Raw genomic sequence first — 1,024,182 nt, 5'->3', positions numbered from 1 at the left:
GCCGCTCATGGACCAGAAGGGGCCTGTTGTGGCCAACCCAGCACATAGCTAAGGTCTCCTCGCGCTCGATGACCAGGCTGGGGAGACTACAAGGATCTAGATTATGCAGCCTGTCACCCAGCCCAGCTGTTGATTGTAGATCACAGGATCAAAATTGCAGAAATTTTTTATTTATTTTTTTTAATTCCTACGACCAATGGTCCCCCTCAGGAAGCCAGGTCCTTCTACACAAGGAAGGAAAAAAAAAAAAAAAAACAACTGAGCTGCAGGAAGGAGGGTGAGGAGTTATAGCCAGTGGGACCGCCCCAGAGCGGTGCTGTGCAGTCTTGCTGTTTTTACATGTTTCTGTCTAGTCCTCTGAAGGTGGCGTAATAACCCTAAGGTCAAGAATTAAAGGGAGCTGTGTCCATCAATGAACGAAAGAGAAAATTGTTTGATACACATTTGTGCAAATATCACAGGGCCTAAAAAACTCAAAAACTTTTATTCTACTGGCCCTATGCTTTCATAAACAGTATGGTTCAGAGGGGGTCTTTCACAAACTCTGAAAGCTGCAACTGAAAAAAAAAATTAAACATTTACCGTAAAAAATGGTCTGGCCACCTGAGTTTAGAAGTGAAGCATGGTGCCTGGCAGTGAAGGGATTAAAAGGTTTATGCCTACTAAGTCAATATAATTTGAATACTATTTTTGCAAGTCTGTGTGGTTTCCCATTGTCTGTATATTTGAATGCGGCTTGGGAACTGACATATGTTGAAGATCTGCGTTTCGCTATCTGGTAATGAATTAGTGGCTTTACATCATTTGCCTGCATGACAAACAAAAAAACAGTACATGGCATTAAAATGGTTTCTGGTTACTATTTAAATACAATCGCTTGTAAAGGGAATCTACGTAACCATCCATTATAAAATTCTACTCTCTAGATGTTTAAAAAAAATAAAAAAAAATCTCCATTTTAACAGGGGCTGGACACCAACTTCTTTAACCATTTAACCTCCGGAAGATTTAGCCCCTTCATGACCAGGCTATTTTTTGTGATACGCACAGCGTTACTTTAACCGACACATGCGTGGTCATGTGACACTGTACCCAAATAAAATGTCCTTTTTTCCCCACAAATAGAACTTTGATCAACTATGGAATCAATTTTGGCCAATATGTATTCTGCTACATATTTTTGTTAACAAAAATCCCAATAAGCGTACATTGACTGGTTATAGCGTCTACAAACTATGGTATATTTTTATTTAGTAGGAATGGTGGCGATCAGCGACTTATGGCGGGACTGTGGCGCACATTCTATCAGACACTTTTTGGGGATGAGCGACACCAATACAGTGATTAGTGCTAAAAAAAAAAAAAAAAATGCAGTCACTGTACTAAGGACAAGGGTTAACATCACAGGTGATCAAAATGTAAATGTGCACCTAGCTGGTGTTTTACTATACTGTGTAAGGAGCTTTTACTAGGGGAATTTATTATTCCCTGCTTTGCAGGGACACACATTCCATCCCTTGCCTGTCTGAACAATGATCTGTCTTGTTTACATAGATAGACCGCCGTTCTGCCTCTCTGCTGGATGATAAGCAGGTGCCAGCAGACAGAATCCACATGCTCTCCCCCTACCCGGTAGAAAGCCGACATCCAATTCTTAACCCAGGAGCTGAAAATAGCTTCTGATATGTTGAGATCTCTCCATGGCGGCGTTTAGTATGCAGGAGTGCAATTATGATCTTTTTAGCAGTCTGTGGTTCACCACCACTGTGAAGGTTATAGTCTTACACCAGAGGCATTCCCCCCCCCCCCCCCCGACTGTTTTAGCAAGGGCTCCCCCCAAAAATCTAAGGGCTCCTCTGGTGTAAAAAGGTTGAGAAAGTCTGCTCAAATGTGATATGGTTTTGACCAGCAGACAATTATAATTTGAACTAAATGTATGGGGTATGCAAGTTATGTAAACACGCACGGAAATGACAGGACAATGCATTTTGTGTCACCATTTATTTCCAATTAAAATGCAGCAAAAAAAAAAAAAAAAAAAACACACATCTATACAAATTAAAGCCCTCTACTACCACTCCCCCCAAAGAAAATATGTTAGGCTATATTATATTACATTATGGTAGACTACAAAAAGTAAAAAAATATAAAAGGTCTATTGCGTATACAAAAAAAAATATAGATCACAGGAGACAGGTAGCCAGTCATCTAAAATTACTGAATGGCACCTGGACCTTTTCTGTTCACAAAGTCCAACTTCTCCTGGCCGTCTTAACATGCTGGATAGTATGAATTTGCAGTTTTGTCAACCATGACTTTTCCATGCGTAACGGTCAATAAAACGCTGGCAGCAATGGCTTTCAGAAGTAGACACCAGATATGTCAAAAATTAGATGCAAATCTAAACATGGTGTGTTTAGTACGGTTTACAGCTGTACAGTATCGGAATTAAGCCAGCAGGAAATTTGAGAAGTTGCAAATTAGGCCTAGGATGGCAGGACAAGGTTACAATGTTGCAGGCAGAGGCAAAAACTGAGAAACAGTGTATGAGCTTTACAATTGAGTAATGCTTTTTATTTTTACTCAATTTAGTAATGGCAAGTCCTTTTTTACTTGATGTAGCACACGGTAACCTAACATTTTTCAGAACATTGAAACTGCTGAATGTGTTTGTGCCAAGGGCATCTGTGATGCAAATTGTAATCTGAACTCACAGAACAGCAACTACTAAATTCATGCCTGTGATATTCATGAACATTCAACAATCAGGCCTTCTTAAACTGTTCCTCTAAGGTCCCCTTCACACCTGTCCAGTCCATTATGTGAACGCAGCCATGTTAAGGTTGGTCATTTTAGATGTGCTGCCATAGCACCCAGGGGGCTTTTTTTTTTTTACAAAGCACACAGAACAAGTGGTTGCCCAGAATGTTGTGGTGCACTAAAACATACATGAATAGGTAGGTATTCAGGTACACCCATTTACAAGGTGCATTATGGTGCCATACAGACCACAATACTGTTGGTACATGATCATGGCATGCGGTTTAATGCATGCATTACCATAACAGGTGTGTTCAAAACTTTACAAAACCGTATTGCTCAAAAGGCTCCATTTTTCATACACAGGATGATTGCATATTTAAATATAAATTTCTGCTCAGGTAACAGGGTGAACACAAGTCATATTAAACATTTTTTATGACAATTAAGATATTGATGGCCACATCTATTAAGTTGCTTTTTTTTTTTACTAAAGCTTCTGCATTTAGTCCTCTCATTTTACCATATCTCCCATTACTGGCCTTGAATTCCAATGTAAGAGTGGCTCCCTAAGCTTGTAGGGACCTATGGAGCCTGTGTCAGCCACCCTTTCATGCATGCTCACAGTATGCAGGACACCACCGCCTACACTAGACGTGTGTAGCTAGTCCAGGAGAATAGAAATAATCACATGATGGCAGTAGCATACAGGTGCTAGGAATTACTGAACCGGTTAGTCCAAAAGAAAAGGCATCAGAAAAAAATTACATTCAGACGGAACACTTCTCAAAGGTTCAGAAAGGCTGAACAGAGGACCTGGAGATACTGCCATTTACTGTGTTTAGTGTTATTTTTGTGAACAATTGGCATATGATTAATAGGGCAAAAGGTATCTAAGTAGGAGAGGATGCTTTAGTACTACTTTAAAACAATTTTTTTTTTTAGGAGGAAAAAAGTCTGCAAATAAAGCACAAACATAAAACTATTGTTGAATATTAAACCTTGGTACTCCATTTTGTTACAGATCCAAGCGTCAGTACTTGGATATCAAGGTGCAGAAGTGTGTAACGCATCAATGGCGAAATAGAGAATTACAAACTGGGCCAGGGATAGGATTTAAACAGGTCAGCTCCAATCACGATTCTGAAGCCTGGATTTTGTAAATTGATACACTACTTCCATTGCTGCACTCAGGCCAAAATGTACCAAATATTAGGCACACGAATAGAAATTAGAAATACCACACAATAGAATGGTGGAAGCTAAACAGCACTGAGAACTTAAATTTAAAAAGTGAGCTATTTTTAATAGGGTTGCACCAATACAGATACTGAGTACTTATACTCAGGCAAATGCTCCCGATACCTGACCAGATACTTTTTGTATGAAGAAGCAGCTCCCGGAAGTCAGTGGGCAGAGTCCTGGCAGGGGAGAGCAAGTCCTGGGCTGGCAGCAGCGGAAGGTAAGCTGGCTGGTGGCAGGGTTGGGGGGTCACACTTGCCAGAATCAGTGACCCGGACCGTCACATTGGTTAACGGAAGTAACAGCACCAGAGATTGAACAGCGCGATGCCCATCTTGGTACAATCTGCCTCAGTAAGCCAGCAGTCACAAGGCGACAGCGGACATCTTGTTACACCCAGCCCATATAGTTCACCAACTATATGGGCTAGTTGTAACAAGATGTCCGCTGCTGTCTTGGGTGTACCAAGATGGGCTTTGCCACACTCTCATACACAAGAAAGTGTCTCATCATTTCATTGCCACTGCCTGCCCATAAGTGCCACCTATCAGTGCCCATAAATGCACCCTATCATGGCCCTTCAGTCAGTGCAAGCCATCTGTGCCACCTATGAGTGTCCATCAGTGCTACTGTCACACGAGATTAAAAAAAGGTATCGGAATCGGTGAGGACTTGAAAAGTATCAGTACTTTTACTCAGTCTTAAAAAATGGTATCGGTGCAACCCTAATTTTTAAATGTTCAAAATACTGCATTTCACTATCCTGCTTTGTTTGGAGAATTTTTTTTCCCCCTCACATTGTCAAGATATCTTCCTCTTACCTGGCTTTCATCAACCAAAAGAAAACCATAAGATTCAGCAATCTCTTTATCTAGACGACCATCAAATTTCAACTGTCTTCTTTTTTCAGTAAACTATTAAGTGGGGAGAACAAATTGGGGCAGGGAAAAGAAGAAAACAGTAAATTTAGACAGTACAGTGATGAAATGTTCATGTTTTCTTTTCACAGCCCTAAACTAAAACCACAAAGTTACAGGACAAATACACAAGTGTATAAGTGTGCCACAAAGTACAAGAGTCAAACTTTTGACATTCATATCTTTCCATTAACCCCGACTATAGAAGTACATCGATGTTAGACATTGTCTGCTTTTGACAGCATCTGTTCAAATTACTGTCAAAGTCTGAAAAAAAAAAAAAAAACTTGGCACAAATCTTGACTGATTGAAACATTCAGTCCCACAAACCTACGACCCAAACTTGATCAATCTAAAAGATGATCAATTTATTGTTCACTGACCTCTTTCTCCAAGAACTCATTGTGCACCAGTTGGGCAGATTTGTAAGTGAAATGTATTTTAGAATTTGTTTCCAAGAATGAGGCATGTAGAATTTTCAAAAGCTCCTCAAATTCCCGCGAATCGGAACTAAGTTGTTGAAGAGCTAAAACATGAACAAAAACAAAAAAGTGTTACTTTTTATTTTAGGAATAATTTTAAAATTAATTCGCGCAAACTTCAGATCCACACAAGAAAACACCAAAAAAATAAAAAAAGTGTAAGATTTTATTTTTTTATATTTATTTTGGTTTAATTTACAAAGTATACAACTTGCAGAACAAATATATGAGCTCAGACAAAGAGGCAACCATTTAACAAAACAATGACAATTTTTTATTTTTTATCAACACCACCTTTTCCATGATACCCTCATATATTGCATTACAACATACTGGCTGCATAAGGAATGGATTCCATCACCGGGTTCCAGAGGAAACAAAAACGGGGGATAACAAGACTGCCTTTTAACCTTTGACCTATCTGCCCTGGAAAATGCTGCTCTGCGGATTACATGCAATATCCATGCTGAAAACACAAATAGCCAATTGGCCGGTATGGACAGGAATTTCTCAACTTTGAATCAATCTGTGCCAAAAGAAATCTCAATAGAACACGTCCACATAATTATGGCTATAAAATGCATTTTTTTTTAACTCAAATGTTTGATCAAAAGAAGTTTAGTCGGTTTGCATCCCAACCACGGCACTAAACTGCCTAGAATTTGCATGTTCTCCTGTGCCTGCGTGGGTTTTCTGAGATGTTATATTTTAAGCTCCTCGAGGGCAGGGACTGATGTGGATGTACAATATATGCAAAGCGGTGCATAAATGTACGTCACTATAAAAGTACCTGTAATAAAAAGGAAGTCTAAATTTTCTCATGCATACAGATCACGGAGCAGCTAGTAGTAGCTGGTCACATTCAACTTTACTTTTCCTGATAAAACTTTTTAAATGCAGTTGCTTTTCTTACAAAGCACTTATGATGGTTAGGTCACCTCAAGTCTTCATTTATGGTATTCATGTGGTAGCACTGGGGTACATCTTTCACCATCCTACTACACGCATATAATAAATGTGGGTTTCTTCCATAACCCAAAGCCTTTTCACCCTGTATGAAAATGTGTGCAAGGGATTTTGAGTTCCTTCAGAAGACAGTGATATTTATAGTGCCAACACTGTATATATGTTTATTACTCCATAGCCTGCTTTCAGCAACTGTCCACTTTATGAGTCACAGCTGTTAAGTTTCATATCAAGCAGGTCGGAGCCATACCGTCAATGTGTCATCTCGAATTGGAGGACCTGACCACTATAGCTTAAAGACAACTTTACATTGCAAATACCGAGATAACCAAGTTGAGTAAATGATTCAAATAATTTTGCCAATTAAAGTTACAGTAGAAAATGTAACAAAAGTATTTTACTGTAATGTTAGCGAGTTGTAATTTGTAACTTGGATGATAAATGACCTATTGACAAAGCCTTGGGTTAAGGAGGAATCCCCCTTTAGCGTGAAGTTCTGCTTTAACACCCTTTCACCCTCTTCCACTTTCAGAGGTTTTTATGGGAAGAGGTGTGTAATATGTTAGTAGGTACTCACTTCCACTGCCTAGGTGATCAGAGTGAAAGTTCTCCACCCACTCAAACAACCCCCCCCCCCCTCCCCCCGGCACACAGAGGTCCGAGGAGGCTGCAAGACCAGGTACAAAGCACAACACAAATTATGCCCATGTTGGCTGTGAAGCCACAAGCAGTCACAGCCAGCTTCTCTTCATAAAAACGCCAGTGCCTCAAAGACTGGCGAAGAAACTCCCCAGGTGAGGATGGTGCTGGATCCTTGGACAGGTGGGTCCTTTTTAAGTCAGTTACAGTATTTGTAGCTGCTATTTTTTTTTTTAAGATTAAACATCCTCTAATAATGCAGTACGGTCATTAATTGCCATATTTGGTGCTTACTGAAAAGAGAATTGTGTGTTTTTGCAAACTAAACGCTTGTTCAATCGGCTGACCATTTAGCTTTTGAAGCAAGTTTTTAATTCATTTTTTGTTATAAAACTTTCATGCGTCATGAATCACAAAGAAAGAATGTGCCCAGGGCTTTATTGTAACCAGTCAGTGCAATCAGTCCCTCAAGCCTAAAGTCTAAATTCTACTCCAGACATCAGTCTTTCAAGCCTTCAAAATTAGACTTAAAGTTCAATCAAGAAAAAAAAAAAAAAAAAAAAAAAGATTTTAATATCTTCATATACACTGTTCTAGAACAGTAGTGTTCTCGATAAGGAGTAGCAGTTCTCCGCAAGCACAGATATCTGTAGCATGATGCAAAACTGTGCTTAAAACACATTTATAAGGCATAAATGCCACTGCACTATACCAATAGCTTTGTGTAGTGTTCTCAGCTGATTCACCAAGTCTAGAATAGGCTTCAAAATGTATTTTGCAATAAAAACTATTCTATGCAAAAGGGTGAAAGCATTGTTTTTGGAATGAAATGAACTGTACAACACATCCTCTCTAAAATCTGTAAAAAAAAAAGGCAGCTGAAAATACATTCAAATGCCACCTCTGGTGTCCCCAAAAGAATAGTAGAAGACAGATCATATTTCCCCATTAGGTTCTGGTTTCTTTTATTTACTGCTAATTTTACAAATATCACTAATTACACAATACAGTGAGATTGGTAATTAAAATCTCAATACTGTAGGGATGTAAGCATATGCCCTTAATGACATGTTCCCAAAAGGCCAACAGCAGTATACTAAAAGTGGTGAATTGCTCCATCCATTAAGTGCTATTATGGAAACACCAACAGTGTTCACTTAACCTAGAAAAATTATGACTTTACCCGCTTGCCAGCCAGACGCCATTATACTGCGGCAGGTTGGCACAGTTGCACGAATCGCCATAGGTGTACGTCGGCCGCTGCAAGCTATAAGGGCCACACACACAGCCGTCATGTCCGACAACCCTGCAGAGAGACAGAACGGGGATCTGTCAATGTAAATAGATCCTGGTTCAGTCAGGGAAGTAGAGAGATCTGCTGTTCCTAGTAATCAGGAACAGCAATCTACTCCTAGGCAGTACACACCCCTCCCAGTCAAAAACACCACCCTAGTGAACAGTTAACCCCTTGATCACCCCCAAGTGTTAACCCCTTCACTGCCAGTGACATTCATACAGTAATCAGTGGCTATTTTGAGCTATGGATTGCTGTATAAATGTCAATAGTCTCAAAAAAAAGTGTCAAAAATGTTCGGTCTGCCACAATGTCACAGTCCTGCTAAAAATTGCAGATCCCCGCCACTACTAGTAAAAAATAAAGATGTCATAAATCTATGCCCTATTTTGTAGATGCTATAAAGTATGTAAACCAATTATACAGTTAGTGGAATTTATTTTGCCTAAAATGAATACATATTGGCCTAAACTGATAATTTTTTCACTTTTTGGGATATTATAACAAAAAGTTAAAAATAGTGTTTTTCTCAAAATGGTCACTCTTGTTTATAGTGCAAAAATAAACAATGCAGAGATGATCAAACACCATCAAAGGAAAGCTATTTTTTGGGAAAAAAAATGACATACATTTTGTTTGGGTACAGCAATGCACGACCGCACAATTGTCAAAGCGACGCAGTGCCTACCACAAAAAATGGGCAGGTCAAGTGGTTAAAAATGAATCGCTCACTTGTATAGCGAATGCTGGACACAGTTTAGATTTCAGTTGATTCTGCTGAATTACTGAAATTCAACTCACAGAATGCCCTGGCAGCACCACCTGGCTCAACACGTCAACTTAAAATATATCAAAGACACATGGGGGGGGGGGGGGACGGTTGGCTGAACAGTAATGGCAGCCAGATGCAGTCCCATCTTGCAGTGCCACGGTACTAAATAAAACAGCTAATAGAGTAGATTCTCCTGTTCATGCTATTTAGGAGAATCAATTGATCCCTCATTGAGCCTAGGGGGATAAACAAGAGTGCTGAGTGTATATGGCTAGCCTAAATGAATGACCTACAACTAGAGCGCTACAAAATTTCTATTCCAGATTGTCAACTGGGTGATTAACCAGTAGCAAGCGCTAAACTTGAAACTGCCATCACACCAATTGTTTTGCTAACTATTCAATATTACTCACGTGTAGCAATCACTAGAAACTAAACATGGGGTGGTATCAATCAGGTGATGGCTGCTATGTCAAAAATCACCCCTGTGCACCCAGCCTGATCCAGACAATCAAATCACAGCAAGTAGTTTATGGAAGTACTGTACAGTGCTGAGTACCTAAAAACAGGTGCCGTAAGCTCAAGGTCAGACAACCGTGTTGGAAAGCAGCCCTGTCTGATTTATTGGAAACTGCAAGTTAAGCTCCATCATAAAAATTAAAATGGAACATAAAATACAAGTCATGTTCTCTTCTGCTATGCCTGGTTTACCACATACTTGTGTATATATATAAAAAAAAATTAAGTGTCCTGCTCTTTGTACAATATTCCTGGTGTTCCTAACAGTCCCTCTTTCCTATCAAAAACTGACCACACTAAGCAAGAGAGCACAGCAAGGCCAGTTCCGTAGCTATACGGGGAACTCCATGTACTTTCATCCAGTGAAAAGAATTGTCCTAATACGCCCACTTTCACAACCATTCACTGGGGAATGTTTCTCCTCCCCAAGCTCTTATACAGCTGAGAACAGAGAATGTGATCACTGAAAAAGTAATTTTTTTAATGTGTATACACACACGTTTTGCCTTTCATTTCTATTTTAATCTGACTAGGTTTTACAAGGTGAGGGTTTAAATAAATATTAAGTGCCTTACCTGCCTGTATGCCAAATTCAATTCATTCAAATTCAAGGCAATGCAGAGATGCGTGTACTCCCGCGTATGAACAAGAGTGACATCATCTCAGCCTAGCCAATGAACATGGTTGAAGATTGGTAGCTGGAAGCCACCAAGCTGATGACATCAGCAGCCAGCAGGGAGTTTTCTTGCTCTACTTCCATTAGGCTAGGGTTACACCAACATGTTTTTGGAGCTTCACAAGAGTACCTGTCAAAATGGTGTACATTGCAGCAGCCAGTGTTGTTCAATCTAACCAACATGTTTGGCAGGCTTTACTACTCCAAAAACCTTTCCATTGATCTCAATGTACATTCACTGCAAGCTCCCCTATGGCATTTAGAAAGTGTTGCTATTCAAGGTGGCACAACTTTTTTCCCTACAATAGAAAACCAACACAAAGGTGTCTGGAAAGTGTTATTTAACATGACGTAAACGTCATCTTAACACATTAGGTGCAGGCTAACGGGCATTCAAATTTCAAAGCATGCACAGAACCTTTTCTGCTGCACTAAGAAAATCTAAAGAGAGATAAGGCTAACAGGCTCAGAAAATAATTTCAATATTCTATCCAGTCTCATCATTTGAGCATTACCCAACACATGGGAAATGGTGTAGCTTCACCCAGCAAGTTGGCAGGTGAGATGCAAAAAGGAAAGAAAAAAAAACCACACGTGCCAAAGCTCACAGCGCGGGGGCGGGGCCACGTGCTCCGCCCACACCAGCTCGCTGGGAATCGGAATCAGCGGTGACATCGCCACGCGCAGCCAGTGAAAAAAAAACCAACACGCGCGCACCCCGACTGATGTAATATGACACCAGGCTCCCCCTAGCGGTCTACACAATCATTACACCGAGATGTGTGGCCGGGGGGGCGGCATGCACGGGAAGACCTCGCCCTATAGAACGGAAGAGGAGCACCACCTTTCTTGGTCTTCCTGGGAATCTGAAAGCGTTTCCTGGGGGGCTCTTCTGTGGGTATGACCGTCTTCCCTGCCTCCATCTTCCCGGGTTCGCTGCTGTTGCGGCGCACGAAGCCCGTTCTTCTAGTGTCCGCCTCCTCGGCTTGTTCGCCATTTTGTGCAGCGGCGCCGCCGTGCGTCTTCGTCTCTTCAGCGCCCGCTGTCCCCGGACTTCCACCGCCGTCCCTCACAGCGCCTGCCTTCTCTTCCTCCATTGCCGTGCTGTCTTCTGTAGTCTTCAGTCACGTCGTGTGCCCTGTGCTACTGCCTGAGCCCGCCAATACTCTTATCTAACATGAGCCGCCGCCGTCTCCGTGACACCGTCCCCGGTCTCTTCTCACGGCGCCATCTCGCAGCTCTCTCCTCACGCGCGCCCCCTCTCCGTCCTATTTCTCGTCTCCGTGACGTCAGGCGCGGGCGGTTCCCACGGGTGGGAGAGCCAATGGGCGCCCGAAGCGGGGCGCGCCCCTGCTCGCTCTAGAGCTTGTGTTAGAGGACGCCCGCCATCTTGTCACCATCTATGAGGAGGAGAGTGAAGAAGACTGTTTGCTCCTTAATAAAATAAATGAAATAAAATGTATCGATGTGTCCCGCTAAATGTTTCACTCCATGCAGTACTGTGCCTCATTTCTATATAATATTGGGTTGTCACGGTGTTCTGACGCTGTATGAGGTGATAATATGAGGTCAGACGAGGGGGGAGGATGGAGAGCTGACAGGAAATAAGTGTTAGGACACCCAGTCCAGTCACAAGTCTGTCCTCACTGAGGGAATGGGTCATTGGCTGCACCGTGTGGTGGATGGCTTGTCTGGGTTCACGCTGTTGCGCTTCAATAAAGGGTATTACCACAAAATACCATGCATATTGGTTGGACCCAGGGGCATTGCTAGGTGGCAAAAAGACCAGGGGCTTCAGCCCAAAGTCCAAGGTATGGGGGGGTTGGCGGTAGTGGCGCAGGTTTTTTTTGCTGGGCAGTGGGCAGGGGTGCTGCTAGGTCTGCAAAAGATCTGGGGCTAGAGCCCATAGCAGCGGTCACCAACCTTTTTGCATACCTGCGGGAGGGGGACCGGTGGTGAGCAACTTTTCATGGACGATGGCTGGTGTTGGCGCTTCAATCATCATGGCAGCATGGTTGATATAGTGTCAGGGTGATTGAAGTGCATTATTTCTATTGTTACATTCTAATATATAATGAAGTGGTTCTACTCACCATACTGCAGAATCAGTGGAAGCCCTGGGCATGTCACTTGCCATCGTCGCCTGTCACCAGATGCAGCATTTTACTTGCCACTGTCACCTGCCACTAGATGTGGATTGTCACTTGCCATGTCGCCTGCCACCAGATGTGGATTGTCACTTGCCACTTTCACCTGGCAGCAGATGTGGATTGTCCCTTGCCACGTCACCTGCCACCATTTGCAGATTGGCACTTGCCACGTCACCTGTCACCATTTGCAGATTACCATGTTTCCTGCTACCATTTGCAGATTATCACTTGCCACGCCTCCTGCCACCATTTGCAGATTGTCACCTGTCACCATTTGCAGATTGTCACTTGCCACGTCTCCTGGCTCCATTTGCAGATTGCCACATCTCCTGCCACCATTTGCAGATTGTCACTTGCCACGCCTCCTGACACCATTTGCAGACTGTCACTTGCCACGTCTTCTGGCTCCATTTGCAGATTGCCACATCTGCCACCATTTGCAGATTGCCACTTACCACATCACCATCCACCAGATGTGGGTTGTCACTTGCCATCTGATGCGGATTGTCACTTGCCATGCCAGCCAGTGCCACCAAATGCGCATTAACACTGCATTGGTGGCAGGCTAACAGTACTGGTCAATTTAGTGAGGACAGAAGTGCGCTGATGTGTGGTGGGCAGTGAGAGATGATACTCATCCCTCTGCTGCTCGCCACAACTCGCTCCCAAACTGAAGAGGCCCAGCTGTGAAAAGCACTAATGTGGAGTGGGCGAAGAGAGATGTAATCTTTGCTCCTCCGCCTGCTCGCTTCTCTCCTCTCCTCCGCCTCTCTCATGCAGCCAGCCCACCCGCTGCAGCGACAGCAACCCGGTGGTAAGGGAAGGACCTTGCAGCAAGAGACTCGGAGCTATGGGCCCCAGATTCGGGGCTATAGCTCCAATAGCCACCCCTAGTAACGCCCCTGGCAGTGGGGTTGTGTGGTGGGAGGTAAGCTCGTAAGCTCACTTGCTGGTTGCTGCCTGGCATACCAGTGCCCATCAATTCTGACCACTAAACTCACCTACCTGACATACACTGACCTACAAGACATACATACACTGACATACACATGGCAGTGTTGCCAGTAAAAAACAGGCAATTTTCTCCTGCCAGTAAATTTCAGTAAAAGGAAAAAGCTGGCAGTAAAAAACATGTTTTCGTGGTGGCGTTGCGCTGTGTGTGGTATACAAATGTATATCAACTCAATATACAAAATATATAAAATATCATGTGATGGAAAAAAAAATTAGAACCAAATATATGAAATCTATATAACAAAATGTGACATTGAACGAATAAGCGAACAAATAAATAAACAGTGTGATACAGTCCAACATGCACCACTAAGTGTGCAATAAAGCTGGATAAAACCAATATAGTCCGGTAGTGAGAGTGATAAAACAAGAAACAAATTCCACTGTAATGGTCTGAAATAATGTTCCACACAAATAGTGAATCCCTCCACCATGAGCAATCAATCGATCGGTGCCCAGCTAATCTTCTAATGGTGGCACCTCTGTATGCACAAGCCTCTCACCTTACTGCTGCAAGGTATACAGCATAGAAGGAATTATAGGTGATCTTTAAACATCCTTTTGACCAGCTCCAGTGAACTTAAATGATCTTGGTCTCAGTTTGTGGGGTTTAGATAAAAAAGAAAAAACGACAGCCCATAGCGTAATCCCATATGAGGTCCTTTGCGGTACCACATATAATAAATGAACTCACTTATTAGATATAATAGTTGGCATCAATCCACAAGCGCGGAGCTTGTATCCTTCTGCTTACATTTTGTAGTTGGATGTTCAGGTCCCTCTGTTAATATCCTCAGTATGCAGGGGGAATTATAGGCACAAAGAAAGGAAATGCCCATAGTGTAATCCTGCATACACTATGGGATCAGATCGGTCCCCACTTGGCGGCAGGCAGTGGTGCTCAGGGCTAATGATAGAACAGTGCCCACCCAAGACCCAGGGCTTGTTGGTGACCCACTCAGGGCTTCAGCCACGGTCAGCACCCCCTGCCGACGCCGCTCTTTGGACCTACCTTGCCAACTTGCCAATCTATAAGACCCCTTTTGCACTGGGACCGTGTTAGTGCTAAAGTGTAGCTTGTTTTAGTGGCACTGTTTAACCACTTGCTTACTGGGCACATAAACCCCCCTCCTGCCAAGACCAATTTTCAGCTTTCAGCGCTCTAACTCATTGAATGAAAGTTGCGCGGTCATGTAAAAAAAGGAAAAAAGACCAAAAATTTTGAAAATAAAACCGTTTTATATTTTGTTATAATTTTGCAAACAGGTAATTTTTCTCCTTCATTAATGTATGCTGATGAGACTGCACTGATGGGTACTGATAGGGTGGCACTGATAAGGCGGTACTAATAGGCAGCACTGGTGGGCACTGATGAGGCAGCACTGGTGGGCACTGAGAGGTGGCACAGATGGGCAGCACTGAAGGGCATTGATAGGTAGCACTGAAGGGCACTGATGGGTGGCACTGATAGCTGGCACTGATGGGTGACAGTAATGGGCACTGGTAGGTGACACTGATAGACAGCACTGCTAGATGTCACTGATGAGGCACTGATTGGCATCACTGGTGGGCATTGATAGGTGGCACTGATATCAATTGGTGGGCACCGATTGATGGCACTGTGGGCACTGGCAGGCGGTACTGGTTGGCACACATGAGGTGGCTTCACCTCTCCCTCTTCGGGGACCGATGTCCCTTCCACAGAAGCCAGTGATCGGCTTTTTCTTCTACTCACACGAGAAAAAAAAAACTATTACCGAGCTTCTGTTTGCATCACGTGATCAGCTCTCATTGGCTGACAGCTGATCATGTGGTAAGGGGCCAGGGCAATGTAGGTCTGCGCTGTGTACCATCATTCATCTATAGCACGGATGGGAAAAGGTTAAGAAGTGCTTTTCGGCCATTAGCGGGGCGCTTTTAACTCCAAAGAAGGGTTTTAAAACGCCTGTGTTGCGGCGCCTTGGAAAACATGCTGCTTTCAGGACTTTACCTAACGACCAAGGTGCGCACCTCCCCAGTGTGAAAAGACACACTGAAATGAATGGGAGGCAGTTTTCAGGCGCTATTTAGAGGCTATTTCTATAGCTAAAACAACGGCGGAGGACGAACTGGGAAAGAAGAAGCTGGAGGAAGATGGAAAAGACCGGAGGAGGATGGAGGAAGAAGCAGGGGAAGAAGAAGCTGGAGGAAGAAGGAGAAACTGAAGGAAAAACCGGAGGAAGATGGAGGAAGAAGCTGGAGTAAGAAGAAGACATTTTTAATAAAGGAACTGTCAACCAGTTATTGTCTTTTGCCAGTTTTCACTGATTTTTTTGGTGAATGTATAAGGGTACAATGTACCCAATACCCATTCACATGGGGGGGGGGGGCGGGATCTGGCGGCCCCTTGTTAAAGGGGGCTTCCAGATTCCTATAAGCCCCCCGCCTGCAGACCCCCACAACCAGGGCAGGACTTACCATTGGGCTTGACTGGGCTCAAGCCCATGGGCCCCGCCGAGATACATAGCAGAGTGTACTCGGCTCAGCTCCGCTCACAGTCACGCCCAGTCCCGCCCTATGATGGACATAACACAGGGACTGGGTATGACTGTGAGCCGAGCCCAGTACACTCGGCTACTCTCAGCTCCGCTCCGGACTGCGGGAGGACCCGAGAGCCACCGAGAGGACCCGAGAGCCACTGAGATACACAGGACTCTATCTCGGCGGCGCCATTTTTAAACTTCAAGACTGCAATGACAAGGCTGCAAATGACACTGGGGCAAGGCTGCAAATGACAAGGCTACACTGACAAGGCTGCAAATGACACTGACAAGGCTACACTGACAAGGCTGCAAATGACACTGACAAGGCTGCAGATGGATGGGCAAGGCTGCAGATGGACACTGATAAGACTGCATTGATGGGCATTTAAATGTAAGTTTTTTCCTTAAACTTCCCTCCTAAAAGTTTTTTTCCTTAAAATTCCCTCCTAAACTTGGGGTGCCTGTTATACGGTAATGTATAGAAAGTGGGGTCCGAAAGTGACTCAAGCCCAGGGGCCCCCACCACCCGGCAAGGGTTGGGGATGAGGTCCTTGTCCCCATCAACATGGGGACAAGGTGCTTTGGGGGGACCCCAAAGCACCCTCGTCATGTTGAGGGTATGTGGCCTTGTATGGTTTGGGGGGCGTCCCCCCTTCCTGACCTTCCAGGTTGCGTGCTCAGATAAGGGTCTGGTATCGGTTTTGGGGGGACCCCCACGCCATTTCTTTTAACTTTTGGCATGGGTCTGGTATAGACCTTGGGGAAACCCCATGCCATTTTTGTTTAATTTTTGGCATGGGGGGGTCCCCTCCAAATCCATACTAGACCTGAAGGGCCTGGTATAGATGGGGGAGGGACCCCATGCAGTTTTTTTGGGCTGGCCTTTTTTTTCTTTTACTTTCAGTGGGGAAGCCAAAAATGCTCTGGTCACAAAACGCATAGATGTGAACTAGTACCATAGGAAACCATGTTATATGGACTGTAGAGTGTTTCTGCAAACTGCAAAAGCACTAAAAAATGCATAGGTGTGAACCTAGGGTCAGTGCCAGTTCACACTGGAGCAATGCAGGGACCCTGCGAATCCAGTGCGGGTTCCTGCATCGCATACAACTCGCAGGCAGTTCACACTGCCTTATGCAAACTGCTGGGAGTGTCAGTAGAAAGCTAATGACACCCCCAAATCAGTTCGCATATCGCAGAGCGAACTGCAAATTCAGCACCCATGCGATCCGATTCTGCTGCAGACTAAAAAAAAGGGTTCTGTGTGAGCTTGGGTCCAAATGCGATGCAAATTGAACCATACAATCTGTATGGCTGAGTTTGCAACACACAGACATCGTATGTGATTTGCAGTGTGGGGCAAATCACATCCGATGTTGGACAGCACAGCAGTGTGAACCGGCCCTAAGTCCCCTTTCACACTTGTCCTGTGACTCCTGCGTCCATAGACCTCAAAATTACGCTGGCATTGCTTCAAATCACATCAAATGTGCCGCAAAAAGAGCTGCAGGTCGCACAAGTGTGAAAGGGGCCTTATGGACCTCAAGTTGTATGAAATGTTGGCCAAGTGTGAAAGGAACCTAATGAGATTCATTGATAACATGAAAGTCACACCAAAGTAGTACAGGGATTACTTTGAAGTTGTTGCAGCTTGAAGTAGCACAGATATGAATGGTTATCATTGAGAATCATGGGGTACAACTTGTCATGCAACTCGGAGATCCAAATTTTCGGGAAAAGTCACTCAACTGTGAAACAATGAGCAGGAACACATAATACTATTTGCAACTGTGTTTGCCCTTGGCTATGTGCATCAACCAATCTCCAACTACAGGCCAAAGATCGAAGTCCATTTGCATGCACATAAACAAAGCCACAGTTTTCTAAGCATATGTACCTGTGCAGTGTAAACCATACAATTTTAAATGTCCAAGTCCCTGGGCATGATTCGTTCTAACAAACATTAACATCAGTCCCTGGCTGCAATGAGCTTCCAATCTAAAGTCCAAAATTAACTTTCTTACATTACAGACTATTTCGACAGGAGACAAATACAGTGCCAGCATATCTTTGGATCGTGGTGAGAAACCCACACAGTGAGAACATATAAACTTCAACACAAGCAAGCATTAGTATGTTGGGGAATTGAACCAGCAACCCCAGTGCTGATAGGCAGAATTTCTACCTACTTAGCCAGCAGGCAGCCTCACACATGTTGTCTGCATCTCTGTGGTGTGAACCAGCCCTAAGTCCATAGCCATGCCCAGCGTCACAAGCAATATACAATATATTGGCCTAAGTATTGAAACGCCTGCCTTTATACACACATGAACTGTAATGGCATCCCAGTCTTAGTCTGTAGAGTTCAAAATTCATTTGCCCCACCCTTTGCAGCTATAACATCTTCAACTCTTCTGGGAAGGCTGTCCATAAGATTTAGGAGTGTGTCTGTGGGAATGTTTGACCATTCTTCCAGAAGAGCATTTGTGAGGTCAGGCACTAATTCATCCCCAAGGTGTTCTGTTGTGCTGAGGTCAGGACTGTGCAGGCCAATCAAGTTTCTCCATCCCAAACTCACTCATCAATGTCTTTATGAACCTTGCTTTATGCATTGGTCCAAATCATTTGGTGGAGGGGGGATTATGATGTGGGGTTATTTTTCAGGGGTTGGGCTTGGCCTCTTAGTTCCAGTGGAGGGAACTCTTAAGGCATTAGCATACCAAGACATTTTGGACAATTTCACGGTCCCAACTTTGTGGGAACAGTTTGGGGATGGCCCCTTCCTGTTCCAACATGACTGCACACCCGTGCACAAAGCAAGGTCCATAAACACATGAATGAGCGAATTAGGGGTGAAGGAACTTGACTGGTTTGCGCAGAGTCCTGACCTCAACCCAAACACCTTTTGGCTGAATTAGAGCAGAGACTGCGAGCCAGGCCTTCTCATTCAACATCAGTGCCTCACAAATTCACTTCTGGAAGAATGGTCAAACATTCCCATAGACACACTAAACCTTGTGGACAGCCTTCCTAGCCTCCCCAGAAGCTGTTCTAGCTGCAAAGGGTAGGCTAAATCAAATTTTAACCCTACAGACTAAGTTCATGTGTGTGTAAAGGCAGGCAACCCAATACATTTGGCTAGAGATGTAGCTTAAAGCTTGTGGGCCCCGATGCAAAAGTTGACTTGCCCCCCCCCCCCCACTAGTTCCTCTTTACATCAGAGGACAGGGATTACCGCTGGAGAGTCAGAGGACAGGGACCCCTGGCAGGTCACTCCAGTCCTTTCCCATCCCAACACTGTATACAGCTCCTCCCACACTACACAGGGCTGAAATCACATTCCTTTACACACAATCTGTCAGTCTTCACAGGGTGTATCTGGCTTTTATGTGGCCCTCCTGACCTGTGAAATTCTCTGGTCGGAATGGCAGTGTAGTTGCAGTAGGCAGATACACCCTGTGCAGATCATGACTAACTGGCTGTGTTGTAAAGGAATGTGATTTCAGCCCTGTGGAGGAGGAACAGTATAGAGTGCTGTAATGGGAAAGGAGCTCAGAAGCCAGGCATAGCATGCAGGGGAGGCAACTTAGATCTGGGAGGGCAAAGCCATGTGACACAAAATCTTGAGCCTGCAGCCCTTCAAGGGCCACCCCAAGGAGGTGTTAAGGGATTTGTTTTAAACATTTCTGAAGGTTTCTCTGTCAGTGTGGATGTGTGTGTCTTTTCCCCAGTTGTCAGGGAAGTGGGGTAAGTAGTCAGAGAATCCCAGTTGGTGACTAGGAGACACTGAGCAGTGTCATACCTCACTAGTGACATTGGTCCCATCATGGCTACAGGATGGCACTCTCCTCGCTGAGCTCGGTTACCATTCCATGTTGACAGCACAGACACTTCTCTATCCTGGCTTTTCACACCTCGTGCTCCTCTCCATTCAGGAAAGGGCTCACAGCTTCTCTCCAGCCAATGGGAACAGAGGGGTGTGGACTGTGGAAGGCAAAATATAAGCCCAGTACTGGAGCGTGGCTGTGTGGCCCTAGGGCAGATTGGAGCTGGATTTTGTGGAGGATATGATTATATGAAGGGGAAGCTGCAGTGCCCCCCTGGAGCTAGGGGCGGGGTTGCGATTGTGACCCCTGCAACCCCTTATGCTATGCCCATGCTTTTGGCTGGATAGTGTGTCTGGCAAGATTTACAATGGTGGTGGAATCATCCTACACATAAATACTACATTTAAACATAGTTTTAGAATATGGGAGATGAGACAACTTCCCTACATGAAGCAGCATGTTTTGGGATTCAAAACCAGACACTCAAGGATGCTAAGCAGAAGTTCTAACCGCCAAGCCACAGAGCTGCCACATGTGAAAACCTACTACACAGTGACATAAATACTGCATATCTTTGATGGTGATGGAATTACAATACTTGGTTATTCTTCTTGATTTATTCTGTGATATTTTCTGGTTCTTTGTGAGTGTAGAATAGTGATATTACCCTCAATTTTTTGGGAATTACATTTTGATTTCTGATGTTGATACACATATCACATTTTTTGGCCTCAAATTATGTGTCAGTTTGTGTAAAGATTGTTGTAAGATGGAGAGTAATGCCATGTACACACGGTCGGACATTCCGACCACAAAATCCATTGGATTTTTTCAGACGGATTTTGGCCGAAACTTGTGTTGCATACACACGGTCGGACAAAGTTGTCGGAAAATCCGATTGTTCAGAACGAGGTGACGTAAATCACATACGATGGGACTATAAAGAAGCCAGTAGCCAATAGCTTTCGTCTCTTAATTTATTCTGAGCATGTGTGGCACTTTGTCCGTCGGAATTCTCTAAACACGATCGGAAAAAAGTCTGATCAGATTTTGTTGTTGGAAAATTTTAGATCCAGTTCTCAAACATTTTCCATCGGAAATTCTGATGAAAATAGTCAGATAGAGCCCACACACGATCAGATTTTCCGAAAACATAAACTGATCAGACTTTTTCCGTCTGAATTTCCGATCATGTGTATGGGGCATTACAAGTGAAAATGACAGGGGAAAATATATTTTACCAAAACATCAAAATATTCCACATTCTAGTATTCTTAAAAACAAAATAAATTAAGTAGAAGCAACAATGTTGCAAAGGAAAATTTATATCAGCGAAAGATACATTTCATCTCAACATTAAAGGGGTTTATTTGGAGAAGTTACAATTGTACCATTAGAATCAATGGCTAAAACTTGCATTGGACTATAATAGCACCAATTTTCACTCCCAAAAAATGCTCTTTAACACAGCGCTCATTCTGGTGTTTACCATAGCGTCTTGTAAAAAAGAAATTGGAGCTAAAATGAGAGCTATTTGCAGGTCTGAGCATGCTTAGTTGTGTTGTCACCTAGTTATAAAAAAAACAGGGAATTTATCTCTTCTCAGACTTTTAGGCTCGGTTCACACAGGGGGCGACACGACTTGCCGCGCCGCGACCTGCCGCGACCTCAGCGGCGACTTGCAAACGACTTCTGTACAGAAGTCAATGCAAGTCGCCCGAGGTCGCCCAAAAGTAGTACAGGAACCTTTTTTCTAAGTCGGAGCGACTCGAGTCGCTCCTCTTAGAACGGTTCCGTAGTACAGAACGGGGGGCGACTTGTCAAGTCGCGGCGCGGCAAGTCGTGTCGCCCCCTGTGTGAACCGAGCCTTAAAGATATTTCAGTGTAGAAATCATTTTTTTTCACACAGTTTAAAAGCAGATTATCTTTAAATAACATACCACATATTTCAGTACTATTTAGGCAATTATATTGTGCTGTAAACATTATTTCCATATGCACTACTCCAGGTTTTAGCAGAATATGGGTTTGGGCACTATTTGGTTTCAGGGAACTATAGTAAATTCGATTTTGGGAGTATTTTTTTTACCAGTGCTATAGTGAATACCGTTTTTGCGCTAATTAGTGCTGCAGCGCTATAGTAAATGACCCCCTACATCTCTAAACACTGCAGAAATCTGTCTTCATTCGGGTGCTTCTGTCAAATTAATGACCCGGTGCCACTGGAAGCCATGCATGTCCATGCCATCCCACTGCCTCCACCATGTTTTACAGATGACGTTGTGTCCTTTGGCTCATGAGCTGTTCCAAGCCTTCTCCACACTTTTTTCTTCCTGTCATTCTGGTACAGATTAATCTTAGTTTCATCTGTCCAAAGAATGCTTTTCCAGAACTGGTCTGGCTTTTTTCAGATTTTTTTTTGGCAAAGTCTAATCTGGCTTTTCTATTTTTCAGGCTTATGAATGGTTTTCACATTTTGGTAAACCCTCTGTACTTGCTCTCATGAAGTCTTCTCTTTATTGTAGACTTTGACAATTATACGCCCATCTCCCGCTGAGTGTCCTTCACTTGTCTGAATTTTGTGAATGGGGTTTTATTTACCATAGAGAGGATCCTGCGATCATCCACCACTGTTGTTTTCCATGGACATCCAGGCCTTTTTATGTTGCTGAGCTCACCAGTGCATTCTTCTTTCCTCATGCCGCGTACACACGGTCGAACTGTTTGACGTACTTAGTCCGTCATACAATCCGACGGACAATCCGTCGTACTTTCCACTGAACGGACTTGACCACACACGGATGCACAAACAGTCCGTCGAAAGCTTGCGCGATGACGTGTACAGCACGTACGACGGGACTAGAAATAGGAAGTCCAAGACACAGCAAAGCACCCTTCCGCCGTGTAAATCCTTTCTGGGCATGCGCCATTCTTAGTCCGTCGAACTAACATACTGACGACCGTATTGTCCGCTGAAACCAAAGTACGACGGACAGATTTTTGGAAAATCCGAAATTCTTAGTACTCCGGACTGCACGCTGAAAAAGTCCGCTGAAGCCCACACACGAGCGGATTGTCCGCTGAAATGTGTTTCAACGGACTAAGTACGTCAAACAGTTCGACCGTGTGTACGCGGCATCAGAATGTACCAAACTGTTGACTTGAATACTCCTAATGTTGCTGCCATCTCTCTGGTGGATTTACTTCAATTTTCAAGCCTCACAATGGCCTGTTTCACTTGCATGGACAGCTCCTTTGAATGCATGATGTAGGTTCACAGCAATAGATTCCATATGCAAATATCACACTTTGAATCAACTCCAGAGCTTTTACATGCTTAATTACCTGCTTAATTAATGAAGAAATAATGATAGAGTAGCCCACACCTGGCCATGAAACAGCTTTAAAAATTAAATTGTCCAGTTACTTTTGGTCAATTCTTAAGAGCTGTAATTCTCAAACCCTTCCTATGATTTGGATGTACATACCCTAAAATTAAACCCAAGAGTGTGCACTTTCAGCCCATTTCCATTATATAAATATAGCTTGAATATGTTATGGTAAATACCTTAAAAAAATCAAAAATTGTGCCTGTGTCCAAATATATATGGACCTAACTGAATATATACAGTGTTACTATATATTTACTACTATTTATTATCTTAGAAAAAAAGACAAAAAAAACTTAAAAACATTAAAACTCCTCCTGGTACTGCAAGGTAATCATTGTAAACCATACATCACACAATGCTTAAATTAAAACTTGCCACCCATAACAACTTGATAAAAAAATAATGTTCTTTAGCAAGAAACACCCATTCCACATTAATAATTATGCTTGCCAAATTAATGTGTGCTGTAAATTGCCTGCAGCATTTCTCCTGTTTCTTATTGCCGGAATGCTGGAGGCTGCAATTTTTCTGAAGCCCAGAGCCCCAACAGTAAAACATAAAGTGTAGCTAAACCCATCAATTTAACAGTTTCAAAAAATGGTTCCATTCCTGGAATGGCGAAATCGCTGTCACATTTGCTTGTGTCCTCAACCAAACTGTCAAATAACTGGTGTCATAACTGATCACATGTGCAGCACCATGGCAATTGCAGATCAAAGAGAAGCAGCTTCCTTGGCTTTAAAAGATAGAAGGGTTTAATTCCACTTTAAGACTGTCAGCAGATAGGCCGTATACTGCGCCAAATCATCATGAGCCATATAGTTCCATATAATCTCTTCTTAGAGATTGTATCATACAGCCTATGTTTCCCAAAGAGGTAAGTATGCTCTGATTATACAGATTGAGTCATTTAAATGTCAAAAAGTCACACAAACCACCCTCCCACAGTCCCAGTACTACTCACCCCCTGGATGCGGCTGCTCTGAGTCTGAAGCCTGGGGCTGATACCTGCTCCATCATGGTTACTTCATCATTCTTCGGCATCCCATCCCAGCCCTGAGCTGGCAGTGGAGCCTCTCATGCCCCCCCCCCCCCCCCCAGGGTCCCAGCCCATGGCACTGCAGGCTGAGGCCCTCTGGCTGTCCTCCTCTGCTCACTCTGGGGGGGGGGGGGGGGGGGGTCCCTGCCCAGTCTGCACCTGAGGCTCAGGGAAACGACAGCTCCAGGAAAAGAATGGGATATAAGGCTGCCAGGCTCCCCACTCAGCGCCACCTGCTTTCCCCTGTGTCTCCCTAGGGTGAATGCAGCCTTAGGTCTCATGCACATTGGACATTTTTACAGCTGTGGTTTTTGGCTTCTGATGTTTTTTTTCTGCAGCCGGTAAACTCTCCATGCACACATAGGGGGTGATTTACTAAGAAAAAGGCACTGCACCAGTTCATAGATTAATTGGAGTGTCGGAAAAGTCATTAATCAAACGTGCAAACCGGCGCAAATAGCGATAATAAATACCTGCGTATGTAAACTGCAACTGTCGCTAGGGTAACTGCAGTTTTTTCATTGATAATAGCGCACGTCCAATACAATTGGTTAATTTCATATCATTGGATGTATCTTGTTATAGGCAATTAGTAGGTGTCTCAGTTAATTAACCCTTTTGATGCTAATCTCAATCCTATCACTTCTAATATATTTGAAATGTGTTTTTTTTTTTCTTTTTTTACCCAAATCTTTCAATCTATCAATACATTACAAAAAACAGAAAAGTGTTTCTAAACCCAATACATTTTTTTTTTTCAGATCTTGCTCTTTAAAGGTGACGGTACACTGCAGTCAGTTAGATCTTAAATTAATTAGATTTAGAGCAAGAGCCTGTTTGATATCCTATAATTTGAATTAATTGTTCAAGTGCATCTTCTTATTACTTATTTTGCCTAACTATCGAGTTGTACAGAGATTGGCCAATCAGATTGCATAGTACATGGCAATCTTAAAGGGATTGTAAAGTGAATTTTTTCTTTTTTTTTAAATAACAAACATGTCATACTTACCTCCACTGTGCAACTCGAACCTGCTCTTCTGGGGTCCCTTGGCGGCTGTCTTGGCTTCCTCCCGCAGGTGCTCATGCATGGTGAGAAGCACCTGCGGGCGCGCTCCCGTGATACAGCCGGCGGCTATAGCCGCTCGCTCTATCACACGGCCCCGCCCCCGGCGCTCCGCGTCAGTGGATGTTATTGACAGCAGCGCGAGCCAATGGCTGCGCTGCTTTCCATCCATCCACTCCAGCCAATCAGTGGCCAGGCTTAACTGGAAAGGACGACGGAGGCGAGCGCGGGATTTTCGAGGGGTGAGGTAAGTAAAACGGGAGGGCTGGGGGCGCAGGCACTGTCAGATGTTTTTTCACCTCAATGCATAGAATGCATTAAGGTGAAAAAACATTTATATTTACAACCCCTTTAAGTGTCATATTTGGAATGTAGATTTGCCATGACCTATTTGTATTTTCCAAACAATATTTCTTGGGCATCATAGAAGGCACATGAAAAAACACCTTTTTTCAAGACATGCTAGATTGATCAGGAATCTTCAGAATAATGGCTCTCCAGCTGTTGCGGAACTACACATCCCAGGAGGCATTGCAAAACTGTGACATTCACAGACATGACTAGGCATGATGGGAATTGTAGTTGCTGAACAACTGGAGGGCTGTCGTTTGCAGACCCCTGTGCTATACCATTATTATGCCTCCAGAATTGGGAGTGTAGCCTCTTCCCAACTTCTCTCTGCTGATGGACACAAGAACCTACATCTATAGATAGCAGGAAGCAATATACACTGGCCCAGAAGTGAATCTGTGCACAGGAAGTAGGTGTGTATTTTGAGGCCAAATCATTTAGACATAAACACATGACTCACACAAAAACCACTCCATTTAAAAACAATTTAACCACTTTCAGACCGGACCATTTTGCTGGTAAATGACCAGAGGTCTTTTTACACTTTGGCACTGCGCTGCTTTAACTGGTAATTGCGCGGTCATGCAATGTTGTACCCAAACAAAATTTGCGTCCTTTTCTTCCCACAAATAGAGCTTTCTTTTGATGGTATTTGATTGCCTCTGCGATTTTTATTTTTTGCGATATAAACGTAAAAAGACCGCAAATTTTGAAAAAAAATGATATTTTCTACTTTTTGTTATTAGAAAAATCCAATAAACTCAATTTTAGTCATACATTTAGGCCAAAATGTATTCAGCCACATGTCTTTGGTAAAAAAAAAGTCAATAATTGTATATTTATTGGTTTGCGCAAAAGTTGTCACATCTACAAACTAAGGTACGTTTTCTGCAATTTACGCAGCTTTTAGTTTACGACTGCCTATCTCATTTCTTGAGGTGCTAAAATGGCAGGGCAGTACAAAACCCCCCCAAATGACCCCATTTTGGAAAGTAGACCCCCTAAGGAAATTGATAAGAGGCATGTTGAGCCCATTGAATATTTTATTTTTTTGCCTCAAGCGATTGAATAATGACAAAAAAAAAAATATTTTTTTTTTTTTACACAAAGTTGTCACTAAATGATATATTGCTCACACATGCTATGGGCGTATGTGAAATAACACCCCAAAATAAATTCTGCTGCTTCTCCTGAGTACGGGGATACCACATATGTGGGACTTTTTGGGAGCCTAGCCGCGTACGGGGCCCCGAAAACCAAGCACCGCCTTCAGGCTTTCTAAGGGCGTAAATTTTTGAGTTCACTTCTCACTACCTATTACAGTTTTGAAGGCCATAAAATGCCAAGATGGCACAAAACCCCCACAAATGACCCCATTTTAGAAAGTAGACACCCCAAGCTATTTGCTGAGAGGCATGTTGAGTCCATGGAATATTTTATATTTTGCCACAAGTTGCGGGAAAATTACAAACTTTTTTTTTTTTTTTTTTTTTTTCACAAAGTTGTCACTAAATGATATATTGCTCACGCATGCCATGGGCATATGTGAAATGACACCCCAAAATAAATTCTGCTGCTTCTCCTGAGTACGGGGATACCACATATGTGGGACTTTTTGGGAGCCTAGCCGCGTACGGGGCCCCGAAAACCAAGCACCGCCTTCAGGCTTTCTAAGGGCGTTACAGTTTTGAAGGCCATAAAATGCCAAGATGGCACAAACCCCCCCCCAAATGACCCCATTTTGGAAAGTAGACACCCCTAAATTTAGGGGTACACTAGTGAGACTAGGTAATAAATGGCGGGTGCCCTGAAACTATAAAAAAATAACTAACCAACCAGCGTCACCTGTAACAGTTATATGGTGATCACTGGTGAAAGGGTTAACTAGGGGGCAATCAGGGGGCTTTATGCGGTAGTATATGGGGGTCCCTGGCGCTATAAAAAGCTGCGGCGAACCTAAATACCTACCTGCCTAACTAGCGTCACCTGTGACACTAATACAGCGATCAGAAAAACGATCGCTTATTAGGCTGGGTTCACACTGGAGCGATGCGGGAACGCCACGAATGCGCGGCGGGTTCCCGCATCGCATGCCTCCCGGCGGCAGTTCACACTGCCCTATGCGAACTGCTGGGAGTGTCAGTGAAATGTTACTGACACCCCCAGATCAGTTCGCATATCGCAGTGCGATCTGCAAACTCGGATCGCATGGTGTGAACACCCATGCGATCCGATTCTGCTGCGGACCAAAAAAAGGGTCCCGTGCGAATTTGCGGCGGGTGCGGCGGGTGTGGCGGGTGCGGCGAATGGCTGAACTCGAATCGCACAGAGATCGGATGTGATTTGCACTGCAGTGCGGTGCGAATCACATCCGTTCTCATAAACCGCTGCAATGTGAACCCAGCCTTAGTGACACTGGCGACGGGGGGTGATCACGGGGTTAAACCTTTATTGGGGGGGTTAGGGGGGTACCTTAGAACTAAAGGGGGCTAACCCTAACTGCCCTAACAGTTATTAGTCACAAATGACACCCGCCGGGTGATCAGGGGGTTAAACCTTTATTAGGTAATAAATGGCGGGTGCCCTGAAACTATAAAAAATAACTAACCAACCAGCGTCACCTGTAACAGTTATATGGTGATCACTGGTGAAAGGGTTAACTAGGGGGCAATCAGGGGGCTTTATGCGGTAGTATATGGGGGTCCCCGGCGCTATAAAAAGCTGCGGCGAACCTAAATACCTACCTGCCTAACTAGCGTCACCTGTGACACTAATACGGCGATCAGAAAAATGATCGCTTATTAGGCTGGGTTCACACTGGAGCGATGCGGAAACGCCGCAAATCCGCGGCGGGTTCCCGCATCGCATGCCTCCCGGCGGCAGTTCACACTGCCCTATGCGAACTGCTGGGAGTGTCAGTGAAATGTTACTGACACCCCCAGATCAGTTTGCATATCGCAGTGCGATCTGCAAACTCGGATCGCATGGTGTGAACACCCATGCGATCCGATTCTGCTGCGAGCCAAAAAAAGGGTCCCGTGCGAATTTGCGGTGGGTGCGGCGGGTGTGGCGGGTGCGGCGAATGGCTGAACTCGAATCGCACAGAGATCGGATGTGATTTGCACTGCAGTGCGGTGCGAATCACATTCGTTCTCATAAACCGCTGCAATGTGAACCCAGCCTTAGTGACACTGGCGACGGGGGGTGATCACGGGGTTAAACCTTTATTGGGGGGGTTAGGGGGGTACATTAGAACTAAAGGGGGCTAACTCTAACTGCCCTAACAGTTATTACAGTCACAAATGACACCAATGCAAAAAAAAAAAAAAAAAAAAAAAAAAAAGACATTGGTGTCACTGTGACTGGGGGGCAGGGGTAATTGGGGGGGTGATCGGGGGGTAAAGGGGGGGTGTGAGTGTGCCTGGCATGTTCTACTGTGTGTGTAGAGTGTTGGTGCAACTCACCGATCCGCTCTCCTCCGTGTCGGAACGAAAAATACCGACACGGAGGAGAGAATACATCACTTCCTCTCCTGTGTTTACATTACAGGAGAGGAAGTGATGTCACGGGGGATTCCTATTCGTCGGGAGCGATCGCGAGGGGGTGGCCATGAACGAATGGCCGTCCCCTCGTCCGGGATCGCTCCCGCACGAATACCGACCGCCGCAGGCACCGGGCGGGGGCCCGATCGGGCCCCCGACCCGCGGGAGGCAAGGGACGTACATGTACGCCAATATGCCTGCCCGTGCCATGCTATCGACGTACATCGTCGTGCGGCGGTCGGCAACTGGTTAAACATTATCTTAACCTCCCTGGTGGTATGATTAGTTCTGGTTTTAGGTGCTGAAAGCAGTACAATTATTTTGCATGGAAATTTGGAGTTTTATATTGTAGTCCTTTAATTCTTAGGAATAACTCTCTTAAATCTGTTCAAACCAGAGTCTAGCAGACATCCCGGGTATGATAAACTTTATAATATAATAAATAATAATAATAAAAATTATTCAATAATGTAATCAAATCCAAAAACACCGAAATTTGCTCATTTGCAGAATTGTCGCTGTCATTAGATTTAGTGTTTGATGACGAATTTCCTCACAAATCGCTATCGCTCAATTTTGCAAGTGATTATAATTTATTATCGCAGTTTTCGAGTTGGTCTAAAATCACTTTTGACATAAAGGGACACTTTTTGGTTGCTATGGGCAATCTCCAAATTCCAAGCAGAAAAAACAGTATTTATAATATAAAAGTGCATGCAGGGCATTGCACAGACTACTAGGGACGAAAGGGGTGTGTAATTTTTTTATACAGTACTGTAATCTGTAAGATTACAGTACTGTGTGTGTTTTTACTTTTTTTGAATTTGGCGCCGATCTCCGCTCCCGTGCGTCGTAACGTCGCAGGGAACGGAGCTCGGCGGCATTTGGGCACTGTGTGAATCGAGTGGAGGACGGCTCGATCACACAGCGCGGAGGACTTCTCCCTGTGTTCTCCCTGTATCCAATGATGCGATCCCGAGTCTGGCTCAGGGTTACTGCTTATGGTACTAAAATCCCAGTCCGAGCCAGACTCAGAATTACCGCTATGGAGGTTAATTTGCAAATAAGGATCATCTCTTCCTCAGAGAACAGTGAGCGGGGCATGGTGGTGGGAAGAAATTAGCAGCAGTGCAAGCAACTTCCTGGAGGAGCGGATGTAATTCCTGTGTGCTGGGCACAGCTTCCAGGAACCAGATATGCACCACGGGTACATACCTCCACGCACACAGCAGTTGCGCATCTCCAGGGCTTTTTTTTTCAGCAGGAACTAGGGGGAACTCAGTTCCACCACCTCTGGCTCAGGCAGGACTGGACTGGGACAGAAATTTGGCCCTGAACTTCATCCAGACCGGCCCCCTTACATCAGAGTCCCATCACCGGCCCCCTTACATCAGAGTCCCATCACCGGCCCCCTTACATCAGAGTCCCATCACCGGCCCCCTTACATCAGAGTCCCATCACCGGCCCCCTTACATCAGAGTCCCATCACCGGCCCCCTTACATCAGAGTGTCCCATCATCGGCCCCCTTACATCAGAGTGTCCCATCACTGGCCCCCTTACATAGTTTCATAGTTTCATAGTTAGTAAGGTTGAATAAAGACACCAGTCCATCCAGTTCAACCAGTTCAACCTGAGTGAGTATCTACAATAGACCCCATCCCTGTACATTGCACACTCACATTGGTCCCTACCCTCAATGCGCCTACAATCCAAGGTCCCCATTCATATACTAGGGCCAATTTTTGACAGAAGCCAATTAACCTACCTGCGTGTCATCATAATGTCCCATCACCGGCCCCCTTACATCAGAGTCCCATCACCGGCTCCCTTACATCACAGCGTCCCATCTCCGGCCCCTTACATCAGAGTACCATCACCGGCCCCCTTACATCAGAGTGTCCCATCACCAGCCCCCTTACATCAGAGTCCCATCACCAGCCCCCTTACATCAGAGTCTCCTCCCCACACATGTTCTCACAGTTCTGAAGGCAGCTTCTCTTCTTCCTCTCTTCAGTCATGTTTTAACAAGTGATAAGGGGAGAGAGGAAGGAAAGTCGGCCAGCTGTCAATCTCCCCCTGCAGGCTGGAGGGAGCATAACGCCTAATGCTCTCTCCAGCATATGACGGAAGCTGCTCCTCCTGACAGGAGTGAAATCGCAATCACTCACTGTCATAGAGGATCGGGTCCAGGACTACACCTGACTGGCCCACTGAGCCATCGGCCCACCGGGAATCTACCGGTAGTTCTGATGGCCAGTGCATGCCTGGGCTCAGGTCTTCTGCTCCCTGCTTACCACTAAGGCCGCGTACACACGGGCGGACTGTTCGCCCAACCTTGTCCGCTGAACAGTGTTTGGGCGGACAGTCCGCTCGTGTGTGGGCTTTCAGCGGACAGTTTCAGCGGACAGTTGGACGGACAAAGTCTTTCGGAAATTCCGAAAAACTGTCCGCTGAAACTGTGTTTGAGCGAACAGTCCGCCCGTGTGTAGGCTTGTCCGCTGTACTTTCGTAATGAGCGGACTGTTCCCGCTCGGAAAGTCCGCCCATTTCGAGCGCGTGTACAGGTAGGCGGGGCCCGCGAAGGAGACGTCGCGGGCTCCGCCGCCTGGAATGGGCTTAAAGGGGAACCCCAACGCCGAAAAAAATCGGCGTGGGGGTTCCCCCCAAGTCCACACCAGACCCTTGTCCGAGCACGCTACCCGGCCGGCCAGGAAAGGGGGGCGAGCGAGCGCGCCCCCCCTCCTGAGCCGTACCAGGCCGCGTGCCCTCAACATGGGGGGTGCCTTGGGGAAGGGGGGGCCGCGCGGCCCCCCCACCCCAAAGCACCTTGTCCCCATGTTGATGAGGACAAGGGCCTCTTCCCGACAACCCTGGCCGTTGGTTGTCGGGGTCTGCGGGCGGGGGGCTTATCGGAATCCGGGAGCCCCCTTTAAGAAGGGGGCCCCGGATACCGGCCTCCCACCCTATGTGAATGAGTATGGGGTACAATGTACCCCTACCCATTCACCTGTGAACTAAAGTACAATAAAAAACACAACACAGAGAAAAAATATTTTATTGCACAGCTCCGGGGGTCTTCGGGGGTCTTCTCGCCGGACTCCTCCGCTATGTGTGTGTAGCTCTTTTGCTAGCGGAGGAGTCCGGCTTTCTTCCTCCCCGCCGCCGGCCTCTTCTCCCGACTTCGGGGGTCTTGTCCCCCTCTTCGGTTCTTCTGCCGGGCCACCGCGCCTGGTCCGGTGGCCCGGTCTTCTGTCGCCGTCTTCCGTTCTTCTGTCGCCGCCTTCGGTTCTTCTGCCGGGCCACCGCGCCTTCTTGTAGCTCTTTTACAGGCGGTGGCCCGGTCTTCTGTCGCCGCTGTCGTCGCCGCCGCCGCCGCCTTCCGTTCTTGTTCTTCTTGTTCTTCTTCTTCTCCTGGAGATGTTGACTCGACGAGCTCTCCGGCCGGAATGCCAGGGACACGCTCCGCTGCCACTTATATAGTGACAATGGGGCGGTGTCACATGGTATATGTCACATGGGTTGGTCACATGGGTTGATGTCACATGGGGACTATGACATCGTAAGGGGGCGGGGTCACCATGTGACCAACCCATGTGACATATACCATGTGACACCGCCCCATTGTCACTATATAAGTGACCGCACAGCGCGGCTCTGGCATTCCGGCCGGAGAGCTCGTCGAGTCAACATCTCCAGGAGAAGAAGAAGAACAAGAAGAAGAACAAGAACGGAAGGCGGCGGCGGCGGCGGCGACGGCGGCGACGACAGCGGCGACAGAAGACCGGGCCACCGCCTGTAAAAGAGCTACAAGAAGGCGCGGTGGCCCGGCAGAAGAACCGAAGGCGGCGACAGAAGAACGGAAGACGGCGACAGAAGACCGGGCCACCGGACCAGGCGCGGTGGCCCGGCAGAAGAACCGAAGAGGGGGACAAGACCCCCGAAGTCGGGAGAAGAGGCCGGCGGCGGGGAGGAAGAAAGCCGGACTCCTCCGCTAGCAAAAGAGCTACACACACATAGCGGAGGAGTCCGGCGAGAAGACCCCCGAAGACCCCCGGAGCTGTGCAATAAAATATTTTTTCTCTGTGTTGTGTTTTTTATTGTACTTTAGTTCACAGGTGAATGGGTAGGGGTACATTGTACCCCATACTCATTCACATAGGGTGGGAGGCCGGTATCCGGGGCCCCCTTCTTAAAGGGGGCTCCCGGATTCCGATAAGCCCCCCGCCCGCAGACCCCGACAACCAACGGCCAGGGTTGTCGGGAAGAGGCCCTTGTCCTCATCAACATGGGGACAAGGTGCTTTGGGGTGGGGGGGCCGCGCGGCCCCCCCTTCCCCAAGGCACCCCCCATGTTGAGGGCACGCGGCCTGGTACGGCTCAGGAGGGGGGGCGCGCTTGCTCGCCCCCCTTTCCTGGCCGGCCGGGTAGCGTGCTCGGACAAGGGTCTGGTGTGGACTTGGGGGGAACCCCCACGCCGATTTTTTTCGGCGTTGGGGTTCCCCTTTAAGCCCATTCCAGGCGGCGGAGCCCGCGACGTCTCCTTCGCGGGCCCCGCCTACCTGTACACGCGCTCGAAATGGGCGGACTTTCCGAGCGGGAACAGTCCGCTCATTACGAAAGTACAGCGGACAAGCCTACACACGGGCGGACTGTTCGCTCAAACACAGTTTCAGCGGACAGTTTTTCGGAATTTCCGAAAGACTTTGTCCGTCCAACTGTCCGCTGAAACTGTCCGCTGAAAGCCCACACACGAGCGGACTGTCCGCCCAAACACTGTTCAGCGGACAAGGTTGGGCGAACAGTCCGCCCGTGTGTACGCGGCCTTAGTGGTAAGCAGGGAGCAGAAGACCTGAGCCCAGGCATGCACTGGCCATCAGAACTACCGGTAGATTCCGTTGGGCGAGTCCGTTCATTTCAAAAGTTGAGCGAACTGTTTGCCCAACCTTGTTCGTCAAACAGTCCGCTCGTGTGTGGGCAAGTCCGCTCATGCAAATTTTGAGCGGACTGTTTGATGAAACTGTTTGCCGAACAAGGTTGGGCGAACAGTCCGCCCGTGTGTACGCGGCCTAACACTGAAGTCCAGCTTCTGCATTTACAAGTGATAGCTTATCTCCCAGTAGCTCCCGTAGATCAGATCTCCTGCGCAGCTCCCACTGAGTGCTGGACAGGGACAAGGGAGATACAGAACAGGTGCCCAGGGTTCAGTGCAGTCATGGGCAGGAGAGGGTTCATGGTACGCTGCACCCTCTGTGGTCTCCATTTTTTCCCTGGTGACCAGTTGTTGATGTTCCTACTGCATGATCTCCCTTGCAAGTGACTATAGCATAGTATGCTGGGAGGTACTACAGCCGGATAGGTATTTCAGCTTAATATTCCAACAAAGGTAAGACATGTGATAGATGGTGGAGAAGATGAGGGCAGTGGAGGGAGGGGGTTGTATTCAAAGAAAAGAGCTACCATTTGATGTGGCAGGTATGTGTGTGTGGTGGACATGGTTGAGTTCCTGCACCTATATTCTCTGAGAAAAAAAGCCCTGCACATCTTACATACACAGCTAGATGCATTTGGGGGAGTGTAAAATGCATTACTTGGATTGAGCATGCATCTGCAGAACAAATTATTAATAAAACACATAAAACATAAACATTTGCTACAAATTTTATTGGTCAACAAAACAGGACTTGGAAAAGAGCAAGGAAAGGAAAAAAGCACAGGAGTCAAAAGGACTGCGCCCACAAACAGACAGTCTTAAGGATTTAAACATTTGTTAGTCACAACATCTTAAAGTGGTGTTGCCACCAAAAAATTAAAAGTGCTTAAAATTCGTAAAAAAAATAAAAAATAAAGAATTGGCAAAAAAAAAAATTTTTACTCACCTCTAAATACCGGTTGCTAGGGGGTCCCTCGTAATCTGCCTTCCTCATTGCCCAGGCTGGTGACATCACTTCCCCTCGCGCCGCACATTCACCTGGGACCTGTCATGTGTCCCAGGTGACTGTACGGCGTATCACGGCGCCCTGCGCCGCTCGCGCATGCGCAGTGGGTGCCCGGCTGTGAAGCCACAGCCGGGTGCCCACAGTATGCATGACGGCGCCGCGAGCGGAGCGGGGAGCGGGGGGGGGGCTTCGTTCCCCCGCATCGCTGGACCCTGGGGCAGGTAAGTGTCCGATTATTAAAAGCCAGCAGCTGCAGTATTTGTAGCTGCTGACTTTTAATTTTTTTTTTTTTAGGGGGTACCCCACTTTAAGGAAGATTGTGCAAAATAATGCAGCCCAGACAATTAAAATGAAACTAACAACCTACAAACAACACAGATTAAAAACACCAAAAATATTTCAGTAAAAAATACCCCCCCCCCCAAAAAAAGTAAACAAAAGTAAAAAATACTTGCTCAAAGACATAACAAACAAAATGGAAAAGGAAAATACATGTGTTACACATTCTATAAGGTCACGTAAATGTAATGCACACTTGCCTCTTTTCAGGGCAAGGTAAAGAATGCTATCTGCAAGCTTTATATAACATAGGTTTGTGTGCTAATGAGGCAATTGAAACACACAAAATGCAAGTTCACCAAATGTAGAGACAGAATTTCAAAGTGGGTACACCTGTTAAGGATGTCCTTAACCACTTGCTTACTGGGCACTTAAACACCATTCTGCCCAGACCAATTTTCAGCTTTCGGTGCTCTCACAATTTGAATGACAATTACTCAGTCATGCAACACTGTACCCAAATGAATTTTTTGTCCTTTTTTTCCCACAAATAGAGCTTTCTTTTGGTGGTATTTGATCACCTCTGGGGTTTTTATTTTTTGCGCTATAAATGAAAAAAGACCGAAAATTTTGAAAAAAAACGCATATTTCTTTGTTTCTGTGACAAAATTATGCAAATTATTAATTTTTCTTCATAAATTTTGGTCACAATTTATACTGCTACATATCTTTGGTAAAAATAACCCAAATTAGTGGATATTATTTGGTCTTTGTGAAAGTTAGAGCGTCTACAAGCTGTGGTGCGAATCGCACAAAATTGATCACATCTGATGTACTGGTGGCCTATCTCGCTTCTTGTGACCCGAACAAGTCAGAAAAGTACAAATACCCCCCAAATGACCCCTTTTTGGAAAGTAGACATTCCAAGGTATTTAGTAAGAGGCATGGTGAGCTTTTTGATGTTGTCATTTTTTTCCCACAATTCTTTGCAAAATGAAGATTTTTCATTTTTTTTATTTTTCTCCACAAAATTGTCATTGTAATAGGTTATTTCTCTCACGTGGCATGTGTATACCACAAATGACACCCCCCAAAAAATTCTGCTACTCCTCCTGAGTATTACAATACCACATGTGTGGGACTTTTTCACAGCCTGGCCACATAGAGAGGCCCAACATGCAGGGAGCGCTATCACGTGTTCTAGAAGCATAAATTACACATCTAACTTGTTGACTATTTATTACACTTTTGAAATACCAGGACAATGACACGTGACACTGATGACAGATGGCACTGATACGTGGCAATGATGACACTTATACGTGGCACTGATGACACGTGGCACTGATGACAGATGGCACTAATATGTGGCACTGATGACAGATGACACTAATATGTGGCACTGATGACACGTGGCACTAATACGTGGCACTGATGACACGTGGCACTAATACGTGGCACTGATGGCACGTGGCACTAATACGTGGCACTGATGACACGTGGCACTAATACGTGGCACTAATACGTGCCACCGGTGACAGATGGCACTAATACGTGGCACCAATGACGCGTGACACTGATGACAGATGGCACTGATAAGTGGCATTGATGACACGTGACACTGACAACAGATGGCACGTGACACTGACAGGTGGCACTGATGACAAATGGCACTGATGACAGATGGCACTATGTGGCACTGACACGTGGCACTGACGACACGTGGCACTGACGACACGTGGCACTGGGGGCAGGTGGCACTGGGGGCAGGTGGCACTGGGGTGGATGGCACTGGGGGCAGGTAGCACTGGGGTGGATGGCACTGGGGGCAGGTAGCACTGGGGTGGATGGCACTGGGGGCAGGTAGCACTGGGGTGGATGGCACTGGGGGCAGGTAGCACTGGGGTGGATGGCACTGGGGGCAGGTAGCACTGGGGTGGATGGCACTGGGGGCAGGTAGCACTGGGGTGGATGGCACTGGGGGCAGGTGGCACTGGGGTGGATGGCACTGGGGCGGATGGCACTGGGGCAGATGGCACTGGGGCAGATGGCACTGCTGGGGGTGGATGGCACTGCTAGGGGAGGATGGCACTGCTAGGGGAGGATGGCACTTTATTTTATTTTTTTACTTTTTTTTCTTTCACAGTCAGAACGGCTGCCGCTGCAGCCGTTCATCTCTCCCCTCTCGCACTGTCTGTGCGAGGAAGGAGAGCGGCGCTGAGAGATGATCTCATATGTAAACATATGAGATCATCTCCCATTGGATACGCCGATCACGCTGTAAACGGCCGCTGTGATTGGCCGTTTACAGCGATCTGTGTTTGCCTGTCCCCGGGGGACACGGCGAACACAGAACTTCCGCGATGCGCGCCCGCGGCGGCGCGCATTGCGGAAGTAAACATCACGCCGTCCAGGGACGACAACCCGGACGAAGGCGCCTGCTCTACTGCCGTCATTCGGCCATAGGGCGGGCGCGAGGAGGTTAAATTACTGAAACAAAAAAACACACATGCCCAGAAAAATCCAAGTGCTGTTCACACACAAAAAGCACAAAAAAAAAACAAAGTCCCTGAGCATGCCCAGACCAACTTAATGCATTTCACACACCAAAAGCCACAGCAAAAAACCAAGGTCCCTGACCATGCCCAGAACAGCCCAAATGCAACTAGCACAAAATAAGCACATCCAACATGCTAAAATGCTACAAAATTACAGATGGAACAAACACCCTCTGCTCCAAGGGGGCAAACAAAGAGCCTAACATGGGCAAAAGTTATACAAAAAATACCATTACAGTCTATGGGAACTGAATTGGTAATTTTGCTAGTCTGCCTTTTATTCTAGTTATTGGCCTTAAAATGTGTGTGTGGGCCCATATATCAATGTCACCATTGATAGACATGCCTTTAAAAATGCAAGTTTGCTTAAAAGCTAGTAACTTGGGGGGGGCTTACTGTGCCTGCAAAATGGTGCATCTGTAACATGTATCCAAAATGCTGCTTCAAAGATGTACAGCTTTAGAGAAAACTTACAAATCTGCAAGATTTTAAGCCAAAACAAAAAATAGCCTGCCTGCCCCCCCCCCCCCCCCCCATACATACAAGGACATTTGGGTCTGTTAAGGCTTAAAATGATAACCCCCACGTGAAAAATACCCCCCAAACTAAAAAAATATTGTGCCCCTCCCACACACTAACAAACCCTTAGCCAAACACACAGCAGACCAGCTTATGAAAGGGGGTGGATACTTGGGGGCAGGAGGGGCTTAGGCACCCCAGAAGTCAACCACCTTGTTTCCCTATTCAGAGGGACAAGGGCCTCTTCCACACAACCCTAATTTTAACAAGATTCATGTCACATGCTGGCAGCATAACATGCTAACATGACCTGTGTGCAGTGATGTAAGTAACTGAGTTAAAATAAATGGAGTTACTTAACGTAGTTACTTTAGAGGGTAACAAGTAATCTAACTGATTACTCTTCCCCTCATGGTAACGCCGTTCCCATTACTTGGCCAGCGTTACCGCAATTACATCTACCTCCCGGGAGGCCCGCCGTGGCCACGCTGCCTGGCCGTTCGTTCCGCCGCGGGGAGGGGGCTTTTGCCCATTGAGCTGAGAAGAGGCTGAGACTCAGAGAGACTGTCTGGACCGCCCCATCCTGCCCCGCCTATCCAGAGAGAGAGAATGTAGGGCAGGGGTCTCAAACTGGTGGCCCTCCAGCTGTTACGAAACTACAAGTCCCATGAGGCATTGCAAGGCTGACAGTTACAAGCATGACTCCCACAGGCAGAGGGACGATGGGACTTGTAATTTCGCTGGAGGGCCGCCAGTTTGAGACCCACTGATGTAGGGAGGAGGGGCGGACACTGAAAAATGAAGTCAGCTGACACCAATCGAGTTAGGGGAGGGTCTCTCTCATCCCATGAGGAGATGCATCCCTGGAGGCATTCAAGTAAGTGACTGACGATTCAAATTGCAGTGCAATCGATCCATCCCAAGTCCTCCACCACCTCTGCTTCTTACTGATCCCATCCCTACCCACCCACCATCACTTCTACAACCACAGTTACATTGCTGAGTAACTAATTACTTTTTCAATGTAGTAACTAAGTTACTAACTAAATTTTTGGGAGAAGTAATTTGTAACTTAACTAATTACTTTTTTAAAGTAAGATGACCAACACTGCTTGTGTGCAAATCTCCTTAAAAGAATACATAAAGGTGAACCGGCGTAAAAAACAGTTTGTCAGGTTTAGAGGTGCACACATTCAACCCAGGCAATTGCATGTACGTTGCTTAACATTTACTAAGATTTTGGCCACGCAGTGGACAAATGCATGTGAATGAGCGCAAGAGCCGTTTGCGCATGTGCACTGCTTTCATTGATCTAATGCAGTTCTAAACGTGAGAAAGTTACGTTCTCATTCTATTTTGGGCATATTTGTTACTTGGGCAGTTGTTACTAAACTTCCTCAAATCACCCCATAATATTGGCACCTCTATCTTCTGTCAATATTGATTTGGAGATGCCGTGTGCCATGTCCATAGTGGTGCACAGATTGCATTCTCCTGTATGCCGGGATCGCTATAGTAAATGGGGGATTCACGCTCTGTTACCGGCGCACCATTTTGTAAATATGGAAATGTGTATTGCGCTTCGCCGTGCATCTCTACTGATGGCGCACGGCTTTCGTAAATCACCCCCAGTGACTTTTACCAGCATTTTTTTGGCAGGGGCGTTTTCTTCGCTGAAAACCCCCCCCACAAACGAGTGCATTTGAGCCTCAGTTCATACAAGATGTGGTGCAAATTCACAGCAAATTCCCTTCTGCACTGCATCAAAATTGCAATTTGTTCATGCAAACCAATTTCAGAGTATATGTTAAGTTAACAACACCCTGAACATGGTATGCAAGACGCAGTGAGATTTGAGCACCCATGTGATCCGATTCTGGTGAAAAAAAAGGGTCCTGCATGAGTTTGGTGTGAATGCGGTGTGATTTGAGTCATATAAATCCATGGCTCAAGTCACACCCCAAGTAAGTTCGCACAGGAATATGCTGCGATTCCTGTGCAAATTACATGCGGTGTTCCGCATCGCATCAGCGTGAACACAGGCTGAAGAGGAGTTTTTTCATCTGTAAAAACGCTCTAACTCTGAAAAACACAAAAAAATGCTGAAAAACTGTCTCTTCGCCATTTATGAGCGTTTTCAAGCAATACGCTTTTGTGGGAGTAAAGTTTTGCGGAAAAAAAAAATGAAAACTGCAAATGCTAAAAACTACTGAAAAACAGTACCACAAAAACACAGTAAAACGCATTCTACAGCTACAGCTTTCTACAGCTAATGCCGCGTACACACGACCGGACTTTTCGATGTACTAGGTCCGACGGTCTTCCCGACGGACTTTCGGCGGAGGTCCGATGGACTTTCCAAACGAGCTGACGGACTTCCCGACGGACCCCCTTCCCCAAAGCACTCACCCCCCCCCATGTTGAAGGCATGCGGCCTGGTACGGTTCAGGGGGGGGGGGCGCTCGCTCGTCCCCACCCCCTTTCCTGACCGGTATGGATTTGGGGGGGCCCCCACGCCGTTTTTCCCTTAAAATCCATACCAGACCTAAGGGCCTGGTATGCCCCTGGAGGGGCATTCCCTCTTGCGCATCGCTGCAATAGGAAAATGTGTTTTTCCTATTGCAGTGAGTATAGTATAGTATCCTGCAGCCGAGAACCAGTGCAATAGGAACGCGCTGGAAACATTCTCGCGTGCAGGTGCTGTAGCTGTCCTTGTGTCGTATTTGGTCCGTCGGACCAGCATACAGACGACCGGGCTTCCCAATAGGAACTTGGTCCGGCGGACCAAGATTTAAAACATGTTCTATTTCTAGGTCCATCTGACTTTTGGGAAGAAAAAGTCAAACAGAGCCCACACACGATCTAATTGTCTGACGGATTCTGGTCCGCCGGACCAAGTCTGCCGGAAAGTCCGATCGTGTGTACGCGGCATAACACTACTGCCATTTTTATAATGTGCAGTGTGCATGAGGCCCAAGTGTGGATAATTTGTTTCAAAAAAATGTTACAACGTTTTTACTGCACTTTGGCAAACTTGTTTCCTCTGCATGTATGCAACATAGCAGTTCCTGTGTCCTTACTTTGGTTTGAACCTAGTTACATCCCCAAGGGCCTAGGTCACTATCGACTTCACTACTGCAATACATATATTCACTTTTGGTCTAAGGTGGTAGTAAGGCTCCATGCACACTGAAGCTCAAAAAGCTTTTTATGGACGCCAGACTGCTGGCAGAAAACGCTGGTTGAAAACAGCGTTTTGTACTAGTGTTTATGGGACTTTTCAATAAAAATACACAGAGGACACTCCAAAAATCCCACAGTGCATTCCAAACTCCCACAATGCATTGAAAAAATAGAACGCCGGACACTAATTAACGTGTGTTTATGAGCGTTTATAAGCATTTATCGGCATTTGTCGTTTTTTGGAGGTGAAAAACTTTGAACGTGAATTTCTGGCGTTCAGAAAAAAGCCCATAAACTCCACTGCTCATTAAAGCTAAAAAAACTTCCATGTGTGCATGGACACATAGGCTAACATAGAGTGGAGTTTATGGGCTTTTAAAAAAAATGCCCAAACTCCAATAAACTGCAGTTTATGAGCTCCAGTGTGCATGGAGCCTAAGGCTCCATGCACACTGAAGCTGATAAACTGCAGTTTATTGGCGTTTGGGCGTTTTTTGTAAAAGCCCATAAACTCCACTCTATGTTAGCCTATGTGTCCATGCACACATGGACGTTTTTCAGCTTTAATGAGCAGTGGAGTTTATGGGCTTTTTTCTGAATGCCAGAAATTCGCGTTCAAAGTGCCGTTTTTCAGCGGCAAAAAACGACAAACGCTCATTAACGCTCATTAACGCTCATTAACGCTCGTTCATTAGTGTTCGGCATTCTATTTTTCAATGCATTGTGGGATTTTTGGAGTGTCCTCTGTGTATTTTTATAAAAAACGCCCATTAACGCTAACGCTGTAAAATGCTCATTAACGCTCATTAACGCTCATTAACGCTAGTATAAAACGCTGTTAAAAGCAGGTTTTTCAACCAGCGTTTTCTGCCAGCAATCTGGCGTCCAGAAATAGCTTTTTTGAGCTTCAGTGTGCATGGAGCCTTAGGTTTTTCTTATAGACCCCAGATCCCTCCATAAATAGGACCTGTCATCCCTTATTTCTATTACAAGGGATATTTACATTCCTTGTAATAGGAAAAGAAGTAATAAAAATGTAAAGGGACAGTGTATAAATAAATAAATAAGATTTTATTTTTTAAAGTGCCCCATTCCTCTGTGCCCACCTGCAGAAACGAACACATATGTAAGTCACGCATGCATATGTAAACGGTGTTCACACCACACATGTGAGATATCCCCGTGAACGTTAGAGTGAGAGCAATAATTCTAGTGCTCATCTGCAACTCTTATGCCCCGCACACACGATTGGACATTAATCAGACATTCCGACAACAAAATCCATGGATTTTTTCCGATGGATGTTGGCTCAAACTTGTCCTGTATACACACGATCACACAAATCTTGTCGGAAACGTCAAGAACACGGTGACATACAACACCTACGACGAGACAAGAAAAATTAAGTTCAATAGCCAGTGCAGCTCTTCTGCTTGATTCTGAGCATGCGTGGAACTTTGTGTGTCGGAATTGTGTACACACGATCGGAATTTACCACAACGGATTTTGTTGTTGGAAAATTTGAGATCCAGATCTCAAATTTTGTGTGATGGAAATTCCTATGTAAAATGTCCGACAGAGCCTACACATGGTCAGAATTTCCAACAAAAAGCTCCCATTGAACATTTTCTATCAGAAAATCCAACTGTGTGTACAGGGCATAAACATGTAACCTGTAAAAAATTTTAAACCGTCGCCATCAAGATTTTTTAAGTATGGTAGTTTGTCGCCATTCCACAAGTGTGACATGTTAGGTATCTATTTACTTGGCATAACATCAACATTTATATTTTACCACAAATTGGGTTATATATTGCGTTTTTTTGCAATAAACTTAATTAAAGTTTTTTTTTTTTCCAAAAACATTGCGTTTGAAAAAATGCTGCACAAATACTGTGTGACATAAAAAAATTGCAACAATCACCATTTTATTCTCTACAGTCTCAATGAAAAATTATATAATGTTTGGGAGTTCTAAGTAATTTTCTAGCAAAAAATACTGATTGATACAACAAAAAGTGCCAGAAAAGGCTTGAGCTTCCGCTTTAAGGACTCCTGACCTTCTGACATGCCACATTTGGCATGTCATTTTTTTTGAGGGGGAGGGGAGCGAGTACCTAGTTTTGACAAGTACCCAGCTCCCACTGCCACTTGAGCAGGCCGCTCAAGCGGAAGTTCTCGTCTCCCCCTCCCTCCCTGCAATCTTCTGGGACACATCACTGGTCCCATAAGATTGCCAGGCCATTCAGGATGTGCAGTGTGACTCGCGCATGCACAAGGCGCACCTAGCGGTGGAGCTGCAAGCTGTCCCAGCTGGGTGCCCATACTAGTAATGCTGGTGCTGGGGAGAGGCGGAAGAGAGAACCAAGGTTCCCGGGCGGCCGCATCGCTGGGTCATGGGAAAGGTGAGTGTGTGTTTATTAAAAGTCAGCAGCTACACTTTTTGTAGCTGCTGAGTTAAAAAAAAACTCCACTTTAAGTGGCTATGTTATGCAATTTCTGTCTCCAATGACTCCCTTGAGAGTATTCCCACCTGAGGGATAAAGTCAGTCTAAAATGTGTCATTTTTCCCTGGGTCTTGCATTGGCACTCTCCACTACTTTATTGCTGCCTTTGATTGCTGCACCCTTTGCAGCTGTACCCTTTTTTGGAGCTACGCAAAATGTCTGTGGGCTCTTCCAGATTGGCCAGATCTTTTGTCACAAAGGACCAGTTTACCACCCTGACTTTCGCAGAATGATTGTTAAAGCATTGGGGTTTATTTGATTCTGTTGTTCCTATGCTCCCAAAAACCTATTAAATCTACCTCTTGTAAGGTCTATCATTGCACCTGGCAAGCATACTTCACATGGTTTAAAGCAGGGAAGTTTCATCCTATGAAATACACCTTGGAAAGCATCTTGACCTTTCTCTAATCCAGTTTGAATCAGCATTTGGCCTTGTGTACTATCACGGGACATATCTTGGCTATAGTGGCTTTCTTTCAAGCACTGCTTACCTCTCATTCTTTCATAAAAACATTTATACAGGCCATTGCTCACATCATTCAACCTGTACACCCATCAGTAACCCCATGGGATCTCAACCTGGTTCTGCTTGCTCATTCATTAACTGTGTTTTGAACCTATCAGAGATCTTTCTCTTTCAAAACTTACTTACAAGGTTAACTATCTTATCTAGGTGAGTATCTGAGCTGGTAGTCCCTTCTAGTAGAAAACAATTTATCTATTTCAATATGTTTATTAAAATTTTAAGTGAACAAGAAAGCATAGTGTGCACATTAAACGCCCACGCAGGGGCTACAAACATAAAAAGTAGTCCACAGGGCAAACCATCATAAGTAACAGGTAGCATAATGTAACTAGGGGAGGATCTACTAGGGTAGGCTACAGTAGAGACTGTCCTGTCCCCTTCATCGTCCCTAGACGGGAAGCCCGTCTCCTATTACCCCCTTCTATGGGGGGCAGCTGTGAGTACTAGGAACGTTAGAGGCTATTAAGAAAAGTGGAAAGAGCTAAGGAACAAGAGAAAGAAGGTCAGAGTAAAGAATAGGAAGGGAAGGGACAGGGAAACTCGGGCACGGACGCCCCACCAAGGGGAGTCAGACCAGGCATAGACATGTCGCTTGGAGTGTAGGGAACTCGTAAGAGATCCACGGCTCCTAGATCTTGAGAAATTTAGCGTGTGAATCGTGCAAAATTCTGGACATGTGTTCCTGAAGTAGCATAGCAGTCATACGTGTCTACCCGCTGGGTCTTCCAGGCCTGGGCAATGGTGCGCTTAGCAGCTATAAAGAGGTAAGTGGCCAGCTTCTGTTGGGGACCTCGCAAGCCTGGTATCGGACAATGCAATAGGGCTAGCCTGGCGTCCCGTCAGACCGTTAGATGGAAGAGTGTCTGCAGCATACAGAAAACCCTAGACCAAAACCTCCCCAGCCTCGGGCAGGACCACCACGTGTGTATAACATCACCCCGCTGTCCACAGTTGCGAAAGCATCTGTCAGTACTTCCAGGGAAGGCCTGAGCTGTGCGGGTCGGTACCCAGTACCAGCAGAATAGTACTTTGTATGCTGCTTCTAGGGTATTCGTATTAAACAAGCATTTGGCTACCATTTACCAGACCTTACTCCAGTCCTCTAAATCTATTGAGGCCGGCAGGTCCCTTTCCCAATGGGCCATATAAGAGAGGGGTGCTGATGGCGGGCATCCAGTTAGGGATGCAAAGATAGCTGAGATAAGGCCTGGGGACCCAGGGGCGTGCTGGCATGTGTGCTCAAAAAAGGTTATTCGAAATGGGTAGGTGGGCGTGCGACGCAATGCCTCAGTTGAATGAAACAATACTGCTCACTAGCCGGTGCACCTTGCGTTTCTCGGATAGTTTCCCAGGATGGGTAGAAAACAATTTCTTGCTCTACCTAGAGATAAGGTTTTCTTGAAGCCTAGGGCCTCTTTTCTCTCTAAGATGGATTCTTCCTTACACCTGAACCAGGGCAGTCATTGTACTTTCATCACCCTGTCCTGCTCCAGTTGATCCTAGGGACTATCAGAGTCTATCTCTCAGCCTTGTCTTCTTTCAAGCTAACTGCCTCTCTGTCAGGGATGGGCTCAGCCCTTCCTTCCTCTGAGCTGGCCGCTCAGCTGTCGGCTAATTGCCAGCTCCAATCTCTTCACAGTGACTCACCTGTTGATGATATCCTGCTTTTCAGTCCTGCATTCTTAAGTTGTCCAGCCCAGATGATCTCTGCCTTCGCCTTGGTCAACATTACAGAGACTATCTCCTGCTTTCCTGTTAAAGACTTGCTTGACTGACATTCCTTCTGGCTCCAGATCCTGCTTGCTGTTCCACTACACTGATCTCTAGCTTCCCGACTTTCTGGCTTGTCTGACTATCCGTTCCGGTTACCGAACTTTGGCTATGTTTTGACGTTTGTTCTATTTACTTTTATTATTAAACAAGTGTGAATTAACTGTACTTCTGTCTCGGTCTGATTCATGGCTTTTGACACTCTCTCTTCGTCATTCCCGAGGGTCCCCATAAGGAACAGCTAGCCTCTCGATTCCACAATTTCTAGATGGCTTTGACAGTTCATCACTCAAGCCTATAGGTTTATGGACAAGGTTCCAACTTTTTCTGTTAAGGCACATGCTACTAGGTTGGTAAGTGGTTCGTGGACTCTTCAGAATAAGGCATTTACTTACTAGATTTGCAAGGCTGCCATCTGGCCTAAAGTTCACAGATTCTCTAAATTTACCAGCTGAATGTTGAGGCCTCATCTGATGCCAGTTTTGGATGTAAGGTCCTTCAGGTGGCACTGCATGTAGCCCCCAGTTTACCTTGTCATTTGTGAGCTTCTTAGGGTTTGGTTTGTTGTGCTGTCCATCTCTCAGTTGGACTGCTTTGGGAAGTCCTAATTCTCACAGAATTCTTTCTGATGCTGCATCCTTTAATGATCGAAACAAAAAAATGGATTTTATACTTACCTTAAAATCCTTTTTGTGCAGTTCATTAGGGACACAGGTCCCACCCTTCTGTCTTATGCTTACTTCTTCTTCTGCTTTTCTGGAAAACTGAGGCATGATGGGAGTGCAAGGGGTTATACCTGGCTGACTTTTTTGTTTTCCAGTGTTCCTATAGGCAGTTATACCCAGTTATACGTCCTTCTGATTCTGTGTCCCGAACAGCAATAAAATTAATTTACAGTAAGCAAAAAACCCCTGTTATTTCCTACTATGCACAATTAAATCATATTTTGAACTTTCAGTTTCACAACACTCAAGCTGTAAGCTTAAGATAAGGGATAATTCTTGAGATAACACCAAAATATACATCTTTAAAATACCTTTGGGAACACTGCCAAGATTTGTGCTTACATTAGATAAGCACTTTGGTAGATTTAAAATGAAATAGGGCAAAGTTTACAGGCGAAAGTGTCTCTACTGGGCAACTTAACCCATTGAATACACAGAGAGACAACTATTCCCATAGGCATATATACATACAGTATACACTCATATCAGGTATAATAATGCGGATTATGCAGGTTATGTATTAAGTGAATATCACAAAAGAATAGGAACATCTGCTTCAATGGTAATGTATTAACTTCTTTTATTTACATAACTGCTTTATGTAACACCATATCTAAATGTGTGTGTAAACACAACGTAGCGTATACATATTAGAAAATGAATTAACCATTTAACAACGGCCCCGTAGGAGATTTACTGCTACAGGGTGGCCGTTCTGTGCAGAATCGCATATATATATATATATATATATATATATATACCAGTGGCGGCTGGTGCTCAAATTTTTTTTTGGGGGGGGGGGGGGGCGCAAACAAACTGACAAATTCTGCCACTGTGCCCATCAATTGCAGCCACTGTGCCCATCAATTGCTCCCACTGTGCCCCATCAAACGCAGCCACTGTGCCATATCAAATGCTGCCAGTGTGCCCACTGCCGACCCGCCGTCTGCACTTACCTGTCTCTGGGGGACAGCTCCTCGATGTCTTCTCCCTTCCTCTCTTCCGTCCCCTGCTATGTTTGGATGCCTGGCATCCAATCACAGCGCCTGTCGTTTCAGCTAATCAGGTGACGGGTAACAGATCTGAGCACCTGATTGGTGGAGAGGCGGTTTAGTGTTAGGAAAACGAATATTCATTTGCTTTTCGAACACACAGCTGAGTGACCTGCGAGCACCCAGCATGGTGCTCGCAAGTCACGTTTTTTAACGCCTATTAGAGCCTAATGAATAGATGACTCTAATCAGAAGGTGCTTCAAAACCTCCCCTCCCCCTCCCGCCCCTGTAAATCAGATGCCCTTAGCCCGAAAAGGGGCCGGGTGCCTGAATAAGGGGTGGCAGCGGTGGCCATAGATAGATTCGTGCAATGCATGAATCTATCTATTGGTGCTAGAGGGGTGGCAGGAGAGAGGGGGTGGCGCCCATGTGCCCTTATGGACGCACCGCAACTGATATATACTGTATACGGGATTCTGCACTTCTGCCTAATGGGATGCGTGCTTGCGCCGCCAGGTGGGCGAAGCCGATCTGTGGGTGCCAGGCAATGGATGTCCACCAGCACCCACCGATCATCATGTAGAGACACAGAACAGAGATCTGCCTATTTAAACAAGGCAGATCTTCGTTCTGACAGGGGGAAAGTGATGGATTTTGTGTCCCTGCAAAGTAGGGAATAAATCCATCACTTTCTTGAGTAAAAGCAGCACACAGTTTACACAAAAACTCTGGCTAGGCACACAGTTAACCCTTTGATTTGCCTAGATGTTTCACCCCTTCCCAGACAATGTCATTAGTACAGTGACAGTGCTTATGTTAGCACTGATCACTGTATAAGTGTCACTAGTTCCCACAAAATGTCAAAAGTGTCAGTTATTGTCCGCCGCAATATCACAGTCCCGCTATAAGTCGCTGATCGCCACTATTACTAGTATAAAATTAAGAAAATAAATACAATTTTTAGTATATATACCATAGTTTATACAGTGGTGTGAAAAAGTGTTTGCCCCCTTCCTCATTTCCTGTTCCTTTGCATGTTTGTCACACTTAAGTGTTTCGGAACATCAAACCAATTTAAACAATAGTCAAGGACAACACAAGTAAACACAAAATGCAATTTGTAAATGAAGGTGTTTATTACTAAAGGTGAAAAAAAATCCAAACCATCATGGCCCTGTGTGAAAAAGTGATTGCCCCCTAAACCTAATAACTGGTTGGGCCACCCTTAGCAGCAACAACTGCAACCAAGCGTTTGCGATAACGTGCAATGAGGCTTTTACAGCGTCCTGGAGGAATTTTGGCCCACTCATCTTTGCAGAATTGTCCTAATTCAGTTACATTAGAGGGTTTTCGAGCATGAATGGCCTTTTTAAGGTCATACCACAACATCTCAATAGGATTCAGGTCAGGACTTTGGCTAGGCCACTCCAAAGTCTTCATTTTGTTTTTCTTCAGCCATTCGGTGGTGGACTTGCTGGTGTGTTTAGGATCATTGTCCTGCTGCAGAACCCAAGTTCGTTTCAGCTTGAGTACACGAACAGATGGTCGGACATTCTCCTTCAGGATCTCTTGGTAGACAGCAGAATTCATAGTTCCTTTTATCACGGCAAGTCTTCCAGGTCCTGAAGCAGCAAAACAGCCCCAGACCATCACACTACCACCACCATATTTTACTGTTGGTATAATGTTCTTTTTATGAAATGCAGTGTTCCTTCTACGCCAGATATACTTGGACACACACCTTCCAAAGAGTTCCACTTTTGTCTCATCGGTCCACAGAATGTTGTCCCAAAAGTCTTGGGGATCATCAAGATGTGTTGTGGAGAAATTGAGACGAGCTTTGATGTTCTTTTTGCTCAGCAGTGGTTTTCTCCTTGGAACTCTGCCATGCAGGCCATTTTTGCCCAGTCTTTTCCTGATGGTGGAGGCATGAACGCTGACCTTAACTGAGGCAAGTGAGGCCTGCAGTTCCTTGGACATTGTTGTGGGGTCTTTTGTGACCTCTTGGATGAGTCGTCGCTGCGCTCTTGGGGTAATTTTGGGCGGCTGGCCACTCCTGGGAAGGTTCACCACTGTTCCATGTCTTCGCCATTTGTGGATAATGGCTCTCACTGTGGTTCGCTGGATTCCCAAAGCTTTGGAAATGGCTTTATAACCCTTTCCAGACTGATAGATCTCAATTACTTTCTTTCTCAATTGTTCCTGAATTTCTTTGGGTCTCGGCATGATGTGTAGCTTATAAGGATCTTCTGGTGGACCTTACTGTGTCAAGCAGCTCCTATTTAAGTGATGCCTTGATTGTGAACAGGTGTGGCAATAATCAGGCCTGGGTGTGGCTAGAGAAATTGAACTCAGGTGTGGACAACCACAGTTATAGTATGTTTTAACAAGGGGGGCAATCACTTTTTCACACAGGGCCATGATGGTTTGGATTTTTTTTCACCTTTAATAATAAACACCTTCATTTACAAATTGCATTTTGTGTTTACTTGTGTTGTCCTTGACTATTGTTTAAATTGGTTTGATGTTCCGAAACACTTAAGTGTGACAAACATGCAAAGGAACAGGAAATGAGGAAGGGGGCAAACACTTTTTCACACCACTGTAGATGGTATAACTTTTGCTCAAACCAATCAATATACATTTATTGGGATTTTTTTAGCAAAAATATGCATCAGAATACATATTGCCGTACACACACCCAGTAATGTATTTAGGTTTTGTACTGCCCTAGGCCTAACTAAACTTGTGCACCCCCTAATTTAAATATGACCCACCCCTTCCTGTCACGACCACACCCCTTTCTGTTTAAGACCCACCCTGAAATGTTTGAGTGAGGACACTAGTTCTGAGGGCCTGGAGGTGGGAGGGCAAAGGATTCCTTTAATTTGCATAGATCTCCTCTCACTTCCTGTTTGACTATGGGGCAGAAAGTGAAGGGAAATCTCTGCAATGGGACAGGGATGGTAAAAAATAAACTGACAGGGGCTATAACCCTCCCTTTCTCTTTCCAAAATGAAAAAAAAAAACGTGTTGCCTATAGTTTTACTTTAAGCGCAAATATCTGATAATTTTATGGAGAGGACTAAGAAAATATAACCATGCCAATGGCGCAGCAGAACACATATAGTACAGTGAGAAAGGTTTGTGGTCCAGGATGATAAGACAGTCAAAATTAGAAGCGGCACCCCCCCCCCCTACACACACACACACACACACACACACACACACAGTTGTGGAATGCTGGCCACCTGCATACTGGAAGCAGTGTGGCCACGTTTTTGGGGTCGCTAGACTAATTTGCCTCTCAGCACAGTCCGCCCCATAAGACTGGCTCTACACTAACCGCGCAAGCCGGCGGGGACTCTTTCCGTGCTGCCCCCATGTAAAGTGCTGCCCTAGGCCTAGGCCTTGTCAGCCTAGGCCAGGATACAGCATTGCACACACCAACTAAGGGGCTGTATGTGCAGAGTGCACTCAAGGACATTTATCATTTTGGGATTAGCTAATGATAATACTTTAAAAGGCTAAGTTCAATTTTATAAAAAAAATGAATAAATGAACATCTTTTTGTAGGTAAAAAAAAATTGTTGATTTATAATTTTTTTATTAGGAGCCTATAAAGCATTGCACTCATGATCAGCATAAATCACTGGTGCAATCTTAGGCTCCTGAAGACTGTCAGTGTAGCTGCCTGCATGTACCTTGTATGGCCAGGCAGTTACCGAATGACAGGAAGGATCAATGCACTACCTAGAGTGCGCATCAGCGCGATAGTTCATGGAGAACTACAAACCATCAGCCCCAATGGCTGACGGTAGTTCTAGTTCCCAGAACTCTGTGAATAAATGATGCTGCCAGGTAGATGGAGCTTTCTTTTAAATTGTGACAGCATGTGCAGGGAGATTACAATCGGCGCTCAGTAACATTTTACACCCTAAATATGGGTGTAAATGTAACATGTTACTAAACGTGAACTTATCCTTTAACCTTGTTTGCATAGGTTAACATTTGGTGTAGCACTGCTGCAGTATAGTTAATTGCCATAATATAGGCCAAAGTTCCCCCTATTTAGTTCAGCATCTTTAACCAGTTCCTGACCAGCGCACGCCGATGTACGTCGGCAGAATGGCACAGGCAGACAAATGGGCGTACCTGTACGTCCCTTTAAATTTGCTCCCCTGCCATCGGGAATGTGCTGCCGGCGGCGCACTCTCGTGCTGGTCGGGACCCACGTGAGTCAAGTCGCGGGTCCCACGGACTCGAACGCCGCTGGCATACCCGTGATCGTCTCACGTGGGTGGCCGAATGAAGAAATGCCGTTGTAAACACCATTTCTCCATTCTGCCTAGCAACTAGTGACGCTGATCTCTGCTCCATGTGATTGGAGCAGAGATCAGTGTTTACTAAATGAAAGCCCAGCCCCCAACAGTTAGTAACACACCCCTAGGAACACTTAACCCCTACACTGCCACCCACTGGTTAACCCCTTCACTGCCAGTGTCATTTACACAGGAATCACTGCATTTATATAGCAGTGATTGCGGTATAAATGACAATGGTCCCAAAAATGTGTCAAAAATTTCCGATGTGTCCGCCATAATGTCGCAGTCACAAAAAAAATCGCTGATCGCCGCCATTACTAGTAAAAAAAAAAAAATATTAATAAAAATGCCATAAAACTATCCCCTATTTTGTAAACGCTATAACTTTTGCGCAAACCAATCAATAATTGCTTATTGCGATTTTTTTTTTACCAAAAATATGTAGAAGAATATGTATCAGCCTAAACTGAGGGGAAAAAAATGTTTTTTATATATATTTTTGGAGGATATTTATTATAACAAAAAGTAAAAAATAATGCGTTTTTTTCAAAATTGTCGCTCTATTTTTGTTTATAGCGCAAAAAATAAAAACCGCAGAGGTGATCAAATACCATCAAAAGAAAGCTCTATTTGTGGGAAAAAAAGGACGTCAATTTTGTTTGGGAGCCACGTTGCATGACTGCGCAATTGTCAGTTAAAGCGACGCAGCGCCGAATCACAAAAAGTGGTCTGGTCTTTGACCAGCAAAATGGTCTGTAAGTGGTTAAACGTGTTCAATTACCTGCCTACTGGTTTATGCTTTGTGTTTGACTTGCCTTTTTACAATATACTCACTTTATCTAACACTCAGCAGTCTGTGGTTTCGTTCCTGAATACTGATATGGTGTGGAAATATACTAATGCTTAAATTACACAAGTGTGAGCTGCCTGCAATCTATACCAGATGTGTCAGTGGGGACTGAGCTTTTTAAAGAGTTGTGTCAGAATAGAGGACCCATCAAACCAAGCGGCTCCTCCGGGGATAGAGTTGCAAAACAAAATTAAAAGTTATGAACTGAAGCCAAAATGATTGTTGAAAAGGAAATGCAGCTCCAGAGGAAGTGGCTCAGCCAAGCTTTATGTTGAGCATCAACTCCTACATCCTACATACCTCACCCACCCCATGCAACTGTTTGTCACTTGCTTCTATTTACTTACTACAAAATATGAGCAAGTGGATACAATAACAGGTCTGCAGGAACCCTGAATGGCATCAGCACCCAGAGCACCTCCCTCACCTGATTTTGCATGTATCCTGTGCATCTTCAAGACCACTGGGAGAAGTATTTTCCCAATCCCAGCACAGGGCTAGAGATCTACAATGCTAGGGTAATCTGGTCTTGCTAGTAGGGTGCATGGGGCGATCCAGTGATTGAGCCTGCTTGTTCCACACTGCCAGAATGTTGAGTTCCAACAGTCTGGAGAGAAACTGGGTGTACGGGACTTCCTCAAAGGAGGCCACAATCAGGACCAACCCCTCATGCTAAAGCAAGTGGTTGGTTGGTTCCTGGATCATAAGGTCTAAGGTAACTTCAGGTAATATGTCAGATCCAGTGTGCATTTTTTTTTTTTATTAAAACAGCACAAGTTTATTGAGCAACTCAGTTATAACAATGCATTACAGTAGGTACAAACATTAGCCACGGCATAGGTGAAGGACAGCACTACATCATACATTAAGGAAGTTTCCTGACAATGGTGATATGGACTCCAACACAACTCACTCCACACATGTATGTAGACTTTCCGCCCACCTATCCTATATTTTGTGGTATTTGGCTGGACACCAACAATGTCTATATACCAGTTTAACCAAGGGTAGCTTTCTATTAATGTCCATTACCCATTCCCACAAAGGTAGGCATGGTTGGACGCATCCAGTATTTAGCCACTAGCTTTCGTGCGGTAAACAGCGTAGAGTGCAAAAATGTAGCCAAATATTTATCAACAGAGGTATCAGGAAATATGCTGCGTAGGCAACTCTTAGGGTCAAGTTGAAGGGGTGAACCCATGTGGTCGTGTAGAAACTTGACAATCTGCCCCCAATACTCCTGGACCATTGGGCATTGCCAGAAAAAATGGTAGAAAGTACCAGTCGTGCAAGAGCATCTGGGACACTTCGGGTCATAGTCAGGATGATACTTAGCTATCCGGACAGGGGTGAGATATGACTTGTGCATCACATAATACTGCGTTAGTCGGTCAGGTAAATTAAGTGAAGCCTGTTTAATGTTCTCGAGGGCATCCTCCCATTCCTCCCCTTCAAAGGGACCTATATCCTCTTCCCATCTCAACCTAGCCCGTTCAGTGATTTGCGCCACCAAGCGGGCCCGGAGCAGGCTGTATAAAGTCGAGATCAATTTAGTTGGTTCGTCCCCCATAATTACATCTGTCAAAGCCAACGACTGTACATTCGGGAAGTCCTGAGCAAATTGCGCACGGAGCGCGTGTCGCAGTTGCAAATAGCGAAAGTGCATATGAGGGGGTATGTTAAATTCCACTTGTAAGGAGGGAAAATCCTTTACGCCCATAGGAGTCACCACCTGATGCAGATAAAGTATCCCCCTAGAAGCCCACAAGTCTACATCTGGTAAGCCATACAACTCACGAAGTAGGGGGTTGCGCCATAACGGTGTATGTGAGTGGTGATAGTCAGCTCCCAGCAATCTAAGGGCTAACTTCCAAATACTCCGGTGGTGTGGCAGGATCCGGAACCGGGCATCCCTTACCCCACCACCCCGAAAAATCATCTGAAGTGGAGTATCAACAGGGGATTCAGCCCTCCCGCCCACCAAGGCCTGGTATCTGTGACTATCCGCTCTATGGAGGTGATAAAAATGGGAAACCTGGCCTGCTATGTAGTACGTGTGGAAGTCAGGGAGAGCCAATCCCCCCATAGAGGTCGTGCTTTTAAGTGTATTCCATGCCAACTTATGTCTAGATGGGCCCCAGATAAAGGTGTTCAAGACACCGTCTAACGTTTTAAAGAACGCCACAGGGACCATGACAGGAGAATGCCAAAGTAAATAAAGGAGTTTAGGCAGGAAGATCATTTTAGTAATATTGATCCGTCCCATAACCCCAATGGGGAGATGGGACCATGCCTAAGGCCGCGTACACACGCGGGGACTGTTCGCTGAAACTGTCCGCTGAAACCAAGTTTCAGCGGACAGTCCGCTCGTGTGTGGGCTTTCAGCGGACAGTTTCAGCGAACAGTCCGCTGAACAAGGTTTTTCGGAAATTCCGAAAAACTGTCCGCTGAAACCTTGTTTCAGCGGACAGTCCCCGCGTGTGTAGGCTTGTTCGTCAAACAAAGTTGCGCGCATGCTCAGAAAGGATTTTCACGCCGAAAGTTATAATGCAGTGTATAGGACGTCGTATTTTTCGTCCCGTCGTACGTGCCGTTCACGTCATCGCGCACGGTTTCAGCAAACTGTTCGTCCGTCGTGTGTGGCCATGTCCGTCCATGCTAATTTTGAGCGGACTGTTTGCCGAAACTGTTTGACGGACAAAGTTGGGCGAACAGTCCCCGCATGTGTACGCGGCCTTAGTCTTCTCCCACACATACAGAAGCAGTGGTTCAAGATTGTAGTGAATATACTCCCTGGGCTCCCTCGTAACCTGCACTCCCAGATACTGGATGGAAGATACCCTGGAGAGTGGGAGAGAAGCCGCACCCCGGTCCGGGGGGAACAAGTCAATGGGTAAAACCTGCAACTTGGTCCAATTAATACGCAGACCGGAATGACCACCAAACTCCTCGATGACCCCCAGGGCTCCAGTGTGCATTTATGAAGCGCTAGAATCAATCCAAATCTCTATATGGTCTGTACTGTCTAGCTGACATTAGCAGACAGAACCTGAGTAAAGTGTTACCTCAGAAAGAGATTATACAGATATCGCACACTAGGAAAAAAGAGAAACTGGGAGGGGGATCTCATAAGAGAACATTCAAGATTGGACAGTTATAGTCCGATACCTCATCCTAAAAAATTGATTACACAAATACCCTTACTACTAAAATAGAAGGATTGTAATGATACCAAGGGGGTAAAAAGTATCAAAATATTTTATGTACAAGATACAAATGTTAAAAACATGAAAATGTACACATGTACCACAAACATGACATCAACAAAGCATAGGAATGTTTTTCTAATGCCCCTTACACACAAGCAGATTTCCGTCAGAAAAAACTTGGATGGTTTTTCCGACGGAATTCCACTCAAGCTTGGCTTGCATGTTCACGGTCACACAAAAGTTAATCGAACTTTAGACCGTCAAGAACGTGGTGTCATACAACACGACGAGCTGAGAAAATGAAGTTCAATGCTTCTGAGCATGCATCGAATTGTTTCCGAACATGCGTAGGAATTTTGATCTTAACTTTTTCCGACTGAAAAATTGAGAACCTGCTTTCAATCTTTTGCTGGCCAAAATTCCGCCAGCAAAAGTCCGATGAAGCATACACACGATCGCATTTTCTGACCAAAATCTCTCACCAGACCTTTGCTGGCGGAATTTCCGATTGTGTGTACGGGGCATTAGTGTTGATTCTCACCAACCCACTGCAGTAGGGAATGACAGACTTGCTGTAGCTTTGATGCAGGTTGCGTTTCACAGGACATAGCCCACTTCTTCAGGAAAATATCACACAGTCATATACTAAAATCAACAATATATATATATATATATATATATATATATATATATATATATATATATATATATAACAGTTGCGATCACAATATATATTACAGTTACAATCACAATTTATCACTTACTATAATGGCTCAATAATCCATTGCCACATACCGCAAGAGTTATGCAAAAACATAGATGGAGTAAAAAAATATATACTGTATAGTTTTCATACAGTCAGCCACTGCCTCCCTCTGGTCAAATGGGGTAGTCCACACACAGCTATCAGGGAGACCGAGCTCCTATATAATTGTTTCATGTAAATGTCTGAAACGATATATATCAAATGGGTAACCTAATAATAGGTATAGCAAAATATAATAATATGCAATATACACAAAAAAAGGATCAATGTCATATTATATAAAAAAGCACGCTAAAGTAAGTGATAGACACAGAATAAAAACATTATGGTAAAAAATATATTAGGGAATTAAAATCTTAACCACTTTCAGACCGGACCATTTTGCTGGTAAATGACCAGAGGTCTTTTTACACTTTGGCACTGCGCTGCTTTAACTGGTAATTGCGCGGTCATGCAATGTTGTACCCAAACAAAATTTGCGTCCTTTTCTTCCCACAAATAGAGCTTTCTTTTGATGGTATTTGATTGCCTCTGCGATTTTTATTTTTTGCGATATAAACGTAAAAAGACCGCAAATTTTGAAAAAAAATGATATTTTCTACTTTTTGTTATTAGAAAAATCCAATAAACTCAATTTTAGTCATACATTTAGGCCAAAATGTATTCAGCCACATGTCTTTGGTAAAAAAAAAGTCAATAATTGTATATTTATTGGTTTGCGCAAAAGTTGTCACATCTACAAACTAAGGTACGTTTTCTGGAATTTACGCAGCTTTTAGTTTACGACTGCCTATCTCATTTCTTGAGGTGCTAAAATGACAGGGCAGTACAAAACCCCCCCAAATGACCCCATTTTGGAAAGTAGACCCCCTAAGGAAATTGATAAGAGGCATGTTGAGCCCATTGAATATTTTATTTTTTTGCCTCAAGCGATTGAATAATGACAAAAAAAAAATTTTTTTTTTTTTTTTACACAAAGTTGTCACTAAATGATATATTGCTCACACATGCTATGGGCGTATGTGAAATGACACCCCAAAATAAATTCTGCTGCTTCTCCTGAGTACGGGGATACCACATATGTGGGACTTTTTGGGAGCCTAGCCGCGTACAGGGCCCCGAAAACCAAGCACCGCCTTCAGGCTTTCTAAGGGCGTAAATTTTTGATTTCACGCCTCACTACCTATTACAGTTTTGAAGGCCATAAAATGCCAAGATGGCACAAAACCCCCACAAATGACCCCATTTTAGAAAGTAGACACCCCAAGCTATTTGCTGAGAGGCATGTTGAGTCCATGGAATATTTTATATTTTGCCACAAGTTGCGGGAAAATTACAAACTTTTTTTTTTTTTTTTTTTTTTTCACAAAGTTGTCACTAAATGATATATTGCTCATGCATGCCATGGGCATATGTGAAATGACACCCCAAAATAAATTCTGCTGCTTCTCCTGAGTACGGGGATACCACATATGTGGGACTTTTTGGGAGCCTAGCCGCGTACGGGGCCCCGAAAACCAAGCACCGCCTTCAGGCTTTCTAAGGGCGTAATTTTTTGAGTTCACTTCTCACTACCTATTACAGTTTTGAAGGCCATAAAATGCCAAGATGGCACAAAACCCCCACAAATGACCCCATTTTAGAAAGTAGACACCCCAAGCTATTTGCTGAGAGGCATGTTGAGTCCATGGAATATTTTATATTTTGCCACAAGTTGCGGGAAAATTACAAACTTTTTTTTTTTTTCACAAAGTTGTCACTAAATGATATATTGCTCACGCATGCCATGGGCATATGTGAAATGACACCCCAAAATAAATTCTGCTGCTTCTCCTGAGTACGGGGATACCACATATGTGGGACTTTTTGGGAGCCTAGCCGCGTACGGGGCCCCAAAAACCAAGCACCGCCTTCAGGCTTTCTAAGGGCGTTACAGTTTTGAAGGCCATAAAATGCCAAGATGGCACAAACCCCCCCCCCCAAATGACCCCATTTTAGAAAGTAGACACCCCTAAATTTAGGGGTACACTAGTGAGACTAGGTAATAAATGGCGGGTGCCCTGAAACTATAAAAAAATAACTAACCAACCAGCGTCACCTGTAACAGTTATATGGTGATCACTGGTGAAAGGGTTAACTAGGGGGCAATCAGGGGGCTTTATGCGGTAGTATATGGGGGTCCCTGGCGCTATAAAAAGCTGCGGCGAACCTAAATACCTACCTGCCTAACTAGCGTCACCTGTGACACTAATACAGCGATCAGAAAAACGATCGCTTATTAGGCTGGGTTCACACTGGAGCGATGCGGGAACGCCACGAATGCGCGGCGGGTTCCCGCATCGCATGCCTCCCGGCGGCAGTTCACACTGCCCTATGCGAACTGCTGGGAGTGTCAGTGAAATGTTAATGACACCCCCAGATCAGTTCGCATATCGCAGTGCGATCTGCAAACTTGGATCGCATGGTGTGAACACCCATGCGATCCGATTCTGCTGCGGACCAAAAAAAGGGTCCCGTGCGAGTTTGCGGCGGGTGCGGCGGGTGCGACACGAATTCAGCCATACTATCTGTATAGCTGAACTCGAATCGCACAGAGATCGGATGTGATTTGCACTGCAGTGCGGTGCGAATCACATCCGTTCTCATAAACCGCTGCAATGTGAACCCAGCCTTAGTGACACTGGCGACGGGGGGTGATCACGGGGTTAAACCTTTATTGGGGGGGTTAGGGGGGTACCTTAGAACTAAAGGGGGCTAACCCTAACTGCCCTAACAGTTATTAGTCACAAATGACACCTGCCGGGTGATCAGGGGGTTAAACCTTTATTAGGTAATAAATGGCGGGTGCCCTGAAACTATAAAAAAATAACTAACCAACCAGCGTCACCTGTAACAGTTATATGGTGATCACTGGTGAAAGGGTTAACTAGGGGGCAATCAGGGGGCTTTATGCGGTAGTATATGGGGGTCCCTAGCGCTATAAAAAGCTGCGGCGAACCTAAATACCTACCTGCCTAACTAGCGTCACCTGTGACACTAATACGGCGATCAGAAAAATGATCGCTTATTAGGCTGGGTTCACACTGGAGCGATGCGGAAACGCCGCGAATCCGCGGCGGGTTCCCGCATCGCATGCCTCCCGGCGGCAGTTCACACTGCCCTATGCGAACTGCTGGGAGTGTCAGTGAAATGTTACTGACACCCCCAGATCAGTTCGCATATCGCAGTGCGATCTGCAAACTCGGATCGCATGGTGTGAACACCCATGCGATCCGATTCTGCTGCGGGCCAAAAAAAGGGTCCCGTGCAAATTTGCGGCGGGTGCGGCGGGTGTGGCGGGTGCGGCGGGTGCGGCGAATGGCTGAACTCGAATCGCACAGAGATCGGATGTGATTTGCACTGCAGTGCGGTGCGAATCACATTCGTTCTCATAAACCGCTGCAATGTGAACCCAGCCTTAGTGACACTGGCGACGGGGGGTGATCACGGGGTTAAACCTTTATTGGGGGGGTTAGGGGGGTACATTAGAACTAAAGGGGGCTAACCCTAACTGCCCTAACAGTTATTACAGTCACAAATGACACCAATGCAAAAAAAAAAAAAAAAAAAAAAAAAATGACATTGGTGTCACTGTGACTGGGGGGGCAGGGGTAATTGGGGGGGTGATCGGGGGGTAAAGGGGGGGTGTGAGTGTGCCTGGCATGTTCTACTGTGTGTGGGATGTGTTGGTGCAACTCACTGATCCGCTCTCCTCCGTGTCGGAACGAAAAATACCGACACGGAGGAGAGAATACATCACTTCCTCTCCTGTGTTTACATTACAGGAGAGGAAGTGATGTCACCGGGGATTTCCATTCGTCGGGAGCGATCGCGAGGGGGTGGCCATGAATGAATGGCCGTCCCCTCGTCCGGGATCGCTCCCGAACGAAAACCGACCGCCGCAGGCACCGGGCGGGGGCCCGATCGGGCCCCCGACCCGCGGGAGGCAAATCACGTACATGTACGTGCTTATGCCTGCCCGTGCCATTCTGCCGACGTACATCGGCGTGAGGCGGTCGGCAAGTGGTTAATCAGTTGAAAATCAATTAATTAGTCAATCATTAGGGAGGATATATATATATATATATATATATATATATATATATATATGTGTGTGTGTGTGTGTGTGTGTGTGTGCGTGTGTGTGTAGTGTATCTGTACATGCATACACACAAATACATGCGTACTTCACGCATATATACACATTCATGATGAGGTATGAAGTATAATGGAGGACATACCTGAGTGAAACAAAGACATTATGATATCTGTTTATATGTGAGGATGAAATAGTGAAAAAGATAGAGTTCTAAAGTATCACACTGATTTCAAAATCCTCATTTAACACTCCAGGAGCCAAAACATTCAAAGAGAAAATCCAGTACATCTCTCTGTGACAGAGCTTACGGAAATGATTAGCTGGGGGGAGGTCTCTAGGCATCGCCTCGATAACCCAAACCTTTAGACCATCAGTAGATTTCTAGTGGTATTCGAGGTAGTGCCTAGGGACACTATGGATGTCCAGTCACTATGTTCGCCAAATCACGTTTGTAGTGGTCTAATAGTTCGCCCTACATAGAAAAGACCACAGGGGCATGTCAGTCAGTAGACCACGTGGTCAGCGGAGCATATGTGGAATGCCTTGATAGGATATGTTTTACCTTTTACACAGAAGTCCTTCTGACCATGTTTCACAAACCGACAGGTCTTGCACAAAGCTTTGCAGCATTGGTACATGCCTGTAATGGCTAAAAAGGTGGGAAGAGAATATCCTGGGGGTAGTGGTTTATTTTTAAGTTTACTTGGTGGTTGTTGGCTGGGGGCAGGAAGGAGGTGCTCATCCTGAATCAGCAAGGGCCAGTGCCTCCGCACAATACTGTTAATTTTCAGTTCATTGAGATAAACACCAGATGGCAGTATTTCTCCATGATTTCACCACTACTGCTCAAGCTGGAGTATATTTTGTGACATAGAATCCTGAGCTTGAGCAACACATAAACCCCTATCAGTCACCAGATAGTTATAACAAGTTTCACAATTTTTTGGTTAAAATTTTATTCGTATCACTCCTTAATCTCTCAAAATCCTGAAAAGGAATAGCTGTGTTTCTCACTTATGGAAATGGTGTTAAACCATGATTAGAGCTATATACTGTATATATCCTTTACTGTTATCCCAAAATAAGTCCCTAATGCCGAGCCATAGATAAAGCATTTTCTTTTCCTGCAACCCTTGGTTGAATCACTCGATTCCCCCATCAACATAGTCAGTGTTGATGGGAAATCCCTCCCGCGGAGCCATTGTGTTACCCTGGCGGGAGAAACCGTCCCCACCGGGAGAACACAGTGATTACACAGTGATTAATGCTAGCTATTATATATATATATATATATATATATATATATATATATATATATATATATATATATATATATAGCTCCCAACTGTCCCTGATTTCAAGGGACTGTTTCTGATTTGGAACAATTTCCCTCTTTCCTCCTCATTTGTCCCTCATTTTGGTCTGATCTATATAGTTGTATATAAATTGTGTTTTTTTATATTTCAAAAAGTGTTTTCCTGTGCTAAACCTTTCATTCAATTTGTAAACTGCTGCATTTGCAAATCTTAAAAGTCAGTATAAAAGAATAATAGTGGTAAAAAAAAGCATGTGTGGGTTTAACTAACATTTCTTTTGTATAATTCTCCTTTAAGGGGGAGTGGCAAGGGGCATGTCCTATGCCTACATACTTTTGCTAATAGGTGTACCTCATTCCCATCTCAAAAAGTTGGGAGGTATGCTATTATACCTGATAGCAATAATCTCATGTAAAATCTGACAGGCTGGTTGTATCCAGTTGATCGATCAACTTGAGTACAATCAGCCTGCCCATACATGGTTTGAATCTCAGCTGGTCTATGGCCAGCTTAAGTGAGCCAGTCAGCTCTTTTAAATCCTGCTATTACAATTATTAAAGACGCCTAGGGTGCTAGCCACCATTTTTACTATGTTACTAAGGTCTCAGCTTCTATCTATCTATCTATCTATCTATCTATCTATCTATCTATCTATCTATATATATATATATATATATATATATATATATATATGCGCAGTGAGGGGAAAAAAGTATTAGATTCCCTGATGATTTTGTACGTTTGCCCACCTGCAAAGAAATGATCAGTCTATAATTTTAATGGTAAGTTTATTTTAACAGTGAGACAGAATAACAACAAAAATATCCAGAAAAATGCATTTAAAAAAAGTTATAAATTGATTAGCATTTTAATGAGTGAAATAAGTATTTGATCCCCTGTCAATTAGCAAGATTTCTGGCTTTCAGGTGTCACTGTCTTCTATACAGGTAACGAGCTGAGATTAGCAGCACTCTCTTACCTGTATAAAAGATACCTTTCCACAGAATCAGATTCCAATCTCTCCGCCATGGCCAAGACCAAAGAGCTGTCCAAGGATGTTGATTGTAGACTTACACAAAGCCGGAGTGGACAACAAGACCATCGCGAAGCAGCTTGGTGAAAGGGTGTCAACAGTTGGTGTGATTATTTGCAAATGGAAGAAACACAAAATAACTGTCAATCTCCCTCGGTCTGGGGCTTCATGTACGATCTCACCTCGTGGAATTTCAATAATCATGAGAAAGGTGAGGAATTAGCCCAGAACTATATGGGAGAATCTGGAACCATAGCCACCAAGAAAACAATTGGTAACACACTACCCTGTGAAGGACTGAAATCCTACAGGGCCTGCAAGGTCCCCTTGCTCAAGAAAGCACATGAACAGGCCCGCCTGAAGTTTGCTAATGAACATCTGAATGATTCAGAGGAGAACTGGGTGAAAGTGCTGTGGTCAGGTGAGACTAAAATCAAGCTCTTTGGCATCAACTCAACTCACCGTGTTTGGAGGAAGAGGTAAGGTGCCTATGACCCCAAGAACACCATCCCCATCATCAAACATGGAGGTGGCAACATTATGCTTTGGGGGTGTTTTTCTTCTAAGGGGACAGGACTACTTCCCCGCATCAAAGGGATGATGGATGGGGCCATATACCATCAAATCTTGGGTGAGAACCTACTTCTGTCAGCCAGGGCATTGAAAATGGGTCATGGATGGGTATTCCAGCATGACAATGACCCAAAACACACGGTCAAGACAACAAAGGAGTGGCTAAAGAAGAAGCACATTAGGGTCCTGGAGTGGAATAGCCAATCTCCAGACCTTAATCCCATAGAAAATATGTGGAGGGAGCTGAAGGTTCGAGTTACTAAACGTCAGCCTTGAAACCTTAATGACTTGGAGGTGATCAGCAAAACGAAGTGGGACAAAATCCCTCCTCAGATGTGTACAAACCTGGGGGCCAACTACAAGAAACATCTGACCTCTGTGATTGCCAACAAGGGTTTTGCCACCAAGTACTAAGTCATGTTTTGCAAAGGGGTCAAATACTTATTTCACAATTAAAATGTAAATCAATTTATAAAACTTTTTTGAAATGCATTTTTCTAGATTTTTTTTGCTGTTATTCTGTCTCTCACTGTTAAATAAACCTACCATTAAAATTAAAGCCTGATCATCTCTTTGTCAGTGGGAAAATGTACAAAATCAACAGGGGATCAAATACCTTTTCCCCTCACTGTATATATATATCTTCCCACTGTCCCTGATTTTGAGGGACTGTCCCTTTCTTGGGACCAAATCCTTTTTTCCGTCTTTCCCCCTCAGCTGTCCCTCTTTTTTGGTGTGATTTACAGTTACAGCGGTTATATCACACTTTGGCCTGTTTCACACTAGTGCGATGCCACTGTATGGCTGAAATCACATTGCATGCTTAGGGTTGGGAAGTACATGTAACCTTTAAACATAACCAATAGAGTCCTCAACATTCCAAAATGTGTGCCACTCTATGAAACTTAAAAGTGGAACTTCCGCAGATTTGTCACCTCTCCCCCTCCGGCACCACAATTGGCACCTTTCGAGGGGAAGGGGGGACAGGATATCCTGTTCCCACTTCCAGGAGTCCGTGCCTTGGCCCATGACGTCCCCATGGGGCTCCTCCTTCTCCCTTCTCCTCCCACTGTTGCCGAGCCACTAGGGAGAGAGGAGCGGGTCCTCACGCATGTGCACTAGGTTTCCCGGCGTGAAGCCGTAAGGCTACACTGCCGGGTTCCAAAAAACACAGTCACTTCCAGCACTAATAGGTCTTCCAAGGTGTGGAGTAACAGATGTCAGATAAAATGATGGTGTGAAACGTATATATGGTATGCCAAAACTAGGTGGATGCTGCCTTCCTCAGATGGGGTAATCCGAAAGGAACTACAAGAAAAACAGAAATGGAAGGCGCGCACACATTGTGCATTACCAGAGATAATTTAATAAGAAGACATTTTTGTATAAAAGTAGGTACTCACAAAATGCAACTGACAAAAGGTCATAAACACAGTGCATGGGCATGCACAGAACACGGGGTACAGCTAACGCGTTTCGGTGGCACACCCCCTTCCTCAGAGCTAGGCCCATTGCCTGCGCTTTCCTTACTCACAATGGCAGCGGCAGCACCCAACAGCTGATGGAAACATTAGCTGCAGTGCCGACATTGTTGGACTCCAGGACAGGTAAGTGTTCTATTATTAAAAGACAGCAGCTGCAGTATAAGTAGCTTCTGGCTTTAAATTCTAGGTCCATCAGAATTTTAGAAAAAAAAAGTCAGATGAGGCCCACACGCGATCGGATTATCCGATGAAATGATTCCGTCTGACTTTTTCTGCTGGAAAGTCCAACTGTGTGTACATGGCCTTAGATTGCTATCAAGAGCAGACTACGAACACGATCCATCTACACAGAAAACTGTGGACATCCAGGGTTGAGCAGCGGTGAGTCTCTTGGAATAGTCACAACTTCTGGTCAGACGGAAAAACTTGTCATCATACAGGCACTTACAACCACCTTGTCTGAGGATGTATTTGTTGACCAAGGACTGGGCTTTAAAGCCATCTTCATTGTCATTTAATGCAGCCCTGTCTTAGGGGAATATTGATAACAACAAATGTTACTTTACACAAAATCCACCCAGGGCCGTCTTTAAGGTAGGGCAAAAGGGGCAGCTGCCCTGGGCCTTGTCATTGTTGTGGGGCCCAAAGCAGCTGCCTCATACTTGCCAACTATCCAGGTTTAAATTCCCTTGTCCCTTGAAGTTTTATTCCTGTGCTGTGTCCCAATATCTCAGTGTGAAGTGCTGGTACTAATGCTGCCCAGATCTGCCCTATTGTTGTGCGTAGATGACTCACCTGCAGATCCTGTGTTTACATGTAAATAACCGGCATTCGTATGTAAATAGCGGCGACAATACTATGTAAATAGCTGCGGCCGGCGGCATTGGTATGCAAATAACGGCAGCATTCCTATGTATATCATGCCCCCCTGCTGTGAGGAGGTGATGTGCTGTAACCTCTAGCAACTAGTCAGTAAGCAGTAATGATATGCTGTAACTGCTGGCAACCAATTTCAATTGCTGCCTGATCTGATACAGAAAACTGATTTTAAGTCTAGCTGCTATTTATTGTATGTCTCAGAGTAGGTGGAGAGGGAAATTGCCTGGGGGGGCCCTAAGAAATTTTTGCCCAGGGTCCAATCTATACTAAAGACGGCCCTGAATCCACCGAACACTTAAGCTCACCAAGAGCACTAATAACTTGCTTTTTCAGGGATTCGTGGGTGATGGTGATCTCGAGATTTTGGGTCCCCCGCCTCTCGATATGAATTCTCAGATATCCGTTAATTCGTTGATCGACAATACAGCCAGCGGAAACTGAATCTTTTCTAAGAAGAATAACACTCCTGACAAAATGCATAATGGTAGCGCCCATACTTTTGCAGTAGGGTGTAGTGCTGCAAAATGTGTGCTACTGCAATACATGGTAAGTGCGTTGCAGTGCCATTCTTTTGACCAGAGAAGCGGTATTTCCCTCTGGGGTAGGGTATAAATTTGGTACTGATAACTTAAATAAAACTTTATATCACTACTGCCACACGCAAAAGCATTCGATGCAGTTCCGCACACACGGCTCATGTGTAAGGTAAAGTCTACAGGTTTGGAAATATCAGTTTGTAAATGGATAGAAAACTGGCTAAAAGACAGAATTCGGAGGCTGCAGATGGCCCTCCGACGCCCGTGGGTGGGGTGGGCATACCATTCCACGCACACTACCCACGCCAGAGGTGTCTCAATATTAATTGCTAAATCTGTGCACTTTGAGCTATGTGAAGTAATTACTGACCCTCAGGGCCGATATGTATTTCTTCATGCCAAATTATATGGCGAGCAATTTCTCCTCATGGCCTTTTACATACCTCCACCATTCAGTATGACTGTGATCATCGAGGGACTCGCCCTTATGACCCGACATCCCACAATACCAGTGATCTGGATGGGAGACTTTAATACCACCCTACGGCCGGCATTAGATAGACTCCAGGCTACACAGGGGACGGATGCGGCTAACAGGGAGACAAAATTTTCAAAACTGATCTCCACTGTCCACTTAATAGACACTTGGCGCTACAAATTTCCCCTCGCAAAAGCCTATTCCTGCTTCTCACCTTCCCACAACTCCATGTCCCGCATTGACTTTATTCTTGTATCGAGCACCCTAACGCCACGAATATTAGAAACAGCCTTTTGCCCAAGGCTACTATCTGACCACAGCCCATACTGGACCTCACTGAGCATCCCCGTGGGTAAACCCCCAAAGCCCTGGCGCCTAAACCCATTTTGGTTGTCCCTGTTACCGGATGATGACGAGCTCCCGAACCTATGGAAACAATACTTTGCGGATAACGACCAAACTGCCTCTATTGCGGCGATTTGGGACTCATTTAAACTATACGCGCGCGCGACCCTTACCTCCCACATAAATGTAATTAAGACAAAATCCTCGGATATCTTTGACAGGGCGCTAGCAGAACTAACCTCCACGGAACGGGAGTATGCCATTAATCCTACCCCGGAGATAGCAGCTCGACTCAAGCTGCAATCCAGAGTGGCAACTCAACTTCAGTTTACAAAGGCCAGACAAAAACTGTTTTTCACGAAGCAGAAATTCTTTGAGCATGGAGAAAAGGCGGGCAAGCTGTTGGCTTACCTGGTACATAGTGAGGATAGACCCCCAGTGGTCATCACGCTACATGGACCAGAGGGCCATCAGATAACAGATCCTCAAAGAGTAACTGCTAGATTTAGAGACTTCTTTGCAGATTTATACAAGACAATGACTACAGACCCAACGGACCAGAGAACGGCCTTCTTACATAGCATTACCCTCCCTCAACTGACGACAGACCAGCTTGACCTTCTTGAGGCACCCCTCACTACAGACGAAATAGCCACGGCTATAGCCAGTTTTGCCAGATCCAAATCCCCTGGTTCAGACGGTCTCCCAATCGAGTTTTATTCTCAGTACAGTGAACTTCTTACCCCGAAACTGCTCACGCTATACAACCACCTGTTTGAAACCTTTTCCTTACCACCATCCATGAGAGAGGCAGTAATAGTACTCATTCCCAAACCAGGGAAAGACCCGGGATATCCGGAATCGTATCGTCCAATCTCCCTACTCCAGGTAGACATAAAAGTTCTCGCCAAGGTACTATCCCTGAGATTGAACAAAGTTATCCTTTCCTTAATACATGTCGACCAGGCGGGATTCATGCCGGGTCGCAACACATCCTTTAACCTACGCAAATTGTTCATCAACCTACAGGCCACACACATGGAGGCAGGATCTAGGGTGGTGGTGACTTTAGACACGGCGAAAGCCTTTGACTCGGTGGAATGGGAGTACTTATGGAAATGTCTGGAGGGGTATGGCTTTGGCCCTAAATTCATCAAATGGGTACAACTGTTGTATCAGTCGCCCACAGCCAGGGTAATGGCGAACGGATGGCCCTCCAAGCAGTTTGACCTCACCGGGGGCACAAGGCAGGGCTGCCCTCTCTCGCCGTTGTTATACGCCCTGGCTGCTGAGCCGCTAGCCATATCCATCCGGAATAATCCAGAAATCAAGGGACTATGCTCAGGTAATCTGATTGAAAAAATTAGTATGTACGCGGATGACACCCTTTTATACCTGGCAGATCCGGGTTCCTCCTTGCGGGTGGCACTACATACAATCGAACAATTTGGGACCTTCTCTGGTTTAAAAATTAACTGGGAAAAATCGCAAATATTACCAATAGACAGTTTCCCACCAACCGAGTCACAGGCCAGTCTGCCACTTCAGAGAGTTAGTACCATAAAATATCTTGGGATCCATGTATCCAGAATGTCAACAGACTTTGTACATCTCAATATTGAACCCCTCATGTCCTATGTAAAAACTAAGCTGAGGACCTGGGCTCGCTTGCCACTGGGGGTATGGGGCAGAATAAACTTAATTAAAATGGTTCTACTTCCCAAAGTATTATATGTTATATGGCACTCCCCAACATACTTACCTTTGAAATACTTCAAGACTCTAGAAGCCCTCCTCAAACCTTTTGTATGGGGTCCTGACAGACACAAACTGGCATGGCAGACGCTAAAAAACCCACCTGACCTGGGAGGTATGGCACTACCAGATTTCAACCTATACTATATTTCGTCCCAATTATCACAACTATACCACATTGACAAGACAGACAGGGAGAGGTTCCTCCAGCTGATGTGCCCCAAGTGGGCCAGATACACTAAAGACCCTATTTATGCGATAACAATAAACACCGGAAATACTGCTTTGAGGACTGGTGAGCTGGCCCTACTGCGTCAATACAGACGCATATGGGACATTGCCTCCGCTAAACTAGAGATTCCCCAATATAACGACTTCACCCCATTATGGCACAACAAGGTCCTACTTGAATTCTTGCAAATTCCTGATGTAGATTGCTGGTCCACCTATGGAATCTTCTATCTCCATCATTTACTTACCAATGGGACTCTAAAAACCTTCCACACACTCCAAGAGGAGTACAATCTTCCCAATCATATGTTCTTTAGATATCTGCAAGTCAAGCATGCAATTCGCACTCAATTCCCATTGTCCCCCCCTAAGCCCACTTCAAATGTCGCTATGGCAATCATCAAAAACACTGATCCTCAAAAACTAATTTCAACCTTCTACAACCTACTCTCCACCCCAGTAGCAACTAAAATAGCTTATGGACTTAAACCTCGCTGGGAAAGGGCGGTGGGACCTATCGAAGACGGGGAATGGGAGGAAGCTCTGGAATTCTGTAAGGCAGTTTCGCCAAAACTGTCGGACAGGCTAACCCAAATTTACATACTCAAGCGTACCTTACCCCCCTCAGGGTTGCCAGGTACAGAGGCTCCCAGTCCACTTTGTGCCAAATGTGTGGAAGGGAGACAGGAACATTCATTCACTTACTGTGGTCATGCCCCAAAGTACAGGGACTATGGACACAGATAGTAAGATTCCTACATGACGAAATGGGCTCTCCGGCCACGCTGGACCCAAAAATGTGCCTTTTAGGACTCTTGCCAGACTCGACCGACAGGTACATGAAGACATTTCTACACGAGACGTTATTCACAGCACGAAAGACAATAGCTAGGAAATGGATGAGGACTTGTCCCCCTAGCATTGCAGAATGGAAAGCAGAAATAAACAACACCCTCCCCTACAAAAAATTTATATACACCAATAGAGGATGTCCTGAGAAATACTACAAAATCTGGGACAGGTGGCTGCAGGAGTCTAGCACTTGTTCATAGCCTGTTTATGCACAATACATAGTAATGTAAATGACAAGTAGATCCTCCGGCCCATGGGTAGTGAAGTAACCCAAAACACTGACACAAGGTACCTTTTTGCTTTATTTATTTCATGCATAAAATGTGATGTGACATTGAAGATTTGAGATGGTTATACAATTGTTATTTGAGGATCTGTACGATATGTACCATTATTGTAAATGTAATCTGTAACATGTATGCACTGTGAATCGAAATAAACATGGTTGATTTAAAAGACAGAATTCAGAGAGTAGTGGTTAATGATTCTTACTCTGAATGGTCTAAGGTTATCAGTGGTGTACCCCAAGGTTCAGTGCTGGGACCCTTACTTTTTAATACCTTTATAAATGATATTGGGTCTGGGATCAAAAGTAACATTTCCGTCTTTACAGATGACACCAAGCTATGCAGTGGAATAATGTCCTTCCAGGATATCTCCAATTTACAAGCCGACCTCAATGCTCTGTCTAATTGGGTGACTATGTGGCAGATGAGGTTTAATGTTGAGAAATGTAAAGTTATGCACTTGGGGGCTAAGAATATGCATGCATCATACATGCTAGGGGGAGTACAACTGGGGGAATCCATAGCGGAGAAGGATCTGGGGGTTTTGGTAGATCATAAGCTCAATAATAGCATGCAATGCCAAGCTGCGGTTTCCAAAGCGAGCAAAGTCCTTTCCTGTATTGAGAGGTATGTACTCCAGAGAGAGAGATATCATTTTGCCCCTGTTCAAATCATTAGTAAGACCTCATCTGGAATATGCAGTTCAGTTTTGGGCACCAGTTCTCAAAAAGGATATGGGGGAACTGGAGAAAGTGCAGAGAAGGGCAACCAAACTGATAAGAGGCATGGAGGAACTCAGCTATGAGGAAAGATTAGAGGAACTGGATTTATTCACTCTTGATAAGAGGAGATTAAGGGGGGATATGATCAACATGTATAAATATATAAGGGGTCCATATAGTGAACTTGATTTCGAGTTATTCACTTTACAGTCAACAAAGAGGACAAGGGGGCACTCTTTACGTCTAGAAGAAAAGAGATTTAATCTCCAAATACGGTTTCTTCACAGTAAGAGCTGTGAAAATGTGGAATAGACTCCCTGCAAAGGTGGTTATGGCCAACTCAGTGAATTGCTTTAAGAAAGGCCTGGATTATTTCCTAAGTGTACATAATATAACTGGGTACTAACATTTATAGGGAAAGTTGATCCGGGGAAAATCCGATTGCCTCTCAGGGGATCAGGAAGGAAATTTTTCCCCTGCTTTAGCAAATTGGATCATGCTCTGCTGGGGTTTTTTGCCTTCCTCTAGATCAACTGTGGGTATAGAATTGGGGATATGGGCTGGTATGATAGTATATATATATATATATATATATATATATATATATATATATATATATAATATTTTTTTGTGGTTGAACTGGATGGACTTGTGTCTTTTTTCAACCTAACTATGTAACCTCTTGAATCAACCTCTTTACCCTTCCACTTATTGGGGAGCATGGAAGTCTCTGCCTTGAAAACGTGAAGTATGTTCTGACTTCAAAGGCAGTCATCGGGGTCATCCCATTCCAGGCCTGCTTAACCACCCTAATGAATAACTGGACACAAAAGACACTCAACACCTGCGTAGCTTCTTTAAGGAGGACAATCGACCTTCTTCTACCTCTGGTGAAGCCGGGTGTAAGGCAGGAGTGAATGGCTTGGATAAAGGTGCCCTCAGAGCCAGGAATAAAGATGGATGTAATGGGCTCAGGGCCTCCTTGATTAGGAGGGCTAGCTGTGCTGCCCTAAACTCTAGCTTTCCTATTAAAGATTTAAATGGGTCCTGTCGGTGGATATAGGGGCGGAGCTAATTCACATGTATGCTGCCATGTTCAGGAAATATTATTTGGCTTGAATTTAGCACCACATGATTTTGTCATACACTGTATTATGAATCGTGGTTGAACATGCATGCTTAAAGGATAGGTTCACATTTGGAACGAGTTACACCCATGTTTAGGGTGTAACATGTTTCAGCTGGTACCCCGCTCACCCCTATCACCCTTTCCCCTTGACAGAGGCCAGGGGATCCTCTCCCCACATCTGCTATCACATTTCAAAATTGTAGGGCTCTGCATGCAGAGCCACGTCATTCATTCACAGGAATCTGTGAATGAACTACAAGTCCTGTCTGCCACTGCGGCACAAGGATTGTAGTTTTCAATGAACCACAAGGGCACTGTTGGCCTCCTTGTCGTTCATTTACAAACCTTGCATCTTTGTAAGGGAAAGCCTGTACAGAGGTGCAGGCAGAAAGCTGTAGGACTGATCTGCAGGAGCCCGATGTTGCAACCCCGATCCTATGTAATGCCTAATAGAAAGGGACCTTGCCTTGAGGATAAGAAAACTTAAAAAAAATGTTCATTTATGAGTAATTTCAGGAATGAATGCATTGTCTGTTGTTTAGTTATTTAGAGAGTCTACATGGATAAGACGATATAGAAATATAGTTGTTTTATTTATTTGCTACAAAAATGATCCATAAAGGATAAAACTGGTAGAGGATGGTCAAGAAAATAGGTGTGTCAAGTGTGTTCCGTCGTTGGAAAACCAGCCGCCACTGGCATCCACAAATGCACTGCAACTGCTCTAAACCCGAGGGGAACATGCAAGGAAAAAAAAAACTGCATTTTTTCTTGCACATGATTGGATGATAGAAATCAGCAGAGCTTACCCTTAGATCTAGAGCAACTGCACTTGAAGTGCACAGTATATTTGCCTTTAGTAAATCAACTGCCCCATGTTTAAGCTATACGGGAAAACGGGCCAAGGTGTATGTAGCCTAATGGTTTTTGTTTTTCCTTTTCACTGCACTGAATTAAGTGGTTTATTAAAGTGGTAGCTGCTGACTTTTAATAAGCACTTACTTTTCTAGGGCGCCCACGATCTCGGTCGCCTGAGGCCGACCCGTCCCTCAGCTCTCGGGTCTCGGCGCCACCATTCAAAGTAAGGGAAACAGGCAGTGGAGCCTTGCGGCTTCACTGCCCGTTTCCTACTGTGCACGCGCGAGTCGTGTGGCGCTTTGTGAATGGGGTGTGCTGTGTTGTGCGACACACACAGTTCCCACAACACACCGCGCCCCATTCACCAGAAGACAACACGAGGAGGAGAAGACTGAAGATCACCGCAGAATAGGAAGAGGCAGATTAGGACGATCTGCCTAACAACAGCCATTTCTGGTAAGTCAAAAAAAATATTTATTTGTTTATTTATGCTTTTTTTTTTAGGGTGGACCTCCCCTTTAAGTCAAAGTTTACAATGTGTGTAATAATATATCAGATCAATGTTACTATTAATGCTTTGAGTACACATACAACTGTTTTATATAGGTAATAAGGGAGAGCTATGTAGGATTACTACAACTAGACTGATATATATGTGTGGTTATTAACTATTAACTTGTCTTAGAAAGATTTATACAGTCATTAATACTGTAAACTGAATTTATCAGGATGTGGATGAAATCTTACATTTATTTATTATTAATGGAGGCGATGGATGAGAACATTCTGTTTAGTTCTTCACGTTCTTACCTTTCCTATCTATGTTTATATCCTCATACCAACAATTGGAAACACACTTCCTTACTTTGCCTGCACTTTTAGGAATATATTTACTTTGTAAAAGTTTGATTATTTGAAAGTATAACCCTGTCAGTTATCTTGAAACCCATGGCTCACAGCCAAAATAATCTAACGGCCAGAAACACTGGTAATAACTTGTAGCACTTCAGAAACCTAAATATACTGAAATGAGTTAGTCCAGACACCAACTCCACTTACTGCCAGAAACCCTACAGGCAACCTAAAGAAGTCCGAAAATAAACAAGGATCCTACGCTCCAAAGTGAGCTGAGTTATGTACATGTTTAAAAAAAATGAATGGACTATGGACTTGAATACACTGATGTAATTATCCTACAGTGTCTGTACTTTGTTATCTTTTAAGGACTGCATTTGAATTGGTAGAAGAAGCTACCTAAAGCTTAAAGTGATTGCAAGGGTTTGTTTTAAAAAAAATAACAAACATATCATCCTTACCTCCATTGTGCAGCTCTTTTTGCACAGAGTGGCCCCGAACATCCTCTTCTGTGGTCCCCTGGTGGCTCTCTCGGCTCCTCCCCACATCAGATAACCCCCTAGGAGAAGTGCTCTCCCGAAGGGGTTACCTTGCAGGTGCGCTCCCGAGTCCAGCATTCGGCGTCCATAGGCGCCGAATGTATGACTTGGCCCCGCCCCCCAGTGCTCGCATCATTGGATTTGATTGACAGCAGCGGGAGTCAATGGCTGCGCTGCTATCAATCTATCCAATCAAGAGCCAAGAACCCCGGGCCGAGAAACAGCACCAGATGGGTCAAGTTCCAGGGCTCAGGTACGTAAAACAGGGGGGGGCTGGGGGGCCGGTCACTCCCAGGTGTTTTTTCACTTTAATGCATAGGATGCATTAAGGTGAAAAAACACGAAGGTTTACAGCCCCTTTAAGTTTTTTTTGCTTTTATTTTTATTTTTTTAAAGTTAGCACAAAGACAGTACCTGCATTAAACAAAAAGTGTACCTTTTGCTGGTGCCTATTCCCTTAGTTTCTTTTGGTGCTGCGGGGGTTAATACGAGCCACTGGGTCTGTCACAGGTGCTTGTCAAGAGTCCCTGACTATACATGTCTTTTCTGCCCCCCTCAAATCATAGAAGCTATACTATAGTTTCCACTAATGAAAAATGTTCTATGATTGGAGAAAGTGGACCTAGCATTTGGAGGGATTCTGGAATCCACCGGCGTGGCCGGGATTGACTACAGCGTAGACTGTAACTGCACCCGTGGACATTGAGGGCGACCAGAGAGGTTCTTACTACCCAATGTGCTTTATCCTTCAGAACATTCCTTTGGACCTAGCATGTACCCATTCTCCATTCATAGACCGGTTTTGAGATTTTGTAAAAATGTAAGTGACTGGGACCCACCGAATCACACTGCAGCACTGGAGGGCTTCTTTGGCAGGTCTGCCATAATGTGTTAATATGCGGTGCATACTAGCACATTATAATATAATCCACCTAGGGGCCCCTACAAAAAAATAAAAATAGCAGAGTTTACTACCACTTTAGGTACTTTCACTTAGATTTACCCCCATAGGAGCCACTGTAAATTTAAAAGGTTCTTCCCCAGAGTTAGTGCAGAGGCACACATCAACAGCTCATCCATTCTGACTCAATATCCAGTCTAGGGAGTGTCTTTTTAGGGTTTTTGTGGTTGAAGAACTTGGATAGAATGTAGGATAGTTTGGGATACTCCAAGTTCACTGGATATTTACAAGAGAAGTTTCCATGTGAGAACAAATGCACATGGCAGAACGGAGTTCCTTTTGTAGACGCTATCCCAGGCAGGAATACCGTTAGCTTTTTCAACCAAGAGATCCAGCACACACTCACAAGAACCCTGTAACCAGGTCAGTACTCACAATGTCACAGGAACACCAGATCCCTCCTTCCAGTATTAACCCTGCATTCCTCAGTGAGGGAGAGGTTAGTGTTCACAATGCCAAAGGACAGTCAGACTCCTTATAACCTCCACCATCACTCTCCAGTGACCTCTCCAGACCAGATACCCAGATGAGGATTCCATTGACTAGTGTCAAAAGTGGAATATTAAAAGTAGCCCCCCAGCTCTGTCACAGCTGAGACCTCGATGGTAAATAGCTGGAATCAGGAGAGCTGCTGGGGATAGGGATAGCCACCTCCACCCAGACTGGTGGATTATCTTCAACAGGGAGAAGAGACCCTGCTGCTCAAAATGTCAGACTATTTATATTTATCCCCAGCCACCTTCTGGGCACACCTCCCCAGTGATTGGCTGGAGCATAAAAATATTCAGGCTGCTCATTTGCCTTGCTTGACCCTTGATGTCTCAGAAGCCTCCGCAAGGCAGGGGAGAGCAACCAAATTTTCAGCCTGTGAGAAGAACCAGAGCAGCCAAAAACAATCAACAACTGCTCTGAGTTCAGAGGAGCCAAAAATAACTAGATTTGCCTAACATTCTAGCAACCTAACTAGGAAGGTGCTACATTTAACTAAACTTAGACTTAAAGTTTCTATGTGTCACATTTATAAAAGGCTATCACGTCCCCATTCATACTGCCAACAATGGAACCGTTCATGTTGCAGAGATTATGAAAAAGGTTCCTGCACTACCTTTTGACGATTTTCATTAAGACTTGCATAGATGAAGTTGCAATCGGCAGTGCAAAACTCACTGACGTGCGACTTTTAAATCGCACTAAAGTAATGAGATTTCAAAGCCCCACTGATGTGAACTTGGGCCGAAGCTGAACTCCAGTCTTTTTTCAGACTCCTACCAGCCATGATCTGCCTGCATTACACAGCGACTCAGTAATGTAAAAAAAAGTGTATAATGAGAACAGACATTTTGATTTAAAAAATTTAATTAGCATGTTGATGAGAAGGGAGAGATGAACCAGGAGAGGCTAAATATTAGCAGATTAAACTTCAGCGTGTGTTGTGGACTGTGCATAAACTGATGTAACCTGGCAGTTCTTTTGTAGCGAGTCCAGGACTGCAGCTTAACAGCTTGCTGACCAGCCGTCGTCATTACACTGCGGCAGGTCGGCACGTTCCCGCAAGCTGTCGTAGCTATACATCGGCTCCTTCAAGCGGGATAGCAGGCGCGCGCACACGCCCCCGCTGCACTGCAGGGGTTCCGATGCTCATGGCCGATTGTCGCAATCACCCCTGGCCATGAGCGATCGCAGGCACAAGAGGCAGAACAGGGAGGTGTATGTGTAAACACACAATTCCCTGTTCTGTTCTGTGAGGAGAGACAGATCGTGAGTTCCTAATAACTAGGAACCACGATCCGTCATCCCCTCCCCCTACAGTTAGAACACAGTCAGGGAACAAAGTTAACCCCTTGATCGCCCCTAGTGTTAACCCCTTCCCTGCCAGTGACATTTATACAGTAATCAGTGCATTTTTATTGCACTGATCGATGTATAATTATCAATCGTCCCAAAAATGTGCCAAAAGTGTTCGATGTGTCCGCCGTGTCAGTCACAATAAAAATCGCAGATTGCCATTACTAGTAAAAAAAAAGAATAACAAAAATGCCCCTATTTTGTAAGCGCTATAACTTTTGCGCAAACCAATCAATATACTCTTATTGCGATTTTTATTACCAAAAAATATGTAGAAGAATACATATTGGGCTAAACTGAGAAAAAAATAGTTTTTTTTAAATAATGGGAATGTTTATTAAAGCAAAAAAGTTCAAAATATTGTGTTTTTTCAAAATTGTCACTCTTTTTTTGTTTATAGCACAAAAAAATAAAAACCGCAGAGGTTGGGGGGGGGGGGGGGAACAAAGATGTAAATTTTGTTTGCTTACAGCATCGCACGACCACGCAATTGTCAGTTAAATCAACACAGTGCCGTATCGCAAAAAATACTCTGGTCATTGAGCTGCCAAATCTGCCATGGCTGAAGTCGTTAACTGGTATAATTCTATGGCACTGAGATGGTAGCATAGTGATAGGGCAGCTACAGAGATACAGTAGATGTCTCCTCAAAGTTCTCACGGGGGATCTACAGGTGAGCTTCAATAATTTTGCAAATCAATGGGGGTTATTTACTAAAGGAAATCCACTTTGCACTGCAAGTGCACTTGGAAGTGCAGTCGCTCTAAATCTAAGGGGTAGATCTGAAATGAGTGGAAGCTCTGCTGATTTTATCATCCAATCATGTGCAAGCTAAAATGCTGTTTTTTATTTTCCTTGCATGTCCCCCTTGGATCTACAGCGACCTTACTTCCAAGTGCACTTGCAGTGCAAAGTGGATTTTCCTTTAGTAAATAACCCCCTATGTCTCAAGTTTCACCTTTCTTTCAAGTTTCTAGATCCAAGATAACTAAGAGATGGCCTCTTTCTGATGACATGGTTCACAGATTGCAGAACTTTTTTAAAGCAGTTGTAAACCTCTGAAATTAACACAGAATATCTTTCTATAGTGTGTACTTGCCTCAATCCAGCTCCTAGTGAGATTTCTGTCTGCTGTATCCCACCTTTGCTATCTGCATGAGTCACCGATGAGAGGTTATGCTGACTCCAAGGTGTAATGGGTGACAGGGATGATGGCTCCAGCAACTAGCCTGTGATTGACAGCCTCAGCTGTGCATGTTTCCCTATGAGACTGTGTAGAGGGGTTGTGTCCATTTCCTCCACTCAGGTTTCAGATTACACTTAGCTCCTGAATTTATGCTATCCAGTATTTCTCATCAGATCCCCACCCCACCAGCTCAGAAAAACAGGGTAAACTGTACAATTTGAATAGCTCTGTAAAACCAGAGGGCTACAGAAAACAAGTATAATTGATGTAGGAGGGTTTGTTTCATCTCTGTGTATCACCTGAGGCCAGTCATTTCACTGGGTACACAGTATTTAAAGGTTAACAAACACTTTAAATAATAAATACATTTGGGTTTGCAACAAGTTAAAGCGGAACTACACTGCATCTGAGCACCACAAACCAAAAACGCTATTTAATTCATTTTTAATATTCAAAGCAAACTCCCCCATCCATCCATGTGTCCATGCTTTATTTTGTTGAGAAGTCACTTAGGAAAACACCTCCTAGCATTATTGGCCATTGCCATTTTGAGTAAGGGCAGATGATTCATGTTGCATTTACTTAGTGGAATCCATCTGTCCTTAGCTCAGGCATGCAGGTGTTCAGCAACTTGTTAAATTAGGCAACGAAAGGGACTTTCTGACCCAAATAAACAAACTGCACATGCCTTCCACCACTTTTCCGACATTATACACCAGCACAGCCATCAGATACTGTAACAGAAGTGACGTTCTGTCAATTGCACATGCATTCCACCGATACCAGGTTTTCTAATCTGACAGCATCACAGATGTCAATATAATATATTTATTTATATACGCTTACTTTATTGCTAAAATTACTCTGATGTGTAATGTTGGAAAAGTGGTGGGACGCATGCACAGCTTTTTTGGGTCGGAACGTCACTTTCGTTACCTAATTTGACAGGTCGTAGATTCTGACAGAACACAGGCAGTGTGCGTATCTGAGAAAACCCCTCTTCCCTTCCTGAAGACTCCCGGAATGTATGACATCATTTACCTGGAGCTAGAAACCAGGAAGTAACTAAAGAAATGTAAGAAACGGTTAAAAACCAGGAGAACATGATATATTTTCCTATCCATTTACTAATGCTAGCAGCATAAGGATTCAAAACAGTCAATAGTCGATTGTTGATTGAGAGAATGAAGTTCTGCTTTAAGCTAAAAACCTCCCGATATCTTACAGCGCAGGTATTCCTTCGAAAGCACGCCAATTAAACTCATTCTTAGAAATATCCAAGCATTAAGTTGGGGACACCATTGTTGGTTACGGTGTTATTCTGATCTGCAAAACCACAAAACATTTTTGGGAGTTGAATGTGATTTTATTTTTTCATATGAATTCAAGGTCATTAGGCAACAGCCACACTTGTGTGGCTTTTGCATTCTTGACAAATATTACTGTTCTTGTCCATCCCAGCATTCTAAATGCATATCTGACAACATTTGATAAACCACACTCAACGTATTAAAACTTTAAATACAAAATAAAAACTATCACATAAAATATAGCACAATATTGTTTTTGCAAGAATTTTAAATATCACAATGCCTTTTTGTTACTGTCTAGTCCTCCGCCTAAAAGTGGTTAGAGAGGTTTGAACTCTTCCTTACTGTACAAGATGTAGCCACAAAGAACTAAAAGCCGGCCATTTTGGTGAGATGGAATAAAACCTACTGCCATCTTGTTTCAGGCGTTATGTTGAATCTTTTCCCTGTTTACTGTGATGGATAAAGTGACTGTCATAGGGAAAGTACGGTTGCCTGGCTTCAAGGTTTTCAGCCACAATCCCAGGACATGTAGAATGTTTTATCATGTTACAGGACAGAGACATCATATGGCATTAAAGCATATTTACACTTTTGCAGTTAGATTTTGAGAAAACCCCACTATATGCTTGTTAAGTGTTTCCATTCACAAAGCATTGCTAAATTCTGTAAAAATATTTCTTACCCTTTAGATGCTTCTCATGAGGAGGTGTCATGATTGACTGCAAGGCTTTTTAAACAATGTTATTGTGAGCCTGTCCCAAGTCTGTCCTCATTAGCATATAATGCAAGAAGTCCAGCCTCTACACCAGGGGTAGGTAACCTCGGCACTCCAGCCGTTTTGAAACTACAAATCCCATCACGCCTCTGCCTCTAGGAGTCATACCTGTGATTGCCTCATGAGACTTGTAGTTTCACCGCAGATGGAGGGTTTCAGGTTGCCTACCTCTGCTCTACACCTATAAAGCCGGGTATACAAAGGGGCCCAATGTTGGCATGCAACAGCCGGTTCAAAAAGAAAAACATCTGACATTTGGCCCATGTGTATATGTCGGACATGCATGCTGGAAAACCAGAATTCAACCGACTCTCGATCAGTACTTTCAGATAATGGATCCATAGAACAGGCCGGCAAACTCGGCAGCTTCTCCATAGAAAATATTTATTTAAGCATTAGAGCAATAACATCACCCAAAAATGATGACACGTTTCTGCCTTAGGCCTTCATCATAAGAATGCTTTTGATAAGGGCCTAAGTCCGAAACGCGGCAGATTTTTGGATGATGTTATTGCTGCTTAAATAAATATTTTCTAAGGAGAAGCTGTCGAGTTGCCGGCCTGTACTTTCTATGGATCTTTTGTGAGCTCTTAATTAGCCAGAGCACCGACTACTCTACACACCAACTATACCATATAGCTGTTGAGCTTGGGGGAGTTTTTGTCTCTCAGATAATGGGGCTGCCCCCCGTCAGAACACAACAGCTCAGCGGGGGGAGATCGCTGAACTAACCTCCCATGGTTAGTACAGCGGCTCTGACCAAAGCTGTCCGTTTTTTGTTTTTTTTGTTCAATCTGCGGGCTTGATTGAAAAAATAAAAATAAACGAATAGCGTGTACCCGGCTTTACCCTTTGTTGGGACAATGTTCAAACCTAGTCCCAATTGATAATGAAGATCTGGCTGCACAGTACAGACAGGGTTAATTATGGAAAACCTAGCTGCTCAGGCTCCCAATGGTCCCTCATGAACAAAGAGAACTACCTAGGATTTTTCTTGCTGCAGGGTCCAGGATAGAGCATTTAAAAAAGGTAAGCTGCAATGTAGTCTTTTTTTTTTTTTTAGACGTTACACTATATGAACGGGAACACGTATCAAATATAAAGTAGGTGTTATCTTTTAGATTGTAAGCTCTAACAAGCAGGGCCCTCTGATTCCTCCTGTATGGAATTGTATTGTAACTGTACTGTTTGCCCTAACGTTGTAAAGCACTGCGCAAACTGTTGGCACTATATAAATCCTGTATGTAGTAATAATAATCCAAATTGGCTGCAGAAGTGGAAATACAATTTAAAGCCAACACATCATTGTGTCAAACAGGTAACAAACATTTTTAATAGAGAGGTCAGCAGAGACCGCCCCATGCTTTTCTCACAACAGTCACTTTAGGGCCTTTGGTAACAGCATTTTATTAAGGGCTACTTTTCTTCCTATACAAGTTGATGAAAACGTAAATGCAGGTTAACACTCAATGAATTCTGAATGATCCCAGAAGCACCTAAAACTGATATCAAGGCGACACTGAATTTGCTGATTGAAGTTCATCGACAAAGGCCTGATGTGTGCCCAGAGCATCTGAATCTTGGTTTCTTTTAAGGTGTATTAAGGTTAAAAGTGTTACATTGAAAGTTAATAAGATCACAATATTGCTTGTTCCTATTAAACTCAATTTTTTTATATTTATTCTGTACTTTGAGATATCGTGTTTGGGCCACATACAAAATATACTACTGAGAGAGAGATACTGGCACTTCAAAATCAAACCCTTCCAAGTTCAGCCCCACCGCCATTCACCACCGCTTGTTTTTACTGTTGTAAGAACATTAAACATTTAAATAATTGTGACTTGACTACATTTACCCACCACAAACCTGAGCATAATAGATGTTATAAAAGGTGTCAGAAATGGTATCTAAGAAAAATTTAGTTTTTTTAAGCATTAAATATAGCCCTGTATATTTTTTCTGTGCACCTTCTAAGAAGCAGCAACATAAATTCCTGCATCATATGAGCTACTTCATTCCATCATGATGCAACATTCAAATTGATTATCCGCTTCTGATAGACTTATTCAATTTCTCAAATTTCATTAAATTTTACTCTCCAAAGTAGGGAAGTAATACTACTTATCTCATTTTAAAACAATGCCATGAACAGGCAGAGACTCTTAAGCCAGCCATACACAGTGAATTTCTTTCCTGCAACCATGGGTTGGAAATTCACACAGTTCCCCCTTCAACGCAGACAGTGCTGACAGGGGAATCAGCAATTGTCTTCTCCTGATGGGGAAGCGGGGGAAGCCGCCCCCGCCAGGAGAAGACAGTGATTATCGCTAGCGGCTATAGCAATAGCCCGATCGATCAACTTGGTACTTTCAGCCTGCCCATTAATGCTTTGAATCTCCTGCTGAACCGGCCAAGATTGAACAGTGTATGGCCAGCCTTAGGCTAGGTTCCGACCTTTGCGTCTTGGGAATGCATGCTCTTTAGCAGACACGCGGAGGTGCCATAATTTTTAATAGCACTTTTGTGCATCTGCAAATGCATGTGTTTCTAAGTCAGCCAAAACAGTGCAATGCATTTTTGGATTCATGGACTTTTTTTCCGCATGTCTCACGCATAGGGTACCCCATTGAAATGAATGGGCTGCCCACACACAACACACAGGAATGTGCCCATACCTGTTCGCACCTGTAGGCGCGAACCAAGCCTTAAGAACTGTGAATATATTTCTCACCACTGTGAATATATTTCACTCACCCACCTGAGGCCCCAGTCATTACTAATAAAGATAATCTACTTCCTGTCTACTTCCTGTCCAGACACTATGTTTATATTGCTATGATACCAGTACAGTTTGCAGCCTAGATCTCCATTTTTCTCCCCAAGGATCATGGCACCCCCATAGAAGGTAATGGTGTCTGTACTCCTTCAAATAGGGGTAAAGTTAGGAGTAAAGTGACTTGCAAAAGGACCATATAGAAAGCTGGACACAGCCTCCAAACACCGACTAGACCTAAAGAAGCCACATAGCCTAAGCAGGACTAAGGCCTCTTGCAAACTGCAGCTTGAAAATGCTCAGTACAGGGTTTTGGTTTTTTACTGAGCTAAAATGCAGCCCATTGTTTACAGGCATGTAAACAAATGTTGAGTGTCCTTCAATAAAATAGAAAAATCTGCGTCCAGCCTGCCTGTATGCGCAAATATGCTCAAATGGCACACTTCCTTCATTAAAATAAAGCTAGAAGAATGTGTGCGCATTTTTGCAAATACTTACAAATGATATACAGCCCAGCCTCACATTTTTCCGCCAGGAATTTCTAATCTCATACATCAGTACTGTCCAAGATGCCTTAGTGTTTTTATGCGTCCAGTAATGAGGACCTGGGGGAGAGGTGGGACACAGGTTTCCAGTTTTAAGTGTTCTAGCGTTATACCTTTTTAATAAAATCCTGATCCTACATTTTATTTTCCCATGCCTAATATACAGTGCATAAAGTGTTAAAACATGCCAAGCGGTTCTGACAGGGGTGAAACATTATTTTCTAAATAAATTTGATGCGATTTCATCTCTGTAGTTAAACGATCAAGAGACCAGTCCAACGGAAGCCCGAAACCATCTAAAAAGCTTACCATCTAATTACTTATTTAGATGGCCTACCTTTATTAGGTATTTATGGGGGGAAATTTGGTTTCTTGTAAAAAGATAAAATGAGAAAAAAAAGTCTTTGGCAGGGCTTACAGCCTCTCAGTAGCTGGACAATGAGTCTTTCAATTTTTGATGTTAATCTTATGAAGATGACATAATGAATTACAGTGGAGTGTTTTATAAGAGACAGTATAATAAGTGATCAAGCCTTCGCTCAAGAACAAAAATAATACACTGGTGACTTGTGTGGGTTTTTCTAAGGGTCATGAAAAGTTTGCAATATGGTCCGTACAATTGGGTTGATTTACTATAATTAGAGAGTGCAAAATCTGGTGCAACTCTGCATAGAAACCAATCAGCTTCCAGGTTTTTTTGGCAACGCTTAATTTAACAAGCTTAAGTTAGAGGCCGATTGGCTCCCATGCATAGCTGCACTGGATTTTACACTCTCCAGTTTTAGTAAATCAACCCCAATGTTTTTTGAGATCATCCTGAGGTGGTGCTTGTTTTTATGTTAGACTAAGCACTAATAGCTGTCACTTACGCTATGTGAATTCTAAGTCATTTAGTGTGGCATCAAATTGAGTGATACGGTGCTCTATTTGCTCTGCAAAAATATTCAGTGCACAATGGTCATCTAGGTCTAATTAATTCATTTTACAGAATTTGGTGGTTTATAAGCATTTACAGATACCACACATACATAAAACTTGGTGACGGCCATTAAAAAAAAAAAAAATAACTTAGTCGTGGAGGAACATGTATGACAATATTCTGGCTATCAAGCCAGTGTCCACACAACTGATAATGTGTAGATTTAAAGTGGTTGTAAACCTCATATACGAAATATGAGCAAATCATTTCACTCTATAGTGTGTACATGTCTCAATTAAGAGCACTAAGTGTAATTTCTGTTTGCTGCTTCGTTCCTCTGCTATCAGCATGAATCACTTCTGACAAGTTTTCCTGAAACCAAGAGATGAATGGTGACAGGGGAGGGACCTCCAGCTGATTGACAGACTCAGCTTTGTTCCCATGTGCTGTGTAGAGGGGGGGAGGGTGTCTCTCCCATCCAATCAGGTCCCAGAGCTCTACGAACTGAGCTCTGCAAAGCTCTCCGCCCACTTTTTTCTCACACAAGCTTATAAATTCTGGACTTTAAATGGATGTAGAGAAGAAAAGACTGTAGATACACAGGTACAACTTATATAGGAGGATTTGTTTCATCTCTGTGTATCACCTGAGGCCAATCACTTCTCTGCATATATGTGAGGGTTTACAACCACTTTAAATCACTGTAAAAAATAACTTCTTCCTTTGCCTTTTATGAAGTTTTGTTTCAGTCTTTATCTAAGACACATCTATAGGAAAAAATAGTAACACCTTGTTTTTTTGTTTGTTTTTTTACAGTAAACATATATTTGTTTTGTATATGTATACACATATTGACAGTAGTTTGAAAGCCCCCTTCTCACCAGCATGCTGGTGGAATTGTTTGAGAAATTCTCATCAGTCTCAATGCACAACATAGCAGAGGATAGGGGTGGATCTCGTCTTGGCTTGCAGTCAAGGCTGGTTGGTAATGTACTGTTGTCCATAGGTAATGCAAGACAGGATGACACCTTTTTGAAGAAATTATACAAAAGTGCTTCAGCAACTGTTCCATTTGTGGAATGCAAATACTGTACAGGTAACAGGCAGTCCAGGACTGGTCAAATATCACTCTCAACCTGTTTGTGTATGCTACAGTCCCTATGTTCCATCTGTTCACAGTCCATGTTGACTTCACTTGTGTCCATACTGCAGTCTGAGATACTGTCTGACTGGTCCATTTGTTCAAATCTTGTGGCCAGCTGAGCATCACCACATCCCTCTGCAGATATTAATAAATGTCCTTCTGAAGGAAGCATGCCATCCCCTCCAGAACAGAGAACTGAATCTTTGGCCTGTCGGATGCAATTCAGCCACTGCTGTTTGTTGAAAGTGTCATTTGCTTGAAGAGAATGAGACTGTGGATGAGAGCCATTCTTGTAGCTTACGCGGAAAAAGTTCTTTACTGGAAATACAAACATAATGGGAACAAGGTAAGCACACAGTTTTAGCCATAGAATAGATTTCAGATATGAAAATAGAAGACTATAATCTAGTTTTTTTTTTTTTAACTACCGAAGATGGGTTAGCAACATTTGCCTATGTATGCTACATTAGGAGCAACCATTATTGAAGTAATATCTGTCCTTATGTCAGGTGGACAGTGCATACTCACTGCATCTCATAGCAGGGCCCTCTTATCCCTCCTGTATTGATTTGTATTGTAAGTGTACTGTCTGCCTTCGTATTGTAAAGCGCTGCGCAAACTGTTGGCGCTATATAAATCCTGAATAATAATAATAATACCAGTTTATCTGCCTTTCTAAAGATTTTCCAACAGCAGTTGATTAGTCCCCAAAAATCACCCATTCCTACTGCCTGGGTAGATCTATCTGTTTAAACCAGGCTGAACATACATGGGTCTCCAAATTCACAAATGACTAAATACAAATGCTGAATGTATAATCCTAGCATGGCTTCCTGACATTCCAAAAAACACTAGACTGCTTTTGATCATAGTTATTCAGGCATTATGAATATTTCTGGTTTAAAACTGAGGATTTGTTCAACAAAAGGTTGGTTCCTCAGGTTATGTACAACTTCTGAAGCCTGAATGCCCACAAGTTATAGAAATGAAGGGGTTCTTTACCAGATTGTGAAAAAAAAGGTCTTGAAATGTATTTTGTCCCTAGATGAGAAGAGATCTTCAAAACAATGAGAAGTAGGTGATATTTGGCTTCGGCTTGTAGTTCTCAATGAACTACTATGGCGCTGTGGTAGTTTGTGGAGTGTTCCTGTCAGTATCGGCTTACCCATACGGGATGTATGGGTAAGCCCATACACTGACAGTGTGCAGTAGACCTGCAATGTTATCCATGAACCTCCAACAAAAAATAATAAATGCTAATTTTTTTACCTGCAAAAGATGTGCTTTTATTTTTATTTTTATTTAAAGTGAACTTGCACTTTAAGTTCCTTCTCACCGTAACCTGTATGGTTATACTGTCTTGTTAGGTCCCAAGCCCTACTACATAGAAGCCATGGTTTCCATACACTGCACTGATGCTGGCCAAAAAAGCTTGAAATGTCTGTATGGTTTTGCTGCCTTGTTAGGTACTATGTGAGCAATTTTACCAGTCCATTATTTCACGTTTTTTCCCCCCAGGAACCACTCCAGTAGATGGTCTTTACTGTTTTTATTTTTACTATAATTAGGCATAAATATTCAAATACCAAAAAGGTACAACACATTCTATCATTATAAAGTTTAATCTAGATTTAACGGCACATAACACTATCAAACTTACTTCGTTCATTGTTACTGAAAGCACCACGTAGAGACCCTGCAACACGAACTTCACCATCCTGTAAATCCTCCAGTAAGAGATCCTTTATAGGAATTGGCTGGCGGTAGATTTGATAATAAAGTTTTTCATTCTGTGTGATGGCTCTGGTAATAACAAGAACTTCTTGAAATAAGAACACGTGGAATTTCTAGAAGACAAAAAAATAACCAGGGTAAGTTAAAGAAAGACAGAAACAATCAGTAACAGTCATTAAGATGTACAGCTCAAGTAAAGAGAATTGAAATGAACCTGTTGCTTTGCCCTCCGAGAACCATCATAATTTCTATACCTCAATATCACACTCTAAATACAAAATAAGATTTAATTTCCCAGGCTTTTTCAGGTTCTCACCAACTTCTTACTAAGCATACAAATACAGATATAGGCTATGGTAGTAGCTTCATTTTCTCACAGTACAACACAACTTTGCCTGACACCAGTAGGTGACTAAAGAATATATAAAAAAATAACATACAGTGAAAGGGGATACAAACTAATTTTATTCTAAATCCAACATCACTCCAAAACTCAAAGACAAATTATATTAAAGAATTTAAGAAAAGAAGTGAAACATCACCAGGGGAAATCCAATATCTCAGAAAACCCCCAAGCTTCCTCTTTCAGAAGTACGTTAAGTATATGTCTGACATGTGCCATCAAACATTGGGAGCAGTAATACATGGAACACTTTTCTTGCCAATAATTATGTTATAAGCACAAATAACAAGACAATGTGGGGGGGCAGATCAGGAGTAACAACACCAGTGATCAAAGTGATTTTCTTCTGTCTGATGTCAAACCATGCCGTTGTTGAAAGGTCATTTCAGAGGGTTGGGTGTGGGGGTTTAAGATGCTTGATGTGTGTGATGTTGATAGAAGAAAGGTTTTACTTTACATGGCCTGGTTTAAAGCTATGACATAAAAGAGTTGTGCATTTAACACGAAGCACATGACCTTTAGCTGTCATTAACATTTACAAAATGCAGTCAATTAAAAGTGAAACTGCCATCACTTTTTTACATAAGAAGCAACTATAGATATTAGTGGACAGTCATATGACACAGGCAATTTATACTAGGGCTGTAGCAAAAGTAATGCAAAAGTGGGCATAACCACATGTTGGTAGGGTAACTCTTCCTCTATAGTAACTCCTCTTCTTTTTGATTGCAGGTAAATAATAGATTCCAAGCAGAAGCAATGTGCTGTCAGTGAGTTCTTGACGAAGAAGAGGCGCAGGCTGTCCGACATCCACAGAAGGCTACAGAAAGTTTACAGAGATGACACCATTGACAAGAGCAATGTGCACAGATGGATGAAAACGTTCAAAGAAAGGGAAAAAGAATCCAGCATTGAAGACAACCCACACAGTGGGAGGCCATCAACTGCGACCACTGACATCAATTGTCAGCAAGTTTAACTCAATGATGGCGCATCGTTTCTGCTTGGAATTCATTATTTACCTGCAATTAAAAAGAAGAAGAAAATTACTATAGAAAAGAGTTATTCAACCAACATGTGAAATTTGAACAACCTGCATAAGCTAATAAAATAGTTAAGTCGACTTTTGCATTACTTTTGGTATAGCCCATGTATATATTTGAGCAATACACCGACCTGTAAGACTACGTAGATGTGTTTATTTCCAAGTATTGTTCAACATAGTTGCAACCCTTCCAGATAGGCAAAACTTTACTAAAAAGGTATGCAAGACAGAACTACTAATCACGTGAGCACTATCTAATAACATTGTAACACACAGGAAGGATCCAATTACAGATTGCCCTTCATTAATGAGACTGAACTAAACTGCTTAAAACGTATTTATCACAACTATTTGTACTTTTTTTTGTGCTAATATTTTTAATAGGTTCTAAGACTGAGGGTAACCAAATAACATTGCTACAATATGTATTGAAAAGATAAAAGCATGATCAATAATGGCATACTCACCGCCCCTCTGTTGTTCTTCAGCTCTCCATGACAGCTCAGTGCTCGGGAATTATCAATCAGCGGATCCTTCTGACACTCGTCAAGATAAATCAGCCTTTCCTTGTAATAGTGACATTCCGACTCCCCCGTCTTTACATTAATTTCAGCAACGATTCCCTGAACTATATTAATCTGTCAAAGAGCAAGAAAATCATAATTTAAACCTACTCTGATTCTGTACATTGAATATTTAAGACGAATGAATGAAGGATGAGAGTGTCATCTCTACGGGAAATTTCCATTAAGACCAAACCAAAAATAGCTGAGAACCAAACAGAAGTTATTGCATTATTTAAAGGCCTTGTTCATTTTTTCTTCTACTGAAATTAACTTTCCAAGGAACTCGGTGATCAAATATTCTGACAACAGAAGGTTGTCAAAAAAAAAAAAAAAAAAAAAAAGCCTCTTTAAGGACTATGCTGAATATTCTTGAGAAAACGCCATACATCCACTGAGGACATTATTAGAAAAGGCACTTTTGAAATGTAAATACACCAGAAGTGTTTAATAAACTCCTGTCCAACTAGAAAATAACACCATATTTATCAAACAGGTCAAGCAAAGGACCGTTTGTTTTACTTTACGATGGATCAGATACCCATGAAAGGTACAGGATGTCTGTGAACAAGTGTGTAGGTCTGTAGAACATCTAAATCATATATAAAGAAATAATTTATGCAATGCAAGTGATCACTTAAATTCATTGCATGGGTGTGTACCCATACAATACATGCCAACATTGCAAGAGATACAATGCCAGGAGTTTGAAGGTTGTCTTTTATGCAAGAGTGTAATAAAGCAGAAGAACATTGTGCCAACATATATTTTACAGTTTGTAGCAAACTATTTTCTGCTCTGCGGATATAACAAAAATACTAAGCCTATGGATAAGCTAATTGTTTCAAAATTTAGGTTTCTGCAGGAAGGTGAAGAATAGTGTAAAGTATTGGTGGTCAACTTTCTTGATATGAGGGGCCTCAAGTGTTGGCCCTGACATGACCAAAGGGCCGCACATATAATTCAGTAAATATTCAATATCAGAAACAGCAGAGACACAACAGGATATAGTCAAAAACGACAGGCATGATACAGGAGATGATCAGAGACTGCCGACATGATACAAGAGATGACCAGAGACTGCCGACATGATACAAGAGATGACCAGATACTGCAGACATGATACAAGAGATGACCAGAGACTGCAGACATGATACAAGAGATGACCAGAGACTGCAGACATGATACAAAAGATGACCAGAGACTGCAAACATGATACAAGAGATGATCAGAGACTACAGACATAATAAAAGAGATGATCAGAGACTGTGAATATGCTACAGTTGTTGCAAGAAACAGTCATAGACTAGAGATATTTTACACAAGGCTGCCACAAATCACTACCATAACAGGGCAATAGGGAAACACAGATCAGTATCTGCAGGGAACCTGAGGGCTGCACAAAGAGTGCCAAAGGGTCACCAGGGGTGTAAAGTTTCTAAATCAATGTAGCAAGCCAACCACATGACTGTCTCCCTTAGCTAACAACAATAGGTAGGAGGAGACACTTTTATTAAAACTCCAATAAGTTTTGTTAGAAATCAATTCCACTAATGTAAAGCTGTTTTTTTGTTTTTTTTCAGCCGGCGGAAAGATTTGTCTTACACTGGCCATACAATAGAAAAAGCTTGATAGAAAACTTTAATTTCTGCACCTTTCATTTGATTTTAGATTCATGAAAAAATTCAAAAGAGCAGGAAAATTTTTCTCGAAGAAACACATTTCTAACAGTAAATGTGTTTTGTAATGTTCAAAGCAAATTACATTTTGAAGTATCCCTAACATTTGCCAAGCGGTCGAATGCATTGATAAAAGTTTTCGTACAAATGTTCCTACCAACGTCTAATGTATGGCCTGCTTTAGTGCATAACAAAGGACAGAAAGGTAAATATATTTAAAGATTTACTTTTCTCTAAAATGTGTGTGTGTATATATATCACACACACACAATATACATACACCAATCAGCTATTATGACCATTGAGAGGTTAGGTGAATAACATTGATTTTCTCATAAAATGGCACCTGAAAGTCGGTGGGATATATTAAGCAGCAAGAAAACATGCTTTTCCATGAAGTTTATGTTTTGAAAGGGCATCGTAGTTTTTTGCGTATGAGGCCATGTAGCTGCAGATCACTCAGGGTGCCCATACTGACCCGTGCCCACAGCCAAAAACACCTATAACGGACATGAGACCATTAGAATTGGACCACAGAGTGATGGAAGAAAATGGCCTGGGCTGATGATGAATCATGTTTTCTTCTGCATCATATGGATGACTGGGTGCATGTGCCATGGGAACAGATGGCACCAAGATGCATTATGGGAAGAAGGCAAGCCAGAGGAGGCACTATGATTCTTTGAGCAATGTTCTGCTGGGAAACCTTGGGTCCTGCCATTCTTGTGGATGTTACTTGACACGTACCACCTACCTAAACCCTGTTGGTGATGAAGTACACCCCTTAATGGAAATGGTATTTCCTGATGGTAGTGGCCTCTTTCAGCAAGATAATGCATCGTGCCACACTGGAAAAATTTGCGCCCCCCCCCCCCCCCTAAAAAAAAAATACCACAGGCCGCAACGGCAGACAGGGAGTAAGGGTAAATCTGCACCAGGGAAACATACAATATTAAAAAGCTGACAGAGGTTCTAGCATCCCCCTACTTAACGCAAAAAAAAAAAAAAAAGTTCTACTTACAGCTTCCTCCAGGTGTTGCTGGTCGGGGTGGTCATTTGGGGTATGCCTGAGAATTTCTTTCAGTAACAAGTGGTATTTTACAAGTCGACTCCTGGGAATGTCCAAAAAATTCCATAAGTCTAATTTCCGGCTAAAAGGTGACTCTAAGCAGCGCTGCAGGAAGTCATGTACTCTGTGGTCTTGTTTCTTGTAGTCAAGAAGGGCTTTTGCTGCCACCTGGTTACTGCAATAGCTGTCATAGGAGTTTAAATTGGGCAGCTGTAGGGAAAGATAAAATCCAGTTATATAGCATCATAAAACAGTTTCAACAATGCTTATTTTGCAGCAAGTTAGAAAAAAATTGCTTCTGCTTAGGTAATTTCTTTACAGAAAAAAAAATGCTGTTTACAGTATTCAGCAGCTCAAGCTGAAATTACACACACAAGAGTTCAATGAGCCAGTACCATCTTCTACTGCACTTTAGCTATTTAAGGTCTTTAAACTAGGTGCAGTAAATACAGTTCTAAAGGAAACAGCTACTCTTTAGAAAACCCATTACTCTCTGTATGACACCAGTGTATCTTCAATGAATTCATTTTTGTAGAACAAAGATTTTATATAAATAGTAAAGAAAAAAAAAAGTCTATCTTTTAAAGGGTATATACTAGGTCCCATGTATTTCTCGAGGAGGTGACCTGTCGGTATTTCAAATGTTAACAAAATATTTTATTGTTATATTGTTTTGTTGTATGTTGGCCAACAGTGTCCTTCACAGATTTCAGACGCCCTGCCATGGTGCCCGAGTTAGGAAAACTAATGCAACAACCTAACTGCCAATAAGAAATCTACCTATTGTTTTGTCATGCACTGACAAGGGATAAGACACTGCCACTAATGTTCGGCACTCACAGAGAGATCCATGAACTCATGTGACATGACAAATGTCCAGTTTAATCAACAACAGTATGTATGTCTTAGTTGGATTAGGTTTCATCATTTAGCCACCTGGTGGGACTGGTGTTTTTTACTGAACCATAATAGGGGTCTGTTTATGTTGATGACAGAAAGACAGATAGCAATCTTTGACAATCAGTCTGACTACCTTTACCTGCATGCCCTGAACTTTTTCTACTGTCTACTTCAGGGTGAATGCTGCATATGGTGATCCTCCACCTTATTTGTGCTGCGATAATAAATCAATTATCTAAAGTTGCTTCAGATGCTGTAGAGCGAACGCCTTGCATATGAGAGAAGAGCTTAAAACAAGCAGACTTAGCACGCACTAATTCTAATGCAAGCATTTAAGTTTTAGGAAGCATTTTTTTTCTAAATGATCTTATATTAAAAATGGTGAATGCTGAACTCCTGGAGCCAAATAGCTAAATTCACAGTTGAAATAGACCTACACTATATTACCAAAAGTATTGGGATGCCTGCTTTTAAACGCGCATGAACTTTACTCCGTAGGGGTCATTATTGAGTTGGCCCACCCTTTGCAGCTATATAACAGTTTCAACTATTCTGAGAAGGCTGTTCACATGGTTTAGGAGTGTGTCTATGGGAATGCTTGACCATCTTTCCAGAAGCGTATTTGTGAGGTCAGGCACTGATGTGGACGAGAAGGCCTGGCTTGCAGTCTCCGCTCTAATTCATCCCAAAGGTGTTCTATCGGGTTGAGGTCAGGACTCAAGTCAAGTTCCTCCACTCCAAACTCGCTCATCCCTGTCTTTATAAACCTTGCTTTGTGCACTGGTCCAAATCATTTGGTGGAGGGGGATTATGGTGTGGGGTTGTTTTTCAGGGGTTGGGCTTGGCCCCTTAGTTCTAGTGAAGGGAACTCTTAAGGCGTCATCGTACCAAGACATTTTGGACAATTTCATGCTCCCAACTTTGTGAGAACAGTTTGGGGATGGCCCCTTCACCAGTGCACAAACAATGTCCATAAAGACAGATAAAGTGTGTGTATGGCCAGCTTTAGAAGTAAGGAAAACTTGTGTCGCCTCCCTGCCTGCAGCCTGACTGCACAATAAAGAAGCAGCAACAAACTGATCATTTACTGCATGTTTCCAGCTACCACATCTGCATGCTGCATAGTATGATTGGCCCCAAGTGCTGACACTCCCTCACCCAGTGCGAGTACCACTGTATAAAGAATGACAGATATGGATATCATTACAGATTCAGATACTTATGCTAGCTGAATATAACACCACAAAAATTAAGCAAAACTGTATCCTACTGTGGGCCCCCCAGGGCTCTTGCCATTTAAGCTCAGCATACTTGCACATTATGACACACATTATTGAACCATCACCTCTTAAAGTAGTTGTAAACCCTCACATATACTCAGTGAAGTGGTTAGCCTCAGATGATACAGAGATTAAACAAATTCTCCTACACAAGTTTTACTTGAATATCTGCTGTCTTACCCTTTCTACACCCCTTCTAAAGAGCAGATTGTGTTAAAAACTGTTCCTCATCTTTCAGCAGTGCATAGGGGTGGGTGGGGAGACTGTATATACACTGTGTAAAAGCTGATTGGAGGAAAGGTACCCCTTTTCTCCCCCTCCACATATGCGAGAAACAAAGGAACATGCAGAGCCGTTTTCTGAATAGACAAGCTCCGTGCTCATCTCCCCCCAAGCTCCCTCCCCAACACAAATTTTTAGCTCATGTTATCTGTGTCGGAGAACTTGTCAGAAGTGACACATGCTGATAACAGAGGAATGACGCACCAGAGCGCAACTACACTTAGAGCATTGGAGAGAGACAAGTAAACACTACAGTTATATGGGCTTAGTTAAAACTTCAAGTTTACAACCACTTTAAGCCTTGTACACACGATGAGATATTTGCATGCTGGTCTCCATATTGAAAATAAGGAGATTACTCAACTTATAAAAATTCTCGTATGACAGAATACAACTTCGAAAATTATGTAATGTATTTTATTGTATTGTATTCTTTTGTTTCTAAACATGCGTGGTCTTGCTCTTCTGATTTTTCTTTCGGACTAAAACTGTACTGATTAAGCAAAAATTGTATGGTCTGGTATCATACAAGAAAAATCTTTGTATTTGTCCCTTCAGATAATTTCGGATGAACTGTTATGATTGGCTCTCGAAAAGCTGTGTGCGAACGATCAGCTTATCGCATGATCAGTTCGAAATCTATATTTTTGTCCGATTCTCTGATCGTGTGTACTAGGCTTTAGTGTGCCCTTTTCCATTGATGCAAGGTCTAAGCTCTCCTTTGGTCCTCCATCGCTGCCATCCTCTCCTGTCTTCCCCTAGGTCCAAAGTCTTTCATCTTCAGCTATTGGTGGGCCAACAAAGGAGTAACTTCTGCACATGCACACAGGAGTTACATCATCCCGGCACTTGGCTCCTGTACACCGAGAACGTTAACTGAAACATACGCTGCAGTTACAATTTCTAAAATCCTGATAGCAGGAAGGGAAAGGTTTTATGACGGAGATATAAAGCATCTTATGCCAAAAAAAAACTCTTTCACATAGGCATGGGAACATCCTAATCACCCCGTGTGGCACAGATTCCCTCCGTTTAAACCCCTAATATTTTACTAAAGCCCCCCTAATGGAACTCCTAAAAAAAAGTTGTAAAAAATAAATAAAAAAACTGAAATTGTAAAAAATAAAACTACCGACACCATCAACTGCCCTACTGACACCAATCTCTGCCCTTCTGCCCCCATCAGTTTATATACACATACACGCATATGTGTTTAAACTTTGGGATGCACGCCCTAATGTAATAGACTGCGCACACCTATGTCCCTTGTAACAATTTTTATAGAGTAAATTCAGTTTCTCTTTATTATTATTTTTTTTAAATACACAACTGCATTAAATGTTTTTATGTCATCCTACATTAACAGCTTTGATGAAATGACTTTAAGATGAAGTAAAGAGTAATTAGCAGTTGATTGACTCCTGAGAATAAAGTGAAAAGAAAATAGTTAACACTAAATGATCATAACCGTATCCCATAAAGCACTGTAGTGACTAATTTATGAACTTCAAGAAACCATTTTAGATGTGATGAGGGGTCATGAAGATCAAAGGGAACCACTAGCAGAGAGTCCTCGAAGAATAGGGCTGCTGGTAATTTTCAGGCTTCCTTTGTCTTCCTTCCATCCAAATGATAATACCCCTGACATGTTTCATCATTGACAGACAGTAAACACAATGTCACCACCACTAAATCAAAGAGTTGCCTGACACTCCCATCCTTTCACAACCGCCAGTAACAGGAGCCTAACAAACCCAGCCTGACAGCCTATTGAGTCCTAACAAATGAGCTAAAATAACTCCTGCTAAGTCAGACACAGTATTATGCACACATCCAATGCCTAATGCCGCTTTCTGATAATCCTTTCTTAGCGGTCAAACTCAAAGTGCTTATTTAGAGAGAGTTTGCGTGATGTGTCTAATATGGTCGGCAGAAACAAAAAAAACAAAAAGTCTAAAAAGTACACACTGCTCAGGTTATCTAAAGCTATCAAAAATCTAATAGTATGAAACTAGTGTTGCTAGGTACTGTTGAATAAGTCAATACTACATAGTGTAACGCTGGCAACACGCGGAGAGCTGGCAACACATTATACAATTTTCTTTAGATTTACCTTCAACTATGTAGTGCAAGAGCCTGCCTGAACGCATACAATTTGAAAGTGTTTAGGTTTGACCTCCTAATATATGGTTTTGGTAAATATAAAGGAAAATTGTATAATGTGTAGAACAGCTTTAGTGATTAAAATAAATTAAACTAACTGATTTTTATCACCCTAAAACAATGACTCAAAGTTCTCTGGTAATATTCTTAGTAAAATCATGTTAATTCATCACAGTGCGAACACATAACTGCTTTATAATAAATATAATTTATAATGTGTGTCTGTAGAACCAATACAAATACAAAATACCTATGTTACTGAAAGAGCTAAGAAATACTTGCATTAGATCAGTCTCTGGCAATCCCTAGAACAGAATTTTTCAACCTTTTTTGAGGCATGACACCCTTTAAGGCTGGGTTCACGAATTGAATGTGGAATTTTCGCATCCAATTCGCAATAGCAGTAGATTGTGACCTGCTCTCTATGGAGCCAGTTCACATATCTCTGATGCGGCTCCGATGTGAATTTGCACAGGAGCCCTGTGCACCTTTTGGTCCGTGTCAGGTCCGAATTCAGCCCAAAATTCGGGCCGATTTCAGACCTGAAACGATGGACCAAAAGACGCACAGGACCCCTGATGTGAGCCACATCAGCATTAGGTGTGAACCAAGCCTTAAAGTATGAAAAATCTCGAAGGCACCTCAGTCTAAACGGTAAATTATTCAAATTTTACTTATCAATAGGAAACCTAAGCCTGGGACAATGAAAACAATCTATGATAAAATTAACTTCACATCAGGAGCCCCTCTTTACATGAGAAGCCTCCCATCATATCAGAGCATCCCCTTCACAGCAGAGGTCTTGCATCATATCAGAGCCTCCCCTTCACATCAGAGGTCTCCCATCATATCAGAGCCTCCGCTTCACATCAGAGGTCTCCCATCATATCACAGCCTCCCCTTCACTTCAGAGGTCTCCCATCATATCAGAGCCTCCCCTTCACATCAGAGGTCTCCCATCATATCACAGCCTCCCCTTCACTTCAGAGGTCTCCCATCATATCAGAGCCTCCCCTTCACTTCAGAGGTCTCCCATCATATCAGAGCCTCCCCTTCACATCAGAGGTCTCCCATCATATCAGAGCCTCCCCTTCACATCAGATGTCTCCCAATCAAATCAGAGGCCCATATGCACCATGGCAACTCATTACGCTGATCAAGGGCATACTGGGTCCATGGCTTGCAACACCCCAGGAGAACCCAGATGGGAGCCCAGGGTGCCACAGCACTCTGGTTGAGAAACACTGCCCTAGAATACTACCAGCATATAATGGTTTTAATAGTTGTTGTATGTGAACATGTTCAAAAGGAGGAGGCAAGAGAAAGAACTTTATTATTATCTTCTGGCTGATTTAGTTTGATCCTGGATAAAGCTATACTGCATAACTGCAGTGTAGTCTGCAGGGAGGTCCAGGATTTAACAGTCCTGTCTGCTAGAGGTGAATGGATCACATGATTTGCTGAAAAAAGAATTCTGCAAATTCCTTGGCAGCAGCAAATTCATACATATGGCACTTGTATGCAATTTGGCTGCTCGCGCTTTATGAAATTATCAAAGGATTTGTATTTCTGTCCACCCAACCCTGAAATCCATACAGCTCTGCAACACATAACAAGCCTATCTGGTAGGAAAGGAGACCTGATTTTACCCTGCTGCAGTTAAGCCACAGGTTACAGGTCTTGTCCCTCCCCTAGCCTGTGACTGGACAGTGAAAGGAAAGCAGCAGACTGATGAGCTCATCTCTCTGTCACTCTGCTCCCTCCTATTGGCATGTCACCTGCTCTCAAATTAGCCTGGCAACACAACCTATCAGCATGCCCCTTATCTATAGCATCACAATCCTCTAGAAATAAATAAATCTCTAGGCATATATTGAATATACCAGTTTCTCTCAAATCTTATAACACTGTATCCAATGTACATGATTATTTTTTACATAGCTCCTTTTCCCTACAATCCCCCTGTGTGTGACTCTACAATGGTAGTAAAATGAAAATGTGTTTTCTGTGCTAAACTGCACACTTTTATTTGGTTTTCTGTTTGTTTAAAGCATAATAGAACTAATCAACTAAATATATTACTATAGTTTTAAACAGAATTCAGAGAAAAGCTGTCAGCACCTGTGATTCATTATTCCTATTTAAATGTTAATTAAAGGTGCCTTTAGGGACGAATGCAAGACTTCCTGAATGTAAAGAACTGATAATTGCTTCTGCTTTTTACAGGGGAACAAAGCATGAAAAAAGGTAATGCATAGATTTAAATCTCCCAACACCCTAACCTATCATTCCCCATATTCAGCAGCTTGATTCTGAATCCTGCCGTGATAATGAAGCTCTGCTATGCAGAAGCTTGAGCTGGGTGCGTCAATTTCCTGATAACAGTTTGCGGAATACAATGGAGTCTTACCTCGCTAAGCAAGTTAGACCGCCCTACACAGGCAAAGTGGAATAGTAGATGACAGCCATTGCTTCTTACTACAATGGAAATACAAAGCAGCACCAACTACAATAATAACACCCACTCTGTTTAATTCCTAACTACTTCATTATCTTAAAAATCTTCATCACCAAGCTGGTTTCCTGCTATACTGCACTGGTGAACATACTGTACATGGATTTCCTCACTGGATACGGCCCGATGAGCCAGGAGTTTCAGCCTGTCAAGGAAAGGAACCTATGTCTGAGACTTTTTGTTTTCTTCTGTCTTTTTCTGATAAAGGTAATACTCTCGATAAGAGTTAGAAAATGCAAATCGCATACTGGTTTAGCAGTAGAGCAGAGCTATTAAAACATTTTGCAAACAGGTATGTGAGCTTTACTAGAATTAAAGTATAGCAAAGATTTTTTTATTTTTGATAGAGTGGGAAAGGATTAGATTAGATTTGTCTGCACTGTATGGCATTTATTGTTCTTCCATTGTGCGTATATAATTTTGACATGTATTCCTACAATATATATATTTCTCTTAGCAGACCCGTCCTCTGAAGAAGACCTTGGTATATGGGTTGAAACGCGTCAGTCCAATCTTTCATACTGTCGACATTTTTTTATTAATGTTGCTATGAAACTCCTGTCTGCGAGTGTATATTTCATTTACTTTTAATTTTCCTACTGGAGCTCATTTTTTAACCATCATGTTATGCCCTTTAGTACTACTAATAAACAACTCTTTTTTCATACAATATTGACAATTTTTTTCACTTTGCTGCTTATAAACCCCACTCTGGGGGAACCATTCTCCCTTGTGTTGTATTTTCGGGGTGAGCAGCCTTCTTCCATCTCCTGTTGTGTCTTTTCTTTGCTAGGATTAGATATTCTGTCAAGTTGCTTTTGCCATTTCCTCACTGGGTACAGTCGCCCCTCTAGCGGAAAATCCAAAAATTCAGAGTAGCCTCCAAAGCAAAAGGCCAAGGGAAATTTTCCAATGGGGACAAATGTTCCAAGATGGGAATTCTCATCACTTGAAAATAAATCTTCTCATTTCCTGTTGCATACCTATGAAAGGCAGTAAAAGCTCCCCAGCAGGACACATATATATGGGGTCTCTGGTCTTGAACCAATTTTCCTGCTAGATCGGCAAATTTAATGATGCAACAGACATTTACCCCATTTCACTTGGCACAGTTAAACATCAGCCAAACTTTTTTTTTTTATTCTGTTTACAGTGAAGAGGGATTAGAATACCTGTCAGGTTAATCTGATTGCTGCCTGTGTCCCTGTAAGGCAAGTTTGACCTCTCCGTTTGTGCTGATGATCATTTTTACTGGGAGGGGGTGGGGATGTAAATGAAGATTAAAATTTTTGAATTGTGAGCAGAACAGGAATAGAGGGTTAAATCTTCCAATCGTGAAATGGGAACACTAGTTCTGGTGTATAGAAAGTACAGGCTGGCAACTCGACAGCTTCTCCATAGAAAATATTCATTAGAGCATTACAGCAATAACATCATCCAAAAATACTAGTTCTGGTGTCCCTGGTCACAACCAGGGATTTCCCTCACTTTCTCTTGGGGCTATGGAACAAGATGTCTAGAGAGTTCCACCAAATGGGACACAGATGGCAAAAAAAAACTGACCGGGGTTATAACCCCCCTTTACATTATCCAAAATTAAACTTTTTTTTTTTAGCTTTAATTGTACTTTAAGTGTAGGGGGTATACACAACCTTTGTAAGGATGTTGGGTCCTCATCTACATATCAGCAGCTCTTACACTTTAAGAACTAAACTGATAACGGACTGTATTTACTAATTTAACACCGCCTTTTCTATTTGGCTGCAGATCATTAAAAAAAAAAATCTATTTGCCTTGTTGACGTATATTGCAACCAGCTTTCCCACACTCAACTGAATAATAGGGCCTGATGTAAATCAAACATCTCAAGTCCTCCACGTGTATGGGGCTTCTTCCTTTATCAAAGTGATAAATTATATTAGATCTTTCATATTAGGCAATGCATTTCAGGAAAAGCGAAAGATCTAGGAGTTCCTTGGAATTCTCTTATGGTGACATATATGTTAATCACTGTAATTCCTTGAATCTAAAGTACATTTCGTAGGCTTTCTGCTAGTAAATATAACCTTGGCAATGAGTCATGATTTTCATGTAGTCATTACTAAGGAGCTTATAGTAAAAACTGGTGATAAATCATCTCTGTTGAGCTTGGACAATGAAAAAAAAACGTATTACGTCTATATTTTCCTATTTAATAGCAAGAGGAACACAAGAATTTCACTTCCTAATTCACTTGTGGAAACATCCTATAATGGATAGATATTGTAGCATTGTTTTTAAATAATTACTAAACTATTTTTTGTGTTGCGCTGATCGGAAATCACCCGTGAAACTCAAGAATTTCCAAAAGACAAGCTTATCTCACAAGATGGAAACTGGAGGCCCACATCAACCGCATAGTTCAGTTTGCAGAGATCACAACATATTTGCTCTAAATAGAAATGATGATACTGTATTTATTTCTACTTTCTTTTTCCTGTAAATATCTAGGGAACAAGCAACTGAAAATGTGCACGTCATACAGATGAAGAATCCAAAATGCAGTTCATCACCAAGACATACTAGTCCTATGCCAAGCACTTTAGGGTGCGTATCGCTCCAGCTGTTAAAGGTTTTTCTTTTGACTTCTGTACAGGCAGGTGAAAAGGACTTTGGAATCAAGGTTTGATGTCGGTGGTACAAGCCACACTTGCCACAAACTCCCTCAACAAACCCACTGACATGGCTTTTTTTAATTTTACAGAGCTAAAGGTTGTATTTGGTAACTCTTGAGCTTTCAGCTGGTAACTCTCAACCACTTTCTGCCAATTTCATTAAAAGTGTTTGATTTTATTTTTAATGCCTTTGATCTGTGAAATGTTAACCCCATCTTTTTGCTGTGGATCAAAACCACCATTTTACAACTTTAATTGCTTTGCAAGTTAAACAAAAAAATGGCATCAAATGGTTGGGTGCTCCATCAATAGCTTCAATAACCCAAAGCAAATGTTTTCTCTTAAGCCCATGTGAATGAGGCAATAGAGCAGTGTTTCTCAACTCCAGTCCTCAAGGCGCCCCAACAGGTCCCGTTTTCAGGATTTCCCTCAGAAGAAACGGCTGTGGCAATTACTAAGGCAGTTAAACTGATCAAATCACCTGTGCAAAATAATGGAGAGCCTGAAAACATGACCTGTTGGGGGCGCATTGAGGACTGGAGTTGAGAAACACTGCCATAGAGGATAACAGAACTAAAGCCCTGTACACACTAGTATTTTTTTTTCCGTTCAACCCAGCAGGGTTGAATGAAAAAAAACTGACAGCCCAGGAGAAGCCACTGTATTAACTATCCAACGCTAGTACAGCAATCTCACCTGCTGTTCTATTCTGTTCTGACAGGGGAGCTGACCCCTAGCCAGAACACTTCGGTCAGACTGGGAGCCGGTCGGCAGATCTTTTTCGGTCAGACTGAATGGCTAGCTTCTGTCAGACTGACTTCAGTACACACAGGCCGATGACGAACGACATTTGGCCCGTGTGTACTAGGCTTTATTGTACACACTAAATTCTATATCATATTGTACACCATCAATAGTTCTTTATCTGTATTAGCTTTTGGTTTCAGTTGGCACTCTTGCAACAAAGTTTCAGAAATTTTTCAGGACTGTAGCATATCTGAGGTTCTGTCTGTCTCACAAATTAGCAACTTCACATATATCAGCTGAAATATGGCATACACCTTTTGTGTGGCACCATTAAAAATTTCTGAAATATAGTTTGTTGATTCTTACTCGGGCAAAAAACATACTTTAATTTACTTTAACAGCAAAAATGTAGTCCTTTCTGTTTCCCAAATGCAGGTCAGATAAGTCCCTTGCAAAGCAGCAACAAAACAACCAACAATGAACCCCACTTTTATCTAATACATGCTGTAATTAAAAAGTTAAACACTTGCTCTAAACCGGTGTCTAACCAGCACAGATATTGCTCCAGCTCACACAAAATGCATCCAAATACATGCCATCTAATATATACATTATTTTAACTATTTTTAATACTGACAAGCTCCTATAGAAAGTTAGTCTACTGAAAACTACTTTAAATTCATTTTCTATGGCTATTTTGAGGGCTGTGTTTTATGTTGGAAAAAGCTAAACCTTATACCCATTCCCTCCCCCAAAACCAAAGAAAAGGATGACTGTATAAATGCATATCATAACTTACCCAACCCACTAAGATGTGCCCAACGTGTTCAGTAGATCCATCTGGTTTCCTGACGTCACGTAAGCGTTGCAGGAGGTCTATAAACACACAGACACATTTTAGCCAGCTCTTTCTCAAAAAGGGGTATTCTTTCAAACACAAAAGACAAAAGACAAAAGACAAAGCAATGCATATACCTTCATGGAGGGGAATAAGAGAGTCCAGGGTGCCAAAGATTTGCATTAACTCAGCTTCTGTCATTATGGAGAGTTTCAACATTGGGTCATGATATGCCTGAGAGAACAACAAATGGTCAGAGTCTAGTTTTCAATCACAGAGAAACAAAAGCCTGCTCATATCTCACACAATGACCTTCAGTGGTCCTGTTCCGTTGTTTAATAAAACTCAGTACAAGTTGTTCTCTTTCAACAAACCTACCAGAGGCTCACACAGCAGATAACCGCACAGAAAATGGGAACGTGAAGAAAAATTGGATTATCCTTTTATCTTCAAATTAAATGTATGCATATAGTGAGGGTGTTGTGAATGGGCTATATAATCTGGCAGGGCCAATAGCAGATGTATTCTCTATGTATTGTATTTATATAAGAAACAAAATGCTTTAGTGTAATGGCAGATTATTCAGGATACAACTGCTATGTATCCACATTATATTGTGCGCAGAATAAAGCATCAGTTTTCTTTCTTTGACTTTCTTACTGTTTACATCAGCCATTGCTAGCCTACCTTTTTTGCCAGCTTCAAGTCTTCTATTAGGTCTTCCTCTCCTTGAGATAATTCAAAAATCGCCTGTAAAATTAATTGAAAAAAAAAAAACACGATTAGTCATGAATGCGATGTGTGAGCAGCTTTAGTTTGGAACTGGTTACATATAAGCAAGTACTACACACTGTAACATCATAGCTCATGGTAGGCAACATGTTCCGATAACTGACTGGTGTAGGGTATCTTTATTGCTCTATGGTTGGAAGATCTCCTGGTCTCCTTACATTGCTGTGTGGATCACCTCCAAAAATGGGAAAGCAAATATAATTGAAATGATTGAGGACCTTTTTCACCAGGATGAAAGGACAGTAGGCCCCTTGTGCAGGGCTTCCTTTCCCAAGACCCCTCTTTCCAGTGATTCAGGTACCTGAAACGCTGGGATAGCTAAGAGATGCACACGTACCGTATGTGACCCTGATCTCTATCAACAGACACGATTGTTGTGGACCCTGCTAGTATTTTTGTATACATCTATACTGTGATGTCTTCTCAGTAATACAGGTGCCTGAAACACTGGGATAGCAAAGAGATGCACACGTACCGTATCCAATACCGATTTAAAATCAACAGCCATGATTATTGTGGCTACTGTTAGCATTTTTGTACAAATCTATATTGTGATGACTCTTGGAAAAGACAGCACTTAATTTTTAGGGTTCCCTGATCCTGAAGAAAGGAGTAAAACCCAAGAAATTTGTAGGCAGATGGAATGCCTTTGTACAATATTGTATTGTTATATTTATATTTGATACTTCATCTTTATCTTATATGTTATTGATGTATGAGGCATTCAATGTATAATTATGGGAATATTCTGTAGACTCCTGATTAAGGCTGTAAACATGTACTACTTTTAGCTACTGGGATGAATTACTATTGCCAGTTTGTTAAGCTTTTGTTGATTCATTTGTTATATTTATTTCTGTTTGAGTCTTGTGTTATATATTTTCTTACTTCCTGGTGTTGATATTCTTGACTACCTCAATTCTTTTGATTAGATTTGTCTTTAACTGATCGGTATAGTTTTTACTATACAACCCTTCCAACCTTGCTGTGATCTTTGAATCTCTAGAATGATTTTTGTGTTGTGTGGGCTACAGGTGCTATCTCACTCAATAGTCATAAACCTACCTCATCCTTCTCATATATCCCAACTCAAAAATAAAGGGTGAATAGGGATCTTTTAAAGTCCAGCATAAAAGATCAAAGCATAGAGAGGCCTCAGATGCCTACACCCCCCCTCCAGCTCCTGGCAAATGCCAAATGTATTAAAACTTATGAAGCGTTTAACATGTGTGGTGGGACAGAGTCACTGTCTGAAGGAGAGAAAATGGCCACGTTTTCTTTTATTTGGCATCTTATCCTTGCTCTCTGCAGGCTGTACTCAGCAGGATTGTAATTACCCAATAATGCGAATATTCTTCTCTGGGAAAGCATGTGATCTCTCAACAATGGTCATGGTGCTTTAAACACAAGACATGTTGCGATTTAATCATACCATACTATAATCATACCATAGTTATCAGTAAACTGCAGCGCACTGTTACATAACTCTTCCCCCATAGCAGAATCTGCATTTTCTATTTCTCTAGATTTTAAGGAGATTACAGTCTGCACATCTATATAAAAAAAACAGCAATGTGCCTTCTAGTGCACTATATATCATGTAACAAATTGACTTCTACCCAAGGCATGACCTGGGCTACAGCTACACTGTCTGTCCATCTATGCCAACTGTCTCGTCTGCCCCCAGGTGAACTATCCATCCCTAAGCTGGCCATACATGGCTAGATTTCTCTTGTGGAGGCAAATCTGTTATATTTCATAAAATTAGATTTGCTGTTCTAATTTATATTGAATATTAATGACAGCCTTAAAAAAAAATAAGACTCCAAATCCCAACAGAACCATGCTGGGACTTGTAGTAGCTCCTCAACAACAGGAGAGCCACAGAGGTCTCAGTCTGCATTACCAAGGGAAGCTGTGAATTTATGTGAAGTGTGCACAGCTGTGTATATCATTACATCCCATAGTCTTCACAGGATAATCACACTACATGCAGCCAGATTCATCTGTTTGCAGTTCAAACATTTGGTAAAACACAAACCTCCTGGCGCTTGAGCTCCTTGGAAGTGAGCACTTGATTAACACAAACATCGAATGTCTCACTCCACAGCTTGCTGTCCCTGCGCTTTGTGATAGCAGGAGGGGCATTTCTTGACCAAGGTCTCGGCGTAAATAGGTCTGGACGACTATCACCCCGGAAGCTGATAGAACGCTAAAGTAAAAAAAGAATGAGAAAAAGATTACATAATTATAAAGCTTAAAAAAAAAACCATATAATTTATATACCGGTATGTATAAAATGCATTACTTAAACATTAATATTCACATGAAACTTTTTAAAGAGTAATTCTAGGCAAGCTGTTAAATAGTTGAAACAAACTTATTTTCCCCAGTTTTTTCTGAGTGCGGAATAAATGGCCGATATCCAGACAGATTCAGGTACTTATGCTAGTCACAAAAAATACATTTAATTATGTATAAAGGAACATTTTAAAATTTTATAAAAAAAAAAAAAAAAAAAAAAAAAAAAAAGACTCTTTAATTGACTATGGTTATGAGAAATTCACAACACAGTTCAAATAGGGACATGTGACACATGAGCAACCAGGGTAACTTTTTACAAATCATATGGTAACATGTTTGCTATGCTTTTTTTTCAGATATATTTCATTAACTTTACTATCTCCTTGATCATTTTCCAATATGTCATGGCCTAACCAACCCCCCTCTTTCAAGTTTTTGTCAAAGGTGTTCTGCATTTTGTATACAAGTGTCCTCATGTGTAGGGAATTAAATGCCCCACAAAATCACCCTGATTGTGACCGACAGTTGGACATAGAATAGCTTACTGCACCCATAGGGTAGAAGCACTGCATGCAGGGAAATCTGAAGACTTAGATAACAATTTAATCATATTACAAAAAAAGTTAAAGAGTCAAACCACCAAAAACTGAACATAATAATAGATCCTTCAGTGGATCCTCTTGGTAAGATTTCTGTGCTTAAGTTCCTGGGTCTACACACCAGCTGTTGCCATTTTAAGGAGTTGCCAGGCTCCCTGCTGGATTTATTTATTTATTCTGCATTATGTAGAATGCAACAGGAAGAGCTGAAAAACTCCCAGGTGGGTGGGAATACTAAGACGTACCAGGTGTATGAAAGGGGTCGGACATTTTGGCAGGGAGATTTTATTGCTGGAATATATATAGAAACCAGGGCCTGACTTCATTAGCCTTTAGCAAAAATTGAATTATTTCACAAAAATATAGGTGCCAAACTTCCACATAATAAAAATAGTGGCTGTTCCCATCTCAGCTTTGCATTGCAGTGCATTTTGAACAATACTTGTTTTTTTTCCCCATTTTAGTGCATTGGGAGTTCCAAAGATAACAATGCATACAAAACCCTACATAAAATACATTTTAATTTGTTGGAAATGGGTATTACCAAGCCTTGGTCAATAGCTGTTAACTATCTGCTCAAAAATCTTAAAATGAATAAAGGCACTTAAAATGTGTGTCAATGCACAAAAGAAAATCCAAGTTGACACATGACAATACACTGGCCTACCGCTCCCTCAACGCATATATCTAAAAAGGCCCTTAAACATTTCTGCTTAAATTCTGGTACAAAATAAAAAATAAACAAAAAATCTGCTTCATTTAGTGATTCCTGTTTAACGGTCATAAACTTCTGCAAGGCGCCTTTCCTGTATTCCATATCGGTATTACACAGGAGTTGATAAAGGAGGTTGATAAAGATTCTATTCAACAAAGCAAGCAGGCTTTATACTACTCTCATTCCATTTTATGACCAACACTAGAAAAATGACAGATAGAATTAAAGAGTTTTTCACTGTAGCCCAGACCTACGCTTTTCTTTGTCCTGCTTTTTATAACTGGGAAAGAGAAGGTCTGGATAAACCTCTGAGGAAGTCACATTTTATACAGAGACAGAACTATAAATAACTAGGCCACATAAAATCTATATAAAAGGTATTTCATAAGCCAAATTAAAGGGAAGAAATCCGTGAAGGATATATAGTAACATGTTTCCATTGCGGCTGTCAGCTTGAGGATTAGCAATAAAATAAAATGGTAAATTAACTCTGGATGTGGCCATTTAAAGGCCCAATTCCGGGCTGCATCTAAATGTACCCATGCAGTGAGATCCCCCCCCCGAACTGCATTTATTCTCCGCACTTCAGGGGGGGGGGATCTCATTGCTTGGTGGGGGGATTGGATGAGTACAAATACTTATCTTATTCCTGACTTCCCTTTCACCCAGTGCTTTCCTCCACTATCCGATGCTCCAGGTTGTGGGCAGGCCCTTGCTGGCTTCCGGTACAATGCAGGACTGCTGATCCTGCATTGTACAGGATGATGTCAGAGGGTTGCAACCATCTGGGCAGCAAAGGAATGCAGCTTTGGGAGACCAGTCACTTGAAGATGAGGAAGCCTATCGGAGTAAGGTTAAGTATTTCTATTTATTCCTCCCCCCAGCCAAATACCTATGCAGTGTGGGGAGAGAGAGGGGGGCCCCACTACATGGGTCCACTTAAAAACAGACAGGAGTTGGGCTTTAAATAACTACATGCATTATCCAAGCACTGGACTCTTTAGGTCTCTGCTGCGGAATTTGAGATTTAAACATTGTCATGGCCATCAATTATATCAAAGAGTAAATAAAATTTTTATTTCAATGCTTCTGTTGCCTTACATGGGACAAAATGATGTAACAGACAAAGTAATAGGTTCATTTTAAAGAAAGGACTGTAAACAGACCGTACTTGCCTCTCCCATTGCCCTCACCCACTGTTAGGCAGTCCAAGCACGGTCACGTGTAGGATGGGGAGTGTGTATGTCCTGGGTACATTTTTACATACTTGGTGCAAAAGTCTCAAGGGGTTGGGAAACAGTGGACTTATGTAAAGATGAACCTGTGAAACAGGCTGGCTTTAAAGAAGGTCCCCGCAGTAACATATACTTAACCCCCACCCCTTCTCTTCTCCACTGCTCCATCCATAGCCATGAACAAAGAGAATAAATTCAGTGTAAGCCATCACTCTGGTCAGAGCTTACACGCGAATATTGAGTCTTCCCAGTGCCCATGTGAAGTCTCTGGAGCACTGTCACATGGGAAGGAGGTTAGGGAGTCATATGATCTCCCATAAGCCAGGCATATTTCTTTACTCTTTCCAGCAATCACAAAGGTAAGTGAAGGGAAGATGAGCACAAGTGGTGGCAGTGGTCGGCATTAATGTGAAACTAGTGTTTTTCACTGCATTGGCAAAATTCACATCCACTTTAATGACCCAACTTGTAAATGGAGCCTCAACGATTAGGCCCCTAATATATTTTAGAGGGGTTCTCCCATAGATAGGATACCAAGCTGAATCCATTTTTTATTAAGAGGATGGCATTTAATGCTAAGGCAGTGTGTGGATGGCCACCATTTTGTTGTTGAAAAATGGAGCCCGTTACTTTGGTTTAAAGTTTGTTTTAATGGCCAACCAAATATAGAGAACTGTGGGGGGTTCTTAAATTACCAAAAAATCGTACTGTTGTATAGCTATTTCTTCCATAGTTCCTCAATTTCATATACATTAAATTTACCCAATACATTACCAAAAAGTTGCTTGATTGTTTGGATTAATAACAAATTTCGCAGACAGATACCTTTGTGGGGTTTATGGGCTGCTCTGACAAAGTTAACTACTTTCTACCGAAACCAACACAACACCAAATTGACAAAAGTCCAGAAATGCAACCACCATAAAGTACTTTCATCTAAATACATCATGCAAAGATTTTTTAAGTCCAGGGATACCTTGTACTTAAGACCACAGTTACTAAAAACATTTACCTTAGAGCCCCGATATCTTACAATGCAATGCAGGAGCATCAATTGCCAACATTGTCCCCAATTAATAATATGCTACACTTCAAAGACATGCTGGTAGGTTAATTGGCTTCTGTGTAAATTGTCCCTAGTATATGAATGTGAGTTAGGGACCTTAGATTGTAAGCTCCTTGAGGGTAGGGACCTATGTGAATGTACAATGTATATGTAAAGCGCTGCGTAAATTGACAGCGCTATATAAGTACCTTAAATAATAATAATAAATAATATGTTACAAGCTTCTATTTTGTTCACTGGTAATTCTACAATATCCTTGCCGAATGAATATTTAACCAGATTTCAGGACAAATATAAATAAACATGAAATGAAAAATAAGGAAATAAAGCAGACAAAACCACATAAGTCACTAAGAGCAAGGATTATTAAAGATTAAAAAAAACTAAAAAAAAAAGAGAAAGAAATAGTATACAATCGAGCAAGCATTTAAACAAGGATACAGCTGTTTAAGCTGCAAAAGGGAAGCTTAGAAATTTAGCCAAAACATAATTTAAACTTTCCACATTGGTGCTCACAACTGTAACTAATAAAGCCTCTCTTTCAGACCTAAGACATATTTTCCCTGACCTCTCCACTACGGGCAGCTTCTGCAAAGTATTAAACATCTGTCCCCCAGTGTTACTCAAGGAGGCTGCGTCTGCCAAGGTGGGATCTTTCCAGGCCAGTGACTGTACACTATTTTCTGTTCCAGTCACGCTATACGCTGCGTTCTGGATGAAACACAGACAGCCGAGGTGACTTCAGCAACTCTACTCCCTGTCTGTAAATGCCGCCTTTGTATGAGGCCTATAGCCATATGGAGGACAGGAGGCACCCAGTGCACCAACTCCCCAATATATATTACACAGGGATGTCTGTCATACTGGTGCTTTTCCCACACATACAAAGAAGCTCATGTAAAAACGTTCACAGAGAATGGGCGCACTGAGATTTGGTCACAAGATTTAACAAGCTTTCACTCTACGGGTAGATTATGTCTTGTGTTCACAGAAAACATTATTGGTTTCTAGTTTTGGACAAGGCTTGGGGCCAGGTTGATTTCTTGAATGGTTTTCCTTTAACATAATGTTTATTTTATTTTTTAATAGTTGTCTTTCTTGAGCAGTGCCTTGTTGAAATGCTGACCAATAAATCTGTTTTAGTGAATGTTCCTTTCACTACTACTACTGTATCTACGTGCCTTGAGTACAGTAAGCCTTTGCTCTTAAGGGCCATACACAGGGGATGGCATTGGCCGGTTCAATAGAAACGGGCCGATATTCGGCTCGTGTGTACGGCAGCCGAGCTGGCTTCTGTTGAAGGGTCATGATCGAAAAAGGTCTGCTGATTGGCAACAGATTAGTGCTCTCAGCCAATTGCTGAGAGTGCTGACCGGTGTGTTCTGATGTGGTAGATATACATAAAATTCCTGAACCCAGAAACTTGACCATTAAAAGAGAAGTATGTTTTTCTTTTTATTCATACTTACCTAGGTGGATGCAGCATTGGTCTGATGCTGCATCTGTCCCCCAGCGCCTCTACACTGAATCGAGCGATCAAACACCGTTAATCGCTTGGTTTTCACAGCTCCCCAAGCAGAGAGATGTCAGTCAGCACTTCTTTGCTCTGCCCCCTCCTCACTCACTGGAGTGCTGGGCTGTGGAGGGGCGGGAGCGGCCGGCTCAGGCTCTCAGCAGCTCGCGGAGAGGCCAAGCCGAGTGTCGGTCCAGGGATCTAGGCAGATCCTGGCTCCATGTTCACGATGATGCCAAGCCTGGACTGGTATTCTATTGATTTGTGCCCTCCGTCGAAAAGTGCCCACGCATGCGCAGAACACGGAAGGGCAATCCAGCCGATTTGCCGATCAGCTGGAGTAACTTCACCACAGCGCATGTGCACATTGTAGGAGGTTTTTTTGATGGGAGATACCATTTCACAGGCAAAATTGAAAGCTATGTAAAGAGCGGGGGACATCGTAGATGTCAGATTGTGCCCCGCTGTATATCTGCGGCGCAACAGCGAGGCACAATATGACAAATACGGTGTCCCTCCGCTGTTTGCATAACATTCAATTGTGCCTGTCAAATGGTATCTCCCATTGATAAAAGGCTCTTACGATGTGCATGCGCTATGGTGACATCACTGCGGCTGATTGGCAAATCAGCTCGAGTGCCCTTCCGTTGTACGCATGCACAGGCACTTTTAGGAGGGCACAAATCGACATAACACCAGCTCTGCAATGTCAGCAAAGAGCGGATTTCAACCCACTCTCTGCTGAAACCAGGTCACAGGAGTGGAAAGGGAACTGCACTCCTGTGATCCACAGAAGTATAGCCAAACAAGCTTTGGCTATACTTCTCCTTTAACTAAAGATGACCAGAGAAATTATTCAAGCTGATCTATGCTCTATGGAATCATGTAAAGTTAGAATTTTAAGGTCAGGTCCACAATAGATCATTTGTACAGAGCGTCTGCTAATTCTACTATGCAGTTATGTGTCTATTATTCTATTCTATAGAAGACAGCAGTCCTAAAGGCCATTTACCTGGAGTGACTGGCTGAATCTTTTTAAAGGAGTTGCCCGCACTGGAGGGATGAGATTTGCTAGTGATGTGACCCTTGAAAGTGGTTTAACCCGTTTAGTGCTTGGTTCCTGAAAAGAAATGAAAAAGAAAGTACATATGTCAGATTTGAGTCCACAAAATACACCAACAGTAACTATAACACAATAAAGTACTTTAACTTGGGAATGGTTTAAACTGCCTTCAGGTTTTCATTGTGGTCCCCACCAACTCTTGTTTCAGTGACACAACAGAAAGTAAAGGAAAATCTTCCCAATGAAAAAAAAATAAATAATAAAAATAAAAAAAAACAGCAATAAAAAGCTGACAGAGGTTCTACACTTCACTTTATTTTTAAAATGCATAATAGATACTTATTAGGTTATCATATTTATTTTGTTTAAAAACGAAAGATAAAAGCTACCTTTGTGGACTTCTCAAAAAGTTCTTTGTGGACTTCCTTTGTTAAAGTTAGCTGCCAAAATCAACCCTCATGCTTCATTACATTTAGTTGCTAACTCAAAACAAATATGCAGCTAAGGGCTTTTCTCTGACTCTCTAGCTCGGACAGTATTAAAGCTGAACTCCTAAAAAATACCCTTGCAGTGGGGGACCCCCAAATTGCAAGGGTTACGTGCTTATGTCTATTTTGTGGTTCCTCTGTGCAACCGCTGCAGCCTCCTATCTAAGCCGCTCACAGTCATGCTCTTGTCCCTCCAATGCAGGGTTAATAGCTCTGCATTATATGTGATAACGCCAAGGGACTGTTCACAGCTTCAGGGATAAGATATTGCCGGAATCTGCTGGAACGGGGATTAGAGCATACAATAAAACCGTTTCCTCTATCCCCTATTAATAACTGACATTTAACCCTTGCAGTGCAGGAGGCACCCACTATAGGGGTATTTTTTTTATTTCAGCCCAGAGTGGTTGTAGTGAGGCCCCGTTTACTTAAATGGCCAAGTTTGATGGCCAGCACTACCTGTCAACCTAACATGTTGCATTAAATTTGCTGCAGCCACAATAGAAAGAACTAGGGCCATGGCATGTGAACTATCCCCAACCAGTTGTATTGTGAACTTTAGGTGGGTGGTCAAGGGGGTGGCAACCGCCAATTTTTCGCACAGACCCCCCCTCCCACCGCCCGTGTGAAAGATCTGTCGGCTGCTAAAAACCAATAATCAGCCTATTAACTCACAAACAAAATCACATAGTAAATGAGCTGTCGATAGGTCTTCGTTAATAATTAAATTCAACATTCAAAAATTAGTTCACATTTGTTGCTAATCAGTCCATTTTGTTAGCCTTTATGTCATGATTTTCCATATTATAGTGGACTAGCCATATCAAACAAAGCAGGAAACATATGAGAAAAGATTGCTGCTATTTTCAAAAACACAAATAAAAGACATGTTTTTGTTCCTAATTTTCCTTTCATGTGACAGGAAGCTCCTGGTATCTTGTACCGTCTATGCCAACCGTCCTCCCCATTAGAACGTACTTCCACTTCTTAGTCTTCTATTGTACGACGCAGACTATGTTTTATCTTCAAAGCAACCTGTAGTTTGTTCCTTTATTTCCTCCCTGGAAGACTTTCCCCAAATTGCCGCAAGCAGTGCACAACGCTGATTCACAAACAATGTCTCGGAGCATTTTGTATTGTGTATTGTGATCTGTCCTCTACAGACAGTCTGCAAAGTGTCATTTTCCTGGCTCTCACAAGTTCTATGAGGACTTGACAGAGATCATATAAGCAGGCAACATGCTATGTATATCCTGGCTCACGGTTTCCTTCCGTTACACTGCATTACATTCTGACAAGATCAGAAAGTATTTTGAACATATATTCGCCCAGAGGACAAAGGATCTCATTTATCAAGAAATGCCTGTGCCAAAGCAACCAGATTCAAGCTACACTCGTTATTCACAAATGGACAATTAAAGGGACACATAATTGTAATGCCATAATTGACCTTGTTCTTTTTTTCAGCACTTTAATAAATGAGTGAAGCCCATTCAGAAAAGCAATACAAATAAAAGATGAACTTATTGCCCACAACAACTATATGCCAGATTTTACTATCTTCGTGTAGGGTATAACACAAAGCTAAAAAACGTAATGGAGTGGAAGAAAAATTTGACACATCTAAAAGCTCTATGGACATTTATGCGTCTAAGGCCCCTTGCACATCAGCGAACTGATTGGGTCCGCCTGTCTGTTTCTCAGGAGGACCCAATCGAACCACACATTGTTCTCTATGGGGTGACGGATGTTAGTGGATATGTGTCTGCTGTCACCCACCAGCATCCTGTCTGATCCAGTCTGCTAAAATCAGACGGATGGGAATATGTTCGCCATCTTTCCAGCAGATCGAATGACAATCGGATGGAAACGGACATGCTGTCCATTTCCATCCTACCACCCCACAGAGAACAGCGGAACAGACACGGACTTGTCAGCTGAGAGATCCCCCTCTGAGCAGGCAGATCCACTTGGACAGATTCCGCCCCATGTAAAAGGGGCCTATAGGCGTGTAAACACAAGCACCTTTTGGACAGTTTTATGCATTTTTTTCTTTTGTTTTAGTTTTTTACAGAGGATCTTTCTGCTAGCAAGATCCTGCAAAATGATCAGTAATCTCACTTGGCCATGTGCATGTAAATCTTGCTGCTACTGAAACAAGTGGCACACATAAAAGAGGAAGTAGCATTTGATGTAGTTCCCTTACAACAGAAAAGACAAAGCTTCTAGATCAGCCTCTCCCAACCTTTTCATCCTGGAGGAACCCTTAAAATAATTTTCAAGTCTCGGGGAACCCCTGCTAAAACCAATAGATTGGGAGACAATGTGAAAAATGCCCATCGGTGGCCAGGGGTAATCATAATGCACCCCCTACAGACAGATAAAATGATTATTGAAGTTCTGAAGCTGGCTTTGCTAAGTGGAGTTGGACCTGGAACTATGCAGGCACCATAAAATGGGAAGTCAGTCATCCACAGCTCAAGGAACCCCTAGACAACTCTGGAGAAACCATAAGGTTCCATGGGACCGTGATTGAGAATGGCTGTTTTCGATAAAGGTACAGAAAAAACAACCATCTGCTCACTGAGGTAATGAAGAAACACTGAAAAACTAAACATAGTTAAAATACTTCATGTGGTTGTACATTAAATGACTTTTGGATTGTTATCTTTACATAAATATTAAAACTTAAAAGCAAGACGTAAAAACTGTCTTTCAATGACTCTACTTTCCGAAGATGAAATGGTTCTGAAATCCTTTGTTTAATCTAGCCATATGCTAGTAAATATTTGTCTGAAAATTTGCATTTTAAGAATGTTCATTCACTTTTCTAATCATTACTGGGGTGAAACCGATGCTTGTTTCCAAATGCAGTGAAGAGAGAATTTGAAAGAGCAGGATGAAAATGTTTTCTTCGAACAGTGTATGTTGATTTTGTTTGGGAAAGTCCATTTACTCCAAAATGGAATGTTAAAAGCAAACATTTTTGAAACACTTACGAACAACATTTGTCAAGTCATCGAATCTACCGATGAGAATTTTCATACAAATGTATGTAAATCTACTAGCGTATGACCAGCTTAAGAATGCAAATCATGAAATATTTAATGAAATTTTGTTCTGATTTTACACCGACCTGATGGCTTTTTAAACAAGTTGTAAACATCTGTAATCTAATTACTAGCTGTATTTAGATTAGCGTTGTCACTTGCTTAGGAGGTGGCCTGTTTTACAGCTGTCACACTCCAAGCACTCTACCATAGTGGTTTGTGCTCAACGGATACTTTGCTTGATAGACTGTTTACAAATAGGATGTCAAACTGATGGACTTGTCAGGGTTACAAAGAAGCAAATTAGCGCAGCAAATAAGCAAGATTAGGTACAAAGCAGCTGCTAATGTATTACAGACACCTGAACCTGTATCATTGCGGAAAACCTAGCCTATCTCTAAACAAGAGATTGGCAGTGTGTGTGCACTTCATTGTGTAAACCTATGTATACAAACAATGTTGGTTTTTGGAATAAAACTAGACAAAAGGCCATCTTGCTATGTAAACTCCAGGGCAGGTAAAGACATCTGGAGATTTAGTTCACAAAATACTGGAGAGCTTTGGAGACTATGGTATAAAATTAGGAAGGAAGCCATTAGGCTGAATAGTTTTGTGACCTTGGTGTTATTTGTCGGTATGAACAACATTCCTTAGCTGCTGGAAGATTTTTGTTTGTTCCAATGAACCGTGAGAGCAATTGATATTGTTGTACCTCAGACATTATAGGTCTGTGAATTGTGTAGGCAGAATCATTGGGGTGGAAAATCAGGCATTTCAAAAAATGGTTAGCTCTACTAATTGGTGGGAAACAGGGCCACCTGGTTCAGTGTAGGGATGCCAGCTCCACTTATCTCCTCAATCCTCAATCAGAACAAACCTTTTACTTTGTCTAATTAACACCCTACAATGGACCAGGGTGCATGGGAGGACCTAAATATATAGAGCCACCATGGTCTACGGTGTTCTAATCTAGACTAGCATATGTGCAGTACTTTGGATTCTGGTGGGGGAAGAGGACTGATTGGTTTATAGTAGGTCTGCCTACTCTGCCAGGGGTGCGTAGGAAAATCTAAAAATTTAAGACCACAATGGCCTGTGGCACTCCTAATCTGGACCATGGCACATGTGCATTTTTTTTGGGATACTTCACTATTCCTCAAGCATTAAAACCAGCATGCAGAAATTCTCCAACAAACTCCTTATTGCAGAAACAACATGATCACAAACAAGGCTCAAAATCAAAAACATTACTTGTAATTTTTATATGCTCCAGACTATGGCCAGACAAAAAAACTGAGAATCTCATAATTACAACCCAAGAGGAACATGTTATCTCTATTCATCTCTGCTTTATCTGTAGAGATTATATTAAGCATGCCAAGATAGATGTAGGAACGTTTCATAAAGGAATATAAACTCAAGCCAGTCATATGTTATCATGCAACACTATTTAGAGAATTACTGACACCATGAAGGATCAGGATCTATCAAATGCAAATACTTGCTTGGTCCTTTAAAACAAGTCAGAAATGGTAATTCTGTCTTGACAATGTCCACAGATGTTTACACCCAGCTGCCTTTCTTGAGACAACAACCTCCCATGGTTCTAATAGGTGCCCATATATATGTACTCATCCAAAATAGATAATAGCATTTTTTCTACATTTATACTTTACTTTGTAAGAAATCCATCTACCAAACATAGTTTTACTTATTAAAAACATGCATGCACACATCTTACAAATGTACAGTGTATCTGGGTGCTCAGAAGTTACCCCTATCTGGAAGGTAAAAGTCTGTCATCTAAAATGCTCACTTTGCACAAAAAATGTATTAATTTCATGTAAATCCTGCAGTAATTTTTTGGGCACACATGCCTGCAGTCATACATACCACATACATTACAACCAACTGTGATGACAACATCTAATGTTCCCAGATGTATTTGGAGAGGGCCAGGAAAGAGGAACACTATGTGAACACAGGGCAAACCTATGGGGTGCAGATAGCATTCCATTACGTCATCATGTGAGAGTTAGCCACACCATAGTGGCATACATATGCATGCTGGTATCGTATGAACACGATGTGAATGTATGCTGACTCAAAAAGCAGTGTGGGTCTTGTTTACAGGACAGGCATAGATAGGCAGACTTTGGATCTCAAAATTGCTACCAACAATTTAAATACTTCTAAATTACCCTCACTTTCTGTGCAAACCTCTACTCACCTTTGGTTTTCTGCATGAAACCATTGGGACTGGAACATGAGTGTGCAGCTTTGTTTCCAGCTGAGAAACAGATCAGAGTGTATGAGAATAAAAACATCTGTTGTAACTAAGGGATGATATCAATTTAACTATGACAAGTCTTCGGCAAAACTTCCAGAATTCTGCGCTTGTTCAAAGAGCGGCTCTTGTGGTTCTCTCTATAGGGGGCTATATATGAGGGTTTCCGATCACTTTTGTTGGAAAAATTTATCCCTCTGGAGGTCCCTTTTAACCTAATACATAGGCTGTTTATTGCACGCTAAGCAAACGCTACATTTTCTGTCATACACAGTACTCACTGGCTCCTAGCCAAACCACCAGCAGAGTACAATAAGGAATATACTATAATGTTCCAATAAATTGAAGTTTCTACTTTTTGCAATCACTTTTATTTGATACACAGATTTTGTATGCCTGCAAAAATGAACCTATGTATTGCAACTCTAATGCCGCATACACACAACCGGACTTTGACGGAATAGGTCCGACGGTCTTTCGGCGGAGTTCCCATGGACCTTCCCACACACAAGCACACCAAAGTCAGACGGATTCAAACGCAATGACGAACGATCAGACTAGAATAAGGAAGTTCATAGCCAGTAGCCAATAGCTGCCCTAGCATCGGTTTTTGTCTGTTGGACTAGCATACAGACGAATGTATTTTTCGACTGGACTCGAGTTCATCAGAAACATTTGAAACATGTTTTATTTCTAGGTCCGTCTAACTTTTGGTAAAAAAAAGTCAGCTGGAGCCCATACATGATCATAATAGCCGACGGATTCATTCCGTCTGACCTAGTCCGTTGAAAAGTCTGGTCGTGTGTACGCGGCATTTCATGCTGTAGTCAACCCATCAAAAAGAACAAATCTAAAAATAAAAAAGGAATAACTTGACATGCAATATTTTTCTATCACACGACACCACAATACAACCAATGTGTATTGTGGTATGCTGTCTTTTTGCTGCTACTATGCAGTGTATGTTGGGGTGCCATTCAAAATGAAATGCACCACAACACATCACACAATGGTAAATGCATTGCTGCCCATTGTGGGATATCGTGCGCTGTACCTTGTTACCATATCATAACTATATGTATGAGACCTGAAACTTTTCTTTTGTTTCCAAACCTCACAGGAAAATATTACGCACTAAATCTGAGTGGTTCTACTGCCAATTCTATGATTTTATTAATGTGAATGATGGTGTTAGATAGTTGGAAGTTATCTTTTTTTTTAATAAAAAGCAGACCTTGTTTTGGACAACTTCCAACACTGTAGTAATAGCATACGGTAGTTTAGTGTCTACTGCATTGGATAATAGGAATTTGGGCCTTAAATTATCAATCCATTCATGTGGGCTAAGCAAACAACAAGGTCCTTACATCTTTGGAGGACTACAGTAGTAAAACCTCTGTTCTATTGGTGTTTAGACGGACCCTGAAGTTTTGGATGTTCCTGTCCACTTTGGTGTTCTGCATAGCCACAGCTATTGTTCTGGGGCTTCTGCCTACCCTGGGAATTTGGGTATTCCTCTATACCTCCTGTTGCATTCTCCATTATATGGAAAAATAGAGTCTAGTAACTATAACGGGACAACCTTGTAAGAAATTAAGAAACTCAACAGCAGAGATATCACAAAAGGGTCCCTAAAAATGTAAAGGCTGTTTGGCCGCCTAATTCTCTAGTCAATGTAAAAAAAATAAACTACCGATTTTAAGTGGACTGGTCATTTAAAATATTCCCAAACATGATAAACTAAATAAAGAATGTGCAAAACAAGTCAAACTGGATCATTTTCTTTCATACAAATTTAAGTCAATGTGTTGAGCTCCAATAAGTTCTTTGGTATCCACTGCTTCTAACGGACTGAAGGGAAAAATATAGCTGGCTGTCAGGTCATATTAAATCACATTCTCATAGTATTGATTAGCTTTCTTTTCAGTTTCATCCCGCCAGACCACCCACAGCCCACTAATTAACACAGACTACTGAAGAGCACACTCCACTGAAAGTCAAGTTTGATTTGGCTTCCTAAAGAAAGATGAGCTGTGTACAGGCTCTCTAGCATTGTGCTGGGAATACAGGACCCAGTGACCCGGATAACATTAACCAAGGAATCACTGTCTTGGCCCAGGTGCAGTACAATAGTCCAGCCTTTCACTTTGTACTTTATGCTCCAACAAACAACAAAACAATTCTCACTTCATCAGAGGGGACCAAAGCACTCAACGTATCTGCATCCGTTCCGTTTTTCATGAATTCTTTTAAGGGGCCATTACAACAAAAAAACAACTTACTGAAACATAAGGCAAGCATTACTTCTGCAAAATCAACAGTAAGTGTATTAGGTAGAACATTTTAAATACTAAATAATTCCAAGTCACAATAAGCACTGTATAATGTGTTTTTCTACAGCAGGAATTGCATTTCTGCTTACTGGATAGACAATAGCTGGTGTTCCTGTTTACATTTTTCATGCCTGTTCATGTCTCAGGAGCTCTCAAAGTAGGACCTGCCCAATGGAGGCATTAGCAACCATATTTTGCACTAAGCAGCAGTCTTGGGCCTTCTGAGTATCTATATAAGGGAGGCTTTTACAGATAAATAACATGCATAAAATACATAAAATGCATAAATACTTATTGTAATATTTGTGAGTAAATGAGAGGTATCCTTTAAAGTGCACCTGAGCACTACAAACCAAAACCCCTATTTAATTCATTTATTATGTTCAAAGCAATTTCACCCATCCATCCATGTCTCCATGCTTTATTTTGCAGAGAAATCACTTTGACAAACACCCCCCTAGCATTGAAACAAGACAAAAGAAAAAAAGAGTGCACATCTCATAGTGCACTAATGTGGGAGAGATTTAATTATATGAATCATATTACACTTACAAACAAATAAGAAAGGGGGTGCGGTAAGGAGCAGGATAGCTGATGTTTTTTCAACTACCCGCTGCTTTTATTTTTGGAGCGTACACTCCACCTAGACTCTTCTAGTCACTTTGGGTACATCCGTCTTTCTCAATTTTTGTTTTTTATACTGTATGTCATTGGTGTTTTTGTGCATGACAATTTATTCATACGGTTTGTTTTTCAAAACCAATTTGTTTCCTAGTAAGGCACATGGTTAATTGTAACCAAACACCTCCTGTGGGTGAGCAAAGTTTAATCCACAGATATCCCCTGTGTTTTTTATTTTTTTTGTGGTTTTATCCCCCCTAGCATTTCCCTCTAGCATTTCTGGCTGTGGCCATCTTAAGTAAGGGCAGATAATTCATGTATCATTGACTCCCTGGAATGCACCTGCCCTTAGCTCAGACAGGAGGGTGTGCTTAGCTACGAAAACCCCTCCTACCCTCCTGAAGACTCCTGGCATCATGTGCCTAGGCCTGGAAAACAGGAAGTAATTGAAAAATGTAAAAAAAAAAAAAAGTTTAAAACAAGTAAATATGATATACTTTCCTATGTATTTACCAATGCTAGCAGCATAAAAGTAAAAAAAAAAAAGTAAATCTTGATTGAGAGAGTGAAGTTATGATTTAAAGTGGCTTTGTTAAATATGCCTGCAGTGAAAAGTGTTCATACCCTTCTGCACCATAGATCTTATCCACTTCACGAGTTACTCTGGCTGAAAAATACTCAGCATCCCATACCTCTGGGAATGTCGGATGCCTGTCCCTTACTGCATGCTGCGATTCCTTCCTCCAGCCCAAAGAAAGGGAACCACAAAGGATAGTGGGGACCAGCAATTTGACATTCCCAAAAGTATGCAAATGCTAGAGAGGTTTCAACCAGTATAGCCCTTATAGACAGCAGAAAATGGCAGCCAAAGTGTTGAGTATTAACTCTTTACTTTGGAACAGAGTCAGTTGTGTATGATGGCACATACAGTATATTGCCAAAAGTATTGGGATGCCTGCCTTTACACGCACATAAACTTTAATGCCATCCCATCAGACCGTAGGGTTCAATATTGAGTTGGCCCACCCTTTGCAGTTATAACAGCTTCAACTCTTCTGGGTTTAGGAGTCCACAAGGTCCACAAGGTTTAGGAGTGTGTCTATGGGAATGTTTGACCATTCTTCCAAAAGCGCATTTGTGAGGTCAGGCACTGATGTTGGTCGAGAAGGCCTGGCTTGCAGTCTCCGCTCTAATTCATTCCAACTGTGTTCTATCGGGTTGAGGTCAGGACTCTGTGCAGGAGTTGACGCTGTTATAGCTGCAAAGGCATAGCTCCCAACTATCCCAGATTTCGAGGGACTGTCCCTGATTTGGAGCAATTTGCCTCTGTCCCTCATTCCTCCTCATTTTGGTCTGATCTATATAAATGTATATAAAATGCACTTTTTATCTATCAAAAAGTGTTTCTCAGTGCTAAACCTTTCATCTGATTTCTAAATTGCTCCATTTGTAAATTACAAAAGCCAATATAAAGGAATAGCAGTGGTAAAAAAAAAAAAAAAAGCACTTGTGGGTTTAATCAATCTTGTTTTTTTGTACAATTCTCCTTTAAGGGGGCGTGCCAAGGGGTGTGTCTTATTTCTGCTTACTTTTGCTGATAGGTGTCCCTCATTCCCATCTCAAAAAGTTGGGAGGTATGGCAAAGGGTGGGCCAACTCAATATTGAACCCTACGGACTAAGACTGGGATGCCATTAAAGTTCATGTGCGTGTAAAGGCAGGAGTCCCAATACTTTTGGCAATATAGCATATAATAAAATGTGCTTAGATTGATGCATACCTATCTCTGAAATAATAGATTGATTGAAATCCTATATACAAATACTAATGACAAAGCAAAACACGACACCAAAAATATACACATTCAAATTTAGATTTCCATCCTGATCTGCCAGAAGTGTCACAAAAATGCTATAGTATCCAAATCATATGGATACATATTTCTGAGATGAATCATTGAGTAAAATTACATTTGTCTCTTATGGACAGACGTGTTCTAACTTCAAAAGAGCCTCAGGTTCGGCCAAGAGCTTCTCCAAAATGCACAGTAAATTGCTGTGCAGATCTGCAACTTTGTTGACGTTTCAAAAAGCATCATCAAAAACCTGCACAGCCCCACTAGTAGACATGGGATAAGCTTTTGAAGTGGCTTTAAACGATTTGTGAGTCAGTGTCTGCTTTGAAAAAAAAAAAAAAAAATAGCCTTTATTCCCGAAGCCTCGGGGTAATAATTTTAGATCTTACTAGCGGGGAGAGTGAATAACCATACAGCTATTCCAGCGCAGACAATATAGCATACAGCAAGATTATTGAATCCATAAGGAGAACTGATTCAACGTTCTGATTCAGCTATGAAGAGGCTGCTGAGCTCTCAATCCAGGAGGGACATTGTGGATCACGCTTACGGGTAGAAGTGGAAACTAAAGACGGAGGATGTTGATGACCAATCTCCCTTTTGAAAGGTTGATGACACAGAATTGAATAAACCCCCACCTTATTCATTTGTGGGCTTCAGTTTAAAATGTGCTCTGAATGCTGTTTCTGGACCCTTGAGATATTACTGGATACTAATTTATTAATATGAAGAAGCAGCACTGCTCACTCATCACAAAGTCAAATAAGTTTAAAGTTTAGGTTTAAAGTCTAAAGGTTGTTGGAATTGGTTTCTCTGCTGAAGAGGACAGGTTGCGTATCACACCCGTATCGATCCAAAATGGACATCAGCTTGGTAAAATAAGAACCTCTAAATGTAGACCTTCTTTGCAAAAAGTGACATGGCCATAACAGAGGGGAGCATGGTTCTGTGATCAGGCTGGAGCTAGAACTGACCTAAAGTTACTGCACTGGTAGGCCCAAAGCCATCAGAAATCACATATGCCAGCATGACTCATTTTATGAGAGGAAACATTTGTCTGGTTTTTCATTTCCCACTTATATTAACTGAGTCCTGTAATGTGTTCATAAAAGAAATGATTAAAAAAAAAATCCTTATGTACAAGGCTGGTCTAAGCTGGCAGTGTGAATCTGGAGCTCTTTCTGCTCAGCATGCCATAACGGTCAATGGTGGGAGGCAGAGACACAGTGCTGTGGCTCCAAAGGGATCAATGTAAATATTAATGTGTTATGTCGGACATTCCGATAACAAAATCCATCAGATTTTTTCAGACGGATTTTGTGCCAAACTTGTCTTGTATACACACAGTCAGACAAAGTTATCAGAAAATCCGATCATTCTTAACGAGGTGACGTACAACACGTACTTTGGGACTATAAAAGGGCCAGTAGCCAATAGCTGTGGTCTCTTAATTTATTCTGAGCATGCGTGGCAATTCGTCCGTCGGAATTGTCTACACGCGATCGGAATTTAAATGATTGGACATTGTTGTCGGAAAAATTTAGATCCTGCTCTCAAACTCTGTGTGTTGGAAATTCCGACGGAAAAAGTCCAATGGAGCCCACACACGATCGGATTTTCCAACAACACGATCCGATTGCAAATTTACCGTCAGAAATTCCGACCGTGTGTACAGGGCATAAGTAAACCCAGGACCCTGCATTCACTATATCTGGTCTCCCACAGTACACAGAACATGCAATAGTTTTAGTAAATATAAACTGCTAAATACCTTTTCTCACCAGCAGTTCAAAGAAGTCTTGTGACTTCTATCAGTGTCCAGCAGAGCACTGGTTAAAGCTAGTAGGAGAAGTTTTCATTCTCCTCTGAATGTCCTATGAGGCTGAAGGACCCCTGATCCTCTGTGTGGGCAGTGCTGATCACATGCACTCTCCCAAGGAAAAAAAAATCTTTCTAGCAATTAAACACCAAACTGAGCTTGTGCTGCTTGCCTCCAAGACTGTTCTATCAGGAGATGGATTGGGGACAGTAAAAGGGGAGGACCAGAGAAGACAGGATCAAAGAGCCTTTTTACACAATGCAGAGGATTAACCCCTTAGATTCCACAGTGAGTTTACTGTGACATTTTAGGCCAAGTTCACATAAATTTGCATTTAAACAGACTTTGTCACCTTGCGTAATTAGGGAAAAGTGGCAGCGTCTTTGGAATGGGGACCTAACTTGCTTATACTCCACTTGCCTGCACTCCCCATCTTTCTTTCTTTCCTCTGTGGCAGATGAAACTAAAATTCCCTAGTGTCTGCTGGTGTTGGACATCAGGCAAGTCAGACAATAGCGTGACATCACTTTTTCTGTTTTGTGACAGTGCTTGGGCTTTGGGACTGGCTGATAGACATCAGCACTGTTAAACTAGCTAGAGTTGGTCATATGCTTCCCAAATACCCAATATTTGCCTTGCCTGCTACTGAGGAAGGATCAGCAGGGAAGTGTTGGCAAGTATCAGTGCTTGGGTGGCGGATTTTTACCAAGTCACTTTCAGGTAACAATGTTTCTTTAAGATTTACTGTTACTTTAAATTAGCCCACTAATAAACAATACTCAGCCGACTTCCTAAAAAAAATCAAAAATCAAGACAGACAGCTCAGTCACAGGTGAGTTGAAGAATACCTAAAAAAAACCCCAATGAAATTGTGGTATTTTGCGGCTTCAAGGAATTTTTATTTTCTGACATCCGCACTTCCTATAGTGGTCTATGTCTAACCCGTATTACTAGTAATTTACAGCAAACCCATTACCCTGAAATCACACAGGGGTCAAGGAAATCAAACAGAATCGTATTACTTGCAGACATCGTATCTTGCCAGCATATTAGTTTCAATTTAGCCTACAAGTTATCGAGTATATTCAGCATTACAGATCAGTCTACGTTTTCTTTGGCTGCCGGCCAATGCTTCAAATTATTATTAGTCTGCTATTGGCAACACTGGCCCCAAAACTTCAGAATGCTGGAGAATGGTCTCATAACTTGACAGACTTCCAAACCTGCGCTAACCAGCAAGCACAGGAGACGCCATCGGCCTTTAAAATTTGGAACCTTTCAAAACAAACTCAAATTAACCTTGCCTTTCAAAAAAAGGAGAGCATTGCATAATACGAATAAAACACCTGAAGTTATAGGTAGGAGATTTTGCTTAAACTGACCATACTGGATTCCTTGAAAGGAACGTGTTATCTTGTGTAAATGGCTCAGACAATTATTTAACCTTTGGTTTAGCTGAAACTGATAAAACATGTTCCTATGTAAATCGACAAGGCCTAGGAAGTAGCGATTTTATTTTTTTACCTGGTCGTATTTATATGCATGAGAGAGAGGGGCACATTGTCGTTTAAGTATTTATGTTACCTCGGCTGGTTCAGTGGCTCTGAAAAATAAATGCAATTTCATCCACCTCTAGATTTTAGGTAATAGGCCAGCTATTCTCAACCACAGTTTCATAGAACCATATGGTTACTCCAGAGGTTACTAGGGGATCCTTGAGATGTTTGACCTATCATTTAATATTTCCTGCATACTCCCAGAGCCAATGTCACTAAACGGGTCAGTAGCAGGACACAAATGATCTCTGAAAGATAAATGCAATTTCATCCACATGTAGATTTTAGGTAATAGACTAGATATTCTCAACAACAGTTTCATAGAACCATATGGTTACTCCAGAGGTTACTAGGGGATCCTGTATACTCCCAGAGCCAATGTCACTAAACGGGTCAGTAGCAGGACACAAATGATCTTTTTGGTCATCTTTAAAGTGGTAGTAAACTTGCGTCTTCTACTTTTACCTACAGGTGTATGCTTATAATAAAGCTTATCTGTAGGTAAAATTAATATCTCCTAAACGTACCCTGTATAGGAGATATTCCAGTGAGCAGCTGCCGGTGACATCAATGGGGCATGCGTTCTGAAGGAACGGCATACCCACGCCATTCCTTCAGAGCTGCGTGCCATGGCAGAGACTCCTGCGTGCATGATGCTGGAGTGATGAGGCCATTCAAGCGGCTGCAGCCCGCAAGACAGTCCGGGTGAAGAAGGAAGCCATGTCAGCGGAGTCAGCGTGCTGCTGGAGGGCTTAGTTGTAAGGTAAAGCACATTATTTTGCAGGAGGACTGGCCCTTTTCAAATTTTTCTGCATTTATTACCGCTTTAAGGGTGCCATTTTGACCACCACTGTAGGGAGATATTCTGCCCAATGCCCACCAATGAATTTTCCTATTCCAATGTTTTCTACATACCAATAGCATTTTTCTGACGGAAAAGAAATTGGATTTAGAAGGGCTTTCCTGAGCCTGAAAATTATTTTAAGGTTCCTCTAGGCCAGGGATCCTCAAACTACAGCCCTCCAGCTGTTGTGGAACTACACATCCCATGAGGCATTGTAAAACTCTGACATTCACAGACATGACTAGGCATGATGGGAATTGTAGTTCCCGAACAACTGGAGGGCCATAGTTTGAAGACCCATGCTCTAGGCTATAAAGATTGAGAATGGCTGTTCTAGACAGTACTGGCACATATATGTAAATGGCCGATTTTGTGGCCCATATTTTCCCTACAGTGAGCAATTCTACACAAACACATCATTTAGATCTGAGCTATTCTTAACACAGTATCGATACATCATTTTAGTCCATCACCTCCTGCTTCTTAGATGATGTTGTTAGGACAGACACATTGCTACATACACAGGAAAGTGTGGGAACTGCCACCCCTGTAGACAATAGCAGGGATGGCCAGCTCACGCACATACCCCACTGACTACTGCGTGTCATCAATAGGCATATTTGCTATGGAGGTTTCAAATTATAGAAGGTATATTCGTACAAAAAGTATAGGCTGCCAGAGTTCACCGAACATAAAAAGGCATAAGGCCTAATTTACAAAGCTTTAAACACAAGATCTTTATGCAATTTATGGCTATTTTCAAAGCACAGAGGTTGGGCTGTAAATGGCACACATTTTTTTAAATTAAAGTGTAAGTAAAACCTAACTAACACCAAGCCTACTCCCATCCACATGCCAAGCCTAATCTATCAAACCCTGTAAGGAAAAGATTGCCATACTTACTGTCAACAGACACAAGGATTCATACATGGAACAGATGTTGCAAGTTTGCAGAAATTTCAGCTGGCACTGTACTGCACAAACACTGTACCTGCTGTATATTATAGCCTACTTTGTTCCATGAATTTCCATCATAAGTGGCGCTTAAAGTGGCTGTAAACCCTTACAGACCACTTTTCCCTACAGGTAAGCCTATAATAAGGCTTACCTGTATGTACTGGAAATATCTTCTAAACCTGCACGGTATAGGAGATATTTATAACGTCATAGGTGCATGTGCACTTTAGAAAGGGCACCATCATGCCGTTTCTATAGGGCCCGTGCTGTGGCCGTCGGCTCCCGCGTGCATGTGCAGGAGTGACGTCACGCGACTTCGGGCAGTCGCAGAGCCAGAGTTCATGGCCCTCCGGAAGAAGAGGTGTGAAGATGGGTGCTTCCACCAGTGGGGACATCGTGGCTTAGTTTGCAGGTAAGTGCAACATAATAGGCTAGTATGCGATGCATACAAGCCCATTATGCTTTTATTGTGCAGGGGAATAAAGAGGAAGTAAAATCCATCACGGTTTACTTCCTCTTTAAAGAATATTTTCAGACATTGGCATGTTAAACAGTTACATTGGTTCAGCTTGGACCAATGCAAATATGTATATACCATTCCTGGACTATGCCCCTAGAAGCTGGAAATGTCTGAGGTAGACACCGCTACTCCAGAGATCTCCACTAGCTTCTGGGTCCTGTGCCGAGTGGCAAGCCTGGACAAGATGGAGAGGCAGAAAGGTAACGCCATGCTCTACACCTCGTCCAATCAAAGAATGCTTTTGCATTTGCTCAAAAAATGCAAACTATTCTCTGAATGGTGCTCCTGTCTAACCTCCTGTATTCACAATGCTCACATTGATAAATAGTGTTATCTCCTAATGATCCGATCACTTGGAAATAAACAATTTGCAGCCTTCTTGTGTATTGCGTTTACTAACCAGACACATTACGAAAACAATGTGCTTCCATCCACTGAGTAGATTGGTCGGCATGATTTGGCAATATACTTGGAACATTCCTCAAAATCAACCCATTTAGAAATACTTCTTATTACCCCAGTCATGCTGGAATTATCTGCTGTCCAAAAGTCCATGCAAATCATATCTAACCATTTTGAAGTTTCTCTTCCCGTGTGGATAATCTGGCATAATTTGACTAGATAGCCAACTTTGCCAATAAGACTGTATGAGATCACTTTAGGTTCATATATACAGTGCCTATAAAAAAAGTACTTGGAAATGTTCCTATTTTATCGTCTCAGAACATTGAATCACGGTGGATATTTTTCCACTCTTTCATGTTAAAGTGAAAACAGATCTTGTAAAAACCTTCAATGGAGTAAATACTTTTTATTTTTTCTTACAGGCCCTGTATCCTAAAAACAGCCTTCTGACATTACCACTGGCAAAAAAAATACAGCTTACCGTACCTGTATACCTTTTTAAATGTCAGAAGAATGTCTCCAAGTTCCAGACTTGTCTAGCATTTATACAGTAAGAGCAGCTTCCATTTCAACACATATTACAAACACCAGGCAGGCAGCTTGTGACAAAAGAAACTTGGCTCCTTACTTTGCTGTCCATGTTAGCTAGACAACTTAATTCCCAATGTCTGCAAAAGGACATCCAAATGACCCCTGAAAGCACTCAGTTTACCCAATTCTGATATATCTATTGAAATATGAACACAGTAAAATTCCATGAAACTGGAAAACACCAAACTACCGTCAGGTACCTATTAATTCATATACAAGGAAGCATATAATCATTCAGATCAGTCTCCTCCCTGAAAGTTTACAATCCACTGTCCTTACAGCACAGGCACGCCAATGGGCCAATTGATATAAAAGCCTGTTAAATTGGTTGTAAACCCATTAGAACCACTTTAAAATACAGGTAAGCCTAGATTAAGGCTTACCTATAGGTGCAAGAAATATCTCCCAAACCTAAAAGGAATTTGCAGGAATAGCGGCACCGATGTGTATGGCGCATGCGTTGTAGAGATCGGGGGCAGGCGCACTGAGCGTGCCATTTCTAATGGCAATCATGCCGTTAGTGGCAGCACCAACGCCACAGCGCCGGAGCCGCGATACCCAGAAGTCACTCTGGGATAGATGGCGGCGTCGGAGGTGAATGAGGGCCAATGCCGGGGCTTGGATCTCAGGTAAGCAATTCATAATAAGCTAGTATGCTATGCATACTAGCTCATTATGCCTTTGCCTTGCAGGGTGTATTTATTTTTTTAAGAAGCTTTACTTCCTCTTTAAGAGTCCATTCACACAGGAGCAACTTTGGATCCGACTTGAAGTCGTCCCAAGTTGCCTCAAGTCGCGCAACATGATAAAATCAATGTAAGTGAATGAGAGCCGTCTTAATGTACACTACTGAAGTCGCTCCGACTTCAGAAAAGGTTCCTGTACTACTTCAATCCGACTTCTAGGCAACTTGTACCCATTGATTTCAATGGAAGTTGCCTCCAAGTCTGATCCCCTGTCTTAACTGAAGCAACTTTCCAGGAAGTAAAAATAGTTTTATAGGCAAACCCCTCCCTCCCACAGAGCTGATTATTATGTGATTGGCCACTGGTAAAGTCTCCTGTCCTGGAAGCAACTTCAAGTTGCCTTGTAAGTTGCCTCAAGTCGTGCTGTGATTCATACTCAAGTCGTGTCCAAGTTGCCTCCCAAAGTTACGCTCAAAGTCGTGTTGCCCCTGTGTGAACGGACCCTAAAGCCCAACTGAACCTTCACAATTTCAACCCAGGTTCACACTGATCTGCGGGAATGAAGCCATGCGAGTTCAGCTGAACTCGCACAATTTCATTCCCGGGTGTCAGTCCCGATTTCGGCCACGATTTCAGAGACTTCTGATCAGATGTCAATGTAAATCGCAGCCTGAAATCACATAGTACTACAGAAACTACTTTTTTAAATTGGTGCGGCAACGCCGCAAATGCAGCGTTGCACCGATTAGGACAGTGCCGTTGCCGACAATTGCCGACGTTTTGACATGTCAAATCGCACCAGTGTGGACCAGGGCTAAATCAGCTAAATATATTCTAGGTGTGTCAAAAAAAAAAAAAAAAGGTGTTCAACATTTACAGTTAATTTTCTTTCTAAAACAGCCACAGCCTGAGATGAAAAGCCTATGCTCCTGCCAGCATGCTGCAGAGTGGGACCTTTGTTCATTGTGGGGAAAGCGGTGGTCCTATCGCAAAGGCTGGACACACCCTTCACAAGTCAGACCTATAGATCTGCAATCAACAAAGCTTAAAGCTCATGCTCCCTGCTGATTGGAGAGTTCTGGCTCTGACTCAACATTGGGTGTGTCAGACCTCTGGTTAGAGGTTACTGCTTCTCCATAGAGAGCAAGGGTCCCACTCTGGAGCGTGCTGGCAGGGAACAAAATGCTACATGTGATTGTGCTGACCAATCAGAACAGCTTTGATCTGTTCTGGCATCCCAAAGGAGAGGGGAGGAAGAACAGCATGGTTTTCAGACCTCAGGACTGTTGCACCAGGCTGTGTGAATGGTGCAACCGTATCACCAATAGACATCAGTGCAATGGGAACTGGGGGAGTTGGGTGGTTCTGAAAATGGGAACAAACCTTTTAAACTGAAAGTTCATTGCAGCTTTTATCCATTAGCATTTTTTTAGGGCATCGCAAATACTTGAGGACCATTCACTTATTTGCACTCCATTGCATTATTGAACAGGTTGCAATGTGCACTGCATTAGGGCAGTCAAAGTACTACAATGCAGGTAGAATGGACATGCACGCTTTTTTTGCCGATTAGGCACACCACTGTGCAAATACTGAATCTTGTGCTTTGCTCAGTGCAGAAAATGTGGTATGTTGTATTAATGTGCTGAGGTGCCACCTGACGCAGATAGGTGTAAATAAGCCCTTAGTGGAAACCTAATAAAATAACACTCATTACAGTTAGCTCCCTTGGTTGAAGCTGGACCCAGGGGGCCCATTGTTAATCACTAAGCCACTTTGCTTTCATTTTATCACAAGCACCACCCAAGCTACTTTTTAAAATCGGCTTCACTGAGGCTGATCTATGCAAATTAGAGCAAACATGGACCCTGGTACACTTAGCAACCATTATTTGTGTTCCTTATCGAAAATAAAAACTAAGCTTGTATAGACAGGGCCTTCTTTTCTTTCACATCCTTGTAATTGTTTTGTCTGGAGTTTCTAAATCACACCCCTTTTACTACTGTTCCACGTTACATAATATGCTGGCGTTACGTAAATAAAGGAAAATAACTATAATAACAAAATGAAGGCCATAATAGACATCCCCGTCACTCTTGACACAGTTTTTTTTTCTAAATCAGCTCTAAACCTTTTCCTACAAGCTAAATATAAAAAGACTAAAAAGAAGGAAGTTAAAATGGACAACGTTTAATAGTGTATTTGAAGCAAAAACTTTGTTTTTATTTTGAATAGAGTAGAAAAGGGTTAAAATTGCAGTCTTTTTTTTTTTCCCTGCAAAATCTGTGTCCCATTAAGAAGATTTCCCTTCACTTCCTGTACAGTAGACTAAACAGGAAATGAGAGGAGATCTTTACAATGTGATGGAAATCCCTTTTACACAGTTACATAGTAGGTGAGGTTGAAAAAAAGACACAAGTTCATCAATTCCAACCTGTGGTCCCAGGAACGAGTGTCCCCATTGGAAGATTTCCTCTCCATTTCTGTTCTGGTGGCAACTCAAAATTTTCATTTGACTTCACTTTTATTCCTGGTGATCAGGACAATTAGAGAAGCTCAATCTCTTTACTGGGGACACAGACAACAATACAACTCTAAACAGGAAATCTAATCTCAACAATTTATCCAAATCTAAAAAAAAAGCTTTACCTTAAGTTATACTTTAACCATGCTATCAAGTAGCTGGAGTATCTAAAAGGAAATGTATGTGGTTATCAGCAATGACATGGTCTGTTTAAGTGCAAATGCAATTACTGTTGCTGTGATGGATGTGCTAAAAGGTGGTCACCATTATTTAAAATAAGGTTAGAGGAGAGCTGGTTGATTACCAGCTGGAGAGGCCTCTCTGCTCAGTTTTAACTTGTTCAAAAGCCGCTCTGATCATCCAAAACCAGAAAGTAATTAGCAGAACGTTGTTTGAAGTCCCATGTGAAATAAGGAGGTCAGTCACAATCAATTTACCAAACGACACAGTCTTCAGGCCCACTCCCAACACTAAACAGAGGTCTCCAAATATGCTTTTAAACTAGACGGTTTATATGTACTTAGAGTCCACAACAAGAAACAGATATAAATTAGAAGAAACGTCCACTCTTCTCTCTCCAAGAAAGACAAGAACAGCAATTTATAAGAGTTTAAATCACTAAAAGATCATGTTTAACGATTCCCTCTGTATTCACAACGAGAGCTTCTTGAAACTTTTAACTACAATTGTAAGTTAAAACATTTTTTTTTCTAGTGTGTTAGGTCTCTGGAAACATTTGTAAGTAGGTATGAGCTTGAGTGTGTTCATACCCTCGTCTCAACCTTCCCGACAAATCCCATCAGAAAGCTGTGACCTGTACTGGGCCAGAAGACATGGACCCATCCATGGATGGAGCACCAAATGATAAAAGGGTTAAAAAAGTTTTTTTTTTTTTTAACAAAAAACAGTCAAGTCTTGATTGCTCACACAGATACTGCTGGCCAGTAATTCTAATCCAGCAATCAATTTTCCTACAATTTTTCTACATAGATTCACACAGGAAAGCTCTATTTTTAAGCCCATTCAAGGCTCGGTATTTAAAATGATTTTAAAGCTATTGATTAAAAATTAAACCACCAAACATGTTATACTTGCCCGCTCTGCGCAATGGTATTGCACAGAGCGGACCCAACCCTCCTGTATTGGGGTCTTCCGCCGGTGCTCTAGGCTTCTCCTCTTCTCAGAGTGCTCCCATAACAAGCCGCTTACTATGGGGGCACTTGGGTGGGTGTGCTCCCAAGCTGGGCTGTGTGTATCCATAGACACCCAGCACCATTGCCCCTCCCCCGCTACCATCTCATTGGATTAGACTAACAGCAGCAGGAGCCAATGGTCCCCACTGCTCTCAATAAAGCCCCTGAATGCAGATACAGAACAGGGCTGCTGGCAGGCATAGCACTGTATATAAAATGGTGTCAGGTAGGTGTTTATAAGGGAGGCACAGACAGTGCAAAGTTTTGCTATGTTAATGCAGAGAATGCATTAAAGTAGAAAAAAAAAAAACCTTCTGCATTTGGAATCACTTTAATTAAAGCCATGATGAACGAGAAGTTTTTTTCTGACCCCCCAAATGCCTTGGCTGTATTTTTTTAAAATAAAAAACAATAAATTAATTTGGACTCTCTTATTCTTTGGTCTGGCACTCATTCCATTGTTCCTTTTTTGTTTTCAAGTGACCTGCTGGGTACCCAAAAGAGGGTAGCTCTGTCTATTGTGAGTAGCCTAACCTGAGCGTGTGAGCTCTCCGTTTTTTATCCTCACATTACTTTGTATGAACTCACATGAAAGTCCCAGCCAGGGGGGGACTGACCATTGGGCCACTCGGGCACTGCCCGAGGGCCCCGAGCCACTAGGGGGCCCCATCAGGGTTGCCAGCCTCAGTAAAACCAGTGTCACAGTTGAAGCACATTGTGGTGTTAGGCACTAAATACTCTTGTAAGTGTGTACCAGAGTATAACAGCTTTTTACAAGCAACCACTGACTAAATAAAGGTGAAAATATCTTAATATGCATAAAATATGCCTTATGTAGAGCATTTTCAATCCCTTAAAAAAACAACACTCTAGTGTGGACAGATCCATATGGGAACATTACAATCGCCATGTCCAAGCATCATTTTTTTTTTGTTTAAAGATTTTCAGAATTAATTCACACTACAATATTGCTGCGGTGCTTGAGTGGTGACATCGTTGTGTCCTTACTGATCCCCGGAAGTGCAGGTCGAATTGTTTGCTGGCAAAAGACTTGCCGTTTTAACCATTCACTTACGCAAGTTCAATCTTGCCTATTTTAACACAACTATTGGATGGTTTTATACTATTGGAGCATTTTTTCCTTCTATACCTCTGTCCTTGGTGTCTGACGTTACTGGTCTGGAGGAAACTATTGGTTGTCAGTTCCCACAGGAGGGCATTTCTATCTGCATAACCTCATTGATGATTATGATCATTGTTTAATTTGACCTTTCTAGAGATAGAGGGTCAATAGGATCTGGTAAGCACTCTTATTATTGGGAGGTGGAGATTTCACATGATGAGCTTCATATAACAGCTGGTGTTGGATCCCTGGCAATAAGTTTTTAAGGAAGATTTCTCTACTAATTTCTCACATATTCGCAAAAACGTTAATCTATACATTACAATATTATTATGTTTTACTGAATGTGTATTTAACTTGCTTTGCAGAAGCATGGCTCTGTTTTCTATATATTTGTATACACTACAATAATGGCATCCCTACATTATGCAGAAAATCAACCTCAAAACAGGTTCAACTATGTATAGAGATCACTTCAGTGTGTGTCTATATTTGTAGCAAAGAATTTCCTATAATAATGCACATTCTCATCTACAGAAACTGGTGATGTTATGCAGATTGCATAAACATATATTTAACTAAGCAATAGTGTTTTAACTATGACCCCAGGACTCTTATGTTATGAAGGGTAATATGAAGACTCCTCCATTAGCTCCCTCACCCTACCTGCACCTACCACGCCTAGTACCCACCGCCCCCTTCTCTGATTCTTACGTTTCTCGCTTATGGAACGCCAATTTAGAAGAAGAAGGTTATACAAGTCTCGCCCTTGCTGGTGCTCTTCCTAGAGCTCCCAACTAGGCACTTGGCGTCTGTGGGTGACGTGTACTGCATAAACACCCACCAGGGTTCTCCTCCCCGTTGACCCCATCATACGATCACAGGTCAAACCCTAATTATTGTATTGCCAATGCATCAAGATTTCAAGCAAAAAAATACAGGATTATAACAACCTCGAAAAAAGCCTGTCCTCTCTTATTAGGAACATTATGACCTGTCTGTACATTGGTTGGAATGTGGCACTTCTAAATAAATCTAAAATAAGGAATTCATAAAATAAATAAATCCAAAAAATATGTAAAAATTTCACGCAAATCACTTTAGTGAAAGGGAGAATTAATAAAGGTGACGAAGGAGGCGTTCTGTTGCACAATGCTAAGGACTACAGTATGTTCCACAATGTCTGCAGAAAGTACTCATCACTCAATAATTCCTCTATTAATAGCCCAGGGAGTAAGTGACAGAAAACGCCAAACCTGACCTTTCTATACTGCTCTGTGAAATATGTTGATGGACACGTCCTGCACGGAGATAAAAATGCTTGATCAACTCTTCTCCAGATTAGGGAAACAACGCACTAAAGGAGGAGACCTTGAAAAACATAACAGTGGATTTTGTTCTTTACACCATTGTAAATCTTGCTTGCATGACCGCATCACATTGGTTTTAGAGTAATTATTAAAGACAAGGCCATAAATGCAACCACAAATTTGCAATTACCAGACCTTAACATGGCTCTACAGACCACACACATACAGTAGAAGCAGCCATCTTGTGAGCTGATGTATTTTTTAGGGCTCGACACAAACATAAAACCTCAATAAACTGGACAAAGATCTATTTTTCCCTTTGGTGACTCACCAATCACAATGGACTTGCATCAGAACACATCTGACCACTCTGGTACCATAGACAATGTAAGTCCTGCACACTTAAGCTGGCCATAGATCAAAACTTGACTGTTTCAGGAATGGCGAAGCGCTAACAGAATCTTGGACCTGTCATTGTTGGGAGGGCAGCATAGTGGGAGGAAGGTGGGCTATAATGTTTGCACAATATAGCCAGAGATCAGCTCCGCCCACGTAGCTTTAGTTCCACTTTAAAACAGCAGCTGGTAGACGTCATCAGAAGCCCACGTGACAGGGTGCCAATGCAGCAGCCCAATTAGTAGACAAGGAAAAAGCATCAAAAACAATAAAAGCTGGAGATTTAAAACTTTTGAAATGACATTCATATTTAAAGCTTATCTGGAGATTTTAGTACTTTGGTTTACATCTACTTTAACCAGTTTGGCTCCAGAGCAACTTTTTTTTAACTTGTCGCATACATGTAAAAAAATCGTAATTTTTGGAAATAAAATTACTTAAAACTCAAGAACATTATATATTTTCTGAAAGCAAAGGGCCTGTAGATTAAAAAGATGATAGTTGCAAATTTTTATTTACCATGATATTCGCGCAACTGTTTATTACATTTTCAAGAAAAAATATAAAACTGAATTTTTGATTATAACATAAAAGATGAGGTTGTATCGAGTAAATAGATAACGAACATTCCATGTCTTAAAATTGCATGTGCCCACAATCTTGCCAAAAACAATGGTGCCCAAAAATCCCCATAGGTGACACTTTAAAAACCTTTACAGCTCATCAAATTAGAGTTACCTAGGAGCTCTTGAGCTAGAATTGCTGTTCTTACTCTGATGTTCGTCGCGTGTGGTACGAGCACGCTTTACATAAGCGTGCACATCCTGGGCTTACGTTTGCGCAGGTGTGCAGAGCAATGGGGGTTTCAGCATTTTTTTTTATTTTAGAATATTTTATATGATTGTATTTTATAACGTTTTTCTTTTATTTCTTTTAAAAATGTTTTACTTGATTGCTATCACAAGGGGTTAACATGTAATAGCAGGGGACAGGTACTCTTTATGGAGACATTAGGGATCTGATAGACCAATGTCTCCCCTGCCCATTCACAATATCTAACCAGCTTGGTTAGATGTGTCCCCTGGCTGTGCTGGCCAGGAAGTGGTGCATCTGAAACAGGAAGTGACATCACTTCCGGTTTCATTGTTTGCATGTGAGATCGAGGCATGGGTTTGCCTCGGTCTCACAGGATTCTCTCTCCCCTAGCTGGCTAAACAAAACCCGCACAAGCGGATGGCTGCTATTGCAGCCATCAGATTGTAATTAAAGGTTCACTCTTTGGATGTACGTAGTACGCCCAAAGAGCTAAACTGGTTAAAGTGAAATTCTAGGCTAAAGCTAAACTAGTCCTTAAAATGTCCCCTCCCTCTTTCTAACACCTATTCTGACTAACCAGCGTAAAGCCTGGTATACACTTAGCTGTACAAAGGATCCGACATTAGTACACCAATCTCCCCCGCTGAGCTGTTGTGTTCTGATAGGTCCCAGAACACTCCAGTCAGCGCTCTCAGCCATTGGCTGAGATCGCCGATCAGGAGCCAGTTTGCTGCTGGTTTTCCAGCATGCTCGCCTGACAGAACCCGGCCAAATTTGTCTGGCTTCTGTGGGACTGGCTGGCATACATACTGGCCGAATGTCAGCAGGTTTTTATTGAACCAGCCAATGTCGGCCACAATTCGGCCTGTGTGTAGGTGCATAAGAAAGATCTGTCATGTGATCTTGTCTGTGTCAGCCAGAGCTGCTACAGGGAAGGGGCGAGAACAGTCAATGGCTGGTAATACCTGGGGAATGGTGATGTCATCCATAGGCTCCCAAGACCCATTTGTTGTTGGTGCTCCCTCCTCTCCCCTCCGCTGCCACTGTCTGAACACAGGGGATCACATACCTGTTTTCAGCCCACCCAGTACAGTTAAGTATATACATCTTTCTTATACAGGTTAGTGAGCATAGATGTTTGGAAGGAGAGCGAACATTTTTAAGACTACTTACCGTATATACTCGAGTATAAGCCGAGATTTTCAGCCTCTTTTTTGAGGCTGAAAGTGCCCCCCTCGGCTTATACTCGAGTCATCGCTGTCTGTCTGCCCGATCAGCGTGTCGAGCAGACAGACAGCGGCCATTCTAGGATTCAAAGGCCGCGCCTCCGTCGGTGATAGGCGGAACACTGAATTTCCCAGCAGTCTGCGTTCCGCCTATCACGGACATCCTCTCATCCTCGTCCGTAGTATGATGATGAGCGGACGTCCATGATAGGCGGACCACTGACTGCTGGGAAATTGAGTGTTCCGCCTATCACGGACATCCGATAGGCGGAACACTCAATTTCCCAGCAGTCAGTGGGAAATTGAGTGTTCCGCCTATCACCGACGGAGGCGCGGCTTTTGAATCCTAGAATGGCCGCCGACGAAGAGCTGAAGGACGGAGGCTCGGCTCGGGACGCAGGCTGGACGGGACGCAGGCTGGACGGGACGCAGGCTGGACGGGACGCAGGCTGGACGGGACGCAGGCTGGACGGGACGCAGGCTGGACGGGACGCAGGCTGGACGGACGCAGGCTGGACGGACACAGGCAGGACACAGGTAGGCTGCACGGACACACACACACACACACACACACACACACACACACACACACACACACACACACACAGATGCATGCACACACACACACACACAGGGATGGATGGACACACACACACACGGATGCATGGACACACACACACACACACACACACACACACACACGGATGCATGGACACACACACACACACGGATGCATGGACACACACACACACACACACACACACACGGATGCATGGACACACACACACACACACACACACACGGATGCATGGACACACACACACACACACACACGGATGCATGGACACACACACACACACACACACACGGATGCATGGAAACACACACACACACGGATGCATGGACACACACAGGGATGGATGGACCCACAGGGATGGACGGACACACAGGGATGGACAGGCATGTCTCACCCTCGGCTTATACACGAGTCAATAATTTTTTCCAGTTTTTTGGGGGTAAATTGGGGGCCTCGGCTTATATTCGGGTCGGCCTATACTCGAGTATATACGGTAGCTTTAGTCTTGAAGCCTACATTAAAGGGAACTATACTCACCTTATCTCCAGTGCTGTGGTGTCCCAGATCTCCTTGGTTGTTTGGCTTCTGGGTACTTATCTTTTCATTGACTGGCCCATGATGACGTCCCTCAGGACATAGTATGTCTATTCTCTATTAAAAATCCTGCCTGTTTGTCATTTTTTTTTTTTGTCAAAGTTAAATTTTAAGCAAAATCTTTATATAGGCTTCAATATTTCTGATTCCAAACTATCACTCTCAAATGACAATTGCCATGTTTACTTCCAGAGTTGAAGATAATAAAATCCGTCATCTGACAGTTTACTACAGATTATAGCACTGTCTAAAGGGCTGTTCCAAACTAAATGTGATGGTACGGCAGGTTCCTACACATCACAGTTTGGCGAGTGCTCCATGAGAATGTTTTTCAAGAGAAGAAGTGAGCAAACTGTGCACAGGAGCATGTTTCTACATGGGGTGTCCCTGCCCCTGACCACAAGCTTCTTTGATAAGCTCTGCAGTGGCTGGACCTGGAATGCTGCCTCCTTGGCTGTAAATGTCTCTTCAAAGACTGAGGAAACCTGTTGATCCCAGAAAGATTCTGGCAGCTGCTGCGTGTCTCCAAGTGCCTGAGAAAACAAAGGTCATTCTTTTTCAAGCCACTCTTATCTGGGACAACCTTCCCTCCCCTTTAGAAACAGCATACACAATCAGCAGAAAAAGCCAAATTCATAACAACCCATTGTTCCAAGCACAATGTACACAGAATCCATGCCTAGCAACAGCATATAAACTTAGAACCACCAACAAAACAAGCCAGAGATTAATATAAAATACAGGTAGTCGACCGAAAAATCATAATTCAGATGTTTTAGACTGAATCTAAATAATCAATATCTAGTTGACAATGGGGGTTATTTACTAAAGGCAAATCCACTGTGCACTTGCAAGTGCACTTAGACGTGCACTTGGAAGTGCAGTCACTGTAGATCTGAGGGGGACCTGCAAGGAAAATAAAAGACAGCATTTTTGCTTGCACATGATTGGATGATACAATCAGCAGAGCTTCCCCTCATTTCAGAACTACCCCTCAGATTTACAGTGACTGCAATTCCAAGTGCACTTGTGAATAATGGAAGAAGCATTTTGATGTTGAACTGCCAAAGAATTTCCCAATAGGATACACCCAAGAAGCGTTTGAGCTTCAAAATTTGAAGAACGTATAATCATTTGGAGAGTTCACTGGCTCTAGTTAGGCAGCTCGCCCTCCAATGGAGGCCCAGAAAGTAACCTGAAAGCATAAACAGAAGGAGTAACAGATCAATAGCGTGTGAGTGAAACGAGTGAAAAACTTTTAAAGACCACATGCACACTGGGTTTTTGGCCCTGGTGCACAAGATCCTGCCAATTGGGTGCAAGCAAAAGGCACAGGTGTAACCTCCAGCCTCACTGCTGGCAGCCTGTTAAATTCTATGGGAAGCTGAAAGCTGCTGCGGCTGCACAAGCCTGGATGGTGCACTAAGTGGCACTAACGTTTAAGGCAGTATGCAGTCTAAAATTTCAGCTATGCATCTCCTGGCCCATATTACATTAAGGGCCAGTTCACACCACATGCAGTTCCGTTTTTCCTGCACCAATACAGTCCGTTCTGGTGCAGAAACTGACTGCATGGTGTGAACTAGAGCCATTGGAATACATGGAAAACACTGCATGCATTTTTAGTGCAGAAAAAAAAGAGCACGGAATGGAACGGAATTGCGTCTGGTGTGAACTGGCCCTAAACGTTAGTACTGCTCAGTTCACTTTCTAGTCCCAGCAGCTGTCAGCCTCTCAGAGTTTGACAAGCTGCTGGCAGCAGGGTTGGATGGCCTGTACCATCCGTAAATGACAAAGCCTCATGCATCCGGGCTACAAGTCTATTGTGCATGAGGCCTTAGATGTCAATTAAAGCACAAAGTAGAGAGAGCAGAGAGAAATTCAATGCCTTCATCCAAAATGTAATTTCCTAGTATTGGATGGAGAGGGGTAAAACCAGTGGCTCCCGCTGCCTCAGCAAAGTCTGTGAGAGCACGGAGAAGGGAGAAGAGCTGCTGTAGACGGCACAGAGCTGGATTGAGTGAGGACTCAGGTAAGTATAAGGCTGGATTCACACCTATGCAGTTTTAGTGCTTTTTGCATTTTTCAGATTTGCACTACAGTCTATTTAACATGGTTTCCTATGGAACACGTTCTGTAGTGCAAATCTGCAAAATGCAAAAAGCACTAAAAATGCATAGGTGTGAATCCAGCCTAAGGGGGGGGGTAAGGGGGCAATACTGCTACCTGGACAATTTTTATCTTATAGCAGGGAATGCATATACAGATAGTATGGCTGAATTTGAATCACATTCGGACCAAACTTGCACAGGGCCCTTTTTTTGGTCTGCACCAGAATCAGATCACATGTGTGTTCACACCCATGCGATCCGATTCATGTCCAAACTGTTCGTTCGCAGTGCGATATGCGAGCTGAAATGGGGGTGTCATTAACATAGTTCTGACACGCCCAGCAGTTCGCATATGACAGTGTGAAATGCCTTGAGAGTCGGGTGCGATGCGGGAACCTGCAGTGGATTTGCAGGGGTTCCCGTATCGCACAAGTGACAAGTGTGAACCGGGATGGAGAGAAGCAGTGGATTGGGTGACCACATCGCTTGGATCCTGGGATAGGCAAGTGTGTGTTTACTAAAAGTCAGTAGCTACACTTTTTGTAGCTGCTGACTTTTAATAAACACAAAAACGACTGGAGCTCTACTTTAACTGATAACCTTTGGGTGAGATTTACTAAAACTGGAGCGTGCAAAATCTGGTGCAGCTCTGCATAGAAACCAATCATCTTCCAGGTTTTATTGTCAAAGCTTAAAGTGGTTGTAAAGGCAGAAGGTTTTTTTTATCTTAATGCATTCTATGCATTAAGATAAAAAAGTCTTCTGTGTGCAGAACCCCCCTAATGCTCTCCTTCCTCATTGGCTGAGACAGCAATGAAGCACCATTGGCTCCCACTGCTGTCAAAGTCAGCGAGACAATGAGGAAAGAGAAGGGGTGGGACCGAGCCACGGCTCCCTGTCTGAATAGACACACGGAGCTGCAGCTTGGCTCGGGTGCCCCCATAGCAAGCTGCTCACTGTGGGGGAACTCAACGAGAGAGGGGCCAGGAGCGCCAAAGTGGGCCCCGAGAAGAGGAGAATCAGGGCTGCTCTGTGCAAAACCAACTGCATAGAGCAAGTGTAACATGTTTGTTATTTAAAAGCACAAAAAAGGAGACTTTAGTATCACTTTAATTGAACAAGTTAGAAATCAATTGGCTACCATGCGCAGCTGGACCAGATTCTGAGTGCTCCAGTTTTAGTAAATCCCCCCCCCTTATTGGCCAATTCTAAATGCAAGCCTTAAAATTAAATTATTAACAAAAAAAATAAAAAAATCAGCACAAGGAACGTTACAGAGGACTGAAGATTTCTACTATGCCAGCCAAAACCAGCACAAGGGACACACATTAAATGAAAGCAACATCCCTTTTGCTAAATTTTTTAAAGCATTTTTTTCAGCTTTAAAAATACATTAGGTTTCCTTATTTCGGGGAAACCAAAACTTGCTTCTTTAAAACAAATAAGTGCCAAAATGAAAAGACAAAAGAAGCCGCTGTCATTTTTACCGCACCTTAAATCAACACTAACCTAGCAACACCAACATTTTTTACATGCCTTTCTGTGTACTTAAAAAAACACAGTAGTACTATAAGAGCATACACAATACTACCACAATATATTTTTAACCTTAAAAGACTACATTTGTTTACTAAGAGTACAATCTCTTACAGGCAGGACAGGGATTCATTTATTACAGACATGCATGGTGTAAACACTTTCCTTCAACAACTGGACAGCACATGTGCTAGAAGTAATTACCAATATAACCTCAAAAGTCAAAAACATCAAATCTCTCTAAAAAAAAAAAAAAAAAATACAAAAACAGGTTAGAAATGTGCAACACATGGTTCTCTGCTCTCCATTATCCCGAACTAATGTTGAGAAATATATCAGGTGGCAACTATCCTCAAACGTATGGCTTTGAGCAAATATGCAACACTAGTTTCAACCTGCCCTAAACATACAAGAACAGAAATATTGAGTCTAATGTTGAAATTCAGCAATCGTCTTCAAGTGTCAATTCGATATTCCATAGCAGTCAGCATGATCACTACCTCCAGAATTACAGTTTTGGCACAAGTATGCTGGTCAAGCCTGGTGCAACCCTCTACCCAATGCCAATATGTCTCTGGCTTTTTGTATAGCAGATCAGCAATTATGAGAAGGTGGCTCTACAAATAAAGGGGATATAAATACCAACAATAATTCTTTTTTTTTTTTATTGAAAATTTCACCTTTAAATAAGGGAAAATAACATTTTGTGAATGGCTAGCTTACTGAAAATACCATGGCCAGTATCCTACTATGCAACACACTGCATAGCAAGGTGGCTAAGTGGATAAAGGGACACTAAACTCTGGTTTAAAAAAAATATTCAAGTATATATTAATAACTCGCCAAAATACCTTTTATTGCGCTCAACTTACTCCAAATTCCTTTTTTTCTGCTGTGATCTGACTGCCTGTTAGAGGCCGGCTATGTTTATTCTCTATGGTCCCACTGTACATAGGAACATTGCCACCCTTTCTTACTCTTGAGAAGGAATAAGGGATTTGCTGTGTGCGTAATGCAGTGCACATGATCATAACAAGCACTACTCTTTCCAAAATGAAACCGAGGTGTAAAAGGAGAGGGTTTGTGAGCTCATGGAGGACATTATAAGTAAGCAGAAAAACACAATTTAAAAAAAAATAGATTACAGGGCCAATAAGTAGTGTATGTAGGGATTAATTTACTAGAATAAAGCCTGGTACACACTACAGTTGCACAAAAAAAACAAAAAACTGACGGCTCCGGTTGGGAGCCGCTGCACGAACCATACGAGGCGAGGTTAGCCTAGCAATCTCCCCCCGCTGAGCTTTTGTGTTCTGACAGGGGGACCCGCCAGAACACTCCAATCAGCGCTCACTGACATTGGCTGAGAGCGTTGGTTGGCTGCTGGTTTTCCAGCATGCACGTCCGACAGGAGCAAGACAGACAGATAGACATACATACGGGCAGAATGTCGGCCGGTACTCTTTGTACTCGCAAATGTCTCCCGACATTCTGCCCGTGTGTACGGGGCTTATAGTGATTGTAAAGTCTTGTTTTAAAAAAAAATAACAAACATATCATACTTACCTCCTCTGTCCAAGGGTTTTGCACATTTCTGGGGTCCCTCCGCAGCGCTCCTGGCTCCTCCTCTTCTTGAGTGCTCAGACAGAGAAGTGCTTTCCCTGAGGGCACTTGTGCAGGCGCGCTCCTGTGTCCTGCTGCTGTGTCCCCATTGACACAGACAGCAGGATCCAGCCCAGTGTCATTGGATTTGATTGACAGCAGCGGAAGCCAATGGCTCCCGCTGCCATCAATCTATCCAATGAGGACCTGAGACACCGACTGGAGCTGGTGTGCTCTTCCCCGTCACTGGAAAGATCAGGTTCAGGTAAGTAAAAGAGGGGCAGCTGCAGCGCAGGAGGTTTTTCACCTTAATGTATAGAATGCATTAAGGTGAAAAAACCCTGAGGATTTACAACCACTTTAAGTATATCTTTTGTTGTCATTCTCTACTGCCTTACTGTGCTGGGTAGGTGCCACTATGGGGTTTATTTACTAAAACTGGGGAGTGCAAATCCTGGTGCAGCTGTGCATGTTAGCCAATCAGCTTTTAACTTCAGCTTGTTCAATTAAGCTTTGACAAAAGGCCTGGAAGCTGATTTGGTTTATATACACAGCTGCACCAGATTTTGCACTCTCCAGTTTTAATAAATCAACCTCTATGTCCCCGTCTCAACTGGGTTAGTGCCACAATCTGTATAGGATATGAAAGTAGTCCATATGTTTGTAAAGGTTGACACTTGGTGCTCCAGCTTCCCTCATAAACTGCTTGGTCACAAGCCAAGTAACCTATGTGTGATTGTGGTTGGACATTAGATTGTAAGGTTCTTCCATGACTGAGAGCACGGTTCATATTCTGCATAAAGTGCTCTCCAATATGCTGCCACTCTATAAATAAACTGCTGCTTGCTGGTAGAATGTCAGATTTTTCTTCTACAAAAGACTTATAAATATTTCACAGCACGCACGGATGATCAGAGCAAAAGTAGATACTGTACAAGGCAGTGCCTGGCAGCAGCCCTAGCACCACCTCTCTACTAAGTGCTCACAACTACAAACTGCAGACTTTTCAAACCCACCTTCACAGCTTGTGTGCATACAGAATATTCTGACAGGTCTAACTGATGAGGCCGTTGTGAAAGATTTAAAACTCTAGCTAGCAAGTGATTAAAAACTCATGTGGAGTTTAGCCTAGGCCAGGGATATGCAATTAGTGGAGCTCCAGCTGTTGCAAAACTACAAGTCCCATCATACCTCTGCCTCTGGGTGTCATGCTTGTGGCTGTCAGAGTCTTGCTATGCCTCATGGGACTTTTAGTTCTGCAACAGCTGGAGGTGCGCTAATTGCATATCCCTGGCCTTGACCCATACACATGAGCGCTGGGCCTGGAAGCACATCATACGTTTATACAGCTACAGGCCCTAGCCCTGCTGAGTATTACTTTTCCAGAAGCAGCAGAAGCAATGTGAATGAATGAGCCTGCAGCATCGGAAGCTGCCTAAATGCTGCAGGCAACATTCTTGCCAGAATACCACGGTGTCAAGTGACACAGACACTTCACTAAGCACTTATCTGTACATTTAGTTCAATACACCCATTTAGAGTATTCTTGGAACTACATGTCAAGCCTACCTATATAATGTGCATTTTTCCATAACCTTATCATTTTAATATAAGCTCACTGACCTAAAATGGCAATCAAACACAGAGACACCATTCAATCCACTTGTTTTTTCCAAATTAATTGGTACAAAAACATTCCTGCTTATACAGCCCAAGCATGCATTGTTATGAACAGGGGTGTCATTCCAGGTGCTAGCCTTATTTCAAGCAAAAAACAACAAAATATATCAAACCCACCAACCATTTCCCATAAACAGTTGGTCACGGGTATCAGCATGGTACCCTACAGTAGTTATGGGTGCATAATACAAAAATAGCCTTATTCAACAATGATTGTATACAGCATGCCTATTAGAAACCAGTCATGAGAAAAACATGTAAGTTAACATTCTGGACCATTTATTCTGAAAAGAATACTTAGGCTGGGTTTGCATATTTGAAAATTGGATGTGATTTTCACCGCATTCACTTCGCATTACAGGGGAGTGTGCCCAGCTCTCAATGGAACTGGTTCACACAAGTTTGGGGCGGCCACAGAGCGGGTTTTTTGGTCTGGTTCAGGTGTGAATTCAGGCAAACATTCAGACCTGAATTGCATCTGAACTGGTAAACAGAATCACACCAGACTGCAGGTCATACATATGTGAACCCGGCTTTAGCTGGCTTTCATGATGGCCTTCTTGCTTTAATACTCTAAGCCTGATCAAATATGCAGTTAAGGACCTTTGACTTTTCTTATCTATATACTTTTTCTTGGTTCACAAACTTTTTAAAGCCAGCAAATGGGAACAGTCAGGTTCCTAGCATTTTCAGATGGTGATCAGTTATGGCAGCCCCCATCTTTCCCTAATGACAGGTTCACTTTTAAAAGTTAGCAAAATATAGGAAAGAAATCCACATTCTGAGTATAAAGTTATTGCTTCCTAAAGCAAATTATACATGCAAGATTTTTTTTTTTCTTATCCTACTAGCCACTTACAATTAACTATTAATATGAAGATTAATAAATTACCACAATCTTTTCAAACCTCAGTCAAAGATTCGTTGGAGCGCTCGTAATTAAACATGCAAGATAAAACATGTTCAACGTGAAGACATAAAAACCCTTTTGTGTGAATCCTTTGGTCTGCATGCAATGACTACATTGCACACTAGACTTTGTACAAACAAACAATACATTCACTCATAAGCAGTGTTTATAGCGGAGGTCGCGGGTAGGGGTGACCATGTGCGCGACACTCTCTGACCATACATGCTTGTTATAATCTGACCATACACTCATCTTTAGATTTACTAAAACTATGTAATATGATCACTTATCTAATCTAACCAATCAATTTGTATTCAATCAGGCAGGCCCTTGCACTACAGTTTATGGTAAGATAAGGAAATAATACAATCAGATTGTAACATGTGTGGTAAGCTTAGGTTATTTTATTATATGTCTAGTGACTAGATGATTTATAAAAAGATCAAAATATTTACAGTTGCTAGTTGTTCAAATAACATATAACTTATCCTTTGTATGCAAGGTCCTAGAATCAATATTTAAATTCTTTTGACTGTTTACAAACACACAGGATACAATGTATTCATAAGATTCTGTAGTAGATACACCGCTTTGCAGTGACTTTTCTAGTTACATATTTTTTGGTCTCTGGACCCTCTCCAGAGTTTGTCACTTGTACTCACAGATTTCTCTAAAGAAGCTAAACATAGAGGTAGAAGAATATAAACATTGTAGAACCATTGCTATATGCTGCAAGATAGCAAAACACAAGCATGCTTCATATACACTGCGGGTTAAGAACTCAAAGAAATGATTATTTTCTCTGACATGTTTAGGTTATAACAACTGACAAGAGATTACAGGGGAAATTAAACTAGGTTTGGCTCCAGCGACTCTTTAGAACCATTTGACAGGTAAAGCCTTGCAAGGGACTTGTCTAGGCAGGTCTGCTTGAAAATGTTTGCTTTTTGTAGTTTTGTCGAGTGACACGCTGCAAATGTCCACTACCATCCCAACCAAGAGGAGTTTAACACCTTCCTGGGTATAAGAATGTGGCTGCAAGCAACACCTGCCACGGTACAAGGCTGGAATATTTACTGGAATAATACCTTTAACTTCTAATAAGTGAACAAAATTACAAAAAATAAAATGGAAGCACAAAAGTTGTTCTGTAATTCTGAATATTCATGTATAAAATCTGATACCCATGTATATCAACACTGAATTATGTGGTTGGTTGATGCATTTAATAAAATATGTTAATACAAAGCAACTAAACAAAGAAAACACACTGGTCTTTAATGCTTGAGAGAAAAAAAAAAATAAACTTGTACTGAGGGAAATACAGAGGCTGCTTCCTGCTGAAAATGAAAATTGCTTGGCTGTTATCTGGTTTGCTGGAACAAGCATGTAGCAAGTGAAAAACTCCTGATCTGTGTACCTGTTTGGGGCATTGAAGCCATTGACCAAAAAGGGGGCATTAGAATTTGGGTAGGCACCGTTGCCATAGAAAATGCTATGTGAATGATTGGTGAATTTCTTGGTTGAACTAGATTAACTTTTTTTTCAACCAGATGTAATGATAGTCAAGGTTGGATAGGCAACTTTTCCATAGGAAATACTGAGTGAAGGATAGGTAACATTGGGCAAGGCACCCTTGCCATAGAAATGTCTATGTGAAATATAAGGTTCTGGAGGCACCCTTGCCAATGGGGATTGCTAGGTGAAGAATAGGTAAGGTTTGGTAGGCATCCTTGCCATAGAATTGGTATGTGATGAATAGATAAAGTTGGGTAGGCATCCTTGCCATAGGAAATGCTATGTTAAGGATAGGCAAGATTGGGTAGACACCCTTGCCATAGAAATTTCCATGTGAAGGATAAGGTTCTGGAGGCACCTTTGCCAATGGGGATTGCTATGTGAAGAATAGGTAGGGTTTGGTAGGCATCCTTGCCATAGAATTGGTATGTGATGAGATGAATAGATAAGGTTGGGTAGGCATCCTTGCCAAAGAAAATGCTATGTTAAGGATAGGTAAGATTCGGACACACTTGCCATAGTAATGTCTATGTGAAGGATAAGGTTCCGGAGGCACCCTTGCCAATGGGGATTGCTATGTGAAGAATAGGTAAGGTTTGATAGGCATCCTTGCCATAGATTTGGTATATGATGAATAGATAAGGTTGGGTAGGTATCCTTGCCATAGGAATTGCTATGTGAAGGATAGGTAATATTGGGTAGGCACCCTTGCCAGAATAATTACTTTGTGAAAGATAGACAAGGTTGTGTAGGCACCCTTGCCACAGGCATTGCTATGTGGATTATAGATGAGGCATTATGTAGAGACACTGCAACCAAATGCAATTACTAGGAAGCTGGCTCTGACTGAAACCACTAAACCAGCAAGACAGCCAGGCAACTAGCATTTCCAAAAAGGGAGGCTATCTTGCTTTCTTACAACGCAGACTACATCTCACTGTCACAACTTCGAGTCGTGGACCGGCAGCCCAGATCTCAGCCTGGAGGTCCCTCTGTCCACAGTGAAGAATGAAGCAGACATTCTGGACTCAGTCCAAGATATAAATGAACATTTCAGTCTCCTTCATTTCCTCTCTGTATAGAAAGTTTACCCCGGACCTTGGGGACCATTCCCCACCAGAACCCCATCCCCACCATACACCATACCTCGCTAGCTTTGGCTGCAGTCTTCACCTCCAAAGTTAAATTGACCCTCCTGACGGTCAGGTAGAAGGGGTAATCCTTCGCCACCATGGTGGCTTCAGGGCTTTGGGTGGTCACAGTGGATCCTGAGCGGGGATCGGCAAGGTGAACGCTCAGCCTCAGCTCCAGGGTGCTGCCGGAGTGCGGCGAGCCTGTACAGTCCAGAGCTGCGATCTCATCACCCGGGCTGAGTGCGGAGAGCATGCAGAGAGGAGAGAGAGAGGAGAGGAGAGGAGGGAGCACCGAGGATTATGGTGTCAGCAGTCGAAACACTACACCACACTGATCGCTCAGATCCCTCCTCCTCCTCCCTACACTGACATCAGAGCACACAACCTGCAGAGCTGACTGCTGCCCTGTATACTGATTGTACTGACAGGTACTCCTGTCCCTCCTGCTAGGTGCCTGGGGAGGGGAGCAGGGATTACTTCTTGCAGCTTTGACAGGTAAAGTGTATCCAGAGACAAGACTTTTTCGGAAAGTCAGTATATAGGGTGATGTGATGGTCCTAAAGAAACCAAAAAGCTCATTTCTGATCCATAATGTAGCAGTTCTTTTCTAGTTGTAGTGGAAGGCAAGGGTTAGAACTCCTGCCTGGTCTCTGTCTCAAGACAGTTGAGTAGTGTCAGTGATATTTTATTTGCCCTCAAGGCTCATGCAAACAGGGCTGTCTTAGGCTGGATTCACACCTATGCATTTTTTGTGCTTTTTGCATTTTGTAGATTTGCACTACACAGAATGTGTTCCATAGGAAACCAGGTTAGATGGACTGTAGTGCAAATCTGCAAAAGCAAAAAGCACTAAAACTGCATAGATGTGAATCAGGCCTTAATGCATGGGCACCTCTGGTGCTGCCCAGGGGTCTCAGATGCATGGGAGCCCCATGATATTCTTGCATTGCATCATACTTGTCCTGGATTTGCCAAAGGTGTGCCTGGGCACACCCTAATCACCCTGTGCGGCACAGATTCCCCCTGCTGATATTTCACCAAAGCCCCCCAACAGGGCTACTAAAGAAAATTGTAAAAAAAAATAGTAAAAATAAAAAACTACTGACACTGTCTACTTTCCTACAGACACTGCCCTACTACCAGACATACATACATACACACTCACACACATAAGCACGTGTTTTTAGTTTTGGGGTGCACACCCTAATGCAATAGGCTGTACACGCCTATGACAATGGGAGATCAGCTCACAGATCCCCTGCTGATCTCAACAGAGTCCTCTCCATGTGAAAGGGGCTATATATCGGGAGGCATTGGCCGGTTAAATAGAAACCAGCCGAAATCCGGTCCGTGTGTACTGCAGTCCGTCAGCTGAAAGTTTGGCTTCTGTCAAAGGGGCATGACCAAAAAAAGTCTGCCGATCAGCACTCTCAGCCAATGGCTGAGAGCTCTGACCAGACTGTTCTGGTGGAGGGGGGCATCCATTAGGGTGTGCTCCCCAAAGCTCAAACACACACGCGTTTGTATAATGCACACATATATATATATATATATATATATATATATATATTTTACACATACGGGTGCAGCTAAAAAAAATAAAATTAGAATATATATATATATCGCAGTAGGGCGATGGGCAGTGACAGTAGAGCATAGCATAGGACAGAGATTGGGGTCAACAGTTTATTTTAATTTTATTTATTTATTTCTACTTTTGTTTTTGTTTAATTATTTTTATTTTTTATTTTTTACAATTTTTTCTAGGAGCCCAGTTGGGGGGCTTTGGTGAAATTTATGTCTCACTTTTCAGACAAAAGGGAATGAGGACGGAAATTCCCCGGTCACTTTCTCTGCAGCCAGGCAGCAGGGGGATCCTGCATAACACAGGGTGATTAGAGTGTGCCCAGGCACACCTACCACCCTATATGCCCACACCTATGCCCATTGATCGAAGCAGAGCAGATGGATGATACATTAGTTGGGGCAGAGCCGCTCTGCTCTATGGGTGAACAGGAGTTAACGGACTCCGCTGGCTGTTTACACCCAGCTACCTCCGATCTGCCCTGTCTAAACGGTACAGAATGGAATCCTCTCCTTGTTCTTTTTAGCGGGCCAGATTGGAGGTAGGTGTGTGTAAACAGACAAATCCTGTGGTTTTAGTATTTCTATCTGACCCAGAATAGGTATGCAAATCTAAAGTTTTAACTTCACTGGCTGCATGCTTGTTCCAACCGGATATTCCAAGTTAACTAGCTAAGTAATAACTTGCTAATGACACTTATTGTCTTAGCATCTGTAAGTCATGTTGAACAAACCAATACGCAGCCTCCATAACCATGTCAATGGGATTTGTGGCTTACAAAAGGACTTAAGCCTTTCCAACAGAGAGCCCAGGCGTTATTCACAGCTATACTGCTCTCTGAAGGGGGGCTATTGTGGATGTTTGAACTGTTTAATGGCCACATTATGAATAAAACCCACTTTTTGTACCCAATCCTTTTTCTCATTTACACGACTACAACCTGTGTGTAAATAATGGAGCTGTGTGTACGGATTGGGGATGATATCTTGCAGAGCTAATGTCCAGCTACACATCCAGGCAAAGCAACAGGTTCAGTTAAAGCTGATCCATCCAAAACCAAAATACAGTTTTCCTGACCTGTTGGCATCAGTTTAATCCTCCTCCTCCATATATTCCAATATTGTCCCAGGCACGTGAATGGTGTTAAAGTGTTTGTTACCACAACATTTCATATTCCCGATATGTGTCTGCTGTACCATGTACTTGTATGAAAAAGGAACCTGTTCTCTTTGTATTGCTTCCTTTATGTGAAATCCCTGGTGTTCCTGCTGGTCCCTATTAAAAACTGACCACACTAAGCAGAACATACCATGGTCAGTTCTCTAGCTATGGTGGGAACTCATCCTGCTCTCCTTATGGTTGTCACCTCATCCCTTTAAACCTGAACACATATTAATTACACAGGTTCTGTGGCTGATTAAGGTAGTAACTAAACTCACTTGGTGACTTATCTGCATATAATTAGCCTCAGAACCTGTGTAATTCAAAGGTATTTGGGTTTTAATGGATGAGGTGGCAACTCTAGCTCTCCAACGATCAGACTTGCCTTGACACGCCCCCCTTCACCGCCTTTCACTGGAAAGCTCAGTGTGCTGCTATTTATCCTTTCCCAGCTCTTATGCAGCTGAGAACAGAGGGAATGGGATCACTTATAAAAAGGGGGAAAAATATATTTATAATGTATTGTAATATCTATACACAAATGTTTTGCCTTTCATTTCTATTTTAAACTGAATGGGTTGTTTTACAAGGTGATTGTTTACAATGAATTTAAGCTTGCCACACATTGATGGAAATTCAACCAGTTCAGCAGGGACCAGCTCAGTTTCAATCAGTGTGTGGCAGTCTCTGCTCAACAGAAGGGACATGTTGGAGAACTACTCTCGATAAGCCTATTGGCTGCTGTCGCTGATCAGTGTATCAGTGGTGGCTGGTGCTCAATTTCCTTTGGGGTGGGGGTGGTCAGCCACCCCTCTCTCCCCAGCCAGCCAACCACCCCCTGGCACTAACTTGCTCGATTGATCGCCAATTCCCCCCGTCGCATCAGTTGCCCACCGGGCCCCCTGCCAGGCCCTGCACCTACCCCACCGAGGCCCCTCTGCACCTCCTCCCTCCTCCGTTCGCTTCTCCTCCCAGCCAATCAGAACTTAGGACCCACGGTCAATCAGGTCCTAGGACTCCTGGCCACTGATTGGCCGGGAGGAGAAACAGGAAGGCATCAGCATATATTATTTGCTAATGTCACACAACTGGTTGGGCTTTGGACGCAGTGCTCTGTGCCCCAAGCCCACACTTTTTGAAGCCAATTAAAGCCTCTGGCTCTAATCATGTGCTTCTAAAAAGAAAAAATAAACCCTATTGGAATCCATGCGTTTGGCACTCTGCATGTAGATTAGGGGCCGGACGCATTGATTAGAGGGGTGGCGCCCCTGCAGCCTGCATGAGTGACCGCCACTGCAGTGTACCCTAAACATTTTGGAAGTTTAGTGGGGATGTTGAAAAGCTGCAGTGCATACTTTTGGTCATTTACTGATGTCCTGCAGAGGCTGTGTTAAAATAACAGTATTTATTTATTTTTATTTATTTTATTTATATAGCGCCATCAATTTACGCAGCGCTTTACATATACATTGTACATTCACATCAGTCCCTACCCTCAAGGAGCTTACAATCTAAGGTCCCTAACTCACATTCATACATACTAGGGACAATTTAGACAGGATCCAATTAACCTACCAGCATGTCTTTGGAGTATCAACGATCAGCAAAGGTCTTCAACCAAGCTGACTTCCATTTACATGTAGACACACTGTACATGGCCATTCCGATGTGACGGGCTACAGTACGGCAAATGTCAGTATATACTATGCAAGTGTAATTATCATCACTTTCCCCAAAGTGTTACCTAAATCTTTAGACAGCTACACGTTGTCAAGCCAGAATGTGATTAGTAAACACAGCAGCAATTGTCCAAAGGTCAACAAGTTCAAACACACACATCGAAGAACACAACTAAATAGTTGCTTTCCATGGCAAAATCACTCCCTGTTCTTCTCAGACTGTCTTCATTTGGGGCATATGTCCATGTGCGTGCCTCATGCAAGTATCAGGAGGAGCAGCAGTTTTGGGTCATAGGGAAGATTTTTTTTTTTAGGTTTTGATGCTCATGCACACTATTTACCCCCCCCCCCCCCGCCACCGCCTTGCAGCCATATGCATGAGTGTTAGTGGTGTCCTTACCTTGAAGGCCAAATCCAGGTAGAATAAAAATCCTACATTACAGTGGGATTGACCCTACATGCTCATTTAAGTCTAGGGAAGGGGTCTCCAAACTTTTAAAACATAGGGCCATTTATTGTCCTTCAAACTTTAAGAGGGTTGGACTGTGGTCAGTTGGAGCTGTAAATGCCCCAGTGTCAGTAGGAGCAAATGGTGCCTCAGGCTTGGTGACCCATGGGAGTAAAAATATATATATATATATATAGCACCTGTGGTCAGTAGAAGTAGAAATAGTAGTGCCCTAGTGCCCTATCTTTGCCCTAATTTTGGTGTCAGTGGGAGGAATAGTGCCCCTTCATTAGGCCCCTTTCACACTGGAGCGGTGCGGCCGTCGGCGGTAAAACGCCGCTATTTTTAGCGGCGCTTTACCGTCGTTTTAGCGGCGGTCTGTGGGCGCTAGCGGGGTGGTTTTAACCCCCGCTAGCGGCCGAAAAAGGATTAAAACCGCCGGCAAAGCGCCGCTGCAGCGGCGCTTTGCCGGCGGTATTGCCGCGCTGTCCCATTGATTTCAATGGGTAGGAGCGGTTTAGGAGCGGTGAATACACCGCTCCTTCACCGCTCCAAAGATGCGGCTAGCAGGACTTTTTTCACCGTCCTGCCAGCGCACCGCTCCAGTGTGAAAGCTCTCTGGCTTTCACACTGGAGTGAAAGGGGCCGTTTTTTTCAGGCGCTACACAGGCGCTATTTTTAGCGCTGTAACGCCTGAAAACCGCCCCAGTGTGAAATGGGCCTTAGTTTCATTGAGAGGAATAGTGCTCCATCATTGGTGTCAGTGGAAGGAATAATGCTCCATCATTGGTGTCAGTGGACGGAATAGTAACCTCATTGCTGGTGTCAGTGGAAGGATTGTGTTCCATCATTTATATCTGTGGGAGGAATTATGCTCCACTGTTGTGGCATCAGTGGAAGGATTGGTGCCTCATCATTGGTGTCAGTTGGTGAATGATTATTATTACCACAGGTACTAATATAACACCATCAATTTATGCAGTGCTTTACATATATATTGTACATTCACATCAATCCCTGCCCTCAAGGAGCTTACAATCTAAGGTCCCTAATTCACATTCTTGCATACACACACTAGGGCCAATGGAGATACTGTAGGAGCCAATTAACCTGCCAGCATGTCTTTGGAGTGTGGGAGGAAACTGGAGTACCCAGAGGAAACCCACCTAGGCACAGGGAGATGGTGCCTTGTCGGTGAAATTAATAGTGCCCCATTGTTGGTGTCAATGGGAGGAATGGCACCCCATAATTGGTGTCAGTAGGAGAAATGGTTTCCCATCATTGGTGTCGGTGGGAGAAATAGTGTTCCATAATTTCTATCACTGGGAGGAATCATGCCCCACTAGTGGTGTCAGTAGAAGGAATTAATGCCTTGTCATTGGTGTTAGTGGGAGGAATAGTGCTCCACCATTGGCGTCTGAGAGGAATAGTGCCCCATCATTGGTATCAGTGGGAGGAATAGTGCCCCATCATTGGTGCCAGTGGGAGGAATAGTGCCCCACCATTGGTGTCAGTGGGAGCAATAGTGCCCCACCATTGGTGTCAGTGGGAGGAATGGCGCCCCATAATTGGTGTCAGTAGGAGAAATGGTTTCCCATCATTGGTGTCGGTGAGAGAAATAGTGTTCCATAATTTCTATCACTGGGAGGAATCATGCCCCACTAGTAGTGTCAGTAGAAGGAATAGTGCCTTGTCATTGGTGTTAGTGGGAGGAATAGTGCTCCACCATTGGCGTCAGTGAGAGGAATAGTGCCCCATCATTGGTATCAGTGGGAGGAATAGTGCCCCACCATTGGTGCCAGTGGAAGGAATAGTGCCCCACCATTGGTGCCAGTGGAAGGAATAGTACCCCACCATTGGTGTCAGTGGGAGGAATGGCGCCCCATAATTGGTGTCAGTAGGAGAAATGGTTTCCCATCATTGGTGTCTGTGAGAGAAATAGTGTTCCATAATTTCTATCACTGGGAGGAATCATGCCCCACTAGTGGTGTCAGTAGAAGGAATAGTGCCTTGTCATTGGTGTTAGTGGGAGGAATAGTGCTCCACCATTGGCGTCAGTGAGAGGAATAGTGCCCCACCATTGGTGTCAGTGGGAGGAATAGTGTCCCACCATTGGTGTCAGTGGGAGGAATAGTGCCCCACCATTGGTGTCAGTGGGAGGAATAGTGCCCCACCATTGGTGTCAGTGGGAGGAATAGTGCCCCACCATTGGTGTCAGTGGGAGGAATAGTTCCCCATCCTTGGTGTCAGTGGGAGGAATAGTGCCCCACCATTGGTGTCGGTAGGAGGAATAGTGCCCCATCATTTGTATCAGTGGGAGGTATACTGCCACATCATTGGTGTCAGTGGGAGGAACAGTGCCACATCATTGGTGTCAGTGGGAGGAATAGTTTCCTGTTGTTGGGTGTCATTGGGAGGAATAGTGCCCCAAGGGCTGGATAAAGGCAAGCAAGGGGCTGCATCCGTCCCGAGGGCCACAGTTTGAAGACCACTTGTTGTAGGGATGGGAAAAGCCATTTAATTTACCCAATCCACTCCTGCAGCAGCCAGTGCTTCCCTATGCTCCAGCTGTGGACTGTTCCTCTGCATCCTTACATCCAGTGCAGGGCTTTGGACACTGCATTGGTCATGATTACGTCAGAGGACTTGTGACCACCAGCACATATGGGAGAAGAGGCTTCAGGCACGTCTTACAGTGTGGATGGAGCCTGTGGGAGTGGAGAATCTGGTAAGTAAAAGGGCTTTTGTTGTTCCCCTAGACCTAAACAAGCACTGCAAGGGAGAATTCTTGCTTTCCCTGGAGTCTGGCTTTAAAGTGATTTCTACTACTGATTTCTAGAACAAGAACTGTACACATTCATTATACTAAATGCACTTGCCAATGGTTATTGCTGGCTCGATATACAGCCAGACAGCCTTGGGCTTCCCACGCTGTTGGGCCCAAAAGAAGTCTCATGGTCGGCTACGGGTATAATAACTCCCTTGGATATGAGGTAATACCAAGTCTGAGTCTGGCGTTTTGTAGCTAACAGATTATTACCCAGAGTCCTTGCTGAGAGCACCAAACATGTTTATGGAACAGCACAGTTCTTCGAGTGATTGTATACTCTACCAGTTTTTTTTTTGTTTTTTTTTAATTTGTGTCTCTTTAAAGTGGTTTACATTCAACAAAATGATTATTTTAATATGTAACAAGCACCACTATAGCACACATCCTGATGAGCTCATACGCCATAAGACAGAAGGTTTTTTGTGTGGCTTCATGTGAATTTCTGATTCAAACCCAGATGATTACAATTAAGACATAGACCTTTATTGAACTATGACTTACATGGTTTGGGGCAGTTCATTCCATTTACTTCTTCACAAGACTTAAGAATTATACAGCTTGAAACCCATTTGATGCTTTCATCAGTGGAACCAAAATAAAGCCTAAGGCTGGCCATACACAATACAATTTTCTTGTACAATTTTCCTTTAAATTTACCAAAACCATATAAATATGGGAGGTCAGACCTAAACACTTTCAATTTGTATGCATTGAAATACATAGTTGAAGGTAGATCTAAAGAAAACTGAACAAGAAAATTGTATAGTGTATGAGTATCATTCATCATTTAGGGAGCCATATTTGAAACACCCGTGTAAAAATATTGCAACCATTTAAAGTGCATGTAAAGCCCACTGTTTGTATAAAGTCAAGGCTTATTGCTATCTACATCCATGCTAGGGCAGATCCACTCTCTCTATTTGTCATGGTTATCATTGTCTCTGGTAGAGAAGGTGGTTGGAAAACCAAAATCAAAGTTATTAAAAGAAAAGCTAATGAAGGGAAACAACTTCTGATGGGGACATCTGTGTCAGGGCTGGGCTCAGCCCTTCCTTCTCAGAGCTGGCCACTCAGCTGTTGGCTAACTGCCAGCTCCTATCTCTCCACAGTGACTCACCTGTTGATGATATCCTGCTCATCAGTCCTGCCTACTTAAGCCGTCCAGTCTAGATGATCGCTGCCTTTGCATCTAGAGACGCGTCTAGAGTCGCTCTCCTGTGTGCCTGTTAAAGACTTGTTTGTCTGACATGCCTTCTGGCTCCAGATCCTGCTTGCTGTTCTACTACGCTCATCTCTGGCTCCCTGACGTTTTGACTTGTCTGACTATCCATTCCAGTTCCTGAACTCTGGCTATGTTTTGACTACTTTTACTCTGTTTACCTTTTTTTTTAATTATTATTAAACAAGTGTGATTTAATTGTACTTCTCTCTCAGTCTGATTCATGGTTTCAGACACTGGATGGGTTTGCCACGCTGACACATCTCTCCCTATGAGATAATACCTTGTTTTATTTTGGCACCCATGGCCTTTCCCTAGACCCAGCTGGGCATTTTTTAATTTGGCCTTTGGCCTTGTCCCGGGGCTCTCTGTGTGTGGCTCAGTGTCCATCTTCATATTTTGGTTCTACATCAAGTCGCAGTGACACATCTACTTCTGTCTCTTATTAAACATCCTCTGAGGAAGCCCTAGAGGGCGAAACATGTCAGGATATTATTGCTGACTGACCTATGCCATCTACCTACTAAATGGTTATTGATGTCTGCATAATATATGTATAGCCAATACAATTGTTTTTAAATTTCTGTATCATGTCTAATAAATTTTGATATTTTTTATACTTTTGGTGGATTACTAATAATTCTATTTGCCTGGCACCCTGAAAATCCCACTAAATCATCCTTTTGTCTAAATATACTATTCAGAGATGGTGGTGCCTTTTTGCTGACAAGGTCACCTATCCATATTAACCATTATGGTTTCTGACAATCTGTTTCAGTGACGACTGTCTAAAAACTGGCCATACACTGATCAAAATCCAGTCAGCCCAGCAGATTGGCTGAATTTTGATCAGTATGTGGACTTCCCAACTTGAGGGAAGTCAATTGTTTACTTGACTTCTTTTGAAGAGCCAATCAGCTTCAGCCATTGATTAGTGTATACTGATAGCGTAAGGTGCTGCTGTCAGAATACAGTGTCACAGTGGGGGATTCCATGCTGAATGAAAAAACAATAGCCATGTATAACCAGCTTAAGAGGGAAGAGATTTGCTTGTCACTTCCTGTTTTGTCTCTGGTACAGGAACTAAAGGAAAAAATCCTTGAGGGGACGCACGCAATCTTAAAAATAAAAAACGTCAGGGAGCCTTCTCTATCCAAATCGAATAAGTGTTTTGGCTTTGCATACACTGTGTAACCTTTCAGATAGTTATTGCAAAGATTTACAAAACCGTTATCTATATTATATAATGTGATTTCTGGGCCATATTTATAGGATGAAATTTCATACAAATTTGCAGAGTCTTAAGAGTTGAGTTGAATGTCCAGCAGTGGTTTTCTCTCAGGATCAGGATCTAAGGCCTGATTCACACCTAGGCCCTTTCCATAAAATGCACATATGTGAACTACATCCATAGGAAACCATGTTAAATGGACTGTAGTGTGTTTCTTCAAAACACACTTAAAATGCATAGGTGTGAACAAGGCCTTAAGGTGAGTATATCTGACTTCACAAGGGAAGGAGAAGAAAAATGCATAGCAACATGGGTTAGAAGAAGATTAGAGGGACCCCAGAACGGTGCTTGAGGCTGAATTCACACCTATGCATTTTTAGTGCATTTTGCATTTTGCAGATTTTCACTACAGAACGTGTTCCATAGGAAACCATTTTAAATGAACTGTGGTGCAAATCTGCAAAATGCAAAAAGTGCCAAAAATGCATAGCTGTGAATCCAGCCTAAGACCTGGTTCACACCTATGCATTTTTTAGTGCGTTTAGTTTTGCAGAAACACACTACAGTCCATACAACATGGTTTCCTATGGATGTAGTTCATATCTATGCATTTTATGGAAAGGGCCAGTGATTTTGTTTCTGATTTCTGGTTCCATAGACTTCAATGGATCAAAAATGTGTATTGAAAAACATAAAATGTACCTGGAATATGCAAACTACAACCTGCATTGGTGTGAATCACGCCTTATGCCTGGTACACACGATCAGAAAATTGTATGAATAATACCAATTTCGGAGCGATCGTACGATAATCTGATCCTTAGTACAGAGCTTTTCAGAGCCGATCAGGACAGTTCAACTGATATGATTTGATCGGACATGCACAATTTTGTTTTCGTATGAGGGCAGATCGGACGATTTTTGTTTAATCGGTACTGCTGTCATTTGAAAATGCAATACGAATGCACTACAACACATGACATCACTAGGGTTGGCACCTTTTCTTCAAGCCAACACTTCAGCGGCACACAGCAATTTTTTTTCATAGTATAAACTACACATATATTTTGCAATTAAATAACACTTCTAATCATTTGAAGTTAAGCACAAGAGTCCCCCTTTACATCAGAGTCCACAGAGCTCCCCTTTTACATCTCAACTCGCAGAGTTCCCTTACACTGTAAGGCAGGACTCTGCAAACTCTGATGTAAGGAGGAACTCTAACATAAGGGATGCTCTGGGAACCCTGATTTAAGGGGGAACACTGAGTACTCTGATGCACGGAGAGGACTCTGATGTAAGGGGGGAACACTGTGGCCTCTGGTGCAAAGGGGAACTGTGATATTAGGGGTGCTCCGAGAACCCTGATTTACCTTAGTGTACTCACTCAGAGACAGGAGAGAGAAGGGGGGAGACTTCAGTCACAGACAGGGATGGATGGTGAGCTCAAACCACCCCTTGGCAGTCAGCACCTCTCAACCAGATGCATCTGAGGCTGCTGGACTTCAAATTTACGACCCCCACTTTCCTTTTCTGAGGCACAGTGCTGGAGATTGGAGTGTGGGCAGACACAGAGGGGTAGGGGCGGGAGGAAGAGGTGCAGATCGAGGCCCTCTCTCCTCTCCCATCTGTATGTGGGGGGAACTGTTAGTACTGGCTTTGGGCAGTGTAAAAGAGTGTAATGACGTGTACACATGACCGGACTTTTCAACAGCAAAGTTCCAACGGATTTGTTACGTCTGACAATTCGATCGTGTGTGGGCTCCATCTGACCTTTGCTGTCCAAAAATCTGACAGACTTTAGAAATAGAACATGTTTCAAATTTTTTGGCCGTAACTCGGCCGGACCCAGTTCCTATCGAGAAATACGTTCGTCTGTATGCTAGTCCGACGGAGAAAAACCGACGCTAGGGCAGCTATTGGCTACTGGCTATGAACTTCCTTATTCTAGTCCGGTTGTACGTCATCACGTTCGAATCTGTCGGACTTTGGTGTGATTGTGTGTGGCCAAGTCCGTTCATTCCGAAAGTCTGCTGGAACTCCACTGAAAGTCTGTTGGGAAGACCATCGGACCTAGTCCGTCGAAAAGTCCGGTCATATGTACACGGCATAGCAGACACTCTCAGCTTAGACAACTGGAGCCAGTAACCCTGCTGGGAGGCCATAGTCCAGTCTGAATAATGTGTCTGGGTTTCAGGCAGTTGGAAACCCGTACACATGATTCCAAACTCAAGCTGTCCGGGTGGATCCCAGACAGGTGGCAACCCTAGACATCACTTCCGAATTTTTATACTGTTGTATGCAAATTTTCGTGACTTTAGTAAACTCATCAGATTCTGAGATTAGCATGCAAAAAAAAAAAAGACGATTATTTGTCCGATAATCTCATCGTCTGTACCAGTCATTAGTGTCGAACCACCATCTTAATTCTCCAACTGGCTGAATCTTGTAAACAAATTGTTCTCAGCTGTGAACATCACAAAGTTGCTGGAGGGGTTTAAGTCAGGGCACAGATACTGTGATATTGCACCGCTGAAACGCACAAAAGAAGGAAAATCCTTTGAGTTATGAAAGCAATGAAAATTCCAGAGAGGAGCGAGCACTTTCAAGGAGGAATGATTGTTGCCTCTCGGGAAAGCTGTGGAAGGCACAGGTTCACAAGTAGACCTTCTCTTTACAACTTGTCAGCCAAGACATTTCACTTTGCTCCAGGCAATCATAAAGGACTCGCGATGGAGCTGAAACATTTTCAGACGTGATTAAAACTCCAGGTCAGTAAACGGTTGGAGCTTAGATCATCATGGAATAAAAATGTAAACGTTTCCTGAATCAGTAACTACTATTATACATTCCATTTTGGCTCCTGTGCTTGTGAGTTTTATGTATAGAGTAAAAGCGGCGCCAGATTTTTTATTTTTTTCCTTTCTGCTGAAAAGTGTAAGTGTAATGTTAAGTGCTGAGAGCTGGCTGGGGAGATGCATTAAAGATTTTGGAATATTCTGTAGCAATCAAATTATCATGTAAAAAAACCATCAGTGAAAGATATGTTCTGTAACGCGCCCTGCTCTCCTTGCAAAGAATGTATCAAAAAGTTAATATTTTTTGCATATATGACAAAAATCATCAATAAATCTGGTATAACCTCACTGCCAAAAAAAAAATTCATGCAAAAAAAAAAAAAAGAAGAAAAAATCAAAAATGAATGCCATTTAAAAAAAAATTGTAAACAGTATAAGCCCTTGTACACACAGTTGGACATTCCGACAACCAAATCCGTCAGATTTTGTCCGACGGATTTTGTCAGAAATTGGTGTTGCATACACACGGTTGGACAAAGTTGTCGGAAAATCTGATCGTTCAGAACGTGATGACGTAATTTAGTTACGATGGGACTACGTTCAGGCTAGTAGCCAATAGCTTTGGTCTAGGAATTTGATCTGAGCAAAGCCCAGCTCTAAAACTTTGTGGGTCGGATATTCAGACGGAAACAGTCCGATGGAGCCCACACACGGTCGGATTATCCGACAACATGGTCCGATCGGACATTTTCCGTCGGAATGTCCGACTGTGTGTACAAGGGCTAAGGCTGCATTCATGGTGCGATTTGCAGCAGCAATAATTTACTGATACCTGCTGCAGTGTTTGACAGCTGTGAGCAGATAGCTGTGGCCACTGAGCCTGTACACTGCAATGACAGGCTGTCAGCAGCCACAGTTATTTGCGGTTGTTCGCAGCATTCAGAAGTGATCTCCGCAGGTAACAGCCACGAATAACTGTGGCTGCAGACAGCTTGTCTCTGCAGCGTACAGGCTTGGTGGCCACAGCTATCTGGCTAAACGTGCATTGGAATGCAGCTTGTGTACCCGATTTACACCTGGCATCAGTCTCATGCCCTCCCTGTAAGCCTACATTCACCCTTAAGAATGCACGTAAAATCGCTAGTCATGCTTGTGGTGCTATTCAATGTTAACGGCACCCCAAACACAGCAAGACATGCGCATGCATAGGTGTGGCGAATGCGGTAAAATGTATGGTTAAATGTACAGTGCTCAAAAAGTACAAAATGATTCTTCAATTTCTTTGCCACGTTTGTCACATGTAAAGTGAGGGGGGAAAAAAAAGTATTTGATCCCCTGCTGATTTTGTACCTTTGCCCACCGACAAAGAAATGATCAGTCAGTGGGTTTATTTTAACAGTGCGAGACAGAATAACAACAAAGAAATCCATAAAATCACATTTAAAAAAAGTTATAAATTGATTTGCATTTTAATGAGTGAAATAAGTATTTGACCCCTTCGCAAAACATGACTTAGTACTTGGTAGCAAAACCCTCGTTGGCAATCACAGAGGTCAGACGTTTCTTGTAGTTGGCCACCAGGTTTGCACACATCTCAGGAGGGATTTTGCCCCACTCCTCTTTGCAGATCCTCTCCAAGTCATTAAAGTTTTGAGGCTGACATTTGGTAACTCGAATCTTCAGCTCCCTTCACATATTTTCTATGGGATTAAGGTCTGGAGACTGGCTAGTCCACTTCAGGACTTTAATGTGCTTCTTATTGTGCCACTCCTTTGTTGCCTTGGTCGTGTGTTTTAGGTCATTGTCATGCTGGAATACCCATCCACGACCCATTTTCAATGCCCTGGCTGAGGGAAGGAGGTTCTCACCCAAGATTTGACGGTATATGGCCCCGCCCATCGTCCCATTTGATGCAGTGAAGTTGTCCTGTCCCCTTAGCAGAAAACCCCCCAAAAGCATAATGTTTCCACCTCCATGTTTGACGGTGGGGATGGTGTTCTTGGGCTTATAGTCGACATTCCTTCTCCTCCAAAAACGGCAAGTTGAGTTGATGCCAAAGAGCTCGATTTTGGTCTCATCTGACCACAATACTTTCACCCAGTTCTCCACTAAATCATTCAGATGTTCATTAGCAAACTTCAGATGGGCCTTTTACATGTGCTTTCTTGAGCAAGGGGACCTTGCAGGCTTTCAGTCCATCACAGCGCAGTGTATTACCAATTGTTTTCTTGGTGACTACGTTTCCAACTGCCTTGAGACCATTGACAAGATTCTCCCATGTAGTTCTGGGGTGATTCCGCACCATTCTCATGATCATTGAAATTCCATGAGGTGAGTTGTTGTATGGAGCCCCAGACTGAGGGAGATTGGCAAGCTGCTTGGTGATGGTCTTGTAGCCCATTCCAGCCATGTGGAGGTCTACAATCTTGTCCATGATGTGGCGCTCGGAAACTAAAGTTCTCCTTCCTTCCTTTTTAAAAAAAAAAATTCTTTAGCAACAAAGACAGGTGGACCATTTCCATCCAATTGCCCCATAGAGAAGAGCAGGACTGTGTCTGTGTCCGTTCTGCATAGCGGGAAATCAGGAGAGAGATCCTGAGTGGAGGCACCCGTGTGAAAGATTTTCCTTGTGCATAGATTTCCCCAGATTATGAGTCAAATTTTTTAAGATTATTATGAAGTATAATGCCTCCTAATATCAGGCGTTCTTTTGACATTTAAAAGGTTTTTTCATAGCACTACAATTTATATGAGATTGCAAGATAGGTTGCAAATTGCAAGGGAATTGGCATCAGAGCTTAGTGAATGAGGTGAAGCTCTGTTGACTTCCATCATCCAACCAAGCAAAATGCAGTTTTTTTCTTTTTCTTGCAAGTGACTGAGTATTTTTTGCAAATTGACATTTCTCCACATTAACGAAGCTCTAGGGGAAAATGATTTGGTCTTGGTAAATGAACCCCTATACATCTTTTTTTTGCCACTTATTTGGCTGTAGGTATCTACAGGATTACTCCAGAGCTGGTAGTGAGAGAGAAGAATCTCTCTGATATCTGATAGGTGCTGCCCTGTAAATTACCCAACCTAAATAATGACAACTATAAATCTTTTCTGTGTCAGTCTATTATTATTATTATTATTATTATGATTATACAGGATTTATATAGCACTGACAGTTTAAGCAGCACTTAGTCTACACAAATACATTCATTTAAAATGTATGTACAGCCCAAAAAAAGTTTTTTTTGTTTTGGATATAGTACAGAAGGGTTAAAAACAATTCATTTACTTTTACTGTCTGTGTCCCTTTGGGGAGATTCCCTTTCATTTCCTGTCCCAGATACACAACCAGAAGGAACAGGAAATTTCTACAAAGTTAGGGAAATTCCTGTGTAAAGCTGACCACACCCTGTATGATTTGAACAAGAAAAAGAAGGGGTTAACCCCCAACCTCAGTTCTCAAGTACCCCAAATAGGTTTTCAGGATTTCCTTCACTTTGTACAGGTGCTTTAAGTCAAAGTCAATGGTTTTGTATTTATGAGAGCTATTTTATAAAAGGCAAATTCCCAAAACATGGTCTGTTGGGGGTTCTTTAAGAACTGAGATGGGGAACAACTGTTCTATGAGAAAGCGCTTTAGAAGCCATCAATCACATGTTAGTGACAGCTTCCGGATTATTTGATACACATTTTTTGTGGCGCTGAAGCTAACTGAATATGCAGCTTTCTGGCTCTGCAGGAATGCTCCTTTTTAATTACAGGCTGGAAGCTTCATGATCAGCTTCTCTCCTGCTAAACGAGAATAGCAGGGAACCTGGAGCCATCAATAATATGCTGATCACACGTTTTCTCTCTTTAACACAAAGAAAGACCCTGGGTGATCGTGTCCAGAAGTGGACCTGGCACAAGACCACATCTTCATTGCCAAATGCTTATTGGTAATCCCCTCTAACCTCAAATGATTGCATGTTGGAATTTTATCCTTCTGATATTTCAGTGCTAGCGTAGCCTTAAGGCCGGGTTCACACCGCTGCAATGCGGGAACGCCGCGAATCCGCGGCGTTTTCCCGCATCGCATTACTCCCGCCGGCAGTTCACACTGCCCTATGCGGACGGCTGGGAGTGTCAATGATATGTTAATGACACCCCCAGATCCGTCCGCATATCGCAGTGCGATCTGCCGACTCGCACAGGAATCGGATCGCATGGTGTGAACCCCCATGCGATCCGATTCTGTTGCGGACCAAAAAAAGGGTCCCGTGCGAGTTTGCTGCGGGAGCGATGCGAATTCAGCCATACTATCTGTATGGCTGTACTCGCATCGCTACGGAGATCGGATGTGATTTGCGGTGCGAATCACATCCGGATCTCCCCCCGCAGCAGTGTGAACCCAGCCTAAAGGAGAAGTACAGCCAAAGCTCAGTTGGCTGTACTTCTCCTGTGGATTACAGGTGTGCAGTTCCTTCTGCACTCCTGTGACCTGTTTTTAGCAGAGAGCGGGCTGAGGTCCGCTGTTTGCTGACGTCACAGCAGTCATTCCAGGGTCCGTGTCATCATGACCATAGAGTCGGGATCCACCCAGATTCCTGGACCGACACCAGGCTCAGCCTCTCAGCGAGCCACCGAGAGCCTGAGTCAGATGCTCCCACCCCTCCACAGCCCAGTGCCCCAGTAAGCAAGGAGGGGGCAGAGCAGAGAGCCGGTGACTGACAGTTAGCAGCTCTCTGCTTGGGGAGCTCTGAGAACTGAGTGATCGGCTGTGTTTGATCGATCGGTTCTCAGTGTTAGGGGCGCTGGGGAACAGATGCAGCATTGGGTAGGTATGAATATAAAAAACAAAAACAAAAAAAAAAACAACCCCATACTTGTCTTAACATTTTCAAACACTATGGGATGTGTTAATAAAAAAATCACTTAGCATATCCAATGAACATGCCGGTACATTTGTTTTGTGAGTGGGGAAAACGTCAATGCACCTGTTCGGTGTTTAAATGCGAGAAATCCAGAGGGGGTTCCCGCATTAGTTGGAAGAGGCAGGCCCGCTGAAGGCTTGGCTCACACCTAGGTGTTTTTCAGTGCGTTTTCAGTTTTAAAAAAATGAACTACAGTCCATTTACCATGGTTTCCTATGGGTCACATTCATATCTGTGAGCTTTCCACCAGAGTGTTTTTTGGAAAGGGTTAGGGACTTTTTTTTCCCGCTGCAGATTGCATTTTTTGTTGCATAGACTTCAATGAAAATGCATCAAAAAGGCAGTGCTTGTGTTTTTTATGTGTTTCTGCTGTGTTTTTGCTGGTTTCTCCAGCAAGACAACAGACACCTCCCAAAAATGCATTACAAAAATGCATTAAAAATGTATCAAAAACGCATGTGAAAAAACTGTAAAACACACCGGGAAAACACATCAACCGCAACCTTCATTGGTCTGAACCAGGCCGAAAGCAATGGGAGGCTTCCGGCTCGCAGCTATGGCTTCTCGTTTGTAATTTCTCATACAGTGATCACATGAGAGTGATCTTTCCTGGACACAGGTAGTCTGCATCCAGGGCTGATCACTTACATGCAATTTTTACATGAGAGGTTACATGTGAGTGGGTGCAATTAGCTGCAGGAGCCAACGGCATCCCATTCCTTTCAGTCGCCAGGTGGATGCATTGGCAAGTGTGAATGCACCCCAGTTAGGTTATTTCCTGTACTGGCTGTTTTTTTATAAATTCGTTTCAAACAAAGAATATTTAATTTGGGCACTAGATGAGCGAAGTATCATTGGAATTTCCTATAACACTTAGCGCCATCTAGTGGCCAACCAAAATAATTTGCCTTTTTTTTCATATATTTATTGAGATTTGCAAATTACAATAACAGAGCTTAAGCTCTGAAGCATGCTCAAACAGAAAGATAATTAAAGTTTGATCATGGGTAAGGGGGGGGGGGGGGGGGGGACAGGGGAGACATATTAACCAGTAAACAATCATATTGCATAACATTTCAAAACAAAACAACATATTAAGCATTAGTAGCTTCAAGAGTGGAAGCAATGTATGGTGTATCTAATTGGTGGTCTCAGAGAATGGCATAACTACAATAATATTTTGTGGAAAAGGCTACTTGTTTTGGATAGAAAAGAATCTTTGTCGCCAAAGAGCTTCATGATAAGATAAGATAAGTTGGACAGTTTAAGGTTGCCTAGGGAATTGGTGAGATCTCGTTTAAGATACCAGTCCGTAAAGCAAAATAGTTGCATGAGTCCCTGCAGATCCTTTTGGGTGAATGTGACCTCCATATATTTATGCCATCTTGCAAAGAAGCATCAAGTAGAGCGCAAGTTCAGTACAATGGTGTCCAGCCTCTCCCGGTAGAAGAGCGATAATATAGCTTATTTCACTGCCGGTAGATTGGGTGGTGTTGATTTGATCCAATGGGACATGATAATCCTGCAAGCAACTAGGAGACATATGAGTCCATTGTGGAAAGTTGAGCGGCCCTGCTGTTGAAGATGTGGAAGAGGGTGGTTCACAGGTGCTCCAAACAAACACAGTAGAGGGTTTTTAGATATCCGAGTCTTACTGACTTTAAAGTTGAAGGCCAGCACAGAGTCCCAGTATGTAGTAATGGTTGGGCATTCCCAGAGACAATGAAGTAATGTAGGACATGATAGTGAACATCAGGGGCAGTGCGCTTGAGTAGGGTCTGCCATGTTAATGCGGAATGGGTAATGTGCCCTGTGTATGATCTTGAATTGCATTTCACGCCATGTTTTTGAGATCGTAAATTTGTGGATGTGTCGGTATCCTTCAAGGATTTTTTCCAGTAGTTCATCATCGTCGAAGATGAGACCATTTTTGAGATGGTATTTATCAGATTGGTGTGTAATGAGGTGAGAGTATAGGCTGGAGATGGAAAAGTCATCTCTCTGGAGTACAATGTCGATGAACGACCTTTGAAGGGGATCAGTCTGAGGTCCACAACAAGACCGTAAATAGTTGAGTAGTTGATGATAGAAGAAGATGTGGGATGATGGCAAGGTAAATTCACGTGAGAGGGTCTGGAAGGATTTGAAATCGCCAGGTTTACCATGGTACATAGAGGTTATTTTAGTAAGGCCTCAAGTGCACCATTGATCATAAGCTTTATGCAGGAGTGACAGGAGAAACATAGGGTTGTCTTGGATCTGCAAATGGCAGGATATACTTGAAGGTAGCCCCAAGAGTCTCCGCACCTCTCTCCAAGCAATAATCGTGACACTTGATTTAAGGTGAGGTGGTAGAGCTCTAAGCCCCTTGTCCGAAACTGTTGCATACACACGGTCGGACTAAGTTGTCGAAAAATCCGATCGTTCAGAACGTGATGACGTAATTTCGTTATGATGGGACTACGTTCAGGCTAGTAGCCAATAGCTTTGATGTAGGAATTTGATCTGAGCATGCGTGGCACTTGGTCCGATCAAAATTCTCTACACATGATCGGAGTATGTCCGATCGAACCAGTTGGTTGGAAAATATTTCCAACAAGTTGGAAAATTAGGTCCGACGGATATTCCGACGGAATCAGTCCGATGCATACCACACACAGTCGGATTATCCGACAACACGGTCTGATAGGACACATTCTGACGGATTCTCCGACCGTGTGTACAAGGGCTAAGATTCGAGTGGAGGATATCAGAAAGGGCATGCAGAGAGGCTAAGGCGCCCTTGAGTATAAATTGGAGTATCTGGATTTTCCAGACAACCAATCAAAACCTTGTCTAAGTAGGCAGGAGAGAAATGTAGAAAGGTATATTAGGCAATCCTGTGCCACCCACGGACTTCGGGAGATATAGTTTTTGCAACGCAATGCATGTTTTTTTGTGGGACCATATAAAGGCAGACAGCGCCTTGTGAATTTTTTGTACATCATAATTTCTCTTTTTAATGAAAAACATTCAACCAGCACAGGAACAGGAGATGCAAATTGTTCAGCATAGAAAATGGCTTAAAGTGGAATTCCACCCAAAAATTGAACTTCCGCTTTAAGGGAAGGTGACCCCCTGACATGCCACATTTAGCATGTCATTTTCTTGAGTGGGGGAGCGGATACCCTCTTTTTAGAGGGTTCCAGTTCCCACTTCCTCCCGGTGCACCACAGCACCGGAAGGGAGATCACCTCTCCTCCCTCCCTCTCGGCAATCATCAGGGACACGTCACAGGTCCCAGATGATTGCCCAGCCAGTCATGGCGTGCCGTGCGGCTTGCACATGCGCAGTGTATGTCTGGCTGTGAAGTCACAGCTGGGCGCCCACAGTGAGATTGCCAGGAGGGGGAGATGAGCGGGGCTTCGGGTCCCCTGCATTGCTGGACCCTGGGACAGGTAAGTGTCCGATTAGTAAAAGTCAGCAGCTGCAGAATTTGTAGCTGCTGACTTTTATTTTTATTTTTTTAAGCGGAACTTCGCTTTAATAACAGTCATTTTTTTGCTGGATCATCTTTTGTAAAGGAATTATTAAAGGAACTTGTGTATAGCTCCTATAATATTGCCAGATTCAGCACACAAAATCAACAGTATCAGTTCAGCACCAATTCTGGCTATTTATATTTTATGCTATAATACTTTTGGCAGTATAGGATAGGAAATGAGTCCACCTTGGTGTACAATGTATTCTGCTGAGTGGCATTGCCTCTGCCTCTCCCTTGTGCACACCCAGCTACTTCTGTATGTAATGTTAATTACTGGCTATGGTGGTCTCGCCTTGTTGTGTCATTAGGGTGTGCACACTATCATCAGAGATCATTAACTTTCACAATTTATTCTGATTACTAAACATGACAGAACACAATTTTTTTCTATACCCGTCTAACACATGAAATTATGGACTTTACAAAAAGTGGGGTTCCGATTATGCAGAACCAAACAATCCTGCCCTCTGGCAGTCTGTCTGGAGGTAACTATAGACATAAGGTGAACAATCGATTTATCTGGCTGCATCAGTTGATGGTGTTATGGCTTTTTAATATCATATACAGTATCATTTATAATCAGATAGAATACAATACCACGTCCAATTGCTGTTTTGCGAACAGGCGGAGATGGAGTGTCCACGGCATAACTTATACGCCTCTTAAAACAGAACTAAATTCAACGATTCAATATTTTCCCAAAACAGTTACATTTGAGGCATGCCACGAATGATGACGCTCACATTTGCTTGTGCTCTCAACCAAACTAGCGAACCATCGAATGGCTGGTGTCATATCTGATCACATGTACAGCACCATGGCAACTGCAGATCAGACCGAGGCTAAGATGGCAGCTTCCTTGGCTGTAAAGCGGAACTAAGCCCTCTTCTCCTTTAACAGACAATAAACACAAATGGTTGCCCCAGGAGACCATTCGTGCTTATAACCCCATCAACTGATTCACATGTATAATGACAGCCGGCTTGTACCTGCATCTCAGACCACCCTTCAGTGCCTATGGGCCATATTTTACCAACAATTATAGGAATTATTTTCTGAATAAATCTAAGACGCTCTCTGATTGGATGAAGTGGTACTGCCTGTGTAAATGAGGCCTCACAGTGGACTTTTTGGTAAGTTTGCATACAAAAATGCCTAACATGTCACAATAGACAGCAACGTTAAAAAAATAAATATAAATCCATACTCCTTATTACTAAAAAGCAGGCTGTGAGTGTGGGTCAAGTGGCCATGCCTAGGTTGAGATGATGTCATCAGCCCAGCCTTTCCTTGGAGATCAGAGGTGAGTGAGGAACATTGTAACCTTAGTAACAGTTCACAAGCCGGAGTTGATCTGTGTCAGGCATTCGTGAACACTGCACAGCCCAGGCACCAGCTTTTACATTACTATGTCATCTCTGTGAAGAAAAATAAAAAATAAAAGATGCTGTCATTTGAAAGTGCCATGCTTCTATAAACTACTGTAATCTTTAATACCTGAAATTACAAAGAGAGCGTGGGTGTGGGTCATGCTCAGTCACACCAATGGGCACGTGTTATGCTCTGTATCTGCTGTGCATGTGCTGGTATGTGCTGTATATGGGCATTGTTACAATGCATTGCATAGTTTATCTTTTTTTTAACTTTATTGAATTAAGGTGTTACTACACCCACAACAGTAAAATCAGCCTGTATATGTAGTAAAGCGTGCTTGTTATACTCACTGTAGAACCTAAAGGGTAAATCCTGTGCCATGCGTAAAAAGGCTGTTTGATCCTGTCTTCTCTGATCCTACCCTTCTTTCACAGTCCCCGGTCTATCTGCTGATAGTACAGAGCCTTGGGGGTAACTCTGCACATGCTCAGTTTGGAGTGTATTGCTAGAGAGTTTTTGTTTCCTTGGAGGGTGCATGTGATCAGCACAGGGCCAATCAGCATGGTCCAGACAGAGGGTCAGGGGTCCTCCAGCCTCATAGGAACGCACCCTGAGCAGCGTCCGGATCCATCTCTAATCCCTTTACATGCCTGTTTTTATCAACTATTTTGTAAGTACCCATCTGTATATGGAATAAATCCCTTTTCAAATGGTACTTTTCACTATTAGTTCCATTTTTTATCCTTTTTTGGTGCCTGGTGATTCTGCTGAGAAATTCCAACAAGAAATCCTTTGATCTGATTGCACAACACCACTCCTGAGCTTCCCTGGATACCATCACATAAGCCTGAAGTGACCCCCAGAATGCAAAGCTGGGGGGTCATCCCTATTTGGTGAGTGGGGACACATGTGGAGGTGACGTTGATGCACCTGAAAAGTCCTGGAGCATCTGTGGTCCATTGCACTTCAAAAGTCTTTTTCTCATTGCGGATCAGAACATTCAGCACATTTATTTGGACTTTTTTTTTGCTTTGTATATTCACATTTGCACTCATCCACACTTGGTTACACATGTTTATTAACATTTGCGAGTGCCACATTTTCATCATTTTACATTTCTAGTGTGTAGCACTGTGTGTGGCAGCTGCTTTAGTTTTATTTTTCACAGTTTTTTCACCATTCAGTGCGAGTTTAAATTTTATATTATTCACCAGTCAGAGTAGAATGACAAACTTTAACCACTTCCCCGACCGACGCACGACGATGTACATCGGCAGAATGGCACGGACAGGCATAAGGGCATACAGGTACATCCCTTTAAGAATTCCGGCGTTCCATCGTGCACGTGCCAGTCGGGACCCCCGTTAGTCCGGTCACAGGTCCCGCGGACTCGATCGCCATGGGGATACCCGCGATTGTCTCACTGGGAGGCTGAATGGGGAGGTGTGAAAGTAAACAGCATCTCCCCATTCTGCCTAGCAACAAGTGACACTGATCTCTGCTCCCTGTGATTGGAGCAGAGATCAGTGTTCACTAACACACAGCCACGCCCACAGTTAGTAACACACCCCTAGGACACACTTAACCACTTGAGGACCGCCGTATTGCCATTGTACGTCAGCACAATGGCACAGGCAGGCATAATCACGTACATCTACGTGATTGCCTTCCAGCGGGTGGGGGGTCCCATCGGACCCCCTCCCGCTGGATACGGCGGTCCGATTCGGTCCAGCAGCGATCCGTGATGAGGGGATGGCCGTTCGTTTTCGGCCACCCCCTCTGGATCGCTCCTGGCCAATGAGAAGCTTCCTCCCCTGTGTATTGTTTACACAGGAAGGAGGAAGTGATGTCATTCTCCTCGGGGCGGTCTTTTTGACCGGACTACGAGGAGAAGAGTAAAAGTAAGTCTGCACGAACACTACACTGACATGTAGGTACACACAGGCACACAAACCCCCCCCGATCCCCCCCCCGATCGCCCCCCGATCCCCCCCCCGCCCCCCCTCCCCCCCAGTCACAGTGTCACTGATTGCATTGATCATTTCTTTACTGATCAATGCATTCAGTGTCAGTTGTGACAGTAAAAACTGTCAGGACAGTTAGTGTTAGGTCCAGGGTAGCCCCCTATCACCCCCCAATAAAGATTTAACCCCCTGATTGCCCCTAGAGTTAACCCTTTCACCCCCTTTTGCCAGTGTCACTAAGCGATCATTTTTCTGATCGCTGCATGTGTCGCTAGGTAGCTAGTTATTTTTTTAGGTTCACCGCCAGGTTTTTATATCGCTAGGTACCCCGATATACTACCCAATAATGTTTTTAACCCCCTGATTGCCGCTAGTTAACCCTTTCACCCCCTTTTGCCAGTGTCACTAAGCGATCGTTTTTCTGATCGCTGCATTAGTGTCGCTACAGTCGCTAGGTAGCTAGTTATTTTTTTAGGTTCACCGCCAGGTTTTTATAGCGCTAGGTACCCCGATATACTACCCAATAATGTTTTTAACCCCCTGATTGCCGCTAGTTAACCCTTTCACCCCCTTTTGCCAGTGTCACTAAGCGATAATTTTTCTGAACGCTGCATCAGTGTCGCTAGTGTCGCTAGGTAGCTAGTTAACTAGGCTCCCAAAAAGTCCCCCACATGTGGTATCCCCGTACTCGGGAGAAGCAGCAGAATTTATTTTAAGGTGTAATTTGACTTCTGCCCATAGCATGTGTGAGCAATATATCATTTAGTGACAACTTTGTGCAAAAAAAAAAAAGTTTGTAATATTCCCGCAACTTTTGGCAAAATATAAAATATTCCATGGACTCAACATGCCTCTCAGTAAATAGCTTGGGGTGTCTACTTTCCAAAATGGGGTCATTTGGGGGGGTTTTGTGCTATTTTGGCATTTTATGGCCTTCGAAACTGTGATAGGTAGTGAGGAGTTAAATCAAAAATTTGCACCCTTAGAAATCCTGAAGGTGGTGATTGGTTTTCGGGGTGCCGTGCGCGACTAGACTCCCAAAAAGTCCCACACATGTGGTATCCCCGTACTCGGGAGAAGCAGCAGAATGTATTTTGGGGTGTCATTTCACATATAACCATGGCATGTGTGAGCAATATATCATTTAGTGACAACTTTTTGTAAAAAAAATTTTTTTTTTTTTTTTTGTCATTATTCAATCCCTTAGGACAAAAAAAATAAATATTCAATGGGCTCAACATACCCATCAGCAATTTCCTTGGGGTGTCTACTTTCCAAAATGGGGTCATTTGGGGGGGATTTGTACTGCCCTGCCATTTTAGCACCTCAAGAAATGAGATCGGCAGTCATAAATTAAAAGCTGTGTAAATTCCAGAAAATGTACTCTAGTTTGTAGACGCTATAACTTTTGCGCAAACCAAAAAATATACGCTTATTGACATTTTTTTTACTAAAGACATGTGGCTGAATAAATTTTGCCCTCAATGTATGACTAAAATTTAGTTTATTCGATTTTTCTTATAACAAAAAGAAGAAAATATCTTTTTTTTTCAAAATTTTCGCTCTTTTTCCATTTATATCGCAAAAAAAAAAAATCGCAGAGGCAATCAAATACCATCAAAAGAAAGCTCTATTTGTGGGAAGAAAAGGACGCAAATTTCGTTTGGGTGCAATATTGCATGACCGCGCAATTACCAGTTAAAGCAGCGCAGTGCGAAATTGCAAAAAGACCTCTGGTCCTTAAGGTGTTTATTGGTCTGGAGCTGAAGTGGTTAAACCATACACTGCCACCCCCTGGTTAACCCCTTCACTGCCAGTGTCATTTACACAGGAATCAGTGCATTTGTATAGCACTGATTTCTGTATAAATGACAATGGTCCCAAAAATGTGTGAAAAATGTCCGATGTGTCCACCATAATGTCGCAGTCACAATAAAAAATCGCTTTTCGCCGCCAATACTAGTAAAAAAAAAAATTATTAATAAAAATGCCATAAAACTATCCCCTATTTTGTAAACGCTATAAATTTTGTGCAAACTAATCAATAATCTCTATTTTTTTCACATGAAAGTGGACTTACCCTTTAAAGAAAAAGCACAAATTTAGATAAAGTCCATTTTTTTTGCCTCTGTGACCTAAGCTAATCAGTTCAACTCTCCCCCTCCTCAGAGGCATGCTTACAAAAAAATGTTTACATTCCGTGACACAGGCCTTGTGTCTCCTGCCCACGCCTGCGTGGTATAGTTCTGTGGAAATCCATGGGGTCCATCTCTCTGCATCTCTCACTTGGGGAATGGAGGTAAACCAGCCTCATGGGGCTCTATTGCGCAGGCAGGAGGCAGGAGCACGGGGTATAAACAGGCCAAAGTGCACAGTCTAGTTGCCTATAGTAAATCAACTCCATAGTCTACCTTTTGCAAAAAATAATAAATATATCCATACTGATTAATAAAAAAAATGAGCAGGTATTTTTTTTGCATTGTAGCCAGGATCAATGATCGCAAGTGTAATGCTCTGGTTCCTGCAGACTATTCTTCCAGTCGCAGGTTCATACCAAGGTACTTGCAGTTAAGGGTCTGGAGGAAGTAGTAATGGACTACAAGTGCGGTAACGTCACTGCACTTGTGCTTCATTGAGAACTTCAAGTCCCTCTGCCATTCATTCAAGGATTCATGTGAATGGATGACACGGCTGTGCAAGCTTGGGGAGTCGGCAGGGGGAAGAAGCTGGAAATTACTGTAGTAGGAACCGCTACTGCATTAAACTCCACTTGCTTTCGGGTCCTTTCCTCGCTCAGCACAGGCACCATTCAGAAAACACTTTGCATTTTCTCAATGAATGCACAGTGTTCTGCGACTGGATGAGGATGAGATTGTGCCATTACCTCCCTGCCTCTCTACCTCGTCCAATCAGGGAAGGCTTTGCATTGAGAAAATGCAGATTTGATTTCTGAATGGTGCTCATGACAAGTAAGCGACCTTCTGTATTCAGAATGCAGCAGGGCAACCACTTAGCACAGGTGGTGGAGATCACGGGAGTAGTGGTGTCTAGTTCAGTGATTTCCAGCTTTTAGAAGGATCCCACAGGTATGGCACATACTTATATGCTCCAATGTACCTATCAGTGACGGCCATTTAATGCAGGGTGTGGGGGCGCCGCCCCCCCAATCCATGTGTCTGGCCCATAATCTACATGCAGAACACCGGACGCTTGGCTTTCAAAGGTTTTTTTTTTTACTTTGAAGCACATGATTAGAGCCTGAGGATCTAATTGGCTTCAAAAAAGGGTGGGTTCAGGGCGGAGAGCACTGCACCCTGAGCCCACCCAGTTATGTGACATTTACAAACTAATATTTACTAATGTCTGCCTGCTTCTCCTCCCAGCCAATCAGGAAGCGGGTCCTGAGATGGCTTGGCCAGGGAGTCTTAGAACTCCCAGCCAATTGGGTCTCAGGACCCACTTCTTGTTCAGCCTGGAGGAAAAGAAACGCCTCTTTGGCCAGGAGCCTGGAACGAGAATCAGCCTCCTAAGGTAAGTCTGGACGGATCACCGCCTTCCCGCCCATCTCCCGCGCGGGGGTTGGTGATGGTCGTGCGAGTGTGGGGGGGCAAGTTTGCTTCCCCCCCCCCCCCCACAAAAAGTATTAGGCACCAGCCATACCTAAGCCTCAGCTTTAGGACTTCATAGAAGGGGGACTGTCAAACAATGGCCCACCAAATGGCTCTCTCTCATTGTGCATAGCTATCTTTAAAGTGGGAGTAAACTCCCTTTGTTATTTTGAACCTAAAGGTAAGCCTACGATTAGTGCATGAGCATTGCCCTCTCAATGGACAGCATGCCATCCATTAAGAGAGAGTTGAACAGCGGCTGCGACTCCTGCACGCATGTGTGAGAGTGACATCATCGCATCTCAGGTCCTGCAAACCTGAAAGGAAGATCAGGTTAAGATGGAAGCCCTGTCAGTGGTGACAGGGCGCTGCTGGAGGGATTCATCTTTTAGGCAAGTATTTCATAATATGCTAGTATGTGGTGCATACTAGCACATTATGATATTACCATAGAGGGAACCAGTTTCTTTTTTTTTTTCAACTTGGTTTACTACTGCTTTAAAGCGGGATTCCGCTGTCGTTTTTTTTTTTTTTTTACCTGTGTCACTGGTGGGCGATTCCTACGGTGTCTTTGCAGTCACGATCGGCGTCTTTTTAACCCCCGGCGTGACGATTTCATTGCCAAGGAAAACTTTTAAAAAAGCAGTCCGGCGGTTTCCATTTTTACTGTGGGCGTTTGAAGCCCACAGGCATTTACTTCCTGGATGTGATGACGCTGAGCTCCCAGCATCCACCGCTCCATCTCGCACATGCTCATTGAGTGTCCTCTTTGTTTTCCTTCCTCTTGCCTCGTGTGCTATAGTGGTAATGGCAGATAGAGCTGCCTGCCCACTTTCAAAATGGCAATTTCGGACACGCCCTCGTCACGTGACCGGCGTCCTCCTTCCGAAATCTCACGAGATTTCGGCATGACTGTGTCCCCCACGGATTCCTGGGAAATAGCTAAAAAAGTTCCCAGGGACCATTGCGAAGGCGATAAACACGCCTACTCCCACGGGAGGAGAGCCCGGAAGTCGGCATAAACATTAAAAATAAAAGGTAAATACTGCATATTATTTTATTTCAATGGTCATAACTGCATCTATGTTCCAAAGCCATTTGAATAAGATGAACTTGCAATTTTCTGTACAAAACCGCTTTTTAATATTATCATTCAACAGGAAGTCTGTTGTGTGTTCCAAAATATAATTTCTCATAATATCAACTTTGTCTCAAATATCTACAACTCAGACACGGTCCAGAATCTTTTATATACGTTTCTGTAAATATTTTTTTGGCCCTTTTGTATAGGCCAACTCGTGTTTTAGGTTTAATGGTCCCTAAAATAAATGTTGTGCTCTTTCTGTCTCTACGAGATGAACTATATTTGATTTCATCCTAAGTATAATATTAATACAAACACTTGAATGCCATTTACATAAAATAAACAAATGTTCTCAGTCTCAAGCAGTCTTGCGTGTGATCTCTCGCCTGGAAAATTGTTCTTCATAGTCTTTGAGGAACCTCTCCAAAGGTCACTTTAATCCCTTAGCTACGCTGTGTATATAATAAAAATTATATCATAATCCAAGCTTCTGCTTGCTATCTCTTGTACCGTGGAATTTACTATAAACCTCTGAATACCAAATCACACCAACAGATTGTCCTGGACGCTTTGACTTTAACCCACCCATTTGCACTGACTTATGTCTCTTTTACGTAGCAGAGGCTGGCGCCAAGTGAGTTATGGCAAAATCCTCCTATATATTTAAAGCAGTTTGCATGTCCAGCGTAAGTGGTTGGTACACAGATACACAGGGTCAGACAGTGGATCAGAAACATGTGTCTTCTTTGTATGATCAGCTCGTAAAACCCCATGTCTGTAACTGGAATGTCACATGTAGAAAGTCTCTCACACACAAGCGAGACTTAAACCTACTTAACATTCTAATACTGCTTATCATCTAGGGATTTACACGGAACTGCGATGCCACTTAAATATTAAATTTGCCATTTAATTCTCCTTTGCAGAGCCTTTATCCATTTACAAACATTATAATAATAATAATATGCAAACAAACTTTTATTTTCCTGTTTGAAAATGTGGCTTTATTTGCTATAAGATTACGGAACTCCTAGGAATGCTGAGAGCAGTCACCTAAAGAGTTCAATTGGGTTGTACTGTCCATGATTCTAAGCCCTTGTACACACGGTCGGACATTCCGACGGAAAATGTCCGATCGGACCGTGTTGTCGGATAATCCGACCGTGTGTGGGCTCCATCGTACTGTTTCCGTCGGAATATCCGACTGACAAAGTTTTAGAGCTGGGCTATAAAATTTTCCAACAACATGGTCCGATCGGAGAATTCCGATGGGACAAAGTTCAACGCATGCTCATATCAAATTACAAGACCAAAGCTATTGGCTACTAGCCTGAACGTAGTCCCGTCGTAAGGAAATAACGTCATCACATTCTGAACGATCGTATTTTCCGACATCTTTGTCCGACCGTGTGTAAGCGACACCAGTTTCGGACAAAATCCGTTGGACAAAATCCGACGGATTTTGTTGTCAGAATGTCCGACCGTGTGTACAAGGGCTTACACAGATTTAGTGGCGGCTATGAATATTTTATATTCTCATTCAACAAACCAATGAATAACTGACAACATATTATATCCATGTATATTTGCTTAATTATTATTTATGTATTGTAGGTATTTACAGTGCCTTGAAAAAGTATTCATACCCCATGAAATTTTCCACATTTTGTCATGTTACAACCAAAAATATAAATGTATTTTATTGGGATTTTATGTGATAAACCAACACAAAGTGGAAGGAAAATGATAAATGGTTTTCAATATTTTTTTTACATGTAAATATGTGAAAAGTCAATACTTTGTAGTAACACCTTTGGTTGCAATTACAGCTGCAAGTCTTTTTGGGGATGTCTCTACCAGATTTGCACATCTAGAAAGTGAAATTTTTGCCCATTCTTCTTTGCAAAATAGCTCAAGCTCTGTCAGATTGGATGGAGAGCATCTGTGAACAGCAATTCTCAAGTTTTGCCACAGATTCTTAAATGGATTTAGGTCTGGATTTTGACTGGGCCATTGTAACCCATGAATATGCTCTGATCTACACCATTCCATTGTAGCTCTGGCTGTATGTTTAGGGCCATTGTCCTGCTGGAAGGTGAACCTCCACCCCAGTCTCAAGTCTTTTGCAGACTAATGCCGCGTACACACGGGCGGACTGTATGGCGTACTTAGTCCGTCGAAACACATTTCAGCGGACAGTCCGCTCGTGTGTGGGCTTCAGCTGACTTTTTCAGCGTGCAGTCTGGCGTACTAAGAATTTCGGATTTTTCTAAATTCTGTCCGTCGTACTTTGGTTTCAGCGGACAATCCGCTCGTCAGTATGTTAGTTCGACGGACTAAGAATGGCGCATGCCCAGAAAGGATTTACATGGCGGAAGGGTGCTTTGCTGTGTATTGGACTTCCTATTTCTAGTCCCGTTGTACGTGCTGTACACGTCATCGCGCAAGCTTTCGACGGACTGTTTGTGCATCCGTGTGTGGTCAAGTCCGTTCAGTCGAAAGTACGACGGACTGTCCGTCGGATTGTATGACGAACTAAGTACGCCATACAGTCCGCCCGTGTGTACGCGGCATAACAGGTTTTCTTTTAAGATTGCCCTGTATTTGGCTCCCTCCATCTCCCCATCAACTCTGACCAGCTCCCCTGTAATTGCTGGAGAAAAGCATCCCCACAACATGATGCTGCCACCACCATGTTTCACGGTAGGGATTGTGTATTCAGAGTGATGTGCAGTGTTAGTTTTCTGCCACACATAGCGTTTTGCTTTTAATCCAAAAAGTTCAGTTTTGGTCTCATCTGACTAGAGCACCTTCTTCCACATATTTGCTGTGTCCCTCACATGGCTTCTCGCAAACTGCAAGTGGGACTTCCAATGGCTTTCTTTCAAGAATTACTTTCTTCTTGTCACTCTTCGATAAAAGCCAGATTTTTGGAGTGCACGACTAATAGTTGTCCTGTGGACAGATTCTCCCACCTGAACTGTGAATCTTTGCAGCTCCTCCAGAGTTACCATGGGCCCTTTGGTTGCTTCTCTTATTAATGCTCTCCTTGCCTATAAGTTTAGGTGGACGGGCATGTCTTGGTAGTTTTGCAGTTGTACCATACTCTTTCCATTTTTCGGTAATGGATTGAACAGTTTTCTGTGAGATGTTCAAAGCTTGGGATTTTTTTTTATAACCTAACCCTGTTTTAAACTTCTCCACAACTCTATCCCTGACCTGTCTGGTGTGCTGGTGTGTTTCTTGGCCTTCGTGATGCTGTTTATTCTTTAAGGTTCTCCAACAGATCTCTGAGGGTTACACAGAACAGCTGTATTTATACTGAGATTAAATTAGACACAGGTGTACTCTATTTACTAATTAGGTGACTTCTGAAGGCAATTGGTTCCACTAGATTTTAGCTAGAGGTATCAGAGTAAAGGAGGCTGAATACAAATGCACGCCACACTTTTCACATTTTTATTTGTAAAAAATTTGGAAAACCATTTATCATCTTCCTTGGCCCATGCAGGCGATGGCTTCCTGTTAAGTCACACAAATGGGTTTGGATCCTAGCCCAAAAACTTCCAAACTCATCTCTAGTCCCTGCTCTCAAGGGGCTTACAATCTGAGGTCCCATCTGACATCCATAAAATATTTATTCTTAGGCCTCTCTAGGGCTCTAACCTCTCCCTATTCTATCTAATACTACAAAATGCCTATACATATAATTTAGCTATTTACATAGGGGTTCGGTCATATATGATTTATATATAACCAAGAGATTTGCAGTTTTTCTGGAAAACAAATAGGGTGTTGTACTGTTTTGACACCTAACTTTAATGCAGGGTAAAATCAGCATAGCTCAGTGCTTATTGCTGTATTGATAATAATACCAAGTACAGTGTTATCAGCATTGGTGGAATTATACAGCGCTATTATCACTTATTTATCTTGGAAGTTAAGCGGTGGGATGCTTGTGAGCTCACAAATGGAAGTGTTATCAAAATCAAGGAACTCCTCTTTTCAAAGGTCTTAGCTAAATCGCATCCTTTAACCAACTTAGCTTAGATTAAAAATATATGATATAATGTTCTTGTTACAGGACAAAAATAAACCTTAGTAAGAATTGCAGTGTTGGCACCTACATAGAATGTGTCTCTATTCTCTCTGCTGACTTGTCATTGTCCTGGCTGACCTCTGTACAGGGACCATTGTGTACGGAGGAGGAAAACCCTGCCCAACCATTATGGAAGAATCAAATACTCAGGAAATGAGATGAAAAGCGAGGTGGTACAAAATAATATATTAATCAGCACTAAATGATTTAACTAATAGAAAAGGGGAAATACTATTTTAATTTGCACCCCAAAGTAAACTTGTGTACAGTTAAAAGCTGGTAAACTGCCCTGCCAGAAAAAGGGGCACAGCAAACTCGCACCTCTATCTGAATAAAAACTTGCAGAGCTCCAAAACCTAGGGGTGCACTAATATGCAAATAGATGACTTCAGATCCTGAAGTGGAGTCACTCATCATAGCTGTAGACCAAAAGTGAGGTTCAAAGATGGGAAAAGGTAGGACCAAGCACATATTCAGAAGCTGAAGTTTGCTTGCTTACTGAGTGTATCTGCAAAATTTCTGGCTGTATATCTATGTGTTCTTTCTAGTAGTGTAGAGCTTCAGCCTGGTTTGTAATAAATATTGCTGGTCTGTATCATTACAGCACAGAGCCTACTCCATAGAAGCCATCGTTCCATTTTTACTTCCAGTGTTGGCTAATAGGAATGAAACACTTGCATGCAAGTTGGATATATGACTATATATCTGGATGCACCAGATGGCACCAGAATTTGACCGATTAATCTCGGTAATTAGTACTGAGTATCAGAACTACTCAATTGCGCCCCCTCTTTTCTCTCTTTAATAGGAGTCTTTGGCAGGACATGTACTGAGTGTGACTGTTATTCAGTTAGATCTATAGGGCACAGGAGTGCAAAGGCAGGAAGAAACATTTTCACAAAGAGAAAAAGAAAAATTAGTGACAAATCTCATACAGGAGTACAGGAATATAAATATATAAAAAGGTGTTAGAATTCAATTGGGCTTTAATGACAAGCCAGTATAGCGATAAGGAAAACATCGAGGGCTCTCACAGGCCTGTGGCTTCAGTCCCATATTTTTTTGTTGGCATTATTGTCCTTGCTGATGGTTGGTTTGTATAGGAGCAATTTAGATAGAACTAAACTAAACCATTTGGACTCTTGACGTAATGTGAATTCAATGCGTTGCCATGTGCTTTTTTTGGCTCATTGTACTCTGCCTGCCTTGAGTGTTGGATAATTCTCCCCAAGAGGCAGTAACATTAACCAAATGTTCAGCTATTACACTAGCCTATACAATGTCTGATACACGAACAATAAAAACTCCATAGTTATCAATGTTTCATTAGATATTTCACCTTTCCAGTAGAACACATAATGAATTGATGAGAGTGTTTTATAACCATCAGCATGATTTCTCATCTGTTTGCCACAATGAGCTTCATTACGAAAGGTCTGAGGTCAGAATATAATGTTCTCTTGACCACAAGTGGGTATTGTATTTTGGAAAATGATGCGAGTGTGAATCACAATTTCAAGTAATAGACAATAAGGGAAACCCAACCCTAATTTATTTGACAAGTCTGTTGACAAAATTAAAATGGCAGGAAATAGATGGAGAACATCCTAAGTCCTTTTCAAGCACTGAGGACACAAAGAACTCACTTTTATGATCGACCATGAGACATTCGTTGCCCAAAATAGCACTATGAATTTTGCATTTGATGCTGGCCACACAGGAAAAAAGCTCAGCACTCTTGTTCTTGCCATTTTCTGTAAATGCTAACTGCAGATTTTGTTAGCGGAACTAGCTGTAGTAAGCATGAACAACAATGGATTGTCAAAGTACATCATTCTGGGTGTTTATTATCTGGTTGTATAAGGATTAACAGCATGAGCTATTATGATCTGGTACACAATGAAACTAAATGGTTAGGTCTCCCAGTAATGCTTCAGAAGATGTTATCAAATTGAATTTCCCCATGCATCTCTAAAAGGAAATCTGATTTCCAAGTTCTAGCTTCTAGCTTGGGTGTGTTTAAGGTCAAAGTAAGACGAATTAAGAGATTTCCCTTCACTTGCTGTCCTAAAGATGCAACATAAAGAGGAGAGCTCTCCTAAATGTGGTTCCTACAGCCCGACATTAAATCAGCTGCGGACAAGACCTCTATTATATCCTTGACCTATTTCAAAATAAATATCTGGACCTCTTAGCAGTGGTGTGGCACTTCAATTTAATTTTTGTTACATTACACTACAAGCCAAGGAGACTCTGAAGATCATTTGAGGTTTACAAGCCACCTGCCTGGGAACTAGATCACCTACATCAACATTTTAAGATTAGATACCAATAACATAATCTTTCAGGTCCAATGCTTCTTTTTCCACTTTGCTTAACTGGGCCAGAAGACGACCAGGAGATGAAGGTGGTGGTGGATAGAGTGACAAGTGTGTACGTGAACTTTGCATTCATGGAGGAAGCTTAACTAGTGGCCCTGAAGAAGCAAGAGGCCTTTCTCCTGTAGCACATAGGCTGTGTTTGATGCCCTAACCAATAAATATTTCAAAAAGGCCTTCAAGTGATTTGAACTTTTGTACTAAGTGCTCCTCAATACCCACCCCAGAGTTTATCATCTGCTGAGTGCTCCTTCTGTCAAGATCAGAGAGGTAGCAGCTTAAGACCAGAAAAAGATCCATATACATTATATCTTCATCATGGATCAGCGTCTTTGAAGGACAATGCACTCCATTGTTTATCCATCAGAACCAAGTCTCATTTCAATCAGTCCAGTGCTATCACAGACAAAACAGACACCATTTGCTGACGAGAAGCATGCTAATAGGAAAAGAAGGCAGTGTGACAGAGAGATGAGCTCATCACTGTCCTGCTTTACCCTTCACTGTCCAGCCAAAGGCTGGGGGCCGGTCCAAGACAACCTGGTCTCAGGCCGCGTACACACGGGCGGACTGTTCGCCCAACTTAGTTTGTCAAACAATCCGACAAACAGTCCGCTCAAAATTTGCATGAGCGGACTTGACCACACACGATGAACGAACAGTCCGCTGAAAGCGTGCGCGATGACGTGAACGGCACATACGACGGGACTAGAAAAACGACGTCCTATACACTGCAATGCAACCTTCGGCGTGTAAATCCTTTCTGAGCATGCGCGGAACTTAGTTTGACGAACAAGCCTACACACGAGCGGACTGTCTTACGGGAATTCCGAAAAACTTTGTTCGTCAGACTGTCCGCTGAAACTGTCCGCTGAAGCCCACACACGAGCGGACTGTCCGCTGAAACACTGTTCAGCGGACAAAGTTGGGCGAACAGTCCGCCCGTGTGTACGCGGCCTCAGAGGAAATGGGTTGAATGATGCCCACCATCAGACTAAGGACTAGGGATGAGCCGAACACCCCCCGGTTCGGTTCGCACCAGAACTTGCGAACGACCCCCGCGTTCGGTACGAACGTTAGAACCCCATTGAAGTCTATGGGACTCGAACGTTCGAATTGGAAAGTGCTAATTTTAACGGCTAATATGCAAGATAGTGTCCTAAAAAGGGTTTGGCGACCTGCCTCCTGCCTCAGGGGACATGGGTCACTGCAAAAAAAAGTTTTAAAAACTACCGTTTTGGCGGGAGCACTGATTTTAATGACGATTAAAGTGAAAAAAAAAGTGAAATATTCCTTTAAATATGGTGCCTGGGGGGTGTCTGTAGTATGCCTGTGAAGTGCCACGTGTTTCCCGTGTTTAGAACAGTCCCTGCACAAAATGACATTAAACGGAAATAACACCATTTAAAACTGCTTGCGGTTTTAATGTTATATCTGGTTCCTGCAATATGGTTGAAAATCATTCAGAAAAATGGCATGGGTAGCCCTCCCTGCCCATTACCAGCCTATTTGGGTCTTGTACACATATTAAGGGGAACCCCGTACCCATATTAAAAAAAGGAAATGCGTGTGGCCCCCAGGCCCTATATACTCAGAACAGCAGTATACAGGCGGTGCAAACAAGACAGGGACTGTGTAGGTTTGTTGTGTTAAGTTGAATCTGTTTGTCATTTTCAACCGGTACATTTTTAAAGTGTAGCTCCAGTCAAAAAAACTATCTTTAAGCTTTTTGGAAAACATAGGGAAGGGTTATCAGCCCTGTATAATTTGTTTTGTCGTCCATCTTTTTTCATCTCACTTGCTGCTGTCTCCTTGCGTTTGCAAGTAGGAGATGTTTGTAAGTTGGATGTTTGAAAGTAGGGGCCTGCCCTATATTATAGCGGTATGTACTGGGTACAGAGCACGCAGACAGCACGCACTATCTCCTAACACTACTGACTGCAAGCTCTATTATTAACCACTTGTTAGCCCAATGTTTGCATAAAGTGAAAGATGAAGTTATGCTGAGTAAATAGATATCAAACATGTCACTCTTCAAAATTGCACATGCCCGTGGAATGGCGCCAAACGTCGCTACTTAAAAAATCCCCATAGGCGACGCTTTTTACTGGTTACATGTTTTGAGTTGCAGAGGAGGTCTAGGACTAGAATTATTGCTCTCGCTCTAACATTCTCGGCGATACCTCACATGTGTGGCACATGCGAGCACATGGGGACATGGGCGCTTTAATTTTTATTTTATTTTTTTATTGTTCATTTTACTTTATTTATTTTAGTTTGACATTTTTTTTCCCAAAAATATATTTTTGATCACTTTTATTCCTATTACAAGAAATGTAAACATCCCTTGTAATAGGAATATGGGGTGACAGGTCCTCTTTACAGTGAAATCTGGGGGGTCAATATGACCCCACATCTCACCTCTAGGCTGGGAAGCCTGAAATAAAAAATAAAAAAAAGATTCTGGCTTTGATCGTACTGGCGAGTTGGTAGAAGCACCGGAGGGCGGTGAGGGGTGGGGGGCGTCTATGGCTGGGTATTTCAGGGTATCACTGAGTATGGCTGGGTATCTCTGAGTATGGCTGGGTATGGCAATTTATGGCAGGGTATTACAGAGTATTGGCGGGGTATTGGCGGGGTACTACAGAGTAATAGCAGGGTACTGCAGAGTATTGGGGGTACTGCAGAGTAATGGCGGGTACTGCAGAGTATTGGGGGGTACTGCAGAGTAATGGGGGTTACTGCAGAGTAATGGGGGTACTGCAGAGTAATGGCGGGGTACTGCAGAGTAATGGCAGGGTACTTCACTGCAGAGTAATGGCGGGGTACTGCACTGCAGAGTAATGGCGGGGTACTGCAGAGTAATGGCCGGGTACTGCAGAGTAATGGCGGGGTACTGCACTGCAGAGTAATGGCGGGGTACTGCACTGCAGAGTAATGGCGGGGTACTGCAGAGTAATGGCCGGGTACTGCAGAGTAATGGCAGGGAACTGCACTGCAGAGTAATGGCGGGGTACTGCACTGCAGAGTAATGGCGGGGTACTGCAGAGTAATGGCGGGGTACTGCAGAGTAATGGCGGGGTACTGCAGAGTAATGGCAGGGTACTGCACTGCAGAGTAATGGCGGGGTACTGCACTGCAGAGTAATGGCGGGGTACTGCAGAGTAATGGCCGGGTACTGCAGAGTAATGGCAGGGTACTGCACTGCAGAATAATGGCGGGGTACTGCACTGCAGAGTAATGGCGGGGTACTGCAGAGTAATGGCGGGGTACTGCAGAGTAATGGCAGGGTACTGCAGAGTAATGGCAGGGTACTGCAGAGTATGCACTGGTATTGCAGAGTATTGGCAGGGAATTGAGGGGTTAAATTCGGTGAGCAGCGATGTGGGCACTGCAGATGCAGCCCACATCGCTGCTGACACCGATCTCTTCCCCTCCGCTGTACCGATCGGTACAGAAAGGGGAGGGAGGAACAGGCGTCATAACATGACGCCGGTTTGTTTCCAAGTGATCACTCCGTCATTTGACGGAGCAATCACGTGGTAAACGGCCGCTATGAGCGGCCGTTTACCGTGATGCGCCGGATCACAGGTGCTCTCGAGTGCGCACACCTCGGGGCACGCGAGAGCAGAATTCTGGGAGGCCGTTAATTAACGGCCTCTCTGAGTTAAACAACCGCCCTGAAGCCGTTAATCGGCAATGGGCAGTTGTTAAGTGGTTAAAGCTAGATCACTAGCTATATAGGTGAGGTGAATATAGTGGTGTATACTGCAGTCAGGGCACAGACAACAACCACTACACAGCAGCAAGATAGGAAATCAGCCAAAAACGATTGGTGTGTACTGTGTTGAAGGTACACAGAACACCCACTGCTTCAGATGCAAAGTAACACACTACAGGAGGCCGCCTTAAAGGCGGCCTTATATAGTGTGGGGCGTGCACTACACAGCCTGAGCTATGATTGGCCACAGGCAGGATGCCTGTGGCCAATCATGGCTCTCCTCGCTGCCGGCGCTGCGATTAGCCAAGCATGCGGGGTCACAGTGCATGCTTGGCCAATCATCGGGCAGCAATGCACTGCGCCAACGCAGTGCATTGTGGTCCGCGCGCGCGTCACTCGAATTTTGACGCGAACGGCCAAAACGTTCGGAATTCGCCGAACGCACGAACAGCCAATGTTCGAGTCGAACGTACGTTCAACTCGAACACGAAGCTCATCCCTACTAAGGACACATCTAGCAGCATAAAAAGTACTGAAGGTGAATATTGCAAAAAAAAGCTAATTTTTCTATTTTAGCTTTTAATGACCTGATGTTCCATTTTAGGAAGTTCTAAAGCTGGCCAAAGATGGTTCAAAATTTGGCCAGTTCAGTGAGGACTGGTCAAAGTTTGATCCATGTATGGGCTATGGCCATTTCCGTTGAGGGGAGTCAACCTAGTGATCGACTCCTCTCGAACAGAACAGCTGGAAAATTTGTTGTTCAATCAGCGCATGCAGCCAATCAACTGCAGCCCTGATCAGTGCATTTTGGCAGAGGAGGAGTTCCGTTGTCGACTAGCTAATTTAAAAAAAAAATCCATGTATAACCAGCTTAACCCTTCCTCTTCTAACTGAATTTCACACTAATTGCTAATGCACCATTTTTTTCAATATCTGAAACAAAAAATATAGACTCTTGCAATTTTCTTCGATTCGTTTGTCGTGTAAAGAAAACACGTCACTATGACTGATTTATCCATTTTGTTCTGCAGGCAAACGTATTTAAAATCACTAAAGGCAGCCAGTAAAACTGGTAAATGTAGATGGGGCCCAGAAAGTTGCAGATCATTTAAGGATTATAAACTTTGTTAAACAGATATGGAAATAAATGCTCAACAAATCGGTTTCCAGAAGTAAATGTGAAAAAAGTGAACTTTAAAACGTACAGATAAACAAAGAGATAACATGGTTCACCACCTACGGGGGATTTTACAGAGAAGCAGATTCCATTTGTACCATTCTGTCCGCCCTCGCACAAAATAAATATGCGTCTAACAGTGAAAGAAACAAAGTATCTATCATCAAACCGAGCCACCACTTCTCCCACCAAATCTTTTGTCTATTTTAGTGTGGTATTGACTCAGGTACTTGTAATATTTTGAGGTTTAATTCTGGAACTGGATCTGATCCCAGAAAATCAGCTACTGCATTCCGAGACAGCATTTTTCAGATTATTCTATCTTCTTCTCAAATTCTACATAAAACAATGTGCTTTACCAGGCAATCACCAGTAGGAAATAAGCAATATTTATTTACGCCCAATGTCTGGCATTTTTTGATTTCTTCAGATATGACTGTTGAAGTAAAACTGACCACAAATATGAAATGACAGATGGATTTGGTAATGATTTCATATCTGTAGCAGCTGCTACCACCAACCACCCGTTTGTTGGAAAACCCTCAGCTTGCAACTCCGACCTACCCCCCAAGATAAGTTGTGATGTTAGATTTTGCATACTCCTCTCTCCATAAGGATGAATATGTAAGCTTGACTGACCTGAGCGTACATGTTTATATTTCAGTGACCAGACATTGGTCACTCAGATTGGCATCTTCTTACAAGCAGGCAACCTCAAAATTGCAAATTAGGCAACCTCATCTTTAGCAGATTAGTACACGTAAATGTAAACATAACTCAATCATTTAACATACATTATTATATACTTCTACTTCAAGGAATCTTCAAACCTATATATGAGGGCTGTGCTGAAAGTAATGAAAAGGGGGGCATAGCTTTTCATTAGCTTTGTCTTTCAAATTGCACATGTTGGTATAACTCTTCCACTATAGTAACTCTTTTTCATTACAAGTAAACAATGGATTCTAAGCAGAAGGGGTGCTGTCCAACATTCACAGAAGACTGAAAAAAAAAAGGTAAAACTATTCCAGTACCTACAATAGCGGACTATAGGGGCAGCCTAATAGAGACATGGATAGGTAAAAAGGTCAACTTTATTGTATAATACTAAAATATAAAAGATGCATTAAATTAGACAAATTAACCTCAATCTGTAATGCCCCGTACACACTAGCGGAATTTCCTTTTGAAAAATCTCGGATGGTTTTTCCGACTGAATTCTGCTCAAGCTTGGCTTGCATACACACAGTCACACAAAAGTTCTCTGAACTTTCGACCGTCAAGAACGCGGTGATGTACAACACTATGACGAGCCCACAAAAAATTAAGTTCAATGCTTCTGAGCATGCAACAAATTGTTTCCAAGCATGCGTAGGAATTTTGCACGTTGGAATTGCTACAGACGATCGGAATTTCCGATTGGAACTTTTTCTGACCGAAAAATAGAGAACCTGCTCTCATTCTATTGCTGGTGGGAATTCTGCCAGCAAAAGTCCGATGGAGCATACACACAGTCGCATGTTCTGACCAAAAGCTCTCATCAGTCTTTTGCTGCCCGAATTTCCGATAGTGTGTATGCAGCTAAGGGGCGTCTATTATACAGTTAAAAACATGTGATCAAAGCATTATTAATACATATTCTGACAATTACAGTTACAGAATACGTTGTACATTGATGTGCCTGTAAGGTCAGTATTACTTTTGGACTTTTGTGATCACTGGTATGAGCACTTACCAATGGGTAGACGTGTGTATATTTATGGTGTGCTATGTGTGGTTGTATACAAATATATGATGTCACTAATGTTCATGTTATTTTAAAGTGGAAGTCCATGCAAAAACTAAAATCCCTGCATCTATAGACACCACCGATCTAACACTATCCTATCTATCCCTTTAAAGAAAAAACAAGTATAGATACCTTTTTAGAAGCTGTGACCGGATCCCACGCTGAGCTGTCAGCTGTGGCTTCTCTGTGTAGGTGGGTGCATTGGAGAGGGACGACAACGGAAGCCCTATAGTAAGTCTATGGGTGACATCACTTCCCATTCATTTCACAGCCGTTGTCGTCCGTGTCCTCTGCAGAGTTTCCGCTGCTGGAGATTGGGCTGGATTCTGTCAGATCGGCTTCCAAAAGGGTATGTACATTTGTTTTTTTCTATACAGAGATAGAGAGGTGGTGTCTATAGATGCAGGGATTTTCGTTTTTGCATGGACTTCCACAAGCAATCTTTCATCCTTCTGTCTGGGTCCTGAGGAAACCAAGTGGTTGGCAAAACATTGGCCTTACAGATACATTGATGTATAACATATTCTGTAACTGTAATTGTCGAAGTATGCATTAATGATGCTACGATATCATTTTTTCTAACTGTACAATAGACTGCGTCAACACCCTGTACAGATCAGGGTTAATTCTGTCTAATTTAATAAATTAGACAATAAAGTCTAATACAGTTTAACTTTTTATTTATCCATGTCTCCATTATGCTGTCGCTATAGTCTATTATTATAGGTACTGGAATCGTTTTCTGTTTTATTACTATTATTTTTCTGTGTTTTTGGACGAGGCTTGCCCAATCCCCTTTTTTAGTGTATTGACAGAAGACTACAAAATGTTTACATATATGATACCATTGACAAGAGTGATGTCTTTTCATTAGGGACTCTTGTCAATGATGTTATCTCAGTAAACATTCTGTAGCCTTCTGTGGATGTTGGACAGCCTGCACCCCTCCTTCATCAAGAACTTAATGATGGCACATTGCTTCAGCTTAGTATCCATTATTTAGATGCAATGAAAAAAAATTAAGAAGATTTACTATAGAGGAAGAGCTGGTCACCAATATGCACACTGCAGTCATTGGGCAAATGGATTTTCCATCCATCCAAAACAGTAATGCTGTCTACACAAGACCGGACTTTTCGACTGACTTGGTCCGGCGGGCAATCCGACGGCCTTTGCAGCTGAGGTCCGCCAGACTTTCAAACGAACTAACTTGGCCACACATGATCACTCCTAAAGTCCGGCGGATTCGAACGTGATGACATAGAATAAGGAAGTTCATAGCCAATAGCTGCCCTAGCTCCGGTTTTAGTCCGTCGGACTAGCACACAGATGACTGGATTTTTCGACCACACTCGAGTCTGTCGGAAAGATTTGAAGCAAGTTTTATTTCTAGGTCCGCCGGACTTTTGGGAAGAAAAAGTCTGCTGGAGCCCACACATGATCGAATTGTCCGATGGATTCCAGTCCACCGGACCAAGTCCATCGAAAAGTCCGGTCGTGTGTACACAGCATTAAAGATTACAGTCTGGAAGAAGAAATGGGCAAATTAAATACATGAACTACTTACAGGACGACATTTCATGTGCAAAATGCATCCTGTGTGTGGCAGAAGGCGACAGAGTTATCCACTGTCAGTGTCAGGCAGCAAGTGAAATGCGTCCTGGTATGACTTACAATGAGTGGTGAATATCTCCCTGCCTGTCATTCTTGGTAATATGTGAGATCTATGGTCAGCCTAAACCACCTATGAAACTAATGGCACTAACACTTACAAAAATCAATAAACAGACTGGGAGCTTTGCTCAGGTCACTTGAACTCCTGGAAAAGTCAAGTTCATTCCAATGCAGACAGGAAAGACTTCCACGTCCAGGAAATGTTCTGTTTAATTAGCAAGTAAATAAATTGTTTCACAAATGGAACAAAGGAACAGCCACAATACTAAACAAAGCCGCTCCAGTGAATGGGCCATGAATCATTTCTGGTGTACAAAATTTGGATTTTTTTTTTAATAATCTGTGTTCAACTCCACACGAATATTTAAAGACAACGTCTAGTTCAGTTGTGATTGTAAACGGTCACCTTGTAAAACAGCCCATTCAGTTTAAAATTGAAACAAAGGGCAATGTGTCTATATACACACATATATATATATATATATATATATATATATACACATATATATATATATATATATATATATATATATATATATAAATACACTTCCCCCTTTTTATAAGTGAACAAAATACCTGGGGCTGCCCCAAACATGCCCTTCCTTCCCTCCCTCCCTCCTTTCTCTTCCTCCCCTCTCCCTCCCTTTTCCCCCCTTTTTAATTTTCACAATTATTGCTTTTTAGCAGTTTTTTCTTCTAATAGATCACCACTCTTATTAGTATACATGCATTTTAAAATGGTAGAAGTCAGCACTCCCTAGTGTCTCCCATGTCCGCCGTGGGGGGATTACCTCTGGTGCCTCTATCGTTATGTTCCACTTGTTTCTTCAGGTAAGCAGTGTAGCTTATTGATCCCCAGTTTATAGGTCAATACTATGTTATGTATGAAGTGTATCTATTTCTTATCTCTCCATGTTTTTGTTATATCACAGAGCATTTGTTATGAACATTTGATTATGAGATTATACCTATTTTATAAATGAGAATGATTGACTACTCCTGCGAAACACGTAGAGGACTGTGTCAAGATCTACATCTCGGTGGCACCCATGATCTCCGGGGTTCATCAATCTTTTGAAACCTCTAGTATGAACAATGCACGCTTGTAACTTTTGAGTGTACATAGTGTCTTTTGTAAAACAAAATTTAATTATATCTCTTCTTGAATAAAATGTTAATTCCAATTCTTGCCTAATCCTTGCGTACTGAGATTGTCCCAATTCCTCCATTTTACCAGGGGCATGTTTGGGGCAGTCCCAGCTATTTCGTTCTATTAAACTGTTTTGGATGATGTTACCTACCCCTACCTTTAGATGAACCACATTGAGGCATTCCTTCATACGTTTTTATAAGTGATCACATTCCCTCTGTTCTCAACTACATACATAAAAGCTGGGGGGGGGGGGGGGGGAGGAGAAGCAGCAGCACACTGAACTTCCCAGTGAAAGGCTGTGCAGGGGGGCATGTTAGGACACGTCTGATCATTGGAGGAGAGCACACGGAGTTCCCAGCATAGCTAGAGAAGTGACCATGGTGTGCTATCCTGCTTAGTGTGGTCGGTTTTTAATAGGAAAGCAGAGGGACTGGCAGGAACACCAGGGATCTTTCACACAAAGGAAGTAATACAAAGATAACTGGATACTTTTTCATACCAGTACATAGTTTGGCAGGCACATATCAGGAATATAAAATGTTGGGGTAATAAATGCTTTAAATATTAAAGCGATTGTATACCCTCAGAAAAAAAAAAAACCTGTAAGGATAAGGCATAATGAGCTAGTATGCATTGCATATTAGCTCATTATGAAATAGATACCTTAGAACGAGGTCCCCGTTTTGCAGGCCGGTCCACGTCGATGGAGCTCACATTTTGCCTCCGTGTGTCTTCCGGGTTCACGTGGGAGTCTTCTTCCGGCTGACGTCAGCGGCTGCATGCAAAGTGAATATCTCCTAAACTGTACAAGTTTAGGAGATATTAATTTACCTACTTGTAAGCCTTATTATAGGCTTACCTGTAGATAAAAAAAAAAAAAAAAAATGGGTATACAACCACTTTAAATAGCGGATCAAGAGGTTTGAGGGTGGAATGGCAGATGCAATCTACATCTAAGACAGGGGGAGCTCAACCTTTTGAATAGTGCAGGCCACTTAAATGATGTGGTCGTGAGTCACAATGAAATGAAATGGTTCAGAATTTATTTTGAATAGCATAATGGAAATTTGAAACAATAATCAGGATCATCATTTTCTGGGGGACCAATTCTTGTTGGCTGCTTACCTACTCACAAAAAGAACGAGTGGCTACACTAGAGTGAACACGGACTTTGTTTCCTTCTTACTAGGACCCTATGGGGTTGATTTACTAAAACTGGAGAGTGCAAAATCTGGTGCAACTGTGCATGGTAGCCAATCAGCTTGTGCAATTAAGCGTTGACAAAAAAACTGGAAGCTGATGCAAAGCTGCACCAGATTTTGCACACTCTGGCTTTAGTAATTCAACCCAAATGTCTATTTCAGTGGCTGAAGGAGGAGATTGAATATGTTGCCCCCGATGCCCCTCCTGTCCAAATGTAAAACTGAATGAGACCGGGAGGCTGCAGGGGCCCCCTGGAGAATGGGGTGGGGTCACCACTGCAACCCCTGATGGTAAACCAGTAGTTGGGGGTACAGTGGTGTGAAAAAGTGTTTGCCCCCTTCCTCATTTCCTGTTCCTTTGCATGTTTGTCACACTTAAGTGTTTCGGAACATCAAACCAATTTAAACAATAGTCAAGGACAACACAAGTAAACACAAAATGCAATTTGTAAATGAAGGTGTTTATTATTAAAGGTGAAAAAAAATCCAAACCATCATGGCCCTGTGTGAAAAAGTGATTGCCCCCCTTGTTAAAACATACTATAACTGTGGTTGTCCACACCTGAGTTCAATTTCTCTAGCCACACCCAGGCCTGATTATTGCCTGTTCACAATCAAGGCATCACTTAAATGGGAGCTGCTTGACACAGTAAGGTCCACCAGAAGATCCTTAAAAGCTACACATCATGCCGAGACCCAAAGAAATTCAGGAACAATTGAGAAAGAAAGTAATTGAGATCTATCAGTCTGGAAAGGGTTATAAAGCCATTTCCAAAGCTTTGGGAATCCAGCGAACCACAGTGAGAGCCATTATCCACAAATGGCGAAGACATGGAACAGTGGTGAACCTTCCCAGGAGTGGCCGGCCGCCCAAAATTACCCCAAGAGCGCAGCGACGACTCATCCAAGAGGTCACAAAAGACCCCACAACAACGTCCAAGGGACCGCAGGCCTCACTTGCCTCAGTTAAGGTCAGTGTTCATGCCTCCACCATCAGGAAAAGACTGGGCAAAAATGGCCTGCATGGCAGAGTTCCAAGGAGAAAACCACTGCTGAGCAAAAAGAACATCAAAGCTGTTCTCAATTTCTCCACAACACATCTTGATGATCCCCAAGACTTTTGGGACAAGATTCTGTGGACCAATGAGACAAAAGTGGAACTCTTTGGAAGGTGTGTGTCCAAGTATATCTGGCATAGAAGGAACACTGCATTTCATAAAAAGAACATTATACCAACAGTAAAATATGGTGGTGGTAGTGTGATGGTCTGGGGCTGTTTTGCTGCTTCAGGACCTGGAAGACTTGCCGTGATAAAAGGAACTATGAATTCTGCTGTCTACCAAGAGATCCTGAAGGAGAATGTCCGACCATCTGTTCGTGTACTCAAGCTGAAACGAACTTGGGTTCTGCAGCAGGACAATGATCCTAAACACACCAGCAAGTCCACCACCGAATGGCTGAAGAAAAACAAAATGAAGACTTTGGAGTGGCCTAGCCAAAGTCCTGACCTGAATCCTATTGAGATGTTGTGGTATGACCTTAAAAAGGCCGTTCATGCTCGAAAACCCTCTAATGTAACTGAATTAGGACAATTCTGCAAAGATGAGTGGGCCAAAATTCCTCCAGGACGCTGTAAAAGCCTCATTGCACATTATTGCAAACTCTTGGTTGCAGTTGTTGCTGCTAAGGGTGGCCAAACCAGTTATTAGGTTTAGGGGGCAATCACTTTTTCACACAGGGCCATGATGGTTTGGATTTTTTTTCACCTTTAATAATAAACACCTTCATTTACAAATTGCATTTTGTGTTTACTTGTGTTGTCCTTGACTATTGTTTAAATTGGTTCCGAAACACTTAAGTGTGACAAACATGCAAAGGAACAGGAAATGAGGAAGGGGGCAAACACTTTTTCACACCACTGTATGTAGTAAAAATACATGTCAACTATGACTCTCAACATGTCTCAAACCACAAATGTAAACAAGTCCTGCTTGCCCTATCAGGTTGCCTTCCATACTGATGCACCATCGGTGCAACTCAATGCGCCTGCAGCTTTCCTGCGGGTTAGCTGCGCTTTGCCATAGACTTCTATTATAATCTTGTGGGTGTGGTGCACTTTCTGAAAGCCACAAAAACTCTTTAGGATCTTTGGCGTGTTTTCAGAAAGCACACCAAACAAGCAGGATGTAATAGAAATCTATGGCTCAGTGCAGCTCACCCACAGGAAAGTGGAAGGGGCGCCGCATTGCAGATAAACTCCCCTTCCCTTTTTACAGCACTTCAGATGAACAAAGTCCCTACTGCAAGTTTTTTTTTTGTTCTATCATCTCCACCACCCTGTGAAATAAGGGCACACGTGCCATACATGACCATAAAAAGTAATAGCCATAATTGTGTTGATGTGCTGAGCATTATGCCAGACAGCATTTATACACTGCCCTACCACGTGAAGGCTCCAGCAGTGGGGACCTCATTTGTCTGCATCTGGCATATGTATCACTATTGAGCAGTTAGATATTTACACCACAGATTATTACATAAATCTGTCTGCTTCTTTATTAAATTATATTATTCTAGTCCTTAGACAAAGCTGACATCTGTCTATAGATTTCAGTTTTTAAGACATAAGTCAAAACTCATGTTCTGCATCTTAGATCTTAAAACAGTCTAGAATTACAACTGACAGCTATCAGAGGAAGATAAAGATGTAACTCCAGATTCACTTGTACTTGTCAGATTAAAGTACAACAAATGAATCACTTATCTAGACAGGAAGTTACAAATATGAAACTGGCATTGAATGATGTTGGTTCAAAGTCCCTTCTAAACAAGGCGGCAAAGACCACTGAATTACCACGGAGGATGAACAATTGCAGCAGCTGAAATATTAAGACCTTCACAAACGTTATAGCTTCTGTGAAACCAGATCACATGAACTGTATTACTGACACATATGGAAACCATAGGATGAATCAATTTGAAAGCTCCATGTCTTATCTCTTGCCGTTTTCTGAGAACCGTGAATTCTACAGCTCTGTGGGATGTGATACTAATACCAAGTAACCCCAGCCTACAAAGAAAATTTAATGACCCAGTTTTCAGACAACAGGTGCACAATGGAGGTGATTTTTTACTACATATTTAAAAAGACCTATCTCTCTTGGCCTAGTCTCTAGCTATCTATCTCTCCCCATTTCTATCTCCCAACCTCTATCTATTTCTATCTATCTCTCAACCTCTATTTCTATCTATCTCTCTATCTCGCCCTATTTTTTTTTTTTTTTCATAACAAGTTTTTATTGGAAATACAAAGGGAATACAAAGTTTTGTACGGACATTTTGCATTTGGACAGTGTAGATATTTGCAATGTTTTATGCTTCAAACATTTTTCGATAGGTATATTTAATCAAAATATAGAGTAAATCACCCTGCTCCGAGACCTGCTGCCTGGGCTGATATGAAAGGCCCTTTTCGGGGTGGTTCCGTGCGAATGTCTCTCAATATGTCTGGGTGTTGGGATTGTAACGGATAGTTCCTGTGAGATATGCCTTGAATGGGAGTTGTGTTATGTCGCCCGTTAGGTAAGTTGAAGTCTCGCCTAGGGGTGTTTCTACCGTCATATCTGGTATTTCTAGTGGGGAGGGTACAAGGCCATCTGAATTGTGGTGATCTGTTGAGTAGTACGTCTAGTTGTCTGTGGCAAGATAGTAGGTGATGTAGTCGAGCTGGGATCGAGTCAAACAGAGGGTAATACTAAAGGGGAGAGCAGAATAAGAAAGGAAGGGAGGAGGGTTGAAAGGGAGAGTGGAGGGTCGGGGGGATCTTTTCTCTGGGCTCCGCCATGCACTAGGGGTGAACTGGAGTAGGCCTAGGTGTCTCAGTGGCCCTATTTCTATCTAGCTCTCCCTATTTCTATCTATCTCTCAACCTCTATCTAATTCTATCTCTCTATCTATCATCACTTACATTTGGTAAATGGTTCTATATATTTAATTTGAAAAATGATATGCCCATTTGATGTAATCACTGCCTTTCCTTCCTAGATATGAGATCAACATTTTTGTAGGCCCACAATATTTCTAGGTTGTGATGCCACCCTGCTGTTTTATTTGACGGAAAGAGTTCCAGAAGCAATAAATTGTCACTTTAAATTATTCTACTTTTGGTGGCTTGCAGGTTATGTTAGATTTGATGAGGTAAAAAAAATATAATATGGCGCACTCTGAATATGACTAATAAAAAAACGCATATCGTTTTCAATGGGAATGAACATGAGTATAAATAGTATTAAAGCGGTGTTGTACCCAAATTTTTCAACATATCTTAGCCCATTCTGTTACTGTCATTAATGCTCAAATTCCCCTTAAAAAAAAATAATTGCGCCGTAATTACCTTATTATTTTAATCAATATTTGAACTTCCAGTCTCTCCTCCCGTGCGAGTGGGCCTGTTTTTCACCTTTCCCCGGCTCCGCAAAGTCCCCTGGGAGCTTATTCTGAGTCTTCCCAAGATTGTGTGTGGAACGTCGTCATGCCGAAATATGTTTGGTTGCCATCACAATGGGGCGGGAACTTCCAACAACGGCGCCCGTTGTGATGGCAACCCGGAATTTTACGGCGCTGCTTGCTGTTATACAATGAGCATGCGCAGGATCGAGTGGCGAATGCTGGGAGCATTCAACGCTCCCGGAAATAAATGCTTGTGGGCTTCAAATGCCCGCAAGCAAAATGAAAACCGCCAGGAGGAATTAATATAACATCTTCTTGTGGACGAAATTGGAAAGCGGGGGGATAGATTAAACACAAAACGTGTTTTACACGTTACACGTGTTTGTAGTATTTACAGTACTATCTTTCCATTAGTAAAGTATATCAATGACCCAGAAAAAAAAAAAAAGATTGGTCAATGGAATCCCACTTTAATGACAACAATGGGCTGTTACAGTCAGTAATGTCTATGAAGTATAAGGTAAAAATAATTAATTAAAATAGTTAAAATGATTAAAAAGAAACTGTCCATAGGGGGCTGCCAGTTCCGAGTAGAAATGTAAAAAGTGCTCTGAAAAAGACAAATTGAAGAGGAACGGCACCTTCTAAGTGCAGTAAAAAGGTAAATTTTAATAAAATTTTAAAAATCAATACACTCACAAAAGTGGTTCATAAAAGGACATTGTAATAATTTCAGCATCCGCTAGCCGCCATCAGAGAGGAGAGGCCATCAGCTGTAAATCCAGCAGGGGGATAGATGATGTGGATGGTCCCAAACACCACTGGATACAATGTTTCTGGTGGTTGTGGAGCGCAAACACGAGGCACCAGCACTGGCGGGGATCGGCGCCACTTCCGAGTGTCACTTCCGGGTTAGCGGGGAGGAGCTCGTGTTCGGGACATACGTGTCCCTTCTTCAGGGTTTATCCTTTAATCGATCCCCGCCAGTGCTGGTGCCTAGTGTTTGCTCTCCACAACCACCTGAAACATCGCATCCAGCGGTGATTCCGGGCCTGGGACCATCCACATCATCTATCCCCCTGCCGGATTTACAGCTGATGGCCTCTCCTCTCTGACGGCGACTAGCGGATGCTGAAATTATTACAATGCCCATCTATGAACCACTTTTGTGAGTGTATTGATTTTTAAAATGTTATTAAAATGTACCGTTTTACTGCACTTAGAAGGCACCGTTCCTCTTCAATTTGTCTTATTTAGATTTGATGAGGTGACATTCACATATGGGAGGTAAGATTTTGCTATACAACCAATTTAGACACGTTATATGTATCTTATTCTCTCTTAACTTTGCAGTACACTCTGTTGTAATACAGCTAGCTTGGATTTACAACTTTGTTTCTCCATGATATTTTATGCTGTAGCAGTAGTTTTATTTTTTATTTAACCACATCTTGGCAACTGCACAGTGATGTGGTCTATCTGTGTATCTTCTGGTTGACAGCATCATCATCCTCCTCCTCCTCAGCTTGGCTTTCTTCTTTTTAATAATCACTGCAGCAGTAGCAGTAACTACTGCTGCCATAATCAAAGCCAATGAATGGTACATTCTGACACACTATCCCAAGCTCCTCTCTACACACTCTCCACACACGCCACAAAAAACAGAAAGAGAACAGGAAGTTATACATAGGTTTTATTTTTTATTTTTGACCTCAGCATACACTAGGTTCCATTGGCCCGACCTAAAGTCGCCATCACCTCCCAAAATGACAATTCCAGTACAATAGCAGTAATAGCGCAACAAAAACGCAACAAATTCGCAAAGAAGTTTCGCAACTCAATCGTGTCATAATCGCGATATAAAATTCGCAACGCACAAGTGTGAACAGGGCCTTAATGGACGTAGTTATATGGGGTGGTGTTTCAGGATTGGGGTATGGCGTGAGGACGTTATAAGTATTATGTGTCATGCTGTTATGATGCCATGACATATATGTACTGTACGTCATGATGTGAGCCAGCCATTCTTGTTTGGCAGGAGAAACCCTGGAATTGGTAAGCACTGGAGCCATGTGTACAAGTTCTACACAGTACATTTTTAATCAATATAATGCGAATATATAATACATTTTATAATGTCTTTAAGGAATTTGTATTGTAGCATACAGTATAAAGGGGGCAACAAAGCCACCCTGTAAGTTATATACAGGGGGGTCCCCTACTTACAAATGACTCCTACTTACAAACGGAGGGAGATAACAGGAAGTGAGAGGAAATCTACCTCCAGGAAGGGAAATTCTCTCCTGTAAGAGTTAATATGGGAAAAATATGTCTCCACTGATGCTTTATCACCAATCCTTGTTTCCCTAAGGCTCGGTTCACACAGGACGCGGCACGACTTGCAGCGCTGCGACCTCAGCGGCGACTTGCAAAATGACTTCTGTATAGAAGTCAATGCAAATCGCCCAAAGTCATGCCAAAAGTAGTACAGGAACCTTTTTTCTAAGTCGGAGCGACTTGAGTCGCTCCTATTAGAACGGTTCCGTAGTACAGAACGGGGGCGACTTGTCAGGCGGCGAAGTCGCCTGGACAAGTCGCGCCTGTGTGAACCGAGCCTAACAGCCCAAAATTTTCAAAATCCAATTATCATTGGGACAGAAAGTGAGGTGAAATCTTCTGTACAGGGGCACAGACAGCTAAACAAATGTTACAGGGGTGATAACCCTTCCCTATGTTATCCAAAAAGCTTAAAAATAGATTTTTTGGCTGGAGCTACACTTAAAAAATAAACCTGTTCCGACTTACAAACAGATTCAACTTAAGAACAAACCTACAGTCCCTATCTTGTTTGTAACCCAGGGAACCCCTGCACAGTAAAATGTGGTCAACTTATTGGTTTCTTTGTATACAATTTGTTATATGCCCCTACCACCCTTGTAAATTATTTCCACTGTATTAAGCCCATCAATAAATACCACTACAAATACTACAAACAGGTCCAAGGCTGGATCTTGGGTTCTTATATTTTTGTAAATATTTTAATATATCTTCATCTGACAATACTGAAGAAATTACACTTTACTACAATGTAAAGTAGTGAGTGTACAGCTTGTATAACAGTTTAAATTTGCTGTCCCCTCAAAATAACTCAACACACAGCCATTAATATCTAAATTTCTGTCAACAAAAAAGTGAAAATGTCCAAATTGGGCCCAAAATGTCAATAATTTGTGTGGCCACCATTATTTTCCAGCATGCCTTAACCCTCTTGGGCATGGAGTTCACCAGAGCTTCACAGGTTGCCACTTGAGTCCTATTCCACTCCTCCATGACGATATCATGGAGCTGTTAGAGGACGTTAGAGACCTTGCGCTCCTCCACCTTCCGTTTGAGGATGCCCCACAGATGCTCAATATGGTTTATGTCTGGAGACATGCTTGGCTAGTCCATCACCTTTACCCTCAGCTACTTTAGCAAGGCAGTGGTTGTCTTGGAGGTGTGTTTGGGGTCGTTATGTTGGAATACTGCCCTGTGGCCCAGTCTCCAAAGAGATGGGATCATGCCCTGCTTCAGTATGTCACAGTACATGTTGGCATTCATGGTTCCCTCAATGAACTGTAGCTCCCCAGTGCCAGCAGCACTCATGCAGCCCCAGACCATGACACTCCCACCACCATGCTTAACTGTAGGCAAGACACACTTGTCTTTGTACTCCTCACCTGGTTGCCGCCACACATGCTTGACACCATCTGAACCAAATAAGTTTATCTTGGTCTCATCAGACCACAGGACATGGTTCCAGTAATCCATTTCCTTAATCTGCTTGTCTTCAGCAAACTGTTTCCCAATCCCACCTGAGACCTTGTAACACTAATGAGTCACATAATGGCTAATTAGGCTCAATTTGGACATTTTAACTTAGGGGTGTACTCACTTTTGTTGCCAGCAGTTTAGACATTAATGACTGTGTGTTGAGTTATTTTGAGGGGACAGCAAATTTACACTGTTATACAAGCTGTACACTCACTACTTTACATTGTAGCAAAGTGTCATTTATTCAGTGTTGTCACATGAACAGATATAATAAAATATTAACAAAGATGTGAGGGGTGTACTCACTTTTGTGAGATACTGTAATATATATATAATATATATATACACACACACACACCCACACACACAAACACTACATTGTCAAAATTATTGGGATGCCTGCCTTTACATGAACTTTAGACCGTAGGGTTCAATACTGAGTTGGCCTACCCTCTGCAGCTAGAATGGCTACAACTCTTCTGGGAAGGCTGTCCACAAGGTTTAGGAGTGTATATGGGAATGTCTGACCAATCTTCCAGAAGCACATTTGTGAGATCACTGATGTGGACAAGAAAGCCTAGCTTACAGTCTCCACTCTATTTCATCCCAAAGGTGTTCTATCTGGTTGAGGTCAGGACTCTGTACAGGCCAGTCAAGTTCCTCCATCCCAAACTCATTCATAAATTCCCATAGACACACTCCTAAACCTTGTGGACAGCCTTCCCAGAACAGTTGAAGCTGTTAGTCCTTGTACACACAGTCGGACATTCCGATGGACAATGTGTGGGCTCCATCGGACTGTTTCCATCGGAGTATCTGACGGACCAAGTTTTCCAGCTGGGCTGGAAACTTTCTGGACAACATGATCCGATCGGACTTTGTCCGATCATGTGTAGAGAATTCCGATCGGACAAAGTGCCACGCATGCTCAGATCAAATTCCTAGACCAAAGCTATTGACTACTAGCCTGAACGTAGTCCCGTCCTAATGAAATAACGTCATCACGTTAAGTACGATCGAATTTCCGGTCATCTTTGTCCGACTGTGTGTATGCAACAGTTTCGGACAAAATCCGTCGGACAAAATCTGACGGATTTGGTTGTCGGAATGTCCAACCATGTGTACAAGGGCTTAAAGTTTGCAAAGGGTGAGTTAACTCAATATTGAACCCTACAAACTAAGACTGGGATACCATTAAATTTCATGTGCATGTAAAGGCAGGTGTATCAATACTTTTGACAATATAGTGTATATACGCATATATATATTTGTGACCAATATGATAGCAACATTTTCTTGTAAAATTTATTTTCCAAGGTCTCTATTAGTTCATAGAAAAAAAATATTGTTTGAATAATTATGTATATAATAATCTCCTATATAATATCAATTGTTTCTTCAGTGTTTGACAAAATCAGTTTTGGTTGATCCTGTCCCTTAATCGACTGGTATATGGAGCTCCTCCTCCATAGTTTATGTACTGTAAAGTTTGATGCAGTTATTGGGAACACCGCACAGTTATTTTAATTTTGTACCTTTTATTGATAGCTATTCTGGAGGTAGGTTTTGGTAAGCCCCCTCTGTAATTTGCCTAAAACATTTTCAAGAATATTTGTTGTAATATATTGCGATCTGTATTACATACAACTATTCCTATACCATCTTTTCCTGAAGAAGCGGGCCTTGACCCAAGAGATGCGTTGAATTTTGTTATCCCAATAGGCACTTGTTATGGAAATATGCATTAAGACATAATTTAAACATTTATATTGATGTATTGGGATATCTTGGGGTGAAACATTGCATTTTGAATATGGATGTATAATGAACAGCAGGCAATTACATTTCACTTTGGATTTCTAAAAGGAAGAATAACAAATGTGAATTTTTTACATAATCATTCTCCTTAAAATATTTTTGTCACTATGGGTGAAAACTACTTCGATTTGACCCCACTAACCATTACAAATTAGAGGAAATGTTCAGAAAACTAACACTTTTGTACAAAATTCGACTGCTGCATGGCTATCTAGGGCTCCTTGGTACATGTGATAGGACTCTGCTGGACACAAAAGTAAACAGTGTGATGCACCAGTAATAGCACTGCGTCCCCCAAGAGTGCACCAGCAGCCATGCGTTCAGCGCAGCTCATTGGTGTGAACAAACACTTTCAGTGGCTTAAGATAGATATACTGCATCCAAAAATAGACAAAACACTACATGCTATATCAAAAAAATGTTAACTCTAAGTGCAGAGTTGAAAGGCTGGAACCAAGGCAGTGCCCTTTGACAAAATCGTAATGACGAAACGCATCAGGCTGTGATCTTATGGCGACCGGAAATTACGTCAATGACGCTGTGCGTTTCAGGACCCAGGGAGCTGAACCAGAAGGAAGAAGTGCTGAACGCTGAGATCATTCCGATCTCCACCAAAGCACACTCGGTTCGTTTAGCCTTTGGGAAAAATAAATTGTCTTAAGCTCACACAATACCAACCTTGAACTATATGACCACTTTTGAACATACATAGTATCATCAAACATTGGATTATACTGAGTTACTTAAATGGTGATATACTTTTCTATTTATTTACTAACGCTAGAACCATAAGGAGTAAAATAGTCAATGTTGATTGAGAGCGCACTTCCGCTTTAAAGTAGATTAATTGATTAGAAGTTTTTTTTTTTAATGACCAAATCAAAGGTTTTCAGAGGTTTCTCTGTTGTGCTCAAGTGAAAATAAATGTAGTTGTATATTTCGCACAGTTACTATCCTGGTATGATATGTGCATGTCATGAGATTATATATATATATATATATATATATATATATATATATATATATAGAGAGATAGATATCGATCTATAGATATAGATCTATATCTATAGATCTATATATAGATATATATCTACAGATCTATAGATATATTTATAGATATATCTATATATATTTAGATATACATAGTCATTTATACTGTGAAGAACATTAGTGCCCTAAGTCCTCTGTATATATGCCTGTAGTAAGGGCCTGTATACACTTAAGTACATTCAGTGGATGAGGTGTGAAAAGGTATAGGCATTTAAATGAGTGTCATGCTGTGCTACTAAACCGCACAACTGATAGTTCAGGAAGGAAGTGAAAGCCACAGAGGAGCTCAGGAAGGACATAAACACTTCAGGTAGTCTTCAATTAAAATTTTGCAATGTCCTTAAGTAACTGCTCCCTTTGTATTAGGTCTTGAACTACTATTTTTACATAGGTCAAAAAACAATATAAACAGTCCCTAACAGGCTAAAAGGGATGCTTAAAGAAGGAAAACAAGATGATTAAAGCGGATCTTCACTGCATCTGAGCACCACAAACCAAAAACGCTATTTAATTTATTTTTAATATTTAATGCAAACTCCCCTATCTATCCATGTCCTCCATGCTTTATTGCTTTGTTGAGAAATCACTTTGAAAAACAAGCATTTCTGGCTGTGGCCATCTTTAGTAAGGGCAGATGATTTGTGTAGCATTTATTTCCTGGAATCCATCTACCCTTAGCATGCACGCAGGAGGGTGTGCTTAGCTGAGAAAATCCCTCCTCCTCTCCTCCCTTCCTGAAGGCTCCTGGGATGTATGACATCATTTGCCTAGGCAAGAAACCAGGAAGTAAGTGAAGAAATATAAAAAAAAAATTATATGATCTACTTTCCTATCTATTTACTAATGCTAGCAGCATGATGATTAAAAATAATCAATGTTGATTGGGAGAGGGAAGTTCCACTTTAAAGTAAACATGTCATGAGAGAAATACAGAATGTATTATTGCTTACCTTCTGTAAATGCTAGCTGCTTGAAGGTTATACTGTCCCAGTGGCTTTAACATTTTTACTGACCAGATACAAGTTTCCAGATCAGGAAGGTGACAATGACGTCAGAAGTGCTTATTATTATTATTATAATACACGATTTATATAGCGCTAACATTTTACGCAGCGCTTTACAATGTATGGGGGGGACAACACAATTACAGTACAGTTCAATACAAAAGGTACAGGAGGGCCCTGCTCGTAGAGCTTACATTCTAAAGGGAAGGGATGGTGGTACAAAAGGTTATCTCCATACTTGTCTGAGCCTGGGACTGAAGCCAGTGGATAAGCATAAAAGCTTGGCAGTTAGCATTTTCAGAAGTAAAAGTCACAAATGGCAGCAGAGGTGCTTTATTGAAAAGCACTATTAGAGTGTGAAACGTGTTAACCTCTTCCCTCCCGTCTGTACATCTGTGTTGATTTTAGGCACCACAGTGGCTAAGTGGTTAGCACTTCCGCCTGCCAGCACTAGGGTCATGTGTTTAAATCCCAACCATGGCACTACCTGCCTGGAGTTTGCATGTTCTCGCTGTGCCCGTGTGGATTTCCTCCGGGTACTCCGGTTTCCTCCCATGCTCCAAAGACATGCTGGTGGGTTACTTGGCTCCTGTATAAATTGGCCCTAGTATGTGTATGTATGAATGTCAGTTAGGGACCTTAGATTGTAAGCTCCTTGAGGGAAGGGACTGATGCCTAAAAAACTGACAGGCGGACCTGATCGGTCCACCCATGTGAAAGTAGGACAATACAAAATCTTTCAAAGGATAACTAAATCTAAGAACAAAAAAGTAATATATTGCATCTTACAGTCCTTAGATGCTGGCTGCACTAGTTTTCTTTTTCCTTTCAAGCCGAGAACATTTTCAGCCAGTTAAAAATAACTGATGATCTCTCTAGAAATGCAGTGCCTTGTCACTCCATGTGAACTATGTCATAGAACAGCTTTCTTACTATCTATCTTCTGTAAACTATCAGTTGCCCTACCCATCATGTAATGGTGTTGAAGAGATATGGACATGTTTGTAGCCCAAATCAGCAGAGAGGCCTAGGGTGACAACCATGGTTTCCTCCATAGATCAAAGAAGGGGTGGCGTAGCCACCCAGGGACAGGAAGTATGTTATTTGCAGGATCACTAGTTGAAAATAATGCAAAAGCAGCTTGAAAAAAAAAAAAACAACTGCAACCACCATACCAAGGACTAGTCAACTACAATATATTCCATTTTTGGTTTTGGGTTTAGATATATTTTAACCACTTCCCGCTCAGCCTATAGCACAATGACGGCCGGGCTGTGGTTCAGTTATCCTGACTGGGTGTCATATGACGTTCAGCTGGATAACATCCGCTGCGCGCCATTGGGGGGGGCACATCGCGGCGATCGGTGGTGCGGCGTGTCAGTCTGACACACCGCTACACTGATTTTGGTAAAGAGCCTCTGACGGAGGCCTTTTACCATGTGATCAGCCGTGTCCAATCACGGCTGGTCACGATGTAAACAGGAAGAGGCATTGATCGGCTTTTCCTCACTCGCGTCTGACAGATGCGAGCAGAGGAGAGCCGATCGGCGGCTCTCCTGACAGGGGGGTCTTCGCTGATTGTTTATCAGCAAAGCTCCCCCACGGATGCCCACACTGGACCACCATGGATGCCAGCAGGACCACCAGGGATGCCCACAACAGATGGATGACCAGGGATGCCACCCTAGACCACCAGGGATGCCAGTAAGTGCCCAAATGCCAACCAGTGCCCACACATCTTGCCAGTCAGTCAGTGCCTGCCAGATGTCTCCTCATCAGTGATGCCCAGCAGTGCCATCAGTGCCCATCCATGCCACCTATCAGTGCCACCCATATGTACCCATCAGTGCTGCCTATCAATGCCGTCTATCAGTGCCCATCTGTGTCGCCTATCAATGGCCATCAGTGGTGCCCATCAGTGCCGCCTATCAGTTCCCATCAGTGCCACCTCATCAGTTCCAACTCATTGGTGCCACCTCATCAGTGCCCATCAGTGTCACCTTATCAGTGCCCATCAGTGCAGCTTATCAGTGCCCGTCAGTGAAGGAGCACTTATTTATTTACAAAATTTTATAACAGAAACAAAAGAAAAACTTTTTTCTTTCAAAATTTTCGGTCTTTTTTTATTTGTTGCGCAAAAAAAAATGCCAGCAGTGATCAAATACCATCAAAAGAAAACACTATTTGTGGGAACAAAACTATAAAAAATGTGTTTGGGTACAGTGTAGCATGACCGCGCAATTGTCATTCAAAGTGCGACAATGCTGAAAGTTAAAAATTGGCTTGGGCAGGAAGGGGCAAAAGTGCCTGGTATTGAAGTGGTTAAAAAATAGTAGATGTTTATCTATGGGTTTAGTTTTAAATAGTGATGCCCAGCAGTTAAACTAATAGTTAAAATCAGAAGTTAAAAGCAAAAAAGAAAAACTCAAGTACTATGGAATTTCCATGACTATCCAAAAATCAAATTCTAAAATAGAATAGGAGTCATTTATCAAAATGTTTTAAGAGAGCTGAAAACTACAGCAAGCATCGACTCTATCAAGGAAACCTCATTATTGACCGTCTGTTAGCCCTTATAAATGACCACAGTGAAGATGAAGCTTAAAAGCTCAGTGAACTAGAGAACAACCTCGAATTTAGAAAAAAACGCCCCACTCTTCTTGTACCCCAAAGCAGTCAATGATGGACGTGAAATGTGGATTTATTCGGAGTTTACTTTGTTACTCACATTCAGCTCTTTGTCACTAGATGTTCAACTACAAAAAGCTGCTTTAAAACAAGATGAATTGGTGTATTCTTAGTGCTGTCTGATGATGAGACATCGGTACTGTAGCAGTGTTATGTCTGATGATGACCTCAAAGATGGAGCATGTGGTAGAATATCTATCCTGATTACATGACAAGGTGAAGAGTTCAATCTCACATGGGATGAGGTAATATCAACTCCAGATCCAGCGGAAAACCAGCTGTCAGACAAGCGGCGGGACACTATTGACACAGAAATCAAATTCTATTTTCAGGAAGCCACAATTAGATGAAACTTCAAGCATGGAGAACTTCAAGCCCAACTCCAGCCAAACCGTTTTTGTTTTTTTGTTTAAAATAGACCGGAGAGGGTTTAGAGCTTCAATCATTTTTAATGGCTGCTTGTGGCCCAGTTTGAGAGATTTACACTATTTTTTTTATCCCTGTGAAATAAAAAGAATTGGCCTAGGTCACCAGGACAGGACTGGACCAACAGTAATAAAAACTTCACAAAGATTCTGAACTTCATTCTACTTAAAAAAAAATGCTTTCGTTGTTGTCTCTGTTCTCATTCATTTACCACTGTTTCCTGTACTTCTTGAATGTAGGGGCGGCACAGTGGTGTAGTGGTTTGGCTTCTGTCCATAATTGGCCCTAGTATATGAATGGGGACCTTGGATTGTGGGCTTCTTGAGAGTAGGGACAGATGTGAGTGTGCAATGTACAGTGATAGGGACAATTGCACAACTCACTCAGGTTGAACTAGATGGACTGGTGTCTTTATTCAACCGTACTTACTATGCAAACTCTCACAGGGACAGGAAGTGAGGGTAAATATCGCCAATGGGAAAGCAGACAAAACATGAGAGAGGTTCCTACCCCTCATCATTCAATTCCCTTACTAAATAAAAGCATCAACTGGAGTTGGGCTGTAAAGGGAAATTATAGGTGTACCATTTTGATTTATAAGTATTGTGCAGGGGAGGACTGAGAAAAGTGTGGCCTGGAGTGTAAACACACCCACTGTGACTTTTCATGGCTGGGACAGATTACTGTGGGCTAAAGAAAAAGTACAATGGAAAGTGTGCTGCAGTGCTGCATTGAATGATGCTCAGTGGTGAAGGGTGGGTGTTCCAAACGGGTTTTCTTTATTATGACACAATTTTTCACATCTTGCATCATCAGCTTCTTTTGCAAATTTATCATTCAGTCACATGACATCTCAAAGCTGCAAAGGAAGTTGGTCCTGGAAGCAGGTACCTACACAGTGCCCAACATGTGTCACTAACTGCGAGTCCTGCACTATTTAATGTCTGAATGGTGAAATATTTCCATTCAAGGCCACCAGCCCAACATATCTGATTTCTATTGGCCTAGGGAGCAAATTACATGAAAGTGATTAATACTGAAGATTGGTGTTGCGCTCCCACAAAGAAGTGAATAAATGAGTATCCCAATATGCAGAAATATATTCTTACCCAAACAGTGTAAAACCAGTGAAAAAAATATATAAATAAAGTGCTGAAGTGCAGAATATATCTCTATATCAATAAATAAATAAACCAAGAGAGCGATCAATATATAAACTAAAAGTGATGTCACTCATCAAATTGGTGTAAAAGCCAGTGATCAAATGAATAAAGTGCTAATGTGCATGCTATATAGCCTATATAAATAAATAAATAAATAGATGAGACAAAAGCAATCAATATTTAAACCAATGGTGCTGTTACTCAGGGCGACATGTATGATAGTCCAAGAAATGGGTTACAAAGTGAAAGTGTCACAAAAAAATTAAGCTAAGTAGTGAAAAGGTGAATCCGTAGTGCAGCAATCTCCACAGCCGGGTTATATCCGCGTCTTCACTAAGCACACTAGGTAATTACCTTACAGCTGTAAGGTATACAGCGTATATAGCATCTGGGGAGAACACAGGGGGTCAAGGGGAGCACTTCAGACTCCTTTAGCGTCACCACCGTCCATACAGGGTTACTCCAAAGATTAAATCAGCATGGGCACTCAAAGGATAAATATAAAACCCGCCATAGTGTAGTAGATTTGTAAAAGTTGCTTATTTATTAAAAAATCCAAACTACTCACACATTGTAGAAAGAAATCGCACAGTAGGTTAACAGACTACGAGTGTACCGCTCGGGTGTAGACGTCACTTCCCGTGTCCTACGCGTTACTTCACTTCTCACGTGACTTCAACTGGGATACTAGGTGGCCATCGGAAGCGGCGTTAAAAGGACTGGGCGGATATAGCTCCACCTCTTATTAAAAAATATAATTTAATGGTAAAGTACATAAAACAAGCCACAAAGGGGGAAAGAAAAAAATGGGAAAAAAAAAAACCGGAAGAAACAAGAGATGCTTATCAATGTGTTTTAATCTGAAAGCTCTCTCTCGGAGACCTTGCTATATGTCAATCACATATCTATATACATGAAAGTGATTGCTCAGGCACTTCCCATTAAAGGGTTACAGCACTCTGTCCATGTCTCCCAATTGTGCTATTATGTTGTCACCTTGTCCCACCAATATCTGCTGGAGAGTACAAGTGGCACATGGAATGCACTGAATATATACACACAACAGGACAAAACTTTAGCATCAAGGAAGAAAAGTACCCAAAAAGCAAGACTGATTGACAGGGACTGTAAAAAAACAACAAAGATAGCAAAAGGGAAAGAAGAACTCAAATATCCACCTTGAAGACCCTATTTCCACAAAAAAATCTGCAGAGAACTTCAAAAAAGCCAACATCCATGGAAAGGTTTGCCACTTTAATCTCAGAAACCATCTCTAAAATACAATTTCGATTTTTGGCCTCTGTTCTTCACATTTGAAGTCTTCTGCAATCTTAAGCGTTGAGACTGTTGTGCTCGAACCACCAAAAAATTTGCTGTTATGGTTATAGATGCACCAGCTAAACAGGCACCAATGATTTGTCCTCTTTGCAAATGTGATACATCACACATTTTACAGATCAATTGTACTAGCCACTGCTGAGCACAACACATAATATACTGGTATCAAAATAAAAGTGTGGTGGTCCTTGGGGATTTGATGGGTTCAGCCAAAGTTAGGTTTAAGACCTGCAGGATAGCTTGAGGTGTTAACTGGAAAAATGAAAGCGGGGAGATGGGAGAGGCCTTAGTTCTGTGGCTATAACATAGTTATGGTCTTAAAAAAGCCTTAGCCCTTGTACACATGGTCAGACATTTCGACGGAAAATGTCCGTTCGGACCATGTTGTCGGATAATCCGACTGTGTGTGGGCGCCATCAGACTGTTTCCGTCGGAATATCCGACGGACAAAGTTTTAGAGCTGGGCTATAAAACGTTCTGACAACATGATCTTATCGGATCTGTCCGATTGTATGTAGAGAATTCCAATCAGACAAAGTGCCACGCATGCTCAGATCAAATTCCTAGACCAAAGCTATTGGCTACTAGCCTGAACGTAGTCCCGTCGTAACTAAATAATGTCATCACGTTATGATTTTCCGACAACTTTGTCCGACCGTGTGTATGCAACACAAGTTTCGGACAAAATCCGATGGAATGTCCGACCATGTGTACAAGGGCTAAGATTGGAATATTTATTTAAAAAAAGGACACACATTTGTTTAGATTGTGGTAACCTTATGGGGTAAAGACATGATCTGTCATAAGCACAGGTGGGGAATAAAATAACTCCACCCAGAATAGAATAGGTCACTTTCAATTCTTCGGGGGTGCCAGTCCTGGATCTTCTGGCAGTTTCTCAAGCAGCTGGTGTACTGGTTGAATAGGAGGAAGTCATCAGGTTTAACAATATTTTTTTTTTTTCACCAAAATCTAATTTCACCAAAAAAGTTTTTTGTGGCTTTAAACTGCCACTTTTATAGTTCAAGGCGATACACTGATGTTCATTGATTTCCCGTAGGTGATTTCCCTTGAGTGGGTCTTTCAGACCAAGCAATTTAAAGCCAAGAAACACATTTTTTGTTAAAGTTTGTTAAACCTAATGACTCTGACCCATCTTTAGTCACCTATTTGAACCATAGACGGGCTTTTTGACATCCTCCTTCTCACCTAATATACTGGCATGCACCCTAGAAAGCATAGACAAAGAAAAGATAAACAAAACATAATCATAACTTTTGTTTTTTCCCGAGTAGCCTACACAAATAGAATTAAGCTCTATCATGCCGGAGTTCACATTACTGTCTCCACCCCTTGTACAATGTTTCCTTCCAGCAACCAGCCGTAGCGAGATGCTACTTATCTAGCTTTTTCGAGTTATTTAGAGTAAAATATTTTGTCTAAATTAAGAGACAGCAGCTCATCCTGACCTAAACACTGGCTGGAATTTGGGAAGGATCACCGTTTTAAACCCCAAACACTTCATTAAGTCAAGCATGAAAAACAAACATCAACAGCAAGTAGTTATATTTTTGGAGAAAACGATTGTTTCGAAGACAGCTCAATGACCAATATGCTTCATGTCTGAAACAGCGTGTGTGGTATTAATCAGTCCCAGAGACCACAAAGATAACTTAATCTTGAAGTGTGGGAATTTATAATATTTTTAACAAAACCCAGAGAGCTCAGGAAGTCAAACAAAGAGCAGGGGAAGCCTGGCAGAGAGAAATGAAAACACCTACTTTATGACTACTCCTTGGAGGTCCAGCAAGAAGTTAAAGGTATAGGATCATCACAAAGCTATTCTCTCTGCAAAGCCTCCAGTGATCGTTTGAAGCAGATTTAAGAGGAAGATCTTCTATAAACCAAGATATATCAAACAAACAGCACTTTAATAAGAAATACCAGAGAGAGAGTTCAACTTTTTAATATTCACATGGTTCTAGAACTGTTTAAGCTGGAATAAACAGTCACAGACTGTTGGCTGAGCCACAAACCAGTCATTTCCATGTTTATGCATATATATTCCTTACATATAAATTTGTCTTCTCATGTGGCTATGACTATTATATGGGTCCACTAATCTGGGCTTGCCCTAATCCAGCTGCAATATTCATCCTATCTCTGTCAATGTCCCCAACATACTCACAGCTCTGACTGTGACCCAACTTCACTCATCTTCCAGGCTGAATGATGCTCAGAATCATTAAATTTCAATTTCTGTGAGCCCAACGTGCCAGGGACAAAGTTTCCAGGGTCAAAGTTTTCTTTTTGAAGGCACAGACAGAGCCTCCCAAAGACACATGCTCTCTAGCCTGTTAGGAAAAGCTCCTAACCCATTCTTTCCTAAAGCCCTGAAACTTTCTTTTATGAAGCCCTTTGCCCCAACCTGGGCAGTAATTTTAAAGCCCCATACACACTATCAGATTGTCTGCTGAGTTTTTCCTTCAGATTTACCAAAACCATGTAGTAGAAGGGCCTGCCTGATTGCATACACATTGAAACTCCTAAGGTTTGACCTCATATTATATGGTTTTGGTAAATCTGAAGGAAAAACTCAGCAGACAATCTGATAGTGTGTACGGACGGGGCTTTAGGGTTGCCAACCTCCCGCAGAATTTTTTAGTGACAAAACATTGTAAATTTACTGGCAGAACACATTTTTTACTGGCAACCTGAGAAATTATAGAGCTCGTATTGAAAACGAACACAGTGAATATTTGAACAGTATAAACATGATATGGAAACACTGACAATACCTATAACAAAGTAATTCGCTTGATTTACACTTAAAAAGTCAACACAGCACAAAATTATCAGCCACTGATATTTACCGGCAGTTGTAAAAAAAATCACAGATTTTTACAAACTGTCAGTAAATTTACTGGCGGTTGGCAACCCTGGTAAGTATACGTTGTCTCACAACATGAATTGGGCTTGCTGGGACAGCTCATAACATAAGTAATATTTATTGAGAATAAATATGGGCATCCGACAGTGAGAACCACATATTGCCACATAATGACTGCTGTCTGATTTAGTCAAAGAAAAAGGTATTACACTACTGTCCCAGGTATAAACTATAGAGAGGGGATTGTACTTAGATAGCCCCTATTAGGTAGCGCCAATCAATTCAATAGTCCACTGGCCACCATATCGGTGTGGATTGCCATGCCAGAAAAAATACTTGATAAGCATATTGGAAAGATTCCCAGCAAAGAAAGCAGGTACTCCAGACAATGCTTAGTTTGACTATATACAATATAATGCTTTACTGACCGACATTAATGATCAAAAAAACACCATTAATATAAAAACGACAACGTATTACACTACTGCTATGGCTGATCATTCAATAGAACAATGTTTGTCAACCAGGGTGCCTTCAGGTTTTCTCAGGGGTGCCTTGGTAAAATGCCTAAAAATTGCCCAAAAATCATATACAAGCCAGGGGGTGGATCACGCTTCTAGTCACTGGCATTGTAACCACCAATGATTTTATTTATTGATAGGAAAGACACTGGGTGCCTGCACAGCATCCTTGTTTGTCCTTCTCCATCAGCATTTGGGTCACATTAGCTGAGTGAGTGAGAGAAGCTAAGGGAGAAGCGAAACACTGGAAAACTAGTCAGTACCAGTATGACTAAATAGAATAGGATAAATCACCTCCAACATTGGGGTCCAGCATTCTACGTTATGCAAAACTATTTGTTTCATATTATACATTTTAGAATGGGGTGCCTAAAGATTGTTCAGAATTTTAAAGGGTGCCTTGACTGAAAAAAAGGTTGAGAAACAGTGCAATAGAAAACAGTCAGTTAGCCAGGTTGAATTTGTTTTTCTAGGTTAAGACCAGAATTTGATGTTCCAGCACATTTCCTGTCTATCGTAATCATGCACAGATTTTTGAAAAACAATCAATTAGCTTTAGGATAATACTTACTGTTATAGTTAATAGTTGGCCTCCGAAGAAGTCCTATAGTGACAAAACCCATAGGGCATAGTGCTCATTGCCTGACAGTTACTCTCAGAACAAGTGCACAGATCAAGAAAGTTAGAAACAAAATGGAAGTCCTTAAAGTAGAACTACAGGCAAAACAGTTTTCCCATTTTGAGTAAGGTAGGGTTATAACCCCTGCAAAGTTTATTTCTCCCCCCTTTTTCCTAATGGGGAGATTACCTTCACTTCCTGTCCCATAGCCAAAACAGGAAGTGAGAGGAAATCCCTGGCAATTAAGGGAATTTCTTGGGGAACCCTAGGTCACCAGGACTAGCATCTCCATTGAAAGATCTCCCCCCTATTACTTTTCTGGGGATAACTCAAAATTTGGGATTTTCTTTACCTTCAATTTCAAAGATAATGGAAAACAGGACAAATAGAGGGGGGGGGGGGAACTACTCTTATGGGGACACAGACAGCAATAGAAACGGACAGCTGTTCTAATCAATCTCTACTCTATCCAAAAACAAAAAAAATAAATGTTGCCATTAGTCATACTTTAACTATATACTTATTCTGGGTCAGTGACACAGAATATTGAAGCAAGAGGGTCTAGATCAGGGATATGCAATTAGCGGACCTCCAGCTGTTGCCGAACCACAAGTCCCATGAGGCATAGCAAGACTCTGACAGTCACAACCATGACACCCAGAGGCAGAGGCATGATGGGACTTGTAGTTTTGCAACAGCTGGAGATCCACTAATTGCATATCCCTGGTCTAGATGATAGACAGGCAACCAACAATTTTAGAGGGAAAAGTCAACAATAGCATTCCATGTTACTTCCATGAAAGGCTTCCCGAACCTGTACATTTTTGCCTTCTAAAATGAAAAGTCCTGCCCAAGAGCATGCACCACATGATGTCTGCTCCAAGATTTTACTTTTAAGGGCTTGTACACACAGGATTGTGCGTGATGACCCACATTATAGCATTAACTCAACACATGATAACACACTGAAGATGTGTTAAAAATTGGCACGTGTTTTCCCATTTATTGATAGCCCGTTCATCTTGAATGGGCTGCCTAATCCAATACATGTGTGTTGTAATCCACTCTCTTCCAGTGTGAAACAGAGTACTGGTACACTTTAAGACAAAATTATTTTCAATGATCTCCTTATCTCTGGATGATGAAGGATAAATAAAGTTTGTTCTCTTTGTTTTGTAAAGCTAACAGTATAAGCTCTCTTATCAGTCAGAGAAGGTCTGTGTCATTTGCCTTTAGGGTCTTCATGAAAATCACATGTGCTCAGGGGGTCTGCAACTCACGCAAACCCCTAACCAATCTCCCAACATGACACAGGAACAAATTGTTGTTAGAAGCGAGGAAGTCTGGATTTAGCCTCTTGGATATAGATGTCTGCAACAGCGGAGTCTCTGCAGGCCAGTCAGTAAGAGTTCTCTTTTCATGAATCATCAAGACAGTCTAGATATACTAAGTATTGCATTTAGAACCGAACATCAAATTTCAATGACTTTTCTCTCCTTAGTAAAGCAGGATAGACATGACGTCCAAGGGCCAGCTTGAATTTGTCAGAATCCCCCTCCTAAATTTACATAGATTGAGCTTTTGAAATATGCAGTAATCATAAAGTGCTTTAAATAAATACTATACAACCATAAAGTATAAATACCTTAAAGTTTGTGTCTGGAAAATAAACTGTAGTCCCTGCAATACTTTGTTCCGACTTTGATGCGATTTGAGGTCTACAGACCTGAAATCTCCCTAAAATTGTGTCAAAATTGTGGCCGCAAAATTAAGATACAATTGCGGCAAAATTGCACGACTTTGGAGTTGCGATACTGTGAAAGAAGCCTCAGGCTTCGGTTACACTTGTACAACTCCAAAGTTGCACTGACGTTGGAATGCAACTTTGGTGCAACTTTGGATAGGTGCAACTTGGATATGACTTTGGCTTTGACCAGTGATAATGGACAACTGTTGCACACAAGTTCCATTGTATAACATTCAGTTACAACTTTCATACAACTTCTGAGAGTGAAAGAGGAAGTAAACCCTTCCAAACAACTTGGACCTATAGGTAAGCCTAGATTAAGGCTTACCTGTAGGTCCAAGCAATATCTCCTAAACCTATATGGTTTAGGAGATATTTGCCCGAAAATGGGCACCGCTGTCTACGGCGCATGCGCCGTAGACGGCGGCGCGCATGCGCACTAAATGCGGCAAATCCAAGAATGGATTTGCCAAATTTGTCGACTCCTGTGCGCATGCGCGGGAGTGACGTCATCGCGGCTTCGCCGTATGACAGCGGCGGAGCTGCGAGGCGCGACTCCCGTGCGCATGCGCGGGAGTGACGTCATCGCGGTTGCGCCGCTGTGATTCGTCGGAGCTGCGAGACGCCACAAGCAACATGGATGCGGCGGACTACAGGGGACAGCGGCGAATTCGCTGGCTCCTGTGTCAGGTAAGTGACACATAATGAGCTACTATGCGATGCATAGTAGTCCATTATGCTTTACCTTTGCAGGGAAAAAAAGAGGAAGTAAACCCATCAGGGTTTACTTCCTCTTTAACTTTGTAGTCTATGGCCCTCAAGTTGCATGAAAGTTGGACCAAAGTAGTGCATGAACTACTTTAAAGTTGCTGCAACTTTAAGTCGCGCATATATGAATGGTTATCAATGGAAAACACGAGTAACGACTTGTCATGCAAATGTGATGTCCAAAGTTGCATGACAAGTTGCACAAGTGTGAATGGAGCCCAATAGAAATGTAAGGATGAGGTATTCTGCAATACCAAATAATCTGTTGCCACCAGAAGGTCAGGGGACCATCAATGGCAGGGTGTGTTCAAACAAGTTTATTAATTTCAAGAGAGTAATACATCCAGCTAGGCCAGATGTCCCTGAACTGTTCCTCTCTATTGCTGGTAACGTGAACCCACCTCTCTGCCTCCAAGATTTGGTTCACTTCCTCCAGCCAATCCTGAAGAGTAGAGCATCGTCTCTGTTTCCAGAATCTGGGAATAAGACTCTTTGCAGCGTTCAAAAGTAAAGGTGTCACACATGGCTTAAAGGATTTTAAGGAACTAGGGGTGGCATCACATAGGTAATGTAAAGGGGTAAATTTAATGGGTTTGAGTGCAGTTTTCTGTATCCATGGGGAGATCACTTTCCAAAATTTGCGTATCTTGGGACAATATCACCAGAACTGTAAATACGTGCCCTCCTGAATCTAAGATCTGCTTTTAACTTAATTTTGCAATATTCTAAAACTGTTCTCAGGTACTGTCCTGGGCAAATGATACAAATGGTGCCTAGTCAGCTTTTATCTTTAAAATAGAACTTCAGCAAAAAATACTACACAAATAAACAGGCCGCTAAAAGATAAAAATAAGGTGGTGGGACGGGGAGACCAGGGGATATTCATAATCACCTTTTAGACTACAGAAATGTTAATTGGTTGTGTTATAATTTTATCTTTCTTGGAATTGGAACAATATGATAACAGATGTGCGGGCCGGAAGACAATTTACTTTTCTGGAAAAGTCATGCTGTATAATTATACTGAGATATGGTAGACAGTTTAAAGTGGAGTTCCCATTATAAAAAAAAAAAAAAAGTCAGCAGCTAAAAATACTGCAGCTACTGACCTTTAATAATCGGACACTTACCTGTCTCGTGAGGGGTCACCATTGGCAGCTTTGGGTAAAGCGATGCGGGGGATCGAAGCCCTGCTCATCTCCCCCTCCACTTGGTGGCGCCGCCATTTTAACTGTGGGCGCCCGGCTGTGGCTTCACTTGGCAATCATCTGGGACCTGTCACGTGTCCCAGATGATTGCCTAGAGGAAGGGGGGAGAGGTGATCTCCCTTTCTGCACCAAGGGAAGTGACGTCAGGAGCCCAGGCGCTGAAGGAGGCAGACTACAAGGGACCCCCTAGCAACAGGCATTTAGAGGTGAGTAAAAAAAAAAAATTCTCCAAATGTTTATTTTTTAAATTTTTTTTAAGAACATACATTTTTTTTTTTTTTTTGGGGGGGTGGAACTCCACTTTAAGTCTAAATGTCAAAAATGTTTTGCAACTTTCAATAAAAACCATTGAAACACAAAAGATAAAAATAAGAAAAAACTAATAATTAACCTTTGTTACAGAGATATTTTCTACAGTAGTTTTTTTTTCTGCAACTATATGTTCCCAGTCAGACCACTATCATTTAACCATAGCGCCCAACTGTCCCTGATTTGGAGGGACTGTCCCTGATAAGGAGGAATATCCCTATGTCCCTCATTCCTCCTCATGTGTCCTTTTGGTCTGATCTGTATAGTTGTATATAAAATGCATTATTTATCTTTCAAAAAGTGTTTCCCAGTGCTAAACCTTTCATCCAATTTCTAAATTGCTGCATTTGTAAATTAAAAGCCGATATAAAGGAATAGAAGTGATAAAAAAAAAAAAAAAAAAAAAAAACACTTCTGGATTTAATTAACCTTTTTTTGATTAATTCTCTTTTAAGGGGGTGTGGCGGGGGAGGGGGGGGGGAACGGAGTGCCCTATGTCTACATACATTTGCTAGTAGGGTCCCTCATTCCCATCTGAAAATGTTGGGAGGTATGTTTAACTAAAACTGGCCATACACCTATAGATTATCTGCAGATTTTCTATGGTTAGATGGAAAAAGTGCAACAGATTTCTCCATGTTCAGTAAACTGTGTGGATGGAGGAATCTCCCACTTTTTCCATCTAACCATAGAAAATCTGCAGATAATCTATAGGTGTATGGTCAGCTAAACTTACTCTGAGCTCAGGTTGTCATGTACCCATGCCAGTCTGTAATTGGACAGTGAAACTAAAATCAGAGTGGTGATGAGTCTCATCCCTCTGTCACCCTGCTTTCTCCTTCTATCAGCATGCTTCTTATCAGCACAGGAATCGATTGGCTCCTTGTACTGCTTCTTTGTCCTACACTCCAGCCCAGGGACTGGAAGAGACTAATACCAGGTCCCATTTGGGTACTTACATTACCTGAATTTTAAAATACTGTAAATGTAATGATGTATTAATGACTACAGAGCTGCATTCATTTGTGTCTTTTATGTCTCCCTACAGTTCATATTTAAATAAACAACAACAGTAATGTGTTTTTTTTTTGCTGCATATCACTCTCCCAATGCCACTGTATAACAGTAAGAAGTGTGCGGCAGCAGTGAAGTAACAGCCACCCATGTTGATTCTGACCCAGCGGGGTAAGGACAAGATGAAAGATTGCAGGAAAACATATGTGCATTTGGAAGCCGTCCCTCTGATCACTTAGCAGATACGCTCAGTGGCTGGGATGTGTTTGAAGGTCTGACATTCACAGTTCAGAAGATGAAATGCTGACTTTGTACAGTGCGCTGAGAGGCTCCAGCTGACACACAGTCTCATCATAACCCCAGACAAAAAAAAAAAACATTGCACGTATTTCCAGGCAGAAGTGTCAGGAAAATGACTTCACCTGATGACGGTTCCTGGTGTGAAGGTTTATCCCCATTAACTGGAAATTTAAATTTAAAAACCAGACCCCCCCTATAGCAGCTAATCTTTCATCTATACACACTGCAACTCTCTAGTTCCTTAAAGTGATTGTAAAGTCCCTTTTTGTTTTCAATAAAAATAACAAACATGATATACTTACCGTCTCTGTGCAGTGGATTTGCACAGAGCAGCCCCGCACTCTAAGGGCTCTTTCACACGGGGCGGATCCGTGCTGATCTGCCCCGTGGACATCCGCATCCGTCGAGATCCTACACACTGTGCAGGGAAGGACCTGTCAGAGCGCCGCTCTCCCCTATGGGCGATCGGATGACCACGGACCGCCTAAGGCCTCTTTCACATGACCGATCTGTTCAGGCGGACCTGAACGGATGCCCCATAGACCTCTATGGAGCGTTGAATGTCAGTGGTGATATGTCCGCTGACATCCAACCTGCTCCAATCCGAAAAAGTGTGACGGAGGAAAAGCCTACTTTTCCATCCGTCTGCGGATTGGATGATGGACTCTGCGGTCCGTCGTCATCCGATCTCCCATAGGGGAGAGCGGCGCTCTACAGGTCTGTCCCTGCGCAGTGTGCAGATACAGACCTGTCATCTTCCTGCTCAGAGGGGATCGACGGAGCAATCCCCGCTGAGCAAGCTGATGACCACGGGGCGGATTATCACTCATCCGTTCCCGTGTGAAAGAGCCCTAAAACTGGAGAGTGCGAAATCTGGGGCAGCTGTGCATAGAGACCAATCTGTTTTCAGGTTTGATTGCCAAAGCTTAATTGAACAAGCTAAAGTTAAAAGCCGATTGGCTACCATGCACAGCTGCACCAGATTCTGAGTGGCCCAATTTTAATAAATCCCTCTCACTGTGTGCAGCTGCTGATCAGCGTATTCTCACAGCTGCTGATCCCGCTGTCAGAATACATTGTCCCGGAAAGGAAGATTCCTTCATCCTCATTGTTTGAATGGATAGAGGTATCTGTTCACTTTTTTTCATTCAGCCCACTGGCTGAATGGAAAAAAAAAAAAAAAAAAACTCACAGCATATGGCCAGCTTTAGAATTAGTCTGGCAATTAGTCCTCTATATCCTTACATCTGTTTTTGATCCTGAGAATCAAAAGCATACATGTACAGCGCCAAAATCTAATACGTGATCATTTCCGAGTAATGAAAAATACCTGGTGATCCTGCCAGAAATGCAGTTAGCTCTCAACGTCCTTTATTAATCTGACAACACTGTCCTGCCCCTGCTGCAATGAAATAGCAGAAGAGGTGCAGAAACAGCAGTGGCAATGTTATCAGACCACTAAAGGAAATTATAAGTCAACTGCATTTCTGGCAGGATCATCGGGTATTTTTCAGTATTTGCAGTGTTATTTAAGCATACATAACTTGGGAAATGTGCACATATTAGAGAGTAGTGCTAAATACCTTTTTCTTTTCAGATTTTGCCCACATATACTGATGGCTATAACTGCAAATGGCCACTTTTCTCCTCCCGGGACCTCCTGATCTCTATCTTCCTCGTCACTACTTCCCAAGCTCCCAACAAGGTCTATTCCCGAGCCTCTCCCATCTTCTGGAACTCCCTACCCAACCTGTACGTCTACCTCCTATTTTCTCTGCCTTCAGGAAAACTTATCTCTTTATGTAGACTCCCGTCTCTAGCTGGCACCTGAATCTTACTTTCTCAAACAACTCATCATTTGATAATTACTACCATTCATTTCACTTCCCTTTCCCTTTAGATTATAAACTCTCACAAGCACTGCCCCCTTAGCCCTCTGGTGTCGAACTGTATTGCAACTGTGCTGTCTCTGTTTATTTTGTAAAGCACCGTACAAATAGTTGCTGCTATATAAATCCTGTATAATATTAGTAAAGCTAGTCTATGAGCAAAATCGGCTTGGGTGCTGCATGGCCTGCCTAGTGTATTGCACTCGGTTCTTTTTTATTTATTGCACGTATTTATCATGGGCACTTACACTGCCTACATGGTTTGTTTTTGTTTTTTTCCTCAGAGAAATTAAGGGGCAGCTTTTTCTCCAAGTACTTGGAAGACCTGCTTCAACAGATCACCAAGATGTGGGGTCCACCTGGCTTTGACCTATGAAGATCAGTACTTTGCCCCTATCTGCAGTTTTGCACCCCTGGGTACTTTTGGGATGCAGGCCCCTACTCGTCAGAGGTTGGTCCTATTCTGTACCATCATGTACTTTTTTGTATGATATGATTTTATGCTTCACGTTTTTTGTTCGCAGGAATTCGACTAGCACTGGGGCAGTATGACTTGAAGAAGCGCCCGTCAGTACATGCTCACAGGGCTGGTAGGGCTTTAACGATCGTAAAGACAAAACTGACCAGAATTTCGGACAATAACACAGCTGCTTAGTTTCTTCCAAGAGTTGCTCTTTCAATATTCAGATTTTAATGGCATGTAGTCTTGTTTTTTACCAATACGATCTTATGACAGTAGTACCTATTACGCTGTAAGGTTAAAGAGGCACATGATACTCTTTGCCTGCTTCTACAGTACATCTGGAATCTATACATGTTCCCTCTTGTTCCAATTAATAGCCTGGCTGAAAAAAATAATCTGGATGTCAGGATCCTATGCAGTATTCGATGTGACAGCTCCAGTAGGATAATTTAACAACCAGTAGTGAGCCTGGGAGGAGTCAGCCTGGATTTAATTGCTTTATTGCAGTAAACAGCAAGAGAAAGGCAATAGCTGTCAGAACACATTACTCTGTCTGGGTATTGAAGACAACACGTCACGTTAAAGTTCAAGTAAATATGTGCTTCTTACATTTTCTTGCCCTAGATTTGTGTATGGTTTGGTAGTTAGCTTTGTGGCCGACAGTTCCGCATTCACCTTTTAATTTGTTTATTACAGGGGGTCATTTAAAGTGTATGTCTGTGCAAAATAAAAATAAAAAACATATACAGTACATGCATATTTCCTCGTGTTTTACCCCTTTAAAATAGAATTCAATGCGAAAAATAACTAGTCTTAAAAATGTTCCCTCCCCCTCCTAACACCTATACTGACAAACCTGTATAAGAAAAATGTACTTACCTATGTTTAGCCTGCTTCAATCCGGTCACGTAATGTCACCTGTGTCAGCCAGCAGAGGCTGCAGGGAAGAAATGAGAGTGCTCTGACAATGGCTGGAATGCTTGGAAGCAGTGATGTCACCCATAGGCTTCAATGGGCCATCCAGTGCTGGTCCTCCCTGCTTTTACCCAAAGCTGCCAATGGTGACCCAGATCATGATTGGAGCAACCTAAAGCCTCATACACACGATCGGACTGTTGGCCAACAAAGCGTCAGACTTTTGTCCAAAGGGTGTGTGCTGTGAACTTGTCTTGCATACAAACAGTACACAACTGTCGGCCAACAAACACAAACACATACTACGAGCTGATAAAGAGGAATTTCAATTGTCAGACGACACCCTTTGGGCTCCTTCTGCTAATTTCGGATTAGTAGAAGTTTGGCGAGTGTTGATTCACGTTTTTCATTTCACGCTTTTCATTTGGTTTTTCAATGGCCATTGTTCAACCAGCCATGTTGCGGAATCAGAGGAGAGAACGTGCTATTATTGGCCTTGGAGTTATTGTTTTGACCCAAGTCCAGTCCAGGAACAGGAGGAGGATTTCTTGGACCAAAAATTGGTTGCTTAATCGTGGCCAATTATGTCATATGCCTTTGCTGTGGGAGCTCCAGGAGAATTATCTCCGGATGACGGACCCCTGCTTTCACCAACTCTTGCAATTGTTGACCCCCCTATATTAAGAAGCAGGAGGCATGTGTTATATTTTCTATATTTATGGATGCATAGAATGCACTTTTTGGTTAAGTTCTATTGGCAGATAGCATGTCAAATTTTTTTTTGGTTTTCTTTTTTTTAATGCACAATAAAAAAAACGTGTAGAATGATACTTGGCTATGTGTTTTACTTCAAAAGACCGTTTAGGAGTAGGCCAGTACATTTTCAAAAATACAATCTAAAAATAACTAGGGACACCAACATACTGGTAGTTGTATCGTTGATATTAAAAACTACAGGATAATAGTGTTGTGGTAACTTGGCCAAAAAATACAAGCATAATAATATTATTCTTGATATCACTAGAAAACAAAAGAATTTTCAAATAACTCCATCAGTATCACCAGCAAAGCAGCTTCATTATTATCCCATTAAAATAAAAAGAAGAGAATTGTGGGCTGAATTTTTCCCATTCATAATTTGCCGTGTCACGAATGTTAAATCTCCATTATGAACGCCAGTTTACAAGACGGACCGCTTCCAGCTCGTCCTTGCTTCCGAGCATGCGTGTTTGTACTTTGGACTTTTGTGTGACTGACTTATGTGCAGACCGTTGTCTGCCGGAAATTTACTAACCTGCTATCCAACATTTGTTGGCTGAAAGTTGGACAAAAATTGTTTTTTTAGGCAAACAGTCTGTCATCACACAATTCCCGGCCGAAAATCTTATCGTGTGTATGAAGCTTTAGAATAGGTTAGTATATATCTTTCCTAAACGGGTTAGTGAAAATAGGTGGATGAAGGGGAAATATTTTAATGCTGTTAGGTTTAGCTCAGCATTCTACTTTAAAGTCCTGAAAGTATAGAAAAGCACATGTTGATCTGCCAGAAATGCACTCTACTTCTAAGTCCTGTTGTGGTCTGACAACACACAGCATTTTGTCAGGATCAAGTTGTCTCAACGCTTCTAATCTGTATTTTACTAAATTGCTTAAAGCGAAGTTACCCTCAAAAGTTAGGCAATCGGAAGTGGAAGTTCTCCTTCCCCCTCCCTCCTGAAGTCTCCTGGGACACAGGACAGGTCCTAGAAGACATCAGGACCAATCACAGAGGGCAGCGGGCACCCGGCTGTGAAGCCGCAAGCTGTCACAGCCCATGGCCCATAGTAGTAATGCCTGCACCACTAAGGGAGGAGAGAGGAAGAAAACTGCTGGGGTGAGTGCACAGCTGTAATGTGGGACAGGTAAGTGTGTGTTTATTAAAAGTCAGCAGCCACAGTTTTTGTAGCTGATGCCTATTAATAAACAAACAAATGACTGGAACTCCGCTTTAAGCCCTTCCTGTTGCTTTATCTCTACAACACAGACACTTGTAGTTCAAGATGAGAACTAGGAGGGCTCATTAGATTCTTTGAATGTGCACAGGTCAAAGGAAAGCTCTGAATTTCTGACATGGTCAGCAGATTTATTTTGCATTTAGCATACTTATATAACAAAATGCTTCCAATTTATTTATTACAGGTATTAATAAGACGCTGACAATTAATTTGCAGTTTTTCCTAGACTATTAAAGTGGTAGTAAACTGTAGCTTAAAAAAAAAAAAATCCGCTGGAAGGCAATGGCATAATGTGCTAGTATGCATCGCATATTAGTACATTATGAAATACTTACCTTAGAATGAAACCGTCCAGCAGTGCCCTGTTCCTGCTGAGAGGGCTTCAATCTTCCCCTGGTTTTCTTTCCGGGTTCACTGGCTCCAGTCCTCTGAATGGCCAAGCCGCAATGATGTCACTCCTGCGCGTGCACATTTGAGTCATGATTTACAGCACAGGGCTCTGAAAGGATGGCACGGCATGCTCTCCCTTCTAAGCGTATGTGCCGGTGACGTCACCGGCTGCATCCAATGTGAGTATTTCCTAAACACTGCAAGTTTAGGAGATACTCACTGTAACTACAGCTAAGCCTTATTATAAGCTTACCTGTAGGTATAAATTTAAAAAAAGGAGTTTACTGCCACTTTATATCCTGATATGGGATCTCGAATCCAGAGGCTTGGAGTGCGCTTGGGTGGGAAAGAGCCCAAAACCCTGACTACGAGTATCTTGGTCCTGTAGGGGTTAACCTCAGAGGGGGCTGAAAGGGGCACAAAGCATCCAGCAGGTGTTCATGTGTTGCACAGAACAGGACACAGTTATGTGAAGGCTGTGGGCTGTTTAACTGCTGAGACCCTGCTGAGCTCCTGTGACCTTTTTCTGGACTGATGAAGCAGGCGGGAAGTTTAAACCTTGTTGTGGGACAGGTTTATGCTGGTGGTGAGCCAAACCTTTGTGTTGTACCAAAATTTTATGAAATGTTTTTGTTTGGTTTATGCTGAAAAAAAAAGCTATATTTGTGTGCCTGTTTTGACAAAAATTAAATGTTTTTTGCCTGTACAAAGATGTCTGGCTAGCAGTGGCAGTAGGTGCTCAATTTCCTAGGGGGGCAGCCCATGGCATAATGTATTTCCGCTATGATATAAGGTCATTAGGCCATAGGACAGTATAAAAAATGTCAGAGGAACTGGTGTAATCTTACTCGCTCTTTATGAGAAAATAAAACTTTTTTTTTTAGAGCCCCTAGAACCCACATCACAGTTTCAGATGTTATAGGGTTGACACGAACGATTCTGCAAGAGCCTGTTCAAATAGAAGCACAATTTCATGTGAAAGAGAAAGCTCTAACCACAAGCATTCACAGTCATCATAAAAAAAACTGCAGTATCTGTGTATTTTTCTCAGAGATTATATACAACCTTTAAGAAAGCTGTTTTCATTCTTAGAAAATACAAATATAATTTCTATAATGGCAATTTATGGAGAAGTACTAACGCGAACAATAAATGTAAACACATACCAAGAAAAACAAGAAAGGTGACATCCTGAATTGATCAAGTTGATCATTGAGCTTCTTCAGCTGCACCACTGAATAATTTGTAATGTTCCAGTTATCAGCATGATGGTTTATAGGCTAGTACTTAAGACTTGTAGGCTGAAGACCTCCGGAGTTTTCACTGGGACCCCCATCTGCATGCTGTTATTATTTTCTAATGCTGTATACGCTTCCTTCAATTTACAAAACACTACAAGGTAGGGTTTTAGGTTTTCATCCAGACTGGCCCTAATGTTTGCTCATTTATAGGCAGTAGGCACCAACCACTCACAAAAGTCTACCTAGGGGTGTTCCGAGGCATTGTATATTTCTCGTTAGTCAAAGGAAACCTAGGGCATAAGGTTCAGCTTTGGTGTCACGGATGTCAATAAATACAATTGTTTTCCCATAAGTGAGGTCAAAAAGACACTTAATTCTTGGAAACGGACACAAAAGACAGCTATTGGAATCACTGTATGCCTTCTGCAGCCAATGTTTCAAAGACTGGAAACTAGCTCGTAATTGTTAACTTTTATCACCTATTGTGGAATTATTAATGCCGAGCAGCACGTGCCAGAGAAGGCCGCAATAAATAGGACGATTCATAAGAAAGACATTCTTGTAGCCTGCAGTGTAGCCTCTCCCCTGGCTTGCTGCCTCGGTGTACATCACCCACCCAGTTCAATGTCCTTCTATTTTAGGTGAGGTTGTTCTATTTTTGCCATGGGAGTAGACCCAGAAGAAAGGTCCTACAATTCTATGTATAGGTCTATACTTTTCTGATTTAACACAATGCATGCCATAAAAACATAGGGAACGCTGATGGCTTTTGATATATTTAAAACATGGAACAAAAAGATGTTAAAACCAATGTTTTAATGCGCAACTCCAGCCTTGCCCTCAAGTCTTGCACAGTTGCACAGGTTCCTCTCCTGAACTTGAAATTCTTACTGGAAGCTTCTCACATTGTGCATAAGAACCTGCAGCAAGTCAGATAGAACCCAACTATATGTCTTACTGGCGGATGTCCAGCATCATCTAATTCTTTTCTTGCCCAGTCTTTTTGCCCCTGGTCTAACCCGTTCAGTCGCTGGATTTTAGTATATGTAATCATGGAGGCTCTACATCACATGCAAATACAGCCTGCCTAGAAACTCCCTCAACTTCAGAATGACATCTACCCATCAATATGTTTTGATATTTGTATAACTTCTCACAGGAGCCAGCTCACCACTTGCATTAATGCAACTGGAGTCTACCTAGTGCATTCAGTGCACAAAGACCCCCAGAGGCAAAGGGTCCACTGTGCACTCACCGCACACATTGGGGACTTTGATTCAAGAAGCGCTCCTTACCATGCAGACACTCACTGCACACATTGGGGACTCAAATCAAGAAGCGCTCCTTACCATGCAGACACTGAAGAGGACAGGGGTAATGCTGACAATATGCTGATAGAGTACACACATAATATGTACATATTCCTCACATCCAGACTATTGCCAGTGGATGCGCCAACCAAGCTTTTCCTCACCAGTCCCCACAAATGATTCCAACTTATAAAATGTATTTATAAAACTTAGTAAAAATAATAGTATGCAGTTCAAAGGAATACAGATGTTTATTGGACACAAATCAATGATTGCTGCTGGCACTGAGACCATTCACACTAGTGGTTAAAATTAAAAAAGGGCATCCCTACAGGGTGGTACTGTGGATGCAAATAAGATAAGAAGGTGCCACATCCTCAACTGAAGACAAATTTGGAAAAGTGAACTCTCGATGGACTTTTTAGGCACCACAACATACAGAGTCATCTAAAAATAAAATAGTTTATTAATAAAAAAATGTGTACAATTGACAAAGTGAAGTTTAAAATTCCTAGCACCATATGCTAGTAAAACTACCACATATGCATCACCATAACCACCCCTAGGCCACAGTGTAACTTTGCATGAAACTTATACAGATGTAATCATCAATATCAAAATGGGCCTGGTGTAGGTTGATGTCAGGGGTAGAAGAGCACGGAGCCCTACACGTTTCGCTCTTGCACACTTCTTCAGGAGCTTCAGGCAAGTATTGTAGGAGATAATCACATGCCAGGGGTTATCCTGCAGTTATAAAACATAGGCCAGGAAATATATCGCCTAGGGTAGAAACATCGGTTGCAGTGCCGACATCACTGGACTCCAGGACAGGCAAGTGTCCTATTATTAAAAGTCAGCAGCTGCAGTATGTGTAGCTGCTGGCTTTTCATTTCTGCAGCAGTGGGCGGACCTCCGCTTTAACTTTCACTCTTCTTGGTTTAATATACCAACCATAAGGGTTTCAGAATAATTTAAAGTAAAGTAAAAAGTAACAAATTAAAGTGGTTGTAAACCCCGAAAAAAAAATCTGCAAGACAAAGGCATAATGAGCTAGTATGCATAGCATACTAGATGATTATGTATTACTTACGTTAGATCGAAGCCTCCACAGCAGTCCTTGTTCACCGCTCCCGGCCAGCGACATCGATCCCGGAGTTACTTCCGGGTATTGCGTGCTCCGGAGCTGTGATTGGCTGGAGCCTCGATGACGTCACTCCTGCGCATGTGCACGGGAGCCGCCGGTAACAGCACAGTCTAACTAAATCAACGGCACATACTACAGTTTGCTTCAGTGCCCATGTTCTTATGACGTTGGCACATGTAAATACAGGGGATATCTCCTAAACCGTTCAATTTTAGGAGATAGCTGGGGTAGCTACAGATAAGCCTTATTATAGGCTTACCTGTAGCAAAAAGTGTGTTGTAAGAATTTACAACCACTTTAACTTTATTAATTCGGTAAGACATTTGTTTGATTCAATTAGTGCGATTTAATGAGCAAGGCATTCCTGCACTGCTGATGACATCATCAGATTCGAAATTCACATGTCAGATATGTGCACGATTGTGGGAGCAGAGCGCGTTGAAACTATTTGGGCAGTGCTGTTTTTTTCTCCCAACTACTGACTAAATAATATGGAATGTAAATCTGTGTTTTAGCCTTTAATCTGTGAATAATACGTAGTATGGGAGATCACATGCCTGCAAAAGGCTTGTTCTGTTTTCTGCCTTCAGTGGAGAAAAGGAGGGGTCCATCATAGAGGGAAATACAGCAAAAAAAGAAGGAGCAACCTTCAACAAGACTAACAACAGTCTATCATGTGAGGGTGCATTTAAAAAAAAAAGATGAGTTGTGAAACTATTATAACGAATATTGTACCCTTAATTTAAAGAAAAGTTACCACTGCACGCCATCACATCATCATGTATGCAAGGATTTCTCAATCAGGGTTCCCTTAGAGGTTCCCTGAGCAATGAGCAACTTCTGCCTCTCAGGTAAATTCCTGACACTGACACTAATAATCTTTTTAGCTATCAATAAGGGGAGGCATTCTTCCAGTGACCACCAATGTAAGGAGTAGGGAAAACAATATTTTCTTTTTTCTATTTTAAAAGAAATCCAATAAAATCTAATTTTGTCATAAATTTAAGCCAAAATGTATTCTGCTATATGTTTTTGGTAAAAAAAATTCCGTTAAGTGTATAATAATTGGTTTGTGTGATCACGGACATATGTACGCAAATGATCATGTACATATGTGTGCAGATAATCATTGGAACATGTGATTTTAGTGGGACATATGTGGGGGACATGTGTTTTTTTATTTGGGGACATGTCTTTTTATTATTTGGGGACATGTGTGTTTTGGGGACATGTGTGGTGACATGTTTATTGTGGTAACATGTGTGTTTACACTGTGTGGTGATTTGTGTTTACACTAGACTGGTGATCAGTGAGTAAAAAGCTGTAAAAACAGCTCATACTCACTGATAGGGATGAGCTTCGTGTTCGTGTCGAACATACGTTCGACTCGAACATCGGCTGTTCGCTCGTTTGGCGAATTCCGAACGTTATGGGCCGTTCGCGCCAAATTCGTGTGACGCTCACGGCCCACAATGCACTGCGTCATCGCAGTGCATTGCTGGCTCATGATTGGCCAAGCATGCACTGTGACCCCGCATGCTTGGCCAATCACAGCGCCAGCAGCGAGGAGAGCCATGATTGGCCACAGGCAGGATGCCTGTGGCCAATCATAGCTCAGGCTGTGTAGTACACGCCCCACACTATATAAGGCCGCCAGCGCGGCGGCCTTGTGTAGTGTGTTGGCGTCTGAAGCAGTTAGTGGGTGTTCTGTGCACCTTCAACACAGTATACACCGATCGTTATCGGACGATTTTCGATCTTGCTCTTCTGTAGTGGTTGTTGTCTGCGTGCCCTGACCGCAGTATACACCGCTATATTCACCTCACCTATATAGCTAGTGATCTATCTTTTATAATAGAGCTTGCAGTCAGTAGTGTTAGGAGCTTGTGCGTGCTGTCTGCGTGCTCTGTACCCAGTACACACCGCTATATCCACCTACATAGCTCTTCTCTATTTGAGCCCACTTGCCATCTGCAGGAGTTATTGGAAGTTGTGTGTGCCTCCAGCACAGCACAGTATACATCTGTATATACCCCTTTATCTCTGGTGTTCTATAAAAAAAGGCATCTGCAGGAGTTAGTGGGTGTTTTGTGCCTCCAGCACAATATACACCTGTATCTACCTTTTATTGCTGTTCTCTAATAGAGCCATCTGCAGGGCTTAGTGGGTGTTTGACTCCATTACAGTATACCCCTTTATCTCTGGTGTTCTATAATAAAGGCATCTGCAGGAGTTAGTGGGTGTTGTGTGCCTCCAGCACAATATACACTACCCAACTGCTGTTTTACCCAACTCCCTTCAGGCCATTACCATGTCTGGAAGGCAAGCAAGGAGAGGCAGACAGGCGCGAGCCGATAAAAGAGGGCAAGCAGGCTCTGTGTCTAGAGACAACAGTGCTGGTCGTGGACGCGGTGCATTGTCATCAGCACGTGGCCATGGGACACGCTTGTCCTTCTTTTCGGCAGCTGGGCATGTTGAACCGCAACATGCCAACGACTTGGTAGAGTGGATGACCAAGCCCTCTTCATCCTCCTCATCCTCTCTCACCCAGGCTCAGGGTACTAGCAAAGCAGCTGCCAACGCATCGTCTTCCCTCGTCTCAATGTCATCATCAGTGACTCCTTCCCTAGACCCACCACGTCCTCCTGAGGAGTCTCCTGAACTCTTTGAGCACAGTGTTGGGTACATGCTCCAGGAGGATGCCCAGTGTTTTGTAGGCTCTGATGATGACACTCAGCTAGAGGAAGGCAGTAGCGTGAATGCAGAGAGAGGGGATGCTCAAGAAGGACAGCAATCTGGCAGTCATGTTCCACAAGCTGCAGCATATTGCCAGGTTTGCTACAGCGATGAAGAGGGAGGGGATGATGAGGGCACTGACTCCACGTGGGTGCCTGGTAGGAGAGAGGAGGAGGAGGAGGAGGAGGCACATGTCCAACGAGGCAGGATGCCCTCCGGGGGCCAGCTTAGGGGCAGCACACCGACTGAATCACACCGCAGAGCTCCGCCTGTGCAGGGCGCTGCCTCTGCGCGTTATTCTAAAAGTTCTTTGGTGTGGGCCTTTTTTGAGACGAGTGCATCAGATCGCACCACTGCTATTTGCAACATATGTCTCAAGCGTATCTCGCGTGGCCAAAACATCAGCCGCTTGGGCACCACATGCTTGACCAGACATATGTTGACCTGCCATGCAGCTCGTTGGCAAGCGTACCTTAAAGACCCACACCAAAGAACAAAGCGGACCTCTCCTTGCTCCTCATCAGCTGGCATCTCCAACCCCACTAGAACTTCAGTCCTCTCTGAAACCTGCTCTGAGAGGAATGAAGGTGTAGAATTAGGTGTGTCACAGCCAAGTGCTTCCGGGCACTCTGCTAGCAGTACACCCACGTCCGATTATAGCAGGCAAATGTCCCTGCCCCAGCTGCTGGACCGGCGAAAGAAGTTCACTCCCAGCCATCCACATGCCCAGCGGTTGAATGCTAGCTTGGCTAAATTGCTAGCACTTCAACTGCTGCCTTTTCAGTTGGTAGACTCGGCCACCTTCCGTGAGTTTGTACAATGTGCGGTTCCTCAGTGGCAGGTCCCCAAACGCCACTTTTTCTCACGGAAGGCTATTCCGTCTCTCTACCGGCATGTGGAAGGCAATGTCCTTGCCTCGCTGGACAGGGCGGTCAGCGGTAAGGTGCATATTACCGCTGACTCATGGTCCAGCAGGCATGGACAGGGATGTTACCTGTCTTTCACGGCCCATTGGGTCACTCTTCTGGCAGCTGGGAAGGATGCAGGACAAGGTGCAGTAGTGTTGGAGGTTGTTCCGCCACCACGCCTCCAAAATGCTACTATTGGTTGTGACACACCTCTCTCCTCCACCCCCTCCTCTTCTTCTTCCTCCATGGCCTCTTCCAGTGCTCTGTCCTCAAATCCAGCGGTGCTCCGTAGGCGTTCCAGGGGCTACGCAAGTACACAGGCAAAACTGTGCCATGCCGTGCTTGCGCTGGTTTGTTTGGGGGACAGGAGGCACACTGGGGCGGATGTTTTGTCAGCTCTGCAGGGGCAGGCCGAGAGGTGGTTGACGCCACGCCAGCTTAAGCCAGGAATGGTGGTTTGCGACAATGGCACCAACCTCCTCTCCGCCCTCCGACAGGGACAACTGACCCATGTGCCCTGTGTAGCTCACATCCTTAACCTGGTGGTGCAGCGGTTCTTGGGCAGGTACCCCGGCTTACAGGATGTCCTGAAGCAGGCCAGGAAAGTCTGTGTGCATTTCTGCCGATCATTTAATGCCTGTGCTTGGCTGGCTGAGCTCCAAAAGGAGTTGAACCTGCCCAAGAACCACCTTATATGTGACATGCCCACCAGGTGGAACTCAACGTTGGCCATGCTGCAGCGGCTGCACACGCAGCAGAGGGCCATCAATGAGTACCTGTGCGACTACGGCACCAGGACAGGGTCAGAGGAGCATGGTTTTTTCTCACCACGCCAGTGGGGCATGATCAGGGATGCATGCACTGTCCTGTCACCATTTGAGGAGGCCACAAGGATGGTGAGCAGTGACAGTGAGCAGTGACAGTGCATGCATCAGTGACACTGTACCTCTTGTCCACCTCTTGGAGCATACGCTGCGTGGAATAATGGACAGGGCACTTGAGGCAGAACAGAGGCAGGAAGAGGAGGACTTCCTTGCCTCTCAAGGCCCCCTTTATCCAGACAGTGTTCCTGCTGTGCCACCCATCACACAGGAAGAGGATGAGGAGGAGGAAGAGGAGGAGGAGGATGATTGTGTCAGCATGGAGGTGTAGGCTGGCACTCAGCATCAGCAGCAGCAGTCTTGTAGGGATGATTTACAGTCCCAAGAAACACGTGGACTTGTACGTGGCTGGGAGGAGGTAGCTGCGAATCATGTTGCCCTTAGTGACCCAGAGGACTCCGGACTGAATGCCTCAGCTAACCTACGCTGCATGGCCTCCCTGATCCTGCAAAGCCTGCGGAAGGATCCTCGTATTCTTCGGATCAAGGAGAGGGACCATTACTGGCTGGCCACCCTCCTTGATCCACGGTACAAGGGTAAGGTTGCCGACCTTATCTTGCCATCGCAGAGGGAGCAGAGGATGAGACATCTCCGGGAGGCCTTGCAGAAAGGTCTGTGCAACGCGTTCCCAGAGACTGGGAGGTTACAAACTCCTGGTCCTGGACAACGTGTTGCTGAGGCATCGATCAGAAGGAGCGGTGGAGAAGGTGGCCTTCTGACTGATGCTTTCAGACAATTTTTTAGTCCGCAGCCCCAAGGTATGATCGGTTCCAGCAACCATTGCCAGCGTCTGATTTACAGGGTGCAGGAATACCTAGGGGCAAGGTCAGACTTGGACACCTTTCCCACCCTCCTGGCCTGGGGTGCAGATCCATGCAATTCCGAGTTTTGGGGCTGTATAGCCCAAGGCAAAGCAACTGCAGGGACAGGCCTGAATGGATATGAGGCCAAAATGATTCAAAGGTGGTCCAGTGCCGTCTCATCTAGGGAGAGGCCCAGCAACTGGAGAAGCATCCGGGAAGGACTCTTCGGGAGAAGGCCATATGAAAGGCTGGTTTCTCAGAAGGAGCCTGGAGGCGCAGTTGAAGGACACTTTGCGGATCTATTTCCATACGGTATCGCTGGGCCGGCTGAGAGATACTGGTACCGTGTCATAGTTCTCTAAATTTATCTACGTCCCTCAGTTACATTCAAGTCTGTGGCAGGGACTTTTATTTTTCAAGTGTTCTACATTCAAGTCTGTGGCAGAGACTTTGCTTTACTTAACACCTTACCAGCTGCTAGACCTAGTGAGAGGAGGTTTATCCGGTGTCATGGTTATGCAGTGATTTTCCTCTGTTTGCTTACCTCCCTTCATGTGTTCTGACTAAGAGGCCATCCACTTCCACCTGGTGGTTTTTATAACCTCTCCTCTAAGCGTGGCTCCACCCCAGGCCCTAGCTTGCCGTGTGCTCTACGTTTGACTCTGTTACCGACCTTGGCGTGTTCTCAACGATTCCTGTCTGCTTGCGACCTTGACCCTTTGCATGTCCCCAACCATCCGTCTGCCTGTGACCCTGAACCTTTGGCGTGTACTCTGTTGTTCCTGTCTGCTAGTTGCCCTGACCTCTGCTGTATCCCCTTACTATCCTTGTTGTTCCAGCCTACTGTTTCCTTCTCCTGTAGTCTACAGTGACCGTGAGCTGTGAGACCCTAGGGGCCGCGACCTGGAGCCAGACTGCAGCGAAGTCCATACTCACCACTGGAGGCTCTGGCGAACACCCGCTGGCTCTTAGACTCCGCGCCCTGGGGAATCTATGCTCTAGCTCCCATTGGGATCTGTGTTTGTGATCCTGTAGACCTCTGTCCTGAATCTCCCTGGGTACAATCCGCAGCAGTCAGTCCTATGGTCCACTACCTAGCGGTGCACTTCCGACTCCTACGGAGTGCATCTGTCACCTGGTCTCAGGTGACCTGACATCCGGTGGTTGTAAGAATCCAGTTGTGAAACGGTAATTCTCTGGATTTCTATAGTGAGAGACTTCCTATTTTTGCAGTTCCAAAAGTACCTGATCTTTCTTCCTAGCCCTCTACCCTTCATTAAGAAACTGTATTATCTTTTAAATAAATATCCCAAAAAGAGGATCCAGTGTCAGTTTCTGCAATTCTTTGGGCCATCTACCATGGGAAACCCCTAGACAGAGATGAGGTCAAGAAGGTAACGGTAAGCCCAACAAAACCGGCAGCTCCTTCGGGGGTCAGTGCTACAAGTAATTATCAGCAGTGGTTCCCTAAGCCCAGAAAGATATTTCAATTGTTCATCCACGTTAAAAAGGTTGCAAAAGACTGATGTAGAGCTACGAAGATTAGAACTGATTACCAGCCAGCACTGAAACACTAGTCATGCACATTAGAAAATGTCCAATTATATAATGTTCTCTGCTGATAGCAGGGCAAAAAGTCTTCACAACATGTCAAACTCCATGGAGAATTTGGTCAGCATGAATTGTCCAGCTATTAAAGGACACTCAAACTTTCACGATACTCCTTGGCTTTCAGGTGCCAAAAGTTTCCCAATTTTTCTGCAAAGAAAGGTAATTTGTGGTCTGTTCTGCTATCACAGTGGATGGCCAAATCTGTTCATGTTTGGACTGTCTACCACTGATAAGTCTCAGCTGGCCCAGTCTGTACATATATGGCCAGCTTAACAGAATTTATAAACCTCACCTAATCCAAGCTCTATGTCACACACACATCATTGGTGTCAGTGGGAGGAATAGTGCCCCATTATTCGTGTCACTAGGAGGAATAATGCACCATCAATGGTGTCAGTGGGAAGAAATGGTGTCTCATCATTGATGTCAGTGGGAGGAATAGTGCCCTTTTGGCAGCGTCAATGGCAGGAACTATGCCCCACTGCTGTGACAGTGGGGGGGACTAATGCCCAAAGGGCCAGATAAAAGAAAGCAAGGGCCGCAACCGGCCCCTTGGCCACAGTTTGGCAAGCGTTGCCCTATACCATGACCTTACAAGTCAAACTGATCACAGAATGAAAAGAATGCAAATGTAGAAGTAACATTCCATAAGAAAATGCAGGTCAAGGCAATAATTAGACACGGAGAAATACACAAACGATGCAAGTACATGTGAAGTTTGTATTCCCTTAAATCCTTGAAGGAAAAAAACACATCTATGTGGTAACACACCCATGATATAACTAAGACAAGAGAAGATTGAAACTAACTTTACCAGTACCAATTGTTCCCAAGTGTTACCAGTAAAGTCCATTTCAACTTTTATTTTGCATTAACTTTTAAGTCCTGTAAACCTGGAAGGTCAGTTCTGTATGAAGGCTGCTAAAAAGCCTTATTTCAAAAATGTAATAGTAAATATTAACAGGCTGCAAATACGAATCCGTTTAAAAGTAATTATGTTGGATTGGTGCTATTCTCCTGAATTTCCTTTCCCTTTAAAGCTTAAACCTTGTAAAGTTTCTGTCCTTCTGCCAAGTTCATTATTTAAGTCCTTTTTCCTGACCTCATAAAAAGCTGCTCAAAAGGACAGACATGAAGTCATTTATACCTATAGCAATCCGCCAAAGTGTGACTGTCCGAATCAACGCTCAGAAGGGACACAGGTTCCAGTTGCTGAATTAGCACCATCAATTCAAACACACTGTTAAAACGACATCCTCTCTGTACTGATTCATGAGGGACATTATAATTTAATGTCAGCTCATAATAAATCATCCAATTTCTTTCCACTCCTTTAATTTCTGCAGGTCGAGAGACCAGGACGATAGGAAGAGAAGATATAAAGATTTTACAGACTCTGTCCTCTTTGTCCTTTGTGATATTAGCGCCCATAGAATACAAGAAAACGAGAAAGGCTTTAAAGCAGAACTGTAACCAGAACTATTATTTCCAAATTAAAAGGAAAATTATAAAAATGTTATCATTAAATGTTATCAAAGATATTCAGTATACAATTCTTTTTACCCCATATTTCACGCAGGATATAGCTCTGAATTAAGTTCACCAAAGCCTTAGACAAAAGCTTTTATCTTATTATCTCATTTTATCAAGTACAAATTAACCATGAAAGTATATCTAAAGGCACTTCTTTTTAAGTTTTAGAACTGGATATAACCACTGGCTGCAAGTTTTTTTTTTCATGTGTGTGTATGGAGATTTAGTTTAACCCCCAGTCTGAAGACGCAACATGAAGAGAGAGGGATTTTTTCCAAAGTGAAGGTAAATCCCTGTTGGACAGTTACTGTCACCCCGTTGGAAGATTTCCCACTTATTTCTGTTCCAGTGGTAATTGTAAAGTTTTGGATTTCCCATCACTTTCTGTTCCTATAACAATTCTTACCATTACATATAGAAAGAGTGAATCTCCCCAGCCTGAAACCAGAAAGCAATAAAAACCTGACTGATATTTGTATTCTTCTCCCTCTATTCAAGACTAAAAAAATGTGGCTTCAGATAAACTTTAAAGCTGGCTACAGTTAAAGGAGAAGCACAGCCAAAGCTTGTTTGGTTCTACTTATCCTTTGGATTACAGGGGTGCAGTTCGCTTTGCACTCCCGTGACTCGTTTTCAGGAGACAGCGGTCTAAAGCTGTCACAGAGCCATTTCAGGCTTGGGCAAGATCGTGACAATGAAGTCAGGATCTGCCCACATGCCTGGACCGGCATCTGGCTCAGCCTCTCAGCGACCCACTGAGAGCCTAAGCTGGCCGCTCCCTTGTTCTCCACAACCCAGCACTCCAGTGAGTGAGGAGGGGGGCCAGAGCAGAAAGCAGTGACTGACAGTCAGCAGCTCTCTGCTTGTGGAGCTGTGAGAACCGAGTGATCAGTTGTGTTAGATCGCTCGGTTCTCTGTCTTAGGGCTGGCAGGGGACAGATGCAGCATCAGACCAATGCTGCATCCACCAATGCAAGTATGATTCAGAAAACATAACTAACCACCATACTTTTCTTTTATATCTGGCACAGATTACCAAATGTGTTCCAAATTATCTACCAATATGCTTCCAGGGCTGCAAAGACATAGATACCTTTCTACATATGTGTTGGACCTGGGATAGAATCCCTAAGCATACTAAAACGTGGCAAATCAAGGATCACACATGGAAGAACAGTGGTTTATTCCAAGCAGATTTAGTCCATGTTTTGACATAAGACATTAGTTGCACCATCAAAAGTATACAATGACACTACTATTGAACCTTTTATTCACCTCTTGGTAATTTTACTTATGACATTTTAATTCTCCTATGTCGAATTTCAATTCTCATGTGATGCCTGCAACACAGCTCTCCTGCTAATGTTTTTTTGCTGTATGCATCTAAATTATTAAAGAATTAAAAAAAATCCTAATAAACCTTTTGGATCTGAGAGCCTCTTGTGCTGGGCTCATGCTTGAATGGGTTGCACGGAATAAAAAAAAGTCCTACATGACAAGTCTTGCTCATTTCACCCATTTTTGCAAAACTGAAGATTAGAAGGCAATCAGAATCTACAACTGTAATTGAGAGTTTTAGTTTCTAAATACTTTGGTGAATGAACACTTTGATTTGCTGATGTTCTTACATGTCCTTGAGTGAAGCTTTGTTTATTTGTATACTATGGATGTGCGCAAGCTCTGGAATCTGTATTTTTTGTGCACAATGTTTAATAAAGTTCTTTGATATAAAAAAAAGAATCTACAACTGTGTTGCACTGTGTATGATATTACTGCCTGTATAATTTCCCTATGTGGTTCTGTCTGAGGCCGCGTACACACGGGCAGACTGTTCGCCCAACTTTGTCCGCTGAACAGTGTTTCAGCGGACAGTCCGCTTGTGTGTGGGCTTCAGCGGACAGTTTCAGCAGACAGTCTGACGAACAAAGTTTTTCGGAATTTCCGTAAGACAGTCCGCTGAAACTTGGTTTCAGCGGACAGTCCGCTCGTGTGTAGGCTTGTTCGACAAACTAAGTTTCGCGCATGCTCAGAAAGGATTTACACGGCGAAGGTTGCATTGCAGTGTATTGGACGTCGAATTTCTCGTCCCGTCGTACGCGCCGTTCACGTCATCGCGCACGCTTTCAGCGGACTGTTCATTCATCGTGTGTGGTCAAGTCCGCTCATGCAAATTTTGAGCGGACTGTTTGTCGGATTGTTTGACAAACTAAGTTGGGCGAACAGTCCGCCCGTGTGTACGCGGCCTGAGAGTTCACCGGCATCTAGTCTTAGTGGAGATGCCTGGTTTCAGTGCTACTGAACTCAAGTACCAATACAACAGACCCTCAAAAATGCCTAAAGCAGTATTAAACATAAAACCAAAAAATGTAATGTATTGTAGCTTGCAAATAGATGTGGTGGCTGCATTTGTTTTCTCTTTTTAGGCTTTTTTCCACTTTCCGCTCAGTAACACAACTCCTGTATTAAGAGTATAGAAAAAAGAAGAAAGATTGTGCATAGAGACAGGTAAACACTAGACATATAGTGTAAAAAACATGTAAAACAATAGTGTGGTGCTCAATTGTGAACAAATAAATCGTACAGAGAATTGAACCTGGAATGTTCAAAATGTGGATATATGGTGAGTGAACAACCAATAATAAATAAAAGTGCTAAATGGGTTAATAAAAAACAAGCATTCAATATTGCTCAAATTCATAAATGAACACTATCAAACAGTCCATCTTGAAAAATAAACATGTGCAAAAATGTATTTTGCGTTTGTTCAAGGTAATAAAAACTTGATCTTTGAAGGTGCAATCAATAAGTGATAAGGTTGGCACGCTTACCAGAAATGGTGGACACATCTACTGTACAGCACGTGGGTCAAACAGGCATTCGTGAGGATATGCCTCAAATAGGATCCGCCACAGGGAGATCGATTTTAGAGATCGGGCCCCATCCGATATTGAGTAAGAGGTTCCAGTATCAAAGCACAGACTCCAGAGTGTGCGATGGACCACATCAGATATCACAGTAATCCATGGTGGTGTGCATAAAAGACAAATAACCGCACATAGTGTGACGCTGTATGATTTAATAAGTAAAAAGGAGAGTTTACACTTACAAAAATTCAGATAAAAACAGGCTTGTATCTCAAAATGGAATAGGTAGTTTGCAATGATTCCACAAGTGACAACCAACGCGCTTCGTCCTACTGGACATTTTCTGTGACGTCCAATAGGATGAAACGTGTCGGATGATGCTCGTGGAAACTACATATACGACGGAGATACAAGCCTGTTTTGATCTGAATTTTTGGAAGTGTAAATCCTCCTTTTTTACTTATTAAACATACCATACAGGGTCACACTATGTGTGATTATTTGTCTTTTATGCACACCGCCATGGATTACTGTGATATATGATGTGGGCTATCCCACACTCTGGAGTCTGTGTCTTGTAGTTGTTTGACGGTGTAAATAGTTTTTATTTTTATTATTTTTTACAATTTTTTTTAATATTTAAAGGAGTCCCGTTAGGGGGCTTTGGTAAAATATCAAGGGTCTAAACAGAAAGAAAGGAACTGGAGGACAGAGCTTCCCCACTCCCTTTCTCTGCAGCCTCAACTGTACTGGACAATGAACGAATGGTAAGTGCTCTTTGCTGAGTGGCTTCCTATTCATTCACAAACTGAAGCATAGAAAACATAGTTTACTATGCTTCAGTTAAGAATAAACACAGGAGAGATCGGTACAGATCACTCACGGTGTTCATTCATTCAGAAACATCCACCACAGCAGCCAGTGGGAGAGGTGAAGAGAGACCTTGGCAGCACTGCTAGCGAAAGACAGGGGGCAACGAAAAGCTGAGGGAATTGGCACTGCAAAGGGTGATTAGGGTCTGCCCAGGCACACCCAGCACACACTATGCGCACACCTATGGGTATAACCAATGGACAGGAAGCTTGATGTTCAGTTCAGATGAAAAAGGCCGATTTGGGTGACTGACATGTAATGTGTATAAGCACCCTAGTCTGTTTAGAACAATTGAAAGCCATGAAATCCTGAGGTGGCCTATTCTTGCATTTCAGCACCTGTTCGGCATGAGTCCTGACTGAATCTGTTAGACATGCACACAGTATATTCATTGGAAAGAGAATCTGAACATTTGTAAATTAAAATACAGTACACATCTAATTGAGTTGCACCACTCCATTCTCTTCTGGCTCTCCTCCCCATGGATGCAGGCTAACTTGGGTGCTTGTCACCCTCGCTTCCAGCCATCATACAAAGAAAACGCACACTCCACCATTCCCGTGCTCAATAAACACTGAAGTAGTGTATCATGCACAATCTGCCAGGCTCCTCACCATGATAGATTTCATTCTACCATGGATTACTATGATTTAGCTTTGTATTAGTGTGAAACACACCAGGTGTGACAATCTTGGTGGGGGTTTATGCCACTCAAATCCTGCATGCATATTCGCAAAAAAAAATTTTGTCGGTACATTCGACATTGTCGTTAGAGACTTGAGGAATGTTGTTCGAACAAACTTCAAAATATAGTTGGCTTTTAACATTTGAGTATGGAATTTCCTGAAGGAAAACCACAATCACTGTTATGCCACGTACACACGACCGGACTTTTCGAGGGACGAGGTCCGCCGGTCTTTCCGATGGACTTTCGGCGGACTTTCCGAATGAACGGACTTGGCCACACACAATCACACCAAAGTCCGACGGATTCGAACGTGATGACGTACGACCGGACTAGAATAAGGAAGTTCATAGCCAGTAGCCAATAGCTGCCCTAGCGTCGGTTTTTGTCCGGACTAGCATACACATGAATGGATTTCTCGGTCCGGCGGAGTTCCGGTGGAAAAATTTAAAACATGTTCTATTTCTAAAGTCCGCTGGATTTTTGGCAAGCAAAGGTCCGATGGAGCCCACACACGATCGAATTGTCCGACTGGACGGAGAGGACTGGGTGGATATGTGGGAATACCCCTTTCAACAGTTAATAGCAACCAGGGATAAACTAATTAAATTCAAGATTTTGCATAGAATTTATTTAACACCAGAGAGGCTGCACCATATTTACAAGACTACTCCCTCCCACTACTGGAGATGCCTAAGTGACCCTGCTGGATTTAGCCAGATATTTAGAGACTGCCCACAGATACACATTTATTGGCAGGAAGTGACACAATTCTAAAGTACTCTGCCTACCATCCCTGTTCCCTTATCAGTTAGTGTATGCGTTTTGAGGCTGTTGTATTCTCTGGCCTTTGCCAAGGCTATGTGCACCATTTTGGGTATACCAATATTTTATGCCAGAAAGGCTATAGCGTTCAAGTGGAAATCGGATAGGACCCCTACTCTACCTGTCTGGAAACACCTTGTTAACTCAGCAGCTAATATTTACAAGGCGACCTATTTGTCTCAGGGTTGTCCCAAGAAATTTGAGGTGTATAAATCTTTAGCTAAACGGATTCTACAACTGATCTGCAAGATGATGGGGGACCAGACTCCTTACCTCCCATTAACAGAGAACTGGACCTTGGTTTTGGGTCAGGCCTTTGAGATAAAATAAAGCACCATGGAGAGCCATCAGTAATTGCCAAAAAACCCTACTTACTGAAAACTAGGAAAATAAGTAACCCCCCGGTACTGATGGGACTTTAAAGGCAACTTTACATTATTTATCCGTGCAACCATGGACTGCTCATGTGCCAGCGTTTGTGGCCATATTAAAGGCAGCCAGAACGAACACACTGTGCATTGCTGCCTTTACCTCCAATATGGCCTTTACAACTCCCCACATCTAACCTAAGGTATGCCACAGATACTCTTTCCAGTATATGCAATACCCTGGTGACTTCTCTACCAGAGGTGGGACATGATCCCATCCTCCCCCCGACACTACCTATGGATATTCTTATCATGGGATATATTGCAGGGTCCCCTTTAGGAGATATATATACTGTAGTTGTCTTGATTTTCAAACCGCTGTTTATGCTATTATCTGCATCGCATCATTGGATACAGTTACAGATGGTGCCTTTTCTTTTCCCTCCCATTAGATATTCAGACTTTTTAACTCTCCTCCTTTTATAAACACCTGGCACCTAATGACCGGGTCGAGTTGTGTATATACACCCAGGGGGGATCCTTGTGTGGAATGTGGGAGGCCCAAGCTGTCCTTCTGGGGGCACTGGAGACACCTTGAGTCACAGCATGATGAAACCTCTCTATATACCTATGATGAATTAGATATGCTATTCATGTGGATGGTATGCTTTTATCAAATTCTTTTGAAATACTCTTATGAATTGACATGTTTTTTTTTTTTTGTCTTACTCATTGCTATGCTCTGTTATAGAATTCAATACTGTATGTGACCTTCTCTTGACGCCCCTGAAGAACAGGGTATACAGAGGAGATCATGGTCACTATGCTGTATATATACCCATATGTATCAGCTGTTTCATGTATGATTTGTTTTTATCAAAAGTGGTGATGTATACACCTTTTTCATGTATGTGAAAATGAAAATATGTTTTATACATTATTATATACTGCTTTATTAATGTAAAGTTGCCGTTAAAGTCCCATCAGTACTGGAGGGTTACTTATTTTCCTAGTTTTCAGGCCTCTGAGAGGGGCTCCTAAAGCTATGTATGTCCTCGAGTATTGTATGGGAATTGTCTTGGCCTTTGTGGGCTGTCTGTTGCATATATTATGGGATGAAACATTTATGTGATTTATTTGTCCTGCTATATTTCTATTTATTGGTGTAGACCTGAGCAATGGATCTATAGTAAGTGGTAATTTTTCTATGTTAGAGGTACTGTGTTTAATTGTTTTTTTTTTGAGCCAGGGAATGCCCCAAAGGCTATGTTTTGTAATGGACTGTAAAAGATGTCAATAAATAGAACTTATAAAAAAAAAAAGTGTAAGTTCAAAAAAAATAAAAAGGTGAACTAACACTGGATACACTCCCCGCCCCCCGGTTCACGCAGTACTTACTTCCATGGGTAATGAGCTGTCAGTGCCCATGCAGCCAGGATAGCAGTTCTTTTGAAATCCCTGCTCTTCCTCTTTTTCCTGCAGGACTTTCAGAAACAGTTCAGAGTGATGTTCTGTGCCAGCGCCGACCCATCAGAAACATTCTGATCCATCCTGAAAGCACTGCAGAAAGAAGAGGGGGAACTGGGAGGATTTCCAATCTCTGGACCACTGCACCGGCTGTGTGGGCACTGACAGCTCATCACCCACAGAGTACAGTGGGAATTTGGGAGTGTGTACAACGTTCGTTCACCTTTTCATTTTTTCTGAAAAGGTGAACTAACCCTACAAACATTAGAGTGATAACAGTTAAAAAATGTTCCAATAATAATGGTAAGAAAGGTAACCACACTACAGATGAATATATATGGGGGTTCCCAAAGAGGAGTCATAGTTAAGGTCCATTTGAATCCACTAAAACCTAACTGGTTGTGACTCAGAATTCTGTCTGATCTGTCCGTCAAACACAAAGCAGGTGGATTTATTGTCTCCTTATGGATCAAGTCATCCAACAAAAGTATGAGCCCTAGGCTGCCTATATAATAAACACAGTCCTCTCTATGACTATATTTGTCTTCCTACGCTACCTTGTTTTGCAGAAAAAATTGCTCCATAACTTTATTTTCAGAATGAGACCTTTCATGTTTTAATTGGACCAAGTTACTAAGAGACTACAACAAGTTATATAACAGAGAGTCTGAGTCAGCCTCCAGAGACAGATGTTCTCCCGAACGTCTGAAGTGCGAGACGGCAATAAAGTAAAAAAAAAAAAAGACCACATAAAAGGTGGTGTGGAGCATGCCGCGGCGTGCCATGCCAAGGAGATCTAAGACTGAGAGCTGCATTTTAGAAGAAGGTGCTAATTTGTTTAATTATAATAGAATTGCCCTTTACTGCCCACAATAAGAAGCATGATTGAGCAGCGGTCAAACAGAACATTAAAAATAAATCGCATAATAAAAGGAAAGAAACAGCTACAGCTTAAACAACATTTTAAAAAAGACATCCAGTCAATATAACACAATGGGAAAGTGATTCTGTAAAAAACGTGCTTTATTGTCTTTCCATTGTTTAATAAACACAATTAATTTTAACAAATTGCAATGGAATTTTTGTACACCTTTGATGTCCCAATGTTTCTGCTGCACTTACTACCTTCTCCCTATGTTCCGGGAGCATCTCCTTTGTGTTTTTGTGGCTGTGGACACAAAGAAATTGTGTACCATATATGGTGGCGTTTTTGGATTAGGCTATACAATTTCATTTACACTCTCACCCAAGTTAACAGGCTCTGCTGGGCTGCAAGGTGGAGTTAGCTTCGAGACCTCAGATACGTCTCATAGCCTTTATATTGATATCAGCAAAAATTATTATCGCAAAATCCTAGAAGTCGGTGGTCTTGTCATTCGAACAGCTCAAGCTTGAATGACAATATGATGATGTTTGATAAAGGGTGAGACCCATGGGCCAAGTACCTGACTAGAGATCCAAGATCCAACTAAGGTAGTGTCAGGATGGTGGGAATCGGAGTGTGAGGTCTTACCCTACTTTTCCCCTAAACTCCCCCATTTTTCCCTTTCCTTTCTTGCTATTAATTATCTTAGGTCTTCTTACCTATTCCTTTAAAAATTAAGAAAAGCTAACTTTTTGTGTGACAAGGGGTGCAGCTTCCCTCATTTGGAGGTAGAGGTCCCCTTCTACGAATGTTTACAGTTTATACCAGGTGTATTTCCAAGCCATTGTGGTCTACATACTGATCCTAAGTGTGGTAGTGCAATATGTAGTTGCTTTGTCCCCTAGTGTACAATAACCACGAGGTGTGCCATGTTAACGTACCAATTAGTGTCTTGAAGGACTGGGGTTACCCCATGCGGACAGTACATTCTATACCAATTAGGCAGTTTCTACTTTTGGAAGTAGTTTTTTCTATGCTTTATGTTAAAGTTTTTGGACCACTAAGCATTCTGTATGTACTTTACATTGTTGAAGATCCACATTCTTTGTCTTAAATTTTGTATTCTCTTTTGTGAAAATACTTCAATAAAAAAATATTGGGAAAAGAGGACAGTGCCAGGAAGAACATGAGTAGTGCAGCAAACGATTTGTGTTTTTCTTCCTCCAGATGTTAGGGAACTAAGGGCAGCCAAGTGTCAGCCTGTAAGGAAGCTGACTTGTCTCCTGCATAACCTCAGATCTGAATACTGGCAATCTGTCCATACTGCTGGATGAGGGTAAACCTTTCAGGTAGCTTAAATTGGTGCTGAATCGGCTGAAATTTAAGCTGTAAGGTGCTGCTGTTGGCATCACCCAGCTCGGGAAAAGACGATCAACTTTTGTTGAGGAAGTTGGGTTGAAGTTTGATGGCTAAACAGTGACTGCATCCATTCAGATGCGGTCATGGTTCGGGTATTCTAACATCTGTGGGTGCCAGCTGACAGAGTGCAATAGCTGGCAGGGGAGTCCTTCAGCCCATAGGCTCATGCAGGCAGGGCCGTCTTTAATATTGATTGGACCCTGGGCAAACATTTTCTTGGGCCCCCTCTTCCAAGCAGTTTTGCTCTCCACATGCTTTGAAACATACAATAAATAGCAGCTAGACTCAAAATCAGTTTACTGAAGATCAGGCAGCCATTGCGATTGGTTGCCAGAGGTTACAGCGTATCATTACTGCTCACTGACTGGCTGCTAGAGGTTACAGCACACATTATGGCTCACTGTTATTTTCTAGAGGTTACAGCACATAACTTCTGCTTGTTGATGGGTTGCTAGAGATTACTGTATATCAATACTGCTGATTGATTACTAGAGGTTAATGAACACCTATACCACTCACTAAATGGTTGTTAGCCCTTGTACACACGGTCGGAGATTTCGACAACCAAATCCGTCGGATCTTGTCCGGATTTTGCCTGTCGGATCTTGTCCGAAACTGTTGCATACACACGGTCGGACTAAGTTGTCGAAAAATCCGATCATTCAGAACGTGATGACGTAATTTCGTTACGATGGGACTATGTTCAGGCTATTAGCCAATAGCTTTGATGTAGGAATTTGATCTGAGCATGCGTGGCACTTGGTCCGATCAAAATTCTCTACACATGATCGGAGTATGTCCGATCGAACCAGTTGGTCGGAAAATATTTCCAACAAGTTGGAAAATTGGGTCAGACTGATATTCCGACGGAATCAGTCCAATGCATACCACACACAGTCAGATTATCCGACAACACGGTCCGATAGGACACATTCCGACGGATTCTCCGACCGCGTGTACAAGGGCTTAAAGGGTTACTGCACATTATTACTGTTCACTGATTGTTTGCAAGAGGTTAGTGCACATCATTACTGCTCACTGATTGGTTGCTAAAGGTTACAGCACATTTATCTCCTCACTGGCTGCCTTCATATTCACATGCACCAAAATTCAAGCATTCTTTTTTACCTCCCCAGTGGGCAGCATTCAGCAGAAGTGATGGTGGATGCGACCTCAGGGGGGGCATGATATACATATGAATGCCACCTCTATTTACATATCAATGCCAAAGTCCATGACAATTTACATAAAACTGGGCAGCAGCAGAAGTTTACACTGAGATATTGGGACACAGCACAGGACTAAAACTTCAAGGGATAAGGGAATTTAAACTGGAATAGTTGGCAAGTATGAGGCAGCTGCTTTGGGCCAAACTACAATGATGGGGCCCAGGGCACCTGCTCCTTTTGCCTTGCCTTAAAAACGGCCCTACATGCAGGACTAAACTATTAGAACAGCTCAAGAGTGGAAGTTCAAATTATTACAAATGTCAGTTGGTGGTTGGTTCTCTTTAAAATAAGCAGCTGTATAATTACCTGTTTGAAGAATGCACGCATCACACTTGGGAAAAAACAAAACAAAAAAAACACGTACTGAAAATGTATGTACTAAAAACGTGCGAACCAGCACTAAGCCCAATATGTCTTGTAGAAGAGTTAGCTAGCTGGGTATTGGTATAGCTGTGAAAATGACGCCCTGATCATGTGCCTGTTTTCTGCTGACCTAATAGATAATGTCCCCACTGCATCTGTCAATTACGGTTATATATAAATGTAAACCTGACAAAAAAAGCACGTCTTCCCAGTTGTACATCCTTCCTGTGCTAACAGTGCAGAGGGTGTGATCCTGATACGGTGCACACTCACTGCTATACATTTACCCACCCAAGAAAAAAAGATGCAAGATGCATAGCAGAAAACAAATGAGTAATATTTTTATTATTATTATTTAAGATACTTAAATAGTGCCATCAATTTACGTATCGCTTTACATATACCTTGTATGTTCACATTGGTCCCTAGCCTCAAGGAGCTTACAATCGAATATTGCTTTTGAATTAATGTTTCAGCAAGCTGATTCATTTAAATTATATTTTTTATAGGCTCATTCACACAGGAATACGCATTATCTGCATGGAATGCAAGTGCAAGTAAATGAAAATAAAATGCGTGCCTAAAAATACTCGCATTAAGGTGCATTTATATGTGTATGATTCTTTTAATGACTTTACACATATACGCATTTACGCGCATTTATATGCAAATATGTAGAGCTCCAGACACATATGCAGATACAGTATGTATGGCACTGGACTAGGGCTGCCACCTTTTCTTCAAGCCAAGCGAAACACTTTATCGGCGCACGGCATGGCACCGGAACTGCACGATTGTAGCCCAGGAAAATGTGGCAAAAACACGCAAACAGAATCGTGGGATGCCGGTCGCCCAAAAGAAGTTTCACTCCGCGATTGGGGTGCCATTGGAAGTAAAGGCATCGTGAGCACGTCCTGCGATTTGCGCTAATGCTGGAATAATGGGCAAAATCGCAGCAATTCCTTCTGCAATCCGTAGGTGTGAATAGAGTATGTGATTCTTATGCACAGAATGCAGGGGACAGGAGTGTTTAATGCACATTAGGAGCCATGAGTAGTGATGGACGAACTTCCGACGGGACGTTTCGCGAACGCGAAACGCGAACGGACACAAACGTTCGCGAAAACGACCGTTCGCCGCGGGCTCCATTGACTTCAATGGGAGGCGAATTTCGCAAACCTTTAGGTCGAATTTGCGGCCACGGGGTAATTATTAGGGGGTAGCACGTAGTCCCACCACCTGGACAATAGCATAATACATGTATGAGGTGAATTTGGGATCGATAACTACAAGCATTTTTTTTTTATTTGGGAAATTGTTCTGACAATTCAGGACTATGGAGCTAATGAAGGCAATGGAGGAGAGGGAAGGTCAGGGACCAGGGTAGGCAAACAAGAGGGTGCAGGAGATACAGAGCACTGACAGCAGCACCGTAATACAGAGCACTGACATCAGCACCGTGACATACAGCGCTGACAGCAGCTCCGTGACATACAGCGCTGACAGCAGCTCCGTGACATACAGCGCTGACAGCAGCTCCGTGACATACAGCGCTGACAGCAGCTCCGTGACATACAGCGCTGACAGCAGCTCCGTGACATACAGCGCTGACAGCAGCACCGTGACATACAGCGCTGACAGCAGCTCCGTGACATACAGCGCTGACAGCAGCTCCGTGACATACAGCGCTGACAGCAGCTCCGTGACATACAGCACTGACAGCAGCTCCGTGACATACAGCGCTGACAGCAGCTCCGTGACATACAGCGCTGACAGCAGCACCGTGACATACAGCGCTGACAGCAGCTCCGTGACATACAGCGCTGACAGCAGCTCCGTGACATACAGCGCTGACAGCAGCTCCGTGACATACAGCGCTGACAGCAGCTCCGTGACATACAGCGCTGACAGCAGCTCCGTGACATACAGCGCTGACAGCAGCTCCGTGACATACAGCGCTGACAGCAGCTCCGTGACATACAGCGCTGACAGCAGCTCCGTGACATACAGCGCTGACAGCAGCTCCGTGACATACAGCGCTGACAGCAGCTCCGTGACATACAGCGCTGACAGCAGCACCGTAAGCAGCCCCAGGAGGAAGTCAGCACAGCACAGGGATGGTGTGATCCCCTCATAATAAGAACCCCCAGGAGGAAGTCAGCACAGCACAGGGATGGTGGGAGCCCCTCATAATAAGAACACCCAGGAGGAAGTCAGCACAGCACAGGGATGGTGGGAACCCCTCATAATAAGCAGCCCCAGTAGAAATATGACACCGCTCAACCTCTTCAAAGAGGAGGGTAGGGGCATATAGTACGGTGTGCTTTTTTGGGTCAGGGAAGTGAGCCAAATGAATTAAGAAGGTCTGTGTGCTTGATTCCAAAAATTGTTTATAGACATATACATGGTCTACTGATCACATGTGTTGAATTCCTCCGAGATCCATGCCTCATTCATTTTTAGAAATGTGAGGTAGTTAACACTGTGGTGAGCTAGGCGAGTACGCTTATCGGTCACAATCCCCCCTGCTGCGCTGAACGTCCTTTCGGACAGGACACTGGATGAGGGGCAAGCCAACAGTTCGATTGCAAATTGGGCAAGCTCTGGCCAGAGGTCAAGCCTGCCCACCCAGTAGTCTAGGGGTTCATCACTCCTCAGAGCGTCCACATCGGCCGTTAACCCAATGTAGTCGGACACCTGACGGTCTAGGCGTTCCCTGATGCTGGATCCGGATGACACCTGTCGATGGGTCGGCTGAAAGAATGACCTCATATCCGAAGTCACCAACACATCTTCAAACCGGCCTCTTCTTGCAGGCGCTGTTGGATTGGTACCCGCAAATCCTTCTCTGGGAGTGGGAATTGCTCCTCTGCCAGCGCACGCAAAAGCAGAATGCAGCATTTCTCGAAGCAAGGCCTGGAAGTGCTGCATTCTGACAGCCCTCTGCGACGGCGGTAACATTTCCGCCATTTTGTGTTTGTACCGGGGGTCTAAGTACGTTGCCACCCAGTACTGGTCCTTGACCCTCATGCTTTTTATACGGGGGTCCCTATTAAAACACTGGAGCATGAAGGCCCCCATTTGCACTAAAGTGGAAGCGGTGTGGTGGCCTGGCTCCTGCTCATCATCCAGGATAATGTCGTCCTCTTCATTCTCCTCTCCCCATCCTCGCACAACAGGGATCCCAGAAAGGTTTAAAGCATGCTCTTCTTGCTCCTGCTCATCCGCCCCGGCACCATCCTCCTCTGACTCCTCATCAGACTCCTGTTGTTGACTTGTCTCAGATAGAGTAGCCCCCCCTGGGAATTCATCCAGCATTGCGACTTCCTCATCTTCCCGCTCCTGCTCCTCCACAGCCTGATCAATGACACGACGCAATGCACGCTCCAGAAAGAAGGCATAAGGTACCATGTCACTGATGGCGCCATGGCTGCGACTGACCAGTTTGGTGATCTCCTCAAATGGCCGCAGAAGTCTGCATGTGTCGCGCATGAGCAGCCACTGGCGCGGTGAAAAAAAACCCAGCTCCCCAGAACCGTTTCTTTCGCAGAGTTCATACAGGTAGACGTTAACTGCACGTTTCTGCTGGAGCAGCCTATCAAGCATATAGAAGGTTGAGTTCCATCGCGTCGGGCAATCGCAAATAAGACGTCTGACCGGCAGATGGTGTCGCCGCTGAATGTCAGCAAGGCGAGCCATGGCCGTGTAAGATCTTCTGAAATGGGCCGAGATTTTCCTTGCCTGCCGCAAGATGTCCTGGACCCCAGGGTATTTGACAAGGAATCGCTGCACGACCAAGTTTAAGACGTGTGCCATGCACGGCACGTGCGTGATTTTGCCCTGTTTCAATGCGCTAAGCAGATTGGCACCGTTGTCACACACCACTTTACCAACTGTCAAATTGAGCGGTGTTAGCCACTCATCTGCCTGTGAACGCAAAGCTGAAAGGAGTGCCGGGCCAGTGTGGCTCTTTGCTTCCAGGCACAACAGACGCAGCACGGCATGGCAACGTCTCACCTGGCATGTGGAATAGGTTCTGGGGAGCTTGGGCGGTGCAGTGGAAGAGACGCTAGCAGCGGAAAAGGAGGAGGCAGCTGAGGAGGAGAGGGAGGAGGATGGAGTAGGAGGAGGAGAAGAAGAGTCAGGCCTGCATGCAATCCGTGGCGGTAAAACCAAATCTACACGGGTGCCACGGGTTACATGCTTGACGGCCGTCAGAAGGTTCACCCAGTGGGCAGTAAAACTGATATACCTTCCCTGCCCGTGTTTGCTAGACCACGTGTCTGTGGTCAGATGTATCTTGGCACCGACACTGTGTGCCAGAGATACATTCACTTGCCGCTGAACATGGCCATATAGCTCTGGGATGCCCTTCTCTGAGAAATACTTCCTTCCTGGGACCTTCCATTGTGGTGTTCCAATGGCCACAAATTTGCGAAAGGCCTCCGAGTCCACCAGTTTATATGGCAGTAGTTGGCGGGCTATGAGTTCTGACAAGCCAGCCGCCAACCGTTGGGCAAGAGGGTTATCCGGCGTCATCATTTTTTTACGCTCAAACATTAGGCCCACGGAAGCCTGCCTTTTTGCAGAAAAATGTGAGCTTGGCGTGATGGAAGGTGGAGTGGAGGACAATTGTGAGGAGAGAGGAGAAGGAGAAGTAGAAGACGAGGCTGGACGGTGAGAGCCTGCAGTGTGGCTTTGTGTGTTCCGTTGCTCCCACTGGGCTCGGTGATGGCTGCTCATGTGCCTTCTTAAGGCGGTCGTCCCTAGGTGAGTATTGGGCTTACCGCGACTAACGCGTTGACTGCAAAGATTGCAGATGGCAACGCTATTGTCAGCAGCGGACACGTTAAAAAAAGCCCACACTGCGGAGCCATGTGCCGGTGTCCTGGGAGCGCCAGATGTGACCGTACATGGTCGATGACTCGCTCCTGATACATTTGCAGTCTGCTTTGTCCCTGCTGTGCAATGTAAGTCATTGCTGCTTCTCCTCCCTATCTGCTGGTCCATATCTCCCTCTGAACTCCCCTCCTCTTCCTCTCTTGTGGGCACCCACGTGACATCACTAGACACGTCATCATCAACGTCACCTTCCCCACCGCTATAAGTAGAGTAGGCAGCAACACCGGGGACCAACCTCCTCCTTGGGCTGATCTGGGTACTGGCGTCAGACTGCTGAGTAGCGCTTGTTGCTACCTCCTCTTCCTGATCCAATACCAAGAGTGGCTGCGCATCAGAAATGTCCTCTTGATATGGATCGGAAAATAATTCCAGTGACTCAAGCGGAAGGTATGTGGTGGTGGTGGTGGTGGTCGTGTTGTTGGTGGTAGTGTCTTTGGGGGTGCACATAGCAGAGAGTGAAGAAGAGGGTGCAGATCGAGAGGATGAGGAGGGTGCAGAAGAGTAAGGCTGAGCGAGCCACTCAACCAAGTCTGGTGCATCCTTTAAAGTAATTGAACGCACCTTCTGCAACTTCCCACTTTGGCTCAAGCCTGTTGCTCCTGCCCTACCCCTACCACCCCTGCGGAAGGGCCTGCCTCTTCCTCTGCATGTCATTTTTTAAATGACCCTGTGACAAAACTCTTAGTCCCTATACCGCTGAAGGACTGCTGCAGTATAGGTGAGCGGTCAGCAGTGGTGCACGTCAACCCTATCTATTGTGGACCGATAGCGGTCCTTACAGAACAGCAGACTGTACCGCACTCAAGCCTATGTACCGTAGCACCCTATACCAAGTTACCAGTCCTTATAAGAACTTTTGTGGACCAAGCAGGTTGTGTATTAGTGTTTAGCAGACTGTACGTCAGTCCCTATACCGCTGAAGGACTGCTGCAGTATAGGGCAGCGGTCAGCAGTGGTGCACGTCAACCCTATCTATTGTGGACCGATAGCGGTCCTTACAGAACAGCAGACTGTACCGCACTCAAGCCTATGTACCGTAGCACCCTATACCAAGTTACCAGTCCTTATAAGAACTTTTGTGGACCAAGCAGGTTGTGTATTAGTGTTTAGCAGACTGTACGTCAGTCCCTATACCGCTGAAGGACTGCTGCAGTATAGGGCAGCGGTCAGCAGTGGTGCACGTCAACCCTATCTATTGTGGACCGATAGCGGTCCTTACAGAACAGCAGACTGTACCGCACTCAAGCCTATGTACCGTAGCACCCTATACCAAGTTACCAGTCCTTATAAGAACTTTTGTGGACCAAGCAGGTTGTGTATTAGTGTTTAGCAGACTGTACGTCAGTCCCTATACCGCTGAAGGACTGCTGCAGTATAGGGCAGCGGTCAGCAGTGGTGCACGTCAACCCTATCTATTGTGGACCGATAGCGGTCCTTACAGAACAGCAGACTGTACCGCACTCAAGCCTATGTACCGTAGCACCCTATACCAAGTTACCAGTCCTTATAAGAACTTTTGTGGAACAAGCAGGTTGTGTGTTAGTGATTAGCAGACTGTACGTCAGTCCCTATACCAATGAAGGACTGCTGCAGTATAGGGCAGCGGTCAGCAGTAGTGCACGGCAACCCTATGTATTGTGGACCGATAGCGGTCCTTACAGAACAGCAGACTGTAACGCACTCAGGCCTATGTACCGTAGCACCCTATACCAAGTTACCAGTCCTTATAAGAACTTTTGTGGACCAAGCAGGTTGTGTGTTAGTGATTAGCAGACTGTACGTCAGTCCCTATACCAATGAAGGACTGCTGCAGTATAGGGCAGCGGTCAGCAGTAGTGCACGGCAACCCTATGTATTGTGGACCGATAGCGGTCCTTACAGAACAGCAGACTGTACTGCACTCAGGCCTATGTACCGTAGCACCCTATACCAAGTTACCAGTCCTTATAAAAACTTTTGTGGACCAAGCAGGTTGTGTGTTAGTGTTTAGCAGACTGTGCGTCAGTCCCTATACCGCTGAAGGACTGCTGCAGTATAGGGCAGCGGTCAGCAGTAGTGCACGGCAACCCTATGTATTGTGGACCGATAGCGGTCCTTACAGAACAGCAGACTGTAACGCACTCAGGCCTATGTACCGTAGCACCCTATACCAAGTTACCAGTCCTTATAAGAACTTTTGTGGACCAAGCAGGTTGTGTGTTAGTGATTAGCAGACTGTACGTCAGTCCCTATACCAATGAAGGACTGCTGCAGTATAGGGCAGCGGTCAGCAGTAGTGCACGGCAACCCTATGTATTGTGGACCGATAGCGGTCCTTACAGAACAGCAGACTGTACTGCACTCAGGCCTATGTACCGTAGCACCCTATACCAAGTTACCAGTCCTTATAAGAACTTTTGTGGACCAAGCAGGTTGTGTGTTAGTGATTAGCAGACTGTACGTCAGTCCCTATACCAATGAAGGACTGCTGCAGTATAGGGCAGCGGTCAGCAGTAGTGCACGGCAACCCTATGTATTGTGGACCGATAGCGGTCCTTACAGAACAGCAGACTGTACTGCACTCAGGCCTATGTACCGTAGCACCCTATACCAAGTTACCAGTCCTTATAAGAACTTTTGTGGACCAAGCAGGTTGTGTATTAGTGTTTAGCAGACTGTGCGTCAGTCCCTATACCGCTGAAGGACTGCTGCAGTATAGGGCAGCGGTCAGCAGTAGTGCACGGCAACCCTATGTATTGTGGACCGATAGCGGTCCTTACAGAACAGCAGACTGTACCGCACCCAAGCCTATGTACCGTAGCACCCTAGACAGACCAAGTTACCAGTCCTGATAAAGAGCTTTGTGGAACAAGTGAGTTGTGAATGATTAGCAGACTGCAGCAGAAGGGCAGCAGTCAAGTATAATATTCTTTCTATATTTGGAAGAAAGAATATTATACGTGTACAAGCCTATTACCGTACCACTGATACCAGTCCTGAAAAGAACCTTTGTGGAACTAATAGTAACAGCAAGTCTTTAAAATTATCCTCACTGCCTGACACACTGCTTCCTGCCTGTCCCTATACAAATTGGCAAAAAAGAGTAGGCTGGAACGATTAGCTGGAACAGCTCTTTTGTGGACCTGATAGTAACAGCTAATGATGATGATGATGATGATGATGAAGAAAGACTAATCTGGCTGAGCTGTCCCTAAAATAGCAGCATACAGCGCTCTGTCCCTTTATCTAAACTGACAAAAGAAACTCAGGCTGCTGACCTAACACCTATACCAGTCCTGAAAAGAACTTTTGTGTACCAAATAGCTAGCGTTTTCTCTGTCCCTACTCCACACAGGATCCTTTCCCTACAGTGACAGAAGAAAGAATGTAAAATGGCCACCGGATCGGGTGTATTTATAGGTTAGGGGGAATGTCCAAGTGTCCATGAGCTGTCATGTCTCAATTGGTTGTCCTGTAACACATGATAAACGTGTCACGAAAGGTTAAAGTTCTTGTATACATTAAACACGTAAGTCCGCCGGGGCGAACGACGGAAAAAGGCGTTCGAACCCGCGGACGGCGAAAGTCGGAAATTCGCCGCGAAACGACCGCCGGGCGAACCGTTCGGCCATCACTAGCCATGAGTACAAAACAAAAAGAGAGCAGGAGTCAGATGTGTGTAACGCACAGTGCAGGGCTAAGAAGATTGCAAAATTCCACCCACAAGCAATACCCCCATGTTATCCTTTCATCTAAAAAAAAACCACTCCCTCACCCGCAAAACATTATCCACCACTAGTCTTTAGTCTCACCCTCCACCCCAGAAAAAATCAGCCTCCCACCCCCAAAACAAATTTTCTTCCCCCTTCCACAGCACAATCTCCCCTTCTACCCCATCCCAGCAGTTATCCCCACCCCCTCCTATTACAAATCATCTTCCTTTACCAGCACAAATCCCCCCCCACCCCACCAATACCTCCATGGCCGCCGACAGGGGGTACCATGAGGCCTCCTGAATTACAGAGGAGACAAAAGAGAAGGGAGAGAGAGGCGCCAGGTAGACGCTGGTGCGGTAGTTTTTAATAAATTAAATGTTTAAAAACAATCCAATCCACTCACAGATGTCAGAGCGGCCTGGACGCAGCTGTGTTTTGTATGCTGCTAATCGCAGAAACTCAGATTGTGTGTAGATGCAACTGTATGTGTGTTTAGCTGTGTAAAAAACTGTATGCTGTATGCATTTAAACATGGTTTTAGATGCCCATGTGAATGAATCCTAAAGCTGAACCTCATGCAGGTATGAATAAACATTAAAGTAGAACTATAGGCCAAACCTTTTCTTTTTCATTTTGGACAGAGTAAGGGAGGGTTATAACCCCCATCAGTTTTTTTTTTTGTTATCTGTGTCCCATTGGGGAGATTTCCTTTCACTTTCTGTCCTGTAGCAATACAGGAAGTGAGAGGAAATCCCTGCAAATTAATGGAATTTCTTGGGGACCCCCAGGTCACCAGACCTAGTGTCCCCATTTGAACATTTCCCCTCTATTACTTTTCTGGGGACAACCCAAAATTGGGGATTTTATTTTACTTATACTTTCAATAATAATGGTACACAGGACAAACCGAGAGGGTGAATCTCCCTAATAGGGGCACAGAGAGCAATAAAAAACCGACAAGGGTTCAAATCCCTCTCCACTCTATCCAAAACGTAAAAAAAAGTTTTGCCTTTATTTGTCATTCTATGTGTACAAATATTCCAGTGGAAACCATCTAAAGTGGGAATTACCTTCACTTTGGTAACAAAAATAAAATCTTTAATTTCCTATTGCTTCTCCAAAACATGAAGTGATGGGAAACCTCCCCAGGAGGCCACAGGAGGAGAGGGGATAAATTCCTTCCCCACTCTATCTGCAACTAAGACCGGCCATACACGGAGCCAATTTCTGTACTGCAAGAATGGGTTCTCCCTGCCGGGAGAAGATAGTGATTATCGCTAGCAGCTATAGCAGCCGCTAGCGATAATCGTAAGAGAATCGTGCAGGCTAGTTGTACCCAAGTTGATTGATCAACTTGGTACATTCAGCCTGCCCATTAATGGTTCAAATTTCGGCTGGCTCCTGCTGAACCGACTGAGATACTAACCGTGTATGGCTGACCTAAGGGCGCTTTCACAGTGCCCCGCTTTGGTTCCCCTGAATTGTGGGTGCAGTGCAGTGTACCCATGGTTTTTGTGCTGTTGCTCGCACTTACCCATAGATTTCTATTAGATCAGGCATTTCTGGTGCATTTTCTGAAATACACCAAAAGTCCTGTATGCTACATCTTCAATGCTCTTTCAGAGCACACATCAAAAATACCCAAATAGAAGTCTATGGGAAAGCATGAGAACACTGTGCTGCACCCGTTCTGCAGGGGCAGTGGGAAAGGAGCCTTAAACAAAATAGTTATACATAAAGATATATATGTATATAGATAAATATATATATATATATATATATATATATATATATATATATATATATATATATATATATATATATATATTTATTCGCATGTAGTCCTGCAGAGGAGCACTCTTGGAGAAGGATGGCCAGAACTTGGAGCAAATCTGGTGTCCTGCATGCACATGTGCTGACAGTTGACTATTCTACAATTTAACAGCTCTTACAGTAAAGACCTCTTTTCACAATCTTCTCTTCTGCCAATCACAAGGTATGCATTGGTGTCTTTTATGGACACTTGACTGTTAAAATTTTACCATTGAGTTTTCTATGTGGAACATTAAAGCGGACCTTCAGTCATTTTCTTCAACTTTCCATCTATTAAATCCTCTGCCCTTGTTTTAACTTTGGATAGTAAAACATTTTTTTCCTCAACCACTTCAGTCCGAGAGGATTTGGCTGGCCAAAGACCAGAGCACTTTTTGCGATGCGCCACTGCCTCGCTTTAACTGACAATTGCGCGGACATGCGACGTGACTCCCAAACAAAATTGACATCTTTTTCCCCACAAATAGAGCTTTCTTTTGGTGGTATTTGATCACCTCTGCGGTTTATATTTTTTGCGATATAAACAAAAAAACGCGTACATTTTGAAAAAAAATCATTATTTTTTACTTTTTGCTATAATAAATATCCCCAAAAAATATATACATTCTTTTTTTCCCTCAGTTTAGGCCGATATGTATTCTTCGACATATTCTTGGTTAAAAAAAATAGGGGATAGCTTTATGGCATTTTTGTGAGAGTTTGCCAAGAAGGAAGGGGGGGGGGGGTGAGTCATAAGAGGGCCAATGAGAGTCGCAGAGCTGGAGGTGGGCCTCTGTGTGTTTGTGTAAAGCCAGGAAGTTAACAGGCAGTAGCTTCAGCTGCCCACAGTTAAAATGGCTGCAGCCAGACTTAGTGGAGGGAGATTTCTGCAGCATATTTGGCAAGTACAGAATCCCAGTATATATAAAATAATATGCAGAGTGGTTGGAGGGAAGCTTCAGAATGGCAGGTGAATAGATTTAGCTCACTGTCAGTCTTTCTTCATAACGGAGATTCTCCACACCCCTGAAGTAGCTGCCTTTTATATATCAGTATACTTACTTTTGAGCAGTATATAGTAGGTCTTTCTGCAGAGATCTTGGAATGCAGAGATGCTGTGGGTCACATGATCTAATATGATGGCTGACCCAGAGCAACTCTGCACTGTGGAAGCACACACACAGGGCATTAGTGCCATGCACAGCTACTGCAGCTCCAGATCACATGACTGCCTGTTTGCAGCTCAGAGATCTCTAATATCTGCTTATTTTTTCTGTCATATTTAATGGCTATCAGCTGTCATTAATTGAACTATACGAACATGCTATACACAACCAAAATGTCATTGCCCACAGGACTTAAACCACTTGCCGCCCGCCTATAGGCAAATGACGGCGGCAAAGTGGTTTCAAAAATCCTGACTGGGCGTCATATGACGGCCTCAGGAATTTGAGCCGCTGCGTGCCCCGGGGGTCAGTCTGACACCCCGCAACTACGATCTCGGTAAAGAGTCTCCAACGGAGACTCTTTACCACGTGATCAGCCGTGTCCAATCATGGCTGATCACAGTGTAAATAGGAAGAGCCAGTGATCGACTTTTGCTCACTCGTGTCTGTCAGACGTGAGTAGAGGAGAGCCGATCGGCTGCTCCTCTGACAGGGGGGGCCTGTGCTGATCGATTATCAGCACAGCCACCCCGAGGATGCTCACACTGGACCACTAAGGATGCCACCAGACCACCAGGGATGCCCAGAACCAGGTATGCCACCCTAGACCACCAGGGATGCCAGTCAGTGCCCACAATGGATGCCAATCAGTGCCCACAATGGGCATTACTGATTGGCATGCATTATTGTTTGGCACTGATTGGCATCCATCAATACAAAACAATACAATGTTGCCTATCAGTGCCCATCTGTGCCACCTATCAGTGCTCATCCGTGCCAACTATCAGTGCCCATCCATGCCAACTATCAGTGCCACCTATCCATGCCCATTCATGCTGCCTATCCATGCCAGCTATCAGTGCCAATTTGTGCCACCTAACAGTGTCCATCCGTGTCGCCCATCAGTGCCATCTATGCCAATCTGTGCCACCTATCAGTGCCATCTATCAGTGCCCATCAGTGCCGCCTATCAGTGCCACATATCAGTGTCCATCAATGCCACCTCATCAGTGCCGCCTTATCAGTGCCTGTCAGTGCAGCCCCATCAGTGCAGGAGAAAACGTACTTATTTACAAAGCTTTAAAACTAAAGTTTGAAAAAAGTGTGACAGTGCTGAAAGCTCAAAAGTGGTCTGGGCAGGAAGGTGTTTAAGTGCCTGGTATTGAGGTGGTTAACAAGTCACACCCCAAAAGGATAAAATATAAGAAAATGTATTATTCCAAAACAAAAATATTACATACATTTAAAAACATACTGTAATTTATTTTTAGCAACAGTGAAAGTACATAAGTATACAATATTGAAACAGAGTTTAAAAACATCCATCAACATGGGAAATCTTTGCTACTTTTCTCTACATGTTTTGCAAGATAAAGAACTTGCTTCCTCAGGAGAGGCACAGATGGGTATCTGAAGATAAAAACAAAGAAATTTAAAGGAAAAAATCACCTCAAAATCCGAACTTACGATTGTTGAGATATATATATCTATCTATATCTATATATATCTCTCTCTCTCTCGCTCTCACACACATACATACATTTATATATATATATATATATATATATATATATATATATATATATATATATATATATATATATATATATAACAGGTAAGAAGATAGATAAAATAAACGGGTCTTCCGGGTGAATACGAATGGCAAGTACGGAAGCACTCAATGGTCCACAAAGTTCACCCCGGGAGTTGTGGAGGAGGAGGGAGACCAGACACTCATTGTGTGAACCCCCTAGGAGATTCATGAGTTCTTTAATCTCACGAAACGCGTAGAGAAAAGTAGCAGAGATTTCCCATGTTGATGGAAGTTTTTCAGTATGTTTTTAAATGTATGGAATATTTTTGTTTTGGAATAATACATTTTCTTACATTTTAGGCGTGTGACTCGCTAAAGTCCTGTGGACAATGACATTTTGGTTGCATATGTAGTAATTGGGACTGCGACACGCCCCTTCCCATTTTATACCGGCTCTCTTTCTGATATACAAACATGTTAACCTCATATTTATTGGTTGAAAGGGGTAACAGAACTCCATTGTTTTTGGCATCTTTCTTTTTTTAAATAAAAGTGTCAAGTCAAATTTCTGCATTTTAAAGCCACCTTCCTCACCGTGTGTCATTTTACACCCATATTTAGCGTGTAACATTGTTCTGTAACTCCCCCACCTGAATTAAGAAGTACTTCTCGCTGCAGTATCCTTAATCGTTTTTACTGTGTTGCAGCTGTGCGCAGTTCCATCCCCATCGCTGTATCATCATTCATACGGATCTGTGAAAAGCCACATAGCAGAGAGACTCGTAGATATTAAGGGAGAAGTACAACCAAAGCTTGTATGGCTGTACTTCTCCTGTGGATCATAGGAGTGCAGTTCATTCTGCACTTCCGTGACCGTAGGACCGTAGGAGCCCGCTGTCAGCTGACATCACAGAGCTGATCCAGGCACGGGCAAGATCGCAAAATGGAGTCAGGATCTGTCCACCTGCCTGCCAGGCCCTTGGCTCAGCCTTTCAGTGAGCTTGAGCCAGAAGCTCCCATCCCTCCACAGGTCCAGTGAGCATGGGAGGTCGCAAAGCAGAGAGCAGTGACTGCTCGCTGCTTAGGGAGCTCTAATGCCGCGTACACACGGTCGGAGAATCCGTCGGAATGCGTCTTATCGGACCGTGTCGTCAGATAATCCGACTGTGTGTGGTATGCATCAGACTGATTCCGTCCGAATCTCCGTCGGACCCAATTTTCCAACATGTTGGAAATATTTCCCGACCAACTGGGCCGGTCGGACCTAATCCGATCATGTGTAGCGAATTTTGATCGGACCAAGTGCCACGCATGCTCAGGTCAAATTCCTACATCAAAGCTATTGGCTACTAGCCTGAATGTAGTCCCATCGTAACGAAATTACGTCACCGTATTCTTGGCAACAGCTAAATCAGACAACTTGGCCCGACCGTGTGTATGCAACAGTTTCGGACACAATCCGTCGGACTAAATCCGACAGACAAAATCCGACGGATTTGGTTGGCAAAATCTCTGACCGTGTGTACGTGGGCTTAGAGCCGAGGGATCAGTGGTGTTCAATCACTTGGCTCTCAGAGTTAGAGGTGCCGAAGGTCAGATGCAGCATCAAACCATGCTGCATCCACCTAGGTAAGTAGGATTAAAAAAAAATATATATATATATATATATATATATATATATATACACACACACATCTCTTTAATAGAGCACAAGGACAGCAAAGTCACTGCACTTGACTACTTCCTCCAGACCCATACTGGTCAGTCCATACAGATCTGGGTCTGGAGGAATAGTGTGCATTGCACCCATGATCCAGTAACTGCTGCTGCAAAACTTTGCAGGTTCCAATGCGAAAATAAAATAAATCAATAAATGCACATTCTTATTTTTTCAACATGGGTGTGTTTATTTATTTTTTATTTTTTATTATTTTATTTTTTAAATTATATTATGCTTTTAGAGCTGTTATTGGTTAATTTACTGCAGTGCCAAATAATATATTTTACATTTCACAAAATATACCCCCCCCCCCCCCCCAAAATCGTTTATTTACTGTTACTGAAATATGGTTTGCAAGAGGATGGGGTTTGTCTGCGACACCTCTTCATGTGACATATAAAAGTATTTAAACAAAGAAAAGGAAGTATGCTTGTTAACACCATGACCTCAGTTTGGGTGTAACCCCTCAGATAGAAATGAAACTTATCAGCATTTAGCACCTAATTAATGAAGTGTGACTGTGGTACTTGTACACTCTGATTTTCATCTTGAGAGGACAAAACAGCAGTAGGGTTGATGTATCAAGAGAAGTATTTTTTTTTTTTGGTTCCATGCATATATGGCCTTTTGGGGGTTTTTTTGCACGGTCCAGACAACAATGCATTTTGTAGACTGACTTCGCATATTTCAAGGCTGCAAACATGAAACAATTTGGGCATTTTCCCCCTAGTCTGTCTTTACCTATGCAAATATTTTTGGGATAACAAAAAAATAAAAGTTTGTGTTAAAGCAGAAGTAAACGCTCTCAGTCAGCATTACCTATTTTAATCCTTATGATACTACCATTATTAAGCAGATCTCCGCTTTAAGCTGAATAGGTGAAAAACAGAACTTCTGTCAGATTTCTATTACTGTCTGCGTACCTGTTGCAGATTTTTCCAGATCATGTTTGATCATAGCATTGTCAGCAGGAGTGGAGATATGCTCTGGAACTCCTTACACCAATCTGTCCAGTTATCTCCTACTCTGTCCACTTTTAGGCGATCCCTGAAAACTCATCTCTTCAGGGAGGCCTATCGTGCCTCCAGCTAACCGTATCTTCTACTACCCTCATCAGTTCATCCCTCACAGTTCTTATCTTTTGTTTCACCAGCCCCTCTGTCTTAGATTGTAAGCTCGCAGGGCCCCTCTAATCCTCTTGTTTTTGAATTATACTGTTGGTGTATTGTCTCCCTTTATATTGTAAAGCAATGCGCAAAATGTTGGCGCTATATAAATCCTGTATAATAACAATAATAATCTCTCTAACAGAGCTCTGGAGAGCAACATAAAACTTAACATGGGTTCTAATTTTTTCTCCGCTCCATTAATTATTTTTAGGCCTACCCAAAGTTGTAGGCCCTCAACACCGTGCTTACACAGCCTTAGTGTCTTATATGCATCTTATGGCCTCTTGTGGGCTAGGTGCAGCGTTATGTGGCAGGCAGAAAACACACAGCATCCGTGTTTGTGCAGTAAGAGTGCATTGTAGAAAAATACAAGTACAACAGGCCCAATGAGGGAGCACACTCGACCAGAGCCACTTACAACTGAGACAGCTGTGGACCCACAAGATGCAGAATGGAAGATGCCAACAGCGTCTGCCACGAGGAGCGGAATGCATTCTGGCCAGTCCACACCCAAAAGGAAAGGCTTCCTGGAAGGTAGATATAGTCCCTGCACTGTCCCTACTCCTCTGGAACCCTTCCCTATCTCCAGTACTGTCCTTGACAGACAGGGTTTCTTTCCCTATGCTAGCCACTCACAAAAAGTGCCCGAGCTGGAGTTTTAAATAGACTCTGCCTGACCCAAGATAGGTGCTAAAGTCACATTGGGCATCAGCATACAATCAGATGGCTGCCCCCTGTGACCGAGGAAACCATAGAGAAACCAAGTTCCCTCCACTAGCTCCCCCACCTGCATTGCCACTGCGGTTGAGTGCCACCTGCAGTGTAGAATACAGACTACACCTGCCTACAAGCTAAAGGGGGATGTGCACAGCAGCTCCACTGTCCCAGTGGCAGCTCCTCCTAAAGCCCGCGTGAGCAGGCTGCACACACCCTGTAACTGGAGTAGCTACTAGTCTGCAGCAGCCCCTCTCTCCAGGTGAAGATTTTGGTAAGAAAGGGCAGGTTTGGGGTAAACTGACTTGTGAAACATGCACTACTTAACTCTACACCTAGTACAAAGCAAACGCCTGATCCCTGCCCCCATACATAGCACACTCCTGAACCCTGTACATACCACACTTCCAAGCCCTCCACCCTATATTTAGCACCCTCCTGAGACATGCACTCTATATGTACCACAGTCCTGAGACCTGCAATCTGTACATAAAGCACTCCTGAGTACTACACCCTGTACGTACTGCACTTCTGAGTCCTGTACCTTGTACATGGTGGGCTTCAAAGCCCTGCACCGTGTACATAGCACACTCCTGAATCAGGCACCCTGTAGATAGTGTACTCCTGAGCCCTACACCTTGTATGTAGTGCACTCCCGAGTCCTGCACCCTGTATGTAGCGTACCCCTGAGTCCTGCACCCTGTATGTAGTGTACTCCTGAGTCCTTCACCCTGTACATACTGCACTGCCGAGTGCTGCACCCTGTACGTAGCACATTCCTGAGTTCTACACCCTGTACATAGCACACTCCTGAATTCTGCACCCTATATGTAGCACACTACTGAACCCTGCACTCTGTATGTAGTGTACTTCTGAACCCTGTGCATAATGCATTCATGGTATTTAATAATGCCTCTGTAAGGCTCTCCCATTGTTAGTGTCATTTGTCCACACCACCCTTTCATGTAGTGCGCTCTACCTGCGGGGGAAGCATGGTTGAGTTCCTGGCCTGAGAAAAAAAGCCCTGTATAGCGTATAATAATTTGTTGTGGAACTGGCTTCCTCTGTTTATTGGATCGGTTTATTATGCCCACATGCTTCTCCTAACTGTTATGGCAGCATAAGAAAATACCCGAGAACAAATTTATTCTATACTAGTATTTTTAAACTTTAATATAGAAGCATATGGCGTGCAATTACAAGTTGTTGTGATAGATATACTGATAAATGTATTAAATGAAACAGAAGGAAAAACAGGCTCCCATGATCACCTTAAAAGGTGAAAACACTTCTTGGAAACATTAGAAGGCATGGCAACAGACAAAGCAGAAACACTTGCTGATAAGGTGTCAGCACAGTGATTGCATGGTATGTTACAAGTAGTTTCCCTGCATTTTACAAGGCTGTCAGACTTGTTTCCTGCGGAACACACAATGCAGAAATTTAGACAACTTGTGAAAATGAAAAGGAAATTTTTTTCACTTGTACTTTTCCTAAATTCGTTTTTTTTCATGAAGGTAACCATGCTAGTATTGGCAACTTTCATTAAGGGGCATAGATGTCTTTCATTATCCCCAATATCAGCTTTTCCTATATCTTCTTTTTCCTGGCCTAATATCTACAAATAATTCAAAACAAAACAGTGTAGTCTGAGCAGGAATGGTATACTATACTATACTGGTGTGCTTAAATATGCAGTGGCCATAACCCTTTGTAGGGCGGCCTTGATTTATTGGGCTTACCGGTTACCTCCGCTTGACTTGTTCTTCTACGTCTAGGGATTCCCAGGGTTGATACCCAACAAGTTGGACACGGACACCAATAAAGTTCTTTTGAAAGGTTTTATTTTGCAGGGGTAACATCCAACAACACAGTCTCGTATAGGAACAGAGGGCAATGGTGAAAAACTCAGGTACCTTGAACTGCAGACATAACAAAGTCTCTAATACCACCCAGAGAGTAGCCACCCGGGGCTGGGCACTTCAAGGCTGAACAGATCTCTAGCCAGAGATCATGGCAATCAGCATGGTGATTCAGAACTTGTAAAATCTCTGTACGTGGACAAGTTATAACTGGAAGTGAACAGGAACCTTTTTCCTCAGTACCTGGAACGTTCTCCGTTTCTTGGTAGTACTGGAAAAAGCGTAGATTCGTCAATGTCCTTCCCAACTCAGTAACCAGGCACTTCTCAGGATGCCACTTGTCGGCCATCCTATGAGGAGTCCTCCCCCAGTCACTTTCACGAACTGTGGTGCACCCCCAAGCCGAGAGCACACCCGGACACCTTGAATCCTCCCTCAGTTACTGCGCCTCGGACCAGCCAGTTCCGAGACTCGGGAACAGACGGATCCCTACCCCAGACCAGGCGGGTCTATTGGGGGTAACCCATAGAAGCATGTTGCGGGATGTCGAACACCCCGTGACCGGGACCCCTCACGGGGCTACCCCGGTCCTGGAAACAAGAACAGATCACACGGGCCTCACGAACTCAGGAACCTTAACATCTTAAGTACCCCTTCCCAGACTCCTCAGCGGGGCCCGACACACACACTGATTGGTTCCGAGAAGGCTGATTCCCAAAACGTCCAACCAGGCCTGGTTCTGGCCTGTCATGTACACCTCACCGTCCACATGACCAAGCAGAACTTCTAACACAGCCCAGCCAAACTGATGTCAAAGTTAACCTACATAATTAACCCTCAGAACCCCTACTGTTCTGAGGCAAAAACAAAATTTACACATGAATGACACTTTGTCCAAAATGTCATCCGCTACATGTAATATACACTTATTTTAAGACATCAGATACATCTTGAATGGACTATTTTTCAGTACAAGGCTGATGCAAGCAATGGTGCCACTATTGCCATATATCTGTGTATAGAGGGGCAGTTAGAGGTGATGTTCGGTGCAGGCACTGACATATACAAATTCACTATTGTTGAAGTTTTAAATGGTTTCTGTCACACTGTCAAGGGTTCCTCTGATTCCTTGATCTTACTTTGAGGAGGTCTTACTATTTCTCACTAGCATATGGAGGTGAATTGAAGAAAGTTCCTTCGTTATACAGCAGTGGTCATCAACCCTGTCCTCAGGGCCCACTAACAGGCCAGGTTTGCAATATAATTGAAATACATCACAGGTGATATCATTTGCAGCTCAGTTATTGCAGTATTCTAGTCTGCATCTCTCCAAGGTAATACATAACCCTGAAGACAGGGTTGATGACCATTGTTATACAGAACCTTCAGCAACACTTGCAAACAGCTGTGTGACACAGTGTGAGAGCCATTCTGCCATTGCTAGCACTTTCTCCTGCTGTCCCAGAGCACAGTTTAAAGTGAGTCAATAGAATCACTAACCAACAATGTAGGAGCTCTAAAGAAGAGGGCACACCCCTCAAAACGTGTCAGTTCTTTTTGGACTTTCATCTCACATTTGGGACTTGTCTAGCTGACCAGGCTGGTCAGAGCATCCCTTGAACTTTGTTTTGCCTGACTGTTATCGTTTGGGAGTATATACCTATATTCTTTTTAATAATAAATTGTTGCAAAGGTAATGCGCTGGGCTGGTGAGGCTTCTGTTCCTTATCTTTTGCAGTCTTTCATTTGGGGCATAGTCTTTCCCTGTTTGAAATCAGTTCTAACTATTAATTTAAAGCTGAAGAAAATTCACTAAAGCTTTAGCTAAATTAATTGTAATGGAAATGTCCCATGTTATACCGGCAGCTGGATTCCATAGAACGTTTCTGTGTAGGGATTTCCGGTCCTCTTCCTGATGCTGAATCTCCAGCACTGTATGGTTAGTAGCTTAGAGTCTTTTGAGTATCTGCAGTGAACAAACCCCAAACTGAGTTCTGCCCCGTGACTCATCAGACCCCGGCCTATTCAGAGATTGTGTTACATGCAGTGTACAGTGCCTGCCAAAATTATTCACCCCCTTGGCATTTTTTATGTTTTGTTGCCTCACAACCTGGAATTAACATGGATTGTTTGAGGATTTGCATCATTTAATTTACAGAACATGCCCACAACTTTGAAGATATTTATTTTATTTTATTGTGAAGCAAACAACAAAATAGGGCAAAATAACAGAAAAAGTGTGCATAACTATTCACCCCCTAAAGTCAATTCTTTGTAGAGCTATCTTTTGCGGCAATCACAGCTCCAAGTCGCTTTGAATAATGCCCCGTGCACACGATTGGACATTCCACCAGCAAAAGTCAGATGGGAGGTTTTGGACGGAAATTGCGACCGTGTGTATTCTCCATTGGACTTTTGCTGGCGGAATTCCCGCCAGCAAAAGATTGAGAGCAGGTTCTCTATTTTTCCAACGGAAAAAGTTCTGATCGGAAATTCGATCGTCTGTAGCAATTCAGACGTGCAAAATTCCTACGCATGCTCGGAAACAATTTGACACATGCTCGGAAGAATTGAACTTAATTTTCTCGTTTCTTTGTAATGTTGTGCGTCACCACGGTCTTGATGGTCGAAAGTTCAGAGAACTTTTGTGTGACCGTGTGTATGCAAGCCAAGCTTGAGTGGAATTCCATCGGCAAAAACATCCAAGCTTTTTCCATCGAAAACTCAGATCGTTTGTGTACGTGGCATAAGTCTCTTTGAGCTTGCCACATCTTACCACTGGGATTTTTGCCCATTCCTCCTTGCAAAACTGCTCCAGCTCCTTCAAGTTGGATGGTTTGCGCTTGTGAACAGCAATCTTTAAGTCTGACCACAGATTTTCTATTGGATTGAGGTCTGGGCTTTGACTAGGCCATTCCAACACATTTACATGTTTCTCCTTAAACAACTCAAGTGCTGCTTTAGCAGTGTGTTTGGGGTTATTGTCCTTCTGGAAGGTGAACCTCTGTCCTAGCTTCAAATCAAACACAGAGTGGTACTGGTTTTGTTCAAGAATATCCCTGTATTTTGCACCATCCATCTTTCCCTCAACTCTGACAAGTTTCCCGATGTTCTTTGGGTGATATGATGTGTTGGGTTTGAGCCAAACATAGCGTTTTCTTTGATGGCCAAAAAGTTAAATTTTAGTGTCATCAGACCAGAGCACTTTCCTCCATACATTTTGTGAGTCTCCCACATGCCTTTTCACAAACTCAAAATGTACCATTTTGTGTTGTGCTGAAAGTAATGGCTTTCTTCTGGCCACTCTGCCATAAAGCCTAACTCTATGGAGTGTACGGCTTATTTTCATCCTATATACAGATACTCCAGTCTCTGTTGTGGAACTCTGCTGCTCCTCCAGGGTTACCTTAGGTCTCTGTGCTGCCTCTCTGATTAATGCCCTCCTTGCCCGGTCCATGAGTTTTGGTATGCAGCCGTCTCTTGGCAGGTTTGCTATTGTGCCATGTTCTTTCCATTTGGTTATGATAGATTTGATGGTGCTCCTAGGGATCATCAAAGATTTTGATATTTTTTATATAACCTAACCCTGACTTGTACTTCTCAACAACATTGTCCCTTACTTGTTTGGAGAGTTCCTTGGTCTTCAAGGCAGTGTTTGGTTAGCGGTGCCTCTTGCTTAGGTGTTGCAGCCTCTGGGACCTTTCAAAAAGGTGTGTGTATGTAATGACAGATCATGTGACACTTAGATTGCACACAGGTGGACAAAATTTCACTTATTATGTGACCTCTGAAGGTAATTGGTTGCACCAGAGCTTTTTATGGGCTTCAAAACAAAGGGGGTGAATACATACACACATGCCAATTATCAGTTTTTTATTTCTGAAAAATTGTTTCTATTAGGGCTATGCTGTTATTACACAACAGTACAAAAACTCCTATAATATTGCCATTAGGATTGACCCAATGATATCTGGGTAGAGGGTCGTCATAATAACATTACGCCTAAATTTGTAGATATGCAACAGACTTCAACAGAATAGTCATTAAACACAAAGCATAACTTATGTTCACACCTCTCTTCTCCTAATCTATGGATTGTAAACACATCTGTGAGTAAAACACAAAGAACTCGACAGACATGTTACATCATGCTGACACATGCAATGGGAGGAATTCCGTCTCTCAAAACACATGGCTTCTAAATTAATGTAGAAGAGAAATACATTGTCTGAGGGCTTAAATTAGCAAACCACACAATTATATTAGGATATTTCAGACATCAAATGTATGTTCTAGGACATATATTATCAGATGTGTTTTAATGTGTTTAGCTTCTTTGAAATACAATATTAAAGGGATATGGTGTTACTAAAACAACCACCATGTCAAGAAAACTAAATTACAAAACGAGTAAATAAAAAATCAATGTGAAATATGTAACATCTGTCTACAACCAGTGAGAATCCTTCCTTCATTGATAAATCGGGCTACAATCTGTCTGGCTGCAATGACTTGTAGCTTTCACATTATCAAAGCACTGGCTGGTTGTATTGCTCAATTGAATAAGCTGATTACAAGACATTAGACATACTGTACAATCACATTTTTTTTCTCTAAATTCTAAGATATGCACACTCGTTTGAAAGGAGTAGGCTGGCCATAGACAATTTGAATCTCAGCAGGTTCAGCGGGAGCCAGCCGAGATTCAAACCATGTATGGGCAGGCTGAATGTACCCAGATTTTCATTAGCAATAATCATTGTGTTCTCCTGGTGGGGATGGCATCCCTCGCCTCCCCCCTCAGCTTCCCGACTTCCCTCGCCTGTGGTTGTGAGAAAGAAATTTGCGCCGACTATAGCCTGCCTAAGTATGTATAGGAACCTACAAACATCCCAAAGACATTATTTGCATAAATATCCTTTTTGGCCAAACATGCATGTCTATAAGCTGATCAACCCATGCCCTAGCATTATCCCATGAGAAAAACCTCACAGCACATATTGTGCCCACAGTCATGTGACTGTTTCCAATCATACCCTTGCTGGCCAGATAAGGTGTTGATCATGTCATGTATATGGGTAGCCATAGCCTGACCTTTATAAGATATGTCAGTTGGTATTGTCCATAGAATTGTAAAATATTTCTAGTCACCCCCAACTGTCAAAGAACGTAAGGAAGGAGATCACCAGAAGACTATTCTGACAAGCATAGTCTGAAGTGTCATAAGCTCTCTCATAAACTTCAAGGTGAAATCATCTTAGTGACACCTAATACACAAAGGACAACTGGAGAAAAAAATGGAAAAAGATCACATGGGACAGGGCTTTCACAATGACAGTTTGCAGCAGGTAAGTTGCAAAACATCTGGAAGCAAATCTTCCTTGAGTGCTGTAATTGAAGTGTGCCCAAAGCTTTTTTGTTAGCATTTATGGTATTCTCTTCTAAAACATATGGCCTTGCATTATAAAAACATGAGTGAGAGAAAGTGATTCCATCAAGGTCCTAGACCTTGAATTTTTGCCAAAGAGGAATATTCCACTCAGCTTCCAATGCACCAAAGATGACCGTATTGTGAATGCAGAAATTATAAAATAGATCACTGGTTCTCAAACAATGCTTTTTGTACCACTGGGGGACTTCTGGTTTAGGTTTATGGGGGGCGTCTGCTTCTTACAGAAAGTTCATCATAATAGTTTCAACAAATAAATCACATAAATAGAGGGCACTAGTAAAAAAAATACATTTTATGGGGTGCTTGAGATTAGGTGGTCCTCATTACAAACACTGCCTTTTGTCAATGGGTATACAATATAATATTTAACAGAAATACAGACAGACACAGTAAATAGATAGATGGATAAATAGATGTAGTAGATTAAAAATGCTTTATTTTTACAGCCCGAGTTAAACATAAATTGTTGGTCACAGTTAATATTTTCCTTCACTTCTTTTTATGAATCGCTCATATTAATGTGCCCATTCAAGGCCAGTGGGGAATATGCGATTATTTCTTGGAAATGTCTACAGAACATTATACAGGTGCAGCACTGTGCTATTAAATTCTACAAATTGTATGCATAGACCCCTGCGCTTAGTGAACAATATGTGTTTAAACGAATGAATTGAAAATAAAGTGACCAAAATAAATTGAATAAAATAAATGACAAAGCAGCAATCCACAATGTGCTTGAATATAAACTATGCCACTGGTAATCAGACTTCCGAAACAATCACTCCGGTATCAGCCGAGATGTCCACACAGCAAGCCGCAATCACATTAGCACAAGAAAGAAAAGATCTCCATAGTGCATGAATCCTTAAATTACACATTGTGCACTTACATGTGAATGAATATACATAAAGCTCAAACGGCACATGCCACTGCAGACTGCGGTTATGCACAATACCGTCACTGACTGGACTCCACCCCGACGTTTCGCACACTTGCATCTTCAGGGGAATGCCGAAATGGCAGGGATATCTTACAGAGGTTTTTATAAGATCTTTTTTATTAAATGATATGCGAGTGTCTTTATCTACTTTCAACATGATGTTGCGGTAAGCAACATCATGCTGAAATGATGGAAGAGTGTCACCGGAAGAGGGGTAATAGCTTTTTAATGACATGAAGGCTTAGAACAGGAAGAGCCTATAGTAAGCCCATCCGCTCCCATAAACCTGCCTAAGGCTGGATTCACATCTATGCATTTTTAGTGCTTTTTGCATTTTGCAGATTTGCACTACAGTCCATTTAACATGGTTTCCTATGGAACACGATATGTAGTGCAAAGCTGCAAAATGCAAAAACAACTAAAAATGCATAGGTGTGAATCCAGCCTTACACCGCTTTCAGAGGCTCACCTACTTGAAACACTTTCTACCACAAACGTTGCATCAGAGACAAGAAAAGGTTGCTTCTCTTTGAAACAGAAATTCTTGGATTTGTACTGAGGAGCACCTGGTACAAAATTTCATCTCACTTGATGGACTTTTTGAAACATTTAATGTTTAATATATGTTTCAGGGCAAAAAGCTTTGGACCAGAACAGGGTCTACCTATTCTACATTTCAACCACAGATCTCTTCTTTAAAAGGAAAAAATCACTTTATGGTAGATCCATCGGAACCAACCTTCACTTCTATCAGTCCAGTGCTTTCGCACACACATTAGGATTTGAAACAGAAGAGATTGTAAAGCCATAACACATACCTATACACGTTGCTCTTGCATATTGATGGGGAGTAATCACTACATCAGTGACGAAAACTGACCATAGCCTCAGATGCTATAGACATCACTACTAAGTGCTGGAATGCTGCATGCACATTAGTGGGTGGAGGGTTTAGAGGCATGAGGAACATGTGCCAACTTCTCTCCTTATGACATCTAATGCTAATCTAATGCCAAAGTATATTTACTGTTGCTATTAAGATGCTAGGGGACATTAGAAGGAGGTTTTCATGCAAGCACAGTCTAACCAACCTCCATACAAACTGACCGGATAGAGCTGCAAAGTGTTTCATAAATGTGTAATATAAACTTAGCTGACCTTATAAACGTGTTCAACTGGAAAGGCAAGGTAGAAAAAAAAGGAAGAGGCCATTGTTGGCTTATCAGCGAGGATCAGATTTTTGAACCAACCCAATAGCAAGCTCCCTCTCCAGTGTTAGCTCGTCCCATATGCAGGCCCACAGAGAAAAGGTCTAGGTTAGGCGACAGTCATTTTTTGTTGTCTCCTCATAAAAAGTATGTTGACTGTGTTGTGTTCAAGTGACAGGCCCATATTACCTAAATATTTATGTATAGCTATTTAGCACTAGGATACTTTGGGGTCAGAAAATCTTACATGTGTATTTCAATGTAAGTGAAATAAAAAAAGACGGGCACAGATGTTAGAGAAGGAATGTGCTCGGTCATTCATTTTGTCCTTTTTTGAAAATTCTATTTTTTTTCAAAAGGAGATGAAATGCAATCAAGAATGTGGAGTCACTAAAAATACCTTTCCTGGTTTTGTTCTGTTTCTTTTCCAAAGGGCTGAGCCAAATCACAAGATCTACTCCTTTCAACACCAGTCAGTTTTAGGTTCCCCTGTGTATTCTCATTATTCTGTGCTATTCTCACCTGCCAAGTCTTTGCCTAATATATGCACTTCACCATAAACACACTGACTGAATATAAACTGATAAGATATGCTCTTAGATAGGGGGATGCCAAGTAATCTAGATTTTTATCTCAAAGCAACACATAAGCAATTTCACCAGTGTCATGAATTTAACCCAATCCCTGCTTTCATATGTCAAAAGTTAGGGTGGCCTTAGACACCAGGCCAAGGACATGGACAAGCATTGGTCATTATGTCAACATGTGTGTGTTTGAGAAGGAGGGTGCGGGCAAGCAGACACTGCTCATCAATTGAGATTAGTTGGCCAGTGGGTGACTCCCCAACCTAGAATCATGAAATAAATTTCCCATCCAACCTTAAACAGCTGTATTGAGTAACGCAAATCACTAAAAGACTGACTTGGCATAGAAAGAGTCTATGGCAATAGTCTAGAATAGTAGGTACCGTGTGTTCTCTTTATTAGTCTTCAAACTGGTACTTGAGTCCCTTTGGAGCCTCCGTCATCCTAGGCCCAGGCTGGAGCTTTGACTATCCACTAAAGTTACCGTATATACTCGAGTATAAGCCGAGATTTTCAGCCTCTTTTTTGAGGCTGAAAGTGCCCCCTCGGCTTATACTCGAGTCACCGCTGTCTGACTGCTCGATCAGCGTATCGAGCAGACAGACGGCGGACATTAAAATTCAAAAGCCGCGCCTCCTTCTCCGCCTCCGCCTGTGATAGGCGGAACACTGAATTTCCCAGCAGTCAGTGTTCCGCCTATCACGGACATCCGTTCATTCTCATACTACGGACGAGTATGAGAGGATGTCCGTGATAGGCGGAACACAGGCTGCTGGGAAATTGAGTGTTCCGCCTATCACAGGCGGAGGACGGAGGCGCGGCTTTTGAATTGTAGAATGGCCGCCGAGAAGAGCGGCGATCCATCGGCACGACACGGGACGGAGGAGGCACGGGACGGAGGAGGCACGGGACAGAGGAGGCACGGGACAGAGGAGGCACGGGACAGAGGAGGCACGGGACAGAGGAGGCACGGGACAGAGGAGGCACGGGACAGAGGAGGCACGGGACAGAGGAGGCACGGGACAGAGGAGGCTCGGGACGACGGCGGCTCGGGACGGAGGCTTGGGACACAGGTAGGCTGGACACACACACAAGGCTGCACGGACACACACACACACACACACACACACACACACACACACACACACACACACACACACACACACAGGGATGGATGGATGGATGGATACACACACACACACAGGGATGGATGGATGGATGGATGGATGGATACACACACACACACACACACACACACACAGGGATGGATGGATGAATACACACACACACACACACACACACACACACACACACACACACACACAGGGATGGATGGATGGATGGATACACACACAGGGATGGATGGACGGACACACACACAGGGATGGATGGATGGATGGATGGATGGACACACACACAGGGATGGATGGACGGACACACACACAGGGATGGACGGACACACAGGGATGGACAGCCATGTCTCACCCTCGGCTTATACACGAGTCAATAAGTTTTCCAGTTTTTTGGGGGTAAATTGGGGGCCTCGGCTTATATTCGGGTCGGCCTATACTCGAGTATATACGGTATACATTCCTCTCAATTTAGGAAGAACTTTGCTAGTACCGATTATATACTCATATATATATATATATATATATATATATATATATATATATATATATATATTTCATTTCTATAGCACTGTTTTCCTTGGAGACTCAAAGCTCTTAGGAGGTGAGTTCACTCATTTGAAGCAAAATAACCTACAAGCATGTCTTTGGAGTGCGGAAGCAAACCCACACATGGGAAACAAGCAAAATCCATGCATATAGTGTCCTGGTTGGAAATCAAACCTACTGCTAACTACTAAGGCCTGCCATACACAGAGCAATTTTTTTTCCTGCAACCCAAAGAAATTTGCTTAATTTCCCCATCAACACAGACAGTGTTAATGAGGGAACCCCTCCTTCCAGGCCATTGTCTTCTCCCTGCAAGGGGGTGGGGGAATAAGGGGGGAAGCCGTCCCCACCAGGATAAGACAGTGATTATTGCTAGCGGCTATAGCAGCCATAATTGCAGGTAAAACTCAGCATGCTGGTTGTACCCAAGTTGATCGATCGACTTGGTACATTCAGCCTGCCTATACACTGTTCGAATTTACTAAGGTAAAGACAACTGGGCAAAAAATGAAGTATGCTAACCCAAAATAAGCAATCATCTTTCATTGGCTTGACTGCTCTAAATCTGAGGGTTGCTGCACTTTGCACATGATCATACCTCTTTAAAGCAGGAGCCCCCAAACTCTTCAGCTGATTGACCCCATCATTAAGTTTCAAACTGTTCATTGCCCCTCCCAAACATTTTTTTTTTATTCTTTATTTATATCCAATTTTTTTCATTACAGACTAAATACATGTATAAAAAGAAGAGGGGACAGATTCATACAAATAAGTTATATACAACACCAAAGAGAAAACCTAATACGCATAGACCCTCCCAAACATTTATTGTATGAAAATAATTTAAAGCCCTCTCCCCCAACACTGCAAGGGTTAGCTGCTTGCTATGTCTAGGGAATTTCAGAACAGGCTATATTACTAACCTTATACCCGACTCCAACGGGCTCCGGTGCACTCCTCCTTCGCTTGAAGCTCCGATCTATGGGCTGAGCCTTGGCATCATCGCGCACGCAGTTGGGGGCTGTTGCAGCACTGGAGGGAGCCTGCTGGAGCGAGGAGTAAGGTAAGTATTCTCTCCTTAACCTTCTGCCCCCAGACATGATGAGCAATTAACCCAGTGCAGTGCAGATGTAGGCTCATTGCAAAGGTGGATTTTTTTAATTGTTCATGGAGTTGAGCTTTAATTAATACAACTTCTTACTGTGAATAATAATAATATCAATAATAATACTTTTCTTGTGAATACGGTCAACACTTACTCTTGGTATCTGCAGCTACCATTATGGTTGGCAGCAATCAGTTCTTTGTCACCACTTCCATCACTATGGGTCTACTCACTGGTTCTCTATTTGAGTTCAAAGTGGATGTGCACATTGGCTTTCTCACATTCTGAATATGAGGTGGAATAGTATGCTCAGATCTCCCTTATGGAAAACAGATGGCAATATATTCCAGACAAAGGTCATTATCCTTCCCTCTCTACCCAAAACAAAAAAAAAATAGACTAACTGATAAAATAGACTTGAAGGGTAAGTAAAAACATAAAAAGGGGACAGGCAACCATACCAGATACATCCCACGAGTCTCACTTGCATCTGTGGATATTCATAAAGCTCTTGTCTCCTGCATGACAAAGAAACCCTATAGGTGTGAATGTATTGTACTCAATGTCACTCAGCTCTCCAGGGCATAAGGCTGTTGTGTCAAATTCCAGGTGACTTATGACCGTAGGCAAAAGAATGCAGAGAAACTATTTGATTAAGATCACTGTGTTTTGTAACCATTTACAAAGTGACATTTCTCACCATTAGTTAAAACGTCACAACATTTGTGTCCATAATCGTTCCAAAAGCCCAATGATGACCTGTATTGTGCCTTCAAACTTCCAGACAGGGCGGGCTCATCTGAAGTTTTGTTAAAGCGCACAATACAAGCAGGATAAACTCTAGAACTGTATAAAGCCCAGACACTGTTGGCTATAGAACCAGAGTTATGTTGTAAGGGTGAGGTGAGATACATGTGGGAGGAAGAGTTCCGGCAGGCAAGATCTGGATCTAGTGTCTTCTAATTAATCATATTTTCTATAGAAAACTTGTCTGTCTAGGAAGCCAAATTTCAAGAATGTGAAGAATAAAGTAAAGTATGGAGCAGCTGACCTTCCTAAAATACTAGATGCCTTGCTGTCACGCTCAACTGTTTTCCCCAATATTTTGAGTGATTGACCCAGAACAAGTATGCAGAGAAGATCTTATGACTTTTATCTGATTTCCCGATCTTTGCCTTTGAGTCAGTGCAGTAATTTCTAGTTTTTAAGAGGTCACCAATCAGACCCACTATATTTGTTTAATGACAGGTTTTACCTTAAAAAAAATATATATGTAGGAATTGTTTTTTTTAGCTTTATTTGAAGTAGGAAAGGGCTAGTACTAAAATAAGACAAGGTGTACAATTTAGTGTGGCTAAATTGAGCTGAATATTGGGTGTAGCTTAAATATAGCCTGAGCCTACATATTGTATAAACAACTAAAAAATGCCAGATATTAGTGTCCGTGGTAGGAAGAATTCCCTGGCATTGTTGGTCAATGGAAGGGAAAATAAATATGCATTTGTGTCAGTGTTGAGGGGACTGGTGCTCAGTAGGAGGTGAGGGGGCAACACCGATGCACTGAGGGTGGGGTGGGAGGGATTGGTGCTTAGCAGAGGGTGCAGGGTTGGGGTTGAGCTTTGTAGGTTGAGTGTAAGGCTGGAAGCAATAGTGCCCAGTGGAAGGTGGAGGAACAAAAGTGCAAAATAGTGAGTAAGTTGAGACTATAGTGCCCACAGAGAGGTTTAGAGAAACAATGTTACCCAGCAGGGGGTTGGGAGAAACAATAAGCCCGTGAGAAAGAACAAAAGTGTCCAGCAATGGGTGGGAAACAGCAATGGTGGTGAAGGGGGGGGGGGGCGGATGATTCAATAGTGCCGAAAGGGGAATGGAAGGGAACAGCAGTGCCCGGAGAGGGGTGGAGGTAAACAATGGTTACCATCAAATCCACACTGAAAGCCAGCAACACAGTACTTTACAATAACTATAGGCTTTATTCAACAGATGAGTGGAATACAGTCACATAACATCAATGCCTTTCTGCCTAAAATGTGTCATGTACCATGTTGCTGGATTTCCGCGTGGATTTGATGTTGTCAAGGCTTCAGCAACCTGCACCCGAGCACCAGTTATCCAGCTGATTCAACTATATGGCAGCTGTAGCAATGCACACTTCATTCATCAATAAATAATGGTGAGCCAGCAGGGGGTAGGGAGAAACAATAGTTTCCCAGCAGGGGTAATAATGCCCAGTGGGGAGTATATGAAAACAATATTGCTCAGTGGAGGATAGGGGAGATCAATAGTGTCCAGTAGATGGCAGGACAGATAATTGGCACCCAATGGGGTTGGGGAGGAACAAGGGTACCCAACAAGGGTGAGAGGGACAACAGTCCCAGCGGGGAGTGTGAGAGAACAAGAGTACCCAGTAGGAAGGTGGGGAAGAACAAAAGTGCCCAGTGGGAAGTGGGAAGGAACAATAGTGAACAGGTGAGGGTAAACATTGGTGGGCAACACTTACTTTGCACAGAAGTCTATGTCCTGGGCTGTTGCTCTTGCCTTCCTCCTCTTGCTGCTAGGTCTATGCAGACTCTGTCGGCCAGGGGAGCACTTCATTGCACAAAGTCTGCACAGAGATGAAGCTGGATGCTGGATCAAGCTCTCCAGCATTTGGCTCCAGGGCACAAAGTTCAGACTACAGACAGTTCTGTGGGACTTTCCACAGGGACAGTCCGGTGGAATTTGGCGCAGTCTGGGCATGTATAAAAGAGAAGCTTTTCTCATTTTGTTCCTATCATTTGCTGATGCATCCCTGAGACAGGAAGTGAAGGGACATCTCTATAAGGGGCTGCAGACAGAGATTTCTATCATCCCCCTGCTCTATTAGCTTTACATACCAGCTCTAGCTAAAATGTTTTAGTTTAGTTTTTATGCCATCTGTACATCTACTGGCAGATTTCTCCTAACTTCCTGTCAAGACGCAGTGACACATGCACACCCCTTTTCTTGTGCAGGCATCACAAGCACAGGAGTGAGGGAAAAAACTCTCCAAAAGGGTCAAAGCATAGATAAAAACCTGAAAGAAGTTGAAGCTTTCCCCACTTTATTCCAAAAAATTGGCTACAGTAACAACTTTTCCAACTGGCATTACACTTCTTTAGTCCAAAATTTTATCTCCGAATTATTTCAATTATTTATATCAAGAACAAGTGAAACAATTCAGGAAATAGCCTGAGGTGAATGCTATGCCATTTAAATTTACTGAACACTATGTAAGGGCAAAATGTTCTGTTTTTTTTTAAGAAAAGGTACCGGGGCCTTGGGCTATCCAGTTGTCTAGTGACACACTGTGCAATTTGCATTTACAACCAATTTTTTTCCATGTACACATTTTTTTTCAACATGAAAATATGGTTTAAAGATATTTACAATGACAAATTGACAGATAAGATATTCCGGGCATGCATGAATAATTCTTGGACAGCGATAAAGTTTTATACATCAACGTTTATCAGTTTCATTATATTATATACCCTCCATAGATGTTTGCTAAATATCCCTTGGGCCTTATCATTTTCTATAAAGCACTTCTATAATTTTCTGAATTTACCACCAGTATCAAATGTATATTCATATGTCTAAGAGACTAGGTTTTTCTGAAAGAAAAAACATCATCTGTTTGAAAAATAATAAAAAAAAATGTTTCTTTTAAGCATATTTTACTGAACTTTCAGAAGTGAAGGCTATAGGTACATGTAGCGCTAGCTGAGATCTTGTAATACATAGTATGTACATACTGCATGTATTGTCAATAATCTCAATTTTGTCCCAATTAGCCATTTTCCCTCCTTGGTGTCATGTGACTGATTAGTGTTACAAGGTCTCAGATGTGAATGGGGAGCAGGTGTGTTAAATTTGGTGTTATCGCTCTCACGCTGGTCACTGGAAGTTCAACATGGCACCTCATGGCAAAGAACTCTCTGAGAATCTGAAAAAAAGAATTGTTGCTCTACATAAATATGGCCTAGGCTATAAAAGATTGCTTTTGGGAAGTAGACGTATGAGTGCTGCCAGCATTGCTGCAGAGGTTGAAGGGGTGGGGGGGGGGGGGGTCAGCCGGTCATTGCTCAGAAAATACTCCTCTAAAGATGATGAACAAGAAAGCCCACAAACAGTGAAGACAAGCAAACTAAGCACATGGATTACTGGAACCCTGTCCTGTAGTCTGATGAGATCAAGATACATTTATTTGGTTCAGATGGTGTCAAGCGTGTGGCGTTAACCAGGTGAGGAGTACAAAGACAAGTGTGTCTTGCCTACAGTCAAGCATGGTGGTGGGAGTGTCATGGTCTGGGGCTGCATGAGTGCTGCCGTCACTGGGGAGCTACAGTTCATTGAGGGAACCATGAATGCCAACATGTACTGTGACATACAGAAGCAGAGCATGATCCCCTCCCTTCGGAGGGCAGTATTCCAACATCATAACGACACCAAACACACCTCCAAGATGACCACTACCTTGCTAAAGAAGCTGAGGGTAAAGGTTATGGACTAGCTAAGCATGTCTCCAGACCTAAACCCCACTGAGCATCCTTGGGGCATCCTCAAATGGAAAGTGGAGGAGCGCAAGGTCTCTAACATCCACCAGCTCCGTGATGTCATCATGGAGGAGTGGAAGAGGACTCCAGTGGCAACCTGTGAAACTCTGGTGAATTACATGCCCAAGAGGGTTAAGGCAGTGCTGGAAAATAATGGTAGCCACACAAAATATTGACACTTTGGGCCAAATTTGGACATTTTCACTTAGGGGTGTACTCACTTTTGTTGCCAGAATTTAGACATTAATGGCTGCGTGTCGAGTTATTTTGAGGGGACAGCAACTTTACACTGTTATTCAAGCAGTATACTCACTACTTTACATTGTAGCAAAGTGTAATTTCTTCAGTGTTGTCACATGAAAAGATATAATAAAATATTTACAAAAATGTGATGGGTGTAGTCACTTTTGTGAGATACTGTATATAAAAAAATTATAAATATCTTCCTTCTCTGGTTTTATATGTGACCATATGACTCCTGTTCTCAGCTGCATTAGCAGCTTAGCAAGGTGAGAGTGGAAAAACAGCAGTACACTGATCATCAGTGCCTGACCTCACAACCCACTTCTGGAAGATTGGTCAAACATTCCCATAGACACACTCCTAATCCTTGTGGACAGCCTTCCCAGAAGAGTTGAAGCTGTTATAGCTGCAAAAGGTGGGCCAACTCAATATTGAACCCTATGGACTAAGACTGGGATGCCGTTAAAGTTCATGTGCGTGTAAAGGCAGATGTCCCAAAACTTTTGAAAATATAATGTAGGTGGACAATTCTGGTAACACAAATTTACATGCCAATGGGTTGATTTACTAAAGGCAACTAGATTTTTTACACTGCAAGGGAATTTTCCTTAGAACTTAAGCCCCATACAAACTATTTTATTTTCTGTAGATTTTTGTCTTCAGATTTACCAAAACCATATAATATCAGGTTAAACCTTAAGAGCTGCAGTTTGTATGCAATCAGGCAGACCCTTGCACTACATGGTTTTGGTAAATCTGAAGACAAAAATCTGCAGAAAATCTAATAATGTGTATGGGGTCTTAGTAAGTGAGGTGAATTTAGCTAAATTTTTATCTTCCAATCATGTGCAACCAAAAATACAGCTTTTTTTTTTATATTTCCCCTGCACATGACTGTGTATTCTTTGCAAAGTGAAACCTCTCCACCTTCACTAAGCTCTGCAGAAAGTCCCCTTGCAAAGTTCAACTTCCCTTACAAAGTGCACAGTCTATTTACCTTTAGTAAATCAACCCCCAAGATTTCCTCTGTAAATTGTTTGAATTGTATGGATGAGACACAATGTCTCCCCCATGTATGCAACCTCCGGTCATCTCAGCCAACTGTCCATTGTCTCCTAACATAAAGCTACAACATCTGTCATAATGTCATATTTCAAAGCATTGATTGGCTGTAAAAACATCTTGCTAATGATGTTTCCAGATCATCTTTGAAACCTCTGAGCTTTCTCCCTCTCTATGTGAACCTGAAATATACAAAATCAGGATGACACAAATGATACAGTTTTGTACTCGTGACATCCCCGAAGTTTGTAAAAATAATCATTTGTGAGCCGAGATGGAAAAACATCCTGAGATTTGTCGGTTAGAGGAAAGCAAAATACGTTAGTATTTTCGTCGTTAGTATGTGTAACACAGGTTTTTAAAGATGTCTTTAACCACTTCCCACCAGGCCAATGTACATATACGGCCGGGTGGGTGCTCTCTCCTTCAGAGTGGACATTCAAGAACGTCCTTCAGAAGGAGGGAGATCGCGCGCGTGCCCACACAGCGGCGTGATCCCGACGCGCTCGTGTTACCCGGACACAGCGCATCTCCAATCGGATCCGATGTGATTGGCCCTCCTGATCAAATGACGGCCGTGTCCAATCACAGCCATCATGTGATTTAAACACAGAGCCAGTTGCTAGCTAGGCACTCCTCACACGGAAGTTGTCGGTGAGGAGAGCAGATCGCTGAAGCCGGCTGGTGATCAGTGAGTATGAGCTGTTTTTAACAGCTTTTTACTCACTGATCACCAACCTAGTTTAAATACATGTAAAACACACAGTGTAAACACACAGTGTAAACACACATGTCCCCACACAATATTCCCAAAACACACGTCCCCAAAACACATGTCCCCAAATAATAAAAACACATGTCCCCCACATATGTCCCACTAAAATCACATGTCCCAATGATTATCTGCACACATATGTCCGTGATCACCTGTACACATCTGTACATGATCATTTGCGTACATATGTCCGTGATCACACAAACCAATTATTATACACTTAACAGAATTTTTTACCAAAAACATGTAGCATAATACATTTTGGCTTAAATTTATGACAAAATTCGATTTTAGTTGATTTCTTTTAAAATAGAAAGAAGAAAATGTTTTTTTTTTTCAAAATTCCGGCTCTTTTTTCGCTTATCACTAAAAATTCAAAACAGAGTCGTGAATAAAGACCACCAAAATAAAGCTCTATTTGTGCAAAAAAATGATAAAAATTTTAATGGGTACAGCGTAGCAAGACCACGCAATTGTCATTGAAAATGCGAGAGCGCTGAAAGCTGAAAAATGGTCTGGGAAGGAAAGGGGTGAAAGTGCCCGGTACTGAAGTGGTTAAAGCTAATATGAAGATTCTACAGTATGTAATGTAAAATTGTAGGCTCCTTTTTCATTTTTAACTTAACTGCTGTTGCATAAAGAGTTAAATACCTTATGTTAGCAGCATGCTAGAGAGTTGGACCTCTGCTCATCACAGATCACAGTGGTCAAGGCCTCTATCGGTCTGACATACCCAATGCCCAGTGCTCCCATCAAGAGTGTACACCCAGCTTATAATCTGCACATGTAAGACAGTGCAACGCTAAAGGGCAACATTAAAATATATAACAAGTACAATACAGTATGTCATACAGTGCATATGAATCATACAATAGTGATAAATGTAAAGTGCAAATGTGCAAATTCCAATGGCAGAAACCAATAGGAAAGTAAAGTCACTGGGTGATAAGGTGAGTTTGGATAGAGGTAAAATGATGACCAAATGTATGAAAACAGTCCGCAGTTGAGGAAAGAACTCTGAAATGGAGTGTATTCAGAAGTAAAAGCAAATGGAATAGCCACAACAGCAAAAAAGAACACCAGGGATGGTGCGCCCTCCACCCAGGGTAGGGGGTAAACACTCTTACTAGACATTGTCGACTTGCATGCCAGCGGCAGTGGGTCAATCATGGTAATTTCACCCATATTTTCACTAATCTGCACATAACTGATTATTCAAAGTGAACACATCAGTGTTAGTGCTTGATGAAGATGTTTTTTAAGCCATCAAAGAAATGCCATAAGTTGCACAATTTATATATTTTTTAGGCAGCTATAGGTTTAACTGTGTCCGTTTATTTGACTGCAGATATGAGGATATACTAAACCTATGATGCATTGAAGGAAAGAATCTGTAGGCAGTAGAATACAAGGAACAGTATACTACAGCAGAGCTGCTAAATTGAGATTTCTATTGGACAGGAACATTCTTTACAGCTCAGCTTTATGTGATGCTTTCATTCCAACTATTTTACAGTCAAACACTACAGAAGACTCTCTCCATGACAAACAAATTCAAATTGATATAATTTGAAGCTTGTGGATTCTGTTTATGGATACTAAGAACTTCCAGCCATTTTGTTTGTTGACCCTTCCTAAAGTCTTCCAATTTACCTATTAAACAAATTGAGTGGCCTCTATTGTGCCCCCCCCGACTTTCATCCTCTGTCTCACCCCCACCCCTTTTTTTTCTGTTACAATCGTTTTTATTACATCTTTATTTCCAATTAAAAGAAGGGAATACAAAGCATAACAACAATATGATTCTTACATAACGCTGCACACACAGTAAAGTAGGTGCACAAGAAACAAAAACTGTACATCGGAGTCCATCAGTATGGTCCCCTCTTTTTTAATTACTTCCCTTTCCTTTCCTCCTATCCCCCTTATCCTCTATTTCTTTCTTTTTTTTTTCTTTTTTTTTTTTATTGTAGAGTTCCAAAAAGAGAAACCATTGTACAAGTAACATATTATAGAAATAATATATTCATGAAGAAGACGCTCACTTGCACTTATATACAAATAAAAAAATAAAAAATAAAAATAAAATAAATCTAATAGTGTATTCTAAAGAAAAATAAATAATGTCAAGTACAAAATAACGATGCTGTAAATGGTAAGTGTATAGAACGCAAGGTCTTATGCTCTATTTCAAACACACTTTGCCCGTTCTTGCAGTGCTACAGATCATTACAAAAAGCCTAAAACCCGCTACCTATGTGTATACTTTCTAAAATGTGACCCATTTATATTTCTTCCTTTTAAATGCAAAAATTGTTCTTTTGGTTGTAAGTCATGTACTGTATATAGAGAGGGTATATTCTTTTCATCACTGTATATTTTGTATTGTGGAATACTGTAATTGTCTTAGCTTCCTGTATATCTTGATTAAAATCTTTTCAGCTAAGATTGCAACCAAGTTAAAAAAAATGCACATGACTCATTGATCTATATACTGTACTAGTACGCTGGTATGGTGCAAACTATATTATATGAAAAAAAATTGTTGAGAAGCAATTTGCATTAAAAAAGAAGTATAATTTACACTGCTCACTAAGCATTATAGAATACAGTAAGTGCACTCTAATAATATATTAGTTTTATAAAGTTCCTTTGTATATAACTGGGCCCTACCCACTCCAAGTTGCTTATGGTAGCCTGCCCAGTCTTCGTGCAGAACTATTATAATAGTACTATAATCCAAAAAGCATTTAAAAAGCAGTTGAAGTGCTACATCCTACATTCAGCACTTGTTTGTGCTGTGCTTACATTCTTAAGCCTCACACACAATCGACTTTGTACAAACTTTCCCGTGGATTTTTGTACAAAGGGTGTTGGCCGTGAACTTGTATTGCATACACGAGGCAGGACTTTTTCAGCCAACTTACAACAAATCACGTGTTTTTTCTGCTCTTTACTGCCACCCTTTGGTCAACTTTTGTATTGTTGTCTGATCTTTTGCATTGGTTCTGAGCATGTGTGTTTGTACTTTGTACAAAAGTCCTATGGTTTTCTGTACACACGATCAGACTTTGCTTCATCTGACTTTTGTTGCCGGAAAGTTTGTCTGTTCGCACAGCCAACAAAAGTCCAAAGAAAACGAAAAAGTTTGTCCGATGGAGCGTACACAAGGTCGGATGTTGCCTTAAAAAAGCTAATTTGCATGTTTGTTGTCAAAAAGTCTGATCGTGTGTATGGGCCTTTAGGCCTCTACATTACTGAAGAACACAGTAGATAATTTTGGGGCCAGGAATCATAATTATGAGCCTACAGAAACATTTTAGGGGAGGGACTTAAAAGGCAAGGTCTAACACGACATGGAAATGTAGGTACTTTGCATGGCATTTAGCTGCGACAGGAAGGTTTAGGAGGCTACTGATGGACAAAGCCCATTGTTCAACCTGAAAACCTCTAGATTTTTTTTAGGTGTCTGTTGCCTAGCTTGTATCCTATGGTGTCCATATTTTTATGCAGTTGAAGCGTACGAAAATGTGGAAATGATAACTCTAGCCAGGACAAAAAATACATGGAATCCATATTATCTAAACCAATGGTTTTGCTTTCAGTAACAAGCATTTACCAAAAATATGCAATCATTATAGGTCCCCCTTTGTTGGGGCCGTGTTACACCGCAATATCAATTTCCCATCTAAATTTTTTTCTAATGGCCATGTCTAGTATATATGCCAAATGGGGCAACCAAACCCAGAAAAAATAGGCATAGTTAAAGAAGAATCCATAAATACTTACTGAATTACTAAAAGCTGTGTTGACTGAAAGAGGACCAACACTGTGGAAACTATGCCCAAAAAAAGGGCAACGGACTAGTCACCAGTATTACACAAGGTCTCCCTGCAGCTGATCTAATTTACTAATTTGCCTTGTTCTGCACAATGTTTCTGGGAGGAGACAGCCATCTTGGTAGAGGTATAGGATTGTGTTTCCTTATATCAGAGCTGCCCCAATGATAACTAATAATCTAATAACTGGTGGGGAAAACTGGACAGGAACAGGAAGCACCGATTGCTGCCCCAAAGATGCAGCAGGAAGTCAGAGGAAGTGAACTTTTAGACAGTTGTCCCTGGAACAGGTTTGCCCATCCAAACACTTCGCCTTACCCTTTGTTCTGGGGATAACTCTAAAATTTTGTATTTTCCATCACGTTAATCCTTGGTGACAATGGTTAGCCACCAGTTATATTGAAGGGTGAGCCCCTCCCCCCCCCCCCCCCAAAACAAGGACACAGATCGATATTAACATTTTGCTGAGAGTCCAACCCCTCCTCAATATATCCAAAACGAGAAAGAAAAAAAAAGATTTTGCCTTAAGATACATTGAATCAACATCATATCAGTATTCAGTAAGTCTGTATGAATTATTCTGTACCTGAGTATTTTTGCAATAAAACATTTTTGGCAATAATTTTGTACAACTGTATCTACAAAATCACAACTACATTCAAGTAACATCATATTACTGCTATCAGTTTTCTTTGAGACCAGATTTAATATTACTTTACTCACGTTGTTCCTATCAAGGCTGCACACACTGATGGCATCATCCTGGTCCTGGGAACTCTGCTTCCTTTTCCTCTGCAAAACAAACACAGAAAATACGTTTACAAATTGTCCCACAAAAGATGAGGAATCTGTTCAAAGGACCAAAGCTGGATCAGCAGGTGAATCAGATGAAAACATCACCCTAGAATTCTGATGAATTGGGAGAATGTAGCTACATTTCACATTAATAATTATGCTACTAAAACTAGTGTGTAAATTGCCTCCAGCATTGTTCCTGTTTCTTCTTGCCTGAGGCTGCCATTTTGCTGAAGCCCAGAGCCTCTGAACAGGCAACACAATGGGGTTGATTTACTAAAGGCAAAAAGAATGTGCATTCTGCAGTGCGATTTTTTTTTTTGCATTTTGGGTTTATATACACCTTGATTTTATGATTGGGACACTATCTGTATATACTTATATGTATTTGTATATGGTGCGATAATTACATTCTGGTGCGACTTTGGTGCGATTTTTATAACTTTTTTGTTTTTTGGTGCGATTCTTTGCATTTTTATTTGGATTTGTTTTTTGGGCTCACTCACATCCTGTATCTTGGGTTTGGACACTATACGCATTGCTACAAGTAGAGGATCACTATACTATCATAATATTCATGTTTGGATGTTTTATACACTAATTTGTAAGCCATTATATTTTTGGTGATAACCTCTCCTGTGTAGGATTGATGTCCACACCTAGAGGGTTTTAGTACTCACCTACTGGGGTTGGTGAGGCGTGACAATTATTACACCATCACCTTTATGGTAACTGTTTTGTTATAATTTATTCCACAATAATACTGTGTCTTTTAATACTTAGTCACTATAGAGTGATTTGGTAGAGCACTATTTGATATATAGGTAGCGCTACTCGCCCCTTCACATCTTTCTTTCTATATCCTAGAGCCCTCTTATGGGTTTTTTTTTGGGGGAGGCTGCAACCTTCACACACGTCCTAAGCGCAGACTTTCCTAATTCATTTGTTTACATGATAGAGTATGGCTCGCATCATTGGTAGCAGTGGGAATGTGCACACGATCGCGTTCAGAACCATGTGCTTGCCGCATGGTTTTGCACACGACCATCTGCACGCGTCACTACTGCAATTCTATTTAAATATATACATGTGTGTGCGATTGGTTCTTTTGAAAGTATACAAGTGTCTGATTGGCTGATTCTGACAGTATCATTCACTTTGTTCATTCACGTTGACAGTATAAATAAAGAAAAAAGCATTCAAGGCAGGATTTTGCTGACCTCAATGTGATACCAGTGTCTGTTTGTGTTACTGAGAGACATACAAAGCACGCTTTCCTGGCATTATAAAAGAGAGCTGTTTGTGCTTTTAAAAAATGATATGCTTATAGGGAGAAGCTTAGAATTTCCCTGACAGTACAGACTCCCCTCCAGTACGGACCTCTATTCCAATACAGATCCCCCCTCACCGCCAGTACAAACCTCTTCCTTTCCCACTAGTAAACCCCCCCCCCCCCCCCAAGTACACAGCCTCCCCCTCCAGTACATACCTCCTTCCTCCCCTCCAGTACAGACATCCTCCCTTCAATAGAAAGTCCCCCTCCAGTACAGACCCCTTCCATCTACACCAGTACTAAATCCCCCTGCAGAATAAACCTTCCTTCCCCACCAGTACAGACACCCCCCTTCCAGTACAGATCTGCTCTCTCCCTAATAGTACAGACCCCCTTAAAGTACAAATCTCCTCCTTCCCCTCCAGTATACCCTCCCCCAGTACAGACGCCTTTGCTCCCTACCAGTACAGGCCCCTCCCTTACCCTTCAGTACAGAACCATAACTCCCAACTGTCCCTGATTTCGAGGGACTGTTCCTCATTCGGAAAACAAAGTCCCACAGTGCCTCTTTCCCACTCTCTTGTTCCTCATTTTGGTGTGATCTATATAGTTGTATATAAAACGCACTACTTATCTATCAAAATATGTTTTGCTGTGCTAAACCTTCATCCAATTTATAAATTGCTGCCTTCGTAAATTTCAAAAGCCAATATAAAGTAATAGTAGTGGCAAACATTTTTATTTTATTTTTTTGAAAAAGCCTATGGCGTGCAAAACACACCCAAAAACTTCCACCCGGTGCCAAAAAAAGTGCACACACATAAAGAGTGACACACAAAAACATGCAACGGGTGTCTACTGTCCTCCACAAGGAAGGACCTTACCCTGATCCCCCGGGGCGTTAGGCTCCAGACAGGGACTGAGGTACCAATACATGGCCCATCTAGCCGAAGCCAGACGACCGCCTTTCTCCGGAAGGTCTGCCGAAACAGACCCACCCAGGTACTAGGGTAGGGGCTCCCCCGAAGGGAGACCCCCCCCCAAAGAGAGGGCAAACCAAGCCAGAAGGCCTATGTCCACCCTCCCACAAGACTTTCAGGGTTGGCCCGAGGACCGACACCCTATTCATCAAGCGTGCAGTGACAACATAAAACGTGACACACAACAATCAAAAAAATAAATAAATAAAGTGGGGAAGGGATAGTGAAGAAGGAGAGTGAAAAGGTGGCCATTGTGTAATACAATGACCAGGCCCTCCGGCCCTCCGGTAGTGGCAAATATTAGCACTTGTGGGTTTAACCAATCATCTATTTTTGCTAATAGATGTCCCTCATTCTCATCTCCCACCTCTCTAGTGCAGTCCTCCTCCCTCTAGTAGAGAGCTCCCTCCACCATTAAAGACCTCCTCCTTTCCCACCTTTAAGTTCTGTCGGCTGTAGTCGAGGAATAGCTTCACTCAGCTTGTCAAATGAATGTGCTGCAGGGGGATAGGCATATGAATGAGCTACTAAAGTTCATTCTTATGCAAATCATATGGTCAACCCATTCATACATTTGGTCAACCCATTCATACATTTGGTCAATCGTATGCAAATCCAATTTGCATATAAAGGGGCTCTGTGCAAAGTGTACAGAGACAGAGCAGAGCGAGGAACAGTCCGACACGATCCAGGATTGTTCGGAGGTTTGGTTGTTGTAATAAACAATTTGTTTTGGTAGATCTAAAGGTGAAACTTTTTTTTTCCATTTAGGATACCTCAAGGGAGGGTTTTAAATACTGTCATCTGTATCCCATTGGGGAGATTTCCCTTTACTTCCAGTCCCATAAAAATCCCTAGAAAATGAGGGAGTCCCTTATTGTCACCAGGATAACCACGTCCCCATTCAAAGATTTCCACACTATTTCTGTTCTGGTGACAATCCAAAATTTGGGATTTTCTTCCACTTTTACTCTTGGTGATAAAGGCAGGGCTTTTTTTCAGCGGGAGGAACGCAGCGCTGACACCTCCAGCACTGAGTGTATGTAACGGCAAGGGGTACTGGGGTGTGCAGGAGGACCTATGGATGCTGGAGGATCTATTTTCACTGGGGGGATCTATTGTTGCTGGTGGTCTATTGTTGTCAGGGAAGTTTATTTTTGCTGGTGGGTGATCTATTGTTTCTTCTGAGTTATCTATTGCTTCTGGGAGGTCATTTGTTGCCAGGAGAGATCTATAGTTGAGGGAGAGCCTACTCTGACTGCTGGAGAGTCTATTGATACTGGGGTGCATATATGGGGCATTTTGTTGTGGGGGGTCTATTGTTGTTGGGGAGAATTTATTGTTCCTTGGGGGAACTATTGTTGCAGGGGGTCTTTTTTTTTGGGGGGGGGGGGTCTATTGTTGCTGATTGCAAGGGATTTTACAGGTTTTTATTAAATTGATGCATAGGAGGCTTTATTGTTGCTGCTTTTCTTGTTATCATTAACAAATTCCATAAAAATTACTGGGAAGTGGTAGGGAGTAAAACCACAGGACGGTGCTAGGAGGTGGGTAGGGGCAGAGACAAAGGGTGACTCAGAAGGGGGGAGTACCTGTACCTAGTCTCTAAGAAAAAAAGCCCCCTGGATAAAAGTAAACTGTAGATAGCAGTAAAAAACTGACAGGTGTTCTAACCCTTCTCCCCTCTATTAAAAAAGGGAAAAAATAAGTTTTCCATTTAGTACTACAGTACTTTGACTGTAATAGGTCTGGGTGTGGTTCCCTTTTATAAGCACAATTTGAATTAAATTACATTACAGAAATCAGCATACAACTATTCGCGTACACTCGCAAAAAATGTAATTATTTAGAACCACATTTATTGAAGCTGACACATGAATGGCGGTAACTGTCAGTCAACAGACACTAGCGGCATGTGCTATGCAGTTTGGCTTATATGTTCTACATAGTTTACATTCTGAATGTTGGGAGTGTCTATAGCCAGTTTACTGAGACCAGGTTCTCCAGCATCTCTAAAGAACATACAGTACTGCTATACTTCAAGCAAACATTGGTAGGTGTAAAACAGCTGATTACAGTAAACAAGGTACCTGCTCTTCAGTACAGTGGCAAGGATAGACTTTTTAATCTTGCACACCTTTTGTTTTGATACACTTGGAATGTATGTAGCTAAAGCCATAGGAGGATGTTTTTTTTATTTTTTGTTTTTTTTAGCCAGCCAGGCATGAAAGAATACTCCGCTCTGCACTATTGTATTCTGACGGCTGTTAGAATACACTGATCAGTGCTGCAGCCAACTGGCTGCAGCGCTGATAGAACTGAAATTTTCATGCAATCGCGTTTGTGAGAAGTCATTTATTATTTCATGAGAATTTCAATACTTTGAAATGACCAGCTTAAAGTGGTTGTAAAAAGTCACTGATCACAAATCCTGGAATTGTTACAGCAAGATAAACAGTGCAGTGTATGTTTTTGAAAAAAATTAAGCAGCTAAATACCTTATTTTACACTGCTGCTGTGCGATCATATGACTTCCTGGCACTCTCCTTCCCCGATCTGAGCACTACAGTGGGAGAGGCTGAGATTCCCCTCTGACATCAGCTGGGAGGAGAGAAGGTGAGCGGTGGGAGGTCACGTGATCACACAGCGGCACTCTGCATTTTTTAAAAACACAGATACTGCACTGTATACCTTGCTGTAACAGAGGGGATTTCAGGATATGTGATAAGCAACTTTACAGTCACAGTGGAATAGCGGCAGGTGGGGCGGGGAGAATAAGGCTGATACACAGACACCAGAGCTGACAGGCAGGGAGGGAGGGGGAGAGGCAGAGACTGTGGGATGATGGAGGCATTTAAACTGACCATGGTATCATGGTTTAGCAGCCATGATTACCGTGGTCAGCACACTAAGGCTTAATGTACATGGGACATTTTTACAACCTCTCCTGAACGATTTTACTTGACAGATCGTAACCCACGTTTAAAACGTCCGTTTTGCCATGTTTACATGCCGAGTCTAGTGGGGTTTTGCAGTGTTTGCATTTAGAGGTGTTTGAAAATAAAACATTCGTTTTTTCAAAAAAGCCAAAAATGATAAACGCCTGTAAATGAAATGCGGCTAAATGCGAGTTACTGCGTTTAGAAGCATTTGGAGCTTGAAATTCCTCTAAACTCGCAGTCTGAACTAATTTTTTTGCTTTAAAAAAAAGGCCTCTAAACTCAACTGCCTAGAAACAACTATAAACTCCCCTGTGTACATGTACATAGTTGGCAACGGTCCCAAATTTCCCGGGACATTCCCAGGATTAGGACATTTGTCCCAAATTAATTTTGTCCCGGGAAATGTCCCAGGAAATTCGGTTTGTCCTGGGAAATTCAAATTTCCCGTTTTTCCCCACCAGCCGCTAGAGGACCAGAAGCTGGTCTTCAATAGAGAACCTGTGGTGCCGCCCACCCCCGCTGCCAGTGTGTGTGTGTAAAGTGCAGTGGGCGGCGCCACAGTTCAAAGTCTCCGCGCAGCAACGACGGGATGTCAGGGGCCAGTGTTATGTCGGGGGCTAGTCTGTGGATGGGATCTGCCAGAGGGGGCCAGTCTGTGGATGGGATCTGCCAGAGGGGGCCAGTCTGTGGATGGGATCTGCCAGAGGGGGCCAGTCTGTGGATGGGATCTGCCAGAGGGGGCCAGTCTGTGGATGGGATCTGCCAGAGGGGGCCAGTCTGTGGATGGGATCTGCCAGAGGGGGCCAGTCTGTGGATGGGATCTGCCAGAGGGGGCCAGTCTGTGGATGGGATCTGCCAGAGGGGGCCAGTCTGTGGATGGGATCTGCCAGAGGGGGCCAGTCTGTGGATGGGATCTGCCAGAGGGGGCCAGTCTGTGGATGGGATCTGCCAGAGGGGGCCAGTCTGTGGATGGGATCTGCCAGAGGGGGCCAGTCTGTGGATGGGATCTGCCAGAGGGGGCCAGTCTGTGGATGGGATCTGCCAGAGGGGGCCAGTCTGTGGATGGGATCTGTCAGAGGGGGCCAGTCTGTGGATGTCAGAGGGGGCCAGCCTGTGCATGTCAGAGGGGGCCAGCCTGTGCATGTCAGAGGGGGCCAGCCTGTGCATGTCAGAGGGGGCCAGCCTGTGCATGTCAGAGGGGGCCAGCCTGTGCATGTCAGAGGGGGCCAGCCTGTGCATGTCAGAGGGGGCCAGCCTGTGCATGTCAGAGGGGGCCAGTCTGGATGACAGAGGGGGCGCAGTCAGAGTCTGGATGTCAGAGGGGCGCAGTCAGAGTCTGGATGTCAGAGGGGCGCAGTCAGAGTCTGGATGTCAGAGGGGCGCAGTCAGAGTCTGGATGTCAGAGGGGCGCAGTCAGAACCTGGATGTCAGAGGGGCGCAGTCAGGGTCTGGATGTCAGAGGGGCGCAGTCAGGGTCTGGATGTCAGAGGGGCACCAGATGTTAGGAGGGGCTCCGCTGATGGACACCAGATGTGAGGAAGGCTGCTCTGATGGACACCAGATGTGAGGAAGGCTGCTCTGATGGGGCATCTGATGTAAGGAGGGACTCTGCGGAGGGCACCTGATGGCATCTGGTGGCAGGCAACGTGGCTAGTGACGCGCTCATGGCTTCCACTGATTCAGCATTATGGTGAGTTGAATGATTTCATTTCATATTACAATGTAATAGTAGAAATAATGCGCTTCAATCATTCTGACACCATAACAATCATGGCGCCGGGATGATTGAAGCGCTAACAGGTATTTGGAGTATCTTTATCTGCTGATTGTCAAACTCTGGAAAACACATTGCTATTGTGGTGTAGGATCGGGGGGGGGGGGGCTGCTGTCCCTCCATCCCTCCCCCTCTTTCTCTCTCCATCCAGCATTCATCTCAGACACTAACCAGACCCATTTGAGCCACGCCCCATGTAAGCCACGCCCACTATTTTACGTAAACCCTACCCATATTTTTGCCTATGCCACACCTATAACCGCGTGCCCCGCCCCCTAATTATAACACAACTCTGCCTACTGCCAAAAAAGTGTCCCGAATTTTTTTTTTACAATGTTGGCAACTATGCATGTACTGATAAGATAAGATAACATAGAGGAGAGTACAGGAGCAGTTGAAAAAAATGCCCAACTGCTCCTAAACGTCTGTTTAGCAGCGGCCGTGTACAAGAAGCCTAAGGGGGACACCGCAAACAGGCAGGATCAACCAGGTATATTACAGCTTAGAGAAGGACAAATTACACAGCACAAGCACTATGCTGTATATCATGCTTTAATGGAACAGGATCTTTTTTTTACATTTTATTTATTTAGGGTTACAACTTCTTTATGTTAACCTGAAAGTTCAATTGGTGTTCAACGTTCACGCTTAGCATTCCATGAATGTGCTTTTATTGTGCTTGACAAGTGTTTATGCTTGCCACGTCTGCATCTGCTTGCTGCATTTGGGGTGCCATTAACAATAAACATTAACAATTAATGGCATCGCAAGTGTGACAAGCATCTTTTATGCAATCACGTATGTAAATACAGCTAAGGCTATGTATAATGTGTGTATTTCCCAGTGTACTATCCTAGTCCAAAGGCCTGATCACCCCAGGTATGGTAGGACTGTGATGGGCAGCTACGTTCACACCTAGGATTCCATGAATGTGCTTTTTTTTTTGCGTTTGTGAAATGAGACAGCATGATGCATATTAATTTTAAAAAATAACATAAAATGACCACACCAACAGAATTCTGCAAGAATCTGGCTTCCAGAACTGCACAAGAATATAAAACCCATGTAGTACCACTTCAAAGTTGGTCATGGATGTATTATCCATAATGGCACTCACTGGTCAGTGCCCAGTGAAGCAGGGTTATAGGGACAACAAGCAGGGTTACGGGGGTAATATTTTTTCCTTATTTGCCTCTTCTGTCCACAGTACAACTGGACATTAGTTGGCTAAATTCAACAAGAGAATTGTAGGGGTTAGGGGAGGCAGAGGATGTTGAGAGGTGTCAATGCCTCATAACCACGATCGGACTTTCCACCAACAAAAACTTGGAATTTTGTCTGAAGGGCGTTGGCTCAAACTTGTCTTGCATATACACCGTCACACAAATGTTGGCCAACAATTACGAAGGTAGTGACGTACTACGTGGTTTTTCAGCTCTTTAGCGCCACCCTTTGGGCTTCTTCTGCTAATTTCATGTTAGTAGTAGTTTGGTAAGTGTTGATTCGCGTTTTTCTTTTTGCGCTTTTCATTTTGTGTTTTTCAGTTCGTTTCTGAACAGCCGTTTGTCAACTAGACATGTTGCGGAATCGGAGGAGATAACGTGTTATTTATTATTGGCCTTGGAGTTATTGCTTTGACATTTTTTTTTTGGTCGGATAATAATTTGATTTGGTATTATTTTCTATATTTTTGGATGCATAGAATAAACTTTTTGGTTAAACTCTATTGGCAGATAGCATGTCTATTTATTTATTTTTTTTTTTTTTTTGATGCACAATAAAAAAAAAAAAATGTGTAGAATAATACTTGGCTCTGTGTCTTACTTCAAATGACAGTTTGGGAGTAGGCAGTTACATTTAAAAAAATACAATGTAAAATTAACAAGGGACACCAACATAGTTGTATCTTTGATCTTAAAAACTACGAGATAATGGTGTTGTGGTAACTTGCCCAAATAAAAAATAAATTAAAAAAAAAGCATAATAATTCTTTATATCACTAGAAAAAAAAAAGCCTTTGAAAATGTGTTTGCAAAAACTCCATCAGTATCACCAGCAAAGCAGCTTCATTATTATCCCATTAAAGAAGAAGTGAATTGTGCGCTGCATTTGGAGATTTCATAATTTGCCACGTCATGAATGTTAATTCTCCATTACGAACACTAGTTTACAAGACCGACCACATCTGCTTCCGAGCATGCGTGTTTGTACTTTGGACTTTTGTCAGACGGACTTGTGTACACACGTTTGGAAAATGACAACAGACATTTGTTGGCGGAAAAGTTGAAAACCTGCTAGTAAACATTTGTTGGCAAAAAGTCCAACAACAATTGTCCGATGGAGTGTACACACGGTCAGATTTACCGCCAACATTTCCCGTCGGAAAGTCCGATCCTGTGTACGGGGCTTTAGGCTTCAGAAAACATGAAACCATCTCTCCATTCTCTTGTATAGCTTACAAAGCAGACAGCATGCTGCCTCCAATAGCACATTCTAGCAGTTTTATTAAAATGATTACATAAGAACCGTAGTGGAGCTTGTACACAAGGGTATCTTCATTATTTGTGTGCCTAGTGCAGCATAATTCCTATATAGGGCCCTGGATGAGGTCTCTATGCAGTCACCACTTGGCAAATCCACTGCACTGTGATCAGTGGTGAGTCCACCTTCCTTCCATACATCCAGCCGTATCACATATCTTTATTCCTGTAGATTTATGGGAACTGTGAAATTACCATCCCATAAGAGAGGGCTGTGATTTAGCATTGAATATCCTTAACCTCACTTTGCGAACACTCTGAACCTTTCTGACAATGAGAAAAATCAATTTAGCACAGGCCGTATAGCTGCCGCTCATGGGGCTTATGGGGAATTAAATAGGACCGGTCAGGTGATGTGTGTTTTTGCAGCTGTTATGGAGTACCATGGTGAAAAGCCAGGTACCTCCGGACGAAGCAAAGGATATGTCATTTTCCATTTGGTAAAAATATCAATGCAAATCTTTATGGCTAGTAAATGTATCCAGTTGCATCTTAGGAAATCTCAAGCAGTCAAATGAAAAGAACACAAATGTAATATGCAGGATGAAGGGTACATACGTCATCCTTACCTGAAGCCTCAGGATAAAGCAATAAAGAATTACAGTGCGTCAGAAACTTGTCATATTTGATTTGTTTGTACTAGACTAGGATCAGGTATCTGAGATATCTTCCCCCAATACAAGATAGATTGGGTACAGGACATAGTACAGGTACACAGGACAGTACAAACAATAAAAAATCAGGGCCATATTACAAGATTCAAGTTGGCAACTATATTGGTTCAAAATAACAAACAGACACAAAAAATAAAAAATAATAAAATATTTAATAAAGATATAGTAGTACAAAATCCAATTAATTTAGGCTGCGTTTATCACTGGAGACATATAATTCCCCTGCCACTTTATTAAAAATTGGTGGTACAAGAGCATATTACATATAAACACAAATTGTTCAGATAAATTATTGTATGCAATAATCTAATTTTATAGCAATTATTCTGTTAGCCTGAATACACAAGTAATGGTTGTAAAAAAAAAAAAAAAAAAAAGAAGTCGATATTGACAAAATAAAGATAAATTAAATTAAATGAAATACACTTGAATATGGTACATTTTAACATTTGAAAATATATTATCATTATGATCATTATCATTATGAAAATATATTATCATTATGATAAATGAGTATTTCAATTCTTCCATTGGAAATACCAAAATATAAGTTCAGTTATTTAGGGTTTAAAAGAGAATTTCAGCGTGTTTGAACCATGGATCCCATTTTTTGTTGTAGAAATGTGTAGTGTTACATACGGTAATGTATGAAAAATTCTGTCCATGAGACAAATTGAATTCCATCTTATTTTCAATTGATCGATAGGGAATAGGTCCACCTTGCTAGTACCAGGTTAGACCTCCCCTTTGCCTTCAGAACTGCTTTAATTCTTTGTGGAATAGATTCAACAAGGTTTTGGAAACATTCCTCAAAGATTTTAGTCAATAGTGACGGGATAGCATCACGCAGTTGCTACAGATTTGTCAGCTGTAGTTCCGCAAAACCTGGAGGCCACAGGTTGAGCACCAATGGGTTTAAATGATTCTAGATGTCCTCCTGGCAAAAAATGAGGCGGGCTCTATCTGACTTCCTGCAGCTCCTAATGCACACCGTAAAAAAGCTCACAGTGTGCAGTGAAATCTGAGTAATCACATTTTTTTTTTGCTTAGAATAAAAATATAGATTTTCTCATGATTCTCACGGCGTAAAATCTTTCACATTATACAAGAAAAAATGGGCTAACTTTACTGGTTAGTTTTTTTTTTTATTCATTAAAGTGTAATTTTTTCCCCACAAATTGCATTTGAATGACTGCTGTGCAAATACAGTGTGACATAAAATATTGTAACAACCACCATTTTATTCTCTAGGGTCTTTACTAATATATATATATATATATATATATATATATATATATATTATAATGTTTGGGGTTTTAATTCTAGCAAAAAAAATATGATTTTAACTTGAAACCAACAAATGTCAGAAAAAGATTTAGTGTTCAAGTGGTTAAACTTCCCTCATTTTCACACCAATGTATATTGCTTTGATCTAAAGGACAAATTATTACAATGTTTCTACTTAAGTTCCACTGCTAAAGAATGTTGTGATTCTTGGCAGACTGCCCGCTTTTTTTTTTTTTTTTTTCTTTCTTTTGACGGCTGTCGGCATCAGCAGAGCAGAGAGAATTCTCTGCGTAAAAAGTCGGGAAATACTTTTTTCGAGATCGCAACTGGGAAAAAAATTGCGATAACGATTCTTAACGATTAATCGTACAGCTCTACTGCACATCCATGATGCAGATCTTCCGTTGCAACACATCCCAAAGGTCCTCTCCTGGATTGAGATCTGGTGACTGTGGAGGCCATTGGAGAACAGTGAACTTATGGTCATGTTCAAGAAATTTGAGATGATTTGAGCTTTGTGACATGGTGCATTATCCTGCTGGAAGGAGCCATCGGAAAATGGGTACACTGTAGTCATAAAGGAATGGACATGGTCAGCAACAATACTCAGGTAGACTGTGGCATTTAAACAATGCTGGGGAGCAGTGAGCATTAATGTACACTACAGTAAAACACACATTTTGTGTGCAACTCATCAGAGTCAATGGGCCCTAATAATTACAATTTCCATACTCATAATAATGGAGTCAAGACCTGCATTGACTTTAGCTCTGAATTAGCATTACTATATAAAAAAATTACTTTGACAGACTTGGTACAGTATTTATTTACTGCCATTTATTTAGAATAGCACCCTAATGCACTACTACAGAAATTTGCAACATGTGTACTACAGCATGCCACAAGCCCCCGATGACACCAGTTGTGACGAAACATGTAGAGCGGAGCCTGCGTACTTGCCACGCTTGCTTTGTTGTATACATCAACTGATCAATCTCTATGCATGGTATACTTTGCATACATGCCTGCTTTTATCTTCCGAGATGTGAGTACCTTTTATCCCCTTTGTGTGCAATAAACTAGTGTTTACGTTTACATTATGTGGATATTCTACTTCATTTACATGTACGAGAAACATCATTTGCCCTAGCTCCATTTGCCTTCTATTGGGAACACTGAATACTATCCATCTGTTCCTGGAAAGATGTGTGATGGCTGATTGCTGATAATTCATTTATCTGAGCGCATTTGACTCTAACTCTGGTAAGAGTCCATCTTACCATAGGTGGTGGAGCGCGTTGGTGATTGTAGGATCATGCACATCTGTTAACTACTACTTTTACACCACTGTATGAACTTTAGTCTTCATTTCAGTAATTTTTGGATTTCACTTGCACATTGTGGTATTGATTGTTCACTTTTTCACTGACTTTATTAATGCTGCAATATATTTTTTTGTTTTATTCTATTACACAGTTTATCTGACTTTTTTTGCTAGCTGCTTGTTCATCACGTTTCGGAATTTTTTTTTATTCGTTTTGTCGTGCGTTTTCTTCCCATTTTTGCACTTTCATGTTATATGTTGTGTACTGCATAAAAAGGATTGAGTGTTTTTTTTTCCATGCACTCCCTAATGCACAAAAAAAGGTTAGGGTTTGCGCAATGCATGATGTGAATGGGCCCTAACATTTCATCCAATGATTGAACAGGTGTGTATCACAGCAGACTTTTGGGGTAAATCTAGCACAATCACTGTAAACATTCTCAAGGAAGATTTTCCTTTAATCTTCTAATGAGTGTGTGTTCTGGGGGGGTCAGCAAAGTATCACATTCATAACGCATGTTGTATTACTCATTTTATCCATTGGTGAGTCACGCTCGATGAGTGGAAAATACATGTAAGATGCAGAGAATGCAAAACACAAGCAGAATTATTGGGCTTGTACTCAGCAGGTAAAGGTAACATGATTTTATAAAACTTGACAGTCATACCAAAAACAGAGATGGATAATTGTTCCCAAATGTCTGCCGTCTGCAGAAAAGTCTATTTTAGTCTAGCTGGAATACTGTTACACCAGAGTGTTAGGTTCTTGATGTAGGGGTTCAGTGATGACATACTGTCAGGGAGTAGGATAAGGGTCAGATCTCTGCCCTCCAACTAGTATATGGACCAGGAGTCAGCACTAGCAGCATCCATTATCCGAGATAGGTGTGTGACAACTACTTTAAATTCATTTGGACAATATCTTTAATATGCCAAAGCAAAGGTAAGCAATATATGGATGTTCAGCCGAATAGTAAGTTCATAAGCAGCTATGATGGCATGAAGATGTAGTTCATACTAAGGGCTTATGGTATAGGTTTTCTTTATTATGTTTATTTTTTAACATAATGTTTTCATTGTTTGTCAAGTAAAATATGCTGCATATAATTATTTCAAACTTAGATTCCCAGCGAGCGTTAGGAGCTCTAGAATGCAGAGCAGTGGTCTCCAAACCGACAACCCTTTGCTTGCCCTTTATCCAGCCTTTGGGGCACTGTTCCTCCCACTGACTCTAGTGATGAGACACCATTCCTTCCATTGGCACAAAAAGTAAGGCACTATTCTTCCCACTGACACAAACAATGAGGCACTATTTTTTCCATCGACACCAAAGATGAGACACCATTCCTTCCACCGACACCAACAGGGGAAAACTATTTTTCCACTGACAGCAACGAAAAGGTATATTCCCCCCACTGCTGCCAATAATAGGGCTGTATTCTTTCCACTGACACCAATGATGGAGCTACTTCCTCTCGCTGCTGCCAACAATGGGGCACTATTCTTCCCACAGCCACCAATGATGGGGCACTATTCCTCCCAATAATACCAATGACAGGGCACAGCTCTGCACCCTACAGACCACAGGTGTATGTATTCTTTTTACTCCAACTGACCCCCACACTGATGCTTGGGCATTTTCTACTCCCACTGAACAACATCGGGCCTCCCAAAAGTCTGAAGGACAGTAGAATGACCCTTTGTTTAGAAAATTTGGAGAGCCCTGTATTGTGGTGCTATTCAATTATGTGTTTTCTTTTTCATTGCAGTGCCCCGAACATAATGAATGCTATCAGGTGACAAAATGTGTTTTAATTCCCAGCACCAGACTGGAAGCTTTAAAAAAGGGCCAGAATCTGCAGCAGTAGATAAGAGTGTCAAGCTCAGAGGCTCTGGCTATTTCTTACCCAGGTGTGCCCAGGAGCTTCAAACGACACCACTGCTTTAACAGGCATTTAAATATTTCAATATCTCAAAAAAAAAAAAATTTTATTCTACAAATGCACTATAACTAAAGCCTCATACACACGATTATACAAACTTTCCCATGGACTTTTGTACAACGGGCGTTGGCCGTAAGTTTGTATTGCATACGCGCGATCTGACTTTTTAGGCAACAAACGCGAACAGAGTGACGTTTCAACGTACTGACGACACTTCAAAAGAGGACATTCAATTACTCCAGTGCCACCTTTGGTCAATGTCTGTATTGCTGTCTGATCTTTTGCATTGGTTCTGAGCATGCGTGTTTGTACTTTGTACAAAAGTCTGATGGTTTTCTGTACACACGATCAGACTATGCTCCATTGGACTTATGTTGTCAAAAAGTTTGTCCGTTCGCACAGCCAACAAAAGTCAGATGAAAACCGAAAACGTTTGTCCGATGTTGTTCCAAAACAGCTCATTTGCATGTTTGTTGTCAAAAAGTCAGATCGTGTGTACGGGCCTTAACAGATACACAATGAAACTGCTTTGGCTAGTAAAGCCACATGTTAACACTTTGAGGTTACCTGCTTATAATTTGTCCACAACTAAGACTTACTGACACGTGAACTTGAAACCGGTTAGTGTATAATTACTCGCACACACGAAGAACTCTGGGATAGCGCATTTGACCTGACATGCTGTGTCGAGGCTTGCCAGAAATCACTATCCCGAGTTCAAGGTGCCTCTAGACACACCATCAGCAATATCCTTTCATTGATGTCTACTGAGAAGCTGAAATAAGTCTCGTGAGCCCCTTCTCATGCCAATGCAAAATTACATATACCAGATGTCTCTTCTTGCTGTGACAGTATACAAAACGTTGCTGATGTGTGATATTATCTTTGTTATAGCTGGAAGGGACAGAAACAGAAGTCACGTCAAATGCGGCCAGCTCTGCTGCATCTGGGATACAACAAATATTTTCAACACTGAATTACACTGAAACACAAACGGCCTTTACCTTTACTTGCCTTTTGCGGTTTGGCCAAAATGCAATATGGGCAACAGTTATATAAACTCAATGTAACCCTTGCCATTTTCAAAAAGTACACAATTTACAGCCTGAACTGAAGTAAGGAACTTGGAGCAATCCTGGTTTAGGCCCCATTCACATTTGTGCAACTTGTCCCACGATTTGGGACTGCAAAGTCGCATGACAAGTCATACCCCATGATTTCCAATGAGTACCGTTCATATCTGTGCGCTTTCAATTTGCAGCGACTGCAAAGTAGTCCCTGCACTACTTTGGTCTGACTTTGATGCGACTTGAGGATCATAGACCTCAGAATTACACAGTAATTGCTTCAAGTTATGTCACATTCGTGTCAAAATTGCATCAAATCTACGGCAAAATTTTTGCACAACTTTCAGGTTGCACAAGTGTGAAAGAGGCCCTACTGTATTCTGGCTGTCTGGGTTTTCTCTTTGGACTACAGCTTGTTCCTCAATGCACATCAGCAAGAGGAGGTTGGCTGCCAATCATTTCTCCTACTCACTACCCAACATATGTACAGTATCTATCAACATGTCTAAGACAGCCAACCAAAACATAAGATGTTGAAATCAGCTGGGGACTGGTGGATGGGTCTATAGAATCACGTATTTGCATACGTTAAGGGCTGATATTACAGCAGTGCTGGAGCAGTTTACCCTAATTTTCTACCTTCGCTTTCTCTAAGGCCGCGTACACACGGGCGGACTGTTCGCCCAACCTTGTCCGCTGAACAGTGTTTGGGCGGACAGTCCGCTCGTGTGTGGGCTTTCAGCGGACAGTTTCAGCGGACAGTTTGACGGACAAAGTCTTTCGGAAATTCCGAAAAACTGTCCGCTGAAACTGTGTTTGAGCGAACAATCCGCCCGTGTGTAGGCTACTTTCGAAATGAGCAAACTGTTCCCGCTCGGAGGAAAGTCTGCTCATTTCGAGCGCGTGTGAAGGTAGGCGGGGCCCGCGACGGAGACGTCGCGGGCTCCGCTGCCTGAAATGAGCTTAAAGGGGAACCCCAACGCCGAAAAAATCGGCGTGGGGGTTCCCCCAAAGTCCACAACAGACCCTTGTCCGAGCACGCTACCCGGCCGGCCAGGAAAGGGGGGCGAGCGAGCGCGCCCCCCCTCCTGAGCCGTACCAGGCCGCGTGCCCTCAACATGGGGGGGTGCCTTGGGGAAGGGGGGGCCGCGCGGCCCCCCCACCCCAAAGCACCTTGTCCCCATGTTGATCAGGACAAGGGCCTCTTCCCGACAACCCTGGCCGTTGGTTGTCGGGGTCTGCAGGCGGGGGGCTTATCGGAATCCGGGAGCCCCCTTTAAGAAGGGGGCCCCCGGATACCGGCCCCCCACCCTATGTGAATGAGTATGGGGTACAATGTACCCCTACCCATTCACCTGTGAAATAAAGTACAAAAAAAAACACAACACAGGGAAAAAATATTTTATTGCACAGCTCCGGGGGTCTTCCGTCTTCGGGGGTCTTCTCGCCGGACTCCTCCGCTATCTTCGTGTAGCTCTTTTGCTAGCGGAGGAGTCCGGCTTTCTTCCTCCCCGCCGCCGGCCTCTTCTCCCGACTTCGGGGGTCTTGTCCCCCTCTTCGGTTCTTCTGCCGGGCCACCGCGCCTTCTTGTAGCTCTTTTGCAGGCGGTGGCCCGGTCTTCTGTCGCCGCTGCCTTCCGTTCTTCTGTCGCCGCCTTCGGTTCTTCTGCCGGGCCACCGCGCCTTCTTGTAGCTCTTTTACAGGCGGTGGCCCGGTCTTCTGTCGCCGCTGTCGCTGTCGCCGTCGCCGCCTTCCGTTCTTCTTCTTCTTCTTCTTCTTGTTCTTCTTCTTCTTCTCCAGGAGATGTTGACACGTCGCTCTCTCCGGCCAGAATGCCAGAGCCGCGCTGTGCGGTCACTTATATAGTGACAATGGGGCGGGGTCACATGGTATATGTCACATGGGTTGGTCACATGGTGACCCCGCCCCCTTACGATGTCATAGTCCCCATGTGACATCAACCCATGTGACCAACCCATGTGACATATACCATGTGACACCGCCCCATTGTCACTATATAAGTGACCGCACAGCGCGGCTCTGGCATTCCGGCCGGAGAGAGCGACGTGTCAACATCTCCTGGGGAAGAAGAAGAAGAACAAGAAGAAGAAGAAGAAGAACGGAAGGCGGCGACGGCGACAGCGACAGCGGCGACAGAAGACCGGGCCACCGCCTGTAAAAGAGCTACAAGAAGGCGCGGTGGCCCGGCAGAAGAACCGAAGGCGGCGACAGAAGAACGGAAGGCAGCAGCGACAGAAGACCGGGCCACCGCCTGCAAAAGAGCTACAAGAAGGCGCGGTGGCCCGGCAGAAGAACCGAAGAGGGGGACAAGACCCCCGAAGTCGGGAGAAGAGGCCGGCGGCGGGGAGGAAGAAAGCCGGACTCCTCCGCTAGCAAAAGAGCTACACGAAGATAGCGGAGGAGTCCGGCGAGAAGACCCCCGAAGACGGAAGACCCCCGGAGCTGTGCAATAAAATATTTTTTCCCTGTGTTGTGTTTTTTTTTGTACTTTATTTCACAGGTGAATGGGTAGGGGTACATTGTACCCCATACTCATTCACATAGGGTGGGGGGCCGGTATCCGGGGGCCCCCTTCTTAAAGGGGGCTCCCGGATTCCGATAAGCCCCCCGCCCGCAGACCCCGACAACCAACGGCCAGGGTTGTCGGGAAGAGGCCCTTGTCCTGATCAACATGGGGACAAGGTGCTTTGGGGTGGGGGGGCCGCGCGGCCCCCCCTTCCCCAAGGCACCCCCCCATGTTGAGGGCACGCGGCCTGGTACGGCTCAGGAGGGGGGGCACGCTCGCTCGCCCCCCTTTCCTGGCCGGCCGGGTAGCGTGCTCGGACAAGGGTCTGTTGTGGACTTTGGGGGGACCCCACGCCGATTTTTTTCGGCGTTGGGGTTCCCCTTTAAGTCCATTCCAGGCGGCGGAGCCCGCGACGTCTCCTTCGCTGGCCCCGCCTACCAGTACACGCGCTCGAAATGGGCGGATTTGCCTCCGCCTTACGTGGGCGAGTCCGTTCATTTCAAAAGTTGAGCGAACTGTTTGGCAAACAGTTCGCTGAAACAGTCCGCTCAAAAAGTGCCGTGTGTGGCCATGTCCGTCCATGCTAATTTTGAGCGGACTGTTTGCCGAAACTGTTTGACGAACAAAGTTGGGCGAACAGTCCGCCCGTGTGTACGCGGCCTAACAGATATCCATCAGCTGCTGTATACCCTTTGATATCAAAAGCATAGATATATATAATATACTGCACTACAATATTCTAACAAATTATATCATACAGTTATTTACTGTACACACATCCAACTAAAAAGAATTTAAAAACAATATCAATTATTTGTAAAAGAATCCAACAACAACCAACAACAATGTCCAATAGGGCAGCAGAGTTTAGGTGTGGCATCAAGTTTGCAGGCAGGGCAAGAGGGTTGGGAAAAGCGTAGTGGGAGAGACGGTGCCTGTATCACTCCTTTAAAACGTCTTGTGATGAAACGTATTGAACTACAGGTACTGACCACCTTCTTCTACTGCTCTGGGGGCCAGTTCTAATGCTCAAATGCCCATTGTAAGCACTTTTGGCTGTGGAAACAGGTCAGCATGGCCACCCTGACCAGTCTGCAATAACGTAGCCCCATACGCAACAAACTGCTATCCACTGTGCTCGGACACCTTTCTATCAGAACCAGCATTAACTTTTTTGGTAATTTTAGCTACAGTAGTTCTTCTATTGGATCAGACTACATTGGCCAGCCTTCACTACCCAGTTGCATTAATCAGTCTTGGCCACCCATGACCCTCTTGCTGGTTTGCCAGTTTTCCTCCCTTGGATCATTTTTAGTAGGTCCTGAACACTGCAGAATGGGAACATCCCACAAGAGCTGCAGTTTTGGAGATGCTCTGCCCCAGTCATCTAGCTATTACATTTTTGAGATGTGTTGCTGCCATCAATTTCAAAATTACCTTTTTTTTTTTTGTTTTTTTTTATGGTACATTTTCTCAGTTTAAACATTTGATATGTTTTTTATTTTCTATTGTGAATAAAATGGAGCGTGTATATTGTGAATAAAGTGGAGCGTCACCCACGCAGGAGCCGCCTGTTAAGTTGGGTCCTTTGCTACAGACTCAACCCCAATCGAAGTCTTGACCTCACTGACACCACCATCTATACCTTATCAACCAATGTAGAATAATACTTTATATGCACTTTAAGGGCACACAAGAATTAGATTTGCAACTCTATCAACTGTGATAAATAGCAAAGTGTATTGACAAGTTAAAGGGGTTGCAAACCCTTGTGTTTTTTCCCCTTAATGTGGGGCCGAGTTCTACATTCTGCATCTATGGACGCAAATGCTGGACTCGGGAGAGCGACCGCAAGGTAACCCCCCGGGAGAGCGCTTCACCTAGAGGGTTATACAATGCAGGGAGGAGCTGATAGCACCACCGAGGGACCCCAGAAAAGGATGATCAGGGCCACTCTGTGCAAAATGAACTGCACAGTAGAGGTAAGTATGACATGTTTGTTATTAAAAAAACAAAAACAAAAAAAAAAACGAAGCTTTACAATCACTTTAAGATCAAAATAAAGCATAACAATGGAAAACAGAATCAGGTACACAATGTATACCGGGTTCCTAGCAAAGATTTCAAATCCCAGTATGCACCATAACCCCAACAGCATAAACTATAGCTCTCTTCATAAGATGAGCTACAGCAAGTGACACAGGTAGATAACAATTTTGGATAGAGAATAAGTTACTTGGGAGCTCTAGCGAATCAAGGGCTAAGCCTAGGTCTGTGGTGAAGACCTGCCCTCAGGATCAAGTAATCGGAATACAGTCCTTAGAGTTACTCTTCTGCCAAATAAGTTGGGGCCCTTGAAGATATTGGCATGCGTGAATAGGATGGTGTGAGCTGTTATAGACCTACACTCCATGGGAAGGGCTGGAGGATAGTAGGAATCTTTAAGATACTATTGCAAGAAGTTTCGATAAAGAATCAGAAAAGATAGGCCAGTTTGGACCTAGTCCAGAAGAACAGCAGAGTGCTAGGCATCTGCATATACTGAATATGAAGCAAAAATTCCCTTAAAGAAGAACGGTATAAACAATGTTGGTACCCAGAATAACTGTGGGTCAAAAACTCCCTCACCACTCACTCAGAGTCTCCTAAGCAACAAGCCGAAACATTGGAGGAGCCACTCTTTAATGTTCTCCAGTTGTCTGGTGGGAAGAAAGGTACAGGCTGTAACAGTAGAACGTCTCACTCTTTACTGCAACAGGCCTGGGCAGTGGGCGGTCTGGATCGCTTGCAGTTGGGGTACAGAATCCCACATCAGCGAGTTGACAGTTCAGGTTGTCAACGAAGCCAGGGCCGTCTTTAAGGCAGGGCAAAAGGGGCAGCTGCCCTGGGCCCTGTCATTGTTGGGGACCCAAAGCAGCTGCCTCATACTTACCAACTATCCCAGTTTAAATTCCCTTGTCCCTTGAAGTTTTAGTCCTGTGCTGTGTCCTGATATCTGGTACTAATGCTGCCCAGCTCTGCCCTATTGTTGTATGCAAGTAACTCACCTGTAGACCCTGTGCTTACATGTAAATAACTGGCATTCATATGTAAATAGCAGCAGCATTAGTAAGTAAATAGATGCGGCCATGATATGTAAATAAAGGCAGCATTCATATGTATATCATGCTCCCCTGCAATGAGGTGAGGATGTGCTGTAACCTCTAGCAACGAATCAGTGAGCCATAATGTGTGCTGTAACCTCTAGCAACCAGTCAGTAAGCAGTAATGATATGCTTTAACTTCTGAAAACCAATCGCAATTTCTGCCTGATCTGATACAGTAAACTGATTTTAAGTCTAGCTGTTATTTATTGTATGTCTCAGAGCAGGTGGAGAATAAAATTGCATGGGGGGGGGCCCCCAAGAACATTTTTGCCCAGGGTTCAATCAATATTAAAGACGGCCCTGACCGAAGCAGCAGACAGTGCAGAACTTCATCCAGCTCAGTCCAGCAGTCGGTGAAGGGATCCAGTGGCTCCCCCATGAAGTATTGTTCCGCCAGCTATTTCCAGCAGCGAACAACAATTCTCACTCTTCAGTTCTCTTCAGCAGCAATCTCCAACTCCCCATGCGCTCATCCCAGGCTTTTAAATTATAACACCCCCCCCCCCCCCCAGGCTGGGGCTGAAGTGGTTAAAGCAATCTCTAAAGTAAAAAAAAAAAAAAAACACAACACCATAAAAAAAATACTTAAATCAGCCCCAATTAACTCCCTAGTCTCCTTCTCCATTCAGTTATAATTTTCCTGGTGATTTGTTTTTTTTTTCTATGTGATTAACTAATATTTAAATTTTTTTTTCACAAATCACCACTAAAAAAAGCACAAAATTGAAAAAAATAACTTTATTCATTTGTAAATAACTTTGCAATGCTTTGTACCACTGGACACTTTATTCACAGTAACACTATTTTTAAACTAACGCTGCTTAAAAAAAAAAACTGCCTTTTGATTCGTTTTATTATGTTTAGTTGCTAACAATTGCGAAAAAAAAATCATTGTTGCAGGACAATATTCACAAAAAGAAAGCTTTGTTTTTCCTAAAAAAAAAAAACAATATACGTATTATGTTATCTCAAAGCGGTGTTCCAGCCAAATTTTGACTTTTTAGATTTAAAAAAAACTCTTTAATACTCATCCTTTGAGTATTAGGATAAAGCTATTTTGTATACGAAGGTCCGTTTAGTATTTTTACAGCATTGTTTTCTTACTTTTTGAAGTCCAAGCAGACAGCGACCATCTCTTGTGTGGGCATCTGAAGCTGGAGATTATCTCTTCCTGTATTTCATGCATGCTGGATACCCAGCATGCACCTGCCGATCTCACACGAGTAGTATAATAGCTTGCTAAAATCCGGCGATGCCTATTGCCTCCTGGGATTGATGACACACATATCCCAGGAAACAATGCAAAGCCAGAAATGATGCGTGGGGCCGCGGCCACAAAAGAAGGACGTGGAAAAATAAAATATTCTAAAATAAAGTAAGTGATCCCAAAAAAAAAAAGATATGTCAATTACAAGTGTACACATTAGTGCAAGATGGTGAGGAGTACAGAATGTGGGTGGAGTAATGACAAAGTTATCAACAAATAGACAGGCTCATAGCAGAAATTTTAAAATTGCTCTGGTCCATAAGGGGTGAACAGGTGTAAGAGCCGAAGTGGATATTATGCCTAAAATATGTCAAAAACAAATATAATCTGCCTGCTTTCCCAAGTCACCCTATTTACCTGCTGAAGCCCCAGGAAACTGTTATTTTTTAATGAATGGTCTGATGGCAGGGTCTTTATAATAGCACAAATCAGCAGAAGTAATACGCTCAGCTGAGACCTATCTGGCACTGGAGCAATTATAACGCACAAGGCCAGCTAAAAGTCATGACTACCATGAACAAGTTGGGTGGCCAAACCTCAGAAGAATTCTTAAAGTGGTTCTCCACCTAAAAAAAAAATATTAAAAGCCAGCAGCTACTAATATTGCAGCTGCTGACTTTTAATAAATTGACACTTACCTGTCCCAGGGTCCAGCGATGTCGGCGGCAGATGACGAGCGATCGCTCGTCTCTCTGCTGTCCCCGCCACCATCCTCTGTCAGGGAATCGGGAACTGAAGCGTTGCGGCTTCACTGCCTGGTTCCCTACTGCTCATGAGCGAGTCATGCTGCGTGTCTCTGCTGGTCCCCGCTGTGTCCTGGGAACTGTGTGTTTCCCAGAACACAACGGGGGGGGGGGGGGGGGTGGGCGGGGCATCTGCGGCGGTCTGTCCCGAAAGTGGGTGCAGATACCTGGATTATCCAGGTAACTGCACCCCCTCTCCCCTGAAAGGTGCCGATTGTGGCACCGGAGGGGGGGAGGGATCAGATTAGCAGAACTTCCACTTTAGGGTGGAGAACCGCTTTAATATTTCCTAAAAACAGGAATGAAAAACCGATTGCTATAAAAGGATGATTTCACTGTAGAACTTTTCAATTGTTAGAATAGTTGTCACACATCATTAGCTTGCAAGGATGTACAGTATGTGAGGACGCATGATTGTTGGTGTTAATATATGTGAATTTATATTTTGCAAAGTTAATAGATAGAGCTTACTAGATAGAGCTTCCAGATGTAGCACCTTTGTCCTAAACAGGGCTGCTAGTAACTTTAGCTGTGCTAGGTGGTAGCTAGCCTGACTAATTTGTAGTCAAATGGATTTCTCCTAAGCTTGAGTTTAACTGTGGTTTCTCCCTTTTGACAATAGGTGGCACTGTTACCTTTGACATTAGTATGATGAATTACAGTGAATTCAGGTTATGAGTGAGTATACCTCTCTCAGCCAATCAGCAGGAGTTTCTTTGGCCGCTTGGATAGGCAATTTTTTCAGGGGAGGTCAGATGATCTGGGTTCTTTCCACCCGGGCTGTGGCCTGGGTAGGCATGTGTGGAGTAACAGCAGAGGTGTAGGCCTGAAGTCTAACCACGTGTAAAGGGGCTTGGCTTGAGTGGAGCCTGATTGTTGCCAGGAGGCAAGGGAGAAGAAGTTGCTAGAGGGTCAACCACTCAAGTTGTCAGAGGCAAGTGTAAAGGGATGGCGTTCTGAAGGAGTACCAGAGGAGTATCTTCATCAGCCAGGGACTGTGAAGTCACTGAAAAAGCTTCAGAAGAGAACTCATCCAAGAAGTACAGCGGGTAGCTGTAAGTGAAGCTTGAGGAATCCAGTGGGTAGCTGTGAGTGAAGCTTTAGGAATCCAGCAGGTAGCTGTGAGCTAAGCTTGAGGAAGTACAGTGGGTAGCTGTGTGTGTTGAGCTTGTTGCTATAGGAGACAGCAGTTGCTAAGAAATACCGATTTCTGCGTTTAACTTAAAGGCCCTTTTCCTGTATTGTTGTCTGCATAGTTTTTATTTTTGTCTAAGGAGTCTGCCTATTTGCTATTGCATTTGCCTAAGGGTGTCCTGTGCCCTATCCCTCTCTCCCACAGTTCCCGTTAAGAGAAATACAACCTCTTTGTTAATTTTTAAAAGTGACTGAGGCCCATCTTTTCACCTTGCACAACACCCATCATGCCTAGGAACCTGCACCCTGAGGGGGAATGTGAGCCCTTCCAGCCTCTGGGGGTCACTGCCAGGCCCTTGGAGGTTGGGAAGGGCGCTACACAGAATACACAATTTTTACAAAAATACACAACACAAAAATATTAGGATTTAGTACTGCAAAGTTCTGTACTCTTTAGCAGTGCTCCCAGTCTTTGGCCGGCCTTCTAATTCCAATCCTCTTGCCAATTATAAAAGGCAGTACACTTGTTCCTTATACATACTCATCCAGTTAATGTATATACAGACCAACCATGCTGAGTGTTATAGGTACACATGTTCTTGGTTAATTTCTCATTCATAAGTCTAGGTTCACACTTTGGGGGTTATTTACGAAAGGCAAATCCACTTTGCACTGCAAGAGGACTTGAATGTGCAGTCGCTCTAAATCTGAGGGGGAGATCTAAAATGAGTGGAAGTTCTGCTGAATTTATCATCCAATCATGTGCAAGCTAAAATACTGTTTTTTATTATCCTTGCATGTCCCCCTCAGATCTACAACGACTTTTCTTCCAAGTGCACTTGCAGTGCAAAGAAAATTTTCCTTTAGTAAATAATCCCTTTTGTGTGCGTTGGGAACCTGCACAAAATCAGGCACTTTACTGAGATGTACAGAAAAGTGCTGCCCTTTATCAGACACACACCACTGCTATTCATTCTTAATGGCACCCCAACACATCAGCTAATGTGTATGGACCATGCTGTTCAGTTGCGGCATGATTTTGCACATTTCTCACGTGTAGGGCAGCCCGTTGAAATGAAAAGGCTGCCCTACACGTGATGCGTAATGTGTGCACTCAAATCGCATGGTGTAAGTGGAGCCTAAGTCACATTCGCTTGGCAAGAGTAACAACAATCATTTTTACTTACGTAGCTGTGGAGAGAAACCTGAATTTACTTTGTTACATACCCCTACTTTTTCTATATGGAATTATTGAGACAGCTCTTGTATTTTTTTATGCCTACAAAATGAAGTGGTTAAAACTTTCAACTCTGCCAAAAAATCCCCCTCCCATATGAAGCTGACGAAATTAAAATCTTTACAATCAACGTCTGAAGTTTTATTGGTTAGAGGAACTGGCACATTACATGCAAGAAATAGGAGTTCTGTTTATTAAGTGGGGTAATTACATAGACTTAGGGGTGGATTTATAGCTTTTTTCACGCACAAGACTCTGAAAAGGAGAGGAAAAATGTTGAATCTATGTTGAGTGTATGTATGAGTAAAAAATAATATGCTTTAATGTAGGATCATCAGGCAGAATATTTTGTGGTACTGCTCTGCTTATTATATTTGTATGCATCAATCTCTGTATACAGAGTTATGTACAGATTTTGGTGTAACACAGCTCATGAACCTGAAAACCATCTAAGCCTTCTCCATTGTCCTTTGGATGCGTGCCCACCTCTATGAAAAATTCTCCACTACTGTACCTTCAGCTAGATTCACCTCAGACATTCTGACCTTTAGGATTCATGGCCACATCTCCGTAACTATCAACTACCTGCAACCAAGATGACCATACACCTTGCAATCTAAGACTGGCCACTCACGGAGAAATTTGCTTAATTCCCCCATCAACACAGACAGTGTTGATGCGGGGATCCATGCTGCCAGGCCATTGTCTTCTCCTGGTGGGCATCTGGCAGGCTGGTTGTACCCAAGTTGATTACAAATGTCATTGCCCCAAAGATTCATCATGGTCCTCTTCCAGAATATTGACCATCCAAAACTCCAGTGGATACGTGCCCAACTTATGCCGCTGACTAATGGCCATCTGTACCATCCTTGGACTCAATCACCCACCCATTGCACACATGATCACCCAGCTGACAAGCCATGATCTACAAAAAATGTCTAGGATTACCATACATCTGTCGCAGGACTGATGAACCCCTGTGACCTCCCCTTATATTTTTGATAAGTTAGTATATAGGATGGGTGATGTGTCTTAACACGCTATATTCTGATATAGTAACAGATGATGTATTCAGAGTATTTGAAGTGTTGTGCTATTGTAACAGGTGACATATAATTTATGTTCTGGCATACTGTCAGTACAGTGTCTTACCAGGGTGACATGTTCTGCCAGTAAGGTTTTCTGGCATGTTGTGTTAGTGCTGGCATTTTTGCATTAGTTGAACTGGTTGAAGAACGGGAATACTTTTCCTTACCTATACTTATTAGAATCACACACAATGTTTATTATACATGGAGTACAGCCCTGAGCAGCTGCCTGATGTACTTCGGAAGGATCCAAACTCTGACTCTGCTGTCCTATGCATTGACCCTGGACACCTACTGATATTTACAGATTGTTCTTTAGTACTTCATAAAACCATTGTGCAGTGCCACTAGTTTAATTTCAAAGTGTCCCAGTAAAATGTTAAAAGGCAAACTCCAGGCACATGTGAAATACACAGTTTAAGGTGGTTCTGTAATAATTAGCACATCATTAAAAACATTTGTTAAATGCACCTATTGTAAGTACCTGAATTTGAATTGGTTTTAGCCTATTGGAATCCCTTATACATAGCACTGCAAGAGGGAGAGTAGCATTAGGAGCTGCATTTAAATATGCTGTTCATAGAGCCTTCTTCCCCTCTGTGCTCCTTTAGCTGCCAAATGCCAGAGCCTTTACTAGCCATTGAGGTTCTAGCATTTGACAGTAACATAATGGAGGTCCCAGAAGATTGCCTGCCTGGCCATTCACAACGCGCAGCATGGCTCGCGCATGTGAAGCCGGGCACCCACACTTGCAATGCTGGCGCCGCAGAGAGGAGGGGGAGAGAACCGAGGCTTTGGCGGCCACATCGCTGGACCGTGGGACAGGCGAGTGTCCATTTATTAAAAGTCAGCAGCAACAAAAAGTGTGGGTGGATTTCTGTTTTAACATGTACTTGACTCCTGGATTGATCCAGCGCTATGCTCGGCTGCAGTTTTCTCTGCTCTCTCCCTCTTCACACAGGGACTGACAGGCAGCAGTGGGGGCCATTGGCTCCTGCTGCTGTCTGTCAAATCCAGTGAGGAGGAAGCGGGCGGGGTCAAGTGGTGCTGTGTGTGTGAATAGATGTACACAGCCCTGCTCGGAAGCAAGATGCATTGAGAAGAGGAGGAGCTTAGAACACTGTTGGGTGGTCCCAGAAGAGGAAATTGAGGGGTGCTTTGTGCAATACCCTTGCACAAAGCAGGTAAGTATAACATGTTTCTTATCAAACTAATAGGAAACATAAGGGGAATACAAAGCCACTGAATTTCAAAAGGGCCAACTTCCCTAAACGACGAGCCTTGCTAGAAGATACAAATTGGGATAAAATCTTAGGAACAAAGAACTCAGAGGAGAAATGGGTATGTTTTAAGAACATATTAAATAAGGGCATTAGCCATGCATCCCAATGAGAAATACATTTAAAAGAGCTAATAAAAGTCCTGGGTGGCTTAACTCCAATGTAAAAATGCATATAAAAGCAAATGAGAAGGCCTTCAGAAAATACAAGGCCGAGATATCATCATCAGCATTCCAACTTTACAAAGAATACAACAAGAAATGTAAGGGGCCAATCAGGGTGGCTAAGATAGAACACGAAAGGCACATAGCAAAGGAGATTAAGAAAATTCATGAAGAATCGTTCTTGCCAAACCAATCTATTAACCTTCTATGAGAAGGTGAGCTGAAATCTGGATAAAGGATGGCCCGTAGACGTGGTGTATCTGAATTTTGCAAAAGCATTTGATACAGTTCCCCATAAACGTTTACTGTACAAAGTAAGGTCCGTTGGCATGGACCATAGGGTGAGTAAATGGATTTAAAACTGGCTACAGGGGCAAGTTCAGAGGGTAATGATAAATGTACTCAGAATGAGCAGAGGTGGAAAGCGGGGCCCCCCAGGGTTCTGTCCTGGGACCAATCCTATTTAATTTATTCATAAATGTTCAATCTCTGTATTTGCAGACAATACTAAGCTAAGCAGGGCAATAACTTCTCTTCAGCATGTGGAAACCTTGCAAGAAGATCTGAATAAATTAATGGGGTGGGCAACTCCATGGCAAATGAGGATTAATGTAGAAAAATTTAAAATAATGCATTTGGGTGGTAAAAATATGAATGCAATCTACTCCCTGGGGGTAGAAACTCTGGGGGAATCTAGGATGGAGAAGGAACTAGGGGTCCTAGTAGATGACAGACTCAGCAATGGCATTCAATGCCAAGCAGCTGCAAGCAAAGCAAACAGAATATTGGCATGCATTAAAAAGGGGATTAACTCCAGAGATAAAATGATAATTCTCCCACTCTACAAGACTGGCCCGGCCGCAGCTGGAGTATGCTGTCCAGTTCTGGGCACCAGTCCTCAGGAAGGATGTGCTGGAACTGGAGAGAGTCCAGAGAATGGCAACAAAACTAATAAAGGGACTGGAGCAACTTCGTTGGGAGGAAAGGTTCCGAGCACTGAACCTCTTCTCTTTGGAGAGGAGACGCTTAAGAGGGGATATGATTTAAATATACAAATACCATACTGGTGACCTCAGGATAAGGGTAAAACTTTTCTGAGTAAGAGAATTGAATTAGACATTAACCACTTGCCGACCGCCACACGACGATATACGTCAACAGAATGGCACGGGCAGGCATATGGGCGTACCTGTACGTCACTGCCTTCCCGCGGGTGGGGGGCCCGATCGGGCCCCCCCGGTGCCTGCGGCGGTCGGTATTCGTTCGGGGACGATCCGGGATGAGGGGGCGGCCATTCATTCATGGCCACCCCCTCGCGATCGCTCCCGACGAATGGAAATGCTCCGTGACATCACTTCCTCTCCTGTAATGTAAACACAGGCAGAGGAAGTGATGTAATCTCTCCTCCGTGTCGGTATTTTTCGTTCCGGCACCGAGGAGAGAGGATCGGTGAGTTGCACCAACACGACACTACACAGTAGAACATGCCAGGCACACTCACACCCCCCGATCACCCCCCCAATTACCCCTGCCCCCCCAGTCACAGTGACACCAATTGCATTTTTTTTTTTTTTGCATTGGTGTCATTTGTGACTGTAATAACTGTTAGGGCAGTTAGGGTTAGCCCCCTTTAGTTCTAATGTACCCCCCAACCCCCCCAATAAAGGTTTAACCCCGTGATCACCCCCCGTCGCCAGTGTCACTAAGGCTGGGTTCACATTGCAGCGGTTTATGAGAACGGATGTGATTCGCACCGCACTGCAGTGCAAATCACATCCGATCTCTGTGCGATTCGAGTTCAGCCATACAGATAGTATGGCTGAATTTGCGCCGCACCCGCCGCACCCGCCGCAAATTCGCACGGGACCCTTTTTTTGGTCCGCAGCAGAATCGGATCGCATGGGTGTTCACACCATGCGATCCGAGTTTGCAGATCGCACTGCGATATGCAAACTGATCTGGGGGTGTCATTAACATTTCACTGACACTCCCAGCAGTTCGCATAGGGCAGTGTGAACTGCCGCCGGGAGGCATGCGATGCGGGAACCCGCCGCGGATTCGTGGCGTTCCTGCATCGCTCCAGTGTGAACCCAGCCTAATAAGCGATCATTTTTCTGATCGCTGTATTAGTGTCACAGGTGACGCTAGTTAGGCAGGTAGGTATTTAGGTTCGCCGCAGCTTTTTATAGCGCCAGGGACCCCCATATACTACCGCATAAAGCCCCCTGATTGCCCCCTAGTTAACCCTTTCACCGGTGATCACCATATAACTGTTACAGGTGACGCTGGTTGGTTAGTTATTTTTTTATAGTTTCAGGGCACCCGCCATTTATTACCTAGTCTCACTAGTGTACCCCTAAATTTAGGGGTGTCTACTTTCCAAAATGGGGTCATTTGGGGGGGGTTTGTGCCATCTTGGCATTTTATGGCCTTCAAAACTGTAACGCCCTTAGAAAGCCTGAAGGCGGTGCTTGGTTTTCGGGGCCCCGTACGCGGCTAGGCTCCCAAAAAGTCCCACATATGTGGTATCCCCGTACTCAGGAGAAGCAGCAGAATTTATTTTGGGGTGTCATTTCACATATGCCCATAGCATGTGTGAGCAATATATCATTTAGTGACAACTTTGTGAAAAATAAATAAAAATAAATAAAAGTTTGTAATTTTCCCGCAACTTGTGCCAAATATAAAATATTCCATGGACTCAACATGCCTCTCAGAAAATAGCTTGGGGTGTCTACTTTCTAAAATGGGGTCATTTGTGGGGGTTTTGTGCCATATTGGCATTTTATGGCCTTCAAAACTGTGATAGGTAGTGAGGAGTGAAATTACAAATGTATGCCCTTAGAAATCCTGAAGGCGGTGCTTGGCTTTCGGGGCCCCGTACGCGGCTAGGCTTCCAAAAAGTCGACCACATGTGGTATCCCCGTACTCAGGAGAAGCAGCAGAATGTATTTTGGGGTACAATTCCACATATAACCATGGCATGTGTGAGCAATATATCATTTAGTGACAACTTTGTGTAAAAAAAAAAAAAACATTTTTTTTTGTCATTATTCAATCGCTTCAGGCAAAAAAATAAAATATTCAATGGGCTCAACATGCCTCTTATCAATTTCCTTAGGGTATCTACTTTCCAAAATGCGTTCATTTGGGGGGGTTTTGTACTGCCTTGCCATTTTAGCACCTCAAGAAATGAGATAGGCAGTCATAAACTAAAAGCTGCTTAAATTCCAGAAAACGTACCTTAGTTTGTAGATGTGACAACTTTTGCGCAAACCAATAAATATACAGTTATTGACTTTTTTTTTACCAAAGACATGTGGCTGAATAAATTTTGGCCTAAATGTATGACTAAAATTGAGTTTATTGGATTTTTCTAATAACAAACAGTAGAAAATATCATTTTTTTTTCAAAATTTGCGGTCTTTTTACGTTTATATCGCAAAAAATAAAAATCGCAGAGTCAGTCAAATACCTTTAAAAGAAAGCTCTATTTGTGGGAAAAAAAGGACGCAAATTTTGTTTGGGTACAACATTGCATGACCGCGCAATTACCAGTTAAAGCAGCGCAGTGCCAAATTGTAAAAAGACCTCTGGTCATTGACCAGCAAAATGGTCCGGTCTGAAAGTGGTTAAAGGCCATTCACTAAAATTAGAGGAAAAGCGGTTTAATCTCAAACCGCGTAGAGGGTTCATTAAGGTAAGAGCGGTTAGGATGTGGAATTCCCTTCCACAGGCAGTGGTTTCAGCAAGGAGCATCGATCATTTAAAAAAAACTATTAGATAAGCACCTGAACGACCGCAACATACTGGGATTTACAATGTAATACGTACATAAAATCACACACATAGGTTGGACTTGATGGACTTGTGTATTTTTTCAACCTCGCCTACTATGTAACTATGTGAGTGCAATTGACACTTCATTTATTGTTTGTTAATTGTAAAAATAAATGTGTTGTGCAATGAATCCTTTTCTTTGGAATTGTTTTCATTCATTTGAAACATAGTTACAAAGGTTGAAAAAAGACACCAGTCCATCCGTCTTTATTCAACGATTTTGGTCGAGGAATATGTGGGTAATCTGAGATCCCTTGGAAGGAAATAGCTGGAGAGAGAGGATCTTTGGTGCCAAACAAGTGTGCTTTGACTTACTTTTCATTAAGGGGTTAATATATTTTGGTGAGTAAAAAGTATGTGGGGCCTAGAAGTTCACTAGAAGTGTTTTGCACTAGCGCTGCCCACTACTTGCGGTTTGCCCGCAATCTCTAATGCCCCATACACACGGTCGGACATTCCAACCACAAAATTAGTAAGATTTTTTTCAGACAGATTTTGGCCGAAAACTTCGGTCGCACAAAGTTGTTGGAAAATCCGATCGTTCTGACAAAGTGACATCAAACACGTACGTCGGGACTATAAACGGGCCAGTAGCCAATAGCTTTCATCTCTTAGTTTATTCTGAGCATGTGTGGCACTTTGTCCGTCGGAACTGTCTAAACATGATCGGAATTTATGCGATCGAATTTTGTTGTCGGAAAATTTTAGATCCTGCTCTCAAACTTTGTGCGTTGGAAAATCCGATGGAAAAAGTAATATGGAGCCCACACACGGTTGGGTTTTCTGTCGGAAAATCCGACCATGTGTATGGGGCATAACAGTGTATGTGGTTTTCATTCCGTCCAAAACTGAATGTTGTAAGCAAACCACATTTTGAACTACTCAAGCCATTGAATGTACTGAGAATTTTCATATGAATGAATATTCGTACAAACGTTCATTCAAAAGTCTACAGTGTTATTGTAACAGTTTAAGGCCTCGTTCACACCACGTGCAGAGACGCAAGTTTTTCTGCATGTGTTGCGTTCTGCAAGGGCACAAAAAAACAATTGTTTTCTATGTGTCCTGTTCACACTACAACACTGGTATCACGAGCGGATTTTTTCTGCGCAGGAATGTGCCGTTTTCTGCGTGGAAAAAAACCTGACATGACATCAACACTGGTGTGAACAGGGAACACAATTGACGCGCATAAAAACTCACTGAAATGCGGATGAAAACTGATGTGAAACTCATTTAAACTGATGTCTCTGCAAGTGAATCCTGTGCTGTTTTCCCTTAAGTTTTCATGCATGTATGGTGTGAACGGACCCTAATAGTAACGGTTATCATTCACAGCATGCCTTAAATGTAACAGTTTTGGGAAGCAGATGAATTGTTTGGTTTAGTTCCACTTTAAAGCGGAGGCCCACCCTAAAGTGGACCTTCCGCTCATCGGAACCCTCCCCCCCTCCGGCGCCACAATTGGCACCTTTCAGGGGGGAGGGGGGTGCAGATACCTGTACAGTACAGGTATCTGCACCCACTTCCGGGATAGCTCTCTGCGGAAAAGGGCGTATATTACGCCCCTTTCCGCAAGTGCCCGCCCCTTTCCGCAAGTGCCCCGCTGCCTGCTGGGAAAACACACAGATCCCAGAGGCAGCGGGGACCGTCCTTATTGCGCAGCGTGGCTCGCGCATGCGCAGTAGGGAACCGGGAAATGAAGCCGAAAGGCTCCATTTCCTGATTACCATACCCAAGATGGCGGCGGCAGCACCCGAGAAACGATCTACAGATCAGCTTCGGGTGTCGACATCGCGGGCGCGCTGGACAGGTAAGTGTCACTATTTTAAAAGTCAGCAGCTGCAGTATTTGTAGCTGCTGGCTTTTAAAAAAAAAAAAAAAAGCGGAGTCCCGGCGGACTCCCGCTTTAAAGTGTAATAAAAAAAATAAAAAAATCAATTTGTGGATAGAATGGAGAGGGATTAGAACACCTGTCAGTTTTTTGTTGTCGCCTGTGCTCCCATTAGGGAGATTTACCCTCTTTGTTTGTCATGTGTACCATTATCAAAGTGAAAGTAAAGGAACAAGGGATTCACTCACTTTGGATGGATTTCCTCTCACTTCTTGTTTTGGCTATGGGACAGGAAGTGAATGGAAATTTCCCCAATGGGACACAGATGGCAAGAATAAAAAAACTGATGGGGGTTATAACCCTCCCTTACTCTACTGGAAATTAAAAAAAAAAAGCTTTGCATTTAGTTACAATATTAAGCGCTTGTGGACCATATAACATAGATATACAGCAGCAAGGCGGCCCTGCTGTGCCAGATCACGTACCTAGTACATGATCTGGCACTTCCAGGTAGGCAGCGTGCGCATGCGCTCACCACCAGCGTCCTGGCTCTGCTGTGATTTTACACAGTAGATCCTGATCAGCGGGTGCTGGCTAATAGATTACTGCTGGCACCCACTGATCGCCTGGAACACACACAGGACAGGGCTCTGCCTATGTAAGCAAGACAGGCATCTGTCCTATCAGCGGGGAAATAATGGATTTACTTTGCCCGCAAAGCAGGGAATGAAATCGATGACTTCCCCTAGTAAAAGCATCTCCCACTGCACACAAACACTGGCTAGGCACAAATTTAGCAGTTTGATCACCCTAGATGTTTAACCCCTTCCTAGCCAGTGTTATTAGTACAGTGACAGTATATGTTTTTAGCATTGATCACTGCATTAATGTCACTGATACTCAAAAAGTGTCAAAAGTGTCAAAAGGTTTGTCGTGATATCACAGTTACTCTATAAGTCGCTCATCCCAATATCCCAAAATTTGTAGACGCTATAATGCTATATAAGCAGAATACATATTGGCCTTCATGCAGAAATGAAAATGTCATTTTTTTCTATTGGATAGGTTTCATAGCAGATAGTAAAAAATATAGTTTTCCTTTTCAATCGTCGGTCTTTTTTTGTTTTAAATAAAAAAGCAGAGGTGATAAAATACCACCAAAAGAAACCTCTATTTGTGGGGGGGAAAAAAAAAGGACATCAATTTTACTTAGGTACAGTGTCGCACGACCGCACAATTGTCAGTTAAAGTAACACAGTGCCAGGTGGCAAAAAATGGCCTGGTCATGAAGGGGGTGAACCTTCCGGGGGTCAAGTGGTTAAGCACTACATTGCTGGAAAGCTCAACAGAATTGGTCAACTGCAGTATACAATATATTTGTTTTGGGTTTAGATACACATTCATATTGACTCAGAAATCAAGGTCCCATGTACAGCTCGGTCCTGGGAGCCAAGGAACTCTATTGGAATGTAGTGATCCATCTGAAGAATATCTCAAGTACCTTCAGGCATCACATGCTCTCTGTATTTCAGCAGTTGTGTTACCTCGGGCATTTTTATACTTATTTTACTTTAAGATCTCCTTAAACAGCTTGGGATCTCAATCAATTTAAACGTTTGACCTGACTGAGGAACAGAGGGCTGAGTACTGTCCAAAAAACATTGATTTGACACGCTTAATATGAAGTCTTTGCACCGTGTTAGCAACGGCTCCAATTTAACAAATCGCAAAATGTATTATGCCTTGTACACACGATTGGAATTCTCGACGGAAAAAGCTCTGATGGTTTTCCCGTCGCAATCCAGACGGAATTTCGCTCAAACTGTCTTACCCACACACGGTCACAGCAAATTCCGATAGTCAATACCACCACAACCTACAACTAGGGATGAGCTTCGAGTTCGAGTCGAACTCATGTTTGACTCGAACATTGCCTGTTCGCCTGTTCAGCAAACAGTGAACCATTTGGGCTGTTCGTGGCCGGAACACCCTGTGCAACTCTATGGGAGAACTCTATGGGAGAAATCTAAAGTGCTAATTTTAAAGGCTAATATGCAAGTTACTGTCCTAAAAAGTGTTTGGGGACCTGGGTCCTGCCCCAGGGGACATGTATCAATGCAAAAAAAAGTTTTAAAAACGTTAGTTTTTTCAGGAGCAGTGATTTTAATAATGATTAAAGTTAAACAATAAAAGTGTAATATTCCTTTAAATTTCATACCTGGGGGTGTCTATAGTATGCCTGTGAAGGGGTGCATGTTTCCCGTGCTTAGAACTGTCCCTGCACAAAGTGTCATTTTCGCAAGGAAAAAAAAAAGTCTTTTAAAATCACTTTGAATTGTCGGCTCCCGTAATACAGAGTACACTCAATGAGTGTTCTCTGTACCCTAAATTCAATTACCAGGCCCTTCAGGTCTGGTATGAATATTAAGGGGAATCCCGCATCAAATTTTTTAAATTTTTTTACATGGGGGTCCCCCTAAATATCCATACCAGACCCTTTATCCGAGCACGCAACCTGGCAGGTCGCAGGAAAAGAGGGGGACAAGAGAGCGCCCCCCCTGAACCGTACCAGGCCACATGCCCTCAACATTGGGAGGATGCTTTGGGGGTCTGTGACCCCTCAAAGCACCATGTCCCCATGTTGATGGGGACAAGGGCCTCATCCCCACAACCCTGGCCGGTGGTTGTGGGGGTCTGCGGGCGGGGGGCTTGTCAGAAGCTGGAAGCCCCCTTTAACAAGGGGACCCCCAGATCCCGCCTGTTTGAAATGGTAAGAGGGTACAACCTGACCCCTTGACCCCGCCCCCTCTGACACTAGCGAGGGAAGCCAGGGGTTCCCCAATGACGTATGGGTGACCCCGCCCCCTCTGATGTAACGCAGGTTTCCGTTGCATCAGAGGGGGGCGGGGTCACCCTTACGTCATGGGGAACCCCTGGCTTCCCTCGGCCAGCATGAATTGCATACACACGATCGAATAATCAGATAGAAAGGTTTTCAGTCTGAAAAATTAAGAACAGGCTCTCAAGCTAAAGACCCTCGGAAAGGCCGACAGAAAAAGACCGTGGGCATACACGCGGTCGTTTCCATCGGAAATTCCGGCCCTGTGTACGCAGCATTATAGGTTGTTGGGGTCACATGCACACATACTACGATAAACCTGAAGCTCGATGATTGCACAGCAAAAAAAGATTTATTTTCAGATGACAGATAACCACAACTGGTAAGTGAACGTCTATACTGAGCCAAGATACAATTCATCAGAAAAAGAAATTGAGAGCGATTTCAAAGGAAACCATCACAAGCGTGAAAGTGTAGGAGTTGAGAATAAGTACATAATATGAAGTTCTACATGGACTAGGAGAGCAGGTCTCGGTGTGTCCTCTCATGTTCTCTTTATGGTCACAATATACTTGCTGGAGGTGCTGACAAAACTTTGGCCTTAGACCTCTGTCTAATACACTTATTAGCAAGTGCAACATAGTTGTGGTAAAATACGCCTTCTGTGATGTGTATACTAATGGTAATGGAAAGGGAAGAAGGGGCTGGAATGTCAAGTAATAGAAAGTCATGTTCCTACAGGAAGACAAGGAGGATATTGCTGCAGGTAGCAGCTGACAGCTGACTGCCGCTCTCATCTGTCTATATGAGTCTACTAAAGAGAACCTGTCAGGATAAATATAGGCAGGCCGTCATAGTCAGGAAGGAGCAAGAGCAGGAGCAGCACTTATGTCCTTATGCTGACCAAATTGTAAACTTCATAAATGAAAACTGAATAAAGTATATCCTTCTATAGTGTGTACGTGCCTCAATCCAAAGCACTTAGTGTGATTTCTGTCTACTCTCCCATTCCTCTGCTATCAGTACGACTCACTGCTGACAGGTTATACTGACACCAAGCAATCCTAGGAGATGGCACAGCCCCCTTCCAACACACAACAGGTGATTGACAACCTAAAATGTGAATATAAGACTGTGAGGGGGGGAGGGGGTGTCCATTTGTCCAGTTCTCATTCACTCAGCTCTCCACTCTGTGCTGTACAGTGAGCAACATTAGATCCTGGAGCTCAAGAACACTGTGAAAACTGTGTGCTTTAAAAAGCTGTAGAGGCCAACTTATGTAGGATGATTTGCTTAATTTCTTTGTATCACTTGAGGCTAGCCGCTTCACTGAGTATATTTAACCACTTGCCGCCCGCCATATAGCAATATGACATTGGCAAAGTGGTTGCAATATCCTGACCAGACGTCATGTGACGACGCCAGGATATCAACCTGCTGAGCGCCCCTGGGGGCACGCATCGCGGCGATCATTGTTGCGATGTGTCAGTCTGACACACCACAACTGAGATCTAGGTAAAGAGTCTCTGACGTCCGATCAGCTGCTCCTCTGACAGGGAGGGTCTGTGAAGATTAATTATCAGCGCAGGCTCCCCCCCCCCCCCCCCCGATGCCCACACTGGACCACTGGGGAAGCCACCAGGACCACCAGGGATGCCCACCACTAGTAACCACCAGGTATGCCACCCATGGTCACCAGGGATGCCAATCAGGGCCCACAATGGATGCCAATCAGTGCTCACAATGGATGCCTGCCAGTGATGCCCATCAGTACCATCCATTAGTGTACAGTGCCACCTATCAGTGCCCATCAATGCCCATCTGTGCCACCTTTCAGTGCCGCATATCAGCGCCACTTATCAGTGCCCCATATTAGTGCCCACCATCAGTACCACCTCTTCAGTACCGTCTTATCAGTGCCCGTCAGTGCAGCTCCATCGGTGTCCATCAGTGAATTAGAAAAAAAAAAACTTACTTATTTACAAAGTTTTGTAACAGAAATGAAAAAAAAAAAAAAAAAAGAAGGTCTTTATTATATTTTACAAAATTATAAAAATAAAGTTTGGGTAAAGTGTAGCAAGACCATGCAATTGTCATTCAAAGTGAGACAGCACTGAAAGCTGAAAATTGGTCTGGGCAGGAAGATGTATAAGTGCCCAGTATTAAAATAGTTAAAGATTTAAAACCACTTTAAGTGTAACTAAAGCAGTGGTGTGTCAATTTTTTTATTTTTTATTGAAAAGCCTGTGGCGTGCAAAAAACACCCAAAAACTTCCACCCTGTGCCAAAAAAAGTGCACACACATAAAGAGTGAACACAAAAACGTGCAACGGGTGTACCACTGTCCTCCACGAGGAAGGCCCTTACCCTGATCCCCTGGGGCATTAGGCTCCAGAGGGGGACTGAGTTACTATACTTGGTCCATCTGGCCGAAACCAGATGACCCCTTTCTCCGTATAGAGGGATTGGAACACATATCAGGTTTTTATTGCGGTCTGTGCCTCTGTTAGGGAGATTCACCCTCTCTATTTGCCATGTTTAAAATTATAATCAAAAGGAGCATGAAGGAAAAATCCACCTTTTGTGCTGTCCCCAGAACAGTAATAGATGGGGGATCTTCCAATGGGGACACTAGTTCTAAAAACCACCAAGGATTCCTTCACTTGGTGGGCTTTCCTCTTACTTCCTGTTTTTGTCATGGGACAGGAAGTGATAGAAACTCTTCCCAATGTGATGAAGATGGCAAGAAAACCTGACATGGTCTATAATCCTCTCTTTTTCCATACAAAAAAAAAATGTTGCATTTAGTTATTTTTTTTTAATTTACACAGGAATTTGAGTCAGGTTTGGGGGTGAAGCAAAGCAGAATGGGATCACGGGAAGGATAAGTACACACTAAGGGGCATAACTTGAAATCACAGGGTCTCTTAGCAAAATGTATACGAGTCTTTAGGCACAATTCACCAAGTGATGTGTGGTAACATATCACAAAACGTTTAAAAAAAAAATGGTGCAATTCACGAAGAAATGCTTGTTTTAAACTTGGATGCGTTATCTATTCAAAAATACCGCATAACATTGTTGCAGGTGCCAGCCAGGAGGGTAGGCGGCAACAATATTCAGTAAACAATGTGTTGAGACCCCCATTGGGAGACAGGATAAAACAGAAGGTGCTAACACCAAAATTAGTCACAAAGCAAAACCTTTTATGTTTTTTGGCCCATTAATGTACCAAATGAATGTTTATACTAATGCTGAAATAAAAAGGAATTTTTTTTGGTTTTGTTTCATTTTTGCAGACTAGAAATACATATTTTCTAAGTGCAAACTATTCATATCCCTTTAAATCTGTATTAAATCTAGTTGCATACAAAAGTATTCAGTTGTGCACACATGCAAGTCCTTGAGTAGAAAGTGTAATGTGGGGGAGGGGAAAAAAAATCCCTGCTCCAATGCTGAATTTCAGGGCTCTATTAATTATTTTGTGAACTAGGTAAACCGTGAAATATGTCAACTAAATGTGAATTCTCTCTAAGCACCAAATGAAGAAACAAATACCCCAAAAACTATTTTTTAAACAAAATTTGGCGTGGGGTCCCCCCAAAATCCATACCAGGACCTTTGAGTCTGGAATGGATTTTAAGGGGAACTTTTCGCCAAAATTTTTAAAAATCCATACCAGACCCTTATCGGAGCATGCAGCCTAGAGGTCAGGATAGGGGGACAAGTGAGCGCCCCCCATACCATACCAGGTCATATGCCCTCAACATGGAGAAGGTACACCCCCAAAGCACCTTGTCCCCATGTTGATGGGGACATAGGCCTCTCCCCAACAACCCTGGCTGGTATTTGTCGGGGTCTGCGGGCGGGGGTGCTTATCAGAATCTGGAAGCTCCCTTTAACAAGGGGGCCCCCAGATCCCAGCCCCCCCCCCCATATGAATGGATATCAGGTACATTGTATCCCTACCCATTCAACAAAAAAGTGTCAAAAAATACAAATGGCTCATTTACTAAACATTATTGTATAGAATTAAAAACATCAAACACTAGTAAGTGTATTTTCTATGTACGATTGTGCTGCTCAATAGGTGCTTCTACCTTGAAAGATTGAGGCCTTGAAGGGCTCATGGGTTCAAATCCCACAGAGGCATACTAAAAGATTGCATTGGATTCAGCAGCACATGCAATTTGGTTGATTCTGTTATATTAACTCTTCAAATGCATGCAATGGTATGTAAGTATTCAATAATATTATGGTGTGGAATTCCAAACATTGCACACTAGCTAATGGGCAGTTTCAATCTTTTCGTTTGTTTATTTTAAAAGTGGAGGTCCGCCCACCAGTGTTGTCAACCGCCAGTATAAATGCCAGTAAAAATGCCAGTAAAAATAAAAGGTTGCCACTTGCCAGTAAAAAATATGGCTTTGACGCTCGGCCCAGAGCCAGCCAAGACCTTACAATTGCCTGCTACAGTGTGTTTGGGCTGCTCTGGTGCAGGTGGTGCCTGAGCATGTCCTGTGATGTTATGATGCAAGGGTGCCAAGCAGAGCGGTCAGAGCCTTGTGTGTGGGTCTGCAGGATGGGAACAAGGCAGGCCAGGAGCAGGACCATCAGTGCTGTTTGGACACTGCTGTCAGTATCACTGTGAGAGTCAATTTCATGTGTGTGCCACCCATTCTACTTTCATGCCCTCCTGAGTCCTGTTCCTGAGCCACTTACTATATAGAAAATAAAATAAGAAATATGTTTTTTTGCCTTATTATATACCTTAAATCACATTGCTAATTTCATATTGTACTTGTTTGTAGCCTAAATAGTGAAATTTGTAATTAAAACTGTAATTTTGGAACTTTTGGAAATGCTAGTAAAAACTTGGCTGTGCCAGTAAATTTTGGGTGTCGTGTCAGTAAATTTAAATCTGTTAGGTTGGCAACACTGCCGCCCACCCCTGCAAAAATGAAAAGCCAGCAGCTACACATATTGCAGCTGCTGACTTTTAATAATAATACACTTACCTGTCCTGGAGTCCAGCGATGTCAGCACCATCAGCTGTTTTCATCAGCTCCCGGGTGCTGCCACCGCCATTGCGGGTAAGGAAACCCGGCCATGCAGCATTACGGCTACTGCACATGAGCGAGGCACCACTTGCGCTTTCCTACTGGCCTGGAGGCAGGGGGAAGGAGAAGGAGGTAGCTGAGCCGCTGGCGTAATTCGCTACTGCCCCGTCTCCCGGAAGTGGGGACAGGGCAGGTATCCGCCCTCGCCCAAACCCCCTCTGGAAATGGTGCCAAATGTGGGGGAGGAGAGAAACAAGCGGAAGTTCCACTTTTGGGTGAAACTCCACTTTAATTTGCTTGTGCATTGGAAGAATAAACACAGCTGCTGGGTGGTAGGTTGGCTGGAATTTGAACTCATAACTTGAGTGCTTTGGAGATTTCTGAGCAGACCACCAAGCCATTGTGCTAAGTATGCTGAGATCTGCATAATAATGTAGTATGAATAAAGAATGAACATAAATAATTACTGCTTTATAGTTGCCTAAATAAAAAATTTAAATAAAAAAAAATAACATACAACAGATATGCAAGTGTAAATGATCAATACATATAACTTTACAGAATTGCAGACATTACCCATTCCTAACTGCATTCCTTAACAAAAGAAGAAAAAAAAACTAGGAATACTAATTGCAATATACATTAATAGATGCACACGTGGTAGAGCACATCTTACATAAAAATGTTTTTCTTTACATACATATTGTAAAGCGATGCGCAAACTGTTGGCACTATATAAATCCTGAATAATAATAATAATAATAATAATAATACATGGATCATGCTAGCAGTGCAGTGCTATATAATAATTTAGTAGCAATTGGCACTTTCAGATCCGCAGAATCGCTGATTCCAAATCTACTAAGGCACGTTCGCTGCTAATAGCGCAATTTTTCATTCACACATTCGCCTAGTTGAACTCTTAATTGCCCGTTACATGTAGGGCACTCAGTACTTCCCGGGAATCTTAATAAATCAGCCCTATTGTGTATGCAAAAGTAGAGAGATATAGGAAAGCCCCTATACTGGTCAATAAGGAGATAAGACTTTTACAGGAAAAGTCACGGCATGCATTTATATTAATCTGCCTATAACTGTACTGAGGCAGATTTCACTTTTGGTAGCATCTGACTATATATTTTCCCATCATTATAGTGCAACTTCTGAAAAATTGGAAATGATTCCTTCGCACGGAAGTGTTGATTGGTCATGTAGTCTAGGGGAGAGAAAATTTGAAAAAACTGATTTTGCTTACATGATCTTCTGGCCCCCCCAGCAGACCTTGCTCCCCATGCTCCAGCAGTGGACTGTCCTTCAGTATCATCATGTCCAGTGCAGGGCTATGGACTCTTGATGATGTCAGGGCCTTAAGCCAGCCATAGATGGTTAGAATCTCAGCCGATTCAGTAGGGACCAGCCAAGATTCAAACCATGTATGGCCACACTGAATGTACTCAAGTTGATCGTTCGATCAACTTGAGTATAACCACCCTGTCAGATTTTACATGCGATTATTAATGGCGGCTATTATAGTGGAGTTCTCCCGGTGGGGTGGGGGGGGTGCCATCCTTACCAGAAGAACACAATAGCTCCATGGGAAGGATTCCTCCATCAAAATTGACTGTGTCGATGGGGGAATCAAGTGATTTTCTTTCCTGCAACCACAGAAAATCACTCCATCTTTAGACCACTTGAACGTAGATGAGAAGACACTGCGGGGACCAGCCTAGCAGTGCTGAGTAATGGAGGATCATGTAAGTAAATCTTCATTGACAAGTACCCTAGACCTACTTTAAGCAAGCAGCCCCACTGTAAGGGACAGCTTTTAAATTTTCCAGAGCTGGGCTCTAACTCAGCTTAGGTTAGTGATGAATTTACTTTAAATATTGTGTCCTATAAACATTTTTTGCGCTTGTACATGTGCAAAAATAAGAATATTTATGTATCAAATTATTTCCAAAGTGAGAAACCAATGCTGCAGTAGTGCTTGCTCCTGATGGCTCAGTGGTCATGTGAAGCACTAATATGCCCACTAGTGGAAGTTTGTTGACACAACATGCAGAGTTGTAAGTGTTTGCTTCTACGGGCTGCATTCCAAATAGTGTTTAAGAGGGCACAACACATACAGACTCTCTCATAAGGCAGGGGGTTGGGCATCTTGGCAGAAGAAAAAAAGGACACGATAACAGTAAATCATGAAGAGGTGAGAACAAGGACATGTTCTTAGGCACAAATGTTTAATAACATTTAGATGAAATAAAGCAGTGCTGATAAGTAGTACACTTTTTTTCACCAGCAGAAGCTCTGGGTTGTAGGCGCCCATCAAATCTCTGAGATCCAACTTCCTTTACCCCGTAAATAACTCTTGAGTTTAGGTGCACTTTAACAAACCTTAAAATTACCCTTTACTTAAAAGAAAATGCCTAGTTATAGTCCTCATTGTAACCCCAGGACTGGGCTAAGGGTTAGGCATGAAAGGTTCCTGTTTAGGACCCATCAGCAGGAGGCAGCTATAAAAAGGACAGGAGCAGCAATCTATGCTGCTTAAGTCATTTGTGGGCCAGTCTTTAGTCTTTGCACCTTAGGTGCTAAAGGACTTTGTACCTGCACTGGTAACCCTACTTAAAATGGTTCTAAAGACAAACTTTTTTTTAAACTTTAACGCATTCTCTGAATTAGGGTAAAAACCTTCCAATGTCTGTGTCTCTCCCCCCCCCCCCCCTCCCCTCCCAAAATAGTTACCTGTCACCACTCTCAATCCAGTGCTGTGCCGCTGGCAGACCTGCCCTCCTCCTTCCTGCATTCACAGGACACAGGGACATTGGCTCCCACTGCTCTCATTCAAATTCTGAGAGGAAGGTGTGGGGGCGAGGGTGAGCTGTGCTGTGTGTGTTTATGGACACACACAGCCCAGGTCGGCAACAAAACCGCACAAATGCCCCCCATAGCACACCGCTTGCTATGGGGGCACTCAGAGGGCAGAAGGAGCCAAGAATGCTGGTGGGGGACCCCAGAAGAGGTGGTAAAGGACTGCTCTGTGCAATACTATTGCACAGCGCAAGTAAGTATAATATGTATATTATCCAGTGCATCTCCATTCACCATTTCAGGTCTGCTTTCAGCCCGAATTTTGGGCTGAATTCAGGCCTGAAACAGACCAAAAGACCCACTGGACTCGTGTGAAATTCGCACCGGAGCCTCTGCTAAGATGTGTGAACTGGCTCCATAGAGAGTCGGTCACAATCTCCCCGCATCCAATTTGCAATAGTGTGAACCCAGCCTGAAGGTTTACAATCACTTTAACCCCCGATTTGAACCCCAACTATTGACCCTAACATTTAATTAATCAGAAAGATTAAACTTAACAGGTCACACTTACCCTATCAGGTGCCCAAGATTTAAGGCTGTGATAACACTACATGATTAACCAATACTGTTAATAGTAGTAGAACTGAAGGATGTTGAAAAATTTAGAAATATTAGTTATGCCTATGTAGAACCCAGAAAAAGTCTACCTATTTTCTGGGATGCATCCTTAAAAACAGCAGTACACTTTCTGAAATGTGAGTGTGCCTTGGTGAGCCTTTCCTAATCCAGGTTCCATGGTACCCCAGGGTGCCGCCAGAGGTTGCTAGAGATTTCTTGAGTAATGAGCAATTCCCAACTCCCATATAAGTAACCACTGACACCAATGATCTTTTTGGCTATCTGTAATAGGGACATTCTTCCTGCTGACCATCAATATAAGGGGCATGCTTTCTAGTAAAGCCCAATGTAATAAAGCCCTTCTCTCACTGGCTCTCTGAATGGCCACCAATGTAATGGGATTGCACTGATTACCAGTAAAAGGTGAGCACTTCTATACTTACCACCAATGTAAGAGAGCACTTCACTGGCCATCAACATATGCAGGCATTACTCCACTGACCACCAATATGAGGGAACACTACAGTGTTCATGGTCGGTCTTTCTTTACAGGTCGTTAATATAATCGGTTTCATTTTACTATTATTATTTAAAAAAAAAAATTTCATATAGAGTAGGGGTCTCCAAACTTTCCAAAGGGCCAGTTTACTGTTCTTCAGACTTTAGAGGGGCCAAAGCGTGACCAGTCAAAGTAGAAAATTCCCCAGTGTCAGCGGAAGTAAACAATGTCTTAGCCCTTGTACACACGGTCGGAGATTACGACAATCAAATCCGTTGGATTTTGTCCGAAACTGTTGCATACACGCGGTCGGACAAAGTTGACGGAAAATCCGATCTTTCAGAACGTGATGACGTAATTTTGTTACGATGGGACTACGTTCAGGCTAGTAGCCAATAGCTTTGATGTAGGAATTTGATCTGAGCATGCGTGGCACTTGGTCCAATCGGAATTCTCTACACATGATCGGAGTATGTCCGATCGGAACATTTTGTCGGAAAATATTTCCGGCAAGTTGGAAAATTTGGTCCGACGGATATTCCGACGGAAACAGTCCGATGCAGACCACACACAGTCGGAATATCCGACAAAACGCTCCGATCGGACACATTCCGTCGGAATCTCTGATCGTGTGTACAAGGGCTAAGTCTTAGTCAGGGGGAATAAACAAATTACGCAGCACCCCATCGTTGGCATCAGTGGGAGGAATAGTACCCCCTTGGTGTCAGTGAGAGGAATAGTGCTCTATCATTGGTAACAGTGAAAGAATTAGGGACCCATCATTGATGTCAGTGGGAGGAATAGTGCCCCACTGTTGGTGTCAGTGTGAAGAACAGTGTTTCATCATTTATATAAGTGAAAGGAATTATGTTCTATTATTGATGTCATTGGAAGGAATACTGACCCTTTGTTACTGTCAGTGGAAGGAATAGTGCTCCATAGTTGGTGTCAGTGGGAGGAAGGATGCCTCATAGGTGGTGTCAGTAGGAAGAATAGTTTCTCATATCAGTGGGAGGAATAGTGCCCCAAGGGCTGGATAAAAGCAGGCAAAGGGCCTGCAGGCCACAGTTTGGAGACCACTCATATAGAGCAACCCTCAAATCTCAACTTACTGTGCATGCTAAGCTACCATGAGCTGTAGATACATCCCTGAAACCTGAAAGCTATTTCAAGGGTTCCTTTGTGTTCAAAAGGTTGATGAAACCTGGCCTAGGCACTCCTGTGTCAGCAGCCTCATAGCTGTACATGTGCAGTGTGAGATGCAAGCCACTGCTACCTGACTGTTAGTCTCGGCACATTTGGGGTGAGATTTGCGGATGTCACAACTGTGCTGCACACTGTTCTCTTGCATGAGGAAGCAACACCCTGCCTCTACCAAGATGGTTGCCTCAACTAGAGATACAGTGCAGAACAAAGCATGGCAAGTCAGTAATGGGGATGGTGGGGAAACAGAGGCAATATTGGCGACTAGTCCTTTGTCTTGTCTGCCTTTTTTTCAACACAGCATTAATGGCTCCTTCATATGGGCAGTGCCTACTTCCCTCTGAAAAGCAATCTGCATTGGCAGTATAGCAGCAGCTGCTAGGCATTTGGGAGGCAATCTTGCTGCCTTGTGGCTGAGTGTACTTTTTTTCTTATCCCAAGGGGGATTTTGTTAAAAAACAAAATCAAACCACACCACAACTGCAAGTCAAGTGAGCCGAGGTCCCATTGGTCTTAATGGACACGTTTGGCAGGTGGAGCTGCATTATGGGAGTCTTTAGGTGGACGGTTAAGGATGGGGGGAGGGATAGTAAAACCCCAGTTTAACTGGCCATGTGAGCCATAAGAGTTCAGTTCCTCTAAAAGTGAATTCCAGAAACTCAACCAGGTGCATGACATCTCCTGAACTTATCGCTAATGATTATATCTGACAGGTTTATGGCTCTGCTGGAGCATTCACTGACAGAGAGGAGAGAGAGGCACGCAGACAAGCTATGCCTATCCCTCCCCCTGCTGCTCATTCAGAGAAGGCTTTTCTATTTTGTGAATGCGTTCACATAATACAAAGGCTTCTGTGATTGGGCTGGAGAAGGGGAGGGGTGGGCATATCAGCTACACCAACTCTAATGTTGAAGATGATTAAACCTGAAGTATCAGTGCCTGGCTCCCAGAAATACAGCAATAGCCATCTTCTAGGAGTACAATAAAACTTTCAAATGTAAATAATAGAGATAAGCCCATGAGATTCCATGTACCTTCTTGGACTTAACTCATAGTGTGCCTTCAACTTTTCCAAAAACCTGAATTGCTGGAAGCCATACTTCAAAATTCTTTTCATAGACTTCATTCTTGCACAGCTGAAAACACCTCAAAATCAGTTTGCAATGCAAGATAGATACTTGCCTACTTTTCCTTAATAGTCCCTTGCAGAATCTTGTGACATCTGAAACATCTGGGAATTTCTGAGAACATAAGGAAGACTTTTCCAATATTCATACACTAAATCCAGCTGTGCTAAAGAAATAACCAAAACACGACTTTGCAATTATCAGACCCTCTTATTGCGAAGTCCTGTGTTCATTTATATTTTGTGTTGCAGGTGGTGAGACATTGCACCGCAAAAATCAGACTTGAAAGTGTTCCAAGGTTGGAAGGGAGTGTATCCAGTTATGGAACTCCAAGCAGAATTACTTTGTACTGATGACAGATCTTTAACTCCGTTTGAGCTGAAGAGGTTTTGCAGTCTGTGTGATATGTTTTATTACCATTCTATTTGGCAAGGACATGGTTAAGTTGTGTTTTTGGTATTCATTTTAACAGTCGCAGATATATCCATACATAAAGATAAATCTCTGTTCAAACATTTTTCACTCCCAATGCAAATTAAGCCTTGACCTCCATATTTATCTAGTGATCTGGTGACAGCTTAATTAGTGGGAAGGGGATTATACAGAAAAAAAAGAAAAAAAGCCACTAAATATAGTTTTACATCTAGTAAGCGACTGTATGCAGAGCATATATGGGAAGTAATCAAACAAGCCAGAGGTCCAATGGAAGGGGTTGCTGGAATAGACTAATAATAGGTAGTACCGGGAGCTCAACAGAAATACTAAAAATATTTTAAAAATCCAATAAAAAGCAGGTTTGCAGACAAAAAAAAAAATGCTGTATGAATGTCTCAAGCATTTGCAAAGCCATCATAAATAGTCTCTGTAATTTTCCTAGTATCCCTATAATCGTCAGCTCCATCTAATGGCCATAATGCAGTATTTTCCTGATATACCTTAGTCTGAAAAATACTGCATTATGGCCACTAGATGGAGCTGACGATTATAGGCCATAAACATAGTAGGCAAAATGCATGGATTCTATGTGATGGCTGTGTGAACGCTTGAGACATTCACACAGCAAATTTTAATTCAGAGACCCTAAACATAAGATTTTATCTTTTTCAAATATACGAGTGGGGCTGTTTGTTCTAAGGTTGGGAGCTTAAACGGTAAGTCCAGCCAAATTGTTCTATTTTGTTGTGGATAGCAAGGGGAAGGATTACAACAATTTATTTTATTTTTTTACTCCTATCCAGGGTTAGATTAGAGAGATTTAACATCATGTTTTGTCACACTAACATAAAGAGAGGCGCCTGTTGTCACAATCTACCCCCAAAAAAAGCTATCACTGGAGTGTAGACCGGAAGTCGCCGCAAAGAGGCTGCAGGAGATCAGAAACACTGAGACGCAATAAAGGATGAGAAAAGATCAAAACAAGTATTTTATTAAACAAATGCTTTTGAAAAGCTTTTTGGCACCACCCCCTTGTGATGTCACCAACCCAGCATGCACTATTCGGTGATGTCACAAGAGGGCGGCAGGCGTCATGATTGATGAAGGATCTACAGCGAGGACATTGTTTTTGTTTATGCTTTTTTAATAAAGGAATTGTCGAAAACGGTCTGTTTTTATTTCTTTTGACACTTTTTTGGTGAATGAGTAGGAGTACAATGTACCCCTACTCATTCACATGGGGGGGGGGCTGGGATCTGGGCCCCCTTGTTAAAAGGGGGTTTCCACATTCCGATAAGCCCCCTGCCCACAGGCCTCCACAACCACCAGCCAGGGTTATGTGGAAGAGGCCATTGTCCCCATCAACAAGCTGACACGGTGTTTTGGAGTGGGGGGGGGGGCAAAGCCCCACCCCCATGTTGAGGGCATGTGGCCTGGTATGATTCTGGAGGGAGGGCCGCTCGCTAATCCCCGCCCTCCCTTTCCTATCACTGAGGTGTTGACCGGAAGTCGCTGCAAAAAGTCTGCAGGAGATCAGCAACACTGAGACGCAACAAAGGATGAGAAAAGATCAAAACAAGTATTTTATTAAACAAATTATTTTGAAACACATTATTTAAGCATGTTATTCAATTAGAGTTGCATCTACACGGATTGATGTTGTTGCTCCAGGATTCACCCAACATAATAGGTCTTAGAAATTGGTTTATAAAAATATGTAGTAAAGAAATTGTCTGGGTTGCGAAAAAGAAATGTGTTGGAACTGAAAATTCAAGTAATCTCAACAGCTATAAATCACCCTCCAATGTTTTACAGGAGTTACCCTCCAAGCCAATGTTTTACCAGCAGTGCCAGCTTCCTTGGAAGAGGTCTTAAATATGACAGCCTTTCGTTTACAGTTGTATTGTACAGTTGCATGCATGCTCGGAAAAGGATCTGGTATGAATTTAAGATGGCATTTTTAAAAAACAAATTTTGCGTGGGGGTTCCCCTCAAAATCTCTGGTATGGATTTAAGAGGGGGTCCCATGCCTGTTTTAAAAAATTTGGTGTGGGGTTACCCTTAAAATCCATACCAGACCTAAAAGTGCCTGTTTTTTTTTCACAATTTTTTTATTACCGGAAATGTTTTTTTTTTTTTTTTAACATTTAGACCCCTTTCACACCAGGGCGTTTTGCAGGCGCTATAGCGTTAGAAATAGCGCCTGCAATCCACCCTAAAGAAGCTGCACCATTGTGCGTAGTGTGAAAGCCCCGAGGGCTTTCACACTACAGCGGTGCGCTGGCAGGACGTCAGAAATAAGTCGTGCTAGCAGCTTCTTTGGAGCGGTGAAGGAGCGGTGTGTTTACCGCTCCTCCACCACTGCTCCCCATTGAAATCAATGGGGCAGCGCTGTAATACCGCCGGCAAAACGCCGCTATTGCAGCGTATTGCCGGCGGTTTTAACCCTTTCGCGGCCGCTAGCGGGGGGTAAAAGCACCCCGCTAGTGCCCGAAATGAGCCGCAAATCCGGCGGTAAAACGCTGTTAAAATTGCGCCGTTTTACCGCCGACTGAATGGGCGGTGTGGTGTGAAAGGGGTCTTAGCTGACAGCTGATGAGTCATCCGCTGTTAAAGATGCGGCAGCCGGCTTCCTGGCCCGCTCCTTAACCACTTAAGGACCAGCCTCATTTTGAGATTTTGGTGTTTACATGTTTAAAACAGTTTTTTTTGCTAGAAAATTACTTAGAACCCCCAAACATTATATACTGGGTTTTATTTTAACACCCTAGAGAATAAAATGGTGGTTGTTGCAATACTTTTTTTTCACACCGTATTTGCGCAGCGGTCATACAAGCGCACTTTTTTGGGAAAAAATTCACTTTTTTGAATAAAAAAATAAGACAGCAGTAAAATTAGCCCATTTTTTTATATTGTGAAAGATAATGTTACGCCAAGTAAATTGATACCCAACATGTCATGCTTCAAAATTGCGCCCACTTGTGGAATGGCGACAAACATTTACCCTTAAAAATCTCCATAGGCAACGTTTAAAAAATTCTACAGGTTGCATGTTTTGCGTTCCAGAGGAGGTCTAGGGCTAGAATTATTGCTCCTGCTCTACCGATCGCACCAATACCTCACATGTGTGGTTTGAACACCGTTTTCATATGCGGGCGCTACTCACGTATGCGTTCGCTTCTGCGTGCGAGCTCAGTGGGACAGGGCGTGTTTAAAAAAAAAAATTATTATTATTTATTTTACCTTTTATTTTTTCACTGTTTAATAAAAAATAAAAAAAAAAAAAAATTGTCACTTTTATTCCTATTACAAGGAATGTAAACATCCCTTGTAATAGAAAAAAACATGGCAGGTCCTCTTAAATATGAGATCGGAGGTCAAAAAGTCCTCAGATCTGATATTCAGACTAAAATGCAAAAAAAAAAAAATAGTAATTTAAAAAAATCGTTTAAAAAAATTGGCCCTTTAAGAGCTATGGGTGGAAGTGACGCTTTGACTCTTCCGCCCCATCAAGTGTATGGAGACGGGTGAGGGCCATCTTCCTCTCACTCGTATCCATACTGAGCCTACAGCAGGACGCAATCGCCTCCGCCGCTCCGGTAAGCAGCGGAAGGCACCGGATCGTAGCGGGGGGGGGGCCTCTCCCGCCACCGATAAAAGTGATCTTGCGGCCAATCCGCCGCAGGGACCACTTATCTTGTAGCGGACCGCCCGCTGAAGAAGATACTGAGGTTATGGCAGCTAGCTGCTGCCTTAACAACGATATTCCTCTTCAAACAGCCGCCGTAAAACTGCGGCAGGCGGTCAGTAAGTGGTTAACAACCAGTTAATTTTAAAGAAGCTGGTGTCCGCCGGCTCCAAAACTTTGCATCTGAACCACATCTAAATCGCAGCTCAACCAATGAACAGCTGCTTAGGAAATTCGCAGTAAAAACAAAGAAGGAAATTTGCATCGGACATGTGTGAACCTAGCATTATTGGGTGGATGTCAGGGATGTCAGTGTGGTGGAGTAAGCATTTCTAGGCAGGCTGCATTGCCCTTGCCCACATGTGATGCTGATCTTCCATATAAGACTAAGCCCTGGTTCACATTGCAGCGATTTTGCATGCAATGTGCCAACCATAGCACCGTCCGAATCAGTGAAATGCCGCATTTGTGGCATCACACCAGTTCCCAGGAACAGCAGGCTGGGGAAGAAAAAGCTAGATGATGAGCTGGACATCTTGTGGTCAGGAGATGAGATAGACTTTGTCTTGTAGCTTCTAATGCACACCGTGAAAATCTCACAGCATGCAGTGAAATCAAATTAGGTAATTATAGTACAGAAGAGGAGCCTATATAACTGTAAATGAAAGGCTGTCATATTTAAGACCTCTTCCAAGGAAGCTGACCCTGCAGGTAAAACATTGGATTGGAGGATAACTCCTCTAAAACTTTGGAGGGCGATTTATAGCTGTTGAGATTCCCTGAATTTTTAGTAGACATGTGCATTCGTTTTCATCCGAATGCATTTTCGTCTGAATTTCAGGTATTTTCATTATCGTTTTGACAAACGATAACTAAAGCACAGAATCCAAAAAACGAAAGATCCGACATAAATAAATGCTTTATTATTATTATTTATTATTCATTTTGTCACGGTTCGATATAGAATAGGAGATTCAACGAGACTCTGACAATAACAATCTGTGTCTATTGAACTTGTATCATAACAGTCCATTCACACAGGGGCAACTTCCAGCGAGACTTTGGGAGGCAACTTGTACACGACTTGAGTGTGAATCACAGCGTGACTTGGAGCGACTTACAACGCGACTAATTAAAAAAAAAAAAAAACAGCATGGGTTCCCCGCACCAACATTTTTTTTTTTTAAATGCTGTGGGGGTCCCCCTCAAAATCCATACCAGGCCCTTCAGGTCTGGAATGGATTTTAAGGGGAACCCCACGCCAAAAAAAAAAAAAACATTGGGAGGATGCTTTGGGGTTCCCTCCAAAGCTCCATGTCCCCATGTTGATGAGGACAAGGGTCTCATCCCCACAACCCTGGCCGGTGGTTGTGGGGGTCTGCGGGTGGGGGGCTTATCAGAATCTGGAAGCCCCCTTTAACAAGGGGACCCCCAGATCCCGGCCTCCTACCATTTCACCAAAAAAGTGACAAAAGTGTTAAAAATGACAAGAGACGGTCTTTGACAAGTCCTTTATTAAAGTCTTCTTTCATCTTCTTTCTTCTGGTCTTTCTTCTCCCTTTCTTTATCCTTCGGTTTCTTCCTCCATCTTCTTCTTCCTCCGATTCGCTTCTTCTTGCTCCGGTGTTCTCGTCCGGCATCTTCCTCCATGGCGTCTCTTCTTCATTCTCGAACTGCTCTGCGCAATGGGAGGCTCCCGCTGTGTGCCGCTTCTCTTCTTCTGACAGTTCTTATATAGCGGAGGGCGGGCCCAGCCGGTGACTCCTCCACCCTCTGATGCATGGAACCATGCCAGCCCATTGCTTACATAATAACTGCATGAGCTGTGATGTTTCTAAAGTGTTGTTTTAAAAAAGAAATGGTTTCCCGGATCCTCCTCTTCTTGGGTCCCACATCGGCCTCCCTGCTGCAGGGTGCCCCCACAGCAAGCAGCTTGCTATGGGGGCACCCGAGCTGAGTCGCTGCTCTGTGTGTCCATTCATACATGGAGCCAAGGCTCAGCCCTGCCCCTCTGTCTCCTGATTAGCTCACTGGCTGTGATTGACAGCAGCAGGAGCCACTGGCTCCCACTGCTGCCAAAAGCCAATCAGGAGTGCGAGTCCCCAGAATAGCAAGGCTCTCCTGGACATCCCTGTAATGAGAGAGGCAAGTATTGGGGGGGGGGGGGGGGGGGGGGGGCTGCTGCAGACAGAAGTTTTTTTTTTTAACTTCATGCATATTGCATGAAGGTAAAAAACCTTGTGCCCTTACAACCACTTTAAATTATGTACAGCACCTTGTCAGCCCCTCTCAGCAGCCAAGATCTGCAGGTCTGCAAGTTGGGTGGTTGCAGACCTTAATGGTGGAACATACCAGCTTCTTCATGATTCAGTTAAACATTTTGTTTTTCTGAACCCTACAGAGTCAATAACAGCTTGGAGAGCTCAAAGCAGAGTTATTCTTTAAGACATATCTTCTACCAATATAACTTTACCATTGATTATTGCTAGCAGACCTCTATATGCTGTTATTGTATAGCAATCAAGAACATATCCTTCTGATCCTACAGACCATCCATCCAATTGCCATGCTATGATCTGATCTTTGCACACATTTATCTAAAATTCTTGTGTCAGTTTACATTGAGCAATAAATTATTTCCAGGTCGCAGTATCTTTATTCTGCATGATCAAATCTTTCTAACAAACATGTTAAACTAACACCCACACATGTACATACAGGCTGTTACTTATGTAAAGCTAAGAAATAGCAAGGAAACACATAGTTGATTTCTTTAATGCAAACCTTTCATGATTGAGATATGAACGCTGCAGCTTCTCACTTCTCTTAGATAGGGAGAGTTTCCTGGCTGATATGTCTATCCTCTGGCTTCCCTACAATGTCACTGATTTGGACCAAGTATGCAGGTTTCCATTTTGTACTTCACTGCCTTAAAGTATACCTAAAGGCAAACATTTTTTTAGTTTTGTATAGAGTGGAGGGTGAATGCTTGTCAGCTTTTATTGCTGTCTGTACCCCTATTAGGGAGATTCATCATCTCTATTTGTCTGTTTACAATTATCATTGAAAATAAAAGTAAGAGAAAAGCACAAATTTTGGGTTGACCGCACAAAAAGAGGGGAAATCTTCCAATGGGGACACTAGTCCTGGTGACTTGGGAGGGGGGGGGGCCTCCAGAAATTCCCTGAATTTTCAGGAATTTCCCCTCACTTCCTGTTTGGCTACAGGAAAGGAAGTGACAGGTAAATCTCACCAATGGGACACAGATGGTGAAAAAAATCTAATGGGTTATAACCCTCCCTTGCTCTATCCAATATGAAGATTTTTTTTTTGACTAGAATTCTACTTTAAGTTTTGTATGTTCAGTAATTAATAAAATAAAAAAATGTATTAATTAATTAGTAGAGTTGACTGACAGCCAGACAACTAGAAATTTCTAAACTACTCTAGAAAAGAAAAAAAAAAGATTGCAACATGTATGGTAAGTATTACATCTAGACAGCAATTTCACAATCACACATATTTTGTTCAAAATGTGACACTTTTCTTGCCACTTAAAGGATCGTTTCTCCAAAGAAAAAAGGGGCAAAATGTACCCATAAATGTATGTAATATTTGGGTGTACTTTTTCTTTTTCAACTGGATTTGGCAATGATCTAAAGTGTATGGGGTATTTGCTGACACCAGCAGCCAAGACTTCTCTGGAGAAGCAGTAATTGAACAGGTTAAAGGGGAACCAAGCCCATCAAATTAATGGTTTCCCAAAACAGTTATTTTCAAGACATATCATAAATGATAACTGTCACAGTTGCTTATGCCCTCAGCCGAACTGTCAAGCCAAGTCATAATTGATCACATGCACAGCATCATGGAAAGTGCAGATCAAACAAGACAAGATGGCAGCTTCCTTGGGTGTAAAGGATAGGAGGGTTTGGTTAACCACTTGCCGCCCGCCCTATAGGCAATTGACGGCTGCAAAGTGGTTTCATAATCCTGACCGGACGTCATATGACGTGATCAGGATTATGAGCCGCGATCGTTGTTGCCGGGTGTCAGTCTGACACCCGGCAACTACGATCTCGGTAAAGAGTCTCCGACGGAGACTCTTTACCACGTGATCAGCCGTGTCCAATCACGGCTGATCACAGTGTAAATGGGAAGAGCCGGTGATCGGCTTTCCCTCACTCGCGTCTGTCAGACGCGAGTAGAGGAGAGCCGATCGGCTGCTCCTCTGACAGGGGGGGTCTGTGCTGATCGATTATCAGCACAGCCCCCCCCCCCCCCGAGGATGCCCACACTGGACCACCAGGGATGCCACCAGACCACCAGGGAAAAGGTAATCCTCCCTAGACCACCAGGGATGCCAGTCAGCACAATGGATGCCAATCAGTGCCCATAATGGATGCCAATCAGTGCCCACAATGGGCATCACTGATTGGCATGCATTATTGTTTGGCACTGATTGGCATCCATTACTATAGTATAACACCAATGCCGCCTATGAGTGCCCACCTGTGCCGCCTATCAGTGCCCACCTGTGCCGCCTATCAGTGCCCACCTGTGCCGCCTATCAGTGCCTACCCATGCCCATCTGTGCCCATCTGTGCCGCCTATCCATGCCCATCTGTGCCGCCCATCCATGCCCATCTGTGCCGCCCATCTGTGCCACCCATCCATGCCAATCCGTGCCAATTTGTGCCACCTATCAGTGTCCGTCCGTGTCGCCCATCCGTGTCGCCCATCCGTGTCGCCCATCCGTGTCGCCCATCCGTGTCGCCCATCCGTGTCGCCCATCCGTGTCCATCAATGCCACCTCATCAGTGCCACTTCATTGGTGCCACATTGGTGCCCATCAGTGCCGCCTTATCAGTGCCCATCAGTGTAGCCCCATCAGTGCCCATCAGTGAAGGAGAAAACTACTTATTTACAAAGTTTTGAAACTGAAACAAAAAAAAACATTTTTTTTCTCAAAATTTTCGGTATTTTTTTATTTGTAGCGCAATTGTCATTCAAAGTGCAACAGCGCTGAAAGCTCAAAATTGGTCTGGGCAGGAAGGTGTTTAAGTGCCCTGTATTGAAGTGGTTAAATATAAAAACAAAAAAAAACTGTCCAATAGTTACACAACCCCCCCCCCCCCCCCCCCCGCCTACAAACATAGTCAGCTGATTCGACCATTCATGTTTGAGGGTGTGGGATTGCACCTGTTGTATTGCAATCCCCAGCAGGACTAACCATTCCCTGGTAAATCACCTCCTAATCCAGGATAAGGTACTATACTGACCATTATGCCCTGGAACTTTTGTAAGTAAATGGGCCTGAGAATAAAGTTGGGACATGGGTGGAGTAGAGGTCTGGGCTAATACAGAAAAAGAAGTCTGCTCTCAACGGGCACCCTCTCTACTTTAGGCTGCTATTGGAGGGAAGAGAGAGAAAAATCCTCCCTCTAGCAGCTATCCTGGTCCCTGTTCTGACTGACCAGGGTGATGGTGTAGTCACTCCTGTCAATTACCAGAAAGCCAGAGAACTCAGCCCAGTGCCTGGAGAACCACTAATCTAAGTGAAAAGCAGCCATCTCTGGGCGAAAGCCAGAAGGTTCCTAGGATTGTCCACCAAAAATTGGTTAATCTGCCAAAAAACATGCAAAACATTCAAATATGGTTTCCCTGCCTTTTAAATATTGTTTTCGTCCACCTCCAATTAGGGTGCATTGACATCCTGTCTGTGTGTAGTGCTGAAGTCCTTGTTGGACACTATCAGGGTAGCTACACTCCCATATACAGTGGGACCATGCAGGTTTTTTTTTTTTATGGATATTAAGTCCAACACTGCTGTTAGAACGAACACAGATACACTATATTACCAAAAGTATTGCGATGACTGCATTTACACACACATGAAATTTAATGCCACCCCAGTCACGATTGAGTTGGCTCACCGTTTGCAGCTATAAGAGCTTCAATTCTTCTAGGAAGGCTGTCCACAAGGTTTAGGAGTGTGTCTATGGGAATGTTTGACCATTCTCCCAGAAGCGTATTTGTGAGGTCAGTCACTGATGTGGATGAGAAGGCCTGGCTTGCAGTCTCCGCTCTAATTTATCTCAAAGATGTTCTATCAGGTTGAGGTCAGGACTCTGTCGCAGGCCAGTCGAGTTCCTCCACGCCAAACTCACTCATCCATGGTAGTGTGGGGTTGTTTTTCAGAGGTCCGGCTTGGCCAGTGAAGCGAACGCTTAAGGCATCAGTACACCAAGACATTTTGGACAATTTCATGCTCCCAAATTTGTGGGAACAGTTTGTGGATGGCTCCTTCCTGTTCCAACATGACTGTACACCAGGGCGCAAAGCAAGGTCCATAAAGACTTGAAAGAGCTCTTTGGGGTGGAAGAACTTGACTTCCTAACCTCAAATCGATAGAACACCTTTGGGATGAATTAGATTGGAGACTGTGAGCCAGGCCTTCTTGCCCAACATGAGTGGCTGACCATACAAATGCGTTTCTGGAACAATGGTCAAACATTCCCATAGACACACTCCTAAATCTTGTGGACAGCCTTCCCAGAAGAGTTGAAGCTGTTATAGCTGCAAAGGGTGGGTCAACTCAATATTGAACCTTATGGACTAAGACTGGGATGTCATTGAAATTCATGTGTGTGAAAAGGTGGATCCCCCCCCCAATCATCTTTTGACATCATAGGGGGGGCTGGATGTCTTTTCAGAGTTGAGCACATGTCATAGTGCATCATAAGGGGGCTGGCTGCAAAAACCATGAAGAGACAGCAAGACCCCTTTGATGACATGGATCAGTGTACGCACCATAGGGTAACCCATTGCCTCCTGGAATGTGGTGTGATGTGGTTATCAAAGAAGCTGTGGGAAACAAATATGATTCTTACCTAGGTCAGAAAAAGGAAGTGCAGGAATTTTTTACCCAAAAGAAAATAAAATAATCATATCCAATTGTGTAAGAGGAAAGGGGCAGGAGGGGAATGGGAGAAGGTGGTTGGGGAGGGTGAAGGTCAGCTTTAACTCGCCGTTATCTGGGAGTGTCCACTGTTGGTTCACATTACATCATCTTCAATATCTAGCTAACCCCAAAAACCACACCAGCAATGAATGAGAAGATACTGAGCCTCCTACAGCCAAGCAAACGCAGCAGAAATACATCAAATAAATCAAAAAAACTACAAAACATTCAGTACTTTTCAGCTGGTCAAGGAGAGCGCTTTCAAAGTCACAGCGTATGAAGATGAACCGCCAACCAAATATATCAACACATGCCTAGTTGTTATAATAAATTGTAAAACATATCCATAGATAAGGGTTTAGTGTTATGCAATATGTGTGTGCATGAATCAAATTGCAAATTTAATATATGTTTCTGCAAGCAAAACATATATATTTTCTATAAACACATGCATCATTCTCTTACAAGAAAGAACCTTTTAAAATATATAAAGAAAAAAACAAAAAAGAAAAAAAAAGAAACAAGTACTGTAAGCAAGCAAGTGATGAGAAATAAGCTTGGCATGCCCTCACTCATCAAAGTGATGCCCCAAGTGACACAAAAGGATGCACAATGCAAGCCCACTCACCTGATGATGCACAAAGCAGCAGCACCACACCATGAGGATGCATGAGATGTAATTCCACTCAGGTATGTATATATAATCAGCTCAGCGTTGGAGAGTAAGTTGAGTATCAGGAGGCTGCAGTGTCTGCAATACAGCTTCATGCTTTCCTTCCAGCTGCCTGTGCTAACCCCTCCCAGTGAATAGCCTAAAGTGCACGGCAGGAAGCGACTATCTGTTGCTATCAGAAATGCATCATTCGGAAAGGCTTTGCCCCTATGTGTGGTTTTGTTAAGAGCACTTATTGGGGAAAGACCTATTACACTACTTGTGGCTCAAAGGACAGGAGCTGCTTGCTGATACATCATACTGAGAGCTGTCATGTCTCAATCTCAGGGCTGTGGTTAGTGTATGAGATAAGGGAGATCAGTCATCAGAGAGCTCTACATCTGGGCCGGCTGATGCCCTTTGATGTTCCAGGGTGGTAGTGGGCCCAGTTATATATATGTAGCACAGAGCCGATGAGATAAGAGGCAAGGCTTTACAGTCCTGCAATAGAGCAGCTCAAAATGTGAAAGTTTTGTTCTTTTGTAGATTGCTTGGCCAACATGACATACTCCTGATCCTGGATGCATCATTTCAGATTCAGGTGTTTGAAAGTTTTACGTCAAGCCAGAGTGGGACCCGAGAAGAGGAGGATCGGGGCTGCTCTGTGCAAAACCACTACACAGAGCAGGTAACATGTAATAACATGTTTGTTCTTTTCATTTAAAACAATCTTTAGCCCTTCTTCACATTGGAACGATCGGTGGCAATTGCTGGCAATGGCACCGTATGAATTCCCAAAAATAGTTTCTGTACTACTTTTGGCGACCTCAGGGTGCGATTTCCATTGACATCTGTGCAGCAACCCGCACATATGTCTCTGAAATCGCCCCCGAAGTCAGGACGGACATGTGGGGATGAAATTGTGCGAGATCAGCTGAACCTGCACGATTTCATTCCAGCTGTCAGTGTGAACCTAGGCTTACAATCGCTTTAAAGTGGTTGTTCACCCTGTACAACAACTTTTACCTACAGGTAAGCCTATATTAAGGCTTACCTGTAGGTGCTAAACCTCCATGGTTTAGGAGATATTTCCGAAAGACCCAAGCGCCGAAGACTATAGCGCATGTGCCAATGTTATCAGCGCATGCACACTTTAGAAAGAGCATATCTAATAGGGGTCATGCCGTGACTGGCAGCTCCCACGCGCATGCGCAGGAGTGACATCACGTGACTTCGGCCAGTCACGGAGCCGGAATTCGTGGCCCCGAAAGGAAGAGGTGCGAAGATGGATGCAGTCTGCTAGTGGGGACAGCGGTGACATCATGGACTTCGGTTTCAGGTAAATGACACATAATGGGCTACTATGTGATGCATACTGTCTGCATTCGGAGACATGCACACACCCACACGGCTGTCAGAGCTGTGGCCATGCAGCCGTTGCATTCCACTAGACATGAATGGGACTGCATGTGGAACAGAACACCTATGCATCCCGTGAAAGCAAAGACAGCCCACATAAGTGCACAGATAAGTACGCCCATGTGAATGAGGTCTTGGTGCTTTTGTACACAAACGTAATAATGTAAAGTGATATTTTGCCCTGTTCACATTGATAGGGCGGCAATTGCCCCTTCCCAATTGGTGCAACACCGCGCCGATTCCTAAAAGTAGTTTCTGTACTACTTTTGGCAATTTTGGGCTGTGATTTCCATTGAAATCTGTGCAGAAACCCACACAGATGTCTCTGAAATTGCCCCCTAAGTCGGGGCAATTTTCTTAAAATAAAAAACATGTTATACTTACCTGCTCTGTGCAATGATGTCCCTTCTCCCCTTTGACAGTCCCCCACCTGCACTGTCCTTCTTCCTTCCTCTGGGTGACACCTTAGGAAACAAGGTGCGCTTACACTCTGGTGCCAGGCTGTGTGCATCCATAGACACACACAGCACTCGTAAGTTATGCCCCTGCCCCCTCTGCACAAGGGTTCTCGAAATGCTAATTTTATGCAAAAAAAAAGTGTTGTGCCGAAACGGGCGATTTTCGAAATGTTAGTAATGGAATATATCAAAAACAGTTCGAACAAATCTACAGCGCATGTGTGTGTTAAAATTTAACTCCAGATTGTGTAAGCTATCGACGAAAAATCTAGCGTTTATGTTGTTATCGATCGATAATATGCCGATAATTGGATGACATCTGTGGATACAATGATGACGTTATTGCATGCACGCCCAACAGGTTTTGTTTTATTCCGACCGTTTTTGACGAACGATTTTCTATCCATGTATCTTCAGGACAGACATGTTGAAAAGGAATATTGAAAATGGGGGAGAATCTTGTGAGGAAAACCACCCCCCAATTTCATTAAGGCTTACCGGAAATAGTGGATTTAAAGGTGCATATATCTCTTAAGTCAACCAGGCTTGTAGTGATAAACACTATGTACGATATGGAACCATCAACAATCCAGATAACCACGATCACAATGGGGACTATGAACGGCACTGGTCAGCAGATTGTTCTCATAAATGGGCAAGTAGGTTCAGGTGGAGAGAGGGATGGCCAGAGAAGTTTCACATACCCACGCATTGAAACCAAGTTCCACATAGTATGATATCGTTTTGGGGATGTTTATTAAAAAAAAAAAGATAAAAAAGGATAAAATTGAACACTCACATTTTCTGAAGCAATCAAAGGCTTAAGGGACATGAAAAGGCCAAGTAGTGATGGCAGCAGTCGACCTAGCGCGTTTTGTCTGAATAGACGACATCTGGAGTGTATACAGGAGCATTAACATGCATATGCATATACATGCATACAATTCTCCTTTGCCCTCATATTGTTGCTAGTGTTGCAGATTACGTGAATGCGCTTGCATAAACGTATCTATATGTGTAGAGTACTGCACTCAAACTTGGAGGTGGAGGTGCGCCTCTGTGTGTCTGTGTAAATCCAGGAAGAGAACAGGCAGCAGCTTCAGCTGCCACAGTTAAAATGGTTGCAGCCAGACTCAGTGGAGGGAGATTTCTGCAACATATTTGGAAGTACAGAATCACAAATATATAAAATAATATGCAAAATGGTTGAAGGGAAGCTCCAGAATGGCAAAGGTGTTTTATTACAAAATTATGTGAGCAGACTGCTGTTCCTCTTTAACATCTCAAAATTGTCTATGACTCTGAAGTCAATGCTGCATTACAGATCTTTATACAGCTGTGTGCATATTGCTGCGAACAGCAACGCACTTGTGTTCAGATCTTTTAAAAAAAAAATCTTCTTGAGAACAAATTCACCATTTTTTTTTACCCATGTGCAAAAGGCCTTATATGCAACCTGTCCTAAGAAAATAAAGCTCACTTACTGTACTTTGGTGGTACTTTTGTGGTTTTAACCCCCGCTAGTGGCCGCTTTGCCAGCGGTATAGCCGCGCTGTCCCATTGATTTCAATGGGTAGGTGCGGTTTAGGAGCGGTGAAAACACCGCTCCTTCACCGCTCCAAAGATGCGGCTAGCAGGAGTTTTTTTACCGTCCTGCTAGCGCACCGTTCCAGTGTGAAAGCCCTTGGGCTTTCACACTGGAGTGAAAGGGGCTGTTTTTTTCAGGCACTACACAGGCACTATTTTTAGCGCTGTAGCGCCTGCAAACCGCCCCAGTGTGAAAGGGGCCTAACAATGAAGGGGTGTTCTGTAGTGAGAGATGCTAACTGATTACAGTCAGCAGATGGAGAGAGCACAGCTGGTATAAATGACACAGAAACTGCAATAAAGCAAACTATTGGTATCCAATAATATGAATAGGGGAAACATTTTTTTTTTTAAGATAGCAGTAGTTTGGATATCAAATGCTCCATATATTTGTATAAGATAGGCATAGCTCCCAACTGTCCCTGATTTGGAGCAATGTCCCTGTGTCCCTCATAGCTCCTCATTTGTCCCTCATTCTGGTCTGATCTATATAGTTGTATATAAAATGCCCTATTTATCTTTCAAAAAGTGTTTCCCAGTGCTAAAACTTTCATCTAATTTCTAAATGGCTACATTTGTAAATTCCACAAGCCAATATAATGGGAATAGTGGTGGTAAAAAAGCACTTGTGGGTTTAACCAATCAATTTCTTTTGCTAATAGGTGTCCCTCATTCCCATTTCAGAAAGTTGGGAGGTATGCATGGGTAGCGTAAAAAAACTGTATAATAAATGGTGAATGAAAGTAAAACAGAGTGTTGGTCATGGTAGTTGATCTCGGGTACACTTAAATCCCATGATTTATGAACAAATGTCTCACCAAACACCATGGGTGGTAATAATTGGTGGGACTGAACACTGGCAGTATCCAGCAGTATCCAGCATAACCCTTATCCCTGACAATCCCTTCTCTGTGGAGGAAAGAAGAGGACCGTTGAATGATCACAAAGGTTTTCCAACATGTTGGAAGATCTTTGAATGTAATAATGAGTGTGGGTGAATGGAAGGAACATCTCTTCTTGCTCTGTTGTTAACCTCTCCATTATCACAAGAGAGTCATTGTTCTGACATCGGGCTCTGCACTATCTCTAAAGATTGTTTGCAGAACCTCAGCACAGGCTTTGCAGTATCTCCTGAACACATGGACTGTAATCAAGGAGGGGGTAAGGAGACGCACAAGTTAAACATTTTAATGTTTCTTTAGCAAAGACTTCTTTAAAATATAACTATATATTTAAAGAGGAACTCTAGAATTTTTTTTTTTTTGCACACACACACAGCACATACCAAACAAGTTACCTCTGATAATGATAATTATACTTGGTGTGGATTGCTGCTGTTTACTGCAAAATACAAAGTTTTTTTTTATGCTGGAAACTATACACAGCGTTCTTCTGGTGTTGTGGCGGAGAGCTCCAGCTCTCATAGGTGTCTTTCACCCTCCTTTTCCTCTCCCCCTGTCCATTAATTACCAATCTCTGGTCAATCTCTCTGCCTCTGTCTGAAGTTGGCTGGTTAGTGCAGTGTTTCTCAACTCCAGTCCTCAAGGCGTACCAACAGGTCGTGTTTTCAGGATTTCCCTTCAGATGAAATGGCTGTGGTAATTAATAAAAGTGAAAACTGATCAAATCACCTGTGCAAAATAGTGGAAATCCTGAAAACATGACCTGTTGGTGTGCCTTGAGGACTGAAGTTGAGAAACACTGGGTTAGTGGATTCCTATTGTTGGACCCACGATATTTCCTCCACTTTGGTCCACAAACCCTGGGCTCCAAAATTGAGAGGAGTTGTTTTTTTTTTTCTTTTCTTTTTTTTTGTGTTGTCTTTTTCTTTCTTTTTTTTTTTTTGTGTTTTTTTTTTCCCTCCTCTGGGAGGCACAGTGGAGAGTTGATTGATGTCATTAAAGGAAGAACATGTGTTATATTACTAAATTAGGCATGGGATGGGCAACAGGTAATGGAATCACATAAAGAAGGGTAGATTGAAATGAAAGGTGGAGAGGTATAAAAAAAAAAAAATGAAATAGTAGAGTGACTTTATATTGAATTAAAACACTAAACATAATAGGACACGAAAATAGTAATTCGAAATTGTAATTTATTATATATATATATATATATATATATATATATATATATATATATATATATATATATATATATATATATATATATATATATATATATATATATATATATATATATATATATATATATATATATATATATATATATATATATATATATATATATATATATATATATATACACACACACACATATATACAGTGGTGTAGTGGGTAGCACTCTCACCTAGCAGTAAGAAGGGACGCTGGTTCAAATCCCAACCAGGACACTACCTGCCTGGAGTTTGCATGTTCTCCCTGTGCCTGTGTGGGTTTCCTCTGGGCGCTCCGGTTTCCTCCCACAATCCAAAGACATGCAGGTAGGTTAACTGTCTTCTGTCCAAAATTGGCCCTAGTATTTTTTTTTTTATTACTTAATTTTTTTGCATTATAGGTTGTTTGACACATGTTAGCCCTTGTACACACGGTCGGACATTCCGACGGAAAATGTCCGATCGGACCGTGTTGTCGGATAATCCAACTGTGCGTGGGCTCCATTGGACTGTTTCCGTCAGAATATCCGACGGACAAAATTTTAGAGCTGGGCTCTAAAACTTTCTGACAACATGATCCGATCGGACTTTGTCCGATTGTGTGTAGAGAATTCCGATCAGACAAAGTGCCACGCATGCTCAGATCAAATTCCTAGACCAAAGCTATTGACTACTAGCGTAGTCCCGTCGTAACGAAATAACGTCATCACATTCAGAACGATCTGATTTTCCGCCAACTTTGTCCGACCGTGTGTATGCAACACCGGTTTTGGACAAAATCCGATGGATTTTGTTGTCGGAATGTCCGACCGCGTGTACAAGGGCTAATAGTGTTAATAGTGGTAATAGTGTTAGCTGTAAAGCCCCCTTCTTAAATACTTTGAATAATGTTTTGCACAAATTGTGTTTTGGTTATGGGTAGGTAAGTGCGTGGGCTTTTTCCTTTTTTTTTTTCCTTTCTCTCTTTTGAAGAGGTCATGATCAAGGATCTAGTGTGTTTTCTCGGGGTGGGAGGGGTAAGTGTGGTGTATGTTAATGAAAAGATTTATACAGATATATTGTGCAATGTGTATTTCTATGTTGTATTTTGAAATTTGTCTTAATAAACAAAAAGTGATTATAAAAAAATATATACTATGTAACATATACCAATGTTTTCAATGTTTGATGTATAAATCTGAACATGATTTTGAAAAATATATTTCTGATTGACATTTGTCTTTTAGTGTCTATTTAATGTACTCTTCATCAATGAACTCCCTGAAGAATACTACGCTTAGTTGAAATGCGTAGGGGCACTGTTGTGTTATGACACTGCATTTTGAAGAACGACATCATATATAACTTGTGTTGTTGACTTGTATGGCCTACTTTTTTGTAAGCATCATGTTTTCAATTTTTATATGGATTTTTAAAGTTTGTATCATTAAAATTCTTTAATTCAACTTCATTGTCCCAACTCCAAGTGTCTTTTAGTGCCTTCAACCTTTTTTCTTTTGGTCTTGTATTCTATTCAGGCATTTTGTGAATGGACAAGGAGAGAAGAGGGATGGGTAAATGACAGGATCTTCCATTCACAGAACACCTTGTATTTCATAAACATAATGCATGGTGTTTTGTGAATGAATACGAGGAGAGGAAAGGGCAATGAAGGAAGAAGAGCTTTGATTGTATTTTCTGGTCTCAATGGAGCAATGATTTTTACAGTATGTATTGATACAGACCCAATATAATCAACATTAGTGGTAATAGGTTTACCTGGTGGTCTGTGCAATTTTTTTTTCCTGGAGGTCCATTTATAATAATTTATCCTCTCTTTCCATGCAAACATTAGCCCTGCTTACTTCAATTAGCAGGAAACTTGGTCCAGCCAGTCGCTAATCTAACTTTAAGTACCAGGGGGTATAGCTAGCATTGGGGGTTCGGTTAGGAATAAAGCCCAACTCCGGCACAAACTCTTTTATTAAACTTTGGATAAACTTGAAAATTCTTAGATTTAGAACCTCTCTTGGGGTGTTTTGTTTTTTTGCAGTCTGGGTCTTGGGGTCATTTCCCCTTTTTTTCTTGTTTGGACAGGAAGAGAAAGGAAATCTTGTCAATGGGATCACAGAGTGCAGCAAAATTGTATTATCAGTAAAATGAGGAAGGGTTAGGACCCCTGTCAGGTTATTTAGGTTATTTGTACTGTCCATTTGTTCTTGTCTCTGTGACATCCACTTTCATCTCCGGTCTTGTTATTACAGTTATTAGGACTTTGAGCTTTAAAGAGGAATTAAAGGGTGAGAGCCTGCGGCTGCTTTTCCCATAATGTGCCAGTATGCACAACAGCAGATAATAGCACACTTACCTTGTAATTTTCCATTCACTAGCACTGAAAGGTCAGTGCATCCCATGACTGCTGCTGCCACCTTCTTCTGGACTGGCCTATCTCTCTTTAGCTATTGGGCGGCAACTGATATAACTCTTGTTCATGAGCGCTGGAGTTATATTGTCCCAATATCTGGCTCCATTCTTACAGATGCTGGGAATGGAGAGACTACACTGTTCTGCACGTGCATTGTAAGTGAATGAAAGGAATTTTTTTTTGGGGGGGGGGGGGGGGGTGAGAGATATGTGAAGTCAAAAGCCTGCTGACATTTTTTTACTAGTTTAGTTTCAAGGTACAGTGGAACCTTGGATTACGAGCATAATGCGTTCCAGGAGAATGTTTGTAATCCAAAGCACTCGCCTATCAAAGCAAGTTTCCCCATAGAAGTCAATGGAAATTAAGATAATTCATTCCGCCATGACTTCTATTACATGCAATACTGCATGTTGCCAGAGATGGGGGGGGGGGCGCCAGAGATCCTCTAAAATACTCAGGGACAGCTCAGCTCGAGTATTTCAGAGTCTTTCCGAGTATTTTCAAACGGCACCGAACCGTTCCGAGTGTCCCTGGCGCCTCCACTCCTCTGGCCAAATGTGGTACTGCCCCGCCCATTAACTTGAATTTTGCTCGTTTTGCGAGACAACACTGAGTCAGAATTAAACGCTCGTTAAACGCTTTATTCGTAAAGCAAGGTTCCACTGTATATAAATGTGTAGTTATCATTTAAAGTGGAACTAAAGTCTCTCAGTCAACATTAACCATTTTTACTCCCTATCCCACTAGCATTAGTAAAAAAAGACAGGAAGGAATGTTATATTTTCTTGTTTTAACCTTTTTTACATTCTTCACTTGCTTCCTAGTTTCTGACCAATGCCAAAATGATTTTCTTCATCCAAGGAGTATTTTTTCTTTCATTTGGAGGAGGGGAGGAGGGGCTTTCTCAGCTAAGTACACACCCCCTGCCTGCCTGCATGCCTGAGCGAAGGGCAGGTGGAATCCAGGAAGTAAACATTACATAAATCATCTGCCCTTGCTCAAGATGGCCATGGCCGGAAGTGCTAGGGATGTTTTTAAATGTGATTTCAGGTGAGAAAATGGAAATGGAGAGAATACAGAGAAGGGCAACAAAGCTAATAAAGGGACTAAAGGATATTAGTTATGAAGAAAGGTTATGAGCACTGAACTTATTCTCTCTGGAGTAGAGACGCTTGAGAGGGGATATGATTTCAATTTACAAATATTGGTGACCCCACAATAGGGATAAAACTTTTCAGCGGAAGGGAGTTTAATAAGACACGTGGCCACTCATTAAAATTAGAAGAAAATAGGTTTAACCTTAAACTGTGTAGAGGGTTCTTTACTGTAAGAGCGGGAAGGATGTGGAATTCCCTTCCAAATGCGGTGGTTTCAAAAGATGGTTAGATAAGCACCTGACCAACCACAACATACAAGAATATACAATGTAATACTGACAATCACATATATAGGTTGGACTTGATGGACTTTTTGTCTTTTTTTAACCTCACATACTATGTAACTATGTGAGTGTTTGCCTAGAAGATTAAGTTAAATTGCATTTTCAGATTTTAGTGCTCAGATACAGTTTTATTTCTGTTTTAACAAACTGAAGTTAACAATCAACACAATATTTGCAAAACATTGCATCTAATTACAGATACAGACCTTATACCCTAAGGCTTCTGTTTAAAAACTCATTAATTGGCTTCACACTTATTTAAGGTGAAGTTAAATATGAAAACAAACAGTCGCTATACAAGCTTCTTACAAGTTTCCTGTTATGTATCATATCTATCATAATTACAGTGTGAACTGTGAACAATAGTTGCAACACATTAAAAAGTCAAATGAAAAATGTATATTTACAAATCTTTATAATGGGTCTAAAATGTAAGACCGCATTGTAGAATAAAAGGAATGGTGGAATTTGGGCTCCAAAAAGGGGGGCATTCAAGAGCATGGCAAAACACAGTGTTATAAATACATTAGAGGGCATCAGGAGCCAGTGGGGGGTGATTTACAAAAGCCGTGTGCCATCAGTAGAGGCGTGAGGCACAACGCACATTTCCCTATTTACGAACTGGTGTGCCGGTAACAGAGCACAAATCCCCCATTTACTATAGCGATCTCTGTGCACGGGAGAATGCAATCTGTGCACCACTATGGTGCACAGCATCTCCAAATCAATATTGACAGAAGATGGAGGTGCCAATATTATGGGGTGATGTGAGGAAGTTTAGTAACAACTGCCCAAGTAGCAAATATGCCCAAAATAGAATGAGAAAGTAACTTTTTCAGAGAAAGCCTGCTGTGCCCGCAAGTACATTTAGGACTGCATGAGGTCTGCAAACTACGGCCCTCCAGTTGTTTCAGGATCTACAATTGCCATCATGCCTAGTCATGTATGTGAATGTCAGAGTTTTACAATGCCTCATGGGATGTGTAGTTTCGCAACAGCTGGAGAACCGTCATTTGAAGATTCCTGATCACTCTAGCATGTCTTGAAAAAAGTTTTTTTTTCCTGTGCTTTGAATAATGCCAAGGAAATATCATTAGGAGCATACAAGTGGGTCATGGCAAATCTACATTCCAAATTTGGCACTTAAGATGGTTATGCACTATGCAATCTGATTGCCTGCTCTCTGTACAACACAATATTTAGGCAAAATAGATAATAGGAAGATGCACTTGGACAATTAATTAAAAATATAGGAGATCAAACAGGCTCTTGCACTAAATAGAATGTATTTAAGATCTAACTGATTGCAGTGTATGGTCACCTTTAAAGATCAAGATCTGAAATTTATTGGGTTTAGAAACATTTCTCTGTTCTTTGTAATGTATTGAAAGATTTGCGTAAAAAAAGAAGAAAACTAATTTCAAAGATATATTAAAAGTGATTGGAATGAAATAAGCATCAAAAAGGTTAATTAACTGAGTATGCCTACTAATTGCCTCCAATGAGATGAAATTAACCAATTGTATTGGGAGTGCGCTATTATCAATGAGAAAACCGCAGTTACCCCAGTGACAATTGCAGATTACATATGCTGGTATTTATTATTGTAATTCACACTTCAATGTGCGCCGGTTCGCACATTCAATTAATGACTTTTCTGATGCACCAATTAATGTATGAACTGGTGCAGAGCCTTCTTCTTAGTAAATCACCCCCTATGTGTCAATAAGGCTGTAAGGCTGTCCATAGATGGCTGATTGAAAAAAAAAAAAATGGATTCCCCTATCCACACAAGCAAGGTGGATGACAGAGTCATATCCAATATCCAATTAGGTGTCCTTCTTACTACATAACTGTTGGGAAATTTAAAGAAGACTCAGCAAAAAAATTGTATTAATTGAAAACAGTTTAGAGAAGGTTGCACAATCAAGTTGTAATGTGTGGCCAGTTTTAAGCTGCCAAAAGAAGACATCAGATGACAATCTGCCCATATGGCAGTAGCCCTGATTGACCATTCTTAGCCCTTGTACACACGGTCAGACATTCCGACGGAAAAGCTCTGATCGGACCGTCTTGTCGGATAACCCGACTGTGTGTGGGCTCCATTGGACTGTTTCTGTCGGACAAAGTTTTAGAGCTGGGCTATAAAATTTTCCGACAACATGATCCGATCGAACCTTGTCCGATCGTTTGTAGAGAATTCCGATTGGACAAAGTGCCATGCACGCTCAGATCAAATTCCTAGACCAAAGCTATTGGCTACTAGCCTGAACGTAGACCCGTCGCAACGAAATAACATCATCACGTTCTGAATGATTGGATTTTCCGACAACTTTGTCCGACCATGTGTATGCAACACCAGTTTCGGACAAAATCAGTCGATTTTGTCCGACGGATTTTGTTGTCGGAATGTCCGACCGTGTGTACAAGGGCTTAGAGGAACAAACAATATAGGTAGAAAACTTTGCCCAATCGCTACTATAATCTGGTGCTAACCATTTGCTGGCATGTCTTTTAGTAAATTAGTGATACGTGAGGAGACCGAAGGAGTGAGCTGAGGTGTAGAAAGATAAATTTGGGTGTTGTCAGTGTAGAGATGGTATTGGAAGCCATGGAAGGCTATCAGCTAACCCAGGGAGGAGGTGAAGATCAAGAATAGGAGAGATCCAAGAACAGAACCTTGGGGGGACCCCCGACAGAAAAAGGGAGAGGAGAGGAGGAAGTAGAATTGTAAGTAACGTTAAAGGTGCAGTCGGATGAGTTTTAAGAGAACCAGCAAAGAGTGCAGCCAGGGAGACCAAAGGCATAGAGTTTTTGGAGGAGGAGGGGGTGGTCAAGCATATCAAAGGCAGCAGAGAGGTCCAAGAGTAGGAGTACAGAAGAGTGTCCATTTGTTTTGGCTGTTAGTAGATTGTTTGATCGCTTGTTTTGACCATTCACTAATATCTAAGACCAAATTCAGTCACATATTAAAGACTAATTATAGCCTCTTTATTACCTTGCTTTAGTCCAGCATCTCCCTATGGTGCAACAATCAATTTGCAAAAGGAAACAGGTTTCAAGAGGCAGGATAAAGATCTTCTCTACCTGGTAAGTAACCCAACTGCCACTTCCTCTTCCTGTATCAACCCCTGACCTATATTCTAACGCCAAATAATTAGTTAGTGACCCCTCTACCCAGTAAGTAATACTATAAAAATCACAAAAATAATAAGGATGTAGTACATTTGATGCTATGGTGGGTGATTACGTTTCATGCTATGATTTACACAGGGAAGGCCCTCAAATGAAAACACTCAAATGTACTGCTGATTACTTGATTACTGCTGGCACAATGAACCTAATTAATGTTAATTATTATCCTCAGTATAAGTTGGGAGATTCTGTAATGCAGCTTGGTGTCTTAATACCTGAACCAAATTTTTAACTAACCTTTAAAATCACGACACGAAGCTCTGGCGCAAGAAGAGAGATGATTATTAATATCTGTCAATGTGTTTTTGTAAAAGTATTTAAAAAAAAAAACAATATTTTGCATTTGACATTTGCAGCATAGGTCCACTGAATAATAGTCTGGTCAGATTGATGCCTCATCTCTTACTAAAAGTATAACTAAAGGCAAAACTTTTTTTTTGGATAGAGTAGAAATGGTAAGAACCCCTGTCAGTTTTTATTGCTGTCTGTGCCCCATTAGGGAGATTCACCCTCATCATTGAAAGTGAAAGTAAAAGAAAATCCCACATTTTGGGTTGTCCCCAGAAATATAATAAAAGGGGAAATCTTTCAATAGGGACACTACTTGTGGTGACCAGGGGGTCCCCAAGAAGTTCCCTTAATTTGCAGGGATTTCCTCTAACTTTGGCTATGGGACAGGTAGTGAAAGGAAATCTCCCCAATGGGACACATATGGTGAAAAAAAAAATCTGACAGGGGTTATAAACCTCCCTTACTCTCCTTAATCTAAAATGAAAATAAATAAAAGTTTTGCCTATAGTTCTACATTAAACATAGATAGAACAAGCATTTGGTTGGGATTTTTTAGGCAGAGAAATATATTTAGCAACCATTAAAATTTACAAATTCTACAAAATCCTTGTTAAAATCATATATATCACATAAAAACACCAGGTAGCTGATGAGATATTAGTGTAACACGACCACCACAATCTTTAAACGAGGGACATAACCACCATGCTATGTTCCCCTGATGAAGATTGTATGGATATTGAAATGTGTTGGGTCTTATGCATGTGATTGAGGCATATATAGTTGCCTACATGTCATTGTGCATGGTGGTCATTATACACTAATGTCTCAACTACTTGCTGTTTTTTTTTTATGTAATGATATGATGTCCTTAACAAGGATTTTTTTAAATGTTTTTTATTTTAATGGTTGCTTATATATTTTTCTATGTGCCTAAAGATCCCTGCTAATAATCTGCTTGTTCTATCACACATAATAAAAGGTCAATCTACTCAAAATCAATGTTTCTCATTGCCATGGCTTTTAACCCTTTCATGACTAAGCCTATTTTTGGAATTTGGTGTTTACAAGTTAAAATCCATATTTTTTGCTAGAAAATTACTTGGAACCCCCAAACATTATATATATTTTTTTAGCAGAGGCTCTAGAGAATAAAACGGCGATTGTTGCAATATTTTATGTCACACGGTATTTGCGCAGTGGTGTTTTAAACGCAACTTTTTGGGAAAAGGGACACTTTCATGAATAAAAAAAAAACAAAACAGTAAAATTAGCCCAATTTTTTTGCGAAATGTGAAAGATAATGTTACGCCGAGTAAATAGATACCAAACATGTCACACTTTATAATTGCGCGCACTTGTAGATTGACGACAAAGTACGGTACCTAAAAATCTCAATAGGCGACGCTTTAAAATTTTTTTACGGTTACCAGGTTAGCGTTACAGAGGAGGTCTACTGCTAGAATTATTGCTCTCGCTCTGACGATCGCGGCGATACCTCACATGTGTGATTTGAACACCGTTTACATACGCGGGCGCGACTTCCGTATGCGTTTTCTTTGCTTCGCGAGCTCGCGGGGACGGCGGGCGCTTTGAAAATTTTTATTTTTATTTTTTTATTTATTTTATTTATTTTTAAATGACTAAATTGTTTAAAAAAAAAAAAAAAAAATTGATCACTTTTATTGCTGTCACAAGGAATGTAAACATCCCTTGTGACAGTAATAGGTAGTGACAGGTACTCTTTATGGAGGGATCGGGGGTCTAAAAGACCCCCCACCCCTCCTTTACACTTCAATGTATTCAGATCGCCGAAAACGGCGATTCTGAATACCGGATATTTTTTTAAAACCGGCGCCATTGGCAGCCGAGTAAACGGGAAGTGACGTCATGACGTCGCTTCCGTGTTTACGATGAGGAGACTGGAACGAAGCCGATTACGGCTTCGTTCCAGTTCCTCCCCAGCAGCCAGAGCCGACGGATCTCTAATCGGTGCTCCCGATCGAGCGGGAGCACCGGTAACAGCGGCGAGAGGCGGCGGGAGGGGGGGACGTCCCCTCCCGCTCCTCCGGCATAACAGCCGAGCGGCTTTTAGCCGCATCGGTTGTTATGCCTGGATAGCCAATCGCCTGCTGTAAAAAACGGTACCGGGATGATGCCTGCAGGTGCGGGCATCATCCCGGTATAACCCCCGGAAGCCAAGTACGCAGATGTGCGTACGCTCGGCGGGAAAGGGTTAAAGTGGCTGTACACTCTAATGCCCTGTACGCACGGTCGGCAACTCCGTCGGATTATATTGTCAGAAAATTAGATCGTGTGTGGGCTCTATTGGACTTTTTCCGTCGGAAATTCTGATGAAAAAAACTTGAGAGCAGGATCTCAAATTTTCCGACAAAAAAATCCGATCAGACTTTTTCCGATTGTTTGTAGAGAATTCCGAACGGACAAAGTGCCACGCATGCTCAGATCAAATTCTAAGACCAAAGCTATTAGCTACTAGCCACAACGTAGTCCCGTCGTAGCGAACGAACGTCAACACGTTCCGAACGATCGGATTTTGCATGTATGCAACACCAGTTTCGGACAAAATCGGTCAGAAAAAAAATCATACGGATTTTGTGGTCGGAAAATGTCCGACTATGCATACAAGGCATTACACTTACCCACTGAAGTAAGTAGTCTCAGGTGATACACAGAGATGAAGCAAAACCTACTACATAAGTTATACCTCTTTAGCTTCAGCAATTTCTACAGCCTTCTACAGTGCCTTGAAAAAGTACTCATACCCCTTGAAATTTTCCACATTTTGTCATGTTACAACCAAAAACGCAAATGTATTTTATTGGGATTTTATGTGATAGACCAGAGCTCATCTTTGGTGTCAGTGGGAGGAATAGCGCCCCATAGTCAGTGTCAGTGGGAGGAAATGTGCCCCATCATTGGTGTCATTGGGCCCCATTGTTGGTGTCATTGGGAGGAATTGTGCCCCATCTTTGGTTTAATTGGGAAGAATGGTGCCCCATCATTGGTGTCATTGGGGGACATTCTACTCCTTCACTGGTGTCATTGGGGAACATTCTGCTCCTTCATTGGTGGGGGGGGGGAATGATGCCCCATGTTGGTATCAATGGATGAAAACAGTGCCCCAAGGGACAGATAAAAGCAAACAAAGGGTCGAATCTGGCCCCTCGGGCCACAGTTTGGAGAACACTGTGATAGACCAACACAAAGTGGCATATAATTGTCAAGTGGAAGGAAAATGATAAATGGTTTTCAAATTTTTTTACAACTAAATATGTGAAAACTGTGGCGTGCATTTGTATTCAGCCCCCTGAGTCAATACTTTATAGAACCACCTTATACTGCAATTACAGATGCAAGTCATTTTAGGGAGGTCTGTACCAGCTTTGCACATCTAGAAAGTCAAAAGGGGTATGAATACTTTTTCAAGGCACTGTAAATGACACAGATCAAGGGTTATTTCTGAGCATCTAGAAGGCAGGAGGTAGAGATCTACTGTTGCACACTGCACAGCATAGAGCTGGGAGCAAAGTGTAATCTGAGACCTGAGTGGACAGAATGGACACGCCCCCCTCTTCAGAGACTCATAGGAAAACATGCACAGCCAAGGCTGTCAATCACCTTCTGTGCACTGGAGGGACGGAGCGTCTTACATAACTGTCTGGTTTAAGTATGGACTGGCAGATGTAGCTCATGCAGATATCAGCGAACAAGGCAGTGGACAAAAAAAAAAAAAAAAAAAAAAAATCACACTAGGTGCTTTGGATAGTTGCAAGTAAATTCATTTTTATTTCATTTCAGAGGTTTACAACCACTTTAACCACTTCCGGACCAGCTGCCACAGTTGCACTGCGGCAGGTTGGCCCCCCTGGGCGAACCGCCGTAACTCTCCATTGGCCCTTTAAGACGCTGTAGAAGTCATGCGCACGGCCGCAGCGTGTGCCTGGAGCTGATGACCGTTGGGCACCTGCGATCACTTGTGACAGGGCGAGAACCATGAATCTGTGTTTGTAAACATACAAATCCCTGTTCTTTCAGGGGAGAGGAAGCAGATTGTGTGTACATAAGTATAAGTATTGCACTAAATAATTTATTCAATATCACATTAGGATTTCATTAAAATTTTCTTTAGTTTATGAATTAAATGAACAGCGCCACACCTACTTTCACTTTTCCTAATCCATTTGCCCCACTTAGGTGGAAGTAATCAGTAGAGGCAGCAGTTCCCTTTGATTCTTTATATTTCCTATATCTTTTCCTGCTGGCACTTGCTTTTCATTGCTCAGAATCAAACACATTTCTTTATATTTATTATAGCAAAAAGTAAAACATTTTGTGTTGTCGCTCTTCTTTTGTTTATAGCGCAAAAAATAAAAACCACAGAGGTGATCAAATACCACCAAAAGAAAGCTCTATTTGTGGGGGAAAAAAAAGGATGCCAATCGGATGCCAACCGTGCAATTGTCAGTTAAAGCGATGCAGTGCCATATCACAAAAAATGGCCTGGTCATTGAGCAGCCAAATCTTCCGGGGCTGAACCGGTTAAACTGAACAAACATCGAATTTTACAATCTACTATGTTATGGAAAAAACTGGAAAGCTGATCATAAGTATATAGATTTTTCCGTAACAGATTCCTCCATCCAAGCTAAATATTCCATCTAGGGACGCTGGGCGGATGGCAGCTGATGAGGCCACTCACTGAAAAATACAGAGGGGGAGGGGTCAACCATCAAGAGCAGTAAGACACTATTCCAGGGGAATGAAGAGCCACAAATTGTGCCACTGTTAATACTGAGATATAAAAAAAGTCAGTAGGTGACAGCATTGATGCATATTTGCACGTACACCGGGGCAAAATACTATCTGCAAATGCAGATTTTTCTGGGGCTTTTTTGTACGCAAAAATACTCAGCTCTTGCTCACATGCCTTTGTGTACAGACACATTGTAAACAATAGGTTTGATTTTAGATCTGTAAAAAAAAAAAAAACGCTCTACTGAGCTTTTTCAACCTAGTGTGTAAGGCCGCGTACACACGGGCGGACTGTTCGCCCAACCTTGTCCGCTGAACAGTGTTTGGGCGGACAGTCCGCTCGTGTGTGGGCTTTCAGCGGACAGTTTCAGCGGACAGTTTGACGGACAAAGTCTTTCGGAAATTCCGAAAAACTGTCCGCTGAAACTGTGTTTGAGCGAACAGTCCGCCCGTGTGTAGGCTACTTTCGAAATGAGCAAACTGTTCCCGCTCGGAGGAAAGTCTGCTCATTTCGAGCGCGTGTGAAGGTAGGCGGGGCCCGCGACGGAGACGTTGCGGGCTCCGCCGCCTGGAATGGGCTTAAAGGGGAACCCCAACGCCGAAAAAAATCGGCGTGGGGGTTCCCCCAAAGTCCACAACAGACCCTTGTCCGAGCACGCTACCCGGCCGGCCAGGAAAGGGGGGTGAGCGAGCGCGCCCCCCCCTCCTGAGCCGTACCAGGCCGCGTGCCCTCAACATGGGGGGTGCCTTGGGGAAGGGGGGGCCGCGCGGCCCCCCCACCCCAAAGCACCTTGTCCCCATGTTGATGAGGACAAGGGCCTCTTCCCGACAACCCTGGCCGTTGGTTGTCGGGGTCTGCGGGCGGGGGGCTTATCGGAATCCGGGAGCCCCCTTTAAGAAGGGGGCCCCCGGATACCGGCCCCGTACCCTATGTGAATGAGTATGGGGTACAATGTACCCCTACCCATTCACCTGTGAAATAAAGTACAAAAAAAAACACAACACAGGGAAAAAATATTTTATTGCACAGCTCCGGGGGTCTTCCGTCTTCGGGGTTCTTCTCGCGGGACTCCTCCGCTATCTTCGTGTAGCTCTTTTGCTAGCGGAGGAGTCCGGCTTTCTTCCTCCCCGCCGCCGGCCTCTTCTCCCGACTTCGGGGGTCTTGTCCCCCTCTTTGGTTCTTCTGCCGGGCCACCGCGCCTTCTTGTAGCTCTTTTGCAGGCGGTGGCCCGGTCTTCTGTCGCCGCTGCCTTCCGTTCTTCTGTCGCCGCCTTCGGTTCTTCTGCCGGGCCACCGCGCCTTCTTGTAGCTCTTTTACAGGCGGTGGCCCGGTCTTCTGTCGCCGCTGTCGCTGTCGCCGTCGCCGCCTTCCGTTCTTCTTCTTCTTCTTGTTCTTCTTCTTCTTCCCCAGGAGATGTTGACACGTCGCTCTCTCCGGCCGGAATGCCAGAGCCGCGCTGTGCGGTCACTTATATAGTGACAATGGGGCGGTGTCACATGGTATATGTCACATGGGTTGGTCACATGGGTTGATGTCACATGGGGACTATGACATCGTAAGGGGGCGGGGTCACCATGTGACCAACCCATGTGACATATACCATGTGACCCCGCCCCATTGTCACTATATAAGTGACCGCACAGCGCGGCTCTGGCATTCCGGCCGGAGAGAGCGACGTGTCAACATCTCCTGGGGAAGAAGAAGAAGAACAAGAAGAAGAAGAAGAACGGAAGGCGGCGACGGCGACAGCGACAGCGGCGACAGAAGACCGGGCCACCGCCTGTAAAAGAGCTACAAGAAGGCGCGGTGGCCCGGCAGAAGAACCGAAGGCGGCGACAGAAGAACGGAAGGCAGCGGCGACAGAAGACCGGGCCACCGCCTGCAAAAGAGCTACAAGAAGGCGCGGTGGCCCGGCAGAAGAACCGAAGAGGGGGACAAGACCCCCGAAGTCGGGAGAAGAGGCCGGCGGCGGGGAGGAAGAAAGCCGGACTCCTCCGCTAGCAAAAGAGCTACACGAAGATAGCGGAGGAGTCCGGCGAGAAGACCCCCGAAGACGGAAGACCCCCGGAGCTGTGCAGTAAAATATTTTTTCCCTGTGTTGTGTTTTTTTTTGTACTTTATTTCACAGGTGAATGGGTAGGGGTACATTGTACCCCATACTCATTCACATAGGGTGGGGGGCCGGTATCCGGGGGCCCCCTTCTTAAAGGGGGCTCCCGGATTCCGATAAGCCCCCCGCCCGCAGACCCCGACAACCAACGGCCAGGGTTGTCGGGAAGAGGCCCTTGTCCTCATCAACATGGGGACAAGGTGCTTTGGGGTGGGGGGGCCGCGCGGCCCCCCCTTCCCCAAGGCACCCCCCCATGTTGAGGGCACGCGGCCTGGTACGGCTCAGGAGGGGGGGCGCGCTCGCTCGCCCCCCTTTCCTGGCCGGCCGGGTAGCGTGCTCGGACAAGGGTCTGTTGTGGACTTTGGGGGAACCCCCACGACGATTTTTTTCGGCGTTGGGGTTCCCCTTTAAGTCCATTCCAGGCGGCGGAGCCCGCGACGTCTCCTTCGCGGGCCCCGCCTACCTGTACACGCGCTCGAAATGGGCGGATTTGCCTCCGCCTTACGTGGGCGAGTCCGTTCATTTCAAAAGTTGAGCGAACTGTTTGGCAAACCGTTCGCTGAAACAGTCCGCTCAAAAAGTGCCGTGTGTGGCCATGTCCGTCCATGCTAATTTTGAGCGGACTGTTTGCCGAAACTGTTTGACGAACAAAGTTGGGCGAACAGTCCGCCCGTGTGTACGCGGCCCAAGAGGCCTTAAAGGATCGGGTTCTTCCTTCCCCAGCCAGGAACCTGACGAGCACCCCGATAGGAGACAGCAGATTCCATGTCAGGGGGGAAAATAACTAGGAAGACCCCACTAATAGGAGAAGAGACATCCCATGGCAGGGAAAATAAGAACAAGGAAGAGTATATAATTTATGGTGCAGGTAGAAAGACCTAGGAAAAGCCTGTGAACAGGAGTAAGCCTCTGTGGTGCAGGAAAAAGAAACCAGGAACAGCCTACGAACAGTATGGCAAGGAGGGGGGGGGCCCCTCTCTTGCCGCCGATAAAAGTGATCTTGCGGCGATTCTGCCACAGAGACTACTTTTATCTTGTAGCGGACCGCAGGCCGAACACAAACACAGCTACCCTGTTTCCCCAAAAATAGGACCTAGCGTAACCTAATATTTTTAAAGTATAACAAAATACCAAAGGCTAAAGGGGCAGTGTGCAGTTTCCATGAATAGCGCTGGCCTCTCGAGTGAGAGGCCACCGGCCGAACACCTCTTGAGTGAGTGACCGCCGGCCCAACACGAACACAGCTACCCTTTTCCCCCAAAAATAGGACCTAGCGTGATTGTCGCGATGGCTACCCCCCAAATAAGCCCTAGTTAAAGTCCTTGTAGGTCTTATTTTCAGGGTAGGGCTTATTTGGAACTTATATTGCAGCCATCACCGACAATCACGCTAGGTCCTATTTTTACTGCTGCCATAAGAACAATATTCGTCCTCAAAGTAAGGACGTATATCAGCGTTTGGCGGTCCGGAAGTAGTTGATAAAAAAAAAAGTTATTCCCACTGTTGCATTCGTTTTTGTGCAATCCTTGTATTTTATATATACGGTAATTGGGCTATACAGTTTTACTTTGCTTGCACTACAACTGGATTCTTCTGCAATATTTTTTTTTTTCAAAGGTGTCAATAATTGCTAAAATAATAGTTTTAAAGTAAAACAAAATACCAAAGGGTAAGGGGCAGTGTGCCGTTTCCATGAATAGCGCCGGCCTCTCGAGTGATTCCTGGCCTGAATACTACAGTCTAGCTCTGTGTGATGACACGTTTGTATGGACATGAAAGACACAATATCAGGAACACAGGAGTCGTCCATGCTTAGGAAGCGTGTATATTCAAAAGCTTGGCAAGGTGCCATATCTACAGCCAGCTGCAAATGGCTTAAAAGGATGGCTTCCTTTAACACAAAAATATATTAAAACAATGAAAATGTTGATGGAGGGTCTATTGCTCTGGAAAGGATTGTCCATACAGGAAACTGAATTTTGCTGGCTTAAAGGCAGCCACCTGGCCCAATATCACAGGCTATGCAAAGCTGTTTACTCAGCAAATTATACACTATTAACAAGCAGTAAATTAGTGCGCAGTTGTACATACAAATGATATATATTGTTTATCGCTGTCTGAATTTTCAAAGTCTGTGATCTATCTGTGGAAGGGAGCGCTAGACGCTGCACATTTCCACCGCTACAATCATTTTACAGAACTCCATGATGAAAGTGAGAAACAGATCACATAACTAATGAAATCCTGATGTGCTGTTTATAGCTTATGTGTAATCAGGAGTACAAATTGCAAAGCCCACCCATCTTGGTGAAATGTAGAAAGAGGTTTTGATTTGTGTCTGAGATTTAGAAGTTTGCTAACAGTTTGAGCAGTTAAGTGCAGCTTATCTTTTTCAATTGAAACACACATGCCGCTTGTCCTGACACATTGTGCTATGAAGCTATACAGAACATGATAGACATTTATCAATCTTAAAATGGTTGTAAGTCCTTGAAATAAAAAATAAAAATAAACAAAGCATATCCTTCTATAGTGTGTACTTGCCTCAATCCAAAGCACCTAGTGTGATTTCTGTCTGCTCTCTCATTCATCTGCTGTCTGCATGAGTCACTTCTGACATTCTATGCCAGGGGTCTCCAAACTTTCTAAACAAAGGGCCAGTTTACTGTTCACAAAAAATAATTTCTCCTGCGCTCTGGTGTCTCGTTCCTCAATGTGTGGTGTGACCTGCTTCATATAGTAATACCTGACGTCTTGCGGCCCTCCTCTGAATAATGGGTATTCATACACTAAAGGAAAAAAGAACAGAAAAGAAGGAGGGCGCACCAACCTAGTGCATTACCACTAGTAAAGCTTTATTCAATTAAAAAACAGCAAAGTGTATACTCACAAATGAGTATTGATAGAAGGCATAATCAATAAAGACGAAATCCACTATTCTGAACATTGACAAGCCAGGACCTGATGTAGAGTAGATCAAAGGATACCTCAAGATGGCTGATGCGTTTCAGGGGAGAACCCCTTTCTTCAGAGCCTAAACGGGCCTACTCCTTTGTGAGTATACACTTTGCTGTTTTTTAATTGAATAAAGCTTTACTAGTGGTAATGCACTAGGTTGGTGCGCCCTACTTCTTTTCTTCTGCTTCCTTTTTTTTCCAGTTTACTGTTCTTCAGACTTTAGGGGGGCCGGACTGTGGCCATTGTAAATATCCCATAATTGGTGTTATTGAGAGGAATTGCGCCCCGTCATTGGCGTCATTTAGAGGAATTGTGCCCCATCATTGGTCTTAATGGGATTGATTGTGCCCCATCATTGGTCTCATTGGGAGGAATTGTGCAACATCATTGGTGTCATTGGGGTGCATTGTGTCCCATCATTGGTGTCATGGGGATGGATTGTGCCCCATCATTGGCCTCATTGGGAGGAATTGTGCCCCTCGTTGGTGTCATTGGGAGGAATTGTGCCCCACTGTTGGTGTCATTGGGAGTAATTGTGCCCTTCATTGGTGTCAGTGAATTAAATATTGCCCCAAGGGCCAGATAAAAGCAGGCAAAGGGCCGCAGTTTGGAGCCCACTGGTCTAACTGGCCAAGCAAGGAAGACAGCCCCACTCCCCCCTATTTGCACACAGCAGGTGATTGACATCCTGAGATGGTGGGGTGTCCAATCCCTCCACTCAGGTCTCAGATTACACTCAGCTCCCTGCTATGTGCTGTGCAGTGTACAACATCAGATCCCTGCTCCCTGCCTTCTGGAGTTAAGGAATGTTGTGTAAATTCTGTACTTGAAAGGGCTGTAAAGAAACATGTACAACTAATGTAGGAGGATTTGTTTCATCTCTATATATCAACTGAGGTTAGTCGCTTCAGCTGGCATATGTAAATATTTACAAACGCTTTGAAGTGATTTGGTATTTCAATATAATTTTTTAAAGGTTAAAGATGATTTCTATTATCTTTATTAGTTGCAATAGCTTCAGCTGTGCCCCTCTCTGATTTAGTTTCACTTTAAAACAGCAGCCTGACTCTCCTCGACTTCAAGACTAAGTCTGCCACATGCCATTCCCCGTCTAATGACATTTCCTTAGGAGACAGTAAAGGCAGTCAGTCTTGTTGGACTTGGAAAGTCAGTTGGCAGGACTTGGCTTTAAATCTGGGAAAATGAAGGCCCAAACAACTTGGTGGAACTAAATTGGAGCCTGGGTGGGGCCAGTTGATTGGTACCCAAGATGGAGTAAAGACACACAGAGGCCAAGAAAAATGGCACCGCTGTTAATTGGTTAATTAGAATTAACAAATAACATGTGGAGGACAGTGGGAAGGTGCTTACTTTGCAGTCCCAACTATTATGGCATCAGAGTCTTTATGATTCGGGTGTAACAGTTTTCAGCAACGTTGGAGGCACTTTAACACAGTCCCAAAACTTGAGATGTTATCTTAATAATGCTTGAATTACCAGAACAGTACAGAGTGAAGGAGGCGACTGATAGGCAGAGCAGCAGTGCAGGCACACTTGGTACAGTGATAGAATGATCCTTGCCCCAGCTCCCTAAAGTCCCCAAATAGTGGAGCCAGTAGTGGTAACCCTGCTCTAGCCCTCCTCGCCAGAAACCTCTACCTAGTGCAAAGTATGCTGTCCTTAACCAGCGTGGAACCTGTCCCTGCCCTATCAAATGTGCACCAACTGCAGTGGGACAGTGCTATTTTTTTAGCATTGCCCTTACTCAAGATGGCCTCAAAGGTCAACCAATGTTGTAGCGTCCAATTGGACAGATGCCTGACTGATGACATCTACAGAGACTTCAGAGAAGCAAATCGCTTCTCAACCTCTATTTCATCTGCACAGCGGCCAACCAAGCAGTGCCACCTGCAGAGGTGAGGAGGAACTGCACCTGCCTACAAATAATTTTTAGCCAAAAATCAAGTAAAAGTAGGCATGTAGTGGTGTCTGCTCTCAGGCAAGAATTCTTCATTTAATATTTTAACATTAACTTTACTTTGAAGCAACCCTATAGTTTTACTAACACTCATTCACTTTTTGCAGAGGAAGCACTATAGGCTTAGGTTTGGTTCCCTTTGGACAGTGTAATGGGTCAATCCACACCAAGTGCTGCTATGTGGGCCATTGCGACCCACAAAGCAACCCCAGGGTTTTTCTGCGGGCACTGTAAAGAGAAACTCTAATATGCTAAATAAGCTATTTAGCACATGAATCTTGCACATTTGGCACAAGAATAATGCTAGCTAGATATCCATTTTGTATGTTTTACAGTGTATTTTCTACAACTTCTATATTGGAGGATTATTACACACCAACAATTGGTATCAAAGCTTTAAAAGAAGATAAATAAAATGTGAAAAGGGCATTCTAAGTGTACATAACCCTACATACCCCCTGTTAGACCCAGATAAATCAAATCTTGAAACCAGATTACTTTAGAACTGCTGTTGCATATTTGCAGTTGGCAGTTCATAAAGACATATGTATGATATTACTGCCCCAAAATAACATAGAATATACTCAGTCTACCAATATTGCATCTGTTAGGTACAACACAATTATTAGTCATCTGCTTTGCTCAGCTAAAACATGCTGGAAAATGTTAAACACAGTTAGACTCCTACACGTATATATTATACACAGATGGAGATAACTGAATGGAAACACCTAATACCCACACAACCTTCCCTTGTGTTTTGACCCGCACTCATATTTGTGGGATTCTACTGCATCATGAGATGGCAAACAGTATGTCACTTTTTCTTAAAGTTATTGTAAAGGCTTAAGGTTTTTTAGGTAAACAACCTTCAGTATGCAGCTCCCCCCCCCCCCCCCCCGAGTCCCCCCGAATACTTACCTGAGCCAGATCTCGAACCAGTAATGTGCATAAGAGCAGCTGCTCTCCCAGCTCATTGCTTTGGAGACAGACATTGGGTCCTACTGCTGTCAATCACAGCCAGTGAGAAAGGAGCAGGGGATGGGGTGAGCCCCGCTCTGTGTGTCTTACTTGCTATGGGGGCACACAGCAGGGGGGGAGCCAGGAGTACTGACGGGCGATCAAAGAAGAGGAGGATCGGAGCTGCTCTATGCAAAATCATTCAACAGAGCAGATAAGTATGACATGGTCTCATTTAAAAAAAAAATTACCTTCAGTATCACTTTTAAGGATAAGTCCACCCTAACATTAAAATCTCTACATCCACAGACACCCACAATCTAACACTAACTTATTTAACCCTGTGAAGAATAAATCACTATACACACCTTTTTTGAAGCCAACACGATCCAGTCTCCAGCGGCGGAAGCTCTGCTGAGGAGACAGCCGGCAATGGCTGTGAAGTGACGTCACCCATAGAATTACTATGGGGCTTCCGTTGTCAGCTGTGTACTCTGCACCCACCTGCACAGCGAAGGTAAGTATACGGATTTGTTCTTTACAGGGCTAGATAGGTTAGTTTTAGATTGTGGATGTCTGTAGATGCAGGGGTTTTAGTGTTAGGGTGGACTTATCCTTTAACACTGCTACTTCAAGAACATTGTTTCATTAATTGACTGCTTTGTTAGATATATCTACTTGTTAAAGTGTATTGTATGTATAGCCAAAACTTTTTAATTATTAGTTTTGGATTAGGATTGGTTAAAAATCTGTTTACTTTTTGTAATTTGTGTCCAAATGGGGAGAACACAGTGCAACTGTGCACAAAAGGCTCGCCAGAACCAGGACACAAATTGACTACCCCTTCGATAGCCCATGTAAGCAAAAGATCTCCCAAGCAAAAATGGAAGCCAGTTCCTGAGAAGTGGGCAACTTCTTAAGTGAAATACAAGGAGACATTTTTGAAAACTGGTCAACCACCATCATCAATCAGGATAACTGTGTTGCCCTGGGAGTTGGGTAACTCCACAATGAAATTCATAGATAGGTGGGTCCAGGGCCTCTCTCCATTGGGTATGGGTTGTAGGAGGCCCACTGGAAGGTGTCATGGAGTCTTACTCTGAGCACACAAGGAACAAGCAGCTACGAAGGCGGTTACATAAGCACGTAGACTAGGCCACCAGAATTGTTGGGAAATGGCCCAAAAGAGTTGATTCTTCCCAGGTTGGCCAGCAGCCTTGAGAGAATGGTAAGTCTGGAGCACGGCAGTACGGAGACCCTCTGGGACAAAGCAGCGGTCACAAGGTTTCTAAGGAGGAGCATGTTCCTGAGCAGCAAGAATTTTGTCACCCAAAGGAGTGAGACTAGTGCCAACCGTAGCCAGAATACGATCAAGAGGAATCACAGGAACCGGAACAGACTCCATTTTGGATTGAAGGAAAATGTTGTTGTGACAAAGCGTCAGCCCTTACATTCTTAATACCGGGTAAGAATAAGACAATGCAATTGAAACTTGACAAGAAAAGAGCCCATCGTGCCCTTCTGGGAGAGAGGCATTTAGCCTCAGATAAGAATGTGAGATTCTTATGGTCAGTAAGAATGAGAACCGGCACAGTAGTACCTTCAATGTCACCAGGGCTAAGATGATCGCCAACAGCTCTCTGTCACCAATAGGATGTTAAGACAGAAGGGCGCCAACTCCAGTCTCAGAAGCATCAACCTCAAGGATAAAAGGTAACGTAGGATCAGGATGTGCCAACAGAGGAGCAGAAACAAAGGCAGTCTGGAGACTCTCAAAGACCTTAATGGTCTCCGGAGACCAACTCTGTGGGTTACTGTCCTTTCTAGTCATATCAGTCAGGGGCTTGACCGGAGACGAGAAGTTTACGAATAAACTTCGGATAATAGTTGGCAAAGCCAAGAAAACGTTGCAGAGGAGGTAAACCCACGGGTTGGGGCCACTGCTGAAAGTTTCTCTGGGTGGAAATTACATAACCCAGCAATTTAACCTGTTCATGATGGAATTCACACTTCTCCATTTTACAGTAGAGATTGTTCTCTCTTAATTTCTGAAGCACACGACAGACATCTTCTTCAGAAAGTAGGGGGAAGCAATCAACCTCCCAGCCTGTGAAGCACTGAACAGACCAGACCAAACAATTACTGCTCCCCTGCTTACAGAAGGAGCCAAAACGAAAATTTACCCAGCAGCCTAGCTAGGATGGTGCTACAGGACAATAATATTCAATTGGAAAAAAAATAAAAAATATGAATCCTGGGTAAGCACAAATTTGAGGTGATAAAACGTATAAAGGCAAAATCTACATGAGTGCATATCTGCGGATAGTTTGCTGTATTTAAACACCGCCTCTGGAGTGGACACAGAAGCACTCTGTGCTGTGGCTACATGCAAACTGGCCAATTAGCTGTGGTCAGTTTGTGTGCCAAAATTTGGCAGACAAGATGACCCTGGATGTACACCTGTCTGAATCCGGGGCCAGTCAGAGGCTCTATTTGCATGTAATTGCTCAGATGAGCAGTTACATGCAGACAGCGCAAGCATGCAAATATGGCAGTCACTACCAACAGGCAGAATTTACAACAGCCAGCGAGAGTCTACTGATTCTTGTCGGCGGTTGCCCCCAACTGCTACTATTTGGCCATGTGAATTTTATGCTCTTTGTGCTTTCTTTTTTTCTTGTGTATAGTGGCTTCACATTTTAAATTTTACTTCTTTTTATCGCTGCCTGCAGGAAAAAAAAAAGATAATAATGAGGGCTAATGAGGGACCTTTACTTCCAAAAAAGGAACAGCAAGACAGAACACATGGGAGCAGGGCTGGTGCTACCACTAGGCAAACTAGGCAGATGCCTAGGGCGCACTGCCACCTAGGACACAGCCGCTGGTTTCTACTGTTTGACCTTGACCTACAGTAGTCCCTATAGATAGATGTTTCTTTTTGTTATACCTGGGTCTTCAGGGTAATGTGGATAATTTGTCCCGCTGTCCCTATTGGCTCCACTGCCTGACAATTGGTATGCCGCCCGCCTGCCCTCCTTCAAAATAGCGGTTGGCAGTCATCAATTCTGCTGCAAATGCGCTAAAGCCCATCTTGCACATACACGGTTGAACTGTAGGTCTTGGACCTGTGTGGGTGGTGCGTTCTGTCCTGTGTGGGGTATATAGGTCGGCTTAGCAGGTCATTTGGCCTATTGTGGAGGCACTGGAGGTACTACCCATTGTTTCTTTCCCAGGATGGGGCAGTTGGACTGGTAAGCCTGTCACAGCCTTGTATTAATTCAGGGGCAGCATTTTGCTGCACACGATCTCTGTTACTCTGAGGTTTTTTCACCCCCTATTTTTCTTCACAGTTATAACATTGCTAGTGGGTGGGGTGCAAGTATCTGGTCTTCCCTAGGGCTGAAAATAGTCTAGAACCGGCCCTGCATGTGAGCCAGAGTGAGAAAAAGTTCAAGCCTCTATTTTTAAAAGTGTGTGCGGTGTGGTTGTCTTACAGAATCCCACTAGCAGGGTTCCGCAAATTATAAAGCAGCCTCACTTCACTTCATCCTCAGAGGAAGCTTCAGGCCTGGGAGCGTGGATAGATCTAGGGAGGAAGCACTTCAATAGCAGAAGGCTTTTGCTTTGTTTTAACTGTCTTATCCACAACCAGAAATGGAAAATATATCCCTGTGTATGAAAAGTTTTCTAGTTGCACGCAGCTAACAGATTCTTTTGTTTCTTTTTTAAGCCTGCTCTTGGAAGATCAATGACGTCTTTGCATAGATGGAACATCTTCTTATACTAGGATCCTGTCTGTAGGTCGCTTTCTCACCCATAGCCTTAACCAATCAAACCTTTTTGATATACGGTATATGCTTCTGCATCCACTAGGCTTAAAATAATCCCATTCTGGTTTGTGTTTTGAAGTCATACATGAAGTTACATTTATGATTGCAACATGTTGAAATGTTAAAAATAAATTAAAGAAGAAAAAATAATAATTCCATTCTAACGCTGGCCATATGCTAGTAGATTTTTGAATGAACATTCGTACACAAATTTGTACAAATATTCTCCTTAATGAATGTTGTTTGAAAGTACAAAAAAAAAATATAGTTTTTCTTATAAACAGTGGCTGTGTCCATACAGCTGCATCCCAAAAGACATGAATGAGACTGCCTGCACATGAATGTACAGAACAACTGTGCTTCCCTTGCAAGTAAACATGTCACTGATGTATGCCAATGTGAACAAGGCCTTAAAAATGGGTTTATTCAAGAAAAAATTTCCATCCTGCTCCTTTGAATTTTCTGACCACTGCAGTCGAAATTAATGTCAATTTGACCCCACTAACGATTAGAAAATGGAATGAACATTCTTAAAGCGGGAGTCCGCTGGGACTCCGCGTTTTTTTTTTTTTTTTTTAAAGTCAGCAGCTACAAATACTGCAGCTGCTGACTTTTAAAATTGTGACACTTACCTGTCCAGCGCGCCCGCGATGTCGGCACCCGAAGCCGATCTCTAGATCGACACTTGAGTGCTGCCGCCGCCATCTTGGGTATGGGAATCAGGAAATGGAGCCTTTCGGCTTCATTTCCTGGTTCCCTACTGCGCATGCGCGAGCCGCGCTGCGCAATGAGGACGGTCCCCGCTGCCTCTGGGATCTGTGTGTTTCCCAGCAGGCAGCGGGGCACTTGCGGAAGGGGGCGGGCACTTGCGGAAAGGGGCGTAATGTACGCCCCTTTCCGCAGAGAGCTAGCCCGGAAGTGGGTGCAGTTACCTGGATTATCCAGGTAACTACACCCCCCTCCCCCCTGAAAGGTGCCAATTGTGGCGCCGGAGGGGGGGAGGAATCCGATGAGCGGAAGGTCCATTTTAGGGTGGACCTCCGCTTTAAAATTAAAAATGTTGAGCAAAATTCTACTAAATGTATGGCCAGTTTAACATTGGGCTTCTGAAATGTGTCTTGAGCTGGAGCATAACCACAAATCAGTGGGTGTCAGGGCTGGCTTAGCCCTTCCTCCTCTGGGCTGGCCGCTCAGCTGTCGGCTAATTGCCAGCTCTCTTCTCTCTCCACAGTTAACAGCTGTTTCCGATGATGCTCATCTGGCCTGCCTATTTAAAGTCATTCAGCTCATTTCTCCATTGCCTACATGTTTGGTCACATCACTAGGAACCATCTTCTGCTCTTGTTTTAAGACTGGCTTGCTAACATCCCTCCTGGCTTCCATCCTGCTTGCAGTTGCTCTCCTTGGATCCCTGACGTCTGTACTGGCTGATTACCCGATCTGGTTTATGAACTTTGGACTGGCTGACTACCCAATCTGGCTACTGGACTCTGGCTTGCTTGACTACGCTTTTTACTATTTACCTTTTTATTTTTATTAATAAACAAGTGTGATTTGATTGTACTTCTGTCTCTGTCTGTTTCATGGTTCCTGACAGTGGGCCCCATGGTAAATGTTTGCTGATGGCCCCCTCAGTGTAATATGCAGGGGGGCTGGACTCTAAGTTTAACAGCTGAATCCTGCTCTGTGGCTCAGGGGTGCTGCTGGGATAATTAGCGGGGCTTAGTTTGACAGAGGAGTCTGGTATTGTGTCTCTGGAGTCCTGTAGAGCTCAGCTGTCAGCCTGACAGCTATCTCTGCTCTTCTTGGGATCCCACCTTGTCAGTGCTCCTGAAAGAGATAGACAAAGTGGGACCCCAATTTCAAATTAACAGCCGAGCCCCGCTGATTGCAAGAACAGTTCTCCGGGCCGAGCGCGATGACCCACTGGAACTTCACCCCAGCCTTATAGTAGGTATTTGAGCTGATATGGTATTGTCTTAAGTAAATCTGCGGACATCAAGATGCTTGATGACAAAATTACCTCGGCGTAGAAATAATTAGCCAAGATGCATACTGTTTTCTCTGTGACAGGTTGGCACCTGCACTGCTCTTCCTTCCCTCGCTTTAGACACAGTCATGCCATGTGGCTATATAGCATTGTCTTTATAACAGTAATTTTCACTCAATGATCCTCTGAACGTTGCTAGATGTTCCTTGAGCTGTGACTAATGGACCTCCGATTCGATGGTGTCAGCATAGTTTCAGGGCCAATGCCCCTTGGCACAGTCAGCTGCATGACACCTATGATCTTTTTAGCTGTCTGCAAGGGTGGTTTTCTACCACCTCTGTAAGAAGGGCATTATTTACACTGGCCATTAATGCAACAGGCATTTTTTTTTTCTACTGACCTCAAGTGATTTGGTTTTAGCAAGGTTCCTTCCAAAACCTGAAAATGATATCAAGGGTTTCTCCGTTACAAGAAGGTTGAGATAGGCCAGTCCAAAACAATTCTTCAGTAAAACAATTCAGAACACAAAGAGCTATTCAAAAACAGCATCCCTCATAGTGAAATCCAGGATAGTTCTGGTAACACAGGCAAACAGCTGGAGGGACCTGGCTGCAAAGACGCAGGGGGCCACGACAGTGTAACTGTAGTACCCTCATTGCAATAGGATAGGTACTCCCCACAGTACCTGGAATTTTTCTGGAGAAGCTGCATGCTATTAGGTTCCTGCATGGCTGCCCGGACCCTGGTTCTGACTGTGTTACCGGGTCGCAGATCACTTGCTCAACTACCTATGTGGCCTCTCTGATAAAGGTTTTGGTGTGGTAAAAGAATTGTTTTGCACTAGTGCCTTGCATTTGCCCATTCCTCTATGGGGCATTAGAAATTAAAGTCCACTGGATAACTCTGTTACCGGTGAAGTCAAATACACTAAACTCACTCTCACATATTTCTAAATTCTGTCTATAAAACAAACTCTCAATCTTAGATATCAAGGGAAAGTTGTCCGTTAATAAGAAAATACTAAGATGGAAAATTGAGAGTTTAAATAATTTCTCAAGTTCAGGCAACATTTCTTTTTTTTTTTTTAAATGTGTTTGATGAAAGCTCTCTCCTGCACACTAAAGAGCAATCTGTTAGAACATTCACTGACACAGAAATGAGCTGTAATTATTATTTTCACAGGAATGAAATCAGAAGAGAGGAAAACACACCGTATCTCCCTTCCTGGAAACTCTTTAAGATTTCCGTACACACAGCCATATCCTGGAGTTTGCTGTGTCCATAGACAAAACCTTGCAGAGTTTGTACTGTATATTTCTTATACTGTGTGTACTATAAGTAAAAGCTCAGGCAGACCCATTGTAAATCTCCAATACTAACCATTATTCTATGGTCCATGTCACATTGTACTATTTGCTGTACAATTTGTTTTTGATCAGGAAAAATACTCATTCCTCATGTCCAGCAGCTTCCTCTGAGCCCAGGTTTTCCTGGACTCACCCCAACCTGTGACTGGAGAGTGAAAAGAGGAAAATGTACAGTGATGAAGTAATGTTTCTGTTGTTCTTTCTCCCCCTATCAGCATGCTTCTTGTTAGCTTATGAACTGATTGGCTTACAGCTTCTCCCGTGCTCTCCAGCTCTGCTGTACAAGGACTTCAAGAGAACGATAGCAGGTCAAATTCAGATACTAAAGCCGCGTACACACGGGCGGACTGTCTGGCCAACTAAGTCCGTCAGACAATCCGACGGACAGTCCGTCCTACTTTCGAATGAATGGACTTGACCACACACGATGAACAAACAGTCCGTCGAAAGCTTGCGCAATGACGTGTACAGCACGTACGACGGGACTAGAAATAGGACGTCCAATACACAGCAATGCAACCTTTCGCCGTGTAAATCCTTTCTGAGCATGCGCCATACTTAGTCCGTCGAACTAGCCTACTCACGAGCGGACTGTCCGCTGAAACCAAAGTTGGACGGACAATATTACGGAAATTCCGAAATACTTAGTCCGCCAGACTGCCCGCTGAAAAAGTCCGCTGAAGCCCACACACGAGCGGACTGTCCGCTGAAATGTGTTTCGACGGACTAAGTTGGACAGACAGTCCGCCCGTGTGTACGCGGCTTTACACTGCTTGCATATAAAAATAAAATATAATTAAAAATAAAAAATAAAAATATAATTTATTAATGATTACAACTGCATTGCTTTGTGTCTTTATATCTGCCTAGAGTTCAGTTTTGAAGTATAACTAGTTTTGGATAGAGTGAGGAAGAGTTAGAACCTCTGCCAGGATTTTATTGCCGTCTTTGTCCTCAGTCTGGAGAAACATTCCTGTGTCCAGAGATACAGCAGTAAAGTAAGTAGAGCTCTCCGCTAACCATTGCCAATGAAACAGGTGTGCCTATAGGAAAATCTCCCCTCTACTCCTGTTCAAGAGATGACAGCAAAATGTTGCATTCCCCTCTCTATCTACCATTTATGATGGTCCTCAGGACAAATAGTGAAGTTGGATCTCTTGAACAGGGACACTGAGAGCAATAAAACCTTAACAGGGGGGTTCTAACTGTTAAGGTTTTATTGCTCTCAGGGGCCCTGTTCGAGAGATCCACTGTTTTTAAAAATAGAGAAAGGGTTTGGCAGGAGTTACACTTTAACTCTATTATATAGGACAGACTTTACCAACATTTTTAACCCCGAGGAACCCATGAAATCATTTTCAGGTTCTCTGGGAACCCCTATAAAAAAGATTATACCTGCAGCTCATTGTACCTTAGTATGATTTAAGAAAGAAGTTTTAATTAAAAGAACTGTAGAAAGTAATGTGACATACCTAGCATATTTCTATTTGACACTCCGCCAGAGATTTTGTTACCAACCCCCCTACAAAATCATCTTCAAATTATATTTTCTTAAAATGAATTGCAACTACAGAAAAGAAAGGCAAATTGTGGTGCCCTCTAAAATCAGTGGTCAGTGTAGAAGTGACCCTTTATATTGGTGTTTAGTTGAAAACTGCCCCCTGAATTGGTGGTCTTGGTAGGTGGGAGATCAATCCATCAATGCTCATTGCTTAAGGAACCCCTAGCAACATCAGGAGGCACCCAAGGTTTGTACAGAACCCTGGTTAGGAAACACTGGGCTAAAATATCAGATTTAGACTGAGCCGAAGGCAGACAGTAAAAATTGTAGTGTTCTACATTGCTAGTGGTCAGTGTAGAAATTACCCCTTTCTTGGCGTTTAGTGGAAAATTGTCCCCTTGCATTGGTAGCCACTGGCCAGTATAGGTGGGTCATGAATCTACCTTTGCTCACTGCTCAAAGAAAACCCTACCAACCTCAGGAGGAACTTTGGGGTTCCACAAAACCCCTGGTTGAAAAACACTGATCTAGGGTGCCAGGGCCACCGTTCATAAAGATTCCACAGATATAAACTAAGGGTGATAGATGTTCGATGCGCATTTTCTTACAAAGTTGTTCTCAGTAACTTAGTAGAGTTCTGCTGGAAATAGCCCTGAGACAGGTTGCCAGCTGGATACATATTTCTCATGAGAAACATGCACATGATATGGACTTAAGAACTCAAAAAGAATATTTTCCACTTTTAAAACACTGCTATCTTTTTATCACAGAAGCTTTTAATAGAGAAGCACTGCTATTTATACAATTACCAACATCATACACAAGGAAAATAACAGCATTCTACCCGAAAATCTGCTAAAAATGGACAAGACTAGACACAATATACAATCAGATATCCAGATCCCAAAAGAGTAATGTTCTCTAGGATAAATCTGTGAAATCATTTTACATTTGTAACTCCATCAAACCTTATTGAATGCGATGTTTTGCAACTATTCATCATCTAATATGAAATGACATCCTAAAGAGTATTTCCTATGCCATTTTCTTATTAATTGTTTATTTTTATTTTTTTCAGTGCATAGCAATTTGCAAAAATGAAACCAAAGTCAGTGCTATGGTAGCAATTTTAGGCTTCAAGCAACAATTAGGCTTCATGCACACTGGACGTTAAAATAACGTTATAAAAACGTCAGTAGCTTTGCAGTGAGTTTTTAACTTTTTTCAACGTATTCGCATTATTATTATTATTATCAGGATTTATATAGCACCAACAGTTTGCGCAGCGCTTTACAACATGAGGGCAGACAGTACACTTACAATACAAATCAATACAGGAGGGACTAGAGGTTAGAGGTTAGAGCTTACAATCTAGAAATAGCGTTTTTTTATCGTTTATTCACTCTTTTAGCATTTTTCTGTGTTGGCATTTTAGCAGGTTTTTTTTTTTTTTTTTTTTAAGAAAAAAATAAAAATAAATTTTCAATGGAACAAAAATGTTAAATGTTTTTGAGAATTTATCGACAATTCTCAGCGTTTTTCAGTGTTAGAGCGTTTTTACAGCTGAAAAACATCTTTCAGAACCCACTAGTTTTCATTTTATTTTTGTTATTGCTCAAAAACGCCACTGCCCAAAACTGCTGATAACAGCCTATGTGTGCATGGACACAGGATAACATGATGGAGAGTCTAAAGTGGAGTTCCACCGAAAAGTGGAACTTCCACTCATTTGATCCCCCCCCCCCTCTGGCACCTTTCAGGGGGGGAAGGGGGTGCAGATACCTGTCTAATACAGGTATCTGCACCCACTTCCGGGAATAGACTCCCACGGGAGTCACGCCCCTTCCCGCACCCCCCCCCACTGTCTCCTGGGAAACACACAGGTCCCAGGAGATAGCGGGGACCACTTACGACGTGCAGCGCGACTCGCACACTTGTACTATGGAACCGGGAATTGAAGCCACAACGCTTCACTTCCTGATTCCCTCAAAGAGAATGGCGGCGGCAGCAGCCGACATCGCTGGACCCTGGTACAGGTAAATGTGAATTTATTAAAAGTCAGCAGTTGCAGTATTTGTAGCTGCTGGCTTTTAATAATTTTTTTTTTAGGTGGATTCCCTCTTTAATGACTGTAGAAAAAAAAACATCTACAGCCAAAAACACCTGCTGTAAAAACGTCAAAAAAACGTCCAGTGTACATGAGGCCTAAGGATTGATGAGTATGTATAAATAAATATTTTCAGCACCAAAACAAAACAAAAAAAAATTTACTTTATATAAAATGATCAAAATATGCCTATATATAAGTGTCTATATTATAAACAAACAAAAAAATGCAAAAATGTCTGAATAAGTCCAAAACAAATGTTGTGAATGACAGCTGAAAAAAAATGAAGTATTTTCCCCCCATCCAATCTGATCCACATCAAATCTGCTAGTGTGTGGACTTTCACAGAATACCCATTGGATTGCACACTCACCAGAAGTGCAACAAATACAGCAATCACAGCCTAATCAGTTTAGGCAGAATGCTCCATTTGCACAATTCCAGCCTTGTAACGAACGCCTCTGTCCTCCCCTCTCCACAAGGTAAAATACCTGGGCTGTGATGGTAAAGCTTACAAATGGAAGTAGAGTGTGGCAATAGTGAAGTCGTTTATTAAAATTTCAAAAAGCACAAAGTAAAACATGTTCAAATAGGATAAAACAGAGTGAAACAGCAAGTAACACTCACATTAAGAGCCAAAAATACAATATTTAGGTGCTGCTCAGGTATAGAAGTAAAGCCCAACTAGATCGTTCTGAGTGCAGGCAGGGACAGGAAGCTCATTCTAGCTCCAAGCTATAGCTATAGCAAAGGAAAAGATACATAAGCCACCCATCATGAAGCAGACTCATGTGCATCAAATGAGATGCATGGCAGCCTCAGTCCAGACTCTAGTCAGGTCCCACCCCAAACGTGTTTCACTCCACCCCTTGGAGCTTAATCAAAATCCCCGGAGTGGAGTATGTTGAGGACGTGCCCTGGCTGAGGTCCAGGCTGAGGCTGCCATTCACCTCACTCCATGCACATGAGTCTGCTTCATGATATGCGGCTTATGGATCTTATCCTTTGGAATGACATAAAGAGCCACTACACTAGGATCAGTGTAGTAGTGTGATATCAGCACAGATTCCGCCCTACATGTTTCGTCCAATATCAATTTGCTGCTTCTCCTTTACCTGTCCAATCATTGGCTGGGGAAGGGACAAGACCTGTAAGTGTTATTGAACTACAGCAGAGAAACATCAGGTCTCCTGTCCTGCCAGTTATGACGTACAGTGGATATAAAAAGTCTACACACCCATGTAAAAATGTCAGGTTTCAGTGAAATAAAAGAGACCAAGATAAATAATTTCAGAACTTTTTCCACCTTTAACGTGTTCCATGTATGTGTTGCGCAAAAGTTATACCGTCTACAAAATAGGGGATAGATTTATGGCATTTTTATTATTCATTTTTTTTATTAGTAATGGCGGTGATTTGCAATTTTTATCATGACTGCAACATTATGGCGGACACATCAGACATTTTTGACACTATTTTGGGACTATTGTCATTTATACAGCGATCAGTCCTTAAAAATGCACTGATTACTGTATAATTGACACTGGCAGGGAAGGGGTTAAACACTAGGGGGCGATCAAGGGGCTAAGTGTGTCTTAGGGAGTGATGCTATAGCCTCATACACACGATCAGACTTCCAACGGACTTTACCGTGGATTTTGGTCCAAATGGGCATTGGCCGTGAACTTGGCATGCATACACATGGCAGAATATTTTCAGCCAACTTTCACCAAATCACGTGGTTTTTCAGCTCTTTACCGCCACCCTTTGCGCCACTTCTGCTATTGTTCTCTGATCTTTAGCATTAGTTCTGAGCAAGCGTGTTTGTACTTTGGACTTTAGTCCTATGGACTTGTGTACACACGATCGGATTATTCTCCATCGGACATTTGTTGCCGGAAAGTTTTAGAGCATGCACAGCGAACATTTTTCTGTTGAAAAACTGAAAACAATTGTCTGATGGCGCATACACACGGTCGGATTGCCCTATAAAACAGGTCCGTCGGACCGTTGTTGCCAAAAAGTCTGATCGTGTGTATGGGCCTTAACTGTGGGGGGGGGGGGGGGGGGTGGGCTACCACTGACATGACAGCGATCACTGCTCCCGATGACAGAGAGCAGTAGATCCCTGTCATGTCACTAGGCAGAACAACGAAATGCCTTGTTTACATAGGCATCTCCCCGTTCTGCAGCTCCATGACATGATCGCGGGACCCCGGCGGACATCAAGTCCGCGGGACCAGTTATGGAGTACGTAGCAGGCATGCGCGTGCCCACAATGCCATGTTTTAAAGGGACATACAAGTACGTCCATTTGTGCAGCCGTGCCATTGTGCCGACGTAAATCGTCGTACACTGGTTAACACAAGGCTGAATGTGATTGCTTAATTATGAACACGGCTACATCCCCAGTTATAAGAGGGTGTGCACACTTATGCGACCACATTATTTTAGTTTTTTATTTTTACTCCCCCACCCCTAAAAGATTTTAGTTGAGTTGTACAGTTTATAGGTCACGTTTATAGGTTCTGAAATGATTTATCTTAATTTCATTTTTTTACATCACAAAAACCTGACATTTTAAGGAGAAAAAAAAAAAACACACAACCTGTAAGGCAAAGGCATAATGAGCTAGTATGCATAGCATACTAGTTCATTATGAATAACTTACCTGAGAACGAAGCCCCCGAAGCGGTCCTCCATCTTCCTCTTCGCCGCTGTCATGTATCCCGGAGCGACTTCCGGGTCTCGCTGCTCCGGCGCTGTGATTTGCCGGAGCTGCGATGATGTCACTCCCACGCATGCGCACGGGAGCCGACACGAGCGGCATATCGCCGCGATCTGCGGCCTGCCCAGTGCGCCTGCGTGCCGCTGTCTACGGCGCATGCCGTCTTCGGGTAAATAGCTACTAAACCATATAGGTTTAGGAGATATTTTTTTGCCAAAGAATTTGTTTTTTGTCCACTCTGTCCCAAGACTTTCATACAATGGATATAAAAAGTCTACACCCCCCTGTTAAAATGGTTGTAAACCCTTACAAACCACTTTGACCTACAGGTAAGCCTAGATTAAGGCTTACCTGTAGGTCAAAGTGGTTTGTAAGGGTTTACAACCACTTTAACAGGGGGGTGTAGACTTTTTATATCCATTGTATGAAAGTCTTGGGACAGAGTGGACAAAAAACAAATTCTTTGGCAAATAAAGCAGCTCCCTTATATGTTTTTGAACTGTATATTCAGCTTTAAATGTTTTTACCTTGCAGTAAAGAATAGACATACCAAAAAACTGTCTGGTAACCACAAGTGGGAAAACCAGTTGGGTTACAGCAAGGTGGACCACAGTGGAACCAGCAACTCCTCCACAGAATATACATAATATATAAATAATGTATTTATACTACATATGCTGTAACCTTTTCTAAATCTGTATACTTTGACTTTCTACGCAATAAAAAAACTATTGAACAAAAAAATGTCTTGAAACAGAAAGCACACTGAACTTAAGAACAGGTTGCCCCAAGCAAGTTGAAAACCAAGACGGGTCCACAGTCCTTTAATAAAGACTGCCTTCTCAACAACCCCAGGAATCATAACAGTATACGAGTCTGAATGTGTGCCATGGAGGTCCACAAAGTTTGTTTATAAAGCGAATCAGATTTCAGCATTGGTCAAGTGCAAACATAACGGTGTGTGAAGCTTCAAAGCTCAGCCTGGGCTATAAAAGGCGGCTGTTCATAATTGTGCTCTGAGCTCACCACCAAACACCTGAAAGACTGTACACACAGGCTGACAAGCCGGGGGATCAATGGACAAATTCTGCTGTTGTGAATCAACCCGTACAACACAGCTGATTGTGTGTCAAGAAAGACTTCCCCCAGAGATGTGCCCCGAGTACAAAGCACTCCACAGATGTAGATGGGTCTTAACCTGCACAGCCTTTCACATGGGACACTAATTACGTACTTCTAAATAACATTAACCAGATCAGGAACATAAGAGTCCATCAGTCACTGGAAACATCCAGATTAGAAAAAGGTCAAGCTACTGAGACTTAGATGGTGATTTATACAAATTTTACTTGTCTGTTACTATACATAATGTATACACTAAGGCATGCATCATTAAAGTGGAACTAAACCATATCCAACACCACAAAAACCAAAACTGCTCCAGGCTCCCCCACAAAAAATATTTAAGACAGCACCTACATCTACTATAGCTTCTGACTTTTAATATTAGGACACTTACCTGTCCAGGCAGCGGTGTCCTCATTCGAGCCAATTCTTCATTTGGCAATTGGGTGCTGGCGCTGCCATCTTGACTTATGCCCCGTACACACGATCGGACTTTCCAACAACAAAACCGTGGATTTTTGTTTGAAAGATGTTGGCTCCAACTTGTCTTGCATACACACGGTCACACAAATGTTGACCAACAATTACAAACATAGTGACGTACAAGACGTACGTGATATCTCCATTTCGAACGCTAGTTTTACAAGACCGATCGCTTCCGGTTTATACTTGATTCCGAGGAGGCGTGGACTTTTGTGTGACGGACGTTTGTACAAATGATCGGGAAGTCCAGCAACAAAAATTTGTTGGCGGAAAATTTGAGAACCTGCTAGCCAACATTTGTTGGCGGAAAGTCCGACAACAAATGTTTGATGGAGCATAAACACGGTCGGACTTTCTGCCAACAAATCCAAATCCAACATTTGTTGTCAGAAAATCCGATCGTGTGTACGGGCATAAGGGAAACCAGCAATGAAGCTGTGTGGCTTCACAGATGGTTTACTACTGTGTAAATGAGAAGTGCGCTACACTTAATTCTAGAACCATAACAACTTTCAATTCTAAACCGAATACCCGTAGAAGGCTTTGAAAATTTTAGGTACCGTAGTTTTTCACCAATTTACAGGTATATGTAATTTTGAGTCTTCACATCTTTAGTATCTATTTACGTGACAAAACCAAATAGCTATTATTATTATATTTATTTCTTTTTAGTGTTCTTTGTCCTGAAAATCTGCGTTAAACAGCTGCACAAATATTGTGCAACAATTGCAATAGCCACCAATTTTTCTCCATGGCATCTTCTTTCACAAAATTGTTAACTTGGTTCACACTACTGTGACCGACTTTGCCAGGCAACTTTCTGGAGACTTGAGTACTACTTTGATGTGACTTTTGAAGTGACTTTGACTTTTAGAGAATGCCCGGGTAATCTTCCTGTATCATCGGATCCAAACCACATCAATATATATAAGGATTCGACTTGGAGGCGACTTCCATTAAAGTCTATGGGCACAAGTTGGATAGAAGTCGCCTTGATGTAGCACAGGGGCCTTTTCCAAACTTGGAGCGACTTCAGTAGTGCTAATTAAGGCAGCTCTCATTGACTAACATGAGATATCACATGTCATGTGACTTGGGGTCTCACAAGTTGGATCCTAAGTCCCGGCAGTGTGAACTGATCCTTAACACTCTCCTCTCTCCAGACTAACAATGCTGCTCTCCAAAGTTGCCCCTATGCACCTTCATCCATAGTGGAGATATCGTAAAGCAGGAGGTGTATTACTGGCCAGATCACCAGGTAAAGATAAAGAAAAGAAAGCATAAAAAAAAGAAAAACGAATGCAGATATCACATTTCAGGGTTGTTAAGCTGCAAAATATTAAATTTTTGCTTTTGGGTTTAATATCGCTTTAAACGGAGCAAAAGGGAGTAAATAAGAGAAACTCACTACGAGGCTGGGTTCACACTGATGCGAATTGGATGCGAGTTTCCCCCACATCCAGTTCGCATGACAGGAGAGTATGACTGGCGCTCTATGGAGCCCATTCACACAGCTCTGGGGCGGTTGCGGAGCACACTGGAAAAGGGTCCTCTGCGTCTTTGGCTCCGTTTCAGGTCTGAATTCAGGCAAAAATTCAGACCTGATTCGCACCTGAAAAAGAGAACAGTGACACACCAGACCCCCTGTTGCGAGCCACGTCTGCAGCTAGCGTGAACCCGGCCTTAGGATTTACACACACTTTATTAAAATTTACTATGCTTTGGAAAGGGAGATTATGGAACTCACACTTATTATTGTTCAAGAATTCCCAATATAATTACAAAAGGGTTTCCTAAGTTACCATAAAATGTATCCAGTACACTGATTTGGGTTTTTATGTCATCACTCTCCCCCCCCCCCCCAAATAACAACCCCTTATATCTCAGTATCTCATTTATGATCTCTCAGAACAAGTACACCTGATTCCCTACATTTGTTTCTGCTTATTATTGAACTGTGAGCTCCAACAAAATGGTAATTAAACAATAGGAGTGTATTGCTTTGTGGGCACAGAGCAGAGCTCAAACCAATGGTCTGTCCTGAACAGCTGTGTTTATTCTCAGCGAACCTCGAAAAGTCACTCATAGATACAAGACATTGAATATAACATTGCAACATGGGCACATCTCCAAAGTTTGCTAAGGTGGTTGCATTGTCTTGAGGAACGCAGGGTTGTAGTTACAGGTCGCAGGACCCCATAGCAAAATTTTTGATAGGGGCCCCTGTGGCAACTTCTCTCAGTGGTATCTAATTACACATAACAATAGTTTATTCGATCTTAACATAAGTCATGTCAAAATCAAAGACAGGTAGAATTAGAACAGTCAGCATAGTCTTTGCTGTGGATATAAGTTGTCAAGAAAGAACAGCAGTGCAGGAAAATTACTTTATCTTGAATTTTTCATTAAAGTGGTTTGAAAGCCTTTTAATGTATTGTAAATCCTCTTTTTTTTTTTTTTTTTTTATAACAAACATACTTACCTCCACTGTGCAGCTCGTTTTGCAGTGTGGTCCCGAACCTTGACTTCTGGGGTCCCCCGGCGGCGCTCGTGGCTCCTCCTCACATTGAACCCCATTGGGGAAGCGATCTCCCTGGGGATTACCTTGCGGGGGTGCTCCCAAGCCAAGCATTTTGACACAGAATGCCAGACTCGGCCTCACCCCATGGCAGTCTGCATCATTGGATTTGATTGACAGCAGCAGGAGCCAATGGCTGTGCTGCTACCTATCCAATCAAGAGCCGAGAACCCCAGGTAGAGAGATACAGCACATCTCTACCGAGGGAATGAACGGGCTCAGGTGAGTAATACGGAGGGGGAGGGGGGGGGGCGGTCAATGTCAGAATTTTTTTTACCTTAATGCATAGGATGCATTAGGGTAAAAAAACATGAGGGTTTACAACTCCTTTAAGGTTTTTTTTTTTTTTTTACCTTAATGCATTATAAAAGGTAAAAAAAAAACCTTCTGTGCTGCAGGAGCCCACCAGCCTCCCCCTTATACTTACCTGAGCCTGATCCAGCGATGTGCACGAGAGTAGCTGTGACAAAATGCTGTGAAGAGGGGTCAAGGCCAAGTCGCTCTGGCCTGTGTCAATAGACACAGACTGGGCGGCTCAGAAGGGAGCAGGCAGGGGTGCCCCCAGGGATAGTGGCTTTACCTGGGGGAACTCACCAAAAAGGGGGGGGCCTGGAGCGCCAGCAGGGTAACCCAGAAAAGGAGGATTGGGGCTGCTCTGTGCAAAACCATTGCACAGAGAGGGCGAGTATTAATTTTTTTTTTTTTTCTTAAACCAACAACAAAGGTTTATAATTACTTTAACCACTCTGTTCTCAGTAGCCCATCAATCTTTTTCAGAGGTGGGTAGTAGTCAGTAAAGTTAAGATTTGCCATGTTATGTTTGTCTCCATAGCCCTCCCTAATAGGACCCCCTCCCACACCCAGGCCCCATAGCTGTTCTGCGAGATGCTGTGACTATTGTTACACCAGTGGTAGGATGTGATACCATAGAACAAAACTGTAGAGCAGGGTTTCTCAACCAGGGTTTTCATGGAACCTTAGGGTTACTCCAGAAGTTGCTAGGAGTTCCTTGAGAAATTGGCAATTTCTGCCTCTCGGATAAGTTCCCTCTGACACCATTGATCTGTTTAGCCATCTGTAAGGGAGTAGTTCTTCCTAATGACCACAGGTGTAAGGAGCATTCTTCCCGCAGAGCATCACACTAATGTATCATGAGTTGTAGATATAGTAATTTTTAGTAGGAGTTCCCTGAGGTTGAAAAGTTATTTCAAGGGTTCCTCTGTGTTGAAAAGGTTGAGCAAGGCTGCTGTAGGGGATCTGGGCCTATTGAAGTTCACTATTTGGATGTCTTATATGTATTGTATATATACAGTATATATACTTTTTTAGCAGAAGACAGGTTTGCTTTAAGCTCTCAGTAATCTAAATTAGAATATATTTGCAGCTAGATCTGATGACCGACCCTTTAATCTTGCCCATAAGCATCTGTCTTATGATGTGGCATAAAATGGTTCAGAAATGAAGGACGCACAATAGTTTATTTTAGCCATGTCTGGCCCTCTGATCTTCCCTTGTTAATTCTAACCATCTGTGTCCTGAGCGTGGATCACTAGGTACGGCTGTAAAACAAGAAGTTTCCCAGCAGCTGTTATACCGCCTATGGCAATATGCAAAATGTGCTAACCCATAGCAACAAATTCCTACTGTTCTAAAATAAGGAAAAGTGAAAACGGATTGGTTGCTGTACATTACTATAGTGTCTTGAAATTTACACTAGACCAGCCTTTCTCAACCTTTTCAACACAGAGGAACCCTTTAAATAGTTCTCTGGTCTCAGGGAACCCCTGCTAAAAATTAGAAATCTACAACTCATGATACATTAGTGTGCTGCTCAGTGGGAAGAATGGTCCTTACACCTGTGGTCATTGGGAAGAATTACCCCTTTACAGGTAGCTAAAAAGATCAATGGTGTGCAGGGGCATTGGGAGGGGGTGGCTAGGGGTGGCTGAAGCCCATAACGTGACCCCGAAAAGCCCAGAGTTTATGGGATGCTGCATTTCATTGTTAGCCCCGAGCACCGTCGGCTAATTTCGGCCGCACTCGCTAACAGATCGGTCCCCGGCGGCCAAAATTAGCCATAGCGGCCGAGTGCCACTGGTCCCGCCTTCTGGAGGGGGACGTGTGACGCGACATCCATCTTAGCCTGCAGGCTCTAGAAGGCGGGAACGCTACATCCCCGCTCGGGCGGGCAGCTTGGCTCTCCTCTCCTCTCCCCAGTGACTGACTGCCTGCTGTGACCGCACACCATGACTGAGCTGAGGTAGGTCAGACACAGAGTGTATGTGGTCAGTGTATGTAGGTCAGGCAGGTCAGTGGTCAGTGTATGTAGGTCAGGCAGGTCAGTGTGTGTAAGTCAGGCAGGTCAGTGTAAGGGTCACACGCCCCCTCCCCCCAGGTCTTCGACTTCGGGCTGAAGCCTCTGGTCTTTTTGCCACCTAGTAACGCCCCTGATGGTGTGAGTGGGAACTTATCTGAGAGGCAGAAATTGCCCAAGGCTGAACCTCTAGCAACCTTTGGAGGAACCCTGGTTGACAATCACTGCACTAGACCCCTTCTTCTCACTCCTCAGAGCACCTGGAAGGAAAGAAAAGGCAAATAAAGTGAACCTGATAATTTGACCAATGGGAAAGCACAGGTTCACCTTAAAAGAGAAGCATGGTCAAAGCTTTTTTGGCCATACTTCTCTTGTGGATCACACTTATTTGTGCTCTCCTGTCACCCAGAGTCAGTTAGGAGCAGGCTTTTTCCCGTTCTCCGCTGACATAGAGCCGCTACAGGCTCTGGAAGGATCCAGACCATATCATTCAGGATCTACCTGGTTTAATGGACAGCTAGCTCCACCTCTCAGCATGCGTCAGAGCCAGTGCTAGCTGTGCCTGCCCCCTCTTCTGCCTGGTCCTCCAGTGAGTGTTGAAGGAGCAGAGCAGAGAGCAGTGACTGACCGAGAACTGAACGATCAGCAGTAATGTGATCGATCAGTTCTTGAGTTTAGACTTGATGTGGGACTGCTGCTGGTGTATGTCTGTGCCAAAGTTCATTTGTGGCCTTTATTATGCAAGATAGACTACCCGCAAAATGAAAGACAACATTTCACAACATAATTAGGGGATCTATTAGATTCCCTATATCTGATTTACCGGTTGCACAGCATTTCAAACAATGCGGAAATACACCAGTGCATTGATCACGTACTTGTTTTGAGGAGAGAGGGGCAAATTCATGGCTGCTGCAAGGATTTTTGACACCCCAGGCAAAACCTATTTTTTTCTGCCCCCCTTGGCTCCGCCCCTGAATCCACTAGAGGAAGCATGTGGCTGCAGTAGAGAGCACGGATCATAGAGGCCCACAGGGGATGTTTGCTTCCGTTCCACATGTCCTCCAGTGCTGTGGCTCTATAATGACACTACAGAGTAACATGCAGCAGAGGCACCCCCTGCATCCCCCTAGATGTGCACACTTTATCCCAGCAGCGCCCACTAGAGGTTATAACATTTATTACAGAGGTAAAAACAGTGATAAAAGAATCCTTCGTACATATTCATTGCTGTTCTTAGCTCAGGACAGGCTCCCACCAGGTGTATGCGCTGTTCAGAAGGGAGGGTAAAGTAAAAGCAGTTCCACGCAACAACCTAAGGAACCTTTTCACTGCAGAGACTCTGAACATGCCAAAAATGGACCATGCCCTCCAGCTCTAACCATCCCCCTCTGCTGAATACACCCCTGACCTTAACATCGCAGGACTTTAAATTTTTATTTTTTTATTTTTTTATTCTTCCAAATGGAAAACGAGTGCAGCTGCCAACATGAACAAAGTTTCGGTAAACCTCTTCATATTTAATTCATCAGAGATTTTCAGAGGAAAAATAGAAATACTGCGCTGAAATGTAGTGCTGCTTTAGAGCTGTCAATCAACTACAGGGCAGCATAGTACACATTTCGGTAATATTGTGATCACACTGTTACGAGGCAGTTAGCGTGTGAGAGTCATCTATACGTACAGGCTGTCTAGACCTTCCCTGGATCAGGGATTCCTGGCAGGACTCCTTCCTATACCATCAGCCTGCTGCTTATTCATACACTGCCAGCTATGAGTCACTGCCTATAGCGTGCAGGTGTTATCTGTAATTTATGGAGAGGTCCATGTGTCCATAAACTCAATATAATTATCCACCCCCCCCCATACTCCCTGGCCACAGGACATGACAACCCTTTATGGGAAAGACCTAAAAATCATTTAATGCTGAACCATTCAATCATTTGAGGCTAAAAAGCAGCCCTAACCTATAGTGAGCATCAGCTGACACTTGAAGCCTATCAGAGTTTATTATTTTTACAGTATATACTGTACTGACATCAAAGGCTGCAGTGAGATTTTCTATTAAAGTGAACCTAGCACCAGATTTATATAATAAAGTGCATACGTGCTAAATAATTATAACACGTATGCCCCGTACACACGGTCGGACATTCCGACGACAAAATCCGTCGGATTTTTTCCGGCGGATTTTGGGCTAAACTTGTCTCGCATACACACGGTCTCACCAAGTTGTCGGAAAATCCGATCGCTCAGAATAAGGTGACGTACAACACGTACGACTGGACTATAAAGAGGCCAGTAGCCAATAGCTTTCGTCTCATAGTTTATTCTGAGCATGCGTGGCACTTTGTGCGTCGGAATTGTCTACACACGTTCGGAATTAAATTTTCCGGAATTTGTTGTCGGAAAATTTTAGATCCAGATCTCAAACTTTGTGTGTCGGAAACTCCGACAGAAAAAGTCAGATGGAACCCACACACGATCGGAATTTCTGACAACACAATCAGATCACACATTTTCCGTCGGAAAGTCCGACTGTGTGTACAGGGCATTAGGGGCAAATTTAAAAAATGGTTGAGCTATTCATCTCCACTGCTTCTCTCTATCCTTGTGCAGAGTGACTGGTCTTGTCTCCACCCCCCTCCTGTAGTTTTCTGCAGGCAACCTGTAGTGGGTGGAGTCTGCTGGGCCCCTCCCACAGCTCTGCTCAGACTATGCACAGCAAAGTGCTGATGTCACTGCTACTTTTACAAGGTAATATCTGGGTTTGTAAAGGCATTTTGCATACAAAGTGGATTTATATCCTTATATTTAGATGAAGAATTTTGTTTTTGTGCCCAGAGTTCTGGGGCCAGTGACCTGCTTCCGCTGTGAGTGGACACAGCGGGAGCCAATCAGCAGGTCCAGCGATTGTTCAGGAGACAGGCAAAATGGGGATCTGCCCATGTAAACAAGGCAGATCGCCGTTTTGTGACAAGGGTAGGCTGTGATCCTGTGTTCCTGTTCCTGTCTCTGTAATGTTGAGGGAGGACTGCGATGGAGTCTATAATGGGGGGTCTGTGATGGAGTGGGGTCTGTAAGGGGGTAATGGAGGGTCTGTAATGGGGGGGTCTGTGATTGAGTGGAGTCTGTAATGGGGGAGTCTGTAATGGGGGAGTCTGTAATGGGGGAGTCTGTAATGGGGGGGGTCGGTAATGGGGGGGGTCGGTAATGGGGGGGCAGTAATGGGGGGGCGGTAATGGAGTGGAGTCTGTAATGGGGGGGCCTGTGATGGAGGGGGATCAGTAATGGAGGGGGATCTGTGATGGGGAGTATGTGATGGAGTGAGGATCTGTGATAGAGGGATCTGAGATGGAGGGGGGTCTGTGATGGAGTAATGGGGGTCTGTAGGGGGGGTCCGTGATGGGGTTAATGAGGTGGTTTGCGATGGAGGGGAGTCTGTAATAGGGGGTCTGTAATGGGGGTATATGTGATGGGGGTATATGTGATGGGGGTATATGTGATGGAGTAAGGATCTGTGATAGATGGATCTGTGATGGAGGGGGTCTGTGATGGGGGTCTGTAATGGAGTTGGGTCTGTAATGGGGGGGTCTGTGATGGAGTGGGGTCTGCAATGGGGGGGTCTGTGATGGAGTGGGGTCTGTAATGGGGGGGTCTGTGATGGAGGGGTCTGTAATGGGGTCGGAGGGATCTGTGATGGAGGGGTCTGTGTTCAAGGGGGTCTTTAAAGAGACACGCTGTGATGAGGCAGTCTGCAATGGGTTGGGGGGGTCTCTTATGGGCTGATCTCTGATGGGGGACTGCGATGTAAGGGAGGGATGTGCTGTGAAAGGGGGACTGAGGGCACTGATGTAAGGGCCTGTTCACACTTGTGCAGAGATCTATGTTTTTAACACAGGTATCTACAAGGGCAATAGAAAACAATCGTGACGTACACGGAAGGCTGTGATTTGAAGGATCTGAGGCATCACCAATATGACACTGGACCTCCGCTGGAAGAAAATTTTACTGAGTCGAACCCTGTCAATTTTAATTCAGTACCCCTGTAATATACCATCCTATTTACTAATGCTAGCGGCACAAGAAATACAAATAATTAACGTTGATTGTGAGAATTTAGTTCCACTTTAATCTGCAACTTTCATTAAAACATTATCTTGTTCAGGCACTTCCTGTTATAGCGTGACAACACACCGTGCCTTTATCCCAATTCTTCTCCTGAGTTGTCACCCCTCCATACACTATCTAAATGGAGAACATACAAGCAGATGATGTAAACTTGGATGGAACCCAGACCTTTGAAGATGTCAGTAGCCGCCACCAGTGACAATTATACGGCTTATGCGCAGACCTATGTGACCTGCTAACCAAGATTGAGGCCTGTATAATTTGGCTCAATAAAACAGCCCCTGTCATCCAGGTTAACAGCATAATGCAAACTTGGCTGCCCTCGCTGGGTGACCTATTTATTAATAAACCCTCCTGCACCTGGAATAAGTGGTTTAGGCCAGAACCGGCCCTCATTACCTTTCTATTTTAGGTTTATAAAGCTCCCCAAACCACAGCAATGACAGCGCAGTACTTTTCACATGTTAAGGTGGAGATGAAGATAAACTGTGGTGAGCTTCCTCACAGCTGACAGGATGTAAAACCCGGTTAAATAACTGGTCAGAAATAGACACAGAATCAACAAAGAGCAAGAAAAAAAGCTAGAGAATACAAGAACGGAAGCTCAGCCACAGTAAATCATAGGCTGTGGCAGAGAGCTCACCACAAATAATTCAGTATAGGTGGAAACACAATTGTTTAGAATTGCAGATCTCCCTGACGTTTCCTGTTTGCTCAAGCCTCTTGGGGAAGCTGCATGGACTTGGGAAGACAATGTATAGATCTATACATACGTGCAAATGCATTTCCATACCCAGGACAAGGTGACGCTTTGAAAAATTGATATATTGAAGGAGGAACTGAACTTCAAAAATGAAGATTTTCTATGTTATAGGGAACACTGAAAAGTGTCAATTGAGCCCAGGCAGCGCCTTGAAAAATGTTTTTTCCATCTGGAACTCCATCAGGAAGTAGCAGTGCACTTCCTGGTATTGGAGTTTGCCTAGACACTTCTGTGCCTACAGCCTCACAACTGTAGATCTGCATAGCGAGATCTAAGGCACTGCTACCCGACTGATAATCGCAGGTTTGGAGCACAATTTGATGAGATCACTACTGTACTGCTGGAGGTTCTGACATGAGAAACCAAAAATCTACCAAAATGGCTGCTTCCACGTCAAGACAGTGTAGAACAAGCAGTGTTGGTCATCTTACTTTAAAAAAGTAATTAGTTAAGTTACAAATTACTTCTCCCAAAAAGTAATTGCATTAGTAACTCAATTACTACATTGGAAAAGTAATTAGTTACTCAGCAAAGTAACTGACTTTTTTTTTATTTTATATTCTATAATGCAATTACGTTCTATAACATCTTTAATATCAAAGATGTTTATATTAACTGAAGAATAAAAACACCATATACAGTATTTTAGAACATTTGGTATTTATTTGAACCCAAATGTTGAGGGGGGTGGCAGCGGTGGTACTTGAGGGGTGGCAGCAGTGGTACTTGAGTTGGTGGCAGCGGTGGTACTTGGGGTGGCAGCGGTGGTGGTGTACTTGGGGGTGGCAGCGGTGGTACTTGGGGGGGTGGCAGTGAAGGTGGTGTACTGGGGGGGTGGCAGTGTGGTACTTGGGGGGGGGGGTGGCAGCAGTGGTGGTGACATCCTCTCCCACCACCGCCACCTCTTACTGATCCCATCCCCACCACCACTGATCTCATCCCTACCCTATCCCCCCATCACCTCTGTTGTAGAAGTGATGGTGGGTGGGTAGGGATGGAATCAATAAGAAGCAGAGGTGGTGGAGAACTTGGTATGGATCGATTGCACTGCAATTCGAATCATCAGTCACTTACTTGAATACCTCCAGGGATGCCTTTCCTTGTGGGGAGAGAGAAAGACCCTCCTCTTCACTAGATTGGTCTCAGCTGACTTCATTTTTCCGTGTCCACCCCGCCTCCCTACATCCTCTCTCTGGATAGGCAGGGCAGGATGGGGCGGTCCAGACAGTCTCTCCGAGTCTCAGCCTCTTCTCATCTCAGCGGGCGAAAGCCCCCCTCCCCGCGGCGGAACGAACGGCCAGGCAGCGCGGCCACGGCGGGGCCTCCTGGGCGGTAGATGTAATTGAGGTAACGCTGCCCAAGTAATGGGAACTGAGTTACCATGAGGGGAAGAGTAATCAGTTCGATTACACGTTACCCTCTAAAGTAACTGTGTTACGTAACTCCGTTTATTTTAACTGAGTTACTTACATCACCGAGAATAAGGCATGGCTTGGTCAATACTGAAGGCATACGCACTCCCCTTTTACAAAGATCTGTATGTAAATTAGGGTTGTCCTTGATAAGGTGTGGGGTAGCTGGATCTCCTTGTCGGAGACGTAGTCCTCCTAGACTGGTGTTAATTATGATGATTATGGGTTACTCTGATGCCCTATATATGGCTCGAATATGGGTAGGCAAGCTCACATAGTGGGGTCTGTACTAAACTGCTGATAGGAAATCCTGCTAATGTTGGTGCGGAGGGGGAGGGGACGGGGGGGGGGGGGTGGGTTCTATAGATGGTGCTAGGTTGGTCCTGTGGACCAATGGTTTTGGTTATGTATAATCTTGGTAACTGTATATTTCTATATTTCAAGTGTTGTAATTATTTAAACCTTTAAAACTCAATAAAACAGAATAAAAAAAATACTGAAGGGAGACCACAGGATACACTAGTGATTAACCCTCTGTCTGTCTTTGTGCACAGTTTTTAGAGTTTGGTTCCTCTTTAGAAAAACAAGGAGTCTATTACTTACCTCTTATTCTAAAAAATGCTACTGCCTGAAACTCAAGCCAAGTCTCTGAAATCAATACTCTAACCCATGGGTGCTCAACGTGTGGCCTTCCAGCTGGAACTACAAGTTCCATCGTGCCTCTGCCTTTGGGAGTCATGCTTGTAACTATCAGAGACTTGAAATGCCTTAAAGTGGAGTTGCCCCCCAAAAAATAAAACTACTTAAAATTCTTAAAAAAAATAAAAAAAAAATAATTGGCAAAAAAAAAAATTTTTACTCACCTCTAAATACCGGTTGCTAGGGGGTCCCTCGTAGTCTGCCTTCTTCATTGCCCGGGCTGGTGACATCACTTCCCCTCGCGCCGCACATTCACCTGGGACCTGTCACGTGTCCCAGGTGACTGTACGGCGTATCACGGCGCCCTGCGCCGCTCGCGCATGCGCAGTGGGTGCCCGGCTGTGAAGCCACAGCCGGGTGCCCACAGTATGCATGACGGCGCCGCGAGCGGAGCGGGGAGCGAGGGGGGGGCTTCGTTCCCCCGCATCGCTGGAACCCGGGACAGGTAAGTGTCCGATTATTAAAAGCCAGCAGCTGCAGTATTTGTAGCTGCTGACTTTTAATTTTTTTTTTTAGGGGGTACCCCACTTTAAGGGACTTGCAGTTCTGCAACAGCTGGAGGGCCACAAGTTGAGCACCCACACTCTAAACCATTGCCCTAGCCCTTTAACGGGATCTCAATTCCAGAAGGTGGAGTTCCTGATCATGTGACCACAGCGATTGGCTGTAAAAATGGTGACATGACCAGGAGCCCATCATCTTTCAATGGCAATCAATGACTGGGAGCTGTTGGTGAGTGTTCGGTCATTGTTCTGGGAGCACACAGTGAGTGTGCTCTTAGTGCACAGAAGAGTCCATGAACACATTTGTGGCAGCCCAACCACTGTGCTACCACACATGTGTTACACCAGCAAGGACAGGTTAAAAGGGACATTAACTCTGAAAGCTGTGCCCAAAAAAGACAAGAAGAAGCAATGAACTAGTCACCAATGTTGTCTGTGTCTTTCTGCAGCTAATTGTTTCCCCTTTGCTAACCTACCATACCTTTCTGCACTATGTACCCCTATGGAGGCACCCATTATTGCAGAGGCAGGGCTTCGATTCCTTATATCAGAGTTGTGAGATGTTCCCCTGATTGGAAATCTAGTTTTCAAGAAGTAGCAAAATAGGTGCAAAAAGCACAGATCCACAGATTACATGAAGCAGAAGCAGGGAAATCCTTGCACTGCAGATTCTCAGGTACAGCTTCCTCTACAGCAAGTAGAACAGTGAGCAGCAGGGTCATGACATCACCAAATCCCTCCCCAAACCCTAAAAGGTTAAACTATAGATTGGTGCAGGCTTTAAGTATGGGTACCACATCCTAGAAAAAAAAAAAAAAAAAAAAAAAAAGAATGTTTGGACTTTTGAATACCCAAGGATTACAACTACAGATTTATGTAAAAACAAAACAAAAAACATACAGACTTTTTTTATTAACAGCACACATACACACACACACAAACATATATGACACATCTTTAAAATTAGGTATCCCTGTATCATGTAAATAATACTTAAGATGTCAGGTAAGACATCTTATCTCAGATGTCAACTGAATAAGCCATAACACCAAAACGTAATGCCATAACACCAAAATGTAATGCCTATACCCAATTTGAAATTATTGTTGTTACAATGGACATATTCCTCTACACCTTCCTCAGATATAACCCGCTTGTACAGGAGGATAAGGGAGATCACTTTTAAAAACAGGCTCCACAGTATGCAGGCAATGCCAAGAATTCCCCGGGCGAGCACAGAGGCACCACCAGAACCCCGCTGTCACCAATGAGACAATCATATTTTCCAAAAAGTGGCCCTCCAGAAAACCACCAAATGTTAACAGCAGCATCTGCATTTTAGGAAAGGGGAAAAAAAATCACAGAGCACTTATGCTGGAGGCTGATGCTTCTTATCGGAGGCTTGTGTGTTTACCCACTTAGTGCTGAAAGTAGTAGTAAAACTTGAGGGCCTCCAACAACATCAAACACTGGGGAGGGGGGAGAGAAGGTTGAAAAAAAATGTGGTTCTGCCTGCCAGCTAACCATCCTTCCTTTAATAACCAAATATTAAAATGGTAAAGTGAACTGACGGAATCCAAAGTGCACAAATATCATAAAAAGAGCACAAATTATTTCGTACACACCAACCTTTTCCATGGTAGACTTATATGATGGGCTATTTGGACTCTTTTTTTTATATTTTGTGCAGTTTGGATTTAATCGGTTCACTTCACCATTTTAATATTTTTTCACTTTTTATCACAAGTAAATGTATTTGTTATTATCTACAGGATATCAGCCATATTACAACACTTATTGTTGTTCATTTGTCACATTTTATAGCACTTCACTGTGGTTTATATGCATTGTTGATCGACTTATGTCAGTTGATGTGCTAGTAGCTTAAATTTTCTTTAAAGCACAATTTAATTTTTTATTTATTATGCTTCCTTGAAGAATGTAGCCTGTGATGGCTACTGCGCACAGGAACTTTGCATTTGGATACCCACCCACCCGTGCACACCTGCCAAACTCGCTGTGAAGGTGAGTCTGTACAGCTGATGCAATTCCATTGACTTTATATGGGCTACCCGTGGGCATCTTAGTGCTAGTACAAAAAGTAAATTAGCAGCTCTGCACGTTGCTTGGGGCACTCAAAGAGCCCTATGCCAGGAAGTGGCTGAGTAACGACCTTCATAGCAAGATCACCCGGTAGGTGCAGGGGAGTTTGGAAGGATACAAATATTCTACTTCTGAAACTAGAGTAATAATAAACAGGCTTCGTCTTACTGAAGAGATGGTTGACCGTTCCAGTGTACAGCTACGCAGGTTACACTGTGCAAGGCCAGACAATTCTTTATTTTTTTCAATGCTTTAAATGCGTAAGAGCTATTTTGGAAGAATGCATTAGTTGCCTTGGCAACTATTTTATACAACAAGGTCACTGCGGATATTTTATAAAAGATATCAAATTTAAATAATTTTTGTCATCTGTGTCCAAGCTTGGTTCATTAACTTGAACAATAAATTTTATTCTGTACATAACAGAATAAAAATCTCAGACCTCATGATGTATACATAAATGTACCAAATGTGCCAGGGTCATCTATTATTCGCCACCTCATTAACTAAAGCTCATTAATTCTGATTCCAAATACAGATGTATCTGTATAGCTCTCACTCAGGGAAATGGAAATAGTCTACTTCAAGTGTTTGTAAATCCTAACAATAAGCCGATTTACTCAATTTTGGTTTGCTTGAGGCTCCATTCACACTGGTACGACTCCAAAGTTGCGCTGACTTTGGAGCTCAACTTTGACACAACTTTGGATTAGTGCAATTTGGATACGACTTTGGCTTTGACCAATGATAACGGACAACAGTTGCACAACAGTTACATTGTATAATATTCAGGTACGATTTTCATGCAACTTCTGAGGGTTAACATTGAAGTCTATGGCCCTCAAAGTCAGACCATGAACTACTTTGAAGTTGCTGCAACTTTAAGTCACACATACTGTAGATGAATAGTTATCATTGGAAAACATGGGGAATGACTTGTCATGCAACTTTGAAGAACTTCAGTCATGTTAATGCTGGCCCCACCCTCCCTCACCAGTGCCACCAGCTTTGAAGGTCTGTCGCATGCACAGATGCTCCAAGTTTCAAATGCATGCACAGACATTTCTTCAGTTGCTGCTTGGTTTCTGGCCAAGGACAAAATGGTGTTATCCATCCCAGGAGTCTATATTGGCATTTTATTTTGTTTCATTATATCTGGAGGAAGGGAGGAGGGACCTTCTCAGCAAAGTACAACATTCTGCCTGCATGCCTGAGCTAAGGGCTGATGGATTCCAGAAGTAAATGCTACATTAATCAACTCCCCTTACTAACGATGCCTGCAGCTAGAACCATCCTAAAATTATATTTGAATGTTTGCTCATGTCTTGAGAAGGGAAGGAAGAAGGAGTACTGACAAACACCTTCCAGTGGCAGCTTATCTAAGGGAAAGTACAGCGATCCCACCTAGTCAACCTCTTCCCTAAATAGTGGCCAGCCTTTAGATATCTGTCACTGCTGTATACGTGAGATTACAGAAACCAGCCAGATTGAATGGTTAATATCTTGCATCTGCCAAACTTTACACATTCGACCAACCATGGCTATCCAGGGGTCTTATGTACATACTGGGGGATGCAAGTATACTTCTAGGGATACACAAATGCTGCATATTGAACTCAGTTGGTCTAATATTCTACACCCAGAATACACTGCTGTATGAAGGAGATCTCTGATCTGCTTTACCATCTGAAAATTTCCATCTGCTCATTCTCCCCTAAGCAACTAGAATTTGTTAACATCATAGAACATATGGCAAGCAAATATTGTTATGTAATTAACTTTTGTGTATGAAAAGTAAAGTTTGAAGGAAGGTCAATCCTTTTAAAGAATGCTGTTTTGAGCATTTCTATATTTATTTAAAAGTGGAATGATCACCTTTATAAACCTTATGGGTGGGTAATAATATACTGACCAGGTACTAAAAGCAGATGCTAGCTCAACACTGCCCCACTGTGGACACTGACCACTGCAGCTGCAGTGGAAGTTTACCAAAATTCTGGCCATACAATACCTATCTAGCCTACTAACAGTCAAGTTGATTTTTATATTTATTTATATGCATTGCCGTGATTTACAAAGTTACACACATGGGGTGTTTTGCATGGGTGCCAAAAAACCTATCTATAAGTTTTTACATTTTGCAAGAAAACCATGACATTTGTTTTTAATCTAGGGTTGCCACCTCCTCCCTTCAAAACCGAACACATGAATTACACAGGTTCTGTGGCCGATTAAGGTGGTAATTAAAGGGGTTGTAAAAGGATTTTTTTATATTTTTAAATAACAAACATGTTATACTTACCTCCATTGTGTAGCTCGTTTTGCACAGAGTGGCCCCGAACCTGCTCTTCTGGGGTCCCTCGGCGGCTGTCTCTGCTTCCCCCTGCAAGTACTTCTCACGTTCATGCGAGCTCCCTCGCATGGTGAGAAGTACTTGCGGGTGCGCTCCCATGATACAGCTGGCGGCTATAGCCGCTCACTGTATCACTCGGCCCCACCCCCCGGCGTGCCGCGTCATTGGATGTGATTGACAGCAGCGTGAGCCAATGGCTACGCTGCTTTCAATCCATTCACTCTAGCCAATCAACGGCCAGGCTTAGTGGCGAAGAGGACGTCGGAGGCGAGCGCGGAACTTTCGAGGGGTCAGGTAAGTAAAATAGGGGGGCTGGAGGGGCCGGCACTATCAGATGTTTTTTTCACCTTAATGCATAGAATGCATTAAGGTGAAAAATTGTTTACCTTTACAACCCCTTTAAACTCACTTGATGCCTTATCTGTATTAAATTAGCCTCAGAACCTGTGTAATTCATATGTGTTCAAGTTTAAAGGGATGAGGTGGCAACCCTAGTTTAAACCTTCAAAGAAAAGTTCAAGTATATAGTGGCCTTAATGGAAATTAAACCCAAGACCATAATGCAGCAAAGCTATAATATTAATCATTAAGCACCATTCAAGTTAATAGTCTCCCCTGACTATTTTGCTGCAAGAAATTCAGTTGGGATTGTCAAAGTGAAGTCATCACAGGGTCTCTAGACAGTAAAGGAGGTGGAGGGAAAAGAGCAGCTAGGGAGTGGGGTACAAAAAGGTGAATACATTTTTAAAAGCTGGGGGCTCCATACTGACCACTCCGATTTTTGTAGGTGGTAGGGCAGAAGTGAAGCAGGGGGAATATGAATAGGAAGAGCAGTATGTGAAACGCGCCACACTAAATGTTTGGTGTTGTCAAACTGCGCTAATGATTGGAGTGGCTTAAAGGGGTATTGTTTAATAACACCTGAGGCTACTTTGCTCTAGGTACACTGCAGGTCACTGTCACAAGCAGGGAGAAGGCAGCAAACATTCTGCATTGTTACCCCCTGCAATGAAGTATGCACAAGCTGGGAGGGGAGGGACTGGGAAGACCACGTAACCACATCAGTATGTGACATCATCACTGGGAACAGTCAGGAGCAGACACATAACTCCCCTCCCTTCTTCCACTCCAGGCCAATCACTCAAATGTTGCTAAAATGGATTACACTGCAGCCGTCTGGAATGCTATTTGAAATCTGTAGAGAAATCGGGGACACTTTCTTTTAAATCGGCATGAAATCTACAACATTTTTTCTTGAACATTTTTCTAAAGTTGACTATCCTCAGAAACCTGGGATGTCTGGTCAACCTCGAGTGTAGTGGAGGTTGAAGTAAGCCAAGGAGACTGTGAGGCTGCAGGATTGGGTTAATCATGGGGGTTGCTGATGCAATGTTAGGAAGATAAAGTTGGGAAGTTTAGTGAAGCTGGTCAATACTGAAAGGCAGTGGAGAATGACTTCATTATGCCCTTCAAGATGCAACCGCTGTCTTTGGTGGAGTACACAGGTTACCTACAATGGGTAAAGTAAAATAAAGTAAGATACTAAACCTGCACTTTGTTGGAATCCTTATGGTCTTAGAATACAATCTATTCACAGTAACCTTTGGCACTGGAATGGGCTTGGCAGAGCAAAAGGAAGGTATGGGAGGGTACCAGTGCCAAGCCTGATTTATTGTGTGCGGTGACCCACAGTCCAGTGTCAGGAAGGACATACCAGCAGACAGGATGACTCTTCTAGACAGTGTCCTGTGCATATGCACAGGCTAATTCATTCTCCTATACATACACATAGAAATTGTGCAAGCACAATGTGCATATTTGCGCACATGCATGCTCATCTATTGCTTGCGTTGGTGCCCAGCAGGGTATTTAAACTGAGCACTATGCTTTAATGCTGTTTAATGCGTTCCCGTGCATACCTGCTACCTGTTACTCTGCATCTGACTACTGTTACCACTCCGATCCTGAGAGTCCATCCAGCCTTGTTTGCTGCTAGCAAGACCAATAGGCACTCATGCCACTCTGTACTCCTGTGCTACTTGTATACTCTATCAGGGACCCCCCCCCATCAGAGGTGTAAGAGAGGGCGTTATCATCATGTCAGGCTCTTCCACCCGGTAGGTGACACCAGTAAATTTGGCGGTGCCTATCATCCTGGGCACGAATGTCCTAAACTTGGACCTGGACCTATCTCGCCTGATGGCTAAGACTGACACACCCACAAGTGTGTTGTGCCGGATGATGAAGATTTTTCTGTCATTGAAGCCCCTTAGGACATGGACAGCATAGGACAAGTACGTTTTAAAGTGTATCTAAAATAGGTTCACACTTGTAGTAGTTATCACTTCCCTGGATCGTTTTTTTTTTCTGATGAATCCCCTTTCAGATTCTTTACGACATCTGCAAAATCTTTGTCCAGAGAAGAAAGGGTAGGCGCTACCATAAGTCCTGTGTCATGCCAAAAGTAAAGCATCCTGAGACCATTCATGTGTGGGGTTGCTTCTCAGCCAAGGGAGTGGGCTCACTCACAAGTTTGCCTAAGAACACAGCCATGAATGAAGAATAGTACAAAACCACCCAAGAACAGTTTAGTGAGGTACAATGCCTTTTCCAGCATGATGGAGCACCTTGCCTTAAGGCAAAAGTGATAACTAAGTGGCTTGGGGAACAAAACATCAACATTTTGGGTCCATGGCCAGGAAACTCCCTAGACCTTAATACCATTGAGAACTTGTGGTCAATCCTCAAGAGGCATGTTAAAAAAATAAAAAAATAAATAAAACACAAAATTCTGACAAACTCAAAGCATTGATTATGCAAGAATGGGCTGCCATCAGTCCAGATGTGGCCCAGAAGTTGATTGATATCATGCCAGGGCGATTTGCAGAGGTCTTAAAAAAAAGAGGGTTCAAAACTGCCGATAAAAGCATTCGACGCTTATGAAATGCTTGCAATTATACATCAGTATACCATAATAACATCTGACAAAAAAAAATAAAAAAATACAAAAACATTGAGGCAACAGAGTTTGTGAAAAATTTATATTTGTGCCATTCACAAAACTTTTGGCCACGGCTGTACAGAGTCCCTTTCCAGCTGCAATGTACTGTATGTTAAGGTGAGTGATTGGGGGGCAGTAAAGTCATGGCTGAAAGACCTATTCTTACCACCCCTGGCCACAGGTTTGAATGAGCCGTATTGATAAATAATTTGCAAAAGAATTGCTTTAACCTGTATTTAAATAATAACTGGAATTTGATTTACTTCTGCGAGCAATATGCTTTCTTTTAGATATAGTTTATACATAAAGTCTAGGCATTTCAATAAATCAATATGCAATATACTGTATTTATGATGTACAAACACAAAAGCATAAATAATGTCAAAACTTAAAAAATAAATTTGGGTAGGGTGATGAAGGTTTAGAAGCACTGTCAGGATTATTTTGCTGTCTGTGCCCCCCCCTTTGGGAGATTCATTGTCCTGATCATCAAGGTCACTAAGAAAATAAGTGTAAACCTAAAATTCTGAGTTATTACCAGAATAGAGGGGAACTCTTCCAATGGGGGTCACTAGTTCCCATAACAACTGTCTTAGCCCTTGTACACACGGTCGGACATTCCGACAACCAAATCCGTCTGATTTTGTCCAAAACTGTTGCATACACACAGTCGGACAAAGTTGTCAGAAAATCCGATCGTACTTAACGTGATGACGTTATTTCGTTAGGACAGGACTACGTTCAGGCTAGTAGCCAATAGCTTTGGTCTAGGAATTTGATCTGAGAATGCGTGGCACTTTGTCCGATCGGAATTCTCTACACATGATCGGACAAAGTCCGATCGGATCATGTTGTCGGAAAATTTTATAGCCCAGCTGGAAAACTTGGTCCGTCGGATACTCCGACGGAAACAGTCCGATGGAGCCCACACACTGTCGGATTATCCGACAACATGGTCCTATCGGACATTGTCCATTGGAATATCTGACCGTGTGTACAAGGGCTAAGAGGGGATTCCTCACATTGGAAAAATATCCTCTCACTTCCTGTGAAAAGTGAAAGGAAATCACCATAAATGAGAAACTTACAGTGTCTTTAACCCTCATCTACTCCATCCAACATGATGATATTTATATATACTTTAGCATTAATTATTGTATTTATAAAAATTTGCATATCTGTATTAAAACTGCATGTAAATTTATGTGTATTTAAATGAATGTTTTCAGGTTATATTCCCTGCAGATCGAATAGTATTAATAAAAAACAAACAAAAACAAAACTGTGTGAATGGGGGAAATACCAATTTATGTCCACTATATGGAGCTAAGGAGCATAAAAATTTCCTATAATACCCATCGCCATCTAGTGGCCATTATGTGATATATCCCCCATTCACACTTTTTTTCAATAAATATAATTTTATCTGCACAGATTTTAACCAGAGAACATTTGATATTGCCTCATTTGGTTTTGATGGACATACTGTACATGTCTGCAAACTTTTTTTTAAATAAATACACCCCTAATACGTTTTGCACTCGGGATGACACGTCACAAGATAAAATAAACCGCTGCAAAATAAAAGCTATATCCTGGGTAATGTCATTTGGATTGTAGCTGGTTGTTTGTTTTTTATTTATTTTTTTAGATTTGCACACATCAGCTCCATATTGGAAAGGAAAAAATAAATCTTACCCCTTTGAAATTCCAGCCTTTAGGGGTAGGAAAGGAGAAGGAATTTGTTGACTGCCATGTTGTCCTACAAGAAGAGACAAGAGAAGGGCACAATCTTTAGTATGTAGCTCCCAGGCATAGCACACATTGACCTAACACACATTCACTCTACGTATGGCTACTGCAAACATCAAAACATCTGGATTTCCGTCCACTTAATATTAGCAGCGGAGTCCCATGGTTTTGTAAACATGAGTCAGAAAATGGATGAGCCGGTAATGGTGCTTAGCTGACATCCAATACTTGCTCACAAACTGATCCCAGAGTGAAATGCCAGGGTAACAGATAGCACTGTAGATCTGAATGACGGCACTTAAGATGGCACTTCTCACAGAAAGGTAAACATAGCTCCATGTCAACACCTCAAGGTTCATTTGCTACTTAATTCATGCACAGTGTGGTTACTCTTACAGATCTTAGTCATCCATGGGCAACATCAATTACTAATGTAACACTTTTTACACTACATATATTTTCCTGTATCTTTACAGGGTGAATTAAAGGGTATCCGCTAATGTTTTTTTTTTAAATTGTACTATTGCACCTAAAATTCCAATAAAAGTGAGCAGAAAAGATTGTGAAATCTCCATGGCTGAAAACATAACTAATCTGATAACTTTCTCATCAATATGTTCAATTCACAAACAATTTTATTGCATTGGTGTAGAATATTATATTATATATATATACACACATATATATACACACACACAAACACACACAAACACACACACACTGTACACACTATATTGTCAAAAGTATTGGCACGCCTGCCTTTACACGCATATGAAATTTAATGACATCCCAGTCTTATGCCGTGTACACACAACCGGACTTTGATGGACTAGGTCCGACGGTCTTCCCAACGGACTTTCGGCGGAGCTCCGACGGACTTTCCGAACTAACAGACTTGGCCACACACAAGCACACCAAAGTCCGATGGATTCGAACGTGATGACGTACGACCAGACTAGAATAAGGAAGGTCATAGCCAGTAGCTAATAGCTGCCCTAACGTCGGTTTTCGTCCGTCGGACTAGCATACACACGAACTGATTTTTCGACCGGACTTAAGTCCATTGGAAAGATTTCAAACATGTTTTATTTCTAGGTCCGTCAGACTTTTGGGGGAAAAAAAAGTCCGCTGGAGCCCATACACGATTGTAATATCCGACGGATTCATTTCGTCAGACCTAGTCCATCAAAGTCTGGTGGTGTGTACACGGCATAAGTCCGTAGGGTTCAATATTGAGTTGGCCCACCCTTTACAGCTATAAGAGCTTCAACTCTTCTGGGAAGGCTTTCCACAAGGTTTAGGAGTGTGTTTATGGAAATGTTTGACCATTCTTCCAGAAGTGCATTTGTGAGGTCAGGCACTAATGTTGGACAAGAAGGCCTGGCTTGCAGTCTCATAGTTACATAGTAGGCAAGATTGAAAAAAGACACAAGTCCATCAAGTCCAACCTATGTGTGTGATTATATGTCATTATTACCTTGTATATCCCTGTATGTTGTGGTCGTTCAGGTGCTTATCCAATTATTTTTTTTGAAACTATCGATGCTCCCCGCTGATACCATCGCCTGTGGAAGGGAATTCCATATCCTTGCCGCTCTTACAGTAAAGAACCCTCTACATAGTTTAAGGTTAAACCTCTTTTCTTCTAATTTTAATGAGTGGCCACATGTCTTGTTAAGCTCCTTTCTGCAAAAAAGTTTTATCTTTATTGTGGGGTCACCAGTATGGTATTTGTAAATTGAAATCATATCCCCTCTCAAGCGTCTCTTCTCCAGAGAGAATAAGTTCAGTGCTCGCAACCTTTCCTCATAACTAATATCCTCCAGACCCTTTATTTGCTTTATTGCCCTTCTTTGTACTTGCTCCATTTCCAGTACCTCCTTCCTGAGGACTGGTCCTGAGTACTGGACAGCATACTCTAGGTGTGGCTGGACCAGAGTCTTGTAGAGTGGGAGAATTATTGTTTTATCTCTTAGTTAATCCCCTTTTTAATGCATAACAATATTCTGTTTGCTTTGTTAGAAGCAGCTTGGCATTGCATGCCATTGCTGAGCCTATCATCTACTAGGACCCCCAGGTCCTTTTCCATCCTAGATTCCCCCCCAAGGTTCTGCCCCCCAGTGTATAGATTGCCTTCATATTTTTGCCACCCAAATGAATTTTATATTTTGCTACATTAAACCTCATTTGCCATGTATTTGCCCACCCCATTCATTTTAAGACATATAAAAACAGCGCTCGTAAACATACTAAATGGAAATAAAAAAATATATATGTGAAAAAAAGTTCTATATAAGATGAACCGACAAAAAGTCCAAAACAAATAACTGAAGGTGCTCCAATCCAAAGTGAATGAATAAAAACGTCAGGTGCACAACACCCCCTTAAGAGTTTCCACTCACCAAATCCACATGACCCCCAGCTTTTCAGTCTGGAGGGCCAGTTAAGGCTTGGTATGGAGGTCTTTAGGATGGTGTGTGGAAAGCCAGGTCAGCAGATCCAGGGTTCCTCAATGAAGAGTTTGAGCCAAATAGACACGTACCCAGAAGTAAAAAAAGGGGGGAACTAATAGTGAAGTACCATCAAAAAATATATTTATTTGAACAAAAGATGGGCACTTACAAAACAAAGGGATTAAACAAGCATTAAGCATGGAACAGATCGTATGAAACCGTCATTAGTAGCGTGCATTTTTTTATTTCCATTTAGTATGTTTTTTTATATCATCAGTGCGAGTTTGTATATTTAGTTTATATATAACCCCATTCATTTGTTCAGATCTTTTTGCAAGGTTTCCACATCCTGCGGAGAAGTTATTGCCCTGCTTAGCCTGGTATTGTCCGTAAATACAGAGATTGAACTGTTTACCCCTAATTTTTTCTGTAACAGTGAAATAGCCCTTTAAAGCAGAGGTAAGTACTCCAATTTAGGACAAAACTGTTGGGGTCTATGCAAAATATAAGAATTACAGCTGGCTTTAAGGAGATAAGGGACATACCGGTTTTGTTCAGTAAAGGAACTAAAACGTTTCCATTTGACAAGTGGTTGGCATGTTACAGGCTGCCCCCATCCTGAGTTGAATAGGAAACAAAAACACAGGAGATCTCAATGCACAGTCTGCTGGAGGAATTAGATGGTGTCAGCACCCTATTAAATACAGGTAAGGAAGCTGTAGATGTGATTAATGCACACTGACCCTAATCAGTGACATAGAGAGGAATTCAGACCACAGTAAGTAAATGGAAGATGATGTCAATGACACGCTACCTCGAAAAAAAAGGCCACTTTCCTTAGAGGGAGCCTGCATGAAGCGGGCAATCACCTCGGAGATTGATGGGACCACCTGGAAACTCACTGACCCAATGCAGATGTTTAGATCTTGAATTGTAGCCTGCTGTCTGGCTGTTTACGCTTTCATTTCATATTCACCGCCACTTTTTGTCTTTGGCAAACTTAAAATTGTAAACCCAGAAGGATCCTTTCACAAAGTAAAGAAAGCCAAACTTCTTGAATGAAACTAATGCATTTTGCAGTAAACATATTCGGAGTAAGTACATTTTTTGAGGCAAACAGCTAAATACAGATATATGTAAACTATTTACTTGCCAAATAAATTCTGTTTTTTGTTCAGCATGTCTTGTAATGCACACAGCGTTGCCGCATTGCATGGCTGGGAATATTACTCCAAAATATGCTGGTTAGGCTGTGCAGCTTTCTGAGCCATGTGCCTTGTCCATGAACAATGAGCAATGCCAAAGACACTGGTGGAGCTGCCGCTCTGGGATACAGGGAAGGTGTGGGCTACCAGGAGGGTAAGTATAGGAGCTTGTAGGCAGCTGTAGGTTTCCCTCCACCCTGTAGGTGGCACTGCTCGATTATTACAGATGGAGTGGAGTCTATTAGTCGAACTGTCTCTTCCTGGACTTCCTCAGGTTCATAGAGAGATCAGTTGTCCAATTTAACGCTGTAAGCTTTTGAGATTTCAGACAGCCATCCTGGTGTGAGAACTTTTATAATAGGGTACCCGCATCATTCAGGAGCACCTAAAGTGAGTGGTAGGTCATATGAGGAAAATTGTTGGTGAGGGAAATTGTATAGTGCTGGAGGAGGTTTCTGGAAAGTTAGATCAGATGAGGGACAACATGTGCCTAGTGGCAATATCCTAGTATCTGGATTATTAGAGTGGGGTTCTTCATCAAAGTTTTACAGTGCTGTTTCTGTACACAGCAAACCACCACCCCTCCAGCCAATGTCGTCCTCCAGTTATACAGGCCTAAGCTTGGTAACATTGTATAAACACCAAATGTTATACTGCCTTCTCTTAGTACCTACAAGGTCTGTCATTGTTCATTAATCATTATTGAATACTGCTATTCCATTTCAATATACTAGATAATTGATACAATCAAGGACTGTCTCTGGCCTCTTCCTTAACGGGTACCTAAGGCTTAAGCCCCACACCTACAAACTCTTCTATTGCACAAGTTTCATCTAAACCAATGGCTTGGCGATTTGCCCTTTGCCTTTCAGTACTAGGGTTTACAGTTCAAATCTCAACCATGACACTATCTGCAGGGAGTTTGCATGTTCTCCTTGTTTTTGCACATCACTCCAAAGACTTGCTAGTAGGTTAATTGGCTCCTGTGTAAATTGGCCATAGTATGTGTATGCGTGTGAGTTAGGGACGTTAGATTGTAAGATCCTTGAGAGCAAATACATTTTTGGTTGACTTGACAGGGCCATGTTAAGTTTGGGATGTTATCCAGCAACATTTCAATAAAATAATCATGAACTATAAAACTTATTAAAATGTATCTCTCTACATGGAGCCATTTCATTTCAAATCCAAAGTTAAAGATCACATACCGATGTCTGATCCATAATTTACTGCTAACTTTCACATTTCAATGACTTGCTGTCAGGAATCTTTAATAAAACAGCATGAATCACGCTGTTGGTTGAAGCTATCAGTGAACGTCGGCTATAAAGACCAGCTGACAAGCACAGCCTTGACTTTCAAAGAAGAGAAACACTTTTGATGTTCAAAGCTGCGCTCCATTTCTTTCGTGGCAGTAGTGGTGGGGTCTCTAATTATGCAACTTTTTTAAACTGAACTCACAGAAAGTTTAGCAGGGCTTTCCCACAGAAAATTGCCCACATTTTTCCTTGGATTCTGTCATCAGCATCAACTGAATTAAAAAAAAAAAAAAAAAGAAAAAAAATCAAAGAACATTTTGTGTGTTCTTATTGGACATAAAATAAGACAAAAACTATTAAAAGGATCTTATTGAAGTGTAAAACTAAATTTGGTCAATAAATGGCTTGAAATTCATAGGTAATCTCTCTCTAGTGATTTTAACTGCTTTAATTCGGCATTGAAAGGAAACAAAAGGCTGTGTGGTCTTGCTGTTTGTGTACAGAGAATTTAGAAAAAGAACAAGTGCATTTCGCCAAGTTGGACAGCATCCTTTAAAAACACAATAGTCCGTAGAACAGATTCTGTGGGTCCCCTGTGTAAAAACGGCAAGAAAGAAAACATGCTCATGTGTCCCATAGCAATAAGATTTCCTTCATTCGCTGCACTAAAAACATGACATCTGGAATCTGATTGGTAGCTATGGTCAATGCATTTTTTCCATTTGTTCTAGCTGCTTTATAAAAGCCAAACCAAGTACCCCCTGGTGTGGTTCAACACACCACAAATACCTCTTAATATTTATAAATGTATTCCATGTAAACCCTAATTGTGTATTCCTTGCATTTATTTGAGCTAAAATAGAGGGGATGCACTTTAATAAGTATAAGCCCTTGTACACACGGACGGACATTCCGACGGAAAATGTCCGATCGGACCGTGTTGTCGGATAAGCCGTCTGTATGTGGGTTCCATCGGACTGTTTCCGTCAGAATATCCAACCGACAAAGTTTTAGAGCTGGGCTATAAAATTTTCCGTCAACATGATCCGATCGGACTTTGTCCGATCGTTTGTAGAGAATTCCGATCGGACAAAGTGCCATGCTCAGATCAAATTACGACACTAAAGCTATTGGCTACTAGCTTGAACGTAGTCTCATCATAAGGAAATTACATCATCACGTTCTGAACGATCGGATTTTCCAACAACTTTGTCCGACCGCGTGTATGCAATACCAGTTTCGGCGGATCCGACGGATTTTGTTGTCGGAATGTCCAACCGTGTGTACAAGGGCTAAGGTCCGGTTCACACTGAGGCAGCACGACTTACAGCGCGACTGCCTCAGGCGACCTGGACGCGTCCGCTGCAGCGACTTGCACAACGACTTCTGTATAGAAGTCAATGCAAGTCGCCTCCAAAGTCGTACAGGAACCTTTTTCTAAGTCGGAGCAACTTGTATCACTCAGATTAGAACGGTTCCATTGTACAGAACGGGACGCTACTTTTCAGGCGGCTAAGTCGCCTGACAAGTCGTCCCAGTGAGAACCGACCCTAAGGGTTATCTACAATACTCATGCCTCAAAGAGACCAGCTGGCATGGGGAGGGATGGGGTAAGTCAGAACCTCAGCTGGGGACCCCATTAGTTAGCAAGTGCTTTATGGCTTCAACCCCTACTGCAAACCAGTGAATTCTAGCCAGTAAACTATGTTTATCCTAAATTTTTCTCCTTGGTATTTGAGGGAGGCTGTCAGATCTTCCATGTGTCTAATCTCATTTGTTGAATGTTTGGGGAGATCCTTGCCCTCAGAGGGCAGTAGAGAAGTAAAAGCCAGGTTCCCTATTACAGGAGTCACGAGTGATGGTTTATGTCCAGATGAAAGGGTGAAAGTTGTAGAAGATGCAAAGGTTCATAGTAAGGCCAATGATAAGATGATGACAAAGAAGCAGAAACGTATTTTTTATTTTATTTTTACATATTCTTGGCCGTGAATATATCCATAATAAAAGCCTGGAAATCATCCATGGTCATAAGTGCTACAACAAAAAATACATTTTTCTGGATAAAGCTCAGTGGACAAATAGCCAGCAATTTAGAATACCAGCAGATGTTTGAGAGGGTCTGGAACCCATAGATACATTATACACAATCTCCCATTTGAATTTCACACCACAGAGTAGAGGGAGGGTAGGTGGCGTGGGACCCAGGGAGGGGGAGACCTGTCAACTTTCTTCTCTATTTTCTCTTTTATCCTTTTAATTTCTTGTTACCATATTAGTAGCTCCAGAGACTTTCACTGCCCCGCCATGCATGGTCGGCAGGCCACACAGTCAGAACAAAGTTGGAATATTTGATTTGGATAAGTCATCAACAACACTCCTTGGTTGACAGACCTGTAGGCAGGCACCTACTGGGGTATGAGCTGTCTTGCCTGTTCACTGCAATATCGTTTTGGTAATATACACGATATTGATAAAAGTATTGGGACACCTGCCTTTACACACATGAACTTTAATGGCATCTCAGTCTTAGTCTTTGTGTTGGCCCATCCTTTGCAGCTATAACAGCTTCAACTCTTCTGGGAAGGCTGTCTACAAGGTTTAGGAGTGTGCCTATGGGAATGTTTGAACATTCTTCCAGAAGAGCATTTGTGAGGTCAGGCACTGATGTTGGATGAGAAGGCCTGGCCCCCAGTCTCCACTCTAATTCATCCAAAAGGTGTTCTATTGGGTTTAGGTCAGGGCCATTTAAGTATCTCCACCACAAACTTGCGGATTCATGTCTTTATGGACCTTGCTTTGTGCACTGGTCCAAAACATTCGGTAGAGGGGGCATTATGGTGTGGGTTTGTTTTTCAGGGGTTGGGCTTGGCCCCTTAGTTCCAGTGAAGGAAACTCTTAAAGCGGAGGTCCACCCTAAAGTGGACCTTCCGCTCATCGGAACCCTCCCCCCCTCCGGTGCCACAATCGGCACCTTTCAGGGGGGAGGGGGGTGCAGTTACCTGGATAATCCAGGTAACTGCACCCACTTCCGGGACAGCTCTCTGCGGAAAGGGGCGTAACTTACGCCCCTTTCCGCAAGTGCCCGCCCCTTCCCGCAAGTGCCCCGCTGCCTGCTGGGAAACACACAGCTCCCAGAGGCAGCGGGGAGCGTCCTTATTGCGCAGCGCAATTCGCGCATGCGCAGTAGGGAACCGGGAAATGAAGCCGAAAGGCTCCATTTCCTGATTCCCATACCCAAGATGGCGGCGGCAGGACCCGACAGACGACCTAGCGATCGGCTTCGGGTGCCGACATCGCGGGCGCGCTGGACAGGTAAGTGTCACTATTTTAAAAGTCAGCAGCTGCAGTATTTGTAGCTGCTGGCTTTTAAAAAAAAAAAAAAAAACCCGGAGTCCCGGTGGACTCCCGCTTTAAGGAGTCAGCATACTAAGACATTTTCATGCAAAGTGTGGGAACACTTTGGGATGGCCCCTTTCTGTTCCAACATGACTGCGCACTAGTGCACAAAGCAAGGTCCATAAAAACATGGATGAGTGAGTTTGGGGTGGAGGAACTTGACTGGCCTGCACAGTCCTGACCTCAACCTGACAAAACACCTTTGGAATGAATTAGAGCAGAGACTGCGAGCCAGGCCTTCTTGTCCTACATCAGTGCCTGATCTCACAAATGCGCTTCTGGAAGAATGGTCAAACATTCCCATAAACTTCCAAACCTTGCAGCAAGCCTTCCAAGAAAGTTGAAGTTATAGCTGCAAAGGGTGGGCAAACTCGATATTGAACCCTACGGACTAAGACTGCGATGCCATTAAAGCTCATGTGTTTAAAAAGGCAGGTGTCCCAATACTTTTGACAATATTTTGTATCTGTATGCTGCAGGCTACCCAGGAGGTTAGGTAAGGGTTAAGGGTGCCAACTTGCAGGTGTTCATGGCTCTGCACCCTTGAGGCATACTATAAATACAAGGGGAGGTAGCCTATTAATGGTCCTGCATAGGAATAGGCAGGAACACTGCAGGGTGTAGGTTGTAGTTTTTGAAGGAACTCAGCAGGTAGGTTGTTCCAACAACATCTTTGAGAACCAAACACAGATCCCCTGTGGGTGTAGGCTGCTTCAAAACCTTCTGTCTCTTCACGTAATCCCAGGCAGACTAAATGTTGAGATCAGGGCTCTGTGGGGGCCAAACCATCACTTCCCGGGGCTCCTTGTTCTTTTTTACCCTGAAGACATGAATGGCATTGGCTGTGTGTTTGGGTCTTTGTCCTGCTGCAGAATAAATCTGGGGCCAATCACACACCTCCCTGGTGGTATGGGATGATAAATCAGCATCTGCCTGTATTTCTCAGCATTGAGGACACCATTGCTAGTGACCAAATCTCCCACAGGATTTATATAAATGCAGCCCCAAACTTGCAAGAAAACTTCACTGCTACAGTCTCTAATTGTTGTTCCACTTTCCAGCCCTTCGGCAAACAAACTGCCTCCTGCTACAGCCATATTTCAAATTTTGATTTGTCCAAATCACCCGCTGCCATTTTTCTGCACCCCAGTTCCTATGTTTTTCGTATAAAGTTGAGTTGCTTAGCCTTGTTTCCACATTGGCGGCCTGGCTTTTTGGCTGCAATTCTTCAATGAAGACTTCTGGCCAGACTTCTCTGCACAGCAGATGGATGTACCTGGGTCACACTGGTTTCCACCAGTTCTGTGCCGATAGCACTGCTGTACATCTTCCAGTGTCAAAGGGAAGTAAGCACGATGTGTCTTTCATTTTCTGCATTAAGTCTCCTTGGCTGTCCTCAACGTTGCAAAATCGTGAGGAGGAAAAGTTAATACAGCTGAGGGGGAGGGCCATGGCCTTCACATTTGAGGATAAAGCTGTGGCTTCATGAGTAAAGGAAAATGATAGGTGAATATGTTGTTGAAACAACAGCTGCAGGGTTGTAGCATGACAGATGGGGAATGCCTGTACCCAGGGCCATCTTTAAGGCAGGGCAAAAGGGGCAGCTGCCCTGGGCCCTGTCATTGTTATGGGGCCCAAAGCAGCTGCCTCATACTTGCCAACTATCCCAGTGTAAATTCCCTTGTCCCTTGAAGTTTTAGTCCCAATATCTCAGTGAGAAGTGATGGTACCAACGCTGCCCAGCTCTGCCCTATTGTTGTGTACAGATAACTCACCTGCAGACCCTGTGTTTACATGTAAATAACCGTCATTCATTTGTAAATAGTGGTGGCATTACAAAGTAAATAGATGCGGCAGACAGCAGTATCATGCTCCCCTGCAGTGAGGAGATGATGTCCTGTAACCTCCAGCAACCAATTAGTGAGCAGTATTACTTTACAGTAATCTCTAGTAACCAATTAACAAGCAGAAATCATTTGCTGTAACCTCAAGCAACTAATCAGTGAGCCGTAATGTGTGCTGTAACCTCTAGCAACCAGTCATTAAGCAGTAATGATATGCTGCAATTGCTGCCTGATCTGATACAGTAAACTGATTTTAAGTCTAGCTGCTATTTATTGTATGTCTCAGAGCGGGTGGAGAGCAAAACTGAATGGGGGGGTCCCCCCTAGAAAATTTTTGCCCAGGGTCCAATCAGTATTAAAGACGGCCCTGCCTGTACCAATGTGGAAGAGGGAGATGAAATGGGGGTTGGTCTAGCACCATGGCAGGAGGAAGAAGTTCAAAAGAGTACAGCTGTGGCTTAATGGGTGAAGAAGTGGGGAACATTGGTGAGGCAGCAGGCTTTTGGACTGCAGGTCAGGTGGCAAGGACTAGTGTCCATAGTAGTGGTTGTTGCTCTAGGGAAAAGTATCAAGCCTTGTAAACATGCCAAGGAGACAGACTGTTGATCTCTGGTGCCCCTTAGCTTACCCATTTATGTTACATTTGTTTGGTAAATATAAGTGCAAGTTTTCATTTTCGATTTTTCGATTTCCAGGGAAATCCTACAGTCTGAAAAGCTATCACCTATCCTTCTATTGGTCTTTAGTAACCAAAAGGATAATGGCAAGCTAACCAACCCAAGGGGATTGTAACAACCATCAAGGAAGCCTGCTTTACTTCACAAAAGTATTAATCTTCGCCAGAACATAAGCTGCCATGAAAAACACATTAAGAGAGGAAATTATGAAAAATTACCAATTTTGCACCAGTGTTTTTTGATACCATGCCAATAGAGCCACTCACAAGCCCTAAGTCTTGCAATATTGCATTTGCTACCCCTCTACCAGTTTGGGTTTCTTTGAAAAAAATTGATAGCAAGCAAATCTGAAATTCACCTTCACTGCACTCCCCGATCAATTTAGTTGTCTGTCTGTAGCCCTTAGAAATGTCGGTACTTCAGATAATGGGGGAGAATTTGACCTTCTCCCTTTACACACAGAATGCAGAGCTGGAACAGAAGTGACCAACGGTCAGGCTGGAACACTGTCACTTGTTTAGCGGGGATATCATTAACCCATGGCCTGTAAAGCCCCATACACACTATCAGATTTTCTGCAGATTTTTGTCTTCAGATTTACCAAAACCATGTAGTGCAAGGGCCTGCCTTATTGCTTACACATTGAAACTCCTAAGGCTTGACCTCATATTATATGGTTTTGGTAAATCCGAAGGAAAAAAAATCAGCAGAAAATCTGATAGTGTGTATGGGGCTTTAGGGATCAGACCCTGCCCATCAGTTGCTGGAGGTGTCATCTGTGACGAAAACCTGTCACTTTGCGCTGAACTGGCAATTTGAAAGATATACTTTAATGCACTGACCTGCAACAAGTGTGAGCATTAAAGTGGTTGTAAAGGCAGAAGGTTTTTTATCTTAATGCATTTTATGCATTAAGATAAAAAACCTTGTGTGTGTAGCAGCCCCCCAACACTTACCTGAGCCCATCTCGATCCAACGAAGTTGCACGAGAGACTCGGGTTCCTTTGACTTTCCCTCCTTAGTGGCTGAGACAGAAGCATGGCGCCACTGGTCAGTGAGCCAATGAGGAGAGAAAGGGGGTGGGGCCGGGCTGTGGCTCCGTGTCTGAATGGACAAAGGGAGTTGCAGCTCAGCTCGGGTGCCCCCATAAGAAGCTGCTTGATGTGGGGGCACTCAAAAGAAGGGAGGGGCCAGGTGCACTGAAGAGGGACCCCGAAAAGAGAAGAATCTGGGCTACTATGTGCAAAACCAACTGCACAGAGCAGGTAAGTATAACATGTTAGTTATTTTTAACTTAAAAAAAACAAAAAACGAGACTTTACAATCACTTTAAGTCAGAACTCTTAATCTATATACTTATCTCAAATTACTAGCCCAGAGTAACGATGTGATGCCTGACAGCCAGGCGAGGTCAGAAAGAGGTCAGTAATGGCCATACTTTACTATCGGTTTACCTTACTATTGGTTTACTTTACGTCCAGTGTTTTTTCACATTTCCCTTTTAATACATCTTTGCTCTTTCACCCAGTTTGCAAGTAAAAAAAAAAAATGATTTTTTTGTCTGTGCTTAATCCCTAGCACACCGCTGATGAGCACAGTCCAATAACTGATGTTTAATGCTGTCAACTTGTTTTACTCTGTTGATTACAGTTTAGAAACCGGATACGTAAAACTCAGTATGAGGATTTAGAGCAAAAGTCAAGTCACATCAAACGAGAAAAAAGGATGAAAGATGAATGCTTTGTGCACAATCCGCTGCCCCACACTGCACAACAAACACAAATAAATGGATCCTTGATTTACAGAGGGTTGAACCAAGGCTCACGGCTTAAAACATAGCTTTAGACATACATTCCTAGCAAGTACTCAAATGCATAATGTGCTTTGATACGCTGCCAGACCTCTATTATCTGTTTGAAAGGTTTTATATTTAAATTCTGATGAATTTTTATTTCATCGGCTCTTTATGCCAAGTAGATAAATGCCATGAGGTTAATTCTCCCTCTGCTGAAAATTAGGAAAGACTTTAGCAAATCTGTCTAAGTAACAGGTAAACATGGGGGGGGGGTATTAAAAAAAATGAAAATTTTGCATTTCAAGCGAACCTGACCTGGCCTAAAGTGTTCTTTTAGGTCACAAGTAGGGATGAGCTCGGTGTTCGTTTCGAACGCATGTTCTTTTTTTTTTTGAAAATTTATGTTTATTGAAGATTTTTCAACATACATATCGAACGCATGTTCGACACGAACATTGGCCATTCGTCTGTTCGGCAAATTCATAACTCCCGTTCACACCAAATTCGTGTGGCAGGAACAGTCCACAATGCCCTACGCCATCGCAGTGCATTGCTGGCTCATGATTGGCCAAGCATGCACTGTGACTCCGCATGCTTGGCCAATCACAGCGCCGGCAGTGAGGAGAGCCATAATTGGCCACAAGCAGGATGCCTGTGGCCAATTATAGCTCAGGGGGGTTTAGTACACGCCCCGCACTATATAAGACCACCAGCGCGGCGGCCTTGTGTAGTGTGTTGGCATGCAGGGAAAGCGCTAGATAGGCAGGGACAGTGTGTTCTTTGCTCAGCCATCTGCAGGAGTTAGTGGGTGTTGTGTGCCTCCAGCGCAGTATACACCTGCATCTACCCTTTATTGCTGGTGTTCTCTAATACAGGCATCTGCAGGAGTTAAAGTGGGCGTTGTGTGCCTCCAGCACAGTATACACCTGAAGATACCCCTTATTGCTGGTGTTGTCTGTTGCATAGCTTGCATATTAGGCTTTAAAATTAGCACTTTTGATTTCGAACTTTCGAGTCCCATAGACTTTAATAGGGTTCTAAAATTCGTACGAATTTTAGGTCCGTTCGAAGATTCTGGTACGAACCGAACTGGGGGGTGTTCGGCTCATCCCTAGTCACAAGAATGCTGAAGTGGTGGCTGCATTAGTCTTCTTCATATTAATTATTACGGTGTGCTTTCTTATCTATTTACTAATGCTAGCAGCATGAGGATTAAAAATAGTCAATGTTGATTGAGAGAGAGAGAAGTTCCACTTTAATCTGGTAATAACTGATTATTCTTGTACTGTAAAGCCTAAATAATGGCAAATATACTTTTTGTAATAAATAAATGTTATTAACTGGATGCAATTGACATTTTGTTCATTTTTGACTTAAGATACAGTATATTTATATTTAGTTCTACTTGGAGAAAAGAGCCATTTACGCACTCTACACATCCGCAGGGAACCATGTCCAATAAGAAGTGTTAGACAATTCACACCATTATCTACAGATAAATATTTCAATATCACTGCTTAATTTGTGCAAAATGTTTTGGGAGTTGCAAATCTCCCTTTGATTCCTGTGGGAACGCTTCCTTTGTAGGAGTTACCGCCTGGATTTATATAGAAACCTTCCTTTAATATTATCCTTCAGATAGTAGAACACCACAAGCCCTCTTTACTAAGCACAGACCCTGTTGCCACAATCACTTATGTTAGCTCCAAGCATTATTTTTATTCTTTTTTTTTTTTTTATAGCAGCTAGGAGTCTTTTTTTCTATAGGCCACATAAATGCTTTTTTTTTTTTTGTTTTGTTTTTTAGAAAGTCTGACTTCTAAATTGCAGCAATGCACTACACGGGGATCAACACTTTTCATTTTAATAATATTACAAATTTAGAATAATACCTTAATATGTTACAGGTTTATTTAGAGCATTTAAAATTTATATACAAAATATCAACCCCATTGCAGAAATACTTACTAAAGCCTTCTATCAAAGACATAGGGGATTATTTACGAAAAGCAAATCCCCTTTGCACTGCAAGTGTACTTGGAAGTGCAGTCGCTCTAAATCTAAGGTGTAGATCTGAGATGAGGGGAAGCTCTGCTGATTTCATCATCAAATCATGTGCAAGCTAAAATGATGTTATTTATTTTCCTTGGATATACAGCAACTTTACTTCCCAGTGCACTTTCAGTGCAAAGTGCATTTTCCTTTAGTAAATAACCCCCATAGTGTCCTTGTACCTATTTGTTGATGTAATGACCAATGGTGGAGCAGGCATCCCATCGCAACGCGTTTCACAGACTTGCATTGAAATAGGATGGGATGCCTCTCTACCATTCCTCATGACTTTGACTAGGATACTATGCCTTTGATAGTGATAAAGGATTAATTACCGCATTTATTGGTGTATAACATGCACAGGCATATAACACGCACCCCAATTTAAGAGGGAAATTTCAGGGAAAAAACTTTTTTCTTTTTAAATAAACCACTTTAAAGCAAAATAATGGCCAGTGAGCATCAATACAGCCTGATCTGTGCCCATCTGCAGCCTTATCTGTATACATCGGCAACTTGATCTGCGCTCATCTGCAGCCTGATCTGTGCCCATCTGCAGCCTGATCTGTACCCATCAGCAACTTGATCTGCGCCCATCTGCAGCCTGATCTGCGCCCATCTGCAGCCTGATCTGCCCCCATCTGCAGCCTGATCTGGTAAATGGCGTTACCACGCAACCCATCAGCGATACACAGCCAGCGTTATCCCGGGACTCATCACGGCGGATAGTTTGGGTGGAACTCCAATCGGTGGTGAGCTTGACGCTAATCTGTGATAAGCTGACAAATGTTTTTATCCTTGTAAGCTGCATTCTTATCGGGGGGGGGGGGGGGGGATTGTTTATTTTAATATAAGGAGTAACACTATGGAAAGCATCCCCTTGTATTTTTACATGTAACTTATCGCCATAATGACTTGTGCCTGTCATGGAGTACTGAAGTGCCCACCAAGAGAGTAATAGAGGCAAGTGTGAAGGCATCTTAAAAGGTGCTGTGAAAATATTTCTGGTAAGCAGAAGCACTAAGGGGTGTGCACGAGGTGGACCGGTGAAGGTGTAGTAGTTGGAGGAGCATGTTGATCTAATCACTGGGGGATTTGAAGTTCCTTTCCTCTTCTCTGCTCACTTTTGACTTAAAATAAAAATAGGAGAAAGGGATTTGTTGCGTGTACAGTATATTGCACCATCCTTTCCCCCTTTTTTTCATAGCCGGATTATTGGACAGATCCAAAATGAACCGGAGCCTGTCTGAACTGTGTTTTTTAAAAAAAAAAAGCAAATCATTTAGTCTGTGATTATTAACCACTTTCAGACCGGACCAATTTGCTGGTCAAAGACCAGACCACTTTTTGCGATTCGGCACTGCGTCGCTTTAACTGACAATTGCGCGGTCGTGCGACGTGGCTCCCAAACAAAATTGACGTCCTTTTTTCCCCACAAATAGAGCTTTCTTTTGGTGGTATTTGATCACCCCTGCGGTTTTTATTTTTTGCGCTATAAACAAAAATAGAGCGACAATTTAGAAAAAAATGCATTATTTTTTACTTTTTGTTATAATAAATATCCCCCAAAAATATATAAAAAAACATTTTTTTCCCTCAATTTAGGCCGATACGTATTCTTCTACATATTTTTGGTAAAAAAAAATCGCAATAAGCGATTATTGATTGGTTTGCGCAAAAGTTATAGCGTTTACAAAATAGGGATAGTTTTATAGCATTTTTATTAATAATTTTTTATTATTTTTTTTTTTACTAGTAATGGCGGCGATCTGCGATTTTTATTGTGACTGCGACATTGTCGGGGACCCATCGGACATTTTTGACACATTTTTGGGACCATTGTCATTTATACAGTAATCACTGCTATATAAATGCAGTGATTCCTGTGTAAATGACACTGGCAGTGAAAGGGTTAACCTGTGGGTGGCAGTGTAGGGGTTAAGTGTTCCTAGGGGTGTGTTACTAACTGTGGGGGGGTTGGGCTTTCATTTAGTGTACACTGATCTCTGCTCCAATCACATGGAGCAGAGATCAGCGTCACTAGTTGCTAGGCAGAATGGGAAAATGTTGTTTATACAGCATTTCCTCCATTCGGCCGCTCCGTGAGACGATCGCGGGGATGCCCGCGGCGATCGAGTCCGCGGGTCCCGCGACCGGACTCACGGGGGTCCCGAACAGCGCGGGAGCGCGCCGCCGGCGGCGCGCTCCCGATGGCACGGCGGCAACGAATATTGGACGTACATGTACGCCAATATGCCTGCCCGTGCCATTCTGTCGACGTACATCGTCGTGCGCTGGTCGGGAAGTGGTTAAACCATCAATGTTTTTGTACCTTGCACCATATAAAATATTATTTGGATGAATATTGCGTTTTCATATGAAGCGCTGTTAATTTTTAATTTTAAATTAGGCATATAAATCAATTTATAGTACACATAGCACAGTGAACGTTCGGTTGCACTTACTATATGCTTACCAACATCCTATTAACCCTAAAAAGTTTTTCCCTCACTTTCTTAGCACTGCATTTAATTTGTCATTTGTAAAATTGTGTATTTGGAAGTGTTCTCCTCATTGGACAGTCATAGGAGAATGAAAACTCCTCCTACAAGCTTTAACCAGACACTGATAGAAGTTATAAGACTGCTGTATACTGTTGATGAGAAAAGTTATTTAGCAGTTTATATTTACTAAAATAATTGCATTTTCATGTTCTGTGTACTGTTGGAGACCAGATATAGTGAATGCAGGGTCCTGGGTTTATTAACACTTTAAAAAGGATAAGTTCACCTTTTGATAAAAAAATAATAAATGCAAATTTTTTTGCAGGTAAAAAAATTAGCATTTATTATTTTTTGTTGCAGGAGCTTGTAAAGCATTGCACCAGCAATCTGTCACATCTGTCAGTGTATCGGCTAGCTTGTACCTCATACAAGCAAGCCGATACACTCTGACAGTGAAAATCAATTAACTACCAAAGCACTCACAACCCCGTGCTAGCTCATTGAGAACTACGAGCCGACAGCCGCTAAGGCTGCTGGACCTTGTAGTTTTCCATTCACAGGTAACTGTGAATGAGTGACACGGCCGGGCACTGCAAGGCTGTGCTTTGTTAAAATTCTGACAGCTAGCTGGGGGGGATCCACTAGCTGTCAAAGCGGGGGAGTAAAGGGGGGTGGGGGCCAGTCTTTTCATGTTACAACCTGAACATGTCTTAAAGGGCGAACTTATCCTTTAAAATGCACCTGTACTGACCTAATGTACAAACACCATTGACAAGCTGTTACTGAACAGAGAAATGTATACATCATGAAAATGACTGGAGTTTCAAAGCTTTTGGCAAATATGAGAGTTCATATATGAGTATTTAGCGGTCTAGCTAAGGGCGGCCATACATGGATTGAAATTTTGCCAGTTCAGCAGGGACTGACCGAATTTCATTCTTGTGTACAACCAGCCAATTGGAGTTTTCCACAATGCTCCCATCCTCAGAACACAATAGCACAGGGGAGCAATTCCCCCATTGACCATCGACCTCGATTGTGTGGATGGGGGAATCAGATCATTTTTTTTTCTGTTAATCTTGCTGGTTGATAGCCTCCGTTGCCAGTCGATGCCTCTTATGGGGAAACGCATTGGTGGAGCTTTATTCTGTAACATCACCACGTACCAGCCTGTAGGATGAGGTCCACGGCTGTGTTTGTTTTATCTGCCTTTTTACGTTGGATTTCTTGTAAGTGCAATATGATATTTTGAATAAAATGTCAGTTTTTCCATACTGCACCATGACGTTTCTCCCTTCTTGAAATCTCTCTGTGCCAGAGAACACTTGTAGCAGGATGATCGGTAGAACCAAGAGCGTATGAGACAATTTTGTATCCAGGAGAAATCCATATCTAACTAATGCCGCGTACACACGATCGGAATTTCTGATGGGAAATGTTCAATGTGAGCTTGTTGTCAGAAAGTCCGACCGTGTGTAGGCTCCATCGAACATTTGCTGTGGGAATTTCCACAAACAAATGTTTGAGAGCAGGCTCACAAATTTTCCAACAACAAAACTTGTTGTCGGAAAGTCCAATCGCGTGTACACAAGTCTGTCGCACAAAAGTTCATGCATGCTCTGAATCAAGCAGAAGGAGCCGCACTGGCTATTGAACTTCCTTTTGCTCGGCTCGTCGTATGTCACCGCGTTCTTGACGTTCGGAATTTCCGTCAATATTTATGTGACCGTGTGTATGCAAGACAAGTTTAGGCCAACATCCTTTGGAAAAAAATCCATGGTTTTGCTGTCGGAAAATCCGATCGTGTGTACGGGGCATTAGAGGGAGCGTTCTTACCGGAGATTTGAAGTGGAACATCGCAGCTGGTTTCTAATTGTAACAAAGTGTGTGAGATCCCCATCATCTGGGATCCATTTCTTCTGGTAAGAGGTGCATAATTCCTTTCTTGTGGGAGAGAGCACCATTTAAGAACACTTATGGACTTATTTTTTTCTCCTTTTGACACTTTTTAGATGTGGACTTTTCTTTGAAGAGCACTTTATATAGATTATATATATATTTATTCATTCAGGTTGTGCACTTATTTTTTGTATATATTTTTGTATAATCCTGCTGGTTGAGTGAATGATTAACGTATGGCCATCTTAAGTCTGTCTAAGTCTGGCTATTAGGCATTTCTAAAAAGATTTGTCCTTTATTCTTGATCAAATTTTGTTCTCCGGAAATATTTACATTGTTGGAATCGCAGACCAAACATCGTCTAACATTCTCAAACAATAGGCAAGTTGATAAAGCAGAAAAACTATTTATACATAGCACAACTTGACTTTATGCTATTATATAGGCTTACAATAAAAAGTGGCTGGACTGCAAAAGTCACTTACAAAAGATTGCATCATTCCAGCAAGGCTTTCTTAACAAAACATAGGGCCAAAGCCAAATTTAGAATGTAGGGCCACATATAAGAGTGATTCTAAAGTCTAAACTTTTTTTTACCCTAATGTATTCTTTGCATTAACTACTTCAATACTGGGCACTTTGACCCCCTTCCTGCCAAGGCCATTATTCAGCTTTCAGTGATGTCGCACTTTGAATGAAAATTGCACGGTCATGCAACACTGTACCCATATTAATTTTTCATCTTTCTTCACACAAATAGAGCTTTCTTTTGGTGGCATTCAATCACTGCTGGATTTTTATTTTATTTTTTTATTTATTTTTTTTATTTTATTTTTACATTTTTCTTAGTTTCTGTCAGGAAATTTTGTAAATAAATAATTTTTCTCCTTCATTGATGTGCGCTTATAGGTCTGGACTGATGGGCACTGATTAGGAGGCACTAGTATGCTGCACTGATAGGAGGCACTGATAGGTGACACTGGTGGGCCCTGATAGGTGGCACTGATGGGCACTGAAAGGCAGCACTGACAGGCATCACTAATAGGCACTGATTGGTGTCACTGATGGGCCCTGCTGGGGCTTTACTGTAATCAGAACACTGATCATCAACTTGTCCTCGTCTCTCCTGCTGACGCTGATTGGCTCTCCTCGCCACACACTCTGTCAGTGTGAGGCGAGGAGAGCCGATTAATGGCACTTCCGCATTTACATGTGGCTGTGATTGGACACAGCTGATCACATGGTTAAAGAGTCCCATCATCGGCTCTTTACAGAGAACGGCCCATTACCTGTTCTACCCCTACCTTTCTCTAAACACTTACCTGGCACCTCTCATGCACTGTCTCCAACTCCAGCACTACTCATCTAGGGGGTTATTTACTACAACTGGAGAGTGGAAAATCTGGTGCAGCTTTTTTTTTAAAGCTTAACTGAACAAGCTGAAGAAGCTGATTGGCGACCATGCACAGCTGCACCAGATTCTGAGTGCTCCAGTTTTGGGTTTTAGTAGATTTCCCCCATAAAGTCCTGCTGCTGTCAAACGTCTGTGAGGAGGGAGTTGGGGCGTGGCTTTCCGTCATTGTGTGTTTCTATGGATACGCACACAGGCACAGGTGCCTCCTTAGCACCCAACTTTCTAAAGGAGGAACCCACAGGAGGGAGGAGCAGAGAGCACTAATGGGGGAATGCTAGAAGAGGAGGTAAGGGACCTTTCTGTGCAATATCTTTGCACAAAGCAGGTAAATACAACCTTTTTTTATTTTAAAAAAGGTAACCTTTAGTATCACTTTAACTGCTCGCCACCAACCCACAGTACATTAACTGCGGGCAGCACAGCCAGGCTGGATTACGTACATGTATGTCTTCCAGCTTCTTCTGGGCTCCGGGTCTGCTGACCTGCGCTGTCAAGGGCTACAATGCGATTTTGACAATAGTCTTGCCATAGGTTTTGCACGTGGACCTGCTGATCAAATGTTGCCAATCACTGAACAGAATCCTGTGTAAACACAGGACTCTGTACACAGAGCAGCAATCTGGCTGTTTCTTCTCCCTGCAAAACAGGCAGAAAAAAAATAGCCAGATCTGTAAGTGAAAGCAGCACATATTTGATATATTACACAATGTTAGGCACACATTTAACCCCTTGATTGCCCCTAAATGTTAAACCCTTCCCAGCCAGTGTCATTAGTAGAGTATCAGTATACTATATTATATCTGATCACTGTATTCAAGTCACTAGCGGTGTCAGTGTACCTCCCAGTGTGGGTCTGTTAGTGCCAGATTTTCCCGCCACATTATCACAGTCTCACTATAAGTCGCTGATCACCGCCATTACATTATAGTGTCTAAAGCTGCGCCAGTTCTACTACAGTACATAAACCATAGTTGTAGATGCTATAACTTTCACGCAAACCAATTAATATACACTTATTCCGATTTTTTATTTTTTTTACTAAAGACATGTAGCAGAATACATTTTGGTAAAAATTTATGAAGAAATTAGATTTTTTTGTTTTCTATTGTGTAGGTTTTATAACAAAGTAGAACATATTGTTTTGGATTTTTTAATGTCTTTTTTTCAATTATATATAATAAAAATAAAAAACCCAGTGGAGATCAAATACTACCAAAAGAAAACTATTTGTGTTAAAAAATTATATCATTTTCATTTACATACAGTGTTGTAAGACCGAGCAATTGCCAGTAGCGCATTGCTGAATAGCAAAAAATGCCCTGATCATGAAGGGTAAAACCTTCTGGAGGTGAAGTGGTTAAATGTGTGATCTGATCCCACCAGCCTGTTCTGGGCAGTGTTAATTTTGGCAGCAAATTTCAATTTAGTTTTCATCTTAAGCCTTATACAATGGATTTTCCGACGGGAAATGTGTGATGACAGACTGTCGGCAGAAAATCTGACCATTTGTAATATCCATCGGACAATTGTTGTCGGATTTTCCACAGACAAATGTTGGATCACAGGTTTTAAAATTTTCTGCGGACAAATGTCTGTTGTAGAATTTTCCGAGCGTGTGTACACAAGTTCGTCAGACAAAAGTACAAAGTACAAACATGCATGCTCGGAAGCAAGGACGAGCCAGAAGCGATCGGTCTTGTAAACTAGCGCTTGTAATGGAGAATTAACATTCATGACTTGGCAAATTATGACATGCTATCTACTAATAGAATTTAACCAAAAAGTGCATTCTATGTATCCAAACATATAGAAAATATAACAAATCAAATCATTGTTATTCAATCAAAAAATACAATAAAAGACTCATGCGTGTGTCCTGCTTCTTAATATAGGGGGTCAACAATGGAGTTGGTGAAAGAGTTGGTGAAAGCAGGGGTCCGTCATCCAGAGATAATTCCCGTAAATAATCTGGATTATTCTCCTGGAGCTCCGGCAGCAAAGGCATATGACATAATTGGTCACGATTAATAAAGCAACCAATTTTTGGTCCAAGAACTGCTCCTGTTCCTGGACTTGGGTCAAAGCAAGAACTCTAAGGCCAATAATAAATAACATGTTATCTCCTCCGATTCCACAACATGTCTGGTTGATGAACGGCCGCTCAGAAACCAACTGAAAAGCACAAAATGAAAAGCGCAAAATGTAAAGTGCGAAATTAAAAGCTCAAAATTAAAAGCATGAATCAACACTCACCAAACTTCTACTAACACCAAAGTTGCAGAAATAGCCCAAAGGGTGGCGCTAAAGAGCTGAGAAAACACGTAGTACGTCACTACGTTTGTGTTTGTTGGTCGACAATTCCTTGCCATTTGTATGCAAGAGAAAATACAGGCACACGCCTTTGGACAAAAGTCTGAGGTTTTCTCTTTGGAAAATCCGTGTGAATGAGGCTTTAGAGTTTAGTTTAACCGCTTCACACCAAGTGTACGCATCTATGCAGCCTCACAAAAGTGATGCACTCCCAGCACAGAGACCAAGCTCTCACCGAAAGTTCTGGGTCTTTTACTTACGATCGGGAACAGGGAGGCCCAGTTCCTGATCACCTGATTTCTGTGATAGCCTCCGATTGGCTATCACAGTGATCAGTCACTGTACATCTCAATTCTGTGTTGTTTCTTTCTTTTAAATGGAGAAAAAGATACATTGTTATACATAAAAGATACATTAGTTAATATATTGTATCTTTTTCTCCTTTCGTAGAGGAAAGAAAATGTAAGCAAAGAACAGAGTGTGAAAGGGCTCTTTCACATGGGCAGCCTGATCAGGTGCGTCTGTTAGTGTTTTAGGTGGTAGGTTTGGATTGGATGTCGGCGGGTGTAAATGGACACGTGTCCATTTACATCCGCCATCTATAAGGAAAATGAATGGTGAATGGTCTGATGGGGACTACCTGTCAGTATTTTAGGTGGACCTGATCAAACATTCACTGCCCCCTATGGAGCCGTAGATGTAAATGGACATGTGTCCATTTATACCCACTGACATCGGATATCCTAAAAACAGATGGATGGGGGATCCGCCTGATTGCATCTGAGTGTCATCCAATCTGCCAGACAGATGGGCAACAAATACCCCATCTGTCTGTTTTTAGCAGATAGGATTGAATCTGATGTCGGCGGGTGTAAATGGACATATGTCCGTTTACATCCGCTGCTCCATAGAGGGCAATGAATGGTCTGATCGGGTCCACCTAAAAAACTGATAGGTAGATCTTATCAGACCACTCATTTCCCCTAATGGAGTGACGTATGTAAACAGACATGTTTCCATTTATACCCGCCGACATCCAATCCAATCCTATCTGCTAAAAACAGATAGCTCCATCCCTCCACCAGGAGTTCTGGTGTTAAAATTATTGAATTCATTTAGATTTTTTTTTGGGGGGGGGGCACAAGTAGTTGGTTTCGCCTAGAATGGGGTTATCGCTCTCACTCTCTCATACTGGTTACTGGAAGTCCAACATGGCACTTCATGGCAAATAACTCTCTGAGGATATCTGTAAAAAATTATTCTTGCTCTACATAAAGATGGCTTAGACTATAAGAAGATTGCCAAGACCCTGAAACTGAGCTGCAGTACAGTGGCCAAGACCATACAGTGGTTTAAAAGGACACTCAGTGCACATGCTCAGCGTCATATCCAGAGGTTGTCTTTGGGAAATAGACGTATGAGCGCTGCCAGCATTGCTGCAGAGGTTGAAGGGGTGGAGGGTCAGCCTGTTGGAGCTCAGACCATATGCCGCACACTGCATTAAATTTGTCTGTATGGCTGTCGTCCCAGAAGGACATGGATTACTGGAACCATATTCTGTGGTCTGATGAGACCAAGATAAACTTATTTGGTTCAGATGGTGTCAAGTGTGTGTGGCAGCAACCAGGTGAGGAGTACAAAGACAAGTGTGTCTTGCCTACAGTTAAGCATGGTGGTGGGAGTGTCATGGTCTGGGGCTGCATGAGTGCTGCCAGCACTGGAAAGCTACAGTTCATTGAGGAAACCATGAATGCCAACATGTACTGTGACATACTGAAGCATTGCATGATCTCTCCCTTCAGAGACTGGGCCGCAGGGCAGTATTCCAAGATAATGACACCAAACACACCTCCAAGACGACCACTGCCTTGTTGAAGAAGCTCAGGGTAAAGGTGATGGACTGACCAAGCATGTCTCCAGACCTAAACACTATTGAGCATCTGTGGGGCATCTTCAAAACGGAAGGTGGGAGGAGTGCAAGGTCTTTAACATCCATCAGCTCTGTGATGTCATCATGGAGGAGTGGAAGAGGACTCCAGTGGCAATCTGTGAAACTCTGGTGAACTCCATTCCCAAGAGGGTTAAGGCAGTGCTGGAAGATAATGGTGGCCACACAAAATATTGACACTTTGGGCCCAATTTGGACATTTTCACTTAGGGGTGTGCTCACTTTTGTTGCCAGCAGTGTAGACATTAATGGCTGTGTTATTTTGAGGGGACAGCAAATTGACACTGTTATACAAGATGTACACTCACTACTTTACATTGTAGAAAAGTGTAATTTCTTCAGTGTTGACACATGAAAAGATATACTGTAATAAAAATAGTATTTTTATAACAGCTTACCTGTAATATCCTTTTCTTGGAGTACATCATGGGTCACAGAGCCTTAAGTAATTACTTAATGGGTTATAGGTAGTGATGGACGAACTTCCGACGGGACGTTTCGCGAACGCGAAACGCGAACGGGCACAAACGTTCGCGAAAACGACCGTTCGCCGCGGGCTCCATTGACTTCAATGGGAGGCGAATTTCGCAAACCTTTAGGTCGAATTTGCGGCCACGGGGTAATTATTAGGGGGTAGCACGTAGTCCCACCACCTGGACAATAGCATAATACATGTATGAGGTGAATTTGGGATCGATAACTACAAGCATTTTTTTTTTATTTGGGAAATTGTTCTGACAATTCAGGACTATGGAGCTAATGAAGGCAATGGAGGAGAGGGAAGGTCAGGGACCAGGGTAGGCAAACAAGAGGGTGCAGGAGATACAGAGCACTGACAGCAGCACCGTAATACAGAGCACTGACATCAGCACCGTGACATACAGCGCTGACAGCAGCTCCGTGACATACAGCGCTGACAGCAGCTCCGTGACATACAGCGCTGACAGCAGCTCCGTGACATACAGCGCTGACAGCAGCTCCGTGACATACAGCGCTGACAGCAGCTCCGTGACATACAGCGCTGACAGCAGCACCGTGACATACAGCGCTGACAGCAGCTCCGTGACATACAGCGCTGACAGCAGCTCCGTGACATACAGCGCTGACAGCAGCTCCGTGACATACAGCGCTGACAGCAGCACCGTGACATACAGCGCTGACAGCAGCTCCGTGACATACAGCGCTGACAGCAGCTCCGTGACATACAGCGCTGACAGCAGCTCCGTGACATACAGCGCTGACAGCAGCTCCGTGACATACAGCGCTGACAGCAGCTCCGTGACATACAGCGCTGACAGCAGCACCGTGACATACAGCGCTGACAGCAGCTCCGTGACATACAGCGCTGACAGCAGCTCCGTGACATACAGCGCTGACAGCAGCTCCGTGACATACAGCGCTGACAGCAGCTCCGTGACATACAGCGCTGACAGCAGCTCCGTGACATACAGCGCTGACAGCAGCTCCGTGACATACAGCGCTGACAGCAGCTCCGTGACATACAGCGCTGACAGCAGCTCCGTGACATACAGCGCTGACAGCAGCTCCGTGACATACAGCGCTGACAGCAGCTCCGTGACATACAGCGCTGACAGCAGCTCCGTGACATACAGCGCTGACAGCAGCACCGTAAGCAGCCCCAGGAGGAAGTCAGCACAGCACAGGGATGGTGTGATCCCCTCATAATAAGAACCCCCAGGAGGAAGTCAGCACAGCACAGGGATGGTGGGAGCCCCTCATAATAAGAACACCCAGGAGGAAGTCAGCACAGCACAGGGATGGTGGGAACCCCTCATAATAAGCAGCCCCAGTAGAAATATGACACCGCTCAACCTCTTCAAAGAGGAGGGTAGGGGCATATAGTACGGTGTGCTTTTTTGGGTCAGGGAAGTGAGCCAAATGAATTAAGAAGGTCTGTGTGCTTGATTCCAAAAATTGTTTATAGACATATACATGGTCTACTGATCACATGTGTTGAATTCCTCCGAGATCCATGCCTCATTCATTTTTAGAAATGTGAGGTAGTTAACACTGTGGTGAGCTAGGCGAGTACGCTTATCGGTCACAATCCCCCCTGCTGCGCTGAACGTCCTTTCGGACAGGACACTGGATGAGGGGCAAGCCAACAGTTCGATTGCAAATTGGGCAAGCTCTGGCCAGAGGTCAAGCCTGCCCACCCAGTAGTCTAGGGGTTCATCACTCCTCAGAGCGTCCACATCGGCCGTTAACCCAATGTAGTCGGACACCTGACGGTCTAGGCGTTCCCTGATGCTGGATCCGGATGACACCTGTCGATGGGTCGGCTGAAAGAATGACCTCATATCCGAAGTCACCAACACATCTTCAAACCGGCCTCTTCTTGCAGGCGCTGTTGGATTGGTACCCGCAAATCCTTCTCTGGGAGTGGGAATTGCTCCTCTGCCAGCGCACGCAAAAGCAGAATGCAGCATTTCTCGAAGCAAGGCCTGGAAGTGCTGCATTCTGACAGCCCTCTGCGACGGCGGTAACATTTCCGCCATTTTGTGTTTGTACCGGGGGTCTAAGTACGTTGCCACCCAGTACTGGTCCTTGACCCTCATGCTTTTTATACGGGGGTCCCTATTAAAACACTGGAGCATGAAGGCCCCCATTTGCACTAAAGTGGAAGCGGTGTGGTGGCCTGGCTCCTGCTCATCATCCAGGATAATGTCGTCCTCTTCATTCTCCTCTCCCCATCCTCGCACAACAGGGATCCCAGAAAGGTTTAAAGCATGCTCTTCTTGCTCCTGCTCATCCGCCCCGGCACCATCCTCCTCTGACTCCTCATCAGACTCCTGTTGTTGACTTGTCTCAGATAGAGTAGCCCCCCCTGGGAATTCATCCAGCATTGCGACTTCCTCATCTTCCCGCTCCTGCTCCTCCACAGCCTGATCAATGACACGACGCAATGCACGCTCCAGAAAGAAGGCATAAGGTACCATGTCACTGATGGCGCCATGGCTGCGACTGACCAGTTTGGTGATCTCCTCAAATGGCCGCAGAAGTCTGCATGTGTCGCGCATGAGCAGCCACTGGCGCGGTGAAAAAAAACCCAGCTCCCCAGAACCGTTTCTTTCGCAGAGTTCATACAGGTAGACGTTAACTGCACGTTTCTGCTGGAGCAGCCTATCAAGCATATAGAAGGTTGAGTTCCATCGCGTCGGGCAATCGCAAATAAGACGTCTGACCGGCAGATGGTGTCGCCGCTGAATGTCAGCAAGGCGAGCCATGGCCGTGTAAGATCTTCTGAAATGGGCCGAGATTTTCCTTGCCTGCCGCAAGATGTCCTGGACCCCAGGGTATTTGACAAGGAATCGCTGCACGACCAAGTTTAAGACGTGTGCCATGCACGGCACGTGCGTGATTTTGCCCTGTTTCAATGCGCTAAGCAGATTGGCACCGTTGTCACACACCACTTTACCAACTGTCAAATTGAGCGGTGTTAGCCACTCATCTGCCTGTGAACGCAAAGCTGAAAGGAGTGCCGGGCCAGTGTGGCTCTTTGCTTCCAGGCACAACAGACGCAGCACGGCATGGCAACGTCTCACCTGGCATGTGGAATAGGTTCTGGGGAGCTTGGGCGGTGCAGTGGAAGAGACGCTAGCAGCGGAAAAGGAGGAGGCAGCTGAGGAGGAGAGGGAGGAGGATGGAGTAGGAGGAGGAGAAGAAGAGTCAGGCCTGCATGCAATCCGTGGCGGTAAAACCAAATCTACACGGGTGCCACGGGTTACATGCTTGACGGCCGTCAGAAGGTTCACCCAGTGGGCAGTAAAACTGATATACCTTCCCTGCCCGTGTTTGCTAGACCACGTGTCTGTGGTCAGATGTATCTTGGCACCGACACTGTGTGCCAGAGATACATTCACTTGCCGCTGAACATGGCCATATAGCTCTGGGATGCCCTTCTCTGAGAAATACTTCCTTCCTGGGACCTTCCATTGTGGTGTTCCAATGGCCACAAATTTGCGAAAGGCCTCCGAGTCCACCAGTTTATATGGCAGTAGTTGGCGGGCTATGAGTTCTGACAAGCCAGCCGCCAACCGTTGGGCAAGAGGGTTATCCGGCGTCATCATTTTTTTACGCTCAAACATTAGGCCCACGGAAGCCTGCCTTTTTGCAGAAAAATGTGAGCTTGGCGTGATGGAAGGTGGAGTGGAGGACAATTGTGAGGAGAGAGGAGAAGGAGAAGTAGAAGACGAGGCTGGACGGTGAGAGCCTGCAGTGTGGCTTTGTGTGTTCCGTTGCTCCCACTGGGCTCGGTGATGGCTGCTCATGTGCCTTCTTAAGGCGGTCGTCCCTAGGTGAGTATTGGGCTTACCGCGACTAACGCGTTGACTGCAAAGATTGCAGATGGCAACGCTATTGTCAGCAGCGGACACGTTAAAAAAAGCCCACACTGCGGAGCCATGTGCCGGTGTCCTGGGAGCGCCAGATGTGACCGTACATGGTCGATGACTCGCTCCTGATACATTTGCAGTCTGCTTTGTCCCTGCTGTGCAATGTAAGTCATTGCTGCTTCTCCTCCCTATCTGCTGGTCCATATCTCCCTCTGAACTCCCCTCCTCTTCCTCTCTTGTGGGCACCCACGTGACATCACTAGACACGTCATCATCAACGTCACCTTCCCCACCGCTATAAGTAGAGTAGGCAGCAACACCGGGGACCAACCTCCTCCTTGGGCTGATCTGGGTACTGGCGTCAGACTGCTGAGTAGCGCTTGTTGCTACCTCCTCTTCCTGATCCAATACCAAGAGTGGCTGCGCATCAGAAATGTCCTCTTGATATGGATCGGAAAATAATTCCAGTGACTCAAGCGGAAGGTATGTGGTGGTGGTGGTGGTGGTCGTGTTGTTGGTGGTAGTGTCTTTGGGGGTGCACATAGCAGAGAGTGAAGAAGAGGGTGCAGATCGAGAGGATGAGGAGGGTGCAGAAGAGTAAGGCTGAGCGAGCCACTCAACCAAGTCTGGTGCATCCTTTAAAGTAATTGAACGCACCTTCTGCAACTTCCCACTTTGGCTCAAGCCTGTTGCTCCTGCCCTACCCCTACCACCCCTGCGGAAGGGCCTGCCTCTTCCTCTGCCTGTCATTTTTTAAATGACCCTGTGACAAAACTCTTAGTCCCTATACCGATGAAGGACTGCTGCAGTATAGGGCAGCGGTCAGCAGTGGTGCACGTCAACCCTATCTATTGTGGACCGATAGCGGTCCTTACAGAACAGCAGACTGTACCGCACTCAAGCCTATGTACCGTAGCACCCTATACCAAGTTACCAGTCCTTATAAGAACTTTTGTGGAACAAGCAGGTTGTGTGTTAGTGATTAGCAGACTGTACGTCAGTCCCTATACCGCTGAAGGACTGCTGCAGTATAGGTGAGCGGTCAGCAGTGGTGCACGTCAACCCTATCTATTGTGGACCTATAGCGGTCCTTACAGAACAGCAGACTGTACCGCACTCAAGCCTATGTACCGTAGCACCCTATACCAAGTTACCAGTCCTTATAAGAACTTTTGTGGAACAAGCAGGTTGTGTGTTAGTGATTAGCAGACTGTACGTCAGTCCCTATACCGCTGAAGGACTGCTGCAGTATAGGTGAGCGGTCAGCAGTGGTGCACGTCAACCCTATCTATTGTGGACCTATAGCGGTCCTTACAGAACAGCAGACTGTACCGCACTCAAGCCTATGTACCGTAGCACCCTATACCAAGTTACCAGTCCTTATAAGAACTTTTGTGGACCAAGCAGGTTGTGTATTAGTGTTTAGCAGACTGTACGTCAGTCCCTATACCGCTGAAGGACTGCTGCAGTATAGGGCAGCGGTCAGCAGTGGTGCACGTCAACCCTATCTATTGTGGACCGATAGCGGTCCTTACAGAACAGCAGACTGTACCGCACTCAAGCCTATGTACCGTAGCACCCTATACCAAGTTACCAGTCCTTATAAGAACTTTTGTGGAACAAGCAGGTTGTGTGTTAGTGATTAGCAGACTGTACGTCAGTCCCTATACCAATGAAGGACTGCTGCAGTATAGGGCAGCGGTCAGCAGTAGTGCACGGCAACCCTATGTATTGTGGACCGATAGCGGTCCTTACAGAACAGCAGACTGTAACGCACTCAGGCCTATGTACCGTAGCACCCTATACCAAGTTACCAGTCCTTATAAGAACTTTTGTGGACCAAGCAGGTTGTGTGTTAGTGATTAGCAGACTGTACGTCAGTCCCTATACCAATGAAGGACTGCTGCAGTATAGGGCAGCGGTCAGCAGTAGTGCACGGCAACCCTATGTATTGTGGACCGATAGCGGTCCTTACAGAACAGCAGACTGTAACGCACTCAGGCCTATGTACCGTAGCACCCTATACCAAGTTACCAGTCCTTATAAGAACTTTTGTGGACCAAGCAGGTTGTGTGTTAGTGATTAGCAGACTGTACGTCAGTCCCTATACCAATGAAGGACTGCTGCAGTATAGGGCAGCGGTCAGCAGTAGTGCACGGCAACCCTATGTATTGTGGACCGATAGCGGTCCTTACAGAACAGCAGACTGTAACGCACTCAGGCCTATGTACCGTAGCACCCTATACCAAGTTACCAGTCCTTATAAGAACTTTTGTGGACCAAGCAGGTTGTGTGTTAGTGATTAGCAGACTGTACGTCAGTCCCTATACCAATGAAGGACTGCTGCAGTATAGGGCAGCGGTCAGCAGTAGTGCACGGCAACCCTATGTATTGTGGACCGATAGCGGTCCTTACAGAACAGCAGACTGTACTGCACTCAGGCCTATGTACCGTAGCACCCTATACCAAGTTACCAGTCCTTATAAAAACTTTTGTGGACCAAGCAGGTTGTGTGTTAGTGTTTAGCAGACTGTGCGTCAGTCCCTATACCGCTGAAGGACTGCTGCAGTATAGGGCAGCGGTCAGCAGTAGTGCACGGCAACCCTATGTATTGTGGACCGATAGCGGTCCTTACAGAACAGCAGACTGTACTGCACTCAGGCCTATGTACCGTAGCACCCTATACCAAGTTACCAGTCCTTATAAAAACTTTTGTGGACCAAGCAGGTTGTGTGTTAGTGTTTAGCAGACTGTGCGTCAGTCCCTATACCGCTGAAGGACTGCTGCAGTATAGGGCAGCGGTCAGCAGTAGTGCACGGCAACCCTATGTATTGTGGACCGATAGCGGTCCTTACAGAACAGCAGACTGTAACGCACTCAGGCCTATGTACCGTAGCACCCTATACCAAGTTACCAGTCCTTATAAGAACTTTTGTGGACCAAGCAGGTTGTGTGTTAGTGATTAGCAGACTGTACGTCAGTCCCTATACCAATGAAGGACTGCTGCAGTATAGGGCAGCGGTCAGCAGTAGTGCACGGCAACCCTATGTATTGTGGACCGATAGCGGTCCTTACAGAACAGCAGACTGTAACGCACTCAGGCCTATGTACCGTAGCACCCTATACCAAGTTACCAGTCCTTATAAGAACTTTTGTGGACCAAGCAGGTTGTGTGTTAGTGATTAGCAGACTGTACGTCAGTCCCTATACCAATGAAGGACTGCTGCAGTATAGGGCAGCGGTCAGCAGTAGTGCACGGCAACCCTATGTATTGTGGACCGATAGCGGTCCTTACAGAACAGCAGACTGTAACGCACTCAGGCCTATGTACCGTAGCACCCTATACCAAGTTACCAGTCCTTATAAGAACTTTTGTGGACCAAGCAGGTTGTGTGTTAGTGATTAGCAGACTGTACGTCAGTCCCTATACCAATGAAGGACTGCTGCAGTATAGGGCAGCGGTCAGCAGTAGTGCACGGCAACCCTATGTATTGTGGACCGATAGCGGTCCTTACAGAACAGCAGACTGTAACGCACTCAGGCCTATGTACCGTAGCACCCTATACCAAGTTACCAGTCCTTATAAGAACTTTTGTGGACCAAGCAGGTTGTGTGTTAGTGATTAGCAGACTGTACGTCAGTCCCTATACCAATGAAGGACTGCTGCAGTATAGGGCAGCGGTCAGCAGTAGTGCACGGCAACCCTATGTATTGTGGACCGATAGCGGTCCTTACAGAACAGCAGACTGTAACGCACTCAGGCCTATGTACCGTAGCACCCTATACCAAGTTACCAGTCCTTATAAGAACTTTTGTGGACCAAGCAGGTTGTGTGTTAGTGATTAGCAGACTGTACGTCAGTCCCTATACCAATGAAGGACTGCTGCAGTATAGGGCAGCGGTCAGCAGTAGTGCACGGCAACCCTATGTATTGTGGACCGATAGCGGTCCTTACAGAACAGCAGACTGTACTGCACTCAGGCCTATGTACCGTAGCACCCTATACCAAGTTACCAGTCCTTATAAAAACTTTTGTGGACCAAGCAGGTTGTGTGTTAGTGTTTAGCAGACTGTGCGTCAGTCCCTATACCGCTGAAGGACTGCTGCAGTATAGGGCAGCGGTCAGCAGTAGTGCACGGCAACCCTATGTATTGTGGACCGATAGCGGTCCTTACAGAACAGCAGACTGTAACGCACTCAGGCCTATGTACCGTAGCACCCTATACCAAGTTACCAGTCCTTATAAGAACTTTTGTGGACCAAGCAGGTTGTGTGTTAGTGATTAGCAGACTGTACGTCAGTCCCTATACCAATGAAGGACTGCTGCAGTATAGGGCAGCGGTCAGCAGTAGTGCACGGCAACCCTATGTATTGTGGACCGATAGCGGTCCTTACAGAACAGCAGACTGTACTGCACTCAGGCCTATGTACCGTAGCACCCTATACCAAGTTACCAGTCCTTATAAGAACTTTTGTGGACCAAGCAGGTTGTGTGTTAGTGATTAGCAGACTGTACGTCAGTCCCTATACCAATGAAGGACTGCTGCAGTATAGGGCAGCGGTCAGCAGTAGTGCACGGCAACCCTATGTATTGTGGACCGATAGCGGTCCTTACAGAACAGCAGACTGTACTGCACTCAGGCCTATGTACCGTAGCACCCTATACCAAGTTACCAGTCCTTATAAGAACTTTTGTGGACCAAGCAGGTTGTGTATTAGTGTTTAGCAGACTGTGCGTCAGTCCCTATACCGCTGAAGGACTGCTGCAGTATAGGGCAGCGGTCAGCAGTAGTGCACGGCAACCCTATGTATTGTGGACCGATAGCGGTCCTTACAGAACAGCAGACTGTACCGCACCCAAGCCTATGTACCGTAGCACCCTAGACAGACCAAGTTACCAGTCCTGATAAAGAGCTTTGTGGAACAAGTGAGTTGTGAATGATTAGCAGACTGCAGCAGAAGGGCAGCAGTCAAGTATAATATTCTTTCTATATTTGGAAGAAAGAATATTATACGTGTACAAGCCTATTACCGTACCACTGATACCAGTCCTGAAAAGAACCTTTGTGGAACTAATAGTAACAGCAAGTCTTTAAAATTATCCTCACTGCCTGACACACTGCTTCCTGCCTGTCCCTATACAAATTGGCAAAAAAGAGTAGGCTGGAACGATTAGCTGGAACAGCTCTTTTGTGGACCTGATAGTAACAGCTAATGATGATGATGATGATGATGATGAAGAAAGACTAATCTGGCTGAGCTGTCCCTAAAATAGCAGCATACAGCGCTCTGTCCCTTTATCTAAACTGACAAAAGAAACTCAGGCTGCTGACCTAACACCTATACCAGTCCTGAAAAGAACTTTTGTGTACCAAATAGCTAGCGTTTTCTCTGTCCCTACTCCACACAGGATCCTTTCCCTACAGTGACAGAAGAAAGAATGTAAAATGGCCACCGGATCGGGTGTATTTATAGGTTAGGGGGAATGTCCAAGTGTCCATGAGCTGTCATGTCTCAATTGGTTGTCCTGTAACACATGATAAACGTGTCACGAAAGGTTAAAGTTCTTGTATACATTAAACACGTAAGTCCGCCGGGGCGAACGACGGAAAAAGGCGTTCGAACCCGCGGACGGCGAAAGTCGGAAATTCGCCGCGAAACGACCGCCGGGCGAACCGTTCGGCCATCACTAGTTATAGGCCACCTTCAAGTGATGGACACTGGTATAACCGATCTAGGAAGTTCACTCCCTATATAACCCCTCCTCCTTCCAGGAGCCCATCGGTTTTTGTAGCAAAGCAATTTACTTAAATCCCAAAAGAGGGGAGGGACCTCTGTGTCCTATGATGTACTCCAAGAAAAGGATTTTACAGGTAAGCCGTTATAAAAATCCTATTTTCTTTATCGTACATCATGGTACACAGAGCCTTAAGTAATTACTTAATGTGACGTCCCATAGCAATGCTACTTGAGGGGAGGGAGACACAACCCGGAGGGTACCCCCAGACTTGAGGACCTATACTGCTGCCTGCAGCACACTGAGCCCGAAGGTGATATCCTCCTACTTCCTTACATCCACCTGATAAAATGTTGTGAATGTATGCACTGAAGACCAAGTTGCGGCCTTACAGATCTGAGCCATGGAGGCCTGATGACACAATACCCAAAAAGCACTAACCGCCCTGGTAGATTGCACCTTAACTTGAAAAGGGGGAATCTTACCCCTTAAATTCTAAGTTTGAATTATAACTTGCCAAATCCATTTAGCAACAGTGGATTTCAACACTGCCTGCCCTTTCTTAGGACCCTCTGGCAGAATAAATAAGACATCAGTCTTACTAATCTGAGCAGTTGCCTTTAAATAGATTTTCACTGCTCTCACCACATCAAGACATTGTAGTGACTTTTCTTCCCTGGAACATGGTTTTGGAAAAAATCATGGCAGGACAATATCTTGGTTCAGGTGAAAACTTGAAAGCGCGTTTGGCAAAAAGTCTGCACGAGGGCGTAACACCACTCTGTCCTCATGAAAACTCAAATATGGCTCTTTACGAGAAAGAGCAGCCAATTCCAAAACCCTCCTTGCTGAGAATATAGCAACCAAAAATACCAACTTCCTTGTCAGAAGGACTAGGGGAATGTGTTGTATCGGTTCAAATGTCTGTTTTTGTAACATAGACAGAGACTAAGTTCAAGTCCCAAAGGTTCAAGGGAGGTTTGACTGGTGGATTAAGCCGCATCACCCCTTTCATAAAACCCCGGACTAAAGAATGTTTAGCAAGTGGTCTTTGAAATAATACCGCTAAAGCTGAGACTTGGCCTTTAATAGTACTCAAGGCCAATTTAATTTCTACCCCTATTTGTAGAAAGGCAAGAATTGTGCCTATGATATATCTCTGAGGGTGCCAACCTTTGGATTCACACCAGGAAACATAAGCCCTCCAGACTCTATAATATATAGTTCTGGAAGCTGGCTTCCTTGCATTAATCAGGGTAGAGATAACTGACCCAGAAAGCCCATGTTTATTCAGAATGTGGGTTTTAATAGCCAAGCCGTTCAATTTAGAGACTGTAAGGTAGGATGGAATATCGGTCCCTGTGAGAATAGATCTGGCCATAGCGGAAGGGACCATGGGCCCTCCACTGCCTTCTTTACGATTTCTGCATACCATGACCTTCTGGGGCATGCTGGAAGTTAAGGAAGCAACTGAATAGGGGGGAATGCATAGATCAGTGAGAACTGATCCCACGGGGTCACCAACACATCCGTTCCGCATGTGAGTGGATCCCTTGTTCTGGCCACAAAGTTGACTAACATCACGTTGAATCTGGAAGCTAGAAGATCTACCTGTAAAAGCACCCCACCAGGAAAGCTTTAGGTAATGTAGCAAGACCTAAGCCCTGGGTCCTGGGGTTCAGCCCTCAAAGAGGCATTACGGGCAAAAACCTTGTGCTTCACTTACGAGACCCCAGGTACCATCCACTTAGGCCTCAGTGGCACTTTGGATGGATCTGGTCTATGGAAGCTATTTAAATCCAGCATGGATCTCTCTTGGAGCTCCTCAGAGCACATCTTCACTAGTGACCAACACCTTAGACACTGGTGAAAAAACTGATGTGCTCCTGGAAGGAGGAGGGGTTATATAGGGCGTGAACTTCCTGGATCGAGTATACCAGTGTCTATCACCTGAAGGTGACCTATAACCCATTAAGTAATTACTTAAGGCTCTGTGTTCCATGATGTACGATAAAGAAATATTAACAAAAATGTGAGGGGTATACTCACTTTTGTGAGATACTGTATGTGGTATCGCTGAGATCGACAGGAGAAGGAGAATTTTTTTAGGATTGTTGTTTGGTGGTATACACATATAAATCCACCCATAGGGGTTGAGGTGTTGCCAACCCCAGATTAGGTATAAGGAGAAGAGTACTCCCCCAAGGGAAAGTAAAAGGGACTTTCTAGGCAACAGGGGAGAGAAACAAAAAGAAAATTCTACAAAATAACTTTTATTATGAAAAATATATAAAATTAAAAGGTGCAAACATCAAATAGAACAAGAACATACAATGCAACAAAGCGTCAATCTCATCATGCCCTCATTCATGATGAGATTGACGCTTTGTTGCATTGTATGTTTTTGTTCTATTTGTCTTTTGTTTTTTGTTATTATTGTCGTTTTTTACTTTTAGAATGTGCTGTGGTAGGATCTTCTGGCTCTGAATGCCCCTGAAAGGACTACACAAGTGTCCTGAAATGCGTCGGGCTGAATGTCTACAATTATCATGCACTAACGATTCATGATTGTTATCTACTGTTTTTACTAATCATATTGGTGATGTTTGCACCTTAATTTTATATTTTTTCATAATAAAAGTTTTTTTTTTTTATTATTTAAATTTTATTGATTTTTACATTTAAAAAAAACAAGCAGGGAGAGTATCAAAAAGGTAAATATTATAAAGCGAAACCAACAGGCCACAAATACAATAAAAAAGAAAACATGTGATCGAAACAAATGTTCTTTACATTACGATCCGTGGCCTAATACCCTACTTGCTTACCATCCTTATATTTCCTATCTTCCCTCCCCGCCGTTTTCCCAGAATATACCCTAACCCCCCATCCCCACCTCCCCCTATGTTTGTTGGCCCTTCCTTCTCTATTTATTCTACAAATACATGGATGTACGTTTCTGTCCTTTTGAAAGATTTCCATTTTTTCTATACTGCCCAATATTTGTTCATTTGGTTGTTCTCCGTTTTGACTAAATATTCCATATTATTGATGTGTTCAATTCTCTTCACCCATTCTCTAATAGTGGGTTTTTTAACTTGTGTCCACTTTACCGGTATCAAGGCTTTAAGCAAGTAAACTACCAGTGAGTTAATTTTTTTTTTCCTTATTATTTTTCGTTTGTAAATTACTACTTATTTCCTCTACTCCATAGAACAAACATTTCAGCGGGCTGCATGGTATTTTTTCTCCGGTTATTATTTCAATATAGGCTAAAATCTCCTGCAAATATAGCTTTATCTCTGGACATTCCCACCAAATGTGAAGTTCTGTTCCAGGTGGTGATTTACACTCCCTCCAACAGTACATAGATCTAGAAGGATGTATTCTATGGAGTCTAACAGGAGTTAACTGCCATCTCATCATACACTTGTAATTAACCTCTCTAGACGTTGCATCTGACACATTCCTGTATATTGACTCCATCGTCTGCTTCTCCTCTATTTTGATGCCCATGTCCATTTCCCATTTTTCTATAGCTGGTATTCCTTCTTGTGCCTCAATTTCCGACAAACATTCGTACATTCTTGACATACAGTGCTTTACTTTTGCTTTAGAATTACATAGTTTTTCTATGGGTGTTAAATTATTCTCATCTCTTATGGGTTTTGGAATTGAACTAACAAAGTGTTGAATCTGTACATACTCCCATTCCTTAAATTTTTTCCAACCATACTTCAAGTATATCTTGTTTTAACATCACATTACCACCTAAAGCAATATCTTTTAATTGTATATTTTCCATTTGTTTACCTAATTGAGTGCCCTTTCCTGGGGTAAAAAAAATCTGTGCCCTCTAGTGGAATTAATGGAGAATTATAATCCCATTTATTTCTCCTGTGTTGTGCATCCCATATTTTAAACGTTATGATCGTGATTTCATGTGCCTTATTAGTGCCTATTTTAAATCTAAATTTTGGCGGGATCCAGATAATTTTTTTTTTAATTGTGTGCCTGTTAGTGACTCTTCCATTTTTACCCACTTCTTTTTTGTGTCCACATTTGCCCATTCCACCATTCTCGCCAACGTGATTGCACTATAATATCTATATATATCTGGCAAAGCCATCCCGCCCTTTTTTTTTTCCTAATTAATATATTATAATTTATCCTCGATTTCTTATTTTGCCATATAAATTTTAATAAAAGTCTTTTTATTATTTTAAAGAAGCCATTTGGAATGTTAATTGGGAGCATTTGAAGTTTATAGGTGAAACCACCATTTTCAAAATGTTAATTCTACCTGTCCAGGAAATTGATCCCTTTGTTATATTTCCTAACACTGTTTTGATTTCATTTACTAATGGGATATAATTCGCTTGGTATAGGTCCTGTACCGTCTTTGTTATTTTAATACCTAGGTACGTTATTTCTTTTTTTCTCATGTAAAGGAGTATTCTTGTTGTAACGCCATCTCTTCCTCGTTATCCAATCCTATGTTCAATATAACTGTTTTTATAGGATTTATTTTAAAATTTGAAAGAGCGCCATATTCTTTTATTTCTTTTATTAAACTAGGTAAAGATATTCTTGGTTTAGTTATGTAAAGGAGTACGTCGTCCGTGTAAGCCGCCACTTTATGAACTTCTCCCCCCCATTTAACCCCACTTATATTTACGTTATTTTGAATCTTTGCCAAGAATGGTTCCAGTGCAATTACGTATAGCAGGGGCGAAAGTGGGCAACCCTGCCTTGTCCCATTTAGCATTTCAAACACGGATGACATACTCCCATTTACTCCCACTCTAGCTGTTGGTTGTGTGTATAGGTTAGTAATCCACTTCAGCATTTTTGGGCCTAAGCCTATGTTCCTGAGAGTTTCTATTATAAAACACCAATCAATTCTATCGAATGCCTTTTCGGCATCGATAGAAATCAATACCATTGGAGGTTTTTTTTCCCGGTCTTTACCAATAAGAAGCAGAGTCCTCAGGCTGTTATCTCGTCCCTCCCTTCCTGGGATGAATCCTACCTGATCCCCATTTATTAATTCCGTCATCAAATTTTTTATTCTTGTTGCCAATACCTTCACGTATAACTTTGTATCAACATTCAGCAAAGCTATAGGTCGGTAGTTGGAGCAGATGGATTCATCCTTCCCTGGTTTTGGGATAACTGTTATATTTGCCAATAAGGCCTCTTTCCTCATAGTCTCATCTTCACCCAATCTATTCCAAAATTTACATAGTTCGGGGACCAGTTGATGTTTAAATTTCTTATAATACCTGATTGTGAAACCGTCTGGGCCCGGACTTTTCCCATTCGGTGTTTCATTTATTGCTTTATATATTTCTTCTGGTCTGACTGGCTCCTCTAAACTTCTGGCCCTTTCTTCTGATATATTAGGTAAATCTGTTTCACTTAAGTATTGCTGAATTTAAATTTTCCTTTGCTCCTTTTGTGTCCCTGACTCGTTACTTCTTATTGAATATAAGGTTTTGTAATATGTTTTAAACGCCTCTGCAATCTCTGACGTTCTGAATTTTACTTCCCCATGTCCATCTTTAATCTTCTCAATATAATTTAAGGCTTTTTTTTCCCGGGCTATTCTTACTAGATGCTTCCCCATCTTATTCGCCCACATATATCTTTCTTTCGCTACGTTTTTATACACACTTCTCTGTTTTTGCTATATCAGGTCATTTAATTGTGTACGTTTTTGGATGATCTCCTTATATATCTTTTTATCTAGATATCTCTTATGTTTTTGTTCTAACTCGTAAAGTTATCATATCTTGCTTCACTTTCTTTTTTTTTACCTGAGCCTATACTGATTAACTTCTCACGAATTAGGGCTTTATGCGCTTCCCATAAGGTGGCATTGGAGACCTCTGTGGTGTAGTTTATTTTAAAATATTGTTCTGAGCACACACGGGGGCGTGGTCTGGACATGGCCGTGTGAAGCTGTGTCTCTCCTGAGCTCCCGGCTTCCTTACGTCCAACCCGGCTTTCAACCACTTTTTCACCCAGCATAATGTCCTCCAAGAAGCGGGCAGCCCAGCGCACTAAACTGCTGCACGCTCGGGCTGAATCCTCCCAAGCCTCCGGCGACCTGCAGCGGTTGTTCCAGCGCTCGAGTGCGGGGCCTGCGGAACATAAGATGGCGGAGACGCATGGCTCGGATGCTCCGGTCCCGGGAGTGGGGGAGGAGCGGGCCTTGTCAGAGGGATCACGGAGCCCGCTACTGTACCCGGGCTCCCCGGCGGTGCCGCCCGCAGAGATGGCTGATCCCGAGACCATGCCGGTGTATCGGGTGGATCCGGAACTGAGGGCCATTCTGCAGGCATTGCCGACCAAGGCAGACATGGAGGCTATCGTCAGCAGAGTGGAGGCGGCGCACAGAGCGGAGATGGCGGCCGTCCACCAGGAGGTACAGTGCCTTGATGCCCGCGTTGCGGCGGGCGAACGTTCGGCGACTTCCCTGGAGCAGAGGGTAGCTGCGCTTGAATCACAGCAGAGGGACCACTTTCGCGCCGCAGTGGAGATGCAGCTGCGTATGGAGGAGATGGAGGACCGGAGCCGCCGGAATAATGTGCGGATCCGCGGCGTCCCAGAGGCTACAGGACCGGGAGACCTCTTGGCCACGGTGACGGCGATCTTCCGCCAAATCGCGGGTGACCAGCTGCCGGACAGGATCGAGGTGGACAGGGTCCACAGGGCCCTGGGCCCTAAATCGTCAGACCCGGCCCGGCCCAGGGATATACTGTGCCGTCTACACCACTACGCGCACAAGGAAATCGTTGCGCGTAAGGCCTGGGAAGTAGGTGACATTGATTTTGATGGGGCTCGAGTAAAGCTCCTACCTGATGTCTCCAGGCCGACTCTGTACAGGCGGGCCTTGCTGAAACCACTCCTGACCCTAGCTCGGCAATGTAATGCTACTTACCGCTGGGGGTTTCCTATCTCGGTGACCTTCGCTAAAGACCAGCGCTACTTTTTGTTGCGGTCACCGGAGGCCCTCCCGGAACTATTTGTTTTCCTTGGCTCGGATCCAGTGGAAGTGCCGAATTGGCTGGCCTACCTCCCCCGTATACAAGGACGGCCGGCTGGCTCTGGTTCCTCTGCCCCGCTGCCGCGAAGAATGCAGAGGGGTAGCAGACGTCCTCGTGCCCTCTCACAGGAAGACGACCGGGAGGCGTAGGGGGTCCCTGTCTGTTGCTCCCACAACGCCATACACCTGACTGGCCTATACGGCTTCTGTGCTGCTGTATACCTCCCGTTGTGTGTGCTCCCGGACCCACCGCCACGGCAGATGTCTTTGTCACCTTTTGCAAGTGGATTTTGGTGGTGAGACGGTGGGCCCTGGCATATCCCCTTTACTATTCTATTATTATTTTTTCTTACTTTGGCCCCGTTTTTTCCCTTTTTTATATATTTTTTTTTTTTTCTCTCTCCCCTCATCGCCTGTGCCAAACTTGATGTCCCCCTTGCTCCTGTGACCGGTTTTCAGATACCCGGGCCTATGGGTCCTGTTGGATTTGCTGGCCACACATCCTCTCCATCGAGGGACGGCTCCTCGGCACCCCCACAGGTACTTTGACTCTCCATTCTGTTGCTTAGTTTGCCTCCTGCTGCCTCTCCTGGAAATCCTTTCTTGTTTCCTTTTCTGGATTGTAGGATACCTCCTGTTTTGGGTGGGGTGGTGGGGGGGTCGTGGAGACTGTGATGATGCTGTGGGGGGTCTCGTTCTCTGCCGCACAGGACTCTCTGGACGGGTTGGGCCTTGGACCTGTAACTAGTACCTCTACCCCGTTTATTGCACTGGAACTGGCTGCTGCCACGTTATTTGTGCTCCGTTTCTGTGACTGGAAGGGTCCTCCATCGTGTCAACGGCTCACGAGTGGGTTGGGATGACCCACCGGGAGGGGGGGGTTCTCGGGGGCTGGGTGGTGGCCGTCCCGTTATGTAGGTCTCTATGTTCAACCATCGGGGACTTCTCCTGGCGCTGTTTTCTTGGGGGGCGGCTGCTGCGATGGTGGGGGGAGAGGGGGATGTGCTTTTCGCTGTCCTCTTCGGGGCCGTGTTGCGCTAATGTTAATGGTGTTGTGGGGGGCGGGACACCCCCTGTTCTTGCCTTAGATGTATTGCTATATGTTTGGGCCCTTAGGGCTGTAATGTTGTTTATTTCCTACTATCTGCTCTTTCCCATTACTCTAAGCTTGCTCTCAGGTTACCTCCATGTTAACTGTTATGTTTTATACTGTTTGACTATTTTATGCTGGCAAATTTTGCCATTCTATGCCGGGTTGGGCGAGGGGACCGGGACCTCAACACCGGTCCTCTGTCTACCCCCACCCCACGTAGGCCTTAGTGTACCCCCGGGTTACCGTGGGGTTACACGTATGAAGCTAGTGTCTTCCAATTAGTTTGTTACCTTATCCCCCCACGTGGGGTGCGGAGACGCGGCTCGGGCTCTGCCCCCCGCCTCTCTATCACATAACCTTTACCCATCTACCCCCTCTCTACCCTCTCTCTCGCACCCTCTTTCTGTCCTTTCTTCCCCTTCTATCTCTTAGTTTCCTTCCCTAGACATGGCGGTGGATTCTTTTAAATTGGTATCTCTAAATGCTAAGGGCCTCAACACCCCCGAGAAAAGAAGGATGTTGCTACATGACCTCAAGAGGGCTCGTGCAGATATAGTCTTTATCCAAGAAACTCACTTTCGGGATGATAAGCTACCCCTGCTTCGAAATCGTCATTACCCCACGGTATATCACTCAACGAACCCTACCTCAAAATCTAGAGGAGTGTCCATCCTGGTCTCTCGTAGGCTGCCTTGGCAATGCCAGGCGATTGCGGCAGACCCCGAGGGACGCTACCTTTTTCTGACTGGCCTGATTGGGGACCTACAGTTTACGCTGGCCTCCCTCTACGCACCCAATGTACTACAGGACAGGTTCATTAAGCGTACCCTTACTCATTTAATGAATTTTAAGTCGGGCCAGCTGATTCTAGGCGGTGACTTTAACGTTCCGTTATCTCCCTCTTTTGACACGTCCTCAGGACAGTCCTCCTTGCCGCCCACTTGTCAGAAGCGTGTTGCCCTAACTCTTCACGACCACCAGCTGTGGGACGTATGGCGACTCCATCACCCCGATGAAAGGGACTACACTTTCTACTCTACCCCACACAAAACCTATTCCAGAATAGACTTTTTTTTAGTACCACATGACCAGCTCCACTTAGTGTCCGCCACTTCAGTGGGGCAGATTACCTGGTCAGACCATGCTCCCATATTTCTGACTTACTCCCTCAGTGACCATCCCTCCCCGAGATCGCTTTTTTGGCGACTTAACGAGAGCCTGTTACAGATACCCGACATTCTTACGGATATTACCAAAGAGCTTGACCTGTACTTTAGAGACAATGACACCCCGGGTTGCGACCCTGGGATTCTCTGGGAGGCTCATAAAACGGTCATCCGAGGCATATTTATCAAACACGGGGCCCTTATTAAACGGCAGCGGACCGAACGCCTTAATCTTTTGCTTGCCAAATTAGCTACGGTTGAAGCCCAACACAAAAGTGTCCCCACACCGCAGTTGGAGATGGAACTGCTCACCCTCCGCAGGCAAATAACAGAAATCCTCCAGTATAAAGCAAAGGCGGCGGTACAAGTCTCCAGACGTATAGCGTATGAAAGCGGCGACAAGTGCGGGAAAACGTTGGCCAAGGCGGTCAGAGATATTAAATCAGCATCCTATATCCCGCAGGTAGTTACCCCGCAGGGTCTAAAGGTCTCTACCCCGATACAGATTTCTAGCGCCTTTAGGGACTTCTATATGGGTCTCTATAACCTACCTGACTCCACCCGTAGCCAATCTCAAATGGACGAATACATTGCTGGTTCTCAGCTTCCCTCCCTCCCGCTGGAGACGCGAGCTCTTCTGGAGGAGCCCATTACCCTAGCGGAACTACAACTGGCAGTGGGTGCTTTAAAAGTTGACAAGGCCCCAGGACCGGATGGCTTCACTGCCCAGTACTATAAAACTTTTTTCCCACTACTGGGCCCACGAATGGTGACCTTCTTCAATGCGCTGGGCGGGGATACTTCCTTTCAGAGAGACACTCTGAGGGCACATATCTCCCTGATTCCTAAAGAAGGGAAGGACCCTAGCCAGTGTGGTAGCTATAGGCCGATCTCGCTCTTAAACATAGATCTAAAACTATTTTCCAAAATTGTGGCCACTAGACTAGCGCAACACATTCAGTCCCTTGTGAACTTAGATCAAGTGGGGTTCATACCCAACAGAGAGGCAAGAGACAACACCATTAAGGTGTTGAACCTGCTTCACGTTGCAGAAACCCGAAAGGTCCCCTGTGTGTTGGTGAATACAGATGCCGAAAAGGCTTTTGATAGGGTTAATTGGCGCTATATGTTCTCTACGTCACATAGAATTGGGAGATACGATGTTGCGGTGGATATCCAACATCTACTCTACCCCTACAGCTCAAGTAAAGGCGAACGGAGTCCTCTCCAGTCCCTTTCGCATTGGGAATGGGACGAGACAAGGTTGCCCGCTTTCACCCTTGCTCTTTGCCCTCTCCCTAGAACCGTTTCTCTGTCATATCAGGCGAAACCCGGATATCTCAGGCTTACGAATTGGGGCTTCTCACTATAAAATATCGGCTTATGCGGATGACCTTTTGTTTTCCTTGACTAATCCCAGGATTTCGTTGCCGAACCTCCTCAGAGAATTCCAGTTGTATGGTGCGCTTTCCCATCTGCAAATAAACTTTACTAAGTCCGAAGCAATGGGCATTGCAGTACCACCTCGAATCCTCTCTGATTTGCGGGCCAACTTCAGCTTTAAATGGACGAACACAGCTCTGACATATTTAGGTACGAAAATCCCGGCTCACATTGCCCAGACATTTGAACTTAATTTTCCGCCCCTACTGACTAGGTCTCGGTTACTTCTAGAGCAATGGCAGGGAGGTTTGCACTCCTGGTTTGGGAGATGTAACCTCCTGAAAATGAACATTCTACCCAAATTTATTTACCTCATCCAGGCCCTGCCCATACACATACCACCTCTTTTTTTTAGACAAGTGCAAGCTCTTTTTACCAAATTTGTCTGGGCTCATAAGAAGCCAAGGCTGCGCTATGCGCAGCTGACGCTGCCCAAACGTTGGGGGGGCCTTGCGCTTCCTGATGTACGTAACTACTACTTGGCGTCCCACTTAGGGAGGATCGTTGACTGGAGACGTAACGGGGAGTCCAAACTCTGGGTACAACTTGAACAGGACCAGACATGCATACCCTTGAAAGGAGCCCTGTGGTGCTACAGGGACCTCCCGGCGCCCCTAAAACTACACCCCCTTATTGGCACGACGCTGAAACACAGTCATGCGGTCGCCGCCAAGACTGCCCTTATCTCTGTACTTTCTCCCCTACTTCCCATTTTAGGTCATCCGAGTTTTGAACCAGGCTTAAGCTGTGCTAACTACGCGTCTCTGGTGGAAGCCGGCCACGACAGCGCGGCCAGTTTCTTGACGGAGGGGAGTTGGCCCTCTTTGACGGAACTTACTATGGCGTCAGGGACATTCCGTCTACCGTTCTGGACGGCTTTACAACTACACCATTTCCTACATTCGTTACCACACCCGCGGGACTTTACACGACATCTGACGCCATTTGAGGACCTGTGCTCAACAACTGACCCATTGACTCACGTGCTTTCTCAGACCTATACCCTGTTATCCTCACCCGTAGAACCACCTGTATTGCCCTGTTTATCTAAATGGGAACGGGACCTGGGCCGTGAATTCTCACCGCTTCACACAAACCGTATTATCACCCTAGCCCTTAAATCTTCTCTTTGCACCAAGATTCAGGAAACCAACTTTAAAATCCTTACCCGTTGGTACCTAACGCCTTCCAGGCTGAGCAAGTGCTACCCTTCGTCTTCGGATCGGTGCTGGCGCTGTGGGGAGGAGAAGGGTACTCTGCTCCACGTGTTCTGGTCCTGCCCCAGACTGCGATCGTTCTGGATGGAGGTCCGCCGCATATCCCAGCAGTTCGCGGCCTACCCCATCCCGGATGATGCCGCTTTTTTTTTTGCTGCATCTATCAGTGGTCCCCCTCAAAAAATATAGGAAATCCCTTATGTGTCACCTTCTCAATGCAGCTAAGGCTTGTATTCCCCTATGCTGGAAGCGCAGTGCCCCACCAACAGTGGCGCATTGGTTGCGGAAGGTGGAGGACATACGGAGGTTGGAAGACCTTATCCTTACTGCACAGCACAAACAGGAGGCATACAAAAAAACATGGGATGGCTGGTGCTTGTTTATCTTCTCCGGGGAGGGCCAAGCCCTGCTAAAGTCGTGATCCTCCCTTGGTTCTATTTATGTTACGGATGATCCGATCCACCGCCGTGTCTATCGGTCTATTCTTTGTCTTTTTCTGTCCCTTATCTCTTTCCCCCTCCCCCACCTCCTCCTCTTTACCCCTCACTTCTGTCCTCCTACTCCTATCCCTCTCCACCTCCGGTAACTCTGAGTTTCCTCCCTGTGGTTAGTCGGAGGAGGCTCGGATACTGTACCCCACTCTTGTACCGTTCCACGGAGTTCGCAGGTTCACTGTCCTTACCTGCTGCAAAAGCAACGATCTCCTATGTACTCTATTGTTTTATTGTATCTGGTTCGCTGCATTGTTTGAATGCCTGTACGCTCTTGATACCACATTGCTTTTTGTACTGAGAACTCTACTCGTTTTTTTGTCTTTTTACTGCCTGTATTGTGGGGTATTCCCTTCCGGAGTTTACTTAATAAAATTTATATTTGAAAAAAAAAAAATATTGTTCTATCTCAGCTTTTATATTACTCTCAACATCCTCATTTTCAATCAACGCCTCATTAAGTCTCCAAGTCCCCCTTCCGGGCTCTTTTTCCCACTGCCTGATTTTAGCTATCACTGGGGCATGATCCGATATCGTGATGTTACCTATCTGGACATTTACCAGCATTTCTAATGTTTCATGGTCTAAAATTATATAGTCCAGTCTTGCATAAGTGTCATGAACCGGAGAGTAATACGTTTAATCCTTTTCTACCGGATTGCATGCTCTCCATGCATCCACAAACTGTTGTCTGTAAAAAAAATTTTTTTTAATATTCTATATTGTTTAATTTCTTAAAGTGGAATAGCTGATGTTCTATCTATTTCCGGCTTCATGGTAAAGTTCAGGTCCCCTGCTATGATCACATGGCCTTGTTTATATTTCTCTATTATTTTCAATATCCCATTTAGTTTTTTTTTTGGGGCCTTATTAGGACAGTATATGTTAATTAATGTATATTTTTGCCTTAGTATATTACCCTTTAATAGTAAAAACCTCCCTTCTGGGTCCACCTTCATCTCCTCCAACTTCCACCCAACCGCCTTTTCAAACCCGATGGTGACCCCCCTAGCTCCCTTAATCGGGGAATCAGCATAATACCAAGTTGGATATTTTCTCGTATCTATCCGAATATTGGAGTCCAGGGCTAAGTGTGTCTCCTGTAAAAAAAAAAAACAATGTCTGCAAAATAGCCCTCCAGTTCTACAAAAATATTAAACCTTTTCCTTGGAGAATTCAGTCCTTAATTTTATATATTTTTCATAATAAAAGTTATAAAGTTAAAAAAAAGGGATAATCCACCTGGATACATAGTTGTAATTAGATGTACAGTTTTACGAACACATATCAAAGTTGCAAAATTGGGTTTGGGCGATTTATTGTACCTTGGTCATAAAGGGGTTAATATGTACTCCTGCGCTTTGTATTAATCAGTTGGTGTTTTTTTATATCTGCCTTGGACTATATTCTTCTTTTTCACTCTCTAACTTCACTTTAAAATGAATCCATTACAGAACCTTTTAGCAGTCAGATCTGAGCAAGTATATCTTTATTGTCAAGTGACAGATCAAGGGGAAAGATTAGTTCAAGTGATTCCTCACATGTCTGATGTCTGCAATCATTCTCTGGCAAATAGAATGCCTTCCTCTGGCCAACATCCGATGTTCATCTTTATGAACTGACAAGGATTTTGCTGCATGCTAACCAGACTTAATCAGCTTACAAGGGGATACGAGTCCAGCTTTACTGCTGTGTTATTGCGTGTCTGGACAATGGCGCTTTTTAGAGGCCACAAAATCACATCCAATACCATTAAAACAGCAGAGACCGAGCAGAAGAAAATTCCCGTCAGCTGCTCGTCTGCTCTTTCCATCCAACATTCATGTGCTAACCTTAGGCACTGCGGGGTAAGTCAGGTGAACAGCTGTATATGTCCCCATCTCCAGGCTATTGAGTTGTAATGAGGCAGATACGTCTCATCTCGCTCCACGCGAGTGGTTACCACGGAGCAGTGCGCTACGCACTCACACAACATAAAAGTTGGCTGGATGTTGAAATTAACAAAAATACAATCCGACTGGCTTTTTTTCATATAAGCTGTCAAAATTGTGTGAATATCTCCTTGTGTTTAGTGTTTAACCGGTTCCTGACCGGCTCATGCAGATATACTGCGGCAGAATGGCTCTCCTGGGCGAAATATGGAATATATACGGCTTTGCCCAGGAGAGCCACCAGAGGGCACGCGTGCGCTTCACAGCGGGGGACCCGATGCATGTAGCCGGCGGGCATGACCACAAGTACGAGAGCCAGCTCGGGGATTTGCACACACAAATCCCTGTGCTGTCAGAAGAGAGAAGACAGATTGTGTGTTCCTACAAAGTAGGGACAGTGATCTGTCATCTCTTCTAGTTAGTCCCATCCCCACACAATTAGAACACACTGAGGGAACACAGTTAACCCCTTGATCGCCCCTAGTGTTAACCCCTTCCCTGCCAAGGACATTTATGAGTAATCAGTGCATGTTTATAGCACCGATCGCTCTAGAAGTGTCATGGTCCCAAAAATGTGTCAAAAGTCTCTGATCTGTCCGTCGCTAAAAATCGCAGATCACCGCCATTACTAGTTAAAAAATAAAAATAAATAAAAATGCCATAAATCTTTCAAAGCGACGCAGCGCCAAATTGTAAAAAGTGCTCTGGTCTGGAAGGGGGTAAAATCCTGCTCAAAGGGAAATGTTCATGCTGGATTATTGCACTGACCTGGAAGAAATACACCAAGTACAACACAATTCTAGAAAACATATGTCTCTTCTATTTAGACCATATTTGCTGATCCTGATGATACTACAATTCATGTGTGTACTGCCAGCCCAGCTATGTCTAAAGGGGTTGTAAACCCTCAAGGTTTTTCACCTTAATGCATTCTATGCATTAAAGGTGAAAAACCTCCTGTGATACAGCATCCCTGTCTTTCCAGCGATGGGGATGAGCACAGCAGCTCCAGCCGGTGTCTCAGGTCCTGATTGGGTAGATTGATAGCAGTGTAGCCATTGGCTCCCGCTGCTGTCAATCAAATCCAATGACGAGGAGCTGGGGGCGGGGCTGAGTCCTGCTGTCTGCGTCAATGGATGCTGCAGCAGGACACAAAAGCGTGCCCGCATGAGTGCTCCGAGGGAGAGCGGCTCTCCAATAGGGCACTTGAGAAGAGGAGGAGCCAGGAGCGCAACTGAGGGACCCTAGAAGAGGAGGTTTGGGGCCACTCTGTGCAAAACCAACTGCACAGAAGAGATAAGTATGACATGTTTGTTTGTTTTTTCAAAAACAAACCTTTACATATCCTTTAAAGTGAACTTTGGCCAGGCTACATACATATAAGTTTAATAATTTCTTAGCAAAAAAAAGCTTTAAAACAAGTCTTCAGTGATCTTTGTAGCAGCAGTCACTGTGGAGCCATTCATCCTCAAATTTCACAGCAGAAGCGCTGAAGTCATTCAAGTGGTAGTAGCGGCAGTTCAGCTCACACTGGTATTCTGTTCTGTGTTTATACTCCATGCAGAGATAAGAAGGCTGCCAAGTCAACTACTGGAGGGGGTAACAGGGTGAGCTGTACTGCTGACAGAACTACTCAGGTGACTTCATTACTTCTGCTATGAAATTTAAGGATGGATTGCTTCACACTGTCTGCAGAAGCAAAGGTCAAAGATGGCTTAATGCTCATTTACAACTTGTGTGTATAAATATTTGAGAGTCCATAGCCTGGCCATAGGTTCACTGTGAATCAGAAATGGCACATGATCTACCTTTAACCCCTTGCCAATGCCTCCTGGGTGGCCCTTTGAGCGTATCTTAAAGGCAGAGAGGTGGGGACAGAGTTCCTGATCATGTGACCACTGTGATTGGCTGCCACAGCAGTTTCATGGTCAGGAGCCTATCCCACTGACTGCTGATTGTAAACCGTGACCGGGAGCTGTTGGTGACAGCTTTGTCAGTGTGCTGGGAGCACACAATGGGCATACTATCTGGCCCCAACAACGAGCCAGATGGCTCAGATGGGTGTCAACACCTAACTGCTGTGTTGCTGCATATAAGGCTCCTTTCACATGACCAGTTTATTGCAGCTTCCAGATTTCTGCTGCAAGAATCGGCAGATTCCTGCTGCAGGAGTGACCGGGTTATGCGATTAGCATCAGCTGCTCATGGCGGGCTGACAGCAGCCACTGCTGATCACACATAGCCGCACACCAAGCGATTAGCTGTGGTTCCGAGACAGATGTCCAAGTCAAATGTGACATCTGTCCCGGAAACCGCAGATAATCGCTCTATGTGCAGCTACATGCAATAGGCTGAGCGGCCGATGCTAACGTGGTCATTCCTGCAGTAGGAATCTGCAGATTCTTGGTGCAGGAATCCGGAGGCTGCAACTAACTGGCTGTGTGAAAGGGGCCTACGTGTTACACCAGTAGTCAGGGGCATTGCTAGGTCTTCAAAAGATCTGGGGCTAGAGCCCATAGCAGCGTAGTAAAGAAAATCATATGCTTGGGTGGGCATACACATGTATATAATGTGTGTGTGTGTGTGTAATATATATATATATATATATATATATCCCCAGAGAGCCTCCCCCTTAAATAAGGGTCCCCAAAGAGCCTCCCCCTGTATCATTGCCCCCAGAGAGACCCCAGCTACATCAAAGTCCCCAGAGAGCCTTCCCTCCCCTTGGGGACCCCTGCAGAGACTCTGGGCTACTCTGAATTTTATATAATATACAGCTTCCTTCTGTGGAACCTTCCTCCCATGTTGCAATGTGTGAGAGTCAGGCTAATGCAGGTTTTAAAGTGGTCAGTGCTGGAACCAGAGAATAGACTTTTCCAAGCTTGCAATCAGAGCCACTCAGAAAAAAAAAAAGAGAGCATGCCCCCATCCTAAGCTTTACTATGGCCCAGGGAAGCCACATATTATTAATGGGTCAATAGTAAAGTTAAGATAGTGGAAAGGGGCACCCCCCCCCCCCTCCAAATATAGGTGTAACATGAAACATGTTCAGAAAGATGACCTTTAACCCTTTGTTAGGACAGACTGTGATCAAATCTGGTTTACAACTGATAATGAGATCTGCCAGCACATTACAGAGGTGATATAACAGCCACACTGTATCAGAATATTCCTATGCAGTTCTTGTCTCTTTAAACATCAGTTAATTATGAAATCTGTGTATCTTTATGTACTTTTCTAACTAATAAATTAAGGTCTTTTAAGGTCTTAAATGTAATACAGAAACATAAACCTATATTATTAGTCTGTATATTGGCCAGTGCATTCACTTAAGATAATCCCTCTATATTGCACAAACGAGGCGGAGACTGGCACAAACCACACACCCTCCACCTTCAGCTAAATATTTACCCCTTTAAATATTGTATCTGGAGGATTTCTTTCAATACAGATGCCAGCTTGTAGTTATGGCATGTCCAATAATGCAATTTTTTAATAATGTACTGTATTTTGTAGCACATAAGGGTTTTTTTTTTTTTTTATTAAGAAATATACACAAAGGTGCACTTGCCCTTTAAAAAATAATAATAAAATTAAAAAATATTAAGACCATTTCCCAAGAATTGTTGACAGTCTGACAGTTTGTGTATCACACGTGTGCATTTTCTGAAATCCTCATGTACTCGTGATAAAATATTTTAAGACCCAACACAACAAAAATCTCACATTACATAACTGTCCTTCGAAGAGCTGTTTTTATAGCCCCAACTCCTATAAACAACCTTAATATACAGGGTTTATATTACACCCCAGTGTGCGCTTTTATTATATTAAAAGGGCTGAAAAACAGATTAGATCTAAATACATACACAGGTGCCGGGAAATAAAATTGCTCTGTATAAATTACTGCGGCTCCATATTCTTCTATTCAGGAGAAATTAATAAATACATCTGGGGAAACAATTTTAGTGACCACATATATATTTAAAAGTTACAGTAATTCCAATTACAATTTTTTTTTCTATAAAGCCAAAAAAACGAAGATAAAAAAAAAGACGACTTTCTGTCTTAAGAAAACAAACGGAGTTTAGTTTGGCTTGACCAAGTCATGAGAAAAGTTGAAGCGATACCTTACAGGATGGGTAAAATAAGGCCGGGGAGGAATGCGTTAAGGGTTAAAAGTCATCCTGCAGTTGCATCCTCAGGTTACACTCCACCTATCTTTAAAACTCGCACTTCACATGAATCAATGAGACACATGCCAACAATACCACATCAAAAAATCCAGGGGGGTCCCGTTTCTGCTAGTAGAGAGGGAGGGGGTGTATTCATGCTTTTAAAAAAAAATTTTTTTAATCCTGAATGCAAGAAAAGAAGAAATTTTTTATAATTATATATATATATATATATATATATATATATATATATATATATATATATATATATATATATATATATATAAAAAGTTATAGCACTCTTTAAAATACCCTTTAAAAATGTCATAACAAAAAGATTAAAAGGAAATCCTATTTCTTCTGCTTCCTGCCACTAAACACCACTCTGATGCTGAGCAATCCCTGGCTAATGTTACCCCCAAGACCGACATTTATTGAAGTGCCGATCTTCAGGTTTCCATGCAGCGCTTAGCAGTACCTCATTCATTACAGGATAGAGTAGTGCACTGGATAGAAGAGGTATTCCTTTACTACTTTGCAGGTATGACGGTTTCAAAGATACTTTAACCACTTGAGATCCGCGCTATAGTAAAATGACGTGTATAGCGCGGATCTCAATTTTCAGGACTACGTCTATTGACGTCGTCCCCTTTAAGAGTTCCCCGCGCGCTCCCGGGAGCGCGCATCGGGGAAAATCTGTGTTGGCCGTGTCCGCTGGACACAGCCAATCACAGATCGCTGTAAACGGCCAATCACAGCGGCCGTTTACAGCGCGATCGCCTCCTCCAATGGGTGATGATCTCAAATGTAAACAAATGAGATCATCACCCATTGCCAAACGTGTCTCCTCACACAGCGATAGCGTGTGAGGAGACCGAATGTGCCTTGTGAGTGTAAAATTGTCAGTAAACAGATAAAAACCCCACCTGTGCCCAGATCTACCCTGCCAGTGCCCTGCCAGTGCCCAGATCTACCCTGCCAGTGCCCTGCCAGTGCCCAGATCTACCCTGCCAGTGCCCACCTGTGCCCGCCTGTGCCCGCCTGTGCCCGCCTGTGCCCGCCTGTGCCCACCTGTGCCCACCTGTGCCCACCTGTGCACCGCCAGTGCTCCATCTGTGCACCGCCAGTGCCCGCCAGTGCCCCGCCAGTGCCCGCCAGTGCCCGCCAGTGCCCGCCAGTGCCCACCAGTGCCAGCCAGTGCCAGCCAGTGCCAATCGGTGCCCATCTGTACCAATCGGTGCCCATCTGTGCCTCAGCAGTGCCCATCTGTGCCGCCTAAGCAGTGCCCATCTGTGCCGCCTAAGCAGTGCCCATCTGTGCCGCCTAAGCAGTGCCCATCTGTGCCCATCTGCTGCCTTATCAGTGCACATCCGTGCAATAAATCAGTGCACATCTGTGCCGACCTATCAGTGCCCATCTGCCGACTCAGCAGTGCCCATCTGTGCCGACTCAGCAGTGCCCATCTCTGCCGCCTCAGCAGTGCCCATCTGCCGCCTCAGCAGTGCCCATCTGCCGCCTCAGCAGTGCCCATCTGCCACCTCAGCAGTGCACATCCGTGCAATAAATCAGTGCACATCCGTGCAATAAATCAGTGCACATCTGTGCCGACCCATCAGTGCCCATCTGCCGCCTCAGCAGTGCCCATCTGTGCCGCCTCAGCAGTGCCCATCTGTGCCGCCTCAGCAGTGCCCATCTGTGCCGCCTCAGCAGTGCCCATCTGTGCCGCCTCAGCAGTGCCCATCTGCCGCCTCATCAGTGCACATCCGTGCAACAAATCTGCACATCTGTGCAATAAATCAGTGCACATCTGTGCCGACCCATCAGTGTCCATTTGTGCCACCTCAAAAGCGCCCATCTGTGCCACCTCAAAAACGCCCATCTGTGCCACCTCATCAGTGCCCATCAGTGCTACAATGGCTAAACGCGTCTTTTCCGCTGAGGAGGCGTACCAAATTATTTCCGCGGCCGACGAGAGCAACGGGGAGCTCTCCTCTTCCGATTCCTTTTCGGATTCGGATTCTGAAGCCGACGTAACTTATGAGCCAGTCCTCAGCAGTGAAACACTGACTGATGAATCCGAGGAGGAAGATATCCGGCCCATCAAGCGAAGGCGTTCTAGTGAGGCAGTGCCGTCCACCAGCACCGCAGTGCCGTCCACCAGCACCGCAATGCCGTCCACCAGCACCGCAGTGCCCCAGCAAGAAAGGCCAAGTACCAGTGGGGTGTCATCTCAGCCCCAAAGGGTTAGGAGCCATGCTGGCCTTCCCTATGCCCTTCAGAACCCCTTGTGGCTTCCTCCTAATTCAGGAGAGGCCAATGTTCCCCCTTTCACCGCCCAGCCAGGAGTCCAGGTGGACACGGAGAATTTTAGCCCCATCGATTTTTTTAATTTAATTTTTACGGAGGACATGTTGGCGTCAATTGTGGCCCAGTGCAACCTGTATGCACAACAATGTATTTTTCAAAATCCAACCTCCTATTATGCCCGTCCCTACGAATGGAGAGACCTAACGGTGGAGGAGTTCAAGCTTTTTTTAGGCCTCACATTTAATATGGGACTCAACAAAAAAAACCAATTACGTACCTACTGGTCAACCCACCCCCTCCACCACTCACCGCTCTTCTCCGCGGTAATGCCCAGACACAGATATCAGATGATCCTGAGGTTCTTACATTTCAGTGACAATTCCCAATGCCTTCCACGAAATGATCCAAATTTTGACCACCTTTACAAAATTCGACCAATACTAAATTATTTTTCAGAAATATTCCCCAAATTGTTTACCCCGGACCAACACATATGTGTGGATGAGTCCCTTATTAAATTTAGTGGCAGGCTTGGGATGAAGCAATTTATGCCCAGCAAAAGGGCCCGCTATGGGGTGAAGGTCTACAAATTATGTGACCGAGCCACAGGGTACACATATTCCTTCAAGGTGTACGAAGGGAAGGACACCCAGCTACAGCCCCCTAATTGTCCGGATTATTTGGGATCCAGCGGAAAAATTGTTTGGGACCTCATATACCCCCTACTGGATAAAGGCTACCACCTCTATGTAGACAACTTCTACACATCTCTGCCCCTGTTCCACAACCTTCACCGGAAGAAGACGCCAGCATGTGGCACTGTAAAAAAGAACCGGAAGGGCTTTCCTCAAAGTCTGGTGAACAAGAAGCTGCGGAAAGGAGAAACCGCAAGTCTAAGAAACAAGGAGGTTCTGGCAGTGAAGTGGAGGGACAGAAGAGATGTGTACATGTTATCTTCTATCCACAACGATACCTTCGTAGAAATCCCCAGAAGGAATGGCCCCGTAAAGAAACCCAAATGTATTTCAGAGTATAATTTGTTCATGGGAGGAGTCGACTTCAACGACCAAATGATGGAACCATATCTGGTCTCAAGACGGACATATCATTGGTACAAAAAAGTAGTAATTTATTTTTTTCAATTGGCCATTTACAATTCATATGTAATTTACAGCAACGCCACCCAAAACCCCAAACGTTTCTTTGGCTACCAGGAGGAAGTTTTCACAGCCCTTTTATTCCCAAACGGCCCACTAGAAAATATCCGATCAGACGTTGTTAGTCGACTCTCCGAGCGCCACTTTCCGGATAAAATTCCCCCCACACCAGCAGGCAAAAGACGCCAAAAAAGATGTAAGGTGTGTACCAAAGCAGGAGTCAGAAAAGACACATCTTATTATTGTGCACAATGTCCTTCCCAACCAGGCCTCTGTATAGGCGACTGTTTTCGGCGTTACCATACTTCAATAAATTTTTAGTAAAGTATGGTAAACATAATCCTCAGTTCCTGCCTTCATACACCTTCACACCCCTTATGCCACTGCCTGCTCTGTAACGGACCCTGGCTTGTTATTTGACCACTCTTATGCCTGCCGATTCTGTACATACCGCTGCCTGATCTGGAACTGACCCTGGACTGTTATTCGACCACGCTTCTGCCTAACGATTCTGTACATACCTCTGCCTCATCTGGAACTGACCCTGGACTGTTATTCGACCATGCTTCTGTCTAACGATTCTGTATATATCTCTGCCTGATCTGGAACTGACCTTGGACTGTTTGACCACGATATTTGCCTGCCTCTTGGACTGATCTTGTATTCTGCAACTGGACTAGTGGGATTCAACACGGGGTCTCACATATGTGAGGGGCTCCAGTATAGTTTTTCTGGAAGAAGAAAACAATTTTCTTTGTTTTCTTATTCCTAGATTAGGGTCTGGAGACTCGGAGGCTTCAAAGAGATTTGGGAGGGAGAAGCCTCTACCCCTATCCCCATTCTGTCCTGAACGAGGCTCTACTTTTGTCTGCTGCCTGTAGGACTTACTGCCATCATGCCGCACTGACCACACCACAAGGACCTGCCTACTACCAGGACCAATATTTTTGGCACTGCTGACATCTCTGCACTAACCCTGGACTGTAATATGGACAGTATCCCTGCCTGCTGCCTGAAAAACTGTGTTCGCTGTTGCTGACCAAGTCCCTGCCTGCTGCCTGGACCAGTGATATCCTCCTGTGGACAACTGCGCTTCTAAAACCACAGGTAATCTTTTCTTTACCCTTTGCTCAGCATAATGTATTTGGGGGTGTAATTCTTGGTATGTGCAGGCTATGTGTCCCTGGAACGCCGACGGTGTTTCTTGCATGTTGCGCCTCTGTATTTGGTCAGGCTGTGTAAAAGTCTCACACATGTGGTATCGTTATACTCAGGAGGAGTAGTAGAACGTATTTTGGGGTGTTATTTTTGCTATGTAAATGCTATGCGTTGGAAATATCTTATAAACGGACAACTTTGTGTAAAAAAAAATGCGTTTTCATTTTTTTCCACATTTTCCGAAAACTTCTGGAAAAAAATGAACCATTGAAAAGACTCATTATGCCTCATAGATTATACGTTGGGGTGTTAGCTTTCCAAAATGGGGTCATTTTCTGGACGTTTCCATTGCCCTGGTGTTCCAGGGCCTTCAAAACTGTAATAGGTGGTTGAGAAATGAAATGTGTAATTTATGCTCCTAGAATGCCTGAAGGTGCTACTTCAAAATTAGGCCTCTGTATGTGGTCAGGCTGTGTAAAAGTCTCACACATTTGGTATCGTTATACTCAGGAGGAGTAGTAGAACGTATTTTGGGGTGTTATTTTTGCTATGTAAATGCTATGCGTTGGAAATATCTTATAAACGGACAACTTTGTGTAAAAAAAAATGCGTTTTCATTTTTTTCCACATTTTCCGAAAACTTCTGGAAAAAAATGAACCATTGAAAAGACTCATTATGCCTCATAGATTATACGTTGGGGTGTTAGCTTTCCAAAATGGGGTCATTTTCTGGACGTTTCCATTGCCCTGGTGTTCCAGGGCCTTCAAAACTGTAATAGGTGATTGAGAAATGAAATGTGTAATTTATGCTCTTAGAATGCCTGAAGGTGCTACTTCAAAATTAGGCCTCTGTATGTGGTCAGGCTGTGTAAAAGTCTCACACATGTGGTATCGTTATACTCAGGAGGAGTAGTAGAACGTATTTTGGGGTGTTATTTTTGCTATGTAAATGCTATGCGTTGGAAATATCTTATAAACGGACAACTTTGTGTAAAAAAAAATGCGTTTTCATTTTTTTCCACATTTTCCGAAAACTTCTGGAAAAAAATGAACCATTGAAAAGACTCATTATGCCTCATAGATTATACGTTGGGGTGTTAGCTTTCCAAAATGGGGTAATTTTCTGGACGTTTCCATTGCCCTGGTGTTCCAGGGCCTTCAAAACTGTAATAGGTGATTGAGAAATGAAATGTGTAATTTATGCTCTTAGAATGCCTGAAGGTGCTACTTCAAAATTAGGCCTCTGTATGTGGTCAGGCTGTGTAAAAGTCTCACACATTTGGTATCGTTATACTCAGGAGGAGTAGTAGAACGTATTTTGGGGTGTTATTTTTGCTATGTAAATGCTATGCGTTGGAAATATCTTATAAACGGACAACTTTGTGTAAAAAAAAATGCGTTTTCATTTTTTTCCACATTTTCCGAAAACTTCTGGAAAAAAATGAACCATTGAAAAGACTCATTATGCCTCATAGATTATACGTTGGGGTGTTAGCTTTCCAAAATGGGGTCATTTTCTGGACGTTTCCATTGCCCTGGTGTTCCAGGGCCTTCAAAACTGTAATAGGTGATTGAGAAATGAAATGTGTAATTTATGCTCTTAGAATGCCTGAAGGTGCTACTTCAAAATTAGGCCTCTGTATGTGGTCAGGCTGTGTAAAAGTCTCACACATTTGGTATCGTTATACTCAGGAGGAGTAGTAGAACGTATTTTGGGGTGTTATTTTTGCTATGTAAATGCTATGCGTTGGAAATATCTTATAAACGGACAACTTTGTGTAAAAAAAAATGCGTTTTCATTTTTTTCCACATTTTCCGAAAACTTCTGGAAAAAAATGAACCATTGAAAAGACTCATTATGCCTCATAGATTATACGTTGGGGTGTTAGCTTTCCAAAATGGGGTCATTTTCTGGACGTTTCCATTGCCCTGGTGTTCCAGGGCCTTCAAAACTGTAATAGGTGGTTGAGAAATGAAATGTGTAATTTATGCTCCTAGAATGCCTGAAGGTGCTACTTCAAAATTAGGCCTCTGTATGTGGTCAGGCTGTGTAAAAGTCTCACACATGTGGTATCGTTATACTCAGGAGGAGTAGAAGAATGTATTTTGGGGTGTTATTTGTGGTATGCACATTCCGTGTGGGAGAAATAAGCTATTACAATGAAAATTTTGTGAAAAAAAAAAAAAAAAAAAAAAAAATCGTCATTTTGCAAAGAATTATGGGAAAAAATGACAACTTAAAATAACTAACCATGCCTCTTACTAAATACATTGGAATGTCTACTTTCCAAAAAGGGGTCATTTGGGGGGCATTTGTACTTTCCTGGCTTGTTAGGGTCTCAAGAATGGAGATAGGCCTTAGTACATCAGATGTGATCTTTTTTTGCAAATCTTTATGATTTGCACCATAGCTTGTAGACTCTATAAATTTCACACAGATCATATAATATGCAAAAATTTGGGTTATTTTTACCAAAGATGTGTAGTAGTATAAATTGTGGCCAAAATTTATGAAGAAAAATTGCTAATTTGCTAAATTTTGTCACAGAAACGAAGAAAAATTCATTTTTTTTCAAAATTTTCGGTCTTTTTTCATTTATAGCGCAGAAAATAAAAAACCGAGAGGTGATCAAATACCACCAAAAGAAAGCTCTATTGGTATGAAGAAAAGGACAAAAAAATCATTTGGTTACAGTGTTGCATGACTGAGTAATTGTCATTCAAAATGTGAGAGCACTGAAAGCTGAAAATTGGTCTGGGACTGAGGGGGGTTTAAGTGCCCAGTAAGCAAGTGGTTAAGCAATAGCGTTAATTTAAAAGATACCCGTAATCTTTTCCTATAATTTTCTGTCCAGGACTAAAAAGTAATATTTTAAAAGTAATAATACACCCCCTCCATCTCTGCTAACAGATATGGACCCCTCTGATTTTTTTGATTTGGTATTATTGATATATGTGATCCAAACCCCTGCATTCTGTACATTATTTACACCTGATCCTTTCACTCTATAAATTCCATGCACCCGACTCCTGCACCCTGTACATTAAATACGCCTTAAATACAACTGGTTCCTGCACCCTGTACATTAAATACATCTAAATACACCTGGTTTCTGCACCCTGTACATTTAAATACACCTTAAATACACCTGTTTTTTTGCACCCTGTGCATTACACACACCTGGTTCCTGCACCCTGTACATTAAATACACCTGGTTCCTGCACCCTGTACCTTAAATACACCTGGTTCCTGCACCCTGTACATTAAATACACATGACCCCTGCACCTTGTACATTGGGGGGGGGGGGGGGGGTGAGCGGGTACCTATTTTTCACAGGTACCCTATCCCCAATTCCATCGTGCCTTGCCGTAGTGAGGTATGTCAAAAGTTCGGCCCCCCTCCCTCCTCTTTTCCCTGCTACCGGGCCAGCAAGTGAGCGCAGTGCGCTTCGCACATGCGCAGTAGGGAACCGGCTGTGAAGCCACAGAGCTTCACTGCTGGGTTCACTTACTGATAATGGTGGCAGCAGCACCCGACAGCCAATGGAAACATTGGCTGGGGTGCCAACATCGCTGGATTCCAAGACAGGTAAGTGTCCTAATATTAAAAGTCAGCAGCTACAGTATGTGTAGCTGTTGACTTAATTTTTGGAGGGGAGGGTGGAACTCTGCTTTAAATACACGTGCCTCCTGCACCGTGCACATTAAATACATCTGGTTCCTGAACCCTGTACATTACATGGTCCTGGCTCCTGCACTCTCTGTGTTATCCCTGTCAGGCCTCTACATTCTATACATTACATACCCTTGGCCCCCCGCATTCTTCACATTACCGATTCCTGTCCCCTGAACATTATTGACAACAGCACAATGTACATTACATACGTCTGACACCTACACTATATATATAGGCTCAAGTTTGAAGCCCCTCCCACTGTTAGCACAGTTCGGTCACACCCACCATTCAGCAAGGCACTCATACTATGACACCATTAGCCTCACTTCTGCTTCTGTTCCACCCCCATTAAAGTAAACATGGTCAGTAGGATGTCCCCGGATTTCATTTTAAAAATCAAGCCACTTTAATATAAACCCCGAGAACAAGGGAATTGCTACGTTGCAGTTTACTAGTACCTGTATATTGTAGATACAATGCCTTTTTTTATATTTTTTACTTTATTTTTACCCAATGATTCTACTAGTAATGCACTTCCTGCAGTGGGGGGGGGGGGGGGGGGGGAATTCACTCACTGTATTGTATCTATGTAGAAGCTTGGTCAACCTAGGACAAGACTACAGAATACCTTCTCTTCTCCTTGTCTTTATAAATTTTATAAAGCAATGTGAGGAGGCAGTGTTTTGTAGTCCATTGAGATAGCTGGGAACAATGCCAACTGAAAACATTGTAAAACATGCATGCAAGCATATATAGGTATTAGATTACAATTTTCTGGCAGGATCAACTTTTTTTGTACTATGGAGAATATGTACTATGGAGAAGTGAGGCTGTGTGAGTGTGTTAAGCCTCCAGAACAATGTTCCCTTGTCCATAACCTAGGTGGGACGCTTTCTGTGGTCCTCCAAGGTAACCCATGCAAGGTTTAAAAGACTACCTTGAAAAAAAATATTCATACCCCTTGACATTTTACAGATTTTGTCATGTTACAACCACATCTAGAGTAAAAAATGTGTCCAATCTTCTTTGCAAAATATCTCAAGCTCTGTCAGATTGTATGGAGAACGTCTGAACAGCAATTTTCAAGTCTTACCACAGATTCTCAATTGGATTTAGGTCTGGACTTTGACTGGGCCAGTCTAACACAGGAATATGCTTTGATCTAAACAATTCCATTGTAGCTCTGGTTGTATGTTTAAGGTAATTGTCCTGCTGGAAGGTGAACCTCTGCCTCAGTCTCAAGTCTTTTGCAGACTCTTAACGTGTTTTCTTCTAAGATTTCCCTGTATTTGGCTCCATCCATCTTCCCATCAACTCTGACCAGCTTCCCTGTCCCTGCTGAAGAAAAGCATACCCACAACATGATGCTGCCACCACCATGTTTTACAGTGGGGATGGTGTGTTCAGGGTGATATGCAGTGTCACTTAGCGTTTTGCTTTTAGGCCAAAAAGTTCAATTTTGGTCTCATCTGACCAGAGCACCTTCTTTCACATATTTGTTGTGTCCCTCACATGGCTTCTCGCAAACTGCAAACAGGACTTCTTATGTCTTTCTTTTTGCCACTCTTCCATAGAGGCCAGATTTGTGGAGAGCACAACTAATAGTTGTCCTGTGGACAGATTCTCCTACCTGAGCTGTGGATCTCTGCAGCTCCTCCAGAGTTACCATGGGCCTCTTGGCTGCTTCTCTGATTAACGCTCTCCTTGCCCGGCCTGTCAGTTTAGGTGGACAGCCATGTCTTGGTAGGTTTGCAGTTGTGCCATACATTTTCCATTTTCGGATGATGGATTGAACAGTGATCTGCGAGATGTTCAAAGCTTGGGATATTTTATCATCTAACCCAGCTTTAAACTTCTCCACAACTTTATCCCTGACCTGTCTGGTGTGTTCCTTGACCTTCATGATGCTGTTTGTTTACTAAGGTTCTCTAACAAACCTCTCAGGGCTTCACAGAACAGCAGTATTTATACTGAGAATAAATTACACACGGATGGCCTCTATTTATGAATTAGGTGACTTCTGAAGGCAATTGGTTCCACTAGATTTTAGTTAGGGGTATCAGAGTAAAGGGGGCTGAATACAAATGCACGCTAAACTTTTCATTTATTTGTAAAAAAATTGAAAACCATTTATCCTTTTCCTTCCCCTTCACAATTATGTGCCACTTTGCGTTGGTCTATCACATAAAATCCCATTAAAATACATTTACATTTTTGGTTGTATCATGACAAATGTGGACAATTTAATTTGGTATGAATAAAATTAAATTTGGGTTTACATACACTTCTTAATCTTTCAGAAAGGCAACACACTTAAATGTGTTAAAAGCATGTTAGCTGGTGAAAGCACCCTTGAGTATCTATACATGTATGGAATTAGGATGCTTTCATACTTCCATGTAGTAATGTGCATTTACATAAAAAAAAAATATATATATATGATTTTTTGTGTACTTTTTATTTCAAATAATCTGCTAAAATGCAGAATTTTTATAATTTGCGACACTGCTCTATTAAATGGACTATTTTTTTTTTTATAAACTAATTATGTTTTCCTTTGACAATGGGGTTTCTGAAAGCTGCCTTCTATCTACAGACCACAACGAGGTCCAGAAACACAGCTAGAAATGCCAGTGAAATATTTGGAAAGAGCGCCTCCTGCTGGCATTATAAAGTTACAGCTAATTGGATCGATTGAACCTCTCTGCAGCCTCTTCCAATGACCTAATTGCTGAGTACACAATGAGCTGCTCCATTGACCCAGTTGTTTCCCATCTGCAGCAATCAGGGCTGAATTAATTGGCATTATGAAAACAAGAACCATCAATAATTTAATAATCTGTTGTCAAAACAGTAGCAGATCATGATGAGCGACACAAATACAGGGACTTTTCTGTAATACAGAGAAGTGCCTATGAATATATTTTACGAGCAAAGGGTTTAGTTGAAGACACCAAATTGACCAAATGTATAAATCACACCAGGGGCACAATTATAAATTTAGGAGCCTTAATGCAAAGTTTGGACTGGTCCCCCAAATGACTACCCTAACCCTAGTACTATTTATTTCACTTCCACTGTCCCCCAATCCTTTAAAGCTGAACTCTGGGATATGCAACTATTGCTTAGATACAAGTTATGTGCAGGGGCGTTATTAGGTAGGCTAAAGGAAGGCTGGTGTTGGCGTTTCAATCATCATGGCACCATGGTTGATATGGTGTCAGGGTGATCGAAGCGCATTGTTTCCATTTTTACATTGTAATATATAATGAAGTGGTTCAACTCACCATAATACAGAATCAGTGAGATCCCTGGGCATGTCACTTGACACCATTGCTAATCACCAGATTCAGCTTTTTCACTTGCCACCATCACCTGCCACTAGATGTGAATTGTCGCTCGGCATGTCACCTGCCACCATTTGCAGATTGTCACTTGCCACGTCACCTGCCACCATTTGCAGATTGTGACTTGCCACGTCACCTGCCACCATTTGCAGATTGTCACTTGCCACGTCACCTGCCACCATTTGCAAATTGTCACTTGCCACGTCACCTGCCACCATTTGCAAATTGTCACTTGCCACGTCACCTGCCACCATTTGCAGATTGTGACTTGCCACGTCACCTGCCACCATTTGCAGATTGTCACTTACCACCATTTGCAGACTGTCACTTGCCACCATTTGAAGATTGTGACTTGCCACGTCACTTGCCACCATTTGCAGACTGTCACCTCACTTGCCTCCATTTGCAGATTGTCGCTTGCCATGCTAGCTAGTGCCACCAAATGTGCATTGTCGCCGCAGAGCGGAGATGCAAGGCGGGCAGTGAGAGATGATGTAATCTCTCTGCTCCCCGCCGCACCTCCGACATTTAAGAGGCCCACGCTGTGAGGGTGGAAAAGCGCTGATGTGTGGTGGGCAGTGAGAAATGATGTCATCTCTCTGCTCCCCGCTGCACATTGCTCCCACGTTGAAGTGGCCCGGCTGTCAGGGCAGAAGAGTGGTGACGGGCGGGTGGAGAGAGATGTCATCTCTGCTTGTCCGCTCGCTCGTCTCTCCTCCACCTCCAATGCTGCCCGCTGCAGCCGCAACCTGCTGAGACTCAGGGCTATGGGCTACACATTCGGGGCTCCAGCCTCGATAGCCACCCCATGGTGACGCCTATGGTGATGTGTATTTTTACTGGAACCTTGGTGTGCTTTTTGTGCATTTCTTCCAGACTTCTGTAACAAACTGTAGCAAGAGTTCATATATGATGGTAGAAACATATAAAAGCGACAGCAGAAAAAAGACCAAGTCGTCTGTCATCCCCTTTTTTTATTTTTACTTTTTTTGTATTTTTTTGGTAACTTTTTGTTGTCTAAATATAGATCTAGGTTTGTCCCAAGCATGTTTGAATCCACTGTGATATAGATAGATGTCTTGCGAGCTACCAATGAAGAGTGTCCAAAGAATGTTTTAAAACGTAAGAGAACCAATCCACAGCCGCTAAGTATATTCACACTTCCATAATCTGTGTATAAAATATTAAAAATAAACAAATGCAGCGCTATGGGATATATCAATCACTCAATTCCCAAACAAAGAATATAAATGGTACAAAAAATATATAAAATGAAATACTTGTCAAGCAAGTGCACAGTGAAAGAAATAAAAAAATTGAAGTAAACATCAAAATATCAAAAATTCTTAATTTCAGCAAGTCCACAGTGAACATAAATAAATTATATATATATTACTATTAGCAAGGGAAATCCCAGAGGAAGACACGTGATCACCCCGTGTCGTCACGCATAGGGGAGGGGCCAGGATGGTGGAGGAGACAGTCACTTGCTCTCTGAGCTAGTGGCTGATTCACACAAGCCTGCAAATCATTTGGAGAGGATTTTAACATTGTATGTTTTCTAGTGCCTGGTGCGCTGCAAGCACCCATCAAGTGCGAGTATCCTGATGTTTATCTACAATAAATTTCTATATTTAAATGATAATGCACTATCTGGCCTCTTTTGTATTTTAAATTGAGGATACCATACAGAACGTATTCCATAGGAAACCATGTTAAATGGACTGTAGTCTACCTGAAAATGCAAAAAGCACTAAAAATGCATAGATCAGGTCTTCAGCCATGCTTCTTTGGGTTCAGCAAATTGTGTATTTTTAAGTGATCAGTGATCCTTCTTTTCAGGAGTGAATCCATTAACTTGACTACAATTGATGTTAAACTCACTGGCCTGCAATTGCCAGCTTCTACCTTGCTGCCCCTCGTGTGGATAGGTACAATATTAGCAGTCTGCCAGTCGTGGGGAACTTCCCCTGTTAGAAGAGATTTATTAAAAAAGATCAGTTATGATCCAACAACTACCGTATTTATCGGCATATAACACACACCTTTTTCCCCTTAAAATCAAGGGAAAGTTATGGGTGCATGTTATACGCCGATCCCCTGCCAATTGTCAGCTCGTAGGCGGCTTTCAGCCACCTTCGGCTGTTCTCTGCAACTTTTGGGCGCCTTCGGACATTCTCTGCGACTTTCGGCCGCTTCCGGCCATTCTTGTCAGCTTTTGGCCGCCTTCGGGCACTCTCGGCCGTTCTTGTCAGCCCAGTGCGGCTGAAAGCTGCCAAAAACATCAGAGAGCAGCCAAAAGCTGCCGAGAATGGCCGAAAGCTGCCGAGAGCACCCGGAAGCTGCCGAGAACGGCTCTGTATCTCGGCGGTGCCATTTTTAAATGGCAAAGCTGCAAATAACACTGACAAGGCTGCATGATAAAGCTGAATGACAAAGGCTGCAAATGACACTGACAAAGCTGAATGACAACCCTGCAAATGACACTGACAAGCCTGCAATGATGGGCATTTAAATGTAAGTTTTTTTCCCTTAAGCTTCCCTCCTAAAAGTTTTTTTCCTTAAAATTCCCTCCTAAACTTGGGGTGTGTGTTTTACGCCGGCGCGTGTTATACGCCGATAAATACGGCATATCTCAAAGTTCTCTTAGAACCCTGGGATGAATAAAATCAGGACACATTGCTTTATTAAGCTTTAACCCGAGCCAGTTCCTCTGCTGCCTTTGTTTCCAGAAATCACAAAAATTAACCATCATTAATTACTAGGACCAATATGATTCCCCAACTTGTTATTGTTAGTGCAATTTATTTGTGAGAAGACTGAACAAAAGTAATTGTTTAAAAATGGTTTGATACATCCAGGTCTCCCTCAACATAAGTACTGTGCCCAGTTTTCATTTTAGTGAACCCATTGTATTTTTTCCTTTCATCTCTGATGTACATAAAAAAGGTTTATGTACAAAAAGTGCCTATATAGGCCCTATATCACCTGTACTTTGCCACATGACCACATACCAAGGGCACGAAAGGGGGTATTCTTGCTCTCTAAGCACCCCCCCACCAGTAACTTTCCACTGGATACCCATCATGCTGACCTACTATTAGGGGACTGCACAAGATACTAAGCAGTGGGACAGCTCTTGATTTTTCATTTGGAGTCTATATTTGCTATTAGAGCAAACTGAGATTTGGGGCATAGTAGTTGGAAGTGCTTGCAAAGTATATGGAGACACCTGAAAATCTGCATTTAATTCTAGTTTCTAATTTAGGAATTTTAGGGCTTAGAAACATTACTTTAAAAATTAGGTTTATGTGTTAGATTCTGGTTAGGCTTTAGCCTTAGAGTTATGCCCCGTACACATGATCGGATTTTCCGACAACAAATGTTGGAGGTGAACTTTTTGGCAGAAAGTCCTACCGTGTGTATGCTCCATCGGACATTTGTTGTCGGATTTTCCGCCAACAAATGTTGGCTAGCATATTCTCAAATTTTCAGGCCAACAAATGTGTGTTGGACTTTCTGATCATGTGTACACAAGTCCATCGTACAAAAGTCCAAAGTACAAACACGCATGCTCGGAATCAATGCTCACCAAACACAACATTAGCAGAAGGAGTCCAAAGGGTGGTGCATGACTATTGAACTTCCTTTTTATCTTGTACTACGTTCGGAATTGTTGGCCAACATTTGTGTGACCATGTGTATGCAAGACAAGTTGCAGCCAACAACCTTCAAACATAATTACACGGTTTTGTTGTCCGATTGTGTGTACGGGGCATTAGAGTTAAATATGTGTAACTATTACTTTTTTAGGTGTAGTAGATACATTTTTAGGCATGCTATATGTACAACACATGCAATGAAGCCACTGTTAGTAAGACAAAATGACTTCCCCCAAAACTCTAACACCAAGAGCAGACCAACATCTTTGGAAGCTGAAAACAAGTGTACTGCATTATTTTTATTCTGCTTGTCTCTTAAAAAGCAGAGCTCCACCCAAAAGGGGAAGCTCCACTTGTCTGGCTCCTCCCCCCCCCTCGCTGCCACATTTGGCACCTTTTTGGGGGGGGGGGCAGGTATCTGGTTTTGGCAGGTACCCGTTCCACAGCAAACTGAGCCAGAGGTTGCCCCCCCCCCCCCCCTCCCCTGCAGCCTTCTGGAACACTTCACAGGTCCCAGAAGACTGCAGCCCAATCACAAAGCACAGCATGCTTTGTACAGTAGGAAACCAGGCTGTGAAGCCGCAAGGCTTCACTGGCGGTTTCCCCTAGTCAGGATGGCAGCGACAGCACCCGATAGCCAATTTGAAAATCGGCTTGGGTGAGGACACCGCTGGATACCTGAACAGGTAAGTGTTCTAATACTAAAAAGCAGCTACAGTATTTTTTGGGGGGGAGCCTGGAGCTCCTAGGTTCCTGTCTGAACCACTAGCAATACCTGTCTGCCTTCATGCTATTTTAAGTTCGATATTTTTGCTCCACATACATGGCTTATCATGGTTTGTATCTTATGGTTCCATCTGATCAGAAAATCATTTGAATCTACAACCGCTTCCTGTATGTTATGATAAAGGAACCAATCAGATTTTCCGAAACATGTCCCCCTTTGATGACTGCTTCCTGTTTGCATCCACGCTGGTTGCGGTCCCTTGTCCCCTGCCGCTGCCGTCACTTCCGGAATCGGCATTTCTTGTTGTTTGAGACTGTGACTGCGGACCGGCCTGTCAGTTCACCCGGAGCTCCCTGCTGTTTTCCTGTTGGTATTCCTGCGACCCCTCGCTACTGGATACACACAGCCCCAGGAGCCTGCACGCGCCAGTGACTACCTCCTTCATGCCGGACCACCTACATTGATACTGACGATATGCTCTGCCAGTCCACATATGTTGTAAGTGTTTTTAACCCTTTTGGGGAAATTAAACAGCTTTTAATTCTACACTTAGAAGCGCCTTTCTTTTGTTTTGCTTGTTTTCTATTTAGAGATTGCTTCTCTGCATAAGTGCAGCCCTAAGTGGGCAAGATCCCTCATTATAGACTCCTAGTTCATAAAGACATTTGTTTTTGCTTGGTCTTGAAGTTCAGAGCTCCCTTATACACTGTAACAGCTGTCCATTCTACATCTTTTCTCCTCTACATCTCACCCTTCACTATTCCATTTACTCCAGCTAGGCCTTAATTGCAACCCTAGGACCCCTGGTATCTCTTCCTGTGACACTACCAGAATCACACATTCAATGCCATAGCCCTCAAAAAAAATTAATAAATTGTGCTTTCTAGTGCATAGGCCTTTCCATAGATGGCGCTGTTCTAGTTTGATGATCTACTGTAGATTCTCAATATGGTTCTTCAAGTTCATCCCTTATTAGGCTCTTAAGTCGCATAGTGGCAAAGATAATATAAAGACATTTTTCAATGGTCATGAAAATGGAGATAACCAACATGTCCCAGAAGTGGACTTTGAAACAGAAACAATTTTAAAATGGAAGATAGTCGAAAAAAAGACCTAAAAATGTGTATAATGTTCACATATGCTTACCCCACCTTTCTCATGAAAAGAAAGAGAAGAATGGGTAAGGGAAAAAAAAAGGAGAGGGAGAAAAATAAACTCTATAGAAGGAAAGAGAGAGTGCAAAGACGGGATTTAAAAAAATATATGGGAGACAGAGGGGAGGAAACAAAAAAAGATAGAAGACTTAACAGACTTGATATGTCAGCACACTACACCAGCTGCTCTTGGTCATTTAAAGAAAGCATTGGCTTTTTACTCATCCTGCATCATGGTTTACTAACATATAGTGGTTACTATGGAGCTGAAGTTGCTTGGGTTTTATTTTCCCCATGACCTCACTATGTCCTTACTACAGCCAGGATATCAACGGCTGAACGGATGCCAACACAATCTCACTGTACTTGGAGCAATTCAGTTCATCCATACTGTATGCTCTGGGTCATCGAGGTCTGTACAGCTGTTTTGGCCTCTACACAATGGCTGTGTGTTCTCACCACTGAAAAGAATGGACAGCTTATACTCAAGCAGTGCAAGTGTTACAGTCAATATGGCCTATTCCTATTTTATTTCTCACTGTAGTTCTTATTCATCTTCAAGATCTAGATGCTGTGCTAAGATGCATGCTGTATGGTTTAAAACATGCAACTTACACAAGATCTCAGCAATATTGACAGAATAGGTTTTTCCAAGGATTATGCATGCAACCGTCTGTATTGACTGTAGGCTCACGTAGTAGCATGCCTACTTAGATGAATCCACCAAGAGCCATTCTTGGCATGATTCTGTGACGTGGAAACAAAAATCTGTTTTTCTTAGGGCTATGTACAAGTGCTTTTGTTTGCTTAAGAGCAGTTCTTCTATAGAAGTCAATGGAAATACAGAAAGAACTTCATGAGGTCAGTGGGTCACAGCGTACTGTGCATACACGGCCCTTACTCCATGGGCCTTAATAGAGTAGCTGTCTCCCAGCAGGCATGCAAGTAGACCGTTTCTCTAGTCTCTACAGTATAAGGTTTATCGACAAGAAGTTATGCATAGTACATCGCAGCTTACTGGTTCACTTAAGAGGCCTTAACAGGAGCTGGTGCAGGCTGCTGCTGAATGAGGAGGTTGCTGGCTGATTTGAATTTGTAGTGAATGTTTTATATGGGTTAGGAAGAGTGCGTCTTATGCATACATTTAAGGGCTTGTAGATACAAAATGCTTTACCGCATACAACCCTCTACAAACCTAAAAATAAATGTTTTTTTTTTGCATAACTTTAATGCAACCTTTCTTACTTGGAGATCCTACTTTAAACAGCCGTTTCTGTTGCAAGCTCACAATGCTAAAGATGGTTATACACTGTAAGGAATTAGGTTGGTTTCTAAGGAACCTGCCAAAATTTACTCAGTGGTTGGCCCTGTCAGTCACCTTCTGTTCAGCATTGCTTAAAGGGTCAATAAACCCACGTCATTAAAAATTATTAATAAATGCTGTATTACATGCTGCTCATACTCACTTCTGATTCTGCTGTACTCTGTCTCCCCCCTCCTATCCGTGTCCCCACTGCAGTTGGGAATTTTGCAGAGCAGTGTTAGCAGTGGACATTCTTAGTTTTCAGTGTATTTCTACCCTGAGAATTTCCTCACTATCACATCTGAGCAGCTCATGTGACTATAGAGCAGCCTTTCTCAACCTTTTCAACACAGAGGAACTCTTGAAATAGTTCTCCGGTCTCAGGGAACCCCTGCTAAAAATTAGAAATCTACAACTCATGATACATTAGTGTGATGGTCAGTGAGAGGAATGGTCCTTACACTTGTGGTCATTGGGAAGAATTACCTCCTTACAGATAGTTAAAAAGATCAATGGTGTCAGTGGGAACTTATCTGAGAGGCAGAAATTGCCCAATGCTGAAGGAACCCCAAGCAACCTCTGGAAGAACCCTAGAGTTCCACGGAACCCTGGTTGAGAATCACTGCTAAAGAGGCACACATGTGGGTGTTTGCACAGTGGCCGACAGCCCACTCCCTCCCTCCTCCATGTCCACTAACCAGCTAAACACAATGGGGGTGGGATGTTACATCTTGATTGAAGAAGGCTTTACCTCCCTGTTATTCTAAGACGCAGGCTGGAGGGGCATAACACAGCCTGTGACTGGCAGAAATCCACCCAGAATTATGGTATTGCCAAACATAATAAAGATTTGATTTCAAATATATATTTGTATGACAACCATTTTAACCACTTCCCGCCCGGCCTATTAAAGAATGACGGCCAGGAAGTGGTTCTGTTATCCTGACTGGGCGTCATATGATGTCCAGCAGGATAATGTGCCGGAGCGCGCCTGCGTGCAGCATGGCGATCGCGAGTGCGGCGTGTCAGTCTGACATGCCGCATCTCTGATCGTGATAAGAAGCCTCTAACAAAGGCTTCTTACTACGTGTTCAGCTGTGACCAATCACAGCTGATCACCACGAGAACCAGGAAGTGCCGGTAAACGGCATTCCTCGGTTCACGCTGACAGGGAGAGCCGATCAGTGGCTCTCCCTGTCGGGGGGTGGTCTGTGAGGATAATCAGGACACTGATTATCCGCACAGCCCCCCATCAAATGTACCCATAAGGTGCCAATCAGTGCCCCATCATAACCCCCTGCCAGTGCCCAATAAAGTGCCAATGAGTGCCCACCACAGTGCAAATCAATTTTTAGGAGAGTGCTACAGAAAGAAAGGTACTTTTATCAGTGTCTGGCCAGCTTAAGTCGCTGCCTTGCAATTAACAGCAGCATTGTCCACCTACTGTTTGCCAATGGGCTGCCTATTAAATCTATCAAAAGGGCATCAATGAAAAAGGGCATGCATGGCAGGCTAACAATGCTGCTGCTAAATGCAAATCATTGCTTAGTGTTGTCAGATTATTGCCAAGATCTGGAGGCAAGAAACTTTGCAAAAGATTCACAAAAAAGAATAGAGTGAGTGTTGGTATCAAATATTTTGGAAAATAGATTATGGGTTCCCATACACTTTCAATTTCAAAGTTTGAGAAAGTAGATGGGTTTTTTTCTGGTAAAATTGGCCTTTATGGCCGTTTGTGCAATATACTCTTACAGAGCCTGATAGTCAGTAAATCAGTCAGCCACTTGATCCAGGCTACAGGGTGAAAGTGCAGGTCAATCTGCAAATGTGGCCTGGTGAGACAGCATATCATTGTACAGGGTCAAAGCCGAGCACCTGTTAAGAACACATAAACAAGTTATTATACACTTGGAAATAGGAGCACCAAGGAGATTAGATTTCAGAGGAGTCACCGGAACCGTTCTGAAAAAGACCTGTAATCCTTTTAGGCTGGGTTCACACTAGTGAAAATTGGATGTGGGTTTCTGCGCATCCAATTTGAATGTCAGGGATTGTGATCGGCTCTCTATGGAGCCGGTTCACACATCTCCGGAGTGGCTCTGATTTGAATTTGCACAGGGGTCCTGTGCATTTTTTGGTTTGTTTCAGGTCCAAATTCAGCCCAAAATTCAGGATGAAATTGGACCTGAAACGGTGAACAGCGATGCACTGGACCCCTCCTGCGAGCCACTCTGGCGTGCAGTGTGAACCCAGCCTTATACCATTATGGAACAAACAGTTGACAGGGTAGAGGCTCTAACTGAGACTGCCGTGTTTCTTTTTCTTCTACTAATGACACCCGTCGCATCTAGATGTGAAGCGGTCTTCACAATGTCCAAGGGTTACTTTGCATAGTCAACTATTTGGCAAGAACTGCATTGCCAAACTTTAGTCTTCTGTGCTAAGGGCAAACCAGACATCTTCCTTCGCTTGTCTTTATATCAGTGGTGGCCGCTCATGCAGGGCGCCGCCCCCCCCATCCATGTGTCTGGCCCCCTAATTTACATGCGGGGCACGGGACCCATGGATTTAAATTGTTTTTTTTTTTAATCACATGATTAGAGCCGAGGGTGGCTCGAGTCACAGAGCCCACCCACTTGTGTGAAAATAGCGAATTAATATTCACTACGGTCTTCCCGATTCTCCTCCTGGTCAATCAGGAAGCAGTTCTTGTGACTCGATTGGCCAGGGAGTCTTAGCGGGGGGGGGTCGATCATCACATTCCCGGCTGGTGGCCGTCTCCTGCGGGGGGTGGGGGGGGGGTTTGGAGTTAGTTTGCCACCCCCTCCAATATATTAAGCACCAGCCCCCACTGCTTTATACAACTTTTATATAATGATAAAATATTCCAGAGAGCTTTACAGTGTACCAATCACATCTGTCTTTGCCCCAGAGGAGCTTATAAATCAAATGTCTCTCCCGCAGTCACACACTCTACCGGCAATATTGTAAGAAGCTGAATAACCTGTTGTATATTATTTTGGGTAGCAGGAGCAAATCTGAGCACCTGGTGGAAGCTCAAGATAACATATGAAAAACACATACACACGGGGTGATCTACTAATGGGGTCATTGTTAGTCTTGCCAAAGAGAACTTGTGTTTGGCTAAGTTCATGTCTGAGCAGGTGCAGGATTATCCACTTGTAGGAGAAGTCTCTGTTTTGTTTTTTTTCTATTTTAAATGCCCCTAAACGGAATGGATGTTCAGGTCACAAACAGTGAAAATGGCTGCTAAGTATAGTTTACAGAAGAAAGATATCATTTAAAGAGGAACTTCACCAGGGCATGCAAAAATTATTATTACGTGAAAGGACCTTTAAAACACTGATAATTACCAACCTAAGAAGTCCAGCACTGTCACTTCACTACCCTCTACCACTGGGTGTGTGCAAGATCGAGGAACACAGGAGACTGGTCCTGTAGCCTCCTGGAATATGTAATGCTATCCCGAGAGGATGCAGTTAAGGTGAGCCAAGACAACACCATCTTCGCCTAGGTGAGGGTAAAGGAAGTGGAGCAGGTACCATCAAAGAAGGTACTTGCCCCCCCACCTTGTCCCCTCCTTGTTCCCTGAAAAAAAGCTGCAATTTAGTTAAAAGGCTTGGTAGAGAAAGAAAATAAGGATAACTTAAGTATGGGAAGTATCCCATACTTAAGTCCCAGAGAAGTATGGGACTGGGTTTAAAAAAAAAATATGTAAAAAATTATATTATATTTTATATAGATATATAATATATATTTTACACACACACACTGCTTACCCAGGTGGATGCAGCAATGGTCCCCCCACCTCCGCTCTGAGAACTGAGCGATCAAACACCACTCAGATCTCCCCTCTGCTCTAAGAAGAGAGTGATGACTGTGAGTTACCAGATCTCTGCTTTGCCCCTTCATGGCTCACTGGAACAAGGGGCTGTGGAGGGGGAGGTAGCAGCTGGCTCAATCTCCCAGAGGCTTGCTGAGAGGCTGAGCCAGCTGCCGGTCCAGGCATCTGGGTGAATCTTGATGGATCAATTTAGAGCCTGGAACAGCTGAGTAATGTCAGTCAACAGCCTGCTTTAGCCGGCTATCGGCTGAAAAGGGGTGCAAAACGAAGTGCACTCTTATGATCCATAAGAGAAGTAGGGCCAAAATAACTTTGACCATACTTCTCTTTTATGTTTTTGGGTAAAGGTCCACTATATGTTCAGCTCACATAAAGTGACAAGGACCAAGGACCAAGGACACGGCATTTCTGAGAAGATCAACAGGTATTTTCCATATTTGCCTAAATGTTCTAGCATTAAAAATGAAAAATAATGCAGTCACCATACCCAAGGACCCCCCACCACCACCTATTAATACTCACCTTCACCACATTCTTTCACCGCTCCATTCATTTGTCAGAGCCTTTGGAAATATTGGGTACTTCCAGATATGTGGGATAATGTGACCTTGACCGGCCAGAACACTGGAGGAAGGGAGCAGGTCACTAACCCCGTGAAAGCTCTCACACTGATCAACATGAGACTTAAAATGCATTAGACCCACTGCTCCAACAGATGGGCAGAGGTGGCAGGGCAGCACAGTGATGGTAAGCATCAATGGGCTAGGGATTTCAAGAAAAAAAAAAAACTATTAACTTTGTCCTAAATGGGCATAGTTGCACATTTGCTTCAAAGATGGTCTCACCACTTGACATTCTTGGCGAGACATCTGGCTTTAGTTGCTCTGTAACTGAACCTAGCAGACAGTCTGTGCTGTACCACTGGCAGGAAGGTGGATAGGTGTACGTAAAATAAATACAATCCCGTCTAGAAAGGTGTGTTTCATTCTAACAATTCCGTTAGGCAGCTGTGTTGGTTAAATAAAACCATATGCCATTTCTAAGACCCTTTCAAGTGGTAGATTAACATCTGCCATGGTTAACAACTGGCATTAGCTTCACAATGAGGTGATTTTCCACTATGCTCACACGAAATAAGGCAACCTAGACTCAGACAGTTGGCATTAGGCTTACATCTTAGAAAGTCATTCAATAGATGTCTTATTGGGAACATTTCCACAGCCTGTGCCAGTACTGGCAAATGCCTGGGGGAATTACTAATGTGATACAGAGGGAAACATCAATGGGATATAAGCAGGGAAAATTTCTGTGCCTGCAGCAAGCATGGCTTTTATTGTTGTCTTTCAAATCAACCATCAACTAAGTATTGCTGTGGAAATATGACTATTACCAGGACTGACATCAGGAATCATTGAGCATCATATAATCAGGAGTCTGGCATACTGCTCAGTCATTTTTTTTATCTCTGCTATGTAACTTTACCAATAACTAGATTTGAGGTGTGAAAATCACCAGCGGTGACACAATACCACTAATTGACATGGCCATTTAACCCTTTCGCTGCCAGAACCTTTTTTCTGCCTTTTTTTGCACACATTAAAAAAAAAATAATAATTTAGGTCTGAAGATTACTTAAAACCCCAAATTATATAATTTCTGAAAGCAGAGACCATAAAAAATAAAATGGTGGCAGTTCACGATTTTAACCACTTGTTTACAGGGCACTTAAACCCCCGTCCTGCCCAGACCAATTTTCAGCTTTCAGCGCTGACAAACTTTGAATGACAATTGCGCAGTCATACAACACTGTACCCAAATGAAAATTTTATAAATTTTTTTCACACGAATAGAGCTTTCTTTTCGTGGTATTTAATCACAGCTGGGATTTTTATTTTTTGATAAACAAACAAAAAAAGATGAAAAAAAAAATATATATATATCATGTTTTATAGTTCGTTATAAAATTTTGCAAACAGGTAATTTTTCTTCTTCATTGATATGCGCTGATGAGGCGGCACTGATGGACACCGATAGGCACAGATAAGGCGGCACTGATGGCCACTGATAAGATGGCACTGATGGGCCCTGATGGGGGGCACTGATACACTGATAGATGGCACTGATGGGCCGCACTGATGGGTGACACTGATGTGCAGCACTGTTGATGAGGCACTGATAGGTGGCACTGTGGGCACTGATGGGTGGCACTGTTGTCTACTGCTAGGTGGCACAGGTGGGCACTGAGGAGCTGGCGGCAGCTCTCAGTAATCGGGACTGATGTCCCTCTCACGGCTGACGGTGATCGGCTTTTTTTTTTTCTCCTCACGCTGTCAACGAGAGGAGAAAAAAATTGCCAATTACCGGCTCTGTTTACATCACATGATCAGCTGTCATTGGCTGGCAGCTGATCACGCGGTAAGGGGTCGGGACCGACCCCTTACTCTGATCCAGCAAGTCCCATAGCTCCAGGAGGCACGCAGGCCCCAATTTTTGGTAAAATACACTATATTTTTTTTGGGGGGGGGGGGGGGGGCTTGAGTGCATTGGTGTAACTTTTTTTTTTTTTATATCACATATGGGATACAAAGTCCCATACTGTATATGATGTTTTTTTTTTTTATAATCACATATGGGATACAAAGTCCCATACTGTATATGATGTTTTTTTTTTTTATATCACATATGGGATACAAAGTCCCATACTGTATATGATGTTTTTTTTTTTTTTTATAGACAGGAACTCTTTAAAGGAAGGAGAGACCATTTAATGGACGTTATTGGATCTCCCTGCCCTCTACCTGGTGGTACCTGCCATGTTGCTCTCAGGTCCATTGATGGGAGTGCAGAGCCCAGTAAACATGGCAGGGAAAGGTTAAAGCCTACATTTAGTCAAAAAAAAGTAAAAAAAAGTCAGCACAAGGGATAGTTCTTACATTCAATGCAAGTGTCCCTTGTGCTGCTGGTTGCTAGACACATGCACAAGGAAATATTTTGTTTTCGGAATTTCGTTTTTGTCCAAAAAAAAATACATTTATTTAGTTACTCCTGAAAATCGTTTTTATTTGTTTAGTTAAAAAATTTATTCATCCGAAATAATTAAGGTCGAATCTGTCATTCAAGGCTCATGGTGTCTGTCGAATGTTCTAAGAAGATTAGACGGAGCAGCTAAACTGTACAACGCCGCAATCGTACATTTCCAGTCAAATGTTCCGCCTACAAGCTATAGTAGAATTCTAATGTTGTATGACACTAGTAATAATAATTAATAAATATCATTATTACTAATCAACCAACATTAGAATTCTTCTATAGCCTATGGGCGGAGCATTTGACCATAAAAGTCCACTTGCAGCGACTGCTTCGTTGAATCTACATGTCCAATCTTCTCTCTATGTCGAATAATCTTGGACTAATAGAGTTAGGTTAGGCACATTCGTCCTTTTTTGCTATTGTCTCTATAATGTTGAATATTTTCTCTCTAAGTCAAATCTTTTCGAAGCTTGGCTATAAAATTTTCCGACAACATGATCCAAACGGACTTTGTCCGATCGTTTGTAGAGAATTCCGTCGGACAAAGTGCCACGCATGCTCAGATCAAATTACGAGACCAAAGCTATTGGCTACTATCCTGAACGTAGTCCCGCCGTAACGAACGAACGTCATCACGTTCTGAACGATTGGATTTTCCGACAACTTTGTCCGGCCGTGTGTATGCAACACCAGTTTCAGACAAAATCTGTTGGAAAAAATCAGACGGATTTTGTTGTCGGAATGTCCGACCGTGTGTACAAGGGCTTAGAGTGTGCACCCCAAAGCTCAAACACACACGTGTGTGTGTGTGTGTGTGTGTGTATATATATATATATATATATATATATATATATATATATATATATATATATATATATATATATATATATATATATATATTGTGACATTGGGGTGATTAACTCAATTGGTAGATGCATTTTTTTAGTCCACATCAGTCAGGCGTGTATGGTTAAGGGCCTGGTAGCCCACGTTTATTAGAAGAAAACAAAATATTAGTCCATCCAGTAATCCCACGCAGGGGTCCAAGCTTAACTTAAATACAGCAAAATCAGAACGAAAATGCTAGCCCACCTGGCTACTCTTCAGCAGTACTGCTGCTATAGGTACTTGCCCCGTCCAACAAACTGCTTGGACGCACACAGCTTCCAACCCTTCGACACACAGCACACGGCTCCTTGGACGCACACAGCTTCAAGTCCTTCACACAGCTTTGGACATGCACAGCTTCAAGCAGCAAGCTGCTCACACACCACCATCCTACACAAATCCCCTCGTTATATGGGCTGTGTGCAGCTGGGCACACACCCTGCTCGCTAGCCTCAAGACCCGGACACAGGGTTGGAGATCCCGTCCCACCCATAACTCTCAGGGATCTCCAAACTACAGAATCCCATCTGGAGCTAGCAAAACCTGGAGAAAACTGACAGAGCAGTTTTCTCCATTTAAACTCTACACTCTGTAGTCCTGCAGTCCGCAGATATGCAAACTCTGTGTCTCCTTTACCTCTAATTTCATAGGGACAGAGCCTCGCTCTGTCACAATATATATATATATATATATACCCATACACACACACACACACACACACACACTTATGTTATCTTAACAAACATTTTAAAATGTATCAAACCATAGACAGTGTCAGTAGAGCAGTGGACGGGTCAGTGGGGCAGAGGTTGGTGTCAGAAGGACAGTGGATGGTGTCAGTCAGTAAAGCAGTGGACGGTGTCTGTAGGGCAGTGCACAGTGTCGCTTTTTATTTTTATGAATTTTTTTTTTTTTTTTACAGTTTTTTTTTTAGGAGCCCCGTTGGGGAGGATTTGGTGAAATATCTAAACAGACCCCCTGATAACTCACTTTTGAGACAGAGAAAGGGACTGGGGACATAGATTTCCCAGTCCCTTTTTCTGCAGTCTCAGCTGCACTGGACAGGTAACAAATGAGAAGTGCTTTGCGCCGAGCGGCTTCCTGTATAGTTTACTATGCTTTGGTTATTAATAAACACAGCAAGTGAATGGTACCGAGCAGCAGGGGGCAATCTATGTCACATGGGGTAATTACGGTGTGCGCAACCACACCCGCAACAGTGTGCACACCTATGGCCCTGCCCAACACAAGTGCATGTAATATGACGGTATTACAGGGGCAAATAGGAGCTGCAGACAAAATTCTGACTCAAAATAACTCACACAGCCATCAATATCTAAACCGCTGGCAACAAAAGTGAGTCCAATGTCCAAATTGGGCCCAAAGTGTCGATATTTTGTGTGGCCACCATTATTTTCCAGCACTACCTTAACCCTCTTGGGCATGGAGTTCACCAGAGCTTCACAGGTTGCCACTGGAGTCCTCTTCCACTCCTCCATGATGACATCACAGAGCTGGTGGATGTTAGAGACCTTGCGCTCCTCCACTTTCCGTTTGAGGATGCCCCACAGATGCTCAATAGGGTTTAGGTCTGGAGACATGCTTGGCCAGTCCATCACCTTTAGCCTCACCTTCTTTAGCAAGGCATTGGTCATCTTGGAGGTGTGTTTGGGGTTGTTATGTTGGAATACTGCCCTGCAGCCCAGTCTCCAAAGAGAGGGGATCATGCTCTGCTTCATTATGTCACAGTACATGTTGGCATTCATGGTTCCCTCAATGAACTGTAGCTCCCCAGTGTCGGCAGCACTCATGCAGCCCCCGACCATGACACTCCCACCACCATGCTTGACTGTAGGCAAGACAAACTTGTCTTTCTACTCCTCACTTGGTTGCCGCCACACATGCTTAACACATTAAACTTATGTATGGTCTAGGCCACCGTGTTGCAGCTCAGTTTCAGGGTCTTGGCAATCTTCTTATAGCCTAGGCCATCTTTATGTAGAGAAACGATTCTTTTTTTCAGATCCTCTTTGCCATGAGGTGCCATGATGAACTTCTAGTGATCAGTATGAGAGAGTGATAACACCAAACTTAACACACCTGCTCCCCGTTCACACCTGAGACCCTGTAACACTAAGGAGTCACATGACATTGGGGATGGAAAATAGCTAAATGGGCCCAATTTGGACATTTTCACTTAGGGGTGTACTCACTTTTGTTGCCAGAGGTTTAGACATTAATGGCTGTGTGCCAAGTTATCTTCAGGATACAGCAAATTTACACTGTTATACAAGCTGTACACTCACTACTTTACATTGTAGCAAAGTGTCATTTCTTCAGTGTTGTCACATGAAAAGATATAATAAAATATTTACAAAAACGTGAGGGGCGTACTCACTTTTGTGAGATACTTTATATACTTACTGCATGCTCCGGCTGGAGAATGAATAAAATAGAATTGTTTATCTTGAGGCAGAAAGGTAAGTGCACCTTCCCTTCTTACTAAAGGTACCATTCACACTTTGCATAGCAGTAACGTATGTTACGGTTCGCATTTGTTTGGGGAGTGATTTAAACGCATTTCCCTATCTCGTGCATTCAAATGAATGGGCTGCCCTATGCAGGCTTGTCACACAAAAGAAGCTCCTGCACGTTTTTTGGGTGACAAGCTTTGGGTGATTTTTTTTTACATGTGTTTTGCAGCGATTTCCAAGCGTTCTCGTCACATGGCAAAAATAGCACAGCATTTAGGGTGCCATTTATTCTCAAATGCGCATGTTGGCTCGATTTTAGTGCAATTTGGAATCTACATTTCTGTCCACAATTCCAAATAGCTAGGTATGAATGGGGCCTATAATTGCCCATACAACTGGGCTGAACATGAGAAATCAAAAGATTCTCCCATCTATTCTGAACAGTGCAGACCTATCACCCACTGCTGGCTATTGTATTCTGACAGTCACTGCACCCGCAGCCAAATCAAATTAAATGTAAGCTTGGCCAGCTTAGGACTCATGCACACTGGATATTTAGCCCCGATGTATGAGACATTTAGGGGAGGAGGAAACATACTGGCACACCATCCAGCCCTGCTGCCTGCAGCCTTTCAAACTCTATTTAAGGCCAACAGCTGCTGCGGCTGGACAGTGCAGGAAGCGGTACTGACGTTTAGAGCAATGCTCCTATGGGATGAATGCCCAGAACACAGACTGCTTGCGATATGCAGGACAGCTGATCTAAACCCTAAAACAAAAACTAATTAGATTGCAGCTTGCTGGACTTTACATGTAGTGGCTGCATTAGCGTTCATTTGATTACTTATTTCTCATATAATTTAATTTAATAAACAACCAACTGCGCTGATCGTGGTAGTGAGCAAACCTAAAAAAGTGAAAGTCCAAAGTAGAAAATCATACAATCCATTAGGTGTCTATAATAGAGAATAATGCGATGAAAGACCCACCTGAATGCTATCCAAATCACTGCTGTGTCAATAGTAGAAAAAATGCATTTGATTGAATGTTGTAATCACCCCGTGGACCATGTTTGTTGTCAGCAGCTAGAGCTCTACCTGCCATAGACCAATGATGGGGCACTATTCCTCCCACTGACACCAATGATGGGACGCTATTTCTCCCACTGACACCAATGATGGGGCACTTTTCCTCCCAATGATGGGACGCTATTTTTCTCACTGACACCAATGAATTTAAACTGTGACACAACCTGCCTGGAGTTTGCATGTTCTCCCCGTGCCTGTCTGGGTTTCCTCTGGGTACTCTGGTTTGCTCCCACACTCCAAAGACACAGGGCCGGATTAACATAGGGGCTATTGGAGCTGCAGCTCCAGGCCCCTTTCTCAAGATAGGCCTATTTGCCCAAAAAAAAAAAAAAAAGATTGACTTCGAGGATTGTAGCTTGGCAATCAGGAGTCACAGAGACCCCACATTTGGGGGGTAGGTAGCTAAAGACCCACTCCAGCACTGGTTAAAATATGGGGCTGCTATCATCTATGGTTCCGGAGATATAGGGCTCCTTGCACAGCCTGTCAGAAGTTACATACAGAGCGGCCAGTTTAAACACAATCTGGAACACTCTGCAGCAGACTGAGAGGATGACCTCACAGTGCTCATAATAATTATTTGTATATTACTTATGATAATTAACCCCTTGCCACCCAGGCCCATTCTGAGACTTCTCTCCTATATGTACAAATCATCATTTTTTTTATGCTAGAAAATTACTCAGAACCCTCAAGCATTATATATTGTTTAAGCAGACACCCTATGGAAAAAATGGTGGTATTTGCAACTTTTTATGTTACATGACATTTGCACAGCAATTTTTCAAACTTTTTTTTTGGAAAGAAACAGTTTCATTCATTAAAAAAACCCACTAAAGTTAGCACTATTTTTTGTAGTGTACTAAGCGATGCTTTAAATTTTTTTACAGGTTACACGTTTAGAGTTACAGAGGAGGTCTAGTGCTAGAATTATTGCTCTCATTCTAACAATCGTGGCTTATGTAACCTGTGTGTATCTGGCTCTGATACTAACCAGTGCCTACCCAGGGACTGACTAGTATCTCTCCTCAGCCTGTCCCCACACACCCTCTCACCTGCTGACCTGTGAATGGGGCGATCACTCCCGCAGTGTTATTGTGTTCTGCCAGTGAATACAATGATTAGTGTTGCTAACTATACCTGGCAGCACTGACTGTTTTGGGGAAAACCTGACAGGCTGGTTGTACTCAAGTCGGTTAATAGTTTGACTTGTGTAAAACCAGCTAGCCCATACATAGATCGACTATGGCTGGTCTCTGCTTAATTGGTGTAATTTCAATCCATGTATGGCCCGATTAACCACTACGCAGTCCCTAAACATCCTTCCACAAACCTTTACATTTTTCCTTCCCAGATTACTTCATCCTCCTCTCCCATACATGGTGCCCACTGTCATACCCTCCACACTCCTCTCCTGTACATACTACTCACTGTCATTCCCTCCATACTCCTCTCCTATACATAGTGCCCAGCATCATACCCTCCCTCCACACCCCTCTCCTGTAATTACTGCTTACTGTCATACCCTTCACACTCCTCTCCTGTACATAGTGCCTTCTGCCATACCCTCTGCACTCCTCATGTACATAGTGCCCACTGTTAGACCCTCCACATTCCTCTCCCTCACCTTCCCACTTTTATACCACCCATACTCCTCCCATATGCCTCTTATCCATAAAAACTGTTCTTTAAAATTATACTGAATATCCTCAATGTTACCAGCTCTAGAATGGTCACACTTTTGTCAGTTCAACTAAAGGAAACCTCACAGTCCTCATATTTGTTCTGCCGCATTATTAGTATTTATTTAATTTTGTAATTACTATTGTGATGTATAGAGGAACATAGGGGATGTCAGCTACTCTAAATATAGCAATTGTAAAAAAGCTTTCCTGAAAATATTTTTGAAATGTTGACAACTATGCACTTAGGCACTGCCCAAGGGCCACAGGGTCAGTAGGGGGCCCCATGAGAGGCTCGTGATATTAAAGCAGTAGTAAACTTTTCGAACATTACTACTTTTTAGAGGCCCTGGGGTAGGTTATGCCATAATGTACAAGTAAGCCCAGCATATTAGCACATTAGGGTACACTTAAATTGTCAGACTGAGCCCTCCAGTGCTGTGCTGTGATCAATCCGGTGGGGCCTGGGCACTAACATCTTCACCCGGTCTTTCTTCTGGGTTCTGTGCCTTCGGTCACTTGCCTTGGCCAGGCTGCATTGATGTCATTCCCACACATGCTCATGTGCGTCCTCTTTCTCTCACCCCCCCCCTTTCTCTCTCATCCTCGATCCCTTACCCTTCACACCTCTTTCATCCCCTTTCTCTCTCTCTCTCATCCTCCCTCTCTCTCTTTAATTTAGTTTGTTATAACAAAAAAATGTTTGCATTTTTATTTACTTATTGTTTATAAAAGGCCCTACCAAAATCCTCAGCACCAGGCCCATGATGTTCTTAATCTGGCCCTGCAAAGACATGCTGGTAGGTTAATTGGCTTGTGTCTAAATTGACCCTAGTATATGAATGTGAGTTAGGGACCTTAGATTGTAAGCTCCTTGAGGATGGGGACCAATGTATATGTAAAGTGTTGCGTAAATTGACAACGCTATATAAGTACCTTAAATAATAATAATAATAATAACCTGGTAATGCTGCCATTAACTCACTTTCTGTCCTAGGATGACACGCATACTGAGCAGTGATATCACCTTAGGACCAAAAGTGTTTTAGGACTACATAATATTATTTTAGAACTACAATAGGCCTCCCTCTTCTGTTTTCCATAAAAGCTATTTTGTAGCATATGGAGATAGCAGGGATTAATGCTAACTGATAACAGTCAATAGGAAGAGAATATCAGCTCACAAGATTTCTAGATGAACAGCTTTTTTTTTTTTTTTTGCACTTTTTAATAGATGTAATAAAATATTTCTGGTGCTAAATAAACATACCAAATGGAAGTAAATAAGAGAAATGTATTGTTCACATCCACTTTACATGACATGCTAGTCTCTACGTGTAACACAATCCTGCCATCTAGTGGTAGTAAGAAAAAAAAATGGAACTTTATTAAAGTAACGCTAAACTCGGATTTAAAAAAGAAAATGATTACTATTATAGAGAATTTATATAGCGCTGACAGTTTGCCCAGCGTTTCACAACACAAGAGCAGACAGTACAGTTACAATACAATTTAAAATTATATTTAAATATGTCTCCCTACCGCAACAAGTCCCTTCTATTGCTCTCAGCCTCCTTCAAATCTCTAAATTCCTCTTTTTGTTGCTGTGATCACCCTCCTGTGATCACCCTCCTCTTAGAGGGTGGCTACATTCATTCTCCATGGTAGCACTGTATGTAGGAATGTAGCCACCCTCTCTTGCTCGCTCCAGAGTTGAATTAGGGACTATGGACAATACAATGTGTAGTGTTCACAAAGCTGTGCACATGACCACAACTAACATGCACTGCTCTTTCCAAACATATGAAAGTGAGGTGGGAGGATCAGGAGCTCACAGAGGACATTACAAGTAGGTAGAAAAACAGAACATAAAAAACATTACGGTTGATAAAAACACCACCTGTTAAATAAAGACCACCCCACATACATATGTCACAGAATGACTACTACAATAGCCAAACTTGACATACACACACCTACACAGGTTGAACTGGATGAACTATTGTCTTTATTCAACCTTACCTACTTTGTATCTACGAATAGTGATGGCCGAACGGTTCGCCCGGCGGTCGTTTCGCGGCGAATTTCCGACTTTCGCCGTCCGCGGGTTCGAACGCCTTTTTCCGTCGTTCGCCCCGGCGGACTTACGTGTTTAATGTATACAAGAACTTTAACCTTTCGTGACACGTTTATCATGTGTTACAGGACAACCAATTGAGACATGACAGCTCATGGACACTTGGACATTCCCCCTAACCTATAAATACACCCGATCCGGTGGCCATTTTACATTCTTTCTTCTGTCACTGTAGGGAAAGGATCCTGTGTGGAGTAGGGACAGAGAAAACGCTAGCTATTTGGTACACAAAAGTTCTTTTCAGGACTGGTATAGGTGTTAGGTCAGCAGCCTGAGTTTCTTTTGTCAGTTTAGATAAAGGGACAGAGCGCTGTATGCTGCTATTTTAGGGACAGCTCAGCCAGATTAGTCTTTCTTCATCATCATCATCATCATCATCATTAGCTGTTACTATCAGGTCCACAAAAGAGCTGTTCCAGCTAATCGTTCCAGCCTACTCTTTTTTGCCAATTTGTATAGGGACAGGCAGGAAGCAGTGTGTCAGGCAGTGAGGATAATTTTAAAGACTTGCTGTTACTATTAGTTCCACAAAGGTTCTTTTCAGGACTGGTATCAGTGGTACGGTAATAGGCTTGTACACGTATAATATTCTTTCTTCCAAATATAGAAAGAATATTATACTTGACTGCTGCCCTTCTGCTGCAGTCTGCTAATCATTCACAACTCACTTGTTCCACAAAAGTTCTTATAAGGACTGGTAACTTGGTCTGTCTAGGGTGCTACGGTACATAGGCTTGGGTGCGGTACAGTCTGCTGTTCTGTAAGGACCGCTATCGGTCCACAATAGATAGGGTTGCCGTGCACTACTGCTGACCGCTGCCCTATACTGCAGCAGTCCTTCAGCGGTATAGGGACTGACGCACAGTCTGCTAAACACTAATACACAACCTGCTTGGTCCACAAAAGTTCTTATAAGGACTGGTAACTTGGTATAGGGTGCTACGGTACATAGGCCTGAGTGCGTTACAGTCTGCTGTTCTGTAAGGACCGCTATCGGTCCACAATACATAGGGTTGACGTGCACTACTGCTGACCGCTGCCCTATACTGCAGCAGTCCTTCAGCGGTATAGGGACTGACGCACAGTCTGCTAAACACTAACACACAACCTGCTTGGTCCACAAAAGTTCTTATAAGGACTGGTAACTTGGTATAGGGTGCTACGGTACATAGGCCTGAGTGCAGTACAGTCTGCTGTTCTGTAAGGACTGCTATCGGTCCACAATACATAGGGTTGCCGTGCACTACTGCTGACCGCTGCCCTATACTGCAGCAGTCCTTCAGCGGTATAGGGACTGACGCACAGTCTGCTAAACACTAATACACAACCTGCTTGGTCCACAAAAGTTCTTATAAGGACTGGTAACTTGGTATAGGGTGCTACGGTACATAGGCCTGAGTGCGTTACAGTCTGCTGTTCTGTAAGGACCGCTATCGGTCCACAATACATAGGGTTGCCGTGCACTACTGCTGACCGCTGCCCTATACTGCAGCAGTCCTTCATTGGTATAGGGACTGACGTACAGTCTGCTAATCACTAACACACAACCTGCTTGGTCCACAAAAGTTCTTATAAGGACTGGTAACTTGGTATAGGGTGCTACGGTACATAGGCCTGAGTGCGTTACAGTCTGCTGTTCTGTAAGGACCGCTATCGGTCCACAATACATAGGGTTGCCGTGCACTACTGCTGACCGCTGCCCTATACTGCAGCAGTCCTTCATTGGTATAGGGACTGACGTACAGTCTGCTAATCACTAACACACAACCTGCTTGGTCCACAAAAGTTCTTATAAGGACTGGTAACTTGGTATAGGGTGCTACGGTACATAGGCCTGAGTGCGTTACAGTCTGCTGTTCTGTAAGGACCGCTATCGGTCCACAATACATAGGGTTGCCGTGCACTACTGCTGACCGCTGCCCTATACTGCAGCAGTCCTTCATTGGTATAGGGACTGACGTACAGTCTGCTAATCACTAACACACAACCTGCTTGGTCCACAAAAGTTCTTATAAGGACTGGTAACTTGGTATAGGGTGCTACGGTACATAGGCCTGAGTGCGTTACAGTCTGCTGTTCTGTAAGGACCGCTATCGGTCCACAATACATAGGGTTGCCGTGCACTACTGCTGACCGCTGCCCTATACTGCAGCAGTCCTTCATTGGTATAGGGACTGACGTACAGTCTGCTAATCACTAACACACAACCTGCTTGGTCCACAAAAGTTCTTATAAGGACTGGTAACTTGGTATAGGGTGCTACGGTACATAGGCCTGAGTGCGTTACAGTCTGCTGTTCTGTAAGGACCGCTATCGGTCCACAATACATAGGGTTGCCGTGCACTACTGCTGACCGCTGCCCTATACTGCAGCAGTCCTTCAGCGGTATAGGGACTGACGCACAGTCTGCTAAACACTAACACACAACCTGCTTGGTCCACAAAAGTTCTTATAAGGACTGGTAACTTGGTATAGGGTGCTACGGTACATAGGCCTGAGTGCAGTACAGTCTGCTGTTCTGTAAGGACCGCTATCGGTCCACAATACATAGGGTTGCCGTGCACTACTGCTGACCGCTGCCCTATACTGCAGCAGTCCTTCATTGGTATAGGGACTGACGTACAGTCTGCTAATCACTAACACACAACCTGCTTGGTCCACAAAAGTTCTTATAAGGACTGGTAACTTGGTATAGGGTGCTACGGTACATAGGCCTGAGTGCGTTACAGTCTGCTGTTCTGTAAGGACCGCTATCGGTCCACAATACATAGGGTTGCCGTGCACTACTGCTGACCGCTGCCCTATACTGCAGCAGTCCTTCATTGGTATAGGGACTGACGTACAGTCTGCTAATCACTAACACACAACCTGCTTGGTCCACAAAAGTTCTTATAAGGACTGGTAACTTGGTATAGGGTGCTACGGTACATAGGCCTGAGTGCGTTACAGTCTGCTGTTCTGTAAGGACCGCTATCGGTCCACAATACATAGGGTTGCCGTGCACTACTGCTGACCGCTGCCCTATACTGCAGCAGTCCTTCATTGGTATAGGGACTGACGTACAGTCTGCTAATCACTAACACACAACCTGCTTGGTCCACAAAAGTTTTTATAAGGACTGGTAACTTGGTATAGGGTGCTACGGTACATAGGCCTGAGTGCAGTACAGTCTGCTGTTCTGTAAGGACCGCTATCGGTCCACAATACATAGGGTTGCCGTGCACTACTGCTGACCGCTGCCCTATACTGCAGCAGTCCTTCATTGGTATAGGGACTGACGTACAGTCTGCTAATCACTAACACACAACCTGCTTGGTCCACAAAAGTTTTTATAAGGACTGGTAACTTGGTATAGGGTGCTACGGTACATAGGCCTGAGTGCAGTACAGTCTGCTGTTCTGTAAGGACCGCTATCGGTCCACAATACATAGGGTTGACGTGCACTACTGCTGACCGCTGCCCTATACTGCAGCAGTCCTTCAGCGGTATAGGGACTAAGAGTTTTGTCACAGGGTGATTTAAAAAATGACAGGCAGAGGAAGAGGCAGGCCCTTCCGCAGGGGTGGTAGGGGTAGGGCAGGAGCAACAGCCTTGAGCCAAAGTGGGAAGTTGCAGAAGGTGCGTTCAATTACTTTAAAGGACGCACCAGACTTGGTTGAGTGGCTCACTCAGCCTTATTCTTCTGCACCCTCCTCATCCTCTCGATCTGCACCCTCTTCTTCACTCTCTGCTATGTGCACCCCCAAAGACACTACCACCAACAACACCACCACCACCACATACCTTCCGCTTGAGTGCAAATGGGGGCCTTCATGCTCCAGTGTTTTAATAGGGACCCCCGTATAAAAAGCATGAGGGTCAAGGACCAGTACTGGGTGGCAACGTACTTAGATCCCCGGTACAAACACAAAATGGCGGAAATGTTACCGCCGTCGCAGAGGGCTGTCAGAATGCAGCACTTCCAGGCCTTGCTTCGAGAAATGCTGCATTCTGCTTTTGCGTGCGCTGGCAGAGGAGCAATTCCCACTCCCAGAGAAGGATTTGCGGGTACCAATCCAACAGCGCCTGCAAGAAGAGGCCGGTTTGAAGATGTGTTGGTGACTTCGGATATGAGGTCATTCTTTCAGCCGACCCATCGACAGGTGTCATCCGGATCCAGCATCAGGGAACGCCTAGACCGTCAGGTGTCCGACTACATTGGGTTAACGGCCGATGTGGACGCTCTGAGGAGTGATGAACCCCTAGACTACTGGGTGGGCAGGCTTGACCTCTGGCCAGAGCTTGCCCAATTTGCAATCGAACTGTTGGCTTGCCCCTCATCCAGTGTCCTGTCCGAAAGGACGTTCAGCGCAGCAGGGGGGATTGTGACCGATAAGCGTACTCGCCTAGCTCACGACAGTGTTAACTACCTCACATTTCTAAAAATGAATGAGGCATGGATCTCGGAGGAATTCAACACATGTGATCAGTAGACCATGTATATGTCTATAAACAATTTTTGGAATCAAGCACACAGACCTTCTTAATTCATTTGGCTCACTTCCCTGACCCAAAAAAGCACACCGTACTATATGCCCCTACCCTCCTCTTTGAAGAGGTTGAGCGGTGTCATATTTCTACTGGGGCTGCTTATTATGAGGGGTTCCCACCATCCCTGTGCTGTGCTGACTTCCTCCTGGGTGTTCTTATTATGAGGGGCTCCCACCATCCCTGTGCTGTGCTGACTTCCTCCTGGGGGTTCTTATTATGAGGGGCTCCCACCATCCCTGTGCTGTGCTGACTTCCTCCTGGGGGTTCTTATTATGAGGGGATCACACCATCCCTGTGCTGTGCTGACTTCCTCCTGGGGCTGCTTACGGTGCTGCTGTCAGCGCTGTATGTCACGGAGCTGCTGTCAGCGCTGTATGTCACGGAGCTGCTGTCAGCGCTGTATGTCACGGAGCTGCTGTCAGCGCTGTATGTCACGGTGCTGCTGTCAGCGCTGTATGTCACGGAGCTGCTGTCAGCGCTGTATGTCACGGAGCTGCTGTCAGTGCTGTATGTCACGGAGCTGCTGTCAGCGCTGTATGTCACGGAGCTGCTGTCAGCGCTGTATGTCACGGAGCTGCTGTCAGCGCTGTATGTCACGGTGCTGCTGTCAGCGCTGTATGTCACGGAGCTGCTGTCAGCGCTGTATGTCACGGAGCTGCTGTCAGTGCTGTATGTCACGGAGCTGCTGTCAGCGCTGTATGTCACGGAGCTGCTGTCAGCGCTGTATGTCACGGAGCTGCTGTCAGCGCTGTATGTCACGGTGCTGCTGTCAGCGCTGTATGTCACGGAGCTGCTGTCAGCGCTGTATGTCACGGAGCTGCTGTCAGCGCTGTATGTCACGGAGCTGCTGTCAGCGCTGTATGTCACGGAGCTGCTGTCAGCGCTGTATGTCACGGAGCTGCTGTCAGCGCTGTATGTCACGGTGCTGATGTCAGTGCTCTGTATTACGGTGCTGCTGTCAGTGCTCTGTATCTCCTGCACCCTCTTGTTTGCCTACCCTGGTCCCTGACCTTCCCTCTCCTCCATTGCCTTCATTAGCTCCATAGTCCTGAATTGTCAGAACAATTTCCCAAATAAAAAAAAAATGCTTGTAGTTATCGATCCCAAATTCACCTCATACATGTATTATGCTATTGTCCAGGTGGTGGGACTACGTGCTACCCCCTAATAATTACCCCGTGGCCGCAAATTCGACCTAAAGGTTTGCGAAATTCGCCTCCCATTGAAGTCAATGGAGCCCGCGGCGAACGGTCGTTTTCGCGAACGTTTGTGCCCGTTCGCGTTTCGCGTTCGCGAAACGTCCCGTCGGAAGTTCGTCCATCACTATCTACGAATAAGGCTGTTGCCGAAACGCGTCAGTATTTGCTTGTAACCAACCATTAAAATCGCTACATGGACTACAGAGTTGCCAGCTCAATCCTTTTACTTCTTATCTAATATGTAACTTTGACACTATGGGGTTGATTTACTAACACTGGAGAGTGCTCTGCATAGGAACCAATCAGCTTCCAGGTTTATTTTTTGTCAAAGCTGAACAAACTGAAGTTAGAAGCCGATTGGCTTTCATGCACAGCAGCACCAGATCTTGCACTCTCCGGTTTTAGTAAATAAACCCCAGTGCTGCATACGAAGAAGTGCTAATATGCAAGAGAATGTTTTTTTATATTTACATTTCAGACTGACCACCAATTTTCTCCTGAAGATTTGTTGAAATCAAAACATGTGGGGATTCATATGTAACACTGTGTTAAAGTTGGTGATTGTTATATGGGGTGGTCCTGATTGAACACATAGTATTTGTATCAGGCGTAATGTTTTTATGGTCATTCATCTAATGTTCAGTAAAGAAGTTTGTGGATATTTTAAATACTTGTGTCCAATTGGTGCCTTAAAAATCACAGCCCATGTTTTCCTTTTCTTTCTTTGATTACCATTAGGGATGTGTGACCCTGGCAAGTATCAGACTGCATTTTAAGATAACGATACAATGCATCTTTTTCTCCATTTAAGAGTAGAAAACAACACAGGGGCAGGCTGTGCAGTGACTGATCCTCCCAGCTCCTGATCATTAATAGGAGACCCAGAGCTGTCTGCGACAAAGACACAGGTACAATCATATGCGACATCACAGAAAACGACCTGCTTCAGTGAGGCTACATTTGGCACCTTTTTTGTGAGGAGTGGGTACCTGGTTTTTACAGGTACCCGCTCCCACTTCAGGCTCAATAAGCCATGGCAAAGTGAGCTGGAGCTTTAGCATCCCCTCCTCCCCCCACCCCCCCCCCCCCCCCCTGCAGCCTGCCCATTTACAAAGTGCAGCTCGATTTGCGCATGTACAGTAGGAAACTAGCTATGAAGCCTCAAGGCTTCACTACTGGTTTCCCTTAGCCAAGATGGCGCTGCCAGCACCTGAGAGCCGATTCAAGATTCTGCTCTGGTGAGGACACCGTGGGATCCCTGGACTTATTTGTAGCTGCTGACTTTTAATTTGTTGGGAGGAGGCCCGGAACTCTTCTTTAAAGGGCAAGTTCACCTTTACAGAAAAATCTGTAAGGTGAACTTACACAGGACCCCCTCCTCATCCCCCCCCCCAGTCCCGCTGACCTGCATGGTGGCGATGTCCCATTCTGAGCCCCGGTATTTCCGCCTCACAGCTCTGGGGCTTAGAAATCCCCAGAACTTAATCTCTTAAATGTGGACGTTTAGGAGCATTCTAATTGGTCAGAGCTAACCAATCAGAACCCGCGTAGCCCATCCTCTCAGCAGAGAATAAGAAAAGAGAAAGCTGAGGGGATTTCAAAGCACCGGAGCCATGAGGCGGTTATACCGGGGCTCAGAACAGGAGATCGCCACCATGCAGGTCAGCGGGACTGGGGGGGGGGGGGGGGTGGTAGGCGAGGAGGGGGTCCTGTGTAAGTTTAACTTACAGATTTTTCTGTAAAGGTGAACTTACCCTTTAAAGAGTATGTAAACCCAACATTTCATATTCCTGATATGTGCCTGTTGTACCATTAACTTGTATGTAAGTATCCTGTTGTATTGCTTCCTTTGTGTGAAATACCTGGTGTTCCTGCCAGTCCCTCGGTTTTCTAATAAGAAAAAACTGACCACACTAAGCACGACAGCACATGATGGTCAGTTCTCTAGCTGTGCTGGGAATTCAGCCTGCTCTCCTCCAATGATCAGACAGGTCTTGATAAACCCCCTCCCCTGCACAGCCTTTCATTGGGAAGCTCAGTGTACTGTTGCTTTTCCTCCCCCAGCTCTTATGCAGCTGAGAACAGAAGCACCTCTTTTTCCCCCTCACATTTGGAATAAGCTGTGCACGTTAGTTGTGGTCATGAGCACTGTTCCAAATACACAACCCATAGTCTATGGTTAATAGTCCCTATTCTATAGTGCCGGTTCATTTCAGGAGCAAGCAAGAGAGGATGGCTACCTACCTACATACAGTTGGACCATGGAGAAAAAACGTAGCCAAGAATACAAACCCGATGGGGATTCTGATGTAAGGGGGGACTCTGATGTGCACCCTGATGTAAAGGGGGGCCTCTGGTAGCGATTCCAACATATAGAGGGGACTCTGATGGGGATCCTAATGTAAGAGGGGGACTCTGATGGGGACCTTGACCTCAAGGCCTACCGAAGAAGCCCAATAGGAGGGTATAACAGGCATGGGTGGGAGGAATCAAGGCTGTGACCGCATACAGCAGTTATCCAAGCATCAGCGCTGAGCTGATAGTACTGAACGTAAAGGTGGGTCTCTGGTGAGGATCCCAACAGATAGAGTGGTCTCTGATGGGAATCCTAATGTAAGGGGTAACGCTGATGGGGACTCTAATGTAATGGGGGAAAACGCTGATGTGGGGGGTGCATATCCCACAGTTTTACAAAATGATCCAAGTAAAACGTGTTCATTCATTTCAATTTTATTAACACAACTGGCGTTTTTTTCGGCCATGAATATCAGCAAAATACATGATGAGACCCTTGTACTGAAAAGTTTGGAGACCTCTGCTCTATGATATATAAACTATATAACAAACACTTATCTCTATATCTCAACATTGTGCAGTAATTCTTTTATAAATGTCTTTTTATTGGCTCCTGAAACTCAAGCCTCTGGAATAAGATGGTCCTCACATTTGGCACCTGTCCTTGCAGCATTTACACAATTCTTAGAATAGTATATGGTGAGATGTATCAGTGTACAATTCTTCCACCATTACAGCATTTAAATACGATATGCCCCTATGCTCAATAAAATAAATGCAAACATGATTAATAGTACGCAGATGCTCCCCACGCAGACGTGTTTATGACAAGTAAGCCTGCACAAAATAATATTTAACCCTGTAAGTAAAACAAAAGTACACAGATCATGTGTGTGAACTGTTAATGTCATGCTGCTCGGAGATCTAGTCTCTGGCTTGCAATTGAATCACTTGCAACGCCTTGAAATCAGGGGGACCTTTTGGTGAACACAAAACTGGCAAATCATATGTGAATAACAAAAAAAAAAAGTTAAACAGCAACCCAGCGCATCAACGGGGTAAGTATTTGGCTGATGGCGGCAAATGTGCACTTTATAATGAAACTCCAACCAAAACATTATTTTGGTTTTAGATGGAACAGAGTAGACCTAAAACTTTAAAGTATGTTGAAAATTGAAAAATCTGAGTCTTGTTGAAGGCAGCAACCTCTAGATCTGCCAGATTTACCATTTGGCAGAGTAGGATTGTGCATTTTGACACCAGAGGTCAAGAAATGTCTTTTCCCCTTTAGAAACTATTGGTCGCAAATTTTCTTTCCTTCATTTGTAAGAACAGTCAATTAGGTTAATTTATACATTTTCACAATATTCTAAGCAAGGTTAGGACCAGAAAAAAAAAAAAAAAAAAGAACTGTCCTGGGTAAATGAGGTGATCCAAGCAGAGGGGCATTAAAGCACCAAAACGTGTATACCTAGGGATACGTGGAAAAGCAGGTGTGATGGAGGCACCAAAGGCACCATAGAGTCACAGGATTATACAAGATACCCAAAGGTCACAGAGTGATACAGGATGCAGAGGGAAGACACAGAATCACTGAATAAAACAGGATGCTCTGGGTTCAATGGGTGACTCGGGATGCTCTGGGGTCACTACAACGAGGGAAAAATGTATTTGATCCCCTGCTGCTTTTGTACATTTTCCCGCTGACAAAGAAATGATCAGTCTATAATTTTAATCGTAGGCTTATTTTAACAATGAGAGACAGAACAACAACAATATGCAGAAAAAAACGCATTTCAAAAAAGTTATAAATTTATTTGCATTTTAAGGAGTGAAATAAGTATTTGATCCCCTATCCATCAGCAAGATTTCTGGCTCCCAGGTATCTTCTATACAGATAATGAGCTAATGAGCTGAGATTAGGAGCACTTTCTTAAAGGGAGTGCTCCTAATCTCATTTTAATTGTATAAAAGACACCTGTCCACAGAAGCAATCACATTCCAATCTCTCCACCACGGCCAAGACCAAAGAGCTGTCAAAGGATGTCAGGGACAAGATTGTAGACCTACACAAGGCTGGAATGGGCTACAAGACCATTGCCAAGCAGCTTGGTGAGAGAGAGACAACGGCTGCTGCAATTATTCGCAAATGGAAGAAACACAAAATAACTGTCAATCTCCCTCAGTCTGGGGCTCCATGCGAGATCTCACCTCGTGGAGTTTCAATGATCACGAGAACGGTGAGGAACCAACCCAGAACAACACGGGAAAATCTTGTCAATGATCTCAAGGCAGCTGACCATAGTCACCAAGAAAACAATTGGTAACACACTACTCCGTGAAGGACTGAAATTCTGCAGCGCCCGCAAGGTCCCTCTGCTCAAGAAAGCACATGTACAGGCCCATCTGAAGTTTGCTAATGAACATCTGAATTATTCAGAGGAGAACTGGACAAAATTAAGCTCTTTGGCATCAACTCAACTTGTCGTGTTTGGAGGAGGAGTAATGCTGCCTATGACCCCAAGAATACCATCCCCACCATCAAACATGGAGGTGGAAACATTATGCTTTGGGGGTGTTTTTCTGCTAAGGGGACAGGACAACTTCACCGCATCAAAGGGATGATGGATGTAGCCATGTACCGTCAAATCTTACGCAAGATCCTTCTCCCCCCAGCCAAAGCATTCAAAATGGGTCGTGGATGGGTATTTCAGCATGACAATGACTAAAAACACACGGCCAAGGCAACAAATGAGTGGCTCAAGAAAAAGAACATTAAGGTTCTGGAGTGGCCTAGCCAGTCTTCAGACTTTAATCACATAGAAAATATGTGGAGGGAGCTGAAGGTTTCAGTTACCAAACTTCAACCTTAGAACTTTAATGACTTGGAGAGGACCTACAAAGAGGAATGGGACAAAATCTCTCTTGAGATGTGTGGGTGGAAATTGGAGTACCAGGGGAAACCCACTCAAACACAGACAGAACATGTAAATTCTATGCACATAGTGTACTGACCAGGATAAAAACAGAAACCAAATCACTCTGCTGTCCCCATGATGAGTCAAAATGTTCTCAAGAACAACTGGAGTTGTTTCCCTGTGTTCACCAATCAAATTCATATTTTCACGATGGGTATGAATTTGATTGGTGTTTGAGGGAACCTAACTAGTTCTTAGAACATATGAATACTGTACTTCAGGTCTTTAGTGACTAGTTAGAACATTTTTCAGTGGAAAGGTACTGTTGCCATTTCATCTCCCTTTCTTATTGCCAGCCGAATAAAACATTTGTTTCCATGGTGGCTAGGCTTTTAATCTGGGAGAGATTATACATTAACTTGCCTGGATTTCCACCAAACATGAAATGAAGCTCGGGGAATGACTGGAAGCTGTAATTAGATCAGTCCTGGCACTGTGGCAGGAATGGGCATGTAAGAGGGCTCAACCAGGGAGAGCAGGTCTCCGGAGAGGATCTATTCATCAGGAAAAGGTCTGGCTTGCGTTAAGATGCAAGATATTGCTTCAAAATTAGATTTAAAATCACCTTCCTTGCAATGCCCAAGCAGATTGTACAATTTCCAGGATCTGATACCATCACTAATTCTGGAGTCTGGAGAGGGTTAATATAAATTAAAGTGACGCTAAATTATGTTTTAAAAAAAGTACTATTCAAGTATGTATTCTTAATTCCAAAAAGATATTTCTGTTGCTCTCAGCCTTCTACACATCTTCAAATTCTTTATTTATTTATTGCCGTAATCTGGCTTTCTGTTAGAGGGTGGCAATGTCTGTTCTCCACGGTCCCACTGAATACAGGATCACCCTCTAATGCTCACTTTCCAACACATGCAGCACCAAAACCTTTTTAATAAGATGGTATATATAACCTCCGTAAGATTTTTTTTACTCTTTGGGGGAGATTTACTAAAACTGGAGCACTCAATCTGGTGCAGCTGTGCATAGTAACCAGCCAGCTTCTAACTTCAGCTTGTTCACCATCATTGACAAAAAAAAAACTGGAAGCCGATTGGTTTCTATGCAGCAGACCTGCACCAGATTTTGCACACTCCAGTGTTAGTAAATCAACTCCTCTTGTACCTACCTGTCCCAGTGCCCCCCCCCCCCCCTTCTTGTTCTGGTTTCATATTGATAGAAAGTGAGAGAAAATGTCCTCACTGGGGTAACAAACAGAAATAAAAACCCATAAGGGATTCTAACCCTACCCTACTGTATTTAAAAGTGCAAAAAAAAATTCTGGCTGGATATAAACTTAAAACTGCTTTTGGATATAAATGGATATATGATTTGTGCAGAGTGTTGCAGAATATGTCAGTGCTATATGAATACTGGAGTTAAATTATTTAATTGCACAGGTAGTCATTTGGACAGTACATGACACCAAAGCATATCACAAGCCAGCTCAGGAAGAAAGATGTGCAGTGGAAATGGCTTCACCTTCCCTTTGTTATTCTCCAAATGTTCATTTCCTGTACAAACCATACAGCTAGATACAAACCATCCCGGATTTCAAAGTTCATATAGTGACAATGTTATTGTGTAATTTGTTACTTACAGCAGGGTCACCCAAGTATAGTTTCCATACACCGTACACATTATGGTGGTTTCTAAGGAATTTGTTCATTTGGTGGCCCTGTCTGCTGCTTCCTACCCACCATCCATCCATCCCTCGATTTAATAAACTGAAGAAGCCAGGTGGTAAATTGTAGGCCGGAAAGCAGCTATATCTAATCAGATAAAGCTACTGTAATGCCGCGTACACACGGTCGGAGAATCCGTCGGAATGCGTCTTATCGGACCGTGTCATCGGATAATCCGACTGTGTGTGGTATGCATCGGACTGATTCCGTCAGAATCTCGTCGGACCCAATTTTCCAACATGTTGGAAATATTTCCCGACCAACTGGGCCGGTCGGACCTAATCCGATCATGTGTATAGCATTTTGATCGGACCAAGTGCCACGCATGCTCAGATCAAATTCCTACATCAAAGCTATTGGCTACTAGTCCCATCGTAACGAAATTACGTCATCACGTTCTGAATGATCAGATTTTTCGACAACTTAGTCCTACCGTGTGTATGCAACAGTTTTGAACAAGATCCGACAGGCAAAATCCGACGGACAAACTCCGACGGATTTGGTTGGCAGAATGTCCGACCGTGTGTACAGGGGCTAAGAGCCGGTTCACACAGGGGCGACTCAGATCCGACTTCAGGTCGCTCCTAGTCGCCTCAGGTCGGACAACGTGTTAAAAATCAATGTAAGCGAATGAGAGCCGTCTTAATGCACACTACTGAAGTCGCTCCGACTTCAGAAAAGGTTCCTGTACTACTTCAATCCGACTTGTAGGCGACTGGTACCCGGTGATTTCAATGCAGGTCGCCTACAAGTCGGATCTCCGTCTATACGGAGGCGACTCTCACGAAATTATCAGCTCTGAAGAGGGAACTCCACGCAAAATTTATGAAAAAAAATTGGCGTGGGTTCCCCCTCCGAGAGCATACCAGCCCTCAGGTCTGGTATGGATTCTAAGGGGAACCCCCTACACCAAAAAAACGGCTCCCCCCAAATCCATACCAGACCCTTATCCGAGCACGCTACCCGGCCGGCCAGGAAAGGGGGTGGGGACGAGCGAGCGCCCCCCCTCCTGAGCCGTACAAGGCCGCGTGTCCTCAACATGGGGGGGTGCCTTGGGGAAGGGGGGGCCGCGCGCCCCCCCCACCCCAAAGCACCTTGTCCCCATGTTGATGAGGACAAGGGCCTCTTCCCGACAACCCTGGCCATTGGTTGTCAGGGTCTGCGGGCGGGGGGGCTTATCGGAATCTGGGAGCCCCCTTTAATAAGGTGGCCCCCGGATACCGGCCCCCCACCCTATGTGAATGAGCATAGGGTACAATGTACCCCTACCCATTCACCTGTAAAAAAAAAAAAAAAAAAAAAACACAGCACACAAGGGTTAAAATAGTTTATTACGCAGCTCCGGGGGTCTTCTGTCCGTCTTCGGGGGTCTTCTCGCCAGACTCCTCCACTATCTTCTGCTAGCTCTTTTGCTAGCGGAGGAGCCCGGATTTCTTCTTCGCCGCCGCCGCCCTCTTCTTCCGACTTCGGGGGTCTTGTCCCCCTCTTCGGTTCTTCTTGCCGGGCCACCGTGCCTTCTTCAAGGTCTTTTACAGGCGGTGGCCCGGTCTTCTGTCGCCGCCTTCTGTTCTTCTCTTCTTCTCTATAAGTGACTTATATAGGGACATCACCGGATGATGTCCCTGCCCAGTATGATGTGGGTACTGTGACATCATACTGGCTGGGGACATCATCCGGTGATGTCCCTATAAAAGTCACCGTGCACCGCGTCCCCGTCATTGTGAGCAGAGAGAGCGACGAGGCAACATCTGAAGAGAACAAGAGAAGAGAAGAACAGAAGACGGCGACAGTGGCGACAGAAGAGGGGGACAAGATACCCGAAGTCGGAAGAAGAGGGCGGCGGCGAAGAAGAAAGCCGGGCTCCTCCGCTAGCAAAAGAGCTAGCAGAAGATAGCAGAGGAGTCCGGCGAGAAGACCCCCGAAGACGGACAGAAGACCCACAGAGCTGTGCAATAAACTATTTGAACCCGTGTTTTTTTTTTTTTTTTTTTTTTACAGGTAAATGGGTAGGGGTACATTGTACCCCATACTCATTCACATAGGGTGGGGGACCGGTATCCGGGGGCCCCCTCATCAAAGGGGGCTCCCGGATTCCGATAAGCCCCCCGCCCGCAGACCCCGACAACCAACGGCCAGGGTTGTCGGGAAGAGGCCCTTGTCCTCACCAACATGGGGACAAGGTGCATTGGGATGGGGGGGCCGCACGGCCCCCCTTTCCCCAAGGTACCACCCCCCCATGTTGAGGGCACGCGACCTGCTATGGCTCAGGAGGGGGGGAGGGGCGCTCGCTCGTCCCCACCCCCTTTCCTAGCCGGCCGGGTAGCGTGCTCGGATAAGGGTCTGGTATGGATCTGGGGGAACCCCCACGCCGTTTTTTCGGTGTAGGGGGTTCCCCTTAGGTCTGGTATGGATTCTAAGGGCCTGGTATGGTCTCGGAGGGGGAACTCACGCCAAATTTTTTTCATAAATTTGGCGTGGAGTTCCCCCTTCAGAGCTCATTCTCTGATTGGCCACGGCAAAAGTGGCCTGGCCTGGGGCGACTTAAAGTCGTGTTGTAAGTCGCCCCAGGTCGCGTCTAAGTCATGTTCAAGTCGTCTCCAAGTTGCCTCACAAAGTCATCCTAGAAGTCGTGTCGCCCCTGTGTGAAACGGCTCTTAAGGCATTTCAACAGTCAATGGGGCCAGCTGTCAAAATCTAGTAGGCATGAATCCCCTTTCTTTGTTCTAGTAAGCTTATGTCTGCTTCTTGGGCTCCAGCAGACTCCAGTCTCAGGCCCTCTTGCTTACTTCTGCAGACCATAATCTCCACCAGCCCTGATATCGAAGATGATTCGATTTTCTTTCCTTTCATCATGGGTGTTAGAAAAGAAACTCGCTCGATCTCCTCATCAACACAGTTGTGGGGTGCCTCCCACAGTGCTATTGGGTTCTGCTGGTGTGGGGGTGTGTGAATAGCCTTCCCCGCTGGCAGTAATCGCATGCCAGAATCCGACAGGCTGGTTGTACCCAAGCTGAGTGATGGATCGGCTTGGGTACAATCAGACTGCCCATCTGTGGATTTAAATTCATCCGTTTCAGCAGGCATCCGTGTATGGCCCATTTTTTACTTGAAAGGAGTGCATACTTCCTTTTGGTCAAGGTTATGTTTATTAACCACTTTAGCATGGTGTTTTTACTCACGTGTGCAAGAGGCCTTAGATTTTGTTTCTTGTCTTTTGGCCCGTAGATCCTGGTCAGTGAGAGAGAGGATTACTCTCTCTCACTGACCAGGATCTACGGGCCAAAAAACAACAAACAAAATCTATGTCAAACCCCAACTTCCTCTGGTGCCTACAAAAACATTAATGGCTGATATACTTCATCAAACTCACACTTTTCCTTGACATTTGGGGCTGTCAGACAGCCAAATCAGGGACAAAGGTCACTGCAAGATCCATGCTGTACAGTAAAGCAGGCCATACACTGATTGAAATTTAGCCAGTTCAGCAATTCCTTATTTCAGTAACAACTATCTCTTTATTTCGAAAAGTTGTCAACAAACTATTTGCACCTATTTCAAGAGACAACTTAACCAGAAAGGTATAATGCTGAAGAATAGTTGGGGTCGGGTTCTAGCAAAACCTGGTAGGCTGGGGTAACCTATTTACAGCTGTCAGCTATATTAGGTATGGTGAGAATCAAATTTGCCATTGTTCAGTTCTGATGAGCAGGGTAAGAGTAAATCTGGTCATACATTGATCAAAATGTAACTGTTTCATCAGGATAGGCAGAATTTTGTTAAGTGTGTGGCCATCCGCACTTGATCGACTTTTGTCAAAGGGACCTGTTGGACAATTTTCCTCGATCAACTGCAGCCAATTAGCTGTAGCCACTGATCAGTGTATTCTGACAGTTGTGGGTGTCTCGGGATTCTTCCATCCACTTCATTTAAGTCCTAAGACCACTAAGCAAAGGCAGATCTCCTACCGAATGTCCTATCAGGGGATAGATTTGCCAGTATAAGGCTACCTTAAAAATAGATATAGACAATCCACTTATTACATTGCATGAACGTTTTCAATAATCTCTCTGAATGTAAAGTACATAAATTCTTATGGCAACTTACGTTAAGATCTATATAGGTATATTATTAAATATACTGAAACAATTAAACCAAGAGAAGGGTGCACCGATCTAGTGCAATGCCACTATAAAATGTATTAAAAGATAAAAAAAAAAAAATGTACATAATACTCACAAACATATGATGTATACACGCATGCCAAAGCAAATCAAAGACAAATCGCCTCCAGGACTGCTGGATTATTCCAATGGTGCAAGTGGACCAGATGGCGTCCCTAATGGCTTGGCTTACGAGTTTCGAGGGAGAACCCTCTGTGGCTCTGAGGAAGAGGGTTCTCACTCGAAACGCGTAAAGGAAGCCATTACGAACACCATCTGGTCCCCTTGCAGCATTGGAATATTTCAGCAGTCCTGGAGGCAACTGGTCTTTGAATTGCTCTGACATGCATGTACACATCGTATGTTTGTGAGTATTATGTAAATTTTTTCACCTTTTAAATACATTTTTTAATAATGGAATTGCACTAGGTCTGTCAGGGACCTGCTGTTGCAAGACAGAGGTGCGTGCCTGTGCACATTTCCGCACATGGGTGCCAGTACAAGCCAGACAGTGGCGCGTGCTGGACGCGTGGGGGCACGCGCGGGATGCCTGCGCATTAGACACTGCTTTGGTGCCAATAGGCCTTTAAAAGGACAGCAGCTGCACAAGTGCAGTTCTGTTTGATCTGCAGCTAGTGAATCCTGGAAACCTGTACCTGCCTTCTGATCACCTGTATTGACCTGGCTCTGTTTACTTACCCGATTTCTCCAACTCTGACCTCAGCGTGCCTTGACCTTGCTATAAGGACTTTCTTGTTGATATCTTGCTGCCGACCTCTGCCTGTTCATCTGACTCTGCTTCAGCTACAGCCTACCTGCCTGACTACCTGTGTTTGACCCGGCTTGTCTCTCTCTGCTCCAGTCTGTACCTGCCAGCTTCCAGGTCATTGACCTGCATCTGCCTCCTCGGACACCAGCATCCGGACCTATCTGGTAGCTTATCGTCCATCCATCTGTGCCTACACCACAATACTCACAGGCACTCCTACCTCACTGCGCTCTCGAGTCTACTGTTCCCACTCCAGTGGCTCCTGAGCCAGGGCTGTAAGAGTGGTCTCCTCCTACAAGTCAAACTCTACTACACAGTAGCCAACAAGGTCAGTGCGCTCTTCTCTTGTTTTCCAGTATATTTGGATACCCATGGTCCTGAGAGGGCAGCAAGGCTGTGCTTTGACAATAAGGATTAGTTACACTTCCTTCCCTTGAGCTTTATACTTGAGCGCAGGAGAGTTACTTTCTTGGATCCCCTGATTATTAAATATACTTAAGGCCCTTACGAGCTCTACTGTATATTTTTATGTTGTAAACTGTATTGTTTTTTGTTTTGTTTTTTCCTTTGTAAATTTCTATGATGAAAATTTCAATAAAGATATATTAATTTTAAAAAAAATTCACAACTGCCAATTGCAGAAGACCAGGATCACTAGAAACTTGGAGAATATGAATTTTTGTCCAATATTCTAATTTGGCAAGATGAAAAAACTTTTTTGGACAGCGGCAGATACCCCCATCTAGTCAGTCTCACGGAAACCACTAACTGTGAAAGGCAGTGGGATATCTGCGCCTTCTAGATCACCTGAGCATCAGAACCTGCTGAAAATTTGAGTGGAGAAGTTAGTTGTCTTTTTGATATATATTGGGTAATGACTGGTATCAGATGCTCAAGTATTTTCTAGAGTGCTGGAAAACATCTCTGTTTAAAATTAAACACCTCTGATGCTTAAAAATGCTTAACATTGGCCAAAAATACAACAGTTCTTAAATCTGATTGCAAGTATGTGGCCATTCTAGATACTGAACAAAGTAAAAGAGAAGAACGTGAATACAGAGGTAAGAAAGCATAGCCAAGTACTGGCTACAGCCTCTGAAACCTGATTTGAGAATATAACTGTAGTATCATCTGTTATGAAGTTGTATATTGTATTAATTCAGTAATGGTCCCCTTTTAAAGTGATTGTAAGGGTTTGTTTGTTTTTTTGTTTTTAAAAAAACAAACAAACATAGATCATACTTGCCTCCACTATGTAGATCGTTTTTGCACAGAGTGGCCCCAAACCTGCTCTTCTGGGGTCCCCCGGCAGCTCTCTCTGCTCCTCCCCACATCAGATAACCCCCTAGGAGAAGCGCTCTCCTGAGGGAGTTACCTTGCGGGCGTGCTCCCAAATCCAGCATTCGGCCTCCATAGCCGCCGAATGCATGTCTCGGCCCCGCCTCCTGGTGCCCGCATCATTGGATTTGATTGACAGCAGTGGGAGCCAATGGCTTCGCTGCTATCAATCTATCCAATCAAGAGTCGAGAACCCCAAGCAGAGAGACAGTGCGTCCCCGTTGGGTCAAGTTCCGGGGCTCAGGTAAGTAAAACTAGGGGGCCGGTCACGCCGGGTGTTTTTTCACCTTAAAGGGATTGTAAAGAAAAAATATGTTTTTTTTTTTTTGTTTTTTTTAAATAACAAACATGTTATACTTACCTCCACTGTGCAGCTCGTTTTGCACAGAGTGGCCCCGAACCTGCTCTTCTGGGGACCCTCTACGGCTGTCTCGGCTTCCTCCCGCAGGTACTTCCCACGTTTATGCGAGCTCCCCCGCATGGTGAGAAGCACCTGTGGGCGCGCTCCCGTGATACAGCGAGCGGCTATAGCCGCCGGCTGCATCACGCAGCCCGCCCCCCGCGACAGTGGATGCGATTGACAGCAGCGCGAGTCAATGGCTGCACTGCTTTCCATCCATCCACTCCAGCCAATTAGCGGCCAGGGTGAACGGTGAAGAGGACGGCGGGGGATTTTTGAGGTCTGCTTTGAATAACGAGAAAATAATTATTAAACGTAGTCATAATTAATAATACGCTATGAAATAATCGTTTCTTACAAATGAAGATACCGTATACTCAGTGAGTCTAGGAGAATATTCTTTGGTTTAAACACAATATATATTCAAGTGGTATTTCTCAATATTTTGCAGCTGTAGGTAGAAGCTGCCAAAGTAGGAACTAAGAAATCCCACCAATAATATCTCCATTGGGAATTACGTGTGTTTATATCGAAAGAGTCATAAAAGTGAATGAGCTGAAATAGAACAATGACTCATGTTTGAAATGGGAGCAGCAGGAGTTTTTGGAATAGTGTTCATGCAGCAACTGGCAGATATGAAAGTCACACGCAGAAAGACCAGGCCCAACATATCCAGATTCCTTCTTCTCCTAGAGGCTGCTCATCCAATAGAAGTTTTCTGCTGGAAGTGTGCTTTGAATTTACTCCAATTTATGTGCATCACCTAAAGCAGCCTAGGGGTCTTAGATTTAAAGTGGAACACCAGATCATTTTTGTGTCTTTAGAACCCCTCTCAGGAGGTTTATTGCCATCTGTGTCGCGATTGGAGAGGTTATTCTAGTAGTAGTCGCATTCAACTGTTGTCCTGTAATATTGAAGACCTTTCTTGGTTGGTTTAAGCCACTTTTGTTTTAAAGTGGTGGCTATGAGAAGCTACAACGCATCTTCAACATTACAGAACATGTCCAGTAGAAATGAATTGACTTTTACAAGATATACAATGACCTGGATAAAGAGAACCTTCACAGACACATTGGAGAAGCTGTTTCTCGCTTCCCGCATTAGTGAAAGTAGTAATTAGACAGGGAATAAGGCAAAATCTCCCAGAAGAGAGACAAATCTTGATGGCATTTCACATTCATAAAGTTCCTTTTATACAATGGGGAACAGTTAGAAATTGTGCCAGGTTATAATTGCTGTCCGAGTCCCCATTTGGGAGGTCGACATTCTGTCCTGGTGATTACTATTACCAGAACAAAATGCGAGGGTAAGGCTAAAAGTTGTCACAAAAACAGGGGACTTCTCAACGTGTAACCATAGCAGTAGTTTTTTTTTTTTTATTAGAATTTTTTTTTCGTTATTAGAATTAAGGCAGGAGACAGATTACCCTACAGCCAAACACACCTACACTTACAGAGAAAGAATACAAGTAAAGCAGTTAAAAACCTAATAAAAAAATTGAGACTAGAGACTAATATTTTAGTCCTCTCTGGTGACTAAAGATGGGACTCATAGCTCTAATGCCACCTACACACGATCGGAATTCCCGTCAGAAAAAGACAGATGAGAGCTTTTTATCGGAAAATGCGACCGTGTGTATGCTCCATCGGAATTTAGCTGTCCGAATTTGCGCCAGCCAAAAATTGATGGCATGTTCTCGATTTTTCCGATCGGAATTTTCCAATCGTGTGTATGCAATTCTGACACGCCAAAAATCACGCATGCTCAGATTCAACTACGAGACAGAAGCTATTGGCTACTGGCTATTGAACTTCCTCTTTCTAGTCCCGTCGTACGTGTTGTATGTCACCGCGTTCTAAACTATCGTAATTTGGTGTGACCATGTGTAGGCAAGACAGCTTGAGTGGAATTATGTCGGGAAAACCACCAGATCTTCTTCCGATGAGAATTCCGATCGTGTGTACGCGGCATTAGGCTGCTTTCACACTGAGACGCTTTGCAGGTGCTAAAGTGCTAAAAATAGCGCCTGCAAAGCACCCTGAAATAGCTGCTGCTGTGTCTCCAGTGTGAAAGCCCTGAGGGCTTTCACACTGGAGTGGTGCATTTGCAGGGCGGTCAAAAGAGTCCTGCAAGCCGCATCTTTGGAGCGCTGTAGGAGCGGTGTATTTACCGCTCCTAAAGCGCCCCTTCCCATTGAAAGCAACGGGGAAGCGCTGCAAACCCACCTGCAAAACGCCGCTGTAGCAGTGCTTTGCGGGTGGTTTTTACCCTTTTACGGCTGCTAGCGGGGGTTAAAAATTACGGTAAAGCGCCGCCTTACCGCCAGCGCACACAACGCCCCAGTGTGAAAGTAGCCTTAATTTAAACAAAAATCAATGGGAAACTAAATACTTTTGGTCATGCAAAATTATTTGCAAATGTGTGCAAACTAAGCCCCTGGTTTTACTGTGAACTGTTAGACAGGACAATTCGGATTGTTGCAGGCTGGTTGGTAAGGGAGCCTTAAAAGCGGGGTTCCACCCTAAAGTGGAAATTCCACTCATCGGAACCCTCCGCCCCTCTGGTGTCACAGTTGGCACCTTTCAGGGGGGAGGGGGGGGCAGATACCTGTGTAAGACAGCGCGGACCATTCCTATTGCACTGCGTGACTCGCGCATGCGCAGTAGGGAACCGGGAAGTGAAACCGCAACGCTTCACTTCCTGATTCCCTCACCTAGAATGGCGGCAGCAGCAGCCGAGAGCCGAGCGATCGATCGGCCTTGGCTGCCGACATCGCTGGATCCTGGGACAGGTGAGTGTCCATTTATTAAAAGTCAGCAGCTGCAGTATTTGTAGCTGCTGGCTTTTAATATTTTTTTTTTACAGTGAAATCCCTCTTTAATTAACACATATTGCTGGATTCAAAGACTGTGTGTGTTACTAGATTGCCATTATGAAATAATGACGTTTTAGTTAAGCCAACGGTGATTTAAAGCGGACCTTCAGTAATTTTTACAACTTTCCATCTGGTAAATCTTTTTCCCTTGTTGTTTTAACTTTGGATAGTAAAAAAATAAAAAAAATTGTTTTTTTTCTGCCAATAAATACCTGGCACAGCCCACTTCCTGTTTCTTGTCTGGCAAAAAGCCTAGGCTCATGACATTGTGCACAACTCTCTCACTCTTGTGAGAGTTTGCCAGGTAGGGAGGGGAGATGAGTCATAAGAGGGCCAATGAGATCTGCAGAGCTGGAGGTGTGCCTCTGTGTAAATCCAGGACGTGAACAGGCAGCAACTTCAGCTGCCCACAGTTAAAATGGCTGCAGCCAGACTTGGTGGAGGGAGATTTCTGCAGCATATTTGACAATTACAGAATCACAGTATATATAAAATAATTTGCAAACTGGTTGGAGGGAAGCTTCAGAATGCAAAGATGTTTTTATTACAAATTATGTGAGCAGACTGCAGTTCCTCTTTAAAGAGTCATTGTAATCATTTGATGAAGATTTTTCTTTTGTTTGTTCACTTTGCCACATTCGAATCGGAAAAAAAAAATTAGTAAAATCAAAGAAAAATTCTAAAAATTCCAAATACGAATTCCAAATACGTTTTATAAAACTAAATGACTAGATTAACAAATCGAGACAAAACTTTTTCATCATGCACATGTCTGATACAACCTAAAATTTTCTTATGGTGGTGGGGGCCTACCAGGGAGGTCACTGAATTGCTCCCATGCCCTAACGTGGCCCTGACTACAGCTACGCACCTTGTACATCAAAGCACGTTTCATCTCCCTCTTCATTATTAATTAAAAGTGATTGAAAGAATAACTATGCTATTTACTAAAGACGTGTTTATATTGCTAAAAAATGTAAACCTCCCTCCTTTTAAAGAGCAATAAAAAACTAATAAACTAAATATACATACTCATTTGGATGCTGTTAACACCTGTCAACTCAAATTAACACGCCTGATGACTTGCAGCTTAAGGCTGGGTTCACATAAGTGTGAATTGGATGCGAAATTTCTACATCCAATTGCATGACATGCGAGTGTGACTGGCTCAATGGTGCCGGTTCTCACAGGTCCGGCGGATTGCAAAAAGGTCCTGTGCGTGTTTGGGTTCAGTTCAGGTGCGAATTCAGGAAATAAATTTGGACCTGATTCACACCTGAACCAATGAACAGACACACACCGGAACCCGGCATGATCCAGCGGCCGCACATTTGTGAACTTGGCAACTCTAAAGCCCAACTCCAGACAAAAATGATTTTTTTCCCATCGCGTTAGAGCTTTTTTGGCTTACCTTGTAAAGCAAGACAAGTCAACCATCCAGGATGCTGCCGTTTTCTGCTTTGGGGGTGGCAGAACCACACAAGCAGGTTCCCTCGACATCCAGTTCCCTAACATCCCCTTGCAATTAGGTCACTCCTCTTCTGGATCATGAAAGAACCCTTCCACTTGACAGCCAATAGTGTTCATATCACACAAGCAGTGATGCAGACACCTGAAGAAAGGCCCCGCTGGAAGAAACCAAACGAGTGAAGGACTGGTACCCAAAAGTCACTTGACTGCAGATCTGTGCTTAAGTGACAATCTCCCGCTTTAGTAAACCTCAGATCCTGGTATACACATTTTTATATAGCACTCACACTTACATGCAAGCACTATAGCAGCAACTTTGAAAGTGAGGAAATTAAATCACTCCAGAGTCTGAAAGAAGGTGACAAAATGTTTGCATGTATGTGGACCCAAGTCTGGATCACCAGATTATTAAATTAACCCTTTTGTCAACAATGCAAACCTGGTGGCCTCAGGCTTATGAAGGCTTCCCTGGGACTAGACAATGCTCTAGGTTTCATGGGTACCTTCGACCACTATAATAAAGTATATATAAAAACGTTCTTAGTGGGTGGGTGAACTGGAGGGTAGATCATGCATAGATCTATCATATTGTTCTTCTTTGCCCCTATTTTCTTTTACACAGAACTCAGTGTTAGTGTTCTCAGACCCAAGCTTTTGTTGAGTACAGTATGAGTCACTGCAGTCCCACCCACATATAAAAAGTACATGGGAAACTATCCATGTAAGAAAGAATAGCAGTGTATTATTCACCGATAACAAACATGCTGAGCCTTGTAGCATCTCTACAGTTGGAAAGCTACAACCTGTCCAGCTGTCTTAAAGCGGTTGTATAGTCTTTTTTTCACTTTTACTTACAGGTAAGCCTATAATAAGGCTTACCTGTAGGTAAAAAAAAATATCTCCTAAACCTGTATGGTTTAGGAGATATTCCCCTGGCAATGAGCCGCTGATTGCAGCGGCGCATGCACACAGGGGTTTCTCGGCTGGAAGCCCAGCAGACACCGGACCTTGCCGGAAAGAAATCTCCCGCTCGCATGCGCGGGAGTGACGATATCGCCGCTCTGGAAACTCACAGTGCCGGAGCCGCGATATCCGGAAGACACGCTGAGGTGACATGTCAGCTCCCTCGGCGTGTATCGGGCGAGATGTCGGGGCCTCGCTTTTTTTTTCAGCGGGTTTACTACAGTTATAAACAAACTTAGGCTTAGAAGATTCTCTGCCAACATACATTTTACCATTAAAGAAGAACTTGCAAAGCTAAATACAAAAGTAGAAACACATAAATATAAAAAGAATTTCCGGCCAAAAATGTTTGCAATTCTGTACAATCAATTTTATGATACCAATCTTGCATACCTCTGCCACACTGTCAGACAGGTGACAACCCTATATCCTAGTTTGGCAATGCAGTTTCCTGTGTCACTTCTCCACTTCTAGCCAGCTAATTGGCAGATCCACATCATCACCTCTGTGCAATGAGCAGAGAGCTGACCCAGGAAGCAGCAATGCTAAGCCAGGAAGTGGGTGTGTTTATCCCAAGAATAGCTGAACAAAATTCCACAGCCTTTGCCAGGGAAAACTGTAAAAGCATATGCATTTGAAATATTTACTTAGCTGGGGTTCCACTTTAAAGTTTTGCTCAGTCAAGAAAAGCATATGTTTATTATCTTTAAATAATAGCATGACTTCTTACAGCAGACACATCGTTTAATGATTAAACAAGAGAATATCTTCAAAATAAGTGAACAGAAAAAGACTGTTTGCAAAAAATGTGTGCAAGCAATGAGGACCCTATGATGGACTCTTTCAACAGCCACTTGGCAGCACCCTTGTCACATTAGCAATGCAGGCACTGCGGACCTCCCACACTACAGAGCTGAAGAAAGTTGACCAAGAGTATCAAGCAACTGGGGTTTTAAGTAATTAAAACTTTTACTTAGACTTTTTATTAAAGAAAAACTTTTTGTTCCTCTGTGGAGATGAGATTAAAAATTAAGATGGAAGCTCTAAAAAAAAGTATTGCTTTACTGGATTCATGGAATCAACGAATTATAGATGTAATATATCATAATGTTTGAAAATGGTCTATAGCAGACGTTCTCAACCAGGTTCCATGGAACACTAGCGTTCCTTCAGAGGTTGCTAGGGGGTTGACTTGAGTGGTGGTTGATTGACGGTCCCATTTGATGGTTTCTGCAAAGTTCAGGGTCCATTGCCACCTGGCAAAGCCAGTAGCGCAACACCACCTATCTTTTTTAGCTATCTGCAAGGGAGGTATTCTGACCACCACTGCAGATGTTGCATGCTTTCTACTAATCAATGTGAAAAGCAGTTGGTGAATTGGTTTTAGTAAGGCTTCCCTGCGAACTGAAAATTATTTTAGGGGTTCCTCTAGGGTTAAAGAGGAAGTAAACTCTCCCACTCCGATGCTTCTCTTCATTTAGTCCATTATAATAAGTAATTATCAGACTATAGCCACTGTAATCCAGCCGAAATCGCATATTACTTACTGTTTAAAGAAATTTAAAAAAAACTTGTTTCCAGGGGTTAGGCAGTGCCATCTTAAGTATTGTTTTCTGAGTCCACAGTAGAGTATTTCTTACATTGAGCACTTCCTGTACTGTTAACCAAGCCTCCTTCTCAATCCAAGGTTTCTATGGCAACCCTGCTTCCCTGTTCATAGCTGACTTGTTTGTTTCATAGTATTTACTTGTGCCGATGTCTAATGTTTACCTTTGTCAGTCTTATCAGCTTCAGCTGATAAGACTGCAGTAATGGCCAGGTTTACATTGTATGTCATGTCACATGGTCACATGGTGTGTAGGAAAAAGCTCTGAATGATTCTGAAGTCTCCTGGGAGTTCAGTGCTGTGTGCCGTAGGAAGTCCTGATAACAGATAGATAAGACATAGAGTGTGCCGTAAACCAGAGGAGATCTGGACATGCTCAGTGACTTCATTCTAAAGAACACAAAGGATTACAACAATACTAAGCAAGTAAGAAGATATCTACAAGCAGTGTTCATTATGGTTTTTTATGCTGATTTACCTGGGACAAAGTTGTGGGGGAGGGTTTACAACCACTTTAAAAGGTTGAGAATGGCTGGCCTCAAGCCGACAACACTGGATGTAACAGTTTAAAGTTTATGCAAATATCGTCACTCGAATATGAAGAGGTGTATTGCCTAGTCCCCTTGTATGTGTGATAATAAACCCAAGCCCACTTAGTTGGGAGAAGTTTGATCATATGCAGACAACAGCCATCACTCAAACTATTTACATACTCATAAAATAAATCCAAAGATAGGCTGTACATCCATTCTATAATAAGGCATTTTAAATAGTGAAATACATAAAATTGGCATTGTATGAGGGGTGACCATTTCAAGTGGATCAGTAAAAAGAATATATTTCCTCCTCTGTGGAATCATGGTCTTTCTGTCCACCAAATGAGGCCACTAAATGAACATTGGACAATTTTTTAAGGGGGGGCGGGGAGGGGGTCACATACACCAATAGTATGGGCTCAATTTCCCCTGATGACTGGGCAGGACAAAACAAACTCAGCACAGCAAAAGCAATTAACCGATTTCTAACACCCAAAAAATTTAAATAGTTTAGATATAATCACTGAATCCCATACTCCACTTTTGGCCGATGAAATACAATGTTTGGAAGAAGAAGCTCATCTTTTCCTCAATAATATGGATACATTGGAAGCTATTAAGGATATTAATCGGTTCCCAAGGAAAATTATTTTTACGCTATATAATGTGTAAATGTGTCAGTTTGGAATTTTTAGTAAAAAAAACATCAACAGAATATTTTCAAATGCTTACTACAGCTTATGGGAATGACGGCCATTCTCGTGCGCGTGTGTTTGAGTGGCACAAAAGATTCAGTTAGGTACGTGAGAATGAATTCCCAAAAGTTTAATCAGTGCGTAAAAGGGACACGTTTTGAGTAAGCTGATGCTGTAAAGAAGAAAACGGCGAATGTGTTGAAACAGCTGACAGAAATAGATTTTCTCCATGCCTTCGACCAGTGGAAAACAAGACTTCAGCAATGTATTAGTGCAAACGGGGAATATACTGAAGAGGACAAGCATTACATTTGTAATGCATATCAATAAAAGTGAGTTATTTAATCAGTCTTGTTATTTAATAGACACACCTTGTATGTTTGTTTCCACTTAACCATTGCAATGCATGTGATAACCATGGGATGTTACATCAATTCTGAATTTACTTGCATCTTTCCTTATTCTGATCCTTTTGAAAAAGTCTAGTACTGTGAACACTATAATGCCTCGTACACACGATCGGAATTCTCGTCGGAAAAAGCTCTGATGGTTTTCCCGACGGAATTCGGCTCAAGCTGTCTTGCCTACACACGGTCACATCAAATTCCGATCATTTATAACGCAGTGACGTACAACACGTACGATGGGACTAGAAAAAGGAAGTTCAATAGCCAGTAGCCAATAGCTTCTGTCTTGTAGTTGAATCTGAGCATGCGTGATTTTTGGCACGTCGGAATTGCATACACACGATCGGAATTACCAATAGAACGTTTTTTCGTCGGGAAAATTGAGAACATGCCATCAACTTTTGGCTGGCGGAAATTCGGACAGCTAAATTCCGATGGAGCATACACAGGAACAATTGGGACAATTGGACTCCGCATAGGTGTACTGTTGATTATATACATTTGTACTGTATATAAAGGGCCCCCCCTAGATATTTTAAGAGATGTACTGACTTTCTTTTAATTTAATATACATGGTTTGTGCAGATCCCAAAGTAGTTATCTGAAAACCTTTTTTTTTTTTTTTTTTAATTATGTCTGTTAAGGTTTTTTTTTACCATTTTGAGCAGGGCCATCTTAATAACATCATGGGCCCCTGGGCAAAGTAATACACTAGGGCCTCTACCAGGGAGATGTTGACCTGCGTTGTGCTATGCGTGCGGTGGCAAGGAGTGAGGCATGGCTTTTGAGTCTATTTAGACACAACAAATACACAAAACCAAGAAATTATCCCAAATTAAATTCACTTTCTATACACACTGTCCCGCCCTCTCTACACACTGCCCCCCCCCCCCATACACTGACCCCCTGTATACACTGACTCTTTTTCCCTGTACACACTGCCCACCATAATAAATGCATCTCCAAGCCATTAAGCGGCTTGTATTTATGTGACTGTACACAGTACGGAGAAGGCAGGAGGGCACAGTATAGGGTTTAGTCATGTATAGTGTCAGGTTTGGATGGTATAGGGAAGTATAGTGGCAGGTTAGGGTAGTATAGGGCAGTTTAGCGGAAGGTTTGGATATTATAGGGAAGTATAGCGGAAGGCTTCGATAGTATAGGGCAGTATAGCAGAAGGTTTGGATGGTATAGGGCCGTATAGCGGAAGGTTTGGATAGTATCGGACAATATAGTGGAAGGTTTGGGTAGTATAGGGAAGTTTAGCAGAAGGTTTGGATAGTATAGGTAAAGGTTTGGATAGTATAGAGTACAGTTGAAGGTTTGGATAGTATAGAGCGGTATAGGTGAAGGTTTGGATAGTATAGGGTGATATAGGTGAAGGTTTGGATAGTGTAGGACGGTATAGGTGAAGGTTTCGGTAGTATAGGGCGGAATAGGTGAAGGTTTGGATAGTATAGGGTGGTATAGATGAAGGTTTGGATAGTATAGAGCAGTATAGGTGAATGTTTGGATAGTATAGGTTGGTATAGGTGAAGGTTTGGAAAGTATAGAGCAGTACAGATGAAGGTTTGGAAGTATAGGGTGGTATAGGTGAAGGTTTGGATAGTATAGAGCAGTAAAAGGTGAAGGTTTGGATAGTATAGAGTGGTATAGGTGAAGGTTTGGATAGTATAGAGCAGTACAGGTGAAGGTTTGGATAGTATAGGGCAGTATAGGTGAAGGTTTGGATAGTATAGGTGAAGGTTTGGGTAGTGCAGGGTGAAATAGTGCCAGGTTAGGGCTGCATGCAGTGATAATGTGCTTGGTCACTTACAGCATTGATGGATACAAAACTCCCAGGGCTGCTGCGTTCTCTCCTCCTCAGCTTGAGTGAATGAGTCTGTAGAAGGAGACCCCCTGGCTCTGCCCACGAACTCCGGCTGCCTCTGGAAATACTGAAGATCTCCAAGGAACAGCCTAACTTGATTAAATGAGAGGGGATTGTTAGCCCTTTTACACACTGTCAGACATTCTGACAACCAAATCCGTTGGATTTTGTCGGAAACTGTTGCATACACACGGTCGGACAAAGTTGTCGGAAAATCCGATTGTACATAACGTGATGACGTTATTTTGTTACGATCGGACTACGTTCAGGCTAGTAGCCAATAGCTTTGGTCTAGGAATTTGATCTGAGCATGCGTGGCACTTTGTCCGTCGGAGTAGGCTACACTTGATCGGAGTATGTCTGATCGGAGCATTTTGTCGGAAACACACAGTCGGATTATCCGACAAAACGGTCCGATAGGACACATTCCGTCGGAATCTCCAACTGTGTGTACAAGGGCTCACAGGCAGCCTCCACCACACTGCTGATGTTCTTGCTGAATCGTTAGACTTGACAAAACAGTACATGTTTACACATTAAACTGCAAGGGTACAGGGAAAGTGCAGGGGCCCCCATTCAGCTGGGGCCCCTGGCAGTGCCCAGGTGTGCCCATTCATTAAGACAGCCCTGATTTTGAGTAATTTTGGAGTTACAGACCAAATCGGTTTACTATAGAGCCTTTTCTTTTTCTGCTTAGTAGAAGCACTGAAAATGAAAGTTAACCAAATTAACATGATTGCCCTATAAAAAGTAATATAACCTATTTAGTATTTATAGAGTTTTTAATCTACAATTGGGAAGTGTTACTGACAGATGATAAACATCACACTTTTATCTGCTATGCAGATGGACAAGACTCTCCACATATTGCTCAATGCCTTGCTATAATTACAGCTTGCAATAGGTTACCTAATTATGCGTCATCGGTTTACAGGATAGGATAGGTTCTATAGCTGGCCATAATCATATGACGACAGTTCATTTTCAGTCCCATGTCTATTGAAGAATTAGACACCCAACAGCTGACTCCTTCTGAAGAGGAAAAAAGTATCCTATGTGCAATTTATTTAACTGGTCATATAGATCAATATCTAAGGACCAGCACACCTAATAATATACATTGCTTAATATAGAGAATTCTTACCATTCCTATCAATACCCCCCTTCCTGCCCAGGCCAATTTTCAGCTTTCAGCGCTGTCACACTTGAATGATAATTGCGTGGTCATGCAACACTGTACCCAAACAAAACATAATTGTTTTCACACAAAACAGAGCTTTCTTTTGGTGGTATTTAATCACCACTGCGGTTTTTATTTTTTGCTAAAAACAAACAAAAAAAAAGACCAAAAAATTATATAAAAAAAAAAATTCTTCAAAGTTTGTCATAACATTTTGCAAACAGGTAATTTTTCTCCTTCACTGATGGGCACTGATGAGCTCTGATAGGCGGCACTAAAGGGCACTGAGAGGTGGCACTGACAGGCAACATTGACTTCATGATAGCAAATACAGAGGGTTCACCAGAAGGTGCAAACCATTCATAAGCCTGAAGAATAGAAAAACCAGATTAGACTTTGCCAAAAAATATGTAAAAAAGCCAGACCTGCCTGTTCTGGAAAAGTATTCTTTGAACAGATGAAACTATGATTAATCTGTACCAGAATGACGGGAAGAAAAAAAAAGCGTGAAGAAGGCTTGGAACAGCTCATGATCCAAATCACACAATGTCATTTGTAAAACCTGGTGGAGGCAGTGTAATGACATGGGAATGCATGGCTTTCAGTGGCACTGGGTCATTGGCGTTTATTGATGATGTGACAGAAGCAGCTGGGTGAATTCTGCAGTGTTTAGAGATATACTGTCAACCCAGATTCAGCCAAATGCAGCAAAGTTGATTGGACGCTGCTTCACAGTACAGATGGACAATGATCCAAAACACACTGCAAAAGCAACCCAATAGCTTTTGAAGGAAAAGAAGTGGAATATTCTGCAATGGCCGAGTCAATCACCTGATCTCAACCCAATTGAGCATACCTTTCACTTGCTGAAGGCAAAACTAAAGGCAGAAAGACCCACAAAGAGGACATCTGCAGTTAGAGCAAAGCATCAGAAAGGAGGAAACCCAGTCTTTGGTAATGTCATTCAGGCAGTCATTGTCAGTAAACAATTCTCAACAAAATATTAAAAATTAACATTTTATTTAAGATTATATTCATGTGTCCAATTACATTTGAGCCCCTGAAAATGGAGGGACTGTGTATAAAAATGGTTGCAGTCCCTAAAATTTGTACTTGATTTTTATGTTCAACCCCTTGAATTAAATCTGAAAGTCTGCACTTCAAATTAGTTTGGATTGTTTCGTTTTAGTTTTATTCAGGTGGCATACAGAGCCAAAAGTATGAAAACTGTTTCGGTGTCCAAATATATATGGACCTAATGCCCCATACACACGATGAGATTATCGGACGAATGAACGTCCGTTTTTTATTGCATGCTAATCTCAGATCGAATCTGATGAGTTTACTAAAGTCACGAAAATTCCCGCACGACATAAAAAAAATTCGTACGTGATGTCATGTGTTGTAATGCATTTGTATTGCATTTTCGAACGATAGCTGTACTGATTACACGAAAATCGTACGATCTAGCATCGTACGAAAAAAATTTCCGTGCACGTCCGATAGAATAATATCGGATGTACTGTTCGAATCGGCTCTCGAAAGCTCTGTACTAACGATCCGATTATCGTACGATCGCATCGAAAGCGATATTTTCCGTACGATTTTCGTATCGTGTGTACGGGGCATTACTGTATGTGTATTTCAGTCATATACTTAGCTGGTTGGAGTGCAGTCTCAAATGTCAGGTGAATTTAATTAGGCAGGTAGTGAGAATTTCAAGAGAATTTTTTTTGGCTTACAGAGTAGGTAATTTTTGAGGATCTGCCAACTCACTTAGCTACACTCAGTCATAAACCATTTGAAGTAAAAATGTGAGAATACAGTTTTGGCCATTTCTGACTTTCTTGTAAAGTTTCAAACTACACGGCTATCATGCTGATCCTAGATTCACTACCAAGCAGGTCCCTGAGCCGAAATGCAAAATTAGAATTTACACAGTGATCTACCCTTGTAGTCCTGTAGCACAATTCACTGAAGCTTATTGCATGCCTTACGTAATTTACGTGATCACTTAATGCATGCAATAACGTAAATGTCAATTCCCTATTGCTATTAAGCGGTATTTAACGCAAACACCAAAAACATTTGTTAAATAACGCATAAAAAAGGCATTAAAGCTAATTCACTAAAGGAAATAAAGAAATAAATGCATGCGGGAATTAAGTACTGCTCCAAGCTTGCAATAACTATGCGGTAACCATGGCAATGTCAGACGCCCCCCAGTGATTTGTTGAAACATAGGTGGGGAAGTGTAAGCTGGAGGAGTGTGGAAGAGGAGTGAGGAGCATTATCTAGAGGCTGTCAGAGAACATCTTATTGAAATGGAACCCTTTGCATCCAGTCTCCTGGAATCTAAGGCAATCGAGAAGAGGAGGAGGAGGAGGAGGAGGAGGAGAAGGAGGAGTCGTCGTCAAGTGGTCCTTTTGAAGGAAAGAATCTTCAAGGAGCGCACAGTTCTGGCCCAATTCTCTGAAGCGGAGGCTCAGAAGTTCAGGTTATCCAAGCAACTGATAATGGAGCTGTACATCAAACTGATTGGGTACCTTGAGCCCTCTACACAGAGAAGTCATACCATACCAACTAGGGTTGCACCGATACTAGTATCGGTCCCGATACCGAGCATTTGCACGAGTACTTGTACTCGTGCAAATGCTCCAATACTTAATCCAATGCCTCCAGGAACGATGAGACATCACTCTCAGGAGCCAGTGGGCAAAGAGAAGACAGAGGGGGTCAACACACTGGCAGGTAAGCTGGCCGGGGCTTGGGTGCAACCGCTATGTTCCCAAGAGAAATGCCGAATGACAAATGTGTTCCGTCAGAATCAGCGACCCATCAGATTCGGTAAGGGAAGTGACGTTCTGTCAGAACACCTCAACGCCCATCTTGGTACACCCTGCACTCGGCCACAGTAAGCCTGCAGTCAGAAGGCGGCAGCAGACATCTTGTTACACCGAGCCCATGTAGTGAAATTCTAACTATTATTTAATATTATTTTTTATTTTAAGTTGCAGTGAGGCCAATCTGTGCCCATTATTTGATAATTATGCCAATTGCCAATTAGTGCTGCCTTTCAGTGCCACCCATCAGTGCCACCTATCAGTATTCATCAGTTCACATCAGTGCCATCTATCATTGCCCATAAGTGCCACTTATCAGTACCCATCAGTGCCACCTATCAGTGCCCATCAGTCATTGCCACCCATCAGTGCTCATCAGTGCTGCATATCAGTGCCACCTATAAGTTCAGTGCTGCATATTAGTGCCTCCTCATCAGTGCCACCTATCTGTTCGCATCAGTGCTGTATATTAGTGCCTCCTCAGTGCCATCCCATCAGTGCCACTTATCAGTGTCCATCAGTGCATCCTCATCAGTGCCACCCCATCAGTGTGCTTCAGTGTCAGCTCAGTGCTGCATAAGAAGAAATCATTAGTCTGTATTGTGCTTTGAAAACTGTCACGTGACATTAAAAAAAAAGCATCAGTAACCAGTATCGGCGAGTACTTGAAAAAAAAGTCTCAGTACTTGAACTCCGTCTTAAAAAAGTGGTATCGGTGCAACCCTAATAGCAGCCATGACCAAGTTGCTGGCAGCCTTAAATTTTTTTGGAAAGGTGTCATACCAGATGGTCGCAGGTGAGATTGTGGGAATTTCTCAGTCCGCTTTTCCCCATCTCCTTACCCAATTAATTGGATTTCGTGCAATAGCACCAAAATAAAATTGTTTCCCTGAATCTCGCCAGGAGTGGGATGAAATAAAAAAAGATTTCTACAGTACTGTTGCTGGAATACCCAATGTGCTCAGTGCAATTTACTGTATCCATATTGCCCTTTTTTGCACCATCGTTTAAGGAGCACATATAGAAGAACAGGAAAGCTTACAACTCCTTAAACATCCAGGTGGTTTGTGATGCCAATATGATCATCAGGAATGTGGTCACAGGATTTCAGGGATCTGTGCATGATGCACACATATTACACCAATTCCTAATCTGAACCCTAATGAGAATCTCGAAGCTCAAAATGTATCCGCCGGTTGGCTGATGGGTAAGACACCAGGGGCAGACTGACCCATTGGGCACTGCCTGAGGGCCCCGGCCCTTAGGGGGCTCCATGAGAGGCCTCTTGCGGCACGCTGCTCCCCACCAGCCTCCCCTTCCTTCCCATCCACCCCAGGTGCTTGTACATGACATCAGTTTCAAAGCTAGAATATAAATCAGTATTGTTAATCAGACCTGTCTGTGATTCTCCCCACTATAGAACAACACCTAACCAAATAGTCTGACATCAAGAAAAAAAAAAAAAAAAGTGTTTCTCAAACTTTTAACTAAGGTTGATATTCTGCCAGATGCAAACGTGAATACTGCAGCAAGGAAAGGAAATTAAATCTTTAGCTATTCCAACTTACATAAACCAAGTATGTCTGGAGTAGTTACTTCTCACTCCGGAACTTTTTCCCTGAAAAATCGGTAAAACATGTTTTCTCCTATTCACAGTAATGGCATCAACTGCTGAAATGTACACAACAGTCTTTCAGGGTAATTATATTTTGACCATTATTAAATCTGCCATTTCCTATTTCTACTGGGAATGTATTCATCTCTCCCAAATTAGCAAATGAAATGTAATGAACACTGCAAAGTGATTCGAAAAATGCTCAGAAGTAAACACTTTAAAGCAGACCTTTCCCCCCCAAAATACCTAATCCGCTGTTGCATGCTACTAAGCATACTGTTCCCCAAAGATCTACTTTTTTTAACCCTTTTATGACAAAGGGCAAAACAAATCTTAACGCCTAAACACAGTTTTGCAACTTTGACACGTTTTATTAAAACTGTGCTTTTTAAATCGCAGTCAAGGCAGTGCAAGGCAAGACCAGCTACTTGCACCCTTCAAAAAGAAATAAAACTTAGATAATTTTGTACGGTTTTTAAAAATGTTTAATAAAAATAAGCACACTCCATGTATTGCCCATACACCCCCTATACCTCACAGCACACTCCATGCATTCCCCATACTCCCCTCTATACTTGCAGCACACTCCATACTCCAGACAGACATTCTCTTTATGTGACCAGGGCCATCTTTAAATATTGATGGGACCCTGGGCAAACATTTTCTTGGGCCCTCCCAAATCCACTTATCAACTATCTGTGGGCTCAAGGGGCAGCTGATTTGAGCCCCACAACAATGGCTGGGCCTGGGGCAGCTGACCCTTTTGCCCTGCATTAAAGACAGCCCAGTAACATCACTGCTGTTACAGTAATTATGTGCTTTGTTGGATACCTTTGCTTTATAAATAAAGAATTTGAAAAAGCGAACAGACACAAGTAAGTTAAAAGTTTGGACAGAGTTTATTTTAAGGGTCTATTAAAACTTTCAAGAAGCAGGGGTCTGCTTTAAATTATATGTAAACCCAATTACGGAATTCTCATATAAGTCTTAACATGTTAATGCAATTTCAAAAGTTGTTTTTAATCATTTTAAAAAATGCAGCTTTCCTAAAAATAATAATACCTGGTGAATCTGCCATAAAGGTCTTTCCGCAGACAATTCCTGTTATATGGTGACAACACTTTGTCCCTGTCTCCCAAATGGGCTTCCTGTCACATGGACTTCTGATGTAGACTACAAGTGGTTGTTTCAACACACATTACATATCCACTGTCGTTACTGTCAAGAAACCCACCCTGAGAAATACCATTTAGCCACTACTGGAGTGTAAGCATGTAGAATGAAGTGGCTGCAAGGTGGTTGTAGGGGTTCAGCAGTACTGAGATGTACGAAAGGATAGATAGATAGATAGATAGATAGATAGATAGATAGATAGATAGATAGATAGATAGATAGATAGATAGATGTAAAAAAAAAAAAAAATAACGTATTTGAGTAAAAAAAATGCAACAATATCCAGTGCCTTAGCAAACTAATTGTCATTCAGTTAGGATTTATATCTACTTTAAATTACAGTGTTATACATGTTTTCTGTCCAATGAAAATGATGGTACAGGTTTGCATAAATTACTAACAAACGTTATAAGACCGTTTAGAAATTATGCTCGTTAAGTGAACTGATTTAATAAAAGTGAGACTGATACTATACATATCTGATAGATGAGATAACAGCATGGCAGAGTAAGCATAACACTTGCTATATAAGGCTAGAAGCCACACAGACTGTCTACTAGATTTATGAGCTGCCACTGTGTACTGTCAGGCAAGGAAGAAAATAAAAAAAATAAAAAAAGAAAAGAAAGAAAGAGAAAAGCATAAACAGGTACTGTTAGATTATTAATAAATTATACTGAATTTCAGACCCTCATGAAGGCTTAGCCCTTCTACACACGGTCGGAGATTCCGACAGAATGTGTCCTATCGGACCCTTTTGTCAGATAATCCGACTGTGTGGTCTCCATTGGACCATTTCCGTCGGAGTATCCGACGGACCAAGTTTTCCAACTTGTCGGTAAAATTTTCCAACAAAATGCTCCGATCGGACATACTCTGATCATGTGTAGCCTACTCTGACGGACAAAGTGCCACGCATGGTCAGATCAAATTCCTAGACCAAAGCTATTGGCTACTAGCCTGAACGTAGTCCGATCGCAACGAAATAACGTCATCACGTTATGTACAATCGGATTTTCCGACAACTTTGTCCGACCGCGTGTATGCAACAGTTTCGGACAAAATCAGTCGGACAAAATCCGTCGGAGAAGAATGTCCGACCGTGTGTGCAAGGGCTAAGAATTACATTTCCTTTTAAAATATAAACTGAAAACATTATATATGATACTAGAAAATGTTTGGAGCTCATCGACTCCCCTTGTTATTTATTCATGTGGTAATGAGTAAACTTGAGGGTTTATTATTTATTTTTTTCACTCAACTTTCATCTAGAATTCACACATCTACCAATTTAAATCAATTAGAAAATGTATGAATCTTGGATGAAAGTTGTGTGGGCTCATTTACAATATTGTGTTGCGGTACCATTTGCGTTACCACAACACGTTACATGCATTTTTGCAATTCTGAATTCCCCAACCTACCTTGACAATGGACATGCATTGTACTGCATCACAACCTGCAGCAATACACCAAGGTGCATTAGGGTGCCAGTAATGGTAGTTGCACCTTTTTTAGTGCATTTTGGTGCGTCAGGCAGTCCATTTAAATGAATGATCTGATTTAAATACAATTCAAATTATTTCATGCATGCTAAGGTATAACAATGGTATAAATAAGCTCTTACAGTGGGGAAAATAATTATTTGATCCCCTCCTGATTTTGAAAGTTTTTCCCACTTACAAAGAAATTAAGGATCTATAATTTTTTATCATAGGCGTATTTTAAATGATAGAGACAGAATATCAACCAAAAATCCATAAAAAATTAGAGATACAAGTGTTTTAAATTGAGTTGCTGTTCAGTGAGTAAAATAAGTATTTGATCCGCAAGCAATACATGACTTAGTACCTGGTGGAGTAACCCTTGTTGGCAAGCACAGAGGCAAGACGTTTCTTGTAGTTGGTTACCCGGTTTGCACACATCTCAGGAGGTATTTTGTCCTACTCTTTTTTACAGATCTTATCTGAATACTTAAAGTTTCTTGCCTGTCGCTTGGCAACATGAAGTTTCAGCTCCTTCCATAAATGCTCTATAGGATTAAGGTCTGGTGACTGACTAGGCCACTCCGTGATCTTAATGTGCTTCTTCTTGAGCCACTTCTTGGTTGCCTTGGCGGTTTGTTTTGGGTCATTGTCATGCTGAAAGACCCATCCATGACCCATCTTCAATGTTCTGGCTGAGGGAAGAAGGTTCTCATACAAGATTTTACAATACATGGCCCCATCCATTGGCCCCTCAATACAAAGTCGTCTGTACCTTTAGCAGAGAACCAGGCCCAAAGCATCAGGTTTCAGGATCAGCATCAGGCTTGACTGTAGGAATGGCGTTCGTAGGGTCATAGTCAATATTTTTCTTCATCCAAACACGGATAGTCCCCCTCCTCAAGAAGGCACATGTACAGTCATGCCAATGAACATCTAAATGATTCAGAGAAGGATTGGGAGAAAGTGCTGTCAGATGAGACCAAAACTGAGCTCATTGGCATTAACGTGGCTCACCGTGTTTGGAGGAAGAAAAATGCTGACTATGACCATCCCTACAGTCAAGCACCGAGGTGGAAACATGATGCTTGGGGGCTGTTTCTCTCTTAAAGGTACAGGCCAACTTTGGTGCATTGAGGGGCCAACGGATGGGGCCATGTATTGTAAAATCTTGGATAAGAACCTACTTCCCTCAGCTAGTATTGAAGATGGGTCGTGGATGGGTCTTCCAGCATGACAATGACCCAAAACATACATTTGTGTTGATATTCTGTCTCTATCATTTAAAATACAATTATGATAAAAATTATACACCCTTAATTTCTTTGCAAGTGTCCAATGGTTGTTTTTTTTTTTGGAAAAAAAAAACCTCAATTGCAGCCACTGCACCATCAAACGCAGCCACCGTGCCCATCAATTACAGCCACTGTGCCCAGGACCGGACTGGGAATAAAAACCAGCCCTAGAAAAAATATACCAGCCCCATAGCATTATTGTACCAGCCCAACATCATAACGTCATTATTTCCTTGTTCATGAAAACGAAAACCATGCATTTTAAAGAGAGTGTGTGTGGAGATTATATATATATATATATATATATATATATATATATATATATATATATATATATATATATATATATATATATATATATATATATATATACACACATATACATATATACACACACATATACGCACACACACACGGCAGATATGAAAGCACATAGGACATACATACACACACACACATACATACACATATATATATATATATATATATATATATATATATATATATATATATATATATATATATATAAAACCCACCTCAGACTTGCCTGGTGGCACTGTCACTGACCTCCTTTCAGGTGCACTGTGCAGGGCTCAGACGGCTCCTGGTTGGTGGCTCTGGTTTTATCCTATATTCTCCTCTCCACAGTCCACACACATCTGACTTCTCCAAGGACCCCCATCATGGCAGCACTCCTACTCTTAACTCCTCTCCAGACTCCCCCTCAGAGACTGCAGACAGGAAATGGTCAGAAGTTGTGGACATGATGCAAGAAATGTTTAGAGACTAAGGACAGAATACAGGAGATGGCTAGAGACTGAGAACATGATACAAGAGATGGGTAGAGACTGAGGACAGGATATAAGAGATGGGTAGAGACTGAGTGTCAGGGCTGGCTTAGCCCTTCCTTCTCTGGGCTGGCTGCTCAGCTGTCGGCTAATTGCCAGTTCTCATCTTTTTCCACAGTTACCCAGCTGTTCCTGATCCTGCTCGTTTGACCTGCCTACTTAAAGCTGTCCAGCTCACTTCATCTCTGCCTTCACCTTGGTCACATCACATGAAACCATCTCCTGCGTTCCTGTTTAAAGACTGGCTTGCTGACATCCCTTCTAGCTCCTTATCCTGCTTGCTGTTCCTCTACCTGGATTTACCTTTTTATTAATAAACAAGTGTAATTTAATTGTACTTCTGTCTTGGTCTGATTCATGGTTTCTGACACTGAGAACATGATACAAGCAATGGTCAGAGGCTGCAGGCATGATACAGTAGATGTCAGAGGCTGCAGACATGATATAGGAGGTGTCAGAGGATGCGGGCATGGTACAGGAGATGGTTAGAGACTGAGGACATTATACTAAAGATGGTCAGAGACTGCAAACATAGTACAAGAGATGCAGCCTCATCAGTGCCCATGAAACGCAGCCTCACTGTGCCCATCAATGCAGCCTCACTGTGCCCACCAATGCAGCCTCACCGTGCCCACCAATGCAGCCTCACCGTGCCCACCAATACAGCCTCACCGTGCCCACCAATACAGCCTCACCGTGCCCACCAAAGCAGCCTCACCGTGCCCACCAAAGCAGCCTCACCGTGCCTACCAATTGCAGCCTCTCTGTGCCCACCAAAGTGCCTCACCGCCACTGTAATTCAGGCACCCGAAAACGGGCCAGACGCCTGAATAGGGGGTGGCAGCGGCAGCCATGGATAGATTCATGCAATGCATGAATCCATCTACCGAGCATAAAGGGGTGGCTGTAGAGAGGGGGTGGCGCCTGTGTGTCCTTATGGAAGCACTGCCACTGGTGGCAAAACTTACAAAACCTGCAGGGGATCAAATAATTATTTATTTTCACCACTGTATAAATAGACCCCCTAGAATGTTATATGGATTCTGATAGTTTTACACAAATATTTATTAGACGTATTCAGTTTGGAAGGATTCTAAAAATTCAAGGCAGCACAGTGGTGTAGTGGGTAGCACTCTCACCTAGCAGCAATAGGGTGGCTGGTTCAAATACCAACCATGACATCATCTGCCTGGAGTTTGCATGTTCTCCCTGTGGCTGTGTGGGTTTCCTTCCACACTCCAAAGACATGCTGGTAGGTTAATCAGATCCTGTCTATAAATTGGCCCTAGTATCTGTGTATGTGTTTGTAAGCGTGTCGGGGCCCTATGGGGTAAGAAGGCACTATATCAGGATGCAACTCAACTCATTACAAATAACTATTATCCAATATACTTTAACCTGATCCTTTTTTTTTTTCTCTATGCTCAATTTGGAAGCAAATTGATCATATCAAAAATTTAACAACACAACAGAACAAGATAAAAAGTACACAGGTCTTGTGTGAAATGTTCTCTAAAATATTATTGTGTAATGTCTTATACCCACAAAAAGGTACAACACAAATCAGCATGTTACATAAAATCCATCCAAGATGAGCCTGCTCCACCAACTGGACACAGGAGATCACTAACTGTTGATTCACTAAACAGCTCCTGGACATTACCTGAAGCACGTATCCTAGCTGAAGCATTTAAAAAAAGTGAACCCTCTTCCTCACCTGAGAAAGACAGACCCATCTATCACTATTAAAACACCATCATGATTAATTTTTGTATGGTATTTCACACAATTTACAACCCCATGAAAAATGAGAGACAAGCTGACCATCCGCTGACCATCCTGTGGCTATACACCAGCTGAAAGTATAGTGGAGGAAATCAACAACCCCTTCCAAATCGTATGTTTCTTCTTTAATTTTACAAAAATATAATTTCTCTTGCAAGGGAAGTTCAAAGCATTATTCTTGGCATTCTGCTTCTAGTTTCTAATCAGTTGCAGAGGAAGAAATTACATTTTGAACCCAACTAGAAGCTGTACGCACTTGTACTGGCAGTATAAGAAGGAGGCATCAGATGGCTAAAATTAATGAAATTCATTGAATGGGGGATCTTGTATCTTCTCATGGGGAACATAAAACAAATTCTGGAGAAAGTGGTACTCCTGAAATCAAATTCTCATCCACTTCTGATGATGCAGCCGTCTTGTTCAATAACTCCTCAATTCCCAGTGAATCTTCATGACCTTTTCAGATGCTGTGTGCGGGTGGTCATTCGGGAGTAGGCAAGAGAAATTCCTAGTATCCTACCCCATCTCTATTTCTACCCCAACTTGTTTTCATCCTCCATGTTTTCTATTCCACTCTTTCCAGACTCTCCCTAATCAAACCACCCCTCTCATTACCCCCAGCCTGACATCCCCACATCTCTATTTATCTTAACCTGTCATCTTCTGTCTCTGATGGTCACCCATTCACTGCGATGATTGTTCCTTCAACCATATGTTTTCACATCCATATCCTTTTGTCTTTACAAAAGAGATTTCAAAGCAATATTGGATATATGGTACTTGGTTACCTATTGGGATGTTTCAGTGTAAAATATCTTACAACATTACTGTCCTGAATCAAATGACCAATGTGCTATTTAAGTATCCTTCCTCAATACAAATGCATTCCATATGGATAATAACTTTTGTTTACATAAGGAATATTTTAAAAAAAGTAGGAGGTATCAGTAATGAACAGGTTAATATCAGACAAGAGTCATTGCTGCTTTACAATCTGTAACATTCCCTAATACCCGAAACTCACTTATCTGGTTGAACCAGACTTTGGCATTTTAATTCCTATATTTCCAGGTTCTATTTTGCATGCACAATGTCCATGCAGCTATTTGTGTCTCTTTTAGAAGCGCCACTCCTGTTGGCAAAGCTCCCAATTCTGGCCCAGCTTGCAGATGTCATTGCTCATACGGCCTAATTACTCCACACTGCTAATTCATACGAGAACACTGCAGCACGTGAAAGCTGCCAAAGTTTGTCAATGTTATCTGAACCCTTTTGTAAAACACAGCCGTGTCTTCATCCTGCACATCTCCGACAGTACTGAATTTCAATCACGTCCTGGGAAAATGATAAAATAAAAGCCAAATCTCCACTTCAAAGGCAACAGCACATCATTCAATGCACTACACTGGGTATACCAAGTCTTTGTTTGGTGGGTCTACTTTCCAGAAGTTTACGATCTGGGTATTGTATTATAAAAAATAAATAAAAGAGATATTACTCAGTACAGTAGCTTAATGGTTACAGCATTGGGGTCATCAGTTCAAATCTTGGCTAGGACACATTCTGCATGAAGTTTGCATGTTCTCCCTGTGCTTGTGTGGGTTTCCGTCTACACGCCAAAGACGTACTGGTAGGTTAATGGGCTCAAGTATATGTTTGTGTCTGTATGCAAAAATAGGAACCTTAGATTGTAAGCTCTTTGAAGTCAGGGGCTGGTGTGAATGTAAAGTATATAAAGCACTTTGGAAATTGTCGCTTTATTAATGCCTGTTATAAATGAATATTTTGAATGTCCAGGCCATTCAAGCGTAAGTGGGGTATTCAGTACACCCCTGCAACTGATACACAGTTCTTCATGTTTTATCCCTAAAATGATCCCTGCCTGCTGATCTACTGAAATCCACCCATCTCCGTTTCTCTTCACATGCATACAATGCTTTCATTTTCAGTAAAAAAAAATTATGTTACATTGACTCTCAAGAGCCTGCCCACACACACAGAGAAAGGGCTTTGGGAGAAGTAGATCTGGGGCATGGCTAGCTCAATAGCTGCCACTGCAAGAACCTCTTAGGCCTGGTGATAATGACACAAGTAGTAATAAAAGATGTTTCCTAATAGAAAAACAAGATCTAAAAAGTGAATGCCAAGACATACTCAAGGAGTTTGAGGAGGTAGGTTTGGGGGTAAATTTGGGTAATGTATAGACATACACTTTGAGCTAAAATAAATACAAAAATCGGAAACTTGTAGCATTACTGTCTTTTACTAGAGTATTATAAAGGGGGGGGCATGTCCAAGATGGCGGAGTGACATCTTTCCCAGAGCTCTGCTGGAGTGTTCTCCTAAAATCATCCATACCGGAGTCTGGTGTTGTCCTGTGCTGCTGGGTGGATGGCGGATGCCTTCTAAATCTCCCGGTCATGGGAAAGCTGCCAGAAGTATCCCTTTCCCTCTGGATATACCCTTTGTGAATGGCCCCGAACTCCGGCCGAGGCCCGAGCGGCAGCAGCGTGCCAATACAGGGCCCCAGATGGATTCCTCAGAGGAAACCGCCACCCCCCCCCAGGGAATTCCGGAGGCGATGGCGGTGATTGCCTCGTGTCAGTCGGCAATTGCCCTGTGTCAGACGACCCACACTAGTAAGATCAAAGTGGTGCAGCTAGATGTGGGCCGGATCTGACAGGATATGGACAAGATCTGCTCTCGCCCCACTACTGCAGAGGGGCGGATAGGCCACGTGGAAGATACCGTGGCAGCGCATGATGGGATGCTATGCTCGCTACAGTCTAGAATGAAAACCCTGGAGTACAGAGCCGAGGAATGCGGAAAATCGCTGCAGGAGAAACAACATCCACATCATCGGTCTGTGCTCCCTTTTACCAGCAGCTCAGCCATCACCCTACTTCACGGTGGAGAGGGCTCATCGTATGCCACCACAGCTAGGGCCAGAAGGGGCCCCTCCACACACCTTCATAATCCGGCTCCTTAACTTCAGAGACCGGGATGAGATACTGCGGGCGGCGAGAGCTGAAGGAGAGCTCTACTACTGGAAAATAATCGGCCCATGATGTTCCCTGACTACTCTGTGGAGACACAGAAGCTTCACAGGTCCTTTGACTCAGTTAAAGTGGTACTCCTTACTAGAGGGCTTAAATATAGTGAACTTTTCTCAGCCAAGCTGAGAGTTGTCGATGGTGAGATGGTCCATTTTTTCTCTCCCCCAAAGATGCTGTGGACTAGCTAGAGTCCCTACCCCCCGCGGAGTTGAGGATCCTGGACATCGCTGCAACATGGTTACTACTTGTCCGCCTGCTGCTCCTGAGCTGTGACCCCTGAGATCCTTTGGTTCTTTTGGTTGGAAGGAGGCCCCCCCTTTACCCTTACCCTTACTTACCCTGTTTACCTCCTTTGTTTTTGTCTTGGGGGTTGTTGGGAGTCTCTTCCCTCACGAACTACAGTGCCTTCTGGGGAGCTACGGTCACATGTACAATTGTTTTTTTTGTTCCTTTATGGCATGGTTTGGTGTTCCTTGATAACCTGACATTATGTTACTGATATGGGGTACAGTGGGGAATGGATTGGCCTTGCTTTGGAGGGTTCCTTTAGCTGGGACCCCTTGGGAGGTTGGAGAGTGGTCTGGCTTGAAATAGCTCAGGTTCATTTCTGTGGTCTTCAAATTATGGCAGCTGTATCTGTAATCTCCTGGAACGTCCGGGGGGTTCTTAACTCTGCTGTTAAGAGGTCCCTGGTGTTAAAATTCCTCCAAAAACACAACCCCCAGATTGTTATTCTACAAGAGACACACTTAGTGGGATCTCGTATCCTGGGTCTCAAGTGGGCATGGGTTGGCTCGGAATACCATGCCACGCACTCCAGCTACTCGAGGGGGGTCAGTATACTGGTACACAAATCTCTTCCCTTTCAGCTCTTGGACATTCAAACAGATCCAGAGGAGCAGTATATAGTGTTGCATGGCTGTGATAGAGAGTGTACCCCTGGTGTTAGTGGGCTTATAGCTACCGCCTCCGGCTGATGCCTCCTTACTTAGGGATATTATGAGCGTTGTGCTGACCTATGGGGTGTACTGTTCCTGGGAGATTTCAACATGACCCCTGCTTCAGATCTGGACAGACTCTTCTACCTCCCGTTGGACCCCCGACCTGGTTCAGTGGATCGGTTACTGGAAAACGCAGCATACACAGGACCAGACTTTCGGGCAGACTAGGTCCGACGGTCTTCCCCATGGACCTATCAGCTGAGTTCCGACAGACTTCCGAACAAACAGACTTGGCCACACACAAATGGACTAAGTCCGTTCAAAAGTCTGTTAGTTTTGAACGTAAGACAGGACTAAAAAAAGGAAGTTCAATAGCCAGTAGCCAATAGCTTCCCATGCATCGTATTTGGTCCGTCGGACCAGAAAACGAAAGGGTTTTTCCAATAGGAATTGAGTTCGGAGGAGAGATTCAAAACATTCTATTTATAGGTCCGTCAGATTAGCCCACACACGATTGGATTGTCCAGCTTACTCATCCCGTCAGACCTAGTCTGCCGGAAAGTCCGGTCATGAGTACAAGGCATAAGTGTCTGGAGACACTTTCACCCCACCATCCGGGAGTTTATGTGTCATTCGGCATCCTGCCAGATGTTCTCACTTATAGATCTAATCCTTGCTACTCGTACCTTGCGCAACAGAATCTCAGAGGTCTCCATCCTTTCCAGGGGGATCTTGGATCATGCCCCGGTGAGAGTGGTACTGAGAATAGGGGAGAGGGGGTAGCGATTGTGGAGGCTGTCCAAATACTGGATAGAGGATCCTGCAGTCGAAGAGAGTATTCAGGAGGGGTTTTGTCAGTACTAGTTTGATAATGCTAACTATTGACCCAGCTACTACCTGGGATGTGTTTAAAGCCTGGTCACCTGGTGCCTATATATCCACTCCAGCATTGTAGGAGCTGGGGACTAGCAGTTCGCCATGCAGAAACTACCCCTGCACAGAGTAGATATGACCCACAAATCTATGCTAGATACTGCTCAGAGAATATTTGAACATGGCAATAAAAAAATGGTAGGATGCTGATGTGGCTTGCCAAAGGCCAATTTGCCATGATGCACATTAGTGGGGTTACAGACATTACAGGGGAAATGCTTAGGTCTCCTGACATCAATCACAGATTTCTTAGGTATTACAGACAGCTGTATTCCTCCCAGGTGGCTTATACTACAAATTACCTATACACTTACCTGGACGGGACAGCCTTTGCTAGACTGGACTGGACCGACAGGGATAGTCTTGATTTTTCTGGAGGAGGTTCAGTTAGCCATGACCCAACTTAAACCAGGGAAGACCCCAGGAACTGACGGACTTCCTACTGAGTTCTATAAACAACATCTGGAACTGCTTGTCCTACCTCCCTATTTCACCAGGTTTTTCTCAAAGGGGAAATTGCTGGATTCTATGTTAGAGGCAGTGGTGGTTTTAGTGCCCAAGCCAGGAAAGAAACAGGAGGAATGCTCATCATACCACCCAATCTCCCTCCTCAATGTGGATGCAAAAATTTTGGCCAAGATACTAGCCATTTGGCTATACGCAGTGTTGGAGCAGGTCATCCACGTTGACCAAACCCGTTCATGCCTGGGAAGGGCACCGACATCGACCTTCACCGCCTCTTTCTGAACCTATCCATTCCCCATGAAAACGGCGGGCAACGGGTTATAGGATATTTAGACACCGAGAAGGTGTTCGACTCGCTGAGTGGGGCTTTCTCTGGGAGGTACTGGACAGATTTGGGTTCAGACCTAAATTCCTCCAGTGGGAACAGATGTTGTATAGTTCCCCTAACGCGTGTATACGCACCAATTGTCGAATCTCTGAATCCTTCTATTTGCAGCGGGGTACCCAGCAGGGATGCCCCTTGTCCACTTCTCTGTTTGCCTTGGCAATGGAACCCTTGGAAATTCTTATTCAAGAGTCTGCATTGGTTAAGGGTTTGCAGGTGGGACCATTGAAGGAGAAGATATCTTTATACGCAGATGATGCCCTCCTCTATTTACAAGACGCAGGCCCCTCTCCCAAAGCAACTCTGACCTTGTTTAATAAATGTGGGAAATTTTCTGGGATACGTATTAACTGGGACAAATCCACGCTGTTCCCTCTTGATCCTCAGGGTGGAATGGACAACCCACCTATGCAGTTGACATGGGTTGAGTCATTTTGATACTTGGGCATCCAAGTCTGGAGGGACCTGGCAAAATTCTCAGATCTTAATGTACTCCCGCTACTGTCTCAACTTTCAGGATAAATATGCGGGGTGCGGATGTCTGCCATTGAATATCCTTGGGTGGATTAGTCTCTTTAAGATGCTTTTTCTCCAAGTTTTTTTATGTTTTTCGGAATTGCCCGACATGGATGCCCAACTCTTTTTTTCAAAACAGCAGAGCCCTGTATCAGAGATTTCATTTGGGGGGGGAGCCAGGCCCCCAGGACTGTACCCGCTGTGGGGGGGGGGGATGTTGGCACTTATATGCATATGTTCTGGACCTGCCCGAGAGTGGCCAGCTTCTGGGGTGAGGTGATTGATACTATAAACTCCCATCTTCAACTGAACCTTCCGGTCAACCCGGAGCTGCTGCTACTAGGGGTGAACGATGATGATCAGAGGCCTAGATGTACCAAACTGTTGATCTTTTATTTATTGTACTGCGCTAAGATTGTCCTTAAGCAGAATTCCCATCCCCCCCCCCCCCAGTAGTCTCATGGGAAAAGGCTACAAAATGCAGCACTTCCTATGTATAAAATTACATACATAAGTAGTAACTGCCCTAAAAAAATTTGGCGCGGTGTGGCTGCCGTGGACGGCATAGGGAGAGAACGGCCTTTAGTTCCCCCCAATGGGTGGTACACGGTGAGCCCCTCTTTGACAAGCTTCGTATTGGATATTGTAAATTGGTGTTGATGGTGGGATATTTGCACTCACTATTGATCTATAAGGCTATATATGTGATCTACGCTCCTTTTTTCATATGTCTATATCAAGCGACTTTGTTATTTTACACATGTTTTTGTTCTTTTTTTCCCCCCTTTCTTTCTTATACATGTACCATGACCAAGCTTTTCAATACATTCTGTTTAAAAAAAAAAAAAAAAAAAAAATGCATTATAAAAGCACTAAGCACAGTGATTGTGTGACGCAATGGACCTAATGACTGAATGTGAAAGAAAATGCCGACAATGTTGCTCATAATCAATCAGCTTCGGTAGTTCACTTGCTCATAATGAAGTAACAACCCGAAGTGAGAAGCACATTGCTTGTCATGGATAACAAGGGCTGTTCTTACTTCTTATACTTTATTTCTACATTTTATGGATCTTTCAGCATACCAGGTTTACAAGCACCAAATCTGGATGTACCCAATATTGGCAAGTCACAGACCGGGAAATGGCAACTGCAAAAGTATGTCAGAGGAAAGCTAGAAATTCTTGTTTTTTATGGTTTAATTTGTAAGCTTGGTTTTATTTTAGCATTCTTTATTTATGCAATTTTTCAGTACATAAATAGACAACAAAAAAGAAAATAATGCACGTGGTAAAAAGACAAAAAGGAAAGGTTAGACAAATTAACCAATCCATAAAGGAACAAGTATTGTCTGTGAAAATACAAAAACTTTCAAATCTGCAGGGTCACATATAATGAAAGATTGGGAAATCCTAGTTGTAAATAAGGCAAGAGGTAGATCAGACTACAGTTCCCAAAATATGACATGAGAGGAGTGGTATGGGCAAAAGGGATCCATGGTCCCACTACTAGGACAGGTAGCATCCTTTATCTCAGTTATCTTATGATATGGTCATAGGAGGTATCCCAACTTGCCCATGTATTGTACACGGAGGAAATTACTAGAGGCGGATAAAAAGGGGGGGAGGGGTGGGGACAAAAGGAAGGTGGCCTGCAGTCAGCAGGAGCCCACTCTGACGATACCCAGCATAATGATTTGACTGTAGTCAGTCTCCTTGAGTGTATTTAGAGAGAACTTGTGAGGTTTCCCATCGTCCTGATATCCTTCTCCCTTCCAAGCCAATGTTGGACCGTTGGCGAGTTAGGGCATTTCCAGATTGTGTGTATGCAGGATCTAGCTGTGATCACCAGGTGGCGAAATACTGACTTTTTGTAGGCCAATGTTGGGATTGAATTATGATGCGAGAGGATGAATTCAGGCATTTTAGGGAGTACCCAATCTTAGTAAGCTTGTTTTTTTTAGGAAGCTTTTTACTTCCTCGGTCGGTGACACAGGACAGGGAGTCTGCTCAATGGGAATAAAGAGATATGACAGCAATAAGGACCAGACAGATATTCCATCCCTGATTTCTTCAATGGAGTTCCCCTTTAAGCAATTTTAAATAAATCATGCAGTACATAAATTAATGTGATCAAAATGTGACAAAAGAACAAATCCTATGTAATCTCTATATTTAGCTGGCTATGAAGCATCCAAAAGAAATGGTCATCCTCTTATCCCAAGCTTCATTTAGATTCTGGAGCAACTTTACTGTGGTTGACATTGCTGTCACCAGTAACTAAGATCTGGCCTTATGGTTCAAAAGCAAAGGACAAGCTCTGTTACACAGGTTTTCAATAATCTTTGTGTACCAATAAGTCTGAATGTAGGGCATAATTTTTACTGCCTCTAGAGGTAACCTGAACCAGAGGGTTGCCCTGGATCAGTCTTTTCTTAACAAGGGTTCCATTAAACCCAGGGGGGTTCCTCCATAGGTCACTCTGGGTTTCTTGAGGAGAGAGCAGTGGCAGATGAATCTCTTGCCTACACTGACCACCAAAGAGTAAGGGAAGAGAGGAGAGGTTAGGTACATCCCATTCTCCATTATATTAGCTAAAACGATCTACAACCTGCTGATCATGCAAATTCAGCATGAGTTGTATGTAGATATAAAATTTTAGTGGGGGCTCCCTAAGACCTGAAAACTTTTTCAAAGGGTTCCTCCATGGTATAAAGGATGAGAAAGGCTGCCCTGGACCATCAACTGATGGGCAGGAATGGGATGTTCTATGGTCATTTTCAATTTTCAAAGATGAGTCTCTCCAACTTAACAACTAATACTTTGCATAAAATGCGTTTCAGTAGCCACAAACATCTCTGTCCTTATTTTACATGGAAAGAACACAGGAATTCCTCAGCTCTTTACTGACCAATGGATTTCTTTTTTTTTTTCAAAGGAAACTTTGATTATAGTCATTTAGTGGTACATCTTAAAAGTAATAAATAGTGTTTGGAAGATGAACCCCTTGTTGTTTTAGGATCTTAAAAAAAAAAACACTTTTTCTTGTCAAGCCTTCATGGTCATGGACTAAGCCACAGGCTAAGTGAGGAAGTATCTATTACCTACATAGAAACCTCCTGGCATGTCATATTAACCACAATGAGTAGGAACCTTTGGGTAATTCTGCATGAATAGATTCGATTTTAAAAGAGAAAAGTCCTCAATATATGGATTTGATTATCCGCATTATTTCTCAACCATATACTCTATCATTAGGGGAAAAGACCATGTACATTACATGGTTATGATGACTGTCTTACTGACAAATGACCTATTATAGCATACAGACATGATCACTACTGCTACACAGCTCCACTCTTACTTTTGTTCATATATGAGGAGTATTAGTTATGTGCTTTGAAAATTTGAAGCCTTTGACCACTTAAGGACCGGAAGGATTTGCCCCCTTAATGACCAGGCCATTTTTTTGTGATACGGCACTGCATCGCTTTGACTGACAATTGTGCGGTCGTGCGACATTGTACCCAAAAAAAATGTATGTCCTTTTTTTCCCATAAATAGCGCTTTCTTTTGGTGATATTTGATCACCTTTGCGGGTTTTATTTTTTTTGCGCTATAAACAAAAAAAGGCCGAAAATTTTGTAAAAAAAAAAAAAAAAGAACAAAAAAACCCCACTTTTTTTACTATAATAAATATCCCCCCCCCCCAAAAAAAATAAATAAATAAAATAAAAATAAATAAATGTCTTCATCAGTTTAAGCCGATATGTATTCTTTTGGTAAAAATAAATAAATAAATAAATCGCAATAAGCATATATTGATTGGTTTGCGCAAAAGTTAAAATTTATAGCGTCTACAAAATAGGGGATAGATTCATGGCATTTTTATTATTTTTTATTTTTTTACTACTAATAGCATTGATTAAAACTTTTTAGCAAGACTACGACATTGCAGCGGACAGATCGGACACTACTGACACTTTTTTGGGACAATTGACATTCATACAGTGACCAGAGCTAAAAATAGCCACCGATTACTGTATAAATGTCACAGGCAGAGAAGGGGTTAACACTAGGGGACGATCAAGGGTTTAAATGTGTGTCCTAGGGAGAGTTTCTAACTGTGGGGGTATGGGACTGCCTGAAGGAGGAGACCGATCGCTGTTCATAATCAGTATGAACAGCAGATCTGTCTCCTCTCTCCTGACAGAACGAAAATCTTTGTTTCCATTGACAGACCATCCTTCTGTCTCTCTCTGGAGCGATCGCGGGTGCCCAGCGGACATCATGGCGCTCGGGCACGCACCCTACTAAAGCTCTTAAAGAGGCCGATGTACAATGACATAGATTTGCCCAGGAGAGCCAACCTGCCACAGTATAACTGTGGCAGCTGGTCCTTAAGTGGTTAAAGTGGACAAAAACGGAAGATCTGCTATTTTATAAGGAATATCTAGAAGAGACTTTTGGTGAGGTTATTACTGTGCTGCTCGCTGTTTTCCTTGCTGGAGGCTCTAACACAGCCATTCTCAACCAGGGTTTCGTGGTTTCAAGAGGTAGCTAGGGGGTCCTTTCTGGTATGGAAAACAGAACTCCCATCTGATAGTGCTTACATAGCTCCTGGTCCAACACCACTTGGCAAAGCAAATGGCATGGCTGCAAGAGTGATATTCTAACCATCACTATAAGGGGTAATTCTTCCTACTGCACACCACTAATTTATATATATATATATATATATATATATATAAAATCACACACACATATATATACACACACACACACACACATACACATATACACACACAGAGAACAATAGTCACATAAGGCATTAATCGTCCAATGTTGATAAATACCACTAACCGTAAAGACATTTTCTCTTAAAAAATATAGTTCAATGTGGGGGCTAGTTGAGATTGCAATGTGCCTAAATTGGCAGGTATGGGCAACTATTATCTAGTGCCTATGGAAGCAGATACTATTAATATAAAGTGCATCAGCAAAATGTGGATTCAATAGAAGACTGTAGAATGATGACAGAGAAGCTTAATTTTGGGTCGTTTATTCCAACAGAAATGTGAAACTTGTAATTCATATCACAGTCAGAGAGTTTAAACTGCATTCCGCTACAGACTTGACCGAAATAAAGCTTCCTCTTTCAAAGAAGGGAAATCAAAAGTTTTGAAGATTTTTTAGGCATGGAATTTTACAAGACATACTTTAGGAAATCTTCAGCGTGTGATATATAGAGTGGTCATCAATACGCAGACTAACGCAGGGTGGATTTTCATTACTGAAGCCTATAGGCACACAACCATTGGTGACCAAAGCAGTACCACTTGGTTAGGATCACCCTTTTATACAGAACTAACCTAACTTTAAATATTGTGCCAACGTGAAAAAACATTTTCATAAGATGACTGTATTTCTACCAATAAAACAAAAAAAACGTGGCTGTGTTCTATACGGAGTAAAGCCGCCTCTTTATATCTGCCACCTATAAGGACAGGACTATTGTGGCTAATAGTAAATCTGGCCCTGAGTTAAAGCTGAATTCCGGTTATTAAAACTTTACAAAGCGCTGCCTCCTTCCCCTGCATTGTAAGGGTTAAAGTAATAAAAGACAATTTGTTTATTTATTGTTAAAGATAATTAATTAATTAATTTAAAAAAAGATGTTATACTTACCTGCTCTCCTTCTCTGTGCAATAGTATTGCACAGAGTTGTCCCTTACTTCCTCTTCTGGAGTCCCCTGCCCTCCCTTCTCACAGGATTTGACTGACAGAAGCAGGAACCTACAGCTCCCGCTGCTTCCTGTGTCTCCTGTGAGACCAGGAATAGGGGAAAATGGGGTTGCAACCCGGACAGCGCTGGATCATGAGAGGAGGCAAGTAAGCATTTAGGGATGGGAGGGGGAGGAAGAAGTAGAAGGGTTTTTTTTTCTTAAAGTGATTATAAGGGTTTTTTTATAAGGCGTTTTTTTTTTTTTTTTTTTTTTTAATAACAAACATATCATACTTACCTCCACTGTGCAGCTCGTTTTGCACAGAGTGGCCCTGATCATCAACTTCTAGGGTCCCTCGTCGGCTCTCGCTGTGCCTTCTCTTATCAGATAACCCCCCTAGGAGAAGCGCTCTCCCGGGGGGTTACCTTGCGGGCGGTTTTCTAAGTTCAGCATTTGTGACCATAGGACACAAATGCCAGACTCGGCCACGCCCCCAGGCGCCCGCGTCATTGGATTAGATTGACAGCAGTGGGAGGCTGCGCTGCCACCAATGGCTGCGCTACCATCAATCTATCCAATCAAGAGTCGGGAACCCGTACAGAGATACAGCGTATAGGATGCATTATGGTCCGAACACAATGCTAATTCAGCCATACAATCTGAATTCGCATTGCAGACATTGCATGTGATCTACACAGAAATGCGGTGCAAATTACATGCGATGTCTGGCATAGTATGAATCCAGCCTGAATGACATTGGCAGTTTAAGGAGGGGTGGGAAGACAATGACGCAAGGAGTGAGCAACTAAAAGGCAAAGAATGGATGCAAATGTGGACAGAGTTCACTATGAGTCCATAAAACATGATACAAGGGTCAACCAACATTGTTACTTGGAAATTCTGAAAAAGTTATGGGAATCTGTTCAGAGGAAAAAGACCAGAACTCTGGCTTGACAAGTTAATTGTCCACCACCACAATGCTCCTGCACATGATGCCTTAAGTTCCCCTGACTTAGAACCCTGCAACTTTTGGCTGTTTGCAAATTAGAAAAAACTACCTTAAAAAGGACACAGATTTGATAATATTTGGGACATCCAGTGTGCCACGATAAAGATACAATTGAGAAATATTACCTCCTCAAGGCGCCCCAACAGGTCATGTTTTCAGGATTTCCCTCAGATGAAACAGCTGTGGTAATTACTAAGGCAGCGAAACTGATCAAATCACCTGTGCAATATAATTGAGAGCCTGAAAACATGACCTGTTGGGGTAGGCCCGTTTTTAAGGCAGGGCAAAAGGGGCTGCTGCCCTGGGCCCCATCATTGTAGTGGGGCCCAAAGCAGCTGCCTCATACTTGCCAACTATCCCAGTTTAAATTCCCTTATCCCATGAAGTTTTAGTCCTGTGCTGTGTCCCGATATCTCAGTGTAAACTTCTGTTGCTGCTGCCCAGCTCAGAGGCCTCACCTGCAGATCCTGTGTTTACATGTAAATAACCTGCATTGATATGTAAATAGTGGTGACAATAATATGTAAATAGTCGTGGACCGTGGCATTGATATGTAAATAGAGGCAGCATTCATATGTATATTATGTCCCTCTGAGGTCACATCCCACCATCACTTCTGCTGAATGCTGCCCACTGGGGAGGTAAAGGAGCATGCTTGAAAGTCCTGCCTACAACTGTGGTCATTAACCTCCCTGGCGGTATGATTAGTCCTGGTTTTAGGTGCCTAAAGCGGTACAATTATTTTGCATGGAAATTTGGCGTTTTATATTGTCGTCCTGTAATTCTTAGGAATAACTCTCTTAAATCTGTTCAAACCAGAGTCTAGCAGACATCCCGGGTATGATAAAGTTTATAATATAATAATAAAAATTATTCAATAAATGTAAAAATGTAATCCAAAAACACTGAAATTTGCTAATTAGCAGAATTGTCCCTGTCATTAGATTTAGTGTTTGATGACGAATTTCCCCACAAATCGCTATCGCTCAATTCTGCAAGTGATTCTAATTTATTATTGCTGTTTTCTAGTTGGTCTAAAAACACTTTTGACATAAAGGGACAGTTTTTGGTTGCTATGGACAATCTCCAAATTCCAGGCAGAAAAAAAAAAACAGTATTTATAATATAAAAGTGCATGCAGGGCACTGCACAGACCACTAGGGACATAGGGGGTGTGTAATTTTTTTAATTTTTTTATACAGTATTACAGTACTGTGTGTGTTTTGTGCGTTTTACTTTTTTGAATTTGGCGCCGATCTCTGGTCCCCTGCGCCGTAACGTCACAGGAAATGGAGCTCGGCGGCATTCGGGCACTGTGTAAATCGAGTGGAGGACAGCTCGATCACACAGCGCGGAGGACATCGCTGGATCCAGGGGACAAGGTAAGTAAATTCTCCCTGTGTCCTCCCTGTATCCAGCGATGCGATCCCGAGTCTGGCTCGGGGTTACCGCTAGGGAGGTTAAGCCTAACATCAGCCTGTTCTGCAAAAGTAAGAAAATTGGAGTTGGAACCCTTCTTCAAAATAACATGGTGCATGCGAATATGCAGGCAGGCAGAGGAGATGATGTACTGTAACCTTTAGCAAACAATCAGTGAGCAGTAATAATGTGCAGTAACATCGAACAACCAATTAGTGAGTGGTATAGATGTTCAGTAATCTCTAGTAATCAATCAACAAGCAGAAGTCATGTGCTGTAACCTCTAGAAAATAACAGTGAGCCATAATGTGTGCTGTAACCTCTAGCAGCCAGTCAGTGAGCGGTAATGATACACTGCAACCTCTGTCTGATCGGATTCAGTAAATCGATTTTGAGTCTAGCTTCTATTTATTGTATGTCTCAAAGCATGTGGAGAGCGAAATTGCATGAAAGAGGGCCCCCCCCCCCCCAAGAAAATGTTTGCTCAGGGTCCTGTCAATATTAAAGACGGCCCTGTGTTGGGGCGCCTTGAGGACTGGAGTGGAGAAACACTGAGCTAGAATAGTGCATGTGACCACAAGGGGGCTACTTTGATGGTGGCAACAGCCGCTAGTGTATAGGTAAGTTAACTTTTTTTTTGTACAATCCATTTCGGGAATTAAATATTTCTGGCTGACAACAGCTGATGTCATTTTATCCCACTTTTTTTTTTTTTTTTTTAAACAAAATTCAAATTTCAGTTTGTCTTGTTTTGTTAGACATGCCTAACGGATAGTGAGAAAGCCACCAAAGAACTAACTTCTTAGTAGACTACAAGGTGTTAAGCACCATTTTTATTAATAAGTTAATTGCTCTGATTGTTTTCTAAAGGATGTTTACTATAGTATAAATCCCGAGGATAATTAACACCTTGCCTTCTATTTTTAAACACTAGACCTTAATCATTCTAGTTCTTGGATATAATATGACTATTGTCCCTCCGATCTGAGTTCAGATCACAAGTACAGTCTGCATTTATGAATGCCAACGCATGAGCCAGCTGCAGAAACTGTGCCAAATTCACTGTCCACCACATGAAGAGGTGTTGTACTTTTTCTTGAATGTGCCACTTGACACCAGAGGGTTTGCCATTCGTCTTCCGGTCTGGAATACTGTACGTTACACATTAACATGAGTAAGCATCTCTTAAATAAAAGGGGGAATGCGATTTAATTTAACGCCCCTGCAAAGGAGGAAACGCTGTTATAAATGTGTTATCACTTTTACAGAGCAATGGAAAAGCTATATTGTTGCAAAGCCCTGGAACATTCGGACTGCTTCAGAAACAGTTCCGCTTTGAATAGGTGATGGGAATCAATTGTTTCCTAAGTTACACTGCCTGTATTCAAAAGCAACTATAATGTTTATCTTAAAGTGATTGTAAACGATCACCTTGTAAAACAACCCATTTCGTTTAACCACTTCCATACCGGGCCTAGGGAATAAAAATGGCGGTCTTTGTAACTTTTTATGCCATGCGGTATTTGGGCAACAACTTTTCAAAAGCATTTGTTTTTTGGAAAAAAATAATAATTCATGAATTCAAAAAAACAAAAAACATTAAAGTTACCCCAATTTATTTGTATACTGTGAAAGATGACGTTACGCCAAGTGAATAGATACCCAACATGTCACGCTTTAAAATTGCGCACACTTGTGGAATGTCACCAAATTTTGTTACTTAAACTCCATAGGCGATGTGTTACATTTTTTTTACAGGTTACCAGTTTAGAGTTACAGAGGATCTAGAATTGTTGCTTTCGCTCTAATGCACGCGGCGGTACCTTACATGTGTGATTTGAATGCCGTTTACATATGTGGGCACGAGTTATGGATACGTTCGCTTCTGTGTGCGAGCATACGGGGACGAGGCGCTTTAAAAAAAAAAAAATTTATTGTTTATTTTACTTTAATTTTTTATTTTTACACTCTCTCTTTAAATTATTATTTTTTTAATCACTTTTATTCCTATTACAAGGAATGTTTTTTTCATAAGTTTAGAAGAGTCTAATTATGAAAAAATAAAAATAAAAAAAAATGTCAGGGTGGAACTTTGCTTTAAGCAATTATAAGAACATGATATTGAATTGGTTAATTAACCTGCTGACACCCCCACGGAGGGTCTGGCTAGGTATAAATTACCAGTTCATAGATGAAACAAATGGGCTATGATAAAGCCCAATTCATGTGCGAAAGATGTAAGCTGTTCCTCCCTTGCTTGTACATGTAGTGCTCCTCATGATTTTATGCGAATAAAGGCATTTGGATCTCAGTTTGGTGTGCAGCCATCTGGACTTTCCTTTATTTATTAATATATATACACACACACACTTTTTTTTTTTTTTTTTTTTTTAATCATCCTTTCCAGTGCCTAAAAAACGGTAGTGAAATAATGTTTGAAATCCCAGTCCTTCACCTCCACACTTTGGTCGCTTGTTATGCCCACCCAGCTCAAGACCTCTAAACTATAGGAGGTCATACAGGCCCAACTCCAAACAGCTTCTCATAGAACACCACACCATATCCTGGCCAATTTAGATCTTCTATTACCCCATCGATCCTAGATAATTCCACCGTATTATTCCAAGTCCCTGGATTTCCCCAGAAGAAACACCTTTCTCTTAGTAAAGACCAAAAAACAAACAAAGTCAAATGCTCTCCATGGGACTTTATTGAGAAAAATTACTAGAGAACATACTCACAAAGAAAACAGCGTGAAGTAGTGCCTATATCAGAATACAAGAGTACTGCTATAGAAATTACTCCAGCAGGTATAGCCGATCTGTACGTGACAACATCACACAAGGGGCAGAAACAGACCTGATGCGTTACATCCCTGGACTGGACTTCCTCAGGAGGTATGGCTGCCCACCTCCATCATCAACTTCCTGGTACCACCATATACCATTGCACAGGGATGGCAAGTATAAACCTGTTTTTTGTTTGTTTTTTCTATTTTAGGGGGAAAAAAAAAATACTTTACAATGGAGTGCCACTCATTTTTCTAAATTGCCCCCACTGTAATGTGCACTATAGTGATTTACTTTTTGGGATATTTAAATAGTGAAGTTTGTAAAGAACCCAGATATCAAGGATAACTTGCCACAAATGTGTGTTAGTGCTGAATTGTAAGTTTTGTTAACTTGCTGCACATTTTCACTGGCAAGTTGTACACTTGCAGAGGGACTTGAAGCACAAGTTCTAGTTGACACTTTTCCAGTTTCTAGCAAATTTGCGTGGCAGATCTCTATCAAGAGTAAAGTTGCAGTGGTGAGTCTACAGCAACAGCTCTGCAAGTCACAGTGACCCCTGTGGAGGGATGACTATTGCATAATATAACTGAGCCAGAAGTTACCGCAGACTTGCAGAATGTTTGCAAAGAAAGTTGATCTGGAGTCATACAATGTGGACCTGCTGAAATTATGCACTAAACTTGTGAAGCCTGGCAAGTCTAGCAATAGCTTAGCAAGTCATTTTCAAACTTGCAGCACAATTGCTTCCTATCTGTGAAATACCTTTTTTTAATTAGTCTTTCCCACGACTTTCAGTCACGACCGCCTATGCAACTACATCATCAGCCCGGTCCGTTGACTCCTGGGATATCTATTTCATCGATCCCAGGAGTCTTCGGCATCTAATGCGGGTATGATTGCAAGATTCTGGGTTCTCTGTGGATCAACAGGTTGCCATAAATCCTGAGTGGGAACTTCTGCTGAGGCCGCCATTGCTGTCTGTAATCAACAAAGTGTGCCGCACAATGTCATTACTGCACAGTCACAACATCAGGAGGAGCATGCTGGGTAGACAGCTGCACCAAATCCTGGAAATACACAGGAGCGGGCTTCAGATGTCCACAACCTCGATGGCTACTGCCAAGATGAAGTAAGAGATTACAAAATTTACAAGTAATAAGTATGGGGACATTTAAGCCAATATCTAAATAATATAGTACAAGTACTAAGAATCACTAGGGTGCTTTTATCAAAAAATTGCTTAGCAGACTGGAGCTCTACATTAAGGTAATGAGCATGCACAGTGGCTCATATAGGGGTATTACTGAGGGAATCGCGGCCGTAAATGGGCAGCTCCAACATAATTGGGTGAGACTGCCCAAGAAATGGGCATGATCTCAGCTAGACCACCCAGAAAGAAGGCGCAATCAGGATGAGGCCCCCTGGAAGAAGAGCATGATATGTGTAGGCCCTGGGCAGAGAAGACAGTGTCCTGGGGACTGGGCAAAAGATGCTGGCAAGCATGCTTTTACAGTTTGCAAAAGTTGAGCTTTACCCAAAATGTAGATCTCCTTTGAACCGTGACTGCTAAGCTCTGTTCCCACCAAAGAAACCTAGCAGAGACACAAGTGCCCATGTGTGTGTTGCCTTAAATTCAAACAAGAATCTGTTCTGTCCTAACCAAGAACACATTTCAAAACAAGCTCCTTACTTCTCACACATAAGGAAGGTCCAAGAAAAGCCTCCAGATCTCAAGAAAGAAGAAGTATTTCTGTTTTCCAGCAGGAAAGAATGTATTGAAGTATTGTGGCAGCATCACCAGACATTTGCTCACAATCTCGGTTATTATTGAAGCAGGACTTGTGCCCAGTCATGCAAATACTCCAAACGGTTAACATGTATCATCGCTTTAACAAGGCCGCGATTCTCACTGCTGCTGGATAACTAGGAAAGTAACATGTTTATTTTTCTTATAGTTAATCTCCAATCTCCGCTCCATTTATAAAGCGATTTGACCCCACCAGGATCAGCGAAGTGCGAGTGCAAGTCAGAACATTCACACTGACAGACCAATATTGCTCCATTGGCTTTCCAAGAAAACATGGTGTAGAGGAGTGCTGTGCTCTCAGTATCCCCCCCATTATACTGAATGACCATTTAACCACTTCAGCCCTGGAAGGATTTAGCCCCTGACAATTGTGCGGTTGTGTGATATGTCTCCCAAACAAAATTGACGTCCTTTTTTCCCCATAAATAGAGTTCTTTGGGCGGTATTTGATCACCCCTGCAATTTTTATTTTTTGCGCTATAAACAAAAAAAGTGTGACAATTTTGAAGAAAAATAAAAAATAAAAAAATAAAACGCATTCTTTACTATAATAAATATCCCCCAAAAATATATAAAAAAATAAATAAAATTCTCTCAGTTTAGGCCGATACGCAATACGTATTCTTCTACATTTTTTTTTTTACCAAAAATATCGTAATAAGCGTTTATTGATTGGTTTGTACAAAATTTAAAGTGTCTATCAAATAGCAACTAGCAATGGCGGTGATCAGCGATTTTTATTGTGACTGCAACATTATGGACCATTGGAATTTATCCTGCAATCAGTGCTATAAAATTGCTATAAAATTGCATTGATTACTGTAATAATGTCACTGGCAGTGAAGGGGTTAACCACGAGGGGGCGGGGAGGGGTTAGGTGTGTCCTAGGGGAGGGTTTCTAACTGTCTGGAGGATGGGCTAGCAGTGACACGACACTGGATTGCTGCTCCTGATGACAGGGATCAGACGATCAGTGTCCTGTCATTAGGCAGAACGGGGAGATGCTGTTTACATCGGCATCTCCTTGTTCTTGAGCTCTGTAACAAAAAATTACTTATTTACAAAATGTACTGACAGAAACTTAAATTTTTTTTTTTTTCTTAACCCCCTTCATTCCCCAGCCTCTCTCAGTATGTGACGTGTACATTAAACGCCTCACCTCCCTTATCCTGCACACTAAACCCCTCATTTGCTTCCACACACTATATGTGACCTCTACATTAACCCCTTCATCTCCTCCTCTGTGTTTGACCTGTACATTTAACACATTACCATGTTATTTCCCTCGTAAAAACATGTTTCTTTGTTTCCAAAAATGTGTGGCAAAATGTCTACTTTCCGAAAAGGGGTTATTTGGGGGGGGTTTACATACTTTTTCTGCTATTTTTCAATTTAACAGGACAAAAGAACATTTGTTTAAACAATTTTGGTTTGAAATCCCATTGATTTTAACATACCACAAAAAGAAAGCTCTGTCTGTCTCATAAAAAGTATGAAAGTGTTGCACAACCGAGTAATTGTCAGTCAAACTATCACAGAAATTAAAACTGGAAAATGGCCTGAAAATGCAGGAGTATTACAGGCTGGAACTGAAGGGGTTAATTTACTGGTAGGACTAGATTTGTGAAGTTGATGCTGAGGGATCTCCTTCTTATTATAATGTAATGACTATGATTACTATGAAACACAGCAGTTATACCCTGGGGGGATTCCGTACCTAGCACACAATTCATCTGTGTCTAACACAACACATCTCCCCCCTCTCCGCCTGACACCAGTTGTCTCTCCACTTAACTTCACACCACTGACCAACACAATCACACTGTATAATCAGCAGATCCAAAGACAGACGGTATGGATTCTAAATGGAGATATTGTATACAACCATATGACAATGATTGACTTGTTTGAATCAAATCCAGCTTTTTTTAAAGCGTTACTTAACTCAAAGACTAAAATGTTGTGTAACATATTGCAGCATACAAATTCCTAAATGTGGTGGCTGCATTTGTTTTTGTATTTCATTTTCACCTGGTGATCTGGCCACTAACACACTGTCTTAAGCCGGCCATAGACGGAGCCATTGTGTTGATGGGGGAATCCCTCCTGTGGAGCCATTGTGTTCTCCCGACAGGGGGGGGGGGGGGGGAAGGGGAAGCCGTCCCTGCCGGGAGAACACAGTGATTATTGCTAGTGGCTATAACATATAAAATCCGGCAGGCTGGTTGTGTTCAGGCATGTACTGGCCATCGGGACTATAGGGAGTTTCCCGGTGGGCCGATGGCTCAGTGGGCCGGTCAGGTGCAGTCCTGGAGCCGCTCCTCTGACAGTGAGTGATCACGATTTCACTCCTGTTAGGTGGAGCACCCGCCATAACTTGCTGGAGAAAGCATTAGGCCTTCTGCTCACTCCAGCCTGCAGGGGGACATAGACAGCTGGCAAACGCTCCATCCTCTCTCCCCTTATCACTTGTCACCTATCACATGACTGGAGAGAGGAACGAGAAGGTGCCTTCAAAATGGAGTACACATAGGAGGGGGAGGAGCGGGAGGACACTCTGATGTGAGGGGAAGTGCTGATGGACACTCAAAATTAAAGTGGGCTGGTCATGATGAAGTCCAGGGCCAAATTTTTGTCCCAGTCCAGCCCTGACTTTGGTACATTTAGCCTGCCCATACATGATTTGAACCATCTATGACTGGCTTAGGGTGTCTCCACTTTGGATGGAGAACCAACGGAGCCACTCCTGGACAGTAGCATTGTCAGTCAGGTGGGAAAGTAGTGTTAGATGTAATAGCAGATTTATATGGACTTGACAAATTAATTTAGGCCGAACTCCAGCTAACATTTTTTAAAGCGTAAATAAAGTGGTTGTAAAACAAAAAACAAAAAATGCATGGCATACTAGCTCATTACGAAATACTTATTTTAGATCAAAGCTGTTGCAGCGGTCCCTGAACAACGCTGTGACCGGCGACATGTCTCCCGGAGTTATTTCCGGTTTGTGGGCTCCAGCACTGTGATTGGCCAGAGCCGTGATGACGTCACTCCCACGCATGCACCTGGGAGCTGTCGGTCACGGCACCGGCCCTGAAGAAATGGTGTAAGCAGGCCATTTCTTCAGTGCACATGCGTGGATGACGTGGAAAATATCTCCCAAAACATGCAGGTTTTGAAGATATTTACAGTACCTACAGGTAAGCTTTATTATAGGCTTGCCTGAGGTACAAGTGGTGTGACAGGGTTTACAATCACTTTAACCTTATCGTTTTAACCGTTTCCCAAAATCGTAACATTAAAGGCATGCCATTTATGATAACTGTCACAGTTGCTTGCGTTCTCAACTGAGCTGTCAAGCCATCAAATGACTGGTGTAATAACTGATCCCATGTACTACACTATGGCAAATGCATCTCAAACAAAGGTCAAGATTATGTTAGTTTTAAATATGAGAATGCATTCTTCATTAAAAACATTAACGATTTATAAAATTTCCCTTATAAGCACCGATGAATTTGAAGCTGAACTCCATGAAACCTGAAAATTCTCCCTTACAGTGAGGCTGCACCCACATGGCGAGGATTGACTGGAGATTTACTAAGGCCTTAGGCCCCATTCACACCTAAGCGTTTTGTAGTTTGAAGCCTGAAGCTATAAAATGCTAAAGGGGAAAAAAAAATCAATTATTCTTAGTGGAGATGGTTCACATCTCTACTCCAAGTCGCCTGAAGCGCAAACAAGTTCTGGACCCTCTTTTGATACTCGAATCGGGCAGATTTGGGCGTTTTTCTTCTTTTTACATTGATGACCTTTTAACCTGCACAAAATCGCGGAAACACGCCACAAAATCGCAGTAAAATCGCGCAATTTTCTGCCTGAAAACGCTATGCTCAGGTGTGAATGGGGCCTTAGTCACATTTTGGTGTAGCAGAATCCCAGGATTCTACCTGCCGTTCCAGAACACGGTAAAATGTGCAACATGTGTTTGGGTGGTTATTTTTCTCAATGACAACCTAAACACACAAAAAAAAAAAAAAAAAAAAATGTTTTTTGCAAAAAGAACACGCCAAAGTCGGCTCCAGGAACTACTTTGGTAAAGATTTGGAGCAGAGGGCAGTCCATTTAAGTGAATAGTTTGGCTCCAAAAATGCAGTAAAAAAAAAAAAAAAAAAACCCACACATGAAAAATGCAACGCTCCCACATCACTAGATGTGAACCGGGCCTAACCCGATCCTCCATGCTGCTAGAACAGTCCCTGCGGCCTATTTCCCCCCATGCTCTGGTGATTTAAGGTCCTGACATCATCAAGACCCTTCAAGGGACCATAGTCCTGAATTGGACACGAGGATGCAAAGAACAGTCCCCCATCGGACCATGGGGGAGGACTCAGTTCATTCCCTAGGTCTAAATGAGCAGTTAACCCTTTCAGTGCAGGTGTATTTTTGCTGCATGGGAGAACTCTCAGGTTTCCCAGAGTTCAGCTTTAAAGCTCATCTCTCCTGAAGAAAGAAGTCATTACCTATAGCAATGAGGACAAGTCAACGGTCAACCTATTACAATCCTAGACACTTCAAATGGAGTATGTGATGAAAAAACGCATAAGCAAAGTTACCTTTGGTGTACACCCCCTTGTCCATAAATCCACCAATACAAACAGCTAAAATGATATATGAATTGTGAATTTTCCTCCTCCTACCTTCTATCAGTTATGTCACCACACTGACCAACAGAGAGGCTTGGAAGGCAAAGGAAGGTGGGACCACTTTTGATTTCAAGCGGACCCCAGTGTCTGCAATTGGAAAGTGCCCGTGTGGGCCAGAGCAACCAGTGTGAGTGTTCCCCTTTATTCCCATCAGCCTGCCATAGATGCAACGAGAATACCGGGGTCTACTCAGTGGTGAAGTGATCTGCGGTCTGTGGAGTCGCTCCATCAGGAATATTTTCTGACCTTTTCTCTAATATTCTCCCCACTTCCAATGATAAATAAGGAAATGGCCTGGCTAGTGTGGGGAGCCTCCTTACAGTGTCAGCAAACATTTGGAATTAATTGACCGATTTCAATCGATAAAATCACCTATACCTGAATATTCTAATATTTTATTGAAATGTAGGCAGTCTGGCTCTGCAATAAACTTCATCTACTGATGAATAAGAAAACTCATTTTGATCATCGATCGTTTTAATGACCACAAAATGGCACCTGAACACTTCTGAGATCCTTCAAGCTGTCTATAAGATATTATTGTATAGAAGAAGTCTATAGGGTGTTATAGTATAGAACAGTGATGGCGAACCTTGGCACTCCAGATGTTTTGGAACTACATTTCCCATGATGCTCATGCACTCTGCAGTGTAGCCAAGCATCATGGGAAATGTAGTTCCAAAACACCTGGGGTGCCAAGATTCGCCATCACTGGTATAGAAGATCTCTAAAGGGAGTTATAGTATAGAAGATCTCTAAAGGGAGTTATAGTATAGAAGATGTCTATAGGGTGTTATAGTATAGAAGATGTCTATAGGGTGTTATAGTATAGAAGATGTCTATAGGGTGTTATAGTATAGAAGATGTCTATAGGGTGTTATAGTATAGAAGATGTCTATAGGGTGTTATAGTATAGAACAGGGATATGCAATTAGTGGACCTCCAGCTGTTGCAAAACTACAAGTCGCATCATGCCTCTGCCTCTGGGTGTCATGCTTGTGGCTGTCAGAGTCTTGCTATGCCTCATGGGACTTGTAGTTCTGCAACAGCTGGAGGTCCGCTAATTGCATATCCCTGGTATAGAAGATGTCTATAGGGTGTTATAGTATAGAAGATGTCTATAGGGTGTTATAGTATAGAACAGTGATGGCGAACCTTGGCACCCCAGATGTTTTGGAACTACATTTCCCATGATGCTCAAACTACTCTGCAGAGTGCCAGAGCATCATGGGAAATGTAGTTCCAAAACATCTGGAGTGCCAAGGTTTGCCATCACTGGTATAGAAGATGTCTAAAGGGTGTTATAGTATAGAAGATGTCTAAAGGGTGTTATGGTATAGAAGATGTATATAGGGTGCTATTGCATAGAAGATGTATATAGGGTGCTATTGCATAGAAGATGTATATAGAAATGCTATTATATAGAAGATGTATATATGGTGTTATAGTATAGAAGATGTCTATAGGATGCTATTGTATAGAACAGTGATGGCGAACCTTGGCACTCCAGATGTTTTGGAACTACGTTTCCCATGAGGCTCATGCACTCTGCAGTGTAGTGGAGCATCATGGGAAATGTAGTTCCAAAACATCTGGGATGCCAAGGTTCGCCATCACTGGTATAGAAGATGTCTATAGGGTGTTATAATATAGAAGATGTCTATAGAGTGTTATAATATACAAGATGTATATAGTGTTATAGTATAGAAGATGTATATAGGATTCTATTGTATAGACTGAAGTAATGACGTAAATGAGCAGTCATTCTATGCTGGATCTGATATGAATCATGGCGTGTGTTCTGTAATACCATCTCACTGAAGGAATCAGGTAAACTTCATAATTTACTAAACAGGGCATAGACATACAAGGGGATCCACTTCATTCATTTGGGAATGCCACAATCACTCTGTATATGACCAAATTTACAAATCATATAAATCTGTCTGGTTGCTCTAAGCAATACAAAACCACTTTTTCTGCGAGTTGAAGACAATCTGTTCTGGTGAATGTATACACAGAGCAGGGAAAGGCATCGGGTGACAGGGTACAGGTGAAGACATGTGCAGTGAAAGTATCTGCTGCATTGGTAAAGGTATATGCAGTACAGGTGAATGTATGTGTAGTGCAGATGAAGATATGTTTGGTGAAGGTATTTGCAGTGTTAGTAAAGGTATATGTACATAATACAGTGCAAGTATTTGGGGTGCGGGTGAAGATGTGTGGTAAAGGTATCTGCTGTGTTGGTAAAACTACAGTATGTGCTGTGCAGTTCTTATATGCAGTACAAGTTAAGGGATGCACAGTTCAGGTATGTGTGCAGTACAGGTGATTAGTATCATACCATAACCTGTACCACACACATTCCTTCACCTGTACTACACACACCTTTGGTATGTGTGCTGCAGGTGAAGGGATGTGTGCGGAAGGGGTGATGGTGATGGAATGTGCGGTACAGGTGATCTGATGTGTAGTTCAGGTGATGATGGTTATATGTGTTTAATGCAGGTGATGATATGTGTGAGGTACAGGTCAAGCTGTGGGCAGTGCAAGTGAAGAGATGAGTGTAGGTGAAGAGCTGGGTACAAGTAAAGGGATGAATAGTGCAGTTGAAGGTATGGGTAGTGCAGGTGAAGGGAGGTGAAGGGATGAGTAGTGCAGGTGAAGTGAAGGGATGAGTAGCGCAGGTGAAGGGAGGTGAAGGAATGAGTAGTGCAGGTGAAGGGATGAGTAGTGCAGGTGAAGGGAGGTGAAGGAATGAGTAGTGCAGGTGAAGGGATGAGTAGTGCAGGTGAAGGGATGAGTAGTGCAGGTGAAGGGAGGTGAAGGAATGAGTAGTGCAGGTGAAGGGATGAGTAGTGCAGGTGAAGGGATGAGTAGTGCAGGTGAAGGGAGGTGAAGGAATGAGTAGTGCAGGTGAAGGGATGAGTAGTGCAGGTGAAGGGAGGTGAAGGAATGAGTAGTGCAGGTGAAGGGATGAGTAGTGCAGGTGAAGGGAGGTGAAGGAATGAGTAGTGCAGGTGAAGGGATGAGTAGTGCAGGTGAAGGGAGGTGAAGGAATGAGTAGTGCAGGTGAAGGGATGAGTAGTGCAGGTGAAGGGAGTTGAAGGGATGAGCAGTGCAGGTGAAGGGATGGGTACATGTGAAGGAATGAATACAGGTGAAGGGATGAGTAGTGCAGGTGACGGTATACGCGGTGTTGCACAGACACTGTGGCTCCTCCCACCTTTCAGTTGGACCCTTCAGGCTCTCTCCTGGATGCATGGGAAGTGCCGATCAGCTCCGCGGGTCTCCCGGGGTCCTCAAACCTCCAATACTCTCCGCTCCCCCCGGTCCCGGCAGTGGACGGCTCGCTGTAACGTTCGGAGTCTGTCTGTAACTCTGCCCACAGTTTGAACGGCTGGCACCGCCCACCCCCTCTTATGACAGCTGACCCCGCCCACTATCTCCGCCTAATAATACTCCGCATCGCATTTCCCGGGATCAGCTGCGCTCTGATCTCCGTATATATCCAACACCCAGGGAGATCAGAGACACAACTCAGCGTGTACTCTGCTCACCATGAGGGAGACAGCCTGGTGTACACCAAGTGCAACTTTAGAAAGAAATAAGTTCTAAAAAGAAGGTTTTTATTTTAGGAAAAATACCTGCTCCAGATTCTGCCTGTTCCATTTTTTCCCTACTAGCAGCTATTTACTACTACCTCCTACAACCACCTTCCTACTACTCCTTCCCTACTAGCAGCTATTTACTACTACCTCCTACAACCTCCTTCATACTACTACTGCCCTCCTACTACTTCCTTCCTACTACTGCCCTCCTACTACCTCCTTTCCATTACTGCCCTCCTACTACATTTTCCCTACTACTGCCCTCCTACTAGAACTACCTCCCTGCTACTACTGCCTCCTACTACCTCCTTCCTACTACTGCCTTCCTACTACTGCCCCCACTAACTCCTTCCTACTACTGCCCTCCTACTAGTACTACCTCCTTCCTACTACCTCCTTCCTACTACTGCCCTCCTACTACCTCCTTCCTACTACTGCCCTCCTACTACCTCCTTCCTACTACTGCCCTCCTACTACCTCCTTCCTACTACCTCCTTCCTAGCCCTTGTACACACGGTCGGAGAATCTGTCGGAATGAGTCTTATCGGACCGTGTCGTCAGATAATCCGACTGTGTGTGGTATGCATCGGACTGATTCTGTCCGAATCTCCGTCCGACCCAATTTTCCAACATGTTGGAAATATTTCCCGACCAACTGGGCCGGACGGACCTAATCCGATCATGTGTAGAGAATTTTGATCGGACCAAGTGCCACGCATGCTCAGATCAAATTCCTACATCAAAGCTATTGACTAGTAGTCCCATCGTAACAAAATTACGTCATCACGTTCTGAAAGATCAGATTTTTCGCCAACTTGGCCCGACCGTGTGTATGCAACAGTTTCGGACACAATCCGTCAGACTAAATCCGACGGGCAAAATCCGATGGATTTGGTTGGCAAAATCTCTGACCGTGTGTACGTGGGCCTAATAATGCCCTCCTACTACCTTCCTCCTACTACTGCCCTCCTACTACCTACCTCCTACTACTGCCCTCCTACTACCTCCTTCCTACTTCTGCCCTCCTACTACCTCCTTCATACTTCTGCCCTCCTACTACCTCCTTCATACTTCTGCCCTCCTACTACCTCCTTCCTACTTCTGCCCTCCTACTACCTCCTTCCTACATCTGCCCTCCTACTACCTGCTTCCTACTTGTTCCTTCATGCTATCTCATTCCTACTAGCAGTGGCTAGTGATCAATTTTCTTGAGGGGATGGCCCACTGCCCCTCCCCCAGCCAGCCAAATCACCCCCTGTCGTTCGATTGCCCATCAGGCTCCCAGCCAGCCCCACACTTACCCCATCCAGGCCATGGCTTAGGTGGCTCCCCCCCTGCGTCTCCCTTCGAGTGCCTGCGGTAGGACTTAGGACTCGCGGTCAATCAGGTCTTAGGACTCCAGGCCAATCGGGTCTCAGGACCCGCTTCCTGGTTGGCCAAGAGGAGAAGCAGGAATACATTAGAGAATATTAACTCGCTAATGTCACACAACTGGGTGGGCTCCAGGCACAGTGCTTTGCCCCCCAAACCCACCCCTTTTGAAGACAATTAGGGCCTCGGGCTCTAATCATGTGCTTATAAAACAAAAAAACCCCACTGAAATCCATGCGTCCGGTGCCCTGCATGTAGATTAGGGGCCGGATGCATGGATTGGGGAGCTAGTAGAAAGTAGCTAATATGAAGGAGGTAGTCAGAAGGTGGTAGTAGGAAAGTGCTACTAGGAAGGAGTTAGCATTATGGAGATAGTAGGAAGGCAGTAGTAGAAAAACGCTAGTATGATGGAGCTAGTAGAAAATAGTTGAAAGAGCTGGTAGGAAGGGACTAGTAGAAAGTAGCAAAACAAATAGAGAACACACTGCACCAGGCTAACCAAGGGCGCAATCAGGTCCCAGGTGCACACCCCGGCTCACCACCGGTGTCGTGGATATTCCACTATACTCTTGTGCTATTAAGCGCCCTTTCAGCCTTTTGGTATAATACATCTTACCCATCACTCTATTTCCCGCATATCCCCAATGAAACAGACATGACCATGCTTACGTCCTCATCTCAGCATGACTCCCTGCTGAGCAGTGCACTGCCTATTTCATTAACACACAAAAAAGAAGTCACAAACAGAAAGCCCTGGCTCCAACAGCCAATCGCTTCCTCCACAGGATGTGACAACACAGGATGTGAATTTATACAACAGCCAATGACTAAACTTCCAGCTGATGGTAGCTTATCTTCAGGTGTACATCATGGCACCATAAATATGTTGATCAGGCATACAGGGGTGACATGAGCGCACATTCACTAAACCAATAATGTCTTTGCGGAGCGAACACATCCCCCCCCAGACAAACGTCTGTGCATCGCACAGGGGCCCTTTCGCCCGCAGACACATCCTCACTCCGCAAACACCTCTCTCCAACCTCAGGAAGTTTTCCACTACCTGACCCATCTCAACCAGCGTCAGTCTGCCCCAGTCAGCTCTTTAGAGCGGGTTGCAGGAGAACTAACACTGGGAGACACTATGACAATACATATTAAAATACATCTTCATAAAATTTCCACAACATCGTCCACAGCAAATAGAGGACCAAACAGAATGGCAGCACACTGGAAACTTGAATTGCTTGATAAATACTTTATGGTCAAAGCTAGACAAATGACATGGAATGCAGTTGACGCGTTTCACAAGAATGCATCTTGCTTGTTCACAACTAGTAGAAAGTAGTATGATGGAGCTAGTAGGAAGGAGTTAGTATGAAGGAGCTAGTTGGAAGGTGGTAGTATGCAGGGGCGGACTGACAACTCATGGGGCCCCCAGGCAATCAGAGATTATGGGGCCACACAGTATACACACACACACACAGTATACAATCACATACATGTACACACAGTATGCACAGACATGTTTCTATTTGTTGAGAAGGTACTGGAGAGGTGGGGCAGCCATAATCTCAGGATTTTTAGACCAAAAAGATGTCAGTAAGGGACATTTCAGAGACAGATGTAAAAAACAAAACAAAAAAAACAAAAAAACACAGATTTTTACATACTGTCCCTGGTTTTACTAAGGCTGGCAACCCTGATGGGGCCCCCTAGTGGCCCGGAGCCCTTGGGCAGTGCCCGAGTGGCCAAATGCTCAGTCCGCCCCTGGTAGTATGAAGGAGCTAGTCAGAAGGAAGTAAATAAGAAGGAGCTAGTCGGAAGAGGCTAGTAGGAAGGAGCTAATTGAATGGAGCATGTAGGAATTAATTAGTATGAGCCCTAATATGCCTTCAGAAATAAAAGAATGCTAGGGGCTTGTTTACACTTGGGGGGGGGGGGGGGGGGGGGCTTGTGGGGAATTATCATAAAACAGTTGGTTGAATTGCGTTATAACAGTCCCCCAACCATCCCTCCTTAAAACGATACTAAACATTGTTTAATCCACACTGTCCCTTCTATTTTTGTATGTAAGTACCTTTTTCCTAATAGATATACAGTCACATGACCCAGATCTAACCCAGCCTGTCTGCAGAGAAGCATAAGCAGTAGGAGCTTCTAGTGCTCTGCTGCTGGTCACATGCTCAAATATTAAAAAAGAGCCTTTGGAATACAGAATAAAAATAAATAATTCATGTCAATAAACTGTTTTAACCACTTCAAGCCCGGGCCTTTTTCTGACATCTGTTGCTTACAAGTTAAAATCATATTTTTTTTCTAGAAAATGACTTAGAACCCCCAAACACTATATATTTATATATTTTTTAGCAGAGACCGCAGAGAATAAAATGGCGGTTGTTGCAATATTTTATGTCATACTGTATTTGCGCAGCAGTCTTTTAAATGCAATTTTTTGGGATAAAATACACTTTCATGAATTAAAAATAAAACAAAACAGTAAAGTTACCCCAATTTTTTTTGTATATTGTGAAAGATGATGTTACGCCAAGTAAATAGATACGTATCATGTGGTGCTTTAAAATTGCACACACTTGTGGAATGGCGACCAACTACGGTACCTAAAAACTTCCATAGCTGACACTTAAAAAAAATTTAACGGTTCCAAGTTTAGAGTTACAGAGGAGGTCTTGCACTAGAATTATTGCTCTCACTCTGACGATCACGGCGATACTTCACATGTGTGGTTTGAACACTGTTTACATTTGCCGGTGCCACTTATGTATGTGTTCGCTTCTGCACACGAGCACGGAAGGATGGGGTGCTTTACTTCTTTTTTTTCTTATTTATAAATTTTTTTCACACTGTCCCTTTAATTATTATTTTTTAATCATTTTTATTGCTGACCCAAGGAATGTAAACATCCCATGTGATGGCAATAGTTATGTGTCAGGTCTATAAGACCCCAAATCCCTCCTTTGCACTTAAAAGCATTCAAAACGGCAAGCTTGGCTGTTTTGAGTACTGACGTTTTTTAAAATTTAGTGTCTTTAAAGTGCTTGTATACTCAAATTTTTAACTTTTACCTACAGGAAAGCCTATAATAAGGCTTACCTGTAGGTAAAAAAATATCTCCTAAACCTGTACGGTTTAGGAGATATTCCCCTCGGTATGCGCCGCTGACTGCAGCGGCGCATGCGCACAAGGGGATTCTCGGCCTGAAAATCCGGCAGTGGCCGGCCGGCCAGAATGAAATCTCCCGCGCGCATGCGCGGGAGTGACGATATCGCGGCTCCGGCCACTCACAGCGCCGGAGCCGCGATATCCAGAAGAAACGCAGAGGGAGCATGTCAGCTCCCTCGGCGTGGATCGGGCCAGATGTCGGGGCCTCGTTCTAAGGTAAGTATTTCATAATGAGCTAGTATGCGGTGCATACTAGCTCATTATGCATTTTGCTTTGCAGGTTTAAAAAAAAAAAAAAAAATTTGCGGGTTTACTACCGCTTTAAGGCCGATTTTGGCTTTGTTCAGGTCTCCCGGGGGGACAGGAGAACCTGGGTGGAGCCGCAAAAGGTAAGAGGGATATTCCCTCCTGCTGCCTGTGATAATCAAGCAGCTGCTTAGCCGTATCAGTTGTTTTCACAAGAAAGCTAACTGTCGGCTCTAAAAAACAATATGGGGGTGATGCCTGCAGCTGAAGGCACCACCCTGGTACAACCACTTGGAGCAGAATAATAGAATGTAGGTGATTTTGTGGCAAATGGTTAAATTGCCATACAAATATAAATTTGAAATGAAATCTTTATTTTCTTGTGGAAATAACGTGGTGTGGGCAGATTTCTGCCAGTCACAGGCTGTGTCATGCCCCTCCAGCTTGTGTCTTAGAATAAGAGGGAGGTGAAGTCTCCATTAATCCACATGAAATATCCTGCCCCCATTTTGTTTAGCTGGTTAATGGGCATAGAGGAGGAGGGAGGGAATGGGTTGTTATTTACTACTGTGTATACACCTGCATGTGTGACTCTATAGACACATTGGGTGCTCAGATGTGATAGGGAGGAAATGCTCGGCATAGAAACTCATTGAAAACCGAGCATGTGCAGAGATGCCACCACAGCTGCAAAATCTCTAGCTGAATTGTAGGACATGGACAGAAGGTGGAGATAGAGAGCAGCTGGATCAACCAGGTCTTTTGCAAAATACAGAAAACAAATCTCATAGTGACTGAATGAGAAGGTCCCGTATGTAATACACCATTTATTGATAGTTTCTGATGATGTGGGTTTAGTGCTGTGGTGCTCTGCTTTGTGGCATCTGCAAAAATGATTACCTCCTGTTGCATTCAAGTGAAAGGCCGCATCCGCCCTGCAACTACGCGTAACACCTTGTGTGCATGAAGCCTAAGAGAGGATTTCTTCTTACTTTGGAGAGATTTGCTCTTACTTCCTGTTGCGTCTCTGAGACAGGAAGTGAAGGGACATCTTCCCAGTGGGACGCAGACAGCAAAAAACCTGATCTTAAAGTGAAGTTCCACCCAAAATGGAACTTCCGCTTTAATTACTTGTGACCCTCTGACGTGCCACATTTGGGGGAGTGGAAGTTCATCTCTCCCCCCTCCCTCCCTGCAATCTTCTGGGACACGTCACACCATTCACAATGCACAGCCGGGCGCCCACACTTGCAAAGCCAGCATCGCAGAGAGGAGGGAGAGAGAAGCGAGGCTTCGGACGGCCGTATCGCTGGATCACACTGTCACCAGCTACACTTTTGTAGCTGCTGACTTTTAAATGGGTGGAACTCCGCTTTAAAGTAATTCTAAAGTAAAAATTTTTTTTAATAATAACAAACATGTTATATTTACCTGCACTGTTTAGTGGTTTTGCACAGAGCAGCCCTGATCCTCCTCTTCTCAGGTCCCCTGCTGGCGCTCCTGGCTCCTTCCCCTCTGCTGAGTGCTCCTATAGCAAGCACCTTGCTATGGGGGCACTCGTGCATACTCCATCCGGAGATAACTCTGTAAGAGTGCAGCTCAGCCCCACCCCCCGCTCCCTTCTCACTGGCTGTGATTCAACTCTTCTGGGAAGGCTGCCCACAAGGTTTAGGAATGTGTCTATGGGAATGTTTGACCATTATTCCAGAAGCACATTTGTGAGGTCAGGCATTGATGTGGACGAGAAGGGCTGGCTTGCAGTCTCCACTCTAATTCATCTCAAAGATGTTCAATCTGGTTGAGGCCAGGACTCTGTGCAGTCCAGTCAATTTTCTCCACCTCAAACTCGCTCATCCATGTCTTTATGGACCTTGCTTTGTGCTCTGGTCCAACTCATTTGGTGGAGGGGGGATTATGGTGTGGAGTTGTTTTTCAGGGGTTGGGCTTGGCCCCTTAGTTCCAGTGAAGGGAACTCTTAAGGCGTCAGCATATCGAGACATTTTGGACAATTTCATGCTCCTACCTTTGTGGGAACGGTTTGGGGATGGCCCCTTCCTGTTCCAACATGACTGCGCATCAGTGCACAAAGCAAGGTCCATAAAAACATGGATTCTCAACTTCTGTCTTCAGGATCCACTAACAGGCCAGATTTTAAGTACTACCTTGGGGAGATGCAGACTAGAATACTGCAATCACTGAGCAGCAAATGATATAACCTGTGATGTATTTCAATTATCTTGCAAACCTGGCCTGTTGGTGGGTCCCGAGGAGAGGAGTTGAGAACCACTGGTATATGGACATACAGCTCCATGGAAGAAAACCCACTTTAGTGAGGCCTCATATGTTAAGGGAGGTGTGTAATTCTGATTTTTTTATTTTTTATTCTGCACTGACTGTCTTTGAAATTGCCCCAGTCCCTGTTCAAATGCAATCCGGGGACAAAACCAGGGACAGCCTTGGTCCAGGGACAGTGTCCTCAATCCGGGGACTGTCCCCCGAAACCAGGGATGTCTGGTCACCCTATCATATGTGTGTACATAAAAAAAAATGCCAAAAATATAGAGGCCGATCTACTGATAGCCTAAAGATTTACTGCTGCTGAAGAGCTCTGGGCTTTAGCAAAATGGCAGCCTGCAGAAAGAAGAAACAGGAGCGAAGCTGGAGGCAATTTACAGCACACACTAATTTTGTTAGCATAATTATTAATGTGGAATGTATGTTCCTAGTTAAAGAATATTATTTTTTAACAAGTTGCTATTGGTTCCACTTAAAGTAAAACCTACAAAAAAAAATCTACTGCTGTCTGATTTCATTGGAATGATTTCTCCTTAACTCCTGTTCAATTCCAGTAATCAGGAAGTTCTTTTTGTATATATAATAAATGTATATTTTATTAACATTCCCAGGAAGTTCAATGTTGTCACAGGTAAAAGAAATTAGAAAAATAATATTTGTGTCTGATTGTAAAAGGGATTTGTATGCTTGTTGGACCTGCTCTATTCATATTTATTAAATTTTCTAAAACGTCTAGTTTTGCCAGTGACTAGATGAAATGGGATTCAGTATAATAAAAAGCGGCTGAGAGATATTCCAAGACATGTGTAATGCATACAAGTATCTGGATTATTTCTCATGAATGTCCTTCTAGCAGCTGCATGCAATTTCAGATTCTGCAAGACCAGTGCCTACAGTGTAATACTATTTATATAATCACCATAGATGAACCATAGATGTAATGCCACGGTACTCGTAGAGTTGAGAGGATTCAAGAAGTTCAGGGAATGGAGCCCACAGTGTATTTATAACCAGGGCATGGCCTGGGTTCATGTGGATAATGACAATAATTTATTACAGGGGGCTTCCAATGTTGCCTTATTATCCATCAATCAAAATCCTTTAACAGAGGATGCCTGAGCTTTCACTAATTAAAGTGGTTGTAAACTTATACCAAGGGAAGCGATTGGCCTCAGGAAACACACAGAGGTGAAACAAATCCTCCTACATAAGTTGTACCTGTTTATCTGCAGGTCTTCTCTTCTCTGCATTTATTCAAAATCCTGAATTTATAAAGTTTGCCTGAGCTGTCAGAATAAAAGGGGCAGAAAGCTGAAATTACAGTCTCCAGAGCTCAGTGAGGAGAACTCTGATAGCTAATTGGAGGGAAGGGACACACCCCTTCACACATCACACGGGAACATGGCTAAGGGTGTCAGCTTGAGATCTCTCCCCTGTCACTATTTTTCTCTTGGTGTCAGGAAAACTTGTCATGCTGATAGCAGAGGAATGAAGCAGCAGACAGAAATGATACTTAGTGCTCTTAATTGAAAGTACACGCTATAGAGGGATATGCTTTGTTCTATGTCTGAGGTTTACAACCCCTTTAAATGTCTACTGTGAAAGTAATGAAATGGGTACCTGCGTGCTGAGAGGCAGAGAGACCTTGTGACTCCTCTTACCCCTTGCTCCTTCAGTTTAACTGCTAGGTTTAACCATGAGTCTAGAAAAATTGGTATAGGATTCAGGACTGCATAAGCAAATCAAACTATCTTTTAAATTCCATCCACCCCCCCCCCCCCCCCCCAACTGGCAGCAACCTACCCAAATACTTTCCTTCTGTTCTAAACTGCGTAACCCAAGCCCTGTTAGAGCTAATTGGCCCTGGCCTTATAAGGGTCTTCTGACTTCCTCATGGATCAACTGTATATATCAGGAATCTGTATGCAGGCTTGTGTTGTATTCAGATCTGTAAAACCAAAATAGACAGAATGTGCGTACATGTAAATGCAGGAAATTGTAATACAATGAAATGGAAGAAGGATTTTACCTAACACAAAGCCCTTTATGGGTCATTACTTGTCAGAAAGATCCTATGTTTCATTACCACCATGTGCATGTACTATTACATCCCCATGACTAAGCTCTGGGAGGAAAAGCGAAAACACGTTGGGGGCGTGGCATGGCGGGAGCCCGGGCTGAGGTTGTCTCTTTCAATTTAATACTACTTGCATGGATGTGCATGGATGTGCGGCACCCGGGATTCCTTTCTCTTCTCTTCAGCATGTACTATTACATTCTGTTTCTTTAGAAAGTAGCTACAGCCTGAGTAGAAAAGCCTGTCCCCTTCTAGAATGCTGCAGAAAAGGCCCCTTGTTCCCTGTGTGGAAGCAGTGTTCCCTCTGCAGAAGTCCGACATGCTTATACGCAGAGAGGAAGGGTTGAGGGGCAACATAAGCTGCCTTTAATTGCACACTAGCCCAATCTGTGAAAAGTGTGTAGGCAGGTGCAGTCTATTTTCTCCACTGCAGGTAGCACTTGACTGCAGCGGTATTGCAGTTGGAGGGAAAGTCAAGAGGTACATGGTTCCTCTATGGCAGGGGTCTCAAACTGGCGGCCCTCCAGCTGTTGCAAAACTACAAGTCCCATCATGCCTCTGCCTGTGGTAACCATGATTGTAACTGTCAGCGTTGCAATGCCTCATGGGACTTGTAGTTTTGCAACAGCTGGAGGGCCGCCAGTTTGAGATCCCTGCTCCTATATGGTTTCTTGGGCCACCAGGGGAGCAATCCGATTGGATGATGCCTCCCCATGTAATTCTGGTGGCCATTTTGGGTAAGGCAGAGCCTATCTAAGGCCCTGGCTACCAGCTTGGTGCGTAGTTTTGTGTGCTGAAATGTAGGGACAGATCACCCATATGACAGGGACTGTATTAGTGGTAGGGAGAGGTTCCAGATGAGTGGCGAAAGAACAGGACATGCTACCCTTCCCGGAAGCCTGCATTCTATCCCTAGAGACAGACACTGTCAGAGCATCTGAGGCACTGCACTGGGGACACCTGATCTAAGGAGGAAGTTCACTGGGGACACCTGATGTAAGGAGGCACTGCACTGGGGACACCTGATGTAAGGAGGCACTGCACTGGGGACACCTGATGTAAGGAGGTCACCTGATGTAAGGGGAACACGGCTGGGGGACACCCAATGTAAGGGGGACACCTGATGTAAGGGGGACACCGCTGGGAGACACCTGATGTAAGGAGGGGACACTGGGGGACACCTGATGTAAGGATGGACTGCTGAGAATGTCTGATGTAAAAAGGGACTCTGCTGGGGGACACCTGATGTAAGGATGGACTGCTGAGAATGTCTGATGTAAAAAGGGACTCTGCTGGGGACACCTGCTGTAAGGACGGACTCTGGTGGCAGGTGACGTGTCAGGTTCACACACTCAGGGCTCCCACTGATTCTGCATTATGGTGAGTTGAATGATTTCATATTATATTATAATGTAATATTAGAAAATATGCGCTTCAATCATCCTGACACCACAACAACCATTCTGCCAGGATGATTGAAGCGCTAACACCAGATGTTTGGAGTATCTTTATCTGCTGATTGTTAAACTTTCTGGAATACACATATTTCTATTGTGGTGTAGGATCTGGGCCTGCTGTCCCTCCATCCCTCTTTCTTTCTTTCCTTCTCTCTCCTTCCCTCCCTATTTCTTTCTTTCTCTCTCTTTTCTCCCTCCCTCTTTCTCCCTCCATCCCTCATTCATCTGAGACTCTAACCATGCCCTATTTGAGCCACGCCCCTTTAAGCCACACCCAATATATCACCTAAACCATGCCCGTTTTTTTACCGTGGCACACTTCCCATGACACATTTTTCTTCTCCCACTATATCACACCTACAAACGCATGCCCTGACCCTAATTAAAGTAAGACTCCGCCTGCAGGCAAAAAACTGTCCCTATAAATTTTTTTACAATTTTGGCAACTATGTGTTTTCTGAAACATCCTGTGAGTGCACCCAGTCAGGCTGTCCTGTTATTGCATATGATCTCCAAGTGTTTACTGCCGCAACACCAAGCTGCACCTCCCCAAGTGATCTGCGGTAGATCCCTTTTCAGAGTGTAGCTAAGCATCTGCTGTCAGGCGTTAGGAAGGGAAAAGTAAAACCTGCCTGTTTTTACCGCCGCCATGTGAAAGAGGCCTCAAAGCGTAACTCCACTTTCATGGGGAAAATAATTAGCAAATAGAAAAAAATTATATAGCATATACAATTGAGACTCAAGTCATATTGTAACTGAATGTTATTAAAAATTATCTTTTCTTTTCAATCTGCAGCTCTGTGAAATGCAATATGGCTACCTGGAGGCCTGTATAAAAATGGTGCACCAAACGCCCCCCCCCCAGCAGCTATATAATTTCCTGCTTCTGTGATTGGGTTACTGATTTTTCCAGAAGTCTGCGCTAAGATACAAGTTACATTTTGAGCATCCCCTGCAACAAGAATTGAATTTTTGGTGAGATACTCCCAAAGGAAATCACTCCTAAAGGGATGCAGCCCCTTCCAATTTCCTCATTAGAGCCCTGCAGGTACAGCAGCTGAATGATAATTATAAAACCACTCCCATACAGATTCACTTTCCACATGGACACACACAAACAGCTATATCTTCAGAATAACAAAAGATAGGAATCTGCAACAAAGTTTGTTAAACTCCTTACAACTGATCGCCTAGAGGAAAATGTTTTTCTCTTAGGGCCCTTTCAGACGTGCAGACCATCCAAATCCGCCTGTCAGTTTTTTTTTTAGTGGATCTGAATGGTCGCTCCATACAACTATATGGAGTGACGGATATCAGCGGTGACATGTCCACTGACATCCGATCTGCCCCCGATCCGATCCGCAAAATCCAAAGGGATGGGTGTACTATTTTTCCATCAGTGGTGGATTGAATTGGATGAAAACGTAGAGGTGGTCCGTAATCATCCGATCCCCCCCATACAGGAGTGCGGAGATCTGACAGGTCCATCCCTGCACAGTGTGACGGAGTCATCCCTGCTGAGCAAGCAGATGGCTGGATACGGATCTGCACGTCTGAAAGGGCCCTTAGAAAAAGTGCAGTTACTATTTAAAATGGAACTTCAGTCATTTATTTCATCTTTCCATCTATTAAATCTTCTTCCCTTGTTGTTTTAACTTTGGATAGTAAAACATTTTTTTTATGCCAGTAAATGCCTTATACAGCTCACTTCCGGTTTCTTGTCTGGCCATTAGCCTAGGCTTATGACACCATGCACAGCTCTCTCTCTCACTCTGGTGAGAGTTTGCCAGAAAGGGAGGGGGGATGAGTCATAAGAGGGCCAATGAGAGCTGCGGAGCTGGAGATGTGCCTCCATGTGTCTGTGTAAATCCAGGAAGTGAACAGGTAGCTGCCCCCAGTTAAAATGGCTGCAGTCAGACTCGGTGGAGGGAGATTTCTGCGGCATATTTGGCAAGTACAGAAACCGCAGTATATAAAAAATAATATGCAAAGTGGTTGGAGGGAAGCTTCAGAATGGCAAAGATGTTTTTATTACAAATTATGTGAGCAGACTGCAGTTCCGCTTTAAAGGCCTTTCTCCCCCAAGGTGTAGCCTAGGGTTGCCACCTGTCCAGGATTCACAGGACAGTCCAGGTTTTGAATCATGTGTTTGGGTTTCATGTGGACTGAAACCCAGACACGATTCAAAATCTGGACTGTCCAGGTGAATTCCGGACAGGTGGCAACCCTAGGTAAAAAAAAAAAAAAAATAGCCTGGGGCATCTAAAGTGTTCGAGTTTGGCTTGAAGAAAAGGTGGCAACCCTAGTGTACACAAATACAAGACTATAAACTCTGCTCCTGACTTTGGTCTCAGCTTGGTCTTCAAAAATGAGGACATCTAGCCGTTTACTAGGAAGTATTTCAAAATCAGGATGAAGTAGTGAGGTGGGCATTTCTAGGAGACAGGCGCTCCTCTGAGTGATGTCTCGGTAATCAGGGAATTTATTTGGTACAGAACTGCCAGCCAAGATATCATTCCAGAAAGATTCATTAGAGCAGAATTGGGGATTTTGTGAACTGTAGCAGCAACAGCCATCCAATGTCACAGAACCGGGTATTTCTGAAGGTGAAGTGTGTTCTGTTAATACATGCTAAGCTCCTACATTTAATTCATTGCTGAGTAATGCCATTTTTTAATTGGTGCCTCCTTGTCCTTAAGCTATTTCCTAAATACAAGTTAAAGAGCTCTATCCCAGCAGGGGTTTGCCCCAAACATGTACAAACATCACGCGTAATTGGGACAGAGCTACGGGACATTAGTGGCTTTACAGATACCTGACAATATAATTAGAACATTAATTAAAGCTGAAGTTCAATCTGTTAATATTTTGCCTTGCCTGGTTTCTCCTGCCTCTTTGCAAACATGCTAATGACATTGTAAATGGGACCTTTCCATTTCTATTGCATGCCCTGCTTTAGTTACATCATAGCTGGTTCTCTGTGCTACTCTATGCAATGCAGGCAAATCATGGCGGGTCGGAGTGGTTGGCAGTGTGCTATAAATTGCTTCCTGAAAAAATCCCAGCACCCAGCCCAGGTACTTCCCTCATATGCCCTCAGTCCTGATGCAAGCAGTGGGAAGGCTCTTGGAAGGTTTATGCAAATCCTGAAATGCTTTGATGATTGGGTGTCGGTCTGGAGGAGTGACTCTTCCTAGGCAAGTTGTATTTGCATGCACACAGAGTTAAAGTGATATTAACCGCTAGCCGACCGTTCTTGGCTCGTGCCTCCAGAGCAAGTGGCTTGCAATGGGGGCACCCAAGCACGGCTCTGAGTGTTCACACACAGAGCCGTGACTTGGCCCCACCCCCTCTCTCCTCATTGGCTCACTGGCTGTATTTGACAGCAGTGGGAGACAATAGCTCCTGCTGCTGTCTCAGCCAATGAGGAAAAAGAGTCCTTGGAGAGCCAAGGCTTGCATGCAACATCACTGGATGGAGATGGCGGCTCAGGTGAGTATTTGGGGGGTTGGAATTCGCTGCACAGAGAAGATTTTTGCATAGAATGCATGAAGTTAAAAATCCTTGAGCCTTTAGAACCACTTTAACCATGATCCTCTATGGTATATTGAATGAAAGGGGTGGGCCAAGGACAGTAAGACTGGGAAGGAAAGGGATAGATGAAGCTGGATATCTTCTAGCCAGGAAATGAGACGGGCTCAATCTGATTTGCTGCAGCTTCTAATGTACACTGTGAGTAGCTCACAGTGTGTAGAAAAAAATCAAAGCATGCAATTTCTGTACAGTAGAGTAACCTGTGCAACTGTGCAAAACTCAAGGTAAATTTGAGAAAGGTTCAAACTTCTGATGATGTTTTGATTGCTGTGTTGACCCTTCTGTTATGAATGCTATGAATAAGCACCATGATAGGGTGTGAGACGCGTTAGCTATCTGCCATTTATTTCCTTATATATGAGGTGACTGTATTTGGATTTTATTATTTCATACCAATAAAGGTGCCTTCCATTTTGTGCCGCCATCCTGGAGTCTTTTCTTTCCTAATGTCGTAGGCGCGATAAAAATCGCAGATCGCCGCTATAAATCTATCCTATATTTTGTAGACGCTATTACTTTTGCACAAACCAATGAATATACGCTTATTGTGATTTTTTTTTTTTTTTTAACAAAAATATGTGGAAGAATACATATCGACCTAAACTGATGAATAGTTTTTTTTATATATTTTTGGGGGATATTTATTATCGTAAAAAAGAAAGCTCTATTTGTGGGAAAAAAAAGGACATCAATTTTGTTTTTATGCGCAACGTCGCATGACAGCGCAATTGTCAGTTAAAGTGGCGAATCGCAAAAAGTGCTCTGGTCAGGAAGGAGGTAAAATCTTCCGGGGCTGAAGCGGTTAAAGTCAATTCTTAAAATAATAAAAAGCACAAACATTTGCTCTTTATCTCATGAGGATATTTTAGTAATGTACAAAATAACAATGAGGAGACCTCTGTACTGGTAAGGTAAAAGTATAAAATGTATCGGTGTGGAAATGTTCTGCTCTGAGCACAGGAATGGAAATAAATTGTAACATTCCACCTCCTCATTGTTATTTTGTACATTACTAAAATATCCTCAGCCTGTACCATGAGATAAAGAGCAAATGTTTGTGTGTGCGTTTATTTTTTTAAGAATTGACTTTAATGATTTATATAATTTATTTATTTACTTTTTGCTGTAGTTACCTCGCATTTGATATTTTATTTTAATGAATTGACTCTTTTATTATCTCAAGAAATATCCCCCCCCCTCCAAAAAAAAAATTGCATGCAATATCCATTAGTATATTGACTACGTGTATCTTTTAAGAGCCACCTTATGTTTAATACTTCTCAGAAACTAGTATACTGTTCATGTCTATTCAGTTGTTCTTGGGCTAAGGGCAGGATTTTCACTAGTAGGCTGTCAGGGCTGGGCTCAGCCCTTCCTTCTCAGAGCTGGCCGCTCAGCTGTCGGCTAATTGCCAGCTCCTATCTCTCCACAGTTACTCGGCTGTTGATGATTTCCCACTCGTTGGTCCTGCCTACTTAAGCCGCCCAGTCCAGAGGATCTTTGCCTTTGCCTTGGTCAACATCACAGAGACATTCTCCTGCGTTTCTGTTTAAAGACTTGCTTTGCTAATATCACTTCTGGCTCCAGTTTGCTGTTCCACAACATTGATCTCGGTCTTCTGGCTTGGTTGACTATCTGTTCCGGTTACTGAACTTTGGCTATGTTTTGACTACCTTTGTTCTTTTTACTTTTATTATTTTATTTTTAAACAAGTGTGATTTAACTATACTTCTGTCTCGGTCTGATTTCATGGTTCATGGAATTCAGAAGATGCAGTCAATCCATTTGTTGGTAATATTTTTTCCAGATTGGATAAACTGGATCACTGCATGGATCAGTTTTGAGTCGCACGGCTCACCTGGAATCTCCCTCTGTGGCCGCCCCGGTACAACCTATGTTGCAGGCCAACCCTGCTGCTGCTCCAGTCTCTGTGCAGGCACCCGCCTCTTGTATTACCTCTATAAGAAATATGTCTGGTTCCAATCCGCTTCCCCAGTGATTTGGGGGAGATCCAGCCCAATGCAGAGGGATTCTTGAGATGCTGCCCCAGGCGTTTCCCACGGACAGAAGCAAAGTAGGTTTTGTGATATCTTTGCTTTATGAGAGAGCCTTGGCCTGGGCAAACCCTCTATGGGAGACGCAAAAACCTGTTGTCTTGAGCTACCCTGAGTTTATGGCTTAATTTAAAAGGGTATTTGACATTCCCGCATGCTCCGCTTCTGCTGCCAAGTGCCTCATGTCCTTAGGAGTGCGCACAGGGTGTGCCAGATGTGCCTGAGCACACCCTAATCGCCCTATGTGGTGCAGATTCCCCTTCTTTAGACCCCTGGTATTTCACCAAAGCCCCTAAAGAAGCTCCTAAAATGATTGTTAAAAAATAAAACTGTAAAAGAAGAAAAAAATAATAATAATAAAAAAAACAGACACTGCCCACTGCCCTACTGACACTGCCCACTGCTCTATGGACACTGCTCTATGGACACATGCACACACATATGGGTTTGAGCTTTGGGTGCACACCCTAATGCAATAGGCTGTACACCTATGTACAGGAGATGACCAGAGACTGCAAATCTAGTACAGGAGATGACCAGAGACTGCAAATCTAGTACAGGAGATGACCAGAGACTGCAAATCTAGTACAGGAGATGACCAGAGACTGCAAATCTAATACAGGAGATGACCAGAGACTGCAAATTTAGCACAGGAGATGACCAGAGACTAGGGATGAGCTTCATGTCGAGTCGAACAGATGTTCGACTCGAACATCGTCTGTTCGCCCATTCGGTGAATTCCGAACGTTATGGGCCATTCGCTTCAAATTCGAGTGGCACGCCACAGCCTATAATTCACTGCGGTATCGCAATGCATTGCTGGCTGCTGATTGGCCAAGCATGCACTATGACCCGCATGCTTTGGCCAATCACAGCGCAGAAAAAACGGAGAGCCATGATTGGCCAAAGCCAGGGTGGCTTTGGCCAATTATGTCTCAGAGGGTTTAGTACACACCCCACACTATATAAGACCGCCTGCATGGCGGCCTTGTGTAGTGTGTTGTGGTGGCGGAGAGAGATAGACAGAGAGACAGTGTCATTTGATTTAAGTTAAATAGAATAGGCAGGCGAGTCAGTTAGCTTCAGTTACAGTGTGTAGAGGATATGTATGCATCCCAGGTGTGTGTATATATATTTATACACATTCTGTTTAGCTAGATCCGTTCCTGTTATTCTCTTCATAATATACTGACAGGCAGGGAGCTGCACTATTTTCACTTAGTGTACTGTGTCCTTTGCACCGTGTGCACCTAAAAGCTTTACCTGAATACAATTGCCGGCGTTCTCATACAAATACAGGCAGGGAGCTGCAGTATTTTGTTTTAGTGTCCTCTGCACAGTGTGCACCTAAAGCTTTACATGAATACAATTGCCAGTGTTCTCATACTAATAATACTACAGGCAGGCAGTTGATTCTGCTAGCTGCAGTATAATCAGTATGTGTAGAATATATATATACACACATACATCCCAGCTTTGTGCAGCTACATCTCCCTGCAGGCCACTAGTAAGTCTGGAAGGCCAACAAGGAGAGGCAGATAGTCACAAGCCAATAAAAGAGGGCAAACAGGCTCTGTGTCTAGAGGCAACAGTGCTGGTCGTGGACACGGTGCATCCTCATCAGCACGTGGCCGTGGGACACACTTGTTCTTTTTTTTCGGCAGCTGGCCGCATTGAGCCGCAACATGCCGAAGACTTGGTAGAGTGGATGAACAAGCCGTCCTCATCCTCTTCATCCTCTCTCACCCAGGCTCAGGGTACTTTGTCTGGCAAAGCAGCCGCCTCTTCCCTCGGCTCAATGGCATCAGTCACTCCTTCCCTAGCCCCACCATCTCCTCCTCCTTGCAAGATATGTCTCAAGCGTATTTCGTGTGACCAAAACATCAGCCGCTTTGGGCACCACATGCTTGACTAGACATGCAGCTCATTGGCAAGCGTACCTCAAAGACCCACACCAAAGAACAAAGCGGACCTCTCCTTGCTCCTCATCAGCTGGGATCTCCAACCCCACTAGACCTTCAGTTCTCCTCTGAAACCTGCACTGAGAGGAATGAAGGTGTAGAATTAGGTGTGTCACAGCCAAGTACTTGCGGGCAATCTGCTATCGGTACATCAACATCAGATTGTACCAGGCAAACTTCCCTGCCCCAGCTGCTTCACCGCTGAAAGAAGTTCACTCCCAGCCATACACATGCCCAGTGGTTGAATGCTAGCTTGGCTAAATTGCTAGCACTTCAACTGCTGCCTTTTCAGTTGGTAGACTCTGCCCCCTTCTGTGAGTTTGTGGAATGTGCAGTTCCTCAGTGGCAGGTTCCCAAACGCCACTTTTTCGCATGGAAGGACGATTCCAGCTCTCTACCGGCATGTGGAAGCCAATGTCCTGGCCTCACTGGACAGGGCGGTCAGCGGCAGGGGCGGACTGACCATTAAGCCACTCGGGCACTGCCCGAGGGCCCCATCAGGGTCGCCAGCCTCAGTAAAACCAGGGACAGTATGTAAAAATCTGTGTTTTTATGTTACATCTGCCTCTGAAATGTCCCTTACTGACATCCTTTTGGACATGCCGCCTGTGACATCATCACGCTTGGAGATTGCTTCTACTTCCTCCCCAGAGGATTTCTGTGAGTCACGGACAGTAATGAACCCCCGAAGACCCCATAATCAGATGGACTACCTGTAAATTACTTCCTTTTATAAACTCCTGCTTTGCCATCCTAGCTACACTATATTGTCAAAAGTATTTGGACACCTGCCTTTACACACACATGAACTTTATTGGCAACCCAGTCTTAGTTCGTAGGGTTCAATATTGAGTTTGTCCACCCTTTGCAGCTCTAACAGCTTCAACTCTTCTAGGAAGGCTGTCCACAAGGTTTGGGAGTGGGCCTATGGGAATGTTTGACCATTCTTCCAGATGCGCATTTGTGAAGTCAGGAGCTGATGTTGGACGAGAAGGCCTGGCTCACAGTCACAGTCTGTTGGGTTGAGGTCAGAACTCTGTGCAGGCCAGTCAAGTTCCTCCACCCCAAACTCCCTCATCCATGTCTTTATGGACTGCATTTTTAACAAAATATTTGCCAGAAATAATTGCTCAACAAAAGTAAGAAAAACCTTCTTTTATTGTACAGGTATGAAGACATCGTGACATATTACATTACTTCAATATTAACATATCTGATCTAATTTATAAAATAAATGTACATTTTAGAACTTGCTACAGCCTGTTACAGCTACAATATTTACAAAAACTCAACCAGTAAAAAAGAAAAAAAAGACAAGAGAAAATAAAAAATAAAAAGCTATCAAAAATGGGCAAACTTCGCTCACTGGGCCAAATTATATACACTGCTATAGTGTTAGCAGGTGTATGTGTAGGTGTTAGCAGTGTATGCTGAGACTTGTAGTACCACAACAACTTCAGACATTCAGGCTTCTCACAGGTGCCAATGTTTAAAATGCAATGCATCTATGATCTGCTAAACTGGGAGAATTCCACAATAAAATGGGACTGTTTGCTCAGAATATGTAAATACTTTAGTATGCATAGTTTGGACATAGGTTCACTTTAAGGGCCCATATACACTTCTACGGTTCATTGCAGTGCATTAAAGCCGCACGTTTATTATAAATGGACTGCCAACGCACGTCAATGGAAAAATAATGTACATGCACCCTTTTTTTCCCCAACACCAAGCAATGCACCACGAAGGTAGCCACACATTGTGCATTCACAATGAATGGCACTGTAATTAGCATAACAGTTGTGAACTGGTATATTACTCACTGCATTACAAACAAAAGGAGAGAAAAACATTTTGCTCTAAATTATCATTATAAAGCTTTAGTGGCCACTTGTGACCACCAGTCATCTCAGGGTGCATTATATGATATGACCACTAGAGGGCAGTGTGGCTAAATGTATATTGCTGTGTGCAATTTGCTGATGATTTACTAAGCTGTACATTTTAAAAATGTTATCAAACTGCAATCAATAAATGACACTTTACAGCCTTTAAGGAAAAAAAGTTCTTAGAAATCTCTATAGATGTTCAATAAGGTTGTTTGTTATTATAAGCCATGCTTGCGTTTTTTTTTGAGAAACGTGTAATTTAGTGATCTTAAATTCCCGTTAAAATCACTCAATTCTGAACCTTTGCCTTCCTGGCTAACTTTCCTACTGTGAAATACCATACTACGTATGTCATAATGTTCAAAAGAAGAGCAAACTTTTCTTGCTTTGATTTATCAGGACTCACAGAGTGTTAATAGGGGCAAACAATAATGCTCTTTGAATAGAGATGATCAAAACAATCAGATCTGTACAATTCAGAGAGTAGATGATTTTCTACAGACAGCATAAACTTACAAGAATATATGTGAAAGAATGTAGAAAAAAATGATGTATCTGACAAATTTTAAGGAAAACTTCTTTATGTATTTTCAGTATGCAGTACTGCTTATGAACACTAGAGGGCAGCAGTGTTACTCATACGAACAGTGCTACCGTATATAGATTGAAATATCTTTTTAAGTTATCCTTACTATCAAACTTTTGACAGATTGTTTTACTCCAAATAAAACAACACCGACTATCACCAAATTTGACATTGTTACGCAGCATTCCACATCCCTCAGTCACTGACCTCACATTCCACTAAGCTTGCAGCTGGCAAGGATGCAATAGAACAATAAGAGGAGAAATTTGTAAAAAGACACTGAAACCTACCTAGAGAAGTGAATCACCTAAAAGGGCAGATGCAGGGTGATCTATGATTAGACTGAATACATCCTGTTCATTCTGAGCTATTCTCCTTCAATATGCTTTAGCAAAATGGAGTAAATGTGCAGATAAAACGTAAAAATATTTTTCTATTTTTGGCAGGACTTTTATACACTTCCTAGAACTTCTTTAGGGCTCCTTCACACAGGCAAAAAAAAAAAAGAGTGTAGATGCATACTGCACATAGTTTTGTGCGCATCTATAGTAATCAATGAGCCCAGGCACACAGCTGCGCCCATCTGCATTTAGCTACACCGAAAAAAGTGGGACACTTCTGCATCCAGGGCTGCACAGATCTGCAGAGTTAAATGAATGCATCTAAATATGTAAATATGTAGCCTTTCATTTGAATGAATGAGGCGACCTGCCCATTAAGGGTGAAGAGCGCTACCCCCCCCCCCCCCCATATGTAGAAGGGATCGATTCATATCCCTGCCCGCCATGGCCATCCCCTATTCAGGCGTCCAGACCCTTTTTTGGACGCAGGGCGTCTTAATTACACTAGCAGGGGGGTGCTTTTTGAAGCACCTCATTAGAGCCATAGGCTTCAAAAAAAGTGGACTCGAAGAGCAAAGCATTGCCCTCAGAGCCCACCCAGGTGTGTTAGAAAAACAAATGAATATTTGCTTTTCTAACACTGAACCGCCTCTCTGCCAATCAGGAAGCGCGGGTCTAATACTCATCACCTGATTGACTGAAGGCACAGGCGATCCTAGCAAAAGGGAAGAAGAGACGCATGGAGGAGCCATTGCTGCATCACCCGCCAAGTATGGGCACAGTGGCTGCATGACGGGCACAATGGCTGCATTTGATAGGCACAGTGGCTGCATATGATGGGCACAGTGGCTGCATATGATGGGGCACAGTGGCTGCATATGATGGGGCACAGTGGTTGCATATGATGGGGCACAGTGGCTGCATTTGATAGGCACAGTGGCTGCATTTGATAGGCACAGTGGCTGCATTTGATAGGCACAGTGGCTGCATTTGATGGGCACAGTGACTGCATATGATGGGCACAGTGACTGCATATGATGGGCACAGTGGCTGCATTTGATGGGCACAATGAGGCTGCAATTGTTTTTTTTTCCAGAATTTTTCAGTTTGTTTGCACCCCCCAAAAAATTTTGAGCACCAGCCGCCACTGAACTGTACACATCTAAATGTGAGTACTTTAGATGCTTATTTTCTGCAGAATTTTCTGCTACCTCTGCCAGTAAGGACCTGTGTTCATGCAGAAAATACAAACGTGCCGTGTGAAGGGCCCTTAACTAAAGCCTGAAAGATTGGCGTTGATTTACTAAAACTGAAAAGTGCAAAATCTGGTGCAGCTCTACATAGAAACCAATCAGCTTCCAGTTTTTTTCTTTTTTTTTGGTCAAAGCTTGATTGAACAAGCTGAAGTTAGAAGCTGACTACCATGCACAGCTGCACCAGATTTTGCACTCTCCAGTTTTAGTAAATCCACCGCAGTGATATCTGGGCACACTTTATTAACCTCCCTGGCGGTATGATTCAGTCTGGAATTAGGTGCTGAAAGCGGTACAATTATTTTGCATGGAAATCTGGCGTTTTATTTTGTAGTCCTGTAATTCTTAGGAATAACGCTCTTAAATCTCTTCAAACCAGAGTCTAGCGGACATCCCGGGTATGATAAAGTTTATAATATAATAAAGAATAATAAAAATTATTCAATAATGTAATCAAATCCTAAAACACTGAAAAAGGGACACTTTTTGGTTGCTATGGACAATCTCCAAATTCCAGGCAGAAAAAAACAGTATTTATAATATAAAAGTGCATGCAGGGCATTGCACAGACCACTAGGGACAAAGGGGGTGTGTAATTTTTAATACAGCACTGTAATCTGTAAGAATACAGTGCTGTGTGTTTTGTGTATTTTTACTTTTTTGAATTTGCCGCCGTTCTCCGCTCCCGTGTGCCGTAACGTCGCAGGGAAGGGAGCTCGGCGGCATTCGGCACTGTGAATCGAGCGGAGGACAACACGATCACACAGCGCGGCGGACATCGCTGGATCCAGGGGACAAGGTAAGTAAGTCTCACTGTGTCCTCCCCTGCATCCAGCGATGCGATCCAGAGTCTGGCTCGGGGTTACCGCTCCTGCTAGTAAATTCCCAACCCGAGCCAGACTCGGGATTACCGCCAGGGAGGTTAAATGTGTATCCATCTGCTCAGAATGTCATCACTAACACTGATGTCACTAAGTGCCAGGAAGTTAAATGGATGCAATATAGTTAATGTATTTTAGCATTAAAAATAATTGCCATCATTATGACAAATTAAAAAAAATAATCAACATAGAAAGCCACAGAGTGTGTGCATTTAGGTGTTCTTGACTATTGTCTTTTCTCAGATAAATTTAGATCTAGTGTCTGAACAGCAAGGGTAGCTGCTAAGTTGATAAGGTTTATTCCGCTGTGAACCAAAACTTTTATAAATTATATTTACAATTATTACACAATTTACCTTAAAAACTTACATTTTGACTGAATACTGATGGTGATTGTGAACACACTGCAATTATTCATATAATATGTTGATTTACTAAAGGCAAATAGACTGTGCATTTTGCAAGTGCAGTTGCTCCAGAGCTTAGTAAATGAGGGGGAAGCTCTGCTGATTTCCATCATCCAATCATGTGCAGAGCAAAAATGCTTCCCCCCCCCCCCCGCATGTGATTGGGTATTCTTTGCAAAGTGAAGTTTCACCTCATTTAATAAGCTCTGGAGCAACTGCACTTGCAAAGTGCACCCTCTATTTGCCTTTAGTAAATCTCCCCAATGTGTTTAAAAATAAAAATAAAACATTTACAGTTGGGCTTTAAGGATAAGTTCACCTTTTATAGAGAAATAAATGCACATCTTTTGGCAGTGGGTGTGGGGAGAAGAATGGATGCAGGAGCTGTAACATGTTATATTTTCCACCCTAAATATGGGCAGAACATGTAACATGTTCTAAAGGTGAACTTAGCCTTTAAAGTTCTGAATTTACAGTTTTAAAGATGAATTTCAGGAAATGTAAATTTTTACATGTACAGTATCTCACAAAACATTTCTTCAGTGTTGTCACATGAAAAGATATAATAAAATATTTAGAAAAATGTGAGGGGTGTACTCACTTTTGTGAGATACTGTATGTATGTATGTACCATACCTGTTGGATCCCTGTGGAAACTGGAAATCCCTGTTGCAGGCACTGGCACTTCAGTGATCTCCATTAGCTTCTGGGTCCTTTCAGGCTGGGTTTACACTTATGTTAATTGGGTGTGGGTTTCCCCGCATCCAATTTGCATGAAAGAAGAGTGTGACTGTCTCTCAATAGAGGAGGTTCACACATCTCTGGGGCGACTGCAGAGCACACAGCAGGAGAGTCTTGTGCGTCTTTGGCTCAGTTTCAAGTCCAAATTCAGGCAAAAAATTCAGAGCTAATTCAGACCCGAAACGGTGAATGGGGAACGCATCGGACCCCCTGCTGTGCCCCGCGCCGCACATAGTGTGAACCCAGCCTAAGAGAACACTTTCCATTTTCTTAATGAATACAAACTGTTCTCTGAATGGACAAGATGGAGAGGCAGAGCAGCAATGCCTTCATCTCCACCTTGTTCAATCAAAGAGCAATTTGCATGCATTAAGAAAATGAAAAGTGTTCAAAGAATGGTGTCCATGCTAAGCGAGTGACCTCCTGTGATCAGTAAGCAGAACTGCAGGCTCTCAAAACAGGTCCTGGAAGTTAGTGGCAATCACTGTAGTAGCTGTGACTACAACAGTGATTTCTAGCTTCCACTAGGATATCACAGGTATGGAACATACATACTTATATTGGTCCAAGCTGGTCATACTGTAGACATTGCCATACCTAGACCTCAGCTTTTAAGTATTAGAATTGTGCAGGCATACTCTAATAAGCCGCTCAGCTCTAATCAGTTATACTGAATATTTCAATTCTTAGCCCTTGTACACACGGTCGGAGATTCCGAAGGAATGTGTCCTATCGGACCGTTTTGTCGGATAATCCGACTGTGTGGTCTCCATCGGAGTATCCGACGGACCAAGTTTTCAAACTTGTCCGTAAAATTTTCCGACAAAATGCTCCTATTGGACATACTCCGATCATGTATAGCCTACTACGACGGACAAAGTGCCACGCATGCTCAGATCAAATTCCTAGACCAAAGCTATTGGCTACTAGCCTGAACGTAGTCCCGTCGTAACGAAATAACGTCATCACGTTATGTACAATCGGATTTTCTGACAACTTTGTCCGACCGTGTGTATGCAACAGTTTCGGACAAAATCCGTGGGACAAAATCCAACGGATTTGGTTATCAGAATGTCTGACCGTGTGTACAAGGGCTAATACAAGCACAGTTCAGACTGGCTCTCTAGCACTGCACCACATGATCAATGTAGCTATTGATCCTTAATAAAGAAAACCATCACACTTATCTGATTTCTCACCATACTGTGGAACTACAAGGCTCAGCATTCCGTACCAGTTAACCAGAGAATCAAAGGTTGTACACAATTCTGTCTCATGCCGTCATCTCGTGAGCTCACCAGCAAGCTTAAATAAGTTTTGAAAAATACCGTGATACCGCTATTAATGCTGGTCTTATGTACCATACAAGACAGGGAACATATCTTACAATTTATCTGACTTGCAAATGTAATGCCTCTTAATTGCTTTTTTGGGGATTTTGAAAGTGCTTACAGACTGGTGCTAGAGATGCCATTCCCTACAGAAGAGGTGAACAAATTAATGCAGAATTGAGAAACTAATGAGGACCCCTTTACACCCGCAGTGTGCATTACCACTGGCCCACTGGTGAGCCCTGCAATGCATGTTATTCATGAAATGGAGCTATAATGAGATATTGCATAAATTAGATATCAACATTTATTTAACTATTGCAATCTGCCACCGTGATCTTTTCTAAAGGGAATAGCACCTTGGCTGAAATAAAGTTTAGGAGGGATATGAATTAATGGAGAAGTATGGTCAAAGCTTTTTTGGCTGTACTTTTCCTATGGATCACAAGAGTGCAGTTTGTCCAGCAATCCTGTGACACGTTTTCAGCTGACAGCGGGGCTAAGACCTGCTGTTGGCTGACGTCACTCAGCTGGTCCAGTGAGCGCTGGAGGGGCAGAACAGGGACCTGCTGACAGTCAGGACTGTGCTCAGAGCGGAGGGGGAGAAATGGGTGATCGGCGGTGTTTGATTGCTCAGTTCTCACTGCAGAGCCGACGGGAGGCAGATGCAGCTTCGGATCAATGCTGCATCTACCTAGGTGAATATAAATGTTTATTTTTTTAAATCGTGAACTTTTATTTTAGTGATTTGAGCATACATCAGATGGAGAAGTGACCTCTACAGAGACAGCAGGGTAATCTCAGCTCTGCAGCAGTCTGTAAGCACCCTGAGTTGGTTCAGACACAATAAATGGCAAACAAAGTAAAGCTGGGCATAGATGGCTTAGATTTTATTATTGCTAAATTGGCCAAAACTTAAGCCGTGGGTGGCCCTGCAAAATAAACAGACCAGACTGGAAAACTTTCTGTTGCACAGTCACCGCATCAATCCTATCAGATACAGTCACCATTCAGCAGCACAAGTGTATTCAGCCAGCTATGAGTGCTGTAGTGCCTGAATAGAATGCAGGTTCCTCCATTCATACTATTAGCATGGATGGGGAAATCAAGGGACTTTCTCTCAGTCTCTTTGGGACTGAATGGTCAAAACTTGAGCCATCTGTGCCCAGTTTAGTGTGCACAAAGGGGCTGCAATCCATAGCAGCCAATCAAATCCTGCCTCTTACAATTTTAGAACTTTTTACAAAAGGAAAGCAAACTTGTGACTAACTAGACATATTTTACTGCACTAGAGTACCATATGTGTGATTTTGTTCTTTATAGTGAATTTTGTTGATGCTGGTAGGACATGCCTTGGCTGCTAACAACACAATGTAATGAGGTATATGCGCCGTCTACGGATGCTCAATAGCTGGAGTCTCTCCACTCTCCGAGATTTAGTACCATAATAATTGAACAGAGCCCCCCCCCCCCAGTGGTGACCGGTGTAAACAAAGATATGAAATGGTACATAAGGGTTTTACACTGTACACCTTATACATACTACACCTGACTGAGCTCTATGTTTCATAGAGCTCATTGTAAATAAAGTTATTTTTTTGGCTGTACCAAAAGATGCATTTTATTCCCTTTTTAACAAATTAAGAATATCTGGTGTTGGGGACACATTTAAAGAAAACACTGACATTTATTTTCCACTAAGGGAAAATAATATTTGTTGTCCCAAATGTACCACATAAAAAAAATTGCAATACAATGTCATCTATGTCCCATTGTGGGACCTGATCAGTCACCAACAGATTCATGCAGTAAATTTCAAACATCCTGCATGATAGTTTATCATCTCAGCCCCCAACTTCTGTCTTGTTCACGTGCCAAAGTTCCCAAGTTAGTTATACAAAAGCTGACAGGGGTGCCTTTTCTGTCTCTCATATATTCAAGTAGGTTCAGGGTCCGCAGTGGCGTGGTGACCGTTTACAGAACCTTTTCTAAAGTGGCAATGCATATTAACTCCTTCACTGCCATTGGGGCTAGCCAGTCCTTAGGAAAATAATAGCTTAACCAATCAGCTACAAAGGTGCGATGGCTTGGAGCTCATCCGGGTGAATGTGGCAGTGGAGATCTGCTTTGCACACGCTGTACACGACTGATTTCGGGATTGTTGGCTCTTCCTCTCCTGCAGGGAAGTAGAAAGAAACATATAAATTAAAACCCTTAAAAGACAGACATACAAACCTGAAAGCAACATCCCATCTCCAAATGCTGATGATCATACCTAAGACTGGCATGCTGTAGCAACAGGTTAGATTACTCTGCTGGACTAAGCAGACTGAGTATAGTACGGCATTCAACCCTTTGCAGCCTCATTTATGTACTTGGCCTGAGAGGATCTGTGCAAGTGACCATGCTAGAGATCCCAACAGTAGATCTTGCCTCTTCAGTCTTAGGCCCCTTTCACACAGGCTGCCTGATCAGGTCCGCCTGTTTTTCAGGTGGACCAGATTGGACCCTGCATTGTCCTCTATGGAGTGGCAGATGTCAGCAGACACATGTCCGCTGACACCCACCGCCATCTGATCCTGTTTGCCAAAAACAGACGAATGGTGGTCCTATTTTCCATCCATCTGGCGGATTGGATCGGATGGAAACGGATATTGCCCCATGGAGCAGAGCTCTGCATAGCAGAGAGGACATGGACCTGTCATCCTCCTACTTAGTGGAGATCAGTGGAGAGATACCCCCCTCACGCGGAGGCATCCGTGTGAAAGGGGCCTTACGGTGACCGTAGATATCAGAGGGCAGATGTGTAGGCATAACTTGGCAGCCTAGATACATGGCTGTCAGGCCTATAAACTCTGGACACCATGGGGTTGGTTTACTAAAACTTGAGGGTGCAAAATCTGATGCAGATCTGCAAGGTAGTCAATCAGCTTCTAGATTTTTTTTTCAAAGCATAACTGCAAAAGCTGAAGTTAGAAGCCGATTGGCTACCATGCAAAGCTGCACCAGATTTTGCGCTCTCCAGTTTTAGTAAATCAACATCATGTTTTAAATAGTCTATTTGTTGGAATGGACTGGATGGACAAGGGCTATGCAAGAGGCATGGAAAGATAATGCCAGATTCTTCTTCTGCACTTGAACACTTCCCCTGTATGTGATGGGAAGGTGGTCTGTAGTCCAGCAGGGGAGAACTCAGGCAGGGATGACAACACTACTTAGGATTTCAGTGCAGCATGTGTTGTAAGCTCAAAAAGAAGTCCTGCCATGGCAGATGGGATTTGTAGTCAAAGTTGGTAAATACCCCCTGTCTAGTTGATGCTGCTCTGTGAGTTGAACACCGCAACACACCTCTAAATTCAAAGTTAAACAGAATGCTGCACACTAGCAGCGCCCCGGTTAAGTGGAAGAGTGCCATGAGGGTTTTGGGGTTAGTGTACGCAACCATGTTTCATATTATAAGCCATAAAGTCTACCTTTTGGACTATGTTTCATCCTACACCCATATTCGGGTGTAGGAAGAAACACGGTCCAAAAGGTAGACTTTGTGCCTTTAAAGAAACAGTCATAAGCAGTATATAAACATTCCAATTAGAATGATGACTAATCATAGTAATTGTGACATACCTAGTCCTGAAGATGATGAAATACTCTCTGCAATAGATGAGGTTTCTATCTGGTCAGGCAGTAGTCCATCCATTAATGGCAATGAAAGCTCAGAAGAAGGAACAGAAGAATCATATATCCCAGAGTCCCGAGGCATGTCCGTCTGGTTGACTACCTTTACAGAATGGAGTACTGGTTGCAGAACACAACACTCAACATTAGTGGCCGGTATTTCCAGCTCATCGCCAGCATCATTGTTCTGCACTTGAGAATGACAGTCTGCTGATGCCGGCACTTCTGCTCGCACAGGAACATCGTGCTCTGTCACCTGTTTCACGGTAACATCATTTAGGACTAGACCCGAGTCAAATTTCTCCATCACCGGCTCCTGGCACTGCACAGCAGGAGAGTAAGATGGAGCATGCTGCTTGTCAAACCAGTCTGGTTCCTGTTCAATGTACTGGTGCATGGTACATATGGCGACATACAAGGAGCGGCCAGCTTTGCTGCGGAAATAGTTGCGCTTGCTAATGTTAGTAGGGTACTGATCGTGGTCCTGCAAGCTTAGTTCCTTGGAATACAGGTGGTAGTAGAGTTGGGGAAGGTGATCCATGAGTTTATATTTCTTGGTTCCATCAAGAGCCCCAGGAATATCGTTTTCACTTGAGTAATCAAAGTAAACGGTGATGAATTTACTTAGGTCAACTGAACTATCAGAGCTGCCCTGGGCCTTGGCCAGCTTTTCAGTGATCATGGACAAGGCGCTCACAAAGATCTCCCCTTTCCCGGACTCAAGGGTGGTGGCCTTACTCTTCCTCTTCTTCTTCTCTACAAAATACTTCAAACCCTTGGAACACACAATGATGATGTAATGAGAGTCTTTCATCTTATGTTTCAGCCACTCCTTTTGACCTTCTTTGCAAATTTTTAGGTTTTCCCACAAGTCCAGAGAAACCTGCAAAGGGCAAAAATAAAAGGTCTATTTGTAGTTAAAAACAGACACTGCAAATGAAAATGATTCATGGAAATAAGCTTTTGTTCTGCCCTGAAACGCTAAACATAATTAAAATGGAAAAACAAATTTGAAAGACTAAATCTGCAAATAATTAGTGAATAATCTCTGGCTTGCAGCAGCTGGCGGCCAAGCAGATTCAGCAGAGGGGGCTCTAGTTATGTATTATCTCCTGCACAGCTTCAAGTGATTCTAAACATAATTATTTTTCTTTATAACAAACATATTTGCCTGCTTTGTGCAACAGTTTCGAACAGAGTAGTCTCGATCCCCCTTCTCGGGCCCCCCACCAGTGCTCCTGGCTGCTTGCTATGAGGGCACTGGTGTGGGCTCGCTCCCAAACCTCGCTGTCTGTGTCTATTTACACAGACAGCAGGACTTGGCCTTGCCCCCACTTCCTCATCAATAACAGTGATTGACAGCAGGAGCCAATGGTTCCCATTGTTGTCTCTAAAACGAATGAGGAGAGAGAGAGCAGACAGAGCCTCTGTTCTGGTGCACACCGCTGGATCCAGATCAAGCTCAAGTAAGTATATGGATGGGGGAGGGGGGTCCTTAAAGAAAACCTTGTAATTTTGCCCATTCAGGGAAAGGATAACCCATGAATCCTTGCTACTAAACCTGCCTTTACTCTCAGTCCGTCATTCCTTCCCTCGACGCAGCTAATGACAATAACTTCTACTTCTGGGCATGGGGAAGCATGTCTCCCATGTCAAAAAACTTGGGTCTAGCAGCCAATCATATAATCAGGAGAATAATACTCCCATTAAAAATGAGAAGTACAACCAAAACTCGCTTGGCTGTACTTCTCCTGTGGATCACAGTAGTGCAGATCATTCTGCAGTCCTGTGACCCATTTTCAGCAGACACCAGGCTGAAGCCCGCTGCCAGCTGACATCACAGAGCTGGTCCAGGCTCAGGAAAGATTGCGACCATATGGTCGGGATCCACCCACATGTCTGGACCGGCACCTGGCTCAGCCTCTCAGCAAGCTGCTGAGAGCCTGAGCCGGCTGCACCGGCCCCCTCCACAGCCCAGCGCTCAGCCCAGCCCAGCGTAAAAGTGAGGAGGGGAGCAAAAATCAGTGAGCACTTAGAAATGAGTGATTGGTGGTGTTGGTCTTAAAGCTGGCAGGGGACAGATGCAGCATTGGACCGATGCTGCATCCAACTAGGTAAGTACGCTTAAAAAACAAAATCCCCATACTTCTCTTTTAATACGCAGCACTAGCTGACAATAGGGTTTTTTTCTGCTGGCAAAAGCCATGGAAAAGCATTGACAAGCTGAGTATTAGGGTTTTGAGGAGGGCCCTCTACAAAGACACTAACTTTATTCTGAATTGTTAAGGAGACTGTGTCTCTTTTTAAAGCGTATCTATAGCCAATCCCTTTTTTAAGTTTTTTTTATAAAGTATGGAAGGGTTAAAACACCAGCCAGGTTATTTTTTGCTATCTACCATTAGGGAAATTTCCCTTCATTTCCTGCCCAAGAGACACAACAGGATGCTATATGAAATCTCTTAGGGCCAGTTCACACCAGACGCAGTTCCCTTCCCTTGTGCTTTTTTTCTGCACTAAAAATGCATGCACAGTGTTTTCCATGTATTCCAATGGATCTAGTTCACACCATGCAGTCAGTTTCTGGTCAGTTTTCGGTCAGTTTCTGGTGCAGAAACTGACCAGAACTGACTGTATTGAGAGAAGAGAGAATTCCTGTTCAGAAGGGAACACATCTGTAAATCAGATGCGTTCCTATTGAAGATTGTGTGCCTGCAATTCACACCGCACTGCCTAAAAAACGCACACGATTTTTGTGCAATGCAGAATGTGGATGCAATATATGAACCATAACCATTGAAAAGTACATGTTTGCAAATGTTCTGTGAATTGGATGCGGAGTAGGCCGCATCCAATTCGCAACAGTGTGAACCCATTTAATTTTTTTTCTTATACGACTGTCTCTGGCTACTCAGATCCCACAGAGAGATGTGGCAATGCCTTCATTAGCATTGACCTTTTGTTGTCTTAAATGGACAGGTCATTAGTGTCCCTGGCCTTAAAATGGTCATAAAAGCAGAAGTTTTTTTATCTTAATGCATTAGAATAAAAAGTCTTCTGTGTGAGGCAGCCCCCCTCATACTTACCTGAGGTCCATCTAGATCCAGCGATGTTGCAAAAGTGTCTCGGCTGCCCAGGACTCCCCTCCTCATTGGCTGAGACAGCAGCGTGGCGCCATTGGCTCCCACTGCTGTCAAAGCCAGTCAGCCAATGAGGAGAGAAAGGGGACAGGGCCGGGCCGGGCCACGGCTCCATCTCTGAAAGGACACAGGGAGCTGTGGCTCGCCAAGGGTGCCCCATAGCAGGTTGCTTGCTGTGGGGGCACTCGGCAGGAGGGAGGAGCCAGAAGCAGTGAAAAAGGACCAGAGAAGAGGAGGATCGGGGCTGCTCTGTGCAAAACCAACTGCACAGAGCAGGTAAGTATAACATTTTGTTATTTTTAACTAAATAAAAACGAGACTTTAGGATCACTTTAAGCATCTTAAACCAGTAAGATACATTCATTGCTAAATGATAAAACTCAAAACAGCTACTCACTTCACAACCACAGAAATCCTGCAGGAAATGGGCAAAACACTGGATCACATTGATATGTTTCTGGCAGTCTTTGTTGGAATAGCAAATAAACACTTTTGGGCGTGGACGCGGTTTTTCGACATGTAGGCTTCCGGCATATGTAGAGGACTCGGAACTCTCCTCATCAAGGTGGGAATAGATGTTTTCTACAGGAGAAGATTACAGCAAGGTATTACCATCCTATATACAACAAACAAGAATTTATCTTGCACTAGTACTTAAAGTGATTGTAAAGGTATTTTTTTCTTTTTTTTAAATCAAGCATGTCTATACTTACCTGCTCTGTGCAAGAAAATTGCACAGAGCCTCCCCTCTGTCCAATCCCCCCAATGGGAAGCCGCATCCCAACCTATGGGGGCACTCGTGCGTGCTTGCACCCGAGCCCCGCTGCTGCATCCATTGACTCAGCCCCGTCCCCTACTCCCTTGTCACTGGCTTTGATTGACAGTACTGGGAGCCAATGGGAAGTTCCTTCCCTTTATCTGTGACATCAGAAACTGGAAGCAACGGGGATTTCATCACTTCCGGTTTCAGTTTGTTTGATCGTCTGCTTTGGAGGGCAGAGGAGAGATTTGGGGTATAATAGACCAGATCTCACAAGGGATGTTGTTCCTCCCTGGTATTAGCAATACAATTGATAATTTAAAATAATTTACAGGTACAGTGCAAAAATACATTTAAATAATAAAATATATTAAAAAAATGTTTTAAAGCGCCCCCGTTCACATATGTAAACAGCGTTTGTGCCGCACCACACATGGGGTATTGAAGCAAACATCAGAGTGAGAGCAATTAATCTAGTATCAGGCCTCCAGTGTAACTTTAAACTAGTAACCTGTAAAGGCTTTTTAAAGCATTGCCAATGGATAGTATATTGTGTTGTAGTTTGTTGAGTTTGTTGCCATTCCACAGGCATGCTCAATTTTAAAGCGTGATATGTATGGTATCTATTTACTCAGCACAACATTTTTTATAGTTTAAAAAAAGATGGGTATTATATTGTGTCTACTAAGACTCATTGAAGTGTATTTCATGAAAATGTCAGTGTGATAAACCGCTGTGCAAATATCATGTGATATAAACAATTGCAACACCCACTATTTTATTCTCCAGGGCCTCTACTTAAAAAAAGTTATATAAAAGTTGGGGGGGGGGGGGGAATTCATTTTCTAGAAAAAAAAATGCTCATGTTTTTACACATGTAAGAGAAATGTCAGAATTAGTCTGGTTTTGAAAGTTAAGGAAAGTGATGTTAGAGCTGCAATCATGTGTGTCTTTTACATCTAGTTGGAGTTCAGCTTTAACTGAATGCTGATAAAATGTATTATATTATAACAATATGGTTCACATCTATGTGATATTTGGAAGTGAAATGAACATTTTGATAAGAAAAGTATATTAAGGGATAAAATTAGAAATAGTTAAATCAACTCACACGGCTAAGTTATTCTGATCAAACTCTGGTTAACTTAATTTTGCTCCAAAAAACACATTCTTATTCAATTTGAAAGGACTTACCTTGCTGCTTTTTCCGACACATAACAGTAAACAGTGTTGCAAAGGCTGAAATGATGACCAAAGGCACGGTAATGGCAATGGCACGAATGGGTCCAGCCCAAGGAGAATGCACTAAGGGGGTGAAAAAAATTTTGTTTACTGGTGTTCTATTAAAATAAATGCAGTTCCTTATTAGTTGCCACAATTATCAAGTACTTACCTGGTTTGAGGGAGTAATGCATGGAGCGTCTGGTTGTGTTAGTGTCATCAAGAAGCTGTAGAGATAAGTACATAGATGAAACGTTACTTGAATGGTAACAGAAACAGGAAAATGTGTAACACATGGTTAGTGTAATGGTGAGGCTGCAGATGGGCACTGATCAGGCTGCAGATGGGCACTGATCAGGCTGCATTGATGGGCAACGATGAGGCTGCACTGATGGGCACTGGGAGGCTGCATTCATGGGCACTGACTCTTATTTTGCTTCAATGTTCTTTACTTAAGATTTACGTTTTTTTTCCCTTAAACTTCCCTCTTAAAATTAAGGTGCGTGTTATACGCCGATAGATATAAAACTACCATTGACCTAATCACTGTCTTGCACATAGCCTGAGTAGAGCTGTGAATGAGTGTGGCCTACTCATTCACCAAAAAAGTGTAAAAGGTAAATAAAAACAAAACACAAGTTTTTGACAAGTCCTTCATTAAAAAAAAAAAAAAAAATCTCCCTTGCATCATCAATCACGACACCAGCCGCCACTGACCACCCAAAAAAAATAAAATCCTCCAGTTCCAACGAAGGTTCCCGCCTCCACCATCTGACAGCTCTTAAATAACTAAGGGGCGTGGCCACCCGGTGACATCTCGGGGGGGGGGGGGAGGGGGGCAGGGGGGGCAGCAGACTCGCCCACTAAAGGCTACATGCATAAAAACTACAGGGGGGACATAAGGAAGATCAGTAATGATTTTAATGCCCACTTTCCCCCAAACTCCCCACCTAAACAAAGGCATGTAGACGCTCAGGATTGTACACTTACTGCAGATAGGATATCTTGCGTCTCTGCCAAAATGTAATGGCTGGTAGCTTTATTCCAGGAGTACAGCCACTGAAAGTGAGCAGTACACTGCAACTGCCCTGCAACCATGTGCAATGCATTTGAGGGTTAAAACAGGTGTGAGGAGGTGAAATATCACCCCTTCACCACCTATAAAATGGTCGACAAATTTAAATAGCTTACTCTTATTCCACTGCACACTGTGAGCTTCTTGCAGTGTGCATTAAAAGCTGCAGCAAGTTAGATACAGCCTGCTTCATTTTGTGGCTAGATGACATCCAGCATCATCTAAGCCCTTTTCCCCCCAATCTTACTGTCCCTGTTCAGCTTTAACTATTGTATGAATTAAGGTCTTTCTAGTATATTTGCTGTACCAAATACAGGAGCAAATTACTGTCTCGTCCTGAAAAGCACAAGTATTTTATAGCACTACAAATGCATACGTAACTTAACACGAGGTTTCCACTACATTGCCAATTTCCAGGGCATGCAGTTATATCATTGCAATATCCGTCTTTGGCATCCATAATTACTGAATACTGCAGGCCATCACATAAAAACCCCAAGGTGATGATACAGAAATAAATAAAACAACTCACCTCAATGACATAATCCCCAGGAGAGACGTTCTGTAGCAGACAGTTTGAATAATCGGAGTTCTGAACCTGAAACATCAGCAAACACATTCATCAATCGCTGTTATTTGCTCAATTTCTACATTTGTCAAAAAAAAAAAAAAAAAAGCAAACAATCAAAGCAATACAAGGACAGGAACACCTTGATAGTGGTTGGTGGAAAAATCCATAATTTAAGATAAACCCCTCCCACTAAATGTGTCAGCTCTGGCCATATCCCATGCTTTGTTCTCGCTTTTTTGGACCAGCAGCAGAATCCTGGGGGAGACAGAGGAAGGGAGGAACGCTGCAGTTTTATTACTGGAGAGGCAGGCAATAAACGTATTCGCACGCTGTGTACGCCGCCTTTAACTTGGAGGACAGAAGACTATGGACCAGTCCAGCCAAGAATTCCTGCCTCTTCAATACTGCCTTCCCCAGCGCCTAAAATTGGGCATGTGAGCTTCCTACACTGCTGACGCAGATTGGAAATTGTCCTAGCAATGCCTTAGAGCATTTAACTGTGCAAATAGCGTCAGGATCCAACACACACAAGACGGTGATGATAACTCTGGCAGGAAGAATCTCGGCTCCAAGCCCAGAACCTCGCTTCACTCCAACCCACTTCCTCTCTGTCCATTTAACTGTCTCAGAGCTAGGCTAGAAGTAGAAGAAATACCACCTTTGTTTTGTTAGTGTTCAGTTACAAAAGTAAAAGGGCTAGGTTCACACTAGCCAAAGCTCTGAACAGCAATCCACGGTTGATCGCTTTTCAGAACGCGGCTAAGCAAACGCTGTCAGGTGTTCAGGAGGTGATCTTGCTGCTTTCTGAATGCCTGCTTTTTTCTTTGCTGTAAAACAGCAGTTTCTAATTGGGCTAATGCACTGCAACAGCATTCTGCGTTTGGCTCCCAGTTGTAGTACAGCTCTATTGGCTTTAATGGCCGAATTCGACAGGTGGTGCCGCCTGTCAAATTGGTATGATGCCATGAATTTGCAGTGGCAGTCTTTACATATAAACACGTGCTTCCAGCTTTTGTTTAGCCTTTAGGTCGACAGCCAGGGGCATTAAAATTGCAGTTTAACCTCCTGTTTTTACCACCCCCAGCCATCCACGTGACAGAGGCCTTACACACTTAATATTTGCTCTTCTTAAAGTGATACTAATGTCTTGTTTTTTTAAAATAACAAACATGTTATACTTACCTGTATTATGCAGTGGCTGTGCACAGAGCAGCCCAGATCCTCCTCTTCTCGGGTCCCTTGCCGGCTCTTCTGACTTCTCCCTCCTGCCGAGCGCTCCCACAGCAAGCAGCTTGCTATGGGGCACCTGAGCCGAGCTGTTGCTTAGTGTTTCCATTCAGAATACGGAGCCACACTTCGGCCCTGCCCCCTATCTCTCCTCATTGGCTCACTGACTTTGATTGACAGCAGCGGGAGCCAATATGTGTCTCAGCCAATCAGGAGGGAGAGTCCCGGAAACCCGAGTCTCTCGTGCAACATCGCTGGATCAACATGGGGCTCAGGTAAGTATTAGGGGGGCTGAGGGGGCTGCTGCACAGAGAAGGTTTTTTTTTTTTATCTTAAAGAGGAAGTAAACCCTGATGGGTTTACTTCCTCTTTGTCTCCCTGCAAAGGTAAAGCATAATGGGCTACTATGCGTCGCATAGTAGCCCATTATGTGTCACTTACCTGACACAAGAGCCAGCGATGTCACCGCTGTCCCCTGTAGCCCGGAGCCTCCATCTTCTTCCGGGTATCGCTGCTCCGGCCACTCACAGCGCCGGAGCAGCGAAGATGTCACTCCCGTGCATGCGCATGGGTACCGCCACTAACGGCATATCGGCGCGTGCACCGTAGACAGCTATCACTGTCTTTTAGTAAATATCTCCTAAACCGTGTAGGCTTAGGAGATATTTCTTGGACCTACAGGTAAGCCTTAATCTAGGCTTACCTGTAGGTCAAAGTGATTTGTAAGGGTTTACAACCACTTTAAAGGAGTTGTAAAGGCAGAAGGTTTTTTATCTTAATACATTTTATGCATTAAGATAAAAAAACCTGTGTGTAGCAGCCTCCCCAGCACCCCCTAATTACTTACCTGAGCCCCATCTCTCTCCAGTGATGTCCACAAGTGTCTGTCCCAGAGATTCCTCCTGATTGGCTGAGACACAGCAGGGGTGACATTGGCTCCTGCGGCTGTCGATCAAAATCAGTCAGCCAATCGGGGGAGAGAGGGAGTGAGGCCAGGTCGGGGCTCCATGTCTGAATGGATGCATGGAGCTCTGACTTGACTCGGGTGTCCCCTGTAGCAAGCTGCTGGCTGAGGGTCACTCGATAGGAGGAGGAGCCAGGAACAGCAAAGAGCGACCCCAGAAGAGGAGGATCGGGGGTGCTCTGTGCAAAACCAACTGCACAGAGGAGGTAAATATAACAGGTTTGTTATTTTTAAAGAAAAAAAAAAAAAGCGAGCCTTTACAATCACTTTAATGCATAGCATACATTAAGATTAAAAAAAAATCTGCCTTTACAGTCACTTCAATTTTGCTGAGAAAAAAAAACATCCCCTTTGGGTGATCATTGTACATTGCAGGGATTTTAATAGATTCCAGATTTGGGCCTTTTGCTTGTTGCTTGTTTGACTGTGTTCATGTCCAAAGTGAATGTAAATGGGGGTGACTTTTTAATTAGTGATCAGCTGCTCCACTTGTGGGTTCTAATGAGGAAAGTGGCAGGGGAATCCCTTTAAACATGTTTAACCCTTTGGGTCTGTCACACCAAAACTGAAGTGTTTGTTGCAGGGGATGCCCAAAATCTGATGCGTATATTAGTGCAGACTTCTGGGAAAATCAGTGAGCCAATCACACAAGCAGGAAATTATATTTCTGAGGGGGGGGGGGTGTTCTGTACACCATCTATGTACAGAATGACCCCAGGTTGCCATATTGCATTGCATTTTACAGAGAATGACAGCACTGCAGATTACAAAATGGCTTGTGTCACTATTGTATATGCTATATTTTTTTTTTATTATTTGTGATCTTTTTTCACACAAAGTGGAGTTACCCTTTAGCTTATCACTTTTTTTTAATTTTACTAGAAGTTTCCTGGCTAATTTACAGCATATACAATATTGATTTGGCCGTATTCTGTAAGAAAATATCAATATACCATAAAGATTGAGCAGGATTTTGCTTCTAAAATCATAGCTGTTGTTAAAATTGAATCAGCATTCGATATATTTTCCCTTTTTTAAAGAATTTGGGTCAAAAAGGTTTTGTCAGACACAGGTTAAAAAAGATCAGCTTACAACATGTACAATACACATATATCTTGTACAGCCAGGCCTTGTGCACATGGGTGAATGAAGACATACAACATAAATTGCGGGCGATCTTCCGTGTCCAGAAGACACAGCTGCAGAGCGCAGCCACCCGTAGTAAGGAATGGCTGTATGCAGGTGCCAGGGGTAAATCCATGAATGCCGCTTGTGTGTGAGCATGGCGTATACCCGCATACAGTCATTCATTACTATGAGCAGCTGTGCCTCCCCGGGCACAAATACGCCCATAATTTATATTAGATTAGCCCTCAAACAACTGTGTGCATGATGTCTTTAGGGGAAGTCATCGGTGACAATCAGTAAAAGCAAAACAACTTTTACAAGTTCTAAGAACAGTAACCTTTTCCAAAGGGGTACCAATGATGGGGGACTATTCCTGCCACTGATACCAATGATGGGGTACTATTTATACCACTGATACCAATGACGGGGGGCCTATTCCTCCAACTGATGCCAATGATGGGGTACTATTCCTCTCACTGACACTAAAGATGGGGTACTATTCCTCCCACTGATATCAACGATGGGGCACTATTCATCCCACTGACACCAATGATGGGGTACTATTCCTCCCACTGACACCAATGATAGGGCACTATTCCACCCACTGAACCCAATGATAGGGCACTATTCCACCCACTGATACCAATGATGGTGCACTATTCCTCCCACTGACACCAATGATGGAGCACTATTCCCTCCACTGACACCAATGATAGGGCACTATTCCTCCCACTGACACTAATGACGGGGCACTATTCCTCCCACTGACACCAATGATGGGGCACTATTCCTCCTGCTAATATCAATGGTGGGGCACCACTTTTTTTTTTACTCCCACTGACCACCAAGTCTTTGCCATTGTTTGCTTCCACTGATGTCAGGGCATTTTTTACTTCCACTGGTCACAGTCTTGCCCCCCTAATATTTGAAGGACAGTAAATTAGCCCTTTTTGTTTTGAAAGTTTGCAGACCCCTGTCCCAGACTGAGATGCTGGCTCAGAAATTATACAATGGTGTAAATGCTGGTGCCTGTGCAGTTGTTGGTTGTATTCGAAAATATCTGACACAATTACAGCCCCTGATGCAGCATCTCGCCTTCTGACTTGGAACAGCATTACAATGTACAGTCTAATCATAGGGGGTGAATACATTGAAGAAATGTTTTCTCCTGCCTGTAGCAAACTGATGACGTCATCTCAGCCTAGGCAGTGTCACTGTAATAGAGCTGGGGGGGGGGGGGGGGACTGTTTTTTAATTACACAGGTTTTTCTTATAAAAATTATGTTGCTGTATATTGTAACACACTTTAATTTTCCATGGCACATTTACAGTGGTGTGAAAAAGTGTTTGCCCCCTTCCTCATTTCCTGTACCTTTGCATGTTTGTCACACTTAAGTGTTTTGGAACATCAAACCAATTTAAACAATAGTCAAGGACAACACAAGTACCGTATATACTCGAGTATAGGCCGACCCGAATATAAGCCGAGGCCCCCAATTTACCCCCAAAAAAACTGGCAAACTTATTGACTCGTGTATAAGCCGAGGGTGAGACATGCCTGTCCATCCCTGTGTGTGTGTCCGTCCATCCCTGTGTGTCCGTCCATCCCTGTGTGTCCGTCCATCCCTGTGTGTCCGTCCATCCATCCCTGTGTGTGTGTGTGTCCATCCATCCATCCATCCCTGTGTGTGTGTGTCTCCATCCATCCATCCATCCATCCATCCCTGTGTGTGTGTGTCTCCATCCATCCATCCATCCATCCATCCCTGTGTGTGTGTGTCTCCATCCATCCATCCATCCATCCATCCCTGTGTGTGTGTGTCTCCATCCCTGTGTGTGTGTGTATCCATCCATCCCTGTGTGTGTGTGTGTCTCCATCCATCCATCCATCCGTGTGTGTGTGTCTCCATCCGTGTGTGTGTGTGTGTGTGTGTGTGTGTGTGTGTGTGTGTGTGTGTGTCCAGCCTACCTGTGTCCCGAGCCTTTGTCCCGAGCCTCCGTCCCGTGTCGTGCCTTGCCTTCGTCCCGTCCCGTCCCGTCCCGTCCCGTCCTGTCCCGTGCCGTGCCTTGCCTTGCCTCCGTCCCGTGCCCTCTTCGTCGGCGGCCATTGTAAAATTCAAAAGCCGCGCCTCCTCCTTCGCCTGTGATAGGCGGAACACTGAATTTCCCAGCAGCCTGTGTTCCGCCTATCACGGACGTCGTATCATCCTCGTCCGTAGTACGAGGATGAGAAGATGCCCGTGATAGGCGGAACACAGGCTGCTGGGAAATTCAGTGTTCCGCCTATCACAGGCGAAGGCGGAGCCGGAGGCGCGGCTTTTGAATCATAGAATGGCCGCTGTCTGTCTGCTCGACACGCTGATCGAGCGGGCAGACAGCGATGACTCGAGTATAAGCCGAGGGGGGCACTTTCAGCCTCAAAAAAGAGGCTGAAAATCTCGGCTTATACTCGAGTATATACGGTAAACACAAAATGCAATTTGTAAATGAAGGTGTTTATTATTAAAGGTGAAAAAAAATCCAAACCATCATGGCCCTGTGTGAAAAAGTGATTGCCCCCCTTGTTAAAACATACTATAACTGTGGTTGTCCACACCTGAGTTCAATTTCTCTAGCCACACCCAGGCCTGATTATTGCCACACCTGTTCACAATCAAGGCATCACTTAAATAGGAGCTGCTTGACACAGTAAGGTCCACCAGAAGATCCTTAAAAGCTACACATCATGCCGAGACCCAAAGAAATTCAGGAACAATTGAGAAAGAAAGTAATTGAGATCTATCAGTCTGGAAAGGGTTATAAAGCCATTTCCAAAGCTTTGGGAATCCAGCGAACCACAGTGAGAGCCATTATCCACAAATGGCGAAGACATGGAACAGTGGTGAACCTTCCCAGGAGTGGCCGGCCGCCCAAAATTACCCCAAGAGCGCAGCGACGACTCATCCAAGAGGTCACAAAAGACCCCACAACAACGTCCAAGGAACTGCAGGCCTCACTTGCCTCAGTTAAGGTCAGCGTTCATGCCTCCACCATCAGGAAAAGACTGGGCAAAAATGGCCTGCATGGCAGAGTTCCAAGGAGAAAACCACTGCTGAGCAAAAAGAACATCAAAGCTCGTCTCAATTTCTCCACAACACATCTTGATGATCCCCAAGACTTTTGGGACAACATTCTGTGGACCGATGAGACAAAAGTGGAACTCTTTGGAAGGTGTGTGTCCAAGTATATCTGGCGTAGAAGGAACACTGCATTTCATAAAAAGAACATTATACCAACAGTAAAATATGGTGGTGGTAGTGTGATGGTCTGGGGCTGTTTTGCTGCTTCAGGACCTGGAAGACTTGCCGTGATAAAAGGAACTATGAATTCTGCTGTCTACCAAGAGATCCTGAAGGAGAATGTCCGACCATCTGTTCGTGTACTCAAGCTGAAACGAACTTGGGTTCTGCAGCAGGACAATGATCCTAAACACACCAGCAAGTCCACCACCGAATGGCTGAAGAAAAACAAAATGAAGACTTTGGAGTGGCCTAGCCAAAGTCCTGACCTGAATCCTATTGAGATGTTGTGGTATGACCTTAAAAAGGTCATTCATGCTCGAAAACCCTCTAATGTAACTGAATTAGGACAATTCTGCAAAGATGAGTGGGCCAAAATTCCTCCAGGACGCTGTAAAAGCCTCATTGCACGTTATCGCAAACGCTTGGTTGCAGTTGTTGCTGCTAAGGGTGGCCCAACCAGTTATTAGGTTTAGGGGGCAATCACTTTTTCACACAGGGCCATGATGGTTTGGATTCCCAAAGCTTTGGAAATGGCTTTATAACCCTTTCCAGACTGATAGATCTCAATTACTTTCTTTCTCAATTGTTCCTGAATTTCTTTGGGTCTCGGCATGATGTGTAGCTTTTAAGGATCTTCTGGTGGACCTTACTGTGTCAAGCAGCTCCTATTTAAGTGATGCCTTGATTGTGAACAGGTGTGGCAATAATCAGGCCTGGGTGTGGCTAGAGAAATTGAACTCAGGTGTGGACAACCACAGTTATAGTATGTTTTAACAAGGGGGGCAATCACTTTTTCACACAGGGCCATGATGGTTTGGATTTTTTTTCACCTTTAATAATAAACACCTTCATTTACAAATTGCATTTTGTGTTTACTTGTGTTGTCCTTGACTATTGTTTAAATTAGTTTGATGTTCCGAAACACTTAAGTGTGACAAACATGCAAAGGAACAGGAAATGAGGAAGGGGGCAAACACTTTTTCACACCACTGTACAATATAAAGAAGACACAACACACACATAGATATCTGCTAAAAAGATTGTACAATTATTAGCCATACCTGTCTGCAGATCTTCTGTTTATAGGAGGCATCGTGCTTCATTCTATAGTTGACATAGTAGGCATTAAAGCCAAAGTTATAAGGGGCGTGGTCAAACGACACCTGCATATTGACACCTTGCTGTGTGACATTCACATTCTTTGGTTTCCAATCTGCACAGGAGTAAAATAAAAGATAAGTCAAATATTCTGTGAGCAAAATGGAGTACCTAGCTTTAGCAGATACCTGCTCCCACTACCACTCTGACCGCCTAGACCAGTGACCTCCAAACTGTGGCCTGCGGGCCAGATTCACCCTTTGCTGGTCTTTTTTCGACCCTTGGGGAATTTTCTCTCCTACTGATATGAGGCATTATTTCAGCTCGTCCAGCTCTGAGGAAAGGGGTGCGCACCCCAAAACACATCAACTTGGCACTGTAGCGGGATGTAATTGGAGTAAACATATCCTGTACAGTATGGCACCTTGTTTGTTGCATTTGTAGTCCCATTTTGGATTCCCCTATCAGTGCAGGGATGCATCCGGCAAGCATTTGGGTTTGTCGCTGTGCTATCCACCTGTGGAGGACATCTTAGCGCTGGAAGTGATTGTATTGTGCTGTATAGGGCACTATTCCTCCCACTGACACCAATATGGGGTACTATTCCTCCCACTGACACCAATAATGGGGCACTATTCCTCCCACTAAGAGCAATGATGGGGCACTATTCCTCCCACTGACACCAATGACAGGGCATTATTCCTCCCACTGACACCAATGATGGAGCATTATTCCTCCCACTGACACCAATTAAGGGGCACTATTCCTCCCACTGACACCAATGATGGGTTACTATTCTTCCCACTGACACCAATGACGGGGCATTATTCCTCCCCCTGACACCAATTAAGAGGCACTATTTCTCCCACTAAGACCAATGATGGGGCACTATTCCTCCCACTGACACCAATGATAGGGCACTATTCCTCCCACTGATACCAATATGGGGTACTATTCCTCCCACTGACACCAATAATGGGGCACTATTCCTCCCACTAAGAGCAATGATGGGGCACTATTCCTCCCACTGACACCAATAACAGGGCATTATTCCTCCCACTGACACCAATTAAGGGGCACTATTCCTCCCACTGACACCAATGATGGGTTACTATTCTTCCCACTGACACCAATGACGGGGCATTATTCCTCCCCCTGACACCAATTAAGAGGCACTATTTCTCCCACTAAGACCAATGATGGGGCACTATTCCTCCCACTGACACCAATGATAGGGCACTATTCCTCCCACTGACACCAATATGGGGTACTATTCCTCCCACTGACACCAATAATGGGGCACTATTCCTCCCACTAAGAGCAATGATGGGGCACTATTCCTCCCACTGACACCAATAACAGGGCATTATTCCTCCCACTGACACCAATTAAGGGGCACTATTCCTCCCACTGACACCAATGATGGGTTACTATTCTTCCCACTGACACCAATGATGGGGCATTATTCCTCCCACTGACACCAATTAAGAGGCACTATTTCTCCCACTAAGACCAATGATGGGGCACTATTCCTCCCACTGACACCAATGATGGGACACCATTGCTCTCACTGACACCAATGATGGGGCACTATTGCTTCCACTGACACCAATGATGGGACACTATTGCTCTAACTGACACCAATGATGGGATACTATTCCTCTCACTGATACCAATGATGGGGCACTATTCCTGCCACTGACACCAACGATGGGGTACTATTCCTCCAAATATTACCAATGATGGGTCACTATTCCTCCTCCTACAGTTTACAAGAAATATGTAATTTTACTACCCCAGTGACCACCAAGCCTGGGGCACTTTCCACTCTCACTGGCCACAGTTCACAGGTCTCAGAAGGCTGCAGGTCCATTCACAAAGCAATGCGACTCACACATACACAGGGGAAAGACGGCTCTGAAGCTATAAGAAGTCACAGCCGACTCCCCTAAGCAAACATGTCAGACCAGTCGGTGAATGTCCTATTTTTAAAAGTCAGCTGCTGATTTTAATTTTTTTATTTTTTTAATAGGTTACTAAAGTCCTGAAAATTCTCGTATGCCAGAAAAAAAAATCGGAAGTGATGTCATGTGAAATTAAAATAAGAAAATAAAGAATATATAAAAAAAAGAAGAAATTAAAATAAGAAAATAAAGAATATATAAAAAAACAAGTGATGTCATGTGTTGTAATGTATTTGTATTGTATTTTCGGACGACAACTGTACTGACTAAATGAAAATCGTCCGATCTGGTATTGTACGAGCAAAATTTTCGTGCTTGTCCGATCTAAAAATATATTGAATGAACTGTCATGATCGGCTCTCGAAAGCTCTGCACTAACGATCAGATTATCGTGTTGAAAGCGGTATTTTTCTTTCGATGATCGGATCGTGTGTACGAGCCTGAAGTACAAAAATGACTGATTTACACAGGACAGCTCACTTCTTATTTTCTCTTGTCACTAGAAAAACAACTGGATTAGTGATGTCTTAAATGATGATTTCTGCCCTCCAATCAATAACACAATCAGATGTAAAATGAATAGGGCAATGTCCAGTATTCAGGGACAGAGATTACTTACATGGCCTGCAGGTCAAGTTGTCTGGCTGCAGTAATGTCTCGCATGCTAGGAAAAAGAAAAAGTCAGTATAAATGCACGATGAATATTTGGCAATTAAACGCTTTATGCTTAACAAACTCCTACATACAGTAACTGAAGAATAGGATTTGCTGTATTGGCTGCGGCAGTTGGCAGATCGAGGCTATGCTGTTTTCTGTGGAGCCGGTCCATACACTACACCTTATACAAAATGAAGCCATACATTTCTCTAGCTAGGTATGAATCCAGCCAGAAGTCTCAACTTATATTTTAGTTTAGTTTGTTTTCAAAAAGAGAAGGAAATGGTTGGAACACTATCAGTTTTTTTTTGGGGTAAACTTTATTTTCCAAATTTCCCGAAAAGTCTGCATACTGGCCATTTCTATTAATGTAGGAAGGTATATAACCATTAAATACCTGGTGATCCTGCCAGGCCCTATTAGTATGCCATACTTCCTGACCATGCTATGCACAGAAGCCGATCTACGATAACATGGTGAGTCTGTGTCCCTGCTTCCTCTAATGGGACCTATAGAAGAATGCTGGGCTGATGGACCATGTTCCTATAATCATATAATATAATGTAGCATCGCACGCTAACACACCCTTACCCAATCTGATTATTGACAGCAGCTCATCTTCTTGTGCCACCCTATTCTCAGAGCACTGGAGGTAGAAGGGCAGGGATATACAATTAGCAGACCTCCAGCTGTTGCAGAACTACAAGTCCCATGAGGCATAGCAAGACTCTGACAGCCACAAGCATGACACCCAGAGGCAGAGGCTTGATGGGACTTGTAGTTTTGCAACAGCTGGAAATCCACTCACCTGGGCTACAGAGATCTTATGACTGCAGCAAAGTAGGGGGAATAAAGCGATTTCGGAGGGTTTTCACATTGTTTTGTTTATGAAGCTTACAGCCCTGTCATTTGGTTTTATACACTAATGTCTTTATATTTACTTTACAAGCCTTGTTTTGGATATTTTTGCTTCCTGTTCTGGTTACCAGGACAGGAAGTGAGGGGTAATGTCTCTAACAGAGACACCATTAAAATGAAAAAAACTTTTATTTGTAGTGTGGGAGGACAACTAATTATTTTTTATTGCTATTTGAATTTCCTTATAAAAATTCCCTACACTTTCTGGCACTGTGACATCATTATAACAGGAATTGAAAGAAAATCTTCACATACTTCTTCAGTTCGCAAGTCTTCTATTTTTTTCGAATTATCCAGAATTCTTCCAATCTGACATTGATCACTATGTTATATCGCACCACGTGGGCAGCACAAGTGCCCACGTGGGTCGTTGGTTCAAATCCCAACCACAGCACTACCTGCACAAGTGGGGTCTGCACAACTGCGCACTGGGGTCGTCGGTTCAAATCCAAACCACAGCACTACCTGCACAAGTGGGGTCTGCACAACTGCGCACTGGGGTCGTCGATTCAAATCGCCACCACAGCACTACCTGCACAAGTGGGTTCTGCAAAACTGCGCACTGGGGTCGTTGGTTCAAATCCCAACCACAGCACTACCTGCACAAAGTATGCATGTTCTGTCTGTGAGCATCAGAACTGGACCACCAAGCAATGGAAGAGGTGGCCTGGTCTGACAAATGTTTTTTCTTTTACATCATGTCGATGACTGGCTGCGTGTGCGTTGCTTACCTGGGGAAGAGATGGCACCAGGATACACTATGGGAAGTCTGATCCATGGAGACCCCTCCTCGCAACTTACAGTAGTACCTAAAGGATCTGCTACTGATGGCTTAGTGCCAGATACCACAGCATACCTTCAGAAGTCTAGTTGAGCCATGCCTCTATGGGGTCAGGGCTGTTTTGGTGGTAAGCTCTAATGAGCAGGGCCCTCTAATTCCTTCTGTATTGAACTGTATTGTAAACGGGGACCTACTCAAAATTAATTGGGTGGTCATAACGATATAGCTGATTAGTGTATGTATTTAAACAGAGGGGGAGGGTTCCTAAAAATGATACACACAGAATCTGGCGCAGCTGTGCATAGTAACCAATCAGCTTCCAGGTTTTATTGTCAAAGCTCAATTGAACAAGCCAGGGGTAGAAGCCGATTGGTTACTATGCACAGCTACACCACATTCTGAGTGCTCCAGTTTTAGTAAATCTCCCCCTAATGCATTTATTCGTCTGCCTGGAGATTCAGCTTTAAATGAATGTTATGCACCCAGGCATTTCCCCATGTGTGGTCACCCCAGGCAGATAAGGGTGTCCTTGCCCTAAAATGGAAACATTAATGACAATGAACGACACTGTGTACTGAATGCTACATATGTTTAGGTGAACATCAATACAGTACCTATTGAATTGTGGTGAATTGCGTTGTGAAATCTTGAAACAATGAGCTCTTAAGAGGAGAAGATCAGAGCATAGGAAACTGGCAACCTCTTCTGTCTACTTGTGGAAAACATGAGCTATCGGACTGGAAAGCAGCCAGGATGAAGAACTCTGAGCAGGCTGATGCTTTGGGCTTTCTGGGACATACTCAGTTGGTCCTGTCATATTTGTTGTGGCTTGACATAAGTGTGGGGAGGAGGCAATAAGAGTGCGGCTTTTGGACTACTGTATTCAGCCCCCCAGCAATCCTTCCCCTGACTTGTTTCCAGAATTCCATCAACAGATCCATCTAACATAAATACACGCAATTCAATTTACAACTGTTTACACTGAGGTATCCTGCAACAGCCAAACATGGGAGCTGGGTTTACAGCAGATAAATGCAATATGCGCCCCTCATGCTGTTCCGGGGGTGTTTACACTGGAACATGTGTCACCCAAGTAACTGACAAGTGAAGAGACCCATCTAGACTAGATAAGCAATGGGGAAAAGCTGAATGTGGATCGCCACACAAATAACTCAATTCACAGCTGAACAAGATAAATAGGAACTGTTTTACCAGATAGATTATAATTCTGATCAGCCAGTTTTGTGATTCACACACCCTACCCATCACAGCAGTGCACAATCTTTGTTTTATAAATACATATTTTGCACTTGGCAAAGGATTGCCAGAGCACTGCAGGTTAGCTGAGAAATCACAGCCAAAGTTGTTCCATTCAGACCCAGCTGTCTCTCAATATAACATGAGACTGAGCTGTTTGAAATGGAATTAGTTGCACTGACCTCAAAAGAGAAGTATGGCTTTTTTTTAACCTAGGAGGATGTAACATCGATCCGATGCTGCATCTGTCCCCCTCTGGCTCCACAGTTAGAACTAAGCAATCAAACACCGCTGATTGCTCAGTTCTCCCCTCTGCTCTGAGCAGAGAGTTGGTGACTGTCAGTTAGCGGCTCTCTGCTCTTCTCTCCAGGGCCCACTGGAGCGTTGGGTTGTGGAGGGGACGGGGACTGGCTCAAGCTCTTAGCGGATCACTGAGAGGCTGAGCCAGGTGCAGGTCCAAGGTTCTGGGTGGATCCCAACCATATGGTGGGGATCTTTTCAGAGCCTGGACTAGCTCTGTGACGTCAGCCAACTGCGGGCTCATGGGTCAAATGGGCAAGGCAAATGGGTCACAGAAGTGTGGAACGAACTGCACTCCTCTGATCCCCAGGAGAAGTGCAGCCAAAACAGCTTTGGCTGTACTTCTTTAATTTAAGCTTAGCAAAAGCACAAAACATAAATGTAACACATAGCATCTCACCAGTCCTTAGATGCTGCAGATGCACTAGTTTTCTTCTTTCTGAGCTTTTTTTATCTGTATTTATACCTTGCCGTGTTGTGCAAAACACACTTCCTGTCCCTGGGTGACAACGCTCACCTTCCACCCTATAAATGAACCATGGTAGTCACCCAGGCTGAACATCAAACGTGTCTGCTGTTCATCCCCATTATGTGTGAAGTGATGGGATAAGTAGTTTACACAAGACAACATTGTTTTTTTGCTTCCAGTTCAGCTCATAGGATGTGACAAGCACACTGCAAGACCAACAGGAATTTCTGCACTTTCTGAAAATATTTTTATAATGAAAAATGAAATCTAATGTAGCCACCACATCTAAGGGCTGGTAAGCTGCAACATATTACATATTTGTTCTTGGGATTAGGTAATATTTTATTTCTTTTGATAAACCGACAGGCTTTTTTTTTTTAACATGGGTGAGGGAGCAATGAAACCCAATTTCAGTAAAAATGTTGCTGAAAAAATGTTTCATGCTGGATCAAGTGGGAAAGGGTTAAGAACTCTGTCTGGCTTTTACTGCCCTCTAAGTCCATAAGTAGAGTGAGAAAAGGTTAAAACATCTAGCATTATTTTTACTGCTGTCTGTGCCTTCTTGCGCCTTTTACAACCACACCCATCCCTTTCTTATAGGGTGTCACATGGACAGGAAGTAAGATCAAATCTCCCCAATCTAGTCACAGACAGAAATAAACAGGAATTTTAGATCTTTACCACTCTTTCAGTCCTGGTCAGAAAATATACGTAAATTGCTTGCTCCCTTGTTCTAATTGTACCTGCTTCTACCCAATCAAACGCACCAAGGAGTTCTGCTTGAATCAGCCACTAAACCACTTTTTCCAAATGTCATCTTCGCTACCTCTTCCATTACTTACCCAAACTGAGTCCTTTTACTTCAAGTTCACCAAATCTCAAGCCCTGATGAATAGTTGGTGCTCCCAAAACGTGTTGGCTGTTCAAAGCTACCTATGCTATGAGTGGACACTAATTATAATAATGAAGGATTTTGACCTCCTAGATCTGTGGTCTGGTGCTCTCTTTAGACTTTGTAAACCAGTCTTTAAAAGGCAATCTGTGTTGGCATGAAATGGAAGGACATTTTCTATTATCACAAAAATGGAACTCCAAAGTAAATTTCCCCGAAGTGCTCCTTTCATTATATAATATACAACACCCAGAGAAAACCTGAACCACATATACAGCATCTGTAGAACTATATGGTTAGACTAATATTAAGGTCAGAACTTACGTCGGGTCCTGAAGAAAAATGGGTGATAGTTGCTTTCGTTTTTTATTGAAGGAAACGGGACAATTTTCACAAAGTAATCAGTCTCAAACTTCAGGTTCATAAACGGCTGAGTCTCCATAACCTGAAAATAGTAGAATGGTAAATCAAGAGAAAACAAAGAAAGATAGCAATATTGAATCATATGTTTTGGTTTTTAAGTACATCAGGGCAGCACAGTGGTGTAGTGGTTAGCACTTTGGGTCGCTGGTTCAATTCCTGACAATGTCACTATCTGCCTGGAGTTTGCATGTTCTCCCTGTGCCTGCGTGGGTTTCCTTCAGGTACTCCGGTTTCCTCCCACAGTCCAAAGACATGCTGGTAGGTTAATTAGACCCTGTCTAAAAATTGGCCAAAAAATATGTGTATGTGTTTGTAAGCGAGTCGGGACCCTATGGGGTAAAGTACCACGCTGTACCGCAGATGGACACCAGTGGCAAAGTGCCCTGAGGCGATTCAGTTTGCATAGGTAGCACTATACAAGTCATTCATCTATAGCCGATTTTCTTTTTTTTTTTTGCTTAATTTTGGAAAATGTGGGGAATGGTTGAAATCAAATCAAGTTTTTATTTTTGCTATCTTGTCTCATTGGGTTTTCACACACTTTACTAAAGCCACTATAGGAAGTGGCTGGACATCCAAGAAAGGGCAAATTCCCTTTGAAGACAGTTGGCACAAGTACAGGTGTCCCCATTGAAAGATCACCTACTGCTCCAGTGACCACCATAAAATTTAGAATTTCCCCTTACTTTCTGTTTTGGTGATAATGGCCACCAAAACAAAGAGCGACAGTGGATCTCCCCATCAGTTCACACAAGGATTTTAAAGTGATACTAAAGAAACACTGTTTATTTTACATTGTCTCTTATATTTTTGTATGTGTATGATGGCAGTTTAATTATTTTAATAAACAAAAAACCCCATCTAAGTACCTTTTTTCCTAATCAATATACGGCTGTCACATGACATGACACAGAGACATTTGAGTACTGTATAAAGCCTAGTACACATGATGAGATTATCGGACGAATGATCGTCTGTTTTTTTTTTTTTTTTTTGCATGTTAGTCTTTATTAGTCTTTATATCGAAAACGAATAGGTTACAAAAGTAGGAATATTCTCGTTCGAAAGAATAAAAATTCAGAAGCGATGTAATGCATTTGTATTGTATTTCTGTCCGAAAACTGTACAGATTAAACTAAAATTTTCATGTTTATCTCTTCGGAAAATTAGATTAGCATATGATTGCTTCAAACGCAATATTTTTTGTAGGATATTCTGATCATGTGTACTAGGCTTAAGGTTTGGAAAGTTGCTGGAGCCATTCAAAGAATACCGTATTTATTGGCGTATAACACGCACTTTTTACCCCTGAAAATAGGGGGAAAATCAGAGGCGTGTGTTATACGCCGGCGGTGGACCATGGAGGGGGATGAGTGCCACTGGAATTCACTGAGATGTCATCTTCTCTCCACTCAGCTCTCACTCTGCTTTCTCTCACGTCACACACACACACACAATCCTGCCTCTGCCACCGGCATTGGACCAGTGTTCTGCCTATCACAGAAGCTGGTCCAATGCCGATGGCGGAGGTGGGACTGTGTATGTGTGACGTGATAGCCAGATGGAGAGGAGATGACGGCTCGTGATTTCCTGATGTTCAGACTGCATTTATGAGAGATGGTGAGGCTGCAAATTAGTTTAAAAAACGGCATTAATCAAGCTGCATTACATAGTTACATAGTAAGGTTGAATAAAGACACCAGTCCATCCCGTTCAACCTGAGTGAGGTGTCCACAATTGTCCCTATCCCTTTACATTGCACACTCACATGGGTCTGTACTCTCAAGGAGCCCACAATCCGAGGTCCCCATTCTTATACTAGGGCTATTTTTGGACAGAGGCCAATTAACCTACCTGCATGTCTTTGGAGTGTGGGAGGAAACCGGAGTACCCGGAGGAAACCCACGCAGGCACAGAGAGAACATGCAAACTCTAGGCAGGTAGTGTCATGGTTGGCATTGATGGGTTGCAGATGGACATTAATCGGGCTGCATTGATGTATTGATGGGCTGCAGATGGACATTAATCAGGCTGCATTAAGGACATTAATCAGGCTGCAGATGGGATGCAGATGGACATTAATCAGGCTGCATTGAGGACATTAATCAGACTGCAGATGGGCATTAATCAGGCTGCATTGATGTATTGATGGGCTGCAGATCCACATTAATCAGGCTGTGGATGGGCATTGATGGGCACTGATCCTTAATTTGCTTCAAAGTTGTTTATTTAAAAAATATGTTTTTTTCTTGAAACGTCCCTCTTTTAATTTAGGATGCGTGTTATACGCCTGTGCGTGTTATACGTCGATAAATACGGTAACTATAGCAAAAATCAGTTATCCCTTAAAGCTCAGTTTATGGCATTTTATAAACTTTTATTAAGTGTTCATGAAAAAAGGGTAAAACCCGGGACTGGCAGCACACTAGAGCCTAATTGCGAGTCTCCGCATTTCATCACAAACACCCTGCTCAGTGCTCCAATCATCAACACTGCTCGGGGGAACATGAGCTTTGTTAACTGGAGTGCTGTAGAGGAGTCAGATCACTGGAGAACAAAACTGCACCCAGTAAGAGCAGTGGACTGGCTCTCCAGTGTGATGGCACAGGGCAGCTGCCTACAGTTTCAATCACAAACACATGCAAAAAGTGTCATATTCTTTACTTTTACCTGAGTGTGTAACAAGTATTAAAAGTGTGACTTTTACTGGGCTTAATAGAGAGACTTGCTGATGTCCTTGTGTTAAATTATGTTATATAAAATAATGTATGTTTTTTTTTTTGGGGTACTCCTGACAAAAATACGCTATAAAGAGACAATTGAAAACATCAAATAGTATAAACTGGTTTTACAGCACGTACAACTTTTTTAAAGCTGGAATTTAGCTGCCTGGGGTCCTTAAGCACCATCTGCTGACACATCCGCCCCTCGGATTTCAGTTCTTCCAGAATAATGCGAAAACCTTTCAGATACTCGATGCCTGGAAAATACAACACACACATTCAAGTTAAAAAAAACAGCTAACACCTTCTCTCACTTTTTAAAGACATGTTATACAGTTGTTAGGGATGCAGCCACTATCGAAAACCAAAAAACACAGAGGCTTGCCAGCCCCGTGACTGTTTAGTGTCCTTGGGCTAAATGAAGACAATCTGTGATCTTGGCATTTATACATTTTGTCTTGTAGGTTGCATTACGGTAATGTAACCCCCTCTTTGCACAATGAACAATGACGCAGAGACATACATTGCTATAGGCAGGTCTCAGTAATACACAGATTTGTGTTCCCAAGGTAAAGATTGCGCTGTGTGTTTTGGAGAAGAGTCAACAATTTCAGTTTTTGGCTCTTCACTGCCGACAGAAGAAAAGGTCTGTTTGTTTTACTAGGCAGACCTTGAAAGCCAGGATCCAATCTCCTTCCAGATTATGTAAGTTTCTGGAAGCCAGGGCAGGCTGGGACGTGTAGTTCTGCAACAGCACAAAAGCCTCAGAATCTTCTAATCCTACTATCAAAAATTTATGTTTTTTTTACTTCCAACTGTCCAACTGTTAATTTTGTTTTATTGCTCCAGTTATTAATAAATAAACAAAATAGCTAAAGGTCAACACATGGCAAGCCAATGGACATTCAAGTATTTATACAAATACAGCAAGTGAGCTTTAAAACAAGTCTTCATTTACCTTTCTAGCTAAGGGCATTGTGGAGCAATTTATTGTCAGTTCACAGCAGAAGCACTGAAATAATTTTAAATTAATGGCATGCCTTTAAAGTGGTTCTGAACCTTTTGTTTGCTTTTTTATATTATAGTGGATATAAACCCATTGATTTAAACAGTTAAAAAAAAAAGGCATGCCGGGAATGCTAACTGCACATTGGCTGTGCTTTCAGCCAAACTATCAAACCATCCAATGGCTGGTGTCATAACGAATCACATGTGCAGTACCATAGCAGTTGAAGATTAAACAGAGACGGCAGCTTCCTTTGCTGAAAACGATAGGGGAGTTTACTTCCACTTTAAAACGACAAACATGACTATACTTATATGCTCTGTGCAATGCTTTTGCACAGAGCAGTCCTGATCCTCTTCTTCTGGTGCCCCCATGGACATCTGTTTTCCATGGGGGCACCTGTGTGTGCTCACACCCGAGTCCCGCTGCTGAATCCATTGGCACAGACAGCGGGACTTGGCCCCATTCCCGTGTCACAGCATTTGATTGACAGCTATCATGCTGCCCAATGGGGAGGGAGACAGAGGCAAGAGCCGCTGCTGTTGTGCACATCACTGGATTGGGCTCAGGTAAGAAAAATGGGGGGAGGGGACTGGAGTGGGAGCTGCAACCCAGCAGGTTTTTCACCTTAATGCATAGAATGGTCATGCCGTTTCTTCAGGCGCAAGCATATATGGTAAATATCTTCTAAATCGTGCAGGTTTAGGAGATATTTACAGTACTTACAGGTATTATTATAGGCTTACCTGTAGGTACAAGTGCTGTAAGGCCCCTTTCACACTGGGGCGGTTTTCAGGCGCTACAGCACTAAAAATAGCGCCTGTGTAGCGCCTGAAAAAACTCCAGTGCTAGCTGCATCCTTGGAGCGGTGAAGGAGCGGTGTATTCACTGCTCCTACCCATTGAAATCAATGGGACACCGTGGCTATACCGCCGGCAAAGCGGGCTTTGCGTGCGGTTTTTAACCCTTTTTTGGCCGCTAGCGGGGGTTAAAACTGCCCCGTTAGCGGCCGCATACAGCCGCTAAAACGACGGTAAAGCGCCACCGCGTCGCTCCCGCCCCAGTGTGAAAGGGGCCTTACAGAGTTTACAACCACTTTAACTGACCAAATAGGCACCAAAAATGTGGCAAGCAAGATTTTTAACACAGCAACAGAAGCACATAGGACCAGTGTGAAGACATATATAGAATTTAAAGGGATGCTATTCTATGCTTTTCTTGCACTTTTTTAATCCAAAAGTGCTTCAAAAACTGTCCGGCGTGAAAGCAGCCTATCGACCGAAAAGGTGCTGATAATGACCGAAAATAAATTCATATTTATTTAAATTTGTGATATTAATTAAAAAAATTAATATAATGCAATTATATATAAAAAATATATTAATTTTTTTAACTGTCCATTTTGGTTTTCGGTCAAGTGCATCCTGAATTTCTGGTTTCGGCACAGAATTTTAATTTCAATGCACTAGTGACAACGCAATGCTAAATTTTAGAGTCAAGGACAGAGCGTGGTCATCCTCTAACAAGAAGTGCCTAAATAAGTACTGTATCTACAAGGCAAGGTCACTAGGTATTATATAATTTAAAAAAGCAAATTAAGGACTCTTGTGCACAGCTGTACATTAAGGTGCAAGGCTGAACAGAGGAAAATCTGCCTGTTGCTGTGACCTCCAGGAGCCACAGTTGCAGTGTAATTTAGGTCATGTAATGTAGAATATTTCTTTAACAATAAGCTCATATGCTTATGCGCTAAACTGTAAGTGCCCGCGGTTGCGCGTGTATAGCCACGCACAGCATTTTTTGCAATATATGTCAGTTGGCTAAGGCCCCTTTCACACTGGGGCGCTTTGCAGGCGCTACAGCTCTACAAAGCGCCCTGAAACACCCGCTGCTGTGTCTCCAGTGTGAAAGCCCGAGGACTTTCACACTGGAGTGGTGCGGTGGCATGACGCTAAAAAAAGCCCTGTTAGCAGCATCTTTGGAGCAGTGCGCTTGCAGGATGTAAAAAAACCTCCTGCAAGCAGCATCTTTGGAGTACCGCTTCTTCACTGCTCCTGCTCATTGAAATCAAGGCAGGGCAGCGCGGCTATAGCCAAATAGCGCCACTAAAACGGTAAATTGCGCTAAAAATATCGCCGTTTTACCACCGACGCTGCTACCGCCCCAGTGTGAAAGGGGTCTAAATTACATTGCAGCTGTGGCTCCCCGGTGCCACAACAACAGCCAAACGTACAACCTTCGCTGTAATGTCCGGCCGTGTGTAAGAACCTTAAAAGATTGACATCGACTTTTGAAATTATATGCGATTTTATTGATTGGTTTAACATTTACTTTAATGACCTGAAAAGCTCCATTCTTATGAATGTTGGTTTAGCCAGCAAGATGGCGGCCTATGTTATCCGGGCATAAAACCCACTTCAAAAATGACCGTAGTTAATAATTCATGTAAGGCAGAAACCGCACTTCACTTTCTGAAATTCACAACCCAATGAAACAAAAAAAAAATGAAATGGCTTTCTCTTCCTGAACCTCGATATTTCATAAATATTTTACAGAGCCTGTTAGTGGCCACCAGAGCTTATAATTTCAAACAATAAATGGAAACTACATGTAGTTCGTGTTATGAGACATATGTTTTATGTGTGTAACATGATGTCCCCACTGGATGAGGTGGAAATTTAAAACAATAATGTTAAAAAAAAATAGTGTTTTAATAAAAGGCATATATTACCAATGTCTGTTATTTGTGTCACTGAGTGCATATAAAGGGTCTCATACTTCAATGTAAATCTGGTGACTGTGTCCCAAAATGAATTCAATTTAACCATCTCCATACTGCCATATTGCAATAAAAATGGGGAGGTGGACATGTACTTCCGAAAACACACTTCAGCGGCCAGGAAAAAGATAATAAAACTAGGAAGCTTGCTACGTTTTTTGTTTTATGGTAGTTCCAAATACATAGTGACTGAAATGTGTTTGTGACTCTGATCTGTGAATAGAGAAAGGAACAGCACAATGGAAGAAGCTCACCCGCTTCCTGTTCTTAAAGAGGACCTCCGCTCAAACAGCTAAGTGCACAGTTAAAATTCAATATAACCGTGAAAAAATATTTACCGTGTCACCTCCCCACACTCACCGTCCCACTGTAATAATAAAAAAAATAAAAACAAACAGGCGAGGTCTTTTTTTCTGCCTTCCTGCTTTAAATACCTTATGTTAGATTGACAACACTGTGCATTGCTGCGTATGCTCTGCTCACAGGGTGGTTACTCCTAAACTGATGTTGGAGGAGAAGGCCTGGCCTGCAGTCTCCGCTCTAATTCATCCTACTGGGTTGAGGCCAGGACTCTGTGCAGGCCAGTCAAGTTCCTCCACCCCAAACTCACTCATCCATGGCTTTATGGACCTTGCTTTTTGCACTGGTTCAAATCATTTGGTGGAGGGGGGATTATGGTGTGGGGTTGTTTTTCAGAGGCTGGGCTTGGCCCCTTAGTTCCAGCGAAGGGAACTCTTAAGGCGTCATCATACCAAGACATTTTGGACAATTTCATGCTCCCAACTTTGTGGGAACAGTTTGGGGATGGCCCCTTCCTGTTCCAACATGACTGCGAAGCAGTGCACAAAGCAAGATCCATAAAGACATGGATGAGTGAGTTTGCAATTCGTATTTCAATCAGTACTGTTTTTTCCTTTTAAACCCATGCTGGGAGACGTAACAAAAAAAAAATGCTGGACATTGGGCTTTAAGTCACTGGTGCCCAGACAAAATGTTAAAATCATTAGTATCAAATTGAATATGAAATAACTATAACATGTTTTACATTCACCTTAACTTGCAGAAGGAACAAAGTGGTCCATCTCATTCATTTTAACTTACCAGTAGGACTAGCTGTCCACATTACAGTAACAGCCACCTGGTCGTTGCAAGCATATTGGATGATGGTTATATTCTGCATCTCCGCTATAAGATGCTTCCCACCAAAATTAACTGTACAATCTGTAGAAAGAGAAAGAGAAAGGGGTTTAAAGGCTGAGTATCTACACTGCATCCTCTGTATACACTGCAGTATATACTCAATCTTGCAAACTGCAAAAAGGCCGGCTATGTCATGATTAAAATCCAATCCATCCACCTGTCTATTTATCCATCCACCTGTCTATATTTATCCATCCACCTATGTCTCTAGTTCTACATTTTTGCATGTCTGGTAAGGGTGGATTAAAAATCAGAAAAAAGGGGACAGAGGAAAACGAAATAACTTTAAAGGGGGGTATTCCAAAATCTAAAAAAAAAATTAAAAAAATAGAGATTACAAAAATGTATGTATAGCCAAACTTTTCTTTTCTATTTTTTCTAATTTTGGTATGGATGGAAGGATTATAAGGAAGAATGTAAATTTGTTATTGCTGTCTATGTCCCCACTAGGAAGATTCACTCTCTATATTGTCTTGGTGATCGTTGTTATCGAGAGAGAAAATTATATAAAAAAATCTGTCACCAGAACAAGGAATATGGAAATATGGAAGAGCCAATGTAAAATTCTTGAGTGGCACATTAAAGTGGCTGTAAAGGCACAAGGATTTTTACCTTTGTGCATAAAGGTAAAAAACCTTCTGTGTGCAGCTGCACCCCCTCTCCCAATACTTATCTGAGCCCCCTCTCAATCCAGAGATGTCCACGAAAGCCTTGTCTCTCTGGGAACTCACACTCCTGATTACCTTTTGGCAGCAGAGGGATCCATTGGCTCCTGCTGCTGTCAATCACAGCCAGTGAGCGAATCATGAGACCGAGGGGGCAGGGCTGAAACACAGCTCAGTGTGTGAATGGACGCACAGAGCTGTGGGCTGGGAGCGCGCCTGCTTAGGTGCCCCCAGAGCCAGCTGCTTGCTGTGGTGGCACTAGTCAGGAGAGAGGAGCCAGGAGCACTGGTAAGGGACCCCAAAAGAGGAGGAGCTGGGCTGCTCTGTGCAAATCCACTACACAGAGCAGGTAAGTATAACGTGTTTGTTATTTTAAAAAAAACAAAAAAAACAAAAACAAGTCTTTAATAACACTTTAAAAATGTATTTTATCCTTAGATAAATGTAAAAAATTTTTTATTAAATATGGAAACTATACTTATGCCGCATACACACGATCAGAATTTCCGTCAGAAAAATCTTGGATGGTTTTTCAGACGGAATTCCACACTCAAGCTTGCCTTGCATACACACGGTCACACAAAAGTTCTCTGAACTTTTGACTGTCAAGAACGCGATGACGTACAACACTACGATGAGCCGAGAAAATTAAGTTCAATGCTTCCGAGCATGCGTCGAATTGTTTCTGAGCATGCGTAGGAATTTTGCACATCGGAATTGCTACAATCGGAATTTCCGATAGGAACTTTTTCCGTCGAAAACTAGAGAACCTGCCCTCAATGTTTTGCAGGCGGAAATTCCGCCAGCAAAAGTCTGATGGAGCCTACACATGGTTGGAATTTCCGACCAAAAGCTCACATCGGACTTTTGCTGGCGAAATTTCCGATCGCGTGTACGGGGCATAAAAGGTCTGTTTATAAATGATTCACCCATACAGGTTTTTAACTGGATTCAATTAAAGAAAATGTGTGAATGAATCCTATGTAAAAGTTCAATTAATAATGTGTGAAAACAAGTAGACCCATTAAAGTGTATGTATAACCAAATATTTTTGTTAGCTGTGGATAGATCGGGGAAAGGTTAGGACTCCTGTTGTGTTATTATTATTGCTACATATGTCTTGTAAAATGTGTCACACTGCCATTAAACAGAGGTGTCAATGAAGCATATATTTATGGTAATATGGATCTCTGGAAGCATGTTGGAAAATGCTTTATAGTTAATAAATCAGTTGTTCTCATTTCTCTGATTATATATACACTATACCTAACCAGAGAGATTGGAAAAGAATAAGGAATTGCAGAAATGGACTTTATAGGCACACACATAAGGTAAAAAAATATTTGAAATTTTAATTGGATAAAATTAAAATCTTGATTTACAAACATAAAAAGAAAACACATCATAATAATGCATTATTATGATGTGTTTTCTTTTTATGTTTGTAAATCGAGATTTTAACTTTATCCAATTAAAATTTCAAAAAATGTTTATCTTATGTGTGTGCCTATAAAGTCCATTTCTGCAATTCCTTATTCTTTTCCATTCAATATCGGGACGTTGGCATATTCTTATTAGGCTATCCACAGTGTCACCCTGTGAGGATACATGTTAAATTCCAAAACTTTTTGACATAACCAGAGAGATCGTTGATGGCCTGCTTGTTACTTTTCACTCATGCATAGAATATTTTGCAATAAAGAGAAACTTACTGTCATATCGGAATGTGATATTGGGCTGTCCATTGTTTTTGTTTAACAGAGAAATTCCCTAGAAACAAAAAAATATAAATGAATATTAGTGAAAGCCATTTTGTATCTCACAGCATGTAAACAGTACAAAAACTAACAGTAACAAAAAAGTAATGAGACATAGCCGTATTCCATGACAAACAATGGGATTTTACTGAAAGATTATTATTACTATTATTAAACAGGATTTAAAAAGCAGAGCAGATCTTTAAAAATAAAAAAATAAAAAGACAGGACAGTTACAACACAATTCAATAGAGAGTAAGAAAAGTAAGGGTAAGAGCGGGCAGGGGAAGCCCTTTCCGCTGGGAGAAGACAGTGATTATCGCTAGCAGCTATAGCAGCCACTACTGTAAATCACAAGAGAATATGGCAGGCAGGTTGTACCGAAGTTGATTGATCAATCAACTTTGTACATTCAGCCTGCCCATTAACAGTTTGAATCTTGGCTGGTTCTAGTTGAACCGGCCGAGATTCAAACCATGCATGGCCAAGCCTTAGTGTTGCTCATAGCACCCAATCAGATTCTTTCTTGTTCTTATTCTACACTGGGAGAAGCAACAGTACACTCTCACTGATAGGTCTATATACCCAATGGCAATCCAATAAATCAGACCCTAAACAGCATCTTCCAGTCAAGCCTCCCATGTGCCTTACACATCCTGCTTGAGTCCCATGAATCAAATGACACGCTGTGATGTTTTAGTACCTCATTAGTATAAATATCTGCCGCATTTGTCAGCTACAAACCTCAGACGTGCCTAGGCCCATTAAAGACATTATAACAACCCAATTAACAGAATCTGAGAAACCTTTGATAACATGAGCCCTTTTCATCTATGTCCTCTATTACTCACTATAACATTTTACATAAAACAACCTTATTCTGCAGTGCTTAAAATGGTAAGAGCTCAAACAGAAAAAAAAAAGAACATGAAATGAGTAATGTATGGGCCATGCCATTATCTTCTTTTACTAATCATTACAGAGACACACAATGAAAACAAAAATAGTGTGTGTGTGTGTATAAATCAGGTCAGCAAATGTACCAGTCCCTATACGGTATATATTACAAACTCAAACACTCTCTTATAATCACTTACATGAAGGATATTGCACTGTCAGAAAAGTGACAGAAGTGTAAATAAGTTATGGAAGGACAAATAACAGCAGAATGCCCAACTGTTAGAAATTCTGTATATATATTGCCCTACAGAACCGACAGGCAGTGCACAGTCCACATGGGTTTTGCTGCTTAACTGCAGACAGGAAACAGGAAGCTTTTTTTATACAGAGAAAAGAAAGTTTACCCATAGATGCAGCTACAAACCTATAACAAACTTATAAACACTGCCATCTACTGGCTGAACATTAGATCTGTATTTGTGCTACAAAAATACATGAACAACGTATTCCAACAACAACAACATAACCTGTATGGTAATTCCGTCTCGTTGGATCCTGGACGGAGTACCCGGAGGAAACTCAAGCAGGCACAGGGAGAACATGCAAACTTCAGGCAGATGGTGTCATGGTCGGGATTCAAACCAGCGACCCTGTTATACTTACCTGATTTGTGCAGTGGTATTGCACAGAACGGTCTGGGATCTCCTTTTTCTCGGATCCCCCACCAGAGCGGTCCGCGCCTCCTTTTCAGTGTCTGCCCCATAGCAAGCACTTTTTCTGGGGACAGACATGCGAGTTGGCTCCAGAGCCGGGCTCTGTGTCTACAGATACACACAGAGCCCAGATCGGCCCTGCCCCCTGTTCCCTCTTCTCTATATATAATTGAGAACAGCAGGAGCCAATTTTGTGTCCAGGGAAGGGAGAGAGGGAGCAGTGATGCTGCTCTTGGGCACAGTGTTGGCTGGAGTTCAGCCTCAGGTAAGTATTTAGGGGGGCTGGCAGGAACCAATCTTAGAAGGTCTTTTACCCTAATGCAGAGAATGTATTAAGGTAAACAAAACCGTGACGGTTCACACAGGGGCAGCCCGACTTGCAGCGTGACTTTGCAAGGCGATCTGCAAACAACTTCTGCATAGAAGTCAATGCAAGTCACCCTAAAGTCATCCCAAAGTAGTACAGGAACCTTTTTCTAAGTCGGACTGACTTGACTTGTTCCTATTAGAACGGTTCCATAGTGCAGAACGGAGTGCTACTTGTCAGACGGCTAAGTTGCCTGACAAGTCGCCCCTGTGGGAACTGCCACTTAGCCTTGCAGCCACTTGAAAAGCCAAAAAATGCCATTTTAATCAACACCATGCACCGCAGAATGTTGCAATGCATAGCAATAGCAAATCGCACATACTACATAAAATTGCAACCCGTCCTTATTTTTTTTCAAAGGAAACAATAGGACCATTTGCTTTGTCTACGCATTTGGACTCTGGCAACACTTCCCCATGGAGCTGGTATTAACAACCCCTTACACAACAGCAAAATAATCATTTTATGCTTTCCAACTCAACTCTAGAAAGACTTTTTCACAACTGCACCAAATTATATAGTCCCCTAACAATCATCCTATGTGTAAGGACTACCTAAAAAAATAAATAAAGCAAAAGGTGAGTGCGCAACTGTATACAAAGACTTAAACCTTTCATTATTTGCAGGGTATACATAACAATGGTCTTCACTGCTATTTAGATGGCTCATAAAAGATTGGGTGCCTGGGGCAAACTAATGTGCAACCATCTGTTTAACTAAATAACAGGAACTTCCTCTCTAATTAACAAGCATACAACAGCCTAGGAGTGTCCCTGTGTTTATGGCGATCTGAACACAGCTGCCTAAGCTGTATTGGTGTCAGCGCCGCCCCTAAACCTGCAGTTTTATTACCATCAATAGAATTTCGAATTGTTGCTTCATTAATACCAATATTAATTGTACTCTACCTGGATGACATGTTTGTGGACATCCTTTACATAGCAAAATCAACAATGCACAGCCCTCACATAAACTACCAAAATGATGGGCTAATAGTAAGAAACGTTTCCTAAAGCCAGCCATACATGGATCTAGTAAATCGACCCAATTTTGATCCATGTATGGGCAGAGGGATTGTACATAAGTCGATCAGTAGATTGACTTCTGTACAACCCCCTTGTTAGAATATGTACGCTTGATCAGCGCCGCGGGCCACAGCCGGTAATGCTGATGCTTATCTGTGTATTCTGAAGGTGGGGAAACCTATTCACTGCCAGAATACAAAGGCACAGCGGGAGGATTCCTCCATCCACCTCAAATGTGTGGATTGGGGAACGAACAAAAAAAAGAATTATCTATGAGCTGCCTAAAAGAGAAATATGGAAATGCTATTGCGGACTTCTCATTCTGCAAATGCTATTTGACTGGCTGTTAATCAGATCTTGTGGCTTCAATACAAGTATGGAACAAGTATGCATATAAAGACTTCTCTGGTGTGCATACTGGATTCCTTTCACTTCGGGTGACAGCTGTAAAATGTAGGTTTTCCAGTTATTTTTTGGTCACGGTAACAGAAATACTGTAGCTGCTGACTTTTAATCTGAGGACACTTACTTGTCCATGAATCCAGCGATGTTCCCACCCGAACAGATTCTTCAATCTGCTTCAGGTGCAGGCGCTGGCAGATCAAGTACGGTATACGGGAAGTAAAGCCTTGGGGCCAGTTTCTTATGGAGCATGCACGAGTCACGCTGCGCCTTGTGAATGGTTCCATCGTTTTCTGGGATCTGTGATGTGTCCCAGAAGACTGAGGTTTACATCATGTTCATCCAAAAGGACACTGTTTCATTGGGGTCCATCCAAAGAGGTAGACATACGTTCACCTGAAACATCCTGCACAGCCACAAAGTGGCTTTATTTAATAAAATCGCATATACATATAAACTAAAGCGTATATTGTCTTGGAGTCCAGGCAATAAGTGTATGTTAAATGATGTTTGAAAAGAAAGCATGCTGTGTTTGCTTATACAGGTCACTGTGGATGATGACAAGAGTAGAAGTGGAGCCAGGCTTTTTCACTACAAGGCCTATTCCACATCAGAACCACTCAGTTAATTCACTTCAATATAAAGATTACATGGAAATATACTTTATCTGATTTCCAGCACAAATACAGCTATTCTCCTGCCAACCTTCCTGGAAAAACACGGGAAAACCTAAAATATCTACCGATATATTTTAGAACCCAGCATTAGAAACATTTTTGATTTTTCAGTGATTTTCTATCACACAGTCTTTATTGTATAACTTATTTGCCACCTTACGCTAATGGAAACATTCTATTGAGTATACTTTGTATTTCCTCTTCATGGGAGCAATATTTAATGTTTTCCAACCACATTCCTCAACTACCCCCAACAGGCCATGTTTTGGGAATCTGCCTTAGATAAAATAGCTGTCATAAATATAAAGACATAGAAATTGATTTAAAGCACCTGTGCAAGGCGAATGAAACTCAACGTCGTAACGCTTGCCAACACTTGCCAACGCCAATTTGGAGACAACACAGCAGTCTTATTCTCCAGATCAGCCTTTCAAATATGGTAATGTAGAGGAGCTCTTTCTGGTTTCGAAGAACCCCTGCTAATATGTACTACATCAACAGCTCACTGATTATGTTAGTGGTCACAGGGAAGAGTGCTCCCCACATTTATGGTCAGTGGGAAGAATCACGTCTTATACCACGTACACACGATCGGAATTCTCGTCGGAAAAAGCTCTGATGGTTTCGGCTCAAGCTGTCTTGCCTACACACGGTCACACCAAATTCCGATCATTTATTACACGGTGATGTACAACACGTATGACGGGACTAGAAAAAGGAAGTTCAATAGCCAGTAGCCAATAGCTTCTGTCTCGTAGTTGAATCTGAGCATGCGTGATTTTTGGCGTGTCAGAATTGCATACACACGATCAGAATTTCCGACAGAAAGTTTTTCCGTCTGGAAAATTGAGATCATGCTATCAATTTTTGGCTGGCGGAAATTCGGACAGCTAAATTCCGATGAAGCATAAACACGGTCGCATTTTCTGATGAAAAGCTCTCATCGGTCTTTTTCTGGCCAGAATTCCGATCGTGTATATGGGGCATTATAGATAGCAAAAGAGAACATTGGTTAGTGGTCATCTATCGGAAATGAAGAAATTGTTCCTTGCTGAAGAAACCCATTGCTGCAGGAACCCATTGAACCCTCTGGAGGAACCCTAGTTGAGAAAGGTGGCTCCAGATAGTACACAATTATTCAAGGCACTCTATGTGCACATCGTAGGCGCTTACCATCAGGTAGCTTCAATCAAACCACAATTGAAAGAAAACAGCACACAGAACATCTGATTAAGGGACTTTCTTTAATTGCAGAATCACTATACAATGCAAGCCATCATGCAACACCAAATCACTATATGCAGGGCGCCTTGAAAAAGCATACATATATGAGAGATGGTTATTGGTGACCTGATGTTGGTATATGAAACAGCCATTGGTGACTTGTTTTTAGCGGCTTTTTTTGTCCCGTTGTTCCACAATAAATGAAGATCCCTTGATTGGGGTTGCTCCACCCTACTTTCATTAAATAAAGTTGTTTTATGTTTTTTTGAAACTGCTATGTGTATAGTTTGCATTTATATTTCAATAGTCATTAGTATTTACACAGCAATAGTTTGCATGAAGCTGTACAATCAAGGAATCAGCTACAAGTCTGGATTGCTGGGTTTTATATCTATATATAGTCTTAAGCCTCGTACACACGATCGGATTTTCTGATGGGAAATGTGTGATGACAGGTTGTTGGCAGAAAATCTGACCGTTTGTACGCTCCATCAGGACAATTATTGGATTTTCCACGGACAAATGTTGGATGGCAGGCTTTAAAATCTTCCGCGGACAAATGTCTGTTGATGGATTTTCCAAACGTGTGTACACAAGTCCGTTGGACAAAAGTCCAAAGTACAAACATGCATGCTTGGAAGCAAGGACGAGCTGGAAGCAGTCGGTCTTGTAAACCAGCATTAGTAATGGAGAATTAACATTCATGACGTGGCAAATTATGAAATATCGAAACGCAGCGTACAATCTCTCCTTTTTTAATGGGATAATAATGAAGCTGCTTTGCTGGTGATACTGATGGAGTTATGGAAAATGTATTTTTGAAAGGCTTTTATTTTCTAGTAATATCAAGAATTATATTATTATGCTTTTTTTGGGGGGGCAAGTTACCACAACACCATTACTCCTTGAGGCTGGGTTCACATATGAGCCATATGCGGCTCACAGCAGGGGTCCGGTGCGTCCTGGTTCATCGTTTCAGGTCCAATTTCAGCCTGAATTTTGGGACCTGAAAAGGACCAAAAGACGCATATCGTTTTTGTGCAAATCGCACAACCTTTGTGATTATAATTTTGCGCTGATGAAGTACAGCATAACTATCTGTACTTCCACCTGAACGCCCTACTTCTACAGGTGAACATTCCATGAAAAGCCACATTAGCCATTCATTAGAACTGTGAATGTCATGTCGTGCTAGAGTAAAGCACTAAGATAATACTCCAGATCTGGTGTACTTAAGATAAGTGCTTGTGTCATAGCATAAAGAGATGTCTGTATGATAAGGAAATCGTCTACACAAAAAATTCATTAACTGCCTCAGGTCTAGACTGGCCCCGGTTACCTGGAATCCATCATCCCCTTTTGCATTTCCCCTCCAGCGCGGAAAGAGTCAGGAATTCCAGGGCCGCCAAAGGATGAGAGAGCGGTTTGAGCAAACACGCGTGCGTTCACCCCATGTGCGTGCAAAGGAAACCCTTGCCACAACATACAGATGTTATCACAGGTTTTTCAGCTACACAATGCTGTACAGGTGCACGCTGCAAGGCCCGATGCATGGGGCGTCACTTCAAAAGGCAAAACAAACGATGACATTTGGGTGTGCGTGACAGCAGGAGAAAACAATCACTTGCTGCTAAATCAGTTTAAAGATGCTTATTTTGTTTCAATGGGTAATCATGGGGAAAACAGGAAAAAAGTCAGATGAAAGAAAAAAAAGAGACAATCTGTGTTCCACTGTAACTTGAGACAAGGGACGGGAATGCAGAATGGGAGTCTGGAGACCTGGTGAGCTGGGTGAGATCAGGATAGACCTCCTCCTCTATTTGGCACAAGCACAAAGTCACTGGAACAAAAAAAGTGGCACCAGAAAAGAAAAAAAAAATCAAAAAGGGCTATGTAAGCCAAGAGATTTAGGAGTCTTAAAGTGCACCTGTCACCTATAAACAATAGGCCTGGTATAAAATCTAGAAGACATGAAAAGAATAGGCACAGCCTATAGCGGGCATGTCAAATGGGCGTTTTCTGCTCATTCCTTTCTGGAGCCCTGGGTCAGAAATTTGAACCCAAAATAAATGAGACTTAGGCTATTTAATCGGTCATAAAGGCTTCCTTACAACATTTGAAGCTCAACAATGAACACATTTAATGACTCTTTTCTCAGGGATAAATTGTTAGTTGCAGTTATTATTATTATTATACAATTACCAAAGTGCTTTAATATTGCTTAGAATTAAGTAGGTGTGGTTTTCAGTAAATCGAATGTTGGCCATGGAGGCAACAATGAATGATTAAGTAATAACAGATTAAGGATCCATTTACATTATGTATAGTGGCATTTTTCCGCTCTAGATTAACGCCAATCATGGCAGTCATCTTAAGTTAAAAAAATGGCTGAGGGTCCCAAAAAACAATGAGCAGGTACAGCCTATGCCCGCTATAGGTTTTACCTGTTATTTTCATGCCCTCTACTTCTTATACCAGGCCTATAGGCCTTATAGGTGAGAAGTGCGCATTAAAACCCCTAAATCTCTTTGGCTTAAATTTTTTTTTTTTCACACTGCAATGCTGCCTTCATGTGGGTTGCAGTCCGTCATGGAAAAATGTAGACGTGCACTGGCGCACCTGACGCCAGCCCCAGTGAACACAACACAGCTTTGGTGCAATAGAACAACAAGAATGAAATGGTATTTTGACATTTCAATAAAGTTTTAAAAGAAGGGGGAAAACAAGGTAAATAATGCCTTGTGTTATAAAAACTCAACATCGCCCCCCCCCCCCCCCCATCCAATCCCCTCGCCGCCAGCGCATACAGAACACTAGGTGGCAAGCTAAAACTGATCATTTTAGTGCGCAGCTAGTGCGCGCACAGGAACCCTTTCCAAAATCGCACTGCAAGGAGTCGCGTGGATGTGAACGAGCCCCATTGAAAAAAAAGTGATTTCCCTTGTCACGTGCAGCTTGTCTTAGTCCGTAGGGTTCAATAATGCACAAAGCAAGGTCCATAAAGACATGGATGAGCGAATTTGGGGTGGAGGAACTTGACTGGCTTGCACAGAGGCCTGACCTCAACCCAATAGAACATCTTTGGGATGAATTACAGCGGAGAATATGAGCCAGGCCTTCCTGTGCAACATCAGTGCCTGACTTCACAAATGCGCTTCTGGAAGAATGGTCAAATATTCCCATAGACAGCCTCCTAAACCTTGTGGACAGCCTTCCCAGATAAGTTGAAGCTGTTATAGCTGCAAAGGGGGATCAACTTAATACTGAACCCTACGGACTAAGACTGGGATGCCATTAAACTTCGTGTGCGCGTAAAGACAGGTGTCCAAATACTTTTGGAAATATAGTGTAGCACTAGTGTGAACCAGGCCTTACGCACAAATGAACATTCTACACATGAAAGATTGGTTGAAGTGGTTGAATGTCAGGATTTTCAGCCAGGGCCAATCGCCATTCTCTAATAAATAGTACAAACAAATGGCCACTGCCCTCAACTATAACTTGCCTTTGCAGCAAGGAGCACATGGAATACAAAACCAAAGAAATTCCCACCTCAACTTACTGACTAGCTTGCAACCTACCAAATTATCACGTCTAACAGTATGCATTAAAAACAGGGGTTTAGTGTACACATATTTGCAAATACCTGTGTGAGCTACAGAGCCCTGTCAAAGCACCCCAGTATTTTCTATAGTCCTAACTCTAAAATCTGAGCCTCCACAGTGGAAGCACATGCATTATAATGGATAGGCAGGAGGCAGGCGAGACTTGAGGGAGCACTCCTTAAAGGCACAGGGGCGCACTGCAGATTTGTACAGCATAAGGTTTTTTCATACGGATCTGAACACAGCAGTATCGTATGCCATGGGCCCATTCACAAAACTGCCTTTTGGTCCATAGTGTTTAGCTGCAAACCAAAACAGGAAAAATCTACATTTGCGGTCCATATTTTACACAGTATGCATGTAAATGTCTATGAAAAAGTTTAGATGCACTCTGCATAAATGCACATGTCCATATGCACCACCACCTAATTAATTCACTGCCAGGGGAGATGTAAACAATGTGTAGGCAGCAGGGGTGCAGGGTACAACGACTTCAGTCTTTAGTCTTTCTGAATGACCTGTGCCACCTGCACGTTGTTGTGTACATCTCCCCCTAGTCCCAAATGAGATATTCACTGGGCAATGGTGACAGTACTGGTGCAGAATGACCTCGGCCTGCAATCATTCACCGCTGACTAGTGAATAACTCATTAAGGGCCAAATGTAAACATCCACATTGCGTAGTCAGCAGTGGCGGCACAGGCATAGAATTGATCTCAGCTATCAGCCATTCAAAATGAATGTACACAGTACGCACCTCCTATATAAACATGAGTACGTGTATGTCTGTATGAGTTGAGATGCCCTACGGACCATTTTTTACACAGAATTTCTCTCCAGCAAGGTGGCGCATAAAGTTATACACCCATGTACATGAGGCCTTTGTCTACTCAGTTCAGCCCTCTCTTAGATCCAAGCACAACATGCCTGTTCTATAACCTAAACGTACACTTTTTCCAATGACAACTGTCTAAGCCCTTGTACACACAGTCGGACATTCCGACGGAAAATGTTGTCGGATAATCCGACTGTGTGTGGGCTCCATCGGACTGTTTCCGTCGGAATATCCGACCGACAACGTTTTAGAGCTGGGCTATAAAATTTTCCGACAACATGATCCGAGCGGACTTTGTCCAATCGTTTGTAGAGAATTCCGATCGGACAAAGTGCCACGCATGCTCAGATCAATTTCCTAGACCAAAGCTATTGGCTACAGGCCTGAACGTAGTCCCGTCCTAATGAAATAACGTCATCACGTTACGAACAATCAGATTTTCCGACAACTTTGTCCGACCCTGTGTATGCAACACCAGTTTCAGACAAAATCCAATGGATTTGGTTGTTGGAATGTCCGACCGTGTGTACAAGGGCTAAGAGGGAATTTCCCTCATTTTGAGGTAGTTCCTCTCATTTCCTGTTGTGGCACATGTAATAAAGGAAAATCTCCACAGATAGAGTTTTAATATTCCGTACTGACCTACTCCATCCAAAATAAAAAACTTTTGGCTTTAGATACACGTTAAATTTTTATTTGGCGCAGTTCAAATTGGCCAACCCAATTGTCTTATCATTGGACATACGACACTGTCCCATATCTACAGTGAGAGAAAAATGACCGACCTTCATTATAGTCCAATTGTGGATATTACTATGAATCCCTATCAGAATATTAATTGGATGGACTGCTTTGCATGTTCAGTCACATTACCAACAGATTATCTAACTCCATTATTGACAAGATGCCCCCGTCTGTGTCACCGCCACATTCCAGTTCAAACACCTGATTCCTTTTAAACTTTGTCCATTATATTCTATGAAATACTTCAGAGCATAATAATGATCCCCTTCTAGCCGGTTCCCTTAATCCTTCCCTGCTGTGCCTGTTTTGTGCGTCATTTATTGTCTGTCTCTGTTTGAAGGACTTCTGGGATTCATTTCCTGAAATGGGGTGTAGCAGAATTAAAGTGCATGATTATCTGGGGTACAATCGCATGCGTGTATGGCTTAATGGTGTAATAGGCTTTGTTAGTTTAGAGACTCTGGAGTCAAGTCCTGTAGCAGATCCCGGTGGTCCTTTTCCATCGAACCTGTAGAGACTGTTGGAATTCTGCTGAACCTGACCTGCTTATCTGAGCTGTGTATTAGCTATAGGCCTTTCATATAAAAACAAACAAGCAGAGCTACATTAGACGTGTATGGAGCAACAAACAATGTACGCTACTAACATACAAACTCCAATGTCAATGCTAAAGACAACTTCTATACAGTATATAGTATAGCTTTAGTTGCTCCAAAAATGTAACAAGTAAACCAAGTCAGTTCAACCTGTGCACATTTACAGTATAAAAACATACACTATATTACTAAATATATTAAGACTCCTGCCTTTACATGCACTTAAACTTTAATGGCATCCCTGTCTTGGTCCGTAGGGTTCAATATTGACTTGGCCCCCTTATGTAGCTTTGACAGCTTGAACTCTTCTGGGAAGGCTGTCCACAAGGTTTAGGAGTGTGTCTATGGGAATGTTTAACCATTCTTCCAGAAGTTTTGTGAGGTCAGGCACTGATGTTGGACAAAAAAGGTCTCAGTCTCTGCTCTAATTCATCCCAAAGGTGTTCTGTCGGGTTGAAGTCAGGACTTTGTGCAGGCCAATCAAGTTCCTCCACCCTAAACTCGTTTATCCATGTCTTTGATCATAGAGACAACAGCACAGGATCAGAATGTCCACATATATATATATATATATATATATATATACTTTCAAAGTTGATCTGCATACTTGAAGGATAACACGCTCCACTGTATATCTATTAGAACCAACCAGGCTACAAGCCCCATCTTCCACCGCATCAGAGGGACACATAGGTCTCAATGGAGCACACGTGTGGTGACTTCACTGTGCAAGTTAGGGTTGCCACCTTATCCCTTTAAACCCGAACACATAGGAAATTACACAGGTTCTGACGCTAATTTAATGCAGATAAGGCACCAAGTGCGTTTAATTACTATTTTAATCAGCCACAGAACCTGTGTAATCAATATGTGTTTGGGTTTAAATGGATGAGGTGGCAACCCTAACTAAAGCACAGTGAAGTCACCACATGTGTGCTCCATTGGCAACCCTAGCTTGAGACCCGGCTCCCACTGAGGCAGCACGACTTGCAGCGCGACTGCCTCAGGCGACCGGGATCCGACATTAGCGGCGGCTTGCAAAAAGACTTCTGTATAGAAGTCAATGCAAGTCGCCCCAAAAGTCGTACAGGAACCTTTTTCTAAGTCGGAGCTACTTGAGTTGCTCCGATTAGAACGGTTTCATTGCACAGAACGGGACGCGACTTGTCAGGCGGCTAAGTCACCTGATGAGTCGCCCCTGTGTGAACCGGCTCTTAGTCCCCTACTTACTTCCTCCATCACCAGAAATGAAGGTCAAAACTGGGGTACAGACCTGGGGCAAGATTCTGCAGGAGCCTATGCATTGCACCTGTGATCTACTGATTGCTGTTGCAATACTCTGCAGGTTCAAAATGACAAAAGTCATTTATTATTAATGTGAGTGTATTTATTACATTTTTGCAAAATGTGGAATTAGTCTTTAAAGATTAGAGGGCTGTGTTTTTTTTTTACATCTGCCTGAAGTTCAGTTTCTAGGAAAGAAAGGCTATATAAATTTCAACATCCTGAACTGTTATCTTTTTTTTTCTACAACTGCTCACCCCATCCAGGTACAAAAGGATTTGACATCTATCTTGGCTAACAATGGGACAAAACCCCTCTGGCTTTATTGTCTAATAAACGGCCTTTAGTCTCCTCAATAACGCACACCTGCACCAACACCTTAAGTGTTACTTGAAAGTTTATACAAAGTTCAAAGGCACTTTACAAGCAGCGAGGAAGTGTGTCTTTATTCTTCTGCGAGCCTTCATCTCAGATGTGAGCAGATGGGTTTATATTGATGACAAAAACCTCTGGGTGTTACCAAAATGACAACCATTCCCTTGAAGAGGTCCTAGCACCTAACCACACAGCAAACAGGCTTTTTAATAAATATAAAAAAAATCAACAAAGAGAATCCAGCCCAATTTTCTAGCACCTTGACTCGACACATTACTGAATTAGGTTATCAATATTTGTGGCATTTTGACAGCAAATGCTAATGTATGAAGATTATGAAGAGGAGCGCACTTTATTTGTTGGACAAGATTCATTGGACTATTTTTCTTATATTTATTTTTATTTCATTTGTTCATTTTTTAGTTTCTCTATGCACTCATATTTTGTTTGTATTTTTTTAAATTAGTGCTGCATGATATGATATATATTATCAGGTTATCCTTTTTATCAAAGGGCAATGACTTCATGCTTTTTATTGCAAACAATAAGAGAATACTTTGCATTCCTTCAGAAAATGCAAAGCATCCTCTGAATGGCACCCATGCTGAGCAGCCAACCTCCTGTGTTCACAATCCATTAGGACGGCTGCTCAGCACGGGCGCAGGAGCATGTGGAAATCACCGAAGTAGTGGCATCTACTACAGTCATTTCCAGCTTTCAGGGGTGTCATTCAGGTATGGTATATACATAGTTACATTGTTCCAAATTGGCCCAATTAACTTTGTATAATCTAGACATAGGTGGAATTTTTCTTTAATGTTATGTACTGCAAAATTAGTCGATAAATCTGAGTGTCCCCTTACTGTTTTTTTATCTGCTGACTCCCCCCTCGCCAAACAGCACACACATATATATACACATACATACACACACACACACACACAAACACACATATATACACACACACACTCACACACATATACAATTCTGGGATTGGACAAAATTATGGAAACAAGTATGGTAAATAAGACATGCACTGAAATTTTGTCGGCGAAAATTGTGTTTTTTCGCCATTTTGCACTGCAGATGGTGCCCATAATGATGCCGAGAACACATGTAATTTTCCTTGATTTTACCAAAATTTTACTGTGCTTATTGGTGTGCTTTTCATAGGTCCTGTGACTCATAAACTGCATCAAAAACGTAACATGGGTGCGTTACTGATCCGTTCTTGCTGCATTTTCAATGTATTTCAATGGGGAGGAGCGTTTTTGGTGCAGCTTTTTTAACTGACCAAAAATGCAGCAAGTAAGATTTTTAAAACCACAAGGGAAGCACAACGGACCAGTGTGAAGACATACACAGAATTTAAAGGGATGCATTTTTATTGAGCTTTTCTTGCACTAAAGGTGTTCATAATGGTTAACAATAAATTCATATTCATTTAAATTCATTATATTAATTAAAAAGTTGACTATAATGTAGAGCTGCAACTAACGATTAATTTGTCTGTCGACTAATCTATCGATTATTTCTTCGATTAGTCAACGACTATCCGATTATTTTTTTATTTTTATTTTTTAATGAATCTAGTGGTTTTTTTTGGATTAGCTATGCATTGCAGGGCAGGGCAGAGTATTGGCGGGCATTGCAGGGCAGGGCAGAGTATTGCAGGGCAGGGCAGAGTATTGCAGGGCAGGGCAGGGCAGGGCAGAGTATTGCAGGGCAGGGCAGGGCAGAGTATTGCAGGGCAGGGCAGAGTATTGCAGGGCAGGGCAGAGTATTTCAGGGCAGGGCAGGGCAGGGCAGGGCAGAGCAGAGCAGAGTATTGCAGGGCAGGGCAGGGCAGGGCAGAGTATTGCAGGGCAGGGCAGGGCAGGGCAGGGCAGAGCAGAGCATTGCATTGGCAGGGTATGGAGGGATGGCTGCATCCATCTGACCTCTCCCCTCCACTGCACAGATCAGTACAGAGAGGGGAGAGAGAAACCGGCGTCATGTCATGACGCCGGTTTGTTTACAAGTGATCGCTCCATCGGAGCGATCACATTGTAAACACCTGGGTGTAGAAAGATGGCCGCCGCTTCGGAGCTAGGCCGAAGCCGCGGCCTCTCCTAAGGCCGAGACCGCGGATCGCGGCATGTGCGCACGGATTGGTGACGATCCGTTGCACCCCTAGGGACGGCGGCATGGAGGGGGAGAAGAGAGGGGGACGGCGGCATGGAGGGGGAGAAGAGAGGGGGACGGCGGCACGGAGGGGCAGAAGAGAGGGGGACGGCGGCACGGAGGGGAGCGGTAAATGCTAAGCACTGCCCCCACTGTGACGCATCGACGCCCTGCACGCACGTCGACGTATTTTCTTAGTCGACGTAGTCTATTACGTCGACGCGTCGTGGCAGCTCTACTATAATGAAATTATATTTGAAATATATATATTTTTTTTAAATGGTAGTTTTCGGTTTCGGCTAAGTGCATCCCCAATTTTTGGTTTCGGCACCAAAATTTCCATTCGATGCACCTCTAATGGTAAAAGACCGACATTGTTACCTAATATGGTGTTGGACCACCTTTGGTATCCAAGACGGTCTAAATTCACCTTGTAATTGACAAATATAAGTCTTGGGTGGTGGATAATGGAGTCTGATACCACGCGTCCTGCAAAAATCTGGGTCACAATCCTGCGCAATGTCCTTTTGTCTCTTTCAGTCAATTGACCATGTCGACCGCGCTTATGCTTATCAGACGACATTTTCCAGGGAACTGTATATGCCGCCATAACCTTTGATACTGTAGCTCACAACACGGCAAATAAATTGGCAATTTCAGTCACAGAGGCACCAGCTAACCAGACACCAACAATTTGCCCTCAACGATTGGCCCTCTTTGAAGCTCAGTAAGCTGTGACATGACTCTAGCATGTGATTGACCGATGGACGCAGTGAATGACCAAAGTGAGGCTTCCCACCAGTTAGCTAGGTATCTCATCACACAGAGGAAGCAAAAGAACGTTACATCACTTCGGCTTTCAACACAAAACATGTCGTCACTCACACACCTGCAAATCATGTAATGTTTCCATATTTTTGTCCAACCCATTTATATACAGTGGATATAAAAAGTCTACACACCCCTGTAAAAATATCAGGTTTCTGTGATGTAAAACAAATTAGACAAAGATAAATAATTTCAGAACTTTTTCCACCTTTAAGTGACCTATAAACTGTACAACTCAGTTGAAAAACAAACAAATCTTTTAGGAGGGGGGAGTAAAAATAAAAAACTTAAATAATGTAATTGCATAAGTGTGTACACCCTCTTATAATTGGGGATGTAGCGTGTTCAGAATTAAGTAATCACATTCAAACTCGTGTTAAATAGGTTGTCAGTACACACCTGCCATCATTCAAAGTGCCTCTGATTAACCCCAAATTAAGTTCAGCTGTTCTAGTAGGTCTTTCCTGACATTTCCTTAGTCACATCCTACAGCAAAAGTCATGGTCAGCAGAGAACTTCCAAAGCATCAGAGGGATCTCATTGTTAAAAGGTATCAGTCAGGAGAAGAGTACAAAAGAATTTCCAAGGCATTAGATATACCATGGAACACAGTGAAGACAGTCATCATCAAGTGGAGAAAATATGGCACAACAGTGATATTACTAAGAACTGGATGTCCCTCCAAAATTGATGAAAAGACGAGAAGAAAACTGGTCAAGGAGGCTGCCAAGAGGCCTACAGCAACATTAAAGGAGCTGCAGGTATATCTGGCAAGTACTGGCTGTGTAGTACATGTGACAACAATCTCCCGTATTCTTTATGTCTGGGCTATGGGGTAAAGTGGCAAGACGGAAGCCTTTTCTCATGAAGAAAAACATCCAAGCCTGGCAAAATTTTGCAAAAACACATCTGAAGTCTCCCAAAAGCATGTGCGAAAACGTGTTATGGTCTGATGAAACCAAGGATTAATTTTTTAGCCATAATTCCAAAAGATATGTTTGGCACAAAAACAACACTGCACATGACCAAAAGAACACCACACCAGAGCTGCACGATTAATCGTTAAAAAAACGCGCTCTCGATTCACCCCCTCTGAGTGTAGGCAATTCTTTCATATAAACAAGTTGAGAGATTATCTGCTCACTCAGCTGTCAAAAGAAAGCATCATCTGCCAAGTGTAGAACTTGAAACATTGTAACTAAGCTTACTTCTTAGATCAAAGGGAAAGAACTTCTTGTGTAAACAAATAATCTGGGCAGTCTGCCAAGCTTTCAACCAGTGTAAATGCAGGAAGTTTAACCACTTAAAGTCTAAATCTTTTTCTGACACTTCTTTCTTAAAGAGGAACTGCACCTTAAATTAAAAAATATTAAAAGCCAGCAGCTACAAATATTGTAGCTGCTGACTTTTAATAAATTGACACTTACCTGTCCCAGGGTCCAGCGATGTCGGCGGCAGATGACGAGCAATTGTTCGTCTCTCTGCTGCCCCCACCACCATCCTCTGTCAGGGAATTGGGAAGTGAAGCATTGCAGCTTCACTGCCCGGTTCCCTACTGCGCATGCGCGAGTCGCGCTGCGCGTCTCTACCGGTCCCCGCTGTGTCCTGGGAACTGTGTTTCCCAGAACACAACTGGGGGGCGGGGCATCTGCGGCGGTCTGCGGCGATCTTGTCCCAGAAGTGGATGCAGATACCTGGATTATCCAGGTATCTGCACCCCCCTCCCCCCTGAAAGGTGCCGATTGTGGCACCGGAGGGGGGGAGGGATCAGATGAGCGGAACTTTCACTTCAGGGTGGAGGTCCGCTTAAAGTTAAAATCAATATTTTTTGCTAGAAAGTTACTTGGAACCCCTAAACATTTATATATATATATATATATATATATATATATATATATATATATATATATATATATATAATTAGAGACCCTAGGGAATAAAATGGCAATTGCTGCAATATTTTATGTCACAATGTATCTGCCCAGCAGTCTTTCAAATGCAATTTTTTGGGAAAAAATACACCTCAATAAATAAAAAAAAACGAAACAGTAAAGTTAGCACAACTTTTTTTGTTTTAATGTGAAAGTTGATAAGCCGCGAGAATCGTGATCTATCTTCTAAGCAAACAAATTGTGATTCTCATTTTAGCCAGAATCGTGCAGCTCTCCACCATACCCACCGTGAAGCATGGTGGTGGCAACATCATTCTTTGGGGCTGTTTTTCTTCAGCTGGAACCAAGACCTTAGTCAAGGTAGAGAGAATTATGAACAGTTCCAAATACCAGTCAATATTGGCACAAAACCTTCAGGCTTCTGCTAGAAAGCTGAACATGAAGAGGAACTTAATCTTTCAGCATGACAACGACCCAAAGCATACATCCAAATCAATGAATGGCTTCACCAGAAGAAGATTAAAGTTTTGGAATGGGCCAGGCAGAGCCCAGACCTGAATCCCATTGAAAATCTGTGGGGTGATCTGAAGAGGGCTGGGCACAGGAGATGCCCTCGCAATCTGACAGATTTGGAGTGTTTTTGCAAAGAAAAGTGGGCAAATATTGCCAAGTCAAGACGTGCCATGCTAATAGACTCATACCCAAAATCACTGAGGTGCTTCAACAAAGTATTATTTTAAAAGGTGTGCACACTTATGAAACCATATTATTTTCGTTCTTTATTCTTATTTCCCTCCACCTAAAATATTTCAGTTTGTTGTTCAACTGACTTGGACAGTTTACAGGTCACATGTGGAAAAAGTTTTAAAAATTATTTATCTTTTCAGTCATTTTTTTACATCACAGAAACTTGACATTTTAACGGGGTTGTTTTAGATTTTTTATATCCACTGTATATTTATGTGTTGCTGTTTGAGGGGGGTAGGCTAGAAAAAAAAAAGATCGCCATTACTGGTAGAAATTTGTTTGACATGTCATTTTTTCGCAATAGGCATGAAAACAGACTGATTGGAGGCAAGGTGCAGACACATGACTCCTGCTGTTCGTTCACAAAACAATCCCCAAATCTGAAATGAAAGAGACAGCTGATGATATTTGAGCACAGCATTGTGCGGCCAACATTTTGATTTGTAATTAGCTGCAGTGTGAATTAGTCTGGACGTTTTTCCAGGCAGATGAAAACCCCAGAGAGCAGGACGGCCATTCAGCTGGTCGGGCTACAGTTTCCCATGAATGCTTCTAAAGCCTTCACAGAGAACACTCACAGCTGAGCGCAGGGGTATCCGCATTAATCTATGTCAGCTGCATGAGGTCTGATTAACCAAGGCCTCTCCAATTGTTAAAGGAAACCTGTGCTGAGAGAAATACAAGAGATGGCGATTCTGCAACCTGACCCAATCCTGTAGGTATAAAGCATCATGGCCCTGAAAACTCCTTGGCTTTCTGATTACGACCACCCACCATATACCTGATGGCCTAAAATACAGGACTCCAAATTATGGAGTTCAGATGTCTGCAATTTAGGGCTGCGTTAAAGTGATATTAAACCCTCAGTTTGTTAAGTGATTAAATCAGCTGCTGAAAGTGCTTAACAAGTATGTAACTTCTGTATCTTTTAGGCTCAGTTCACACTAGTGCGACTTTAGCCACTATGTTGCATTACAAGCCACAGCCCATTGATTTCAATGACACCCATTCCAATCTTTGAAAAGGTTCCTGCACTACTTGATGGGACTTCCTGCGACGAGTGCCAGAGAGTGTAAAGTCGAATGAAATTTGCACTAGTGTGAAAGGAGAGAAGAAAAGATTGATCGCACACTTGAATCCAAAAGATGCTGTAGAGCAGTGGCCAACAACCCTGTCCTCAGGACCCACTAACAGGCCAGGTTTGCAAGATAACTGAAATACATCACAGGTGATATCATTTGCTGCTCAGTGATTGCAGTATTCTAGTCTGCATCTCCCCAAGGTAATACATAAAACCTGGCCTGTTAGTGGGCCCTGAGGACAGGGTTGATGACCACTGCTGTAGAGATTTCTTTATTGAATCCGGGTTGTAAACAAGCATGGTTCTTTTTGTGTAAAAAGGGTCAACTGATCAACATTGCAATTTTGTCTGGCTCATGACAATAAATACATTTCTACCTCATCTTTTGGATTTAAGTGTGCGATCAATCTTTTCTTCTCTTCTTGATATTGCCTACAGTTATGAGTCGGGATTAGCACCTTGGATCGGGTGTGTCCATTTTTTGCCTGAAGCGGTGTGTGCACCCTTATTTTGTTTCCTAGTGTTAAAGGAGCCTTAAAGTGGTTGTAAACCCTTACAAACCACTTTGACCTACAGGTAAGCCTAGATTAAGGCTTACCTGTAGGTCCAGCAATATCTCCTAAACCTATATGGTTTAGGAGATATTTGCCCCGAAAACGGGCACAGCCCCTTGTATGCAGGGAGTAGAGTCTCCCTGCACTGTATGCATCAACAGAAACACACAGCCCCAAAACATAGGATGGCAAGGCACTCCCCTCCTCCAAACTAACAGGATGGCTTCAGATTGACCTGTCCACTGTTAAATCTTCCCTGTGATGACTGAAAGCTCAGAGAGCCAGAGCCAGCAGCATTGATAATTGTAAACTGCAATATCTTGGCTAAGAATTTTAACAAATAGTTTACCAGATATTTATTTTGTTGTGCCCAACATGATAAGCTAGAACCTGCTGAGGGTATAATACTACTTTAATTTCTACAATATACAAAGACACATTAGAGAGCTGTGCACTTCCAACCTTGGGGCAAAGGTTTGGTGAAGGCTCTTTTTTGTTCCATCGTGACTAAGCCATCAACATGGTTTGGTTGGGTTTGGAATGTAGGAACTTTTGGTCTGTACCTGTTACTGAGCAACTTTACGATTAATTTAAACAGTGTTTCTCAACCTCAGTCCTCAAGGCATTCCAACAGGTCATGTTTTCAGGATTTCCCTCAGATGAAACGGCTGTGGTAATTACTAAGGCAATGAAACTGATCAAATCCCCTGTCCAAAATAAATGAGAGCCTGAAAACATGACCTGTTGGGGCGCCTTGAGGACTGGAGTTGAGAAATACTGAAATGCCAATTCCGAGTCAAGTTTTCTCATCTAAAAACGCTCTTCGGTTAAATGAACACAAATTCACATAGCCACGCTCCAAAATCTTGGGGAAAGACATATTAACGACCATGGCTTTGGAAAGGGATGTCCAACAGGCTTATAAAAGTGTGAAGGTCCGATGTCTAAGCAAACTCTTCACATGAGATCAAGGATTATAAAGCCTCATACACACTATTTTCATAGGATGAGCCGAAGTACTAACGCCTCCCCCCCCCCCCCCCAAACCAGAACATACCGGTCAGCGCTCTCAGCCATTGGCTGCCGGGCCAAATGTCAGCTGGTATATACGGCCCTTAAGACTAACCATACAAACTTACGTTGGTTGCCAATCGTAAATCCTTCAGTTGCCCATCGTCAGACCTTTTTCGGTCATGCTCCTTCTACAGAAACTGGCTGAATGGCTAGCTTCTATCAGAGTGGCTACCGTACACACAGGCGAATGTCAGTCGATTTCTACTGAACCGGCCAATGCCGTCCCATATTCAGCCAGTGTGTATGGCACTTAAGACTAGCCATACACACCTACATTTCTCTTGTTCAGCCCCGACAGGTCATTTGGTTCTCTTATGCTAAACAGCAGCATCTGAGGCTGTCTAAATGCCCGAATAGTGGCTGCATCTGATGGTAAGCAGCCACTATTCGGCCAACAAATTTCTATTTAGCCCCCCCATTTTAAAAATTACTTTTGTCAAGCCAAGTGGCACTCACAGGGCTCAGCAAATTCAGCAGAATATATGAGCCATGTATGACCAACTGGGTTCAATGCCAGCAGGTCAACAAGACAGCCAAGCAATTAGCATTTGAAGAAATAACAGATAGCAATGGCTGTATCCATGTGTCTCTTTTATTTAAAAAAAATCCTGCAACACTTTTCTATTTGTCTGATGAAATTCCTAAACATGAATTAGTATAATGTCAAAGGATGATTGTGTGAAATCGATCAAGCAGTCACCGCGTCTTACCCGCATCAGATGCCGATTTCCATAATTCAGTCCCATATTGTCGTGTCATTCCTAGTTACAAATTGCATAACAAATTTCCCTTCCTGTCTGTACATGGTGGATTCCAGGGAACCGTGAACGGAACAGAGAGCTAACCCTGAGTTATGGGAATCGGTGACCCAGAACCGAAACCCCAGACCACACGCCTCTCTCACAGAGCAGGGAAGCCACAGATTTAATGTATAATACGATCTTATTTTAATGGCAGGAAAAAACAGAAGATGGATTTAGCAGGCACTGAGAATAGAAAAGTAATTTCTGTAATAAGAAAATGATCTTAAAATAAATTGCTTTTAAATACTACAATCTCAACTGCCAATGTTCCTTCCACTGGCTCACAAAAAACACTATTTTGTGAAGAAATGCATGACCAAAAGGCACACAGCTGGCTGATTTTTTTCTAATTTTGTTTGATTCAACAGATTCCAAGGATTAATTGCAAAGAAAAAAACAAAGGAAATTAAAAAAACAGGTGGCTATCTGGCAAAAACATTTTTCCAGCATACTGGAGAACCTCTTTGCAGAGGGATCTTGTTTTTTTTATCTGAATAAGGTAGGCCATACATGGGTCGAATTTCAAAAGAATTTTCTTTAGAAAATCTTTTCTAAGAATTTTTATTCGAATTTCGCACCATTAGTGGGCTGCAGCAACAGGCAATTTTCATGCGGCAATCGAATTTAAGTAATCGGACATGTTGGAAATTTTTTGAAAAACAAACGATTTTATATCAATGATGGGAGAATCGAGTGAGAAATGTAATCAAAAAAGGAATGTGCAAGAAAAGAAAAGAAGATTCCCAGCCATTCTTTTCTGTAGCAACAGGAGGTTGAATTGAAGGCTTTGTTGGTTGAATTTCAAAAATCAATGGTGGCACCATTTTGGAGTTTCAAAAGAAAATTCTTTCGAAAAAATTCAACCATGTATGGCCAGCCTAAGTGACCCCTTTTCTTGTCAGTGGGTGTCAAACCTATGGAATCCATGGGAAAATGGTTGGATCTCCTAGTATCATAAATGACCTAATGTAAAATTTCCTGGTTATGTATTGTTGAATGCATATGCATTGCTACGATTACTATGGGCTCCCTTGTCACCTCCTTCCATGCCCTCCAGGACTTCTCCCAAGCCTCTCCCACCTTATGGAACTCCCTATCCCAGTCTGTCCTGCTATCTCCTACTCTGTTCACTTTTAGGCGATCTCTGAAAACCCTTCAGAGAAGCCTATCCCACCTCCACCTAACAACTGTATTTCCACTTTCTCCATAAGCTCATCCCTAACAGTTATTACCTTTTGTATCCCTTTACCCTCCCTTTTAGATTGCAAGCTCTAATGAGCAGGTCCCTTGGATTCTTTCAGTTTTGAAATGTATTGTTTCTGTACTGTCTCCCCTCATGTTGTAAAGCGCTGCACAAACTGTTGGCGCTATATAAATCTTGTATTATAATAATAATAATTTCTATGGAAATCATTAAATGCATTTGTACGAATCATGCTAGAGACTCAATCAATAAGTTGAGAGAATATAGGCAAATCTTGCCCTTTTCTATAAAGATTGGGGTTGGCCCAACCATTCGCAATTCCCAACCCTTCCTATTGGTCAAACTGGCTGCCCATAACATTGAAAGACCAAAAATGAGGCTTGAAAGGCAGGCATCAGTTCACAAAGACACGATCTGCATGAAATTCAGTTTTCTATAGCTCTGGGTCTATCATATGAGAGATATAATACCCTTGGAGAGAAGTTTATAGGTATCCCACCGTGATCTATAGACATTGAGATGTTGCTTTTGGTTTCAGCCAGGCACATGGGGGTGGATTTACTAAAGGCAAACAGACTGCAGGGTTGATTTACTAAGGGTAAGTAGACTGTGTACTTTGCTCCAGACTTGGTAAATGAAGTAAAGCTTCAAGCACATGCAAGAAAAATAAAAAAATTTAACATTTTTGCTTTCACACTATTGGATGAAGTTAGCAGAGCTTTTGCTTATTTACTAAGCTCTGAAACAACTGCTCTTGCAGATTGCAATTTGCAAAGTGCACAGTTTATTTTCCTTCAGTAAATCAATCCCTTATGCACCTTGCAAAGTGCAGTTTAACTCTGCAAGTGCAATTGCTCCAGACCTTAGTAAATGAGACGAAGGTTCACTTTACAGAGGGTACCCAATCACATGTAAGGAAAATTAAAAAAACAGCATTTATGCTTGCACTTGATTGGATGATGGAAAGTCAGCAAAGCTTCTGCTCATTTACTAAGCTCTGGAGCAACTGCTCTTGTTGAGTGCAACTGCACTTTGCAAAGTCCTCAGTCTTTTTGCCTTTAGTAAACCAACCCCATGGTCTCAAAGGCATATAAGCCTTATGCTAGAATCCACCACAATCTTTACCTAAATGTGGTGAAATGCGCTGTCAAACTGCAGATTGGGAGCCACTGGGTGAGAGGCACATCTGTCGAACAGACTACAGAGATACTACAGAGATACAGGCACACCATGCATCAGTGTGACATCCTATAGCTCTAGCAGGTAGAAAGTGAGAATAAAAACTTACCACGCCAGCACCGGTATGCTTCTGTGCTTGGCATGGTCAGCTGAATAAGTAAATGAAAGGGACTGGCAGGATTACCAGAAATTTGTGTTTAAATAAATAGAAATACAACAGGTTATACAACAGGTATTACCTACCTACAAAGCATACAAGACACCAAGTTGTAATACATTTAGGGGTAACATACACTTTCATTCTCACTAAGCTGCTAACTCAACTATAAAGTAGAAACAAAGATTATGTTCAGCTAGAATTTTCTGCCACCTCCCCCCCCCATGCACAAAGACATATTTACCAACTGAAGCAATCTCTTATTTACAAGACAAAAGCATTATAAAAAAAAAATCGTCTCTTCCTGCCCTGGTTTAGGGTACTTTCAAAAAAGCATGAATCCAGGAAGCAACCTTGGTGTATAATATAAACTAATCAGGGAGCAGTAAGCAGCAGGGAACCCGAGCGATGGATAATTGTTGCATAATAATTACAGTAGATAGGAAGCAGCTAAGCCCTCAAGCAACGCTGGGTGCAGCAAGGCTGGGAAGGGGGCTTTGTTGGAGTCTACATATGTTACTCATTAGAAGACATGTGTTTTCTGTCTCACAACTCCACCCATTAGGAAGCATCAGACAACTTGTTTGTCTGCACTTCCTGCTGCCACAGTTCAATACACTGGTTAATTGGTGCGCTTTTGCTTAAAGAAAACTTATACCAAGAAAATATGAAGGCTGCCACTGCTAGAAAACCCCAGAGTGCCCGGCTGTCATGCTGATCCAAACGTTTCAATACATTCTAAACCACTAACCTAGAATATAGTATCTCTGCCTTGCAGTCCTGGGGCCCTTGGTCTAAATCCAGGTCAGCAGGGATGTGCTAAGGTATGTTCCGATCCTATTCCAAGTGAAGAACTGTGATCAGCACACCAAGGATTCCTCAAGAAGGGTCCAAAGGCTTGCACTGCACGTTGTCACCTGCTCGAAGAAGGGTCCCCGTGTGGCTCTGAAAGTTTGCCTGCTGTGGGCTATGTGACCACGTTAATAAAGCTTTGGACCCTTCTTGAGGAATCCTTGGTGTGCTGATCACAGTTCTTCACTTGGATCATTTATGGTTCCCAGCCTGTGGTCATTGCAGCACCCATCAATAACAAATATTCATCTTCAGGAATGTGTGCATGGGGAATATTGTGTTCAGATCTTATTCCAAACCCACCTGATTGATCCCACCAGGAAGCTGTCATCTCTACTGTGCCAATCATAAGCAGCTAAGGCATTCCCTGCCTCTGTCACTTAAAATTGTCAAAAGCATGGACAGCTTCCTGGCGGGATAACTTGGGTTGGTTCAGAATACGATCCAAACATGCCTGAGCCCATCCCTATTGGTCAGGATATTATCTATATGGAGTTTGCATGTTCTTCTTATGCTGCATTGGATTTCCTCCAGGTACTCCCGTTTTCTCCCACACTCCAAAGACATGTTGCAACGTAATTGTCATATGATATTCTACAGAGCATGCCCCACATGGCTGCACAACCATCTGCCTCAACAGCAGATAAAGTGTTTTGAGTACTAAGAAGAAAAGCAGTATAGAAACATAGATTTAATAAAATAATGAATCAAAAAGTATTAAAATGATAAACCCTCTGGGACCACTTTTACCTACAGGTAAGTCTAGATTAAGGCTTACCTGTAAGTGCAACAAATATCCTAAACCTACACAGTTTAGGAGATATTTGCGAAAGACTGTCACCAATGTCTACGGCGTATGTGCCGTAGATAGCGTCGCGCGGGCGCACTGAGCATACCGCTGCTAACGACGATCATGCTGTTAGTGGCGGCTTCCGTGTGCATGCGCGGGAGTGACATCACCGCGCCTTTGGGCCAGTCACAGCGCCAGAGCCGCGATACCCCGAAGTCACTCCGGGATAGATGGCGGATGGAGGAGAAGAACGAGGGTCGCTTCGGGGTCTTCCACCTCAGGTAAGCTATGCTTAGTAGTTCATTATGCCTTTTCCTTACAGGGTGTGTTTTTTTTCTCTTTGCCTGTCTTTACTTCCTCTTTAAGATCACCAATGGCAAAATTAAGAGGCAAAAAAAAAAAGAAAAGAAAAAAAAGTTTTAATCCCCATGAGCTCATCCACTTTGCAGCAGGCTGCACACGCTAAGTAAGTTAATTGTGTATAGACTGCATCTTATGGTCTGCTTTATGATGTATACATTTTACAGAATTACATCAACAAAGACCTCAGATCTCTTATGATCACATTAAACATGTATTTCTGGGATCAATTTATTCCTGAAATCCAATCCAGCTGAGCACAGATCTGTATCTCCGTCCTACAAACTGTTTTTCAGGTACTTGCATCTGTTTTAATGGACAGCAGGGCTTGGCCCTCTGCAAAGAATTATATTCTTGTCAAACTACATTCATTCTTGACCAACGTACTCCTCAAAGATGAAGAATATAGGCTCTATGACAGCTGAGCATCCAAACCTATGAAAAAAATCAGATGCCGTTATACTGTTATACTTAAGCCTCGTACACACGGTACGAAAATCAGAAGGGGATTGTCGTTCGACAGGCTGTTGTTCAGAATCCTTACCATTAGTTTGCTCCTTTAGGGCCGGTTCACACTGCGGGCGATGCGAGGCGACACGACTTGCCTCGCCGCAATCTGACAAGTCGCCCCCGTTCTGTACAATGGAACCGTTCTGAGAGGAGCGACTCGAGTCGCTCCGACTCAGAAAAAAGGTTCCTGTACTACTTCTGGGCGACCTCGTGGCGACTTGCATTAACTTCTATACAGAAGTCATTTGCAAATCGCCGCTGAGGTCGCGGCAGGTCGCGGCGAGGCAAGTCGGTGTCGCCTCGCATCGCCCGCAGTGTGAACCGGCCCTTAGGCAATTGTTTTCCAATTTTCGAACAACAAATTTTTTGGTGAATGACGTCTCCACATCTGATTTTGAGATGGTCAGCACACAAATCTGTCACACAAAAGTCGAAAGTACAAACATGCATGCGCGGAATCAAGGAACGACTGGGAAGAATTCGGTCTTGTAAGCTACCGTTTGTAATCTAGAATTAACATTCGTGATGCAGCAATTGATGCAATGTCAAAATTCTCGTCTTCTTTAATGGGATAATAATGAAGCTGCTTAGAATGTAGTTATGCCAAACATATTTTAAAAGGCATTTTTTTTTTACGATCTGAAAATCACAAATCAAGGCTCACCAAACTTCTAACACGAAATTAGCAGAAGGGGCCCAAAGGGTGGCGCTTGAGAAATTAACTTTATACTCTCATAGTACGTCACTACGTTCGTGTTTGTCAAACAAAAATTTGCGTACTGTTAGTATGCAAGACAAGATCCTGGCACACACCCTTTTGACAAAAATCAGAAGCTCAGTCGCCCAACAATTGTACCACGTGCACGAGGCTTAAAAGATAATATATGTGCAACATTTTAATCCTGACCATACCACTATAAGATTTTACAACAATGACACAACATATATTAACTATGAATATCATCCTTAAAAGATTAAAGATTTTTTTTCTATACTGTATTGTATGGTTTTCTGTGTCTGTATGGTTTTTAACCTTAATACAAATGATTGGAAAAGAAAAGATTAAATATTTTTTTAAATGTCGGAAAATTGTAATGGAACTGTGCTACTTCAATTTTACCAATTTGTTGGGTTTATACTTTTTAAAAGCATTTAAAAATTAAAACAAATCTTTATAATCTTTTTGTTCAATATTACAAATGCTATTCTAATAAAAACTGAATTGAGACTGGCCTTCTTGTAGATATTATTTTCAGGTTGAATGGAAAAGGAATCAGTTGGGGGGTGTTGTGGATTTCCCAAAAATGTTCAATAGGGAAAGTGTAAAAGTGTGTAAGGGTTAGTGTACATGGGCAATTAAGATTTGTTAAAGCGGAACTTCACTCAATAAGTAGAAGTACAGCTGATTCCCTCCTTCCCCCAGACTCTAACTGATTTGCAGGTTTTTGGGGGGGAAAGGATGGAAGAGGTGCAAATACCGTTTTTTTTGTACCAGCTACCTATACCGCAATCCTCTCCGAGGCAAGGATGACGTTGCTCATCCTGCCTCCCTCCTGCAACCTCCTGGAACGCGTCACACATGTAGTGGGGAGCTGGCAATGACTGGTGAAAAAAATTGCTGTGGGAAGATAGCACTGGAACCATCCATGGACTGAAAAGTACCAGATTTTTAAAATTCAGTATCTACAGTATTTGGTTACTGCATCTGAAACTCTGAAGTACACAGCTAATTGTTAAAATATTGTAAGAATTTATTTGGATTTTCTCCTTCCCTTCATTAGTTCATGGAACCTATGCTTGCCCATGCATGGCTTTCTCTCTCCCACCCCACACTACTCACCTTGTGTCATGCAGCTGCCACTCTGTTAACTCGCCACATCTATTGCTACTCTGAAAAGTGATCTGTGCTGGATCACTTTTAGGAGGGTGGTATTGCAGTGGATACCAGGTCACCTCCTAATTGCCCCATTGATGTCAACCCCATGTGATCAAGGCCTAATGCTACACTTTGGGAGAGATAAGAGAAAGTCACATGCTCCCTCGTACTCAGAAGTACAAGATATAAGGCTACTTTCAGACTGGGGCACGTTAGCAGTAAAGTGTCGCTAGTTTTAGGTGCTTTTCGGCTACTAGTGGGGCCTTTTTAACAACCCGCTATCGACCAAACAAAGGGTCCTATAGTGACGAAACGCGTAGGGAGGAGGAGCGACGTCCTGACGCCACCATCTCGTGTTGTTTGTTTACGGTATAACGGGCGCGAATCGAGACCGGCCGGCTCGGTTTTGCTGAAACGATCGTTTTTATCTTCATTTCTGTAAGTGTGCATTTGTCTCTTAGGTTCGATTAAAGATATACTTGGGTTTTACACTACTGAGTCTTATTACTTTTCATGCAAACCTGTGAACGGGAGTGAATTGAGAGGCGAACGGGTTCCGGAGTTTCTTCACATCCATTCGTGAAAACCCTGGACTGGGGGAATCAGTCATCTGCTCTGCATGGTTCTCTATAATAAGGAACCATTCATTTTCGGTAAGCGGCAGTAATTTCTTTGGTGGAGGCTAAGCACGAGTCACGTTCGTTTTGGATATTTATGCTGTCACCATTTCACTGTGGAATACCTTGCAAATAGAGACTTTATATGGACTTTTTGAACATTGCAACACTTTATGTTATGTTTATAATTTATTTTCATATCCATGTTTCACTAATGTTTTAAGGCAACGGGCTATTGGATGTTATACTTTTTTCAGGTTCACATCATATTTTTATTTGAATATTCACTGTTATTAAGGGTGTTTTTTTTAAACCATATTAAGGTGTATTTGCTACCTTCACTGATTTAGCATTTTCTATTTTTATATGATTGTCCAATTTCTAGTCACAATTTTTTGTCGCATTCTAAATTTTTCCGTATAGGATTGACACACTATTAAGTCAATGTTTTTGTGAGTGTTTTCAAGTAGGTGTATTCTCTGTTTAGTAATTCTCTGTAGCGCAACCCACTCTTTTTTCTTTCATGCCAAATGTAGTATAACATTTGGGTTGCTGCTTCTTTTTAGTTTTTTATAATTTCTTTTTTGCTAAGCGCGGCTTTCCTCTTTTTTCTACTAAAGGGTTAAAAGTGCCTATGTTGCGGCGCTGCCGAATCATTTTGCAGGTGCTTCGGCAGCGCTGCCCATTCATTTTAATGGGCAAGGTGTTTTGGGAGCAATGTGTACACTGCTCCCAAACCACCCCAAGGATGCTGCTTGCAGGAATTTTTTTCCCGTCTCTCAAGCGCACCGCCCCAATATGAAAGCACTCAGGCTATCACACTGGGGAGGCATGAGAGGCGCTTTTCAGGTGCTTTACAGGCTCTATTTTTAACGCTAAAATGCCTGAAAAGTGCCTCAGTGTGAAAGGGGTCATAATGTTTCACTTCAGTGGGTAAATAGAGAGATGGGAAAGCAGACAAAGTTTGGCTTAGGCAAAGCCCAGGTTCGCTTTAGGTCAATCACAAAGTAATCAAATAGCATTATGTAATTTATCAAAAAAAAAATCCCAAATTCAAAGGAACATTTAAATTGGACCAAAAACAAATGTGTGTGCACACGTCTTTCAATAGCACATGGGTGGTCAAACACGAAACGTTATGACAGCATCATTGAGATAATCCCAAAATTTACATGTGTCATACTATGCCCCTGAGGCACAAGGCCAAACCTGGAAATTGGACTTGTATGTAGTTATGAGAAGTTTGACGAAGACGGACATTTGAAAATGGTTTCAGATGAATGAAAAGTAAAGAATCTGTAACAAATCTTCTGTGGGATTCGGTATCAGCGGGGCCTGTATGCGGTATTCTGTTATCCTGAAAGCTGTCATGATACACCAGTATAAATGATACTCAAGTGACTAGGCCGGAGCCCTGGTTTCCTGAATATGTTTTGCAGAAGTTTCATTATTCGGGGAACAAAGGGCTGTCTGTGTGAAATGTGTGTTTCTGGTACCTTGTAACAGGACACACAGAGACACTTTCAGGGTTCAGGATTAACAGTCGCTTTCCGCCGTCTACTCAAAAACTGACTAAACAACGTCACCACAAATCAACTTCCACAGAGAAACTACTTGTTGATGTATACCAAACGTATTGCCATTAAGACCCAACCGGATGTTATCTTTCATGTTTTCGTCTACACTGAAAAAAAAAAATCATGAAATCTAATACACTGCCAAATGAAATATCTTCAATACCTTCAATTTTCTGTATGACCAGCTGATGTGGATATGCTAAAGTGAGGTCCATCTTGTTTCCTTTTCTATAGAGAGGGAATGATCAGTGCCACTCATACACATTTTCTATATTCATCACCGTTGGAAAATCTATGTGTGTGACACTGAATATCACAATTTTGTTAACCCCTACATTCTCCTATCGTAACACAATTATGCCAAATAATGTTAGTACGGGTTGCCCTGCTTGCTATTAGCAAACTGTGACCACTCGTAGGACCCATGCACAGAATTAAGGCAGTAAGGGCCGTTCCTTTCCAAGATCGGCATAGATCTGTGCCAGCTGCAGCCAGGTGTTTCCAACAAACTATGGATTGAAAGCCTGTACAAACCAATGACAGGCTGACACTGTCCTCAACTGTCTGTTTCTAGTTGCACATGGAGTATTTATTTAGAGATGGGTGTTCACCCATGGACGCAGACAGTTTGCATCTAGGCATGCACATCCATCCTTAAGCCTGGTACACACATTCAGTTTTTGTTTTTTTTCAACCCAGGGAGCTGAACGAAAAACAAAAACCCTACAGAAATCACTGTACTAACTAAACCAGGGGTCTCCAAACTATGGCCCTGCAGTTGTTCAGAAACTACAATTCCCATCATGCCTAGTCATGTCAGAAATAATTTCTCCCAGGGGATCACATCATACCAGCTGGTATATGAATTGTATGAGGGTTGAATGAATGAATGCTAGTTTGTTGTGGCTATCTGTGCTTTGATAACGTTATCACATTTTATACTTATGTGGTGGAGGTATTTTTTCATTTTTTGAAAAATATTTTGGTGGAATTGTTTTTGGGATTACTATTTTTGGGCCCATGGTCCATTCCTTTTTCTCATCATGCCTAGTCATGTCTGGGAATGTCAGAGTTTTACAATGCCTCATGGGATGTGTAGTTCCGCAACAGATGGAGGGCCCTCGTTTGGCGATCCCTGAACTAAGCGACCTCTTATGCTGAGCTATTGTGTTCTGAAAGGGGTTCTTAGACTTCTTAGTCCTTAGGTCCTTCTGTCAGAAGGGCAGTTGTACACATGGTCCAAATGTCGGCCACTTCCAGCTGAATCGGCATTTATTTGGATTGTGTGTACCCAGCCTTAACTGGAAGTAATCACTCCACACATGATTACATATAAACAGCTGTAGAGACTGTCATTGATTTATACAGGATTCCTATTTCGTGGTTTTTCACCTTAATGCATTCTATGCATTAAAGTGATTGTAAATGCTTGTTTTATTTTTAATTTAAAATAACAAACATATCACACTTACCTCCACTGTGCAGCTCAATTTGCACAGAGTGGCCCTGATCCTTGACTTCTGGGGTCCCTCGGGGGCTCTCGCGGCTCCTCTCCACATCAGATAATCCCCTAGGAGAAGCGCTCTCCTGGGGGGTTACCTTGGGGATACGCTCCTGAGTCAAGCATTCAGTGTCCATAGACACGAATGCCAGACTCGGCCCCGCCCCCGGCGCTCACATCATTGGATTTGATTGACAGCAGTGGGAGCCAATGGCTGTGCTGCTATCAATCTATCCAATCAAACCCAGTGCAGAGAGGGACCGCACATCTCCGCCGAGGGAAATTGCAGGGCTCAGGTAAGTAAAACGGGGGGGGGGGGCTGGAGGCTGGTCACATAGGATGCATTAAGGTGAAAAAACACAAGGGTTTACAACCCCTTTAAGGTGAAAAACCTTCTTTGCTGCAGCTGCCGCCAGAAGGCCCCCTTTTTATTACCTGAACCCGTTCCAATCCAGCTATGTGCATGAACTCAGCGGCTCCAGCCACTGTCTCTGTCCTCATTGGACAGACTGATAGCAGCAGGAGCCCAGAAGAGGAGGATCTGGGCTGCTCTGTGAAAAACCCTTGCACAGAGCAGGTAAGTATACCATGTTTGTTATTTTTATTTAAAAAAAACTTTTGAACATTTACATTCACTTTAATCCAAAAAGTGCTTTCCCATTAATACGCCCCATGCAAACATTTTGCTATAATAAAACATATATTGTTCTGATTCTGCAAATTTTTTTGTTGTATTTGAAAATGCACATTTTCTTGGATGAACACAAACTTTTAACTAATTTTATGCTCCACCCGCCAAAGTTACACCCTATGGATCTGTCACATTATAAAAGAGCTAAAAAAATGCAGCCAGTTTGAAATTCCCATTTTCCTGAGGATTTGTTATAAGTACACTTGAAAGCAAGCCAAAACAAAGGTTTGCGTGCTAAGTCTGCATTCAGATGCTAGCTCGTAATTACGTTTTTTGCGCAGCTAGAGTTCCTCAAAACAAATGCCATCCCCCTTCTTTAACACGGCATCAAACGCAGGTTATGTCAGAACACGCAGAGAGGAGCAGGCGTTGTGGGATTGAGGTAGCAAGCTATCATTAGTTCCCATTGCCTCCATCTACCCCTGGCACGCACTGCTTATCCAAACACTAACAGACAAATCCTTGTAATTCCACAACCGGAGGAACATCTTTAAATAAACCATACAATTATCTTCTTCTAGCAGGTCAAATAGCCTTTGTAGTTTACTACATACAAGTTGGAAAGAAAAAAAACAACCAAAATTCAAAAGTGAAACCTTCAACGTTCTCTTTTCAAGGGAACAAGTTTAAAGCGGAGTTCCACCCAGAATTTTTTTTAAACATTTTTAGGTTATCCATTCTGCTACACTGGTCTAAATTCTTTTTTTTTTGTGTCATTTAACAATTCACCGCTCAATTCCCGGATTTTTTTAACTGCTTACTTTTGATTTCAGCTCTGCAGAGTGCTTCCATCTTCACTGTGGGCATGTGAAGCCCACTAGCATTCTCTTCCGGGATATGGTGATGATGGATACCCAGCATGCACCTCCCGAACCCGCACGTGCGCAGTATACACACGGCGTAGTGCAGGAAGATTATCTTGTTGCCATAACAACGGACGGCAACGGAGGAAGTGCCCGCCCCATTGTTATGGCTCTGCAGATAAGCTATCTACAGCAAGCTACATGACTGTTGTCTCTGGGGATTGATGACACGCATATCCCAGGAGCCATTTCAAAGCATGAAATTAGGCCTCTAAATTCAGGTTGTTCAATTAAGCTTTAACAATAAATCCTGGATGCCGACTGGTTCCTATACAGAGCTACACCAGATTTTGCATTCTCCAGTTTTAGTAAATAACCCCTGTTGTCATTCTGCTCCTCCTGGCAATTGGCTGTTCAGGCCCATGCATTGCATCCTGGGAGGAAGTCACAAGCTTTTCCCTACCCAGAAGCACCAGATATTTAAAGCGGGAGTCCGCCGGGAGTCCGCGTTTTTTTTTTTTTTTTTAAAAGCCAGCAGCTACAAATACTGCAGCTGCTGACTTTTAAAATAGTGACACTTACCTGTCCAGCGCGCCCACGATGTCGGCACCCGAAGCCGATCTCTCGATCGTCTCTCGGGTGCTGCCGCCGCCATCTTGGGTATGGGAATCAGGAAGTGGAGCCTTTCGGCTTCATTTCCCGGTTCCCTACTGTGCATGCGCGAGTCGCGCTGCGCAATAAGGAGGGACCCGCTGCCTCTGGGATCTGTGTGTTTCCCAGCAGGCAGCGGGGGACTTTCGGAAAGGGGCGTAATCTACGCCCCTTTCCGCAGAGAGCCATCCCGGAAGTGGGTGCAGATACCTGTACTGTACAGGTACCTGCACCCCCCTCCCCCCGGAAAGGTGCCAATTGTGGCGCCGGAGGGGGGGAGGATTCCAAAGAGCGGAAGGTCCACTTTAGGGTGGACCTCCGCTTTAACAAGGCACTGAGAGTATAGCTGACAGGAGGGTGGGCAAGTAGTATACTCTTTAACAGTCCTCCTGAAAATAATTAGGAGTAAAATAGGAGCTAATGAAATTCAAATTGCTAGAGAAACGCTACTCCTGGTTCCTTTAATGCTGGTCCACTATCTGATCACCTAGGTACTGATGTCATCAATGAGATCAAAACTTCACAATGGCTGACCCAGCCTTTCAGATGACATTATGTGGTTGATTTATTAAAACAGAAGAGCAAAATATCTGGTGCAGTTATACATGGTAGCCAATCAGCTATTTCAATTAACCTTTGACAAAAAAAACCTGATTGGATTCTATGCAGAGCTGCACCAGATTTTGCACTCCCCGGTTTAGTAAATGAACCCCTATATGACAGAGAAGGAAGAATTGGCAAGAATTGGGGGGGGGGGACAAAGACAGGTATCCTGTTCCCACTTCCGGGAGTCCGGGCCGCGGCCCTTGACATCGCCGCTGGGCTCCCCCTCCTCTCTCTGTCACCGGGCCATTAGGAGAGAGGAGCAGGGTCTTGCGCATGTGCAATAGGGTTCCCGGCGTGAAGCCGCAAGGCTACACTGCCAGGTACTCTTACTTGCAATGACAGCTGATGGAAACATCAGCTGCGGTGCCGACATCACTGGACTCCAGGACAGGTAAGTGTCCTAATGTTAAAAGCCAGCAGCTGTATGTGTAGCTGCTGGCTTTAAATTTTTTATTTTTTTTGGGGGGGGGGGGGGGGGGGGGACAGAATACCGCTTTAAATCTCTATTCCCCCATAAAGGCAATCAGTCAAGTGGAAGCTTTCCTTTTTGCTGTTCTCTGTAAATCTGAAACATTTTAATTCACTTTCACAACTAAGATGGCAGGAAGTTCATTCCAGGTCCTCTGAAAACCTTGGCACTCACCTAAAGTCCATCTGACTGTATCATGCTGAAATAGCGCCCAAAGGCAAGGATGTACCAAACAGCAGTGTGTTGACTTCACTATCCATCTCACCAGTATCCTGGCATCTCACACTGCCAATGACCTAAATACGAGTAGGTTAAAGGCCTGAAGTGAACGCTAATGCAGAAATATGAGAAAACCATAGGTGCCTTAAACAAAAAAAACACTATAACAGATAAAAAAAATGAATGAAAGCCAAAGACAAAACTCCAAATTCAACAGAAAACAAAGACCAATTATACCTTCCAGGAATTAGTTTGGACTTGAACGCTTGGCAATAAAAAGAGAGATACATGTAATCAAAACCGCTCAGGCAATCTAATGTGCAAATGTTATTGGAATAAACAGCTTTCTGTTGAATGTACTATGCTATTAGACAAGATTAAAATATATGCTATTGTATTACAAAGATTACTGCTACTAAACTACAAGCAACTATATAAAATAATTCCTTACCACTTAAACAAGATATGAGTTTGAACCAGGAAGGCGTTGCCAAGCTTTGGCACTACCTGGAGGTGCTGAAGCTTTGTTTGGCCAGAGTGACCTGAGATTCACCATAAGGCTGGCCATAGACAGTTAGAATCTCAGCTGGTTCAGAAGGAACCGCCCGAGATTGGAACTGTGTATGGGCAGGCTGAATGTACCAAGTTGATCAATCGATCAACTTAGGTATAACCAGCCAGCTGGATTTTACTTGTGATTATCACTAGTGTCTACTATAGCAGCTGGTAATAAGCAATTTGCAAAGGGCAGTTAACCTTTTCAAATGCAGTTGCTCCAGAGCTTAGTAAATGAGGTAAGGCTTCACTTTGCAAAGAGTACACCCAATCATGTGCAAGGAAAATTGAAAAAAAAAACAGCATTTCTGCTTGCACATGATTGGATGATGGGTGTCAGCAGAGTTTCTGCTCATTCACTAAGCTCTGGAGCAACTGCAGTTTGTAAAGTGCACAGTCTTTTTCCCTTTAGTAAATCAACCCCTATGTCTCAGCAGGAGGGGTTCCCCTGTCAGCACTGTCTGTGCTGATGAGGGAATCGTGCAAATTCACACTGTCTATGGCCTGCCTGAGGGTAGAGCTTTGAAGGCTTCTGAAGCTGACCATACACTGTTCGAATGTTGGCCCTGTTTGCACCACCCAGCTTTTTTTTTCGATTTTTCATTTGCCCTTTGTTGAAGGAGCTCAGTGGAAAATTGTTGGTTGAACAGTAAGGCCCATTTCACATGGTCATTCCAATCTGGTCCACCTGTCTGTATTTCAGGCAGACCTGATCGGAAGGTCCATGCATCTCTAAGGCCAGGCGGGTGTGGTCTTGTGTCCATTCACACTCCTCTACCTCCGGGTCCAATCCGGACTGTGCCCTCTTGCGTTCTTGCAGAGTGGATCGGAGGTAGCTGGCTGTAAACAGACAGCGGATTCCATTTACAGCTGGCCGCCTATACAGCAGCCTGGGGTCTGTCTGTGTCCACTCTGCAGAAACAGATCGGACACGTATGTAACATCCGTCCCGCTCGGCTCACAGATCCCCTGCTGAGCAGAGCGGAATCTGTCCCACGTGAACGAAGGCTAACAGCATCCAATCAGATGCAGTCAATGTTGGGGATATTCAGCAGATGCGGGTTTTACTGACAGCTGAACTCGATAACTGGCAAGGATGATTCCTTTGCCCAAGCGATTTAGCATGGATGAAGAAATAAACTAGTTTTTCTAGCCAACTTTCAGATATGTAACTGCACCTACACCAGCAGAATATTTTTTTTGTGGCCTTTCGAAAAGTGCGCATTCGCTGATGACATTGGCGCATGTGCCGTAGTTATCGGCGCTCGGCTTTTTCATAAATATCTCCTAAACCGTGGAGGTTTAGGAGATATTTCAAACACCTACAGGTAAGCCTTAATATAGGCTTACCTGTAGGTAAAAGTGGTTGTACAGGGTGTACAACCACTTTAATGCCTCTAGGTTTTATTCAACACAGAAGAGTAGAGGCAGAATAGAGAACAATGTCAAAGGCAAGGAGAGAATTGTAGTGATAGCTTCTTTTTTATTAAACTCTATGGAAAATGTTACAGTATTAACTTAAAATATGTGCACCCAGAAAATTGACAGTTATGGGGTAAGTTTACAAAGCCATCAAGCCAGGCAATCACTCTCCCAACTGGTGCTTCTTGAAGAGCTCATTGAGAAGAAGGGCTCAGTAGACACCCCAGCATTCACAAAGCATTGCCCAGCATTTTGCTGACCAGATAGTTGCATGGTTCCTGCTGGGACGGCAGTCACGGCGCAGGATGAAGCGTTCTTCTGCACCGCTACTGTGGACACTGCGCTCAACCGGTTTCATGTCTTTTCTATTTCCTTACAAAATATCGGACATGTCAAAGATTTCGGCTTCCCAATACTTTTGTTACCATACAACAAAAAGGAAAAAGAGCATCCTTGCCATTCTTCTCTATAATGTAAAGCTTTTAGTGGAATTTTTGAGTGGGCCCGTAATATGGAAAATACAGGAAATACATTACAATGCTTCCTTTAAATCCATACTTTGATCACTGGTGTAAAATCCCAAGTATTAGAAAAGTCTTGCCAAACTAGATTGAACTATACGTTTTTGCAGACTTGCAGTCTGGAAAAATAGGGCTGAATATAGATTAACTCTTGTGTTCCCATTTTCACAGTCTGGGGGGATTTATTTTCCTTGTCATTTTACCACTTTCTGATAAAAGCTAACGCTTACTGCGCATTACAAAAGGACACTTGTACCTGATACCGGAATAGGCCAGACTGTGTTTCTGTGAAATAAGGGAGGCAGGCAAAAAAGTTTTAATTATCTTTCTATCTAGGGGGACTTAGCTGAAATGAGACACTTCTGCCCCTGTTCCAGTGATCTGAATTGGAAATGTTCTCTCCCTCTATAGCTTGCCAGTTTCAGCTCCCAGAGTGATACAGCAGATGTCATCTAGTACAATAAATTCCTTTATTGGCCATAAATTTGAGACGGCTTCTGGGATTTGAAGAGTTTGGTTTCATGCTGGAAAAATGTAATGGTATCTACAGATTGTCAACGTGCAACAAAAACAGAGAAACCGGGTAGCTTTGATCGAGGCCTGGAAAAAAACAAAAGGCCCACGTTATCTTCTAGACATGGTATTTTACAAGAAGGCCACAGAATCCCACTTTAAAATGTAGGCATGCATTTCTTCCTGTCCCACTTCATCACATACATGATCTCAGGAAGATACAAAAGGTACTACGAGTTCCACGAGAAGCAAAAACACAACACAATGTATAATACTTATAAAAAAAAAAGGATAACTTCTAAAGAGTATTGTAAAAGAGGAAATAAAATATTTGATTGCTCAGGGTTTTGCACTGCTGCCTTGCAAAGCTAAAGCCGCAAGCTTTGGTACCATCAGATCATCTAACCCAGGGGTGTCAAACTCAATTTCATCGTGGGCCCCATCAGCAATATGGTTGCCCTCAAAGGGCCAGTTGTATCTGGTGTGCACTACGTATGGAGCGCAGGGCAGTGGTGTATTTAGGTTTTGTGCTGCCCTAGGCTTGACTGAACACATGCACCCCCTAATCGAAATATGACCCACCCTACCCTGTCAAGGACACACCCCTTCCTGTTTAAGACCCACCCTATATTCTGTAAACCACATCCCCTCCTCCACTACACCATTCAGAAAGTGTAGCACACTTCGCATGTGCGCAGTAGGGAACCGGCCATAATGGCGGCGGCAGCACCCCAAAAATCAGCTGGGGTATCAACATTGCAGGAACCCTGGACAGGTAAGTGTCCTATATTGAAATATATTATAATATAATATATAATATGTGGGCCCTTTCATATGGGCTGTCCGATCAGATCCTCCTGTCACTTTTTCAGGTGGACCTGATCGTACACTTCATTCATTCCTATGGAGCGGTGAGACAAAAGGGCTAGCTCAAAAGACTATGGAGCGGTGAATGTCAGCGGTGACATGTCTGCTGACACCCGCTGCTTTCTGATCCGATCCGCAAAATCCAGAAGGATGGAGACATGATTTTCCATCCATCTAGCAGATCGGATGGTATAAAAATGGACAGGTGGATCAGTTTTCATCCAATCTACCCATAGAGGACAGCACAGTGAGCGGAAATGGACCTGTCATCTGTCTGCTCAGTGCAAAGCTGAGTCCATCGGGAAGATGCACCCTTCCAAAAAAAAAAAAAAAAGCTAAAAATCTCTAGCAATACACACCAAATTGTGCATGTGCAGAGTGACTCCAAAGTCTCTCTCTTATCAGGAGATAGATGGGGACAGTGGAAGAATGGGAGGATCAAAGAAGACAGGATCAAACAGCCTTTTTTACCCAATGCGGAGGATTAACCCCTTAGGTTCCACAGTGATTATAACAAGCATGCTTTAATGCATATACTGACTGATTTTACTAAGGATGCACCGATACCATTTTTTTAGAACGAGTATCAGTACCGATACTTTTTTGTAGTACTCGCCAATACCAATTACCGACACCTACCACAACTGTTTTGTTTTCACTTCAGCTGTCAGCAATGGTACAAAGCATTGAAAAGTTATTTACAAATTAAGTAGATTTTTTTCTTTTTAATCTTGCGCTGTGAAATGTGTAAATATATGTTAATATATGTGTAAAAATATTCACTAACAAAGCACACAAAAAAAAGTTTTCATTGTTTATAAAATAGACGTGAACAAACCAAAAAAATTTAAAAATGCAGGAAAATAAAAATCAAATGGAGGAGAATAGGGAGTTCATTAAGGCTGATTAGAGTAAATTAAGGCTTAATAAAGGGGTTAAACAGAGGAACATTTGTTCATCCCTTTGATCTGCAGATGAAGAAACAGACAGATACAAAAAGAAACATGTTTCTTTTAATTTTAAAAACATTTTTTACTAAAATATTTCTTTTAATTTTAGTGTTTCAGCTGCAATGTTGTTAATATAGATTTCCGGCTGCTTTTTTTAATTTATTTTTTTCAGCTCCAATTACCGGACTTCTTTAACCCTTCAGCTGTCAAAAGGGGAGACCCATTGACAGCTCAAAGAACCGAGCCTGAAAGTATCAGTTTCAGGTATCGTGCATTTGCACAAGTACGGATACTCAGTAATGGCACCGATACCAATACCCATACTAGTATCTGTGCAACCCTAGATTTTACCGTTTTGGGTTTAATAACACTTTAAGCTTTGACAAAAAAACCTGGAAGCTGTTTGGTTTCCATGCAGAGCTGCACCAAATTTTGCACTTTTCAGTTTTAGTAAATCAACCCCAAAGCCTCCATGAACCAATAACCTATACATAACCACACACAAACTACTCAGATCAACCTGTACCTGTAATAGTGACTGAATTCCCAAGAAATTCTAAGAATTCCCTATCGTGTGGCCTTTCGGAAGAACTTATTATACGGTATAGAATAACAGTACATTCTATCACAATGATTCATACAGCTTAGATAATAAGCTTTATTATGTGTTTTACAATAGGAGAGGATTTTACGATAAGAGTCTGAGGGGAAGGATGTACGCGGTGAGATTAGGAAAAGCCTCAATGAACGATGCGCAGACATGATTTTGGAAACCAGTGGAGCCCTGTGCCCATGAGATCTGGTGAGGTTCAGAAGTTCTCCGCTTGGCTGAACGCAACAGCAACTCGGCATGACACTTCACACTTTCGAGTTTTAACTTAAAAGGAAACCAAAGGGGGGATAAAGTGAATACAGTGATTAGGGTATTACCCTCCCCAAATGAGGCTGTTTTCTGAAATGTAAGCTCCGACGATTTCCTATTGTTCCTAGCTGATGAATAAAAGATGGGTCCTTTGTGAGAATCTCCATTTTGGTTTGCCAGGGAACAACTTTTCACCTGTTATGTTGGATGGTTTGACTTGATGTTTCACGCTGACCTTTTCTTGAGATCAAAATGAGGATGGGTGGGGAAGGGGGGATTAAAATGAGTGGGAACAAGGTACCCATTTACTAACAAACATCTAATAAATGAATAGAAACAGTTACTTTTCTAAACCAGAAATGCTGTTTTCTCTTGATTTCAAAGCAACTACCTAACAAGGCCACTTTAATGGAAGAGGACAAAGTGTAAAAACCACAGGCTCAGTCTGCTGAAGACGAGTTCACAAGTTGGTAGATACTGATTATTGGGTTTTTTTTTTTCGCTTTTTTATTTTCTGGAGAATTTAGTAGAAAGTTATCTGTGTTTCAGACATCAAAAAGGTGTCTCATTTGGATTCTTCATTATACAGACTTCTACAAAAGAATTAAATCTGCAATAGCAGGATTGGGACTACAAGAGCAAGATCAGCACAATGGCGTACAATGACGGGAGATCTTGAGGAGTACCTAAGAGATAAAAGATTTCCATGGCTGTCCTATTGTATTTAAAACTTCAACATTAGTGGTCGGTTGTAAACATATGTGTTTTTTCACCTTAATGCATCCTGTGCATTAAGGTGAAAAAACACCTGGCAGCGACCGGCCCCCCAGCCCCCTGTTTTACTTGCCTGAGCCCTGGAACTTGACCCACGGGGACACGCTGTCTCTCTGCCCGGGGTTCTCGGCTCTTGATTGGATAGACTGATAGCAGCGCAGCCATTGGCTCCCACTGCTGTCAATCAAATCCAATGATGCGGGCATCTATGGACGCCGAATGCTGGACTCGGGAGCACGCCCACACGGTAATCACCCAGGAGAGTGCTTCTCCTAGGGGCTTATCTAATGTGGGGAGGAGCCGCGAGAGCCGCCGGGGGACCTCAGAATAGTATGTTCGGGGCCACTCTGTGCAAAACGAGCTGCACAGTGGAGGTAAGTATGATATGTTTGTTATTTAAAAGAAAAAAAAAACCCTTACAATCACTTTAGTGTTAACATGTGCTCAAACCTGGGTCTTTCTAATATTTGTATAATCTTAAAGCAGAACTTCACCCAACAGGGAAAATGACGCTTGTTTGCATCCTCCCCCCTCCACTGCCATATTTGGCACTTTTTTGTGGGGGAAGAGGCAGCAGGTACCTGGTTTTGGCAGATACCCGCTCCCACTTCCGGTCAAATGCGCCACGGCAATCTGAGCTGTAGGTTCAGTCCCCCTCCTTCCCCTACAGTCTGCTGGGACACAACACAGGTCCCAGAAGACTATGGGACCATTCAGATATCTATCTATCTATCTATCTATCTATCTATCTATCTATCTATCTATATATCTATCTATATCTATCTATCTATTTTTTTTTTTTTTAGGTGGAAATAGCATCGGTCTGATGCCGCACCTGTCCCCCGCTGGCTCTAACACTGAGAACCGAGCGATCTAACACCGCAGATCGCTTGGTTCTCAGGGCTTTCTAAACAGAGAGCTGGTGACCGTCAGCCATCAGCTCTCAGCTCTGCCCCTCCTTGCTCACTGGAGCGCTGGGCTGTGGAGGACACCGGAGTGGCCGGCTCAGGCTCTCAGTTGCTCACTAAGAGTTTGAGCCGGGTGTCAGTCTGGGCATGTGGACGGATCCCGACTCCATTGTTGTGATCTTGCCTTAGCCTGGACTGGCTCTGTGACATCAGCCAACAGCGGGCTTCAGCCTGCTGTCTGCTGAAAACGGGTCACAGGAGTACAGAAAAAACTGGAGAAGTACAGATAAACAAGCTTTGGCTGTACTTCTGCTTTAAGGGAAGCCTCCCCAATGGAACACTTTAAAAAAAACTGCCTGGAGTTTAGCTTTATGTTTTTTTTGTAAAGACATCAGCAACCAAATTTCAGAGATATACCCCACCTTGACCATTTCTACCATTCGTTCATTCAACCATTGTCCCTTTAAATCATTATCAATAACTTATGACCATATCAACCCCAAACGACCATTTTCAGCTCATGTATAGTATATAAGCCTAATAATTTATACTGCATTGCACCAAAACAAATCCTCACTCCGTCTCTCTTTTTTGAACTCTGTGCCACATTTGAAAAGTTGCAATGTAAATGTCTGTGTTTTTGTTTCTTCCAGCCAGATGTGACCACTGCGCAGAGCAGAATTTTCATATAATACAAAACATATTCGGGATCCCATGCCCAGTGCCTTACTTGAAATCGTTTTATCTTCAGAATAAAAAGATTTTCATTTTATTTTCTGCGTTGTAATAATTTCAAGTAAAGACATAAAATCATGGTTTAGAATTATCGGCTTATCCAGCAGGTTGTAGCAGCTATACATTAAATAAATCCCACTAATAAAGTACCAAAAAGACAAGCTGAAGTCTTTATAGAATATTGACATTTGGGCTGCACAAACCTCGGAAAGCAGGTAGCCAATGACCGCACCAAAATGCTTAACCATGTAAACCTTTATTACCGATGACAACTGAACACCTACTCTCCTTCAAGGAACAATTCCAAGAAACAAGTGTATTAATAAAGCTGCTCAGCAAACACTGCAGCTGTGTTCAAATAAGAAAGCTTCTTCTGTTTATTTTATAAAACATCCCACTGCAGCTAGAATCCAGAGAGCACCCCACATGGTCACTTGTAATGTTAACCCTTGAACCCTGTGTTATATACCTATCTAGTCTCTATCTCAGGGGTCTCCAAAGTTTCTAAACAAAGGGCCAGTTTACTGCCCTTCAGACTTTAGGGGGGGCCAGACTGTGGCCAGCAGGAATATAATTTTGTTTATTCTGGCTTCAGTGGGAGTAAACAGTGCCCCATCTTTGGTATGGGAGGGGGGGGGGGGGGGTAGTGCCCCAATGTTAGTGCCAGTGGGAAAAAAAGCGCCTCGTTGTTAATATTGGTGATAGGAATTATGCCCCATTGTTGGTCAGAATAGTGTCTCAGTGGGAAGAATAGTGCCCCAAGGGCCAGATAAATGCAAGCATAGGGCCACATCTGGCCCCCAGGCCGCAGTTTGGAGACCCCTGCTCTATCTGATAAATCAACATATATATTGCTCTGAAGCAGATCTAAATGTAAGGCCTCATGCCCCCGGACGTTTTTACAGCCGCTTTTCTGCAGCTTAAAAACGCCTCTCCATGTTAGCCTATGGCCTCATGCTCACCATGGTGTTTTTGAGCTGTAAATGGCATAGGCGTTTTTAAGTTGCAAAAAAAAAACCAGGACCAGGGCATTCTGAGGTGCGGCGCTAGAGCTGTAAAACCGCCAAACGTGAAAAAAAACGCCCAAAAACTATCCGGCGTTTGTTTTGTTTTTTGTTTTTGTGGCATTGTGGGTAATTTGGGAGTGTAATATAGCCGAGAGATGTATTTTTCTTAAAAAATGCTACTTAATGCTAACGCACAAAAACGCTAATGCAAAACGCAGTAAGAATCAAGTTTTTAATGCCGCTTTTTCCAGGCGTCGGTAATAGCTTACAGCTCGTTTTTAAAAACATCCGTGGGCATGAGGCCTAATAGGTTGCTGTGAAATACAACTCAGCTCCTGTACTTCAATGCACCTGACTTTCTGTACGTGAGAAGCAACAGGTGCCCACAGTAGCGTGTTTCAGAATACATCTCCTGCATCATAAATACTGGTTCTAAAGGTAATAGCAATGCCTAAATGGAAAAACTGCAACACTAAATAGGTAACTTTCCAAACACCTGGTTGCACACTGATGATGCGATATGTATTTGAGTTCATTCAGCCAGCACAATCATACAGAGTGTTCCCACCTACAGACATCCACATTGACGCGTTTCACCCTTATGGGCTTAATCGTAGGTAGGCTGCACTCCCCAGTGCGCAACCCTATGCTCTAAGTGGTTGAAAAGTCTGAAGGTTTTTTACCTTCTTGCATTCTATGCATGAAGCTAAAAGATCTTCTGCGTGCTGTTCCCCCTGCAGCCCCCCTGATACACACTTGAGCCCCTTCTCAATCCAGCTGTGTGCACGAGAGCCTTGGCTGTCCCAGGACTCCCTCTACTCATTGGCTGAGACAGCAGTGGGAGCCATTGGCTGCCACTGCTGTCAATCACAGCCAGTGAACCAATGAAGAAAGAGTGGGGTGGGGGGGCAAGCCATGGCCCTATGGGTCTTATTGACCCATAGAGCAGGGCAAGGGAGCGAGCACGCACCAGTGCCCCCATAGCAAGCGGCTTGCTATTGAGGACACTGGTCAAGGGGGAGGAACCAGGAGCACCGGTTTGGGACTCGAGAAGAGGCGGATTGGGGCTGTTCTATGCAAAACCTTTACACAGAGCAGGTAACTATGACGTGTGTTTTTTTTTTTAAAGCCGAGTCTTTAATACCACTTTCGCTTTAACCTTTGTTGGAGTTTCCCTGTCACCAAAGTAAGAAAATGCAGGCAAAAGCACACAAAAATAAGACACTTATGCATACTTGCAGCAATTTCCTTTCCATAAATTATTTTTTTCACTTGTGTCTGTATCTTACTAGAAAATTTGACTACCCCAGGAAAAGTCAATTCCCTAGTATAGCTCCCTGCATGCCATAGCCCTCTCCTGTTCTGGGTGTGTCTAACTGCTCTCTGTGCTGGCCCAGCTCCTCTGCCACTCCCCTCACCTCCCTACAGAACATTTTATGCACTTGCCAGGGAAAGAGTGAGGGGGATTAATATACAGAAGGCCTTTCTCAACCTTTAAAACACAGAGGAACCATTGAAACAACTTTCAAGTCTTTGGGAAGCCCTGCCAATAATTACTATATGCACAGCTCACGGTACATGAATGTGGTGGTTACTGGGAAGAATAGAATGCTAAAAAGATCATTGGTGTCAATGGTCAGGCAGGAATTGCTGGAGCCCCTAACAAACTCTGGAGGAACCCTGCTTGGGAAAAGTTGCTATAGAGCAGGTGTGTCAAATTAAATTTCATCGAGGGTCATATTAAGCATTATGGTTGCTCTCTAAGGGCCGGTTGTATCTGTAAGACTAGATGTACAGAACACCGACTCCCCCTCCTTCAGATGTCAAGAGCCCCCCCCCCCCCCCCCAACCATCAAAAGTCAAGAGTCCCCCATCCTCCCTTACATCACAGTGCCCCTACCTTATCTTGTGCTACCAGGAAGAAGCTAGGAAAAGAGCTGGAGTAGCAGAAAATGCAGGGTCTGTAGGAGGACCAGAGGAGGGCTCTGGAGTCTGCTAAATGCTTAGACCAGCAGAGGCGGAGATGAAGGTGTGCTGCGGCTGCAGTGCAAGTGCAGGATCTGGTGAAGGAATTTTGTCCTCCTCTGCTGCTGACTGCCGAGACATGGTGGGGGGCTGAGAAGGGGGGGGGGGGTGCCACAACTGCAGGAGAGGTTCGAAGGCCACGTGAAATGGCCTGGTGGGCCAGATTTGGCCAGCGGGACTTGTGTTTGACACATGTGTTATAGAGTGTCCCTTGAATGACAGCTCTGAGTCTGCTGGGGCTACTGACATCACATCCAAGATGGCAGCGCCCAGAAGCCATCTCAAGGCTTTAGGATATCTACACAAGGGAGGATCTTGCTGTTAAATAACTGCCACAAAATATGTTAAATGCACATCAAATCTTGGAATGGAAGGTTTTTGTTGTAATGAAAGCTCAGACAATAGGGTCAATTTAAAGAACCTGCTAGATTCTAATTTTTACATTAAAATAATGTGATTTGGTAATGCCGACATGTTCTCAACTGATGCATGAGAAGTATTGTGAAGTCCACGTCGTACCTTCTACAGTAGCAGACTGAGCAGGAAGATCCATTTATTACAGCCTACCAGCTGAGGCTAACAGAAAATTTTTATGCCCAATAAAACTCTCATCAGCCCGAGTGTATAGATGAAGTGGATAAAATAGCAGGGGGCCGTAGAACAGTCAGTGACGTCAATCACTTTACTCCAGGGGGGAGATTGTCCCTTTAAGCCCTACAATCATCCCTAGAGCAGGAGAGCGAGAGGGGCGGCTGTGGAATGACAAGCGTTGGCCAGGTCTCTGTGTGACGCCATTGTCTGGATCCAGGTACAGATAATTGCTGGTTCCAGTTCTCATAGAACCCGACAAGTTAGTATTGAGAAAAGCAGAGAACGGCCAAGGCCGGGGGTGACAGTAATTACTTCACGCAGGGTCACCTCGGAAACCTCTCATGCAAGAAATGTGGAGGCATTCTCATAGTGCCCAGAACATTGGTAGAAGATGTAGAATTCTCCCAAAGCGGCACAGCTACATCAACTTATACTACAGAATGGCTTCTTTCTAAGCCACGGGAGCCAAAGCTGGAAATTTACTTCAATTCATAGCGAGCCAACCAGGGATTTTATTTCACAGCACGGCAGATTGATGAATCCGTAACTAAGACAGCATTTCAGCTTGAACACAAAGACTGCATACCAGCAAGCTTAGTGACACCTAGTCCACTGGTTAGCCGAGGGGTGGGTAAAGGGGGGCAGCTGGGGGCTAATTTTTTGTAATTTTGTCATTTTTTGATACATGAGTGCATTTGTAAATAAAATAAATTGGGTCATTTATTATTATCATTTAATACCACTATTTTATTCTCTAGGGCAGGAGTCTCAAACTGGCGGCCCTCCAGCTGTAAACTACAAGTTCCACCATAACTCTGCCTCATAGGACTTGTAGTTTTGCAACAGCTGGAGGGCCACCAGTTTGAGACCCCTGCCCTAGGGTGTCTGCTTTCAGAAAATATATAATATTTGGGGGTTTTATGTAATCTTTAGGCCTAAAATGGTTTTATAAACATGTTCAAAAAATGTAAAAATGGTTCTGGCTATAAAAAGGTTTAAGCAGAGGTCCCCAACCCCTGGGCTGCTGCCAGTCCGTGGCCTGCAGGGAACCCAGCTATGCAGGGTGGGGATTGATTGGCGGGCAGGCAGAGCAAGCACCACTACTCATTTCCCCCTCTGTGGTCACAAAGAAGGAGAAGAAGAGGGAGAGCTGGGCCGGTGAAAGGAACTCATAGGACTGGGGAGACCCAGGCTGCACTACCCCCCACCCCAAGCTGAGGTGACAGGCTGCAACCACCACCCCGAGGTGACATGCTTCAACCACCACACCCCCACCACCTCAGCTGATAAGGTACAACCCTCCGGAGTTGACAGGCTGCACCCCCCCCAAACAGGCTGCAACCGCCACACCCGCCCCCCCAACAGGTAATAAGGGGCATCCCCCCCAAGGTGACAGGCTGCAAGCACCACCCCCTCACCTCAGCTGATAAGGTACAATCCTCCCTAAGTGACAGGCTGCATCCCCCCACCCAGACAGGCTGCAACCATCCACCCCCCCCCCCCCAAGTGACAGGTGATAAGGTGCATCCCCCTCAAGGTGACAGGCTCCAACACCCCACCTCCGAGGGATCAGGCTGAAACCACCACCCCCTCATCTCAGCTGATAAGGTACAACCCTCCCAAGGTGACAGGGTACACCCCCCCCAGACAGGCTGCAACAACCACACCCGGCCTCCCCCAAGTGACAAGCTGCACCACCCTCAATTTCTCCCCAACGTCAAGCTGCAACCACCACACAAACAAAAACAACCCCCCCTCTGCTCACCACAGAAACAACCAAGTAACCACCAAGCCGACCCGTCCCCCGGGCACCTGGTCTGTGGAGGGGTTGACTTCTGAGCTGCCGGTCCATGGGTTGGGGACCGCTGGGTTAAAGGTTAAGTTCACCTTCAGGAACATGTTAGATGTTCCACCTGTAAGCTTTGTTAAACATTGGCTCCTAACTTTTTTTGCTGGCTCCTAGAATAAAAGCAAATTTATCAAGCCCTGGGATAGATCATCTGTGGAGTGGGAACACCCATAGATGGATTGAAATCTGGTCACTCCCTTCTGAACCGGATGACTTTCGATCCGTTTATGGCTGGCTTGTTTCTTCTGCCAGTAACTGCAATTGAGAGAACATTGAAGACATCACAATTTCCTTCAAGAAGTTGAACCTTTGCATTTTACAATATGGAGGTCCTAAAAGAAGTGTCTGTTTTTAATCTAGAAAATCCTTTAAAGAAGAAAGCTTCTAAGTCCCAGGAAGTGTGCATGAGATGAGTTCCTGGAACTGACGTCGGCGATGTGAGTGTGTGTGTATTCTAGGTAGGACTGCGGCATTACCTAGGCTAGCTCTAGCAGCCAGAAGAATGGAGCCCCAGGGTGTAGTCATATTTCATAAACAGCTTGCTACAGCTGTGCAGCTGACATCTAAACGGTCTGGAAGACTGCAGACACAAAGCGCTCCAGAGAAAGATGACGACCTTTCCATACAGTTATGTCAGCCGTGTTACTATTCTAACTGTAAATTATTGTGGAGAAAGATATCAATGTAAAGCTAGCCATACACAACTTGTGTTCCTGCTGAATGGTCCAAAATTCAAAGCAAGTGTGACCTTGTTGGTACCACCCAGCTCAAAAAAATTTGATTTTAAAAATTGAAGGAACTGGGCAGAAAATTGTCGGTCATGCTGTCAATTGCAGTCACTGTTTGAATTTTCAGACAGCTGTAACTTACAGTGGCTGTCTTAATACAATAGCTAGCAGTTCAGATTGCTCCATTCACATGTTGTAAAATGGATGGAAGAATCTACTGATTTTCTCTTCTTCAGACTGCAGGCTGAACAAGAAAAATCGAAGTATGTATGGTGTATAGTAAGTTTTCTCAAAATAAATCTACCATCAATTGGAGCATTACAGCTTAGTTTACGCTTGGTGTCAGGGGGCACCAAAAACTGGCACTTGAGCCACAGTCTTATGCCCCACCCACCCACTTAAGCTGCAAAGGTAACCAAATGGAGTTGTACACCTGTCACGGCGACAATGCTTTGCTCGTTGTGGAAAAAATGATACCTCCTGTCTGTTTCGGCATTACTGCTGTCAAGTATGACCCATTCATCTGAATATGGCCAAAAGTTCTGGCAAATTGGTGCAAGCCAAACAATATTGCCAAACTGAGTCTTAGCCCTTGTACACACGGTCGGAGATTCCGACGGAATGTGTCCTATCGGACCGTTTTGTCGGATAATCCGACTGTGTGGTCTCCATTGGACTGTTTCCGTCGGAGTATCCAAGTTTTCCCAACTTGTCCGTAAAATTTTCCGACAAAATGCTCCGATCGGACATACTCCGATCATGTGTAGCCTACTCCGACGGACAAAGTGCCACGCATGCTCAGATCAAATTCCTAGACCAAAGCTATTGGCTACTAGCCTGAACGTAGTCCCGTCGTAACAAAATAACGTCATCACGTTATGTACAATCGGATTTTCCGACAACTTTGTCTGACCGTGTGTATGCAACAGTTTCGGACAAAATCCGTCGGACAAAATCCAACGGATTTGGTTGTCAGCCGTGTGTACAAGGGCTAACATGGCTAACCTGATGGAAAGCCAGCCAAGCAGCGTGCTTGTAGAAGGAACCCCCACTCATTCATGAGCCTAATTAAAGCAGGCCATGGATGAAAGAGCTCAGGTTTGCTTATCTTGCAGCACTTCACTCCTGAAAAAAAAAACATACTAACTGAAATCAATAGCATTAAATTAGGAAAGATAAATGAAAAAAACTTTACCTAGGAGAGAGTGGCCTTGCTGGGTCATCCCATGGGATCCTAGGAATGCTGAAGATGGAGCACCTTCTTGTGAGATTAGATGTCCTCTACTTTTCCAGGATCCCATGATCAGGCCCTGTGATACCACCAGCGATGTCACTGTGGTGTGGACAAGCCACCCACAGCTGGAATTTTGACCAATCCACAGAGATTGCCAGAAATTTGAGCTATGTATGGTCTGCTTCATTTGGTGAAAATGAAGGAGCACGATTGGATGCCAAGGACAGGGAGTTGTCACCCTATATCAGGAAGTGCTTGAACAAGGACCCTCATGACGCTAAGCTAGCCCTATTATATTCATACATACATCCAATACCTGGCTTGTTCACACCACAGCAGAAGCTGGCCACTTACCTCTTTATATTGGCTAACGAACTACAGCTCAAGCCTGGAAGACCCAACGAGTAGCTTTCCAAGGGGTGAGGACACGCATGACTGCTATGTTGCTTCAGGAACAAATGTCCAGTATTCGTGAAAATTTCTCAAACTTTGGGAACCATGGATCTCTTATGAGTTCCCCACACTTCAAGCATCCTGTTTGGGCCTTGTCTGACTGCCTTCTGTGAGGTTGCCGTGTCCGGGTTCTCCCGTTCCCCCTCTCTTATCTATGACCCCCTCTCTTTGCCTGTTTGCTCTTCTTGCTTTCTTTCTGGTTTCTCACTCTCCTGGCTCCTGTCATTGCCTCCTAGGGAGGGGGATTTCTGGAGAAGAGCCTCCCCTTCGGCGATGAATTTGGGGACATAGCATTTTATGCAATTTTTTTATACCATCCACTCTTTTTACTATGTCATAGGATAATTGTGAACGATATTGAACATTGGTAATTTTTACACGTCTCTGGCCCCTGCGTGGTTGTTTATGATTCTCTTGTTTACCCAAAAACTCAATAAACATATTGAAACAGAACAAGGACCCTCATGGCAGGATCACCAGGTGTTACTTTAATGAAATATACAGATTAGTCCTGATGCTCACTCCACTCCCCACCTCTCTTTCCCACCTTCCTACCGTGACATCTTTCCTTCCTCTTTCCTTCTTTCAAATCACACTGTTGATTAAGATGCAATGTTTTGATCTGCTTATTGTTTCACGGCCTGCAACTAATTTACCAAACTCATTGATACCTACTCTAACGTGCAGGTGTTCTATCAGATTACTGCTACCCATCAGATTGTGTAATGGAAGTGACGTCACAACCAAAAAATACTTACTGCGCATGCGCTAGGTTCGCCATTTTTAATCCCAACCATGGCACTACCTGCCTGGCGCCTGCACGTTCTCCCTGTGTCTGCATGGGTTTCCTCTGGGTACTCCAAAGACATGCTGGTAGGTTAATTGCAGGGGTGCCGCCCCCCTAATCCATGCACCTGGCACCTAATCTACATACAGGGCGCCGGACGCATGGATTCCAATGGGTCTTTTTTTAGAAGCACATGATTAGAGCTTGAGGCTCTAATTAGCTTAAAAAAAGGGCAGGATAGGGGCACAGGGTAATGCACCCTGAGTCCACCCAGTTGTGTGACAATCGCAAATTAACATTTTCTATAGTCTTCCTGATTCTCCTCCCGGCCAATCAGGAAGCAGGTCCCGAGACCCAATTGGTCGAGAGGAGAATCAATTCTATTGACCGCCGAGGAGGAGGAGACACAGGGTGAAGTGGCCGCCCGGAGGAAGCATTGCCTGCGACCTAGATGGGGTAAGTGCGGGTGATCCCACTGACCGAGGGGGTGGCAGGCGGATTGATTGCCCCCCCCTAAAAAATATACCACCAGTCGCCACTATCTAAATTGGCCCTAGTATGCGTATGTATGAATGTGAGTTAGGGCCCTTAGATTGTGAGCTTCCTGAGAGCAGGGACTGACTTGAATGTGTAAATGTGCAATATATATGTATAAATCGCTGCGTAAATTGATAGTGCTATATAAGTATCTATAATAAAAAAAATTTGAGGGTTTGGTGATTGGGTTTACATCTGCTTTAAGCTGCCTTACAAGGTAACTGCGCTTTGAAACTTTTGTAAAGAAAAGGCTACATGTGTTTTTGAGGGGCCGCAGAACAGGAGCCATCATTTACTAACGTTGCCTGTTGTTGCGTGCAACAAATGTAACCAATTTCCATTCCCCCCACAGCCAATAATGTTTGCAGTATAATGCTTTCATCCTAGTCAGCGGCTTCACCTATGCTGTAATCAGGGGCCATGCATGCATTGTGCCAAAGGCCTTGCTCGCTGGGGTGAAGAGGTTAATTGTAGGCTTGTAAATTACCAGCTTCGGCAGACAAACACATGCTTGAGCTGGGCTGAAATGAGCTTGTTCCTGGTGCAGATCTGCTTCCTGATTTTTCAACTGATGTGCTTCAAGGGGCATCTGTTTCACATTATATGCCCCTTTAAGTGCTGCAGGTTTAATTACGCCGTGTCCATATCACGCTAACATTAACAAACAAAAAAGAAAAAAACTTAAAGCAGTGGGATCCAAATGATGTTGTAAATGTAGAGAATAATGAGGGGGAACTCTTATTATACAAGGCAAAAACCTGGGGCTACTAAATGGTGTGAGGTCAAAGGGCAGGTTGCATTGACCTAAATTATGGAAAAACTGCTAATTGTAATTTGTGTTTGAGGTCAACAGTTGAAGGCCCTAGACCAAGCAGAAATCAACCTTACAAATGGGGGGCACTTGTACTGGTGCTAACAGGCAATAGAAATGGTTAACAAAGAGGTAACGTGGGTGCCAAAAGAATCAGGCTACACACATGTGATCAGATCTTTCATTGAGAATAATGGGCAAAGACAGAACTAACTGTGTATGGCAGGAGTCCCCAGACCGAAAATGTGCCCCATCATTGGTGTCACTGGGAGGAATTGTGCCCCTTCACTGGTGTCAGTGGGGGAAATTATGCCCCACTGTTAGCATCAGTGGATGAAATAATTCTCCAAGGGCAAGATAAAAGTAATGAAAGGGCCGCATCTGGCCCCCGTGCCACAGTTTGGAGACCACTGGTGTATGACTTCATCCAGGACTGATGGGACCTTCTGCACCACAACAGCGACTCCTGTATTTGTTGCTGCACCTGAATGTAGCATTCAAAGCATTTGAATGCTCTGCGGCACCACAGAGAGGGCACTTGATTCCCCTGTTGCACCACATATAGGGCACTTGAAAACCCTGCACCACAGAGAGGGCATTATAATACCCTGCTGCACCACAGAAAGAGCACTAACAGCTTGTTTTGCATCACAGACGGAGCACTCACTTATCCTGCTGTACATCAGAGAGGGCATATACATCTCCTGTTTGCACTATATGCTCCACCCAGAAATCTCTCTTGCATACCCTGCTGCACTGCAGAGAGGGCACTGCAATTCCTTACTGTACCACAGAGATTTACCTTGCATCCCCTGCTGCACCACAGAGAGGGCATTGACAAATCTTGCTGAACCACAAATGGAGTGCTAATATATCCTGCTATGTGTCAGAGATGGTATGTGCATCGTCTGCTGCACCACAGAGAGGGCATTAACAAACCCTGCTGAACCACAAATCGAGCACTGATATATTCCGCTATATATTGGAGAGGCTGCTTGCATCTTCGCCTGCACCACAGATTAACAACTCTTCCTGTAACACAGATGGGGATGATCTTTCATATCTTGCTATACATTGGCAAGGGCGCTTATCTCTTCTGCTGCACCACAGAGAGGACTCCTCCTTTGCAACACAGAGAGGGCACCGTCATCCCCTGCTACACCCTACAGATGGCTCTTGCAGCACCTTTTGCAACACAAAGAGTACACTCATACTGCTTTACCAAAAAAAGGGCACTTGCATTTATCGCAAAGGCACTCACATATTCTGCTCCACCCCAGAGATGGCTTCTTTCATCACCTGCCCACACCACACAGAGGATTTGTTCTGATCCAGAAAATTAGCATCACCTCCTCTACTGCACCAAACTACATGAACCTCATGTTCCACCAGTTGTACGAATGCTCAAATACATTCACTTCCAACTCTTCCTGTTCAAGATGTCCTCTCAACTATCCTAAAACCAAGTATACTGTCCTGGTTTATTTAAAAATTTCTTCTACTGTAATCTACAGCTTTGGAATCGCTAATGGTCATTCCAATCCCCTGAGAAGCTTTTATCGCTTTACCAGTGAACACAAACAACCTTTTGTGGATACCGCATGGGCAAGTATAACTGCAATTTATGACTTGGAAACGTGAAAACCCTGGAAACGTACAACATAAATTCTCATTTCTGCTAGCCAAGACAATGTGGACTAACAATTAACACAACTAAGTGAAGTTACAGCTTTATCCAAGCACTTTGGATAATTTACAATGTCAAAAACTCCATTGAGTCCTCTTCAGTGTACAGCAACATTGATGGGTGTATACCAGTTTATGAGTTTCCTACTCAAGCTGGTCCAAACTGTCCAAAGCTGGCCAAACATATAGCAAATTTTGACTTTTTTTTTCACCCTCCCACCCGACAGCCTTCAATCAATCAAAAACTTGCCTATCAGACAATGAGGTTGATTAGCTAAAGGCAAATAGAGTGTACTTTGCAAAGTGCAATTGCAATCTGCAAGTGCAGTTGCTCCAGAGCTTAGTAAATGAGATAAAGATTCCCTTTGCAAAAAAAAACAAAAAAAAAAAAATATATATATATATATAATCACGTGCAAGGAACATTAAAAAATGCATTTATTGCTTGCACATGATTGGATGATGGAAGTCAGCAGAGCTTTCCTCATTTACTAAGCTCTGGAGCAACTGCCTTTAGTAAATCAACCCCAATGCATTTGCTGTGACCGCCTTCTTTTAAATGTACATGCACAGTTTCCTAAACAAAATAAATAAAATACTTGTAATAGAATAACTGCCAGCTGAACAGTGATGGAATCCAATCATATGCAGCCACTGTTCTGCTCAGGGCCAGGACAAGGGAGGGACGGCTGCCCTGGGCGCAATGGTTTATTGCAGGGATGTGGGCACCCTAACCCTAAAGGAAGGGGGGGCGCAGTTTGGCATCTTTGCCCTGGGCGCTGGATAGCCTTGTCTTGCCGCTGGCTCTGGTTATCTGACAGCCATGGGGCTGAAAAAGACAAATGTTATGATGTATGGCCAGCTTTAGATGACACTATTGCCCTGCAGTTCTATTTTATTAGTTACCTAATATAAATTCAACGTTAAAAGAGTGTTTTTAAATGTTGCAATTCCCTACTAGAAGGTTTGGATTTTAATCAGGGTTCATCAGCATAAGAATAAAATAAAAATGAAGATTAACAGTAAACTCAGGTCCTTCAACATGACCTCTTACACATAGCATATAATACCCCACTTCCGGACTTTTTTTTTTCCATCTGATTTAAATCAGCTGACATTTAAACAGACTTTACAAGAAAGAGGACAGATGAGCTGGCAGTAAAGTATTTAGGAAGGTAGGCCGTGTACACATGAGCTTCCGTATGTGAAAGAACAGTCAGTGTGTACAGCAAGCTACCAGCAGTTTTGTTTAATCTTTACAGAACTCTTCAGTTTAGATTGGGAATGATAAACACAGATCCCAATTGGAGTGCTGACTTTGAGGGTTCATGCATATGGCGTCATGCAAATGCACGTATACGTATGTACAACCCTGGACGGAGACTGTCTAGATACAAGATTGTATGTCCGTACACAGGCACGTGTAAAGGTAAGTACCAGCGGAAACCCAGGTTTAGCCATTGCTTTCTATGGAGATGAGGAGGCGATAAGGAAGGGCTATGGAGATGAGGAAGAGATAAGGAAGGGCTATGGGAGATGAGGAAAAGATAAGGAAGGGCTATAGCGATGAGGAGGAGATAGAGAAGGGCTATGGAGATGAGGAGATAAGGAAGGGCTAATGAGATCATGAGGAGATAAGCATGGGGCTATGGAGATGAGGATGAGACAAAAAAGGGCTATGGATATGATTAAGAGATAAGGTAGGGCTATGGAGAGGAGATAAGGAAGGGCTATGGAGATGAGGAGGAGATAAGGAAGGGCTATGGAGATGAGGAGGAGATAAGGAAGGGCTATGGAGATGATGAGGAGATAAGCAGGGGCTATGGAGATGAGGAGGAGACAATAAAGGGCTATGAATATGAGGAAGAGATAAGGTAGGTCTATGGAAAGAAGATAAGGAAGGGCTATGGAGATGAGGAGGAGATAAGGAGAGCTCTGGAGATGAGGTGATAAGGAAGGGCCATGGTGATGATGAGGTGATAAGGAATGGAGATGAGCAAGAGACAGAAGGAAGGGCTGTGGAGATTATGAGGCGATAAGGAAGGACTATGGAGATGAGGAGGAGATAAGCTGGGGCTAGGGAGATGAGGATGAGATGAGGAGGAGATAAGCTGGGGCTAGGGAGATGAGGATGAGATGAGGAGGAGATAAGGAAGGGCTATGGAGATGAGAGGAGATAAGGAAGGACTATGGAGATGAAGAGGAGTGGAAGATGAGAGGTCTGTGTTATTTGTAATCAATCAGAAATGAAGTAGGCAGGGCTGACACCATATGTTTTGGACTTCACAGCCAAAAACTGTGTTGTCACATTGAAAGGGAAGTTAGGAGCACATTATATTCCTGTCACATCAACAGTTAATTTTCTATGCTTGCAGCATGTTTCTAGGTATAAAACACAGGGAAATTGTGCATGTATTGCACAGATGTACTAAATAGGTTCTTTTATTATTTTGCTTTAACTCTTTTCACTACCAAGACATGTCTGCTCAGAAAAAGGCAGAAATGTGAGGCATATATATGACATATATAAGCTCTCTGTGACAGGCCAAGAGTTCTACAGAATAGCGCCCAGTTGTCGTGTTAGCTTGGAACACAAATGAATGAGTTCTTGGCAGAGCTTCAGCTGAACAGTTGTCCTTGGTATAGTAGGAGCTTTGATCTTGTGCAAGGCTGATAAATTCAGGTTCTCAATGGTGCTGGTGTGCAAAGGATTCTTTACATTTGTCCTTCATATTATCTGCTGACCTCTTCTACAAGAAATACTTGTGCTTCTACTTGCATTGCTAAACACTTGCCATGAAACCATAGTCTTCAACGTGCTAAGTTGCTCTTGACACCAGCTTATGGCAACTTCAAACACTTGTATTATCACACACTAAGTACTCTTACTAGCCACACCAATAAGATATTTTATCAGTAATTAAGGTGTATGCAAACTCTAACAATCTGCTTCTCTTATTTGCTCCCTTTTGGTCTAATAAACGTACCATTGGAAGCATTTTTTTTACTTCGGTTTGGTAAATACAAAAGGAAACACCTGCTGACCTCATCAAAAATTCGGAGTTGTTCTGTGTCCTCTGAATGCTTTCTGTGTTGTGTCAAAAAGCCCACCTAATTCATATCTCTTCCTCCTAGTTCTGCTCCCCCTTCTTTCTCCAAACTAACAGACTGACTGGGGACTTCACTGTCTACTGTCAACTTTTTTCCTATGAAAACCTGAAGTTCGGGAAAGCGGCACTGCCAGAGCAGGAGCTAATAACACTGAAAGTTGTAAAAAAGAATTTCAGGTATGGCGTTTTTTTATTATTTGTTATTTTTTACATAGTTACATTGAGCCAGCCTGGACCTGTAACTATGCATATACCATACTAGAAGTTAGAAACTCCCTGTAGTAGACACTGATACTCCAGTGACCTCCCTGCCAAGGGGGTATTATGAATACAGGAGGTTTGCCACTTAGCGTGGGCATCATTTTAGAAAATAGTAAACATTTTCTCAATGAATGAAAATCATTCTCTGATTGGCTGAGGTGGATGCTGTGGCACCTCCCCACCTCTAATGCCGCGTACACACAACCAGACTTTTCGAAGGACTAGGTCCGACTGACTTTCTGAATGAAACGGACTTGGCCACACACAACCAGACGAATTCCGTTCGAAAGTCCATTCGTTTTGAACGTGATGACGTAAACGGGACTAAACAAGGAAGTTCAATAGCCAGTAGCCAATAGCTGCCCTTGCGTCATATTCGGTCCGTCGGAACTAGCACACAGACGAAAGGTTTTCCCGATTTTTTGATTTGAAACATGTTTTATTTCTAGGTCCGTCTGACTTTTGGGAAAAAAAAGTCCGCTGAAGCCCACACACGGTCGAATTGTCCGTTGGATTCCGGTCCGCCGGACCAAGTCTGATGGAAAGTCCGATTGTGTGTACACGGCATTAGTCTTGCGAAGTCAGAGAACGCTTTGAATTCATTCTTAATGGCGTCCGTGTCAAGCAGCCAACCTCCTGCGTTCATGATGCAGCAGGACAGCCAATCGGCACAGGACCTGGAAGCTAGTGGAATCCCCCAGGGTGATTTCCATCTTCTAGCGGGATCCCACAGGTATGGCATACACATAGTTACATTGTTCCATGCTGGACCAATGCAACTATATAAAAAAATAACAATAGTATACTGGGAAATATTTATTTTATTGTCCTTAATGTGTTAAAAGTGATTGTAAACTTAATTTTAAGACCTTAGCGTCGACGCCTCCTGGCCCTTTATGAGGTTTCAGATGTAAGGAGGCAGGGGTGAGCATTTTGGTCATGTGACTGTCGTTATTGGCTGTCACAGCAGTCACATGATCAAAAAGCTCCAAGTCGCAAGTAGCGATCGGGAGCTTTCCGTCACCCACCGGTAACTGTGCCGGGAGCGCACAGGGTGTGCTCTCAGCACGGCATTGTTTACATTTTGGTAGGCATATATGCGGCCTCTTGGCATAAAGGCCCACCTGCCGAGAGGCCACATATATACGTACAGCTGGCGTGAAGAGGTTAAGAAAAAAAACATATTATACTTGCCCTGATCCTCCTCTTACTTTGCTGACACTTTTGGCTCCTCTTCTTCTTTGTGTGCCACCATAGGAAGCTACTATCTATAGAGGCACACGTCACTGGATTTGATTGACAGCAGCAGGGGCCAACAGTTTCTGCTGCTCTCACTCAGTTCTGTAAGGAGGGGAGAGAGAGCAGGGCTGCTCTCTCTCCCCTCCTCACAGGACTGAGTGCAGCAGGAGCCGTTGGCTGCTCTCTCTCCCCTCCTCACAGGACTGAGTGCAAGCAGCAGGAGCCATTTGCCCCTGCTGCTGTCAATCAAATCCAGTGACAAGATGATAACTTGGGCACAGGACTGGATTCAGATCAGGCTCAGGTAAGTATTTTTTTGGGGGGGTAGCTGACAATAGAAGGTTTTCTACCTTAATGCAGAGAATGCATTAACATTCTTTACCACCACTTTAAAGCGGAGCTACATCCAATAATGGAACCTCCACTTTTTTGGTTCCTCCCCCCTCCGGTGTCCCATTTGGCACCTTTCAGGGGGGAGCAGATATCTGTCTAATACAGGTATTTTGTTCCCACTTCCGGGCATAGATACCCGAGCCACCCACGGATATCTACGCCACTTCCGGCGCCTTCTCTGCCCCCCCTCCCCCCCGCTGTCTTCTGGGAGACACACAGGTCCCAGAAGGCAGCAGGGACCAATGGGATAGAGCAGTGTGAGTCGCGCATGTGCAGTAGGGAATCAGGAAGTGAAGTAGCAAGACCCAAAATAGAAAAATAGCATTTTTGGAAGATCAACAGATTTTTTTCTGTACTTTTAGGGCATTTAAAGTGGAGGTTCCACCCTAAAATAAAAAATAGCATTATTATTCTTTAAAAAAATGTAAGAAAACATTTGAAAAAAAAATAAAAAATTTAACTTACCAGAAACCCCTGTTTCAAGGCAGTCTTCCTAATCTGCCTCTTCCTATTCCGCGGTGCTTCCTCCTCTTTGGCGAGTGGCTCCTTTGCCTTCTGGGACATGGGACAGGGCCATTCACAAAGCACCGCACGACACATGCATGCGCAGTAGGAAACGGGCAGTGAAGCCACAAGGCTCCACTGCCTGTTTCCCTTTGTTAAGATTGCGGTACCGACAGCCGATCTGATGGACGGATCGGCCTCGAGGGGGGGGGGGGTCGACATCGCGGGCTTGCTGGACAGGTAAGTGTCCTTATTAAAAGTCAGCAGCTACAGTGTTTGTAGCTGCTGACTTTAAAAAAAAATGTGGCTGGAACACCCCTTTAAAGGGATTAAAAACAGCAGTATGTCCATATATCACAGAGATGTCCTGCATAGGTTTATTTTATTTATTTGTCCTGACATACACTTTAATAATGGGGGGGGGTATCTTTATTCAAGGCACTCTAAAGAGCATTGACCACACAGGAACAAAATGTAAAAATCTCCACCTACACACCTGGCAGTTAAATCCATTAGTACACTGTTAATTTTTTATTTTTTTTCTGGGGTTATGCCAAGTGGTCATTTCAGATGCAAACAATGTACATTTAAATTCTCCAAACCAATACATTTGCGTGGAATAAACCCTGATTTTGGATCTGTTTACGCTATTTAAATATCCATCCTGGGGCCTTTTTTCCCCTCATTTTTGCCTTATCTGCAAAATCCAACCCAGTAAGTCTCTTTCCAGATGTTAAAGTTCCCTGCACAGTTTAAAGTTTAAAAAAAAAAAAAAAACGCTAGCGGCTTTCTCCACGCCATCAAAAAAGCAGGCTCCAACTTAAGCGCAGGGTTTGATCAATCCACATGCACACAGCTGCCAGTAAGGATAGACGCTGGGCTTAATTCTGCAATAACCAGCCAGCACAGCAGTGCCCAGCTGATATACACACAGCACAAATGTAATTAGCCACACCAGGTCCTGGTTTCTATTCCTTTCTTTGATCAGGGCGATAGTTTTATTATTACGGCGACGGAAAATACTTTTCTCTGGAAATACAATGCTTACGCTGACCTCAGATGCCTTTTGTCGAATCCGATTTTTTTTCCATAAAGTAAATAAAATGGAAATCAGCGTTCTGAGCGACGCTCAGGAATTTGTAAATAATAATGAGTGCGTGTTATGCGTCTGCTGGCCGTGTCGGGATGTGATGCATTTCAATCAAGCTGCGTCCCTGCAGTGTGCTGAATGACAGGGGGAAGTGGCCTGCAGTTTAAGGGGAGGAAATGAAAAGGAATTTTAATAGAACAAACAGTGGCTGCGCTTCCTATAGGCAAGACTTCAAAGGCAGCCCAACCCCAGAGCAAACAATATGTTACAGAGGCCATCAGTCATCTAATAGCATGGGAAACCTCTTCAAGGTTTACACGCAGGGTTTGACGGAGCAAAGCTGGACAGTCAGCATGACAAAACAGGTCAAGCAAGTCTGTACTGAGAGATCAGCCGAGATGCCGAGCTGATACACCGCTAGAGAGAGTGTTTTTGGAAATTAGATCTTTTTGTGCAGCAAAAGGAGCCTTGAAAAGGGCCTTATTATCGGGGTAATTAGAGCGACACACTTCAAAAGGCCCCAGACACGAACAGATATCGCACAAAAGAATTTCAAAGTGTAGAGAAAGAACATAGGACGCATTATTATTAAACTTCAAAGAACTTCTGGAATACTCCAGAGGCATGTCCGGACATGGCACAACTGTCAAAATATGCCAAAGCTCACCAGCTGCACGCCACCTAGCTGTGGCATACCTGAGAGTATGGCAAAATCTGCAGATCAAAGTGTACCCGTCACCCAAAACGCAGCAGGGATTTGATTTGTAAATAGCCACTATGTCATCAAGAATAAAATGCAATCGGTGACATCACTTCTGTTTGCAATGCTATTACAGCACATTGGGTCCCATCTGGGGTACCCCTGGGCTTTGCCTGGATCTGATTTAGGAAAACTGACATTTTAGCCCATTGCAGCCCACCGCATACAGTAAAACCTTGGACTGCGAGCATAATTCGTTCCGGAGACATGCTTGTAGAGCTGCACGATTCTGGCCAAAATGAGAATCACGATTTATTTTTGCTTAGAATAAAAAGATCAGGGTTTACTTCCTCTTTAAGTGGTTAAACTTTTTTCACTTACACACAAAGTCTAGTCCATTGAAAAATTGTTACAATGTTTATACTTAAAGCGGAGGTCCACCCTAAAATGGACCTTCCGCTCATCGGATTCCTCCACCCCCTCCGGCGCCACAATTGGCACCTTTCAGGGGGGAGGGGGGTGCAGTTACCTGGATAATCCAGGTAACTGCACCCACTTCCGGGCTAGCTCTCTGCGGAAAGGGGCGTACATTACGCCCCTTTCCGCAAGTGCCCGCCCCCTTCCGCAAGTGCCCCGCTGCCTGCTGGGAAACACACAGATCCCAGAGGCAGCGGGGACCGTCCTCATTGCGCAGCGCGGCTCGCGCATGCGCAGTAGGGAACCGGGAAATGAAGCCGAAAGGCTCCATTTCCTGATTCCCATACCCAAGATGGCGGCGGCAGCACTCGAGTGTCGATCTAGAGATCGGCTTCGGGTGCCGACATCGCGGGCGCACTGGACAGGTAAGTGTCACTATTTTAAAAGTCAGCAGCTGCAGTATTTGTAGCTGCTGACTTTAAAAAAAAAAAAAAAACGCGGAGTCCCGGCGGACTCCCGCTTTAAGTTCAACTGATAAAGAATGTTTTGATTCTTGGCAGACTGCTCAGTTTTTCTCTTCCTTTTCTTTTGAAGGCTGTGGCTTCAGAAGAGCAGAGATAATTCTTTGCATAAAAAGAATTGTGAAACACTTTAGTCAAGATTGCAATAACGATTATTGACGATTAATTGTGCAGCTCTACATGCTTGTAATCCAAAGCACTCTTATATCAAAGCAGATTTTCCCATAAGAAATAATGGAAACTCAAATGATTGGTTCCACAACCATTTATTCATAAATCCTTCTGTTTATAGTCCATATAAAAAGATTATAGCAATGTGATAGGTTGTGTAACCATAAAACGTCCATCCACAAATGGAAGCCTCCACAAGGGAATTAGAAGCAAAAATTCAGCAGGCGGAACAGGGCATAAAAGAGAAGAGAGGAGCTTCTAAGCCCTTGTACACACGGTCGGACATTCTGCCAACCAAATCCGTTGGATTTTGTCCGACGGATTTTGTCCGACGGATTGTGTCCGAAACTGTTGCATACACATGGTCGGACCAAGTTGTCGGAAAATCCGATCGTTCAGAATGTGATGACGTTATTTTGTTACGACGGGACTACGTTCACTCTAGTAACCAATAGCTTTGATGTAGGAATTTGATCTGAGCATGCGTGGCACTTTGTCCGATCAAAATTCTCTACACATGATTGGAGTATGTCCGATCGGACCAGTTTGTCGGAAAATATTTCCAACAAGTTGGAAAATTGGGTCCGACGGATATTCCGACGGAAACAGTCCGATGCATACCACACACAGTCGGATTATCCGACAAAACGGTCCGATAGGACACATTCCGTCGGAATCTCCGATCGTGTGTACAAGGGCTAAGTGTAGCAATTATGGTTACATTTAATGAAGATACGACGTTTAGCAATTCACATGGCTGATGATTCAAAGAGGCGCATCTAAGTATGCAGGCATTCGGGGTAAAGCTGTCCACATAGACCAGTGATGGCGAACCTTGGCACTCCAGATGTTTTGGAACTACATTTTCCATGATGCTCAACTACACTGCAGAGTGCATGAGCATCATGGGAAATGTAGTTCCAAAACATCTGGGGTGCCAAGGTTCGCTGTCACTGACATAGACTATCCCTCGCACCGCTGGCTCTCACCATTGTCAATCTGAAATCATGACTGAGAAGACTACCTTGCAGTAGAGCGATCTGAAAGCAAGGCTTGAATCGCTTGTGGAGTGCAGTGTGGAAGAGATGACGTCCATGGTGGTGCGAAGGATGGTCTACGTGGACAGCTTTACCCCAGATGCCTGCATACTTAGATGTGCCCATTTTGTTTGTCAACCATGTGAGTTGCTAAATGTTGTACCTTCATTGAATGTAACCATATTTCTACACTAAGGTCCCTTTCACACTGAGGCGGTTTTCAGGTGCTACAGCGCAAAAAATAGCGCCTGAAAAAAAAGGCCCTTTTCACTCCAGTGTGAAATCCGCTTCCATGTTTTATTGCCTAAAGAGGTATTCCAGCCTGGGGAAAAATACATTAAAAGTCAGCAGCTAAATATACTGTAGCTGCTGACTTTTAATATATGGACACTTACCTGTTCAGGGAGCCACGATGTCGGCACACTGGCCGATCGTCGGATCAGCTGTCGGGTGCAGCCACCGCCATCTCCACTAAGGGAAACCAGCAGTGAACCCTTTTCCACTTTAGACAGTTCCCTACAGCGCATGCGCAAAGCACGCTGCACTTTCTAACTGGCCTGGCGGAGGAGGAAGAAGGAGGGGGGCTGAACTTCCAAGTCTCCGGAAGTGGGGCCTGTCAAAAACGGGTCCCCGTTTCCCATTCCCCCTGAAAGGTGCCAAATGTGGTACCTGGAGGTGGGGAGGAAGCAAATAAGCGGAAGTTGCACTTTTGGGTGGAACTCTGCTTTAATGGAACAAGCTGAAGTTCAAAGCTGATTGGCTACCATGCGCAGCTGTATCAGATTCTGAGAGCTCCAGTTTTAGTAAATCTCCCCCCCCCCCCCATGTGTAGTACAGTGAAACCAATACTTCCCTAATATGCGGATTTCCATATAATGTTATAAATGATCTTGTGTGTCGAATTTGATAAAAAAAAAAAAAAAAAAATCTATTTTCACACCATGGCACTCATCAAACTGGTTTTCTAAGGCTGGCCATTAAGGAAGGGTTTCTTTCCTGCAACTACGGGTTGCAGGAAAGAAAAATCACTTGATTCCCCCACCAACACAGTCAATGTTGATGGGGGAATCCCTCCCATGGCGCTATTGTGTTCTCCTGGCGGGAGAACACAGTGATTTTTTGTAGTGTGAATGGGCCCTAAAGCCGGGCATAGACAGAGTGATTTTTGAAAATCGCTTGATTACCCCATCAACACGGCCAATGTTGATGGGGGAATCCCTCCCGCAGAGCCACTGTGTTCTCCCGCTGGGAGAACACAGTGATTATTGCTAGCTGCTATAAAATAGGACAGGCTGGTTGTACCCAAGTTGATTGATCTACTTGGGTACATTCTGCCTGCCCATGCATGGTTCAAATCTCGGCCTGGTTGGCAGATCACAGTGATTTTTACTAGCTGCTATAACAGCCGCTAACAATAATCACATGTAAAATCCAACAGGCTGGTTGTACCCAAGTTGATTGATCAATTAACTTGGATACATTCAGCCTGCCCATACATTATTTTAGGTACTTATATAACGCCATCAATTTATGCAGTGCTTTACATATATATATTATACATTTACATCAGTCCCTTCCCTCAAGGAGCTTACAATCTAAGGTCCCTAACTCACATTCATACATACACATAATAGGGCCAATTTAGAGAGAATCCAATCAACCTACTAGCATGTCTTTGCAGTGTGGGAGGAAACCGACGCAAGCAAAGGGAGACCGTGCAAACACCAGGCAGGTGGTGTCGTGGTTGGGATTTGAACCAGAGACCCTTTTGACTGTTTGGCGAAAGTGCTAACCACTACACCACTGTGCCACCTCAATGGTTAGAACCGTCTATGGCTGGCTTAATGTCTCTTGCACACTGAGTCTTTAGGCCCACGCCGGCGTTTAGGAGTGGGCGTAAGGCACAGGCGCACCATCCAGCCCTGTTGCCGGCAGCCTGAAAAAGTATATGAAAGTCTGAAAGCTGTTGTGGCTGAATGGAACTGGACGGTGTCGTACTAACCTTTAGGGCAGTTTGCACCCAGGGGGAAAGCCTGGAATGCAAGAAGTCTGCGTTCCTGGCAATTGTCCCTTGGCACAAACTGCCCTAGAAATTAGCAGCACTAGCTGCGCCATCCAGCCACAGCAGCTGTCAGAATGTCATATACTTTAACGGAATACAAACAGCGGGGCTGGGTGGTGGGTGTATGTCCTCCTCCTCCGGGGCTAAATGCCCAGTTTGCATGGGGCCTTTTGCTTTCACAGATTTTTTCTTACTTTGATCTGAGCCATAACACATGAAAAAATGTACACACACTTTTTTTTTGGGGGCAATGCAGTACACCTCGCAGTGCATGCTGAAGGGAAAATGCGTTGTTTTTTACTGTATATATGCAATAGGACTTTTTTGCACTTGTTTTGGTCTCTAAAAAGCGATGTGTGAAGAAATGCTTTTCAGAGAGAGGTACAAGAGCAGCTGACTGCCTGTTTTTTGTTTTAGCTTGACATACAAAATGGGTTATTGGATGGGAACGTCGAAACTGCAACTGTGAGTCTAGGATTTGCAGCGTGTCCCCCATTCACATGAAGCAAAATTTATATTTTAGTTTATGGTAAATGCTGGAGCACCTGACAGTTTCTTATAGCTCTTGGGCACTCTATAGCTGAGATCTCTGCAGTATAGCCATTTGAACTCTCTTTAGGAATGTTTCATATTTTATACTATAGAGCAGTGGTAGCAACCTTACAGAGGTGGAGATCTACCTGAACAACATGGGAGAAGTCAAAGATCACCGGGTACATGTCGCCTCCTCACATCAAATTGCAATCATGTGCATTGTACGGCAATCATGGGTTTAAATCAGGTGGTAAGGCAGCAACATATCACCTCCTTGGATCGCTTTTCAGAGGAGAAGCAGTGCCTGAATGAGCCTTTAGTTCCATTCCGCAGCGGCACCCTTAAAGTTGCTTCGCACATAAAGTTAGCAGGTGGTAAAACCTTGCAGTTGAGTTTACCTCCAGTCTCTAACCCTTTAGCTGCTGAGGCAGCAGCCAAAGGTGTACACATGCCACAGCAGGAATTAAAGCTCCTGTTGCTTTTGGCGGGTGCTACTGCCTACCAATCACGACCCAATCAATTAAATGGGGCCACTCTGCAAGCGACCCACAACTGCATGCTTCTTCAGGGACCAAGGGGTTCAAGCAGATGGTGAGAAATCAACATAACTCTGCCTGCTTTAACCCCATGTTTGCTGTACTGCACAAGGTTTCAGGGCAAATGCAGAGTGGCCTCATTCACTTGAATTGGTCATGCATGGCAGGTGCTACACCCGCCAACCATGACAGGGCATATAACTTCTGCTGCCGCTGCAGTATGTATACACCCCTGGCGGTACAGTTTGCGGTGGATGTGGTAAAAACACATCCTAACTATGTGGTCCCCCCCAAACTGCAAATGTAAATGAACCCTTACTATTCTGAGCCCCCTATAAGTCTGCTTTCACACTGATGTGCTGCGGTTTACCTGCATTGTGGTTGCAGCGCATCTGTGACTTTTCTGGGTTAGCTGCACTTTGCCATAGACTTCTATTATAGCCTGCAGGTGTGGTGCACTTTCTGAAAGAACACCAAAACTCCTGCATTCAGAAAGTGCATCAAACCTGCAGGATATAATAGAAGTCTATGGCTAAGCGCAGCAAACCCTCAGGAAAGCTGCAGGTACACTGCACTCACCCTTGGTGTGGGTAAACGGCAGATCATCAGTGTGAAAGCACTGGAAATTACTCCTACACTGGGAACAGCACTGCACTTACAGTTCCCGTGTGGGCTGCGATTTCTAAAATGCTGCCGGGACCTTTTCCTGGCGTTTCAGGGGACACAACAGCTAATTCAAATGAATAGTGTGAACCTAACAGAGTGCAACAGGAGGAAAACATAATGGAGGGTAAGAACATCCAAAACTCCCAGGTGGACAGAAACATAGTGAGGGATTACTACAGTGAGATCTCATACTAGAGTAGGTCTTCAGATGGCTTGACCCTTCAATGTTGTGCTTTTTGATGCACTATCATTCTCCACAAATTAGTAAAAGGGCAGGCATGACACAGTACAGGTCGCCTAGGAAGTATTTGATCTAATAGAACATACAAGTGAGACAATACCCTTCTGCTTGTCCAATGCAGAGTCCTCTACACACGAGTGATCTGCACTCTCCATTCATCCCGAGCACAATGAGGTGACCCTATTATTTCCCTGTCAGGAATCTACTAATAAAGCACTGGTTCAGTGTGATGAAAAGGCTTTTTCAACTGACTTCTTCACACTCTTCGGCTACAAGATATGTGTCCCTCCTCCTCCTGACGCCCCAGGGCACAATGAACGCATACAGGAAACATCCTGGGAAAAGGCCTTTTAAGACCCCCCCTCCTCCCCAGGTGTAAGGTGAGGAGAGATGAATGGACACATCAACACTTTGCATCTCAGCCATATATACTGTGGAACTTCCTGCAGCAAGTATATGACACCAACACCCACATGGCTAGCAGGAGCTGGAGACGCCAGTGTTTGATCTTTCCAACAGCCCCATGACAGCAACCACCAGTATATTTTCAAAAACTGGAGTCCACATAAATAAAATACATGTATGGGCCTAAATTATAGAAATTAGAGTAAATTCAAGTTGGTATGCCAAACCAAGAGGCTTCACATCTAGGAAGGTTCTCATTCTCCAGGTTATGGTATATATCAGGGGTGCTCAACCTTTTGATAAGCAAGGGCCACGTAAGTGATTTGGTAATCGGTCAGCAGCCACAATTAAATGGTTAAAAAAATTTCATTTTTCATTTTGAAAGCATAATGCCCATTTTCCTCTTGCGGCTACTGAATGCCAGGGAGAGATGAAGAAGCTGGCTTTCAGCGGTTGCAGGAGAAAAATGGAGAGCATCGGTTCCTGTATATGCTGCCCCCACAGCCCTTCCTGTCCAAGTGTGTAAAACAGAATGTGACCATCTATTCAACCTTCACCCAAGGTTGCTCTCTTATCTATACTCCCTGGAAAGTTCAAATCCATTAAAAAAGATGTATTGCGACACTTTCTGGCAGTGGCCAGAGTAGTGATTGCCCGTCACTGGAGATCGACAACCATGCCTTCCCTGGGGAATTGGGCTACTGAAGTAGACTGTGTTAGGGACCTTGAACATCCGTTGGCTGAGGAACATGGTAAAGATGAACAGTTTTCTCTCACTTGGACTTCATGGTCCATGTTTTGATATTCCTCTGAGTTTATCTCTTGGGCTGAGAGTAGCCTAGACGACATCACCTCATGACTAGGCCAGAGTGCTTCTTGTTTCTAATCTTTCTGTCCCCTCTTTTATACTTCTATTCCTTTTCCTCTATGTCTAGATACACCCTTATGCCATGTACACACGACCGGCCTTTCCGGCAGTATAGGTCCGACGGTCTTCTCAACAGACTTTTCAGCAGAGTTCCGACAGACTTTCCGAACAAACGGGCTTGGCCACACACAATCACACCAAAGTCCGACGGATTTGAACGTGATGATGTACAACCAGACTAGAATAAGCAAGTTCATCGCTAGTAGCCTACTGCCCTAGTGTCGGTTTTAGTCCGTCGGACTAGCATACAGACAAATGGATTTTTTGACCGGACTCGAGTCCGTTGGAAAGATTTGAAACATATTCTAAATCTAAAGTCCGTCTGATTTTTCGACAGCAAAGGTCCAGTGATGCCCACATACGGTCGAATTGTCCGACGGATTCGTTCCGTCGGTCCTTTGCCGTCGAAAAGTCCGCCCGTGTGTACACGGCAATAGGAATCCATTGAGCAAATGTACCATGACTTAGAATTACCCATTGTTAAACCTTCCCCGTCTGCAAAAGACAGTGATTATTGCTTAGTGGCTATACCAGCTGCTAGCGATAATCGCATGTAAAATCTAACAGTATGGTTGTACCCAAGTTGGTTAATCTAACAACTTGGGTACATTAAGCCTGCCCATTCACGGTTCGAATCTTAGCCAATTCCTGCTGAACAAGCCGAGATTTGAACCATCTATGGCCAGTTTAAAGCTTCAGTGGTCAAAACATCTGTAGTCTGTCTCAGCCATAGCAACCAGATTCTACATTTCATCCTAGTTTACAATCCTGGGAAAATCAAATGGCAGATTTCAACTAGTTGCAACACTTGCTTAAATAACAACTTTCATTCCCCATACCCAAATAATACATGCAGCTGGAAGAACATCTGTTTGTGAAAATAGACATTCATCAAAAAAAACATATTTTAGGCCAGATAACTTTGAGAACATGTTCAGTGTTGTACCTTTCAACCAACCAGTGGGGGTTGGAAGTGCAGTCACTGTAGATCTGAAGGGAAGATCTGAAATGAGGGGAAGCTCTGCTGATTTTATCATCCAATCATGTGCAAGCTAAATTGCTGTTTTTTATTTTCCTTGCATGTCCCCCTCGGATCCACAGCGACTTTACTTCCAAGTGCACTTGCAGTGCAAAGTGCATTTTCCTTTAGTAAATAACCCCCATTGTGTCTTAGTCTGATATCTACCAAAACAATGCAGTGTTCAGCAAAGTTGGGGAGGATTTGCACATGAAGAAGAATTTGATTACCAGTTGCTTAGATAAAAAACTAAATAAAGAAAGAATTCTTTTGTATGGCTGCTTGCGGTTTCCACACATCACTGCACATTGCCAACAGATGGGTTGATTTACTAAAGGCAAATAGACTGTGCACTTTCCAAAGTGTAGTTGCGTTCTGGTTGTCCCCCTTACATTGGTGGTCAATGGGAGGAATGCCCCCCTTATACTGGTGGTCACGGGAGGAATGCCCCCCTTACATTGATAATCAGTGGGAAGAATGCCTCCTACATTGGGGACCAGTGGGAAGAATGTGCCTTACATTGGGGGCCAGTGGAAAGAATGCCCCCTGCATTGGTGGTCAGTGGGAAGAATGTCCCCCTTTACAATAGTTGTCAGTGGGGGGAACGCTCCCCTTACATTAGTGGTCAGTGGGAAGAATGCTCCCTTTACATTAGTGGTCAGTGGGAGGAATGCTCCCCTTATATTAGTAGTCGGTGGGAGGAATGATCCCCTTATATTAGTGGTGCTCCCCTTATATTAGTGGTCAGTGGTAGGAATGCTCCCCTTACATTAGTGGTCAGATCAAGAATGCCCCCCTCCTGTACATTAGTGGGCAGTTGGAGGAATGCCCCCCTCCCCCTACATTAGCTGTCAGGGGGGTGACACCCTTACATTGGTGGTCAGTGGGAGGAATGCCCCCTTTACATTGGTGATCAGTGGGAAGATTGCCCCATACATTGGTGGTTCTTGGGAAAAATGCCCCCTACTTTGGTGGTCAGTGGGAAGGATGAAACATTTACTCTGGCTGTCAGCGTAACATTTACATTGGTGGTCAGTGGAAGGAATGCCCTCTAATATTGGTGATTAGTGGGATGAATGCTCCTTACATTGGTGGTCACTGGGAGGCATGGCTGTACTAGAGCCCCTGCAATTCATGTAAAGAACAACATTTGCTCTGAAAAGAGTTTAGAAAGCTTTCTGATTGCAAAGCAAGCGCCTGTTCTTTACGCCTGTGTGAAGGAAGCCTAAATATGTATATATACAAATGAAGAACAGCTGGAAGGATACAAACACAGAAAGAGGCATCCACCAACCAGCTACAACCATCACAAGTCATATGACTACTTCAAAACAGAACTGAATTATAAAAGACAAGAGATGAAACCGTACATATACATCCATCCATCCATCCATTCAGCATCTGTTTCATCATTTTTATACTTAGTACAAGGCCTAGAGAACAATGATCATATACAAAGCACGGTATAGTCACACCTGTACTCTTTATCTTACATGTAAAATGCATGTTACACACATGATGGGATACGTGTCCCCAATGATAAACATTGTTCACGGTCCAATGTGGTGTGAAAAAAAATGGTATAAACAGCACTTGAAGTGCATCTTGCTTTAAAGCTCATGATACAAAGAAATTAATGTCAAAAAGCAGTTAACCCAAAAACTGCCCCGTTCACACCTCTGTGTTTAGGTGCGGTGCATTAAAAAGAAAATCCTGCTTAATGCATTCATCAAAACATACATTATATGGAGTTCAATGGTAACCCTCATAAAGCTCACGTAAGATGTACCATACAGGTGTAAAAAATGATAGCAAAACATTCAACAAAAATGAGCAGGAAAGTAATTTCTTTTTAAAAAAATGCAGCACAAGTAAAGAAAAAACATAAAACATGTTATAAAAGCATCGCCATCGCATCGCAGTGCACAGACTCTGCTGGGTTTGGGATTGGGTGTGAACGCATCCTGGGAACTAATCTAACCAAAGTCATCCGAAATACTAGGAGCTCCTAGACTTACAATTGGACACCATATTATATACTATACTAGTCTATATAATGCTATATTATACTTTACTAGATGACACTATACCATACTATATGATACTATACAATACATATACTATATATAAATATATGATTCTGTATGATAGTATGTTATACTATTCTATACCATTCTATATAATACTATACTACATGATACTATTTTATATTATACCTATACAATACAATACTGTTCTATACAATACTATGTCATATTCTATATACTATGGTATACTATACTATATATTATTATACCTATTCTATATGATGCTATGTTATATTATACAATACTATTATATACTATACCAGATGACACCTTTTATTACTATACTACACTACTACACGTTACTGTTCTAAATGATACCATACTATATAATATGATGTTACACTATACAATACTATACTATTCTATATGATACTTTGTTATACTATATAAATACTATACTTACAGTATACTATATAACGCAATTGTATATAATCATATGTTATACTATACTATTCTATATGATACCATACTACACAATGCTGTTATGTTATACTATACAATACTATGTGATCATTTGTTATACTACACTCTATAATACTATACTTCTACTATATAATACTATTCTATACCATTTTACCATACTATATATGTATACAGTGGATGTATGTTATGATACACTTGTTGTATACTATATATATAGAAGATGAGTGCAGATCGCACAGTATACACACAGATGTAGTGTACATGTACAGACATATCACCGATCACACACTATATGAAGTCACACAATGACACTCCCGGGGATCGCACACCGGGGACAGTCCGGACACAACTTTCTGCAAACTTCCACACAAGTCCATGGAGTTTGCGGCGGCGGGGAGAAGAACACTCACCTTGGGTGTACACGGATCGGTGGCTCCTCTCCGGGCCCCGCCGGTAGCTCCACATCCCGGGCCGGGTAATAGGAAGAGATTTAGGGCCAGGAGAGAGATGAGGGATCGCACACTCGGTGCCATGGTCCGCAACCCACGGGAAACTCTCCTGTCCGTCCACTGCGCATGTACTACACTGAGCGCTGAGCTCCGCCCCCTGCTGGACCAGACCGGGAGATCAGTGTGCAGAGCGGAGAGATCCACTGACAGCTGGAGGGAGAGAGAAGGAGAGAGGGAGAGAGAGGCCAGACCAGGACTGAGAGAAATCCCTCCCACCTCCTACTTTACCACCTGTACTGGGTGCATCCCCCCCACCACCACTTTCACTGGGTACAACTCCACCTCCCCCCACATACACACACATCTCTACCACCTGTACTGGGTGCAGTCCACCCCCCACCCCCTTCCTGTACCACCTGTACTGGGTGCAATTCCACCCCCCCTTCCTGTACCACCTGTACTAGGTGCAACACCACCCCCCTCCTGTACCACCTCTACTGGGTGCAATCCACCCCCCCCCTTCCTGTACCACCTGTACTGGGTGCAATCCATCCCCCCCTCTTCCTGTACCACCTGTACTGGGTGCACCCCTCCCCCCCACCACCACCTTCACTGGGTGCAACTCCACCTCCCCCCACATACACACACATCTGTACCACCTGTACTGGGTGCACCCCCTCCCCCACCACCACCTTCACTGGGTGCAACTCCACCCCCCCCCCCCACACACACATCTGTACCACCTGTGCTGGGTGCAGTCCACCCCCCCACCACCTTCCTGTACCACCTGTACTGGGTGCAAGCCACCCCCCACCACCTGTATTGGGTGCAATTTCACCCACCCCCCCCCCCCACACACACATACACACACCTGTACCACCTGCACTGAGTGCAATCCACCCCCCCCCTTCCTGTACCACCTGTACTGGGTGCACCCCCCCGTACCACCTGTATTGGGTGCAACTTCACCCACCCCCCCACACACATACACACACCTGTACCACCTGCACTGAGTGCAATCCACCCCCCCTTCCTGTACCACCTGTACTGGGTGCACCCCCCCGTACCACCTGTATTGGGTGCAACTTCACCCACCCCCCCCCCCACACACACACATACAGACACCTGTACCACCTGTACTGGGTGCAATCCACCCCCCCTTCCTGTACCGCCTGTACTTGGAGAAACTCCACTCCCCCGCCTGTACCACCTGTACGGGGTGCAATCCACCCCCACCACCTGTACTGGGAGCAACTCCTCCCTCGTCGCCTACCACCTGCACTGGGGTGCAATTCCACCCCCCCTTCTCTGTACCACCTGTACTGGGTGCAATCCACCCCCCCCCCCCCCACCCTTCCTGGACTACCTGTAGTGGGAGCAACTTTAGTCCCCCTCCTGTACTGGGTGCAATCCACCACCCCCCCACCTGTACCACCTGTACTGGGTGCAATCCACCCCACCACCTGTACCACCTGTACTGGGTGCAATTCACCACCTGTACAGGGTGCAATTCACCACCTGTACTGGGTGCAATTCCCCCCCCCCCTTCCTGTACTGCCTGTACTTGGAGCAACTCCACTCCCCCTCCTGTACCACCTGTACTGAGTGCAATCCACCCCCCCCTTCCTGTACCACCTGTACTGGGTGAACCCCCCTGTACCACCTGTATCCTGTATTGGGTGCAACTTCACCCACCCCCCCACACATACAGACACCTGTACCACCTGTACTGGGTGCAATCCACCCCCCCCCCTCCTTCCTGTACTGCCTGTACTTGGAGCAACTCCACTCCCCCACCTGTACCACCTGTACTGGGTGCAATCCACCCCCCCCCCCCCACCTGTACCACCTGTACTGGGTGCAATTCACCACCTGTACTGGGTGCAATTCACCACCTGTACTGGGTGCAATCCACCCCCCGCCCCTCCTTCCTGTACTGCCTGTACTTGGAGCAACTCCACTCCCCCACCTGTACCACCTGTACTGGGTGCAATCCACCCCCCCTCCTTCCTGTACTGCCTGTACTTGGAGCAACTCCACTCCCCCACCCGTACCACCTGTACTGGGTGCAATCCACCCCCCCACCTGTACCACCTGTACTGGGTGCAATTCACCACCTGTACTGGGTGCAATTCACCACCTGTACTGGGTGCAATCCACCCCCCCCCCCTTCCTGTACCACCTGTACTGGGAGCAACTTCACTCCCCCTCCTGTACTGGGTGTAATCCACCCCCCCACCTGTACCACCTCTACTGGGTGAAATCCACCCCCCCACCTGTACCACCTGTACTGGGTGCAATCCACACCCCCCACCTGTACCACCTGTACTGGGTGCAATTCACCACCAGTACTGGAAGCAACTCCACCCCCATCCTCTACCACCTGTACAGGGTGCAACCCAAGCCCCCCCTCCCCACCTGTACTGGGTGCAACCCCCCCACCTGTACTGGGTGCAATCCCCCCCCCCAACTGTACCACCTGTACTGGGGGCAATTCACCACCTGTACTTGGAGCAACTCCACCCCCATCCTCTACCACCTGTACAGGATGCAACCCACCCCCCCCCCCCCCACCTGTACCACCTGTACTGGGTGCTCCACTGTAACACCTGCACCCTACTCTTACATCATCATTAAGTAAGAATTCTTAAGCTTTTAAATCTAAGAATACAAATGAAAAAAATTGTTACCATCTTAGTAATGTGACAATATTGAATTTATTGTCTCCTTTCTCGCCATCGTCTCATCATTTTATATGCAATCTGTGTGTCAGTATAATTGTGTTATCTCTACACTTTACATAGAATGGCAAGGACCTATGACCCCTCACAGATCAATAGCTGTTTTTGTTTTGGGTTTTTTTTTGCATGAAAAATGTTAATAAAGCTTTATTCTTTAAAAAAACATGTTATCATTCCTTGGATCTAAAATCAAACTTGACAAAGTAGGAAAAGGAATCTACAGAGTCATGTGGCCCTCGTCCAGTCTGAGCTCCAATCCCCAGTGTAATGCCCCATACACGCAATCGGAATTTCCGACGGAAAAAGTCCAATCGGATTATGTTGTTGGAAAATCCGATCGTGTGTGGGCTCTATCGGACTTTTTCCATTGGAATTTCCGCCAACAAAATCCGATCGGACTTTTTACGATTGTGTGTACGGATGCTCAGAAAAAATTTGGGAGTAAAGCTATTGGCTACTGGCTTTTACGTAGTCCTGTCACCTCGTTCGGAACGATCTGATTTTCTGACAACTTTGTGCGACCGTGTGTATGCAGCACAAGTTTTGGCCAAAATCCGTTGGAAAAAATCCCACGGATTTTGTGATTGGAATGTCCGACCGTATGTATGGGGCATAAGATTTGGAGATCTGATCTGCATCAGAACATCTTCCTGGAGACGCAGATTGATCATGAATGACTGTATTATACCATCCATGACTTCCAACCCTCTTCATTTAGAGGGAACCCAATCCCTCTGTCACTCTCCTTGTTCCATTGTAGAGACCTATGTAAATATTCAACCTCTCATTCATTGCACTTGTTATTTGGAAAATCCAGTGTAAAGGAAAAAGGGTATGAAAAAAAAGCTTTGAGTTGTATAGCCATTTTTTTTATAAGCAGATGCCACTATTACTATGATCCTACACTGTCTTCCAGGTCCCGTTGCATAGTGGACACAGGGGGTTACTCACTCAGTATTGGTGCCAATTGAGGGAATGCCTTGCATTGAATGGTAAGCGTTCTCTCATTGCATAAGGTGAAGATGCAGAGAAGTGATGTCACAATCTCCACTTCGTCCAATCAGAGAATGCTTGGCATTCATTGAGAAAAATATCATGCGTTCTCTGAATGGCATTCATATTACAGTGTCATGGTGGTACAGAACAGTACATTTCACATGTGGTGAGCAGCTGAGGCAAATTGCAACGCAGTGGTGATATGTGAATAAATCCTAAAAGCGGAGTTCCAGTCATATATATTTTTTTACATTATTCAGCTGCATTCAATACAAATAACACCCTTTTGAAAAAAATGTTTTATTGTTACTCACCTTTTCAGGTCTGTTGCTAGGGGGTTCCTCGTAATCTGCCTCTTCATCTCCAAGGCGATTGACGTCATTTGCCTCGGCGCGCATGCTCGCTAGTGCTCCTGGGAGATGTCTGTCATCATTTCCCAGGAGTCACTGGGCAGCGCCGAGGGCTTCGTTGCCATCACAACGGGGGCGGGCACTTCCGACAAATGTAAACTTCTGGTACCACAACTAAGTTTGAGCTCAAGGATTCTGACAAAATTGATTTTATTCCAAGTGATCAATTTTTCCATCAGTGAAATGCTACCAAAATGGAAATACCTCATTTTTTTATACTGTTCTTGCCGTGTGGTTGTGGTGCAGCCCTATTTGGTCTCAATGGGTGAGTTTTACAAAAATTGCCATCAGTCAAACTCTGCAGCCTGAATTAAAATTGCCATTGCTGTGAAACAAAGCACCCTGGCAGCGGCATGTATAATCCCTATGGGGCTGTAATGTTAGCATTTGGGTGAGCGACCCGGTGGAGGGTTGCGGTAAAACCACGACTCAGCCGCCTGCTTTTTACTGCTGACCACGTGAAAGGGCTCTAAAGGCTTGTTCACACTAGTGTTGGTCTGAAGAATGATTCACAATTGGCATTTGACAGGCGGTGAAGAGGCATTATATAGCCTCATGAACGCCTGCTTTAACCCTTTGAGCGTGCTGCATGTGCATGCTTATTTGTGCAGTTGCAAGGTGCTTGCAGAGCAGCCCCATTCACTTTAATGAGTCATGGTTTGCGGGTCGAAAGGGACAGGCGGCTAAATTCCAGACATGAAGTAAAGCACTGAGGCCTCAGCATGTGTATGCCCCTGTCTGCTGTCTCTGCAGCTAAAGGAGGTAGTGGTTGGTGGGGGGGTATGGGGGGGTGCAGTAAAGGAGAGTCTCAACTGCTGGATTTTACCACCCCCAACCTTTTATGTAGAGAGTTTATATTAGACAAGTATATTTCATTTAATATTCATTGTGTTGATGTTTTTCTTTCTTTCGTTGAGTATTGAATTGCTAATGTTGTTACTTAAATTTTTTTATTTTGCTACTTATTTATTGAATTTTTCTTTCTGTGAAAAAAAATATTGAGGCTATTGAGAGAATCTTTTGGCTCATGTAACCCTCAAGTGCCTTTAAAGGTTAATGTAACCCTCAAGGGCCTTTAATGCCGAACAACAGGCAGATTTTTTTTCCCCCCAATGCATTGGGGCTGTGTCCGCACTGCTTGGGACAACTGACCTTTTTTTCTAGGGGTAAACACAAACTTTATACTCACCTGATCTGCTGATCCTCCAAAAAAACGCATTTCCCCATGGTCTATCAGTGGACTGTTCCTGTCTTTGGAGCGTGCACTGAGCATACTAACATAAGGAACAGTCCATGAAGACCACTGGAGCATGGGGGTGCCAGTGTTCTGTTAAAATAGACAACTTGTCAAAAGGTCAGGGGGGAGGGGAGAAACAGGGGACCTGTTTTTGACAGGTCCCCTTCCCCACTTCTGAAGATGGGCCATGGGCTGATCTCCCGGAAATTCGCCCCCCCCTCCTCCTTCCCCCGTCACCAGACCAATTAGAAAGTGAAGCTCGTTTCGCGCATGCTCGGTAGGGGGACACTCTGTGAAAGGCTTCAATACTGGGTTCCCTTACCAGGAATGGCTGTGGCAGAACCCAGGCGTTGATCCTAAGATCGGCTGGGGTGCAGACATCACGGGCTCCCTGGACAGGTAAGTACCCTAATATTAAAAGTCAGCAGCTACATTATTTGTAGCTGCTGACTTTTAATTTTTTTTCACCCAGGCTGGACCTCCTCTTTAAGGTGGTAATTAAACTCACTTGGTGCCTTATCTGAATTAAATTAGCCTCGGAACCTGTGCAATTCATATGTGGTCGGGTTTAAGGTTAGGTTCACACCGAAACGATGCGGGAATGCCGCAAATCCACGGTGTTTTCCCGCATCGCATGCCTCCCGCCAGCAGTTCACACTGCCCTATGCGGACTGCTGGGAGTGTCAGTGAAATGTTAATGACACCCCCAGATCAGTCCGCATATCGCAGTGCGATCTGCAAACTCGGACAGGAATCAGATCGCATGGTGTGAACACCCATGCGATCCGATTCTGCTGCGGACCAAAAAAAGGGTCCCGTGCGAGTTTGCGGCGGGTGCGATGCGAATTCAGCCATACTATCTGTATGGCTGAACTCGCATCGCACAGAGATCGGATGTGATTTGCACTGCAGTGCGGTGCGAATCACATCCGGGTCTCCCAGCCGCAGCAGTGTGAACCCAGCCTAAAGGGATGAGGTGGCAACCCTAACGCTGGCCGTTTAGCCAAGTGCGCTGTCCAGTCCCATTGCTGGCAGCCTGTAAAACTCCATGAGCGGCTGACAGCTGCTGTAGGTGGACGGGGCTGTATGGTGCCCCTAGTGGTACTTACATTTAGGGTTGTATGTGCACAGGGATGAACACCCAGAACAGAAGCTATATGCTGGACTTGGGGTTAAACCCACAGTGTGCAGGAGGCCTAATAAGCCTTTAAACATCGCTAGAAACCACCCCCAATTTTGTCTTCTCACTTGAATGCAATGTGTTTCACCAAAACTAGCGAAAGTTAAATGAAATCTCCAAAAGTTCATCCTCATACAAAGCAATGGCCCATGCCTTGTGACTGGGACTGAATGAAACTAGTACACTGATATACGAGAGGACAAAATGTTAAACACATTCGTAGTTGCTGCACTTGCCATTGTTTGTGTGGCTGGGGCTCTGTTTTTTCTCAATCGGAGTAACTACATGCATGTAAATAAAGTGTGTTTAGGGGAAAACACAGAGAGGAACCATCCAGGAGGAGTCCCCTGCTGAGATGTTTGCTGAGGCACTTCCTGCCTTGACTGAGACTTCTCACCTTGTTTGTGAAAGACAATAGAGTCCCCAGCTTCAAGTACTTGTCAGAGACTCTGTTTCCTGGTCCTCTGAGTATAATGGATGTGTTTAGTATTCACACAGTCTCTCAGGAATTCATTCCAGGCTGTAATGTCACAATGGAAGTGTTACATTACCTCAGAAAAGACCATTTTTATTCATCAGAGGAGGTCACACAAATGAGAGAAATTCAGGGGACGAGTGTCACCTCCATTGAGACCTTCTAAGGATTTCTAGGCTGGCCATGATTTAGCAGGTACCAGCTGAATTTCAATCCATGTATGAGTAGGGAAGTTGTATAGAAGTCGATCTATCGATTGACTTTTGTACATGCCACTCAATCAGCGCTGCCAGCTATCAGTGTAGTGATACCTGTATTGTATCAGCGCTGATACTGAGCATTTGCATGACTACTAGTACTCATACAAATGCTCCGCTACCTTTGTGGTGCAATTTAATGGGATGAAATTGCACTGGAAAGAATCGCATGTGATTTTAGCAGTCATAGTGACTTCAGCCTGGGTTCACAAAGAAGCGGCACGGAAAACTGCATGCAATTTGGACAGGAATCACATCACATTCCTGTTTAAAATGCATGTTATTCTTTGTGGTGCACTTTGAGCCCATTCATTTTGTATGGGCTTAAATCACAATGCAAAGTTATTAGTACTCAGTATCAGTGAGTACTTCACCAAAAGTATCGGTACTCGTACTCGCCGGCAAAAAAAACGGTATTGGTCTCCCCGTTGTCATAATACGATAGTTCAGTGGGGAGGATTCCCCGATACACCTTGAATGTGTGGATGTTTTTTTTTTTTCATTTAACCCACTGGTTGAACAAAAAAAGGTTGAGTAATGTATGGGCTATATTACTCCAGTATTTTCAAGTGGTAATATTCATGCCACGTTATGTAAGGAGAGACATACACATGGTAATAAGAAATTAGGTAAGGGCCCCTTCACACCAAGTAGATTGAGATGCGTTTAACAAAGTAGACCAATGCTGTCTCAATACAAGGGCACATAGAAAACTCCATACATGTGCGGAGGTCTATGTTGTAATGTATGTCATTTTAAGACATTTCAATAAAGTTTAAAAAAAAGAAGAAAAAAGTAAACAGTGCAAAGAATTGTATCAATGCATAACACTGCCCATACACAACGTGCACCAGCCTGTGTTATACTGAGCATAATGCACACATGGGCTAAAGGCCCAAAAACTGCACACTAAAACACTTCATTTTACCATGCGTCTGTGTGCTTTTTCAGGCTGTCACACTGTTTAAATTTTTTTAACTTTATTGAAAGTGTACAAGGTTACAATGTATTCAAGTCCCTTCACTGCAGCCCTGTGGTGACCTGCATGCCTGTATTTTCCGGCACTGCACTACATTTCACATTCTACACATCAGCGTTGTGGTGTTTTTTCGGTAACTGCTGCTAATCACATGCAGAAAAATATCAATCACTGCCCAAGGTTCGGTTCGCTAGGGGCTGAATCATGCTTTTGCATTACGGGAACGCACACATTGGTTTAATATAGTGCAATTCACTTTGAATGGCATCCCAACACACCTGCGCTGTAATGTACTACAAGGTAAAGTGGTGTGTTGCCATGTATTGTGTTACAAAGCAATGTACAGGCTGGGTTGTGTTGACAGCCTTAACTTACAGTAAAGAGGAACTGCAGTCTGCTCACATAATTTGTACTAAAAATATTTTTGCCATTCTGAAGCTTCCCTCCAACCACTTTGCATATTATTTTATATATACTGTGATTCTGTACTTGCCAATATGCTGCAGAAATCTCCCTCCACTGAGTCTGGCTGCAACCATTTTAACTGTGGGCAGCTGAAGCTGCTGCCTGTTCCCTTCCTGGATTTACACAGACATACAGAGGCACACCTCCAGCTCTGCAGCCCTCATTGGCCCTCTTATGACTTATCTCCCCCTTTTTTCCTGGCAAACTCTCACGAGAGTGAGCGAGAGAGCTGTGCATGATGTCATAAGCCTAAGCTTTTTACCAGACAAGAAACAGGAAGTGGGCTGTATAAGGTATTTACTGGCAGAAAAAAAAATTATCCAAAGTTAAAACAACAAGGGCAGAAGATTTAAAGAGGAAGTAAACCCTGATGAGTTTACTTCCTCTTTTTTTCCCTGCAAAGGTAAAGCATAATGGACTACTATGCATCGCATAGTAGCCCATTATGTGTCACTTACCTGACACAGGAGCCAGCGAAGTCGCCGCTGTCCCCTGTAGTCCGCCGCATCCATCTTGCTTGTGGCGTCTCGCAGCTCCGCCGAATGACAGCGGCGAAGCCGCGATGACGTCACTCCCGCGCATGCGCACGGGAGTGGCGTCTCGCAGCTCCGCCGCTGTCATTCGGCAAAGCCGCGATGACGTCACTCCCGTGCATGCGCACGGGAGTCGACAAATGTGGCAGCTCCATTCTTGGAACTGCCGCGTTTAGTGCGCCTGCGCGCCGCTGTCTACGGCGCATGCGCCATAGACAGCGGTGCCCGTTTTCGGGCAAATATCTCCTAAACCATATAGGTTTAGGAGATATTTCTTGGACCTACAGGTAAGCCTTAATCTAGGCTTACCTGTAGGTCAAAGTCGTTTGTAAGGGTTTACTTCCTCTTTAACAGATGGTAAGTTGAAAAAATTACTGAAGGTCCACTTTAACCTGCCACTTTGCCAGTTCCAGGAGATTTAATCTGTGGAGCATTCCATCCTCTACCACCATCCTTTCCATCTGTCCCCCACACATTACCCTGTTTTGTGCTGATCTCAGCATTCAGCAACCGTTTTCAGTTGTGCAAAGTTAAGTGGCAGGGAAGAGGTAAATTAATAGGACAGGTAAGAAATTAGGGATTAAGGGAGAAGTTTGGGGTACATAAAAAATCCCCTTCATGCTCACCTCTAGAGTGCAGCTGTCCCATATCAGCTTTAAGATCGAGAACTGAGCAATCACATGACTGCTGACCATTCAGTTCTCAGTCTGCTTAGAGTGGAGAGCATTGACTGTCAGTCGCTGCTCTCTGCTTTGCCCCTCCATTGCTCACTGGAGTGTCGGGCTGGGGAGGGGTGGGCACCGCTAGGTTCAGCTTTCAGCCATGTGCTCTGAGGTAGAGCCAGCTTTCAATCAGGCATCTGGGTGGATCCTGACAATATGGTCGGCATCCTTGAAGAGCCATGATGCGGCTGTGATGTTAGCTGATATTGGGCAATATCCCACTAAAAGCTGATTCCCAGTCAAAGGGGGAACAAAAGTAAGTGCACTCCTGTGACCCAGAAGTATGGCCAAAAATTTTTTGGCACTACTTATCTTTTAAAGCATTACAATGATTGTTCAAAGTGTAAGTTTGCGTTAAATCATCCCATGGAACATGTTAGGACATGCCGGTCTATAAACACAGGACAATGATGTAAGGTTTTGAAAAACACGGCTGTCATCATAAAACTACTCAGTATTTCCACCGGTTGGTGTCAGATATGGCCTTGTACTTACCCATGCTTATCTAAATGATAACAGACGTGTAAATGTTATATGGACCTCTCCTGTTGTCACAGTCAATATTTGCTCAATGCTTTATGTCATTTCCACTTACCTAAATCCTCATCTTCTCATGCAAGAGGATGTACTGTGACCTCCTTGCGTCAGAAGTACTGCACCATGTCTGTTTTTGTTAAAGAAGATCTCCACTTTCTAATAACATGGAACATCAGGTACATTGGTTAACCATTTAATGCAGACCTGTATTACTCAGTTACTGAAATCGAATGTACAGTATCTGACAAAAGTGAGCACACCCCTCACATTTTTGTAACTATTTTATTATATCTTTTCATGTGACAACACTGAAGAAATTACACTTTGCTACAATGTAAAGTAGTGAGTGTACAGCTTGTAAAACAGTGTAAATTTGCTGTTCCCTCAAAATAATTTAACACACAACCATTAATGTCTAAACCGCTGGCAACAAAAGTGAGTACACCCCTAAGTGAAAATGTCCAAATTGGGCCCAAAGTGTCAATATTTTGTGTGTCCACCATTATTTTCCAGCACTGCCTTAACCCTCTTGGGCATGGAGTTCACCAGAGCTTCACAGGTTGCCACTCCTCCATGACAACATCACGGAGCTGGTGGATGTTGGAGATCTTGTGCTCCTCCATCTTCCGTTTGAGGATGCCCCACAGATGCTCAATAGGGTTTAGGTCTGGACACATGCTTGGCCAGTCAATCGCCTTTACCTTCAGCTTCTTTAGCAAGGCAGTGGTCGTCTTGAAGGTGTGTTTGGGGTCTTTATTATGTTGGAATACTGCCCTGCGGACCAGTCTCCGAAGGGAGGGGATCATGCTCTGCTTCAGTATGTCACAGTACATGTTGGCATTCATGGTTCCCTCAATGAACTGTAGCTCCCCAGTGCCGGCAGCACTCATGCAGCCCCAGACCATGACACTCCCACCACAATGCTTGACTTGTTTTTGTACTCCTCATCTGGTTGCCTCCACACACGATTGATACCATCTGAATCAAATACGTTTATATTGGTCTCATAAGACTACAGGACGTGGTTCCAGTAATCCATGTCCTTAGTCTGCTTGTCTTCAGCAAACAGTTTGAGGGCTTTCTTGTGCATCATCTTTAGAAGAGGCTTCCTTCTGGGACATGCAGACCAATTTGTTGCAGTGTGTGGCGTATGGTTTGAGCACTGACAGGCTGTCCCCTCACCCCTTCAACCTCTGCAATGCTGGCAGCACGTACACGTCTGTTTCCCAAAGACAACCTCTGGATATGACACTGAGCATATGCATTCAACTTCTTTGGTCAATAATGCCGAGGTCTGTTCTGAATGGAACCTGTTCTGTTAAGGGGTGATATGGTCTTGAACACCGTGCTGCAGCTCAGTTTCAGGGTCTTGGCAATCTTCTTATAGCCTAGGCCATCTTTATGTAGAGCAACAATTTGTTTTTAGATCCTCAGAGAGTTCTTTGCCATGAGATGTCATGTTGAACTTGCAGTGACCAGTATGAGAGAGTGAGAGTGATAACACCAAATTTAACACACCTGCTCCCCATTCACATCTGAGACCTTGTAACACTAACAAGTCACATGACACCAGGGAGGGAAAATGGCTGATTGGCCCCAATTTGAACATTTTCACTTAGGGGTGTACTTGCTTTTGTTGCCAGCGGTTTAGACATTAATGGTTCTGTGTTGAGTTATTTTGCGGGGACAGAAAATTGATACTGTTATACAAGCTGTACACTCCCTACTTTACATTGTAGCAAAGCATAATTTCTTCAGTGTTGTCACATGAAAAGATATATTACAATATTTACAAAAAGACAAAGAGGTTTTTTTTTTTTCCTATTATATAAGGAAAAAAAGACTGAAAATTTTGGTGAAAACAAACTGTGATCACTGTGATTGGTCATCACAGTGATCCAGGGTCCTGGGTGAGGAACTTGTGGAAAGCCTCTGAAAGCGTCAAGATGGATTCATTCGGACTACTTCTGATGCTTCTGGAAAGTCGCGGTTGCTAATGGAAATGTTTGCTACAAAGAAGGTAGTGATTTTTGGGTTGAGCTTAAGGTTAGGTTCACATCTGTGAAAGTGGTGCTGCTGCGGGACCTGCACAAATACCGGCAGCCGCAACCACCCACACAGAGAAATGCGGGACCCGCAGGCAGATGCCATTAATCCTAATGGCGCGCTGTCCGCACTGGAAATTGCAACCGTACTGGGAACCGAAGTTTCAAAAATAGTGCTGGGACTTCTTTCCTGCATGTTTCAGGGCATGAGCCTGCATGGCCATACAGGTGAGAACCTAGCCTTCAGGCTCTTTTTCTGTTCTGGTGTCTTTTTGTGTGTCATTGAATCTGCAAGCCAGTAACGGGTGTTCTAAACTCCGTACCCCTTTTCCCTAGAGTTTGTTTGGTGTGAGCAATATACTCTCTTTTTGTTTTGCACCTTAAAGTGATTGGCGCCCATCTGTTCATATTTTCCAGTGTGCCTAAAAGATCTGCCCCTGAAGTGAAATGCTAGCCCGCCTTGTCTCTGGGGGGTACCACCATGCTCTTGATGTTTAGGTGTACACAAATGTTTGGCACACATTTACATCTCTCTGCCATTGACTTTTATGGGCACATTTGGAAAGTGGAATGCCTGCTAATTTTGACATGCTAAGTTGAATTTGCCACATGGTGACCACAGCAAGGTGAATTGACCTGAGCATTTACAATATAAATTTGTCTGTTTTTACCACCCCTTTGCCTCCTGTTTGAACATAGCCTTAAGGTGCAAAAGAAAAACATGTACATTATATCACTGCAATATATGTACATGTAGCACCGGCTCCTGAAGAGCACGCGCTATGTGTTTTTGTCATTTAATATTCCTGAAACCACAGTTTGGTTTTGGGTTCAATTACACAAAATTTTGGCCTCAGTACTAGTCTGGCTGGATTGTCCGGTGTTCTACCTGACCATGGGTGGCGCTGTCATCTCTGGCAGGTGTTGGAACACAGTCCAGTTAGATGCATTAAGGGTCTATTCTTTCTTGGAACCAGCCCAGTGGGAGTTTCCTCTTGCTGTGCATTCTGGGAGAGGGTACTTAAGGTGCTGATGTCACGTGCTTCAGGGTTCTGGTTCAGAGGATATTTCTGTCTGTTTGGTCCTGGTCCTCCTGACCAGCCCCCAGGGCTCTCATGTCCTGGGGTGCGGATCCACCCGATTTCAAGTCTCGGGGCTGGCTGGCCCGAGGCAAAGTAACTGAAGGAAGAATTCTGAGGTGGTCTGGTGCCGTCTCGGGTTTATAGAGAGGCCCAGCAACTGGAGAAGCATCCAGGGGAGGAGTCTTTGGGAGAAGGCCACGCAAAGGTTGGTTTCCCAGAAGGAGCCTGGAGGCTAAGTTGAAAGACCCCAAGCGAATCTGATCTCGTATGGTATCGCTGAACCGACTGCAAGATACTGGTGCTATACAAGGGTTCTATAAGCTGTTTACATCTTTCAGTTACTCAAGTGGTCTACAACAAGTCTGTGGCAGAGACTTTACTCAAGTGTCCTATAGCAAGTCTGTGGCAGAGACTTCGCTGTATTTGAGCACCTTGTCGGCTGCTAGGCCTAGTGAGAGAAGGACTATCCGATAAGGGTGAGGATCCAGTTGTGAATGGCTATTCTCTGGATTTCTTAGTGTGAGAAGCTCTTTTCTAATTGACTAAGATTCAAGAGTACCCGGACTTTCCACCTAAACCCTCTAACCTTACATTGAGAGACTATGTTCCGTTTATTCTTCTTTGCAAATAAAAATCCCTAAACGGATCTGGTGTCAGTCTCTACAGTTCTTGGGCCATCTAGCTTGGGAAACCTCTAGACATACACAAGGTCAAGAAGGTAATGGTAAGCCCAATTAAATCAGCTGCTCCTTCGGGGGTCAGTGCTACATACATTTTCATGTGTTTTAGCCCTGCAAAGATCTTGCAAGTAGAGACAAACACCCACTGATCCTGGCAGATATGCACTTAATACTTAATTTCCTGTTGTGGGCATACTGGGCTGAAGTCACAAGGAAGGGTGTCAGCCCTAGTTGTGTTTTTGCTAAATGACAGAACTCCTGCCCTTCTTTTCAGATCAAAAATATAGCAGGGAGGTGTTCTATAGTCCACTGGAAGAACTAGGGGGGCTGATTAAACTCCTTGAGATAACACAGGAAGTTTACAGAGGACATAGGACAGAATTTATTTTCTTGATATAATCAACAGGTTTATTTTTGCCCTTATCAAACAGATATCGTAAATAACATTTTCAATGGTATATTTAGTATATAGGTTTTCATGTTATCATTTATTATTTGTTTATATTTTTTTGAATTTGTAGCTGTACCCCTTTAGGGACAGCTGGTAAAAGCTAGCTCGTTCCAAACAGTACAGAGTCTTCCCCGTCCCCACAAGCACCAGTCCATACACACTGGCTCCAACAACTCATTGTAGGGGAAGTCTTCTTGATATTTATTGCTTGAAGAACTTTGAAACAAGAGGGGATTGTGGCATGGGATACTCCAAAATGCTTGCACAGTAACAGGAATACAGTTTTCTCTAGACTCCATCTCCAGGATTCTGATGAGAATCGTGGAATTGCCAGTACTCTGAGACCCTATGAGAGTCGTCTTAGTCAATAGCTACCTCTGGCACTTACATCCCAAAAGTGTACTGTCAGCAGGAATCCATTCAGGGACATTACTCACAAGTCCCTAGGACAAATGTGCATCTTCAAGCTTCCCCTGGACATGGTCCAGTGAGGAAGACAAACCTTCTCCAGACCAGATCTTGTATGGTGAAGTCTTACAGCCAGCTTCTCAGAACATCACTTTAGGTCCACATCTCTGCCATAGCTGAGCCTACAAACAACAGAAACTCAGTCCACAGGCTGCCTCCTAGGGTAGCAGCCTCAGAGGCTTTTGGAACCCTCCCTGTCAAGGAAATAACAATCTCCCCAGGGCTTCAGACTATTTACCGCCTCTCCAGCCACCTTTTGGACACTTCTCTCTATTGATTGGCTACAGCATGATAAATATCCAGGCTGGTCATTTCAATCTCCCTTGCTATGTTCTCTAAGCTTCTTACAGAGACAGGGGGAAGCAATCAAACTCCAAAACTGTGAAACCCACCGCACCTTTAGCGTTTCTTACAAATCTACTTCCTCCTCTCCTCTTCCTTTCTCTGTTGGGGTCCCCCAAGGTTCCGTTCTTGGACCACTCCTATTTTCAATCTATACCTCCTCCCTGAGTCAACTGATAGCCTCCCATGGCTTACAATACCACTTCTATGCTGACGACACCCAAATCTATTTTTCTACCCCTCAGCTCACTCCCTCTGTCTCCTCACGTATCACTAATTTACTATCGGATATATCAGTCTGGATGTCACACCACTTCCTCAAACTCAATCTATCCAAAACCGAACTTATAATTTTTCCTCCCCCATATGCCCCTTCCCCTGATCTCACTGTCAAAATCAATGGCACAACCATAAGCCCATCCCCTCATGCCAAGGTTCTAGGTGTAGTCCTGGACTCTGAACTCTGCTTCAAGCAACACATCCAATCACTGTCCAAATCCTGCCGCCTCAACCTCCGCAACATCTCCAAAATACACCCCTTTCTAACCAATGACACAACAAAGCTCTTAATTCACTCGCTGGTCATCTCCCGCCTCGACTACTGCAACTCCCTTCTTATTGGCTTACCTCTACATAGTCTATCACCTCTTCAATCCATCCTGAATGCCGCTGCCAGACTCATCCACCTTACCAATCGCTCTGTGTCTGCTACTCCTCTCTGTCAATCCCTCCACTGGCTTCCGCTCAGCCAAAGAATTAAATTCAAAATACTAACAACTACATACAATGCCATCCACAACTCTGCCCCCAGCTACATCACTAGCTTAGTCTCTAAATACCAACCTACTCGTTCTCTTCGTTCCTCTCAAGACCTCCTGCTCTCTAGCTCCCTCATCACCTCCACCCATACTCGCCTCCAGGACTTTTCCATAGCCTCTCCAATCCTATGGAATGCCCTACCCCAATCTGTCCGCTTATCTCCTACTTTATTAGCTTTTAGACGATCCCTGAAAACACTTTTCTTCAGAGAAGCCTACCCTACCCACACCTAACTGTATTTTAATTTTCTCCATCAGCTCATCCCCCACAGTTATTACCTTTTGTTTCAACTTGACCCTCCCTTCTAGATTGTAAGCTCTAACGAGCAGGGCCCTCTGATCCCTCCTGTATTGATTTGTATTGTAAGCGTACTGTCTGCCCTCATATTGTAAAGCGCTGTGCAAACTGTTGGCGCTATATAAATCCTGAATAATAATAATAACCCTGAACAGACCAAAACAATCACTGCACTCTTGTCTACAGAAGAGGCCAAAAACTAAATTTGCCTAGCATCCTACACTAGCATGATGATGCTACACATGTCGCTGAGCTCCAACAGAACAGTGTCATTTCATTGAGCTGAAGAAGTGTAGTGATTTCTGCATAGTTTATTTCACTGCAAAATTATTGATTTCCCATTGGCAATGTTTTATTTTTTGTGGGGAGAGGGGGGTATTTAGATATTTTTGTTTTTATCTTTCGTATTTTTTTTAATTAGTTTTGTATTCTTTGTATTTGTATCCTTATTTTCCTTTTCTTGTGTTTGTATTGACCATTATTTGTGTACTGTTGCTTTAATAATTTTTATTTCTATGAAAAGAGCACAAGAATGGGCCGAGGATAGTGGAAGAGAGATTTTGTATCCCACAGGCGTAATTTAAATACAATTTCTCCCTTTCACACTGGGGCTGTGGCCGCGTTAGCCTCAGTGTGAAAGAGATCTTAAAAACCAAAAATAACAACCTTAACCTCACCCTCCTTATTGACTTCAATGCAATTAATCAAAATTAATTTTTTTTAGCTGAAATCTTTGGATTTTTTAACCAAAATGAATGATCTCAATTTTCCTCATCCCCTATAGTTGTAAAACACCACTGTTTTGTACAACACCTCTAGTAAAAGGTGTTGAACAACTAATTGAAAATTGCCTTTAGTATCTTGTATCAAGAGCAACCCCGCCACCTGCAGGCAAAACAAGACACTGCATCTGAAAAACAATGCAAAAAGTGTCTGAGATTTTGTGTAAAACACCAGATTTTGCTTTTTATTAGTGGGGTAATGCAAAGAGCAGAGACTGTTTAGCGTTATGTATATATTTTATTTATTTAGGGCTAACTTTTTATATTTTATTTCGATACTAAAGGGCTTAACTACATTATATCAGACCATTTGGCTATCTTGCAAGAGAATACCACAACTATGTTTGTTTATTTTCTTTCCCTTGTAAATAAGTACAGATACCCAGGGCATATTGCCCGCATCTCTTGCAGGGTATCCCGGGTCCTGACACTGCGACCACCTACAAAATTCCTGTGATTTGCACACAGATCACAGACAAAAGGCACAGAGTCAATCAGAGTGGCTTTGTTCCTTGTGATCACTGTAATGAGCATTCACAATGATCACAAATGTAAATACAGCCCTCCCCTTCCTCCTCTGCCACCTATCCTATCCTCTTCCTTCTATCTCTGCCAATGCTTCCCTACAGATCCTGTGAGCATGGGCGTCCGCAGCAGGGGGCAAGGGGGGTCAAGTGCCCCCCCCCTGGAATCCCCAAGGTGTTGCAGGGTCTGCCGTCGCCGCCACCATGATGCATTTTTTTTACGGAGTCCGCTGGAGGCTGGATCCTCCTCTCTCTCCTGTGGATCACAGCGCTGGCTGGCTCTGTGTTTGGCGGACGCGCTGTAACACAGTCCCGCCCCCCAGACCTGCTCGTGTGATAGTAGAGAGAATCAACGTTCCGCTTATCACATGAGCCAGTCTGGGGGGGCGGGGCCATGTCACAGAGTGGCCGCTGAACACAGAGCCAGCCAGTGCTGTGATCCAGAGGAGGAGATGCCACCCGTACAGCCCACCCTGTGTGCCACAGTGCCTGGATAGGAGGATCGGGGGGGGGGGGGGGTCGGCTGCAGGGGGCCCACCTGCCAATTCTCCTATCCAACTTATTTTACTGCCCCCAGTTCACCTTGTGCTCCCTGCCCTCCCCCCAGTGCTCTCCCCCACCCCCACACTCTCTTGCCCCCCCCCAGTGCTCTCCTCCACCACCACACTCTCCTGCCCCCCCAGTGCTCTCCTCCACCACCACCACACTCTCCTGCCCCCCCCCACAGTTTTCTCCTCCCCTGTTCTTGCTGCCCCCCTGCTCTCCAACTCTCCCCATCCTTCTCTAGCCACCAGTGCTCTCCACTCCCCCCAATGCTCCCCCCCTGTTCTCCCCCCAGTGCTCTCCCCCCTGTTCCCCCCGAGTGCTCTCCCTCCCTGTTCCCCCCATTGCTCTCCTTCCCTGTCCCCCCCCAGTGCTCTCCATTCCCCCCAGTGCCCCCCACAGTGCTCTCCACTCCCCCCAGTCCTTTCCCCTCCGTGCTCTCCCCCTGTTCTTCCCCCCAGTGCTCTCCCCCCTGTTCTTCCCCCTGTTCTTTCCCCCCCAGCTGTCCCCCCTGTTCTTTCCCCCCTCAGTGCTCTCCACTCCCTCCAGTGCTCTCCCCCCGTTCTCCCCCCTCAGTGCCCTCCACTCCCCCCAGTGCTCTCCCCCTGTTCTTTCCCCCCCCCCCAATGCTCTCCCCCCAGTGTTCTCCTCTCCCCCCCAGTGCTCTCCCCCTGTTCTTTCCCCCCCCAATGCTCTCCCCCCAGTGTTCTCCTCTCCCCCCAGTGCTCTCCCCCTGTTCTTTCCCCCCAGTGCTCTCCTCCAGTGCCCTCCACTCCCCCCAGTGCTCCCCCCCTGATCTTTCCCCCCCAGTGCTCCCCCTGTTCTTTCCCTCCAGTGCTCTCCCCCCCTGTTCTTTCCCCCCCAGTGCTCTCCCCCCTGTTCTTCCCCCCCAGTGCTCTCCTTCCCTGTTCTTTCCCCCCAGTGCTCTCCCCCCATTCTTCCCCCCCCCCAGTGCTCTCCCTCCTGTTCCCCCCCAGTGCTCTCCCTCCCTGTTCCCCCCAGTGTTCTCCCTCCCTGTTCTTTCCCCCCCAGTGCTCTCCCACCTGTTCTCCCCCCCCCGTTATTTCCCCCCCAGTGCTGTCCCCCCATTCTTCCCCCCCCCAGTGCTCTCCCTCCTGTTCCCCCCCCAGTGCTCTCCCTCCTGTTCCCCCCCCAGTGCTCTCCCTCCCTGTTCCCCCCCCCCCCCCCAGTGCTCTCCCTCCCTGTTCTTTCCCCCCCCAGTGCTCTCCCACCTGTTCTTCCCCCCCCCGTTATTTCCCCCCCAGTGCTCCCCCCCCCTGTTCTTTCCCCCCAGTGCTCTCCCCCCATTCTTTCCCCCCCAGTGCTCTCCCCCCCCATATTCTTCCCCCCCAGTGCTCTTCCCCCATTCTTTCCCCCCCCCAGTGCTCTCCCTCCCTGTTCCCCCCCAGTGCTCTCCACTCCCCCAGAGTATTCTTTCTGCAGAAGGTGGTCCCCCCCACGTTCTGAGTTCCTGGGGTCCCCCTTGATGGTTGATCACTTCCCCATATTAACTGGAATTTGAATATATATATATATATATATATATATATATATATATATATATATATATATATATATATATATATATATAGCCCTATGTGATTTCATATCTATATCTAATACTCTCTTCATCAAATGTGCTTTAAATTGTATGGTTTTCCCTTTCATGAACAAGAAAATAATGACGTTATGCTGTTGGGCTGGTATAATAATGCTGTGAGGCTGGTATGAAATTTTTCCCAGGGCTGGTTTTTGAAAGCATGGGCGTCCACAAGGTTACTCAGGTCAGGTGGCTGCGTACCATGCCCATATAGCCTAGAGCATGTACATCTTTTTACATTGCAATACATCTATTGTTGCCATATTTTTATCTTGATGAAAACAGCCTATACAGTGACAGTATGAGATCAAAATATGGCCACAACAGATGTATTGCAATGTAAAAAGATGTACATTCTCTAGGCTATATGGGCATGGAACACAGCCGCCAGAGTAACTTCCAATACAAAGTGAAGATGAATTATCTGTTATATAACACATATGTATTACCAGTGGAAAGATTTTCATGAGATTGTCGAAAAGGGGTGGAGCATGAGTGGCCTTAAAACGATGCCCCCCCTTGGAAAAAGTTCTGCGGACGCCCATGCCTGTGAGTAACACTGCTCCCAGTAACCACCAACAAAAGGGGAGGCACACTGAGCAGCAAGGGGAGGGCACCTTGACAGCCGATGAACAGCAAAGGGGGTACACAGAGGGCATATTGAACATGAAGGGAGCATAATGAAGACCAATAAAAAGAGGGCACAAACACTGACCACCAATGTAAGGAGAGCAGACAATGACCACCAATGTAAAGCAGCGTACACACGGGGCGGACTGTCTGGCCAACTTAGTCCGTCAGACAATCCGACGGACAGTCCGTCATACTTTCGAATGAACGGACTTGACCACACACACCACTTTTTGAGCGGACTAATACGGCGTACTAAGTCCGCCATACTATCCGCCCTACTTTTGAAATGAACGGACTCGCCCACACACGCGGAGGAAAGTCCGCTCATTTCGAGCGCCTCTCCAGGTAGGCGGGGCCCGCGAAGGAGACGTCGCTGGCCCCACCGCCTGGTATGGACTTAAAGGGGAACCCCAACGCTGAAAAAAAACGGCGTGGGTGTCCCCCCCCAAGTCCACAACAGACCCTTGTCCGAGCACGCTACCCGGCCGGCCAGGAAAGGGGGGCGAGCGAGCGCCCCCCCCCCCTCCTAAACCGTACCAGGCCGCGTGCCCTCAACATGGGGGGGTGCCTTGGGGAAGGGGGGGCCCCGCGGCCCCCCCACCCCAAAGCACCTTGTCCCCATGTTGATGAGGACAAGGGCCTCTTCCCGACAACCCTGGTCATTGGTTGTCGGGGTCTGCGGGCGGGGGGCTTATTGGAATCCGGGAGCCCCCTTTAATAAGGGGGCCCCCGGATACCGGCCCCCCACCCTATGTGAATGAGTATGGGGTACAATGTACCCCTACCCATTCACCTGTAAAATAAAAGTACCAAAAAAAACACAACACACGAGATAAAATACTTTATTGCACAGCTCCGGGGGTCTTCCGTCTTCGGGGGTCTTCTCGCCGGACTCCTCCGCTATCTTCTTGTAGCTCTTTTGCTAGCGGAGGAGTCCGGCTTTCTTCCTCGCCGCCGGCCTCTTCTCCCGACTTCGGGGGTCTTGTCCCCCTCTTCGGTTCTTCTGCCGGGCCACCGCGCCTTCTTATAGCTCTTTTACAGGCGGTGGCCCGGTCTTCTGTCGCCGACGTCGCCGCCTTCCGTTCTTCTTCTTCTTCTTCTTCTCCAGGAGATGTTGCCTCGACGATCTCTCCGGCCGGAATGCCAGGGACGCACTGCGCGGCCACTTATATAGGGACAAGGTGTCACATGGTGACCCCTCCCCCTTACGATGTCATAGTCCCCATGTGACATCAACCCATGTGACATAAAGCCATGTGACACCGCCCCTTGTCCCTATATAAGTGGCCGCGCAGTGCGTCCCTGGCATTCCGGCCGGAGAGATCGTCGAGGCAACATCTCCTGGAGAAGAAGAAGAAGAAGAACGGGCGGCGACGGCGGCGACAGAAGACCGAGCCACCGCCTGTAAAAGAGCTATAAGAAGGCGCGGTGGCCCGGCAAAAGAACCAAAGAGGGGGACAAGACCCCCGAAGTCGGGAGAAGAGGCCGGCGGCGAGGAAGAAAGCCGGACTCCTCCGCTAGCAAAAGAGCTACAAGAAGATAGCGGAGGAGTCCGGCGAGAAGACCCCTGAAGACGGAAGACCCCCGGAGCTGTGCAATAAAGTATTTTATCTCGTGTGTTGTGTTTTTTTTGGTACTTTTATTTTACAGGTGAATGGGTAGGGGTACATTGTACCCCAAACTCATTCACATAGGGTGGGGGGCCGGTATCCGGGGGCCCCCTTATTAAAGGGGGCTCCCGGATTCCGATAAGCCCCCCGCCCGCAGACCCCGACAACCAACGGCCAGGGTTGTCGGGAAGAGGCCCTTGTCCTCATCAACATGGGGACAAGGTGCTTTGGGGTGGGGGGGCCGCGCGGCCCCCCCCTTCCCCAAGGCATCCCCCCATGTTGAGGGCACACGGCCTGGTACGGCTCAGGAGGGGGGGCGCTCGCTCTCCCCCCTTTCCTGGCAGGCCGGGTAGCGTGCTCGGATAAGGGTCTGTTGTGGACTTGGGGGGGACCCCCACGCCGATTTTTTTCGGCGTTGGGGTTCCCCTTTAAGTCCATACCAGGCGGCGGGGCCAGCGACGTCTCCTTCGCGGGCCCCGCCTACCTGGATACCCGCTCAAAATGAGCGGACTTTCCTCCGGGCGGGAAAAGTCCGCTCATTTCAAAAGTACGGCGGACTGGCACACACACGGGCGGATTGTCCGACGGACCGTATTACGTAAATTCCGAAATACTTAGTCCGCCAGACTGCACGCTGAAAAAGTCAGCTGAAGCCCACACACGAGCGGACTGTCCGCTGAAATGTGTTTCGGTGTACTAAGTAGGCCAGACAGTCCGCCCGTGTGTACGCGGCTTAAGGGGCACAGACACTGATTGCCAATGAAAGGGGGCACTGACACTGATCACCAATGTAAGGGGTACAGACATGGACCACCAAATTAAGGAGGCACATACACGGAGCATGGGAGTGCACCGCTCCAAAGTAATCACCTCTCCTAAGAACAGCTGTCTGCAATCAGGCAGGGTTCTGGTTCTGTTTGCAACAGAGATAATGGAAGAAATAGAATGCTGGATAGCCACACTAAAAAGTTCACCTTTATTAAAAAAAAGTATATCAAAGCATCACAGGGCAATACAGAATAACTGCACAACCACTGACGCGTTTCACACCAGATACGGCGCTTAGTCAGCTATCTGAAACGCATCAGTGGCTGTGCAGTTAGTCTGTATTGTCCAGTGGTGATTTGATATCCATTTAATTTATAAATGTGAACTTTTTTTGAGTGCGGCTATCCAGCGTTCTATTTCTTCCACATACACCAAGCACCAATGTAAGAGGACACAGAGAAACACAAGTGGGTAGCAGGAGTACACAGCCTTCCCTTAAAGAAGTTTGGTTCCTACAGGTACCACATTCTTTATTATATGAGAAACACAAACAAAACAACCCTAATTAGCTACTCAGGACCAGTGGCGTCGCTAGGGGGTGGCTTTTGGGGCTATAGCCCCGAATCTGGGGCCCATAGCCTCAAGACTCTGCAGGGGTCCCCAAGGGGAGGGGAGGCTCGCTGGGCACCCTGATGCAAGGGGGAGGCTCTCTGGGGACACTGATGTAAGTAGGGGGCTCTCTGGGGATATATATATATATATATATATATATACACACACACACACGTATATTACTGTATATACATGTGTATGCCCAACCAAGCGTATGACTTTCTTTACTATGCTGCTATGGGCTCTATCCCCAGATCTTTTGTAGACCTAGCAACACCCCTACTCAGGGCTTTAACGGTACCACGCCATTTGTAAAAAAGAGTAACAATTTTTATTCCAACATTTAATAATTAAAATCCCCGGTACAGGTTGCATTTTGCTTAAGCATACAGTTCAGTGGTGTACATGATTTGTCATAACATTTGTAGATATACACAATTATAGAGAGCCCCAACTATAATTAACCACATGGGGTCGTTTTGCCTGTTCAACACGTTTCACAGGTCAAAGACTGTTTCTTCAAGAACATCATTTTATGAATGTCTGTAAACATGGCAAAAAAATTTAATACTTGCATGTTACAAGTCAACATCTGCATCAACATACCACTCATCATAATGTTCACCATACATTAACTGGATGGATAAGCTCTGACGCCACTGCCACTACCCTGTTTCCCCCGAAAATAAGACCTATCGTGATTGTCGGTGATGGCTGCAATATAAGCCATACCCTCAAATAAGCCCTACCCTGAAAATAAGACCTACACAGACTTTAACTAGGGCTTATTTGGGGAGTAGGGCTTATATTGAAACCATTACCGACAATCACGCTAGGTCTTATTTTTGGGGAAACAGGGTAGGAGATAGAAAAGCAAAACAGTGGCTCTAATCAACAGCCATTCTATAATGCATCATAAATATAATCTTATATAAATAAACAGTATAACCTTCTAAAGGTTTTTTTTTTTTTTTTTTTTTACTTTATTTAGACAATATCTAGGTCAGTGATGGCGAACCTTGGCACCCCAGATGTTTTGGAACTACATTTACCATGATGCTCAACTACACTGCAGAGTGCATGAGCATCTTGGGAAATGTAGTTCCAAAACATCTGGGGTGCCAAGGTTCACCATCACTGATCTAGGTGATCAAGCACCATACACACCATATAAAAAAAAAAAAGAAATTGCAGTGTTACCCACTTACACCTTCCAGAATGATATTTGATAAAGGAACCTACAAAGTTGGCCAACCTAAAATATATACTGTATATACTCGAGTATAGGCCGACCCGAATATAAGCCGAGGCACCTAATTTTACCCCAAAAAACTGTGAAAACGTATTGACTCGAGTATAAGCCTAGGGTTGGAAATGCAGCAGCTACTGGGTAAACAATGCCCATCTGCAGCCTCACTGTGCCCTTTGCAGCCTCACTGTGCCCATTTCAGCCTCATTGTGCCCATCTGAAGCTTCACGGTGCCCATCTGCAGCTGTACCTATGATAACTAAAGCAGCGGGTGTCTCCCACTGTGTTATGCAGTCTGTTCAGGGGGGAGTCCATTGTAACAAAGCCATGCCTCCTTGTCCATGATAGATGGAACAGTGATACAGTTTCATGGACGAGGAGAGGGCGGGGCTTTATTACAATGGACGACCGCACAGACTGCATGACACAGCAGGAGACACCCGCTGTTTTAGTAATCAATGGTACAGCTACAGATGGGCATGACACATCGGGAGACACCCGCTGTTTTAGTAATCACAGGTACAGCTACAGATGGGCACCCTCACTCGAGTATAAGCCGAGGGCGGGGTTTTCAGTCTAAAAAATGTGCTGAAAAATTTGGCTTATACTCGAGTATATACGGTAAAAAGTATTATTCATATGGAATATGTATATATATATATAGATATATATCTATATATGTACACTATATTATCAAAAATATTGGGACGCCTGCCATTAAACGCACATGAACTTTAATGGCATCTCAGTCTTAGTCCATAGGGTTCCACCCTTTTCAGCTATAACAGCTTCAACTCTTCTGTGTAGGCTAGGAAAAAACTCACCCAAGCTCTACTGCTATACTGAAGTTAGTGAGCGGAGTCGGTGCCCTGGCTGTGTAGTTCACTGTAAATACATGGTAAAAGAAATCACCGGCAACCCAAAGCTCCTTCTTATAAGAATTTATTCAGGCACAGTAGCAGTGTACAATCCAAATAATGCTAACGCATTTTGGTCGAAGCCTTCCTCATAGCAGCTATGAGGAAGGCTTTTGCCGAAACACGTTAGCATTATTTGAATTGTACACTGCTATTGTGCCTGAATAAATTCTTATAAGAAGAAGCTTTGGGTTGCTGGTGATTACTTCTGGGAAGGCTGTCCACAAGGTTTAGGAGTGTGTCTATGGGAATGTTTGACCATTCTTCCAAAAGCGCATTTGTGAGGTCGGGCACTGATGTGGACGAGAAGGCCTGGCTTGCAGTCTCCACTCTAATTCATCCTAAAGCATCCCAAACTCGCTCCTCCATGTCTTTGTGAACCTTACTTTCTGCACTGGCCAAATCATTTGGTGAAAGGGGAGATTATAGTGTGGGGTTGTTTTTCAGGGTTTGGGGTTGGCCCCTTAGTTCCAGTGAAGGGAACTCTTAAGGCGTCATCATACCAAGACGTTTTGTACAATTTCTTGCTCTCAACTTTGTGGGAACAGTTTGGGGATGGCCCTTTCCTGTTCCAACATGACTGCACACCAGTGCACAAACAAGGTCCATAAAGACATGGATGAGCGAGTTTGGGGTGACCCAAACTTGGCACAGACTGGCCTGGGGAACTAAAGATTATTCTGGGGACAGACAAGGAGAAGATCGAGTCTTGAGGGAATGATTTGTGCTGTGAGGGGAGAGTGGAAGAGAATTAGTGCTGGGTTGCTAGCTGTCAGTAAATTCACAAACCTTTAGTAAAATCTGTGATTTTTACATCTGTCCGTGAATGTCTGTTATGCCGCGTACACATGATCAGACTATCCGGCAGACCAGATTCCACCAGACAATCCGCACGTGTGTGGGCTCCGGAGGACTTTTTCTTTCCAAAAGTCCGGCGGACTTAGAAAGAAGTTTTGACTCAAAATTGTCCGCCGGACTCGGCGGCCCCCCACCCCAAAGCACCTTGTCCCCATGTTGATGAGGACAAGGGCCTCTTCCTGACAACCCTGGCCATTGGTTGTCGGGGTCTGCAGGCGAGGGGCTTATCGGAATCCGAGAGCCCCCTTTAATAAGGGGCCCCCAGATACCGGCCCCCCACCCTATGTGAATGAGTATTGGGGTACCATGTACCCCTACCCATTCACCTGGTGAAAAAAAGTGTAAAGATAAAAACACAACACATGTTTTTAAAATAATTTATTGGACAGCTCTGGTGGTCTTCCGTCTTGGGGGGTCTTGTCCCCCTCTTCGGTTCTTCTTGCCGGGCCTCCGCTATCTTCTTATAGCTTTTACTAGCGGTGGCCCGTTCTTCTGTCGCCGCCGCCTCTTCTTCCGACTTCGGGGGTCTTGTCCCCCTCTTCGGTTCTTCTTGCCGGGCCTCTGCTTTCTTCTTCCAGCTCTTTTACTAGCGGTGGCCCGGTCTTCTGTCGCCACCGCCACTGCCGCCTTCTCTTCTTCTTCCTTGAGATGTTGACTCGACGCTCTCTATGGCCTCAATGACAGGGATGCGCTGTGCGGTGACTTATATATTGACAAGGTGGCGGGGTCACCGGGTGATGTCACATGGTGACTCGCCCCTTATGATGTCACAGTCCCAGAGGATGCTGGGACTGTGACATCATAAGGGGTGGGTCACCATGTAAAATCACCTGGTGACCCCGCCCCTTGTCCCTATATAAGTCGCCGCACAACGCGTCCCTGTCATTGCGGGCAGAGAGAGTCAACATCTCAAGGAAGAAGAAGAGAAGAAGAGAATGTGGCGGCAACAGAAGACCGGGCCACCACTAGTAAAAGAGCTGGAAGAAGAAAGCAGAGGCCCAGCAAGAAGAACCGAAGAGGGGGACAAGACCATCGAAGTCGGAAGAAGAGGCGGCGGCGACAGAAGAACGGGCCACCGCTAGTAAAAGACCTATAGGAATATAGCGGAGGCCCGGCAAGAAGAACCAAAGAGGGGGACAAGACCCCCAAAGAGGGGGACAAGACCCCCGAAGTCGGAAGAAGACCCCCGGACGGTGGCGGCGACGAAGAAAGCCGGGCTCCTCCGCTAGTAAAAGAGCTAGCAGAAGATAGCGGAGGAGTCCGGCGATAAGACCCCCCAAGACGGAAGACCACCGGAGCTGTCCAATAAATTATTTTAAAAACACGTGTTGTGTTTTTTTCTTTACACTTTTTTTCACCAAGTGAATGGGTAGGGGTACATGGTACCCCAATACTTATTCACATAGGGTGGGGGGCCAGTATCTAGGGGCCCTCTTATTAAAGGGGGCTCCCGGATTCCGATAAGCCCCCCGCCCGCAGATTCCGACAACCAATGGCCAGCGTTGTCAGGAAGAGGCCCTTGTTCTCATCAACATGGGGACAAGGTGCTTTGGGGTGGGGGGGCCGCAGGGCCCCCCTTTCCCAAAGCACCCCCCCCCCCATGTTGAGGGCACACGGCCTGGTATGGCTCAGGAGGGGGGACCGCTCGCTCGTCCCCACCCCCTTTCCTGACCGGCCGGGTAAGGGTCTGATATGGACTTTGGGGGGGTCCCCCACGCAGTTTTTTCTTGTGTACTTACATTAGACCCACTTGGATCAATGTAAGTTTGCATTTCATACCGCAGGGGACACTGGGAAAGCTGGCAATCACTGTAGTAGTCATCACTACCTTTTGGGTCCTATGTCAATAATCTTCCTTTCTGCACACTAAAGCACCATACACACTATCAGATTTTCTGCTGATTTTTTCCTTCAGATTTACCAAAACCAATTCAGATTTACTAAACCTTAGGAGTTTCAATTTGTATACAATCAGGCAGACCCTTGCACTACATGGTTTTGGTAAATCTAAAGGAAAAAATCTGAGAAAATCTGATAGTGTGTATGGGGTTTAACAATACTGGGGATCTCTTGCTCGGTGCTGACGCCATTCACAATATGGCTTATATTTTGCAAAGAACACAAGGATTAGATGAGGTGGAAATAGTGATATCACCACCCCTTTTCTCCACCTTCTCCAATCAGAGACTGTTTTGTGTTCATTCAAAAATGACAAGGCTGTAAATAATTACCTTACGTCTGACTCCAGCAGGCTCTCTCCAGAGCTGCAACCAATGGAAAGTATCAGCTAAGAATTAAATGTTAATGAGCTTCCATTAAAAATATTCTGATGTACAGGCAAGGCGAATCATTTTAAAGACAATTATAGAATAACAGATTGAATAAGATAAACACAACATACGAGCTGTACCAGCTAAATTAAATTTAAGCTCTATAGGCCACACAGGATGCTCCGGCTTCTCTCACTGTAATGGAATGAAGAAAGAAAAATATCTCTCAGACTTCACTGCAAACACATCCTGACACCAGCAGTCCGAATGGGAGGGGGCTGTGCTTTCCTGCACCTGTCCTGTGGCTGTAACACCCCCAACTGCCTGCCAACCCAACAGGCAATCCAACCATTGTAGAGTGAAGCTGGCCATACACTTTTCGCCCTTGTACACACGGTCAGACATTCCGACAACAAAATCCATCGGATTTTTTCCGACGGATTTTGTCCAAAACTGGTGTTGCATACACACGGTCGGACAAAGTTGTCGGAAAATCCAATCGTTCGGAATGTGCATGCGTGGCACTTTGTCCGATCGGAATTCTCTACAAATGATCGGACAACGTCTGATCAGATCATGTTGTCGGAAAATTTTATGTCCAGCTTTCAAACTTTGTTGGTCGGACATTCCGACGGAAAAAGTCCCATGGAGCCCACACACGGTCGGATTATTCAACAACACGGTTCGATCGGAAAATTTACCATCGGAATGTCCGACCGTGTGTACAAGGGCTTAGAAAAAAGAAAAACAGTTATTCATGACATATTTGTTAAATTTTCTAAAAAAAAATGTTGTTTCTTATCTGACTGAATAGTTCTAACTAATTAACTATTTTAATTCCTGTTCAGAATCACCTTCACTTCCGTCTGTCCTGAAATCAAATGTTAGCATTCACAATGGCAATCGGATGAAATTTTTAAGAACTTTCCTATGGAATTTGTGTAGTCACTGATGATCTTATAAAATGTTCTGATGAATAATCTGCGCATGAACGTTTACACAGAAATCGCACATTGTATGGGCAACTTAAAACAGGGTTGCAATACACTCTTATTCCGCGTACACACGGTCAGACCTTCCGATGGGAAATGTTGGATGTGAGCTTATTGTCGGAAAGTCTGACCATGTATATGCTCCATCAAACATTTGCTGTTGGACTTTCCACTAACAAATGTTTGCTAGCAGGTTCTTACATTTTCCTCCAACAAAACTTTGTTTTCGGAAAGTCCGATCGTGTGTACACAAGTCCGGCACAAAAGTTCCCCGCATGCTCGGAATCAAGCAGGAGCCCAAAGGGTGGCACACTGGCTATTGAACTTCCTTTTTATCGTCAGTCTGATGCTGCATCGGTCAGTGCCGGGACAAGGTCATCCAGCGCCCAGGGCAAAGATGCCAAACTGCGCCCCCCTTTACCTTAGGGTTAGGGTCAGGGTGCCCCCTACCCCTGCAATAGACCATTGCGCCAGGGGCACCCGACCCTCCTGCCCACCCCTTGTCCCAGCCCTGGCATCGGTCTCCCACCGGCTCTAACATTGAGAAGTAAGCGATCAAACACCGTTGACTTGCTGGAGCGCTGGGTTGTGTAGGGGGCAGGCGCCGGTCCAGGCATGTGGGTGGATCCCAACTTTATTGTAGCGATCTTACCCGAGCCTTGACCAGCTATGAGACATCAGCCAACAGTAGGTGTCAAGGTTCAAAGGTGTGCAGGATGAACTGCACTCTTGTGATCCACAGGAGAATTACAGCCAAATGAGCCAGCTTAAGGTAGAATCCCAACCTGAACCTAATTAGTCTTTAAAAGGCTCCCTTCCCCCTCATAACACCGGTGCAGACTAATCTGTGTAACCTGCTGCACACTAATGCCGGCCATAGATGGATTGAATCTTGTCCGGTTCAGCAGGGACTGGCAAAGATTCGATCCATGTATGGGAAGTCTGGTTTTACTGAATACAACAGACCTGTCTGATTTTTTTCATGTGATCACTGCCGGCTGGCTATAGTTATAGCCACCAGCAGTGATGATTGTGTTCGGCTGGCAGGGAAGGCTCCCCGCCAGCAGAACACAATAGCACTTTGCTGAGGAGGCTATATAATGCCTCCTAACCACTTTTAATCTCCCTGTGAAAAGAAATCCACTGTAGATCACTTTTTGAAGGGCAAGGCATGTGTAAATGAACCCTTAGGGTCAGTTAAAGAAAAAATGAAAAGGTGAATGAACACCATACACCCTCCGCAACCCCCTGGTCTCTAATGTACCTACCTCTGGGGAAGCTGACACTGAAATCCATGCTCTTCTCCCTCTTCTTTCTGCAGTGCATCTGGGGCAGATCAGAACAATACTTTGTGCAGGTGCTGACCAATCATAATCACTCTGATCAGTCCCAGAAGTGCAGATCAGGTTCATTACACATGGTGGTAAGTACAGCTGGAACCAGGTTGGGGGGTGGGGTGGTAGAGAGATGTACAGTGTTAGTTTATCTTTATATTTTTTCTGAAAAGGTTTACTAGCCCTTGTGCCCTTTAAAAATGGCCCTTTCAGGCATATTACACATAACTAAATACACCCCTCTCCCTTAGCATAGTGCTGTGCTTTTGCGTGTATTTGAGGGAAAGGGGGGGGGGGGGTAGCTCTGATTAGAGAACTATAAGCCCTTTTATTGTCAACCTTGATAATGTAAGTTAGTTAGTTGGCCATTACTTGAACTGACTATCTTCAATACTTTCTGAACCTCTGACCTGCACAGTATGTCAGGAAAGTCTGCAAGAATTCAGATGCCCCAATCTGTATACTTGCAGTGAATCAGAACAAGGAAGTCAGCATCAACCAAGAAACTAGCATTTTCAGAAAAAAAACTCAGCAATGACAGCCTCCCTGTTAACTCAGCTATTGTTATTGCTATTATTGAACAGGAAGCAGGACACTCCCCAACGAGCTCCTGTATACAGAAGGCGGTGTTTTCAGTGGGCATCCTCTTCCTACAGGTTGCTATTGGAGGGAGGAAAGCGCAGAATCCTCCCTCCAGCAGCTATTGTGGTCCCTGCCTTGCCTAACAGGAGTGACGCTGCCCTCCAATCTGTCAGTGAGGCAACTGCAAAAAAGAGTGGCTTAAGCTCCCAAGGCAACTACATCCACATAACACTGCGCCCAAGGCACTTTACCCTTCTGCCCCACCCCTTTGTGCTGGCCCTGGTTTTGTTCACTTAAACTAGCCAGCCTTTGCTATGTGTTGCCAATACTCAGATGTAATTTTTAATAGGTAAACAAAGCTTTGGGTGAGAAGTGCTGCAGAAGTCCAGACTGGATTTTTGTCCAGTTTTATTTATGGGCTATCAGCTGAAAGCTAGCTGTATTTCAGTTATTTTATGGGTCAGTGTGATATTTGCCTATGGTCTCATCTTTCAATATACAGTATATTTTTCCTTTTACCCCATTTTTTCAAGGAGAACTTCAGACAGAACAGCAATAAATATATTGGGGTTAAACTTTGAGTTGGTTAGTGTCTTCCTTATCCTCACCCAAGAACGAGATTTTAGATACGAGATACAGATTTTGTGGTGCTACTACTTTATCTGATGAGCTGGAGATTTTACACAGATCTTGCTTCTGTCGGCTCTTACAGAGAGGGGAGAGAAGCTAGCTGCATTCTTTTCTCTATGTATGCCGACCAGCTACTTCTAGCAGAGATGGGTGGGGTGACCAGGGGATTCCACAGCCAGCTGCACACCATCAAAGGTTCTTTGTTGGTAGCATGGCCGAAGATGTCCTGGTAAGGCAGATAGCCACTCACCATTTAAGTAGGTCAGCATTTTTTGAATCTCTGGATCATTCTGAGATACGGTCACCAGGTCCTGTGGTGTAACCATGAAGACTGATGAACTGCATATCTTAAGTGGGTTCTCTTCTTCTTGGTCTTCCTGTGCCTCTTCTGGATTGAGGACAACATGGAACAAATAATCTGCTACTTGATGTAACTTTCCTAGCCTCTAGCAAATGTCAAAGTTGTACTGAAACAGCCTGTTCAACCATCTATTTATATGAAAAGGAGGATGGCCAGCAAGAAAGTTAGGGCTTGGTGATGCATTCCCAGAGTAAACTTTCTACCATAAAGTTATTCCACCATTCACATGCCCATATACAGGTCAATGCCTCACGTCTCCTGCACACATACTATTGCACACTTGGGGAAAGAACTCAAGAAGCAAAAGCGACAGGAGGTTCCTCTTCCTGGTGAATTTTTGATGTGACTGCATCTAAAGCAACAGTGGAAGCATTACAGGAGACAAACGGTGCATTTGGTGAAAAATGGTGCAGATGCTATGCAGTGTTTCAAGACACGTATAGCCTTGGAACAGGTTTGTGTCCACTGCCATACTGCATTATTTTTCAGTAAGGCACACAAAGGTGTTGGGATTTTTTAGCATTATCAGCTCCAAACCCTTAATAATAGTTTGTGAATCCTAGAATTGAAGCAAGTTCTTCTTTATCTTTTGGTTTGGATATTTCATGTATAACATAAATGTTGGATTGTGAGAGTTGTATACCCAGTGATGAGAGTCTGTGGCCTACAAAGTCAACCATGGTTTGCGCAAAAAACACATTTTTATTTGTTGGTGAAGTTATATTTTACATCGGTCAGTGAAAAACTTGAATAAGGATTAAATTGTGTCCTCCAGAGAGGCTGCATGGATAAAGATGTCATCCAAGTAAATTGTTACACCAGGTATGCAAAAACAGTGACCAATATGTTTTGCAAACAGCTGCACGTTTCAAAAGGCATGTGTTAAAAGCAGTCTCAAATGTGAAATGAAAGCTGTTAGGTTCCTGGCCTTCAATGCAAGTGGGATTTGAAAACAGTCTTTATAAAGCCTTTTTTTTTTCATGCCAGAAACGCCAAGGCACTGTCAGTTCTCCAGGATCTTGTAGACATTTCTCTGGAGGCTGCACACAGGGTTCACGTTGCCAAGTTGCCATTGTTGTGTCTCAGAAATGTAGACAGACTGTTAACAGGTCACTATCTTTATTAATCACACAAAAAATGTCCTGCTCACACTCGTAGTGCTAGTATCTCTTAGCCCTTGTACACACGGTCGGACATTCCGACAAAAAAATCCGTAGGATTTTGTCCGACGGATTTTGTCCGAAACTTGTGTTGCATACACACAGTCGGACAAAGTTGTCGGAAAATCCGATCGTACGTACCGTGATGACGTTATTTTGTTACGATGGGACTACGTTCAGGCTAGTAGCCAATAGCTTTGATCTAGGAATTTGATCTGAGCATGTGTGGCACTTTGTCCGATCGGAATTCTCTACACACAATTGGACAAAGTCCAACCGGATCATGTTGCCGGAAAGTTTTAGAGCCCAGCTCTAAAACTTTGTCCGTTGGATATTCCGATGGAAACAGTCCGATGGAGCCCACACAGAGTCGGATTATCCGACAATATGGTCCTATCGGACATTTTCCGTCGGAATGTCCGACCGTGTGTACAAGGGCTTAACATAAAAATGCCATAACATTCTCTTAAAATGGCAATACACAGAGCTTAACAAATATATAACAGGTGCTTCTTTTGGCTCAACTATAGGTAAATGTTTTTAAGTGACCTTTATCTCTCGAGGCACCCCCAATTTGCCATCAGACTCAAACTAAGACCTTTACAACTCCTAACCAAGAATCAGAATCCAGTGCCTTGCTCCCACCTCTACTTGGCTTTTATAACCAAGTGATTGATAGGATGTAGTCATTGTTTGCCTGAGAATTTTCCACTCGGCCCAGTCGATTGTTAAATCAACTTCAAGCCAAGTGCTACCAACAGGGCCAGTCAGGCCTATAGCTCGATTTTGGGCCAAATCAGCTGGAAATTTGAATTGTGTTTGATTAGCATAAGACAGGTCTGTGTCAAGATGTTCATTGTAGCTTTTTAGGCACCTTGAAGTAAAATACTGCTTATTTGATGAAATACGATGTGACAAGACTGTGCAAGGATTCATCAAAACTATGTGTTGTGTCAAAGAACATGTATGGGGACTCTGGATGCATTAGGTTGTCCATCAGTGATTTATTTCTGAGTATTTCTATACAGTAACAAGAACATATTCTGCTTTGAACTACAAGTTTCCTTTTACATATGGATTCTTGAGTTGTTTCATATGTATGAGTGAAGTGCACAGTTCTGGTCTGTAGGATAAAATTGAGGCCACACATTGGCTGTGATGATCCTATAAATATGCTCACTGAGCCTTACACTGCATGATACTGTACAGCCCTCAAGGGACGTTAACCTTCCCATCAATATATAAGGTTTAACTTCTATTTAAACCCACAGAATTATAATACCCCAACATCTGGTCTTCCTCTGTATCTCAGCTCTCCACATGTGGAACTCATAGTATGATTTTATCTCTACGACCCTCATATTTGATGGGAAAAGAACATTTTTCTAAGCCTTAAAGAGACATTTCCACATATAAATTAGAACGATCTGTTTCCTTTCTGTATATGAATTAATAGATGTCACAGGATAAACAGTCTCAAATTACGGTTTTAAATTCTTTAGTGCTTGTTAAGATAGCAAGGGTGGTTAATTAGAATACTTAAATTAAAAATATGATTTTAAGTCATCTCAGTGATTGGAGGGTATAAAGTAATTGTTTACATTTTTATTTTAAAGTAATGACTTCAATTTACATGCTTACACTTGTACTTGTCACTCTTTCAGTAGGGCTTCTTTTTCGTCTGGATCGTGATGGTAGTCGGTACCACCACCTTCGGCTCTAGCCCTGAGCTCTCTGCTGGCTGCTGTCAATTGTTGTAATGCATTTACAACAATTGACAGAAGCCAGCAGGGAGCACAGGGCTAGAGCCGAAGGTGGTGGTACCGACTACCGCCAAGCTGCTTCCTGTGCTGGATTCTGTATTTACAGATGACCGTGCCTCAAGTGACAGCACCTCCTCAAGCTGGTCTGTCTAGTTGCAGAACAGGGAGAGCCCTACAGGACTTGGTAAATAGCCAAGGGTGGGTAATAGAGTTCTATATTGGGGGGGGGGGGGGGCAGGGTTGAGGGCAATTGTATGACGTACTTAGTCCGTTGAAACACATTTCAAAGGACAATCCGCTCGTGTGTGGGCTTCAGTGGACTTTTTCAGCATGCAGTCCGGAGTACTAAGAAGTTCGGTTTGCGCAACAATCTTTCCGTCATACTTTGGTTTCAGCGGACAATACGGTCGTCAGTATGCTAGTCCGACGGACTAAGAATGGCGCATGCCCAGAAAGGATTTACAGGGCGGAAGCGCTCTGTCTTGTAAAAATAGTGCTCGTATTGAAGCTAGCATATTCGTCATGCTGCTAATTTTGTGATTTTTTAATATAGAACATTCTTTTCTTCTTCATAATGCAAGAAAAGTGAAGTTGCTTTGCTGCTTATATTCACACAGAGTTATCACAAATGTCTTTATTCATCCTATGATTAATATTCCAATTCGAGAATAAATAAAAAAAACAAAAACGGACGAATTAAGCTGAAGTCTGAAAAGCGCGAATCGTCTCTAACCAAACTTCCACTAACACAAAGTCAGCAGAAGGAGCCCAAACGGTGCTTTGCTGTGTCTTGGACTTCCTATTTCTAGTCCCGTCGTACGTGCTGTACACGTCATCGCGCAAGCTTTCGTCGGACTGTTTGTGTATCCGTGTGTGGTCAAGTCCGTTCAGTAGAAAGTACGCCGGATTGTCCGTAGGATTGTATGACGGACTAAGTACGTCATACAATTCGATCGTGTGTACGCGGCATCAGTCACACCAACTCAGGGACTTTTTTTTCTTTACCACTGTTAGCTATATATTTGTGCACCATTTTTACAATTTCACTGGTACTAATTAAAAGCATGCCGCAAACATTTTGGTGCTATTGGCCCCGTCCCTTTCTGTACATAATGGTGATTATTTTCTTTGTCCTGGGCACTGGCTGTCAAAAAAAAAATATTGTTTGGATTGTTATTAAAAGCTGATATAAAATGTGACCATAAAACTCCTTTAGACGTAGCGTAGGAATCAGATTGGAACAGGCAGCATTGGGGCACTTATCAGAGAAAGCTGATCATATGTGATCAAATACGGTGGCCAAATAGTGGGCATGTCAACCCATACAGACAAGAATAGCCTCATGCCTATGAGCTCACTGCAGATTATTCTGATTGAATTTAGATACTTCTTTTACTGCAGGGGATCTGATCTGCACAAAAAAGGCATTACCCATCAATATTCTGGAGCTGTTGGTGATCCCCCTGGCTCTTCTTGTCGAATCAACTGTGGAGCATTTCAGTAAAGGTCCAAACAATGCCACGGTATATTTGGCATATATCAATCATCGGGGGATACTAGGAGCCGTGCAGCCAAGAAAAAGGTAAATCTCATCCTGTCCTGGGCAAATCTCTATGTTCCAGCTTTGTCTGCAGTTCAAATTCCATGGGTCCAATATTGGCAAGTGGATCAGTTGTTGGCAGTTGTCACCAGTGGAGTCTCTCCAACCAGAGGTGATCAAAGCAGTCTATCGATGGTGGGACACACCGAAGGTGAATCTGCTAGTGTCCAGATTCAATACAAAGTTGGACAGGTTCATTTCCAGGACCAAGGATCCTCAAGCTTTTGCAGTGGACAACTTGATGACACCATTGGCCCAGTTCTCTCTGATTTATGCCTTCCCTCCAATACAGCTTTTCCCACACCTTCTACTAAGGATTCAGGTGGGGGAACACTGATGATTCTGATTGGCCCAGGAAAACACTTGGCTATTGAAGCCATGATCTTGAAGGATGGAGGGTGTCTGATGCTGTCATTCCCACGCTTTTGAGGGCCAGGAAGGCTACTTCAAGGGAGTTTTTTCATAGGACCTGGGAATCTTATGTGGCCTAGTATAAAGCTAGGAAGCTCTATATGCTTGCAAATATGAGGTAGGCTGGATCTTGGCTTTCCTCCAGTTTGCAGTAGATATGAAAGTGGCCTTGAGTATAATCAAGCGACAGATGTCGGCGTTGGCAATATTTTTTCAAAGGCCAATTGCTTCCCATTCTTTGGTGCATGCCATTCTTCAAGGTGTCTCTGGTTAGGTCACCTTGGTTCCCATGGGACCTTAAAGGAGAAGTATAGCCAAAGCTTGTTTGGCTGTACTTCTGTGGATAACATGAGTGTAGTTTGTTCTGCATCCCTGTGACCCGACAGACTGACGTCTCATAGCTGGTCAAAGCTCAAGCAAAATCGCTACAATGAAGTCAGGATCTGCTCACATGCCTGGTTTGGCACCCAGCTCAGCCTCTCAGTGAGCAGCTGGAAGGCTGGGCCGGCTGCTTCTGCCCCCCCCCCCCATTTGCAAAATACACAATACTTAAGCTGATTCGGAACCTTCCATTAGTTCTTTTGATTTAGAAGGTTTGGCTTTATGTTGCTATCAAGAAGAATGTCAGAACTGGCAGCTCTTTCTTGTAAGAAGCCATTTCTGATATTTCACCATGATAGACTGGTTCTTTGGCCTCAGCCATCATTCTTCCCAAGGGTATCCTCTTCTTTCCATCTGAACCAGGAAATTGCATTTTTTCTTAGGCCGCGTACACACGGGCGGATTGTCTGCCCAACTAAGTTCGTCAGACAATCCGACAGACAGTCCGTTCAACTTTTGAATGAACGGACTTGACCACACACGATGAACAGACAGTCCGCTGAAAGCTTGCACGATGACGTGTACAGCACGTACGACGGGACTAGAAATACGACGTCCAATACACTGCAATGCAACCTTCGGCGTGTAAATCCTTTCTGAGCATGCGCCATACTTAGTCCGTCCAACTTGCCTACACACGAGCGGACTGTCCGCTGAAACCAAGTTTGGACGGACAAAATTACGGAAATTCCGAAAGACTTAATCCGCCAGACTGTCCGCTGAAAAAGTCAACTGAAGCCCACACACGAGCGGATTGTCCGCTGAAACACGTTTCAGCGGACTAAGTTGGGCAGACAGTCCGCCAGTGTGTACGCGGCCTTAGGCTTCACAAAGAGATATGGCCCTGCACATGTTGGGCTATCAAGGTGTATTTGAAATTGACTGCCGCAGTCAGGTGATTAGGTCAGGCAGTCAACCATTTCCTGTTGGATTCATCAGCATATTTCTCAAGCCTATGGCTTGAAGGAAAAGGCTCTACCACTTCTGGTGATGGCACATTCTACTGAGAGTGCTGGTGCTACCTGGGCTGTCTGTTATCAGGCATCAATGGTGTAGCCATGTCCCCCTTGGGGTTGCTGAATATTGTGGTTTACCTGTTACCCTGCACAGCCTGGCATCCATCTCCCAGACACTCAGAGACATAGAACAGTCCATAATCTTTTTTTTTTTTTTTTTTTAGGGGATTGAACTTGGATGGGAAAGGGAAATTATGGGATACCCAAAAAGATTCTTGTAACTTGCTTGGAACTTCTATATAAACTCCTGTATATACACTCCAGACTTCTCTCCAGCACAACTCTTACTTAAGACCTCTTTCCCTTACTCCGCCAGCACTTCACTTGCTGCAGACCGTTACTCCTCCAGCACTTTACTTGCTGCAAATTCCCAGGCCAGCTAGCACCTTATGGTTGAGCCTGACACTAACTCAGCCAGGCCTCAGTGAATTGCCTTTTGCAGGCAGAGGCCCCGGGCACCTATAACATAGAAATAGTTAAGGTGTGAACTGTTCTCTATCAAGCTACTGATCCCAGATAGCTCTCTTCAGGCCCTGCCAGCCAACATGGCTGCAATGACCTCTTTCCACTGCCCTTCCCACAGTCCACTTCTCTGGTTCTGCATCCATCTCAAACTGCAATCTCCTAGTTCTTTCATGGCGTGCCTCCCCAGTCCTCCTGACTGTGCTTCACTTACCAGCTCTCATGGCTGCGACCAGTTGTCATCCCTGGAGTCTCTAAGCAATGTTCTCGCCCGTTGTCCTCCCATTGCTCTCTCATGTGCCTCTTCTGCACCCCCCCCCCCCCAGACTGGGGAGCTCCCTGTGGACCCAACAGCCTCCACACTCCCTCACTATAGCTCTTCCACCCAACTACTTCTCCCTAGCTGGGCTGACCCTAGGTACTTAAGGAGGCCTGTCCCCTGCCAATCCATGTTGGAGATTGGTCAAGGCTCCTTAAAACACCCCAAGAAGCACCATCTCTCCTCTCTTCCTCTCTTTCTAGCATCTTCTAGAAAGAAGAGCCAGAATGAAAACAAAACAAGGCTAGCCACCAGCTAGGCTTACCTACATTTTCCTACCCTATAGAAAAATCCTTACTCTAGCACCTGCCTAACTAGAGGGTGCTACACTGGCTCAGGTCTATAGGGCTGTAACCTGGTCTTTGGTTTGCGCCTTTACTAGGCTTTATCAGGTAGATGTAAGAGCTGCTGAGGATACTGACTTTGATTGCTGCTGTATAGTTTCTTTCTGGCATGTAGGTGGTGGCTGTGTTTCCCACCACTCATGTGCAGTGATTCGGGACATTCCATCAAGTAAGGATTAAAGGGATTGTAAAGTAAAAAAATAAAATAAAAAATAACAAACATGTTATACTTACCTCCACTGTGCAGCTCGTTTTGCACAGAGTGGCCCCGAACCTGCTCTTCTGGGGTCCCTCAGCGGCTGTCTCGGCTTCCTCCCGCAGGTACTTCTCACATTCATGCGAGCTCCCTCGCATGGTGAGAAGCACCTGTGGGCGCGCTCCCGTGATACAGCCCGTGGCTATAGCCGCTTGCTGTATCACACGGCCGCGCCCCGGCGCACTGTGTCATTGCATGTGATTGACAGCAGCGTGAGCCAATGGCTGCGCTGCTTTCAATCCATCCACTACAGCTAATCAGCGGCCAGGCTGAGCGGCGAAGAGGACAGCGGGGGCGAGCACGGGACTTTTGAGGGGTCAGGTAAGCAAAACGGGGGGACTGGGGGCTCTGGCAGTGTGAGATGTTTTTTCACCTTAATTCACAGAATGCATTAAGGTGAAAAAACATTTACCTTTACAACCCCTTTAATATGGCTGCTCTGTGTCCCATGATGTACAACAAAGAAAACTATATTTTTGCTAGTGTCTAGTCACGTGAGGGTGGCGCATACCCCATCAAGTAAAGATTAATATGGCTGCTCTGTGTCCTGTGTGGGGATCTGCTGGCAGGGGGGGGCTTATCGAAATCTAGAAGCCGTGTTTAATAATAAGTGGGGGCCAAGAAACAGCCCCCCCACATGAATGAGTAGGGGTACATAGTACCCCTACTTATTCACAAAAATAGTGTTGTAGCCTAGAGATAATGACACCCAAACATTTGAAATGTCTTTGATTAAAAAAATAAACCAGCCAACATGCTTTCTGCCAATCCGCTGACAAAAAACCTGACGACCCACCACACGCAACCGATCCCCAAAAGTAACACTAGCCAAATGACAGCTTCCTGAAGGAAGTGGTAATAATAGCGGTGACATCATTGCCCAAATATTGCCATTGATTATATTTGGGCAGCAATTTCACCACTGTTACTGTGCCCATTTGCTTACATAGCCGGTAATTCCCATCCAGATAAGTGAAGGGGTTGGGTGATGTCACAACCATTGACAGCACTGCCCAAATATGGATGTGTGGCCATATAGGACTTTATTGGCACAACATGAGGTGATTATCATGAAATCATAAAGTTTATTACATATTGAATTAAAATAACTTCATATAAAAAAAACAAATTGGACATTTGTGCTTTGGGGTGTTGATGTTTATTTTATATTCAATTATTTAAATGCAATATGTAATAAACTTTATGATTTTATGAATATTGCCCCCTGTTGTGCCAATAAAGTCTGCCTTTTTTGGTACCATTTTTTGTGCCAATTTATTTATCCATATTTGAGGATGCGGCACTTTTTTTGGAGGGGTATCAGAATACAAACACCCAGTGGAGGAGATTGCCAAATCAACATTACTTGATTTGGTATGGCGATCTTTCAGTTTTTCTTTTGTTCAGGGGTTGAACGAAAAAAAAAAAAAAAGGTTGCTGCTGTGCTGTGTGCTTTGGTGTTTTGCTTGTACTGTTTTGTATTGTATTAGTATTTACCCTATGTTCCCACTAGATGGCGTCTATTCCCTACATTGTGTCTGCTACATCACAATCAGTGGGTTTATTGGTTTCAATTATCAGGTACTGTGCTCTTACATTACTTGTTTATAATATTACTATGTCGTTCCTGAAAATATTCTAGTGCAATGTTCAGGGACTAAATTATAAAATGGAGAGATCCTTGGTGTTTGGTATTGGAAACCAACAATATGCAGATTTCACTTTGATCAAACAGCGATCATTGTCAGCACTAGTTAAAAGTACTATAGAAAGGGAAATTGGGACTTTAAATGAGTCAATGGTCATTGGCCATCTACCTCCATCCCTGCTGTATAAAAAGAAAAAGGGGGGAGTGGGACTTTATATGAAGCACGCAGCAGTTAAGTGGATGGATGGCAAGGTCAATCATTTTATTGGTACATGTACACGATTTGAAAGCGCCCATGTGTGAATGACAAATCGTGGGACTTGCATTTGAGATGCCATTAATTTGAATGGCACCTCAAATCGCGGTGTAGGTCTGCCTCGATTGTAAAACATGCTGCAATCACGGCAACCTGCATGGCAGAAAGCCGTGATTGCAGCGTAATTTACCCAAAAGTATCTCCTGAACTTTTTTAGAGTGACATGCTTCCCGCGATGCGGGTTGCCGCGATTGCAGCATGAATGTCCCTGAGCTACTTACTTACTATATCGAAAATAAAATAAGAAATATGTTTTTTTGCCTTAATATCTACTTTAAATTGCATCGCTAATTGCATATTGTACTTGTTTGTAGCCTAAAAACTGTGTTTTTGTAACTTTTGGAAATGGCTGTGCCAGTAAATTTTTGGGTGTCGTGGTAGGTTGGCAACACTGATGTGATTCCTGTTTGGAATCATATTCGCTTCTATCCTAAAATCAAATGTTGAAATCTGCAATATTGTTACAGCAATCAAGTGAAATTTTGCAGGAGTAAGGGCCGGTTCACACTGCGACGCGAGGCGAGGCGACACGGCTCGCCTCGCCTCGCTCCCGCAAGTCGCCCCCATTCAGTGCTATGGAACCGTTCTGAGAGGAGCGACTCGAGTCGCTCCGACTCAGAAAAAAGGTTCCTGTACTACTTCGGGGCGACTTCGGGGGCGACTTGCATTGACTTCTATGCAGAAGTCCTCTGCAAGTCGCCGCTGACCCCCCCTGCAAGTCGCGGCGAGGAAGTCGGAGACGCCTCGCCGCGGCTCGCAGTGTGAACCGGCCCTTACTGTATATGTTAAATATGTTTAACTGTATATCAAAGTATAAAGTTAAGTATCAAATAGAATACATTTTATATATATGAAATGTGAAATATGAAATGTGTTCAGTGTATTCATACAGTACTATACAGTCTTGTCCTATAAAAGCGTCTCTCCAGCTCATGAACAGAGTACCCGCTGAATTTAACTGTTAGTGGCGTCCATTGTAAATATTCTGGTGTACAGGCAAGGCGAATCATTTCAAAGGGAATTATAGAATAATGGATTAAAAAAAGATAAATACAAAATACCATCTGGACTAGCTAAATGGAAGTTGAGCACTATAGGCCACACAGGATTTTCCGGCTTCTCTATCTGTAATGGACTGAATAAAGGAAAATATCTCAATTTTCACTGCAAATGCATCCAGACACCAGCAGTCCGAATGGGAGTCTGATGTGCCTTTCTGCACCTGTTCTGGCTGTACTGATGGGCACTAATAGGCTGCACTAATGGGCACTGATATGCTTTATGTTAATATTGTTAAAGTTGCTGTTATTATTTATTTTTGGAACTTAATTCTGCATAAAACTTTTAACAGTGTAATTTCATGAGATAATTTACAAGGGTGTTGTTAGGGGTGGACTTAGGGGAGGGGCAGGGTAGGGTTTAAAAACAGATTATAAATTGCTAATCAGACAATGGCAGCTTGAGCCTTCTATTAAGCTTTTGCATCAGGTTTCTCGAACCCTTGCATGCCTGTGCTTTATATGATGACCTTCATGACATTGTCAAAAAGGTGCGGAGCATGGGTGAGCTTACAATGATGCCCCACCCCAAAAAAGAAAGTTCTGCGGACACCCATGCTGACAGTATTATCAAATGTTCTCATCAATAATTTTTGTGGGATTGTTCGCATGAAAATGTAACAGTTAGCAACTTAAAACAGGGTGGCCATACACTCCTATATTTCTCTCATTCTGCCCCGTGTTATGAATGAGACAAATCAAACGATTTTCCTAATGGCTGAGAGTGCTGACCGGAGTGTTCTGGCAGGGGGCCACCTCCCTCCCCCCATCAGAATACAATAGCTCTGCGGGGGAGAACGCTGTACTAACATTGGATTGTCAGTACAGCATCTCGGACTGGAGCTGTCAGGTTTTCTTTTCGTTCAGCCCACTGGGTTGATAGTATTGTGTACTAAGCTTAAGTGGATCTGGGAGCTTCAATCAATATCCATATGCAGCTCTACTTCATAGCTGCTTGGTGCCTTCCCTCTTGTAGTCTTGGGGCTGGCAGATAGCAAAGCATCTATTATTGGCCATTCTAAGCCAGCTGATCTAAATTAAAAGGTCCTTGCAGTTTAAGGGTACAAAGAATTCACATAGGCAGACTTCCACATTGTTTCCCAGGATGTTGAACCTGGAACATGCCAAGTTTGTCTCAAACCTATGGTAGATCCAAACCCCAACCTCATCCATAGCTAGATTTGCATTAGAAACCAGCCATACACTGATTGAACATTGCCTTATTCAGCAGGGCCAGGTGAAATTTTGATCAGTGCGTTGCCATCTCCACTTAACAGAAGAGGATTGTTTCATCGACTTCTGTCAAAGAAACATGATGGAGACCTCAGATTACTCACTTGGACAGACAGTTGTGATGGAAGATGCATCTGCAGTTTGTGCAGCTCTTCTATGACTGCATTATGGTTGTCTCCCCATGGCAATCACTTGTATCTGTCATCTCGTGGGTGGACAAATCTGGAAATTGCATAGGGAGAGTAAAAAGAGGAAAATTTGAGTACATCGGCTAATGTTATGCCCACTCCAGGAGTCCAGACAACAGCCTCCCTATGTAGGGGTAAAAAAACGCAATAAGTAAATATTACAGTATATTATCAGGTAATCTCCATGGAAGATAGGAGGACGATAGAACTCAATCCACCAAATGTTTTTATATTATCATTTTGAGCTGTGAGTTTTTCAAATTCTGTTTGTCAAAGAAGATAACTTGAGATACTTTGCAAAAGATATTGTTCAAGCGTTTAAAAAAAATCTACTGAGATAGCTAGACCATTTCCTACAGAGGACTATTTAACATATTCACAGCTCTGACTGTAAAGAACCCTTTGTATGTTAAGCTCCTGTAGCACCCTGATGTTTAGGCAGGGTTGCTATTAAATGTATTTGCCAAGTGATAGTTGCCTTGACCAATTGTTAGGAGGTTAATTGATTTCACCCTAATTCTTGAATTGCCGCATTTCTCTCTTCTGTCACTAGATGGCCAGGTGTCTGGTGAAATTAGATAAGACGAGGGCATTGCAAGGACAGATTAGGAATTAATGGGGTGTCTCAGCCAATAGGCAGGGATTTTCTTGGGTCCCTTGGCCTGCTGGGAGAACCCTTTTTATTTAGGTGGAATCAGATGATCGGGGTTCTGTGCCACCTGGATGGCTGTCTGGGTGGACGTGTGTCGTATTGCCCCAGGCTGCTAGGCCAGACACCTAAGGCCTATCCCAGGGACATCTAGGTGCTAGACTATCTGATAGCCTATCCAGAAGTAGTGCTGGGTTGGGACTGCAGTCTTGTAGTCCAACCAGAAGTAACGGTTCCGCCAGACAGGGAACCAGTTGGGGTCGGAGGTAGGGGGGAAGCTGTCGCCACTAAGGGACCGTCCACCTTGTTACCAGAGAACACTGGTGAGTAAGCTGAGGTCAGTACCAGAGCAGACTTCTCACCAATCAGGGATGGCGAAGAAGTGGGAAAGCATCAGCAGGTGCCAAGCCAGGGACCCAGCGGGACAGCAGAGGCAACACTTGTGGAGTGCCAAACCAGGGATCTAACGTGTCAGCAAGGGTGAAGCTTGAGGAGTATCCAGTAGTGTATTTAGGGTTTGTGCTGACCTAGGCCTAACTAAACTCATGTACCCCTAATTTAAATATGTCCCACCCCTTCCTGCCAATGCCACACCCCTGCCCTGAAATTTTCAAGTGGGGACATTAGTTCTGAGGGCCGGGGGGCAATGGATTCCCTGAATTTGCATAGATTTCCTCTCACTTCCTGTTTGTCTATGGGGCAGGAAGTGAAGGAAAATCTCTGCAATGGGACAGGGATGGTAAAAAATAAACTGACAGGGGCTATAACCCTCCCTTATTCTATTCAAAATGAAAAAAAAGTGTTGCCTATAGTTCAACTTTAAGCACAAATTGCTGATAATTTTATGGAGAGGACTAAGTAGATATAACCATGCCAATGGTGCAACAGAAAACATAGCACAGTGAGGAAGGTTTGTGGTCCAGGATGATAGGATAGTCAAAATAAGAAGCAGGGACCCCCCCCCCCCAGTTGCAGAATGTCGGCCGCCCGCATACCAGAAGTAGTGCGGCTGCTTTATGGAGGCGATAGACTAATTTGCCTTTCAGCCCAGTATGCCGCTGCAAAGTACTACCCTAGGCCTGGGTCTTGTCAAGTGAGTGCCAAGCCAGGGACCCAGCGGGTAAGCGGGGGTGACGCTTGAGGAAGATACTGAGTGAGAAGATTGTAAAAGCTCAGGGCATCCAGTGGCAATGGATCGGGGAGTCTAGTGAAAGACTGAGAGCTCGGTGGAGTGAAGTTCTACAATAGGAGATTGTACAAGAAGTGAAAGAGTTAATTGCACCCTTTGTTAGAAACTGTTACAAGACTGTTGCCATAGGCATTCCTACTCATGCATGGTGTCTGGCTGAATACCTTTCCCTGCATGGCTGTCTGCCTATAGAAGTCTCTGAGTCTGCCAATCAACATTGCATCTACTTACGGTGTCCTGGCCCCAACCCTCTTTCCCACAGTTCTGTTCAAGAGACAATAAATCTCTTTGCATTCAAGAAGTGTCTGGCACCTATCAATTCACCTTGCATTACACCCACCATGCCTTGTAACCCACTCTACACAGAAGGATGTCAGCTGTCCCTAACTCTTGAGGTCACCATTAGGCCTAGAGAGGCCCAGGACATTTCTACACACCTTTCCTCTAGTCTCAGAGACAGACAACCCTTGTACCTATTGTAGTACCTTTCCAGTGAATTTACGATATAGACCGTTTATGGTCTCCTTTTTAATCCTAATGTACTTTTGACAATTATACTTTTCATCATATCATGATATAATGGAGAAGATAAACCACTGTTAATGATAATGGTTCTGTTAATGGCTCCTTTCAGAAATGTGTATTGCTCTAAGAAGTCCACTTTGTCTGCCAGATTTATCAGCGTGATATAAGAGCCACACCTAACTGGTTAATCATGTGGCCAGGGACTTTAGGGCTCTTAAGTCCCCTAAGCCTGAAAAATACATTAGTTTTGTTCACCTAAACTAGTCACCATTGTTATGTGTTGCTAATGTTCAGATGTAATTTTAAGTAGGTAAACAAAGCATTGGATGAAATCCTCTAAGTGCTGCTGAAGCCCAGGCGCTGGATTCTGGACTGGTTTTATTTAGAGACTAACAACTGACAGCAGGCTGTATTTCACTTATTTTACAGGTCAGTGAGACATTTGACTATGGTCTGATCTTTCTGTATACATTATATTTTTTCCTTACACTCCATATTGTAAAGGAGAACTCCAGGTAGAACAGCAATACAAACAATACAGAGGTTTAACCACTTGCCGCCCGCCCTATTACAAATAGACGGCGGCAAAGTGGTTTCATAATCCTAACCGGACGTCATATGACGTGATCAGGATTATGAGCCGCTGCGCGCCCCCGGGGGCGCGCATCGTGGCGATCGTTGTTGCGGGGTGTCAGTCTGACACCCGGCAACTACGATCTCGGTAAAGAGTCTCCGACGGAGACTCTTTACCACGTGATCAGCCATGTCCAATCACGGCTGATCACAGTGTAAATGGGAAGAGCCGGTGATCGGCTTTTCCTCACTCGCGTCTGTCAGACGCGAGTAGAGGAGAGCCGATCGGCTGCTCCTCTGACAGGGGGGGTCTGTGCTGATCGATTATCAGCACAGCCCCCCCGAGGATGCCCACACTGGACCACCAGGGACGCCACCAGACCACCAGGGATGCCCAGCAGAGGTAATCCTCCCTAGACCACCAGGGATGCCAGTCAGGCACAATGGATGCCAATCAGTGCCCATAATGGATGGCAATCAGTGCCCACAATGGGCATCACTGATTGGCATGCATTATTGTTTGGCACTGATTGGCATCCATTAGTACAGTATAACACCTGTGTTGCTAATGAGTGCCCACCTGTGCTGCTAATGAGTGCCCACCTGTGCCGCTAATGAGTGCCCACCTGTGCCGCCTATCAGTGCCCACCCATGCCCATCTGTGCCACCTACCAATGCCCATCTGTGCCGCCTACCCATGCCCATCTGTGCCGCCCATCCATGCCAATCCGTGCCAGCTATCAGTGCCAATTTGTACCACCTATCAGTGTCCATCCGTGTCGCCTATCCGTGTCGCCTATCAGTGTCGCCTATCAGTGTCGCCTATCAGTGCCGCCTATCAGTGTCCATCAATGCCACCTCATCAGTGCCACTTCATTGGTGCCCATCAGTGCCGCCTTATCAGTGCCCATCAGTGTAGCCCATCCGTGAAGGAGAAAACGTACTTATTTACAAAGTTTTGAAACTGAACCAAAAAAAAACATTTTTTTTTTCAAAATTTTCGGTATTTTTTTATTTGTAGCACAAAAAATAAAAACCGCAGAGGTGATCAAATACCACCAAAAGAAAGCTCTATTTGTGGGAAAAAAATGATAAAAATTTCATTTGGGTACAGTGTAGCATGACCGCGCAATTGTCATTCAAAGTGCGACAGCGCTGAAAGCTCAAAATTGGTCTGGGCAGGAAGGTGTTTAAGTGCCCGGTATTGAAGTGGTTAACCCTACAGTGCTTTAATCAAACCACATATTTAAACTGGGGTTTGGCAAAAAGTGTGAGGGTGATGATAAGCAGGGCTTTTTTTCAGCAGGCAGTTCCGGTGTTCTGCTGAGAAAGGTCCCCCATCGGATAGTGTCCGCCCTGTACTGCGCAGGCACATCGCTTGCTCAGTACAGAGAACAAAGGAGACCGCGAAAGTTTCCGAACATGAACAGCTGCTCATGACCTGTACATGGCGCCTGCGCAATTAACACTACATTGTGTCACACACTCCCGCGCGCTCCCGATGCTCATGCAACTCTGCAAGAGGCGGGTGAAGGGGGGGATGCTTACAGAAGATTAAAGTATGCTTGTGTTATGTATGTAACCCACTCATCAACATTGAACTACCCGCCCTTATCAGCTCTGTCCATCATTGTAAAACTGCGCTCTGGCCATCATGTGGCCTCTTCTGTGTGCATCCGCCCCTACACCCACCCCTTGCAGAGTTGCACGAGCATCGGGAGCCTGCGGGAGCATGTGGCACAATGTAGTGTTAATTGTGCAGGCGCCATGTATAGCTCATGAACAGTTGTTAATTTTCAGAGACTTTTGGCATTTTCTTTGTCCTCCGTATTGCGCAAGCGCTGCGCCTGCACAGTACAGGGCGGACACTATCTGACGGGGGACCTTTCTCGACAAGACACCGGCACCTCCAGCACTGAATGTATGTAATGGCAATGGCAACGAGTGCTGGGGTATTCTGGAAGGTCTATTGATGTTGGCTGATGGGGGATCTATTGTTGCTGGAGTAAATCTATTTTTTGTGGCGGAAGGGGATCTATTGTTGCTGGGCAGGTCTTCTGTTGCTCATGGGAGATTTATTTTTCTGGGGTGGCTTTTATGTTGCTGGGGGATCACTTGTTGCTAGGAGGGATCTACCATTGAGGGGTCTTTATTGTTGGCTGCTGGAGGGTCTATTGATGTTGGCTACTGGAGTTTTGGGAATCTATTGTTTCTGGAGGGGATGTATTTTTGCAGGGGGTCTATTGTTGCTGGGGAGGTCTGTTGTTGCTGGTGGTGGATCTATTGTTGCTGGGAGTGAAGTTTATGTTGCAAGAGCTAAATTGTTGCTGGTGGGGATCTACTGTTGAGGGAGTGGTCTAGTGTTGCTGGCTGCTGGAGTGTCTATTGATGCTGGCTGTTGGGAGTCCATTGTTGCTGGGGTGGATCTATTGTCGCTGGGGTGTCGATTTTTGCTAGATTTATTTTAATGCCTTTGTTAACATTAACAAATTCCATACAAAATACTTAGCACCACAAAATGATACTTCATTCTGTATTCTCTAAAAGGGGCAGTACTGGCATGTTGGTAAGGGGTGGAACCAAGGAACGGTGCTCAGAGGTGGGTGGGGGGGGGGAGTTAACGGTGACCTGGAAGGAAGGAGTTCCTGCACCTATTCTCTAAGAAAAAAAGCCCTGGTGATGAGCATTAGGGATAGATAATAGTTGGAGGTTTACAGTAATGTTTTGGATAGTTCTCAGTGCATTAAATTCACCAAATTCATTGCAAGCTAACAAAGCAATCTTTAGATCTACCAACAACTATGTAATGCAAGGGCTTTTCTCAGTTGATATGAAGTGATTGGCAACTTTAGACGGGTCCTTATATTACACAGTTTTGGTAAATCCAAGGGAGAATGTACATTGTATATGTCATTTTAGGCCAGCCATACACAGAGAAAATTTCTTTCCTGCAATCACAGGTTGCAGGAAAGAAATTTGCTTTATTCCCCCATCAACACAGACAGTGTTGATGCAGGAATTCCTCCTGTCAGGCCATTGTCTTCTCCCAGCGGGGGAGGGCAGGGGAAGCCATCCCCACCAGGAGAAGGCAGTAATTATAGATAGCGGCTATAGCAGCCACTTACGATAATCGCAAGTGAATCTGGCAGGCTGGTTGTACCCAAGTTGATCAACTTGGTACATTCAACCTGCCCATTAATGATTCGAACCATCTATAGTCGGCCTTATAGTTAAATTGTAGAGTGTATAGTGAGCTTTCATGCTAGCCATTGATGTTGACTGATATACCCCAGAGGAGGAGATTTGTGGCTGCTCTGTGCAAAACCATTGCACAGAGTTGGTAAGTATAACATCTTTTATTATTTAAAAAAAAACAAATGAAAGATCCCTTGACCCTATTACTAAGCCATTTGGAGGAGATGGAGGGGGACAGGTATACTAAATTATGCATAACATTCTCTTTGTACTATGCCAGAAGGGAAATACTCTTGAGATGGAAGTCATCAGGGCCACCTACATGCGACTCCTGGCAACTTTAAGTTAACTCGGTTCTGCCCTTATAGACTCACATACGAAAGCACGCAATACCCATGGAAATTCAATAAGGTCCGGATGGATAGATGCCTGTGGTTGTTACAATTACAGTTAACCTAATGTACTTGACTGGTGGGGTCAGGGCAGGACTTACCATTGGGCTTGACTGGGCTCAAGCCCATGGGCCCTGCCAAATAGGGGGCCCCGCCGAGATACATAGCCGAGTGTACTCGGCTCAGCCCTGCTCACAGTCACGCCCAGTCCCGCCCTATGATGGACATAACACAGGGACTGGGTGTGAACGTGAGCCAAGCCGAGTACACTCGGATACTCTCTGCTCCGCTCGGGACTGTGACAGGACCCGAGAGCCGCCAAGAGGACCCGAGAGCTGCCAAGATGTATCTGGGCGATGCCATTTTTAAACGTCAAGACTGCAATGACAAGGCTACAAATGACAAGGCTGCAATGACACTGGACAAGGCTGCAGATGGATGGGCAAGGTTGCAGATGGACACTAATAAGGGTGCATTGATGGGCATTTAAATGTAATTTTTTTTCCTTAAAATCCCCTCCTAAACTTCGGGTGCATGTTATATGCCGCTGCATGTTATACGCCGATAAATCCGATAATGTATAGAAGGTAGGGCCCGAAAATGACTCAAGCCCAGGGGCCCCCACCACCCTAAGTCCTGCCCTGGGTGGGGTTATTCATTTGGGGTTTCAACCCCTTCCCCTTCTCTCCACCCCAATCCCCCCCCCCCCCTCGTTGCCACACCAATCAGTTTCTCCTGATTGAATACGAGGGTATGGGAAATTGGAAGATGATGCTGGTGAGCCTAATCATTTGTTGTTAGGACTTGATCTGCTATCCCTAGGATGACTGACGCATGATAAGGGACTAGATCCCCTACCAGATACAGATTTTTTTTACTAAAACTGATATGTGATTTGTTGTATGTCTATTGATCATTGTTCTGTAATCTTGATTTGTTGTTTAAATAAACTTTCTCTGTTAAAATACAAAAAAAAACAACAAATGAACGTTTACAAACATTTTCATTCTGATTCTATCCTATAGATATTGTGATAATTGCAAAAGTCTTGATTGAGGGGGCTACTTTGGCACCTGCCTATTGTTTTTTCCCTGTTGTCCTTGAGGAACAAATAAAATACTTTGTAGCCCAACAATCTGTTTATCGCTTCTGGCTCAACTACATACAGGTTGGTTACTCCCATCTTTGGAGAGCTGTTGAACCTAGGCCATCTAACTCAATATAAGACCTTTACATCTATTATCCAAAGATCTGTATCCAGCACCTTGCCCTCACCTCTGCTTGGCTATCATGCCCAAGTGACGGATTGGATGCTGATACTGTTCACCTAAGAATTTTCCACTTTGCTCTTTTGACTTTTAAATCAACGTTTGTCTAGCCAACTGGTGCTGACAGGGCCACTTATGGCTCAAATTCTGGCCAATTCAGAAGGAAATTTAAGTCATTTACAGCTAGCTCAAGACGGACCTGTGTCCCATTATTCAGTGTAGCATGTCAGGCACCTAGTATGATACATCTTTGTGATTGATAAAATACTGTATGGTAATACTGTGTAATCAGACTGTGCAAGGACTCCCGAAAACACTGTGTTGTGTCAAAGCCCACTTATAGGGACTCATTAATTTGCCCATCGTGATTTATTCCTATAATTCCAAGTATTTACTGTAAATAAAGTAGCAAGAGCATATTCTGATTTAACTAAGTATTCTTTTTAATGTGGTTTTTCGTGAATTCTTTGTATGTATGAGTGAAGTGCACAGCTCTGGACTGTAGGATGGAATTGAGGCCACGCATTGGATGGGATGATCCTATATATAACATCACTGAGCCTTACACTGCATGATACTGTACCACCCTCATGGGACATTAACCTTCCCATTAATATATAATGTTCAACTTCTCTTTAAGCCCTCAGGATTATAATACCCAACATCTGGTCTGCCTCTGCTTCCCAGCTCTCCATATGTGGAACTCATAGTATGATTTTATCTCAGATTTGAAGGCAAAAGAAAATTTCCACATATAAATTAGAATGGTCTGTTTCAGTGTTTCCTTTCTGTAAATGTATTAATAGATGTCATAGGATAAACATTATCTAAAATTACTGCCTTACATTCTTAAATGTTTGGACAGCAAGGGTGGTTAATGCGCATGCTTAAACTAAAAATATGATTTTAAATCATTGCAGTACCTGTTTTTAACAGAAAGAATGATGTAGTTTTTTTTTTATTTTATTTTTTTTACATTTTTATCTTAAAGTAATTTTATTGACTCCAATTTTACATGCTTGCTTTTAAACATTTTTGTTGCTGTGTTGAATATAGAGATTTGTACATTACTAGAGGGAGCTAAAGAGAGCCTGTGTCCAGACTATGCACACTATAGTATTTATATATTTTGAAGAAGCATTAAACACTTTTAAACAAGCCCTCATTTATCTCTGTATCTATATGCATTGTGGAGAAATTCATTTGAGGGTTGTTGTACATTAGGCCGCGTACACATGCGCGGACTGTTCGCCCAACTTTGTCCGTCAAACAGTTTCGGCAAACAGTCCGCTCAAAATTAGCATGGACGGACATGGCCACACACGACGGACGAACAGTTTGCTGAAACCGTGCGCGATGACGTGAACGGCACGTACGACGGGACGAAAAATACGACGTCCTATACACTGCATTATAACTTTCGGCGTGTAAATCCTTTCTGAGCATGCGCGGAACTTAGTTTGACGAACAAGCCTACACACTGTCCGCCCAAACACTGTTCAGCGGACAAAGTTGGGCGAACAGTCCGCGCGTGTGTACGCGGCCTTAGACGTTTGGCTGTACAGTCTAAATTTTGCTTGTTGTTGTTGCTCCCATGAACCACAGCTGCAGCCTATTTGTGCTCATAGACATACATTTTAAAAAACGCCATACGCGGTCATAATGTATTTGTCAATCTGAATTGACTTTTTTGCTTTCTGGCCTCACCAAGTGGCTAAGAAAAAAGAAAGGGTCACTCATATATTAACACACTGATGACAGTTGAGGAACATATCAAGGAAGATTACATGCTTCTCGCACCCTATGGGGCTGCCAGTGCTGGAGAACCTGCAGCAACCTGAGCCAATATCCTTTCACTTTTTGTCACACCCTTAATCCCCACTCTTTTTTTTATTTTTAGTAAAAAACCAAGGTAACTCCACTGCCCTGTTGTGCAACACATTCCGTCTAATACACCTTCCCCACTTCATCACTCCCCTGGATTTTATCATTATCAACCTCTTTATTCATCCCCTCACTCACACCCTGCATTGCTTAACCACCTCACGCCCCGCCCTATAGCCGAATGACGGCCGTAGAGCAGGCGCGTTCATCCGGGAGGCCGTCCCTGGACATCCTAATGTTTACTTCCGCAATACGCGTCGCCGCGGGCGCGTATCGCGGAAGTTCTGTGTTCGCCGTGTCCCCCGGGGACAGGCAAACACAGATCGCTGTAAACGGCCAATCACAGCGGCCGTTTACAGCGTGATCGACGTGTCCAATGGGAGATGATCTCATATGTAAACATATGAGATCATCTCTCAGCGCCGCTCTCCCTCCTCACACAGACAGAGTGTGAGAGGGGAGAGATGAACGGCTGCAGCGGCAGCCATTCTGCTTTGCTTTGTTTTGAAAAAAAAAAAGTGCCATCCTCCCCCAGCAGTGCCATCCATCCTCCCCTAGCAGTGCCATCCATCCTCCCCCAGCAGTGCCATCCTGCCCCAGTGCCATCCTGCCCCAGTGCCATCCGCCCCAGTGCCATCCGCCCCAGTGCCATCCACCCCAGTGCCATCCACCCCAGTGCTACCTGCCCCCAGTGCCATCCACCCCAGTGCTACCTGCCCCTAGTGCCACCTGCCCCCAGTGCCACCTGTTGTCAGTGCCATTTGTCCCCAGTGCCATCTGTCATCAGTGCCACGTATAAGTGCCATCTGTCATCAGTGCCACGTGTCATCAGTGCCACATAGTGCCATCTGTCATCAGTGCCACGTATTAGTGCCATCTGTCATCAGTGCCACGTATCAGTGCCATTTGTCATCAGTGCCACCTGTCAGTGTCACGTGCCATCTGTTGTCAGTGTCACGTGTCATTAATGCCACTTATCAGTGCCATCTGTCATCAGTGTCACGCGTCATCGGTGCCATGTATTAGTGCCATCTGTCATCGGTGGCACGTATTAGTGCCATCTGTCATCAGTGCCACGTATTAGTGCCACGTGTCTTCAGTGCCACGTATTAGTGCCACGTGTCATCAGTGCCACGTATAAGTGCCACGTGTCATCAGTGCCACATCTTAGTGCCATCTGTCATCAGTGCCACATATTAGTGCCATCTGTCATCAGTGCCACGTGTCATCAGTGCCACGTATAAGTGTCATCATTGCCACGTATCAGTGCCATCTGTCATCAGTGTCACGTTTTATTGTCCTGGTGCTTCAAAAGTGTAATAAATAGTCAACAAGTTAGATGTGTAATTTATGTTCCTAGAACACATGATGGTGCTACCTGCATGTTGGGCCTCTCTATGTGGCCAGGCTGTGAAAAAGTCCCACACATGTGGTATTGTAATACTCAGGAGGAGTAGCAGAATTTTTTGGGGGGTGTCATTTGTGGTATACACATGCCATGTAAGAGAAATAACCTATTACAATGACAATTTTGTGGAGAAAAAAAATGAAAAATCTTAATTTTGCAAAGAATTGTGGGAAAAAAATGACAACATCAAAAAGCTCACTATGCCTCTTACGAAATACCTTGGAATGTCTACTTTCCAAAAAGGGGTCATTTGGGGGGTATTTGTACTTTCCTGACTTGTTCGGGTCACAAGAAGCGAGATAGTCCACCAGTACATCAGATGTGATCAATTTTGTGCGATTCACACCACAGCTTGTAGACTCTCTAACTTTCACAAAGACCAAATAATATCCACTAATTTGGGTTATTTTTACCAAAGATATGTAGCAGTATAAATTGTGGCAAAAATTTATGAAGAAAAATTAATAATTTGCATAATTATGTCACAGAAACAAAGAAATATCAGTTTTTTTTCAAGATTTTCGGTCTTTTTTCATTTATAGCGCAAAAAATTAAAACCCCAGAGGTGATCAAATACCACCAAAAGAAAGCTCTATTTGTGGGAAAAAAAGGACAAAAAATTCATTTGGGTACAGTGTTGCATGACTGAGTAATTGTCATTCAAAGTGTGAGAGCACCGAAAGCTGAAAATTGGTCTGGGCAGGAAGGGTGTTTAAGTGCCCAGTAAGCAAGTGGTTAATTTTCAATATAATCATTGCAGGGTCTGCACTGTCAACCTCTTTGTCTTTCCTCTGTACTCATTGTGCTAACACAGCACTTTTACCATTCGTAATGTTTAAAATGTTCAGTCTACTTCTACATTTATTTACTTATTTTATGACCTAGCTATCCAAACTATACCCTTTACTTGTTTTATAGTTCCATGATGTCATGAAATTTCTCTGGATGTACAGGCAGAGGCTCCAGTCTCTGCAATCTTCACGCCATGGCAACCTTTTAGAAAAAAACACATAAAAAACAGCAAAAAACTTTTGATCAACTTTTTATTTACTATTTATTATATTATTATTATACACGATTTATATAGCGCCAACAGTTTACACTGCGCTTTACAATGTATAGGGGGGGGTGGGGACAACACAATTACAGTACAGTTCAATACATAAGGTACAGGAGGTCCCTGCTCGTAGAGCTTACAGTCTAAAGGGAGGGGGTGGTGGTGCAAAAGATAATAGCTGTAGAGAATGATTTGATGGGGGGATTTAAACTCAATGTGGGTGCCTTAAGCCGCGTACACACGGGCGGACTGTATGGCCTACTTAGTCCGTCATACAATCTGACGGACAGTCCGTCCTACTTTCGAATGAACGGACTTGACCACACACGGATGCACAAACAGTCCGTCGAAAGCTTGCGCGATGACGTGTACAGCACGTACGACGGGACTAGAAATAGGAAGTCCAATACACAGCAATGCAACCTTTCGCCGTGTAAATCCTTTCTGAGCATGCGCCATTCTTAGTCCGTCGAACTAGCCTACTGACGAGCGGATTGTCCACTGAAACCAAAGTATGACGGACAGTATTTCGAAAAATCCGAAATACTTAGTACGCCAGACTGCACGCTGAAAAAGTCCGCTGAAGCCCACACACGAGCGGACTGTCCGCTGAAATGTGTTTTGACGGACTAAGTAGGCCATACAGTCCGCCCGTGTGTACGCGGCTTTAGACACACTGTTTCTCCTTGGCCTCCTGACGCATCGAGACTCCCTGGCACACGGCGGCCCCATAATGCTTTACTTGCATTTCGGGGCCAATATTTTTGGGCTATAGCGCACCTCCGCCTGCCCAGTGACGGTCTATGTGCCATCCCGGGAATGCGGGCTTGTCTCCTTCCACCAGACCAGCACTGCTCACTCATCTGTTGTGTCGGCGGCTCTGTCGGCGTCTGGTGTGATCACGCCTTATGATGTGGTCACGCCGGACGTTGCTTAAGCCGAGAGATCACCTATATGTTACCTCTCTGACAGGAATATGTGATAATTTGGCCTCATTTATTGTAATGGGTACGATGATCAGTGGCTCAAACACTCCCATCTATTGATCTATACACCTGGTTTGTATGGCTGGATATCTTTACACAGCTCCTTATAAACAGGGTCAATCCAAACACTCCTTAGCTGCACAGTCAGGCTCACAGTAACCTCTGCACCAACTACCCTTTAAGACTATAGAAAGGGGTGAGTGCTTTTGGGTTTGTCTGCAGATGATTAATTTTCAGCTTAGCAGTGATTATATATATACTTACCCACTACTCGTTAATTCACTTTTCACCCATGATCTTGATTATATATTTATATCTTTTTGTTAGATTGGTTTCACATCTTGTGGTGATCTCTGTGATTTTTGGTGCATTTTCCGGCCAGGGTGAAGCTGCAAGGCTACTCAGCATGTACTTTTTTACACACAAAGTCCTCTTAGGAATTCCATCACCCTTGGTGAATGTGAAACGGATTATTGCAAACTCACTCTTGGTTTCCAGAGTCCCTCATGCAACTACCGAATGCAGAGATGCAAGCCCCTGCTATTTGTGAACCTCTGATGTGTATTATATTTCCAAGGACATGATGTATTCCCATGTCCCACTAATAGATATCTTGCTGTTTACCTACTGTATCCATATACATTTATATTTTCTCTAGCACCTATATGTATTTACATGTTTTTCTTTATGTACACATTTTTGAATAGAACAAACAGCCTGTAAAAAAAACCCTGAAGAAGGAATTGACTGCTTACACCCTCCATCTCCGAAACATCATCTGTGACCACACATTCACTGTAACCTCTATTTTTGAGCCTAGTGTGTTCCAGTATTCAGTTGCTGTTCTATTAAACCATGTTTAAATGCATTGTTTTTAGGTGTACCCACTTGTGCCATTTTAATTTAATATATATGTATATTCAATAAATTTATATTTTTTTTACGATATTACTCCTTGTCATTCTGGCTTACCTTCCTTGCCCATAAAATCCCTGGGGTACCTAATTTTTAAAGCTTTATTATCTTTATTTGGGATGTGGCAAGGATTGACAGCTATATACTTCTAATGCCCTGCACACACGGTTGGACTTTCAGATGGAAAATGTGCGATTGGATCATTTTGTCGGAAAATCCGATCGTGTGTGGGCTCCATCGGACTTTTTCCATCGGAATTTCCGACACACAAAGTTTGAGAGCTGGACGTAAAATTTTCCGACAACAAAATCCGATCGTTTAAATTCCGATTGTGTGTAGACAATTTTGACGGACAAAGTGCTACGCATGCTCAGAATAAATTCCAAGACAAAAGATATTGGCTACTGGCCCATTTATAGTCCCATCGTACGCGTTCAACGTCAATGCGTTCAGAACGATTGGATTTTCCGACAACTTTGTGCGACCGTGTGTATGCTAGACAAGTTTGGGCCAAAATCCGTTGGAAAAAATCAGATGGATTTTGTTGTCGGAATGTCTGATCGTGTGTATGGGGCATAAATGGTTTCTCTTCGTAGTTTTTTTCCAAGTGAGGTAGTTCAACACCCAGAAGGACCAGTACGGTCTGCGTTGGCTGTGAGTGGGATGCAAAAGGCCTTTTAGGCCAGGCTAAGAGTCCTCTGCAGTCAGTATTACAAGTTCAACTGGGCGCAAGAGTAACATTTGGGAGCATGCTCGGCAGGGAAAAAATATTGAATGGGACATAGAGAGAGTCTGGTATGCTAATGAGACACATCTTGGCTATACTCAGTGACAGAAGCAAAATACTGTGGACTTACTATATATGGGGGAGAAAGGTACCAATTCTGTGGTGTTTCCAAGCAGTTGGAGGTGCAAAAGGGAAGATGGCTTATAATTGTATGCTGGTATTTCGCACACAAATGACTGCTACAAAGCGTCTCTGTATGGCAGAGGAGGGAAATCACGGCCATCTTTGAAAAGCTACAGTAAAGAAAAAAAATTGGATTTGGCACCCAGCTGGGCCATGAGAAACCTACCAAGGTGTCAATTGTCACATGCTGACTCAAGCAATTTCCTCCAGGCATTTTTGATCTTCTATTGGCTTTTTTTTATTATTGTACTGTGTTATTATTAAATACACATTTTTTAGCTGGCATATAGGGGAGCCAAGTCTATGGAGAGGAGAGAATACATACATAGCACAAGGGAGGCCAAACTACAGCTCCTTACAGGCATATTGGTAATGCTGGAACATAATAAAGCTGCAATTCTAACATATTTCATAGGGTGCAGCATGGTAAAGGCAAACCAAAAAGAACTGGGAATTTCCTGGCAGGTTGCATAGTATGCAACTAACTACGCTGGTTAAAATATTCCTTAATGTTCATCTAACCTTACATGAAGCAGGATGGATTAAAAGCTAAACCCCAGACAAAAAATAAAAATTCTAATAAATATAGTTGCATGTTCATTAAAAAAACACAAAATGTATTGAAGTCCAGCCAGCAGGCCCTATAATTCAGAGCTGCACAGCCTGGAAGTCATCGCTTACCTCTCCATTCCTGGCCTTTGATAGACAGTTTGCAAGGTGAGTAGGAGGAGAGGAGGAACATGTGGTGCTTCCCATAGTGGGGATGTATATCATGATAGGGAGATGGGCCAGTGTGTTGTTTGGTCATCATTGGAGTTGAAAAAGCCTATACATGTAGTATACGTGTGTATATATGTAGCCAGGTTCCGGGTCCCCAGATGCCTAATGGTGACCTCCAAAGTTAGAGACAGCTGACATCCTTCTGTGTAGAGTGGGTTACAAGGCATGGTGGGTGTAATGCGAGGTAGATTCATGGGCGCCAGGCACTTCTTGAATTCAAAGAGATTTATTATCTCTTAAATAGAACTGTGGGAGAGAGGGTTTAGGGCTAGGACACCCTTAAGTGGTTGCAATGTTAATTGGCAGACTCTGAGACTTCTATAGACAGATAGCCGTGCAGGGAAAGGCACCCCAGATGGGACACCACATATGCATGTGTAGACAAGCTGTCTCCTATGGCAACGATCTTGAACAGTTTCTATTCTAACAAAGGTTGTAATGAACTCTTTCACTTCTTCTACAATCTCCTTAGATCTTCACTCAACTGAGCTCCCAGTCTATCACTTAGAATCACTGATCCACTGCCACTGGATCTCCTGAGCTCTTCCAATCTGCTCACTGAGTATCTTCCTCAAGCTTAACCCCCCACATCCCTGCTGGGTCCCTAGCTTGGCATTCACAGATATTGCTCAAGCTTCACTCCACTGGACTGCTCAGTCCCTGGCTTGGTACACAAGACTGCTCTGCAAGCGTCACCTCCGCTGGCTGGGTCCCTGGCTTGACACCTTGCTGAAGTTTCACAATTCTTCAACATCCCTGGTTGGTGAGATTACTGCTATGGTACTTGCTTCAGCCACTCACTGTGGTCCCCGGTAACAAGGTGGATGGCCCCTTAGTGGCGACAGCTTCCCCTCCGTGCTGCTAGGCCTTAGGCTCTGGCCTAGCAACCCGGGGCAGCACAACACACGTCCACCCAGACAGCTGTCCAGGTGGCACAGAAACACATATCACCTGACCTTTCCCAGATAAATAGGCTCTCCCAGCAGGCCAAGGAACCCAAGAAAATCCCTGCCCATTGGCTGAGACATGTCAACTATTCCTAATCTGTCCTTGCATTGCCCTTGTCTTATCTAATGTCACCAGATACCCAGCCATTTAGTGACAGAAGAGAGAAGTGCAGCAACTCCAGAATTAGAGTGAAATCAATTGACCTCCTATCAATCGGCCAAGGCAACTATCACTTGGCAGGTAAATTTGCTAGAAACCCTGCTTAGACATCAGGGTGCTATACACATGGGGATGTAGAGTGAAACCTGGAGTGGAGTTAAGCCATGGTGACACCCTGAAATGGGACTGTAAAAATAAAGCCATGTTAGCACTGGTTGGAAACTACTACAAGCCAAAGACATGAGCACCACATCATTGCCCAAGTCAGGCATAGCATACAAGAGGAGAGAAGGGGTATTGTCATGCTTGCTAACCTGCTGCATTGCCCAAGTATTTGTTGGAGAACTGTAATGTGGAGATGTGACGGAACTGTCGTTTTACACCAGGCCCGTCACGACAGGACAGGCAAACCAAGCAATTGCTTGGGGCCCTAAGCTGGCCTGAGGCCCCAGCCGCGCCACCAGGCGCCGCTTCCTATAAGCAGGGCAGTTGTTTAGCACAGAGCAAACGGGGAATATGCCCTGGGCTGGGCCCAATCCTTGTAGGGGGGCCCGCGCTACCCGAGAATTGGGGACCCGGCTTTGCAGAGTGTACAGAGGACACGGGAGGCTGTATTCCCAATCTAGCCAGCAGAGAGGGGGCAGGGCTGGGAGCTCCACTGACCCCGCCCCATGTAGCCTGTATGCTCGGTTAGAGCAGTGATCGGAGTGGGGCTCCCGGGCCCGCCCCCTCTACACTGGCTGGGGAATACAGAGATCTGGGGGCAGGGCCAGGAGTTCCACTGACGTGCCCACTCCGATACCTGCTCTAACTACAGCCGCTCTGTTCCGAGTGGAGCTCCCGGCCCCATCCCCTCTCTGCTGGCTAGCACACGAATACAGCCTCCTGTGTCCTCTGTGCACTCTGCAAAGCTCTCATCGGGGCACAAATTCACAGGTAATCTCATGCAGTATGTCAGCAGTCTGGTAGTCTCATGCAGTATGTCAGCAGTCTGGTAATCTCCATGTCCACTTTGCTTGGGGCCCCCAAATTCCTTCAAACGGCCCTGTTTTACACTATTTGGAAAGTTCTGTTTTTGTAACAGTAAGTCAACTCTGAATAACTGGTAAAAAAAAAAGAGAGTGCTCCTACAGTGAATAGGAATGGGGAAAGAGTGTAAATCATCACGTTAACTCCAGGGTTATGGAGAGTGATAAATAAAAAGGAAGAAGAAGCAGCCGGTTTAGGAGAGGAGGTGGTGGTGGCCAGTGACGGAGGTTTCATCGGAGGGTGAATTGTTGGCTGCATAGTCTACCCTTCTAAGTGTCAGGATCCCTACGTTAAGACCTGCCAAGTAATTGAACCCTCCTAGGGACCAAAGGTGTGCAAGGCCTCGCAAAGTATACAGCAATTTCCCTCCATGCCTTCGGGCTGAATTAAGTTAATTGTAACATGTAATGTGAATAAAAGAGCTGGTGGAGGCAAATGAGTGTTTAATGCTCTATCCGTCAAAATTACTCTGTATTCAGTGTCGGGACAGGTGTCACTGGCAAGTAAAATTACATTATAGTTCCAGTGTGGAACCTGGTGCAGGAATTTGACCTCCATCCATGAGGGAAGCTAACTCACACAACTAAGCAGTGTTATATAGCTTAAGCAGCCAGCAAAAGTAAGGGAGGAGGTACCTCCAGTACAAGAGGAGTGGCAGAACTGGGATTAGTTGCCTGCCTGTGGTTTGAATTTTATCCTGCCCACTGGATTTGCTGGGAGGAGAGCCTATGGTTCAGCTCAGGAAGGAGCACCATGAGGGTTGCTGGTGTATACACTGTACGTGTGTTTGGTGCAGAGGAGAGAACCAAGTCACTGGTCAGTGAGGTGTACAAAGCTATGGAGGAGAGCCCAGATACCTGTGCATAGAGCAGAGGAGCTGCAGAGCAGGGGAGGCAGTGCTGCCATACAGAAGATGAGAAAGCTCTAAGGAACCTGTCAGGGTTGCCCTCTGGGAGCCTCAGAGAGGGAGAAGCCTATGTATTCAGCTAATGCAGGCTTTATAGGGGGTCCCTGTGTGCAGTGTGGCCTCTCCCCTGATCTCAAGGAAACAGACACTAAACTGCGTTAGTGGTGAGAGGTCTTCAAAAACCCTGAGAAGCCTTCAAAAAGAGTTAATGGGCCACAATTCTGGTAAACTGTGTACTAGGCCAGAACTGGCCAGTGGCATACGGTAGTTAGGGCTTTAGAATTTTAGATCAGGCCATATTGTTGTCTCTTATATCCGTTATAACAATATTTAGTTCTAAAATTTAAACTATGCCTTATTATTTCCACAATGACTTAACCAATTTTCCTCTGCACCAATTTCTTTTGACCTAAAAAAAAGCCCACTTTATGTTAATGGTGTGTTGGTGATTTTGGGTTCAGTTCAGGGTGGGCCTCCACTGGGAGCAGCCAGGGGATCCCACATCTCAGCAGCTCCCTAGGGAGCCACTGCAACAGCATATAGAAGTAGCGCAAATAAATTAATCTTTCTCGATATCAGCCTTCTGTTATGCACTGCACTGGAGCACTCGCACTTGGATAATGAGGGCCTGGGCAAGCATTCTGGTCCAGTCATTGCACTATTACTTTGCACAGTACTGTCGGTCAATAGTTTTGACATGCTTACTGGAGCAGATCTCATCGGAATGCTGCATCTCCATCATTGACCCATCTCATACCAGGGGCAGGTTCATGACCAAACTTTATTGCTTACCTCCAATAGAGTAAAGTGAAGTAGGAAAGCCTGAATGTGATGTGTGGCAGCAGTGCCTGGTTCTCAAGTCAGATTGAACACAATTACAAGTGCTGCTGAAGAGTTAATGTATACAGTATGTATTTCAAGTGAGCATTTAACTGTTTTAACATAAAGGTCCATAGTTTACACAATAATGATACTATATTATTACTTACTACTATATTACTTTTATATATCTTACTACTAAAATTATGGCGTGCACCTTTCTAAATGACTAATATTTCTATCCTTCAATACCATTTAAAATTCTGCTCCACACAGATTTCCAAGTAAAATATCATTATGGCAGCTGCCTGGCTGGGTCATATTTGTACATCTTGTATTATACGTGTAGGTTGAAGATGCTGACCAGACAATGTCAGTAAAAAAAAAAGTAATTTTAATGAGAATAAAATATGTAAAATCTGTGTCTGAGCCAGGTTGTAATAGGCTTTGTTTAAACTTTGTTTGTTACCTAGGCTTAGGAGTTAATTAGTACACAGCAGGGAGCTCATTATAAAAACAATGCAAATGATCTCAAGCGCTATGTAAGGCCTGAGGCTATGAAGGGTGTGAGGCTACTTCAACAAATTAGCAATATCCAGGTAATTGGTGACAACAAGTACTACCGCAGAACCATCAACTGCTCCTACTTGTGATTTTTTTTATAGTCTGTCTGCACAAGACTTTGGCTGGTTCTCCAAGAGCATCAAGATAAATACATTTTTGTTATTCCATTAAAGGGGTTGTAAAGCTTTGTGTTTTTTCACCTTTAATGCATCCTATGCATTAAGGTGAAAAAACACATTGCACTCTCCGGCCCCCCTGAGGCCCCGTTTTACTTACCTGAGCCCCCAATCTCAGTGTGCGCGATTCTGCGTTGCTTTGCCCCAGCTCTTCTGGGCTCTTCATTGGATGATTGATATCAGCGTAGCCATTGGCTCCCGCTGCTGTCAATCAAATCAATGATGCGGCAGGCCGGGGGGGCGGGACCGAGTGATACACTCGGTGGCTAAGGGAGATCGCTTCCCAGAGGGGGGTTAGCTCTTGCGGGGAGGAGCCGAGACAGCCGCCGAGGGACCCCAGAAGAGGATGTTCGGGGCCACTCTGTGCAAAACGAACTGAACAGAGGAGGTAAGTATAACATGTTTGTTATTTAAAAAAATAAATAAAAAATTAAACCTTTACAACCCCTTTAAGATATGCTTAAGGCTGGGTTCACACTATTGTGAATTGGATGCAGGTTTTCCATTTCAGGAGATTGTGACCGGCTCTCTATGAAGCCTGTTCACCCATCTTCGGTGTGGCTCTTGTGCGTCTTCTGGTCTATTCCAGGTCCGAATTTAGCCAAACGTTCGGGGTGAAACAGTGAAAGGGGACGCACTAGACCCCTGCTGTGAGCCGCGCCATGTTGTGAACCCAGCCTTAAAGTGGAATTCCAGCCATTTCAAACAAAAGTAGAATGAGGAGGGCTAAAACCTCTGCCAGGTTAAGTAATAAATTAAAGCCACATGAGTTATAGTGTTAAACCATAAATTATAAAAAAGAAAAAAAATACTTTATTTACCATCAATTGAAATAACCTGTTAGCCTAGTTTCACACTGTTGCGATGCGGGAACCAGCACAATTCCAGTGCCGGTGTAGTAAAATTTTCTGCGACTCATGCAGAAAGCAAACGTCACTGAAACATGCAAGATTTCACGGCCCTTGATCGCACATGTGCGGGAGCTAGCAGCGGTTGAGAAATATTATGCTCTCACGCTGCGAATCGCGAATGCGCGGATCTTATGTATGTCCAGGGTCCAGAAACGTATGGACTCGAGGGGGTGGGCGGAGGCGGAGAGTTGGTGGGAGGGGGAGATAGAGCAGAGCTTGGAGAGGGGGGTGGGCCCCCGTGCATAGCACTGAGTCCAAGTACAGTACATTGTTCTGCCAATAAATACGCTGCCACTGTGTCCGTCAAACGCCTCACTGTGGCCGTCAAACGCCTCACTGTGCCCAGCAAACGCTTCATTGCATCCAGAAAACACCTCACTGTGCCCAGCAAACGCCTCGCTGTGCCCAGAAAACACCGCCTCACTGTGCCCAGCAAATGCCTCACTGCGCCCAGAAAACGTCACCTCACTGTGCCCAGCAAACGCCTCACTGTTGCCAGAAAACCCCGCCTCACTGTGCCCAGAAAACGCTGCCTTACTGTGCCCATCAAACGCTACCTCACTGTGCCCATCAAACGCAACCACTGTGCCCATAAATTGCCACCACTGTGCCCATCAATTGCTGCCAGATTGTCAAGCCATAGCTGTGCTCCCTGGGGATATGCTGTTCACCCATCCGTGTTGCTGGAGGGAGCCCAGACGACCATAAATGAGGGACCTGCATGTCATGGTAAGTGAGACCATCCCATATCCCACTCCATCTTCCCAGAGGACAGGGACCCCCTTCACCCGAGCACAGGGACCCCCTTCCCCCCTCTGAGGACAGGGACCCCCTTCCCCCCTGAGGGCAGGGACCCCCTTTTCCCTCCCTCTGAGGACAGGGACCCCCTTCCCCCCCCTCTGAGGACAGGGACCCTCTTCCCCCCTGAGGACAGGGACCCCCTTCTCCCCCCTGAGGACAGGGAAACCTTCTCCCCCTTGGGGACAGGGACCTCCTCTCTCTTGGAGGACAGGGGACCCCTTCTCTCTTGGGGACAGGAACCCCCTTCTGCCCTGGGGACAGGGACCCCCTTTTGCCCTGGGGACAGGGACCCCCTTCTCTCCTGGGGCAGGGACCACCTTCTCTCTTGGGGACAGGAACCCCCTTCTCCCCTGGGGCCAGGGACCCCCTTCTCTAATGGGGACAGGAACCCCCTTCTCTCCTGGGGACAGGGACCCCCTTCTCTCTTGGGGACAGGGACCCCCTTCTCTCTTTGGGACAGGAACCCCCTTCTCTCCTGGGGACAGGGACCCCTTCTCTCCTGGGGACAGGGACCCCCTTCTCTCTTGGGGACAGGAACCCCCTTCTCTCTTGGGGACAGGGACCACCTTCTCTCTTGGGGACAGGGACCTCCTTCTCCCCTGGGGACAGGGACCCCCTTCTCTCTTGGGGACAGGGACCCCCTTCTCTCCTGGGGACAGGAACCCCCCCCCCGGGGACAGGGACCCCCTTCTCTCTTGGGGACAGGAACCGCTTTCTCTCTTGAGGACAATAACCCCCTTCTCCCCTGGGGACAGGAACCCCCTTCTCTCTTGGGGACAGGAACCCCCTTCTCTCTTGAGGACAGGAACCCTCTTCTCCCCTGAGGACAGGGACCCCCTTCTCTCTTGGGGACAGGAACCCCCTTCTCGCCTGGGGACAGGAACCCCCTTCTCTCTTGGGGACAGGGACCCCCTTCTCTCCTTGGGACAGTGACCCCCTTCTCCCCTGGGGACAGGAACCCCCTTCTCTCCTGGGGACAGGGACTGTGTGACCCCCAGAGGCCTAATGGTGACCTCAAGAGTCAGGGACAGCTGACATCCTTCTGTGTAGAGTGGGTCACAAGGCATGGTGGGTGTAATGCAAGGTAGATTGATCGGCACCAGACACTTCTTGAATGCAAAGAGATTTATTGTCTCTTGAACAGAACTGTGGGAGAGAGGGTTAGGGCCAGGACATCCTTAAGTAATGTTAATTGGCAGACTCTGAGACTTCTATAGGTAGACAGCCATGCAGGTAAAGGCATCCAGCTAGACACCACATCTGTATGAGTAGGACCGCTGTCTCCCATGGGAACAATCTTGTAACAGTTTCTAACAAAGGTTGCAACAAACGCCTTTACTTCTTCTACAACCTCCTATTGTAGAACTTCACTCAACCGAGCTCCCAGTCTTTCACTCGACTAACAGATCCACTCGCCACAGAATCTCCTGAGCTCTTCCAATTTTTTCACTCATTATATTCCTCAAGCGTCACCTCTGCATCCCTGCTGGGTCCCTAGCTTGCCACTCACAGATACTCCTCAACGTCACCCGCTGGCCTGCTTGGTCCCTGGCTTGGCACACAATAATAGTCGGCAAGCAGCACCTCTGCTGTCTGGGTCCCTTGCTTGGCACTTGCTGAAGTTTCCCAATTGTTCACCATCCTGCTGGTGAGAATACTGCTCTTGTACTTGCTTCAGCTACTAACAGTGGTGCCCGGTAACAAGGTGGATGGTTGCTTAGTAGCGACAGCTTCCCCTCTACCACCAACTACAACTGGTTCTCCGGCGGGCAGAACCATTACTTGTGGTTGGACTGCAAGCCTGCTATCCCAACCCTAAACTGTTCTCTTGCTTATGGATAGGCCCTCAGATAGCCTAGCAACCAGATGTCCCAGGGATAGGCCTTAGGTCTCTGGCCTAGCAGCCCGGGGCAATACAACATACATCCAACCAGACAGCCATCCAGGTGGCACAGAACCCCAATCACCTGACTACACCCAAATAAATAGGTTCTCCCAGCAGGCCAAGGGACCAAAAAAAATCCCTGGCATTGGCTGAGACAACCCATTCATTCCTAATCTGTCCTTGCAATGCCCCTGTCTTATCTAATGTCACCAGATACCCATCTACCTTTGCAACAGAAGAGAGAAGTGCAGCAACTCCAGAATTAGGGCAAAGTCAGTTGACCTCCTAGCAATTGTCAAAGGCAACTGTCACTTGGCAAATAAATTTAATAGCAGCCCTGCCTAAACATCACCCTGCTACATCCACGTGCCAGAACAACTCTATTAATGCACAGCAATTATTTCATGTGGATAATTGAATCCAAGAAGGAAGAAACCAAGTCCCTGAATCCTCAATAGGATCAATGAATGATTGTTTTGGGCATAACAGTATTAGTCTTCAAAAAGCTGCATTCTAATAGGTATATATAATGATAGCACCACAACTGTTAGAAATGTAAGCCCTCTTGAATGTTATTACAGACAGTGTATGCAATGGAATGCATGCACAATTTCTGCGCCATTGGCTCCCCCTGCTGTCAATCAAAGTCAGAGAACCAATGAAGAGAGAGAGGGGGCACAGGGCCAAGCCGTGGCTTCATATCTGAATGGACACGCAGAGTAGCAGCTCATCTCGGGCCCCCCCCATAGCAAGCTGCTTGCGTTGGCTCAGGTCCCCCCCATAGCAAGCTGCTTGCTGTGGGGGCACTTGGCAGGAGGGAAGAGCTAGGAGTTCTGGCAAGGTACCCAAGAAGAGGAGGATCTGGGCTGCTCTGTGACAAACCAACTGTACAGAGAAGGTAGGTAAAACATATTTGTTAGTTTTAAACAAAAATAAAGACTTTAATATCACTTTAAAACCTTGTGAGCTTATTTTTTTTCTTTGCCATATGTGTCACCCCTTCACTTTATGTCCAATTGTCAATCAACAGATGTCCACATTTGGATTTTTACCCTTCTTCTTGTTTTGGTGACAACTCTAAAATTTTGGATTTCCCTACACTTTCTGTTTCAGTATAGATCAGAAGTCACTAAATAGAAGGTGTGGTACACCCAGACAGAGGCCCACCCCCAAGCTCACTTCCTGGCAAGGCACAGGGTGGCCCTAACAACCAATCATCTGCCTGCCAACAGGAAAAGCTGGGCAGTCCCGCACCTGTCCAGACACACCACACCACGGCGCACCAACCACGGCGCAAGTTAGGATTGGAAATGTTGGGGAGAGGCTTTGATTGAAAGGGAAAACGAGTTGTAAGGGAGTGGGCTTTCATGCAAAGTGGACTGGGGGATGTAAAGAAGGGGGACTGTAATAGGAACTGAGAAACAAGAAAGGGGGGCTGTGAAAGGGACTGGTATACAAGAATGGGGGCTGTGAAGGGGACTAGGTGCAAGGAAAGGGGGCTATGAAGGGGATTGGAGTGCAAGGAAAAGGGGCTGTGAATACAAGAAAGGGGGCTGTGATGTGAAGGGAACTGAGATTTACCACCAATTGAAATAACCTGTCGGGGGGCTGTGATGTTAAAGGGGTGACAGAGGACACTGATGTGGGGGGAACTGTGATGTGAGGTGGGGGCTGAGGACACTGATGTAAAGGTGTGAGGTCTGTGATGTGAAGGGAGACTGGGGACACTGAAGAAAAGGAGACAGTGTTATATAAAGGGGGGGGGCTGTGATGTAAATGTGGAACTTTGCTGTAAAGGAGGGCTGTGATGTAAAGGGTGCACTGTAATGTAAGGGGGGGGCACATATATAAAGGGAGACTGTATTGTAAAGAGGAGTGCTGTGATGCAAAGGGGGTGCTGTGTTGTAAAGAGGGTGATGTAATGTAAAAGGAGCTATATTGTAAAGGGGCTGGGTGCTGTGATATAAAGAAGAGCACTGTGATGTAAAGAGGGGGATTCTTCAATGTAAAAAGGGGACACTGTGTTGTAAAAGGCGAGACTGGGATGTGAAAAGGGCTGTGATTTAAAGGGGAAACTGCAATGTACAAGTGGGGCGTGGCTGTGATATTAAAGCAGGGCTAGACTGGCCTACCATGATAGCGGAAAATTTACAAGTAGGTCGGTTGCCCTCACTGCCCTCGCAGCGCCGCCCACTGAACTGGTTCCTGCGAAGTGATATGCCTGAGGGCAGTGGGAGAACGGCCATGGGCTGGAAGAATGAAGGCGTTGGATTCCCCTTTAGATCCGGCACCACCCACTGAACTGATGCCTACGGAAAGTGCGGAGTGATAGGCAGAGGGAGAACGGGCGTGGTCCGGAAGAATTAAGGGGTTGGATTTTTTTCTCGCTCTCTCTCCCTGTGTTTCTCTCTGAGCTGATGGGCACTGGTGAGGCTGCATTGATGGGCACTGATCAGGCTGCACTAATGGACACCGGTGAGGCTGCATTGATGGGCACTGATCAGGATGCATTGATGGACACTGGTGATGCTGCATTGATGGGCACTGATGAGGCTGAGCTGATGGGTACTGGTGAGGCTGCATTGATGGGCACTGAACAGGCGGCATTAGTGGGCAATGGTGAGGCTGCAGATGGGCACTGATCAGGCTGCACTAATGGGCACTAGTGAGGCTGCATTGATGGTCACTGATCAGGCTGCATTGATGGGCACTGGTGAGGCTGAGGCTGAGCTGATGGGCACTGATTAGGCTGCACTAATGGGCACTGGTAAGGCTGCATTGATGGGCACTGATCACGTTGCATTGATGGACACTGGTGAGGCTACATTGATGGGCATTGATGAGGCTGAGCTGATGGGCACCGATCAGGCTGCACTAAAGGGCACTGATCAGGCTGCACTAATGGGCACTGGTGAGGCTGCATTGATGGGCACTAATTAGCCAGAATTGATTGACACTGGCGAGGCTGCTTTGATGGGCACTGGTGAGGCTGAGCTGATGGACACTGATCAGGCTGCACTAATGGGCACTGGTGAGGCTACATTGATGGGCACCAATTAGACTGCATTGATAGATACTGGTGGATAAATCAGTGATTTCCAAACTGCTGCCTGAAGGCCGGATGCAGACCTTTCCTTGATTTTATCCGGTCCTTGGGGCATTATTGCCCCCACTGTTAGCAACAGTGGAGCATAGTTCCTGCCACTGACGCCAACAATGGGGCCTCCACTTACACCAATTATGGGGACTGTTCCTCCTACTGACACCAATCATGGGGCACTATTTCTCCCACTGCCACCAATGATGGGTTGTTGTTTCCTGTCACTGACTCCAGGCCTTTTTCTATACTCATTGGCCAATATTTGGCCCCCCTAAAGTTTGAAAGACAGTAAAATGGCCCCTTGTTTAGAAAGTTTGCAGACCTCTGAAATAAATAATGAGTGGAGTATGGATTGCGAATTTTCCAGGACTAAATAGAGTAGGAATTACATACGAACGCTCAATGAGACAGAATAAGGAATGAAGTGCAGAGTATGGATTCTTGACAGGATTGAAGGGAGAAAGAAGTATAGAGTATAAACTCTCCGTAGGAATAAAAGGAGAATGAAGTACAAAGTACAAACTCTCCATAGGACTGGATAGAGAGCATAGTATAAATTCTCCAGATAATTTAAAAAGAGAATAGATTACAGAATATAAACTCTCCATAGAATGGATTGTAATACAGAGTTCATATTATCTACAAAGGTAGAATGGAGATGGCGGCACACATGCACAGGCCCAACAGAAGATGCTAACAGGAGGCTATGATAGTTCCTTTTTGTTTCCCAGGAAAAGCCATAGTCACTATTCACACTTATTTCTATTATAACTTATTTTTCCCCATGAAACTAAATTACTACTCTGCAAAGAATAGTGAAACATTTGCATGTATACTTTATACTGAAGTGGAAAGTCACTTTACTGTCTGTCTGCCGACAATAATCCTCCTGGATCAATTAGGATTGCTCTTAGACTCTTCATAGATTGGTTGTAGTCTGTAAACTCCAGGTAATAGCAGGTAATTAGTAAACTTGAGACATATATACTTATCACAGACTTTGGTTTCGACCCTCTTGTTGTAAGAGACAGTGATTTTGCATTGCCTTAAAGCATGTAAACCCATCTCAGTAAAACTTTAATGTGTGAATATAATTTAACAGTCAAATTTCTGTATCTTTAACCACTTCAGCCCTGGAGCGCTTTTTGTGATTCGGCACTGCGCCGCTTTAACTGTCAATTGCGCGGCCAGGCAAACAAAATTGACATCCTTTTTTCCCCCACAAATAGAGCTTTCTTTTGGTGGTATTTGATCACCTCTGCAGTTTTTATTCTTTGCGCTATAAACAAAAAAAGAGCGACAATTTGTAAAAAAACGCATTATTTTTTACTTTTTGCTATAATAAATATCCCCCAAAAATATATAAAAAAATGTTTTTTCCCTCAGTTTAGGCCGATCTGTATTCTTCTACATATTTTTGGTTAAAAAAATCACAATAATCGTTTATTGATTTGTTTGCGCAAAAGTTATACTGTCTACAAAATAGGGGATAGTTTTATGACATTTTTATTAATATTTTTTTTTTACTAGTAATGGCAGCTATCAGCGATTTTTATCGTGACCGCGACATTATGGCAGACACATCAGACACTTTTGGCGCTATTTTGGTACCATTCACATTTATACAGCGATCAGTGTGATCACTGTGTAAATGTAACTGGCAGTGAAGGGGTTAACCAGGAGGTGGCGCTGCAGGGGTTAAGTGTGTCCTAGGGAGTGATTCTAACTGTAGGGGGAGGGGCTATGTGTGACACAACACTGATCACCGTTCCTGATCACAGGGAGCTGTGATCAGTGTCCTGTCACTAGGCAGAATGGGGAAATGCTTGTTTACATAAGCATTTCCCCGTTCTTCCTCTCCATGAGACAATCGCGGATATCCCAGCGGACATCGGGTCTGCGGGACCCATGGTCGAACTCACAGAGCTTGCGGCAGGCACCCGCGCGCCTGCTATCCAAGCCACGCGAGATCACATACAATAACGTGATTTCGCGCAGCGGAGCCAACCTGCCGCAATAAACTGTGGTGGCTGGTCCGCAAGCGGTTAAATCTGTAGCTCTCATTAAAATAATACGTGGCGATCCTGCCGTGAAAGTATTACTTCGGAGCACTTCTTCTAGGGTGCCAATGCTCAGTCTTTGGGGTTTATTTACTAAAGGCAAATAGAATGTGTGCTTTGCACAGTGGAGTTGGACTTTGCACATGCACGTTGCTCCAGAGCTTAGTAAATGAGGTAAATCTTCACTTTGCAAAGAGTACCCAATCACATGCAAGGAAAAAAAAGAAACTGAATTTTTGCTTTCACATAATTGGATTATGGAAGTAAGCAGAGATTCTGCTCATTTACTAAGCTCTGGAGAAACTGCTCTTGCAGTCTATTTGCCTTTAGTAAATCAACACCTTTGTCTCCCATTCAGTCATGTGCTTTTCTGATGGAGACTACAAACGTCTGTTTCCAAACATAGGTATGATCCACTGTTGTGAACATTTGGAAACTAACCCTGAGAGATGCCACACAGCCAGTCAGGGTTGGGACATGGGGTGGGTAGGAGGGGCGGCTGCCCTGGGCACTGTGGCATCATGTAATGAGAGTGTGGGGGGATTTGTTTTGGAAGGGGGAATTTAGGGAGCGACGGGGGGTATTGTTCTAGGAGGGGAAATTGGAAGGGCTAAGAGTGGGGATTTAAGGGGATTTGTGTAGGGTGGGGAGATGGGGGGAGATGATTTGGGCTAGGAAGGGGGATTGTGCTGGGGGAGGAGATGTCTACTTAAAGGAGAAATTTTAGGGGTAGAGGACTTGTGCTAGGAGGGGTGAATTGCTTTTTTTTGTTTTGCGGGGGGGGGGGGGGGGGGGGGAGTGCAAAGACTTGTGCTGAGAGGAGGGATTTCAGCAGGGTACCCCTGATGACTTCAGTTGTTGACGAAACGATCGTCGGGTAGTCACGCCCACACGCTCTGCGCATAAGCTAATAATTGGAGATAATTGGAGACTTATGGAAGCTCCCAAACAAAATTGTTTCATTTACTCCAATAAATCTTTTTGATGAGACAATATTACACTATTTGGAGTATCATATCTTTTTTGCAAGATCTGCACAATCTTTTGAACACTTGGGATTCTTACCGTGATTGAGAGACTGTCCAGGACACAGAGGCTATTGACAAGAGACGCCCGGGAGATCAAGGAGGCCCAGGAAATCTGGAGTCCATTTCTGGGGATACAATTCGCGCTCTTTGACCTCCCTGAGTAATGGGGGTCGCTGACGGTCCGGTAAGGTCCTTTTACTAGAGGTGACAGGTATGACGAGGTCAAGCAATCACACCAAGTCACATATTCATATGAAGATTTTTTAGTCGCTTTTATGGACTTCCTTTAGATATTAACTATATAAAAAAAGTCACCATATTTTTTTGCACTTTTATTGTAGCACTCTCCATATGTATATGATCTTTTGTTCTTGTATATTCCTCAGTTTTGCTTGATCTATGCAAGTTTTATTTATTTGCAGTATATAGCAATTTCTTGGTTTATATGTGACTTTATATGCGATTTATGGAAGTTTTTTTGCAGTATTTAGCATTTTTTTGTTTTATATGTGATTTATGGTAACACTGTTCACATTATATGGTCACTAATTTTCACTTTTTTTGCAAGCTGTGCCCAACAACTTTCTTCATATATTTTAGCGCTGCACTTTTTTTCTACACATTTATTTTATACCTTATATCTGGGTTATAGTGTTCAGCTGCTGCAAGCAGTTTTTTACCAAGCGCAGATATTACTTTCTTTTTTAAATACATATAATAATAGCTTTTTTGGTGCATATTCATTTTTTGCGCTTTCCTTAAGGTTTTGAAAATATAGGAAGAAAAAACAAATGTATAACATTCTCATATTATATATACAGAAAAACCAACAGAAATAGTCTTTCCTTCTTTTTTTTTTTTTTTGAAGGAAGACAAGAAATACATTAAACAGAAAAAAACATACCTGACCCTACCATCTATATACTCAAACTACTATCCTTTCCCTATCACAAAAAAACCCTCCCCTCCACCTTTTCCCATCTAGTGGAAAAAACAGGTTAGGAACATATTCCACAAAATATTTTATATGTCAGCTCAATTTATTAGCCACAAACAACATAAAAGATAAAAAAAATCTTATTTTTTTTAAAACCTGAGCTAGTTACTAAATAACTGCCCAATTTTTCCAGGACTTAAAATGCCAGATCCTTTAAGCCTCCTCTATGCCCAACAGAATACGGTCCATATATCCATAGCCAAACAATCATCCACAGACCATGGCTGTGCACTCTCTCACCAACAAACATTCATTCTTAAACACCAAGATGTTTCTCACATCCCACAAACAATCTTTCACACAATTTACAAAAATCCAAAACACTCTTCCTTCCCTCTTCCCTAACTTTCACAACCCATAAAACACCATCTCATACGTCATTTCCTTTACACCAGTCAATTATTCAATTATTCTTCCAAACCTCTTCCACTCTTTCTTTGCAAAACCACACTCCCAAAATAAATGCACAATACTCTATAAACCCCTACATCTGACATACCTGTTTTTCTCTGTAACGTTCTTACCGGTAAACAACCATGCACCCCCATCCAAGCTAGGTCTTTTTGTCTTTTTGTCCTTCATACATACATTCTTCCACACTTTCTCACACTCTACTACTGTCAAATCCCCTATTTACTCCATCTCTTCCCTCGCTTCCAAAATCTTACTCGCTTTCTTGCATTCATACCACAACTCTTTCTCTATTCCATTCAAATCAAAATTTTCCTCTCCTCCTTCTATATGTACATAATACCACAGAGTTTTAAAGCTCACAGGTCTTTTCAAATCATCACACCATCCAAACTTTCTCATCAGACCCCCACCAGTATACCTTAACATGCATCCAGCCAAATTTTCCTTTCTACAAGACTTCACACACATCCCTACATACCTAATGAACAAAAATCTTTCCACAAATAACATTTCCTTCCCACCATTCACCTTATTCTTCATTACCTTCTCTCGTTTTAGTTTCTCTGCCTTTGAAGACCAGAAGAATTGGAATACAATCATCTCTACCCTCCTCATTATCCTGTCCTTCGGCAGAAACACTTGGTATAAAAACAGTAAAATAGGTAAGATCACTGACTTAAGAGTTAAGATTTTTCCTTCCATAGTTAAAGTCCTTAAAGACCAGAAATGTATTTTACTTTGAATCTTGATTACCACATCCTCACAACTTTCTCTCCCATACAAGTCACACTCAAACTTCACATCCACACCCTACTCCCCAAAAAACTTGCATTCCCTCTTATCCATGTTGATTTTAAAACCACTCACCATACAAAAAATATCACGCAAAAAACGTACTTTTCTCAAACTTGCTATACCCTTACAAATCACAGCCACATCAGCCTATCACTTTCAAACATCTTCCTCCACTTCCCGACACCATTAATCCATGCACACACACATTTATCCTTCATCAACATTCTCATCGAAGGTTCAATGGCACATATAAAAAGCATGGGGGACAAAGGGCACCCCTGCCTAACTCCTAATCTCACTTCAACTCCTTCCATCAACCACTCATTAACCTGAATCTTGTTTTCAATATCCGCATATAAACATTTCACCCATCCAATCATTCTCTCTTACACAACCATTCTCTCCGAAACTTTAAACAAAAAAACCATGCCATTTCAAAATCTACCGTCAACACAGCCACCCTCTGCATTCTTTCCTTACAGTCCCACAACACATCTCTCAAACACACCAAACTTTCAGAAATCATTCTACCCGGTACCGCACACACTTGCTCTTCACCAACCATTCTGTCAATCACCCCACGCATTCTGTTTGCTAACACTTTAGCTATAAGTTTGTAATCAACATTAAGTAGCGAGATCGGCCTCCAGTTTTTGAGGTCCCTTTTATCTCCCTTCTTGTATAGCAACACAATCAGACTCTCAGACATACACTTATGCCACATACACACGACCGGACTTGACTACACACAATCACACCAAAGTCTATTTGTTTATCGTGATGATGTACGATGGGACTAGAAAAAGGAAGTTCAATAGCCAGTAGCCAATAGCTGCCCTTGCGTCATTGTTGGTCCGTCGGACCTGCATACAGACGAGCGGTTTTCTCGATAGAAACTGGTTCCGGCGGAAAGATTTGAAACATGTTCTATTTTTAAAGTCTGTCAGATTTTTCGACAGAAAAGGTCAGATGAAGCCCACACGCGATCAAATTGTCTGATGGATTTGTTCCGTCGGAACTTTGCTGTCGAAAAGTCCGGTTGTGTGTACACGCCATTAGGCAGTCTTCCCTCTTTCAACACAGCCACACACACTTCATGCACATACACACCAATCCTATCCCAAAACGCTCTATAATATTCTACAGGCAGACCATCCAAACCAAGTGTTTTTCATTTCTTTCAACTCAGCCTCTAACTCATTCAATTTAACATCCTCACTCAATCCCTTCTCTTCCTCCAGACCTACCTCCACTTTTCCCAACACATCCTTTTCCACTCTCATGTTCCTAATTTTCTCAGAAAACAAATTGTCATAAAATTTCCACACTTCATTCTTTACCGTATCATTCCCACTCACCTCACAACCATTCTCATCCAAAACACTCAATAACTCACTCTTACTTCCATAGACATTTTTAAAAACTAACATACTCTTCTCTCACTCTCACATCCTCTAGCAACTCCACATTCATTTTCCAAACACCCCTTCCATGCGCTCTGTCCGATTCCATACTCACAGTACATTCAATACGGCCATAATCCGTGAACGGTGCACGATGAACATCAAATGAGATAGGCTTCAGGCTTCTGGAAAGTAAACAAAGGTCGATATACGTGAGCTAATATTTCACAAAAATATATTTCACAAAAATAGGTGTAACCTTTATCTTTTCCCACAAACCAGCAACCCTAGATCCACACACAGTTGTTTTAGAACCTTTCCGGATCTACCCACCACTAGGGATGAGCTTCGAGTTCGAGTCAAACTCATGTTCTACTCGAACATTGCCTGTTCGCCTGTTCAGCGAACAGTGAACAATTTGGGCTGTTCGCAGCAAATTCGAAAAGCCGGAACACCCTATACAAGTCTATGGGAGAAATCTAAAGTGCTAATTTTAAAGGGTAATATGCAGGTTACTGTCCTAAAAAGTGTTTGGGGACCCGGGTCCTGCCCCAGGGGACATGGATCAATGCAAAAAAAAGTTTTAAAAACTGCCGTTTTTTCAGGAGCAGTGATTTTAATAATGAATAAAGTGAAACAATAAAAGTGTAATATTCCTTTAAATTTCGTAGCTGGGGGGTATCTATAGTATGCCTGTGAAGGGGCGCATGTTTCTGGTGCTTAGAACTGTCCCTGCACAAAGTGTCATTTGTGCAGGAAAAAAAGTCTTTTAAAATCACTTGCGGCTATTGTCGGGTCCCGTAATACAGAGAACACTCAATGAGTGTTCTCTGCATTAGCCGACAATTCATTGATTCATTGATAAAAAAAAAAAAAAAAACGTGGGGGTTCCCCTAAATTCAATTACCAGGCCCTTCAGGTCTGAAATGGATATTAAGGGGAAACCCGTGTCAAATTTTAAAAAAAAATTGACGTGGGGGTCCCCCTAAATATCCATAACCAGACCCTTCAGGTCTGATATGGATATTAAGGGGAACCCCGCATCAAATTTAAAAAAAAATTGACGTGGGGGTCCCCCTAAAAATCCATATCAGACCCTTTATCCGAGCATGCAACCTGGCAGGCCGCAGGAAAAGAGGGGGGGACGAGAGAGCGGCCCCCCCCTCCCTCCTGAACCGTACCAGGCCACATACCCTCAACATTGGGAGGATGCTTTGGGGGTCTGTGACCCCTCAAAGCACCTTGTCCCCATGTTGATGAGGACAAGGGCCTCATTCTCACAACCCCGGCCGTTGGTTGTGAGGGTCTGCGGGCGGGGGGCTTATCAGAATCTGGAAGCCCCCTTTAACAAGGGGACCCCCAGATCCCGGCCCCCCCCTGTTTGAAATGGTAAGGGGGTACAAAAGTACCCCTACCATTTCACAAAGAAAGTGTCAAAATGGTTAAATAAGACAAACACACTTTTGAAAAATTCCTTTATGAAAAATAAAAAAAATTAAAAAAAGATTCCAGAGGTGCTAATCCACTCTTGCTATCCAGCGACGGGTCTCCGGGGTCCAGCGATGGATGATCATATCCAGCGACGAGGGATCTCTCAGTCCAGCGCTGTCCATACATCCTTCTTCTGTCTCCACTCCGGAGACACTGCAGAGATCCCAGCGCTGACGTTTCTTATATTAGGAGGGCGGGGCCACCCGTCACCTGACCCCGCCCCTCTGACGCTGGAGAGGGAAGCCAGGGGTTCCCCAGTGACGTGTGGGTGACCCCGCCCCCTCTGATGCAACGGAAACCTGCGTTACATCAGAGGGGGCGGGGTCACCCACACGTCACTGGGGAACCCCTGGCTTCCCTCTCCAGCGTCAGAGGGGCGGGTCAGGTGACGGGTGGCCCCACCCTCCTAATATAAGAAACGTCAGCGCTGGGATCTCTGCAGTGTCTCCGGAGTGGAGACAGAAGAAGGATGTATGGACAGCGCTGGACTGAGAGATCCCCCGTCGCTGGATATGATCATCCATCGCTGGACCCCGGAGACCCGTCGCTGGATAGCAAGAGTGGATTAGCACCGCTGGAATCTTTTTTTAATTTTTTTTATTTTTAATAAAGGAATTTTTCAAAAGTGTGTTTGTCTTATTTAACCATTTTGACACTTTCTTTGTGAAATGGTAGGGGTACTTTTGTACCCCCTTACCATTTCAAACAGGGGGGGGCCGGGATCTGGGGGTCCCCTTGTTAAAGGGGGCTTCCAGATTCTGATAAGCCCCCCACCCGCAGACCCTCACAACCAACGGCCAGGGTTGTGAGGATGAGGCCCTTGTCCTCATCAACATGGGGACAAGGTGCTTTGAGGGGTCACAGACCCCCAAAGCATCCTCCCAATGTTGAGGGTATGTGGCCTGGTACGGTTCAGGAGGGAGGGGGGCCGCTCTCTCGTCCTCCCCTCTTTTCCTGCGGCCTGCCAGGTTGCGTGCTCGGATAAAGGGTCTGATATGGATTTTTAGGGGGACCCCCACGTCAATTTTTTTTTAAATTTGATGCGGGGTTCCCCTTAATATCCATGTCAGACCTGAAGGGCCTGGTAATTGAATTTAGGGGAACCCCCATGCTTTTTTTTTTTTTTTTATCAATGAATCAATGAATTGTCGGCTAATGCAGAGAACACTCATTGAGTGTTCTCTGTATTACGGGACCCGACAATAGCCGCAAGTGATTTTAAAAGACTTTTTTTCCCTGCACAGACAGTTCTAAGCACCAGAAACATGCGCCCCTTCACAGGCATACTATAGATACCCCCCAGCTACGAAATTTAAAGGAATATTACACTTTTATTGTTTCACTTTAATCATTATTAAAATCACTGCTCCTGAAAAAACAGCCATTTTTAAAACTTTTTTTTTGCATTGATCCATGTCCCCTGGGGCAGGACCCGGGTCCCCAAACACTTTTTAGGACAGTAACCTGCATATTACCCTTTAAAATTAGCACTTTAGATTGTGAACGTTCGAGTCCCATAGACTTTAATAGGGTTCTAAAGTTCACACGAAGTTTAGGTCTGTTCGCAGGTTCTGGTGCGAACCGAACAGGGGGGTGTTCGGCTCATCCCTACCCACCACCCAGGGGCGGATCCAGGGGGGGCAATGGGTCAATTGCCCCCTCCGAGAATACCGGCAGCTGATGACAGCACGGCCGGTTCCGCGGGTGCTATCGCAGCCGGTTCCACGTGTATCCATGCGCTGGTTTCGCGGGTACCAGTGTGGCCGGTTCCGCGGGTGCCAGCACGGCCGGTTCCGCGGGTACCCGTGCTGAGTGGACGGGTGAGGGGGGGCAGCTGGGCGGCTTAGGAGGGCTGCTGGCCAATCAGGAAGCCAGCAGGCAGGGGAGCAGGGAGATGACATCATCTCTCACTGCCCTGCATCCCTCCAGTTCCGCCCTCACTGTGCAGAAAGCTGTGTGCAGCAGAGAGATTACATCATCTCTCTGCTGCTTATCTTCACTCTGGACTTAACAAAAGACCACCTTATCAGAAAAGTGACACAACAGGTGACAATACGCAATGTGTGGCAGGCTACGTGGCAAGTGGCAATCCGTAATGTGTGGCAGACTACGTGGCAAGTGACAATCCGCAATGTGTGGCAGACTACGTGGCAAGTGACAATCCGCAATGTGTGTCAGGTGACGTGGCAAGTGGCAATCCGCAATGTGTGGCAGGCTACGTGGCAATCCGCATCTGGTGGCAGGCGACGTGCCAAGTGACAATCCGCAATGTGTGGCAGGTGACGTGGCAAGTGACAATCCGCAATGTGTGGCAGGCTACATTGCAAGTGGCAATCCGCAATGTGTGGCAGGCAACATGGCAAGTGACAATCCGCAATGTGTGGCAGGCTACGTGGCAAGTGACAATCAGCAATGTGTGGCAGGTGACGTGGCAAGTAACAATCCGCATTTGGTGACAAGTGACGTGGCAAGTGACAATCCGCATTTGGTGGCAGGCGACATGGCAAATGACACCCTCAGGGCTCCCACTGATTCTGTATTATGGTGAGTTGAACCATTTAATTTTATATTACAATGTATTAATAGAAATAATGCGCTTCAATCATCCTGACACCATAACAACCATGGTGCCGTAATGATTGAAGCGCCAATACCAGCCATTTCCCATATAAATTGCCCCCAAAAAAACATATTTTATAGCAGTGCCCCTCCCGAGATTAGACTCTGGATCCACCCCTGCCACCACCCCGACCACCCACACCATCACCCCCCCACCACTCCCGCAATCCCCCTCCCACCAATCCCACTCCCACCAACCCCACTCTCACCAATCCCACCAATCCCACTCCCACCAAACATGCCCACCACCCCTTCCACCCCTCCTATCACCCTCCCCCAAAATACAGTTAAAGTCCCCTAGGACCAAAAGAAGCTCTCTTCCACCTAAAAATGTTTTTAATCTCTCAAAAAGCTCAATACACTCTTTCTTGTAAAAGTATAAACATTCACCACCCTAAACACAAAACCATCAACTTCTACTTTCACTAATAATGCCCTTCCTCTTTCAATATGAATACTATTCAAAATTTTGAATCTCCACCCCTTAAATAATATTCCCACCCCTTCATTTCTTTTATTCCCTGTAGACCAAATTGCGAGTCCATGTAACCATATATACTTTGGAGGTTCCTCTTGCAAGTTGCATTCTTGGATGCACACAATATCGCTCGGTACCAGGGATAAATATTTCAGAACAGCAGCCCTTCTATGTCGCGAAAAGATTAAGAGAGGATACCTTCAGTCGCATTTTATACTAGAAAGGAAAAAGAAAAAAGGTCAATATCAGGTATCATGTTTGGCCATCTTTCCTCTAGCTCTAGAAGCCTTAGTTTTCTTGATTCCTGCCTTATCATCGCCTACCACCCCTGCTATAGGTTCTTGGCCATGATACCCCATCACTGACCGCATAATCTCCACCTGCCCAGAACTTGCCAAGGACTCCACCGACCTGACCGAGTAATCTGAGTCCAACTCCAGTGTGGCTGGACTAGGGAACTCCTCAATTACCTGTGAGGACCCTAACTCCCCCGGATCTTCCTTTTTTCTTTTAAGAGTATCTCTGGATAAGTCCATTTCTACTGGACTCCTGCCCTCTGCTGGTACAGGCTCTGACTCAGATACCCCAACTGCTGGGGATCCTGCCTCCACCATAGCGTCATCGGGTTTTCGAGTTTCCACCGTGATCTCCCCACTTTCTGGGTCATCATCATTGTTGCTGGAGCAGCTGTCGGAACCTCCCCGTTCACTGGATCATCAGCCACCACTGCAACTGGAGCTGCTGACAGGACCTCCCCATTGACTGGATCACTAGTTCCCACTGCTCCCACCTCATGCCTTTTACAGCCTCAGCATAGGTTAGCTCCTTAGCCCACTTTTCCGGTTTGCGGCAGACAAATTCTGCCACAGTGTCCAAACATTGGTACAGCTGTGGACACTGTTTGGCAAGGTGCTCCCTACTATTACAATAGTGGCACTTTCTCCCATCCGGACACTCAGCTATTTTGTGCCCAGGACGGAAGCAATTTTGGCATACCTGCCCTGGCTCGCAATGCTCTCTTATGTGGCTGAAAGCAAAACAATTGCAACAAAACTGAGGCTGTCCTGGTTACCATAGCACCCCACAGTTTTATCCAATAGAGAAGGCCTGTGGAGGGTGTATAACACCACCAACCCCGCCAGTCCTAAATTGGACATAGTACCGATGGTGGCCATTAAATGTGCCCAATACATTTGTTTGTTTGACCCCAGGAGACACAGCAGAAAAGTAGCACAGAAGAAAGTTCCAGATTTCATCCTCCGCCACACAGGGATTATACATTTGTACAGTGAGGGGGAAATGCTTTCTGGACCCTGTAGCTAAAAATATGATACCGTCCAGGGCAGGGTCATCCTCCTTCTCGCCTTTCCGCAATGAGCAGGTCTGTAGTTCGGACTGCCGGAAAAAAGTAATGTAAAAAAAAACACTTGTTGGAAACGACTGGACACAAAAAATACTCTCATGAGGCATCGCCAAAAGCTCCATGATAATTTTCTTCTGAACGGAAAAAAGTCCACACTCTGCCCTCCGGGGCTCGGGAATGACCACCCTTACGGTATTAGGCACATCAGGGGCCAATGCTGCCACCCCTCCTAAGAAAAAAAGCAGGCTTCCACCAACCCCAAAGGGAAGGCTTGGCAAGGTGATCGCAACCCATTAACTTTAGATAGCTTCCCACCCAATAGCAGCAGGGGGTGCACCAATTAAGGAAACACCCCCAGGCCGAGTGGGACTGGTATCTTCAGAAACCTCTTGATTCAGATCCTAAGATCTTAACCAAAAGGCTGAGAAGCGATCCATAAACAGCTGCTGCAGCACAGCTCAAAGCTGCTATATACAGACAGCTGGCAAAGCAAAACAAGCTGCACTCCGTGCTGGAGGTCAGAAGCTAAGAGTGAGAGGCAGAGTTTGACAGCTATACTAGACTGTCAGCGGTGTGGCGAAAAACAGCAACACGTTTCTGGGTATCTAAGCTCTTAAGCCAAGCGACACAGTTTGTTTTATTTTTCTGAAAACAGGTGAAAACAATATGTAGTGCTGGCTCCTGATGAGCAGGCGCTATGTTTTTTTTTTTCAAGTTAAATTTCCTAAAACCACAGTTGGGTTTTGGGGCTAATTTGCTAAATTTCTGGTTTCAATACCAGTCCAGCTGGGTGACACTGGGTTTCTCCTTGGTCGCAGGTGTCGCTGTCACCGCCAGCAAGGTTAGAAGAGCAGTCTAGCTAGGTGTATTGAATGCCACAGTATTCCCTTGGAACCAGCCCAGTGGGAGTGTTCTCCTGTTGTGCATTCTGGGGGGTGGTATTTAAGGTACCGACATCACGTGCTTCGGGGTTCCGGAGATTATTGTCTGTCTGTTTGGTTCTGGTCCTCCTGACCAGTCCCATGGCCCTCCTGGCCTGGGGTACGGAACCATGCATTTCAAGTCTCAGGGCTGGCTAGCCCGAGGTGACGCAACTGCAGGGACAGGCCTGAATGGAATTCGAGGCCCATTGATTCAAAGTTAGTCCGGTGCCGTCTCATCTAAAGGGAGAGGACCAGCAACTGGAAAACCACAGGGGAGGACTCTTCAGGAGAAAGCCGTGAGCAAGGCTGGCTTCTCTGAAGGAGCCTGGAGGCTAGGTTGAAGGATGCTACCTGGATCAACTCTCGTATGGTATCGCTGAATCGCCTGAGAGATACTGGTACCGTATGATAGCTCTTTAAGTTTGTCTATGTCCCTCAGTAACGCTCAAGTGTACGCTTAAGTCTGTGGCAGAGACTTTATCAAACATCCTACGCTTACGTCTGTGGTGGAAACTTTATCAAACATCATACGCTCAAGTCTGTGGCAGAGACTTTGTCAAACACCTTACCAGCTGCTAGGCCTAGTGAGAGGAGGTCTATCTGGGAGGTTGTACAATCCAGTTGTGAAATGGTCTTTATTCTCTGGATTTTCTATAAGGACTCCCTTGTAATTTTTGCAGTCTAAGTACCTGAACGCGTTCCTAACCCTCTACCCTTATCGAGAGACTGTTTCTGTTTCAAATAAGCAACCCAAAAGAAGATTCGGTGTCAGTTTTCCACATTTCTTTGGGCCATCTACCACGGGAACCCTAGACAGAGAAGTAAATTAGAAGGTAACGGTAATCCCAAAAAAAACAGCAGCTCCTTCGGGGGTCAGTGCTACAATATTTTATATTAAATCATTGCAATTGTCAATGGTGCACAGTGCTATAGCAAACTAAATGTTATTCAGTTTGTTTTTGCATTTATTTTAAAGTTTACTCGAGCCAAGCCAGTTTTTAGTATTTAGTGGAGGCAGTGCCGATCCTGACCTCCCTGGGGCCCTAAGCAAAATTTTGTTAAGGGGCCCTCTACCTGATGCCATGAGCTATGTAAACCATTTGCCATTGCCACACAGTAACACCTGACACTTTAGTGCTCCCAATAAAATCTGTATTTTTTGCTAGAAAATTACTTTGAACCCCCAAACATTATATATATATATTTTTTGCAGAGAATCTTAAAAAGGACCTCATATAGGCAAGTAAGGAAGGCCTTAGATAAAAGGTTTGTTGGTGAGACGTTAACTGCCACCACTTAATGTGGACCATACCCCAGACAACGTCACCGCATGACAAAACGCGCGTCGGGTGGTCCAGATGTGCTGACGCAATTACGTTGACCTTCTGAACGGGCGTTCGCATGCCGGCCGGCATTTCATGCTTTTTTACTGCTATGTTTGTGAGTATATTTTGTTTATTTAAATAAAAATATCCTGCCTGGTTTACGCTATGGGAGGCTTTCTTTGTGTTTTCCGCGTTATCATCTAAACAATTGCCTGCTTATGTGGAAATCTCCATGGTCCATTCGAAAGTGTTTCCGCAATAGGAGTCAGGATTGGTGCAGTTCGGGTGACAAATTCAATGAGCGTTTACATGCCACTTTCTGGTAAGCGTGCATTCCCACTGTTGACTCACAGGTTTCTGGCTTAGTGACGGTGGATCGCACGGCTGACTGGCACCCTCTTAATCACTTCAATACCCGGCCATAGTCATATGACGGCCACAGATGGTATCTCCCATCCTGGGTGGATGTCATATGACGGCCTCGGTATTGCGCCGCTCCCTGCATGTTGGGCCTCTGTATGTGGACACGCTGTGTAAAAGTCTCACACATGTGGTATCGCCATACTCAGGATGAGTAGCAGAATGTATTTTGGGGTGTAATTTTTGCTATGTACATGCTTTGAGTTAGAAATATCTTATAAACTGACCACTTTGTGTAAAAAAAAAATGTTTTCATTTTCTTTCCACGTTTTCCGAAGACTTGTGGAAAAAAATTAACTGTTCAAAAGACTCATTATGCCTCATAGAATATACGTTGGGGTGTTTGCTTTCATTTTGTGGGTAATTCTACTGTCCTGGCAAAGGACAGGACACACACCCACTAGGGTTCAAAGAGCGCTGCTCACCCCGGTATACAGTATACAGAGAAAAAAGGAAGGACAACTCCCCCAAATGGTTTTTTTTGGCAGCAAACACAAAGTTAGGATGGATAACCTCTATAGATATAATAATTTATTAAGATAAGAAGAAAAAAACTTTTTCAAAACATAGTAGTTAAAACATGAGCTTCCAGTGGGAATAGCATAATAAAAAGGAAAAAGACAAATAAATTTAACTACGCGGATACAATGTAACAGTCAATTATGTCCTATCAACGCTGTACAATTACACATGAAACATGTACAGTGCTGGGAATTCTCAGAATCTGCGTAGTTATATTTATTTGTCTTTTTCCTTTTTATTATGCTATTCCCACTGGAAGCTCATGTTTTAACTACTATGTTTTGAAAAAAGGTTTTTTTTCCTTATCTTAATAAATTAGTATATCTATAGAGGTTAACCATCCTATCTCTTTGTGTTTGCTGCCAAAAAACCCCATTTGGGGGAGTTGTCCTTCCTTTTTTCTCCATTCTACTGTCCTGGTGCTCCAGGGCCTTCACAAATGTAATAGGTCGTTAGGAAATTAGAGGTGTCATTTATGCTCCTAGAACCCCTTACGGTGCTCCCTGCATTTTGGACTTCTCTGTGTGGCCAGCCTGTGTAAAAGTCCCAGACATGTGGTATCGCCATACTCGGGAAGAGTTGCAGAATGTATTCTGGGGTGTAATTGGAAGTATGCATATGCTGTGTATGAGAAATAACTTGTTATTTTGACAATTTTGTAAAAAAACAAAAACAAAAAAACATTCTTCAAGAATTGTGGGAAAAAATTACAACTTCAAAAAACTCACCATGCCTCTTACTAAATACCTTGGACTGTCTACTCAAAAAGGGGTCATTTGGGGGGTATTTGTACTTTCCTGACATTTCAGAGCCTCAAGAAATGAGATAGGCCGTCAGTGCATCAGGTGTGATCAGATGTGATCAATTTTCAATGATTTGCACCGCAGCTTGTAGACTCTATAACTTTCAAAGAGACTAAATAATATCCACTAATTTGGTTTATTTTTACCAAAGAGATGTAGCCGTATAAATTGTGGCCCAAATGTATTAACAAAAATTATTTATTTGCAAAATTTTATCATAGAAACTAAAAAAAAGTGTTTTTTTTTTTTAAATTTTCCTCTTTTTTCACTTATGGCGCAAAAAATAAAAAACCCTGTTGTGATTAAATACCACCAAAAGAAAGCTCTATTTGCATTATAATGATTATAATAATATAATAATAATAATTATAATAATTTGTATTATATTGTATAAAAATTGTGTTTGGGTACAGTGTTGCATGACTGAGTAACTGGCATTCAAAGTGTGAGAAAGCTAAAAATTGGTCTGATAAGGAAGCTGTATAAATGCCCTGTATTGAAGTGGTTAAAGAGATATCTCTTCCATTATAAAGACTTTTTGTTTAGACTTTTTCTCATTGGTTGTGGTTCACTGGTTCACCTTTTTTATGGATAACATTTTTATTAATTTGTCACTGGGTTTTTATCTTATTTAATTATAATTAATATTCACTGTATTTATTTATAATTATTTATTTATTGATTATAATTAATTTAAATTAGTTTACTTATAGTCAATAATTAATGAATTTATTTATTCATTTATAATTATTTATTCACTTTTTGAATATAATCAACTGTTATTAATCACTATATTAATTTAATCATATTTAATTTTTGAGCATTTATCACTTAGTTTTGATTGTATATGAATTGTTCTAGCTGATTTCCCTTAATCTATTGGAATTATCTGATTAATTTTAATTTCCTTGCACAGTAATAGCCTTAGTGGGGGTAGGTAGCTCAGCCAGGGCCGCTGATAGAAATCATGGGGCCCCATACAGCCTACCTGATGGGGCCCCCTTCAGCTCCACCCCTGGCCCCGCCCCTGGTCCCTCCTTTAGCCCCCACCCCTGGCCCCTCCATAATGCCATTGGCAGCATGGGTGGCACTGTCTGCAACACATTATGGCATTGGCAGCATGGGTGGCACCGTCTGCAGCACATTACGGCATTGGCGGCACAGGTGGCACTGTCTGAAGCACATTACGAGATCAGCGTCATGGCTGGCACTGTCTCTGCAGGCAGCACATGCGTTATGGCCCATAAAACATGTGCTACCTGCAGACAGTGCCACCCATGCTGCCAATGCCATACTGTGCTGCAGACAGTGCCACCCATAACGCCAATGCCATAAAGCATGTGCTACCTGCAGACAGTGCCACCCATGCCATTAATGCCATAATGTATAGATGCTTCTGCAGTAGTGGTAGTAAATCGCTAGTCCCTCCCCTGCCGCCACCTTTTCTCCACATAGATATCAGTAAAGGAAAAAAAAAAAAAACGTAAAAAGTAAACCGGGGGGGAAGGGGTTAGTTGTTTGTATTTAGGACTCTGATCGGTCATTACTGGAGGATTTTTTTTTGATGGCTTATCTGTTCAGGTTGCCCGGGCCCCCCTGCTGGCGGGGCCCGGTACAATGGGGCCAGTTGTACTGGCCTATTAGCGGCCCTGAGCGCAGCTAATTTTGGTCTTTATATGTATTGTATTTTGGATGTGTATCACATCCTGGTAGCTGCAGCTGTAACTGGGTTTTTGTTTTTTAATCTTTTAGATTAGGAGCGCAGTAAATTTTTTTCTCTTACTTAATGTGGACCAACCAGGGTCAACATGTTGGGAAAGCATTTACAGAACAAAGTTGAATGCTTATTGGATTTATTCTGTTATTTCCAAAGTGATCCTGACATTCTGCAGATCTTCAGATTCTCTAGAATAGATCATTTGGATATGTCCATACAGATCATACCATGTATTCAAATATGGTAGAAAGCATGTCACCTAAATGTTAACCCAAGTTGGGTTACAGGGCATCATGTTTCAATGCATGGTCAGCTTTAAACCAATATAACAAAATGGAATAAAACAAACATAGAGTATTCTCATGGAAAAACATGCAAAAGTATTGTAAAGAAGCAATACAGTTAAGTCAAGGATTATTGATATGTTGATGGCACCCTCTCCTTAATTGACATGCAACCAGCAGCGGTGGCCATTGTTTTTCATCCCTCTTGAGTTGGGCTCTTTGTCATTCTGCCGCTACTGTGGACAGATTTCAACTGCTGCTAGTTAATAGAGAATTACCCAAACTGATTGCCCTGACTGGATTAGGCAGCTCAGCCACCATTAAATAGGTTTTTCCCAGAATTAAGGTGAACAATAGATGGGGAATTACCTGCAAATGGTTGAATCTAAACAGTGGATCCTTCCCACAGTTGTAGAAGATTTTAATTCTTTCTCCATCATTGTACAGCAGTTGGGTGAATGCAATCTGTTCTATGACTAATCCAAACACAGTGTGGATGCATTTGTATTATACTGGTAGAGATTATCTTGTTCCCACCCGTTAGCGTAAGTTAATGGCTATGTCATTCAGTATATTATAGCTAAATCATTTTACTTTAAATAACTTAACTTAAAAAATGTGTTTTTGAGAATGAAGTTTGTTGAAAAACTGTTAACCTGAAACATTTGAAAAAAATCTGTTTATCTGTTTAGTTATTTATGAGTTGAGATTACAATTTACATTTTGTAAAGTATTTCTGAACCCAAGAACCAAAATGTAAAGTCGTTCTAAAGGCTGAAGGATTTTTACCTTAATGCATTCTCTGCCCCCCCAGGCCCCCCCCCCCTTATACATACTTGAGCTTGATTTCGATCTCAGTGATGTGCCCGAAAGCAGAGGCTCTTTCTGCTCTCTCCCTCCTCATTGGCTCCCACTGCTGTCAATAGCAGCCAGTGGGGACGAGGTCGAAACACGCTCTGTGGAGACACAGAGTCGGCTCAGGAGCCAGCCTGCATGAGTGCCCCCATAGATTGCTATAGGGGCACTTGGCAGGGGGGAGAAGCCAGGAGCACTGGTGAGAGACTCAAGAAGAGGAGGATCTGGGCTTCTCTGTCCAAAGCCATTGCACAGAGCAAGTAAGTATAACATTTGAGGGTTTACAATCAATTTAGTATTTTTCAGCTTATAAATGCTTTTAGCAATGGCTGCATTTGTTTTCTTTTTTAAGGCTAAGAAAATTTTCTGAAAGTATTTAAATATACTATTTGCTCCTGACAGAAATCAGGTGTCCTAACTTCTTGTGTGCTGAAATTAAATCTTAAACAATTTATCAGCTTTCTCAGCTATATTCTGTGAAATACCAGCAACACCCATACATGTTATACAGTTAAGGTGAGAGGGAGGTGTTCTGTAGTCATTTTGTAGGGTGACAACATTGCTCAATATTGAGAGAGATATATCTCAATGTTTGAGTGTTGTCACCTTAGAGCAGGAAGTGTGTTTTTAATGGAGTAACAAGGTGGAAGTAAGGCTCCATTCACATCTAGGTGTTTTTGGGCATTTTTCTGCTCTAAACCTCAGCTCTAAAAACACCCAACAAGACAAATCCCATTAATTTCAATGGCCCCTGTTCAAATATTAGCTTTCTGTCGCTTAAAGCAAAACACCCTTCACTCAAAGAAGTGCATGAGCTTTTTTTGGCAGATTACAGTTTTTAATTATTTTACATTGGTAACCTGCAAAAAGTCTGAAAAAACGTCAGAAAAATCGCCCAAAAAAACACCTGAAAAAAACGCCCGAAAAATGCCAGTAAAATAGCAATGCCTAGATGTGAACGGAGCCTAATGGAAAAAAAGCCTGCATAAATTAAATTCCTCTAGCTACCATATCCAAGGACAAATATGTTTCAATATATTGTATTTTTGTTTTTGAGTTTAGACACAATAAACCAATACTTTTTATCTGTATATTCGCTATTGTATTTGTGGGCAAATGTACTTTCTAGGGGTCTCTATAAAGAATCCCACATTGTAATCAATAAGTTTAGAAAATGGGACATATATAAAAACATGTATTTACAAGATGATCGTTTTTATACTTTTATAAAAGTATAAAGTATAGTATATCTACTTGTAGACTTTTTACATTTTGTGAAAAAATTTATAGGAACGTGGTAAGAACTTGAGCATCTTGTGCTTGTAATCACACACATTTTTTCAACTTTTTTTGAAAAACTCAGAGGAATGGAGCCAATCTTTACTCAAGCTTTCACCTTTTCCCTTTCCCATTAGGAAAAGGGAAAGAAATAGCTCGCCAAACTTACACTGTTTAATCTATTGCCCAGCTTGACAGATACTTGGGGCAGGTTGCTGTGTGATTGAAGCAGATGTCATACCACCATTGTTCTTGATAAGACGACTTTCCATCTACAACCATTCTTACATACACATCCACTCTAATGAAACTGTTGCTAACATTTGAATCCCAGGAGGCTGCAGGATCAGTCTCTAGGTATGCTATATCAGACACATGAGCAATAAGGAGGCAACTGTGAGTCATTACGAAGTGAGAGCCAGCTCCTGAAACCAAGATGGTGGCCCAGAGGAACAGGAGCTTTAAGGCTGGGTTCACACTGGCACACAGAGCGGTGCACAAGAGGGGTCCAGTACATCCCTGTTCACTGTTTCACGTCCGATTTCAGTCCGAATTTTTGGCTGAATTCAGACCTGAAATAGACCGTAAGACTCACCACGCAATTTGCTCCGGAGCCGCTCCTGAGATGTGTGGACTGGCTCCATAGAGAGCAGGTCACAATCTCCTGACATGCAAATTGGATGCGGGGAAACCCACATCCAATTTGCAATAGTGAACCCAGCCTAAGAAGCATTGGCTACACAGAGGACCAACTGCATGGACTGATAAGTATCTATGCTTTAAACATCGACAGCTACAGTACATGGGGCTGCTGAATTTTACTTTCATCAATACCTGGTGAAGTTCCTCTTTAAGCCAGAATAACTTTAAAGTGGAACTTCACCCAAAGGGGAAGTTCTGCTTTATGCCCACCCTGCCCCTTTAATTTTGGCACTTTTTTTGGGGGGGGAGTGACGGTTACCTGGTTTTGACAGGTACCTGCTCGAACCTCCGGTCCAATTGGCTCAACGGATCCACCAGAAGTTCAACCCCCCACGACCTTCTGGGATACGTCACAGATACCAGAGGGTTGCGGAAACATTCACAAGGCGTATCGCAGCTCGTGCATGTGCAATGGGCAACCAGATGTGAAGCCTCAAAAAAAATCACAGCCAGCTGCCCACAGTATATAATGATGCCAGGGACCTGAAGACCGGTAACAAAAGGGTTCGGGTGAGGATGGTGATGGACCCCTTGACAGGTGAGTATCCTTTTATTAAACATCAGCAGCTACAGAATTTGTAGCTGCTGACTTATCATTTTTTTTCCTGACTAGTGCAATGTGACAATAACAGTCTGTCAGTCTGTATCAAAACCTTTCCCTTCTGGCTAGCATGTTGGGGTCCAAATCCAGTGCTGGAGCACTAAATTCTAGTCCCTCCACCCAAGTATAGGTGCTTGCATTGCATCCTAAATGGGCAATTCTGTTCCTTTAGATAGTGTGTAGTGGGGTTTGGCCAGTGGCCTCTCACCGACTCTTGGGGTGACAACAGGTCTCCTGCTCTCTGTCCACGACTCAGTAAAGTCAGCTGGAGTGGTACCCTCCACAGTGTTCACGTGGTGACACCAGGCTCAGTAGTGGAGATCTCCGCTACTCAGCTTCTCTGCATCCTCTACTCTGTGGTAAAAAAAACATCCTGACAGCTGCCAGTTCCACCCTCTGTTTCTCCCAACATCTTAAGTATGTCTCCCCTGAGCCCAAAAACAGACCTTCCTTTCACTCCCCCCAGGTGATTCTGAGATATGGAGTTCCAATGCCAATGTGGTTTAGACTGTCTGGGGACTACATCCCCCACAAGTCTCTCTTCCTTCCAGCAGGCTCTTGTGATTCTTAGGATGCAAATCTGTCTACATCCACTTCCTCTGTGTTCCCTGGGTGGTGGGCAGGGCTTCCTTGGACTGCACACAGCCCTAAAAATGGCTAGTGTTCTGCCTCTCTCCACAGATACTCCTCTGGCTCTACAGTGGTCCGAGAGAGAGAGAGAGAGAAAATGTGGGGTGGCAGAAAAGGCAGCATATGATGACAGCCTGGCAGCCTGGTTCATGCAGCTGTTATTCCGCTGAGGACCAGGGCAACACTTAAGTTATATGTAAGCCTAAGAATGGAAACATATTATATATATTATATTGCAGCCCACCAGTTCATAGATGAGGTGGCTACATTGGTCTTCCAATGGTAAAGGCTAAGTACATTTTCTGCAAGTATAGAAAAACACCTGTTAATTATGCTAGAACTTTGGCATGCATGTAACTTCCTCTGTACAGAACTGAATTATGTAACAATGTTATCAGCATTAATTATCAGTAATAATCTACCCCTCTAAGTAATGAATATGGGGTGAGGAGGAATTGTTTGTAGCCCAAACTGGGCAGACACTTAGAATAAGAATGCAGCTCCTCTGTAGGTACAACACGGTGAATGAGTGCTGTCACACTAGGACAGGAAGTATATAACTGACAAGATTTCCAGTAAAACAAGCTTGGAAAAAAAAGAAAACTAATACAGCCACCACAACTAAGGACAGGTAAACTGCAATATATAATTTTTTTGTTTCTGGGTTTAGATATGCTTTAAACGTTATTGCTTTACTAAGATAGATGATAAGCTATAGATACTTCCTGTGTGCATGCAGCTGATAGCAGCTATAAATAAACTCTGCGCCACTTACTAAAATACCTTGTGATACTAATTGTGAGTACTCTAATTATCAAACTAATATTGTGATAATTTTATAGCTGCTCCCTAAAAAGGATCTATAGTAAGAAACTTAATTTGCTGAGATTTGGTGACAATAGGGGCGCTTTTAAAAAAAGAGGAAAAACCTCATATCTAAGCCCTTGTACACACGGTCGGACATTCCGACAACAAAATCTGTCGGAACTTGTGTTGCATACACACGGTAGGACAAAGTTGTCGGAAAATCCGATCGTACGTAACGTGATGACGTTATTTCGTTATGACGGGACTACGTTCAGGCTGGTAGCCAATAGCTTTGGTTTAGGATTTGAATCTGATCTGAGCACGCGTGGCACTTTGTCCGATCGGAATTCTCTACACACAAAGTCCAAAGTCCAAAGACAAAGTCCGATCGGATCATGTTGGCAGAAAGTTTTATAGCCCAGCTCTAAGACTTTGTCCGTCGGATATTCTGACGGAAACAGTCCGATGGAGCCCACACACAGTCGGATTATCCGACAACACGGTCCGATCGGACATTTTCCATCGGAATGTCCGACCGTGTGTACAAGGGCTTAGACATTACATGAAATGAGTGAAAAAATACTACAATAACACCCATACGTGATTAGAGTGGTGTACCAACCCACTAAACATACAATAATAAACAAATACCAAAAAAATTGCAAAAATAATTAATTAAATAGTCCTAATTTGATACTGGAGAAAACCATATAGCCAAAGTCCATGCAGTGATTAAACTCCACAAATACAATTGTTATAGACTTCATCTAAATCCATTTGCCAGAATACAATGAAATCTTCTGAAATTTGTGAAAAATCCCTTCACTGCAAATTTAAGCACGAAGACACCCAATCGTGAAGATACAATAGTCTCCTTACCAGATTGTAGTGACTACTTTAATTAATAAGATAGTCAGCTGAGCTTGTGCAGGCAAATGCCTGCTCACATGGAATGTGATACGAACTTTATGGAAAACACCTTCCTCCTCATAGGCTCAGACGGGGCATGAAGAAAGAGCAAACAATATCCATAGCATAATACTGTTTATTTAAAACGAAAATTTAAAAAACATAAAGCCAAATGGCTGCTTACATTACTCAGTGCCTGATCTGGCACTGGGGCTGCTCGCTTATCAGATCGTTTCGTGGTGTGCTCGTGGTTCCTCTTTGTGTACGGCGTGCGTTCCACCGAATGTGACCGACAACCAAAGAGGACCGGAATTTTGCGTATACGAACGTGACCAGGTACCGCCTATAGATACTTCCTGTCCTATTATGTGTGCTTGTGTATGATGGTCTGATGTTAGAAATAGTTTTTAATTAGCGTGGATATGTATGTAGGAACGTACATAAATGGGCACTTTTTACATCAAGAACAATGGGCAGAAAGACATCTGCCTATCTTGGGCTGCACTAGATATTGCTGCAGGTGTCTGCCATTTTGGCAAATGGACTTAAGCAGTATATGTAAGGTAGTAAAATACCTCTTTACTTCTTCTTAATAGGAAAGAAGAAAGCTCAATAGGGATTGCTCCCCCTGCACAACGTTTTTCCAAAAAGTTAAAAAAAAAAATTGTGTGTAACTAGTAGCCCTTGCAATAGTCATGTGCTCAACTTTATTGAGTCATTAAATCAGAAGGGTCAAAATAAATCTTTTTGTGATGGCTGTCTATTATAAGTATCAACATGTTGTTAAGGGTAGTTATCCTTTAAAGGTATCAGACTACACAATACTGGTATTGTTTGGGTAATAGGAAGTTAAATTTAAACACACACACATATAGGCTGGAGTGGATGGATCTTTGTCTCTTTACAAACTTATCTACAATGTACCTGTGTGTGGGATTTACTAAAACTGGTGCACCCAGTATCTGGTGCAGTTCTGCATAATATAATCAGCTTCTAGGTTTTATTGTCAAAGCCTAATTGAACAAGCTGAAGTTAGACAATGACTATGCACAGCTGCACCAGATTCTGTGTGCACCAATTTTAGTAAATCCCCCCCTTTGTATCTATATAATCTGTTTAGCTTTCATGGACTCTGCTTGTTCGAACTTTGTGCTCAAGTCCTCATGCCTGCCACAAACATTAGAAGGGGCCCTATTGTCTTTGTTAAAAAAAAATTGTATTTGATAGAAAATGGTGTGGGAGACGTTTGAACAGCTCAATGATGTACGGGAACATGTAGGCATGTGCAAGCTACTTTCTGCACTGCAGGTGGTGCTTTTTTGCCATGACATGGCAGTTAGAGAGGAGGTCAAGAGGAACATGGTTCCTCTATTGTTTTCTAGGTCTCTTGGAAAGCTTTAAAATTGGATGCTGCCCCATGTGACTCCAGCAGCCATTTTGGGTCAGGCCAGACCATTTTAAGGCCCTGGCTCCTTGGTTTGCTGCATTTGTGAGTTGGTAGAGTAGGGACAGGTACCCTGCCTGGTAGGAAGAGAACTAGCGGCAGGGAAAGGTTCTGGACAAGGAGGGAAAGCGTACGGCTCGCAACTTCTCTTATCATCTTTTTGCTCGGGCACAAGATGGCCAGGCCAGATTTTGCCCCTCTCAATGCTGTCAGTTCAGCTAAATCTTGCTCTCTACACTCTATTGGAACTGTGAGTGTTCCTGGATGGACTGCCTTCCCACCGGGTTATTTGTGAACTGTCTCTGCATTATTTCAATATATGTTCTTTCATCACACTAGGACTTATGAGTGTTACTGCCACTGTACCACCCTGCACCCCACCTACAAACGTCCAAAGCTCTTATGTGTTAAGGATTAGAGGCCGAAATAATGCAAAAATGTGTTCACCCTCCAGCTATAACCAAAACTCATGACTTTTGGGTGCACTGAACCTTTAACAGAGACAATTACTGATCAGTCTAGATGCAGAGCAGCATGTATGTGTAAGCATTGTAACATTCCCCTGACAAATTAAGCAAATGACAAAAGTACTAATCTGATGATGTCTTCTGAGTGAGGCATCAACACAAGTCACCAAACTAATCATTACAGCAAGAGCAGTGACATAACCAGTCCTGTCAACGCGAAAACCCATTAACGAGGAAACAGGATTTGAGAAAAACAGGGAATACACAACGTAGGAAGAACACAACAAGAGTTTTTATCTCAGCTCCCCAGCTCTGAGTCAGGTGGACCTCTGCTGACAAGGGCCTCTGGCACGTTGCCCTCTGGCTGTTTACAGAACTAATTGGACAATGTTCCAGAGTGTTGTCACTGAGGTTTCTGAAAACAAATATGTCAAGGCAGAGGGGAGCATATCACTGAGGAGCAAGACCATTAATGACACAAATGACAGGCATTGCAAGTGCACAAGCATGGTTTAACTTTGAGTAGATATATTTAAGTAAGAGTTCATCTTTATGCATAGACAACTGCACTACATAGGCACCACAGGGATTGCATTTGGTAAGAGACTGCCTATGACTGCACCACAGAATTACACACACAAGTCTTCTCATCCATCAGTACCCAACCCTATAAATACTGTGTTGGCTGAATAGACACAAATTCCCACAAACTCTAAAATCGTCTGGCAAGCCTTTCCAGAAGATTCTGTTATAGCCACAAAGAAAGTGCAAACCTATATTAATGTCCATGGTTTTGCAATGAGATGTCTAACAAGCTCATATAACTATCACGGTAAGGTGTCCATAAAGCATATGTTGTATAATGGAAAAAAAACATGCAGTGATACTGTTAGACTTTTAGTGCTATGCATATCTACAGTCATAAAAATACCAGGGATTGGAAGTAGAAGGTGGACTAGAAGCATTGTGCTCTGTTTTTTTGTTTTAAGAGAGTTCTGTATCCGAAAAGACAACATGCAGGTAATTATAATTAAAGGAGTTGTAAAGGAAGAAGGTTTTTTTATCTTAATGCATTCTTTGCATTAAGATAAAAAAAAACTTCTGTGTGTAGCAGCCCCCCCCCCAGCACCCCTCTAATTACCTACCTGAGCCCCTTCTCTCTCCAGCGAAGTCCACGGTCCCCTCAGCCATCCAGGACACTCATCCTGATTGGCTGAGACAAAGCAGTGGTGCCATTTTCTCCCGCGGCTGTCAATTAAAGTCAGTCAGCCAATCAGGTGCAATAGGGGGTGGGGCCAGATCGGGCTCCGTGTCTGAATGGATACACGGAGTTCTGACTTGGCTTGGGGGCCCCCTGTGGCAAGCTGCTGGCTGAGGGGCACTCAAAGGAGGGAGGGGCTAGGAGCAGCGAAGAGGGACCCGAGAAGAGGAAGATCTCGGCTGCTCTGTGCAAAACCAACTGCACAGAGGAGGTAAGTATAACATATTTGTTGTTTAAAAAAACAAACAAAAAAAAAACAAGCCTTTACAATCACTTTAACACAATAATTAACAATAGTGTTATAATTAACACTGTCTCCTTGCCAGAGATATAGGCCATAAAAAACAGACAGTTGGCAACCCAAGTAAAGAAAATTAGCCACATATGCGTTGATTTCTCCATCCATGCTAAGCAGAGTATGAAGAGCTTAATGTGATACTAACCCAGATAGGAAGGATAACTTGCCACAAATTTGTGGCAGTGTTGAATTGTAAGTCTTGATAACTTGCTGCACATTTTTACTGGAAAGTTACACACTTGCAGAGCACTTGAAACACAAGTTCTAGTTGACACTTTTCCAATTTGTAGTATATATTTGCATGGCTGTTCTCTAGCAAGAGCGAAGTTGCAGTGGTGAGTCTACAGCAAGAGCTCTGCAAGTTTACAGTATGAAAATTCAGCCACAGTGACCCCTGTGGTGGGGTGACTATTGCACAACATAACTGAATCAGAACTTGCAGCAGACTTGCAGAATGTTTGCAAAGAAAGTTGAACTGGATTCATGCAATGCGGACTTGCTGCAATTGTGCAACACAATTGTGAAGCCTGGAAAGTCTAGCAATAGCTTAGCAAGTCATTTTCAAACTTGCAGCACAATTGCTTGCTATCTGGGAAATAATATAACAAAATAGGGATATCCTGCACTAAAGTGACATTAAATGATTTTTGCTTAATAAATAACAGCAGCACTCACAGTATCTACACACAATAATACAAAACATTTCACCAAAGTATATGCATTGCCAAATACATAGTGTGAGTCAACCATAAACTCAATAAAGTACATACAGTATCTCACAAAAGTGAATGTACCCCTCACATTTTTTGTAAATATTTTATTATATCTTTTCATGGGACAACATGGAAGAAATTACACTTTTCTACAATTTAAAGTAGTGAGTGTGCAGCTTGTATAGCAGTGTAAACTTGCTGTCCCCTCAAAATAACTCAATACACAGCCATTAATATCTAAACCGCTAGCAACTAAAGTGAGTACACATGGACCCAGTTAGCCATTTTCCATCCCCGATGTCATGTGACTCCTTAATTTTACAAGGTCTCAGGTGTGAATGGGAAGCATGTGTGTTAGATTTTGGGGTTATCGCTTTTACTTTCTCATAGTGGTCACTGGAAGTTCAACATGGTACCTCATGGCAAAGAACTCTCTGAGGATCTGAAAAAAAGAATTGTTGCTCTACATAAAGATGGCTTAGGCTATAAGAAGATTGCCAAGACACTGAAACTGAGCTGCAGCACACTGGCCAAGACCATACAGTGGTTTAACAGGACAGGTTCCACTTAGAACAAGCCTCGCCATGGTCGACCAAAGACGTTGAGTGCATGTGCTCAGCGTCACATCCAGAGGTTGTCTTTGGGAAATAGATGTATGAGTGCTGCCGTTGTTTCGTCAGATTAAGCAACCCGTCATGTGTAACAGAAGTGATGTTTCATTGCCGCCATCTTGCTAGACCCCGCACTTGTCCACAGTAAGGAGACAGAGAGAAGAGGCAAGCACACATCTTGTTACTCCCACCGGAGTTTTGCATTTTACACTTATTTTTAAACTGAGGTTATTTACTGAAATACAGTACTTAGAACTCCTTCTGAATGTTTAGATATTGAATTTTAAAAGCAGCGAATTTCTGTCAGAAAAGCAAACCTATGAGATCAGCAGGCTTGCCGCTGCTTTTAAAATTCAACATCTAAACAGTCAGACGGTGTCTCTATTTCACTATATAAAATATAATTACTGTTAAAAATAAGTGTAAAATTCAAGACTCCAGTGGGTGTAACAAGATGTCCGCTTGCCCCCTTCCCACCTTATCCTTACTGTGGGCGAGTGCCCGGTGTAGCAAGATGGCAGCAATGGATCGTCACTTCCATTACAAATTCTGATGGGTCGCCTAATCTGACAAAACACCAGCATTGCTGCAGAGGTTGAAGGGGTGAGGGGTTAGCCTATCAGTGCTCAGACCATACACCGCACACTGCACCAAATTGGTCTGCATGGCTGTCAACCCAGAAGGAAGCCTCTTCTAAAGATGATGAACAAGAAAGTTCACAAACAGTTTGCTGAAAACAAGCAGACTAAGGACATGGATTTCTGGAACCATGTCCTGTGGTCTGATGAGACCAAGATAAACTTATTTGGTTCAGATGGTGTCAAGCGAGTGTGGCGGGAACCAGATAAGGAGTACAAAGACAAGTGTGTCTTGCCTACAGTCAAGCATGGTGGAGGGAGTGTCATGGTCTGGGGCTGCATGAGTGCTGCCAGCACTAGGGAGCTACAGTTCACTGAGGGAACCATAAATGGCAACATATACTGTGACATACTGAAGCAGAGCATGATCTCCTCCCATCAGAGACTGGGCTGCAGGGCAGTATTCCAACATGATAGCGAGCCCAAACACACCTCCAAGATGATGCAGGATTCCAACATGATAGCAACCCCAAATACACCTCCAAGATGACCACTGCCTTGCTAAAGAAGCAGAGGATAATGGACTGGCCAAGCATGTCTCCAGACCTAAACCCTATTGAGCATCTGTGGGGCATCCTCAAATGGAAAGTGGAGGAGTGCGAGGTCTCTAACATACACCAGCTCTGTGATGTCGTCATAGACGAGTGGCAGAGGACTACAGGGGCAACCTGTTAAGCTCTGGTGAACTCCATGCCCAAGAGGGTTAAGGCAGTGCTAGAAAATAATAATGGCCACACAAAATATTGACAATTTGGGCCCAATTCGGACATTTTCGCTTAGGGGTGTACTCACTTTTTTTGCCAGAGGTTTCGACATTAATGGCTGTGTGTTGAGTTATTTTGAGGGGACAGCAAATTGACACTGTTATACAAGCTGTACACTCACTACTGTAGCAAAGTGTAATTTCTTCAGTATTGTCACATGAAAAGATATAATAAAATATTTACAAAAATGTGAGGGGTGTACTCACTTTTGTAAGATACTGTAAGTAAATAGATATATAATACAAATTTCATATGAAGTAAAGTACAATTAATAAAACAATAAATAAATGATTAAAAAAAATGTATGAAAGTTCATAAGTAATGAAAAAGCAACCAAGTGTAGTACTATGTAGAACACACGTGCTCTATTGGTGCACCTAGCAGCAGTTGATTCAGTGCCTCCAATCCTCACCACGGTGAACAACCACAAAGAGTGATATCAAAGCCTTTTACTGGAATCATAGACCTCTGAGGCAAAAGGTCTGACAGTGCTTTTAGGAAGAAATGCCTCTAGAGATGGATGGGTGGATCACCGCTCAACTACAGTTGTAGTCTAGTCAACCAGCTAAGGCAAGGAGTGATATCAATCCTCCTTATACTCCTTAACTCCTTATATTGCCATCAAGCACAATTATGGAACAAATCACATTGAATTAACAAACTCTGGAACATTCATAAATCTAAGCAAACTTTAGACATTCATTACACGATAAGCAACTCAAATTTACTTTTAGTAAATGGCAAAGCTATCTTGATGAAATTTCTATGAATATGGAAACCAATGTAACAAGTCTTTGGCTAATGCACTGCGATAAAGAGCTAAGACATTTATCCTATCTATTACAACCAACACAGGTTCTAGGACTTTATTACCAAAAGAGATAGCTAATTAATAATCCTTACTAATAATCTAGCCCCACATTGGTGAGATATCCAGCAGTGCTTCCATGAGGAACATATACCTATCTCCAACATTTTGGGATGCCATTATTAGACCCCTAAACCTAAAAACTGTTAGATGAACAAGTTACAATTTTAGAGTGATGCAGGCCATAAAACAAATCAATTCTGGCAAGGCACCGATCCTGATGGACACATGTTAATATTTTACAAGCAGTTAAACATCAGTTGGCACGTCACTTTGTCAAAGCATTCAATACACTTCGACAAGCCTTAACATTGCACCTGAAAGCCCCGACAGCCCGCATTTCCATCATACCAAAAGAAGAGAAAGATCCACTTTACTGTGTAAATTACTTGCCAATATTGCTGCTTAATATTGATCTAAAGTTGTTTGCAAAACTCTTGACTAACCCCCTTGATACCTCATGTTCAGAAAATAGTCCATCTAGATCGAGTGAAATTCCTGCCCACAAGGGAGGCCAGAGATGGACCAATACACTCAAAAAATGTGGTCCTTGCAGCCCTGTTAAAGAAGAGTACTTCTTTCTTATTATCTACAAATGCTGAAAAGACAAAGACTCAAACAGATTTTGACATCAAGTGGGCATCCTCACATATAAAATACCTTGATATATTGTTACCAAAGGATCCTTCCAGATTCTTTATGCTAAATTTTACACCACTTAATGCTTAAAGCGGACTTCCACCCAAAAATGGAACTTCCGCTTTAAGCACTCCTCGTCCCCTTACATACCACATTTGGCATGTCATTTTTTGGGGGGGAGTAGCAGCTTCGTTAGGAGGGGGACTTCCTGTCCCACTTCCTCCTTCCCCCCAGGGACCGCCAAGGAAACTCCTCCTTTTGCCTTAGGCGGCTCCTCCCTCTAGGCGATCTCCTGTGCAAAATCCTTATACTTTCATACTGATCATCAATTAGTAATAAATACCAGGAATCTGGGTATAGGACAGTGACACGATGGTATGACACCCCTTCTCTTTTACAATCCATCTACTCCTTTTTTCCTAAAGTTTGCTGGAAATGTGGAGCAGAAACAGGAAGCATACTCCATATCTTTTCGTCTTGCTTTGTAGTACAGCCCTTTTGGACTCAAGTACATGCATTTGTTAAAAAAGTTTTCAGATCACTCTCTACCTAAAGACCCTGCATATTTCCTTCTCCACCACAACACGATACCCCTGTAAAAAAAAAAAAATTTAAATCTGTGATTAAACACTTATTTATTGCAGTGCTCTCCTGTGTCCCAGCGCTTTGGAAGTCTCACGCTCCTCCGATAATAGTACAATGGTTACATCGTGTTGAGGACATTACACTGATGGAAGACTTGACCAGTTGGATCAAAGGCCTAAACTCCAAATTTGGAAATACTTGGTTCTATTGCCTAGAATTTACGCTGACAGACAAATACATACAATTACTCTCAGAACAGACCTTTCCATTAGTTCCCACACATAGAAAGTTTACCCAGATCCATAGACCCATTTCCCTTATTTCCACTATTATATTGGTCTTTGGTATTTAACCCCTACCTGTATCAAGGTAGGTTTAGTCTCTCTTGCCCCTGAACTACACATTTATACAGTTTGATAAGGTGATCTTGGGTCTTTGTGACCTTTAAACCTTGTCTATTTATATAACATTTATATAAAAAAAAAAATTTGATTTGACATACAGCTACAAATATTCAAAATAAAATTTTAATTTAATATTAGACATTGGAGTTGATTTATTAAAACTGTAGAGTGCAAAATCTGGTGCAGCTCTGCAAAGAAAGCCATCAGCTTCCAGGATATTTTTGTCCAAGCTTAAACGAACAAGCTGAAGTTAGAAGCCGATGGGCTACCATGCAGAGCTGCACCAGATTTTGCACTCTCCAGTTTTAGTAACTCAACCCCATTGCTGGAAAACACAAATCAAATTCAAATATAATTTCAAATATTTCATTTTCGTCTTTTATAAAACTGGAGAAATATTATATTTATAGAGCAATTTATGATTCATGTTTATATTACTTATCATGCTCTTTATATAAGAATGTAAAACTTAACCTCAATAATATGATCAATCGACACAGTATGTACCCAACTAAAATCCCTGCTACCCTCCAGGCTATTCATACAAGACCAACCTATACTTTGAAACTTGCTTCACTAAACATATGGTCATCTTCACTTACTGATTGAAATGTCAAATTTTTTTTATATTCACTTTGTCACCTAGAACTTGTATTCTCTACTTTCTCACAATAACAAAACATATGGGAGATATGGCACTTTAAAGGTGCAAATCATTAAAGACAACAAAATGTAAAAGAAAAAAAAAAAAAAATATATATATATATATATATATATATATATATATATACACATACATTTTATTAAATGAAAAACATCAATAAAAGCAGTACAAACAGTACAGTCATGGCCATGGATGTGTGCAAGGCATCCTATAAATGAAAATTATTTACTGTGATCACTGTGATCACGTTCATGTTTTACCTTATGGCTTCTTCAGGAAAGAGCGTGCAGATTCATTAACTACCAAAACCTATGATTCGAAAACTTTAGTTGTGCAATAGAAATAGAGAAAGTACAAATTAATACAAAAAATATTAACAAAATATATCTTATGTATATCTATGACTGCACTTAAAGTGGTTGTAAACCCTTAAAACACACTTTGACCTACAGGTAAGCCTAGATTAAGGCTTACCTGTAGGTCCATGAAATATCTCCTAAACCTACATGGTTTAGGAGATATAAGCTGAAAGACAGGCAGCGACGTGCAGGCGCACTGAGCGCGGCACCCGTCAAGGGCGATATGCCGCGCGTGGTGGCTCCTATGCGCATGCGCGGGAGTGACGTCATCGCGGCTTCGCCGAATGACGGCGGCGCAGTAGCGAGACCCACTGAGAAGATGGATGCTCCGGACTACAGGGGACAGCGGTGACTTCGCTGGCTCCTGTGTCAGGTAAGTGACACATAATGGACTACTATGCGATGCATAGTAGTCCAGTATGCTTTACCTTTGCAGGGTATGAAAGAGGAAGTAAACTCATCACACTTCCTCTTTAAGTGAAAGGCAAGAGATGTTTTTTAACTGTTTAGGAAATATCTCTTGCCTTTCGCTTAAGTGCAGTCAGAGATATATATAAGATATATTTTGTTCATATTTGTTGTATTCATTTGTACTCTCTCTATTTCTATTGCAAAACTAAAGTTGTCGAATCATAGGTTTCAGGATTTAATAAATATTCACGTTCTTTCCTGAAGAAGCCATATGGCGAAACATGTAGAAAACATGAACGTGATCACAGTAAATCATTTTGATTTATAGGATGCCTTGCACACATCCATGGCCATGACTGTAATGTATGTACTGTTTTTATTGATGTTGTTCATTTAATAAAATTTGTATATATATTTTCTTTTACATTTTGTTGTCTTTAATTATTTGCACCTTTAAAGTGCCATATCTCCCATATATTATGTTCTTGTCTAAACGGAATGTTGGTGCCATATCTCATGTAAACTCTGACACTGATCTCTGGCCACATAATTTACCCTACTTTCTCACAATGTTAAAAAGAGACAAAAGGTTGTATACCAAGAATTCATTGATTGTTATGTACTGCACTTCATTTTGTACTCTGGAACATGCATAAATAAAGAATTAAAAAAAAACGTGTTTCATTGTGCAGCGGGGTTTCAAATTTGTTACCTTTTCTTGGGTAAAAGTTTATAGTGATGTGTGTAGGGTTAGTAAGGGTGCAGTACCCTGCCACAAACTACATAAATCAGGAATCAGAATACAGATTGTGTTTAAAAATATTTATTAAAACATTTAAAAATTTCTATTTACAAAAAGTGCATGGACATATTATTATATCACAAACTATTTATTTTAAAACTGTGTTAGCTAGCACAGTATACCAGAACAATGTATTCAATTTTCTCTTAGGCCATCAGAAGTCCAAGTTCTATTATTAGTAAAGTAATTAATGACAGCTAACAAAAGTGTAATTCCTTTGTTAGTTTTTTTATATTTGAGGATACTGTCATTGCAGAGCAAAAAGTGCCTGTTCATTGTCAGCTGAATACCAGTATAATACTATTAGCCACAAAACAGCTTACACTATAAAAACGAAGTTCCCAGATAGAAAGCAATTGTGCTGCAAGTTTTAAAACGCCTTGTTAAGCTATTGCTAGACTTGCCAGGCTTTAAAAATGTGTTGCACAATTGCAGCAAGTCCGCATTGCATGACTCCAGATAAACTTTCCTTGCAAACATTCTACAAGTCTGCTGCAAGTTCTGGTCCAGCTATGTTGTGCAATAATCATCCCGCCACAGGGGTCACTGTGGCTGAATTGTCATGCTGTAGACTTGCAGAGCTCTTGTTGTAGACTCGCCACTGCAACTTTGCTCTTGCTAGAGAGACTTGCCACGCAAATTTGCTACAAATTGGAAAAGTGTCAGCTAGAACTCATGCTTCAGTAGCTCTGCAAGTGTATAATTTGCCAGTGAAAATGTACAGCAAGTTAAAAGACATACAATTCAAAACTGACACAGATTTGTAGAAAGTTGCTAGCTGGGCTAAAGTAAAGTTGGCCATAGATGGATCGAATCTGAGCCAGTTTAGCAAGGACTGGCTGTTATTCGATTCATCTATGGGCAGGCAGAACACAATAGCTCAGTGGGAGGGATTCCCCCCATCAACACAACCCCTGGTGGAAGGAAAGAAATTTGCAAAATCTATGGGCTGCTTAAGACGTTTCACTCAATGTGCCCTAATCTGTGCTTAGGCTTGTTGCAGCTCTCACATGTTCTTTTGGGTGGGACTATAGACTCTTGTCACTGAATTAGGCACTGTGTAACTTCTCTCTCTTTCCCCAAGAGACAAAATGGAGAATACAGTAGAGAGTATTAAAAATGGTCTGTAAAATCAAAGTTCTGGAACTGGTATTTCTAGAACATCAGCTCACTGGTAACAATGCAGTTTTAAAAGATCAGTTAAAATTATATTTTAGTTATCAAGTAATCTGTCAATGGAGTCCCGACCATCTTTGCTTGTTTTAGCACCTCCTTTTGAATTTTTAGTGTTAATAAATATATATCAAAATCCAGCAGGAAACATGAGAACTCCCCATACTTGCCACAGCAGGCATGCAGACCTGACATTTCACCAAAGTCCCCAAGAAAACAAACAAATTGTCATTTGGTTTAATATTCCAGCATCAACCAAAAACTGAAATCTCACTATTAGGTGACCTAACCCTTTGTGCACTGGTTTGCCGTGGTTCCCTACACCAATGCTCAAATGTATGCATTTAAAGCTAAATTTTAATTTTTTCATGTAAAGTTTCTTTAAATTAATTTGTATAAACTGTTGCTTGATTGTTGCACTTTTGGAAAGTTTATAATGCAGCAGATATTCAGACAACCAGATGCTAAGCACTTGGCAAGTGGTCATCACAAGCAAGACCAGAGGTATGGCCAAATGTAATGGACAAGTCACTGGTTGGTGACCACTGGTTTACAGTAACATGAAATAGAAAGGTCCTTATTCTTGGATTTTTGGTGTTAAGGATTCCTTCACAATAAGGAACTGAGACTCCCGATGACACCTCTTCATTTTGGCTCGACGATTCTGAAACCAGATCTGTAATAAAAATAGATGTAAATACATTAGATATATAGTGTGTTAAGAGTGCACTTTCCAATAAAACATGAGAATAAGGATTGGCGTTCTCACAAAGAGAATAAGAATTGGCACCAGGGCTGATGTCAACAGGAAAACAAAGCATCTGTCTAGGGTTGCACAGCTTGGCAGTAGGATAGAGTACAAATAAAAACCCAGAAACTTGGGTTACCAAGATCTATTTATCCTACACTATGATTTACAGCAGGATACAAAATAAAAGAAAGGATCACTTGTTGCTCTACCAGTTTGTATAAATGAGGGCTATTGTTCCTTTTGTGTTTCTTGGTCTTTACTAATTATTTGTTCCCCCATTCAAAATACAAGAAAGACCGAGTGCTGTAAAAATGGGTGATGGGCAGTGTAGACAAGGGCAGACTGGGTAGATCTAAACTCCTGATGGATCACTTCTGACCAACACACAATATGTACATAAGGACCCCAGCACTTGGGCACCATAAGGTTTAAATATAAGTGTGCAGGTAATACATCTTTCTGACGCCACCTGTCAGCTGGAGGCGATGTGTTTAAATCATTTTTTTTTTTTTTTAAAACAGCAATCGGTTCAAATTTTTGTTTGAAAACAATGCGAAACAAGAACAAAAATGTAATATATCGCAGCTTACAAATCCTTAGATGTGGTGGCTGCATTTGTTTTAATTTTTAGGCCTTTTTTCCTTTATTTCACCTTGAGATCTGGCCAGTAACACACTTCTTGTCTTAGGGCGTTAGATGGACTGGCAGATTTAGATGTATTTCACTAACTAAAGCTTAACTCCAGTTAACACTGCATGAGAAGTTAAAGCAACCGTTTTTCCTTTTGTGATAAAGGTTTTACATTGACATTTTTAAGCACCCCTAATGTTTGTGTCAGCCCTTTAATTGCCACTTTATCTGGACAGCTTGGCCTGTTGAAGTAAATTTAAAAATAACAGTTACTGGCAGGATCACCAGGTGAAAAAAAAGAAAAAAAAACTAAAATGGAAAACTAATATAGTCACCCAAACCAAGAATTGGTGAGCCGAAATGTAATGCATTTTTGTTTTTGGGGTTTATATCACTTCAAGTCAATACTAGCGTTTTTCTAACAGTGGAATCTTTTTAGAAATGGTTTCCATTTAGTAGAGCAGGTCAGCAATAGTATCCTCCATACTTCCCCTATACAGGGTTTCTTTAGGTTTCAGTGTTGAGAAGGTAAATCTAGGGGATAGGTAGAAGCTTAAAGGTTGGGGAAGGAGGAGGTAAGTTGTTATGGTCAGCTTATTATTTAAACTGGTTTTCAGTGCTGAAAGCCAAGATACCACATGTAGATAATACATATTTCAAACATCTCTTACCTGAATCCTATCTTCATCTAAAGACAACTTGTTGGCAAGTTCTTCTCTCACATCTATACCAGGGTATGAGTTTACTCGAAACACATTCTCCAGAATCTCAATCTGCAAATGAAGAAAAAGATTTAATAAATAAACTAAAGGCATTAGACTGATAATACATTGTTTGTACTGGGTATTCCAACCTTTTGAAGGTTGTCACCACCTTATTCTAGAAAGGTTTCCACTTATTCCTACCATGACTCTGAAAGAAGTGAAGAGAAATGCCCCCCACTGCGAGTGCAGAACCTGAAAAAAGTTCTAGTCTTTCCCCACTCTAGCCATAACTTAATTCAGATGGAATTAAACCAACGTTATCAATAGTGATAAGTAACGTTTGCAGGGTTGTTGGTTTGAATCCCAACCATGGCACTACCTGCATGGAGTTTGCATGTTCTCCCTATGCCTGCTTGGGTTTCCCTGGGGTATTCCAGTTTCCTCCTGCACTCCAAATACATACTGGTAGGTTAAAGTGGAAGTAAACCCTCCTATCATTTTCAGCCAAGGAAGCTGCCATCTTGGCCTCTGTTTAATCTACAACTGCCATGATGCTGCACATGTGATCAGTTATGACACCAGCCATTGGATGGTTTAACAGTTTGGTTGAGAGCACAACCAATGTGACAGTTAGATTTCTGGCTTGCCAGGAATGTGACTGTTTTTTGAAACTGTTAATTTAATGGGTTTACTTCCACTTTAATTAGTTCCTGTCTAAATTGTTCCTAGTGTGTGTATGTATGAATGTGAGTTAGGGACTTTAGATTGTAAATTCCTTGAGGACAGGGACTGATGTGGAAAATTTCAAGGGGTGTGAATATTTTAAGGCACTGTATAGATCAACACAAAGTGGCACATAATTGTGAAATGGAAGGAAAATGATAAATGGATTTCCAATTTTTTTTTTTACAAATAAATATGTGAAAAGTGTGGTGTACATTTGTATTCAGCCCCCTTTACTCTGATATCCTAACTAAAATCTAGTGGAACCAATTGACTTCAGAAGTCACCTACTTAGTAAATAGATTCCACCTGTGTGTAATTTAAAGTCAGTATAAATGCAGCTGTTGCCTTTTTCAAGGCACTCTATATATGTATGTTGACGGCACTATATAAGTACCTGAAATAAAAAATAAATATAAAATCTATATACTAATCCATTAGTGAAAATAACTGGTGAACTACTGTATTATCTTAACAAACTTTTAGTTTATATACTTGCAGTGTGGAATTAAATTAGATAGTGACCGGGAAAATGGAGACATAGGGCTTTACCAAAGACAAATAGGCTGTTTGCTTTGCAAGGGATATTTCCCCTAGCTTAGTGAGCATGATAAAAATTCACTTTGCAAAAGTGCAAGGAAAGTTTTTTTAAAAAAACTGTATTTTTACTTGCATATAGTGTTAGAAGATGGGAGTCAGCAGAGCTTCGCCTCATTTATTAAGCAATGGGAAAATTCCCTTGCAAAGTGTACAGCTTCATTGCTCTTTAATCATCCCTTTACTATGAAGGCATGTTGGACAAAGTATATTGGATCCATATATACAAATGATAATAATGAACTTACCTGGCTTCTAGTGAATGCAGTTCTGGGCCTCCTTCCTCTGTACCAGCTCATTTCTCTTTTATATGTCAGGCGTTCTGTTGCTGAACAGCACTTTTCATATTGTCCAACAGTTTCCTTTTCTAGCGTATGTCTGACTGTATGAACCTGAAGAGGTATTTCACAATTGAGGATAGGAAGGCGCCAGCAAGATGTATCAATTTCTGAAAAGGAAAAAACAAATCAACTTATTATTTAGCATTACCAGGCCTTCTAAGGGCATTAGAAAATGTAGTACACTGCAATTTGAAATCGCACATGTGCTTTTATCACTGCAATCAGATAAACATTCGCTAATGTTTATACCACAACTGATGACACACTTGATAACACTAACAGGCAACAGATACAATCTGCTCCTAAAGGATGCAAATTGTAAGTGCAAGCCAATATATTTTCCAAAAAATCTCTAATAGAGATTGGATAACATGTCACCCACCATCTGTTGAAGAACTAACTGTTTTAGCCTATCTATAAAATAATACAATAGTATAATATAGATTAGTTCCTTTGTAAGGTTTAGAAGTAACCAAACAAAACTGATTTCATAAATAAGCATTAGGAAGAAAAAAGTACTGATAGATCTCTGCAGTAGATGTGAATACTTGTGGTCTGAAATGAGTGGATGTTAGATGTTTTCCTAAATATGTTTTTACTAAACATTCAATGATAAATAATTAAAACATGACATATAGCAATAGAAATGATAAAGTACTAGATGCCATAGTCAAATACATATATTACTATTGTTAAAAAAAAAATTCTTTATGTGGAAATGTAGCTGGCTTATCTCCTGAGATAGTCCTCTAATATCAGTCAGGGCCATGCTGGCCATTTGTGCTGTTGTATGACTCTTTTATGGGTTTTTTTCTCTCTTTTTCTTTATTTTATTTTTGTGTTGTCACTTAAAAAAAAAAAAAAAATCATAAAGTAACATGCTGGCCATTTGTGCTGTTGTATGACTCTTTTATGGGTTTTTTCTTTTTTTTTTTTTTTGTGTTGTCACTTTAAAAAAAATTAAAAATCATAAAGTAACATGAAGGTGTGGGTAATTAAATGCAAAGCAAAATAATGAAGAGCAATGGCTACATGAAAGCATTCCTAATTTTTTGTCTTTTGAGAGTCAAAAAGAGTATTGAAATATCACAATGTTATACTTAGGCACCGATATGATCTTTAGTATAAGGTCTTACATAAGGTTCATAATTTCTTTTGCAATAGAACACCCTTTATTGGAACTGCCTAAATGCAGGTAATTTACTAAAGAAACTGATAATCCTCATTCAATAAATTCAATACATTTTCACTTCAACTATCCAATCATACAAAAGCAAATTCCTGTTTACTTATTTTATCTCCATATGACTGGGCATTCAAAGTGAAGTTGCTTTTAAACATACTTGGATAATTGAAGTGAATATTCACTCAATTTATTGAGTAAAGATTAGCAATTCCTTTAAGAAATTAGTGTTAGTGTTTCTGTACCATTCTGAATGACCATTAAGGTTGTTTTTATATATTTATATTATACATCATAGATTTTATAGAGAGTGAATCCTCTAACTAGTAATGTGTGAAACTTAAATTACATTTGATGACTTACCTCTACTGCTGTAATCGTCCATCCAAGGCCTGTAATGCCTAGCGGTGGCAGTGGAATTGAAGTCCCTTTTCTTATCCAGTCCAAGAATGCTTTCTATGGAAAATGAACTAGTTGCGGTCCTGTTGTTACCAAGAAAAGAACCTTTCTGAAGCTCTGCAGACATCCTTGGGCGGACCTCACAAACAGACCCGCTTGACATGATCAAGCTTCTTGTAGATCCTACAAAACCAGAATGCTAGAAGATGGGTCTTGCAGCCCTCCTTATAGCTGTGTTAACAAGGGGGCCGGATTTACAACCTCATTAATTAAAATCTCTCATTAGAAAGTCTTAGCATCTCAATGAAGACTCTCCCACCAAGAGGCAAGAGGAGTTAATTGTTTATTTGTTTGGCAAGTAATTAGCAGCTAATGGGGACACTAGGGGGGGTCACCTAGAGGGACAGTGTTATCTTTCACTGCCAGAAGATCTCAACTTTCTCCAGCAGATGAGCAGGGCTCTTAACTCCTCTTTTATTTGAAACCATTAATGTATAAAATCTCTTCTTTTCAAAATTTTTCAATTTCACGGACACCATCCTTGCTGCATTGAGGAAAACCACTCAAGTAATAAATAATCTCATTTATAAAAAAAGTTTTTTTTTCTTCCAAGGAAATAAAATAAATAAATAAAGCCTTTAATGCTATTAGACTAATCCCGCTGAAAATGCAGCATTTATTTCATATGATTATTTAGTGGGTTAATGTGGTCGGGGAAGAGACAATGGGTTGTGGCACAAGGCACATCGTTCCATGCTGACAAATCAGTGTAATTGTTTTTTAAAGGACCCAGATTAGCAGAGTGGGGCGGTGGTACCTAGTATTTTCAATAATAATGTGCTTGTTTATTTAACAATTACCATATTTAAATCAGGTGGATAGGATGGAGGGTTGTTTGCACTCAATTAGTACTCTGCTACTGGCAGTAGATTGTGACAATGGCTCATAGTAAAGACATACATAGAGATAAAGTGGGTATATGGGGGGGTTTTAGGACTTTAAATGAGGCATAATACAGTCATACGCCTCCATCCCTGAATCTGAAATTTAAAAGGAAAATGTTTGGGACTTTAAAAGAACTTTAAATGAAGCATGTGACACATAGCTGGTAAAGTGGTCAAATACACAATGGCACTTTTATTCTTTCATGTATATACAGACATCATGATGATAACATTCTAAACTGTCAACGCATGATTATAATGCATCATTATAATCATATGTTGACAGTTTGGATTATTATAAACTTGCAATCATTAACAATTTTAATATATATTTTGTGATATGGATTACAAGCCAGCTGACAACAATTATATATTATACTGCAATGTGTTATTCATGACATCTGTATATATATATATATATATATATATATATATATATATGAATCATAATAATAATATGCCATCATGATATATGTATATACTGTATATGAAAGAATAAATGTGCCATTATGTATTTGACCTTTTTACCAGCTATGTGTCATGTTCTTCATTTAAAGTCCCAAACATTTTCCTTTTAAATTACATACGGATAAACGGACTACAAAAATATCATGTTTAAATGCAAGAACAACTTTGAACATACATGTGGAAAAATAAATAGGAAGTCAGGGAAACATATTTTAGATAAAAGTGTTCAATGTGTAGCGGACCCCACACTTAGATGGGTGATTATGATGTTTTTTTTGTAAGAATAGGTTAGATGTAGGCAAATTTGTCTGGGCCTGGGTTGTTTTTTCCTAGGCCTGGTTGTTTATTTGGGGATGGGAGTGTTAGTGTAGAATGGAGTGTGACCGCCTACACTTAGACTCAGGGATACCTCCTCTGCTGGACAGTGGTCAGGACTGGACAGAGAGGAAGGACTGAGGCCTGAGTGGCAGGAAACCCATGTGAGAGAATTGACCAATGGTTAATTTCTTTGGTCAATGGGTGTCTCTCATATAAAAAGGGGGGGGGGGTCACATGCTCAAGAGGGGCTGGAAGTTCGGAGAGAGAAGAGAGAGGAGGAGGGCCGGAGGGCCGGGGGTTCAGAGACCCCGGAGCCTCTGGAAGGAGGTTGGAAGGCCTGGGGGTTCAGAGACACCAGAGCTGGATAACCAGAGGAGTAGGAGTCCAGGGGACCCAAAACTGGTCTCTGGAGAATAATGACCATGTAGCAACTTAATGAAGACCCGGCGTCCCATGCGGGGATACACCTGACACCAAAGGAGGAGGAAGTAGGAGTCAAGCGGACGGAGAAAACTGGGAATCGTCTTTTTGTGGACTGTTGATTGGAAGTGAGCAAAGGAATGCAACCCAGTAGTGCTATTCCGTGAACTCGCTGTGCGTCCAAGGACTGCAGTGATACACAAATTCTAGGACTTGACAGAGGTATGACAACCATAGTCATGGAAATAGGTAGTGTGGCCTGTGACTTTGCAGTCTTACTCAACGCATTATTCAGAGTGGTGCTGGTCGGTCCATACTGGAAGTGTTAAGTTCTAACCATGCATAAGTTGAGAGCAGGAGGGAGTCACTAGGAGAAAAAATGTAACTTGCCAACATAAGATAACGGGGCATCTCATATCATCTACTACATCATCTATTTATTTACCCCAGAATAAAACATTATCAACCTTAAAGTCGTTTGGTGTGTGAAATTGCATGGGGAAGGAAGAAATGGGGCTAACTGACAAAAAGGTAATGAACAACATTGCAGCTCCCAAGGGAGTAGCACGCTACAAATGTATGAAAAGTACTCTATTGAGATGTAAAGTATAACATGTGCAATAGGTGAGGTATGTGTTAAGTAAAAACAATCCTGCTACTCCAGGTGAACCGGCAATAATGACGTCTGCAATACAGCATGGGGGTGCATATCCGGTCATTGCTGTAGAGTACATATGAAGAAAGAAGATTGGACGGCTGCACACCCAAATGATGCAGATAAAAGGTTCTTTATTCAAAAAATCATCAATAAAAAACGGGCAAAATGTTGACGCGTTTCATGCGTTTAATACGAGCTTTGTCAAAACTGCTTTTATCTACATCATATGGGTGTGAAGCCGTCCAATCTTCTTTCCTCATATGTGTTAAGTAAAGTGGGCTGTGAGCACTCCTACCTGGCCGTGTTTAGGAGCAGGGCTAAAATTATAGCAATCAAACTCTCATTGCATTCGCACAGCAGCTTATACTCTTTCTGCATAGCCAACATAGGCCATGGCCTTGGACAGCAGGGCCACCAAGGGCATAACACAGCAACCAACATATCGTGCTGTTGACTGCTGATAACACAGGCATGGAAATCCAGGGCCGGATTAACATAGGGGCTGATGGAGCTGCAGCACCAAGCCCCTGCCTTAAAATAGGCCCACCCAGCCAGCAGCATAAGCCCGATTTTTTTTTTTCCTGTCCATAAACTTCTATGGGACAGGAGAAGTGTGTGTAAATGTAGGGGTGTCTGGCTGCATCTGTGTTTGCTCACTGTGGTTATTACAATGTCACAGTGCACAGTTCCCCCCCTACACAAATGGGAGAGGCTGAGTCGGCTCTGCCTTTCCCCTCCCCCTCTGTGAAGTCTGTGCAGTGAAGGAGCCGTGTGGGTGGGAAACACCGGCAGATAGAAGGTGAACAGGATATCTCTGAGTGATGAGCCTCCAGGGACCGTCCACATGTGAGCTCAGTGACTGGTTTCTTATATCCCTTTCCCTCGTTTTTAACTTTTTTCTCCAGCAGTAGCTGTTAGAACTGCAGCCAAAGTGTTTAGAATTGTGTCATCAGCCTGTGGCAGTGCTTGGTGGTCCCTTGTGCTTTTAGGTGGTTCACACTGATTTGCTGTGTTTTGGCCCATTGCTGGTGTATCCACAGTTTTCCTGCGTTTTACCCCCAGTCCTATAGGTTTCTATTAGGTTGTTTGTTTTTTCTGCATTTTCTGAAAGCGCACCAAAATTCCTGCATGCTGCATCTTTGGCACACTGTCAGAAAATGCAGCAAAAACCTGCAACCTGATATAAATCAATAGGACTGCAGCTAAAACTGCAGATACATGAGCAGTGCAGCCAACTGCAGCACACCAGTGTGAGCCCAAAAGCTTGCACACACAACCCTGTACAACTTGGTCTAAACAAAACTCCTGGCATACAGCCATACCATCCCAGCTCAGGAGGGGTGGGGGCTCCAGGGATTTGATTGACTATGCAGGCCCTGTCTCTTCTATCCAATTGGGGAGAGTCTTGGAGGCAGTGGCAGGCTGCTGGTGGTAAGTGGCACACTGTATCTGGTGACAGGCTGTGGGTGGCGAGTGGCACACTGTATCTGGTTGCATGCTGGTGGCAAGTGGCACACTGTATCTGGTGGCAGGCTGCTGAAGGCAAGTAGCACACTATATTGTGGAAGGCTGCTGGTTGCACACTGCTGCTGGTGGCAAGTAGCACACTATCTGGTGGAAGGCTGCTGATGGCACACTGCTGGTGGCAAGTGGCACACTGTATCTGGTGGCACACTGCTGGTGGCAAGTGGCACACTGTATCTGGTGACAGGCTGCTGGTGGTAAGTGGCACACTGTATCTGGTGACATTCTGCTGGTGGCAAGTGGCACATTGTATCTGGCATGCTGCTGGTGGCAAGTGGCACACTGTATCTGATGGCAGGCTGCTTGTGGCAAATGGCACACTGTATCTGGTGGCATGTTGCTTGTGTCAAGTGGTACACTGTATCTGGCATGCTGCTTGTGGCAAGTGGCACACTGTATCTGGTGGTACACTGCTGCTGGTGGCAGGCTGCTGATGGCAAGTAGCACACTGTATCTGGTGGCAGGCTGCTTGTGGCAAGTAGCACACTGTATCTGGTGGCAGGCTGCTTGTGGCAAGTGGCACACTGTATCTGGTGGAAGGCGGCTTGTGGCAAGTGGCACACTGTATCTGGTGGAAGGCGGCTTGTGGCAAGTGGCACACTGTATCTGGTGGAAGGCTGCTTGTGGCAAGTGGCACACTGTATCTGGTGACATGCTGCTGGTGGCAAGTGTCACACTGTATCTGGTGACATGCTGCTGGTGGCAAGTGTCACACTGTATCTGGCATGCTGCTGGTGGCAAGTGTCACACTGTATCTGGCATGCTGCTTGTGGCAAGTGGCACACTGTATCTGGCATGCTGCTTGTGGCAAGTGGCACACTATATCTGGCATGCTGCTTGTGGCAAGTGGCACACTATATCTGGCAGGCTGCTTGTGGCAAGTGGCACACTGTAACTGGTGGCAGGCTGCTTGTGGCAAGTGGCACACTGTAACTGGTGGCAGGCTGCTTGTGGCAAGTGGCACACTGTATCTGGCATGCTGCTGGTGGCAAGTGTCACACTGTATCTGGCATGCTGCTTGTGGCAAGTGGCACACTATATCTGGCAGGCTGCTTGTGGCAAGTGGCACACTGTAACTGGTGGCAGGCTGCTTGTGGCAAGTGGCACACTGTAACTGGTGGCAGGCTGCTGTTGGCAAGTGGCACACTGTATCTGGTGGCATGCTGCTGGTGGCAAGTGGCACACTATCTGGCATGCTGCTTGTGACAAGTGGCACACCGTATCTGGTGGCAGGTTGCTGGTGGCAAGTGGCATGCTGCTGGTGGCAAGTGGCACACTATCTGGTGGCAGGCTGCTTGTGACAAGTGGTACACTGTATCTGGTGGCAGACTGCTGGTGGCAAGTGGCACACTTAAAGAGGGATTCCGCCCCAAAAAAATATTAAAAGCCAGCAGCTATAAATACTACAGCTGCTGACTTTTAATAAATGGACACTCACCTGTCCCGGGTTCCAGCGATGCCGAGGCCGATCGACCGCTCGTGCCTCGGCTGCTGCCGCCACCATTCTAGGTGAGGGAATCAGGAAGTAAAGCGAATCGGCTTCACTTCCCGGTTCCCTACTGCGCGAGCTGCGCCGCGCAATAGGAAATCTCCGCGCTGTCACTGGGACCCGTGTGTGTCCCAGCAGACAGCGCGGCAGGGCAGGAAATGGCGTAGACTCCCGTGGGAGTCTATGCCCGGAAGTGGGTGAAAATACCCCCCTCCCCCCTGAAAGGTGTCAATTGTGACACCGGATGGGGGGGGGGTTCCGATCAGCGGAGGTTCCACTTTAGGGTGGAATCCCGCTTTAATCTGGTGGCATGCTGCTGGTAGCAAGTGGCACACTATCTGGCATGCTGCTTGTGACAAGTGGCACACCGTATCTGGTGTCAGGTTGCTGGTGGCAAGTGGCACACTGTATCTGGTGGCAAGTGGCACACTGTATCTGGTGGCAGGCTGCTAGTGGCACTGTATCTGGTGGCACACTGTATCTGGTGGCAAGTGGCACACTGTATCTCGTGGCAGGCTGCCAGTGGCACACTGTATCTGGTGACAGGCTGCTGGTGGCAAGTGGCACACTGTATCTGGTGGCATGCTGATGGCAAGTGGCACATTGTATCTGGTGGCAAGTGGCACACTGTATCTGGTGGCAGGCTGCGGGTGGCATCTGGCAGCAGGCAATGGTGGCAAGCGACACACTGCATCTGGTGGGAAGTGACAAGCTCAGGTTCCCACTGATAATGCATCATGGTGAGTTGAACTATTTCACTATATATTACAATGTAGTAATAGAAATAATGGAATTTGATCATCCCGATGCCATATCAAGCATAGCGTCAGGATGATTTTAAGTGCTAAGTGCCATTTGCCTGAAAAATCACCCCCCGCCACCTATTTCCCCATCAACCCGAGACTACATCCCCCCTCTTTTTTTTTTTGGGAAGGGGGGGATCTCCCTGAATGGCAGTTTGGAAATGTGGTCTCCTATGTTGCTGCTGTTGAGAGACCGCATAGCAGGTGGTATTGGGGGTGTTCCTGCTGCTCAAAGGCTGCACGGCCGATATTACTGGTGAAAGTATATTTAATTTGTTTTAGCAAAACATTTTTGCATTTTCATTTTGTTTCCGTAAAAAAGGCCCACCAAAATCCTCAGCACCAGGCCCATGATGCTGTTAATCTGGCCCTGTGGAAATCATAGGTTTCTATGAGGTTTTTTTTCAAGACACGTGATTAGAGCCTGGGTCTATGAGAACTGCATCACTGACAGCTGGAGCAGCCAGGAAGTACAACAGGAGTTGACTTCCTCCTGCATATAATATAAATGATTTGCAGAACTTAGAAGTACTGTATGCCTGCATAAGGGTGAGGTCCTGCAAAGGAAAGAGAAGGCATGTCTGCTTGAAATCTGTAAAGGTAATCCTGGCTGGAGTAGTTGGGCTTTAATAGAACATGGAATCCCCACTCTTGAACCATGAACCTGCAGCCCATGAGTGCATGGAATTCAGGATATGGATTCAGGCATTTACAGGTCTGCAGAGGGCTCATAGTAAAAAATTCATAACCCAGTGAAGTATACCTATCAACTCCCTAAGATGAGAAAGAGCACAAAGTATGTAGGTACTGGAAACAACCATGCCACACAAGACCATAAATAATCAATATGAAAAAAAAATGATTGGCTACATTTAACTGTATTTTCAACAGCAACCAACATTTTTAAGTTAAACATTTTAAAATAGTAATGATTTAAAGTGGAACATCAGCCTTAACATTACTTTTAGTTTTTGGATAAGATAGAACAAGGTTAACACCTTGATCAGCTTTTTTTATATGAATGTTTGTGTCCCTGTTACGAAGATTTCGAAGGAAGGGAAGACATAGACAGCACTTGCTGATTTTCTTAGCCAGTTCAGGATTAGTTACAGCCTAGGAAACTCAGTGTACTGTTGCTCTGTCTGTCTTCATACCTCAGGACAAAAACAAAACGTCCATGATATAATTAAAATTCAAATATGTCAATTAAATATTTACAGATTTATTGAACACTAGAATACACAAAACAGCATAAAAACCTATCAAATATTTTCTATAAATGAAAAAAGTCATAAAAATATATATCTTAATTAAGGAAACATATTTCCTTTTTTTTGATTGTTAGTTGAGGTTCTGAAATCTATACCATTGTATTCATGATCCAATACAATTTATGGATGATTCCCCTATTGATAAAGGGGCTCTGATTGTATCTCCCCTCGCTCATGCATCTGAGGTGAGAACCTTGTCTGTCTACCCATCATCCTGGTTCATGATTCAATGCACTCATGGACTGAGGTCCATTAGGGAATAAGGTTTGGGTCCTACATGCTGTGGTACAGTGTGGCCTGCCTGAGGGAATTAGGAAAGGGTCTACTATACCCTCCTAAAGTAGATGTGAACCCTAAAGGAGTTAAAATTAGTTTTACAAAGCACAGCATATCGTAAAAAAATTTGAATCGCTAGGCTACATGTATAGAGCATTGTAACTGTATAACATAAAGTGCCTGAACAATGACCTTCATGGCAGGTCACCAGATATTAAATTATAGTTGTGAGTTTAAATATCAAAAATTACACTTAAAATTATGTTTATTAACGACAGGATTTGAGGATATGCTCCTCCAAGCCGATCCTCCAACATATGTGGTATATCAGCTTTATTCCCTCTTGCTGAATGCCTATTACCCTGATCTCCCACCCTACACGAGGGCTTGGGAAAAAGAATTACAACACTCTATCTCCCCCATTGACTGGCAAAAATGCTTTATTCTGATGCACAAATTCTCTCTAGCCACTAAAACTTAAGAAAAAGGGTTCAAATTGGTGACGAGATGGTATAGATGCCCTTCAACTATACATAATTTAAACTCGACAACACTGGATACCTGTTAGCAGTGTCTAAGCTCCAGGGGTACCATGCTCCACGTTTGGTGGGACTGCCCCCCATACAGAAATTCTGGCCACCGATCTTCCTATTATACTGCAAACTGATGGTGACCTCTCTTTCTCCTACACCTGAGCGCTCTTATCCATGCTCCTTTGCACATTCAAGTCCATTAAAAAAGATGTATTGTGTCATTTTTTGACCGCGGCCAGAATAGTGATTCCACGTTATTGGAAATCAAAGACTGTACCTTGCCCAGGGGAATAGGCTACTGAAGTGGCCTTCATTAGAGACCTTGAACGTCTGTTGGCCGAGGAATCTAATAAAGAAGAACAGTACAACATTTTTGTAACCTCACGATGCATATGTTTTATTGTCATTACTTACTACTGTTAATGATGTTATCCGGATGGCATACACCCATGTATGTCATTTCAAAGCCATTGTTTCTCATTTTTAGAGACTCTTTAATGACTGGCATAGTAACACTGGATTGGCGTATGACCAATGTAGTGACTATATTTAAAAAGGGGTCAAAGTCTTTAACAAGTAATTATAGACCTGTTAGTTTAACTTCTAAAGTTGGGAAGATTCCAGATTGCTGGAAAAAAAAATAAGCAATAGCCAGCATGGACTCAGGTGGTAATCAAAACATTAGACAAAGGAGTGACTCTGTACACTTTGATTTTGCTAAAGCGGTTGACACAGTTACATTACCCGTGTGTGGGGATAGCTACAGGCTTGGAAAAATCTATTTATAAATGGATAAAAAACTGACTAAAAGACCGAATTCAGTAGTGATTAATGATTATTAATCTGAATGGTCTAAGGTTATTAGTGGTGTACCGCAAGGTTCAGTGTTGGAACCCTTACTTTTTAATATATTTATAAATGATATAGAGTCTGGGATTAAAAGTACCATTTCAGTGTCTGCAGATTAGACACCAAACTATGCAGTGGAATAATGTCCTTACAGGATGTCTCAAACTTATAAGCTGACCCCATTGTACTGTTTAATTGGGCAACTGTGCTGAAAATTAGGTTTAATGTTGATAAATGTAAAGTTATGCACTCAGGGGCTAAAAATATGCATGTATCATACATACTAGGGGGAGTACAACTGCTGCAAACAATGGTGAACAAGGATCTGGGTGTTCTGGTAGGTCATAGGCTTAATAATAGCATGCAATGCCAAGCTGCAGTTTCCAAAGAAAGCAAAATCCTTTCTTGTATTAAAAGAGGTATGGACTGCAGAGAGAGGGATAATTTTGCCCCTGTACAAATCACTAGTAAGACCTCATCTGAAATATGCAGTTCAATTTTGGGCACCAATTTACAAAAAGGATATCAGGGAACTGGAGAAAGTGCAGAGAAGGGCAATTAAACTGTATAAGATGCATGGAGGAGCTCTATGGAGGAACGCTATGAGAATAGATTAGCTGAACTAAGTTTATTCTCTATTAAGATTAAGGGGGGATATGATTAACGCATATAAATACATAGGTGGCCCATATAATGAACTTGGGAGTTATTCTCTTTAAGGTCATCGCAGAGAACAAGGGCGCACTCTTTACATTATTACAAATACAGAAAGGCTTCTTCACAGTAATAGCTCTCAAAATGTGGTATGGACTTCCTCAAGAGCTGGTTCTGGCTAGCTCAGTAGCTTGTTTTAAGAAAAGCCTGGGTTCTCTTGTAAATGCACATAATACAATAAATACAAATATTTATAGGTATAGTTGATCCAGGGAATATGCAATTTGCCATTTGGGGGATCAGGAGGGAATTTTTTCACCCGCTGAAACAAATTGGATTCATGCTTTATTGGGGTTTTTGCCTTCCTCTGGGTCATCTGTGGGTACAGTATAGTGTATATGGAGATTATCTATTTGAGTGTGTTAATTTTCTTTCTTCTTTCTCTGTTGGTTGAACTGGATGGATTTGGGTCTTTTTTCAACTATCTAACCAATATAAGGGGCATTTTCCCAATTGACTTCTGAGGGATTGGTTTTAGTAAGAGTTCTCCAAGACCTGAAAATTATTTTAGGGGTTCCTATGGGGTAAAAACAATAAACGGTTGACAAAGGTTGGGTTAACATACTTTTTAACTGGTTCACTATAAAAAACAGTCAGATTGTGATTATCCACCCAACAAAGGGAGTCTTGGTAACCAATCGGCCAAACACTCAGAGGTGCAGGTTTGTAGAGATTGATGAATCAATACAGTATTTACATTAAACTTTATTTAATACAGCTGCCTTGGCTAGTTAAATATTCTGCTTAGGAGTGATTCAGATCTCAAGGGCAGCTAAGCCCTTATATGTGCATTTAAATTTTTGTTAAGCATTATTCTATATGTACTTCTGTGTATTACCCAACAAACAATACTTTTCGACTGGGGATCTACAGTTTATTGTTCAACCATTCTCATCTCTGGGATCAGCACTGAGTTTTTGTTTTCATTACTGCTCCTGAAGGGAATTAGGTAAAATACCAGACATAAACCCCACAGCATTAGCAATAAGAGGATTGTAAGAAATCAATTAGTATTTCAACGATCCCAATTACAAGCCGGTGATTCTTACCTGAATCTCTCATCAAATCCTCAGTCATTGCCAGGTGTGTGGTCATCATGAACACTTTACTTCTTTTCAGTGAGTTTTACTTATATATCTCAATTTCTTTGTGCATTATACTGTGGAGATGACAACCTATAAAACTACCAGCTGGGCTGACAATAAAATATAGAAGGCATTGTCAGTTATCTTAAAGTAGAACTAAAAGCAACACTTTTTTCTTCATTTTAAAGTAACCTGGTATTTTGTCATTAATGTCCTATTATGTGGGCGGCACAGTGGTGTAGTGGTTAGCACTCTCACCTAGCAGTAAACAGGGGCACTGGTTAAAATCCCAACCACGATACTACCTGCCTGGAGTTTGCATGTTCTCCCTGTGCCTGCGTGGGTTTCCTCCCACACTCCAAAGACATGCTGGTAGGTTAATTGGCTTCTGTCTAAATTGGCCCTAGTATATATGTGAGTTAAGGACCTTAGATTGCAAGCTCCTTGAGGGTAGGGACCAATGTGAATGTACAATGTATATGTAAAGCACTGCATAAATTGACAGCGCTATATAAGCACCTTAAATAAATAAAATAAAACAATTATGGAGATTCCCCGTCTTTCTGTCCCTCCAACTTGATGGAATCCCTAGTAGTCAGCAGAACCAATGTTCCCATTGGAAGATTTCTCCTCTATTCCTGTTCTGGTGACTACTCAAAATTTTGGAGTTACCTTCTGTGATAACAGGAAAGAGGACACATACAGTGGGTGAATCCCCCAAAAGGGAGCACAGACAGCAATTACAATAAAAAAACTGACAGATATTCTAACCCCCCCCCCCCCACACACACACACACACACACACACGCACACACAGGTCTTAAGTTGCGGATGAATATCTGCTCCTTCATAAATTACCCACTAGGGTAGCCTTTCTTAACATTTTTCCCCAAGAGGAACCATTGAAATAGTTTTTAGGGCTTCGGGAACCCCAGATAAAATCAAATAATTGAAGCCAGAGGGAGGATATATACATCGGTGGTCAGAAGACCACCCTTATACACAGCTAAAAAAACATCATTGGGATCATGCCAATGGCTCCTCCATGTGGCACTGGACCCAGAATTGTGCAGACATCATCAGGAGAGAAGTCAATCAGCCTCAGCACAGCTGAAGCAGCCTTTATAGCAACCTAAAAGTTCCACAGAATTTGAAGCTTAGAAGCTTAAAACATATAGCCACTGTGCAAATGTTCACCAAACCAGATCTGCTTCAGAACAAACATCCACTTGGATCTTGTGATAATCAACAAACAAGAATCCAAACCTCCAATATATGGTAAATAAAGAGTACTTAAAAGGAAGATGTGAAAGTCCACTTTGTGATTAGTACTAAGTGAGCGTATGTTCTCTCCAAGATACAAACAATGTTGGTTCAATATACAGAGGCCGTGTGCTAACAAAAAACTGCTACGTGTAGAGAGCTCCAGTGGATTGAGAGTTCAGAGAAGAATGTACCATCATGCTCACATTAAGGACTCATGCACACAGTTAGTGAAAGTTTGAACTTTTGTGTTCAAGAAGTACATCATACATGCATGCGTGTTATACAGTATCTCACAAAAATTAGTACACCCCTCACATTTTTGTAAATATTTTATTATATCTTTTCATGTGACAACACTGAAGAAATGACACTTTGCTACAATGTAAAGTAGTGAGTGTACAGCATGTACAACAGTGTAAGCTTGCTGTCCCCTCAAAATAACTCAACACACAGCCATTAATGTCTAAACTGCTGAAAAAAGTGAGTACACCCCTAAGTAAAAATGTCCAAATTGGACCCAAAGTGTCAATATTTTGTGTGGCCACCATTATTTTTCAGCACTGCCTTAACTCTCTTGGGCATTGAGTTCACCAGAGCTTCATAGGTTGCCACTCGAGTCCTCTTCCACTCCTCCATGACGACATCACGGAGCTGGTGGATGCTAGAGACCTTGGAACTCTGCTTCCAATGGGAACATTTATTGTGGTGACAACTGTCTAAGGCCCCTTAAACATAAATCTAGGCAGTTTGTGGCATGCCTCAGGTGGCTGTCAATTCAAATCCAAGCAATGGCCACCAGACACCCCAGTACACATTGTCGTGGCCATGAGGCTTTGTGTTGTGGACAATTTCAAAAATTATTAATTGTACAAGGTGAGATTAGGGAACTACTATAAAGATTTTGTTTGACATTTTTAATTTTAAGAATGTTAATTTAATTTTCTGATGGTTAGTGGTATCAAATCGATGTTTGTTTTTGACCACAGTAGTGAGAAAAAACAGAGGTACGGAATGGAACATTTTTCTCAAACATATTTCTAGCTAAGAATGTGTTTTTTGTTTGCGAAATTACATTCATTACAAAATCAACTGTTAACAGAAAAGAACATTTTGAAGTGCTAATGGTGCCAGCCCTGTCAAGACATGACTTTATTAAGAATTTTCATCCAAATGTTCAGGTTGTTAGTCTTTAAACCTTTTCCAAATCTGATCAAACGTGATCAAAGCTTTTTGGGGTTCCAGCATTATGTGAGTTCATCCAATGCAAATATGCATATGTGTACAGCGCTGTTTCGCTCAGCAATCAAACCATACATGCATACCCAGCGGCCATTTATTGTGTATAGGCAGCTATGTTTGTTATGTCATTAAGACACGCACTAAGGTCTCTATCAGATAACACTGGTACCTGTGCTGTATAAACAAGTCTACATTGTGGCTCCTGCTAGGTGTGCAGATATTTTAGGTGTCCACTTTGTTCAATTATCATTAACGGGCTAGTATAAGGAGGATTATTATGGTATTAAAAGATTTGTGCAAAGTAATTTTCCCAAGGCTACTTGGACAGTTATCTGCTATCACTAATGTGCTATGATAATTCAGTTCATGTGTCATACTGTGATAATCTGATAATGGCAGGCTCTACAGACAGTACGATCATGCAAGCAATGTACCTCTTATATCGGGAATGAATGTATTCTCTGTTACTAAGTCCTGGAATGTTATAATAGAGTTCTCTGCTATGTAATAGCCAGGGGCTTCTGCTAGAAACATATAAGGGCTACTAAACATACATGTCGTTAATTTATATGAATTTGTTTATCTTAAAGTGGTGTCAATTTAATGTGATTGTAAAGTAATTTTTTTTTTTTTGCATTTAAGTGATATTAAAGGCTGATTTAAAAAAAAAAAAACTAATATGTCATACCTGCACTGAGCAGTGGTTTTGCACAGAGCAGCCTGGATCCTTTTCTTCTCGGGCCCCTGCTGGCGTTCCTGGCCCCTTCCTCCTGCCAAGTTCACCCACAGCAAGCAGTTTGCTATGAGGGCACCAAGCAGGCTTGCTCCTGAGCCACTGCTGTCTCTCAATTCAGACACAGAGCGCCCCTCAACCCCACCCCAGCTCTCCCCTCATTGGATCACTGGCTGTGATTGACAGTAGTGGGAGCCAAAGAGGAGGCAGAGAATCAGGAGAACCTCTGCTCTCGTGCACATCGCTGGATTGGGATAGGGCTCAGATAAGTATTAGGGGGGCTGGGGGGCTGCTGCACAGAAAAGGTTTTTCACCTTTACACATAGAATGCATTAAGGTAAAAACCTTGAGCATTTACAACTACTTTAAGGTAAAAAAAACTCCAATGAGGCTGAATTAAAACAATTCTGCAAAGAAGAGTGGGCCAAAATTGCTCCACAGCAATGTGAAAAACTCATTGCCAGTTATTGCAAACACTTGATTTGCAGTTGTTGCCGCCACGGGTGGCACAACCAGTTATTAGGTTTAGGGGGCAATTACTTTTTCACATAAAGCCAGGCAGGTTTTGACAGCTTTTTTTCCTTAAAGCAGGAGTCCGCCGGGAGTATCGCCGTTTTTTTTTTAAAAAGCCAGCAGCTACAAATACTGCAGACACTTACCCGCCCAGCGCGCCCGCGATGTCGGCACCCGAAGCCGATCTCTCGATCGTCTCTCGGGTGCTGCCGCCGCCATCTTGGGTATGGGAATCAGGAAGTGGAGCCTTTCGGCTTCATTTCCCGGTTCCCTACTGCGCATGCGCGAGTCGTGCTGCGCAATAAGGATGGTCCCGCTGCCTCTGGGATCTGTGTGTTTCCCAGCAGGCAGCGGGGGACTTTCGGAAAAGGGGCATAGATCTACGCCCCTTTCCGCAGATAGCTATGCCGGAAGTGGGTGCAGATACCTGTACTGTAGAGGTACCTGCACCCCCTTCCCCCCTGAAAGGTGCCAATTGTGGCGCCGGAGGGGGGGGGGTTTCCAATGAGCGGAAGGTCCACTTTAGGGTGGACCTCTGCTTTAATAAATGAAAACATCATTTAAAAACTGCATTTTGTATTTATTCGGGTTACCTTTGTGCAATAATATGTTTTTTTGATGATCTGAGTCATTTAGGTGTGACAAATATACATAAAAAAAAAAGAAATTAACAAGTAGGCAAATACTTTTTGATAGCATTGTATATCCCATCTTTTGTAGACTCTCTAACTTTTACGCAAACCAATCAATATACACTTATTAGGATTTTTTTTACCAATTACATGTAGCAGAATACATTTTGGCCTAAATTTATGAAGAAATTCCAAAAAGAAATTATTGGATGTTTTAAAACAGAAAGTAAAAAATATTGTTTCTTTTTTTCAAAATGTTGGGTCTTTTTTGTTTATATAATAAAAAATAAAAAACCCAGTGGTGATCAAATACCACCAAAAGAAAAATGTATGTAAATTTAGTTTGGGCACAGCGTTGCATTTAACTGGCGCAATTGCCAGTTAAGGTAGTGCAGTGGCAAATAGCAAAAAATACCCTGGACATAAAGGATGAAAAACACAAGATGCAGGTAGGAAGGTTTATGATGACTATAAACGTGTAGGTTTGATATATGATCTCTTTAAGGAATTGACTAGGGAGAGTCATTGCACATGTTGGGGTCTTGTTCAGTAGCTCAGTGGCTCCATAGGCAGTATTAAGCTATATGAGAGTGGGGTGACTAGTAGCGATGGGCTTGGGTGTGTTTTCATCGAATCCACCAGGAAGTCGTCACTGCACACTGCCAATCATAGGTGGTGAGGCATTTCCCAACTGGCAGATGCACATACACACACTATTTGTGATTGGCGGTGTGCAGTGCCGGCTTCCTGGTGGGTTCGATCCAAACACACCCGAGTTCATTCTTAGTGACTAGGGACAGAGAACAGCACAATGTAAGTGTAATTGCACTAAAGCTGCAGTTACATTTTAAAGGAAACCTGCACTGTGAAAAAAATCTGGATTGCTCCATTTAGGAATACTAGCTGTCCAGTTATCTCTAGATTCAGTACCCAAACATAATGACTGAAAAGTTAGAGGGAAGCTAGAACACCTGAACAGCTTTTACTTCTTACAGTGTCTTTCAAAGTATTGAGGTTATTGGATCAACTTAGCAGTCAGGTAGCTAGCATTTTCAGAAGAAGATGACAGCAATGGCAACTTCCATACCCTCTCAGTTCACCCTTTCCCATATGCAACAACCCAAAGTGATTTATCCAAGGAAAATCTGACCATATGGAGAGACCCTGTGGAGAGTAATAAGAACTCGGCCTGCAGAGGTGGAAAATATCTGTACAATAGGGGTGAACTTCTCTCTGCTCAATGAAAAGAGGAAGGAGAATAATGTCTGGACGCCTGTGTCCAGCAGCCAAGGCACAAGACCAATGCATACCAGTGTGTTTGTGGATGGGCAGATCTGTCTCCCCTCCCATCATTCTCATGGAGATATCTGCCATCAATAACTACTTTTAGTAAATTAGGTGATATCTTTTCACTTCCTATCTTGGAGCAAAATATAAAGTAAAGGGAAGCAATGGGGTTGATTTACTAAAACTGGAGAGTGCAAAATCTGGTGCAGCTGTCCATGGTAGCCAATAAGCTTCTAACTTTAGCTTGTTCAATTAAGCTTCGACAAAAAAAAAAAAATGGAAGCTGATTGGTTTCTATGGTGTATCAGAGCTACACCATATTTTGCACTCTCTACTTTTAGTAAACCAACCCCAATGTTCCAAGAGAATAGGTCTCTGCATTGAATGATGCCCCTTACCTCCTCTTTTGGTGACAACTGTAAAACTGTGAATTTTACTTCACTTTACTTTCCACCAACTAGGGAAATATAATAAAATATGTTTCAGATGAAATGGAATTGAGATGCTGGATCCATCATAGGTTCAGTTTCACAGTTAGGAATAGAAACTATACTGTAGAGCACAAAAGCTCTGCTTAGGTGACTGTTAAAGGAAAACAATACCTTGGATACGGTTGCCTTTTAATTACTTGCTGGCTGCCCCTCAGTGCAGCCCACAGGACCTTCAACCCCTGTCCTCTTCTTAGTGTGCGTTCATGCTCGTGCTTTTCTATAGGAGATTTGAAAACTGTTTCCATGGTGGCCATGAGTACAGTTCAGAAGAATATGCAGAGGAGCCATCAGGATGTTTTTTTTGGACAAAATACTATATAGTTCTGTACAGGGCCACACAGTCAGTATCACTGTATGGAGGCTGAAGGTTTTTATCTTAGTGGCGTTCAACCGGAGGGTTGTGAGGAAGTAAATAGAAAGGTAACAGTTGTCCTCTAAACATAAATGTGTCTCAAAAGGTTCCCTAGGCAAGATCCAAGCATTTTGAAGAAATTAGGGCATAACACCAATAGATTTAGAGCAGGGGTAGGCAACCTGGGGCCCCCCAGCTGTTGTGGAACTACATTTCCAATGAGACATTGCAAGGCTGGCAGTTACAATTACTCCCAGAGGCATGATAGGACTTGTAGTTCTACAACAGCTGGAGGGCCCCAGGTTGCCTACCCCTGATTTAGAGTCCACAACAGCCTTTCTCAATGTTTTTATCTTACCCTTGAAATAATTTTCAGGTTTCCATGAACCCCTGCTAAAACCACTTCATCTGGGTTCAGTGGGAAAATGTCCCTTACATTGTTGGTCAGTTGGAAGAATGCCACCCATATAAATAGCAAAAAGATCCTTGTCTTGCTGCTGATTCTGCCAAATGGCATTGGCTTGGAAGTATGCAGGCACCATAAGATGGTCAATCAGCCATGGCTCGAGGAAACCCTTGCAACATCTGGAGAAACCCTTGTTGGGAATGGCTGGTCAACAAAAATTAAATTCATTATAAAAATCCAGGGTAAAAAAAAAAAATCTGTATTTGGGACTTCCAAGCCCTGATAAAGGGTTTCTATACAAATCCCTAAAACATGCTGGATTTTTATAATGGAATAAACAGTTCTGGATTATACAGTAATTGGTTTTGTGCTCTTATTTCTTCCAAACATCAAAGTTAAACACTTAACACAAGATCTAACCTTTCTACAAAACTAGAAAAAAGTTTCAGCTGGAGTTTCATTTTAAGAACAACATTAATTGATATCTATAAAAGTTTATAGAGAACCTGAAGGAAGGTTCAGTTTTTTTGTATTATTTTGACTGTCTGCATCCCACAACTGGAAGCAGTCTGGCTGTTAATGAGTGCTTTGTTTTGTAACAGGTATTTAAGCTTAAGGGATCATTTAACAATGCTTATACCAACAATGTAGCTGTGGGTGGTCCAGACCAGGATTTAAGGATCTGGAATTGCTGCTTTCTATAGTATTACGTATAGATTTTATTACTAATAATTACTGAACAGTGAGGTAGAACTGATGTTTGATAAGAAAAATAAAATAAAAATTGTTACACATAACGTTATTTTATGACCTAATGCTCAGTAATGCCCCATACACATGAGCGGATTTTTCGTCTGAAAAAACTTGGATGGTTTTTCAGATGGGATGCCGATCAAGCTTGGCTTGCATTCACACGGTCATACAAAACTTCTCTGAACTTTCGACCGCCAAGAACATGGTGACGTACAACACTACGACGAGTCGAGAAAATTAAGAATTTTTGTGCTTCGGAATTGGAAAAGACAATTGGAATTTCCAATCGGAACTTTTTACGACCGAAAAATAGAGAACCTGCTCTCAATCTTTTACTGCCTAGAATTCTGCTAACAAAAGTCCGATGGAGCGTACACACGGTCGGTATTCCTGACCAAAAGCTCTCATCTGACTTTTTCTGGTATAATTTCTGATCATGTGTATGGGGCTTAAGACATACTTGTTGCAAATGCTTGATTTAACCATTATATTTATCTGCTTGCATTTGCGTTTGTAATTTCCATTTTCCTATGTTTTTCATATCCAGGTTAAAGTGGTTGTAAACCCTTACAACACACTTTGACCTACAGGTAAGCCTAGATTAAGGCTTACCTGTAGGTCCAAGAAATATCTCCTAAATCTACACGGTTTAGGAGATATTTGCCGAAAGACAAGCACCGCTGTCTATGGCGCATGCTGAGCGCGCTGCGGTCAACGGCGATATGCCGCGAGTGGCGGCTCCCGTGCGCATGCGCGGGAGTGACGCCATCGCGGCTTCGCCGTATGACATCGGCGGAGCAGCGAGACCCATCGAGAAGATTGATGCGGCGGACTACAGGGGACAGCGGTGACTTCGCTGGCTCCTGTGTCAGGTAAGTGACACATAATGGACTACTATGCGATGCATAGTAGTCCATTATGCTTTACCTTTGCAGGGAATGAAATAGGAAGTAAACTCATCAGGGTTTACTTCCTCTTTAAAGAACTAAAGGGAGTGATACCACCTTTTCCTCCAACAGTCTCATCCCTTGCCGGCACTGGCCTCTTCTCCTGTGTGCTCGTTATTTTAGCCCTATTCATTGGCTGGTGAGGGATGACATCGCTCCTGCACATGTACAGGAGCTAGTCATTCCGGCACAGAGGGACCATGCTGGCCACTGTACACTGAAATATGCATACGCAGCCCAATTTACATTCTAGGGATCGCTGTGAACAGGGAGAACTAGGTGTATCCTATTGCAAAAGAAACATTGCCTGTCTCTTCTGCAAAAAAAAAAGCCTGCCTTCTCACAGTATGTAACAGTGGAACCTTAGTTCCTTTTTAAAGTGGAATTCCATTCTATAACTAACTAAAAAATGTTCCCTTCCAACCTCCTAACACTTATGCTGACTAACCTGTGTAAAAAAGATGTACAGAATATACTGTACTTACCTATTTTCAGTTACCTGATCAGGCTCCACTGTGTCAGTCAGTGGCAGCTGCAGGGGACAAGATGGAGCACTGGTAATGGATGGGCCATAGGAGCCTACAGGTGACATGACCGCTCCCAGGCTTTACTAGCCTTTGTCGGAGTACTCTCTCTTCTCTAGCCACCACTGGCTGACACATGGGACAGAACATTGTGGTTTTTGGGAATGGCCCACAGAACAGACAGGGTTCCGTGAATGACCTAGGGCAGGTGTGTCTCATAAATAACACTAGCACCTCTGTTCATGAGACCCGTAATTCTCATATTCAGAGCAGTCTTGAAGTACCAGTATTGATTTTAAAGTACAGAGCAGTGACATGGACATTCATTAAACCTTAGCAGAGGTAACATTTACTTACACATAAGAACTTACAAAAATCTCTGTACCTAGAGTTGTGCTTAAAATGGTGTATTTATATACGTCCAGTTTTCTTAGATAAGAAAGAGAGAACAACCGGTCTGTAAACTACAGAAAAGATCTTGGGAACCATAAAAGACAAACAGGATAACACCTACTGATAAATCTTGGTACTGCAGCCTCCCTCCAATTTCAATCATTTTTATTAGTTTTAACAATGCCAGGGCAGTTTATTTTCCATGGATCCATGCACACAGCTTTGTAATAGTTATTAAACTTGCACTGTGTTCACATCCATAAAAAAAATAAAAAAAAATAACAGAAAACAGATAACAGATTTCCTAAGCAGGGACTACATAGGGACCAACTGTTATGCTGCATGCATGTAAACATTTGTCATAACATTTACTTGCATACATTGAACAGAGCACATGTGCTTTATTGGAGCCGCCTACATCTTAACAAAAGAAGGATCCTATGCAGCAGAAGCTACTTGTATCCCAGCAACAGCCATTTACGCAGTAACGCTGTACGCATGGACAGGGCCGGGTCAAGGGATAGGCAGGAGGAGCAGCTGCTCTGGACTCTGTGGTATCATGTGAGGTGTGTGGGGGGTTGTGTTGAGAAGGGAAATTTTGGGGGAAGGCAGGGCGTAGAAATTGTTCTGAGCGGGCAAATTTATGGAGGTGTGCTAAAAGTGATTTGGGGGGATTTTTGTTGGGAGGGGTGGAAGAGGATTTGTGCTAGAAGGGGGATTTGTGCTAGAAGGGGGATTTGGGCGGGGGGGGCGGGGGGTTGTGCTATAAAAGTAATATGGTAAAGGGGAAATTTTTTTTGGGGGGGGGGGTTGTGCTAGGATAAGGGATTGGAAGAGGGGAATTTGTGCTGGAAGGGAGGGATTTGGAGTGGGGACAAGAGGCTTTCTGTTTGGAGGGGAAATTTGAGGGATAGAGGATTGGTGCTAGGAGGGGGATTTTTTTGTAGGGGGGGAATTAGTGCTGGGGGCATATGAGGAGAGAGAGGATTTGAGCTGGGGGGATGCGGGGCTAAGATTTGTGCAGGGTGGGGGGATTTTAGCAGGGGGGCAGATTTGTACTGGAATGAGGGGGAATTTATGCTTGAGGGTGAGCATGCAGATTAGTGCTTGATTTTATTTGGGGGGGTATTCGCTGACACATAATTCTCATACATCTTGGGGGGGGGGGTGCACAATTAGGCATGTGCACCCTGGGCTCTAGGTGACCTCGTCTCTGCACTGCACATGGAAACATTGCTCAAATTGCATACAGAGTAGTACTTTTTAAGCAGGATCTTGCATACTAGTTTCTTAATTTTCATATGGACACGTGCATGTACCCTTCCAGTATATTAACCATTTATATTGTGACATGCCACCCAAGTTTCTCATGCACATGTTGTTGGGATCCGGGGTTTATGGCTAATGCAGATGAAAAAAAAAACATTTGTTTCCAATGGCGCGTACACAGGACCGGTTTTCCCGTCAGAATAAACTCCGAAGATTTTTCCGACTAATTTCTGTTGAAACTGTCTTGCGTACACACGATTACACCAAAGTCCAATTGTTAAGAACGCAGTGACATACAACACGTACAACAGGACTAGAAAAAGGAAGTTCAATAGCCAGTAGCCAATAGCCTCCGTCTCATACTTGCTTCAGAGCATGCGTCGTTTTTGGTCCGTCGGAACAGCATACAGACAAGCGGTTTTCCCTATAGGAATTGGTTCTGTCGGAAATATTTAAAACATGTTCTATTTATAGGTCCATCACAATTTTCGTTAAAAAAATTCAGATGAGGCATACACATGATCGGAATATACAATGAAAATCTTCTGTCTGACTTTTTCTGTTGGACAGTCCGCTCATGTGTATGCAGCATTAGAATCCTAGGTGCTGTTTTGAGTCCTGTAGCCCAGAGACTTTGTATAGCTTTGGGTTGGGTAAAGCCTTCATTCCCAGGTCCACATTTTAAGATTTTACATTTTTTTACAAATGAATAGGTGAAAAGTGTGGCGATGCATTTGTATTCAGCACCCGAGTCAATACTTTGTAGAAACACCTTTCGCTGCAATTACAGCTACAAGTCTTGGGTATGTCTCTACCAGCAATTTCAAGGGGTACAAATACTTTTTCAAGGCACTGTATTCTCTTTCAGGGAGACAGTACAGAAAAATTATAGGTTGTTCTCTAAAATGAATGGCTTGGAACAAGAGGAACAATGCAAAGGTCACAAAGGCTCAGCAAGACTTTATACACTGCTCAAAAAAATGGGAAAAGGAACACTTTGAAAACTTATCAGATCTCAATGGGGAAAAATATGCTGGATATCTATAATGATATGGACTGGGTAATGTGTAAGGAATTAAAGAATGCCACATAGTTTGATGGAAATTAAAACGATCAACCTACAGAGGGCTGAATTCAAAGACACCCTGAAAATCAAAGTGAAAAAATGATGCAGCAGGCAAGTCCATTTTGCTGAAATTTCACTGCACCAACTCAAAATGGTACTTAGTAGTTTGTATGGCCCCATGTGCTTGTATGCATGCCTGACAACATCGGGCATGCTCCTAATGAGACGACCGATGGTGTGCCGGGCTATTTCCTATTCCCAGATCTGGACCAGGGCATCACTGAGCTCCTGAACAGACTGAGGTGCAACCTGGTGGCGTTGGGTGGCCCGAGCATGTCCCAGAGGTATTGTATTGGATTTAGGTCATGCGAGTGTGGGCGCTATTCAATGGTATCAATTCCTTTATCCTCCAGGACCTAGCTACATACTCTCGCCACATGAGGCTGGGCAGTGCACCAGGTCCAACCCAGGATCCACTGCACCAGCGTATGGTCTGACAATTGTCCAAGGATTTCATCACGATACCTAATGGCAGTTAGGGTGTCATTGTCTAGCCTGTAGTGGTCTGTGCGCCCCTCCATGGATATGCCAGACCATTACTGACCCACAACCAAACCGGTCATTCTAAATGATGTTACATGCAGCATAACTTTCTCCACGGCTTCTCTAGACCCTTTCACGTCTGTCACATGTGCTCAGGGTGAACCTGATGTCATCTGTGAAAAGCACAGGGTGCCAAACAAGCTCCATGGTGCCAGGCAGTTAGCACAGGGCCAACTGGAGGACATCGGGCCCTCAGGCCACCCTCATGAAGTCCGCTTCTGATTGTTTGGTCAGAGACATTCACACCAGTGGCCTGCTGAAGGTCATTTTGTAGGGCTCTGGCAGTGCTCATCCTGTTCCTCCTTGAACAAAGGAGCAGTTACTGGTCCTGCTGATGGGTTAAGGACCTTCTATGGCCCTGTCCAGCTCTTCTAGAGTAACTGCCTGTCTTCTGGAATCTCCTCCATGCTCTTGAGACTGTGCTGGGAGACACAGCTAACCTTCCGGCAATGGCACGTATTGATGTGCCATCCTGAAGGAGTTTCACTGCATGTGCAACCTCTATAGGATCCAGGTATCACCTCATGCTACCGGTAGTGACACTGACTGCATCCAAGTGCAAAACTAGTTAAAATAGTCAGAAAAGATGAAAATGTTTTTAGGGTGTCTTTGAATTCAGCCCTTAGTAGGTTGATAATTTTAATTTCCATCAAACAACGTGGCATCCTTTCATTCCTAACACATTACCCAGTCCATATCAGTATAGATATCCAGCATGATATTTTTCCCCATTAAGATCTGATGTGTTTTCAACGTGTTCCTTTAATTTTTTTGAGCAGTGTATTTTATGTATAACATGGGCAAGGGGCCCAGCTTGGGATTGCTGGTGGACACTTGCCCACTGTATGTTGGCACAATGTGCACAGCCTCCTTCTCACTGAGGAAGAGGGTATGTAAGGTACTGGCTGGCAGGATTATGGACAGTATGTGTGCGCAAGAGTGACATCATCCTGCTTCAGCCAATGAAGAAGATCGAAAATCGTCACGCAGGAAAAGATGCCTTCGCTAGTGAGGGACTGTTGAAAAGGTGAGTATTGATCCCTATAGTTCCACTTTAATGCTCTACTGACCACTCCACTAACCCTCATTTGACATGCTGTTTGCATCTGTAAGTGCATAAATGATGCACTGTTCCTTTAAATCATGTAGGATGGTGTAAATACCATAAATCAATATAGCACAATCAGGGCCGTCTTTACTATTGATTGGGCCATGGGCAAAAAAAATTCTTGCCCCCCCCCCCATGCACATTGTCTCTCCACCCCAACATTCGAAAAAACAAAACACACGTATTTATTGCATTGTATTGTAACTGTACTGTCTGCCCTCATGTTGTAAAGCACCGCACAAACTGTTGGTGTTATATAAATCCTGAATAATAATAATAAGAATGATGGGGGAATAGATAGAGAAGTCCAGGACGATGAGTGGGGGGGGGGAGAGATAGTGCAGTCCAAGATGATGGGGGGATAGGGGAGTGCAGGATGATTGGGGGAGGGAAGAGATGGGGGAGTTCAAAACGATGGGGGGGAAGGGGGAGATAGGAGTCCAGGATGACACACATGGATTGGGGGGTGTACTGTGAGGTGTTTGTATCATACAGGGCACAGAAAAAAATCAGCACAAGGGGCAGTACTTGCATATCCTCCCCCCTCCCCCAAAGTAACCATCTATTGGTCACCTCTGCGCATCAATTTGCTTACCTATGCTCCCTCATCCACAGCTCACCGCTGTATTCCCTGTCTACCTCTGCCCCTCCCCACCCACAGCTCACTTCTCTATTCTCTTTGTATCTCTGCCCCCCCCTCCCCATCCACAGCTCCCCTCTGTACCCCTCCATCCACCTCTATATCTTTCCGTCCACCTTTGTACCGCCCCATGTCCACCTCTGTAGCCCCCCATGTCCACCTCTGTACCCCCCATGTCCACCTCTGTACCGCCCCATGTCCACCTCTGTACCCCCCCATGTCCACCTCTGTACCGCCCCATGTCCACCTCTGTACCCCCAATGTCCACCTCTGTACCGCCCCATGTCCACCTCTGTACCCCCTCATGTCCACCTCTGTACCCCCCATGTCCACCTCTGTACCGCCCCATGTCCACCTCTGTACCCCCCCATGTCCACCTCTGTACCGCCCCATGTCCACCTCTGTACCCCCCAATGTCCACCTCTGTACCGCCCCATGTCCACCTCTGTTCCCCCCAATGTCCACCTCTGTACCGCCCCATGTCCACCTCTGTTCCCCCCCAATGTCCACCTCTGTACCGCCCCATGTCCACCTCTGTACCCCCCCATGTCCACCTCTGTACCGCCCCATGTCCACCTCTGTACCCCCCAATGTCCACCTCTGTACCCCCCAATGTCCACCTCTGTACCCCCAATGTCCACCTCTGTACCCCCAATGTCCACCTCTGTACCGCCCCATGTCCACCTCTGTACCCCCCCATGTCCACCTCTGTACCACCCCATATCCACCTCTGTACCACCCCATATCCACCTCTGTACCCCCCCATGTCCACCTCTGTACCGCCCCATGTCCACCTCTGTACCGCCCCATGTCCACCTGTGTACTGCCCCATGTCCACCTCTGTACCCCCCAATGTCCACCTCTGTACCCCCCAATGTCCACCTCTGTACCCCCAATGTCCACCTCTGTACCACCCCATGCCCACCTCTGTACCGCCCCATGTCCACCTCTGTACCGCCCCATGTCCACCTCTGTACCCCCCATGTCCACCTCTGTACCCCCCAATGTCCACCTCTGTACTGCCCCATGTCCACCTCTGTACTGCCCCATGTCCACCTCTGTACCCCCCCATGTCCACCTCTGTACCGCCCCATGTCCACCTCTGTACCCCCTCATGTCCACCTCTGTACCCCCCATGTCCACCTCTGTACCCCCCAATGTCCACCTCTGTACCCCCAATGTCCACCTCTGTACCACCCCATGCCCACCTCCGTACCACCCCATGTCCACTTCTGTACCACCCCATGTCCACCTCTGTACCCCCCATGTCCACCTCTGTACCCCCCAATGTCCACCTCTGTACCCCCCCATGTCCACCTCTGTACCGCCCCATGTCCACCTCTGTACCCCCCCATGTCCACCTCTGTACCCCCCCATGTCCACCTCTGTACCCCCCATGTCCACCTCTGTACCGCCCCATGTCCACCTCTGTACCCCCCCATGTCCACCTCTGTACCCCCCATGTCCTCCTCTGTACTGCCCCATGTCCACCTCTGTACCCCCCATGTCCACCTCTGTACTCCCCAATGTCCACCTCTGTACCCCCCAATGTCCACCTCTGTAGCCCCCAATGTCCACCTCTGTACCTCCTCCACCTTTGTATTCCCCCATGTCCACCTCTCAGTTCTGCACCCCCCTCCCCCATGTCCACCCCTGTACCAGCAATTCTCTGCAGTCTGCACTTGCACTTACCTGATCACTTGGCGGTGCAACACAGTCCCCGGAGTCCGCTTATCAGACCCAGCACACAGCCAGAAAACTTCCCTCGGCTGTGTGCTACACAGGTCTGCCAGGCGGGGGTGGAGGCAGGAGGAACACAGAGCACTGCTCTGTCATTGACCCTGGTCCGCAGCTCGTGACAGAGGGAGAAGCGGGACGAGCGGGCTCAAACACATGAAGCCTACTCCAGGAAAACTGCGGGAAGCACAGGGCTTAAGTGGCAGCTTGCCTTGGGCCCCTCAGCAATGACAGGGCCCTGGGCAGCTGCCCCTTTTGCCCTGCGTTAAAGACGGCCCTGAGCACAATGTAAACTGCATGCAAAGAAAAAAAATTAAGTGCAGATGCAAACATGCAATATATCAAAATAGATATGCAAACAATACAGAGTTGAAACAGCCTGCAATCAATCTCCAGAGAAAATACTTTCCAGTGAGCGTGTCTTCACAGCCCTCTCACAGCAGCGTGAACCTTTCTATGGGTGAAATCCACTCACCACAGGGGCGTGTATGTAATGTGAACAGGGAGAAGCCTCATAGCGTGAATCAGTTTAACAAGTTTATTAGATAAAAAGAATTACATTTATATTGAGGCACAGAATAACGAGCAGTATTGTAAGCCAGCCGCGGTGTAACTTGTCCTACCGGTTGCAATGACGTCACACGTGCACTCCACTCAACGCGTTTCCCCAAAAATGGTGTCTTCTGGGATTTCCTTTAAAGAGGAAGTGACACCGGAAGTGTACATACAAAATACACAATGCCACCATGGAGACATTATGTGTAGAAGAATATGATCTGCTTAATGCAACTGTAAACATCCGTGTACGGTATAAAAATAAATACTATTCCAAAAAGAAACACATAAGAAATTATATATATATGTAAAGAAAAACATATATAATTTTTTCTTTATAAAAAACTAATGATCTGCAGGTCATATAAAAATGATCTGCGCATAATATCGGCACCTAGCGGTTACATTAATTAACACATATGAGATGCAGCGAGCAACAAGTGTCGTGTAAAATCCATAAAAATTATCACATGTAATGTTATACAGACATTAAACCTATATCCATCTGTCCTCTGAAAAAACATCAGCAGCAAAACTGTATGCTAATGTTAACCGCTTGCTGACCAGCCACCGTCATTATACTGCGGCAAGGTAGCATGATCCCACAAATCACCGTAGGTGTATGTCAGCTCGGGAACTCGCTTTTGTGGGCACGCTCCCATTGGCCAGTGGGGGGAGCTAATCAGCGGGTTCGGCAGACTCGATGTCTGCAAGCCGCCCGCGATCGTTCCCCGCAGTGACAGAACGGGGATCTGCCTGGGTAAACAAGGCTTTCTGCTGGTGACTTGACCATGCAGCCCATCTTTCTTCAAGTGCCTCCTTACTGTGCATCTTGAATCGGCCACACCACATGTTTTCAAAGAGTCCTGTGTTTCACCTGAAGTTATTGGCGGGTTTTACTTTGCACCCAAAACAATGTTCCTAGCAGTTGTGGCTGAAATTTTAGTTGGTCTACATGACCGTGGTTTGGTTTCAACAGAACCCCTCATTTTCTACTTCTTGATTAGAGTTTGCTAATGCTGCTGATTGGCATTCTCAGTTCCTTGGATATCTTTTTATATCCCTTTCCTGTTTTATACAGTTCAACTACCTTTTCCCACAGATCCTTTGACAATTCTTTTGCTTTCCCCATGACTCAGAATCCAGAAACGTCAGAGCAGCACTGGATGAAAGATGCAAGGGTCTGTCAGGAGTTCAGAAACTTATTGACCTTTTATACACACACACTAATTACAAACAGATCACAGGTGAGGATGGTTACCTTTAATAGCCATTCAGACCCCTTTGTGTCAACTTGTGTGCATGTTATCAGGCCAAAATCACCAGGGTATGTAAACTTTTGATAAGGGTGATTTGGGTCGTTTCTGTTGTGATTATGATTTAGAAAGAGTAAACAGTTGATTGCTAATAAATGGATTCAGCCAAACACTAACTATGAGTGAAAGAAATGTTTTTGTGTTATCATTCATATTCTCAGAAAAATGGCCAAGAAATCATACATTCTGTCAGGTTATGTAAACTTATTAGCACAACTGTACATAAAACGACAAGTTGTACATAGGCTCATGAAAAGCTGATCGTTGATATAGATGTTTCTTCCCGCTATGATTGTTTTTACAGTGACGGGAATTGCTAGCCAAAAAAGATGAAATCTGCAAGATGCCTGCAGCTGCAGGCATCATTCAGGTATCCCCACTCAAAGTCCAGGACATCATATGATGTACCTTGGATGGGAAGTGGTTAAAGGATAAGTTCACCTTTTAACAAAAAATGTAAAAGATAATTTTGTTACAGGTAAAAAAATGTGCATTTATAATTTTTTGTTTCTGCAGCCTCTAAAGCAGAGGTCATCAACCCCCGGGCCGCGGCCCACTGCCGGGCCGTGGCCTGCTTGCACCCGGGCCGCGAAGGCTGCACTGTCTCTGATGAGCGGTGGCAGAGCAGGCAGAGAGATGACATCATCACCGCTGTTCCGTGCTCACAGCGGGGCTGCTATACGGAGGCGAGCGAGCAGAGAGATGAGATCATCTCCAACCGCTCCCTGCCTGCATCGCCGCTCTTCCGCGCTCACAGCGGGATGCTATAATGCTGGAGGTGAGGCGGGGGAACAGAGAGATGAGGTCATCTCTCACTGCCCGCGCCCCCCCCCACATTACCGCTGTTCTTCCTTATTACCCACTAGTCCAGGCTTGCCTCTGAAATAAATGTGCACACCTGTGCTGCCCCCACTTCAGTGACAATCGTCATGTGGTGGCAGGTGACAATACACATTTGGTGGCAGGCGACGTGGCAAATGACAAGCTGCATCTGATGGCAGGGGACGTGGCAAGTGACAATCCAAATCTGGTGGCAGGTGACGTGGCAAGTGACAAGCTGCATATGAAGGCAGGCGACATGGCAAGTGACAATCCGCATCTGGTGGTAGGTGACGTGGCAAGGGACAAATTGCATCTGGTGGCAGGTGACATGGCAAGGGACAAAATAGCATCTGGTGGCAGGCGACGTGGCAAGGGACAAAATGCTTCTGGTGACAAGCTACGTGGCAAGTGACAACCTGCATCTGAAGGCAGGCGACGTGGAAAGTGACAATCTGCATCTGGTGACAGGCGACGTGGCAAGTGACACTCTGGCAAATTCTGCGTTATGGTGAGTTGAACTATTCATTAAATATTACAATGTAATAATAGAAATAATGCGCTTCAATCATCCTAACATCATATCAATGATGGTGTCGGGATGATTGAAGTGCCAACGCCAGCCATCACCCCGATAAATTGCCCGCCAAAATCCGCATACACACCCCTGGGCCTTGGCACAATTTTCTTCAACTACGCCGGTCCCCGGTGCCAAAAAGGTTGGGGACCACTGCTCTAAAGCATTACACGAGCGATCAGCAGATCACTGGTGCCATGCAGGTCTCCTGCAGATCTGTCAGTGTATCTGCTTGCCCATACATCTCGTACAGGAAAGGAGAATGAACTACCACAGCGCCATGGTAGTTCATTGAAAACTACAAGGCAACAGCTGCAAAGGCTGCCATTCTTTATAGTTTTCCATTCACAGAACACTGCGAAGTGACGCGGTCGGTCATTAAAATGTAAAATTGTTAAAATTGATCCCACGATAGATGTCAAAGCTGGGAGTGGGGGTTGCAGGGGGTACATGAATATGTGTGGCAAATGTAAGATGATATGAAAGGTGAACATATCCTTTAACATTATGACCACTGACAGGTAAAATTAATAACATTGATTATCCTGGGCCGTGACCATGGCACCTGAAGGTCAGTGGGATATATTAGACAGCAATTGAACATGTTGTCCCTGAGGTTGATGTGTTCAAAGCTGAAAAAAATGGGCATGTGTAAGGATTTGAGTGATTTGAGCAACAATTTCAGAAGGGACAAATTGTATTGGCTAGATGACTGGGTCAGAGCCAGTGGCGATGCGTCCATAAGGGCGCACGGGCGCCGCCCCCTCTATCCTGCCACCCCTCTATCACCAATAGATAGATACACGCATTGCATGAATCTATCTATAGCCGCCACTGCCAAACCCTATTCAGGTGCCCGACACCTTTTTGGGCACCTGAATTACAGCGGCAGAGGGTGTTTTTGAAACACCTGATTAGAGCAATATTCTCTAAAAAGCGTCAAAAAAAGTGACAAGTCACTCAGCTGTGTTAGAAAAGCGAATGAATATTTGGGGAGTGAAGGCTGACCCATGTAGTCTGTTCCAACAGAAGCAGGGGCGTACCTAGAGCATTTGGCACCCGGGGCGAATCCTATATCTGGCACCCCCCCCCCCCCCCACCATAAAATGTAAAAACACCCACTGTGTCCCCTGCATACCTCTGCATCCTTCAATATCTTTTTGTCACTACTGTGTACCCCCCCCTCTCCACAACTGCACCTCTGGACCCCTTTAAATTACACAGCACCCTGCACCTCTGGACCCCTTTACATTACACAGCACCCTGCACCTCTGGACCTCTTTACATTACACAGGACCTTGCACCTAAGGACCTCTTTACATTACACAGCAGCCTGCACCTCTGGACCCCTTTACATTACACAGCAGCCTGCACCTCTGGACCCCTTTACATTACACAGCTCTTGTACCTCTGGACCCCTTTACATAACATAGCACCCTGAACCTCCTGACCCCTTTACATTACACAGCGCCCTGCACCTCTGGACCCCTTTACATTACACAGGACCTTGCGCCTAAGGACCTCTTTACATTACACGGCACCCTGCACCTCTGGACCCCTTTATATTACACAGGACCTTGCACCTAAGGACCTCTTTACATTACACAGCAGCCTGCACCTCTGGACCCCTTTACATTACACAGCAGCCTGCACCTCTGGACCCCTTTACATTACACAGCTCTTGTACCTCTGGACCCCTTTACATAACATAGCACCCTGAACCTCCTGACCCCTTTACATTACACAGCCCTTGTACCTATGGATCCCTTTACATTACACAGCACCCTGAACCTCTGGACCCCTTTACATTACACAGCCCTTGTACCTCTGGACCCCTTTACATTACACAGCACCCTGCACCTTTGCACCCCTTTACATTACACAGCCCCTCACAGCTCTGGACCCTCTGCATGTTACACAGACCCCCTACAGTGCAGACCCCCCTCCCTACCATAAAGACCCCCATCTACAGTGTAGACCCCCCTACAGTACAGAATCCTCCCCTACAGTGCAGACCCTTCTACAGTACAGACCCCCTCCACTCTATAGCGCAGACCCCCCCCCTACAGTGCAGACCCTCCTACAGTACAGACCCCTCCCCCTACAGCGCAGACCCCCCTACAGTACAGACTCCCCTACAGTACAGAATCCTCACCTACAGTACAGACCCCCCTACAGTGCCGAATCTTCCCCTACAGTACAGACCCCCCCCCCTACAGTGCAGGACCCCTCCTACAGTGCAGGACCCCTTCTACAGTGCAGGATCCCCCTACAGTGCAGGACCCCCCTACAGTGCACACCCCCTACAGTACAGGACCCCTTCTACAGTGCAGGACCCCCTACAGTGCAGGACCCCCCTACAGTGCAGGACCCCCCCTACAGTGCAGGACCCCCCTACAGTGCAGGACCCCCCTACAGTGCAGGACCCCCCCTACAGTGCAGAACCCCCTACAGTGCAGGACCCCCCTACAGTGTAGACCCCCCCTACAGTGCAGACCCCCTACAGTGCAGACCCCCCTACAGTGCAGGACCCCCCCTACAGTGCAGGACCCACCACAGTAAAGAACCCCCCTACAGTGCACAGCCTCCCCTAAGGACCCATAGTGTACCTCGAGCCCAAGGCAGCGGCATTGCAGGGGGGAGGTGCGAGCAGCACTCGAGTGGAGTGTCACCTGTCGGCTCAGTGATCCGGGACCCGGCGCAACAATCCCCTTCTCTCTGTGGTCGCGTGACTCACGACGCGACGTTCTGATCAGTCTCGGGCAGCGGCTGTCACTCACAGCCAAGCAGAGTGAAGCCGCCTCCCCCTCCTTGTCTACACAGTGCTGTGCATGCAGGAGGGGGAGGCGGCTTCACTCTGCTCGGCTGTCACTCAGTGACAGCCGCTGCCCGAGACTGATCAGAACGGCAGCGCGACGTGAGTCACGCGACCACAGAGAGAAGGGGATTATTGCGCCGGGTCCCGGATCACTGAGCCGACAGATGTCACTCTCCACTTGAGTGCTGCTCGCACCCCCCCCCCCTGCAATGCCGCCCGCTGCCAGTGCCTCGGGCTCCTCTGTGTGGGCTGCGAACCCGAGGCACGGCGCTGTCTCCTCTTTAGTTGCGGGGGGGGGGGGGGCGCTGGCCTGACACCCCCCCGTGTGTGGCACCCGGGGCGGCTCGCCCCCCCGCCCCCCCACTTAGTACGCCACTGAACAGAAGAGCTACTGTAGCTCAAATTCACGTGACCACTGGATGCTGCTGTGAGATACGGTTAAGGAGGAATTTTTTTTAATTAAACACAGAGACAGCAGGGCACCATATTAGAAGACAAAACGGATAGAATTGGCATACATTAGATATTCCTGCAGCAGGAGGGGGGTGGGGTGGCACTGTCTCTAGGTGACACGCACGCAAGGACAGAGGCGATAGACACAGGAGAGCAGGCTGCGGATGATGGAGGCACGTAAGCAGACGGTATCAGGGGCTCAGCAGCCATGATTATCGCGGTCTGTTTACATAGGTGAGGAGAGAAACTGGTAGGATCAGCCAGGTTTTTTTTTTTACAAGGGTCCAAATTACACAGCACAAACACTGTCTGTAACATGCTTTAAAGGAGCAGGATCCATTTTTTGGGGGGGGTTAACAAATGCTTTAAAAGGATCTGCTACTGACGGCTTGGTGCCAGATACCACAGCATACCTTCAGAAGTCTAGTAGAGTTCATGCCTGGCAGGGTTATGGTGGTGGGTGTATGTCTGATCGGTGTATACTGGGAGGCACCAGCTGGAGGGCGCCCCCCCCCCATCCATGCGCCCTTTCAGGATGCCGGACACATGGATTCCTATGGTGGGGGTGGGAGAGGGTGGTACTTTTTGAAGCACCTAATTAGAGCCAGAGGCTCTAATAGGCTTCAAAATAGGGTGGGCTCGGGGCGCAGAGAGTGCGCCCTGATCCCACCCAATTGTGTGACGATAGCGAATCCATTTTCGCTATTTTCATACTAGCCTACATACAATCAGAAGGCAGACTTGTTTCCTGATTGGCCAAAGCATCAGGCCACCCTATTGGATGCCTGCCACTTAGGAAAAGGAGCAGAGGAGTTACGTTGGAGTGGAGGTCGCTGCTGTTCTGGTGCATTGGAGAGGAGCTGCTACGGTAAGTCCCATTTGTCAGAGCCGGGGGGGGGGGGGGGTGCTGCCAGAGCCGCGAGCCCCACGAGCGGGAGGAGGGTCAGTGAGCACAATGGATGCATATGATGGGCACAAGTGGCTGCATTTTATGGGCACAAGTGGCTGCATATGATGGGCACAGGTGGCTGCATATGATGGGCACAATTGGCTGCATTTGATGGGCACAAGTGGCTGCATTTGATGGGCACAAGTGGCTGCATATGATGGGCACAAGTGGCTGCATATGTTGGGCACAAGTGTCTGCATATGATGGGCACAGTGGCTGTTTGATGGGCACAGGTAGCTGCATTTGATAGGCACAAGTGACTCCATATGATGGGCACAAGTGGCTGCATATGATGGGGACAAGTGGCTGCATTTGATGGGCACACGTGGCTCCATTTGATGGGCACAAGTGGCTGCATATGATGGGGACAAGTGGCTGCATTTGATGGGCACACGTGGCTCCATTTGATGGGCACAAGTGGCTGCATATGATGGACACGGTGGTCGCAATTGATGGGCACAGTGAGGCTGCAATTGATCATCATTTGAGCATCAGCTGCCACTGGGAGTGTGGACCTAGTGACCAGTCATGGGGGCGGCTGCAAGACTGAAGACAAGACAGCTCCTGATGTTGCAAGGAAAAAAGATGGTGGCAAGCAGTGGCGGTGTGACAACATTGGATTCACAAGGTGTAGGTTAATGGAGCACAGCCCAGGTGATAAGGGGTTAAAGCAAAATTAACCAGAGGGGAATATCAGGGAGTAAAGTTCCAATCTAGGGAAAGTATATTAATAGAGATTTACTATATCTGGAGCACACAGAATCTAGTGCAGCTGTGCAGAGTAAACAATCAGATTCTAACTTCAGCTTGTTCAACTAAGCTTTGAGAATAAAAGCTGGAAGCTGATTGGTTTCTATGCAGAGCTGCACCAGATTTTGCACTCTCCCGTTTTAGTAAATCTCCCCCATGCATTGTGTCTCCTGCCCCCCCCCCCCCCCCCCCATACAGCTCAGTGTGCCCCTGGTAAGGCCTGTCCTCCCCGGAGTCTGGCACCCTCCTGGCTTGTTGTGTCACCTCTCCCTCATATTGTATCAGCTGTCATTCCTCACCCAAACTCCTCCCACCATCCTTCGCATTGGCATCCTCTCGTCATCGCGACAACTTCCTAGTATCCCCGCCCCTTGGTTACAGAAAGTGATGGACACCTCTAGGAACCAACAGGATCGTAGATCTGATGAAAGACAGTTCCGTCCACCCAATGAGCGCTGGGCGAAAGGGGACATCCGCCGTGTATGCTTCTGGATGCAGATCAGCTGCTGTGACTGTCGCCCCGGTTCAGGTCTCGTCTAACCCCGGTTGCCCCCCGCCATGCTCGGTATTGACAAATTACCCATCGAGGAGACGCTGGAGGACAGTCCCCAGGTCAGAGGCGTGGCTGGGCGGGGTTCCCATAGCAGTGGGCTGTGTGTCAGTCTGTGACTCGGGATGTATGGAGGTGTGAAGTCATGTACTGGTCTGGAAGGCCACTTACTGCTATTAGAGCCTTTATATGGCCTTGTAGAAGGGGACTGTCTGTGCTGCTTTGCTTTCCTGGATCAGCCAATCACAGCTAAGCTGAGGGAGCAGACAGCCAGGGGCCCATCCTGCCCCCAGGGGCCCCTCACCTGTACTGAACACAAGACTAAATATTCTTTATTCAGTAACTACTTGCTGCCCACATATATGTGCGTCCATGGCGCCGCACCCCCCAGCGCAGTGACCGTCATAGACAACTGGCCGTCTCCAATCAGGAGCAGCTTCTGACCACTGTGAGATCCAATCACAATGGTAAGAGTCTGACCCCGGGGCAGAAAGCCCCACCTACAGGGACTAGAAGGGGTTAAAGTGTATCCAAAGCCACAAGTTATCTAAGCCCTGGTTTGTCATGCAATTTGCCGGCAATGGCACCTTTCCAATCTTTGCGGCACCGCACTGATTTGCAAAAGTAGTCCCCGCACTAGTCATGGCGATTTCGGGTGCGACTTCAATAGACATCTGTGCATGAAGCCGCATGGATGTCTTTCAGGTCGCCCCCCCGAAGTCGCAATGAAATACAATTTCAAAGCCGCGTTGAATGTGAACAAGGGATTCGTTTGGATGATTTTTTTGGATGCATTCACACCATACAGGTGCCACCCAGAACACCCACATTCATTTTAATGGGCTGCCCTATGCACAGAGGACATGCAAGACTCCATTTCAACATCTGAAATGAACGGCGCTGCAGCATTATGCATTTTAGCGCATACGGAAATGTGTGTTAGTAGACGCATGAGAGTGCCATGAACAAATAAAGGCACCGCTGTGCATCTACTAAAGGGCTGCTTCTGTGCGTGTCAAGAACGTGCCCGATTTTGCACGTTCCTGGCACACACTTTTTTTTGGTGTCCATGATCCATTGGGGAGATTTCTCTTCACTTCCTGTCCTGTAGATCTATCAGGAAGTGAGAGAAATCTCTCCACAGTGAAGGAAAGCTCCTGAGCTGTTAGGCTAACTTTACACTTGTGGCAGACCTTGCCGCAGTTACTAAACCCACAACAGTAAAATCAGTGTGTATGTGCAGGAAAGCAGGCTTGTTATACTCACTGTGGAACCTAAGGTCTCTTTCACACGGGCTGTCCAATCACGTCTGCCTGTCAGTTTTTCAAGCAGACCTGATTGGACATTTCACTCTCCCCTATGGAGCAGACATTCACTGCTATCCATCTGATCCTGCCCTCCAAGTCCAGATGGATGGTGGTCCTATTCTCCCTCCGTCTGGCGGATTGGCTGAAAATGGACAGGCAGTCAATTTTCACCCGATCTCCCCATAGAGGAGAGTGGGACCGGGTCTGTCTCTGCTCTGCACAGTAAGCAGACACAGACCTGTCACCCACCTGCTCATCAGTAATCAGCAGAGTGATCCCCCGCTGAGCAAGCAGAGTCTGCCAAACGTGAAAGGCGACCTAAGGGTTTAATCCTCCACATTGTGTAAAAAAGGCTGTTTGATCCTGTCTTCTCTGATCCTCCCCTGCTTTCACTGTCCTCATTCCATCTGTTGCTAGTACAGAGCCTTGGGGGTACTCTGCACATGCTCAGTTTAGTGTGTATTGCTAAAGAGTTTTTTTTCTTTTTCTTGGTGGGTGTATGTGATCGGCACAGGGCCAATCAGCATTGTCCAGACAGAGGGTCAGGGGTAATGCAGCCTCGTAGGACAGTCAGAGTAAAATATAAACTCCTCCTACAAGCTTTAACCAGACACTGATAGAAATCACAAGACTGCTATATACTGCTGATGAGAAAAGGTATTTAGCCATTTATATATTTGCTTAATAATTGCATTTCCATGTTCTGTGAGAGACCAGATATAGTGAGCACACAAAATTTTCAGAGGCGGGGAGAAGGCCGTGTGTCACCTCCTCATCACCTGTTTTAACCCTGTAAAGTCCTCGGCACCGCATTGCAGCCTTATTGACTTGAATGAGTTGTTTTTGGCACAGGGACCACCCCTGCCAAATGCTAGAGGCTGCGGCCTCAAGCATGTTTACCTCAATCCTGCTGTTTCCGGGATGGGTGGTAAATATGAAGCTCGGCCACCTATTTTTACCACCCGCTGACCACAAGTGTAAAGGAGGCCTTCCTGGCAGGATCTTTGCTGTGCAGCAGATTCATAAAAAACAATTTTTTTCAGAAAGTACACAGTAAGGCTTGATGTCAGACATATGGAGGAATACATTTTGGTATACATAGCCCTATAGGCTGGTTTAGACCAGCAGTTGTGGGGTGGTAAAACAACATGGTTGAGCTAAAACTATGTTCAAGTGAATGGGACCACACTGAAAATGCACGCAGTTTCAGTGTGGTAGTATGGCATTTAAGAGGTTACGAGGAGACGACATATCGCCTCCTAATCACCTATTGTGCCTCTGAAAGATGATCCGAGTGCAGATTGCTTTTCAGAGGAGTGACAGCCTTTGCTGCAAGTGTAAACGAGTCCTTACATTATATGTAAAATCTAACAATGAACTTCTCCTATTTGATCCGTTCATTTTACAGCTGAAAGCGTTTTGTTATGTCTATTTGTTAACTGTGAAAAAAATACCCATTGATTCTGCCAGAAATCCAGTGCTATCCGGTGCACTCTGCAGTGTCCTGTGTGCGTTCTTCTATGTGAACTACAGAGCACCTCCCGCCTATGTTGTGGAAATGAGGAGAGGTGTTTTGTAGTCCGTTCACAGCTTGGCGTTCCGGATCACCATGATTCTGCCCGCAATTTGCGGATTGCCGCAAAACGCTGGAGGCAATGCTTGCGATCCAATTACTTTCAATGGTAACCCAATCGCTGCACAATTTTGTCCGATAAGTCACGTCAAAATCGGGGGACACCTATTATCCAAAAGAAGTTCATGTTAAAAGAACGGAACGGGCGCCTCTGCCTAACGGACTCCACTTCCTCAGGTGACAGGGTGACAGGTCCATCTCCGCTCACTGTGCAGAGCTGAAACGGACAGAGTCCCGCTCTCCTCTATGGGGAAATCCTGGTGAAATCTGGTCCGTTTACATCGAATCCGCTAGGCAGATGGGAAGTAGGACCACCGTCCGTTTGTTTTTTGCGGGCAGCATCGCATAGCAGCCGGTGTCAGTGGACATGTGTCCTCTGAAATCAGTGGCTTCATAGGGGAGAGTGCAAGGTCTGATCAGATCCACCTGACAGGTGGACCCGATCAGACAGCCCATGTGAAAAGGGCCAAATGGTCTGTTTTGCATCCATTTTTGCATTGGGGGTGGATGTAAAAAAAACTGAGAACTTGAAGGGGCGAGAACCTGATGGGAACCCAAAGGGGCGAGAACCTGATGGGAACCTGATGAGAAACTGATGTAAACTGATTTGATCTTTCTTAAAAAAAAAAAAAAAAGGTGACTGAACTGACAAACGGAACGCTTGTGTGAAAGGATCCTTTGTTCCCTTTTCATCCATCTGTTGGTTGAAAAAAGACATAAATGCAACTTTATGGAAAAATGGATGTAAATAGATGGTCATCCATTTATGTCTGTTTACTTCCGCTTCTGTCAATATGCACACGTGCCTCTCCAATATCCTAGGACTTGCGATCGATCTAATGCTGGCCATACATGGATAGAAAATAGTTAGAAAAAATGGTCGGATTTCTAGAGATCTGTCAAACGTGCGATACTGCCATCATATCGATATATGTTGCCTAATTATCGATTCATAGCAACATAAATGGTAAATTTTTTGTCGATCGATTATGCAAACTGGGGTTACATTTTAACAACTTGCTTACAGGACACTTAAACACCCCTCCTGCTCAGACCAATTTTCAGTTTTCAACGCTGTCACACTTTGAATGACAATTGCGCGGTCATACAACACTGTACTCAAATTACATTTTTAGCATTTTTTTCACATAAATAGAGCTTTCCTTTGGTGGTATTTAATCACCATTTGGGTTTTTATTTTTTGCTAAACAAAAAAAAAAATACAGAAATGTTTTAAAAAAACATTTTTTTTGCAAACGGGTAATTTTTCTCCTTCATTGATATTCACTGATGAGGCTGCACTGATGGGCACTGATAAGACGGCACTGATGGGTGACACTGACAGATGGCACTGATGGGCACTGGTAGGTGGCACTGGTAGGTGGTAATGACGCACTGTGGGCACTGATTATAGGCACTGATAGGTGGCACTGTGAGGTGATTGGGTGGGCACTGGTAGGTGGCGCTGGTGGGCACTGGTAAGTACCTTCACGATCAGTACCTATGTCCCTCTCGCAGCCGCCGGTGATCAGCCGCGAGGAGGAAAAATAGCCGATTACCGGCTTTGTTTACATCACATCAGCTGTCATTGGCTGGCAGCTGATCACGTGGTAAGGGGTCGGGATCGACCTCTTACTCTGATCTGTGATCAGGCGCATCTCATCGACTCTCTGATTACAGGGCACGCAGGCCGCTTGAGCGCGGGAGGATGTCCAGTGGACACTCTTCCCAGAAAATGAAGTCCACGCTGTAGCCGTCTTTCGGCTATAGCGCGGACGGCAAGTGGATAACGTGTATGCGCTGTAAACTTTTTTCAAACTGTTTTGCTTCAATGTATTCCACTACTAATGTTAGAAAATCGATCATTTAGGCTCAAAAAATCTGACATGACGGTTCAATTTTTTTTCTTTTGCCATAAAACTTTGCATTTCGAACATTGAAATGAGCCCACTAACATTTCAAAAGTCGAACAATCTAGTGTATTGCACTCTTTTTTTGAACAATTTTCTAACTGTGTATGGCATCATTAGACTTCAGGGTTGATTTACTAAAACTGGAGCGTGCAAAATCTGGTGCAGCTGTGCATGGTAGCCAATCAGCTTCTAACTTGTTCAGTTAAACTTTGACAATAAAACCTGTAAGCTGATTGGTTTCTATGCAGAGCTGCACCAGATTTTGCACTCTCCAATTTTAATAAATTGCCCCTGTAGTATGAAGCATGTATAGTGCAGGAAATGACCGTGGCAAATCAATATCTTTCTATGGAGAACTTGTGTTGTTTTCATGTATCTCATCGTATTCTTCCATTTTTAGACCCGGTCTCTTCTGGGAGTTTTCGAGGAAGATGCAGCTGCGATCTCCAGTTACTGCAGTCAGCTGTATAATGCTATGCGCAGGATTTATGATGCTCAGGTACGGAATCTAAACTGCTCTGTCTTCAGCAGGTTGTTCGTTTATATAATCAAAAAAATGTAACTTGTAAAATTGCAATATAGTTTAGAAGCCATTGAACGCAAAACTGATATTGTAGACTTGAACGGGCACCACTTGATGAATAAAAGACTAGGTTCTTATATCTCTCCGACACCCCACATTTCCCAGCTGGGGTCTGTGTCACTATCCTTCCTACAAAGCAGTAACAAAGGGCCAACCCCAACCCCTGAAAAACAACCACACACCACAATCCCCCCTTCACCAAATGATTTGGACCAGTGCACAAACAAGGTCCATAAAGACATGGATGAGCGAGTTTGGGGTGGAGGAACTTGGTGCCAATACATGATTCGGCTTGCTCACAATTGCACAAAACTGGGATATAAAGCTGGACTTACACTGATTGGAATTCAGTGGGTTCTGCAGGGGCCGGACAAATTTCAAACGGCATGTTGCCACCCCTGCTTGACCAGGTATAACTCCCCAATAGCAGTGGGCCGCTAGAAATGAAGGTTGATTACGATGGGTCTACTGTAAAGAAATTTTTCCTCCAAAGAAGCAGATCCATGGTGGAAGTGTAGTATATGTGGAACTTGTTCTGGTCCTAGGTTGCTACCTCTCTGATAGCAATAAAGGAAGGACTCTCCAGGTGGTAAATTCTTAGATGTGTATGCGTCATCTAATATGAAAGCCTTAAACCACTTCAACCCCAGAAGATTTGGCTGCTCAATGACCAGGCCATTTTTTGCGATATGGCAGTTCGCTGCTTTAACTGACAATTGCGCGGTTGTGCAACGTGTAAACAAAATTGATGTCCTTTTTTTTTTCTCACAAATAGATTTTTTTTCTTTTGGTAGTATTTGATCATCTCTGCGGTTTTTATTTTTTGCGCTATAAACAAAAAAAGAGTGACAATTTAGAAAAACACAATATTTTGTACTTTTTGCTATAATTAATATCCCCAATTAAAAAAAAAAGAAAAAAAAAAAGCAATTGTTTTCCTCAGTTTAGGCCGATATGTATTCTTCTACATATTTTTGGTAATAAAAATCGCAATAAGCTTATGTTGATATTGGTTTGTGCAAAAGTTATAGCATCTACAAAATAAGGGAAAGATTTATGGCATTTTTATTTATTATTATTTTTAATTTTTTTTACTAGTAATGGCGGTGATCAGCGATTTTTATCAGGACTGCAACATTATGGCAGACAGATCAGACACTTTTGACACATTTTTGGAACCATTGGCATTTATACAGCGGTATATCGCTATAAAAAATGCACTGATTGCTGTGTAAATGTCATTGGCAGGGAAGGGATTAACACTAGGGGGCAATCAAGAGGTTAACTGTGTTACCTAGGGAGTGATTCTAACTGTGGGGGGATTGGACTGCCTGGGTGAGGAGAGCAATCCTTGTTCATACTTAGTAAGAACAACAGATCACTCTCCTCACCCCTGACAGCATGGAGATCTGTTGACTACATTGACAGATCTCTGTTCTGTCTCTGTGTGGAGCGATCGCAGGTGCCTGGCGGTCATTGCGACCGCCAGGGCAAGCGCATCGGCTCTGGTGTCGTGCTGCGTGTGCACTCCCCCTAGTGGTAAAAAGGTGAACTGACATATAGCTACATTGGTTCGCCCAGGGGAGCCAAACTACATCGGCTGGTCAGGAAGGGGTTACACATCTAAAGGTTAAGAGCATCAAATACATTGAGTGCGCTTTGCGAGAAATCAGCCTCGCCTTTCCTCAGGGTTTGAGCAGTTGATGTTGTTGAAATCATGACAGAATGCACTAGGGGACCTGCTGTAAGGTTTGAAGAAGACAAGCAACTCCTGAACACACAGAGGGCAGATGGCTGAAGCTCTTTTTTTTTTTTTCTCCAAAATGCATTAGCTGTATTTGATGCTCTTAACCTTAAAGAAGAACTCCAGGAAAAAAAATTCCCATGCGGTGGGACTGCCTGGGTCAACTGCTTGTTTTTTGCCTAGGAGTGAGGAGAGTTGAGATATACTTACCTAATTGGCTGATCCTCCAAGTGCAAGACCTTTCCCTGCCACTCCTGCCCCCCCCCCCCGCACACTAGCGGTCTTGTGCATGGACTGTTCTGGACCGGCTCTGGACGTGAGAACGGCAGGAACAATCCAGAGCTGGACATGAGGGAGCACTGTTTTCCAGAGGATCAAAGGAAAGTGTAGCACCTGGACAAAATGAGCAGTTAACCCATGCGGTGAGTGAGAAAATTATTATGCATTAAGGTAGTAAAAAAAATCATGGTCAATTCCCGCCCAGCCCCTTTACCTGAGTCCTTTCTCAATCCAGCACCCAAGAGCAACAGAGCTGCTCTCTCTCCGTCTCTTTCCAGGACTCAGAGACAGCAGTGGGAGCCATTGGCTCCCACTGCTGTCAATTAAATCCAGCGAGGCAGGACTGAGTCGCACTGTGTGTATCTATGGACTCTCACAGCTCGCACATACGCCCCATAGCAAGCGGCTTGCTATGGTGGCACACGAAGAAGAGGCTAAGTCTACAGCACTGGGGGTGGGGGGACCCCAGAAGAGGAGGTTATACTTCCCCTCACAGGACAGGTAAGTATAACATGTTTAATATTTTAATTAAAAAACAAATAATGTCTTTACAATCACTTTAACTTCTAGATACTCTGAAATATTTTGATAGAAGAGTTTTCCGATTAGCCATTTTTAGACGTGAGAAGTCTTTAAACAACTTTCATTGAAAGCTTTAGTGGTCAGTGGTATAACAGTGGTGCAGTTGTCAAGTCTTTCCGTTTCCTACCAAGTAATTTGTTTCCAGCGACCACAAGTGAATGGTGTACATAGGAAGGGGAAGTGATGGTGTGAAGTTGGTTGATGTATGACTGTCTTGTGGTTTATTTGATGATTGGACTCTCCGTGCCTCCATCTCACTTCCCTGTCACAAGATAGATTTAGCTGTAAATGTCATTTCAAGAGGTTTTCGGGACTGTCCCCCCGTCCTCACAATCAGATAAATAGAACTACAAACTACAAAACTGTTAATAACGTACATGAATTTCATTCCCTTCCCCCCCCACCCCTTTGCTACCATTAATTGTGGACAGCTATCTACAATTTTTCTAAAGCTGACCATACACTTGTAGATCTTTGATCAAATGTTTGCATGAAAATTTTCAGTACCGTCAGCCTAGGCTCACACTGTAGCGATGCGGAAACCAGTGCGATTCCCAGCGCCGGTGTTCTGTCAAATAGTGCCCTCCATCGAAAAGTGCCCGTGCATGCGCAGTACGGAAGGGCGCTTTTGGCACAGCTGGCATGAAGTCACCATGGCACATGCACACATAGTAGGAGGTATTTTTTTTTAACGGGAGATACCATTTGACGGGCACAGTTGAAAGCTTTGCAAACAATGAAGGGAGACCGTAGTTGTCAGATTGAGCCTTGATGTTGCGGGGCGGGTTGTGGCTGTAATGCAACGGTGGTTTGTCTGTGTTGCAACCCAGCCTGAGACAATAACAAAACCCGCCATTCAACACGCCAAACCCGCCCTGCAACACAGACAAAACTCGATCTTGAGCACACTGTAAACCCGCCCCACAACAGCGAGCCACAATCTGACAACTACGGTCTCCCTCCGCTATTTGCATAGCTTTCAGTTGTGCCAGTCAAATGGTATCTCCCATCGAAAAATGCCTCCTACGATGTGCGCATGCTCCATGGTGATGTCACACCAGCTGATCGGGAAATCAGCTGGAGTGCCCCTCTGTACTGCACATGCATGGGCACTTTTCAGGGAAGGGCACTATTCGATAGAGCACCGGTTCCCGCATCGCATCTCTCCCACAGGCAGTTTACACTGCCCTTTGCAAACCGATGCGGGTGTCAAGACAATGCTAATGACACCCCCAGAACGGTTCACAGATCGCAGTGCAAACTTGCACAGGAGTCAGATCGCATGGGTGAGAACACCCATGCAATCCAATTCCAGTGCGGCGGGGGGGGGGGGGGGGGATGCGATGTCTGTATTCAAGTGTGATCCCGGGCTAAATGACTAGCTGAATGTGCTTCAAAATATAATTTGCTTTTAACATTAGATTTGGAATAAATGATTTTCCCTGGATAAAAACCACGTATGCCGTTCGAAATTGGAAGTTTTTTCATGAACAAATCACCACTCCTTCAGATTCTCCTGTTGCTACAGCTGAAAACATACACCAAATTGACTTTGCTAATGATTAAAAAAGCCCCGCCCCTGCCCCTCTGTCATCTGAATAGCTCACTGGCTGAGATTGACAGCATCAGGAGCCAATGGCTCCCGTTTCTGCCATAAGCCAATCAGAAGTGCAAGTTCCCGGAGAGGCAAGGCTCTCGTGGACATCGCTGGATCGAGAGGGAGCTCAGGTAAGTCTTAAAGGGGCATGAAGGTAAAAAAACCTTGTGCCTTTACAACGAATTTCAAGTATAACTAAAGGCAAAACTTTTTTTTGTTTTGGATAGAGTGGAGATGGATTAGAACACCTGCCAGTTTTTATTACTGTCTGTGCCCCCGTTATGGAGAGTCACCCTCTCTATTTGTTCTGTTTACCATTATCATTGAAAATAAAAGTAAAAGAAAATCCCAAATTTTGGGTTGTCCCCAGAAAAGTAATAGAGGGGATATCTCCCAATTGGGGCACTGGTTCTGGTGACCTGGGGTTCCCCAAGGAATTCCCTTACAGCACTTTCACATGTGGGCGGACGTCGGCAGTAAAGCACCGATTGACTTACCGTCGTTTTTGCGGTGCTTTTTTGGCCACTAGCGGGGTGCTTTTAACCCCTGGTAATGGCCGGAAAAGCATTAAAAGCTCCGCTTCGGTGGCACTGCCCATTGATTTCAATGGGCAGGGAACGCTTTAGGAGCGCTTGCAGGATTTTTTTTTTTTTAGCGTCCTGCCAGCACACGGCTCCAGTGTGAAACCCTTAGGGCTTTCACATTGGAGTGCAAGGAGAAGCGCTTTGCAGGTGCTATTTTTAGCGCTATAGCACCTGTAAAGCACCTCAGTGTGAAAGCAGCCTGAGGCCGCGTACACACGGGCGGATTGTCTGTCCAACTTAGTCCGCTGAACCGTGTTTCAGCGGACAATCCGCTCGTGTGTGGGCTTCAGCGGACTTTTTCAGCGGACTGTCTGACGAACAAAGTCTTACGGAATTTCCGTAATTTTGTCCGTTCAAACTTGGTTTCAGCGGACAGTCCGCTCATGTGTAGGCAAGTTGGACGGACTAAGTATGGCGCATGCTCAGAAAGGATTTACACGGCCGAAGGTTGCATTGCAGTGTATAGGACGTCGTTTTTCTAGTCCCGTCGTACGTGCTGTACACGTCATCGCGCACGCTTTCAGCGGACTGTCTGCTCATCGTGTGTGGTCAAGTCCGTTCATTCAAATTTTGAACGGATTGTCTGTCGGATTGTCTGACGAACTTAGTTGGGCAGACAATCCGCCCGTGTGTACGCGGCCTTAATTTGCATAGATTTCTTCCCACTTCCTATTTGCCAATGGGACAGGAAGTGAAGGAAAATCTCTGCAATGGGACACAGATATTGAAAAAAAACTATTTACAGAGATTATAAGCATCCCTTACTGTATCCAAAATGGGGGACAAAAAGTTTTGCTTATAGTTCTACTTTAAGGGTGACCATTCACAGCCCAATAAAAGCAAGTGATGCAACAGACTGATCATAGCTTGAGGAGATCAGTTGATGTAGAGGTTAATAGATCATGAGTATATTACCATTGTAGAATGAAAATCTCCCCTTCCCTATGGAGGAAAAGGAAAGACCCTGTCATTGCTCACAGCTCAGGAAGGAGATCGAGATGTCATGACTACTCAAGTAGGTTTGGTAGACCTCTCACCGCTTGTTTTTCTTGGGATTCCAGGTTATATAAAATTTTCAATCAATATAAAAGTGCAAGATCTACTCTGCTCTAATCCAGTGGTCTTCAAGCTGAGGCCAAGGGGCCGGATGCGGTCCTTTGCATACTTTTATCCATCCCTTGAGGCATTATTTCCCCTCACTGTTTGCAACAGTGGGGCACTATTCCACCCACTGTCACCAATGATGGGGCACTATTCCTCCCAATGACGGAACACTATTCCTGACACCAATGATAGGACACTATTTCTCTCACTGACACCAATGATAGGACACTATTTCTCTCACTGACACCAATGATAGGACACTATTTCTCTCACTGACACCAATGATGGTGCACTTTTCCTCCCAATCATGGGACGCTATTTATCTCACTGACACCAATGATGGGGCACTATTCCTCCCACTGACACCAATGATGGGGCACTATTCCTCCCACTGACACCAATGATGGGGCACTATTCCTCCCACTGACACCAATGATGGGGCTCTTTTACTCCCAATGATGGGATGCTATTCCTCCCACTGACACCAATGATGGGGCACGATTCCTCCCACTGACACCAATGATGGGATACAATTCCTCCCACTGACACCAATGACGGGGCACTATTCCTCCCAATGACGGAACACTATTCCTGACACCAATGATGCGGCACTATTTTTCTCACTGACACCAATGATGGGGCACTTTTCCTCCCAATGATGGGACGCTATTTCTCTCACTGACACCAATGATGGGGCACGATTCCTCACACTGACACTAATGATGGGGCACGATTCCTCCCACTGACACCAATAATGGGGCACTATTCCTCCCAATGATGGGACACTATTTCTCTCACTGACACCAATGATGGGGCACTATTCCTGTCCATTTGTTTATAAAGTCTGGAGACCCCTGCTCTCATGTACACAATATACTGTATATGTATAAAATATATGGTCTCTGTTATGTCCAAAACATATCCAAATGGCAGTCACCAGCAATAGATGAGGTAGTATACTCACATCTCTGGTGGCCTGTATCTCTTGATTCTCCGCTATTCTCTATAAGTCTCTTCTGGGATTGTCCTATGCCTACGTCCCTTGCCGTGTTCCCTGGGTTCATCCTCCTGCCATACATCACTGCTGAGTGTTGTAGTGACTTAGGGGTCAGAGAAAGAAGCCACAAGCTCTTTTTGTTTAAAGAGGCAAAATTAAGTACTTAGCAGGGATCCATTTCTTGTTGTTATCTGCAGGTCTGGAACCTGACCTTGTTGCTTTGCCTTACACCTTTTAGCAGCATGAGCTTTTCTAAAGTTATATCATTATTATAACAGATAAGAATCATTATATTATAACTAGCATGAACCATGAACGACCTATGTCTGTTGGAACAAATATGTGGGACAGTAATTCAGACTTGACTGTCTACATTTTTTTTCCAAGTCCGGTAGTAAATCAGTGTCAGGATGATATCTCTGGGGCATGTGGCTTTATGTCAGAAGGTTTTACTTTCTTATTTTAAACAAATCCACAGACCCTACAAGTAGCTCTTGGTGTTATTAAACCATGATCAATGACAAATAATTTTTTATTTTTTTTAAATATTGAAATATGTATGCCACATTTCCCCCTTTTGATATATATATATTTTATTGTCAACAGAATGAGTTAAGTGCAGCCACACATCTGACGTCCAAGTTATTGAAGGAGTATGAAAAGCAGGTATGTGGAAGAACCGACTTTCTTCAATGTTGTTGGACTGGAGCAAAAAGGGGAAGAGAACAAAAAGCTTTGCAGGGTAATACCTGTGAATAGGTAACAGGTGCTGAATATAGTCCACATGACCACCTCCACAAGGAGCAATGTGCAAATTGAGGTCATGACTAACCTAGGCTGATATATACCCACAGCGGTGGGCGGATGCCGCCAATGTCATGCTGACGTCGCAGGTGGAGGGCCGTGAATTGAACTACACCCGGTGCACACACACCAGAGACAGGTCAAAAGAGGCCGCCCTAGGTCGTCAGATGGAAAACATCACCCTGACAACATGACGTTGAGGTTTGCCGGGTGTGTAAGCATGACGCCAAGGTGCAGCATGACACCACCCACCCATGCCCCGGATGGGAACAGAGACCGGGAAGGGTGGGATGCAGCAAGCTGCGCCTCACAACCCCGGGACATTATAGTCCCGGCGAACCCTCCCATGCCCCACTGGATCCATGGCAAGGAGTGACATGAGGCATAAAAAAATAAAATAAACTGCAAGAATTTTAAAATAGATGTAGGATAAAAATTAGATGAAAGTAGATAAAGAATATTATGAAAAATATAAATGTGCTTATAGTTGATGCGAAACAAGAAAAAAATTATCTGGAACATACACCACCTCCATCCCAGGTTATACATGGGAAAAAAAAAAAGAGTGGTCGTGGGACTTTAAATGAGGTAGATTACAGACTAGGCACAACTAGGATACAATTTGATAATTTATTATAAATTCATGATATACAAAAATACGTCAAATATGTAATATATCTTTGCAAAAAGTCCTATAAACATTAACAGTAAAAAGATCCATGTATAATGAGATACTATACGTATATAATAATCATGAAGATATCATAATAAAATGCACAATTGGTCCGTAAATGAGTAAATGTATTGTAGCATCTATGGATCTCTACACGTTTCGTGGATTTCACTAGGGTCCACTCATTAGGAGTTTGATGCAGCAGTTTATCTATGAAAAAAATAAAAATAAATAAATAAATATATATATATATATATATATATATATATATATTATACATAATATACATATTGTTTTATTCTAAGGGTGGAAAAAATGAATACATTAAAAATAAATGGATGAATAAATAAATACCTTGCTACATACACATCATTTCTCATTATATCATATAATGTTAATAAGTAGAAAGAAGTCTCAGGCTCTTACATTATACTTCTGCTATGTTTTATAACTACTTAAGTATGGTTTAAAAAGATAAATCTCAGCATTTTGGTACAAAGTACAATGTACAGCGGTTGCTGAATTGCAGGTTATACTATAGCCATAAACAGTCAGCAGTGCACCTTTTACCAAGTTCACCTTTTGCATCATAATACAATTTACACCTATATTTAGGGTGTAACAGTGCAAATTCCTCCCCTCCGGTGCCCAATTCCCCCCCCCCCCAACGCATGATAGCAGGTGGGGGTTCTTTCCCTCCAGAGCCATTCTTGCATTTAAAATTGGCACGGCTATGGTGCAGGGCTCGGTCCGCACAACTACATCATTCATTCATTCATAGGAATCTGTGAATGAATGAATGAACCACAAGTCCCTTCTACCACAGTAGCAGATGGATTAATAGTTCTCAATGAACTACAAGTGCAGTAATCTGTGCCCTCGTAGCCCATTGACACTACTTCCATCTCTTCAGCTGACAGCCCATACAGAGGTACAGGCAGAGAGCTAGAGGAAGTTTGCAGGAGCCTGACATTGCACCCATGATCAACTGATCGCAGGTGCAATACTTTGCAGGCTCTTGTGAAAAAAAAAATGCATATGTTTAATTATCTTTTTTTATAAAGGGGAACCTATCCTTTTATTTTTTTGTTGACTGTGTCCTGTTTGGGAAATTTTCCTTCATTTCATTGAGGCACAACAGGAAGGGAGAAGTGTCTTCATATTAGGGGAAAGTTGACAAGACGTGTACAGTTCTCCACACTATGCAAAATGAAAAAAATAATAGCTTTAGATATTCTTTACTATAATATAATATCAATCTTTTTTTTTTCTTGCGGTTGCAGCGGTTTCCTCTAGGTGGCGATGACGAAGTGATGACATCAACATTACAACAGTTTTCAAAAGTCATTGATGAAGTAAGGATTTCAGTTCCCTTTTCTATAGTGCTAACTGCTAAGATTGCTGTTTGCTAAAATGTGTACATTGTCCTATATGGCTTAAAGTGCTTCTGTGAACATTTTTTACTTTTTCTTTAAATTTGTACATTATAATATATGCTTTTAAACTTTATATAAAATGACGCATGGCAATGCATTTTTAGCTTAGAACTATAATCAGATTTTCATATTTTATTTTACGATGCCAGTTTGCACTAACTTTCAAAGCCTCAGTGTATTTTGCTGCAATTTATCTTTTGAACTGTTCAGTAGCCATGGACAGGGGGACTACACTGTGGCTATCACAATAAAATCAGGTTGTCACCTATGTACAGTACCTTTTGAAATATAATTCACACCCTTTGAAATTTTCCATGTTTTGTCATGTTAAAACCAAAAACATAAATGTATTTTATGTCCTCAGAGGTTTGTTAGAGAACTTTAGTGAACAAACATCATCACAAAGGCCAAGGAACACACCAGACAGGTCAAGGATAACCTTTTGGAGAAGTTTAAAGCGGGGTTAGGTTATAAAAAAAAAAAAAAATATCCCAAGCTTTAAAAATCTCATGGAGCACTGTTCAATCCATCATCCAAAAATGGAAAGAGTATGGCACAACTGCAAACCTACCAAGACATGGCCGTCCACCTAAACTGACAAGCCAGACAAGAGGAGCATTAATCAGAAAAGCAGCCAAGAGGCCCATGGTAACTCTGGAGGAGCTGCAGAAATCCATATCTCAGGTGGGAAAATCTGTCCACAGAACAACTATTAGTTGTGCACTCCACAAATCTGGCCTTTATGGAAGAGTGGCAAGAAGAAAATAATTTATTGAAAGAAAGCTATAAGAAGTCCTGTTTGTGAGAAGTCATGTGGGGGACACAGCAAACATGTGGAAGAAGATGCTCAGGTCAGATGAGACCAAAATTGAACTTTTTGGCCAAAAAGCAAAACCCTATGTATGGCAGAAAACTAACACTGCACATCACCCTGAACACACCATTCCCACTGTAAAACATCATGTGGTGGGGATGCTTTTCTTCAGCAGGGACAGGGAAGCTGGTCAGAGTTGATGGGAAGATGGATGGAGCCAAATACAGGGCAATCTTAGAAGAAAACCTGTTGGAGTCACAAAAGACTTGAGAATGGGGCAGAGGTTCACCTTCCAGCAGGACGACAATCCTAAACATACATCCAGAGATACAATGGAATGGTTTAGATCCAAGCATATTCCTGTGTTTTAATGGCCCAGTCAAAGTTCAGACCTAAATCAAATTGAGAATCTGTGGCAAGACTTGAAAATTGCTGTTCACAGATGCTCTCCATCCAATCTGACAGCGCTTGAGCTATTTTGGAAAGAAGAATGGGCAAAATTGTCACTCTCTAGATGTACAAAGATGGTAGCGACATTCCCAAAAAAGACTTGCAGCTATAATTGCAGCGAAAGGTGGTTCTACAAAGTATTGACTTAGGGGGCTTAATACAAATGCACTTTTCACATAATCATTTGTAAATATTTATTTAAATATTTATAATTTTTCTTCCCCTTCACAATTATGTGCCACTTTGTGTTCTATCAATTAAAATCCCAATAAAATACATTTACATTTTTGGTTGTAACATGACAAAATGTGAACATTTTCAAGAGGTATGAATACGTTTTCAAGGCACTGTAGCTGTTGGGACTACAGCTATATAGGAAGGTGCAAGGGTGTGTGGCTAACAGCATTGTCTCTTTTGTTATTCTGACCCAAACCCAGCTCTACAGACAAACACACCCTTCTAAAAACTTGTCGCCCTAATGTAAGCACTGCATGCTGCTTGTCAACTACTCTTCAACTGCAAAGAAAACAAGTCCATTATTAAAGTGGCTATAAAGGCTAGAGGTTTTTTATCCTAATGCATTAAGGTAAAAAAACCTTCTGGGTGCAGCCCCCTTATACTTCCCTGAGTCCCATCTCAATGTGCATGAGAGAAGCTGCTCTCCCAGGTCTCTTTCTCTCCTCGTTGGCTCACACAGCAGCGGGAGCCATTGGCTACTGTCAATCACAGCCAGTAAACCAATGAGGAGAGAGGGAGGGGGGCCAAGACATGCTCTGTGTTTGAATGGACAGAAAGAGCACAGCTCCAGTGCGAGCCTGCTCAAGTTTCCCCAATGACAAGAGTCTTGATTTTGGGGGCACTCAGCAGGGGGGAGGAGCCAAGACCGCCAGCGGGGGACCCAAAAAGAAGAGGATCAGGGCTGCTCTGTGCAAAATTATTGCAAAGAGCAGGTAAGTATAACATGTTTATTTTATTTAAAAAAAAAAAACACTCTTTGCTTTTTAGAATCACTTTAATCCCTTGCATTTATAGTGGAACTAAACCCATCAATTCAGATTTTTAAAAAAACTGTTAGGCCGGTTTCACACATGTGGACCGGTCAGGTCCGGCTGTCAGTTTTTTTTTTTTTTTTTTTTTAGGCGGACCTGAACGGATGCTAAATTCAGATGGATAAAAACCCTATTTTCCATCCGTCTGGCGGTTCGAATGAAAATGGACAGACGGACCCTATTTCATCTGATCCCCCATAGTGGAAATCTGACAGGTCCATCTCTCCACAGTGAGCAGAGACGGACCTGTCATCTGCTGGCTCAGCGGGGATCAGCGGAGCAAACGGAGTCCGTGAAAACAGACAGCAATGTGTGAAAGGGGCCTTTCTTTCCTAGCATGCTGGGAATGGAACTGTTACATTTGTTTGTATTGCCAACCAAACTGTCAAACCATCAAATAGCTGGAATCATAGTTGATCACATGTGCAACACCATGACAGTTGCAGATCAAACAGACGCTACAGTGGCAGCTTCCATACCTGAAAAGATTGGGAGGGTTTAGTTCTACTTTAAGTAATTCAAAAGACAATTTAAATGTTTTTTTTTTTCAGTTGCACTTGATTGCTACATAAGTCTACAAATCAACGTGAAAGCTTTGATCTTTATGTGTCTCTTTGTCTCACAGCTGAGTTCCTGCCATGCAGTGTTGTCCACACAGTTAGCCGATGCCATGATGTTCCCTATTAACCAGTTTAAAGAGAGGGACTTAAAAGGTACTTTGCTGTTGTTTTTATTATGTGGTGTTTTACCAGGACAATTTACTCTCCCATTTGCTCCATTTTGGTCTGCTCTATATACCATTTAAGAGTGTTTTGGTGTATCTGTTTTATAAGTGCAGAAAATACATGTTGATCCTGCCAACAGTCTTGTGAGCTGGCCGCTTCCTATGCTGTTTGCCTGTGCACAAGGAAGGATAATAGAGATGACGAATGCGAGAGGATATGAGGAGAGATCTGTGTCCTTTGAAATCAGAAATAAGTAGGCAGGGCTGACACCATTTTAGGAATTCAGAGCCATTCTGTCATGTGTAAAAGAGGAAGGTAGGAGTCAGAAATGGCAATGACATGGAGAATGAATAGTTTTTAAGTATGGGTACACATGAGCCGAATATTGGCCGGTATCGGTCTGTTCAACAGGAACCGTCTGACATTTGTCTGTGTGACATTTGACTGTCTGACATTTGTGAGTTTGTCAGTGTGTACAGCTAGCTGTCTTTCTGACAGAAGCTGCTCTAACGACTAACTTTTGTTGAAGGGACATACTAGAAAACCAGCATCTGTTCAGCACTCACAGCCACTGGCTGATCAATGTGTTCTGGTGGGGAGGGGAACACAAAGTCACAGAAGGGTAGATCGGTGTACTAACATAACCTGTATTAGTACAGCGATCTGTGAGTTTTTTTCATTTGTCCCGCTGGGCTGGGTTGAACAAAAAAAGTTTTTTACATGTGTGTACTGGACTTTAGGGTCAGTGGACCCATTTTCTTGAAATTGAGAGAAGGTTCAAAATAAAACAACCACTGTGCGGAGCCTCAGAAAGCAAGTAGATGAGTATAGAATGAGCCGATAGAGCTGTCATCACGACCCTACAACCATACCTCCATTGGAGAAACTGCTAAGACACCCTAACCCCATTAAACTTGTCTCCACTTACTATGCTGCCCTCACAACTGATTTTAATCCTAGATTCCGTAGGGCTCAGGCTAAATGGATATGGACATTTCTATGGACATTTCCCTCACAGATGATGACTGGTCTGAATTTAGTGATATGTGCAAAACCTCAGTTATCTCATCTAGGGACCAATTTATACACACCAAAATATTTCATCACTCCCACCTTACACAAGCTAGGTTACATAAAACGGGGCTAACACCCTCAGCTGGGTGCTTCTGAGGCTGTGGCCAAACTGCTGACTTCCTAGACTGTTTCTGGTCATGCCCAGTGGCTGTCTCGGCTTCCCCCCGCAAGTACTTCTCACATTCATGCAAGCTCCCTCGCATGGTGAGAAGCACTTGTGGGAGCGCTCCCGTGATACAGCCGGCGTCTATAGCCGCTCACTGTATCACTCGGCCCCGCCCTGTCAATCATTGGATGTGATTGACAGCAGCGCGAGCCAATGGCTGCACTGCTTTCAATACATCCACTCTAACCAATCAGCGGCCAGACTGAGCAGCGAAGAGGACTTCGGGGGCGAGCGCGGGAATTTAGAGGGGTCAGGTAAGTAAAACGGGGGGGCGGCATTGTCAGATGTTTTTCACCTTAACGCATAGAATGCATTAAGGTGAAAAAATATTTACCTTTACAACCCCTAATGTTAATTCTTGGTCGTGCCACGTACTTCAATGTACTGATCTCCACTGTTGATCTATGAAGTTCACACTGATAATATGATCGATTCCTGTACTTAAGCAATTAATAATCACGCGTGATAGGTCCATTGTCATTTGTTTATTGACTGAAAGAGTGTAATGCCTGTTGCTGTATACCAATAAACAACCAACGTTTTTTTTTTTTTTTTTTTTCTTGTATGTTGGTTTGTCTTTAAACCCAATAAAAATATCTTTAAAAAAAATTAGCTGTCATCACATACATACTGGGGCATCTCAAATAATTAGAATATCCTCAAAAAGCTTATTTATTTTAGTAATTCAATTAAAAAAGTGAAACACATATATAATATATAGATTAATTACACACAGTGATATATTTCATGCATTTCTTTCTTTTAATTTTGAGTATGGCTTACAGCTAGTGAAAACCCAAAATTCAGTATCTCAGAAAATGTGAATATTACATAAGACCAAAAAAAAATGATTTTTAATACAGAAATGTCGGTTTACTAAAAAAGTATGTCCATATACAGTATAGTATTCACTCAGTACTTGGTTGCGGCTCCTTTTGCATGAATCAGTGCAGCATCGTGGCATGGATGCGATCAGCCTGTGGCACTGCTGAGATGTTATGGAAGCTCAGGTTGCTTTGATAGTGGCCTTCAGCCCATCTGCATTGTTGGGTCTGGTGTCTCTCATCTTCCTCTTGACAGTACCCCACAGATACTCTATGGGGTTTAGGTAAGGCGTGTTTGCTGGCCAATCAAGCACAGTGATACCATGATCATTACACCAGGTATTGGCACTTTTGGCACTGTGGGCAGGTGCTAAGTCCTGCTGCAAAAAAATGAAATCAGCATCTCCATAAAGCTGGTCATTAGAAAGAAGCATGAAGTGCTCTATAATTTCCTGGTAGAGGGCTGCGCTGACTTTGGACTTGATAAAACACAGTGGACCAACACCAGCAGATGATATGGCTCCCCAAATCATCACTGACTGGAAACTTCACACTGGACCTCATGCAACTTGGATTCTGTGTCCCTCCACTCTCCCTCCAGACTCTGGAACCTTGATTTCCAAAAGCAATGCAAAGAGGACTTTGGAACACTGAGCAACAGTCAAGTCCTTTTTCTACCTAGCCCAGGTAAGATACTCCTGGTGTTGTCTCTGGTTCAAAAATGTCTTGACATAAGGAATGTGACAGTCGTAGCCCATGTCCTGGATATGTCTGTGTGTGGTGGCCCCAAATTCTTGAATGGCCTTTGCTTCACAATCCTCTCAAAGCTGCGGTTATCCCACATTTTTTCCTTCCACTCAACTTTCCATTAATATGCTTGGATACAGCACTCTGTGAACAGCCAGCTTTTTTTAGCAATGACGTTTTGTGTCAATGACTGCCTTTTGAACAACTGTCAAGTCAGCAGTCTTCCCCATGATTGTGTAACCTACTGAATTAGACTAGAGACCAGGAGGCTCAGGAAACCTTCAGGTGTTTTGATTTAATTAGCTGATTAGAGTATAGAGTAGAGTTGAACTTTTTCACAATCTTCTAATTTTCTGACGTATTGAATTTGGGGTTTTTACTAGCTGTAAGCCATAATCCTCAACGTTAAAAGAAACGCTTGAAATATAACTCTGTGTGTAACACACCTATATAAAATTGTAAATGTCACTTTTTGAATTTAATCTCTGAAATTAACTTTTTGATGATATTAAATTTTTTTCACCTGTATGTGATTGCAAACTATACATGGAAACTATATTCTCATACTTTATTTGCATCACACATATAATATATTTTATATATATATATATATATATATATATATATATATATATATATATATATATATATATATATATATATATATAATAATTTTTTTTTTTTTCACATGTACATTAACTATTTATTTTTATTCAATTCATTATGTATATCTGCAAACCTTTAAATAATACAGATTTGGTTCACTGTCCTGTTATATAGGTGTAACACCTATTATTGTGCTGTCCTGTTTTATTCTACTAAATAACCAAGGCCATCATTTTCTCATTGCAGAGATCCTGACTTTAAAAGAGATTTTTCAAATTGCCAGCAATGGTATGTATACCTTTCTGAAGGAATGCAGTCCAGTCGAATGTAACTGACTGCATTTAAAGAGACCCTGTCATTAATTTCAAAACATTCTGGTAAAAGCAGAGAAAAATCAAGCATTGCAAATGCTTACTTGCTGTGTTTTTTGCTTTCTATAAAAATACTTTTTATTGTCTTGCAATGTGCCTTTGAGCTTGCTTTTGACTACTCCAGGAGAGTCAGTTCTCTAGCACAGCCCCCTCCCTCCTTGCACATCTGGGAGTGTGTAATAACTCTCTGTGCTAGCCCAGCTCCTCCTCGCATCCCTACATAACTATTTATGTAGCTACTGGGAGAGAAGTGAGGGGGAATACTATAGTGTCACAACATGACAAATCTGAGTCTGCTAGGGCTGCTGACTTCACATCCAAGATGGCAGTGCCCGTCAGCAGTGGGGGGTGGGAGGTTTTTACAAGTAAAACCTGTTCAAAATATCTTAAATTCACATGTTCTCTTATGGAAAGATTGTTTCAATATATGGTCTTGAAAGAAGGTCTCTTTTAATCGCTATGGTTTTATAGTCTCGTGATGGTTTAAACCATTCCCTTCTCTATCCAAAAAAAAAAAAAAAAAATGTCTGAAGTTCCATTTTAATTCAGCATTTTGTGGGGTAATCTGGGATGCATGAAGAAGCTTTAGTTGACTGATATGATTTTATTTTTATTTTTTTCTTGTTTAGATCATGATGTAGCAATCAATAGGTACAGTCGATTGTCCAAGAAAAGAGAGAATGAAAAGGTTAGATGGTTAGATGTATGCTATTGTGTTTTTTTTATTTTATTTTTTATTGTACTCTCTCTTATCCTTCCAGTGACTGTTTGTTACCTTGGTTCAAGTCTTTAGAGAAGAACCCTGGATTAGAGCCCATCCCCAGTTTATGATTTATTTTATAGTTAAAGTGATACTAAACACACACTTTAATTTACATAATTTCTTCTATTTCTGTATTTGGATGATGGCACTGTAATTACTTATTTTAATAAAAACATCTAAGTACCTTTTTCTATTTGATATACAGCTGTCACATGACTGTGCTCTTTCCCAGCCTGGGCAGGGAAATAAATAATATTAATAAACATTTTAAATTGGCATACAAATATATATTTGAAATCAAATCTTTATTATTTTGGGAAATAACATGGGGCGGGTGGATTTCTGCCAGTCACAGGCTGTGTCACCCCACTCCAGCCTGTGCCTCAGAATAAGAGGGAGGTGATACCTCCATTAATCTACATGTAATAAAAACCTTCCTCCGCATTCGGTGGTCCTGCCCAAAGATTAGAGTATTCTGGGAAGAAAAAGCCCCATGGATTAAGAAAATGTCTAATAAATCTATAGAGCTAACACCATTGCACTTCTTGTTTCATGGGACTATTGGATCTATAAAATCGTACAAAAATAGTGTCATACCACATCTATGAAATGCAGCTAAGAGGTTGGTACCCAGATACTGGAAAAAGGTTACATGCCCCACCCTAGCAGAATGGAAAAGGAAAATGGATGCAATAATGGAGGCGGAAAGGGGGGTCTATGAGACCAGAAACCAACAGGAGAAATGTAAAAAAATATGGGTAGGCTGGAAAAACTATGCCCAAGAGATAGATGGAGATAAAAATGGACTAGACAATATTGCTGAATGCTTAGATACCTCCTAAAGGGATACCTGATATTAGGAAGATAAATGAGGAACGAACGACAATATTTTTAAGATTAGGTACTTGATTAAAGGTTATATATTGATTATGGGGGGTGGGCCCCTAACGATACCTCTGTCCCCCTTTTTTTCTTTTTTTTCTTTTTTTTATCCCCCATTTTCACTTTTAAGTTTTACTCCGGGAAGGGGGAATGGAGACAAGGAGGAGGGATATGCTATTAAGGCTCACATTTCAAACACGTTAGGTTTAAATAATACACTTAAAAGGGAAATTTGGCAGACGCATACAAGCACTATGAAAATTTAAATATTAATGAGCACAGTAGTTAGAGGGGAGCAATTTTGGGGCCAAAAGGGAGAGAGAAAAGAAAATTTCTCTACTTTTTTTTTTTTTTTTTCACGGTCCTATAATATCATAGATACTTAATAAATTAATAACACATAATGCACTAGCACTGAAAGATCGTAAGTAGGCTATCCCCCTCCTCACCCCCCCCCCCCCCCCCACACTTTTCTTTTCTTTTTTTTTTGTCGATGTTTAAGGAAGGGAGGTAATATGCAAAAAACACCAGGTGGGGCTACCTTCTATTATCTGTATGTTTTATTTCGGAAGTCGGCACTGGGGAGCGCTAATCACAAGCAGTGAGACATTTCTCGATCTTTGCAGCCGCGCATCGGGACACTGTCTGGACAGGGTTGATTGGCCCCCCGCTCCTAAAAAAAAACAAACAAAAAAAAAAACAACTCTCTAGCAATACATGCAAAACTGAGCATGTGCAGAGTGCCTCCTAGGCCTCTGTGCTATTGGCAGATGTATTGGGAACAGTGGAAGACGGGGAGGATCAAATAGCATTTTTTACACAATGTGGAGGATTAACCACTTAGGTTCCAACGTGAGTATAACAAGCGTGCTTTACTGCATATACAGACTGATTTTACTGTTATGAAAGTTATAAAGTGTTACTGTTTAGTAACACTTTCAGTGTTTATCTGGGGGGGGGGGTGGGGTAGGCCAAAAAGAAAACTGTGCTTTCTTTGAAGGCGTGGTAATAGTAATAATAATCTAAATTCTGATGAGGTTTGCCTTACTGTAAAGTCTTGTACCCTCTTGGAAGTTCATACAGTCGGGGTGTGAGGAAAGGACATGTATGAGTGCACTGATGGCTTCCTGTAACCAGGTAGTTACTTACAGCCATGGTCATAGCGAAGGGCTTGAAAGATTACACTGGCTCCCAGCTGTTGATCATTGTCATTAAAAATTAAATTAGCATAAGTGTTGTTGTTTTTTTTGGGGGGGGGGGGGGGGGTTTAAGCAAGTTGCCTGCATGATCGGGGAGTAATATGGGCTCTTTATTAATTTGTAGACCAAGTTTGAAGCCACAGAAGACGTGTACACTGCCAGGAAGAAGCAGCACCAGACAATGATGCATTATTTCTGCGCACTGAATACCATCCAGTACAAGAAGAAGATTGCAATATTGGAACCACTTTTAGGTTATATGCAGGCTCAGGTACGCCTTATAACTTCAGAAATTAACCGAAAGACACTTTATTTAAATGTCAGCCTGCCTCTGAGCGATAATAATATTGATGCATTTTAGCCACTTGACCCCCTTAAGGACCAGGCCATTTTTTGTGATCTGGCACTGCGTTATTTTAACTGACAATTGCACGGTCATGCAACACATACCTCCCCAAAAAAACGTATATACCGTATTTTTCGGTGTATAACACGTTCCGGCATATAACACGAACCCCAAGTTAAGAAGGGAAGTTTAAGGAAAAAAACTTACATTTTAAATGCCCATCAATGCAGCCTTATCGGTGTCCATCTACAGCCTTGCCCATCATTGCAGAATGATCAGTGTCCATCTGCAGCCTTGCAACACATTGTCCATGCCCAAAATTGCAGCATGATCGTTTTTAAATTACTGTAATTTTAATTTACTGTTACTGGAATGAGCGCTGCCGAGATAGACAGAGCCGGATGTACTCCGCTCCACTCGCAGCCCCGCCTAGTCCCGCCCCTTGGCCCGGCTCCTATGATGGACACAACACCGGTCCAATGGCGGGACATACATGCTAGGAGGCGGGACTGGGCGTGATGCCGAGCCTAGCTGAGTACACAGTACACTCAGCTCAGTCTATTTCGGCGGTGCCCATTCCCAACTTCCCCTCTGAGGCAGAGGTTCAGCGTATAACACGCACCCACGAATTTCCCCCTGATTTTAAGGGGAAAAAAGTGCGTGTTATACGCCGATAAATACAGTAAGTTTTTTCTTCCACAAATAGAGCTTCTCTATTTTTTTTCTGCTATTAACACAAAGTACAATCTTGGGAAAAAAAATAAATTTTTTACTTTCTGCTATAAAACATACCCAATAAAAACATAAAAAAAATCAAATTTCTTCATTAAATTTAGGCCAATATGTATTCCACTACATGTATTTGGTAAAAAAAAATCCCAATAAGCAGATATTAATTGGTTTATGCGAATGTTATAGCATCTAAAAAAATATGGTATATATTTATTGCACTGGACACTGACACTTTTGACGCTTCGCAGGAACCAGTGACACTAATACAGTGATCAGTGCTAAAAACATGCACTGTCACTGTACTAATAACACTGGGAAAGGATTAAACATCTATGGTTATCATAGGATTGACTGTGTGCCTAGCTACTGTTTTTGTGTGGTATTAGGTGCTTTTACAAAGGAAAGTGATGGATTTTTTTCCTGCTTGAACACAAAATCCATCCCTTCCTCCCATGTCAGAACGGAGATGTGTCTCATTTACATTGGCAGATCTCTGTTCTGTATGTTTTACCAACTATCAGCAGGTGCTGGAAGACATCCAGTGCCTGGCACCCATAGATCAGCTGTCATTAATCAAAGCAGAAGAGGCCCGCATGCAGTGCGCATTGGATCCCCTGCAGGTAGAAGTGCAGAATTGCGTATATATACACATGATCCTGCGCAGGAGCTGCCCTGTAGCATTAAGTCTCCTGTGGGGTGGTTCTGAAGCAGGAAAAATGGTTATAAACCCTCACATTTATACCCAGTGAAGTGACTGGCCTCAGGTGATGCATAGAGATAAAAAAAATCCTCCTACATAAGTTGTATCTGTCTATCTGCAGTCGTCTTCTCCCTAAATCTGTTCAAAGTGCTGAATTATAAAGCTTGTCTGATAGTTCAGAAAAAAGGGGGTGGAGAGCTGAAGTTACATCAGTGAGGAGAGCTCTGAGAGCTGAGCCTGTCAATCAGCTGGAGTTCCCTAACCTGTCAACATTTTTCTGTTGATGTCAGGAAAACTTGGCAGAAGTGACTCATGCTGATAGCAGAGGAATGAAGCAGCAGACAGAAATTACACTTAGTGCTCATAATTGAGCCAAGTACACACAATAGAGGTATATGCTTTGTTCATATTTCATGTTTGAGTTGTACAACCACTTTAATTGTTCAGTAAAGGATGCAGGCCAGGGTCTTTGAATATTAAGTCTGTGCCCTGTACTTTACTCCAAGATAAGGAGTTTACAAGTAAGTCCAAAGTCCTTTTCAGAATGTACAGTACAGAGGACAGGCTTGATATTCATAGACCTTGGCCTGAGTCCTGTATGTGCTCAAGGATATGGGATATAAAGGTAGGTAGGCAAGTCCACCCACTACAGGCTGCCTGCAAAAAACTACAAGAGGGGGCAGATACAGGACCTGAGGCAGTGACCGGTCTTTATTACAGCAAGTTCCTGCAAAGAGGAAAAGTGCAGGATTTGTTTCATGCTGGGTTACACACAATGGACATAGCTTCAAGTAACAATACACATGACTCTTGTAATAGGACATTTGTTTAGCCTGGATTTTTGCTTTATTGCTAACTGGTACACTATTGCAAGCATTGCTATACACTAGTAAGCTATTTGCAGATATAGTACAGTGCATGATGTGCAGCATTATGTAGCAAATGGAGTGGGCCCAATTCGGGATAAAATACCTACATCATATTAGGAAGGTAAGATACGCACTTTTTATCAACTAAGGGACCAGTTTGGGATACCCAGGACCTGGCATTTCAGATATGCTCAAATGCATCATGCGTCAGTAGCGTAGTTTGGAGGCGGAGAGGTCCGGGTTCAAAATACCTCTTTGGAAACTACTCTGTTGGACCCTGATCCAGCGAAGAGAATTTCCAGGTATTATCTGGCGTTGGGGCCTGAAGATCCTGGGTACATAAGTAGGGCAAGGTCTAGATGGATGTCTTTTGCACCGGAGTTGTCAGAAGAGTTAGGTCCTTGATACTTTTCTTACCACTGTCATATCCTCAACAGATAGGATGATTTAGCTTAGGTACCTCCATCAGATCTATTATACACTGGTTAGATTATTGCGTATGCGTAAGAGAGACTCTGCAACTTGTCATGAATGCCTGGGGGCTGAAGGGTCTTTTCTTTACATGGTGTTGGAGTGTACCAAGATAAGGCCTCTGTGGTCTATGGTGACTGACTTTATAGCTGACAAATTTGACCTTCCTAATATATGCTCCCCCATTGCAATGCCTATTGGGAATTTTTGAACAAGATGAGTTGGATGTGTATACCAAATTGTTCCTTGAAATTCTCTATTTTAGGATACGGAAGCTCGTAGCAAGGAGGAGGATATACAGTAAAATCTTGGTTTGAGAGCGTTTTGCAACACAAGCCAAATTTTGATATACAAGCAATGTCTTGATATAAGAGTAGCGTCATGTCACAACTGAGTATGAAAGAGAAGAGAGGCGCTTCTAAGTGTAGCAATATGGTTACATTTAATGAAGATACAACATTTAGCAAACTCGCATGGTTGACGATTAGAAAAGGCACAGGTATGCAGGCATCTGGGGTAAACTGTCCAGATAGACCATCCTCCTTACCGCCATTGACGTCATCCCTTCCACTCTGCGCTCCACAAGCGCTTCAAGATCGTTTAACTGCAGTCTTTCCGGTCATGATTGCAGACTGACAGTGGTGAGAGCCGGTGGTGTGGAGGATGGTCTATGTGGACAGCTTTACCCCAGATGCCTGCATACTTACAGTAGATGTGCCATGTGAGTTGCTAAATGTTTTAGCTTCATTAAATGTAACCATATTGCTACACTTAGAGGTGCCCCTCTTCTCTTTTATACTCAGTAGCTCCTGCTGGGTTTTGCATCTAATCCTCTTGTGAGGGCTTCCAATGGTTACACAACCTGGTCCCATTGCTATAATCTTTTTATATGGACTATAAATTGAAGGACCTATGAATGAACGGTTGTGGAACGAATCATTTAAGTTTCCAGTATTTCTTATGGGGAAATTCGCTTTGATATAAGAGTGCTTTGGATTACAAGCATATTTATGGAACAAATTATGGTTGCAATCCAAGGTTTTACTGTATACGGAAAAACTGACGTTAGGGATGTGGATGAAAGTAGTAAATGATGACATTCTTCTATATCTTATGAGGCACGGGGTTCCCCCAAGAAGTTTACAAAGGTGTGGTTTCGGTGGGTGCACTTGAAAGATGCGCTGGAGTGGGTGGTGGAGCATTGAGCGGTAAAGGGGAAGAGGAGATGCTGCATGATGAATGTGTTTTTGATCGACCCTAACTGAAGTTAAGGGTTAAAGTACTGCACACTGCTATAAATGATGGGGTTTTGGATCAGCATACCCCATCTGCAGTTGCCCATGGTTTCATGTATACAGTTGATTTATACAAGGGGAGGCACATTGGCTCCTTGGTCTTTTAAGGTGTTTGGGGGTCTTTTTGGCAGGGGAGGGGGAAATTTGATAGTACCCTATTGTTGTAATTGCTGGGGTATACAGTCTTGTTTGTTAATAATTAATAATTTAAATCCAAATTTTTGGAAAAGAAGTGTCGGATATGTGACTCCGGTAGAAGTCTTATATGATTGGAGGTACTGGCCTTTTTGGCTTTGAAATGTATGCCTGTATTACATTTAGTTGGCATTTTGTATATTAACTATATTTTCTTATAATAAAGTCTTAAAAAACAAACAAACAAATGTAGTGAGCTTATAGTATAATTAAAGCCCAAACTATTTCCCATATTTGAATAGCACCAACATATACAGTCCTTTCTCCAGGGGAGCTTAGAATCAAATGTCGCTGCCACAGTACTGCAAATATCTACACTATAGGAATGACTTATTTAGAAAGAAAATAACCTGCTAGTGTGTTTTTCATAGTGTGGAAGAACACCAGAGTATCTGGAGGAATCGCAAAAATACCCATGGAGAACATACAAACTCCATGCAGATAGTTGTCCCTGTGGAAAATTAACCCAAGTCCACAGCTCTGCAGTGCCAAAAATCTAGCCACTAATGATACTGACATTAAACAAATGACCCACACCTGTTCGGTTTGCTCATCCTTGATCACTAACATATTATGAATGACATTTACACCATTTTATTCAAGTTTTGTATTCCTAAAAAGTGATTAAATTATATTTTTACATAGAACTAGCATAAACACCTATCCCCTAACCTCCTGCACAGCAGCATACACACTAATGCCGCGTACACACGACCGGACTTTTCGACTGACTAGGTCCGACGAACTTTCGGCGGAGTTCCAACGGACTTTCCGAACGAACGGACTCAGGCACACCAAAGTCCGACGGATTTGAACGTGATGACGTACGACCGGACTAGAATAAGGAAGTTCATAGCCAGTAGCCAATAGCTGCCCTAGTGTCGGTTTTCATCCATCGGACCAGCATACAGACGAATGGATTTTTTGACCGGATTCGAGTCGGTCGGAAAGATTTGAAACATATTTTAAATCTAAAGTCCGTCTGATTTTTAGACAGCAAAGGTCCGATGAAGCCCACACATGATCGAATTGTCTGGCGGATTTGTTCCGTTGGACCTAGTCCATTGGAAAGTGCGGGCGTGTGTACGCGGCATTAGAGGAAGGGGCAGCACTCTGAGCCAGTCAGAGGTCAGATCATTTTCACAGCGTTGGCAGTGGGTTTAAACTCACTCACAAGAGGAGAGAGCAGGGTGAAGACCTCATCAGTGTGCTGCTTCTCCTTCATTGTCCAATTACAGGCTGGTGACCAACCTGTTTTTCTTTCTCTGCAGTGGAGAAAAGTGAGGTCACTGATCTTGCTGTGTTGCTTCAGTAGTGTCAGGGGGTCACCCAGAGCTTAGTGAGAGTAGAGATGCACCATACCTCTCATATTTTATGGCATTTGGGGGCACTTACTAATCCCATACATAACTTTCCATACAGAATAATCTAGATGATTATTGATTTCCAATAGGCTGCAGTACGAAGAATGGTTTTAACCATTTAATGGCTATGGCTTAACAGGCCCCAAACACAAATGTATGTATCTCAATCTCATACAATAGATTATATGTATTTCAATCTATTTAGACTTTTGTTTGAAGTCCAGCTTAAAACACAATACCGCAAATCTAATCAAATGTTTATGCTGCTTTTTATACATTTTTCACAGATAAGCTTTTTCAAGATGGGCTCTGAAAACCTTAATGATCAATTAGAAGAGTTCTTGTCCAACATCTCAACTAGCGTGCAAAAGTAAGTTTTGTGTGAATGATTTCTTTCAGGTGGACTGCAAGGCTTGAATTAACTAAGCTTAAAGAGGAGCTCCAGTAATTTTTTGTTTATTATAAGTCAGCAGCTACAAAAACTGTGGCTGCTGACTTTTAATAAATAGACACTCATCTGTCCCAGGATCCAGTGATTTCCTCACCCGAGTCGTCCCTCCCCTTCATCTTCTGTGTGTGGCACCAGCATTCCAACTGTGGGCACCCAGCTGTGACAGCTTGAAGCTTCAGAGCCGGGTGCCCACTGCACATTGTGAATGGTCCCCCAGTCTTCTGGGACCTGTGACGTGTCCCAAAAGCCTGCAGGGAGGGAGGAGGAGTAGAGAACTTCACCTAGGCAATCCATGCAGGAGTGGGAGCAGGTACCTGTCAAAACCAGGTACCCGCTCAATCCCCCCCCACCCCATATCTGTATATGGAATATAATAGAAATGGCACAGCAAGTATGTCAAAATATAGAAACCTTGCCTAAAGCATGTTTACATGGCTATTACAGTAACAGTGCAAAATGAGAAATATTTTCCTTCCCAGTATTTTTAATTTGTGTTTGCATACATTTCCAGAATTAATATTTCATTAAAATGTATTTTACCTCCTTTTTTTTATTTATACGTTTCATAAATTCCAGAAAACCACACTATTTAGTTTATTGTTGAGCTGTTTATGACATTGTACTGAGTGTTTATGAGTGGATTATCCTTTAAAGGGTTGTGATTGATGAATAGGAATGAGAGGTGACCTGTGTAACGTTTCTTGGCAGTGTCCGCCGGGAGATGGACAATGATGGGGAAAACATGCAGCAGACCATACAGGACATGGAGGTGGCCAGCGAGCCTTTATATTTACCAGATCCAGACCCAAAGAAACTTCCCATCAACCGAAATTTAACCCGGAAAGCCGGCTACCTCAACATACGCAAGTATGAGAAAACTTATGGACCATCAGAATAACTTCTAACTCTAGTGTTAATCTATAATGTTATCATTTGTTTTGGATAGTGAGGAAGTGTTAAGACACCTCACCTTATGTTCTGGTAGCAACTCTATATCGATTTTATCTAACTGGTTTGTTTTCCTATTTCAGTAAGACGGGACTGGTGTCCTCATCTTGGGAACGCCAGTATTTCTTCACTCAGGGGGGCAATCTCATGAGCCAAGCCAGAGGAGATGTAGCAGGGGGACTGGTGATGGATATCGACAACTGCTCTGTTATGGCTGTGGACTCTGAAGATCGAAGATACTGCTTCCAGATCACCTCCTTTGATGGCAAAAAGTTGGTACTTTTATTGATCTGGTAAAAAACAATACACCCATACTGACAAGTAGAATAGGCAAGAATCAAATCAAACAGTTGAAATGCACACGTTACTGGTTTGATTGCTAAAAGATTTGAAATTGTATTCAGTCATTTTCTCGATTCACACCCAGACCAATTTTTCTCCAGTACATTTTTTTTAACCCCATAAATATTGGTAAAGGATCAACCTTATCTAGTGGCAGGACTATAAAAGAGAATCAGTATACTGATAAGTTAAAGTGTTACTAAACTCAGGACCCTGCATTCACTATATCTGGTCTCCCACAGTACACAGAACATGGAAATGCAATTATTTTAGTAAATATAAACTGATAAATAACTTTTCTCATCAGCAGTATATAGCAGTCTTGTGACTTCTATCAGTGTCTGGCTGAGCACTGGTAAAAGCTTGTAGGGGGAGTTTTCATTCTCCTCTGACTGTCATATGAGGCTGCATGACCCCTGACCCTCTGTCTGGACAGTGCTAATTGGTCCTGTGCTGATCACATGCACCCCCCCTCCCCCCAAAAAAAAAAACTCTCTAGCAATACACACCAAACTGAGCATGTGCAGAGTGCCTCCTAGGGCTCTGTACTATAGCAGATGGATTGGGGACAGTAAAAGAAGGGGAGGATCAGAGAGGCAGGATCAAACAGCCTTTTTACACAATGCGGAGGCTTAACCCCTTAGGTTACATAGTGAGTATAACAAGCGTGCTTTACTGCATATAGACCAAGTTTACTGTTGTGGGTTTAGTAACACTTTAGAGTGGTTCTAAAGCCTAAACATTTTTAACCTTAACCACTTGCAGACCATCCACCATACATATTCTGCGGCAGGGCGGCCGCTCTGCACCAGATCACGTACCTAGTACGTGATTGGTGACTTCGGGTCTGTAGCGCGCATGTACACGCCATTGCTACCTGCTTGTGGCTCAATTTCCACCAGCACCCGCCGATCATTAGGCAGAGAACGACGATTTGCCTATGTAAACAATGCAGATTGCCATTCTGTCCTAGGGAAGGCATTGATCATGGAAAGCAAAGCAGGAACACGGATCAGTGCCTTCCCCTAGTAAAAGCACCTTACACACTGTTAGAAAACACTGGCTAGGCACACAGTTAACCCTTTTGATCACCTGTGGTGTTTAACCCCTTCCCAGCCAGTGTCATTAGTACAGTGACAGTGCATATATGTAGCATTGATCACTGTATTAGTGTCAGTGTCCCCTGCAATATTGCAGTCCCAGTATAAGCTGATCGCCGCTATTACTAGTAAGAATAAATAAAAATATCCCACAGTTTCTAGACACTATAACTTTTGCACCAATCAATATACGCTTATTGGGATTTTTTTTTTTACCAAAAATATGAATCAGAATACATATTGGCCTAAATTTATGAAGAAATTAGATTTTTTTTATTTTTTTTTATTTTGGATTTATTGGATATGATATTGGATATGTTTTATAGCAGAAAGTAAAAAAAAATTGTTTTTTTTATCTAAATTTTCTTTATTTTTTGTTTTATAGCTTAAAAAAATAAAAACGGCAGTGGTGATCAAATACCACCAAAAGATGGCTCTATTTATGGGAAAAAAACAGACATAAATTTTGTTTGGGTACAGTGTCTCCCGTCCCTGCAATTGTCCGCTAAAATAAGGCAGTGCCGTATCACAAAAAATGGCCTGGTCATGAAGCGGGGTAAATCTTCTGGAGGTCAAGTGGTTGATGCATTCCTTGCATTAATGTAAAAAATGTTTAGGCATCAAATTTGGCTTCCCATTAGGGCACTGGACAGAGAGGAGGAGCGCCAGTTGGGGGGGGGGGGGGCAGAGAAGAGGCGATTTGGGGGCAATCTGTGCAGTTCCATTGCACAGAAAAGGTAAGTATAGAGATGTTTGTTATTAAAAAAAAATCCTTTCCAATCCACTTTTATTTTTCTGTTCATTTTTTCTATCTGCATGATCTCTGTTAAGCTGCGTACACACAAATCAAAAGTCATCCAGTTCAGCAGAGATTGGACAAATTTCAATCTGTGTGTGGCCCCCCCCTGTCTGGCAGAAGTTGGTCAGTAGAAAGGGACTGCTGGGAAAACTTTTATGCGATCAGACACTGCAGCCATTCATCTACAGCGCTGATCAGTGTATTGTGACAGTGGAGGAGTCCCGTACAATAGCACAGCGAGGAGGATTTTTGCATCTACCTCACTTGTGTGGATAAAGAAATCCTTTTTTTTTTTTTCCATTCAGTCTGCCAGCTGAATGAAAGAAAACTATGCATGTATAACAAGCTTTTAATTGACAGCTCTGTACAATGCTCTAGAGAGATTGATTGATATAACAAGAGCCCAATGTATAGAGCAGTGATGGTGAACCTTGGCACCCCAGATGTGTTGGAACTACATTTCCCATGATACTCATGCAATGTAGGTTAGCACCATGGGAAATGTAGTTCCAAAACATCTGGGGTGCCAAGGTTCACCGTCGCTGGTATAGAGAGATTGAGATGCTATTTAAAATGGAGTTCCACCCAAAAATGGAACTTCTGCTTTAAGTATTTGTGACCCCATTTAATTTCTTTTTCTTGGGGGGGTGGTTGGGTACTCAGCTCCCACTTCCTCTCCTGGCGCCGTGGTGCAGAGCAGAAGATCACCTACCTCTCCCCCCCCCCCCTCCCTCCCTGCAATCTTTTGGGACACATCACAGGTCCCAGAACATTGCCCGGCCACTCACAAAGAGCGGCTTGTGCATTCGCAGTGCACGCCCAGCTGTGAAGCCATAGCGGGAGCGCTCACACTTGCAATGCCGGCACCGCAGAGTGGGACTGTGAGACAGGTGAGTGTTCATTAAAAATCAGCAGCTACACTTTTTGTAGCTGCTGACTTTTTTAAATGGATGGATTCGCTTTAAGGAATCATTTTTATTTCTTGTTCTTCTTTCAAAAACATTAACACAGGGATAATAGAAGGATTTTTATTGAATGCATACATTTAATAACTTTAACATTGGCCTATATATTTGTTTTATATGATGTTATTTTTTTTTCTTTTCATTCAGGTCTGTAATTTTACAAGCAGAAAGCAGGAAGGACAGTGAAGAGGTATGATTAACAGTAACTGTGTGTGTGTGTCTGTGCATGTTGGTGAAAAAAAAATCTTTGTGCTTTCTTTCCACAACTGCACATTTTATGCTTTTTTTTTTTTCTTCCTAACCTGTCCATAATTATTCTATAGAAAATAGGATGCAAATGCTAAACCGTTATCTATTCTTTAGAAGCTTTGAGTAGATGGCGATCTTGAAAATAGGGGGAATGCAAGTTCTATTAACCGCTTCCTGACCGCCTCACCCAGATATACTGCGACAGAATGGCACGTACAGGCAGTACATTGCCCTTTAAGAGGCAGCTTGCGGGCGCACCCGCTGTGAGCTCCGCGACCGTGAACGCGGATCCCGCGGACTCGATGTCCGCGGGGATACCCGTGATTATCTCACGGTGAGGAAGAACGGGGAGGTGCTAACAAGCATCTCCCCATTCTGCCTAATGACACTGTCACTAATCGGTGCTCCCTGTAATCGGGAGCTGTAAACAGTGACATGTCACACACACAGCCCCTCCCCTCACAGTTAGAATCACTCCCTAGGACACACTTAACCCATACAGCGCCACCTAGTTGTTAATCCCTTCACTGCCAGTCACATTTACACAGTAATAAATGCATTTTTAATCGCACTTATCTCTGCAAAAAATGTGAATGGTCCCAAAATCACACCAAAAGTGTCTGATGTGTCTGCCTTAAAGTGGTTGTAAACCCTTACAAACCACTTTGACCTACAGGTAAGCCTAGATTAAGGCTTACCTGTAGGTCCAAGCAATATCTCCTAAACCTATATGGTTTATTAGATATTTGCCCGAAAACGGGCACCGCTGTCTACGACGCATGCGCCGTAGACAGCGGCGCGCAGGCGCACTGAGCACGGCATTTCCAAGAATGGAGCTGCCGCTCGTGTCGACTCCCGTGCGCATGCGCGGGAGTGACGTCATCGCGGCTTCGCCGAATGACAGCGGCAGAGCTGTGAGACCCCACCAACAAGATGGATGCGGCGGACTACAGGGGACAGCGGCGACTTCGCTGGCTCCTGTGTCAGGTAAGTGACACATAATGGGCTACTATGCGATGCATAGTAGTCCATTATGCTTTGCCTTTGCAGGGAATGAAAGAGGAAGTAAACTCATCAGGGTTTACTTCCTCTTTAATGTCGCAGTCACGATAAAAAAATCGATGATCGCCGCTATTACTAGGAAAAAAAATAAAAAATTATCAATAAAAATGCCATAAAACTATCCCCTATTTTGTAGACACTATAACGTTTGCACAAACCAATAAACGCTTAGTGCAACTGCACTTTCCAAAGTGCACAATCTATTTGTCTTTAGTAAATCAACCGCCATATATAGGTATATAAGTAGAAAGTTATTGTTTTGATCTATAGCCGAAATGTTATGAAAATTTGTTCTGAGCCTTTAGTTGTATACAGATGTTGGAGCTGAAGGGGTTTATTTCAGATATGCAAGCAACAGAAGTATATATGGTTTTTTATATTGTATTAAACGTTTGTTACATATCAAACATGCATTTAATAAAATACCTTATGGGGTGCTGTCTTATATCTGTGGTTGCATTTATTTGCATTTTTTTTTCTCTTCTTGCACAGTGGATAAGTACAATAAACAACATCTCTAAACGCATATATCTAACGGAAAACCCAGAGGTGAGTTCCATTCCAATGATTACGCAGGTGTGCTTCTAATAAATGGTTGTTAAAGGCGAAGTCCATATTCTACAAAATAAAAACGAGTAAATGAATATGAATATTTGCAGCAAAAAATGTGCATTTAAAGAGGAAGTAAACCATGATGGGTTTACTTCCTTTTTGATTCCCTGCAAAGGTAAAGCATAATGGACTACTATGCATCGCATAGTAGTCCATTATGTGTCATTTACCTGACACAGGAGCCGGCGAAGTCACCGCTGTCCCCTATAGTCTGGAGCATCCATCTTCCATCTACGGCGCATGCGCCGTAGACAGCGGTGCCTGTCTTTTGGCAAATATCTCCTAAACCTTGTAGGTTTAGGAGATATTTCTTGGACCTACAGGTAAGCCTTAATCGTGGGTGGCATGCTTAATCTAGGCTTACCTGTAAGTCAAAGTGGTTTGTAATGGTTTACAACCACTTTAATATTTTTTGCAAATGGGTTTACATAGCATTGCAACCATGATCAGTGAATCGCATGTGCAATACACAAGCTCCTGCAGACCCTTCCTCCAACCCCGAGGTAAAGGCAATTCACAGTGAGAAAGGAGGGAGGAGGATAAACAGAATTTCCTTTTTCAGGGGAAATTCTGCTTTAACCAGAATTTCGCTGAGATTAAAGCGGAGTTCCACTTATTTAAAAGTCAGCAGCTACAAAAAGTGCAGCTGCTGACTTTTAATAAAAGGACACACACCTGTCCCGCGGTCTAGCGATGTGGGCGCATGAAGCCCCGCTCCTCTCCCCCCTCCTCTCGGTGGCGCCCGCATTGTAAATGTGGGCGCCTGGCTCTGGCTTCTTCTGGGACCTGTGATGTGTCCCAGAAGATTGCAGGGAGGGAGAGGTGAACTTCCTTCTGGCACTGCGGAGCTCTGGGAGGAAGTGGGAGCTGGGTGCCTGTCAAAACTGGGAATCCCCCCACCCCCAAAATGCCCCCCAAAAGGAGGCATGTCAGGGGGTCACTAGTACTTACAGCGGAAGTTCAATTTTTGGGTGGAATTCCACTTTAAAGACCTCCTGCCATACATATACTGCGGCAAGACGGCTCTATGGTGCAAAATCACGTACCTGTACAAGATTTTGTTCAGTAGCCACTGGGGGGCGTGTATCGCCGGAGCCACGTGCTCTGGATGGCCACGGGGGGAGCCAATGAGCGTGCCACCCACGATCGCTCCCCACAGAGACAGAACAACAGTATGCCGATGTAAACAAGCAAACCGCCATGCTGTCAGGCATGGACACTGTGATCTAGTATTCCTGCTAATCAGGTCACAGTGTCCATACAGTGAGCCCGTCTGCCCCAAAGTAAGAAAGAACTATTAGGGAATACACGTAACTGTTTGATCGCCCCTGATATTAACCCCTTCTCTGCCAGTGTAATTTATACAGTGTCAGTGCATATTTTTAGCACTGATCACCGTAATGATGTCACTGGTTCCCAAAAAGTGTCAAAAGTGTCAGCTAGGTGTTCGATCTGTCGCAGTCCTGCTAAAAATCGCTGATCATGGCCATTGCAAGTAAAAAATAAAAATGGCATAAATATTCCGCAGACCAAACGCTTATTTGGATTTTTTTTTTACCAAAAATATGTAGCAGCATACATATTGGCCTAAATTGATGAAGACATTTCATTTTTTTACATTATATATATTTTTTTTATTGGATGTGTTTTTATAGCAGAAAGTAAAAAAATATTGGGATTTTTTTTTTAAAACTGCAGTGGTGATCAAATACCCCAAAACAAAGCTTTATTTGTGGGGAAAAAAGGACATACATTTTATTTGGGTACAGCGTTGCACAACTGTGCAATTGTCAGTTAAAATAATGCAGTGCTGTATCGCATAAAATGGCCTGGTCATTAAGGGGGTAAAACTACCACTGGGCTGAAGTGGTTAAACTATTGTAGTATTTTTTTTTTGGCCTGTTGGGAATTTATTCATGCACCCCTTGCATGCTGGTTGTTCCACTTTAAGCCCTTGTACACACGGTCGGAGATTCCGACGGAATGTGTCCTATCGGACCATTTTGTCGGATATTCCGACTGTGTGTGCTCTACATCGGAATATCAGACGGACCAACTTTTCCAACTTACCGGTAAAATTTTCAGACAAAATGCTCCGATCGGACAAAGTGCCACGCATGCTCAGATCAAATTCCTAGACCTAAGCTATTGGCTACTAGCCTGAACGTAGTCCCGTCGTAACGAAATAACGTCATCATGTTTTGTATACAATCTGATTTTCTGACAACTTTGTCCGACCGTGTGTATGCAACAGTTTCGGCCAAAATCCGTCGGACAAAAGCCAACGGATTTGGTTGTCAGAATGTCCGACCGTGTGTACAAGGGCTAAGGGTTTTTTGGCTAGATGTGAACTTATTTCTTTACACTGAGTGCTCGCTCCATGGTTCAGTGTACATGGACATATCTTTGCATTAGCTAGAATATGTTCCTTTAAAGAGACGTTCCACCCACATTTTTCACTCCTCACCATGCAGCACTAATGTGCATCCTTAAAATGATTTGGCAATTTATTTTTTCTGTTCACTTACCTGATTTATGCCTATATCTAATTCCACTTCCTCCACTAGGAGCCGCGGCGCTGTGCGTCATTTCCGGTTTTTCATTGGCTCCTGGGAGATCTTGGTCAGCTTGGCATGGCATCTCAGGAAATTCTTGGACAGCTTGGCATTGCACAGCTCCCGTAACATTTAACATTGGTGTCTATGTGCCATGCCAAGCTGACCAAAATTGCACCGCACTGCACATGTGCGAGATCGACAGGTGCATCCTGGGTAGCCAGCATACACAGAACACAGGAAGAAGGACACTGTAGCTTTATATGCCCACACTGGATGGCTGCGCTGTGCAGAAACGTCACAAAGTAAAAAAACAATGCTGCTCAGATAGAAAACTGGGCATAGTTTACAGCATACCTTTTTTGCATTGCATGAGTATTCTAAGGGTATTTTTATCGTAAAAGTCATATTTCTGCCAGATCTCCGCTTTAACAGCCAAAAGAAAGGTGCAGAGACCCGCTTGTTTTTCTGTTTGCATCTCCAAAAAATCTATTCTTATTTTATATGGCTTTTTGCTTTTGTATAAAGATGTCTGTGGAATTGTAAGTCTTTACAATCTATTTTCATGTCAGGAAACTGCTGCCAGAGTAAACCAAACCGCCCTCGAAGCAGTGACTCCATCTCCATCTTTCCAGCAGAGACATGAGAGCATGAGGCCGGTGTAAGTTAATCACTTGGGACATTTGATCATCCATAACCATATTCCTATAAGCAGTGTTGCAGAGTAAATGAATGCTTCAGACCTTACTCTACTCTACTTTACTTTAAAAGCTGAATTCCAGCCACCCCCGATTCTTTCCCAGTTCTACAGAATCCTCTCCTTTACTGATTGCTTACTCTACAATTCAGATAGAGCCAGCCTCATTTCCTGGCTGGAGGACCTCCAGCAGCATCTAGCCTTCAGCTCCCCTTTTCATCATTAGATTTCAGTTCTTTTAATCATGGAGTCTCATCTGAGGGTTACATGGGGTTCAGTTTTCGCATGCTACATACAAACTGTCCCGCCAGTCATGACTTGCTTACATTGCATAGAAAAGTACATAGATCCTGGAACAACATCAATGGATCTCAAATAAGGTATGTAACGATAATGGAAACATGTCATTAAAAAAAAAAGTATAAGGTTCATCCATCCGTTTTCGGATGAAATATGGACATACATGCATCCCTATGGTATAGCGGGTGTCAGCGGATGAACATCTGCTGTCACCCGATATCATCCGTCTCCGCTGTGGTCCGCAGACAGAGTAAAATCCGATTTTTTTTCTATCTGTCTGCAGAGCGGATTGGATTAACACGGACAGACGGTCCGTGTTCATCCGATCCCCTATAGAGGAGAGCGGAGATCTGACGGTGTGCAGGGACTGCCCTGTCATCCACCGGCTCAGTGGGGATAAACAGAGTGATCCCCACTGAGCAAGCGGATGTTCACGGGCGGATCGTCACGGATCCGTCCCGTGTGAAAGGGGCCTTAGCATGTTGGTGAAGGATGCATGGGTAAACCAGGGAAGGTAAATACAAGCAAATTGAACTTCAGCTGTATGGGAGCATGTATATTGAGTTTTTGTGTTGTCTATCTTAAACTGAACCATGATATTCCTCTGGCTATTATATCCAGCAGTACTTCTGTATAGAAGCTGTTGTAAGGTCATCTTTTCCTTTTCTCATGTTACAGCTTTCTACCATTTGCTAGATGGCAGCTGTGAAACTCTGTGTAAAAATCCCGTTGGCTTACTTTCACTTCTACCACCATCACTCATTTCCTCATTGGCTGAAATAAATGTTTTCACTGTTGGCAAACCTCTTGCCATAGACAACAAATGGTAGGTCCATCCTACTGGTAAAGGTGTGGTGAAGTCATTGTGTCCAGGCCAGTCTTTGTAAGAACTTATTTTATTTTCCACTGCAGTTTTACCATCCACCTAAAATATAACATACACCTGGAGGGAGTTCACACATGCTGCAGATTGGCTTGATGGACACAGTAAATGTAACTCAACTCCTTTTAACTCGCCCATTGAAGTCAATAAGACCATGCTGCAACCACAAGCCAAACGTTTGGCTCGTGGCTGCAGCGCAATATTTCAATGATAAATCCAGCTTTAGCTGTTCCACGTTTTACATAATTAATTAGGCTCTACACATAAAAAGCAATGTTTTTAAAAAAGGTAACAAAGATGACATAATTATTAGTAGCAAGCTAATCAATTTTACATAAACATCTAAAAACTATTAAAATGAAATTCACTTTAAAACAATACTTTCACCTTTTTATGTCAACTTGAAAAGAAATGATGCAGCCAGCAGTCTGCTCATGTGCCTTTTGCTCATTTTCTTGTCTGTGGTCATCTGATCCTTAGTAAAGCTTCTTTATTGCTTCATGATCTAATGAAGGGATCATTTTAAGGATTGCCATTTGTCCCTGAAAGTGGGCAAAGATTCTTGTCATTAAGAGGGATAGATCAAAGGACAGCATGTTAAACCTCTGCTATGTCTGAAGACAGGCAGGAGCTTTCTGGTGTGTTTACTTGAGAAGCAGAAGACTTAGGAAAGGATCTTCACTAGTAATACGCACGCCTGGCATTGCAGCCCATCCAGTAATCTCTGCCATGTGGGGTCTGGTTTATTCTTTTTTTTTTTCTGTGGTATCTTTTGGCACAGATGTTACAGAGTAAGACCCAAAGGGCCTTTATGACCTCAGTTTAAAATATACGATATGAAGAAAACATATATGCAAAGTTCATTGTTCCAAAAAGTGAAATGTTACTTTGCATCCACAGCTAAAAACGACAAGATACAATATGCTTATTCTCCAAAATAATCCATATACATCCGCTACAGTGTCAAAAATGGCACCTGTAAAGAGTTTCTCCTCTCGCTCCAGTGTAAAGTCCCGAGGGCTTTCACACTGGAGCGGTGTGCTTGCAGGACGGTAAAAAAAGTCCTGAAGGCCGCATCTTTGCAGCGCTATAGGAGTGGTGTATACACCGCTCCTAAAGCGCCCCTGCCCAACAATGGGGCAGCACCACCAAACCGCAGGCATATCCCTGCGACGGCCCTTTGCGGTCGGTTTTAACCCTTTTTCGGCCGAATAGCGCCACTAAAACAACGGTAAAGCGGCGCTAAAAATAGTGCCACTTTACCGCCGATGCCGCCTTAATCTTAGGCCCGACTCCACCCACTGCCTTTCTTGCCTAGGTGAGAATGTCCTGTCCCTGCTGCCTTCTGGGAATTTTCATCGCTAAAAATCAAATAGTTATCTTGGGAGCGAGGATGTTAGCCACCCTTTAACAGGAAGTTGGAATACAGCAGCAACAAAAAAAAAAAGAAGGAATCTAGAGTTTTGGAGGAGGCTAAGAGAAAAAGGACACTTACCTGTCCAAGGATCCAGTGCTGTCCTAACCCAGGCCTGGTCTTTGGGTCTCCAGTGCCGTCATGTTTAGCAGCAAAGTGGGGAGGGGTGGGTAAATCCACTGGGATCACCTGGGCCTATCAAAACTAGATACCCCCCCAAAAAATATTTCTAAAAGTGGGAGAGGAGGGTGGAGGAGGCAAAAAAAGCATAACTTCTGCTTTTTGGGTGAGTTCCTCTTTAAGAATACATATTTAAATAGCATTTAAAAAAAAAAAGTTTAGTGTCTCTTTAATACTTTGCATCATTCAATTGTTACCCTATAAAAGGGCTCTCAGCCTGATGTTTAAATATACATAAACATGGAATTCATTTTTAAAGGAAACTGGTATTAAGAGAAATATGGAGACTGCCATCACTGCAGTTATGTCTTCCTGCATTACAACTTTGTGTCACTGACTTGGAACTAGCCTACAGCAAATGACAGTCTTGGGTCAGAATGTATTGGAGCCATTTGATCAGCATGACAGCCAGGCACCTAGCATTTTCTGTAGGGCTTCCATACTTTGAGGCACTGACCCAAAACAAGTTTCCAGATCAGAAGTAGTAACTTAATTCCTACTTCATTGGCTGTATGCTTGTTCCAGGTCAGTCACTCAGAAAGTATTGCTGTTGAGACAGCCTGGTAGCTAGCATTTTCAGACGGATGTCCTCAATGATGGCCCCCATGTTTTCCTCAGGTTTCTTTTAAATAGTAGTCCATAGCAGAGTCCTGAATCGCTTTTACGTGTACTAGTATAACAGCTTAGCGTTCAATAAACAGTCCCAAAGGTAGCCACTGCATTCTATGTTTGGGGTAAACATCTAGGTGCTCACCCACTTGTAAAGCACTGTCAATTTATGCAGCGCGTTCCATATTATATATACATATTTTACATTCACATCAGGCCCTGCCCTCAAGGAGCTTACAATCTAAGGTCCCTAACTCACATTCATATATGCACATAATAGGGCCAATTTAGACAGGAGCCAATTAACACTCTGAGGATGGCTGCCTCTTTTTAAATCACCCCCTTACCGTGGGCCAACCTGGTTTTCACCTAAAGACTGACTAATCAAATGTACGTTATTACAAACTAAGGGCATTGCCTCCTGGAGCGCCAGATACCCAATTTACCTCCACTTAAATATTTTTTTGCATAGGTTGGCTAAACGAAAAAAAACGGATTCCTCCATCCACACTAAACGGCACAGAAGGACAAATCTTCCCTGCCCTTTAATGTATTCTGACTGCAAACTCCATCAGCTGATAGAATATCTGAACAATGTCTGCATCTGATTGGATGTAGACACTGTTCGCCCAGGAATTTTTGACGAATTTCAATATTCTACACTATATTGTCAGGTTTCTCCACCCCAAACTCGCTCATCCACACTATTTTACCAAAAGTATTGGGCCACCCCTCCAAATCATTTGGTGGAGGGGGGATTATTTTGTTTTTCAGGGGTTGGACTTGGCCCCTTAGCTTCACTGAAGGGAACTCTTAAGGCGCCAGCGTACCAAGACATGTTGGATAATTTCATGCTCCCAGCTTTGTGGGAACAGTTTGGGGATGGCCCCTTCCTGTTCCAACATGACTGCGCACCAGTGCACAAAGCAAGGTCCATAAAGACATGGATTAACAAGTTTGGGGTGGAGGAACTTGACTGGCCTGCACAGTGCCCTGACTTCAACCTGATAGAACACCTTTGGGATGAATTAGAGTGGAGACTATGAGCCAGATTTTCTCATCCACATTATTGCCTGACCTCACAAATGCAAACATTCCCATAGACCACCTCCAAAACCTTGTGGACAGCCTTCCCAGAAGAGTTGAAGCTTTTATAGCTGCAAAGGGTGGGCCAACTCAATATTGAACTCTATGGGCCAAGACTGGGATGCCATTAAATTTCATGTAAGTGTAAAGGCAGGCGTCACAATACTTTTGACAAAATAGTGTGTGTGTTTATATATATATATATATATATATATATATATATATATATATATATATATATATATATATATATATATATATATATATATATATATATATATAGTGACAGAGCGAGGCTCTGTCCTTATGAAATCGGAGGAAAAAGAGACAGTTTGCATATCTCCAGCCCTGTGTCCAGGTCTTGATGATAACGAGCAGGGTGTGTGCCCAGCTGCACACAGGCCATATAATGAAGGGCTCTTGGGAATGGAGTGAGGGATGGTGGAGTGGAGTAGCTTGCTGCTGTGCATGTCCAAAGAGCCCAAAGCTGTGTGCGTTGAAGGGTTGAAGCTGTGTGCATCCAAAGAGCCCAAAGCTGTGTGCGTTGAAGGGTTGAAGCTGTGTGCATCCAAGGAGTCCAAAGCTGTGTGTTGAAGGGCTTGAAGCTGTGTGCGTCCAAGGAGCCTAAGACTGTGTGTATCCAAGCAGCTCGTTTGAGGGGCAAGTACCTATAGCAGCACTACTGCTGAAGAGTAGCCAGATGGGCTAGCATTTTTCATTTGAATTGTGTGTATTTAATTTAAGATTGGACCCCTGCGTGGGATTCCTGGATGGACTATTTTGTTTTTCCTTTTAATAAACGTGGGCTACCAGGCCCTTAACTATAAACGCCTGCCTGATGTGGACTGAAAAATGCCTCTAACCACTTGAGCTAAACACCCCAATGTCACTATATATATATATATATATATATATATATATATATATATATATATATATATATATACACACATATACACAGAAAAGAGACATAGGAGTGGATTTTCTAAAGACAAATAGACTGTGCACTTTTCAAGTGCAGTTGAACTAATTTTCCCTAGAGCTTAGTAAATATGGTAAAGCTCTGCTGATTTCCAACATCCAATTATGTGCAAGCAAAAAAGCTCTTTTTTTTTTTTTTTTATTTCCCCTGCACCTGACTGCGTAAAGTAAAGCTTTAATAAATTTACATTTACAAAAAAAAATGTTCAATTGCAAAATTACACAGTCTATTTGCCTTTAGTAACCCCCCCCCATTGGTGGTTAGGGGAGAAATGGCCCATATTTGGTAGTCAGTGGGATATTACATCTCTTATTCTGGAAGTCAGTGGGAAAGTGTTCCTTTACATTGGTGGTTAGCCTAAAATTGTCCCCTTACATTGGAAATCAGGGAAAACTTTCCATTTACATTGATGGTCAGCAGCAGAAGAGATGTTCTCTTGTGTTGGAGGTCAGTGGAAAGAGTGGCCTGTTCATTGGTGGTCAATGTAGTCCCTCTGCTGAGAGCTGACTAAAACTACATAGTTGATATCAGCAGGAAATGATAATCTTACCATTGCTTGGTGCTCAAAAAAACAAATAAAACAAAAACAGAATTCCATGGACCCCTGGTTGAGAAAGCCCAGTCTAAGATGCTCCAGACCCTTTAGTTTAAAATACTTATGTTGTGTGCAGCTGGTTTTCTCTGGACTGTTATAATCATTTCACACTCTTGTTTCTGCAGGCCTCCACGCTCAAACCCTAGGACCACACGTACAAACAGTACCAGTTCAGTGGGCTCTGACTCCTCTGTTCTCACTGCTCTATCCCTGGACTCCATTGTAGCTCCAGACACTCCAATCCAGTTTGACATCATCTCTCCAGTGAGTGAGGACCAGTCTGGACAACCCAGAACTCCGGGACAGTCTGGCAGGTACATAACCTGAAAACCTGGGTCAGCTGTATAAAGAACGGGAAAAGTTAAGGAGTTGACCATGAAATCTAATTGTAGCCTACAGTTTTCAAGTATGATGGAATTTTTTTTATTTATATATATATATATATATATCTGTCTATCTCTGTTTAATTGCTATAGAGTGCGCCTTCACTTGTCACAGACTTTATAAATGATCTTCATGTATGTGTTGGTGCTAGAAGGTTGTATATATAAGTCCATATCCACTCACACCTACATTTTCTTTATTAACCCTTGCAGAAGAACTAACCCTTTTGGAGAATCAGGAGAAAAACTTGTGTCTGAAGGTAATCTATACTCATGTATCTTTGTTTCTATAGCATTGTTTTTTATGGAATTATATAGTTATCACTTCTGTACAGTTTCACTAGTAAACATTCTTTTAGATGCACCAGTATGGAATTCTTAGGCCTCTTTCACATGACTGCTTAAGCCGGCCATAGATGGGTCGAATCGGCCGGTTCAGCAGGGACAGGTTGATTGTACCCAAGTTAATCCATCAATCAACTTGGGTACAACAAGCATATTGCACCCGTGGTTGCAGGAAAGCAAATCTCATCGTCTATGACCTGCCTTACACCTGTAGTCCAAGAATGAGCCTCGTCTTTAGGCTGGGTTCACACTGCTGCGGGGGGGAGATCCGGATGTGATTCGCACCGCAAATCACATCCGATCTCCGTAGCGATGCGAGTTTAGCCATACAGATAGTATGGCTGAATTCGCATCGCTCCCGCAGCAAACTCGCACGGGACCCTTTTTTTGGTCCGCAACAGAATCTGATCGCATGGGGGTTCACACCATGCGATCCGATTCCTGTGCGAGTCGGCAGATCGCACTGCGATATGCGGACGGATCTGGGGGTGTCATTAACATATCATTGACACTCCCAGCCGTCCGCATAGGGCAGTGTGAACTGCCGGCGGGAGTCATGCGATGTGGGAAAACGCTGCGGATTCGCGGCGTTCCCGCATCGCAGCGGTGTGAACCCGGCCTTAAGGAGTTGGAGTTGTCAGGTGCTGCCTGCAGGCCGCCCATTCATGTCTATGGGGGTTGCAGCGGCTGCAGAGACATGTCCCAATTTGACAGCTGTGCAGGTGCAAGTGAAAGGCCTCAAATGCAGCCAGCAGCTGATTAGCCGGTTGAGACCATCACAGGTAATTTTAGCATACACTACATCAATTAACTAAAGTCACATCAGTGAGAGATTTAGATCAGATTGATTTAGTCCTGTAACCTGCCATTGATCCCTTTTTAGTTTTTACATACAAATTCTTTTTTTTTTTCACACTATAGACTCCATCCTCCACCAGTTATTCATTGTAAGGTTTCTTGGATCTATGGAAGTAAAGACCGATGAGAACCCTGAAGTTGTATATGAAACTATGCGCCAAATCCTAGCTGCACGTGCAATACACAATATCTTCCGCATGACCGAGTCCCACCTCCTCGTGACCTGTGACTGCTTGAAGTGAGTTGTTTTCACATTCCCATTCAATAGCTCAGTATGAGAACAAAGCCAGGTTGCTGTGCAATCTCGTGGGTCAGTTTTATGGTACGAGAGTTAAAGCAGATTTCCACTCACATCTTTTGATTTTTTTATTTTTTTATTTTTTTTAAATAACGTTTACTCTTGCATAATGCATATTTAGCAATTCTTACTCTTACTCACTGCCTAATAATTTATTTTATTGGAAAAAATACCTTTTGATTTTTCCTTTTTGGTGATTCCCATCTTACTTGTGGGCAAGAGAAACCTATAAGCATATTTTTCTGGGATACGGCGCTGCTGTATTCCCAGCATGCACCGCCTGTTGTCGCGCATGCGCAGAAACAGCATGTAGCGCTATGGCGCTCCCATTGACAGATACACCGGGCACGTATGCGCAGCCAGAGGCGTGCCCGCGGCACGGGAGCTGATGCTCATGGGCGGCGGCTGCGATGTCTGCCGGCCACCTGCGACTGCTCCACAGAGAACAGGGATCTGTCAATGTAAACAAACAGATCCCCATTCTGACAGGGGAGTTCAGAGTATTCGTTGGTTCCTAGTAATCTCTCTGTACTCCCAGTCAGTCCACTCCCCCCACAGTTTGAAACACCTCCCAGTGAACACCTTTAACCCCTTGATTGCCCCCTATTGTTAACCCCTTTCCTGTCGACCGAGCAATTGTCAGTTAAACAATGCAATGCCGTATCACAAAAAATGACCTGGTCAGGAAGGGTGTAAAGCCTCTTCTGGGGCTGAAGTGGTTAAAATTAATAACATTTCATCCCCATAGCTCAAATAAGGAATCAATATAGACTCAGCAGAACAGATATGTTATTAAATACTCTAATTAATAAAATTAAATTAAAATTATTTGTGGCACATTCCCAATATAAAAGTGACAAAGTGTTGAATAAATAAACAAATACTAATAGTTGCAATCCATATTCAAAATCAGAAATATATAAACAGTGCCATCAACATTATTTAATTTCTTCCTCAAAGTATGCAGTGAGCTAATTAATCCACTTGTGAAAAATCAAAGAAGGAAAACGTACATTTCAGTGACACATTCCTTAAACCACTATTTCAATGTGTGATTTTTATCCATGTAGTTTTGGATCAAAGTCCAATATATCTTCTGTGCAAAATGATACTATGGTAATCTTCTTTTAATCTTCTTATTCCTGAAATAAATCTTGCTCCCCAATGTTCCCCCCTCGGATTTTGTGCTCACCTCAATTGTTGTGACCTCAAAACTAAATTTTGTCAAAAAAAGCGATTTTTGTCTCTCAGGACTAATGAGATGTCTTTTCTTTCCACAACGTTCATTGACTGACACAGCAGCTCTTCTTGACCTTAGGGTTATATCGCCCCTTTAGGAGAGGACTACGTAGAAAGTGTTAAAACCGCCCAGGGGGCGGTCCTACTGGCTATAACCCCTCACACTGCATCTAGCAGCTCAGTTTTTTTCTGCCTAGTATAGGAGAAGGACCTGGCTCCCCGATGGGACCATTTTCTGCATTTTTGATTCCTATAAGCTTCAATCAACAGCCGGGCTGGGTGACAGGCTGGATAATATAGATCAAGGGTGTCAAAACTTTTTTCAAAGAGGGCCAGATTTGATGAAGTGAACATGTTTGAGGGCCGACCATTTTGTCTGACATTCTTTAAACCATTAAAATTCGGTTTAAGTGTGTTCGTCCGAGCACTAATGCACGGCCCAACAAGAATTCTCTTGCCTTTGTGCTGTGTGTGGTGAATAGATGAGCTCGGGTGTGTTATTTGGATATACCGTATTTAATCGGCTTATACCACACACCTTAACTGTAAACCTTAACTTCAGGGAAAAAAAAAAATCTTACATTTAAAAAAAAAAAAACTGTGAAGCAAAATAAGGGTCAGTGCCCATCTGCAGCCCCCAGCGTATTGCCATGAATGCAGCTCCTACACTGACATGAATTCAGCCCCCCCAGCGTATTGCCATGAATGCAGCCCCCAGCATATTGCCATGAGTGCAGCCCCCGGAGTATTGCCATGAGTGCAGCCCCCGGAGTATTGCCATGAGTGCAGCCCCCAGAGTATTGCCATGAGTGCAGCCTGATTCATGTCCTCTGCAGCCTTGGAGGAGACGGGGAGGGGCGGGCGGGATGAGCGCTGACGGACATACAGGAGAAACTCCTGTTTTTATCGACGGCCTCTTTAATTGAAAGTCCCTCCTCCTGTGATGGACAAAACAGTTGTCCAATGGCAGCACAGGAGACGGGACTTCCTTTTACACAGGACTCTGTGTAAGCAGGAAATACTCCTGTATCCACGGCACTTGTCCCGCCCCCTCCATGGCAGCCAGCATATCTACCTATTGTGGCCCCCGGCGCTCTGGGATTCGTTGGGGGCCACAAAAGATATATATGTCAACATTAGCAGGCGGGCCGTCCGAAACCTGGAACGCGAGCCGGACTTTGGACATGCCTGATATAGATCCTTGTAGTCTCCCCAGCCTGGCCATCGAGCGTGAGCAGGCCCTAGCTACGCGCTGGGTTGGCCACGACATGCCCCATCTATTCCAGGGGCAGCCTGTAGCCTGCAGTATGTTCCGGGACACACATATGACCGGGCTACTGCTATCTGTGTCACAATGTGCCGTGGTCGGCCCTGCTCGGGTGATGGGTCTGTCTGCTGTGGCATGCATCCAGCAGTTCCTGCAGGATGGGTAAGTATGGTTCCACCTGTCTCTGCAGAGTGGAGCAGCTGGGCATTCCCTGGGAGGTCGACTAGAGGGTCTCTCACTCTCCCTTTCTTCTCTCCCTGTCTCTTCCCTTCTCCCCATGCTATGGGCGACTGTTTGATTGGGCACATGGGGATGCGGTGCACGTACCTGGCCGGGGGTCCTCCGGGGGGGGGGGGGCTCTGGATCCTGGCAGGGGGCTACGCTGGGTGTTGGGGGTCTGCTCATCCTCTTCCCTTTTTTCTGTGCCACGGTGGGTTTCTATGTTCTTTGAGCCATGTGGGGAGGCCGCCGCGTGCTCCGTGGCCATTTTCCTGGGGCGCGGCCATTTTGTGGTAGCCACAGCTAGTTTTTTGCCTTCAGCTATTTTCTAGTAGTTCGGTGGCCATTTTCTTGGCACTCTCAGACTTTTTTTTTTTGCTGAGGTGGCCGGCAGCAATTTTCTAGCAGCCTCAGGTGGTTTTGCCTCTAGCACTGGGCGCTTGTTTCATTCTAGAACTGTGCGCTTCCTCACACACACCTCGTGGACTGCACAGGGGAGAGCGGGCAGCCGCACAGCGCAGTACCTGGGTCAGGGTGGTGAGTCTTGCGGGGGGCCTCTCAGTCTGTGGCAGCTAGGAGGGTGGGCATTTTGTGTGACTTGCCTTAGGTCCCTAAGTGGTGATAAGTGAGTGTAGGTCAGCATGGCGTCAGAAGCTAGCGCTTCCTCCCCAGACATCCCTGTGATTGCAACTTGTTCCCCTGCACCTGCGGTGCCCATGGATGCTCTGTTGGTGGCCCTGGAGGCCTTTGTTGCCAGGGTGGAAGTGGCAGGCGGGCGCAAGGGGGATAAAAAACGCCCCCTCCCCCCTCTGTCTTCTGGGGAAAGCTCAGATTCAGACTCGGGCCCCGCTGTGACTGGCAGCCCCTGTTCTGATGTATCAGAGGATGCGGGCCGGGACCATTCGGACAATGAGGATGACTCTGTGTCCAGGTCAGCTCAGGAAAAGGCGCTTGTAGGAGCACTTATTACAGCAGTGTGGGATACCCTAAAAATGGAGGATACGTCGGCGGCATCTACAGAGGTGTCGGTCCCTTTCGGGTCCCACAAGCCGGCCCGCATGCCTAAGGTGTTTTGATACCTAACTTCTTTTGATACGTTTATTTACAAGGAGTGGGGGAAACCGCAGCAGGCCTTTTCAGTCACGAAACTAAACAAACTCTTTTGAGGAGAGTTTCCTGAAGAAATGGACATCTCGTCCGATTGTTGACCCCCCGGTATCCAGGTTAAATAAGGTAACCACGATTCCGGTGGAAGGGACTCCTGCTTTCAAGGACCCTGCTGACAGAAGGGCCGAGGCGGTTGGCAGTCCATGTTGACCGTGGTGGGGTCAGCATTGCGATCAGTGTTAGCCACGGTCCTGGTATCGCAGACGCTGACTGAATGGGCTAAGTTGTTGCACCGTGAATTGGAGAAGAAACGGGCTTCCCCGGTCTGCGTGGAGCTGGCAGACCAGTTAGTACAGGGCCTTAAGTATGTCTGTGATGCGGCCTCAGATATGGCCCCCTTGCTCTCTAGAGCCTCAGTATCAGCAGTAGTGCAACGTCGCCATATTTGGCTGAAATGCTGGCCTGTGGACCAGGCATCTGGCAAGAAAGCACTGGCGGATTTGCCCTTCCAGGGAGAGAGACTATTTGGAGCCTCGCTGAATGACATTATTAAGAATGTTACTGGGGGCTAAAAGTACGTTGCTCCCACAGTCCAGGAAAGGTAAGGAGCCACGCCGTAGGCAAGGGCCCTCCTTTTCTGCTCAGAAACAGATTTTTTGTCCGCCCGGGTCGGCAGATAAGCGTTCCCAGGTGCCTGCTGAAGCGTCCCTGGCTTCGCAAGCCAAACAAGCCTGCGAGCAAATCTGTTACCACATGAAGGTTTTCCCTCACCCGACACTCGGGTGGGGGGTCACCTTCGGGAGTTTGCAGCTCAGTGGACCTCCCTACTTTCTGGCCAGTGGGTCTGCAAACTGGTTTCCTCAGGGTACAAAAGTTTCTTTCTTGTCCGCCAAACAGATTTTTTCCCTCCAATTTTCATCTTCTTCCGGCTCGTCGGGAGGCCTTGTTTGGGGCAGTACAGGACCTGCTACTGCGTGGGGTGATGTTACCTGTACCAACACCAGAAAGGTTTCAGGGGTTCTACTCCAATCTGTTTGTAGTCCCAAAGAAGGAAGGGGTCCGTCCAGTCCTGGACCTCAAGGCCCTCAACAGCTTTGTGAAAGTACAAAGGTTCAGGATGGAATCAGTTTGCTCAGTGGTCACTGCATTCCATCAGGGGGATTTTCTGCCATCCCTGGACATCAAGGACGCATACTTGCATGTCCCCGTATGCATCAAGCATCAGAGGTTTCTGCGATTTGCGATCGAAGATGAACACTACCAATTTGTAGCTCTCCCTTTTGGCCTGGCGTCAGCACCGAGGGTCTTCACCAAGGTGCTAGCCCAAATTTTGGCTTTGCTGAGGTAGAGAGGGGTCGCAATCGTGAGTTACCCGGACGACCTCCTTCTGAGAGCAGCTTCCGCCTCAGAATTAAGGGAGGATGTGGCAATCACCATGCAAACTCTTCGGGAGTTTGGTTGGGTACTGAACCTGCAGAAGTCGGTGCAGGTGCCAACTTAAAGCTTGGAGTATCTGGGCTTGCTTCTGGACTCCTCAGATGTGAGAGTCTTTCTCTCTTTGGACATGTTGCAGAATCTTCAAGCTGCGGTAAAGTTGTTGGTGTCCCGCTGGTGGTCGTTGCTGCGTTTTTTGCATGCGAGTCCTGGGTCTCATGTTAGCCACTTTTGAGGCGGTACCGTATGCTCAATTCCACACTTGAGTCTTTCTAAAGGAGATACTGTTCAATGGGACAAATCTCCGCTGTCCCTGGATTGTCAAATTCGGGTGAGCCAGCTAGTCGGGGAATCCCTGCTCTGGTGGCTGAGGTCACCTGCCCTTCGATCCGGGAAGTTGTTCCTTTGTCTTCATTGGACGGTGATCACAACGGACGCCAGCCTGACCGATTGGGGGGAGTTTGGGGCGTACAGTCAGCCCAGGGTCGGTGGACCCAGGAAGAATCCAGCCTGCCGATCAATGTGCTGGAGCTTCAGGCAATTAGGCGGTGCCTCTCCACATGGTCACAGAGGCTGCAGGGGCGTCCGGTCAGGATCCAGTCGGACAACGTCACGGCGGTGGCGTATGTCAACCATCAAGGAGGAACAAGGAGCACGGCAGCACTGGAGGTCGCTCACATCCTACGGTGGGCAGAGCGGTACGTGCTCTGTCGGCCGTAGAAAATTGGCAAGCAGACTACCTAAGTCAGATGCTGGACTAAGGGGAATGGTCGCTACATCCAGATTCCGCAGAGTGGAGGCCAAGGGGATTCTGGTGATTCTGATTGCCCTAGATTGGCCTCGACGTCCGTGGTATGCCAACATAGTACGAATGGTGGGGGATGTTCCTTGGCGACTGCCGATGTGAGGGGACCTTCTGTCGCAAGGTCTAATATTTCATCCTGCTTTACCGTCACTGCCTTTAACAGCGTGGCTGTTGAAAGCCAGGTGCTAAGGGACCGAGGTCTGTCGGATTCGGTAATATCCACTATGTTGAGGGCACGGAAGTCATCTTCTCTGAAGATTTATCATCGTACATGGAAGGCCTACATCTCCTTGTGTGAGGAGGTGGGGTGGCGTCCGCGTACATATTCACTTTCCACCATTAAGGGGCATATATCGGCTTTGGCTGTCTTTTTTTTTTTTTTTTCCAGCAACCCTTGGCGAGTACGTTTGTTCAGGGGGTTTGACATGTGACCCCTCCGATTCGGCCACCGCTACCTCTGTGGGATTTGAATCTGATGCTCTCGGTGCTTCAGAAACCGCCGTTTGAAAACATTAGGGAGATTCCCTTATTGACACTTTTTCAGAAGGTGGTCTTTCTAGTGGCCATTATATCTGCCGGGAGGGTTTCTGAGTTGGCGGCCTTGTCTTGCAAGTCTCCCTACTTGATCCTTCACAAGGATAAGATGGTGCTGCATCCTCAGCCTTAGCTTCTTTTGCAAAGGTTGTTTTGGACTTTCATCTAAATGAGAACATTGTGCTTCCATCCTTATGTCCTCGGCCGTCGCACCCTAAAGAGGTGGCTTTGCATTCCCTGGACGTGGTCTGGGCTCTGCGGGTGTATCTGTCTGCTCCGGCTCCTTTTCGGAGGTTGGACTCGCTGTTTGTATCGGTGGCTGGTCCAAAGAAGGGATTGGCTGTCTCCACGGCCACCATCTCTCAGTGGATCAGACAGACTGTAGTTTAGGCTTATGCCATAAGGGGACAGGCGCCTCCCATTCCTGTCACGGCGCATTCTACCAGGGCAATTGGTGCCTCTTGGGCTTTCTGACATCAAGCGTCCATTTCTCAGGTGTGTAAGGCAGTAACCTGGTCGTCCATTCACACTTTTCCTAAATTTTACAAGGTTGATGTGAGTGCATCTTCAGATGCTTGCTTCGGCCGCAAGGTTTTGCAGGTGACTGTTTAAGGTTGAAACTCCTCCGTTGAAGAGCTCTGGCTGTTTTGGGTGGAGTTATTGTTGTTTGCTGTTCCCACCACTCATTTCTTTGACACTGCTTGGGGACGTCCCTAAGGTCAAGAAGAGCTGCTGTGTCTGTCAATGAACAATAGAGAAAATTAGGATTTTTGTACTCACCGTAAAATCCTTTTCTCTGAAGTTCATTGACGGACACATCACCCACCCCTCCTATTTGTGTTTGTACTGCTTTTGATAAACTGAGCTGCTTGGTGCAGTGTGAGGGGTTATAGCCAGTAGAGCTGCCCCCTGGGCGGTACTGTGCAAGTGTTTTTAACACTTTCTGCCTAGTCCTCTCCTAAAGGGTGGATATAACCCTAAAGTTAAGAAGAGCTGCTGTGTCCGTCAATTAACTTAATTTATCTCCTTCCAGTTTCTCTGTATGTGTCTCCAAATGGCAGTGATTAACGAGTGCATGCAAAAGATTAGAGGCTCCACATAGTGCTTAAACTTTTTAAAACTTTATTAAAATAAATATATTGCATTCCAGTGTACAGCGTTATTTAAATCCACAACTCTGTGACAACAGCTCCTTGCTTTGCTAATGGGCATCTCAGCGGCTTGTTCCACCATATGCCCCTCCCCTACACATTGCGTCACAGGGTCACGTGACTTCCTCAGGGGGATATCTTATTGCATTGTGATTTTTATTATCTTTCTCTTATATGTTGTTTTCATTTTCAGATTGATTGATCCACAAACACAAGTTACACGATTAAGGGTGAGTGTTTATACTGTGGTTGTCTTTATGTGGTGCTTCCTCTAGTGGAAGAAAATATTAAAAACGCTTTCAATAGGGATAAAGATAAATGTATGCAAGCAACCAAATTTATGCTTGTCTCTCTAATGTATTAGTAGCATTTGATTTAACAAAGTTTGATATTGTTTCCTCTACAGTTCCCATTGCCAAATGTGGTTTTGTACTCCACGCATCAGGAAAACAAGCGGTTATTTGGGTTTGTTCTGCGTACAGCAGGAGGACGTTCAGAAGGTCGCCCTGTTTCCGTGTGTTATATTTTTGAGTCAAACAATGAGGGAGAAAAGGTACACATAACATACTTTGTAGTAGAATTTTGATATTTCTGAACATCATCCAGATAATAACATTCCCTTTTACATCGATTTCAAAACTGTATCAGATGTGGATTGACAGTCACGGCCACAATATGATACTTGTATTTGTTTCTAGCCCTGCCAGTGTCAGAATTGAATATCTGTTTATCATGTGTTCGCAGATTTGTGACTCTGTTGGTCTAGCTAAGCAGATTGCACTCCACGCTGAATTGGTATGTATATTCCTGACTTATAAGCGATCCTGTGGTTATGGTATCTACAAACCCTGCAATATCTTACACTTTTTTTCCCAAAGGACCGAAAAGCCTCTGAGAAACAGAAAGAAATCGAGAAAGTCAAAGAAAAGCAAGAAAAGGAAATCAGCAAACAGAAACAGATAGAAAAGGTAATATGAGGATACCTTGGAGCACTGGCTGCTTTAAAGGCGCAGGGGCTAACCAGAGTTAGCCATTGATCAAAGCACAGACTCAATCAGTATTAAACACAAAAGCAAACATTTATTATATTGCAACTTATCAATTCTTAAATGTGATGGCTGCATTCATTTTCTTTTTTAGGCTTTCTTTCCCTTATTTTCATCTGGTGATCTGGCCAGCAAGTCTGTTGTTTTTCAGCAAAACAATCTCTCTTGCAAATGTAGCAGTTACCGTGTTGATCAAAACATTTACCACTGACAAGGGGTGCCTACAATGGTCAGCTTTTATTTATTCGTGTAAAACCCTTATTCAAAAGACAAAAGTGTTTGCTGTAACTGCAGTGTGAGCTGGAGTGTGACGTCAATTTGTTAGTGTATCTAAATTTGCTAGTACATATAACATTCCCCTCCCCTAGACTGAGTGTGTTGCAGGCCAGATAACCAGGGGAAAACAGAGGAGGGAAATGAAAACTAAAAAAAGAAAAAAGAAAACTAATGCAGTCATCAAATCTGATTGGTAAGCTGCAATATATTCCATTTTTGGTTTAGAGTTTAAAACCACTTTCAGTTCCTTGTTTACAATTTTAAGAAATCAGTAAAACATTGTATTTGGTGGTCTTGACATTTCAGTCCTGTATATGTATGCTCCTGTGTAATAGTAATGGTTTCTTTTGTGAAAAGATGGCCATTAATAGAAATCAAATAGCTCTTTAAGTTATATTTCCGTTCTACCTGATTATTACTAGCAGAACTATAGCTGTGATCAAAACTAAACCTGTAATGTAAAATGGCTTCAGCTCTGCTCTACACCCACAGGAGAGGTCCCTTGGAAATGTTCCGCCCCCTAGTGGGCTTGATCCTTGAGGAAGCCTGGATCATTAAGCCCACTAGGGGGGAAAATTAATCCGAGGGACCTTTCCTGGGTGGGTGGAGAGCAGAGCTGAAGCCATCTTACTTTACTGTTTTGGTTTTGGTCATGGTGAGTCAGCGTCCTGTGTGCGATCAGTTGCCATTTTTCTGAATAAATTGTTCCTGAACACCACTAGAGGGTGCTGTTGGGAAATCTCACTGCTTTGGGCTGACTATGAAGAACTCAATGAGATGAATATACAGAACTAAGAGATTATGGGCCAGGCTGTTTCAAATGGGATTATCTTCAGGAAGGTTGACCCATCATTCTTTCAGAGGTCGTAAGGAAAACTGTAAATGTATGATCCCTAGTAAAAGGATAGTGCTATATTAAGGATGTCTTCTGTCTTAGTGCCAAACCCTATGTGACAATATTATTTACAAGAAAGGCGTGGGAGCATGTGCCACCTTTCCAGATTTGCCAATTCTTATTACTAATCTCATATTGTATACATATTTTTGAGACCCATAGATTGATGCTCACACAAAGTTGCGAATGCATACAACATGGACTTCAATGATATGTCTGTATGCTTTAACTTCTATTTTAAACACCAATGTGAAGACCTCCGCACCTTTATAACAAAACCCATAATAACTTTTTTTCCTGGTGTCTTTGGTCAAGTGACATCACAGGTTCTCTTTGCCCTCCTTTTCCCTCATTGGTTGGGGATTCCTGAATGCTGAAGAGAGAGTGGTGCTGCTTCTGCAGCATTCTCCTATCAGTCCAGGGAAGGGAGGACTGAGCCATGACACCCTGAGCCTATAGAAAGTAGGTGAATGATACTGGGAGTCCTTCAACCAGGAAGAGGAGTGATTCTAAATTTGTTGACAGGTTTGGCTGCAGGGGAGAGCACTGGATATAGGGTGAGTATTGCAACTGTGGACTGACATTTCTACTTTTATGCCCAAGCTGGAGTTGGACTTTAAAGTATATAGCAATACTATTAATGCACTCACTGTATCTAAGAGTCTGGTTGCTATGGGCAACTACATTTACACCCTGTTTTCTTTGCAACAGCATTAATCAGCCTTTATGTTTGAGGAACCTCTTGTGAAATTTATATATATATATATATATATATATATATATATATATATATATATATATATATATATATATATATAATAATCTCTGTCTCACAAGTGTGTCTTGCCTACAGTCAAGCATGGTGGTGGGAGTGTCATTGTCTGGGGCTGCATGAGTGCTGCCGACACTGGGGAGCTACAGTTCATTCAGGGATCCATGTATGCCAACATGTACTGTGACATACGGAAGCAGAGCATGATCCCCTCCCCTCAGAGACTGGGTCGCAGGGCAGTATATTCCAACATAACGACCCCAAACACACACCACCAAAACGACCACTGCCTTGCTAAATAAGCTGAGGGTAAAGGTGATCGATTGGCCAAGTATTTCCGGCAGACTAGGTCAGACGGTCTTCCTGACAGACTTTCGGCAGAGTTCCGACGGACTTTCCAAACGAACGGACTTGCCCACACACGGACAGACTAAGTCCGTTCGAAAGTACATTAGTTTTGAACGTGATGACGTAAGACGGGACTAAAAAAGGAAGTTCAATAGCCAGTAGCCAATAGCTGCCCTTACGTCATATTTGGTCCGTCGGACCAGCATACAGACGAACGGTTTTCCCGTTGGTAATTGAATCCCTCAGACAGATTTGAAACATGTTCTATTTCTAGGTCAGTCTGATTAGCCCACACACGATCGGATTGTCTGACAGACTGATTCCTTCGGACCTAGTCTGCCGGAAAAGTCCGGTCGTTTGTAAATGGCATGAGTGAAAATGTCCAAATTGGGCTCAAAGTGTCAATATTTTGTGTGGCCACCATTATTTTTTAACACTGCCTTAACCCTCTTGGGCATGGAGTTCACCAGAGCTTCACAGGTTGCCACTGCAGTCCTCTTCCACTCCTCCATGATGACATCACAGAGCTGGTGGATGTTAGAGACCTTGCGCTCCTCCACCTTCCATTGAGGATGCCCCACAGATGCTCGATAGGGTTTAGGTCTGGAGACCTACTTGGCCAATCTATCACCTTTACCCTCAGCTTCTTTAGCAGGGCAGTGGTCGTCTTGGAGGTGTGTTTGGGGTCGTTATCATTTTGGAATACTGCCCTGCGGCCCAGTCTCCGAAGGGAGGGGGATCATGCTTTGCTTCAGTATCTCACAGTAGCTCCCCAGTGCCGGCAGCACTCATGCAGCCCCAGACCATGACACTTCCACCACCATGCTTGACTGTAGACGAGACACACTTTCTTTGTACTCCTCACCTGGTTGCCACCACACGCCGGACACCATATGAACCAAATAAGCTTATCTCAGTCTCATCAGACCCCACAGGACATGGTTCCAGTAATCCATGTCCTGCTTGTCTTGAGCAAACTGTTTGTGAGCTTTCTTGTGCATCATCTTTAGAAGAGGCTTCCTTCTGGGACGACAGCCATGCAGACCAATTTAATGCAATGTGTGGCATATGGTCTGAGCACTGACAAGCTGACCCCTCACCCCTTCAACCTCTGCAGCAATGCTGGCAGCACGCATACATCTATTTCCCAAAGATGACCTCTGGATATGACGCCGATCACGTGCACTCGACTTCTCAGGTTGACCATGGTGAGGCCTGTTCTGAGTGGAACCTGTCCTGTTAAACCGCTGTATGGTCTTGGCCACCATGCTGCAGCTCACTTTCAGGGTCTTGGCAATCTTCGTAAAAGCCTAGGCCATCTTTATGAAACCAGGGAGGGAACATGGCTAATTGGGACATTTTCACTCACTTTTGTTGCCATCAGTTTAGACATTAATGACTGCGTGTTGAGTTATTTTGAGGGGACAGCAAATTTACACTGTTATACAAGCTGTACACTCACTACTTTTACAGCAAAGTAGCAAAGTGTAATTTCTTCAGTGTTGTTGTATAAAAAGATATAATAAAATATTTACAAAAATGTGAGGGGTGTACTCACTTTTGTAACAAAATCATATTGTAATTTGAGGTTATTAAAAATGACATTTCCCTTTCAATCTGCTGCTGCACTTTTCTGTAAAATACAATATGGAATCCTGCAGGATTTATTTAAACAGAAGCCTCTGTGTGCACAACCCAGATGCCCTGTGCACACAGCCCACAGCAGGGCCTGCTCTCCCATGGCTATCCAGTGTTCAGTGGCCTGTTGGGGTCCAGGCCGCGTGACGCAGGTGGGTGAGTGAACGAGGCTTAATTTTCTATTTGCGGCCACTTGCGTAGCCACCTGGGCTTCACCCCTTGTGGGATCAGCTGTGGTGTTTACCATAACACCAGAGAAATGTTAATTAGTTTAAACTTGGATGCAAAGATTTGTTCATCCCATGATGCTTTGAATGGTGAAAAGCTTTGTTTTTGTCACTTAAAGAGGAAGTAAACCCTGATGAGTTTACTTCCTCTTTTTTTTCCCTGCAAAGGTAAAGCATAATGGACTACTATGCATCGCATAGTAGCCCATTATGTGTCACTTACCTGACACAGGAGCCAGTGAAGTCGCCGCTGTCCCCTGTAGTCCGCCGCATCCATCTTGCTGGTGGCGTCTCGCAGCTCCGCCACTGTCATTCGGCGAAGCCGCGATGACGTCACTCCCGCGCATGCGCACAGGAGTCGACAAATGCGGCAGCTCCGTTCTTGGAACTGCCGCGATCAGTGCGCCTGCGCGCCGCTGTCTACGGCGCATGCGCCGTAGACAGCGGTGCCCGTTTTCGGGCAAATATCTCCTAAACCATATAGATTTAGGAGATATTGCTTGGACCTACAGGTAAGCCTTAATCTAGGCTTACCTGTAGGTCAAAGTGGTTTGTAAGGGTTTACAACCACTTTAAATGAGGATTCTGGTGTTAAGTGAGGTCTGCTGGTGCTGTATGGAGTTGGAACTGCAGGATAAGGCGGGTCCTCTTTTATAGAATTGTGAGCAGACACTGGTGGGCTCCTAAATAAAGCCGTTTCCTCCTGTTGCAGATGCAAGAGTGACACGCTGCTTGGCAGATTGACGAGTCAGGTCTCTTTCCAGTGGCCGATCTGTAACATAAGGGCTCTGCAGAAAAGCTTGCTTGATCACCCCTGCCCCCATCAGGCCACGGACAAGCACTGGTCTGCAGCCCTGGGTCTGGGGTTGGGGAACCCTGGTGTTCAGAACGCCCTCCAGATATGTAATTTCCTGCTTGTGTGATTGGCTTAATGATTTTCCCAGAAGTCTGCACTAAGATACAAGTCATATTTCAGGCATCCCCTGCAACAAGATTTTAATTTTTGGTGAGATACTTCCAAAGGGAAATCACATCTAAAGGGATGCAGACCCTGACACTTTCCTTATTAGAGCCTTGCAAGTGCATCAGCTGATTGTTAATTATAAAGATACTGCCATTATATTCACTTACCACATGGACACAGGAAAACAGCTTTTTCTTCAGAATAACAAAAGGTTGAACTCTGCAACAAACTGTTTAAATCCCTGCAATGTACATAATCACCCTGAGGGGATTTTTTTTTTTTGCGTCAAAATTAGAGTTACTCTTTTTAAAGTTCAGAAAAAGAAATACGTATTGCTAACCCACAATTAAAATATGTTACTGTAAAAATGACCGTTTCATTATTGCCAGATACTACAGCTGGTGTTCTTCTGGTCCCGCAAATGATGGCTCTAGCTATAGTATAGTGCATTGATGTTCTTCCCTTCATTAATTTACAAAAAGCCTTTTTACACAATGAATGGTGTTCTGTGAATGGTCAAGGGAAGATCCTATTGTCTGCTTGAGAAGCAGTGCCATTCTGTTCAGCATTTAGAATTAATAAAGAATATAGAAAGGAATCTTTTGCTACAAGCAGCACTGACCAATGCAGAGGGTTTCACACGAGTGCCATATGCCTCTAAAATATATTTTTAATGTTCTTTCTTCTAGGACTTGGAAGAGCAAAGTCGCTTAATCGCTGCTTCCAGTAGACCCAATCAGGCAAGCACAGAAGGACAGTTTGTAGTCCTCAACTCCAGCCAATCAGAAGACAGCGAGCCCAGCGAAGACGGAAAAAAGAAACGAGAGTCAGAGGCATGAGAGCAGAAACAAGCAAAGACTTACCGGCAGTTGATGCTACGGCACAATTAGCATGTGAGGCAGAGAGATATACCAGAGCTCTTTTCTATTATTATTTGATTATTCTGAAAGCCTTTTTAATGAATATATGCAGCCGTGCGTTATTTGCCCTTAAAATCCGAATTTGTGACATATACAAGGACACTTGATCGCACTACAGAGCGATGTCAGATTTTTGTCATTTCTTTTGCTCTGAAATGCTCCAACAGACTGTAGATTTGGTGTTTTTATGTCTTTTTTTCTGGTTTCCTTCGTCTCTTAGGCTTGTAACTGGGAGCGGGAGTTGTTCTATTTTCCCTTTATACTCTCTCATTGTTGGTTTTTGAACAATGCAGATTTTCTGTATAAATTATTAGCTTTTAAATAATTTAAGAATGATATGGATTAAAGAGGTTCTCCAGGAAACAGCTGCTTTCAGATAAGGGTCCGGATTTTACATCAGCCTTCCATTGAATACCCTAAACCACTGATCCCCCTTTCTCCACTAATGACCTATTTCCCAGATAACCTCTTTAATCACAAGCAAATCTTTTCTTGTTCTCTACAGAACCATTAGATTTATCTTATTTATAAGGATGTGAGGAACTCCTGTGAGGGATATATCTGAATTTTAGCCCACCACATCTAACCTGTTTTTGTACAGTATAAGAAGGTTTCTTCAACATGAGGCATTGATCCCTTCAGGATAACTGAAACACAAGAAAGGGTCGGCAGTTCCTGATTACATTGAAAGTCGATACAGCTAAAAGTGAAAGGCAACTTTTGTCATCATCATAAAGTCCCTGAATGATCGTATGTTTCTTATTTTGCTAGTGTGCATTAGGTCAAGAGCACACAAGCCAAGGAATCTTGAAGAATGTTATTGAGTTTCAGCCAAAGGGAATTTTGCACACTTGTGTCATTTAGGGGCTATGCTTCAAAAATTATTATTGTTGGGAGTTAATTAGGGGCTATGCACTAAAAACTATTATTGTTGTGGTTTAATAAAAAAAATGCATTTATGTTTTCAAATTTGCAGTTTTTAGCTATTTACAGTTGATACATCTTCTTTAGTCCCTAAATCCCTGCTAAATTTTATTAAGTGTAAGCATTAACAGCTAAGCTTTATAGTCGGGGGCCTCAGTAGATAGGACCATGGCTGGTTAACATGCAAAGAATGAGCAAATTTCAGGTGTAACATCTTTTGTTTTTATGGGGCTTTTCCAGAGAAGAGTTAAACTTTCTACTTACAGAAAAGCTAATAACTTAGGAAGCTGTAAGAAAGCTGAGGGCTTTGTGACAGCTGAGCCCATATCTGATGCCCAGAGTCTTTTTCCCCAGTTAAGGTGGCTTGGTTGTTGGGGAACGGTATATCACAGGTAACCATACACCTTTACCAAGAACCAGTCATCTCCTCCTGGTTTATCTCAGTTAAGGGGTTGGGTCTTATGCTGTTGCAGTTCTCTAGTGGTGGGAGGAATATTGCCAATTGTTGGTATTAGTGGAAGGAAAAGTGCCCTATCATTGGTATTGACAAGAAGAATTTTGCCAATCATTGGTATAAGTGGGATGAATATTTCCGTGTCATTGGTGTCAGTGGGAGTAATAGTGCCTCGTTGTTGTCAGTGGAATGAAAATACCCCAAGGGTTGGATAAAGTCAATGGGCCTTATCTTGCCCACAGCCGCAGCTTGGAGATCACTGCTTCAGAGGAAAACAGTGTTGAATGAGCTACAGGACTGCAGACCTCCTTCTGAAAATGTGAGTTTTATCTTCACTGTCATTGACCAGAGCAGTCAGAACAGCTGATCTGCATACTTGTTCCAGACGCAAAGTACTGATGCTAGAAGATCGGCATGACGGCCAGAAAACTAAAATTTTTCAAACCGTCCTCCTCTTAATGTGGGATTTTCTTGGATAACCTCCCATACTACCACAAAAGGCCCTTTGCTCTTAGTGAGTTTTTTTAATGTTTTATGTATGTACTTTATATGGTAATAGCCTTTTACAGTGTTTTGTTGAGGTTCTGTGTTTGTATTGTACATGATGAACATGTAACGAAGTGGGATGTAATTTGCGATATCCTCGTGATTAGGAGGAGGTTCAGTGACTAACCATTAAATAGAGGAAATATGTGCCTTACAGATAAACTCTGTAGGATAGTGACAATGTGATCTTTTGAAGATGAGCTCCAGGCAAGCTGTTAAATACATATTTATTTAAAATACCTAGAAGTGAGCAGTTTTACCCATCCAAGGTTTTGTTATTCCGTTTAGCCAGGTTTGTGATCTAGGTATCACCAAACTGTACAAGCAGAAAGCTGCAAACAAGGACATAAAATAAAAATCTTCAATATGTTAATTTATCACTGAGCACAATAGCTCCAGTTGGGCAACTCTCCACAAAATAAGAGCATCACTTGAAGATTGGGTTATCCTAGGATTAAAAATTCACATGTGTACAGTCTAATGGAGGTGCCGTACAAACAACCAAAATTTATAAAATTTGTCAATGATAAAAACTGGTATTCCACTGACTGAATACGTACAGCAAAGGTACGCGTCTTTGTCAGCATTGATGTTGTTACTTGATGCCCATTTCAATACTAATAAAATAAAATGGTTCACAGCAGGAAAACAAAACCACCGGTGCATTTCGGGGTCAAACTCTCCTTTACTTTAGGGCTCTGTTTTAAAAAATGGTGGGAATGTCTCATAATATGTCTGTATTTTTAAGTTTTTTCGTATCTACAAAAACTTTAATAAAATAAAAACTAAAAAATGGTGTGACTCTTATGCCACGTACACACGACCGGACTTTCCGGCAGACTAGGTCCGATGGTCTTCCCGAAGGACTTTCAGCGGAGATCCGATGGACTTTCCGAATGAACGGACTTTTCCACACAGAATCCCACCAAAGTCTGTCAGATTCTAACATGATGACCTACGACCGGACTAGAATAAGCCAGTAGCCAATAGCTGCCCTAGCGTCGGTTTTTGTCCGTCGGACTAGCATACAGACGAACGGATTTCTCCATAGGAACTGGGTCCGGCGGAAAAATTTGAAACCTGTTCGATTTCTAAAGTCCGTCAGATTTTTGGACAGCAAAGGTCTGATGGAGCCAACACACGATCGAATTGTCCGACGGATTTGTTCTGTTTGGACCTTTGCTGTCAAAGTCCGGTCGTTTGTACGCGGCATCAGGATGACATAATCAGCAAGAATGATTTTTTTTTTTTTTGATGGTGTGAAAGTCACAGAACACCTTGAACCCGAGTCACAAAAAACAGATTTTTCAACTGCTTAGGATCAAGGTGTCCTGTGACATTCACACCATCAAATAATTATCCCTGGTGATTATGCCACCTCAAAAGCCCCATTATCTTTTTAAACCAAACCCCGAAGGAAGAGAGAGTTTGTTTGACCCCACCCACTGCACATAAATGTTCATGGTGGATGAGGTTTCTGTGTTGAGAGCACAGTGACCAAATCTCTAGATTTAATTGGGCTCCCAATCATGTGACAATTGGGACAGATAATCACAGTGGTCATGTGATCAGCACGTCTGTCTAATTACCCCCAAATTTGATCAATTTAAAAGGCTGTAGTGGGCAAACGAAAAGGGGTTATTGAATACATAACTGCTTTTGTGTTTTTATATGTGCCTGGAGTTCAGCTTTAATTGTCTGTCTTTTAAATGTTGGTCGGTTGGATCCATACGACTATAAGACCCAGTAGGGGAGATTTACTAAAATAAGTGGACACCCTATTTGGTGCAGCTGTGAATAGTAACCAGTCAGCTTCTATGTTTTATTATCACAGCTTAACTGAACAAGCTGACGCTAGAAGCTGATTGGTTAGTATGCACAGCTGCACCAGATTCTGAAACCCCCTTTTGTCTACTTCAGAGAAGTCTATTCAGGTTGGATTATGAAGTTCTAGCTGGCTGCAGTGTAAATCACAGTTTTTATGTTCGACGTAGTAATATCTTTATGTGTTACAGATTTATGGATGCAGAGAATCAACAAAATTCCTTTTTATTTTTTATTTCTGTTGAATCTTTAGTGTGTTTATTCTCCAATGGTGGCCAATTGTTGATAGATCTACAAAGGATCCAACATTAAATCAGCAGCAACTTACCTAACACAAGGCCTGATATATGTATTATCCCAGTGGCTCCAAAAACTCAAATGCTTAACAAACCATTTGTGTCATTTTCTGCTGCACCGTGTTGTAGGTACATCCACTTTCATTGCTCCCATTGGTGGAACTTTGAGGATGTTTGAAAACCCAAAAAGCCAACATGCGCTTTCAGTGCCCTTGTATACTTATTCTTTGTTTTTTACTCAAACACATAGCTGCCACATGTCATAGATTTCCAGGGACATTCCCAGATTTATAGGATTTGTCCATAAAATTGTTGCTGCTTTTTGGCGTAGACCATTTTTATGATAAAATCAAAAGTTTTTGTCATCTTTGCATCTTTTATTAACTTTATATGGTAATCATTCTTAGTATAATTGTGAAATTGTATTTTTTTTTTTTTTATAAAGTGACTGAAGCGACAATGTCAGGCGTCCTATGATGGCTGAGGGTCACATGCTCAACGGCAAACTGTCCCTAAAAAAAAATTTGAAAATGTTGGCTGCTTTTTTTAAGGAAGATTTTTTTTTTTTTTTAGTCCAGATTGCACACCGTAAAAAAAAAAAAAAATAAAAAAATTATATATATATATATATATATATATATATAAAATGGTCCGTTTCAGAGAAACAGGCACCATTAGTACTAGATTTCATCTAGGTCATGAGGGTCCTCTCCACAACACTGGTAGAAAGGAAGCCTGCCTTGAGTGTCTCACCAGCCAATCAGAAGCGACCATACCTCCAGTACTGCTTGAAAGAGAGTGAATCTGATTGGTGGTTTGGGCAAAACAGATTATTTGTGTTTCAAACACTTTCTCAAATGAGAGGCAGAATGATATACTTATTATACAACCAAACTCTTTAAGATTTACGTTCTGTGACCTCAGAACCAACATTATATAATTTGTGAATGTAATCTTTTGCACTAATCATTGTAAATAATACTGTTTAACTATCTGTTATATCATTTGATAAGGGAACCTAATAAATGATTTATTAATGTGATAATTAATTACCCATAGTTAGTGGATTGACTGGTTTATATTGGTGGCAGATTGCTTGGTATGCCAAGTTATATTTTTTGGAAGAAAGATATTTACTACTTCTGTTTTAAACTGGTTATATGAGAGATCTACTGAATTTAAATACTGTAGATGAACTATGACATTAGTATATAGAATTATGCCAGTGATAATGATCATCATGCCATCATGGTGATGAAATTAAAGTGCATGAACTCTGGTCTGGTGAAACTCCAGGCAAATGGCTTAACACAATATAGCGATAAATACATATGCATGGTCTTGTGGTTTTTACACTCCATAGACAGATGACACCTTTATTTTATGGTTGAGCTTTGTGTCTTCCAGTGTCACCTTGCCCCTACTAACCTGCTAGTGAGATGGCATGATCACATTGTTGATTCCTGCTTGAGTGACCTGGAAGATGATAAAGCTGTAATGCTTAACCAAGAGTTAAGAGGTGGCATCCTGTGGGTTGAACAGTGTACCAGAGTTCTGGAATCACAAGACAGGCTGAACAGAATTATAGTCCAGTGGTAGGGGAAAAAAACACATTTTTTTTATTGTGTATATAGCTGTTTAGCTGGAGTCCTGCTTTAAAAAGCAACTTCTGGGTGTGTGTGGTCAGGAGCACCTAGTACACACTTCCTACTCACTTGAAAGTCCTTAAAAATATTTATTTGTATCCCTGTTCGATTCAGCCGGCCATAGCGACATGATGGCTTTACTCCAGCCTCAGCTCAGGGTCCTTATATTATTTCGTCCTCAACTTATCACAAAACTGTTGCTGAAGCCTTGAGAAAAGGGGGAGTCCTTTGCCCAGAAATGTGTGACGGCTGTATCTGATGGCCTTGGCAAATAAAGGACATGAGCAAAGTTCAAGCAGGATGGAAATTTGTACTAGGCGCTCCAACCCACACACTTACAAGTTCTTCATCTGTTGAGCTATTCGACTTTCATGAGTAGAGAGGCAGCAGCCTAGGCCCAGAATTGGGTCTTCACTTCACCAACAAGCTTAACTCCAGTGAGGATAACACGTTCTTCACTAAAATCAATCACTACCCTTAAGTCCACCATTATTGCACACCTATCAAACCTGCTTCAAAAAGCAAGATGTGCATTTAATTTAGAGGAGACAAATCAAATATCCCATAATATAATGTAACCTGAGTCAAAACAATGTGATTTTTTTTTTTTTTATGCAGAAGAGCTTGCATTTTTCTAAATTTATTATGGCTATATGGTCATGTTGTAGTAATACATTTCTTTTATTAGAGATGCTCAAGCTTTGGAAACACCACTTTGGCTAAATGTGGCGCTTCAGTGCTTAAAAAACATACACGTGCCATTAGGATATATCAAAATGTAAAATACATTAGTGACTTTAGAGGGGACTTTACTATATAAAACTATCATTTTGGTGCACGGTAATAAGGATTTTCACTGCCTCCGTACTCTCTTGGGATGATCTCTTGCACTTTCTTACCCTCAATAAGCCTATGAGATATGCATGTTGGGCCCATTAGCTACACTGGGGGTGTATTCCAATATATGGACAGTCACAAGAGTGGGGACACATGGACGGTAAGAGATTGGCTGGAGCTAGGCTTCTTCATTCTTCTGTTCTTTGCTTAGGTTTAGGCCCCTTACACACTGGGGCATCGGCGGTAAAAAAGCGGCACTTTACCGCTGTTTTGGAGCGCCAGCGGGGCTCTTTTAACCCCTGCTAGCAGCCAAAAAAGGGGTTAAAATGACCCGCAAAGCGCCGCTGCCCATTCATTTCAATGGGCAGGAGCGGTGTATACACCGCTCCAAAGATGCTGCTTGCAGGAGTTTTTTTATTTTTTTATTTTTTTTAACGCCCTGCCAGCGCATCGCCTCAGTGTGAAAGCCGTTTTTCAGGCGCTTTATAGGCGCTATTTTTAGCCCAAAAGCGCCTGAAAAATGCCTCAGTGGGTCTAAAGGTAATTGTTGTATTTGGTGGTCTCCCGCCTTCTCACTGGTTCCGTGCATGGTTGGAGGAACCTGTTGTGCTATGCTGCTTAACTCTTCAATATTGTGCATTGGGTAGCTGAATGTCTTCTCTGTTCCATTAAACAGGAGGGAAAATGCCAGAATAATCCCTCTACTTAATTGGTGTACCACGTTCAATTTAAAAAAGAAAAAGAAAATCTTTACACCAAAGTGTAAAGTGGTTTATCAGCCTTTATGCATTTTATTGATTACTTTACATGGACTCATCTCCCCTTATGTGGTAAATAGGTTTATATGAGATAATATATTAAGGATGAGATTTTTATAACATTTTCTTGTATTTTTCCTGGTAATGCCAAATCAATTTTTTCGTTCTTTTTGTAATCTGGGTTTTGTCTGTTTCAAATGAGTAATGTTAAAGTTTTTGAGATACTGTTTTATGTGGTTAATTGTAAATGTGTAATCCGTTCGGAGCACATTAGATCCAAGGTGAGTCAGCACAGGGAACACGCATCACAGGACATTATGGACAATACACTAAAAATGTGATGTGATTTGGGTGTACTATGCAGTGCTTTGAAAGCACCTAATACAATTTGGGTTGGGCTGGCCCAATAAGCAAGTTTTTAATCAATTCTGGAGATTTGGACCACCAAGTGGATGGGTTCCCAAGTCTCCACACCTGCTATGTCCAGTATTAGAGGCTCCCATTTTGTATGTATTTTTATTATATGGAGAATGCATTAGGAGGATCTGGAACACAAAAACACCACCAGGCTCCACCTTTAATCAAAATCTCACTTTTGGGGGAAGTGATTTCTTAAAGTGGTTGTATAGTCAAATTTGTGACTTTTACCTACAGGAAAGCCTATAATAAGGCTTACCTGTAGGTGAAAAAATATCTCCTAAACGGTATATTCCCCTCACAATGCACCGCTGACTGCAGCGCCGCTTGCGCACAGGGGATTCTCGGCTGAAAGTCCGGCAGACGCCGGACCCTGCCAGAGAGAAATTTCCCGCGCGCATGCGCGGGAGTGACGATATCGCGGCTCCCGGCCACTCACAGCGCCAGAGCTGCGATACCCGGAAGAAACGCCGAGGGAACATGTCGGCTCCCTCCGCGTGGATCGGCCCACATGTCGGGGCCTCATTCTAAGGTAAGTATTTCATAATGAGCTAGTATGCGGTGCATACTAGCTCATTATGCCTTTTCCTTTTGCAGGTGATAAAAAATAATTCAGCGGGTATACAACCGCTTTAAGCAAACCTGAACCAAATCCTTTCCTTAAACAATTTTATTAAAAGTAGCATTCAACATACTTTTAAAAGTTTTCAAAGTAGCTTGGAGCCCCTGCTGCAGTTCCTCTGGCTACCAAGCTGATAAGCACTGTAGGTGCTGCCATATTGATTTCGACTTGTGAGGCTGTGTGGTAGAGCTGGCTTTCAAATAGCAGGGTTGGTCTATAACTGCATCTCAAGCCAGCCATTGTAGTAACATGGCAGGGAAGGAAGTAAGTAGTTAAGTGAACACTAAAAAAAAAAAAAACTACCAGTCATGGGCTCTCTGCCCCTCCAACGCTCATTGGCTTTATGGGCTGTGGAGCTCTAGAAACTGAGGCAGCTGCTGGTCAGGCATTTGGGTGGATCTCGCTATTAAAGTTGGGATCCTCCCAGAGGCTGGACCAGCCTAGACTTGGGCTTTAATGGGAACCTGTCAAAGAAATATGATAGCTGACCTTCATAATGTACGTTCCAGAGATTTCATCTTTATCCTCCTGTCAATACCTGGACACTGAAAAAGTATCAAAAAACCCAACAGACAGATGTTTGTTCCAAGTCAGCAACACAGTAGGTAGAGAAACAAACCTGTATGACAGTCCTGGAACCGCCACCTTTAAAAACAAGTCGGCAATGGCTCTTCCCAAATTTCTATTTTAATAGGTTGCTTTACCAATTGTTGTCCCTGGTCCATTAACCCTCACACTTCCTATTCATTGCCCCTTTGTGCCCAGCTCTATAGCTTTCCTAACAAAGTTTATTTGTGAGCATAAAGTAAGCGGTTATAATTAAAAAAAAAAGTGCTTAGGCAACATTGTGAATGAACTACCTTTTGGAGCAAATTGCTACAGAGACATTTTATATAATACATTTGGGCTTATTGAAAAAAAAAGTAGTTCAGAGTACTAGTAAAAAGCAGTAGCTACAAGCAACCAATCCAAATACATCTGTCATTGGAGCTGTCAAAACAATGCAACCGTTGCCATGGGTTACTATGCTCCTGGCCTTTTTTTGTTAGTGAAATCATTATCATGCCTTGTGATTTAAGTGGCTGTGATCTGTAAATAACACTTTATTGTTTATAATTTGTATGACTCGCTCATAACTTTTTTGAAGTCCTGTGTATGTAAATGTTATATGAGTTATTGGAAAGATAAAAAAAAAATTTTACTAAACATATATTTTGTGGCTTTCTTTTCCTGCAGACCTTGTTTGTCTAAGTATTAAATGAGCATATCAGCTCTGTCATTTATCTGTATAGAGCACCCCTGATGTTTTGGAACTACATTTCCAATGATGCTCATGCACTCTGCAGTGGAGTTGAGCATCATGGGAAATTTAGTTCCAAAACATCTGGGGTGCTGCGCTTCGCCAACCCCTGGTATAGAGCAATCAGTGGGAGAAAATGGAATGTAAACAATGCCTGGTGCAGCAGGAAGGCAGATAGGGTAAAGCCGAGTACACACAGGCCAAGTGTCAGGCAACATTGGCTAGTTCAATAAAAAAACTTCTTGACATTCGGCCTGTGTGTATGGCAGCTGCTCCGACTGAAGCCAGCCAAAACCAGCAGCCAATGGCTGAGAGTGCTGACCGGCGTGCTCCGGCAGGGGGGCCGTCCCCATGTCAGAACATAATAGCACAGCAGGGGAGATCTCTGTACTAACATCAGATTGTTAGTACAGTGGCTCCAACCTGAGCTGGTGTGTACTAGGCTTGAAGGTCTGTGTCAATTGGCTTTGGGCTTGTGTCGATGGCATCAGTTTGATATCAGTGTAAGATGCTTCGGAGATCATTCAGAATCAATTGACGGCTGTATATGACCTACTTGAACCAGGTTTTGCATTCCCATAGATGTGTATGGGAAAGAAAAACTTACCTGAGGTTACCAAAAGCCCTTCGACAGAGACCCTACAGCAGAACTGCATCTGAGGTCTTATTTTCGCATGTAATAGATAAGGGGCAGGGGGAACCCACATAGGGTTTTAATACAAACGACAGATGATATAAGAATCCATCATCAATAGTTTTATAGTGATCAATAATTGTACATCTATCCTTGCTTTTCCCTTCTATATATATATATTACAGATGCTATTAGTGTACCCTGTTTATGAAAAACATACCGTTGCTCTTAATGCACACAGCAACATCCCGCACTGATAAAATGAGGCTAACTTGCCAATATAAACTTGTACAAGGATATCTTTCTCCAAAATGTGCATCTTTATTTCACAAAGACAAAGTATCAGAATAAATATATTTATACCTCATGATGTAATATGTATACATTATATACCAGGAGGTACTCCCTTTTTTCTTCCTCTGTAGACAATAATCAATAGAGCATAAAATGAGCTTCCCCCTCTCCAAAACGTTCCTTGAAAGTATCTCTCCAAAAATGAAATTTTTGTTGCAGGGGATGCCTGAAATCTGACTTGAATCTTAGTCAGACTTCTGGGAAAATTGGTGAGCCAATCACACAAGCAAGAAATTATGTTTCTGGGGGGTGGTCAGTACACACACTGTGTACAGAACAACTCCAGGTAGCCATATTGCAATGCATTCTCAGAAAATTACAGCGGCTGCAGATTGAAAAGGAAAAGTTCATTTTTAATAACATTCAATTACAATATGATTAATGTCGCAATTCTATGCGCTATTTCTTCTTTATTTGCTATTTGTTTTCACCACGAAAGTGGAGTTACCCTTTAACAATTTTTTTTTATGGTCGTACAGTAGGACCAGAGAGAACAAATGTGCCCACCCTCTAACAGGAAATCTGATCATTACAAGCAAAAAATTGAATTTGGAGTAGGCTGAGAAGAAGAGAGGGTACTTTCTTGCGGTAAGAATACATAGTAAAAAAGAATAATTTTTAAGTCAGAGTTTAGTGTCACATTAAGCTTGTAACTAGAAATTCTGTGGCAGAAGACAACCCAGGGCCCCTATGTAGAGTCTGCAAACATCCTACATTCCAAAATTCACCTATTTGATAAAACTGACCCTTGCTCCCCTACTCCCCCGTGTAGGTGCATAGCAGTCATTCTGCCATCATAGGTATTAAAGCGGAGTTGCAGCCAGAATTTTTTTTTTAAAAGGTAATCCGTTCTATTAAACACTATTAATCCATGTTACTAATGAAATTGCTGCTCAGTTCCCTTATTATTTCCGCTCTGCTGAGTGCTTCCATCTCTAGTGTGGGCATGTGAAGCCCACTAGCATTCTCTTCCTGGATATGGTGATGCTGGATACCCAGCATGCACCTCCTGTTCTCGGGCGTGCGCCATTTACACAGGGCGCAGGGAAAGAATTATTATATTGTTGCCATAACAACGGTCGGCGAAGGAGGAAGTGCCTGCCCCCTTGTTGCCTTTTGATTGCGTCATTTCCGGTTTCTAAACAACCCAATTCTAGCCTTCTTCGCTGCCCACTGATTCCTGGGAAAGATGACATCTTCCCAGGAGCTCAGGCGCTGAGGGATACGGCGTAATTCGCCATGGACCGGAAGTGGCAGAATAGAAGGGACCCCAATAGCAACAGTGGTTCTTGAATGAGTAAAAATGTTTTTTCCAAATGATGTTGCTCAAGGAGAATGCTGTGGATTTAGGTAGAGTTGATTTTATGGGTGGAACTCCGATTTAAGTTGGCCATTGGAGCACTTTCCATCTTCACCAAGGACTTTTCTTCATAAAAACAACTCTTTTAATCAATTGTCCTTACAATTGGTAGTACAGAAAATTACGCTGTTTTTCAAGCTAGAAGCAACTTCATGCTTTTAGCTTTAAAAAAAACCACAGAGCTTCCTTCAAATCTTGATGGCCCAATCCAGCCTACCCCAAATGGGTTCATTTCATATGCCTTTACAACATTTTTTCATTACAATGATATGTACCATTTGCAACAATCTTAATTATGTTCTATTTTGATAAAATAAAAAATGTATGGATAAAAAAAAAAAAAAAACACAGAGCAGCTCCCAACATCACTAATGTAAAGTTCCCTTTTCTCCGATACCAGTGGTGATATTAAACCCTCAGTTTAATTACTTACTGAATATGCAGCTTATTTATCTTTTAACCCTAGCCTATGTTCTATTGTAAGCGGTTGCCAGGACTGCTGCCCCAGGTTTCCTGTTTCAGGCAGACTCCTTTCTCTTGCAGCATCCTATGGCGTCACCCTGGAAAACAGAGCCTAGAGTTGTGTCTCCCTACACTGTGCGCATCAAAAGGAACACACAGCCCCACACCCTAGAATGGCAAGGCACTCCCCTGCAGGAAACTGCCTTATGGAAATATTCTGCAGTCAGACTGAATTAATTTGCTTATTCTTTCACACCACCGTAGGGAAAACAACAGTGTCAGAACTCTGAGTTCTTTCAGAGTTTGACCCAAACCCTCCACAATAAAGACCTACCTGATGCTTCTCCCCCCATCAGCCACAAAAGAAGCCTTTGGAGGGCGAAGTCTCAGCTCAGTTGCCTCTATGCCATACTTCCAATAGTGCTAGAAAGAGATCTGGAAATATATGAAATAAATTGGAAAATATAACTGTGTCTGAATCTAGAGATTCAGAAAATATGTATCCTTGCCTGGTAACAGAGAGGAAAACGGGATCCCTGGAGGTGCAGGATATTATAAGATCCTGGTAGATGGCTGCCCAGTAGACTATTTAGAGGTCTGGATACCCTCATATTGATCGGAAGGAATATAGAATCAAAGTGCGACACTATTTGTGGGGAAAAGGCCCATGACCAAGGCAAATAAAGAGACTGTAAAAAGCACAGGTCTCTTTAATGTAGAATATTTTACTGAAGTTTAATGGTAACCTGTCAAACTCTGAGATTTGCATCTCTTCTCCCAAGCCTAATTGCATGTATAAATCCATGTAATGGCCTCTGTGAAGTGCCCACTCTGCTGGGGAACACAGCCATTGTGATGGTTCAATATTAAAAAAAAAAAAAAACAAACAACAACAATCGCTGCACTCTGGTCACTACAAGTTTGCTAATCGGTTGAATCTCTACTAAAAGCTGTTTTGTTACAAGTGTTATCTTCTCTTGCTACACATAGCAATCAGCCCAGATGAAACACAAATCACTGAAATGTGTCGGGTTACCATTCGATTTTCAATAAAATATTTGACATGATTAAGAAGATACAGTATCTCACAAAAGTGAGTACACCCCCTCACGTTTTTGTAAATATTTTATTATATCTTTTCATGTGACAACACTGAAAAAATTACTTTGCCACAATGTAAAGTAGTGAGTGTACAGCTTGTATAACAGTGTAAATTTGCTGTCCCCTCCAAATAACTCAACATGCAGTCATTAATGTCTAAACCACTGTCAACGAAAGCGAGCACACCCCTAAGTGAAAATGTCCAAATTGGGCCCAAAGTGTCAATATTTTGTGTGGCCACTATTATTTTCCAGCACTGCCTTAACACTCTTGGGCATGGAGTTCACTAGAGCCCTCTTCCACTCCTTCATGGCGACATTACAGAGCTGGTGGATGTTAGAGACCTTGTACCCCACAAATGCTCAATAGGGTTTAGGTCTGGAGACATGCTTGGCCATTCCATCACCTTTTACCCTCAGCTTCTTTAGCAAGGCAGTGGTCATATTGGATGTGTGTTTGAGGTAGTTATGTTGGAATACTGCCCTGCAGCCCAGTCTCTGAAGGGAGAATGAAGTGCTTCAGTATGTCACAGTACATGTTGGCATTCATGGTTCCCTCAATGAACTGTAGCTCCACAGTGCTGGCAGCACTCATGCAGCCCCAGACCATGACACTTCCACCACCATGCTTGACTGTAGGCAAGACACGCTTGTCTTTGTACTCCTCCCCTGGTTGACACCACACATGCTTGACACCATCTGAACCAAATACCTTTATCTTGGTCTCATCAGACCACAGGACATGGTACCATTAATCTATGTCCTTAGTCTGCTTGTCTTCAGCAAACTGTGGGCTTTTTTGTGCATCATCTTTAGAAGAAACTTCATTCTGGGATGACAGTCATGCAGATTAATTTGATGCGGTGTATGGTCTGAGTACTGACAGACTGACCCCCCCCCCCCCCCCCCCCCCACCCCTTCAACCTCTGCAGCAATGCTGGCAACACTCATATCTCTATTTCCCAAAGACAACCTCTGCATATTACGTTGAGCACATACACTCAACTCCTTTGGTCGACCATGGCGAGCCCTGTTCTGAGTGAAACCTGTCCTGTTAAACCGCTGTATGGTCTTGGCAACCGTGCTGCAGCTCAGTTTTAGGGTCTTGGCAATCTTCTTATAGCCTAGGCCAGTGATAGCGAACCTTGGCACCCCAGATGTTTTGGAACTACATTTCCCATGATGCTCAACTACACTGCAGGGTGCATGAGCATCATGGGAAATGTAGTTCCAAAACATCTGGGGTGCCAAGGTTCGCCATCACTGGCCTAGGCCATCTTTTTGTAGCGCAACCATTCTTTTTTTTTTTTTTTTAGATCCTCAGAGTTCTTTGCCATAAGGTGCCATGTTGAACTTTTCAGTGACCAGTATGAGAGAGTGAGAGCAATAACACCAAATTTAACCACTTAAGAACTGGGCCTCTTTTTTTTTAGATGTGTTGTTTACAAGTTAAAAACTTATTTTTTTTTTGCTAGAAAATTACTTCAAACCCCCAAACATTATACAATTTTTTTTCTAACACCCTACAGAATAAAATGGCAGTCATTGCAATACTTTCTGTCACACCGTATTTGCGCAGCGGCCTTACCAGTGCACTTTTTTGGAAAAAAATTAACTTTTTTGAATTAAAGAATATATTTTTTTTTATATTGTGAAAGATAATGTTACGCCAAGTAAATTGATACCCGCCATGTCACACTTCAAAATTGCGCCCACTCGTGGAATGGCGACAAACTTTTCTCCTTAAAAATCTCCATAGATGACGTTTAAAAAAATTCTACAGGTTGCATGTTTTGAGTTACAGGGGAGGTCTAGGGCTAGAATTATTGCTCTCACTCTACTGATCACGGCAATACCTCACATGTGTGGTTTCATATGCGAGCGCTACTCAGGTATGTGTTCGCTTCTGCACGCAAGCTTGGCGGGACGGGGTGCGTTTAAAAATGTGTTTTACCTTTTATTTTTACACCGTTTAAAAAAAAAAAAAATTGTGTCACTTTTATTCCTATTACAAAGAATGTAAATATCCCTTGTAGTAGAAAAAAAAGCATGACAGGATGACAAAAAAGCATGCAATTAAAAAAAAAAAATTGTCATTTAAAAAAATGGCCCTTTAAGAGCTATGGGCAGAAGTGACATTTTGACGGGTGGGTGGGGACCATCTTCCCCTCACTTGTCTCCATGCACAGCCACCGAGAGGACCGGATCGCCTCCGCCGCTGTCGATGGCCCCGGTAAGCGGTGGAGGGCACTGGAGCGCCACAGAGAACACTTTTATCTTATAGCCGACCATCAGTTGAACACGGGAACATCAGGGTTATGGCAGCTAGCTGCTGCCATAACAATGATATCTGTCCTCAAAGTGAGAACATATATCCGCATTCGGCAAGTGGTTAAAACACCTGCTCCCCATTCACACCTAAGACCTTGTAACACTAACGAGTCACATGACACAGGAAGGGAAAATGGCTAATTGGGCCCCAATTTGGACATTTTCACTTAGGGGTGTAGTCACTTTTGTTGCCCGCGGTTTAGACATTAATGGCTGTTGAGTTATTTTGAGGGGACAGCAAATTTACACTGTTATACAAGCTGTACACTCACTACTTTACATTGCAGCAAAGTGTAATTTCTTCAGTGTTGTCACATGAAAAGATATCATTTAAAAATTTCAAAAACGTGAGGGGTGTACTCACTTTTGTGAGACACTGTAGGTGCTTCTTCTAGCCTCTTTACTCATGTTGGCTGTGGGCTTTGCGTCCTTAAATAGAATGTGATCATTATTCTACATTCCTTCTTGCCTGGTACCATGGAACTTTGCCATAGTAACACATCAGCAACATTTTGCGACGTAAAGCTCTTTGTGGCAACAGACACTAACATCTATCCTTGTCCACCAAAATCACTCAACAATTTTTGTGAAGAAACAGATAATCTGTTTACCTTTGTTTCAAGCCACACCCCATCATATACAAGCCACACCAACTTTCCTTTTTTGTTCTGCTTTAAAAGAAAAAACTCTCCCACTTATCTGCCCCCATATATATATAACATGCCTGAGGATTGATCAGATCTTACCATTATACAAAACAGCCTTTCTCATTCAGGGTTCTGTAGGAGTTATTTGATCAAAGGGCAAATTCTGCCTTGAAGATAATGATCTCTGAAACCAATGATTGGGGGGGGGATTCTTCCCACTTTCCACAGATGTAAAAAGCATTCATCCTAGAGCTCAGGTTAATGTACCATGAGCTGTAGATACCATAATTATTAGCAGGGGTTCCCTGAGACCAAAAGGGTATTCCATGGGTTCCTCCATGTTAAACAGTTTAAGATTAGCTAATCAAAATCAAACTGCATTCAGAACATTTATCTGCAAGTTCTACCTAATTTGTTGAAGACTAGCCTGCCTACAGCCATTTTATGGACATCAATTGCAATGGTCACTGCCTGGCTTTGAGGAAGCTGGGGGATGAAGAGCAAATGGCATTCACCATTACCTTATCCATTGACATGATTAAGGAGACCTCTGAGTTTATTCCACCAACACAATTCTATTTATCCTGTATGCCAGAGACATCCTATGAATGTGTGCATAATTCTTTCATCATACCTTAAAGGAAGATGAGGATCTGTGCTTCTGATTGACGTAAGCATAATCTTAGGAGTGGGGAGGCATCTTGTGAACAATCCTTTTAGCTAGAGCCTGAGGCAAATGGGTAAAAGGTTGGGTGAGTATCAATCCCTATACATGGGCTCCAAGTACATGCATTAACCACTTAATAACCGCCCTATAGCCGAATGACGGCTACAGGGCGGTTTCTTAACTCTGGGAGGCTGTCATATGACGTCCTCCCAGAATTCCGCTCTCGCGCGCCCCCTGTGACGCGCACTCGAGAGCATCCGTGGACCCGGCGCATCACGGATCACGGTAAACGGCCGCACATGACGGAGTGATCACTTGTAAACAAACCGGCGTCATGTTATGACGCCGGTTCCTCCCTCCCCCTCTCTGTACCGATCGGAACAGCGGAGGGGGAAGAGATCGGTGTCAGCAGCGATGTGGGCTGCATCTGCAGTGCCCACATCGCTGCTCACCAAAAATTAACCCCTCAATTCCATGCCAATACCCTGCAACACCCTGCAACACTCTGCAACACCCGCCAATACCCTGCAATGCTCTGCAACACCCGCCAATACTGTGCAACACTCTGCAATGCTCTGCAACACCCGCCAATACTGTGCAACACTCTGCAATGCTCTGCAACACCCTCCAATATCCTGCAATGCTCTGCAACGCAATACTCTGAGATACCCAGCCATACCCAGCCATAGTCGGTGATACCCTGCAATATCCAGCCATAGACACCCCCCCCCCCCCCTCCCGCCGCCCTCCGGTGCTTCTACCGACTCGCCAATACGATCAAATCCAGAATCTTTTTTTTTTTTTTTTCAGGCTTCCCAGCTTAGAGGTGAGATGTGGGGTCTTATTGACCCCATATCTCACTGTAAAGAGGACCTGTCATGCCATATTCCTATTACAGGGGATGTTTACATTCCTTGTAATAGGAATAAAAGTGATCAAAAAATTAATTTTTGGGGAAAAAAATGTCAAACTAAAATAAAGTAAAATGAACAATAACATATTTTTTTTTTTTAAAGCGCCCCTGTCCCCATGTACTCGCATGCAGAAGCGAACGCATACGTAAGTCCCGCCCACATATGAAAACGGTGTTCAAACCACACATGTGAGGTATCGCTGCGAATGTTAGAGCGAGAGCAATAATTCTAGCCCTAGACCTCCTCTGTAACTCAAAACATATAACCAGTAAAAAAAAATTAAATTGTCGCCTATGGGGATTTTTAAGTAGCGACGTTTGGCGCCATTCCACGAGCCTGTGCAATTTTGAAGAGTGACATGTTAGGTATTGATTTACTCAGTGTAACTTCATCTTTCACATTATGCAAAAATTGGGCTAACTTTACTGTGTTTTTTTTTTTTAAGCACAAAACAGTTTTTTTTCCAAAAAAAAGCATTTGAAAAATTGCTGCACAAATACCGTGCGAGATAAAAAGTTGCAACGACCACCATTGTATTCTCCAGGGTGTTTGCTAAAAAAACATATACAATGTTTTGGGATTCTATGTAATTTTCTAGCAAATAAATGATGATTTTTACATGTAGGAGAGAAATGTCAGAATTGTCCTGGGTGCTCCAGAACACCTGATGGCGCTCCCTGCATGTTGGGCCTCTGTATGTGGCCACACTGTGTAAAAGTCTCACACATGTGGTATCGCCGTACTCGGGAGTAATAGCAGAATGTGTTTTGGGGTGTAATTTGTGGTATACATATGCTGTGTGAGAAATAAACCGATAATATGACAATTTTGTAAAAAAAAAAAAAAAAAAAAAAGTAAAAAAAATCTTGATTTTGCAAAGAATTGTGGGAAAAAATGACAACTTCAAAAAACTCATCATGCCTCTTACTAAATACCTTGGAATGTCTTCTTTCCAAAAAGGGGTCATTTGGGGGGTATTTGTACTTTTCTGGCATGTTAGGGTCTCAAGAATTCAAATAGGCCGTCAGTACTTCAGGTGTGATCAATTTTCAAATATTGGCACCATAGCTTGTGGACTCTATAACTTTCACAAAGACCAAATAATATCCACCAATTTGTACTTATTTTTACCAAAGATATGTAGTAGTATATATTTTGGCCAAAATTTATGAAGAAAAAATTACTAATCTGCTAAATTTTATAACAGAAACAAAGAAAAATTCATTTTTTTTACAGAATTTTCTGTATTTTTTCTTTTATAGCACAAAAAATAAAAAACCCAGCAGTGATTAAATACCACCAAAAGAAAGCTCCATTTGTGTGAAAAAAGGACAAAAATTTCATATAGGTCCAGTGTTGCATGACTGAGTAATTGTCATTCAAAATGTGAGAGCACCGAAAGCTGAAAATTGGTCTGGTTATTAAGGGTGTTTAAGTGCCCAGTGGTCAAGTGGTTAAACCCTCTTACTGTTAATAGCTCATGCCACATAATTTTTCTCAGCAATTTCCAAAACCTGGAACACATTTCCAACCAAAACCTCATTGACATTTTATAACTTATAAATACTGACACATTATTATTACCAGGTAACCTACCATGTCTCTAGCCAGTGAAGAAGGACCATCTGCAAAGCAATTCATATTGATGAAAGTACATTTAAGAATAGCCTGTTTCTATAATAGAAGAAGAAACAATAAAACCCATTTGGCCTGCTATAGGCTGATGCTCCAAAAGGCTGCTGAATTATGCCAATATCCATTAGGCCCCTTTCACACTGGGGTGGGGCGGCCATCGGCGGTAAAGCGCCGCTATTTTTAGCAGTGCTTTACCGTTGTTTTAGCTGCGGTGTGCGGGCACTAGCGGGGTGGTTTTAACCCCCCGCTAGCGGCCGGAAAAGGGTTAAAACCGACCGCAAAACGCCACTGCAGCAGCACTTTGCCGGCGGTATAGCCACGCTGTCCCATTGATTTCAATGGGTAAGAGCGGTGAATACACCGCTCCTTCACCGCTCCAGAGATGCAGCTAGCAGGACTTTTTTTACCGTCCTGCTAGCGCACTGCTCCAGTGTGAAAGCCCTCAGGCTTTCACACTGGAATGAAAGGGGCCATTTTTTTCAGGCGCTACACAGACGCTATTTTTAGCGCTGTAGCACCTGAAAACCGCCCCAGTGTGAAAGGGACCTTAGTCACACATAGCAAATATGTCCTTGTGCCAACTTACAAAGGGAGTAGATCTTCCATCTTTACATTTGCTGCTTTTTGCTCTTCCAAAGGCTTTCTTGCAAAGTCAGAGAAGTCTACAATTTTTTTTTCCCATCATGATTAGTGGCTCTTTACCAGTTCCGTGAAAAGTTCCCTTGTCCAAACAGGTCATATTCTTTGTACAAGATGTAGTCCTTCAAGGGATTTGGTAGAGGAAGGAATGACATAAAAACTGGACAGCGCAGGTGAAGTCGCCCCATGCATTTCCTAATCTTCAAGCGGCACAGATGTTTTAGTGAGCGTGGATTTGCTGGAAAAAACACCACATAATGCTTGAAAAGTCTTCAAATATTCTGATATAATGGTCATAAAATGATCACATATTCTAATAATTTTCTGTGTCATACAATGAAGCTGTCAGTATGTTGTCAGCAACCTTCATGCAAATGCTTCCTCATTATGTACAATTCCACCAATTATACTGTGGACACGAGGAAACACACTTTAAGGCCAAGAAGTACATCTGACCATCATACCTATAAGGTTGTGGGTCTTCCAATTCCAAAAAACCATGGGCATTAAAATAAAGTTCCTCCCTTCCTTTGTGGCTGTAACAGTCTCCATTCCTCTGGGAAGACTTTCCGCAAGGTTTTGGAATGTCTGTGGGAATTGGTGCCCATTCGACCAAAAGAACGGAACGTTGTGAGGTGAGGCACTAATGATGGACAATATTGTCCTGGTTTGCCATCTGCATTTCAGTATATCCCATAGGTGTTGTGTAGAGTTGAGGTCCGTGCTGAGTAGGTGCGCCAAACTCATCAAACCACATCTTTATGTATTTAGCTTTGTTCTAAAGGGGTACAGTCATAGTGGAAGAGAAAATGGTATAAGCTTTGAGCCCTGCTGGGCCCCATTGGTTAAAGTGTGCGTAAACCCCCCTATCTTTTTCAGGCAAGGAAGCTGCTATCTTTGCCTCGGTTTAATCTACAACTGCCATTGGATGGTTTGTAAAGTGTAATTGAGACAGCACTGCATAGGTATATAAACAAACATACAAAAATAAAAAATAAAACAAATCAAAATTAATGTGCAATATAAGTGCTCAAACAAAAGTCCAATAATATTAAATAAAGCGATCATTTCTTCTGCTGACATGCGGGGAGATGTGAAGGGTTTCTTTGCTTCACACAACCTCCCACCACCACATGCAATGCTCGCTCACCTCCTTACAAGACCCCGCAAGGGTCAAACACACCTTGCACTCTGAGCAACTCTCCCTTCAGAAAATCCTCACTGATCCTTGGTAACCTCTGTTGGACTCTCAAGACACAAGTAATGATTTATATCTGATAAGGGTTCCTTCCACTGCGCTACTTCAGACTTGAATCCAGTGTAATCCACATTAGCTGCCGGTAGTTTCAAAATCACATGGAAAAAATAGAAAGTGTCTCCAATAGTGCAGTATCCGAGGGATTAAATATGAACCTCTCCACCCCAGCTAATATACAACTCACATTTATTAAAAAGTTTTAAAAGCATTGATAATACATCAGAAAGGTCTCACTCAGTTGCAACTATATTCCACCACCAGGCTCCACCTCTACTAGTTTCACCACCTCACACATGGCTTCATCTGGAGGAATGAGCCAAGCGGCTATGGTGGAGTCAGTTTATGGTATAATGAAAAAATTGATTACTGTGTATATAATCAGCTGCGGCGTTCCCAAGATGCCCGGGCATGCGCAGTTGTAACACATCGTGTCGACAGGACACAGTGTGTTTGCATGGCGTGCTATAATGACAGACTTCTGGAATAAAACCGCAAGTCGACGTTTTGTGATAACTTCCAGACACAGCCTAGGTCAGTGATGGTGAACGTTGGCACCCCAGATGTTTTGGAACTACATTTCCCATGATGCTCCTGCACTCTGAAGTGTAGATGAGCATCATGGGAAATGTAGTTTCAAAACATCTGGAGTGCCAAGGTTCGCCATCACTGGCCTAGGTAAACAAAGGACTTCAATAAAATGGCCGAAAAACAGAGACATATTACCATAATGCTGAGGTAAAACCATAGTGGAAGCGATATCCCGCCAGATATCTAACATACAGCATAAAAATACTGGGAAATCTCAAATTGGCAATATTAAATAAAAAACATCTATAAATGATTTGCATCAAGGATATATAGCAATATAAAAGAATTATACTAGAAAACATAAAATTATTTCACTATGACTCTATGCAAGTTAATATAGAGTCATCCATTATAAATGCTCATGAAGTGGCATTTATCTCAACTAAGAAGATAATGGTAGTGATTAGCTATGATGAGGGAATGACATGGTATTTAAAAACATAATCTAATACTAAGAGGTACTAAACTAAGGGAATGATACAGTAAGAAATATGACGTTTAGAAAAAATTTGAAATCATTTATGAAACAATTAATATCAAACTCAATATTATGTCCTGACAGGTGTAAAGTGACCCATCAGGACATAATATTGAGTTTGATATTAATTGTTTCATAAATGATTTTTAATCATTTTTCTTCATGAGCATTTATAATGGATGATTCTATATTAACTTGCATAGAGTCATAGTGAATTCATTTTATGTTTTCTAGTATAATTCTTTTTTATTGCTATATAACCTTGATGCAAATAATTTATTGATTTTTTTTTATTTAACTGCTTGGCGTCTGCCCACAAATCATATGACGGCGTCACAGAATGGCCACGTGGCGATTGCGGCCACGCTGTGTTGCTAGGACATGGTGCGACCGCGGCTCTTTAACCTTGTGATCGGCTGTCTCCAATTACAGCCGGTCACATATAAACAAGGAAGTGCCGTAATCGGCTCTCCTCGCCTTACACTGACAGAGTTTGTGGCAAGGAGAGCCGTTCACAGCGGGTTTCCCCACGCAGGGGGACATCTAGGAATGTAATCAGGGCACTGATAATCAGTACCCTGATTACAATATTGCAATATAGTGTCACAAATCAGACACCAATTGCTCACCAATGCCAGCTATCAGTGCCCACCAGTAGCAGCAATCAGTGGCCATTACTGCCCACAAGTGCCAATCAGTGCCCATTAGTGATGCCAGTCAGTGCTGGCAATCAGTGCCGCCTATCAGTGCTGCCCATCGCTGCTGTCAATGCCCATCAGTGTTCATCAGTCCCGCCTATCCATGCCACCTATCAGTGCCCACCAGTGCTGCCTATTAGTGCCACCTATCAGTGCCCATTACTTAGTTACAAAATTTACTGACAGAAAAAAAAGGTAAAAAAACATTTTTTACAAAATTATTGGTCTTTTTTTTGGTAAAAAATAAAAAACCCAGCAGTGACTAAATACCACCAAAAAAAATCTCTATTTGTGTGAAGAAAATGATAAAAAAATTGTTTGGGTACAGTGTAGCACAACCGCGCAATTGTCATTCAAAGTGCGACAGCGTTGAAAGCTGAAAAATGGCTTGGGCAAGAAGGGGGTGAAAGTGCCCGGTAGGCAATTTTTTGTGAGATTTTTCCAGTATTTTTATGCTGTATGTTAGATATCTGCCGAGAGATCGCTTCCACTGTGGTTCTACCTCTGCATTATGGTAATATGTCTCTGTTTTTTGGCCATTTTATTGAAGTCCTTTGTTTATCACAAAGCGTCGACTTGATGTGTTACAACTGCGCATGCGTGGGCATCTTGGGAACGCTGAAGCTGATTATATATACACACAGTAATAAATTTTTTCATTATCTATACTATAAACTGACCCCGCCACAGCTGCTTGGTTCATTCCTCCAGATGAAGCCATGTGTGTGGTGGTAACAAGTAGAGGTAGAGCCTGGCGGTGGAATCTTGTCGCAACTGAGTGAGACCTTTCTGATATATTATCAATGCTTTTAAAACTTTTTAATAAGTGCGAGTTGTATATTAGCCGGGGTGGAGAGTTTCATTTTTAATTCCTCGGATACTGCACTATTGGAGGCACTTTGTTTTTTCCATGTGATTTTGAAACTACTGGCAGCTAATGTGGATTAGCTGCCAGTACAAGCTCCTCTCTCATTCCGAGTACAGCCGCCCCAACCGCGTCCCCTTCAACTCGCAGGGCTCCAACCCGGTGCGGGTCTCCTTCGTCAACGTCAACGACCAGTCCGGTAACGGCGAGCGCATCTGCTTCAACGTGGGCCGCGAGCTCTACTTCTATATCTACAAGGGCGTCAGGAAGAGCTCCTTATTGGGACCACGAAGTATATTAGTATCTGGAAGGTACTATTAGGAGATGGAGAGCTGACCCACTAAAAAGGAGGATATCTTTTGAAGGGACCCATCGAATATATACAAACGCCCTAATTTGTTTACTTTCTGGTAAGCGCATTGAATATACGGTGACGGGCACTTTATGCGCTTTTTGGATCGTGTTGAATCACTGTGGTGTCACAAACGTTTATCCGGACTCACTTATGAACTTTCCATGATTGGACTTTTGTTTATGATATTTTTACTTTATGTATTGCTGTGTTTTTTATGCACTTAAGGTGTTTTTTTATCGTTATAATCATTTAATGATAATTACTTATATATTTTGTCACTATTCTTTGTTATTTATTTTAGTATAGGGTTGGCGCAGTTTTCCATTTCTGTATAGCTAATGTGGATTACACTGGATTCAAGTCTGAAGTAGCACAGTGCAAGGAACCCTTATCAGATATAGATTATTACTTGTGTCTTGAGAGTCCAACAGAGGTTACCAAGGACAAGTTAGGATTTTCTGAAGGGAGATTTGCACAGTGCAAGGTGTGTTTGACCCCTAGCGGAGGTGTAAGGTGCGCATTGCATGCGGTTGCGGAAGCACTATGCATATGGAGGTTGTTTTAAGCAAAGAAACGCTTTACATCTCCCCCGCATGTCAGCGGAAGAAATTATCACTTTTTTAAATATTATTGGACTTTTGTTTGAGCACTTATATTGGACATTAGTTTTGATTTGTTTTATTTTTATTTTTGTGTGTTTGTATACCTATGCAGCGCTGTCTCAATTCCAGTCAGCAAAAGATTGAGAGCAGGTTTTCTATTTTTCGGTTAGAAAAAGTTCAGATCGGAAATTACGATTGTCTTTACAAATTCCGACATACAAAATTCCTACGATGCTTGGAAACAATTCGACACATGCTCAGAAGCATTGAACTTCATTTTCTCGGCTTGTCGTAGTGTTGTACATCATCGTCACCACGTTCCTAACAGTCAAAAGTTCAGAGAACTTTTGTGCGACCGTGTGTATGCAAGGCAAGCTTAAGCGTAATTCCATTGGAAAAACCATCCATTTTTTTCCCGACGGAAAATCCACTCGTGTGTACGGGGCATTACATTTCCAGCACGTGCCGGAAATTAAACTGTTTTATGGATGGGTTTACTTCCGCTTTAATACAGCTCAAAGTGGGCAGGGGAATTATGCATGTATAAAATACTTCACCCATCATCTATAAAAATATCACAATGCATTCCGGCCCAGGCCATATTACAATAAAATTGAAGCATACAATATCTAACTACATGAAACATATACTGGATGGAGGACATCAAACAGGTGAGGATGAGTAAAAGATTTAAAACTGTTCATGAGAAATATAAAAAAAAAAAAAATGGATTAACTGGGTCTCTCTTTTACTTGTACCTTATAATGATATATTCAAGGTATTACTCACTTGTTATGTAGTGGATTTCAGGCCAGAGCTTCTGCTTCATAAGAGTATCTTTCAATTTACAGCAAAACTCCACATGGTCAACATAGTCTAACATGACTCGGACCACATTACCAGAGAGGTGCCGAAGCCAAGTAAGGGTTATGACCTCGCAGAACTAGACAAAGGAAAATGTCAGGCATAAGTAACAGATTACATCCCCTTCTATATGCTGTCTGGAACTGTACCACCAAGAGACACAGACACAAAAGGACTATACCTAATGATTGTACTGTATGTCCACTCAATTTTATTGTTAATGATATAAAATAAGGCAAGTGCTTGGAGACCCTAAAGCAGTGATGGCGAACCTTGGCACTTCTGATGTTTTGAAACTACATTTCCCATGATGCTCCACTACACTGTAGAGTGCATGAGCATCATGGGAAATGTAGTTCCAAAACATCTGGGGTGCCAAGGTTCGCCATCACTGCCCTAAAGAGTGAATATTTGCTTTTATAAAAAAAAAAAAAAAAAAAAAAAGGATAATTTCACGTTATAAAGAATCAGTATAACTTTAGGCAAAACATATTTTTTAGTTTTGGATAGAGTGGAGAGGGATTGGAACCCCTATTGTTTTTTATTGCTGTCTCTGTTCCCGTTAAAGAGATTCACCCTCTCATTTTGTCCTATTTACCATTATCATTGAAAGTGAAAGTAAAGAGAATTCCACATTTTCAGTTGTCCCCAGAATAGTAATAGCCCCCGTACACACGGTCGGACATTGCGACGGAAAATGTCCGATCAGACCGTGTTGTCGGATAATCCGACCGTGTGTGGACTCCATCTGACTTTTTCCGTCGGAATGTCCGACCAACAAAGTTTGAGAGCTGGATATAAAATTTTCAGACAACATGATCTGATCGGACTTTGTTCAATCGTTTGTAGAGAATTCCGATTGGACAAAGTGCCACGCATGCTCAGATCAAATTACGAGACCAAAGCTATTGGCTACCAACCTGAACGTAGTCCCGTCGTAATGGACAAACGTCATCACGTTCCTAAATGATCGGATTTTCCGACAACTCTGTCCGATCGTGTGTATGCAACACCAGTTTCGGACAAAATCCGTCGGAAAAAATCCAGTCGGAATGTTCGACCGTGTGTACGGGGGCATAGAAGGGAAATCTTCCAATAGGGACACTAGTTCTAGTGACCTGGGGCACCCCCAGGGATTTCCTCTCACTTCCTGTGGGACACAGATGGTGGGAAAAAAAAATCTGACAGGGGTTATAACCTTCCCTTGCTCTATTCAAAATGAAAAAAAAAGTTCTACTTTAACGTTACTTTACTTTAGTTTTACTTTAAAGTGGAACTTCACCCAAAAGTGGAAGTTCCTCTTATTTACATCCTCCCCTGCATCCTTTGCCACATTTGGTACTTTTTTTGGGGGGGGGGGCGGGTACCTTATTTTGACAGGTACCCCACTCCCACCTCCGGTCAGATGTTCCCCGGGCGAATTGAGCTGGAAGTTCACCCCCTCTTTCCCACACAGTCTATAGGACCACTCACAAGGTGCAGGGCGGCTCGCACATGCACAGTACAAAACCGCCTGCGAATCCACAAGGCTTCACTGGCTGTTTCTCTTACTTGAGATGCCGGTGCGCTTGAAGAATCGGCTCTCGTGAGGACATCGCTGGATCCCTGGACAGGCAAGTGTATATTATATTAAAGGTCAGTAGCTAAAGTATTTGTATTTTTTGAGGGGAACGTGGAGCTCCTCTTTAAGAAGAGCAAATATGTTCAATTGCAAAAATAAGGAAACCTAAAGAAACATTTTCAAGCAAAACTATGCAAAGAGGAAAATGGAATATTCAGTTGTGTATAACTGATCTGAGCTGTTGTAGTTTGGCTTCTAAAAGAAGCTAGTTGTCTGACTCAACAGCTTGCATCACTGAGGCACTGGCCTGGCCTGGAATAAGTATGAAAATAAGAATACTGACTTTCTTGCTCTGCCTATGTGTCTTAGGTCATTGATTCAGAAAATAAAGCCATCAGGTCAGCTCAGCATAACAGTTGTAGGTAGAACTTTAAGGAGGTGAGCAATGGCAACCATGTATTTCTGCCATGACATATTTGCTTACACTTACATGTGGGATATAGTTTGCATTTAAGTTGGAAGGCTGGCCGGTATCCAGCTACAGATGGCGTAGTATTCGGGGGAAACTCATGTCTAGGCACAGTCATTTCAGGGAAACTCCAGTCTGCAAGCATGACATACACATGGAGGTAATGTTCATTATTACAGTGCTGCATGGGATGTCTCAGTTGGTGATTCTGGGCTGCTGCAGATCTCTGGGGAGGAGGGGTGCTGCTGATGCCCCAGTACGGTTGCTGTGCACAAGAGGGTGGAGTTGACCTGCGCTGTTGCCTGGCACCTGGCAGAGGTGGTAGCAGGCAATGTGGGTGTAGGGGGTCACTGCGACTGGGCTGGGACTTGTTGTTCCCCACCATGATTACCATCATCATTCTACTGACTTGGGGTACATTGGAGGTTCTGCATGGGTTGTTATGCACCCATTTCCGATGAGCGGTTTCAGTTCAAGTATTGCTCCACGTGGGTTTATCCTATTATCATATGTCAGTGTCCATTTTTGTGTTTGTTTCTTTTGTCTGGCATATTTTGCTCACTTATACAGGTGTTTTGTTCACGTGGATCCTAGCATTTACGCAGGAGCATCAGGTACGTCCAGGTCACTTGTATCACGGGCAGTCAGCTGGTTGTCACGTAGTGGGTGCTGGTTCGCAGCCAGAGCGCAGGTTTTGCCAACATAAAAAAAGACATTCTGGAAGGGAAAGATGTGAATCTAGCCTGTCTTCTGGTAGCATCTTAGGCTGTCACAGAAAACAAGTCTTAGCCTTTGTACACACGGTCGGAGAATCTGTCGGAATGAGTCTTATCGGACCGTGTCGTCGGATAATCCGACTGTGTGTGGTATGCATCGGACTGATTCCGTCCAAATCTCCGTCCGACCCAATTTTCCAACATGTTGGAAATATTTCCCGACCAACTGGGCCGGACGGACCTAATCCGATCATGTGTAGAGCATTTTCATCGGACCAAGTGCCATGCATGCTCAGATCAAATTCCTACATCAAAGCTATTGGCTACTAGCCTGAATGTAGTCCCATCGTAATGAAATTACGTCATCACGTTCTGAAAGATCGGATTTTTCGCCAACTTGGCCCGGCCGTGTGTATGCAACAGTTTCGGACACAATCCGTCGGACTAAATCCGACGGGCAAAATCCGACGGATTTGGTTGGCAAAATCTCTGACGGTGTGTACGTAGGCTTACGCTTGCAGGGAAGTTTCGGTTGCGCTGAAAACCAAAGACCCCAGGCTCAACCGTAAGCTCAGTGTGGCGGAATTCATGCTGGCTTTTGGCATCTTTCTAGACATTATCTGTGCAGTTAGTCCAGAAAGGAGGGTGGAATTGGACTTGTATTTGCACAAAGTGGTGTATCTAGTGCACAAATACGGGGGGGGGGGGGGTACATATTCTACAATCATCATCGGTCTTTCTCAGCTAAGGTGGTGGCCACTTGGGCGCAGTACCAGGTAGTTATGTGTTGGAGTAATGTGGACATTGAACTTTTTTGCAGGCATTTCGCCAATCAAAAGTCCCCAGTGTGTAGCAATTGCCAGTCATCACATACTTCTGCATGGTGTTCTATATTTGAGGCTCTGGGTCAGTCCGGGGTCAGCAAGCAGGTGGCCGGGTGTTTCCTCCACAGGACCTTCTGGGCAGATGGATAAATTGGGCAGGCCCATCCATTATTTGGGTAAAGTGCAGAGGTGCAACAATTTCAACCATTCAGGGTGCAATTACAACCAGTGCAGGCCCCTGCATGTTTGGTCAAATTGTTTTAGGGCTCATCCTAAATCCTCCTGTCTGGTCAAGCCCTTTAGTTCTTCGTGCCTAAGCCAAGTCAATATTTCCACACTAGGGGCTTATTTAGAAGGTTACCCATCTCCTGGTTTCAGGTAATTCCTGATGGTTTCTCTGTTGGCTTTCATACAGGCTTAATCATGCTGCCTACAGAATGGTTCGAAATGTAGGAATCGTTTGTCTGCAAACAATCATGCTTCGTTAGTGGATGAGTTCCTGAAGCTGAAGTGGCCAAAGGATTTGCAATTGGTCCTTTTAGTTCTTCACTTTTGGCATGTGGAGGGTCAGCCCCATTGGGGTAGTTTGTGGAATTTTTTTTAATAAATATTGTCTAATACACGACTTGTCCGCACTTCATTCTTCGCATATTTCTAGTCTCAATTCACCAATTCCCTCTGAGGAATTTTCTTTTAAAGTAATCCTCAGTGGATTCAGCCATACAGCATATTCTGCAGTTGGGCAGGGGGACTTGTTTGTCCAAAGCAGGTATTGCTGATGCGTTCAAACTGCTTCCTATTAGTCCTGCTCTTTGGCAATGGCACAGCATTAGATGGCGCGATCGTTACTACTTTGCCACTAAATTAACCTTCGGGTCAAAGAGCAGTCCTTGTTTATTATATTTTCCCAGGCACTCCATTGAGTTTTGGGCAACTGCAAAGGTTGACAGGGGATTGTGCATTACCTTGATGATTTCCTGCTCTTGGAGGACCCTGGTCGCCCACCTAAGGATTTGCACAGTTAAATGTTCCACTGGTTGCTCGCAAGGTGGAAGGTCTGGCCAACAGCATTCATTTTTTGGGTATCACACTTGATTAAAAATCGTATGATTGCAAATCTGCCCAGGCAGAGGTTGGCCAGAATATGTCAGACAATTTATTTATTCGTCCGGTCCCCAGTCTGCTCGAAGAGGGATTTACAGTCACTCTTGGGCATGTTGAACCATGCAATGAGGATTATTCCACAAGGTAGGTCGTTTGTGTCTAGATTGTTGGCCCCTTTGCCCCTGTTTTAGGACAGTGATGAGCCTACAAGCTGATGCATGATCCGATCTGGTCATGTGGGACCAATTCCTGTGTGACTAAATTGGCATTTATTTGCTAATTTCTCAGCCAACGAGTGAATCACCCAGGGTATTTTCAGATGCAACTGCGTCAGTGGGGTTAGCAGCTATTTTTGGTGGTGAATGGCTGGCCAGCTGTTGGCCCTTGGAGGTTTTCCGCATGCCCAAGTTTGTGCTTCGGCATTGTTTAAAGTCTACCCAATTTTGTTGGCAGCCAGGTTGATCAGAAAGTTTGGTAATTTTCTTCACTGGCAAGCTGGCCACCGCCAAGATTATCAATAAGGGTCTCTGATCATCAGGTCCTTTATTGGCAGGTTGGCTAGGCTGGGGTTGACGTACAAATTAAATTTTCAGGGGGAATTTATTAGTGGGAATTACAATAGGGTGGCCGATGCGTTATCTCATTTTAAATTCGATACATTTTTCTTGCAGCACCCAGAAGCAGATCGGGTAGGCAATGCGGTTCCTCCATATTCCCTGCTCATCATGGACAAACCAGGTTCTGGACACAGGCGATTGATTTGGTCAAGGTGTACACCATGGGTTGGAAGACATTTCCTGATTCAACATCCTTGTAGTTGTCCGTGGGATATTAGGTATGTGTTGGCATTTGCAGCATATTGCCACAGCAAGTTGTCATTATCCACTAATACCATTAAATTGCTTCTATCAGGCATTCAGCATTTCAGGACCCTACAAAACCATGTTAGTCTGTCCATTTTTGCTGCTCACCCTCTCAAGGCAATGTTGAGGGGTATTCAAAGGTCACAGGGACAGGCTCAAGTATCAAGACTGCCAGTTACCAGCCAGATGGTTCCGGGACATTTCAGACATCTTGTCATCCCCTGTTGGTATAGGTCTCAGTTTGGTGCTCAAGGCAGCTATGTATTTGATTTTTTTTGGCTTCCTCAGACCTGGGGGAGTTTTGCAGGTTCGTTATCATGCTCCTTTCCTGGTTAAAGGAAGTCTTTACAGGTGTACTGATCATTACGCTCTACCGCTCAATAACAATAAGACACGACAGGTGGGTCAGAGTTTCGTGGTGAAATATTATAGTATCAACAGCAAGTGGTGTCCAGTTGAGGTATTCAACTCACTTTGTAGGTTATTGGCAGCATCCCCACTGGACAGCCCTTTGTTTACACTTTCTTACTTTGAAACAGTTCATGTCACATGTCAGGATCTTGATCGCAAAGTTAAACTTAAATCCAGAACTGTTTTCTGGACATTTGTTCAGGATCGGGGCGGCATCTGCAGCTTACAAGCAGGGCGTCCCTCCTTTCATCATTAAATATTTGGGACGATGGGAAGGTCCTCCTGTTTTGACAGGTATATACCAGAACCCCATATGGAAGTTATTCAGGCATTCGCTTCTTTGTTAGATTGAGCTTTGCTACCCAATTTTTCATTAAAGCTTTCATTTTTTCATACCTACTCGTGTCTTTTTTGCCCTCTTTTCAGGTATAGTTAGGGGGTTTTCTGAATTTGTGGGAGGAGTCTGGGACTATATAGCCCCCCTCCCCTGCCAGGTCCAGCGCTGGCTCATTCTCCTGGCTCCCACCCACCCAGTTCCCCCAATACTTTTCACTCTCAGTTTTCATACATTCAGGGTATGCCCTCTTTTCAGGTATACTGATCAGCCAGGCCAAGGCACACTGCAGGTCTTGGTAAGTTAAGAATATATCTGTTATAGTTTCCCTAGACCCCAAGCCTACATCCCCTTCTACTGAGTTTTAATACATCAACTCCTTTATATCTATCCTACCCATGAGAAAACAAATCTGCCTTCATTTGGTTACCCTGTTTCATAACCAGGACACAAAATAAAATGCACAGTTTTTGCCTTATATGACTATACCAGTGTGTCCTTGATGACAGCAGGAGTCCATCCTTCATATCCATATATATAGTGCACTTTATTCCCGTAAGGGCAATCAAAACATTTGAGTACATCATATCCATAGTTCAGCAACATCCTCAACATAACCTCATCCTTGAGAGCATACTGTAGGGCTGAAGGAAAGTGGAGGGGGTTGACTCGGCACACATAGTTCACATTAGCTCCATGGCGGAGCAGCAGGTTAACCAGCTCGTAGTTTGCCATTCGTAATGCCACTTGAAGGCAGTTAACAGGGTCTTGGTTTGGAAGAGCTCCAGCATTAAGGAGAAGCATAGCTGAGGAAATATCACTGTTTGAAACAGTAAAGTACAAGGCAGATTTCCTCTCATCGTCATAGCCCTTGCGGACTCTTTGGGCCAGCATGAAATTGACATCAAATCCAGATTTGAGGAGAAGCTCCAGGCACTCAGTGTGTCCACCTGCTGCTGCAGAATGAATGGGGCTTATGCCACTTCTTTTTATCGTAGTCATGTTTGTAACTGGGATAAGCAACCGCAGAGCTCTGTGAGTGAAGAAAAGAATAGAGATTACCATTCACTTATGTGACCAAACTGCCTTTCTTTTGTAGCGTTTCTACTTTACAAAACATTGCAAAAAACTAAAATCAATAACGAATTTATACAGGGTCATTCAAAAAGATGGAGCAGATCTCAACTTTTTATTTCAAACTTATTTCAGGCCTAAGGTGAATGTCCTTTGTAGTTAAGGACCACATGCCCCTTTAATGTAGCAAAAATGTAAGTAGTCCCAGTGATAGCTGTCCATGTGGCTACAGAGTTCGGTAACCCTGGCTGCAGCTGCCTCTCTCCACTGCCCGTGCCACCACAGTTCGCTCCACTGGCTCTGCACCCATCCCAGACTGCACTCTCCCAGTCCTCTCAGGTGTGCCTCCCCAGTCCTCTCCTGACTGTGTGTTACTCACCAGCCCTCTTGGCTGTGACTTGTTGTTCCTCCCTGGAGACTTTCCCGGCAGTGCTCTCTCCCGCTGTCTTCTCTCCTTGCTCCCATGCCTCCTGTCCAGGACACCTCCACATGTTCTTAGAAGGCCCCGTCCGCATCCGAGCCCAGGCCCAAGGTCACCCCTTCCCCAGACTGGAGAGCTCCCTCAAAGGCCACCAACAGCCTAGCACTCCATCTCCAGCTTCCACATAAACAACTCCTCCACAGCTGTGCTGACCCTGAGTATTTAAGGATGCCTGCCCCCTGCCAATCCAAGTTGGGGATTGGTCAGGGCTCCTCTAAACACCCTAAGCAGCTCCACCTCCCCTCTCTTCCTTTCTTTCCAGCATATTCTAGAAGGCTCAGGAAATAAGTAGGGGTCTTGGTGATGCTGCTTGTGAGTTGCCAGCTCTACTTTGAGTCACAACAGTTTCCCCGACGGCTCAATCTGACCAGCCGCGTCACTCTCAGAGGAAGATGACATTCTTTTGGAAATGGATTTTAATTGTTGTGAAAACATTGACCCTTTAGAACCCTTAGAGGAGTTCCTGGTCCCTTTACCACTCATAGCCTGAAGCACAAAGCAGAGGCACTACCAGCAAAAGAATGTACACTGCTAGGTTATAGTCCAGTGCTATTAGCTGATATTAATATCTAGCCTGGTAAAGTATAATGTGTCAAAGGGAATGCCTGTGTCACCAAACCTGAATCCAGCCAATCTCCTGCTCATGTGTCCCACCACAGCCAGCAGCAGCTACACACACAGCGCTTTAACAACTTCCTCCACGTGTGGCCGGCGTCTGACGCAATTAGCCACGCCCCCGCTCTAATTACGACCCCCCTTCCTTTCAAAGGAAAGTATCTTCCCGCGTGAGTGGCGGACTCAGGCGTCCTGTGAAATGGCAGACATGGCGGGAGGGGTAAATCCTCCCCTGAGCGGCCAGCACGGTCTGTCTCCCTTTTTTTTTTTAAAAGGAAACTGCTTTGGTATATCAATCCCCCAAAGGGGGAAAAAAACAACAGTAGGGGCACAGGAGGAGAACCAGACCCCCCTTTCTTACCGGAGGATCTGCTTGTGGCCAGAGGAGAAATGAAGGCTTCTGACACAGCGCTGTTTCCAGCATCAGGCGGTGAGTGCTCAATACAGCACCCAGTGGTGACACATAGGCATGACAACATTATAACACAAAGGGAGAAATTCTTACGAAAATCTTTGATCACTGTACTGGTGTCATTTGTGACAATAATCAGTATTAGGGTACTTAGTAGTAGCCCCAGATAGGTCTAGGGCCCCCCCTAAACCCCACCAATAAAGGTTTAACCCCTTGATCACCCTCTTATTAACCCTTTCACCCCATGAGACCAGTGAATATCCTATTAGTGTTATGGTAAGTTAGCGTCAGGGTACCCGCCGTATATTGCCTAAAAAAAGGTTTAACCCCCTGATCACCCGGCGGGTGATATCAGTTAGGTTTTAGCATCAATTAGGGTCTGGGTCATCTCAGGTAGTGTCAGATTAGTGCCAGTAGCGCTAACACCCACTCACACACCATACACCTCCGTTAGTAGAATAGTGTCTGAACGGATCCATATCTTTGATCTGATCAGAACTATATTAGCATCCCCAATAGTTTAGGGTTCCCAAAAATGCAGTGTTAGCGGGATCATGCCAGATACCTGCTAGCACCTGCATTTAGCCCCTCCGCCCAGCCCATCCAAGTGCAGTATCAATCGATCACTTTCACTTAGAAAACACCAAACACATAACTGCATGACTTGCAGAGTCAGGCCTAATCCCTGTGAACGCTAACAGTTTTTTTGGTTAGCATTTGAAGCAGTCGCTGACAATCAGGTGCCCTTTTTTCCTGTGAGTCACACTAGTGTACCAGTAAATTTAGAGGCCAAAATGTCCAATCGAGGGGAAAAGCTAGTGAAGAGGCCTACACGTTTCTGAGCCTGACGTATGTCCTCCCTGGTACCCCTGCCCAAAGAACACCCCAAAGAAGATGTCGTGTCTGCAGAAAATGCAATACCTACCATTTTAAACTGTAGCACCTTTGCTTTAAAAAATATATATATAACGTTTGGGGGTTCAAAGTAATTTTCTAGCAAAAAATTTTTTTTTTCATGTAAACAAAAAGTGTCAGAAAGGGCTTTGTCTTGGTTAGAAGAGTGGGTGGTGTGTGACATAAGCTTCCAACGTTGTGCATGAAATGCCAGGACAGTTCAAAACCCTCCCAAATGATCCCTTTTTTGGAAAATAGACACCCCAAGCTATTTGCTGAGAGGCATGTTGAGTCCATGGAATATTTTATATTTTGCCACAAGTTTCGGGAAAATGCCAAACTGTTTTTTTTTTTTTTTTTTGTACAAAGTTGTCACTAAATGATATATTGTTCAAACATACTATGGGTATATGTGAAATTACTAGACATGGGCGCCGTCAATAAATTAGTTTCGTTCTGTTCCGTTTCGATTCTTAATAAAATTAATTCGTACTTCGTGCCCGAAATTCCGTTCTGTTTCGTACGAAAGACGAATTGTCGTTAACGTGTACGAACGTTCTTTACGATTAATTTAAAGGCAAAAACATTGCTCATTATGCTTAATATGACTTGCAGAAGACTTCTGTGATAGAAGTCAATGTAAGTTGCCTGAAGACATCAGTGAAGGACTTTCATTCTCTCTGGGCAGGCTGCCAAGAAAAGAACAAAATGATACAATGTTTCTTCTTCAATGGGCTGAACTCCATGTGTAGAAGTTCTCAGTTTAACCATTTAAAGACTAAATCTTTTCTGACACTTGTTGCTTACATGTAAAAATCCAGTAGGTCTTTCAAACGCAAGTTAGCCCTTTTTTTTCGGTCGACCTCTAGGGAGCAGTGACATTAGCAGCGTGACATACAGCAATGACACCTGCACCGTGATAAGGGCTAACTTGCGTTTGAAAGACCTCTGCGCAAATACCGCGTCACATAAAATATTGCAACAACCGCTATTTTATTCCCTAGGGTCTCTGCTAAAAAAAATATATATCATTTTTGGGGCTTCTGAGTGATTTTCTAGCAGAAAATACAGGATTTTTACTTGTAAGCAACAAGTGTCAGAAAAGATTTAGTCTTTAAATGGTTAAACTGAAAACTTCTACACATGGAGTTCAGCCCATTGAAGAAGAAACATTGTATCATTTTGTTCTTTTCTTGGCAGCCTGCCCAGAGAGGATGAAAGTCCTTCACTGATGTCTTCAGGCAATTTACACTGACTTCTATCACAGAAGTCTTCTGCAAGTCATAATAAGCATAATGACTGAGATCCGGAATTCGTAAACAAAAGTTCGTATTCCGTACAGAACTCGGGCGCACGGCAATTCGTATTTCGGATCCTCCCGAACGTACGAATTTTGAGAAATTCGTACGAATTTGTGATTCGTACGAAACGAAGCGCACAAGTCTAGAAATTACACCCCAAAATACATTCTTCTGCTTCTTCTGAGTAGGGGGATACCACATGTGAGACTTTTTTGGAGCCTAGCCGCATATAGGACCCTGAAAACCAATCATCGCCTTTCTAAAGGCGTAAAATTGTGATTTTACTCCTCACTACCTATCACAGTTACAGAGGCCCTGAAATGTCCAGATAGCACCCCCCCCCCCAAAAAGAGCTGCAAAATATTTACCATGCCTCTTAGCAAATACCTTGGGGCATCTACTAAAAAAAAAAATGGGGTCATTTTGAGGGGTTTTGTGCTATCTGGGCATTTCATGGCCTCCGAAACTGTGATAGGTAGTGAGGAGTGAAATCAAAAACTTACACCCTTAGAAAGCCTGAAGGCGGTGATTGGTTTTCGGGTCCTGTACACAGCTAGGCTCCCAGTCTCACACATGTGGTACCCCCATACTCAGGAGAAGCAGCAGAATGAATTTTGGGGTGCAATTTCACATATGCCCATGGCATGTTTGAGCAATATATAATTTAGTGACAACTTTGTGCAAAAAAAATAAAAAAATTTCCCGAAACTTGTGGTAAAATATAAAATAATCCATGGACTCAACATGCCTCTCAACAAATAGCTTTAAGCATCTTATTTTCAAAATGGGGTCATTTGGGGGTGGGGGGTTGTGCTAACTGGGCATTTTATGGCCTTCGATACTGTGATAAGTAGTGAGGAGTGAAATCAAAAATTTACTCCCTTAGAAATCCTGAAGGCGGTGCTTGGGTTTGGGGTCCTCTACAAGGCTACAAAAAAAGTCTCACACATGAGGTATCCCCATACTCAGGAGAAGCAGTAGAATGTATTTTGGCATGTAATTCCACATATAACCATGGCATTTGTGAGCAATATATCATTTAGTGACAAGTTTGTGTCATTTTATTAATTTTTTTGTCATTTTTTAAACACTTTAATGACAAAAAAATTAAATATTCAATGGGCTCAACATGCCTCAGCAATTTTCTTGGGGTGTCTACTTTCCAAAAAGGGGTCATTTGGTTTGCACTGCCCTGCCATTTTATCACCTTAAGAAATGAGATAGGCAGTCAAACTAAAAACTGCATAAATTACAGAAAATGTACCCTAGTTTGTATCTGCTATAACTTTTGCGCAAACCAATAAATACACGCTTATTGTCATTTTTTATATATATATATATATATATATTTTTTTTTTTTTTTTTTTATTGGATTTTTTATAACAAAAAGTGGAAAATATAATTTTTTGGTCAAAATTTTCAGTCTTTTTCTGTTTATATCGCAAAAAATAAAAATCGCAGAAGCAATCAAATACCGTCAAATGAAAGTTCTATTTGTGGGGAAAAAAAAGGGACGCAAAATTTGTTTAGGTATAGCATTGCATGGCCGTGCAATTACCAGTTAAAACATTGCAGTGCCAAATTGTAAAAAGTGCTCTGGTCATTCAGGGGCCAATTTTTCCGGGGCTGAAGTGGTTAATACTACAGTAAAAAGTCCAATGATAATTGGGCTCATTCAATTATATGGTGTAAGGAGGAAAGTATTAGGTGAAGTTCCCATGGCTACCAATCAGAATTGTAACTGGTCTGATTTCAAGTGAATTTGAAATGGTTGTTAGGAGGACACTACACTTTATTTCTGCCTGTTTATTTTAGTCACATGAGGTACGTGATGACATCTGATTGGTAGCTAGAAGTTCAATCTTTTGTAATTCTGTTAACTTTTTAAAAATTTGTGAACCTCCAAATATTAGAATTTCCAAAGGATGTCCTATTGAAGTCAACAGAAATCTGCACCAGGCTCCAAAATTTGCAGGAAATTATGTAAAATTGTACACAATGATCTGGGATGCCCCTAGCAGCCTTGTCTGTTGAGGTGATGGTGCCAAAAAACAGCCTAAGCCACTTCCTTTAAAACACTACCTGGGATACTAACATAGACTGTTGGGATCTGATGGCACTGGCGGTCAGGGTAAGGGCCTTTGGTTAACCTCTGTCCCGGTACTCACAGGAGATGTCCTCTGTAGGCTGCCCTGTGTATAGGTAAGTGTCCGGAGTGCTTTGGGACATTGGCATCGGCTCCATATTCCAGGAGTAGTGACACAGCATCTGGATTACCAGCAGCAGCTGCTTCAAATAGGATTGATGCAGAATCAGACGCTTGGGCCATGACATTGGCTCCTATTAGGGGTAAAAAGAGAGATTAAAAAATCTGTGTGTGTATGTCTCAGACAAACTCTACATTTGGGGTTGGATTTACCACAGTAGCCTTATGCCTATAGGTGGTAGAGGGAAATAGGCCACTTTACTTGTTTAGTGATAAAACAATTTTTTTTCCCAACACCGGTAGCAATACAATCAACTCCTAGAATTATTTTACACAGTTATAATGTACTAAAAGCGGCCATCCACATATGGCTCTGTCTGCAATGCCTGGTTCAACAAAAGTCAATTTTTCAATTAACTTTTGTCAAAGAAGCTGGGTGGAAAATTGTCAGCTGAACAGCACCTGCATCCAATCAGATGCAGTCACTGTTTGAGTATTCTAGAAGCAGCAAGTGCCTACAGCAGGAGATTCATCCATCCGTGCAATTAGTGTAGATGGAGTAATCTGTCCGATTTATTTTGTTCAACCCTCAGGCTGAACAAAATAAATCTATATGTGTATATGTAACTTAAAGTGCAATTCCAGCTTAGCCCTAACTAGCCTTAAAACTGTCCCCTTCATAACACCCATGCTGACTAATCCGTGTGAGAAAGATATTATACTTAACCATTTTCAGCTGCAGGGAAAAGGAGAGAGTGCTGACAACGGATGGGCCATTGAAGCCTACAGGTGACGTTACCACTCCATGCTGTACTAGCCTTGGTACTAACCTAACATGGTACTAATCAGTTTTTTTATACTCTTTATTTAAGAAAATTTCATACAGATAGATGTGGAAAAAACAGTGATACCAAGCTGACCATGAGATACAACCCATTTTAAAGTAGTAAACTTTAACAAGAGAAAACGAAAAAAATCCCTCTGCAAGGTAATTTTAGAATGCGGTAGCCTACTACGCACTCTTACCACTGACAGGGCTTCCATTTTCACATGGTCTTCCTTGGAGGTTCACAGGCTCCGGCCATGGCACAGAGCTCTGAAGGGACAGCATTGAGTATGTTGGCCAATCAGAGCACATGCGCCGGTGACGTCACCAACTGGATAAACAGTAAATATCTCATAACAGTGCACATTTAGGAGATGTGTCTTGTACCTGCAGGTACAGTCTCTCACAAAAGTGAGTACACCCCTCACATATCTTTTCATGTGACAAAGCTGAAGAAATGACACTTTGCTACAATGTAAAGTAGTGAGTGTACAGCTTGTATAACAGTGTAAGTTTGCTGTCCCTTCAAAATAACTCAACACACAGCCATTAATGTCTAAACCATTGGCAACAAAAGTGAGTACACTCCTAGGTGAAAATGTCCAAATTGGGGCCAATTAGCCATTTTTCCTCCCCGATGTCATGTGACTTGTTAGTGTTACAAGGTCTCAGGTGTGAATAGGGAGCAGGTGTGTTAAATTTGTTGTTATCACTCTCACGCTCTCATACTGGTCACTGGAAGTTCAACATGGCACCTCATGGCAAAGAACTCTCTAAGGATCTGAAAAAAAAAAATTGTTGCTTTACATAAAGATGGCCTAGGCCAGTGGTGGCGAACCTTGGCACCCCAGATGTTTTGAAACTACATTTCCCATGATGCTCCTGCACTCTTCAGTGGTTGAGCATCATGGGAAATGTAGTTCCAAAACATCTGGAGTGCCAAGGTTCGCCATCACTGGCCTAGGCTATAAGAAGATTGCCAAGACCCTGAAACTGAGCTGCAGCACGGTGGCCAAGACCAGTAAATGCAGTTTTCGTTTGGGAAAAGTAGTATATATTGTAATGGACATGTTCTAGGCAAAGAAAAATGTTTAATACATGTGGTATTACATTCAAGTTTAGGTATTGATGGCATTTTAGGGGATTTCAAATGAAATTAGTTGATCCAATAATGGCAAGATCAAATGCTCTGACGAACTATATTTTCAGAATTTCTGTATGCAAGTTCAAGCAAAATTTTACTGGTGTATGACTAGTTTAAGAGAATAGACCAGTGGTTCTCAACCACCAAGCAGTGTCCCAGTATTGGGCTGCAGCTTTCCTCCTGCCAGTCCCTGGCTTTCTGTCTGCCCTGACAGCTAAAATATAGCGGCTGTTGTAGATGAGGACCATGGCTCTTAAAGAGTGCAATGTGTTGCATTCCCGCTTGCTCCTGGAGTGGGGGTAGAGATAAGCGGGTCCGTCTTGCCAATTCTGGCTGCTCTGTATGTTTGACAGTCCCATCAATGAAGAACACCAGGCTCCATCTTCCCTACTAGTACAAAACAGCAACCAGTGCTGGATGGAGGGAGTCTTGTGGATTTACCCATGTCTGGGGGGCCAGTAAAAATGACTGGTCCAGGGACATTACATTAAAAAACGAAAATTGCAAATTTGCAGAGAACTGGAGTTGCAACCCATAGGATACAATCAGATTTCACCTTTATTTTTGGGGAAACATTTAAGAAGCATTTGATCAGTTGCACAGAGTAAGGAAAGGTTTAAAATGGGGTCAGAAACAAGTCAGTTGTGATCTACCTGTCTATCGTGGCCATGTTGCGGCATAGGCGGCTTTGGAAGAATTTACGAGGCCCTGGTCTCCCTAAGGCTGAGGACCACTGATATAGACAATGAAACCTTACGCAGTAAGCTAAAGAAGTCCCCATTCTGAATGGTATACAGACACCCAGATAATGCTTTTAAGCCCAAAATTAGTGGCCCCACCCTTCATATATGAACCACCTTTTAGTACTGATGCAAAATATGTTTCATCACTCCCACATACTCCAGTCTACATTCTGGTGCAGTGGATGACACCAGAAACTTTCCAATGTAGAGTATGTATTGAACAGGAGATGCTTCCAGAACATTCCTACTATGACAGTGATTACACATTAAACGTCTAATTAGTAACCCGCACCCCTGGTTCTGGTTATTTGTTTGAAAATCAGACCAATACATGTTTGTGAATGGTGTGATGGAGAAGCCTTGTTACCTTTCTGAATGAGGAGTTCCATAACATCTGTGTGTCCATGCTGTGCAGCCAAGGCCAGTGGTGTAAGCCCAAAGTTACTGGCCCAGTCAGGGTCAGCTCCAGACTGGAGCAAAAGCCGCGTGATCTCCTTGCGGCCCAGTTTTGCGGCCTCATGGAGAGCCGTTCTGTTATCAGCACATGGTAAGTTTATGCTTGCATTGTGTCGCAACAACAAAGATGCAATATCATAGGACCCATGACGTATTGCTGAAAAAAAATAAGAAGCGGTTTAAAAAATAAAATAAAAAATACCACTAAGTATAAAATATTAAAGACTTTTATTACCTATAACAAGGGGTGAATCCTCCATATCATTTTTAGCATCAGGGTCACAGCCATTGGATAGCAGAAAGGCGACATTGTCTAGTCTACAGTTGTCTACAGCCAGGAACAGTGGGGTTTCACCTTTTAAGGTTTCCTGATCCCAAGTATCATAACTAGAAGCTGAAAAAAAGATATATAAATGTAATTTGTTGTCATGATTCAGTCCTAAATCAGTTTACCAAAATACAAGGACTAACAGTTCAAATTACATTCTTGAAAAAGGAATTACAGCTTATATAATGTTGCTTTTAAACAATACTAAAATGCCAAGGCTAGCAAAACTACTAACATAATGATCAATGAGATATGTGCTGCTGTACAGTGGTAAGGATAACATTAGAGGAATGCATAAACAATCCCAACATAGTCAATGCTGTTATTCTAGTAAAGAATCCTTGGGGAAATCCAAGGCCATCCTTGATAACTAATATACTTCCTGATTGCTGCCCAAACCTACACTATATTGTCAAAAGTATCAAGATACCTGCCTTTACACGCACAGGACAGTCAAGTTCCTCCACTCCAAACTTGCTCATCCATGTCTTTATGGACCTTGCTTTTTGCACTGGTGCGCAGTCCTGTTGGAACAGGAAGGGGTCATCCCCAAACAGTTCCCACAAAATGGGAACCATGAAATGGGAACCATGAATTGTCCAAAATGTCTTGGTATGCTGACGCCTTAAGAGTTCCCTTCACTGAAACTAAGGGGCCAAGCCCTGACCCCTGAAAAACAACCCCACACTATAATCACCCTCCACCAAATGATTTGGACCAGTGCACAAAGCAAGGTCCATAAAGGTATGGATGGGCGAGTTTGGGTGGATGAACTTGACTTGCCTGCCCAGAGTCCTGACCTCAACTCGATAAAACACCTTTGGGATGAATTTGATTGGAGACTGCAAGCCAGGCCTTCTTGTTCAACATCAGTGCCTGGCCTCACAAATGCCTTCTGAAAGAATGGTTAAACATTCCCATATACACTCCTAAACCTGTACAGCCTTCCCAGAAGAGTTGAAGCTGTTATAGCTGCAAAGGTTCGGACAACTCAATATTGAACCCTACGGACTAAGACACCATTAAAATGCATGTGCATGTAAAGGCAGGCCTCCTAATACTTTTGAAAATATAGTGCATCAAGGTCACAGGTACCAAATAAGAGACATCTAGGCTCATTGTGTACTTTAAATCCAAGTTCTTCAGTTATGGATGGATAAAGTGGATTGAATCACTAACCAACATTATCTCTTGGGGACTGCAACAGTAAACTTTTGTACCCGAATTCCAAAACACTGCCCTTTCTGCTGCATTCATAGCATGTGGTCTCACCAATCATTTATTCTGCAGAAAAATTTTGCAAGAAGAGTGAGACTCCTCCAGTAAGAAGGAAAGCAACATTTTAGAGCACAGAAGGCCGTTGGGCAGATTTGGCCACTGGTTTCCCCAAGAGATATAAAAATGCATTTGGTGAATTTTATTTAGATGGACTGAACCTTTAAGGTTATTGTTTCGTGTGCATCTTCATATTCTGTATTCACAATAAAAAAAAAACAACTCACATTTAAATGTTTTTTCTAAAATAGTTTTATCTTTCTGAGCTGCAGCCTCATGAAGTGGAGTCCATCCTCGATCATCTGTCTCCTGGAAGGCAGAGTGGTGGTCACTCAGTTTTGTTAAAGTCTTCTCATCGCCTGTAAGACATACAGTACATAGGGTTAGCAGTTCAAATGCAATGTAGTAATAGTACTGTTTATCAAAGTAAACCTGTCACAAACAAAATATATTGTACTTTAAAGTAGTCCTTCTGTAAACTACTACTCCTCTCCCATGTAATGGAGATGAAAAGGGAAAGCCATTGGATGGAATCCAGCTTGTGTTACAACCATGGCTCCCTCTGTAGATACAGTGGAGTGAGTGAGCGTAGCCATCCTAGTAAAGGAATTGTTTTATTCACAAGACTACCAGGTGAAAAAAAAGAGGAAAGAAATGCTTAAATAAAAGAAAACAAATGCAGCTACCACATTCAGGGACTTATAAGCTGCTATAAATTAAAATTTTAGATATTAGGGTAGATATATTTTAAAGCTAATCAGAAATTAGGAAGGCAGGGTAGCAGTCTGAATGGGTCCATATTTTTGATTATCAGCTGTCATATGCAGATGCCAGCTCTAGCTCACATGACTTCAATCCCTTTGGCTCAAGATTTTGCCATTGTGGATTCAAATCACATGACCCAAAACCAAGTGTCACAAGATCTGCTAAAAACAACGCATAGGAAATTAAAGGAGGAGTTTCACATTCCTTTCCAAACATTTTTAGGTCTTGGGAAACCCCCACTAAAACCAATTAATTGGGAGTCAGTGGGAAAATGCCCCTTATGTTGCAAGCCTGTAGAAAAAATGTCTACTTTGCAGTAGTGGTCAGAATACCACCCTTACAGACAGCTATAAAGATCATTGATGTCATACCGATGACTCTACCAATTGGCATTAGCCCCGGAACAATGCAGAAACCATCAAATGGGAGGTCAATTAACCTCAAGGAACTCAAGGAACCTTAAGGCTAAAGGAATCCCTAGAAACCTCTTGAGGAACCCTAGGGTTCCATGAAACCTAAATAAAGAATGGCTGTTCTACATTTAAATGCATGTCAAGCTCAAACTTTCATTTTAGTTTTGGATTGAGTGGGTAGGAATTAGAACTCTTGTTTCACTGATGTCCAGGGGTGGGCTCTGTTAGAGACATATCACCTCATTTACTGTGCTGGTGACAACATCACCAACGATCAGCTCTCCCTGTCAGCGCGAACTGAGGCAGTTTACCGGCACTTCCTGGTTCACGCGATGATCAGCTGTGATTGGTCACAGCTGATCAGATGGTAAGAAGCCTCTATCAGAGGCTTCTTACCACGATCAGAGATGTGGTGTGTCCAGGGCCGCTGATAGGGCAGTACAGTCAGCCCTGTTGTACTGGGCCCGCCCCCATCAGCTCCACAGGGGGGCCCGGTCAGCTTTACAGTTAATTTCTGCAAATTAAAAACTAGAGCTTTCTAAACTAAGTTCTCCCCCACTAATACTTGCTTAGAGAAAGAGGGGGGGTTGTAATTACATTTTGCTGGGCCCCATCTGTTCTACAGAGGGGCCCAGAGGGTGAGCACAGCGCTTGGACTATTTTTCCTTTTTCGGGCGCATGTACATAAAGCTTCACCGCATATTGCTCTGCTAGTTAACCACTTGCCGACCGCCGCACGACGATATACGTCGGCAGAATGGCACGGGCAGGCATATTGGCGTATATATAAGTCCCTGCCTGCCCGCGGGTGGGGGGCCCGATCGGGCCCCCCCCCCGGTGCCTGCGGCGGTCGGCATTCGTTCGGGAGAGATCAGGGATGAGGGGACGGCCATTCATTCATGGCCACCCCCTCGCGATCGCTCCCGACGAATGAAAATCCTCGGTGACATCACTTCCTCTCCTGTATTGTAAACACAGGCAGAGGAAGTGATGTAATCTCTCCTCGTGTCGGTCTTTTTCGTTCCGGCACGGAGGAGAGAGGATCGGTGAGTTGCACCTAACACTACACTAACAGTAGAACACGCCAGGCACACTTTTCACCCCCCCGATCACCCCCCAATCACCCCCCCAATCACCCCTGCCCCCCCAGTCACAGTGACACCAAGTGCATTTTTTATTTATTTTTATATTTTTTTTGCATTGGTGTCATTTGTGACTGTAATAACTGTTAGGGCAGTTAGGGTTAGCCCCCTTTAGCTCTAGGGTGCCCCCCTAACCCCCCCAATAAAGGTTTAACCCCGTGATCACCCCCCGTCGCCAGTGTCACTAATAAGCAATTTTTTTCTGATCGCTGTATTAGTGTCACAGGTGACGCTAGTTAGGCAGGTAAGTATTTAGGTTCGCCGCAGCTTTTTATAGCGTCAGGGACCCCCATATACTACCGCATAGCCCCCTGATTGCCCCCCAGTTAACCCTTTCACCAGTGATCACCATATAACTGTTACAGGTGACGCTGGTTGGTTAGTTATTTTTTTTTTGTTTCAGGGCACCCGCCATTTATTACCTAATAAAGGTTTAACCCCCTGATCACCCGGCGGGTGATATAAGTTTGAGGGTCAGATAAGGCCTGCGTCGCCCCAGCGTCAGGTTAGTGCCAGTACCGCTAACACCCACGCGCAAAGCATACACCTCCCTTAGTAATATAGTATCTGATCAGATCTATATTAGCGTTGCCTTCATTTTAGGTTTCCCAAAACGCATTGTTAGCGGGATCAGCCCAGATACCCGCTAGCACCTGCGTTTAGCCCCTCCGCCAAGCCCAGCCCAGCCCACCCAAGTGCAGTATCGATCGATCACTGTCACTTACAAAACACAACACACATAACTGCAGCGTTCGCAGAGTCAGGCTTGATCCCTGCGATCGCTAACAGTTTTTTTTGTAGCGTTTTGAAACAGTCGCTGACAGGCTAGGTGCTTTTTTACCTGTGAGTCTCACTAGTGTACCCCTAAATTTAGAGCCCAAAATGGCAAAGCGAAGGTACACTAGTGAAGAGGCCTACACGTTTCTGAGCATGACAGATAGTGAAGAGGACGTCACTCATCTGTCAGATTCAGGCTCAGAATACGATCCTGTAGAGGACAGCGGCTCCATGACAGATAGCTCTGACGACGGAGATGAGGCCGCTGCTAAGAACAGGTGTGCCCAATCCCGTATGTATTCTGTTGTTGAGGTGCAGGAACCGCAGGTCACTCGTATGGAGCAGAGACGTACTAGAGCCGCTCATCCTTCTGGTGAACTGGCAAGCACCAGCGGCCTAGTACACCCTGGACGTACATCCAGCACTGCAGTAACACGTGGTGACGTGGCGAGTCCCATAAGTGCAGTTCAAGCTGGCGAGGTGGCAAGCACAAGTAGTGTCCCGCTGCCACCAAGAAGAAGACAAAGACAGGCCCGTCGTACCCATAGTGCCCTTCCTGCAGAATTCGCCAATCCTATTTGGGTGCCCACATCTTCTGCAGAACCCGTACTTCCCCCATTCACTGGCCAACCTGGCATTAACGTGGAAACAGTTGATTTTAAGACACTTGACTTTTACTCACTGTTTTTCACCGAAGATCTCTATAGATCTATTGTGGACCAAACCAATTTGTACGCTGCTCAACACATCGCCACTATTCCCCAGTCCGCCCTTGCCAAACAATGGAAACCAGTTACGGTTTCCGAATTTAAAATCTTTCTGGGCCTCTCCCTCAACATGGGCATAACCAAAAAGAGTGAGTTGCGGTCATATTGGTCCACTGACCCAATTCACCATATGCGCGTGTTCTCTGCTTCCATGTCCAGGGCACGATACGAGATGATTTTGCGGTTCATGCACTTCAGCGACAATGAACTCTGTCGTCCTCGTGGAGACCCTGAATACGATCGGCTCTACAAAATTCGGCCCCTCATAAACCACTTCAACCAACGTTTTGCAGACATGTTTACTCCCCATCAAGTTGTCTGCGTTGATGAGTCCCTGATTAAGTTTTCTGGTCGCTTGTCATTCAAACAATACGTCCCCAACAAGCGTTCCAGATACGGGGTCAAGATGTATAAGCTCTGTGACAGGGCCACAGGCTATACACGTAGTTTCATGGTTTATGAGGGTAGAGATAGTCACGTAGAGCCGGAGAACTGCCCTGATTACATAGGAAGCGCTGGCAAGATAGTGTGGGACATGGTGTCACCCTTATTCGGAAAGGGGTACCACTTGTACGTGGACAATTATTACACAAGCGTGCCACTGTTTAGTCACTTGTTTGATCAGCAGATTGGAGCATGTGGCACCGTGCGACCTAATCGCCGGGGCTTTCCCCAGCGGCTTGTAGAGTCCCCTCTTAGGCTGGGGGAGAGAGCCTGCTTGCGCAGTAATAATTTGCTCGCTATGAAGTGGAGGGATAATAAGAATGTTTTCGTTCTTACCTCCCTTCATGCAGACACGACGGTCCAAATTCCTACGGCGACTGGTATTGTGGAGAAACCCCTCTGTGTCCACAAATATAACCTTAACATGGGAGGGGTGGACCTCAATGACCAGTTGTTGGCGCCGTATCTAGTTGCCCGTAAGGCCAGACGCTGGTACAAAAAAGTGTCTGTTTATTTATTCCAATTGGCTATACTGAATGCTTATGTACTACACAAAGCTTCAGGACGGACTGGATCCTTCCTCAAATTCCAGGAGGATATCGTCAGAGCCCTTCTGTATCCAGACGGTGCTCCACCTCACCTTCCCCTACCAGATGCAGTAAGCCGGCTGCATGAGAGGCATTATCTTTATGTCCTCCCGAGTACCCCTACCCAACGAGCCCCCCAAAGAAAATGTTGTGTCTGCAGAAAGCGCGGATTTAGGCGTGACACCCGTTATTGTTGTCCCCGCTGTCCTGACAATCCTGGTCTTTGCATTGGTGAATGTTTTGAACGCTACCATGAACTAGTTGAGTATTAGCGTAGGGTACAGCATTGCACAGGCTAGGCACACGTTCACAGGGTCTCCCAAGATGCCATTGCATTTTGAGAGACCCAAACCGCTGGAACCGTTACAACAGAAGTGTTAAAGTTACATAAAAAAGTGTTTAAAAAAAAAAAAAAAAAAAAGTAAAAAAAACAAAAAACCAAAAAAAAAATATAAAATAAAAAAACCAAAAATAGTTGTCGTTTTATTGTTCTCTCTCTCTCTATTCTCTCTCTATTGTTCTGCTCCCTGTATTCTATTCTGCAATGTTTTATTGTTAACCATTTTTTGTTTTCAGGTACGCCATTCAGCTGTAGCGTGGATTTATTTATCTTGACAGCAACAGCGTTTGCTCCCACGATACGTAAAGCCACGACTCCAGCGCTGTCGGAGGTGATTTCACCACCACAGTTAAAAAAAGAGCATATATGCCGAAGCATGGGGGCATAAGGGGTGGAGGAGCGATCTGCTCCTACCTTTTGCGGGAGGATGCCCCCATGCTTCGGCATATATATATTTTAGGCACAGATTGTGTTAAATGTGTTATTTTTTGCGATTTTTTTTGTATTTGCTTTGCAGGTATGGTAAGTCCTACTGTTATACTGTAATGTTACTTTGTTTTATTGTTAACCATCATTTGCTTAGCAGGTACGCCATTCTGCTGCAGAGCGGATTTAGTTATCTTGACAGCAACAGCGTTTGCTCCCATGATACATAAAGCCGCGACTCCAGCACTGTCGGAGGTGATTTCACCACCACAGTTAAAAAAGAGCATATATGCCGAAGCATGGGGGCATAAGGGGTGGAGGAGCGATCTGCTCCTACCTTTTGCGGGAGGATGCCCCCATGCTTCGGCATATATAAATGGTGCATGTATGCCCACCATTAGAAAGTGGGTGGATGAAGGGTGGTATCTAATGGTGGGCATACCCACCGATCAATATTTTTTTTTCGTTCAGCCCACAGGCTGCATGAAAAAAAAATTACAATATATGCCCAACCAGTTCCAGCAACATACTGGTATGTTGCGGGACTTTGAGTGCTTATACCAGAATGATGCCTGCAGGTTTAGGTATCATCTTGGTATCATTCTTTTCAGCCAGCGGTCGGCTTTTATGTAAAAGCAATCCTAGCGGCTAATTAGCCTCTAGACTACTTTTACAAGCAGTGGGAGGGAATGTCCCCCCCCCCGCACCATCTTCCATGGTTTTCTCAGGCTCTCCTGTCCCAACAGGGAACCTGAGAATGCAGCCGGTGGTTCCGCCAGCTGACCATAGAGCTGATCAGAGACCAGAATGGCTCCAATCATCTCTATGGCCTAAGACACCGGAAGCTACAAACATTTCATGACTTAGATTTTGCGGGATGTAAACAGCGCCATTGGGAAAGCATTTTATCACACCGATCTTGGTGTGGTCAGATGCTTTGAGGACAGAGGAGAGATCTAGGGTCTGATAGACCCTAATTTTTTTTAAAAAAGAGTACCTGTCACTATCTATTGCAATCATAGGGGATATTTACATTCCCTGAGATAACAATAAAAATCATAAAAAAATATATATAAATGAAAGGAACAGTTTAAAAATAAAATAAAAAATAAAAAAAAAATTAATAAAAAAAAAACACCCCTGTACCCCCCTGCTAAGGCGCAACGTGGAACGCAAGCGTTGGTCTGGTGGCATATGTAAACAGCAATTGCACCATGCATGTGAGGTATCACCACGAAGGTCAGATCGAGGGTACTAATTTTAGCAGTAGACCTCCTCCGTAAATCTAAAGTGGTCACCTGTAAAGGCATTTAAAGGCTTTTAAAAATGTACGTAGTTTGTCGCCGCTGCACGTTTCTGCGCAATTTTAAAGCATGTCATGTTTGGTATCCATGTACTCGGCCTAAGATCATATTTTTTATTTCATCAAACATTTGGGCAATATAGTGATTTTTAGTGCATTAAAATAAAAAAAAGTGTGTTTTTTCCCCAAAAAATGCGTTTGAAAAATCGCTGCGCAAATACCGTGTGAAAAAAAAAAATGAAACACCCACCATTTTAATCGGTAGGGCTTTTGCTTTAAAAAAACACTTCATGTTTGGGGGTTCAAAGTAATTTTCTTGCAAAAAAAAATATTTTTTCATGTAAACAAAAAGTGTCAGAAAGGGCTTTTTCTTCAAGTGGTTAGAAGAGTGGGTGATGTGTGACATAAGCTTCTAAATGTTGTGCATAAAATGCCAGGACAGTTCAAAACCCCCCCAAATGACCCCATTTTAGAAAGTAGACACCCCAAGCTATTTGCTGAGAGGCATGTCGAGTCCATGGAATATTTTATATTTTGACAAAAGTTGTGGAAAAAATACATTATTATTATTTTTTTTTTTTTTTTTGCACAAAGTTGTCATTAAATGATATATTGCTCAAACATGCCATGGTTATATGTAAAATTACACCCCAAAATACATTCTGTTGCTTCTCCTGAGTACGGGGATACCACAAGTGTGAGACCTTTTGGGAGCCTAACCGCGTACGGTACCCCAAAATCCAAGCACCACCTTCAGGATTTCTAAGGGTGTAAATTTTAGATTTCATTCCTCACTGCCTATCACAGTTTCGGAGGCCATGGAATGCCCAGATAGCACAAAATCCCCCCAAGTGACCCCATTTTGGAAAGGAGACACCCCAAGCTATTTGCCGAGAGGTATGGTTAGTATTTTGCAGACCTTCATTTTTGTCACAAAGTTTTGAAAATTGAAAAAAAGAAAAAAAATATACATAATTTTTTTTTTTCTTCATTTTCAAAAACAAATGAGAGCTGCAAAATACTCACCATGCCTCTCGGCAAATAGCTTGGGGTGTCTACTTTCCAAAATGGGGTCATTTTGGGGGGTTTTGTGCTATTTTGGCATTTTATGGCCTTCAAAACTGTGATAGGTAGTGAGGTGTAAAATCAAAAATTTACACCCTTAGAAATCCTGAAGGCAGTTCTTGGTTTTCGGGGCCCCGTACGCGACTAGGCTCCCAAAAAGTCCCACACATGTGGTATCCCCGTACTCAGGAGAAGCAGCAGAATTTATTTTGGGGTGTCATTTCACATATGCCCCTGGCATGTGTGAGCAATATATCATTTAGTGACAACTTTGTGAAAAAAAAAAAATAATAAAAAAAAAGTTTGTAATTTTCCCGCAACTTGCGGCAAAATATAAAATATTCCATGGACTCAACATGCCTCTCAGCAAATAGCTTGGGGTGTCTACTTTCTAAAATGGGGTCATTTGGGGGGGTTTTGTGCCATCTTGGCATTTTATGGCCTTCAAAACTGTAATAGGTAGTGAGGCGTGAAATTAAAAATTTACGCCCTTAGAAAGCCTGAAGGCGGTGCTTGGTTTTCGGGGCCCCGTACGCGGCTAGGCTCCCAAAAAGTCCCACATATGTGGTATCCCCGTACTCAGGAGAAGCAGCAGAATTTATTTTGGGGTGTAATTTCACATATGCCCATAGCATGTGTGAGCAATATATCATTTAGTGACAACTTTGTGAAAAATTTATAAAGTTTGTAATTTTCCCGCAACTTGTGGCAAAATATAAAATATTCCATGGACTCAACATGCCTCTCAGCAAATAGCTTGGGGTGTCTACTTTCGAAAATGGGGTCATTTGTGGGGGTTTTGTGCCATCTTGGCATTTTATGGCCTTCAAAACTGTGATAGGTAGTGAGGAGTAAAATGACATATGTATGCCCTTAGAAATCCTGAAGGCGGTGCTTGGCTTTCGGGGCCCCGTACGCGGCTAGGCTTCCAAAAAGTCGACCACATGTGGTATCCCCGTACTCAGGAGAAGCAGCAGAATGTATTTTGGGGTACAATTCCACATATAACCATGGCATGTGTGAGCAATATATCATTTAGTGACAACTTTGTGTAAAAAAAAAAAAAAATTTTTTTTTTTGTCATTATTCAATCGCTTGCGGCAAAAAAATAAAATATTCAATGGGCTCAACATGCCTCTTATCAATTTCCTTAGGGTGTCTACTTTCCAAAATGGGGTCATTTGGGGGGGTTTTGTACTGCCCTGCCATTTTAGCACCTCAAGAAATGAGATAGGCAGTCATAAACTAAAAGCTGCATAAATTCCAGAAAACGTACCTTAGTTTGTAGATGTGACAACTTTTGCGCAAACCAATAAATATACAATTATTGACTTTTTTTTACCAAAGACATGTGGCTGAATGCATTTTGGCCTAAATGTATGACTAAAATTGAGTTTATTGGATTTTTCTAATAACAAAAAGTAGAAAATATCATTTTTTTTCAAAATTTGCGGTCTTTTTACGTTTATATCGCAAAAAATAAAAATCGCAGAGTCAGTCAAATACCTTTAAAAGAAAGCTCTATTTGTGGGAAGAAAAGGACGCAAATTTCGTTTGGGTACAACATTGCATGACCGCGCAATTACCAGTTAAAGCAGCGCAGTGCCAAAGTGTAAAAAGACCTCTGGTCATTTACCAGCAAAATGGTCCGGTCTGAAAGTGGTTAAATAGATCCGGCTGCCACTGCCTTCCCTGGCGGAGTGATAATACAAGGCTCCACTTAGCTCCGCCTCCCATGCCGACTGCCGAGACTGAGATGAGGCGACAGGCAGCTCAGTGGATGAGAGGGAGCAAGAACCTGGAGGACAGCATGGCTGGACCTGCACTGCAGAGTGAGTGGAGAACAGCAGATAGAATCCTCACTGTCTCGTGTAGGTAGGCTTACACACTGACACACAGCATAGCAGGTCATGATTATCAGCATTATGATACTCATGCAGGCAGCACAGTCAGCATGTGCTCTGTCATAGATCTGTCAGTGTGTCATATTGCTGTTTGGTGCTTACTTTGTTATTGCTGTATGCTATTGCAGGGTTAAAGTTTGTAACACACAGTTAACAAAGTCAGCACCCAAAAGCCATGTGACACTGACAGATCCATGACATACTGTGCTACCTCTGTAATTTCCATAATTCTGATAATCATAAAATGCTGTGAGATGCTACTTTACACTTTCCTTGGGGGGCAGTAAACATGTGCCTCCCAATCACCCCCCTTTAACCACTTTCTGTCCAGCAATGTACTGGTACATTGCTGGATTGTAAGGGTGATGTCTTGGTCATGGCTGCAGCAGCAATGATCAGGATATTATTTTTTAGCCCCAAAAAGTCTACACGAAGTAAAAGTAATCTTAGTGGCTAAGAAGCCCCTGGATTACTTTTGCAGGCAGTGGAAGGGGGTTTCACCACCGTTGCTCTCCCGTTCAATCAGGGGTCCCATTAAGGATGTGGGCAGCAACATCCAGTTCCTGGGATACAGTGAGAGGAGCTGATGATGTGCTTCCTACTTACATGGTCTCATATAAGCAAGCCATTACTGGCTTAAACAAACATCTGATCAAATCGATCTTTGTTTGATCAACTGCTTTGGAGGCCAGAGGAGAGACCTCTCCAGAAGGATGACCTGTCACTGCCCTATGCTATCAGAAGGGAGGTTGTTCATAAAAGAGATACAAAAGGAAATTAAAGATACAGTGTACATTTTTTTTGTAATAAAATAAAATTGAAAACATTATTAAACTGCCTCTGTCCCCCTGTATTCATGCACAATAATGAAAACGTGTGCATATGTAAACGGTGACAAATCTGCAGAGGTTGGGTCAGGTGAGGAGCCTAGGATGGGGTCGAGGGCGGGGTTAAAGGGGGCCCAGTCGGGTAGGCTGTACGGGGCCCCATGATTTCTAACAGCGGCCCTGGGTGTGTCAGATTGACGCGCCACAATTTTTGATCGCCGCACTGCGTGCCCACGCTGGCGCGCACCGGCATGTTATCCTGCCGTCATATGACACCCAGTCAGGATAACTGAACCACTTCCCAGCCGTCAATCTGCTATAGGTCGGGTGGGAAGTAGTTAAAAATGCTAGTTTTTGTAAAAATGCACTTACATTTAGCAAAACACATGCAGCCAAAGAAAAATTTACAGTGTCTTTTTATTGGACTTTTATAAGTTATCTTCCCAAAGAAAAATATCCCACTCTTAACAATCACAGCTTATTCATGTCATTCGTTTTTAGCAGCAGCTTTACTTGTGAGCAACTATTTTCAGGGATGAAGTACACAAAGGGCAAAATTAGAATCAAAATATCTGATGAGCACCTTGAGATCTCATTGAGAATTGCTATTACTGTACATCCATCAAACCAGATATTGATGTGGTAGTTTATCAAAAACAGTGTCAAATATTGCTCTAGTTTTATGCTGCCCACTTTTATAATAAAAAAATAATATATATATATATATAAGAAAATAAATTATTTTACTCAGATATGGACATTATCTATATCAGTGATCGATAACTTGTGATCTGCTCGACTTTTTCTGTTCTTCGGCTGTCCTTATTTTATGTTCGGCCCAAGACAATTGTTCTACCAATGTGGCCGAAGGTTAAAATATAGGACACCCCTGCTGTAAATGATGGCAGTTCCGAGTAAGCGATTCCTTGCACTCAGTGTTTAGTGGGGCAGCTGCTTGGCACATGTCCTAAGATTGTGCCAATCACTGTAGTAGAGCCAACTACTACAGTGTTTGTCATCTTTCACTTCAGTTTCTCAGGTATGAGGCATGCATACGTTGGTGCAAGATGGACTAATGTCTAAAGCATGCAAGTAAGGTAATTCCTGGAGTTCAGCTTTAACCACTGAATTCATGGTATATATCAGTGATGGAGAACCTTGGCACCCCAGAGGTTTTGGAACTACATTTCCCATGATGCTCACCTACACTGCAGAGTGCATGAGCATCATGGGAAATGTAGTTCCAAAACATCTGGGGTGCCAAGGTTCGCCATCACTGGTATATATCATTCACTCTTTCAATGGTTAGACTATTTAAAAAAAAAGTTATCTAATGTACAGGGATATATTCAATATGTGTACGTTTTACCTTTCTATTCCACCAATTGACAACTATGTTTTGTTTTTAGAGAATAGGAAAAATGTACTAGAACAATGCCATAAGACAAAAACATGGAAAGATAAAGTCACATACCGACTTGAATGGCAGCCACAATCTTGTTGTGTTCTGAACTCATGGAAAAAGGGCTGAAAGCAACAAATGATTACAGACAAGTTATTTTTATAAAATTTGTAAAAGTATCACAGGGATTTAACATTTTGTTTTTGTTCATATACAAAGTGCTCTATGTAAGTACTTTAATTCATCCCCTTTTATGCAAGCTATAAAAAAAAAAAAAAAAAAAGAAGAATCAGTAAATCGCCACTTGTAAATGTAAAAAAAAAAAAAAAAAAAAGAAAAGAAAATATAAAAAAAAAAGAGAGATTAACCACTTGCTTACTGGGCACTTAAACCCCCCTCAGTCCCAGACCAATTTTCAGCTTTCAGCGCTGATGCACTTTGAATGACAATTGCGCGGGCATACAATACTGTACCCAAATGAAATTTTTATCATTTTTTTCCCACAAATAGAGCTTTCTTTTGGTGGTATTTAATCACAGCTGGGAGTTTTATTTTTTGCTAAACAAACAAAAAAAGATGAAAAAAATAAAAAAATAAAATCATGTTTAATAGTTTGTTATAAAATTTTGCAAACAGGTCATTTTTCTCCTTCATTGAAGTGCGCTGATGAGGCGGCACTGATAGGCTGCACTGGTGGGCACTGATAGGCATAGTTAAGGCGGCACTAATAGGCACAGATAAGGCGGCACCGATGGGCACAGATAAGGCGGCACTGATGGGCAAAGACGGGCACAGATAAGATGGCACGGATAGGTGGCACAGATGGGTGGCACTAAGGGGCACTGATAGGTACCACTGATAGATGGGACTGATGGGCACTGATAGGTGGCACTGCTGGGCACTGATGGGCGGCACTGCTGGGCACTGATGGGCATTGATGGGCGGCACTGCTGGGCACGGATATGTGGCACTGGGGTGCAGCACCTTTGTTGAGGCAGACTGTGGGCACTGCTGGGTGGCACTGTGGGCACTGCTGGGTGGCACTATGGGCACTGCTGGGTGGCACTGACAGGGGGAACACATTTTTTATTCAGGCAGGCAAAGCAGGGGGCAGGTGGGCACTGGCAGGGCTGGCCGTGATCGGGACTGATGTCCTGATCACGGCCGCCGGTGATCGGCTTTTTTTTTTTCTCCTCGCGCTGTCAGTGCGAGGAGGAATAATAGCCGATTGCCGGCTCCGTTATATCACATGATCAGCTGTCATTGGCTGACAGCTGATCACGTGATAAGGGGTCGGGATCGACCCCTTGCACGGATCAGTGATCAGGCAAGTCTCGTAGACTCGCCGATCACAGGGCGCGCAGGCCGCTCATGCACGGGACTACGTCAATAGACGTAGTCCCGGAAAAGGAGATCCGCGCTGTAGCCGTCATTCGGCTATAGCGCGTGTCTCAAGTGGTTAAATTCATAAAAAATCCAGTATGGTTTTTCCTAATTTTTGCAGAGTGTGTTTAGTACTGACATCACCAATATACTCAGAAATCTAAAACAATAATAAATACTACCTTGTATTACCTTAATTCCTTCAAAACCAGATACTATTTCAGTATCCAAACTTTCTGTTTACTGATACTTGTACCATTAGATTGCTTATTATCATAACTTCTTCTTTGTAACTTTATTATAATTTTTACTTTATTTTTCAGTTTGATTATATTATTTAGTAATTTTTTGGGGAAAAAAATAAAAATTCCATAAAACAAAAAAATTTAACCCCATAAAAATCCATGCATCTTGCATACAAAACTGCCACAACTGTCTGTTATGCCGCGTACACACGATCAAACAAGCGGGTGGAAAAGTCCGGCAAACTCAAGTCCGCCAAACAATCCCCCCCGTGTGTAGCCTTCGGCATACTTTTTTGACCCGAAAGTACGGCGGACTTAGAATGTAGTTTTGCACTCCAATCTTCCCGCCGGACTCGCATTTCGGCGGACAATCCGGCCGTGTGTGTGCCAGTCCGCCGTAATTTTGAAATGAACAGACCTTTCCCGCACTGAGAAAAGTCTGCTCATTTCGAGCGGGTCTCCAGGTAGGCGGGGCCCGCGAAGGAGACGTCGCTGGCCCCGCCACCTGGTATGGGCTTAAAGGGGAACCCCAAAGCCAAAAAAAAAAAAAAAAAAAAAAAAAAAAACGGCGTGGGGGTCCCCCCAAAGTCCACAACAGACCCTTCTTCGAGCACGCTACCCGGCCGGCCAGAAAAGGAGGGGCGAGCGGCCCCCCCACCCCAAAGCACCTTGTCCCCATGTTGATGAGGACAAGGGCCTCTTCCTGAACAACCCTGGCCGTTGGTTGTCGGGGTCTGCGGGCGAGGGGCTTATCGGAATCCGGGAGCCCCCTTTAATAAGGGGGCCCCCGGATACCGGCCCCCCACCCTATGTGAATGAGTATGGGGTACAATGTACCCCTACCCATTCACCTGTAAAATAAAGTACAAAAAAAACACAACACACAAGATAAAATACTTTATTGCACAGCTCCGGGGGTCTTCCGTCTTCGGGGGTCTTCTCGCCAGACTCCTCCGCTATCTTCTTGTAGCTCTTTTACTAGCGGAGGAGCCCGGCATTCTTCTTCGTCGCCGCGGCCTCTTCTTCCGACTTCGGGGGTCTTGTCCCCCTCTTCGGTTCTTCTGCCGGGCCACCGCGCCTTCTTATAGCTCTTTTACAGGCGGTAGCCCGGTCTTCTGTCACGGTCGCCGCCGCCTTCCGTTCCTCTTCTTCTTCTCCTGGAGATGTTGACTCGAAGTTCTCTTCGGCCGCAATGCCAGGGACGCGCTGCGCTGGGATTTATATAGGGACAAGGGGCGGTGTCACATGGGTTGGTCACATGGGTTGATGTCACATGACGACAGTCCCAGCATCCTCCGGGACTAAAACATCGTAAGGGGGCGGGGGTCACCATGTGACATCAACCCATGTGACACTGCCCCTTGTCCCTATATAAGTCGCAGCTCAGCGCGTCCCTGGCATTGCGGCCGGAGAGAGCATCGAGTCAACATCTCCAGGAGAAGAAGAAGAAGAACGGAAGGCGGCGGCGACAGAAGACCGGGCCACCGCCTGTAAAAGAGCTATAAGAAGGCGCGGTGGCCCGGCAGAAGAACCGAAGAGGGGGGACAAGACCCCCGAAGTCGGAAGAAGAGGGCGGCGGCGAGGAAGAAAGCCGGGCTCCTCCGCTAGTAAAAGAGCTACAAGAAGATAGCGGAGGAGTCCGGCGAGAAGACCCCCGAAGACGGAAGACCCCCGGAGCTGTGCAATAAAGTATTTTATCTTGTGTGTTGTGTTTTTTTTGTACTTTATTTTACAGGTGAATGGGTAGGGGTACATTGTACCCCATAATCATTCACATAGGGTGGGGGGCCGGTATCCGGGGGCCCCCTTATTAAAGGGGGCTCCCGGATTCCGATAAGCCCCTCGCCCGCAGACCCCGACAACCAACGGCCAGGGTTGTCGGGAAGAGGCCCTTGTCCTCATCAACATGGGGACAAGGTGCTTTGGGGTGAGGGGGCCGCGTGGCCCCCCCTTCCCCAAGGCACCCCCCATGTTGAGGGCACGCGGCCTGGTACGGCTCAGGAGGGGGGGCGCTCGCTCGCCCCTCCTTTCCTGGCCGGCCGGGTAGCGTGCTCGGACAAGGGTCTGTTGTGGACTTGGGGGGACCCCCACGCCGATTTTTTTCTGCGTTGGGGTTCCCCCTTAAGTCCATACCAGGTGGCGGGGCCCGCGACGTCTCCTTCGCGGGCCCCGGCTACCTGGAGACGCGCTCAAAATGAGCGGACTTTCCTCCGCGTGCGTGGGCGAGTCAGTTCAGTAGGGCAGATAGTATGGCGGACTTAGTACACCATATTAGTCCGCTGAAAAAGTGCCGTGTGTGGGCAAGTAGCCCGTTCAGAAAGTCCGATGGACAGTCTGGCGGGAAGTCCGCCAGACTAAGTACGTCGGACAGATGGCTCTAAGTACGTCGGACAGACGGCTCTAAGTACGTCGGACAGACGGCTCTAAGTACGTCGGACAGACGGCTCTAAGTACGTCGGACAGACGGCTCTAAGTACGTCGGACAGACAGCTCTAAGTACGTCGGACAGACAGCTCTAAGTACGTCGGACAGACAGCTCTAAGTACGTCGGACAGACGGCTCTAAGTACGTCGGACAGACGGCTACGTGTGTACGCGGCTTTAGCAGTCTCTTTTTATTCTAATGTTTCCAAATTAACATGAAGTTAAATCTGATTGTTCGCCAAGGGATATTGTACACCATTAGTGCTGTTTGCACTGCCTTATTGAAAAAAAACTACCACATTCTAAATGTTTTTCTTTGAGTCTCTGATATTCAGTTGAAATGTATTCATTCATTCATATTGATGCAAACAAAATGTTACCTGCTGTTTTCTATGGCCTTCACAACAGAATCATTTTTGAAGGCTTCTTGAAGACTTTGATGTATAACATACTGGGTTGCAACATCATCATCCAGATCATCACTGAACATAGATGAATCCATCGTGTTTTGGAGAACACTGAAAGAGAAAGCTGACAGTTACATTTGGTTTGTGTTGCAAGGAAAACATTGCAATTTATTATATCATCTTTTCAAACACAATAATGTAATGGTAATGACACAAGAGATGATGTATTTAACGTCTTCTAAAGCTGGACATGTGTTGTTAGTGTTCTATGTAGTGCATGGGCCTTACCCATACAATGTGCCTCAATTCCAATCAGTACTTGCTAACACTACATGGTCCTTAGAAGAGGTTGTACGGTTGGACTCCAACATTTGTGGCCAGCTTTAAATACAGAGGTTGGAATAGTAGATTATTAACTAATTTTATAAAAGACCAAAATTGTTTTTGAAGACCTGCAGTACCATTGTTATGCAAGTTTTGGATGTATGAACAAGCTTTGTGCCAAATAAGCACGTAATACGTTGTTAAAAGTGAAGTATTTTTTTTTTTTAACCCATCATACTTAGGTGGATGCTGCATCTGTCCCCTGGCATCTCTGCACTGAGAACCGATTGATCGAACCGCCATTGGCTCGGTTCTCTCAGCTCCTCGAGCGGAGAGCTGCTGTCTGTTAGTCAGCAGCTCTCCTCTCTTCTCTTCCATGTTCATTGGAGAGCTGAGCTGTGGAGGGGCGGGGAGTGTCTGTCTCAGAGGCTCGCTGAGGGGCTAAGACAGGCACCTGGCGGATCTAGACTTTATTGTTGTGTTAAAGCGGTGAGTGGACCGATTCCATTGACGTCAGAAGAGAGTGGACTTCAGACTGCTCTCTGCTGAAAACGGGTCACAAATTGCACTCCTGTGACCCAGAGGAGAAGCCCAGCCAAACGAGCTCAGGCTGGACTTCTCCTTTAAACATGGCCATACACTAGTAGAATTTCAATTGTATAATCAGTGTGGTCAAATCGGCATTCGCTCTCAACCATTTTGGTTGCGATTTGAGCCCATTCATTTTTTTAACAGTCAATTTTTATGTTAAGTAAGAAACATTACAAATAAAAATTGCAGTATACAGTAATCAACATTAGTAGTAATTTCAATACTATAAAGGAATTTAGTATAGGATTGTTCAGCTCTTAATGTTCTGGACTTGCCTATTCCTAATGGGTTTATACCGTAGGCCTGGGAGGTCACTAAATTCAATCTATAATTCAGCCCATTTAAACTTTCATAAGGGAAGGAATAATAGAAGTGGGGAAAACAAAAATATAAGGGGGACCAGAAATAATAAACTACACCAAAATTTTAATCAAATGATTGATCATAGTATTCCAATCTGAGGGTTAAAGTTATCATTTTCATTCCTTTAAGTAATTAGAGGCTCTAGAGTGAGATAACCAGTTATGCTTCTGTTTGTTTCTAAAGATGGTGGTGGAGTAGTTCTTGTAGGCTAGCATCAATTCGAATTGTGCTTGAGTATTTAGTCTGGATATAACCGTAGATAGATTAGGTGCATCAATAGATTTCCACAGACTTGTTATTGTGAGTCTTGCCGCTATTAAAATATGAACCACAATTGTCCTGTATATTTATCAAGATTTATACCCAATAAGGCTGTAGCTCCATAAAATGTGTAGAAGGTTGCCAGTTTGTTCATTGCATCTCCAACAAATATCGGATGTGGAAGGATACATTTTTGATAATTTGGTTGGCGTTAAATACCATCTGTTTATTATTTTTTGCAACTTGTCCCAGTGTTTAATACACGATGATTCATTAAATATTTGTATACATTTTTTCCATTGGTCCCAGGAAAATTCTTGATCTAAATCTTTCTCCCATTTCATCATATGTGTATTTTTGTTATTTGAATGGGAGGTCAGTAGATCATAGAAAAGGGAAATTCCTTTCCGTTTTTGTTCCTTTTGGTGAGTAAAGAATTCCCACAATATTGGTATTGAAATCTTTTAAATGGTTACACTTTCCAAACTTACTCATAATTACAGACCTGAAGTGCAAAGGTAGATTTTTGTATACATGGTAGCCTTGTTTGATCTAGTCATCTACTGATAATCTAATTCTACAATAATTTATTACTTCTGTTGGCATAGATACTTTGGATTTTTTTTTTATATATTATTTTTAGTTTTAGAGAGGATGCATTTCCATGCTAATATTGTGGCTTTGATACTTAGTAGATTGGGTGTGATTACCGCCTGCAAAACCAGCATCAGCCAATGCACTGACGTCTACCTTGTAGAACTTGGTAAACGTATGGACAGATGACCAGGTCGCCGCCTTACACACCCGAGCGACAGACGCTTGGTGTCGGAAGACCCAAGACGTTCCGATTGCCCTTGTAGAGTGGGCCATGACTGGAAAGGGAGGCACCTGCCCCTTCAAGGCATAGGCTTGGACTACAATCTGTTTGATCCACCTGGAAATGGTGGCCGACGAGACCGCCATGCCCTTCTTAGGACCAGCCACCAAAACAAACAGTGAGTCTGACTTCCGAAAGGAAACTGGGGCAGACAAGTACACCTTCAGAGCCCTAACCACATCAAGAGCGTGAAGGGCCACCTCTTTGGGGTGCTTCGGCTTAGGACACAATGATGGCAATACAATGTCCTCATTGATATGAAAGGCCAAGACCACCTTCGGTAGAAAGGACAGTTGCGGACGCAACACCACCTTATCCCTGTGGATGACCAGATAAGGCAACTTGCAGGACAAGTCCACCAGTTCGGAAACCCTCCTGGCCGATGTGATGGTCACTAGAAAGACCACCTTCTGTAAAAGGGTCAACAGGGGAATCTCCCTGATATTCTCAAACAGCGGCTTCTGAAGCGCTGACAACACCAGGTTCAAATCCCACGGAGGTAACGGAGGACGCACCAGAGGGACTACATGTCGCACCCCCTGAACAAAGGTACTCACTAATGAGCGAGACGCCAGGGGTCGCTGGAAAATACAGCCAGAGCTTAAAAATTTTCCCCTTGATGGTGCTCAATGCCAACCTCAGGTCTACACCTTGCTGAAGAAACAGCAGGATCCTGGATATAGAGAAGGAGCGCGGATGCCACCCCTTCTCCTCACACATGGAGATATAGGCCTTCCAAGTACGATGGTATATCTTCCTGGAAGAAGATTTCCACGCTCTCAGCATAGTTGGAATCACTGAGTCCGACAGACTCCGGTTCCTCAATACCTGGCTTTCAACAACCAGGCCGTTAAAGCCAGCAACAGTAAAGCAGGGTGACAGATTGGACCTTGAGATAGGATTACTGGAATCCCCTCGGCATCCACTCTGCGAAGCAGACGTGGCAACAGTTTTAGCGGAGGAAAGGCGTAGATCAGCTGGTACTGATCCCACGGAGCCACCAGCGTGTCTGACCACAGATCTCTGGTCCTGGACACGAATCTCGGTACCTTCTGATTGAGACGGGAGGCCAGTAGATCCACATCTGGTGTGCCCCACCTCAGGCACAGCAGCCTGAACACCTCCGGATGCAAAGCCCATTCTCCTTGGTCCAGCATCTGTCGACTCAGACAGTCCGCCTGCCAATTTTCCACCCCTGGGATGTAAATGGCCGACAGGGCCGGCACATGGTCGCTCTGACCACCGAAGTATGTGAGCGACCTCCCAAGCAGTGGCTGAGCTTCTTGTTCCTCCTTGGTGATTTATGTATGCCACAGCCGTGGCATTGTCTGACTGTATTCTGATCGGACGCCCATGTCAGAGGAAGGAACGATTTTCCGGACTGAACCGCCGGGGACCTCAACCACCAGATCAGGGAGTCCTTGACTGGTTGACTCACCTGGACCTGTCAATCCAGGGACAACAGAGATTTGTCCCACTTCGTCAGAATCTCCTTCTGCAGGACCCTTGTGTGGAACTGGGCATAAGGTACCGCCTCTAAGGAGGCAACCATGAGCCCCAGTACTCTCATGCAAAAGCGGAGTGACGACCACTTGTGGCTCATCAGTAGATTGGCCGCCGACCTGAGAGTCCTCAATTTGTCTGAGGGGAGAAAAACTCTTGCTTCCCTAGAGTCCAACAGTAACCCCAGGTACTCCAGACGCTGAGTCGGCACGACCACCGACTTCTTTAGGTTCAACAGCCACCCAAATTCTTGCAGGGACTGCAAGGTGATTGCCACATTCTCCACTAATTCTGAGGCGGAAGAAGCTCTCAGGAGGAGATCGTCTAGATAACCCATGATCGTGATCCCGCATTGTCTCAGCAATGCCAAAACTGGAGCCAGTCAGTACCTTGGTAAAAACTCGGGGGGCTGATGCCAGGCCAAAAGGAAGAGCCACAAACTGGTAGTGGGCTTCCCCGATTGCCAAACGCAGAAATTTTTGATGCCGAAGGCATATGGGTATGTGCAGGTACGCATCCTGGATGTCCAAGGACGCCAGGAAGTCCCCTTGATGGAGTGCAGCGACTACTGAGCGAACTGATTCCATTCTGAACCTCTGCACTTTCACAAAGTGATTGAGGGCCCTCAAGTCCAAGATTGTAGTTCCCAAGAAGGAAGGGGTACGTCCAAACAGATTTGAGTAGAACCCCTGGAAGCATTCCGATTCCGGAACTGGTACAATCACCCCCTGATTCAGCAAGTCCCTCACCGCCCCTAACAGGGCCTCCCGGCGAACCGGGGACACAGGTATGCTGGAGGGGAAGAATCTGTTTGGCGGCCAAGAGAGAAACTATCTTGTAGCCCGTGGAAATCAGATCGCAGACTCATTGGTCGGATAACCGGGAGGTCCACCGGGCTGCAAACTCCCGAAGACAACCCCCCACCCGAGACATAGGTGGGGGCAAACCTTCATGCGGTAGCACTTTTGTTCGCAGGCTTGTTAGGCTTGCAGGTCCAGGGACGCTTCTGACCATAAATTTGTCAAAATAAGTCAAATACGGGAACGCCTTTGGTGATCGTGCTGGCTTGCGGTACCCAAAAGGGACCGTAATATCAGCAGAGGGATCTGCTGGCTCCTGAATCTTCAGGCTGTCACGCACAGCTGTGATAAGTGCTTCAAAAGCGCCTTGTCGTGCCCAGGCCCGGAGGGGGAATCATCCTCACTGTCCGAACGGTCCTGGTCAGCCACGTCTGATAGGTCAGAGCAGGGGTCTCCAGCCGCAGCAGGGCCCGGGTCTGCATCAGAGCTCTCCCCAGAGGATGGGGGGGGGGGCAGGGGCCTCTTACGTGCACCTTTCCTGCCACGTGCCGCCTCTATCTTAGCAACATAGGAGTCTAGGACCGCCGTCAGGGTGTCCATGCACACCGCTCTAACTGCAGGTGACCCGGTTGCTATAGCCTGGATTTCAGGGGAAGAAACACCAGTTTCTGAAGCCATGCTGACCCTAGCTTGTCTGCCACCTGCAAGGGGACTTAGGACAGTGAAGGTCCCACCCTCCTGCTGCCGCCACGTGGGGGGGGGTGGGGGGTTACTTAGCGCTAGACTCACCACCCTGGGGCATTCGGTGATAGCCACAGCAGTGCCTGTAGTCCCTAGGGGGTTCCCAGTTGCAGAGAGGAGAAAACTGTCAGCAGCAGCAGCTCCAACCAGCTGTACAACGATCTGCAGAGCAGCTTCAGCGTTCAGCAAAGAGCCATCCAGCGTCCTGCACACACAGTGGACACAGGAAGAAGCAATTGAAAGCACATGTAATGCTGCCACAAGAGGACAGCAGTGAAAAAAGCGCTAAGGCTTTAAGAAAATGGCCGCCAATGTAATCAATAGGAATCCTAAAGAAAATGGCTGCTGAAGCTCACCAGGGCAATTTATAGCTTTCCCAAATCAGAGATGGCCGCCGGAACGGCACCATGCGGTGACAGAGCAAAAAATAAAAACTTGCTGCCTGCTAACAGTCAGAACAACTTCCACAAACCTTGTTTTGGGACCCCCAGACCTGGACCAGGACTAACGCCAGCCGCACAGAGCCCCCACAGGTGAGAAATAGCAACCCACACACACCACCCGCAGCGCATGCAGACACCCCCCTCAGAGGGGGGAAGGAGGGGTGATAGGGACATGGGAGAGAAGATAAGGAGGTGAGGTGGCCCCGGAATCGACCCCCCAGGGAATGCCCAGCTGCTCACCCCACCGAAGCAGGGAGAGCCGTACTTACCAGTCCTGAAGAGCTGGGAGACATTCCATCACAGACCTACTCCTGCGCAGTTACAGGGTAGCTGCTGGCCTCGGTATACTGTGATACAGACATCAGTAGCCCGGTCATATGTATACCCCGGAGCATTGAAGCTCACCGACCACCTCTGGAGCTGAGGCATGTCGTGGCCTGCCGAGCCTTAACTGCGGCCTGCTCACGCTTGATGGCCGGACTGGGGAGACTACAAGGATATCATTAACCAGCCTGCCACCCAGCCGGCAGTTGATAGAAGATCTCGGGATCTTTCATCTTGCGCAAAAAGCAAAAATATGGACAGAGAGGCCTGCAGGGTTTCCTAGGTCATTCTCCTTGCTAGGCAAAATAAAAACTGAAGCTACTGGGAGCAGGAGGAGGGTTGATAGCACGGGGTTCTGTGTATTGTGTAACAATTTTACCTAGTTTCTCCTAATGGCAGGTTATACAACCCATTTAGTTACAGAGAGGAGCTGTGTCAGTCGGTGAATATAAGAGAAAAATCCACACGTAAACAAGTCTTGTTGTCTGAAAATTTGAGAACCTGCTCTCAAACATTTCTTGGAGGAAATTCCAACAACAAATGTACTATGGAGCATACACACAGTGGGACTTTCCGACAAGCTCACATTCAACATTTGTTGTCGGAAAATCCTATTGTGTGTACTGAGCATTAAAGCGGAGGTCCACCCTAAAGTGGACCTTCCGTTCATTGGAATCCTCCCCCCCTCTGGCGCCACAATTGGCACCTTTCAGGGGGGAGGGGGTGCAGGTACCTGTACAGTACAGGTATCTGCACCCACTTCCGGCGTAGATTCTGCAGAAGGTACGCCCCTTTCCGCAGAATCTACGCCCCTTTCCGAAAGTCCCCCGCTGCCTGCTTGGAAACACACGGATCCCAGAGACAGCGGGGACCATCCTTATTGCGCAGCGCGACTCGCGCATGCGCAGTAGGGAACCGGGAAATGAAGCCGAAAGGCTCCACTTCCTGATTCCCATACCCAAGATGGTGGCGGCAGCACCCGAGAGACGATCGAGAGATCGGCTTCGGGTGCCGACATCGCGGGCGCGCTGGGCGGGTAAGTGTCACTATTTTAAAAGTCAGCAGCTGCAGTATTTGTAGCTGCTGGCTTTAAAAAAAAAAAAAACGGCGGAACTCCCGGCGGACTCCCGCTTTAAGGTTTGTGTGAAAATTGTTACGAATGTTCTAAAATCTGCTAGTATATGGTCAGCTTTAGTTTTACAGTTATCGGTATACCAGTGGCCACTCACAAGGTCTATATGCTTGTTAATTCATGCTATAATTATATAATTTTGCTACAGTTGCCAGCTGTCACTTATTTGTGGGACAGTCCCTGGAAAAAGTCCCTGTGTTTGCATAGTGATCAACTGCCCAATAAAGTCTGGATTGTTTTGCGTGCTGTAATTTGTCAGCTATTTTACAATGCTATTTATTAGGGGTATTCATAACATACTATAGCATTACCAGGCAGGGCCGCTGTTAAAAATCATGGGGCCCCGTACAGTCTACCTGGCGGGGCCCCCCACATAAGCCTGAACCTGAGCACCCCTCCCTCTAACCAGTGGATTGTGTACAATGGAGAAATGCAGGGTTTAATATACATATGCAAGAATCAGAAGTGGGTAATGTTCATGTTTTAGGGGTCAGGAGTGAGTAATGCATATAATGCAGGGGGTTGGAATATGTAACATACAGAATAAAGGGTTCAGGAGTGGGTATTGATTAGTTCAGGGGTCAGGAGTGGGTAATGCATATAATGCAGGGGGTTTGGAATATGTAACATACAGGCATACCCCACTTTGAAGTACACAATGGGGTTTATTTACTAAAGCTGGAAAGTGCAAAATCAGGCTCACTTCTGCATAGAAACCAATTATTACCAAAGCTTAATTGAACAAGCCGAGGTTAGAAACTCATTGGTTTCTATGCAGAAGTGAGCCTTATTTTTCACTTTCCAGCTTTAGTAAATAAACCCCATTGTGTACTTAAAAGTGGGGTATGCCTGTACAGAATAAAGGGGCAGGAGTGGGTATTGATTAGTTCAGGGGTCAGGATTGGGTAATACATAGAATACAGAGGATCTGGGGTATGTAGCATACAGAGTGCAGGGGTCAGGAGGGGGTAACAGGCAAAGGTAGCAAATAGGGTAGGGTTGCCACCTGTGCAGGATTCACCTGGACAGTTCGGGTTTTGAATCATGTGTCTGGGTTTCAGTCCACTTGAAACCTGGACACAATATTAAGGCAGTAATGCAGCGCAGAACAGTGAGGGTGAGGGGGCACTATGCAAGCCACATTACTATTCTCCTTGGAGCGCCCAAAGGTGTCCTAGGTCTTTTGCAATCCTTTACAGAATCCCCCAAAACATTTTTTTGCTGTGCACCACTAAAGTGTTCAGGTTTGGCTTGAAGAAAAAGTGGCAACCCTAAAATAGGGGTATACAAATGCTATCTCCCGTGTGGCATTTGATATCTCAAAATGACGCATACCATTAAAGGGGACCACTTGCAACTGTGTACAATGAATGTAGTTGCAGCCAGGTACAGGTTTTAATGGATTAAATCAGGAGGCAAATTATTGCTTCCCCACCACCTAGCAAAAACCCACTGAAAAGTGATCCACTGTGGATGACTCTTCAGTGGCCAACACAAGCATTCACTAATACACAGCAATTATGCCCCTAAGATGTGTCACTCCAGCCATGTGGTTACTGTGGCAGCATTAATACTGTATATTAACGCAATAGAAAGTACAGCAGGGAAAAGACTTTCACTCTGGGCACGGTGAATACCCACAATATTTTAGATATGTGGGAGAGCAGTATGCAGTATGGTCAACTTTATGCTCAGAGCCCGGGCCCAGTCTCTACCTAACATCCCTCGACTTCACAAGTACCTGGTCCTGCTGGCTTCTTTTATCTGGGGTCTACATGCAGTGCTTCTCCTGGGGTGGGGGGCTTGGATCCTCTGGATCTGGAAGCGTGGGGATCGGCCAGAAGCTGAGCTCCTCTAAAACCTCTGCTCCTTCCACATGGGCACGAAGTTGGACAGCCGGAAGCAGAAAGCAAAGTATTTAAACACTTTTGGGAGTAATCTGCAGCCGTATGTCCAGACAATTACATTACACAAGTCCCGGCCGGCGTATTGATATAGAAGAGACTGGGACTTGTGTAATGTACTGTATGTAATAGTCTGGACATACGACTGCAGATTACTCCCAAAAGTGTTTAAATAATTCGCTTTCTGCTTCCTCCCACGCACACTACATGGGACCCTAGCTCAGGATTAGTATAGTCCCTATAATGTGGGAGTCGCCCCTCTTCCTCTGGGCCCCCCTACAGGGCAGGGCCCAGTACAGGAGGGCTGGTGGTCCCCCCCTATCAGCGGCCCTGTTACCAGGCTATGGTTCTCAAAGATTTCTAAAAACTCATCTTTTACAGCTGTTATCATATGTGAAATTTGAATGTTGCTTTTTGTTCTTTGTTGATAAACCTGTGCAATCAGTTTGGGAAACAATGGTATATCCAAGTTCCATACACAAGCAATGATGTGATGTAGAGCTAGACAGTAGCTGGCCTTACACCTGTAGAATGTCACCAGCCTAACCCGAAATAGGGGAGTTGATTTGCTAAAGGCAAATAGGCTGTTCATCTTGCAAGGGAAGTTTCCCCAGAGCTTATCAAATTTTATCCAATCACATGCAAGGAAAAAAAAAAAAAAAAAGTATATTGGAAGATGGAAGTCAGCAGAGCTTCACCTCATTGATTAAAGAGGAAGTAAAGCCAAACGAATAAAAAAAATTTAAAAAATAGACCCTGCAAGGCAATGGTATAATGAGCTAGTATGCATAGCATACTAGCTCATTATGAATAACTTACCTGAGATGGAAGCCCCCAAAGCGACCCTCGTTGTCCTCCTCCAATGCCGCCATCTACGCGATGACATCACTCCTGCGTATGTGCGCGGGAGCCGTCACTAACGGCATGATTGCCATTAGCAGCGGCATGCTCAGTGCGCCTGCGAGCCACTGTCTATGGCGAATGTGCCGTAGACAGTGGTGCCTTTCTTTTGCAAATATCTCCTAACCCGTATAGGGTTAGGAGATATTTCTTGTACCTACAGGTAAGCCTTAATCTAGGCTTACCTGTAGGTAAAAGTGTTCTGTAAGGGTTTACAACCACTTTAAGCTAAGGGGAAAATTACTTTGCAAAGTGAGCAGTCTATCTGCCTTTAGAATCACTGCAATGAGTCAAAGCTGATGAGCATATTATTCAAGAATGGGCAAATTTTTACCTACCTACAAGGTGCTGAGGAACTAAGGACCAAGTGGCTGAGAATAACCTAAAACAGTCTTCTCTCCCCCCAAAACAGTCAATATTCCCCATATGCAGTGTAGAATGAAAGGGAGAACCTGACTTGTCATTATAGAACTCATGCAGACTGAGACACTTCTGCTGGACCTGGACCGTATATGCATTAGCACTACCTGATGATTTACTATTTCTAGATGGCACATGCAAATGAGATTTGGATATATTTCATTAACTAAAAAGTCGAACGATGATGTGTGAAGTGTTTTAACCACCAATCATAAATCATGTTAATGAATTTAAAGTTCACTTGTTTCAAAAGTGGGCGAATTAATCTGATCTATTCTATGATGAAAAAATGAAAATTAAATTAAACTAAGCACATGTGGCCTTCAGTAAATCCTGCCTACCAAAAAGTTCAGTAAATCCCCATAAACAGACAGCTAAAGTTATATGCAAATTATGAATTTTCCTAAAAAAGTTAAGATTGGCCCAACCCCTCCTACCTCTGGAATCTCCTAATTGGTTATTTTATGAGATAATCCAGCCCGAATGGAGGTGGGATAAATTTAACATTTACAGAAGATGTTGGGATCTGCTTATATTTGCAATTGCCCATCCCTCTCCATTTCTACTGATTGTTTTGACATGTGGTCTTCAGTGCAGGTAGCCTTTTGCTGATCCATATATGGTCATCATATGCTCAGTTTGAATTTCCTGTGTTTACATTAAACATATATGGTTGCTATGGTATAACACACTTTTTAAATCAGTTTCCTTTGTGCTTTGCAGAATAAGCCCAATTATATATTATTGGTAAAACCCCAAAAACTGAAAACTCTTACCTGCTGTCAGTATTTGTTGGCGCTCGGTAATCCTCCTGTCTAAACTTAAGCTGATCAGGTCACATTTTCTTAGGATTAACACTGAAAACTGCACTGGGAGGTCAAGGCTTGACCGTCAGCTCACTCCTCAGCATAACCTGATGTTTATTTAGATGCAGACATCTCCAGAGTCTTCACTGATGACCTATAAATACCGGATCATGGGACAGTCGGCCCCCTCTCACGTGGGTGAGCTATGTTTGGTAACACAATCAGGTGGATTACAGCAGAGGAATTAGAAGAGGCTGCAGATCCTGGACTCAGAAACTCGCACTGGGGCTGGAATCACACAACCATTGCACAGGCAAAAGTTGCAATATCAGAAGGATTTACACAGTAACTGCAAGTCTCTACAGGTTCCTTTTTGTTCCAATATCGGCCTTATTAAAGCAGAACATTTTTATTTTTTCAATGCAAACACTCTGAAACTGCAAGTTAAAAATATTTCATGCATGCATGCAAATCTGTTTCCCTTGTGGCCTTCTTGACAACTGTGTAGACACAACCATAAGTTCTAGGATTCTCTATGACCTCTTGGTTTAAGCTCTGAAAGCTGCACTTCTCATTGGTCACAGCTCAAAGACTTTGCAAACCTTCTTCTATCTGCAAGATAGCATATGGATAATAAAGTATGAATCAAGCAACAAAATAACACATTAGCAAGTACACGTGCCAGCATAATGTTTATCTTGCAATTTCACAGTGTTTGCATTAAAATATATATTTTAGTTCTGCTTTAACAAGGCAATGCAGACACAATGATAATCTGCAAAGAGCAATGACACATAATATTCAGTTATTTAAAAAGATCCTGTCAACTTGCTTATGCAGGTAAATGTGATGGCGTTAATTGAAATAGCAAGGCCGGACCCCATATCCTCACCTTACCTGTGCTCCCTTGCAGCTCCTTGCTCCTCAGCAGCCACAGCTAAGATCAGCAGTGTCAGTGATATCACTGTTCTGGGCATGTGACAGCGCTTGGGCCTAGCAAATAGTTGCTAAGCTCAAGGGAGCTGGTCACATGTTTCTCCTCCATAGCTGGAAGTGGTGGGTAGTGTTGCTGGCTGTGAAAAAGCAAGTAGCTACAAGGGAGCACAGGTAAGGTGCATATATGGGGGTCAGGGGATACACTTTCCACAGGCAGGGCCACCTTCTCCTGCACTGAGTAAGGGAAGGTTATAACCCCTGTCAGGTTTATTTTTTGCCATCAGAGTTCTATTGAAGAGATTTTCCTTCACTTCCTGTCCCAAAACCAAAACTGTAAGCGAGAGGAAACCCTGCAAATTAAGGGAATGCCTTGGGGCCCACAGGTCACCTGAACTAGTGTCCCCATTGGAAGCTTCCCCTCTATTACTTTTCTGAGGACAACCCTAATTTGTGATTTTCTTTTACTTTTGATAACAGTAAACAGGACACATAGAGAGGGTGAATCTCCTTAAGCCGGAGCAGAGGTATGGGGTTTCCACCTCATCCCTTTAAAACTGAACATATTATACAGGTTCTGTGGCTGATTAAAGGTGGTAATTAAACTCCCTTGGTGCCTTATTTGCATTAAATTAGCTTCAGAACCTCTGTAATTCATACAGTATGTGTTCAAGTTTAAAGGGACGAAGTAGCAACCCGAAAGATGGTGTTATTTGGATGGTGAGCTTTACTGGATTTCCACCAGACATATCGTTGGGTGTTGAGGCCAAATAATTAAATTTCAGTCTCATTTGACCACCTTAGATGCACTTGAAGATTCTGAGGTCACATGGAAAAAGGTGTTATGGTCAGATAAAGACAAAAATTTTGTTTGGCCTCAACACCAAACGCTATGTCTGGCGGAAATCCAATACAGCTCACCATCCATAGAACACCATTCTTACAGGAAAGCATGGAGGTGGTAATATCCTGTTATGGGCGTGTTTCCCTGCAGCAGAGACTGGAGAACTTGTCAGGATTTAAGAAAATTTGATGGGGCAAAATAGCATTAAATTCCTGAGGAAAATCTGCTGCCCTGTGCCAGAAAGGTCAATGGGAAGAAGGTTTACCTTCCAACATGACAATGACCCAAAGCACACAGCAAAAATGACTACACAGTGATTGAAGGAGACAATGTGTTTGCCCTTGCATGGCCTAGTCAGAACCCAGACTTAAACTCCATTGAAAATATGTGGAATGAATGCAGTCCACAAACGGTCACCATCAAATTTAACTGAACTTGAGCAGTTCTGCAAAGAAGAGTGGGCAAATATTGTAAAGTCTAGATGTGCAAAGTTAGTAGAGACATAAAGCAAAATGTGGTTCAACAAAATACTGACATAAGGGGTGATACTTTTTCCAACTCAGTTGATTATGTCTTGGTGTTATATCTTTCACTTGGATGCTATAAGTTGCACTGGCAAATACAACTGGGGGGATTATTTTATATATCCTCTGTATATTGTATGACCAGAAATGACAGACTAAGCAAAAAGTTGTCACAACAGCAGTTACCACAATAATAAGTTATAAAAATAATATTTTCCTCAAACAGAACTTTGTCACCACAAAACTTTTAAAATAAGATTTTTTTTGTAAGATGAATGACATTTGCTAGATCGCATGAAATAGTCAGAATGATAATTTTGCAAAGTTTGAACCTAGTAGCTCTCCTCCACCTTGTGTCTTTATGCCCCAGGTTGGCATGGTGTCCACTGTAGCATTTGCAGTGGGAAGGCAGTGTAGGACTGTCCAGAAGAGGGATTACTTTGACGGAGTTGGTCAGCTTAAACGTGTATTGCAAAATATGTGAACTAAATATCCCTGTTTTTCATTGCATAGTTTGCTGGGAAGGGTGCACTGCCCCCTAACACTGCCGCCCTCCCTATCCATGCACCCAGCCCCCTTCAGGATGTCGGGCGTATTAATTTCTATGGCGGGGATGTTTTTTGAAGCACATGATTAGAGCCAGAGGCTCTAATAGGCTTCAAAAAAGGGTGGGAGCTTGGGGAGCAGAACACTGCATCCCGATCCCACCCAGTTGTGTGACGATAGCAAATACATTTTTCGCTATTTTCACACTAAATCTTCTCAATCAGGAAGCAGGTGTGAGACCCGTTTCCTGATTGGCCAAAAAGGTTGAGCCACTGCCCAGACCCTGCTAGCCTAGAGCCACTGCCTGGACCCCTCAAGCTTGGAGCCGCTGCACGGACCCCGCACCCGCTAGCCTGGAGGCACTGCCCAGACCCGACACCCGCTAGCCTGGAGCCGCTGCTGGACCCCGCACCCGCTAGCCTGGACATGCTACCCAAGCCCCGCTAGCCTGGACCCTCTGCCAAGACTCCACACCCGCTAGCCTGGAGCCGCTGCCCAAACCCTGCAGCCAGTAACCTGGAGCTGTTGCCCAGACCCTGCCATCTCTATGACCGTCGGAGGCCCGGGTGTGACTTATGACATCTCACACATGGACACCGCATGTAAACAAAGCCGCAATCATGGCTGTCAGCATGAGATTGGTGAATTTTTTTTCTGATCTCATGCTTTACAGCCTGGAGGAGAGTTGAGGGGTCTTAATGACCCCGCATCTCTCCATAAAGAGGACCTGTCCCGCTATTACAAAGGATGTTTACATTCCTTGTAATAGGAATAAAAGTGATTAAAAAAATTAAATGTAAAAAATAAATAAATAAATAAATAAATAAGTCAAAATAAAAAATAATAAAAGCCCCTGTCACCGGTAGCTCACGCTCAGAAGTGAACACACAAGTCCCACCCAAATATGTAAACGCCTTTCAAACCATAAATGTTAGGTATCGCCGTGTGCATTAGTCCGAGAGAAAAAATGATAGCACTAGACCTCCGTTGTAACTCTAAACTGGTAACCTGTAAAAAATGTTAAAGCTTCGCCTATGGAGATTTTTAAGTACCAAAGTTTGGCGCCATTCCATGAGTGTGCGCAATTTTAAAGCGTGACATATTGAGTATCTATTTACTCGGCATAACATTATCTTTCACATTATACATAATAATTGAGATAACTTTACTGTTTTGGTATTTTTTCATTCATGAAACTGTTTTTCCAAAAAAAAAAAAAAAAAGGGCGTTTGAAAAATTATTGCGCAAATGGCGGCGAGATAAAAAGTTCCAATGACCGCCATTTTATTCCCCAGGGTGTCAGATAAAAAAAAAAACATATATAATGTTTGGGGGTTCTGAGTAATTTTCTAGCAAAAAAAATTACGATTTTTACATGTAGGAGAGGAGTGTCAGAATAGGCCCGTTATTGAAGTGGTTAACATCTTCCCTCTCCCCACTATGTCTCTCTTCACTCTGGTCTCTTACTGTACTAAGTTCCTGTACCTCCGCCTTTCCTTTCCTGACCTTATTGTCTGCTCCCTACCTTTCTACTATCTATTTTCTCTTATAAGCCATCTTTCCATCTCAGTCTCATCTAAAGCACACCTTGCTATCTGCAGCAGCCTATTCTGGTCACCTTCCACATGCCCTGCGTACAGCCGCACATATATTTTTATGCATGTAATTCCTATTCCACGTACAGCTGACTATGGGTATCTGTCACTGTAGCAGATGGAATAAAGTAGTATAACATTGCCTTCTGTACAAGGCTGGAGCAGAATCCAGATTGTTCAGAACGTACTCTACACTGGACAGCATGCTGTAAATTTATATGACGCATACATTAAAACATCAAGGTCACGAAAGAGGATAAAATATAACCGATTGCTACTAAACCCACTAAATAACAAATCCTGCAGCCAAATTGTGAATCTACAGTAATTCTTATGCCCCGTACACACGATCGCACTTTCCGCCATCAAAACCGTGGATTTTTGTTTGAAGGTTGTGGGCTCAAACTTGTCTTGCCTACACACAGTCACACAAATGTTGGCCAATAATTTCGAACATGGGAACACGGTGACGTACAAGATGTACGATGAGCCGAGAAAAAGGATGTTCAATAGCCAGTGTGGCTCCTTCTGCTTGATTCCGAGCATGCGTGAATTTTTGTGCGATGGACTTGTGTATACACTATTGGCCTTTTTCCGACAACAGAGTTTTGCTGGCGGAAAATTTGAGAACCTGCTAGCAAACATTTGTTAGCGAAAAGTCTGACAGCAAATGTTCGATGGAGCTTTCAGCCAACAATCTCACATACAACATTTGTTGTCGGAAAATCCGATCGCATGTATGGGGCATTATAGTGCTACAAAGTGAATTAATGACAACAGGTGAACTGAGCCTGGAAAATTCCATACTAAGACAAAGTTCTATATCTAACCCTGAGGACAGGTCAGCTGGATCTAGAGGGTACAGTAACATATTCATTGTGGAGTTCTTCCAAGTTCCAGTTCAAATGAAGATTCATCAAATGCTTGTCACATATTGTACTACAGAATCCTTCTGTGCAATATAAATCTTTTGTCGTTAATTAAAGCCTGCTTGAACCTTCTTGAATTATTAATGTAATTGTAGCCAGGCCATTTATACATGTAGCGGCGGCTCCTGAAGAGCACGCGCTATGCGCGTTATGCCTGAACTGCAGTTTGGTTTGGGTACAATTGTATAAATTTACTTCTGCATCAGTCTGACTGGACTGTGAGATGTTCAGCCTGGCCACAGGGGGCACTGTCTCTTCTGGCAGGCACCTAACTATGGTCTGGTTAGGTGCTTAAGTTACTCTCTCTCAGAGCCTGCCCAGTGGTAGTGTTTTCTGGGAGAGGGTATTTAAGATGTGGACGTCACGTGGTTCGGGGGTTCCGGTCCAGAATGATGTACTGACTTCATGGTCCTGGTCCTCCTGACCAGCCCCCAGGAAGGCTATGGCCTGGGGTGCGGATCCACCTGATTTTGATGTCTCAGGGCTGTCTAGCCCAAGGCAAGGAAACTAAAAGGAGGATTCTGAAGTGGTTGGGTGCCGTCTCTGGTTTGGGAGAGACACAGTGACTTCAAGCATTCCAGGGGTGGACTCTTCAGAAGAAGACAACGTACGGGTTGGTTTCTTAGTAAGAGCCTGGAAGGGCTGAAGTACCCAAGAGAATCCGGTCTCGTGGATATCGCCAAGCTGGCTGAGAGATCCAGGTATACTATGAGTGTTCTTCAAGCTTAGTTTCCCTACGTGTTCTACAACAACGTCTGTGGCAGAGACTTGTTCCTGAGTAAGCACCTTGTTGGCCGCTAGGCCTTGTGAGAAAGGGACTATCCAACTTGAGTGAACATCCAATTGCAAATGGCTATTCTCTGGATGCAGTCAAAGTAAGCAAGTTCTTCAACATTTTGACACTAATGCCGCGTACACACGATCAAACAAGCGGGTGGAAAAGTCCGGCAAACTCAAGTCCGCCGGAAAATCCCCCCGTGTGTAGCCTCCGGCATACTTTTTTGACCCGAAATTACGGCGGACTTAGAAAGTAGTTTTACACTCCAATCTTCCCGCCGGACTCGCATTTCGGCGGACAATCCGGCCGTGTGTATGCCAGTCCGCCATACTTTTGAAATGAACTGACTTTTCCTGCCCGGAGAAAAGTCCGCTCATTTCGAGCGGGTTTCCAGGTAGGCGGGGCCCACGAAGGATACGCCGGGACTGTCGCCATGTGACATCAACCGAAGACCCCGCCCCTTGTCCCTATATAAGTGGCCGTGTGCCCGGTCCCCGTCATTGTGAGCGGAGGACTCGGCGAGGCAACATCTGAAGAAGAAGAAGAAAGAAGAAAGAAGAAAGAAGAAAGAAGAAAGACGAAAGAAGAAAGAAGAAAGAAGAAAGACGAAAGACGAAGAAGAAAGACGAAGAAGAAAGACGAAGAAGAAAGACGAAGAAGAAAGACGAAGAAGAAAGACGAAGAAGAAAGACGAAGAAGAAAGACGAAGAAGAAAGACGAAGAAGAAAGACGAAGAAGAAAGACGAAGAAAGAAGAAGGACAGAAGAACGGAAGGCGGCAGAAGCAGAAGACCGGGCCACCGCCTGTAAAAGAGCTAGAAGAAGGCGCGGTGGCCCGGCAGAAGAACCGAAGAGGGGGACAAGACCCCTGAAGTCGGAAGAAGGGCGGCGGCGAGGAAGAAAGCCGGGCTCCTCCGCTAGTAAAAGAGCTACAAGAAGATAGCGGAGGAGTCCGGCGAGAAGACCCCCGAAGACGGAAGACCCCCGGAGCTGTGCAATAAACTATTTTAACCCTTGTGTGTGGTGTTTTTTTTGTACTTTATTTTACAGGTGAATGGGTAGGGGTACATTGTACCCCATACTCATTCACATAGGGTGGGGGGCCGGTATCCGGGGGCCCCCTTATTAAAGGGGGCTCCCGGATTCCGATAAGCCCCCCACCCGCAGACCCCGACAACCAACGGCCAGGGTTGTCGGGAAGAGGCCCTTGTCCTCATCAACATGGGGACAAGGTGCTTTGGGGTGGGGGGACCGCGCGCCCCCCCCTTCCCCAAGGCACCCCCCATGTTGAGGGCACACAGCCTGGTACGGTTCAGGAGGGTGGGGCGCTCGCTCGCCCCCCCCTTTCCTGGCCGGCCGGGTAGCGTGCTCGGACAAGGGTCTGATGTAGACCTGGGGGGACCCCCACGCTGATTTTTTCGGCGTTGGGGTTCCCTCTAAGTCCATACCAGGCGGCGGGGCCAGCGACGTATCCTTCGCGGGCCCCGCCTACCTGGAGACGCGCTCGAAATGAGCGAACTTTCCTCCGCATGTGTGGGCGAGTCCGTTCATTTCAAAAGTAGGACGGATAGTACGGCGGACTTAGTACGCCGTATTAGTCCGCTGAAAAAGTGCCGTGTGTGGGCAAGTAGTCCGTTCGGAAAGTCCGCCAGACTAAGTACGTCGGACAGACGGCTACGTGTGTACGCGGCTTAAGAGTACCTGAACTTCCTTTCCAACCCTCTGATCCCAATTTAGGAGACTGTTCTTTGTCTACGTTTTGCAAATAAAAGCCATTCAAGTAGATCTGTTGTCAGTCTCTCGAGTTACTGGGCCATTTACCACAGGACACCCCTAGACGTGAAACGAGGAAAACAGAAGGTTACGGTAAGTGCAAAACTAACCAGCAGCTCCTTCGGGGGTAGTGCTACATACAGGAACATCTGCTCTTCTATACGCTTTATTTAACTAGTAAGTGATGCAGTAAGTTTAAAATATCCTTGGATGCAGCAGTCTGGAGAGTCAGACCACAACTCTCAAATAAAGCATTGGTCAAGGTTCCCCAAATAATGTGCCAATCAACAGTCTTGCTCAGATAGCAAAGGTGCTATTGAAAGGTGCCCTGTTTGGGGGGGCCTGTGCGACACTGGTTGATCGAGCACAGGGAAGTTTAACCCTTGCTGCAGGATTTACGAGTTAAAGCGGTAATTTTTTCAACTTTCCATTTATTAAATCTTCTGCCCTTGCTGTTTTAACTTTGGATAATAAAACATTTTTCTGCCAGTAAATACTTATACAGCCCACTTCCTGTTTCTTCTCTGGTAAAAAAACCTAGGCTTATGACATCATGCACAGCTCTCTCTTTCTCACTGTTATGAGTGTTTGTTAGGAATGGAGGGGGAATGAGCCATAGGAGGGCCAATGAGAGCTGCAGAGCTGGGAGGTGTGCCTCTGTGTGAATCCAGGAAGTTAACAGCTTCAGCTGCCCACAGTTAACCACTTAAGGACCAGGCCTCTTTTTTTAGCTAGAAAGTTACTTAGCACCCCCAAAAATTACATTTTTTTTAACACCCTAGAGAATAAAATGGCAGTCGTTGCAATACTTTGTCAAACCATATTTGCGCAGCGGTCTTACAAGCGCACTTTTTTTGAAAAAAATTACACTTTTTTGAATGAAAAAAAAAAATGACAACAGTAAAGTTAGCCCAATTTTTTTATATTGTGAAAGATAATGTTACGCCGATTAAATTTATACCCAACATGTCACGCCTCAAAATTGCGCCCGCTAACACCATGGCTACACACACATTAAATATATATATATTTTGTGGCCTCACTCAGGACTAAGGATGAGCTCAGGCATGTTATTTGGATATACCATAATTGGCATATAACACGCACCTTCACTTTAAGAGGGAAGTTTCAGGACAAAAACGTAAAATTTAAAGAAATGTGAAGAAAAATAAGGGTCAGTGCCCATCAATGCAGCTTAATCGGTGCCCATGAATGCAGCCTCACATGTGCCATTAATGCAGCCTTACCATTGCCATCTTCAGCCTTGGAGGGAACAGGGAGGGGGACGGGAAGAGCGCTGACAGATTACATACAGGAGAATCTCCTGTTTACTTGGCGGCCTCTTTAATCCATAGTCCCGCCTCCTATGATAGACAGAACAATTCTCCAATGGCAGCCCAGGAGACGGGATTTCCTATTACAGATGCTGCCAAGTAAACAGGAGATTCTCCGGTATGTAATCTGACGGCACTCGTCCCACCCCCTCCCTGTCCCCTCCGAGGCAGAGCCGATAAATACAGTATATATCTTTTGTGGCCCTGGGGGCCACAAAAGATTTATATATTCAAATTATCAAGGGGGCCTAGTGCCGGACTGGCCTACCGGGAAATTTCCCGGTAGGCCGCCTGCCCTAAGGCCGCTTCGCGGCTGCACTGCTCCTCTCTCCTGCTCCCGAGTATCATAGCGCTGGCTAGCTCTGCGTTCGGCGGCCGTGCTGTACCACAGACCCGGCCCCCTAGACCAGCTCATGTGATAGTAGAGAGAATCAGTGTACCGCCTATCACACAAGCCGGTCTAGTGGGACGGGACCGTGTTACAGTGCGGCCGCCAAACACAGACCCAGCCAGCGCTATAATAAACAGTAAGAGATGCCACCCCGTGTGCCTGGATAGGAGGAGAAGCAGGGAATATAGAAGAGATGAGCTTTCTATATTCCTCCATGCAGCCACTGAATGTTTGCAGGAGGGAGAGGAGGAGAATCAAGCATTCAACGGCTGCATGGAGGAATATAGAAAGCTCATCTCCTCTATATGCCCTGCTTCTCCTCCTATCCAATCCAACTTCTTTTACTGCCCCTCCCCCACAGTTCTCCTTGTGCTCCCTGCCCCCCCCCCCCCCCCCCGCTCTCCTCCCCCACCACACTCTTCAGCAACAGTTTTCTCAACCCCTGTTCTTCTTTCTGCTCACCCCCCCCCCCCCTCCAGCTCTCCCCATCCTTCTCTAGCCACCATCCCAATGCTCTCCCCCTGTTCTTTCTCCCCCCCAGTGCTCTCCAGCTCTCCCCAGTGCTCTCCACCCCCCCCCCTCCACAGTGCTCTCCAGCCCCCCATGCTCCCCACCCCTGTTCTTTCTGCCACCCGGCGCTCTCAAGCTCCACCCATTGCTCTCCAGCCCCCCAGTGCTCTCTGCCCCCCATGCTCTCCACCCCTGTTCTTTTTGGCTCCCCCTCCACTGCTCTCTCAAGCTCCCCCAGCACTCTCCGCTCCCCACCCCTGTACTCTCCACTCCCCACTGCATTTTGCCCCCACCTATGTGCTCTCCAACCCTGCCAGTGCTCTCCGCCCCCCATAGTGTTCTCCAGTCCCCGTGCTTTCCACCCCTGTTCTTTCTGGCCCCCACTGGTGCTCTCAAGCTCCCCCTATTGCTCTCCACTCCCCCCTGCTCTTTGTACCCCCCAGTGCTCTCTAGCCCTGTTTTTCTGCCCCCCAGTACTATCAAGCTCTCTTAGCCCCCCAATGTGCGGGCAGCTGCTTTGGGCCCTAAAACAATGACTGGGCCCTGAGTAGCTGCCCCGTTTGCCCTGCGTTAAAGATGGCACTGCTTGCAGGTAATTTGTCGGGGCAATGGCTGGTGCTAGTGCTTCAATCATGACACCATGCTTGATTGTTGTCAGGATGATTGACGCACATAAATTTTATATTACAATATAATAATAGAAATAAATAGTTCAACTCACCATAATGCAGAATTAGTGGGAGCCCTGAGCGTGTCACTTGCCACCGTCGCCTGCCGCCAGATGCAACGCGTCACTTGCCACTGTCGCCTGCCACCAGATGCAGCGTGTCACTTGCCACTGTCGCCTGCCACCAGATGCAGTGGGTCACTTGCCACTGTCACTATCGCCGCTCATCACTATCCTGCCACTAGATGCAGCTCCTCTCTGTAGCCTGTCAGCACAAACACCAGATGCAGAGTGTCACTTTAAGGTTTTTTGTAGTGAAATAACCTGCATGACATGTATCCCTCTTCTTGCAGTCTCTACCCAGCAGTACGGCATCTGAAGGATCCGCATTCGAGAGCGGGCAAACCAGCACATGCGCGGTTGCCATACTGCATTTCATCCTATGACTGTCAGAAAGTGGAGCAGTGGTGGAACAGGCGGGGAGAGATGATGTCATCTCTCTGCTCGCCAGCCGCATATCTTTCAATGCAGACTTCGTGTGTCGGGCTGCAAACAGGGCACAGACCAGTACCGGTCCGGGGGTTGGGGACCCCTGATTTAAGTCTTTCAGATTTATTAAAGCGTGAGCCAAGTCAAAACTTTTTATTTGTGTTTTGGATAAAGCTGGGAAGAGTTAGCAGCCCTATCAGGTTTTTATGGTTGTCTGTTTCTTCGCTGGAGAATCACTTTCTATCTCAGAACATAGTGAGGAAATTCCTCAATATTGAGTTGTCCCTGGAGCAGGAATAGAGGAGAAATCTTCCAGTGGGGACACCAGTTCTGATACCAACTAGGAGGGCACTTTGTTCAGTCTTTAAAGCAGGAAGAGTAACTTTTCCTACTTTATCCAAAACAAAACAAAAAAATACATTAGATCAGCTTTAGAAAACGCAGAGAATAAGGTTCATTAAGAGGGAATCAAAATACTATTAAAACCTGATTGGTAAATGAGTCAAGAATGTTTTGTTTCACATGCTTGCACCATGGGGGGGGGGGGTAAGTGATCCTGGTTTATGACCTGAACATTGAGAATGACGTGCACTACCTACCTGGTCATCCAGTGTTATGGAGACATAAAGCCCTCGTTCACATCAGCGCGATTTAATATGCCAAATCGCAGCCTATTGCCGGCAACGTCCCAATCAGTGTGACGCCAACTTTGCGGCGCCACACCGATATACAAAAGTAGTTCCTGCACTACTTTTGGCGACTTCTGGGGAGATTTCAATAGACATCTGTGCCTGAACCCACACAGAGGTCTTTCAAATCGCTCCTGAAATTGCACTGAAATGCTAGTTTAATATCGTGCAGATTTAGCTGAATTTGCATGATTTCAAACCAGTCTTCCATGTGAACGACAGCTTAAAGCAGTTTAAACCCAAAACCAAAAATGAAATCAATGCAGGTGATCAATCATTAGATGTGGTGGCTGCAAAATTTCTCTTTTCCCCCACTTGGCTTTCGCCTAGTGATCTGGCCAATAACACATTGTCTGTATAAGTGAGATACAACTCTGGAGGGATGAGCACAGGCAGCACAGCAGAGCAGACAGTCCGGGAGAGGGGGAGGGAGTGTTCAATGTATCAGCAGATTTAGACACGGTAACAAATTAAAGCCAAACTCAAGCTCAGACATTATAAGCAATTGCAGCAGTTTATTTTCCATTTGAATAAAGGTTTTTCATGAATAAACAGAACCTGAACAATTTAATCACCACTGTCATTGTTAAGTGGTTTGTCTTTTCCATGTAAACTGATACATTCTGCTGGAGAGATTGTACTTTTGAAAAAAGACAGACTTGTTGGCTGGACCAGATGGAAATAAATGTCTAAAAAAGAAAACGAATGCAGCCATCACATCTAAGAATTGGTAAACTGCAATAAAGGTTTGCTTTTGTCTTTAATCCTAATTTACACCCTTCCTATGAGACGGATACTCATGGCTTGGGTTCAACCTTCTGTCCCTGGCTCTCTAGATAGTGACAGCAATGACAATTAAAACACTTACCCAAGTACTGGCCACCCCTGGACACTGGGAAGGAGGCAGCCAAGCTATATGGGCACCCGGAAGGACAAGACCCGCCTCTGGGCACCTAAAGACCTCCACCTATGGGCACAACAAACCAATGGGCACGATTGACCAATGAGACACCCAGAAGGAAAAAAAGACTTATCTATGGACCCTATAGGCAGAGATCCTAAGAGAAGGAGACTCACCCTACTGGGCACTCCAAAGGAGAAGACACACCTATAGCACACAGCTATGGGCACCTGGGAGGAAAAGACCCACATATCTAGACCTAGAAGTGGGGACACCCACCTACGGGCACCCGGAAAGGAGGGGAGCCACCTACAGGCACCCGGAAAGGAGGGGAGCCACCTACAGGCACCCGGAAAGGAGGGGAGCCACCTACAGGCACCCGGAAAGGAGGAGAGCCACCTACAGGCACCCGGAAAGGAGGGGAGCCACCTACAGGCACCCGGAATGGAGGGGAGCCACCTACAGGCACCCGGAATGGAGGGGAGCCACCTACAGGCACCCGGAATGGAGGGGAGCCACCTACAGGCACCCGGAAAGGAGGGGACCCACGTACAGGCACCAGTTTAATGTTTTTGTGCTCTATGAAGTCCAGGACACAGAGACATTCTGTGGCTGAAGGAAGGTGTCTGGTGGTCAGGGCAACCACCAGAAATGGTGTGGGGGAAGCAGGAGAGGTGGGAGGGAGTGTCACAGGTGGGGGGGAGCGGGACAGGTGGAAGTGTCACAGGTAGGGGCGGCAGCGGGACAGGTGGAAGTGACACAGGTAGGGGGGGCAGCGGGACAGGTGAAAGTGTCACAGGTAGGGGGGGGGGGGACAGGTGAAAGTGTCACAGGTAGGGGGGGGGGGGACAGGTGAAAGTGTCACAGGTAGGGGGGGGGGACAGGTGAAAGTGTCACAGGTAGGGGGGGGGGGACAGGTGAAAGTGTCACAGGTAGGGGGGGGGGGACAGGTGAAAGTGTCACAGGTAGGGGGGGGGGGGACAGGTGAAAGTGTCACAGGTAGGGGGGGGGGGACAGCGGGACAGGTGGAAGTGTCACAGGTAGGGGGGGGGGACAGCGGGACAGGTAGAAGTGTCACAGGTAGGGGGGGGGGACCGCGGGACAGGTGGAAGTGTCACAGGTAGGGGGGGGGACCGCGGGACAGGTGGAAGTGTCACAGGTAGGGGGGGGACAGCGGGACAGGTGGAAGTGTCACAGGTGGGGGGGGGGACAGCGGGACAGGTGAAAGTGTCACAGGTAGGGGCGGGGGGACAGCGGGACAGGTGAAAGTGTCACAGGTAGGGGCGGGGGGCAGCGGGACAGGTGAAAGTGTCACAGGTAGGGGCGGGGGGCAGCGGGACAGGTGGAAGTGTCACAGGTAGGGGCGGGGGACAGCGGGACCGGTGGAAGTGTCACAGGTAGGGGCGGGGGACAGCGGGACAGGTGGAAGTGTCACAGGTAGGGGCGGGGGACAGCGGGACAGGTGGAAGTGTCACAGGTAGGGGCGGGGGCAGCAGGACAGGTGGAAGTGTCACAGGTAGGGGGGGGACAGCGGGACAGGTGGAAGTGTCACAGGTAGGGGGGGGGGGACAGCGGGACAGGTGGAAGTGTCACAGGTAGGGGCGGGGGACAGCGGGACAGGTGGAAGTGTCACAGGTAGGGGCGGGGGGCAGCGGGACAGGTGGAAGTGTTACAGGTGGGGGGGGCAGCGGGACAGGTGGAAGTGTCACAGGTAGGGGGGGCAGCAGGACAGGTGGAAGTGTCACAGGTAGGGGGGGGACAGCGGGACAGGTGGAAGTGTCACAGGTAGGGGGGGGGGGACAGCGGGACAGGTGGAAGTGTCACAGGTAGGGGCGGGGGACAGCGGGACAGGTGGAAGTGTCACAGGTAGGGGCGGGGGGCAGCGGGACAGGTGGAAGTGTTACAGGTGGGGGGGGCAGCGGGACAGGTGGAAGTGTCACAGGTAGGGGGGGCAGCGGGACAGGTGGAAGTGTCACAGGTAGGGGGGGGGGCAGCGGGACAGGTGGAAGTGTCACAGGTGGAGGGGGCAGCGGGACAGGTGGAAGTGTCACAGGTAGGGGGGGGGGACAGCGGGACAGGTGAAAGTGTCACAGGTAGGGGGGGGGGACAGCGGGACAGGTGAAAGTGTCACAGGTAGGGGCGGGGGGCAGCGGGACAGGTGAAAGTGTCACAGGTAGGGGCGGGGGGCAGCGGGACAGGTGGAAGTGTCACAGGTAGGGGCGGGGGACAGCGGGACAGGTGGAAGTGTCACAGGTAGGGGCGGGGGACAGCGGGACAGGTGGAAGTGTCACAGGTAGGGGCGGGGGACAGCGGGACAGGTGGAAGTGTCACAGGTAGGGGCGGGGGACAGCGGGACAGGTGGAAGTGTCACAGGTAGGGGGGGGGGGGGACAGCGGGACAGGTAGAAGTGTCACAGGTAGGGGGGGGGACAGCGGGACAGGTGGAAGTGTCACAGGTAGGGGGGGGGACAGCGGGACAGGTGGAAGTGTCACAGGTAGGGGGGGGGACAGCGGGACAGGTGGAAGTGTCACAGGTAGGGGCGGGGGACAGCGGGACAGGTGGAAGTGTCACAGGTAGGGGCGGGGGGCAGCGGGACAGGTGCAAGTGTCACAGGTGGGGGGGGCAGCGGGACAGGTGGAAGAGTCACAGGTAGGGGGGGGCAGCGGGACAGGTGGAAGTGTCACAGGTGGGGGGGGGGCAGCGGGACAGGTGGAAGTGTCACAGGTGGAGGGGGCAGCGGGACAGGTGGAAGTGTCACAGGTAGGGGGGGGCAGCGGGACAGGTGGAAGTGTCACAGGTAGGGGGGGCAGCGGGACAGGTGGAAGTGTCACAGGTAGGGGGACAGGTGGAAGTGTCACAGGTAGGGGGACAGCGAGACAGGTGGGAGGGAGTATCACAGGTAGGAGGCAGCGGGAAAGGTGGGAGGGAGTGTCACAGGTTGGGGGCGGTGGGACAGGTGGGAGTGTCACAGGTAGGGGGACAGGTGGAAGTGTCACAGGTAGGGGGGCGGTGGGACAGGTGGGAGTGTCACAGGTAGGGGGACAGGTGGAAGTGTCACAGGTAGGGGGACAGCGAGACAGGTGGGAGGGAGTATCACAGGTAGGAGGCAGCGGGAAAGGTGGGAGGGAGTGTCACAGGTAGGGGGGCGGTGGGACAGGTGGGAGGGAGTGTCACAGGTAGGGGGGCGGCAAGACAGGTGGGAGGGAGTGTCACAGGTAGGGGGGTGGCGGGACAGGTGGGAGGGAGTGTCACAGGTAGGGGGGTGGCGGGACAGGTGGGAGGGAGTGTCACAGGTAGGGGGGCGGCGGGACAGGTGGGAGGGCGTGTCACAAATAGGGGGGCGGCGGGACAGGTGGGAGGGAGTGTCACAGGTAGGGGGGCGGCAGGACAAGTGGGAGGGAGTGTCACAGGTAGGGGGGCAGCGGGACAGGTGGGAGGGAGTGTCACAGGTTGGGGGGCGGTGGGACAGGTGGGAGTGTCACAGGTAGGGGGGCAGTGGGACATGTGGGAGTGTCACAGGTAGGGGGGCGGTGGGACAGGTGGGAGTGTCACAGGTAGGGGGACAGGTGGAAGTGTCACAGGTAGGGGGGCGGCGGGACAGGTGGGAGGGAATGTCACAGGTAGGGGGGCGGCGGGACAGGTGGGAGGGAGTGTCACAGGTAGGGGGGCGGCGGGACAGGTGGGAGGGAGTGTCACAGGTAAGGGGGGCGGCGGGACAGGTGGGAGGGAGTGTCACAGGTAAGGGGGGCGGCGGGACAGGTGGGAGGGAGTGTCACAGGTAGGGGGGCGGCGGGACAGGTGGGAGGGAGTGTCACAGGTAGGGGGGGCGGCGGGACAGGTGGGAGGGAGTGTCACAGGTAAGGGGGGCGGCGGGACAGGTGGGAGGGAGTGTCACAGGTAAGGGGGGCGGCGGGACAGGTGGGAGGGAGTGTCACAGGTAGGGGGGCAGCGGGACAGGTGGGAGGGAGTGTCACAGGTAGGGGGGCAGCGGGACAGGTGGGAGGGAGTGTCACAGGTAAGGGGGGCGGCGGGACAGGTGGGAGGGAGTGTCACAGGTAAGGGGGGCGGCGGGACAGGTGGGAGGGAGTGTCACAGGTAAGGGGGGCGGCGGGACAGGTGGGAGGGAGTGTCACAGGTAGGGGGGCAGCGGGACAGGTGGGAGGGAGTGTCACAGGTAGGGGGGCAGCGGGACAGGTGGGAGGGAGTGTCACAGGTTGGGGGGCGGTGGGACATGTGGGAGTGTCACAGGTAGGGGGGCGGCGGGACACGTGGGAGGGAGTGTCATAGGTAGGGCGCGGTGGGACAGGTGGGAGTGTCACAGGTAGGGGGGCAGCGAGACAGGTGGGAGGGAGTGTCACAGGTTGGGGGGAGGTGGGACAAGTGGGAGTGTCACAGGTAGGGGGACAGGTGGAAGTGTCACAGGTAGGGGGGCGGCGGGACAGGTGGGAGGGAGTGTCACAGGTAGGGGGGGGGCAGCGGGACAGGTGGGAGTGTCACACCCCTAGGGAAGCCCCAGTCCTCCCAGCTCTCACATGTCCAGCAGTGCCAGGAGATGAGTAGCTGAATCTGTGTCTGATCTCCACAGGATCGGCGGCAGCTGCAAGATAGGGATGGGCCTCCTCCACCCGACCTCCTCCTCCTCCTCCTCCTCCTCCTCCTCTATGGGGCCCCCGACCTGGTACCTGAAGTCACCCCACTCCTCTCAGTACCCCAAGCAGGCCGATCGGGTCGGAGGACATCGCTCGGTCACTCTGCAGGTTTCCGATCCTCTCGGTGACATATTTCAGCTCCTCATTCCACCAGCGAGTGAAGGTGTTCTGCTGGATCTTCTTCCATGGAGCGTCCTCCGCCAGATCCTTCTCGGTCACCGGCATCGTACAGGAGATGGACGGGCTGAGCGCTGCGATGTGTCTGTGTGCTGGAGCTGAATGGCTCACTTCTGTGATCCGCACCCCGTACAGAGCCGAATCTATTTCTGGGAGACCAGCGCCATCTACTGGGCGACGGAGTATACAACAACTACTGCCAGCCCCAGATCTCTCCATCAATGGCAGAGCCATGACCCTCCATACCTATCGGTACAGAGAGGGGAGAGAACAGATGCAGCAGCGCTGTAGGCTACATGTGTAGTGCCCACAGCGCTGATATATGACAATTCCTGCACTCATCCATCCTCATCAGTACTCATCCATCCCCAGCAATAATCAGCCAGCCATCCATGCTCTGCCATCCCATCCACCCCCAGCCCTACTCAGCATATCCAGCCATACCAAGCCCTACTCAACCCTACTCAGCATACCTAGCCCTACTCTTCTGTACCTAGCTGTACCCAGCCATACCCAGCCCCACTCAACAGTACCCAGCCCTACTTAGCTAGACCCAGCCATACTCATTCATGTTCATCCATGCCACATCAGTTCTCATCCATGTCACAACAATGTCTCACAAAAGTGTAATTGGTAGTCAAATTAGATTTGACATGTATGCCCCTAGAATACCTGACGGTGCTCCCTGCATGTTGGGCCTCTGTATGTGGCCACACTATGGAAAAAATCTCCCACATGTGGTATTGCCGTAATCAGGACTAGTAGGAGAATCTATTTTGGGGTGTCATTTTTTGGAATCTACATGATATATGTTAGAAATATTGTATAAATGGACAACTTTGTGTAAAAAACAAAATGCATTTTCATTTTCTTTACACATTTTCTAAAAACGTGTAGAAAAAAATGACATGTTCAAAAGACTCACTATGCCTCACAGATTATACCTTGGGTTGTTTTCTTTCCAAAATGGGGTCATTTTTGGTGTGTTTCCATTGTCCTGGTCCTCCAGGGCCTTCAAAAGTGTAATGCCCTGTGCACAGGATAGGATTTTCCAACAACAAATGTTCAATGTGAGCTGGTTGTCGGAAAGTCCGATCGTGTGTAGGCTCCATAGAACATTTGTTGTCGGAATTTACGCCAACAAATGTTTGAGAGCAGGTTCTCAAATTTTACAAACTTGTCGGTAATTCCGAGCGTGTGTACATAATTCCGACAAACTGGCTATTGAACTTCATTTTTCTCGGTTCGTCGTATGTGTTGTATGTCACCATGTTCTTGATGTTCGGAATTTCTGACATTTGTGTGACCGTGTGTATGCAAGACAAGTTTGAGCCAACAATCTTCGGAAAAAAATCCACAGTTGTCGGAAAATCCTATCATGTGTACAGGGCATAAGAGGTAGTCAAGACATTTTATGTGTAATTTATGCTCCAAGAACACCTGACGGTGCTTCCTGCTTGCTGTGCCTCTGCATGTAAGTCTCACACATGTGGTATCACCATAATCAGGAGTAGTAGAAAGTGTTTTGGGGTTCAATTTGTGGTATTCATATGCTGTGTGTGAGAAATAACCTGCTTATATTTGTGTGAAGAAAAGGACAAACATTTTATATAGGTACAGTGTTGCATGACTGAGTAATTGTCATTCAAAATGTGAGACCACCGAAAACTAAAAATTGGTCTGGTTAGCAAGGGGGTTTAAGTGCCCAGTTAACAGATAAGTTCACTTTTGGGAACATGTAACATGTTCTCAATGCTGCAGCCGCTGCCCGATCCCCCCTCCATGTGACAGTAGTATGGGGAAAAGTTCCCTGTACTAGCTGTCCCTTTTTTAAAAAAAATCAGCACGGAGCTGCGTTGCTCCACCTACACGGCCACATCATTCATTTACACAGTTCTGTATGTGAATGAATTACAAGCCTTGACATCCTTTGCAGCTGTCGGATTGTAGTTCTCAATGAACTATCACGTCGCTGTGGAGCACCATGGTAATTCATTGACACTTCCTATCGGTGTATATGCTTGACCTGCATGGCACCAGCAATCACCAATGCTTTACAGGCTCCAAAAATAAAATGCATTTTTTTTTCAAAAAGTGAAGTTATCCTTTCTAAATAAGTGTCTATACTGTTTTAAATCCAGTAATACACTGTTTCACCCTGCTCTGCACATCAGTGTTCCTCATTTCTAGGCACTGACAAATTTGTAGAGACCGATCTGCTGACAGCTTTAAAACAAAATTAAATCCTCATATCCTTTACAGCCAAGGAAGCTCCTTCTGATTGATCTGCAACTGCCATGGTGCTGCACAAGTGGTCAGTTATGACACCAGTTATTTGAAGATTTGACAGTTTAGCTGAGGAAACAAGCAAACTTGATTTAGCATTCCAGGGATGTAACTTTTTTGAACTGGTTGGGTTTAGTTCCACTTTATGAGTTGCTTTTGCTCAGAGGCTCTGGTCTTAAGCAAAATGGCAGCCTCCTGCAAGAAGAAACAGGAGCAATGCTGGGGGGTAATTTACAGCACACACTTATTTTGACTATAATGATTAATGTGAAATGTATGTTCCTCCCTAAAGAAATTTTTTTTGTATAAAGTTATTGTGGATAAAGTTCCACCTTATGCCGCGTACACACGACAGGACTTAAGTCCGGCAGACTTTCGACGGAGTTCTGACGGAGTTCTGACAGAGTTCTGACGGACTTTCCGAATGAACGGACTTGGCCACACACAATCACACCAAAGTCCGACGGATTCGAACGTGATGACGTATGACTGGACTACAATAAGGAAGTTCATAGCCAGTAGCCAATAGCTGCCCTAGCATCGGTTTTAGTCCGTCAGACTAGCACACACACGAGCGGATTTCTGGGTCCGGCAGAGTTCTGTCAGAAAAATTTTAAGCATGTTCCATTTCTAAAGTCTGTCAGACTTTTGCAAATCAAAAGTCCGCTGCAGCCCACACACGTTCGAATAGTCTGCCGGAATCATTCCGTCAGACTTTTGATGTTGAAAAGTCTGGTCGTGTGTACGGGACATTAGAGTTGAGTCTTGTCTCCAGGTCTGTTCGTGACCTAAAAAAAGGTTCTCCTAAAAAAACAGGAAAAAGAGGGGAAAAACTGCGCTACGGGAAAAAGAAGCAAATAGTGTTGAACGGAAGCTGCAATTCAAATATATACCAAAAATATACCAAACAGAAATAGAAAGAAGAAGAACTGCGCTAGCCACAAAATACCCAATGTGATTAGGGTATATGAAAGTATCAGACCCACACTGTGGGTCTTAGTATCTAGTGTGTTAATATTGTGAATTCCCCAAACTCAATATATGTGTATCAAACTCTGTGCATAAACCCCTAAACCATAAAGGTAAGAATATAAAGAATATATATTTGCTATTAAGCATAAATAACCTATCAAAAAAATACTAAATCTGTGTTCAGAGACACTCTGTGTAATATCCATGCAGACATATATCAAAAAATTGAAAAATTAATATAAAAAATAAACATAAAAAATAAACATAAAAAATAAATGTCCATATAGTGAATGAACACCAGTGAGACAAAAATTTCAAATGAGGTACGGCAATAAAGAAAAGTTCCAAGCGACTGAATTGCAAATGCACGGATTGAAAATCTTCTCCAAAGATGTGGTGTGCTTATCCCATCACCGAAATAAATGAATCAGCTCCTTACCAGATCCAGACGACCCCCCGTTACAGAGGGTCACCACAAGCAGTAGTAGTCGAAAGGGTGTCCGGATAGCGCCTCCTCCTCAGATGGTCACGAATCTTCCACACGATGGGGTTATGGCTGTTACTCACTCCCAACACGACGTGGTGTCACATAAGGGAAAACATAGGCTCCAGATAGTGTAAAACCAAATGACTTTAATTCTTAAAAAGCGAACGTAAACACTTACATAAAAGACTTTAAAAGCAGGTTCAAAACAAAGACGTGCACCGGCCGGATACACGCCAACGCAAAGACCAACCCGTCCTTCCTGGTCCACAAAAAACGAACACGATCTCCTAAAAAAACACCTACCCCCCCCCCCCCCCCCTTTCCTTGCTGATACCTTTGCCAGACTCTGGCACCACTCTGGTCATCTGTTTAAAATACCCGCTGTCTCTGGATATGGGGGGTGCATGCAAACTTTCCTCTCAGAATACAGTTCTCGGTCCTGTATGACCAATTGCAACTGTCATGTGGGGACCCTGTGTAAGCTCCAACCGTCATGTAGGGACCCTGTGTAAGCTCCAACCATGATGTGTGGACCCTGTGTAAGCTCCAACCGTGATGTGTGGATCCTGTGTAAGCTCCAACCGTGATGTGTGCATAGTTGCCAACTGTCCTGAATTTCCCGGGACATTCCCGGGATTAGGACATTTGTCCTGAATTAATTTTGTCCCGGGAAATGTCCCGGGAAATTCGGTTTGTCCCGGGAAATTCAAATTTCCCGTTTTTTGCCGCCGGCCGCTAGAGGTCCGCGGCCGGCGGAGACAATGTCTCCGCCGGCCGCCATTTTTAAGAAGACCAGAAGCTGGTCTTCAATAGAGAATCTGTGGCGCCACCCACCCCCGCTGCCAATGTGTGTGTGTGTGAAGAGCAGTGGGCGGCGCCACAGTTCAAAGTCAGCGCGGCAACGATGGCTGCCGCTTGGAGGACGACAGGAGATCATATGTCCTGTCGGGGGCCAGTGAGTACGTGCAGTGAGTATGTGGGCACCAGTCTCGTGCATGTGGGGGCCAGTCTCGTGTATGTGGGGGACAGTCTCGTGTATGTGGGGGCCAGTCTGTGGATGTGGGGGCCAGTCTCGTGAATGTGGGGGCCAGTCTGTGGGGGCTAGTCTCGTGGATGTGGGGGCCAGTCTGTCGATGTGGGGGCCGGTCTGTAGGGGCCTGTCTGGAGATTTGGGGGCCGGTCTGTGGATGTGGGGGGGGGCCAGTCTGGATGTCAGAGGGGCACCAGATGTAAGGAGGAGCTCTGCTGATGGACACAGATGTGAGGAAGGTATATCTGATGGGGCACCTGATGTAAGGAGGGACTCCGCTGGGGACACCTGATGGCATCTGGTGGCAGGCAACGTGGCTAGTGACGCGCTCATGACTCCCACTGATTCTGCATTATGGTGAGTTGAATGATTTCATTTCATATTACAATGTAATAATAGAAATAATGCGCTTTAAATCATCCTGACACCATAACAATCATGGCGCCGGGATGATTGAAGCGCTAACACCAGGTATTTGGAGTATCTTTATCTGCTGATTGTTAAACTCTGGAAAACACATATTGCTATTGTGGTGTAGGATCTGGAAAACACATATTGCTATTGTGGTGTAGGATCGGGGGGCTGCTGTCCCTCCTTTCCCTCTCCCTCCCCGCATTCATCTCAGACTCTTACCACACCCCTTTAAGCCACGCCCCCATGTAAGCCACACCCACTATTTTGCGTAAACCACGCCCATATTTTGCCGCAATTTTTTTTTTTTTACAATGTTGGCAACTATGTGTGTGGATCCTGTGTAAGCTCCAACCATCATGTGTGGACCCTGTGTAAGCTCCAACCGTTATGTGGGGACCCTGTGTAAGCTCCAACCGTGATGTGGGGACCCTGTGTAAGCTCCAACCGTGATGTGGGGACCCTGTGTAAGCTCCAACCGTGATGTGTGGACCCTGTGTAAGCTCCAACCGTGATGTGTGGACCCTGTGTAAGCTCCAACCGTGATGTGGGGACCCTGTGTAAGCTCCAACCGTGATGTGGGGACCCTGTTTTTTGTGGGCAGATTTAACCCTTTTTTGTCTGCTAGCGGGGGGTTAAACCCGCCCCGCTATCAGCCGAATAGCGCCACTAAAACAACGGTAAAGCAACACTAAAAATATCGCCGCTTTACCGACAATGCCCCCCACGGCTCGATGTGAAAGCCATCTCAGTGTTGTATGTTAGTGTGTTGAAAAACAAAATATATATATTTTTTTCTCTTTATTGAAATGAAAAACTAAATAATTAAATAGAATAATTCAATTGCACTCAGAATAGATTGGTAAACGTGGTGCAACCCGATACAGAAGGTAGATTATGCCCGGAGTGGTGTGATCATTATAAAGGTGCTTTTGTTGAATTGTTTATAAGCTACATGGATGGAGTTTTTGTAATGAAAATGGGTTTTGCCTCTAAAGCGATATACGGGAGACACAATGTAAAAACAGGAAGCAAGGCAGCGGGGAGGGCAGTCATACAATGAGCTTATACCGCTCGTGGCCAGTCTGTACCGCCATGGCTGCCAAGATTAATTATAATCGATTTCATATTCAGTGTGGAAATAAATTAAGTGCAAAACAGGCCATTTAGAAAAGGAAGGGGATCCCTTTCCTGTGGAATGTGTGGAGAGGCTTCAGTCTGATTAAAGATCAGTAAAGATCTGTCTAGCAAGGACAGGAAAGGATCAGAAAAGTCTCATGGAGACTTCACATGTACCTGCTGCTTTGTGCACAAAACGCCCAAAATATTATTATGGTATCATGGTGACGCAATGGTGTTTTGGGCATAAACACTGCAAGTTGATTCCCCACAAAACAGAAATAATTATATGCTCATCAGTAAATACCCTGAAAAATATTTTTTATGAATATTTATTGAATGTGCTTCGCAAGGTGCTAAATATTAAGGCTCATTTATACAGGGAGCATGATTTTTACCCCTTCTGAAAAGCAATCAATGCTGTGTTGCTTTTTCAGAGGTAGTTTAGAGCCAGTTTATGTCCCCAGGGTGAGAGTTTCCATTCCTGTGGGGGATTTACATTACACTACTGCCCTGCAACTGCCATAGTCCCAGTTGGAGCATGGTTGCAGAACAGTACCATTGACTTCTATGGGAGAGAGTTCAGAATCAGTGCACTGCAAAAGCATAGGTTAACGTAAAAAAAAACACAAATCAACCAACCACCCCACACTAGGGTGACCACATTTCCAAACTGCATTTCAGGGACAATTTTGCCAAGGATCGGGGGGGAAGTGTTGAATGTAGTTTCAGGGTTGGCTTGATTTTGGCAGCGAGTGATTTGTTGGGTGAATGGCTGGTTTTAGCACTTATATCATCCCTTATACCATCCCAACACCATGCTTGAAATGTATTTATATTATTACATTGTAATAATAGACCCCCCTCCCTTAGTACAGTCCCCCTTCCTTCAGTATATACTCCCCTTCCCTCAGTAGGGACCCCTCTACTAACTATAGACCCCTTCCCCCAGTCCGGCCCCCTCTCCACTAAGTATAAGCCCCCTCTCTCAGTACAGGCCCCCCCCCCACTAACTATAGGCCTCCTCCCTCAGTACGGACCTTCCCAATAACTATAGGTCTCCTCCCTAAGTACGGAGCCCCCCAATAACTATAGGCCCCCTCCCTCAGTACGGACCCCGCCAATAACTATAGGCCCCCTCCCTCAGTATGGACCCCCCACTAACTATAGGCCCCCTCCCTCAGTATGGATCCCCTCTCCTCTAAGTATATATCTCCAAAGTAAAGACCCCGATCCATCAAGTATAGATTCCCCTATACTTATATTCCCCTATACTAACTATAGGCCCCCTCCCTCAGTACGGACCCCCAATAACTATAGGCCCCCTCCCTCAGTACGGACCTCCCCAATAACTATAGGCCCCCTCCCTCAGTACAGCCCCCCCCACTAACTATAGGCCTCCTCCCTCAGTACGGACCCCCCAATAACTATAGGCCCTCTCCCTCAGTACGGACCTCCCCAATAACTATAGGCCCCCTCCCTCAGTACGGACCCACCAATAACTATAGGCCCCCTCCCTCAGTATGGATCCCCCCACTAACTATAGGCCCCCCCCTAAGTAAAGACCCCAATCCATCAAGTATAGATTCCCCTATACTTATATTCCCCTATACTAACTATAGGCCCCCTCCCTCAGTACGGACCTCCCCAATAACTATAGGCCCCCTCCCTCAGTACAGGCCCCCCCACTAACTATAGGCCTCCTCCCTCAGTACGAACCCCCCCAATAACTATAGGCCCCCTACCTCAGTATTGACACCCCCACTAACTATAGGCCCCCTCCCTCAGGATGGAACCCCTCTCCTCTAAGTATGTACCCCCTAAGTAAAGACCCCGATCCATCAAGTATAGATTCACCTCTCTCAGTACAGACTTCCCCCCTCAGTATAGATCCCCCCCCACTAAATATAGGCCCCTTCTCCATCAGTATAGACCCCCCTGACTAAGTATAGACCCCCCTCCCTCATTATAGACCCCCTTCAGTACTGACTCCCCTCACTCATTATAGACCCCCCACAGTACAGACCCCCCCAGTCCTCTTGTGCTAGTGGAGAGGTGGGTGTCAGAAACGCGCTGGGGGGCACTTTTTAACCTTTTCCTGATCACTGTCCCTCCTCTGTCCATTTACATACACATAATATAAGCTTAGAACAGACCTCAGATCAGCACCAGGAATGTACAGCGGTGTCCCTCTTTCCTTTCCGTGTACTTGTAAATAGTCGAGGTGGGGGAGGCGGCTTTGGTTTACTCTGTGGTACAAGACAGGGAGACATCCAGGGGCAGAGATGCAGAGATGGTAACAGTGCCGGTGGATTCATGTCTTTGGGGCTGCCCTGGCTGACAGCCTCGTCCAGTGTCCTGTCATATAGAGTCCCCCATCGGATAGTGTCTGCTGTGTACTGCGCATTTTGCCAGCCCTATGTCCGCTTGGATGGTGGGGCTACCACCTCGACTCACGGCGCAGGCGCTGATCATCTTCGGAGATTTTCCGAAGCTTCTTCTGCTCCGTACTGCGCAAGCGCTGGTACGGGGCGGACAGTATATGATGGCAGGACACTATATGCCAGAACACCGGCATGGCGGAGAGCGTTAGGCGCGGAGGAGGAGAAAGTCAAATGCAGAGGGTGGGCGTGACGTCATAACATCGCACCCGGCCTCCTAACGATCATCTGGCCCACCGGAAATCTCCATGTCGAGCATCCGGGGCTGGTCATTCGCCAATGGCAGGGACGAGCCAAGAGAAGCATCCGGGGGTGACGGGAGTGGGGGGGATTTAAAGTGCTTGTGCAAGATATAAGGAAAACCTGCAAACATGGCCTGTTGGGGGTAATTGAGGACTTAAGTTGAGAACCACTGGGCTAGACTAAGCAGAATACTGACAATTCACATCTAGATTATCAAAAACCCAACTGTATTGCCTTCCTTTGTATACAAAATGTGTTTAACGTGGACCTTAACTCAAATAGTGAAGATCCTGTAGGGTTTTTTATAAGATTTTTATATGGAACACTTAGCCCTTGTACACACGGTCAGACATTCCGACAAAATCCGTCGGATTTTGTCAGACGGATTTTGTCTGAAACTGATGTTGCATACACACGGTCAGACAAAGTTGTCGGATAATCCGATAGTTCAGAACGTGATGACGTTATTTCGTTACGACGGGACTACGTTAAGGCTTTTAGCCAATAGCTTTGGTCTAGGAATTTGATCTGAGCACGCGTGGTACTTTGTCCGATCGGAATTCTCTACAAACGATCGGACAAAGTCCGATCGGATCATGTTGTCAGAAAATTTTAGAGCCCAGCTCTAAAATTTGTTGGTCGGATGTTCCGACGGAAACAGTGCGATGTAGCCCACACACGGTCAGGTTTTCCAACAACACGGTCCGATCGGACATTCTCCGTCGGAATGTCCGACCGTGGGGTTTAGAATTGTTAACTTTATCTGATCTGTATCTTGAAAAATATACCAGTTTGTCTTGAATTCCTCCTAAAACATAGATGTGTACTTCCGCTTATATTATTGTGCCTAGGCACTCTTGTGCATGCAGTTTCATAGCCGTCTATCTGCAGCCTCTGACTGCTAACCTCAGGAGATTTGGTGATGTCTCAGCAGTAATGCTTAAAGTGGAGTTCCACCCAAAAAACAATCCTCCCCTCCTCCATTTGGCATCTTTTGGGGGGAGGAGGGAGCAGATACCCAATACAGGTATTTGCTCCCACTTCCTGGCATAGATCACAGCGGCGTTCGCGGGGACCTACGCCACTTCCGGCACCTACTCTGTCCTCCCCCACTGTATTCTGGGAGACACACAGGTCCCAGAACACAGCAGGGACCAGTGAGGATGCACAGCGCGACTCGTGCATGCGCAGTAGGGAACCAGGAAGTGAAGCCGCAAGCCTTCACTTCCTGATTCCCTTACCGCGGATGGTGGCAGTAGCTGCCGGCGGACAGA

At 43.7% G+C, this 1,024,182-nt stretch overlaps 6 protein-coding genes and 2 long non-coding RNA genes across 20 annotated transcripts in view; 3 read left to right on the top strand and 5 right to left on the bottom strand.

Annotated features, from left to right (window-relative positions):
- The window catches only part of TASOR (transcription activation suppressor), a 129,614-nt gene extending 118,074 nt beyond the window's left edge, over positions 1-11,540 (bottom strand). For 5 of the 8 annotated variants that reach the window (XM_077452036.1, XM_077452038.1, XM_077452037.1 and 2 more), the window contains exons 1-3: positions 11,112-11,539; positions 5,303-5,445; positions 4,824-4,916 (exon numbers count right to left, since the gene is read on the bottom strand). In XM_077452036.1, the coding sequence (XP_077308162.1) occupies positions 4,824-4,916; positions 5,303-5,445; positions 11,112-11,364 (489 nt within the window). In that variant the 5' untranslated portion in view covers positions 11,365-11,539. Of the gene's footprint in view, positions 1-4,823; positions 4,917-5,302; positions 5,446-11,111 lie in introns of all 8 variants that reach the window. The other 3 variants (XR_013262311.1, XM_077452041.1, XM_077452042.1) reach the window with 1 other exon arrangement.
- Positions 11,541-80,662: 69,122 nt separating this feature from the next.
- Positions 80,663-574,126, bottom strand: ARHGEF3 (Rho guanine nucleotide exchange factor 3). Of its 5 annotated transcripts, XM_077452030.1 has the most exons (13): positions 573,983-574,126; positions 417,888-417,951; positions 295,479-295,547; positions 284,078-284,197; positions 113,899-114,006; positions 107,496-107,666; positions 105,350-105,412; positions 104,800-104,896; positions 104,624-104,700; positions 93,236-93,493; positions 90,440-90,610; positions 88,451-88,637; positions 80,663-87,108 (listed from the first exon to the last, which is right to left on the bottom strand). In XM_077452030.1, the coding sequence occupies exons 1-13, from the start codon at positions 574,018-574,020 to the stop codon at positions 86,765-86,767; spliced, it is 1,767 nt and encodes a 588-aa protein (XP_077308156.1). In that variant the 5' UTR covers positions 574,021-574,126; the 3' UTR covers positions 80,663-86,764. The 5 variants fall into 5 exon arrangements, with proteins under 5 accessions (XP_077308156.1, XP_077308160.1, XP_077308159.1 ...); XM_077452034.1 differs by lacking the exon at positions 284,078-284,197 and having other exon boundaries at positions 573,983-574,125; XM_077452033.1 differs by lacking the exons at positions 417,888-417,951; positions 573,983-574,126 and adding an exon at positions 355,484-355,622.
- A 19,619-nt stretch (positions 574,127-593,745) lies between these two features.
- On the bottom strand, positions 593,746-710,732 carry IL17RD (interleukin 17 receptor D). Its single transcript, XM_077452029.1, has 13 exons — positions 710,482-710,732; positions 635,918-635,975; positions 633,442-633,561; positions 628,694-628,812; positions 625,734-625,854; positions 620,755-620,799; positions 618,135-618,286; positions 610,435-610,500; positions 609,000-609,054; positions 608,801-608,911; positions 607,244-607,428; positions 603,659-604,592; positions 593,746-602,210 (listed from the first exon to the last, which is right to left on the bottom strand). Exons 1-13 carry the CDS (start codon positions 710,602-710,604, stop codon positions 602,104-602,106), a joined length of 2,196 nt encoding a protein of 731 aa, XP_077308155.1. The 5' UTR covers positions 710,605-710,732; the 3' UTR covers positions 593,746-602,103.
- Positions 710,733-714,768: 4,036 nt separating this feature from the next.
- LOC143926968 (uncharacterized) lies at positions 714,769-815,943 on the top strand. Its single transcript, XR_013262170.1, has 3 exons — positions 714,769-714,932; positions 787,744-787,847; positions 815,458-815,943. It is a non-coding gene; the product is annotated as an uncharacterized LOC143926968 (long non-coding RNA).
- A 2,156-nt stretch (positions 815,944-818,099) lies between these two features.
- HESX1 (HESX homeobox 1) lies at positions 818,100-824,707 on the bottom strand. The gene is made up of 4 exons (XM_077452028.1): positions 824,504-824,707; positions 822,865-823,064; positions 821,264-821,365; positions 818,100-819,887 (listed from the first exon to the last, which is right to left on the bottom strand). The coding sequence occupies exons 1-4, from the start codon at positions 824,700-824,702 to the stop codon at positions 819,789-819,791; spliced, it is 600 nt and encodes a 199-aa protein (XP_077308154.1). The 5' UTR covers positions 824,703-824,707; the 3' UTR covers positions 818,100-819,788.
- Positions 824,708-860,533: 35,826 nt separating this feature from the next.
- Positions 860,534-925,033, top strand: APPL1 (adaptor protein, phosphotyrosine interacting with PH domain and leucine zipper 1). Its single transcript, XM_077452027.1, has 22 exons — positions 860,534-860,699; positions 865,891-865,989; positions 873,567-873,626; positions 875,721-875,792; positions 878,812-878,899; positions 882,575-882,616; positions 883,329-883,387; positions 885,668-885,814; positions 891,803-891,885; positions 892,675-892,833; positions 892,998-893,186; positions 896,268-896,310; positions 897,924-897,980; positions 901,171-901,259; positions 907,470-907,658; positions 907,941-907,987; positions 908,994-909,168; positions 917,178-917,214; positions 917,391-917,537; positions 917,729-917,779; positions 917,863-917,952; positions 923,840-925,033. Exons 1-22 carry the CDS (start codon positions 860,646-860,648, stop codon positions 923,987-923,989), a joined length of 2,127 nt encoding a protein of 708 aa, XP_077308153.1. The 5' UTR covers positions 860,534-860,645; the 3' UTR covers positions 923,990-925,033.
- A 3,681-nt stretch (positions 925,034-928,714) lies between these two features.
- Positions 928,715-933,600, top strand: LOC143927728 (uncharacterized). Its single transcript, XR_013262310.1, has 2 exons — positions 928,715-931,972; positions 932,410-933,600. It is a non-coding gene; the product is annotated as an uncharacterized LOC143927728 (long non-coding RNA).
- A 9,895-nt stretch (positions 933,601-943,495) lies between these two features.
- On the bottom strand, positions 943,496-1,007,475 carry ASB14 (ankyrin repeat and SOCS box containing 14). Of its 2 annotated transcripts, none has more exons than XM_077452026.1 (10): positions 1,007,069-1,007,475; positions 984,776-984,913; positions 980,417-980,469; positions 968,410-968,541; positions 966,815-966,973; positions 966,491-966,736; positions 963,373-963,544; positions 956,917-957,460; positions 950,071-950,224; positions 943,496-944,675 (listed from the first exon to the last, which is right to left on the bottom strand). In XM_077452026.1, exons 2-10 carry the CDS (start codon positions 984,895-984,897, stop codon positions 944,497-944,499), a joined length of 1,761 nt encoding a protein of 586 aa, XP_077308152.1. In that variant the 5' UTR covers positions 984,898-984,913; positions 1,007,069-1,007,475; the 3' UTR covers positions 943,496-944,496. The 2 variants fall into 2 exon arrangements, with proteins under 2 accessions (XP_077308152.1, XP_077308151.1); XM_077452025.1 differs by lacking the exon at positions 1,007,069-1,007,475 and adding an exon at positions 996,162-996,349.
- Between the last annotated feature and the right edge of the window lie 16,707 nt (positions 1,007,476-1,024,182).

Source organism: Lithobates pipiens, unplaced genomic scaffold (genome assembly GCF_037356315.1).
Source record: "Lithobates pipiens isolate NorthernLeopardFrog02 unplaced genomic scaffold, aLitPip1_a1.2 Scaffold_23, whole genome shotgun sequence".
In the NCBI taxonomy this organism is placed as follows: Eukaryota; Metazoa; Chordata; class Amphibia; order Anura; family Ranidae; genus Lithobates; species Lithobates pipiens.
The sequence above is the reverse complement of the archived record's forward strand: the minus strand, read 5'-3'. Positions and strand labels throughout refer to the sequence as shown.

Excerpts from the sequence above, each read along its gene's own strand:
- HESX1 (XM_077452028.1), bottom strand. The coding sequence starts at position 824,702 with ATGTCAAGCGGGTCTGTTTGTGAGGTCCGCCCAAGGATGTCTGCAGAG. Across the intron at positions 821,366-822,864 it reads CTGCATTCACTAGAAGCCAG|ATTGAGATTCTGGAGAATGT; the intron begins GTAAGTTCATTA and ends CTTCATTTGCAG. Across the intron at positions 819,888-821,263 it reads TAGATGAAGATAGGATTCAG|ATCTGGTTTCAGAATCGTCG; the intron begins GTAAGAGATGTT and ends TTTTTATTACAG.
- ARHGEF3 (XM_077452030.1), bottom strand. The coding sequence starts at position 574,020 with ATGCATCCAGGAGAGAGCCTGAAGGGTCCAACTGAAAG. Across the intron at positions 90,611-93,235 it reads AGCAACACCTGGAGGAAGCT|ATTAATATAGTTCAGGGAAT; the intron begins GTAAGTAGAACT and ends GCTCTTTGACAG. Across the intron at positions 88,638-90,439 it reads TGAAGAACAACAGAGGGGCG|AAATTCCACGTGTTCTTATT; the intron begins GTGAGTATGCCA and ends TTTGTCTTCTAG.
- ASB14 (XM_077452026.1), bottom strand. The coding sequence starts at position 984,897 with ATGGATTCATCTATGTTCAGTGATGATCTGGATGATGATGTTGCAACC. Across the intron at positions 980,470-984,775 it reads AAGGCCATAGAAAACAGCAG|CCCTTTTTCCATGAGTTCAG; the intron begins GTAACATTTTGT and ends TGTTGCTTTCAG. Across the intron at positions 950,225-956,916 it reads CTGTCATCAAGGACACACTG|TTCTGCGAGGTCATAACCCT; the intron begins GTATAGTCATAT and ends TCCTTTGTCTAG.
- IL17RD (XM_077452029.1), bottom strand. The coding sequence starts at position 710,604 with ATGGCACCGAGTGTGCGATCCCTCATCTCTCTCCTGGCCCTAAATCTC. Across the intron at positions 610,501-618,134 it reads AACAGAAGATCTGCAGACAG|GTTCAGAACTCCGATTATTC; the intron begins GTATGGCTAATA and ends CTGATGTTTCAG. Across the intron at positions 604,593-607,243 it reads AGGATTTCTGTGGTTGTGAA|GTTTCTCTGGACTTGTGGGA; the intron begins GTGAGTAGCTGT and ends TGCCCTTTGCAG.
- APPL1 (XM_077452027.1), top strand. The coding sequence starts at position 860,646 with ATGCTCGGTATTGACAAATTACCCATCGAGGAGACGCTGGAGGACAGT. Across the intron at positions 885,815-891,802 it reads TAGGTTATATGCAGGCTCAG|ATAAGCTTTTTCAAGATGGG; the intron begins GTACGCCTTATA and ends CATTTTTCACAG. Across the intron at positions 907,988-908,993 it reads AGAAAAACTTGTGTCTGAAG|ACTCCATCCTCCACCAGTTA; the intron begins GTAATCTATACT and ends TTCACACTATAG.